General features: G+C 43.8%; 128 protein-coding genes, 3 long non-coding RNA genes and 10 other non-coding genes across 202 annotated transcripts; 81 read left to right on the top strand and 60 right to left on the bottom strand.

Moving 5' to 3' along the window:
• Positions 1–14,725: 14,725 nt before the first annotated feature.
• Trnay-gua lies at positions 14,726–14,819 on the bottom strand. The gene is made up of 2 exons: positions 14,783–14,819; positions 14,726–14,761 (listed from the first exon to the last, which is right to left on the bottom strand). It is a non-coding gene; the product is annotated as a tRNA-Tyr (tRNA).
• Positions 14,820–17,373: 2,554 nt separating this feature from the next.
• Positions 17,374–17,476, top strand: Trnay-gua. Its single transcript has 2 exons — positions 17,374–17,410; positions 17,441–17,476. It is a non-coding gene; the product is annotated as a tRNA-Tyr (tRNA).
• A 625-nt stretch (positions 17,477–18,101) lies between these two features.
• LOC6613103 (protein decapentaplegic) lies at positions 18,102–48,776 on the bottom strand. Of its 4 annotated transcripts, none has more exons than XM_032721050.1 (3): positions 48,132–48,776; positions 21,436–22,326; positions 18,102–19,712 (listed from the first exon to the last, which is right to left on the bottom strand). In XM_032721050.1, exons 1-3 carry the CDS (start codon positions 48,232–48,234, stop codon positions 18,814–18,816), a joined length of 1,893 nt encoding a protein of 630 aa, XP_032576941.1. In that variant the 5' UTR covers positions 48,235–48,776; the 3' UTR covers positions 18,102–18,813. The 4 variants fall into 4 exon arrangements, with proteins under 4 accessions (XP_032576941.1, XP_032576950.1, XP_032576946.1 ...); XM_032721059.1 differs by lacking the exon at positions 48,132–48,776 and adding an exon at positions 26,930–27,346; XM_032721055.1 differs by lacking the exon at positions 48,132–48,776 and adding an exon at positions 24,871–26,033.
• Positions 48,777–49,087: 311 nt separating this feature from the next.
• On the top strand, positions 49,088–49,941 carry LOC116801722. Its single transcript, XR_004362188.1, has 2 exons — positions 49,088–49,712; positions 49,772–49,941. It is a non-coding gene; the product is annotated as an uncharacterized LOC116801722 (long non-coding RNA).
• A 1,774-nt stretch (positions 49,942–51,715) lies between these two features.
• On the top strand, positions 51,716–52,809 carry LOC6613102 (GTP-binding nuclear protein Ran-2). The gene has a single exon (XM_002037549.2). It carries the CDS (start codon positions 51,834–51,836, stop codon positions 52,407–52,409), a length of 576 nt encoding a protein of 191 aa, XP_002037585.1. The 5' UTR covers positions 51,716–51,833; the 3' UTR covers positions 52,410–52,809.
• LOC116803634 lies at positions 52,407–52,591 on the bottom strand. The gene has a single exon (XM_032727771.1). It carries the CDS (start codon positions 52,589–52,591, stop codon positions 52,421–52,423), a length of 171 nt encoding a protein of 56 aa, XP_032583662.1. The 3' UTR covers positions 52,407–52,420.
• A 1,629-nt stretch (positions 52,810–54,438) lies between the features above and the next one.
• LOC6613101 (glycerate kinase) lies at positions 54,439–56,567 on the bottom strand. The gene is made up of 2 exons (XM_002037548.2): positions 55,346–56,567; positions 54,439–55,288 (listed from the first exon to the last, which is right to left on the bottom strand). The coding sequence occupies exons 1-2, from the start codon at positions 56,477–56,479 to the stop codon at positions 54,959–54,961; spliced, it is 1,464 nt and encodes a 487-aa protein (XP_002037584.1). The 5' UTR covers positions 56,480–56,567; the 3' UTR covers positions 54,439–54,958.
• Positions 56,568–57,341: 774 nt separating this feature from the next.
• LOC6613100 (pancreatic triacylglycerol lipase) lies at positions 57,342–58,926 on the top strand. The gene is made up of 3 exons (XM_002037547.2): positions 57,342–57,661; positions 57,722–57,836; positions 57,888–58,926. Exons 1-3 carry the CDS (start codon positions 57,631–57,633, stop codon positions 58,909–58,911), a joined length of 1,170 nt encoding a protein of 389 aa, XP_002037583.1. The 5' UTR covers positions 57,342–57,630; the 3' UTR covers positions 58,912–58,926.
• Positions 58,927–59,520: 594 nt separating this feature from the next.
• LOC6613099 (inactive pancreatic lipase-related protein 1) lies at positions 59,521–60,751 on the top strand. Its single transcript, XM_002037546.2, has 3 exons — positions 59,521–59,672; positions 59,734–60,495; positions 60,556–60,751. Exons 1-3 carry the CDS (start codon positions 59,521–59,523, stop codon positions 60,674–60,676), a joined length of 1,035 nt encoding a protein of 344 aa, XP_002037582.1. The 3' UTR covers positions 60,677–60,751.
• A 44-nt stretch (positions 60,752–60,795) lies between these two features.
• On the top strand, positions 60,796–62,068 carry LOC6613098. Its single transcript, XM_032721577.1, has one exon. The coding sequence runs from the start codon at positions 60,879–60,881 to the stop codon at positions 61,989–61,991; it is 1,113 nt and encodes a 370-aa protein (XP_032577468.1). The 5' UTR covers positions 60,796–60,878; the 3' UTR covers positions 61,992–62,068.
• Positions 62,069–62,203: 135 nt separating this feature from the next.
• LOC6613097 (phospholipase A1 member A) lies at positions 62,204–66,959 on the top strand. The gene is made up of 4 exons (XM_032721589.1): positions 62,204–62,732; positions 65,531–66,271; positions 66,404–66,572; positions 66,635–66,959. The coding sequence occupies exons 1-4, from the start codon at positions 62,639–62,641 to the stop codon at positions 66,738–66,740; spliced, it is 1,110 nt and encodes a 369-aa protein (XP_032577480.1). The 5' UTR covers positions 62,204–62,638; the 3' UTR covers positions 66,741–66,959.
• LOC6613096 (vesicular glutamate transporter 1) lies at positions 66,951–77,115 on the bottom strand. 2 transcript variants are annotated; one of them, XM_032721568.1, is made up of 9 exons: positions 77,038–77,115; positions 76,037–76,263; positions 75,139–75,543; positions 72,405–72,735; positions 71,763–71,999; positions 70,733–71,383; positions 70,494–70,679; positions 70,215–70,430; positions 66,951–70,132 (listed from the first exon to the last, which is right to left on the bottom strand). In XM_032721568.1, exons 3-9 carry the CDS (start codon positions 75,186–75,188, stop codon positions 69,905–69,907), a joined length of 1,899 nt encoding a protein of 632 aa, XP_032577459.1. In that variant the 5' UTR covers positions 75,189–75,543; positions 76,037–76,263; positions 77,038–77,115; the 3' UTR covers positions 66,951–69,904. The 2 variants fall into 2 exon arrangements, with proteins under 2 accessions (XP_032577459.1, XP_002037579.1); XM_002037543.2 differs by lacking the exon at positions 77,038–77,115 and adding an exon at positions 76,413–76,628.
• A 9,570-nt stretch (positions 77,116–86,685) lies between these two features.
• Positions 86,686–87,609, top strand: LOC116801940. The gene has a single exon (XM_032724076.1). It carries the CDS (start codon positions 86,740–86,742, stop codon positions 87,532–87,534), a length of 795 nt encoding a protein of 264 aa, XP_032579967.1. The 5' UTR covers positions 86,686–86,739; the 3' UTR covers positions 87,535–87,609.
• A 4,018-nt stretch (positions 87,610–91,627) lies between these two features.
• Positions 91,628–92,620, top strand: LOC6613095. Its single transcript, XM_032727304.1, has 2 exons — positions 91,628–91,908; positions 91,975–92,620. The coding sequence occupies exons 1-2, from the start codon at positions 91,713–91,715 to the stop codon at positions 92,553–92,555; spliced, it is 777 nt and encodes a 258-aa protein (XP_032583195.1). The 5' UTR covers positions 91,628–91,712; the 3' UTR covers positions 92,556–92,620.
• LOC6613093 (uncharacterized protein At4g17910) lies at positions 92,609–94,179 on the bottom strand. The gene is made up of 2 exons (XM_002037540.2): positions 93,344–94,179; positions 92,609–93,290 (listed from the first exon to the last, which is right to left on the bottom strand). Exons 1-2 carry the CDS (start codon positions 94,086–94,088, stop codon positions 92,656–92,658), a joined length of 1,380 nt encoding a protein of 459 aa, XP_002037576.1. The 5' UTR covers positions 94,089–94,179; the 3' UTR covers positions 92,609–92,655.
• A 127-nt stretch (positions 94,180–94,306) lies between these two features.
• Positions 94,307–96,238, bottom strand: LOC6613092 (EGF domain-specific O-linked N-acetylglucosamine transferase). Its single transcript, XM_002037539.2, has 3 exons — positions 95,091–96,238; positions 94,827–95,038; positions 94,307–94,770 (listed from the first exon to the last, which is right to left on the bottom strand). The coding sequence occupies exons 1-3, from the start codon at positions 96,051–96,053 to the stop codon at positions 94,383–94,385; spliced, it is 1,563 nt and encodes a 520-aa protein (XP_002037575.2). The 5' UTR covers positions 96,054–96,238; the 3' UTR covers positions 94,307–94,382.
• Positions 96,239–96,305: 67 nt separating this feature from the next.
• Positions 96,306–97,606, bottom strand: LOC6613091. The gene is made up of 2 exons (XM_032726285.1): positions 97,077–97,606; positions 96,306–97,014 (listed from the first exon to the last, which is right to left on the bottom strand). The coding sequence occupies exons 1-2, from the start codon at positions 97,589–97,591 to the stop codon at positions 96,531–96,533; spliced, it is 999 nt and encodes a 332-aa protein (XP_032582176.1). The 5' UTR covers positions 97,592–97,606; the 3' UTR covers positions 96,306–96,530.
• Positions 97,607–98,631: 1,025 nt separating this feature from the next.
• On the bottom strand, positions 98,632–103,258 carry LOC6613090 (RNA polymerase II degradation factor 1). Its single transcript, XM_002037537.2, has 3 exons — positions 103,006–103,258; positions 100,855–101,996; positions 98,632–100,794 (listed from the first exon to the last, which is right to left on the bottom strand). Exons 2-3 carry the CDS (start codon positions 101,926–101,928, stop codon positions 98,953–98,955), a joined length of 2,916 nt encoding a protein of 971 aa, XP_002037573.1. The 5' UTR covers positions 101,929–101,996; positions 103,006–103,258; the 3' UTR covers positions 98,632–98,952.
• Positions 103,259–103,337: 79 nt separating this feature from the next.
• On the bottom strand, positions 103,338–104,442 carry LOC6613089. The gene is made up of 2 exons (XM_002037536.2): positions 104,336–104,442; positions 103,338–104,279 (listed from the first exon to the last, which is right to left on the bottom strand). Exons 1-2 carry the CDS (start codon positions 104,387–104,389, stop codon positions 103,506–103,508), a joined length of 828 nt encoding a protein of 275 aa, XP_002037572.1. The 5' UTR covers positions 104,390–104,442; the 3' UTR covers positions 103,338–103,505.
• A 132-nt stretch (positions 104,443–104,574) lies between these two features.
• On the top strand, positions 104,575–106,716 carry LOC6613088 (trans-1,2-dihydrobenzene-1,2-diol dehydrogenase). Of its 2 annotated transcripts, XM_032717109.1 has the most exons (5): positions 104,575–104,656; positions 105,443–105,671; positions 105,737–106,028; positions 106,087–106,333; positions 106,393–106,716. In XM_032717109.1, the coding sequence occupies exons 2-5, from the start codon at positions 105,464–105,466 to the stop codon at positions 106,651–106,653; spliced, it is 1,008 nt and encodes a 335-aa protein (XP_032573000.1). In that variant the 5' UTR covers positions 104,575–104,656; positions 105,443–105,463; the 3' UTR covers positions 106,654–106,716. The 2 variants fall into 2 exon arrangements, with proteins under 2 accessions (XP_032573000.1, XP_002037571.1); XM_002037535.2 differs by lacking the exon at positions 104,575–104,656 and having other exon boundaries at positions 105,121–105,671.
• An 895-nt stretch (positions 106,717–107,611) lies between these two features.
• On the top strand, positions 107,612–109,073 carry LOC6613087 (trans-1,2-dihydrobenzene-1,2-diol dehydrogenase). 3 transcript variants are annotated; one of them, XM_032717132.1, is made up of 4 exons: positions 107,615–108,097; positions 108,157–108,533; positions 108,625–108,893; positions 108,958–109,073. In XM_032717132.1, the coding sequence occupies exons 1-3, from the start codon at positions 107,719–107,721 to the stop codon at positions 108,874–108,876; spliced, it is 1,008 nt and encodes a 335-aa protein (XP_032573023.1). In that variant the 5' UTR covers positions 107,615–107,718; the 3' UTR covers positions 108,877–108,893; positions 108,958–109,073. The 3 variants fall into 3 exon arrangements, with proteins under 3 accessions (XP_032573026.1, XP_032573023.1, XP_002037570.1); XM_032717135.1 differs by lacking the exon at positions 108,958–109,073 and having other exon boundaries at positions 107,612–108,097; positions 108,603–108,757; XM_002037534.2 differs by having other exon boundaries at positions 108,625–108,974.
• LOC6613086 (platelet binding protein GspB) lies at positions 109,038–113,866 on the bottom strand. 2 transcript variants are annotated; one of them, XM_032717087.1, is made up of 4 exons: positions 113,707–113,866; positions 113,483–113,635; positions 110,982–112,917; positions 109,038–110,879 (listed from the first exon to the last, which is right to left on the bottom strand). In XM_032717087.1, exons 3-4 carry the CDS (start codon positions 112,869–112,871, stop codon positions 110,214–110,216), a joined length of 2,556 nt encoding a protein of 851 aa, XP_032572978.1. In that variant the 5' UTR covers positions 112,872–112,917; positions 113,483–113,635; positions 113,707–113,866; the 3' UTR covers positions 109,038–110,213. The 2 variants fall into 2 exon arrangements, with proteins under 2 accessions (XP_032572978.1, XP_002037569.2); XM_002037533.2 differs by lacking the exon at positions 113,483–113,635.
• Positions 113,867–114,251: 385 nt separating this feature from the next.
• On the top strand, positions 114,252–119,882 carry LOC6613085 (ras-related protein Rab-5B). Of its 3 annotated transcripts, none has more exons than XM_032717187.1 (6): positions 114,252–114,336; positions 117,609–118,033; positions 118,101–118,221; positions 118,412–118,580; positions 118,644–118,757; positions 118,818–119,882. In XM_032717187.1, exons 2-5 carry the CDS (start codon positions 117,765–117,767, stop codon positions 118,742–118,744), a joined length of 660 nt encoding a protein of 219 aa, XP_032573078.1. In that variant the 5' UTR covers positions 114,252–114,336; positions 117,609–117,764; the 3' UTR covers positions 118,745–118,757; positions 118,818–119,882. The 3 variants fall into 3 exon arrangements, with proteins under 3 accessions (XP_032573078.1, XP_002037568.1, XP_032573085.1); XM_002037532.2 differs by lacking the exon at positions 114,252–114,336 and adding an exon at positions 114,497–114,584; XM_032717194.1 differs by lacking the exon at positions 114,252–114,336 and adding an exon at positions 115,734–115,831.
• Positions 119,883–120,235: 353 nt separating this feature from the next.
• LOC6613084 (protein eyes shut) lies at positions 120,236–155,434 on the bottom strand. Of its 2 annotated transcripts, XM_002037531.2 has the most exons (13): positions 154,633–155,434; positions 151,301–151,449; positions 140,468–140,620; positions 137,930–140,262; positions 131,925–132,277; positions 128,045–128,317; positions 126,352–126,644; positions 125,603–126,263; positions 125,365–125,528; positions 124,577–125,308; positions 124,263–124,505; positions 122,214–122,714; positions 120,236–121,492 (listed from the first exon to the last, which is right to left on the bottom strand). In XM_002037531.2, the coding sequence occupies exons 1-13, from the start codon at positions 155,112–155,114 to the stop codon at positions 121,305–121,307; spliced, it is 6,525 nt and encodes a 2,174-aa protein (XP_002037567.2). In that variant the 5' UTR covers positions 155,115–155,434; the 3' UTR covers positions 120,236–121,304. The 2 variants fall into 2 exon arrangements, with proteins under 2 accessions (XP_002037567.2, XP_032572966.1); XM_032717075.1 differs by lacking the exons at positions 120,236–121,492; positions 122,214–122,714; positions 124,263–124,505; ... (3 more) ...; positions 126,352–126,644; positions 128,045–128,317 and adding an exon at positions 128,508–129,275.
• LOC6613083 (MKRN2 opposite strand protein) lies at positions 121,726–170,067 on the top strand. 4 transcript variants are annotated; one of them, XM_032717153.1, is made up of 6 exons: positions 121,726–122,079; positions 147,968–148,124; positions 168,010–168,219; positions 168,431–168,754; positions 169,164–169,350; positions 169,574–170,067. In XM_032717153.1, the coding sequence occupies exons 4-6, from the start codon at positions 168,453–168,455 to the stop codon at positions 169,979–169,981; spliced, it is 897 nt and encodes a 298-aa protein (XP_032573044.1). In that variant the 5' UTR covers positions 121,726–122,079; positions 147,968–148,124; positions 168,010–168,219; positions 168,431–168,452; the 3' UTR covers positions 169,982–170,067. The 4 variants fall into 4 exon arrangements, with proteins under 4 accessions (XP_032573044.1, XP_032573036.1, XP_032573048.1 ...); XM_032717145.1 differs by having other exon boundaries at positions 147,965–148,124; XM_032717157.1 differs by lacking the exon at positions 147,968–148,124.
• LOC6613082 (Golgi-associated plant pathogenesis-related protein 1) lies at positions 170,001–170,919 on the bottom strand. Its single transcript, XM_002037529.2, has 4 exons — positions 170,809–170,919; positions 170,604–170,711; positions 170,322–170,548; positions 170,001–170,272 (listed from the first exon to the last, which is right to left on the bottom strand). The coding sequence occupies exons 1-4, from the start codon at positions 170,821–170,823 to the stop codon at positions 170,182–170,184; spliced, it is 441 nt and encodes a 146-aa protein (XP_002037565.1). The 5' UTR covers positions 170,824–170,919; the 3' UTR covers positions 170,001–170,181.
• Positions 170,920–178,261: 7,342 nt separating this feature from the next.
• On the bottom strand, positions 178,262–178,962 carry LOC6613081. Its single transcript, XM_002037528.2, has one exon. The coding sequence runs from the start codon at positions 178,870–178,872 to the stop codon at positions 178,339–178,341; it is 534 nt and encodes a 177-aa protein (XP_002037564.1). The 5' UTR covers positions 178,873–178,962; the 3' UTR covers positions 178,262–178,338.
• A 155-nt stretch (positions 178,963–179,117) lies between these two features.
• Positions 179,118–181,185, top strand: LOC6613080. The gene is made up of 2 exons (XM_002037527.2): positions 179,118–179,245; positions 179,298–181,185. Exons 1-2 carry the CDS (start codon positions 179,198–179,200, stop codon positions 180,732–180,734), a joined length of 1,485 nt encoding a protein of 494 aa, XP_002037563.2. The 5' UTR covers positions 179,118–179,197; the 3' UTR covers positions 180,735–181,185.
• Positions 181,186–184,546: 3,361 nt separating this feature from the next.
• On the top strand, positions 184,547–185,122 carry LOC6613079 (dynein light chain roadblock-type 1). The gene has a single exon (XM_002037526.2). It carries the CDS (start codon positions 184,722–184,724, stop codon positions 185,013–185,015), a length of 294 nt encoding a protein of 97 aa, XP_002037562.1. The 5' UTR covers positions 184,547–184,721; the 3' UTR covers positions 185,016–185,122.
• Positions 185,123–185,903: 781 nt separating this feature from the next.
• Positions 185,904–186,770, top strand: LOC6613078 (myosin-2 essential light chain). The gene has a single exon (XM_002037525.2). It carries the CDS (start codon positions 186,070–186,072, stop codon positions 186,646–186,648), a length of 579 nt encoding a protein of 192 aa, XP_002037561.2. The 5' UTR covers positions 185,904–186,069; the 3' UTR covers positions 186,649–186,770.
• A 575-nt stretch (positions 186,771–187,345) lies between these two features.
• LOC6613077 lies at positions 187,346–188,251 on the top strand. The gene is given in 3 exon segments (XM_032717222.1): positions 187,346–187,374; positions 187,376–187,580; positions 187,642–188,251. Coding segments are annotated over 3 exon segments (759 nt in total). The 5' UTR covers positions 187,346–187,354; the 3' UTR covers positions 188,176–188,251.
• A 129-nt stretch (positions 188,252–188,380) lies between these two features.
• LOC6613076 (trypsin beta) lies at positions 188,381–189,222 on the top strand. The gene is given in 2 exon segments (XM_032717220.1): positions 188,381–188,627; positions 188,630–189,222. Coding segments are annotated over 2 exon segments (759 nt in total). The 5' UTR covers positions 188,381–188,398; the 3' UTR covers positions 189,160–189,222.
• A 27-nt stretch (positions 189,223–189,249) lies between these two features.
• On the bottom strand, positions 189,250–189,978 carry LOC6613075 (hypodermin-B). The gene has a single exon (XM_002037522.1). The coding sequence runs from the start codon at positions 189,976–189,978 to the stop codon at positions 189,250–189,252; it is 729 nt and encodes a 242-aa protein (XP_002037558.1).
• Positions 189,979–190,121: 143 nt separating this feature from the next.
• Positions 190,122–191,426, top strand: LOC116800749. The gene is made up of 2 exons (XR_004361605.1): positions 190,122–190,380; positions 190,818–191,426. It is a non-coding gene; the product is annotated as an uncharacterized LOC116800749 (long non-coding RNA).
• Positions 191,427–205,867: 14,441 nt separating this feature from the next.
• LOC6613074 (trypsin alpha) lies at positions 205,868–206,690 on the top strand. The gene has a single exon (XM_002037521.2). The coding sequence runs from the start codon at positions 205,894–205,896 to the stop codon at positions 206,626–206,628; it is 735 nt and encodes a 244-aa protein (XP_002037557.1). The 5' UTR covers positions 205,868–205,893; the 3' UTR covers positions 206,629–206,690.
• Positions 206,691–209,546: 2,856 nt separating this feature from the next.
• On the top strand, positions 209,547–210,670 carry LOC6613073 (venom allergen 5). Its single transcript, XM_002037520.2, is given in 4 exon segments — positions 209,547–210,169; positions 210,227–210,453; positions 210,516–210,648; positions 210,650–210,670. Coding segments are annotated over 4 exon segments (933 nt in total). The 5' UTR covers positions 209,547–209,617.
• A 24-nt stretch (positions 210,671–210,694) lies between these two features.
• On the bottom strand, positions 210,695–211,462 carry LOC6613072 (Golgi-associated plant pathogenesis-related protein 1). The gene is made up of 3 exons (XM_002037519.2): positions 211,176–211,462; positions 210,892–211,118; positions 210,695–210,840 (listed from the first exon to the last, which is right to left on the bottom strand). Exons 1-3 carry the CDS (start codon positions 211,371–211,373, stop codon positions 210,753–210,755), a joined length of 513 nt encoding a protein of 170 aa, XP_002037555.1. The 5' UTR covers positions 211,374–211,462; the 3' UTR covers positions 210,695–210,752.
• Positions 211,463–219,686: 8,224 nt separating this feature from the next.
• LOC6613071 (trypsin delta) lies at positions 219,687–220,578 on the top strand. Its single transcript, XM_002037518.2, has one exon. The coding sequence runs from the start codon at positions 219,714–219,716 to the stop codon at positions 220,479–220,481; it is 768 nt and encodes a 255-aa protein (XP_002037554.1). The 5' UTR covers positions 219,687–219,713; the 3' UTR covers positions 220,482–220,578.
• Positions 220,579–220,940: 362 nt separating this feature from the next.
• LOC6613070 (trypsin beta) lies at positions 220,941–221,733 on the bottom strand. The gene has a single exon (XM_002037517.2). The coding sequence runs from the start codon at positions 221,704–221,706 to the stop codon at positions 220,951–220,953; it is 756 nt and encodes a 251-aa protein (XP_002037553.2). The 5' UTR covers positions 221,707–221,733; the 3' UTR covers positions 220,941–220,950.
• A 400-nt stretch (positions 221,734–222,133) lies between these two features.
• LOC6613069 (trypsin alpha) lies at positions 222,134–222,968 on the top strand. The gene has a single exon (XM_002037516.2). It carries the CDS (start codon positions 222,161–222,163, stop codon positions 222,911–222,913), a length of 753 nt encoding a protein of 250 aa, XP_002037552.1. The 5' UTR covers positions 222,134–222,160; the 3' UTR covers positions 222,914–222,968.
• Positions 222,969–223,726: 758 nt separating this feature from the next.
• On the top strand, positions 223,727–224,515 carry LOC6613068 (trypsin alpha-3). The gene has a single exon (XM_002037515.2). The coding sequence runs from the start codon at positions 223,732–223,734 to the stop codon at positions 224,476–224,478; it is 747 nt and encodes a 248-aa protein (XP_002037551.1). The 5' UTR covers positions 223,727–223,731; the 3' UTR covers positions 224,479–224,515.
• A 5,233-nt stretch (positions 224,516–229,748) lies between these two features.
• LOC6613067 (lisH domain-containing protein C1711.05) lies at positions 229,749–230,453 on the bottom strand. The gene has a single exon (XM_032726456.1). It carries the CDS (start codon positions 230,331–230,333, stop codon positions 229,815–229,817), a length of 519 nt encoding a protein of 172 aa, XP_032582347.1. The 5' UTR covers positions 230,334–230,453; the 3' UTR covers positions 229,749–229,814.
• A 94-nt stretch (positions 230,454–230,547) lies between these two features.
• Positions 230,548–232,754, bottom strand: LOC6613066 (phospholipase A1 VesT1.02). The gene is made up of 4 exons (XM_032726447.1): positions 232,687–232,754; positions 232,510–232,645; positions 232,120–232,372; positions 230,548–231,491 (listed from the first exon to the last, which is right to left on the bottom strand). Exons 2-4 carry the CDS (start codon positions 232,577–232,579, stop codon positions 230,690–230,692), a joined length of 1,125 nt encoding a protein of 374 aa, XP_032582338.1. The 5' UTR covers positions 232,580–232,645; positions 232,687–232,754; the 3' UTR covers positions 230,548–230,689.
• A 1,597-nt stretch (positions 232,755–234,351) lies between these two features.
• On the top strand, positions 234,352–235,544 carry LOC6613065 (endonuclease G, mitochondrial). Its single transcript, XM_002037512.2, has 2 exons — positions 234,352–234,626; positions 234,697–235,544. Exons 1-2 carry the CDS (start codon positions 234,465–234,467, stop codon positions 235,492–235,494), a joined length of 960 nt encoding a protein of 319 aa, XP_002037548.2. The 5' UTR covers positions 234,352–234,464; the 3' UTR covers positions 235,495–235,544.
• Positions 235,508–236,626, top strand: LOC6613064 (endonuclease G, mitochondrial). The gene is made up of 2 exons (XM_002037511.2): positions 235,508–235,769; positions 235,828–236,626. Exons 1-2 carry the CDS (start codon positions 235,596–235,598, stop codon positions 236,608–236,610), a joined length of 957 nt encoding a protein of 318 aa, XP_002037547.2. The 5' UTR covers positions 235,508–235,595; the 3' UTR covers positions 236,611–236,626.
• Positions 236,627–236,674: 48 nt separating this feature from the next.
• On the top strand, positions 236,675–237,887 carry LOC6613063 (endonuclease G, mitochondrial). Its single transcript, XM_002037510.2, has 2 exons — positions 236,675–236,928; positions 236,991–237,887. The coding sequence occupies exons 1-2, from the start codon at positions 236,758–236,760 to the stop codon at positions 237,831–237,833; spliced, it is 1,014 nt and encodes a 337-aa protein (XP_002037546.1). The 5' UTR covers positions 236,675–236,757; the 3' UTR covers positions 237,834–237,887.
• Positions 237,888–238,127: 240 nt separating this feature from the next.
• On the top strand, positions 238,128–243,645 carry LOC6613062 (protein transport protein Sec24C). Its single transcript, XM_002037509.2, has 7 exons — positions 238,128–238,665; positions 239,036–240,010; positions 240,070–240,529; positions 240,588–240,703; positions 240,973–241,840; positions 241,903–242,693; positions 242,763–243,645. Exons 1-7 carry the CDS (start codon positions 238,429–238,431, stop codon positions 242,901–242,903), a joined length of 3,588 nt encoding a protein of 1,195 aa, XP_002037545.2. The 5' UTR covers positions 238,128–238,428; the 3' UTR covers positions 242,904–243,645.
• A 314-nt stretch (positions 243,646–243,959) lies between these two features.
• LOC6613061 (Golgi phosphoprotein 3 homolog sauron) lies at positions 243,960–248,642 on the bottom strand. The gene is made up of 5 exons (XM_002037508.2): positions 247,883–248,642; positions 245,726–245,853; positions 245,544–245,662; positions 245,306–245,481; positions 243,960–245,242 (listed from the first exon to the last, which is right to left on the bottom strand). The coding sequence occupies exons 1-5, from the start codon at positions 248,093–248,095 to the stop codon at positions 244,994–244,996; spliced, it is 885 nt and encodes a 294-aa protein (XP_002037544.1). The 5' UTR covers positions 248,096–248,642; the 3' UTR covers positions 243,960–244,993.
• A 359-nt stretch (positions 248,643–249,001) lies between these two features.
• On the top strand, positions 249,002–249,775 carry LOC6613060 (protein C10). The gene is made up of 2 exons (XM_002037507.2): positions 249,002–249,243; positions 249,301–249,775. The coding sequence occupies exons 1-2, from the start codon at positions 249,097–249,099 to the stop codon at positions 249,502–249,504; spliced, it is 351 nt and encodes a 116-aa protein (XP_002037543.1). The 5' UTR covers positions 249,002–249,096; the 3' UTR covers positions 249,505–249,775.
• LOC6613059 (tudor and KH domain-containing protein homolog) lies at positions 249,741–254,549 on the bottom strand. 2 transcript variants are annotated; one of them, XM_002037506.2, is made up of 5 exons: positions 254,366–254,549; positions 251,682–252,059; positions 250,789–251,610; positions 250,630–250,736; positions 249,741–250,571 (listed from the first exon to the last, which is right to left on the bottom strand). In XM_002037506.2, the coding sequence occupies exons 2-5, from the start codon at positions 251,984–251,986 to the stop codon at positions 250,075–250,077; spliced, it is 1,731 nt and encodes a 576-aa protein (XP_002037542.2). In that variant the 5' UTR covers positions 251,987–252,059; positions 254,366–254,549; the 3' UTR covers positions 249,741–250,074. The 2 variants fall into 2 exon arrangements, with proteins under 2 accessions (XP_002037542.2, XP_032583353.1); XM_032727462.1 differs by lacking the exon at positions 254,366–254,549 and adding an exon at positions 253,012–253,229.
• A 196-nt stretch (positions 254,550–254,745) lies between these two features.
• Positions 254,746–258,107, bottom strand: LOC6613058 (GATOR complex protein MIOS). Its single transcript, XM_002037505.2, has 7 exons — positions 257,869–258,107; positions 257,643–257,816; positions 257,333–257,584; positions 256,310–257,240; positions 255,699–256,254; positions 255,157–255,638; positions 254,746–255,095 (listed from the first exon to the last, which is right to left on the bottom strand). The coding sequence occupies exons 1-7, from the start codon at positions 257,984–257,986 to the stop codon at positions 255,005–255,007; spliced, it is 2,604 nt and encodes an 867-aa protein (XP_002037541.1). The 5' UTR covers positions 257,987–258,107; the 3' UTR covers positions 254,746–255,004.
• Positions 258,108–258,197: 90 nt separating this feature from the next.
• On the top strand, positions 258,198–258,615 carry LOC6613057 (protein CEBPZOS). The gene is made up of 2 exons (XM_002037504.2): positions 258,198–258,394; positions 258,462–258,615. The coding sequence occupies exons 1-2, from the start codon at positions 258,265–258,267 to the stop codon at positions 258,593–258,595; spliced, it is 264 nt and encodes an 87-aa protein (XP_002037540.1). The 5' UTR covers positions 258,198–258,264; the 3' UTR covers positions 258,596–258,615.
• Positions 258,588–258,917, top strand: LOC6613056. Its single transcript, XM_002037503.2, has one exon. The coding sequence runs from the start codon at positions 258,613–258,615 to the stop codon at positions 258,844–258,846; it is 234 nt and encodes a 77-aa protein (XP_002037539.1). The 5' UTR covers positions 258,588–258,612; the 3' UTR covers positions 258,847–258,917.
• A 220-nt stretch (positions 258,918–259,137) lies between these two features.
• On the top strand, positions 259,138–260,283 carry LOC6613055. Its single transcript, XM_002037502.2, has 2 exons — positions 259,138–259,925; positions 259,981–260,283. The coding sequence occupies exons 1-2, from the start codon at positions 259,236–259,238 to the stop codon at positions 260,107–260,109; spliced, it is 819 nt and encodes a 272-aa protein (XP_002037538.1). The 5' UTR covers positions 259,138–259,235; the 3' UTR covers positions 260,110–260,283.
• On the bottom strand, positions 260,271–261,203 carry LOC6613054. Its single transcript, XM_002037501.2, has 3 exons — positions 261,061–261,203; positions 260,562–261,008; positions 260,271–260,426 (listed from the first exon to the last, which is right to left on the bottom strand). Exons 1-3 carry the CDS (start codon positions 261,131–261,133, stop codon positions 260,293–260,295), a joined length of 654 nt encoding a protein of 217 aa, XP_002037537.2. The 5' UTR covers positions 261,134–261,203; the 3' UTR covers positions 260,271–260,292.
• A 242-nt stretch (positions 261,204–261,445) lies between these two features.
• Positions 261,446–262,738, top strand: LOC6613053 (ubiquitin carboxyl-terminal hydrolase). Its single transcript, XM_002037500.2, has 4 exons — positions 261,446–261,581; positions 261,722–261,862; positions 261,925–262,067; positions 262,141–262,738. The coding sequence occupies exons 1-4, from the start codon at positions 261,546–261,548 to the stop codon at positions 262,502–262,504; spliced, it is 684 nt and encodes a 227-aa protein (XP_002037536.1). The 5' UTR covers positions 261,446–261,545; the 3' UTR covers positions 262,505–262,738.
• A 121-nt stretch (positions 262,739–262,859) lies between these two features.
• On the top strand, positions 262,860–265,897 carry LOC6613052 (2-phosphoxylose phosphatase 1). The gene is made up of 5 exons (XM_002037499.2): positions 262,860–263,197; positions 263,383–263,701; positions 263,757–263,897; positions 263,963–264,548; positions 264,604–265,897. Exons 1-5 carry the CDS (start codon positions 263,101–263,103, stop codon positions 265,222–265,224), a joined length of 1,764 nt encoding a protein of 587 aa, XP_002037535.2. The 5' UTR covers positions 262,860–263,100; the 3' UTR covers positions 265,225–265,897.
• A 330-nt stretch (positions 265,898–266,227) lies between these two features.
• On the top strand, positions 266,228–268,810 carry LOC116800575 (sodium-coupled monocarboxylate transporter 1-like). Of its 2 annotated transcripts, XM_032716324.1 has the most exons (10): positions 266,240–266,268; positions 266,503–266,654; positions 266,712–266,861; positions 266,906–267,065; positions 267,118–267,183; positions 267,240–267,291; positions 267,350–267,417; positions 267,489–267,863; positions 267,923–268,614; positions 268,683–268,810. In XM_032716324.1, exons 2-10 carry the CDS (start codon positions 266,560–266,562, stop codon positions 268,756–268,758), a joined length of 1,734 nt encoding a protein of 577 aa, XP_032572215.1. In that variant the 5' UTR covers positions 266,240–266,268; positions 266,503–266,559; the 3' UTR covers positions 268,759–268,810. The 2 variants fall into 2 exon arrangements, with proteins under 2 accessions (XP_032572217.1, XP_032572215.1); XM_032716326.1 differs by lacking the exons at positions 267,923–268,614; positions 268,683–268,810 and having other exon boundaries at positions 266,228–266,268; positions 267,466–267,752.
• A 329-nt stretch (positions 268,811–269,139) lies between these two features.
• On the top strand, positions 269,140–271,653 carry LOC6621835 (sodium-coupled monocarboxylate transporter 1). 3 transcript variants are annotated; one of them, XM_032716311.1, is made up of 9 exons: positions 269,164–269,439; positions 269,497–269,646; positions 269,691–269,850; positions 269,903–269,968; positions 270,025–270,076; positions 270,135–270,202; positions 270,301–270,675; positions 270,735–271,426; positions 271,486–271,653. In XM_032716311.1, the coding sequence occupies exons 1-9, from the start codon at positions 269,345–269,347 to the stop codon at positions 271,571–271,573; spliced, it is 1,746 nt and encodes a 581-aa protein (XP_032572202.1). In that variant the 5' UTR covers positions 269,164–269,344; the 3' UTR covers positions 271,574–271,653. The 3 variants fall into 3 exon arrangements, with proteins under 3 accessions (XP_032572207.1, XP_032572202.1, XP_032572199.1); XM_032716308.1 differs by having other exon boundaries at positions 269,165–269,439; positions 270,262–270,675; XM_032716316.1 differs by lacking the exons at positions 270,735–271,426; positions 271,486–271,653 and having other exon boundaries at positions 269,140–269,439; positions 270,278–270,564.
• Positions 271,654–282,204: 10,551 nt separating this feature from the next.
• On the top strand, positions 282,205–282,750 carry LOC6613050 (cytochrome c oxidase subunit 7A1, mitochondrial). Of its 3 annotated transcripts, none has more exons than XM_032725322.1 (3): positions 282,205–282,294; positions 282,421–282,491; positions 282,557–282,750. In XM_032725322.1, the coding sequence occupies exons 2-3, from the start codon at positions 282,447–282,449 to the stop codon at positions 282,698–282,700; spliced, it is 189 nt and encodes a 62-aa protein (XP_032581213.1). In that variant the 5' UTR covers positions 282,205–282,294; positions 282,421–282,446; the 3' UTR covers positions 282,701–282,750. The 3 variants fall into 3 exon arrangements, with proteins under 3 accessions (XP_032581213.1, XP_002037533.2, XP_032581220.1); XM_002037497.2 differs by having other exon boundaries at positions 282,224–282,294; positions 282,424–282,491; XM_032725329.1 differs by having other exon boundaries at positions 282,288–282,318.
• Positions 282,751–282,900: 150 nt separating this feature from the next.
• LOC6613049 (coiled-coil domain-containing protein 28B) lies at positions 282,901–285,362 on the top strand. 4 transcript variants are annotated; one of them, XM_032725312.1, is made up of 4 exons: positions 282,901–283,132; positions 283,189–283,429; positions 284,477–284,554; positions 284,615–285,362. In XM_032725312.1, exons 1-4 carry the CDS (start codon positions 283,016–283,018, stop codon positions 284,836–284,838), a joined length of 660 nt encoding a protein of 219 aa, XP_032581203.1. In that variant the 5' UTR covers positions 282,901–283,015; the 3' UTR covers positions 284,839–285,362. The 4 variants fall into 4 exon arrangements, with proteins under 4 accessions (XP_032581203.1, XP_032581208.1, XP_032581191.1 ...); XM_032725317.1 differs by having other exon boundaries at positions 282,902–283,132; positions 284,618–285,362; XM_032725300.1 differs by having other exon boundaries at positions 282,903–283,132; positions 284,183–284,554.
• An 11,105-nt stretch (positions 285,363–296,467) lies between these two features.
• On the top strand, positions 296,468–319,236 carry LOC6620617 (ets DNA-binding protein pokkuri). The gene is made up of 4 exons (XM_002044785.2): positions 296,468–297,375; positions 315,726–317,002; positions 317,066–317,849; positions 317,912–319,236. The coding sequence occupies exons 2-4, from the start codon at positions 315,817–315,819 to the stop codon at positions 318,150–318,152; spliced, it is 2,211 nt and encodes a 736-aa protein (XP_002044821.1). The 5' UTR covers positions 296,468–297,375; positions 315,726–315,816; the 3' UTR covers positions 318,153–319,236.
• Positions 319,237–319,557: 321 nt separating this feature from the next.
• On the bottom strand, positions 319,558–320,890 carry LOC6620612. 2 transcript variants are annotated; one of them, XM_032727479.1, is made up of 2 exons: positions 320,624–320,890; positions 319,558–320,573 (listed from the first exon to the last, which is right to left on the bottom strand). In XM_032727479.1, the coding sequence occupies exon 2, from the start codon at positions 320,550–320,552 to the stop codon at positions 320,079–320,081; it is 474 nt and encodes a 157-aa protein (XP_032583370.1). In that variant the 5' UTR covers positions 320,553–320,573; positions 320,624–320,890; the 3' UTR covers positions 319,558–320,078. The 2 variants fall into 2 exon arrangements, with proteins under 2 accessions (XP_032583370.1, XP_002044820.1); XM_002044784.2 differs by having other exon boundaries at positions 319,558–320,559.
• A 35-nt stretch (positions 320,891–320,925) lies between these two features.
• On the bottom strand, positions 320,926–324,539 carry LOC6620616 (putative apoptosis-inducing factor 1, mitochondrial). Of its 2 annotated transcripts, none has more exons than XM_002044783.2 (7): positions 324,155–324,539; positions 323,836–324,068; positions 323,349–323,630; positions 323,188–323,290; positions 322,738–322,987; positions 321,861–322,675; positions 320,926–321,798 (listed from the first exon to the last, which is right to left on the bottom strand). In XM_002044783.2, exons 1-7 carry the CDS (start codon positions 324,264–324,266, stop codon positions 321,374–321,376), a joined length of 2,220 nt encoding a protein of 739 aa, XP_002044819.1. In that variant the 5' UTR covers positions 324,267–324,539; the 3' UTR covers positions 320,926–321,373. The 2 variants fall into 2 exon arrangements, with proteins under 2 accessions (XP_002044819.1, XP_032583369.1); XM_032727478.1 differs by having other exon boundaries at positions 324,031–324,068; positions 324,155–324,538.
• A 203-nt stretch (positions 324,540–324,742) lies between these two features.
• LOC6620615 (tubulin-specific chaperone D) lies at positions 324,743–328,781 on the bottom strand. The gene is made up of 5 exons (XM_002044782.2): positions 327,723–328,781; positions 326,532–327,665; positions 326,051–326,470; positions 325,517–325,983; positions 324,743–325,464 (listed from the first exon to the last, which is right to left on the bottom strand). The coding sequence occupies exons 1-5, from the start codon at positions 328,663–328,665 to the stop codon at positions 324,859–324,861; spliced, it is 3,570 nt and encodes a 1,189-aa protein (XP_002044818.1). The 5' UTR covers positions 328,666–328,781; the 3' UTR covers positions 324,743–324,858.
• A 256-nt stretch (positions 328,782–329,037) lies between these two features.
• LOC6620614 lies at positions 329,038–330,718 on the top strand. The gene is made up of 2 exons (XM_002044781.2): positions 329,038–329,436; positions 329,509–330,718. The coding sequence occupies exons 1-2, from the start codon at positions 329,298–329,300 to the stop codon at positions 330,420–330,422; spliced, it is 1,053 nt and encodes a 350-aa protein (XP_002044817.1). The 5' UTR covers positions 329,038–329,297; the 3' UTR covers positions 330,423–330,718.
• A 431-nt stretch (positions 330,719–331,149) lies between these two features.
• LOC6620613 (THO complex subunit 2) lies at positions 331,150–338,987 on the top strand. 4 transcript variants are annotated; one of them, XM_032713917.1, is made up of 15 exons: positions 331,151–331,523; positions 331,703–331,871; positions 331,962–332,209; positions 332,275–332,408; positions 332,474–332,874; positions 332,932–333,681; positions 333,743–334,132; positions 334,191–334,538; positions 334,601–335,194; positions 335,252–335,942; positions 336,019–336,603; positions 336,658–336,701; positions 338,184–338,358; positions 338,416–338,459; positions 338,545–338,987. In XM_032713917.1, exons 1-15 carry the CDS (start codon positions 331,291–331,293, stop codon positions 338,668–338,670), a joined length of 4,932 nt encoding a protein of 1,643 aa, XP_032569808.1. In that variant the 5' UTR covers positions 331,151–331,290; the 3' UTR covers positions 338,671–338,987. The 4 variants fall into 4 exon arrangements, 2 of the variants coding, with proteins under 2 accessions (XP_032569808.1, XP_032569807.1); XM_032713916.1 differs by having other exon boundaries at positions 336,655–336,701; XR_004361198.1 differs by lacking the exons at positions 338,416–338,459; positions 338,545–338,987 and having other exon boundaries at positions 331,150–331,523; positions 336,658–338,000; positions 338,184–338,276.
• A 313-nt stretch (positions 338,988–339,300) lies between these two features.
• On the bottom strand, positions 339,301–345,664 carry LOC6620621 (glycogen phosphorylase). The gene is made up of 4 exons (XM_032713918.1): positions 345,234–345,664; positions 341,404–341,932; positions 339,727–341,333; positions 339,301–339,616 (listed from the first exon to the last, which is right to left on the bottom strand). The coding sequence occupies exons 1-4, from the start codon at positions 345,474–345,476 to the stop codon at positions 339,461–339,463; spliced, it is 2,535 nt and encodes an 844-aa protein (XP_032569809.1). The 5' UTR covers positions 345,477–345,664; the 3' UTR covers positions 339,301–339,460.
• Positions 345,665–346,347: 683 nt separating this feature from the next.
• LOC116803560 lies at positions 346,348–347,018 on the bottom strand. The gene is made up of 3 exons (XR_004363654.1): positions 346,939–347,018; positions 346,746–346,808; positions 346,348–346,686 (listed from the first exon to the last, which is right to left on the bottom strand). It is a non-coding gene; the product is annotated as an uncharacterized LOC116803560 (long non-coding RNA).
• Positions 347,019–347,165: 147 nt separating this feature from the next.
• Positions 347,166–348,263, top strand: LOC6617451 (phenoloxidase-activating factor 2). The gene is made up of 2 exons (XM_002041732.2): positions 347,166–347,265; positions 347,328–348,263. Exons 1-2 carry the CDS (start codon positions 347,191–347,193, stop codon positions 348,084–348,086), a joined length of 834 nt encoding a protein of 277 aa, XP_002041768.1. The 5' UTR covers positions 347,166–347,190; the 3' UTR covers positions 348,087–348,263.
• A 10,538-nt stretch (positions 348,264–358,801) lies between these two features.
• On the top strand, positions 358,802–400,322 carry LOC6617449. 3 transcript variants are annotated; one of them, XM_032725593.1, is made up of 8 exons: positions 358,802–358,864; positions 364,387–365,175; positions 392,309–392,721; positions 392,866–392,943; positions 393,703–393,835; positions 397,059–397,383; positions 397,451–397,548; positions 399,384–399,514. In XM_032725593.1, exons 2-8 carry the CDS (start codon positions 364,785–364,787, stop codon positions 399,512–399,514), a joined length of 1,569 nt encoding a protein of 522 aa, XP_032581484.1. In that variant the 5' UTR covers positions 358,802–358,864; positions 364,387–364,784. The 3 variants fall into 3 exon arrangements, with proteins under 3 accessions (XP_032581484.1, XP_032581491.1, XP_032581495.1); XM_032725600.1 differs by lacking the exon at positions 358,802–358,864 and adding an exon at positions 358,883–358,948; XM_032725604.1 differs by lacking the exon at positions 358,802–358,864 and having other exon boundaries at positions 364,785–365,175; positions 399,384–400,322.
• On the bottom strand, positions 378,310–379,714 carry LOC6617450 (RNA polymerase II-associated factor 1 homolog). Of its 2 annotated transcripts, none has more exons than XM_002041731.2 (3): positions 379,464–379,714; positions 378,532–379,390; positions 378,310–378,466 (listed from the first exon to the last, which is right to left on the bottom strand). In XM_002041731.2, exons 1-3 carry the CDS (start codon positions 379,508–379,510, stop codon positions 378,440–378,442), a joined length of 933 nt encoding a protein of 310 aa, XP_002041767.1. In that variant the 5' UTR covers positions 379,511–379,714; the 3' UTR covers positions 378,310–378,439. The 2 variants fall into 2 exon arrangements, with proteins under 2 accessions (XP_002041767.1, XP_032581505.1); XM_032725614.1 differs by having other exon boundaries at positions 378,310–378,463.
• Positions 400,323–401,001: 679 nt separating the features above from the next.
• LOC6617448 (odorant receptor 22c) lies at positions 401,002–404,628 on the bottom strand. Of its 2 annotated transcripts, XM_002041729.2 has the most exons (6): positions 404,047–404,628; positions 403,593–403,783; positions 403,325–403,512; positions 401,987–402,088; positions 401,299–401,451; positions 401,002–401,217 (listed from the first exon to the last, which is right to left on the bottom strand). In XM_002041729.2, exons 1-6 carry the CDS (start codon positions 404,568–404,570, stop codon positions 401,167–401,169), a joined length of 1,209 nt encoding a protein of 402 aa, XP_002041765.1. In that variant the 5' UTR covers positions 404,571–404,628; the 3' UTR covers positions 401,002–401,166. The 2 variants fall into 2 exon arrangements, with proteins under 2 accessions (XP_002041765.1, XP_032583537.1); XM_032727646.1 differs by having other exon boundaries at positions 401,002–401,451.
• Positions 404,629–411,204: 6,576 nt separating this feature from the next.
• Positions 411,205–413,695, bottom strand: LOC6617447 (kinetochore and Eb1-associated basic protein). 2 transcript variants are annotated; one of them, XM_002041728.2, is made up of 4 exons: positions 413,563–413,695; positions 413,193–413,504; positions 412,986–413,135; positions 411,205–412,770 (listed from the first exon to the last, which is right to left on the bottom strand). In XM_002041728.2, the coding sequence occupies exons 1-4, from the start codon at positions 413,592–413,594 to the stop codon at positions 411,621–411,623; spliced, it is 1,644 nt and encodes a 547-aa protein (XP_002041764.1). In that variant the 5' UTR covers positions 413,595–413,695; the 3' UTR covers positions 411,205–411,620. The 2 variants fall into 2 exon arrangements, with proteins under 2 accessions (XP_002041764.1, XP_032571680.1); XM_032715789.1 differs by having other exon boundaries at positions 412,986–413,138; positions 413,563–413,694.
• Positions 413,696–414,870: 1,175 nt separating this feature from the next.
• Positions 414,871–421,512, bottom strand: LOC6617446 (E3 ubiquitin-protein ligase Su(dx)). The gene is made up of 7 exons (XM_002041727.2): positions 421,226–421,512; positions 419,086–419,347; positions 418,881–419,023; positions 417,667–418,818; positions 416,677–417,599; positions 416,395–416,593; positions 414,871–416,332 (listed from the first exon to the last, which is right to left on the bottom strand). The coding sequence occupies exons 2-7, from the start codon at positions 419,246–419,248 to the stop codon at positions 416,063–416,065; spliced, it is 2,850 nt and encodes a 949-aa protein (XP_002041763.1). The 5' UTR covers positions 419,249–419,347; positions 421,226–421,512; the 3' UTR covers positions 414,871–416,062.
• Positions 421,513–421,943: 431 nt separating this feature from the next.
• On the top strand, positions 421,944–422,959 carry LOC116803534 (accessory gland protein Acp29AB). Of its 2 annotated transcripts, XM_032727230.1 has the most exons (2): positions 421,954–422,220; positions 422,371–422,959. In XM_032727230.1, exons 1-2 carry the CDS (start codon positions 421,978–421,980, stop codon positions 422,893–422,895), a joined length of 768 nt encoding a protein of 255 aa, XP_032583121.1. In that variant the 5' UTR covers positions 421,954–421,977; the 3' UTR covers positions 422,896–422,959. The 2 variants fall into 2 exon arrangements, with proteins under 2 accessions (XP_032583120.1, XP_032583121.1); XM_032727229.1 differs by having other exon boundaries at positions 421,944–422,959.
• A 350-nt stretch (positions 422,960–423,309) lies between these two features.
• LOC6617445 lies at positions 423,310–426,838 on the top strand. The gene is made up of 2 exons (XM_032727228.1): positions 423,310–423,457; positions 423,768–426,838. Exons 1-2 carry the CDS (start codon positions 423,403–423,405, stop codon positions 426,704–426,706), a joined length of 2,994 nt encoding a protein of 997 aa, XP_032583119.1. The 5' UTR covers positions 423,310–423,402; the 3' UTR covers positions 426,707–426,838.
• A 738-nt stretch (positions 426,839–427,576) lies between these two features.
• On the bottom strand, positions 427,577–427,647 carry Trnag-gcc. The gene has a single exon. It is a non-coding gene; the product is annotated as a tRNA-Gly (tRNA).
• Positions 427,648–428,664: 1,017 nt separating this feature from the next.
• On the bottom strand, positions 428,665–449,151 carry LOC6617443 (apoptosis-resistant E3 ubiquitin protein ligase 1). 4 transcript variants are annotated; one of them, XM_032719989.1, is made up of 10 exons: positions 447,234–447,328; positions 441,346–441,677; positions 432,233–432,675; positions 431,652–432,164; positions 431,393–431,591; positions 431,200–431,336; positions 430,421–431,146; positions 430,032–430,358; positions 429,694–429,956; positions 428,665–429,614 (listed from the first exon to the last, which is right to left on the bottom strand). In XM_032719989.1, exons 2-10 carry the CDS (start codon positions 441,419–441,421, stop codon positions 429,512–429,514), a joined length of 2,787 nt encoding a protein of 928 aa, XP_032575880.1. In that variant the 5' UTR covers positions 441,422–441,677; positions 447,234–447,328; the 3' UTR covers positions 428,665–429,511. The 4 variants fall into 4 exon arrangements, with proteins under 4 accessions (XP_032575880.1, XP_032575869.1, XP_032575876.1 ...); XM_032719978.1 differs by lacking the exons at positions 441,346–441,677; positions 447,234–447,328 and adding an exon at positions 448,707–449,151; XM_032719985.1 differs by lacking the exons at positions 441,346–441,677; positions 447,234–447,328 and adding an exon at positions 448,707–449,151 and having other exon boundaries at positions 430,421–431,128.
• Trnaq-cug lies at positions 445,784–445,855 on the top strand. The gene has a single exon. It is a non-coding gene; the product is annotated as a tRNA-Gln (tRNA).
• On the top strand, positions 448,077–448,148 carry Trnaq-cug. Its single transcript has one exon. It is a non-coding gene; the product is annotated as a tRNA-Gln (tRNA).
• On the top strand, positions 448,300–448,371 carry Trnaq-cug. Its single transcript has one exon. It is a non-coding gene; the product is annotated as a tRNA-Gln (tRNA).
• Positions 449,152–449,409: 258 nt separating the features above from the next.
• On the bottom strand, positions 449,410–449,481 carry Trnaq-cug. Its single transcript has one exon. It is a non-coding gene; the product is annotated as a tRNA-Gln (tRNA).
• A 311-nt stretch (positions 449,482–449,792) lies between these two features.
• Positions 449,793–449,864, bottom strand: Trnaq-cug. The gene has a single exon. It is a non-coding gene; the product is annotated as a tRNA-Gln (tRNA).
• Positions 449,865–449,982: 118 nt separating this feature from the next.
• Positions 449,983–450,567, bottom strand: LOC6617436 (neuropeptide-like 4). Its single transcript, XM_002041723.2, has 2 exons — positions 450,461–450,567; positions 449,983–450,332 (listed from the first exon to the last, which is right to left on the bottom strand). The coding sequence occupies exons 1-2, from the start codon at positions 450,470–450,472 to the stop codon at positions 450,150–450,152; spliced, it is 195 nt and encodes a 64-aa protein (XP_002041759.1). The 5' UTR covers positions 450,473–450,567; the 3' UTR covers positions 449,983–450,149.
• Positions 450,568–451,725: 1,158 nt separating this feature from the next.
• On the top strand, positions 451,726–452,194 carry LOC6617435 (neuropeptide-like 4). Its single transcript, XM_002041722.2, has 2 exons — positions 451,726–451,827; positions 451,909–452,194. The coding sequence occupies exons 1-2, from the start codon at positions 451,816–451,818 to the stop codon at positions 452,056–452,058; spliced, it is 162 nt and encodes a 53-aa protein (XP_002041758.1). The 5' UTR covers positions 451,726–451,815; the 3' UTR covers positions 452,059–452,194.
• A 466-nt stretch (positions 452,195–452,660) lies between these two features.
• On the top strand, positions 452,661–461,815 carry LOC6617434 (neural cell adhesion molecule 2). Its single transcript, XM_002041721.2, has 7 exons — positions 452,661–453,397; positions 456,064–456,315; positions 456,673–456,813; positions 457,467–457,598; positions 457,900–458,052; positions 460,201–460,689; positions 460,955–461,815. The coding sequence occupies exons 1-7, from the start codon at positions 453,343–453,345 to the stop codon at positions 461,137–461,139; spliced, it is 1,407 nt and encodes a 468-aa protein (XP_002041757.2). The 5' UTR covers positions 452,661–453,342; the 3' UTR covers positions 461,140–461,815.
• A 4,849-nt stretch (positions 461,816–466,664) lies between these two features.
• Positions 466,665–467,138, top strand: LOC6617433. The gene is made up of 2 exons (XM_002041720.2): positions 466,665–466,742; positions 466,796–467,138. The coding sequence occupies exons 1-2, from the start codon at positions 466,683–466,685 to the stop codon at positions 467,078–467,080; spliced, it is 345 nt and encodes a 114-aa protein (XP_002041756.1). The 5' UTR covers positions 466,665–466,682; the 3' UTR covers positions 467,081–467,138.
• Positions 467,139–469,935: 2,797 nt separating this feature from the next.
• LOC6617432 (NPC intracellular cholesterol transporter 2 homolog a) lies at positions 469,936–470,594 on the bottom strand. The gene has a single exon (XM_002041719.2). The coding sequence runs from the start codon at positions 470,488–470,490 to the stop codon at positions 470,044–470,046; it is 447 nt and encodes a 148-aa protein (XP_002041755.2). The 5' UTR covers positions 470,491–470,594; the 3' UTR covers positions 469,936–470,043.
• Positions 470,595–471,103: 509 nt separating this feature from the next.
• LOC6617429 (aspartate aminotransferase, mitochondrial) lies at positions 471,104–474,359 on the top strand. Of its 2 annotated transcripts, none has more exons than XM_032713949.1 (5): positions 471,104–471,272; positions 472,760–472,919; positions 472,982–473,083; positions 473,148–473,396; positions 473,466–474,359. In XM_032713949.1, the coding sequence occupies exons 1-5, from the start codon at positions 471,205–471,207 to the stop codon at positions 474,159–474,161; spliced, it is 1,275 nt and encodes a 424-aa protein (XP_032569840.1). In that variant the 5' UTR covers positions 471,104–471,204; the 3' UTR covers positions 474,162–474,359. The 2 variants fall into 2 exon arrangements, with proteins under 2 accessions (XP_032569840.1, XP_032569841.1); XM_032713950.1 differs by lacking the exon at positions 471,104–471,272 and adding an exon at positions 471,341–471,378.
• A 52-nt stretch (positions 474,360–474,411) lies between these two features.
• On the bottom strand, positions 474,412–476,650 carry LOC6617431 (uncharacterized protein KIAA2013 homolog). Its single transcript, XM_002041718.2, has 4 exons — positions 476,368–476,650; positions 474,906–476,319; positions 474,722–474,846; positions 474,412–474,660 (listed from the first exon to the last, which is right to left on the bottom strand). The coding sequence occupies exons 1-4, from the start codon at positions 476,552–476,554 to the stop codon at positions 474,473–474,475; spliced, it is 1,914 nt and encodes a 637-aa protein (XP_002041754.1). The 5' UTR covers positions 476,555–476,650; the 3' UTR covers positions 474,412–474,472.
• Positions 476,651–476,754: 104 nt separating this feature from the next.
• LOC6620971 (histidine triad nucleotide-binding protein 3) lies at positions 476,755–477,632 on the bottom strand. Its single transcript, XM_002041717.2, has 3 exons — positions 477,272–477,632; positions 477,023–477,213; positions 476,755–476,969 (listed from the first exon to the last, which is right to left on the bottom strand). Exons 1-3 carry the CDS (start codon positions 477,606–477,608, stop codon positions 476,928–476,930), a joined length of 570 nt encoding a protein of 189 aa, XP_002041753.2. The 5' UTR covers positions 477,609–477,632; the 3' UTR covers positions 476,755–476,927.
• Positions 477,633–477,956: 324 nt separating this feature from the next.
• On the top strand, positions 477,957–483,318 carry LOC6620972 (BRCA2-interacting transcriptional repressor EMSY). The gene is made up of 5 exons (XM_032713948.1): positions 477,957–478,306; positions 478,431–478,605; positions 478,678–478,948; positions 479,611–481,903; positions 482,020–483,318. The coding sequence occupies exons 1-5, from the start codon at positions 478,246–478,248 to the stop codon at positions 482,280–482,282; spliced, it is 3,063 nt and encodes a 1,020-aa protein (XP_032569839.1). The 5' UTR covers positions 477,957–478,245; the 3' UTR covers positions 482,283–483,318.
• Positions 483,319–483,356: 38 nt separating this feature from the next.
• Positions 483,357–484,635, bottom strand: LOC6617428 (derlin-1). The gene is made up of 4 exons (XM_032713951.1): positions 484,279–484,635; positions 483,953–484,207; positions 483,780–483,890; positions 483,357–483,716 (listed from the first exon to the last, which is right to left on the bottom strand). The coding sequence occupies exons 1-4, from the start codon at positions 484,521–484,523 to the stop codon at positions 483,590–483,592; spliced, it is 738 nt and encodes a 245-aa protein (XP_032569842.1). The 5' UTR covers positions 484,524–484,635; the 3' UTR covers positions 483,357–483,589.
• Positions 484,636–493,082: 8,447 nt separating this feature from the next.
• On the bottom strand, positions 493,083–493,155 carry Trnar-ucu. The gene has a single exon. It is a non-coding gene; the product is annotated as a tRNA-Arg (tRNA).
• Positions 493,156–503,978: 10,823 nt separating this feature from the next.
• LOC6617426 (fez family zinc finger protein erm) lies at positions 503,979–508,220 on the top strand. The gene is made up of 2 exons (XM_002041714.2): positions 503,979–504,208; positions 505,581–508,220. Exons 1-2 carry the CDS (start codon positions 504,197–504,199, stop codon positions 507,402–507,404), a joined length of 1,836 nt encoding a protein of 611 aa, XP_002041750.1. The 5' UTR covers positions 503,979–504,196; the 3' UTR covers positions 507,405–508,220.
• Positions 508,221–511,675: 3,455 nt separating this feature from the next.
• On the top strand, positions 511,676–512,620 carry LOC6617425 (protein lifeguard 1). Its single transcript, XM_032724095.1, has 3 exons — positions 511,676–511,893; positions 511,952–512,200; positions 512,259–512,620. Exons 1-3 carry the CDS (start codon positions 511,792–511,794, stop codon positions 512,613–512,615), a joined length of 708 nt encoding a protein of 235 aa, XP_032579986.1. The 5' UTR covers positions 511,676–511,791; the 3' UTR covers positions 512,616–512,620.
• Positions 512,621–512,670: 50 nt separating this feature from the next.
• Positions 512,671–513,201, top strand: LOC6617424. The gene is made up of 2 exons (XM_002041712.2): positions 512,671–512,697; positions 512,755–513,201. The coding sequence occupies exon 2, from the start codon at positions 512,806–512,808 to the stop codon at positions 513,151–513,153; it is 348 nt and encodes a 115-aa protein (XP_002041748.1). The 5' UTR covers positions 512,671–512,697; positions 512,755–512,805; the 3' UTR covers positions 513,154–513,201.
• A 914-nt stretch (positions 513,202–514,115) lies between these two features.
• LOC6617422 (mitogen-activated protein kinase-binding protein 1) lies at positions 514,116–569,475 on the bottom strand. 8 transcript variants are annotated; one of them, XM_032725438.1, is made up of 20 exons: positions 568,854–569,475; positions 548,174–548,498; positions 548,017–548,099; positions 526,297–526,388; positions 524,421–524,664; positions 524,142–524,351; positions 523,562–523,981; positions 522,778–523,500; positions 521,470–522,722; positions 521,088–521,407; positions 520,879–521,021; positions 520,551–520,595; positions 519,796–519,907; positions 516,742–516,837; positions 516,517–516,665; positions 516,374–516,449; positions 516,238–516,312; positions 515,977–516,177; positions 515,760–515,913; positions 514,116–515,648 (listed from the first exon to the last, which is right to left on the bottom strand). In XM_032725438.1, exons 3-20 carry the CDS (start codon positions 548,092–548,094, stop codon positions 515,468–515,470), a joined length of 4,572 nt encoding a protein of 1,523 aa, XP_032581329.1. In that variant the 5' UTR covers positions 548,095–548,099; positions 548,174–548,498; positions 568,854–569,475; the 3' UTR covers positions 514,116–515,467. The 8 variants fall into 8 exon arrangements, with proteins under 8 accessions (XP_032581329.1, XP_032570678.1, XP_032571959.1 ...); XM_032714787.1 differs by lacking the exons at positions 548,017–548,099; positions 548,174–548,498; positions 568,854–569,475 and adding exons at positions 517,030–519,549; positions 544,533–545,216; XM_002041711.2 differs by lacking the exon at positions 520,551–520,595 and having other exon boundaries at positions 514,121–515,648.
• Positions 520,258–520,328, top strand: Trnag-gcc. The gene has a single exon. It is a non-coding gene; the product is annotated as a tRNA-Gly (tRNA).
• Positions 569,476–570,777: 1,302 nt separating the features above from the next.
• On the top strand, positions 570,778–571,920 carry LOC6617420 (accessory gland protein Acp29AB). Its single transcript, XM_032715846.1, has one exon. It carries the CDS (start codon positions 570,813–570,815, stop codon positions 571,569–571,571), a length of 759 nt encoding a protein of 252 aa, XP_032571737.1. The 5' UTR covers positions 570,778–570,812; the 3' UTR covers positions 571,572–571,920.
• Positions 571,921–572,196: 276 nt separating this feature from the next.
• On the top strand, positions 572,197–593,468 carry LOC6617418. Of its 3 annotated transcripts, none has more exons than XM_032715830.1 (13): positions 572,197–572,661; positions 573,244–573,939; positions 575,546–575,668; positions 576,952–577,115; positions 582,619–583,072; positions 584,729–585,128; positions 585,196–585,626; positions 585,740–585,884; positions 585,959–586,110; positions 586,337–586,653; positions 586,918–587,202; positions 589,254–589,361; positions 593,079–593,468. In XM_032715830.1, the coding sequence occupies exons 2-13, from the start codon at positions 573,792–573,794 to the stop codon at positions 593,250–593,252; spliced, it is 2,901 nt and encodes a 966-aa protein (XP_032571721.1). In that variant the 5' UTR covers positions 572,197–572,661; positions 573,244–573,791; the 3' UTR covers positions 593,253–593,468. The 3 variants fall into 3 exon arrangements, with proteins under 3 accessions (XP_032571721.1, XP_032571718.1, XP_032571726.1); XM_032715827.1 differs by having other exon boundaries at positions 572,777–573,939; XM_032715835.1 differs by lacking the exon at positions 589,254–589,361 and having other exon boundaries at positions 572,197–573,939.
• Positions 581,071–582,349, bottom strand: LOC6617419. Its single transcript, XM_002041708.2, has one exon. The coding sequence runs from the start codon at positions 582,239–582,241 to the stop codon at positions 581,336–581,338; it is 906 nt and encodes a 301-aa protein (XP_002041744.1). The 5' UTR covers positions 582,242–582,349; the 3' UTR covers positions 581,071–581,335.
• Positions 593,469–593,518: 50 nt separating the features above from the next.
• Positions 593,519–615,488, bottom strand: LOC6617417. 3 transcript variants are annotated; one of them, XM_032715814.1, is made up of 13 exons: positions 615,391–615,488; positions 614,682–614,897; positions 607,379–609,229; positions 603,936–604,084; positions 600,845–601,008; positions 600,137–600,409; positions 599,951–600,047; positions 599,359–599,486; positions 598,525–598,667; positions 597,807–597,929; positions 596,617–596,728; positions 596,295–596,476; positions 593,519–595,636 (listed from the first exon to the last, which is right to left on the bottom strand). In XM_032715814.1, exons 3-13 carry the CDS (start codon positions 609,128–609,130, stop codon positions 595,256–595,258), a joined length of 3,504 nt encoding a protein of 1,167 aa, XP_032571705.1. In that variant the 5' UTR covers positions 609,131–609,229; positions 614,682–614,897; positions 615,391–615,488; the 3' UTR covers positions 593,519–595,255. The 3 variants fall into 3 exon arrangements, with proteins under 3 accessions (XP_032571705.1, XP_002041742.1, XP_032571707.1); XM_002041706.2 differs by lacking the exon at positions 614,682–614,897; XM_032715816.1 differs by lacking the exon at positions 614,682–614,897 and having other exon boundaries at positions 596,617–596,719.
• Positions 615,489–619,562: 4,074 nt separating this feature from the next.
• Positions 619,563–620,540, top strand: LOC6617416 (membrane steroid-binding protein 1). Its single transcript, XM_002041705.2, has 2 exons — positions 619,563–619,727; positions 619,785–620,540. Exons 1-2 carry the CDS (start codon positions 619,697–619,699, stop codon positions 620,357–620,359), a joined length of 606 nt encoding a protein of 201 aa, XP_002041741.1. The 5' UTR covers positions 619,563–619,696; the 3' UTR covers positions 620,360–620,540.
• A 5,100-nt stretch (positions 620,541–625,640) lies between these two features.
• Positions 625,641–627,730, top strand: LOC6617415. Its single transcript, XM_002041704.2, is given in 6 exon segments — positions 625,641–625,802; positions 625,857–626,144; positions 626,225–626,882; positions 626,885–626,924; positions 626,977–627,348; positions 627,415–627,730. Coding segments are annotated over 6 exon segments (1,836 nt in total).
• Positions 627,731–628,830: 1,100 nt separating this feature from the next.
• Positions 628,831–630,955, top strand: LOC6617414. The gene has a single exon (XM_002041703.2). The coding sequence runs from the start codon at positions 628,895–628,897 to the stop codon at positions 630,914–630,916; it is 2,022 nt and encodes a 673-aa protein (XP_002041739.1). The 5' UTR covers positions 628,831–628,894; the 3' UTR covers positions 630,917–630,955.
• Positions 630,956–651,600: 20,645 nt separating this feature from the next.
• Positions 651,601–652,846, top strand: LOC6617413 (putative gustatory receptor 22a). Its single transcript, XM_032714069.1, has 2 exons — positions 651,601–652,621; positions 652,683–652,846. Exons 1-2 carry the CDS (start codon positions 651,601–651,603, stop codon positions 652,844–652,846), a joined length of 1,185 nt encoding a protein of 394 aa, XP_032569960.1.
• Positions 652,847–653,238: 392 nt separating this feature from the next.
• On the top strand, positions 653,239–654,450 carry LOC6617412 (putative gustatory receptor 22b). Its single transcript, XM_002041701.2, is given in 2 exon segments — positions 653,239–654,246; positions 654,298–654,450. Coding segments are annotated over 2 exon segments (1,161 nt in total).
• A 238-nt stretch (positions 654,451–654,688) lies between these two features.
• On the top strand, positions 654,689–655,693 carry LOC6617411 (putative gustatory receptor 22c). Its single transcript, XM_002041700.2, is given in 5 exon segments — positions 654,689–654,726; positions 654,728–655,066; positions 655,068–655,405; positions 655,408–655,490; positions 655,541–655,693. Coding segments are annotated over 5 exon segments (951 nt in total).
• Positions 655,694–655,928: 235 nt separating this feature from the next.
• On the top strand, positions 655,929–657,140 carry LOC6617409 (putative gustatory receptor 22d). Its single transcript, XM_002041698.2, is given in 2 exon segments — positions 655,929–656,930; positions 656,988–657,140. Coding segments are annotated over 2 exon segments (1,155 nt in total).
• Positions 657,141–661,013: 3,873 nt separating this feature from the next.
• LOC6617408 (gustatory receptor for bitter taste 22e) lies at positions 661,014–662,323 on the bottom strand. The gene is made up of 2 exons (XM_002041697.2): positions 661,307–662,323; positions 661,014–661,251 (listed from the first exon to the last, which is right to left on the bottom strand). The coding sequence occupies exons 1-2, from the start codon at positions 662,321–662,323 to the stop codon at positions 661,099–661,101; spliced, it is 1,170 nt and encodes a 389-aa protein (XP_002041733.1). The 3' UTR covers positions 661,014–661,098.
• Positions 662,324–687,167: 24,844 nt separating this feature from the next.
• On the top strand, positions 687,168–687,969 carry LOC6617407. The gene is made up of 2 exons (XM_002041696.2): positions 687,168–687,353; positions 687,619–687,969. The coding sequence occupies exons 1-2, from the start codon at positions 687,234–687,236 to the stop codon at positions 687,877–687,879; spliced, it is 381 nt and encodes a 126-aa protein (XP_002041732.1). The 5' UTR covers positions 687,168–687,233; the 3' UTR covers positions 687,880–687,969.
• Positions 687,970–689,861: 1,892 nt separating this feature from the next.
• LOC6617406 (putative gustatory receptor 22f) lies at positions 689,862–691,409 on the top strand. Its single transcript, XM_032726566.1, is given in 4 exon segments — positions 689,862–690,751; positions 691,086–691,176; positions 691,231–691,247; positions 691,249–691,409. Coding segments are annotated over 4 exon segments (1,128 nt in total). The 3' UTR covers positions 691,379–691,409.
• A 2,307-nt stretch (positions 691,410–693,716) lies between these two features.
• On the bottom strand, positions 693,717–694,335 carry LOC6617405. The gene has a single exon (XM_002041694.2). The coding sequence runs from the start codon at positions 694,252–694,254 to the stop codon at positions 693,868–693,870; it is 387 nt and encodes a 128-aa protein (XP_002041730.1). The 5' UTR covers positions 694,255–694,335; the 3' UTR covers positions 693,717–693,867.
• Positions 694,336–694,519: 184 nt separating this feature from the next.
• On the top strand, positions 694,520–695,951 carry LOC6617404 (glucose-fructose oxidoreductase domain-containing protein 1). Its single transcript, XM_002041693.2, has one exon. It carries the CDS (start codon positions 694,612–694,614, stop codon positions 695,764–695,766), a length of 1,155 nt encoding a protein of 384 aa, XP_002041729.1. The 5' UTR covers positions 694,520–694,611; the 3' UTR covers positions 695,767–695,951.
• Positions 695,952–696,020: 69 nt separating this feature from the next.
• Positions 696,021–714,062, bottom strand: LOC6617403 (ATP-binding cassette sub-family G member 1). 3 transcript variants are annotated; one of them, XM_032727545.1, is made up of 12 exons: positions 713,985–714,062; positions 704,599–705,015; positions 704,419–704,536; positions 703,163–703,358; positions 702,912–703,057; positions 701,514–701,752; positions 701,304–701,444; positions 700,678–700,964; positions 698,859–699,027; positions 697,721–697,821; positions 696,951–697,109; positions 696,541–696,885 (listed from the first exon to the last, which is right to left on the bottom strand). In XM_032727545.1, exons 2-12 carry the CDS (start codon positions 704,972–704,974, stop codon positions 696,541–696,543), a joined length of 2,277 nt encoding a protein of 758 aa, XP_032583436.1. In that variant the 5' UTR covers positions 704,975–705,015; positions 713,985–714,062. The 3 variants fall into 3 exon arrangements, with proteins under 3 accessions (XP_002041728.1, XP_032583436.1, XP_032583435.1); XM_032727544.1 differs by lacking the exon at positions 713,985–714,062 and adding an exon at positions 708,668–709,210; XM_002041692.2 differs by lacking the exon at positions 713,985–714,062 and having other exon boundaries at positions 696,021–696,885; positions 704,599–704,974.
• Positions 714,063–714,310: 248 nt separating this feature from the next.
• Positions 714,311–715,468, top strand: LOC6617402 (rRNA-processing protein UTP23 homolog). The gene is made up of 3 exons (XM_002041691.2): positions 714,311–714,490; positions 714,552–714,752; positions 714,816–715,468. The coding sequence occupies exons 1-3, from the start codon at positions 714,371–714,373 to the stop codon at positions 715,227–715,229; spliced, it is 735 nt and encodes a 244-aa protein (XP_002041727.1). The 5' UTR covers positions 714,311–714,370; the 3' UTR covers positions 715,230–715,468.
• Positions 715,469–715,568: 100 nt separating this feature from the next.
• Positions 715,569–716,753, bottom strand: LOC6617401 (dehydrogenase/reductase SDR family member 7). Its single transcript, XM_002041690.2, has one exon. It carries the CDS (start codon positions 716,654–716,656, stop codon positions 715,691–715,693), a length of 966 nt encoding a protein of 321 aa, XP_002041726.2. The 5' UTR covers positions 716,657–716,753; the 3' UTR covers positions 715,569–715,690.
• A 312-nt stretch (positions 716,754–717,065) lies between these two features.
• Positions 717,066–717,902, bottom strand: LOC6617400 (exosome complex component RRP40). The gene has a single exon (XM_002041689.2). It carries the CDS (start codon positions 717,813–717,815, stop codon positions 717,117–717,119), a length of 699 nt encoding a protein of 232 aa, XP_002041725.1. The 5' UTR covers positions 717,816–717,902; the 3' UTR covers positions 717,066–717,116.
• An 889-nt stretch (positions 717,903–718,791) lies between these two features.
• Positions 718,792–721,853, top strand: LOC6617399 (enolase). Its single transcript, XM_002041688.2, has 2 exons — positions 718,792–718,994; positions 719,964–721,853. The coding sequence occupies exons 1-2, from the start codon at positions 718,807–718,809 to the stop codon at positions 721,276–721,278; spliced, it is 1,503 nt and encodes a 500-aa protein (XP_002041724.1). The 5' UTR covers positions 718,792–718,806; the 3' UTR covers positions 721,279–721,853.
• A 380-nt stretch (positions 721,854–722,233) lies between these two features.
• On the top strand, positions 722,234–730,104 carry LOC6617398 (mitochondrial carrier protein Rim2). 3 transcript variants are annotated; one of them, XM_002041687.2, is made up of 7 exons: positions 722,234–722,732; positions 727,425–727,629; positions 727,855–727,925; positions 727,988–728,119; positions 728,178–728,451; positions 728,513–728,730; positions 729,140–730,104. In XM_002041687.2, exons 1-7 carry the CDS (start codon positions 722,686–722,688, stop codon positions 729,264–729,266), a joined length of 1,074 nt encoding a protein of 357 aa, XP_002041723.1. In that variant the 5' UTR covers positions 722,234–722,685; the 3' UTR covers positions 729,267–730,104. The 3 variants fall into 3 exon arrangements, with proteins under 3 accessions (XP_002041723.1, XP_032577199.1, XP_032577209.1); XM_032721308.1 differs by having other exon boundaries at positions 722,235–722,732; positions 727,425–727,650; XM_032721318.1 differs by lacking the exon at positions 722,234–722,732 and having other exon boundaries at positions 727,433–727,585.
• Positions 730,105–730,482: 378 nt separating this feature from the next.
• On the top strand, positions 730,483–734,856 carry LOC6617397 (WD repeat-containing and planar cell polarity effector protein fritz). The gene is made up of 7 exons (XM_002041686.2): positions 730,483–731,184; positions 731,949–732,249; positions 732,302–733,252; positions 733,312–733,820; positions 733,882–734,279; positions 734,337–734,496; positions 734,557–734,856. Exons 1-7 carry the CDS (start codon positions 730,767–730,769, stop codon positions 734,667–734,669), a joined length of 2,850 nt encoding a protein of 949 aa, XP_002041722.1. The 5' UTR covers positions 730,483–730,766; the 3' UTR covers positions 734,670–734,856.
• Positions 734,767–735,714, bottom strand: LOC6617396 (39S ribosomal protein L48, mitochondrial). The gene is made up of 3 exons (XM_002041685.2): positions 735,608–735,714; positions 735,448–735,546; positions 734,767–735,299 (listed from the first exon to the last, which is right to left on the bottom strand). Exons 1-3 carry the CDS (start codon positions 735,617–735,619, stop codon positions 734,865–734,867), a joined length of 546 nt encoding a protein of 181 aa, XP_002041721.1. The 5' UTR covers positions 735,620–735,714; the 3' UTR covers positions 734,767–734,864.
• Positions 735,715–735,740: 26 nt separating this feature from the next.
• Positions 735,741–739,063, top strand: LOC6617395 (transmembrane protein 87A). Of its 2 annotated transcripts, XR_004363632.1 has the most exons (11): positions 735,741–735,937; positions 736,042–736,102; positions 736,182–736,267; positions 736,340–736,534; positions 736,817–736,975; positions 737,043–737,326; positions 737,468–737,683; positions 737,743–737,863; positions 737,927–738,080; positions 738,143–738,592; positions 738,666–739,063. XR_004363632.1 is itself a non-coding variant. In XM_002041684.2 (10 exons), exons 1-10 carry the CDS (start codon positions 735,830–735,832, stop codon positions 738,367–738,369), a joined length of 1,611 nt encoding a protein of 536 aa, XP_002041720.1. In that variant the 5' UTR covers positions 735,741–735,829; the 3' UTR covers positions 738,370–739,063. The 2 variants fall into 2 exon arrangements, 1 of the variants encoding a protein (XP_002041720.1); XM_002041684.2 differs by having other exon boundaries at positions 738,143–739,063.
• A 358-nt stretch (positions 739,064–739,421) lies between these two features.
• On the bottom strand, positions 739,422–741,277 carry LOC6617394 (F-actin-capping protein subunit beta). The gene is made up of 2 exons (XM_002041683.2): positions 741,071–741,277; positions 739,422–740,800 (listed from the first exon to the last, which is right to left on the bottom strand). Exons 1-2 carry the CDS (start codon positions 741,071–741,073, stop codon positions 739,973–739,975), a joined length of 831 nt encoding a protein of 276 aa, XP_002041719.1. The 5' UTR covers positions 741,074–741,277; the 3' UTR covers positions 739,422–739,972.
• A 1,691-nt stretch (positions 741,278–742,968) lies between these two features.
• On the bottom strand, positions 742,969–786,808 carry LOC6617393 (zinc finger protein chinmo). The gene is given in 7 exon segments (XM_032715970.1): positions 742,969–750,353; positions 750,413–750,560; positions 750,621–751,447; positions 751,580–751,797; positions 755,208–755,840; positions 784,276–785,306; positions 786,381–786,808. Coding segments are annotated over 5 exon segments (2,517 nt in total). The 5' UTR covers positions 755,326–755,840; positions 784,276–785,306; positions 786,381–786,808; the 3' UTR covers positions 742,969–749,147.
• A 36,493-nt stretch (positions 786,809–823,301) lies between these two features.
• Positions 823,302–824,853, top strand: LOC6617392 (cytochrome b-c1 complex subunit Rieske, mitochondrial). The gene is made up of 3 exons (XM_002041681.2): positions 823,302–823,488; positions 824,045–824,424; positions 824,551–824,853. The coding sequence occupies exons 1-3, from the start codon at positions 823,395–823,397 to the stop codon at positions 824,767–824,769; spliced, it is 693 nt and encodes a 230-aa protein (XP_002041717.1). The 5' UTR covers positions 823,302–823,394; the 3' UTR covers positions 824,770–824,853.
• Positions 824,854–824,951: 98 nt separating this feature from the next.
• On the bottom strand, positions 824,952–826,126 carry LOC6617391 (myb/SANT-like DNA-binding domain-containing protein 4). Its single transcript, XM_002041680.2, has 2 exons — positions 825,681–826,126; positions 824,952–825,519 (listed from the first exon to the last, which is right to left on the bottom strand). Exons 1-2 carry the CDS (start codon positions 826,039–826,041, stop codon positions 825,125–825,127), a joined length of 756 nt encoding a protein of 251 aa, XP_002041716.1. The 5' UTR covers positions 826,042–826,126; the 3' UTR covers positions 824,952–825,124.
• A 323-nt stretch (positions 826,127–826,449) lies between these two features.
• On the top strand, positions 826,450–842,555 carry LOC6617389 (rab3 GTPase-activating protein catalytic subunit). Its single transcript, XM_002041678.2, has 5 exons — positions 826,450–827,766; positions 827,859–828,031; positions 840,972–841,501; positions 841,566–841,795; positions 841,850–842,555. Exons 1-5 carry the CDS (start codon positions 826,450–826,452, stop codon positions 842,348–842,350), a joined length of 2,751 nt encoding a protein of 916 aa, XP_002041714.1. The 3' UTR covers positions 842,351–842,555.
• Positions 830,699–878,962, bottom strand: LOC6617390. Of its 4 annotated transcripts, XM_032721447.1 has the most exons (10): positions 878,905–878,962; positions 877,216–877,298; positions 836,588–836,797; positions 835,489–836,439; positions 834,736–835,077; positions 833,760–834,445; positions 833,040–833,178; positions 832,521–832,645; positions 831,934–832,323; positions 830,699–831,026 (listed from the first exon to the last, which is right to left on the bottom strand). In XM_032721447.1, the coding sequence occupies exons 3-10, from the start codon at positions 836,777–836,779 to the stop codon at positions 830,897–830,899; spliced, it is 2,955 nt and encodes a 984-aa protein (XP_032577338.1). In that variant the 5' UTR covers positions 836,780–836,797; positions 877,216–877,298; positions 878,905–878,962; the 3' UTR covers positions 830,699–830,896. The 4 variants fall into 4 exon arrangements, with proteins under 4 accessions (XP_032577338.1, XP_032577241.1, XP_032577198.1 ...); XM_032721350.1 differs by lacking the exon at positions 878,905–878,962 and having other exon boundaries at positions 831,934–832,320; positions 877,216–877,292; XM_032721307.1 differs by lacking the exons at positions 877,216–877,298; positions 878,905–878,962 and adding an exon at positions 854,238–854,326.
• On the top strand, positions 849,983–852,330 carry LOC6617388 (coiled-coil domain-containing protein 96). Its single transcript, XM_002041677.2, has 2 exons — positions 849,983–850,372; positions 850,435–852,330. Exons 1-2 carry the CDS (start codon positions 850,192–850,194, stop codon positions 852,231–852,233), a joined length of 1,980 nt encoding a protein of 659 aa, XP_002041713.1. The 5' UTR covers positions 849,983–850,191; the 3' UTR covers positions 852,234–852,330.
• A 31,708-nt stretch (positions 878,963–910,670) lies between the features above and the next one.
• LOC6617387 (odorant receptor 22a) lies at positions 910,671–912,184 on the bottom strand. Of its 4 annotated transcripts, none has more exons than XM_032721710.1 (5): positions 912,027–912,184; positions 911,727–911,966; positions 911,328–911,636; positions 910,894–911,251; positions 910,671–910,834 (listed from the first exon to the last, which is right to left on the bottom strand). In XM_032721710.1, the coding sequence occupies exons 1-5, from the start codon at positions 912,152–912,154 to the stop codon at positions 910,766–910,768; spliced, it is 1,104 nt and encodes a 367-aa protein (XP_032577601.1). In that variant the 5' UTR covers positions 912,155–912,184; the 3' UTR covers positions 910,671–910,765. The 4 variants fall into 4 exon arrangements, with proteins under 4 accessions (XP_032577601.1, XP_032577631.1, XP_032577559.1 ...); XM_032721740.1 differs by having other exon boundaries at positions 911,328–911,534; XM_032721668.1 differs by having other exon boundaries at positions 911,328–911,966.
• Positions 912,185–913,640: 1,456 nt separating this feature from the next.
• On the top strand, positions 913,641–915,340 carry LOC6617386. The gene is made up of 2 exons (XM_032727586.1): positions 913,641–913,719; positions 913,789–915,340. The coding sequence occupies exon 2, from the start codon at positions 914,820–914,822 to the stop codon at positions 915,147–915,149; it is 330 nt and encodes a 109-aa protein (XP_032583477.1). The 5' UTR covers positions 913,641–913,719; positions 913,789–914,819; the 3' UTR covers positions 915,150–915,340.
• An 81-nt stretch (positions 915,341–915,421) lies between these two features.
• Positions 915,422–916,085, top strand: LOC6617385 (protein disulfide-isomerase 5-1). The gene has a single exon (XM_002041674.2). The coding sequence runs from the start codon at positions 915,455–915,457 to the stop codon at positions 916,031–916,033; it is 579 nt and encodes a 192-aa protein (XP_002041710.2). The 5' UTR covers positions 915,422–915,454; the 3' UTR covers positions 916,034–916,085.
• A 13,780-nt stretch (positions 916,086–929,865) lies between these two features.
• On the top strand, positions 929,866–931,932 carry LOC6617384 (secretion-regulating guanine nucleotide exchange factor). Its single transcript, XM_002041673.2, has 4 exons — positions 929,866–930,152; positions 930,570–930,821; positions 930,882–931,657; positions 931,718–931,932. The coding sequence occupies exons 1-4, from the start codon at positions 930,135–930,137 to the stop codon at positions 931,806–931,808; spliced, it is 1,137 nt and encodes a 378-aa protein (XP_002041709.2). The 5' UTR covers positions 929,866–930,134; the 3' UTR covers positions 931,809–931,932.
• A 531-nt stretch (positions 931,933–932,463) lies between these two features.
• On the top strand, positions 932,464–934,219 carry LOC6617383 (putative cyclin-dependent serine/threonine-protein kinase DDB_G0272797/DDB_G0274007). Of its 2 annotated transcripts, none has more exons than XM_032726714.1 (3): positions 932,464–932,656; positions 932,725–933,095; positions 933,350–934,219. In XM_032726714.1, exons 1-3 carry the CDS (start codon positions 932,578–932,580, stop codon positions 934,046–934,048), a joined length of 1,149 nt encoding a protein of 382 aa, XP_032582605.1. In that variant the 5' UTR covers positions 932,464–932,577; the 3' UTR covers positions 934,049–934,219. The 2 variants fall into 2 exon arrangements, with proteins under 2 accessions (XP_032582605.1, XP_032582601.1); XM_032726710.1 differs by having other exon boundaries at positions 932,725–933,212.
• Positions 934,179–935,583, bottom strand: LOC6617382 (pepsin-2B). The gene has a single exon (XM_002041671.2). It carries the CDS (start codon positions 935,502–935,504, stop codon positions 934,323–934,325), a length of 1,182 nt encoding a protein of 393 aa, XP_002041707.1. The 5' UTR covers positions 935,505–935,583; the 3' UTR covers positions 934,179–934,322.
• A 109-nt stretch (positions 935,584–935,692) lies between these two features.
• LOC6617381 (lysosomal aspartic protease) lies at positions 935,693–937,191 on the bottom strand. Its single transcript, XM_002041670.2, has one exon. It carries the CDS (start codon positions 937,019–937,021, stop codon positions 935,789–935,791), a length of 1,233 nt encoding a protein of 410 aa, XP_002041706.1. The 5' UTR covers positions 937,022–937,191; the 3' UTR covers positions 935,693–935,788.
• Positions 937,192–937,294: 103 nt separating this feature from the next.
• LOC6617380 (lysosomal aspartic protease) lies at positions 937,295–938,675 on the bottom strand. The gene has a single exon (XM_002041669.2). It carries the CDS (start codon positions 938,601–938,603, stop codon positions 937,386–937,388), a length of 1,218 nt encoding a protein of 405 aa, XP_002041705.2. The 5' UTR covers positions 938,604–938,675; the 3' UTR covers positions 937,295–937,385.
• Positions 938,676–939,009: 334 nt separating this feature from the next.
• Positions 939,010–940,425, bottom strand: LOC6617379 (aspartic proteinase oryzasin-1). The gene has a single exon (XM_002041668.2). It carries the CDS (start codon positions 940,420–940,422, stop codon positions 939,163–939,165), a length of 1,260 nt encoding a protein of 419 aa, XP_002041704.2. The 5' UTR covers positions 940,423–940,425; the 3' UTR covers positions 939,010–939,162.
• Between the last annotated feature and the right edge of the window lie 34,750 nt (positions 940,426–975,175).

The following is a 975,175-nucleotide window of genomic DNA, read 5'->3' as shown; positions in this document are numbered from 1 at the left end:
CGAGTTTGTTGCCTAAGTCTTTTGTTCTGCCAACTTCTTGGCCAATGTATATTGCCCTATAACTGTCAGGCTTAGTGACCCATTTTGACGAGGTGGCCCAAGCCAATCGCATATCTATTTCTGAATTGCGCATTTCATAAATAAAAATTCCATAAATTACGGACCGCGAGGAGCATTAAAAAATAATCAAAAACCTTAAGTGGATGGTAATTTATGTCTTGGACTATTCGAAAAAACTTGACTTTGACTTGTTTTATAAGGCATTTTATAAATTCGGTTATCACACCATATTTACCACCGATATTTATGGCAAAGTAGGAGATGAACCAAAGAGTATTGAAAGCTAGAAAATAAAATAAAATAAAATAGTGGCATAAAATTATAAATAATATAATCTGCGCTATTATAACATAGCATTATAGATCACGTCCAGTTAGGCTGTTACTTTCATACATAGCTGGCAAAAACATTCAAAATCACGAACGAACAGCAACAAATCAGCTTAAGCAAACAACCAACCAGACAATTTGGCTCCACAAGTTTTGAACGTCGTATCGACGTCGCGCGATTTCGTTGAGGATTTTGTTGACTTTCTGAGGTGCTGTCGCTTGGGCACGACGTTAATTTGTCACACCCAGCAGCAGGCAGCACCTAAAAAATTATACAAAAAACGGCAACGAGCCAAAAAGATAATAATAATAATAATAATGTGAAACCCAAACAACAAAGATAGGGGCTGGCGAAATTTTTCAGCGATGACAGCAGCCCAAGCGGCCAAGATCTCTGACAGATCTGCGATCCGTGAGCTTCAAGCGGCTTAAACGCTTTCAAAGTCAAAGCCTTGGCCAGTCGAATAAAATCGACGGCGACACACGCCTTTTGTTTACTTAGCACCAACAGAAGAGAACAGAACTCAGCCAGCAGTACAATAAAATACAAGCAGACCGACTGGCAGCAGCAACGACAACAAACAGACCCACTAAGCCTTATTTATTAATAATAAAAGGAACTATTGAGACGGCCCAGCGAATCGCCCCCAGCACTCCGAATTTGGCCAGCTTTGTTTGCTGTTTTTGGGCTTATTATGATGCTAGACTTTGTGGGGCCTCGCTCGGTACGAAAGTCCCGAAAAGAGCGGAACGTAAACATTTGGGTGCAATTGTAATCGATACTTGCCCTCAACTCACAGCCACACATCGGGCATGAGAACTTGTTGTGTTCGAAGATAAACAGCTTTTTTGGCGACAATTTGTCTGCAATTGAGTTTTTATGGGGCAATTGGAGACGCTTGTTTACGCATCGCAGACTACGCGGCGCTTGATCAAAGAATTCGCCGGCCCTAGAAAGGGATTTCAAGCTGAAATAATCTTTTAAGAGAAGAAATCTATTTTTATGTAACTTAGTTGCAGTTTGATTTTCAAGTACTTTTAAGTGATTGTTTTTTTGTAAACAAATCAAGCAGGAAAGTAACCTTCAAAACATTTTCCCCCCTGATAATCACTTCAATTCTTCCGTCTTTGGGTTCCCTGATCGCTACCTAACTCTATTATGGTCATGAGTTGCTTTTTTCCCAGAAATCCATGCGCATTTTTATTCGTGGCTGCTATTAGAAAACTATTTAAAATATTTTCACGCAGCGGCGGCTCAAGTGATTCGGTAGACCGAAAAGCTTCCATGAGTTGAAAAACGTGAGCCGGCCATTGCCAGCGGACCACCAGCAGGCCGAGTAACTCGTTAGAACTATTCGAGAATTAAATTGTATTTTGGAGGCCAATTTTGGTGAAGCCATCAAAAATATTTGAAAATTCCAGCTGTCTTATTGCACATGTTGTTGGCCATTTAAATTGCGGCTGTCGAATTAAATCTGCTTTTACAAAATGGAAATCTTGTCGACAAATGCCACAAATAGTTTTTGCTGATGTTTATACAAGCTAGAAAATGCCGATGGGTATATTAACTAATGTTCGAGGCTTATGCTAAATGAACTTAATTCCGAAAAATATTTATTAAGTATTGTACGTTTCAACTAACAACTTAGAATAAGGGCTTGAATTTCATGAATTTTATATTAAGTTGAAGTTTAATTTTTGATAGATAGTGTATGCCACATGCCTTTGCTTGAATTTTTGTTTCGTTTAAAATGCTTGGCGCATCCAACGGTCGCGGATCGTGGGATGCCATTTTCGGAATGCCTTCTAAATTGTTTTGTAATTTGTTAGCAATTTAATTTGCGGTTGCATTGCAGTTTGTTTTTTCTCACTTGTTGTTGCCGACGACTAATTGGCAATGCAACGGGCTGCGCATAGTTTGATGTGACATATTACAAAAACGTGCACACCATTAATCGCACAGCGTGCAAAATAAATAGGAACAATAAGCGATAAGCAATATACTCAACATTTTATTAATCATTATCATTAATTGTTGCAGATTGATTTAGTGTGCTGCCTTTTCGTCTTTAGTTAGCAATTAAGTTTTATGTTTATTTGCATTCCACCTATGTAAAGTTTGTGTCTGCTCTTGAACTTCAATGGTGCAGTGGGGCGTAGGCTGCCGTTAAAAGCCTTTTAAGTCGGCTGACATTTCCTTATTGCGCATACGCCCTGTGGAGTCGGTTAACTGTTAACCCCCGAAAGACACAAAACAAATTGTTCTCCTAACAAAATCAAACAGTTTAATATAATAAGATATGTATTACTCTAAGTATAATATAATAATTATTAGCTGTAAGTCCAACAGAGGAACGAATGCATTGAATGCATTCAAGAACATTATAACAACTAAGAAAACCGTTAGTGGGTTAATATGATTTCGAAACAAGTTTCGCGCTCTCGACTCCTCACATAAAGAGGCATTTAATCATGGCATAAAAATAAAATTACTTATCGACCACATCAGCTCAGCCAGCAGGGGCACGAACAATTTTTGGCTGATTTTCTCATCGTTTGCCGAGTCAATAAACAGAACTTTAACAACTTCTTCAAGAGCAAGTGTAGCAGCGATCGACGTCAGAAGACGAGAGACAGATCGGGCCATAAACTTGAACTTGTTTGGGCTTAAGGCTGAGCAAATACAAAGGAAATTAATGATTAAGCTTATCTTTACTGCCAAGATCTCCTATATCTCTCTGCCCGAGCACGCTTTCTAACCGACAGACCTTTTTTTCTTTCCTCAACTAATTAATTAATATTTTATGATGTTGAGCAGCGCTGCCGACGCTATGCAAACAAAGCAGCGGGAGATACTAGCCCGTACATGTGTGTTTTGAGCCAAGAATTTCAAATTTATTTAGATGTAGGATTTATTTGCGAGCGAGGAATTTCGGGTGATGATATCATATGATAATAACGCAACAACAAACAGCGAGGGCTGGGCTTTGAGAGCTCATCCAAGACAGAGGCAGGGTTGCCCAGCAGGTGTTTCTACCCCTTGGCCCTCGGATCTCATTCTTTCTCCCAGTGTTTGATGGTTTTTGTATAGCACACGACCGTTGAGCCCGTCTCTCGCAGTGGATCATTCCCAGCACGCTATCAAATGCCTTCGCTTAATAAATAAAAAAATTAATTTTTATGAAACGTGTTTAAAACAAACAACAAAGATTGATTGGCCAGATAAGATACAGCTACGCTTCGCTACACACACAAACACACGCACGCATATGCTCAGGGAGAGAATTTGCTTATCAGAGAAATGTGCCACAGCGTTTTCAAGTTTGCTGCCTGAGTCTTTTGTTTTCTGCTGTTGCTAACGTCACAACGGCACTCATCGTTGGCGCTGTGATGTCTACGCCGGTTGGTGAATAAACGGCAATGGCAACTACTATTTGATATGTTTACTTCTTTCGTTTGCTTTTCTTAATTTAATGTATAAACTCAAACAATCGGCCTGGTCAAGCGAAGCAAGCTATGCGAAATCGGGTTTTGCAAAGGGAAAAGAAAATGAAAAGATTATGGAGCTAATAAAATAAAGTCACATTTTATTTGCCAAATCAACATCTGCTCTAAAAATTTGCTTATACATTCATAAGGCTAAAAGCGCGCATATGTTTAGTGGTGTCATAAAAGTCAAAGACGGAAACTGAACAAAATTGGTTTCACTAAAAAACTTGTGAGAAATCATACATACCTATAATTTACTTTCAAATAATTAACTTTAAAATACTATATTTTCAAAGAAATTCTATTCCTATTCTGAATGAATCTATTTTTTCGCATCGCGAGATTGTTCTCGCCTTTATGGCGCTTTTGAATTTATTTATAATAAATTAAGCTACAATTATCGCTTATTGGTCACACCCAGCAGGCATTGCTTTTGTTTGTCAATTGCTAAATTTATTGTCTTTTTTGTTGCTGTTTGAACAGCTAATGGATTTATTGGGTAAACAGCTGTCGCATGTTGAGCATTTGTCAAAAACCACAATACAGGTTTCGATTTCGAACAAATAAAATAGTTCCGTGCACAGCATTGTTTATTTTCGCTGGTTTTGCCTAGTTTTGGCGTAGACTTGCCTGCCAGACAACACGTCTCCAGCGAGCTAAAGACAGAAATATATAATTGCCATAAGTGTAGAGCATTTCTAGCCATTCATTTTGGATTTTGGCCATACGTCTTGACAAACCCCATAAAAGATTTCAGCTTCTCTCAGTTTCCTTCTGGCTATCGAGCCCCCATTTAACACTTGGGGGTCACACATCTTGAGCTCGCATAAATAATAACCGTAACGATGTGTTTCGAGACTTTGGACAAGGTCAGAAAAGCGTAGCGAAACGCCTTTGCATTCGGTTTGCCGAGCCGGCACACGCTGCGTATACGCAATGCGGCTGAAGCGGCTTAATTAACTGCAGGCGGAGAAGGAAAAATTAAGTGCAAATTGGCGATAAGTGAGTAATTTATGAAGCAAAATTTCACCAGCTGGAGATGAGCACCGCGGAGAGACCGGCTACAAATTGAGACCTGGCCAAGAATCGAATCGCTATGCTTATTTTTGTATTAACTCATAAATTCGAAGTTCGTTAAGAATGTCGAAATAATAAATGCGGCTGCCACATTAAGACCCCCAACAGCAGCAACAACAAACAAAACAATGAACAATCGATTAAATACAAAATAAGAAAAAAGGAGCCTGAAATGCAGCAGCCGCCGCAGCGCAGAACAAAGACCAAAAGTGCCGACAAAATGTTGGCAAGTCGGGGACATTTGGACAGCGGACGGATGCCGAGATAAATGCTACAAGCAAGTGGAAAAGCCGAGGAGAAGAAGCAAACACGAAATTTATTAAAAATCTGCTGGCAATGATATGCAAATAATAAAAATCGAGCTGCAAATAAAGTGAATGGCGTCGACGAAAGACAAAGGGCGAAACAGAGACATTGCATTTTGTAGCTGAGCCTCCATTAACATAAACTAAGGAGAAACACACAATTCTGTGCGAAATTTATTGAGATTGGTAACAAAACAATTTATACCCTTATAATGGGCTTATTAGCCATTATTAGTACCGCTTATCGCAGTCTACTCCAACGTGCAGGCCATCAGGTAGTCCCCTCTCAAATTTCAGCTTGCGAGTTCTCTTTTTACCTTCTTAGCTGTTCCCCTTCTGGCTGTTGACAAAAATTAAAATGAAAAATTATCGCAATAAATTAAATTTGCTATCGCAAGACATTAATTCTCGGCTGAGCAGTCACAAATCGAAAGGAATGCCGTTGAAAGTGAAGCTTAGTGGTGGTCCAAACAAAAGACTTAAGCAAAAAACTTGCCAGAGGTGCTTTTGCATTTGGGAATTCCCCAGCAAATTTGAACGAGTATAAATTTTGGGATGAATTTGGTTGAATGCTGGAATACAATAATTAATCGATCAATTAATTTCCATCACTAGTAAATTAACATAAATATTCTTAGATAACCTCATCCAACGAACAATCATACTATATGACTCGTGTTGCTCAAACATTTTTGGAAATGTAATACGAGTATAGACCGATATAAGAAATACAAAAAACTATTAAAGTATATCGCATTCACTGGTAAGAATTTATGTCCAGCTTACTAGCTAACATATTCCCTTAGAAATTAGCCTTCAAATTAGCGCTGCCTGCCCACTCGCCCTCAGCCTGCTATCCTGCCTGCTAATTAGCAAATGATTTACTACAAACTCCGTACAAATACACATATGGCGAGGGAAACACCCAAAAAGCTGGAGAAGACACACAAAGCGAAACCGCAGGAGACATGCTGGCCACCAGGGAAACATTAAAGCCAGGAACAAAATCAAGGGCTGTGGCAAACCAACAATTTTCAGACATAAAACAATTTTATCTGGCCACAAAGGCAGAACGACAGAGACCTCGACTCGATCATCATCGCCATGGAGATAATGATGATCTGCGTGTGTGGTGTGATCGCTGGTCAGAGGCTGCACCGCTGCTCCTCGCCCAGAAGGTACCAAAAATTATTAATTATAGTCACGAAAGGAAATAAAGATTTCATTTCAACAGAATGTAAAACAAAAAGCCCTAAACAGCGGCCAGCACAGGCTTCATTTCTCACAGTGCAGCTGCCGCCTGGGAGAGCCCCTAAAAGGATTATAAAAAAGTTGTCGAAACAAGCCATTGGCAACAACACAGCATCGCATCAACATTATTAAGAAATTAAGTAATTTCTTTTTTATTTATTCTCCACGGGTTTTACTTTAGATTATCTGGCTCGGGGCCCAAAGCTGGCCGCATAAAAGGGTAGCTCTACCCATTCCACGATCGGCTGCAGCTGCCATCCCGATCCGATCCGAACCGAACTGATCCCCATCCACATAATATCTCCAGATCCAGATCCAGTCCCGAACCTCTGTCTGTGAAATTTATTAACGATTTTTTATATGATTTTTGTTTTTATTTTTATATCTTTGTTTCAACTTCAACTCGACTGCGGATCGGATCGGATCGGAGCTGGGCATAGGATGTTGCTGAGGTGTCCGCATAGACACTTCGGGTGTTGGCCAGTTTCGCTTTTTGGGAAGTCTCCTCATTTTGACGGAATAATTTCTGAACGCTCTTAAGTGGGGCTAATTTGCTTGGCTGCTAAAAATGTTTGGGAAGCGCTAATCAGCCGCATAAATTTCCGAATCTTCGTGTGTGTTTGCGGATTGGGCTGATTAGTAATTTGCGGTTGGGATATGACTGGGACCACACAGAGCTTCTGACCGGCCGTCAGAAATAGCAACAAATTAATTGAGTGGGTGCTGAAAAGGAAGTTGGTAATCGGTTCGACCGCTGAAGCGGTTAGAAAAATTAATGACTTTATTTTGGATGAATACATCTTTTTTAAGGCTAAATTCAAAGATATTTGTTTAGAAGGAAAGAAATTGGGCACTAATTTATATAATGGCCTGCAATCCAAAAAAGAAAATAGCTAACTTTTAAGCGAGATGAGTAAAATTTAAATAAATTTAAATTTTTATTGCCAGACATTTACTTTAGCTAGCTAAGATATTTGCCAATTGATTTCTCTGGTAATCATTGCTGGCAGGCATATTCGCCGTATGGGCCTTAACGAAAAGAGGAATTCCCATCAATGTGATCGTTTAAAGTTCAACAACGCAAGCAGTCCCATGTAGCACAGCCTCCAAAATTCTGACAACCATTACAAATCATTAAAATAATGTTGAATTCGCTGCTGCTGTGGCGGTCGTATAACACATTTATGGAATTTCTGCCTGTCATAAGGCCAGCAAACAGGCATTTTTATTTGTTGTTTGCTGAGCACGCAAAACGCATTGAATACTGAACATGATAAATGAGAGCCTCATCATCCTCCCTATCCTGTCCTGCAAAAGCTGCCGATTGTCGATTGCTGACTGCCGCTGTTGGTTTTTCTAATTTGTAAGCCCAGAGATCGCGGATCGACACACGCTTGGCTACTTTTTGGCGCTCCATGGGGCGCAAGAAAGAAGAGATACCTCCAAAGGCTACAATGCCGCCAGCGTTGAAGGCAATGAATAGTGAACATTGTTTTCATTTCCATCTCAAGACGGGGCAGAATGTATGCATTGCGAACAGTGGCTCATGAAGCCATAAGCTTTGTTTGTTATAGCTGAAAAAAGCCTTCGAAAATATACCAAACGAACTTTTACTGAAAAAAGAAATACATTTATTTTAATTGCACAATCGGCAAAAGCCCACTGATATTCCAAATGTAATTGAAGGCTTTAAAACACTGGCAGCACCCTCGCATTTAGCAGCTGCTGTCCGGTCAATTATACAATTTATTAAACCGTAAATGCCGCTGAAATATGAGTCGGAGTTCAGGGCGCTGTCGATTGAGACCCACCTCGAATCTGAATCTCAATCCAAGCCCGAGTCCGAGTCCGATTCCGATTCCAGTCCCAGCTCCAACGGCATCCCCATCCACATCAGTCAAACATCATTTAACTGGAGGCTAATCCGCAATCAGCGCGATTTCTAATTTGCACCACAAGGTGTGCCTGGCCACTCCACTTGAATCCACTCAATTCCACACGAGCGCAAACACAGCCGGGCCACTAATAAATTTTTAATGAAATTTTTCATTTTTTCCATATTTTTTTCTCCAGTTTTGTATTTTGCCTGGGACTCGCAGTCACAATTCACAGACAGCGTGTCGCTCCCAACCCTTGAGCAATTGATGTGGCTGCTCGGATCGGTTCGAAGCGATCGTACCTGCTCCATTGAATTGAAAATAATTAATAACAATAATTTGCTGCACGATAAGAATTCCATTAAAGACGCAAAATGTATTGAACAGTTGTTCGCTTGATCGCTTTGGCGGGGGGCGTGGCACTCGGGGCCCCATTTCAAGAAAAAAAAAACGATGAGAAACAACAAAGGGGGAAACCTCGACTTGCCTTTATTCCAATTTTTGAAGCACTTTTTTCGGTTGATTGTCGATGATTTTCTTCGGTCTTTTCCGTGTGTGTATATCTAGATTAGGCCCTCGGGGCAAAAACACAAAATCAAAAGCCGAAAATCAACATCGCAAACCAGAGACAACATGCTCGCCGTTGATTATTGAAATCATTGTGCTGATGCTGGATCGCTCGTGTGTAGCGTTCGCAGCTAGACATTTTGGCATTTCATGACACTCAGCAGCTCCGTCGCAGTTTCCAGATTTCGGTTTTCAGACCCCGTCCCAGATCTCGCCCCGGATTGGAGACTCGGCACTGAACACTGGGGAGCGTGGAGCTTTTGTCATGGCAGACATGTTGGCAACGCCAAATGCTTTTGTGTTTCTTCATGCCCTCGGGGCGGAAGATCATAAAAACGAGGGCAGTTCCTGTACTCCTTGTATCAGAATAATATTCCTATCTTATACGCTGACATACAGAACCTTAGTTATGTACAAGAGACAATTGAGAATTTAATTTATATTATTTATATTTAAATTTAAATATTTTAAAGTCTGGTGAAAATGCTAATCCATATTTTGTTCGATCTCCCTCCGCCAATAGACGGCACATATTCGTGTGCTGGCCTCATCATCATTTGGCCCGCTCGGTGCGGGTGTTGCCGGCTTCTTTCGCCTGGCCAAGAACTTGACCTGCCCATCCCCATCCTTTTGCCATTCCCAATACCGAGTCCAAATGCAACTTGCACCGGGGTGGTCCAATTGTACTTGGACTTGAACGATTGGCTGGCTCACGAATTGCATTAAAATCGCAATTTCAGCAGCGCGCAAAGTTCATGTCAGACATTATGTTTGCTTTGGAGTTGTGGGAGTGGAGTGGAATGGGCTGAGATGGATGCACCGAGCCTGGCCAACAGAACCTGGCCAACCAACAAAACAACTGCGGGGCCACACTGGCTGGCGATTTGAGGGAACGGCCATTTTCCCGCCGCATTCTGTACTCTGCACTCTGTATTGCTGTATTGCTGTATCTGTATGTTTGTTTGCTCTGTTCCTGTTCGGACAAAAGCCACGACGATTTCAACGCTTTGTCGTGTTCTTTGTGAGCCTGTGAGCTGGTGAGCTGTAGAGTCGGTGAGTCTGTATCTGTGGTTCCCCCGGCCTGGACAAGAGTTCTTGAGCTTGGACTTGGGGCCCAAAGTAATTTATTTCTTTATTGTTTTACGAATTTACAATGCAACTGTGAACTGGAGCTGGGGCTGGGGCAACAAGGGAGCTGGGCCGAGCAACACGGCCATAACAATCACGCCGCAGTTGTTGTTGCGTGTTGCATTTGGGGTGACCACCTTGGCGGCCAGATGATGCTGGCCCGGCTCTTGGTCCTCGTCTCAGATTCAGATTCAGATCCCCAGACCTGAAAGTAGCCTCTGGCAACGACATTCGATGTTGCTGGTCCGCCGGACTCATCAGTGTCAATGTTGGATGGTGGATGCTGATGCTGGATGCTGGATGCAGGGTCCATGCTCCAGGTCCATGGTCCTTGGTGTGTGGTACGCATGCGCCCAGCAGCGCCCCAAGGAATGCGTTGCACGAAATGCAAAATGTCAGCGGCGGCGGCCCAATCGCATGGCGGTGCGAGCGGGACACTTACTGCGCAAGCGAGAGGCACATTCCGCAGGCCCAACTGGAATTTCCTTTGTTTTCTGTGAGAAATTTCGAGCCAACACATAAATTGTCGTAGGCGCAAGCGGGCAAGAGGTTCCTGGCCGCCACGCATCTCCCAAAATGTCCCAAGTCGGCACTGAGTGGCGATTTTCGACTACACTTGACACAAAGTTACTTTTCTTAAAAAAATAAACTAATAATCTTCAGAGCGGATATGCTTCTCTTAGCTTTAAACTTTCTAGAATATGTAATTTTAAGTTGTTACCTTTAAATTCTTTTCTTAGAATTAAGAAAAGAATTAAGAATTTAAGAACCTTTGATATATTTATTTAATGGGCCCCTCTTTTGTTGCAAGGTGTGCTTTTAAAGAGCCGAGCAATTGCTTGGTGGCTTTCGGTTTCGGTTCGGTTTTGTAGTCGGCGATGGGAGCTGATCATCAGCGCTGGCATTTAGACAATTAAAATACTTCAAGTGCTTGTCTTTCGCTCAACGTCACATTTTGTTTATTTATGTGCATTAATTCGCCGGGTAGCTTATAAATTTTCGATTTCCCCCCCGTGCAGTCACCTCACTTCTTCTCCGGCCGAAAACAATGAGTTCTGCTCGGGAGGCTACAAGTTCATTGCCTAAGTCTTTCGATTGCCCGGAATTGCAGGCCAGGAATTTGACGAGTCAGTCGGTAAGTCTGCTATGCCAGTGGCTATTTTTAGTGCGGCACTTACACAATTCGTTTACATATTAAATACGAAAATCCAGCCATTCGATTGCTTATTCAACTCAATCAAAATTCCTAGGAAAAATTCCTCGGCCGTATCATTTACAACGTGCGCGCTTGATTCCCAGTCCAATCATTCAATAAATTGGCACTGTCAGTCCCCTCCCCCCAGTCACCCCCACATGACAACATTTTAACTAACTGCCTGACAAATACAAAACAGTATAATTTTTCAATTAGCAAATGATAAATCAAACTAACACTCAGCGGCCGGACGCGGGGAGCTTGTGTCAAATTGAAAATTCAAATGCAGTCTTTAGTTTATTAATTGCTTGAAACGATTGGAAGGGGTGGGGTGGGGAGGGTAGGGGGTTTAGGTAGCTGTGGAAATTGCTCTGGCTGATGCGATTCATAATTACGCATATAAGCAACTATTTTGTTTATTTAATGCAATTAGTGACGGAGAGCTTGAAGGGAGAACTTATGATGATGTATACAGAATTAGAGTGAAAATGGGTTTGAAATGGAGGATGATGAAACTATCAAACAATCTTAAGTATCTGGAAATATTATTGATAAAACCTATATCATATTTCATGCTAAAATACTTAACAAGACTTTCCTACTAATATATGTACAGCTTACAAACTTATCTTCATCTTCAATGAGCTTGAAAAGCTTTCTATATAATTTAATTCTCATATACCATAGTTACAAATAACAAATTTTAAATAATATTTATATATCAATATGCCAGCAATAAAATTTACAGATTAATTATGAAATAAAAATGATTTGCATACAAATAGTTCTACTGCATGTCTCTTTGTTGTGTGCCAACCGTTTTTTTGCAAATAAAGAACAATTAAATACTAATTTATGGATTACTCAAAAGGAAAATTTAATTTGCTTCTAATGACGGTAGGCACTGTGGGAGCAGGAAATAAAAATAATACTTTATGGTCCAGTTCGGTTGAGTCATTAGGGCTGGTGAAACAATCCTATAAATGTCACAGCGAGTGCCGAGAGTTATTAAGTCGCCTAACAAACAAATCTAGAAGACACAAACTCCAGCTGAGTTCACAAGGCTCGAACATGCAGCAATGAATTCACATTCAATTAACTTCGCGCCTCATTTGAATAGCAGGGCACACGTTCGGATATGCTAATTGGATATTAAATACAAATATATTCGTTTCACAAGCAAAGTCATTGCCATTTTGCCGTTTCTGCTGATTAATTGTTTTGTTTTTGTTTTGGTTACACTCAACTATGCAATTGTTACTGCCTCGTTTTCTGCGATCATCAAAACATTCGTTTCCGCCAGCCTCAAACGAAAGACTTAGGCAGCGAACTTGCAGCCAGCTTCTAGCGAAAGACTTAGGCAGCAAACTTGCCGCCGTTGCAGTGGCCTTCATTAGCTGGCCAAGGCTTATATGCTAATGCCCCATCGGCATCCACATGTGGGGTCCAAGTCCACGTCCAGGTCCACGTCCACTTCCACCCAGAGTGTCCTGCTGTCAGACCGGCTACTAAACTGGCATTTATGCGCAGCACCTGTTGCTTGCCACCGCCTGTTAGACATTAATCCGTGGCATTTAGTTACGCTTTAATAAGATTTCTTGCTCCCGGCGAGTACGTTCCTCTTCTTCTTGGCCGTCTGCCGGGGAAAGCTGGAAAGCATTCTCAGCCTTTGTTTTGCTTTATTTTATTTTCTTATTTTTTGCAGCAGCAGTCGAAGCTGCAGACAAAGCGACGCGCCACAAACCACACTGGCTTTCCATGGCTGTGGCGCCCCATTTTAACACCCAAGTATGTGTGGTTATTATAGATCCAAGACTTCTGCTGTATGCACGGTATTAAGTATTAACAGCAGGCTGACCAAGAACATTGTTCATTCTAGTAACTAACACGAAAATGTATGTAATGAGTAATTAAAGCTTAAGGAGTTGCTAAACAGCGGAAAAAATAAATAAAAGATAATTACTAATTTGGGTAATATTTAAAGTTCGAAACAGGGTATTGCATGGAACTGGATACTGCCAACATAGGTTCCTTTTGATCAATTGGAATTTCAGTAATGAGGGAAAATCTGTTCTCCAAGGCGAGTATTAAGTTCTTCGACGGCATGCCATCGTCATAATCACAATCATCGGCATGCAAATGTGCACTCGCGAATGCCTGTGGCTTGTGGAATATCTAACGAGTGTTGAACTAATTAAGGTCGAGAACACCAGACCTATATATATATGGCTTCAGAGTCCAGGAATCCAGCCGCACTCATATATAACTACTAATGTCGGTATGGGGGTATAGGGGAGCCATTAAGAAATTACACGAATTTCGAACTTCAGCGAGGCAAAAGTGCAACTGTTATATGGCCAAGAGATCGAGATCGAGATCGCTGAAAGGGCAAACACTCTTGAGCTTTACGTCCGAACACTCCACTTGGAATTGGATTGGAGGAGTGGAATGGGGAATGACGGCTGAGACAATGCCGGATGATGATCTGCCAAGATCCAGATGCAGATCCAGATCTTCACAAGGAGCCAGTGAGCAATTCATATTCATTCATATTTGTATTTACTTAACTCGCCGATGAGGATGAGGATGCGCATGATTATGCTGCCGCTGGAGGAGATGCGATGATGACTTGCAACTTAACGAGAGCCGAATCTGTGGCCTTTATGCCCTTACGTTTCCCCCTACAAACACACATCCATACATATCCGTATATGAAAGACCCAGTCTTGATGTTTTATGGGATGCCCGTTGGCCGTGTAAATGGAGTTTCGACAGCCTAATTGGAGATCAACGCAGTATAATTGTCTGGATGCCCGGCTGCTCCGGCTTCTGATGATGAAGTCGTGGCCCGAGAACAGGTGAATGAATTTGTGACAGCCGCACAAAGGCAAATGATGTATTGATAGCATCTGTTTTTGGGCGGAGGAGAATCTGGAGAAAACGGCAGCCAAAGCGGCAGGACGTCGGCAGCCATTCGATTCAGCGATTGTGAGTCAAAAGTCTCGACTTTTATGCTGATGATGATGCTGGTCTTTGTTGCCGTTTTGGCTGCCAGTTGTTATTATTCTGGCTCTTGGGCCTGGGCTTTGTGGCTCGATGGTCCTTTGTGAAAGGACAAATGCAAATAGAGGTCTGTAATTTTTGTTACAATTTGTTTTCTCCATTATGATCTGGCTGAGATTTATCAGAGTGCTCTTTTCGATACAATTCTGCCCTTTTGAGACTGTCTTTTTAGAAGAATGAATGCTTGATGTATCGGCCTATATAGATTATGGCTTAAAATTGATTGTTTTTCCTTTATCAGCAAAAGAAGTGTAGAGTTTACTATACAGTGAATATTGTGCTCTTTCCTTTAACATGACTCCTCAAAAATGCATTTTTAGAATTGCAATTTATTGCAAACTTTTCGCAATACCTTTCAGGCGTATGAAAAAAAAAATATTCCGATCCTTCGAGCCGGATTTGAACCAGCGACCTATGGATGTCTACATTCGTAATCCCAATCTACAGTCCACCGCTCTACCAACTGAGCTATCGAAGGTATATATATGGCTCGCTGCAAAACGAGTTCATAAACAACCCGAGTGAAAGACAACTTATCAGCTGAGACAAATTTAAGTGGCGGTATTTCGACGGCGTGGAGGTGATTTGCGGGGAAATGAGCCTCGCTTTATGCAGAGCCAGCAGTGAATATCGAATGCAAAGCCGATTGTTTTCGGATTTCTTGTTTTTTCTTTCGGCCAGATGAAAGGAGGGTGTAAACACAGACAGTGCGCATCGGGGGCGACAATTAACGTGGCCACCTAGTAAACGCCGGCCGTGAGTCATCTCCCCGGGGAACCAAGTTTACTCTAGAAGCATCGCCTGTGGCCCGAAGATTCGGGAACCGCACCAAGTGAATCATGCCACAGGCGCGCAGAAGACACGATCCGTCTTATCAGGCGAGTGGCCCGAGGTCCAGGGAATTCGAGCTCGCCCGGGGGCCTAGGACACATAACCATGTAGTATCTTAGCAGCAGCACTCGGACAAAGTGTGTTTCCGATAACACAGAGGGCAATTTTTGACGGCCCGAAAGGCAAGACCTGGGAAATACTTAACAAACCAATTAGGATGCCAAAAATGCGGCAAGTCATAAAAATCGAGAACCAAAAACGGGCATCCGACCAATATCGGCTTATCTATATAAGAGTATCATTTATGGATGACAGCGTGCAGGAACCATAAATTCCGTAAAGGTGTACGAGAGTATTATATCACTTTCTTTACTTTACTTCATTTTTCAAATTAAACAGACTTAAAAACTCTCATTACCAAGTTCTAAAAATTATGAAGAAAAAAGATTGCTAATATGTTTCATTATTAACCATACGTAAACCAATCCATGAAATCTGAACGATTTGAAATCTGAAATCTGAACGATCCTTGTGCCATCTCTAACGCTCACTCACGATGGTCAAAAAAGGTTGGCCAAGAAGTGCATCAGAGGAAGCGGAGCGAAAAAACTGACAGCTTACGGATAATTACCGAGGAAAACACACAGATGCAGGACTGCTGGGATGAGGGGCAGGTGAGGCCACGGCGATGAAGATGAGGGTCAGGTGAGCGGGAAGGGGAAAGCGGCAAAGCGGGACGGCTAAGCGCCATGAGCGGCGACTTGTGTGTGATCCATTGAGTAAGGTTTCGGGGCTGGGAGTGTGAGTGTGTGTGCGAGTGGATCGATTGCTCAAAACGTCTTGTTAGATAAGGAAAAATGATTCCCGTGGCGAGGGGTCAGTCGCTGGGTTAGTTATTCGTAATTTGCTCAGGTATGTTACAACAAATGTTCATAATTTTTAAGAATGACTATCTACCTTTTAGAATTTCTACCCATTTTTGCTTATCAGCCGTTTTCGATCTGAAATGGTCGGTGAGGGCTCTTGATCTTGGTATCAATTTCCCGCTATGATTGAATGAATTTTCCCAACTGCAGTCCCAATCTCAATATGTGGGCGTTGTCCTATCGCTCCAACAGATCTCTGGCATGGCCTACGAAAAATTGCCAAGTTCCTCAGAAATCCAAGGACTATTTTGGCAAGGCGTTGGACACCCTGAGTGGACTTTATCTTCTATCGACTGTGTGTGTGTGTGGCAAGTCGATGCTGAGAATGCTCGTTTTCGGCCGCCTGATGAGTCATTTAATTGAGCCCGAAAATTCACTGCGCCCCTTGGAATGGGTAAATTAATTTACTCTTCCGATAAGCCCAGACAACATCCCCGAATGACTCATGCAACCTTCTTGCGGCGGAATTGCACCTAGCTCTTGATTTTCATTTCATTAAGTTTTGTAATGGAATTTAATCGGCCGAGCTATTAATAGACTGAGGTTAAATGCAGGCAATCCCCACTCTAATCAGTATTTGCTAAGCTGCGAGTCTCGAAATACGCTGAAACTACACCTTTATTTTACTATACATACAGATTAAATTAAGCTGAATTTACTGTACATATATATAAGGAATCTTTAACGAAAGTGCCAATTGAAAAGAGAGAAATTATAGCGGTGGTGCAATTTCATTCACTTGACATTGATCTAGACAATCTACACACAGCACAATTTGTTTTTGACCTGAAATGTAGCATAATTAATATTTATTGCCCACCCTTATCAGCATCAAAGTTCATTCAGCTGTTGGAATAGTTATTCCAGATTCCTATCACTTCATTTGCCAGCAATTTGTTACGTTTTAGACAGTTCTAGGAAAGTTGATATGGTATGCATCATGCAGATTGTTATCGCCCGTTTCGAAGTGGCTCATTTAATTAACAAATTACCCGTTGAGCTCTGGTTTCACAGCTGGTTTTCCACCGATCTCGTTGGCAAATAAATGCCTTGCTTTTTATTCAGTTTTTAATCAACAAAAAGAAGCGCTTTGCCACTTGCTTCCCTCTCTTATCAACACGTATATTGGGGTATACCAGTAACGGTGTTGTTGCTGCATTTTAATGCTGCGATAAGCTTTTTGCCATTATTTCACTTGAATCCGCTTTTTGCCGAGTACTTGAACTAATTTTGATAAGCTGGCGAAATTTTAAATTGACACCTGAGCTGCTATCACCTTCGATAGCTCAGTTGGTAGAGCGGTGGACTGTAGAAGTTTTCCAGGTGATCGAATCCCGCAGGCATCCATAGGTCGCTGGTTCAAATCCGGCTCGAAGGATAACAATTTTTTACTTTTTTGCATCCCTCACCTGTAATCCGTAGTAAATAAAGACATTTGTATATATTTTTTTTTAATAAATTGTTTTCTTTTATATTTTTCATCTTTCTCTTCATCCTCGCTCCTGCATCATCATCATCATCATCGTCGTCCTCAAAAATACGGGTTGTTTTAAATAAATAAAATAATAATGTTTATATGACAAACTGCATATACGAGACGTACGCTGCAACATCAGGCACGAATCGATATTTTCCATTCATCGGGTTTTCTTTTTGTGGGTTTTTCTCTTTTCTCTCGTTTCTATTAATTTATCCAACATGCTGAGCTTACGCGTTAGGTCTTACGATTCTAGATTAATTAACGTTTACGGATTTATTCGAGCTTAGCTTAGAACGCATAACGATGTAGATAGTTATTCATATATTTATAGGGCATACGTTTGTTTATACAGTTACGTTTAGTTGAATGCGCAACGAAGCTTGAATACCCTTTCGTCGATATGTGTGGGTGTGGTTGTGTGTTTGCTTATGGGTGAGTGAGTGTGTACCGCATATAAAGTATATAGGTGTTTAGTACATATACAAGAGAGTTACATATGCAATATCTGTTTGTTTTTCTGGTCTTTCTACAACTATGTGTTTAGGATGATAGTTCCTAAGTAATTTCAAGTCATTATTCGGTTATGCTCTCGCTAGTTAATTTACAAGTGGTTTGCTATTGCTTTATAAAATTATTAACAAAAACGGCTAGTAGAATAGGTCTCCTTTCCACATACATGTACATACAAAGATACCAGTTCGCATCGATAGGGTTGTTTAATATATATTAGCATTTCTATACAATTTGTTCAATTGGTCGCTCTTACTCCTAAGCATACTCCTCTTTTGCTCCCTTAACTTCTCCTTCAGCAGCAGCAGCGCACACAGATACGAAAGTATCTAATATCTGAAGTATCTGGCGGATGGGCGGGGACTATCTGTGTTGGGGGCGTGGCATGGCGGCTATATACAGTGGACTCTGCGCTCTCAAATCTGCACTCTGATCTGGGATTTTTCGCCAGCCTGGCTGGGGAAACCGACAGAGGCTCCAAGGCGGGCGGTTTTGGTGGGGACGTGGATGTGGGCGTGGCTGCCGCCTGTTGCTCGTTACTCGATACGGCTAAAGTCTAACGATTTACACTTAAAATTCAAATATTCAGTCCATTTTGTTTGCGTTGTGTTTAAAGCATTGACGGCTTGGAACCAAACAGCATTTGATGCTCTCTCGCTCCCGATTTCCCATCGCTTCCACTCGGTTAAGTGGATGGCGTGGTTTGGTGCGATGGTGGTGCGAATCTATCGACAGCCACAGCCCACCACGGTCATCTCCTGGTAGTTCTTCAGCACCACCGTACTTTGGTCGTTGAGATAGAGCATGGCCACGCTGTCCAGTTGCGTGGGCACGCAGCACGCCTTCGGCACCTTGCCGGGATTCATGTTGTTGACCAGGGTCTGCACCACGGCGTGGTTGGTCGAGTTGAAGTGGTCGGCCAGCGGGAAGGGGCACTTCCCGTGGCAGTAGTACGCATCGTAGCCCAGAGGCGCCACAATCCAGTCGTCCCAGCCCACGTCCGAGAAGTCCACGTACAGCGAGTGCCGCCGGCAGGTGTCGTCGTGGTTCTTGCGCCGCGTCGGCCGTCTCGGCTGCCGCTTGTTCCGGCCGCCCTTGCCGCCGCCCTCTCCGCCGGACACGTCCCGGATGGAGCGCACCTTGTGCCGCCCGTCGTCCGTGTAGGTGAACAGCAGCGGCTGCTTGTGCTGCCACCGCTCGTGCGCCTCGTCCGCGCTGCGGCGCAGGCGTACGTGGTGGTGTGGGGCCGGCTTCAGGGAGCGGACCGTCCGCACCTCCACCAGCAGTCCGTAGTTGCGCTGCGGACTCGCCAGCCACCGATCCACGGCCGGCTGGACATCGAGGCTCACCGTGTCCGTGCTGTTCAGCCGGACCGTCTTGGTGTCCAGCAGCAGATAGCTCGGCTCCCGCTGGCCACGCACCCCAACGCGCGTGATGTCGTAGACAAGCACCTGGTAGCGCGTCCGATTCGCCGACGATCTGCTGGCCACCACCTGTGGACTGAGTGCGTCCCGGGTCAGCTGCAGTTCCGCCGCCTTCAGTTTCTCGTCGGCGGGAATGCTCTTCACGTCGAAGTGCAGCCGAAACCGGTGGTGGTGCGGAAATCGATCGTCGATTTTACTATCTGCAAGGAAACGGAAAAGAAGGATATGGCGGGTGAGTTTGGGGCAAAGAAATCATAGGAATTTAGATACTTAATTTTAAAAATGGGCTACCCAAGGTACAACCCATCTTTTTACAGGCGATTCTAAGAAACAACTACTTCCAGCTGTCTGCTTTATCCACCTGAAATCGGAATCAGCGAATAAAACCGGACAATCCGGAGGATCAAGTGCATGAGCCTCTATCTGTGGGGATATAACGCGGGCTCGGATCTCCGGCCAGATGATTAGACACACCTTCCGCCAGCCCAGGCTATCTACCTGGTTTCCTGGACCAGTAAGTACCCCCTGCTAAAATACACCCACTACTCTAGAGCGTGGAAAGTGCAGGGAAATCGGGGACGACAAAGGTAGGTCGAAAATCGCACGTTCCAGTTGTCCAGCCGCCTTTTTACGACTGGCGCCTGTGCTAAAGACCCTGGCCCACATCGGACTACCTTTTCGGATCTGTCTATATACACATATAGGTAAGTATATGTATTTGTGCGGCAAGGTGCAAACGCTGCACGCTTGCCGAAAAATCTTAATTTGAATCGACGCCGCCGCTGCCGTTTTCAAGTACCTTGCACAAAGAGCCGAGCGAGTCGTAAATTCTTTTGGGAAGCGGGAATCAACCGGAGGGTTAGGCTCCGAGTCCGAAAACCAGAAACCAACAACGGCACAGATGCCACAGCCTAAAGACGTGGCCAGAACTGAACCGTTACCAAGACAAACTCGACTCGCCAGTCGGCTTAGACACTTGGCTTTAGACACTTGGTTTGTGCGGCTTGGTTACCTGCGCCTAACTGCTTTATTGTACGACCCTATAATCCTGCGGAAAATAATGCGAAATACGCTTTAATAATAATTGTTATTCCTACAAATACAATATAAAAGCCATTTAGCGCATGCGCTAAACGGTCCTGGTGTAATTCCTAGGAAAAATTTCAAGGTCACAGCAGAGCTGTCGTCGCGGAAGAGCAGGACTCTCGTGTCCTTTTAGCTGTTCATTTTGGAAAGCCGTGGAATTTCCGCGTGATTTCACAGCGCTTGCGTGAATGATATGAGGGGTGGATCGGTGGATCGGGGACAGGAGGATCTAGGTATCGGCAGGTATGCAAATCGCTTAGATGAAACAGAAATTTCAGGGAAAATCCGACTGGCTCTTCATTCGCATTTTGGTAGCGGAAAGTACGCACTGCGATGAGTCGGAATATAAATTACGGGTAATATAGATCGAAGCCTTTCGCGATGCACTAAATCCTAGGCGGATGGCAGGTGGAAAATGCAGGTATAGGAAGTAATTGAAAATGGATTGGATTAGTTATATGTCCTAATAAAAGGGGCAAGTTTGTCTGATTTTTTGCATATATATATTCCTATAAAATTCGTTAGTTTTTATTTTAGGCAAACCTAAGATATACCAAGCGATCTAGAAACCACATTGAAATCAATAAATATAGAAATTATTCTTCTTATAAAAAGCAAATATATATTTGAAAAGGTTGGATGAAATGTAAATGTATTCGAAAGTTGCCCCTACCAACATTTTGTCTATTTTAGTTTAGTTTAACTTGCCTAATAATCCAAAAATAATCATACTTTGGGAATATATATAAAAGTAGTACCTTTAGAATGCAATTTTTTTCTATATCCGCTTCCGGTTTTCTAGTTCTGAAATTTTAAATATTTGAAAAGAAGACTCACCTTTGTGTGTAAAACTTCGCACTGTGTTGGCCGACTTGGTCAGCAGTCCCGGCTTGGGGATGTTGACCGAGTCGAGCTCGTGGCCCATGATCTCGGCGTAGAGCTTCTTCATCGGCTCGGGGATGATGATCTTGGAGCGGTCGATCTTGGGCGGCCGCTTCATGTTGAACAGCGAGAGCAGGCTCTTCTCGATCTCGACTAGAGTGGAGGGGTCTGGCTTGAGCTTGTCCTTGATGAGCGCCTCCTTGCTGTAGGTGGACGGGCCCTGCTCGGCGATGATGGCCTTGGCGTTGGCGGGCACGTTGATGGAGGCCACCTCGCGGTCGAGCACCAGCGTCGGCTCCTCCACGAAGATTGATTCAATCGATGAGGATTGATGAGATTCTGTGGATGCACTGGCCTGCTTTGGCTGGTGGCTGCGATGGTGGTGGCTCTTCTTGTGGTGGCTCCTCTGCTCCTTGACAGCCATTTTGTTGTGGTTGTTGTGGTTGGGTTTATTAACTAATTGTTTAGACTTATTTTTGGAATTTTCTAATTGGTCTGTTCTTGGTTTATGCACTTCGTTGAACTGTCGGTTCGCGACACTTTTGCTAGGTTTTTTGTTTGTTTTACTCCGATGGCTTTTATCACTATCACTGAACGAGGCGGGCTCGCTGAATGGATTAAATGCTTTTGCTAATGCTGTGCTGGTCGAGGCTCCTCCCGATCTAGATCCAGATCGTCCTGGTCCTGATCCTGATGCTGATGCTAGCGGAATCTGAGCGGCAACGGGCGCTATGGCGGCGATGAATCTCTGGGATATATCCTCGGTGCTAGCAACTCGAACAATCGTTTGAAAAGTCGCCAGCACTGCGAGGAGTAGAAGCCATGCGCGCATGGTCGCTTGCAACTCTGAAACGAGACAAAGACGAAGACGTGGGTTAAGCGCTGGTCGGCAAGGGTTAGGTGGCTTCGGATAGGATTCGGATGTGGGTTCGGATGTGGACCGGAATGGAATCGCGATCGTATTCCACTCAATCCAATCCGCTCTTGCACTCACACTCAGGCGGCCATGGGTGCAAGCGGGACGACTATAGGGCCCAACTCTTCGTATCTGGCAGATAGTATCTGGTATCTTTCGCGGCGGCGGCGACTCAACGTATCTGTATCTGTGTGCGTGTCGGTGTGTCTCTGAGCGTGTGTGCGTTGGACGACGTGCGCTGCGCGACTAAACGCTGCTCTTCTTCTTCGGCAGGTAAGCGACGTCTGCAGCGGCGGTAGCTGCGGCAGCAGCAGCGCTGCGACCGCGGCAGCGACGTCGCCTCCTTTTGGCCCATTTGAGGGAAAAAGAGAGCGGAGCAGTCCGAACAGACCAGACCACACCAGACCGGAGAGCGCCTGGCCAAAGTTTTACGACCACGGATGGCCCTTCGGGGTGAAAGGTGCAACTAAAAAATGGTGGCTCTCCTCCGCAAGCTCTCCCCTCTCGCTCGCACGGCCAACCCCTCTCACTTGCTCATCGGCAAGTGTTGCAATCGCAGGCGGACATTGCACCTTTTGCACTGACACACGATCTTTTGGGACCAGCTTTATCGTTTTGTGTCTACGAATAGAAATTCAATATAGCCCCATACCAAACCCAAACTTCAACCCCCACCCCACCCCCTGGATTTTTCGGTTATTAGAGTAGCTTCGATCGTCATATTTTTCACTTATCGCTCGCTATAGCGCTTTGATTTACAAACAGGCGGCAATGCTCAAAAACCCCGAGAGCCAAACTTATCTGGAAAATTTATGAAAATTATTAGAAGTATTCTATATATTTTGGTTATAGGCTATAAATTTCCCAGATTTTATCTCAAGATGCGTTTGAGAAAGGTATGCCGTACGCACACGCACACACCTAGAACAAATTACATGTTGTTTTTCACATAAAGATTACCATCTTATCTTGTACTAAAAAATTTGTTATATGGCAGGGCGCTTAAGCGCAAGGGGGATCTTTCGAAAATGGTTAAATTGGAATTTGGAAAAGATGGCACACGCTGGGGGGTGCACAAGATCTTGGGCCTCCGATAAGGCGGATCGAGGGAAATTAGTTGAAATTGGAGGGGATCGCGGAGGGAAAGGGTGAATGAAATTGAATTTCATAAATACGTTTATGATTTGTTCATAATTTGTTGTTTGTTTTTAATATTTTCCCAGAATTCCAAGTTCCGTGGGTTGTGGTTGCGTGTGGTTTCAGTCGCAGTCTCAATTTCCCAGTTTCCCAGTTTTCAGCCAGAGTTTAGCAGTATTAATAGGTTCTTTACTACCTGCCCGATGGCTGGTCGTGAAATGGGACAAACGGGGGTTTCCCCTAAACATCCGAGCGATGAATCCCAGGCGCTATCCGGAATTTCCAAGCTCGCCGCCCATTCAGTGAAACTACGCGCACCAGATACCAGATACGATACTATGTCTATAACTCGAACTCAGCTCAATTCGAGCCGTGAAAAGTCGCAAGCGCCTGCTAAAGTTCAAATTTCAGCTTTTTGTCGCAGCACCAACGACTCCGAAATGTTTCGCAAATTGACACATTTTTATTGTTAATGATTAACGTTTGATTCCGGTTACCCAACACCCAAACGCACCCATACCAAAGCTACACTAGAAAATAATCTGTGCCACCACTGCGTCAGCAATTAGATTGGTTAATAATAAACGCCAACTTGAGCTCAAAACCCTTGGACACTCACGCACCCAGCAGATACAATAGAACTGAAGTATATGTATACCGGGTTATTTATGTGCCAGGATATTGACATTTTTGTTTTGTGTTTGCCGCCGCTTTTTATGTTCCCTTTTTTTAAGATTTGAGAGGGTCCATCTATAATATTAGTTGTGTATCAGAACGGTACTTTATTGTGCTGGCCAACAAAGACTAAAGGAGTTCTTGGAATAGGATCCCAGGCCAGGATACAATACGATTATGATGTACGTGGGGAAATATTTTGATTAAGCGCTACATAAAATTGATTTCAGTTACATTCCCTTTCAAATGCACGCCTAATTTGTGAGTAGAGCTATCCTTTTATTTAAAAATATTCTCATAATATGTGGAAGAGTACGCCCAGCCAATTGACTGTGAAAACAAGTTCTGGCCAACCACATTCGCCAAATATCCCATTACCACCAATTCCTATGGACAATTTGAGTTCTCTCGAATGACACGACTGAATGCCACATGCCATCGACAAGGCGGACAACCCGAAAATTCCTCGGATCGACAAGTACCATATTTTTCAATATCAAATGAACTTGGCTCGATATCGAATGCACGACTGCCATTATGCAAGGGTTTTGTGTGCAGTTCTCACAAGTTCAGATATGTATTCACCTCCGCCCCTCTCGTTTCACTTTTGATATTTTTTGACACATTTACATAAGCTTAGTGGACGAAGGCACGGCACTCACCTCAGTCTTATAAAGTTTCCTATGGTCGAGTGGTATCGCTTGATATTGGATCTCCGGGACCCGTATCGCTCAAGTCGAATATCGATACGACATGTGTTCGCTTATTAATTCGAAAGCCGTGTGATGGATGGATCGCCCGGTTGGTAATGGTAATAGTAACGGTAATGATAATGGCAATGGTAATGGTGGAGGCGAGGGAAAACAATCAAAATAGGAGCGACCAACTGTCTCGTGCACTTTTCCACGGAATTTATGACGGGGCTCGGAATCGGAATCGGCTTGGATTCAGATTTGGATTTTGATTTGGAATCGGAATGGGATCCGTTATCGCGGCGAGCGGCTTTCGGCGTTCGGCATTCGGTTACACTTGGATATATTTGCACAATTTACAGATGTTCATGGCGCTGCGACCGTTTCGCTTTCCAAATAAATCACGCTTGTGTAAATATCTGATAGGGATGTCGGCTACTGTTTTCCTCCGATAATTGTAGATGAAGTAAATCGAGTTCTTGTTGAAAATAGTGTTGCCGCATTCGAGGCGCACCTGGTCGGTAGATGTGGCTGCGGTCGAAATGCCGCGGCACATGACACACTGGCACCCTGCGGTCGGGATCTGGATGTGGATCTCGGTGTGGGCTCGGGCTGGTATTCTGAAGGATACACCTGTCACCCGGCGGCTCCTTGGGCGGACGGTTCGCAGGTAATCCACATATTTTTCCACTGACACTCGCGAAACGCACTATGTTTTCAATTGAGTTGTTTCTGGGGGCATCTCCAGTATCTGTTTCTCTATTCGAATCCGAATCTGTATCTGTTTCAGTATCTGTTTGTTGTACTTAATTCGTATTCACAGCTTTATTTGCTTTGGCTGGCCGTTCGGATTTCAGGGTTTCCCTTTACAACCCGTCTGTTGACATTCCACACACACTCGCCCACAACAACAATCTCTCAATAGTGCCTCAATTTCTTTGTTTCCGCACGGAGATCTTTTTGCGATCTTAACGCTTCGCGTCGCGAAACTGTCCGATACTTTTTCAGATATTTGTATATGGGGGCCCGAGAATTTTCCTCGAAAGCTTTGGGTTCACGCCAAGTGGCTCACTTTCCGCCGCTCATTTCGCTATAGATTTAAACTCGATCAGCGCTGTTGAACGACTAACGCCTTTCTGTCTACCTCTACCTGATTCCGATACTTCAGATACTCGGCTCGGTTACAGATACATCGGCGCTGCGAGCACACAGATACACACTTCGGCAGCTCCACTCCACGAGAGAGAGGGCCGTCGTAGCCGAGAGAGTCGAGTCGCCGATCGGGAGAGGAGAACTCGGAAAGTTGGGGCTTTAGCCCCATCTCCATCATTATCGCGATCATGATCACGCATCTCGTCTAGCGTTTCTCGGACTCGGATTCCCAGCCAGCGCGACGTCAAAATCTTCCTCGTTTTTTCGCCGCTCTCTTGAGTGACCACACACACACACTCAACCAGTTAATTGGTCGATGTTCTCTGGGGTTTTGAGTGGTTTTTTCTCACTAGAGAGAGAATCTCACTCGACGTTCTGAGCTTTTTAAAAATCTCTGGGCTCCGGGGAAGGCATTTTGGAAAACTTTAAGTGGGTACTTTGAGGTTCGGCTTGTGGCGAAATCTTTACGCTTATTACAATGTAAAATATACACAAAAATCATTTAGAGAAATATTCTGCACTTGTCCAAAAAATCACTTATATTTTAACAATATCTTCAAACAGTTCTATTGTTATGGCACTATCTATGAAATGCTTGGTAGTTTAGTAAAAGGCGTCAAATTAAAACTGCGGTAAACAACTTTGGGGAACAATCACTTGCCTTAATAAAAGCATTGCGTTTTGCTCTCGATTAAAGATTTGAACAAATGCTTCCTTTTAAGCAAGCTGGTGACTAATAAACACAATAGTTTTATTTTAAATTTTTTTTTTTTGGAAATTCCCATGGAACTTTACCTAAACTAACTAATGTGCTTTATTTTGCGCATTACCCATTTTGTGACATGTTATATTATAGCTCGAAAAACGCCCTACTTACATCTGACACTCCTGCGAATTATGTATCCAATCAGCCGAGTCGCTTCCTTCGGGCAGCAGAGTGGAGCATCTAGCTCTCGGGGATTGGGATATCGAGCTGCACGAGCGCAATGAGCCAAGTACGAAACCAAACTGTCTGCGCATTCCTGGAGTCTGGGACCTCGGATGCTCAGATGTTCAGAAGTTCAGTTGTTCCGATGCTCGGATGTTCAGATGTGCCAGCCAGCCAGGCAGCGATGGTATAATGACGATGATCACGATCATGATCACCGATCCACCGCACATGCCATGCTATATGGATTGCACAAGTGAGAGCGAGAGCCCCCGACTTTCTGGTTATGTGTGTGTGTATGTGTTTAGGTAACGAAATCCTTGGCAACAACACAAACAGAAAATGAAATCAAAAAGTCAGGAATTAGTATAATTTTATTGGTCGGAAGGCAAGAGGTAAAAAAAGGGCCGCGGTGGCAGCCATAAGAATGACACATGCCAGCTCTTTCGCACTCAGGCACACAGATACACACACACACACAGTGCCAGCTAAATTCATTTTAACTGCCTTTCGTTGTTGCACTTGTTTGTTTGTGGAGATGACTCTACGTTTAGTAACTCGGGGATCTTTCTTTCAACTCGAATGCGAGTCTTCTTGGCCCTCCGAACACCCGCGCATGCGCAGCCAACGTGGCTCTGCGGCAGTAGATTGCAGTTGTACTGGCTGCAGTTGTTGCAGTTTTTGCTGCTGCACTTATTACCAACTGAGCAGGTGCTGCGAACCAGCCAAGAAGACGACGGATAATGGGGCTTTGTAGGTGGAGCTGGCTTGCAAACTTACACAACGCCTAAAGGTTGCAGGCTAAGCAGCTAGTTCGCATTCTCAAAAGGTCTGATTGGGAATTATAGTAACTTTCTTTTGAGACTGGTTAACAATCTCTCCAATCCTTACCAACTTACTTACTGAAAGTCGGTTACCTTTTACGATTTAGAAACAGTACCAATAGGGTCCCTTTTTTTGGCCGCCGGAAATGAAGCTCAACTAAGAAAGATCCCAGTTTATGCCCTACTCAGATCCTGGGTCTATTCCATTGAAAACCATTGGCGTCGTCTGGTCGAGAGACTGACCAAATGGAGCATTGCCAGACATTGTGGCTATACCTCAATGTACATCACTTTACTTTACTTCGCCACACATGGTCAACTGGCGCCAAGGCTGCTTAAGTAGCCTTTGTTCCTGTCCAGTTCTTCACTTGTCGCCGTCTGTCTGGCTCTCCAGCCTCCCTACTTACGCAGGGCATCGAATTTCCTAGATATTTATACGGTTCCGTAACAGGACTACCGCGCTGAACTATATTACTTTAATTCTTTATTGTTCAAAAAATCTGACCGACGTAGTATAAGACATCATCATTATTCAAGTAGTAATTTCTCTAGAAACGAATATGGTTGTGAGTCTCCGCTTTGGCTGCTTAACCCCATGATGCCCCACCTCCCCGCGGTGATTCATGCCCATTGGCGCACAGAAAAACTCCAGAGCACTTCACACAGATACAGAAACAGATACAGATTTGCCGAGAAGAAGGCGGGCTCCAAAGTTCGTGGAGATCCTTTTGTATGTTAATCGTCTGTCTGATTTGTCCGTCGTTCTGTCTTTGTGTGCTCTGCTGTTCTGCTGTTCTTGAGATGGTTATGGTGCTGGTGCTGGTAATGGTGTTGGTGTCGTTCTGTGCTCCTCCTTCGATTCGTTTGGTCTCTTCTGCTCTCTCGCTCTGCATCCGGCAGATAAACAGATACAGAGACATTGGCCCTGCGGAATGCCGGCTCTCCACTCAACTTTAATGGCACTTAATTACCTTTCGCACGGCCCAGCTTATCGGACCACCAGAAATCTGAGTCCTTGAGCGGCTTAGCGCCGCTTGCCATCCCTGGCGCTACTTTCACTGGACCAAGAAAACGAACAAGTGACGTCCGAAATTCCAAATACGAAATCCATTATCAGCTGCCGTTCATTTATCAAGTGCTCGTGTGTCATTTGTTAAAGGCAAGTGCCTGGCAAAAAGATCTCACAGCGCAAAAACTCTCGAGTTCTGGATGGGAATGGGTCTCATCCCGATCCTGGACGGGGTACCAGGCGGCGGTCTACTGACCACATGCCAGGACCTCGGGCACAGCAGGATCGTCCCGATCCCTTTTCGCATTCTGTATTCCCTGTCACGCAACGGGGGCGTGAGTCCTAATTGTCCTCGAAGTGGATGGGAACTGCAAGAATGCGGGTTCCTTCGCATAGCTAGGATAGTTTAATCAAAGTCTAGAAGATGGACGGACTTGACAGTAACTATCTGGTTGGTGTTACCCAATCTGATTTTCCAAGAAAAACTCTTTTACTTTAAATGCATATTCCTATGTTAAAATCTTTCAATCTGTATCTTTAACTGAATTAAGCAACAACTATGAAATGCAGTCGCATGATAGATGACTGATGGAGATAAGGGTGTCCTAATAAAGATATCTATTTCCCGAAAACTTCTCTCCCCCAATTAGGCTTTATGTTGCTATTATTACGTGGTCTAGTGTTTCAGCTGTTTGCACACACACACACACATTGTGGTTATAACCAAGAAATGGACCTCATTAGGGTATCCTTTATACGTGTCCATTGATTCGCTCCGTTTCTTCTCGGCTGGCCGGCTAATCAATTACCATCGAGGAGCAGCCAAAACGAACAAAAGTCGCCAAACAATGCCGCTTGGCACGTGGACATTCGTTGAGAGCCTTTCACTGCCTTCAGTTTGATGGAAAGGTGACAGTCGCAGTCACTTCAGGAGAACCGAAAACCAGAAACCGAACCTCGTGAGGCAGCCGCAATACTGCAATAACAAATACAAACACCATCCATCGATACAATCCGAATCCGAATAGGATTCCAATTCCTACGACCATCAATTGTTGCTCGACTGGGTCCCAGCATTCTTGTCACTGGATTCTCCACTGTGTCTTTTGTTCAATTAAAACGTTATTATTGTGTGTTTCGCTCTGCGATGAATGACAAACTGGCGGTAAACTGCAACTGGGGACTCAAAGTCTAAGTTGCATCTTGTGAAAGCTGATCCTGAACGTTTTGTAAGAAGCGGGGCATGGATATGGGTTTCGGTCTGGGTTCTTAGCAAGGGTTCGGTTCGTGGTCCGGGATCTTGTGGTAATTCGATGCTGCCGCCGATGTCCCTTCCTTTGTTGTCGTCGGAATCGTTTTGTTTGTTTATAAATTGGTAACAAAGCCTCCTCCTTCACCGGCCATTAGCCATCAGGATCGGCACTTGATTTATGCATTCTGTGATGGTAACCCGAGACCTTGAAGCGTTTTATTAGCGCCAGGTAATAATTCCCCTGGGAACATTGTAATTTCCTAGGGGCCAGCTCCAAATTAAGTGCAATTAAGTGCAATGGGTGGTTCATAAAAAATGTTCTGCAGTCTATTACCTTAACTTGATTGATGGCAAGAGGCGTTCGAGTTATGCTTTATTATTTAGTAGTGTTTTCTATACTTTCTTTAAATTTAAACGTAGACATTGTATATCCATCCTAGGAAACAATATAACTCTGTGCATAATAATGAAGTCTTGGAGCACTCGTCAGCGGCGTGAAGCAATCCATGTAGGAAATGGGGAGGGAGCCACATGGCTCCACTTTATGGAAACAGTTTGAATTCGAATTAACACAGCGGGCTGCCCGCATAAGCATTAAAAGTCAATTGCAATTAAGTTCGGTTAAGCATGCACGTATCTTTTTGTGGGCCTATGTGCGAGAATATCAAAGGTGGATGGCTCGAAGCCCTCTCGAGTGGGCCACAAATCAAATTGGCTCCCAGATCCGGGGATCGAATTGAAATCTGGGCATGGGGCAAGGGAGACCGGGGGTAGGGGATCGGGAGCTGTAGCGCCATCGATAAAACTTAATGGCCACCATAACTGTTGAGCCGAATGGCGGCAAATTGCAGCGCGCATTCAAATTTATTACTAATTGGGTGTGAATTGCAGGCAGTGCAAGTGCTGCATATGCAGCATGCAGCATAATCGAAATGGGTGCTAATTGATAGGCCTTTGATCTGCGGCCTCTATTTATTTACAGCGATTGTAAAACAACGGATCGCGCATAAAACAAACATTGCACGGCCAAATGGGCATGGGGAAATCGAAATGGGAAGCCAAATGGGTAGTACTCCACGTAATCGCCGGGTCTTCGTGGGTCTGCAGCCAATCCGTTGACTGCACATCAAAATCATCATTAGCACCGGCGCTCTGGAGTTGGCAGTCGGGATTCAGGACCAGGGGTTCTTCTTCGACACATTGCCGTAATGGTCGCATTACTGTCAAGTGGCCAACGGAAGGGAGACATCAAATTTTATGATTTCATAAATATTTAACCAGCGATTCAATCTCTGGCAGTTCCACCATAGTTGCCCCTCGCGTTCTCAAGAGTGCCTCCTTGTTTACACTAACTATTTCGGATCCCGCAACAGAACACATTAATTTACTTTGTCTTCGGGCTGTAAACACTCGTTTCATTTACTGTTGCCAAGTCTTTGGCGTTATCTTCTGGTCTTGTTGCTACCACATAAACTACTCGTAATGGCGCAATAATCGCCACTTACATAAATGTTGCCTAATATCCATTGTTGGTTTTTTATGCATGGGCACTTAGCTTTTGTTTTCCACTCGACTTGTGCAGCTTGTTGTATCCCTATTAATTGAACATCATTTTTTTTTCGAAGTAATAAAATCAAAGCTGTTTCATACGGCAGGGTGTTTGGGAAATAGAGTGTAGTTTTGTAAAGTAACAAAATAGAAATATATTATAGTGGATTTAGGCAAATAAGGAAGACATTCTTTGTTAGAAGCAGATGAAATAGAAGTTGGAACTAATTCTAGGAAATACCAATAGACTGCCAAGAACTGATAGGCATTTTCACACTCAACCCACTTCCTACTTTCGTCCTTTTTTATCTGAGAGATGCCCTCGATTCGAGTAGAGTAAACATCGGCGCATCCATAAAGTTATGTTACATTTGCCATGCTCTGGCCCAATCAAAAGCACCATAAAATAGGCGATCTAGCGATCACTCCAATCCAAACAAAGGCGGGCGCTAAACTCGACACGATATTGCCAACATTGTTGCCAAGATGATAAAATCGTTTGAGAATCTGTCACCTTGTCGCCATAAATTCGCAGCTCGAGGTGGCAAAAAACCACAAAACAAGCGAAAGACGAGGTGCCGATGATGGGGAACATAACAACACGCAATCAGCATCGAAATTGAAATCGAAATGGGGAAGGAAAGTCTGGGAAGCACTAAAGTTTACATACTCTTAGTCTCGTAAATTGTAAACAAAATTATTGCAGCGACTGCCGAAATGCATAAGTGCAGCCAAAAAACGAAATTCAATTTGAGCGAATTTGCAAATGCAAATGGAGTTTTGTTTGTTTGTTCGCGCGGTTTTTGCACCGCACTACTGCTGCTGCTGCTGCTGCTGCTGCTGCTGCTGCTGCTGCTGCTGCTGCTGCTGCTGCTGCTGCTGCTGCTGTTACTGACCCAAAGAAGAGGGATTGCGAATCAGCCTCGATTTCGGATCGATCGTGGCATATTGGGGATCTATTTTTACCCCCGCCACCAGGCAGGTAAGTTGTTTATTTATAAGGCTTGTGTTTGACATTGAAAATAATTTATAAACTCTGTTGTCCGCGCAATTTATACACTTATGCACTCGCCATTCACGAGCTTCATTCATAGGGAATCCGCGGCTCGACTCACTCATTACCAATGCAATTGGCAGTGCCGCGCGGCACAGATGTGCTCCACCGGGCAGCACTTAACTGTAGGCCCAAAAATGGTTAAAGCCATTCATGTCAGGATCGGCAAAAAGGAGCCGCATCCATCAGTATGCAACATGGGGCAGCAACATGTTGAGCAGCCGCAATGTTGCCGCAACAATTCCGGCCAATTGCTGCGAAATGTTGCCACTGCCAGCTGGCATCTTGTAAATGCGCCGCATGACAATGAAGCCAACCTGCGCCTCGCCCCATCCCAATCCCAGTCCCCCATCCACCGTCGAACCATCCCGTTTTGGGCAGGACAAGCTATTCTCCTCCGAACCGTTCTAGTCTTGTCTGGTGAATGGCTCATGGCTCATGGCTCTGACTAACTGGCTGACTGGCTGTCCACAGTGCGTATGAATGAAGACAGCCGCTCGTCATCAGCTCTGCGATCAGAGATGGCAGCGTGAGAGCCTTTAATAATGATCAGTATATCAGATTTGTACAAAAATACTGATCTTTAACTAATTCCTTAACTATAGATCTTTTAAAAGTAACGAAATACCCAAAATTACTTTCATATAAGTAGCATTGCAATCTTCCAAAAACAAATTGGCTTTACTCTCCTTGGCCATCAGATACTTAAACTTCCAACAATTCAAGGCGATAAATCAAGGCTCTCCAGCTTCAGATGGCCAATCTTATCGGAGGTGCCATCTCGAATCTCGCATCTTGGCAATCTTCTAATTTCGCATGCAGCCGCAGACTCGGACTCGTCTCGATTGCCAGATCGCGTGCATTGCTCATATATGGCAACGGGCGCGCATGGCGCACGTTTTAATTAGGATAATGAGTTGTTTCCGGGCTGACATCGGCGGAATGAGCTCCTCCAGCTCCAGATACCGCTCCATCTCCAGCTGAAGCTCCATCTCCAGCTGAAGCAGATTCATTCAGAGTTGGCCAGCTCAACTAGTTGTTGGTCATCAGCAGTCTGGGCCATAAATGGAGGTACCATGTTGGAATTACAAATCGTTGTAAGTTTAATTAAAAATTAATAAATTTATGAGTTGCCTTTCGCATTAGCCATGCCAATTGTCTCTGGCCAGGAGCAATGCGGTGCAACGATGCTGAAATACTGCAATCTTGCGATGTTGCAATGTTGCAATGTTGCACTGTTGCGATGTTGCTGCCTGCTCCTCATTGATTTATGACTGCTCCTCCGAGAGAAGGAGAGACTGTCGGGCGTCTGTTGGCCCCCATCTTCTAGGTCCTGCATTCCATCTTACGAAAGCTAAGAACAATTGCTAGCAATCAATGTAGTTTTATATGATTATAAGGAAAGATTGATATGAATCTTGGGGTCTCTCACCCTAATAACTTTTTTTTTCAAGAAAGATAGTTACATTAAATTCAAATTTAAATTAGTTTTATATTCATTTGCTTTCAGAAGTAGAGCTAAGAAACTGGCACTTCAAGGAGCACCGCCTTCGGATGACGACTGACGCGCTTCTTGGCCACTTCAGTTGACTAATTACCAGGAGCTAGGGTGGTGCCTCTTGACAAGTATGATCTCCTTTCGGACGTCATTCACAGCTCGCCGGCTGTGGTTTTCACCGGTTTTCCAGCAGCCACGTTGGTGGCCCGGCGCTAGCTCCTGGATTCCTAGATTTCGGGTGCCGGTTCCCAAACAAATACCAAATATTAGCGCTTGCCCTTTCAACGATGGCTATTCCGATACCTAACCCAATCCCGAGCTGGCACTCCGAGGATGTTGTTTAATTGCCGCTCTGACAGACGCACGCATGTCAAGTACAAATCAAAGCGAAAATCACAAATAGAAACAGATACAGATGGAGATAGAGATAGCGATAGCGGTACCGATACAGATCCAGATACATAGATACATCTATAATGCGGCTAGCTGCGTTTGCGTTAATTTTTTGTTTATTAGGCGGTAAATATCAAAGTTGAGCATAAATCAAATGCTGGCTGGTACATATCCCACAGATACAGGGGCACTGAGAGGTACTCTCGTTGTTCTCGTGTCGAAACTTTTCATTTGTCGACTTTTTTTCCAGTTGGGCTCTCGGTTTTTGGTTTTCGGTTTTCGGCTTTTGGCTGCGTTAATTTGTACGTTCTACAAAATGCAACTTGTATCTTGTATCTCACGGTCTGTTTGTTTGTTTGTTGCTGCTGCTGCTCTGTTTGTTTGCGTAGCTTGTACGCTCACTTGGCTCTGGGTTCTGTTTAGTTTCAATAACCATTTTCCAATTAACACGAAACGCGTGTTTTTCACGTTAATTAATACAGAACTTTTTATCAATATTTGCAATAAAAATCAATAAGCAGCTTTTGCAATTAATCAACATCAAAAGCAAGCGCTACCCGGCAGGCCCGCCAGCCAGCCAGCCAGCTAATATATTTATGTGCAGATACAGATACAGCTGAGAGCACGGATTTCGTTGTGGAATATGTACACAGGTATCACAGATACATTAGCCCACTAAGTACGAAACAAGAGGAACAAGTTGCCGCCACGCTTTTCTGCGTTGTTGGCGCCTTCCAGCGAAAAGCGTCTGTATTTTTTCGTCTGACCTTTGATGGCTTTTCGCGGTACTCAGTGCGCCTTAATCCAGCGTGCTTATATAAGCATTATATAAGCAAATTAAAACTATTATCTAATGAACCGATTCCGGGTAGAACGCGCGAAATTTATGGACCGAATTGCATTTAACTAAATGTACATGTAAACAGTTGCCGAGAAAATATATCCATCCATCCGAGGATGAGTGAGTTATGGCTACCACAGCGAAAGAGTAAGTCAAGGTCAGCAGAGGTGATAGGTGGGGATAAGCTAATATCAAATGCGCATATTGGGCAATTAAAAGATATTTTACTTTCATAAGAAGAAAAGCATGCCCAGAATATATGTATAATGTATCCAACGGCGTCACAGCCAATGCCCTTTGAACTTTAAAGATCACATCCACACGCCTGACTGGCCATAGTTCAACAGCTGTTCGATCCGTCGGATCGTGGCTGAGTTTCCCTGGAACTACGCACACCTTCGGTGGAAGCCACCCACCTCTGGATCGCAGACATTGACCAAGCGTTGAAATCAAGTGCATTAATTTATTACACAACAAGCAGATTGCTTCGCAAATCAAATGAACATTTACGGCGCGACCAGATACAAGATATAAGAAAAGTGCATGGCAGCCGCATAATCAATACAATTTGTGCGTTACGGCTGGATGCGACGACAGACGAAAGAGAGGGGCAGACTGGGGAAGAAAGAGAGGCATATATCGGCAGGGTATCCAGATTTGTTGGGATATGTACGCCGGCAATAGCCAACTGGGCATGTCAGCCAAATGCAGCTCGTGCGGATCAGGAAAAGGTTAACATACAGCCAATTGTTTGTATTCTTTTGGATCAATAAGAACATCTCTAAACAGAAATGTAATGTAATACCAAAGTTCAATTTACAAATTGGTTATATAAAGGATGTCGGACTTATGTATTAATCAAGGCTAAGATAGTGCCACTCAGAAAGTGCCCATTGTCCAATGACCTCCTAATATCGTATGGGGTGATAGATGGTGAGGGAGAGGGTAGTCGTGTCCCTGATAGCTCACGCATGCCACCACCCACCAGGTGGGGAGTTATCCGGGGTCTTTCCGTCGTTGGATCGTGCCCTGCATAAAGTGATACACTTAATTGCGCGCCAAAGCGATCCATCGCCAGCTACAATCCCCAAGTAGCATACCCCTGGCGGTGGGGGATGCCAACAGATTGTTCCTTTTCTTCGTCGTCGTTTTGCCCACGGCGTGTAGCGCACTTAATATTTATTGTTTATTTACACAAGCGCATTAATCGAAAAGCGCAAACGCGTCAAAAACGAGCAGCGCAATTCACCGTAAAGGCCTCGTCGACTGCCCACCCCCAGCCCCATTGCCACCCAACCCAACCCAACCCGACCCCAACTCCCCCAGCATTTCGGAGAAGATTTCGGATCGAGAGATTCCCAGCCAGAGAGGGCCAAGTTCCTAACTCAATTCGCTGGAGGTTAGACAGCGAGGAAAATGCAAAAAACAGTGTGATGGAAATGTTTAATAAATGCAAATGAATAAATATATAAAAAGATACATTTAATCCTATAATAATACCCTTGTAAAGCAGCGCTGAAAAATGTTTAGAAATATTTGTTTAATGTATTAAAATGTGACTTGTTGAAATGTTTAACCCTTTAGCCCACTGTCTCCATGCCTTTGGCCCACCTGGGCTGATGGTGATTTTGGGAACTTATTGCGTTTCAATATTTAGTTTGGAAATGAGCTTTCTTCGCACTAGCTCATTTAATTGCTAATTTATGGTCGCACAGGTAGCGATGCCTATTTGAAGCGTTTTTGATAATTGCGATTGCTGATTTGTGGCCAAATTTTTGCAACTTTGTGTTAGCGGGCAGCGCAAAAAGCGACGATCGCTGGTGCTCGTGGAACAAAAATAAACAAATGCCCTGGAAATGGATGCAATTTGTTGCTGTCTTGCAGGGGAATCAAATGTTTGTGTGGAATGGGAATGGGATCCCCATGATGGGTATGATGTGTCTGATGTGTATTTTCCCACCGAAAAATAGTTACTTGTCATCCGGGCCGAGCTTCATTAATTATGCAATCAGAAGTAGCGACTAGAGCGATTTAGGGGCATAAATCACACGCTCATCATTCGAAGGCATTCGAACGCAATGTTCGACACTAAATTTGCATAATTCCTGGAAAGCAGCGTCATCGTGCCGAAAATGCCCACAGATCCGATGAGATCCGGGGGAGATCGGAGGGCGAAATATATGCTCGTCAAGTGGCTTAATAGCTTGGGGAAAACAAGTGAAGTTCAACAGTTTGGAGAGCACTCGAGAGCGCCGTCGAAAGGAAAACACTCCAGTAGTGGCCAGGAATAATTGCAGATGACTCGGGATCGGGGATCGGAATCCAATTCGAACTATCCAAATCCACAGCCGATGGCCACGGCCTATTGAAAATGAAAATAACTTAATGCAAAGTAAGCGGCCAACAACGACAACGCTCAACTGTTCATGAGCAAACAAGGTTGTACATGGAGCACGGAACATGGAGTTCGCCGCACGGCCATCTCAGCTCGCTGGCTTCGTTGGCTCTTAACGAGGCCGACATCAAACAAAACGCTGGCCAAGCAGCAGGCAAGAGCCACAAGGCAACAGGCACCCAGCGACCAAGACCGAACCAAGACCAAGACCAAGATCTCATCTCGATCTCGAGGCTGGGCTTCACTGCTATGTAAACAATTCCTAGGCGATGTGTCTGTGTGCGCCGCTAACATTTCACTCAGCATGCTTTAGGCCAAGGAGCTGCTGAGTGCGAAGGCATCGAAGTGCTGGTACCCTGGGATTAACTTAGATTCCAGGAATAGCAAGGCCACATACACCAGCACTGATAACTCATGACTGAGTTTGACTTTCTCAAAAACAAATGGTCAGCAAACTAATCAAAGAGATTTGTTAGGATCACACATATTCGATTTGATCATCAATGATCATTTATTTTAGTTGTAGTTGCTTTTGAACCAACCCAATTTGGCACCTTGTTAACGCTTTCCCGACCAATCAACCGATACCCCCATGGAGAACGAGTGCTGGGCAGCAACAAGATCACTCCACTCTTCCCTCGCCGCGATCACTGGTAATGTGAAAAATTTCTTAGTCAAATATTGACCAGGGCCAAGCAAGAAAGAAGATCCAGAGCTGACGAGGTTGATGATTTTTCAATTTGGGTTTTGTAGTTTTTCGCTGCGATGATCTTTTGGCCGGCCAAACAGAAAAAGAAGTCGAGGCCTCGGCTTGCAGCACTTTAAAACAGTTCATTTCTTTTGTCAAGGCGTTGGGACGTCCGAGAGACATTCGTTTAGAGATTGCCGCTCGGCAAATGTGGCTGGCAAATGACAAACAGGCTACCGAACAAGTTAAAATATTTAAACATGTTTAGTGATTTGCTGTTAAGTAGTCGGTAATGCACACGGGCAGTCCACAAAAAAAAGAGGAGAGTGTGCAGTGAAAAAAACGGATTATATATGCTGTGATGTTTATATAATATTTTTAAATATTACCCCGTACTAAGTGAGATATCTGACTTCAAAAATATATGGCCTGTACGCAATTAAGCTGTTTAAACAGATAGTTTTAGATTTAGCGGCACTTGCTGTTGCAGTTGCAGTTGCAATTGCAGAATCCGAATCTGAATTCAATTTCAAATCCAAAACCGAACCCCAAGAAGCTGCACCAGTGTTTGTTTATTTATTTGCCTTCGGCTGTTAATAATTTATGTAAGAGCGTGTGGGCACTTGGAAAATAACAAACATCGCTAGCCGGGTGCAACCACAAATCTCCTGGCGAAGTGTAAAGAAAAATTGTGATTTTGAACTTGACGATTCGAAAATGGGCGGCTCCCTCCTTTAATTAGCATTGGTAATGAGATTTTAATACTCCCCGCGATGGGTGTGTGTTTGTGGAAAGCGCAGCGATAATGCCCATTGATCTCAGGCGGCGTATGCGTGATATTTGTCGAGTCATTTGGCCGAGTTCGAGTTGTTTGGCCAGCTTCGATTTGGCTTTCTTTGTACATAGTTCATTCAGATTAACGGTATGCTTTGTGGGCCTTTGGTAGAGGGGGCAATACTACCATATACTAAAATGAAAGTGATTGCGATACTTTTCCTGTATCGATCTAAGATCATCCTTGAATGTAATACACCAATTGTCAGTCAGCATTCCTGTGAATAAATTCCATTTCCGTATATCCCAAGAATTCGCCAACATCTTTATCTGTCTACAAAAACACACTTGTATTTACTTTATGAGTTTTTAAGTTTTCCCTTTCAAAGCTGCCCACATTCGCCCGTTGACTGATCCAATTTCTGGGAACCTTGCCACACATTCATCAGTGCAACTCGAATCGAAAACAAACCATTAATTTGCCGAGCAAACTTCTATCGAATCGACTGCCTATGGAGAACATCATGCCATATTTCTTCCTGATTTTTGCATTCGCTAAAAACTGGCTAAACACTTACAAATTGTTGAAATTCTATTCTTGGAAATACACTTTCAATTATTATTTCCCGCTAATACACACACAAACGCGCGGCGACTGGCAAATAAACAAAGCGAGTCGGAAAATAGCGTAATTGCAAATAGCAAATAGCAAATAGCTAGTAGAAAATAGAAACAAAGTCTTGGGATTCCAAATCAGTGCGAAATATATGCAATGATTACGTGAGAGCGAGCCGCCAGTGGAGAAAACCCTGCGCATAAAAAATATGCCAAGCCAAATAAATAAGGCGTCTGCAGCAGCAGCGAGGAGTACATTTCTGTATATTAAGTGGCCGAATCCGAACTAAACAAATCGAAAAGCCCAAAGTGAGAACAAGTGGCACGCATGGGAAGTCTGCCGCAGACCTTATAATAAACAAATGGGCTGCCAGAGCAATTGCACGTAGCGTACGTTTTAAACATAAACAAACCAAAACAAAAGCCCCCGCCCTGCCCCTGCCCCTGCTCCACCCAAACCGCCCGAAAAAGGCGGCCCATAAAAATTTCAGAGGCACTCGCATCAACGGCAACTTGTTTTCCATCGCCAGACGAAACGCCAAATCCAAATCTAAATCCACATCCAAACCAAATCCAAATTCAGATACTTTGATTGTGACTGTGAGATACTTACTAGGGAAGCCGGGACTTTCCGGGGCGATCTCTTGCTGTGATTTTTATGCACAACAAGCTGCAGATGAGCGGCGAAAAAAAAATCAGGGGAAAAAGAGAAAAAGGCAATTTTTAATCGAAACGAATTAATGAGCAGCGCAGAAAGCGAAATATTTTTGTTGAAATCGTTAAAAGAAGCGCACGCCTGCCGATGATGATGACGTCCTGCAGCGCCGGCCAGCAGATACAGATACAGGTACACAGGGAGAAAAACGGTATTTAATGGCTTTTTTGCACCAAATACTACATATGTATGCGTGTGTGTATTTAAAGTGAACAGCTAGCAAGGCTTCCTAAACAAAAGGCAAGTGTGTTTTTGATTGATGCTCAAAGCAGCAATTGTTTGTTTGCTTGTGTTTTTCCGCGTGTAGATACATCCATCGGATCCAGATACAGATATGCATAGTTGGAGTAGCCGCTTAACCTTGACCACGCCGCCCAGCTGGGATGATGATGTTGCAAAGTGGCTACTCCAAGGAATTATCCCGGCTGAAGCCCCAGCCACCTGTAAACGGCTTTTGGCAACAAAATCTGTCTAAATATTTTGTGGCTGGGAGAACGAAACATTTATGATTTGTGGCCGCGCAATGAAAATGCGTTCATGGAAATGAGGCGAGTGATTTCGAGGCCAGCTGGAAAAAAAGCGAGAAAAGGCAAAAAGTGAGAAAAAACATATTGCATACATATGCGCGCCTTGCCGGCCGGTAAAATATACACTTTGCGTCTGTATCTAAGTATCTGCTCTGCCCTCTCCACTTGTATCTGTATCTGGGCCTGCTCTTGGCCCACTGAAATTTATGTTTGGTCATTAGCATCAACAAGCTCGCCTCGCCTATCGCAATTAAGTTTTCAAAGTATTTCAATTATTTTAATTTATCCGTGAATTCGGCCATAAATAAGTACTATTTTCTCGCTGTGGCTCCCTCAAAGCGTTCCGATCGGATCGATTGGAACATTCTCAGTTTCAATTGACTTTTATGGTTTAATTATTTACACGCTGAAAGTTGCATGAAATTTCCAAGGCGAATCTTTATGGTAGCCCAACTCGATGGTCATGGCAGTTCCCAAAGTTCATTTACCCGCGGAGAGCCTTGGGCCAACTATTGCGCAGATTCGATGAAATATAGGCACACTTTATAGGGTGGAGTCCCGTTGAACTGATTGAATCGGTGCGGGGGGATCAAAGATCCTAATGACCACCAGTTCGACACAATGATCATCATATGTTTGATGTGAGTTTATTTTGTTTGATGATAAGTGGATCTTGAATCAACAAGATATCAGTAATCTTAGATACAGAAGTATTTTCCTATCTATAATACATTTTTATTTGCATTACACTTAATGTTAGTCAAACAAATATACAAATATGTGAAAATACTTCTACAAAACTATGACTCCTGGGATTCATTTCACCATTCTCATAGTCTCTGAGAACATTCCCGAAAATTTTGCATGTCATGCATACTCTTTGAAATGTAGTATTTCACATACTTGGGGAAATTTTATTGGATGAAAACTTCGCGGGCTAAAATGGTTTTTCTTTTATTTGGGCGAAAAATCTCCAGCCAAGCAACCGCAGATTTTTCCACTTTCGGTCGTAGGCGAAACTTTTCCATCATATATCAAACGGATCGGAGAGCGATCGAGATTGGGAATCACCTGGTAGGTGGACTTCCTGGAAGCGAAGTTCTTTCGGCTAATTCCCGCCGACATCGAAACGATTCGAGTGAATCTGAGTGTGAATTTTGATTTTGGGCGAAGATCACTCAGAGTCAGAGGGCAGAAAAGTCGGATAGTGGCAGGCAGGCAGCTTCCAGCTGGGCAGAAGCGGTCTCCAAATCGATCGCATTAGTATCTTAATCATGGCCGTCACAGTCACAAATTGAAGCGATCCATCAGGCAAAATTTGAGATGATTCTCGCCCCTCAGCCACTGTCGCCGTCTCTTTCCCTTTCTCTCTATCCGTCCCTGTCCGCACTCGTAATATCTGCAACCAGTTACGGGCTTTGGGGTCGTAACTATATCTGTGCTTACGTATATGGGCAAATCGCACATGACTCGATCGATCGTTAGTGGGCCGCAAAAGCTGCTAATTTAAAAATAGCCCAGCTAAAATTAACTTTTTGCGGTTTGCATATTAATAAAAGCAAATGCTATCGGTTTTAACTGGATGCTGGTGTATTAGCAACGAGATCAAACTGATGGGTTCGATTCGGATCAAGATCGGCTTGCCCCACTTAATGGATTCGAAGGAGCTAAGATTACATTACCCATAGATCTAGAAAAATGTTTGATAGCAATCGTTAGATTTGTTATATATACAAATTAATTGCTATTTGATAAACATTACAGGGTATCAGATCGGAGACTACCCCACTGAATTCGCCCTCTATGATTGATTTGCATGCAAATTCTCGGCCGCATTAGTTTTCATTGCGAATTTCTTCGGAACGAGTTGCAGCTGAGCCTTCGTGGAGCTGCATCTGTTGCACCTGAGTGGCTGGGAGTCCACTGCAGATATCTTACCACCTGCTGGGCTTTTCGGGGTTTTCACTTTCAAATCGAGCTCGCTTGACGCCGCCTGATTGACAGCCGGCGGTTTGGGCGCCACAAATAAAGCTTAATTAAATAAACTCGAGTATTCGAGGGGCGGCAATTGCCGGAGAAAGGGGAGCTCGCGGTGGCTATTGCTATATATATATATGGACGTGTGCGGAGTCGATCTCTGTGCATGCTAAAATAAATAAATAACAAATTTTTAATTGAATTTCTACCTACATTTTTAACCTGTTTGACGGCATTCCGTGGCAATCAACGTCTCACTGCCATGCCAGTTGGTGGAGTGGTCGTCGTTGTCGTCGTTCGTTGTTGTCGTCGATGACGCTCGTTGTTTTTGCTTTTGTTGTCATTTTTGTTGCTATTGTTGCTGTTGTTAGTATATTTGTTGCTTTTATTATATGCATAGTGGGTACACAGGCACAAATTTTGGTCCTACTTTTGCATCGCAACTGAAAAACTTCACCAATGCGAATTAATCAACTAATCGAATAATGGGGAGAGCTTTCTATAAGGCTTTTGATATTTATTCATGACAGATGACCGTTCTTCTTGCTACAAGAGTTCTTTTTACTCAACATTTTCTCACGGTGCAGCTGTTGCTGTTGCTGTAAATTGCTACAACCAAGCGCCGTTGCCGCCTCAGCAAACCTCGTGCTGCTTTTTCAGCCCCTTCTTGGCGATCCTCTTCTGATCGTTGTTATTATGATTTTTTCCTCTTTTCCAACTCACAACAAAGAAGACCTTTTGCCGTGATGCCAAAGGGGTGGGTGAGACAGGGAGTGGGGAGAGTGGGCGCTTATCAGGGGCGGCGAGGTAACTGGGTGGCGCAGGGTAGAAGGGGGGTGGGGGCAGGGCGGACCGGCGGAGACGACGAGGCTACCGCCGCCTTAAAAGTGAAGTCAACTGAAGTGATAGCCGCAGAAGCAGAGCGGAGCTGGAATAAACGCGTGTCCCACTCAGACCCCGAAAAACAGGGTGTCCACAATGGCGAAATATCTTTAAAATATTTTAGGAATTACTAAAAATATTATTAAAATATTCAGGGGAGTTACCAAAAATTATTAAACAAAATACGCATGTATGTAAATTATTCAGCACACATCATACAGCCTATAAAATTGTAATCGCTTAGAAAATAGTTTATATATCATTTAATGGTGTACTAAATCCTTAATCACCCTGTTCCAGAATGAGTGTGTTTGTGCCACTGGCACTTTCTTGGCCTGATAAGAGATTTGCATCAATGAAAATGGAGCACTTTGGAGTCGGAGACAAAAATGTGAATGCACAGCAGGATGTTGACTTTACAGCCGCTCTGACTAACTAGAAAATCCCCCATTTTGATAAGTATTATAACTAGAAATATATATTTATCCTTACTGACCCACTGAAACTTCAATGCAGCTATGAAAATATGCACTTTATGGTTTGTTTGCGTTGCAATTATTTTGTTGCTGCTGAGGTTTCCTTGAATTTTTGTGGTTGGCAACTAAGACATGTAAATCTTGTTATTGAATGCTTGCAAAGATCTGGATTTCGAATCTAGTTTACGCTTTTCGAATCCAACCGAAAGTGGTTTCAACTGCCGTATCCAGCTAACTGTGAAGCCGTCGTCCATAACTATCTCTCTTCCACCGATGATCATGATCACCACGACGTTGTAATCAAACAAACAAACAGTGGATAAAAACAGACCGAGAAACGTGTTCTGTCGTAAAATGGGCGTGAAGTCTTCTGAAAATGGGATGATCTTGAAAAACGAAATCTAAAGCCTATGTTCAGTTTGCATACTATATATTTGCGACATCTAAAGCATGAATGAATTGCTATAAAATTTGTTATCCATTTTGTAAAGTCCCGAGAAAACAACGACCCCTAATCAATCCGCTGTGCGAATTTCCTGCTGGCCCACTTATCAAAATCCAATACATATGTTTGGAGGAACCACAAGGCTCCTGCTGTACAATAGTACTACAAACTAGGCTCCGTAACCAAGTCCACTGATTAGTGTCCCATTGCCAGTAGACTACAAAATACAGCCGAGCAGAAATATATGAAAATAATTGGCTGTTTATTATCGTTTACCCAGAAGCTCGAAAAGCGATTTCAAGTTCGTTAAAACGAATTCGCCAGTGACAACAGCTGACCAGAGAATAAGTGGGAAAATTAAATTCAGTATGAAAAAACAAACGGAAAATATGTATGTCCGACGCATAACTGTAAATGTAAATGGTGTCCCTCCATTTGAGGCTTATCGAATAAAAATAACTCATAAATAAATAATTAACATGAAATATGCGTGTGTGTGTGTGTGTGTATGGGGCCCATGTGATTTGAGCGCCAAGTGATTTGAACTTTGAAGGCAAGACAAGTTGGGCTGAGTTATGAATTTATCTAAAATCACAGCATGTTGTCGTGGCTATTTCCCATTTGACAAGTGGTCTGGCCCAAGTGTCAGACATGATAAATCATATGCAATAAATGTGTATCTGCGAAATTGAAATTGATACCGATAGCGATATTTGGACGAATCGCCGGGGCAAAAGTGAATTGGAAAAGTAACTCAAGTTCGCATATTAGGCATACGCCGCGTTGAACGCCGAGTGAAACTACGGCGCTTGGCACCTTCTGGACCGAACAAAACCAGTATGGCCGGGTTCTCGAAGAAGATGACCTTATACAATATATTTTCGAGAGAGAATTTATAAAATAAAAAGCAAAATTGATCAGTTCTCGATTTGACAGACAGAAGACAGAAGATCGTTGCCAAATCGTGTCGTTTCGTTTGGCCACCTTGAAGCTGAGTTCATTCATCTTCGTTTAGCATAGAAGTTAAGCAGGTGATTGAGCTGGGCTCGCTCGACTTTTGAATAAAAATGTATACGAATATTATTAGATACTGGACTGAAGAAATCTTTGAAAGTAAAATTGGCAGTCAGAATATTGTTACCTATTCTAAAACTAGCAGTTAAGTGAAATATTCTAAGCTGTTTGATAATTTGTTGATCTCCAATAGCTAGCGTTTCTTTGCTATGATTATGATATAATATCATATAATTATAGTTTAAGCTTGCACCTATCAAATCACACTTCTTGTGCAATCCAATTGGTTTTCCAGTCAAGGTGTATCCCATAAACCATAAACCCATCGAGCGGCAGCCAGCGATATCGGATATCGTTCTCAGCTACCTTGGGGCGCCACATCAGGCGGAAATCTGGCATCGGAATGGCCCAAACGGTAGACTGAGGTGCAAAGTCCGGGCCAAAAGCACCTGAAGCATTAGTTGCAGTTGCAGTTGCCACCTGCTGCAGCCTCTTGTTCGTGGGGCAATTCAAGTACAGGCGAATACCAATGGAAATATTTTTGTGGCTGTGTGCTGTGTGTTGTTTGCATGGAAACGTGATAGCAAAAGTTGTTGCTGACCGGGCCAAGTTGTTGTTGCCGCTGTTGCTGGCCGCATCTGCTTGTGGAATTTATTTATCGTTAAGAAATGCGTGTAAAATAAGTGAAACTATTGGGAGTCTCAAGCCTCCAGAGACTGACCAGTTTCTTTCGGCGGCCAACGGGGGGGATGCGGTTGCTAATGCCACCACTTTTGATAAAAATGTTGGCCTAAGCCAGTTGTTGCTGCCTGCTGATGACCAGTAGCCACTTAACTTGGCCGAGGGCGGGCCGAAGAGGGCATGGGCAGCAATTATTGCCGCATTGCTCAGTTGTTGTTATCAGCAACGTGATTTGCCAGGCCAAGATGAAGATTGAGATGGAGATGGTGGTGGTGATGGGATGGCATGGCATGGCATGGAAGTGGAAGCCAACTTCAACTTGGCTGCTTCATTGCGTGCTCACGATTTTTATTTCATTTTCGTCGAATTTCCGAAAGTGGTAGACCTTCATGGTCTCTTCGTCAGCTGTTGCTATATCGGTGTAGCTATATCTTATTATATTGCTGCGCTGTCTTGCTGATGTGTTGCTTCTATGTAGCTGCTGCTGATGCTGCGGTTGCTTAGTTTTGTTATCGGGCTTTGTTTCTGTGCCTTTGCACATTTCGAAGCTATCAATTTTCCACCTAGTAGCGAACTGGCTTGCTGCGCCTCGCGAATGCAAATGCAAATCGCAGTTCATAAACTAATTGAGCCTAGTGGGGTGAACTTTAACACTGATTTAGTGCCCCCAGTCGCATTAGCAAGGCAAATCGAATAAATCGATATAGATACCGATTAAGATTCAGATTCAGATTTCGATGCTGATTCCGATGCCATGTGGGATGGCTTATGCAATCGTGATCGATCAAACCAAACCAAAGCAAAGCGAAGCTAACCCAGCCCAGCCCAGCCACGCCCAGCCAGTCACATATAATTATTCAATTAGCCAAATGGCGTCATAAATTAACGAGTATATGGCATTTGGTCAAAGGGTTTTTACCATGGCCAATGTCAGTGTCAGCCGCTAATTGTGACTGGTGTGGAATGCCGTTGATTCAGTTCATCACTTGGCCCCCATGAATATGCAAGTGACACCCGATCTCCACATCTCTCTGCTGATAATGTCCGGGGTCTAGAGATAGAATTTCACTTTTTCCCCAGAGACTGGCGTAAATCTGTCGAAACTTTATGCAGCGATATCAAGTTTGCGGAAGGGACTTATCTATTGGCAAACTAGATTTTCTCATAATAATTGAGATTTTGGAGGTGTCGTCATTAACGTAAATGCATCATAGTGAAATGGTTGCAAAGTTTATCATAAGAAATCTAAACAGTTCTAAAGTCTCAGAAGAAAATAAGTATAATATACTGCAATTGCTGTTATTTCAGTAATAATCCACTGACTTCTGGGTATATATTTCTTTCACATTTATATAATTAATCAGCCAGTCCATATGCATTGTATTCATATGCATATGTGTATGTGACTCACGCATTGCACCCACTTCCAGTTTTCCCAGTCAGCTGTTTAACAGCCGTTCAATTGATTCGATTGATCTCGAATTGGACACGCGGCCACCATGGCGTATGCGCATTATTTGCTAACACTCTCGACTTGGCTTACCTGGTGCACCTGCTGCACGCCGCTCAGTTACGCTCCAAAATCCACAAATCCTTTGGCTGCAACTGCAACAACAACCAATTCTGGCAGTTCGCGAACGTCGCATACATTATACACTGGTTCGACTCGGATATCCACTCAGATACTTTCGACCTATCTATCTCGCTGTGGCTTCGATTCGATTCGATTCGACTTCGACTTTGATTTTGGCTTATGGAAATCACTGGCACTTCACATGTTTGCTGCTGACGATGGTGGCCAAGCTCAGACTTTGGCTATTTTCGATTTGGATTTGGCACACAGACACATCACTCACTCACACTAGCACACTCGAATATATTATCTGATACCGAATCGGTATCAAAAATCGGAGAGGCTTGGGCTGCCTGACGAGCGATCGCGGAAACGAGAACGAGAAACGACGGTAGATATTTCTGTTTTTTCTGTGGTTCTTCAGGCGCGACTATCAGCGTTTAACTCGGATTTACTTTATTTTATGGCCGCAGAAACCGCGAACGATTACAGAGCAGAAAAAAAGATTAGAGGCTGTATATTCGGTTGTAACCAGCGATCTTTCGCCTCGATTTGGCGACACTCTGTGGACGAACGAACGCGTTTTTCGGTTCCGTACAACGAGCGTTGAGCGCAAAAAACAGAATGAGCGTCCAAAGCGGTCGAGGCAAGGCAAACAGGCAGGCAAAAGCGATCCGGAGACGGAGCAGCAAAAGCAAAAGCAGAAGCAGAGCCGAGCAGCAGCAACAGCAACATCAAAGCAAAGCACAGCAGCAGCAACAGCAACACAAGCAGCAGCTAGTTAGTTAGTTTTGAGCTCGTAGTAGTGAGAGTCAATCGCACACACACTGCCGACCACGAAAGCAAGTTGCTTAAGTCGCTCAAAGCGCCATTTAAGTTGAGTAATTAAAACAGGCAGTGTGTGTGTGTGTGTGTGTGTGCGAGTGCGATTAATTATTAATCAAGCCAAAAAACAACAAGCAACCGCTAAGGCAACAATAACAAACAAGCCAGACTCACAATTACAATATTTCAGCTCTCTCAGTCGCCGTCTTCAGTCCACAGTCTCCGGTCCACAGTCTACAGTCAACGCAGAGTCTTCGGTCCTCAGTCTTTAGTGTTCAGTCTTCTGTCTCAGCTGCGAAATCTCGACTTTCTTCAAGCCTCTCTTCGAGCCAAAGCCACAGAGCTGTTACACATTTGACTTTTCGGCGCTGCGGCAACTGGTTCGGTTTATTTTTGGCTCTAAATCTAAAGACTGCAGCGCTGCTAATGCAAATCTAAATTGATTGCAAAATGCTTAGAGTCGATCGCCGTTGCCGGATTGTTCGGCTTGTTCGAGTTATAGGAGCTAGATCGTTTTGAGATATGTTTTGATAATCTGTTAAATATTTTTCAAAATTTTGTTTGTTGTATTTGTTAGTTAGGTCTTGAAACTAATATTCCCCAAGCCTTACTCACCATATCAATCATACGCCTCGTGTGCCCATCTGGCAACGCTAGCTGCCCAAATCCATGCAGCCAACTTAATTGATGCCGCTGATCGATCTGGTTGTTGTTCTTGCCGCTGATGTAATTAAAATATTGCACTTGTTACTTTTACCAGCGGCTGCCCTGTCTCTTTCCCACAGCCTTTCTTCCCGTATATTGTGTTTGCCACAGGAACACAAGTGCAACAAAACAAGCAGCCGAGGAGCAGAAAAAGCACAACAAGCTCGCTGACAACATCGACTTCATCGTTCGCCGTGTGTCGTGTATTAAAACTTGTTCATTGGAATTTTCTAATAAATCAATAAACGCAGACAACACAGCGCAGTGCGGCGGGGGGCGCCAAGGGGGGACCCAACGCGGGCTCCACAGAATGGACTTCGGGGGGCCAGCGGCGTCTTGGCACACAGCTGGCGGCATCGGCGGACCGACGGACAGATCGCCGCACGCATCTCGCAGATTGCGCATTTTATAAATAGCTGCCGCATTTCTTTTTCTATTTTTTAAGGTTATGGAAAATTTTAGTTGTTGTTATTATGATTTCTTGCTATTTTCCTTTCCAACTCGATCAGCCAATCGCGATTGTAGGCTATGGCCAAGCGACAGCATTGACAACACTTTCACACAGTCGATGCACCCAGAGAAATGTAGATATTGAAATCAGCTAATACCATTTAGTAATAAAAATGTTGGAAAATATAGAAAGCTACAAATGATGATGAAACAAGTACGCACTTTGTAAAAATCTGCCTATTGTCTGATTAGCAAAAGTGCACTTCATTTCTCTGTGTGTAAAATAGTCGCTTAGCCGCAGTATTTCCGTAAATAAAGCGCTTGGGAAGTGGCAATTAAGTTAACTGTGGGCTGGCCACAACAATCAGGTAAACGCCATGAAATGAACGCCAATCGACTGGCGTTTTGCACATTTATTTATCAATATTTTCTATAAGTAGCGATCGCTTCCTATTCTTTTTCGAATCGCCTCAATGCTCAATGCTGGCACTTCGATGCGGTAATAAAGGTGAAGACTTGATTTTTAGTGCGTTTAACGCGGAGGCTACAATGTTGCCACTAAATTTGCCATGTTCCAGCCCGATATGCAAATAGGTCTAATAGCTTTCGATTTGGCCGCTTTACATGCGACGAGTCCGTTCGGCACATTCTAAATGTAAATAAAATGGAAATTCCTTAGAGTGGCACCAGCAGCAGCAGCAGCCGCAAAAATGAAAAAAATCGGAGTGGAGGGGCAAAAACTTGTAGAACAGGAGGAGGCACTTGTTGAGAACTTGGCTGCCTTGTTAAACGAGCCTGCAACACCCAGCAGCAGCAGCAGCAGCAGCAGGAGCAACAACAGCAACAATAAACAATGTTGCAATGCTTAATTATTTCAGCGGCAAGGAATTCCTCGGCGCAAACTTGAACTGCTTCTGGACTATGAATGTTGCATGTTGCTGCTGCGCTGCAGCAACTCGATTGCGCTGCCTTACACTTGAGGTCGTCTGCTGGCTGGATTTCAGTTCTCTGCCTTTCCACTTTTCCACAGGTAGTCAGAGCGAGCTGCAGTCCTCAATCTCAATCTCAGTCACGTTGGTCAACGGCACCGATGCGTCTGTGGCCAAGTCCCTTTGCCCAGGTTGCTGTTGCGGTCTGCCGCACCTATTTGTAATGCATTAATGGCCCAGAGCGCGGGGCCAAAGAAGCCAAGAGCTTGGAAAAGAGCCGATTGACATTAAGCTGCCCATTCGGCATATGGGGAGATCAGTGCTTTTGATAAATGGCAAGTAGCAGCCCGAAATTATTAATGCCAACATCAACATCGGTTAGACATAATTGTTGCGATGAGCATCGGTACTCGAGTGTTGCAAGATCGGAAAAGGTTTGTGTGGAGCTAAGAGCTTTGTGGAAACCTTTTAAAATTGATGGCATTGTTAGATGCATTTTCAAAGCCTTGCTTGAAAGAGAAATCAATTTTTATAACCCCTACTCAATGGAGTATTTAAACAGGGATTGAAAGCATTTCTGACCTATATAGTATTGCCATTTTCTGATTATTTGATTAATTTGTAGTTTATTTTGTAACTGACAACTTTAGTGATACAGCAGGCTGATCTTTGGATTTCGAAGCCATTCAGATAACAAGATACTTTCAATCAAAAATCGGTACAAGATACAAACATTATGAACATACCTTCCTAGAGACGCACGATGATTGAATATAAACTAGTAATTCTGGGCGATGCGCAGGTGGGAAAGACGTCGTTGATGAACCGCGTTTTATATGAAATGTTCGAGGAGGAGTATAAGCCTACCATTGGTGTGGATGTGAACTCGTTCACCATTCAAACCAACCGAGGATTCATTCGCTTTATCGTATGGGACACCGCTGGCCAGGAGGAGTTGTGCGGGCTGCGCGATGGCTACTACATCAACGCCCAATGTGCCATCATAATGGTCGACGAGGCCTCGCACCGTACCTATAGAGCCTGGCACCTCGATCTGGTGCGCGTCTGCAAGAATATCCCGGTGGTCATCTGCGGCAACAAGAGTGAAAATCAGAAGGAACGCACGTCGGCCCTGCAGGTAACATTTGGCCGGATGAACCTTGTCTACTACGGCATTTCGGTGAAGTTTAAAATGAACCTGGAGATGCCATTCATGTATCTCGCCCGTAAGCTAACTGGCGATCGATCTTTGACGCTGGTCAGGCCCCCAGAACACAATTTTTTGGAAGTATTAGAGGAGACACCCCCGGAGGAAGAGCTCGAGAGAGAAGACCTTTAATTATTTCTGTTTCAAAATTCATACTCTGTTCTCGGATACGGTTCTGTCGACGTCTTTCTGCGGCACATGCAGCGATACTCGTCACAAACCCGGTCGTCCTTGCCATCGCACACATATGGGGTGCGTTCGGCCATCATTATCGTGATGGAGACTCCAAGGAGCAGAAACGACAGCCAGCGCATCTTTGTCAAGGATCTCCGGCAAGCAATAGTCTTGAAAACTCTATCTCAGTACACATTTTATTTAGACGGGAGCGTATCTAAAATTTTTAATGCGTCTAATTGCTATCCAAAGCGTGAAAAATGTAAATTTATACGAGCTTTTAAGCTATAACCTTCTAAATTTATATTGAAACAAAAGTATTGTGTTTTAAAGTAAAAGTGAAGGGAAAAGCAATTAATTAATTAGGCTCGTGTTCCTCAATCATTCTTTCGGAGTAACCAGTGTCAAGTTCATTGCCACAAGAGTTTGTTGCGCCCGCAACAAAGTCCAAATTAAGAGAACCACATCTGGTTCAAATTAAGAGATTCCATCCGAAAGTTTGAAAAGTGACTCACATGACTATAGTCCAACAGAGTGCATGTGCTTTCCGTTCCTTTTCTGGAATTTGTGTCCATTTGCCCCCAACTAAGGCAGCTGACAAGAGCGCTAATTGAACTTTGCCTATATTATATTCGTTCGGAGTGAACTTTGCCATTGTCTAGACAAATTAAGAGCAGCGGCGACCGAATGAAATTTATGTATGTCGCCCGCAGGGGACATGCGGTGAATAGTGTTTAATTGTTGGCTTTGGGGCCACGCGTCGTATACGCAACGTTGCCCAGTGCCACTTGTTTGGAGCGCTTTTTGTACATATGTGTGATAAGCGTCGTCAGTTTGTCTGGCAATGAGATCGCCAGCAGCTGGTGTTGCGCTATTCGGGGTGTGATGTCATAAGTCAACACAAGAGGAATCTATGCTATATGGCGATCGGATCGGAGATCGTTAATTAAAATTTCCAGCGAGTACTTCATTAGCATCGTCGTCAGCTGCCACGCGTTGCTCAGCTGCCGCGCTCCAATGCTTAATTAATAAATCAACGCTTGCACTCCATCTTGGCGATGGCCGTATCTGCTACCCCGATGCTGATGCTCGTGATAATGATGATGATCATGGTGATGGTGAGGATGAAGATGCTCGCCGAGATTGTTGCCATGCCGGGCCAGACAAATTGACGCGAAATTCCACATCTGTGGGAGGGGAGTTGCTGGTGGTCAGTGGCTAATAAAAATGTTAAATATAGCTGCCGCCGATGATGATGACATCTGTGCCATCGAAGCGGAAACGGAAACGTTTCTAATCGCCAGCCACGGATCTCCGAGTGGGCCCTTCGTGTCCACCAGTGGGCAGCTGAGCTCTTAATTGGAGGCTGGCACTTCCTGGTAGCCTCTTATCACAGAAGCGAACTCTTGAAATCATATATATTGGAACAAATTTGTTACAATTGAAATGATTTAGCACACATATTAGACACTTATATCCTACAGGAATTACTCCACGAATATAAAGTATGAGCATTCAGTGTCCAGCAGAACATATCAGTTGTATCTTAGGGCAGCTTATCACAGAGAGCAACAATTGACTGTTGTGCGCAGTAGGTAGATATCTTAGATTAGTCATAGTATAGTTTCAGAGGAATCAGAACTTAGTCATCTCTGAAATGCAGTTAATAACAAACCTAATCGAGCAAAAATAGCACAAGAGAGTGACTGGCGAATGTGATTATTTAATAATTGTGGCATATGCGCGGCAAAATAATAATACTACTTTTACGTATATGTGCTGGTGTTCCACGCGAAGTAAACAATAAGAAGCGTTGATAGAAGCGGGCAAAACAATCACAATTAGAGAAATATGCAGTCAAGTGTTAGCTATAGTTGTAAAAATCGCTAAATTGCAAATGGGCGCGCGTCGCGTTTTAGTTTTTCAGTATGTCTAAAAATAAAGCGAAGCAAATAAATTTACATTTTTAATTGCAATTATCGCTGGCTATTGTTGTAGTTGCTCGCTGGCTACTGTTTGCCTTTGGCGTTTCGAACAATTAAGATGATTTATTAGCAGCGCATTTTTATGAGACGCAGTACAAAAGAAATGGAAATTAAATGGAAATTACTCAGATATATTTATGCTCCGTGGTGATCGCATATACAAATTGATTTATCACATCTATCGTTCGGTTTGCCTATTGCCTGCCACATAATTACAATCAAGACAATTCCAGGCTGATTTCATAACCGGAGACGAAAGCTAATTGCCGTTTTATGCTGTCACTGAAGACCGTCTCAGAGCATAAAGATCACAAAATTATTTGAATTTGAATGGATATTAAAAATGTTAATGAAAAAAGTCGTAAAAATTTCATAGAGCAAAATTAAAGAGGAAAATCGTAAAAACAAATTTAAACGACTATTGCCCGTCTGCGGTTCAAGAGCAGCTCCATTAACGAACTGCCCCACATATGTACATATATATACAACTAAATGGATTTATCGGCGAGCGGGGGAGTTACACTACGGCACGACCAGGAAATGCAGATCCATCACATTGGTACCCGTGTGTCCAGTGAGCACGTGGTGCTCTCCCTGCGCGAGATTCTTGTAAAAGTTGTAGCTGTCGCAGTTCCGCAGCCTTTCTGCCAGTTCATCGAGGGTGTGATCACCCAGATAGGATTCCACCACGCTGCTGTCTCCAATAGCTCCGGCCGCATCGGTTGGTCCATCGATGCCATCGGTTCCGGCGCTCAGGAAGGTGCAGTCCCGCATGGCCTCGTCGCGGTAGAGAGCCTGCGACATCAGTAGGGCCAAGTGCTGGCTTCTGCCGCCCAATCCTTGGCCAGAAACCTATGGAAAAAGAATCATTAATGATTTGATGACCACTTTGAAGTAGTTCCCACAAACTTTAATGACTGGCTCTCCTCCACAGATCAGGAACAGTGGCTTCTTGCTGCCCATGTGCTCCTCTAGTGCCCTCCGAAAAGCCGGATAACACCTCTCCCCAAAGGCGAACTTCTCCCTGAGTTGTGGATCCAGTATGCCCTGCTGTTTGGCCTCCTGGATACCGTGCAGTAATCTCTGATAGTCGCCAGCCACTTGAGCCACGTCTCCCTGAACAGCACAACTGAGCACGCAGGGAATGTAGCCCAGCTTTTCGGCCTCATGAGCCGCTGTGGAAGTGGCAATCACATTGCTGCCCACTACAAAGACCTTGTGCTCAGGCAGAGATGTGTTCTTCTGCTCCTCCGGCTGCTCAAAGACCCGCCGAATCTCGGGGGACAGCTCTTCCCACACATTATACTTCTTAAGGATGTCGGATGGGGATGCTGCCGCCTCGGGTTGGATTGTGGGACCGCAGGCAATCAGCTCCAGGGGATCACCGATGATGTCGCTGAGCACAAAGGTCACCAGAAGTCCCGCCTGGCCGGCCAACCTGGCCAAGCGACCTCCCTTGATGTCCGAGCAAGCAATCCTGACAGTATTGATCTCCTGGATGCTGGCTCCCCGCTTCATGAGCTTATCCGCTATGCTGCGCTTGTCCTCCAGCGTCAAAGGTGACCGGGGCAGGGGCAAAAGAGCAGAACCGCCACCGGAGATAAAGACGAAGAGGATGTCCTGGTCGGTCATCTTCTCGGCCAGCTGCTTGATTTCCCGTGCTGCCTTGAGAGCATTCTCATCCGGCAGATTGTTGGCTGCTCCTTCGTGGACAACCAAGCCAGGTGCCACCGGTTGCTTAAACTGCTTCAGGGTGTTTACCGGGACACTGAGGACTCCACCGGCCGAGGTGGCTCCCAAATCCTGCTGGACTTTGTTGGCCATTCCCAGGACTGCTTTGCCAAACCCCACTATGTGGCAGGTCTTCCCGCTGATGTCCTGGCGCTCTCCATTGAGTTTTATGGACATATCCGCTGCGTTTTCCCCGATTTGAGGCCGCAAATCGAACTTTTGGAAGTCAGCGAATACCTTTTCGGGATGCACGGCGTTTACCGCCTGGACAAAGATCTGGCGCATCTGCTCCCAAGTCTGTCGCTTAGCCATTATGTAAAGGTGCTTCGGACAGGGCGATCCTAATCAGCGATGCTGAAATTCCAGTTTTACTTATCATTTTCAAAACAGCTGAAGATATTATCTATTTATTAGTGCGACCTCAGGCGGAAGATTTGAAAACACCAAAATGTTAGGGAATGGTTAAAATATCTTCCCTAAAGATGGATTGAGCTATTATGTACAAATTTATTTAAGGAAAGTATAAATAAAAAGTTAAAAAATGTTGTCTCTTAATTTAAAAATTTAAAACCTATAATATTTTCAGCAATTTAAAACGGAAGCCCCCTATTATGTTACTGGTATGTGTCGCAGACTGGCTGCTATGTCACGCACTGCTTTTAGTAATGTTAACAGATACTGTTAATTCAAACGTGAAAATCAAACGCCACTGAAAAATTGTACACTTCAAAGTAATTGAATTAGTCTAGAATGTATAAGTTTTTGACATACAGCAAATTAATATTTTCATTCAAACAGTGAAAGACGAAAGCAAACGCCTGCGAGTTTATTGAGTAAATAAATATCAATTGCCTTGTTGGCTAAACAATTAGCCTAACTAATTTACCAACTAGCTGCTTTATTGATTATGTTTTGATGTAAGCGCCACTGATTAGTTAATACATTACTTTCACTAAATCAGAAAACAGTTCAACCGTGAAAATGCCAATTTAACTAGGCAAATTTACACTTCTTGGCAAAGTATTGTTTTTTTGCCTCATATCGGCTCATATAACCAGCAATAATACCAAATATTGAAAAAAATTTCGTAACACTAATTGATTGGAGCCAAACACGTGTGAAAAATTTGATTTAATACCGGGCCTTAATCGCATGGTTAATTAGAGCGTTTAACAATGTTTGCTTGGAGCCCTTAGATATTAGCCTACTAAATCACTCGTTCGCAATACTTTTCCCAACACAACAGCCCCGCCAACAACGCGAGCTTCGACTACTTTCGTTCTCGTTTGACACCAATTGGTACATGTGCCCCAGTGTGGGTGCTTACATATGTATGCCACTGGCTTAATCAGTTACCAATAGAAAGATCGCCGGCTGCGATACCCGCTCCACTTAAATAGCAACCGCTCTCGTTGCCCGGAACCCAGTTGACACACGGCATTAGAAGTACGAGTATACGGGACATGAAGTCGACAGTTTGGCTCCCTTTGCTGAGTAAGTTAATCCAACAGATAGCCAAAAAGTACATCTATTACATGGTGTCTACCTAAACAGCCCTAATTTGGAGGAGTGCCATTGCCAACCCGATATTGGGGCTTTTCGATCCAGGCTGCCAAGTTGTTAGGGGAGAATGTCCAAATAAGAACGTATCCTTTTGGCTGTACTCGAAGTACGTAGTTAATACTTAAATAAGCAACAAATATGATAACTTTTTTCACAGTTCCACCCGGGAAAACCCTATTCTTCTGGATCCCCTCGACCTCAATCCGTGGAACTTCCAACCGCCACGTCCTCTAAAGATACTCATCCATGGCTACACGGGTGACCGTGACTTTGCTCCCAACTCCTACATCCGTCCCGTGCTCCTCGATCACGAAGATGTCTACGTGATCTCCATCGACTATGGACCACTTGTGCGATATCCCTGCTACATCCAGGCAGTTCAGAATCTTCCCCTAGTGAGTCGATGCTTGGCGCAGTTGATCAACAATCTGGTCGATCGAGCAATCGTGGCAAATGACCAAATCCACTTGATAGGCTTCAGTTTGGGTGGTCAGGTGGCGGGGCAGACGGCCAACTATGTAAAGAGAAAGCTGAAACGGATCACTGGTCTGGATCCTGCGAAGCCCCTCTTTATCTTGGGACCAGATTCAAGAAGATTAGACAAAGGAGATGCCGATTTTGTAGACGTCATCCACACGGATGTTTTCGGTCGCGGATATCTGCGCGCCGCTGGTCATGTGGACTTCTACCCAAGCTTTGGAGCCAAACAACCTGGCTGCATGGAGGAGAACATGCAAGATCCTAGTAGCTGCAATCACGAGAGGGCTCCTCGCTTTTACGCCGAGTCCATCAATAGCACTGTGGGTTTCTGGACACGGCAGTGTTCCGGTTGGTTGCTCCAACTCCTTGCACTGTGTCCCACAACAGGAGATCAAGCTCTAATGGGCTATCATGTCTCGGATAAGTTGAGGGGCTCGTACTTCCTCCAGACCGCAAGTAAATCACCCTATGCCCTAGGAAAAATGCAGGATGTTGACAATAGGCAGACCCTGGCCAAGTTCCATTTGAATTTTGATCACATCGAAATCGACGATGACTACGAACCGCAGTTGTTGGAGGCGTTCCTCGAGCTGGAGGCGGTGAAAGTGGTGGTCAAAATGGATGAAAGCGATTTGGATAAGCAGTTGAACTGGATCGATCGGGAGGAAGATGAACCTTTATCGAGAAATTTAATTAAATAGTTTAATTAATTTAACATTCAATATATGACTGCATTAAAAATTATATATGTAAATAAAGAAATATAACAAAAATCAATTTGTTTTGAAGACCTTATGAATCGGAGGAGAACCTAACTGAAGAAAGAATATTACTTAAAATATATTTAAGTAATCCTATAAAAGAAATGGAATTCCATGAACCATATAAGTTTCGAATACTCGAATAACATTTTAATAAGTTTATTTTAAAAATCTACAAAAAAAACTCAATTTTTGTCACCTACAATGTTGTTATTTCTCTGCTATACCATTTCTTATTTTTATAAAATCCATTATGTTTCCAGTAATTAGTTTCAAAGAACTTCCTTAACAAATCATCATGTTTATGTTCTCCACTACTGCTCCACTACGATATTTTCATTGCCAGTTTCAAACACCCTACCCCACCCGCAGTGACCTTGACCCGCTGAATCTCACCCACCCTTGGCAGCCTTGACTTTTTATCAGCAGCCAGTATTGTTAGTCTTTGTCAATGCGCCCTCATGTTTTATGCAATTTTCAATGTTGGGCCGTGCAAATTTAATAGAATTTGCTTTAGAATCCGAGCTTAGAGCAGTTTCGACTCTAGTCATGAGCAAATACAGCACGCTGATCCTTCTTTTGACAATAATCTCCGGTTTTTGCAAAGGAGAAAATCATACGCGTGGGTGGCTGCCAGAGTTCTGTGTCGTCGGCGAGCAAAAGTGTCCCAACTCGCGAGTTTCGTTTTGGCTTTACACCAAGTGATGAAACTAATAATTATAATAGTAAACATAATCTGGAATAAGTATTAAATATTTCCAGCCAAACACGCGACGATCCCATACAATTGGACCCTTTGAATCCGCAAAAGGACATCTTCGAGTCGCTTCTGCCACTCAAGATACTCATCCATGGATTTATAGGCAACAGGAACTTGACACCCAATTTGGAAGTTAGAGATGTGCTGCTCCAAACTCAGCCTGTAAATGTGATATCCGTGGACTATGGGACATTGGTGCGATGGCCGTGCTATTATCCTTGGGCCGTGAATAATGCACCAATTGTCTCTGAATGTCTGGCCCAGATGATAAATAATCTAATCTTAGCTGGCATCAGCAGACGTGAGGATATTCACTTGATAGGCTTCAGTTTGGGAGCCCAAGTAGCTGGAATGGTGGCCAACTATGTGAGCCAACCTCTGGCCAGGATTACTGGCCTGGATCCTGCGGGTCCTGGCTTTATGATGCAGCCCTCCTTGCAGCAAAAACTGGATGCCAGTGATGCCGACTTTGTGGACATCATACACACCGATCCGTTCTTCTTCTCGATGCTGCCGCCAATGGGTCATGCAGACTTCTACCCCAATCTCGACCAGCTTAATCAGCGGGGATGCAGTTACATCAGCAACTGGAGGTTTTACAACTGCAATCATTACCGGGCAGCCGTATACTACGGAGAATCGATAATCTCGAGAAGGGGTTTTTGGGCCCAGCAATGCGGCGGATGGTTCGATTTTTTTTCGCAGCGGTGCAGCCACTATTCCAATATGCCCAATACGCAAATGGGATACTTTGTCTCAGAAGAGTATGCTATTGCCAAATAATTTGTAATATTCTTTTATGACATAACCTTTTGAATTTTCAGTGCCTCTGGCTCGTACTTTCTCACCACCCATGAGGTTGCTCCTTTTGCCAAAGGACCTCTGGTTGAAGTCGAATTTGACGTTTCGGAACTTCGAAATTTCACGGAAATAGAATTAAGATGAAATATAAATACGTTTAATTATTGCTTGAGATAATTGTTATGTATACATAAGCAACGGCATGCTGGTTAGTTTATACAAATATTGAACAAAGTAGCTTGACTATGAAACATCAAACGTTTGTACCTAGTTGAAACGTATAAATGTTCAGTATAAATTTCGATCTCTTTCGATCTTGACCTTTCCTATTGAGTACTTTTCAACAATGTTTGTACAAGTTTTTATCAAAAACAAAAATGAATATCGGCGGGCTGCCTTGATACGCATTAAAGAAGACTACAAAATTTTTGATCTAAAAGTAGTGTTGGAAAGGCACACCAAAATTCCAGTGGAACATCAAAATATTAAATTTTTCGATGCTGTTCTCAAAGACGAATACCTCTTGTGCAAGGTGGCGAAGAAATGTAAAGCTGACCTCTTCGCTTTTTGTAATGAAGAAGTCTTTAGTCGTATCCAGTTTTTGGACAATGTAGAACACCGCTGCCAATCAATGCTGAAGCTTAACGACCAGAGGGTGAACATGCAGTTGTCCAATGAAGTTCGGCCGCAGATCGTCGGTTTTGCCGGTGGGTGCTCAAGGGAGAGAGAGAGTTCGGTGACAAGTAGCAGTGGCCTCTCTAGTAAGAGAAGCTGCTTTATGTCATCCTGCTATTCTAAATCTGAACGCAAGGCCTGCCGTGACCCATGTGACGTTAAATGCTGCGATGGGGAGGATAATCGTCCTCCGTACACTAGGATAATGCCCGAAGATCGCCGATTTGGTGTAGTTATCACCAATGAGGAGTGCCCCTGCGACTGTGAATTCAATTGCATTTTAGAGTTCATGGCAGAGGCATTCCATACTACGCAGGACGTCGCCTCCCTAAACTTTAGTCAGTGTACTCCGGTAGCTGAATTCGACTGCTCTTTGCTGCTCGTTGCCGAGGACAGTGACTCCAGTGATTGGCTTCTCCGGGTAGCCCGACCAATGTGTCCACCATACAGATGCACGTCATTCATCAAACACTTTGATCTGGTGCGGTGCACATTTGTTATTCCGATGATCGTGGAACGACGGCTCTGCAATGTCTTTCAAATATTTGAAAACCAAAACTGCGGCCTTGACACCGGAAAATGGTGCGTGATGGAGATGGCTCCTTTGGATATTTGCTCAGATACATATGCGTCGAAGGTAATCTTCCCGGATTCCATCAACTATGAGATTGTGGCTTACATCGACAACGAATCCAAGGAATACATTGAGCATCACTGCAGCAAACTAAAGTATATAACGTGGCATCTGCCTGTGGACTTCCCCGAAGGCTTGTCATGTACATAAGTACATAAGATAATCGCATTATATGTATTCTATTTGTACGCTACAATAATCAATATATCATACATTCTTTTATGAAACCGTTGGAAATATTTTCAGTCGTATTAAAATACCAAAAAAGCTTTTCACGCAACCGAGCTTTTGCTCGCCAGTGCCAGTACGAACTTTTAGGCAGCCCCAAAAACGAAAGACTTGGGACACGAACTCGGCAAGTCAGTGGCTCGACGGAGCGCAATCGAATCGCACGTGTACGCGAACTTCGGGCGGTGAAAGCCAAGATCGATTGGTGGCCAATCTCTTTGGAATACCGCGCGTGCCCGCAGTTGTAAAAGAAGTGTGGTAAAACACAAAACTGAATCAATTTCTGCGCAGAGGCAGCCGGAATTATGCCTCGCCAGCTTTGCCGTCGTCTTGCTGTGCATTGAAATCGAAATCGAGTCCAATGACCAGCTCTCGAGCTGGTGCCCAAGCAAGAGTTTCGCACTTTAAGACAGTTGAGTCGCCGGTCAACGAGCAGGCCTTGACCCAAAGCCCAGAAGAGTTCAGAGATTCCGCCAGATACAACCCAGTTATATAACAGCACTTGCAACTGCAATTGAAATTAAAAGTAGCGTGAATTTGCAAAACATAAAAGCCGAAAAAGGAAAAGCATGTGGTTACAGTGCGCGAGGAAACCAATACGTGCAGACTTTTGGCTGCAGCTGCTCTGCGTGAGTTTTACACTCTTTCGCCTGGAATTCGCCGGTTCGTATATGCTGTGCTAAAAGAAAAAACCAAAAAGACACAGATTTAAGTTAAACTTTTACTTTCGCCCTGGCTGGCACTTTTTTCTCCCCAATATCTATCTTTCGGCCCTGTCATTGTGTCTGCTGTTTTTGTTTCTGTTGACACTTCAAATTGGCGTCGTTTTAAATTTCATTTTTAACTAGTTGCACAATGTTTACCAGCATTTTCCTCTCCCGATTTCGACCTTGCCTCATTTCTTGGTCAACAACAATTTAAATATCTTGACAGACCTATCTTCGAGTACCAAATACTTCAAGGGGCTCATCCTACACAAAACAGCTGCCTTGTCATGGTGTGACTTTTGTAATCTCACGTAGCCGAATTAATTAATTGACCCGACTACCGTTTAAGTCCGTCCCTAACTCTCTAAAATTTTAGGCACTTAATTTATTCATATTTTTCTGGCCCTGCACCTTGACACTCTTTGTAGCTTTTGCAATTTATTTAGTGCCCGGCATTACTTTATTGCCGCCGACAAAAGTGTCATACAGGGCGCATACGCCTTGCAGGGCTGCGTGTCAGTGTCAAGTTTTGAATTCAAGTGCATTCAGAGGGCTACGGCCGCCAGATGATATAGAATAAAAGCTTTTGAAGAGGGCTGTCATTAGGCCAGATTGCTGGTTAATGAACCCAAGGAAATCCAAGCAATTATAGCTCTAAAGCAGGTCAACTATATGTTAAAATCTAGAAGCAGTTAATTTTACATTAAAGCCTGTGATGAAGAAATATTTTAAGAACCGTGCCAAAATGATTATCTAATTAAAATCCAAGGCATGCAATGTATTTTGCCACCGCCAAAAATAAGGTTAAGCCTTAGGTTATGACACACAAATCTCGATATCGATTCGAAGTCAATTGGCCAATAACAACCAACGTAAAAAACAAGCCAAACAATGTCCATGACTCATGGCAAATAAAAAACACAAAAACCCACAAATAAACAAAGTCAAAAGCGAGCCAACCCAAAATCATCTTTCACTTAGCAGGCGATTAATATTTCGTGTCTCGCGTCCAACTCTCTTTTCTCCTTCCGCATTCGACTGCTTCCGTTTCGGGACTGATTTGTGTTAGTTGGACAGTGTTTTCCGGCCAGCCCCATGCAGCCAAAATTTCCCCATGAAGTTTTCCCGCCAAAAAACATAAACAAACCCAAAAAAGTCATTTAATTGGCGTGCGTAATGCCCGAATGGAAAAGAAAATAGAAAAGGGGAGGAGGTGGACTTACATAAGTTGGAAAAAGCAGCTCACGAAGTCCGAGATAAGCGATTGTGAAAAACAAATGAAAACAGCTGAAAAGCTCAACACAATTGAGGCATGACCGCGACCACAGCCCACCGCTAAGTGGGGAGCAGAGTGGAGTGCGGGTGGGCACTGATATGGTTACAGGGAAAGAAAAGGATCCTAGTAAAGGTCCTATGAAAGGGCAAAAAAAGCTATTGGAAATACAAAAACACGTGAAATGGTTTAGTTAATACCAATTCATAATTCATCTCATTATCGATTGCATTTATAGCATATAATTTTCTTTGTCTGTATCGCGGATATCGGTGGGCGGTTGAGTGGCATTATGCTGCCCCTTCTGTGATGTAAAAATACGCTCGTTGCATGATTAATTCAACCAGCTGCTGGTCTAACGAACGAACACTCGTCATCGCAATGGGAGTGAAACAAGTCGTGTTCACTGTGTCGCTGGGGTATTTATATATATATATGTATCTGCCCTATAAGGCAGCCGATATCTTTGGGTATTTCCAGTGGCCACCCAACCGGCAAGAGTCTGCATCTGCAATAGTTTCATAGACCGGTTGCATGACTTTCGGTTATCGTTTAACTACAGGCTAACTCCAACCACAAGTGGGCCAATTGCTAGTCAACATTTTGGCGCCACCAACTGAGCGCCAGTTGAAGGTTGATTCTCAGGTCTGCTACGTTAGATTTTTAATTTGGCCATTTAGATTCAAAGCGCACTACTTGGGTTTCATACGCATGCGGTGAGCTCAACACCGCGAACAGGAAAGATAGTTGGAGCTATATAAAGGTCGTTCAAAAAGTGGCAGGAATTGTTTACTACATGTTATTTTATTATAGTTAGCCGCATATTTGTCTCTCTCGTTAAGAACTTTTAAGTACTCCGTAATTATTGCGAGGCTATAAGTTATGAAAAATATTACAGCCAGTTTGTGTGATCATTTTGCATTTTGTACCTCTATACCCTAAATTAAAGATTACTAAATGAATTGTAAAAATCATTGATGCATAAAATATGCAGTAATGTAATAACCAGGCAACCTAACCACACATGTGAACCCATCCATCACAATTGCGAATCCAAACCACTTGGCGCATATCTGTTCGCGGGCAACGAGCCAGGTGTCAGATAAGCCGATCTCAAATGGGATCCTTCCCCCGTGAGTCGGATGAATAAATTACGCATACTCATTCCGCATCCAGCTCCAGTTATATCATGAGCGGCGCGTTTTGTCAAAAATAAACCCAGTCGTTGGTGGCAAATCGCAAACAAAGAGCAGGAGGCCACAGAAAATAGCGTCACTTCCGTTTGGGCCTGACTTTTACTTTCTGCAACCGAATGTTGCTGCTGCAACTGCAACAGCAATCGCATGACATTTGCAGCGTGCCAAATTGCAAGCATTCAATGTCGCTGCCAACGGCTTATGTAATTAAATGTAATATCTCGCAGAGCGAAACAAGTTTGTCAACTAAAATCTTGTATCTTGAATCTCACATCCTCCATACAGCGGCCCAAAATGCGGGAGTGGTGGCAGCTGCCGTGGCGGCTGGACAAAACCAAACGCAGGTCTATGTGACGGATTCTTGCCTGCAAAAGCCGTACCGCTGCCCTCATCCGAAGATCCAGTTTTATCTGTACACGAGACGCACCCAGGAGCAGCCGGAGTTCATAGATGTCCTGGATCCGAACGCACTGTACTACACCCACTTCAATCCACGCCATCCCACCAAGATCATAATCCATGGCTTCGGGGGCGGCAGGACTCTGAGTCCCAGTCCGGATCTGCGGGAGGCCTACTTCAGTGTGGGCGAGTACAACATCATCATAGTGGACTACGCGGATGCCGTTAAGGAACCCTGTCTGAGTCAGATGGACTGGGCTCCTCGGTTCGGCAGCCTGTGCATCTCCCAGCTGGTCAAATACCTCGCCCGACATCCTCGTGGCGTCCAGCCGGATGACCTGCACTTCATTGGCTACAGTGTGGGTGCCCACATCGCCGGTCTGGTGGCCAACTATTTGAAGCCGGAGGAGGGCAAGCTGGGAAGGATCACCGCCCTGGATCCCACGATATTCTTCTATGCCGGGGCCAACAACTCCAGGGATCTGGATACGACGGATGCCCATTTTGTGGATGTCCTGCACACCGGAGCTGGAATCCTGGGGCAGTGGCACTCCAGTGGTCATGCGGACTTCTATGTGAACGGAGGCACGCGGCAACCAGCTTGTGTGGGTTCGGCAACCTTGTTTCGTAAGTAAAATTTAATTGAATTAAAATAATATTAAATTTAATATTAATGAAATAATTAATAATATTAATTAATATTAACGAATTAAACTTAATATTACTATTATTTAATATTACTATCCATTTATCCCCCAGAAACGTTGGCTTGTGATCACACAAAAGTCACCCCGTACTTTATTGAATCCATCACGACCACGCGGGGATTTTATGCGGGTCCGTGTCCCAACTTGTTCTCCTATCTAATTGGTTGGTGTGAGCCCAAGGACTCGGAGTATGTGCTAATGGGCGAACACTGTTCTCACAAGTAAGGAATACCTTAAACACACATTTTATTGAATATTGTAACAAAACATTAACTTTCCACAGAGCTCGAGGGAATTATTATGTGACCACCAATGCCAAGGCGCCGTTTGCTCGCGGATTTCCGGGAAAAGGACGATCGAATGGGGAGTACCAGGGAGTACGGAGATAATGCAAAATTGTATAATGAATTTTTGGAAAAATGCCTCGATTAATGCATCTTCTACACCGTAGCACTCATGTGATTTTAGCTTGTTTCCTAATCGATACCTATTTATTTCATATTTTTGTTATTAGTTCTAAATGCAGCCATTTTTTCGTTGGGACTTGTACAAATAAATAGTTAAGTTTTATGCTGAATAAAAAACTAACTTGTTTGGCATAATTTTAACATGTTCGTTTTATTGAATTCCAAATACATTTCATTAGGCTTAATTTTGTTGTGGTTTAATGACCTTCATTATGGTATTCATATGGTAATCTCATGCAAGGACTTTATATCATAACTTCTGGTAATGAAATTCAAGAGTTATTGGTGAAGACTGCCAGATTTATTCTGTTTTTAAATTAATAGGGGTTTTAACTCTCCTTTATTCGGTTATGTTTTTTAAATATTCGTTTTGGTTTCTTTAATGAGCATACACTGAAATATATAAGTTTTATTTAAATTTGGTTTAGCTACCATACAAATTATACAACATGGGCGGGTGTTGCCAGAAAAGGGATCTCCGATTGCGTTTAATATTCATAATTTTGATTCAATATTTTATATCGTGTATACAGAACACAAAGAATATTTTGTTACTAATTATATACACGGTTTAAGTATAGCGGTAATATCATTCTACATCTTTTAAATATTCAGAAGATTCTGTGGAGGCGATTCCGCAGCCCCTTTGTCATTTGATTAATGATTAGAAGATAGTTATGATTTATTTTAATAGCATATATCTGGTATTGTGCGCCTATATTTCTGTATGAAAGTTAATGCATGTCCTTCACGCTTTCAATTCATCTCCATGCACAACATATATGTTTGGCTAGTAGTTAAAATACCCTAGATGTGACCTGTTCTTCTGTGACTGATTATAGCCAAAACTGATGGTTTAACACTATTGAAGTTGCGCTCGTTTAGGTTTAGTTATGCTTCGGTTCGACTTGGCTTTATGTACACTTAAATTACTCACAAAAGCATTTAATGATGGCATTCAACTACGAGATACGCTTTATTTACAAACTGTTATGTCAAGTGATTTTCATTACTTTTTTTTTGTATCTTAGCAAGCAAAAGTTTAACCGTGGCTTTCTGGTTAACATATTTATGTTATTATTGTCCACACAGCCCCGAGAGCTTGAGTATCTCTCAACAACTAAAAAAGGGAAATCAAATCGAAATCTCTATTGTTATGGCCTCCAGATTAAAAGAACCATACTCAATTGAAGAATCGGTTTTATATACAGAATGGATGTTACACTAACCTAATATTACACATACGCCCCAGTGGCCAACATTTTTAATTGCCTGCGCGAGCATTCGTTTAAAAATTTGAGCCTAAAATCGAATCATAATGGTAAGTAAATAAAAATGATAGGTCAATGGAAATGTTTTAACTATTAACTAGGCTTACTTCACTAGGTATTGTCGCTTACACAAGCAGTATTGTTGTCTTCAATTGGAACTGAGATCCAAGAACATTTAAAATTGTAATATATAATAGCTATTTGTAAGTGGCTATACGAGTATCTGTGTGATTATTTATTCGCTGCGCTGTACAAATTACGGTATTAGAATTGACTCTTTTAGTTAGAAAATGTTCACGTTTTTAATACATAGTGATTTAAATGTGAATAATTTAAATTACCTTTATATAGTTATTTATCATACTGGTGGCTAGCTTAATACGATCGGGTAATATACAGACGACTAGAAATAATTTGTGTAAATTTGCATGTTCAATGGTACAGTACGAAAGTAAGTGCGTCTAAATATGTATTTGCGGCAGTAATTGAAAACCTCAACTAAGAACTAATTAAAATGTAACAACTTTAAATTAACAAGTGGTGCTTTGAACTAATGAACAACGAAATAATTAACAGTGCATTTTGTAAGTTAAATTTGTGCTTTTAAATCAAAGTTGTGCATAATAACGTTAACGAAAAAGTTTAAATTACGTCAAATAATTTATTTACAATCTACTAGATATTTCGAAATTGGTTAAATTTATTACTTTAGAGAGATTTAATACTTCTTATATAGTAATCATTTTACTTGTACTTAGGCTTACAAAATTATGAATGTTTATAAGAAGAAGTAAATAAAACTCGAAGTAAGCAGATTGACTCAAAATGAACTGATTGTGTCGTTAGTATAAATTAATTTATAGAATAGTTCGAAGTAACCTAACCCTCTGAAAACATTTATTTTAAGTATTCCTTTAGCTTAATATTATTTAAATGTAGTGAGCATATGAAGACCAAGTCTGAGGTTATATGCGCCTACGGCTATCTACTTAAGTATTATTTTTAGTACCTACATCATGCCTTGCTCATGTTAGTTAAACACAAAAGCATACGGTGCATTAATATCAATGAATTAAATAATATCAACAAACATAAACTGTAATTAGTTAACAGAGTATTCTTATTACTTTTGATTAGCTAGTTCTTTTTATGGTTATCATTCGTGCCGAACATCAACAATTGCTTGGGTTTGATTAAAATGTTCTCTTTACACAGAAGGTAATATCATCAACGGTAATAAAACTTGCAGTTCGCAGTTCAACAACAATCTTTGGCTATATATGTATATACGATTATACCGATATAAATATAATTATCATAGGCTTTGTGTGGATTATGTGATTTATGATATACACAAGTGTTGAGTATATATTTCCAGTTCTTTCCCTATCTTGTGTTGCAGTTTCGTTTTCGGAGCATGTAAATAGAAATTCGCGTAAGCGAGACCCTAATAGTATATACTATGTATGCTTTATAGATCGATTAGGCCAGTTTGGGACTATGTGGGCTAATGGTATTGGTAGTGGTTATCGGTATTGCTGTGTGTGCATATGTAGTTTCTCTCTTAGGTACATAGTTTCATTGTGTTAGTGTGACATGTGGAATCCCCTTATTCGCTGACAAATTCGTTACTCTTTAGTTATATATTTATATGCTTATGGAAAGTTCTGGGATCCCTCCATCGCTGGAACTCAACAAATAGAGAGAGAATGGGGGAAAACTTTAACGGCACACCGAGAACAAACAATAAACGTCAAACGATTTCCGACTACAACTAAAAGCTATGATATATATCAGTGACCTATGGCGAACCCATTACTGCTGCTGGTATCCCTGCGGATCGTAGGACGGCATTTGTCCTTGCGTGTAGCTATACTGCCCAGGATTGGTAACATCCCCGTAGGCCGGTGGGGCATCCTCCTCCGCAATGGGCGGAGCACTACTGGCCACGGCGAAGGGATTGTTGGCCACGTGTCCTGTGGCGCCGTAGCTAATGGCATTCGACTGCTGCATTTGGCTCTGCTCAGTGTACTCCGGGGCACCCTATTCAACAAAAAGATACAAATATAATATAATAAAATATAAAATATTACTAAATTAATATTTTTTAAACTTGTTTACTTACGAAAGAGGTTTCCTTCATGTAGTCGCCCAGCATGCCCGCCTGGCTAGGATCCGTGTTGGTAATGGCACCTGGTGGTGGAGCCCACACCTTTTGCTCCTCGGCCGGAGGTTCCGCCCACGGCTGCAGCTCTCCGGATGCGAAAAAACCATAGAAAGTGCAGCCAACCAAATGAACACAGGCGGCCAGGGTGAAGACTGTAGTCCAGCACCCGGTAGGCTACAATACCAAATAAATGTCTTAGCTACAGAAACGACCTTACATTGATAAACTCCAACTTACATTAGCTTGGATGAGGCCATCAAGGGCATAGGGCACGATGATGCCGGCCAGAGTACCAATTCCATTCGAAAGACCCATCAATATACTGGCATAACGGGGAGCAATATCCAGGTGATTGACATTATAACCGGATATGGCAAAGCCACTGAAGGCCACACCGCAGGTCAAGGCAAACATGGCACCCGTCTGGAAAAGACAACTTATAGTGTTGAGTATATAGACAATTGTTTATAACTTACCGCCGTTGAGGAATGTGCCACGAATAGGAAAAACAGTCCCTCCATGCCGAAGCCGCCGCAATTGAAGAGCTTGCGCACATTGGTGGTGGACAGAATACCATTCTTTCGCAGGTGATCCGCCAACATGCCGCCAAATGGAACTATCGTGGTCATGATCAAGTGGGGCAGCGAGCCCACGAAGCCCGCCTCCTCCACCTTAAAACCGAACTTGTGCTTGAGGAACGAGGACTGGAACAACACCAGGAGGTAGAAGTTCCAGGAGCGGCAGAAGTTGGCCACAATGATGGCATAGACCGGCATCGAGCGCATCATCTCCCGCCACGGAGTCGTCTTCAGAGATGGCATCGTCGGATGAGCCGACTCCCCGAGCGACTTCTCTATGTACTTCAGCTCGGGTATACTGATGGCCGGATGTTTGCGCGGGTTCTCGAAGCACAACCATATCCAGAACATGTACCATATGATTCCGAACACCCCGTAGGCGTAGAACGGCGCCTGGTAGCCCACGGCATCGGCCAGAAGTCCGGACAACGGAAGGCCCACCACCACGCCCGCGTAGGAACCGGAAAAGGCCAGCGTCGCCAGTCGGGAGCGCTCCATGGGCGGCGCCCAGAAACGCCAGATACCGTGGCAAGCTGGATAGGTGACGCCCTAAGAAAGATTATGTTGAAATAAATTGATATATGGTATGTGCTTTGTGAAATTAAAAAGATAAATCTAAAATATAGTTAAAACATCCTTTTTGCAAAGTAACACTCGCTCCCTTCCGAGTCGAAGAAAAATTACATACTCCCCAGTCCTTGGCACAAAGAAATCGCATTAAAATAAATGCTTTTGTTATTTTTTCCTGCCCTGCCAGGACCCCCATCCCATTGAGGGCTTAGGACATGTTTCCATTTCACATATTTGCTTTATCATAAAGCAAAATCTAACCCTCCCCATTTTCGCAACATCACGCAGCCGTAATCCCCGGCTTTGATCTGTGGCGAAATCGAATTGGGCAAGTTGTTAGTTTGGTTGGGCTACATACCTCGAAGAGGCCTTGCAGGACCCTCACGCAAATCACCACATGACCGTGCATCAGGGTCATGGCGAATGGCACGAAGAGATGCAGCGTGGCGGAGCTCACGATGGACAGCCCGAATATCTTGTTGGCCGGGAACTTGGAGGCGATGAAGCCGCCGGGAATCTGCGTCACCAGATAGCCCCAGAAGAAGGAGGAGTCCACATGGCTCTCCACGGCGACCGTCCAGTTCATGAACACAGTCTGCAAAAATCCGGAAACACATTTTACGGGGTGAGTGACGGAAGCTCAGCAATCATTAAAAAGCGCTCCAGGCATTTATTAACGAGCGTCAAGCAGGATTCAGAATTTCAAATTGGTTTCTATGATGGGTCTGTGTGGGGGCGTGTCCTTTTGTGTATGTATGACTTTTGAGTCACATCCACCCACACACACCACACACTCCCTAATTGACAGCAGCTTCTCGTCAAATGAAGAGAATTTTATGGATAATGCTCATTTGATGCCGAGAATTTAATCAATTTAATATGCAAATAATTTAAGGAACAACTTTAAAATCGGTTACCGTGTAGAGCTTAAAGATTATTAAGCTGAATATAAAGCGAGTTAAGAGGATTGTAAGTAGATTATTCCCCTGTGAGCACTCACCCCATTGTGCTCGCCTTTGAGCTTGGCCGCCGACATATTGCACCTCATGCCGAAGGCGATCATGAATCCCACGCAGGCCATGGTGGCGATGGTGTAGCGGGCCGGCATGCAAGGACACTCCGCCTTGCAGTACTTGTCGATCTTGCGGAGCGGCGGGCGCTCGATCTCCTCGAAGGAGGCGGGCGAGTCGGGCCGGTCGTCGTCGTCGTCGTAGGCGTGGCCGCCGCCCGGTCCGCGTCCCTCCCGGTCGCCCCCCTCCATCTCCTCGTAGCCACCGTGGCCGCCATGATAGCTCTGCGATATCTCGAACTTCTCCATATTGGGCTTCAGGCTGTGGAAGAAAATCAAAAAAGATCTTTATTATGCATTTAGTTAATTCAATTCTGTAGCATATTCCAGCAATTTTATCCTGGGGCATAATTCATGCCAATTAGAGCGGATAGCTGGCCAAATCAACAGGTCAACGAGAGGGCGTGAAAACACAAATATTTTCGGCTTGTTAGCGGCAACAGCTGCCACCCCCATCCTATTTCGCCCACCGGAGGATGTTGTTGTTTTCCCAAGGGTCCCAGAGGAATTGTGGTGACTAAGGGGAGGAATCGCAGAAGGAACTTTCTGAACGTCCTGGGAGTGGAATAAAATTCAATTTTATTAAGTGCCGATAGCTGGGCTACGGGTATTTAAAGTTGATTGGAGCAGGTAGAGGAATACGCAATCGCATTTCCAGATTTGATTTCCCAGTTTAAACACAGTTAAAAGACCTTGTCACCGAGCAGATTGATGGATGTGTGTTAGCTGCTAGCTGGGCTGATAACTGGGGTGACCCCTGGCCACCTAACCACCCCGAGCAAGCCATTAACCCGAGATAAGTGACACATCAACTGAGATATGGCCCCTCTCACTCTCCACGTCATTTGGAATTTTTCTTCATAAATATCCAGACAAAGTCCCTATAAGTACGCAATACAAACTAATAAGCAGCCACCAGCCAAAAACAAGCCACTACAGTGGATATAACTTTGCCGTCGTCGAAGTCGCCGCCTGTCACATAACTCAACTGTCTGCCGCCAAAGCTACCCTCGTCTGGTCACGCAGGACCTCCTGAATAAGAGCAAAAAAAGGAGCTGAGGGAACGACTTGCGTCCTTCGAGCAACTTGCGCCTTGACCGACTTTAAGGCTGACGCCAATTTGATGCCCTTCGCCAAAAGGGACTGCGTTATGCCCATCATTAGATCTGTTGTAGGACCAAAGAGGATTCGATTACCATTTTGAGGTAATATATATTAAGATCTTGGCATTGAAAAATCAGTCACATAAATATGAATGATAACAGGCATTTAAAGGTTTGGAGTATAAATAGCTAGTTACTTTTCAATGATTGACTTCACTATTTTATTTTTATTTTTTCCAAATTTTTATATTAATTTTAGAACATCTCAGCGTCGCATTTTTTAGACACCAAATTTTTTGACGACTAGCCAAACTATCCTTGGCGCTGAAGTTCCGCATTGATTGTCAGTAAAAATGTTGCAGACTCTTTGGCGCCGCCTAGATTAAGGATAACTGGCGCCACAAGCAGAAGGCTTTTGTACAATTCGCCTTTGACTTTAACGTGGCCACAAAACGCGACCATTAGAGATGTAAATGGGGCACATTCGCAGATATATATATGGAGTGTTTTAGTTTGCCCTGACAACTGTGATGAAGATGCTCTGCCACTGAGGGGGAGTGGGAGAATGGGGGCTTGTCAGCGACACGACCGCGTCTTCAATGGCAATTCTAATTTCATTTTCACTGGCAAGGATAAAGGAACTCCTTGAGCACTCCCCCGACGAGGCATTTCAATTTCTTCGCGCCGAGTGCCACTCGAGCGCTTCAGCGGCAGGTTCTGTTGGCAATGGATACGGATACGGAAACGGAAACGGCTCGCAGCTCGTAAAAATCAATTTCATTTGCCTTAAGCGCTGCAGCAGCCCTTCGTCGGTATGCAACACATTCCGTAATGAAAGCGATGTGCCACCTATTGTTCCAATTTCTAATTTAGCACCCAAGGTCCTTGAGAAATCAGACGAGGTGTGCCATCAAATTGCATACCACGACCACACACATTCATCGAGTGTTTGCCCAATATGCCCCAGTGGCACGACTTTATTGTGTTTCGTCCGCAATCGAAGGTGCCGGAGTTGAAGTTCCCGGACACGTGCTGCCAACGTGCCCGGAATTCCTGAGGCACCGGTGAGCTCGTCCGCATGCCACTGCGTTTGTTGTCACCAGTGAAAACTCCCAGGTCCAAAGTCCTTAGAATCCCTTGAAACCCACTCTAATGACTTGTTAAGCATGCCAATAATTTTACAACTTTCCGGGGGGCGCGACACGTGCCGAAGTTTCGCGACGCCGGCTAGTCGCCAGTGCGTATCAATATCGGTACATATTTACTGCATTATCCTGGCATGGTCAAGTTCAGCCAACCACGAGCACCGACCATCCTTGCGTTAAATTGAACTCTCTCCCTTTTGTTCTTCGCAGGTCCATTTGATTGCAATCATATTTCATTCCGGGCATATTGCCACCCGTCATCGCTGTACACTTGCCAACAAAATGAGGATATATTTCAAATATATATATATAAATGTGCTTCCTCTTGCTGGTAAAATATTCTTTTTTAAATCTGAATATTGTGTAAGACCCAAACCCTGTTGTCTGGTTTTACTAGAGTATATCATATCGACTCACCCGCCAAACAGGCCCGTGGCCTTCTCCTTAAACGCCGTCAGACCCTTCATCTTGCTGCTCTGCTAGTAGTACTGATTTTCCCAGACGCCTGTCCTCACTCCGCCCCTGCCTCCGGATCACCGAGTCCTGCTCCTGCTGCTGTCCTTTCGCCCAAGTCAGCGTCTGTCGTGCTTCGTTGCCTTTGCGCCGTTATCACTTGGGCGCATAAATATATTTTGTTGCCTACTTCACGGCGGATTGCCGTGTATATAAGCGTAGCGAATCGGCGGCGGTTAATTTCCGTGAAGCCAGCACAAATTTGATGACTCTATTTTCGGGTTGTCTCGTTCTCTCAGCGGGGGATTTTCACTTGGTCGCCATATGATTTCGATTCTCGTGGAGTTTGTGCATTTTCATTTACAGTGCCTGCAAAAGAGATTTGTATGCGGCTATTAATGGGTCGGCAATTTGTGTTCTGCTGCTGATAAGCAGAAGTCTCGTACAATTTCATCATTTTGCACATTTCTTGTAAGCCGCTTATGTTCATAAATTCACGAGGATTTCGAAATGGTTGTGATGAGGGGTAACTACTGAGCCGGCAGAGCATTTTGTAAATATTTCTGGCATTGTGAGCTGTTTTGATAGCGTTTTATGCTTCATTTGGTGTGAGCATGAAATTTGACACCTCTTTTGGTTGGGGTAATCTCTTTCGAAAGAGTTAGCAAAGTTACGATTATTGGAATTATAAGAATTACAATTTACAATTACAAATTTATTGTTAGAGTAGGAATTTTGAATTTATTGCCACAAATAAGTTTGTAGGTCTACGCATTTTCACAAAATTCTTTAGAAGATTCCATTGGAAGCTCCTCCCCCAAAACAGTTGTACTTTTGACCTTTGGCCACAACGCCTACTTACATGCCACACCAGAGTTACGTAATCCATTTCGTAGTTGGTGCAAGATTATATAATCGGCCTCTAGTCGTAACTTAAGCACAGATATTTTTGGTGATTAACTTGGCTTAAATTATTTGTTAGTAGACAACGAAAATCGTTTCATTTACTTTGTTGTTGTTGGTTAGGATATCACAAATAAGGTACACAGATAACAGATTATATAGCTTGATTATTCAATACGCGATACGCTGCGAATGAGATAAAAAGGGATATGGAATTAGGTAATTATAATTAGCTTTTTTATTTTGAAGAATATATATATATTCCTTTTAATATATTAAATTATATCATTAAAAATTCATTGATGGTTTTTTTTATTATTTATAGCAAATCTCACATTTTCTGAGCAACACTCGCCCGCAAAAATAAAAATGAAACTAAAGTGAAAAACTTAAAACTTTGGATAAACCAATTAAGAACTCAGTATGTGGGACGACAACATCCAGACAGAGTTTGACCACGAGACCGGCGGCAGGTTGTCTATGGAACCGACGACGACGACGAGGACGATGGTGATCCGAATCCAACTCTGTCTGAAGACTGTGTGACGTCCAACTCAAAATCAGCCGCGATGTGGACCTCCAGCCAAAGATCGGCGGAGGACAGGTGGTGGCGGAATATGGATACATAAGCTGGCATCGCGGCCTGGAATGTATCACATACTAGAGAGTATGTACGGTGGGCTTGGGGAAAACTAGTGATGAAGCGAATGGGGGTTGGGGTGGTGAAGGGGTGGGAGGAGCGTAGTATATACACTGGAAATTTTCAACCACTGGAATGTGCGAGATTTTCTTTTCAAGGGTATTACGAGGCGTTGCCAGAAAAACGTCGATTTCTCAACTTCTAGCCGGAAGGCAGCACTTTTTCGAAACACTTTCTATATTAGCACGATTATTTGGATATTTTGAACTATATTTTTTGATTTATTGATATATTTTAGATGTGTTTTCCCAGCTATATACCCGCAGCTCCAGGCTCGCTTTTTGGCCTCAGCAGGACAACGCACGAAGTGAAACTAAAAGCGCCCGCATTCGCCTTTCTTGTCTGCCCAGATGGATGTCCTGCCAGAGGATTATGCTCCTCCGCAGCATAATCAACGCATCCGTCCCGTTCGCACCCGCTGTGGTGAAAAGCTCGCCACGCAGGCGACAGCTGCGCAAGCCCGAGAATCCTTCGAGAGTCCTTCGTCCTTCGGTATTGGTCGACGGCGGATGGCAACTGTAGCAGTTGAGACTGGGGACAGCTGTGGGGGAATGGCACGCCACCTGGCCAAAAAGAACCAATCAGAGGTCCTGGTACATGGGAATGTCCTCCTCTGGGTTGGCATGCGAATCTCAGTCGTGCGTGAAATGCTATTAACATGCTGCCAGGCCATTTTCCATTGTTTTCCTCCTGGCACACAGACGTCCTGCGTCCTTCTGCCGCCTTTTCATCGAATGTCAGCCATTTTGAATATTTTCCCCTGTCTGCTTGGGGCTCAAAATAGCTCCAAACTTGGTGAATTTTTGGAAAATGCTACGATTTATGGATGAACGTTTACAAATGAATCGTGGAGTCTGACCAGCTACAAATAAGTGCGTCCTTTGCTCTTGGCTTTGATCGATTCGAATCGGACGTGATGCTTTTTAAATTCTCACATTTGGGAGCTTGAAATCATCTAATGGATTATCATTAGTTACAGGTTGGTTTAACGGCCACAAGTTTATATCATTAATTTTATTAGCATTCTTTAATGGATTAGCCGATCCTAAACTGATCTTATTTATAAACACGGCTAGTTTTGTTTTTATTAGCCGTTTATGTTCCGAATATCCAAGGAAACAAAAAAGAGTGTTCAGATCCAAACAACACATATACTGAAAGGATGTACTTATTAGGCCTGTCACTTACCAAGTTTTATAAGTAACTACCAAGTGTGCAAGTCTTGCTCAACTCGAATATTCTCAATGGCCACTTTAAGTAGCTAATAATCCTGGTCAACAGTGTGAGCAACTGCCTCGATTCTCATCAACCACATCGATTCATGGCACACAAAAAATCCATGCCCCATAGAAATGCCCGCTTCCGTTCGCAGTCCCATTCCAGGATCCCCTCCAGATGTCCTGGCCACGTTGCTAATACGACGCGTTGGCCTAACCCTCATAAGCATAAAGCAAACAGCCAGCAAACAGTTGCAACTCAGCCAAAAGCTATAATAAAGTTGCGGAAGTAAACAGCAAAGCGAAATAAACAAGAAGCGGGACGAGGCAACAGCCGAGCTGGGAAATGAAAGGAAAGTCAACAGAACGGCAGCGGGATTTTCGCATTCGAAAGGGATACAGATACATTTGCAGATACATCTACGTCTACGGGATGAGCCAGACTTCGGGGCAGACAGATTTCCACAGACAAGACGGCGGCACAATAAAAGCAGCCACAACAACAGCCGCTCATCTGCGATATTAAATTTCGAAAAATGCCCAATCCGTGCAGCGTTTTACTATTTAAACAAAGCGATTAAGGGTGCGTGGCTAGCGGCTAAAAGCGCCATCCACATTGATTGACGTAAATGAAGAATAATCGAATTGCGAATTGCGCTCATAAAACTCTAAACTAAGTGGCGACGTTGTCGGCCGGATCGAGTGTCAGTCAGTGCCCATCGTGCACAGTGGAAAAAACCAAACATTTCAAATTGGTTACATGCTCAATCTACAAAAGTGGTATATCTTTCATTTGGATTACAATAAGTTTTATGTGCATTTGAGATTTTAAAGCAGTATATATCTATGATTTTAACAAATTTAAATTTTTTCCTTACTAAAAATGATTCTACCGCACCCACTGTGCCCAAATCGGTAACTTTAGCTGTTGGCCCGCTCTCATAAATTGTCAGCAGAAAAGTGTCAAACTTGAGTTGACAGTCCCCCGGACGGAGTTTCGTCCTGGAATCGGGCGAGGACTTCCGCTGGCCTCCCAGTTCCCATCGCACGTCAGCGGTAATTAGTGCAGCTTCGGCAGAAAGTCGTCTTCAATTTCATTGCGCCAGCATAATCATCATTGTCCTGTTGGGCCTGTTGTGTCCTTATCCACGCGGCGGTCTCCCGTCGTCCTTGCCGCTTGCACTAATTACAAAATAACTTTTGCAGCTTTGTCATCTCTGTGTACTTTTTTCGGGGGATTCCCCACGGTGCGTATGATGTATGGCTTTTCGTTGTCTGATTTATGAGTGAATTATGGGAATGGGTGTCGGTGGATTACTGTCGGTGAAAGGGTTTCACGCGGTTTTAATTACCAGCCGAAACTGTGACGACTTTAAAGGCTCTCGAATTTCAGCTCGAAATCCGCAAAAGCATGCGAGTGGTTTCCCACCGTGGCGGGAAATTGATGAGCTTCTGTGGATTCAGCAGACTCATGCTGTCAATCCACATGTCCACCCACTCAATCACCAAACTAAACGCTGTGCTCGTCGATAAGCGTGCCACATAGTAAGCGGAGTAACATTTCGAATCCTTGGGAATGGGGGAATCTCGCAGGTCGGGGGTTAAGGGTGTGTCGCTGCACAAAAACGATTTCTGAGATTTAATATTTATTTTTGTTTGTGTGCAAATAGCTGGAAGCGTCTGAGATATGATGAAAACTGCGAGGGGGAAGCGATGAAACGGAGGATTCTGAGATGTCTGTTCGGTGGGAGATTTTTCTTGCAGCTTTTGTATATTTTGGATTTATAGAGACATGAAACTATCATATATTTCCATAGTTTCGTTTACTACACCACATGGAGGAATCGCCTTGCCCGTCCTAATTAGCATATGCCTCCATTTAGGGCTCAACTCTTTGTCCTTCGTACAACAACAACGAAATCCATTAGGGTCATAGAAAGTATATTGCATTTATTCACTCGGAATACATTTTTCTCTTCGCTTGCCGAACAACAATAAGAGCAGAATACAAAAGGCGAAAAGCGTCAGTCAGTGCAACTTTATTTCAAGCTACAATGCGCAGGCAACCCACCTACTAAAACACAAAACCTCATATTTATTACACTGAACAGAAATATGCAGTATGTATGCAGTATGCACAGAAATCCCCATAAAGTTTCCATATATATAAACTGCATATTTGATTTTTCATGTGAAAAAAAATGCAAGGATTTTTTCCAACTTTTTTCCAACGCTTTGTGACATTTTTTGTCGAGTGTAGAAGTCCCGGTGACAGGCGGCGGTATACCGGAAGCAAATGCTTTTGTCGCCCGGCGTGTGCCGCTTTCTGTTGTTGCGTTCGTTTTTTGAGTTTTACCCTCAAATTGCATGGGTTTGCTCATAAATGCTAGCCTGAATCTTTAGAATGCCTTGATTAATGTTGGCGCACGTTGGCTTTTACCCCTTCCACGCCGCAGGATAAGGGTGACCGAGAGCGGGCAATAAAAATGTTGTCACACATCATTTAGCAAGAACGGGCAGTCCGTGCTCTTCCGAGGTCTTTAATCGGTTTTAATATATTTATTGTGAATTCTCAAACATTTCAATTCGCCGTTGGACACCTGATACCCCCTTTCCAGCTGCCTGCCCGAAGAAGATTCGTTGCCATTGCCTGCCAGGCATCATAATGAATCTAATCACTTACGCTCGAGTGCATCAATTATGCTGCCATCAAGGATCGGGCAGCAGGACGAGTGGGAGGATGGGCACGACGTTGCTGACAAAATGACTCCAGGATGGAGTGACAGGCGTGGTGGACGCGGAGCCAGCAGAACAGAAGCGACGACGGGCCCATTGTTAGATGTGAAAATTTGTTTGCTACGTCATCGCAACAACAAGCGCCTCAAGTTGATAACTTTATGATGTTGTAAACAGACATACATCTATGCACCCCAAAAAGTCGAGAAGTCTAAGATTTAGGGTGGTAGTATTAAAAAAGTTTTGAAATGGAATCAGTGGGAATAGTGGGATGACTAACAAGAGCAATCTATATGATATAGGTTTTACATAATATTGAAGCTTCGGTTAGTCCTTTTGATATTTGATAAAGAATATAAATTAATGCTAAGAAAAGAAATATTATCCTTGTAAAGGATTTTATTGAACTTAAAATTTGTTAATTCATTTTAAAGTATTTATCTTTAGGTCAACTAAAAGTTAAAGTATCTTTCCCCCTTGGTCATCTGTGTGAGGAAGCCACAAAATGTGTTTGTCATCATTAGAAAAATATTAAATTTCCTCTGCCCAAGTTCAGATCGTCCTGCCAAAAGGACACGGATGGCAATGGCGCAGTGCTTTAATTGCTGCGAATGCGAATACTTAAAAGTTGTTGCCTTTTATGCGGTTGCCGTCAAAGCGAAACTCAATTAAGCTGCAGTCACCACCCCATGAAACATGGCCCACCCCGAATCAAACCATGGTCTTCCCTGATTTAAAACTGCTGATACGGCAGTTGAGGACGTCGGGGGACCAGGACATCAATAGGAGGCTTTGTCATGGTTGCCCTGCCAGCCAGCCACCGAATGCCTTTTCAAAGGCATTTTTAATTGAAATTATCCGATGCTACCTTTTCGGCTTCTCCCGCAAGATTTCCATTCGAGTTTTGCGTTTTTCTGCTTTGTTACCTTGCAGTTGGGTTGATTGACATGTGAGGCGTCGTCCTGCTGCTTGGAAACTTTCCCTCGTCCTCAGCTTGTTTACATCTTAGAGCGCTAATAGCGGCAGACTTAAGTCTGCGAGCGATACGCTATAAATCCATGTTAATAACGCCATTGTCAGAGGGGCTGCAATCCTGTCTCAATTCGGAAGGACGCAGCTGCACTGAAAACAATTAGTGCACAAATGAAATGCTCCATAAATGGAGCACCTTTAAGGTCCAAAGGATACTTATCTTCTTTATTTTAAAGTGTAAGATTCTGTAGTGGCCAAACGGGGGAGATTCTCAACTCAAAAGACATTTAAGTAGATTAAGCGACTTTCATGTTGTGTCTTCAGTCTTTGGGACATCAAGCCAAATGAACGACGACAGTGAAACAATTCTCGAGGCACGCCCGGTGGCAAAGGACTTGAGCACGGCGTACGGCAGGATATAAAGCCCGGCAATATGCCCAGCCAGTTGCCACTCGAAATATATGCAAATATAGTCCTTGAGCGTGGGCGTGGCAAAGGGGGCGTTGCAGCGGCAGCAGCTTCAGCAGCAAACAATGAAAGTAAATGCCAAAACATTTTATTGATTATCAGGCGAAAGCGAAGCTTAGACAGTGGGTAAGGGTTACATGATATAGGAATGAAAACTTTAAATATTAAATTTTACAAGTCTAATTTAAATGGACATGTTAAGTTGTCTATCTAAGGTGAAGAACCTAAGAGTTATTTAAAATATGAATAATATATATTTTGTTTTTTTTATAAACTTTTTGAAGTTCCACTGTGCGTGGTCCTTCAGCTGCCATTAGACGGCGCCGGCGAGTGTGCTACACTTTTTTGCAGTTGTCTGACGACAATGCGAACTGGAGTCCTGACGTCCTGGAGTCCGTGACTGAACACCGGAGTGGTGCCCGGACTTGGGTATGGGTAAGAGCATTGAGCATTTTAATAACCGCAGTGGAGATGCGGGAAACCCGAATCGGAGTAAGGGAAACGAAGGGCGGTCATAAATTATGCCACCCACCGACTGCAAAAAGGCGAAAACATTGACAGTCGTCCTTCGTGGGCCGCCCGTTGAGCGATTTGTAGTACATCTCCCCCTTCCCGCGACTGCGCTTTTTGGCGTGCTGAGGCCCAAAGGACCTCCCCTGGCTTTTCGATGCGTTGGCAATTTTAAACTCGATCGTTAGAGATAGCAATAAGGAATAGAAGGAATGAGGCTGCGAAGTGGTCAGTGCGGCGTCATAATGCAATTGTATAATTTTCTTAAAAGCTCACTGTCGTCGACGATGAGTGTAACAATAATACGCAACTGGAGTGCACTTAGTGCCGAAAGTAGCGAACCATTTAGAGATCACAAAGGGCATTACAGAAATTAAAAATGCCCCAAATGGGCAATGAACCCCCCGAAAACACACATTTGGTCAACGAAAACAATCAGGCAAATGGTGTGAAACAGGGCATTTAGCTAATTGAAATGAGCGGGCAAATAAAATGCTTGCCAAAAAGTAAATAGAAGTAAAAGTGCAAATCCTTGGCTGCCGCGTGGAGTCACGTTTCACTTGGGGCTTAGCCCAGAGCTCCTGGCCTTCCTTTGGCAGGACCACCTGTGGCTTCCGCCCGCCAGGATCACGTCCCAGGTGCGAAATGAAGATTTATAAAATGGCAAATTGATTTAGCGTACCAAGTGTTTCCTATTACCGCCAGCTTGATGAAATTTTAATTTTCTTCCCCAGGGAGCGCAAAGGTTTCCCAGCTCATGTGGCTCGTTTTCACCCCCGAGACTTTGGTAATTGAGGGTTAAACTAGCACAAGTTGTGGCTCATCAACAGGTAATTTCTGTGCGGGATTTTTATGACTACTTGCCGCTTGTTAGTTCGGAAATAAATAATGCATGAGGCAACTTTAATGTAACAAGCTCAACTCAATTTCGCCCCACAAAACCCGTAATTTGAATACTTGGCCGCATCACGTTTTCCGACTTTTCTTTTATTCCCTGTATTGGCAATCGCGATACGCATTTTTATTATTTTTTTCCTTTTCCGCTCTCTATTGGTAATACAATACGTTCAATTCAGCTTTTGGCTTTTCTTGAGCAAATACAGCGCGGAAAAAATTCAATTAAATGTAATCGCATCTATTTCTTCTGCGCCCGTGACTGATTGTTCTAAGAGCGAAAGGCGCGGAAAGAATTGAAATTAAAATTGAATAAATAGCCAAATAAACACGCTCTTTGAAAGTAAATGCTAATTTCGCGCTTTTCCTCAAGTTTCCACTTTCCTTTTTTTTATTATTTTCCATCACCCATCTCAAGTGTGCGGAGGCACGTGCCACGCCAAATCCTTTTAATGTGTCTCCAAAGTTGGGAAACTCGATGTGGGAAGTTTTCAAGTTGTAAGGAAAAAAATCATGTTTCAGAACATTCAGAACATGCTCAATAAAAATTATATAATTATTATATATATAATTTAGTGTTAGATCTAGACATAAGATACTCCCACTTTACTTAAGGGAAACCTGACCAAAAAGAGAAATAAACTGAAGACAGATCAAATTAGGAAGGCGGAAAACTTTTCAATTACCATCGGATTCAATTAATAATGCTGCTATGCAGGTAGCACACACATTTCAGCTAACCAGCTTAAATGGGGAAAAAACGTTTTCCATTTAGCAAGGACGCAATGAAATTCAATTAACCTCAAGTGGATGCCACAACAGCAGGATTCGCCATGATGAAGGCATAAAACAAAGGCACATCCTGCGGTGGCATTCACACCTCATCATCGTCAACAGAAGGATATTTCTCGGATGGAATGGGTTGGGATGGGATGGTATGGGAGGGGGTAGTGAGGATTCGGGAGAACATCCCCCTAGCGTTTAGCTTCTGATATTGCCACCCGGGGTTATCGATGGCATATTAAACTTTCGCTGCCGCTGGCTTTTCTGGACGAGGATTGCTCCTCAGGACCCCGTCTGATTAAGAGCTGAGCAAACAAATCACGAACCAGCCGGATTGTTTGCTTAGCCAGTGTCTAAACATCGCTCTCGACTGTTTTTTAAACTGTTTGCGAAGCGGTTCCGAGTCGTGGAACAACCCCAGTGTAATTAACATTTCAATTTTGCTCATCAAGCAAATGTATCTCTTGTGCTTCACTGCCTCCCAGCCTTCGGTAAATAAATTGTGTTCCAGGGCAATTGGTGCTGCTCTTCCGTGTTGACATATGCAAATTTTTAGCACCGCCCACAACAATTCACAAAACTTTTCTGATTACTTTTTGGGCATCCTGGAGGGGTCGAAGTAGACCTGGTTATTTGCCAACTTGATGGTTCAATAGCATCGATTGTTTGCTCTTTGCTGGTTTTATTACTTCATATAATATACAGAAATAAATGAAAAGAAGATTTCGAATTCACGTATATCATCGACGATTTAAGATATTTTATAAAACGTTTTAAGATTTCATTGATTATTAACTAATCGTTCTTAAAAAACTTAACAAAGAAATGAAATATCTGCCAATACTGTTATCTTCTGCGCTCATTTAACAAGAGTTTCTTGTTTGTTAAATGATTACAATAGCTGTTTTGATTACAATTAACTCATTTTATTTACATAAAATCACATTTGTTTTCCAATACAAGTACAAAACAATGTCACAATAAAAACAATTTACTAATCATAGGTTCTAGATCGATATGGATTGATATGATGTTGCTATGATATTCTTTAGGTTCATTGAGAGATATTCTAGCTGGGCAAAGCGATAAGAACTATGCCCGAATTATGGGATCCTTTGATATCGACTCCAAGCAACTGAGAGCTGGATTCTCGGGCTCCCACTGCCACTGCCACATCCGAAAGTCCGCCAGTTCCGTCGGCAGTGCTGCCACAGCAGGCGAGGTCCTTGCCAAGGCATGTCCTTGATGTGACGAGGGGGAATCCCCTTTTGTTTTCCTTCTGCTTTCCTGCTTTCCCGGACTCTGCTCCCTTCTCACGACCGATTCCCGGGCGTCGATTGTGGTTTGTGTGTGGCGCCAGTCACTGGGCCGGGGTTTTTATAGCTGCCGCCGCAGAAAAGAAGCTTTCTAGACTCCCCGTCCGGAAAATGGAAAACTTTCGTGTTGAGTTTCAGTCGAACGGAGTGTTGAGTTTCCCCACGCAAGTGGCAACAATTGTTGCCGCCTAATTGGATGTATATATGTATGTTTGTACATGCTCCTGTGGCGCTTAGGTAAATAACCATACTAGTATACAACGTGTGTATGTGCGTGTGTTTGACCTTATGCACACAAGGACACGGGAGCAAAAGGAGGAGCCAGGACCTTCCATCCATCGCAATGGCCGCCATTCGAAAATTTCGCCGAGCTCGGCGTAAAATTAAATGTTATTTAAATTATGCCCGCTCCTGCGCTCTAATCCTTTCATTCCTGCGAGTAAGTGATTAAAGCCATTAACGAAATTATCGAGGATTATAAAGATTTGTACGGGACTTCGCAGCGGGTGTTCTCTCGGAAGACAATGCCGTTTCCGTAATCCCGGGGCTTCAATTAATGGAGTGTCGCCGTCGCCCACTCGCAAAAAAGGGTTGCTGCCCCGCCCACCGCTAAAAGGTGATTCTCGCAATTGGAAAGGGTGGTTTTCATATTTGTTATTGCACGGATTGGCCATATCTTTTTTAAAACATTGCGTTTCAAAGTAGACTCTCGTCTGATGACGTCAATGGGGAGCGCAGCTTTCATAGTTTTCATTCCTCTATTGACGCTCTTTTGAGCTTTTTCTGTTCTTTTTATTACTATTTTATTGGTTGTGGAAAAAGAATACAAAATAAAAGTGTCAAAAGATAATGACCACATGGAATCAAAGTAAAACCGAAAAATTACCAGTTGCTACTGATAATGAAGAAAAATAACCCACAGAAAGTGTGGATCTATTAATCAAAATTAAGGAAAAATTTAGGAAATACGAACATTTGTACTAAAGTAGTGAGCTTTGCTTCATATAGAAAATAGAAAATATATACTTGTATAAAATATACATTTTAAAATGTAGTCAGCAGTATAATGGAGGAGGTTTCCAATACCGATGTAAAGAAGGTGGAAGCAAGTACGCCAGTAAAAGAAACCAGAAGTAAGGAGGAATCCCCTGCAGAAGCTGGAGCAGGTCCTGTGCCACAAAGTTCCCAAGAAGTGTTGCTCAGCTCACACACATATAAATCACCAGATGACGAGCATTCCATTTGCGACGAAGATAGAAGTTTAGGTATTGCTTCCCAATCACCTTCTTCACCTGAAGATGTTTGTAAAGCAGGTGATAAACATAGTGGAGTACAGCTAGATGGCTCCGGAATCTCTGGAGATATATGTCTTGGAAGTCTGATGAGTGCAGATTCATTGGAGTCCGAACTTAACTCAGAATCTAGTGGGGAGCTTTTAGATAACAATAAATTGGTAGCGAGGAAAAAGAAAAGAGATTTGATGAAAACAGACGAAACTGAAGACCCCGAGGAAGAGTTTAGGAAACATTTTCTCAAAACTTTTCAGAACTTGCCTAGAATATCACAGATCTCACTGGACGATAACCCCATAAAACCGCCAACAGAAAGCAAAGAGAATGCTGAAATAGATACAGAAATGCCAAATACTTCCAATGAAGATGCAGGATCATTAACAAATGAAGGTGATAGCACTAACAAAACAAAATTACCAACAAATTTGTCAAATAGTGATGCAGACAACATCGAGCAGTCGGATAACAATATCGCAGAAAACCCTGAAATTACCTTACTTCAAAATAGTGATAATCAAGAGAAAGAGAAGGCCGATGAAATTCCTTCCTCCTCAAAAAAAAACATGTAAAATCAAAAAGTTTTTTAATTTGGCATCCGTATCTATATTTTCGGCATATAAATAGTAGTAATTTGACCATATCAACCCAAATAATGATTCAAAAGTGGAATGTCATACCTCGTTGAGCTCGTAATTTGATGCCCAATCGATTGGCGTTCCATCAGAATCTTTTATTTTTTGACCATTTTTTTCAAATTTTGATGATGTAACCCCTTATAAAAAATGGAAAAAATGGAAAAAATAAAATTTTTCAAAATCTTCCTAAACGTGATGCGGATAGTTAGCATTGGTTTTCCGCAACACAACACAGTCGGATTTTCAGATCTACGACTGTTTTAGACCATTTTCTGATACAAGGATCTTCTTTCTGCCCTAACCACTTCAAAGAATGTTCATCTCCTGAGCAACCGACTTCCAGAAAAAAACTCAGCCAACTTCATGACGCCAAATTAACTAGCAGACATTTCTATTAGCTCTTCGGAATGAATGCCTAGGCAATTTACGCTTAATATATGCATGATGCTGTCCGCCCGATAACATTCGAAGAATGCCAAGGGATTCGGGGGTGGAAGGTCCAAGGTTAAGGATGGGTGCTGTCCTGCCCTTCCCTTTCCCTTCTCTTCCAGGTTGTTGGGACAACGCGAGCTCCCCTGTTGCCATCTATATCTTTATCTATGTGCGGCACGTCGAAAAGTTTCGTTCGCTTAACTCTGACATTCTAAATGAATTTAATGACTTGGAAATGGCCACCTACCGATTTTGCATTTTAATTTCGCAGGTTGTTTTCTGAGCCAGTTCTGTCTATAAAGTTATAACATTTCTGTATTTACCACACAGATTCTTTTATGGGAATTTAGAAAATAGCTTTTCCAAATCAAAGCTACACATGAAATCAAAATCGGATCTGGCGATATCAACTTAATCGGCTAAAATCAATCGATTCCCCTGGGAGGGTAATTTGTATACTGGTATCTGGAAGGGTGTTCATATCTCTCAGATATAGATATCCCATCCTAGGCAAGTGCAACAGCCTGAAGCCGGAGATCCTGGGGAGAACGATTGCCGTCTGAGGGAACTCCCAAAGTACCTTTTCACACATGAGCGCGCCAGGACGCAGGACGAAAAAAAAGGAAAACAGAGGCCAGGATGGCAGACGTTGACGAGGGGTTGGGACATACAATCCTCGATTTCTGTTGTTGTAAATCACAAAGTGAAACCGAAACCGTTAACGTGTTGCGGTTACGCTGCTGACTTTGCTGTGCGGCAAGAAAAAAGAAAAAAATGTGGCAGAAATGAGGGGGGAGCCGAGGCAAGTCATTCCATTTGGGAGGCTTTATTAAATGCGCACTGAGCTGAGGGGCAATGTCCTGGCTCGGCTTTTTATTGCGATTTTTTCGCAATGTTTTCGCTCTTTGTGTGAGTTTATCAAGCTCCTTACATTTGTTTTCCTGTAAAACGGGGGCAACTTCCCCGAGCAAACTTCTCTTATTTAATGATTCCTTTTAGAGCAGCCCGAATCGAAGGGGGAAAACCGAAGGCTGGTTTCGCATTTCAACTTGAGAAATGTGAAATTGTTCCAGTTCCTTATTTTTTCCTTTTTTTTTTTTGGTTGGCCTCCCAAAGATTTGTCAAATCTTTGACACAATGATGCATAGCGTTATCTGAGATTTGCCAAGTGAAAAAATAACAACAAGCGACTTTGCGAATTAATCTTCTTAATGCCCGGGTCCCATAACCATGGGCACTAAGTGGAGTGCTTAGGACACGGAATCACTTAATGCGATTGGCCCAAAAAAGGACTCCTCCTTTGGGGCACTTCCAAAAATACTTGCTAATTGCTGCACTCGTTGAGAATGCAACTAGGCAATGCGTTTCCACTGGCGACCATGGCAGTGCACTTCCGGAGGCCATAATCATATCAGCTTCCGCACGATTTAACAGCAACGCAATTTTGATGGCACCCAGACCAGACCGAGTGCGTCAGCATGGCAACCGATTGTCTGTCCATTCATCGTTGGGTTTTCACACTGGAAAAACATCGAAAACCATAACGAGCTAAATAAATTAAAGGGAAATTAACAAAAAACTAAATAGCTTGTATTTTTTTGGCATCACTTAAAAGAATGTTTTAGACCAAGCTAATGTGGTGAATGGTGAATACATTTGTTGTGTTAATGTTTTCAAAAATATGATTTATTCTTAATAATAGTTGGTATATGCCAAGTTCTTCTATTTCGTTCTGTGTCCTGAATTCCTTTCGATTTGCTCAACACTTTTTTTGGCTTCGCATTGATTGCTCCACAATTGCGCAATTTCGCTCACTAAAAGCATTTCAAAGGACCTGTGGAGAGGGGCTTCCTCTGCCTGCTGCCATGACGCATAAGCTCCGATAAAAACTGTTGTTCGATAAGCATTTTGTTTGCCATGTGCCTGGAGTTGTTAGGGCGTCTGTGCCCCAGCCCAAGTCACGAACTCCTGTGGTAACGCAGTGGGCTGCTGTGCAGGATTGAAGGCGGAGAAACGCTTGAGGAAGCCATAACGAATCAGTTTTTGATGTGGAACTTTGCAAAGTTCTATGGAAATTGTTAGGAAATTCCGAATGCATGGGAGGAGGCGATTCAATCGTAAACAACTATATATTGCTTAATGCTAGGGAAAATGAATTAAAATATATAATACTCATTTAAGTCATCTCCTTTAAACAGGACCATGTACATAGGTGTCCTGCCAGAGAGGGGCCCTCTGCTATAGTTCAGACATATATTGCACATTCTCCCCACATTTGCCGCTTGGCAAAGGGTGCTGCGGCTTAGTCACCACACTCCCACACACATGGGCACACACACACACATGTACACATGATATTCATTATGAACGGCTTAAGCGATTTCCCCAGGGCCCAGGAGCTTAGTCCTTCACGCAGACACACTCATGCATATGCACAGATATATTTGGGTTTTTATTTATTTCTTTTTATGAAAGCCCCGCTGAATGGAATCCGATTTGACGAGCAGTCGAGAAAAGGAACTCGTCAGCAAATTGGCAGCTCGAAAAAAGATGCGGTAAGCAGGAAAACCAATTCTCAACCTGATTGTTGGCCACATCAATCAGGATGTCATGTTCAACATGCAGGCGAAAATATGAACATAATAATTAACGCTCATAACTCGACTCTCCCCAAAAGTGGACAACAATTCGGTTCTTTTGCTAATGAAAATAATCTGTCATCAAAGCCAAAAAGCCACCCCCTATGGGAACAGGTGCTCGTGCTGCCCCCTCTTCTGTTTTCCCTTATCCTGTTGCTTTTTCCAGGACACGCCTCCTGGTACACTATATGATTACATTTGGTTCCCAGCTATTAACTCTGCATGGCTTGTGGGCAGGAAGGGTTGAAAGGTTGGCGGACGGAAATTGCATTTGTGCTGGTCCAAATCAGATAAGATTCACCGACAACGCCCTCGTCCTTGGCCAGGATATGACATTAAAAGCGCATCAAAGTCGAATGGCGAGCAGAGGCTACGCATCAGCAGCGGAAACTGTTGCCGTAATTACATTCGAGTCGGATAGAAAAAATTCCAAAGACGTAATTTCGGCTATGCGAACGCCTGATACCCCTTTCAATGACTTAGGGGATCTTATCAGTATTCTTTATCGTAATTAATCTTCATCAAGGTATCTAAGTCACTAAATGATATATGTAACTTAAAAAATGTCTAATTTTAATTTTAAACTCTCTAACCCTTGTAGATAGGTTTTCGTACAGCTGAAACTCCTTTCGATTTCCTTTCCTTCGACAATAAGGAGCACATTGCTGGTTATTTGCGCGGTCCTTTAACCCTGGTCGCTCGTGAGCTTAGCTTCCCCCGGAGGCTGAACTTTGATTTGGTCTTTGTTTGCGCCGTTAAATTAAATGTCCTTGCCCAGCCGCTCGGGATCTGTGCTCATCCTGGCTGCACAGGGACAATGCCAGCAATTCCAGTCATTTCCTTAATAGAAATCTTATCTTTTGTGACGCCTTCGCCGTGTGCCTAAGCCGGATATCGCACCTTTGACATCTGCCCTTGGCTCCCGACAAAGCAGGTCCATGCTAAGCACTCAAATATCTCTTACTTCCGGTCCGGCTTTTTGGGAGAAAATCATTCGGAAAAATTGGGTGTTTATTTATACCAACACTAGCAGACGAAACCATGAAATCCTGCTGTGCCACTCAGACGACGCGTTGTGAGTGTCCAACGGGTCTAAGATTGGGGAAGAGGCCGCAGGCTCCACTCATCGACATGCTGGGTCCGCATCCAGATGAGATCATCATGACGATCCTGGACCGCATCCTCTATCTTTCGGGCGCCACGAAAATAATTCCAATGCTGGAGTTGTCGAAAGAAGGTCAGTAATCGATGGATATAAAGGATAAAGGCGTCTATAGATAAAATAAACCCTGCTCACCACCAGCACCCCGTGCACCAAGCCATTGCAGTTCTGGAAGCAGCTCGGCTTATCCTTCATCGGCCTGGAGCACCTGCTGCTCCAAGCCGTCGACTATCTGTTGTTGTCCCAAGCCAACGAAATGCTGCGGCAGTCCAAAAGTTCCACTAGTGCCCTGCAGTCCAATGCATACTCCGAAGTCTTCCTGCTTCAAGACCCCGAGTCGGCTAAGTGCCGCCGCCTGTTGTCCCCGCCAGCGTACTCCCAGGGTGGACTTCGATCACCCAGCGGAGGATATTCCGTTGAGAAAAAAGGCGGGCAGCGCCACGATAACGGAACAGATAAGCCGATCAATTTCCACCTGCTCGGTGGCCTGTCAGCAGCTGAAAGACAAGCTTACATCCCAGGTTGCCCAAGGAAACAAGGACCAAAAGTGGTTGTGGACCCGGTTGATTCGTGGCAACGATGGCTGCATGGTGTACGAGGTGTACAAGGACTCCGATGCAGACAATTCTCCCTCTACGATCGGGTCGGAAGCACCTATCATTCTTTTTCTAGTCATGCCGAATGGTTGCATCATGCCATTTGAGTCTATTTGTGGTCCTTAGGGAGATGGTACTCGTTTTGTATACTTTTTAGCTTGTGGTCAGTTAAAAATAAACTTTCACCCGTACTTTGTATTTTCATATTTAATTTATACAACAAATACTAAGCTACACGTATGCCTTTCTTTAGCATAAGGAAGACCACTCCAGCACAAACAAACATATAGATGGACAGTATAACAACGGACTCTAGATCACTTCGATGACCTGGGTCGAGGGACATGTTGACCATTCCCGTAAGGAAGTTGGAGATCATGAAGTGAGTCAGACCATTCATGTTCAGGCTTTCAACAAATGTGGGCAAGGATATGCTCTTTTGCACATCATCTCCAATGGACTTCTTAGAACAAATATCTGGCCGTACGAGTTTCAGCTCAAAGAAGAACGCGTAGATCACAATTAGGCTTAGGGAAACAGCGAAAATCCAAATTACATAGCCAAAACTGAAAGTTACACGTGCTACGCCCGTTAGAAAAGAACTTATAAAAACCAATTTCCAGAAGAGAATGGCCACGAAAAGAATTCTCTTTAACTTTCTTATTAGTCCTTGATAAGTGAGGCTATCATGGGAGGTATACCACTTGGCAAAGTAAATGCTGAGCAAATAGAGGGCCACACATCCGTGTAGGGAACTCAAGCCTTCCCGATTGGCACTGAGAAATCCTTCATGGGGTGCAGTAGACATGACAAAATCGGAGAGTCCCAGTTGGAGCACCAGTTCGTGAAGGAAAAGCAAACCTAAAATCGTAGGAAATTAAAATTTATTGCATTATTATTTCTTCTGGACCTACCTATTGCGAGTGCCAGGAGCTGTTCATCAGAGTTTACCAACAGACTATAGCAGCTGCCCAGCAATTTCGTGAATCCCAGTATGAAGAAGGCATTCAAGTGGCGGCCGTATTCCGTCTCATCCTGGTGATAGTCGATCAACGTGATGACAATGGTGCGAGCAAGCCCTAGGACCAGCAACGGAATAACAGATCTCCTTAGTTTCCGAAGGTCAGCTATACTCCGAGCTCTATGTGAAACCAATCCCATGGTCACAACAAACAGCCCGATTCCCATATCCATGACAGCTGCTCCGAAAGTTCGACTTTTCCGGTAATCCGTGGGATATGAAGGGAAGTCCACGGCAAGGATGGCGGCACAGGTTCCACTGTACGCAGTTGCTCTTAGCAGAGTGAAAACTATGGGTCTCTTACCGACCTTATACACGAAGCTTGGAGGATTGGGATCGATAATTCCGTAAATATAGACCAGAACAGCTAAGGATACCACCAGGGAGTATGTGTAGCTATAGGCACTCCCCACCGTAATCAATATCACGGTGGGCAAACCAATCAGAAGTAGCTCCAGGAGGAATCTCCTCGTGGATAGCATCGGCAGTTGTCCCCAGAGCAGGCGGGAAAGGACAAATCCCAATATCGTGGGCAGAATGGTTAAGAAGCTATCCAAACTTTCCTTGATAGATCTCCATGATTTCAAATCCACATCATTCAGTTTGTGCTCTACGAAGCTGGCCACCTCGGCCTCCATTTTGTTTGGTTTTTATTAGACCTCGGGCTTAAGCTAGCACATAAAACTATAAATTAATACGAACTTTTAAAGCCGGTTGAAAAATGTAAACAAAAACAAATAGTAATGTAAGTTAGCCGATAACATAGCGGATTATGCAGCAGTCAGCTCTTATCTGTTAACGGAACAGAAGCGAAATTATTTGGTCACACTAAACTAAATTCAAATTAAAAATGCAATTCTTTTGTATAATACCGATTTATTTTGGGTCTGGCAAAAAGCAAAATAAATGCATTTAATCACAATTGAGGCAATCTACAGCTCGTTGCGCTGCGTTTTGGAGGGATTTTCTGATGTCTGTCGAGGGAATTTCTTGTGGGAAAGAATTTCCTCGGCTGCTTCATCGACAAGATGCACAAATTCCTTCACATCAAAGCTATAGTTGGTGAACTTAGCGTGTGCGCCGCCCTCGGGATGATGACCCTCGTCCTGTGGGTACACCAAGTCCCGCTGCTCCCAAGTGCGGTAGCGAACGCCACGTAGGCGAGCCAAGTCCTTGTAGCAATTCGGATCCTCGCAGTTGTACAGCTCGAAAATGCAGGCCCAGTTGGGCAGGAAGAGCAAGTGCGTCAGGCCAGCGCCATGCATGCCGATGAGTATGTCCGTGTTTCGTGTGATGGCCAACTGGTTGGTGAAGGAGAGCCTGCCGGGGGAACTCATTAAACGGAAGCCCAAGGAGCGTATTTAAACATTTTTTACCTTTCATAGGAAACGCGCTGTACATCGTACTTATCGTTGGCCTCCAGGGGGGCCAGCAGCTCGTCTTCATTCAGCACTTGCCGATACTTTGTGCGGCGCGATAGATATGTTATTCTGATCTTTTGCTGTGGCGGCTTGTAGGGAATCTGCAGGCGGTGCAGGATGAACTCGGAGAAGGCGCGGAAGAGGCCACTATTAGAGCAGCCTTGGATCTAAAAGAAGAACACCTTAGAAATATCGTGTCACACGTTTGCCTCCACTTACTATGGGTGTATTGTAGAACAAGCCAAAGATCATCCTGGGCAGCAGCGGCAGCACAACGTTCTTGAAGCATACTCGCTTGCCCTCCACATCGCTGAGTGTCCACACTGGTCTTTGCGAGAAGGCCTTGAATGTGTCCCTGAACGGCGAATCGTACGGGTAGGTCTCCCAAATAAGAATCTGCACATCCGTGTTGAAGGCCGCCGGATGCGACTGGTTGACAAAGAGCGAGGCATACAGGTTGAAGAAGTCGCAGAAATGATGATACATGTTGTACGTGGCATCGATTTTCATGATGAAAGTGGGCGTATTCACCACCACATCGCAGAGCCCACTCTCCAGAACGGGGTGGGGTAAAACTTCAAAATTGCGCAGCTCCGGACCCCAGGACTGCAAAGCCGATCCAATGTGCTCCATTTCGCCCGACAGTCGAGTCCGATTCAACTTGCAGTGCCCCAGCAGCTGTCCTGGTCCCAGCACATCCATATGGTAACGAATGCGCTCTTCCCGCTTCTCCAAGCCCCGAAAGTCGAAGAGGAGATTCCGCCCACGACAAAAGCGCAGGTAGTGCGTGCACTCGAGCGAGGAATCGCCCAAATAGGTTGGCACGCATTGCGGCGTCAGCTGGGAGAGCTGCTCCTGGATGTACCCGAAGTCGGCCTGGTTGTAGAAGGTCCTAACCTGTGCCTCCTTGCTCCTAGCCCAGCCGGTATGCTCCCCAGGGCACTGGGGCGTCTGGAAGCGGCCAGCCGGCGTGCAGTCCCGCTCGTGGCCCCAGCAGGCGGATGAAATGGTGCCATTGCCGGTGAGATTCGTTGGCAGCTCTTGTTTCAGCTTAGGAAAGGTGTTAAGGTACCGGATGAGGTGTTCCGACGGTAGGCTGGGTAGGGAGAATCCATCTAGGTGCTTGGCGTCCTCCGCCAGGGACAAGTGCAGTAGCCCAATGAGTATTGGCAGGATTGGCATCTTGGGTTCAGTTTTATCTACTTAAGTACTTCGTTGCGTGCGACTTTCCAGCGATTTCCATGCGACTTCTCACGCTTTCCACGGCAGCATCTTCAGGTGCATTTCACGGCCAGCGATGATGATGATCTCACCTGGCCTTAAGCGGCTAGAAGACGATTATGAGCGGGATAATTTTATTGTCCATGTTAATTGTTCGCCAAAGAAAAACCAGTCCACCAGTGTGACCGTTCGCGAGCTTAGAAACCCAGCAAAAACGCACACTCCGCGACACCTAAATAGGTAGTGCACTTAAATGTAACTATAATATTTTAAGTAATGTTTACATAATCAACTGTTGTTTAAAATTATTTGGCACTTATTGAATAGTTTTAGTGGCTATTTGTTTCAAGGACATCTATTGTTGCGCCGCACACTGTAGGGATTAGAAGGTTGTAAGCTTCGATAGATATTAGCGTGTTCGTAAACCATTTTAGACCATTATTTTAAAACCAATTTTTGAATGGCTTCACACAATTCCGGACAATTGATGTTATTCCTGATGAGTTGCTGAATGTAATCCTTCAGATGGGGCGATATTAAAGTGGCTGCAGTCACGTTGTTGCTGCAAAAGGTTCCGTGGTCGCCGGAACCCACATTTCGGCTAACCACAGCCACCAGGCACTTGTGGTTGTCCAAGCCGCAGGTGGTGATAACTCCAGTGCCACTGTCGCCTTTGCACAGAGTATAGCCGTCATGCAGGACGATGTTGAGGTCTCCATTTCTGGGCTCACTTAAGCGGCCATAGACCGTCGCCAGGTAGCCATCGGAGTTCCAAGAGCTCACCATCGCATCGCCAATGAGATCCAAATGAGAACCCACATTGTAGGGAAGACAGACGATCCATTGATCTAGCTTAAAATCCATCCGCCTCTCCAAGACAACGATTCCAACGTCGTATATGTGGTTGATGTTGTTGTAGGCGCTGTGCTCCAGAGTCACCAAATGAATAGTATACGTTATCTGGAAATGTAATGACTAACTTACCCGTAAACCTCAAGATTTTTAACTCTGTGTAGGTACTTGAGATCCATGGAGGCGGATCGGTTGCCCGTGGGGCCCACTAGGAAATCCTCCGGTCTGGAATTTCTATCATTTAGGCAGTGGGCTGCCGTGAGCACGATATCCAAGCGGATTAAGTTACCGGTACACACGAATTCGTGCCTGGTTGTCGTGCTGTTCCTCTTGTAAATCGGAACTAACCAGGAGGCTTGCAGTGAATCCGTTGCATCACCTCCTTTGCTCATCGTTACCTCCGAGTAGTTGAGTCGGTGGTTGCACTCGTAGTTGCAGTGCCGCTCCTGCCTTTCGCACAGATCCCTGAGACCCTCCCACTCGCCATCCTCTGTGCACTTCACCCTCATCGGATCCGAGGTCTTGTGGATGAAGCCACTAGCGCATTCGAATTTCACCTGTGTGTTCGGTACCAGGGAGTACTTGTCCTGGCAGTTGATCGGCGAGCCATTGTCGCCATTATAGCACCTCGGTGTCAGGCTATACATTTCGGAGATCTGCTCTGGACTGCAAAGATCTGGAATTTCCAATTAACTCATTAGCATTATTGGAAACTACAAAGTAGGAAGTATACCTACTGGTACATCGGGGATGAAAGTCCATTTCGATCCACGTTTTATTGGCTTCAGATCCTCTAGGCATCGAAAGGTCACTCTTGAATTTCGAATGGGCGGCAAGGCTATGGATTCACCATCGTCGGTCCAATTGATTATGATCATAGTTTCGTTGTTGTACCAGTTAATCGGACAACCATTTGTGCCGTTTGTGTCGGGGTTTCTGTTGACCGGCTTTCCGATGCACGGCGGAAAGTCGTTGTGCCAAGAGCCGTTGTTCATGCACACGTTCCAGGACTTCCGGTCGGAGTTCCAGCACTGAACTTCCGCCGCTTGATTGGCATAAACAAAACGCAGTGCTTTGCGCCTTTGAAATACAGTTTTGTTAGTGAACCTGTGCTCTAGTGTCTCGTGGCAAGCATCCGGAGGAACCTCCTTCCAGTTGATGGCATTGCCACAAACATTGGACAACTCATCGGAGCCGTCCAAGCAGTCCATCTTGTTGTCACACAGGTCCTTGCTGTCCACCAAAACTCCGACGATGCCGTTGCAGGCCAATCTGCCCGGAATGGCTGCCCCCGTCGCACAGTGGTACTTATCCGCCATCATGTCCGACAGGTGGACCTTGCAGACAGTGAAAGACTCATCGCTGGCATACAGACAATCCGGTTTGGCGTCACACAGACCATCGATGGGAATGCACCTGCCATCCTCTGGGCACTTGAACTCCTCATCCCCATCGCAGCCGTCGGACAGCCCGAGAATATGAACGTCAGTGCCAGCAGCACTCCCTCAAAGTGAAGCAGAGGATGCGACATTCTTGACCGGCTATCGCCACCAAACTGAACGGCGGCAGATAACCCAAGCTGGTTTCCTTCGCTCGCCGGTTACTCCTCTCAACACATGGAACATAATCATAACTTGCTCCTCGTTTGGATAAAGATAAACACAATGAGGCAACGCTCGGTCCGGAGTATAATTGAACTTAGGCATGCTCTTGTATTTAAAAAGTTTACAGCGTGTATAAATAATGATTTACGAGTACCTAGCGTAATGCTTAGCCACGAAAAATAATATGTATAATTGTTAAATTAATTAATTAGAATAAACAGAGAATTACATACAATCAACTAATAGATAACTAATTATCACTTTTAAAAAATGAAGAATTGATTTAAAAAATTATTACAATTTAAATTAGCATTAGAGAAGAGGCTGCACATAATAGCATGGTATTGTATAAACATATAACTAGGGATGCGTGTCCGCACTGCTGACCTTCACATCAGTTCAGATCAGACGAAGACGCGCATCAAGTCGCTGCTGGTTGGAGTGGAGTTGCCTCCCGGATTGGAACTGTTCCCCTTCCAGGGAGGATTGCTGTTGGCGCTGGGAGTGTTGCTGCTGTTCAGATTGCTGATGTTGTTCATGTTGCTGATATTCATGTTGCTGCTGCTGTCGGACAAGGTGCGCAGCAGCTGCTTCTTGAGGAGCTGCTGCGGCGAGTGGCTCTGACTTTGGCTGGCGTTGTGGTTGCTCTGGAGCGGCAGGGTGAAGCTGGGGCGGCCGAGGGGTTGTAGCTGCTCCAGCTTGCCGGCCAGCAGTCGGCGGCGTTTCTCGTAGAAACTGAAGGTCAGCTTGTTGTCCTCCTCCTTGTCGCGTTCCTTGTCCTTCGTCGGCTGCTCGCCGCCATCCTCGCTATCCGGTGGTGGCTTCTCCTCCTTCTTCACCTTTCCCATTAGCAGCTCATTCAAACGCTTGGCCGTCATGACGCCCGGCGATCCGCTTGATCCACCCCCAGCTTTTCCTCCTACCAGCGCCCTTTTATTGCACCTCAGTCGATCTTGTGCAATGACATTCGATCGCTGAGCGTAAATGGTTCTGCCCGAGGCGGGATTCTTACCCGGCAAACCGTTGCTTAACGCTGGCGAGGGCGGCGGCGGTGTGCGGGCTAGCTGACCGACCACGCCCAGATGACTACCACCCGACAGGGATAGCAAACTGTTGTTCGCCTTCCGCGTAGTCAGCAGGTTTTTGCGGAAGGTTACGCCCAGGCCCTGGGGCAACTTAACCATGCCAAAGGTGTTCATGGCCAAGGGACGAGGCGCTCCGGAGTACAACATCACGTTAAAGTAGCTGTCCTCGTGGTATTTGGCATTGGCCAGCGATGGATGATGATTGATTTGAGGAGTTGTTGTGGGTGGCTGGCTGGCGGCCTTGGCCTCCAGCTTAACAGTCTTTACGGTGTCGCTAACAGTCTCCAGTTTACTGAACTCAAAGTCGCTCAGTTCATCCGCCAGTTGGTTTGCCTCCGTTCCAGAACCCAAGTTGGTTTGTATGCCGCCCGATTGCACGACATTCACGTCCACGTTTTCGTAGCCCGCGTTGGTTAGGAATTCCGCTAAGACCTTCTGCTCCAGCATGGAAACGGGATTCGACTCGGTGATCTCGTATATAATACTGGGCAGGATCATGTGCTCCTCCAGCTGCTGTTGCTGTGGATTGACCATTGCCTCATCCGTCAGGGACGGCACGTTGTAGACGCTGAACTGGCGATGCTGCTCGTGATCCTGAAGCTTCTGATCCTGCTGCTGTTGTTGCTGCTGCTCTTGCAGCTGCTGTTGCTCGAGCATCTGCTGCTGCTGGTAGATCAGTTGCTGCAACTGCATGGCATCGATGGTGGTCAGCTCCTGCTGATGCTCTTCCTCGCCATAAACCTGCTGAACCGCCTGCTGCTGGTAGACGGCGTAATCTTCACCAATGGTTCCGTCCTCAAAGCGCAGCCTTTTGGTGGCCTGTGCGGGATGCGATAGCGCTCCATTCTGCGCTTGCTGCTGTGACTGCTGTTGCGATGTGTCCAGAGCGCTCTCATCGAAGTTATTCAGAATCTCGTTGATCAGCTTGCTGTCCAGCATTTCGTCGAGCGTCTGCGAAATGGAGTTCTCGTCGGAGGTGTTGGGCAAGGGCAGTTCCTCCTCATCGGGCGCTACCTGCTCGGCGGAAACCGCTCCCGTGATGGAAGACACTGCCTGGTCCAGCTCACTGAGCACTTGCTGCTGCTCGTAGGAATTCACCAGAGACTTATCTTTGTTCTTTTCCTTATCCGCTTTTATTCGATGATCGCTGGAGCCCTTCAACTAAAGAAGATTTCGGCGAGTGTATCATTGCGTTATTATATTTAGAACTATATGAAATACCTTTTTCTTTGGCTGCAGCTCGGGCAGCTTTTCCGCATCCGTCTGAAGCTGGGCAGGTGAATAGTTGACCCCCATCGCCAACTCGCTGGATGCCGCTGCTAACGTGGGGGTGGGCGGTAAGCTGCAGGATGAGTTGCTGGAGGAGGAGAACACGGTTATGGCAGCCGGAGCAGAACCCACAGATGGTGGCTCCTCCTTAACAACAGCAGCGACGACGGGAGGAGCGGCTATGGCCGAACTCTTCTTCGATCCCTTGGACTCCTTGTGATTGGACTCCAGCAGGGCCGGAGCTGGCGAGGAGTGGTGGCGGTTCTTTGACGACTTGGAACGCGACCTACTTCCGGCGGATGTGCTGCTGCTGCCCTTAGACGAGGAGGAACTGCTACTTTTGCTGCTGCTGCTCTTGTGACGCGACGTAGACGAGGACGAGGTGGTGCTGGATGATCCCGCAGCAGCCGGATGCTGCAGTGAAGCCGAGCTGCTGGACCCGTTCGAGCAGCTGGAGAGGGTCGAGGCCGAAAGTGTGTCCGTGGGCGAACTTGGCACAATAGCCCCGCCCTCCTGGCTGATCTCCGTGGCAGTGAGACGAGAGTCGCTGGATATGGTTGTCCCATTTGGATTGGGATTCACCTTGCTGGATGTGGCCTCCCAGACGCTAGGATGCTGCAGCGCAATGTGGTGCTGAAAACCTGCCTTCGTGTAACATCCCGAGCAGGAACTACAGAGTACTATATCGCGGCTGGCCAGCTTCGGCGCCAGATCGTAGTAGGCCATGTCCGCCGATTGCAGACGCTGGACCTGCACCTTCGCCTGTTGATCTCCGCCGGCGGAGGAGTTCTTTCCACCACGCAGATACGTCTTCTCAGCCGTTCGCAGTTGCTTGATAACCTTTTCCATGTCGAAGACCTGCTGCCACTTTTGGCCTTGCAGGCTAAACAGGGATAGTCCCGCCGATCCCGAGCCGGAATTGGAGCCGGCCGACGAGTCCGGCTTCCACATTCCCGACGCCTTGTGCTTGGTTCCATTTTCCAGATAAGCTCCACCACCAGCGGGGGCCACATCGTTCAGGGGCATTCCGGACAGAAGCTGTGTCGCGGGATCCGGGGATTCGGTATACTCGAGCAAAATTGCCCCTAAAGCACCTGCAAAACAGGATCGATTTATTAGTTTCGGAGAAACTTTGATAGTGACAGCTTTGAAGTGATGCTGATAAAAAACATCACAAAATCGGGGCTAAGCACCACGAACCCCGGACCACGGAATCCTATCGAAATGCCCTTGTTAAAATGATCACTATATTTAATACATTTAATTCGTATATTATATTACATATGCATGGTTTGAATCACCACCAGGCGAGTTTAACCCTAAAACTTCAATTTAATCTTATAAGTATATCTCAAGAAGATTACAACTTTATTAGATTTAGATTTTGATTTAGTTAGGTACCTTTACATCGGCTTAAAGTAAATTAAAACAAGAACAATCATTTAGAATTAATTATTTATTTATCTTTTATTTTTTATATTATAATAATTATAATTTTTTGGTGCACGTTAGGATTAACATAAACCGAACCATCGTTATAATTCAATGAATAGATATCAGCAGAACCCACTTATACATATACAACATATCCATTAACCACAGGACCCTGACCCTGAATACATATGTACATACATAAATCTACATATATATTTTATTAGCAACGGAAAAGTATTGTACTATGCACAAACCACTTGTGGAGGGTGTGAAGACTGTACGTCTTGGAGTATTTCTATGCAGATGTTGCCATTTTTGAATGAATCTCGAAATTTAACAAACTGTTGTTTTTGATATCGTAAATTTTCAGCGAAAGCTTACAGGTGAGTGCTGCCCCCGCCCCCGCGAGCGCCTACCCCTTGGTACCCACACCCCTTGGGCTGGATCAGCTGTTTTTGACAACCGCTACTCGAGTGGCGCCGTCTCGCTCGCACTGCCGCACACATGCGCAGCCACTCACACCGACGCACAACACACTCACGCACCTACCCACACCAATGCAACACAAACAAAGCACACGATTGAAAATCACAAAATAAAAATCACTTAAAATGCTCGCAGGCAATTTTAGTCGAATGCCGAATGGTATCGGCATGAAATGACACTTACGTCGTTAACACACTTCCATGTTTTTATGTTTTTTTTTGTGGGTTTAGGTTACCGTTCTACCCTACCCGTGGATAAATCGGGTTTTTGGCCGGCCTCCGTGAGGGAAAACGCCAGGTCAACTCGAAAAACGCGAGTTGGTTGTATAGCCTAATTGATTCTCTAACGAAATCAATTAAAGCTTTTTAGTTTGTCTCGCGTTTTCGAGTTTAAAGAATGATATTATGAATATCGTTGTATTTGCTTAGGGATGACAATTCGCATCTCGTTACGTTACGTTGTATTGGTTGCAGCTGCAGATTAAGTGCGATAAGTTATCGATAGTCGTACAGGTATTCGTTGCATATGTAGTCGATATATTAATTACTTGCATTTCCGCTAACAAGTTGAATATTTTTATGAATTAAAATCTTTTTAAAGGATCTAACAAGCTATACTTAAAATCTCCTATTTTTACCAGCGTTTATTTGATGGCACAAAATATAACCATAATAAACGTAACCTTAGTCATCTTCATCACTAAGCTCATCCTCCTCCTTCCTTCTAGACTTTTGCTCCAGTTCCTTGGCGTAGAGATCCTTGAAGGCTTCGTATTCCGGCAGGGTGACGTGGCAAATCTTTGTGGCAAAACTCTTCTCGGAAGTATCCGTAATCTGATAGAGTTTGGGGTTCGTAGTCGGCTCATTTGGATCGGCTTTTGGAGGTCGTGGCTTAAAGAGGCCCAAACGAAGCAGAAACTGGTGGCGACAACGCAGCTCCTCGAAGGTCAATGTGAGGGCTGCTGATTTAACCAACTCCGGCACCTCAATGCGCATCACGTCTATGATGAAGTTCAGTTTCTCCTCAACACATATCTCAGATTGTGCTACCAAATCCGGACTGTTCATCAAACACTTCCACACATTTTTGCTGGTGGAGACGCGACTTTTAAGAAAGCCGATGTGGGAAAGTAATTGGTGGGAGTCGCTTACGTCCAGTAACTCGGGGTACTTTGTAAGGAGCAGGTGCAGTAGATTCTCGCCGAATTGACAGGCTCTCCAGATTTCCAGGCTGCTTATTATTTTGTCCGGCGTTCTTTTCAGAATCGCGGGGTTACCGGTAACTATTCTAAGGAAATTCACTGTTTCCAAACCGTGGTTTTGAAAAGTTTGATGGGCCCTTCGCCAGATTTTAGGTGAGAATACAGATAACGTGGGTTCTATTTTGATGGCTTCATCGATGTGAATTTGTTCAAGCTGCAATATCTTGGGCGTTGCCAAGTGCCTTATGTGATGTAACTGGAAAGTAACAATTTATATCTAATCGCTATCTAATGTATTCAAGCTAAACTCACGTTTGGGTTTTGTTTTAATACAGCTTGGGTGTTAAATAATAGTTTTCGCAGCATTTTTGCCGATGTCCTCTTAAATCGGCGAGCAAAACAATGAACAGCTGATCTCTTCTTCTTCACAATGACACTCACCGAGAAACGCGAAAAGCGGCATGTTTAGCTGGTACACCCACCCTAAGCGTCTAAAGCTTCGTTGCCCATTAAATCACACGCATCGAATTGTTATTCTTGTCGGGTGCACAACAAATTGTTTATAAATAGAACTGTCGCGCATAAAAAACAACAGTGGAAAGTTTTATCGTTTAGTTCTGCTACAAGTTCAGTGTAAGTTTATTCTTTATATTGTACATATGTGTGTAAACATGTGTGTGGGAGTTCAACTAAATCATAATTATAATCAAATTTTGGAAGAGATATAGCTTATATAGTACTACCCGGCATATTTAACAAAAAAAATAGTTTCCTTTTTATACGCAAAGTGAAAAGTAAATAACTAAATTATTTGTCGCCAGTTGGAACCGTAAGTGTAAATACATATGTACATATGTATGTAGAAAACTCCATGTAAACTGATCGATACACTGAAACAAGTGAAACAGCTTTAACCAAATTTATATATGTATGTGAAATGTATTTTAATATTTCTTTTAAATACATATATATAAAACCATACACAAAAAAGCCAACTAATAAATTGCTGATATTCCAAAGGGATCATCCAGAAATTAATCAAGAGAATTAAAATGTTATTTTTGTAATAAGCTTTTATCTCTGTGTATCAGGGCGAACGTGACAAGTGTTTTTACTTAATGAGGAAACTATTGGCCAGGAGAGGAGCGCTCGTTCGATCAGTGATAACTTTGAATTCCCGTACAGGTGGCATCCAGAATAATTCAAGTAATGCTCAAACAAGGTCAAACTCAATTACATTGTGAAATAGCACAATTACTTCTGCTCGATTTTCATTCAAACAATTGGAAAGAGATAAACTGCCGGTGGGGAGTCAGATAAAGTGTTCGATTCTCTCGCATTATCTCTGATAAGGAGGGCTCTCTGCGGATTCCACCCATATTTAACTAACAATCCACTCGGCTTGCAACGCATTCGCAGCCCGCTCCACAATCTAGCAACATGTCGAAACTAATCCGTTGGGGAATCGCTTCTGCCGGCAAGATCAGCGAGGACTTCGTCATCGCGCTCAGCACCCTGCCCTCCAGCGACCACAAGGTCCAGGCTGTAGCCGCCCGAGCTCTTGATCGCGCCCAGGAGTTCGCCACCAAGCACGGCATTCCCAAAGCCCTCGGAAGCTACGACGAGCTGGCCAAGAGCACCGATGTCGGTAAGTATAACCTAAAGTACAAACCGCGCTGTTCAGAAAAAATCTAAAGATATTGAATTCTGCAGATGTGGTCTACATTGGCACCCTGAATCCCCAGCACTACGAGGTCGCCTTGCTGATGCTGAACAATGGCAAGCACGTTCTCTGCGAGAAGCCGCTGGCCATGAACAAGAAGCAGGTGGAGGGCATCCTGGCCGCTGCCAAGACCAACAAGCGCTTCTTCATGGAGGCCGTGTGGTCGCGATTCTTCCCCTCGTACCAGCGCGTTAAGGAGCTCATCTCCAGCGGACAGCTGGGCCAAGTCAAGGATGTGGAGGTCAACTTTGGCTTCCCTCTGGCCCATGTGGACCGCTTGCAGTGAGTACACAGATCATTCATAGAATAACAATTACTAATGGATCATCATCACTTAAAGGAAACGCGATCTGGGAGGCGGTGTGGTCTACGATCTGGGTATTTACACCATCCAGGTCTCGCAGTGGGCATTCCAGGAGAAGCCGGAGAAGATCGAGTCCAAGGGAACCCTGAACGCCGAGGGCATCGACGATGATGTGAGTGCCACCTTGACCTACAGTGGTGGGCGCACTGCTCGCATGCGCTTCTCCTCCAAGGAGAAGCTTGCCAACACTGCCGTGATCAAGGGCACCAAAGGACAAGTTACCGTAAGTAATCTAATCGATCGCGATTGAACAGAAGCTAATAGTCTACTATTATCTATCAGCTGATTGACTTCTGGACGCCCAACAAGCTCATCGACATCGATGGCCAGGTGAAGGAGTGGCTGCCTCCCAAGGGCAAGTACGCGACCAACTACGTCAACTCCGAGGCCATGCGCTATGAGGCGGAGGCAGTGCGTCAGTCCATCATCGCCGGCGATGTGGAGAACAAGAACGTCACCTACGCCGACAGTTTGCTCTTCGCCGAGATCGAGGACACCATCCGCAAGCAGATCGGTGTGCTGAACAAGTACGATGAGCAGTAAATGTAGATTTTATAGATAAACGTGTAACCCTAACAAAATAAACAGAACTTTTTACAAAAAATATATATTTCAAATAATTATTTTATAGGTAAGAATTATATTTCAAAGTTTCTAGCTGCTGGTCTCATTAAAAGTTTGCCCCCCTGTTGTATTTTGTTCAATGCCCCACTCTAGCAAACAGTGCGATAAGGGGAGCTATTGATTGTGGAACGGCAGCGATGACATTCCCACTAGGTCGAACTCTGCCTGGGGTGTAACTAAAGTGGCTGACTTGGCAGAATTCCCGATCACGTTTCTGCCGCGTGATACCGTCTTTTAATTTAGGGGCTGGTAAAAAAAGGGCAGGGGTTCCTTATCTCAAGGTTCCCTAATGTCTACCCACATATCTCTAATATAGATTGTACCACCAAGTCTGCTCTAATTTATATTACATTTCCAGAAGTTCTTAATATTCCTGTGCTAACTTTTTGAAACCATCTATGAGCTTTTTAGTTCTCATTATTATCTAATATTTGAACGTTTTGTACCCCAACTGTACTTTTCAAGTTTAATAGGCGTTTTGTAGATAATGATAAAAAAAGAGGGCTCGTCTTAGTTCTGAGAGATAAGATAAGTGCAATTGCGTAGAATAGTTCTATAGTACTTCATAGCAAGGGCTCTTTAGAGATTCGAAAACCTTGTGATCAGTTTGGAAACTCTACGGTCCCTAGCAATAGAAACCTATGGTTCAAAGTCTTAAAAAGGATAAGAAAGGTGGATGGTATAAATACGGGAAGGTCTATGTTCTATAGGGTTTATAGGAAACCGAGCCGAGTCGCCCGAAAATGCAACCACAGAGCGCCAGTGTGCGGATCTGGGTGGTTCCTTATCAACCGGAATGCAATGGAATACGAAAATTGCAATGAATGCAGATGCCAGGGACTGATAGGGGACCCTCGGGACTGGCACTCAGTATCATTATCATGGCGTCAGTAGCTGCCCGGACACAGGCCCGCGCGAGACTCGACTCAAAAGCAGAACGGATACCCACATAGCATTCAGCACATCTGGAGTCGTAGAGTCGCAATGCAGAGCCAGGCGAATCTGAACTGGGGCATCGCGGCAGCGGGCAGGATAACGCAGGACTTTGTCACCGCATTGGGAACCGTGGAGAAGTCCCGTCACGTAGTGGTGGCCGTGGCCGATGTGGATGGCCAGCGGGCGCAGCAGTTCGCCCAGAGGAATCAGATACCCAGGCACTACGATGGCTTCGATGCACTGGCTCTGGATCGAGAGGTGGATGTGGTGTATGTGGGCACTCTGAATCCATTCCACTACGCTGTCGTCCATCTCATGTTGGCGAGGGGTAAAAACGTGCTCTGTGAGACTCCCATGTGCTTGAGCGTGGAGCAGGCCAAGGAGCTGTACACCTTGGCCGAGCAGCGTGGAGTGTTCCTCATGGAGGGTAATAATACCAAAGAGCGCACTACCCAGAAGTAGTAGTTGATAATGGTTTGCTTTCAGGCATGTGGTCACGCTTCTTTCCCAGCTACGATAGTCTGAGGGAACTCCTGAACAACGACGTCATTGGGGAGGTGACCCAGGTGAAGGTACAGCACGGCTTTCGCCTGGCCCACATGGAACGGGTGTGCAACCGATCTCTGGGCGGGTCGATCCTCATGGACATCGGCATCTACGCCCTGCAGCTGGGTCAGTTCGTTTTCGGTGTATCTCCCGTCAAGATCCTGCCCAGCGGAACGCAGCTCAACAAGGAACGCGTGGATGTGCAGATCGAGTTTATGCTGGACTATGGCGATGGTCGCCGACTGGTGGCTCTGGTAACCGGACTAGAGAATCTGGAAAACGATGCCGTCATCACGGGCACCAAAGGCGAGATTAAGGTGAGCTTATCTCTGAGTATTTCCGGATCTGACCCCTGGATCAGGGGATTATCAATGCAGCTGTCGTAGCTCTACTGTGTACCTCTTCCAGCTGTCCAACTACTGGTGCTGCACCCAGCTGAGCCGCTCTAATGCTCCTCCCGAATCCTGGCCTCTGCCACGGGCCAAGTTTGATTTCCACTACACGAACACCTGCGGGCTGAGGTACGAGGCGGAGGAAGTGCGTCGCTGCATAGAGAAACGCCTGCTCGAGAGTCCCAAATTCACGCACGCCGAAAGTCTGGAGCTAGCAGCCATTGCGGATGAGATCCGACGGCAAATCGGTGTGGTATATGATGTGTGAGCTGTGAAGAACTCATAGTAATTAATAAATACTTGAATTTCATCGTCAATACATCACAAATAAAATTGAATCCGTTTTCAGGCTTCTTGTTACAATAACCATGATGAATCTACAAACTATCTTTAAAATACATCGATATTTCATATGGCGCAATGCTGATATTTTGTATTCAATATTTATTTAAATAATTGCAATTATTTTTTCGTTTTTATTTCCTTTTGTCGTTATCAAGTTGCATATACGTATTTCTACATCGTACTGCATGTTGTAGGTTGTTTTTTTCTGTGTGTTTCGCCAAGTGTTGTTGGTTCATTGGGCCTAATACACTAAGGGCCAGAAATAAGTAACTTAAGAGCTAAATGAATACTTAAACGCAGCTAAATCGAGGATAAATCTACAAAAGTATGTAATCAGATTGGCTTCACAACTAAATGCAAAATGCAAAACACAAAATCGGTTAACAAGCGATTTCAGTTAAGCTGGGCTAAATCAGATTTGACACAGAATGGTAAGGAAAGGGTGTTGGGGCTCTCAGCTCATTAAATTCATTGGAGCAACGAAAGTAGTTACGACGTTAGAAAGTGTCCTTCCTCAATTTGTTCGTTTTAGATTACAAAATTAAAGTTGAGTAGGAAGGGAACTTGATTTTGCGAAGTGAACTTAACTTAAGCAACAAAGTAACTAAACTACAGTATGCACTTAGAGACTAATTCGAATTTAACAATAAAATGATTTATACAAGGCGGCTTGAGTCCGATTAGATGACTCTCGCCGCTACTGAAGAGGCCTCCTGAAGTCGTTGAGTGACGCCTACGATGTTTATTTTGATTACTGCCCCTGCTTATCCATTTGCAGCTCAATCCATTTCCAGCCAAGCCCGCCGCCGCCTTAAACGTAATGAAGTCTTTTGCTGTGTAAAATTGCTATAAAAACTATTCTCAGCTCTCAGCTGCCTCCTCGGGTTTCGATTGAAGGGTGGGTCTCTTGGTGCTTTGCACAATTCTCAGGGAAATTGTTATGGCAACAAAGGTACAATTTCAGTGGCTTCAGAGGCGAAAGAGTTTCACTTGGGCAAAAAAATATTGGTGTTGTTTTACATATTCTTTAACATAAGCACTATAAATGTAGAAAACTAAATATTTGTGGTATAGATAAACAAAATAAAATAAACAAAAAAAAAAAAAAGTTATATACAGGATAAATAAAAGCGATAATTAAAAAAGTAATTGCATTAGATAATAAATTAGCCATCAATTCATAGTCTCTGAGAATTGCCCAAAAAAGTAATGATCCCATATATTCAAATCTACTACAACCCGAAAAATCGATTTGGTGATCTAGGAGGACTCGCTCGTTTCTAGATGATGCTGTTCCAGCGGATGGCGTGGCTGAGGGGCTGATGGAGGAGCATGTGGAGCCGGCAATGCCATCGGTGGCAGCTTGCTCTCCACCACGGCGACAATGGGAGCTGGATTCACGAGCGGCGGGGGCAACGCCTCGAAACTCATGCATCCTCGCTGCTGCCCGTCGTCGACGATGGGCGGTGTATCGATAGAGTCGATGGTGGATGCACTCGACGAGGTCCTTCCACCGCTCAATCCTTCGGAGACGGCCACTAATGCGGCTGTAGTGTTGCGGTTGTGCTGCAGCAGATCGTTAATCTGTGAGAGGCGCGAGGAACTGGCGATCGGTGTGCTCAAACTGATAAATTCATTGCCACTGGCGGCTGCAGGGGAAGATGACAAAGTGGCTGGCGGGGCTGTGGCTGAACCAACTGGATTGCCCACAAGTCGTGACGGCGAGGCGGAGGTGGAGGCTGCGGTCATGGAGACAGCGGTGGTCTGGTAGGGAACGTTGCTGGAGGCGGTGGTGGTTGCATTTCCGTACGGCGGCACCGAAGGCACCGCACAGGAGCTATACGCGCACGAACTGGGTGCTCCGGGGGCGACAGCGACGGCGGGTGACGCCGAATGCTGCTGATAGGCGGCCGTATAGGAAGTGATCTGTGATGGACAATTGATTAGCTGACATCATGTAGAAATAGAAGCTTATATACAGATGCTACCATCAGTATTATTTAATCCTAACAGATAAGTTTTACTAACCTGAGTGCTGCCATAGCTGAGCGACTGATATAGTTCTCCGTACGAGGGCGTGGCATTGGAGCCACTAGCAAATAGTCCAGAGTCCAGGCTGTCCAATTGGGCGTAGCCCGCGTAGCTCTGGCTCTGTGCCTGCTGCTGCTGAGGGATCAATTGGCCCGCAGTGGGCACTCCTGGCTGCTGCACCTGCTGTTGATAGTAGCTCACGCTGCTCTCGGGTGTGTAAGCTGGTGAAGCGTAGCCGGAGCTGTAGTTCGATTGCGTTTGCAGGAAGTACGCGGATGTTGAGGCAGCCGTTCCCACTGGGGAATAGCCAATGGTCTGTTGGGATTGTTGCTGCTGTTGCGGCTGGAGATGTCCTCCCTGGACGCCTTGAACCGAGCCCTGCCGCTGCTCGAGATCCAACCGCATCACCGTGTGGATGTAGTGGGTTCTCACCCTTGTGGGATTGAACTCCACCCGGCCGACTGTGTTGCCACAAGCTTCGCGAGTACATCCGCAAGGAAACATGGCTCGATCTACTTGACATTTAATGCCCGCCTGGCTGCAGGCACAAGTCTCCGGATCGCAAAACTCCCTGCAGGAGCAGCCGCACACTTCCCTGGAGTTTCTGATATCGCGGCATTCGCTCTTCTCGCTGGCATCAATTTTGCGCACGCCCGCCGCTTTCAGCAGTGCCCTTCTCTGCTTGGGCGTCACCGGCTGTAGGAAGCCATTGGAACCGTCTTCGGCATCGGAGCCACTACCCTCGCTTAGGTAATCCTCCTCGGACTCTTCGCTGTCGTCGCTGCTGGAACCCCGAGGCTGGAGTTCTTGGTTCTGGCTGCGATGTGCCCGCCTCAACTCCGCTGCGTGCTCGGCCAGGGTCATCGTCTTAAAGCCTACATGCCTTGCACCCATGCCCAAGGTGCATCCACCCGCCGTTGGTACACAACTGAAGCCCTGTTGTCGTGGAAAGTAGAACACCTTCACTTCGTCAAAGTTGATGGAGCGCTTAGTCCGCTTCTGGGCGGCCACTGGAGGGGCAGACATGTCGGGCACCAGATCTATAGCATCGCTTTCCGAATCTTCGAGTCTCCGTTTAAGGTTGGACCTTATGGGCTTGGTTTCCACATTTTTCTGGATTTCCGGCTCGGCTTCTTTCTCCGCCTGTTCCTTGAGTAACGCGGAGGTTTCACTGCCTAAGCCAGAATCAGACCCACCATCTCTAAGCTCATCTTCTTTCGGTTTGGCGGGCTGGGCAGGCTCCAATGATACTTGGTTGTTGGACGCAACCTCCGCTGATCTGGTGGCCATTTCCGTCTCATTGTTCAACTTCAGCCAAAGGAGTTCGCCACTGGTGTCGACCTCCTCGTTTGTGGTGACTGACGCGGAGTCAAGAATGTTGTCAATTGCCAGTGGATCCTCGGACACTGCGTCGGAAGCTGTTGAAGAGTTAAGATCTGCATCGCCCAGCACGATTATCTCATTATTGGGATAGTTCTCCAGTTCAAGGAACTGCTCCTCCAGTTCGGTGTCCGCCGGTCCGTGTGCAAAGTCCGCCAGTTCATCATCGAGCTGCTCAAGCGGCATGGGTAGGGAAGCCAACGCCTTGGCTTTTGCTGCGTGCACTTTGCTGGCGTCAATTATGGAGGTCTTGATCTGCCTCTCGATGTCGTCGTCGTCATCGTCCAGGTGAGGAAACACTTGCAGCTGATGCTGCTCCTCCGGTTCGCTCTGATTATCCTTGTGATCCAGATTCCGCTGATCCTTCCTTTCGCCTTCGTCGTGGGCAGTTAAGATGGTGGTCCCCTCTCTTTGGCCGGCGGCCTTGTTTCCTGATGGGCTAAACATATTGGAGCCGCTCGCATTTTTTTGTATGTACGTAAATATTTTTTTTATAGGACTGAACATGCTATCCGCGTTGAGGTCCCTAGATCATTGAGTTTCCATTGGTCATCTGCAAGAAAGTAGGGAAATGGTTTTACATAATGTGTGGTGGAAATTTCCTTCGCAGGTAGCGAAAACGTCTAGATCAGGTGTGTATGTACATTCCCATTCGAGAGGGAGATCAGCCGGGAATGCAAAACTTTATTTCTGGGTAAATTCATTACACCTGTTTACGTTTCGTAAGAGCTCCTGAACACAAGTCATACATCCACCAAACAAATTGCCAAAAGCCTAATGGGTGTATCCTGTACCACTTATTTAAATATTTATAAATATTAATTCAGCTCATTTAAGCATCACAATATAGAAGTTGATATGTATTTTACTGCTCGCAAGAAATCAATTGTTTTCTGTGTACGTGTAATGGTTTAAAAATATCATTCGCTTCAATGCGCCGCTCACTTGGATGTTCGCATTCTCGAGTGAGCACTGTGCTTGGATGGGTGTGCGTGTGCAGAATCCTTTGAAATCCTGGATCCCCGAGAATTTCGCACACCATAAAAGAGACCACCCGAAAAGTAGACACACCGCTAATCAAAATCAATATTGATTAGTATCTTTTTTTAGGGGCCCACCTTTGCGGTTATATTTTCGCTGCCAGGCCAACGACAGGACTCGCAAGATCGGTGGGAATTATCCTTTTTGCAATTTGCGTTGCAGCTGCGACAAAAAACTGAGAGCGAGAGAGATGACGAAAGACGCAACTGTGTGCGTGTGTTTGTGCAAGCCTGTGCGAGTGTGTGTGTGAAGGAGGCGAATCAGGACATAAAGCTCGGTATTCTTTTATTAACACACTCACTTAACTCAGCGCCTGGCAACGCACAAATTAATGATTTAGTTTTTAAAACTCATTTCGCACTTCCGAAAACTTTTTTTTAGTTTTTCACTTCTGTATTTCCTCGCAATGTTATTACTTCTTCTATTCAGTGTGCCCGCCGCTGGACCCGTGCAACATGCCAGTCCTGCACCGATCCCAATGTACTTAAAAATACCAGGCGAAAATTGATAAAAGTGTATAAAGTGTATACGATAGAGCGTGATAGATAGATGTGACTCACTAGCAGATGGTGCGTGTATTTGCTAAGAAATAATTCAGAAGAAAAACTAAAACAAATTCACCAATGGTGCCGGTTCTTGCAAGCTTATAGATTCCATAAATTCTTAATAGGACAATTATACCCATACAAATATACCCGTTTTATGGTTGATTAGTTGACTCGTGCAGCAAACAAATATGTTTTATATATTCACGTTAAGACAGTGAAATGTTTATATTAAATTTTTATTAATATTTTGGAATATGTTGGTCCCACTAATCGATAGAAATATGTATCGTTGGTTGGAGCCTCTGCTAACCAGCAGAGCTTAGAAAATGTTTGGCATATTCCAACAGTCGCGTTGCGGTCACACATAAAATTCCAAGAAAGTTGTAAGTTAAGTTTACTAATAAACCAGGCGATAATTTCGCTGGCCATTAGCAAGGCAAGGCAGCTAAAAAAGGGAAAAATCGTTGGCAAATCACTGGTGACGTCGCCCAGGAAGTCAATCAACAAAAACAAGACCTGCGACGCGACGATAATTTTGCGAGAGGCTAGTCAGTCGCTATCTATCTCCCTCTGCGCTCGTTTCGTTTCGTTTCTTGGGGCTGTTTTGGGGCACACAATTGAAAGGAAAAACGTAAATGCAAATGGTCAACTGGTCCCTAAGTGCCGCGTTAAGAAGAGTGCCTAATTCGGCGGACAGTCGAGTGCTTTTGCGATGTTGTTTTTGCTGCTTACCCCTCGTAATTAATTAAGAAAGTTGTGTAAAATTTTTTCGCCCCGTCCGCCATAGTGCGAGTGTAAGAGCGAGCGCGATAGATGGCCCTGAATTTTGGGTGCGTTGCCCATGAGAGTGGGCGCTAGAGCGAGACGGCCGTACGACCTGCTCCAAGTGCAGCGTGCACAGTGGTTCGCAATGCCTAAGATAGTGCTCAGTTTCATTGTCAAGAGATAAAGAAAACTGCAGGTGCACTTTGGCATGGAGTAAGGCTGACAAAATCGGATCTTGTCCCGCATTATCACCCGATTTATCAGCGCTTTAAGAGCCAAAACGGAGAAAAAATCGCGGTTCTTTGTTCCGCCTGTTTTGCGTCTTTACTTATGAGAGAGTGCGGGTGTGTGGTGTGTGTGTATTTATCGGCAATCCGTTCTCTTATCGTGCAAGTTTCTCAAAAAAAAGAACTGTCTTTGTCTCTGAAATTTACATAGAGCCCAAATGTAAACAAAATCGCATCCTTCTATTTGTTTATTCTAGGCTTTTTCGCTCGCTTTGCAAATGGAAGAACCGCATTTGTCAAGCTATACATATTTACGGAGTGATGTGTGGTGTGACAGTAAATATAACGCTAATTGTATTCTCCGTTTTCTAGAAGTGCTTCAAATATGCGTGCTGAGAAAATTGCACTTGTTGACTTTTCGAGTGAGGCAATTCCACAGTCAAGCTCACATGAATAGGGGCGTGTTGATATGAAGGAAAAAAAGTTTTAATTTTCCAAAGGTTGATTTAAAACTTATTTCATAAATGTTGAGCACAAGCTATGTGGACGTTTTTCCGCATTTCATATTTAAATTAAATATCTTTGAAATCCAACATTAAGTTGGTAACTTAATTCCACTCATTACACCTATTTGATTGATAAAGGCTGTGGGTACGTATCGTTGTTGTTCTCGCTCTCATTTTCTCTTTTGATTCACTTGCAATTGTATTAGTCGCGTGAATGACGCATCGTCAGCTGTTCTAAAAGAACCGTAATTTCCTGAACGTTGTTTTATATTTTATTGAATTTTCCGCAGACGGGCGCGAAAGTCACTTCTGTTGTCCAAGTGACTTAAAAGTTTAATAAACCGCATTAATTACAGTTCGATTAAATTATACAATTAGCGGTGAGTTATTTACTGACAGCTGTCCGCTTCTCAAGGAAAGTTTCGCGTTGGTTTAGTGAGACACACTGCTTGTTTTAATTAAATTTAAAGTGCAGTTTTCGTTTTGGCTTAGACGCAACAAAAAGCAAAATACGTCATTCATTCGCTGGATAATGAAAAGTAATTGTAGGCGAAATTTCTTTATCGCAATTGAGAGAGCCGTTTTTTGAAAAGAGAGAGCAAGTTGTCGGCTTCTGTGTGTGTGTTTGACTGTGCACTTGGCTCCAAAGTCTCCGGGGAAAAAACCATTTAAGTTAAGAAAGGGAGGGGGAGAAACAAACAATTGTTGACTGACTGCATTTTTAATGGCAAAGAGAGGGCTTGCATATTTTGCTCTCTCCCTCCTTCCTTGTTAATTTAATAACGCCGCACAGCGTACATGTTTGTCACGCTTTTACTTTCTCGACGTCTCTCCGTTAATTTATTTTGCATTGATTTTTATCACAGCTTCCGCCCTCACTATGTGAATTCTCTCCGCTTTGCGCTCACTTCTCTCCACAGAGTAAACAAGACTCGTGTAGAATTCCATACCCCGATCTTCGTTATCACCACTGTACAGTCTGGCTTCAATGTGTTAATTAATTTCTGTCGTAATTCTGAAATTCCCGTCGTCGGTCATAAAAACGAATATTTAAGCAGCTGAAAAGCATGTGAACGATACTTTGTGAAGATTTGAATACGACTCGAGCTTAGTTAATATGTGCAACAGTAAATATTTTTAAACTATTTTAAATATTACTGACTGTCTAAAACGATATCTCGTTTCGGAATCAACGTATCGTGGGACTTCGGTAAAAGTGTGGTGGCCAATGGGGCGTATGATTCATAAAAGTGGCGCTGATAACAAAAACACTGAACGCATTACCGCTGAACAATGCGAGGCGACCTCTGTGTTATGTATTATAATAATATATGTACACAAATTCACTGTAAATAACCCGCCCTCGGAATATTTTCCACCAGAAAGTGTGTGAATTATCAATTGTGCGGTAGCCGCTAGAGGAGCAGCAATAAATATCTTTTACGATAACTTAGATTTCCCGCACAAGGGACCTATAAGAATGTTTTAGTTTCGATTACTTGTAAACCCCTTATCTGCCACGAAGAAAGGGGAAAACAATAATTGCGCCTAAACGGCACATATAAGGTTTCCCCTTTGTGTTTGCCAAAGTATTTTTAGTTGGTGATGGGTTTGGATTTGCACATGCAATTAACAATGTTTGTGTTTGTGGATGTTTGAAGCAGTCACGCAAGGAATTTTCTGAACACAACTCATAACATATTTTCCTATCACAAGCTTATCAGTACTATTATGTTGCCAAGTGACACGAATAGTAATGCTGTGTGTTTTCTGATGTGTAAAACAAATGAAATAAACTAATGTGGGTTTTTGTAGGGCGTACTGCTTTCAATTTCAATTGATTTTATCAGTGACCATTGGCAGACACTTCCCTTTTCCTCTGTTTCATTTACTGATGGATAACGTCGGCTTTTTGTGCATATTCTCGGAAATGTACATATTGAACTGGGCTTGTCGACGTCGTCATTAAACAAACAAAGGCGCCTCAAAGTCCTCCGATGGCTTCATGTGGGTTTTATATTCATCCACATGGGCAACATGTACTCAAGGGATTGAGTTTAAGCCCTAAAAACTAACCATTATGCCAGAAGAATTAGAATCACTCAAATCCGTTAAATACTACTATAAATATTCAAATGCATTATTTGTATTTTGCAGATTCCGCATCCACACTCAGCAGCAATCTTACCGAAAGGCTTACTCAGCAGAAGAGGGAGTGAGTTGCAGTAACCGTCCGTAGAACCAAATATCAGTTGCCATCTCAGAGGAGGAAGAGCGCATCCGCATTCGCATCCGATCCAACCCGAACCGATCATGGCAACCACTCCACGCAGCGGCGGTGCCAGCGGCACTGGAACGGCGCAGCGGCCCAATGGCACCTCGCAGAACAAAAGCTGCCAATTCAAGTTGGTTCTCCTCGGCGAGTCCGCTGTGGGCAAGTCCTCCCTGGTGCTGCGCTTCGTTAAGGGACAGTTCCACGAGTACCAGGAGAGCACGATAGGTGCGGCCTTTCTGACACAGACCATTTGCATAGAGGACACCGTCGTCAAGTTCGAGATCTGGGACACGGCTGGCCAGGAGCGGTAAGTATTGATGCAGAGATCACCCAACTGGAAGCTTCATCTGACATACTTCTGTTGTCTTTTGTAGGTACCACAGCTTAGCTCCCATGTATTATCGAGGAGCGCAGGCCGCTATTGTCGTCTATGATATACAGAATCAGGACAGTTTTCAGCGTGCGAAGACCTGGGTCAAGGAACTGCATAAACAAGTGAGTGTCAGCGGGGAAATCTTGGATTACTTCCGCCCCAAGCCATCAAGGTCAATGCAATATCATGCAGAGCGTTTCATTATTGAAGCATTTATATTATTGCTCATGAAGTGCCTCAGTGCAATGATCTTAACTCGAAACATTCGTGCACGCGTTACATAAAATATATATTAATAAACCTTTTTTCCAGGCCTCACCAAACATTGTCATTGCGCTGGCCGGCAACAAGGCAGATTTGTCAAACATTCGCGTCGTGGAGTTCGATGAGGCGAAGCAATATGCCGAGGAGAATGGGCTGCTGTTCATGGAAACATCCGCCAAGACGGGCATGAATGTAAACGACATCTTCTTGGCCATTGGTAAGCTATGAAGAGCCGCCGTAAAAGCTTCGGCAACTTTACTAATCACTACCCCAACCGCAGCCAAGAAACTACCTAAGAACGATGGCGCCAACAATCAGGGAACCAGCATAAGGCCGACTGGAACCGAAACAAATCGACCGACGAACAACTGCTGCAAGTGATGTCCCTTCGTAGGTTAGTTAAATGCGTTGGAAAGACGGTTGCATTACTAATACAACTTTTTTGGCTTTGCAGAAAATGAAATTTCCAACGAGAGATTTGAAAAGTGTATGCTGATAATTATAAATAAAAAAATTATTTAAAAATTCAACAGAATCAGAAAGAAATACCTAAAGCCGGCTCTCCCAGGGGACGAATTTCATTTGAGAGCCACGAAACCAATAATGATAAAGACCACATAAGAATTATAAACATTAAACAAAGGAGCTCCCATTCCCAACCTAAACGAAAGTTGCAATTAAAGAAAATTAGTTACAAATTCCCACACCCGATTTTCCCCAATTACGCTCGATATCTGTCCAAAAAAATATACAAGTAATCTGACACCCACGCAATTGAACTAAAATATCAGTATAATTCCAACATAAACCATTTCAAATAACAAAGCAAATTAATAATGAAAACTAAACATGAGAAGAAAGCGCAGGTTTTTTGGAGATTTCATCGTGTCGAACGTTTGAAATCGTATTGTATAAAAAAAGAGAGAAACCCCGAAACCATCTAAGCGAGCAAAGAATATTTGTAAAGATTACATGTCGTGTAAGTTTCTGAGCATTAAGTGAGGGGCAGATTCCAGTTGCAGTTGTTCTCAGCAGCGTTCCAAATAAAACAAACAAAACAAACAAACACCACAAGGAGCAAATGTTCAGGCCAGCGGCTGAAGATCCTCGCTCGCCTCGGTTTGTGGCAATGTGTGTGTCTCTCCGGCTCCGGAGCCCGGACTCCAGATCCGGTTACGGACGCGGATGATTCGACTCCGGGTCGCGGCGGACACGTGTGATAGTTGCAATTTATATAAATTATATATACACATATTAAAATGACGGAAAATGAAAACCACAAAAAAAGAAAACCAATTATGCATACTTTTAGATTTTTTTTATTTTTCAATTTCGCCTTGCGTTGAACTATTTTCCACATTCTAGCAACAATCGAAGATTTAATGCTACTATCTTTAAACGTAAACGAGAACGGAGAAACTATCGTAATCCATAAAAATTAAACTTACATCTAGTATGCAATTAAGCGGAGAGGAAGTAAAGTGAATTAAAATAAATAAATAAAACAAATCGAACAACACAATACCGTAAACAACTTTTTTAAATCGTCCCACAAACATCAATGATCCGATGCTTATTTCTTTCCAATTCGTAATTTTTATGTTGTCTGTATGTATTTAAATTTAAAATTTATAAATTATAATAAATGAAAACATCGTATATACATATATATATATATATATGAATCCGTATATATGTGGTCATTCGATTTGAATCAATAATGAGTTAGCAATCGCTTTTGTATTATGGGCCTAATAAAAAGGTAATTTAACCTGTTATTTAGTTAGCAGTGAACTTTCTTGGCGGCGGAAAGACCTTGGAAAATAAGTTGCATCACCACTTCCCAAGATTCCAAAGAAAACAGAAGGCATATTTAAGTTTATTAACTTTTCTAATTCCCATTTTTTATTTAAAATTATAACTGATTAAGATGTCTCTCGAAATAAATACATACTTAACTTACAGTTTTGGTTACAATTTCCATTTGGTTTCGTATTGTATAAGTGTTGTATTTTTGTTTGTATCTTTCCGCTACTTGGTTTTCCATTTATAAGAATAATTATATTGTATGACCGCATGGATTTTCGCACGCGTCTTGATTTGTTGTTAGAGTAGTCGACTTCGATTTAAGTTAGTTCAAGATAAATTATAGAGAGTATACGCTAACTTACTACAAGGCAACTAAATGGCTTCAATCAGGAGTGTTTATGCTAACGTACAGGGATAACAAGTATTAGAATATGCAACTAGCTAAATTAGGTTTAAACAGTTGAACAACTTAGAATGACAGAAGCGAGGGCAGTTTTGTAGATAGTCTGAGTTTAGAAAGTTGGGGAAATAAGGAGAGTTTTCGAATTATAACACAAATGCTAACGATTGCATAACAAAAGGCTGGATCAACAAAAACAATATACATAGTTATAAAGTTAAGTTGCTGTTTGGATCGTTCGTCCATAATCGTTATTCCACATGAAATATCACTTACGTAAGAGAAGTTAATATCGGTATCTGGTATCGGTATTTTCTAGATTTATCTCCTAATCTAAAATTTTGTCTTAGTTTTGCTCTTGGTATTGTTTTGATAAACCAGTTAATTTGTCGTTTGTTTCCACGGTTTAAGTCTAAACATTGTCTTTTTTTCGTTTTTCATTTATTTCTATAAAATTTACAAAATTACGTTCATTTCTCGTCTTATTCGTCTGTCATCTATCGATAGCTTTGCCCAAAAACTGTGTGTATATCTTGATTCCGGGGAAGGGGGTTCCCCATTCGCCCGCTTTCCATATAAACTCGCTTATCACTTAGCTTACAAGTAGTTCTCTCTATATACCGCGTCGTCAATTGGATTCCCAAGAAGTTTGCGAGTCCTGAAAGTCCAGATCGATGGAAGTGTTCCATAGATTCGTTACTCCGACTTTGCACATTCCTTTGATTTCGTTTCCTATACAGTAAGCGGCTCATCGCCGTGCAGATCACAGGATCCAATGTTTTCGCCCTGGTACGTCGAGAAGTCGCTGATAATCGCTGTGGGCTCGGCTCCGAACTGGATGTCCTGCAGGCAGCCCTTGAAGGGATCGAAGAAGCGACCCTTTGTGCGCCTGCTCACCGAGTCCGAGTTGGGAAAGCCGCCTGTTTGGGTTGCAAAAAATAATTTGTCAATTTGAACTTGAATTTGAATTTGTGCCAGTGCTGGACAAGGTGTAAAAGTCGCTTAGCTGTCGCTTAACAGCATAGATTTATGTATAATAACAGTTGAACAATTCGACAAAGCTTTTAATTAAAATGTCATTTTAATTAAACTTAAATAAAATATTGAGTCTATATATATAACAGTATTTTGTTGTAATTGAGTAATAATAGCCTTAAATTCAGTGCATCTAATAAAATATAAACAGCTGATATGGCTTAAGTACCTATCGAACCAACAGCTGCCTAAAGCACACGAGTTGGCAGCCCAGTTTAAGTCAGTGTTTATTCGGATCGCGAATCAAAAACAACTTGCGATTGGAACCGAAGTTTGAAAAGTTAGTTGTAGCTAACCAGCTTTAACCAAATCGTATCAAATAAACCTGCGTCGTTTTGCTCCCGGTTTTCCCTTCTCAAAAACAAAACAACCGAACCAGCTACAGTGCACTGAAAGTCTCTAATTGTGCAAGTGCATGTGATCGCGATACGCTAATAAAAGTCTTCGGTTCAGTGCTAAAACTATAAAACCGGTAAGTCGATCATCATTATAAGTTTATGTCATAATTAATACACCACTGTAATGGGCTTAGGATCACACAATATCATATAATGGCCAAGATACACCTGCTTGATAATAATTAAAAGGTCATAAAAATAGACTCACCCAAGTAGAAGACATCCTCGTAGCTAATCGTTGGCTCCTTGCTAGAATTCTTGCGCCTGCCCGCCAGAGTGCTTCTCGGCGTGGTCGAGCCCAGTGACCGTCCGCCCTCGGGCAATCGCTCCGTGAAGATCACCTCGCCGTCCAGCTGCAGCTCCAGCCTGGACCGGTCCAGCAGGACGCTCGTCCAGTGCCAGGCTCCGTCGGCTATGAATCCGCTGGCCGGAGCACGGACCGTGTCGTTGGTGCTGCCCAGGAGGTTGCTGGCCAGCTTGAGGTGGCCCGCCTCCAGGCCCAGGCCGAGGAACTTGCTCCTCTCGTGCTCGCTCCACAGGAGCAGTCCGTCCGGCTCGATGGTGGAGAAGTTCAGCGAGACTTGGATGGCTTCGCGGGGGCGGACGAACAGGGAGGGTCCGCGCCGCTTGTCTTTCATTGGAATTCGCGGCGGCGGCAAGATCAGGTAACTGTTGCCACGGAAGCTCGGCGTCGTCGGCTTGCTCATGGCTAGAAAAATCCGAAAGAGTCATAAGACATACATAATACTGCCGCAGGGAGGGGGAGGGGTATGGGGAAGGGGAAGTTGAAGTTGAAGTCGAGTGGCGTTGCATTAAACATATTGCATGCGGCACATAATTAAATTACAGCATCAGCTTGCCGCTGCAGCTGCATTGTTCCTCTGCCGTCTTTTCTTTCACTTTATGAATCTGAATCTTAATCTGAATCTGAATCTTCATCTGCAGACCCTGATCTCGTTTAGAAGCCCATCATCATCTGACACTTAGACTGGCTCAAACTGTTTTCTAATGCACTACCAAGTACCTGTTCCTCGAAAAGAAAAGTGCTTTTGGCACAATCCTAAGAACTCACAACGATGGATGTGTATTTAATTTTTAAGAAAACAACAAACTATTATTTATCAAATGTTTAATGTTTCTAGCATTTCAAATTGCCTTCTCCCATTTGTCAGCGTTTTCTTCAACTTCACTCACTTTCCAGTTTTTTTCTGCCTGTGAATCATCACGTTCAGGTTCTAGAACTTGAAGCAAAGATTAATCTTTATTATCGTGCGGTTATTAATTTTCTGTACACTTTTCCCTACTGTTTCAAACCCCCCCTCCTCTCATTTTGTCTATCACCTGTTCGCTTTCCCTGAGTTCTTGATTTTCGTTGACTTAGCCCAGACTTTTCCCCTACTTGTATTTTCTTTTCAATTTCCCTTCACCGACTTGCATTTCTTCAATTTCAACTTCAACTTGCTTGTGTGGAATGTTAATTCACAATTTGCTAATAAGTGAAAGGCAGACAGCTGTATCTTCACATAAAACATCCGATGGATAAAGAAATAGCAAAAACGCATCTGCCGATTTCGTATAATCAAAAGCTTGTTTCGCAAATGGTTGATTAATGTTTCGCTTGGTGTCATTATAATTTTGAATAATGTGGCAGTGTGAGAAATATTATAAGTTTGAAATTACTGATTGGATAATTGAAATTTGCTAGGGAGTATTTTCTGTTTGAGCTAATAGTTTAGAAATGCGAACTTCATTTTTGCATATTAAATTCACAAAACGAGAGCATTCAACTTTGAATCATGGCCATGATCTTAATTATGCCCCAACTCTATCCCCATTCTGATTATAGTGCTCTTTATTGCCATCGTTGTGAATCACAGATCGCTAATTTTGTGTTACTTTTTTGGCCAACCAACTTCCTGACCCCGCTGTGCACTGAACCATCCCAGAATCCAAATGCTGCTGTTAATGGTTATTTTCTGCTGCCGTCAATCTCTAATTATAATAATAATGTTTTTCTACTCGGCGGCTGCGAAACTTGTTTGCCCCACAACTCCGCGGAGCACCGCTCGCGAAAAATAATAATAAAATCATTTAAACTTCTGTAGGAATTGCGAGAACCAACTTTTACTCGTGACACATTTTTTGCGAATTGAACTTGAAGCCGTGCCAAGATTTATGAAACTTGTTTTTCTCCGCATTAACAAGATGTATTGCTATTATGTTTTTTTTTGTGGTTATTGAACTTTTGGCCACTCACCAATCTCGCAGTAGAAGCCACCCCATCCATTTGGACATGAGCAGCGCCCACTTCTCAGGCATCTTCCATTGTTTTTGCACGGAATGAGCTTGCAGGTCTCCGAGTACTCGCATCGATCTCCTTTCGCGTACTCCGGGCAGATGCAGTGCGGCTGCAGCTTCTCGTCCAGCCAGCAATGTCCTCCGGACTCGCAGGAGTCCCCGCCGCAAGCGGTGCCATCACAGTCTCGAATGTTGCGCGATTCTAATGGTTAGATGAATCAATCAATCAAGAAAGTTGTCTATAAGCTGGTGCTCATCATCAACCGTACGCACCCACAATGTTGGTTTCGTTAAGCACAATGCGAGTTCCACTGACCACCAGTCCCCGGACACATCCCCTGAAGGGAATCGGGAAACCGGAGATGGCGTTGTGAGGCAGCTTGGACACATCCTTCAGCCCGCCAATGTAGAGCAGTGAGTCCGGCTCGACGAGCACCTCAGCCGAAGGAGCCAAGGCCGACGAGGCGCTGCCCTCCACCCACAGGGTCAGCCATCTGCCCCGCTGCGCCATCTTGATCTTGTGCCACTCGCCGATGGCCAGCATGCGAACGCTCCGCACCACCGTGACATGATTGCTGGGCCCGGAAATCCGGAACTCCACCACTCCGCCCTGCAGAGACAGCGACACGAATCCAATCTTCTTGTCCTGATTGTTGTTCAGGGTGCCGAAGTACAGAAGGAGGCCTCTTTCCGAGAGCGGGCGCAGTTGGAACTCGATGAAGAAGAACTGCACTCGATGGTGCTCCTCGAAGGACTTTGATCCCATCAGGGGGACTGGCGAGAAGCTGCGCTGCTTCTCCACCTCGTTCAGCAGTTTCATCACAAAGTGGCTGCTGGGCGTGGTAATGGGCTTCGGGGGCATTAGCTTCTTGGTGAAGTTCCGGTAGCTGACCATTTGGGAGCGCTTGGCGCCCAGCTTATCCCCGCCATCGTATAGATATGGCCAGCGAACCGCCAGATAGGATCGTCTGCCAGTCAGGGATACGTCGCTCAGGGATCGAATTACTAATGATTGAAGGGCACTGAAGTTTAAATGCTAATACATTTTGAGTGGAACCTACCTTCATCGCAGTTTTTGCCTGTGCGTCCTACAGGACAATCGCATTCGTAGCCATTGACCAGCGGCACACAGGTGGCGTCCTCGTAGCATTTGTTGTTGAAGGAGTCGCAGGGATTCGTCGGCTGGGCACACAGTGGCCCATACCAGCCCTCCTGGCAGATGCAACTAATGTGGAGAAATAAAGAAATTATGAACATATAATGAGGATTATAGGTAGAGAGATCAAGGGATGCGCTCACGTAAAGGTTGCTCCATGCTGCAGGCAGGCGCCATCGTGCTGGCAGGCGTGTCGATGGCATTCCCTGGTTCCACATTGACCCACGCCCCGACCTCTGACCCCACGCGTCTCCTGGAGGGGAACCGTGACCTGTCCCGCCTTCAGCTGCACATCGTATATGCATCCCTGGAATCCCGAGTGCAGTGGCAAATCGTGCGGCAGCGTATTGAAGTTGGCTATCTCGTGACCGCCGAGATACAGAATAGGCAGCACATCCATCCGACTGCCACTTCCGGGGGATCGACCCGTAATATTGAACTTTCCATCCACCGATAGCCAGGCCTGTCGTCCAATCCGACCCACCTTAATCTCGTAGGGAACCCGGGGAGCATCCAGCCGGAAATCAATGGGTTTCTGGGTGAATATGCGACGTGGTCCGGCTCCCAGATTCCAAGTGAGCATTATGTAGCCCTGGATGAAGCTCACCGCCAGGTGATCGCTCTTCTCGTCGTGATAGCCCGACTGCCCGAAGAAGGCCAGCAGCGAAATCTGCGACATGGTCTGCGGCAGGATCTTGAAGCTCAGCTCGAGCGAATACTCCAGGGGAATCGGCACCGTGTAGGCCACAAACGAGGAGAGTCCATTGACGCTGCCGGAGAAGGAAGGCAGGGCCACCTCAAGATCTAAAAATATTAATTAAAAGAAAAGTATATTTTAAAGTGCTCACTGGTTTAAGGGTTAATTAATAGTTCTTCTGAATGGAGTACTCACTGTGCTCGCAATAGTGGCCGTGCTTGCCCAGCGGACACAGGCAGAGGTAACCGCTGCCCGGAAATTGCACGCAGGTTCCACCGTACTGGCACGGGTTGTCCTCGCACACGGATATCTCGCAGGTGGGGCCCATGTAGCCGGTGGGGCACTTGCACTTCCACTTCTCCGCCTTCTCGCCATTCTCGTCCAGATCGTTGGTCTCGATCTTTATGCAGGCGGCGCCATTGCGGCAAGGACTCGATAGGCAGGCCAATGAGCCGCATTCTGTAATGCCAAAGCCATCGAGGGCATCGCTACACAAAAAAAAAAGGATAAATGTTTGGTAATTAAATTTAAATGGGAAAAGGGTTTTGAAAGTTATACGTAAGTCATGCTGTGAGCTAATTTAACTTAATTTTTGAACTAATTAATGCATTTGATCATCAGCTATTTTATTTTTCTCAGTGCAAAACTGAGACAGGGCAATGAGTTAGGTGTCGCAGCTAATTTCATGAGCTTGGCTAATTCAACATGCCAATACCGTGGACGGAGTGTCCTTTTCGCCATCCTTGCGCGCCATTTGACAAACAGCCCACAGCTGTCAGCGCTTTCGACACGGATGTGACCACCGCCCACTCCCACACCCCAAAGCCCTCTTCGCACTCCGAGCCCCCTTGCGCCCATTTGTGACCCCCTTTTGGCCCGGCCCTCTGCATTTGGGCCATCTGTTTGTACTCGCGCTTTTATGAACGTTCCACACTGACGAATGGCTTCCGCATTCGCTGACAGGCTGTCCTCATCCCACCTAGCCATCATCGACAGCCCCGCCTCCTGCCCAGCTCCTTTGAGATGTCCTTTTCATCGGGTTGGCTGCTTTTTCAGTGGCAAACTTGGTAAGAGGCCATAATATATAAGCTTTTAGCAAGGCTATTTCTTTTATAGTTAAGAAGTTTCCTTGGCAAACCAACTTGAGGTCTAGCATGGAATTCGTTAAGAACTCTTGTGCATTTAAGATATTTAAAGACCTGTGGAAAGACAAGCGCTTAAAACAACCACTTAAAGCTTAGTTGATAAAGTAAACAAAATTAGGGCCTAATTAGTAGCATGGCTCTGCTTTATGTCCCACTTGCACTCCTGTTTATTTTCGCCAATCCCATTGGGCACAGGCGATTCCATTTTGTATATGGGGTATTAGCCATGTATTCCATATGTGCCCATTTCCGCGTTTATCTCCGCACGTAAGCAGAGTTAATTTTTTCGTGCACCGAGGAAAAAACTTTTTAACACCCGGTGGCCGTATAATCCGGCCATAACTGCAACTCCTCCAGGGCTTTCGCCACCTGCAACTTTGTGTGGCGGCATTTTGATGGTTCCATTTTATTCCCGCCCGTTCTCGCCTTTGGCTTTTCCATCTTTCGCTGGAAGCGTGTAAGCGGCATTAACATTTAAGAGAAGCCCCCGCCGGAGATATATGCCTTTTCCAGATATATATGCCCCCCAAATCTGCCCCAAAGAAGTCGTAACTTTCCGGGAGCTGTTCATTAGCCGCGGTCCAGCGATCAAAGAGCAAATTGGTAATGGGTGTGTGCATCTTGGGCACTGAGAGAAATATGCCCTATTGTATTTAAATCTGAGTTTAACTTAGGTAATATACATATATGTTTAAAGCTTAGTTCGAGAGTGAGTTAGAATGAATGAATGAAAATGAACTCACCCGAAAATCTCGCGAGGCTGTCCATTGATGCGCAGCGTATGGAGGCAGCCGGTGAAGCCACTTCCACTTTGGGCCGGCGGCAGTTCGATAATCAGGCCAATCGGCGCCTGGGGCGCTCCGCCCAGGTGCAGCCAGGTGTTGAGGATGGCCTCCGGGGTGTGGAGGCGGGGCGGCAGGAGCTTCAGCCAGGTGGGCTGATCCCCGGACATGGCCAACGTGTCGTTCACCAGCAGCGAGGCGTTGCAGTGTGTGTAATTCCGGCTGAAGTCCAATCTGCAAAAGGGACATTCGAGGCATTCCTTTAGCGCTGCTACCTTTCACCTTTCTGCCTTTCGCCTTTCACTTTTCAATCTATTTACACCGAATGGTGCTGCAGTGCATCAAATATTTAATACCCCGCACTTTCCCTGTGGCGCGGGGGCGACACACCCTGCATTCCCGGCTTTTGGGACGACTTTTAAGGAGAAATTCCCAACATGCCGATGCGTGAAAATATTTATGACACCACAATCCGCCGCCCTGCCCCGCGAATTCCCTCATCCACCCAAAAAGGGATACTGCCAGCAATCTGTTATCCTGAGCTACCTTTTGCCAGTTGACCTTTCAGCGTAGGCAACTTTCCCAGAACCCAAATATTCATTTACAGTGGTTTGATTTTTGTCGAAAAATCTCAAAAATATTTAACACGAGACTTTACCAAAAAAAAGGGTAGATAAATATACATATAATTAAATCAAGTATCAATCTAATAATATTGACGCGTTGGAATTAATATTTAAGTTAATATTTTTAATTGATATTTAGCCTAATCCCGCACCACTGTTTCATGGCCATGTCCTTTTCCGTCCGCCCAGCAATTGCCGTAATGTCAATCGACTGTCAAATTTTTGTTTCGCCTGCCCTGCGATGGTATGGAATTTTTTACCGGTCCTTTGATGTGATGGAGGCAAGGGATCGGATGGGGTTACTGGTGCCTGTTTCGCGAGTGGGCCGCCAGTTTTTATTGGCCCGCTTGGTCGAATGTCACCTGCTTTTATTTGAATGGTCTTTGTTCTGAGGCCTCATCCGCAGTATTTCTGATTTTATTCCTTGTCGGATGGAGGGGAGGAGGAGGTTCCCTTTTTGCTGCGATGATGTCTGTTTGGCGATGGACGAACTGGGATTCATATCTTCGCGTTTATTGCATTTGAATGTAGATATTTAAATGCCAGAAAGCCAGTGCAGTAAATGCCTGCAGAAGGACACATATTTTATTGTTATTTTATGATGGCTGGATGAAGCTCTAAAAAGTTTGCCATATGCTGGCCAGATGGAAAAAGTTTTTCCTGATTGCATTCAGTTTTTACAACATGTGTAAAATGTATTTGGCTCTGATTATCCTTTTGTATAGTTTAAAAAGCATTTTTGTTGACATTTACTTAAAAATACTTCATTGTCCTCGTTGAATTAAGTTTTCGCAGCAATTGCTGCCTTTCACAAGGTTAAACCACCCATATTTCAACTCATTTAGAAGTTCCGAATCCCGTTAATTTAATACTTTTTAAATTAATTACCACTTCCTCCAATTTATAGTTCCATTAACGAGCCGAAACCAAAAATCCAAACTTCCTTTCAATGCTGTTTAAAGTTCAAGTAGCTGCACTTGACTGAACAACAAATTAAATTAGCATTGTTTACATTGAAAGGAAGCTTATTTTTCTCGGGTGTGAGTCGGTGGAAAATCCTTGAATATAATTTATTGACACGGTCAATTGAATGCTATTGAAAAGTTCTTGGCTGCGGAAGCTGCGAAGAAACTCCATTCCAGCGATCCTAATTAATGAACTTAAGTCGGCAATTGTTTTTAGTCCGATTCGCCATAATTAAAACGAAATTCCCGGCGAAAGCGGAAAGAAATGTGGCCGCAATTAGGCTCGACTAATGCTAAGTATTATTGCTTTCTAATTACACTAATTGTGCGCAACACCAGTTCGATGTAGGTCCTTAAGTAAAATGTCAATTGTGCCGGGCATTAGGCTCATTAGAGAGTGGAGTCCTCCCTACTGGGTGGATTTCCCCCTAAGGGAAACTATAGTTCATCGAAGGCCCGACATTCTCGTCCTCGTCCTCATCATCGTCATCGAGCTGCCCTGGGCGAAAAGGTCCTTTTTGTTCCTTCGGCTCGGGCGATTAAGCACGCAAGCCAAATAAAAATAGGCAACGAACATAAATTTGTTGCTCGTAAATCCACTCGCCAGACCAAAAAACAAAAACAACACCCCAGAAAGCGAGGCAAGGAAAGTAATATAATATAGCAGCACTGGAAAAAACTAGCACATAGAACATAAAATACATTCTAAAAGGAATAAACAAATTTGACACAACTATAGACCAATTTTTCTGATGATGTGAAACTTTCTTATGAACTATATTATTATTATTATTTGGTGATATATTTTAAGGGATTATTTCTTTCGGTGCACCTATATATAGGACGATAGGGTCCTTAACATCGGACATTGGATTGCCCGGAGCAGGGACCAAGTGCTAAAAAGTAAATTTGTGGTCGATTCGATAGTCGTAAAGTGTGAAAGTGTCCCCCCACTTTCGCTTTTTGTCCCCTCTGGTAAATTATTTATACGGTTAGTCGTCTCGCTCACTCGTTGTCCTACTTTCGCATATATATATAATTATTCCTTAATGTCCTGTTTATGCCAGCGATTCATCTATCCTTGATTCGCCCCGGGAATTGCGTATTCCCAGATTTGACTTTGGCATTCGGCAAGTTGTACTGTCCAAAAGCGATTACTTGGTGATTTTCCATATGCGTTTAATCCATCAATTTGATGGCCATTTTTAAGTAATTGCCACAACTGAATTGTAAATAACCCTTTTTCACGATGGCCAATTGAGTGATTATGGCTCCTATTCCTCCTATTCCAATGACGACTCTAAGTGGCGGTCATTTGAATATTGCAGCACTTTTTGATGAGCATACAAAGTCAACAGGTCGAAAGGAAGGATTGATTGATTTATAAGTGACTTTGTTAAGAAACTATAATAGAATAGAATTGTTGTTTTGCAATTATTGAAAGTTTGAAAAAGTTACTTCTGCTCAAAATGCTCTCTAAATTACAACTAATGCAAGCCGAAATTCATTAAAACTTTTGTTTTCCATTGCGAATGTAATGCGCTGCGATAGTGGAAACATTTGAATAACTTTTAGGTCGCTGCCTTTTTTTTTGTCCTGCTTGACCAGGAAATGTTAGTTAAACGATTAATTACGCAGTCCGCCCGCTCATCCCGTTAGCAAATGCGGCAAATTAAATTTTTCAACCGAGCAAAAATAAAAGAAGAGCCAGCCAGAAAAAAATCTCCGACTAATTACGCATGGATGGCAGAAGTGGAAGCCCCGCAGGATTTAATGTTCGAGCAAATGGCAGAGCGGAAATGGGGCGGGAAGTGGAGGGTCCGCGCAGAGGAGGATCTAAAAAAAAGTGCAATTTATTCTACACTTGAAGCATTATAATTTGTGGCCTTTGCGGACGAACGGAGGATGAAATGGGATTGGACGGGGCCGCGTTTAATGGCCAATGTCCTGACCCAACCGCCTGCTCCCTGACACTGACCCATATGCTGACCTCCACCTTGCCGCGTGTGCAGTTTAAAAAGTTAATTAACATGCCGCCCCCCGTAATCATCCGCCAGTTGGGGGCGTGACCCGCACTTACATACCTTTGCACCAGCACTGAGCAAAATGGGTCAGCATATACTCCTTTAGGTTGGGATTGGAGTCAAAAGTTAATTAGGAAAAGGAGTCTAGATTTCGAATAGTTCGCGGCTTTTCTCCCAGTACATGTACATGCGTAATTGCATTCCGCGGTCAACACTTTTCACTTACTCAGCTCGAATGGTGATTTCGTGGCCGGTATTCACCGGCGTTTCCAGTTCACTCAGCAGCATCGTCTGCAGTCCGCAGGAGAACTGGAACTGCATGAGTCCCTTCTGCAGGAAGAGGGCCATGTAGTGGCCACCCTTGGTGCCCTGCGCCGCCGCCAGCATGATCAGCCCGTTCGTGGCGCGGGTTCGCACCTTCAGCTGGATGTGCATAGGCAGGACGGCGTCCAAGGACTCGTGGCCCCCGATGTCCTTGTAGATGCGGTGCGACACATAGGAGTCGCCGGAGAAAGCGGCATTCCGGATGATAATGGGCAGCTCGCAAAGAGGTCCTTGGCGGTCGAAGCGACAAACACACTGAAAGAAATAGTAAGCAAAGGTATAAATATAACATGGCTTCAAGTCAAGTGTGATTTTCTTTAAATTTATTCACAGATAATAGCTCCGCTATTCTCATATTTTTATAGTGATATCAAGACATCAACAAATCCTTATTTTAATAGCTAGCCAAGTATTTCTCCTACTTACGACGCACATACTTTTGAGATGCTACAAAATATTTACAGCCCGAACTTTGCACTACAACTTATGGGAAAGTACTTCAACAATTTTAATTTAATTTCGGGCCACACTCCTTCGGAAATGCGACGACTTCTGGTCGCTTTTCAATAAGAAAAGCACGTTCCAAAAATGCCAATAAATTGAAAAGTAATATGAATTAACTTTTTGCCTCTGCGCGGCATCGACTTCGTCCTCGTCTTCCTTTTGGACTGCTCCATTGTTCTGGCTTTCATAATTTATGCCGCACCAAGGGACGCCTGCAAGTGAAAACTGAGCCAGAAAACTGCAACAAGCGGGCCAAGAAAAACAGGAGTCGGCAGACGGGAGACGGGTAAAAACCAAAAGTTTTCCTCGATTTTTCCACTCCGCCCCTCAAATTGAGCAAATTAAGTGCCGGGAAATCTGAGGGAACGAGGGAGAGCAGCGCAACAGTCACGTTGGTGGACAATGCCCTTGGTGCTTGGTGGGGGTGGTGAAATGACAACCTCTTAGTGGGAAGTTGTCCATATGGTGGCGGAGTATTCTCAAGAAGTTGCGTACACACCTGTAACCTAAAAAATATACGCCATCAAAAGCAGAAGTTTTAAATTACCGTTGATAACCACAAATTGGTGGCTTTATATAAAAAAAACTACTAGTATTATTAGTTAGATATGCATAGACAGGTTGTCACATAGAAATTACCGTAATTTAGCCACTTAAAGTTCTAATTTTTTTTTGTGTGTTACTACCTAATTGTTTATACAACTGGAATGGCTATATATTTATCCTGCCTGCCTGGCGTTTATCTTTCAATCTGTAAGGACATTACCCAGGCTTTAATAGCGCGACACGGAAATGAAAGCCCTTTCGCAACTTCCCTGCTGTTCAGCGGAAAAACCAAATCCCAAAACAGTGTTAAATGATCGGGCTTACAATGGTTTTTTTACCAACGAATTTCCGCTGTTCCTGTTTTTATTCCCTCGCCTCGTTTGTCGGTGGAAAACATTAAAAAAGTCGCCTCCTGCTGCGATGATGTTTTCCATCACAGGATGCCAGTTCATATCACTTTTTCATAGCATACTTTTGGGCCAATTCTGACCTTGAAAAGATATATTAAAAAGTTTTCTTTTGCAGCAAAGGCGCAGGCAGCCTTCATAACAATTATTTGAAGTGTTTGCTGGCAGTTTATTCGCGAACTTTGTTTTTGTTTGGCCAACTTCGCGTTAGTGCCGCTCTTGTTAGACAAATGAGGCTGTGCTTGTGTGGGTTTCGGGGAAAAGTCGGAAAAATGGGAACTGTGGGCGGGTGCTCAGTATCGAGGGCCCCACTGGCCTGGATTTAGTTTTCGCCCATTTTAGCCGACTCTGTTTGCTCTCTCTTTTTGTTGGCCTCCACTCGTATGTGCCCTGCCAACAGGAAACATTTTAATTAAAGCTTTTGACCTTGCGGCATTTGGCTGGCGCATAATGAATGTTGGCCAGAAAAAAAAAAAAAAATGAAATAATATGTAACGAAAATGAGCCAGGGGAGAACATGTGGCAAATTTAAGATTCAAATACGTGTGGTTGGAGTGAAAACGGAAATGAGTCTGGTCTAAGAAGGGCATTATGAATATTCTCTGGCAGTTAAATTTAAAGATTTTAAGAGGATTTTAATTGTTAACGTATGCCCTTTTTATCTTTAGTTTAAAGGGTAGGGAAAGAGAACGAATGCAAATTTAATCGATTGACCTATGACCTCTTGTTTTCATAAATATTTAATTATTTCTTTCTTTGTCATAGTAAATATGAAAATCCTAATATTATTTTGATTTAAAAAGTTATTCAAAGTGAATGGTTTGTGGAAAAGCTGTTGGTGAATTAAGTTGGTTCTCACTATATAATTGAAAGGCCTGAATTCCAGCAGTGTGATTACACCCACAGATTTTCCGAGATCCTTGGTCACCCCTCCCCTTTCTCACATTTGCATTTCATTGCGTTGGCCAGATGAAAATTAATTGTAACACGCCAATGGAAATGTCAACGGACCAATGCCTGGAATGGCCTGAATGACTGAAGTGCACTTCTCGGAAAGGACGATGAACGGGCGACTGGCTGGGGGAAAAGCGCTGGGAAATGGGAAACGAGTCCGTGGAGGATGCATTAAGTCGGGGAGACATGTGGCGGTGATGGAGGAGCCTAAAAGGGCTCAACAAAGTTTTCATTAGTGGCATTGGCGGTGGCAAAAGCAACGCAATGCAGACAGTAGACACACTGAGCCCCGGGAAAATTGGGCGAGGGAGTGGAAAATGGCGAGGTTGGGGGGATGGGGGTGCTCAGAAGCCAGGCAAACATTTTCCAAAACCAAAAACTCGGCGGGGTAGCACTTGAAATGTGCTTAATGCCACTTTACGAGTGACTTTCGCCGAGTGCGAGTGCCACTTTGCCTGCACTTCGCCCATGCCACGCCCACGTTTTCCCGCGCTTTCCCCCACATTTTCCACACTCGCCTAACCAATATGACAGCTGACATATGTAAGTGTATGTCTGTCGCTCTGCCAGTCTGTTTTTTGTCTCTTTATACGAATGCAAAAGGCGACACGGAGAGAGAGATGGCAAATCAACGAGCACTGAGGAAAAGTTGCTCATAGTCCTTCAATTCAAAATATATTGTACTTGCAAAGATGTAAGGATGCAATGTAATATATAAATTTACATTTTGCTGCATACTTTTACGCACCTACTCACAGGTTTCTTTTGCTGCTAATGCTATTTTTTAAGTGCATTAGAATGGTGAATCTGAAAGCGAACAAATGTGAGTGTGTGTGTGAATGCAGTGAGTGTTTGCTCAGTTAGTTAAATTACTTGGCAACAATAAAGTGGCATATGCTCTGTGAAGTAATTTCCGCTCACACTTTTTTTTCGGCTGCATTAGTGTGAGTGAGTGTGTGTGTGTGAATGAGTGAGTGTGTGAGTGAGTGTGTGGCACAACAACATATTCATCCTGCGGTGTAGTGTCACTCGCTCAAGCGCTAAATTTATTATGAAAATTTAATTTTTTCTTGTTAGCATGTTGGCCACATGTGGTGGCTTTTCATCCCTTGTACTTTTCCTGTTTCCTTGGCTTTTCCGCGTTTTTGTGCGCGGGTTCCTGTGATTCATAGGTACACTTTGGAGATCTACGTGTGCAGCAAGTAAAGTTTGTAAATAAATTGCCAGCTGGGTTTGCCAAATCATTAACTGGGTCTGAAGAATAAACTAGTTGCACTAGTGCTGCATGAAACTAAGCTCCTGTACCTATCTTAACATAGTATCTAAAACTATTTAGTTAATTACACTGTATAGTAAAGGGTTCTAAAAACATTCATGATATCCATCCCTTTCAGCTCTATTTGCACTATAGATCATATTGGCCTCACGTTTCGATCGTAAAAAAACTGAAATTGCATGTGGTGCCACTAATTTCGCCACCGTGGAGTCCATGTTGACATATTAATGGTTGTATATATAGTGCTTGTGGTGTGTTGTTGATTGTGCTATTGAGATACACTTTGACCTTCAAAAAGGGGGATGTATATTAAATGAGAGAATTGGTGAGAATTTGTTGGGCTTGTTTATACTTAATGGCCCAAACGATTTTCAACAGATTTTTTATATCGATGGTTGGCCACGTTTGGCCATTATCAGTTTCCAGCCGAAAGTTGAACAAAAAGAGATATTGCACTATCATGAAATCATTTGAGAACAATTTTCCGGTTATTTGCAGCCATTTGAAATTAGTTTCGTGCCTCCCTGGCAAATTTACATGCATGCTTGTTACATCTAATGGCTTTCAGTTTTGCAGTGGAGGCCCAAAAATTCGATATTTGCTCCCTTGTTCGGTCATATTTTAAGCTTTTTGCTACTTTTTTTGGGAGGGGCTAAAATTACCACAAGTATTTTTATAAATAGTTGAATAGGCACACTTTGGCAGGCCTGCCATTGTTGGCTGTTGGCCGAACTGGAACAATTGGGGAGGGCTTTTGTGGTTTTCGCTCAGCGAACATTTTCTTCGGCATTTTGTTATTTGCTGTCTGATTTTATACCTGGAAACTTCCTCTTTTTAATGCCTCTGTTATTTCCAAGGTTTTTAAGTATTCATTTACAAGAGAAATTGGCATTTCTGCTTCCAAAAATGGAAGACAAAACGAGAACAGAGCGATGGGAAATGGCTCGGCTGCACAAGTTTTCACCGGAAATGTGCCAAAAAATATTTCGAACTGAACTTTGATTTTGATAAGGGCAGGATGAGGTGACTAAAAGTAGCTCTATGATTTTTATAGCTTTTTTTTTAGCCATTTGCTAGAAAGTATTGCATTTAATCCATGTAAATTGTCCTGGAATAATTTCCACATGCAGCCAGCTAGAATTTCGATTATTTCACTCCCTGTTGGCCTAGCAACAATCTGCTGGGCAAATCTGCTTACAAGTACTGCCTCCTCTTCCTCCTCCACTCCTGACCCACCAAATACGTGATTATTTATGTATAAGTGGAGCACATCTGAGGACCCGTATCTGCATCTCCATCTGAACGTGGGCAGCTGTGAGGTCCTTTCAGGCTGTCAATTTGCAAATTTAGTTGGCGCCAGTGCATCGCCCGTGGGTGTGGCAGTTGAGTACGTACGTAATGCTAATGCCCTCGTTTGCCGAGTATCCTATTAAAGGGTTAAAGCTTCTCGGATTGCACGGACTGTAAATTGTATTTACAGTGGCGCTCAGTTGGGACCAGGCGACAGGCGACCCTGTGATGAGTTGTTCCTTAGATATTATGTTGCACTAATAAACTTAGTACATTTCAAGGAGTTTTTTCATTATTTCTAAAGAAAAATAGTTTGAACTTTCCTCCCACTTGAAAAGTACATTTCAATAACTGAACATATCTATGAAAATTTTGTAACCTTTTTAAGTTCTTAAGGGCATTGGTTTATTTCGTTTCCAAATACCTCTCCAATTACCTGGTCTATTTACCTATTGCCTAGGCAATTACAGCTCTGGCTGGCATATTTAATGACTTATTAATGGTCGATAGGCGGAATTGGAACCCGGAGGCGCTCAACTCCAACACGGCCAATTAGCAACTCAATGGGGTTGAAAATTGTGAAGTTGACTGCTCACACAATCCGCTCCGTAGGATGCCTCGTTTCGCCTAGTTTTTGGTTGTTTTGGCATCGAACAAACAACTCGATTTAGTAAAGGTGCCAAAGAGCTGGGGTGCCTATCGATTGACCTACTGAGTCTGGCTACAGTTGGAGAAAATTCGTATTCAATTGATGGATAATTGATGAAAAGTTAAGGAAGAAGAAAACTCGTAGATTCCATAAAATAATGGATAAGAGTATGCAGAAAGCAAAGTATCTTAGATCGAACCTATTATACTATATTGTTGCCCTGCTCTAAAGTAACATTTGGGATACATTTCTTAGAGTGTTCCTATTCAATTGCCACTTACCCGCGATCCTTCGGATGTGGTTACGCAGGTGCCGCCGTTGTAGCAGCCCAGCTTGATGCAATCGACATCGCCTGCCTTCTCCTCGGGCACTCCGCCGGATCCCCTTCCGCCGGTGGAAACCGTATTGGCGCCCTCCACTTCCTCGCTGCTCTCCGTGACCGATGGCTTCGTTTGGGAGGCCGTGGGTGGTCCATCGGGAGTGGTGTAAACATTTATGGCCGACGTCGGTGGCGGTAAAGTTTGTGCAGATTGTGTGGATGGAGGAGTGGGTGGTATCGTGGGCGGCGGCAGGGTTACCGGAGGCAGGGTAACAGGGGGTAAAGTGGGTGGCAGTGTAGGTGGCTCTGTAGCCAAGGAAGGAGTCGGAGGCGGAGGAGCGGTAGTCCCTGGAGGAACAGGAGCTACAGTGGCTGGTGGTGCTGCAGTTCCAAGTGGTGCAATCGTAGCGGGCACCACCACAGGAACCACAGTTGTCTCAGCTGGAACAAAGGGAGCCTCTGTGGTCACCACGGCAGGTTCCTGCACTCCAATCAGGTCCTCTGTTTGCAAAGGATGTTCCGTAGTTATTTCCACTGGCTGTGGGGTGGTGAACTCGTCATGATGATGATGATGATGGTGATGCTCGTCTTCTTCGAGAGGCTGAAGAGTGGTTCCTTCGGCTTCGTGGTGCGGATGGTGGTGGTGGTGATGGTGCGTTGTCGGGGATCCAGTGGTTGTGATCAGCGAAGGTATGGCTTCATTTGAGTCCAATATGGTTACCACAATTTGGGGCGTGTGCGGAGTGGGTAACTCAACGGAAGAGTCCTCAGTGGGTGAGGTGGTGGTGACTCCTGCAGGTGGTTGAACGGTGGTGAATCTGCCAGCACTCGTTCGATGTGTGGTGATCAGCACTTCCGCCGGATACTCCGTGAAGAAGGGAGCCGCCGTCGTGGGCACCTCTGTCCAAAGGTGGTGCGTTGAGGCAGTTGTTTCCACCACATCCAGTGGTGGCTCTGGTGCAAATGTAGGCCTGGGCACCGGCACCACCCGACGGGTGGTGTCTTCCGTCAGAGGAGTGGGTGTGACATAGTCTATGGAGATGGTAGTTTCGATCGTAGTCACTCTCTGCACGAAAACGGGAGCTGGTGTGGTGAATACCTCCACTGATTCCGAACTACTACTGCTGCTTCCGGGTGAGGTGATGTCCACTGAAATGGTGATACTCGGTGCTGCAGTGGGTCGCACAGTTGTGACCTCTTCACTACCACTTTCACTTTTGCTGCCACTCACTTCGAAGTGCGGCACAGTGGTGTACTCCTCGGAGGTAACCACTTCTCCGGAACTTTCCGACGACGCAGACGTTTGAGGCTTTCCCGGCAACGGAGGCAATGTGGTGAAGATGCTGGGAGATTCCTCCGAAGAACTGGAGGATCTGCTTGCTGGTGGTCGCGATGTGGTTCCCGGTATTATTTCCTCCTCCGTTTCCGTTTCCGATTCCGACGCCGACTCGGATTCGGGGTGTGGCTTAGGTTCTGGTTCTTGTTCGGACTCGGGTTCGGGTTGTGCTGGAACAGCCGTTGTTTGCTCCACGGATATGCTATGACTGTCGCTTTCTGGGGGCGCCACAGTCGGTGTTTTAATCTCCACTGAAACGCCTTCCTCCGACGATGAAGAAGAGGATGATGGGGATAGCACAGAGGTGACCACTTCCGTGGGAGCAGATGTGGTAACTACTATAATCTCCACCTCTTCTGAAACTCTGGATGGCGATACCGTTGTCTCCGGAGGAGTGACGGGCCTCACTGTGGGTGGAGCCATTGTGGATGTGGTGGTTGTTCTCCGTGGCGGAGCTTGCGTGGCCGGTGCCGTGTAGTTGCAGTCCAAGGACTCCTCACCCACCATCAGACACTCGCAGAGCATGCCGGTCAAGAGGGGAGGACATGAGCAGGAGAAGGTATCGACACCGTCGATGCAAACACCACCATTCATGCACCGCGGACCTAATTGGCACTCGTCGTACTGGAACTCACACTTTTCGCCATGGTAGTCGGGTACACAATAGCACGTGGGCACACCCTCCTCCATCAAGCACAAGGCATTATTCTGACACGGATTGTCCGCACAGATGAGGATCTCCTCCTCGCAGTTGATGCCCGTATATCCCATGGGACAGGCGCAGGCATAGGCCGCCAGCTTGTCCACGCAGACGCCTCCGTTTTGGCAGGGCGACGAGGCGCACTCGTTGATCTCCTCCTGGCAAATCCGACCATGCCAGCCCGCCGGACAGTCGCAGGTGAACTCCAGCCCAGGCCCTTCGATGCACTCACCACCGTGCTGGCAACGAGCACCAGTTCCTAGAAAGCATACAGAGATATGCAAAATTAAATAAGTGAATAATTATGGTTGCTCAACTATTGTTTAAATAAATTTGATTTAATAGTGGGAGCACTGTACACTAAATTCCATTTAATGCCTACTCTTTTTGCTAAATAAATCATCCTGTGACAGCCCGACGCATTCACCATATTCTGGTCATTCATCATCCTGAACCGCACTCACCTGTCTCGCAGACAGCGACATCCAGTTCGCAGTGAGATCCCAGGTAACCTGGTTGGCAGGTGCATATGTAGCCATTGGTTCTGTCCCGGCAGAGTCCGCCGTTCTGGCAGGGATTCGACATGCATTCGTCGACATTCTCCTCGCAGTTGGATCCTGGAACGAAGTCGAATGAAAGGATATGAATACGAGCAACCAGGCGACTTGTCTGAAGGTCAAAAGTCACCCACAGTCATGTTTGATTTTAATTATAGAAATATGAAATATGCAGGCCAAAGTTCTTTGCAGATGGAATTCATTTATTTATGCCTGATATTGATATTGATATTGTTTTGAGGTTTAATTATTTTTTGCCAGCCGCAATGAGCTATTAACCTATTTCACCGACGACTAATTGTTTCAACTTTGCGGTTTTATGCATGCATTTTAATTGAAATATGTTTCGAAGGAAAAAGTTAGACAAATACTTAGGCAATTTTAATTAATCACCGAGGTAGAAAGGAATTTATTTCAATTATTTCTATAAATTTCCCTACGGCCCTCAAATAACCCTTCATTGCAATCAGCATCAGTTTCTCTTTGCACTTACGTTTGAAACAAGTGCGCACAATTGAAGTGCAATTGAATGACCTTTCATTGTATTTGCCAACGGATATTTCTCTTTTTTCCGCCTCGATCCTATTCCCTTCAATCAATTTCTCTGCTTTTTATTCCCAAAATGAAAAATAAGAAAGTGAAAAGTTTTCAATACAAGCGCATCAATGGCAATCAAAAGAAACCCTACAAGTGCTGATTTGGTTGCAAGCAGTATAAACAATTCAAAAGGATATTTACACGCACACTCACAACTGTATCCACCCACACACTGGATATAGAACACACATGCCAAAAATTTGGAGCTGTCCTTCAAACTCTGTGCGAAATGGTTGAAAGGGACTACAGGGAACTCAAAGGCAATACTCTTTCCAAATTTATTTGCATCTAAATTTGTTGTATTTCATTTATTTTATTTATTGTACCTTATTAAGGTATTTTCTTGAAAAACTAATATTATCTTGATTCTATAGTACAATCAATTATTCCAGCAGGCCAGCATCGATTTAAAGCTGCTCAGGAAATGAGAGAAAAAACAACCAGCACACTTCTATTCAAACAGCAGGGAATTCCCACAGTTCTAAGCAAAATGCTCAGTTTTTCGGATAGAGCAATCTGCACTGCTGGGGGTATCTAGTTTGACAGCCAACAATGGCAACAAATGCCTGGAAATACTTTTCAATTTTCTGCTCAACAACTTGCAGCGACGTTGACTTGGTCTCAGTGTTTTGCCAAAAGGCAGCAACTGTCAGACAGACAGACAATCTTTTGCCACGGGCGATGAGAAAAGTCAGGGGGGGAGGGAATCCCCCATTCGTTTCCGGCTGAGCTTGCGCCAGTGCAACGCTGCGTATGAGTGATATTATTGGGTGTGTGTGTGTGCTTGGAAGCGCTTTTCTTTGCCAAAATTTATAGCCAGCGAAATATTTTGTATGTCTGAAGTTTGAGAATTTATTTGCCCGGCATAGAAACGCCTTTTAGAGTTTGGGCCTTTGTTTTCGTTTCGCCACCACCTTCTTGGCAAGCTCTTTTTGGCAACAAGTTGGCGAGAAATATGCTTAAAGTTTTTTCCGCCTCTACTCCGTGAAAGTTTGAGTTTGCCTATCTTGTCTGGGCCGAACAAAAAGTTCTCTTCTTGCATTTTTTTTATGAAAAAAGCACTTCAAAGTGTCGAAACAAAAGTGTCAAAAAAGTCGGCGTGGAAATTCTCCTGCACTTTGGCCAAATTAATGCGACAACGAACAAAAGAAGCACGGTGAAAATCTTCTTAATTTAAGGAAGAAAATTGCATTCAAGTGAGCTGCAATTGAGGGGGCGTTTTCGTGGGTGGGGTCCACAATTTATCACTTGAACTCATAAATTATACATAATACGTACACTGATGGGCACAAAAAGAAGAGTGCTCGAATAGAAATGCAGCTGCCGAGCGGTCATAAAAGATAAATGTGCGTGTCTGGTCCTTCTGTCTGGTTTATAATGCAACAATAATGTAAGTCTATGCAAATGGGGCAGCTCTGAACATACATTAAATTTGCATAAGCACTAAATCAACACGAAAGGGGAACCCGAAAACGAAGAAGGCAGCTCAAAATCCTGGCGAGCAGAACAGGATGTCAGTCGATGTCATTTGTTTGCCTTATGACGAGGGGCATACTATGTATACATACATATTCCCATGTATCTTTTGACTCGTAGTTATACGGCAATGTATCTGTATCCATTGTGTGCTTTTGTGGATTTCAGCTAGGATTCTGGAATATCTACCTAGCAAATATAGTCGCTCACATGCACATTTCGATCAAACTGTGCGGTTTGTGTCCTTCAGTTCGAAATTGCATACTTCCAGGATTCTGGCTCACTGATTACATTTGCATTGAAATGGTCATTTTGAAGCTAATTTAAATTAATTTATTATTGTCGCACACCTATGAGACTAGAATGATTTCGGGCTTGAGATGTGTTATGCAGGTACTATTAAAAATTCATAGATGCATTCTTGAACAACAAATCGTTTTGCGTAGACATTTTCAATCATCAAACACTTTAATACCGTTTTTAAACAATTATTTTCTGTGCGATCTTTGGTGCACATAAAAAACGTATTTAATTTATTGCTCGTTCGACCCCATCTTCAATTGAGTAATGGATTTTCCAGCGGGCTGGCACTTTCTCGTATTTCACTGCCATGGCGGAGCAACAGCTTCAATTTCCCCATTCTGACCATAAAGTGCCATCAAGTCGCTGCACATTTCAATTTGTTTATGGCCATCGCAGCGAGGCAATCGCATTCTGCTGTATGATTTTTATGGAGCGTGTTTGCAGAGCCTTTAAAGTCGTGCAAATATTTCAATTTTCTTTATGATCGCTGTAAAATTAAAGACTTGAAAGTGTTTACTTCAGCTTAAACCATTTTAGGATATGCATCACATTTGGCAAAAAAAAAGAAGATAAGTAATGCACAGCAGCTGTGCCTTGGCAACTGTTATAATGCACTTTATTGCGCATACGACATGTAGCACCGAAATGGTCAGCTCTTCCGTCTCCCTTTTTTTCCGATTTGTGTGCTCCACATGAAATGTCACATTACGCTCCAATTCATGCACAAATACAGGAAGTGGTCGAGCACACAGAAAGCCCGGTGAATACTGAGCAGGAAACACAGCCAGAAAACCCCTCACGCACAGTTCTTAACCCAAATTCTGGTGACCCCCCCCATCCCACACCCCATTTTCTTGGATCGTTTGGGTTTACCTTTCCTCAATGCATTCACAATGATTTCTGGTTTTTCTTGTTCATTGTTTTGGCTCCGTTTGTGGTTGCGGTGTGGCCTCTGCAATACTTTTTCTTGGGCCCCGTGCAATGTGTGAAGTCGTTAAAGTGAAAATCGATTTTCATTTTATTTCACCATGTACGTGGTTAGGGGGGTGGGGGGAATGGGTGTCTGGAGGGAGGGGGTGGTGGCATCGGTCATTTTTGTGGGCATGAAAAATGCTCCACTCACTGCCGCAATCTACGAGGCATGTTTTATGAATGAATTTTTTCGAATTGAACGCACAATTTTCCCCTCTATCTCTTGGTTTTTTCCCCCTTTTGCTTTGTTTAATGGACGGGCTTTGGTTGTCCGGTTTTCCTCGGCTTCCATTTGGGAATTCGGAAGTGAAAATAAAAAAAGAGGCGTACAATTCTGACATTCTTCATGTCGATTGTTGGAATATTCGAATCGAAAAAGATAGGCAAAATAAACCATTAATCAAATTTTAAGTGCTGGTCAAATATTGATCAAGTTTAGGTCTGCAAAATATACAATATTGATAAATGTTCGTTTTGCGCTCCTGGTTTAAAGAAGTTTAAAGAAGTTTTTTCTCTAATTAATTTGTTAAATAACAATAATACTGCTTTAATTTTCTCTGAGTTTTTATATTTAGCTCCACTTTAGCCACCTCCAATTTTTCTTTATTGAAACTTTTTGCTTGTCATGCTCCTCTTCATCTGCTTCTTGTTATGTATTTTCAATCTTTTTTTTTTGTTATTATTTGCTGCTGGCAGCGAACTGTAAACATTTGTGCAACAAGGTACGAACATTTGTTTTGGCTTCGAGTCACAATAAACATGGCCATTTCCAGCACCCGCCGCCCGAGTCCTTGGGGCAGCTCGTCCTTTTTGATTCCCCCAGCAGTCGATGCAGAAATTGAAATTTGAATTTTATCTGCGCACATTTTGTGCTTCTTATTTGGAAAAGGTAACCTTTCCATGCAAGATATGTATGTACATATTGTGGGAAATAGAGAGGGGAAGTAAGGGGGCGGGGCGAATGTGCATTCAAAATCTGGCTTCGTTTCTAAAGGTGCATGAGTTGAAAATATTGCACATTTCGTTCGCATTTTATGCTCGCACATTCAGGTACTTTTCTGCAGCTTCCTCTGAAATCTCTGAATGAATGCATAAATGAACGAATGAGTGCTCGGTCTAACAAAGATCAGGATTCGGTTTAAATCGTAATTAACAGCAAAAAGAAGTCGGAACAAAGGAAGGCTGGATTCGGTTTGGGTAGAAATGCATTTCGAATCAAGAATTGATTTTCCCAGAGTGCTTTTCCAAGGACTTCCAGATAACCCGTGTTTTTAACTGATATCCGAGCTTGACATGATGACTTGCAATCACAAAGGATAATGTCTGTATTTCCCCCATCGCAAATTAGTTTACTTTACCCGAAATGAAATTCGCTTAATATATTGGTTTATTCATTTGAAATTCTTCAATTACCCGGGACTGAGAACAGTATTTAGCTTGTTGGGATTTCAGCCACGTCGCCCCGCAATTTGTATGCGAAACTAATCCCAGCCAGAGCCATCTATTATCATCAGAATTGGGGGCAGGAGTTGGATGCGCTGTTTTCGGGGTCGGGTTGGCTGGCCAGCTTCCTTCGAATCCATCGCCGCAAATCGCTGCCTGCGACCTGCGACAGTGAGCAATGAAATGCACTTTGGGTTCATCTCCTGCCACCGATTCCCATCCCATCCCATCCCGTTCAATCCCACTCCGATGGCACGGATTCGGGGCTGCTTTCGAATGCAGCGGGGAAACTAATCACGGGATCCATTCACTCAGCCAGCCCCCAGTCGAAAACCCGAGCAATTTATGTCGCTCGCAATCTAGCAATTTCAATTCGCATATCTTCACGGCGAGAAATAGGTTTGAAAATATGTATTTGTATGAGTAAATACTATTTAGATTGGTAAATCATGCGCAGGATTTAGTATGTTACATACTTTAAAAGTCTGTTTATATTATAAATTTTTTTAATTTTCTTTCACATGTTTTGATCACAGTGTACTCTTGACGTGAATTGGTTGGCCTGCACTTGAATGTCTTGTGGTGCGCATTGTTGCTCATCCGATTGCTTAGTTTCCATTTCTTTTTTTTTGCAGCGTGGAATTCTTGACAATGCGCTGCTGAGGAAATGGGAAAGTGTAGCTCATTTTCACGTGGAAACTCGACGCACACTGTTACGCCCACAAAAGGGTTTTGGAATCGATCGGGCGTTTAATTGATTGCATTTCGCACAACCTTTCGCTTGCAATCGAATTTTCCTTATCCAATTGCGTAACTAAGAAAGTTTATTAGTTTATTGCACAAATAAATAAAATTATACGAGTGTCTTATCTTTTGCCTCTCCAATGCCAAGAAAATCATTTTAAATACTCTCTGAAAACAATCGAATGATTTTTCCGACAAGATTAACACTGAGTAATGGGATTATGAGCATCGAGAATACTTAATTGGTGTATCCGCTCCACTGATGTTTAAATTGACTTTAAGCCTTTTTGCCGCAAAACCATTTAATCACATCTGCCATGTGGGCAAATAAAAATCTTAATCGTATTCGATTACACTGCTAATCCCAGGACCCGCGACAAAGCAAACAAAAATATCTCACCCCGCCGCGCCTGGGAAAAGTTCATCAAACTCTCGGGCTGACATTATAAAATCAATAAAGCCATGAATATTTTAGCCAGATGTCGCTGAATAACAACTGAATTGAACAGCGAGTCGAAGTCCCGAAGGACCATTGATTAGCCACCTCTGCGAAATGATAAACAATTCGGTTTGAACTCTATTTATAAACACGAATACATATGGGTTCGTGTTCTCCGCTGGGTAATTGAAATAAAAAATGCATGCGAATCGCTGAGTCATGTGATTGAAAATTGCTGAATATTTAACGAAATAAATCAGGCACTGCCAGAAATTAAAGCATGTGACTGTGATTAAAGGTTTACCGCTGTCGGAGGAGGAGGAGCCAAACGAATGCCCCAATCGATGAATGATCCTGTGACTGAGCAACCAGATGCTTGATTGAATGTATCTCCCTGGCTACGTGAAAATGTGTGCAAATTGCCACCGAACGCGAAAAAGTAGAGCGAACAGGTGAGCAGGTGCAAATTTATGCACACACACGCAGCCGTTCGCTCAAAACCCGCTGATGAAGCAGTCCTATAAGAGGACCTGCTGCCCAGGAAAATTACGATAAAATATCAAGTGAGTGAGTGCAAAAAAACAGAACGAAAACTGTTGGGCAAAAAAATGGAGTAAAGCACAAACTGCATTGCTGCAATTTGAATGCATTTCGGAAAATATACTCTAACGAGTTGCATAACCAGTGAAATTTGTTCACATTTCGTAGATTGCAGATTTTTGTCCAAAAGTATGCAGCATTATTTAATATTTTCTAATGAAAATATTTCATATATTTCACTACTGATATTAGACTTTCTCTTAACATTATAGAGTATTCTACCATTCGTTCTGACCACATTTGAATGCATCCTTTATTATTTTTTCATTGTTGATTTGCTGCATTTGCATGAATGCGAAATGCGAAATTTCAATGGTGAATAGGCGCAGGAAGACCTTCTGCCACACCGCAGCATCCCCCTTCCCCTTCTTATTGTTTTCGCGCTGCCACGAAGCCAAGCGGGAAAAACCCCTACGCCCCATTTCCCTGCACTTTTCACTTGCTGCCTGCAATGATTGCATAAAGGCAAGGAGCCAAGGAGCAAAAGGACAAAGGCATGCCCACTGCTTTGTTATTGGATTGCGTTGGTGTGCGTTTGGGTTTGGGCACGCATGTGTGTGTGTGTGTTAGGAGAGCAAGGTTAAGCTGTTGGTGATTGCAGCTTGCGGAGAGGATTGCAGGCTCTTGGCTAAATGGAGATGCGTTTGCTAATGTCCTTATGCCAAGGATGATCTTGAATCTTGAAAATCAAGCAGCGAGAGAATCTTAAATGAACAGAACATATGACATTTATCCAGATTAATAATATGCTCAAAAATAATTGATAGTGCCAAAGTTTTTTGTAATAATTAAAACTAAATATGTACATTACTGTTATTGTTTAATTACAGCAGCTTTCGTAATTAGCCTGATTAAACCAGGCCAAAGCTGGTCGGATGTCAAAGGGATCTGAGTGAAAGTACAAGTGAAAGCCCGATCGCCGCCAACATTTTAGTTCTGCAAACCACTTTATCTCCAAAGTCATAGAAGTCGGCATAGTCATAGAAGGTGGTAAGTGAAATGAGCGAAAGGACGATTTATATATAGCATATACTATATATAATATATATATATATAATGTAATGTATATATATATAATGTATCCCGCAACCACTTCAAAAGGACATAAACAGAAAAATAACATAAATAGGCCAAAATGAGCGGCGAAAATACGCGCAGTGCAAAGGAAGCTCATAAAATTAATTAGAGCGCTGGCTGTCCCGCTCCCGCATTCCATTGCGGTCCCTTTCATTTGCATTCGGCGATTCTTTTTTTTTTTGGGGGTGGAGTGGGTTGGTTTGGTTTTGGCCAAGGTGAAAGCGCTCGAAAACTCAATGAGCGGTTAAATAATGCCCCGAGGCGACTGTCCATTTCCCGCTTTTCCGCCCACCTTTTCAGTGCTCCTTGCATGCGTTACTTTCGCTTTGTTTTGCGTTAGACTTCTATTCACAGGCTGCATTCATTTTGAAATTTCGCTGAATTTTTCAGCATTTTAACATATTTTTTTTTTGGGTCGCAGTTTCCCCTCAGTTTATAGCTTCATTTCCGACATTTCGCGTGCTTTTGGCAAAAAATCTATTTATTATATATGACGACTGGGTATAAATATATATTTTTTTGCGGCTGCCTTGGCAAAAACATGGTTCGCTTTTCTTTTTTATGCGCTGAAAATGTTATGCAATTTTTTGTTTGCTTTATTTACATGCGGTCTTGTCTTTTTTGTTCCGTGGGCCTGCGAGCAATTTGCAATGGAATCGCTTAGTTTCCTCGGAAAAATCGCTGCAAATGTGGGGGAGCAGAGCATAATTTTATTTGTTTTTGTGTTGATTTCATTTGCAGTGCTTATGCTTTGTGGGCCTTTGTTTGCCTGCGTTCCTTGCTCCGCTCTATTTATGCTAAATTAATGCAATTGTTTCGCTTGCAGACGATAAAAGTTGTTCTGCGATGGTTGCTAAGCGAAATGGTTAAACGGGGCGTATGAGCGATGCAATTGGAGGTGCAGCATTTATTCTCGATTTGTACAAAATAACTGGGCATTATCATAAAGTGTGATAAGCTTGGGCATGATTGTTTATTCAAATATGTTAATCTATTGCTATATTGTTACGTACCTATCTGAATATCATTAGGCACATGAAATATCTTTTTCAATTCTTCCTAGACTTTCTTTTGGTCTTGAGTTTGGTTTTCAAAATATTTATAGTAGAATTACTTTACATTGCTCTCAAGTCAAATCACTTTTTTTTCCAATCACCCACAAATTTTCATCTCCATTATTTCAATTTGAATGCACTCATCCAGACGGAAAACACATGTAGTCCATGTTGTGCCGGGTAAACTCAGTAATTTATTCCCAAGACTCTTTGGTCCAAAAGAGTCAGTGAATGGCTTCGGTCTGTTTTTAAATCCCCATTCCCCCGTCCCATTTATATCATTTGGCCACCTCCCTTGGCCTGATTGTTCAGCTGGCGTTCCACTCGTTGAACTCATCAGCAAAGTTCCAGAACAAATTTGCAGCAATTTGTATTTCGGTTTTAGTCTAGCTTTGATCCGACTACAAATAGGAATCTAGCACATATTACACCTATATGCGCTGGCTATAAATTTCACTAAATTTTATAAAGTCAACTTTGTGCAGCAAGGGGTGGCAAAAAAAGAAAAGAAAGTGCATGGACGGACACTAAGTGCTGCGCACACGTACCATACGTAAATGTGTTTATGTGTGCTCTCGTACACGAAGCCAAAGGATGAACATTAGATACATCCATGGTTGGACTTCCGTACTCAGATACTCAGGCTCCACACACACACACGCAGTGGCAAGTGGCAAGTTAAGCACCCAGCATTGACTACCACAATAGACAACATTAAAGTTGGTTTGCCAGCTTCGGCTTTCCCATTTTCCTCATTTTCCCATTTCCACTTTTCCACATTTTCCCCGTTCGCCCCGTCGGATTGCCGTCGTCTTAACGCCTTTGGAGATCTCTCAAAGCGTTTTTCTTGCTCCTCTCTGATCATCTTACTTAATCACATACCCTGTAGTTTAGGTATGATAACTACAAACTACAATGGAAATAAGATACATTATTTAATTAACAATGCCATAATACTTATGTTAAAACATTTTTCGGCTTAAGCATAGTATTTTATATACATCTTAAAAGGATTCAGTCAACCCGTACTATCTGCAACTCCTCGAGAGCATTTCTTCCTGCCGAATCAACACCATTTGAAGGGTATAAAAGGCTTCTGCACTTCAATGACTCCCTGTTTTCTTGCCGTTTTCTTTTTCTATATTATATTTGGATTTTCCCAGCCTTTCCCCAACTCACAGAGCGCGTTAAAAAGAAGAATAGACACATGTGAGCAAATGCCGGGGAAATAAGTAAAAACGAGCATTGTACGTTATATTTTTATTTCGCCCGGGCTCCGCGTGCCGCGTAAATTTTACAAATACGTTTGGGGCCAAACGGGAGTCCTGTGCGCGCGTCCTGGCAGGAATTCCTCTCTATTTGCTGGGGGATCTGTCTCAGGCTCTCGACCAAGTGCAAACCAAGCGAGACTGAGTTTTTTTATGTTGGCTTAATAAAAATACATTTCGCACGTGGAACGGTAGAGGGACTTCACCCACTCAACTGGCTTGCCACTCCACTTTGGTGTATAACCCTTCCCCAACCCCCCCCCCCCCCCCCCCCCGCATTTTCCATTTGTGGAAATACACTGCCAAAAAAATCTCAAAGTTACATGAGGATATTCTAAAACAGGAATTTACCATTTAGCTTCGTTTACATTATTTCGAAGTAGTTAAACTGAAATTTAAGTGCTTTTATGCTTACTATGCACTTAAAATCTCATTAGTTTTATAACTTTTATCCGCAGTATATTTCTGTACTTCGATTTGCGATTTTTGAATGTGAAATAAACTGCGTGAGAAATGTTCGAATGTCCACTGAAGTGAAATAACTTTTTTTATTGGCTCATAAAATATGAAAAGTTCCGATTGCACAATATTGTTTTCGGTGCACGCGGAGCGTTTTAGATTCGTGCATTTCAGCTGGATGCCTCTGGTCGCAAAAATAAACCGCATTCAGGCAGCTCGGCGGCACACACTCCTCTCCCCTCCTCCACCCACCGGAAAATGCCACCCACCTAGTGGAAGCATGGATAGATAGCTTGGGCACACTTACCAGAAAATCCTTCCGGACACGTACAATTGTAGTAGGCCACACCGTCCACACATGTCCCGCCGTTCTGGCAAGGACTCGACCAGCACTCGTCCCAATTCGTTTGGCACTGGATCCCTGTGTAGCCATCAATGCAGTAACACGAGTACGAGCTGTTGTTTTAGTTGTTTCCATCCGGGTGCGGTGGGTGTGCGGAACGGTGTGTCAATGATGCATCAAACGGTGGTAAAAAACAGCCGGATTGCAGCAACGCCAAAAGAAAACAGAGAAAACGCAGGTTTAGTGGCAGAACAAACCAAATGCTTTGGATAGAAATTGTTTCGGGAGGGCAGACACAGATACAGATACAAATACAGCTACGGATACAGATACAGCCGGACTATAATGGCAGTGGGCAGTAATTGAAGTGCAGATGGGCGGACACGTATAAATTCGCCGTCCCTCTGAGATATATATCTAGTTCAATTCGTAGTAATATATCTTTAAACAGAGTTAGTCAATCAAACATCTATATTTTATACCACCTAATACCTTGGAAAATTCCAATTTTGGCTCGTATCCTAATACTTTGCATATGCATATTTCACAATTATGAAAATGCAGCTGAGCTGGTGGCACTCGAGTCTCTCACTTGTGGTGGTCTGCACTCCAGTATTTTCCTGAATAAATTTCCCCGACTTTTTAGGCTCGGATCCCCTACATTCAGACATAATGCACTGCATGCCCTGCAGCCAAATCGGCGGCCAGTTGAGTGCTATAAACATTCAAAGAGCGCAACATTGGACTTGAGGAGTTGTGGAAATAAATATTTGGTAGACATTTGGGATTGGGTTTTCCATTTTCATTCCTATTCCTATTTCTATTTCCATTTCTATTTCTATTTTGGCCAAGCCGAGTTCGAATCGAAACGAAACGGAACGGAAATGCAAAGAGCGAAAAAAGTGTCAGGGGAACTGTGGCCGAGTGCTATCCGAGGAGCACTGCAAACATGGCAAACAGGAACTGCTGCCAGGTAACCGGCTTAATTAAAGAAGTTTCTTTGCCGTGTAAATGGGCCAGTGGGGCTGGGGTGGTAGGTAGCGTTGGCTTACTGTTGTCCTTTACAATGGATTACATTAGGATGCAGGAGGCAGCTGATGGCTCCCGGTGCACATGTCTGTTATGGTCTTTGCACGGCATAAGCACCCAGGTACACTCGCCTGTTGTTCCCGGCCCTTGTTTTCAGTTCACCAGTGAAGCACCAGCGAAGCCCCCGAGATTCGAGTCCGGCTGATTATGGGCTACGGTTGGACATTTTCACCCGGGAGACTGTTTGATTTGTTGTGCTCAGCCAGGAGCAATTGGGAAATGACTACGTAATGGCATTGGACTGGCTCCTAGCGGCCGGAATATCAGAGTGGCTGGCCATCAGGATATTGGACGCTCGATGGAGTGGGTATTTTTTTGTGACCTTGCGAGGCACTTACTCTATTTATAAATATATTGGAGGTAATCAATAATGTATTGCATACTAAATTTACCATTAGTCTGCGCCGAGTTCTAATCGAAAGACATAATTTCGAATTTTTCACATTTCGATTTTATCAGGACTAAATGAAGTGCACTATTAATGGCTTTGGCAATTTGCCAAGCAAATCATATCCTTCTGCTCATCTTGAATAGCCAACTTTTATTGGAGTGTGCAGAGCGAAGTCATAAAACGGTTAAGAGCCATCTTATCGCTCGAGTAAGCCAGGATAAACCAATAAAATATCAATGTTCTACGAAGCCAGTAAACTCCTCGCGATATTTCCCCCTCGACGCAGTCGACCCCAAACTTTGAGCTGGTCGAAAACTATTCAGTTAATCCGTTTAAATCTCATGGCATCGTGTTAAATTTAATTGCAGCTATAAATTTCGCCTGCCAGCATATAAACTTTCCCATCCATCCGCCTTGGCCAGCCTGAGTTTTTCCTCTCTTTTTGGTGGGTGGGGGGAGGGGAACTGCAGCGGGAAGCGATTTCAAGCTTCTGGTTTTCGCATTTCGCATTCGCATTTGACTTGCAGCTATCGTAAAAAATATCTTAACCGCATTTCCCGTCGGTGGTCGGGTGGTTCTGGTTCTGGATGCCTTCTGGGTGGGATTAGCGCTTGCATATATCGCGAAGTGAGCATAGGAAAATAAAATGGCAGTTACTTAGTCGTATAAATGGCGTCAAGGAGAAGGATTGCCTCGTCTTCAAACTTGTTTGTGCAATCGGTTTTGAGTTGCACATGCATACGTGTGTGTACGTCTGGGAAAACTCGGATGGTGGAATCTCTGACAGTTAAGCCTCAAAGTTTAGCCCACTGAATGGCTGAAAGTGCACCAATTTGGCGAGCTACTTAGATTTGAATTTGAGATGAAGTGCAGGGACTCTGGCGATATTTCCAACGGATTTGCATAGCTTTCTTATCGGAATTTGTTCAAGAAAAACGTTTTTCTGCCCAAGTTCATTTGAAAAATGTAACTAAGAGCGATTCGAATAACCGCAATATTCTTTAAACTTGATTATCTTTATGCATCACATTTAATTAAATTCCCCCAGCTGTGGGTGCCGCATTTTTAATAAAACTTGAAATATTATGCATATCTTGGCTATAAATTTTCTGCATTAAGAATGCACTTCGGTTGCTAGTCCAAGTTAATAATTTTCCAGCTGCTTGCAATTGAAACCCACTTAACCCTTTGGCCCGCCCCCACTGGCTTTTCCGCCCCCTTCCCTCGCCAACACACTTGCAGTGGCCGCAACTTAACCCCATTTAAACGGGCATGCATTAAAAAGTGTGAAGGATGTGAGGCCATTGGGTATGGGTATTCCTGCCGTGAAACAGGAGCAGAAATACAAGCGAAGGGAGGAGGACAGCTGTGGCAAATTCATTCCCCTGCTAAGTGGCGGCATCAACATCGAGGGTTCCGCATACGACCCGGGTTAATATGGAAAGGTACATATATCTGGGGTACTGAAACTGAAGCTGCATGCCCCCTCCTGATGTTCAAGTGGCACAAGTTTATTGCCACTCGAAATGTGTTGGACGGGTTTATTGGTAGGTCGCTGGCTGGCCGATAATCAGCAAAAAGTAAAACGGTTACAGAGTGCATTTACACATTTAGGGATGGTCGAAAAACCTGCCACCAGATATGTCGAATTTAACTAAGAGTATCTATCCAAATTGGTCTGCATCTGGTCGGGGTAATAATGTAATGTGTTGTTCTGATATTTTGTGAATAAAATATTAAGCCTCTTTAAATTGGCACAAGCTACTACCTTTCCCATCTCTAGTAATTGGTAAGAGGGCTTTGCACCTGAACTCACCTGTTTAGGCCATCGATGCACACGCCGAATACACAGGGATTGCTGAGGCAGGCGAATCCCGCCTGGCTGCTGCCCACGAGGATGGCCACGATCAGAGCGGGTAGCAGCAGACCCCTGGCTAATATCCTTAGTGTCGGAAGGAGAATGTTCGGGTTCGAGTTCTGGCTCCGTGTGGCTGTAACTGATTTTCTAGTGGTGCTGGTGCTGCTGCTGGCGATGGTGGCTGTTATCGTTGGTTTCTCTATTGTTGCTGTTGGCATCTTTAGCAGGTGGTTTCGTTGCATGTCCTTCGGGGCAAGGGTAACACTCAGCCCGGTGGTGGTGGCTCCGTTGGCTGTCAGAGGTGTGGCTGCCCTCAAAGCTGTGCCGGCCCCGTCCTCGGAGTCCTTCGAAGGCAACGTGGCACATGGGCGACCCATGTCGCGTCTAATTTGAGGCGATTCCGCCATCGTCTGCGTATCAAACTGATGCACGTTGCTCATACGCCCCGTGGCAGGGTGAATCTTATTTTGATTGATGCTATTGCGGCTGCTGCTGCTGCAGGGTCGCTTTCACTTGGGTGTCCTTGTTGCTGGTCTTCTATCTGCTTAAGTGCTTTATTAGTTCTCATTGTCTGCTCCACTGATTGTTTGCTGGCCCAGCGGTCCTTGAATGCAATCTGCGTCGCCTTCGCATCGCATCAGCATCCTGGCAGTCCTTGCAGTCCCCACAGTCCTCCGCAATTGGCCGGCATTCTTGTTTATGACCGCTTCTATCTGATATTTCCTGTTTTTCCTGCTGCTTATTTTCAGAGCTCTTCAGCGGTGTATTGTTGCTCTTCTGCTCGTTCACATTGTTGCTGCCATTTCAATTTGCAATCTGTAAAAAGTGCAGAGCGCAAGGAAATAGTGTAAGTATTCTGGGATAATATTTGCGGTCCTCAATTGTTTAAGCAGGGTGAATAGATTTGGTTTCGCTGCTCTAAAGTGGATATTACATGGTTTGGGTAACTTTCTGCTCTCACAATTGGTGATTTTTTGTCAACTAATCTGTGTAAAATTAAGCTGTGATTTACTGTAATTTCATTTCCTACATTAAAGAATTAATTAGGCAAATTTTCATTTGCGACTCAGCGGAGACTCATTTGTGATTTTAATTGATTTTATATACCGGCTTAATACTGCACTGATTGACAGGGTTTCTATTTGGGAAATAAACAAATTTTGACAAAGCCCAACCCTAATCCTCAAACAGCACATCACTTTGTGTGGCAGTCGAAACCCGTTTTACACATCTAATCCATAATGCCGCCATGTGGATTCCCATGCCATTTCGCTCCGTCCGATGGCCAGATGTACACTACATTTTCCCATTACCCATGTGTCAAAATAAACCCGACAACTTGTTTCGTATAGCGCACATGTGCTGCATGGATTTTGGTTAGTTTTGGGGCTTTAGGTACTTGGATGTTTAGATAGGCCAAGGGCGTACAGTCAACGAAATATTTGAAGAGAAAAATGCGCGACTCCATTTTATTAACTTAACTTACTGGTCAGTAAACATCTGACGAGCTGTTTTAAGACCGAGAAAGTAATTTCTTTTGCATGTACAATATGCATACTAATAACTTAGCAACGATTCCTTTCCCCACACTCGTCACAAAATAAATATTTGTTATGGCTCCTGCTGAATGTTTGCCAGAGTTAAAAAGCTAAAAAAAGACAGCTTTCGAGACCATCTCAAAGTAGTAACTCGCAACGTCAATTGCAGCAGAGGAGCGGACTTGTGCTATGGCAACGGATAACTGACCAGGACACTGGGACACGGGAGGAGGGATTCGGATTCAGTATCCGTACCAGGACTTGCAGCCAGGCGCCTCATAGCCCAACATAAATCCGACTTAACTTGGCCAACGGCCAGGCAACTGCCACAGTCTTTCATCATCGCTAAGGGGGTCGCAGAACCATCCGACCATATTGTTTGAATGGAGCACTATATGGCCAGCGTCAGTCTGAACGTTGGGATTATAGACGGCTAATACGAGAAGGAGCCCAAGTTTGGTGGCCATCTTTCCAGCTGGAAATTAGAGTCTTGCACAAATTGAAAGACGCAAACGTTAGCGTTGATTAACTTGCATAAACTTATCACATATCGTTAGGGTAGCTAAATAAAAACACATTGTGATAAGTATTCTTATTCGTATCATAGGACATGTCATTTTAGCATTTTAGTTGAAATCTCTGCCAGTGCAGGCACTTTTTCGTCGAGTGCACTTTCCGTTGTCAGGTTGACGCCAGGCAATAGATCCTGATGATGCTGATGAGGCTCGTGTTGCCATTGTTGCATCCATTTTCCCATCAGCAGCCTGCATTGTCAGGGGGCAGCAACGAGAACAGCAATAGGAATACCACTGGCTGGATGGGAAGAAAATAGGGGGCTTTCCGCAGGGGGTGCACGGATATCATCACATTGCTGATGACGGCAGGCGACGAGCGGCGGTGAATGAATTTAGCTTGTAAACACAGGCAGCATGAAATGCGCACGAACGGCTCAAACTGGCTGAGAGCCAAAAAGGGGGCAGGCACTGGGTGGGGAGGGCGTGTCAGCAGGAGCTGGAGAGGCAATCTCGAATTGCCGAAGAAGAAGCCTGAAGTCGTTCCAGTTACACAGAGAGATGGTCGAGTGCATCCGCCACTTTATACTCCATCGCTTTTCCTCTCCATTCAACAAGAGACAAACAAAATGTTGGTCATTTCAGGTTGACAAATCAGTTGGGAAATATAGCGAAATCCAAGGCTGATTGTACATCTCCTTTTAAAGGTAATCCAAGAAGTATAAGTAGTACTAAGTACGTTTGCAAAAATCGATAGCCTTGGTCATTAACTGATATTGTTACTTCAATAATTTCCTCTCCTAACGAATTATGCGTTTTCGGCAATCATTACGCAGGAAATGTCATTAAATTGGTCGCACCTGCATAGTCTAGAACCATTTTCCGCTGCGAAAATGTTAACTAGCGAAGGGAGGGCCATAAAACCAAAAACGTTTTCATTCGGCAAATTCTCGTCGTTCACCTGGATGAAAAAGCCAGGCCAAAACCCAGATCCACAGCCTAACGTTTCTGGTTTTATTGTTGCCACTGCTGTTGCTGCCGTTCCTGTTGCCTTTTTATGGCATTTGCAGCAACTGCAACTTTGTGGAACTCCCTGGGGGAGGGCCTTATGGGGCTTGGGGATCCGGGGGCTTTGCCATTAACGTGAGCCATTCGCCAACAACTGTGTGTGTTGACATAATGTTGCAGATTTGCAGGACGAGATGGAAGACATTGTCGCCTGTCCTTCAAGAATTTGATGACATTAATGAATGGGCCTTGTTAGGCAATGTGTAATCTGGTGGGGTAATTATAAACAGGTTTTCTACGGCCTCGTTAGGCGGTGATGAGGAGCGGAGTGGCAGGAATTTTTTTGGAAGGGGACTTTCTAAGATAAATGGGAAAATACTGATGGTGAAGGATAGCAATCTGAGTTATAGCTAGGATTTAGAGGGACATGTCTAGAATAAGTATTGGATATGAATTAATGATTATGATTTATTGTAATCATCATAAATCACTTTTCGAAAACATTTTCTTCACAACTTGCGCAATTATCACACATATTCCCTTAAGAAATTTCTACTAAATAGCTTTTACACAATTAGCTCCATGGCTAACTCGTTCAACTCAAACTATCCGTTTCTTTGAAATACTTTTCAAAAATTTCCTAGAGAGCTGTTGAGTTTATTTGCCATTCCTTAGACCAAAGAAATTTGCTCGCATAAATTTAATTAAATTGTGCACATTTTTTGTCGGCTTGTGTTGTGCAATTTATGCAAAGCGCTTTCGAGTAAACAAGTGCTGGCGTAAAAAGTTGAAAACGCTGAGACAACACAGGCTTTCTTTCATCCCCGCCCCTCACTCATATTGTTAATTAATTCTGACAAATATTGTGCAAATATTTGGAAAAACTCTGCAGCCAGAAGGAGCAGAGACCGTTTATAATAAGGCAGGCAATATGCCGAGCCATCGAGCCAGGATCTTCCGAAACACTTTGTGTCCTGTAATGTGGAGCGTGTGAAAATCGATGGCCAAAAATAAACAATACAACGGACGCACACGAACGCAGAGTTACACACATGTTAAAATAATTAACTTGTCTTTGACAAGACATATGAGTAAACACACACACACACACCACTCTCGCTCTCGCTCTCTGTTCATAAAACACGCCATGTGTGCACTGCACAAATACAATTACCTTTAAGTACCCCCCGCCCACCTGTACCCTCCCCCTCCCCCACCCTCTGTGCACCATCCCTTCTTCGCTCTGCAAACACGTGCTCGACCAGCTACCAGTTCCGTTTGCCTAATACGATTACATGCCCTTTTCCATCCACCCACCCACCTGAATAGCCCACCTGAAAAGCCCTGCCCCAAAAACAAGCTCACTCCACAGCGGGGAGAAGGTATTGAATGACACATAAATTTGTTGAATTTAATGTTTAATAACAAATAGAGTTCCATTTTCAGTAGTTAAACATATAATTTAATTTTTCTGGGAACTAAGCAGCCTTATAAATACTAACTTCTTAAAAAACTCATTATCTTTAGTCTCATATTTTGTAGAGTATCTAGACTGACATAGCAGTGTATAAACGTATTGTCTCTGGAAGGGGGTGTGTCTCAAGAGGGGGGCCTTCCCTAAAAGGGGCGTGACCAATCGGTTTAGCTCTTGTTGTTATTGCTGCTACGGGTCGTTATACCTAATTAATTGACTTAAATCAATTTCTGACTTTGAAGTATGCGTGAGTATTTCTCTGTCGCCGTCGCTGCTCGTGATGTACGGAAATGATTTTCATAACTCATACGCAGTGTGGGTCAAATGGGGTCTGAAATAGCTTGGCAAAAAAGGAAGTGGCGCACCATGTCTTAATAGGGAATGGTCGATAGAAATATAGCATAATGTCTGCGATAATTTTGCCCACGAACAGCTTGAAGTGTTTGGGTTTTTGGGGGGCAGGAGACATGGAAGAGGTCTCTATACACCCATTTGGGCAACGGCTCCTTTTTATCCTAGGAGAAGGATATGCCGTGCCTAGTGCATTATCTTTTGCTTCGCTTTTGCGTTGAGCCCTCTGGAAGGCGGATAACATGCGACATCCGCTGCCTAGGAAGTTCAAAGCCTTCGAGATATATGACTGCCATATCCTGGGCTGCATCTGCGTCAGCTCCAAGATTAAGTGTCAGCACGCGCTCCATTTTCGCACACAAAGGAGCAGCTCGTAGGATACGCGATACACGAAGATTGCGCATACGCCATGTGTTCGCCTTTCTTGACTTTGGCGCCTTTTTCGTCGCCTTCGTCCCGTCTGCTGACCTGCGACATTAACATCGTAGTGTGCTCTGCCAGCTTTCACTCGTTGTTTTCCAAATGTGTTTTAAAAATGTTTCGAATGCTGTCGTTGGCTTTCTCCGGTTTCCTTCCTTTTGTGTCCGCTCGTTCGGTCTGTGTAAACACTTTTCCCCTGACCACCAGCGGGAATACCCCTGGAATATTTATTAAAGCAATCTGTGCTGCCTGCAGATTTATTTAAGCGTATTTGTCTTGCAATTTATACACATCGCGTTGCATTTTTATTTGCCGCACTTTTGTTGCGAATTTGTTTCGCTCGATGGTCGATGGTATAAATTGAATCTGAATTGGTTATTTATACGTTTATCTGCGAACATTCCCTGGCTGAGGTGCAGTTGGTGGACACATTGGTTTGATTGCTGTAATTGTCCTTGGTGGTCCACGTTTGAGTTTTGAACAATTAATTCAATTGATTGGTTTTGGTCAGGGCTAACCACATTGTGTAGCTTAAGCTTGGTCAATTTGGCAGAAACAATAATTGGCCCAGATGATTAAGTGGTTCCCTTGAACTGCAATCCTTAAATCAAAAACCAATGCTCAAATATAGTCAAATTCTGGAGTCTCTCATCGGGGAAATGCCTTATTTTTCCGGTTTACTTTTCCTTCGTTTTCATTTTCACATTTCGTGCTTGGCTTTGGCTGCCATCAAAAATCAATATGAGCATGAAATATGCCCTGGCAATGCTCGTAAGCCCAAAATGTGGTCTTCTCTACTCGGCTAATCCTGTGCACTACTTTCGCTAGCCTGCCGCATGGGGAAAAGTGCTCCACTTCGAGGGGAGCTCCTTGCCCAGTCCCAACCAGAAAATCACGACGCCGCAAATGCAATAAAAGCGGGCAGCACACAAATGTAACATAAACAACACAAAGGGATTTCCAGGGGCGTGGCTTCGGGGGGCGTAGGCAGAAAGGCATCGGCATGGATACATCGATTATACAAGTGGCTGGAAACCAAGCCGAATTGTGGGCGGAGATAACTCCGATGGCTCCTTCTCAACACACACACACACACATGCACATGTGTGCCAAAGTCGGCGGAGCAAAAATGTTGCATACCGCCAGGCGCCCGAAACATTCTCAACATTTTTCGTAGTGGTAATAAAAGTTTTTATCGCTTTAAATGAAAATTTTTCGCTTCCGCAATGTGAATTTTCCTGCTTTCCTGCCCGCATTTCTCCGCTTTACTCGCACTGTATGTTTATTATTGCACTTGCCTGATGTTTCCGTTTTTGGTTTTCTCTTTATTTCGGGGCTTAACACTCGCATTTAGTGGGCGTGGCTCATTGGTGTCTGTGTCTTTGGCTACAATTGTAATTAAAATTGTGCAACTTAAGTGAATGCCTCGGCTATATATTTATGTGGGCGACTGTAATTGCATACACGTCTTCGTCGTCGGGGAGTAAAGTGTTTGCATTTGCAAATGAGCAGAAAATTAAGTTAATTTAAATGCAACTCGCTCACCCAGGCAGTTGCAAATTCGAGCTGGTACTGCAAATTCGTTCATATTTGCTTGAGTTTAATGGGAAATGCTAATTTTCATGTATTCCGCTTATGCTAGGCAAAAGATTTTGAATCTAAATTATCCGCAGGAGAACAAAATTAGAAATTGTATCTTTAAGATTTTGTTAGCTTTTCCATGAGCTTTCCCTTGTGTGTGTGTTACTTCAAAATAATCAGCCTTGAATCTAGCCGTTCGCATTAATTGCTTAAAACTTTCATTTGACTCTTAATCAATAAGGCCTTGAAATGATTGCCAATTAGCTTTTTGTCCCGCCAATATCACGTCGCAGCAATTAAATTAGTAGATGAAAATCGTTTTCCTTTTGTCTTTGGCGAAGTCAAAGCGTTTAACTTTGTAGCAGCGAAGGGAGCATAAAAATGAAACCCGCTCAAAGGAATTTTTCGCTGGCAAGTCGACGCGATGCGAGGCAAGTTAATTAACCATGGAAGCTCGGTTGCGAGAGTGAGAGAGCCGGAAAAAGTGGGGGAAATCTGGGGGAGGAGAGGGGCTGGGAAAGCGGGGAAAACCACCAAACTGTGCTGCTGCTGGCAATGTTGTCGGTGGTGTTTTCGGTGGCGAATGGCGGTCGCTGTCGGCAGCTGACCAAATGAAGAGCTGGTGACCAAGTCGCAGGGACGCCTTTTGTGCGGCTTGTTAGGTTCTGCAGTGACAAGTTGGCGGTGGAAAGTGGAAATTGGGCGGGCAAGTCGGGAAATGGGGAAATGGCGGGCGGGGAAAATCGAACAATGTCCTGGACAATCGTTTGCGGTTTGAATGGCATTTCCACTGAAGGTTTCTGTCCAATCCCCCTACCAATCTGCGAATGCCTTTCGCTTTGATTCTTTGGGCTGCCACCGAAATGCGTTTTAATCAATGGCCGACTTTGCGGCGGAAGTGTGCGGTAATTTATTGGCCACGTATTTAATATTTATAGCTGCAACTCGCTCGCGCTAATATTAAATTCATGAGCTGCTATAAAATAGATTTGCTTCCATTGTGGCAAAATTACACCATTAATATGTGCTTTGTATGGCACTTTGCTAAATTAAATTGTAATTGCAGAGAAATTTACTAGATTTTCTCCTGACCATAATTTTCCCCTCAAAAGCCATTGCATCTTTTGGCTTAGCAAACCTTTTCACACCTCGGAGAGTGTAATCCCGGCCAGAGTTGTGTTCATGCATTCCTCAACTGCGGCAAAGTCTTGCCATTTGGCTGCGGAGATTTCCTTGACTTATGGCCCATCGTACCCCCGCTGGCAGTTGGCCATTTGCGGGCACAGCCACATGGCTAAGATGTCAGGTCGCCGCGCAGTGAAAAGCGTTGGCCATTTCCACTGAAAAGCGGGGCTTCCCAGCCATTGACTCACACACACACAGACACACAGAGGGTAAAATGGGAAATGGAGACAGGGGCGGGGAGAGTGGAAAAGCTGGAGAGGGGGCGCGTCAATGTCCCTCGTGTAACTTTTCATTTCGCTGAGTTCTTAATTAAATTATGAATTATGCACAGTTAGTTAAATAGACGAAAGCTCGTCCGTCCGTCGCGTTTTTGCAGTTTTCGCTGCCTTATTTATTTCTGTTTCGTTCTTTAAGATTTAGCAGAGCTTACATTGAAGACGGATTTACCAGCAGGCAGGGGAATATGTATAATATATACATACTTGCAAAAAGGTAAACACAGCTTTTTTACATTTTAGCTTTATGTGTTTGTTTGCCTCGTAAATGGCATTACTAACCCAAATACTTTGTTATTGGCGGTGTCTGTGTGAGGGGCATAAATAAGTCGCTTATTTATTGCACGTACGTAGGGAAAACGCCACCATACACGACCTTAAATGGGCACAAAGTGAAAGTGTCTGCGCTTTTCCCCGCTTTAACCTCTCGCATCGAGTTTACTTCTTCGACGCAAAGAATCGGAAAATCCTCTGCACTTTTATTCACACCCTGGTATTTGAGATTTTAGACTTGGCGCATAAAAGTGAGTAATAAAATTGCATGAATCTGTCCTTATTTATGACCACAACGTGTACAAATATTAATGGCGGAAAAGTGCGAAAAAGGTGCCAGTTGTGTTTAGTTTAGTTCTTCCCTGACCTCATTTTTAGACATTAACGACTGGAAACTTTCAGTTAGCCGATGAATTAATTATGATTAAATGATGTACCGTCGCTAAGCCGTAAATAAACAATCCTTGCGTTCCGAACCCGAAAATCAAGCAAATATTTACTCGAAAGTTACCCTGCCACTTCTTCAGTTTCCCTTGAGCAAACAATTTGCCAACTAAACTCGAAGCTTTGGTCCTTTCGCCCTTTCGCCCACTGAAAACGAGAAGAAATTAGGAATTTAAATTTTGCGTGATTTAAGCACCAGATGCGACGCCCAAAGGTGAACAACAATGCAGCCGATGGAAAACTCGCCAAGTGCTCAGCATTGGCATGCTCGTGCTGCACTGAGAAAAATATGACACAAGTTATTCGTGCCATAAATGGGTGTGCTACTAAGAAGAATTTCAAGACCCACTTAAGCTGATTCTGTACTTGGATTTTCAAGAACAAAGTACTAATGTTCGGGAGCAGTAGCACCATTAATTTTTCTCTGTGCATCAGCATAAGTGCATCAGCATAGGTGTGTGTGTCTCCCGGTGTTTTTCGGATGTGCCACCAACTTCAAAATAAGTATGTATTATTCTATGCCGCAATAGCAACAACGTTCAGCAACAACAACCAGTAACAACAACGACCAGCAACAACAACTGTGCGTTGTTCACTGCGGAAGCGGAAACTTCAAAGCGCAAACACTTGGCTTTATGAAGCTGTCGAGGGGCTGAAGGGGGAAATCCTTCCGAAGTGGCGGAAACCAAGGGAGAGGGAGCGCGGGCAAATGGAGGTGAGGTAACAACAGCATGCGGCACCAGAAGCACACCTTCAGCCAGAGGCGCAACAAAAAGGGGCTGATGGTTTTCCATCTCATACTCAAAAGTATCTAGAAAATAATTATAACTTTAAAGTGTAGTATGGCCACACTATATAGAGGTTAAGCCATCGAATGGTGTCTTATTGCATTATTTCGTGAGCTGTCACAATTAGTGCGACCGGAAATGAGTGTGTGTGTGTGAGTCCCGTGTCTTCTGAATTAATTCACGCATTGCGGCGAACTTTGAGTTTCTCTTTGGCGCCAAAGGAAGCCTCGCCTGCAAAGTTGTCAACTCGGATTATTTCATTTGGACAGCCCTTCAGCATTTTCAACTTTGTCGTTATTGTCGCCGTTTTGTTATTAATTTACTGAACACTTGTTGTAGCCGCTGCTGTTGCTGGAATTGTTGTTTCTTATTGTTCCAAATGTAATTTATATCCTGCGTCACCAGCTGCGGGCCAAACAAAACAAAAGAATTCCGGAAAAAGGACGTGAAGGACCAAGAAAAAAGGGGAAAGCGCAGGACAATGAAATTTTGAGCAATTTCTACTGTCAGTTGCTGCCGTTAAATTTACTTACTGGCAGGTACTGGCAACTGCTTTTCCACTCGCACTTAATTATTCACCTGCTTTTCAAGAGAAGAACTTAACAAATACGCTCGTTTGGAACGTTAAGTTAAGTTTTTTTAGGCAAAGTTCTAAATTTAAACGTATATGTATGAAATTACTTTTCTTCGTGATGTATTTGATTTCGGGACAATCTGAACAATTTTCACCTCTTTTCTTTGACTGCGTTGAGTGAAAGGACTTCGGCAAAAAAAGCGTTCTATTTGCAAATTTTTTTCCTTCTCCATTTTTAAAAAATACCTTATGGCATGAAATACCCTATTCCTTACTTTTGTATGCCTCGCAAAATGCGTAAACTTAACTTGATTTCAGGCAATTTTTACGTACTTTCTGTTGCTGTGCCTTTCTATGTTTTTTTGGCCAAACAATTCCTTTTGAAGGTCCTGGCCAAGTGCTTTGCCAAAAAAAGAAAAAAAAAAAATCGGGACGAGGATGCAAGTTGTAATTTCATTTCTCGCAACTCTTTGAGATTTTCCCGGAAATTTTTTCCATGTGTGTTGGGGGCGTGTTTAATTCAAGTTGGCAAACAACATAGAGATAAAGTTTGCTTGGATTTCACTGAAGTTGTTGCTGTTATGGCCCATTTTTCTCCCCACCTCTGGTTACTTTCCTTTTGAGTCTCCCAAGGCCTGTTGTCGTTTCCTTTATTGCATTTGTTATCCTGCTTGTTACCCACGATTTTTTTCGAGGCTTTTAAGCGAATTCCACAATTTATTTCATCCATTTTACTTGGCCAGCTTATTTTGCTTATTCATGAGCCAAAGTAAAAACAATTTAACTTTTTGCTCATCAGTAAAGCAAATTTAATTTGTTTGAATATCACTTTGGCAAAACATTGAATATTTATCTTTGATTTAGATTATAATCCTTTTTAATATTGGCAATTTCCACGCAGATTGCAGTTAATACCAATTCAAATTTAAATTCTCTGTTAGGTTATACTAATTACATATTTTCTTGGCAAAACTTTCAAATAACTTTGAGAATTAGTTTTGCAGGCATTTAACTTTAAAGAGACTGAAACTTGTTGAGGAAGTGAAGTTTCGAAAAGGTCATTCTGCAAGTTTTCATGCTCAAAGGACATTGAATATTTATGAAGGAAAACCGAGAGCCCCACATTTATGTACATATTATATGTATAAAACACCTCACAAGCACATTTATTAACTACTATTTATTTATTAATTGCCACCGATAAAATTTAAATGCCTATTTTTCTTAGTCTTAGGCTACCCTTTTCAAAAAATTATCTACTAAATCTGTCACAGAAGTTTTCGTGAATAGTGGCTCTCTTACTATTTTGGCAAGATTGCCAAGTAAACATTTGAATTTTGAACAAGTGCCACGCCCACTAATTGGGTCAAGAGGGCCGAAACGGAAGAGTTGGAATAAATTACATCCTTTCGGCCATTCCTGCTTTTTTGCGGAACGTCAACTCTTCGTTCTGGCGTATCTTTTTTTCGATCTTGAAATGCGGCATTCGGCAAAAGAATGGCGGTTGCCAAGGCAGTTAAGAGGCTTAAATTCTGGCATTTGGGGCTATCAAATATGAGTTTCGTTAGCCGCCACACTTATCAGTTAGCCAAATTTTCGGCTTCGCTGTCATAATGTTGATTGCCACATACCAAGTCAGTTTATGGTCATTATCCCAAGTGTGGAGCGGGGGACTCCCCTGTTTTTCCGTTCGCTTGCTGTGTGTTCCTTCGGCTAGTTTTGTTGTTTTTGGTCACGTCATCGATTAGCAATGTGTTGCCATGGCATCTTCCACTTTACAGCAGCACAACACAAACACCCAGGGAACGGGGGCGGAAAACCACAAAAACTAACACGACTAACTCCCTTGAAAATCCGTAAAAGTCCTGACCGCAAGAGTTGTAAACAAGCAAAATCCGTTCGTTATTTGATTTTTTGTTCTATGTTTTTTAAATCCTGCCTTGGCCAGGACGGTGTATCCTGCGTTTTTACACGAAAATGCGCACACACAGTTTTTCTCTGTTTTTCACACCGTTGCACTTGTGTCGATGGTAATGATGGACTTTTTCAACTGATGGCTCCCGACTAACTGAGCTGATCCTTGAGGGACTGCGACTGGAACACGACCGTCTGCTCGCACGGCTCGCCGTCAACTGGTTCGCCTCGAGCTTCCTTAGAGCCGTCGTTCCCGAAAAGCCGAGTCCGCAGAACCGAGCCGGGAAATTCCGTTGTGAGTTGTGCATTTTCCACCTACGATGACAGAATTTCCCTGGCTCTCTTCAGCCAGCGCTTTTGCTCTCTTTCTTGTTTTGGGCCATTTGGTGGCGTTCAGTTTTCCGATTTTTCCTTTGTCCAGGTGGTGGGTTCGCATTTCGCCGGTTTGTTTACGTTTTTGTGTGTTGGCCCGCTTTTTTTCAAGCCGGCTTTCTTTGCTGGCCAACATATGACTGCTCCTTTCGGGGTGGCTCTCCTACGAAACGAACTTAATTGATTGAGGAGCTTTACTTTGGTTAGAGGGTGCGGTTTTGGTAAGTCAAAATATTCCAAACACGCTAACAAGGGTTGGTAATCAGTTTCTTTGTCGAGGGAGGCTTTAATGTATTCAATCTAACGAATTGAAGTTCTACACTGTTTTTGTTATTAGGTTATTTTTTTATAAATTTAATGCGCTTGTTTTTCACCTATTTCAACATTAATTTACAGGTACAGTGCCCCTAAAATCGAAAAGTTCTTAGATACACTGTACCCAAGACCAGCTGTAATAATGATGACAAATATGGCAAAGGCTCCAACTCCTTGTTAGTCCTCACCATGACCCCTTACCTTTGCCCTTTCAACCACAGAAACTGAATGTGCCAGGCAAACCGCTTTTGGTCGCAACTTCGTCTGGTTTCGGCTTATTTACAACAATTTTTCGTTACGTTTCGTTTCAGGCCTGGCCAAAAGCCACAAGAACCAAAGGCAGCTGGCCACGGAGACGAGGAGAGTGGCACAATAGACAAAGTGTATCAATTATAATACGGGCACAAGGCGAAGGATCCCCAGCCGGGGACCAAAGGAAGGGGAACCGGGGTCCAGTAGCCCAGGAGCCGAAAAGCAGGATACCGGAGTTGGAGCTAACACAAAGAGAAAAGGAACGAGAGGTATTACCGTTCTTTGTTTTTATATAAAATGGTGCAGTGTACTTTCCTCTTTTATAATAGTGTAAACAATCTTATATAAAATAATTTGTGAAAAAATTGTAGTTTTCATGTAGTTAGCAGGGATACGAAGACTTGAAATGAACTTTAACTGAGTGAATGACTTCTAAACAATGCGAATGCTTTATTTTGATATCCTTTTTTGCAACTGTAGAGGCAACCACACTCGCAGAGCCATGTTGGCTACGACAAGTACAACCACAATTACCTCGGATCCGGGCATCCTCTGTTTTCATCACTGCAACGTGAAAGTTTTCTGCTTCACTTTGCCGCACACTTGTCCCCATTGCAATGCCCCGCTGGACGCGGTTGTGGATGCGGATGCGGACGGGGATGTCGATGGGGATGCGGAGCCGCAACTAGACAGGGCCGGGCCACGCCTCCTCCTCCTGCCCTTCCGCCTGCCATATCCTTTTGTGCGGGCCACGCAGCATCCGTGCGCCATTGTCCTGCGTCCCTCCGCCGGCGATTTCCTCAAGTGAGTATGGTGCAACCCTTCTAAAAACCCATTCGGTGCAGCTGGTGACATTCAAGTCCACCAGCAAATCAACGAAATGTTTTTATTAGTTTCAATGTGCATTTGAAACGGGAGTGGTGCACTATCGAAATCATTTACACACCCATTTTGTATAAAGTATGAATTGAGGCTTCAGTTTTCAAAGGCCATGTTCTATAGTTTATACGAAATTTAAAAAAATTCAAATTTTAATTGCCAAGCCATCGAATCAGACTATTCCAAGCGGTTTGCCAACGTTTTTGTAAACCATATCTAAAATTCGTAACGAACAAATTTGTGCAATGTCTGTGGGAGATATTTTTTGGTTTTGGCTCCGCTTGGAGTATCTTTTATGGCTGGAATATATTTTTGATGCGCTGTGTTTCCGCAGCGATTACAGCAACGCCACCGATTTGCATATCGCAGTGACCACATCCGGCGGCGACATCGTGGAGTTCGATCGCTTTGGCCTGCGCCGCCATCGGCGGGACGATAATCCTCCGGAGTGGCGGCAGTCGCTTATGGTGGGCGATGTGCCGGAGCCGTGGCACGACTTTTGGGACGAGGTCCTGCAGCAGGTGAGTGCAGAATCCGCAATTAAAGGGTGCCTCGATTTGTAGCTAGTGAAAAATGTTTATCTCAGTTTTTGTTTGAAATGTATGTATACAAATAGAGCGAATGAGAATAGATATGGCCACTTGCCAGACTGTATTCTGTACTTTGACAAATCCATTCACCCTGTTGAGAATCAATGCAAATCCCAAACCACTCATCGTTCCTTTGGTCCATTTGCATTCACAGATCTGCGCCCAATCGGTGCGCTGGTCCATCGCCAGTTATGCGGAGGAGAGCCACAACTGTTACGCCTTCGTCCTGGCCTTCCTGCAGGCTCTCGGTCACGCCCACCTGAGCGAGGCCGCCCGCAGCAAGACCGCCTTCTGCGAGCAGTGCATTGTTCCAAGGACGACGACAGCGGGCAAGTACATCTCGCTGTATCGCAAAATCCGCAGGAGCGGCATCTACGTCCATCGCCAGCAGCCCAAAAACCGCAGTAAGCCAACATCCTCAACTCCTCCAAGTTCCTACCCCTCGGACTCGTGCGATGGCCTTGGCAGCAGAAAAAAGGTCTCAAAAAAAGGATACTCCAGCAGCAGTATTACAGGACTTGCCACCCGCCCGCGGCCCACGCTCTGCACCATCGAAGAGTAATTAATCGATTAGATAGAAATTGTGTTTGCAACTTTGCGAAGACTTCATCGTAGTTAAGTTTAATAAATTGATAACAACAAGTTTTACATTACAAATCTTTTAAAAAGGCAAATGGAGAGTACAAATGGTCCAAAGTCCTTCGTTTGAAGTTCATGTACATCTTTGGAATGATACTAGCATATATTTACACCTTTATACATCTATTGCATTGGGGGTGCGACATTCTCCCTAAACAAGTTGTTGTAGTTGCCAGGGGGATTGTAGTTGCACACCACATAGATGGTACTGCCACTGACGGAAGTGTTTAGTCAAAGACTTAATTATTAGCCTTAGATCTTACCTCTTCGCAAAACCCACGCCCAGCTCGGTGGAGCTCTTCCAGACCACCTGAGTGAAATGGCCGGTGTTACCTTGAAACGACGGATGATTCCAATTGTAGTGTCGAATCTCTTCGTACCAGGATCTGACGGCGTCGGCGCCTTTCAGATTTCCCCCGGAGGCCATGTAAATGTTCTCACCATATCCACTGTTCTGGCGATGTTCCATGCGATTTCTGGACAGCAAATACTATACTAGCGATTTAATGGGGTTTCAATTAGTTGATGATCTGGAGAGTACTCACATTGGCCCACTCCGTGGCCAATTGATTCAGTTTGGGACTCAAAGTCAAGGGTTGAGCCCCATGCTTCGCCCGATATGAATTGTGGGCTTGAAGAACTTCTTGCTCAAACTGAGATTTGCAATTCAAATAATAAAAACAAGGATATATAAAACTTGTAGTATTTAATCTAAGGAGCTAAATGATAAATCTCTGCTTTCCGCCTTACTTGTTGAACGCTCATTATGCCGCTTAATATTAACCTTTTTTACTTTAGTTAATATTAATTTAATTTTTGAAGTACTTTCGCTGGCACTTGTTTTCGGAAACTGATGTCGTTTGCGGATCGGCAACCCTTTTTATTTTTATTTTCTTATCAGCTTACCGGAGCTTTGCAAACACTCTATTCAGTTGTGTTTTCACAAATGCTGACTAATCTACGTGCTGCCAGCAAAAGCGGATATTTAATAGGCCTCTAATAAACCGACCAAATACTAGTTCTAACTGGGTAAGATAAAAGTAAAGATGGCAGTTTCAATTGGGTTATTGGGGTATATAATAAAAAATAAAAGAATATGATCTATCTTATGATGATTAAGATGGCGGGGTCTCAATGCTCATCGTCCCTTATCTCTGCAAAGCTATATATAAATACTGCATTTAACAAGAAATGAATAATTATTAATTGGTCTATAACCGATAAGAATTTAACGTATTTTAATGTTAAAATAATATTAGCTCTGAGCAAAATCATCATGGTAACACCTATAATCGGATTTTTCAAATAGATTTTAAATGGAGTTTTCTTGACGGCTCACGGCGAACCGATTCAGGACCCCGGAGTAGGCTGCCTCGTCCAGATTTCATATCCCCGGCTCGGATTTTGTGGCTGCCACTAGCGCCTGCCTCATTAATGAACGCAATATCCCAGACAGGAGCAAGTGACAGGACAGGAAACGGAAACGAGGACGAAGACGAGGGCACGAACGGGACTCTTGGTTATGCAAAACTGTCATCAATCGGGAAAATGTAATTACATTCTCGTTGATGACGTTGATGAGCAGCCACGGACTGAGGCTCAGTCTCAGCTCCAGCTCCAGCTTCAGCTTCAGTCTCAGCCCCCCAGTCGACATTTCATCTTGGATAGAGCGCAATACGTGCATATAAATTGTATAATGTCGCATCGGCCAACTTTGGCGACACGTAATTTCGAAGCAAATAAGTTTTCCCCACCCCTCCCGATGCCGAGCGTCGTGGCAAAGTTTCACTACCTGCGAACTTGCCACCTTTCACTCACTTCCTAATGCCGTTGTTTACTCGCCGGGCTGGATCAGTTGTCAATATTGAATTCAACAGTTGGGACGACATTCGCAGGAAATGATACTGGCTGGCCTGACACCGCCACTGAGATACTGCTCCAAATGATAATGAGGGTAACCACCTTACTTTGAAATTGATACACAGGGAAAAATAAACATAAGTTGTTTACACCTTTCAAATGAAAATATTTTTTCATGAGCATTATTCACGTGACATTGAGTTCATTAGTCAATCAAAAGTTTAAGTGGTATTCATAAACGAAAATGTTGTTCAATGCATAACGACACGTTCTTGGACTCTTTGTTGACATACCCGAGATATATATAATAGCCCCGATTGATAGCCATATCCATCTGCCTTGAGTCACCATGGCTCATAGCAGTGGGCCAATGCGTCCGCGATTCTCTCAAGGTGACATGAGAGTAGGCTGGGTGTGGCTGGTGGGTAATTCAGTTTGCACTTTTTCACGCCACACTTGCGATGAGTCAAAAATTTTGAAATCAAGCTGGCTGTTTTTACCCCTGTAGAGAGCCGCGTTATTAAATGAGTCAAGCCCCTGCAGAATCGATTTCATAAACCGTCGCCAAGGGGCTCAGTCTGGGCTATGGTTGTTATCTGATTAAAATGTATAAATAGACGTTCGGCATAAACGGGGAAAATCAAATAGAAGGCAATAGACCTTGAGCGGCATTTAGAACCATTGTTTTCTATGCTTTTCTCCTACATTCCCCTTTGTATTCCGCTTGGCGTTTTGCAATTTGGCGAACTTTGTACCCCAGATTTTGACCAAGTGCCGAGCTGCAAGCTGGCGAGCTGGCAAACAATTTAGTCCCGGCGTCATGGCGATGATGTAGATGCCTTTCTATGGCTGCACCGAACCAATCTGCTTCTTATGTTCCGAAACCCCCGCTTTGCTTGCTCCATTTGACACGTTTTCAACGCCGTGGAAATGGGGATGGGGAATGGTCAAAGGGGAATGGGGAAAATGCGGGCTAAAAGCATTGAAAATCTCAACTAATGTCAAATGCTTTGTTGTCGAAAATCCAGCTGGGAAGCACAAGGAACTGAGCTGGGCGAATCGAAGGTTTCTCCGTTGACACTTTTAATTTAGTAGTGGAGTATTTATCAATAGGACGTATTAATAACTACCAATACATCAGGCGACCAAGGTAAATGCATTTTCTTTGTGATCCATCTGCTGATTTCGGGGAATCCCCTTGTGCAGCGGCGAAGGGGATTTGCCAAGTCTGCAAAGCCCTGTTCACGACAAGCTTCTACATAAAACCCTGTCAAGTATCCATCCACTCAAAGTCGAGTGACGGACAAATATTTGCAAGCTGTCAACGATTTGCTTTGATTTTGATAAGACCCGCAAAAGTAAGTAAGTAGCGCTAACAAAGTTCGATAAGCGTGGGAAAAAAGGGGCTAAAATTAAGGAGATTGTTAGTCACTTAACTTTATGGCTATTACTATTGATAACCTTGTCACATTAGCGATAAGAAAGCTGTGATTCTCAATTATGATAAGACCTTATCTTATCTTCATATTAGCCAATTTCTACAATCGGCTTAGGCAATGTGGGAATCATAGCCATTTCAATATTTTAGATATAAGTCTAAATGATATTGCATCATAACATTTCCACATTCAACCCCATGGAGCATTCCAAATACCCACAAAGATAAAAATTCATTCACACTTGAGTTTCCCGAGCCGTTTACTTTGCACTTGCCATTTCCTTCTATTTAAATCTTGCTCTCTCTCTCCTTTGCTCTGTTTTATTCAACGCCGTGTCCAAAGGAGGCGCATAAAAAATGTATTCACACAAATTTCTTGTGTCAACTTGAAGTTTTTAGCGAATTAGAAATTTGTGCAGCGGTCGCAGTGGAAATTTTATACCAAATTGCAAATTCGTGTTGACTTTGTTTCAGTAAATTTTCCACCTCGGTTTTTTCTGCTGAAGTAGGGCTTTTCGTTTCAATCCTCGTCCACTTTTTCCCCGAATTTCTTTTTTCTTCGTGTTGACTTAATGGAAATGTAAATAAAAGTGAAGTTGATGCGGATAAAGCCCGGTCTGCATTTGACTGATAAGTTTTATACGTATTTTAAACTTATATAAAGTTGCGGAAGAAGAATAAATTCGAGCTCGATTGCTGGATTAATTGTCATCTCATCTGTCTTCATTTGTCGGTGGTGGGATTGCGAGATCTGTGAGATGTCATGCATATTAAGTGGCAAATTTAAAAAGCACATAACTGAAAATGATGAACGCCATTTAAGTGTCGCTGACAGCTGTTTGTATTTTGTGAATTCGTGTTGATGGCTTTATTGCTGAATATCGCGCATACGCAGCGTTGCCGTCGGATGACATTTTACCCAGCTATGGTTGTCTTAGCTTCTAGTCTGCTATATTCGTTATTCCATGTCCATTATTGGTGGCTCTGGATATTCATAATGCGTGTGTTGCAAGGATATTATGTGTACTTTAGTTATATCAAACGTAAAACAGCGTGAAGCAAATTCAATAACCGTGGGAAAAAGAGGGCGGCGATAAGGCACTTTTGTAATCATGATAAGAAGACCCTATCTGGCCTTAACACTTGTTGTGCTAGCTATGTTATTCCATTACCATGCTCCATGGTTCTGGATTTTCATTACGTATCCGCAGGGAGAATGTTCCTTTATGCCTGAAAGGCTGTTTGGTACAAACCTATATTGCAATTCCGTTTCTCCACTTACAAGGATACTATGTGTGTTTTGCCCGTATCGGGGACCACAAATTGCAGCTGCTGCTATTTAATGCCACAACTTTCGATTCCGCAGGCCAACAGGCGCACTGGCATCCTTGCATGTCCGAGTCCTTGGGAAAATGTCTAGATGGAGTGCTGCTCAAGCATGTTGCAATAAAACTAAATCGAATTCAAACACAAAGTTCATTTACAATTCATCAACTCGGTCTAGCTCCATTTCGACGGGGTGAAGTGAAGGCAAACAAAATGTGGCTCCCGGAAACTTCTAAACTTGGCTTTTATGCTAAATTAAGTGTGCTTGCGCCCAGAGTACTTGGCTGTTTTACAATCCGAAAGTCGTTGGCCTATAGGTGTTTGTGTTAAATTGATGCTCCAATCTCGAATTTCGCACCAAGTCAAAACTGATTATTTTGTTTTATGCAAGGAATTTTCCATTAGCCGATAATGGCGCATTGATTCACACTAATTGTGGGTCAACCTGCACTATATACACTGAAAGCTACTGCGGTTTGGCATTTTCGGGGCCAGTTTTCGGTTATCGGAATGACACAGAAAAATCAACCGAAAATACCACGGTGAATTGCCATTGATTTCGATTAATTTTCAATGGCTTTTTTGGCCGCCGGAATATTGCTAATTGCGTGTGTAAAGCGCGTTTATTTTTTGCAAGCCGTCCATCCCCGATGTTATGCATTAAATAAATTTGCTGATAATTTGATTTTCCGCAAAAACGGTTTGCCACGTGTTTAGCATAGTTTTGCGGGTTGAATGGACAAATGGAAAATTTGCAGCTGCTGAAAGTGCACAATTGGTAAATGCCCTTGCTGCGATTTATCCGGCTTCAGTCCAAAGGTCACTCCGTTTGACTTACTCGCGCTCGACTGGCGACTGAAAATCGTTTTAAGTGAACACCGAAATGCGAAGGAATTTCTGCGAGAACGCGTTGAAGCGGAAAATGCCGCTCAAGCTGAGTAACTGGATTTGCTGACAGCCCGGGAAAATGCTAGGTTACAGTCGGAAACTGAAAAAACTGATTGGAAAAACACATATTTCAAGTAATTCCAGCAATAAATCGTAATAATATGAAAAACAAGGTGTAAAGTGCTTAGGAGAAAGTACGTCTTGCAGCTCACGGTTTCATTATATAATTTCCTTGTAATTCATTATTTAGATTTAAATATATTAAAAATCGTTTTAAACATTATCTAGCTTTAAAAATTGTTGTAATTACTTGGGCCAAACCATCTACATCTCGACTCTCGATGTCGGTTTCGTTGTAACTTGCGTGCTAATTTCCTGCTGCCGAATTCACTTGACATTTCCACCAACGCCGAAGATTTGCATATCTTCTGAGCCGCAGCGTGTAGAATGCAAGTTAGGATTTGGGCAAAATCCCCAGCCCAGTCGCACTAGTCGCATTTTCAACTGTTGCCGGAGCCCCATGATGTATCCACTTCACATCGTCTATACGTTTTGACAGCTCCTCCTCGAGTTGCTGCTTCTGCGGTTGCCGAGTTTGGCTTTTGACTCGAGCAGACATTTTGGCCTGGCAAATTACCAGGAACGGAGAAGGAGGAGACGAAGACACTTGGCAGCGGAGTGAAAGAGGGGATGCTGGGGAAAACAACCCACTGCCTTGTGGGTAGATAAGGAATTTTCATCACTTAATTGACATGTCGGGGAATTGCGGAGCGCCCTGTCTGGAATGGAGATTAGTAGAAGTTTAAGTTTAACCAGCGAACATCCATTAACCGATATAGGACATGAAAGTTGAAATCAAAGCCATTCCGAAGTCGATCGTTACTGCCACATGTTGAAAATCATAATATTACCATATCTTCTAATGTCCACTGTGTAACCTAACCAAATGAGCCCGAAAATCAAACAGAAAATCCCCGAACTTTTGCCCCAAGAAGCGTAGCTCCTGTGTATCTATCCACTTGGCTCCTGCCAGATTCTTAATTGTTTCGTGTGCATCTGCCAATTAGACCCAGCCAGAAGAATTTCGGGTTAACCAGCACAAGAAAAGTGAAACCCATTTGGCCATTGACGCAAAACGTCACTTGCCGTTGTCAGCCCGAATCCCCATCTCCCAAACTCATCCTCATCCACAACCACTTCTCATCCGGCGTCCTGCATTCTGCATCCTTTTTCGGCTGCTCCAATCAGGAGTGCGTCATAAGCGGGTTATGGAATTTTCATTTCAAGCCGAGAAGACGAACTGAAAATGGCAAAAGGATCTGGTGAGTGGCATTGGGCTTTCCCAGGCACAGATGCCAATTTCTGGCATCTGCACATAGTGCACATTTACTGCATTACAATGAAAGTTGGAATGTCAATCTCTGGGCTTTGTGGATTAGGTATTGGGCAGCTAATTGAATTTCTTGCATAAGAAGGCTCTGAGAAAAATTATAAATTTTGTTATCTGTGCATAACGAATTACACATTTATGTGCATTCTATTTGTAGGAATCGATTGTTACTTCTTGGGCATCTCGATCTAGTTGCCAGTTGACCTTGATTGAGCTGGCCCCTCATGCTCGCACTCATTGCGAGTCAATTTAATTGGAAGCGGGCACAAGCTGTTTGCTGGCGTTACCCTTTTGACATTTAATTAATATGCAAATGCCGCCTCGTTTCGGCATTTCAATCCCGCATCCCAACCCATCCCATGCCCGCAGCATCTGGCACTGTTAGCAGCTCCTGGATCCACATGCGATGGCCACTTCCTCGCCGGAGAAGGAGGATAAGTGCCCTGCCCGATTCGCTGGCAGCGTAAACAAACCGAGAAGGAATTAGAAAGGCAGCTTGTCATTCCGCCGGCGTCGCAGATTTCGTGCAGAGCTTCAATTGCCGGCTGAGTATGAGAAGGATGAGCTCTTGGGGAGTGGCGTGGTGGTATCGTGGCATCCTTGACATCCTTCGGGTGTCCCACAGGAATGCCCGCTCGGAATTTACGAGCCGCTCGAGATTAGCCTCCCCTGGCTGTTGGCTTTAATTGCGCCCATAGACAACGGGCAAGAGGGCGTGGCCGAGAGTCGCCGCGTCAGCAAATACCCTTCCCAGTCCACCGCAGCCATACACTGCGCATTCCACATACGCCGTGTGCGCCCGAGGAGATGCCCCAAAATCGGTGTCGCTGCATTGTAAATATTGCATTGGGCAGGCTCAAATAAACACACTTATCGCATCGAGTGGGGAGTCGTAAATATATATGTTTGCCCCTATATGTATCGGTGATGCATAAATTGTTGGCTCCCCAATCGCGTGTGTGTGTGTGTGTGTTTGTTTGTGTGTGCCACCATTTTATATCTTATTTATTTCAATTTTTTTGCCCATTCGTTGGCGCGACGTGTGTCGAATGTGCGGCACATTTTATTCGAATGTTTTCATCCGGTGGGAAGCAATTTAAAATATTGCACACTCCCCTCGCAATTGCACTTACTTTTCGGTTTTTCCATTTTAACTCTCTTATTTTTCGCCTTGGCCATTGACGTGGCCGTTGAGTTGAGTGATTGCAATAAATTATTACCAAAAGTTTATCACGTTCAATGGAGCAGAGCTTTCCTTAAGGAAGAACGCGTGGAAAGCGATGCGAAAAAATGGTGAACAATTCATTTCAGATTGCAACTATTCAATTTGACAAGTTATTAATTATAATTGCTAATTCGACAAAATGGATGTCCTATGTCACTTTCTTTTGTTTTTCAACTTTTTCATCTCCCGTTTTAACATCTTGGTCTCCTCGTCGGCTATGAATGAAAGGACACTGGGTGTGACGCAGTCTTCCTGGCAGCCAAAGAACTTCTGCATATCGCTGATCTGGAAACAGTTGAGAAACACAGCCGATTCCACAGCCATAATAGCCATTGTAAAGATAAGTGGACTGATATCCTTCACCATTAGGGAGAGTTGCTCGTTCAGACAATCTCTCAGATTGCTGCAGGCTGAATCCACCAAGATTTGCAGGATACAAAACACGGGTAACCAAAGGACGAGCAAAGCCACCTGGAGAGCGAAACATAGGACCGGAACCTCGAGAATTGCTCCCGCTTGGGTTTCTGGGAGAATTGGCCCGTACTTCATCTTCAATTTATGCAGGTACATTATGGCGATAAGTAAGAACAGAAGCGAATCCGATCTTGCGTCCACAGGACTCCAGAGCAGTCCTGTGCAGTGTAAAAATACAGAAATGAACAGGGCAACCATAAAGGATGCCTCCATTTTGTCTTGTGTAGAAAATTTTCAATTTGTAAAAAAACTACGAATTTTCTAACAACTGCTTCCGTTTACTCCAAGCGGACGACTACGAGTATTAAGAAAAGTATTTGATCTTATAGTCATGGCTAGCTAATTTAGGAAGCTTGTTAAGCTGTATAAAATTCAAATTTCTGAACATAGTAGGCCTCGAAATTCTAGGTCGACACCAATTCATAGGCAGAGAAATCAGTTTAACAGCTGCGTTCGAAGTGTTCTAATGCTAAAAAGTGATCCGGAATAAAATAAAAAAATCCGTTTTCTTTTCTAAATTTTCAAAGAAATCTGCAAAATGCCAGCTCGTTCTAATTTTCAAGGGGGCCAACCGATAAGGAAGCGCGTAAGTAAGGTACTAAATTCCGGAATACTCAAATCAATATACATTTTCGCAGAGGATGACCATAGGCGGTCCCGACTTTTTTTCTGTTCACCTTGAAGAGAAAATCAAGAAGGGGAAATTTTTCGAAAACATTGGTAAAGAATTTGGTAAAGTGCAGCTCAGACGTCCGCCGAATAATCAAATGTTTGAAGAAAGCGATGCTCGTGACTGGAACGACGGCAATTTTAGGGGGCAATTTGATTTCGGTCGCAAAATACCAAGTCCACCAACAGCACCCCCACCACCACCCGCACCCTTTAATCTGGATTGGGGATCCAGTATTGGGCGCTCCGTGTTCCACGGCTTTCTCAATCAACCCAATGAACTTATGCCAAATCAAAGTTTCCAGCACGAAAATCGCAATCCAAATGATTTACGCAATATGGAGTTTCGCCGCTATGAAGTACCTCAACCTCGCATGGATATGGAACGCAGCATTAATGAACCTCGCTTTGGTAATAACAATCCACGCATGAATGTGGAACGCGATATGAGTTTCGAATTGGATTTCTTGGATCCACCATCTCAGAACAATGACAGCTCTAACTTTGAACGCCAAGAGCTTAGTCATGATGGCAATAACCATGGTGGAGGTGGAGGTGAGCCAATCCAACGAGGTCCTCAGGTATTTGACAAGGTTTTTTTTATTGGGGGCTTTAAAATGCCCTACGTGAGCTATGAAACTTCTTTATGGCGGGAGCGGTCCTACGCCGTGCGCCATTTTAAGAGGTCGCCCGACTTTATCATTAGAGTAAAGTTTTCCAAACAGGTGCCGATAGTCCAGCACATCTACAACGATATGATGGATATCAGTGATCTGAGCGATGATTCGAATGGCCGTCTCACCGTTTTCTCCAGCAGCCGTTTTCGCAACAAGCTGTGCCTTGAGTGGACCAAGATCTACCGGGCCAGAGACTACCGATCCTGGGAGGGGTGGTGGAGGGATTTCAGGAACATCGATGTCGACATCAATGAGCAGTTGAAAAATTTCGATTGCTTCAATGTGAAGTACAACTTCATGATGCCTAAAGGTGCTTCCGCGGCCAGCGATCTGGTCAATCGGGCCCTCGGCGCACTTCAAAAGAATCGTAACAACTATCTGGGCAACATGAAGGTCATGTACACCATCATGGACCACAATTTACTTGGAAACCTCTCCTTGGAAACTACCGCAAAGCTGCAGGACGCCATCCGATCTGTGCCCAATCACCTGTGGGTCTTCAAGTTGCGCTCCATGATCTACGTGTGGTACAACTACAGCCAGGTGATTAACACCAATAACACCGGCGATGGGATGTACCAGGCGGTCCTCAAGCAGTGGAAAAGCCCTGTCATTCACTGGCTGGCCAAGCAGGCCTTCGTGGAGCTGAAGAGCATCAGCAAGCTAGAGTTTCCCCAATTCTCCGAAGTCTTCGGCAGAGCCAGCAATGGTGGCAATGGGAAAGAATAATAACAAACATATAATACTAACAAAAATATACTACATGGATCGAGGCCAATCGAACAAAAGTAAACCATCCTTATGTCAAGTAAATCTATATTCCAAGACCCGTCGCAATTTATTCAGCTCCACTTGCATAAAGCTGTTTAATTTGTTATACACAAAGTGCACCTGAGCCTCTGGGCTGAGAGGCAGTACCACAAAAATATAAATATATATAAAAACAGAAGGAAAAACAGGCGAAGGCAAATGAATAAACCAACAGCGCCGGAAAATGACGATACAAACCGAAAGGAAGACTACGGAAAAATGCAAAGCGCTACTGCATATTAATCCGACAGAGTATTTCACTCAACCTCAAACCCAACCGTACAGGGTGTCTTGGCTACAAATGATTTGGCACTTGTTTCTAATTTATACTCCGCAAATATTCAATAAACAGACTATAAACTCAATTATATATTCCTGTGCTCTTTGCATTATCTATGCATATGGGAAGAGGGGGAATCATTTCTTGCAGTGTAGGCAAGGCCATCGGGACACGTTGCGAAAGGACACGCTGTCTGCGAGAATGGCGACCGCGAAAGACATTTATTGTATCCTTAGCGCGGCTGACAGACGCGTGCTGAGACGATGATGAATTTGCTGCCGCCGATGGCTCCGGCCTCCCGTCTCCTCCTCCTCCTCCTCCTCCTCCTCATCCGCTGCCACTCCTGCTCCTTGCTCGCCCCAAAAAAATGATGCGAATCGTTGGCGGGGGCACAAAGTGAAAAACTCGGCTGGCAGCCAGCGAAGCGGCAGAAATGACGACAGACAGCCTTAGGGACAGACGAGCAAGTGACGAAAAAAATGCAAATAAAATGCCAGCTTATTGAGTCAGGGGTGCTGGTGGAAAGTCCGTGGCGAACAAGACACTTTTTAGTTGATTGAAAAAGGTGATGTCAAGGTTTTTCTTTTTCCTATTTCATTCTTTGTTGACCTTTTCCAGTTAAATATGATAGAAGTTTTTCACGCTGATAGGAAAATGCGGCGGGTCTGCTGGGCATTAAGTTGAAGACAGCGCTACGCGAAAAGTGGCTTGTAATCCAGAAAAATAATTTTTTTAAAATATGTAAATCAGACGATGATACTTGGATTAAAGTTCTAATAATATGACTTCCCTTGCCAAACATTCGTATCATTTATCACGATGAGATAGGTTCAAAAGGCAGAGGAGCACGCTCATCCAGAAATAAGTCCACAGCCAGAGGATTGTAATAAAATACCAAAAGGCCCAACAAAAAGGCGTCAGGTGCAGACAAACACATTCACGCCCCACGCACACAGACAGACACACACACAGGCACTGAGGTCCTCGAACGCAGTGGGGTATCCTGTTTGCGCATTTATCCTGCCCAGAGGCTCATTTCTGCAGGCCCACGCTGTAATATTTAATTTAAAATTGTAACCCCCGGGAATTTTGCTTATGACTTTGCGAGCGCAAGCGAGCGTCAAATGAAAAAGTGTCACACTTAACCAGATCCTCGGTATCGAAGTGCTTTATTCAAGGACCTCAAGTTGCCCCAAATCAGATTCCATTGCTGTCGGGGGCAGGAAGCGATCTGTGGTGGTGGATCTGTGCCGAGTTCCATTCCTTCTGGCACTTTAGCGATTGAGGCTATATTTAAGTTTGGTTACTCAATGGAAATTAGTGACGAAAGTAGTCACATGATGTTTTAAAGTTGGATAAAGGGGTATACAAGCTGTATATATTGGTTTGCTGAAGTGTGCAATAATTTATTTACAAATAATTTATTTACAAAGCCCCATGGCTTCATCACGAATATTAATTTTTATTCAACGTGGGTTAATTTGGCGATTTCTTCCACCGGCAGACATGATTATTGTGCCCTTTAAAGCGGCTTTGCAGTCGAGCCCTTTTCGTTACACACGGCAATTAATTAAAATTCAATTAAGAACAAAGCTGACACGTGCGCAGCCACAGCCACATTGCTCAATCATAATTTAAATTTGGCCAGGACGAGATTATCCAGCATAGAGAGCAGGAAACCGTAGTGTGCTCCTTGCTAATTGCAAATGAAATACGATGCTCATTAACTTGTCCTGGCTCGTAATTCACTTACTCGAATTTGCCACTTGAAATCGGAGGCCTCGGGATCGGGATTGGCATGTTGGTCCTGTTCTGTTGATCTCATTATCACCTTGCGGCATTGTTGAAATTTTTGCAGGAGTGGCCAAATACGGCCAATGATTCGTTGATTAACAAATTATGATTTATTAAACGGCGTTATGCAAATGCAGCGATTGCAGGATGCGAGAGGTGACAAAGCGGAGGAAGTGCCAGATGAATGATAAACAGGGCTGGCATATTTATTAAAAAAAAAAAAAAATCAATTAATTGGCAATTAATTACGGATTCATTAAACGAGTCAAATATCAGCGAAATAAAATGTATTTGCACTTAAATCACTCGAATGTCAGTGCCAAAGTATTTTCACTGGCAACATTTTAAAGCCGAATGTCGGAAGGGCCAGCCAGGCCAATTGAATGTGATTTACGACGGAGCGAATTGTATGCATAAATAACGCACTCGTATTATTATTAAATGCGAAGGACAAACTTGTTTTCATAAATATCAAATTACGTACATTGCAGCATATTTTCCCATTAAACAAATACTCCAATCGCCATCGGACTGGCCAAATTGCTTTGTGCGCCAAAAACATGTTTTTCTGTTCCACCTGACTTTGTAGCCAGTGAAAAGCGAGTGTTTGCAGGTTGCATATTGCAGATTGCAAAAACATTTGTAAATGTTTCAGCTTTAGTTTGGTGAGCGAGAGTCAACAGCCAAACAGGATCAAGGACTCCGAGTCCTGTTGCATTTGAGTTCGGCTATTTGTGTTGTTTTTTGCTGTTCGCCCACCGTGCAAAACTAACTATTTATTCAACAAATATGCAATAAAATGCAAAGTCCCTCTCCGCATTTTCCCGCCCATTTCCAGCCCCATTTAACGCAGTTAGAAGCGCATTTTCCGCATTTTCAATTCTCCGGCATTGCATGACAAATTGCATTTGAGGTTTTTCACATGGACATTGATTTAATTACCAAATGAATTTCCTTGCCGACCAGAAGTCGAATAAGAAGTTTAATTTCCCCCAAGTCTGGCCAGCAATTTGCATATGGACTGGCCAAATCCTTTTACGTCTGTATGTCCGCCGGCCGTCTGCCCGTTTGAGTAATTTCATTATGAGTTTTAAGACTTTTAATTAATTTAAAAAGTGAACAATTTTGCACTCTTTTTCATAACAACTCCGGCCGGAGTCCGCATTCCGTAGTCCTCAGCAGTCCGGCTTTTGTCTGGCGGAGTCTGGACGAACCGGAAGAGTGGCATAATTTCCGCACCGCCTCGAACTTGATGCAAACATTTCATCTGCATCTGCATTTCGAGTGATCCGGGAGCAGGAGCCGGAGCCGGAGCAGGAGCGGGAACAGAATCGGAATCCGGATCAGGAGCCAAGGCAGGGGCACTGGCAGCATCAACAGCATTCAATTCATTTTCCGTACTTCTGCCATCCACAAAAGCGAAACTTTTGCAGTCCGACATCCGGCATTGTTGCCAAGTTGAATGCTTATTTACGGACACAACAGCGCCGGAATCTCCCGGATTATGCCGAACATCATAAAACTTGTATCGACTCGTTAAACTGGCAGATGAAATGAACCCGTCAGATGACAAAGCAGCCTCAATTACACGGAAATCAAATGGAAATATGCAAAGTTAGTTGTAATACGGGGAATATTTCTTAATATTAATCTATTGTGAACTATACTAACGAGTAGTCTGATTAAATTTGAAAATATATTTATTGAAGTGAGTGAGTTACTTCAAGTATGCCCGGAGCTTTCATTCATTTGCATTTATGGTAGCAGTAGCAGAACGAACACCTTTGTCAGCAACGAAATTTCTCCAATAAAGTAATCAAATAGACGCAAGGATGTCCGCCGAAGTGGAGGAGCTACTGAAGCGCTTTCAGTCCATGAAGAACGTCACCGGCATAGTTGTGGTGGACAACGACGGCATTCCCATCAAGACGACCCTGGAATACAACCTGACCCTCCACTACGCTGCACTGATGCAAACGGTGCGGGAGAAGGCGCGCCAGGTGGTCCTGGATCTGGACGCCACCAATGAATTCACCTTCCTGCGGCTGCGGACTGAGCAGAATGAGGTGCTGCTGTGCCCGCAGGAGGATTACTTCATCATGGTGATCCAGAGCCCCTGCGACTAGAGCACATTATTCAAGGCCCAAGCTCATTCCGCTTTGCAATTATTCGCAGGCAGAGTGTTCAGTAAATGTTATTAAAATACTCGGCATAGTCTCGATTTCGCCCAACAGCATTTCGTCATTAATAGCATTCAGCTGCAAATTATTTGCATTGGGAATCGCAATTGAATTGGAATGTCACTTGCGTGCGGTGCACTCTTATTCGATATGCATCCTTTGGCCCGCATGCATACATATACGATATGCATGGATTCCTTCCGAACTCAACCCGGCATCCTGTCCGGGCAAACTCATTTACAATAAATGAAGACTGACTGAGGCAGCCACGAAACAAATAAACTTTTTTGCGGCCTCGCCAGGATGCGGGCATGTAGGGATACGGATGCCACGGCCACCGAAGTGGAGGTTCCTCCTCTGGGCTTTGCTATTTTTCATTTAATTAAATATTTTACATGCAAAGTGCATTATGAGCAGTGGGCGAAGCAAAAACTCAGCAGATAACTTGGTAAAGTCACACGGACGCCTCTCGTGCCAGGACATCGATGCCAATCCATCTATCCACCGGTGCAGGACGAAACTATTCACTCGAGATAACTTCGTGAACAGTTTTGGCAGGATATAGAGCAGTGCTGTGGCAGCCATCAATTCGAAGCACCGCAAAGGGGGGCAAACAAGTGGGTAAGTTCTTTTTAACCTCGATCCTAGAGCCTTAACTTCATTACCCTAATGACTAAATGCACTTTGCCATGTTCTACACCAATGTAGGTTTTTTCCGCAGCTGGTTGTCCTGTTTCCTTAGTTGCATTACCTTGGTTCGGATCCTAGGATCATGTTTTCTTTCTTAAATTTCCCTTTGACACTTGTAAATTAAATCCGAATCAAGCCATTCGACTTTCACCTGTCAGCATGTCCGGCGTAATCATATTTCATTGTTTTCCATTTTTCCGAAAGCATGTGTGTCACTTAACAGCAAACATAACATAGATTGTTATATGCACACGTCCATCCCGAAGTCCGTAATCCATAAACCGTGAACGTTACTCATACAACCGATCCAATGATGTCCAGGAAAGGCAATCAACCCAACCCGTCATCAATCCGTCCATCATCGACCATACCGGACTGCAATCAGAAGAGGCGAAGTGACATGACAGCTCCTCCTCCAAACCCAAAGCCAGAGAAAAGGCGCATCCTGGAGATGCATGCAGTTTTCCTGGGGCACGACACTCGCGGCGACAATAAGATATCCATCCGGCACCTGGGCCACTGTCTGCGAGCGATGGGCGCCACGCCCACGGAGGCGATGGTCAGCAAACATGTCCGCCAGTACGAGGCCTCCACCATGCAGCGCATTAGCTTCGATGAGGTCATGGGCATCTACTGCAGTCTTGGCAAGCACGGCGGCATGTCGTCTCCCAAGAGAAAGCAGATCGAGGCGGAACAGTTCGTATCCAGTCTAAAGCTCTTCGATACGGATAACTCCGGTTGGATACCCGCCATCAGACTCCGGCGCATTCTAACCAAGACCGGGGAGCGCATGGGCAGCATGGAAGTGGACGAGCTGCTGCAGGGCAGGATCAACAAAGAGGGCTTGGTCGACTACAAGCAGCTAGTTCAAGACATTATCTATGGGTAACTTGGGGAAATCGAAAGGAAAGGAGAGTCATTCAGAGGAGCTGGAAATGGAAGAATAGCCCGGAAAACAAAATAGTTTTAGACAGGTGAAAAATGTGTTTCAAATAAATATTTGTTTAAAAACCCGAAGAGAAGAACCTTAATGTTTGTATTGAAGGCTTCCAAAGCTATGCAGTCCAAAAAGGATTGCATACTTTCAGGCAGTCTGAAAAAATAAGCAGCATGATAAGAGCTAATCATTCGATTAGGGAGATTTCTTTCTTATTCTACTGGTATTATTTCGAAAAATGTAACTGGAGAGTGGCATCCGTGAATCAATCGAAACTGCCCTCAGTGCCATTATTTATACAGAGTGCCCCACATGTGGCATCATCAATTGTTCACCACAACCAGTACTCCGCAGGGAAATGAATGACCCAAAAAGGCAGCTGGACAGCTGAGTTCATCATCCATTTGGTAGTGGGTTTCGGAATTGGAATAGGAATCGGAAACGCTGGCCACCCAGAACCAGTGCAATGGATTGCAAATAATTTCAAAGCGCTGCCCCAAAACATGGAAAGTGTCTAATGCTAATGCGTGATGATGCCTCCAGCTGTGGTCAGCGATTCGGTGGGGAAGATTGGAAAGAGGAGCACCAGTATTTGGGTGCGGCTGGTGGTGGCAATAAATGCGAAAACATGAACTGCACCCGGATCGATGGGTGGCATATGCAAATGCTGTCAAACACAGGCATATTTCCGACACATTTTGGTTGCCTTCGAAATAGGAAGAAATAGAAAAAGGGAACGAGGCACGAGTACAAATCAATTGGAGGCCAGAATGGAGTTGCTTAGTGTGGGCCCTCAAGTACTGACTTTCTATCCCCCCTATGATGACCGTCAAAGAAGGATGGTGACTTTGCTGAATCCCACCGATAGGCGTGTTCTTTTCAAAGTGAGTGAGAACAATCCATCGTGTATATGTATCTATCTACTGTTTGCAGCTACTCTTACAGGTCACATCGAATGCCTGGCTTAACTATACAGTGAATCCCAATACCGGCAGGATAGGACCTTATTCCTCCAGCGAGATCATCATAAGTCTGAAAAGCTTTGATTTCAACACGGACGAGAGATACAATCATCACTTCGTAATTAAATCCATGTTCGAACCTCAAGATCACAAAAATGGTCAGACCATTTTGGCGATTTTTCGCGATGTTTCCCGCAGAGACATCTCCTCGAACAGTCTTCTGGTGCGACTGGAGGCCCAGCCCTTTCCGTTGGACTGTCATGGCCTGGATTCACTCTGTGATTTTAGCAAAACTTCTGTGAACACCGAGCTGCAGCTGAGACAGCTATATGAAAACTGTGCAAATAGGCTGGAGGAAGCTCCTGCGAAACAGAAAACACCAAGTGGAAGCCGTCATCTATCCAAGATTGTGATCATTGGCTCCTTGACTTTAGTAGTACTGACAGCATTTGTGCAGCGCAAGCTTATGTTTGAAACGTTGATGGACACCCAATACGCGGATATTCATTTTCAATAGATTCAAAAATATATTATAGATAACCGAAACGTAGGTGCATGGTATTCGCGTTATAACCACACTTGCCAATAACTTTAAAGTTTAAAGATAAGTTTTCTATAAACTAACTGAATAATATGCCCTGGTTTTTTTTTAAAGAAATGAGTTATTGCAGGGTAGCCCTATAAAAGACGGGCGTGATTTTCAGTTGAAACATCCGGAACGGAAGTCAAACAGCTCGCTAATGTGCTTAAGGCTTATACTATCTGTACTAGTATCAATTGCTGGCCTGGCTTCTGCTGCTCGAGTTCCTGGGCCAGAGGAACGGATTGTCGGAGGTTCCTACATCCCCATCGAATATGTTCCTTGGCAAGTGTCGGTGCTAAATGTTTCGTTACATCACTGCGGTGGAGTCGTCTACAATGATCGGGCTATTTTGACTGCCGTTTCTAATGTATCTCTAGCGGATCTATCAATGCTCCGCATTGGAGCAAAGGTGGCCAGGTGTTGAAGGTGCTGAAGACCATTGCACACCCAAAATACGTTCCTGAATTTTACCATCCGTATGATGTTGCTGTGCTGATTTTGAAGGCACCTCTCAAGCTTGGTGGCGCAGTAAAGAAAGTTCCTCTAGCCGAACAGACTCCCGTGGCTGGTACAATTGCTTTGGTCTCCGGATGGGGAGATACCCGAGAGAACTCTTCATTAGCATGGCCAATACTGCAAGGCGCACATGTAGCCATTCTGAATAGAACGGATTGCCAACAAGCTTACAGGGACCGTAAAATAACTACCGACATGATCTGTGCCGACGGACATAGATGGGATTCTTGTCAAGGTGATTCCGGTGGTCCTTTGATTGAAATAACGAAAGGAGGCCATGAGCTTGTAGGCATAGTCAGCTGGGGAGAAGGTTGTGGTACAAATCTGGGGGTCTACGAAGATATTGCATTCTTCCGCAACTGGATCAAATATACGGTTTGGGAAAGTATTGTTAAAATATAATATTTATCTGCAATCAAATAACTATAAAAAACATGTAACCTTTTATATTGCTAATATTATAGTCAGAGATAAAAAATGAAAACTTTTTTGTTATTTATTTTCGTTTAGCTTCCTTGAATTCTCTTCTATCCATGCCAGGTAGTGGAAGACGTTCGTGTAAAGTGAGGGCAGAACGGCATACCCGCAACCGTGTCCTTGCACCGCGATGCCAACCACCTTGTTGGCCAGGACCAAGGGACCTCCATAATCGCCAGGACAAATATCATTTTCGGTGTAATAGGCGCAGAGAAGGTTCTCACCAACCGGTTCAACAAGTTCCTCAGCGCAGACGCTCCGCGGACGGATTTTGGTCACGCCATTTTGTAGTTTTCTAGTCACGACGTAGGACTCCAGTAGTTTTTCGCCCCATCCCGCATTGCTGGGATATTCGTTTTCAGAGGGTTCTTTGGTGGCCAGTGGAATTTTTGACACTCGTACGGAAAGCACTGGCTTCTCTAGCCATAAGAGGGCTATATCGTTGTCCCACTCCTTATAATTTTCATGAACCACCAGCGCCGTTACCCTGACAATTCTGCCACCTCTCTTGATATCCGGCGTTCCCACACGAACCGTGATTCTCTTCACCGGCTTATTCTTGACGCACTGGGCGGCTGTCAGGATAATTCGGCTTTCGATCACTGCGCCGCCGCACTCCTGATATCCACCTACCCACACGGAGGCAAGGAAGGTCCAAAAGTCAAACTTTGCCTCTACTCCATTATAGATGCCATTGGAGCTTCTTGTAAATAAGATCAACACCCAACACGATCCAATCAACATTGCGATGTTATTTTAGTTTATGCCAGCACCTAGGCGATCTTAGCGACCTCGTTTAATCCGCGGAGAATCGCTTTGGATTTGCCTTGGTTACTTAGTGGATATTTTGTTACACTTGGTTACACATTGTGTTCCATTTTTGAATATTTCTGTTGAATTTGTATATTGCAGTACAAACACCGAGTTCGTACTGTTCAGCTCTTCCACCATACAAATAACTTCAGCCAGAACAGAGAACCCATCATTCAAGGCGAATAGTTTGACCAATAACAACGGGGGCATTGTTGCGAGAACCTCCTGCACGGAGCATTTCAAGGACTTCACAAAGGAGCTTCGCTATCCTTTGACTGATGACATTTCTGGGCCTTCAATGGATACCAATGGGTCTAACGAGCTGTGGGACAGGTCAGTGCCACTCAATCTTCTGCGGTCAATCGCGGGTCAAAGAGCAGGTGGTGGGTGATGGGTGGTGGGTGGTGGGCGTGGCCATTGGCTAATTGGCGGCCGTAGTTCATTAGTGTGCGAGTCACACGTTGATTAGGCGGTTTTGATTCGGATGCGGTTGCAGTTTGGTGTCGCAACCATAACAACAATAACAATCAGCTGAAATTGATGGGCTGGAAGCAGGATGCAAATGGATGGCACAAAGGTGTCCTTTGACCCGTTGCAATGCCTTTCATTGAGGCAGAAAGATAATGATGATGATGATGGCATACGGGTTAATGGGGTTACTAATATTTCTTAGTAGAAACCATAATACTAAATAATTTACTGAGTTATGGAATTGAATTTTGTATGGTCATAATGGATTGACACGCTTGTTTAACCATCTTATGTTTCAGGTAATATTTTCCCCGTCAAATGCAAACAAGCCGCAGACAGCGGTGGACATAACTGGCAACAATGGCGCCTAATCTCGGCTTAAAACTTACGACAAAACTCCTGGTGAAAACGACACCGGACAAACCGAGTGCGAAACGATCAAAGTCAGTGGAAAAGTCCCTGGGGAAGAGCTCATTCATCGGAGACAACGGGCAAACAAGATGTGCTGGGCCCATAAATTAGCATCACTTAAGTGGCCAGATGAGAGTTCCTCCGGGGGGCGTGTAATCCTTTCAACGATTAATTGCAACCCAGCATCGGCTGACTCCAAAGATCTCGTTGACTGGGGCCCTGGAAATGTGAATATAAATGGCTAAATCAGAATGGGACGTACACAAATGTCATGTGGGACAGCTAATGATATCTACAAATCCCCAAACTCAATCAATTGTGGGGAGGAGAGATAAACTGAAGGGAGCTACACTGAGAAACAGAAAAGACAAATGTAGTTTTCGACTTCGAATTTATATCTTTATCTTAAGTAATTTGTAAATAAATTGCAAGAAATCTTACTTCTTAGTTCTGTACATCACATTCGATTGAAGGCGGAATAAATCGCATAAAAATAAGACCAGGAGAATAAAAGAGTCTTAAAGTCGTGTCAGGGAATTTTGACCTTGATTAACCCCTCTTGCGCCGTTGCCAACTCTTTCCCACTGCCATAAATCGTTTTTATGGCTTTCCATTACGCTGGGCAACTGCATTACGTATACGTACGTATACGTAATGTGCCTTGGGCAGCCTTGCACTGGTAACCCATTTTTATGTACGCAATTTTTTTCGCACTAGGCCACACATTTGTGCAGCCTGTCGCCAATCGGTGACTTATTGCATTTTCCCCCACCAAGTCCCGATTTTCCATTGCCTTTTCCCCCGATTTTTCCCGCTTTTCCACGCTTTGCGGACCCACTACGAGCAATGCAGTCAACTGGAAACGCACTGAGCAAATAAACAAAGGAAACGAGGCAAAAGTCTAGAGGAAATGCATTCTGTAAGGTGGATGGATGTGGGTGGAGACGTAAGTTGGGCGGATGAGGCGTTTTCCCGGCGTTTGGTGGGTGTGGGAATCTTCCGAGGTCCGGACCTCGGCTTCATTTGCCTGCCAAAACGGATCTCTGGGCCAAAGTGAGTGTGTTCACCTTGACTCATTCGCGGATTTTTCCTTTTCCTCCATTTGCCGCGGCATCTTTCCCTGATTTTCCAGCGCCCTCCTCGCGTTTTCCTCCTTTACCGTTTGTTTGGCTTTGTTGATGCCGCTTTAACATTTTTAATGAGTTGCAGCGCACAGAAGAAGGGTGTCCTGTCAAAGGATTAAAAGGACTGAGGGGGACTTGTAACATTTGGAGATCACAACTTTTACATTTCTTACAGAGGCAAAGAGTGAGAGCCGTTTCACATTGGTAAAAATCTCATGAACAACTCATTTTGCCTGCAAAATAGATAGATTAAATATGTTCTATGTGACACACAGCTGAAAGTGATGGAAATTAAATAATTAGAAGTATATATCCGGAAAAATAAAATGGAATGTTTGCTTAATTAAAGCATAAAAAGGATGTTATACTTTGCGAATAAACACATTAAACGACCAGCATATTTATATTTATTTCCCAGCCAGCCAACCAAACAGACATAAAATCGATTGTATGGCATTTCTTTGTGAAAATGATAAAAATGCGCCAATTATTCCGTACGTTTTCGGAAGTGTTAATTCAAATATCACTCTGGCAATTTAAATTCACTGGTTTTTTCTGCCATGTTCAACTAGCGTGTTTGTTTCGTCAATTGGCGCTGAGTGCCAGCGGGAAGCACTGCACTTCGCAGTGATATCGTGTCAGTTGCAATGCAAATTATTGCACTTAAAAGCACTGGAAAAAATTGAGTAAAAGCGCACGGATCGAGCAGGAAGGGAAAAAATCACTTCACAGTGGAGTGAGTGACTGACGGCGGCTTACGCATCGCTAAATATTAAAGTGGCAATGAATACAGATTGTCTCGTCAAAAGGCCGCAATCCCACTTCCACTGCGGCGAGCGCAGGACAATGAAACGGGGGACATGTGTGCGTGGCAGGACTGGCAGGACTCGAAGAAGGATCCGCCCCTGCGGAACACTTAAAGAGTGGATTGAGCACCCGTTTGAGGGGATAACTTTGATGCCTCAAAGCGATGTGAAGTAAAGTGAAGTGAAGTCCAGGCCAAACTTTCGATCTAAGTGATTCTTAGCCAGTTAATTGGATCAACTATGTTTGTTCAGCTTCCTGCTAGCTCTAATATGGAAATTTATGGGGCTAAAACTCGGACGTAAGTGGGCGAAAAGTTCGCCAGCCAGCAGCTGTTCTCCTCTGCCGGAAGTTGGGCAAACTTCAAGTTCAATGGCCACGTCTGCGTCCAGTTAGTTGGGGGCTTCAATGAGCTGCCCAATTAGGCGGCTCCATCTCCAGTCCACTAATCTTAAAATTCCACTTGAATGCCCGTACAATTCGAACGCTTTCGTGTCGGGCGCCACTTCATTTCAAGTGGCCAACGGCCTTCAAAAGAGCTTAGACCAAGGCCAAATCAAATATTTGACAGCCCGCCGGGGGCCAAAGTGCAAATGGGAAAAGCTGTCGAAAGGAAAATGTCATCCCTTGAGTGGCGGGCGATTTTCCACGACAAATTCAACGAGAAACCATTAATTCCGCCGACGGAAACATACAAATTCAATTGATGAAATTAATGAAAAGTTTATTTCATTTCCTCGTTTTCCTTTATGAATTCCGTTGCTGTAGAAAATTTCTGCTAATGGCAGAACCTGGAATTCTGGCTCAATTACAAAAAATTATGTTTGTGGAATGGCTGGACTGGCGAGCTAAGAAATTGTATCCAGAGCTTAATGACATTTTAATTTATTTGTTAGTCACTAATGCTTGTGACTTGGAGGTTACTGATGTTTTGCTTAAGGATACATTAATATTAAATGAAAGTTACTACATTTAAGAAACAAATATGGTGGTTTTTTTCGTATAAACCTTTTCGGAACGAAGTCTGCTCGACTACAGCAGTGGTTACAAACTGGAGATGATCAAAATACCCCGATTATACCCATCTATCCTCCGAACGAACAACTTCATTTGGAAATTAAGAGCTCAGCGGTTAAGCAGCTTACGAGGTGCCCTAAGCCTTATGGCCAAGGTGTTGGCCATCAGATCGAATGGCCGCAACGACAATTACATCTGCGAATGGCCCAGTAAATATCCGGAGCACAATTGGATGGCCATGGGACCGTGTCAAGAGCTAATAAGCAGCCTCTTTCGGATTGAGTTTCGGTGTGGAGGCCTGGAAAGTTCATTAAGCCGGTGTAAGTTAATTAAAACGCAAACAGGCAAATGGCAAATGATCAAAGTGCCAAAGACAGTGGTCCCGAGGGGCGGGAAAGTGGTATGTCGATGGTGTTGGCGGTGCCAGTGGTGCCGGTAGTACCGGTGGTGTCAGTGGGTCAGGCCCTGGGTGAGTGGGTGTTGCTATAATGGCAAATCACTTTGCACCGCAAACAGAGTCCACTGAACTGGCATTTGAAGCCTCCTCCACACGGGATACAGGCCTTGCCACATTCACTTGCCATGTTAACTGCAACATGTGTCAACTGGGTTTGCGGGCTTCAAAAAGGGTGGGAAGTTGCGGTTTCGGTTCCCATTCAGCATTCAGGGGCGGACAGAAGGAGTTTGGGATCCAGAGGATCCCCACCACCACCTCCACCACCAGCATCATCATCATCATCGACGCACACCTCGTTGACTCCGATGCCAGCGGAAATTTATTGGAGCACATCAATTCGAGACCCGCTAACTGTGCGCCGAAACTCGCAAAAGGCCGAACAACAAGTTAATGGGTGAGCCTGGTCGAAAGTCCGGCTATCAGTTGGATGATAATTGCAGACATACTTCATCACGTCCTCACAAGCAATAAAATATGGTGAAGAGATAGGAGTTCTTGTATCTAATTTTGTGATGTCCCCGTGAAATATGTAGGATGCTGTTCTCGATGCTTTAAATGTTCCATTTCAGCCTCGTAGATTTTCTTATCAAGTGCAAGGCCTTTCGGATCATAACTCATCCTTAACGAAAGCCCATTTGCGGGGCAATTAAGAAACGAAACTATGCAAATTTAGTGTTCGGCGAAAGTTTGTACACTTCCCCAGTGCGGAAAGTGCACCTTTTGTGCGGCATCGTTTTTGGTCGCCCACAATTGTTGACTCTTGCATAAATTATAATTATTAAGTGCAGCAGCCACGCCAGCAAGAAAACCCAATTTATTATGCTTTGTTTTCCCTGTTTGCAGTGCCTGTGTTTCTTGTTTAGTTTTTCTACCCTCGGCTTGTCGTCAAGAGCACCTACTATATAAAGCCATTTTAGTAAGCCATATTTTTTCGCCCCCAAAAGTGTGCTACATTTTTTGTTGCTTCTGCATCGATGCGTGCTCCAAAGCACAAGTGGCACAAATAAAGCCATAATACCTGTGCAGTAACAATAAAGAGTATTTAATTTTAAAGAGCGCTAAATAGAAATGTAAACAAATTAGCAACTATATACTTGGAAATACTTTTTATTGTTTTGTTTTTAATTCTAAATTCATCACTCAAAGCGAAAACTTCCCTCTCTTAGTATTCACCTCGCTCTTTGCGTGGGAAATTTGGTGAGTTTGCGTTCAGCTGGAAAACTCTCTTTTATTACTAGTGTGCGAGTAAAAGTCCGTGTGCGTGTACGTGTGCGCAGTGCGTTTGTGTGCGTTGGTGAATCTTTTTGCCGGTTTGTTTATCTTACATTTCAAGCATTTTGGTGAGGTTTTTTTTTATGCGCTTCTTTAGCCGGCATTTATAGCCCATTCAAAAGAGAAACAAAAGAGCGTGTGTTTGTGTGTGTGATTTGAGCTGCCAATTGATTGTTTTTGTATAAATTTAAGTGGGCGTGCATGTGTGTGAGTGGGGTCCTCGAAGGCAGACTGCAAATATTTACAAGAGCTTTCATTTGTCTGATTGATTTATTTAAATATTTATGTACTTTCTATTTTTGCACAGGGGTTGTGCGAGTTGATACTGAGGGTTTTGTTAACTTCCATTAACTTCCATGACAATTAGCGCTCGCGACATGTCCATTCGGTAAGCCATAATTAAATTTATGGCCCCTGGCAACCTCATAACCCACTTTAGAGCCGCGCCGAGATACACTTGGACAGCAAATAGAAATATAAATCAACATGCTGCAGAGAACCATGTGTAGATGGCATGGTTGGACTGGGATTGCTGGCAGGGAAAAGGGAAAGTGGAAACTGGTCAGAGACCGGATGACCGGGCAATGGTCAGCGATAATATCTGGAAACTTTGGGACCAGAAGAGCCACAGAATGTGGGACACATGCTGGGGCGATGGTGGTGCGGCAGCCATAGAAGTGGCTCAATGAGACCCACTTGAACCAAAACCCCAACAAATGCGGCTGCGGCCAAAGATATTTAGTTATTTAGAAAACCGCAGAGTGCAAAATGCCCACCGAATGTGCCAATTTCCCACTCCCCCATCGACGGGAAACAATTAAAAATTCGTGTCAAAATACGAACGCGAAGAGGTGGCAAGAATTTTAAATGCATTTCAAGGTTTCTCCACCACACGCAATGTGGCACAGCGATTGCATGTGGCATGCACCCAGCACCATCAGTCATTTGAAAGGGTGGGTCTCATTTAGCGCAAATTAATTTTAAATTACACATACGCCGTGGCTTCCCATCCATCAGCAAGTGGCACCCTTTAATTAATTGCATTTGGTCCACCCGAACGTTTTTTCTGCGCCTCCCTTAATTATAATTAACAATTTTGAGCACTTTTGACCGTGGACTAGCATTAAGAAAGGTAACTGAAACTGTCCTGGGGTCAAATAACTACAGACGATAAACACAAGCTCGAATGCCACATTACGTATACGCCATGTATTTTTAAATAACGTCAGCCGAGAGGCAAGCAAAGTACAAACAACTCGGAGCCGAAAACGGGAAATTGTGCAACAAATATAATAAAATTTATGGTTTTCAATTACTCACGAATTAAAGTGATGATTATCATCAAGAAAATTGATTGAACATGATTGGTTGTTAGTTTGCAGCACATCATTGATGCAGAAAAAATTAAAAGCTTGCAAGAAAATTAGTTTGGCCTGCACATGAATGTAAAATTGAAATTAATAACACTCAAAGGATTACCAGCCTTTGACTTGTCGGCCCAGACCACTCCTTCTTACTCCCGATTGCCTGGCATTTTTGAGTTGGTTTTTTTCAATTTTGCGCGCACTTGACTTGTCGGTTTATTGACACGCCCCGCACACGTCAATCATTGAATGACAGACAGCCAAACACTCGACTTGGAGAGCAGATTGACAGACGTGTATCGAGAAGTCGGTGCTGCTGAGCTGCATCCTTCAGGTTTTTAGCCAGACATGCAGCTCAAGTGCAACTCAGCCCCGATTTCTGACGTCCGTTGTCTACGAATATTTGGTATTCAATCCAAACATTTGTCAAGCCATTCAGGCAGACATGTGATGTTGATGCCTGCCAGTGATTTTCGATTTGCAAAATTGATTCTATTTCATTTCGGCAGGGCATATGTTGTGGTGTATTGTTGTCGTCTTTTTGTTTGGCGCATAATTCACTGCGAATGGGCTGCAAATTACCCATGAAAAGCTCAACATAATTCATCGACACTCTATAATTAAAGTCATCAGTAATTTAAATGCCAGACAATGACAGATGACAGGGGGTGGAAAATAGAATAATTATTTGACATCCACAGGCTAATGACTTTTGGTACATAAGACCATTGTGAGCACTGCAATTAGTGGAAAAAAAATGTTGAAATATAAATATTCGATTCCAATAGTGGGTCTAAACGGCATTTTTGATTCGTTTTAACATCTAACTGTCAACCAGTTGGGCGAATGGTACAGATAAATTTCCCACTAAACTGGAACTCCCGCGCTTTGCTGGCCATTTGTCACATTAAGTATACGCCGTGGTGCCACATAAATTGTCGCAGATAGAGTGTCTGGGTAAACGGATACTTTGTCTTGCTCGCATTTTAATTGAGTACATTATACCGCCGCCCGAGATGCTGAGAACCTTTTCTGAATATTAAACGCCATTAAGTGTCCCCCAATCGGCCATTTGGCCAGGACTTTTTCCCTCCGCCGCTGATTGATTGCCGGCCATTTCGTAATTAGTGACACATTTAACCATTCATTTGTCCATGTTTGCTTGTTGGCCAGCACATGTTTGCACACTTATTTGCCTGATGTTGGCCTGTCTGCAGGACCAGCAAATGCGGAGTGCAAACAAGCTAAGCAAGTCGAGTGTTCAATTAACAGCAAATTCGAAAATTCAAATTGCCAACTTTTTCGTAAACTGCAATTTGTGCAAATATTTGCAGGGCCTTTCATTAGGGCCCAATTAAAATGCATGTAATAAACCGCAAGCAGCTTAAATAAACTTTAGCTGAGCCTATGGTTTCAAATATTTTGGGTATGCAAGCTATTTACTCGGCCACTCGATCGCCACTTAATTAAATTGATGAATGGCTTAGGACTTAAGGTATTTACACAATTTACTATGTAAAAGTTATTAAGGAAAAAGCTTTGCATGCAATTGCCACAAGTCACAAGCAATCATAAAAAATTATATTTTGAACTTTACAGTAAGTGAACCCCAGTTTAACCCCATAAATCATATCACAAATTTAATTATATATCCTAAATTCAATTTCTTTTGCAGGCACCCACGATTCGTGGATAAACTATATTCCAAAATTTGCCATTAATCATCGATGTTCAAACGAAATTGCCTAGAAATCGCCAGCCAAGCCAAACAAGCTCAAACTCTTTGCATAAATCTCGACCAACTTTTGCAGTCGTTTCAGATAAAAAGGGGAGCAGGACTAAAACTGTGCAAAAATTCAACGAAAATGGTGATATTCCACACTTTTCAGCTATTTCTTTTATTATGCCGTAACTAACCAACTCAACAGGAGCAAAATCTGGAACAGTATTGGCCAAAAGGAGTCAACCAGCCGGGCTTTGACAACGCTTTCCGTGCTCCATTCGCCGGATCCAGCGAAGCCAGTTAACCGCAATAATTTATGCCTTTGAGCCGTGTTTGAGTCAAAGTCTTTTGTCTCTGTGTGTGTGGGTGGGTGGGTGTGTGTGGTGTGGGTTTGCGTGGCCACATAATTTTGCCTATTAAAGTGAAACACTAACAGCGCTTATCATTACAGCAGAGCACCGGAAAAACAAGGCAAACAACAGCGAGCATCTCAGCTGCGTGGCGCATCCTTTCGTCGACGCCATTTTGTTTAGTTTATGCCGTGCCAGTGTGTGTGTGTCTGTGTGTTAGTGTGTTAGTGTGCTAGTGTGTGTTTGGGTGTCAGTATGCGGCTGTGTGTGTCTGACGGGGAAGTCCCTGCCTCGCACTTCCTAATGCAAAAAAGCGACTTTTCAGCACAAATTTTTAGCAAAATTAAAATATTTATGTTGCCGACGTGCTTAATGCCCGTGCTGTTTCGCCCCAAAACCCGTGTACCCACTTCCCCCAACTTTCCGCCACCCTCTTGTTTAGTTTTCGGAGTGTATGGGTTTCCTGGTCGGGACTACGTGCGTGGTACGGATGCTAGCGATGATGAGCAGCGGTTGGGTACACTATCCACGAAAGGGTATTGGATTAGCCTGCCACGAGTTAAAAAGGGAAACTCTACTGAATCCTTGGAAAGTCACTTACCGCTTGTCTAAGCTTAAATATCAATCTGAAATGATGAATACTCACAATTCACAAAAGATATAAAGAAAAATAAAGGAAGTGCGGAAACTTAAAGGAGAAAAGAAAATATTTTAAAATTTTTGTTTAAAAAACATCACCATTAATGCCGTTCAGCTCATCCAGAGCATTTCCCATTCGATATTCACCATTTAATTATATATTCCTCTCCAGTTTTAATGTTGAGCTCCCACACACACACACATATACATATAACACGCTCACCCACACTCACGCATCCTGGGGCAAATGCCCTGCATTAACTTCCTTCCTGTCCCGCTCTCTCTTTCGGCGAAAGGACGACACTGCCACTTAATGTTCGCGCTTTAGCAATATGAAATGCAGGACGAGGGTGCTCCGTTTTGCCACGGCTTCCGCGGCAAGCTGCAGTTGCTGCCATATTAAAAACAATATATTTGCGTCAACTTTCGCACTGGTCATTTATGGCCTTCAATGGCCATTAACTATTTACATTTCCGGCTGCACTTTGTGCGCGCACATGATTTACACATTTGCGGGCATTTTTAAAGTGTCATTAAGATGATGGAGCAAGAAACCGAAACCGGGGGAAAAAAAGTAAATTAAAGCAAACGCCTTAGGCGTTGTTCCACTTATTCTGCAGATACTTGCTCTACCGGCCTTTATTTTTTCTGTATCTTTTTAACGCTTGCCCTTTACATTTCCCATTTGCCGCCTGCTCCTTGTTAAAAACGCTCGAAATTTATGACTATTCTGGGACCTGCGGCAGCTTGCGGCTGAAATGCTCTTAGATTTTTCCACTCTGCCTTCTGCGGTTTGCTTCCACTGGGCTCTTTTTGCCATCCATTGTCCTGGATTGTGGTCACAGGGTTTAAAGTTTAAGCAATTGCAGATTTGCCTTTTAATTGTTGGCCCTGTTTTGGTCCAGGAAGCAAGAAATACATTTGGCAAACTCTCGAGTTTGTAATGGAATTTCCAAATGAAAATGTTTTTTTGCCATTCCAATCTGGAAGCTAAACACAATTTTTTCTTAAGTGCTAAAACAAATTAAAACTTGCTCAAAACAAACAAATTATATCATATTTTCTGATTAGTTTGCAAATACATAGTTTGTTTTGTTTTATTGAATTGAATTGATAGCTGGGTAAATGCTTTACACCACTCAAAGGTTGCTCCAATCGAAAGTTTGAGCAAAGAGGACCGAAAAAGAAGTTCTCTCAAAACTCTTGCTTCCAATTTTTCAGTCGACTGCATTTGATTTCATTTCATTTCTCAAGCCAGCCACGACAGATGGCAAATAAGTTGCCCATACGCCACGTTGTGCAGAAGAAAAACGCAGAACAAAAAGCAGAAGGAGCCGGCGGAGAAAACCTCAAGAAATTCAATTCCATAACAAATGAAGTGCAAAACAGATGTCCATCTGTTCACAAATGTAAGCTGCGAACTTTTGAGTTGGGCAATGAAAATACAAACGGAAATTAAGTCGACTGCCAGCTGATAATAGCTAAAATATTCAATGTGATTTCTGACCTCAGGCTTTCTTTCTGCTCTATTTCTTTCTTTTTCGTGTGTGTGTGTGTGTGTGCTGTCCAGTAACTTAAATTTAAACAACTAAAAGCGTGGGCCAAAATGAACAACAAAGCTGCTGCAACTCGCAGAGCAACAAACTAAAACCCACAAAAACCAAAACCGAATGTGGATGATGGAGAGTGTTTGTGTCGATGAGACTGCGGCCGCATTTCGCACAAATATTGACACATGTGCGGGGCGGTTGGAGCTGCAATGACCCCCTGCCCATCCCTATAGCAAAGCCCCAGCATCCCATCCTGATCCGCAGCCCGAAAACACTACAAAAACCCAACCTGTCCCGACCATTAGATGATTTATAGGTCAGAGATGCCAAACCGATGCCGAAAAGGAAAACAAAAGCGAAACCGAAATGAAATCGAGGTCCGGCAACTGCAACATCGATTGACAGGAGCTGCAGCTGAAAAGACTGATGCACTGCGAGAAAAGTATCCCCGAACTTTGAGTACTATAAAACCAAATGATCTCATCAAGGGAATAGTTTTTGAGTAGCTAAATAGCAAAGTTTTCGATCTTAATAGTGCATATCGCACTGCGATTTCTCGCTCTGCATTATTCGGTTCCCCAAAGTTGAAACAGACACTTTACGGACGTGGCAACAAAGTGTTTTCCCCCGCTTTCCCATCCTTAGTCAGCAGTAATTAACGAAAATTGCTCTAATGAAAAAGGCTCTGGTAAATGTGGATTGCATTGACAGCAGTCAGGTATCGGGGTATATGGGGATATATATATATATATATTCGATTCCGCACATGTCGAGCCCGAATTTGACAGAGGGAAAGTTTTAGGTTCCACCGGCATTGTTCTGCGCGCTCCTATTGTTGATTAATAATTCAGCCGATGTCGGAACAATGGATTGGATAGATCCGGGTCAGGGTTCGGCCCAGTCTGGTCACTATAACGCAGCCCTGGGCACTGCCAGTTAAGCATCGATGTGACAGGCGATATGAAGGGAGCATCGTCATTGTTGTAGTTCAGATTTAATGTCTGCGATTCCAAAGGACTCGTTTTTAAAACAATTATGGGGGTGGGGGGCACCACCTTAAGGTCTTAAACACTTCGCCATTGAAACCACATATATGCGATTAAGCAGCTTAAACAGCAGGAAGCTTAGTATGTTAAACGAAATTTCCATATGACAGAGCATTTGAGGAATGTTTTATTACACCTTTCACTTTTGATATCAAGAAGCAATTTAAATATTCCAAAACGATTCACCCGAAACTTTCACTCAGTTACAATGTCTTACTGTCCCCTTTTCCACTTGCCTCCGTTCACATTCCCATAGCATCCTCCTGCTCTCCGCAGTTATTAACTATTCATAACTTTTTGAATTCAATTTTAGCAAGTCCTTGTCGTCCTTTCACACCCGGATCCAATCAAGGAATTCCCCCGGCTAGCACGGCGATCCCAGAGCAGGTAAGCACTTTAAGGTGTCATATGTAGCTAATGTGCTGGCATAAGTTTGTGCGATCGGGACGAAAACGAAATGGAGACCTCGCCTGAATGGAAGTGACCACAGCAGGATATCGCAGGTGTTGGCAGGACATAAATTCAAATTTGTAACACAACTTGTTTCGGACTGTGGAACTGAAAGTGGCGGAAGTGCGAGCGGAAAAATTGAAATTAAAAACTTGTGCTGTTCGAGGGTATGACAATAACAAGGCACCCACATCAAGCATTTGTCCTGTCGGCATTTGCCTTTCACTCCATCTCCATTCGCCCCTGTCTATGTATGTGAGTACAAATGTCCTTTGTGCATATGTGTGCGCCATTGCTGTATGAATATTCGTGTGGCACTCGCTCGTTTATTTGCTCGCATTACAATTACCAAAGGACCAAAAGGACCTCGCCGCCCGTACACGTACGCAATTTGTTTGCACACCTCCACCTCCAAGGGAACAGGACATAGGACACAGGACATAGGACACAGGATGCAGGAGCAGCAGCAGGACTAGTGTTAGTTTGCCCAGTTACACAAACAAATTAATTTCGGCCAGGCATTCGAAATGTTTAGCACATTTGGCAACGTTTGTAATTGAATATCGTTCGGGGACTCAACGAAAATTTCACAGCCAAAACACCAGCCAGTGGGTCAAATTATGCAAAACTAATTATGATTATACGATGAGCATCGCATTGTCGACGGGCACGCCCACCGAAATCGAGGCCAGGATGTCACAATAATGCGTCAAATGACGCGTGGCCATCGCCATTCACTGGAGAATTCCATTACATGGATAAAAATATTCTAATAACATGAAAAACACGAAATGCCCAGCGTTATTAGAGCTAGCTAATAGGTGTTGTCCCAAATTATTGATGACACTGAATGATGATGATCTCAGCATTCCAAATAGAAACCTAATCTCTGTCGTAATAACGAAAATTGACAGCCTGCATTATGCAAAATGAGACTGGTTAATAATTTGCAAGTTCGCAATTATTTCGCAGACATTGTTGATTTGATCAATAAAAGATGGAGAATCTACAAAATAGCTAACATAATGCAAACTAAAAGTAGTTTAGCTACAAGGTATTAATATCTTAATTAAATATTGTATTTAAATATTTCACATTAAATAGCAAATGTTTGAGTAATTAAAAGGCATGCAAAATCATGAAATCAAGGCACAAAAAAAAATATATATTTATTTACCTTGTTTATTACACTTTATTTATTTGCCAGCGGAAGTTGTGAAGCGGCTCCTGTGTGCAGGATATTAAAAGGACATGTAGTCATGCATGTAAAGTGCCGACGGTCACATATGGAGGCTGTCCTCGTCTGCTTTTCACTCATTTCCCCGAGTTTTCCCCACACATTTGGGTCCTGGAAAATTATTAGCCCGAGAGGGCAATGGCTGGCCGAAAAAAAGTTGCGCACTCATTTTTATTTTCGAGGTTTCCGCCGCAAACTTCTTTTGTGGGCTGTCAGAACGCTAAGTGTTGAAAGCGCCTTTGTGGGCCACAGAGAGAATTTTAATTAAAACTCCTAATGAATTTTTAACACGATCTCCGGCAGAACATAAAGAACAGGAGCGAAAAAAGAAGCCGGAGACAATCCCCGGAGTCTGCGAATTGCCTGCGGTTTCCTTGCTCCATCTCCTCGCTTTTTTTGTGGCTAAAATGATGACCACAAGAGCAGCGCCAAAAAGTCATCACGTGACCACACGATTGTGTGGTCAACACGTTAACCCCTCGATGCCTTTTGGCCCAGAGCCTGATCCCTCGCCCCCTATTTGGATCCCTTTCGGATCCAGTGCTAATGACATTTCAACTATTTTAATCTTCTCTCTCACTTGGCATTAATTAAATTGCAATTTCTTTTGCCTGTGGTTTTTGCCCATACTCGTTCAAGTATTTACACAAGGAGCGAGCACACTTTGCGGGCAAAAGTCGGGCAAATCCGCGAGGATAAGCCCCAACAACTTCCGATTAAATTGACAACCCAATTAGCTAAGGAGCCTCCGGATAGACCATAATACTTCGAATATCCGGCGAACAAACAACAGCAGGAGATTGCATAAATCTCCAGTTGGAAGGGATGAAAAAAAAAATATAAAGGGAAAGAAACGATTGCCAGGATAACGAAGCGCCAAGGATGCCGCCTGTCTGCATTAACCCTATGGCTGCTCTTGGCATTATTTAAAATCACAGAGCCTTCAAATTGCATTTTAATAGAATTTATTGCGCCGAACCGATTGCGCCAAACGAGAAAAATACCCGGAGCGGATGCGGAAAAGCACAAAAAATAAGGGGACTGCAACACTTGACTTTCCATGTTGTTTGAAGCAATAAAATGCTATTCTCAAGCAGTCGCATTGATATGCCGCCACTGGGGAAAATGGAGGAAAGCGCGGAAAATATACTCGGGATGCGATAACAATGCCAGCTCCTCCCAGCTGAGCTCCTGCTGAGGATAAGACCCGGGCTCAGTGCAGCAGAGCGCATCAATTCCGCCATTTCCATTTCACAATTCAAAATGCGGAATCCGTTGCACAATTGCTACACAAATTATTACTTGGCTTCGCTCCAGAAGGCCTTAAATTATAATTTGCGAAATATATTTATACGTCTTGCACAGCAGGTTTCCCACGGGGGGGAAACGATGAAAAGCGGGCAGCGGAAGGCGGAAAAACTGCAGCCACAGGAAGCCATTTAGTTCGGCTTTTCACCCCCACGGCGTGGCCATAATTCTTTCATAAAAAATCAACAGCCAAATGGCAACTGTTGTCTGTCGCCCGAAAGATAAACTTTGCTTGCCACTTTTGTAAATAATTTATCTTCGCTGGTCACCACTGCGTATGCTTGATAATCGTAATTACTGTAAGAGGTTCCCAAGAAATGGCGAAAGAAAAGCATTTCTCTGCGAAATTAATGGCTGGAACTCACAGCTATTTGCTCTCAAAAAAGTATTTATAGCACCTAAGCAAAAAATATGTAAATTTAAATGATATAACCAATTACTATGCCAACCTGACTACAAATTTATATGCCTCTAAAATTGTATCAGCAAATCTAAAGTCGTATGTAAAGCGAAGGCGTGACTAAACAAAAATATCAAAATTACTCTATATAAGATAGTCTAAAATGGATTTTTTTAGTAGTCTGTGATCTCTACTTTGTGGTTGTAGAAAGTTTTTCTTCAAAATGCTCAAAGGCTTTCTTCTATTATTTTCCATTGCTCAAATAGCAGCAGATTTCAAATCGATTGGCATCGAACAAGCTCCCTGGCAGGCTTCGGTGCAAATAAACGACAAACATCATTGCGGAGGAGTGATATACAGCGAGGATATCATCCTGACCATTGCGGAGTGTGTAAGGAAGGCCAGATTGGAATTCATCTCGGTGCGAGTGGGCTCTGCCCAGGAAAACGCCGGAGGCACTGTACTGAAGGTCAAGAAGATGAGGCTGCAAGTTCTTGGTCTGCGTCCCAATGATGTGGCCATACTCCTGCTGAGATCGCCGCTGTACTTACACGGAGGGATTCAGGCCATTCCCTTGGCCACCGAACCATTAGTGCCAGGAACGAATGCCTCCGTTACGGGTTGGGGTCAACTCTCTGCCCTGAACCCTTCATCGAAAGTTCTACTGAGAGTTGATGTACAAATCCAAGATCAATTGATGTGCGCGACGAACAATGCTATGAAGGGCAGACTTATCAGTGTGGGCGAGATCTGCGCAGCTCCTGCGGGAGAAATTCCCTACGCCTGTCAAGGATTCGTCGGCGGTCCTTTGGTTGCCGATAATCGGCTGTATGGAATGCTTTCCTGGCAAAGTGCCTGTGACGTCCTCAGTAAATCTAATGCGTATGCCAATATCGCGATGCTCAAAATGTGGATTGAATCCACTGTCAAGCTAATAAATTTCTTAGGAATAGGCTAGAAGTCCGTACTTTTTTAAGCATATCAAAACCACCTTTAAAATATACGGTTAAAAAATCAAAAGTTTATTCTGCACAAAATTGGTCAAATTGTTTTCGCTCACCCATAAAACGCGCACACATCGTTTTTTATTTGCTGGTTTCGCTGCGAAATTGAAATTTAATTCTTTGCATTTTTTCTATGATCTGGGAGAGAGCGGCACAGATGAACATTATTAATACGGCCCATAAGCCCAATAAATGCTCATGATTCCCCCGCGTTGTTCTCATTTTGGTTCCTGCTCTCGCTGGATGGCTGTGCATTTTTTATGGTTATGAGCCTCATTGTAATGGCCATTAAAATTGGCATTGTTATGACCGTTGTCAGCCATGAGCCATGAGGGGTTTGACCCACAGCGGATGCCACGGATGCCAGAGCCACTAAGGCCAGGGATGCAACTGGCGATCAGGAGGGGATTTTAAAACGACCACCTATGGATACAATGGATATTTAAGGAGTACATGGCTGTATCTGATATGTTAATTTAACTATAAGCTCATCTTAAAATTTCATTTTCTTTCAGTAAGAATTATAATCTTATATTTAAAACTTTACCTCTTTTTCTCCATCTAAGACAAAAAAACATAGTTTTGATTTCAGCCTGAATTGTTTTAAAATCGGCTTAACTGCAACCCTGCAACTCAAATCAGCGGGAAGAGCAGCATCTGCATTGTCAGCTTAATAATTACAACACACACACGAGCACAGAATGCCGCTCACACACACACACACACTTACGCGCACCACACACACTGACAAACAATGGCCGCTGCATATGCGTGCAATTTGAACGTTGGGAAATTCGCTGGCGAAGTGAAAAACTGAAGGGAAAAACCTGCTGGAAAACTGGCAGACATTTGCACGTCGTCAGCGTCGACACATTAAAATAAATGAGACTTTTGCCTTTAAGCAGCTGCTCTTGTTGTTGCAGGTGTTTCTGTTGTTGTTGGTGTTGGTGTTGCTGCTGCTGTTGTTGCAGTTGCAATTATTATTGCCGCTGTTGTTGCAGTAGCATTTCCACGTTTCTCCCAACGCCTTGAAAATTACACGCAAATTACAATGCATAACGAAGAAAGCTTTCACTGAGAGGAACTTCCATCGCCCTTCGACTTTCGGTTCCTGCCCCACAGCCTCCGCCTCTCGCTGCCACGCCTCCCTGACCTCATTTACCCCTGGTTAACGGGTAAGAGGGAAGGCGGTGAGAAATAAGTTTCCCTGTCTGCTTAATTACATTGTAAAAGTCATTGGCAGTCGGTAGGATTCATTGGCAGACAGTGCGATCCGAAGTTTTGGGTTTCCCATGGAAATTGCACACCTTTTGTTGTCCCACTTTCCTTTGTGGTAATTAAATTGAACTTTTGTCTGCGGCTTTTTGACAGTTGAACGCATTTAACCATTCGACGAGGTGTACAATGGCACAAAGAGTCCTGTGTGACGGCTGCGGAAACTAAGTGGTAAATGCGGCTTATTCCCTCAGGAGTTGAAATTTTAATATTAAAGCCAAAAGTACTCACTTTATTCGTATTTCACTTAGCTTATGCCATATATTTCTGTAATTAAAATTTAATAATTGCTTGTGCCTAATAGATTTTCCTTTTTTTCCCCGAGCTTCAAGGAAAACCGTAACTAATTTAATATATTTATTGTGCGTCAACATTAAATTGAAATTTAATAAAAAACTGTTAAAATTGTTAAAATCATTTACATTGTAGCATATTTATTCATTAAAAAAATGACCTTTGGGAGGCCATGGGTTTAGTGGTGCAATATATGTAACCATCACGTACATCAGGACACCAGAGGGTCCCTTTTCCTTTTTTGCCAGCTTGTGGAAATTAAAAAAAAACCGAAAATGCGCCATAAAAATTCATAGTATACTTTTTGGGGCAGCCCTTATGATCACTTCTTCCTGCTGGGATTTTGTTGCGACTGTGTGTGTGTGTGTGAATTTAAATTTTACCAATTTTTATGCTGTTGTTTTGACCGTTTTCCCATTCTGGCTGACTCGCTTTTGTTGCAGGCAGCTGAAATTTCTGTGGCATCACGCCAACCAACTTTAACGTGATGCCAGCAACACGTATACGTATCTGTCTGTGTGTCTATGGATATTTGCGATGGTGTTCTTGTCACTTGTTGACGGTGTGAAACTGAAGCCAACAGCGAAAGTCGCTCGCCTGTCGCCCCTAAAAGTGGTTTATTGGGTTAACGGTTACGGTTACGGGGGTCTCCTGCCGCACGGAAAGTGGCAAGTCGGAAAATGTTAAGGCTCTACGAATCAGTGTAGGTAGAATACCGAAAATCTGATTTCACAGAGATTTTAATAGGTAAATTTCAAGGAGCAAGCAGCAATTTCAAGGATTGTAATTAAAGAAAAGGCTTCTTACGTTCTTGCTTTCTTTAAAAAGTTCAATTACCAGTAGTTTGAATTTTTTACAAAACGAACGAACTCAATATCAATGAAAACACGGCATGGAAATTAAATCATAAATATTTTTATCTCCATTAATTCATCAACAGTACGCTAAAAAACAGTCACCAAAACTCCGGGCGTAAAAAATTCCATTTTAATTTTCATGCCCAAGTGACAAACAGTCAATCAAAAAGCAGGCTAACTCGGCGGAGGTCAGAGGTCACGGGGAGAGGAGAGGAGCTTGCTGCTACCATAATTTCAACTTGACACCTTTGTGACCCGTCACCACCCGCTGCTCATCCACGGCCCGTTGATATTTATGGCAGAAATTTAAAATTAATGATGTGTGACGCGAAATTGTCGCCAAAATAAACGGAAAAAGCTGAATTAATATTAATAAAAAAGGGAAGTCGTGATAACGAGCGCTGGTAAAAGCGAGGGACGTCTAGGAAAATACAGCACCAGCCACCAGTCTCTTTAACTTCATATACAAAATAATTCCTACAAAATTCTCGAAATTACTATGAATATATAAAATTAAATGGAGAATGAAAAGAAAGACCAGTCGGCTGAGAAATGTCCTTTGCAGATAATTCAGCACAATGACGCTACGTTTGTTGGTTGCGATTCAAGCAACCGTGATTTGGAGAAGTGCCGCAGCTGCCTCACTCCCTTCTGCCGTAAACCCATTAAGATTTACCATAATTCCCGGAATTATCTGGCCTGCGAGGTCCAGAGATCACAGTCTACAAATTCCATTAGGTCACTGCCAGTCAAATTTCCATCAACACCAAAAAGATCACTTAACACAGAAAAGGATAATGAGTCCCTGTGGTTCCATGGTAAAAGATGTTTACAATGCGCAGCTCCCAAGTGCAAAGCATACTCCAGAAGTTCCATTCAGTCTAAAAAGATGAAAAAAGATAAGAATTCTGTGTTAAAGGAATTTGAAATATACAAAATGCCGAACTTCCGACGCAAGCCCATACAACAAGCTATACTAAGGGAAACCAATAAGTACCGGAGGCTCCACAACGCCAATCCCCTCAAAATGGATGAAAAACTTTGTTCCTATGCACAGGATTGGGCAGATGTAGGTTTAAATATAAGTTAATACAAAGCATTTTAATATAAACTTGATTTCCCCCAGCATTTGGCTGATCAGAATAAACTGGAAACGCGACCTAATCCTCATTACGGCGAGAATATAATGTGTGTCCGGAGATCCAAATTCTCCGTGGATCAAATACTAAAACTCTGGTACCAAGAAAAGTACAACTACAATTACTTAAAGCCAGGCTTTAATTTGTACACTGGGCATTTTACCCAGTTGGTTTGGAAGGAGTCGGAGTTCCTGGGAGTGGGCGTGGCATGCGAGTGGGTTTCTAATTTTAAGTCATACTAACAATAAGCCGAGACTAACTTAATTTTACTCATAGTGTTTCTTCCATTTGGATTGTGTGCAATTACAACCCGCCTGGAAATGTAAGCGATCATTTCAGGGAAAATGTCCTGCCTAGAAAATTCCTTCTACTTAAATCGGACTTGGATGCCGAGGAAACTAAAAAATCAAAAACATCACAATCTAAAATAGAAAATAATAAATAAAACAACCAAATACTGGACCTAGATTACGCTTTTATTATACTTAAAATTTTGATCAAAAAATCCCAGAGTTATTGCTTGGGCGGCACATTATCCTTGAACAAACCCACAACATTGCCGGGAGGATTGTAGTTGCAAACCACCCAGGTTCTATCCGCTCTGTTGGAAGACATGTATGAATAGGATTACCATATAAGCCACTAGACTCACTTTCTAGCCACACCCGAACCCATTTCCACCGACGACTTCCAAATGAGCTGAGTGAAGTGACCAGCGGTGGGCACAAACTGCGCCTTGTTGAAGTCGTAGCTATTGATTTCCCGATACCACATTTCCACTGGCAGATCCCCGGTCACATCCATTCCACCGGAGAGGAAAATGTTTTCGCCGTACTTGGGATTGGGTCTGTGCGCCATTGTGTTCTGATCGCGGAGATGCTGGAAATGGGTGCAAATTATTATTAAATCTAGAATACTCTTTATCTCTCATCCTACATTGGCCCATTCCTGAGCCAGCTTGTTGAGTGCAGCATTAATGGTCACCGCGGGACAGCCGTGCATTGCCCGATACTTGTTGGTGGTATCGAAGACCTCCTTCAGGAAGAGCTCATTGTTGCCCTTGGTATCCTGACCCCTGGGACCTGGTGGGCGCTCGTGGGTTTTCGGAATGGGCGCTACGGGTCTCTTCGCCATATTTCCTTGGGGTTTGCCCAGTGCCGTGATTTAGTTAACCAAATGTACGTATGCCTAATGACTTTTTAAGCTAGCTAGCTTGATCAACATTTTTGAAGATAGGATTGTGTTCTGAATAGCTCACCCATCCACTCACGATGTTTTGTTTGCAGCCGAAAACCCTTTTTTCAACCCGCCTCATAATCTGGCCTAAACATCGGGATTATCATTGTGATTGATACCGCAAACACAGGCTGTGGGTGACGGGTTCACAGGACGGGCGGGCACATCCATTGACGGGAATTAGACAGACTGTATCACACATCCTTCTTCTGCATCTGCCGATGGGATTAACCAACGTGACGTATGAGTGATGCATGTCGCTGGGTTTGGTTATTAATGAGCCGGCGATTCTTTCGCAATCCAGCCATTTGCCATATGCTACCCCCTTCGGAGGTGCAGGCAAATCGGGCAATTGGAGTGGCATTAATTGCCGACTGAATCGGCCTGGATAATGCGAGTTGGCCGACATGGAGGCCGCTTATCAAACGCCCGCAGCGCCGCCCATCGAAGTGCAAATTTCGATGTCGAAACACTCGGAATATTAAATTATTTAAGCGTGAGTGTGTGTCTGCGCTGCGGGGTGCGGGGGGGTGCTTCAAGTGTGAATCCCTAATGAGTTGTGCAAATGCAAATCAATGGCTGCTCCCGGCAGAGATTAAGCCGATGCTCCGATGTACAGATAGGCGGATACAGCCGCAGGACAGGCTGACTCGCTGAAATTATCCTGTGCGCCGCAAGGTGGATGCGGGGTCATAGCATTGCGTTTGATATACTCATGTGCCAGGCACTAAATTATGGCCCAGCTCATTGACTTATGGGGATTTGTGTACTAAGTACTTCAGTACCCGGCCATGGGCTTAAAGCTGGCTAGAATAGTTTATTAAATAGGTATTAATGTTATTACGTATTAAAGCCAATTGGATTAATTGGTAATAAATAATTAATTCAGTGTCAAAGAAATCGTTGAAATTCAATTCAATTAATCCGGGAGCTCCCTTTTTAATTTCTTATTTTCATTTGCTGTATAGATACAGATACTTTCCAAATGGAAAGTAATATTGTAATAAACTTTGAGCCGGCTCGCTGCATTTCAGGTTTCCATGGCCTCTGTCAGAAACGCGATGCACAGTCGCGTCATCCGCACAATGCACAATTCACAATTTCGGTGCCATCGCAGTTGGAAAATGTATGGTTGGGTGGCTGGGTGGTTGGGTGGTTCAGTGGCTGGGTGGCCGAATTGTTTGTGTTGTAAGCTGGCCACAGTCAAAGCGTAAAACGCAAAGCGCACACGTTACTTTGCTGTCGATTTAATTAATTTCGCAAATTTGGTTTCGTTTATTTATGCATTGCTGGTCGAGTGGAGGGTACACTGCGCGCCATACCCAAAATAAATACACTCGCACTCTTATTTCGAGCATGCGGCATTATATACATAGGTGGTATCTGGTATATCGTATCTGGTATCTGGGCAAACAGGCTCGCCATCAACCACACGGCATCCGCCGCCGGATGCACTCGGTTGCACATACGGATCCTGCCTTTAATTCCGATTCCCATTGATTCGAATTGGCCATGTTTTGGCATAGCACAAAAAATGAATCCACATTCTGAATTTCAAACCAAACAATCTTATCTGCTGCCAATAAATGTAGTTTTGTAGTGCAGCAGATTTAATTGGTAGTATGCGAATACTAATGTTTTCCTCAAGTCATTAAGCGTAGGTATTCCATTCCACACCTTTTAGTATTACTTACACTTTAAATCCATTAACAAAGTGCCAAAGGTTAATGAATAGCTTTTCCGCTCTTCCACTTACCGCCCACCTGGAATTCAATTAGTCGGATGCCATTCCGGTTGCCTTTGACCCCCGATAATGTCAATTAGCGATAAAATGCAACAGCAGAAATAAGTCACTGAAAAATCGAGCAAACAAAGCTCGACGAGGGCTCCTTGAATCCTTGATCCCCGCGAAGGGCAGTCAAATGGAAATTTTCCATCTAAACGACATAAAATTTGCTACCAAATCGGTTTATGGCAAAGCGAAAAGTTTTTTCCGAACATCTCCGCCGCCCTAGCCAATTTGTTTTTGGGCCAGGATTGCTATCGAGCGACTTAAAACTACAACAACGAAAAATTTTGGGTTCGTTTTTGCGAACCACATTCTCATGCACGACTTTTTGGCGGAAAAATTTTTGGAAATTGCATTTGCATGTGTGCGCCGGCAAAGTCTGGCTGGCAGTCATATTTTGCGCCTTTCGGCCATAAAAGCTAAAATGTTCGCGGCCCAAACGAAAGGCAGCAGGAGGAGGAGGAGGAGCAGGACGAAAAAGTGGATTACTAACGGTAGCCGCCGTCGCCAAACTTCAGGACTCTGCACCTCAGCTGCCTGCTACTTTAAGCCACCACTACACTTGGGAGATTTATTGGAGGTTTTATTATAAAATATAAAATGCTTATATTTTTGAACATTGTAGTAGGAACTTTAATAGAAGAAACTGAACGCACACACTATTTTTCGCAGTGTAATAAAGCTCGATTGGTCGCCCTCTGATCCCCTGCAATCCGCTGTCACTGTGCCTCCATCCTTTTCGGCTGAATCCCGGGCACCGAGCACCTGTCTGCGATTTCTGAGCGCCTGTTCGGAATGCCACCTCCTCCGCAGGGGGAGTGTGGAGGGGCTCCAAGGACTGGATGTGGAAAGGGGCGCCGCATCGGAGTGCCCTCCTTTGTCTATTCAATTGAGCGAGTTACAGTGGCACGGAGATCGCCTTTCCTCCGGCTAAATGGCGCTGTTTCGCCTTTTTTATTGGCTTTGCCTTCTGATGCAATGAACTTGGCTAAAAGCTATCGCGTCAATCGGTGGTGCAAATTTTCCGCCGGCGAGCAAAGTGGATGTGAAAAGTGCGTCGTATGTGGCGACGGATGAAACCAGATGAATGGCACTGGATTTAAGCACTATATGCTCGGGATTTTTTCATCAGCTGGAAATGTGGATTTCAACTGGACTATACATAATAGGGATCGAATAATAATAAGCCTTAATCTTGTAATACTCATGACGGCTGTCCAAAAATTACATCGCTTTTTCAACAGAACTTCGAACCTTTTGAGAGGCCTTCATTGGCAAAGGCAGCTGCCAGTTTTTATTGAGCTCATCAAATGGGTATAATTCAATTTTTCCAATCGGGAAAATCGCAGCACGAATCGCTGTTCGCGTACGTTTAAATAAATGGCGATGGCCATAAGCACCGCGGACACGCCCCGCCGCCCCCAAAATCCCAGTAATATCCACAGTTTCCATGGGATATGCCAACTCCCGAAACGAGTGAAACAATCGTCCATTTTCAAGTTGGGCCATAAATCATTGTGGCATTGCATTTGGTTGCATTGAAAGTTTCCATTTTCCATTTTCCCTTTTGCCGTTTGCGTTTTCCATTTAGTTAGCAGCGAAGGAGTGAGGCGGGTTTTTTGAATTCAGTTGACAATGCCACATTAATCATACGCACATGCAGCCAGTTCGAAATGTTTCTTTAAAAGCCCAAGAAAATTGCTGACGTTTATTAAAACAATAAACAAATCATGTTGTTGCATTGCCCGAAAAGAAGGAAATAAGACGGAGGAAAATGGAAAATGCAACTAGGGACACATAAGCATGTGGCACACGTACAGTGCATAAATATTTTAATTCTACAGAAATTTGCTGATAGTTTTATGGACTCGCCAACGAGACATGTCCCGAGCTTGAGGATCTGACCTAAAAATGCATTTCCATTTTTATTTATTTGCCTCAGCTGTTGACTGGCAAATAATTTATGTGCCTGCCTTGCATTTCAATTTATTTCACAATTTCCTCCGAGAATGGCAAAAACTGAGGACCTGGTATATGGATTTGAAATTTAGTTTTGAGCAGATGAGAAGTTAAACTATGATGTGAGCCAGAGGTCTTAGGTGAATAAGTGAAATATAATGGGTTTCGTTAAGCTTTTGATGCGATCAAAGTGGTTTTCTTTGGTAATTGAATAGAGGGGAAATCCTTTTGTGCACGACTCACCTGATAAGCTGACTTCCTCGCAACTAATTTGTCAAAACCGGAAAGTTCACAAAGAAACTGTCAAAGAAATGCAAGGACTTGGCGAAGCATAAAATTTCAACAAACATATGTAAATATTTGTTTACTCCGGCAAATAGTTGTGTTCCCCTCGAGAGCGAAAGCAGAGTCCTGTCCCTGGAATCCTACACGCTTTCGCCCCCTTTCAACTTTGTCTGGTTGAAAAGAAGGACCCGGCAAAATTTCGATTACCCACTTGCTCGTGTACTCTTTCTCCAGTTTTCCCCTGCTTTTCCTGCGCTTCTTCTCTGCTGTTTACCGATTCTCATTGCACTTTCCCAAGTGCGCTCCATTGGGATGCAATTAAATACTCCGCATGAGCGGACAAATAACAGTAGCTACGACTTTGAACCTTCCCTCCGCTCCCCGGTATCCTGGCATCCTTGAAGGGAAGCTATCGTAAAAATGCCGAAACCCAGGGAAAACAATATTTGTATTGGCTCGCTTTGTGAGCTGCTCGGTTCTGTTTGTCATTTCGAGATTCTCCCATTGCACATTGCCTCAGTTTGCCAGCGTTTAATTAAAAACCCAATGGTTGCACCGCACAGATATTACAGGCCATCGAATTCTCCTTTTGCTATTTTATTGCCACCTGAACCTGAACTTTTGTTAACCATAAACATTCCAAATGCTTAACAATCCTATTCCTGGCGTTAAACGCTGGGCTATTAATCAAATTTAAAGGTTTTTCCCGTGGAAAGCAGTGACAGCTAATGCAGCGAGTAAATTTCCCATGCTTAATGCTGCGAGTCTTTGCATCTGCTGGGTTTTCCGAATGTCCTGGCAAGGAGAGCAGCTGTTGATTCGCTGCGTTGACGTATTTTAATTTATAATGCAATCACTGGCTGAAATCGGCTCCTATTGGAATTCAGGACATCCCCAAGGGGGATGCAGCTCCATTTTGCTTAACGCCCCGTGGTAACCCTCCTGTCTCTGAGTGTATGTGTGCTGTTGGAATGCACTTAAAAAAAAGCTCAGCCTTTAAAGATCATCTACGAATATTTCTACTTCAATAGCTTAATAGAAATTGGGAATATTGTAACACAAATATAAAATCACTTCAGATAAACAATCACTTATATTCTAGATACCCAACACTAATGACTTTCTTTTCATATTTCTCTCAGTGTAGCGGCACGCATGTTCTGTCACCGTGTGTCGCCTTCTCTCCGACGCTGTGATTTGGATTCCCTATTTCTCTGCGTGTGTTTGCCCTCGTGAGATTCACAACGTGACAGCGCACAAGTCCAAAAGTGGTAATGCGGATGGGGATACCAAGGATACGAAGGATACGCCGATGCTGGGGCGAATATCCTTTGGGTTGACCCACGGGGCCTACACCTGGGAAACACAATGACTTCGACGACGACAGCGACACGTGCCAAGGACACTGATTTATATGTTTTCCATTTTTGTTTTATTAGCGGCCTCGCATTCACCCCCCTCGGCCCCTCGTCACGGCTTTTTCCTCGGGAAAACGTGGATGGAATTAATGAGGACACACCGCTATCTCATTCCAGCAGCTGCAACCCGAGCACCACGGGCATTTTGCCCGCCACTTTAAAGCGGTCTGCTGAATGGGCAAATTAAAATGAGCATGAAATAATCATAAATTGCGCATTGGCGCATTAAAATTTCCATCGCTTAAAGTCAAGCCTCCATTTGCCAGACGATTGTGTGGGGATAAGCTGAGTGGGAAGTGGGGTCAGACGGTGGATTTCCCGACAGCTCTGGGCGCCCCCGTCAAAGTGCCAAAGGGGTGGTGAGGAGGAGGTGTGCGGTGGGAAAAGGTAAAGCGGAAGCTGGCAGCTATGGCGCCGGAAATGGCTGCGTATATCCTGCGAATAGGAAGCCATCGCTATCGCCATCGTTGGCAATAGTTTTGCGGTGCTTTGGTCGCAGTTGCATTTGTATTTTACGATATGAATAGATCGCAGATTGCCGGGCTGCTAGGAAAAGGGCTATTATGGGGATTGTGGAGGCTGTTCCGGCAAACTATTTCACAAGGAATTCATCTATAGGATGATATGGTTACTAGTAAGATCATTGGAAATGAATATTGCTTACTTAAACAAAATATTTATTAAGTTTTACTACCAAATTGAATGTGAAAGAGTCTTTATAGTTCCCTCTTGTGTTACTGGGAACACTCCTGACATCCAGGACTTCCCCTTTCCCACGGCTTCTTTATCAACCAGCCACCAGATTTCATCCGCTGGCCAAGCGGCGAACAAAGCCAGAAAACCGCGGCGAGATTTTCATTTCAATTTGCTGCCAAAAATGCCCACAGATTCCGACGAGGGTTTTCCATGGAAAGCGGAAAATGGCCAGTGGGGAGTGGGTGGTGTTGAGCAGCAGACACGCAGTCGTTTGGTCGCTCGTTCGCCAATTTAGTTTTAACGGTGCAGCTGCTGCTTGTGTTATCATTCAATTGCCGCCTGCACTGAAATTTGCATTCCAGGTACACGGATTAGAGGTGTTGGCTTGAACGGGAAAATCCAAACTATAGCTCGAAAATATTTTAAAGATACAGCTAGATTGAGAAGTAACTTAAAGATATTTTATATTATTTAATTTTAGTTAGTTAGCGTAGATGATTGCACTGCATATGAATAACCATCTGAGAAAGCCATTAAATGATTTTCCGAGTGCATCCGATTATTATCCATAACCATGAGTAATGACCACTCCCGCCAGTAACTCCCATCTGCAGCCACGTCAAGGATTTTGGCCGGATTCCGGTCGGGCTTAATTGGGCGAGTGCAATGCTCACTTGGAGCGGGCCACTTGACTTGCCGGCCGAACAGCAGCCGTCGATGGAGCGCCTGGCAAAATTAGCTTAAGTTACCCCCGGCGCAGTCGTATCTGCTCCCCATTTCCCTGGCCAACTGCTCAACTCCCCCATTTCCATTCTCACCTCGACCCCAAAAGGCGATAGTTGTTGACAAGGATAACGGCCCGTTGGGCATTTTGACCAAGCGCCAAGTGCATGACTATCTGATTGCATTCTATGCGAATTTTGGCCGGAAAAGCGTTTAAAACATCGAACTGTGTGCGTGAAACGTGCTCGGAATTTAAGCTGCACTGCGAGAAAATGGGTATTATTCGAAAGAAAAGGTAAATGGCGTTTTTAATATTTAAAAACGCAATGTCCTAAAATGTAAGCTTAGACTGTGATATTTTCGGATTTTTTCAGTGCCTCTGAACCAGAATAGAAGCCTAATCCCGACGAGAGTTCGCTCCACTGGCATACCAAATTGGTTTAATTCAATAAATTGTTAGAACAAACTTGTTTCTGCGGCCACATCGCTTATCAGTCAGCGTTTTAAATTGCTTTTGTTCGTTGCCTGGAGCTCCAGGTCCGCGGGCCACTTTCAGCTATGCTGCTCAAAAGTCTGGCAAGTAATTCTATTAAAATAAAAAAAAAAAAAAAGTAATAGCCACGCTCGACCAGAAGAACTAACTACATGAACTAACGCGTTGAGAGGGCGGGGTTACGAACTCGATAGCATTTTAGCTGAATAAACAAATTTCTTTGGCGGGCGAACGAGAGCCAGGCAAATATGAAATTCCATTAATTTGATGGATGCTCCGGGCGCCAAGAAGTGGAGGGAATGTGTGGTGGCACTTCGAGTACAACACCATGCACCCCACGGGGCGTATGATTAATGCAATTTACTGTTGCCGACAGGCAAGTCAGTGTCAGCGGAAGCACAATGCATTTATTAATGAAGAACAAATCAATTCAATTCAAGATAGCAAAATAATACCGAGTTTTGTTAGATACGGTTTGAAATAGCTGTAATAGTTGTAAATTAAATTCGTAAATGTGCTGTGAGCACTAAGTTGCAGCGGAAAATCATAATTGAATTTGATATATTATGGTTTTTGGCACTCATATAGAAAACTAGTTGTAGTAGCTATATTGAAAAATACCTTTCAGGCTCTTATGCAATAAAGGCAAAAGTATAATTCACACAATGGTAAGGCAAACTTTTATCTCGCAATTTTAAATGCAATTTTTGCTATCAGCAAATAGCTAGTTCATATTCTACCTAATCTAAAATTAATTTGCTTAATAGAAACAGTATTCGGTTTTTGCATAACCTCAAGACCAAAAATGTATAAAAGCAGCGTACTTCTTGTGGTAAAGAGCAAGTTCTTTCAAAGCACCAAGAACCGAGTTTACAATGTTTTCCAAGTGCTTTCATCTGCTTTTGGCAGTACATTTGCTAATTTCTCCCGTGGTACCTCACCTTTTGGAGCCATCTGAACGCATCATCGGCGGAAGCAGCATAGACATCACTAATGTTCCGTGGCAGGTGTCCATACTTTACTACGGCAAACAGTTTTGCGGCGGATCTATCTACAGTCAAACCATAATTATAACAGCTGCCCACTGTGTTGAAGAAAGAGGTTTCTCAATCCGAGCAGGATCCTCGCTCCATGATAGCGGAGGAGTAGTGGTGGCAGTGGAATCCTTTATTATTCACCCAGAATATGATAGAAGTAATTTTGAGAACGACGTAGCTATCCTCAAGCTGAGCAGTCCTTTAACTTTTTCCGATTCCATCCAAACAATTCCCCTGGCCGAGACGGATCCTCCCACATCGTCTTCGGCGCTAGCCACTGGCTGGGGATTTGGTTATTTTTATACTAAGCCACAACATCTTCAGGGAGTTGAAATCCTTATTCGGCCGCGGGTCGTGTGTAAATTGAAATATGGAAGCAGTATGTTCGATGGGGACATCTGCGCGGGAAGAATTGGAAAAGGCGGCTGTGATGGAGATTCCGGTGGACCCTTGGTCTTCAACGACCAGCTGGTGGGGATCACATCGAGAAAAGGAAACTTACTTTGCTTGTCATCTACTCTGTACGCTAGTGTGGCGTATTACCGTACCTGGATCCTTAGTGCCATAGATGAATTGAATTTCCAAGGAGCCGCTAAATATGTGTAATTTACGCCTTCCAACTTAACGTTCGCAGCAACAACTACTGTTGTTCATAAATCCAGTTTTGTAAAATAAATACTTTAAATAATTTTACGAAACTAGACTCTTTACGTTTGTTTTATTATATATTATATTATATTTTTACTGATAAATTTTGTACTTATATATAACAATTTCGTGAGTAAACATATCTTATTCGACATGGTTAATATATAAAGACGAGACATAACAAAACATTTCAAAATCATATAATAATTTATAAGATGTGATTAAAGACAAACTAAAAAATCTGATTTTTCAACTTGACTTCCAGCCAATTCAACTGTACATGTATTGTTACAATACAATACATGTCCTTAAGGCCATAACAAAATATTTATTATAATATACAAGCTAAAAGTCTAAACACACTTATAGTTTTGTTTTATTTATAATTATTTATTTATTTATCTGGTTTCGCTGACATCCGACAATTTTACTGAATTGAGGCAATAGCATTTAAGATCCATTCACGGAAATAAGGAACACTGACGAAGAATGTACTGGATTGGCAACCTTTTCGACCCCAGGAGACAACACCCACAAGTTGTTTGTTGACCACCAATGGTCCTCCAGAGTCGCCATGACAAGCGGTTCTTCTATAAGTGCCTGCGCATATTAGTGAGGCATCAAAGAGTCTGCAGGAGAACATGCTTTTGATGTGCAGGGTTAATCCTTGAAGATGTGTTGGATATAGTTTCGTCCCATCGTTAAAGATATAAGACACTCCCCAGCCAGAGACGAGGGCAATCGATCCAGGAGAAGGTTTCGTCTTAGCCAGAGAAATGGGCTGAACTTTGCTTGTGAACTCAAGTGGCGTACTTAAACTCACGATTGCGATGTCGTTTATATTACGATCATACGCATATTTTTCGTGGATTATTATATCAACCACATCGACAAGGATTCCATTGGAATCTGTTAGGGCGGATCCTGCGCGAACTTGATATCCTTGGTCATCTTCCCGATTGCCGTTCTTATCAAAGAAGCAATGGGCCGCAGTAACGATGATACTTTCGCTGTAAATAGAGCCGCCGCACACAAGGTCGCCATAAAGTTGCAAGGACACCTGCCAGGGTGCCTGTTCGATTCCAATGGCTCCTCCGCCGATGATACGTTGTTCCCATCGGCTTACTCGTCCTGCGGACAGGAAGTGGAGCGCCAGGAGCAGCAGGAAGCTTTCGATGAACATCTCGACCAGATTGGATGATTCTTTGGGTTGCAGTGACTTTACCTCCGAAATACCAAGTCTTTTATATGCCTCAAATAGCAATATTCTAATTTCGGCTATCTAATGGGATTGCTGCTAAATTTAAAAACTAAATTTAAAAAGCAATTTTTGATTTAAAGCAAAATAGTTCTTGAAGTTTTTAAAAAACACCTCATTCGCTAAATATAGACATCGTATATAATTTAGTTTATTTTTGGTTTAAAAATATCAAATTACTTTTCTGTTAATATGCATGCAGAAGCCATACCATTACTGGAAGTTTCTTATTAAAAAAAATTAGCAATTTGTTCTGCTCTGCATTTAGAAATATTTGCAGATAACTTCAAACTGCATGAGCTAACCAAATGGGTATAAAAGACACGTTCTTTTGGAGGTAAAGCCACTGCAATCGAAAGTATCGTCCAAACTAGTCGAGATGTTCATCGAAAGCTTCCTGCTCCTATTGGCGCTCAACTTCCTGTCCGCAGGACGATTAAACCGACCCGAAGAACGCATAATCGGGGGTTACCCCGTTGAAATCGAAGCTTTTCCCTGGAGCGTGTCCTTCCAAATAAACGGACGCCATTCTTGTGGAGGGTCCATTTACAGCAATGATACGATCATAACAGCGGCACATTGCTTTTTCGATAAAGGAAGAAGGCTGGATGACCGACTCTTTGTGATTCGCGCTGGATCTACCTCGAGGAAATCCAGTGGAATTCTTGTCAAAGTGGACTCCGTAACACTCCATGAGAATTTCGTTTTCCAATTTCTTCAAAACGACATCGCCGTCGTTCGCTTAAGTGAACGACTTGAGTTTACCAACCAAGTACAGCCCATTCCTTTGGCCGAGACTAATCCTGAACCTGGAACGATGTCCCTTGCAGCTGGCTGGGGGCAAATCTACGAGACAGAGGATCTGGTCGTAAGACCCATAAATATTCTAGGAGTAAAGCTCCGCATCCAACCGCCTAACCACTGTATTGCATCCTATGGTCAATCAACAATTTGCGCTGGAAATTCTAAGCAAAGCACTTGCAGAGGCGACTCTGGAGGAGCATTGGTAATTGATTCGCAACTTGTGGGTGTTGTTTCCGGAGGAGAGGAATATTGCGATTCAGCGACATTTTTCACAAGTGTGCCCTTCTTCCGAGAATGGATTTTGAATACTACCAACTCTCTTTCCTAACATGTTTAGCAATGTCATCAACACAATAAAATAAATATTCACTGCAGCAAAAGCACCCGAAATTGTTTGTATTCTTTTAAAGCTTTCACAGTTTCTTTTAACAAAAAATAAAAACAAATAATATTATATGATTTTTGTAGATATCTATGATATGAAATATAGAGAAAATTGTATGTTTTCAATCGGGATTCTGATCGATACAAATGGCCGCACAGCGAAAGTTATGACTGCTTTGTACTGCTAATTATTTAAGATAACGATAGAACATTTTCCCATTTTTCTAAAAATCACACAAATTTTATATATATTTAGATCTAAGTTCTTATGAATTGAAAATTTTATTGCGGGCTCATCAAAGTGGGACAATCCATATTTCAAGTATTATTTTGATTTGGTTTTAAAAAAAAATCGATTTTTCCGGAAATTAGAAAAGGAAATTATGTAAAAAATTCAATATATCAGATTTTTTATTATATTAAAATAATTGCACAGGTATCTAAATCGAAAATTACTTTTGCACTCCTGTTTATTTTCAGAGATATTTTGTCGCATTTTCCGAACTTAAAATTCCTTTCTATTTTAAGGACCTAAAAGATAAGAACTACAAGAAAGTATTAGCCATATTATTCCATTTAACGCGTGTCACACATTTAGATATTCATATAATTGATTTATTTTAGTGTCAGTTGCCCACAATATCCATTAACATTCCTTTGCTACCATGACAGAAGTACGAAATTTCCCATTCCACCGAGGTATACCTATAAAATAGGTCCAATCCTTTGGAGAAATCACTCGTAACTTCACCTCTAGTTGAAATGTTTGTGCAGTGGATTTTCCTGGTGTTCAGCGTCACCCTGGTTTCCTCTAAATGGACTCCGGAACGAATCGTGGGAGGTGACCAGATATCCATTTTATCAGTTCCCTGGCAGGCTTCCATTCTGTGGTTTGGAAAGCATTACTGCGGTGCAGCCATCTACAGTGAAGACATCGTCATAACGGCAGCCCACTGCCTCACCGGCTACGACTCCGAGTTCCTTTCAGTGAGAGTCGGCTCATCGTACACATTATTCGGTGGTCAGGTGGTGGGGGTATCCAGTTTCCTGTTACACGAGGACTACGGCCGGTCCTTGTCCAACGATATAGCCGTGATGAGGCTTCAGTCCAAGCTCCGGCTGGGAACTGGAGTCAGTGTCATTCCCTTGGCTGATACTTCTCCGGCCAGTGGATCTCCTGCCATCGTTTCGGGATGGGGAGCCATTGGTTACAAGAAGAAGTACCCCAAGTCCATACTGTCCGCTTCGGTGAGCATTGTGGACCACGATCAGTGTCGCAGGTCGTACGGAAGAAAAATCACCAAGGACATGATCTGTGCGGCCGCTCCAGGAAAGGATGCCTGCTCCGGCGATTCGGGAGGTCCTCTGGTCTCCGGTAACAAGCTCGTTGGGATCGTTTCCTTCGGCAAGGAGTGCGCTCATTCCAAATTCCCTGGAGTTTACGCAAACGTGGCTGAGCTAAAGCCCTGGATATTGGGCGCTATCGAAAGAATAAATAACTCAAAATAAATTAAAGTACTTAACTGTACTGGAATGTTACAACATATTTTAGCCATGTGCAGATCCTTTTTTCCTGGAGTCCAAGTTGTTGGAGACATTCAAGGAATTATAATGATTTATTCCGCACGAGGAATTTCTTATTTTTAACTATGATTTGGACCGCCGCTCTCGGAAGGGATTCATGTCGTGGAGACTCCGGCGGACCTCTCGTCTCCGGTGGCCAACTAATTGGCATTGTCTCCTACGGCAAAGGGTGCGCCAATCCCTTCTTCCCCGGAGTCTACGCCATTCATTTGTAACAATACTTAGGACATTAATATTGACATCTTAATAGATACATATTATTCTTAAAGCAAAAATTCTTTTATTTAATACCATCTTCGTATGCACTCCACTTCCTTTCCTTTCGATCCCCAAGAAGACCGTTGTGTTCTTCCCCTTTTCAAGGATTGCCTGCAAGTTAATATCCTCGCCGAATTTGGGGCAAGAAAAAGCGATTTCCGAGTCATTGGGCAATGCAAACTATGCAGTATAATCGCATGATATATGCCTAATCTCTGCTGCAAGCGCCACATCGCCGGGAAAATGGAAAACGGAGCCCGGGGAAAATACCCAGCCGCTAAGCCAGAGAGGAAGCTGCCTCTGGAGAGTCAATTCCAGCGATTAAATTAAGAATGCATAACTTGCAGGGTTAACAATGTTGCCAGGCGCTGGCTGGAGTGCAGGGAGTCCGGGGTATCGGTGGAAGGACCTCTGGAACAGGTTGCAATTGCCTTGACAGGAGCACGAACCGAGTCCCTGATTTTTATTTGCCATTCTCTTTGCAGCCATTTCTCCGCTCTTTCGCGGGAGAAAGCAAAAGGAAAGTGGGCAGCGGTGCAACTTCTGCTACTTATCTGCTTTTTTCAATTTGCGATTTGTTTGCTGCAGCCAGTGCCATTAAGACACTGGAAAAAATACTACATGAATCTCCTTTAAGCCTAAATTTTCAGTGAAAGTCAGCTTCATCTATTTAAAGTACTTAAAATGTGAATATAATACGCTTCCATGCGATAATACCACATATTCTTTGACCACATATACTAAATATTTTCCTCAGTGTACGCCTCCTGACCTCAGCGCCATTTTCCTTCCCCTCTCCCCGCTCCCATCGAGAAAGTCATGTCGGAGGCGTCCTGTTTCCGGTTCCCCTTCCTGTTTGCTTATTTGTTTGTCCTCCTGGACGTGGAACGTGCCTGGTCGGGCCTTTTATAAACATCTTGTATAACTGGCGGGCAGTTTCCCTCAGCAGCCGCCCACTTTCACTCGGCATTCTCCAAGCTTTCCCTGTATTTGTTTTGAATACAATTTCTTTTCTGCTGCGCTCTGCTTTGAGTTCGGCAAATAGTTTTCATAAATGTTGTGCTTATGGTATAATGGAGGAGCACGACGGAGGACCCAGAGGTCTGTGGTGGCCATCTCGTTTAATTTGTTCACTCGCGACTGCAGAAAACAAAAGCCAACCAGCTGAGGCCAGGACAAGTTTCCATTAAAGTGGAAGATTCCCACACCTTTTTGTGTTCCCATTTTACATCTGGGTTTATGCGGAGAAGATTGTGATATCTGAAAAACAAAACATTCAAATAATCAAAGTACCTAAAAGTATGCATATATGTAATAATAAATTAAATCATTTTTAGTGCATAATATTGCCTAGCATTTCTGGTTTCATATATTAAATACACTTTCTACCACGCTCCGCATAAGTGTGATCCAAAAAAAATGCCAGACATATAATTGAATTAATCCCTTGCCTTGTTTTGCCTTTTTTAGCTACCTCGTTTGTTTACTCCGCTCACAGAATCCCACACAGTGCTAAAAAAAAGTTATCACACATGCACTATTAGCTTACGACAGCATATTTGCGAATGTGTACGTTAACTTTTTCGACCACCAGACATTAAGCACACACATACTTACAAAACAGCGAAAAAAGGGTTAAGTCCAGGCAACAACAACAAAGATAAGGCTCCCAGCTGCATTTGTGGGCGGTTGAGCGGAAAGGGGCGTGGCTAAAGGGCAGCATGTGTCTTTATTGCCGGCTTTTAAATGTTAACAAAGTGCGTACTTTGTTGTGTGCTTAACTGGCATTAAGAGCGACTAAAGCCACACACACGAAGGCCACAATCATTAACTTGTATTTTCATACGGAGTGCAGTCCATTAAGAAAGAAACGCATTTTTAACCAACCCCGTTTAGTTACCAACTCCACATAAAAAGCACTAATTTGGAATTAACCATGCATAACATATCCTTCATGCTGCATTCCTTGCTTGAAATCGATGTTCAATTAAATATGTTTGGTTTTTATGAATATTTGTGTTTGTAAATTATTAAGTGCTATTGATATGGCCATTGCATGCCTATGAAATTAATGAATAGTCGAGCAGATGTCAAATGGTTTCTAATACTCGTTTATTAGGTTCGAGCAAACGAAACCAAAGCCAAAATCTTTCGGTTGCCAGTGAACTGAACTGAGATTGAGAACAATTTCTGGCAAGAAAACCGCACGACACACTCGACCTGTCAGCACAAACAACACACACTGTTGCCCCCCCTACAGCGTCTCAAGGATGCCCTCCCCTATGCAGGACCTCACTCGCAGGACTCGCATCTGACATGGCCATATATCGTATATTATGCATTCAATGCCAGGCAATGGCCAGAAGAATATTCAAAGCATTTAGCAACTCATTGTCCCTTTCGCCAGAAAGCAGCTACGGAAAAGCACAAGACGATGGAGTCGGGCAGAAATGTATTCATGGAGCCCCAAATTGTATAATTTAAGTTTGCACATAAAATCACACCGCAAACTTGGAAAAAGGCCCGAAAAGTAGGAGCCGCAACAACAACAGCACTCAAGTGAACTGACATAGATACGGATATGTGAATGGGGAGCTCCATGTGCCACACAATATATGTACATATATGTATAAGGCGGAGTTCCATCTATTCTGGAATGGAGCCAGTGGTCTTGTATAAAAACCATTCTGAATAGCTTAATATAAAATTTAGCAATTATTATTTTTAGAAATAAATTCATTATAGGTTTTATAAGCTAGCATTTTTAACAGGTCCTTTGGTAGCTTCTAGGTACCAAAAGTTGACGACCAGAGAGTTTTCCCAAGCGTTTTTCCACTTTTCCTATGACCTTTTCCCGTGACTTTAAGATGGCCGTCTCTATTACACAGTTGAGCACACAGGAGTGCCGGATTTCCCAGCCACTCCACCCGCACACACATCAAATTTGAATATTTTAAAGAGGAAAACGGACGCAGGACGCAGGACACGCCGACAGAAGGCACAAAGCACAAAACTTGTGTGCCATAAAAACGCTATAAAATTGCACAAATGGCATCGGCGACGTGGAGATCCAGAGATATAGGGGGTGTTATATCTGTAAGTAAAACTTTCGGCTCGATATCTGCTGACCTAAGTGCGTGTGCACATGAACTTAAGCGAGTGTGGTGTGTGGAGTGTGGAGTGTGGAGTGGGTGTCCTGCAGGTCCTTGTGCTGCTCGGATTTCCAGCAATGTAAGTCATTGTCATCGCCTTCGTATCGGACTCATTTGCCAGGACATCTCGGCTGGCGTCCTCTGCAGCCCTTTGCCATCCGCAAAATGAAACCTGATTTCGCCTTAATTTTTCCTACCTGTCTCTTTGGCTTTTTTGGGTTTTCCGGGGCGACAATCTCAACACCCAACAAGTTATGGCACTCCGAGGCTTTCACACGGTCCATTTCAGGGCGACAAATTGGTCTTCAGGCTGTCAACGCAAAAGGGTTTGTCCTCGAAGTGCTCAGCTCATAAATTTTACGGTGAATTTTTGAGGCTCCTATGCGCATCCCTTGGACATCAGTTAGTTTGGGGTCTCTAACTTACAATGAACTTGGGAGACATTCTGTGGGCCGCCTTAATTAGAATGCCATAATGGAACTGCCGGCGTCCACACACTGGGCTCATAAATAATTTATGCGCCATGAAAACGAATGTGCGCAAATTTAAATAATCAAATTCAGGGGCAAATATTGCGCCCTCGGGGATTCACACACAATCATCAATCGAAAGAAACCATTTCGGGCCAAATCGAAATCGGGCTGCCAACTATTTGGGCAAAAGGTAGAAAGGATAAATGATTTTGCATAAAATTTAAGTGAATCCATTTTCCACCTGAGATTCAACCGGGCTGTCCTTTCTTCTTCCATTTGGCTTTGCCGTCAATCTGTCAGTTTAGGATAACAATTACGATAAGTGAGTTTGGATATTTATTAAGCCAATCAACAGATTACGCCAAACTTTAATTGTCTCGGCTTGTCAGCTTTGTGCATTTGCCCGGAGATGCCTTTGTGTTTCGGAAATTGTTCTGGAATTGTGTTTCGTTTTCCGACTTTGGTATGTAAGCTTTTGAAGGGATTGCAATTTTTTCAGTATCTCTTTAAGTGGAAATATTTGCATATTTGCAGGTGCTTTTAAGTGCACTGAAATTCCCACCGAAACCGTAAGATATTTTAAAACCCAACTCTTGTGATCATACTATCACCCAGGCATTCGAAAACTTTCGTAGTTAGACTGGATTAAATTAAGAGCGAAAAGTTGCCCAACTTTCGAGCCGAATGCACCGCCACAACTCTCTAACTGCTCCCCGGGCTAAACCTCAAACTCAGCACCCACAACAACGACAACTTTAATTAAGTGAAAATTATGATGCTGTCAGGAAAATAAGGAGAAGGATCAGCACATTGGGTGGGTGGGCATTTTCGGGCGAGTGGGTGGCCGCCGGTCACACGTGGCGTATGAATAATGTAGAATCCCAACTAATTAAGCCAAGTAAATGCATTAGCAACAACCCGCCGCAGCTTCTTGTCCAAAAGCTGCAATTTTGCACAGCTTTTCGGCGCTCCAAAAGCAGCAGCAACAATTTGGGTAACATATTGTTTGTTTTAATTAAAAATTCTGTTCCAAATATGCAGCGAATCAGGGCGAAAACCAGTGTGCAGAAGGCAGTCTAAAGCATCCTGTAACTAAACCATTGAATCAAGACTTGTGGCGTCGAAAATTGGCATCTCTGCTCACCTTTTAGGTCCTGGCCCAGAGATCAATATCTGGAATATCCATTTCGGGTTTGGTGACCAATGCCATAACCAATGGAGCTGGAGGCACCGGCAATGCTCCTGCATAAGCCAAAAGACTAAAAAAGGCAAGACCCAGTATGAAAGACAGCTTCATTGTTACTACACTAAATTTTCAAGCCTCTTCAAAAATAGTTGTATTCTGTTTTGACATAAAGTTTAATGGTAACGCGATGCATCAATAATATAAGTAACTATCGTAGTAGTCGGAATCCGAATCATCATAGTAGTACGATCCTTCCTCTGATTCCTCACTTGATTCGGAGCTCTCATCTTCAGAGGAATCTTCAGATGACTCCTCAATTTCCGTGGTCTCTTGGCTGGGTGCTTCACTAGTTTCCGTCGATGAAGATGAAGGTACTATGGTCACCTCTAAAGCCTTTTCGCTGGAGCTTTCAGTCAATGTTGACAGTTCTTGGCTGGAACTCTCAGGTGCTTCACTAGTTTCCTCAGATGCTGATGATGGTGAAGTTACTGTGGGCCCCTCAGAAGTATCTTCGCTGGTGCTCACAGTCGATGGTTCACTAGTTGCCTCTGTGGATATTGATGACTTGGAAGGAAAACTTTCTGCGGTCGAAAATTTGACCACTCGTAATCCAACTTGATTCTGGGAATTTTGCGAGTTTATTTTGGGTCTGGCAGCTGCGAAGACCAGGAAAGTTACGAAGTAAAAGCAAACACGTTGAGCGCGGAACATTTTCGGTTGAATATTGCTGAAATAGTGGATAAGCCTCTCGTGCCTCGTGAGGTTTATATACCTATCTTGAAGTTTAGGCTACTAATAGGTATTCCCAGCAGACTTGCACACTCGCTAGTTGGTTTTTTCTGTGAATAGTTCGCCATAAAAATTAATTGGCTCACGTTGTTGCGAGATAAGAAGTAACTTAAAAAAATGTTTATAGAAATAGGTGTACTATTTACAAAAAATTCTCTGTAATTGAAAACGAAACGAAACATGATAATTGAAAGTAACCTACAAGCAAAGGCAAAAGGACCACTTATAAATACAAAACTTCTATTTCATCAACACATATACACATATTAACTAATATCCTACTCTTCCGTGGAGTTCTCAACATCATCTTCCCGTGGTGGCGGTTCCGTTTGCCACCTGTGGCCCATGGCATAGGGTGGCTTTGAGTAGGTCTTCACATAGAAGGTTCCGTTCTTGGGGATCGAGGGCTCCCCGCCCATCCGGAACTCTCCATCGCTCATCAGGAGAACCCAGGAGCCGTCATCGTGACGCTCGCAGCGCGGTCCCCAAAATCCCGCCGGACTCGTCAGCGACTCTATGAAGTAGTCATGGGATCTCTTATGCGAACAGCCATAGACATAGCACTTCTTCTGATTCTTCCCATAGTTGGGATAGAAGGTGGCGTGTCCCACGGGCTGCTCGAAGCCAAAGCTAACGCTGGTTTGAATGGACTCCACGTAGGAGGCGTCACTAGCATCGATTCGGTACTCGTCGCTCTTCTCCCGGAACTGTGGACCTGCCGGATCCAAGGCGTATATGGTGTTGAATCGATATGGCATTATCTGCTTGCCAGCACTGCCGGCGATCTGCGCTCCCAACGAGTGTCCAATGACGTAGACGTCGTCGTAGTGCATGTTCGCCTCCTGGTTCAGATAGCGCACCAGTTCCGCCAGCAGGGCTCCCATGTCCTCCACCGTCTTGGCCACCTCGTAATAGTTCACGTTCGTGGAAGTCTTGCTCCAGTCACATACGATCACATTGAAGTCTTCATAGGCGGCGGGCTCTCCATTGGGTCCCGGATTGGTCAGGCTGAGGTAGGCGTTTTTAACCTTCCTTATGTGGGAACCCTTGCTCTGACTCATCCAGCCATGAATAACAATCCTAAAAATAAGCAGTCAGGAAAGTCAATATAAAATATTAACATTACTCTGACTAAATGTAAACATAACTAAAAATTTAAGACTGAACAAAATACACAGATTTCGATTCATGTACATATGATAAAAACTTCGCTTGATATCTTATCTTTTAATGCAAAATTGGTGTATTGCCTGGCGTATTTGGTGTAAATTTGTACAATTTCTATCTGTTAGCTATTATAGTTTATTAACTTTTAATTAGCAACAAATCAAGTGTCAGGCCAATGGCAATGACTCAATGGCGATAATTCAAACGAAAGCTCAACCAAAAAATGTAAATATATAAAGCAGAGAAACCTGTTTTCGTGTTAGTCGCGAAATATCAAAATTAAATTATTTGGTGAGAGAATTTAGCAAATATTTGTTTTGGTTCTATTCATTAGATTGTTGTTTTGCTCTCACATTAATTTCTGGGGCTTAGTGGTAGTAGGAATACTAAATACACTGCCAATTGTTGTGAGCTAAAAGGTTTGTACAGCTTTTAGCCATTATCTCGCCGTTTAGTGTAATGAATTGATTGTTGCACACTCACTTCGCTGAAAAGTTCCCCATTCGATCGGGGCTTTAATCTTCCCGGAAATCCCCCTTACCTTGTTTGATGACGTGCATCGAAGCCCGAGTTCCTCAGGTTTTCCACATCGCCCACGAACAGTTCCCTTCCGCAGTCCGCGAAGTCCCGCTTGAAGAGTATGAACTGCAATTTGCCCCTCGAACTGGTGAAGGGTATGAGATGCTTGAAGAACTTCTTCCAGAACGAGGGATCCACCCCCAAGGTCTTCTTCTTCACCAGCGTGTAGTTGCAGGTGGCATTGGGATCGAGTTCGGTTTTCTCCGAGCTGCTGGCTGGAAAGCAAAGTGAAATTCTTTAAAGACGATATAGGAAACAGTTATTCTTTTAGTGTTTGCAAACAAACTATATCAATCAATTGAATTTCTACACAGATCTGTGATAAGACCTTGAAATGTGTGATATTACCCACCAAGTACGAGGGCCGCAAATGCCAAAAGCACCGCACTCATGATGCTAATCCGTCCCAGCTGCGAGATCATGGCTGTTCCAAGATATCTCCCTCGGGGCTTCTGACCGATCGAGTGATCGAGTAGTGCGTCCGATGACCGATCTCCACTGTTATAGATTTCGCACGCCGGCCGAATGAGCCGCAGATCTGACCGGTCGACTGGTGCGTGCGCAACCAACTGACACAGCTCTCCGCCGATCTCTCGATGCGAGCTTCACTTTTCGAATCGGAGCGGAGAGCGAGGCGACCCCAAGTCTGCGCTCAGTGGGTTACTCACTCACTCCAGTGATAACTAATCAGCGGAGCTCGCTCAATCTCTCTCTCTCCTCATAGATCATTATACTTCCTTATAGAGAGCATCGATTAGTTTAGCAGGCTGATGATCTTGAAAAGTAGAGTTATACAGAAAAAAATAACACTACCATTCGTTTAAATCATTAAATACTCATGAACATTATAATTGTATTATGCAGTAAATATCCTTAAAAAACCAACAAATTCTTATGATTATGATCCATCCTTTCTTAACCCAGATAAGTTAATTACCCCATTAAGTTGACCTGCTGTAAAATCCAGAAAAAGGCTGCGTAATGAGTATGGTTTTCCGAATCCTGGGGCCACGTTTTTATGGCTGTTAGTCAGCGAATGATTATCGCAGATCCCGAAAATGCTCAGACCCATCGGCTAATTGCGTGGCCCTAATCACATTCGAAGCCCGCTTAATTAAGCAGCCCCGAGTGCATAATTCATTAATCCAAACTCAAATGAGGCGACAAATTTTCAGTCACTTAGCGAGTCAGTTTTTCGGCTGGCAAAGAAAATGGAAAATTGGGGTGGGGGCGAGGGCGCGGGCGGGTTTGCTTGTGGCCTTTCCTGCCTTCCACCTGCGCCACATGAAAACGTTTTAATTATGCAAATTTGGGCTGCTGCCTTGTTGATTAGAAAATCCGCGAGGGGCAAAGCGAGTTACTTGAGCCCTCGACAAGGTATGCAGTTCACCTCAGATTGGCACAAGGACCTCCAGGCATCAATCAATACGCAAACAGATCCTGGGGGGCAGGACAAACAGCCCCTCCACCACGAGACCAATAAATTTGGCCAACCACCAATTAGATGTTGGAAATTAATTGGCAATGCCTCGCGGCCAACTGAAATGGAAGAAGGATGTGGTGCAGAATTCCTGCGGCTGAGGGCGAAATTTGAATTCGGTTCCTGGAAAAGGAAAATTCAGAGACTTGGTCACAGTTTTCCATCCCGAACAAATTTACTGCACTTTGAACTCCTTGTCATGTGTCGGAAAAAGTTTTTGCCCAGCTTGGAATGGGCTTTTGCCTATATCGGAAAATTCAATAAATTCATAGGAATATGGCTTAAATAAAATGAATAGTTTTGGCAACAACAATTCAACATCCCACCTCCCTGGCTCGTCCACTTTTTCATCACTCCACCGATCAAAGTTTTGGGGCAGGGGGTGAAAAGTTTTCTGGCTAACATTTTTAAGCATAACAAAGTACGACGAGATTCCGAGAATAAATCTTGACGCCGCTTTGGGTTTAGTCAGGCGTAGCCCCAAAAAGCGCTTATTATGCGGTTCAAGGGGGCAGCAAACGGGAATGGGGGATGTTTTGTCCTGGGGACTTTTAGTTTTTAGCTCTACAACGATGACTGCAACTTTTTCTATTGACTTAATGCAGTTGGCAAGTGCAGTTGGGTCTGAACTTGGACACGGAAACTTTAAAGATTAACTGCAGGAAAGTCAGGTTTTTGGGTGAAGTACTTTCGAATTTAAGGCACAACCAAGTTAGTTTCCACACACAACTCATAGCTTTTACTTGCAGCACAATAAACAAGTTACCGATTTCGAATTCGTTTCTAATTTATAACACAAAATTGCCAGGGTTTGATTTAAAGGATCGATGGAAGTGCCAGTGAAAGGCATTCTTGGTCTTCTGGCCACTGCCGGATCGTTTTTTGCACTAGGAGCCTACTATCAGCACATCGATGTCCTGCGAAAGATTCGACGATTGGAGCAACGAAACCCACATGCCTACTTTATCAGAAGGAAACTGTACGCACTGGTAAGAAAATATATTAAGGATTAAGATAAGATATCGATTTGCGAACTCTACTCCCTTTACTATCTTATAGCTGGGAATTTTCACTGTGCGCGCAGATAGCTCCGAATTCGACGTGGATCCCAATGACTGCCACAAGCTGGGCGGGATCATGAAGTACGGATTCCCCAGCACCAACGATATCACCATAAACGAGACCTTTGACTTTGTGACCTCCTTCGATCGAAGAAACTCTGCGATTCTGTGGATATGCGAGCGGGTAGATTTGTCCAATCGCGTCGTCTACGGGGATTACACATCCGTGGCCCCAGCTGGAGCATTTGGGCAGTCAGAGGCAGCCAGGGTATTTTTCCTGTCCAACATTAGGCCCTTTCTAAACAGAGGGTTCAATCTCACTGTCTGGGATCGATTGCTGCAGTACGTTCATGAGATAAGTCAACGACATGGAACCGTTTATGTCTACACCGGATCAATTTACTTGCCCCGGGAGCTGAAGTCGAACAGTTGGTTCCTGGAGTTCCAGTCGGAGGAGAGAACCATGGTGGCCGTACCCACCCATTTCTTCAAGATCCTGGTCATCGATAAGAAGTTCGAGAGCGATACCATTCCCTATGCGGAGGCCTATGTGATGCCCAACTCTCCGCTGAACAACAATGTCGAACTGAAGACGCTTCTCAGCGATGTCCGGGAAATAGAAAACGCTACTGGTCTACGGTTCTTCGAAGGACTCGATCGCAACTTTGTCAACACACAAGCATCCAATTCAATAGTCCACTCACTAAACAGTCCCTTAACCAATCCCTTAACGTTGCCGATGACCAATGCCGTAGACAGTCCCAGTGCCCTCACATCAAGTATTTCTCCAAAATAGAATATATTTATATGTTCAAGGAGACAATGATGGCCATGAGAAATCCTTTAGATAAACTATGTTTTATTTGCTTTTGAGGGGTAATTCACAGAGCCCATTTCATGGACCGAAAATGGCAGCTCCTGGGACTGGGTTTCGTCCTGGGAGTGACTGCGCTCTGTGCATCCTTCGTGGGTGGAATGTATTTTCAGCACACAGATGCCAGAAAACGCCTGCGGGAATTAATACAAACGGATCCCTATGCCTACTATCTCAGTCCCAAAATTTATGAAGTGGTAACCCATGTAAAGTAATAGAAAATAAGTTAAACTTTAAAACATTTCCCCAAACCAGTTTACTTTCTTTGAGACCAATAACGAAGCCGATCACCGGATGAAGCAGATCATGAAGTTTGGGTTCCCTGGCCTGGACGACTTGCGTCTTTATAGTGACTTCGTCCTCTCCTACGATCGCCGAAACCGAGTGGCCCACTGGGTTTGCGAGCACCTCCAGGCGGACAGCATACATCCCAATCGAGGCAGACGTGGTCGCAACCCATACCAGCCGGATTTGAGTGTTCCCTCCAACTTCCGATCGGAACTGAGCGACTATCGGAGATCTGGATTCGACCGAGGACACTTGGCAGCCGCAGGGAATCACCATCTGCAGCAGAATCACTGCGAGGAGACGTTCTTCCTAACGAATATTGCCCCACAAGTTGGACAGGGCTTCAACCGAGGCGCGTGGAACAACTTGGAACAATATGTTCGAAGTCTGGTCCACCGATTTGGATCCGTTTTCGTGTGCACTGGTCCACTATATAAGCCCAATCAAAGGGCGGGAGGTAAATGGGCCGTGGAGTACGAGATGATCGGACTGAATATGGTTGCAGTTCCGACGCACTTCTTCAAGGTGATCATGGTGGAATCAAAACTGCACCTGGGTAAACCCTATATGGAGGGCTATGTCCTTCCCAATGCTCCAATCCCAGATGGCCTGCCACTACGATCGTTTCTCTGCGACATCCGGGAGATTGAGCACTACGCAGGTCTCAAGTTCTTCGATGGTCTGAGGAGGAGTGCCCTGTTTGGCAGCAATTATCCAAGTGAATCGCGAGTTTTTCGCGAATTCAGTTAGTGGAAGAATTGAAGGAATCCCAATTGTTAAATATATATTTAACTTAAGTGCAAGCAGGCTTTCTTCTATCGACTGACATGTCGACAAATTGTTACATTACACACTTCATCAAAGAAACACTATACGAAATTATTGTAAGGCCCACTTATGTCCTTTCACGAATCAAGTGTTCATCAGTGGGCTTTATGTGCCCTTGCAGGAGTAACCGGTTTTGTGTGTGGAGCCTTTGTCCAACAAGAGGCGTCCATGAGGCAGCTGCTCCAGCAGATTCGAAGGGATCCCTATGTCTACCATCACCGTCACAAGTTATATCCCATGGTGAGCGATATGGAAAACTTCGAAATGTTTGTATGATTTCATTTCTAATACTTTCCCACAAGTTATCCACCTTTGGGACGGACCATGAGGCCCGTTTGTGGAATCGTCCTACTTCATTGGCCGACAAAATCAGGGAGCTGGTATTATCACCGATCCTCGATTTCGTTAGTGCTGTGGTGACGCGGAAAACGGATTCGGCAAACACAGCTGATCTGCTGGACCTAGTCAAGTACGGACTGCCCAGCACAGAGAACTTGTACGTCCATAAGGACTACGTGGTTTCGCAGGACCTGCACACGAACAGCGCCAGATGGATTTGTGAGCATTTCCGTGGGGATTATCAAAGGATATCGTCGGATGAAGCTGGCTATAGCACCATGAATCTCCGCTACAATGATGTGTATGTGCTGAGCTCCGGTTCGATGAGCATCTGCAAGGCGTTCAAGAGGAGAATCTGGAACGATCTGGAGAACTACGTGTCCAGCAAGGCCAAGGAGTTTGGCTCAGTGTACGCCTACACTGGACCGATTTACACGCCAACCTGTTACGAGATTGGCAAATGGACCATGAAGTATGAGGTGTTTGACTGGATTCCGATTCCAGTGCCATCCCATTTTTTTAAGGTATTGATCGTGGAGAGTGGAGTTCCGGGATCCGAACCCTTCATGGAAGCATTTATCATCGAAAACAGCCGAAGGGTTGGCGGCAAGTTGAATGACCACCGCGTCAAAGTAGGCGAAATAGAGCGTTACACAGGACTGCGATTTAACAAGATCATGCAACCCGTAGTCCACTTCGGGAAGGACTCCATTACGGTGGACACCAGGGCCTGGGCCGGCAGGTTGGAGGAAATTTCGGAGCCTTTGGTAACATTTCCTCCCGACCAGAAATTAAATCTAATATAAAACACTGAATGTAAGTTGTAATTAGGGATATTTTAATAAAATTGTAAAAATATACATAGTAGTTTTAACTTTGATTATATCTTATTCACTTATTTATTTTAACCGAACGTATTTAGTGACGTCACTGTATTCTATTGCACCACCTCACACATAACATAACTCGCAGCTGTTCGCTAACAGCAGGGCTGTTAAATTCAACATAAGTATCGAAACGGCGATGACAAGCAAAAGATAATAATCGATTGACATTCGATTTTCCACTGCCGATTACCGATAGCTTACGTGGCAAGGCAAAAAGAGCAAAAAAGATCGAATTAGGGAACTGACGTGGAAGTTCGTTTAGCTCGAAATTATTCTTGTTTTTTAACCAGCGATCGTCCGCCGCGGCCGTCGAGAGTTGAGGCCAACACTGAGTGGCCAAAATCGAGGAGTCAGTGGTCAGGAATCCGGCCGAGCAGCCCCCGAAATTGCCAAATCGCCGTGGCGAACTTTGAGCCAATCCGTGTGTGTTTTCTCTTCGTTTTCCGTGAAAGTTGTTTGTTGGCTTAGCGTCGACCCTCTCCGCTAAAACCAAGGTGATTAATCCGGGCCAGAAATGAATCCGAATATGTACGGGCCACCGCCCACGCAGTTCCAGCAGCAACCCCAGTTTGGTGCTCCTCCTCCAAATTCCGGAGGTTGGCCACCGCAGCAACAACAACTACCGCAGCAGCAGCCGCCGCAGCAACAACTGCCTCCGCAGCAGCAGCAGCAAAAACAACCACAGTACGGAGCACCACCACCAACGTCGGCGGCATCCCAGCCTTACCTCAATGGCAACTACCAGCAGCAGGTGAATAGATAGCTTTAACCATGGCAGCTTTAACAAGAATTGGAAGACAATCCCGCTGCACACGTCAAATATATGTGTATTCCCTCCGGCTTCATTCTGGCAATAGACTATTGGGCTAGTTGATAATAAGAATAGGGTTAGAATCTGAAATGAATTGCAGAATTACGTTACTCTTTTGAACCAATTGGCCACCTCGGTTTAGGTACTCCTGTGCGTATTGTTAAGTTTAGAAATTTCGGCTGATAAGCAGCTACGAGCACTTCATTCAGTAAAAGAGGTCATCCGTGATTTCATAATAGAAGAGTGAAGCTGAGCTTGTAGATAAGAAAAATTAAGTGAAATTAATAAAAAAAAACATTCTCTTTTGCAGTTGGCCACGTCGATGGGAGGTTTGAGTGTGGGTGGCGGTGTCGGTGGGGCCAATCCCCTGAAGCCACCACTCCCCCAAGGAGCTCCCGCTGCTGCGGCACCACCGCCAACCGGTTTCAATCAGTTCAACTCTAATGCGGCACCCCCTCCGACCAACAACAACAATGCTGCATTCGGTGCTCCACCACCGACGCAAGCTGGAAGTTATGTCAACGGAGCCCTACCGCCCAGCAGCACTCCACAAAGCGTGGCCAGTGGGATTAATCAGATGAGCTTGAACAGCGCCACTCTGGCGGGATTGCCGCACATGCCGCCTCCGAAAGCGGCAACGCCGGGAGCAGCACCTGTTCAGCCTCCGATTCCAGCAGCTGGATCTACTTCTCAGCCGCCTCTACCCGGACAACCGCCACTTCCCGGACAGCCACCCTTTTCCGGTCAGATTCCCACATCTCAGCCTGCCCCAAGTCCGTATGGAGTACCGAGCTCACGACCGGGTCAACCCCAGCTACCTCCTGGAGCCACTCCTCCGACTTACACGCAACCCGGATTGCCACCTCAGCAGCAGCAGCAGGGAATCCCGCCACTGCAGCAGTTAGGGATACCACAGCAGCAGGCGGGATTTCCGCCACAGCAGCCTGGACTGCCACCCCTATCACATCCCGGGTTGCCTCCGCAACCAGGAGCGCCTTACGGAGCTCCCCAACAAGGCGGATATCCAGGTGGCTTTCCAGGTCAGGCTCCCGGAGGCTTCCCTGGAGCACCTCCACCACTTCCAGGTCATCAGGCAGCTGCTCCGCCGCAATTCGGAGCTCCACAACCTGGTTATCCGGGCCAGCAGCCGGGCTATCCGCCACAACCCGGTCAGCAGCCGATGCCTGGATATCCCCCACAACCGGGACAGCAACCAGGTGGACCAGGATATCCACCTCAGCCAGGTGCCGGTTTTTCAAGTCAGCCAGGACGTCCTGGCTTTAATGTAAGTCATTATTGTTATTTGTAACAAGGTTTCAACTAATTACTTTAAAACTATTTTAGCAACCTCCCATGCCAGGAGCAGGAAATATGTATCAACAGGCTCCTCAGGCACGACGCCTGGATCCCGATCAAATGCCCAATCCAATCCAGGTGATGATTGAGAACCAGCGATTGTCTGGCGGACCGTTTGTGACCAACCAGCCAGGATTGTTGCCTCCATTGGTGACCACCAAATTCGTGGTTCACGACCAAGGCAACTCTTCACCCCGCTTCCTGCGCTCCTCGCTCTATTGCATCCCCAACACGGGTGATCTTTTGAAGACCACAGCTCTACCCCTGACACTGAATATCTCGCCGCTGGCCAAAGTTGGCGAGGGGGAAATGGAGCCACCGATAGTGAACTTCGGCGAAATGGGACCAATTCGTTGCAACAGGTGTAAGGCGTACATGTCGCCGAACATGCAGTTCGTGGATGCCGGCCGCCGATTCCAGTGCCTGATGTGCAAAGTAACTTCGGAAGGTATGGGATCTTGCACGCAATGAATGATGCCTTAATTTAATGTTTAACTATCTTGCAGTTCATCAGGGCTACTATCAGCATCTGGACCACACTGGTCAGCGTGTGGACAAGCATGAAAGACCTGAATTACTGCTGGGAACTTACGAGTTCCTGGCAACCAAGGATTACTGTCGGGTAAGTTATACATATATTCGAAAAACTACTAATAATAATGCTAGACACCAAAATGTGGTGCTTTTAAAAATAGATTTTTTTGAAAATGGAACAGTCTTTCTGAACATATTTCAATAAATATGTTGAACATGTGGCATGCTTGTTAATACTTAATGTATTTCCACAGAATGAATAATTGTCTCGGTTGTTTTTAATGATAATCATGCTTAGATTAGATACACACTGTAAACTGATTTTTAATTATCGCAAACCATTTCCTTTTGCCGCAGAACAATACTCCCCCGGAGGTTCCCGCCTTTATCTTCATCATCGACGTCTCCTACAACACCGTGAAGTCGGGACTGGTTCATCTGCTCTGTTCCCAGATCAAGAACATACTCAAGCATTTGCCTGTCGATCAGGGTCAAGACAAATCCAAGGTGCGGGTGGGCTTCATCACGTACAACAGCACCGTGCATTTCTACAATATCAAGAGCAGTCTGGCCCAGCCGCAAATGATGGTTGTGGGCGATGTCCAGGAGATGTTCATGCCGCTGCTGGATGGATTCCTGTGCCACCCAGAAGAGTCGGCTGCTGTAATCGATGCTCTGATGGAGGAGATCCCTCGTATGTTTGCCGACACCAAGGAAACCGAAACGATTTTGTACCCTGCCATTCAAGCGGGTTTGGAGGCACTGAAGGCCTCGAATGCAGCTGGAAAACTGCTGGTGTTTAACTCAACGCTACCCATCGCGGAGGCGCCTGGCAAGCTAAAGAATCGCGATGACCGGAAGCTTCTGGGAACTGATAAGGAGAAAACCGTACTCACCCCACAAACCACTGCATATAACACACTGGGCCAGGAGTGCGTCCAGCAGGGTTGCTCCGTGGACTTATTCGTGTTTAACAACGCCTACATCGACTTGGCCACGATTGGGCAGGTTTCTCGGCTGACTGGTGGCGAGGTGTTCAAGTACACCTACTTCCAGGCGGACGTGGATGGCAAGAGACTAATACAGGATATCATCAAGAATGTATCGCGACCGATCGCTTTCGACGCGGTGATGAGGGTGCGCACATCGGCGGGCATCCGACCCACGGAGTTTTATGGTCACTTCTTCATGTCCAATACAACTGATGTTGAGCTGGCCAGTATTGGTATGTAATCATGGCTCCATTTTGGTTTTATATAAGTTATTAATATACCTTTCGATTTTCAGATGCCACCAAGTCGATAAGCATTGAGATCAAGCATGACGACAAGCTGGCGCCAGAAGAGAACGTGTACCTTCAAGTCGCACTGTTGTACACCTCGTGCAGCGGCCAAAGGCGTCTGCGAGTCCTTAACCTGGCTCTGCGCGTTACAACGACGATTGCGGACGTCTTTAAGAGCTGCGACCTGGACGCGATGATGCTGTTCTTCGCCAAGCAGGCCTGCTTCAAGCTGATGGAGCACTCACCCAAGCAGGTGAAAGACAACCTAATCCATCGATCGGCGCAGATCCTGGCCTGCTATCGCAAGCACTGCACCTCGCCCACCTCCGCCGGCCAGTTGATTCTTCCCGAGTGCCTGAAGCTGCTGCCCCTGTATGCCTCGTGTTTGCTCAAAAACGATGCTATTTCCGGCGGTTCGGACATGACGCTAGATGATCGATCTTATGTTATTCAGTTTATTCTGTCCATGGACTTAAACCAATCCGTCAGCTACCTGTATCCCCGTTTCATTCCCATCCACAACGTTGTGCCCGAGGAGACAGATCTGCCGACTCCCGTTCGCTGCACGCACGAAAAGACGCAAGAGGATGGCGCCTACATCCTGGAGAATGGAGTCCACCTCTTCGTCTGGCTGGGCCAGGCATTGTCGCCTGATTTTGTGCAGTCCGTCTTCGGCGTTCAGGGTTTGCAGCAAATTGCTTTGGAGCGTTTCAGCATTGTTCCTGAAACGCCGCTGGCCAAGCGCATACACGGCATCCTAGATCAGATCATGAAGGAGCGATCGCGATACATGAGGGTGCGTATTCGCAGTGATCCAATTTATTACCTTCATGCTAATGTTTAATGAACCTAATCTTTTCTTCAGATAACCTGGTTGCGGCAGAACGACAAACTGGAGAGCGTGTTCCGACACTTCCTCGTGGAGGACCGCGGTACAGACGGTTCCGCCAGCTACGTGGATTTCCTGTGTCACATGCACAAGGAGATCAAGGATCTGCTGAGTTAGCACGCCGGCTACTCCGGCACATACAAGCCCGAGCAGCGATGGGCGGACAGCTATTCCCAAAACAGGGCTCGGATGCGTCGCCTGTCGTCCATGCGCAGTCGTCTCGGAAAATAAGAAATGCAAAGGGTTTAGGATCAGAAGCAGAAACTGGCGCTGAGAGCTGTTGCAACTTCAATTATATTTACATCAAAATACATATACATATATATTAATTAACGGCTATCATTTCGAGCGTATCAATTCTTCCATTAATTTTATTAAAGTTTTCACATTTTGCTTTGTTTTACATTATATATATATATATTTGTATGTATTTTTTGATCGGCTGCGCTAGAAACGAAACATTTGTTAAACGAGGCAACTGCTTATCAGCAAAATTAGAAGAAAATTATTCTCTTATAAAATTCCATGAATATGTTTAATTGTAATTACAAATTACTTGCAAATTTTCCACAGTTGAAAACTGCTAGTTGATATAACGGATAGTATAAGAGCACTACTTTGTCCACTTCTTTTTTGGCCTAATGTATTTTTGCAATAATTTGTGCGCTGCGCCCTGCTTTTTATCATACTTTATGTCATTGAAAGATTATTATATTATAACCTAAATGTTTCGTGTGAGAATTACTCGACTTATATGGTATATTGCCCCTTCAACTATCGAAAGAAATGCAAACACTGCAAAACAAAAACACATTTATTGAGAATGAAAAACGGAATAAAAACTTTATTAAAAAGCGAATCAATTGATTGGTAAGATTGGTAAATCGGATTGATGGGTATTACCTTTTTAACGAATTCTTTCTTTATCGGTTAATGAAGTCTCAGAATTCAGGTCCTTGTGATGTTCAAGGGTCAGGATATCGAAGAGTTAGTTGGATTGTTCTTGATCTTCAGATTTCTGCTACCATCTTAGGATGGTACATACTAAGTAACTTATGTTATTGAGATTACAAATAATTATATTCTGTTCTTATAGGTATTCTATTCCTTTTTTTTCCTCCGATGATTGCCACCTTTTTTTGCTTTCCCCCTTTTATTAAAACTCATCACCAATTTTCATTGAATGTTTTATATTTTTCCTCTGATTTATGGAGGGGTACAACCGAAATTGCAATAAACTTTCAATTTTGCGTCAGTTATATATTTTATATTTGTATTTCATTAGGCCTTTAAATATCTAAGAATTATTATTATTTGACGTGCACAGTTTACATTTACATAATTTTTAATTTCTTGTTGTCCACTTCTTGTCGGTCTTTATTTTTCTTTTAGCAGTTAGAAAAGTTTTTTCAACTTCAATGTTCCCGAAATTCAATAACAATTTAAATTAAAACATTGCCTATATTGAATGTCGCTCCGTGTCAAATTGTCTGTCTGTTCATGTGGGTGGGTGCATACTTAAGGTCGAACGTACTAAGGTAAAATTGCGGAGCTCGAGAAACGTTTTGAACTGATTTTCTTTTCGCGCAATCGAATAAATGGAAAGGGCTCGAAAATACTTGACATTCAAACAAAGAATTGAAAAGTTTTGATAAAATATATAGAGGATATTTGACAATAGACAATCGCACGCAGCTTGCCCAGACTTTATCAGAGTTTTCTTGTTGGCGCTTACAATTAGTGCTAGATATATAATTACAAAAACAATGCTGCAGCTTCAAATTTTCCATCATACATTTTGATTTGCATTGCCAGAGAAATCATTAACTAAACTCTATGTGTCGTGGAACACAACTTACTGATTATGATTGCAAAACATTGGCATGTAGGTAGACTGCCCAACAGAACAGGAAAAAAATCAAAGGACAATGGAGCGTTTGATTGGTATTATTGAAGTGTTGATAAACATATGTATATTTAAATAGGAATTATGGCTGCTTTATAGTCTCGCTTAAAAAATATATATTACTGAAACAGATATTTGGGGTGATTGCCATTTAAGAAAATCCTATCGCCCGATTCGGTTCCACTCACAGCAAAGTTTCTAAAACAAAAGCAGCAAAATGTATTCCAGATGTGGGTCTGTATTTCTGTGTGGGGGTGTGTGTGTGTGCTATTGAGAGGAGCGTAGAGGATCAGAGGATCGTCTATTTCGTGAAGGCCATGAACACCGCCCACAGAATTTCGTTCGCATTCGGCTTGGCCGACTCGGTTTCGAAGTCGAGATCCAGCAGCTCCCGCACCCGCTTCATGGCCACCTCGTAGTCGTCATCATTCAGCGGCGCGAAGGCGTTCTCGATCACATCGCTGGCGTGCGCCAGGAAGATAAGCGCCAGCATCCGCTTGTCCATGCGCTGTGGATCGTTGACCCACTTGGAGAGCACAGAATCTTGGATCTGAAGTCATACATTTCGGTTTCAGTTTTTTATTCTTGAATAAATCCAAATCTAGTTACGCACCTTCTTCACCAGGCGACACTTGACAACATTGTCGCTCAGCGGATGTGTCGTCATATCGAACAGTAGAAAATTTTGCTTTTCCGTTGTGAGCACGCCCTTCTCCACCAGATTTTTGGCCAGACGTTCGCGTACATTTTTCAGTTGGTAGCGCAATTTCAACGGATTCCAGGTTTCACCTGCCACAACAATAGGTTATACAAAACATCCTTGGCTAAATGGCAGGCGCCTAAATACACACCACTAAGATATTCAATCCAGCTCTGCACCGTCTCCGGGGGATCTGTTTCCTTTATGTGTTTAAGTGCCTCATCGAGTAGAACGTCTCCCGTCTGCTGATCCGATTTCAGTATCAATTTCCTGTTGGCGAATTAAAGTTAGCCTGCTTCTGAAAGGATGTCGAAACCATATTTCTCTACATACCTTGTACATAGACCACGTCGCCGCATTCCAGATTTCTCGATCATCACGCGACCTCGCAGTCCAAGTTCTATGAGAATGCATCCGCGCAAGCCGCTTGATATGCAGTCGTTCCAGAAAGATGTGTAGCCCTGAAAGTAATTAAAAATGCCATTAGATTCAAGCTATTTGGGTCTTTATGGGCATCTAAAAATAATGCGTTAAGTTTAAGTGATGGCTATCTAACATAAATGTAAGTAAGAACTTCATTAACAAATGGTTACTGTCTCATGTTTCAAGGTTTTGAAATATATTTGAGCAAGTCTATGGTTTGGCCTTTTCACTTGGGTTGGGCGTAAAAGAAATGAATAATTACCCTGTTGCCGGGGTCGTAAAGCAACTATTCAGTTGTTAAAACATTAAACACTTGAGTTTGCTTAGGCCTTGCCCACAAAAGTGTATGAAATGTCAGTGTAAAAAACATAATGCTTATCTAGTATAAATGAGTAAACGAAGAAAAAGAGTTATATTATAACTACAAACATAACGAAACTAAAAATCAATTACAAAAATTACTCTTGTTATTAACGCTTGAAAAGCTATGACAATTAGAAGGTACAGATAAATACCTCAACCACGTCTCAATGCCGTTTCACGATTTTAAAATAATTTATATAACAATCGCTCAGATGATTGATAAGGAATCATTCCGAACGAAAGGTACAATAGTGAATCATTTGCAGGTCCAATAAAAGAACACGTCGCTTATCAGTTCGGCAGTTGGAGATATTGAAATGTTCCTAATGGATGGTATGGGTAGAAGCCAAGTACTTTGTATAATTTCGAAAATGAGTGACGTACGTCTGATAAGGAAAGCCCAAAGCGGATGAGAGCCAGGCAGAGGAGAGCAGCACTTGGTAGTATGTACTTCCTCAAACAATTAACCAAATGGAGGAAATCTTCGCGATAAGAGCGCTCGGAAAAGGGAATGTAAAACAAAAGCGGGCAACACGTTCCACTGTTTCCCCCATTTGAGGGTGGGGAGGAGGTGGTGGGGATGAGGGTGTGGGTGGTCACACAAATACACTGCGGGCAAAATGATGAAAACAAACAGACGTGGTGTCAGCCACAAGGGCACATGTGTGTGCATTCCTATGCGGTACAAGCGAACAGCAATTGAGCGATAAAGCTGTGTGCCAAGTGAAATACAAAAACCGAATTCAATGGAGAAATGCGAATCTGCCTGTTCGCCATAATGGGTCACTTATGGATGATGGTTCGCATTTACGGACATCATCCCGCGCTATACGCAGATTTATGAATATTACAAACGTATGCAAATTAACCACTTATTGGAAAACTCGTTTGACGAAACGTTCTCCGTGCTGCGCGGAGTGAAGTTCTCGAAGATATATGTGTGTATTTATAGCCACAACTGCCAACCGAAGAAGTATTAGAGCGCTATCTTTCCAACAACTAAGTACCTTGGCAAGAATTCTAAGAATATTTTTGGTTTGGCACTGGAAGCAACTGCGTGATAGTGTAACACATAAAGTAAACCTATTTGGAGTAAAATAGATTTGTGGCGAATTGTGGCCATGTCACTTATATATCACTTATTTAGGAAGTACAAAAAAATAATAAAAAGGGCAAGTAATGGGTTTTATAGATTAGACTGAACGGCTGATTAGACCTTAACAGATGGAGCACACTAGTATTTATGGCAATAACAAAAGTTGTTAAGAAAATGGTGTTGGCAGTCTCGCTGATTGCGCATTAGTCAGCGGCTGGTCAAAAGATTTCATAGTGCATTGCCTAACAAACTGGAAAAGCTAAGAGAAGTGGCTAAGACATGGCTGACCCCACAATCTGATATTGTATAAAATTTGTATCTGTAGGATAGTGATACTTATGGGATTTACAAAATGTTATGCCCAACATTATCTCCCACAACTGAAGTGATAAGTTACCCCCCTGTATCCAATTTTCACTACGCCCCTGCTGGAAGATGGACTGCGATGCACTTGGGGCCAAACAAGAGGTTGCGAAAGAGAGAAATCGTGAGAGCGACAGCGAGAGAGACGTCGGTTAACAGGTGAAGAAGAAGCACTTGGGTTGCGAAAGAAACCAATTAATTAGTGCATCCCGCACAAGCAGATAAGAGATAAGGAGCACACCCACCTCCTTGTCCTTGAGTCCCAGCAGCAGAACCTCCTCCATGAGCGTTAGTCGTGTTTCCTTGGAGTCGCCATCGTCGATGTTATCCTCCTGGTCCTTCAGGCTGTCCAGTGCATCCTGGTTGTCGTCCGGCGTGTTGGCATTCAGTCCGCCCTCCGCCCCGCCGTTTTCGCGGGGTTTCACCGAGCGACGCACCAATCCGTCGGAGCGATTCATTCCGGAGAGTTGGGTTGTGTAGTCGGGAAGTTCGGATCGATGGAGTTTTGGAGATGTGGGATGCGAGCGGAGCACCTATGTTTTTCTGCTGCTGCTCTTCTTCCTCTTTCCTCGTTTTGTGTGTGTGGCACAATTTGCTGACTCGACGTTGGAGTTTCACAGTGTGTGTGTGTCTGTTTGCGCGAGTGCGGGTGTTTGCGTTTTTCTCTGTGGACTTGTGTCTTGTGTTTTTGTGTGTTGTTGTTTGCACTGACTCTTTTGCGCCCCCTTTATTTTGTATTCTTTTGCACACACGCACTTTTCACACTATCGCAAAAATGCAGGCCCTAAACTGCGTTTCGTTGTTGCTGCTTTGCTCGGTGTTTTTGTCGCTGGGAACTCGACGGTTTGATTTACAATTTTGTGGCCCGTACTAAATGTGCATTTGCATTGGCCTTGCATTTACTGGGAATATGCGAGTGCCTGCGCGAAATAAGCTTTTTCCTATTATTTGTGTCTTTTGTCGACGTTCCGACGTGACATGCTTTCCGCCTTTTCCAGCACTGGCAATTTTCCAGACCTTAAGTGTTGGATAACGTTTTGCTTCTAGAGCTGCTGTTAGAACGAAATTAATATATCTTTTACTCTTAATTTTTTGTAGTTCAGCTTAATTTATTTAATCGTACAAATTTTGGTTTGAATGATATTACAGTTGTTTGGGAGGAAAACCTCGAAAAGAAAGCCGATATTCAAGCAGGTATCGATTAAAGATTAAGGAGTGAACACATTCAAAATTAAATAAATTATATCTTTTCGTTAGTTAAGAGCATTAAATTGTAACAGTTTTTTATTAAAATGTCCATACTAATGATTTGGTAATGTTATGAATCCGAACCGATAGTTTGTCCGATAGTTGTAGTCGCTGTATGACTCATCTCTAACGGAAACACAAAACAAAACCTACTACAATTTGTTGCATATTGCCTAAATTCGTCACAAACACTGCCGTTTAAACGTTTATTATGTCCTACTTGACCAATTTCAACAGTGAGACTGCCAAGCAAATTCTTATGGACATTATACGCTGTGTCAATCAGCCGGAAAACTCGAAGAAACTCTCAGAGGCAAAGGCTTCCGCTGGAAAAGAGATGATTCTCATGATGCAGCACGTAAATACCAAGCAAATCAAAACAAATAACCAAATACTTAAACATAATACATTGCAGGTTTTTCCATTGGTGATGCAACTCCAACTGGAGGTCATTAAGGGTCATGGGTTTCCTGGAAACCGCGAGGGATTAGTCCAGTTCTCCCAGCTCATCAGGGAAATGGAAAGGGACGACATGGAAATCGTACGCCTGCGCAGTCAGATCCGCGCCATATACCTGCCCCCCATAGCTATAAACACCACCAACGATATCCTAATCTAAGCGTGGGGTAAATCCCCCAAACAAGACTGCAATTCTGCCCCCCGGTGGGTTTTTTATTATACTTTAAGCGACTTCCAATATTTGTAGCTCCTTTTCATTTGAAGAAACTATAATCATTTTCAATTATACCTTAACGTCTGTTTAAGCAAATTATCTAGAAAATCGTACTTTCAAAGAATATTGAAATACTTCCCTAATACAGAGAGCTGAAACAGGCCACCAAAATAGACTTAAGATTGATGTTCTTATAAAATGCATTTCTTTTGATAAATTTGTGATCTTTTGTGTATTTTTTGTTGATGTACAAATGTTTTTCTTGTTCTTGCTAACAATAAGTAACATGGCAAAGGTTGCTATAAACAATTAAGGATCTGTGCCGTTCCATCGTCAGCTTTTAGGATCTAGGATATGTCGATCAGTCACGGCGATAAATTAAACAGTTTTCTTTCGTACCTATACAATAAGTTCCTTAAGAGCTATGCTTTTATGTACACGTCAAGTAGTGAGCTGCTCGTCCAGCCTGTATCTTACAAACAATTAGGCGAGGATAACTAGTAACAATGTCAAATCCTAATGCGCGCTAGCACCATTTGTGGTGCTGGCATTATTGTTATTCCCGTTTTCGAGGTCTGTAGCCGTAAGTTTAGCCGGATTAATGGTTTTTATGTCGTTTCCGTTCAGTTTGTGCTGCAAATGCTGCAGCTGCTGGGCAAGGTGCTCGTTCTCCGCCTGCGTAATGCTCTCAACATCAATGGACATCGACATGGGTGAGTGGGGCGTGAGCGGAGTCACTGGATTGCTGACGCACAACTCCTCAATGGTGGAGTCACTGTTACTTGAGGGCGTCGAGGAGCGTGACCGCACTGGATACGAATCGTCCAGGGGCAGGGCAAAGCCCTGGGTAATCATCAGATCGGCAATATTCAGTTCAGAGTTGTCGGCTGGATCGAATAGTTCCACTCCGGGCAGCGGAGTTCCCTCCTTGGCGGCAGAACTTACAGCAGTGGTTGCCCGTGGGCGCTCTTTGTAAGTCACCACCCGTGCAATCAGCTTCCTCCAGTGTGCCACTAAAAATGTTCGGTGTTTAGTCAAAAATATATCTATCAACTGTTGCTGAAATCATACCCTCTGTCAGCTCTTCGAACTTGGCGATTGAGGACTTCGGCCACGTAATTGGCTCCGTCTGGATGGTAGATTTTACATTGGCCAAGAAGCATTCAACGGCTTGGAACCTAAAAAAGTTAAATATAAATTTATGTCCATCCAATCAGTGGAACATCTTACCTGAGCGTGAGGAAGTCAGTGCGCAGCTCGCAGATATCAGCTGGCGAAATATATTCGCTGTCTCCATAGTCCACGAAGTAGAGATCAATCACCTGCTCCTTTGGATTGTACTGGTTGGGCATAATGTCCACGATTTCTGCGCGATACCACTTCTCGTCGAACTTGAACACGGCTGCCACAATCTGACCCACATATGGAGCAGTCAGCACGTGCTTGGCCCTGTTTTCAGCACTACTATAATAGCTGGTCATCTCCTGGACCATGCTATCCAGCTTCTTGGACTGCGGTCCGATTAGCTGCACCCAGAATTTAGTGGGCGAGGCCACTGCGGAGACATAAACCTCCATTGGCTTGCCCTCGCCCTTGGAGGCCATTAGCTTGTCCCTAGGCTGAGTGTGAGAGCTTAGGGATGTCTGGGAGGAGTACATGCTGGACGCAATGCTGTTGGTGGGAGATCTGCGGGGCTCGCGACGCTGTTCCACCTCCTCCATGGACCGCACGAGTTCCTCATCCTCCTCTATCTGATCATCCAACATTTTTCGGGCTATGTTCACTTGCTTTTGATTGCCGATAATCGTAATCCTGGCCTTCCCATTCCGCCCATTTAAATCGATATTCAGCTTGGCCAGCGAACTGCTCCGGATCTCCTGGAGGAGCTCGCCGCCGCGTCCATTAATTTTGCTGGCCAGCCTCTGGGGCACCTGCAGTTCCACTTTCACCACGGGCGCACGTTCAATCTCCTTGATCAGCAGGGCTCGAGCCGCCTTAACCGCATCGGGAACGCCGCTAATATCGCAGAATTTGTGGCCACTGTCTTTGTCCCTAGAGAAGAAGAATTTGATTCTTGTTAGTCAGGTTTAATTCATGGGTCGATAATTTTCAAATCCAATTACCGTAATCTTATCTTGGCCAGGGTCTTTTCTTCAATTAGCTTCATATTGGATCCACCCCGACCCATTATCAGGGGCACATGCTCGTTGTCCACGACGATTTTGAGGCACACTTCCTTTTGGGGCTTCTGTTCCTCCGTCTGTCCTCTAATCCCGGATGCCGGCCGTTGGCCACCTGAGTCCGCTTCCTCCTCGTCGTTTCGAGTCTTGAAGTAGGCATATAGCATGGCGCCCCCAAGGGAGCAGAGTCCGAAGCCCAGGAGTAGTTTGTAGGTGGGAGTGGCACCGAAAGGCGTGTTACGCAACATGCTGGCGAAGCTTTTGTGGGTGGAAGTGGGTGGAGCTGGGTGTTTGGAGTCTGCCTTTCGAGGTTTTCGAAAACTGAAATAAAATATTTCTGGTCACTGCATTACATATCAGTACGAGCAACTAAATACCACTGAAACAACTTAAAAATAAATAAAAAGCATTAAGACCCCTCTTCAAGGCATCTTTAATATGTTAATATCATTGCGTGTGCTTGGGAACACAAAAATAGAACAAGTTCAAGACCATCTGATGTCCCACAAGTCGACTGGTACGAGCATTAATGTCGTCTTATGGAATCAATAAAGGTCTATGGGTAAGCAGTATTGATGTACACTCCCCCTTTTCTTATGCAATCCTATCACTCACTGGATATCAGTTTTGACAAATAGCCCAAGACAAGCAATTCTAGCCGCAAACAAACAAATTTTGGCACACAATTCGCGAGTGACTTCATAATTGAAATTGCTTGGGTAGACAGTGCACGGAATAAATAGACAAGTGACGTTATTTGGGTACACTAGCCCACATAATTCAGCCACTTACACCGATTAATGCATTGTCAGGCGGATTTCGCAATTAAACTGCGAATTTTTGTGCCGATTGAAGAATCGAACAATTCCAAGACAAAACGAACAAATACTCCAAAAAGTTGTTTTGAAGGAAAATTCAAGATTTGCTTTAAATGCAAATAAATCTTTTTAAGTACCAATCTTTAACTTAAAGATGGAAATACTCTTCCCATTTCCACTGCATATGTGCATGCATATGTGTATCTACTATTCCACTTGTTGAGTCTAAATAAATCACGATATTTCCGAGCTTTGCACTGGTTCTTGGACAAGTTAAACGGGTTTATGCGCTCATCGGCGTTATCATACCGGTTTAACCTTTGGGCTCCAAGCATGAATGCACTTCCTCCGAGCCAAACCGCCTTTATCTCGAACTGATAAAACGAGTCCCAATTATTTTTGGGCATATGTAAACAAGCCACAAACACACAATGGAGTACATATTATCCACTGACCTTGATCCTGAATTTTTGTCAATGTTTGTTTAAAGTTAACTTAATAGACTGTTGCTTTTTAGATAGCAAAAAGCGCTTAAGCTCAATGAAGCGTTTTATTTGAGAGTCATTCGCTGTTTGGTTTTCACATTTTCATGTCTCGTTTTTCGTTCGAAAAGTCGTTAATTTTATGGCTTAATTCTCGCGGCCGAACTTGAATTCGCCTCTACATTTCAGGCATAACTGAGGAAAACTTTTAGAATCAGACGGCCAGCGAATGCGAGAGAGCATCGTCAGCTGTTTCGCGATTGCAATCAATTCTCTCCGTCTCGCTCTCTGTTGTTTACTTTGCCGGTTGATTTGCAAATAGCGAATTGTGAGTTGTAGGAACTGGTAATTAACAGCGGTACTGGCACAAAGACAAATAATGCAAAGCAAACAATGCGTAAATCAACCAGCGGCCATATGTCTGATGAAAAATAGAGAGTCACACACCGCGAGAAAAACTGTAGTATTAACATTCCATCAACATTCTCAACACAATCATCATTCTGAATTTATTAAATATTACAAGGATTTTTTGCAACTTTCTGATAATACTAATCCACTCAGAGCATGTACAGTTATATTGTTCTCAGTGTAAAAGAGCGTGGAGAGCGTAGAAGAGCGTAGTGCTAAATTTAGTGGAGTGACATAATGAACAGTTCGTTTCGTTTAAGTTGTGTTTGGGTTCCCCACTTCTTGATTTATAACCGATTTTTGAATGGAAACCAGAAGCTGAAGCGTAAAGCTCCAAGTCTGGATCTTCTGAAATGTTTACCCTATTTTGTAATGGTTTTTCGGACGCTCTATTTCCCCGGCGAAACCCATTCAAAAAACGTTGCGTTTTCGATTTTCAAAGGGGTCACGCGGTGAAAATGCCTGAGATGCGTCGAATTTTGTTGGCAAAGTTTCAAATCTTTTCGCACACGAATTTATTGTCTCGATTTCTAAATACAGCCAGTTCAACAAGAAAACACGACGTCACCAAAGGTATTTAATAATCCGCCAAAAGCTATTTGGAGAGACCTTCTTTGATCTTCGCATCAAAATATAAATAAACTTTCAGCTGCGGCTTGAGTATACATATTTGCATTTTGGATTTGTATGCGCTGCAGGCTTTAAACTTGGGAGTTCTTAATGGAAACCCGTTTTCGGGCACTCAGATTAGACAATAGCGTCTGGTGTAGACACGAATGAGTTGAAAAGGTCAACTAACTAAATATCGCTATTTTCAAAGCTATCATGTACAAATATTTAATCTTAAAGTGCTGTGCTGCAAATTCAGTAGCACTCACATGTTTTATTGAAATTTGTACCCCCACCCACAACTTACCGTCTTTATATTATATCTTGTGTATCGGCACTGTCTTTTGGTTTAAGCCCATTCACTATATCTTGATTTGTTTGTTCTGGCGTTATCACTTAATGTTATTAACCATTCACTTAAGCCCTACGAGTGGAAGCACTTTTTCTGAACATTTACGTCAGAAAGCAACAAAAAATAATAACGCCGCATAAAAACGTGCGAAGCGGTGTGACCGTTATCAGTTCCAACAAGAAAGCTAATAAGTACTACCTGAAAGTGTTGCAAAACACAAAACTTTAACGCTTTCAACTTTCAAAAGAAAAGCGGCGAAATATCTATAGGATAGATATCCTATAGATACCCAAGGACCTGTACCGACAACCGAATAAATAAAAAACTTCCAAATGTTCCAAAATTCCACCGTTCCGCCATCGACGCTAATTTGACGCACATAGTCCTTTATTTGAATGTAAGTATAAAATGCAATTGAGCAGCTAAAAGCTGGTAGGTCATAAACACTAATGCTACGGGCACATCCCTTGTCTAAGTACAATGAACACTTCTGAGTTTGTTTAAGGCGCACGCGTTTGGAACAAATCAACAACTTAATGCATATGCATATGGCCTGGGCGAGTAAGGGCTGTGGATGGTGGGTGCTCCGGACAGCTAGGAGATGTCTCTCAACGTGTTCGGCTTGGTGCCGTCCATGTCGAAGCAGCGGCAGTTGCACGACGACACGGGGCACTCTGAATTTTGCCTGTCAAATAAACACATTCATTGGTCAGAATTCAATTAAAGATTGGTAACTTAGAACTCACTTGAACCACTGCATGATGTGCTCGGTGTGTCCGCCGTGGCGACAGGTCTGACACCAGGAGAACCACTTCGAGAAGGGCTTGGTCTGCCAGCCGGGGACGTCGGGCGTGGTGGTCGGGGTCTCCCCATTGCTCATGTTCACCATTGTGCCCATGTGCATCAGGCAGAGCGAGCAGCGGGGCAGGGGTTTCCGGCAGCTGGGGCATGAGGAGAGCCTGTTGGTGCTGGTGGTGGTGCTCCGTGGGCGCGGCTCATCCAGCAAGGCGTTGGACACAGACTTGCCGCAAAAGTTGCACGACAGAAATACAGTGCGGGAACTGCGGGAGGAAGGGCGGATGCTCTCGATCTTGATGTCCAGCTCGGCCCGTTTCTCCCACAAGCCCCAGCTATTGAGGTGATCCAAGTAGCTGGCAATCCAGTACTGGATGCGTTTGTCCTCGAAAAGCTCTTGCCGGAAATAGTTTATGGCCACCAGGGCTACCGTCTAAGAAACAGCTCAATTTATATCCAAGATTTAACGCATGTTTTTGTAGCGCACGCTCACCTGCACATCGAAACTGGTGTCCATGTAGGACTGCAGTATATCGATTCCGTCCTGCGACTCTCCAGTGAGCAACAGGCCATTTAGATCGCCGCCATCTATGGCCGCCTTGATTTGCTGCGCCACATAGTCAGCCAGCTTAGTCTCCGACAAATATTTGCAGGCGAAGGCCATGCGGTCTGATAACGAAACGCCTTCCTCTTTGAGCACTGCATCAAAATTGTCCTTCTCCATCGTTAGAAAGGAGAAGACAGCCCTTAAGTGTGGATCGTGTATCTGCATGTTGGCGCTGGATCGCTGATTCCGCCACGTGGAACTGCAGCGATCTGCATTGAAACTGGACAAGGCGATGACGGTGATCCTGTACATGCTGGGATCCCTCATGTTGTCCGCCGCCGACGATAGAATGTTGCAGGCATGGAAAATTTTTAAGTGGAACACGCAGATCATGGCTGCCCGACTGTACTCCTTGTTTGCATATAACTGGTCTATAAAGCGATCCAGCTCCTGCTCAAAGGCCCAACCGCAAAGTTGGAGAGCCAGGTCGCGCTGCTCACTCCTGCATAAAGATTGGGGTTATCACAATTTTCAAACCACAATTCATATAAACTTACCTGTAGCATATTAGTTTGTTGGAGTTGTTGATGCCCTCTGGCCACTGGAGCACCTGAGATTCGATGCGGGAGCTGGCCATCAAGGCCTCCGAGGTGTGTCCCAAGTTAATGCCCAAAGTGGCCTTTAAGCCCGTCAGTCGATCCTCGCTGTAGACATTGTTCAAAGTGGACCACACATTCCGCAGATACGGTGTCAAATGGAGTTCGCCGAATCGCTTGTTATCGGGCTTTATGCCATAATCCTCTAGCGCGCGCTGACGCGTCTCGTCCACCAGATCCAGCTCAAAGAGTTCCGGATTCAGCAGGTCCACATTGAAGGGCGAACCACCAGGAGGGCTGAAGTCCAGGGAGCTCCCGCTATTCGTGCTGCAGCTGCTCGTGGGCTGCTGCTGAGTGGGCGTGGCCGCAGTGGAAGTCGGCGAGGCGGGTGTGTAGAGCGGACGCTGCATCAGTAGTGGCAATTTCCGGCGATTGCTGTGCGCCGTGTGCAAGGTGGCTGGCAGTCGAAAGTCCAGGATGTTTAACGCATCTGCCAAGAGAAGAGCTCTCTCGAAATCCCTCGAATGCCACGACAGGCAATTAACAAACGAAAACTTTCCACTGTGCTGATATCTAGCCGGAAAGGGGCTAATCTGTCGTTTTACGTGGTAGATCTCTCCAGAATTGTCCGTGTCCACACTCCGGATGTCGTAGAGAGTGATGTAGGAGGAATCGCGTTGCAGCGAGGAGAGCAGGCTAGTCCTGGTCGGACACCAAGCGATCTGCAAATGGTTCTTCGAGGACTGAATCTGCCTGAGAGGACTCTTGATATTTCGCGGATCCCACAGAGTGATCACCGAGTCCACATAGCTGCAGAGATAATTGCCATTGGGAGACACGGAAAGTCCCTGCACTGTCTTTGTTTGGATGCTTTGGCAGGTGGCGTTACTCTCTGCAAAAGGGATTCCAAGATTTCATCAGTGAAGTGGCAATAAAGTAATACTACGTAGTTGAAATATAACCAGTCACGTAATATGTACTCACGCCTTAGATCGAACAGCTTGACCATCTTCTGGCTCATTCCCGCAATGACCGTGCGATGATTGCGATCCCAGCAAATGGAGTTGGCCGACTCGCCGACGCCAAAGAAGTTGGCCGTCTCCTTGGGAACACCACGCTCAATGTCCCAGATGGTGATGCAGGTGTCATTTCGATGGCGATCGTGTCCAATGGCCAGGATATTGGCATCCAACTCGTTCCAGGCGAGGCAGGTGCACATGCGCTGCTGGCGCGGTGCTACAAGGAAAGAAGAACTATTAGATGCAGCTTAGAATCGGCGTTGTCGGCCGCCTACTATACTCCCAGCTGCTATCGTAGGTGTCCCGGAAGTTGCAGATCCCGACTTTGCCATCCGCCAGACCCACTGCAATTATGGGCTGGTCACTGTGGTAGGAGGCTGCCACGCAGCGGGCATATTGATAGCGCGACTCGTTGGCGAGGTAGTTCACGGATATATAAGGCAGGCGACCTGCAAGGGGGCGGTTAAGTAAAGTGGAATAATCCCTTGGGGAAACCCTTACTTTTTTGGCTGTGGTCATCTTTGCGGCGCACTTCGTACAAATGGATTTCCTGGCCCCAGGATACGAATTTGTCGGGAAAATGTGGAAACCAGCTGAGTCCGTGTGTATTGCCGCTCATCGTGGCCGATTTTCCATCGATGTAAAAAACGAATTTTCACTACAGACTAAATTGCGTCGCGTTATCAGTTTGCAAAAACAAAAACGTGAGATAAACACTGCACTACATGGCAAGAAGAAGAGGCGCACACACACTAGCCGGTCGAACAGCTGTTGGCCGCATATTAGCCAGCACTGGCCCTGTTCGATAATTCGTTTTATCGATAAGCTGGTAGGTGATTTTGTTTTCCTCATTTTAAAGAAAGCAAACGTGTTTAATATTTACCACTTTCACTTAAAATGCTGCCCAAAACACCAAAACCTGCACTTTGGAAATTCATCAAAGGAAGTGCCAAAACACTGTTTGTCCTCGAGGCAGTTTGCTTTGCAGCCAGCTACGGCGTTTATTATCGCATGAACACGAATCGAGGTGGGAGGATATTTATATAATTATTTTGATCGTTAATAATTTAGTAATAATAACAATCCGCTCCTAGAGTTTCGCCAGCACATTCACGAGAACTATCCCTTCGTTCTGGACTATTACTACAAAATTGGTGAAATCGTGGGAGACAGCACAGTGCGACAGGCGGATGCGAGTTATTGGAGTGCTTTGAAGAAAAGCGACTAGAGGAGACCGCTTCCAAAATGCTTAGTAATCCCTACTTTAAGTCCGTTTTGTGGCTGATTGGCTTCGGAGGAATGGGCTACGGCCTAATGGTGCTAACCGAGCCGAACGTCGACAAAATAGAGCGCATCAAAGCCTCCGTTTCAAGTACCAAACTGAGTGCGGATGAGCAGCGAAAGGCTCTGTTTATGAAGAAGCTGCAGGAGGCGTCCACCACCAGTGCCCCAATCTACAGGTCATCGGTCGAGAAATAGGATAGTTAGGAAGCTTAATCGTCAATTTATCAATTTGTTATACTTTTAAAATACAAATGTTAAGCATTTAATCTTAATCGTTTATTGGTAGGGTAGGGTGATTCATTAGAGGGAAATTTGATATCAATTGAAATTTGATTCATACAAGAATGATAAATAGAAAAAAAGGACTTAAAATTATTTAATTATTAATATTCTGGTTTTAAAAGTTTACAGAGCCCTTAACACTTCTGTTACTTTTAACATGATCTGTTAGGAATCTTGACCACCCCTATTTGCAGTGCTCGAAAACTTTCGATTCTCAACACAGCGAATCTTAGCGCAATTGCATTTTAATGGTAATTTAATTTCCATTATTGACAGAGTTTAAGGCAACAAACAGTCACATCATGTCCGCGGGAGATTTGCCATTGGTGGCGAGGGCCAAGATTCCGCCAACCATCCAGTTTGAGGCCACAAAGAACTTCCACTCGCACACCGAGCAGAAGGACTTGGATAGAGCTTTCCTGGGCTACAAGCGGCGTCCGTGGGTTCGCCAAAAGGCTCACAGGGACACACGCCGGGAGAGGGAGATCCTCAACGGCCTGCTGTGCTCTACCAGCGTGGAAACGGACTACGCCAGCACCTGTGTGGACAAACTTATTGACGAGAACATTAGCTATCTGGATTTGGCCTCTCTCACCGACGAAGATTTGGAACTGTTCGGGTTCAAGTGTCGAAAGCAACGGCAACAGCTCCTGGAGATGTTCGACAAGATTCCCAACCAGAATCCCAGTTACGAATACATTTGCAACCATCCTGAAGCCGAATCCTACAACAATCAGATTCTGGGCAATGCTGGCAACCACTTTATGTCCCTGCGTGCCTCTTTAGCGGCCACCAACTACAAGCTGCAGGTCTCCACTCCCGAAGACGTCGTGGTGGGCGACAAACGATATGCCAGCTGCTTTGCCCAGGAAACTCTGAAAAGCGTGAATCAGATCACCGAAGAGATTGCCAAGGATCTCGCAAAAATCGAAGCTAATGTCCAGAACGCAAGGAGCCAGATGAAAGTAGAGGCCAACGAGAGTCACAAGAAGGTGAATATTGCAAGAAATAAGAAAATATTATCCCTTATACAAATTTGCATTGCAGAAGAATTGGAGCCTGGCTACAATTTTGTACTACACTACCTTGGCTGTGGGATTTTCGTGCGCCTGGATCTGGTGGTGGACCAAGTTCCGCAGCGCTCCCCGAATGGAGCGGATCTCCGTTAAGACTTAGAACAAACGCACAACGAAGCATTTAATAGTTGCATTCCCATTTTCTCATAGGACCTAAGTTTATAGAATTCACGTATTACTTGGTTAAGCATTCGCATAATCTCAAGCTGTAATGAAGTTTTACTGCCCAATATGATCATTTGATAGAAACCATATGTTGTATTAAGTTGAAAAATTGTTTAATTTATTGCCTTAAACTGACTTCTTCGGCGAGAAGAAGAAACCCCAGGTGGACATAGGAATCCACGTGCTCGGGAAATTCCCATAAAGTTGTATGCGCAATGAGCTGGCTTCTTTCAGTCGAGTGAGCAATGTTTCCTATAAGAAAAGTAACATGATTATATTTAAGATGGTAAAAGCTATTTGAGAAATTAATCTGTGGTTCTTGGAATTTTCAACATATTAAAGGGACTGTTTTCTGTTTTTAACAGAAAGGAGCTTTATTAATCCTACCGGCAACTTCCATTTTGACCAGAGCCTCCTTCTCATATCTTTCGAATAGCTCCTTTGCGAAAACCACGAATTGCTGCAACTTCCAGGACCTGTAGAATATCGTATCCGCTGCAGATCCCGGTAATTTGAATATACCTCTCAGTTGTCTAAGGATTTCCTTTGTATTATTTGCGATATCCCCGAAAATAGAGGCTATGATGGCCAACTTGTTGCAGGGCAGTTGTAGATCATCCGGGTAAAGGGAGCTGCCGTCATCATGGCTCTTCTCCAGACACTTGGTCTTCTTGGCTTCTATAGTATAGCAAATGGTTGTGCCACGCTGTTGGGCCAGCTGCCATTTAGCGTAGTTATCCTGGAGTTGTTTGACTATGGCCTCCAATCTCGTTTTGCAGGTGGCCAAATTCGCGTCGTGACTCGTGGGCGACTGCAGGCGCTGGCTGTCCAAATCTGCAAACGATGAAGAAATAATAAGGTAATTTTGTTTTTGGAGGCAACTTACATCGAACTGGTGTCAAGGCTCCATTAATATTCGGTTCACTTGCTTTTTGCGGCGTTTTATTCGCTTTGGTCATTTTGTAAACAATGTTGTTTACTTCAGCAAGTGTATGCACACCACCTCGTTGGGAAATACGTTCAACATATGCTGGTACAGCTTGGGCGCTTATCAACACTAATGGTTTCTAATATCGATAAATGAATATATTCAATGTTAGCACTTATAAAAATATAACTACTTGAATGGAGAATGGACATTTTGACATTTATTTCTTAATCGTTAGGTGTTTTCCTTAGATGCAATAAATCAATTGCTTTGGTACACACAATTGAAAAGCTTATCATCGATATGTTTCGACCAAATCAATGTTCACACACCACATTCAGAAAAAAGTAAAGCTCGTCAAAAGTGCCGGTAATTGTCTGTAGAAATCCTTCATTTTGCTTTGAATTTTCAATCAGATCACTGCTTAAGCCAAATTCAAAAAGATGTTGACCTGGACACCACTTGAATCTAATCCCGAGGTAATGACTTTACCAGTAAAGATTTTGCCTACCGCACTTCCAGTTGCACATTCATTGTTTCTTTGTTCCAAAATGTCGGCTTCCTTTGGATAATAATGTGAAAAGACGCCATTAAAACCTTCCCATTCCCACTTTTTCAGGTTTTGACCAAGTATATACATAAACTGGGCGTGTCGCCAGCCTGGTCGGTAACTGACGTCATCGGATTGGAAGATGACACCTTGGAATGGATTCCGCGTCCCGTAAAGGCGTTCATTTTGCTCTTTCCGTGCAGCGAAACCGTGGGTTTAGCTTAGACTTCCTTCTTATCTTATTATCCTGCCTAACCAGGTTCCATTTTCAGTATGAGAAGCACCGCGCCGAGGAGCACGATCGGATCAAGGAGTTGCAGGAGCAGCATCCCGACGATCTCTTCTACATGCGCCAGTTCACCCACAACGCCTGTGGAACCGTCGCCCTTATCCACAGCGTGGCCAACAACAAAGAGTTAGTCCGTCAAATATTATATATATAAGATAGTTTATAATCGTATCTGTTACCAAATATAATCTTTATGCAGAGTGGACATAGACAGCGGAGTACTGAAGGACTTCCTGGAGAAGACAGTTTCCTTGTCCCCGGAGGAACGCGGAAAGGCCCTGGAGAACGACAAAGAGTTCACCGCCGATCATCAGGCCTTGGCTCAAGAGGGCCAGACCAATGCCGCCGATCATGTAAAGGTGATTCACCACTTCATCGCGCTGGTGAACAAGGAGGGTACTCTGTACGAGCTGGATGGCCGCAAGTCCTTCCCGATCAAGCACGGACCGACTTCGGAGGAGACTTTTGTGAAGGATGCGGCCAAGGTCTGCAAGGAGTTCATGGCTCGCGATCCCAATGAAGTGCGCTTCACCGTTTTGGCCCTGACTGCGACCAAACAGTAGGGTGTAACTAATCCCATAACTCAGAACCACCAAGATCCCAGATCTGCCAGACTATACATTTATATATCCAACATATTATAAACCAGGCTGCAAAGGCGAACGAAGCCCCGCCTTTCAGCCGGCCAATAGTTTACGCATATTTATTCCGCATTGAGCCAAAGCCGCATATGTATTGGGAACACCATGATTGTTATTAAAGAGTGCACTCTAGCTTGATGCTAAGCTTATACTGAACACCACACGGCTTTTATTTCTTAATATACCTATATATAAATAAAGGCTTGGCTGTTCAAACTCCCCCTTTGTCCACCACCACTGTACCAACAGCTGATAACAATGTGGCCTGCAGTGCGCATGCCCTGCCAATTAGTCGTGCTCCACGTAAACGCTTAAACCTTGTTTTTTTCTACACTTAGCACTCAAAACGCAATCCCCGTGAAGCGGAGCTATAGCCTGGAATTTAAGCGCTGGATAGGAGTATATCTGAGCTATCTAATCGGCAGAAAACCCTCCAAGAGTGCCGCCCAAAGAGTTGATGCCGAGGAGCAGCAGTGGAGCTAGCGGGCAGCAGTTAAGAGCCGGACTTTCTGGCCAGGATGAGACTGCTCAAGGAACTGATGCGAGTGGCCACCCAACACAGAGCCTTCTACTGCTATGTGCTGCTCAGCGTCTGGATATTCCTTCTTATAGCGGGTAAGTGAAAAAGTAGAAATTATGGCAATCATTAGAAAACATTAAATATATATTCAAATATAAATATTAAATATTCTTAAATTGACCCAATTACTTAATGGTTGTCAACACTCGCATAAGACGAGAAGTGCTTTGTTATATTTCTAAGCCAATAGCTAATCCCTACCTTTGATAATCCTTGTTAGGAATGTATCGGTACATGGGCAATGTTGAGTCGACTCCAGGCGGTGGCTCAGTTTTCGGGCCCAGCTCGTCTGGCACCGCCAGTTCCTTGGGCGGCGATAGTTCGCCATCTTCCACTGCACAGCGATTCGCCAAGTACAGAGAACGCTGTGCTCCGTTGGCTCAGCTGCAGCGTTTGGATGATGGCGGCATCTTGGAGGGTTGGAAGCTTCAGGGCGTGCTCCTGGTCATCAGGCACGGGGATCGGGGACCCATATCCCATGTTCGCAGTGCTGGCGTCAACTGCGGCGTGAGTGGTGGCTCAGATAACCTGGTCAACAGGTGGGTTACCTCATTTCCTGTAATATTTATTCATTGCTACGTGGTATTCCTTTAGGTATCGCAGCTTTCTGTACAACTCGAGTAGCTCCGCTTCGGGATCGAATCACATGTACTGGAACAAGGTGGGGCCGTTCCACGGGTTTCCACTGCTGCCGGCCACAGAACGTGGTTGTCCACTGGGGCAGCTCACCTACAAGTGAGTGGATGCACTACGGGATTCAATGCCGCTATTAATCATACGCCTTACTTCCTATTCACTAGGGGAATCTCGCAGCTGCTACACGTGGGCGACATCATGCACCAGGTCTACGCTCATCCACTGGGTCTTATGCTCAAACCGAATCCGAACCGAGCCTCAGTGGAAACGACGCCTCACACGCTTCTGAATTCGGATGAGGTTGTGGTCTTCACCACTCGCTATCGTCGCACCTTCCAGTCCGCATTGGCCATGCTGTTCACCCTGCTTCCGGCGGACAAGTGGTTGGCTTTGAATGTCCGGGAATCGCACAGCATGGCTTTCTGCTTTGGCGAGTGCAGCTGTCCTCAGTCGGCACTGCTGCGGAAACGTCTGGAGGCCATGGGCGATAAGCAGCTTCTGAAACGTGGCGATGTCCTGGATGTGATGCAGTGGATCGGAGGCACCATACTGCAGCACACTCCGAATGGCATTAGTAATCCCTTCGAGGTGGTGGATGCCCTTTTGACAGTTCTTTGCCACGACGCCACCTTGCCGTGTCGCAGGAAAAAAGCACTTTCCACGCTAAAGCCCATTAGAAAGAACTCCAATCAGGAACTGGTGGATGTGATTAATATAGATCAGGATGAAACAGCTGCCAACTTGATGCAGGTAACTATTCAAGAACTCCTGCAATGTTGAAGGTTTCATGTTATCTTGTCCCCAGGAGGCGCAGACACAGGTGGAACCCGACTCCCCCGAGGTGGAAAATGGGAATCCCTCAGTGCAGGCGGATGAAGCTCAAGAGGGCTGCGTCGAGCCCAGCCACGTGGACACCCTGATGTCCTTTGCGGACGAGCTATCGCAACGCTCCGCTGGTCACTCGTACTACAAGCTGTCCGGATTGCTGCGATCCTATGGAATGATCCGTCACATAGTCAGCTACATGCTGAAGATGATCTCTGGCGACAGGACGAAGTTTGTCCTGTACTCTGGACACGACTGCACCATGCAGTATCTCACAGCTGCCCTGGGAATCATCACCAGCCAAGGCCAAACCATAGCCTATGCCTCCAGACTTGCATTTGAAGTTTACCGGAGCGAAGCGCACACCGATTACTACTTCCGCGTGGTGTACAATGGAAAGGATGTAACGCAGCAGATCGATTTCTGCGAGGGAGGCAAAAGCCTACGGGTCACCAGGGATTCCAGGGGCAACAAAGCCGATCTGTGTCCCATCGAGAACATCATTCGTTTCCTGCACGAGGATTACTTCAGTCCGCTGAACGCCACCAATTTTAAAGAAGCCTGTGGCGCTGTGAATCCCCCAAAAACTGGAGAGTTTTAGCAGCCCGCCAGCTGATGAGTAGGAGATCCCTTTTCAAACTGTGATAAGTAGTTAAGATGCCACACATGAAAGGAAGAGCACGATGTCCAGGCTAATCCCGAACTGGAAACGACCGCTTTTTAGCGATGTTATCTAATTAGTTGGAATTTAGTTAATGCATTCAACTTGTTGACCCACAAAAATCGAAAACGATACATATCAATGGAGCACTTGTTTGCCTATAAGAACCTCTCTCTAAAAATCTAGCGTTTGAAGGAAGTTACGGAAATGAAACTTGATGTCGTAAACATATCAGCTTTTTGAGGTTTATTATGAAAAATCTTAGGAAAACCCTTCCACAAGTTTTAGCATTTATAACATATTTTTAAGAACATATCAAAACAAAGAGTAGAAGAACTCTAGAAAGATGCGAAATTTTAGTTCTTGATTAAATACAGCAACAGAACAATTTTTTAATATACATATAAATAATTAGCAAATATAAAATTACAAAATTTCCACGAATTCGTTAAATCTAAATTGAGATCTACTATTATAATATCCATCTGGAAGCAACACAAAAAACGGAAACGCAAACATATCAAGCCTAAATAAATATTTTTCAGAGATAAATTGTAAATGTGAAAACTAAAAAGTTTTGAATTGAAATAAATGTTCTCGAATTTTAATATTATTGGCGCCTCTTCAATAAAATATGTTATTTATGGTGACAAGGGGTTAAGGTATTGAAAGGCTGGGAAACATATCCATACGTCATTAATTTCACAATGTTTTACGACAAGTTTTTATATATTTCCATGACCACGGACCAGCAAATATTCACATATATATATTTTCTTTTAAGTTTATTTTATGTGACTGCGGATTTTTTCATTGCCAGAATTTGGGCGTTTTGTATAATTTATGGCAATGACCATAATAGATTTATTTATGGAACCCCAACTAAGTGGTAAACTTAGATGTTCTATTGCTGTGACATTTTTGAACTAGTATTAAAAAAGCCGTGCGGTTAATCACATGAAAATTAGGCGCTCCATGGAAGCGGTAAATAATAACTCATTTTTTTAAACCATTATTAACAGGCCCATTGTCTGTGTGATAATTGAATTTGTTGACCAAATATTTGCCAGTGATATAATGATTTCATTCGGGGCTAGAGGTGTCTGGAACATTTTATTTGACTCGTAAAAGTGTTGTTATAAACACACCACTATAGTCGTCCTATAGTTTTTGCCCCAGATAACATATCTAAGACATTTTAAATTTCGGCAATCTCAGCTCCATTGGGCCCTCCACTTAATTTAGCTGGCATTTTCCCAGAAGAGACCAGCCAGCATGGACACCTACATATTCGGAACGGTCGACTACACGGTCTTCCTGGGCGTGACCATACTATCCATCGCCATAGGACTGTATTTCGGTTGGATAAAGTGAGCAGGATGCAGACTAATACTACAAACTAATTTTACCTGTTAAATGCACTATAGAAAGACCAAAAAGGCGGTGGAAACCAGCCCAACGGCTACGGATACCCGGGAGATATCCATGCCAAATTTCGGATCGAAAAAGATGAACGAGTATCTGATGGGTTCGGGCAATCTGAAGGTTTTCCCAGTCGCAATGAGCCTGATAGCGAGGTGAGAAAATCAGATACACTGCAAATAGCATTCCTTCTGTTTAGTTTCATTTCGGGCGTTGCAATACTGGGAACTCCATCCGAGATTTACTACAATGGCACCCAATATTCCCTGATTGTCGTAGCCATTGTCATCCAAGGAGTGGCTGTTTCCTACATCTACTTGCCCGTGTTTTCGGCTCTTCAAGTGCGGTCAGCTTATGAGGTAGGAATGCCAGCAAAGTGCTCCTATATTTTCTTAACGTGTTTGTATCTAGTACTTGGGAATGCGCTTTCATCCGCTTATACGGAACATAGTATCCATAATGTTTGTCATCGAAGTGGTAAGTTGCACTCATCTGCAAATTCCAGGCAGTATTTAATAGATTATACATTTTAGCTACTATATACGCCTTTTGTGGTCTTTGTGCCAGCACTCGCTTTGAATCAGGGTAAGAACTATTCGAGCGACTCTCGCATGATTGAACTTGAACTTTGTGTTATCAACAGCTTCCGGTCTAAATATTCACATGATAGAGATTCTGATGATTGTGGTGTGCGTTATATACACTCTATTGGTAAGATACTTCCTTAAGCTTTCAGCACTTTTAAACTTTTACCAACAGTGGTGCATACGGACATCTGGCAGGTGGCCATCATGTTTGCCTCTGTTGTGGTTGTGGCCATCCTGGCCACCTGCTACATCCCCGACGTGGATGACTTCTTCGAAGGCCTGCAGGCCGGCGGACGCCTCATATTTGGCAACATCAGTCCTTCGCCGTATGTGCGCAATACGGTTTGGAGTGTGGTGATCGGCGGCGCTTTCTACTGGACCTCGTCTACGGCGGTGCACCAGACCATGGTGCATCGCTACATGTCCTTGCCCAACTTGCAAATGGCCAGGACATCCATTGCCTATTTTGTCCTCGGATCGGTTATCTTTTACTCGGTTCTCAGCTTCTTGGGACTGCTCATCTTTAACATGTACAAGGATTGTGATCCATTGAGTGCTGGGCAAATCATGGTGGGTACTCTTACTGTAATTCGTTTGGACATGCATTTAAATAGTTTCGATCTGAGCAGAATAACGATCAGCTGGTTCCCCTCTTCGTGGTCCAGAGTGTCGGTCACATCTACGGAATCCCAGGGCTTTTCATTGCCGGTATTTTTGGTGCTGGCCTGAGTTCGCTCTCCGTCTTCCTAAACTCCACCTCCGTGGTCATACTGCAGGACATAGTCCGTGGCTGTTTTAAGATGCAGCCGGGCGAAACTGCATCCGCGATTATCGTTAAAGGCACCATCCTGATCATGGGCTTATTGGTATTCGGCGCGGTGCTTCTACTGGAGAAAGTGAGTGGCATCCTGAGCATCTGCATGTCCCTGGTGGCCATCGCAACTAGTTCCACCTTTGGCATATTTACCCTGGGAGTGCTGGTTCCCTGGGCGAACACAGTGGGCACTGCGGTGGGCGGAATCGCTGGCTTCCTCCTGACCGGATGGATAACTTTCGGGTCGCAAATAGCGGCGGCATCCGGACAACTGCATCACCATCGGCTTCCTGTGTCCCTCGCAAGTTGCCCCGGCAATGTGACTGCTCCCGAAAATGTTTGGGTGGACGAGGAGCAGGTGTTTCCACTATTCCGACTCTCATTCCATTGGATAAACCCAATTGGGGCACTTACGGTTGTCGTTGTGGGTTCTCTGGTCTCTCTGGTGACCAAGCCCACGGATATAAAGAGTCTCGACTCGGATTTGATATCTCCAGTGATCCACAGGTAAAACTTAAGTGTGAAGACACATTTATAACAAATATTAAGGCTTCTGTTCCATCTCTTAATTTTAGATTCCTTCCAAAAGAATGCTTTAAGCAACGCAATCTTGATAAAAGTGAGGCAACCGATATTTACACTATCACCTAAAACTAGCTTTTATGTTGTTAATAAAAGTAATAAACACACGTTTTCCATAACATTTACCGCTGGCATAATTTATGTGACACATTCGATTTCAAACATAAAACGCTCTATAATTCTATTTATAGATTTAAAAGAACGCTATACTATAAACTGAAATGTCATTCTTTTCTCAAGATCTTAATGAAAATTCTAGCATTTTACCATCCCCAGACTTCTTCTCGAGGGCATTAAAAATACATGGTTTGTTTTAATATTTCCACAAGATAAGTTCATTCTTCTTAAAGCTTCCGTTGTTGTGGCACTTTAGCACCAATATTTAAATAAAACACATAAAAATAGGCGATCCATGGAACCGGTTAGTAAAAACTCGTTTTTAAAAAATTACATTTTTTTTAGACCACATATTTTTGGCAGTGCTTTACGAATTTTAGAGGTGGTTAGACCTGGATCATTTTATTTGACTCACAAAAGTTGTTAGAAAAGAGTTTTCGTAAAAACACTTTAGTGTTCGGCGCAGGATAATTGAAATTTCGGCTAACTCAGCCTCCAATTAACTTAGCTGGCATTTTCCCAGAAGAGAACAGCCAACATGGACACCTACATATTCGGAACGGTCGACTACACGGTCTTCCTGTGCGTGACCATACTATCCATCGCCATAGGACTGTATTTCGGTTGGATAAAGTGAGCAGGATGCAGACTAATACTACAAACTAATTTTACCTGTTAAATGCACTATAGAAAGACCAAAAAGGCGGTGGAAACCAGCCCAACGGCTACGGATACCCGGGAGATATCCATGCCAAATTTCGGATCGAAAAAGATGAACGAGTATCTGATGGGTTCGGGCAATCTGAAGGTTTTCCCAGTCGCAATGAGCCTGATAGCGAGGTGAGAAAATCAGATACACTGCAAATAGCATTCCTTCTGTTTAGTTTCATTTCGGGCGTTGCAATACTGGGAACTCCATCCGAGATTTACTACTATGGCACCCAATATTCCCTGATTGTCGTAGCCATTGTCATCCAAGGAGTGGCTGTTTCCTACATCTACTTGCCCGTGTTTTCGGCTCTTCAAGTGCGGTCAGCTTATGAGGTAGGAATGCCAGCAAAGTGCTCCTATATTTTCTTAACGTGTTTGTATCTAGTACTTGGGAATGCGCTTTCATCCGCTTATACGGAACATAGTATCCATAATGTTTGTCATCGAAGTGGTAAGTTGCACTCATCTGCAAATTCCAGGCAGTATTTAATAGATTATACATTTTAGCTACTATATACGCCTTTTGTGGTCTTTGTGCCAGCACTCGCTTTCAATCAGGGTAAGAACTATTCGAGCGACTCTCGCATGATTGAACTTGAACTTTGTGTTATCAACAGCTTCCGGTCTAAATATTCACATGATAGAGATTCTGATGATTGTGGTGTGCGTTATATACACTCTATTGGTAAGATACTTCCTTAAGCTTTCAGCACTTTTAAACTTTTACCAACTTATCACGTGCAGGGCGGGCTCAAGGCAGTGGTGCATACGGACATCTGGCAGGTGGCCATCATGTTTGCCTCTGTTGTGGTTGTGGCCATCCTGGCCACCTGCTACATCCCCGACGTGGATGACTTCTTCGAAGGCCTGCAGGCCGGCGGACGCCTCATATTTGGCAACATCAGTCCTTCGCCGTATGTGCGCAATACGGTTTGGAGTGTGGTGATCGGCGGCGCTTTCTACTGGACCTCGTCTACGGCGGTGCACCAGACCATGGTGCATCGCTACATGTCCTTGCCCAACTTGCAAATGGCCAGGACATCCATTGCCTATTTTGTCCTCGGATCGGTTATCTTTTACTCGGTTCTCAGCTTCTTGGGACTGCTCATCTTTAACATGTACAAGGATTGTGATCCATTGAGTGCTGGGCAAATCATGGTGGGTACTCTTACTGTAATTCGTTTGGACATGCATTTAAATAGTTTCGATCTGAGCAGAATAACGATCAGCTGGTTCCCCTCTTCGTGGTCCAGAGTGTCGGTCACATCTACGGAATCCCAGGGCTTTTCATTGCCGGTATTTTTGGTGCTGGCCTGAGTTCGCTCTCCGTCTTCCTAAACTCCACCTCCGTGGTCATCCTGCAGGACATAGTCCGTGGCTGTTTTAAGATGCAGCCGGGCGAAACTGCATCCGCGATTATCGTTAAAGGCACCATCCTGATCATGGGCTTATTGGTATTCGGCGCGGTGCTTCTACTGGAGAAAGTGAGTGGCATCCTGAGCATCTGCATGTCCCTGGTGGCCATCGCAACTAGTTCCACCTTTGGCATATTTACCCTGGGAGTGCTGGTTCCCTGGGCGAACACAGTGGGCACTGCGGTGGGCGGAATCGCTGGCTTCCTCCTGACCGGATGGATAACTTTCGGGTCGCAAATAGCGGCGGCATCCGGACAACTGCATCACCATCGGCTTCCTGTGTCCCTCGCAAGTTGCCCCGGCAATGTGACTGCTCCCGAAAATGTTTGGGTGGACGAGGAGCAGGTGTTTCCACTATTCCGACTCTCATTCCATTGGATAAACCCAATTGGGGCACTTACGGTTGTCGTTGTGGGTTCTCTGGTCTCTCTGGTGACCAATCCCACGGACATCAAGAGTCTCGACTCGGATTTGATATCTCCAGTGATTCACAGGTAATTGCATGAGGATAAACACTATCAGTATGGTTTATAGAAATCCATATCCATTTCAGGTTTCTTCCTAAAGAATGCTTCAAACATGGAAATGCTGAGGAAAACTCTGTCCAGGATATCCCACTGTTAATTGAGAAAAAGGATTAAATGTTCAGCCAACTGACTAACATTTGGGGAATCATCCTTTAAATACCTTAAGAAGCAATAAACAAGTTGAATATTTAAAATTCTCACTTTGGATTTCCCCATGCTTTAAGATTGCATCTCTTTCGACAACTGAGAAGAGAGAACTGCACTTGCATTGCATTTATATTTGTTTGTCCCGCTCTCGCACACACAATCACAAAAGCGCATCACCGGAGGGGCAACAAAAGCAAGAGTGATAAAGCAAACGAGAGCAAAGACCGCGCCAAAGGCAAAAAAACAGCGCAAGCGAGGGGAGTGGTATGGAGTCATTGTAGTCCGTGTGGGAGAGCGGGCGAGGGGCAACCAGGGTGGGGAGAACCAGAGCGCAAGTATGCCGCACACACACACTCGCACAGCCAGCGAAGCAGTCAGAGTGGGGAGCGAGAGTGGGGGGGCATCGCGCAATGAGCGCGTGTACCGTACTCAGAACAGCGTAATGTAAAATCGTCGCTCTCCTCAAAACTGAGAGCCTGTTGGCATTCAGTACATTTTGTTACTTTTGTGCACGCAGCTCTCGGCCGAAGATGGAAAAGCAACAAAAAGTGAAGCAGGAGCGCGCATTTGCAAGAGGAATTTACGTGGCTCGCAGGAGAAGGTGGAGTTGTAATGTGGGGGCCTGGCCTGCTCCTTCGATGGGTTCTTTATTTTTGCTGCTCTCGTAAGGCCCCCTTACGAGATCCTGTAAAAAAAGCAGCGTACATATGTGTCGTAATGGACCCTAGGGGCAATCTTCGCTCGCATGGTGCATGGTTGTGTTACATTGGGAAAAGGAGCCCAGATTTCGCAGCCGAGCGATGCACTTGCCGGGTGAAAAAAATCACAGTCGGCGCGAGCGAGCGAGAGAGAGATACGAGTAAAAGGGGGCGGAGCAGGTGCGCCCACCGGCGTGCGATGAGATTTTTGCACGAATCTCCGATACATGTTGGTGCAACGCACACCACTGTACGTGCACCAATACGCGTGCAGCAGCGAATGCTTCTCCGCTTTTCTGCACGCCGCTGAGTGCGCCTTCGTCTTCTGGGCTGTTTTCGTGTTTTGGCGAGTGGGGGCACAGTTCGCAGCCTGCACTCAGTTTGTGGGCAGTTTCGATCCGCAGTTGATTCCGCTGCACTTGCACTTGCACCCACCACCTCCCGGCTGCTTTCCTGCCTTTTTTCGCCTGGTCCCCCTATTGTCGTCTCTGTTACGCTCAACTGCAGTTACACGTGCAGTGAGAGAGGCAGAGAGAGGGGCCTTGCACTCGCACAGTGGGACGGACATTATTAAACTAGTATACAAAACTATGCATGGTAAATTATGAAATATTTTTAGTAAATTAGTACATTTAATCTAGGTACTTAGTATAAAATAGCCTTAAATAAAACAAATTTTACCATTATGATTTTATAGTTGAATGTATTATATTAACAACAACTTTTTGTATTCACTTAGTCCCACTGTGCGCAGGTAATCGTCAAAATGCATTGCTCTTTTGCTCTTTCTTTCGTTTCACTTATCTCCGCCTCGCTTGCCCGCATTGAAAAAAGCAACAAAGTACACGCACACCAACTCAGAACTGGGGCAGTGACTGCAGTGCGAGACGGAGACGGCGATGGGTAGCCTCCCTCTATGCCTCTCTTCCTCGCTCCCTCACTCTCGCTCTGTGCATTTTTATTTCGTTACACAAGAATTCGTTTCGAGCAGAGGAGCCGCTTCTGCATCGGTGCTGCGCCTCTGTTACAAAATATTGACGAAGAAAAATCATACAACGTTTTTTTTCAAACTTTTTCTCTCAACCATTTTTCATTGGTGCTGCGCCAGCGAAATATGAGTTTAATCCCCAGTTTCGAAGCGAGGGGCTATTCTATTGCGGGGCAGAGTGTCGACTTCTATGTGCAGTGGAGTTTTCCGTTTTGGGGAAAAACTATGCACAGGATTTTTCCTAGGCGCCCGAATAGATGCAACCAGTTGGAGTTGCACACACACAGGTGGGTTGCCAGTTGCAGGCGCAAGTCGGGCGCTGCATTCGAGGGGGATCGTCTAACAGAAAAGCAAACAGCAAACACGAAAGAGTTTTCCCAAGCACTCGGATCTAGGCTCGTCGAACTAGGCTTCGTTTTTCTTGTTTTTGTACATTTCTGCTGCTCTTCGGCTGGCAGATGGCTGAACGTCGGGAGATGCACTCGCTGCACTCGTTGCACTCGATGCACTTTTCAAATGGGCGAGCGCAGGGGCACACAGTTTTCCATCCGCAGCCACATCCAGCAACAACAGCCAAAGGGGGCGGCGATAGGAGCCCTAGGCACCACCCCCTGCCCCACCGCCTCCGCCCCATCCCCACGATTCTTGAACTCGTGCTCTCACACCCATAGACCACAAACACAGAGAGCCGCTCTACATACACGAAGAAAAACTAAATTGATGACATTGGGGAAAAGAAATTCGAAACTATTCTTTTTTCACATTATATTATTATATTATATATCACAAACCCTTCACCCGAGAATCTAGTAAAGTGAAATAGCACTTGCCTTTTCTTTCGGTGTAAGTTCATATTTACTATTCTAATTTATTTTGTGAATAGATAAATATTAGACCAGAGCGTAGACTGCCTACTGTCGTAAAGAATGTGTACAAAGCTACAAAATAAAATGAATACATTTTCTGACTTGTAAATAAGATGCAATTGAATAAAGACTTTGATGCTAATACAATGCATTATGTTTTAAGCGTGTTTCAGAATATCACTCAATTGGATGGATTACCAAGGCTGTGTTTCTTTCTGTGCAGCCGGGGGGTGGGGGCAGGAGGGGCAGATAAGTGCAGCTACGTGCACATAGAAGAAATTGCACGCCGTACGAACACGATGACGTTGGCGTAATTGCAGCCGCAATGCAGCTGCGAAAGGGGCACAGTCGTGAGGAGGGAAGAGTAGAGAAGCATTGAGCTGACTTGGCAACAGTGAAGTTTCAGCCATAAAACATAGTTCCCAAACAAAACTGAGAATAAATACACTGAGCACACAGTTTGGTAATAGGTAATGTACAGGTAAACAATATTAGAATCAAGTGAAACAAACGCTTCGAACTCACCTACCATAAATTTAACTTTCACTACCTTATGGGTAGTAGTACCTCCTACAGCTACTACACGTTCCTGTACTCCATATCCATATACAAATCTTCCCACCTTTTAGTGCTCTTTCTCTTTCTGCTGAGTTCAGAAGAACGAGCGAAGAGCGCGAGCGGAAAGATTGGAATGAGAGGGTGCAATGCACTGACCGCGAGTACATTGGCCCCACTCACACACCGACAATAAAGACGGGGTTGAGTACGACCTTCCGCGGCCTATCGCTGTCTCGCTCGCAGCGTTGCGACGTTTTTTGCCGTTACGTGTTACGTCATCCGCTTGGAGAGCTCTGAACGCCTGTTCCATTAACATCGCATGACGCAAACTCCACCGAAAACGTACATTTTACAACCACACCGAGCACATGGAACCGCGAGTGGATCCCTCGGCGCAGCTCCGTGGGGCCTCCCCGCTTTCCGGGGGCAACTACTCGACAACGGCGGGCATAGAAAATCATTAGAAGTTACCCAGAGCTACCAAGTTGTCATAGAAATAGCAAAAGTCTGGCCGACAACTTGGTAACCCAGCTGGGGAACTGGCAGCCGGCAACTGGGAAACTTGGAAACTGGCGCAACTGGCAACTGGGAAACTGGAACCGAGCTCGAGGGGTCTCGTGCTGAGCCGGGGATTGGGTTTCAGGTTTGTGGATCCAGTGCGGGTTTAGGATTGGTTTCTTCTGGCTGGAGCAGCGAACCGCTGCTAACATCGATTGGGTGGCCGTGCGGCTGTAAGAATTAACATAACAAATCCCAACTCTTCCTGCCGAACACCCCGCATTTTCCATTTTCGCGTTATAATTTCAAATTTTTATAGCGCAGTTTCTTGGAGCCTGTTCGTTTATATTTTAAACACACAAACGTCGCGCTTCCCACAGAAACGGCCCAAAATGCCCGGCCACTTGGGTTTCCTAGCCGCTCTTCGGGTTCGGGGCACGCCTTCTAAAATTATAATTTATTATTATTATATCTCGTTTGCCTAATTACACCAGGAAAACAGAAGTGGCCCAGCCGTCCAGCACCGGCGGTGCAGAGCCGCCAAAGCTCGCGACGTGCATCCAAAACCGCAGCGGAGGCAACAGGCCACCATCCACATCCAGACCATGGCCAGAAAGGCAGATAAAGCGAGTAGTCCCAGACCCACTTCCATTACCACATCGATCGCTCACCGCGAGAAAAGACGTGTGCTTTTCCCAAGACTAGCTAAAATGCTCCAGTGATGAAGATATCATTAGGCGTATAGATTATGTTATAGATTCTATATCCCAGAGATATTATATACAAAGACTTCTTGTCTTATGGTGGATGAGCTCTATAGTCATAGCTCTTTTTTAGTTGTTTCTCGCAGTGCATTTCCACAACTATCATTCGCTGTTTTCCGATTTCTGCGCTTTCGTTTTTGCCTTGTTGGGGCAAAAAATCGAAAAAGATGGCTACTAGCAGGGCGGGCTAACAGAAATCATAGCAGAGCGGACCAGAGACGGCCGCCCAAATGGGGAGCACCTCCTCAAAAGATGGGGAAGATGCCACAACTCTCACTCGCCGAAGAACGGAACGGAAATGGTTGGTGGCGGGGTGCTGTTAGATAGAGACGGCGGTACAATTTAAGGGGCTCCACCACGGAACGTAGCACAAGTCGAGACCTTCTCAAGGTCCCGTCCTCCAATCGGGGGCCTCCACATTTTTAGTCGCAGCGCACACACGCCGACATGGGGAAGTCTTGACTATCGTAGCAGGCGATCAGAAATCGCCACACAGGCGGCAGGTGGCAGGTGGGGCGGTGGTTTGCCCACTTCTGTGGGTCGTGTGCGGGGAAATCCGATTGCCAGGCATTTCAATTGCGTACTCGTGTTTGTTTCGCCGTATCAGTCAAATGAGCTGCCGTCTCTTTCCGCCGCCATCTGCCCTCTCACTCACACCTTCCATTGTTTCGCCGGCGTGTTACGTCACGCAATACCGCCGTATCGTCGGCGGTTTCGCAAGGGGAACGCAGGGTCATCGACTACGAGTGCTCAAGTTTTGGGGATTCGTAAAGCTCAAAATGGGAATATATATATCGGTGCAGAAAATATTGTTAGAAAGTATATATATATAAAAATAGACGATTAACTACTGGATTTGGTTATATGTTAGTTATTCAAAACCCAAATGATGAAGGATCTGATGTTGAAAAAAGTCTTTTTCCTTGCAATCATTGTGCTACGACCCCTAATTATATCCCAATATTTCCAAACAAACCGCAATTTGCGATTCTTTCCCCCTCGAGTCAAACTCCCACAGTTCAAATCAATGTTCTCCAGCTTGCAGGCAAAGTTGACACAATCCACCTGGCCAACAGGTGCGACAGCACGACAATCGGTCTCCAAAAAGACGCCACCCCCAACTGGAAGCCCCATTTGGAGGTCTGGGTATTCCGCACGGCTTACTGAGGGGCGTAGCCAAAAGGATACTTTCATTTCGTGCCCGGCGAGAGAGTGCAAACAATTTTTAGTGAAATTTTCGAATAGGCGAACAGCAAGCTCCCTTTTTTTGCGAGGGGTTTTTGGTTCCGATTCCGATTCTGCCGACGACACTTGATGATGATGATACTGCTCGCTCGTACACACACCCGTATTTGGTTTGTTGTGTGTGTTTGTGGTGTGTTACGTTTTTTATACCGCCTCTTTTTTGTTTTTGTTCATGCGCACACGGAAAAGGTTCTAAATAATGACGGGAGCGCCAGCCAGAACAGCAGCAACAACAACAACCACAAACACAACGACCACTTAGAACGATAAAACAAACACAGAAACAAACAGGAGAAGCAACAACAACGCGAGCCAAGAGAACACACACACCACGCACACCACTGCTAAATCTGCCACAGAAAAGCAAAAACAAGGTGGGTGGTGTGCGAGGGACAGCTGGTAAGAGGGCGGTGGGTCGGCTGTCTCGCTCGCACTCGCACGACATTGACTTTGAAACACATTTGACAGCCGCAGGCAGAAGAAGAAGAACAACAACTCGTGATCGTGATTACGACTAAAAAAAGGAGAAGCAGCAACAACAAGATAAGCAAAATGCAGACAAAACTACATAAGAAGCAGCAATTTGTTTAGAAGTGATAATTTTGGCTATAAAAAAGTTACTTGCTATAGATCTAAATTCGAAATCTATTTAAAATTACAGGCACTTAAAGTACCATTTAACCATATTACAAAACATATGATATGCAAAATAAAATAAGCAAGATAGCTATTTTCCCGCTGACTGCGAGCCATCTCCGATTGCCCAATCATGTGCTCCCGCCAGGTAATTAGCATTTCTGTCTGCCTCTCTGTCGCACGCACAAGCAACATCACAACCCAATTCACCACGCCAGAGCGAGCGCAAAGGTAAACGAACTGTAACCCCCTTCCCCCTTTTCTGATGTACAAGGCACACATGTGCTCGCTCGTTTCCTTGTGTGCGTAGGCATATTTCAATGCCAAGGTGACGACCTCGCCGCAGTAGATCGCTCTCGCTCGCGCGCCGACTGCCCGACGGTCGTCTCTCTCGCTCTTACGGCGCATAGATCGACCTGCTGCACTTGCTGCTCTACTGTTACCGTTAAAACTTAAACTTAAAACAGTTCAAACATTTTTTACAACACAAAATTCGCCGCCAGAGGAGCGCGAACCTCGACGTATCCACCATTATCGCACTGAATGCCATTCAATCCACTCGCCAAACTCACTCGCACCTGCCACGCCCCGAAAAACCGGGGGGCGGAGGATACGAGTACGACTACGAGTACGAGTGAGTGAATAGTGTGAATGCCGTATATTCGTAGCGGTTTTGTGAATTTTGTGACGGGCCAGCAGGAGCTCGCGTTGGTTGCTGGCGGCCGTTGTGCGGGCACGAAAGGGACGAATATATTATGCCGCAATGTTTGCTCAGTGCTCGCGCTCCCACTGCTGCGTGCGCTGCGCGCCTGATAACTGTTTTAGTTAAAGAGCAATCCATTTTGTTTTGCCCCACGAAAAGGAGTAGCGCCAATGTTCTGTCCCCATCGCAATCGCACACGCCATATCGCCGTCTCAACTGGCACGCAGCAAAGTCGCGCGCCACTGGACGCGATAAAGTGTCGGAAAAGGGCAGCAGATGCAGCCGTGGAGATTCTTTGGGGCAGCAATATGTATTAAGTGGGCCATCGTGATTAGTTCCCCTTGCACCTGTTTAAGTGCCAATTTTAAAGCTTTGTTTCCTTTAGGTTAATAATTATTATTTTGCTACTTAAGCTTAAAGCGCATTGGTACAAAAGCTTAGGTACATCCACTCATCCATCTTCCTAAGGGCTCTGCAAAACCTTAGCTTATTTTTAAAGCTTGGAATAGGAAAAAGAATTGCTTGCCATTCTTTTCAACCATTCCTGCTTCCATTTTGCTCCAAGATAATTGTACACATATCTAATACCACTGCCAAAAGATGCTTGATATTCTTGGTAGCTGGGTGATTGCATGTTCTGTTTATTTATGCTGGATGAGAAGGAGAGATGCTCCCCGCAACCCCCCTTCGAAACATTTTGGCTTTCTGATAAAACTTTCAATCCGCAAAGCACGAAAAAAGCATTAACAGCGCTTTCTGCAAGTATGTGTGAGGTGCTTTTAATTAATAAACTTAAATCTATTTAAATAAAATAATCTCAAAAGTTAATAGAGGAAAGCGTCATACATATCTTTGCCGCACTTCAAACATTTCAATGCTTGGCATTTGAGCATACTAAACCCGCCTCTTATTTTGGCGGTTAATAAAGAATTTATACAACGATCAATTTGATCAAATCTATATTTCTGTTTGCTTAAACGACGTGAAAAAGCAAGAAGCATAGAAATTCAAGGTGGGATGCAATTTTTTAAAGGGTTGCGCATGACCATTTCGTAGTTGGAGATAAAATATGCTCCTTAAAGCAACTAATGTTTCTATAAATATGCAAGTACTAGTAGCAGAGCTCAATTTTTCACGGCATTAATACGAAGATAAAAGGATCAAAGAAAAAGGTAGTGTTGAATGACACAATACAATGATCATAGGGTTAGTGGAGATATCACCCACACTGAAAATGCAAGATCGAATGTGAAGTTAAGTTAGGACACAAACCGCCCTTCCTATCACTATCTGAAGGACTAATTTATTATGAATTAATGCAAGAGAGCCGTATTATAATTATCAATCATCACTGTTCACACCTATGTAACCTTTTGATATTAATCACATTCATTAAACAATCATGACATTACATTTTTAAGAGGGAGATCGGGAAAAGATAGTTTCAGCGCGCTGCTTATCATATAATTCATATATCATTATCCACTGTTCTCTTTTGCTATTTTTGAAGTTCATATCGAGATATGTATATCGTATCATAATATGTTCGAATTCTAACTCATGCTAACTACCTTAAGTTATGGAATGCTTGCGTTACTACTTCTACCCATTGATCTCTGCGATCCTTTTCGGTTCTACCATACAGAGGGTCTTTTTCAAGACCCGTTCATAACTTTGAAACGCTTTCCGCTACAGTTTTCCCACTTATTGTGCTTGTCGATTGCCCTAGAACTTTTGAGCACTCACTCGAGGGGCAAAACGAGACGGAACTCCTCTTTTCGAGCGATGCAGCAGCTTGCAGAGCAGCAAGTTTAGAACTTCAGCTTGCTAGAGCGAGAGCCCACGTGCCACTTAGCCCTACGAAGGTGAGTCAGAGGGAGAAAGGGCTAGTGGCGGACCCTAGGAACCAGGCTAGCTAACCTGAGGAGAACCCGAGAACGTTTCCAAAGTCTTGCCCTCGCCGCCCCCATATCATCATCCATCGGCTGGCTATTTTAATGAAAGCACTCGGAGGTGAACTTGGCAGATTTAACTTTTTTCAAGTTTCGTTTCTGAATACCGAAAAGCGGCCGCCTCGCAACTTTGGCAAGTTAATTTAGCATGGAAGCTACAGTTTTGAAAGTTCTTTTGCTGGGCGCTGAAAATCGGCGATGGCTTTAGCAGGGCGATATGATATGTATTTGTTTCGTTTTGAAACAGGTCGTATATGCTTGTCGGTGCCGCGGGGCGGGGGGAGTCAACCGATCCGAGCGTAAGCGTTTTATACACTTTTTTTTTGGTCGAGAGAGCTTAAACAGCTTTTCAGACGACGGCACATCATACTAAAGAATTTATTTATTGCCCGCTGTGCTGCACCGATTGTGTAAACACAAATGAAATGACACAGTGCACCCGCCAAAAGACACAAAAAACTTTCGAATCTCCGAATAAGCAATTAAATTGTAATTGCTTCTAATTAGCTCACAATACCTACCTTTGAAAAGCAAAACAACTTTAATAATTTTGTTAATTACTTATCTCCTCAATTTGCAAACGAGTTGTAAATATCACGCTTTTATCTTGATATCCTTTATATTTAAGTACCTAATTTAAAAAGTTGTAATTTTAATTGCAGCACAGATTCGCTGAAAAGCTTAACTTACACTCGAATCAAATAAAATAGTACTTTGAAAAAAAAACTTTCACTTACTTGACTTTATTTTATAGAAAATCGGGCTTCATAATTATAGTTGAGTTTTTAAAGGAGCCGGCAAGTGAGGAAACGGACAAACAACTTCCGTTTTAATTCTGGCTATAATATCCCTTAAGTCTAGTTAAAAACATATGAGTAATATGCCCTGAAAGTCCCCCAAATTTACTCCCAAAAGGAAAGTTCACCACCCACCGATGGCTGCAAATCGCACACATGGCGAAACGGAAGCAGTTTTTTCGAAGAAATTGCACACCTCATTCGGTGTAGAATTATTGTAATCCCCACCAGGCGCACAGGAACCGTTAGCTGCTCGCTGAGTCCAAGTGGCTTCGGAGTGCTTTTCGCCGCGGGCGCTTTTTGCAGCGGGTGCGAGCGTGACGGCGGCTGTGCTTTTGATGCGCCAAACTTGGCGCAGGTGCCGTCCCGCTCGCGCCCAGTGTTGCACTGGCGCAAGAACGAGTAGTGCAGAAAAGACGCCAAAACGCTGGCTGTTTCGCCTGCGCTCCTGATGAAAAATTCACAAAAAGCCAAAATAGCGCGGAACACACAATTTTTTTCCCGAACGGCGAATCACGACGCAACTCTAAAATCCGGCAGTTGCGATTTGAAATTGTACATCAAGTGGGGGATTTTAAATTAAATTCATTTAAAGTGACAGCAATTTTATGTTTTCATCAAGATCTAATTTTTAATCGTAAAATTAGTGGTTTAAAGGTATTCTGTTCAAGATTTTAGTTAATTGTCGCAAGTTTGAATTTGTAACGTGCGCCGCCTGGCGCCAAATTCAAAATTCGTAAATACTAGAAATATTATGTATAAATATGATATACGGATAAACAAAATAAAAGCATGTGTTACTTTATGTAAATACAATAAATAAAAATATATTTTAATTAATTATTTGTGTTAATATCCACAACTTGACAACTCTTTAATTGCATTTTTCTGGCATTCCCTTTTGCTTGAAATCATCTGTGATTTATTCTATTTTTATCTGTTGCAAGAAAGTGCAGCAAGTCAATTGCAATTCGCTAATTGAGGTAAGTGTTTTGTAAATCATAGAGGTTTGTGAAATATTAAGGAGAATAGAAAGTATACTTAAAACGTGACAAAAACTTCACTGCAACAATAACTCTGTTTGAATATTCCTTTTGTAATTTATTCAGCAGTTACATAACAGACCTAGGCAAAAATGGCTCTACCCGATGGACTTTCCAACAAAATGAAGGTTTTCCAGGTGGGTTTTGTAAATGGTGATATCTTCGCATATGTATTAAGACTCATAACTCATAATTTTTGCAGGCCGTCAACGAAGTTCCCGTTTTTCTGAAAGGCGGACCAGCGGATAAGATTTTATTCGGCATTACCGCTGGACTGTGTGGCCTTGGGATCGTTAGCTTTGTCCACCTGGTCTACACAATGGGATTCGCCAAAAAGAAGGCCTAATCTATGTCTTTAAATACTTCTTCGATTAAAGAGAAACTAATGTAATTAAATATGTTGTTTTATTTTGAAATTCAAATAAACCGCCCGAATAATATTTCTATAAAATAAGTAGAGCAACACTGTTTTGGAGCTCGCAAGTGTGAGTCAGGTATTTTCTGCATATATATCCTCTGGTCACACGCATACTGGGGGAAAATAAAAATATCGAACTATCGAAGTGCAATAGGCCAGGATAGGTTCGCCTCTAAATAAAAACAAAGAAAATTCGGTTTTCTTGACCGAATTCAGCGAAATCTAGCACGGAAAACAAGCCAAATGGAGCCCAACGATGAGGTGGTGGAACGCCAGAAGCTGGTGAACGACGTGGAAACGGAGGAGGAAGCCCAAAGCGCACCGAAATCGGCCACACCCGCTTCGCCCGCCGTTCCGAATGTAAGATACCCTGGGATTCTGATGCGAAAGTCACACTTCATCCTCGTTTCTTGCAGATCAAAATCAAAGGCATATCCAGCGGCGAGACCACGCGCAGCAGAAACTCCGCATCCTGCTCCATCGAGAGGACGATATCCGAAAAGGAGAAGGACAAGAGCCAGGGCCAGGGTCAAGCGGCCACCAAGGTGACCTACGTGAATGAACGCCGGCCACGCCCCCAGGCGCACGGTGGAAGTGGCGGGGGAGCTGGAGACGAGAGATTCGAGTTCAAGACCCGGCCGCGCAAACTCCTGAAAGGTGGGTGCAGCCAAAAAGTCCACTAACCCATCGCTTCTGCCTTTCAGTCGCTGTGGATCGCGGTTTTTGGTGTCAGCTGGGAAGGCTTCGGTGTAGAGATTACCTAAAAACATTAGGACAAGCAAACAAACAATCTTATACTCATCAAATTAATTTAACGCCATATTTTGAGTACATTATAACCCTTCATTCATCGCGCATCTAGAAATTCACAAGCTGCCTTATGTTTCGCCATTAATGATAAAATCGCGGCTAATTGCCGGCTATCACGGCCACCATTGACCTTCGCCCGCGATGACGCACTTTTTCGGTGGCCATATGGCCGGAATACATCACATTTCATTATTCACAGCCCATTGACACACGCTCCCCACCCCAATTCGCCCGCACACAGACACTTTGATAGGTGCTTATAATTTCAATTATTGAAATTGCAAGCCTTCGAGCCTCTCGCCGCCACAGCCTGTGTCCTGACTTTTCTTTCCCATCGGTTCGCTTGACACGGCGGTTGAGGTTTAGTTACAGTCACTTATTCTAAGTTTTTAGTCCTAATTTGTAACATTAGTAATCGTTTAGTTGTAAAGCGAAATATACCCTTATTTAGTTAAATTAGTTCTTATTTTACAATTGTTCACCGTTTTCAGTTCATTTGATGTAATTATTATTTATGATTTCCTCGTTTCTTTTTTGTATTATTATTTGTACTTTCATATCCCCGCACTTGATTTGTTGACCATCTCATGTCGAGACCAGATCGCGACGAGTTGGAACCCACCCACAGCAGTGCCAACAGCCTGAACGCCATCACCTTGGTGAGCAGCGAGTGGCTAGCACCTGATCCCACAGCCACAGTCAACCACAACACCCCCAAGAACAACAACAACGATAGCACGAAACCCAACAATAACAATCAGCACAGCAATAGCAATCAGAACACACCGCGATCGCAGCGCCGCAAGAATCCTACAGCGTCGATGCCAAACGCCAGTGTCCACAGCGATAAGTTCGACGATCGTCCAATAAAACATCATTCCTTTGTCTCCGAAGTTCCCGATGTGAAGCACATGGAAAGAGCCCTCCTCGGACTGCTGGATGACTTCCACTCCGGCAAGCTGAGGGCATTCGGTTAGTGCAGTCTGGAACTTGTTTCCTTTAAGGTTTGCCAATCCATTCCCTTTTTCCCAGCAGGCTCCGGCTGCACAATGGACCAAATGACCAAGATCCGCGAGCAGCAGGAGTGCCTGGCCAAACTGCATTTCGAACTGGCTGCCGCCGAGGAGGATTCACTGGAGCACGGCAACGAGTTCAACACCAACAAGGCGCAGGAGAACATGCTGCAGCTGATGCAGCGCCTGGAACAGCTATCCATCTCCATCGAGCAGCTGCAGACGAGCCACACGGGTCTCTGAGATTTGGCCCAGCCGCAGGCCTGGGATCAACGCCTGCTCTGGCTCTGAGCACACCGATGGGGAAACGAGGAATGCCAAAGTGGAGGTGGAGATTGGGATTCTGGATTGGGATTTCACACAAGACTAGCAACTTTTCGACGGGGCGGACAGCTGGGATACTGTGTAAATATTTTAAGTTGTACGCTTAAGAGGGCGGATTCGATGGGCTTCTCATGCTAAATAGTTTAGCGAACTCGCAGTGATTGTGAAACTAATTTAGATTGTCTTCGCGTAGCCATAGCCATAGCGTTAAATTATTACTATAATAGACCAAGGGTGCCAAGTGGTGGTGTTAAACGAATTATTTCATTGCAATTCGATTCGACTCGATTTGATTGATGTGTGTGCTGCAGGTTATCAGGCTTAGATAATGATGCGAATCTGTTCCGCTTATTGTTTGTTATAGTTATTTGCAATATACATAGACACCCAATCATACCCATGTACGAAACTCGGACCTATTAAAGTTATCATTTTTATAAATACGCCTGTAATGTTGCAATGTTGGTTGGTGGAAACAAACAACGATTATAGGTAGTTTAAGTGGCCAATAGCAAACATTCGAATGGCCTTAAATTGATTTATTTGATGAGCGATTTGAATGCGTCCTTAGTATTCGCATCACTCCTCCTTCGTGGCGCTTAGAGTGCCAGAATTTTTACCAGCCTGGTGTTCTAAGGAAACGGAATTCCCCACAACCGAGTCGCCCCCATTCCGCTCCCGAAGACGCCCACTCTGCATGCACAATTCCATTTCGGGATGGGCACATCAATTGCGAGAACTGAACCTTTGGACAAGTGCATGCGTACATAGGAAATTTCAGTCCGCCGCCGCTTCTTGTGGCTTAATTTATGCATTCGTATTCAGCCGGTGTGCTCCGTTCCCTGGGCTGACATGGCGGTAGCGATGGCGCAGTCGCAGCCGTTCCAAGCTCCTGTTGTTGTAATCCGACTTTAATGTTGTGGCTTACAGTCGTCGCTCTTCTCATTTGGGTTTGGGTTTTTTGTGTGCCTTTTCTCCTGTGCTGCTGGCGCGATCGGTAAAAGTAATTTGTTGTTCATTCTTTCTTTTTAATGTCGGTGTAAATCCGGGTTTCAAATAACAAGAACTGTGCACTGCGAGAAAGTTATGTGTGCTTCCATATCAATTATTATTCATACAAGCTACTGACTGACCATTAGAAAGCACGTTGGAACAATTAGTTTAAGATATTACGAGTGCTTTCTTTAAACATTTTCTTGCAGTGCACTCCCACTTGTTGCCTGATCGTGCCACCGTTCCCCTTTGTATTATTGTTTTTTCCAACTTGCGGCTGAAACTCTCGGTTCTTCTGGGCTTCTCTGTTTGGCTAGCGGTTTGGTGCATTCCTTGGGCCTCCGTCTCCGGTCTCCCCCTATACCACTCACCCACTCCCCAGTCACCGAGAAATGTAGAAGTAAACGCTCGGACAGTCGCATCCGCCATGCTGCATACAAATGCATTCCGCTGGCCAAGGGCGTGGCAGGTAGCCACCACCGACCACCAACCACCGAGCAGCCGCACGCAACATCTATCCCAAATCGCTGCCACAAGTGCCACTGCCAGTGAATCCACCACTTCCACTCATCAGCCACGGATCCACGTTCCATCACGTGCGGGGATTGGGTTGGGGATCCCATCCCGGCTGAGGGATTGGACATGGAAATGGGGAATATCCGCGGCATTTTTAACCCAGGCAAGGCCCAACCCTACACTCGGAAAAATTCTAATTGAATCAAGTTTATTTACTACATAACTCTTTTACATTATTTAAAATATTATTAAAAAATTGAAGAGCTCATTTTCTCCAAGTACATGTGCCTGGTTTCACAAGGTGGGTGCAACAGGGGATCCGATTCGTGTCGCATCGCATCGAATCGGATTTGATTGGGATCGTTGGCAGTTCATCGAATCGAGTGTTATGTAAAGACGGCAACCGAAAGAAGTCATTAAATATGTGAAGCGCATATCAAATTTCGAATGAATTGAACTTACTTGGCTTGGTCACATGAGAATTTGATGAACTGCCAAGCGGACAAAGAGTGGTTGATACCTCCGCCAGGAGTTGGGGATGGGATATGTGGACGGTGGAGGGCAGGAGCAGCACTTGTTGCCCGGGCAATCCGATCCGATATGCCGTCGCTGTCGCCGGGGCACTTCATTAACCTGAACTCTGACTCGAACCAGACAATGTGCACTCACCAAAATGAAAAGTAACCCAACTACATCCTCCATATACAACGAAACTTATAAATGAGAACAAATTTACATTCCTTTGGCAACTCACTCCCTTTTCTTAAAGTGTCCTGCACCTTGCGAGCAGTCTGCTTTAAGTCTGTCCTGGCCCAGTGGCTGTCTGGACTCTTAATCCTTGCCCACCCATGAGCACAGAGGCAGCTGCTCTGGCTGTGCGGAAATTACGTTGCTGATGAGCAGCTCTGGGAAAGCGGAAGACGCACGAAGCTTTTCCACCTACAGGAAGTGCGACAAAATTCAAACAGACTCTGCTCCCCGCCTCTGCGCTCCTCTACCGCCTCCCGTTCCCCATCCTGCATCCTGCATCCTGTATCCTGCTGGCATAGCGGAAGCAAAAAGAGCAGAGCGAAAGAGGGAGCCAAGCGGCGGGCGGAGGATTGAGTGGGCGGCGGCGGTGGTGGGTCAGTGGGTGGCGCTCTGACAGCTCTGGGCTGGCATAAATGCGCACACGGCGCAAGGCAAAAAGTTTCCTGGCAGGAGCCAGGACTCCCAAAGAGGAAGTGACTAGTGAGGCCATGGAATGGGAAAGGCCTGGTGGGCAGTGGGTGGCTGGGCCCGGGTTTGTTATCGTCATTCCCTTCGGCAAACGGAGGGGGCAGAGAGAGCTGAGGGCGACGTACTTTATTTCCTGAAAATGTCCTCGAAAATATGAACATTATATCCCGGAAACGGAAGCTGCAGCATTTGCAAGGAAGTGACGCAAGGGGCAGGAAGCACAACACCCGTCCGCCCACCGAGCACAAAACATTCCGTGGACATGGACATGAATGTGGATTTGGATGGGTTGATTAAAGCGGGTAAACAGAAGCGACAGGAGACCAGGACGACAACGAAACGAGGACGAGCGCCAGGACACCGTTGAAATGTACACACAAGTGAAACAGGACACACAGCACAGGCGAAAAAGCTGCTTAAATTGCAAATATTAAGTACTACAATATAATTAAATGTAAGTCAAAAGGAGAAAATTAAAAAGATGATCGACCATAACGGGACTTGAACCCGCAATTTTCGGATCAGAAATCCGACGCCTTATCCATTAGCCTACGCTGCCACATGTCCTTATCATTCAAACATGTCCCTATTAAAAATATTCTCCAAGTTCGATTAAAGTTCGATATTATTAATCGGAGTTAAGGAATCCCCGCTTTCTTGCCGTGTTGGCCACAGTTGCGAGAGGGGGTGTACGGAGCGGATTGGACATCTGACTACGATGTCGCATCCTGCAGGAAGCGTGACGCTGCCGCCGGCATCTGTGGCTCCCTCCTCGTCCATTTCCCATTTCCAGTGTGCTCCCCGGAAAATGGCAAGCGGCATGCGGGAGGCAGAAGCCTTTACGTCAAGGAAATGACGGAAGCAGCCTCAGCAGCTGAATCCTTCGTCTCGGCTGCTCGGGACTGCATCTCCGGAATACGGACTACGAACTGTGGGCGCCGGCGCTGGTGGAGCAGCCTTAGAGGGGGGCAGGGCGGAGCTATCTGCTTTGGCAGGAAATCATCGTCCCGTGGGACGTAAATTAAATTCCATGCAAAGTTAATTTTTCTCATCCACCCAGGGAGCAGAAGCAGTGAATCAGGAGCAGCTTAGTCCGGATTCCGGAATCTGGGCTGGTGAAGTAGTTCCATTTCCGTAAAACGAGTGGGTTGAGCGATTTATGGTTGGGGGCACAGATATGGGAAAAGTTTACAAATCAAGGAAACTTTGTCATGTGCGGCTCAAGTATTAAATTGATATGAGTACATGGATATGGATTGATGGGTTAAAGGTGATGGTTGACCTGTCTGTGAAGAACTGATCCTACTACTCATTGCCAATAAATGCCATTGCCATATGTTAGGCTGTCGCAATGACCGACTTCCTTAAAGCGCAATTAAAAAGAAGCTACATCCTGCCTGGGATTGCCATTTCCCAAAGATTCCACTCACCCAAATCGAGGCTGCAGCTCCTCTTTCTTCGCACTGCGCCAGAATCGGAGTATCGGCGGAATGTGGGGATGTGGGGTGTGTAATTTACCTCAATGATTGCCAGGCCCCTCCGATCCCCAGATCACCACATCCACCGATCCGCAATCTATGGCCAATGTACCGCTAGATGATGCGCTGCCCGGTCCATAAACAGAGATCCCAAATGCGAATGCGAGGAGCGGCGCACTGTAATTGAGTTCCTCCAACTGGAAATGGTCAATTGGCAAATAGCAGCGACAATAAATGAATCTCCAGCGGATCCGCAGAGCTGCGAAAGCCTGGCCCAAACAGATTTGTTCGGCTTCGCCAGATTACGTGAAAGGTGAAAGTTGTCGAGAACCGCAAAGCAGGGGCTAAAAGGCGAGCCATGAGGATGAGGAGGAGGAGGAGGAGCGGCAGGAGGAGCAGCAGGTGATCAGATACACGCGCAGAAAAGAGGCAGTCAAATGTGTGACTGGATAATCGAAGATAGTAGTGATATATTGTATGATATGGTTCCCAAGTCAAGTCATATAAAAAAGAAAAAGTAAGTTTGTCAATGACTAAATATTGTATTTATTTTAGAACATCTATCTATGTACATCATTCTGTTTCTTTTGATCATGTACGAACTACTGACCTAAAGATTTTTCCTGGTGCACCCATGGCGATAGCAGGTCATGCTGAATCGGTGAGAAAAGCGATCCGATCCCAGCCAGACGCGGCGAACCGGACCCCACCTGTCGGCGACCTGTTGGCGGTGGCGATGTTTCCGTAATCCGAATGTGGAACAGTGGCACAGTAGCCAGCAGCAGCGGCAGTCTCCTCCATTTCTCCACAGCCGCATCTTCATCGCTCTCTGCCCCTTTTTGCGACTTTTCGCCATTTATGGCGCATGCGCGCAGTGCAGAAGGCGCACAAACTGACAGCAAGACATCCACATCCACATCCCAAGACTTGGACGACCCACTGGCTGACTGCTGGTGCTGGACCAGCTCCTCCGCTCTCCAGATCGCGGGACAGGTTACCATTACCATTACCATCTTGTGCGCCGTCTTCTTTGGCGGCGCATTACCGCATTGCAAACCTGAATTCTTCTCGTCTTTCATTAATAATGCTCTTTGCTCCGCACGGGGGTTATGCAAAAATAATAATGAGCCCCTTAAAGTTAATAAATAGTTATAAGATTGTGTGCTTAGGCACACAAAAGTTAACAAAGTATTTTAATTTCTTTGAAATGGCATATAAACCAAATGAACTTATACCATTTCAGTTACAATCCAGCCTTCCTTAACCTACATCTTTGTTTTCAGTGCACTCACCGACTCCATCGTTTCTTTTCATTTTTGGCATTCCGATTCCGGATGCTGTCTCCCTCTTTCTCCAAGCCCCCAACTTCGCGTTGGAGCCCAGTCTTCTGTGCAGCGAGCGGTGGCAATACTAGATTATGAATGTAAGGCAGTGGGTGTCGGAGTCTCCAGGTCGGAAAGCGATGGTGTGGGTACCCACATCGGATTCGGTATCGCTGTCGTTTCGACGGTAGCGTGTCTGCAACACTTTTGCCAGACTTTTGAGCACTGGGTTTTGAGTCTCGGGGCTCGATCGAGGAAGTTATATAATCGAGACAACATCGCTATATGTCGGCAATATGCCTCAATCAATTTAGCATTTATGAGCCAGACTGCACTGGGAGAAAATCTTGAGTATCTGCAGCAGAGTCTAATAAGTGTTACAAAGAAAAGAAATATTTTAAAACTATATAATATCATACATGCAGATATATTTTAAATTTCTTGTATCATGATATCATATGTAATAACTAAAGTTTCTTTCGGTTTCTCTTTTTCTGCCTGAAAGCTAATAACCAAAAATGCGAAACTCTCCGGGCTTCGTACCTGGATCATGTGGGTGGGCAATCAGGTTGGGACGATCGGCTGAAGTGCCGGAGGAGGAGGAGAAGGAGTCGGGGAATGGATACCAATGTAACTGATCCGTTTGACTGCCTACCGAGTGTTTTTTCGAGCTTCCTCATTAAACTTTGTCGGGAGTTGCTGAGATTCCCATTAGGTGACCGATATGAGGATCAGGTGATCGTTTAGCAGACATCGAGGACCGATCAACCTGTTCGTCTTGGGAATTTATGGGAGTTTCGTTTACGGTTCAGTAATTACCTCATTTTTTTTGTGGGACGCAGTAGTTTGTTTGGCTGGGAAAAGTGGCTGAATGTATTATAGACTTTTCTCGTGAGCATTTCCCATATTTCTTTGCTAATTTCTGCTTTCTATCATAATCATTTCCTGCTTCTACATGTCGTATTCCAACACTATTACCTTGAATTGCATAAAAATGGCTTGTGAGTGATCCTTAATCTCCTAAAAAAAAACATTTAAATATTTACGACCAAGGAACTGCGAGTCTAAAAACGCTTCCACCCAGCAATCTGGACAACCATAAACATATCTGGCCCAAAGTGTGACTATTTGATTGTTCAGACCGTATACAACCAACACCCGATCTTCAAAAGACGCACATGAAACTATGGATAGATTTTCAATTAGAGCCCCGCCACTTTCCGCTCGTAAAATGGGAAATTTATGTTTTTTACGATCGATTTTCATGTGTAATTTCCCTTTGTGCCGCAAAGTCGATAAGCCATGTGCCAGGATAACTTCCTTTCCGTTCGGCCGACGACTTTCCCGAAAGGTTCCCAGGCCACTCGATGCGATGCGCTGGATGTGCTTGCAACCTGCTGCTGCAGCAGGTCTTTGTTCCTCATAAGCCCCCTCCACTGGCTTCTCCGGACCCCCGAGCGATCCTCAGTCTGCGTAATTAATTACACAGCATTTTCATTTGGAGTGCGAGTGTGTACCTCTCGGCCTCTCATTTGCTGCCATTTCCACGCCTCGGAACGTTCGATCTTCCATGGATGCGGCCGCTGTTGTTGTTCTGGTTTTAAACGATTTCCAAGAAGCGCTCGCCGAGATCGAAGCAGTCGGAGGAGCGGATGTTGGGCGCATTTTCCAAGCTGCAGCTCAGATGTGAGATGTGATGTGCGTGCACCATCCTCTATCTCCATCCTAGTTCTTCCTCCGGCTGCACAGACGAGGTCGTCGAAATAGGTCAGCACAGAAAGAAATGCTGCAGGTCGCTTTCGAATCTTCGCAATGTAACTTAGTAAGTAGCTGGGAAACTTTGATTGATAAAACTAGCTTGAATACTTAACCTTGATCGTGGTTCTAAGTTTGTATCCGAGACTATAGCTCCTTCTCTAATTTTCCAGCGCTGCCTGCAGGGCTCAGCTGATGATGATTATGATGATGAGGCCCCTTCTCATATAATATCGCCTGTTTATCTCGCTTAGTGCGTGCGTGTGTGTGCGGCGATTATTTAATTGATAAAGATTTCCACATTCCTGCGATGCCCGGGGGAAGCCAAACAGTAAGCATGGGGGAGCTCTGTCTGGGCTTATCCTGTCGCACAGGATCAGATCCCCGAGCTCATATCGAATCTCCCTGGCACAATGCCCTCCACTTCGATGTATGTACTCCGATTCACCCCGACCACCGACCACGTAACCAGCTGAACCATCTGAAACATCCAGGAATGCACTGAAATCTAATATGGTTGTTTTCATTGCTAACAAAGTTCTCTAGGAGTTCTAATTAAACATCCTCTATACAAAATATATGCACTATGCTATCCAGTCTATATCAAATAATTGGAATTTACAGAAGTTCATAGAATTTTTCTCCATGTACGTTTGGTACTTCGACATCCATCGGGAAACATGAAACCCGAAACCTTTCACCCGTCATTTGCACTGCGTTCTTGTGGTAAGGTGCCCTCGACACGCACACTCTGCCAGATGCACACACACCATCGCATGGTGGCACCGACACACTGATAAGGCGAGGAGTGGCTCAACCTGCCAACACTTGTGGATTGCTTCCTTCGATCTGCGATCACTTTTTCATCCCTTAAGTGCACACTTGGGATTTCATACCCAGTCCATAGTTGGGGTATATCCCTTACACGATTCTTTTGCGCAGATTGCAAAAGAATTCGAATTTTATTGGGTAACTTTCTTCAGCAGAGTTGGCTCCCTGTTCTGTAGCTGTTTCTCATTGCATAGGGTATACTATAGTCGATCATCGTGCCCACACTGAGCCCCTCCATCAGCTTGGCCGTTCTGCTTGGCTGCGCTCCGTTTGGGCGCTAAATTGGAACGATTCTGGGCTGCCATAATCCTGGCCAGCAAAGCAAACGTCGCCAGAGATCGATATTTGAGCGTTGGATGGGTTCAGACCAGGGTTCGTCGATTCGATCAGTTTTCCGCTTTGGGCCTTTGTTCGCTCGGCACTCTCTTCCTCAGCTCGGAGCCCAGGCATTCGGATTCGGGCAGGTTTCCCACGGTCTCTTCTTTCCTCAGTGCTGGGTGCACATTTCATATCCTGCAGACGCACAAAGTCCTTAATGCGTGCGATGGCGGCAAAAATCTTACAATTACCCATTGTTGCCCGAGGGGAATGTGTAACAATTAGGCCAGGACTCGGATTCAGGTCGAGGATCACTGCACAGGATCTCTGAGTAATATCCTTTTCAGCCGAAATCCAAGTAGAACACAATTCAATTGAGTTTGGGCAAAGTGTAACGAAAAGGATCCGCCGCTATTGCGTCTTCCTCGTCCTTTATTTACCTAATCCTGAAAAATTACCGAATGTTATGTGGGTGGTTTTCGAGGACGATCCCCTTTGGATCGGCTTCTGCGGGGTTGGGAAAGGTGTGTGCTGGATCTTTGTAATGATCTGTAATAGCGAAGGAAATAATGCGCGGTTTTCTAGGAAACTAATTGGACAATCTGTAGAAATTCCGTGTTGAATAATGGTTTATTTTCACTTTCGTTGCTTAACTTCATTTATTACAGAACTATTTTGATATCAAACTGAAAGGATTGCATGTGCTTTAGATACATCCGCTCCAGACAGACATTCGTTTGTTCCTCGGTCACCTGCTGCACACCTCCACCGAATCCCCTGCTGTTTAGTAAGTTTAGTGATTGGCAAATTACCAGCAAGAAATGAATAAAGGGGACGCGTCTGGAAATACTTCCGCATCGGGAGGCGACTTTGTCGGGTCTGCGACCAGACTTATTTATAGATCTGGGACTATACCATATAGTGCAGGGCATATATCAAATCGCTGGCTGTCTGGCGGACCTCTGCTGCTATGTGTACATATTAGTATGTGACCATGTGTGCCGTGCTTATGTGCGGCCATATCTGCGTTTTGGTGTCTGATTCTAGAGCACAAGTGGATGCCACTTGGCTGCCGCTGCCTCCGCCTCTGGACATTGGCATTCTATTTTAATGAATTATCTGCACTTAGGCATCGAACTAAGAACTAAGAGCTGCGACTATAGCGATCACCCGAGAAGTTGGGCGGCACGGCGCGGATTCAGATTCAGATTCAGATGGATCTGGATGGAGTGGGAGGTGGCGCAGCAGAAGCGAACTGGTTGCATTGCAATGGCGAAATACAGACGTACAAACGCTGATTGGCTCAATTGGACGACTATTTGAACTCTGACCCCTGTGCGATCCTCATCGGCGGCTCTGCCCCTTCCGCCCCGTCCGCCTCCTCCGCCTGGCACCCTTTCACCCTGGAATTTCCCGCTGGGCGACGCACCATGACCGAAGCCACTAATTTGGGCCAGTGATCGTCGCTGCGGCGATCACTTGGAAACGTCGTCATCGCCATCGCAGCTATCGACGGAAAAGATAGCACTTGAAAAAAATATCTCTATTATATTTCTTAATTAGAGTCACAATCTTAAAGTTCTTTAGTGTTTCATATCATGGGAATTACTCACTAAACTTTTTATAGCCATCAAAATCCATGTTGTAAGTTATTATTTGCCAAAATGCCCATTAATCTAGTTTTTCTTTCAGTGCAAACGCACGGAACTGAGCAGGGGCGTGAAGGGCGTGGGCGGGGTCGTCCGGCTGGTCGCCGTTTATGGGCATTTGACTTGAAATGTCAACGTTAACGCTGCTCGTTGCTCGGGGAGAAACTGGTTAGCCAACTGAGGCGACTGGAGACCCCAAAGCGGATGCAGTGCAACTGAGCGCATCTTCAGGCCCACCGACCGACCAATCGACCGACCAAGCAACCTGACGAGGAACCCCAGCCCCGCCCCCCTTCCAAAGAGATTTTCCGTCGCAGCCGAACGGAAATGTTTCAACAATTTATAATTAAAGATTGCCAACTCGTTTCCATGAAGATCCAAGATTTATGGGATCGAAAACACCTATCAGCTAGCACCTCCAAACATTTTGTTTTACAATAGAGCGCTTTTCCCAGGCGCGTGGCGCTTATTTCATTTTCGGCCAGGGGGTCGTATACATAATTATTTCAAATGCTTGAGCATTATCGCACACTGATTAGAGTTCCCGGTATTGTCTTATCTATGTTTTTGTGCGCAAAGCTCGCCAATAGTCGCAATTGACAGGTAATGGGTATGGCATGCTCGATCATTTCAAGATTCCAGTCACAAAAGGTGTGTATGTTATCTAGTGAGAGAACGATCCCCTGGCTTTTCGGCGCCCATGCCTCTGGTATCAGCATGAATCGTTTGTTTAAACTTTATCTTCTATTGATTAACAACTAAATCGAGCGCCCCACGCGAATTCGACGCCGCCCACAGACAGCGGTTGCCTATTGAGTTGTTTCGTAGTAAACTTGGTGGGTTTTAAATTATTTAAATGATTACCTCTGCGAGCTGTTGCTTCTTTCGTTGCCAAGGAAGTGGATGGGATCTGTAAATGTTTACGCGCCTAATGATTTGTTTGTGGTCTTTGCACACACTCCTACTTCTCAGAGTATAATAACATAATCGAGATTATTATGGCAATTGTGGGGAATCTGGGAATTTTTAAAATTACGAACATAAAATACGTATGTTAAGTGAGATTATTGTGAAATTATTCCTGAATTGGAATTGGAATTTGTGGCGCATCCAAGACTCTCAAGTTCTGATATAAGATTGTTTATAAATATTGATATATAATGAGTAGCAGAGGGCTGTCTTTCAATCGTTAAAACTGTAACTCAAATAAGACTGGCATCGAAGCTTCACTGTACCTCAAAAAATAGCTCCGATATAAGATATAAATCTTGGGCGCTAAAACGGACACGGATCAAAGCGCGACTTCCTTAAAAAATTATCTTATTTTCGTATTCTTCGCCAGTTCTTTTTGAATTGTGTTTGCTGTATGTCGCTCCGCTCTCTTCGCTTCTCTTTCTCTTACGCTTCTCTCTGCGCCTGCGCTGACTTGTTCATGTTCGCCGCCTGTTCGAATCGAATCGGCAGTCAAAAAGAAACTGCCGTGCTGGGCGGACGTGTTGAAGAGTCGCTCCTGAAAGCAACTAGACATTCTGCTGTAAATGGCAAACTAATATGTTTTAAATTGATTAATTCACAATTAATAGAATTTAATTCGTGCGCGGCGTTGAGGAAATAAACGGTTCTTCTTAGCTCGGTGTGTGTTTACATTGCCCGGTGTGTGTGGATGTGCGCGAAACGGAAATAAGAAATAAACAAGAGCGACAGCAACAACGCCAACAACAACAACAGCAACATCAGCGAGAGCAAAGCAACGCAACAAGAAGTGCAAGCAAAAGTGAAAAGGAAGACGAAAGAGGAAATGCCAAAGTACAACAACAAATACAACAAATACACGAACAAAACGCCAGAGTGCAAGTGCATCGCGTGAGTGTCTTACAGTGTGCGTGTGCGTTTGTGTGCCCGCGTCTGCCTGTGTGTGCGTGCTGCTGATGCGGCGGCGGAAGTAAAAACGCTTGACTTCGCCTTCATCTTATTTATTTGCTCCGCTTTGCGGCTGGCATTCGTCGCAGAACGAAGCGAAAACAAAAACAAAAACAGAGAGCCAGGATTAGCCCCAAAAGCACACAACCACCGCCCACTCGGCGCCCCCCACCAAAAGGAAACAGCAACACAAACAACAATGGCAACTTGGCGCGACGCCCTCTTCGTCATCAGCAGATAACAACAAGAACAACATCGAATTAACAGAAACAAAACCAAAAACAAAAACAAAACAAGAAAGCGAAGCAAAAGCTAAAGCATTCTGGGATCTGGACATATCCGCTTCCGCGTTACTTCTGTCGCTAAAAAGCTCAAGAATCGAATCCGAGACCAACGCAGACGAAATCACTCACTCACCTTACAGTACGTAACCACAGTGCACAGTGGAGCAAACAGGTGAGAATTTTGATAATTTGTATACTTTTTGTTGAAAACTGTTAAATTAATCATTGTCGAAATAGTAGCAGAAAGGAGTGTCAAAAATAAAAACATTTTTTCTCAATGTGCAAGCACAATGGTTTTTACAATATCTGGAGTTCTTTTATATTCGTAATCGTGCAAAAGCAGAAAGACATTAAAGAATTATGTACGTTTAATCGGTGTTAACAGACATTACCCTTGTATCACTCCATTCCATTGTCGTCGTTGCTTTTTTTACGAATTGGTTAAAACACCATCTTTTGGTACATGTATTTCCCTTCCATTGTCGTCGTTGCTTTTTTTACGAATTGGTTAAAACACCATCTTTTGGTACATGTATTTCCCATAACTACGTCACAATGGTCATGGAAACAGAAAAGTTTCTTGTCTGAGCAGCTGATAAATAATTGCTCCACCTTAATCTGGCTTTGGTTATCTGCTGCATATGACTTCCCCACTTCGCTCCACCCGACGTCTTACAATGTCTGAGTTTTGGTCTCTGGTTGAGGTCAACAATTTGTCGGATCTACACGTGTAAACAGATAACTTGGGCTATATTTGGTTCGCAGTACACACATATGAGATGGATGAAGACTCGGCAACAAAGGTTTATCTAAGGTTTTAGCTGATTTATTTGCCTGTTCAGAGGATCTGATTGTGGCGTTTTCATTGGGGCTTGTTTAAATATTAAGAGTTACAATTTTATGGGGATCTTGGGAGTGGTTTTATAGTTTAATTATTGTTTTGTTATCTGATTGTTGCGCATAATTTGTTGTATGTTCTTCTTGTTTCCAAATATGATTAGATATTTCTTACAGTCGAGTTGGATTGTGATTAATTATTACCTGTGCTTGAGAACCATATGCAAATAGCTCAGTCTGGTAACAATATGATATGATAGTAATTTCTCTTCCCAAGCCTACTGTCTTGACTCGCATTGTATGCACGGTACGCTCCACCGATTCGCTAACATTCTACAATACGAACAAGATCGATTCACTTGGAAAATAGCCTCTTCTATTTTCACATTCCACTCCACATTACGGTACCTGGGCGCTTTTCGTAATGCCCGTTGCATCATATTGGCCAGTCCCGAGTTTTCCGCCTCGAAAATGATGGAAACGGTAATTATCGGAGTGCATATCGGTGTGCTATGCGCTATATGCTATATGCTATAGAACCAGGCTTTCGGAATGGTTCTTTCGGTTCGGTTCACGAGTCTCTTGTTGCATGCACTTTTCTATGGAAGTGAAACAAAAGCGGAGCGTTGAGCTCCAATTAGGGTGACTCCGGCGACTCTGGCAAGCGTCAGCGAAATCTTATCGCAGGGGCGCTATGGCGAAAAGAAATACCCACACTGTCATAAAAGCATATGTACATACTTATGCGCATATATGTAGTATATGTATGTAGTATGTACATAAAAAAAAGTAAAACAGCCAGCGGAATTGTGTTTATTTATTTGCCTTTGCCGACCAACGACGTCGAACAAATCAGCCAAACAGTTCCTGCTTCTGCCGCAGCTATGAGCTATACATATATGCATGTATATGTATGTGATTTCAGGGGGTGGTAGTGGGGGGTGCGAACTAGACACACACCTGATCGTGCGCCACCTCCGTTATTTTATTTTTTTGACGAGAGCAGAATTCTGGCCAATAAATTTCATTATGTATAAAAAAAACACATGCACTGTTTGGTTCAGCCAAATAGCTCTCAAGAAAAGAAATGCTTTATTGGTGGGGAACATTTCAAGAGTATTAACGTATTTCTGCAGCTAGTCACTTTAAAAATCTTTAAATTTTTTTAATATCTTATCGGTAAACACATATTATAAATAAAACGTAAACAATAATAAATAATTTTATAACGCAATGTCACTAAATTAATCTGTACCTATTTACCTGCGTATGATTGTGCGCACGGATGTATTAAGATTTGTTTCTCAAAAATAAACAGTTTCTCTCTTCAATTAGCGGGAAACGAAATAAAACTTGTAGAAGCTGCGATTTCGCTTGGCGGTTTTCCTTTCCTGGTTCCCCTAGAGACTTGGCCTGGTGACCAGCCGGCGGCAGAAAAGCGGCAAAAGCAGCGTAAATACAATAAATTAAATTCACTTCCGCATTGCTCCCAACAAAAAGAAACAACGTAATGGGGAATGTGTGAATGTGTGCGGTTGTGTGTGTGTGTGTGTGTGGGGCGAAAGACAAACGACGTAAGAGAAAGAGCGCGGCAAGTGCACGGAAGAGAGCGATCGCATGAAAAGAGGAAGATGGAGGAGCAGAGCAAACAGGTATAAAAACTGTTGATCGTTGGAAGAAAGAGTGGTGGGGAACAGAGGGAGTAAAGCAAGAAAACATCGACCTATTCCCTCGCACACACACACACACACAGTCGGCCAGCAACTGACTCACTCGCACTCACACGTGCGAATCACAACCAACCCGTACAACAACATCAAATCAACAACAACTTGGGGCGGCAAAATAATGAAGGGAAGAGCAAGAAAACGCCAAGCAGCAGCAAAAACAACAACAAAAAACGCCTTAAAGCGGCTCAGATATTAACACAAAATGCCGAGACAGCAAAAATGCATGGCTGTGTGTGTCTTTCTTTATTCCAGACTGTAAGAAAACGACATGACAAGTTCTTCAGAAAAACCAACTATTAGCGAATTAAACCAGAAACAAATATACAATTTCGGGATTATCGCTGTTGTTTTTTATTATGTAAATACTGCTCAGCTTATGTGGAGTACTTTCATGTACAAATAACAAATAATAAAGATATGGTAACCACAAGCCTTAATTAATCATATTAGGGTCACTAAGGGTTAAGGTCTCGGAGAACGTCGCCGAAACTAACACAATGATAAATCCATGTATGGCTGGTCTTGTCTTTCCTTTCTGTTGGCTTTCGTTGTTAGGGGCGAATGCTTTAGCATTCTTCTTCTTGCTACATTGCTTCCTTTTCTTCTATTTCGCTTGCGTTTGTTGGTGTAACTTGCATGCGGAAGCTTGCATTCAATACGAATCGCACACATTTACATACAAAGATGCATTAAAACATATGAACATATGTATGTTGTTGATAGCGCTCAGCAGATGTTGCTATTGTTGTTGGACGCTGTTTTTGTGCATTTGCATTTAAAAAGCGGCGAACGAACCACTTGTGCGTACTATATATCCCATTGTAACCCATTTTATAGTGCAACGAAATCACACTAACCTGAATTTGCCATAAATGCAGCCAGCTTCCATTACGTCTCGTCTCAAATTCGCAAAAGAAATAAAGAAAGTAGTGCAAAAAGCAGGCGAGAAAAGCAGCAGCAACAGCAACACTCCAATCAACGATCGTGCGAATTTGCCATTAAAAGCGGTAAAATATAAACACAACACTTCCCTCTCCTTCACACAGCGTCAGTCTGTCTCTTTTCCTTGGCTACAGTGGGCAAGTTTCAGGAATTTCTTTTAGAAGTTGCTTTTAAGGATGTGGTCAGTGGGAAAACCTATAGTTGTCGCTCAGAAAAAAACAATGAGCTCATGCCTGGAATAAGGCCAGCATTCAGGAAATGAATCATGATGTTTTCCAGAGAAATTACAAGTTAATTTTGTAGTTAAATAATGCAAAGATATACATTAAAATAGTAATTGCATCATTTAAAATTGTTTGAAAATATGTGAAGATAAAAATGACTCGTTCTTTGAATACACTTAAAAGTATAAAGTTCAATTTAAAGTGATGATATTTGACTAAATGTTAATTTATATCCGCATATTTTCGATGCAAAATACTTAAGTCTTCGCTGGTAGATCTCCACCCAACGGGCGACCCATTCATCTTGCACTTCTGACAAGTTACCGCAATCTTTTCTCACGATCATCATTTCCCCATGTTTCCCAATTTCTGCCCGCACCGAAATCCGACTAAAACCTAGTACACTAATACTCGTATTACTCCACTAGTACGATGGTGCTGTCTCTGTCGCCCTGGCCTCCACCCGTCTCTTTCGCTGTCTGAGTAACCTGTTGTGTGAATTATGTTACGAACGTAACGTGTTTCAAAATATAGGAAGTCTTGCTTGAGTTATAATACTCCGCTCAACTCGACTTTGGTGCTTTAACGGTGACTTGCTATTATCTAACTACACTGAGCGGGAGAGGAAGAGAAAAAAGATGGGGTGGAAGAGGGAGAGGGAGAAAGAAGCGAACGAAGCAACAAACAGAAAAAGCCAAAACACACAAACAACACAAATATTCGCCGCATTTTCTGCAGTTTGTGGCACATTTTCCTTTTGGCACACATACGGAAAAGGGGAAGGGGCACCCAAAGGGGGTAGTGGGGGCGCTGGAGTGGGTGGCTAAGGGGGGGAGGGGGGGGGCAAAAGTACATCAAGCAAGAAGTGGAGTAATGTTGTGGAAAGTCGCTTTTAAGTCGTCGTCTGTCGATGCAACACAATTAGGTAATTTTCCTTCTTTCTTCTTATTGAACTCCCATGGGTGGAGTAAGGGGGGGTAGTGGAAACCCCCTGCCCCCACACAGGGGGGAGTTGCGTGGTGGATAACGTAACAGTTTTGGGTGCACCTAGCCTAAGCTGATGGCGTAACGCCAAAAAGGAAGTATCCGTAACGCTTGTCTATCGCAAGATAAAACCCAGAGACGACGAAGCAACAAGGAACCCTCGAGCTGCACGAAAGAGCCGGGCTACCAGGGGGTTCCAGAGTTACACACCGAAGTTTTATGGCCTGGTAACAAGAGATACTTGAAGCGACCCTTAGTACGTCACACTCACCGACGATTGTCCATTACAGTCTTTATCTAATTCAAAGGGTAACTGTAACTGTACGGAACTGATAAATTAAGTATGGGAACACTGAGAAAAATTAAGATACAAATTGGATTTAAGAAAATGTAGAAAAAAATGAAACTCCGTTTGAAAAAACCCAAGTTATTTATCTTCAATTTACAATAAATGCACGCTTATCCAAATGAGCAATTAGAATATTTTTGTGGCATTGCGATTATCTGGATTATGCCTCAAATGAAGAGCATAGCATGTATTGCCTCAAAGAAGAAAGTGTTACCTGCAGGAAATCGAACCCGTACCATCACCTTTAACCTACCTGTTGGACCTACAACAATGAGCTGAGCTGAAAGCGGAACAGGTTCGCAACTTGGTGGGTGGTCCCTGGCAATAATTGTCACTCTCGAGACCCTAACTGTGCGACCCTCTCAGCCTCTCACGACCCCCGGCAAACAGACCATCCCAGCTCTCGTCTCGATATGATTCCGACCTAAATCGACCCCTCGACTTGACCCGGGGAAACAGAACGCACAATGGAGTTTTGGCATTTGGCACTTCAAGGAAATCGCATTCAAAGGGCGGAAGAAGGAAGAGGAGAGGCACAGGGGGCGGTTCGAAGCAGCAGGCCCTCCACTGAGAACAATGCAGCTGGTGAGGAGCCTCATTCTCATTCCCACTCCCATTCCCATTCTCGTCGTCCTCCGGATTGCCTACTTCAAAACTCAGCGGGCAGCGATGAGGAAATTTAGCTAGTTATTGTGCCACACTTGCAATGAATTGTGCACGAGAAGCGCACAAAAGGAGTTTGTTTTTCGAAAGCGATTTTAATTTGGGATAGATTTCTACCATTTTGGTATAGTATCATGGTCTATTGATTCCCTATTTGTAACTGTTTGCTTTCATTACATTTTCTTTTTAAATCGAAATCGAATTTTGGCAAATCTTTCATAAATCAATTTGATTTCGGAGCCGATAGCACAGATAACGCTGCCCGAAATTCCTTTTTTTTTGGAACCCACTAGTTGGTAAACATTGCATTGGTAGTACTAATATGTATGTGCCAACAGGTGTGCGTTTGCGTATAATCAGTTTGCGCTGACTGATAAGAAAAGTGGAAAGCAGCTCGGAACCAAAGTCATGTGGGTGGTAAGGGGCGGTCGAAAAGGAAGGAATCCAAGGGGGCGGGGATTCCAAAATGTGTTTTCGATACAGTGAGTGGTCGTTGTTGGGAAGTGGGGGGGATTTGGGGAACCGGAAATGACGCCAGTACAAGAATTTACGCTTTTGCTATACGATGGAGTGGGTGGCTCTCGTTTTGTTTCGTTTTTTTTTGTCTTAATTGATACAGTAATCAGTCGCAATCCATGTCACATTTACCATTACCCTTTCTTTTGCTATTATTTATTTATTTTTATTACACTTCTACACACGGGAAAGAAAAGAAGCAGCAAAACAAAAGTATTTAGTTTTTATTTTTGGCTTTTTTGTTGCTTTCTGTTTTGTTTAATCATATCGCACAGTATTCACAAGTGTTATTATAATGATTGCAGTTGTTGTTGGGCCGAGAATATTGGGCTGTTCAATTATTTACACCTTGATACGCAGAGATACGAGTTTTGAGATTATTTTATGGCTCCTTTGGCCGCGCAGCACTTTAAAATGCGTTCACGCAATGGTGGAGCCGCGGAATATAAATAGGGTTTGATTCCAAGGTCGAAAGGGGTAAAGTGGGACATTTTCAAACCGACGAATCACTTGCAATTTTTGATTATATTATATATCTTTTAAAAAGTTTACTAACTAATGGTGTTATTTCTTCTGTTTATTTGCAGGTAATTAAAATATTCTATACATAATCTGCTTGTGATAGTTGGTCACGCCAAACTTGTAAGTCTCCTACCAGTATAACATTAGTATTGAGATTGAGATATAATTTATAGGTACTCAATAGATCTCTCAGCGTAAACAAGTTGTTTTACTCTGGAAAGAGTTCATCTGAGAACTTACTTTACACAAAGTCCACTTGGCAGTTCTCTTTTCCGTGCTCAAGGAAGTCAGTTGTCTCTGCTCAAGTGGCAAGGAATCCTCTTCCTACGCCTGAACTCCTCCAGCAGCACCTAAGCCCAAATTGTTTTATTAATACTGGAATTACAGTTGAGAAATTTTCAAGCGAACGCCGCCCTGTCTGCGGACCAAGTGTCAAATGAAACGACTGCCTCGAAAATACCCTCGGGCCAGATGAGATGAACCCACAAATGAGTGGATGGTATGGGATGGTATGTGACGGGATGAGATGAGATGCGGTGGGTTGGGGTGTGGTCCGAGTCAAGCAGGAGATTATATTATAATTTTCCAAGTAAGGCAAACACGAATTACAACAAACAACAAAATTGACACGAACAGCACGTAGCGCAATGATGTTGAAGGAGCTGGAAACAGAAACGGAGATTCTGGCTTGGATTCCCGGGCCGCAGATGGGGTACTCTGCTTGCTCCTCTATTGTCGCCAAATTCGTAATTAGCAGCAGCTTAAATGAGTTCTTGGCCGCCGGCAATGCGCAGCAAACTCAAGAGATCCCCAGATCTTAGAGGGCTCCGTCTATTACAATTGTTAGTTCTTGGATTGCCGGATTCTGGGTATTCCTCTTGTTGTCTCGTGCGCCGAGTGCCGAGTGCTGTGTCGGTGGTACTTTTTATCTCATTAGGTCGGTTTGCCACGTTTTAGTGGCTACTTAAGAGCAACTTGCGGCATAGCCAGCAATTGTTTATTATTATTGTGTCCACACTCACTCCCGTGCCATTGTCCGTGCTTATCAAGCTCCAAGCTCTTGCCTCTCGTCCCCATGCATACATACCATGGTACGTACATATATGTGCGCTCATATAATTATCATCGTTATTATGGACTGCGGCGAAAGCAATCTCTGGAGAAGCCTTTTCAAAATGCGCGCTCGCCTGCTAATCAGCTCTCTTAGAACGGCTAGAAGCAAAAAGCCAAACTATCCAAGTGCAGTCGGGAAATTCCGCCTGGAAACCGAAGTCAAATTAGTTGTAGCACTTGAGGAAATGCTTCTAGACCCGCCACCTTCCAAATGCCTTGAATGCAACTGATTGATTGGATACTACTCGTTTCCTTGATTAAAACTCAATGGGTTCGGGTGTTGGAGAGCTTTACATCTTTTAGACAGTAAATATATTATTATCATACGGATTTCATTTTCCTGCGAAAAGCAGGAAATTGTTCCTTTTGCAACACTGCTCTTCAATTGATAATTGTTCTGGAGTATTGGCTTCACTGTCTTATCTGCAGTCCGGTTCCGTTTCTAACCGTTTTTATGATGTTTGTGAAGCTCTTTTCTTAATCAATAATTCGTGTGCCGCCCTTTTCCGAAGCCCCCACCTCCGCCCTAATCGTTTAGAGATATGGCCAGTTTCCTGAACACGCTATAGAGCATTAGCTCGTGTATTACACATCATCAGCGATTACATGCTTTCGATTCCCACAATCGAACTGTCGGAGGAAGTGAGCGATGGCCATGATGATGATGATGATGATGGTATTCCTCCTGCCTGCTCACTGGACTTGGCGTCTTCCTGCCTCCGTAGCTAGTCTACAACCTGTAGACTATAGACATATGGTATTAACTTACGCGCACTTATTCTTCATACGATCGCTGATTTTTTGCATTTCCCTGTTCCCTGCGTCTTGGAACCAGATTGTGACTGTGATTATAGACAAGCGTCAGCGTCAGCGTCTCTCTGTTTCTGTTTTCTGTAGCTCGAACATCCGCTTCCGCATTTATTAAGTGTCTTTCCACGACGACGCTTAAAACGTTCCCCACCAGCCAGCTCGGTTAAGTTCAGTTCGGTTCGGTTGAGTTCAGTTCGTTTAGAACGTTTTTACAATTCAGGTTTGGCGGGCTAGCTCTGGGCTTTGTTTTTTCTTCGCTATTTTTTCTGCTCGTTCTCCTCTGTAATTAAGATGCGAAGCGCGATCGTCAAAGTTCTTTGGCTCCGAGTGCGGGGTAGCAGGCGGAGGAAGGGGAGGAAGCGGCTTCGCCATGCATGCCTAGATGCTAGCTATGTATGTGCTTGATTACTAGTGCAAATACTAACTACCGGTTTAGATGCCCGGCCAGATTGTGTGCACAAAAAAAAAGAAGAAATGGACGGGCGATCGAGTCAGCTAGCGATCACTTATTGCACACAGAAAAATTGGGTTTAAGATCGGAACTGTGATCGTGGACGCGGAAGAAAGATTGTTGAAGATCTAAGCTCATTTAAGTACGTTCTTTTTTGGAATGATTTGAATTTATTAATACTTGTAGAGTAAAAGGGTATACCAAATTCGATTAATGGTATCAAGTTTCTGTTTTGACCCAATATATATTCTGAATTAGGATCACTCGTTGTACATATCATCCACCACCAATACACATATATTTAAATAGAACTCATCTTTTCAATTAAGAGATACATTACATTAAAATTTTGATTACAGTTAAATTTTTTTGGGGACGTGATTGATTTTATATAGCCTTTTCTTATTAAGAAAGTGACGCATAGAACTTAGTTTGGGCTCGAGGAATGTCGTAGGCTATCCAGAGCACTTCGAACATATAATTTCCCTCCGGAAAGGGCAATATTTTGGTTACCATATTATTTATACTATGATATGGCATCTTATCGAGGACGATATCATGCTAAAATGAATATAATATGAATAGTTACTTAATAATCTTCGGGTATACCTACGTCATAGGGACACGGGTGGTTCATGTTGGAATACTCTTTGTAAAAATTGTAAAAATAAAGAGCAACCGGATTGGATTTTGGCGATTGTAGGAATCTGCACGCGTCAAAAGTAATATTGTAGAGAAAAGGTTTATAGCCATTCAAACGTTGATAGAGACCAAAATGCACCTGATTTGAAGAATGGTAATTTAGTTTAATAGCTTAATATATGTAAAATGGCATAATACATTACCTTAACTTTGGTTATAGGTAACTGTAGGAGGTTTACTTTAATGGAAACATATTTGTAAGATCGGTTCACAGATTTCAGAAAACAATAATCAATTAAGGCAAAGTCCTTATCCAGAGACTCGCACTGTAGATTAGTAAATTCTAATAGGGAATATACCTAAAAGTAGCTTATTAAAGATGGTTTTTCAGTAATATCAATTTGTTACCTCTGTGAAATAAAATATAGAAATTATCAGAAAAGCGACGAACAAATTCAGCTTGATTGCCATTATATTCTTTTGGTGTTTATATTAAACTGGCTAATAAAATTGAACAACACTTTAAATTTCATGCCGCAATAGCTCGATTTTATAAATATAGCTCTTAAATCCACGATCAAACCGAAAATAGGCAGCAAAAGTTCTGGGGGAAAAAAGTTCTGGTGGTGGTTAAAATATTTATGTATCAATTAAAACGTTCCCAATTAGTTCGATTAAAAACCATCAATTAAAATAGATAATACTATTCAAAATCGGTTTGGTATTATCGAGAAAAATAGCGTCATTAAAAATGGTTTTTTTAAAATCTGTGTTGGTGGTTATGTTTTAATTATGCAGCACAAATATTTTGAAAAGGGCTTATGAATTTCATCTCAGTGTAGGTGGCTTAGCTAGGTGGGTTTTCGCTGGACCACTATCCAATTGCCCACAGGAAGCTGGAAGATCAGGCCGATCAATAGTCAAACGACCGGAGCAGGAAGTCGCTAAAAGTCTTTCTTCGATGGGAAGTCAGTCGCGAGCAATAAAAAGTGAAGGGGAGTCCGAACGACTGAAGTCGAGCCAAGTCAGATTGCTCTATGTATCTATGGGTTATCTTATCTGCGGAGGGGGCATATTTGTTATGAACTTACTGAAACTCAAGCAAATCGTAAACATTTCATAATACATATAAACATTATGGTGGAAGTGTGCGACAACGGATAGCGGAACATGTTGTATCTTTTATGTGTTCTGTCTATTTCTGTTGGTCTTTATCAGAGCAGCGACACCCAAGACAACAAGTAATCCTAGTTAACAGATATATATCGCCATGTGAAGCGCCAAAGGCCTCCGCAGCAGGTGTGCGCCGAGGACGGGATCTGGAACTGGAATTAAAATTGGAACTCAACGGCGACTGGGGATCTTATCAGCTTGATGGACAAGGTTCCTTTAGTGTTCGTTCTTAAGTCGAAGAGACCCCAGAAGATTGTGTTGATGGGTGGCTTGTGGGTGTTTCAGTGATGCTCTTCGAAAATGAAATGAAATGGTTATCCAACCACCTAATTACAAAGTTTTCTTAGTTCTCTACATTGTCCTTCGTTGCTCCATGGTAACTCAACTCGATAGTATGTGCTGTTCCTCAAACACGGAAGCTACTCATGTCAACCAACTCAATTGAACCCGTACTGACCCCGACCCTCAGCCAAAGAGACGCACATGAGATGTCCACTGCCCCTCGTTGGCATCCCCGCCAGCTTGGGGCAAACATAAAATTCCTGCTGCAGGCAGCAGTCCAACAATGATGATGATGATGTTGATGAGTGCCTTATTAAGTTAGGATGGTGGGCAGGAACAGCATTGAAGAGGGTGGGAGCGGCGGAGAAGATTGATGCAAGTGCGAGAAAATCGCAAAGAGTTGAAACAAAAACGCAGATGCGACTAATTGAATGTAATGGGCACAAATGATGCGGTTGATGCGGTCTAGGTCTATGAGTATCCAGCTCCTCACCAGCAAACACGCTGTATACACTGGAAAAAATTCACTATTGTCTGGAGAATTCGTGGTTGCTATGTGAATCCAGTGAATCTAAAGAACTTGCTTTTATTCCCCCAGTGCATCTAAAACAACCCATCATCAACCCCTTCTGAGAGCAAAAACAAGAATGATTCTGAACTCTTGTCTGGGCGTTTGATGAACTCATCCATCGTATGGAAATGAAATATCTGACTGGAGATCTCCAGCGTCTTTCGCTGCTTTTTATTCCTAGTAGTTAGCTACCGATTCGATCATAAGCATTATGATAATGATCGTAATGATGATGCTGTGCTTTTGCGCCCTTTGTTTTCCGATTGTTCCAATGCTCTTTATGAAGTCGGATATCTCCCTAGTCATGAGAATGATCAGCATAGCGGAGAGGTGTGTGTTGTTTGTGCTGCGGTTCGAGTTTGCATATTTATAAGAAATCCAAAGAGGTTATCGAACGTTTGATATCATTAGGCAGTCCATCTCTCTGCCCCTTCGAAGACCCGACGAGCACATAAAGATGAACAATGAGGCAGCAGAAAGAGTTCCACAAAAAAGAGGTAGAAAAAGGAAAAAAAACAACGACTTGAAGCCGAGGTTTGAGCTACATTAGAACAAACACGTCACGTAACGTAACGCCTCCAGCAGCTGTAGATCTCGCCATCTCGCTTTTATTTTTCTACACCTCTCTTTCGCCGATCGAGCAAAACAGAAGAGCCGGAGGTAAAGCTGTAGAAGACTTTAATGTTGGCCAGATCTTGTCGCCTGATCAAAAGAGAAAACTACAGTGGTAAGAACTATTCAGATCTTAAGGTTTCAAAAGTGCGACAGTCGATGGTTTATATTTCCTATAGGACCATCGACAAGTTCAGCAGGTCTTGCTTTCTAGAGATCACTGTATTCTAATGACCTAAGAAAGCTTTGGGTGAAAGAATGCCTGTGGCTCTCCTTTCTTTCTTCATTTACAGCTACCGCAAGGCTTTAGGCCTGGCTCGACTTGAGATCGGGCTTTAGCACATTACCAAAAAATGCGTAACGATGATTGATTTGCCTGAGCTTGAGCTTTGAGCCTCCCTTGTTGTTTGAGGGCTCGCTCAAAAGGTGACCGAAAAATAACAATAAAACAAAAGAAAAGCGCCTGCGGCTCTCCTCCAAGCTGAGCACACAAACCGACGATCTAGACAGAAAATGAACCACAGACATTTGGCTTTATTTCCCCCTGCGTCTTCGCACACTTTTTCTATATGTTTTTTCGCCGTTTTGTGTTGCGAAGAAGAACCCGGAATTGGCGTTTTTTATTTATATTTTTTCTTGCTTTTTTTGTACCAATATACCAATACAGCCAAGCGAGGGCAAACACAAATAGCAAACGCGATACGCTCACGCGCTTGTTATGCACGCTCAGCAGCGTCTAAAAGCGTTGGTAAGGGGGGTCATTGTGGGGAATTCGGGGGCTAAGGTAAATCAAGAGTTACGAGCGTTGTTGCTGTTTCTTAAATATACGGCGACGAGTGTTGAGCGCCGAGCAGTTATAAAAGCAAAGCAGGTCGTTGACTTAGCTATTTCGAGTTTTGAATATCTTTATTATGCTTATTAATTGAGTATTTGATATGAGCGGACACAGCCACACAGACACACAAATGGCAATATCCGAACACGAAATACACGTGCAGAAAGTAAACACATCTATAGGAACCACATGAACTCGAACCCCCCAAGTAAACCTACTCCATTACTCATAGCTTATTAATTGTAAATGTGACACTTTTAAGGTTTAATTGATTAGCTAGTCACCTCTGGAAGTAACTGTTGATCTTCTCTTTTCGATGTGAAATACAAACCCTAGAGAATTTACAATGCAATATTTTCAAAGAAACCATAATATTTCTATCGACCTTAATATCAAAGCCCTTTATTGGCTAAGTGAATCGAAAGGTTACCTTACATCTGGTCGTCAAAAGAACATCCTATACCTACCTCGATCGATATGAATCGAACTGAGAACGAGAACCCCAAGAAAACTCATTGAATTACACACAATTTGCGGACTAGGGTCAAATCCCTTGGCTTTAGGGGTTGATTTAGGGCCAGAACGAAAACACCAGCCGAACAGAAAAGACGAGATAAACAAAACCGATGCTGCACTTGAGCCCGCTCAAGAAAGACCTCATAAAAGAGATCAAATGTCAACGACAGCAGCACCACCACTATATGAGCACCACCATCGGCACCACATGCCTCGTCATTCTTCCTTTCAGTTACTTCATTCCATTCTGTGGTAGGCTTCAAGGAGATCCGTAGCCGGGTTTCCAAGAAGTCCTACAAGATGTAAAGCAAAGTGCAGATCAGGTAGGGGAAGGACGGACGCATTTCCTCATTGCTGCTCCTCTACCTGATCGGCACACTGAGAGAAATGTGTTCAGGAAGAGCTCCTAATTAAATGAAAATGGCAGCGACATTTATTTAACCTTACTTGAAAAGTTTGTCAGTGTACGAAAGGAGACAGCATCCCTCTGACTCTCTCTTTCGCGCACCTTCCCTTCGATCGAACGCTGAGCCGTTAATCTTAATGCGCCATGGCTGCTGTCGCTTCTGTCTCTCTTCGGGTTCCTTTTCCCCGACATTTCTGGCTATCAGATTTTCTTATTTTCCCATCGTTCTTACTGCGCAGCACTTGATGCACCCAGTGTGTGCCGGGCAGAGGGGGGCGGGGAGGCGTGGCGGGGGTCCAGTGAGAAGAGGATGCGCCTGCGGAAATTACTCATTAAGGTTCAACTCCTGCCCGGGCACTCGGGTGATTCACTTGGCAAGCTGGAATTCCAGCTGCGTCTAGGAGTGCCGTGCCGATCAGAAATGCCATTTGAGTGTCGTCTTTAGGGGCTAAGCGATAGGGAAGCACTGGCGGCGTTGTATTATAAGTTATATGCGAGCTGGATGCCACTTTTTAGTTTATAATATTAGATTTATCTGAGCTGTTTTCATTCGCGACACGTCACGGAAAAATATATCTAAAATGGTTTAAAGGCTGCTTCCCACAATGAAATTATTCAAGAATTCGGTATAAGATTTCGTACAGAAGGTAGTGATAATAGTGCAAAAATCCAAGCTGGTATGAGCGTTTAACGTATCTTATCTGATTGCTGTCCCACATAATCCTTTCCATTCTCTTCTATAGGAACACTTAGCTCCTCGACTTCCTTATCCGCCTTTCAGATCTCTCATGTCCCATTTTCTAGCATTTCCGATCCCACGATCCCACACACGAAAACCCCTCCTCCTTGTAAATCTTTCATCTTCGCCAAAAACGGAAACATTGGCAATACTCGTAGAAAGAGCTCATGGAATTCTTTAACCCATTTGCTTTTTTTTGGTTTTCCAGCTTTCCTTCCACTCCCCCGGGCATTTATTTCTTTCTTTTTCTAAACTGATCGTTTTATAATTTTCGTTTGTAATTTCCGTTGAAACCGGTTCCAGATCGCTCGCATACCTTACCTCTGATTTTGAACTACCTGTGTGCCTGACTTGTTTTCGAGTTGTGCCAGAGAGGGAGAGGTGACCGAATGCTGCTCTTTTCGGATTCTTCTCTGCCGCGCCTCCTGTGTCGAGATTTAGAAATATTCTTTATACTCTTATTGCGTGCGTGCGAAGACGTCATGCACTGAGAGAAATCTGGCTTATTTGGTATATTGGATCCTCTGGCCTTGTAGCTCTGTGGCCAATGCCCCACGGTGGGCGCCAAATCTTATGATCGTGCTCCTGTAATGCATGGTCCACATCAGCTGTCTTACATTTTTCGCAGTGAACTTCCCCAACTCTGCCTCTTCCTGGGTCTGCTGCCCTGCCTTCCTTTTCTGTTTTTTTTTTTTTTTTTTTATGTTTCGGTTGCTGGCTGATGAGCATTCATTTGTCATTTTACTACGTGCCACCGACTCCAACTTTTAGCCGAATGTTTATTTATTTTGTGTTGCTGTTGCTGGTGCTGCGGAACATGTGTGCACTAGAATATATGATTTTATTTTAGTGAAAACTCAACCATGTGTTGTGGCAACCGAAATAACACGTAGGATCGTTCCTGTGTGAGTGTGGTGTGTGCCTGTATGTGGAGTGTGCACAATCAGCGGCGGGGCATCAGCATTTACCTCTAGGTCTCTACAAAAACAAATAGATCGGATCGGTTGTGGATCGGATAGACCCCCTCTAAGCCCTCTACTTGCACTATAAAATATTCAAGGCGATTATTATCATCCTCATTATCATCGTCATCAACCTCCGCCCCTCCTTTCCCCATCGCCGCCACAAATATTTCTGGTTCTGCCCTCCCTTTCTGGCGCTCTCGACAGCGCTCACTTGTTGAAAGCGCTTCCCGGAGAATGAGGAAGTTTCTTTCGGGAGAGCGAGGCAGTCGGATCCGAGTCGGTGAGGAGAGATGCGAGATAAATCTGAACATGTGTGCAGCGAAAACGTCTGGTCCGACTATAAGTGGGAATGGGTACAGCAGAGGACGAGGATCTAGCATCAACGACCGAGGTCCTATCAATATTTACAACAAATAAACTCGTGAAGATACAATAACTTTTTAAAATATCCAAAATATCCTACGCCATTGTTTTGGTGTTTGTATCTAGATAGGGTCCATCGTGTTTAGGTGACACCTACACCTTCTCTCCAAGCTCCCCAACACTTCATCATCATTTCGATCCACCGACTGAGACTCGCTGCTCTCCTTACCCACTGGCGGATTTATTAGTTGCTCCATCGCAGCAGCGTCTTTCTCCAACACGGCTTGCTCCCATCTCACTCCCTCTTCTCCGGCTGCTGCTTTTGGAAACGGGTTTGCTGCTTGGAATGTGCACTTCCGTTTGCTGCTGCAGCGAGATACGAGAGTGGGCAATGGGCACGACTTTCAAGTTTCGAGAGACGTTCGACTCGGCCGCTCCCCCCCGTTTGCCCCTCGCCGGGTGCCATCAATACATTCGCTTATGTTGAAATCTTTACAGCAAATGATCACCGCCATGTGTGTATACGTCTTTCGGTTTTTGTGTGTCTGCGATTGGTTTGTACACATCCGGAACGGCAGTGTACCGCCGCCCATGCACACCCATACACCCGAAGACATCACACATTTTTGGTGCAAATTACCATATTGAGAAATTTACAATTAAAAAGCTGCCGTCCATAGGCTTTGTCGACTTAGAAATGCTCTAAGAGTTCAGCTAAAATACCTTACACTTCTCAAGATTTATTTTTATTCTTTGGCAACCTATAATATTGCTTTTAAAATATCACCAGGAAGTGAAATTGAAACCAAGGTTGTGGAAATTTTCGTTATGTACGAATTTCTTTTGTTCAGGTGCGAATTGTCAACTTTTATTACCTTAAGTATCCGGATATGAAAGCGGAAGCACATAAATGGGATGTAAGGTTGCGCCCCACAGTGGGCGCCAATTGCTGGGCTTACTCATAAGGTATGCAATAAACAGCGAACATTTAGATCAATTTTTAGGTCAACAATACAATGTTTTTTTTTTTCTGTGTAGCGCATTCCCCAGTTCGTTGTGGTTGAACATTTTTTTTGGAACGATCTTCTCTCGCTCTTGCTCTTCCCCTCTCGCCTGCCTGCGCCTCGGTCGCTGCGGGGGTGTGCTGCTGCCGCTGCCGCCGAAGATGCCCGCTGAGCGGTGATATCGAGGAGGAAGAGAAGAGGAAGAAGTCCGGTCCAGACCTCTGCCTCTGCCGCTGCTTCTGCCGCTGCCTGATCCTCTGCTGCGCCGCCCCGGCCTCTGCCGCTGCCAGTGAGTCACGCTCTGCGCTCTCTGAGATCGAGATCCCGCCGCCAGTTTGCGCCAAGTAGTGTTCGGATGCGCTTGCCCGCTATATGCCGTATATCGCTGTACCATCACGCTCACACGCACAAATAGATCGTTCGGTCGCGTTTCTGTTGTTTTTGTTGTTCTTGCGTCGGCATCGGAGAGATATATTATTTGTTTATTTCATCCTCGTCCATCGGCTGCCCCGCGACGATTATGAAGAAATCTGATTTGGTTGGAATGCGAATGTCTGTCTGAGTGTCGCTCTCCCGCTCGCTCCCGCTGACGGATCGAATCGGACCGGATCGTATCGGATCGGTATGTGTGGCGTCTGGGAGCGGGATACACTGGCTACCCACACTCCTCTGCTCCCCGTCCCCGACTAGGTGATGTGTCCGCTTAGATATTTCTCTGGCGGAAGTGTGTCGACGAGTGATCAACAACATCCATTGGCCACATCCTTTTGCGTTGGAGATTACTCAGTAGTGAACTTTGAACCACCAGAGGAACCGTGTGTTTGGCATCCGTGCCAGAATCCGTGGTAGTTTTCCATATCTGCTTTACCCAGAATTTAAAATAAACAAAAAAGTTTCGCCCTAAATGATTCAAATGGCGCTGTGAAGAAATGTACGTGTTGGGTTATGGCGCCTTAAAAATGAATAAACGGGTTTTAATACACATTCACAAGGATCAAATAGCTAAACATCAAAAAAAAGTTTAAACAATAACTAAATGTAGTGTTTCAAATGGATGTGATTCACGATAGCCAAAATTTACATGGATTACGCACAATATAGCCTCAAATAAAGATAAACAATTTTGTAGTCTCCAGAATATAACATCCAATTAATCACATTAATATTTTAATCGCGTGCTCTAAAAAGATTCCTTCTACATATATAATTGTATATATAATGCCTACTTATGCCACTTAACTGATGTCAAATATTTTTTCTTGTTAATTTGTAGATAACGCCGCTTAAAAGCAATTCCAGTGGCTTCCACTAACCCACTGATACGGATCCGCTGACCAGGACATTTCCTTACACACTGTGGCTGCATGTCCAAAATGAAAATGCTCCCAGTACAGTTATCATTGAACTCGCTGAATCCCGGCATCTGGAGCGATGTGCTGTGGCGCTGTCCCCCGGCGCCGTCCAGCCAGCTGGCGGAGCTTAAGACACAACTGCCCCCATCCCTGCCTTCCGATCCGCGCCTCTGGAGCCGCGAGGATGTGCTTGTCTTCCTGCGGTTCTGCGTTCGCGAATTCGATCTCCCCAAACTCGACTTTGATCTCTTCCAAATGAACGGCAAAGCGCTGTGCTTGCTGACACGAGCGGACTTCGGTCACCGGTGTCCTGGGGCAGGAGATGTGCTCCACAATGTGCTGCAGATGTTGATCATAGAGTCCCACATGATGCAGTGGCACCTGCCCAACAGTCCAGTGACGCCCACCAGTCGTTATCCCCTGTCGCCGCACAGCCATCCGCCCACGCCCACGTGGCCACCGCTGAATGCTCCTCCCGAGAACAGTCCCTTCCACAGTTCTGCTCACGGTCTGGCAGGCCACCATTTTATGGCGCCGAACTCGGTTACGCTGAGTCCTCCGCCCTCAGTGGATTCCCAGGCGAGTAGTCCCCCCCAGGCACCTTACCAAAATGCAGGTGCCACTGGAGCAGCACCAGGATCAGCAGGAGGACCAGCACCAGCTGCAGGAGGTGCCACAAACACCAGCAATCCCACGTCGTCGAGTGCCAGCAGCACCGGCAGCAATGGCTCCCAGCCGAACATTATGCCCATGAAGGGTATTAGCAGTGCCAGCAGTAATCACTCTGATTCCGAGGAGGAGTACTCTGAGACCAGTGGTGGAGTGAGCAAGATGCCACCAGCACCACTGTCCTACAGCACGGCCAGTCCGCCAGGAACACCCATACTGAAAGATATTAAGCCGAATTGGACGCAACAGCTCACGAATAGTTTCGTGAACTCGTGGTCCCAGCAGCAGCAACAGCAGCAGCAGCAACAGGCTGCTGCAGTGGCCGCAGTAGCTGCTCAGGCACAGCAACACCAGTTGCAGCAGCAGCAGCAACAGCAGCAACAACAAATGCCCCAGAAGCTGACCCTGGATAATACTGCTGGTCCAGTTGTGACCCCTGCTGGAGGATCCATCTCCGCACCCACCACGCCCAGTTATATGTACAAAGCAAAGAGGGAGTTCTTCCCCGAGAATTCTGAGCCCAATACAAGTAAGTTGTTAAGTGCTGCCACCTAAACGAGGACTAACCTCTATTCTTATGTGTTTATTGTAGATGGCCGCCTGCTGTGGGACTTCTTGCAACAGCTGCTGAACGATCGCAACCAGAAGTACAGCGATCTGATAGCCTGGAAGTGCCGCGATACGGGAGTCTTCAAGATCGTCGACCCCGCCGGACTGGCAAAGTTGTGGGGCATCCAGAAGAACCACCTGTCCATGAACTACGACAAGATGTCGCGTGCCCTGCGTTATTACTACAGGGTAAACATACTGCGCAAAGTGCAGGGCGAGCGACATTGCTATCAGTTTCTGCGCAATCCCACGGAACTGAAGAACATCAAGAATATATCGCTCTTGCGTCAATCGACACCGGCGAATGGCAATGGCGGCAGTCCATCAATGCCACAGGGCAGCAGTCAGGCACCTGGAAGTCCTGCTGGCCAGAACTGGAATACCCAGCAGCAGCAGCAGTCCCAGCAGCAACAACAATCACCACAGAGACCCGCTTCGCGGAATGGTCCCATGAGCCTGCCCGCCGTTGCAGCGGTAGCAGCAGCGGCTGCTGCGGCCTATGGTCCACCACCCACATCGCCGCTTTTCATGCACGCCATTAATGGAGCCTTCCACTACCTTTCGGCGGCGGCAGCTGGTCCGCCACCCAATTCCCCTGCCCTCAACACACCATCCGCTATTGGAGGACCCGACAAGTTCCAGTTCCATCCCCTCAAGCTGGAGAATGGCTCGGGATCGGGTTCGGAAAGCGCTGGCGAGGATCTGAAGCCCACGGACCTCAGTGTGAGCAGCAAGAGCACTGCTACCAGCAACGAGGACTGTTATCCGTAAGTGGATTGCAATCATCGCAATTTAAAATCATAAAGCTAATCAAGCGTTCGCCCTGCAGACTCATTCGCAACGCTGACGGCCTGACGACCATCAAGTTAATACGATACAACGAACACCAGGTAGCCGCTTCGCCAGCGGGGCAGTCCCCCAAGCACGATGACCAGCAGGCAGGCGCCTCCAATGCCAGCAGCTCACCCAGGCCTATGGATCAGGCCAGTGAACAGGCACAGCCAGTGCCGATGGAAAGCGATTGCAATGGCGGCGAGTCGGAGGACTCCTTCCGACACATGCAGCAGTAGGAGGAGAAGTGTCCTGAGACAATCACCGCACTACTTCCATCTTCCACTCCCTCCTGAACACACACAACATTACCTGAGCTAAATAATGTGGGACCAGCACAACAAGCGCACAGACACATAGACAGACACTCTGCTGGATAAAATTCTGGATGCCTTTCGGTTAGGATGGGTCGCTTAGAATTTGCAATCGAAACGGAAAACTCATTATTGAAGAATGTGTAGCAATTTCATTTCGAAATTTAAGAGAAATTAAGAAAACCACCTTGTATTTCTTTCATGCACGAAACTTGATATTCAATATTCAATTTCTTGATCAAAGGTTCTTCTAATCATTGCTACTTTATAATATCTTTTCGGATGTCAAACGACCTGTCCGACTTTCTGTACATAGAAATCACATCTGCATAAGCCAACACACAATCATACATACATGGTACATTTATTTTATACATCATGCGTATTTATTAAGCTAAGCTAAGCAAGAGCAGAGTGCATGTAATTTCGTTGTTGTAAGTAGATTTCTTGAGCCGGCGCAGCGCAGCCTTCGATTATGTGCCAATTTCTACATTTATCAAACAAAAACAAAAACAAAAATATGCCTAACCATAATCAATCGTATAAGTAATGAGTAGCGAATAAGGAGTAGAAATTAGCCAGTAGCTTAGACCGTAAGTGTTGCCACCTTTGAGCTTTACAAATGTTGCCTCAACAATGGTTTCAAATTTATGAAAACGAAAAAAAAGAACAAAAAACCAACAAACATTGTTAAAATCTAAAGAATGAAAGTGAAGGAAATATGAAATTTGAATTGTTGTCGAAATTGTTAATTAATATACAAATCAGCATAGAAAGAGTTTTTGTATACAACAAGACAAATTGATTTCTTGTGATAACAACAGAATTATCTTTGATTAACATTGGCTGAATGCTAACGCAACCAGAGCAGCTCCAAAAAGCCAACCTGCAACAGTTTGGCGATCCTTCGTGCGAGGATGGGGCTGCTCTCGCTTCAAGATCAGCCTGGAAAAAGAGCTTTCAAAATTCAATTTCAATTGAGCCCCTAGCCCTAGATACACTGCAACAAGAAACACGGATAGAAAAACATTGGCTTCCATTTTAATATAGCAATGATGATAAACACACACGCATATATGTTATACACATTAGTTTTCTATTGCTCTTACTTTTATTTTTATTATTTTTACGCTAGTTTAAGTGGCTGCAATCGAGCGGCAGCCCAGCAGCAGTAGCAGCAAATGAAGGTGTTCATTTAAGCATTAACAACTTTAGTTTGTAAAACGCTTACGATCTTACCACCACACTTCCACTCCCACCACCAGCCACCCACCTCCCACCACCCACAACGCACTCACCCGCTAAAAACACAATGAAACAATAGAAAATGTACATTTGAAGCACTTTATTAATTACATTAAACGGAATGAACAGAGTTAGGAGAAGATATCATCGATGCACGTTCATACATTTAGCCTGTAGTGCAACTGTAATTATTAATTATTGTGTAGATCTACGCTAAAGATAATTTTCTATTTGTTTTTCGTACGCCTTAAGTTTAAACACCGCCAATAGCTAATAATTAGCACTCTAGTGTCGCCACAATACCTGTTCTTCCATTGAAAACGTTATCTTTCGATCAATACATAATTTATATATGTATAAAAAAGGAAACAAATTTATATGCAATAAATAAATTGAAAACTGAAATCCAAGATCCCAAGGATCGATCGCCTTCATCTTTCCTGGGACTGTAATATACTGGGCTACAATTATTTAGGGATTTCGTTGCGATCTTTTCTGCAATCGTGCAATTCACTGTGGCGTTTTTGGCGAAGATTTCTAAAATCTTGATTTGTGTAAAATTAGAAATGTAGAATTGGTTTCAGGATACATAGTTAAACTTTTTTTTTAGATAAACTCCTGATTGTCCAGAAACTCGCGAATCATATTTCTGCAGGACTTAAGCAAGGCCCTGTTGCAGTTGCGCTCCTTACTGGGAATTGGAGTCCTCGTCTTGGCCTTGACTATCGACTTGTTGCTGACAGAAGTCTCGGATTTCGCCGGAGTCAGGGATCTGCGGAGGATGTGCGATGGTATGGAACGCTTCTTCAACGGCTGGCTGGCGACTGGCGGACGAACAGTCTGATCTTTTGGCGTCGTGTTGTCAGCAACTGCCGGCGGTGGAGTCGGGGAACTGGACTCCGTGTAGGATATAATGTTGTTGCACACTTGTCGATCGTATTGGTAGCGGAGCAGCAAGAGAGCAGCAGCCGCCTCCAATTCCAGAGCACTGTGGTTGGCCATGGACACGTCGGCTGCGTCGGAATCTCTCACTGGCGAGGGAGTCGCCTGTTTGCGTTTGTTCAACATGCGGTACTTCATGATTAGACTGTCGAGAAGGAACTGATGTCCTGCTTGTCTCAGCACAAAGTTTATATATCCCAAGGATTTACCTGTTTATGGGCCGCCAGCCTCGCGCTCTACCTACCAATTGGTCGGTAATCCGAGTGGCCCTAATAAGTAACCACCTTGGCACCAGTCAGGTAGGATCCTAGTTCAGCGAAAGTAATATTTCGCGAACTTTATTGATCCTCGCTATATTCAGCTAATCCTGCTAACCCTAAACCAGGTGCTTGTCTTTTATAAAGCAGATGGTTTAGCCAAATTCTGGGAAAATTCCGAAAAATATGTACATTTAAATCTGTGCCGTTGTGAGACAACTCGGACAATAAACAAATGGGCTACATGATTGAAGTCAAGTTCCAGGTTCCTATGCTTTATTTAAATAAGAATCAAGACAAAAAGTCTTAGGATTAGCGGATGAATAATTTGAACAGTTTAGTTGGTACGGTGAATTTTTTGTCGACAACTTTTTGGTGCTTTGTTTATTACGCGAGTTACATACAATTCAACAGAGATCCGCTTGTCTACGACTTTTCAATATTTACATGCAGATATGCACTTTGCTGCTACATAACCGATTCAATGTAGTTGACTACAAAATAAGGTTTATTCCAAAAATAATAAAACTAAAATTTCTGCTGCATTGCGTCATTGCGGTTCGTATCTAGTTGCAGTTGCAAATGTACACAGTAAACACATTTAAAGGCATTCGGGTTGGATCGTTTCTGTTCGGTGCGTGCTGATAAGCATATCAGGGTAGCCAGATCTTCTCCATGGTCCCTCGGGACTCGCCGCTCACTCTACGCGTGAATCTCGAACAGTTTGGCCACCTCATTGAGGTCATCGTACTTCTTATTCTGATTGATTATTGTCCTAGCTAAGCCTATCCGATTGAAGAGGTTCCACAGCAGGATGCCGACGATCTTGTCGTTCTTCAAGTAGAATATTACACCCTTGCCATAGTTGCCCGCCTCATCGGGATCACAGGTAACGCCATCTTGGCTAGCCCCGGCATCGGATTTCGACGACTGGCTGGAACTCGTACTGGTCTCCGGCACGTCGGAATCACTAGACTCAGACAGTTGGTCGACGCGCGTGGCGGATTCCGAGGGCAGGGCGAACACACCAACGGTGGGTAGCGAGGAATCCACCAAGCCAATACCCTCGTATCCGATCTCTGGACCTAGGTCGGACCAAAACATGCTCTGATGTTGATAAGGTTTCTCTGCAAAAGAAACGGCGAAAATTACGCTTGATCAGTTATTAACTATAAGCTCAGTAACTTACTTGCTCCCGTCATGTTCTCGCCGGCCAGCCGACCAGAGACCACCGAGTGATCATGGTGCTCCACCCGTCGCCTGCCCAGCAGAGGATCGAAGAAGCAGGAAGCATCACCGGCCACGTACAGGTTCCGCCTGGCCTCCAGCTCTGCATTGACCACAAAACCGCCGAGACTCCTGTCCACCTCTAGCCTGCTGGGTCCAGCAAGATCCGTGTTTGGCGTGCAGCCCACGCAGACCACCACCACGTCCGACATCAAAGTCATACCATTGTTTAACTCCAATTTCAGATTGGATTCATCGCGAACTGCCGAGCGAATGCTGGCATTGGGGATGACGCAGACACCCTGGGCTTCCATCTTTGCCGTCGTCCAGCGACTCAAGTAGTTTGGAAGGACCTTTGACATGTTTGCATTTTCCTGGAACACCTGGTAGACTTTGCCGCCATTGTTCTCTCTGGAATAGTGTGCCAGGGAGCAGGCCAGTTCACTACCGATGAATCCATTCCCAACAATTGTGATTGAACGCTTTTCCGCCGCCAATTTGCGGAGGCGATCAAAGTCATCGGGTGTGCGATAGACCATTACTTTTTCGAGCACGCTGGGCGGAGCATCACGGAGCATGGGCAGGTTCTTGGGGGCACAGCCGGTGGCAATTAGGCATTCGTCGTAGGTTATCTCGTAACCGTCGTTCAATGTCACTATGCGTTTTTGAGCGTCCACCTTCTTCACAGAGAAACCTTGAGCGACGGCAATCCCTCCATTTGCATTATCATCCAGATCCTCGGGGTCAATGAAAAACTCATCCGGCTCAAAGAACAAGCTGTGAGCAGGAAGGGAATAATTAAATTGGTTTCAATTATAGGAATAGTTATTTAGACCTACCTTCTCTCGGATCCCGTCCACTGCTTGAATCGATAGTCCTTGATGGGATCCTCGTTAGGATTGGGCGTATACCACAGTTCCTTGGACAGCGGGGGACGCATGTAGGGCTTGCGGAACTCGTTGCTAATCATCAAAACCTTGGCTGTTGCATCGTTAGACTTGATGGCTCGGAAAGCAGAGAAGGCAGCGGTTCCGCCGCCGATAATCAGGTACGGCACATGATTGGGAAGGTCCTCAGAACTGGGTGGACCTGCGGATAGAGACAAAGTGATAAGTTACTTCGGCCTATCATAAAAATGTTTGTAATTATTATCCAATCATGATGATTTTGAGGTATGTATTAGATAATGCTTATCTGAATGCGAACTGATAATTGTGTTTAATCTAGAAAGTTCTTTCGTAAAGACCATCCTACCAATTCAAATAATCTCTGGTTTTTGCTTTACTTACTCGTGGCTAGTCCAGCAACTAATCTACGTTTTCGTTCCTCCTCCTCCGCCTCGGCTTTTTTGGCTTCACTGTCATCCGTATTCCGAGTCATAAACCAAGCGAGCTATATAACAGCAAAGTAATTAGATAATATCTCCTTTAGATATCAGATCGAAACATACCAATCCTCCGGCTAACAAGGCAGCCAGGGCACCCAAGAGGCACTTAAGCCGTAGGTCCTTCATCCGACACTCGCACTCCTCGTCTCCACCATCACCGCCACCGAGAGCAGTGCCATCCTCGTTGCAGGGCTGGCAGGTGGTCTCCTTTCGTTTGCGCTTGAATTCCTCGCAGGGACTAGTCGCTTTGCAGGAATCCAGGACGGGTTGGCTGGTGCTGAGCTTTGCACTGTCCGACTTTAGCACATCCTTAGCACTACAGACGGACTTGACGTCAGCAAAGCCCTGGAAATTTATTATATTGTTTAATATTTGCTAAGCAACTCTGCAAGTCTATAATGGGGATGCAAACTGGTTTCTTATTAGTAACCCAGCTATGTTTTCGCTAGTTATCAATTTCACAAGGCTTGTAGGAAGTTGCGATACCCTAGTTTGCATCCCCGAACTTATCCAGCTAAAATGGTTGGTGAATGTGATGAACGATGGGTACCACTTTAAAGAGTGGCTCCGATTGGGAATGGGCTTGATACTGGGCATTGGCGTAGACGGGAACGCCGGCTGCCTCCACCGCCGTCTCGTACTCTTCAACGGGAGGCGTTGTCGAGGGCTTGGTGACGCAGACTTGATGATTCGGATATTTGTTTGCTTGCAATTTGGTGCGCGCCTCAAGGGTGCGTTTCTTTACCATTTGATAGAGGCTGCTGTGGGCGGGCCGAAGAGGAGCTGAAATCGGCGTAAATGCTAGTTAGTTATCGACAAAAACATGAAAACACGGATCGGTTTGGCCAGTCAGCCATAACCTCACTTACCGTATGCCGGCGGCGAGCGTTGCGGCACCGGACCCAAAAGCCTTCTGTTGGCCAGGATGTACGCCTGCCGGATGAACCTCTGCGTCAGACATCGGACCCCCCAAATACTCATCGTGATTTACACTGGCTGCGGAACAGGTGACACCACAATCCACAATTGTGTAACGTAACAACGTTGTGCGGCGAAAGAAACGTGTGTTTTGCGAGTTCGTGTTTTATTTACAAAAAAACCAATTTCTATGACAAATTTCTCCGTGTGAAGTGCGGCGGTGTTTAATTGATCTCGACTCCTTTATCCCTCCTTGCTTTTGGGTAGTCCGCGTTTAATTTATATTTATTTTTCATTCCCTCGCCTGTCTTGTTTTTTTCTGTCTCTGTCGCAGTGTGACCGTCGCAATGAAATGGGAAACGGCCCAGCGCCTTTTCAAAAATATTTGGCTTGGAAATAGCTATACGTGCATTTTTCAAATGTTTATTTTTATCAAAAATTATTCGTTTATTTCTATAATGTTGAACAATATTTAATATATTTTGAGCCAGTGTTTTGCCAGCTCTTTGTTTTGAAAACGATAAATATTGAAAAACATGTTTCTCATGGAGTTAAAATGAATATGTGCTTCCAAAATATTAAAAATTCTTAAAAATACCACTTATGTTGTCAGTACAATTGTGCATTAATATATATTAAATACATGTGGGAACATTCATTTATCAGCAATCGCTTGTTGCAACGCGGCTGCTGCAGCTGCTCCACTTACGGGAGGCTTGATGTTCATTAGTTGGCACAACTGGTTCCGCAGCGGACGTACTTCCACCAGCGGCTGGGTCCAGTCGGTTTCCGAGAGCAGTGTTAGGATCTCATCCATATTCTCCTCGGGCACTTCGGTGACATCGCCGTGCAGAGCCAACGCTTCGTACAATTTCGTAGCAGCGGTTTTGCGAACGTGGACGTGCTGCAGTCCAAGAAATACTGAGAGCTTGGAGAGGATGCGTTTGGACAGGCGAGGAACCTGGAGCAATTGGCAAAAAGCACTGATGCTGGTCGCGGTCTTGTACAGCTTCTTGTAGCCCTTAACCTCCAGGTTGAGCAGCCTAAATATATCCTCTGCAAAGAGATTTGCTTCATCGTGGAGAACAGATTCCACAGTTCCGGAGCCAATGAGTATATCCAGGAAACTGAGCAGAGGATAGGTCACGCGCTCGTTTAGCAGGTGCTCCTCGAAGATCTGGACCACTTCGGAGCAGAGACGCGGAACAGTCTCAGGATTGGAACGCAAGAAGTGGAATAAGGCACTAGAGGCATACTTGATCTGCAGGAAGAATATATTAGAGATTGACGAAAAGGTACTCTATACAACTTACAAGAGATTCAGTCAGTTGACCAATGCTGGCACTCAGACCCAAAAGGACTCGTTTAGAGTAATCCGGCAGAGAGAGCAGCTCGCAGAACAGCGGGAATGTATGATCGGCAAATAACCAAAGCACGGATTCCGCATCCGCGGGAAATATTTCCAAGAGTTTTGAGTGCTCCCGTATGTGGGGGATCTTCGGCTGATGATGGATCAGTTGGCAGCAAAGGCGACCTCCTAGTCCACGAGTGCGATCGATCTTTTCCACCGCCTGTTGCATAAAGCCCACGACAATCTCATGCACTTGCTCTGGGGCAAGGAGATCAGGCGGACACGTAGTGATGATTTCGTATAGCGATGACATGGCCGCCTCCCTCACCCAAGCTCCGATGTCACCACGGTTGTCCAGGGTGTACTCTTGCAGTGCTTTTAACAGGCATTCGATAACCTTGTTAAAGTTTTTCGGCTCAGCAAATGAGTCTGAAAAAGTAATTGTATACTAAGATTTCTTTACATTCTTAGCCCACAACTAAGATCTTGGGCTCACCAATTCCCCCTCCATATCCCACGGTCTTCACCAACTTGGTCAAGGCCAGCACGCTCTGTGTCCGTGCCTCGCTCCACCTGTATGCCTGGATGTTCTCGCGGTCACCCATTTCACCCACCAGAACTGCTTGCAGTGGAGTTAGGGAGTGTTTCACCAGACTGTCTAATATAGCCTGCAGATGACAGCGGATCATAAAGGAGGGGAGCGCGCCCAGAGCAGCAATGTAGCCCATGCGAATGTGCTCCTCCAAATCGTTATCTGCTCCCGTTAGATAAGTGTTAATTATGGCTTCGTTTTCCTCGTGCCTGGAATCTGAGCAGTAATATGTGGCACAGAGTTCGCCGAACGCTTCCACCGCACCATCCCGAATAGCGTTTGATTTGGTGATCAGACAGGAATCGATGACTTTCTGCCAGGAAACTGAAAAGAATAAACGCAATTAAATAATATGCTTGCTATACTTTAGGGACTCATTTCCTACCCAAGCACTCCGGCGTAGCCTGCAACTTGGCCTGACTGCAGTTCTTTATGTAGTTGCTCGTGCAGGATTTCATCAGGTCGCCGCTCATTCCGCGATAGAAGTTTTTGTTTAGGAACGTTGTTATTAGTTCATTGAGCTCCACAACCCTTTGGTTGGACAGGTAAACCACTTGGGAATCACTCTTTTCCTCCAGTTTCCGTAGGCTTAGAGTTATTTCTCCCATGGCCAAGACACAACCATGCCGGCAGTTAATATCGATGGTGTCAGTTTTGGCCAGCAGTTGCGGCAGCACCACAGCGGCCATGTACTCGGGCTCCCAAAGGGATAGTTTATGCAGGGCTTTGGCTGTAAGCTCCCTGATAGCCAAATCCCAATGGCTTACCTTATGCTGAACTAGATGGTTAATCAATGGTTCCCTGTACACCTCAAACTGTGCAATGTAGTCACTGATGTTTAGGTAAGAATTCTGCCGGATGCCCACGGAATAGAAGTCCGTCGTGGTGGAGATTTCGATTCCGAAGGGAAAGTTGCCCAGGCGTCCCACACTTTCCTGAAAAGCTGCCGAGGCAGCCCGCCTGCAGTTCACCTCGCGATCAAACACTGCAACGGTCAGCAGGCCAGATGAGATTTTGTGCACAAAGGGCTTCACATCATCCGGATTGTAAGCCCTGGCAAATGCCCAGCACATGTAGCAGGCTGAGTCTCGGATGTGCTGCCCCACCGACATGTAGCCCTTCATCTCGTCGTAGAAGAGCGCCTGCATGAGGAGGGGTACTAGCTCCTCCAATCGATGTGGAAGCAGCAATCCCCTTTTTGCCAGTTCTGCCAAAGCCAGGCATGCACCATGCCAAGCCTCGTGGGGTTCCAGCGGGTTGAGTATATCAATCACTGACCCTATAACCTCATCGGCCAGCTCCTTGGGAAGGCGATTGGTGACTCTGCCTAATCCTTTGGCGGCACTCCAGCGTATATCGTTTCCTCCGCTTCGCAGTGCCTGGAGAAGCTCCTCAATCACCTCTTCTATGGCATCGGGAACCACTATTTCCTCGCCTTCCTCCATTGATGACTCCAAAACAGCTGGTTCACCTCCTGACGCACTTGTCTGGTTTAGATTAGTGGCCAGTGAACGAGTGCCTAAGAAAACACTGGTTTATTATGGTTTAATGTGTGAATTACAAGCCCCAGGCTTACCTCTTTTATACCGCCAGCTGGCAATGCGTGGCTTCAAATGAACCAATCCAATTCTCTGGATGATTTTTACATAGTTCTTGTACTTGAGAAAGTCGTTGTCATCCTTGTACTGACAGGAAGTGATCCACTGAAGAAGCTTGTCCGCGTAGGGCAGAAGATCCTCTCGCTTTCCGTGCTTTAAAATGGCAGCCACTGCAGCCAGCTGGCCGAACTTGACGTTCATCGTGTCCGCTTGGTGCTGCTCCATGATCCAGTCCAGGAAGCGCTCCAGATATAGATCCTTGATGTCACTGCGAATGAAATACTTGGCGGCCAGGAAAGCAGCCATGCTGCTGCATGTGTCGTTGGAGGACACATAAAGCTGGATGAGCTCGAATATGCGATCCATCTTGGTGTTCTTCGACTGGACATGGTTCACAGAACTGCAATTGGTGGTGGGAGCAGATGTGGAGGTGTCATAGGCATCTAGTCTCGACATGTGAAAGGGATTTAGGACCAGGATAGACATCCACAGGAGCAGTATATAGCGCGTTTCCCACTGTTCGTACTCCTTGGGATTCTGCTGACCCAGCAAATCCAGAACAAACTCCAGATCGCTCAGTTCGTGTGGCATAAACTTTACCAGTACCTTATAGGTTCGCACTTTGCAGATGATGTAGAGATACTTGAAGGCTGCATGGAGCTCTCCTCTGTCTAGATCTGGCTTCCGAATCTTGTAGAGCAGTTTGCCGAGCAACTCCTCCAGATGTGGATCCAAGAGGTGGGGCTGCTCCTGATATCTAGACAAAACCTGGGCGTACTGCTCGAACTCCCTTTCAAAGGTGGTAGCGGTAATGGACTTAATGTTGTCGATCATCTCCAGCACCTGCTGCAGTTCGGTGAAGTGCTCCAGCGTGTTTGCTGGCAGGTCCTCATCCTTGCACTCCTCCACAGAATTCGACATGGCAGCTTGACTATTTTATCGAGTTTTAAACCCACAGCCGGCAACAAAATCAATTCGTTTGTGAATCATTTGTTTTGCTGCCAGAGTTGCAACCCCAATGAAAGCATGCTGGTATGACACCACTGACTAAACTCGTCTCAGTTCTTTCTTACTGTTTTCAAACTGAAATTTTTTATTTATTGCTTATCCTTAAAAACACTTTTTTTTTTAAATCTAATGCAGTTATTTTTCGGATTGTGCTCCTTAAACGCTTGTAATAAATCGTTGTGCGAAATAAATTCATCTAGTGTCATAGTGCCTTTGGTGTGGCCGTTTTGCTTGCACCTGGTAATACCGTTAAGCAGCTGTTTGGCCAGAGCTGTCAAGCGCAGTTAATGCTTTATTTGTAGTGGCAATCGAAACTGCGAGATTTAGCAAGAGCGAAATTTTGTATATTCCACCAAAACGCAGCAAAGCAAGCCAAAATTTCGGATATTAAAAGTGTTACCGTCGAATCGAAACCGCTCACACATTCGTCGAGTTTGCTGTGAGCGCGGTGATTGCTGTGAAGATCGCGTTAAAAATTCGGGATCCGCAAGTTCATTGCATTGCATTGCATTTGTGGACAAACAGAATTTCTGGTCCACTACGCCATGAAATCAGATAACTACCGTCTCATACAGGAGGTGTCCAAGCGACGGTGTCTGTGGGACACAAACATGTCCATTTCGTACCGCAACCAGGACGCAGCTCTCCAGTGGGCGAGTGTCGCGCAGATAATGCAGCAGGATGGTGAGTAGCGGGTAAACGAGGCGGGTTTTGTATGCCTAGGAAACCTATAAATATCACCTGGCTATTTTGCAGTCTCGCTGTGCAAGAAACGTTTCAAGGGAATGCGAGACAGCTACCGGGCAGAGGTGCGAAAGATACAGCAGAAACGCATCCAGATGTCCCACTGGCCGTACTTTCGCTCACTGGAGTTCATGCGCCAAATCTTCGATCCGGAGGGCCTGGTGCCCTTTCCACCACAGCCCTTCGTGATGGACGCCGAGCAGCAGGAAGCCTTCGAGTCCACCCGTCTGGTTGACTTCGCTATCGATTTGGATTTGGACAATGATGACTCTGTTGACTTTGAGATCATCGAGGACATATTCAAGCGGGAGCCGTCAGTGCCCCAGGACTCTGGCTCGGATAAAGGCTCGCTGATCAAGCCTTTGGATTCTTCATCCTCGGGCGCCCATCGCTCCGATCAGGATCTATCGCCCATATTGCCCATACACTTGCCGCGCCACCAACAATTCCTGCCACGTCCACACCCGCCCTCGAAGAGAGGACGTCGGAGGAAGACTTCGCCGTCGAACGATGCTCCCTTATTGAATGGATACGCCAGCCAGGCGTCAAAGTCTGCCACTGAAGCCGATCTAAAGAACGATTCGGACTTGAGTTTCTTGATGAGCATGGTGCCGCACGTAAAGTCTCTGTCAGCCATTAGTAATCTTAAGTTTCGAATGGAGATGGCGCGCGTTCTGGTGGAACTCAGGGAGGAGGATCAGCAGATCCTCGCAGCGGCGGGAACCGAAGACGTTCTAGATCGCGGCATGCCCAAACTAACTCCTGCCCCGAATTCCAGTTTTGCCACTCAGCTGGAGAAATCCCAGTACCATCTATCCAATTCCAGCTACCAAATTAGTAGCCGAAAAACACCAACTTCGTTTGACTATGTGGACAGTTCAATGGTTGAGTGCGATGTCAAGATAGAGAATGAGCCTCTGCTATGAAGACTTCATACCAAATTTTTACGATTTTACATTCACCAATAATTTTCTAAGGAGTGTTTCTTTCATATTGTTACAAGTCTTAAATGAAACCCTACTCATACCTGAGTGGTTGGTTGGCAAAATGCCTAGCATAAAACCATTATATGCTGAATTGCTTGAAAAATATTAAGTTGTATTGTCCAATAGATAATTTAACCATTTTGACTCCGGGTATGCCATTCGCGGCCGGTTTTGAAGAAATGTAAACGAAATTGAATATACAAAAAAAATATCAGCTGATGCTGATTAAATTTTAAGATTTTGCTTATCATTGGGGGGACGTCATCTGGAATGAATTTTAATGGATTTGAATACATTTAAGATTCTGTTTTCAAATAGACCCCTAGTACATATGCGCATACGATTTATAAAAAAGGTCCAATGATTTTAGGGTGAGATAATCCTAAAATCGATTCGGTTTCAATTCCCGACGTTCCACTGCGATATGTCAACCATTGTTATTAACAAATAAAAAAAACAACTTGGTCGAAAACAATCTGAGTTTAATTGTAGTGAAGCATGACGTCGGGTGCATAATATATTTATAATATATATATAATGTACAGTTCAAAACAATCCAAGATTATTTTATATTTCATGTTCCTTGTCTAACGTTCCAGAAAAAAAGTAACTTGGCATTTGGCAGTCGGACGTTTTCGTTTCGGCGAACGGTATTTAGTTAGGTATTTAGTACGGTCACACTGGTGAATCTAACTAAAAAAAGTGTGAAAATTTGTCAAATATTTCGACAAGTACAGCGATCTAATCGATTTGGGAGCAGAATTCAGCCCCCGCAGCAAAGCTCCCGCGTGTTCCACCTGATCCGAGGATGCAGAGATCCACAGACCGGATGCGCCGGCTGAAGAAGCTGAAGAGCGTTACGGGAGCGCAGGATGGCGTTGGAGGCGGCGATGCGGCGGCAACGGCGACTGCGGATAATCGGACCTCCGAATTGTCGGACACGAACGGAGCAGCCGCCAGTAGCGGAGCCGGCGGCAAGAAGCCAGGCACACTCAATCCGGAGGTCTTCAAGCACTTGGACAAATCCGGACGCAGTGAATTGTACGTGTGTGGTACCACGCTCCGACACCGATGCAAGCGCAGCCAGAGATATACGCACACGCGCCCAAGCACTCGCACTCGCAGTACAGTGGCTGTCGTCAGTTTGTGTCTTGCTGCTGGATCGACTGTTTGGACCGACTGTTCCTCGTTCCCTAGCTAAATTACACGTTTACTTCTAGCCTGAAGTACCTCAAGCAGCAGTTGCAGGATGCGGCGGATACGCCCGTCTACGACAAGAACGGCGTCTTCAAGCAGGGCATCTCCAATGCCATATACCAGCTTCTCTGGCAGACTCTCCGCTTCACCCACAAAAAGGACATAGTACTTCACCTGCTCCTGGAAGTCGTGGTGAGTTGAATTTGTTTTTATAGAGAAAGTTTTATAGGGCATTTACTTCTTAACAATTCTCGCTATATATAATGTTTTCCTATGTTGCAGGCCCTCCATGCGGACTTTCCCAGCCTTATAGTGGACGTGGTTAACATTCTGGACAGCGAAACCTCCCTTATAACCGATGGATTTCAGGAAGAACGACATGCCTTTGTGCAATTCGTTAAAGATCTTGAGAGGGTGGTCCCAGAAAGTCTTTTAAAAGAGCGTTTGGAAATCGATACGTTGCAGGAGGCGGGAATTGTCAAGAACAAGAGCTTTTACTCCAAGTTCATCAAGGTCAAAACCAAGCTATAGTACGTACATATAGTAAAAGCGATTTGAGGTTAATAAAATATGTAATCTCTACTTTCCTTTTAAGCTACAAACAACGTCGGTTTAATCTTTTCCGCGAGGAGAGCGAAGGGTTTGCCAAGCTTATCACAGAGCTAAACCAGGAGTTCGACGAGAACACCACCCCAGAGAGCATAATGGATATCATAAAATCCCTTATAGGTGAGATATTTTTGATAGCTATCCGTTTTTATTTTTGAGTGTATTAATTGTTCATTGAACTGCAGGTTGCTTCAATCTGGATCCGAATCGGGTGCTGGACATTATTATCGAGTCCTTTGAAACTCGTCCGGATAGATGGAACTTGTTCATACCCCTGCTGCGCAGCTACATGCCCACTGGTGCCATTATTTGCGAGGTCCTCGGCTACAAGTTCTGCCACTTTAAGGACTCTCGCACTCCCCGCTCGTTATATCACGTGTGTGCTCTTTTGCTTAAGCACGGCGTCATTGCTCTGAATGATGTATACGTGTGGTTGACTCCAAACGATGGGAGCATCAAGGCGGACTGGGAGGATGACCTAGCTGATGCCAGGGAAATGGTCCGCAAGCTGAACCTTATACAAACCAACAAGAAGGAAGACGAAAAGGATCCACCACCGCCGCCTTCGGTTAAGAAGTTCAATGAGGTAGACCTAGTATACATTTTGTGAGGGATTCTACTAACGATATCATTTCTTTCGCAGGAAAAATACAATGCAAACCAAAAGTTTGGCCTCTGCGAAGCCCTGCTTAAAGTTGGCGACTGGGAGAATGCGTATAAGATCATCCAGAAGCTTCCCGAGCAGGCGGTTGTATTGCAGGAACCCATTGCCCGTGCCATTGCCGATCTGATTCACCTGTCCGTGGAGAATATTTACTACAAAAAGTGTTTTAAGGCTCCCGCAGGACGAAGGCCGAGCCGCAATCGCCTGTATGACGATTCCAAGTTGGTAGCCAAGATGCAGGCAAAGGAATTCGGCGACTTAAGGAAGTACACCTGGCCGATGGCTAACGTGTTGGGACCTGCCATGCACTACGACACTGTGCTGATGTACAAGCTTATCCGTATTATGCGGAAACTAGTTGTCGATATGGGCGTGGACAGCCTCAATGGACCTCCGCCGAATTCGGAAGCAGAGCAGCACTACTATGACATTATGAGCTCGCTGGACGCCTGTATTCTACCCTCCCTTCTCTACCTGGACAACAACTGTTCCATGTCCGAAGAGATCTGGGCTGTGCTCAAATATTTCCCGTATCATTTTCGCTACAGTTTGTATGCGCGTTGGAAGAACGACAGCTATCAACTGCATCCCAATTTGATCAGGAGATGTGGATTGGCACAGCGGGATATCAAGGCGCTAATGAAGCGCGTGAGCAAGGAGAACGTCAAGCAGCTGGGACGACTGGTAGGAAAGTATAGCCATTGTGCGCCAGGACTGCTTTTCGACTATGTGAGTTTCATTTATATACTTTTCCAAATCGGTTTGGTTATTTCAATTACCATTTCAACAGATTCTCCTGCAAATTCAAATCTACGACAATCTAATTGGCCCGGTCTGCGACCTGCTCAAGTATCTTACTGCCTTATCCTTTGACTGTTTGGGATACTGCATCATCGAGTCGTTGACGTTAACAGGTCGTCTCAGGTTCAAGGATGACGGAACTTCGTTATCCTTGTGGCTGCAAAGTCTAGCCTCCTTCTGCGGCACCATATACAAGAAGTACAGCATTGAGCTAAGTGGGTTGCTTCAGTATGTGGCCAATCAGTTAAAGTCGCAGAAGAGCCTGGACTTACTGATTCTGAGGGAGATCGTGCATAAGATGGCAGGCGTGGAGTCCTGCGAGGAGATGACTAATGATCAGTTGCAAGCCATGTGTGGTGGTGAGCAGCTCAGGGGAGAGGTAATTATTCAAGTCACTGTCTTATTGTTCTGTTAATTGAGTGTATTTGTCGTTATAGGCCGGCTACTTTAGTCAAGTGAGGAATACGAAAAAGTCATCTAATCGCCTGAAGGAGGCATTGGCCAATAACGATCTTGCCGTGGCCATTTGTCTTTTGATGGCTCAACAGAAACACTGCGTCATTTATCGTGAGACGGCGGCACACAGCCATTTGAAGTTGGTGGGAAATCTGTATGATCAGTGCCAGGACACACTCGTCCAGTTTGGTACGTTCCTAGGCTCCACCTATTCTGTGGATGAGTACGTGGAGCGGTTGCCCTCGATTATAACCATGCTTCGAGAGTACCACATAAACACGGATGTGGCCTTCTTCTTGGCTAGGCCCATGTTCACTCATCAGATCAATGTAAGTCTGAGCAAACTATTGTGCGAAATATTATAAAAAGGTTAACCTAATACCTCTTACAGCAAAAATACGATCAATTGCGCAAGGATGACCCTAACGCCAAGAAGCTCACCACGACGCAAAAGCTTCAGAAGTATTTGGAAGCAACGCAGCTGATCATGAACCCTATTGTAGAGTCTGTTCGTCCACTGCACAGCTCCAAGGTGTGGGAGGACATTAGTCCGCAGTTCCTGGTTACTTTTTGGAGTCTGAGCATGTACGATCTGCACGTGCCGAACGAAAGCTATCAAAGGGAAATCGCCAAGCTGAAGCAGCTGGCCCAGCAAGCGGCAGAAGGCAAAGACTCTAACCAATCTAAGAACAAGAAGGAGCAGGAGCGCTACATTGCGCTAATGGAGAAGCTGAACGACGAGCGAAAGAAGCAGCATGAACACGTTGACAAGATCTTGCAGCGGTTGCAGGAGCAAAAAGATAGTTGGTTCCTTCTACGATCTGCCAAGTCCGCAAAGAACGACACCATCACGCAGTTCCTGCAGCTCTGTCTCTTCCCGCGTTGCACCTTTACAGCTCTGGATGCGTTGTATTGCGCGAAGTTCGTGCACGCCATCCACAACCTCAAGACATCGAACTTCTCAACCTTGCTGTGCTACGATAGGGTAACAAGACTAAATACCTTACCTAAACTCGATCTTACTCCTTCTTCTTGTCCTCAGATCTTTTGTGACATCACTTATTCGGTTACTTCGTGCACTGAGGGCGAGGCTACGCGGTACGGACGCTTTTTGTGCGCCATGCTCGAGACCGTGATGCGTTGGCATGCGGATCAGGCGGTGTTTAATAAGGAGTGCGCCAATTATCCTGGTTTTGTGACCAAGTTTCGTGTTAGCAATCAGTTCTCAGAGGCCAATGATCACGTTGGCTACGAAAACTATCGGCATGTGTGTCACAAGTGGCACTACAAGATTACCAAGGCGATTGTATTCTGTCTGGACTCCAAGGACTTTATGCAGATCAGAAACGCACTGATCATCCTAATGCGAATACTGCCTCACTATCCAGTTCTTGCCAAACTGGCGCAAATCATCGAGCGTAAGGTGGACAAGGTGCGCGAGGAGGAGAAGACAAAGCGACCGGATCTGTATGCCATTGCCTCCAGCTACATTGGACAACTAAAGCTGAAGACTCCCCACATGCTAAAGGAGAGTGTCTTTCATCAAATCGCCGAGCGGCCGAATAAGGACTCGCCGACCAATGTTGGCGCTCCCGCCGCAGCCACCAGATCCGATAAGTTGTCACCCACCTCTCCATCTGGACATACACAAGGAACCCGGGCTCCCAGCGGAGCTGCTCCTTTCTACAACAGCGAACAAAAGTCGGGAATCAAAGAACCAGAGGCAAAAGCAGGTGGGTTGAAATATTAAATGAATGTAAAATCAATATATGTATAAGCTTACTAACAAAAATCTTGAACATGTTTTAGCCTCCACAACGCGCGAATCGAAGAGCCAAAGAGGCGAGGGCAATAATGTCACTTTGGTGTCCACAGCCAGTTCAACGGCATCCAATAACGAACGCGAGAGCAAACAACGTGACCTGGCAGCGCCACGTGAGTCCCAATCCCGCAGCAAGGATGACCAGCAGGAGCAGGCAAACAACGGCAGTAATGGCAGCCGACAGAGCGAGAGTCGTAATAGGGATGTGGAACGAGACCGACAGGATCAGCACGACCAACGGAGCATTAGTAGCCATCGCAGTTCCAGAGACATTGTGCGGGTCAAGGAGCGCACAGAAGCCGAGCTGCACCAGAGGTCGCGGGAACGTTCTCAACGTCTGGAGGAGTTGGAAGCGCAGCAGCGGAAGCGGGAAAAGCCATCGCGACGCGGTGGCGAAGAGCGCATCCGACATGGTGATGGCGTCGAGACGGTGGACTTGGTGGGAAGCACCGACAATCGCCACTACGAGGAGTTCGAGGGGCGTATGAGGGATCTGAGCTCAGTGTCCAACGAGAGCAATGGTTCGATGCAGCATCGACAACGTAGCCATGAGAACATTGAATTTGAAAAGGGTACGAAGACCATCTAAATCTGAAGACTTTATTTCTAACCATTCATTTCAGTAGATTCAAAGCGTCGCAAATTGGAGTCGTCAACCAGCAGTTCAAAGGTTAGTAGCATAAGTTTGCAGACGTATGTCCGCTAAGACAACAGCAGTATAAAACAACACTACGATGACGGTCAAGTCTGGAGGGAACTAACTCAAAGTTCGGATTGATTATGCGAAACTTAAAACGGGTTTCAACACCAACGTCTGCTCAAATGCTCAAATACATCTCCAAAATCAACGAATCAATAACGCTCCTGCCAACCCAAACAAAAAATCATTGTTATTAAAACTGAAACTTGATGCGAATGCGATGGATCTTGTGTACATCAGTAATATTCCTGAGTTCTGAATGTTGAACATTCCGAGGTGTTAGTTTTAAGCTTAGTTTTAAGAGAAAAGTGAATCTTTGTTTCTGTAAATTTGTTAAATAATTGTAATAGTATAAGGGTAGTTGTGTAAATAAGCAATCGAAATGGAGTACCGGGACCACAGAGCCGACAATCGAACTTAAGAAGACGAATCTCGCAGGAATCGCGGAGGACAATATTTCAAAGACAAATGCTCGCGACGAAGGCCGAAAATTCTACAGCCAACGAAAAATGTATAACATTTGAAGGAATTATAAATCACCATAAAATCTACAAAAAAAAAAAGAAAAACATCAAAACAAAAAAAATTGGTTGCCATACATTACAACCAAAAGATTCAATATATTGTTAAACTGCATATATTGTTAAAAACTACAAAAAGGACTGCAACAAATAATACGAGATTCTGGACCGGTACTGAAAAGGACATCTCTTCGCCATCTTGTGATGATCAATCAGTACAAGCCAAAGTACTAATTGATAAAAAACCCCTGAATGGAACTCAAAACCAATCTTCTGCAGTCAAAATAGCGTGCTTGCAAATAGGAAGTCTACAGTAAATGAGTGCTGTATTTACACTGGATCTAACAACTTAGTTCAAAAATCCATTTATACATTTCGAATCTTCAAAATCAAACGTACCACCGGAGAAGAACCGACTGCCAATGTGAAGATGTAGATCATCAAGCATTATGAAACTGGATACCAACTCACGATGTTAGCGTGGACGAAAGCCATTTCAATTTCAACGTGGAACAGGCGTTACAAATCCGGATATCAACTTACTGTGCTAACGAGGACAAAAGCAATTCAATTACTCTGTGGAATATTTGCTTCTGAACAATTCTTCAACATCGACTTCGTGAAAGCCCCAATGCTCACGAGGATTCTTAGTGGATACCCGACTCAGCCGCTTCTCTGACTACCAACCTTCAGTTACCTGTGCAGCCCAGTTTAGTTGTTAATTCGTTGATAATGAGACTGTGCATGGGTAAGTAATGGGCGCGTGGTGGGGTCGGCGGACATAAACCATATAGGACAGAGGACACGTAACAGACACAGTAGTAATATTTCTCTTTTTGTTGCAGTTTTAAGTAGACACACACCCTTTAACGCTTAGGTTAAGCAAGAGTCTTGACATGCTTTTACAACCATTAATCCCGTGCCGTTGCAGAAGGTGGAGGAACTGGTGGACAGCGTAAAGAAGGCGCGCGGGCTCAAGACCAAAGAGCGCAACAAGGACAAGCTGTCGGATGAGGAGCGAGACGCTCGCAAGGATCGCAAGCTGGGACGCAAGCGGGATCGCGTCGACGAGTCCAACAGCAACGAACATAAACGCCGGCGCGAAGGTGAGAGAAGAATCTTTTATCGAATAGTCAAGACATTCAAGAGCCAATGATTTTCAGGACAAAACGGTGAAGAAGAGCTGCGGGATAGAGAGCGGCATAGGGTGAGTGATATCCAATAGTCGACAACATTCCCATGTTCTGGAATTGCGTACTGGAATTACAACTAATGTGGTTGCCAATCCGTAGGAGAAGTCACCGCGGGAGCGATCGCATGAAAAGTTCGATAGAGAACGGGGAGTAGCCAGCGGTTCGCGGACCGAGGAGCGGCAGTACATCAGCAAGTCCACTCGGTCCTCCAGAGTAAACTATTGATTGCAATCCGGGCTTTTGCTCGCCCGTGCATTGTGAAGCGCATTTTGTTTAACTTTTAAAGAATTTGGATTGGCCTTTCCATCCATTCTAGCAAAGAACGAAACCACTTTTGAAATGTTTACAAGTTTTAGTGACTATTTTAAAACCGAGATCCAAACAATTACATTGTAAAAATTACTAAACTTTTGTGTTGTTTACTTAACGGGAACTGTAATAGCCATAATATTTGTATAAAAATCTCATTCCCCAAATAGATGTCCAGATTGTCTTTAAACCTAATAATAAATTGTTCATTTGCAACGAGATTAAGATGTAAACCCTTCGTGTTATTTATTTACCACCCACGCCACAGTGAAACACCAGCTTTCTATTTCGAATCAAATTTTATTCAATTTAAATTATTTTTACATTTAACAGTTGAACTTGAGGTTCAATCTCGATTTAAAACACGCATATCCGATATCTAAACAAGCTTGCCACTAACGTTTATTACAACTCTTTCCATTATTTTTAATAGACTTTTCTTTTACTTTGAAAGTGTTCCTGAGGTCTTTTTAGGTAGGTACCGTTGTTGGTGTTGTTGATTCGATTTGATTCGATTCGATTCCACAGTGATGAGAGAACTAGGCGAATTGTTTATCTTGATTTTTATTAAATAAAATATTAACAATTCGGGGCTGTGGCCCGGTTCACTTGGTTAGTTTTAGTTGTTGCTTTTGGCGCCTAAACTTGGACTTTGACTTTAGCAAAAGTAAAGCACATAAATAATAAAATAATATCAAAAATTGATTTAGTTCTGTGGCTGATCCTCCGGCGCTGGCAGCTTCTCCCAGGTGGGCTCCACTCCCCAGATCTCGCGGGCGTACTCGGCGATGGTGCGATCCGACGAGAACTTGCCGCTGGACGCAATGTTGTTGATGGACATCTCCAGCCACTTGGCTTGGTTCTGGAAATTAAGCGAAGGAATCGTGGTTTAAATAAAGATCTTTGCTAATTATTTTGCTAATATTTGACTGTTTCTTCCCTAAAACAAATAGTTAAGCTAACGAATCTCACCTGGTAGGTCTTGGAGACAAGATCCTGGGCCTTGATGTACGCATCGTAGTCGGCCAGCAAGTAGTAGTGGTCGTACTTGAGCAGAATGTCGGCAATGTTCTTGAACTCGTTGGGATTGCCGGGGCTGAAGAATCCGCCCTGGATTTGGTCGATCACCTGCTTGACCTCGGGGTTGGCGTTGTAGTAGTCGTAGGCATTGTAGCCCTTCTTCTTGAGCGCCTCCACCTCGTCGACGGTCATGCCGAAGATAAAGATGTTGTCCAGACCCATCTCCTCGGCCATCTCCACGTTGGCACCGTCCAGGGTGCCGATGGTGAGGGCGCCGTTCAGCTGGAACTTCATGTTGCCGGTACCAGAGGCCTCTGTGCCGGCGGTCGAGATCTGCTCGGACAGATCGGCGGCGGGCATAATCTTCTCGGCCAGGGTGACACGGTAGTTCTCCAGGAAGATAACCTTGAGCTTATCGCCCACAATGGGATCGTTGTTCACAACGTTGCCAACGGCGCAGATGAGCTTGATGATTTGCTTGGCCACATAGTAGCCTGGAGCAGCCTTGCCTCCGATCATGATTGTCCTCGGGGTGAAGTTCGCTGTGGGATCCTTCTTGATCCTGTTGTACAGGGTGATGATGTGCAGGCAGTTTAGCAGCTGGCGCTTGTACTCGTGAATACGCTTCACCTGGATGTCGAACATGGATGAGGGGTTGATCTTAACGCCGTAGTCCTTCTCCAGAATGGCGGCCAGCTTCAGCTTGTTCTCCTGCTTGACGCGGGCTACATTGCGCTGGAAGTTGGGGTCCTTTGCCCACTTCTTCAGGGCAACCAGTTGGTCCAAATGTACTGGCCACTCGTCACCGATCTTCTCGGCGATCAGGTCGGAGAGTCCGGGATTGCAGAGCAGCAACCAACGACGCGGGGTAATACCGTTCGTCTTGTTCTGGAACTTCTGGGGCTCCATTTCGTAAAAGTCATGGAACAGCGAGTCCTTAAGGATCTGCGAGTGGATGGCGGCCACACCGTTGACGGCGTGGGAGCCCACGATGGACAGATGAGCCATGTTGATGCGCTTCTCGCCATCCTCCTCCACCATCGACATGCGGCGCATGCGGTCCAGATCGTCGGGGAACTTCTTCTTCACATTCTCCATGTGCAGGAAGTTGATGTGATAGATGATCTGCAGATGGCGGGGCAGAATCGACTCCAGCAGGGAGACGGGCCAGCGCTCCAGGGCCTCTGGGAGCACGGTGTGGTTGGTGTAGGCACAACTCCTCACGGTGATGTCCCATGCCTTATCCCAGGTCAGATGCTCCTCATCAACCAGGATGCGCATCAGCTCAGGGATGGCCAGCGATGGATGGGTATCGTTCAGCTGAATGGCCACCTTGTCGGGGAAGTGATCGAAGGTGTTGCGGACCGCCTCCCGGGATCCGAACTTCGAGGCCTTGTAGCGGCGGATGATGTCCTGCAGCGTGGCGGCGCACATGAAGTACTCCTGCTTCAGACGCAGCTCCTTGCCCTCGAAGAAGTTGTCGTTGGGGTACAGGACACGTGAAATGTTCTCAGCCAGATTGCGGTCCAGCACGGCCTGGATGTAGTCACCATCGTTGACTGGATAGGTGAAGATAGCCATAGGTTAGTTCTTGCCTTATCAAGGTGACCTCTCCTTATAGATACTTACAGAACTTGAGGTTGAAGTCGATGGGCGACTTGGCGGACCACAGACGCAGCGTGTTCACGTGGTTGTTGTTGTATCCGGGAATGGGGTTGTCATAGGGCATGGCAAACACCCTCTGGGTGTCCACCCACTTCTTGCCCTCGGGCGTGTCGATCACACGGCCGTAGAAGTTGACCGGCAGCATGAACTCCGGACGGGCCTTCTCCCAGGGATTTCCATAACGCAGCCAATCATCGGGCTCCTCCACCTGCTCGCCGTTCTTGATCTTCTGGGCGAAGATACCGTACTCATAACGGATGCCATAGCCATAGGCGGCCAGACCCAGAGTGGCCATCGAGTCGAGGAAACAGGCGGCCAAGCGACCGAGACCACCATTGCCCAAACCGGCGTCCTCCTCCATCTCCTCCAGGTTCTCGATGTCCAGACCCAACTGGTACATGGCCTCCTCGCACTCGCTCTGGATTCCCAGGTTGATCATGGTGTTGGTCAGGGAGCGACCCATGTAGTACTCCAGCGACAGATAGTAGACGCGCTAAAAAGATACGGGGGTCGTTATTATATCTATTGTATCCATGATTCATTGGCTTTTAATTGGAAGATCGAAATTTCATAAGATTATTTCATGAGTGGAATTCAGATTTCGTGCATTTCCGCAGTGCATGGGTCACTCACACCAGGTTCAGCTGTACAGTGCATACAATAACTATAATACAACGAATTGCTGACATTGCTGACAGGGCCACTATCAGCAACATGTGTCCCGAATACGGAGCCACCGTGGGATACTTCCCCATCGATGAGAATACTCTTGGTTACATGAAGCAGACAAGTACGGGAAATCAGACTGTTTCATAAAACAATATTTTACTTATATAATAACAAACATTTTAGATCGCTCTGAAAAGAAGATCGACATCATTCTGATAAGAGGGGCGCCGGCTGAAAGACCTAGTTATGTTTGGCCAGAAGGTCACCCAGTTTCCAACTTTTACGGTTCCCAACGGAATTATCGCTTATCAGCGAAAAATCGCACGGTAATTTCAGGGCAACCCAACTGGAAACTATAAAAAGAGGAAGGCATTCACAATCACCGGTTCGATTGAGTGCGAATCTATCGATCGATGTTACGAGGGCATTAATTGTGTTTATAGCAACGCTATCAAGCGATTGCAGGCTGGCTGCACTTTGCATGGTGGGCAAACATCATGGCTAAGCATGAATCTATACAGCTGGGCTAATCATGGATCGATCACGGATCACCAATCGCCAATCAGCATTGACGACAACATCGCCCACAGTGTCGCCAGTCAGTAGCTAATGGCTCCCAGGGTATGCTAATCCTATCCCTTATCAGTCTACCTATGTAATCTATGCCCTAAAACGCATACCTATCGCGCATGATGCTTTCAGATGTCTGAAGCTATGCGATCCGGCGAAAAACTTATAGCTAATTAGTTCGGAATGTTTGGAGAGTGTGTTTTTGTGTGCATATTTGTAGGTGAAAGGGGTTAAGGTGCCTATATAGGATCCGGGACTTTCGATTAGGGATATTTTGCAGCCCATTTAGCAGATAAGATATACAGAGTTAGGTGAACAGTGTGTTTGAACTGATTCGGGCAATATGTGCTGGGCAATGGAAATGCTGTGATAAAACAAATTATTGATTATATCTATATAGGTATACCAAAATATGAACTATAAAAGTGTTGGCAAAAATTCAAATATGAAATACAATTCTAAGCATGACCTTTTTGCTGCAGAACAAAAGAAGTTAATAATCTAGTTAGCTTATCTAATCGAAGATAAGAGCTCCACAACAAAACGTGAGTAATCTTTCAGATCCATAAAAAGCTTTTGGAGTCATTCAACTGCCGGCGCTAATGTTTTCCACAGCAGTTTGTTGTGTAGGGTCTTTGATATTCGTTCTGGCCAGGCCTATAGACTTATTAGATGCCAGACATATGTTTTTTGCGGTTTTGATAAAGAACGCCTCACCAACAAACGACCGGTGTTTGCTTACCTTTGTTTATTGTTTTTTTTTACCTATATGCAATAAATAAATGACAGAGTGCATAGGAAGTTGAAAATGCAATAGGTACTACCGCCCTGGCATTGAATTTTTCATGATCGCTGATAGCTTAACGCTTTTAATTGGGTTTCCATGTGGGTGATAAGTGGAACAGTATTTTCGATTTGGTCAGCCTGACTAGTACTGCTTGTAGAAAACTACAGGGAAAAAAACTCTTTTGTGTGACTATTCACCCCGCTGAACTTTCTTCAATTTGCATAAATTGATTCAGAGCCCGATGGACGCCAAGTTGTCTTCAATTAACTCTAAGTACCAATCCACGCACAATAACAGCTGTTTAAGTATCCATAAGATACAATCGTCGTCATTTCATATATTTCTTTTTAGATGGTTGCGTGAGCTAATTGCATGTGGGGGGACAACTAAACAAAATCGGGCCTATAAAAGTTCCTCAACCTGAAAGAACGGATATATACGTACATATATATATGAGCACGAACAAAACCGAAATGGTAGCCAAAATAAAAATGAGAGAGGAAAAATGGGGGAAATTTTCCTTGATATTTTTGTCAGTTGGTTGTTGTTAATAACCTTTGATTAACCTTGAAAAAATGTGTGCCGACGCCGTGACGGTATCCACAATTTAGTTGAATTGAAAATATTTATCACCCAAAAGTGTATATAGCTCGAACTTCTAGCCGTCGAAATTGCCCGAGTCAATGGAAAATTAATAGATACATTTTGGTGGGCTTGAAATTGAAAGTGATTTAAGCTGACATTCAGCAAGGACAAAAATGTTTAGCAGCCGATGCTGACAAATTTGCAAATGAAAAGCTCACGCTTTGGGCACGTGTTTGGATACATGTACATATGTGGATACAAATATTGTGTATCTGATGGATGTGGCTAAAAGGGGGCACTTATTATGCACACTTGCCCTACTTAAGCTGCATTTTCTGGGCTAATCACCATGCCCATAGTAAAAACGTATTACCAAAAACTCATAAATATGTTTGGATAGATATAGAAGTAGCTCGGCGACAGCTGCTAAATGCAGAGCTATTTTTAAGCTTTTGTTGCTTCGTCAGCTGGCGGGGAAAATTCTGAAGTGGGCGCGGAAAAAGGGGGTGGCTAATAAATTCGCCGGCTTTTTGCAGCACCTTTGCAATTTGTTGCAGTGAAAGTGTCACACCTTTTTTTGGCGCTACTTCTTGGCATTGATCCCATTGCAGTCTTTGCTTTTTGGCAATTTCGCGGATAATTAAATGAAACGAAACAATTATGTAGTAGCAAAACAACGAAAGCGTGGGAAATGCAGTAAAAGCCGAAATTGCAAATAAACAGTGAACACTCGGAAATTTTTAGAATTTCAGGAATTTCATTTCAGAATGTTGCACAGATTAAGCATTTATAATAATAAAGGACCTAGAGGAAATATTTGAGCTAAAAGCAAAACTGTTTCAGTTATTTAAGAATACGTTTATCGATTCCCATTTAATTTTTAGAATTTTATTGTCTGAGTGTTCACTGTAAATTCGTTGGCCAAAGCGCATTGGGGAATAAATCAGCAGCGAATAAAAGAGAATGGAGCAGGCCGAAAAAATGTCGTAATAGCCAAAGAAATTTCGGAAAAATATTTCAAAGGAAATTTTTTGAAAAGTTTTGGTTGCCGCAGGAAAGGGATAATCAGCTTCCAGAACTCCAAAGCCCGGACAAAGTTAGGTTAGGTGGTCCGACCACTTTTTTTGGAAAATTCCACGGACTAAATCAATAATTGGGTGGCCTGGCTGGGGGCGGAACTCACCTTGGGATCCTTCTCGTAGTAGTGCTGCTGCGTGCGAATCCAGCGGCCCACCATGTTGTCCTTGACGGTGTTGGCCAGGGCGAAGTAGTAGTCCCTCAGGGTGGACACATTGCGATCCTTGACCAGGGTGTAGTGCAGGTGGCGATTGAAGTTCTTCTTCACCTCAGTGACATTGCCCACCTCGGCGATACCGCGCACCGAGATCTGTTTGCGCCGATCGGCGTCCGATTGGGGCTTCGACATGGTGTCCTAGTTATGTATGTCCCTTCTCTGTGGCGGCTCTATATAGTTCTCTGATTCCGTTGCGTGGGTGCGCGTGTGTGTGGCGTAGACCCGTTTGCGTGTGCGACAGCGAAGAGGAGACGGAGACTATAGACACAACCCAGACCTGAACCTGAACAGACGACCGTTCGCAGCAAAATCCGGAGCGATTCTCACTTTATACTTTCGGCATACTTTCAGAGATAGCTTTTGCGCCAGAGCTTTTCTCTCAGCGTGCTGCTCCCCTTGTACACAACTCCCAGCGCACAGTGGGTGCGCTGAGTATCAACTGTTATGAACAGATAATTATCATCAAGGGGATACAATTCAATAATATTCTTTGTTACTTAAACAAAACACCTAAATACTACATTGTAGATTTTTATATCAATCAGTTAAGAATGAAAATGTTTTATATTTCAATAAGATGTAATAACTTTTTGCAGTATTTTTCGACAATACCGCCCACTGTGCGTTGCTGATGCAGCGGTTCTTATCTCGCCGGTGCATTTTGTCTGTCTCTCTCGCACTTCAGCTATGCTGTATTCCTGCACTGTTCCGTGTGCTCTCGCTCGCTCACTGCCTCTCTCTCACTGGCGCTCTCTTTTTGCCCCAGTCACCTTGTGCGAAGGTCATACATGCGTATCTGTTGTTTATTTTCTGTTTTTGTTTCATCTTGAGCATTTGTATGCTTTTTGGAATAGAACGGGTGGCGCCCCCATGAATCGGGTTTGAGCTTTTTGAATCGACGGCTGTCAAATGGAAGCTTTCAACCATCTGTTGAGTGGGGAGAATTGTGGCGGGCTGGATATTGGAGATGCCAACCTGCTTTGAATTCAAATTTTACAAATCTTAAATATACTTTTGTATTTTTTTTTATTTTTGCTATTATATCTTATAGATATTCTTTGTTTTATATATCTCTTTGGATTCGCACTGAATATTTGTGCACTGCTGTGCCTCACTCGACTTGTGCAACAAATGCTAATCACAGGACAAAGGGCATCTGCAATTCTATCCGAACAATTCAGTTATTCCATTTCTTGTTTATTACTTCCCATAATGGCACTCCCATGTTCAACTACTTGGGAATGCATGCGGAAAAGTCCTTGAAAGGTGGTGGGAAGGGGGAGGGGGGAGCATTGCAAAGGACCAAGGCGCCGCTTGTTTCGTGAGCTCACCATTTCCTCGGCTATTTCGTAGCAAATGAAAATGATTAGTACATTTGGCAGGAGGAAAGTGAGAGCAAACCTTTTGGACATCTGCCAAGTGGGCTGCCATCGATGTGAACGCCATCATTCATAAGCTTGTCTGCTAAAAATTTAAAACTTAATTGGAATCTGCTGCCTCATTCTGCCAACCGTACGCTTGTTGACTCCTCTCACATATGTATGCGCTATGCAACTAGTTTTTGTTATGTTTTCTTTTCATTTTTTGTATTCACCTGCGAGTATTATGCAAAAGTTACACTTAGGCGAAAGAAAAGTTCGCTGAGAGAAATTAGACTGCCTTAGCTTGGGTCGTTGTGAAATAAAATAACGAAGGCTGCGAATGTTTTTTTATAATACGAATGATTTATTTCGAATTACTTTGTAGAATTCTTGAAACGACGCTTTGTACTGATAAGCAGAGTGCTGAGTTCGCAGGGTAAGTTCTAAGCGCTCGATTTCATTTCGATTCGAATACTCGTTGCGGAATGACGCTATACTTTGCGTTTCTCGCGACGCTGATAATCAGCCTTGCGAGTGGTCAAAACTTTAACTACAATCAGGTTAATGTGTATAATACTTTTACCGAGCAATATTAATACTCAAATGGAAAATTCGCCTGCAGATACGACCTGGCACATATGGCAGCAATCCCAGCGAGAATCGCATAGAGACATTACCTTGGGTGGTTGCTGTGCTCGACCAGAGGGATTGGCTGTTTCGCTATATAGGAGTGGGATCTCTCATTAAGCCCAATGTGGTCCTTACTGCCGCTCATATTCTGAACGAAACAATCGAAGATGATCTGTTGGTGCGAGCTGGCGAATGGGATACCTCGACTACGGCTGACCAGCAGCACGTGGATCTCGAGGTGCTGAATATAGTCTCCCACGAACAGTTCAACAGATTCAATGCCGAAAACAACATGGCGTTACTCATTCTGGTATCCGCATTTGAGATGACAGCCAAGATTAATATCATCCCATTGTACCTAGGAGAAGCTAATATTCGAGCAGGATCCTGCTTCTTCAACGGCTGGGGAAAAGTATATTTGAACTCGACGGACTACCCCACCGTTCTGAAGGCGGTCCAGGTCGATCTTGTGAGCATAGATATGTGTAGCAGGCGGCTTCGCAGAAATCTGCCCGTCCAGCAATTATGTGGGGAAGGTCTGGAAGGCAAGGATTGCAGTGGCGACGGTGGGGCTCCTTTGGTTTGTCAGATACTTACATATCCATCCAAGTACGCACAGGTGGGCATTGTCAACTGGTTAAGTCAAGTGCCTGGCGTAAATACGCCCACTGTCTATACGAATGTACGTGTTCTGCTCCCTTGGATTGACTACCAGCTTAGACTTGGAGCGAACTTCCGTCTAAGAAGTTGAAAACTCATGCGCTAGCCAGTTATTTATTAAATCTTTATTCGGAGAATCAGAAGTCTCAAAATTAACTGCAATGGTTATTTGCAGTTATTTCCTAAATAAAAAGTGGCCTGTGGCCAATCACAAATATCACGGAATTATTCATATGAATTCTGAGTAAAAATACTATTTCATTATCAACTCAAGTCGCTCAATTCAACATTATCAGTTCCACAAATGCTGTGCAAGTATTTATAAATATAAGAAATCGTTGTTTAATAAGCAAGATTATTTTATTAAGCATTATACGTATTGCTTCGTACCATAAACTTTGTTGCTGAGCAACACGGCGGATGCGCGATGTTCATTGAAAATGCCTTTTATATCCCTAGAAAAGTAACGTGGAAATATTGCATTGTGCCTCATTTTTCCGCCAATTGTACAACACAAGCAGAAATAATCTCGGCTAAAAAATCTCATTTAAAAGAGGACAGGTAGCTGAAATCTGTAGAGGTGGGCAGGAGTTTTGTGGGCGAAACGGCGTTCAAAAGTTAAAGTGTTGCCATTTTTCATTTTTTGCACGCTAGTTTGTTGTTTTTGGATTGTTTGTTTGTTTGTCGCTCCACAAAGGCGAGTGTGTGTGCGTGGGAGCAACCAACACAAACACACGAAACATATGAGAGTTGCGTTTGCCGTGTGAAAGAAAGACCGATTCGAGTGCTTGTTAGAAAGAGTGCGAGTGCGGTGGGAAAGGGACGCCAGATGGATGGGGCACACGAGTGTGTGCATGTGTGAGTGAGATCCTGAAACTCGTTTTGCCGCTAATTGGATGCTGAAGGTGTCCTCCGCGTGAGTGTGTGTGTATGGCTGCTGTCATGTATGTGTGTGTGTGTGCCGGCCGGAGTTCAAGTTGCCAAACATCATTAACAGCAGCCCGACACGCCCACCGCCCACGGACTTTCACACTCAAACACATGTATTTGCATCCTGTTTTTCCATATTAATTTATATGTATATCACATATTATTTTAAATATATTTTAAAATATGGTGAAGAAAGTTGTTTTTTAGTACATCTGTTATTGTGCTTTAACTATTGTTTTCTTATTTGGAATGACATTTGATGGATTTTTTCTGCGGTGCACCTGGCTGTCTGAAGCCGAAAAAAGCGCTGCCTCAATAATTACAATTTTTTGCGCTGCTGCCTTTGCAGCCAGTTCTGGTGATGAGATTAAAGTTTTGGCATAATGATGTCTCATTAAATTAAATGGCAGCATTTGCAAACAAAACTGATGTAATTTGCCCGCCGTAGTTGTCTGATTAATGTGGCCTGCCTGGCACTCGACTGAAAGGCGGAAAAGCCGGGAAATGGATCTCCGCGCCGTAAACTGTTTGGCTTTTTTGAATCGGGCCAGTTTAAGTGTTTGCCATAAAATTGTGTATAAATACCAATATTGGAGGCGTGCCCAGTGAGCTCCAGGTGCCTCGACGGGCTGCCCTGGCATACACACAAATTGATATCGAATTACAATAAAATCTGCATTTATCAAAAGTTCTCACGCACACAAGCTCACCTGCGCACACGTACGGCACACACATGCAACAGTTGTAAGCCGGCATTCGTATGCGTGGCATTTGGTAACCTTTAACCCTTTTTTGTTGCCCGCGCCGAAAGAAAATCAGTCAGCAGTGCCTTTAATACACTAATTTCCAATTTATGTTTAAGCTCCATTGCTAAATGAAAGGGAATATACAACAGGAAGTAATTTAAGCAGCTGGTCGGAAAACATAAATTGAGGTGATACACCCACGCTCTCGGAAAACTTCAAAACAGGATCGGAAGAGGGGGCACCTTCAGGATGACCTCCCAGCGGGAACATTTGGGGGCAAGCGCGGCCATTATGAGCTACTTAGCAACCGATTTGTGCAGCACTTGCCGCACCTCACGCACACATAAGCACTCCGCCGGTGGCGGAGTGTGCGATTGTGTGTGTGTGTGACTGTGGCTGAGTTGGGGAAAAAAGCGGACCCAAATCGCCGAGGATTTGAAGGTTTCAGGTTTCCTGAGAGAGGGAGAGAGCATCTTGTGGCATCGGCGGCGTTTGTTGAATTGAAATTGCTTAATTTAGCAGATAATTTGGCCAACAAATTGTTTTCTGTCCCCCAGAAAAACAAACACACATTGAGGGAATGTAATTAGCTCGCTTCCTGTTTTTGTTTGCCATTGCTTTTGTGGCTTTGTTCGAACGATACAAACACTCCCATGTGGCTATTTGTATGCGATTTATGGAACCAACTTGGTTCCGACCAACTTGGCACTATTGTTGCGACAACTATTCAATTACCCCCACCTCTTCGCCCAGACTACTTTCACTCCCCAACTTCGACAAGTGCGCCCAAAGTCAGTGTTTAATTGGGTTCCCTTTTGTCCGGATTGCAGTTTTATGTTTAACAATACGTGAACTTTGATTCGGGTCAACTAGAAGCACTGCGAGAAAATACTTACCTTATCATATGGTCAGTGTACCTTGATTAGCTGCGTCAAGTCGTCTAGTAATTAAAATTTATAGAGTAGCTACATATACAAGTTGTCGGCCAATTGAAAGTCATATTTTCAACAGGAATCGGGTTAATTGACGTTATAATTGTCTTAATTGTTAGAATAAAACTGACAATCAAGACAATTTGGCAATGATCCCAGCTAATTAAGTAATGGGTTTCCAATTGAATGGGTTTCATGGCTGAAATAAGTTCCGGAGGTTTGTTTTTTAAGTTTCTGATCCAAAAGTCTTAGTCCATTAAATGTGCTATAAAATGTGGTACACGTTTGCATTTTTAATTTATACAAATTCCTGCAAATTGTTTGCCGCAAAAATTTACATATTCAAGTAAAAAGTTTGCAGAAGCCAGAATAAATTGCATAAAATTTATTTTGGCTGCTATTGCTTCGAATGAAAATGATGTGCAAACTGGCCGCACTGTTGGTTGCAATACGTTTTTTCCAAGTATAGGATGTTGCATTTTAACGTGAACATGAATATTTGTGCATATTAAGTAAATAAGAGCATATGAACCGTAAAACAGAAATTAAAATAAGAATTCATGCTGATTTTGGACAATATTTGCAAGGGTCATCATATTTTCCAACTGAATTTTATTTTCATATTTCGGCTCGTAATAAACCCTATGGCAAACCGCAATGTCAATTTGGTAAAACCAATTCGTTTAAGCCAAAGTCAACACTTTCTTAATCAATTTGCTTTTGCTATTGGTTTCAGTTGAGTTATACAATTGCTGCCCTATTAAACGGCTATTTTACAACACTATTTTTATGCACAAATCCGATTGGCAGCATACATATGTTCACATGGAAATATTTATAATAATTCACAGATTAAATGTGACTCTGTTCGGTTGCTACCCTGTTATTAAGCAAACATTAGATTATGCTGGGTTTGTGGGGAATTATGCACCAGCTGATATGACAAATATGAAAATTCCACTACAGAACACTAAAAAGTTGAAACTACTTCTTTGCATTTGGTTTTAATACGATTCATCTTTGTCAAACAGATAAATCAATTTGATACGAATGTGTGAGTCGAATATGATTTATTGTTATCCTGGCTGTTTGCACCCTGTGAGTTCTGCAACCTTTCGGCGATATAGCCATGTTTTATTGTTTTTATGGTTTGTTTTTTGTGAGCTCCTATCAGATGCACAAACTCACAATGTGCATTCAATTTGCTAAGCGGCTTTAGGTGTGCAAAAAGCAGCGAAACAAATCAATTTGCATATTATTATGAGCCATTATTGTTCTCACTTTGATGGAGTCGAGCCAGAGGGAAACTTCGCAGCTGAAAACACTTGACTGCCTTGACTGCCAATAAATTTCCGTCTGGGCCAAACTCCCAAAAGACTCTGGGTGACAAGCCGAAACAAAGGAGTTGAATTTATTTGCCCCGAGCCTTGAATTATTTCAGATTTATTTACTTAAAGTCGCTTCTGGGCCAGCTCTTTTGACAACTCAACCTTCTCCACTCGGCTGGAAGAGCTGGAAAAGGGCAGTTCTTCTTTCGATTGGAGTTTTAGCCGAGTTTCGTCCTTGGCCCGAATCAATAATTCATTGACCTTCTGCGGTCGACAATGCAGCGATGGGTTTATTCGTTTGCTTCCTTTTTATTGTTATTTTGCGGCTTCTTTTATTTTGAAAACCAGCGTAAATAAAGTGTCATTATAGCACAGAAGAGGCTGCTAAATATATTTGTGTACCTTATTCAAATACCCATATGGAAAATTGATTTAAAATTAGATGAGTCGCTTTATTGATTTTTGGATTTGTGCTGCAATTCAACTGCACTTCACGTTTAATAATGCAAGTAATGTTCGAAAGGGTGTCGATGCTTGATTTATGTGGGCCGCAGTACAAAGTCTCTGGTGTGTCAACACTTTGCGTTTGCCAAATGAAAAGCCTAATCAATAATGAGGTCGGGTGCTGGCCAAAAATTTATGGCCCCGAGCCGCGGGCTAATTGCAAATATTTGGCCAGCGGGTTAGCTGCATATCTGCATTCGAAATGCACACAATATATGGTATATCCCATAATCCCATTTCGATTCTGATGATGCCTCGGGGTCTTTTTGGCTCAAGCGGCGCCTTTTGTCTGCGGCATAAGCTAATTGTTTTGTATGTATTCGCCTTGTTGCATAAATAATATCGGATGCCGCGAAGTGGATAAACTCCTCTTGCACGCAAATCGAATGAAATTGAGCGCAAATAATAATAATAGCGGTAGTAGTAGTGGTATTAGGGGCGAGTGTCCTGCGCGCTAAGGACACTCAATTTATGCAGGAGAATGTGCCAAACAATTATCCCGATAAAACGTGATTGATTATGCCGGCATAGTGGCTCGCAGTTTTTCCGGCTTCCTCGACATTTCCCTTTGCCATTTTCCCAACCGGCTAGCATTGGATTTTCAATCAATGAAATAATTACGTGTCCTTTCCCGGGCCCAATGGAGTGTGCAAAATTTTCAATCAAGGAATGCGACTGCGATGGGGAAATCTACTTAACCAAATTGATGACAATGCGATAAGTCAGAGGCTGCGAGTTAAGCCGCTTAAATGCTTATAAACAGCCAGTAGGTCTTCCCTCTCCGATATCGGACAAATAAATATATATATATATATTCGATATTCCCACATTAAGCCGCCTCTATGCCAATTGCTTGAGAGGGCAACTTTTTGGCCAGCTATGCGAATTATTTGTGATGCATATGTCGGTATTTGCACTGGATGTACACTGAAAGAATTTTCGTAGCATTTGGTTATCTTAGTTCATAATTTTGCTATACTTTCCAATGGGGTTTAGTATTGGGTGTAAAGTGCTACATTTCAAAGCAACTTCCTATAATTAACAAATAATCGATTATTTCGATTTATTAACAAATGCAGATGTATTTTTTTGTCTGCTCGATTTTGGCTTCAGTTCGATATCGCATAAGTTGTTGACATGCCTGGCCGCATTAAATTCAGACCCGGCACGTACAACCATTTGCGGGGGTGGCACAGCCCCCGGGATCCCCCTGGGCCACCCCTTTTTTTTTGGCCAGGTTGTGTGTGCATGAGCATGAGATTGTCGCAAATATATCAAATATTCGTACCGTGCCATAAATAAGCAAAATAAGCGACTACTTTGCTCTCATAATTGGCAATTTGCGTTTGCCACTCGTTAGTTGGATTGCCCCTCGACTCCTCGCTTCCCCTGACCACTGATCCCCGGGCTAACCTCCGTTTCCGGAAGAGTTACAGCTGCTTATTAGGCACTGACAAGTGTCAACAGAGCAGCAACACAAAACATTACGTATACGTAATACGCAGTGTGCCCCGCTGCGCAACCACACTTCATTTGTTCTCGATTGCAATTTGTCAAGTTAAACGCACAGATGGGCTGCTGCGACGTTCGAGGGGAATTCCGTCGGAGTCCAGAGTCCTGGATATTCCACATACGCCACGTGCAACCGAAGCAAATTTTCAACTTTGCGGCTGGCCAACAACTTTCGAGCCACTTTCACTCCAAAGTCAAGTCAAAGCAAGCGTTAAAGGTAAGCACAAAGTTTGCCAGGTGAACTGCGAGAAAAAGAGGGGAATGAATCGGAATTCACTCCCTTATTACCGCACAAGTATTTCAATGAGAAATAGTTGGCAATTGTTCACTTTTACCTGGCGAAGGTGGACTGGCAGTGCATAAAATGGTTTTTGGTTCCAGGAAAATACCTGGCATGCTTATTTAAATTGATTTTACCAGATAAATATAAATTTGTACAGCAAGTTGGCATTATGGCATTGAACTGTTTGTTAAATTCAATTGAATTCTTATGAATTAATTGCAAACAAATACTTTTTGTTGCTCTGTGTAAATAGAATTCCCTAGGGTTAGTTTGGAAGGCATTTGCTAGATTGGCACTCGACTCTTGACCCTTTAAGTGATCGAGGCAGTGGCCCATAAAAGGACTGACTGCCTCATCCCAATGGAACCGACACCTTCGGACCGACCAGCTCCTGACGCAAACTTAAACTGGTAAACAACTCTTGGCAAGCAAAAAGGATACTTGTGAGGAGGGGAGGAGCAGCCAGTCTGGCCAGGTGGAGCCGAAGTGAAATCGTCTAAAAAGTGGCACCCGCAAGTGAGCTGCTCCTTGGGCCGAGAAGGACTAATGGCGGAAGTGATGATGATGCTGATGATTTCCGCAAACAAATATTTGGTTTGTTCATGGATGAGGACTAGGGGAAAGCTCGGCATTAGGAGAACATTAGCCCAAACAAATTTTCTGGGTTGCCCTGTTGCCGGCAGGTGTAAAAGTGTTTTTATTATTTTACTTCTTTCTCCCTTTTTCGGTTACCTTTCAGCATTTGAAAGGTGTATGTGTGTGTGCGTGTGTGCATGTGTGTAAGCGCTGTACATTGTTTCACTTCCGGTTTGTGCGGTTCTGTTGCTTTTGGCGGCTGGAAAACGAGCTCAGTGGGTTAAATGGAGGCATCTCCGCATCGCCGCCATCCCCGCATCCTCGTCCATGCAAATGGGTTAGGCCCGTCCGCAACAAAATGCGGCACAATGCTGCTGCTGCCCCAAACAAAACTAAGTAAAACAAAAAAATTAGGCACACACAGCAGCAGTAGCAGCAGCAGTGCTGCTGGTAAAAGAAAGGCACCCAAATAAAATGCTTACAAAGGATAAAAAAGGAGGAAATGTTGCTGTTGCAGCTCCTGTGCTTGACACTTGCAGATTTAGCGCTTCATTTGCAGCAGCAGCTGAACGAGATACCATATATGCCACATATGCCACCTAAGGTATATACATATATGGGGTTTTTGGGGATGGCCATCTCCATGCCCATCCTCATACAAATTTGATGTCAAGTTTTGGTGGATTGTTTAACATAAGCAAGTGCTCGGGGCTAGGCAGGGATTTCGCTGGATTTCTGTTTACATTTGCATTTTCATTCTGTCAGTTTAAGGTTTAAACACACTTGACATCTGAGATAAATATTTTAACAAACAACTTATGCAAGCCGCTTGTAGTTTAAGGCGTCACTTTGCACTTTAGGAGCGTTAAATATGCAGAAAAATAAGGTAAGTCCACACATATTTATCCTAATTACTTATGCTTTATTGTTAAACGCCACGTTAATTCATTAATGGGCTGAATTAAAATTGCTTCACACTTAAGCGCGATTTATGAACTCGAATGTAATTGTGATTGATTTAATTAGTTCACTTTTAATTACCAATTGTGTAGCCAGCTTTAACATGGCTTAATGTATCAGCTCTAGAAATATTCATATATTTTGCGCCTTATTAAGCGGTGATAATCCCGGTTTTTTGCAAATATCACCAGCTCACTGCGAATGACTCCTTGGTGGATTTTCACTTCCTGCTGTTTTTCCAACAAATTGCCTAAATAAACAGCATTTTCTGCTTTGCCGAATGCTTCTCTTCATTTTTCCCTTGGTCCTTCGTCCTTCGTCGTTGGATTGTTCTGGTTTTTTGGTTTCTCGGTGGCTGACTGTCTGCAAATCGTTTGTCGCTTAAGCTGCTCGCGCAATTCAAATTGATTTATAACGAAGAAATGTTCCATCGAGTCGGTGGGGAAAATGTTTGTCCCCCGTCTGGGTGGGAAATCCAAAAACCACCCCTCCCCCCTCGTGACTAGATACCACCCTGCGATGGAATGTTTTTGTGTGTGCCGGGTTGCCGACTACATTTCTCGTGACATTTGGCTCCACTTGCTGCTACTTGCCGCTGTTGCTGCTGCTGCTGCTGCAGTGCGATTTTGAGAATATTTTCCTTTGCCGACGCTTTTCCTACGCTTTTTCTACTTTTCCGATGCAAGGAAATATGCTAGGGCCATGGCAACGATGCTGAATCGTGCCCAAGCTGCAGTTTGTTGTACGTGCAATGGCAGCCAATAGTCAAAGTTGTCATTTATATATGCTCTTGCCCCCTTTCCAGCTCCCTCCCCCATCCCTCCTCCCTCACCCACCAACCATTCCCAACCCAACAGCCTCACACATTTTCCGACTTTCCCCGGCGTGGGTGGTTCTGGGTGGGTGGCGCTGGTTCTGCTGGGGCCAACTGATTTATGACACTCAAATGAACTTCGACGCTGACTGAATAAATTTTGAGAGCGACTTTTGTGTCGAGTTCTCGATTTGTATGGCATTTTTTCTCGCTTTTCCCAGCTCCACTCCTCTATTTTGCCGCCAAAAAACCACAAATTTGTCCCACACCGATGCGAAAACTAGAATTAACTAAAAATACATTGGGTATATTGCCGAAGAAATAAACTATATAGAATCCATAAAAACCAACATTATCATTTAGCAGGGAAAATACGCACACAAGCACTTGTGTTATTTTCGGGCTTAAAAAATGATAAGTCAATAAAAATACTTTGAAGTTTTGATGGCTTTTTGCTGTGCAATATTTTTCGGGTTTTCCTGATTTTTTAATGCCTGTTGTTCTTCACGCCAGTCTTCGTCTGCTTCTTCTTGTTAGTTAGTTGTTGCTTGTTTGGATTTATGAACCTGCCACAAATTCGTCAGCGAAAATCCCTGGGAAAATTCTCCTAGCTGCTGTGTTTTTGTTCCGTTCTTTGTTTTTCTTTTCGCTTCTTGTTGAGTTTGTCAAATTTTTGACATTGAATCTGCAATGCGGGTGGCTAGAAAAAAAAGGATAGCCGCAGGTGAAGGCAGCAAAGGATCTGCAGGAGCAATGCAGTTTCTGCCCGACTGATTTTTCCACGCTTGGATTTATTTTCATTTTTTCCGGCTGCGCTTCGTGTTTTTCTCCCACGCCCTAGAAAAAAAAACTGGCTGCTTGTGAAATAATTGATGTGCAAATGTTGAGAATTCAATTGGTTCACCTTGAGTGAGAGTGAGGGGCAGAGAAAGCCGATAGATAGACGGCGGCTTTCACTCTGACGAACGTTAAATGTCTATGGAATGTGGGGTGGGGTGGGGTGGAAATGGGGGTGGAAATGGGGGTGGGAAAGCAGGAACAGGGGGCGGAACTAGAGGAGGTGTCTGCAAATTGGTGGCTTGAATTGATTAAGCTCCAAATGCAATCGATTATAAATTATTAAGAGCAGTTTAGGCCTATTATATGTGGATAGCTGATATATTGGCATTAGCAAATTCATAACAAGTTCATGCTAAATTCGCGGTAATTAATTATTTAGAATATTAAATACATAATAGTTTGATTAAAATGGTTTTAATTGGCTAATAACATTGAAGAAATATTATTAGAGTAAAATTTATAATTATCTATTATCTATTATATATCTATCTATTATCTATTTAATATTCTAGCATCTAATAGTTAAAAACCTTAAGTCTAATATATTTTGGAAACTTCACTTTATTTAAAATATGGAAATTTCTAAAAAAAAGGCCTGGGGAAATGTTTCTTTAAATGGGGCGAAAACTGAAGGGGTTACTTTATGCATAGAATAAAGGGATTTTATCTGTCTAAAAATAAGCAGTTGAAGTTCTAATGGATTGTTGGACTTTTTAGAACAAGAGGTTCATGAAACGCAGTGAACATTATTGAGGGATATTTTTTAAGGCTAAAAAGCACTCAAATCTCAACAAGGATATTTTTAGACTAATAGAAGGATATTTTAGACCGGGTGTTCTTGTAAGTAGTGTAGGAAAAGTACTAAGCGGAATTTAGACTGAGCTAAAAGATGCTTTGACTATGGACCAAGGTCTTACAAGCAGTGCAGACTGCTTTCTACTTAAAGCAGGGGAAGGATATGCAAGACCAAATACAACGAAAGCTGGTAATAAATCTCTTAGTTTTTTGAAAATATTCTATCAGCCACATATAAATATTTAAAATTTAAAATATTACAAAATAATACTATTAGGACCTATTGATTAAAATATTTTTAATTTATGAATGCCAATGACAGCCTTTTGACATTGCGCGGCAAGGATATTTTGGGGGAAGTTATTTCCCCAGGATTTCACAAAGCTTTAACACACATTCGGAGTGCGGCGAATTGTGGTCTTTTCAAGCTTTTCCGACTCGTGACTGTGTGCGTGTGCGAACTGTGTCCTGTTCGCGTTGTTGTCCTAGTCGGTTTTGAACTTTTTTTCTGCCTCGGAAGCCTTCGCTTTTACCTTCGCCTTGCCTGTAGCCGCCGTAGTTCATGCCGCCGATCTCAGTATTGTGACGGCAACCAGGGGCTGCGGAAGTGCCACACACTCGCGACCTCGAGTCCTTTTCGCGCACAACGGTAAATCGAGTGGGTCAGGCGGTTTTTCGAGTTTCCCGTGTTTTCCGACTTTTCCGGCGACCCAAGGAAAGGCGTAATTTTGAAGTGCGTTAACGAGGAGATTCGCCGGAAAGCGGACTTTTCAATGGCCCCGTGGAGTAAAAAGCGGGAAACAACAATAGAAATTTAAATATTCATGAACAGTGTCGATTGTCATCAATTGTGCGATGTTGTGTGGTGGCTGTGGGCACATCGCACCCGCCAAACATTGTGCGGAACATTTCCCGCTCCTTTCGCCAATCAATGGCACGTCATTGTCAATCAGCAGACTGGAAAAACAATAACAACGAACAAACAGCAGATTACAGATTACAGATAACAGATATCAGATGGAGGACAGCAATAACAATAAGCAACTGTGTCAAATGTCAGCCGTATAAACTAGGATTTTGCATATTTAATCTACTTAACATGCAACTGCAATTAGTCCTGTTTAAGAATGCCCATTATGGGGATTTTTCGGATTATGTCATGGGGTGGCTGAAAAACAAAACCAGCCAATTGACAGTTGACATTTGTAACGGATTAACCATGAAATGAAGTCCCCTAATCGCCGATTCGTTCGTGCGTGTCCATAAAACTGTCAAAATGAATAAATAAACTGTCAATTGCAACCAGCCCTTTGGCGCCCCAAAGTATGCAGCAAAATGTGCCGAATTCCCACTCAAAAACAAACATCGAACATTGATCCCCGAACACTGAGCACTGAACACATATTCCTCCTTTCGTCCTTCGTGTGATTTATGCTCAGCCAGGCGTGGAAACGGAAGGTTGGGCAGGGTCCTGGTTTTATGCCCCAAGTGAGGTCGGAAAATGACGCGAAAATCGTCAAGCAATTTGATTTTTTATAGGAGATAGATGAGGCACGGCGAAAAATAATAGCGCACATAAAAAGGTGCATAGCCTTAGCTATTCGACAGAAATGTGCTGAGATATTGTGGGATATTTGTTATGTAAAATAGAAAATGTATTGTTGGAAATTTAAGAAAAACTATTCTAACTATTTCGTGCAATGCTCGAGTATTATTGAAATTAGATAAGCGAATCAAAATATACAAGTCATAGTATACAAAGTCCACAAATTATATTAAATCACTATTGCTGCAGTATCTGATTGTCATGAAACACAAATTGAATAAATTAGATGATATTACTTTAATATATCACATTAGGTTTCCATTGCCCAGCATGTGAGTTTGCATTATTTTGTTAATTGAATTGATTGGTAATTGCATAAAAAGAGCCATAAATAAATGTAGTAAATCATGCAGGCTTATGCTAATGACCAGAATTAGATTAACTGATTGAAAAGGCGCCGCAAATAGGAGCATAAAAAGTCAAAATAAATCATTAAGATCCCTAATTAGATACACCACGCATTTTCTCGCCGTGCACGTGTGTGTGATGTGTGTAGTAGAGCTAGGCCAAAATGTGGCCCAAACATGCAATCGGGCCGCGTTGATGGCTCTAATGCCAGCCCTTTTGGCCGTTTACAAGTGCAGGAGAAGTGCTCGAGTTTGTTCTGCACTGGTTTGTTTGGATGGGTTTGGCGTGGCGTGGTTTGGTTTGGATGGCCGGATGGGTTCGGTTTGGTTTGGATGGGAGTTGTGTGCTCGGGGTTTTAAGGGGCCAACGACGAGTGGTTCGCGCTTTTGTTTTCAATGGATTAGCCGGCTTTCGAAAGTTGTACAGCTCGCAGCAACTGTAGTTATGTGCATAAGTCCTAATTTAAAGTCGTCCTTAAATTTTCAGTGCAGTGGGAAACCCCTTCGCGTACTAAGAATAGCAACTTTCATGGCACGGGGCTTTTGCGACTCTGCCGAATTACATTTTTAATTAAACACATTTTGAACACACTTCAGCAATTACGCAGACAAAGAATCCTCTGGCAATAATGCCATTTTAAGGCTCTTGACTCATAAGCCAATTAAAAACGGCAAAGGACACAGAACTCAAATCAGGACGGCTCCAAGTCTCATTTACATCGCCATACATCTTGGGGAAGAGTCGGGAAAAGGTGTCCTGTTGTGTCCTTGCTGTGGCCCGGCTTACGATTGACACCTGACTATTCACCTGACTTTGGCAAGGACTTTTGTTCCGACTGCCACCAATCAATCAAGAGCAGCAAGGACACCGGCTCGTTCGATGGCTTAGGTTGCCTGAGTCCCTTTCCCAAAAAGTTTCCTGTCTTCGTCCTTGGGCGCGCCGAAAATTAAAATTCTTCAATGTGAGGAAAGGCATAAAAATGTATAAAATATATATGAAAAGGCTGTCAAGGGTCGAATAAATAATGTAAAAAGGGAAATGCTTTTTTTCCCCGGCGCCTGGGGGCCCGAGAAAAGTTCCTTAAGTTGTCTGAGCCAACCGCACGAATTTAAGCCAAAGAATTTTAGCCCGAAATCGGGCAGCATTTTCAACTCTAATGGAGTGTGAACCCACATACATCTATCTGTACGCACAGTATGGCCAAGCTGAGGACTTGGCTCACCTAATAACATTGAAAGCTTAACGCCCGCCCAAGGACATATCCTGAATAATGAACGCCATTGTCGGGGGTTGGGTGGCAGTTTCAGTTTTGGGGGCTCTTTCGCCTCCAGAGTTTCGTTGGCCACTTTTTGGCTAGCCGGCTAATGACCGTGGCTGGCCAAAAGGGAGCATCGATAATTCAATGCCAGCTTTGAATGCGCTTTGAGCGCATTACATTTAATCAGAATTCATGCAGAACATAATGCGCCGTGTTCGCATGTGTGCGTATACATATATATGTGTGTGTGTGTGTGCTAGTCTTTGTGATTGTTTATGCTAATAATTCATAAACACGCGCCTGTGAAAAGACCGCCACCAACACACGCATACACCACACGGAATCTTGTGGAGCAACGCTTATTGACAGACAGCAGATCCCTGCTCTCTGCTCCTTGTTCTTGCTCCTGGATCTCCCCCATCTTGCAGCTTTTTTGAACTCGGGCCAAGCCGCTTAGCCATGGACATACACACGGAAAAACTTTATATTAGGGGATAGAAGTTCCTGAAATTTAAATCATTAGTTTAAAAGCTTGTGCTATTCAATTAATAACCCTCTCTAGTGGAAATTAATTTGTACGTATTGTCCGATTTCTTTCTGTGTACCCAGAGGACTTAGAAGACGGCAGAGGCAAAGTTCATAGGTGGCTTGCGAAAGGCTTCCCAAGCTGTTGGCCGCACTTTGTGGTCCGTGCTGGCATGCCAGGATAATAAAATGTTGCCAGGACTCACGTCTAGTCGTCCTGGCCGGCCTGCTTGCCTCCGCACATGTGTCCTGGCACATTCCGCGGCATCTGTTGCCGCAGGCCGAGGAGAAAGAACAGGTTTTAATCTTTATGAAGCATATTTCATATCGTTTTTGGAACGCTTTTTTATGACTGCCGCCCGGACGGGTCTTCTTTTCGACATTATTAAAGGGCATTTTATTGATTGCTTTGCCGGGCTTTCCTGCAGGGAATCACATCGCAGGTGGAGGCGTCTGATTAAAGTTGATTTTACGTGCGGATGTTACTGCCGAGCTCCAAAATGACAGAGGGGCAGGAAATGATTTCCGGGTCATGCCTCCCTTTGTCATTGGAAACTTTTTCGATTCCTGTGTAAATAAATATTTGATATCATGCCACAAATTTCATAGAAAAATGGTTTTAGTCATGAGCAAACCTAATGAGATCTTGAGTCTTTTTTTAAGTACATCGTTAAAGGGAAAGGGAAAGTTTAATCTCCTCAGCACAAAACTTTTTAATTATTTTATTTTGCCCCTTCCCAGCCTTATACTCTTACACGCTTAAAAATGTATGAAGTTTTTTGGTGTTCCTTTCTTTTTTTTTTCGCATCACTTTGGGTGCAGAAATTGGTAAGAAAAACTAAACGTATTTCTCAGTATTACCTTTAAAATATATAATTAATTCCAGTTTTATTGCCACCCACTTCCACTCAGCTCAGTTTCTAATTAGTCTTAGCCTAAACGCTGGCCATTGCAATTACACTGGCCAACACAACCCACACTTAGCTAATCAGCAGACAAGCCAGAGTCATTCGTTTCCTGCCACGCCCACCACGCCTTCAAGTCCACCACCCACTTTCCACTTTCACCTTCGAATCCAAATCCTAGAACTATTTATTTATTGTTCGGTTCAAGTGCAAGGCAATAAATCTGCGGCGAAGTTTTGTGTGTGTGCTGAATTTCATTTTCTGTATCATTAATTACGATGGTTTGTTTAAAGAATGGCCGCACAGACCGCAATCGCCATTCGGACGCCACTCGATAATAAATCATTTACCTTGCACCCGAATGTAAAAGTGAAAGTAGCGTCGCAGGGGCAACAACAGGGTCAGCAGGAAAATAAGCCAAGAGCTCGGTATTTGCCATTCGCTTTTTTGTTTTGTTAGTTCTTCGATTTTTTGCAGTTGTTTGCTGCTCAGCTTTGTTTTGTTTTCTTTTCGTTCTTTTTTTTTTCTTTTCATTGGCAACTGATAAGGATTAAGGGCATTGACAAAGGAATGCAGAGCAGCAAGGACACGGGCAGGTCAGGGCGTTGCAAGCTGCAAACTCAATGGTCAGCGGCCCACCCTGCGTATACGTAACAAAACGAGCCACGAATGCAATTAAATTAGACTAACAGCAAATGGCCCAGAGAGCCCGTGGGGGCGAAAGATAGAAATGGCCACGTAAACTGATGTGCAAAAGGAAACTGCAAGGATACCAGTGGGCAGAGGTCCTTTCTGGGTGCGAAGCGGAGTAAACTGGAGTGCCGGCGAAAGTGGCAGCTAAAATGGCAAACTGAAAGCTGGAAACTTTGCCACTCGCCAAGCGAAACCATGGAAAGCAAAAGTGTTGATGCACCGAGCAACAGGCTGCTTGGGAAAATACCCATTAAAGTGCAGGGACTATTAGGCCACGAAGCGGGTGATTCAATTTAACAGGCCATCTAGAAAGTTAGCGAATTAAGTGCAGTGCAACAAATGGATTAGGTCCATTTAAATGTAGAGAATCTATATGTTTTATATACAATTGAAGGCTGCCAATCACTTTTAACTTTATTTGCCTTGAAAACCATTTTTGTTTTAAAACACCATGTGTGTTTGTAAAGACCCAAGCCTGAAGTTTTTAAGACTAAGTCGAAACAATAACGAAAGCTGGCAATTAAAACTGAGAGAAGCTGCTTAAATCAACAAAAACTAACATTTCTTTTGCCACTAGCTACTTGCAACTTTCAACTTGCAAATGAAAACATTTTGCCGGGGGTCATTTCAATCCACACAATGGGCAGATATCTTTATTACGGCAGTGCTGCCCATTAAACGGCAGAGCATTTTACACTCTAACTCTATTTCGCAACCCCCCTTTAAATCCGAGCATTTTCCCCAAGATCCCCCCCACCCCGCACCTACCGTTCTCGGCCAAGTTGCTGCGGGGTTTGAACAACAGAAAGTAAATGCTTCATTGCTGATTTTTGCAGTGCAGTGAAGCAAACCGGAGGTGGGTGTAGCCAAAGTCAACCGAGATAAAACCGAAAGCAGCAGCTGAGCCATAAAAACACTACCAGCAATGTTGCTCTTGTCCGCTTAGCGCAAATATTTCATTGACGGCCAGCCAGCAAAAGTAAAAGTAAAAGTTTAAGCCAGCATAAAACAAAATATAATAGCGGCAGCAGCGAATGGCGCACTATGCTGCTCCAGTCGACAACGACGGCGGCAGCAGCAGCAGCAACATCATCAGCAGCAACAGCAGCAGCAGCAACAGCAGCAACAGCAGCAACAGTAGCAACATCAGCACTTAAATGCAGCAAGAAGAAAAATCAGCTGAAAACTGGCAAATAAAACTCAACGACAGGCAAAAACTATTAAATCTCGCTGGATGCCTGCGGCAATAGTTATTGTTAAACAACACAAGGAGCAGCACCAACAGCACCAACAGCACCGACAGGACCAACAGGACCAAAAGGACCCACGGGCGGCGAAACAAATTTGCAATATAAATTTATGCGGATTTTTGCGTCGCAGCGGCGCCGACGACGTCGACGTCATCGAACCGCGTAGTCCAGGCCATGCTGCTGACGTCGACGTCGCCGCAGCAGCAGCAGCAACAACAGTGGCAGCAACAGCAGCAGCAACATCAGTGGCAGCAACAGCAGCAGCAGCAACAACAAGGGCAGCGGCGACGACGCGAGCAGTTATTATAATAATGGCGTTAGTTGTTAGCATAATGCAGCAGCAACAACAATCGCTACTCTGGCCATTCTGTAACGGTAAGTGCTTCAGTTCTCTCAGCAGATCTGCCACTTTTTTGGCATTTGACCCTAGTTGCATTTTCGTTGGCCAAAATTGGTACGAATGGCCCAAAAACATACGAATTTATTCTGAATTAAGGTTGTAGTACGGTAAACATTATTGATTTCTTGTTTATTGGACTTAATTATAACCGTAGTTAAGCGATTTTATTGATAAAAACGGCCATCGATATAGCTAGCTAAAGTTCAGGGGTCATCTCTGTGGCATTTTCTGTGCTTTCCTATCTGTTTGCTCTGCTACTTGAACTTTTTGCCATCGGTTTTGCAGCCAGGGGAGCGGAAAGGCGGCGGAAAAGCGGGAAAATGCTGTGCTACATAGTTTTAGCTGCTGCCATAATATTTCAAGCAATGCAAATTATGTTTACGTGCGTGGAAAATAGCTGAAATGGCCGCCGTCCATTTAGCAACGGGCCACGCCCCCGAGCGGCGAAAGCTCTGTGCAAAGTGTGCGCTAAAAGTATGCTTTTAATAGTTCAAATTGCATTTAATGCATAATACAGAAAATTGCTCACAACACCGAGGGGCAGCCGCATGTGCCGCATGTGCCACATCTGCATCTGCAGCAGCCATAATGGCAATAACACGAGCCATTCGTTCGTTCGTTTGTTTCGTTTTCATGCTGAGCAATTTGTTAATAATTAATTTTCGAGCATAAAAATCCCCCGGCGAGTGATGGGTTTTCCCGCTTTCGGCGCCATATGAGTCGAGTTTTTCCGCGAACTGCGGTTGAGTTGCATTACACCGGACATTTTCTATTTGCAGTCGCGGACGTGAGAGTTATTTGCTGTTTTGCGGTGGCAATAATAATAATATTAATATTTACTATTATTTATTACAAGCAACTAATGAATTGTTTTGCTGAATTGGTCTAAGTGTTCAATAAATATTTAACAACTTTCGATTACAAATCGTTTGTTGGGAGCAAGGCCATGTTAAATGAGGGAATTGCAAATATTTGAAGATAAAAACAGTCATCAACAGAATTTAAATTCTGTTTATACTTTGAATATAAAACTCTTTTAGTTTAACGTAAAATCCCTTTAATAATTTGTGCAGCCAAATGTTAAATTTAAGAAAGGCAAAACATTTGTCCGTTGCCAGCGTAATTTACCTCAGTAATATGTTTGTCTTGGGCCAATAATAAATTTATAATTAATTTTAGCTCGAAAGCAATAAAATTTGTACAGGATAATTGAGTACGTTTTCGGCAGCGGCCAGTTAGTATGCGTTCTAATTAATTTTGCCATTAATATTGCCTTTGAATTCCATAGCCCCCATTTTCCGGTGTTTCGAATATTCGACACTTTTCCCACTTCTCCCACTTTTCCCACCCGCTGTTTATCTCCTTGTGAGTGATGGAAACTGATTTTCCTCGGCTGCTGGCAATTTTCACTGCATTTGCTTGGACGTGTCAAACGAAATTGAATTCCGGACACATTTCTAGCCGGCTTTAGGAGTCCACTCTGTGATTCCATGCTTCGTGCCGAGGCTGGTCAATATTTAATATTTACACGGTGCGTTTTCCGGGCTTGCCGGGAAAAGCCTGCTGCTGTCTGCCGCTTTTCCGCTCTGCCGTACTTCCGCTTGGATTGTCCGCCCATATTGGCATAATTATCTTCCGCACCATCGTGCTGGGAAAACTGCTTAAATGCGTGCGAGTTTGCTGAGCTTTCCCAGCCACCAGCGCACAGTTTTCCGACTGCAGTTGTCTGCGTTCTGCGGCTGCTGATTTATGGCCTGGCTCATTGTCTAGTTTCGGGCCCAAAGCAGCCCCCCGTGCCCCCCTTCTTGCCACGCCAATTGTCTGCGGTTCTACCGCAATAATCTTGTTTTATTAGTCTCCAGCGTAATTTTTCTACAGTTCTACGTTCTTTTTCAGCTTTGGTTTTGGTTTTGGTCGGGCGTTTTCTTTGTTTTTTTTTCGCCTTTTCCCTCGCTTTTCCAATATTTTTCCTTTTTGCTTCTATTTCCTCTTGCGGCTTGCACTCGGGGGGATTTCGCATTGGCTTTGCCGTCGGTCGGACTTGTTTTATTTCCTATTCCGGTTTTATTTGCCCTCCGCCTTATCTCATAAATAATTCATTAACATTTTCAATTGATTTATCCCCCAGTCCCGAATTTGTCAATGGCCAACGAGCTTCCTTTCAATCCCAATCCCAATGCCAATCCCCAATCCCCAATCCCCGAGCTTTATGTCTGGGAAATCCTGTCGAGAAAGTGGAACATTAGACGACTTGTTTGCCTATCACCGCCGCTTAAAGTTGGTCAAGTTTCGCAGGGAAAACTTTTCAAAATGTTTCGGCTAGGAGTTTTCATATTCGGCCGCCACTTGGCGGTTGATCTTGAGCAGCCAAGTTTTCCCACACAAGTGCTCATTTTGAGCTGACTTACTGGCCTTACTGGCCGGCCATAAATACCTTTGTTTAATGGCCGAAAAGGTCCAGTGGCAAATGACCAAGCTGCGTTAACAAATCTTCACAAATTGTTGCTTGCAAAGCGCCGGCCAAATTTTCAACTAATTAATGAAATTTATGTCGGTCAACTTTTCAGCGTTAGCAGCAAGAAAGGCGGCAAAATGAGGCCATCGTGGCAGCTAATTAAATGCAATTAGAACGGCCTTGAGGGGCGGCCTTTAGATACAGATAGTTGGATAGCTGGAACAGCGAGAGCCCCTGAAAGTTGGCCCATTGGAAGTTTGTTTGCTGCTGATGCCAGCGGAATGTGCACAATTTATAAATCAATATAAAACGCCTTTGCAGTTGTGCGAGTCTCTGCAATTTTCTCAAGTTCTTAGGCTTGATTAGGGCATTAATTCGCATTGATTCCACTGGGATTACTTGGGAATAGTTATGGCCCAAACACAACTTGTAGCTTGGAATACCTTATAATATGAGTCTTCATATTCCTTATAAATAGTTTCATCATTTGCCAATTAAAGTTGGCTTTGATTGAAGGCCCCTGCCAATTAAAGTCGCCACCTGTGGAAACTTTGGCGACCTTGTTAGCAATTTGCCACTAGTTCAAGGTTCTTGCAACGCTGCCTTTTTTGGGCCGCACTCCCTTCCTCTTCGAGTGCTCGTACGCTCTTGATTTGGAAGGTGTGCTGCGAATTCATCTCAGAAATTCACCTAATTAACACGTTCTAAAAACATGTGTTGGCTGCTGGTTGTGTGTCCTTGCTGCTGCCGAGTTGGGGCCATGAAAGCCATGTGCAGAATTTTCAGCAGCCAAAAGTTGCCTGCTCGTATGAGTGAATGTCAAAAACTTTGCCATCGACAAGAACTTAATTATGTAAAGCATGGCATAAAAATAAAACAAAAACACACCGCACTCAGGTACTAAAATATTTTTTGGACACTAGGAGAGTTGGGGGGCGCAGGACTGGCAGGACTAGCAGGACTAGACACTTGAAAAGTTGCCATGAATTTTTGAAACGAGCGCACACAGACATGCGGAAAATGGAAAAATATAAGCGGGAAATACAATATTGGGTAAAGTGCACCCTGCGAGGCGGCGAGCTGCACATCCTGCCGCACATCGCGACACATCCTGGCCGCATCCTGGCGGCAAACCAGGACCCGCAGCTAAACGGCGACCATTACCGCGACGTCGAGTAGGAAATAACTCGTGGCGGGACACGAGTTTCCGAGTTTTCGAGGCAGCGAGGCTCGCAGGATCGCAGGATTCGAGGGGCAAAATTAGGTCAATTGCGTGTACGACGCGTTGTGAATTCAGCATCCTGCCTGCCACTGTATGTGTGTGTGTGTGTGTGTAGGTCCTGCGACCAGGATTGCTTTGTGTTGTTCATTTTCGCTTTAGTTTTTTGTCGCATCTTCCTCTGCGGCCTGTCAACGTAATGCGGTGTTCGTATATGCGTGAATTCATGCCCACAGCAGCGGTCAAGTTAATAGAGCCATTAAGCCATAAGCGCTGAAACGGAAGCTACATAAAATACAAATAACTGGAGATTTCAGTTATTTGACAGGTATTTGTGGCTTATTCTTGAAGTGTAATTTCTGTGATACCTCAAGTAGCACTACTTATTCCACCGCCATTGTGCGCGCATATAAGTTCGCTATATGAGCCGCTTTTAGCGACAAAGGAAACGGAAGATAAATTTAAGCGAAACTTGCTCGCATCGCCCCGAAAGTTGTTGGCCAAACTTGCGCATATAATTTAAGCGAAGAGCGAAAAATATCCAAGTTGGCCAACTTACTTAGGGCCCATAACACACTCAAACAGAAAAAGTAAACTTTTGGCCTGCTTAAAACTACGAGAAGAATTAAATTTGGCCAGCGGAAGAGTACAGCGGCAGCGAAATGAGGCAGGACTCGTGTTTGGTTTGGAGTCAGACACAACTGGCTGGGAGATGGAAACCGGGAAATGGGAAACTGGGAAATGGAAAATGCCGAAGCAAAGCGGCGGCGTCTTTGCCGGGCAAAAAACTCCGCTAATAATGTGAAACTTTATTAATTTGCTCCGCACTGCAGCTGCTGGCAGGAAGATGGAGAGAGGGCGCGGATCTGAATTTACAGCTTGCTAATTTGGTTAATTTGGTTTTCTAGTAATTTTCCCCATTGGAGCGGCTGTGCACTTTTCACTTTCCCTTTTCCGCAGCCCAGGCCCCAATTTTGCGGCTATTTGCATTTTCTCGCTCCTACAGTTGCCTGTCTATCTGCCTTGCATATTTTCGCAGTCTGCGATGTATTTCATTAATTAAATTGCAATTTCTAGCTGGGTTTTTTTTCCCCCTCCGTTTTGCTCATGTTAATTTTATACTCAGTCTCCTAGTACTTTTTACAACTGGGATTTTCCGCTTTTTTTCACTGGGATTTTCACACACACTCCCCTTATATATTCTTCATATACTTTATGAATTTTTCGTAGCTTTTTGTGGCACTGCCCTCGCTGTTATTTTTTGCAGAATTATTATTTTAAAATAGGTTTTATTGCATGCTCCTTTTGATGAGCCGAAGTCATTGCTTTGACGGGAAAATTCATTCAGCGAGGGTCCGGGAAAAGTTTAAGCTCCTTACCCTCTGCATGTATGGGCACACATAGTCCAGCCAATTAAATTTCACGATCTGTTCGTGGTGCTGCACAAACATTTCCCATCAGCAGTCAGCAATATCGAAGTTAATGCCTCGTGGCAACGGTGCGTATGCGTGTTGGCCTCTGAGAATCTAACTTTTGCCATTGGCATTCGGTTGTTTAAATCGAGCCACCACAGTCAACTGTGGCGCTTGAAGGTCAAACATACATGACTGCCAATTAGTAAACGATTTGTTTGACTTGCGGTGCACGAACATACGAGTATCGAAAGCTTTTAACCAAAGGAAGAAAAACCTTTCAGGCCCGAAATGCCACATTTCCGCCATCGATTTGGCTCTCACTGGCTCGACTTTTCTCGATTTTCTCCCCCCGACTGCCTCTTTATATTTTCCTGCCGGTGAAGAAAACGGAACTGATGTGCGAACTTAATGTGGACTTAAGCAGCCTTGTAATCGTAACATAAATATGCCGCAGAGCCAACAACGGGCTCACTGCACTGGGAGAAAAGCAGCCTATACTCTTTCAACCAAATGGCTAAACTACCTTTGGTAGTGCGAGTGCAGTTAGGCACACACGTGTGTGCTGGCAGAGAACATGCCACAAAAGTCATTCAACCGCAAAAGTTTTTGGCGTCAGGCGGAATTAGTGGTGCAGGTATAAAAATTCACACATCAGCTGCAGTGCATCAGCACAGAAAATCGAATGAAAAGCCATTGCGATGTTGCAACGTGCAGATATCTAGCACGGAGACTAGATGCATGCAGTTATACAAGTCGGTAATCTGGCCAAAAAGAATTCGTTCAAAACTTTGTGCTCGCTGCTAAGCCGAGGCTTAGAAGCACTTTCCAAGCGTTTGTAGATAAATATAGTTTCAAGCTAAAAATAATAGCATGTGCTAACTTTTTGAATTACTTATTCACATCAAATGCCGAAATATTTATTTGCCAACAAAGGCTTACATACAAGTCAAAAATTAATTAGATCTCTCGACTTCAAATCGAAAACATAACTATTTCGCTTGGAGTTGGGTGAAAGCACAACAATAATTTGCATTTGCTGCCATGCGGCGTGCCACAATCCCTCCGCAGATTCAGGTGCGAGTGCCGCAGCAGCATCTGAGGCACAAACAGCAGCAGCATCAGACGCAGCAGCGGCAGCAGCAGATGCCGCATTAATTGTGCCCGGCCATAAGCAGACAGCACATCATTTGTGTCAGCATTTCGTGTGGGCTGGAAAAGCTGGGTGGAAAATGTGGGTGGGTGGTTAAGGGGGCGGCCCACAGCCGGCGGGCGAGGCAACAACAGCTAAACAGGCCAAATACAAATGGTAAACATACGGATACAAGCCAACAAGACACACACACATAGCACACACAACCATTTTGCATTGCGGCAATAAAATAAATTGCAGACAAAAATAAAAAAGCGAGCCCCAGGAAAATAAGGAATGAAAACATATGTTAGCCGGCACACACATGAAAAAGAGAAAACTATTTGCCGGAAAATGCTGAAATGGGAAATACGCTTTGCAGCAAAGGTTTCCGAAATTATGCTTGTGCGAGGGTTTCGCTGGGGTTTGATTTGATATTTATCAGCGCATTCGGTATTATATTATATTATATTATATTTAGAGGGACAGGAAATCGAGGAGTCGCATTAAAATGATAAGAATGGAAGTGAGGGGAATGAATTGCCGGCAGATGATGAAGTCATCTACAGCATTAGCATTTCGATGATTGATTGGGCAACGCACGAAAGTCCCCAAAAATGTGGGCATCCCCGAGGAAATTATTCTATTCCTGGAAAGCAGATTAAATTATTTATAAATATGTTTTATATAAGCTTTTAAATGCAACAAATACTTAGAGCCCAGTGAAGTAAAGGGTAGCAAATCATATTTCAATTATTCTTCATTTATTAACTCCCAGACTGATGTTACATGATCCCATTTTCATGTGTGGCAAGCTTGTTAGGCTGATTAAGAATCAACATCTTAGCTGAGTCAGCGATGTCCTTTCCCATACATTAGAGTGTCTCCTGGCTCATGCAATGCAAATACACTCATACATGTGCGCTTGTACACTCCTAGTTCAAACAAGAACAGCTTCAGCTTTTCCGCTTTTCCTCGCTTTTCCTTGTTTTTCCTTGTTTTTCCTAGTCAGCCTGCCGTTTTTCGCTCTTACATTTATTTGTAGCTGCCGCGCTGTGCTTAAAATAAATAAAAATACTTGTAATGCGTGTACCAGCTGAAAATCGTTATAGTGCCCTGCTGTTCGCCATCTCCCACACACTTTTACACGGAGAGAAAAGTTTCTGCACTTTCGTAAATTATTAATATATCACTTAACTCTCAAATTCAAAAATTAATCAATCTAGCAGGACTAAAATTATGCTGTATGTTGCTCGCGCTATATTTTAAGCTTTATAGTTGTGTACTTTGTCATAGTTTTTCTTTGTCTGATTTTCCCCGCTTTTCCTGGCGGCTGACTCTTCCGTTTTTCATCGCCTTGCTGCCGTCGCTTTTCGTGCATTTTAAGGCAAAAGTGGAATTGCTTTTGGCTGACTGCGTGTATGTGTGTGTGTGTGTCTTGCGGTTGGCCAAAAAAGAATTTTGCTAGCGTTGGCTTTGCTTAACCTAAAAGTGCAATGTTTGCAAGGATGCCCATCGCTAACAAACAACAGATCCCCAAGCTCCCAACACCAACCACCCACCACACCCACCTCCCTTTTCATGTGTGTCAGTCAAACAGACATTGTAGCCCGTCTTGTTGGCTGCATTTCATTTTTGTGGCGCAAGGACATCGAAATGCCTGCGGCTGTCTATGCCACACACACACACAACATAAATTCGCCTAAGGATTGACCAACAGGAAGAAAAAAACCAAGGGGGGAGGGGGTTCAAAATGATGTAAAATGCAGGCGAGGTACGAGTAAACAATGGGCGAAATAGAGACGCAGTCGCAGACGCAAATAGACTAAAAGGTCAGGATCCGGATAATTTTGGGCACAAGATGGAAAATCCATGGCATACACTTTGGGGCAGACTGTCTGGGTTCGTCGGGCCGATTGTTTGCAAATGAACTTTAAGCCACTTGCCCTCCGACCACGCCCCAACGCCCCTTGCTCTATTCATTTCAATTTTCTTGGCTTCCGTTTCCATGGGACTCTTTGTCCTTTTATTAACACATTTTCCCTGGAATTGGCGCAGCGGGTTTTTTTTATGGTCCCAGCCAAAGGGTTCTGCAGCTCGGGAAAACGCGGGAGGCACAACATTAGATCTGATTAGATTGCACTGCATGCCGGCTGTCCAATTTGCCGAGAAAATTGAGCGCTTTCACTTCGGGAAAACCTACGGAGAAAGGTGTTCGAATGAAAGTTAATTAAAAGTACAATTAGAATCATTTAATATATCATTTAAGCACTTGCTTCTAGAAATCGCAAATCCAAAAGAATCCATAATTCTTTTCAGTGAGCTTGAGGTGTTTTGCAGCGATGCAAGTTTAAAGAATGCAATTTTAAAGAATGTATTTTCTTCAGTTTAATTTGTATTGCAGTGAGTGTGGGGTTCACAATTGAAGCTATAGTTTTCAGGAATTCGATGAGAGTAAATATGTGGTATGTTTAAAAAAAAAGGAATATATTTTTAATAAAGAGCATACATAAATACAAATTTTTAAATTTCTCATGCCTAATATTCAAGCGAAGAATCGCAAAAAAGGAAAGACTTTCTTAAACTTTTTTCCTCGCTGAGAGGCATTTTCCAGCAATTTGATTTACGACCCGGAAACATTTAGTACGTGCACTTTAAGTTTCGCCTTGTTTTCCTTTCCTCGAAACCCTGACCTTTCCCGCATTTTCTCCGGCATTTGTTTTCCTTTGCGAGAATTTCTCGTGGCTGACCATCCGTTTGCATTTGTATCTAAATAGTTGGGCCGAAGTTTTAATTTGTTTGATACGAAATTGTTTGCCTGCCGTCGCCTTTGGTGCGAAGCACAAAACCAAGCTGCTTTCTGCGATAGTTTAATGATTCATGATTGGAAAGTTAAGTTTGTGCAGCTCATGATTTGTGACGGGAGTTAGAAATAATTTATTACGCGAAAGGATAAAAAAAGTCGGCAAAAGTTGGCCAAGAGCGGCGAAAGTGAATAAAATTTGGCCGGAGACAATTAAGAAGTGGGGAAACTAGTAGATCGATAAGTTATGGCCAACATAAATCCACGAAATATATATTTATATTGTTTTCCATTTTTAGCAGACTCAGCGGAGAAAAACTTCGCAATTCATCTCGGCTTGAATATAAATTTCAGCCGGCGAAGGCAAGTTTAAAGGAATATTGAAAGAAAAATAATATATAAATACCCAGGGACTTGGCCGACTTGTTTCGCAACTTGGCCAGGAGGTCCTTCGCTAGGACTCTAGCTCCTTGGCTTCCAGGTTGTTTCCTTGGCCTCTGATTACCTGGCAAATGCCAGGCCACATCAATCAATCGTGGCGGCAAAGTTTTATGCAACTTTCTGGTCCGTTGCGGTGTCTAACCAAGCCAATTAATTTGTGGTTTACATGCCATTCCGCTCGTCAATAAATAAAGCGCCCCACCGCCCGCACTTCCCCACCTTGGCCCATCGCACACCCCGGGCCTTTCAATAGCGACGCAGTGGGGAGTCCATGAATAATGGAAGCCCGCACTGCAAATTTCCCCAAAGAAACTTAAATGGTCGGGCAGTTTATGTAATCATCGGCACTGTAATCCACATACATAGCTCCTATTTGTGTGGACGGCATCGTTGGCATTCTGCTGACTGGTTGCAACAACCAGAAGAGTGGCACAAAAGTTTTGATTGAGGCATTTTTTCGGATTAATTAACTGTTTTGTCTTTGTTCGCGTACGCGTTTGAATTAAGGGAAGCGAATCAAACATATTTGAATGGATTGCGCCATTTCCATGGCAATTCAGCTGGATACACTCGAAAATGGCAAAACTGCAGCTAAAAAAAAATAATATTTTTTTAAATCATTGTAGATATCACATTTTTCGCGGAGTTTCAAAAACTTATTTTTTTCAGTGCCCCCTGGATATTCGAACGAGTGAGTTTTGTGCTGATTATGAGTTTTCAACTGAGGCTCATTAGGGGCTGCGTGCGGAATTTTCTCTGTTTTTTGTTTGTGCTAATCTGCCAGTGCATTTAGCTCTCGGCAGTGGCCATCATCAGCTTTCCCAGCTTTCCCGGCTTTCTCTCCCAGCCGTTTAATGCAGTCCGGAGAGCACTCAAGCCGTGGCGGAAAATGCTCGAGGGGCGGCCGAGAGGAGAGCCTCTCACGGAAAAGTTGCAGTTGACACCATCTTATGAAATTAGTTTCTTTTTTCTCCATTTTTGAGTTGACATCGTGTTGGCCACTGCTGCCACTTGAGGGTCGCCATTCCGCATCCTTCGCCTCCTGCGCATCCTTCGCTCATTTCTCTGTGTCCACGCTGTGTAATGTGAATATTCGTGCGGACATCCCTGGCAGCTCCAACAAAAGGCCATGTCGCAGCACAAATCCTGGCCAAGGCAGCTTCTTCCATCGCCCCTCCCCCTCCGCACTTCTCTAGCACCCCAGCTAAGCGTTTTTGTTTAACTTTACACTTGACCCCCGAAATGGCCGGCACTTGAGTTGCCTTGGATTTATGCTTGGCTATTTTTTGGCCGTCTGCAAGTGAATTTTGTCGGACTTGCAGGTGGCTTAAAGATCCATAAGAAACTTTCACAACATGCTTGTACTAGCTGGCATTTTGTGTGTGATTTTTGGCCAGAATGATAAATTCAAACCACAAACTAATATCAGGCTGACCTGATTTTTAAAAATTTATGGGATTAAACATTAAGACTACAAGATTTTAGTTTGATCAGTTGAGAACACCTTTTAGGTCGATACTTTTTACGGCCAAGTGCTTCAGTTTTAGTACCCGGATAAATTGACTTCCGAAGACGTCTTCGAAAAACCGGCAACGTTGTAATTTTAGTGACAGTAAAATATTAGAAGTGTACGGCTGCTGGGAAAAGAAAGCAAAACACAGATACGATACTCGTACTGGAATCATGAATCTCTTTTTATTGCAAATTAAGGATTAGCCAGTGGCAGAGTGTCATCTCGTTGGAATTTACGTTTTATGTTTATGAGGTCAGCTAAGTGGCAGCCGGCTTATAGCCAATAGATATTGAAAACCGAGAACGGGTTTGACCTTTCTGGGCTGCCATAATTCTTGGCTCACTCTTTGTTTAGACGGGCGTGGTCGGGTCGAAAAGCACACTCACTAGTGTGCAAACAAATCTGTTTAATTAAGGCGAAAGTCCGCTCTGGCCAAGAGCAGACCCACTGCCTCCATCGCCTCCACTCCATCGCCACTTGCCACTCACCATTGTTTTATCTCGCCCATTGGCTCTTGGCTCTTTGGCTCCGTGTGAGCGATGAGGTGTTGGTTAGCCTTTGGGCCAGGCAAATTGCTTGGTCAGTTCTTTGAGGCCGGCAAACACACTCGCACACCCCGAAGAGTTCATTTCAGTCAAGGATGTGCAGGACGAGGGGATCGAGGGGAGAGTTGGGAGATGGCTAGGTGCCAGGCCGATAATTTGTTGCCAGCCAGTCGCAACCTCTCGTAACTTAGCTGCTGCCAAAAAAACAGAAGCTCAATTTATAAATGAAATCGTTCCGTTGCCTCTTTCACCACACGCAGAAAAAAAAGGGGAAGGTTCAAAAGTAAGCTAATGCTGGGATTATTTAAATTATAGAAGATAATAAAAGTAATCCTGAGAAATGTACCCTTAAGCATACCAGCTATTCCTTAAAACACGAATTAAAAACAAATGGAAGGTTAGTGATGACAATTATTCTGAGTGCACATCCTATACACGCTTGGGATGCGATGTCCTTGTTTTATCCCCCGATTGCCGCCTCTTTTGAGCGGGATTTGAATTTCTTTTCGTGTTACTTATCGCCTTGATAGATACACTTGGGTCCATTTGATTGCTTTGATGTATGGCTGAGGGAAATGGAGCTGGGAGGGAAAGTCCCTCCTCCTGTCCAGAATAGTGGGTGGAAGATCGTCCTGGCGTCTTTGATTTGTTGCGGGCTCAATGCACTTGAATTTGTTTGCCTTTGATGTTGGCACATTAGTTTCGGGTTGATTTGAAAGCACCACAACATGCTCGTTTCATTTCATTTTTGAAATGAACTCTTTTGCGCGGTGGAGTTGCTCTGCTGCTGCAGAGCAACAGTTCCGCAGACCACAGGAAATGCATCGGCTAATCTATTTAAGCCATCGTGCCACGTGACGATGCCCCTCTCCCTCACCCCCTCCAGTGCAACCCTCCTCGTGTAAGTTTCTGGCCAACAAAATTGCGGCAGGTTGTCCGTTCCCCCAGCGACATCTGCTGCATGCGACATCACGGAAAGTGGGGAATGGAATGGAGCGGAATGGCAGGGCATGGGTTTTCCTGCCAAATCGCTGCCACAACAAATTCCGACCGTCTGGCCAAATGAAATAGGATTCCGCAGTGAACCACAGTGGCGGGGAAAGCGTCGGAAAAGGAATTGTATAAAGTAAAAATCGTGGCTCGAAGGAAACGTCATAAAAATTGTCTATTTCTCGCCGGCAAACGTATACTTGAGTACGAGTATATCCTTGCTTGTGTGGGCAGCTCCCTAGAAATGCCTGGGAATCGTCATGGCAGCTCTTGCCAGGATTGCCCCAAAGATGCTGCATCACTTGACGTGGATGGAGAACTGGAGGGGAAGGTGGTGCCGGGTGGTGGGTGGTGGGCAGGGCGGCGTCACTTCTTCAGTTTGAGCCTGTTGCCTGGCAACTTTTGCTCGACTTTCGCAACCAACGCAGAAATCAACTGACATTTCGGCTTAACTTTCGATGCTAAAATTCAATTGAAGTAGATGTTTTCAATAATTATTTTTAACGAAAGCGAGCAACACTGTGGAAACAGCTTCAATTCTTTAAGGAACGATATAATCGAATTTATGGAGCATTCGAAATTAGTTTATATTGTTTTAATGGTCATCAGATGTACAATTTCCAGCAAGTATTCTGATATTTTTATTTTCATTAAATAAGCTTCTAAAGTACATCCAATTAAATGTTCTTATACTTTCCTAGAGTTGCCTAGAAAAGAGCATAGCTGTATTTAATCCATTGTCACACGCTGGACCTTCTGGAAAAGCGAAGTTTTATACAAACGCATTGTCATAAATATGAGATTGGTTTCCCGAGACTCACCAGCAGAAACTTGTTAGCCGAAGCCTGGGGGCGTGGACGTTCCCGCCTTAGTTTGATGTATTTGTCGACACCAACGTAAAAGATGGCGTTCTTCTCCTCGCGGAGTATGAGACCCTCACCGCGCTCCAAGCTATCGTCGGCTTTTTCCTCCTTGTAGCGATGGTCGGACACGTAAAGCTTTTCGGTGGACTCCGCAATGTCCTGGACGAAATTGAAGTTGATCAGACAGCTTCCGCAGTCCCTGATTAGTCCCTGGTTGGTATTTTGGGGTGGATTATCAAAACTCATCTGGACGAAGCTATATTTCTGCAAATCCGTGTCGGGAAAGACTGACATGATCTGCACAGGGTAGGCATTACTACGCGGATTGGTGGGATGTCGTAAAAGGGGCTTGTTAATATCCTTGAAGCTCCCATCGATCATCTCCTTTTGCTGCACCAGGCTGACGGGCTGCAGGTTGAATGGGGCCTTGGGCACCGCCACAGAACGCTGTAGTCTTGGGCGAGGTGGATGCACCCGCTCCTTGGCGAACATCTGGGCGCATTCCTGGGCGCGACTTGGTTGGAGTCTGGCGAAGTCGCAGTCTAGGGCTTGTATGTCCTTGAGTAGATCAGCTTCTCTGGGATTCATTGGGTGCACATTCTCGGAAAGCTCATCGTAGGGCAACTGATCCATCAAATTAATGGTGAACAGCTCATGAAGTCCTTTGAAATTTTGCAAAAAGCAAGTGTCCAGCTTGGGAATCGAAACCGGCTCCTTGCAGTACTCCTGGATATCCTGGCAACAGGGCAGAAACTTGCAATCCTTTGGATAAGTGGGCAACTCATTTGTGTAGACAATGGGACAGATGAACTGATTTCTGTGAATTTTTTTTGTTGGTTGAAATTGGGTCCTCTAGCTGGAATTGGCACGAAGAGATTCCCCATACTTACTGCTCTCCATCATGCTTGCGCTTATTGTTCACGAACCCTGGTGCCATAATGGAGGAGTTTTCTGCTATTTCTATAGCTCTTCGTGCACTTCCTGCTCTGCCTGCTTTCACGTTCCAAATGCTCGACAAGTTTTCCGATTTGTGCTTCGTCACTCACTTTTCACTCTGAGAGACCCGTCAGCGGCAAGTTGACAGCTCGGCGTGGAAAAACTAGGTGCCGATAGCGTCTCCTGGTGGAAGTGGGTAGATTATCGCCTGTGGCTAAAACTTGAAAAACGGTGAAAACTAAACTTTAATTACTTTTACACAACCGTGGAAGTATATAAAAATATACTGACCTGTTGGAGAGACAACACATATAAAATGCGGCTAGGATTGCCACCAAAACATTATCGATATTATAAGCTATCGATAACTCCCTTAGTGTTGATAAGCTGAAAGGATTTCGATAGACCGAAACGTGTCCCTCTAATCAGTTTTAGTTCGTCGATGTGCCCACCTAAACTTGACTGGTTCGTAATCTGGCGACTTTAAAAACCCTTCCGTGTCACAACCATCCACATTTACCCCCATTTACCCCCGCTCGTTAACCCCCACGAACATCCGCAAGATGCGGGCCACTTGGCCATAATGGACTCTGACTTGGCCACCTTAGGTTTTGGCCAGGGCTAAGCTCATTACGTGCCACGCCTCCAAATACAATTGCAAACTGTTGTTGTGGTGGCCGAGAATGGAAATTCTGCACTGGGAGAAATGGGAAAGGATTCGAAGGGGGACTACAAGTATGAGTGATAGTAATTCATAAAGTGTTTGGTATATAAGTATATATCATGGTAGGGATATATAATAACTGGCCCCCCCCCCCCAACTGAAATACATATGAATAATCCGGACTAATTTGCAGTGTAGATGATGGAGGGTGGCTCATGGTGTTGATAAGAGTGGTTGGAGTCCTGCTCGTGGCTCGTGCCGAAATTAATTGATGCGACAATGGCTGAGCAACGACTAACTTGGGCCTCCAACTCAATTCAGGCCGCCACATCACGAGCTCATCATCATCATGGGTTGCGAGGGGGCAGGCAAATTAGAAGGATGAGCAGAAGGACGAGCAGTAGGTGGAGCTGCTGAGATGGGAGGTGTGGACGCCATGTGGATGCCGCATTCTGAGGGCTGTGCAATTTGGCGTGCGGAATTTCATTAGAGCCGCCGGAGCGGCGAAATCAAAATTTAATTTATGCTGACATTGAAGTGTCTGTGGGGCAATTAAATCGACAGCGGGGCGTGGCAGCCGCCTCCGCAGCCTTTGTGTTGATTAAGTACCGCCGAGCAATATTTTAGCATAATGATGTCCTGGCACGCAACCTGGGCCTCCTCCGTTTGCGTTTTTCAGTGCTCCTGCTCCTTCGGCAAGCCTTTCACTTGAGCCCCTCCAACGGGCCAAAGGATTCGGACCGCCTTTGATGGCTGATAGCCTGACGGGCTGACGGTCTGATGGTCTGATGATGGCTGCGCCTGATTAGCCGCCCGATTAGCCTTTGTGTCCCGGGATTTAGGACAGCTAAGCGAATTTTTATTCGAGTTTTTTGACTAATTTGTTGATGGCCTCCTTGATGAACCGTCAAACATTTTGGATTGCACATAATCCAGTTAGCAAAAGGGGAGCCCAGCTTACACGCTTGAGTTTAATGGCCGGAAATATGTTATGGGCAATCCAAAAATACACAAATTGATATACTTTATCTTAACGGGGGACACTTCTCCGGGGATTACACATTTTTAGATGCAATTTGTCTCTGCTATCAAATATATATTTTGGCAGAGTAGTTGCTGAAAACATCCTTGGACGGCAGCGCCAACTTTCCTCAATTTTTTGTTAGCTTAAAGGGGTATTCGTTGGCTAAGTAGCGAATGATGATTTTCCGCAGATAGAGATACTTTGAAGACGGATCCGCTAGTTTTACTGTTCAGTGGCTTAAAGTACTTTCCGTTTTCTTAAACTACTTTCCAGTTGTTTCATTTAGCAGTAACTTTTTAAAAGCTGCAATTCTGTTGCAGGATACTCACTGATATTTTAGTAGATACTTCTGCGCGGATCAAGATACTTTTGTATCTGTAAACTGTGGAGGAGATTTAAAGGGTTTGGGAGGATTCATTTTTAATTAATATTGGGAGAATTACTTATTAACTTGTGCTTAAAAAACACTCCAGCAACTAATTTCTGAAGCCCCTTTCCTTTACAGTCTTAATCTAATCCTTCGAGTGAACCGCGTTACCCACTTACGTTTTCAAGGACACACCACTTTCACTGCCTTTCATGTCATTTCCGGCTTAATCGCATAAAGAATTTCAGTCTTCAAAAAGAAACCCTAAACAGCTTCGGAGTTGGTTTTAGTGAGGAATGATTTTCCTGTCTATTTTGCATTCATTTACGATTCTCGTTTTCCCGTCCGGCATTTGATGGTTTTTAGAGCCCGCATCTGGCCGACTACGATTTGAAATGGTTGTAAAAGTCGGAGCTGTAATTAGGCTCCACAGCTGATTGGACACGCCCACTTTTAAATCGTCCATTCTACTAATTAAGTGCGAATGATGCTCCACTCATGGAATGACAACTCCCCAATCCTGCCCACCTTTCCACTGGGACGTGGCGTTGACAATGCGGCATCGTTTACTGATTTTTCAATTGTGCCCAGCCGTCGAGAGGAAAATCATTTGAGGCATTTCGAAATGGCAGTGAAAGGAGTGAAAGTGGAAGAAGGGGCGGGGGGAGGCATACCGATTCATTAGCATTATGCGGCCACCAAAGAATTCCAGGAATCCTTTCGTTCGCCCAGGTCCTGATCCTGTCCAGTCTCGGGTCAAGTTGAATTATTTTAATGATCAAGGATTAGAGAGAGGGAGAGAGAGAGGTGAAGGTGTCGCATTAGCAAGCATTACATCAGGACACACTCGCACGTCCTGTCGGTCCTGTTGGTCCTGTTCTGTCCTCTTTCAGTGTTGGTGTGGGTGTGGGCGTGGGCTTACCCCCAGAAACTCGGGGGGAAATGAGCATCCTGTAATTACTTTATCCGACATTCGTGTAGGATTTCCACTATTTTCGGCTGGCTTGACATAATAGCAGACATATTTGGGGGACAAGGTGACCAGAGTGGGGAGTGCGAAAGGGGGGAAATGATGGAGATGGGCGTAATTGTAGCCAACGCCCGCCCACACAATTAGACGCCTTGCACATTCTCCAAAGCGACATAAATCATAATTACTGGCTCGACCTTCCCCACACCCTGCTATTGCCCCACTGCCCCTCTCTGGTTGGATGATGCAGAGGGGGCGGCTGGGCGGTTCCAAGCGCACTCGAATGAAGACGTTTATTAGGCGCCATTACCTCGGCATATAAAGTGCTTTTGGAGGCACTGCGTCCTCGCTCTCGGCTTCCTCCTCCGATTCCTAGTCGACCGAGTGTGTTTTCTGGACCACTACAATTGATTGCACTGTGGTTATGGGTCGGGTAATTTGTTGGTGCTGTATCGGTTTGCTTCCTGTCTACGATTCCCTGGACTTCTCTTTCTCCGCTTCTCCAATTCTCTTATTCACCTATTCTCTGGGTCCCTCAGGCGAAAAGTTTCCTCTTGCTTTGGAAATGCACCTGATGACAAAGTTTCTGGCCACTATTGAAAAATAGTTCGAAAACGAAAACTAAAAGCCTTTCTATTGACAACTAGCTTATGCAAATAGCGATTTATAACATTCAAACATTAGTTTATTGCAAATAAAAAAAATGTATTTAAAAACATAGAAATTTATTTATATTTCTATGCAGTATTCCCATTTGAAAAGAAGTTTTAGAAGTTACTACATGTTTTCTATTCTACACAAACAACTTAATCATTCAATAAACTATCTAATATATTATTATAACACCAATTTGTAAAATTGACTCCTTAAATCCATAATAATAAAAGCAAACTGCCTTTTTTTTTTTGCTTGAGCGAATTGAATTTAATATATTGTAATAACAAAAAAAGTTCTATAAATTGGCCGAAATGTGTAAAGTTGTGGACTCTTTTATCGAGTTTGTGAACTGAAGTTTATGACACAGCAAAAAATGTGATGCCATTGAAGGGAATTGCTATGTTCGACTCGATCCTGCCTCCTAATTTTGGTACTTTATTATTGTTTATTTTGGCTTTTCACTCGTAGCTCTTAGTGGCTCCATTGGCCAGGCGCAAATGAAAATTTAAGAGGCGTTCATTATTTATTTAGTCACTTGCCGCTGTTTTTTCACTGTCATCGATTTACGGCTCTGTCAGCCTGTTTTTCACCCAGTCCTTAGCATTAGATGCATAATTAATAGATATTAATTTGTGAAAATGGAACATTCGCGGCTTTTCCGCTGTTCTCTGGCCGCTTAGTGGTTTTCATTTTTGAATCGGCCATTGAATGGCGACACTTATCGCCGCTTTTGGTATTAACCGAAATCCATTTAGACATATGAAACACGAGCCCCTGAAAATGGTCGCATTGTTGAGGTCGATCGGGTGAATTGAATTCATTAGCCTCGTCACATGGGGTAATTAGCCCGTGTTTGGGCCATAACACATAACAGATTCAATTAGCCTGCACAACGGGTAGGAATCATCAAAGAAAATAGTTGCAAGCGAAGATGAAAATGTGTAGCCTACTTAACAGGGCATCTTTGGCCCCAAGCAAGTGTTCAATATCTGTGTGTGTGTGTGTGTGTGTACATGCAGGCGTTATTTAATTAATTCAAAGCCCGTTTGGTATTTTCGAAAGTTGATTATCTGCCCGCCTTCCCTTGCCATTACATAAGTTTTTATCGAAACTTGCCTAATTGTTGGAAAAAGGCAAACAACAGGGGCATTTCCCACGCTTTCCCTGGGATCGGAAGCTGCTTGCACAGGTGTAAGGCATAATTAGTTTCCGATTAAAGACCGCTAAGTCTCAAACCACCAGCCGTTCTTACCCCTGATCAAAGCTGAGTTCCCAAAACAGAGCTGGTTGCAGGACTCGGGACTGGTAGCCAGGACTTCTGGCTCCGCCACTTGTTGTCTTTGTCCTCCTGTTTGTGTTGTGACAAGTAAAAACCCGCAAAGTGTGTGTTTACCTTACCAAAACCATGGCAGTGGCCCCAAGCCAGCAGGAAAAACAATGCGAACAGCCGGAACTCTTTAAAAGAAAAGTTAGCATCGCTGCTTTGCCATTCAAATTAGCCCTTGATCATTTATAATGCACAGCCACAAAGTGTGTTGCAAACAGGTCCTGCAGAGAGGAAAATTCAAGAGATTTCCAAGCAAATTTGTCCCCAACAAATTGAATAAATTCTATACCTGTTTTAATGAAAAATAAATCCTTTTGAGACTTCATGAATTCAGCATGTCCTGGCATCTTCTGTTTATTGATCAACTTAGATTCATAATTGATTAAATAAATATAGTAAGTTAGTTTTCAAAGCTCGGCATTTTCTCCAGATGTAGCCTCGACTCAGTCCAATTCTGTTCCTCTGTTTTGTTCTGTGGCCGCTCCGTGTTTACATCATTTGCAATTCCCAGTCGGCCAAGTTGAAGCAGTCTGGCTTGGACTGGCGGGGTCTGAGAATCGGGCTCTTAGAGCAGGAAACTAGGTTTCAGGTTAATTAAATTTTATTCTAGTTGCCGTCCACCCGGAAGAGGCGGTGGCCAGTGCGGTGGGCAGTGCGGTGGCCAGGCCGCAGATCCCGCACAGAAAGGCCCTTTCAGCTGGCCGGTGGCTTGGGTCGGCGGCTGCAAGGGAGCAACCACAACAAACGTTTGTTTCCAGGTGGGCCACACTGGGCGTATACGTGATGCAGATGGGGGGCAACCCTAAAGCCCAGTCACAATCGTGTGCGTGTGAGTGTTATATACTTTCTGCCACTCGTTCTAAAATTCATGATGAGCTCCTTATTATTGCTTTGTACTCGAACTTTTCCACAAGAGCCAAAGTTTTCTATTTTCCGCCGTTGTTGCTTGTTTTGTATTGTTTCAAGCCGAAAGGTGGTGGCAGCAATTGAGTCGGTTTTGTTATTATTTTTTTCCAGCTCTGGCAAAACTTTTCAAAATGCAATCGATCCGAGTTGAGCCAGCAGTTGGTGGCGCGGGGAAAGGAACCTCGAGCGGAAGGGGATGCAGATCATATCCGGTTGAGAGTTGTGAGTCATTACCCCAATAATACTCCACTTCATATTGCCTGGCTGCCGCTCACAAATCCGGGGAGCCATTTTATGAAAATTCCGTGCAGGGAAATCCATTCGCTCATGCTTTAATGTATGCATTTAAGCTTGCTCTTACATCTCCTAGCTCGAATGGAAAAATGACTTCAGATCCTGCTTACAATGTGCTGTCACATAATATATTCAATTATCCTGGAGAAAGGGTTGCACTTGCCAAATTACAAGACTCTGCGAGTGCGATGAGGAGCTCAAAGGGCGCCAGGATGCAGGACGCTGGGCTGGCACAGGACGAGGACCGTAACAATCATCCATCAGCGGACGCAGGATAATGCAATTGAGCAGCAGCTGCCTGCTTGGACACGCCCCCACTTCACACGCCGCCCCTCGAGCCGCCCACGTCATTGGGCACATCCTTGAAGAGCTGAGCAAAGCACAAGATAACGGAGCCCAACTGACACAATGATGAAAGTGTGACAATGTAAATAGTCACATACACACACACACTCTCGCCGTGCGGAAGAAGATAAAGAAAGGGTCAGAAAAGGGGGCGGCGTGGGAGTGGCAGGACGTGGCAGGACGTGCGTGGCTTAGCACAACATTTCCGCTTTCGTTTTCCATCTGTTCCAGCTTCAAATTCTTTGCTCCTCCTTTTGGCGTGCAATTTTCCATTGGAAAACGAAGCAAGCACTTGATGCATGTCTCTTTCACTGTGTGCCTGCACTGCGCGAAATGGGGTGCATGTATTAGCTAGATTATATCGTGTAATCTTGGCACATTTCAATATCACAGATAATATGTACTAGCATTATTGAAGCTCGAATGGAAGTGTGCATCAGTGAGCTATAATCCTTCAAGTCCGACAGATTCCCTAATCAAAATGAGCAGTAATCAAGCACTCTTTTTTTCTCACTGCACTCTCGTTCATGTGTGAGTATATGCGTGGGTGAAATTGAAGCATTACATTGTCGACTGCTGATGGCATGCTCCTGCTCCTGGTGCTTCGATTCTCCTGACACCTTTCACGCTCCAAGGAAGAGAGGGCAAGGGCAGCAAGGACCCGCCCTGAACCTAATCCCGGCCTGCAGCGCTGGCAGGAGCCAGGAGCTGCCAGGTTGCAGGTCCTGGTTTTAGTCCTGCCTTCGCATCCTGGCTGCTGGCCTCATTTGCAGCTTTCGAGTTGCCGCACCGTTTCACGTTAGCTTGTTATGCTTTTATGGCGACCCTTGTACTTTTTCCATTATGCCGGCAAGTGTTGTTCCTCCTGCTTCCCTTAACCCCTCCTCCTCTCCTCGCCCTTCCCCTCTTCCTTCATCCAGCTAACGCTCCCTTCGCTCAACCCTTTGCTGCTGTTGTCCTTGGGCTTTTATTGCATGTTTTATGGAAATTTTCAAACATTAGACGCACTCTGCACATCAAACGCATTTAACGCATTTCAGGTCTTCCACTCTAGGACTGCTTTGGCCCCACCTGCCCCCCTTTGGATGTGCTTACCTCATCCACCCACTGCAGTGGGCCACCCGTGTTTGTGTGTCCTTCGTGTATGCTGTCAGCCAATTTAGATGGCCCAAAACGCACCTGGGCGAGTTATGTGCATGTTCCTATGACTCAATCTCTATTACTGCACTGGCAGAAAAAAAGTAGGCGGCAAATGTGAAAGTAACCTTAAATGTAAGGATGTAGATTCCATTGTAGATTAAATCATTAGTAAATATAATAATATCGAGATAGCTAGGAGTATCCCCATTTTCTTTCTGTTTACCTATGGCTACACTTTCCCCTCCCATCAAATCTCAAATCTCTTGCCCCCACATCGCTGTGCATTTTGGCTTTTCGAACATGGAACACAAACTGCTAATTTGGCTTGATGTATTGCTCCAGAGACATCCATCAGCAGCTGGAGCTCCGCTCCTCGCCTCCTGGACATCTGTCCCCCGATTCCCGATCTCCAATACAATGAAGCCACGAGCCTAAAACCAGAATTGATTATGTGAAATTTGTCTGACGGTTCGAGTCTGTGTGTGTGTGCGTTTCGGCTTTCGGATTGTGCGTGTGTGTGTGTGGGCCACAAAAATGTTTCGAGCTGTCTTTCTCAAATCGATTCTTCGGGGAACTATTTGTTTCGATTTGCGTTTGCATGCGGAATGGAAATGGACAGGAGAAACCCGAGTTGCAAGAAATGACGAGAATCTGAAATTCAGTTAAATTTAGAGAGAAATTATCAATTATTTTCTTTTATTTCCTGCGTTTTTAATGTCACTGCTGTCAAACTAAAATGGCCCCAATTAAATGTAAATTTAAAAAACCTACACGCTGACCATTAAATTGTCAGACAATACGCATTTGTGCGTTCATGTGGGGAATGAAAAAGTTTGCGAGCGCCAGACGCAGTTATTAACAGCAGTTAATCTTCTCACCTGGTTCACCCCGAATAAATGCATTAAATAAGTTCACCTGAGTGGCGAGTTAATCGACTGTTTTTTTTGGCAAATGTAACCGTCAAATTGCATCAATTAAGCGACATTGCAAAATGCTTGTTTGTTGGCAGCGATGTTGCAGAAGCCCTTTGGCTGAAATATTATCGCTGGTCGGGTTAATTCAATCAATCCGCTGGTCCAAATGCTATTAATTTTGTGGGGCTGAAAAGGGTGGGAGGGGGTAGAGAGAGAGAAAAGTCGGCTATAAATTCATTTACAACTTTGATACGGGATAAGCCAAATGGCCACAAAATGTTTGTCCGAGTCAAATCCACTTTCACTTGACACATAAATTGAGTTAAAAGGAAAATGCCAAATTGAATTTTATTTACGTTGAACATTCACGCTCGATTTCACACACGAAACAAATCCGCTCGATGGCAGCAGCAGCCGGAAAATGAAGAGAAAATCAAAGAAATCAAGAAATAGAGGGAAAACCGAAATCTGGGCAGTGAAAACCCACAAACACGTGTGTGGCCCGTTCAGTGGGCCGGGAGATCCTTAAAGCCAGCAGAATGAAATTTACATGAGGTCCTCGGATGGAGTCGCATCTCATTGTTATGCCAAGACATTGTCGTCATCAAATTATGGGCATGTAAAAATAGTTGCCATCCTCGGCCATATTGTTCGGCATTATGTAAATCTCTTCGGCGCAGATTCTTCCTGCCCATGAACACGCCTTTAATTGCAGAACGGAGAACAGAGGGCGCGGCGGCGGGTCCTTTATGAGCGACATTACACGAGTGTTAACGATGACAATGAGCGGACAGGATGAGAGGTCCTGCCACGTGAGTTCTGCGGAACGTGAGCCGCGCCGAGTCCCGAACTCATTATGATTCGTCTGGTGTTTTGCCATTTTTATAGACACTTGCACACTCCGCTGGGACAGCTAAGGCTCAGGACCAAGGACTTAGGACTCTGAGCTCAGAGCAACCGGCTGAGGCACTTCATAAATAATCAGATTTCTGGGCGGGCAGCAGATGAATCCGGCTATGGCGTTTATTGAACCCCGTCCAATCTCTTGACATTTGCGCCGTCTTCTCGGAGGGAAATTTCCGTTCTGCCCGGCTGTCAGCCGCATTTTCATGCACTCACACTCGTACATATCCGAAAGCGGAAAATTGTATATGCTTATGCGGCGCTAAGCCAGACAGAGACTGACAAATCCATGGGTAGTTTTCAATTGCCTGCCATTTCAATTTATTTGCTTGTTTTCCGTCCCCCCGCGCCCCCTCCACGACACTTGGCATTAGGCGGTATTTTTTGTTTGGTCTCGGCACTCGACGCTTTAAATAGAACATGCTGTCAGCAGGGGGATACAAATAGTGTTCTGAAAAGGGTTCGTCTGGGGATTCTTCCGTCTCAAAATATGAGACATTTACCATAATTTATTCCGCTCAAATTTGTATTTCAAGCAAACACATCATGCCAGGCATTATGATGGGTAGACAAACATTTTAGAAACTATTAAAGAGTATCTTAAATCAGTATCTGCTTGCCAATCTATTCGAGTCTGGCAATTAATTAAATTAGATACCACTGAGGGTTAACCAGCCTCGACTAAGTTCGCTGGCATCTTTAATTGCGATAACTGGCTGCATTAAAACGTTGTCCGCATCCCCAGACAGCTGACAACCCGAAGCCGAAACCAGATACTAGATACTAGACGCCGCAGTGGAAAGGATTGCGGGAACAGCCCGTGCACATACGAATGTTTGGCAGGATCCAGGATCCACCTCCTGCTCGCTGGCTGGCTGGCTCCTTTTGTGCGCCTGGCTTGTCTAGAATTCTGCTGTTATTTTTGTCATTTTAAGTGCTTTGCCAAATGCACACGAATCGCTGCAGGCGCAGCACGAATATTTCGCCGAAACACTTGTGGCAGCTGTGTATGTGAGTTTTTGGCCAGCAAAGGAGCGTGGAGCAGGTCCTGGCCCGGAAGCGCTGAGGGAGGAGGGGGTACTGCGGGGTGGATGGTGGAGGAAGGGGGCGTGCCGCGACCTACAGCAAACATGGGCGAAAAACACAAAACGCGGCGACCAACTTTCAGCCGCCTTTGGCTGCAGTGCGAAATCAGTTTTGGGGTCTGGCGGGGGGCTACCACTCTCCTGCCCAGAGAAGTAGGCCCAAAAAAAAGAATTTGGTAAAGGAAATACTCAAAAAAGCTTTGCGGCTTAGTGGAAAAAGTAGCCGGAAAACCCACAAAACAACAGAGCTGCCACTGCTCTTTTATTTGTTTAAATTTGTTTAGAAAGTTGCGCAGTTTTTCCGGCGAACCTTCAAGCGGTTCCGAATCGGAATGTCCTGGAAAATGGCATGCCAATGATGAAGTTATTGATGGTGATGATGGAAAATCGCTTTCGCAGCTGCTGCCACCGCAGCTGGGGGGGAAAACGGCTGGAAATTTCCCCACAGCACTTTGCTCACCGACGACTTTCCCTTTGAGCATTTAGCTGGAAAAATTCCTTTCGCGGCCGGAGGAGAATCACTCATTCGCAGCGTTGGCAGACGCACATTTTTAGCTTTCTTTTCGTGTGTGTTTTTGCGCTCTGCCCGCATTCTTGCCGGCGACAAACAATAAAATACAAATTTGCTACTTTACTTTACAGCAGCGCATAAAGAAAAACAACAAGCGGAAAGCATTTCCATGACCTCATGTGGTGAACCCAGACGACTCACAGTCGGCATCGGTGGGCGAGGGGAGGGCGGTGGGCGGGACCTTTAAGTAGGTCGCAGCAAAATAAAAAGTTTGTTTGCCAGAGCTCTCCGTTTGGGAATCGCATAAAACATGGGTTCGACGGCGGTCCCCGAATGCCAGGATACCCTGGAAGGCTGCTCCCTGGCCGAAGGACGAGGCCGGATAATCCCAGGAATTGACTGAAAATTGTGTGACAATAGGAACAGGATTAAAGCCGCTGCAGCTGCTCAAAAGTCTCTTTACAAATGTTATGGGAATGTGTGGGAATAAGAGTAACCATTTTACGACAGTGCTATCCTCTAAATAAATGATAAAGATACAGATACTTAAAGACATGCATTTCCTAGATAGACTACATCCTTTAGAGAGCCATGATTATTCCCATTAAAAATAATAAACTGCATCCGACATCTTCACTTTGGGTGATCCCAAGCTGTTGTAGTCTAAAATCCCCCGGCAGCCCAGAAAAATTCTATTTCAACTTTATTGCCAACTTCAAACTCAATCCAATATCCCCAATTTCCCGGCTCTCAGCTGGGCATTTTCCCGTCCCCCCCACATCGCACCCCCTCCCCCGACTGTCGCTCGTCCACATCAAATTCCCTGTTGATTTGAATTTAAAAGTAATTTTTTATATTTCGCTTCTTTTTTTTTTTGCTTTACTTGTGTAGTTGACATATTTGCAAATATTTGCTGTCGCTGCTGTCGAGACAACGTGGCGGATGCTTAATATTTCGTTTTGACTTTATTTGTAGCTTGTTGCATATTATTTCCCCCATTTGTGTTGCGTTTATTGTTTTGGCGCGCACAAATTGAATTTGTCACTTTGGCTCTGTGGATTCGCTTAAATTGTTGCCGCGCAGAAACGGGTTGCTGAATTGATATGCAAAATATTTGTGCACATATGCAGTGGCGGATAAAAATGCGAAGCGCTCGCTAATAAATTAAATGCAAATTGTGCGCGGCCCGCACTTTTAAGCCAAAACGGAATTTATTTGCTTAAATTGTGCGAGTGGCGGGCGGAAAGCAAGGATGAAAGTGAATTGAATTGAAGTTACTTTGTGGTCGCTCCTGCGGGGGAAAGCAAAAAGTTGTGGCCAAAGTGGTTACAAATCAAATCAAAAGACCCGGCAAGATGAATGGGTGGCAGGAGGGGCACAAGGGGCAGGCGGGGCAGTCGACCGAGTTATAAATTCATTTGGCCAACAAGGAGATGGAGAAAAACAGCAAGCAGGCGAGCGCCTTACACAGTTGCAAAAATAGGTCTATTTGAATATGTGAAAATAAAAGCAGAACATCGTAATGGATATTAAAATGCATATTGTAACTTTAAATGTTTTAAAAATGTAAGCAGTAAGATATAATCTTTTATATCCTAGTATTTTTCTTCCTATAAGGAAGTGATGCATCACTTTTTTTCTTAGTGTCCCTCATCCTTTTCCTGCTTCCGTGGCGCCTTTGTCTTCTTGCAGGACTCGCTGCGGCGGCCGCCTCCACTGGGCATGCGGATGACTCCGGTGATGGGCCAACGCTGTCGACATTCCTGTCATCATCGCAGTCGCAGTCGCCCCCAGCAGCATCAGCTTCAGCATCATCCCCATCCAGTTTCTCATCGTTTGCGGTGGCGCACGGGCCACAAACGGAAGCCACGAATCACACTTTCAAGAGTTTAGCCTTCCTGGACGCGTCCTTTGGCTCCGATCTGTTTGCGCAGACGGACGCAGAGAGGGAGCGGAGTGGCGGAGCGGATGAGGAGTCGCAGGATGCGGACACTTCGAAGTCGATGCCAATTTTCGACTTTGGCATGCCGCGCAACATCACCGGACGCACTGGCCACACGGAGGCCATAATTAAATGCCGCGTGGACAGTCTGCATGATAAATCGGTGAGTCTTGGCATGCCATTCCCCTCGGGTCCTGCGGGCGCAAAGTGATGAAGATGCGTGCCAAGGACATCGAGTATATCATATGGATGCGCACTCGTTAATCAATTTTTCTGTCTCCCTTTCGCTCTTCCTTCCGCTCAACAGGTATCCTGGATACGGAAACGTGATCTGCATATCCTGACTGTAGGCACTGCCACCTACACCTCGGACAAGCGCTTCCAGGTGTGTCCATGTCGCAGCAATCCTCCATTCGCTGGCTAATTGAATGCGATGCTTAACTCGGGTCTCAAAGTCAGCGGACACAGTGGCTTACTGCGGATACAATCTGCTGGTGACCGAAGGGGGGAATGCTACTCTGAAGGACTCTCAACTCTTAACGAATTTTCTTTCCGACAGAGTTGAGCTTGATAGTGATATCCTCACGTCCTCTCTGATTGGCAGCACATATATTTGAGCAAGGACATTAAGTTACCATATGTCAGCTTTAGTTTGCATTATCCTTACAGCGGACGAAATACCTGTACATCTATGTATTCCAAAGGACCAGATTAGCTGGCAACACAACACAACAAATCCAGATAAACTTTCAGCCACAATGTAAAAGTTAACTCCGGCTCTCAGGGGAATTATGGCCATAGGGCCACTTTCATTATGCATGCATAAACGATATTTCAATGGCTAATCCAACTCATAACTCAGGACAAGTCCGCAACCACCTCCCAGCCCCATAACACTGTGTTTTTTTGCCCACTGTACTGCAGCTGCAAAGCGAGCAGTAAACAAACAAACATTGAATTGTATAATTGCTTAATTTCCATGAAAAAATGAGAGACCCGATTGCATGGAAACACAAATTTGCAGCCTTGCAAATTGTTGCCTCGAAAGCGAATAATTATTCCGCCGAGACTGGCAGGACGAATTGAATTGAAATCTGTAAACTGCAAACTGTGGTGTTTAAACTAATATTGTGTCCTGTGGCAGGTGACTGAATCGAAGGACTCCCGGGAGTGGACGCTGCATGTGAAGGCGCCGCTGGCCAAGGACAGCGGCATCTACGAGTGCCAGGTGAACACGGAGCCCAAGATGTCCATGGCCTTCCAGCTGAACATCATCGGTGAGTGGCATTCGAGCTGCGAAATGAGTTTTGTTTTATTGCCATGAGTATTTGAAAGTGATTTGCTGTGGCCCGACTGTTTACCTTGTCGCCGCCGGGCTTATTAAAAATGTTAATTCAGTTTTCGGGCGAGGAGCTGCCCTCGCCATTATGATTATTTCATCCTAACCGAAGGGGCAACCGTTTCCGTTTCGTTTCGTTTGGATGGAGCGCCTCTAGGCATTCATTTTTAATTTCGCATTTCGGCCCATAAATAAATAAACAAATAAAAAGCGAGGTCGAGCTCCTGCCGCTCCTGTTGCTCCGGGTGCTCCTGGTGCTCTTGGTGTCTGGCCCCAGGAGCTCGGATCGCATGGAGCTTACATGCCGCCGTAGTCGCTGAGTTAATTAGCATGTCAACCCGGCGGGATTTCGAGCACCGATTGGAAATGTATTCGGCGTTTTAATGAGCCATGCATAATGCGTGTGTCCGCATATAATTAGCAGGCAGTGTGCCATCAGTCCGGTTTCCTGTTCTGCCATCGCAAACAATGTCTATTGTGTGCATTAGTGACTCCGAAATCTACCGACGATGATTAATTGATGATGGCCTCATTTCGAAGCGCATAATAGGTTTCTGGTTGCAGGAAAGTGGATTTCTTAATCACATGATTTATATGCCACACTTTGTCGTATCACCCGAAAATCCAATTTCTCTAGCGTTTCTTTCAGCTAAATTTGTAATCACAAAGAACACAATTACCTACGCAAAATGTGATTGCTGCCATCCCTCGATGGCCTCATTGTATCGGCGTTAATTCGTAATCTCAATCCGTTTAAAAAACAATCACTCTGCATATGGATTTTAATGGCACTGCAAGGCACTTTCGGGCTTAAGGCGCCGCCATTAAGATGGCAATTGTTGGGTCTTTAAATCTCATCGGCTCTTCGGGGCGACAGGTGCATGAAAAGAGTGTCCAGGATTTTGGGTGGCGGAGGGGTAATAGAGGACAACTCGGAAGCGAGCTGCTGACAGGTCCTGTCGGCATCTGCTGTCAGCCACTTATGCAAATCAGTCGGCAATGCCTTTTTAAGTTTCCGATTATGCACTTGGGCGCGATGCATTTTTGTCTGTCCGCTTGTGACAGCAACCTCTTTCCTGATTTCCTGCTCCGACGCTTACAAACGAATTTCCGATTACATTTTCTTCATGGCCGTATGCATTTTAATTTACGTTAATGAAACAATTTCCAAAGGAGCATGACAGCACTGGACTGCTCACTACTGGACACTCCGCGCTGGCCACTGCTGACAGCCTGGCAAACTGGCCAACTGGCTGCGTCCTTAATAACATTATCGCCATACGTGTCGTATGAGCGACTTTCGCAAGGCGCTTAACTCTTCGCTCCTGTGTCGCCTTTACTTTCCATATCCCGATCCTGCTCCTGCTCCTGCTACTGTTTCTACAGCTCCTTGCCTCGTTGTTGCGGTGCATTGCATTTAATTAATGTCATTATGTAAATTTATGCGTCCCACCCAAACGATTTTATTTTCTCTCAACGTTTCACAGTTTTCTCGTTTTTTTTTTTTTGGGAAACGAGATTTATGCCTGATATAAATTTTGCCCAGGGCGTAACGTCCACCACGGGGCTCCGTGAAATATCCAATATAAATATGCATAAAGTATGCCCTAAGATGACAATTTAAAAGGTTGTATTTATGCATGCATAATTTAAGAAAAATATACTCCCGCCATATTTCAACTGCAATTAGCAGAGTAATTGATTGTTTAATCCTTTTGAAAGAAGGACACAAATTACGCATTTCTGCCAGGCCTGCAAACATTTACTTTCAATAGGTTTCACATACACAAAATGCACTATTTCCACTGCATTAAAGAATTGTTAGCAAGGCTCGCCACAGTTTCCACTTCATTTAGTTTAAAGCATACTTTTCTGCGCTCTTTCAAATCCCATCAACATTTTCGCAGAATTTAATGCGGCTTTTGCCTTGATTCCATAAATATTTTCGTGCTCGTCTAAGTGGTAATTACAGCCATTTGACCTTAGAGAAAGCCCAATTTGGCCCGCTTCTGCTCTGTTTTTGTTGTTGCTGGCAGGTCGCAGTGCATTTTATTTTCATGAAATATTTAAATTAAAAAACTTCATGCGCCGCCACACAAAATGCACGCAGAACTTTAGCGACAGCTGCTGAAAAATGAAGGAAAAATGAAAATCTGAAATGAAATGAAAAACAGTGGGTTGGTTGGGTGAAAATTGTTGCTGCAGCTGCCTGTCGACGTCTCTTTCCGCATGTGCCCTCTCCCTCCCTCCGACGGGTGTTAATTGCCTTTAACGCAGTGACACTGCACAAACACTCTCGCAAAGGGGGCGTGGCCGAGGGTGCCGATGGGGCCGAGGCAGATACAAATACACACGCACTTAATGGCGCAATGGGATTTTTTAACTCCTCACACTCGGCACATATGCCACAGACGCAAACAAACAGCTGGAAAAGCCAGCGAGAAAAGGAGTGAGCCGTGGAATGAAGCCAGACCGCCTACCACCACCAACCCCCCCGCGTCGGGAAACCCCTGAGCATCCTGCGCCCCATGTAATCATCATCATATGCACTTTTATGAGCTGCTCCGTACGCCGCGCTGGTCACAGTGGGTCAAAAGGATCATAAGATGAAAATCAAACTTAATTGAAATGAAACGGAAAGGAATTCAAATAGGTTACTAAAATCTTTTTACTTTTTAGCACGTTTTGGAATGCCCATATACCCGTTCATTGCAAATCCAATCCCACGGTGCGGCGACAGAGTTTTTATTTCGTTTCGGCCACGCATGTCTCCTGTTTTCGGGTATATTTTTTAATTATTATTATTTGCACAGTCCAATGCATAATAAATATTATTATTAACCCAGTTTCGCAGGAGCGGCGAGTGTGACTTTCCACATGAGTATGTGTGCGGCACCCACACACACACTCGCAGCCAGCCGTATAAGTTTATTCACGTGTCTGGTGTGATTTTCCCACCAAGGGCCCACTTCATCCTCGCTTTTCGTGGGCTTACTTAAATTTAGTGCAATTGAAAAGTTATTCCATAAAGTTTTATGATTAAAAGTTTTTATGTTCATTCAGTTGGTTGCGAATTCGTTTTACGAGCGATTGCCCCAAATTGATTTCGGTTTCCCACCTACGATGCATGTTTTCAATTCGTTTGTGGCCTGTTTTTGCAGAAATCTCCCCGGATGCCAAGGCGGTTATCAGTGGGCCACCCGATCTGCATTTCAAGGCGGGCAGCGCCATAATCCTCAACTGCGTGGTGCAGCAGCCGTCGGTGAAGGACATTGGGCCGATTTACTGGTATCGCGGCGAGCACATGATCACCCCCTTCGATGCGGATGATGGACAGCCGGAGATTCCGGCCGGCAGGGGCGAACATCCCCAAGGGATCCCCGAGGACACGTCCCCGAATGACATAATGAGCGAGGTGGACCTGCAGATGGAGTTCGCCACACGCATCGCCATGGAATCGCAGCTGGGCGATACCCTCAAGTCCAGGTGGGTGCTCCTCTGTCCCCCACACCCTAATTGAGTTGTTCTCAGTGCGCTGCTTAATCCTCCGCAGGCTCCGCATCTCGAATGCCCAGACCACGGACACCGGCAACTACACGTGTCAGCCAACGACGGCCAGCAGCGCCAGTGTCCTGGTCCATGTGATTAATGGTGAGTCCTGGGAATGAGTGAGCGAGTGTGGCCTACACTGGGAGCAATACCTGACTAGCTTTGGTAATACTTACGTTTATGCATTCCCTCGAAGTTTCCTAAAAGGAATATAGGATCCGAGAACTCAAGGCCAAAAGCTCCCCTTAAATGACACCATCTTTATAATATTTTCTCTGAGTGTATCAAAGCCTTTGACTGTCGTCTCAGGTGCTGGCCAGGTCACCATAAGCCTATCCGTTACACTGTCAGCCAGAAGTTGGTGTACGAAAGCCAAAGAGAAGCTAACTCCCAAAAGCTAACTATTATTTACTAGCACAGCCCTTCTTCACTTGGCAGACGGGTGAATCATTTTATGGCCAGCAGTGTATCCAACGCCATTCATATTCACCCAGACACGGCCTAAAAACTAAAAGTTTTCGACTCACTCCATCATTGGGACGACTGTTTGCTCGGGAGTCTTTTGGGCTGGCCTCCTTGGCGTATGAGTAATGCGGCTGGAGGAGCACAACTCAGTGACTTGGCTTTGCATATTTTACACATAAATTAGACGGGAATTAAGACATTTTAAGCTGCGAAATGAGGGGCATAAACTTGACGCGTCTTTTGTCCGGCAATTTCCACTGTTTTTTACGACCTTTTATGGCAGGACATTCGCAGCAAATTGAAGGACTGGCCCAGTAATTTCGCGCGTAGTCTTAGTTTTTATGCAGCATCAAATGTTAAGCGAAATGTCCAGCACTTAAGTTGTTAAGTTGTTTATTCAAATGAAATTGTTGTACGGACAGGCATTTGCATTTTAAAGAGCCGCCATCCGCTGCTCCCACTTCATCCTTCGCTGCAAAGCCGTAATAAATATGATTAAATGTCAGAAGTAAGTTGCAAAAAGGCACTTAATCATGCCCCACATGTGGCACAAAGGCCGCGACCTGGGTTCGGACTGGGATGCGATGGGGTGGCAATGGGAGTCCAGATAGCAGACACGCCGTAGAAGAGGAGCTGCTGCCACAACCACTGTGACTGTAACGGTGACTGTAACTGTGACTGTAACTGCGACTGGCTTGCATAAATACAGATAATAAATCAAAGGCAATAAAATTTTAAGAAAAATGATAAGGGCAAAGGGCTGGCCTAGGCGGGGTAAAGGCGACCAGGGAGAAGCTCTACCGGGAGTTTTAACTCAAACTAAGACCGAATAATACCTTAATTTTTTGGGACTTGGAGCACTAGGGAAAGCTTAGATAGCGATTGGGGACCCGCTTCCTCGGAGGCTGACAAAAAATGATTTAGCAGAAATGGAATTCCAATTTCGTGCCTTATTTATGTACCCCCCTCGATACCCTGCCCGTGCAGAGCATATTCCACCCATTATTCATTGCTCATATCCCGACGCGTTGGGTCCTTAAAAATCAGTGCCAGGATGGTGGGGCGTGGGCCAACGTATCCTTTGTGACGAGTCAAAACAAAGCATTGACAAATGATGCGCCTGGAATAACATTTGCTCGGGCGAGAAAGGCCGCAGAAATATTGCGTATACGCAGACACACATATGTCATTTATCTAGTCGGAACAAACAACCGTCCTGCCCCTGCTCCACTTAGCCATTCCTCATTTCACAGTCACTGCCAGCGATGCATGGTGAAAAATCAGTGGTACAGTCAGTTATTCATAGTATGTACTAAGAGATAGCTCATGTAAAAGTCCAGCCAGGATATAGTGATTGTTCTTTGTGTAGGTCACAATTAAATTAAGTTATTTGCCCGGGCATAGCTTATGGCGCTGTGCCCTCGTCGAAATTTGAATACACATGTTCATTATGCCACTGTTTGTCTCCCCAGATGAGAACCCCGCTGCGATGCAGAAGAGCGGGGCGTGTCCTTGCGCCCCCGGTCCGCTCCAGCTGCTCCTCCATCTGCTGCTGCTGCCGGAGTTGTTGTTGCTGCGAGCGGGACTGGCTGCTGGCAACTGAAAGCGCAAGTTGTTAGCACTCTAATTGCAGCTGAACGAGGAAATTATGTTCCATGACGTCGGAATTTTTACTCTGTGTGCTGTGCTGTTTTTTTTTAGGATTCTGCAGGGGGAGGGGCTGGAAGGGAAGGAGGAAAATGGAAAAGGCAAACAAGGCGAGAGGCGCTTTCCCTTTCAGGCGAATGTTTGTTTTCCTTTTAATATTTACATTTCATTGTGCAAAATGAGACACTGAGCCGGGCACGAGAATGCAAAATGCAGAATGTGAAATGCACGGGCCGGAGGAGGGACAAGGCACATGGCACAAAGGACAAAGGAAGGACGCAGGACACGGGACACGGGACACAGGACCAGAAGGACGACACTCTCTGTAAATACCACAAAGATGCGGCCCCGCTCACAGATATAGTTACAGATACAAAAGTGTGTATTTTATTTCATTACTGCCGCTCCTTTATATCCCGAAAAGAAAGATTGTAATATATATGAACAAAAACTCTCATCTGATCAACTAAAAGCAAAAACTTAATTATAAACACTAACTTGTGCGGAATTTATTTATGGGCAAAATGAAATTTAGTCACGCGGCACTCGCCGTCGAAATGGAAATGAAAATTGAATAAAATTAATGTGAATGCAATATGCGAAATGCGGCATGCTCGACTAAGTTTTGTGTTGCACATGCGAGTAAAAGCATGGGTAGGCATGAATTTACTACACCTAAGCCAGTAAGCAGATTTTAGATAATTTATGTGATGATAAAACCAATAAATAAATAAATCAATGGAATGAACTCTTTCAACAATAAACCGAAAACGAAAACGAAACGAATCGAATCGAATCGAAGCAACGAGTGCGCCTTTCATTTCGGGCTGTGGCAAACTTTTAATGTCTTTCTGAAATGCGGTGAGTACTTAGCAGATGCACAATTTCAGTGAGTTTCCCAACTCAATTAGTTGGCAGAGATGGGAAACAAGTGAAAATCCCTTTGAAGAGCGGATGCCAGCGAACCGATCTCACAGAAATGCAAATGAAGGAGCCGAGGAAAAAACCAAATGGCATATAAATTCATAGGGAATTATTCACGTCATTACTCGGGCAAAGTAAATAAATTGCATTTTATTTTTTGGATGAAATTAAAGAAGTTTATAGACCAATACGATTTTTTTGTACAGATGTTCTATGCTTTAAATATTTATATCCCTGTAAGCCCTGCACTAACTTCCAACAGACTTGGCCATAACAGTCTCGAATTTCACGAATTATAATTGGTATTTGCTGCTGCTCCGGCGGAGCAAATGTTGTTACAACAAACAGCTCGGCAGACCTCAAGATGGCGCCGTAAAAACGCCATTACTGTCTCCGCCGTGGAGCAACCCCATCCAGTGGCCCCCATCCCTCTTTTCCCCTCCGCCGACCCAATTAATGCGGCCATAGCCGCAAGTGTTTTTCATTAGTTGGAATCCGCACGCGGAGATCAGCGAAATATTTAAATGAAACAATTACGGCCGGGACAGGCGGCACTTGTTGCTCCGCCCACCCGTCCACTTTTATTCACAGGCAATTTGAGGTCCGTTCGGTTGCAGCTCTTAATTTAAACAAACAGCCAAGGACAGCGCCCAATCCGGCATATCAATCATACGCCGCGTGGGCTCACAGGAACGTCTTGAGCAGCGTGATATATGAGCCGGCTGTGCTGATTATCTGGACGGAACGGAAACGGAAACGGAAACAGAAACATAAACATTTATTATCATAATCAACGCATCGCATGCCATCCCATACAGATCCGAATGCTGGCAGTGAGGGCGTAAAAAACGGCACCGCAATTGTTTTTGCCCGCTGCGAACGGCGCAATATCATTAAAATCACTTTCCTAGTCCTCGCATCGCATTTGTACCACTCAATGTCGTACAGCACGTCCGCCACAGCCGCACTCTGTGGAAAGAGAAGGAGGAGGAGGAGGTAATCGTTGGAATCTGGATCTGGATGTGGACCTGGATCTGGGGGACGGGTGGGCGGTGCGCATTCCCACTTACACTTTGTTGTGTAATTAAAATTTTATCGCAAGTGCAATTTGTGAATGGCACATCATTTTTTATGTGGCCGCCTGGCTGCTAAATGTTTAGCGTCAAATGAAAATTACACGAATGGTAAAAAAATACACACACAGCATATTCCTAATAGCAGGAAAGCACAAGATGATAATGGAGAAGTATCCTTTAAATCCATGGCAGGATTTGAATGAAAAATAACACAATTTAATAAATATTCATAAAAATGTCTAAAAGAAAAGAGATGATTGGTTATTTGGTTAAGTAAGCTTACTCAAAACTCCAATCGCATCGAGTTCAGTGACAACTCCTTCGCCAGAGTATCTAAGGCCGAATGAGTGATGGAAATGAAAATGGCCTGAGCCCGGGAAAGTGGAAAGTGGGGATGAGTTGGGGGTGTGGTCAGGAGTCGTACTCACACTCTCGCTGACGTGATTGCCTCCGAAGCAGTAGAGGAATAGCTGCGTTAGGGCCGCGATGATATAGCAGATGTAGGTTAAGCCGCTCAGCGACGACGTGTTCTGCGGAGACGGAAGACGGAGAATTGGGGGGTTGGGGAAAGTGAGAAGTGGGGGGAGACGTCATTAATTGAAGCGAAATTGCTGGTGGTGAAAAAGTGCAGGGGATTATCTAATATATAAGTGTATATATACCGTCGTATTATGTGGCGTGCGCGGGCTTGAAGTAGTTGCGAAAATGGAAAACATCAGAGAAATGCACTTTGCAAATGGTCTGCAGTCTGATTGCTTTTCCTCTCGTTTTCCCATTTTCCACTCGCCTGACATTCCTCCCATTGTGGCATTGAAAAAGAATTATGCATCTTATGCATGTCGCCGAGTGCCTAAAACTGTGACAATGCTCCATTTTATAAGTCCCCGACAGGATTGGCTTACAATAAATTGCGTTTCCGCTCTTCCGCTTCTTTTGAGTTCATTTTAATTCTGTTTTGGTTTAGCTTGAAGGTCGCAAACTTCAAGTAAGCGAGGTTTATAGCTGCTACTTTACTTTACTCATTTCTATTAACCTTGACAATCAGCATGTGATCTCGTTATCACACACGTTTGCTCAAATAAAAACAGCTTCGGAAAAAGAACAAACTTAGTATTCATATTTCCGTTATCGAGCACGTGTCAAAACTCAGTCTGCCCAACCCTCTTTCACGAACCGACTTAAAAAGTGATAATAGATCGCTGGTCGCAGGATCCCCGAGCGATAAACAAGTTTCGAATGGATTACTCAACACCACTTTGGGCCGAAAAAGAAGCGGCAGGGCTAAGAAATTGCTGGCAGCATTTATCCCATTGGGGCCAGAAGCCAGGAGCCATGAGCCTTTCCCGAACATTTCCACTCCGCTCGCCAGTTGCAGCAAACAGCTTATGGGTCTCCGGTGTCCGGGACACCGGAAAACGTGCGAAAGTCGCATTAAAAACTTTTTGGGAGCAGTAACAATTCATGCGCTTATAAATTGCCACCGGAGAGAGCCGCAGCCGCAGCCACAAAGCAAACAAACAAATCGGGAAAAGCGAATCAGAACGGAGCGGCTGGAAAAGCCAGGGAAAAACAGCAAACAGTGAAAACAGGGAAAAACTTTTAAAACAGCCGCCGAATGCAGGCGATGCGAAAAACCAGTGGCGCGACAAACTGGCCAAATATTAAAGGGGCTTTGATACTGGTACAACGTGTTGCCAAGTTTTGTCCGTCCTGGTTGCTAAAGTCATGGATACCCTCCCCAAGAAGGCCTCTGAAAAAGGGCTCACCAACATGATGTCCAGGATGGTCGAGCAGAGGACGAAGGCGGCGGACAGGAAATGCATTAAAACGATGACGGTGAACTGACGTGTTATGTCCGTGCAGAAATCGATAATCGCATTGTGCCGCTCGACAACTTGGGCCAGTCTGTGCCGCACCTCCGCGTTCATCTCCTCGGTGAACACATCCACTGAGTCTGCAAGGAAAGGAAAGCCAAGGAAAGTCATCGAGCGAGGGAAAACCATTGTCATCGTGCTGCAGCGAAGCCAGACCCACCGCCATGCAAATCGGCAAATATCCTGCGAATGTCCTGTTGCACCAGCCGGAAAGCGCCGCAGATGTAGAGGCACGAGCAGACGAAGAATCCGTCCACGAAGCTGAAGGCGAAAACGGTGCAGGCACCGGAAGCGGACAGGAGCACGTAGGTGAGCGGAAAGAGTCCTGGCTGCATGGCAAACGAGGGCAGTCTGTTCAAAAGGAGCTGCGATTAATGGCGGATGGCGTATCTTAAGTGCTTCTGGCGGGGGCAATTGGAATCATTACTTATGTATCTCCCGCCATCAACCAAATTGGTTGAGGAACTTTTCATTTTAACGGATACGCGATGCTTACGTAAGTAATAAATAAGTACGAGCCCATAAAGTAGCACGAAACAGCGTTCGATAGGGATTCAGCCACAAAATCCGCCTGCTACTAGCCCATATCAGAGACCACTAACTAGCTTACTCACATGATATTAAAGGGCAGCTCGACTTGACCTGGCAGCTGCACAATCCAGCGGTAGAGACCCATAATCAGCGGTTGCAAGTTGAAGGCGGCATTGGTCGCCGTGCCAGAGGTGAGCAGCAACAGGCTCAGCCTGTTGGCCGTGGTGGCCAGTCCGACCAGCATCCTCTGACCCTCCTGCCGCCGCGATTGCCACAACATGGCCCGCAGGCGATGGACCAGCTCCGCCCACCGGCGATTGGAGCGGAAGAAGACCCACAGCTTCAAAACGCAGACCGCCTTGGTGGTTCCGGGGCAGAAGGCCTCCAGCGCCACCACCAGGTTATCCAGGTGGACACAGCCGTAGGACACCTCGCCCACAGCACCCACAAGCACCACGGCGAAAGCGAACACGAAGAGCAGATGGGCGTGCCAAGGACGACCGCCCCCGTCCCTGATCCTTTGCGGCCAGAGGCCGACAATGAGGCCGGAGATGCGGGGAATCCGGTAAAAGTGGCCGGCAATGGCAGGCTGCCCGCTGTCAGTCATTCCTGGGATGAACTCAAGTGGATACTATCGATGCTCTTGCCGCAACTCGAGTGGTCAGCTGCTCCGGGCAAGTGTCAGACGCAATATTGGCCTCCGCTTTTATAGGCACTCGAAGGAACTAGTTGCCATAATTTGGGCACTGCAAAAAAGAAACGCTTTTTTAAGAGCTTTAACTTATTAAGATTTAATTAGCCAATATTTTTTATCTTTAACTTACAAGTACACATTGTGCATTGGGGAACTTTCCGTGGGTTCTGCAGCAAATATGTATTAGTTTAGACTTAAAACTTAAAACTAATTTCAGTGCAGCGTTAGCAAGTTGTGCCATTGGCAAAAGTTTTAATTGTTTTTATGCTTACGTCTACGCTTACACTTCCTGCCGCCCACTCGGCCACACCACCCACTCCACCGACTCCGCCCATCAGTCAAGGTCCTTCCAACTCACCTGGGTTCGCCTCCGCCCGTCCCGCTCTAATTATAGAGGACTCAGTTACAGTTGGAATATTCCACTCAGTGCAAACAACTGCCATTGTTTGACATTCAATATTTTGTGTGTGTTGCACAACAAACAACACAAACGACACAGAGGCAGGAAGGCAGGGAGTACAAATTTAATTAATTGTTATGCGGCAAAACTTTCAATTTCTTCGGCTACCTCCACTTCCGCTTCTTTGTCTTGTGTTGTTTTTCATTGGGGTTACCCCTCACCTCTCCGCCACTCGACCATTTGCCTAAAAGTTGTTAATTGAGGGTTCTTGGCCGAAAGGAAAAGCAATCGGAGCGCACGAATGGAGTTCGACTAAAAATGTTTATCAGCTCCGAAAATCAATTTACATCGAATGGAAAAATGGAATTTCCACATCAATCGAATTTCGCAAGCAATCTACTGCTTTTAGTTGAATCTAGAAGCCTATCCTTTCCGTATGCTCAATAATCCGACTGCGAGACTTTCCATTTGCATGGCCAAGTGAGCCCGGCCATACAGTCAGTGCCAATAGTTAATAGACGGGACCAGGCCAACCAATTAAAAGCCCACAAACCAAGCAGGGCACACACACTCGGCCATTTGATAGATGGACAATAATTGCATTTTATTTGGGGCCACAACGAATAACATTTGACTGGCGCAGTGGCCGGCAATGCAGTTGAGCTATTTCATTGAGGTCGTCCCATTAACTTGCAGCTCTCGTTACGGATTTGACTTGCCCAGTGTTTGGAGTCCCCACTCCCACTCCCACTCCCGCTCCCAGTCCCATATCCATCCATCAGCTGGCGGGCAAACATGGGGACCGTGCCTAAGCCAAATCCGGAGCTAATCCTGTTACAGCAACTGTATCAACGCCTAGCACTATCATCGATGGCCAGTAAGTAGGCCGTGCCACGCCCACACACTACACTAGCCGCGCGCCCCCTTTGGTGCAGTTTATTTTGCCGGTCTGTGTGACATATATCAACATGGAGCTGCTGCTTCCCTGGCTATGGCAATGGATATGGCTATGGCTCCACCTGCATCAGCATATTCAATGTGCGGTCCACACGGCGTATGCGCAACTCGGTGCCGCATAAGCGCACGTCAAGTGTTTGCCTGCGGCCGCCTCGACCTCGTCCTCCTCTCCATCCGTGCATCCGTGGATCCGTCCATCTGGCTATCAGTGCTTCCCCACAGCACTTCCTCTGAAGTATCCTTGTAGCCCTCTGGCTGTGCGATTTGCGTTCAAGTGCACCACAAAGCATTGGCTCAATGTTTGGGTCATATCTGCCACTGCACCTCGAGAAATATAATTTAATAGGGTTAATAAAAGGAGATCCCAAATTACTGCACGTGTACTCCCATCAATTGAGTAACAGATTCCGATAATTGTTTTTCCTCTGAATCAACAACAGGGTATAATCAAAGACACTAGAATAATTCTAGTTATTCTAGTGTCTTTGGTATAATGTATAGTTATTTTTCCGAGTGATCAATCACACCCCGTTCCGCCCACCCAAGCGATTATGTAATATGCAAATTGAAAGATTAAGCGGTAGGCATAAAGACCGAGCAGCGAGGAGAGATGTGCTCCTTTGAAGGATATTCGCCTACCGCCCACTTGCTCGGGGAGAGATTTAACAAATTGATTTGCGTACCTGGGCCTTGGATTCGGGCGGCTAGGCACAGTCCCTCCCGATAAGCCTCCTTTAGTGGGGATTACCACCCAGCGGAAGTGACGTCAGAGGGAGACACCATGGCTTGGACAGCCCCTTCGGTGTTTCGGGCCTTGTTGTCCTGGCCCTTGTTGACTGTCACTCCGGCGGGCTTGGCCTTTTATTAGCCGGGCGTATAGAAATGCTAGCTTCATTTATTGCCACGACGAGTACACCAATTTTCCATTAAAATTTCACCCCGACTGCTGCTTGAGCGTGCGTGTGTGTGTCAGCATCTGTGTGCGTGTGTATGTGTGTCTGTGACAATTGCATTTGCGCATTTCCATTTCCGTTTCCGCTCTGCCATCGCCATGCGGCTGGCGTTTTCTTTTGCGAGCTGCTTTTGGCAGCCACGCCAAGCGGCGAACGGCAAGCGGCCTTGGCCGCAGCCACCACCCACCGCCCGACGCCACCCTCTGGTCGCCATAAATTGCCAGCCGCATACATTCATATCTTGGGCTGCCTCCCGACTCGCCATGCATCATCGTCAGCGGCATCGTCGCCGCCTTGAATTATGCGCCAATAAATTTGTTTGCTGAAAACTTCACCTAAACCGGATTTCCCCACATGCAGCATTTAAGTATATATTTAATTATTTGGTGAGAAAATTAGGCAATAATATCTGCAGTCTACTGCCACTGCACTGCTCATTGCCTGTGCATTCGCCTGCGAACATCGAATTAGCAAGCGGCATTCGATTCGACTGCCGAGCGGCAACAGTGCGTATGATTAACACCAAATGCGTTCCCTGTCAAAGTGCATAATTTCAATTGGCAATGCGTTGCATCGAAATGGAAAAAATTGGGGAGTGCTCTCAGCGCCCGTCACATAATTTTGCTTATTTTGGCAATTAGCTGGAAAATTGACCCTTCAAAATCAAAGTTCATTTGATGGCGAGGGTGGATGAAAGACCTTGATCAAAGTAACTATTTCAAAAAGAATTTAATTTTCGTCATAGATATATTATTAAATCACACAATACCAGAACGTGACAAAGTGGGAAGTTAGTTTTCAGCGAGGGTGGACATCGTTAGTGTTCAAAGAGCCCACTAATTATCCGCTTTATCCGACGATACATTATTCTCTGCCTCAAATATTCATATCCTTCCAATCTATTTTCCATATCAATCAGTCATGTTAGCGGTCCATAAACAATTGGCCATAAACGCAGCAGATTTTATGCGCTTGTCACATGATAAACTGCGCTGAAATTATGTTTATTAAACATTGAAAAATGCATCGCAAATCTTCTATGCATAAGTGACACTTACTACCCGCCGGGTGCTTTTTATGGGGCAACGTAACTCAGGGGGCAGCTCCGGGGGTCACGGGGCAGGGGTCACAGGGCATCTGCATCTGGATGAAAACTACTAAAGCAACCCACGTGAAAGTTATAACTTGGCATTAAATGCGCAAAACCGAGCGTGGATATCGTGGATACACGGATCCCTAACACACACTCACACACACACTTTCGCATCTGTATCTGTGGCAATAAAATGCAGTTGAGTGCCAGGACGAGGGGCGGCGGCTGCGGTCGGTGGGCGTGGCCGGCTGGCGGGCAGGCGGGTCCTGTGAAGATGCTGCTCCTCCAGATGGAATAGACGGGGCAAATGTGTTGCGCATTTCGGTGGCAAAAGTTGCACAAATGTGTGAAAATTGTACAACACAAACAAGCGAAAGGAAACAGGACCCCGGAGTCCTGGAGCACGGAGCCGGCAGGATCCGGAGCTGGTGGCGAAACTTGCAGGACGAGTGTAAAATGCAATTGAAAAATGCCACAGTTTTGCATAAATCAGCAGGAAAGCGCCGAAAATGGTTCACAAACAAGCAGCAACAACAGACCAGGATCCGGCTGAACAACAATGGGTGCCGGCATGGGAAGGGGCACAGGAGCAGCCAGGAGTCGCAGGAGCTGGCAAACATGGCCGCAGGCAACCCGTAAACATGGCCAACATGTCGGCGCTGGAAAAGGGAAGAGTCGGCAATGGGGGCCACGGACCGCCGCAGATATAATTTACTGATAATGCAATTGCCGTTCGAGCAAACGCACGCGCCACCTGCTGCAGCATCGTCCTGGCCATCCTCATCCTTGTCCTCGCCCCAGCCGCCCCGCGTCCTTGTTGCACGCCCGACTATGCAAGCAACTTCCTAGAGCCGAAAACCGCTGAAATGCGCAAAAAAAATTGAGCAATAACAATTACACTCGCCACAACGAAACTTTAATGCACTGCCGCAAAAGCGAAAAGGTCGTTAAAAATTACAAGAAATATAAGTTTAAGATTCAAGCTATGGTACAAAAAATGTCCTTGCTTAAGGATATATTTTTAGGCTCCACAAATATATCTAGTAGGAATTGAAAGCATTCATAGAGTTCCATTCGAGCTGAAAATATATGATTGCAATATTAGCGTATTGATTCTAAATTCAGACAATTCTATGATCATATTTTTGTATTATCTAAGTATTGGGCTAAACTATCATTGGCATCAAATGGTTTTCCGGCGCAACTGGGCTCATTACAGTAATGCTGGCTGGAAGGATGTGGCCCAGAGTTCCTACAGGCGAGCGGAAGAGCAACTGTCAAATATAGCGAACGTTGCACAAACTGCATAAATATTGCAATCGCATGACTCGACTGGATTGGGGGGAATGGGCGGGATTGGGAGGATTGGCGGACGCGGACTTGGTCACGCTGCAGTTGACGTTTTTCCCTTTTCGCTGGGAGTGGCAGCTAAACCGGAGGACACATAGAAAACAGTTCAGCCGGCGAGTCATCATCCAGTGGCTACCACCGCTGCGCATACAAATTTTATTCGCTTCCGCCGGACGATTTCCAAATTAAAGCTGCCGCACTTGAACTTAAAGCACGGGTAATCCCCGCACGTTATCCTGTTTGAAATTAAACAGCAACAACAGAACTTACTTTCCATTAGTGCCTGGGAGAAAAAAGCAAAGGATGGCGAAGAAATAGTGCCTTTTGATTTTCGGCAATTCTTCCTTTGCTCGAGCGTTTTTCTCTTAAAAATCGCAGAGTGAATTTCTTTTGTTTGTTTGACAATCGAACGAGTTCGAAAGTTTTCACATGAACACAGAGAAAGTACAGTCAGCACTCGCTAAATGGTGGCTTCATAAGGGAGGCTGAATTATGCATTTGATGGTGTAGGATAAAGTTTGAATAGGAATTTATGATCAACTGTAAAGTCGACTTGTTGGACAACAAATACTTGTATTGCTTCCAGCTACACTGAATAAAATCCAATTTGCTTAAGTAGCACATAGAGGCAATGTAAATACCTTGAAAGGAGCTCCCACTGCCGCAGCCCCACGACACTTTCCATTTGCTGGAAGTTCGCTGCTCGGCTAATTAACTCAATTGCAGCTTTTCCGGGCTCGGGCTCCGCAATTCTTCATTAGCTGGAAGTCAAAGTTTACGATATGCGATTATTTCACTCCAGCGAAGCTGTCAGTACTGGATGCGGATGCTGCTCCTTTGTGAGTGACTGGTGTGGCTGGTGCGCGAGGTGGGTGAGTGTTTGTTTTATGAAGGAAAATAATGTACGAGACAGCAGCCGCCGCATGCCGTAATTGTTTTGGCCTGACTCTAGGAGCCAAGTTTTTAAAGTGCTTTTGGCCACGCAGTTGGAGCTCCAGTACAAGTTATGATACACGATGTGGGCCAGATAACTATTTCCAGGTTGAGCCTGGAGTAAGTACTCCATGGCATAATCTTGGAACTTGGACCACTCCGCCTTGGCTCTTCTGTCCCCCAACCAAATTTCTGCACTCTAGGTGTATGTGCTTTTTGCCCCAGTGGCGTCGTGTTGTTATTGTTTAATTTGCGCAAAATTCAGCTTGTTGTGTGTTGTTCTTGGCTGGGGAATTTGCATTCGAAATTTCGGCATTGTTTGTCCTAGGAATTCGCATTTCCATTACACTAATTCATGTATTTTATTACACTTGCCTGCTCGGCTGGCGGGATTTGGATTCGCAGGCGGGCTTTAAACATCTTGTTGCCGAGGAATAATTTATGCAGTTCACTGTTTAATTGCACAGCTCCGTTTGCGGGTGCGGTGCGGTCATAGTTTCCAAGTTTATACTCGTGCCGGGGACTGACGCTGCTGCCTTGCATCTCTTCCAGTTGAGTAATAAGATTATTAGTTCCACTCCGGGGCACAAACACAAACGCATTATAAATCTAGCCCCAGCACACACATACGCACACGCACACAGACGCACGGCCGCCCCCCAACCCGGCCACTCCCCCTCGTTAGGCGACGTCCTTGCTGCAGGACCTCTAAATTAATGCCAATCCACAAGTCTTGCACAACTAAGCAGCAGCAGAGCTTGGCCTTCTGTCTAGCAGCTACTCTAAAAGTAGTTCAATACCTTTTCCAAAAAAGTGTCAACTGAACTGACACACCTTTTTTAATGGTGAATATTTCACAAATCCATTTGGCTACGAAATTTATTTATTCCACTTGATATGGAATCTATACATGGTATGACAATAATGGAAACTTTAAATAACGAAAGGAAAACTCAAAATATACCAATGAAATGGTAGTGCACTTTTAAATATTTTGGCAAATCAAAGCTAAGCTGCTTAACTTTGCAGCTATTTCCTTTGACTTAGTGTAGCCAGGCTGCCGATGACTCATTTAAATGTCAATTACACGAACTTAAATCCAGGCCCTGATGTTGCCGAGACTTTCAGTTGATAAATTCAATTAAATAAATCTGTGAAATTCAGTAGGACTACTAAGCCAGGAGCTTATACGCTGGGTTCGGGTGTTCAACTTACGCAACACGCAAATATTTGCTTAAATTAACTGGCATTCAATGAGGGATGTGGCTTATGTTCGCCTAAGGGCTTCCCTGGGGCGGCTTAATGTTTAGCTGTAGAAGATTTGAATAATTATCCTTATACAGACGCTGCAGTTGCTCCATACGTTCGTGCAACTCCTCCTCCTTTGGATTTTCGTTCAAATGTAACTGGGTTAGAAGGCCAATATTTCTGTTTCTTAAAACCACAGAGTCGGCCAAGTCTTGTATTTGCTCATTAAAGGCTTCGATGCTTTGCTTGTTACCCTTATAACAGCGTTTTAATTTTATCTTGGCGAGGCTCACGAGCTCGGAGAACTCCTGGAGACGCAGGCGTTGCAGTTGGAGTTCATGGAGGGTCTCTTTCTGAAAATCCTGGAGTCTGGCAAAGTCCTGATTCCCATCGCGCTTCGTAACTTTATCCATGTCCTTGGATACGGGGGATTCCGACTTAAGCGATTCTCGGTAATTGTTTAAACTTTCTTTCTCTATTTTTATGTTTTCAAACTTCTGTTGCAGGCTCATTACATCATAAGATGTACCAGATGCCGATGCAAGTTGTTCAATTCTCTGCTTTTCAGAAACAACGGGGAGCACACACATGCCTTCTCCCATTCGATGTTCGAGGACATCCAGCAAGAAATTGAGTAATTCCAGCACATGGGCGATGGCTTGTGTGCTGTTCGGCGTTTGAAGCCAGCTTTTGTTCACCTTTTTGGTGTACTGCAGCTGCTGCAGTGCCTCCACCATCTGCTGCACATAGCAATCCCTGCTAAGATGCGAAAATGTTATCCCATTAAAGGGTAGGAGGAGCACTAGTTGTTTCACAAAATCCGAGATAAGCTGACGTAACTGGTAGTCAGTCTTTTTCCGCCATTCCTTGCCAATCTTTTCCAGCTCCCGCCGCAGCAAGTCAGTCCCCAGCTCAGTTTTGAAGTCCAACTTTCGCTTTGAGGTGGTCAGCTTGATTGCTTTGTTGGATTCGTGAAGCCTTTTGGGATCCTTGGGGTACGAAAATCCCATCTGTGGCACAAGAAGCCTGCTCGATGTAAAGCTAGTCATTGGTGGCTTTGTTTTTAGGCGGTCAATAGAAATTGATGCCAAGCGATTGGTTATAGACTCCTGGCGCTCCCGTTCGAGGATCAATTTTGGGCGGATAGGCTGTGGCTCCGAGGATGGTATACATGTATGGCTGTTAAAGGGAGGAAAACACTTTAGGAGTTGAAATATCAACTAGGTTCTAGCAGGGAAAACTGCATAGAAAACCCATTTTTGTTATATTAGGGTCACTTTAATATTGATAGGGATATAAAATTGATTGGCTATTCAATAGAGAAGCATTTTAAAACTTAAATAATCGACAAAGAAATCTAATGCAATTTCCCTTTAGACATATCCTTAACACACCTCTTTGAAAGTTCTGGGTTTTCCTTTGGATTCCTTTGGGACGGCATTTTCGTGGCAGGAGTTCCTTGATGCCTGGACCTAAGATCCTCCAGAAGTTCCTTAGCACGTTTTGGACGAGGTTCCGACAAGGGTATAGATTTTTTGGTACGGCTACTGAGAATAGCAAAGAAGTTGATTAGAAGTTGGGTCAGTGGAATTTCAGATTACCGGAACTCTGGTGTTTTGGGTCCTTCCCAGGTCCGCTGCCTGCTCTGGGAAGCCAACAATGCATGTTTTGGTGGTACTTTGGAGGCAGAGGAAGATCGATATAGTGATCGCTCCAGGCGCTGTAGCAATTGTTTCGGGCGCTCCAAGCCGAAGTCGGCATCGGTAACGAATATGGAAGGTATCCGCATCTCTGGGTGTTTTGGGCTCTGACAGTTGCGTGGGGTTAGATATCCTTTTGCGGGGGTGCACCTACTGGACCTCTGCCTCTCCAGCAATTCCTTGGTGCGCAAGGGGGAGCAGCACCCCGGAGTTCTAAGCAAGGATGTCGAAATTAGTATGTGAAAATACATGGACTTCTTGCCAAACCCACCGCACATCTGGCGATTTAGCCACACTATTCATTTTTCGAGCTCTTAATGTAAATGTTTTTAATTTTCCTCAGGATATTTACACTTTTTAAATTTGATCAACAACAACAAGCCAGTGACAACAAATGCTCAGATGTAAGTGACATAACAGCATCTGGCAACGCTGCCACAGAAGATACAGATGGCAGCACTTTGAGATCAGCTGTGTCAGCGCTGAAAGGATCAATTAAATTTTAAAACCATACGGTTTTTTAAAACCAAAAGTGAAATCGATTCGTTCTCATGCACCAAGCGGCTGAAAATAAGTGGCACTCGCCAGCAATTACAAGCAGCGCCCGCCCCTACCTTTATTAACTTTAAAACTGCATCCAATGGCAAGGCGACCCGGGCGGTGAGCACATAAATCATGGATGAAAGTGAAAATTGGTTGCACCTACCACGAGCCAGGTTCCCAGGTGGGCGTCGAAAGGTGCCGCGTCCGCCGACCCACGACCCCGCCCATTTGCGGCGTAATTACGAAACAATACACGCGTCGGAAGCGAAACCAGCAGGCGGCCAGCCAGGAATGAAGAGGCAGAGAAGCCGCCAGGATTCCGGAACATGGAGCCGAGAACCATGAGTCAGAGGGTCGCAGTAGCATAGCCCCAATCCCCAGAGCTTGGCGAAGGTGTTATCTGCGGGGCCCCCAAGTAAGCACTTTAAAAAATGTATGGAACATATGTATACCCAAAAGGATGGAACCCCAAATTCATCCAGAAAATAGTTTATGCACCAAATTGATAGGATCTACCAGCAAAATCCTCTCAGTGCACCGCCACCTGTACACTGTGTAGTTTTCCTGTTTTGACTGCTGTGTTTTTGCAATTTAACCGCAATAAATAATGGAGCAGCTTGTTAAATTTGAGCGCCCGCCCACCAGGAAGCGCTGCAAAAATGTAGGTTAGACAGCCCAGGATAACGATAGTGATGATGATGGTGGTTATGATGGCGATGATGACGGTGCTGGTGATGATGATGGCGATGTTATCAGTGGCCATTTCACTGGCTGACCGAAACGAGACTCGTTTGGTGTGGAAATGCGATTTTTACATATGTGATATAGATTTTAATTGCGGGGCATTAAAATGCAAGTGGCGGCCAAAAATGCGCTTAAAATAATTACATTTATTGCCGCATCGCCGATTTGGCAGCCGACTAAGCGAAAAGCAACCGCAAATGTCGACACAGCAACGCCAAGTATCAAGTATTTCATCGGCCGTGTATCACTAAATAATTTTGCATTTATTTTATATAATACAGTACACATTGCATTAAACTAAATAAAATCTATTTAATATATAATATATATTTAATATGTACTCGTACACAATCAACCCTATATACGCCGCACCTCCTAATCCTCCGATTTGTCTTAGTCCGCACTTGTGTGTAGCGTAGTTAATATACGAATCTCCTTTAGTTTTGTTAACAACAATTATTGCTATTTGAATTCATTATTGGTTTAAGTGTATTCTCGTGTTTGTCGTTTAAAATCCTAACGTATTTTGTTTGTTTGTTTGCGGTGTTTCAAGTTCTCACTTCTCACGATGTCTGCGTCGTTAGTGTGGATATACATATTTAAAATATAGTTTCTATTTAGAGTTCTGTGTATGCTTGATAAACAATTGAACAGCTAAAACAGTTTGCCAGTACACCAAACTCAGCTCGTCAACAATTCGAATTCGGTCGAGTAAACTATTTACAAGTGGAGCGTATCAATATAAATTCACCAATTGTGGTTAAAAACATGCAAGCCGGGACTCGTTGTACAATTGAACTAGAAGCAATCAGGGTGCAATCTTATGGCGAAAACGTAACATTTAGTTGCGATTGCTAGACAGTTTGATGTGGGCCAAACGGAGGGATGCCCTAAGCAAGCCCAAGTTCAAATTTGAATTTATTCTGGGAATGGCGGTGCTTAAGTTCTTAAAGGCTTAGCTAAACGGTAGGTGGTTTTATTTATAGGCGTAAGAGAAGGACCCAGAGAAATGTAGACAATTACATTTGAAGATGGTCGTAAGAAATATCAACAGAAGCGAATCAATCCAACTTTGTTTTAAATTTACACAGGACAGTTTGCAGTGGATAAATTATGCCTAACAAATTATAAGTATCTCTAAAATAGGCTCTCAATATTCATTCATACATAGATTGTTCTCAAATATCTCGAGTGATATCGGTTGCGAACATAGGAATAGACAGACAAAAGTGTGTGTTTCGTGTTTACAGTATACAGTAGTAATACATACAGAGGTGGTCCAAATTATTTTCACAAAGTGCATTTGAGTGAAATGTGAAAAGTGAAAATACTTTTGACCACCTCTGTACGTATGTAATAATAATAATAACAGTAACTATTTAACGCAACGTGGTCGTCAAATGGAAAGGGGGAGGGGACGGTAAAGCAGGCGCTTAACTGGAATTAAACATTAATCAACAAACCGACCACAAATCGACTGCCACTCATTCCTGGCAGAAGCCCTCAGTCTCCTCGATGGCAAAGGTCAGCTTCTCCACCAGCTGATCGTAGCTCTTGTACGGCGGCAGGTCCAATCGATTGAAGCAGGTGTGCGAGCGCGGCAGCCACGTCTCCTTGCCCACCTTCTCGATGCAGAAGCGCTGCGGCCCGTTGGAGCCCATCAGCTCGGCGAATCCTCCGACCGGCACGCGACACGTTCCCGTCACAAACTGCAGCAGGCGAGCTCGCTTCTCGTTATCCGTCTCGCGAACAAACTGCAGAGCCAATTATCCGGATTAGCGAAGGGAAAGGGCACAAAGAACACAAAGGAACCCACCTGCCAGAACCAGACAACTTGCTTGGAGTTGCGGTTGTAGTGCCTGTAGATGGTGTTGCGCTGCCAGTCCTCCACGTCCACGTCCTGCATGCCGCACAGAATAAGCTCCAGCTCGCGCTCGTCAAAGTACTTGAGCCATTCCAGAGGCACCACCTCATTGAAGCCTTCCAGGAACGTCTTTGTCTGCTGCTCAATGCCACTGTAATAGGAATCAGTTAAAACCGAGTCAAAAATGACACCCATATTGACAACATATTGTCGGTTATCAAGTCAAGTGCTTACCGCGTCATCCGCCACTCTGTCATGAGGGTGATGTACTCCTCCTTGTTCTCCTCCGTGACGCGCTCCTTTTCCCCGTTCTCCTTCAACTCGTGATGGATTATCTGGCCGAGCACTTCGAAGTCCACACTAAACCAGAGCTCCAGTCCGCACTCATCGATGTTGTTATCTTTCACCCAGATAAGCGAGTTGTAGAACTCCGGATCGATCGTCTCGATGTCCTTGATGGTCAACTTCTTGTTTAGCATTCGTTTGTAAAATGGCATTGTGAATCCACTGTAGATAAACCTTCCATGATACAAGGCCATCGCGATAAAGCGACCGATGAACTTGAAGTACTGCAGGTGATCGGGGTTCACGTACGAGGCGGGGTTTATCTGCAGGCTGTAGTTGTTCTTGTTCGCGTACTCAAACAAGCAGTACATGGGATTCAGGACCTCGTGGGAGAGCAAGAAGAACCACTCGCGAGATACACCACCATAATCCAGTCCCTCCTCGCCGCGGAATATGATATAGAGCCGCCTTCGCAGTTCGTAGGCTGGCAGACGCATGATCTGGTGGTATGAATCCTCGAACAGGGTTTGTCGCGTCACCGTGATCTTTATGTGCGATGGCAAAGCGTTGCTCTGGCACAAGTAGCGGAACTGCGACAGTTTCCAGCGGAAACTGCGTTCGTAGGCGCGTGGCACTCCGTACACTCCCTTGGCGCCCTTAGGAGCACCGGGTCGAGGATCCTCGAAGGTGGTTCGCCTCGTATTGTGATCCACGAAGAAGCGCTCACCGGCGGCTGTATAGCGGATTTCCCAGCCGGGCGGAAGCGGGCCCTCATTGATTAGGCTCACCTCTTGTCCCTGCGTGCGTGGATCCTCCCACTGGGTGGTTCGGTTCTTGTGGTTAACAAAGTATACTCTGTTGTCCGATTGGATCTGTGCATGGTAAATTAGGGAACGAGTTGTAATAAATACTTTTTAAAATGTAGACAAACGGCTTTACCTTCTTCTCCCATCCATCTGGTAGTGGACCCAGTGCATCCTCGTCGTCCTGCGTCACCTGGGCTGTCACCGCCGTTGGTTGCTGCTGCTGCTGGGAGTACAGGTATCGCTGGTTGCCCTGAGACACAACGTGGGCCCGCTGACCCTGCCAGTGCTGAAAGTGCATCAGACGTTCACTGTTCGGCCGCTGCCAGGTAGTTTTTCTTGTGTTGTGGTCTACGTAGTAAACTCGACCGCGTCCATCCTTCCTGATCTCCCAGCCTGGCGGCAGCGGTGTCGGTTTCTCCCAGTATGTGGAGCGTGTATTGTGATCTACGTAATATCTGCGGCCATACTGGTCCAGGCGGATTTCCCACCCCGCAGGCAGAGGTTCATCATCCGCTGGTTGTGTCTGCAGTTGGGGATCTGTGCTTTGGCTCACGGGCAGTCCAACTCCTGCCTGTTCAATTGGTGGGCCTGCTACTCCAGGTGGTCCTACCGCTGCTCCTCCTCCAGCTGGCAAGTAAACAGCAGCTGGTTGTGTATTCTCTGGCAGCGCTCCGTACACTTGGGTTAGAGGACGAGCTAGTGCGGGAGCTGGTGGTTGCTGAGGATACGGAGCTGTCTGCGGCACGGCCGCACCACTGCCATTTACCATTCTCAGGGGTTGCTGTTGATTCTGAGATTGCTGCTGTTGCTGTTCCCACACCGGGGGCACCTGCGTAGATCTCCGGTGATCTCCACCTCCATTCGGCAGGGGAGAGCGGCTCTCTCCGCCGTTGCTATTTCCACTGCTCGAGTGTAGCCGCATCCGTGCCCGTACTCCACCGTAGATCATGCAACTTCGTCCGGCGGCTGCATCACTGACCATCGACGGATTAACCGCCTGGACGGGTGGATTGCCATTCTGTTGGCCAGCCACTGGCTGAATCTGCAGCTTGCTCATGTCGAGTTTAAGGCCATTGAGGATGGCCACTAGCTCGCCGCTCTTCGTCTGGCGATTGTCCGACTTGCTGGTGACGAACAGGTCGATGGTCAGCTCAAGGAACTCACACCGCCCATTGTAGTGCTGCAGAATGTGCGCCAGGTTGATGATCCGCTCACCAAGCATGGCATCTTTACGGAAACTGGAGTGATCCAGCACTTTGAAGTGCAGCGTTGAATTGGGTGTAATCTAGCGACGATAGATCCCGTGGATATTACAAATAATTGACTTTTATTATTCTTTCTACTCACCAGCACTGTAAACTCCTCGTTCCACTTGGGCAAATAGCTGTTCTTCACCAGGTCCGTTTTCCGCTTGCTTTTGCTGTCAATCAAGAGCTCCACGTAGGGATTTGGCTTGAGGAAGCCATTGTTGCGCAGCGAAGCCTCCTCGACTGAAAGGATTTCGGGCCATTATTGATTGATCAGAATGTTTCACTTTCTTTTGTTTGCTCACTTGTCACGCTTAATTGATGATATCCTTGATTGGCACTCCCACTGGCCCCCGCCCCCGAGCTGGAGGTGGGCGTGGGGCTGGCGGATCCCGCTCCATTCACCGTCTGCCCGGCTTCCATGCCGCCGGAAGCTGCACCCGCTGGCAGCCCATTTCCATCGGCCATTTAGTGGCTGAGTGTGTGAGTGCTCCTGGTGCTCCGCCTCCTCCTCCGCCTTGTATTCCTCCCTCTGAGTGACCTTCACCACCTCGGGGAGCTGTCGTTCTGAAAGAGAAAGCCAGTATTGAGCACGCTGCTGTTGACTTTTGGTGGTGGAAAGTATCGAATGGGGGAAATTGCGTGTTCGGGAGCTGATAAGATAAGTCCTGAACAAGGTCTACATACGTAAATGGTTTATCAATACCCAAAAATGTACAATGCTGTTGAACAGGAAGCTTTTATAGAGTGGTTATAACTATCCGAATAAAACTGTAGTACACACTTTCGCTAGGATACAGATTACCAACAGGGCTATATGGGAACCCTGAGTGATTTACTAAGCACTTTTTAGGTGTTATGCAGTTTTCCTTAGTCGCTTTTAGCACTCGACGACTTAAACACCTTATCTTAGGAGGCAGATAAAGCCAGCTCTATATCATTATGAAAGCGACTATCCGCAGATAAGATATGGCCTGTTTAGCTTTGTGTATTATATAGTGTAAACGACAGTATGGCAACAAAACTGTTTGCGAATAGGCCTTCACTTTTTTGGTGAAATAAACTGCTCGAACAAAATGTGAGCTGTAAAATCGGCGCTAATGTATGTACAGTACAACTCGGTCATATATGAAAGATAAAAATTGTGCTATTTCGAGCGAAATTAATCATGACCAAACTGGGAAAACAGTTTATTAAAAAAATGAGTAAAGTTTATGATTCCAAAATACATTATTTGAATAGGCGTGGCTAGAGGTTCAAATGATTGAAAGAAGCTGACATATTATAGAAATTCCCCCAAATAAATTCACTGATAAGTGCACTTGATTTCGTGGACTTTAAACTACTGGGAAGCACCGTATTATCGCCTATTAATTTTCTCCATAATTTGCGACTGCCACGGGTGTGTGCGTGTGTGTTTCCCTGTACTTTTTCGTACTGGTCATCCATAACTTTGATAGCAAACACCCCGCCACACAATAGATTGTATAATAATGTTGCCATGTGAGTCATCGACAACACGAAAAAGAAAACGGCAAGTGAATTCGGTTTCAATTGTTGAATGGCTATTGCACATTGATTGTGTGCAGGAAGCAACATGGCCGATATGGCGATACACAAGCCAAGAAATAAGTTATTTTGTTATATATGTACTATAGTTTCAACTAAAATCTCACTGCTTTAATGACTTCTTCGCTTTGCTTATCAGCACGCTGATAGCCACCGTGATTTTCTCGCTGTGTAACGCTTGCGATTTCCCTTTTGCTTGCGTTTTCACTACATTAATTTGCCGAGAACACGTGAGCAAGTGCAGCTTGTTGTTTACCATTAGTGTTTACTCATCAGGTTCCGTGACCGGATTGAAATCGATTTGGATCTGAATGAGGCACAGTTCTCCGATCAATTAGCACGCACTTCCCGGCTCATTTCGCCTATCATTCGAGCGCTTATCAGTGGGCCGATGAACAAAGGGAAGCTATCTGGTGGGGCAGCCGGAACCCGAGCCAAGCGAAGTAATCAGCAACAGCTGTCAATAAGCCTAGAATGCACTTCTCGCTCGATGGTTGGGGAGGGGCGGAGGGGGAGGGAGGGGAACTTGAACTTCCTTGAATTATCGACCGCAGTGCTTAGTCACCCACACAGCGGCACTATGCTACAGTACACACATATATATATATGTAGATATATATTTATTCGTGGTCATGTAACGCACGCCAGAAAGAAGGTAACAACTACCTCTCCCACTCCCACTCCTTCTGTGGGTGGGCGTGTGTGTGTGTGTGTGCTTGTAATTGAGGCAAAGGTCGCGACTTCCATCCCGCTCGCACCCGCTGCCACCGCTTTACCGCTGGCGAATTCCAATGCAAGAGGTGTTCCTTTTTGTTTTTAGCAATTTCTGGGGGTTTCTCCTCCTCCGTTTTCCTTTCCTTTCTACCTGCGCCTTACCTTCTGCTGCTTCTTCTTCTGCCCCTGGTGCTCCTACAACTTGCGCCTGTGTGTGTGGTTGTTGTCTCCTGTGTGCGGCTGCATGTGTTGGTGTGTGTGCGGGATTCTAAATTGGGTTTCCCGTGCCCCGAAATGAATGGCTGGATTATTGCACTAGTTGACGCTGCCGCCCTCGCTTTGCTCCACGTAATCGCGAGCAGTTGATATCGCTGCACTAATTGTTTATTTGTTATTTTGTTTCGCTTGCAAGCAGCAATTTCTAGAGCTGCAACTTCGGACGATGTTTTTCGATACAACTGATGTGGCCACTCAGTGCGCGAATCGATAGGTTCAAGTCACTTGGCAAGGCTGGTATCCACGCTAGACTGGGTTGGTGTACTCGCTATATTACCAACTTACGTGTTCAACCAGAGTTGCCGTACTAGCTCAAAATGGAGTAGCCAACCAGATTTGAAAAAGACCGCGAATAGGAAATAGGAATACAAATGTATTGCCCGCATTCAAACAAAACGAAGGTAAATAATTAGAAACAAAGTTATGCACCAGCTAGTACTTCTGGTCTCCCCGATTGTATTTTAATCTAAGTGTATTTCCCTATATAAATTGGCAGGCCCATTAATATTAATTACACAATTGCTTTGCTCATTGAATTTCTTTAAATGTTATTTAATTTTGTGGTACTATTGAATAAATATAAAAGCGCGAATTCAGTGCATCGAATGAATAGTGTATGCCGGTAAAAAGTTCTTACAATGCTAAAATCCGCAATTGCTTTGCTATGTGGGCTTCTTGCTTTAAATTTGTGTGGAGCTTGGGCAGAATCTATGAGTAGTCCTTTGAAGGACCCGCCTAGCCAGTGCGGAGGATACTGTCTTGGTGTACTCATGCCCGTGTTAAATCACCTGAACATTCCCCACAATCTGGCGAATTCAAGCAAGGCTAACGAGGTCCTGTTGAGACAGTACACTATGGAAGGCCAACTGACTGCTCTGGAGGATAAGCAACTAAGCACTGAAGTCGCACTGGATGCCCAGGGCAGAAAACTGGATATTATTAACGAACAGAACTTTACTGACCGACTGAATGGCTTGGAAAGCATACTGTCGGCAATGAAGGAAACAGTCATGGAACTGACTGCTCTGAAGGATAAGCAACTAAGCACTGAAGTCGCACTGGATGCCCAGGGCAGAAAACTGGATATTATTAACGAACAGAACTTTACTGACCGACTGAATGGCTTGGAAAGCATACTGTCGGCAATGAAGGAAACAGTCATGGAACTAGAAACCAAAATGAAATACATCAGATTTGAGCAAATCGGCTCAAAGTACTATTACATAGAGAAAGTATCCGAGAAGAAGTGGTCCGATGCTTCAAAAACTTGTCGCAATATGGGAGGGCACCTGGCCGACATTAAGGACGAGGCAGATCTGAACGCCATCAAGGCGAAACTCCAGAGAGACACGCATTACTGGCTGGGAATCAACGACTTGAAGGCGAAGGGCGAATTCTTGTCCATGTCCACGGGCAAGTCGGCTCCCTTTCTGAAATGGGGCTCGGATAAACCCTCTCAGTTGGACACCTTCAACTGCGTGTTCCTATACAATGGGGAAATGCACGATTACCCATGCCTATATAACTTCCAGTTCATTTGCCAGACCGAGGAGTAAGATTTATGTGTATCACTTAAATAGAAAACACATGAGAATAATAAAACCTTTGCTGATGCCGTAACACCCGTGATTTTTTATTCAATCCCTCAAGCCTTCATTAGCTTATCTCTATTACTCACTTTATGGTTACTAAATTTACCAGTTTCACGTTATATTGCACTTTTAGACAAACAAACTGTGCACAAAAAGTGAAATTTCCTTGATTCTCCGATCTTTCCAGTAGCACAAAAACTATTTGTTTAAACAATTATTAGCACTCGTTTTAAATAAGATCACTGAGAGCGGAGAGGCCAAGAAAATTCGTCGTATACCATGTTGTTTGTTCGCTTTCGGACTTTTTCACACATTGTCAAGAGTTTCAGAGAACGCGGCTAAAAGTGAAAATTATCAAAATTTAATGTGCCGACCGCTCCGCATCCGCAGTCATTCGTGTTGCGGGCTTCGAACGGAGCAGGTCGGAAGTTACGGCTACGGACTGTGCACTACGGGCGGAAGGATTACGCGATGAGACAGCTGCTGGTTTACGCGTTGGTCGCGGGCTTGTTTTACTTTTCCGAAGGTAAACTCCGCCAGGAAGTGAATTGTGCCAGAATTAGATCAGTTTTGGTTTTCCTACTCTCAAAGGAAAATGTTCATAAATTCATATACGTACTTAACTTAAGTAACTTAAAAAATAATATGCCCTAAAATGAATAAGATTATTACAAGAAAGTGAAGGCCTTTCATTGCTTTTAAGATATATAAAAAGAATTAAATTATGTAGGAAAACCAAAACTTATTATTCGGAAATCTCCGCCAAAGTCAAAGTGCTTTTCCCATGTTAATGTGTACATTACTCCTTTTCCCATTTCCGCACTTGCTTAACGCAGGCAAGCCGTGCCCCGAAAAGACACGCCCCCACAAAACCCGCTGCGACGCCTTCTACAAGTGCCGGGAACTGCCCTCCAACTCGCACGTTTGGATTCCGGTGAAGTGCAACGAGGGACTGGTCTTTGAGTCCAGTTTGGGCAGCTGCGTTCTGCCTGGCGAGGATTGGGAGTGCATCACCCCGAGTGAGATGAGCTCCACGCAGTCGCCACCTGGGAGGCCGGACGCAGACATACTGATAGTCAACGACATGGACGAGGCGGGTCTGCTGTTGAGCGAGTCTAGCCACAAGGACGATGGCACCGTGGAAATAGTTCTGGACTCCACACTGAGCAGTGAGGAGAATGAGGATAGTGAGAAGGCGGCCCAGAGCAAGTCGCAGCCGGAGGAGGACATCTCTTCCAGTCATAATTTCGACTCGAGCGGCGATGGGGAGCTGGTGGAACTGGATTCCCCAGCTGGTCTAAAGCCCGAGAACCGCGAGGAGGTGACTTCCAGCAGCATGGAGCACAGAACAGAGGTGGAAAAGCTAAGAACGGAACTTAAACAGGTGGCTGGTATCAGCGAAATAGCCAAACCGGGATCACCTATCGATCCCAGCCTGACTGCTCACCTGCAGAGATTGTCCCAACTGATTGATGGACTGCAGCAGACCTACCAGAAAACAGATAAGCCTCAGACGGAGATGCGTCCAGACCAGTTGAATGCCTTCCTGGCACACTTTGACATCAAGAACCGGTATGAGATGATGAACCCCATGGAGCAGACCTCTCCCACGATCACCACCACCACCAGTACCACAGAAGCCCCCAAAATAGATCCAAGGCTTCCGGAACCCACCTCGAATAAGACCCGCCTGCAGGAGCATCTGAGCCACCATCGCCTGGAGCCGGAGACGAAACTAATGCTCAGCAATGCCGTGCCCTACTCCTCGCATGGAACCACCGGGCAGGGATATGCCAACTCCCAGATAGTGGTGAATCGCCCCGAAGGCTCTGTGATGTTTGCCCTGCCGCCCAATTACGGGATGAGCCAGGAACAGGGCTCGTATGTAAACCACCATTCCGCACAGAGTCACGAATACAGCGATCATGAGCCCAAGATATCGGAGGACACCTTGAAGACGGTTCTGGAGCTGTCCAAGCAGATGATCGCCGCACAAAACCTGCCCAAGGTGCTGCCTAATCCGGGCTTCAATGGTGCCTATTACCAACCCATTCTGCAGCCTGTTTTCATGTCCCCCCAGGGCAATCCCTTCCAGCAGTACTACGGCATGCCGCCTCCCTTGAATCCGCACTACATGCAGCACAAGAAGCACTCCGCTGGAGGCGGTTCCTCGAGCAATGGCTACAACAAGCCCAGCACCACCATTATTCACAACAATGTGATACCTGTTCACCTATCCAGCACGAGTTCGGGGGAAAAGGAGGTGCTGGACACGTATGGCAATAGTTTGGGGGTATATCCCAGTATGGATAAGCATGTGACCGCCAGCCAGGCTAGTGGCATGGAGTACATGACGACAGCTCGGCCCGTTATGATCGCAACTACTGCCAGCACCTACTCCGCTCAGTACGGATCCCAGTCCCCGTTTGCCAGTGACTACACCTTGACCACTCCGCGACCCTTCGAGCAGCAACCTTCAGCCGCCACAGTGGCCACCTACTACACTCCAAGTCCGCATCTGGGCGAGCACAACGCGAATAGGGTATACCAACCCACCGAGTCCTATCCCACGATGAATATGCCCCGACCCATGGACATGTTTCCAGGACAAATCGATGCGGACAGGGTGAGCATTCGACCCAACTCGCAAAAAATCGAAAGCATGGAGATGGACGAAGATATGATTAAGGCCAACTATCAAAGTGGCTCTGGAATTGGAAATGGGAATGGGAACACTCTTCCTCACGTACTGACCTACAGCAGCGACATGAGCCAGCAATTAGCACCTTCGAATGGCTATCTGGAGCAGAGCTATAGCCACCAGCAGCCACAGCACCACCAGCATCCATATATGCCCAGGCCCAGACCCACGATGAGCAGCAGTATCTATAGTGACTCGGATGGCAATATGGAGATGAGCATGTTCACCAGCAGTCCGAATCTCAACCCATTCAAGGGCGGCAACGTAAAGTATCCAGGGAGTACTTCGTCCAATGGCCAGCTGGTTAACTTCAATGGCAACTTCATCAGCCTGGATGTCTTCCAGAAATCCATACTGCCCCTGATGACCAAGTCGCCATCCGCCCTGAATGAGCTGGGAAACGTGGAGGTCATCACATGCCAGGCGGGCGTAAGACAGCCAAATCAAACCGACTGCACGCGATATTTCGTTTGCAGCAAGAAGGATGGCAAGGTCCTGTCCTACTCCTGTCCGCCTTACACGGCGTTCAATAAGCAGACCAGGATTTGCGATGCCCCCACCTATGCGCAGTGCAGCAATGTGCTTCCTGCCTTCAATGGCTACACCATAGATAGCAATAGGAGACTCCAGATGGAGGCCATCAAGATGCTGAGTGAGGCCAAGAGGAGGCAGGAGGCTGCCTTGAAGGCCCAGAGCGTAGCCAGTCTGCTCCAGCAATACGGAAGCACTCAGCAGGCGCAAACTGGCATATCGTCCAACGTAGGGAGTGATCCCCTGGACTCGTATGTGGTCAGCCTGCCAGAAGTCAGTCTGGCCACCACCACCAGCAGACCCACCATCATCCAGAGCAGCAGTGGTGTGAGCAGTGGTGGATCATCGACTCCCGCAAAGAAGAGGAAGTACTACTGCAAGGAGGGCGATAAGATCCCGGACCAGACCTCCATTTCCAGCTACTTTGTTTGCTACAAGAACGCCCAGGGTCAGATGAAGGGCCACAAGATGAGCTGCTCCAAGAGCCTGCTCTTCTGTCCCAAGACCCTCATGTGCACTCTCGCCTCCAAGTGCACCGACTAATCCGTTCCAAATTGTTGAGAATTTTTCCACATTTGCCACCTTAAGTTACTTGCCTAGACGCTAAGTTATTTATTCTAGTTTTAGTTGAGACCGAAACGAGACCTATTAAACTTCTGAAAACCCAAAAATGTATATGAGTTTGTATTTGTTTTCTTTTTTGGGAAAGTTTCTCGGCTTGTTCTAGAGCAAATAAGACCTTGCCCTTCCGGTTTCTGGGCTTCAGCTGGAAAAACTGACCTTCTTGAATGGCCCTCCGAACATGATATATGCCAGGCGGTCACTAAAACCCAGGGGCGGAATTATTTTGAAAGGGGATAATATTATGAGTCACTTATAGGACCAAAATATCTATGAAGTAATTAAAGCCTTTTACTTGTAATACACATTCACATGGAAAAACCTGTTAGAAAAGAGTCATTGCAAGAAATTGCAACACGCGAATAATATAATATTTAACACATATATGATGGATTATAAAATAATCTACAGTTCCCACACCGAATAATTTAAACCTGCATGCTTTCCTTACTCTTTGAGTTGACTCCGTCCCTGTTTTTGGTCACTGACCAAAGCAGCCAAAATGATTTTCACTTTTTTAATGTCTTCATGAAGATTTTACTTGTTTGTTTTTAGTGCGCTGCCCAAATGGTCATTATTACATGAAACACTTGACATTTACGCTCGTACTCTAGTTTAATTATGAACTCAAAAGAGTAGCATAAAAAATGAGTGCAAATGTACCGAGTTCACAATGGTTAAGAGTGCTACAAATTTGCAAGTATTAATAAATGTGATTTACGCGAGCCTTATGAAATGGAAATTTAACATTGTAGTTAGTTAGGTATTTAGATAATTGTGAAAAAAAAACGTTGCATCGGCCGGGAATCGAACCCGGGCCGCCCGCGTGGCAGGCGAGCATTCTACCACTGAACCACCGATGCTTGTGTTTAATATGTCAAATTGTAAATATATATTATGGTGATCTGAACTGATCACTTTTCAAACATGTGGGCTGTGTTTAAAAATAGATTCGAAGTATATATTTGTATTGGCTCCAACTTATCACTTAACTTTAATATCAATTAAAAATAGATTCGAAGTATATATTTGTATTGGCTCCAACTTATCACTTAACTTTAATATCAATAAGTATTTGGATAAAATGCGTAAACGTTTAAAATTTCTATAGAAGTGAGTAAAAAGCTGACAAAAACTAACCTCAAGCTTAACCTGCGGGTCGGAGACGTCTCTTCCTAGACTTTTTTCTGATTCTTGCATTTCACTTTCATCTTTGCCTCCCGAGAGACATTACCCAACAACCCATGAAGATGCTGCGTTTGACCCTGCCCGGAGAGATTTGGATTTTGGCGCGTGTGCCCCTCTAGAAAGTGACAGTTTGAGTGCGCACTTCTAGGTAAAATCCACTTTCTCCTTCTACCGCACTCAGGCCCTTCCGTGCTATCCATACTCTAATTAGTTGCTAATAATTGTTTAAATGCAGACGCACACTTGACTGGATGATCACGCGTTTGATGGCTACAAAATGTTGATTGGTGGTACCCCGTAATTTGACACTCACGCTCCACCAAACTCTCACTGCGCCATATATACTGCATATATCTGGTCAAAAGAGACCTCGGACTGAAGTACAGTTCACAGAAGATACGCTTCTCCAAGGGGACTTGCGTAACCCGCCTAGAGTTCATTGGCTTTCCCTAGAGTCGCCTATGTGCAGGTGACCTCTGGAGACCTTGGAAAGAAAGTGGTTCGACTCTTATGACACCGGTTTCTAGGGTATTTTATATAGCAACAGGTACAATTTACCATTAAAAAGTATACACCTTATATAAGTGCACACCTTGGGAAGTGCATTTTATAATCCGATATGAAGAGAAGGTGAAACAAGTCTATCTTACCATCTCTTTCATGTGAGCCTTACACCAATAAAACACCAGCACTTCCGTTCTAAACAGTAGATTTTTATTACTTTTAACCATTTGAACCAACCCTCCGCCAACCGATTGATATATAAGATTTTAGAGTTCTCTCAACAACTACAATTCCATTACATTTACTAAATTTTAATTAGTATGACTTCTTTGATTTTTGCTTTGCGAATCAACAACATTTAAAAACTACGTTTCAACATTTTCTTCCACATATTGCTTTTAAGAGAGCACAGCGAGGGAGAAGGATTTGGGATTGTATTCGAGTTGGACCAGAATTTGGCCTTATATATTTGGATTTTCGATAGAAGAAATGCATATAAACATTGCTCATTGTGAACGTTTCGACAATATAACGATTACAATTAGTTCTTAGTTCAGTATGCTACAAACTCTTGGTTTGCCACCAGCTTGGGTTTCTCTGGGGTCTCTTTACACAGCGCAACTAATATTTAATTAGAGTAGTTTTCGGAATTATGGCTACTTATTTGCTTTACCGATAGGTAGTTTAAAAGATTCCCATAACGCTTAGGTTGGCATTAGTCTATTATACAAGTATCACATTCCTTTTGATGATGATATATATTCGGTTTTAATTTGCATCTTGACTCGACTAAAACTACACTCGCTACGCCGGCTAATCCGTGATTATTATTGCTTAAGGGATCACCCGCCGAGGGATAATAATATATCTATCCAGGGACTGAATTTAATTGCAATTATCACTAGGCAGGCTTACGGACTAGTTCACTTAGTTGCTAGCATGACATATAAAGCGCACAGAAAGGAACACAGTAGCGTAGCAGACAAAAACCGAGGGCTATAGCAACCCCCTCCTCTCCTCTATTATCCTATATATTTAGACCATGCCGAATCCCTCGCTGCCCTCGCTGATGGCCAAAAGCAGCGACTTCTCGAACTGCTCGTAGCTCTCGTAGTCGGGCAAACACAGCTGGTTAAAACTGCAATTGAAAAAGTTTCGTTTTTTAGAGAACGCCGAGATTGAAGGCAAATAATGGACGATGGAAAAAGTTCACCCACCAGGTGTGCGCCGTGGGCAGGTTGCCAAAGGTCGGGGCCGCCGTTATCTGGAACTGCGGATTCAGCTCCTGGAATCCCCCGGGCGGCAGCTGGGAGCATCCCGTGGTGAACTGCAGCAGGCGGGCCATCTCCGTCTGGCTGAAGTTGCTCACTCCGGCCCAAAACCAGGCCAAAACCCGCCGGAACTCAGCCGAATTGCCGTTGGCGATGTGGTGCGCCTTGAAGTCGCTGATGGAGTACTCCCCAGTTCCGCACATCAGCAGCTGCCCACGAGAAAATGTTTATTTAACGCTGTGAAATTAAATGAGCTAATTATAAAAGCTTATAATAACACTCACCTCCAGTTCGTTTTCATCGAAAATGCTGAGAAGGTTATCTGGTATAATGGAATTCAAACCCTTGAGGAAGCTATCCACCTCATCCTTGACGTTGTTGCACAGACGCTGCTGAGCCAGGGCGTCCAGGTACTGGTTCTTGGTGGCATTGGTCACCCGCGTCTTGGCCCCGTTGGGTATCAGTTCGATGGTCTTGCTCAGCTGCCCACTACTGGAGTCGTACATCTCCTCCACGAAGTACAGCTCCAGCGTGTCCGTGGCATCCAGATCGGTGTCCAGAATGTACTTGATCTTGGACAGGTACAAGTCGGGATCGTCCTGCTCGAAGTACTGGTAGGTAAGGAACGCATTTAGATAAGATCATGATTTATTATCTCGTTTTGCCGACTAACCTTGTAATGCACCCTCAGACCAATAAGTTGAGCCAGAAAAGAGCGACTGAATCTGGCTCTGACCAGCTGGCGATATGTGCCACCCAGAGCACTCTCAAAGAGACACTTTCCCACCATCTTGCCGGCGAACTCGAAGTGTTTCAGCTTCAGATGGGCAGGACGTGTGGGATTCGGATGGACCAGCGCCTGGTGCTTGTCGTGGAAGGTGCAGAAGAGGCCTCCGCGGGCGTCGAAGAGGGCGCTGCAGACCAGCTCAAACCACTCCCTCCGCAAACCACCCCAGTCGATGCCCTGTTCGCCCTGGAAGGTAACTTCGAAGTTGCCACACCAGTCGGACACCGAGAAGCCCTTCGCGGCCTTCATGCTGCTTTCCAGGATCTTCTCCCGCTGCACTTTCAGGGCCATCTTCTCGTGATAGTAGCTGGCATGGAATTTACGAACCTCGTGGTAGAAGAAGTCCTGCTTATCCTTGAAGGTCTCGGATCCACCAATGTTCTTCAGCAGAAAATGAGTGAAGGTTGCAGCTATGATATTCCGATCCTTGGAGGCCAACTCGATCTTGGGTTGGGCTCCGTCGTCTATGATGAAAACAGGGCCGTGCAGCTGGGACACCAACTGCGGCAGGAAATGGAACTTGGTCGAGGGACACAGTCGGAATGTGGCAATCCTCTTGGGGATGAACTTGAGGATCATCTCCTTGATAGTCACCTGGAAGATCAGCGAGTTCTGAGCCCTCACATTTTACCCGATGTCAACGTGCTCCCCAGATAACCACTCACCTGTTTGGGTCCCACATAGCAGAGCACCTTCCTCGGCTTGTTCTTGGACACACCGAAAATACTCAGCAGTTTGGCCTCGTAGCAGATGTTGTGCTTCCGGGAGGCTATGTTCTTGTGAACCAAGGTGGTGTCGCTGCCTGGAAGGTGTTACAGATTTATTAACTCCTGCTAAGATTATTATCCCCGCACTTACTGCTCAGCACAATGATGTCGAAGTCGCCGTTGGGCAGCTGCTGATCCCGGTAGCTGATCACTGCACGTAGACAAGTCGGCTCCGGAAACAGAGCAGTCACTGACACCCGGGAGTTGACCTTGTCGTAGGCGAAGACAATCGCATGCTGCAGTTTCTCCACTGGAACTCCATGCAGGTCGTATATTGCCACTTGGTAGCCCTAAAAAGTTACACAAAAAAGTCAGTTAAAAGCGTTCTAAAGAAAATGAACATCAGGTACCTGCAGCGCCTCATCCGAATGATTCTGGTCGAACAGACAGGAGTTGCCAAACTCATCCCGTGGCTCTATGTGCATCAAAGTGGGTGCACCTGCGCAGCAGATGACCGTGCTGGCGGGCCTGATGAACCTGGAGCGCCTGGCATCGATGGCTCCTGGCAGGAAGGATCGCAGGAAGGGCGATCCGGCGATGTGGCTGGCACCAATCAGCACGGATATCTTGTACTGGCCCGCAGTGCGAACCGTGAACTTGACCTTGGCGATGTTGGCGTTGTTGGGATCGGTGGAGGAGCCCAGTTCGCTAATGGTGACCACCTTGCGAGTGCCCTCGGTGACCTCGACGAAGAAGTGGTCCGTATCACAGATGGGATATGGCTGGCCGTTGCGCTGGAAGAAGCGCACCACGAAGCACATGGTGCCGCCCACGCTGGCGGGATCCTTCCAGTCCCACTGCACCTTGCAATTGGCGGGCAGCAGATACTTCCCGGTGACATATTGCAGCAGGGAATGGCGGGCCTATGAGTACAAATTCTTTAGTGAGCAATCCGTAACCCAATCGGTATTTAAAATCCCCTGGTGTTTACCTCTGGGGCCAATGAAGGCTGCGTCATGGCAGCCAGGGTGACGAGGCCGGCGACTGAGACGGATACGACCAGCATGCCGCCCCATGTCCAAGCGTCCTGGTGCTGGCTGCTCTTGACCACCGTCGACCAGAGCTGTGCCTTCAGAGCGTCCAGTTGGGCCTTGGACGTGGGCAGGTTTTGCCGTGCTCCTGACCACAGCTGCCAGTCCTTGCCGAGGATCTTGCTGGCCCGTGAGTCCTCCAGCCAGTAGACGTCCTCCAGTGAGGCGACCTCCACGGCCAGCAGCCGTTGGTAGTGATGCTGCAGCCGGTGATCCTTTAGCCACTCGCGCAGGATCAGCTTTTGCTGCAGATGCAATGCGGCCCGCTGAAGACGCTGCTCGTCCAAGGGGGGCAGCTCCGGCAGACGCTCAGGATCGCCGCAGCTCGACAAGGAGGAGATTCCTAGAACAGGCAGAAAGTATGCGATGATTAACAAGGCTTATAATTGCAATTTTTAACAGTGTAGTTCGGCAATGAGGGGATTGGAGCGCCTTACAAGTAGAGGGCCACCAACTTTTCTGGTAATTGAGTTTAATGGTTAAAGTTTCGGCAACTTTGCCGTCATGTCGACTGTTTGCCAATGTCGCCATCAACGTCGAGCCTCCATCCGTCGCTATAACTCTGGGCTCAACGACTTCCGATGGTGTCTAAAATTACAGGACAACTAATTTGGCCAGGCGACTACGTCAATGCCGTCGATTCCACCCATTTTAGTGCGCCCTCAACAAACTTCCAATCAATTACGATTCAATTTTTTATGACTTAACCCAATGCCAAACCGAAAATAGCCAGGGAAACGACACTTAATGCGTTGTTTGTCGCTTATCGCCGGCTGAAATCGAAAACAAGAGGTTTCCCACTGTCACGTAAGGACCTTTTCTCCATCCCCAACCGATTCCTTGAAAGCTTAACCCTGTAGTTACGAGGCTCCCGCTGCTCCTCCCCAATTTCAATTCGGCGAAAAACTTTCATTTGGCATTATTGCAGTTCAGTTGTTTCTGTAGGTTTGACTTTTCACCATGTAAAAATGTAAGTGGGTGACAGAAACAAAGCGGGAAAACTCCAAGGAGGTGAGAAAATCGAGGAAATGGAAAACACAGCGGTTGCATTTAATATGCTAAGTAACTTCGAAGGGGAATAATAAGTTTAACTTTCCTGGAGCCAAGAATAGTTGAAATTTTCACGAAGAGCACGAATCAATTTTCCAATGTATGCCTTTGGAAAAGACGACTATTTTCCCAGAAGAAAATCATTCAAGACTAAAAATCTTTTATTACATTTTATGAAAAAACCCTAAAGATAATTTCGGTAGGATATAAACGAGACTTTATTCCGACCTCAAAGGTGGCTGTGCCAAAAATTGGTAATGTATTTATGGGACACTTTGGGGGTGTGGAATCTCTGCCGATGGTAAGCCCAAAAAGTCAGACCATCCGGCTAGTTAACCTCGGTGAAATGCACTTAAGCCCGGCTCCCACAGCGGACCACAAAATCCAGCTAAGCCAGGGACCGCAGGAGTGCGAAAAAAGTACGGACCACGACAGACCGAAGGGGGGTGGTGGTGGTGGCAGGACCTGCTCAATTCCCCTCGGAAAAAGTACAAATAATAGAATATTCGAGGAGGCGGTATGCAGTTGGTGGTAGGCAAAGTTTGCGTGCCTGACATTCGAAAACGAATTCATTTCGTTACCAATTTCTTTCGTATTTCCAAAGCCCCATTGGCCACCACGCCCAGAATTCCTAACTTGTTCATATTTCGCGCGAAACGAACAACTTCCGTTTGATTTGGCCAAAGCGATAGGAATATGTACGTATTTCGATGGCAGAAAAATGCCCGAACGGCCCACAAAGTGCCCACAATGAAAAGTTTCGTTTCTGCGGAAAACTCGCTTGCCCTTTTAGGCGTCCAACTACGAGAATCCCTGGTTATTTGTATAATTAAAGTATTTCCACTGCATATTTAATGGCGCTGCAGCAAACGACCTTTGGCCCGATGGCTGAACAGGAATTACTAATCGTTTTTAATTAAGGACCAGCGACTGGGTGACGGCGGAAAAGCTGGGAAAGTCAAAGTGGCGAGCTGACAAACAAAGCCGAGGGGGAAGGCGGCTAAATGAAAATGCCTGCCGAAGGTTAAAGCGCGACGTGCCAGGATGATGATGATCGTGATGATGACACAGATGATGGGCATGGGAACGGGCATGATGATGAGGATAAATGTCAAGTGAAAGCTGCGGGGGGAGCAGCAATGACTGATGAGGCCGACTTTTGACAGTCGCAGCTGAAATGATGAGGGAAGGCAGGTGAATATCGCCCCAAGTGAACACGAACACCCACTGAGAAAGGACAAAATAGGGACAGAGTTAATTCCCTTATCAAAAGTTACTTAACGACATCAAAATAAAAGTAATTAAAAGAACTTTGAGCTGGATCTAATTCCACAATTCCGAGCAATTCGATTTGGAGAGCCTCGAGTTAAGCCTCTAATAGAATATTCACACTTGGGCACTGGAAATTCGGTCGATTGTTTTCATTATATTTTCGGTTAGTCTGGCGAATTATTGAATTATAAATAAGTCTATTTCTTTGCCGAATCAATTACTTATGCGAAACGAGCAACGAGGCGTATGCTTGATGTCTTCACGTCGCCCTGCCTGCTGATAGCCATCTATATTTAATTAAGTTTATGGGGTGGAATAATTTAATTTGTAGCATGTGCACAAAATGAGAACAATAGACACATTTGTATGTGAATACAAAACATCATTGCACAGTTTCAAAATTAAATAGTGAGGTTTATTAAAGACTCAGAATGCCTCTATGGAAATTCTTACGCATGGCGCCTCCCACGTTGATGTGGCTAACTACCATGGATATATCGAAGCGGCTGGCATGATCTGGAGGACGTCCCTTATAGACGACAAAGCTGCGGATGAGGACCAAATCGGACCTGAGGGAGGCATCTTCGGGTGAGCAATGCATCTGACCCATTTGTTGTTGCTTGTGTTGCTTGTGTTAATTTTGACAAACAACTCCTGGCTAGACCTGCTGACTCTCGAATTTGCCCGTGGCAGTGGGGATTCGCCCGCCTCCAAACTCTTTTGTTCGCTCATTAGCCCAAGGATGGCAGGTTGGCCAAGGCAAAGCGCCGCCAAAGTGCTGGGCAAATGTTTGCAGAACGAGCCAACTTGGCCTATTAGCCAAGGGCTGCTTAAGGCCAGAAAATACAGTACAGTGCTTAATGGCTAGAATGATTTTTTTTTGGATTTCTTGCAAAAGAAAGCAGCTTACTCAAGCCCTTTAAATTAGTTATGTCTTCTATTCCATTTAAAGAGCACAGAATTTCAATGTTGGTTGGGAAACTAGGAAAGCTCTTTTTTCTGTTACACGTTACATGTCTTTATCATTCTTCACGAAATTGATTTTACAATTTCGAAACGCGCTGTTGTTGCACAATGCCACCTTTTCCAGAGGGATGCACGGAATGATTTCGCTGTTTATTGTTTGCTTTTGACTGTCTGCCCTCGCTTTTCCTCCGCTTTCCTTGCGGAATGCCCCGCTTTTCCATCGTTTTCCCTCTTTTTGTGCTCCTGCTCCTTTGTTATCCCTCCATTGTTGTGCTCTTTGCTTTATCCTTTTTTATCGATTGTTCTCCGACGATGGAGGCTGCAGAAATTACAATTTGAATGACATTCGATCGCAGAGGGGCGCGGGGGGCTGCAGCGGGGGCAGGGACGTAGAGGGGGCGATTAAGGTTGCCACAACAAAAGCCGCAATATTTTCCTTAACCCCCTTGCTCCTTTTGTGTTTGTTTACCAAAGTGAAAAATGATAAAATTGCCAGCTTCATCTTCCACCGAGGACATCCTGTGTGTGTTCCCTTTGTGCACTCAAAAAATATTATCTTAGTTCTTAATATAAAAAAAAAGGTAGAAAATTCACATTTTATTAAACCTTCTAGTCTTTAAATCAACTGAATCTCGCTTTATATTTATTTTCATTTTTAAATCAAATGTTTTTCCACGAGAAAATGATGAAGCTCACTCGCAAAATATTTGATTCACAGAGAAGGGCAGGTACTGTAGTACATTTTTCACCCTTTTTTTGTTATTTTGTTGTTTTGTTTAAGCTGCACACCCGAGTGGAGCTTAAAGTTTCGAGGGGGATATTCAGGCGGCAATCGTGAAGCTGGGCGAGCAAACAATGTGCGCTGGCTGCACTCGACAGCTGCAACAAATTCATCCACAAATATTTTATCTGCTTACAATAATTTATGTTGCCTGTCTGCAGCAGACAGCCAGCAAGAAAACAAGCAGTCGCAGCGAAGGATGTGGGTGGCAGGAATATTTGCATGTTTAATTTAAAATAAAGCGCACTGCTGCTTTGCAGCAGAAACTCATGCTCGAGTGTAGGGAGGGAGGCTCATGCGAATGCAGCACTCACACTGCTGGGCGTGCCACACTTGCCTCAAGTGGCGGCATAAATTCAAATGCCACTTTGGCAACAGACTTGGCAAATTACGTATACGCAGTGTAGGCACACAAACGGCAACAGTCACCTCGCTCTCTCACCCGCTCTGATTTTCTCCGTGTTGGCTCCCAAGTGTCCTTACAGCAAGCTGTGCTCACCTCTCCCCATTTAGGGCCCCTTCCTCGCAGGATTCCCCCACTTCCGTCTTCCCCTCTGTATCCGTCTACTTTCAATATACATCTCGCAATTTAGGCGAAAAATGTAGCCAAAATATGACTGAAATGCTGTTGGATGTGGTAATACGACGTGGATGTGTTCCACTTTCCACTGCTAAACTTTATTCTGTCTAATTACGGCAGACTTTAACCAGAAAATTAGAGTAAATAACGAACTAAATATTTTATTAAAACTTAAATTAGAGAATTAAACTGTGGAAAGGCACTTATTAGCCACTGCCTAGTAAGAAGCATAAGGACCTTAGGCAAATTCAAAACACCTGGTGAGCTCTATAATCTCGAATCTCGCCCTCCAGACAAACTATACTCTTCCAGCCAGAGAGAACAATTTCATTTATTTGGAAAAACATTAGACACAAACACAAGGATGTGCAGAGGCTCGGCCTCCAGGGAGCGACAGCTATGGAGACAGGACAAAAGGACGGGCCAGATAAAGTGACAGGGACGCAGAAAGCGGAAGTGCAGGAAAAGAAGCCATCATCACATAGTTCCCTTGCCCTTTCCCTGCCCCTCCCGAACTGCAGTTTACCTAAGCCTGGACAGACAAAATGAGCGTTGCAATGAAATTTTTAAACACACACCAGGCGCCAGGCATTCGGAAAAAAGCCCCAGTTTGAGGGGAAGGTGTTGCCTTCCTTGGCAATTGCCTGCAAATGATGCCACAGCCGAGAATCTCGGACAAGATGACTGCCTCGTTGGCAGGCGATAAGGAAAAACCAGGCAGGAAAAGCCAAGAGAGGCTCTAGGAGCAGGAAAATGAGAATACAGAGCAAATATTTTAGTTTTTGAAAACTCCAAGCCAGGTAGAACTAACACTTTTGTCTAAGTTTTTTTTTGAGTGCATTTCAAAAAGGCTCTGACTTGAAGCTCTTTTGGCCATCGACAAGCTAGCCGCAGCTGTTGCACCTGTCTACATAGCTCACCTTTGTCTCCTTTCCTCTCCCCCGCCAGCCAGTAGTCCCTTTCCCCTGGTCGCCTCACATTTTTGTGGCAAGGATTCAAACTTGTATCCTTTGCATGCGGGCAGCCCGCACAAGCCGCACGCCGCAACTTTGAAGGCAAACAGATGTTCGCCGCTCACTCGCACACGGGGCATGCCACCCGCCCCTAACCACACCCCCCTTCTCACCAAGAAGGTGTGACATTAAATGTCGCTTAATTTGAGTGCCCCTTGGCGACAGCAGCTGCTGCCGATGGAACTCCGAGTGGCAGGGATTCTAGATGCTGGATGCTGGCGCACATTTGACACTGCGGCTGCTTTGGCTGCATTAGAAAACCGCAGGAGGAAAGGGGCAAATCATCAGCCAGGGGCATTATTCACACTCAGGAATGTCAAGGAGGGAGGGAGGTGGAAATAAATTCTCGAAATAAATTGTACGGACATGAGATGCAGCTGCAATTTGCATTCCATCGATTTATAATTGAGTGGGAGTATTGCAGTTGAGCGCGGGTATGTGAAATGAAATTCAGTGCTGGCACAGAAATTCTATTAGAAATGGTGATTGCAATTGGTCTATGAAAACATATTAAATTGCTTTATGTCGACCATAATTGCTTGGCGATAAATTTTCAATAACAGAGTAGTCAGGCTGAAAATGGTAGGCACATGTGAATTGACCAATGCTTCATTTATTTATGCAATTATAGAAATAGTTGTTGTTTGCCCCGATTAATGTGCCTTATTTAATAAAATAATAATGTTTAGTGGCCATCTCCAAGCAGCGTTGTTCATTTTGCATGCTTATTTGGCACAATTTCACTGCAACAACTCTTCACTTCCCATCGTATAACAATTTTATGGCATTGTTTCAGCCGCACTTCCACAAAATGCAAATTCAAATGAAATTCCAATTGCTGAATTAAAAGTCATTACAGCTCTGGCATTTGCACAATTGTTATGCAAACAACCGCCCCGAAAAAAAACCCTTAACCTACTTCCGGCTGGCTGGCAGATGGTAGGATGTCATAAATTCCATTATTTATTCATTAATTTAAGGCCATTAGGAACCCCATGGCTGAACCTAATCAAAATTTGCACATGGCATAAGCGTTGTTTTCAAAGTTTCGCTGTTTGATCTCTTCTCTGTTTCGAGCAATTTAATTAAGAACGTGGCCTTTTTGTTTTTGGCTGACGGGCGGAAAACTGCATTTTCCCCGGCCTTACACGCGAAAATCCACAAAAACCAATTTGCAACTTTAATGCACACACCCACACACACAAGTGAAGCGCAGGGGCGGAAAACGCCGACGACACGCCCACTGAAAAGCAGTGAAAAACCCACTGACATGAGCCTGCAACTTTTACCTCCGCTTCTCGATTTTTCCGGATTATTTTTTGCTTTGCCTGCATCTAACTGGGTAAAGAGAGGCCAAATTGGGTTAAAACCATAATGCCAAAGTATTAATGTTGCAGCCAGTGGACGGAGGGGCGCAACCGCAAACATGAACCGATTTAGGTAACCGCTACCTCCGTACATACATATACACCCACATATATGTGGCAAACATGGCAGAAAACATTTGCCAACTGCCATCAGCACCGACTGCACTGCACTGCCAGCGAAAGCCTTTCTCTCGAGCCCGGCAATTAATGGCCCGAATGGCAGAAGGGCAGTCATCGGAAGTTTGAATGGCAGTGGGTGGCCAAGCAAATACCCTTAAGGATAGTTAAATCACTTTGGAGTAGGTAAATATATAGGAAATAATAGATTGTTCGATGTGGTTATCTAAGGTAAACCGACTAGTACGAGTACATTGAGATATATTTCAGCAATTGCGTTTCATTTTAGGTTTTATTTAAGTTTCATTAAAGTTGTCGTACATTTGAATATCAACTTCTGCGCTGAATGCTCATAGAACCCTCTGAATATAACCGAAATGTAACCGAGCCCGCTTTATTCATGAATTCCTGCGGGGACACAAGGACCTCCTGTGTGGAAGGCTAGCACCTGCGCCCAATTGTTAGGCTCTGCACGAGGGTATGGAAATTCGGAAAACGCAGGTGGAACATGGAAATTTTGCTTGCCTACAGCCGCACACATGCATACATGAGCAGGATATGCGGCTTTTCCCTTTCATTTCCACTTTCCCCACCCTTCAGTGGCCGCCCTCTTTCGCTTTCACTGGCAACATGAAAATTCGCATAAACAAATTTACACGAACGAAGCTGCATCACTTTGGCATTTGCCAATTGGAGTTTCGAGTTCGTATTTGTATTCATATTTGAGTGTGTGCGTGCATCGAAGGTCCTGCTGTGAAAAATAATTCACTTATGGCGAATTAGTTGAGATAATCACTTCATTGTTTTAGGAATATAGTTAAAAGTTGGACTTGTGCTATATGTGAATATTTCAATTGGTATTTTCAATCTTAAAGCTTGAATATATGGTAAAAATGCCATTTCCGATCTGCAACTCTGTTAAATGACACTTATTGACATCGCTTAATTGTCCGAAAAGGAAACAGTGGAAGCGCATTAATGCACTCATTCCCTTTCAGTCGACTAAATGGAATAAAAAAGCGCCAATTAATCCTATCAGTCGTCGGCCATCGGAATTAAAGTGGACAATCAGGTTGAGGGCTGTCATTAATGAGGTTTCAAGGATTATCCTTTTGACACAATGCTGACTCGCATTTAATTCAATTTGTATCTCGATTTACGGTGTTTGCTGCATTTAACAACGGTTCTACCATTTCGGTTTTTAAACGCCTTTAAGGACTGAATTTTCCTTGGCCAAACACTGCAGATGTTGCATCATTTGGCCTGCACTTTGCCATTTCGATTTCCCGGTCTACAACTGCGGCCAGACTTAGGCCTTCCCGCCCCCGAAAAGCGCTTATACATTACGTGCATAAGAGCACTTTGCTGCCCATTTGCGTTTTGCATTTCGGACTGGCTTTCAGGGGGTCCAAAACTCCCCTTCCCTTCCCCCAGATTTAACCCACGATCTGCCCTCTTCGCAGGTTCGCAGTTATGTCAATGGCATGCAAGCGATTTCCAACCAGTCCACGAATGGGGAAAAGCCAGCTCGAACCGCTCTTGACTTTCGTTTTAATTAGAAATGGGAAAAAGTGCAACAATTGCACACGTGAGGCTCAATGCGAAGGTTAAGCCAGCTTAATTCTGAAGCTTCACGCTGAAGTCTTTAAACGAAAAAATGAATATTTTAGCTTTGTTTTAATAAACAATATGTATCTCTGTGCACCGATATAGCTGCTCAGTGGAAGCGGAAACGGAAGCACTCGAGAATGAGCGCCATATTGCGCATACGCCGCGTTAGCCAAACTCAAATAATGAAACCTAATTTGAATTTGATGCAGCCGGTGCACACGGCCAAGTGCCTCCCACTTTTTATCAACAAACTCACCTGAGGACGAGGACTGCGAATGGCGCATGGTGGTGGCCATGGCAATGGAGTTTATTTCCGACTCGGGCGACCACATGGTGATCTCACTTCCTTTAGCACTTAGCGTTCCAGTTAATGCAGTTATATCGGGCTCGTTCACAACTTAATGTCTAAGTCATGTTGGCCACGGCCTTTCGGATTTTTCGTTACGCCCACTTTTCGTTGTTTTGTAAATTTTAATTTATTAAAAAAGTTTTTCTCGCAAAGTTTTGACATATTTCATGCATAGCTGCGGATTACTAGCCGACGGCAGCTGACTGGGGGCGAGGGGCGTGGTCGTTGGTAACAAAACTCTATATATATGCACACTTTTCGTATTAGTTAGGTAAAAGTTTAATTAAATGAAAAAATAAATACCTAAAATAAAGTGGATGAGAAGTTGAAAGAAGAACAAAATTTAAAATGGAATGGAATGAATAGAGACTGCATCCCTCAATATAATTACCTGGATTTATTGAAAATCCAAACTTTAAAGGTATAATATGTTTCTAATTCTAATAAAAATTTAATCTATTTTCCATTCAAGCATTGTACTGTAAGCTGCTTTATAGTGATTCTTGTTTTTCCTCTTTTCCGCATTTTCTCCTGCAATTTCGCAGTAATTTTCGTTCCTTGCCTGCCAAGAAAATATATGAAACTTGACAAAAGCTTAAATCAAAATGAAAGTTTATTCCCTCCATTTCCCCCTGCCACTTCGTCCCGCCCGCTTTTCTCTAATCCAGTGCCTTCATGACCGCCATTAGCTGGCAAGAGAAGTCTCCTTCCCCCTGGCGCCCCGCAGCCTTAATTTTAAACACATTTTCAAGTGGCAAGTGCCAAATAACAGTGGCAACGAAACAACAACAACGTCAATCTGCATCCTTGGGAAAAAGGGGTGAAAATGGGGAAAATCGAGGGAAACTAGGAGCGTTTGATGGCATTGTAAGCACACACACCTCCCCGCTCCACGCTGTTGCCCGCCTCAAATTGCTGTCATTAACTTGAAAGTGCAGGGAGCAACAAAAGCAAGGACACCGACAGAAACTAAAGTCCTTTTAATTTAAAGCGACACCTATTTTCAAGAACTACAATACTTTTCTCGATAACATTGGCAAATGCCCTGTATTTCCCAGCATTACTTGTAGTCATCGATAGGTTCAGACTTTCTGATGTTTCCAGTGAATCCTTGTTGTTGACCTGGCAAGGACAACTATTCCCGACCTACTCGTACATGTACCTCGTATTCATGTAACTCAACCCATTGCGTGCGCTATTTTGCTGGTTCTATGTAGTGCCTTTTTCTATATAGTTGCGCTATGTTTATTTACGCAGCTGAGACTCAATTACAGTCAAGTGTGTGAGACGTGAGTGGAGAAAGTGGAGAAAGCGGAGAAAGGGGCCATGGTCCTCTGCGAAGAGAAATTGCTGAGAACAGCTCAATAAAAACTACAAACGATTTGCGCGTGCCATCTCGACAGGGATAATAAACAAGCCAGTTTGCAGCCGACAGGACAAAAACATCGATTCGAAAACTTGGCCAAACTGGCAGAAACTTTCGTGTGAAGAGAAAAATGTTTTCTCAAATGAGAGGAAATCAATTTGAAAGATAAGTGTTTCAAATGTATCCAATAAATTGGGCGAAACTTAGATGGCTGCTTAAAAAACAAACTGAAGCTATTGGAGGTTGAGATCTATTGAATTAATACTTGATAACTAGATCTACAAATATCGGAGAAAGTCATAATTTCTGCTACGGATATCTTTCACTATCTATCCATTCAAACTTTAGATATCTCCGCAGTAATCCCATCTTCACAGGGCAATCAAATCCTGTCGGTGGCTGCCACATCGATGTGCAGAAGTCACCCATCTTGATTCGTGGGCCCGAAAGGAAAGGAAAACCTCTGGACAGGGCCAATATTTATTGATGGCGCACTCGACATTGACAGTGGGGCAAAAGCGTGCGGGAAAGTTATGCGGCATCGCCCCTTTCGACCACCGAAGTCAATAATTTCGTATCAGCCAGCGAAGGCAGCTTCTCTGGCGATGATCATCATCATCGCCATCATCATTAGCATGGGGCAAGGTGGCCATTGATGGCGCCATTTTTGTTTTTGTTTGCCCAACCAATGTGCGATTTGTGCTCCTGTGTGTGAATGTGTGTGTGAGGGTCCTGCGACTGTGTGCAGGATATCTGGTAATGTGAGCTGACAAAACTTTCTCCGTGTGTCTGCCATTTGTTTGTCTGCGTTCGTGTGTGTTTACTGTCGGAATATGTAATGAAAGTGAGTTGTTCATTTGCTTTGGGGTCATCAAATGGCCCACACACTGACAGAAAAATTGGCATTAAAAGATTCCCTTCATTTAACATTTCCGTTTCCGCCTTTTGTCTTGCGTGTAAAGTAAATAATGGCTCGTGCCATATTTTGTTGTTTTACGAGTCGACCAAAATATAAAACCAAGCAAAAAATAGTAGAGAGTGGCTACGAAAAGGACAAGTCAGGCCTGCGCTAACCATAACTTGTCATAAGTCTGGGGTTTCTGGAGTTCTCAGGTCAAAGATACGAGCCGAGCCAAATATAGGCATGAGATACTGAAACTTTTATGACTACAAATTTCTTTAGTGCACAGCCGGGTCGAAATGCGTACTTTATGCTAATACAAAGTGCAGGATGAAAAAGGGGCGAGGACTTCGGGGCCAGGACCAACTGGAGGCCGGGAAAGGCGCAGATGGAGCACGACTAGGGATATGGGGGAAATGCGGCTAGATTGAGAGACTGCGGCAATCAATGCTACCGCGGATATCGTGTAATATTGGGCCAAGAACTGACAAAAGCCTATAGGTAAATACAAATATTAGTTTGGTGGTGCCTAAAAGTAGGCAACACAAAAGTGTTAATATGCAAAAAAATATTTTACATCCAAATCAACTTGATGTTTATAGTTTATGCAATAGATTAAACATTTTAAAAATGTATTTTCCCGGAGTATCATGCATATGAAATTCGCTACTATTTTCTATAAAATCAGCTCTAAACTGTTTTCCATTTTCTTTGGCCAGCTCACTTTTTGCACTTTTTGCTCTCCGCCGCTCTTATGCAAGTGGAAAATAATCTTTTGCGTTGAAATGCGCAAATGTTTTTTTGTTTTCCCCACACGCTTTGTTTGTCCATTCAAGGACGCCACAAAAGCAACCAACAATATGATAATTTCGCAAAGCAGGAGGCGACTGAAGCCAAAACGAGATGTGGGAAACTTGGCTGCTGCATTATTATAATTGTGGCTGACAAATGCGACAAAAACAAAAGCAGCAACGAGGATATGCCACAAAATGCTGTCGAGGGCCGTGGCAATAATGATAACTAACCGCAGAAGAGCGTCGCCAGTACAGGTAACTTTCCCTACAAGGAACTCACCACGAAAATCAAGTGATATTTTGGTAACATCATTATAATATTATAGGTTTGATAGGGAAATATTCCTTCTGGGCGATTAACTGTAGACAGTATGTGTGTGTGTGTGCGAGAGGGACGCCTGCAGGCAGGAGGCGTGTTTCCGCCCTGACATCTTTGGCCTACATAACAAAAACAGTTGCAGCTGTTACGGCACCCAGAGAAAGAGAGTGAGAGGGGTAGAGCGGGCAGAAGGGGTGTGTGTCAGAGGGAGAGACAGTGTTAGGGAGGCAGGACGAGAAAGTGAGTGTGAGCGAGAGGGGGGACCCACAATGAGGCCTCTTGTTATTTGCACATGTGTAGCCCTTGTTGTTCTTGTGCGCCTTACGATGTTTTCTGTTTTCCTTGCCGTTTTGTTTACTGTGTTGTATTTTTGCGTTTTCATTTTTTTTTACTTCGTTTTCTGTCTCTTGGCACTTGTGTCACTTTTAACTGCTTGCGAGTCTCCGCAGGCTCTCGGTTGGGGTATAAAACCTTTTAATTTGCTCAGCCGCATACTCCACAGCCCCTACTAGCCAACAAACCTCTTTTTTTCCGACAAAACAAGAGCAATTTCCTTTTAATTTCCTTGCCAGCCGGAATGAAACAAAACATAAAGAAAAGCAGAGGAAACCGAAAAAGGTTTTCGGCCCGCAAACGAAGAAATGGAAATATTTTGTTTGCTTTCTCTGCCTCCGACGGACATTGGTCAATGTTTACCAAACAATTATTTCCTCTTTTTGTCGCACAAACTAAATGCTTCCGAATCTCCACTTACTTTCCTTTTCCTTCCTGTCATTCCCCCCTCGATTGGGCAGCCAATTTTCTTCGACTCGCATTGCTGTCTTTATGGAAATATGCAAATGTTTGCTTTACGCCGATTTCATCTTTCTTTTCTGCCTATCTCAGCTCAATCAACTTTCCTCGGCCGTCGGGTATTTTTGGTAGCGGAAATCGAAGGGAACGATTTGGCGGCGGGAGATCAGCGCGGTTCCATGGTGTAATGGTTAGCACTCAGGACTCTGAATCCTGCGATCCGAGTTCAAATCTCGGTGGAACCTGAGAGAATCAATTTTTTTTATATATTGCCCTATTTATAGGTCTAAAGAATTACATAAACGACACTATATAAAAATACAACAATGCACTGCACAACTGAATAACTTCTAGTTATCAACTTTAAATTTTTAAAAAGAATTCTTAATTTAAGAACATTATCAGCATTTATAACCAAAAATTTCCCATTATTTGGCTTATGTAAGAACAGGTTGAACAACTTTGGCCTAACCTGTCCCCAAACATTGGTACACATAAACATTATACAAATCATTTCCCCAAATGCCACTTTATGCATAATTGACCGCACAAGACCCTTTTTTCTCTCGTGCCGTTAACTCATTAATTAATATGCAGGTCAAAAGTAAATGCGATTTAAAGGTTAAGCGCGTATGTAGAAGAGGAAAACTGGGAAAGGAGGATATTATGGGGAAAATGGTAGGTGCGACAACAAGATTTCGAGTGGACATGGACATGCTCATTGGTAGGGACGAGTGTCATCAAAATGAATTGCCAATTAATTCTTTATGAGCAGACCGATCTGACCAAGTCGAAAAAATACAACAATGACAACCAGTGACAGTTAAAGTAACGAAAATAACAAAAACACGCGGTTAACCGAATAGACAGGTACACTAATAAAAAAAGTTGAACAAATCTAAAAAGTAAAGTAAAGTTTGGACCCCCTAATACCCATTTATAATCATATAATTCGAAATAAATATGTTGTTTATGTATTTTTCCGCATATTTTCCACGCTTCTGTTGCGAAACACTTTGCGCTGCACACACATTGGACAAGCTGGAGATGAGTCAGTCAGTTTATTCAGATGGGATAATGGAACACACGAGCCGAAAACACAGCGGAGGTAATTCCTCCTGGAGGTTGGAGGCCTATAAACTGGCTGCGCACCGAAGTGTGATGGGGATGGGGAGGGGGATGCGGTATAATTTCACTCCGCCAAGCACGCCAACAATAAAAAATTAATATGCCAAAATGTGGAAAATTGTTCGGCGCGAAATTTGCTTTCTGCATGGACCCATCGCGTATTAGCAGAGATTAGTCATGGATCATTAGCTTTGAGTGGGCGTCTCATAGGAGGGAGCTCCAAAAAAAAAAAAAACACGTGCTACCCTATATAGGTTAGGGCTCCTTTTCGTGGCTTTGTTGCCCTCGTTGTCACGGAATGTTGTGACAACTTTTGCGTGGAAAGCAGGGAAAGTGGGGTGAAATATGAGCAAGAACTGAACGCGATGAAGCACAACAAATCATAACTTTTGGTTTTTCGGCCATTTATATTGGTCTTGTTATTGGTTTTATCTGTTTCTGTGTCAGTTTTTGTTGTTCTTCTTTTTTTTGTATTATTTGTTTCTGCCGTTGTACCAAGAGAAAACGGGGGAAAACGCGGCGGCTTCCCAGGCGTGTGGAAATGTGAAACCAGCGCGTCTCAAAGTTAAACCAAAACTGAGCATTTAAGGACTTTTACGATTGATTTTATACCGAAAGTCACACTCCGAAAACCGAAGCCGAGTGACACAGAAAACGCTCGTGTCCAGCGAAAGAAGCCGAAAATTCACGAGGAGCCCTTTCGGAAAAATGAGCTTTTGCTGCATCCTGGGCTCCTCCTTTTCCTCTTCCTCCCTTAAGGCCCTTGTCAAATCCAGCAGGTTGTTTTTTGTTTGGCGGGCTTTATTAAAATTACATTATCATTAGGCACGGCAGCATGTGCTTAATTAGCTTATTTCATTATTTCTAAGCAACCAATTCAAAAGGCTTATGTGAACCCGCTTACTATATTCCAAAATCACACTTTTTCCCCATTTAAAGCATTTTAAACTTGTTTGTTTTTGTTTTGTTATAAATAATATAGATTAAGTTATTTTAAATAAAGAAGCATTTAATCAAGTTTTAAAAAAAAACTTAACCACTTTAAACAAATATTTTATATGAAAAGTAATAATAGATTCTAAAAATGGCACGCTGGGTAACGAGGGTTAAATATTTCCAACGCCTCGAGTTCAAAGACAAGTTTATCAACCTTTTTATAGACATAGCAACAAAAAATTGTTTAACTATCTTTTGGCAGAGCGCCAACAAAAACAATAAAAACTCGATGACACAAAAATGGACGGGAATATCAGTGAGAAACTTTCTCCCAATGATCTTCGTATATTAATCTGTCGACTTGCACTGGAAAAGTGCCTCTTGGCGTTCATCACCCATAGAGGTTCTATGGTGTAATGGTTAGCACTCAGGACTCTGAATCCTGCGATCCGAGTTCAAATCTCGGTAGAACCTAGACTAAATTTTTTTTTTTTTTTTTCTTAAGTAAACTTAGTTCTTTAATAATATTTGAATTCAATACGTATTAAATTATATTTAAAAATTTAACGAATTTACACGTTTGGTTGCTTTTTTGGCTCTCTTTAGAAAAGCGGAAGATCAGCGAGGTTCCATGGTGTAATGGTTAGCACTCAGGACTCTGAATCCTGCGATCCGAGTTCAAATCTCGGTGGAACCTGATTGAAATTACTTTTTTCTTTTAACTGGAAGAAAAGGAATGATCGAGCGATTGTTCTAAAGAAGTCGTGTTCCATTTGTTTGCTCGACCGAAAATAACAAGTTTTTTTTGCAGCACGTGTATTAAAAAAGCTCTAAAAGCTCAATTCGTCAACAATGTACCGAAAGTTTCAGTGGGTGGTAAAGAAAGGGACGGGGCGAGACCCCATCAGCAAATACAACAATTTTAAATTATAAACAAAAGCCAATGGCAACGACTTTAAACCTAGATAAGCCACAATGCAACGTCCCTGTTGATAATTAATTTGTCATTAAATCAAGCAGTACGAGACTCACCTTTATCGCGAAATAACTGCTTGTAGGACGCTAGGTTCTCCGATTCCAGCCATTCGTCGACGGTGGGAAGGGGCGGGGCGCTGTGCGGGGCGGCGGGACGCGAGGACCAAATCAATAGCACTATCTTAACCAGCGAAACGGTGAACATCAAACTCAACACCACGGCAATTAGGACCTTTAACGAGCGTTTCAACATAATCTTAAGAGTCCGATTAAACGCGCAGCCGTCTCTTTCTAGCGGCAGTCGAGAATTTTTGATTTGGCGCTACGAATGTAAGAAATAAGCGAGCAGCAAAACACTATCCGTAGCCACACGCGATAAACAAGGCGAGCATTATTTCAAGTATTAAGTTACTTTTGCCGAATGATTTATGCAGAAAAAAAGCGCAGAGTGCAAAAATGCAGCGAGAGCAAAATAAATGCACTGCGCTGCTTCTTCTTCGATTTTGGCTGCAACTGTCAATCTGATTGTACGGAATTCCACTTTGACCATTCACAATGGCAGTCGAATCAGCTGTTTAGCAGAGACACCTACCACTAAGTAGATACAACCACACACCGATAAAGCACACACGCTTTGGCTTAGTTAAATTAACATTATTAATTGTGTCTTCATAATCTTTAAGTAGTTTTGATGTTTTATAAAAGTAAATTGTGTTTATATGCCAAAAAAAAAAAATTAAAAATAAAAGAATCTTAGTTCAGGTTCCACCGAGATTTGAACTCGGATCGCAGGATTCAGAGTCCTGAGTGCTAACCATTACACCATGGAACCGCTTGATGGGCACACGACAAACCCCATAAAATTTCTACAATACATGAAAATGCTGATTTAGTGGTTTCCATTAACTTTAATTATAACAAATGGAGCATTTTTATTTAAATATTTTCACTAAAAAAATCACGTTTTTTGTTCAAATATCAAATCTTAAATTTCTCTAAGACGTTAGAATGGTAGAAAGTGCTATCCAATTGGTATTTATAGATATTAAAAACAATAATGATAGGTTAAAATACAAAAAAACAGTATGAATTTCAGTATTGAACAAAATAAAAATAAATAATAAAAAAAAATGTTTGTCATTCAGGTTCCACCGAGATTTGAACTCGGATCGCAGGATTCAGAGTCCTGAGTGCTAACCATTACACCATGGAACCGCTTGTCGCTGATTCGTCCACAGCACCTGAGAATTTACGCCAGCCCTTGATGCTGTTGGTTTTTACGAAGGTAAAAGGTCTAATCGCTATTTGCGATGGCCTCGTAAATGCATGGTAATTTGCTCTTCAACATTTTATTTGCTCAATTTTTGTATTTTTTTTTTGCATTTTTCAAGCACTTATGACTAATTTGATTTGCCAGCACGCGCATATCAGTAATCCGTATTCAGATGCATAATCACGAGTCGTTTGTCGGTTTGCATTGCAATGCATGGTTCACGGCACTTAGCCGTAGTAGGAGTAGGGCGAAGCGTAGTATCCTCCGGAGTAGGCGTATGGGCTAGCTCCGTAGTAGAACTGGGGGGCGGGCTCGGGGCTGGCAATCGGGATTGGAGCGGGATTGGCACGGGCAACTGGAGCGGGCACAGCCAGAGCAGCGGCGAAGAGGGCAGCGAAAACGACAACCAGCTGGGAAAGCAAAAAAGGGTAGTACAGCAATGCGTTTTAACCATATTTATATGGTATTCAAATCAATTTCAGTTTGCTCAACTTATCCTAGGAACTAGGATATTGCTCCTATTTCCCCTCAAACTCACCAGCTTGAACATGTTGTTTGCTTTGATTTTCCTTGAGGACTTGAGGTGCTTGTGTAGCGATTGCAGTTTGTGATTTGATGCTGTTCCCCACCTGCCAGCACTCTTATATAGTCCTATAGTCGGCCAAAATTCGCAATCATGACTTATTTATGATGTCGCACTTATGGAGTCTGATCCGATTTATGGCCATTTCTGTTTTGCTCACATCATTCTGATGGGCATAGGTTTATTTTCTATTTTTACTGCGATAGTTTTTGTCAAGCCAAAACAAAAATTTCCCTCGCATTCTAATTACTTCTTATTCTGCGCCGATCTCTGGTGATGGAATCGCCTAGATATAGACTGGCCTTGAACGTGATTCCAGTATGAGACTGGAGAATACATATTTCTTACTACGCTCATTGCATTTTAATTGGGAATTTCGGTTCTCGAGTTTGGTCTACCATTCAGGTGATTGATGATTTGTAGACATCGTCGGGTGTACCGAATGAGATTGCGAATTATATTGTGTTTGATGCGATTTCTATCATGATGACAATTGTTTGCGGAATTAATATTGGCAATTAGTAATAAATTGCGCAGAATGTTTCTATTTGGGGAATTATATTATTCCTTTATGAATTCAAGTCAATTTCTTTCCTATTCTTTTGAACTACTTTAAGCTGGCTTTATGAATACTAGTAATAGTCTAAATGCCTTACATGACGTTATCTTTATTTCTATACGCACTTACTTATCAATTCAAATAGCTGCTTTCCTGTTCCTCCCCAAACAAATCCTCTTATCTCATCGACTTCTATTCCGGCTGCAAGTGTATTGCATTAGAATTGCCAAATCATGTATTCTTAAACTCCCAAATCGATCGAATTGACAATAAAGCCAAATGTTTGCCGCCGGCCAAAACGAAACCAAAAGCCGATATAAAAAGAGTCAGCGAAAGGACAGTGAGTTGACAAAAAGAACGACACACATTTGGGGTTTTTGGGGAAGGGGTTAGTATGGAAAGTGGATGCCTCGCCGGAAGAGGGGGTACTTACTGATGATGGTGATGGTGATGATGGTGGCGATGTCGTCAGGCAAACAGATTAAGAAACAATAACGCTGTTTTGCGCTCAGTACATTTGGCAGGCATTAGGCGAGCGCGTTGAGAGCCGTAATGAGCCATAAACTTGGCCGGCGGGAATGCATGTGGAATACCAAAGTGCGATGCAGTCAGCGATGCGGGGCAAAGCGACTCAGATCCGCCTCAAAACGCCAATGTTTGAGGTTGCGGTGGTATAAAAGGCTGCAATCTGGCAAACATCGAGTGCAGTTCGATTTTGTTTGTCAAGTCGAGAATTAACCCTTTCGTCATCATGCTGAAGCTGGTGAGTGTTTGCTTTGCCGGAGGACAGCAGCCTTTGATCCCGTAATCGCTGAACGAATGCCCTTTGTTTCCGCTCCCACAGGTACTCCTCCTCCTCGCCGCCCTCCTGGCCGTTGCCATGGCCGTTCCTGCTCCGGGACCTAGTCCAAATCCCGCCCCGGTGCCACAGTTTGTCTACTCCGCCGGCTATCCGGCCGTGGGCTACGCCTCCCCGTACGTCTACTACGGCTGAACTTCATATCCGGATTCCCTGAATAAGCCCTTTCGACATGGACATGGACAACCAGTTTGATTTACTTAATACACATAGTTTGGTATATTTTCCATTTCCCAAGAACAATAAATAAATTGAAATCATAGAAATCAAACTCTAAATACCTACTTTCACTTCTCTTGGGCAAAAGCTTTTCACGAAAAGCATTCTGGCAATTTATAAAGTTTTATTGCTCAGAATGCCAAAGTTTTACATTTTATAAATGCAATTTGAAAGTTGGTTTTATTTATGGTGAAAAATCTTTGGGTCTGCAGAGAATTTTGCTGTTAACTGTAATAAACGGCAGGAGCACAAAAGCTTTGTTTTATGGCAATCCTGTTCTATAAAAGCTCTGATTACCCCGCAAAAAAGCTCAAAGGATGCTTTCAAATCCCTTGCAACATTTCGAACTTCAAATGTTTAGAAACATGTGCTTATAAACAAGTTGCCAACTGAAATGCCGACGGAAAGTGTGCCAACATAGCGAAGTTCCTATTAGAAGAAGTTTTCCCTTTTCGGCCCGATTTGCTGGCGATGGGGCAACAAGGATGTGGCAGGACGAGCGATGACTTCAGTGTACTTTCTGATTTCGCAACGGTTCGAACGTGAGCGCGGCTGCAGAAATCGAAGGACTCGCTTTTTGGGGAAGTCACCACGTGGACTTCGTACTCGCACTCGCACTTCGTCAAGTATCCGCCGTGGACGCCGAGTGTCCTGCGGTGCACTTTCAGTCGAATCTCGACACTCGCCTGCAATGGATCAGGCGATTCCCCAGCGGCGGCTTCCCGATTCAGTCAAGTAGAGCGCGAGAATTGAACGTAAAAGCGCTCGCAGGATATGTTTGCCGGATATGTCAACCTACGCGGTCCCCAACCTCCGTCCGGTGGCCTCCTCCTCCGATCCGAGTGCTTCCTCGAGTGATAGTGCTTAAGAAGAAGATAAAAAAGAGGCGAGCAGGCCAGGAACCACAAAGCGAAATAGCCAAAAAGAGATATAAGCGAAAATGTTGGCCCTGAGCTGGATGATGATGTCATGCCATTGAGTTGGCCAAAAGTGAAAGTGTTGTTGCCGCTTTTCCGGCCACGGGTGACACATGAGCGGCTCAGTCTTGTGCCATTATCCCTCAAGTGCACGACCCAGTAATTAACTGCGAAAGCTACCCCACGAAAAAGAAACGTGTAATAAACTCACTGCGAAAAATTGAGATTTAGTGGAATTGCCCATTAAGGATTATAGCCACATAAAGGATACTCGCGCTGAGCTATGGATACCCTAATTGCGCTCTGCTCTCTGCTGTTGTTACTCCTTTCGCAAAATGGTAGGATAATCTCATATCCAAGAAGGATTTCAATTGTCCCACGCTAAGTTGGACCGCTTTGGGGCAAACTCTCTGCACAAGTATATATTTTCACTTTGTTTTTCCTTTCCCTTTGTTTTCACAATAATGAAATTCATAGCTGAATGCAAAATGAGTTCATTTGTTTGCCCAACACATTTGGCAATGCTTTGTTTTTCCATTTTTGCGGCGTGTTGTGTTTGTGGATTTCTTTTAGAATTTCTTGATGAGCTAAATATTTCATTAGTGGCAAAAGGACGATTAGCACTTCTGATGTGTACAAATAGGATATCATCAGCTCAAACATTTTAATTGCTCTATCTCAAAATTTAGTTTAAATAATTTTCGTTTTTTAAAGTTCCCGATATTTGTACTGTCTTTAGCTTCAGTATTTCGTGCCCATCCAACTAAGACAAATATTTGCTTCTATTCTGCTGCCACAAATCTGTTTTCAAATGTTGCGGAACAGCCTCTCAAAGGGAAACTTTTTTGGGCCAACCTTTTTTTACAAACTTCTCTTGTCTCTGACCAAACATACATTTTTTATCTTTTGCGGCTACGCAATGTGGCATGGAAATATTACACATACGCCCATTGCGCCCTCAGCCTAAAAGTATGCAATGGCGAATGTTGGGCGACAGAGCAGGATGCACAGGCATTTAAGTAGTGCTAAGCCATGTGCAAGCGCTTTGTTAGCGTCGAAGGAACCTTCAACCTTCACCCAAATTAGCCCACGGCCATGTGCCACTCGAAGATGAAACGATTCATGGGAACCGTGCTGAGGAATTCATTACGGCTAAGGAAGCGGCGGGGTCAAAATGAACATGTGCCCAACGCAGCCACTTGACGGTCTTTGAAGTGTGGCAAGAAGAGGAGCAAGTTACTAAATGGGTTGAAAGATATGGCTGAAGAACTACAAAGAATGCAGAGCCAAAGGCAAATCATGGAAGATAGATTCCTAACGAAACTAGAAATGTATCCACAACTTAAAGTTTTGTATGCACGATGATTGGGTACTATGTTTCGCTTACTACTAAAATCTCTATAATAAGATCAGTTTACAATGTATTGTATTAGCTCTGCAATTTCACTTATCCCCAACCTTTGGCCCCTCATCATCTCCAGCATGATTGATATGCGATATGCAGCGGACAAAGGAGCCAAACCCTAACAATCCAATTGCAGAAATTGTACCTTTACTTCTGTGTGTGTGTGTGTGCTCCTATATTGCTTACAAATTCAAAAAGGCGCATTTGAATTTTTATTGAATTTACTTCAACGTTTGCCACACACACTGCCAAATAAAATATTATTAAATTCAATTTGATGGATTTGATGCTCCCCCGTGCCAAGTACTTCAAATGGCAAGCGGAGTGGGCTTATTGATTGAGATGAAAAAGCGCAATTGGGTAATAGATGAAATTTTGCAAATCAATTGCCCAAAGTTTGTTAGTTGCTCGAAATGGATTCCATTTCTGATTTATTTGCATACAAAATGAGTTGCAAAAACGCATTAAAGCGGTGAACTTTTTAGGCAAGTAGTTTTTGATAAGATTTCCCCATTTATTAAATAAACGAAGCGTTTTACGTATAAAATCAACAATGTATTGTTTTCTAGCTTAATTTCATTGTCGAAAAATTCACTAAAAACTTGGCAAAACAAATCACAGCTCATATTTTCAATGGTTTCCCCGTTTGTGTATAGATTCAATTACCAATAATTAATTTAGCCAGCCGTCAGCAGCATGTCGAAAAAGAAATCGCATACAAAACGCTGTAAAACCAGCTCTTATCCCTTTTGCAAATAGTTTCGGATATTTGTTTTCAATTTTGTCTGCACAAAAGCTCTCGAACTGTTTGACTGAAATTTTAGACGGCCAAAGCTAAGCATTCCAAAGGACTGGGCAAAGGGTTTTTGTAGCTGGGCACGGAAAAAGGTAATAAAAAGTGGGTACGCGTTTGGAGAATTGAGGAATTTGCCGCTCTGGGATGCGCCATAAAAAGCTGACGAAATCATTCGAAAATTCTGACTAATATACAGCAAATGTGACAGTTGAGTAAAAAATTACATATTTCATTGGAAAAGGAACAATAGACGAGTAAAAACTTTACCAATTGTGCTACATAAAGTAAAAGTATTGCAAAATAACATTATTACGGACAACATATAAAAATCTTTCTCATTGGAAAAACATGCTTCTAATGAATAATCCTTAGCTTAACTTTAGTGTCACCATACATATGAATCATAGAAGATTGCTTTCCGAATCCTTTGCAATTACAAAATGATTGCTGACCATATTTTTCCCAACTCCCAACTCCATTCACTAGGAGATGAAAACTGAAGATAGGAATTTCTATTAAAACTGCAGCCGAAATGGTGGAGGCACTGAAATGAGATGCCTTGCATATTTCGCCAGAAATCAAAATATCCAGAGCCATTCAGACACTGGCAGCAAAGCTAATTAAATGCCGGGCAAAACAAATAAAAAATTCGCGTTCGGTTGGGTGAAAAAAAGGGGGGGAACTGTCCATATAAATTATGATTATTTTTATGAGCTGCCAAGCCAAGTTGGTCGACCTTACCCCTTGAAAACGGATGAATTTAATGCAAAAAGCGCCCCATCTCGACGTCTTGCCCCTTGCAGCTGCAATCCTCGGCCAGCTGGACAGCACGAACAGCGGGGGGAGTGGCACTGGCGGCCCGCCCCCCGACAGACCGCCCACGCCGCCTCTCAGCCTGCAGCCGTCAACGCCATCAATAACGCATTTCGTAAATGAGTCCTTCATCATCTTCTGCCAGACAGTACAAAAGGATATCGACACCAAGTGGCGCGATCCCCGCGGACAGACCCGTGAGAACACCAAGGGGCGCGTCCACATCGAGAAGAAGACGACGGGTAAGTGGAGCAGTGGCGAAGTGGTGACCCGGCCGAGTGGATAAAGTCACTGGCTGCTGGGCACGAGCATCCTTGTGCAGGGGATGCACGGCAGAAAGTTGAGCGGAACGACCTGGTTGTGAATAATGGCCGCCTTATTAAATCATTGCCAAAACAGGAAGCTATTAAGAGTGCCCAAGCATACGACTGGGATGAGCATAAATAATGCCTTTCTCGGAGGAATTCAAGACTCAATTTAAACTGCATCTATGATTCGAAGTAGTGAACTCTCACTATTTCCCATCAAAGAAGTCCTTCTGCACTTGAAATTGACCTGAAACTTACCACACTTTCCGCTGGCAATGTCCTTTGTTTCAGGACTCCTGGCATTAGTTTTCGAGCACATCGCACTGGAGGACAGGGGGAACTGGACCTGCGAGGTGAACGGCAACAGGAACGGCAATCGCAATGTGAATGTGGAACGTGAATTTTTGGCCTCCTTCGAGCTGCTCGTAAATCGTAAGTTGACTTCGGCTTTGGGGACTTGAAGGGCATTAAAAAAACGGGGTCGTAAAATCTGCAGCAGGATCTGTTTACTTGTCCTCTTAGCTGTGATTCGGCAGGACTGCCTAACGAGAGCAGTTTCATTCAGTTGGCAACTAAGGAATTAAACATTTATGAGCTTAGCCATTGGCTACTTTAAATCTGTATTTGGATAACGAACTCACTTATATATTTCAACTTGATTATTTGGCTGACAGAAAAAGGTCAACTTTGCTGGCATCTTCGTTTGCAAGCTGGCCAAGTTGACCACAATGCTCTCGACCACTTTTTGCACACAACTCCGGACCAATTTCCGACTGACAAATCATTTAATGTGTTTACAAATCGCAGTGACTGACTGCTTCGCCAGCCACATTTAAAGTGAAGCAATGAACCAGAACACAATCTGTCAACTTTCCAATCAAAGAGAGACCAAGTAAACAGAGGCAGCAAAGAAGCTGCTTAGTTATATATACACTGCATAGCATAGTAGCTATGGGATGGGGGTGGCTATCATGACTGCATATTTACACACGGAATTTGAACAACGCACCCCTTCCGGCTCCTCCTCCTCCTCCTGCTCATTGTCCTTCTGCTCCCCTCCACATTCCATCTGACTTGGCCCGCAGAGAAAATCTCATTTGGCAAGACGGAGCAAGTGCAGTCGGTGCGCGAGGGACGCGACGCGATGGTCAATTGCTTCGTGGAGGGAATGCCCGCGCCGGAGGTATCCTGGCTCTACAACGGCGAATATATAAACAGTAAGTGGCACTTTGACCCTTCAACCCGGCTATACTATATATATTTCATACAATATTTCTACATTGAGTTTCTTAAATGATATGTTTCTTTCATTATTTTTCTTTGAAAACACACCAATCTTTCTTTGAGTTAATTTCCAAACTTAAGCCCGTTAAAGCCTGCTTACCCGGATTTGTTAGTTTAATTTTCTGGCTGCACACACACCCACACACTTGGCAATCTTCTTGGCCATGCATGCATATCCCGCCCTCCGTTCTGACCACATTTGTAACGCTTCTCTCCGCTTTGTTTCGCCTGCAGCCGTCAACTCGACGAAGCACAATCGCCTGTCCAACGGTCTGTACATCAGGAATGTGAGCCAGGCGGATGCCGGGGAGTACACGTGTCGTGCGATGCGCATAACGCCCACTTTCTCGGACTCCGATCAGATAACGATTTTGCTAAGGATACAACGTAAGTGTCGCCACTCCGACTCCGACCCACTCCGATCCCGTCCGGCTAACGGAGCAGGACACACGCAGGACATGCCGCACTCGATAATATTTAATCTGGAATTTATTTTGCACCCCACTTGTTGGCAATTGCATTTGCCTACCTTCGGTCCCCTCAGTTCCTTAGTTTTGCGGAAGTGAAAGGAGCTGTGCAACAAAATCTTTGCCGATGGCAGCTTAAAGTTGCTCGAGTCCCCTCCGTTTTGCCCCTGGGGAGTGAACATGCTTCGTTGGCTTTAATGAGATTTCCAGCTCCGAGCAAAGTCCCGATTGAAGTTATCCTTATCCCCTCAGCAGAGCGATGAGAATTCCTTCGGGATGTCAGGGTCAAGTAGCTGGGAAATGCAAATTATTGATGCAAATTTCATAATGAACATATTACCCGACTGAGCATTTCGGGCCAAAAGGGGATTCACATCAAGGGGAATATAAACTTATGCTGCGCTCTGTCAGGGGATCTGCTAGGCAGGAGCTATACCTTGTAGCAAAGTGTACTTAATTTAAAGTACTCACTAGTAACTAGTTACTAATGATTTATGAAGTGATGTATGATTAACATTCCTCCTAATCCTACACCCCAACGTATTGATCTTCAAGTTACGGCTCAAACACAGGAGTGAAGTTAGTTTATCGCAAGTCAATGATTTCTGGTATTTGCAAACCCAAAAAACGCTCTCCGGGGACTCATTTGTATGGCTGTCACTGGCGAGTTGCTGCCATCGATATCGCAACATATGGCTTCATAAACAAACCAACACCAGGCGAGCCAAGTAACCAGAAGCCTGGCCAACTTGATCCAAGCTCCTCGTCCAGCATCCTAATGCCCCTTCGGAATTGAGTTGCCGTCAAAATTTTACTAATGACTGCCGGTCGAATATTTGCACAAGTCAAGCTTGGCACACTCAGAAAAATCAATTGTAGAAATCGGTTTATTTTAGTATTATGAGAATGACAGTTCAGAGCTGCAACAGTTGCGCACGTTTTTCTTCTGAGTGCAGCTGGGTCCAGCCAAGCGGACCAATCCGTCGGACTGTTGGCAACTGGAGGGCAAACAGCAGGCGAATGGAAACCGAAACTAATTTGCTGCCCGGGCAGAAGCCCCAGTAAGGGGATTCCGTTCCCTTTGGAAGCAGAAACAGTGGCAGCAGTTGAAATGCTGCAAATGCGGCAATATATAGGTTTGCATTTTCTCAGCAATAAACTTCAATGGACCGCATCGGCGACGAAGGCGACAAGGACACCAAGGACACTGGCACCACTGCGAAATGCTAAAATGTGCTATTAGCCGGGGGCAAGGGGTGGAGGTCCTGCGAGTCCTTGGCCAGCAGACAACTTACAGTGGGCAGCACATGAGCTAAGAGCAGTTATCGAAACTTAATTGCTTCGGCTGCCCTGCAATTTAGCTGCTAGTTCTAAGGCAGATAATCTCTACTTCGATGGACACTTGAAGTTTACTAAAAGCCATCGCGATACTCCTTTTATCCGGCAAATCTTATTGAACCAATTTCAATAGACTTTCCACTATGCAAAGATACTTTTCAAAAGGGCAGGAAAAGCGAGAAAAATGAAATTCACAGCAGAGAGTGATTCAATTTCTCAATACAATGCTCAGTTTTTCCTTCCTGTCCATTTTCTTAACTCAAGTCTAAAGCCATTTCTTGATATTTTTTCCGGGGAGTTAAAGGAAAATGTAAGAAAAAGTCGGATATCTGTTGTTCTAGTGATTTGATTATTGCGGTTTCTTGCACTCCACGTTGTGCAGGCGGCAAGTGAGTCAATATGGGTTTGAATACTCTTTAAATATGATATTTTCAGAGGTTGTTTTAACAGGTCCAAAATGCTAAAGTTTGTTTAATTTGGAGTACTTTAAAGTTTAATGCACAATCAACTGCACGGTGATAGGGATATCCTTAAACAAATTTTGCCACCTTTCCCAAAATTGAAAACATGCAAATGGTTGTCAAAGTTTCTGTCAGCATGCGGGCGCGAAAACGTACACTTAGAGAAAACTCCATTGAAGACAATCAAGAGTGGCTGCTCCCCTTTCACTTTTTCCCCAACTGCGACACATCTGTAACCCCCTTTCGTATTCACCTCCACCTCTTCTTAGATAAGCCCCACTGGTTTTTCAACGAGACAATGCCCGTGCAGTACGCCTACGTGGGCGGGGCCGTGAACCTGAGCTGCGACGCGATGGGCGAGCCGCCACCATCGTTCACCTGGCTGCACAACAACAAGGGCATCGTGGGCTTCAATCACCGCATCTTCGTGGCGGACTACGGAGCCACGCTGCAGCTGCAGATGAAGAACGCCTCGCAGTTCGGCGACTACAAGTGCAAGGTGGCCAATCCGCTGGGCATGCTGGAGCGGGTGATCAAGCTGAGGCCGGGGGCCAAGCCACTGGGTCCGCGGCGGTTCCAGCTGAAGAAGCTCTACACCAACGGCTTCGAGCTGGACATCCAAACGCCACGGATGAGCAACGTGTCCGACGAGATGCAGATCTACGGGTACCGCGTGGCCTACATGAGCGACACCGAGTTCAAGTTCAGCGCTGGAAACTGGAGCTATGCCAAGCAGAGGGACTTCTCCTTCCACGGGGGTGAGTGTCCAGTGCAGTATTGTTAATAATTTGCAATTTGTTGGCATACTTATCAATATTATTACGTGTAATCTGCTCTCATCGATTGTTTGTTTGCCAATGTGCACTGTCTAAAATTCGCTTCAATGGCAACATGGCCATTTTATTTTGGTTGACTTCACACAACACCGTCAGTTTTCAAAGGACTAATTAAACCCAATTGAATATACATTAGTGCGAGGTCCAAGTGCACTTAACGTACTTTTCCAAATCATACCAATTCCAGGCAAGCACTTCATCATTCCCCATCTGGAGACGAACACCACGTATTTGATGCGGGCGGCCAGTAGGAATCTGGCCGGATTGAGCGACTGGAGTCCCGTGAAGGTGTTCACCACGGCCGCAGGATGCAGCAGGAGTCCTTGGCTGTATCCGGTATATGGACTCATTCTCGCTTTGATCTGGACATAGAGCTCGACCTATCCCGATTACCAATACCAAATGCAATCCCCCAACCCGAACTCGTTATTGTTGCGCTGAGTTTTCTGTTTTCGTGTATCTTCTGTGATAGAACTTTGTGTGTGCAATTTAACCTTTGACCTAACCCGAGAACGTTGAACGAGCGAATTATTAAACGAAATGCTTTTAGCTATATATAGACGACATCTGTTTAGCCTATTGCCAATTTTTGCTGCCAACTTTCATTCATCGATCGCATTTTTTGTACGTTTTTTATGAGAAATTATTATCGAACGATTTTGAAGAGGGTGGAATCCTTACGATACATACAATACATATGCATTGTCAACTCTACCTTATAGTTAAATATGAAACGCCCAACTCTACATAAATGTTGTTCAAGCTAACGATAACTAAAACGATATACAAGTAAACAAACACACACACAAAAGAACCGAAAACTTTGATGAATTTTACAAAAAACAAATGGAAGTCCAACTTATTGATTACAAATGATAAATGGAGGCAGAATGGAAATCAATAATAGAAAGCGGATTGAATTAGCTTAATTGAAGTGAAAATCGAATACAAGAAATGAGAATCGAACCCCAAAGTAAAAGAAATGTTTAGCTGGTAAGCAGTGCGTATGAGTAATATGAAAATAAATTCAACTGAATGTGTATGAAAATGACTTTGATTTAAAACTGGTTTCTGGGGCATGTATGTATATGTATGTATAAGTATGTATATTAGTACTAAGACTATCTTCCTTTCTAATTACATTCATAGTGCTCTAATTTAATTAAACCAACACCCATTTGTTGAATAATTTCCTGGCTTCCGCTCCATTGAGATGCCTTTAGATGGTTATCTGGCGACCTTTGTTTGTCACCTGCCGCCATAAAAATGTTTATCATACTCATTAGCGCAAATCTCGTAATGCTTTCAGTCCATAAACATCCTGGGACAAAGACAAAGCTTCGGACAAAATGGAGGCTCATTGGCAATGCCAAGCACGTTCCCAATTACCAGGATACTGCGCACCCTCCTGCCAACAGTTTATCCCCTTTCGGGGCAATAAAAAAAGAACATAATAAACTAACTCATAAAAGTCAATAAACTGTCAAATGGCAAAACATTTACATCACTTAAGCATAAATCTCCCGGCCATCCGGACACTTTGTCCTGCGAATCCTGTACATCCTGCCCATCCAGGCCATCGCATGTGGAAGGATATCAGGCACCATTTACATAAGCCCACAAATTCGCCAGCGATAAATGATCATTAACGCAATCGTCCGTAATAACTTATTGTACTTTATTTAACTTTTATTTCAGCGTGTGCACAAAAAATCGAAAACAGTTACGGGTCAGTGGGAATTTTCTGGCATTTTCAGACGTGACAGCGTGAAACAAAAGTAAGCAAATTATGGCGCCCAAATAAATACAAATACGCTCGTGTTTGCCACGCGATTCATTGGGGCGCAACGAATGTGCCACGCCCACATGTGCACAGTGCCAGATTATAAACACTCGATTTATTTTCCATTTTTTGGTCACAAGCATGGAATGATGAAAGGCGGCATCTCTGGGCTTTATAGGGTCAATCTGACAAGAAATTTCGATTTTATTACTCGAACTGTTATTGCTAATTGTATTAATTTATTAATTCGCGCAAGTGGAGAACACTCGGCAGAAGTTTCCTGTCCGAATGCAACACATGCCATTAATCGGCCTGCCGCAGCAATCACTTAACCTGCCCCATATGCGCCACGCCCACTTAAAGTCATAAGTTAACCAACTGATCAAAGTCGACCCGGATGCAGTAAGATGTCAGTTGCACTTGCATTCGCACCTGCAGTTGCAGTCGCCATATTCCGTCGCAGTTGCAATCTCGCATTTATTTATTGTTGTTTTTACTGGGCTGGACTCGTCTTTTACCGGGCAATTAATGGGATTTTTCATATGCATATATAGGGGTAATGTGCGGTGGGTGGGCGTAAAGCAGCAAACATTATTACCTGGCCATCAGGAGCAGGAGCTTTTGCCGGTCAATCTCGCAGCCGCGTCCCTGCGCCGCCTGTGTGTCCGTAATCGTTTCGGTTTATTTTAATTAAAATTTACAATTAATACTTAATGAGTCGGGCGAGTGACATCAGCAACAGCAGTAGCAGCAGCGCAACTGCGACTGCAGCAACATCAAATTGAATTTGCCGTGCAGCAGCGTCGTTGTGTGAGTGGCATGTGGCAGCATCACCGTCAGCATCAGCCAATGTGCATGATAATTTCGGAAAAGTAATTTCCACCCACACACCGCACAGATTGAATAACATATACATGCAGGTATTTAAACAAATACAATCGAAGATAGCTTACCTTTCGCCCGCATTTTTGGCCTCATTCTCTATGAATAATTGAGGTTTGTGTCGGCATATTTAATTGTTGAAATGGCAAATCGATGTTGCTTCAAGACGCTCCATGAAAGTGTGAAAGTCGTTGACAGTTTCCTTCTGATCGGCCATCCGTTCTGTCTGTCGAATTGTTTGCATTGGTTGGCCAACTTGAAAAATTTATTTGGATAATTGAGATGGAAAATTGTGGAAAATTTGCATGTCAAAGACAGGTGTCGGGGAACTTTTGCTCAATCCGTCACAGACGATAAGCAGCATATGTTTTATTTAAATATATACAAAGGATTGTTCCTGCTATAACGAACACACAGGATACTTTATACCTAATTATTTATGCTGCTTCCATTTCTGTAATCCAATCGCAGTCTCTATGGGCTCTCTATAATTTGTCCGATCAACTTTCCGGCTTGATTTAAGCCCCCAGAGCTTAGTAAAATACACACACATGAGCCCAACTTTTCTAATTACCATTCGCAGGCGAACGAACGTCCAAGTTTTGGTTAAGTAAAGACCCATTGGCAAAGTTATGAACAAATCATTAAGCTGTCAATTTTGTGTAGTTTGCCAATAGGTGTAATAAATGAATGGGTCATGAGTAATGCGTGCCCAGGCAAAGGAGAGCGGGATGGATTCGAAATTGATTGCCACGACTTCTGGCTGATTGAAGTTAAATCTTTGCCGAGGTAACTCCCATTAGCCCCATTGAAAAGTTATGAACATTTTCGGGCCAAACTTCGTCCACACATCCCTGGCTGAGTCTGTGCTTAGTGTTTTCCAAAGGAAAAATTCGGAAAAGCTCTAAACTTTGTCTGCTTTTTTCTCGTTTTGGGCAATTAAATGGGAATTTCTGTTGCATTTTTGCCCATTCAATTCGATGACAGATATATCTCTGCTGAAAGCCTAAATGGGTCAGAATCGTCGTCGTCCTTTTTCTGCGTCACCATTGACATATGCAGGCTACTATGAAACACAGTTTTCCACTACTATTTCCCGCACTTCAGTGTCATTGTCTTTGTTCCTGCCGACTATATATTTTGACATAGAAAACTTTTGCACCTTGTAACGACTTTTTAAGTGCCAGCACTCGCGTTTTCCGCAGCTAAAAAAATCACACAGAGCGCAGAAAGAATGAAATGTGGAGCAAAATGAATATGTAAATCTAGGACTCTTTGCTGGCACCATGGCGAAATGAAACACAAATAGGCGAAAGCGTTGCGAATGAAAATAAATGTGAATATTTATGTGATTTATATGGAAGGACGCTTCAACTGGGACTCCGAAATCTCGCGGGGCACAGAAATGCGGTTGGCATAACAGGGGGTTAAGTTTCAAGGGTTGGATTTCATGGAAATTTGCATATGCATGTCCGTGAGTCTGGCTATCTTTCCAGACTTTGTCTGTCTAGACAAATGAGTGAAGCTCTCAAAAAGGAAATACATTTGGAAGTCCTTACAATTCAGCGACACTGTCAATGTTTCGCAGTCCATTTTAATTGCTTTTGGCTGCAAAAATGGGAAGGGGGAATCAATAGAACCTCAAATAAACATTGAATACAGCACAGCATTATGCGCTTATTTACTGAAACCATTGTGCTATTCGTTTTACCTCATTTGGCATTTTGGCATTACGCATACGCCGCATGGACCAAAGCATATTAATTGAACAACTCTTCGGGTGAGAGCGCCACAGCCCACTGCCCTTTTTACTTTGTTTATGTCTATTTGTGTTCATGGTTTTTGGGACCGAACGGCATTTTGTATCATTCCCTCATTATGCAAATGGTTGCGATCTAAGTGCACTAAATATTGCGCATTCGCCGCGTGCGCCAATAGGACGGCAAACCAAATATGCATTCGGGTCATTTGTATGCGCTTAATTCAATATTTTATTTTGATACAAAGTTTAAATGCAGTTTGACTTCCCACTTAATATGCGGAGCGGAAAATGTTCGAAAAATCCGAAATGTTAATGAGTAGCGCGTTTCCCTTACAAGCGAAGCATGTTCAAACAACTTTATCATTAAAGCGGTGAAGTATATCTTTCGCACTGGCTGAAATGCAAACCAGCTTTTATATCATGTACGTTATAATTACCCAAACGCATCCTTTTGCACCAAAGGCAGGTACTTGGTTTCATTTAATGCTCATTCATTTAAATCGATACGGTAAGTTACTTAATCTCTTGATCATAAAAACAATTTACAAAATGCAACCTTATCATTGGCGCTCTTTTTCAATTCTGAATCTTTAAGGCTCACTCCCTGCTCCCTTTGTTTGTCGAAAAATTAATTTAAAATTAATTTGTTTTTAATCGCGCTCATTGCGGCGAAATGGGTGGCGTTCCAGGATAATTTGCACATGTGGGCAAACAAATGAAAATGCATTAAAAATGTAGAGGTAATCACGATGCTACTGACGTCGGCGGACAAAAGACGGACATCCAACGGACACGCAACGGACAATGGAGTCGGCTTCTGTTGCGGGGCAGGAGGTAAGCAAATTAAGCTATCTGTTTCGCCATTTGATTAATTGCAATGCAATGCAATTTCAATTTTTTGCCAGCGCCATCCTTTGTGTCCTCATGTCCTGCCATATCATAACTGTCAGCGTCAGGACTGCAGATTGTTCCTGTTGCGATTTTTTGCACGGTTCAGCTGGTAGCGGGACAAGAAAAAAGCCGCTGAAGAATTGACAGCTCATGGCAAACCCATGCCCGGCTACACTTTTTGGCCATTTGGCCGTAGTTATGGCATTCAATGTGTTTCCATGTTGTTAACAACGGATGCCAGCCGTATGCAAATAATTAAGATAACTGCAGCTCCCTCTGACAGCAAATGGGATTTATTTTAAATGCAAAAACCGCAGCAGGAGCACAAAAAATGTGCAACTGTTAAAAGTAACAAGGGATTAAAAGTGCCGCCGAGCTGGAAAGTCATCAAAAGTGCATGCGTGCCACTTTGATTGGTAACCGCAAAGGCAGTGGCACTCTATATGGAAATTTCAAGACTTTTTATAACCACTTCGGGCATTAGAAATTAATTGTATTGGTAGTAGAGCGTTAATAATCCTTAAAAAGCGTGAATAATTAATCTATATAAGGTGGAGTTGGGATATCTGTACGCTGCAAACAAAAACGATCTTCGAGATGCAATTGTTGCTGGCTTTTGTACTGCTGCTTGGCCTCTCGGTTTTGGCCACTAAGGAAGTAAGTGCAAATATGCTATAATAAATAGGTTATAAATTTGGCATTTTCCACAGCCGGAAGAAGTTAAAATTGCCGGCGAGTGTGCCAAGGAAAACCATGTTATTAAAAAGGAGGCACTTGACCTTTTAATGAGCTACCGCTTGAAGAAGATAACCCACAACGTCATGTGCTTCATCAACTGCATGTTCGAGCGAACCAACACGCTGCAGAAAGTGAAGGAGAAAGTTGCAAAGGAAAATCACAACTGCGACTCCTCCATCAAGGACGCTGATAAGTGTGCAGAATCCTTCCACAAATTCCAATGCTTGGTTAAGATTCAGATGAAATCGAGAGGATAGAATCCTTTCTAGATCCAGCTATAAACGAATTTCAATTGTATTGGAACATATTTCCCTAGCAAGCGCATCCAATCAGTTTAAAGCATTTATGTAATGGTAAAATTCACAAGAAATTCACCCTAATTATTAGCGTCATAGTGCAGCAACGACATGTGCCACAAACAATGCCCAAACTTTAACAATTAATCAAGCCATTTTGCCCACACGAATTTAAAGTTTTTAGACACCACTAAAAGCACTTCGGAGTGCGAACTGCGAAAAATATGAAAACATAATGAAAACCAAAAATAAACTCAAAGTTGGGCGGACTGTCAGCGGCAGAAGGGGGGACACTTGCCGCCCCCACTTAAAGTGGAGCCTCGTAATTAACGGAATTAAATGCAAGGAACTCGCTTTGTGCAGTGACCAAAAAATGACACGACCAGAACCGGAGTTCTGGAATTTATTTACAACGGCCAACCGCATGGGAGCGAAAATTGTTCATATAACATTAACATTCGATTGGGGCGGAAGTTGCATTTTACTTTTAAATGCAGCGAGTGCAGGAATGTTTATATTTTTATTTTTATTCTTTTCATTCTCGTTTCCATTTCCATTTTTGTCCACGGACAAAGAGAGATCTCCGCACATGCTGCTATTTATGCAAGAAATTCTGTGCAGACACAGCGGCTTACAAGGGGGCGGACTTTGGGGGAAGGGGCTTGGCGCCTGGTGGGTTAACTCATACGATATGCGGCCAGAAGCAGAGATACCAGAATGCACAGAAAATAAAATTAAACAATAGCAGTGCGCCCATCCACATGACCCATTTAAATAATAACATATTAATGCCCAGCCAGCAAATCAAAAAAAAAGGGTTTCGATTCTTTAAACTTTTAGTAACTTTATGTTTCAATGGCCATTTTCATATGTCAGCTATAAATAGTTTAAAGAATTCCCAACTCTCCGTTCATCTTTTTCTGCAGGATGGTGCATTTTTTTTAGTGTGCCCACATCCGCCTACATTTCTTTTCATTTCCCATTTTTATTTCCCCATCGCCTCCTTTCACTCCACCGCCTCCTGACCCCCCAACCCAAACCCTATCCCCATTTCAACCCCCCACTTTTGCATGCAGCGTTGTGTCAAGTTTTTAAACGTCAGCTGTGTCTACAGATGGGTTAAGGGGAAAGCGAGAGCGCGGCGTCGGCGGGTTAAGAGGATGGACTGGGGGCTTGGCCCACATTCCTTTGCAGTTTCGGACTGCCGTGCTTTATGCGGATTCATATGTAAATCAAGTGAAACATCGCAGGCAGCGGACTCCTTCCTCTCAAAACTGACTCGCAGAAGCCCGGAAACCGGAAGGTGAAAGCTAAAGTCACTGCCTAGGATACTGGATTATGTGGCCATATAAAAGTCTGATCAACTGACTAGTTTTCCATAAAATTGGTGCTATTATCAAAGCTTAAAGGGGATATATAGATGATTGTTGTTTTTTAATAGCTCTATTGTTATATCTTATTTAAGAGTTTCCAACAATGTTGACGAATCCCCAGTTATGCGACCATATTCAAATGCACACAAGTCGGATCAAACTGTCTTTAAAGCCACAAAAAATGAACTCTCGAAAAGGAAACCCAAATCCGACACGAATCACTGGCGGAATTGCATTTCAAGCGATTCGTGGCGCAAAGTGAATGTAATAAAGCGATTTCTTTGCTTAAATATCCCCGTGCTAGCGCACTGCGGATAATTCTATCTGATGCACCACCCACCAACCTCTTATAACCGCCCTCCCCCTCGCTTTTCCGCCCGCCTGCATTATTTGCATATGGCCATATGGCCCGAGAATTCGAGCGAGTGTGTGTGTGTGAGTGTGTTTTGGCTGAAAAAGGATGAAAATTGAGAAAACGAAATGGAAAGCTCTGCTGCAGTTGATTTGTGTTTTTACTTGCCTTTAGCTGCTGCCACCCACTACCACCCACTACTACCCACTACTACCCACTACCACCCTTCCGCCTATTTCTGCGATGTTTCAGTTGTTTTTGGCTTCTTATCAGGCTATTCTTTGTTCGGAAGAACGGAGAGCAGAAAACGAGAATGCGAATGCGAATACGAATCCGAATGCGAACTCTAGACCGTAATCGAAACCAAAACACTGACGAGCATTGTTTTCGATTCCGATAGAGCAGCTGGCTCATTATCAACGCCATGTCGGTGAGGAGTCGTCCCAAGAGCTGGGATATCAATGTGGTTGACTAACAGGAGGGCGAGAAGATAAGCCATCGGGTCAAGTTTCAGGATTGCAAGAGTATCGAATGGTCATCTTGCATTTCCCAACCAAGGGAATCCGTGCAATCAAGGCGTTCAGTCCATATTCCAAAATTATGAATCACATGATATCACTGCCTCATGCGCCATAGTAAAATACATATGTATGTTTCTCTCAGTGCACTGAAATTAACCCACTGATATCAACTTATCGTAAACACAAAGAAAGCAGTAGAGTAATCACATTTTGTGTTCGAGGGTCGATCGAATTGTTTGTTGTTCATCCATTTCTTTCCCTCATTTTCAGCAAAGCGGAAGAGGCAATCAGAGCAAATAAAAGGAAATAACAATAAAAGGCCCACAAAAAGAGCGGCACTAAAGATTATATCAAATTAGATTACAAAAGGAGAGAAAATTCTGAACTTGAGACTTCCGCTCAGAGATTGCAGATCATTTAGCAGATTAGTCATTCTGCATGCTACCTACAACTGTAATAAAAGTAATATCTGAGAAAAGCTTAGTTTGCAGTTGACACATAAAATGCTTGGATTACTAATATTTTAAGTCACGCTTGGCTTGAAGATTTCGAGTTCAAAAAAACTACTGATTTAAGTGTAATATTATTTATTTTAAATTAGATTACAATGGAGCGGGAAATCAGGAGTGCTCAGCGCGCTCTCCCTAGTATTTCGAGGTTAATTTAGAGGGTGGCTGCCTACTGAATTTTAGCGGGAATCTCGACGCAGATGATGTCCGCTCCGTCCTGGTCCTGCAGCTCCCACTTGACCAGCACCGACACCTTGGGGTAGGATTTCAGCACCGGCAGGGTGGCCGTGTAGCGGTACGACTCGCCCTTCTCTAGCGGGCACTTCAGACCGCTGTCCACACAGGCATCGGGATTGGACAACGGGAAGGGCATTTCGATGCCCAGGACCTTGCCGTGGACGACCGTCTTCACCGCCGTTGCCTCCTCGGCCAGGGCGAAGTCGATGGAGAAGCTGACCGTGGTGTTTCTCTTGAGAATGCACTCCGCCTTGGTGGTGTCGCAGCCCTCGATGGCCACCCGGGTGAACTTGCCCGTCTTCGATCCGCAATCGCTGAACTCCAGGGCTCCCGCGAAGGCCACCAGTGCAACACAGGCAATTACCGCGTACCTCAGCATTTTCCTCCACTTAATTGAATTACAAGGTAAACGTATCGGGTGGCTTTTCCGCTGGCTTTTGCCTCGTTCTGCCTCTTCACAGCGCTACGAATCTACTAAATCTGGAGAGAGTCCGAAGACAACACAAAGCTTTCTTATGAACGGCAAACAGCTGCGCGCGGCGACTCAGAAGAAAGCTTTCTCCGCCGATTGACGGGGGGGCTGCGAAATATCGCTTGAAGGGAATTTATATTATATACATAATACCTTATATAACAATTATAAAATATAGTTATTTTAGGAAAGAAAATATTTTGTTTCCTATCTGCTATATATTAATTAATGCAGATCGACGAGGATAAATATTTTATTGGGCATGTGTTCGAGTACTGGTGCATATTTTAAAAATTAAAGCTTTTAAGCTTACAAAATGCTATTTTTTCCAAATTTTGAGTAATAAATCCATAAATATAATCGATTTTAAAAAGTTTTTCTGCTCTCAAGCATAGAAGCCAAAAGTTCGTTTTAAAAAGTCTAAAAGGGGAGCACTGGCGAGCTTTCGCCCCCGCGATAAGTATCGAATGCAGACCGGCAAAAGCTTCAGCTCACGACCTTTTGCGCTTGCCGCTTTTGTCTTTAGTATTCTCTAGAGGCCGGCGGCGATTGGCAACGTTTATTGCAGTTTGCAATTGTTATTAACTTAAAGCATAGTACAACCACTAAGTGCATTTAGCAATGTCGCAGATCTGTAAGCGCGGTTTGTTGATCAGCAACCGATTGGCGCCCGCCGCCCTCCGCTGCAAGTGAGTAAGCGGGACGGTAAGAGGGCTCCCAGCGGCCGGCGTGCGTGCTGGAAAGAGACGGCAGGCCGCCGAACACGTTGCAGATGCAGCAGTGTCATTTGCCAAGGTCATTGCAGTTGCCGGTCGAGCCGCAGTGACACATTTGTGTTTGTTTTCCCCAGCACTGCATAATTTGTTTGTCCTTGCGGGCTCGTTCTCCAGTTTTATCACTATACTAAATCTGTTATACGGATTTATTGTTATATCAGCACAGGGGCCTTTTATTTCATAATCTTTCGCTCTGCGGAAATCTAAAACAATTATTTCCGCTGTTTCCAGCTGTTTATATCTCGTCTACTAATATTTGCATATGTTTCGGGCCCTCTACTATACTATATAGACTGATTGGCCAACGGACGTATGTGTAGTTATTTTTAAAGCCAATTGTGACGCCAAATATGACGCTCCATGTTATTTTTTTGCCAATTTCATTCCACTTGAGGGAACTTTTTGAAACCACATGACGGATGGGTTGGTAGAAAACAGATGCCCAAATGAGCTTAAATCAATTCACTTCAACGTTCTTGAATTATTTATTATTTTTTTAGTGGTTAGGAATAAATAAATAATTCGAACTACAAAATATTTCAATTTGTACGAAATCAACTGTGAAAAAAACCTCAAAAAGTATTTTTTTACATCAAAATCGCAAGTTTAAGTTCATTTTTAGTTATGAGTAGAAGCATTATTATGACGCTGAAGGACATTGTGCATGTGTGGTCCAACGACCCGGGAGAGCGGATGTGCCGAGCGAACAGAGTGTAGGGTATTCGTGGTCATATCACGCTTCTGTCGCGTGCTCTGATTTCCATTTTATGGAGCTCCTTGGCTTGTGGGCGGTTTGTTTTATCGAAGTAGTAAGGTTCCTTCCGGAAATCAAACAATCAGTTCGAAAGACAGGTGACGCCTAATTGAAAGAGTTTAATTAAGTTTGATAACTTCCACGATTTATTGCGGCTCTGAATATCGAGCAGGACAATCGGATGCCGGCTACGTCAGCATCATCGAGCTTATCGCTGACGTAGGCTTAAATGGATCTATATTGTATACTTTGTAATCGCCGACCGATTTCCCATAATAACTTGTTTACAGCTGATAAGAAGGGGCTATTTAAGACCCCCATGTCGTTGGGGGTACGAGGTGTTAACAGTGGGGGCGAAATCCAAGAAAACCTTTAGATGACTTTCAAACTTTAGTCATGAAAACGAAATGATAAATGATAGCCACAAGTGGCCAGACGTGGATGAGATAACCCACTAAGCAGTTTCATAATCTACCAATTAAATTTAAACCAGATAAGGACTTCGTGGGGCGTTCACGGGCATTCTAGGGTTAAAGGTTGACGGGAAATAGAAAATCGCTTGGAAAGTGTCTCAGATATAAAAATGTATTAATAGATACGCGATGGATGTTGTGATGCAAAGAATAATATATTATTATTATTCCAGATCAACATGGTTCTCCGAGGTGCAGATGGGTCCACCCGATGCCATCTTGGGCGTCACGGAAGCCTTCAAGAAGGACACCAATCCCAAGAAGATAAACTTGGGCGCTGGCGCCTATCGCGATGACAACACCCAGCCCTTCGTGCTTCCCAGTGTTCGGGAGGTGAGTTCAGATCAAGTTTAAACTAAACCAAATTTTTAAACATACTTATTGTAAATGACCAGGCCGAGAAGAGAGTGCTGAGCCGTAATCTGGACAAGGAGTACGCCACAATCATCGGCATTCCCGAGTTCTACAACAAGGCCATCGAGCTGGCATTGGGCAAGGTAAATATAAACCTGATATCCAAATGAAAATCTTAACTAGTAACTAATCAAACTGCCATTACAGGGATCCAAGCGTTTGGCGGCCAAGCACAACGTGACCGCCCAGTCCATCAGTGGAACTGGAGCTCTGCGCATCGGAGCCGCCTTCCTGGCCAAGTTCTGGAAGGGTAACCGCGAGATCTACATCCCATCGCCATCGTGGGGCAACCATGTGGCCATTTTCGAGCACGCCGGTCTACCGGTGAACCGATACCGCTACTACGACAAGGACACCTGTGCCCTGGACTTCGGCGGACTGATCGAGGATCTGAAGGTGAGGATTTACATTGCCACTGATTGATGTTCTTTGATGTGCTGACCCAATGTTTATTACCTTTTCCAGAAAATCCCCGAGAAGAGCATTGTTCTTCTGCACGCCTGCGCCCACAACCCCACTGGAGTGGATCCCAGTCTGGAGCAGTGGCGTGAGATCTCTGCGCTGGTCAAGAAACGCAATCTGTATCCCTTCATCGACATGGCCTACCAAGGCTTCGCCACCGGAGACATTGACCGCGACGCCCAGGCGGTCCGCACCTTCGAGGCCGATGGCCACGACTTCTGCCTGGCCCAGAGTTTCGCCAAGAACATGGGATTGTATGGTGAGCGCGCTGGCGCCTTCACCGTGGTGTGCTCCGACGAGGAGGAGGCTGCTCGCGTGATGTCCCAAGTGAAGATCCTGATCCGAGGTCTGTACTCCAATCCCCCGGTGCACGGAGCTCGTATTGCCGCCGAGATCCTCAACAACGAGGATTTGCGCGCCCAGTGGCTGAAGGATGTGAAGCTGATGGCTGACCGCATCATCGATGTGCGCGCCCAGCTCAAGAACAATCTTATTAAGCTGGGATCCAGCCAGAACTGGGACCACATTGTCAACCAGATCGGCATGTTCTGCTTCACGGGCTTGAAGCCGGAGCAGGTGCAGAAGCTGATCAAGGATCACAGCGTCTATCTCACCAACGATGGACGTGTTTCGATGGCGGGAGTCACCAGCAAGAATGTCGAGTACCTGGCTGAGAGCATACACAAGGTTACCAAGTAAGGAGGACCAGTGGAGATCGAAGTAGAGATGGAGTTTCAGTAGTACCTTTTAATCCGGCACTTGTACGAATTTTCTAGCACCAACGAAATTCCGAAGTCTAGATAAACCAATGCATTTTGCACACTCTCTATCCATATCTCTGTATATAAGCTAAATGATCTGCCTTTTAAAAAATAAAGCATTTAAAATGTTAGTAAATACGATTCGTATTTTTTATGGAAAGTGAACAGATGTACCAAATGTAGAAATGTTGGTTTTCGCATTTAGATAATCATATTTTATTAGCATCCAATTTTTATATACAACTAGGATCACGGTTTGTTATAACGATATCTTAACTTATCGCTCGGCTCGCAGTACTCCTTGATAATGAGCTTGCACAGGAATATGTGAAATACTATGATTATTGCACATACGGAAACCCAGAAGAGCGTGGGCAATCCACCCAATTGGTGCCCATGTCGATGCAGTGCGATCAAATGCTGCTCATGTGCGGGAGCTGAATGAAATATTTACATAATTAGTCAACTTGAATATGATTCCCCAGTGAAACTTCTCACCCTCGACCACTTCCTTCACGTGGATGGCATGGTGCAGCTCTTCCATGTGCTGCTTGTCCTCGGTTATGTATAATATTGCTGTTAGGGGTTCAGTCAGTTTGACTGGGAATTGTCGTCGGTTTTGCCTGCAAAGTGATACAATTTCATTATGTTCCCAAAGGATTATGTGTGGGTTAAAAATTACGTGAGCAGCACGGGCTCATCCAGGCAGCCGCCATCGCAAGCGTAGTAGCTCCTGTCTGAACGATCCAGCGCGATGTTGATCACCGCCTTGTTGTCATCATCCACAATAATGGTGACGTTGACATGGGTTTTGTTGCCGTAATTTAGGCGCCTGAAGTGGAAGTCCCTGTGCAGAAACTTCGGATGGATGTTGCACTCCAGATGCTGATTGCTGAAACGAAAGCTGCCGAAGCTCAGGACCATGGCTTGGATGACTCCCGAAGCACCTGCTCGTATGAGATTGTGACAGCCCTGCTTCTCCAGCGTTAGCATCCACGATGTAACCAGGGAGTTAAGCTGCTGAAGACTAGACATCTCGCGCCAAAGATTCTCCGCCTGCAGAGTGTGATAGGAATCGTAGCAGCCTTCGGCGTACGTTAGCGCCTTTGCTATATCCTCCTTTTTGGAGCCACCCGTCTCTTCGAACTCGAAGCTGCGCACCTGGGAGAGAACTGCATACATCGTGGCATTGATGCGATCGCCGTTCAAGCTGTTCTCCGCCTTGGAGGTGCTTATCGTAAACCCAGTGGCCCACAAATCAGTCCAAACGTCAATGTGCTCCTGGCGATAGATGTTTACGCTGTTCAAGGATCCTGGGTTTGAGGGCTTGGAGCCAAGCTTTTGAAGCAGCTTGGCCATCGCCTGAGTGGCCTGCTGCTCTATGGTCTCGCTTGTACCACCGATTTTTTCCTCCGCCACTGGTTTTGAGTACTGCACTGCTGTGGGATACACAATTCGCACTGTGCCGCGCTTTCTAAGCTGCAGCTTGGAGTCCATCTGCGGCTTCACTATGCTTATAACAATGGATTTACTGGGATTTTCTGTCTGAAGCTGGACTATGCCCGAGAGCACCTCCAACTCTGTGTAGGTGAACACTCCCATGGAGACGGGTTCACTGAGCGGCACTGTTCGCCTGGTGAGCTTCTGCAGATTGACGCGTGGCATGATCAGTTCTATATCCTCCAAGAGGTTCCTGGTGTTTGTGATCTGCAACTCCTGCATGAAGATATTCGGCTGAGTGCGATGGGCGTAGTAGGTGTACGAAACGAAGTAACCGGCAAAGCATTGGAATCGATGCACCATTCCCGTCAGATACTCGACGACAGTGGCTTCCTTTTCCCCGCCAGATGCGGATCCTCCCGAAACGGAGACCACCGGCTGAAAGCGAATAGGCAGCTGCATAGCCCTGCCATTCTTGATATTCAAGAAGGCGTCGTGTGCGATCTCCAGCCCGAGGTAGCCGTTGCCGACGTAGGGCGTGAAATCGCGTTCACCAGGCATTTTCGCTGGTGACACGTGACGGATATTGGCTTCGAATTCAAAGTTCTGGAGGATGAAAGGCGTCAGCCGGTCGTCCATGCACATGCTGTGGGGATCTGCAATGGGCGGGGGTTAGTCCAGGACTTTAAAGGCGCTCTACTCACCCTTCTGTTCAGGAGCACTAAGGAAGATATAGCGAAAGATCGGCGGAATCATATAGAAGACCACACAGACACAGAGGAGCAGAAGGAACAGGCGGCGGTACGAGGAGATCGTGCCCTCCGCCAGGCGCTTCATTCGACGCATCACGTCGCCGCCGTCGAACTTGCTTTTCGCTGAGCGGAACAACATTTTCCAGCAGTGTTTTGGAGCCCGGAAAATTGAGAAACATTTCAATTTTAGACCATTTTTGTGCTTCCAAGTGAATGGCAACTGCTTTTAGTGATGGCACGGCTAGTATCGCTAAATCGATATCTTTGTATATCGGTGAGACATTCTATACCCTCGAATTACAGGGTATAGTGCATTGAACACAAGTTTAAAACGCATAATGCAGTTAATAGGGTAAGCCCTAATTTATAATAAATTGTAAATATCAATTACATTTCTATGTACATTTTCACGGTCTTGGTTCTCACTGGGTTGACACAGATGGTTGAAACTTTAGACAGTAATAAGAAAACTCTTAATTTTAAATTGCACCTCTCCCGCAACTAAGCCCATATCACAGTTCCCGGTCCTCCAAGTCCCGAATCGCATCATTGGACTAAAAGAAGGCAATGTAAGTAAGTGAATAGTGAACTATGCGACGACCCTTACCTTTTTGAACCAGAATGAGGGCATAAAGCTGATCTTGTTGCCGAAGCTCATGTCGGCAGGTGGGAAAATGCCGTGCAGATGGAGGTGGCGAACCGAGATGAACGGCGGCAGGTGGAAGCCCACAATCGCCTCCTTGGGATTCACGTTCTGCGATCGCAGGAATTCCATCATGCCCTGCTCCATTCGCCGCACTGGGTGCGTAAAAAATTGGCATTAGTACGGTTACTAGCAATGCGCAACGTGGCTTACCTAATCCCACGTGGGATTTGTTAAGGGCTTTCAGGCTGTCGAAGTGCTCCTTGGGAATCGCCAGATAGTGGTGCCTGGCAGCCGGATACTTGTCCTTGAAGATCACATATTCGTCCGTTTCCACCTCCAGGATGGGCGGCGGTCCTTGGCGGCGGTGGGCGAAGTCGCAGAAGAAGCACTGCTCGCTTTCCGCCAATCGAGCCTCGCCACTAGTACATTTGTAGATCGATACCAAAACTATGAGGCCCAAACCGGCCAGGCCGGCTATGTACATTTTATCCTTCCTTTTCATTCGGCTGTTTGACTGGATCGGCACGGTCTTAGCTTTTCTTTTCATGAATGTCTGTGCCTGAGATCGTTTCACACTTTCGAATTGGTGAAATTATTTGGATAAGCGAAGTAAACATTGCAGCGGGTATTTATCGATTAACCATCGAACGGTCCTTTGTGCACTTCCACTGGAAATATTCCAGTGCTAGGCGGGAATTTTAAAGTGTGTATATTTACATTTTATAAAATATGAAAATGTATCTAGAGCTAATCATTGAAAATATATGGAAATTGAAAATATATAAAAACTGTAGGTGTTCGAAATAGCTCACCTCTCCACATAGCTGCGTTCATAAAACTACTCTTCCTTTTGCTTGACTTAGCAACTACTTAGTTAGCACTTTAATTATTTATATGTTTAGTTTCAGTTTTGATTAAATTTGTTCTTTTCCATCCGATCTATCGCTGCCTTGTCATAGTGCGATAGTTTGATACCTTTATTTCCTCCTGGCCGCAGTGTGACCGCAGCGGCCTATCGCCCATCGATAGTTCGATATTCTTATTGCTTTATTTTATTAGGAATAGCAAACCATTTATCCGTATTTTTTGAATTAGCGACCTAATCCTGCGTTGGCCAAAGCTCAAGCAACCGGAAAAGCACGGGATCGCCGACGGCCAAGGACGTAAATCACGGGAAAGTCGGGATGTGGCCGCAAACGCTGGAAATGTCGCGGGACGAGTGCCGAGGCATGCTGCGTCGACTGGGTGAGAGCTGAGTGGTCAACGAAATTCAGTCCCATCCTCGGGAGTTCTTGAGGATCGGCCGACGAGTGGAGCGCAGGCGACTAAAGCACTTTCTTCCTGTTGTCTCTGTTTTTGTGCCCACCAGAACTCGAGTCCTATTCGCATGTAGTGAGCGTTTTTCGCGCCCAAGGAGCCCTCAGTGAACCGAAGGCGAAACTGCTGGAGGAGCTGCGCCAGCAGTTCCACATTAACCAGGAACGCCACAGGGCGGAAGTGCGGAGGGCGGCCAACGACGAGCAGCTCTGCACCATAGCGGAAAAGTGAGATTCCCAGTGAGATACTCCAGTGCATACTACATACTAATCCCCTGTGTATCTGTACTGCCCTTGTAGTGTTTGTGGGCCCAACACCTGGCAGGAGTGGTCGCGCGAGGGACGACGCCTCTATCCTCTTCTTCCCAGGATTAGTCCACAAACTGCGCTGAGCATCGTAGCCAATGACCTGGCGGCCAAAGCCTGCGAGGAAAACGCCAAATTGGCTGCTCCGGCCGAAACAGCGGTCTATTTTGGAGAAGCCCTCGTGGAGCAGGCCTCGCTGATGAGCCTGAAATATTCGCGTGGTGCCAGGACCCAGGACACCGCCATGGTGATCATGTCGGAGCCGGTGAGTTACATAATCCCAGCCGTGTAGTTTCCACTCGCTTGGGGATAGCGAATGTGCAGACTGTACCTGCCATGAAAACAAGTGGGTGGCTGCTTTTGGGCGCTGCTAAAAAGCAGCCCAGGGCCAATCACCCATTGAATATAAATGTAAATGATTGGAATCCTCAGAAGAATATAAAAAGAAAATCATGATTCCAAATGAAAATAAAAAACTGCCACTAAAAACAATCCAATTGGATTGTGGAGTTCCAATCAGAATGTCAAAAAGGCGGGAAAATTAAAACTGTTCGATTTCCTCCGCTTTGCATACCATTTTACACTTTCGTTGTCACCTTTTTAGTTTCCCAATCGTTTTTTGCTTATTTGTTGATATATCTCTGGTAATCATCAGCTATTTAACTTAAACCGCCAGTAACAGAAAACTGTAAGTATCTGTTAACTGGACTTAACATTCTGTTGGCGTCCAGCTGTTATCGATAGAGGGTGAACTTTCCGTGCCGTTCAAATTGGATTTTGAATTGTATTATATAACGAGCACAAATAAATATGTAAATATTTATATTTATAAGGATATTTGTTTTATAAAGTGTCTGCTTTCAGGAATAGTCCCACAAGTTGTCATGAAAAAATCCAAAAATTTAAATCAATTCTTCCTTCCTTCAGTTCAAAGTTCCCGATCTGCCCAACGAGGTGAAGAAAATGACGCAGAAGCGCAAGGAGAACGATAGTGGAATGGACGGCAAGCCGAACAAGAAGCGGCACATGCAGCAACCACATCCGCAGCAGCCGCATCTGCCGGCTTCGCAGCAGCAGCAGTCACAGCAGCTGAATCCACTCTCGAATCCCGGCATGGAAGAGGCAGATCCCGTGCCGCCAGAGAAGCGGCTGACTGCTCGGACGCTACAGCAGCGCTACTTCTACCAGCAGCAGATGAAGCACAAGCAGCGACTGACCAGCAAACGGAATCTTGCCAACAGACTGGGTTCACCATCCGCGCAGTCGGGCAGTCCCTTGGGCGGCAGAAACATGCCCAGCTCCGGTATAGACACTTCGACAGCTAAGCGAAGTGCCGCACCTGCCAAGAGCGGCAGACGAGCGCAGAAGCAACTGCAACAGCAGCAGCAACAGAAGTTGCAGCAACACCAGCAACAGAAAGTATTAATGCAGTCGCAGGAGACGGTGCCCAATCACATGGTGGTGCAACCGCACGTGGAGTACGTGCTGGATGAGGCGCTTAAGACGTTGGCGGCATCCAATCCTCCCGCGCCCGCGTCCACAGCCGCTCCTCCATACACCATCCTAAACGAGCCCAGGCCACTGGTCACGCTGAAGCCTCTGAAGACCATCAAACCTGTGATCTATGGGCCGCAAAGTGGTATGCCCTCCGCCGAAATTGGATCCCCCACAACGCCAGGCTCTCGCGGATTCGCCAACTCTCCCATAGTGTTTAAGGAGAAGCTGCAGGCGTCACCCGTGCAGGTGTCCACACCGGGTCAAGGCTCGCCCACCAAGAAGTTTGTGGCGGAGGAACGACATGCGGATGCGATGTCCTCTGCGGTCACTACGCCCACTCCCATTTCCACCGCGAATCTTCCATTGGCGCCGCAGATAATCAGTGTTCAGAAGATCCCAGCTCCGTCGATGGGCGGAAAGCTGAGAGCAGCCGTGGCCTCGCCCACCAGTTCCGCAAACTCCACGCTCCTGCCACCGGGCGCCAAGACAACGCCCAAGAAGTTCAACATCCTTGAGGGCGATGCCAAGCCCAAGACCTTGCCCAGTTCGGCGGTTCGCCTGCTTCCGTACACGGAACCCATAGGCGGTCCCTTGTCGCCGCTCAAGGACTCCAGGGTCACTCCCTTAAGCAGCGCCTCCACCGTCAACATCATCAAGAATATACCAGCTAGTAGTTTAAACAACACATTGATCACTCCGCTGCCCTCAGCCGGCACCACCATGCCGGCGAATCTCTTCAGAGCGAAGGTAACGCCGCCAATCAAAGGAGCCAGCGGTGCTGCGGGCGGCGCAGCCGTTATTGGTGCCGCCGGAGCAACTGGAATCGGTGGAACAGGGGCTGGGCCTCAGATACTAGGGAATATCAAGCTAACCAGCAGCTCGGGCGGAGCAGCCACTATTAAACAGGTGCCCAGCAGTGCGCTGCGGAACATAAAGATTTGCTCGCCCAACGGGAAGCTATTCCTGCAGCCGGGTAAGCTGCCAGCCGGAAGCATTATTCACAAGTTCAATAACGCAAGCAGCACTGCGGTGTCTGCGGCGGGAGGAGTTGTGACGACCACCACCACCACTGTGTCGCCCACAAAGCAGCCGGCGAGGGAGCAGAGGATCAGCATACAAAAGATACTCCAGCCGGCGACAGGAAGCGCCAGTAGCGGAAGCAGCAGTCCCACCACCACCACGACGACCATATCCGGCTTGACGTCCAGTGCCAAGCAGCCAGTTTTGGGCAGCAAGCCGACCACGCTGACCTTCGCCACTGCGGGCGGTGGTAAGAACAATCTGGTCTTCCTGCCAGCGAGTGCGGCGAGTGGCATGCGGGCACTCACCCTGGCCACGAAGCCCAAGTCCAATGTGCTGGTCATCGGGGCGAGCACCACGCCAGCCAGTGCCGGGTCATCTCCCAATCCCTCAGGCGGCACCAAGCCCAAAGCGAACCAACTCATCACGGAGGACACGCCCATCGATATTATAAACATGCCCATCATTGTGGCAGACAACGGCACCGCTGCGGAGCTGAATCAGGCGTCGGTGAAGAACTCGCCACTGGTTGTGTTCAATGCCACCGACTGGGAGATGGAGCTGGATCAGGCAGCCACCAAGTCTGCCAGCACGACCTCGAAACAAGCTCTGGACGATGTGATCATCGAGGAGGACGAGGACACCGAGGAGGAGGCAGGGGAGCGCAGTGAGCAGCCATCTACCATGGACCTGAACAATAGCAGTGAGTCTCTGTAGCTAATGTGCATGGATGGAGTTCAACTGGCTCCTTGAACTGCAGCATATTGTGTAAAGAACCAAAGCGACTTCTGTAATCCAAACTCTTGCCCTACTTTCCAGTAATTGAGCTGCACCCGGAGGATGACAGTGCCATCGAGTACGTCGATATGGACCTGGAGCAGCCTATCGAGATTGAGAGCACCAGCAACATATCGCCAGAGACGGCCACCACCACGCTGAAGGCAGCCATCGTCTCGACATCCCCCCAGCAGCAGCAGCAGAAGAAGCATCCGCCCCTGGAGCATCCACTGGGCGCAGGAGCGGGTGCAGGAACAGGAAGCAGCACGGGAGCAGCTGTCCAATCAGCAATTAAGTTACCCTAAACGCTCCCCATTTCGAGATATTCGAGTGAGAGAACGCACACACACGCAGCAGACCCCGTTTGAATTAGATTTAGTTGGTAGTTTAGCTTGATTGTCGAAGGTTTTCCCACTAATTTCTAATTATCCCAACCCGCAGCGTTGGAGCTAAGTGCAAGATTATCGTAAGCAGCTCTACATGCCTGTTGGTTTAATCGCTCGCAATAGTTAAGTTGCCAAATCACACAACCACCGCTGTTCTAAACATAGTTTCGTTTAGTGAAAAGTATACCCTGGAATTCGTGTTAGTTTTAGTTTAGTTACGCGCCCATTTCATCCGCCTGCAATCTTGGGAGCCCGGAGTCGATCACCTCCCTCCTGTAAATAGGTCAGCTGCCTCTGCGGACTACCTTAATTTGTATAGCTTGTAAATAGAATCCACACTTTGTCCCAAACCCCCTTTCCCCTCCACCACACCCTTTGCCTAGAATAATTTCATACTAATTTAGTTGCCTAGACTAGCGCAGAATTAAGCAAAACAAACAAAAGAATACGAGCAGCACGCAGAGAGCGAGAAAATTGTTTAAATGTTCAACTTGAAAGATTCTTAATTGTATGAGATTATAGACCCTAGTTGACCCAATCCGAACCCGAACATGTAAATATCTGATGAATTTCGAAATGCAAGCCCCTGCTATCGCACCCACATATAAATATACACTTGTATAGAGACCTAGAGTTCGGCTAAGGACCACACATGTTTAATCTGGAAAGGAAGGAGACCCATGCCACACACGCACTCACAGATGATTAACCATAAACGATTTATAGATGTTAAGTATTTTATGCGTCGGTTTTGTAAATCCAAATCTTTAGAGGAACGTTGTAACTTTCGACCAAGGTCCAAAAACAAAACACGGAAAAGGAAGAAGCATCTAAACAGGGAATCCCCCTCAACGAGAAGTGAAAAGTGTAATACAAAATATTGTTGAACGATGCGTGTCGCTGTAAAATTTTTAGAATAGAACTTTTAAACGAAATAAATTTAAATGTAACAAAATGGACTGGTTTTGCTTTGGCCAAAAGGGAAACGTCGCATTCTGTTTTGTCTTCTTTAATGGTTGTATATGTACAAACATATTTTGATATAATTTCATCAATGCACAATGCAATCCTGCCACTTAACATGTTAACTTATTGCTGTCGCCAGAGAATCGAAAAATAGTTGGAAAAGTACGAGCTTTGTAAAGAGCTTGGTTAGAAAATAGAGGAAACCAAACCGTAAAAAGGGGAATTAGTCTAGTCTAGAGTTTCGAGGATCAGCTTGGAGTTCAGTTGCTACCCAAGGTCATACCCCGGCCCCAGGGACTTTCGGGCGCCTGCCTGGGTGGTGCTCTGCTCTCCGGTGGGAGTCCGAAGCCGCCGAATCCGCCGGAAACATCCGGCACCAGGCGCTTCCTAGAAAAAGAAGTGCGGGTTATATCCACTAGCACTACAAGTTAGTTATCCTCGTATGCTTACAAGAACTGAGGCGTTTCCAGCAGGGGTGTGCCGCCCAGGTCCTGCGAGTATTGGAACTTGAAGAAGTAGTACACATGTCCCACGAATATGCCTACTAGCGAGGCGAGCGAGCTGCAGGGGATTAAAATACGATAACAATTGGCAGATAAGGCGGATAATCTGACGCGACTTACAAGTGGAAAATGAACTCGAAGGCGGCCAGCACCCAGGGAAGGTACATGGCCTTGAACCTGGTGCCGAACCAGAAGCTCACGGTGACGTCCTTGTTCAGCTGGCACCAGATGTACGTGATGGCCAGCACCAGCATGTCCATGAGGAAGTACACGTTGAAGATCATGCCTCCGATGTTGGCCAGCACCGCCGACACGATCAGCAGGTACAGGTAATCAGCCGGACTCCGGCTGTACTGATCCTTCTCCAGTTTGGAGCTGCAAGGCATGAGGAATCGGAATCGTAACGAACCAGTTGCTGTGCTGCGCCAGGCTGGCCGACTACTCACCTGTACTGCACGATGAAGAAGCAGTTGATGAGGAAGTGGAAGGCCGTGTTCGACGAGATGGGAAAGACGAACAGTGACGTCATGCAGCGCCATAGCTGCAGCTTGCCGAAAACGGCCGATCGGTCCAGATGCAGCCAATGAAGGGGTATCACATCGAAGCGGCAGAGCATGCTCAGCACCACGGTGGCCGTCAGCCAGTAGCGGGTGAAGCGGGGCAGCGAGCGGTACCACACGCCAGCGTCCATTGTGTGTGCTTATCGAGTTTGGGTCCTTTTTAATTCATTAATTCGCTGCTTTTGTGCTGAGTGATTTTCTCTATTTTTGTTGCTTTACGTGTCTTTTTGGAGATGGAACATTGCTCTTGCTCGCGGCGAATGGCCAAGGGTCGTGCCTATCGACTGAGGTGTCCGTTAGCCGCCATGAACGCGCTTCCCAGTGAATGTCTCTTGCATTTGAATTTTTTTCACCCTTTGAAATGAATTCTAAATTTTTAGGAGAGGAATATTATTGTCTCGAAATCTTAAACATTACTGGTTATTATGAAGTTGCTTGTTATTATCCATGAGTTTGATATTACTAGTTAGAAAATGGTAATATTCTAGAATATGATGGAATCAAATTAACATCGAAAAAATAATGTTTTAAAAGTCGATGCTACATGTTTTTAAAAAACTCAAGGCATTTTTCTTAGAATCAAAGTCAATTACGGCAACACAATGATCGTTTAATATCTTGCGAACCTTTATGATCTATTGTATTTATAGGCAACCCTGCAATATTTGAAGCTACATCCATTTTGGACTGCAATTCATTAAAATGTAACATCTTTTTTGCTTTGTTGTCAATAAATGCAGCCTCATTGATGGATTTAAGTTATTTTCATTATTATTTCGGTGTGCCCCTTCCGCTCTCCTTCACCTTTGATGCCGCAATTTGTGATTTTGTGAGGTAACATTTTCGAGGACTGACAAAGCGATGGGCAACAACAAAGCGGACAGAAACGCACACACATGCAGGACACTTAATTCATAACAGGCGAGAGCACACAAATAAATAGCGGAAATTTCGTTACGTGTTTTTTGGCAACTTTTTGTGGTATCTTTGTGGCAATGCCTTTGTTAGCCAACGAAAAATGCGGGAATTTTTGACAGGTAAGAAGCGTGTGCCACGGCACTCACTCTCTCACACGCACACACGAACGCACACAATTGCCATGCAGTGGTGCGAAATTAATCAACTTGGAAATCGTGCGCTTTTCCAATATCCTGCATTTTCGAGTGGACTCCGCTGTGCTGATTAATTTTGGAAAATATTCCCCACTGTCACAAAGTAGATTATTGAGTCTCAAAATTTCCAGACTAGTTTTTTTTTCCTGGTGCACTTTTGGTAACGAAAGTAAAAGCCGGTTTTCGAGCGATAAGTAAAGTTCACATTTTTGGAGTGCCGATGCATTCGAATGGTCGTTCTGTGGGAGTGAGTGAGCTGGCAATAGTTGGTGTGGGTGCCTGTTGAATTTCCAGCGTGAGCGACAGAGATGCAGCGACAGCGAGAGAGCAACAGTAACAAAATGTCGAGGCTAATCAACTGTGCGTGTGTGTGTGCCGGGGACACACCCACCGATTGGCCATGCAAAAAGATGGATGCTAGAGCAGTCCGACGCATGCGCTGCCATTTTGTGCGCCGACTGCGCTGCTTCCTGTCATTTGATACGCCCACTAACGGTGCTTCGTGCTCATCATTAAGTTGCACCCACACATATCGGCGCCCGAACACATACTGCACACATAGATGGACTCCGTCATTTTGTTGTTGCCGCCAACGAAGGTACAGTCAAAGAAATAGTTTAATTACAAATTAGTTATTAAGAATCATAACTAGACAATAACAGATGAAAGTCCTTTTTGTATAATATCTCAGAGCCGCACTACACTGGCCACAATTTAAGGCTGGCTTATCGTTGACTTAGTAGGATTAGAACAAATATGAAATGAGTACTCCCCTTTATTTCTTTCAGTGTGCTCGCTCATTTCGTTGCGTGCTATGTAGAGAAGGTAAAGGCTCCTCCGCTGCTGCTTCACAGCGTCTTTTATTTAATATTTTATACGCAAACATTTTATTATTATCCAACTTGGGCTCTCGTCTTTTTTTCTGCCTTGAATTTTGGCTTTTGTCCATTTCAATTGCTGTAATGAATGCCATATCTCCTCCCTTCGTCCTTCGTCGCCAGCATCCATCCGCTTTCATTGTTGCAGACACTCGAGGTGTGGAAAATGCAAAAAGTTGATTTCTTGAGCGCTGTGCGAAAAAGTTCTATGTCGTTATTAAATGTTCTGTCTGAGTAATTCCGTCTTCTTCACACTACGAAATTCTGAATATTTCTCCTGTCTTTTATAACTATAGCACACTATCAGAAGTCCATCGAATTCATACTATTTACATCGAAATCAATGACAGTCCTACAAAATGAACAAAAGCAGTTCGCTCAGAGAATCAGGACCTTTTCAGTTCAGTTCACAACGAGAGGGAATACGAGATCGCCTGCCAATTGCGAATTCTCATAGACTTTTCCGTGCGCCTGGGAATTTTGTGCGGGCTTTTGACATTTGCCTTGCATCTAATTACTGTAATTATTTGATTAAAAAATCTCCCAGGGTGCCCAATGGCTTCACCTTTTCCCTTGCACCCTGCCCTCCTCCCTTCCTCCTCCCCTGGACCGCTCTCTCCTCTCTCTCACCATCTCCATTTCACCGAAACAATGGCCTCACATGTGTGTATTTGTGCTCGGTTGTCATGGACTCCGTAGAAAATTCAGATGCGGAGCATTATTCACATGCCCGCGCTGGAAACTGCACAAAAATGCGATTCCACAGGGCATTTCGTATTGATTCTCGCTTGTTTTTTGCTTTTGCCCTCCGATTTCGATAAAGGCTCAGCGGGAGAGGGAGGGGGGAGACGTAGAGAGCGTAAGAGGGGGCACCCGAAAATACAAAAAGGAACCCAACGAAAACTACAACTTTTAAGAAAATACAGTATATAATACGAAAGAAAGATGTCCGCTTCGAAATTTTACCATACATGGTTCTCATACCTTATTTATCTTTAAACGGAAGATACATTCCTATATAGCATTAGATTTTCCCGCTTTAAAACATAAAAAGAAGACATTAAAAAATGTTTATATTGGTGGTTTTAAAGACTTAGATCTTTCGTCAGTAGTCCTTAATGATGGAAAAGCCAGTCTGGGACATACAAGACTAGATCTAAATATTGCACTAAAAGCTACCATCTCTTTCATCGCCCAGAAATCAAGGACATTCGTCCATGTAGGCGACCACTGTACTCACCTGTGTAAATGAGAGCGCAAAAAGAGGCAAATCACAAGAGGAGCAGCCCGCGACGATGCCAAATTGCAGTGCAAATATGTACACACGAGTGATGGGAGCGGGGAGGCGAGGAGTTCTACGAATAGCAGATGGAGTGAGGTTATGTAGCGCTTAGTAAAAGGACAGTCAGCAGCTGCAGAGCAAGGATGAACGGAGAGCGGAGGCAGAGAGAGGCAGATGATGAGCATGATGGCGTTAATAGCACACACACTCACTCACACCAGCACCCCATTTCTGTCTAGCTCGCTCTTGCACCCCACCCCACTCAGTGCCCACCCCCAAAATGGGTGCGAGCGAGACGCACTACGTGATAATGACGTTTGCGGCTCTCTGTTCTCCAGCTGTCAGTTGGGCGAGAGCGAGAGAGCGCGTCGGACGCTTGTTGTTGCTGCCCCTTTTGACTTTTCCCGTCGGCAATGCCATTTCCCTTCGCGTGTGGGAGTGAAAAAGAGATAGAGATAGGAGAACGCGCTCTCTTATTGATCAAATTTACCGTTGCTTTCGCCGTCGCCATATTTCATATATATGTCGCCCAAAGGACATCGCAACTTGGCTGTTGCGTTTTTGCCTTTCGCCTTAATTTACTTTGGCGCATAAATCAAATATTTACATTCCGAAATTGACGTCTTGAAAGCGCGGTCGCAAACTCACCGTTCCTTTGGCGGGTGTGTGTCTATGTGTGTGTGTGCATGATTTAATGTCTAAGACAAACAGTTATTTCACCTCGAGCCGATTGGTAGAACACAAAAAGTTCCAAAAATAATAAACACGCTTTGAAGTGAACACCCGAAAGGAAACACAGGAACCTTAGGAAATTCAATTCAATTTCCCCAAAGAAATTTCATCTCAATATTAACTTAAGCTCAAGACATCAAAAAAGGATATTAATTGCTGTGCGTAAACACTCGGAGCCTGGATCCTGGCAAATAAAGCGTGCGGAAAAGCCTTGGCCAATTTTCCCCCACCCATTGGTAAGTTTTCCTCTGTTTGACTTCCATCTATGCATTTTAATGGCTGTTTGCGCAAGGTTGAGATAAATTAGCAATTTCGGTTGCTTTCTAATTGGTTACTTATTCGGCACTGATTGATTGGATGTCATTTGAAGAAATATACATCTTGAAGGTTGTGCAAATCCTGCCCAGAAACTTTTATAAACAATTTACGATATCAATATTTACAATATATGTAACAGACCATTTTAAAGCCATATTTATTTTATCCCCGTTTATGAATCTCATCTAACCCTAATAAGAATTCATATCACAAAAATAATGGTCTTTATAATGTTCAACCCATTATAATGATATTATTTTCTAATATCTTAAGTTTCCGACTTATTTATTTAAGTCAAATGAATATTTCTTGTATTGCTCCAAGCAACTACAGCTCATCAAGAAATCCCCAAGCCCTCGCAAGAAGACGTTCACCCCTGGGGAGCCGAAGTGGCGACCAGAAGAACTAAAATATTTAAGCCGGCGCCTGGTAAATGCCAACTAGCCGCTAAGCCGGCCACTCGACTGGTTTTCCACTTGCCACTTTTCACTTGGCCCACTGGCTAGCTGGGGCAAAGGGGATAAAGCGCGGAAAACGGGGCCACTCGAGGCGGCGAGTGAGTTGCCCCGGGCGGTGGCAAAGGATCAGACTCAGACGTGTGCGAGTGTGAAATGAAACGGAAAGTGTCCTTACAAGCTGCCAACTGAGCGCGACAATCTGTCAAACGTTCAACTGTTCAAATGTTCAAATGCTCAGTGGTCGTCTGTCGGCCGTCGTCTATCAATTGTTAATGTCACAGACGCCCAGCGTGAAGGAAGAACGTGCTCCTTGTTGAGGGTAGAGGTCCTACACGTTGGAAAACATAAATCATTAAGATTAAAGCAAGACATTTTTAAGTTACCTAGTTGAGCTTAAGTGCAAAGAAGAATTCTTACTTAAACTAGACTTACATTACCGCATTGGAAATTTAATTTATACCTATATCTATGCCTTTTAATGGTATCATTAGAACATTATAAGTGAGAGGTTTTTCTCCCAGTGCAAAAGCTTGACTTAACTCGATGTTTTGGCCTGTTTAACTTTCGCTTGGCTGAAGCGGGCTTTCTTTATTTTTAATTGGGATTTTTGCCGCTGGGTTGGGCCAACGCCTTGGCAGGAATCGCAGGACTTGCTGGTTTCTCAGGACTCCCGCCCTCGCCGACAATTCGCAGCTCAGTGGACAAGGAGCCACGTGGTTGCTCCTCGCCTTTCCCCCGTGAAATGCGCTTTTGAATAAAAGCACACAATGTGCAGTCCTTTGAAATAAGGGAAGCGTTCAGCGATTTCTACTTTCCATTTTGTGGCTTCACTCGCTTTTTATTTGGTTTGGTTTTTTGATTTCCTGACACGGGTACGCCGGCAATCGTTGTGACATTTTAATTGTTTATTTGCTAAGAGTCCGTGCCCTCGTCCGCTCCGCATCCTGTATCCTGAATCCTGAATCCAGCATCCAGCTTTTCAATCCTGCATCCCACTCAAGTGCTCGAGTTCGGCGCGCAAATATATATTTGTTCCATTCGAAGATTTGCGGGTGAGAGAGGTTTTCTTTTGTTACCCTTGAAGGAATCGAATTCGCGGCCTGTCCTGCGGTGGCTGGCGTGCATTGGTTAATGTAAATATTTGGCTTTTGTTGTCACTTCAAGAGCACTCCGCTGCTGTTTATTATTAGTTCCCCCTTTTTTTTCATGCGGTCATTTTTTGCAACTCGCCTGGGAATCGAGTAACTTCACTACTATTAAAAGAAGTATGTAAAGTATAAAGTAGCTTTTATGGGAATGAAATGCAAGAGCACTCTAGCACTCGTTATATAATCCATGTGCTAACATTATTGTTTCAGACTTCATTTTAAACAGTCGCAATGACCGAGCAACTTATTAACTGCATTTGAAATCTCTTTATCCGCGTATCTCAAAATGTACACTTTTCCACGAGAATAAGCCCACTTATCAATCAAATACTCGTCGTTTTATTGCCCCGCAACCCGTCGAATTAAGCCAGCTTATTAGATGTATCTTTTACATGTCGCTGACTTCGTGCGATATCAATATTTAATAAAAACTGGCCCACACCCCCGGGCTACACTTGAACGGCAGCCGAATAAAAAGCCGAGCGACGAACGGTTAAAAAATCAACATAATCAACTTGGGAGTGCAACAGTGGCAGAGCTGGAAGAAGAGCTGGAAGAACCACCACCAGGCGCAACTGGATGTGAGTTCGTGGCTCTGGGCACCCTCATATCGCCGCCTGGTTGAACTCAATCAAACATTTCGGGCACTGCCTAATAAGCCAGTGGCTTGCATATGGCAGTTTATTAGATACAAATTGTTGGAATTGCGACTGGGAAATCGGCCACCGCCCGTGGAAAATAGACGTCGCCCATTTTGCAGCTCGACTGCCCTGATAGCTGCTCTGTTTGTCGGTGCGATTCGATTTGGGTGCTTGGCAAGGGGTTGCTGCTTGCAGCATCGCCATGTGTAGCCATTTTTTGGGCCGTGATTCTGGAACAGGACTAACCCTTATAAGGGACTTGATTCAAGTGCGCAAAAAGCGAGTAGTGAATAAAAAAAGGAACTCGCAACATGAGAGTGCGGAGCGGGGTTCGTTCGCTTGAAAAACCAGCAATTAAGTGCTGCGTTTATGTAGTTTGCCCCGGAGTCCCGATCCACTCCCCTCCCCGCCACTGTAACTTTTTGTTTATTATGCCTAATTGCAGTTACTCCATCATCATCACCATTATCCCTGTGCGCTTTTGTCTGCGCTTCTTTTGCAGCTGCCTTCATTCGCCTCGCTCTTTGTCCTGCCGCTCGAACCTGTCCCACATGGCGCATGCTTGATATTTCGCACATCCGAGTACTGCAAGGCAAGTTCCTTCTTCGAGGCGTTTCCCCGAGCCACTTGCAGGCTTAGATATTTGCATTACTTGCCACTTTTTGCGGCACTGCTCTACAAATGATTTCAGCGCTCGTTAGGGGTTCCCTTTTTTTATTTGTGTTATTTATTTTCTCATTTGCTTCTGGCTTTCATGTGGCGAAAATTGTTAGTTTCGAGCTGAGCATTGGAAACTAGCTTGGCTCTGCACAGTGGGCGACATGACGTTCTGCTCGCAGGAATATCCTGGAGAAGGGTTACGAACGGGGTGGATCCGTAGGGGTCCTACATGTGAACATCGCCGTCCGAGCAGCGGGAGCACTTTTTGCGTAGCTGAGTGCCATTCAACTTGTTTCGCATTTGAATAGTTCGTCAAGTATTCAGTTTGCGAAGAACGGGAACAGATCCTTGGGATGTTAAGCAACATAATGGTGGAGAATATGAAAAACAGATCGCTTACTTCTAGCTATAGTAAAACCATGAGAATTCCCATTGAAGACAGACACTTTCGCGGCCGTGGAAATCATTTAAGTGGAGATTGCCAACATGCAAGTGCCCCGCCAACAACTGAGCCACTCAGACGGAGGTCGATGAAAAGTAAATTATAGTGCACAATGGCATTTGGGGGGCTGTGCCGCAGACAGTCGGCAAATTACCAGTCGCAAATGGGGAATTTATTTTTAAAACCCCACTTGGGGTCTAGGTTGGGGCCGCTGGAACCGCGATGGTTGCACATTTGAAGGCGCAACCCGACGAAACAAAATGGCGGAATCGAATGGATTGGATGGGATTGGGATGGGATGGGAATGGCTGTTGCCTTGGTGTGCGGATAATTTGCATGTGCGCTGATCATTTGACAAGCGACAACAAATTGCCGAGGCCAGGATTTATGCCGCTTCCATGCCCGTGTTCCGTGGATAAACCAACCCCGCCTTGAGCCATCCGTGGAGCATTGTGGCAGTGGTGGCTGCATCCTACTGTCAATATTTGCGCTGGTCATGTAAACACTTTAATGGCCTGCTTATCGGCTAGTTGGGTGCGCGATGTATCTCGCAGATACTTGACAGCTGTTGCAATTCGCGCTCGAACTGCGCGATTCATGAGTTTCCGCCTTATTTGTGTTTGGGCTTGCGGCATCCGCATCCGCATCTGAGATTTCTGCCCTCCTGCACCGCACCGAATGTATCTTTCAGATAGCTGTGTACCTTCGCTATTTGCGCCGGGCAAATAGTTTTGAAGAGGGCGCCAATTTGTTTGCCGCTTCTCAGTTTGTTTTTAATTGAAAATTACATTTTTCCAAAACAAACTCAAACCACAAAGAGCAATATTTGTTCTGCTTAATGAGGTTGAAAAGTGGGCGGCAATCCCTCGACGGATAACTAAGCCAAGCGAAGAAGCCGTACCGAAATATAGAATATTTTCTATCGGATGCTTTTGATGACTGCTGCTTGCAGGATTATTTTAATTGTTTAATATTTGTTGGCATTCCAGTTCAGTTCCTAAACAAAAAAAGGAGTACTTCAACCCTTGCGGGAATCGAACCCGCCACCTTTGGATTAGAAGTCCAACGCGCTATCCAATGCGCTAAAGGGTCCAACGAGAATCCGCTGCTTTCAGATGCACCCACAAAGGCCGCGAATCGCGAATAACACTCACAGTCATGAATGACGAATGGCCAAGATGGTGAAATTGTGAAACACAAGCAGAAACAGCGAATTCACTGGGGAACGATCTGCAGACGCAAAGAACTGTGTACATATTTCGCGTGCATTTCAGTTGCGATGTGAATTTCAATTATTTATAGAGCGCATCGCGCAGATACGAAAGTATCTTCGGCTTGGGCTGATGAATAAATTGTCGCCCAGGAATGCGCCGAGCTGTCTGTTTTGCTTTCTGTGCTAATCGATAGATCGTTCGATGGAGATTACGTTCTCGAGGAGTTACTTACCCACTCACCCCTTTCACCGAATTTCGCTGGGGGCATTCAAGTGCTCAATTCGGTCTCTTGGCCTGTTCGGAGTTCTTTTCTGCCTTCTTATCAGCCCGCTGCGATCTTCATGCGCTTTTAGCTAATAGGGGGTGGGAATGGGGCATGCCGAATAGGGGTAGCTGTCGTAGGGGTTTCGCTCTCGTGACTCTCGACAATTACTCAACTCACTTTAGCTGCTGTTGCTACTTTCGGTTTGTTAACGAATTAATCAAACTGAACCAGACCAGACACCCCTGGCCTAACCCACGACAGCCCTAAATGGAGTAATTTACCCATTTGCAGTCGTGGCGATTTTTTATCTCTGCCCTTTCGCTTTCGTCCATTGAAAGTGTCCCCCTCTTCTGGGGGAGTTTTCTCACTTGTTCGGCATTGTCGCTCCACGTGATTTATCTACACCTTCCGACGGCTCTATTTCGGTCTGGAAAATACGTGCATTCACAGTACGTCGTCCTGGGGGCAGATTATGCAAAGTATTTCTGGTCGCTGCTGCTGCACTCGAAACGGATATTAAATTTTATTGCTCATGTTGCCATGGATTTTCCCGCAGGAGTTGGGGTAACCTCCTTGCGAGGGGCAAGGGGTGGAGCACCTGGTCTCGTTGTTGTTGTTGCTGCTCAGTGAACTCTCAAGTGGCGGACCGACCGGTCAATTAGCCAGGTCTAATCGCAGTGCGGAATGTGTGTGCATTTTTTCAGTGGGCGGGGTGATGGGCAGCAGGGCATTTAAGAGGAATTCCAAATATTCCATAAATTTATTATTTATTTTCCTGATATTAGTATTAGATTTTTATATATATATGAAATTAATATGAAATTAATCATAAAATTATAAGGCACACCTGGTCATTTTGCATATCATTTGACAAGGCAACATGATCGCTTCCTCTAGATTGCACATCAATTATATATAAAATATATGCGTTTTACCGTTTGGCAATCAACACAAGAAGAGGCAGGACTTCTTGCTAGGCAAATTCCTAAGGATCAACATCCTGTCGCCTACTCGCATTACAAGCAAGCTGGCACGAGCCAATTTAGAATGCCAAATTCGTCAGCGTTTGGGAAAGAAAAGCGCACATAACCGGCAATTAATGAGCAGTTGTTCGAGCGGGGAGGCACTCGAAGGACAATGCCAGGACCTCGGAGACGACGACTGACAGGCGGAATAAAGGAAATCGGGCCCAGCGTAGGGAGCACAAAAAGCCGAGAGCATATGCATTTGATTTTCGAACCGAAAGCGACGATTTCGCTTTCGTTGCGGGGACTTTGGCATTGCGGAATATAATTAACCGGAAGCGCGGCACACGCGCCAGGACGAAAAACAGGACTCGAACAGGATGATCGGCACACCGACGCAGGATCCTCGTGAATCGCAGGATCGCGTGTCAACAACCGTAGAAAGAAAAAGCATTTCCGCTGCCACGGCCGCCGAAAGCGAAATCAAATGTCAGGCCAGTAGCGGAAAAAAAACGAACAACGCCCCGCAGGAGCAACCGGTTTCTCTGGCAGGATAATCAAGACTACAGATGATCATGCACTTGAAAAAATACTACTCTCTGTAAAATTTTGTATTTAATTTGATTGTATTTATGTTTTTGAGATTTATTTTATCAGTGAGCAAATAAGAACTCGTGTGTTACTAGTAGACCCTTTATATAAATAGATTCAAAGTTTACAATGTAGTGAATTGTTTGCAGTGTAGTAATGATGCTCAATTAGAGCGCTGGCAAACAAGTCGCCTGATTATCCTTTTCTGCCCACTTCAAGGAGCGAGAATCTCCGCCGGCAGCTGGCTTGCAGAGAAAGGAATCTCGATCTTGGTGGCTGAACAATTGTTCGACTGCGCACATTGCTTCCTGTCGTCCTGCGAGCCACCGGAAGGATCAGCGCCGTCTCCGAGGGTTGCTCCTAGCTTCTTGCTCCAGGATCCTGCTCGCTCCCCGCTCCCCGTTCGTGTGCCACATTCCTAGCTCTCCTCGCAGTTTTTGGAGGCGTGTTCGCTGGTGTGCGTCGCATATGTAGCAATTAATATGCCTCAATTCTGTCGCAGGACATGTGCAAATACTGCTCGCATGTCCTTGAGCGCGTGCCGCGCGTCCTTAGGAGACCTTTGGGCGTCTTCAAAAGGGGGCGTAGCGCCTGCTGCAACGTCATCCGATCCTTCGAGAGCATTGTGATTCGGCCCAGATTGAAGGAGGTGTGGTTGCGATGAACTGGAATTATTAGTAGGTGCAGCTGCCTCTCTATTTAACGAACTTCTTATGAGGGAAAGATGCATGGAGTTAGTTGGGTTCGAAGTAAACGGAGATGAACACTCCGAAAGCCTTTCAACCAAATGGAGTTCTTTTACAGGGATAAATTTGTAGGTTACAACAATGTTTTATAATAATATCTGAAACTCCGTATGTCGTGACAAATTAAAAATTTAATAATAGTCCCCTCACCATCTCGAACAACGCCTCTAATCCACTTAGAATCTGTCATAACCGTTTAGTGCGCATTTCTATTTCGCGTAAGCTAATTAGCTTGTCACACATCTCCCCTTTTTTAACGCCGCATGTCCTTTTTATCCCTTACACATGGTAATAACAAGCCCTAACCCAATATTTAACTATCATGTCGCAGGAAGGAAAAGAATTCTCCCACGAGCGGACAAATCATAATGGTAAATAAGGCACTTTCCGGCTGATTAGCATAAGGATATGAAAAGTGTTTCGTGTTCGCTGGAAAACTGTTGCCGTGTTCCGTCGCTTCGCTTCCTGTCATAAAAAGCAACAACAACCGCAACACCTCCCCCTTTTTTTCCAGCAGGTCACAGGTCACGGTGTGCAGGTCGCAGGCTCAAGGGTTGAGTGGAAATATGACAAAAAAGTGAAACGCGTGTCAACGTTTTGGGCGGGAAATTATTAACATGCTCGGTGGCCACACCCACGCCGCCCCTCTTGGCCTGCGGTAAGCGCATTATGCAACATTGTGTCTAACTCGATCGGAACTGGTCACGCGACCCTCGGCAATACAATTATAATTGCGACAAATTGAACGCCGCCGGTGGCACGCGCCTTTATTGGCTCATCTTCCGGTGGTTCGGAAAACAGATTGCAACTTTGTTTTCTCCCCCACGCCCGAGTTTCTCCATTAGCCGCGTGCTTTTCCTCGTTGACTCCACTTCCTCTCCGGTTGATTTATTGGCTTCCACTTACTTCCGGTCGAGTCCGATGATTCGATGTCCTTCGGACAGTTGAGCGCCCAATTCAGCTCGAGCCTTTTTTATTGGCTTTCTTTCGAGGACCGCTTTTTTGTGGCTGTCACATGGTTGGTAGTGATTAGATACATTTCACTGTTGGGTAACACTCAAATAAAATGAAGTTTAATGAAGAAGTTTGTTATATTAGTTTCTTATCTTATATGTAAATCAAAATTATCCTCATTAGAATCTTATCCATGAGTTTCAACCTCCCACGTTGCTGCCCTTCAAATTTTTGCATCTATTTTGCATATTTGCAAACCGCAGCTGCTAACCATTGGTAAACCGCAGAAATTGACCGTAATTAGGAGTTTAATTTTATCAGATGGTTGATCAACATTGAACAAGAAGTAAATCACTGCGGCCAGCTGAAAAATCAAAACAATGCAATTATTTAGGCAGAGTGGAAACGCTCAAAGGATTTAGGCAGTAATTTGCGCTAATTTGGGTCCAGCGGAAAAATATGGAAGAGAGGGAGGTTCCTTTTCAATACAGAAGCTGGATTAATAGCCCATCAAAATATAGTGGGAACACGTCAAAACACTGTCAATACATTTCCCAAATCCCATCTGTATCTCCGTCTGCACTTGTGCGATAATTGTTCTCTGGAGAGCGAAAAGGGAACTGTTTTCCAGCTTTGAAAGGGACCGACAATTCCCGGGCTACCTACACCCGCATCTATGTCTATCTATCTATAGCTCCTAATCCGTGTGTGTGGGTCTCCATTGTGCAGGATCGTAGGGAAGAGAGGTCCTGGGAGAGGTCCTGGCCAGGATTATGCCTGTAATTTGGCCTGCTTAGATGCTTAATTGTGCTTAAATGTATGCATAGCTTATAAAATATTTGCCTTAAATATTTTGGTTAAATCGTGAAAGGGTACAAAACACGCTCCTGGCCATGCTCTTCTATATCCTGCGAAGGATGTGCGCGGATATGGAAGAACTAGGATGTTTTACTCTTAAAGGGAAAAATACCTGCTCTTCAGGAATGTATATTTCATAAACTCAGCATTATTGCTATGGAAATGATTATGATTTTGATAGAGAGGGAACTCTGGAAGCCCGAATAAATGCGAATCCCCCCTGCAGACCATAGAGTCCAATCCACTTAACATGCTCCCAAACAATGGGGAACTCGCAAAGAATTCCGAATGCTTCTTCACACTCAATTTCGCTAATAAATGTGTTTTGCCAATGCTGGCGAAAATGATTCCGCCACCCCGCTTGATATTTAATTTCCCTTTGGCTAAGCCGCAATTTCCGGTGACACCCACCAAAGGCGAACATCAACGCCCCCAACAGACATCAAGTCTCGAATTCGTAGCTGTCAAAATGCAGGCCACAAAAAGAAATTATGACAGCAGGGAGGAGTTCCGAAAGTGGGTGTTGTTCGAATGTGTGGTTGTCAAAATGCCAGCATACGCATCGAAAGCCAATTAGGAAAAATAAATCACGCTTCACATGGAGAGATGCACTGCGGGAAAAGTGGAGATCTACGCGTTCTCAATATATTCGAATGCTTAATATTGGAATATTCACCATGATTCATTACACTGCATTATTTTATTTACTTGAATATAATAAATTAAGCACATCCATCCAATTCTCCCTGTGCACGATCCAAATCCTTCAACCATTCCACAGACAAAGAAATCCAGCACGCACGTTGATGCACAAGTACAGTAGTCATCCCCCAACCCCAACAAGGAAGCACCGAAGGAAGCCGTGCAAGTGCCAAAAGCTGATTTCACTGTAATTACAATTCACACTCCTTTCGGGTGGTTGGATTTGCTTTTGGGGGTGTTATCCTTGTCGAGGGGAAATAAAAACATCCTGCAAATGTGTTCTTTTTGTTCGGCAGCACTTAAGCGATGGCCTCCCCCACAGCCACCCCCTCATTCCATCATCACCCCAGCAGATTCCTCTTTTTTAGAGAGAATGCTTCTGAGCTTCATGATGAGTTGGCAAAACCCGCAAAACAGACACACCCACCAAGGGAATGGGAACTCCTTTCGCTTGCACTCAAAGAAAATGCTAGCTAGAGCTAGAAAATGATAGCTCAAAGTAATCATCCATATAAATAATCTATAGTTTTCTAAACACATAAATAGTTAAGATATGGAGTGTGATCTTAATATATAATATACATACATATCATTCCTACTTTTTTCGAACTTTTCTTTAAGTGCCTTTTTTCACCTTCCGTGTGGGCGTTAAACGCGTGTCAGGCCTACCACTAAGTAAACAAAGACAGCCTTGGGTTGTCCCTGGACCACCAGGTCCCTGGGGATGCTGGAGAGTAGGATGTGGGGGGAGTGGGGTGTGTGGGCAATAGAAATGTCACAAACAAACCGATTAAACAAGTACTTGCCAAACAAACACCCACAAAAAACCACCGACACCGCCCAGGCGACTCAAAGCTGCGAATCGAAGCCCCGAATGGCATCAAACAATAACCGAAAAGTTTCCAAGGGTGACCAAGCATGGCATTCAGACCAGACCGAGAGACCGAGAACCCGAAAACCCAACAACCCTTTGGAAAGTTCGGTGGAAATGCGGATTTCCCTTTTCTCTGGGCTTCCGATTAGGTTGATGGTGACATCGGTTTGTGGGTCACGCGACCCAGACTCACAAATTCAATTCAGCTCTCATCTTTTGGCACTGGCAATCTGCCGAATATGTTAATGCCCGCTTAAGCCTATTAGTGTCAATTAAAAAATAATCGCTAAAAGGATTCGCTCTAAACTTTGTTTACAGCGGGAAAATGTCAAATGCATGTTCTGATTTAACATTCTTGCGATGCGATTAGTCGGTCAACTGGTTATCCTGGACAATATGGTTTTTAGATGATGGGAACCAATAAAACACTTCACGAGGAACAGTGAAACTTTTTTTCTACTGGAGAGTGAAATGAACATGCTTGGGCTTGGAAAGGATTTGCTCCTTTCTTCAATCTCCCTAAAGCAATCAAGCAATTCGCCAATCCAACTCACCTAAGAAAGTAGAACAGAACACCAGACAGGACACTCGGCACATGCATTCGAATTCCTTTTCCCATTCCCATGGCTGGTCTAATTTGTGGGTGTTGTGGGGAATTAACCTCTTAATGAACTAATTTACTCAAGATTAAGATGGCCAACAAAGCAGGCGGCCGCAGCTAATTGTAAAAAAGAGCGGGACGCAAGGACCAAAGGAGAGCAGGACGAGTAGGACGAGGACCGAAGTTTGGCTAGGTAGCCGATCCTTCAGCGCAGATAGGAACCGAGCAAATTGCCAGGCGGTTAATCTATTTAAACGCGCCAAATACGCGCGACACAATGGCAAATCGCCAGAAGCAGAATGCGTATTTGGTCGAGTGCACAGATTTAGGGATAGAGAGGATCAAAGGACGAATGGCCAAAGGAAATCCGTCTATGGACGGCAGCGGACAAAGGCCAAAACTCGTCTAATTGCGCGCCTATGAGGGAAGCGAAGAATCCGCAGTTCCGACTGGAGGAGAATGCAGAACGCAGAATGCAGAACTCAGAACTCGGAATGCGAGAGAACCTGCCAATTGTTTGGGAACATCCCTTAATCTGTGTCGGTAATCGGTAATCGGCGAAAATCGCAGGACGCGGGGCACAAAGGAGCGGCCGAGATCCTTTTGAACTTTGCTTGGGCGCAAAAGAAGGTTAGCAAAATATTATTACAAACCTACGGAACCGTAACCCACATAACATTAAGTTGTGCACTGGGAAAAATATCGTGTGGGTTTAGGAAATATGCAACTTATCCAGTTCAAATCATACATTTTCCATGTAATTTAACCTTTGGATATTCAACAAAGTATTTTGAGCTTTACGTTAAGGGCTTCTACCAAGTGATAAATGAATACTTGTACAGTTCTGTAACCAATTTTCTTAGCTGGTTAACTCTTACCACATTTTTCTCAGTGTACCTGCTTTCGCTTGTGCCTGTGTTTACTCTTGAATGAACTGAAAACATTTCAATTTGACAATCGTAATGGAGGCAAGGATGCTGAAGCCGCTCATAGCTAATATAGGCGATTTAGAGGATTACATCAATTGTAAAATTGGTCAAACACCGCAATTGTTTCACTCCGCAAATCGGATATTCCACTGCCCCTGGATACGCGCTCACCCACACAGGGCCGTTCCCACAAAGGAGCGCAGGACGAATGACGGCGGACGAGTCCCCGGGCAGCTGTTGAGTTTCCCTTTGAGAGGTCCTCATCGCCGGCCATTGTCCACGGCCGCCTTCGTCCTAGTTACACATATGCAAACGTATCTCGGGGATACGCCGGACACGAGGTCCTTGTTCAATGCCTTGTAATCGCTCCTGGCTTACCGCAGATTATGCAAACCGCTCTGCTTCCCTTCCCCCGGAAAGCGATTTTCCCATAGCATTGATTCATTTCCCTGGAAAAATCGGCCAAATCTCTGCTGCAATTTGGCATCAGCCCAAGTTCAGTTCCTTCCCGAGGTGTAAATCTTCAATTTTAAGGTTAATTTTCGGACGAGGTGCGAGTAATGCGAAGTGTTTTATTGGTTTAGTAGAGCAGTCAGGAGGCGGTGCTGGAAAATCGCCAACTAGCCGTAGATTTAAGTTAAGATGGGTTAAGGTGGTACCAAGTTTATGAAACTCTTGGAAGTGGAAGGATTGCACACCTTTGAGGTAACACATATATACACAATTTTTTAATTGAAAAGCTCCGTCGCTTGGGAAACAATTTATGTGTAATCTCGATGTGACCTTTAACCCCTCGATAGTTCTAAAAATAAAACAAAATCCCAGAGCACCGCAACCATTTTGCAAACTCATTAAAAATGTATAAAAAAAAACAGCGGCAGAAAAGGACACGCAACAACAACAACAACCGGAGGTTGCACTCTGTTTGCATCTCTTTTCCGCTGACCTCTGAACTCTGCGCCATTTGCATCTGCGCTTTGCTCTCGTTCTCGCACAGCTTTTGCACTTTTTGTTTTATATTTTATTTTTGCACATTTTGCCGGATTTTCAAGTTCCTTTGTTCTTGTTTGGTTTAGTTCGTTCTGCATTTACAGTTAGTACACTCTGCCACACTCCCCCCCCTACTAGTCCCTCGTTTAAGTGTATGTGTGCTTACATGGCCTTTGAATGGAAATGAACAGAGGTGAAAAGGAGCGGAGATAGTGGAAGAGAGATAAGGTGCAAAGATAACTACAGTTCGAAAAAATAAGTAATAATAGTAAGCTCAACATTTTTCACTCCGTTTCTAAATGTTCTGTTGAAAAATGTGCAACACTTCAAATGTAAACAAATACTGGGACTTTTTCTAACCTCTTTTTTCTGTTAGTGTATAAAAGCTGCATAGGCCGTCGTCGTTTTGTTTGTTGAATGTCCAGTTGGTTGTTGTTTGTGCTGCTATTTTCCCCTCGTTGCTGCCTTTTTTCACTGCGTTTATTTATTCAACTAAATGCAGATTGCACATTTCAGTGTGTGCCGTTCATTTAGCTTCCAGTTAATCACGCTGTTTTGCCCGCTTTTTGTCAAGGATAATCATCGGATTGTTTTTGCTTCGTGGAACGTATGCTTTTTAAAATATTGGAATTATTCACACAATACGAAGCTTGTTAAATTAAACAGTAGAGCGCACTTTTATTATTTAAATTACGAGTTACCCGAGTAGAGTTACCCGTCGGCATTTCATAAGAATCAGACAAATAGTTTACAAATAGTCTACAAAAGTTTTTATTGTTGCCACATTCAACCCATCCAATCAACATTACACCAATGAGGAAACCCAATCAACAAAGAGTTGATATTTGCATATCGATTTCCCCACACAAGAGCCTCACAACAGGCCAGGTTACCGGAAAATGCAGTCGAAATGGCGGCCATAGTCCTTGAAGGACACACTAAGTCCCCGCGCTTCCCGTCGGACTCCCCGAAGAGTTGTGCTTTTGTGTGGTCTTGCAGCTGCAATTGCTGAACTGCTCAACTCCAGCATAAGCAGCCATGTGCCCTGCATTGCCCAAGAAAAGGTCCTGGACCGTGGTCCTGCGAACCGGAAGAGTGGGGCAGGACGACAAGCACTGCCAGAGCAAACAAAGTCAAGAAAGCCGCGCTGGAGATGTCATCAAAATGAATATGGGATTATATTTAACTAGTGCAGGCTGGCGATGCAGGGGGCTTCAAATTAAACAAATCAGAAAGGTGCACCTAGAGAAGAAAAAAGCCAAGGAATATATAGTTCTCTAAATTTTATATATTTTATTATGCATCTTTAAAAATTGGTGTTTGATCCTTCCCTTTAGACTTAAATCTATCCTGCGACTAACATTCCTGCGTAGAATAGGGATTACTGATTGGATTACGGCTGAATTATTTTCTCTGTATATGGCAAAAAAGATGAAGAATTGGAGAGAATCAGAGAATCCTTGCCCGCTGGCGGGCTAAAGGTGAGCAAACAAAGACGCTGATAAAACGAAATGCCAAAACGACAATTGAAACGCCCAACAAAAGGCATGAGCTTTCCAGGAGGGAAAGGGGTGGACCACTGAAAAAGTCAACTCGAGAGGCATCCACGAGGCCGGTGGCTGCCATTTCTTGGTGTCTGCGCCCCATCCAAATCAAGTGTGAACGGAATACGGCCAAAGGTGGCCCATCCATCCATCCATCCATCCGTCCGTCCATCGCTCTCTTTCCAGCAGCCGAGTGCTACGCATAGTGCGCTCCCTCTTTCGCGGAACCTCATCCATCTCGTCACTCCTCTATGTATCATCTTCCCGGGCTCTGAGCTCTATCTCTATATAAATATTTTAGGGGCGGTCTCTGCTCACTGCCTCTCTCTTTCGCCGTAATATTCCAATTCGACATTTTGTCTTTTCATTCATAATGCAGTCGCAGTCGGCGGCGACGTCGGCGTCAGGACATATCCTCCAATCTGAACGTGATGATTAAGTTCTCCTTCTGCCCGTCGCTCCCATCAATCCATCTCGCTCTGTCGCTCGACCAGGACATCTGCTTCTCTCTCTCCCTCCCTCGGCATGCATTTCACCTCTCACTCTCGCCAACGGCGGCATCGCGCAGGACTCTCGGGGGTTGTTTCGCCAGGATTCACCCCAGCACTCGCCGTGTGTCCTTTTCATATTTCTTAAGGCCCGCACCGCTCGCTGTTTGCCTTCATTCCGCTTCGGTCGCTGATCCTGTGCTGAACGCGTCCTGTTCCTCGCGTCCCTCGATTTGCATTTAAAAAGCGTATATCCTTTTCGACGAAACAAGTGAACTTTAAATAGTAAAGTAAAAGGACCAAGCTTAAGCCAGTTCAATTTGTGTGTGCCAACTGTTGTGTGTCGCCTCTAACAAGTGGAGATCGGCCGCCTGCCAAGGGAACTGGATATCCACATAGGCAGTGCCTGAATATGGTATACTTTGTACGTATTCGATACTTAAAAATTTAATTTATTACTCTGTAATTGCAAAACTCCGACGGGAAAAGGGAAAAATTGTAAAGAACAAGTTAGCGTTTATAAGTAAGGCATTTAAATGGATCTATGTCTTCTTTAGATAATATTCAGCCGTGTATCTTTACCATCACAACTCATAACACTTATGATTTTGATTAACCCCATCATAGCTTCTAACATGTGCTAGGGCATAGCCACTTGCTCAACTCAAGACAAAGTTTCCAAGTGCCTGTGTGTTCTGTTGATTGAATATTATTCCACGCACTTGGTTAATAAGCTCGATGCGGCTCGCACTCCCCAAGTGGCGTTCATAGAGGAAACTTTTGAAGTGGCCACTAGAACACCAACATAATTCGGCTGCTTAAAAGTGGAACTACTCGCTCGTGTAGTTTGGCACCCGGGAAACTTTGGGATCGAGGGCTGACCGCCGCTGCCTCCGGGTCAGCGTGTGAAATGATACCCGCCTCCCGTTTAATGAGATTAAAGCGCACTTTGGGAGGGAAACTGCAAGATGGACGAGCTGCGGACCCAGATGGGAGCTGGGCCTGCTGAGGCGTCAAATCAAGTTAATTAAAAGCGGCAAGGAAGTCGGTAATCGCACCGGATGTCGCACATTAGCCACACTCGAGGGCACATGGGGAAGATGGAGCCGGCGAGGCGGCGATGCGGCCTTACACCTCCAGTCGAGTGTAAGCGATTTAATGAATCGCACATAAAGCCAAGACCCGCGCCAAAAAATTCGCATACTCCTTACTGGGCCTGTGTTATGATTGATGGCAATATGCTGTCGAAAGGATTGAGGTCTTTGTTTGGGTTAAGTGGAGTGTAAGCCAGGGCCAAGCACGGGTTAAATGCAAATAGCCTGGTATGCAAAATCAATCGGGAAATATTATGGAACGCACTGCGGTTTGCGTTTAATTGCAACCCGCTGGCTGGCCCTGAATTATCCTGCGGAAATGTCCTGCCGCTGGGAGCACGCCCTCCGCTGGCGTTTGTTTGTGCTCCCGAATTGCCAATGCATTAGTCGCACTTGACTGATCAGGCGGTAAATAGTATGCACAGCTGCGGTCAAAACAATAGGGACCATTTGAAATCGCGCAACTTGGGAATAGGTGTTGTTATTATATTCATAATTATATCCCGAAATATATGCTTTAGATATTTGCTTTCGAAGCCAAGAAGCTTTTAGAAAGGTATGGGAACCAGACATGTTATTTATCCTAGTTATTTCCCCCCAACTGTGGTCACAAACAATGGAGGCGTATGCCTTCGATTAATTGATAACCCGTTGCTTAGTTTGCATACTCAATTTGGCTCTTTGTTTCCTCCCTACTTGCAGAGTCCGCGTGGCATGCAACCGTGTAGTCCAGCGGGAGAAGTCGCAATGATGCCGCCGTCGAAGAGCCCCGTGATGGAGAGCGCCGCCTCCGACCAGAATCCTGCCCAGCAGAGCCAGCAGCAGGACGAGCAAAGCGCCAAGCGGGCGTGTCCCCTGAAGTTTTCGATAGCCAAGATCATGGAGCCGGATCACAGGCCCAGCCAAGTGCCACCGCCGCAGCCCGCTCCGGCTTCCTTCGCCACCAACGATGACGACGAGGATGAGGATCCGGATATCGATGCCGACTCGGAGCGCTCCTGCAGCCCCATCGAGGTGATCAGCCTGGATCAGTCGCCATCCACCGTCAACTATGACTCCGCTTTCAAGAAGTATGTGCCGGGTCCGTGTTCGGGCGCCACTTCATCGGTAGCCTCGCCGCCTAGCACCGCTGCTGTTCAGCAGTTTGTGAGCTCCCGCCACCAGGAGCTGCTCTCTCAGTATCCCCTGCTGTACTATGCACCCAATCAGCTGATGTGCGCCGCCGCTGCCGCCCAATATGCGGCATTGACCGCCCAACAGCAATCGCTGGCCAGCGCCGCCCACCTGAGCAGCTTCACCGCCTCCCTGAACGCCAGTTTGCATCACTCTCAGTCGCTGAGAAGGAATCTGGGCCATCCTCTGGCCGCGGCAGCTGCCGTGGCGGCTGTGGCCCAATCCCAGGCTGTACCCAATCTGCAACATACCTTGGAAAAGTCGCCAGTGGCGCAGAGAACAGCCCAGAGTTCGGGATTGCAGGCAAACTTGAAGAGGAAACGATCGCCGCAGGATCAGGGCGAGGTGACGCCGCCACCAGCGTCTACTGCCACTTCCGCCACTGGAGCCAGATCCCGCTCCCCGTCGCCTCAAGGATCCATCGAGGACAGCAGTCCCGGATCGGCCAGTGGCGGCAAGCCCAAGACCTTCTCCTGCCTGGAATGTGGCAAGGTGTTCAACGCCCACTACAATCTCACCCGCCACATGCCCGTCCACACCGGAGCTAGGCCGTTTGTGTGCAAGGTCTGCGGCAAGGGATTCCGCCAGGCCTCGACTCTCTGCCGGCACAAGATCATCCACACGTCGGAGAAGCCGCACAAGTGCCAGACCTGCGGCAAGGCCTTCAACCGCTCCTCCACCCTCAACACCCACTCGCGCATCCACGCCGGCTACAAGCCCTTCGTGTGCGAGTACTGCGGCAAGGGCTTCCACCAGAAGGGCAACTACAAGAACCACAAGCTGACCCACAGCGGCGAAAAGGCCTACAAGTGCAACATCTGCAACAAGGCCTTCCACCAGGTCTACAACCTCACCTTCCACATGCACACGCACAACGACAAGAAGCCCTACACCTGCCGCGTCTGCGCCAAGGGATTCTGCCGGAACTTCGATCTGAAGAAGCACATGCGGAAGCTGCACGAGATCGGCGGCGATCTGGATGACCTGGACATGCCACCCACCTACGACAGGCGGCGCGAGTACACGCGCCGGGAGCCACTTGCCTCCGGTTACGGTCAGGCATCGGGTCAACTAACGCCGGACTCCAGTTCCGGCAGCATGTCGCCGCCCATCAATGTGACCACACCCCCACTTTCCAGCGGCGAGACGAGCAATCCCGCCTGGCCCAGGTCCTCCGTTTCGCAGTACCCGGCCGGTAGCTTCCACCACCAGCTCGGAGTGGCTCCACCTCACGATTATCCCAGTGGCTCCGCCTTCCTGCAACTCCAGCCGCAGCAGCCACATCCGCAAAGCCAGCAGCACCACCAGCAGCAGCAGAGACTCTCGGAGACCTTCATAGCCAAGGTGTTTTGACAGCGATACTACGCGGAAAGCTTGAACAGCTCCACGGGGTCGACCTCGACGACCAGCTCCACGGTGACCACCACCACCACGGCCATATCCTCGATGGCCACCTCCAGGAGCGATCTGCTGATCGACTGACTGCAGTTTGTTGCAGCGGCGGCCGCTGCGAGTAGCTCGAATTCCGGGCAGGATACCGGCGAATCGCCGTCCCCGGAGCTCGGATGCACTGCTCTGGGCAGTGCTGTCCGCGCACTGAACGGACTCTTCTAGGCAGAAGGACCCCTGCCCACCTCCACCCACCCCGCAGAACCTCAGCAGCCACCAAATGGTTTCAACTTGTGCAATACCCCACTCAGAAGATGATGATGACGATGATGATCCCAACGCTCAGCCACATCTCCAAGCAGCATTTTGTACATAGCGTATCCCTATGAAGTCCCACAGAACACTCTACTCAAGCAGCTCTCTCGATGTATAGATGTAGTTAAAGGATTTAACTAGTTAGTCGCCAATACCGAAAGCCCTGAGTTCCGTGTAGATCGGCTACACGGATCCTCCAGGTCTCGTTTCGATATAGGAAATGGTGTTTTTAATATTCCGTTAGAGCTTTTTGGGATCTGTCAACCGACATACATATATGAAAATGTATCTTAGAGTTGCACTAGATATCCGTACTGTACTCTATCCCTAAGTGTCTGTGTAACCCAACGCAAATTAATGAAATTGAGAAACATTTTAACGAAGATCCATGAATGCATTGTATTTGTTTAGGTCTTAAGTGATATTATTGATACTGTTTAAGCAATAAATCAATTCTTCAATTATTAAACGAAAATGGTGTTTACATATGCTGAAAAAGCGGGTTATCCCTGTATAATATCCAGATGCACATATGCAAATAACTGAGCAACGGTGTGGGGCCATTGAGTCGAGTGGAGGTATCCTAAATAATGCAAATGGATGAGAAATGAAAACAATTATTGCTGCATTACTCGGGCCCAAGAGTCGCGTTTAATGGGCTCTAAACTGTCGCCACGTCTGCCGCATGACATTTGCAACTTAATTAGTGGCGACCAGCCCCACTTTTCCACCTTCCACTCGGGAAAACTCCGCAGGTGGGCTGCTCCTGCCACACGCCTCAGTCATTTGCATAGCACTTTGATCTGTGGCTCGAGAAAAGCCAGGAATCCCGGAATGGAAATGGGTCTGGAGCAGGAAGGTTGACGTTCTCATAAAAATGCAACAGAAGCATTCTTATTAGTCGGGCGGCTCAATTAATAAGGCATGGTTGAAGTATATGAAAAATATATGACCTTAGTAATTACCAAATATATTCAAGTGCTCAATATGAATAACTTTACTTGACAAGTTCAAATATTTATGTTTATTGTGATGGCCTCTTGTAGTCCTGCTGTCTTTGGTTTGGTGACAGCGGACTATTGTTAGGCTTTAATACGAACGTCAGGAGCGATGCATGTGATGTCCACTTGAGTTGACATCTTTCCCCTTTTCCCAGGCCAAATCACATGAATAATTCAGAGCGCATTGAATATCCAAATGGGAACGAAAAGCGAAATCGAGCGCTGCGATGCGTTGCTTTTTTATGCAAATAATCAAAGACGACTGACGTACAGTGGGCCCTCAGCATATGCTCAAGCACACCGCCCACTGATTCCATTCGCATGACAGTTCCGGAGAGCGAGCCCTTTGGTTGTGCCCAATTTTCGATGATGACTTCTGACACCGCCTCGCGGCGTTCTTTTGAACCAAATCGGATTCCTCGATTCCTATCGTCGTCGAAGGCCAACCCCCAATTGTGGAATGAATGTGAATGGTCCTTCAGCCGTTGTCATGTTGGTCGCTCCCCCAGTCCATTCCTTTTGATGTTTGCCTTATGCACGCCCAGTCGACCATTCGAGTGTCCATCTGCCTAGCCATCTGGGCGAAGTGCCCCCAATCCCACACCCTATTCCCCCATTCAATCCCACTGACACAAACCGACTTATTTGGCTAATTGAACGCGGTTGGTCGTTGGCAGCACTTCATGCAGATCTGGCCCGGATAACTCGACACTTTTCCACTTCTCGGCCCGCTTATGCATGACACCTTGGCACTCCGGACAATACGACTTGGTCACCCGGCCGGACGACATTAATTAAGCTAATTAATAGCTATTGATCCTCGGGCGGTGCCAAAGTTTTGATTTCCGCCCGAAGGAAGCTGCTAATGAGCGATTAGGTGGGAAAATGCAGAAGTGTCAAGGCTCTTGTTTATTCCCTTCTATAATAGGTGTAATAAGACATCTATTACACAGCAATGTAATATTAATAGTTTACTTCTAGCAGATAATGTAAGATTAATCTAACATACCCACTCGATTTGCCTAGAAGTACCTCTAAATATCTGGCATTACATTCATTACATTAGTAAGGAGGAACCTTGGTAAGCACAGATGTAATCACGAACTTATAGTTGCACTTTCCATCCTTAAAAGTAATATAATAACTTCCGCCATATTTGAAAGCCGCCAAAACTGTTTACCCGCCGTAAACAATTTCCGCAGGCGCCATAATTTTTATATAGCCCCCCGAAATAAGCATAATATTTTCGCCTTTGTTTTTAGCATATCAATAACTCTTATCGGCGGTTGGGGGCCGTGGCACGCCCGCCGATTGTGCCACAACAACTCGAGCACGCAACAGGGGGAAAGTGCGGAAAATGCGAGCACTCGAGCCCCTCGCTGCACACAATAAAAATTATAATCCAATTCCATTGTCCGTCGCCGGGGGGGTGGGAGGTGGGAAAATACGGCAGACAACGACTGCGCTTATCGCCCAAAATGAGGCAGAACAATGAGGACACGGATGAGGATGGATGGATGGCTGGATGGATGGATGATGCACCGAGGCGGGGATGTAAGTCGAGCGTGAACTGCAACGTAATCTCTTCCGGATATGATTGCGCCACCAAGTGCGAGGGATTGTCTGCCACCGGTGCTGTGACCTATCAGCTTTGTGTGCTGGCATCTTTGTGTGCCCTGTATCTTGTGTCCTGGCATCACTCGGCTCAGCTGAGTTCAGCCCAGCACAATCTGCTGCGATTACAATTTCTTAAAAAGCTAAAGCTGCATTTTCCTTTCAATTACGGACGCCCTCGGCGGCTCCTAATGGCCATATAAGTGTATCTCCTGTGCCAACAATGTGCTGGCTAAAAAAAGGAGAACAAAACAACACTTAACCCACGTTAATTGTCGACTCTCTGAACTATGACACGATCCCTTGCCACTCCTCCACATCGAAAGTGTCCCATGTCAATGGCTGGCTGCCATTAGAAGAAGAGGAAGCCACGGGGCGCTAAAGATTCCATTTGAGTATCTATAGTTGGTCTTCTACGGGCGGGAAGGGTCCTCTACACTGTCAGAAAATTCCTTGCAAGTTTTGAAACGCTTCTGAAAAATACATAATCAGCAATTTTATTTGAAGCTTGTTCCAGCACGTTCACCCATTCCATATACACATTTTTCATGGATCAGCGCCTTCATCTGAGCTTTGCAGCTTAGTTCTGACCCTTCGATCCTTTCCCGGGGAAGAGCAGCTGACTTGGAGCAGACTCTGGACGGGGTGGTACGCAAGGCTGGCTTGGATTCGCTTTTCCGGGCAGCAGTTGCTCGACTTCCCAGCGAGAAGCGCGAGGCGAGAGGCCGGAAAACGATGACAATATGTGATGGGATCGACGAGCTGCTTGGCAACACATTGAAATGCATTCGAGTCGACGTAACACGGCTCAATTAGTGCGGTTCAGCGACTGCCAATGCAGCTTCTGCTGTCATCGTGTCCTCCAGTCTCCGCATCCGCTTCCACATCCTCGTCCTGCCCCGAGTCCTTGCGATTCTATTGCTCCAGCCATTGTCCGCCTGTTCGCCTGGCTTTATGTCAACTTCTTGCACGCTTATTCACACCTGAGCACAAAACCGCACCGCGGTTTTTTGCTGCCTGAGGAGTCACGAATGCGACGCCAGCTTCCCAGTTTTCCACGCCGCATTTTCACATTGGCGGGCAGCGAGGCGTCGCTCATTACGTGAAAAGCTGCTGGCAAGGATTCGCCCACATTTCATTAATTAGTCCTCCTTAGTGTGGTCTGCTTCGCCGCCTCTTGGCTCAGGAAAGGGATATAAGGATATATAAAGATATAAAACAGGTAACTAACAAGTAATGCTTAAAGATGATGTCCTGGTTCAAGCGGAGTATCTTTTTAATATAGTTATCATTTCATATCATATCATATCATGAATAAGCTTTAGATCTCTGAAAACTGAGCCAAGTCTGTGCACCTGCTGTCAAGGAAATACATAACTATATAATATCTTCTGGAAAATCAATTGCTTAGGTAAATCAAAATGCGGTGTTGTTCGGAAAGAAGTGAAGAGCGGGCGCCCATGTATTTTGAGGACCGGTATAGCCGTCGGATCTTCATCAGTAGGGTTTTGATGATAGTGGCCGTGAGTACCCATGACATAGGAACTCAATGGGTTTTCCAATAACACGAGTACGTTGCAGATTAACTTGCTCATGACTACGCTGATATTGACTTTTTGTGTGTTCCACATGGGAGCCAGGAAGTTCCTACTGAAGTACTGGTACATAGGGTTGGTCGGAATCGGTATTATATTGATATTTTCCTTTTTGATGTGCTGCTGCTCCTTCCTGTTCCGGAGCTCGCCATGCAAGTACATATTACTGGTAATATATGTGTTGGCCCATGCCTGTGTGGTTTGCAGTGTAGCGGTTCGATATCAACCGAAACTGGTAGGAGAATATTGATATTTGGATAGTATAACCTTTATGATACCACCGCCATTTATAGGTATTTATAGCCGTGGCCAGCTGTGCTGCCATTGTGGTGTTGCTGTTTCTCTTTGCCAGATTTGCACCTTGCGATTTCACCGGATGCTGGATCTTCGTTTTCGTATTCTCTCTAGTAGTTATGATCATGGGAATAGTGGCCATTTTATTTCCAACCATACGCATAGTGTACGCATCGCTTGGAGTACTCCTATTCTGCGTGTATATAGTGATTCATATCCAATTGATAATTGGCGGCAGGACCCACAAAAACCAGTTGGACGAGTCGGATTATGTATTGGCTGCCATGATGCTATACAGCGACATTGTATTCCTCTTCGTGTTTTTACTAGACTTAATTGGCTTGATAGATGCATAAAAATAAATGGGTTTATATAGAGCTTAAAAACATTTTTTACTTTAAATTCAGATGCCGAGCATTTGCTGTCACACAGAAATAGGTGAGCATACAAAATATACAGGATTGTAATATTTCGGATTGTGTTCTGATTACATAGCCAATTTCGAAGTCGATCAGTAGAAACCTAAAATCAATTCTCTGAAAAAAAATGACGTGCGAAGTGCAGAATTTCATAGATGGCATGTCGCAGACTTTTTGTAAGCACAAAGAGATGCGCAAATGCCAAATGCTCGAGATCCTGGACAAAGTGCGTTCCTGCGATTGCAGGCACAAAAAAAGGCTAAACAACTGCTGGATGCTCAAGTCTGGACGCCGGCAACCCGCATCCAAGGGCTGGACCCTCTACCTCGTCGCCGCCTGCTTCGGTTTGCTCCTGCTCATGATCATCTATGTGATCCATGTGGCCAGAAGGTACAATCATGTACGGGCCTACGGCAGCAGCGCCTGCGGATCCACTTTGTTCTACAGCTACACGGACTGCGATGTGTTCTACTAGGGATTACTAACCAAGCTCACTTATATTTTGACTTAATTGTTCAATAAAGCTTTCCAATAGCATATCCATTGTACGAATTAATAGGTTTGTAAAGTAAGGCCATCATGCTAACTCCAAATTGACGCCGAATCAATACACACTTTTCCCACTGCTCACTTCATTTTTGTATTTATTTTTCCATGGTCCGAGTTACACATTCAGACATTCAGGAGATGATGGGTCCTGCGAAAGTTGGGTGGCCCAGGGCAGGGGCGTGTCTGGCATTATTGGGAACATTCGTGCTCAACTTTTCACCCGCTTTATGATTGGACGCTGCCGTAAATTATGCATAAAGCATAAGGGCCAGAAAGAGACCGAGCGACGGGAGCGAGAAGGAGGGCGAGTGCTGTCTTTCGGGGTGAGTCCGTCATCGAACGTGCCATTCAGTTTTATTGGGTTATCGAGTGGGACAGGACCTTCCAGCCCCACCTCCCCCCGTCCACGGAAGTGCCCGCTTGTTGGCCTAACTCAATATTGACACACGTTAATTGAAGCCCGCCGGCTGCCAAAAGTATCAATGGCCATCCCTTAGCCGTGGGTCAGCGCCGAACTGAACAACCATTGCCTGCTCACATTGTGTTGCCGGTGTGTGGGGAGAGGAGGAGAGGTGGGTTTCCGGGTGGGTGGGACTTTGGGATGGACCTAGGTGGGATCTCAAAGGTGTAAGCTCATGTTTGGTACCATGTAAGGGTATAAACTTATTGTGTCCCATGAAATATGTCGTTAATTTAACGTTTAGCTTTAAGTGGAGTACACCCTTAGCTGGACTTTTGGGGTGGTGGATGCCCAACTGATTGTGTCCCACATGTTGGCCGATTACGTCACCTGCTGCGCGGTCATCTCTTTGTAGGCGGTAATAAACACCGATTGCCAAGGTAATTTTAAACGATCCGTAATTGACTCACACATTGGGTTCTCCAAACTTTACTTTTGTTCAGTAAACGTTGAATTATGTTTTATTACATGGCTTTCAATATTTCTTAGGCGTAACAATACACAATTCCTGCAGTTAGTCGTTTTAGTCGCTTATAGATGAGGATATTATTTGGTTCTGAATGAAGTCCATCCCATATATATATATAGTTTGTGAGTTCTTGGCAATCCTGGTGTCATATGACGTTTGCATATGTGCAGGATCTCTGAGGGTTTAGATTTCCTTGACCCCAAAAACTTTGCCGCCAAATCAAGAAAAGTGTGAGCCTTAAGTTCATGGGGTCTCGGGGTTAAGTCGTTAAGAGAATGGACCTCGCGATATTTTGTTAATAGAAATCGGTAGTAAAACAAGAAATAGTTTAATGTTTTCAAAAATTATGCATTATGTATTATTTTCGCTTTGAATTAGTTGTTTTTTAGTTTAGTTCTGAGTTTAGATAGCATAATTAATCGTAAGTGTTGGTTTTTCCTATTTTAAGTTAAATTTAATACATTTTGTTTAGTTGTAAATTATTGTAATGTAAATTTTAGGACTAATTCAAGTTCATATCTAGGTATATATGTATATTTATAGGTAGTGTTATAATTGTTGCAAATACAATCGAATAATTAACTAATACAGAATAATTACAGAACAAATTGATTGGAAATAGATTTCTTCGCTCTGATCAAACATCTGAATATCTTTGATTCTTCACATAAGCAATTCTCAGATAATCATTTGTGGCATGTCTAGATGCATATAAATATAATGTGAGTAGAGGCATACATAGTATATGGGTATAAATTGAAATTTTGGAATATTCAAATTTGACACACATTTCTCGTACTTTTGTCTTTTCTTTTTCATTTGGAGTGATTCGCATACAGAACGTCAACAAAAAGAGAGAATAAATCATACAGAAAGAAGGCATAGACTAAGCGCACTTTGTAACAATTCGCTCGACTCCTCGACCGGTCCGGTCATTCCGTATCATTCCGCCTTAAACTCAAATAACACTTAACACGTACATAAACCTATTAAGCTTATTAAACTTAACATTTACAGAATTTAATTCAAGCTAAACGCAATCGGTTGACATATAAATTATCGTTAAAAGAAATGCACACGCGCACAAAAACGAAACAGAAAACTTAGCGGCTACGCAACTTGAACTAATTGCTAAGAAAATAAATTTACATCAACTGTGAATGTTTATTAATTACAAATTAGTGGTTGGTTGCTTGATTTGCTTGCCGTTCGCCTGTGTGTGGGTTCAGTTAAATAAATAGGTGTTGGTTAGTCCTTCCCGCAGATCCGCTGCCCTCGATTAGTCATTTAGTCTATCCTAAGCTCTACACACTAGGAGTTATTCTCACAGTCATCGGGTTTGTGCTTTGTGCGTAAATTGCTCAAAAGATCGGCACAGTTGTTGACCATCATCAGATAGTCTCCGTTGTCAGCGTTCAGCTGATCGTGGTTCAATCCCCCACTACCACCCACTCCTAATCCCCCGCCTCCGTTGTTCGTCTTATCCGCTTGTCTGGAAAAAAGATATCGTCTCGATTAGTACTCTGAATGGGATCTAAGCATTGCATGAGTATACAGTTCTTTTTGTGCAGGCTGTAGATTCACACTAAACTATAAATCCTACCGATTGGTGATGCTGCTTAGCATATTCCTGGACATGATCAGGGCGTTCTCCAGTTCCTTCAGCAGCAGCGTATTCTTCAGATTCGCATGCAGCTGCATAGCTGCTTGTGTGGTTGTATAAAGTTTATTGATCACATTGTGTACTTGGGCTTCAGCTGCAAGGAAATACATACATAGTTAATAAATATTTAAAAATATATTTTGAAATATTTTCTTACGATCTGTGCCCTCGAAATCCTCTGTGGAAGTCACTCCGCTCCTCTGTTTGGCATTTCCGCCGGGGCTGCCACTGTTGTTGATCATCAGTTTGCTCTTGTGATCAAAGGCCAGGTTCCTAGGCCTTGGTGGCACAATGGGCTTATTGTTGACAGTGCTATTGGGCGTCTCCTCGGAGCTGGAGTCGTCCTGAATGGGCGTGGCTAATGGGGGCGTATACATAATTATTTCCGTTCGAAAGAGGACAAAACAAGGACACTCACCGCTGCTAAAGTTTGGCGTCTTTCGCCGATTGTTGTTAACATTGTTAATCTTGTTGCTGTATTGGCGATTCGCAGCTGCAGGTTATGGATTAGGTTAATTTGATTATTTCTCATTTTAAGAATTAAATTTACTCACCAATGGGTCCGTTGCTGCGTCCTTGCCCGTTGCTGGCACTTCGCAAGCGGTTGCTGTCCTCGGGTTCCGAGTCGCTCTACATAAAAATTAAGAGGGATAATATAATTTAGGAATGGAAAATGAATTGGTTGCTTAGTACTTACGCCCTGATTGAGAACGTTCATGGAGTTGCTGGAGGCACCCAACCCAGTTTTGCCCTGCAAACTGTTCCTTTTGCTAGCCGATCGTGAGACGTTTCCATTTCGGTGCTGGACCTGCGGCTTCTGTGGAGTGCCATTCTGCGATTTTCCAGCTGCAAGATCGGTCCAAAAATTGAAAATAAGTACTTTTGAGATTTACACCAGGGGTATAGAACCGAGGGTGCTTACGCTTGCCAAAGTTGCCCATGTGCAGGTCGCTCAGCGAGCAGGCGCGGCGTATGGAGGACTCCTCGATGGGCATGGGATTGAGCGTTTTGGGATTGCCTGAAATGTGGGTCAGAGATTAGTTTCGGCTCGGGTCATGCGGTTATGGTATTTACTGTGCTAGGATATCGAGAAATGGCGGGTGGTGGTCAAAAAGGGGAAATAAAAACTAGTAAATAACTGTGGGTGCGCAAATGAAGGTGGCGAAAAACTCAAGAGGCACAACAACCAAGGCGGAAATGGGGCTCAAACCTGGCTCCATCCTCAAAACAACAGTCTGTCCGATGTCATCGTGCTCAGTGCAATCTGCAGTGATCCCTGGGTTCGCCAGATCTCCGCTCTCATCGTCGGCAATCACTTCTTTCGCCAACTCCACACCCTGGCTGTTGTAGATGCCAGTGAAATCGGTGCTCTCCAGGACATCTGGCAAGCTGCAGTTTCTGCGGATGTTCCTCGCATAGGCGCACAAATTCGAGGCATCTTTGGATGCCAGATCCTCATCATCTGTGGGATCTTCACCTCTGGCCAGCATGTCAAAGTTCATGGTCAAACTTTTCACATAGCCCTTCTCCTTGGCATTGCAGTTGAAGGGCCTCAATCGCGATTCGGTGGCCAGACGTATTTGCTCCATTTTGTTCTCCTCCATGGCGATTAACTTCTCGATGATGTCGATCTTTTTGGCTATATTCTGGCACTGGTGGCTGGTGGAGCTGCCTGCTACTTTTCCCTTTCCACTTCCTCCCTTTCCGCTGATCTTGCCGGCGTTGTCAAGGTTTTTTCGATACTTTTCCCGCTCTTGTTGTATCTCATCTACCACTGCTTGAAGTTGGGGTTTGGTGTACAGTTTAAGGCTCTGCATGTTTTCCAGATTCTCCGGAGCATTTCCGTTCTCCGCAAAATACATTTCGAAACTGCGCTCTCCATAATCGCTGGGCAAACTGCCCACCTCCATTTCCGGTGGCTCCTCTTCTCTCGTCAGCCTCTCCCTCTTGGCACTGGGCGTATACTTGATCTGCGAGACTGTGTTGAAGCGCACAGAGATCTTTGGTCTATTTTTCTGCCTCACACTGGTGGCCCTTCGACTGCTTTCGCTGGTATCAAAGCGGGAGACTTTCTTCAGACAACTCTGGGTGGCTGATCCTCCAGCCAGAGCTCCAGAACTTACTGAGCTCCGCATCGCCGGCCTCCTTTGCTGTTCCCGCTCCCTTTGCTTTTCCTTTTCGAATTTCTGTAAATTATGCTCAAATTGCTGGACAACACTGGCGGTTCTGGACTGGGATTTCTGTTTTTGCTGCTTCTCCGTGTGGCTCAAGGTGCTGACTAGATTGTGAGGTTTTGCTGGCACCGGCGGTTTCAGTGGTTTCCTCACAAAAAGATTGTCACCTGATTGCATGGGATTCGAATTCCTTTGTTGTCGCTGTTGGGCGAAGTCCGTACTTAAGGACTTGTTAACACCTGAGGTATATTGCTTATTCTTGGATCGCAGAGTGGGTATATTTTCAGACACCTGAACCTGAGCTATTCTGGGATATGTCTTAGAACTGGGCAGTGGTTTCAGTGGCTCCAGATTGTAGCCTGTAACATCGAAGCTGTCCGTTGTTGTGGAATGCTGTTGTCGCATATAGTAGTCGAAGCTGCCGTAGGCATTGGGGCTGTTCCCGTAGGACTTGGACACCGGACCGTGGATAATAAAGTTTCGGATGCCGGCATGGCGCTGTTGAAGAACAGCCACCTGAGTTTGAGGATACTCCAGGGGAGCACTCTGGCAATCACTTTCATCCGACAGTACGCTTTCCAAGCTGTTGCAATAGCTTCCAGGACCATCGCCATCGGAAAGCAGAGAGAGTGACTCCTGACTCTGCTGGCCGGTGAGGAAGAAACTGGCACTTGAATGGCGTTGGGTCTCCAGAAATCTGGCCTCGTCCAATCTTCTCTGACTGGCCGCAAATTGCTCGGGCTGCAGTATATCCGAGAGGGACACCTTCCTCTCGCATTGGTAAAATTCCCTGTAAACGTAATACTGTGTAGTTCTGCCAGTGGGCGTGGAATCACCAGTGGAACCCAGTCCTCCCAAGTTTCTCAGATTCGCTGGCATTGAGTACGATGCTGGGATACCGGGTTCATCCAGATCTCCGTATTTTCGGGTGATCTCATCAATCATCTTTTCCGTATCAGCATGGATCATGTCCAGAATAGTTCTAGCATCATCAGCATAAACAGAGTGCCTTTTGGGCTCGCCGAGCAGAGCACCTCTCTCGTTTCCCTCGGCAGACCATTCTACCTCTTCGTGGACTGGAGAAACTGGACATGATTTGTAGTGCTTTAGGATGCTAGGCGTACGCCTGTTGTTCCCAGCTGGATTCCTCTTTGCTCTTTGTTGCTGCTGCTGCTGCTGTTGGCGATTTTGCGGCTGGGAATGCGAACGCATTGAAGTTGTGGACCCCGCAGCAGATCCTCCGAACGGAACCCCGGGAGGCGGATGGATCTGATGCACACCCACATGATGTGGATAGGGCGGATAGTGCTGCTGCACCTGCCGCATCGTCTGGAAATTCTGTTGCAGCTTCGATTTCGGGGCAGCACAGTTGAAAAATTTTTGGGAGGCAGGAGGCGCATATTGCTGATGTTGCTGCTGCGCTTGCTGATGTGGCTCCTTTGGAATTTGATATTGCTGCTGCACTGGTGGCTGGAGTTGCTGCTGGGTATTCGTTGTTGCAGACGTTGCTGTTGTGTTTTGAGGGCTAGTATACTGCGAAGTGTCATGGGAGGCAACTAATGGGGTTAGTCAAAGTATCAAAGTAATGGGGCATATTGATCACAAATGGTACCGAATTGTAATACATTAGTTTTACCGCAGATGTCACAAATAGGAGAGCAATATTCAAAGAGAGATAGGCAACAGAGAGAGCAAACAACGGGAGAAAGAGTTTTTGGTTATATTAGCCTACTATCCAACTTGGAGGGGATATTCATTTGGTTTTAAAGCTGTCTGGGTTCAATTCTTCCCCCGTTCCTTACCTGGCTTCGTGTAACGTCCAGGTCCTCCGCCCGCATTCCTCGATCCATCTAAGTTGGCTGCCAGACTCAGGTCCGATATGCTATGGCTTCCCCGGAGGGGTCTATGGCCTACCTGTGGGTCAAAGAATGTAAAATGAATAAGGGAACGTAACCATAAACATAAGTTAGTAAAACACCCAACCGCATAGACTGTAAATATAATAGTTAAAGAAAATTAACACAAAATCGTTAGTAAAGTTAGCAAACGTAAAAACTAAATGAGTAAAGTTATGGAATTGAGTCAGAAAATTGTGAGTGGTTTTCTTGTTGAGAGCTGTGATATGGAGTGAAAGGCTGAGGGAGATCGCTGATCTGCAGCTCACTCGACTCATGAGACCAAGTAAGTTTTTAGTAATCGCTAGTTTAGGCTATTTTTAGAAACAGCTTAGTGTGGTGGGAATTTGATTTTCGTTAAAACACGAAGCATCGGTGGTTCAGTGGTAGAATGCTCGCCTGCCACGCGGGCGGCCCGGGTTCGATTCCCGGCCGATGCATAATTAACTTTTTTGTTTTTAGTTATTTTAATAAATTAGTTATTTTTGTAAGAGTTTTAGAGGTTTAGAGGGTAACTATTATCTATGTGTTCTTTTATTTTTTGTAATGCAGTGCGCTGGGTCTTTCTCCCATGTTTTTAAAAGCATTGTCAAAATGTAACTGCCTAAAGCGTCGTTAAGAAAGCAAAACGTCTTTAGATTCCAAAAAAAAAATCGGCTCACCTCAGCTATAGCATTCAACCGTGTGTTGCCATTTTTTCGCGTACCCTAAACACACAGAGTCGGTCAGGGTTTTATTATTATTTTTTTTTTTTTGGGTGCATGTGTATTTGGGGTGGGAGGTTGGAGATTGGAGGGCGTACCAGACACCATAAACAAATAAGGGACACATATAAAAATACAGAAGAACAACAAAAGAAAAACACAAATTAAATGGGCAAATAAAAGTGCTCAGATAATGGAAAACCGACGAAGCAGTAAAGTCCGCACAGTAGGCACAGTTAAACGGAAGTACACTGAGAGAAAGGTCACTCCTGACCCCAGCACTTACATTCTCCAGCTGCTGCTTGACCTTGTTGATGACCTGCAGCAGTTCCTCCTTTTTGGTGCTAGTATACGACTTGGTGATGGTGGGCGGCGCGGCCACGCTTTTGCCATTCTCCGTATTGTGCTTGGCGCTGATGCTGCGGCGACCTGGAAGATGAAAGTATATGCAATTAAATCCGTAAAGAGATTTCCCAAGATGAAATAATATCTTACTGCTGCCACCCCTTTCCATTGGCGTTGTTAGTCCCGGTCCTTCTGGCAAGGCGGCGTGCAGGAAGCTGTTGGTGCTGGCCTGGGGCAGATTCTCCGAACTGCCACCCAACGTCGAGGCCAGCGACCGCTCGGCATTTTCGGCACTGGGCGTGGAGCCTTCGTCTTCGGTATCGGAGGTTCCAGTTCCGGTGCTTGCAGTATGCGAACTTCCGTTTCCGCTGAGGGTCGAAGGGGTAAGCTGAAGGCCGGACTTTTCAAACTTCTGACGGCGCACCGATTTGCGCAGCTCATCCTCGTTCATGGCCGTCACCTTGAAATCTCTGCAGGGGATAAAGCATTCGTTTACATTATTTGCTACTGTAATTAATTTGAGTATACTAACGTTGGCGTGCTGGGCGCGAGGTTGTTGTAGAACATTCCGTGATCGGAGCTAGTTCTCTCTCCATCGGAGATGTCCTCCACATCTCCATCGTGATCATGGGTATGGGTATCGAATCGCAGACCCGGCTTTAACCGTTTATCCGGCAACTGGAGACGCTGTTGGGCAGCTCCAGAACCCGTCGACATGGCACCATTGGAGGCAGAAACAGCCATCGAGGAAACGGAGGTCACAGTAACTACCGTTCCGTTGTTGCTGCTGCCAATGAACTTGAGTTCGCCCCTTCGCGTCTCCATCCCAGAATCGATGGAGGAGTCCTCACTCAAGTAGGTTTGATTGTACGTAATGTCCTTGGAAGAGGCACTATTGTAATCAGAAGTCTGGACATTCACACCGCTGTGACCACCTACAGACGAAACGGTTCCCAGAGGACTTTCGGAGTTGGAACGCAGGTCATCGGCCGTTTCCAACTGAGTGCTCCTCTGGGCCCATCTTCCCCTGGCCCGGGGTGCCAGTCCTGTCATCTGTTGACTGGGCGATGAGCTTAGATTCCCCATCGATGAAGCAGCATGCATGCCAGGCACAGTTGCAGATCCACCAATGGGCGTGGGTATGGACAAGGCCCCACTATCCGAATCGGCTGCTGCTTTTCGCATCGCCCACTGAGGCAGTTGACCCACATCGGAAAACCTTTCGGCTACTCCGAACTTGGGCTGCAATTGCGGCTGCTCTATTTCACTGGTAGGCGATTCCAGGACAATACCATCCGGTGGCGAAATGGGAGCCAAGGGTCGCGGCAATGGAGCATGTCCAGATCTTAAACGCTGTTGCGACATCCTGGCCTGCATGGTCACTATCATATCGTGCGGCACTTGCCATATGAAAATGCAACCATCGCCACTTGCGGAAATTAAATGTCTGCAATCGTTGGTGAACTTGAGTCCCGTGACCAACTCGCTGTGACCGTACATCCTTGCCATGCACTCATTGGAGTAGTAATCATAAACAGCAAGCGTTTTATCCGTGCAGGAAGTGGCCACATAGATGCCACTGGGATCGAGACTGAGTTTGATCAGACTTCCTTCGTCTGAATGAGAGCCCTTGAAGGTCTTTGTTTGCTTGGCATTCTGGGTTCCGTAAACCCGCACGTTGCGATCCTGGCAGGCGGTCAAAATGTGCTTGGCATTCGAGTCCACCTCCATGTCGTACAACGTCGTCTTTCCTGAGGTGTTGGTGCCCCTCATGAAGATATTTCCCTGTTGAAGAAAAAGATTAGATCATCTGGGCCATATAAAGCAATGCAAGACTCACCTGAAAACTCCTAAACATAATAGATTTGTCGGCGCCACAACTGATCATCTGGAAATTGAGTCCTGCACCCACAAACTTAATGGAGGTGATGGAGGAGCTGTGATCGTCCAGCGTTTGTAGCAGTAGATAATTCTGCGCCACGTCGAAAACATGGATCAGTCGATCCCTACTGGCACTGGCTAACAACTTTCGTTCGATCTTCTCATTGGAATACTCCAAGCAAAGCACCTCAGACTCATGGGCTTCGATAGTGGTGAGCAGGCGCAGATTTACCAGGCTATACACGCGTATGTTGCCGCAACGATCTCCACTGGCCAAATGCTGCAGTTCCGGACTGATTTTGATGCACCGCACTCCATTCCGTCCATCGTAGGAGGAGTTTCCAGCTTTGTCGAACAGAGACGAACCCTGATCCTTGATAAACTGCAGTTCATCGTCGCTGTAGACGATCTTCAGCAGCTCCTTGGAGTAGATGTTCCTCCGATAGATATCGTTGTTGGTGCATCCGTCCAATCCCCAGACACGGATCGTGTCGTCCGAGGAGCAGGTGACAAAGCATTCTTCTGGAAGGGTTTGCGATGGCTCCCGCTCCACGTTATATGGCACTGTCTCCACGCCCCAGATGCAAGTGGAGTGATAAAGGAACGAGTGCGACTTGCCCACTCGTGAGATGTCGCGCAGATCCCAGATGTAAAGAGAGTGATCGTTGTAAACGCAGCTCACCTGAAAAAAACCAATTAATAATTAGCATTAAATTACTGCCAAACTATTTGAAAGTCCCTACCTTCGAACGCTGTTCGTCGAACACCATGGCAATGCAGTCGGGGAACTTGGCCTGCTGTGGCACCGACATGATGTGGTTGATCTGGATGCCCTGGGCCACATCCACGCCCAGGTAATGAGTTCTGGGCAGAGTGGTCACGTATTCCAGCGTGGCCGCATTGAAGATGCGGATGATGGACTCCGCACAGCCCACGAGAATGAACCTTTCATTCACGCAGATACAGTTGGCATTGGTGGTGCGGCACTGCACCCACTTGTCGAGCAGGCGTCGGGAGCTGAACTCCACCAAGTGTCCTTGCCGCGTGATGGCGTACGTGCTCTCCGCACATATCCCCTTGCCGCACGCCACCGCACAAAAGTCGTTGTCCCGCAAATCGCCCAGAATTGCGCTCCGACCCATCAGGGGAATAGGATCCTTGTACTGCAAAGGACATAAATCATTAGCTCCTGACCTTCAGCATAGAGTGTGTCATTAAATATTCAAAGCAGCAAAGTACTTCCACTGTATTGTATATCATTTAAACAGTATTCGATGTTCAAGTCCTTCGTGATTTTAAAAATTATCTCATAGTCCTGCTTACCTTTCTTCCGCCCTCCAGATACCAGTATTTCACGTGGCGATTGCCCACGGTCACAAAGTAGCTGCCATCCTCGGAAAAGCACACGGCAGCCACCTTGGAGCTGATTTTATTCGAGGCCATCTTGAGGTTGGCCCGCCAGTCGAACACATTGACAATCATGTCGTGCTGGGAGCCCACCGAAACCAGGTACTTGCCAGTGGGCGAAAAGGCCTGCGGATTAAGATTAGGGCGTTATTACCTCGATTTAATTAAATAAATGCAATAAAGGCGAGGACTCACCACACAGGTGACGGCGTATTTGTGGTCCACAAACTCCGCAACAACACTGCCGCCGCTGCAGTGCTCCAGACTTCCGTTCGGAGTCTCCAGCTCCCAGACCTTGATGGCCGGATTGATGCCACACTCCCCGGTGGCCACGTAGCGACCACACCGGGAGAACGCCACGGATGTGAATGCTTTGCGGGAGGTGTTGACCAGGTAGGCCTGTGTCTGGCGTTTCGCATTGAAGAGCACCACGGTGCAGCTGCAAAACGTAGATATTGAATTTTTAGTATATATACGAATACTTAATACATGACGCAGTCATTAAATGCTGGCACAGCAGAAACCACATAAAAATTAGGATTAAAGTAGTAAGCAAAATAAAGCAGTATGATTAATTACTACTATCGCTACAGACAGCTTTTTTCCGAGAGTATTTCGTTAAACTGCTGATTAAATGACAAATGAATTAGAATGTTGGAAATGATATCGCATTTATGAAGACTTTTACATAGTGTGTATATAACTTACGATGACTGTGCAAGTGCCAAACAGTTTGTTATTAGAAAACATGGGGGAATTAATATTCAGCGTACCTTGTAGTCAGCCTTTTTATTTAAATATTTATTATAAACAAGTTGGCTAGGCCCTTCACCCAATGCTACCATCTGCTGGCCCCGATCACTTATAGACGTCCTTGACCACGCCAGACGGCTAAGTTGGCTATCCATTTAAAATGCCCAAGGATGCACTGCTTGGTCCTTTCCTTACACCCCGCCACCTTCAACCACTTCCTGCCTCCGCTTAACCCTCTAATGCCAGAAGCTAACTGCTGCCCGCCTGGCTCATTATTAAGCTCTTTGGCCTCCTTGGTTTTATTTTCTGTTGTTGCTACTGTTGCTCGGTTAATGAGCGCATCTCGCCCACATCTTTCACTTAGGTCTATACACTTCCAGCTGGGATTACCTCAGCTAGGACATATGTTTTGTCGGCTAGCTATAAGCACTTAATATATATACAAATGGTATATATAAAAAACAAATAGTTAACTAACTGCCTATTTTATTTATTTATCACACTTATTAAAAAAAGGAATTAGAGTGCATTTCACTTTCGCGTTAGCCTGCAAGAGAATTTCCCTCAGCATTTTCTATTTATTCGTGCTTGCAAATGGTCCTATGCATACATGTGAGCCAAGAAAAAACTTTTGCATCGCAATGGAAGCGTAAATATGCCCTTTTTGTTAATGCGCATAATTAGTAGACTTCCCCGGCTTAATTTACTATAATTGAAATGTTGTCGGGACCAAGAAGCGGCAAGTTAAATGGGCAAAAAGGTTCGGATTTAAGCGAATCAAGTGCGCGGAATAAATTGACTTTCTGACAAATAATTGGCGTGGATTTCCTTTAAACCAAATATCAAACGTCATCGCACTTAATTTCCTGCCGCATTCCATTATCACTAAGCTTTCGCTTAACCAATCTGTCATTGGTGATTACACTTATTCAGTTTATTACGTATACGCCGTGTTGAAACGTATTGTGAGCTAGGCAAACATTCAGTGGCATATGCAAATCCTCTGCGGGAAAACAGCAATCTCGTTGACATTATGTCACTTCTGCCCCTCCCATTTTCCCCTCCCAGCCGGACTGTCACAGATTTTCCTCGACGAGATGGGAAAAATGCAGCCATGTGCGACAGTTGAGCAGAGATAAAATCAACCATTTTCATTCACTTTTTTTTGGAAAACGAGGGGGGGTGGCAACTTAAAGCACAAAATTCAACGGAATTGCATTTTTCTGACGCAAATAGGAAATGAGTGGGCGGTTCTGATGGTTTCGTTTTCGAATCCACAGGATATGTCACGTCCTTGAGGTACATATATGAAACTTACCCAGCTGGATAGGCCAGCAGGCCGCTGACTGGGGACACATCCAGAGCCGCATTGCTGCACACGGTGAGGCCCAGGACCTTTTTGAGTTTTATCTGCAAAAGGGGAAGAGAAAAGCACAACATTAGACATTACATCACATCACTGGGGCCCCGAGCTTATTTGACTAGTTTTTGTACTCTTTTCGCTTCGGCAAGGTCGCGGTAATATTTGCTAAAATAAAAACCAAACGAAGATAACTTGCTGTGTGAATTGTTAACGCACACAATTCGCACATTTATCATGTTGTTGCCGTTTGTTTACATATGAACCCAGCCTTATATGATTTACATAAACATAAGCAAACGAAATTGCCTCAGCATGTTAACATGATTTTCCAGTGTTTTTGTATCTTTTATCAATAGTTTAATAACTAGTTTTCTATACTAATATATTTCCCCACAAGGAGCGAAAGTTGGTATCATATTTCTTTGTTAATATATAAACAATTGTGTATTGACGAACTTTTTTAAAAAAAGTGAGATTGTGTAACCAAAATGATTTACGAAAATTGATATTTACTTGTAGTATCTATATTTGAACTCCACTATTCCCAGAAGTGAGGAAATGGGGGGTGTAGCTTACTAAAAAAAACACTTGTTACCCAAGAACCCTAATGATTTCATTCATTAAAACCACACAAATATGGCTCTTTGTATTTCCATTTGGCTTTTGTATTCAAAAGCCGCCTTGTTACGCCTCACCAGAGTTTCACCTTGATCTTGCCCAAGCTACCAGCTAATAAGTTATTAAAAAAGCCATAAAAACAAGTAAAACAATTAGGGGCGTACGGCTGGGAGCAGAACAGGTTGATTTTTTCAGCCGTGGCAATAAGTAGCTTGGTGAAAAGGAAGTGCAAGTCGACACACTACCGCATTCGAATCGAATATTGAAACTAACAGATACAAAAGGCGGACAGACGTAAATCAGAACCGAACACAGTGGGCGATCCGTAAGACGACTCTGTCAACTTTGGCATGCAGAGAGCATCCAAAAGATGCTTGATTGTGTTTCTGCGTCGCAAATGCGAAACGCAAGCTCGGATTTCGAATCCGATTGCGATACAAAGTAAGCGAATACATTCCGACTGAGATCATCTCGAACTGGCGTAGAAACAAAACAAAGTGGCTCCAGCTCCAGCGTTTGTTTACTAAGAGAATTACTTTATTGGCTTGTTTCAGTTAAGCGCGAATATCAAGCCACACCAACGCAGCTCTAAAATCTATATTTTAATGCATAAGGTCGATCTAGGAAACCGGTTTTCGAGTATCTCACTCGCTGCTCTCCCGCATATTTGCATTTTTAATGACACTGATACGCCGTGAAATTGTAAACAGATTTTCTGGGCATGACTAAAAAGAAGCCACAATGAAAATATGCTAACTATGACTGTAAATTATAATCAAAGCTTCCCCCGAAATCATGACCAACTGGCATCGATTTCGTTTGAGTGAAAAACCGAGAGACATCGCAATTACGGGGCGTATGCGCAACGAAATCCGTGAGCGGAGCTTAATACGTTTTCAAATGATAATTAGGCAGAGTAGCCGGAGGGGAAACAATTATTGGGGTTTTTTTTAAATTATTTATTTGTTTGGCTTAAAAGATTCTAATAGTAAAAAAAAGTATGATACTATACTCCTGTTACGTATTTTTAAACATATTTCTTCTACCACAAAGGCACTTTAAATTCCATTTATTTTACACATTTACTTCTTTTTGTCCAAACGGAAGTCAACACACGCCATTCATCAAAGCTTAATTTGGGAGCTGCCAAATACAACAGAGCCACAAAAAACTAAGCCAAAAGAAGCGAAATTCTTTTGTTACATATTTGGTGTAGTAGCGAAATTTATGAGCGGTAGAAAGGAACACAAATTTCCATTTTGTGCGACAGATGCGGCAGTTAAATGGTAATTAATTATGACTTAACGAGTGACGAGATACCAGTCGTTAAAATTGGCCAAGAGGCCCGCGGCAAATCACTTTTCGGTCAAGTGGCTTTTGGCCCAATGCCCGCAGTTCGGTAATGAAGTGCCTGCTTTTGCTCGGCCTGCTGCTCATTGTTTTGGCCAAGTTCAATGCACGCTGTTGGCTGCAATTGCTGGCCAAATTCTAGGCTCCATACCCAACCCACATGGACTGAAGCGTCTGAAGCATTTCGGATTTCTGCCCACAATCCGAGCGAAAAAGGCCACAAATAAGCTGAAGCATTTCCAGCGGACAGGTGTCAACCAAGAATCACGCAATGAAAATGTTTACCTTAAGGCCACGAAAGCAAAGAGCTGAAAAATATGCAAATCGAAAGCCTTCTCCGGTGAGAACCAAAATTGACGGGGGATTATTTTGTGGCTACACGGTATGCGCATCCACTTCTGCATTACTTTATTAATATTTATATATTAATTGAACATGTTCATATATTATTATATTTAATTCAATCAAGTCACTGTGTGGAAAACATGGCATGCCGCAAATTATTAGTTTGGTTACAGTCCAGCAGCCAAAACCCAACTGGCGCCTAAAACAAATGCCGGGCTTAATTGCCTTCTGGCTTAATCAATAAACGAATAAAAAGCCAAGCAGGAAAAGATTTTCAAGCTGAATTTTTTGCATAATTAAGGCTTGACTTATTGAAAGCCTGATAAGTCACTTTTTTGGAGTGTGGTATTATCAATTGATTATTAATTCTGGGCATAAATATATGCTAAATCTGTTCTGCACACTTTTGTTCTCTTTGGCACACAGAATTTGTGGTTTGTGTGTATTGGTCATTTCTGTTTGTCCTACCACGTTTCATGCATTGCCAATTGGCTTTCATCGGCTTACTGGCCAACCGAATATGGCCCCCAAAACAAAGCAAAGAAATAAAAACAAGTACACTCAACAAAATCTTTCTAAGTTCTTAGAAATTCCCCTTTTAAGATTTAAGCAAATATTTTTTAAGGTGTAGACATACATACAAATGTCTGCACAGTATAGATTCAGATACATTTGTACCGACAAGGCGCTTACGTGAGCGAAATGCTTATGACTATGAAAACAAGCCAAAAGATTTTCGATAGAACCAAATCGAAATGAGCTGGATTTTTGAAATACAACTGGTATTTTCTATTGAGATTCCTCCTTTGAGTTTCAGAATCCGCCGCCACTAGAATACTTTTGCCGGGCCAAAACCACAGAAGTCCATTACAAGTGCGGAGACAAAACTTTTGTAGCGAAATGATTCATGCGGTGGATAGTCTACCCGCGAGTGGGCAGAAATCTCAGTCATGGATATGAGCGAGTAGTGTCCACACAAAACGGATCTTGCTCTGGCCAATATGCAAAGGGGAAAGACCGTTTGCTTTCTTCGCCAGTCGAACGAAAGTTGAAGTGGAACCGATTCCGAGGGCCAATCCGTTCCGGCCATAATATAATCTGGACGACCTTTACCTCGTAGGCTGCCACATCCTCCTTGCCGTAGATGGCAACTGGCGACGAGTTTCGGGGGGCGAACATGGCTCAATCTCTTCGAAGGTCCTCGAGGACACCCGAAACCACATTCCTCGGTGCGGAGGTCACTTAGTCAGTTAATTGCGAGTCGGGACTCTGTGTTATCTACACTTTTATGGCACATTTGAGACAGACGCCCACCAAAAATAAAAAATGAGCTTAAGGCTATAAATTCGTAATTGTTTTTGTTCAGTTCAACTCTTTTTGGGGGCGTTGTGGATTCGTTCGTTATTCGTACAATTAATAATACACTTTAAATAATACTTTTTAGAGTTTTTTCGTTGCTTTTCGGCTATTTTTGATGACTAGTCTTTATAGCATTGGTTTTTGCTTCTCTTCTTTTTGCGACTTTGTCAAGGTCGAGTTGTGTGTTCTCTTTGTATCCGGCGTTCGGTTCGTTGTATCTTTCAGTTTCAGTGCTGCGGTATCTGTTTATCTTTTGCTTTGCCACCGCAACTAAACTATAATTATTTTGTATTTTTCTAAAACTTTTTCACTGCGTTTCTTCAACTTCAGTTGAGGGTTTCATAAAATATTCGTTGCACGTTTCTCGCTGGCTTGCTTGCTAATTTCTTTTTACAACAATCAAAGCTTCGCCCTATAATTATTCAAAAAATTGCTGCTCGTTTGTAGTTGCTTTTAACTATTTTTTTTTTCTGGCTGTTGTTGCATTAAATTATCGTTATTTTTTCTGTCAGCCGTTGTCGCGTATCGTTTTTTAGCGCGGCTCAAATGAAACTGGCGAGATTTCAGCGATTTCAGCCACGACTTTGCCGATATCGAGTTGAGCAAACGGAGAGCTTGAGATATGGCAAGAGCTATATGCCATAAGCTATATGGAGAAAAATTGAAGAGAGAGGAAAACGCTCGTTTGAGACCTGTCCGATTGAGTTTTTGAGCGGCACGCACACGTATCTGCCAGATACTTAGATACTCAGTCTTCGTTCTCTGAAATTTGCATATTTCACCATGGAAACACGTTTCTGGCCCCAAGTCCAAAATAGCAATCGCTGTTCTAACACGCGAAATGAGCAAACTACTTTAGATCGACTGCAACTTTGGTGCGGGAGGACCGAGAAATGGCCGAGACTTAAACTTAAAACACGCTAAAACAATTAATCAATTGCCGCTAGTTTTGGCACCCACGATTGCTTTAATTGTTTAATAATCTGCATACACACTGTGGAAAGCTATGGCATCTAAAGTCTGTCTGCACTGCCCACCGACTGCAATAAATTCTCGGAGTTACGGAATCGGTGGGCGTACACGTTCCCTCCAAAAGCTGTAAAACGAAATTAGGCAAATCAACAGTGGCTAAAAGTTACAATGGGTCAGCCAAGTGGAACGCATCTACCACTGCCATGCAGATAGTTAGTTACGGATACAGATGGCTACAGATGCAGATACATAAAGGGTCGGATTGTTTGTTTGGGCTGGCGCTTTGGTCAAGATTCAGTCTCTGCGCCAATTGCTAAATAAAGCCATAGAATTGAGCACTGGCTATTTGCAGAAAATATGGTAATTGCCGTTTATGACTTATGGACTTAATTGGGCAGCATTTGAATGTGTAGTTGCACATTAGGGCATTGGGTTTTCACAATAAAGATAGGTGGTTATAGAAAATACTTTGAAATAACCCATAGTATTCGCCCCTTTGTTGTTCCCACACACATGCATCAACACACTTCTGTCGACACACATAAACTAGACTATTTGGATATTTGGATTCAAGTGCAATCATAAGCTCTGCCGTTGCACAAAGGCCAATCAAAAAGGTAGCTACCTTTCCATAAACAACTCAGCAAAACACACACCAGCCACACACACAACAGACGACAGAAAAGAAAATCAATTTGCATAACACAAATCAAGTGAAATAATCAGGCATCAGTGGAGAGCAAAGAGACAGAGGCTGAAAAACCAAACCGATGGCCAAACAAAATCCGAGCCCGCAACGCACTGCACCACCGACAGATTGACAAACAAACAAAGCGGCACACTGGAAAAAAATTCACAGTTGACAGACACCTTTGGATTGCCCGCCCCTCCCCATCTGCATCTCCATCAACATCACCATATACACATATACATTCCCCTGGATCCCAAATTGTGCAGCCAATTTCTTTATCTTGTGCCATGGCAAAGTCGCAGTTCGGCGCTAGTTTATGGGGGAAAGTTACAAGCGACTTGCTCTGACAGATGCTAGGCAGATAGATACAGTCGGGGGCATGGGGGGCATGGGGCATTCCCGGGGGATGGGGGCTCCGGTATCTGGTATCTGGGTAGCTGTGGGTCCGCCTGCATGCGCCGCATATTCAAATGAATGCAGACTGCTCATTGTTGCTGCTGTTGTTTGGTAGCAGCACAGTACAAAAAAATAGTCATCTTTATTCAAATTAAATAGCTTATATAATTTCTGAAGAATATTAAAATAAGGAATAGTTTAGCCACAATATTACATCAACTATGACTACAAGAATTGGCCATGATGAGCCTCTAGTTTCTCGCAGTGTAACTCGCTGCTGTGCCACTTGGCTGCCTTTTTCCTTTGATTTGCGCCGTGAAAAATCGCTGGACTGCACTGGAATCACAAACTATCCATCCACAGTCTGTCTGCGGAGAGCTATTTATCGCCTTTGCAATCCCACCTTCTGCAATTTGTAATTAAAATGCCATTTTGCCTCATTGTCATTTTCGGATTGTACAATTTTCAAATGCTTTTTGTTATGCAAATCGCCAATCGAATTACTTTTGTTCGAAGCTGGCCAATGCTGGAAATGAGCCTTTGTCCGCATCGATTTGTGTGGGCAACTATAATCAATAATTATTATGATTTATTTGCATTGTTCTCGGCATCGCAGATTAGATCTCCGGTCTTTGTGGGCTCAGAACATGGCAGTCAGCCAAGTGGGGAGTCTCTCTGGAGGGTTGAAAATGAGTTGGGATCGAGATAGTTTAGAATAATTACATAATTGGACCGATGGTTAAGATTGGAGTCAGTGGGAATAGTCCAAGCATGTGATTTCTCACTCAGATTTCACTGATCGATTGAAAGGCACTCAACATTTCAATCGCAGCTGTCGAGCCGTTCAATCAGCGGTCCAATAAACCCACTCAATCGATTCTGGTGTGGCGCATGCGCAGTTTGTCCATCTGTCAATATCTCGGCAGCTCGAATTAAAAAAGCTCGCGATGAGGTAAGCTGCAAAATCTGAGCAAATCTCAAATCTCGGCTATCTGCGCCAATCATTTGCAGCCCCATTGAAGCGTTGCCGACAATTTTGATTAATTGCAATGATTTGCAGCTAGCTGCAATCCAAAGTGTTACAACTGCAGGTTGGCCATCAATCGCTGTGCCACAATTAATTCGAAATCAATAAACCCATAAAGCTCAATCTCATACGGGATAGTTGGAAAAGTGGAAAAATATGTTAAAATATGAAACATAATTCAATAACAAAGCGTGGCAATTTGCTCGGCGCACCACTTGAACTACGTGACAAGCGTGATGGCTCTCGGCGTTTGGTTGGAAAAGTCTGGGAAAATCTGGCCATAAATTTGGCAAGGCGGGAAAGCGGCCACAGGGAAAACCAGTGCATGGAAAGCAGGAAGAAAATATTTAAGGGGCCAGCCAGCTTACTCTCGGGTGTCAAAGTTGATGAAAGATGCTGCCAGCTCCACGGCCTCTTAGCTTTGACTACAACTAACTTTAAAGGAGGAGTGCTGTCTGGGTTGGGGAGTTCCAATCTGGAGACTGCATCTTCGGCGGCTTTGGTCGATTTGAAAGTTTAATCAAGCATTAGTGTTAGTTAAGCGGCTTTTTCGGTGATTTTATTGTCTTTTGCGCCCAAGAGTTGGTGGTGGTGGCACGTAGTGCACTTCGTAATGGCCGCGCAATTTGTCTAATGATTGCTATTTGAGCAAGTAATTTGTGAGTGCAGATCAAAGAGAGAGGCTCGTATACGGGATACAGAGTTGAAAGTCTTTTTATTCCGGTCGATTATAAGTGTTAATTATATGGCTTAAAATGCTTTCGGTGTAAGCTTTCTTTAATTGACACACAGATCTGTGACTCGAATGGCTAAGTGAACGCCGCTGACGTAAATTGAAGATGATGGGATGGTAATGTGTGGGCTTTAGTGGGTAACTACTGTGGGAAGTTTGGGAATAGAGCTCTCTCTCTCTCTCTCCCACTATAGTAGGTATTCAAAATACTTCTCGTTTAGCGAAAGATACTTTTTGGTCTAATATTCAGCATTATTTTGACCTATGAAAGTAATAAGATAGTTACCTATACATTTGACTTTTCTAATCACGCTGTATGCATAATTTCCAGCCAAGCCAATGTCTCTCAAATTGCTTTCAAAGTATCAATCTCCATCACATCTTAACCCTCATTATCTCACTTCATTTGTGGTCGTTCCAGTGCCTTTTGCATATCAATTTCCCCGCCAAAGACTTAACCCATTACAAACTGATGGCCACATTCAAGATATTGATTACATAATGCCCGAGCCGCAACCGAAAAAAGATATCAATTTCGTGCGGCACAAAATGCATATAAGATTTAATTATATAGAGAGTGAAACATTTTTAAATTCCACTTTGCTTGTGCTGTGCTTCGTTTTTATGTACTGCTAAATGCTGCAGAGGAGTTGTGGTCGCTGTTGTGAAAACCACTCGAAAAAAATGCGTTTCAAATTGAAACGACTGCATACGCCCACGGGCGGACCACATACAGATACATGCGATTCCATATGTTGCACAAAAGTCTCGGGAGCTGCGGCAGTTGCAACGCACTTAGCCAAATTGCTACAATTTGACAAACTCAGAAAAGGAAAAAAATAAAAATCAGAGTACACCCAAGCCACAAGTGTTGGCTCTAATAACAAGTGTCAGTCTGTCAGCTGCCAGCCCCCAAAAGCTGCCCACAGTTCGAGTTCTCCGTTTTTTTTGTATTGAGATGCAGTTTCTGCATAATTTTGTTTGGGGTGATAAATTTTAAGTACTTAATTTTGTGGTATTAAAATGGTTTTATGACATTACTTATAATTTGATTAAAAGTCGGCACGGCCATTGAGGGGATTGATGTATCATTTCCGGCATTTCATAAATTCAAAAATCAGTTAGATGCCAAACTCTGCCCACAATCTTTTTTTGCGACCATTTTTTTCTTGACCAAGGCAAAAATATGCAAATCGCTGTTAACAACTCCAGACATTAATACGCCTCAACTAAGTTCAGTTGCTTCTTTGAATCTGTTAGCAAAAGCCATAAAATATATGTTATCTAGTATATTAATTAATAACACAAGGCGGCAGTCTAAATTGTAGTGCAACAAAGACAACTAATAAATTATGGCCAAGTGTAATTTGGCGTTTTTTGTGTGTCGCGATTTCTTGCGTGCTTTTTCAGATTGTGTGTCTCATTTCCTGAGCTCATTAAACAAATGTATAGTTCACGCCCAGACAGACCCAAAGAAAATCTGTCTCAGTGTGCTAAATATAATTATTAACTTGCATAAAATTGGCAAATTTATGAATTTAAATCAAAATTGCGCAGGAAGTTATTAAAGATAATACACATTACATCAACACGAGTGGAGTTAAATAAGTGAAGCTTTTTAATATATATTTTTTTACAAGGGCAGAAAAAAGCCACCTGGAAATAAGCTGTATTTGTAGACTATTAAGATTAAGATATTGGGACATTAATGTTAGGATACTATAACGATATCGGATGATGTTGCCTATAAAATATCACTTATACGACGCGTGGTGCGGTTGAACTTAAAAAAAAAAAAGTTACCTGGCAGATGAAAGTCTTTAGATTGCAATATGTTTTATGTACATATTTTTGAACTGATTTGAAAATGTTGCATAATCATTTCGTAACAGATCCCAAAAGTATACACTAATAAGTAAACAGACTGAGGTAAACATTACTAAGTCAACCGCAAAGGTGAATAATTTAACAAAACTTTTAAGTTGATAAATATTTCACTGACCGCAAGTATATCCTAATACAAACTATCTTCGCTACAAAGACCTAACACATTGCTGATCAATAAACCAAGAACTTTCAGGCTATGCAAATTTCGGAAGACAAAGAAACCGAATTATAGCCGTTATCTAAAGCCGTGCCACATAAATCGGTTACTCATCTGGGTCAACAGAGATGGCGAAGAAAGAGCCGAGATTAAGTTACCAATTCTTCAATGAGCCGTAAACAACAAGATTCAGCAACCTCAATTTGCAGTTTACATGTGCCGCTGCAACTCTCTTTTTAGCTCGATTTTGTATCTGCATTTGAGTGGGCGTTCCGTCAAATAAAGCCAGCAAATTGTTATGGTTGTTAGTGATTATTTTTACAGCTTGTTAAGCAGTATTGAGCATTATTTTGGTTCGGACATGACTACCAATCATGTAAATGCAATTGGGCAGCTCAGCAAGGTGGGAAAAGTCAGCGTCTTTGGAGGAAATCAATTAACTCCACCGAATTTTCACCGCTAATAAAAACGTCATGTGCAGGCCTAAGGTTAACTCCAAGTATAAAATAGAAATATAATAATGATTTATGATCGCACTCAACCCGCCGAACATTCAACAAAACGGTTAATAGAAAGCTCAGATTCAACTCGAAAAATGATTTATTTATGACTTCTGCGGCACGCAATTGAACCGAGCCGACGAGAAATAAAAGTAATTTCGGCTGAGTAGAACTGACATCATCTGCTGAGACAGCAAAATGCTTTTTGCGTCTCGGAACCTAGCAAATCTCATTAGAAATGCATTTGCTAAGCCGAAAACAAAACCTGAATCTCAAAGCCGAGCTAAATTCCCGACTCGAGTTTGGCTCTAATTAATAAATCAACCTGTTGAGTCAACGGGTAAATAGGAAACCAAATAAATTAGAGGCAGTTAAAGAAAACAGACTTTCCCAGTCAAAGTGTGGGCGATCAAAGGCTAATGGCTTGATAGATAGATAAACAGTCTATTATCACCGGCAGAATGCAAATGAGTCGAACATCTCATCTCCACTCAACCTTTTGCCGCCTGAGAAAGTCAATCTGTCAAAAAAAAAACGAAAGAAACTCAAAGTGGGCGCCACAATTTGTTTTTCTTATAAATATCGTTGAGCTCAGACTGTCTGTCTGGAGATTCGGTAGCTTCGTAAGATACAATATCTGTATCTGAGAACAAAACATTTAGGAGTGCCCATGCATCAATCAATTTGCCAATCATGTGGGTTGTAAAATAAAGAAATAGTACAAAATGTATGTAGAGTACAATGAAGGTGTTGAAATCGGAGCTAAGCTTACACTTACTAAGTAGAAACAGATTAAATATTATAACTTCTTTGAGTTTAATTGAAAGTCCTATTTCATAGTTAAAACGTGAGTTGCCTTTTGTTTACACACTTATCGCACCATATTTATGCGACGTATTTAAGCACATTTGCGCACAAGTTTAAGCAAATTTGACAACTTTTTTGCCACTCGCCGGCCAGACAACATTCTCGCATTTGGAACTTCAAAAGTTTTCGCCGATTGAGTGCCACAAATCAAGTTTAAGTACGGCAACAAGGCAAAAAACGAAGCAAAACTATGTAGAATAGTAAAAAGAACCACAACAAATGCTGCCAGTGGGCTGAAACAAATGTAATTGCGCGTGTCGAAATGTGGAACAAAAAACAGAAAAAAACCGACATGTATACAGATACTCTGTCAGCCAGTCAACCAGCCAGCAAGCCCACAACTTTTAGATTCTGAACTCTTGATAAATTTATTTGTTTCGGGCGACAAAACAATTGAATTGAATATTTCGCCGGCCGGCTTCAAGAGCATTTAAAATGCACAGCACAACGGAAAAACACGAATTAAAGCGAGAATAAATGCCGGCTGCATTTTAAAAAGAGGGCAACTGCCAAGTGTTAACTGCGTTTTCATGGCGCGGTTAACGTTCAACGATCGCGACTGGAGGAAAATGCCAAGACGTGCCAAAAACCAGACCCTACTCAGACCCTTTCTCCATCTTCCCCGATTGCATAAAACTTTTCCGGGGAAAGACAGGGAGAGAAGTCGAGTGAGGTTTTCAATCTGTCGGATTGGGCAAGAAGTGCGGTTACAAAATATTCCAGCCATCAATTTGGCGGCTTTAACAAAGTGTGTGGAGCGTTTCCAACTCGACGCTGGTAAAACTGTCAGCCCGACAAGTGGCCATCAAGTGGGAGGAGTCGAGTGGATTCGGCAAAAAGATTGTAGGGAAAGATTGATTATAGAAGGACGGGTTAACTTATCACTCAGCTGGGGTGCAGCAGGTATTCGAATGATTAATACTTAATCCGAATCAAACGACATTACATCATAAGAAATAAAAAGTAAGATTATCTAACTTCCTTTTAGATGTTTGCACACATCTCTCAAATAATCTTTCACCTCATCAACCCGCATTAAGTATACCACCCGTGATCCCCTTTATGATTTGTTCGAGCCATTTAAAAATAAATGCTTCAGTCATCTTTTGCGAGGCAAAGTTCTCGCCTCATATCGACCTCCATGGCTTATCGTAAATAATACAAAATCTCGATTTCATTCCGACCTGCACTCGGGTCCATTCGGGTTTTTTAAATTCAGCTGTGGGCCAAAAATAAACAAATGACGATAAGCACAAGAAATCACGCTCCGGTCTGATATAGTTAGTGGTATATACTATAAAGAATAACTCTGTTTGGCTGGCCAATAGACGGGCAAAAAACTAGTCACGTTTTTCCGGTGCTCAATGCCAAAGTGCAAATTATGCAAATCCAAGATCGCAAACTGGGGGGTGGAGATAGCGGGCCATGCTTATAAAGGGTGCCAAGTGCTGGCTTTTTAACAAGGGACATGTCCAGGAAAATATATAAATAATCGATGCAGTGATGGATGGCTGGTTGAGCAATAGATAAAAAGGTAAATAAATCATGGTAACTCAGAATTTTAAACGTTTATACAAGATTTGCTTCTATTTTCGCTTGGTTTTTCCTCTTTCTCCTGAGTTTTCCCTCCGACATGCTCGACATGTATTTTATTTAGTGGGTTTCATAAAACAGTTTGCTACGCTTTGTTGCCCCAAATCACACCCAACTGACTGTGCCACCCGTATATACATATAACTAATTACCACGGATAGTTCTTGTTTTCGGCTCAGTTCAATGACACTTCCCTGAAACTAGTTATAATTTCAGGGGCTCCACACTCTAGATCCCCCATATCCAACCGGCTGTCTGTCATTTGCGGACTCTAACTGTTTTGCATTGTTTTATGGTCAGCCAGACTTTTTTTTTTGTTCACACATGGGAAACAAAGCCATCAAATAAAACGGCCAGCGAACAACAAAAAAGCAGCTAAACACGATGTGCTGCAACAGTTTCCATTTAATGAAAGGTGTGGAACCACAGTGGAATTACGGTGGCTACAGTGGGTACAATGCATACAGTGGGTCACCCATGTGGCATAGAAGTTGCACCACAGAGCTGCCTGAATGGCCAACTACCGTTGGCTGGCTTAATGTCACAGTTCCACGATCTTTTCTCGTTGATTGGGTAATGCAGAGAGAAATGTGCGTCCCATTTTCACTACACAAAAACCGAGAAGTGCCTACGGAAATTTATGTGTGCTCCACATATTGCCCTTGTAATTAGCCCCTGGGCGATTTGTCAGCCCAACCACTTTTGTCACGTTCCCTGGGCTTTCGGTGGTTCAAGATGGTGATGATGATGTTGTTGAGCATGAAATTGCCGGGCGTGAAACTACCGTGAGTTCTCTGACAGCTATAAAGATATATGGGAAGTGGGTGTCAATTGGCAGCTAAGTTGTCTCGAAAGGTCTGCATAAAATATGTGAGTTCCCTATCAATATCACGCACAAGTTGCAGAAGCAGTTGCCAATTCACGATGTGAAGATACTTAACTTAGTAGTTCCTGTGCAGGAATGGCAGCTGGTGGGGATTATGCGGAAAATGCGGTTATTACAGTTTGTTTAAAACTATAAAATGTGATATTACTTATGGGTATGCATAATGCATGTACTTAACCCATCCCATTCACCACAATCCAATCTCACTTTCAGCTCCACAGATCCATTCCTAACTTATGCCACCTTCATGCCGAGTACTTCAGCGAAAACTTCAGCCTTGAAACGCTCCACCCGCAGCGGCAAGTGAGTAAGTGCATTGGTAATTGGGCTTAATAGTCGGGCTAATAACTAAAGGAAGGCACGCCCTACGGCCCCTTGAAAAACAACATCCAGTGGAGCAAAACCCAACTGAACTGAACTGAGCCCAACCCAAGGAAACTGAAATTGAAACGAACGCTGCGAGCTGGCCGAAAACATTAATCATGCAAATGGCCCAAACACTTTTTCTTTCGCTTTTGGAAATTACAATCCAGAAAATGCGCCACTATAGGTGACTGCTCCCACAAAAAGGTGGATATACGTATAACTGCGACTTTGAAGGGGTGTCGCGACGGAAAAGCGAGAAAAAAGGGAAAACAGTTCGGCCAAGCGGCCAACCGTTTTCCACATGGCCGCACAGAAAATTAGCAAACGAGATCAGTCCAAGAAAAGCTATCGGCTTGCAGATTTTCAATTCGAGAAGCCCGAATGCAAACTACAACGGAAAAGCCGCTCCAGAGCGCTGCAGCCGGCGACCGGGGAAAAGTCGAAAGTAAACGGAAAGAGGAACGGCGACTTTCCCAAAGCAGCAGCAAAAGGCTACTCCAGACGGGTCTGTGCTCCGCTCTGCTCCGCTTTTCCTCCAGCGATTTCCCGACTCTGCGTGGGTGTGTCGTCGTCTTGTTCGCCGGCGGATCCGAAAGCACTCTGGGATTAGCATATATTAGCGCCCCTGGGAAGTGCAAGTCGGGGGGCACCAAGCCACTCAGAAAGAGAGAAACCCCAATGAGATCAGACCAGAAAGGAAAATGGAAAAAGGTTTTCACGACACGAATCAGTGTTACTCTTCGTTGATTAACTACTTGAATGAACTCTCCATATTGAAATCCCGTATTTATGACTCGCCAACATTTTAATGGCCTACAACTTATTAAAATGAGTTTATTAGCCTGCCTCCTATTGTTGCTATTAAATAAACTAAAACATTTAAAAATCTATTTTAAGCACATTCGGTTTGAACTTTCCCAAAACCCCAAAGCATTGGAGAGCAGCCCAAAGAAGGCTAATGCATTGCCACTTTTTGGGTCCAAGTTGGAGGTGGTTTGTTTGCCAACTGCGGTGGGTGGGTTGTGGGTGGTGCTTTAAGCCTGGTGGTTTCAGGCTCATGTCTGGGTAACTGACATTGCTGCCTCTAAAGCTGATTTCATTGTTCGGTTAGCAACGGCTTATGGACTTAAGCCGGCCGAAGCCAAGCCAGGAGCATAATTTAAGACTCGGATATTGTTTCAATAGTTGACTCTGTCTAATCTCGAAGTCTGCAATCTGCAGATCAAAAGGCGGTTTTCAGGGGGCAAAAGGGGCGGGAGCGGTACCATCAACTTTCAATATTCTTCGTGTTTTGTCGCATGCCCAAAAGCCTTTCAATTAAACGAGTCGCACGTTTTTTCTCTTCAAAAAAAAGCATTTTAGCTCCAAAGTTCGACGGCGGCGAAACCAAATGAGCTGCAACAGCTATAAACCACAGCGAAACTGAGCATATGTATAAATTGAAGGTACAGTGGAGCTTAGGTTTGCAGTAGGAAAACTGTTTAAAAAGAGAAATTACTTAAATTGGTTTTCATCCTAAGCTAGAGATATTGATAGCGAAAATATTGTTACAAAGTGCCATCCAGCGCTCAATTGCGAGTCTTCACTGTATGTGGTAAGCATTTTTTGTTACATTTTGAGGCCAACATGGGTTGGGGGGCACTGACAACCAAACACCAACCGCTCCAAACTGGCTGCTGTTTTGTTTTTCTGGGCCTGACTCATGATGCATATGCCGCATATTGATACAGTTTTCTGTTACTTCTCTGCGCCACAAAAAATCGAGAAAATAAATGATACATACGCCGGATAAATGATGTATAAAGTTGGGTAGGGCTGCGTCTGGAAGTGGAAAATGCTGTTGTCCATTGCACAAAGACCTCTATTCATTGCCATTGAACTGGACACAGATTTTCCTCAGAATTTCCCACTGCAGAGCCAAGTGAAAAGCGGAAAAGACGCGAGAGATTAAAACGGCAGTCATTTAAATGAGCAAATCAGTTTCAATTAATCATTCCATGACATTTAATTCCTTCTTGCCAACGAAAGTGGAAAGTTGGACGCGAAAGGAAAAGATACAGAGTCAAGGCTTCAAGTGCATTTTCTTCCTTTCACAATGTGGCCGAAAATGGAAAACCCAAACTGCACTATTGGCCAAAACCTGTCACGCAGCTTGAGTTAATTAAGTTGCAACTCCTACACTCTCTTTTCGCAAAATTATACCACATTCACTGTATGTACGTCTAAATTAGCAACCAGAAAATACATATTGACTGTAGATCCCCCGTGTTATCAATGGCACACTTGCTTCGTGATAAGATCCACCCACAATTGAAAGCACTAAGCGATCATTTGCCAAAATAATTACATGATGTCAGCCTCAAATAGCAAGGCGCACTTAAAGGCCTTTTCGGAGATAAGTATGTATATATCTGGCATTATGGAAACTTAATTGAATGTTTACATAGTTGCGGGAACGCAAGATACAACCAACTGGTTAGGCTTGGAATTTTACCAATTAAGAGTGTTTACATTAAAGTGTCTTCATGCAACCAAGATTTCCCACCCTGACATATCAATCGTAAAGTAAGCCCCGCTAATTGTGATCCGCTTAGCCGGTTTTAGCCAGGAAAACACCGGCCAACAATGTGAGCCATTTTTAAGCATACACTTAATCTTTCTTCATCCAAAGTGACAAATCAATTCCCCCAGCGAATTAAAAAAGAATGATTAAACACTGTCTCGAGTGCAGTTTTCACTTTGTGTTCGAGTGCCTTAAAAAGAGAATCGTTTAGGCCATATTTAGAAAAGAAGAAAAGCCGTCTCCGACTAAGAAAGTCCGCAGATGTATTTGCAACAGACTCGGCTTGATAAATGCCAACAAATCGCCAAACGACACTTTACTTTCTGAGCAGTTAGAAAGTCGACGTGGCGACTAGCAGCGAAATATGATAAACGACAAGGCTGACTTGATGAACACTTTCCCAGCGAACTGGGAGGCTGGTCATTAGAAGAAAACGCCGTCGACAAGACTGGTTGCATTGGTTTGGTTTTGCAGCCGAGGGAAAAGTAGAACAAAAAAGAGGAAAATCGAGACGAGCTGAGACCGGCAAACGGGACGAGGAAAAGTGGCTGCACATTTTGCTTTCAATTTGCCAAGTAGCCAGCGCAGATAACGCGGCGGATGAGCAATGTGGGAGTGGTAGCCGGGGGGATGGCGGATCATATGGGCCAAAACAATTACGGCCGCAAATGAAGTTGCTTGCTTTTGTGGTCTGCGGGTGGTGGGCGTGGCTCGGGGGCAATTATGTCCAGCAGTCGTGTAGAAAGAGGGGAAAAGCATCCATCTGCATACACGGAAAATGCAGGAAAACTTGACTCCTCCTCGCGAGCAAATGTTTTCTGCTCCAAAAAGCTCAAAGCGGCTGTGAAAATGATTTTTCCTATTTTCATCTTGTCTTGAAGATCGCAAGATAGTGATTTAAACTGCAACACTGTTGCCAGTAATGAAACCGAAAGGCACACAGATAAGCAGAGGAAAATGCAAATTGCGTGCAAAAATGCTGTTTGATTATCCCCTGCTGTGACCTTGAACTTTGCCACCTGTAATGGGGAGAACAACACAAAAACAAAAAAACAGACATCAAACTTGCTAAATCGCATTGCCCCCTGAGCTGTGCAGCTGATTAATTATTGCGCATTACGCAAGTCGAACGTTGAAAAGTTCCAGCCTGCTCTCTGTAGTATTTCCCCGCCGAGGGAAAAACAAATTAGAAAATTGTTTGCCGCAAATTGCGCTGTGCTGACATTTGCACACGTTTTGCTGCGTTATTGCCAAACAAGAAAAGTTGCCTTGCATGATCCAAAAAAAAATAGGAAAACCAAATTGGATAATAATTAAAGGTCACAAGGGAAGAGGGATTTAAAAAGAAATTTAAATTTTAATTGACTTATTGCTGCTTGGCCAAAGTAAAGCATATTTACACCGAAGGACCGCTCTTAACATTGAGAATCGCAGAGAACAGCGCTGTTATTCTAATGATTTGAGCCGTTAGACTGTCCGAAAATATTCATTGTCTGCTTTTTGACATATTGGCCCTCCAAAATCCAAAGTAAAACTTAAATTGAAATGTCAAGTGGCAGAGCTCCGCTTCACTCCACAAACACTGAACTTTATTGCCCCACAAAGGGGACATTTGCATCAAAAATAAATGAACGCGTGGAAAATGCACGACAGTGGGTAAAAACAGGGGGTTAAAAGCTGAGAAGCATAATTAATGGAAAACAAGCGGCTGCTGCACTCGTGGACCCATTCATGAACAATATGGAGTAATTTATGATGGGGTCGTCAGTTTGTATATGCATATTTTTTTTTTGCCTCTCGTTTGGGAGGTATGCCATTTTTTTATGATTTTTTATTTGCCATTTTTTTTTTTAGTTGTCTGACTTTAGTTTTTGAACTCACTTTTTCGCTGCGCTCGTAATTCGCTGGGAACTTGGGCGAGCCGAAGACCGATGACGGCGATGGGGTTAACGGCGACGCCAGCGGCGACTGCGATTGCGATTGGAGCGCCATGCGCTGGTGGTGCAGCGTGGAGAGCGTCGGCGTCGACGCCGACAGCGACGCCGGGGTCATGATTAAATGCCGCATTATTTCGCCCGATTTTCCACTGGTTTTTCTCTCTTCGCCGCCCGCCTTTCACTGGCAATTGTTTTTTGTTTACTGCGTTGCTTTTGGTTATTTGTTGCACTCGGCGGCTATTTACATTTCAACAATTACATTGTTTTTCCGTTTGTTTTGGTCAGCGATTCGTTACGATTCGCTTTTTTATTTGCTTTCTGTTTTACTATATTTCGCATCCACCGTCTCACTTTATTTCACTGTAAATGTCAATTGCCTTTGTGGGGCAAAACATTTTGCTAGAAACAACACAAATATAATAATCCAAATTCAACAGCTGCCGCGGATGTTGACAGAACCAAACAGTCATCATTGCCAAATGGGTTACGTTCTGAATACCAGAAATAAAAGCGTTTTTTCACTGCCTCTAATTTGACGCCCTCTTTTTTTGTGGTCAGTGCTTAAACGACAGACTTTGCACTCTTTACAACATTGGTTTTGATTAAGGAAACTATTAATATCGATATACAATTCAAGCTTAGAAATCGATTTAAACGATAACTACAGTAGACTTAATTTTCAGTTTCTCTATAATTTAAAATTATCGCGTCAAGTTTCCTTTGCCATCCAATTTGTTTACTTTAACTTTTCGCCAGCTCGTTTTCTTCTTTTATTCTTATCTGAGCACTTTAATTGCCTTTACTTTTATCACCTTGCTTCCTGATACATTTGCGTTTCTCTCTTGCTTATCGCTTATCACCCCTTCCCCTTATATTTCGATTTTCAGCTTGCTATTCTTGTGATTCTTACTGTTTTTGTTTTTGGGATTTTATTAGAATTTTAAATTTCTTCAACACCCTTTGGTCAATCAATAAGTTTTAAATATGTCTGAAACAGTGGTGGTTTTTTACTGCTTTTTATAGTTTATTTGCTGTTTTTCAGCCGTCGAGCATATCAGTATTTTGATAAGCGTTTTGAGGAATATCATGAAAAAGCAGATACATTGCGTATACGCCACGGAGACGGCAAATGAAATTTATAAGGTTTGCAAAGCAATGGTAATGTTTGCTTTTTTTGTTATAATTTTTATTGCAATACTTTCAATATAAATACAACCCACTGTCGCTTAAATGTTCCACTGTTCAATGCATTTATTTTAATTTGCATGTGGCAGTGATCTAATCGCCTAATTTAATTAACCGCAAGAATCTGAGTACCGTAAATTGACTTGGGTTCTTTTTCGCCGCTTTTCTCTGCTCTTTTACAGATTATATAACGTCATCTTGATCATTAAAAGCTGATGACGGTGGGTTAATTTTGTTTTGTGTTTATTTGCTGTTGTTGCTGTTTGCAGTCGACCGAATTACACGCACCGAAAATGAACAAAAGCAACAACTAACAACATTCGAAGGTCATTCCGCAGTTTTTGGGCAAATTAGAAACATGAGAGGCACACTAAAAAACTAAGTTTAACACGATTTAAGCGGGTCAAATGCGATTTGTTCGCCTGCCGAGATATAACTCTTATTTGCGGTATTTCTCGTTACGTTGTTTCTTCTCCCGCTGATTGGCTTTTCATAATTTTCCGAATTGCACATACAAATTGCATGCGAACGCGTTGCAAATACCAATACAGATGCAGCCAGGCGAGACGCGAAGACAGCCAAAGCCAAAGCTAAATCGGAAAAGCGCGAGGAAAACCCCTGAGCACGCAGGAAAATCGCGGCGCTCCAACTGGAATACGAATTGTAACTGAAAGGCGGCGACAAAGCAAACGAAGCTAAAGCAGCGCAAAGCAAAGCCAGCGGCGCAGGCAGCGCAAAGCTCCAAAGCCCCAACAGCTGACAAACAATAACAAAAACCTTTGGGAGAGATCCCCACTCTCTCGAAAAGCTAGCCAATCAGCTGTTACGTTTATTCCAGACCAGCTAGATAGAAGAATTTAACTTTAAAGAACCTTCGCTGAATGTTACAGTCAATTGATATCCTAGAATTAATCTATATTATTAGTAGATCAATCGTTCACGCTTGTTTTCAGTGCATATCATTTTCACCACGCGAAAGCTTTTGAAGAGCGCGAAAGGCTTTCTCTTCTTTCTCTTCGCATCTAATGTGTTGTATATTTTATCTCTTTGTCGTCGACGCTTCTTAAAACCATAATTGCCTTCGTTTCGATTTGGTTTATTATTTAATAGGATTTTTTGTGGGTGGTGTGTGTTTGGTGGTCGAGTGGTTTGTTCGTCTGTCTGCTGCGTGCATTGAACTTGACATTAAACAATGCAATTGTTTTGTTTTACTAACTGCGTGAAACTCGAGCGCACCTTAATTGTGGGTTACCTTTGTGGAACCTGAGTTGGGAAGTGTGTGGGTGGTTAATGAACCTATACACCCGGTGGGTGGTGTGGGGTGGAATGTGGGTCGATGGAGTGACAATCGCCGTAGATGATTGATGCGGATTTTTTGCATGTGGCTGCTAATTAGCTGGGTGTAAGTTTAAGTGAATTATATGTGCAATTACTTTTTTTTAACTTGTTCAGCAGTCGTTTAATGACTTCACCAAATTGTACTTAAAATTAAATCACAGCTAGCGACTGTTTGGGAATATTTAATATAGGGCTTGAATATTTTAAGCACGCCCCTCTTTATTATGTAAATAGAAATGAGTTGATTATAATACATTAATCTTCATTAATCAATGGCATTCCGCCATACATTTTTTGTATTGTATTTTTTCCAACTTTCTCAATCAACTACTTTCAATTAAAACCTCCCATTGAAAAATATACCTGACAAAAAGCAACGCCAACTCATGACCATTCAGCATTTCAAAAGGAAAATGCTTTTTGTGGAATGACAGCAAATTAATCAAATCGCAGTCAGATGAACAAAAAATGTATTAAAACAGTCGGGAAAAATATATACAAATAAATGACACAACCCAATCGATTTGCATTTGTGGGCGAAGTTCGAATGAATGCAGCGAAACTTTCCATTTTCCTCGTCGGGCCAAGAAGATAAACAAAATCGTCTGGGAAACTGGATCACATGCACTGCAGGCGGTCGCTCATTTAAGCGGATTCGATAGTGACAAACCTCCCAACTAAACCAACTTCGAGGCTTCTCACGAATTAGATCGGGTTCGATGAAAGCCAGCAGAGAATGGAGTTCATGGATATATTCCAAATTTAAACTAATATTCATATTTGTGAATATCGCAGGTTTCCGGATACCAAAATTGGTAACGGAACCCACGACAGATCCTGAGTTATTAAGGTGTTCATTTTAAGCATTCCCTTGTGGATTATAATTGTATTGCAGTGGAACTCACCCTATCCATTAACTGTTCATCGTTACGTTTGCGCCTCGCCGGCGCCCTTATAATGCGTCCCACATCTGGAGCGTCCATGGTTGCTGTGGATTGCAAACGCAATAATAAAAGAAAATGAAATAAAAGAGAACGTTTGCTATATTTTTTTCTCTTTTACTTTCTAGAAATTGCGTCGCTCACCGCTCTCCAGCGGGGTTTCGAACCAGCGCGAATCACTTATACGCGAGCGCCGGTCGGTGGATGACTCCGCTGAGTGCAGCTTTGAGCATTTAGTTGTGCTCAGAAAATGAGCCTTGAGTTGCGCTCGAAGCTTACAAAATGCACTGCATACTTTAGGGCTGGCTGCATTTGGCTTCAAAATTTGGCAGTTTTCTTGTTGATTTACTTGAATACTTTATAATTTTATGGCAAGTTTAGACTTTTTGTTAGTTTATCGACGGAAGCATAGGTGGCAATTAGCTCTTGCCTAAGTGGACAGCATTCTGAAAAAGAAAAACAAGGTAATTTAATAACATTTTAATAAAGAATAATCCCTGCCTTTAATAAAAGTTTAGAGAATATTACTGCCAAGCCATTTAAATTACTGCAACTAGTTGAAATTTAATAAAAACTTTGCCTCATTTAAGCCGTTTTAGGACAAATTGAAAAATGCATTAAAAGGACTTTTCACCTTTTGCTCGTTTGCCTTAAGCACACTTTTCCTGCTGTTGCTGCTCGGCCAATTTCCCCGCCTGCCACCCCATAGAAACAAAGTTTCCCCCACGATTTTACTTTCCCAGTCTTGCGCTGAATAAAATATGATTGAGGTTCAAGGCGACTGAAAGCTTTCAACTGCAACAATGTCAATTTGCTGCAGCTGTTTGTCTCGGGGCTAACTATTCCAGTGTTGGTAAATAGATTTTAAAGGCTTATAAAATAGTCAAGAGTTTGGAGGAAAAGCGGAAGGAAACTCGGAGCCACCTAATCAACTCACCAAGTGAAAAAGTGGTTACAAGATTGGACATCTAGTTTAAGTTTATCTTTCTACCAGGTGCAGTCTTAAGGCTTAAAGATAAGTTACAAATTGAATTCGATTCCACGCCTAATTGACTTCTTGAACAAGACAAGCCAAAACTCAGTAGCTAAGTCACACAAATCAGCGAAGCAATTAGACACTGCAAATCAATTGAATCAACATTCGAACAGTTCGTCACTTCCCACTAGACAATTGATGCAGTCATTTCAGATGCAGTTGGCTGAAGGGAAGTTCTGGCCTCCAAAAACGGTTGACAATAGTCATCCAATAATGGTCGTGTGACGTCTGCAGCGGGCCATAAAGCCAATGAATCACAAGTCACTCGCTACTCCCACTTGTTACCACATTGGGACCCAGATTGATAAGGATGTGGCCGTGCAATTGCACACGATTTCATTTGGCCCAAGGTAAGTTTATCTTCGGCCTGCGATACATGTTAGTGGGTCGAATGCGGTTGTGGTTTTTATGTTCGAATTAAGGCATATAGGCGGCACTTGGCCAAGTTAATTAAACAGCAAAACAAGGAAACACTTGTAATTAATGCGCAAAAAGGCAGCAACAACAAAACAATGACTAAGTGATTACAGATACAAAGCGGGCTGCAAAAAATAAAACAGAGTATAGAAGACGTTGGCGAACCCTCGAAACCTCTGCTTGAATGAATCCAAAAAAGTGTGGCGGAAAAGCGTGGAAAAACAGCGGGAAAACGGCAAACAAAAGGAGATACCTCCAGTCTTGAGGTTGAACAATTTTCCTCTCAGCTTTGCACCATTTTCGGTGTGACGCCGATTGCTGCATTTTCCTTTGCATAATTTGCAGAAAGTTGCCAACGCAGGTGACCAAATATTGCGAAAATTCTTTAATTTCCTCAGTAAGTTTTCTTCGGATGGGAAAACTTTGGAATTCAACGTGGATTGTGCTGAGTAGAGAATAGCTGTACGAAGAGTCTAAGGGAATTAGAAGTTTAGCTTAAAGGAGTAATTGTTGTAGAATGATTCAATCTTCATGAATTAAGCTAACTTTTAAGTTGAAAGCTGATCTGTTTAAAAAAATCGGAGGCACGCGTCGCAACAAATCCTGTATTTAATTAATGCAATCGGCACTAAACTGACAATATTATCGTTTTGTTAACTTGTTTAATTGACCGAGTCGAAAAAAAAGGCGAAACAATTAAGTGTTAACATATTGTCAATAAACGAGTAATTTCTCAACACTGGCGAAGAGAAATTCGTGGCGAGGGGAGCTGCAGTGCCCACTTATGGAGCAGATTCTATCATTTTTCTTATCTTTTCCTTTTCTTGGGGATCCTCTTGCCAATCAAGTCAGCTCCAATTTCGCCGCAGTACGAGTATACTACTTATACTACGTATACTACTACTACGTATACTACGCCCACTTTTTGCACGGAGCAATTAAATTATGTATTATCTTTGGATTGGCTTTCAGCTCAAATCAAGTTGCAAACCGATTAGGGGACTACTGCCTCCACTTTTCTCTGCGTTTTTTCTTTTGTGCACAGTGACCGCCATAAATAAATGCAGTTGACGACGGCTGAGTGATTTATGCGACAGTTTGCCAGGCAATTGGATTTTTTCATAATTTTTATATCCTATTTTTCCATTGATTAGATAGACTGGCGGCTGGCACATATTGGGCGGATTTTATCTCTGACCATCGCTCCTCTAGAAAACATTTTTTTTTTTTTGCAGTTATTGTTGTCTGAGCGTTGAGAACAAGTTTTATTTCATCTTTTTGTTTGGCGACTGCCGCTTTTTTCTCGCTTCTTGTGAGTCAATTGACCCAAATTGTTGGGCTCCGGCCTTTGTGTCTGAATCGACTTGGGCAGCCTCTCTTGTTGTAGCAGACGTGTCGTTTCGCAGTGCTCAGATTGGCCCCAAATACCCTGTAATTCGGAGGCACAACAAAGAATTTATAGACCTCTCACTTAGTAGTTAACACTACGTTGATTAACCCCTGGAAAGTTGCTACTTTTACAACGATCAGTTTGTGAAAGATCCAGCACTTTATTTCCATAATGCCTTTCATTTCAAAACAAAGGGCATCTCGACTTCCACACACTCAATTAACGCTCTATACATGTTTTTCGCTCGGTTTCCTGTTCTTTTGTTTTTAGTGGGTCGTCTTAAAACGAAAGGCAGTTGAACTTTGCCAAAATGATCAGCTGAAGAGGCTGGGCATGTGGCTACAAATAACTCTTATCTGATGTGATGATATACGTAGGGACTTAACTATACACTAAAGAACTAACTAATGAGTTCTGCATTTTGATTTATGAACAGTGCTAAGATGCTTTCTGTGAATTATCAGAATTTTAAATTGATAATGAATGCCATCAAAGGAGGCTTTTGGGTCAAGAATTGATTTAATCACGCTCCACTAAATACTCAGTTCGATCAGTCAGATTTAGAAGACTCCACCCAATTCTTGAATTAAATCGTTAAATCGTTTTACGACAATGTATTCAATAAAACTCAAGGCCGACCAATATTTGTTTCGGTTCCTCGCCTACGAAATTGAGTTTGCCCACATTTCGAGCTGAGTTCGCAATTTTCCCCAACATTTTATGGATCATTTAGCATATGAGAGGAGGCCCCCAAAGAAAAACGAAAGCCAAGCATCGTGAAAAATATTGCAAACTTTGATTAAATTCATTTCGAGGCCTTTGACTCTTTGCGAGTGCGAATCGAGTTCAATGAATTTCTGTGTCAACAGCTTGCAAGTTTTAATTTATTTCGCCGCGTTTTGATGACTCGATTTAGGCATTCGATGAACCTAAAGCTAAATTTAGTGAAGTGGAAAGTTTTAATCACTACTTTCCTTATTTGCCAAAATTATATAAGTAAGCAGCAGGACAGCCAGAGTTGTATCTCAACGCTTCAAAAAACTCTGTAATTATTTTCTTTGCATTGAAATAATATTAAATCAGCGAAGACTTGGTACAAATCGTTTATATTTTTTTTTTACATCCTACAATTGTGACCATTAAGTACTGCCAATTTGAGCAAGCTGTTGGCTTAAGCAAATAATATTACATTATTTATTTATTGTATTTGCTGATATAAATAAAATTCATTACCCCAAATGGGGGTACTCCAAACTTTTTACTGACAAAACTTCAAGGAGTGTAAAAAATGCAATGCTTTCCATCTCAAAAGAAAATTTAATGTGCAGACTATACTCATTATTTTAAATATATTTTTTGCGTACTTAACTTACAAATTTTCTCCCATTAACTCGTCTGCACAGTGTAATTAAAATACAAATTCTCCAGCCACAGCCGAAAACGCCCCCGTGCAAATAGTTTACGAGGGGGAGTAATCTCGTGGTGTTTTTGGGAGGAACCCGGTGGCAAAAAAGCAATCAAAGAGGCGCCTTGAAAGAGGCGGCACTTCAAACTGAAATCCAAGTCGATGGCTATGAATTTCCAGCTGATGCTGAGCTGAAAACTGAAGCTGGAAAATCGGCCAGAAAGTGCATACCGCATGCAGCGCGTTTTATTTTCCTCGACGCCTCGAGTGTTAATAAAATGTTACACTTAAGTTGCCATGAAAGGCGGCGGAGGGGGCGTGGCACATCCACCGTATGTGGTAAACATTTTTCCAAGAGGAATGCAAAATGAATTGCAACCAAATGGAGCTGTTGCCGCTGCAGATGATGTTGCACAAGATGATTGCAATTCCATTTCCAATGATTGGCAAACAGCATCCCCAGGGGAGTAGCGCATTAGGGGGCGGGGCCGGGGCCCAAAGGGTGTGAAGGCAACACGTCTTGTATCAAAAAAAAAAAAAAAAAAACAATTCATACGAGGCCCAGCACATGCAATATCTAAGAAATTTGCATGATGTGCTTGCCACATGGAAAATGTTTTAAAATGCACTTGCAGACATAATTGAATTGTAAAATGACTAGACAAACTTCGAAGGTATTTCTAAAAAATAAATACTAAACGTATTTTAAATACCTTCACTTCAAAACTCAATACCCAATAAAATTTTCAAATTTAAGTTTCTAAACATTGTTTTACAGTGCACTACATAATTTATGCCCCTTTTACCATAAGCCGTTGTCTAGGGAAAAAACTAGCGATAACTTTAAGTGAAAAAGATGGCAAAATTTAAATACACATGTGAAAAGGCGAGATGAAAACCCCATAAGAAGGTGGATAAGTGGAGAAATAATTCCAAGCGAGACAATGAGGCTGCAGAAACAAACGCAACGCAAAATGTACACGGAAGTCAACGGGGGATAAAAACAACGAAAATGAATTTTCAAGTCCGAATCGCGGGGAAAATGGTTTTCCAATTTGGCACGGACCTGTGAATCTCCGGGAAAAGTGCAAGTGCAAAGCCCAAAGCAAATAGAAAAGCGAGCTCGAATTAAATGGGCGTTAAATTGGCTGCAGCAATCGCATATGGAAATCCATAGGGCCTATTAAGACCACTCCACTAAATACTCGAAAAACATTTGCGTACTTTCGTACCTGAAACTGGGTTCAATGCCCCGCCAAGTAAAGAAAGCCCTCGTCTTTCGCATAACGAAGAAAATCTCCGCAATTGACGCAACATTTCTGCGCACACACTCGAGACAAGGCACTAAAAAGAACATAATGAAAAGCGAACTAAATCATGAAAAGATACAGAAACCTAGAAAGAAGGGGTAAGTCTTCGCACACCTAACTAACAATGGGAAGCCGCCACCAACTGGCTTATAAAGTTTAAACAAAGCCGAGCAGAGGAAAAGCGATAAAAGTACAACCACTATCGTTCCGCGAAAAATGGCGTCACTACCATCGTCGTCCGATTTCCAGCTATCACAGCGCTAATTATACATATTACTACATACATATATATATAGCCATCAGTTATCAGCGTGCAGAAATAAAACGAATGTGAGCCGATATGAAAAGTCGAGTCGAGGAGAAACACCACTGAAGAATCGAACGGTAAAAAGTGAAGATGTGTCATGGGGTTTCGAAATCTCTTGTTTATTTCGCTGGCGCCTCGGGCTTCTTCCATTGTTTACCTGTCTCTTGAGAAAGGTGTTCTTTGCTTTTCTCCTGTTTTAGCCATCAACAGTTATCAAACGGTGGCAATAAACACATATACATATAAATATATTTGATGGTTCGATTATGGCATAGATGTTGAACAAGTCTGTTGACAGATTGAAGAACCTTTCGGCCAGGCAGGAATCTTGCCACCCGATGAGATCATGTTTCTAAAGTGTTCAAATTGACACTTGTGCTCACTCAAAGAACAACGATCTTCGGCATGATCTTGACCCCAATCTTACGGCAGCTTATAGATCATTATCATTATTTTCAATCGGTTGTACGCAACGTGGGTTCATCAAAAGCGACCTTAATTCATTGATTTATAATGATTTATTGTTAAATTGCCTGTTCATACTCATAATCATCAAGTAGATGGGAAATCCATTAGATACTCGCACTGCATTTGTACAACAGACATGATCAAATTATAGCTTAACTTCAACTGCGCTTTGGAACATCTAACAGACTGCACAAAGGGCGTGTTAGTCTTACCTACTTAAGATTAAGTTATTCTTTAAATAAGAATTAACATTTATGGCTCGTTTCAGATGTTTGAATTCCTAACAGATTGTGAGTTGTATCCAATTCACTTCCACCTGGAAGCTTTCAACAATAAGCCGTCCACTCCAACACTTGACAACATTCAACGGGGAAATGGAAATGGAAAATCAACAGAGCTCATCAGCATGCTGCAGCTTTCATTCAAAGCCGACTTAGAATTCAAATGAGCAAAGTGTAATTAATATGCCCAGAAAAGAGCAGACTTCTGGTTTTGCTGGCAGGTTGCACACGTCAATGGCAGGCCCAGAATCCCCAGATTCAGATTCGGATTCAGATTCAGATCCGAGCTGACAGCCTCATATCATATCAAGTAACCTTCGTGTGGAAACAAACAGAAACCGGTTGCCTGCACTCCGCTTATATAAAATTATACACACTACATGGGAGAGGGTTAGGTTATGCGGTCGCGTAATAAAATTAGAAAATGCCGGGGGTTTTTGGGCGCCCGGGAGGAGGAAGTGCCACCCATCAGTCCAGCAACCCACCAGCGGAGCTGCAGCCGAGCGGAAACAGTTCGCTCTTGTTGGCCATGTTTGCCACTTGGCTCTCAGCTGTTCGCTGTTAGTTGTTGCTGTCGGCCGTTGGCAGATCTCAGATGGCTGGCCATTTCTTGACACTTGACAAACTTGGTTAGGGGGTATTTGCGGGGCAGATTGGACAGCTAGATATCTAACCAGAGTTTGCCCAGAGGAAATCGCATTAAAAGCATAGTAGTTAAGCTTACAATGAAAAGTTTTCCCACCAATAAAGAGTACTTAATACCACAAGCGGTTAAGTTGTTAATCGGTTAAAATGGTATGGGTTCGAAGCCTTGAAAACTTTTGAATAGGATATAGGATATATTCTGTTTGATACTGTGTATTTCAGAGGGCTTACGGCTACATTTAGTTAGTTATCTATGTAGTTATGCAAATTCGTCAACAACTGGCACGTAATTACGAATATCAACACCCACTGATGGGGAACTCTTATCGACAGAACCGAGGGTGACGGTTCGCGCCCACAGGGGGCGTGTTTGTCGCTGTGCTCGTCGTATCAGCTCATTAAGTCGTCTGTGTCTAGGAAAAAAAGTGATTTCCAGGCGTAACAATTGCTAGTGCAGCAAAACACTGAATGGGCCACTTCATTAGCATTGTCAAGCCAACCGCGAAATGACTCAACTTACCTCGACTTTCAGCTTGGGGAACAGAAATGGGCAATAAGTCGAGATCAAGATTCTTCAGGCCTTGTCTCGTAATCTCCTCAACTTGATGGATGTGTCTTTCTGTGTGGGCCCGTGAAGCCGACGAAAACGAAAGAAAAAAAAAAAAAAAAACCACTTAAAAGCATACATAAATATCAATTAAACGTTTGGCCACTGAACTTTTGTTTGGCTTACAAAACCGTTCAAGTTTAAGTGATTTTTGAATTTCTGAACCATGAAGAGTCATTTGACATGCTGAAGGTCATTGTCTTGGGGGATATTCACGCATTTTGGGTCAAAAATTGGGCAAGCTTTCCCCCCAAACACTAATTAAATGTCACAGCGAGTTAAACATAATTTTGGCCCAGCAATTGTGCAATTGTCGCTGGAAAGTTATGCCGAAGTTAACCCAGTTTTTCGGCCCTGTTGACTTTAATTTGCAAACGAAACCGAAAAATGGGGAAACGGGTTACACAGAACACAGAAGTTTCGACTTCATGACATACCAATTGGCATAGGTGAGTGAAAACCGCTGATAAGAGCGTGAAGAACAGCGGACTAGCTCACAGAATTATTTTATTATTTTTTGACAATTCGATGAGCAGAGAAAGGCAAAGAAAGCAGCGAACTTCGAGTCCAGGAAACGGAATAATGACACTAAAAAATTGCTCGAGTGAGTCATTAAGCTGGCTGGAAAGTCTCGTTTCGCCGTCCCTTTCCATCGCTCTCCGCCCGTCTCGTTCCCTCCTCTTTTGTGGAAGCAGCCATAAAGGAACCAATCCACACACCTCAACGGAACTCAAGGGGCAAGGGCAAACACCTTGAAGAACCCAGGGGAGACACAAAAAAGAGAGGTGCCCAACTGCATTTCCTTGGCGCTTTGTGTGTGGCATAAAAAACACCTCTTGGCCAAAGGGAATTCGGAGGAGCCATAAAGGATTTCCTTTGTTCTGCCTGGCGATGAGGTGAAACGGGTCAACAAGAGAGTGAGTTATCATTAAAATTCAATGGTGCTTGCGGCTAAATGCATTTCATTGCAAGCTATTTGCATTACACAATGCTCACAATCAACCTACTACCAGTTACGCCAATGGAAACGGTAGAAAAAATCGATGTACTAAAATAATAAGTTTATGGGTGTGTGAAACAACCGTTAACAAAGTTGTCCTGTATAAATTAAGACCACAGCAAACAAGGCGAAACTACCACGGATAAGGAGTAAACAACCCAACCAATCCCACTTTCCATCATCTCAGTAATTTTTCCACCATCGTTTCTTACATTGTATACTTTTGCAAGTTTGGCAGGAAGCAGACAAACTGACGATTTGGCCAACCAAAAATATGCAGACAACAAAGACGGAAGGTTTTCCAAGGTGCACACAGAGGAAAATCGTACCTTTAACTAGAAGTATAGTAAATATAACAGATGCATAATTAAAGAGTTAAGAATTATTTATATTTTAATAATTACAGTGAAAGTGGTCTTGAAACAAATCTTAAGAATGCGTACTAATATTTGCAGTGTAGCCTGCCTTCGCCTGTCTGGAAAACTTTGGCTTGAGAGCGAGGGAAATTCAAACTGCGGGGGCGTTGTCAGCATTGCCAGACATTTTCCGACCGCAGCGGGAAAAGCGTTGGGGAAAATGTGAGGGAGGGGGGAGCGACAACTAACTAGAGCTGACAGTGGCTGGGGCTGAATTGAGTTGGCATTAGTCAAACCAAACAGAACTCACTGAAATGGGGATGGGGAAAATGGGGGAAGCACCTCAAGAGCGCAGAAATCACAGGTAAGAAACCCAGCAATCGCCCCTCGTTCCGCTAAGTATATCAAATTTTTTCCAGCTACGTGTGCTGCTTCTCACGCTCCAGCTTTAGTTCATCGGAACAGATGTTGGCAGAAGTATTTCTCGTCCACATGTATCTACACATATATATCTTTTTTCGTTTTCAACTTTTTTACTCATACTTCGCCCGACTGCAACATTTGTTCGGCAGACAAAGTCGCCATATTATTCGCCAAATTCACATGTCAGAGAACTATTGCAAGGAGGGTTCAAAGTTTGCACATATAAACCAATATGTTGTATTCCGTTGGCTTCAGAATGATGTGCAAGTTCCCTCTAGAAATTGTCTGGACAGTTTGACAAGTCAGCTTTGGTCGGTCAGGCATTCTAAAAATGTTATTAGCTAGGTAAGTAAGTGTGGCAAATATTTCAGGGGCATATTAAAAGATAACCAATTAAACAAATCCGAACAATGCCAATAAAAAAGCCAAACAAGCGAATTGCGTTATCAGAAATGTTTATAAACATGCTTTTGCAATTAGGGCACTTCAAATTATAAAATAAATCCCGAACAGCATTGTTAGCATTGTTGCCCCCAAAAACCGTTTACTATAAATCAAGCCGAGCTGAGACAACTTGGGGAACAAACAAAAACCTTAGCCAAACTACCGGACTGTCTGGGCCAGGTAATAAACAATCGAAGCCGGCAAGAATTGAAACTCGAGGCCGGACCAGTTTTTCCGTCACTTGGGGGGATCGTTCAATCGCCGGAGTAAGTAAACAAAAAAGCCACGTTCCGAAGTCACAAATGAATTGCAACCAATGTGGAATAATTTGAGTCGCGTCGCGAGCGAGCATAAAACGCAGTCAAACAGTCAAATGCCATTTCCGACTGCAGTCAGACATGGAAAGCAACAAAAAGCAGTGGGGACAACTACGGCAGCAATAGTAACACCAGCAATAACAATGCCTACAAACAGCAATAAAAGTAACAGCTACAGTGCGGCATGCCTAAAGGCGACGCTACTTTTGAGAATCGTTGGGGGTTTAGAAGTTTGGTACTTGGTCCTCTCTCTATAGCATATATTCTAATGTTACTCGAAAAGGTTACCTATATCCAGGCTTGTCTGTAACAGTCAAGTCAATCGCATACCCAGGCCAGTTGAGCGCACGTGGCTCCCCAGACGGAAGCCAGTGGCCAACAAGCTGGCATGGGTGTGCCAAAGGGGGCTGGGCGCACTTTGGGGGCTGGTGGAGCCCAAGTCTGGCCAACAGCACAGACTGGTCTAAATACCCAGCCAAGCGGACTAAGCGACGTGTTTTATGTGCGTTCCTCGGGTATTTATGGAGTTGCATGTTCAGCCGAAGACAGTTGGGCTTATGTTTATTATTTTATGTTGTTTTTTTCGGTATTTAGTGCTGCTCCTTGTCGTGGGTTTCGATGTGGGGACACCTGGGGGAGGCCCAGACCACTGGGTAATTTTTCTAAGTGCAGCTCTTACATTCCTCCCCCATCGAAGAAGGCGCGCCCACACGAAACTGGAAAAAAAACGACTCCACACACCTAAAAACCAGCGCATAGCATATCATGGCTAATTTGGATGGCTGGGACGGTGCTGTAGCCACCTGGAACCAGAAGTAGTCGCCCAAAGTGGAGCAGTCCACTCTGCGGGGGTTGTACCGCGAATCGTTCAAATAAACCAAATAACTCCATGTGGTGCAGTTGAATGAATACCCTTACTGATAAATAGTTTGATAATAACATGTAATACCCTACAGAATTTATATATACTCTAATATATGCTCCCATTTCTATTTTATCTCCTACTTCTAGCAAAACGCCCTAAAAACCACACAACTGCATTAGTTCTTTTCGGCTATTTTGACTATAATTAAACAGGCTGCTAATCGGTGGGCGTTGCCTGATATGAGATTCGTTTTTGTGAGCGGGTACTTTGTGGGCCATTGGCTCGCCTTGACTTTTTGAATTGAAGTTGATAGAAGACTTTGTTTACTACCTGCAACGATAAGAGAGAGACAAGACAAGTTGCAAATTAATAACAAATACATAAAGTCATACAATAGACATCATTAAAGCGATTAAATATTGGCACAGAGCTGTGGCAATAGGGAATATATAGCGAACCTTCAATAAAAATCCACTGGGGAGCTATTCACATCTGTTGCCATCTCTCTCGCCCGCCTCTTCGGCTGTCTCTTTCTGCCCGTGCGAATTAACCCACTTTTGCTGGCCATTCGCACCATTAACAACTGCCAGCGAATTTAGGATTATGAAATCGAAAACGGCTCTTATTTAATTTCGTTTCATTGCATTTGTTTACCAATTGCTTTGGGCCATGTGAAAAGGCGATTTGAGTTAATTGGTAAAAGCGGAAATGTAACTGTAACTGAAGATGATTGAAATTGTAAACTGATTTGTTCAATCCCATGCTAAGTATTGATATTTGCATAGCCCAAATGATTATTCTGTGTTTTTGCTCCACATATTGAACAACAATGAACTAAAATAGACTATCTGGTGTAAATATTTACCAAATTCATATTTATGAAAGTACTGTTCTATACCAAACTACATTCTTACTTTCGAAATCGTTCTCGCTCTCCGCTGGACTAGAAAACCGCGAAGCCAGCCCCTCCTGCTTTCTCCATCTAAACCACCTGACTTTTCAATTTCCCATGCTTAATCATATAGCTAGACAAACATATTCGGTTTCCCAGACTTCTAACAAGGAAGCGGCACTCGCAGTGACTTTCAAACTTCGACACTGACCTCGGCAATGCCAAAATGCATGGAAAATGCCATTCAGATACGACGACTCGTTCCATTGGGTTCCGAATCACCACCCCTCCCCACTCCACAGCAGCAAAGTCAACAGCGAATTGACTTTCTAAGGCAATTTACGTTGGTTGAGGTTTTATGGCTAGAAAGTCCGCCTGGGATCATAGAGTTGTAGAAAAATTCATAAGCATAAGCAAACGAAAATCGTTTTGCGGCCGTTTAGCGGACCAATAAAAGTGTGCAACCCGTCAACGGCTTTATCAATTCCCATTTTTTCTAGCCGTGTAGCTGTGTGCACATGCATTATTAATGCCTCTGACAATTGCAACTGCATTTGGCCATGTGGCAAGGCATCGTCGCATTGTTTGCAACTGTAATTTGCCACTGCCAACTGAGAAAACTCTTTAGTGCCATGTGTGAAATTTCCAAACTGCCGGCACAGTTTAGTTATAGTTATACTTTATACCCCTTTTCCACCGCCATAAAGCCCTAATTGCATTGCCCAAACGGCTCAGAGGAGCAGGCCTAATTTATTACATCGGACAGCAGTTGGATTATTTATGACGCGCACTGTCTGCTTGCATAATCAAGTGCCACAGTGTTGATTGCCAATCGAAAGTGAAGTTGGCACGTGTGAAAAGCATGGAAGTGATTATATAAGAAAGGTGATAGATATAAATAGATAGATATATAAGGCAGATCTATAATAATAATGAAATCTTCCCTGAACAAACCAAATAAAGTGATTTTATCCTCAGCACTCACCTTGCCAAAACGGAAATGTTTAGACTTTTGTAGTTATTAACACATAAATATGTCTATAGGTGGGTAAAAAAAAAAAAAACAGCGAATGTCCAAGCCAAGGAAGAGTTGGGGAAAACTTATACAAAATATTTGATGCGTATAAATAAAAAATTTGTATTTGGCAAATGAATTGTTCGATATGGCATTAATGCCACTTCGACACGCAACGCAGACAAAACTTTTAGCCTGATTGAACAACATAGTAATATTGAAAGGAATGTTCAAGAGCGATTGAATGAGTGTTTCCATATGCTGGCGAATTTTAGCCATGCGTAATATGTTGTGATGTAATTTTTGAAAAGAATGCAAAAGGAAATAAACAAATTATATATATATCTTTTTACACACCAAAATCTAATCTGCCACGCCCAGTTTTAGAAAACTTTCGCTGAACTCGTAGGAAAGTTGGATAGAAAGTGCTATCGACCCCAAGAAGATCAAGATACATCCATGCGGCCAGAGCAAATCGATTGAACCGAAAGTTCGTCACGTTCGCTCACTTCAAATCCCATCAATGGAATACGGCAGAGATCGCAGTCATGTGCTTTTCGTTTGAAATGCTTTCGAGGGTCGCTCGTTCACTTTTGCCCACAAAAGCCGAGACGCATAAATAACCGGCAACGGTCATTTCGACGATGACAATGACGAACCAAACCGCTAATCATACTTTAAATATTACAACAATACACCTGCCAGCCGAGAAAAATCGGCGAAACGTGCGCTTCATTAATATGTGAAAATAATAATGCGACAAAAAGCGGCAAAAACTAAAGTAAATGTTGTTGACAAGTAAAAGTCAAAGGCGTCGAACGCGCCTAACGAGGCGCAACAAATGGGTTGAATTAATATATCAGTGCATATATGACAATGTAATATGTTTATATGTTTAAGATTTAGCTTTGAAATGGTGGTATAGATGAATTCCTCTTCCACTAATTTGGCCCAAACTGATCCAGCTGACCACGTTCAATCGCAACTTTCTTTTCAGAGCCAGAAAATGTAACTCAAACTATAATTGATAAGCGACTAAGGCGACTTTCGTTGCGATTAGAAAACCGAAACGAAACGCCGGGGAGTGGAGTAAAAGTATGGCCAGTCGAAGCAGGTGAGGGAAAAACTATTTAGTTGAGCGGTAATCGACTCTAATTGCGGTCTGGCTTTCGTGGGCCAAAAGGTGTGCTGCCAATTAGCCGGAGCAAAGTGCGATTACTTTCGGGCCAATAAAATTCGAAAGTTGCAGAAGCACGCGAGCTGCCATCCCATTGCCCATTTTCCATTTCCATCCGACCTTATCTATAAAGCTGTTAATTAAATGTCTGAGGAGCAGCGACCCAAAATAATAAAACAAATTTACCGGCAGTTCGGTTTGAATTGAAAAGTAATTAGATTTAGGTGAAGTGTGGAAGTTTCAAGTGGCTCGCTGAGCAATTGGATAATCTTTCACATTTAAATATAGACCAGACACTCTTGTTGTTATTTTATATGCTATTCAGCTCATAAGAAAATGAAAGGTAAACAACAGGGAAAATGCCTTTTGAAGGGCAAACATTTGAGAAAATTAGTTGGATTTTGATCTGCGTTGCTTGAGACGAAAGATACTAGAACTTTAATCCGGGCAAGCTTTTGAAATGCTCTTACTACTTTTGGCAACATTTTTTCGCTAACCTTTCACACTCTATTTAATGACTGAGAGCACAAAGTTCAATAAACCCCGAAAACGAGGTAGCGCTCTTGTTTTATTTCCGCTTTTCTCGTTTTTCATTGAGCTGTTTTTCTTTAGTAGTAATTTAAATTGGCGTAACAAGACACAGAGCAACAACCATCGCATGGAAGGCTATCCCAGCGACAATAGGAAAATATTGTGGCCAGGGGTCAAGTTGAATTACTGGACAATAGTCATTCAAAAGAGACGGAAGCCAAGTCGCAAAGGGTGGGGTACTCCGCTTGTTCCAATTCATTTGGCAAGAACAAACAAAAAGAATAAAATAAAAGATACTGACACTGAAGAGGAGAAATGCCATTCAATAAATTCGACCAGTTGGTACAATTGGTAGTCCGTGTTCTGACATCATAACCCCATAAAACCCACACCTCCTCTGACCAATTGGATTCACTTGATTCATGGTAACAAAAGTGGCAACAAAAGGGCTATATTATATTTACAATTATAAATATTTGTATTCAAAATATTATGAAAGAGGGTCATAACTTTACAATAATTCAAATTTCATGCCCGCTCTCCCTCCTTTTTCTTTCAGTATCTTGCAATTTCAACTTGAGCATTTCTGTGTATCTGATAGTTGCAACGATGTCGATCCGCTTGTATCTTATCTTTCCGCGTCTGACCAACCGACTTTTTGCGCCTAATGACAATAAACACGCGCTCATTCACACAGATACTCACACCCACATTCACATTCGCATTCACATTCACGCACTCGTGGAGTCAATTGTGTTGACCATGGCCAACAGATTTTCAACATTCAATCATATTTGCTGACCCTCGCGGATTTTTATTTATTCGCCATTACCCTCAGCTTATTTTATATGTATTTTTTTTCTGCAATTAGATACACTCACACTTCCCTCTTATTTTGTGCCTCTTCGCTGGTTACTGCCGATTTTGCCTAGTGCAGCATTTTCATTTCCCTTCCCATCTCTTTCGATTTTTCCCCGAGCTTTCCGCCTAATTAGTTTGCTTTTTTTGCATTGATTTTTCGCCATGTGTGAGGTTTTTTCTTTCGGTTTGCAGCTATTTGTATTGCCTATTTTCGTTCTTTAAGAAGGCGAACACACAAAACACAGAGCAAAAGCAGATAAAATGGCAAACACTCCCACAAAAAGAGGCCAACGAAATGGCAAGGAAACAAAGTTTTGGCAAGCGCTTTGTTATTGATTTTGTCTGCTGATTTGGCCTGTGATTGATGCATAAAACCTTGATCTTGATGAGCTATTTAAAAAATCCGTTTAACTGAACCGATTTGACCTCACTATTTAATATTTATTCCGCTTAGTTTTCCATTAGCCGATATTCCATTAACCATTATAAAGCTGTTTTTGCCTTGATCTCTTATTTAATAATTTATTTCCCCTGACAGCGCAAAGCTGTGAAAAACACTTGAGAATCTTGCGCTGGCTTTCCTGCGATTTTTTTATTTATTTATTATTTTGTTTTTGTTCTAACTTAGCCACTTGACGCTCACTTTCGCCTTTTCTCATATGTGTTACGTCTTTGGCTTATCTGTTTGCCAATTTGTTTTCCTTTTTAACTTGTCACTTGCGGGTGATATTGCGGCTAAAAACTACGTTCTAATTTAGCTGATGAGCCATACGTATACGTAAAATGGCTTTCCTTTACTGTATTCTATGAGATATGATTCAAATTTAAGCAGAATACGAATACATAGATGTGCTAAAGGTTTTAATAAAAGGTTTTGATCAAACTTTCGGACAAATTTTCGCTGCTGGTCTGGAAACAATAAATTATAATTATTGCCCGTTAGTTTCGGTCTGGCAGTTGGCCAAAGGCAGTAATATCTGTCGAGAGATGAGGTCGAGCAAACGCAGCTGTTGCAGTTCAGAAACACATTCGAAAGAGTCCTCCCTGCAGGTCCTCAAACATTTTTCCCCCACCAGCTCGACAAGTTTGGGGACAGACAACTTTTTTCCGTCTTTTTTTTTTATTGCCAGTCTGTCACAGACAAAAAAAAAAGAAGAAAAACGGAGCAACATTGCCTTTAAAAAATGCCACTGAAAATACAAGCAACTTTGGCCGGTTGTTTGAGGGGCCACTGCATAATACTTCCTCTTCAAACTTGGCACAAGCCATGGCCAAAGCCAATTGCCGGCAGTGCGGACCGCGTTCCAATCCCACTTAATGGGTTATGGCATCCATGGGGCACTGCAAGGGAGGAGCAACAATGTATGGCAGGCCTAAGCCCAAATCATCACTGACGGCTAAAACTTGTAATCCCGCAATTTCGCTTGATTAAGTTGTTCGTAATAGTTCGTTAGTTGAGTAAATAAACTGATGTGATTACGGGCTGATGCGGGGAAAGTGGAATGTGATCCGCGATCATGAGTTGGCAGTTCCTCATCGCACAGCCTCAAATTGTTTCATTCCTGCGGCATTAACTTGTCATATCGATAACCATACAGGTAATCTTGAAAAAGCTACTAGCAGCACAGTATTCTGTCTTCAATTCCCACCATAAATTGGCAAATGTTTCTGCAAACTTCGCATAATTGCCACTTCCAGTGCATAAATTAGTTGCCATAGATTCCAGGGGCTGCTGCTCCACCCCCAAAACTAGTTCTCATCCCAAGACTCCCACATAAAAGATGAACAGCTTTAAAGGCGGCAGCACATTCTAATTAAGCCACAATACAATGCAATTCAAGTCATTGGAAACGACCTCAAACAATGGCCGTGCAAGAATGCGTGGAGAGAGGAAAAGCCTGAGGAGATCTTCAAGGAAATCAAGCCGGGATCGGAGTGGCGAGGAGTGTTTTCCGGGCATAAATACTCGTACTCGCGCCGATACTCCGCTGGAGATGAGTGCGAAGGAGGAGGGCCTTGTGTGCTCAGCAGCCATGTCTTATCGAATCGGGTTTGCCATTAACTTGGCCCGCACCAAAGTAAACTGCATTCCAGCCATACTCAAGTGCGAGTAGAACCCTGCCGGGCTGCCCCATCCGCTCCGAACCTTCTGCCCCCCTTCATCGACAGCATTTTCTCCGATTCTCCACCTCAGGAAGCGCCGGCAACTTACCCGATATCAATAAAAGTGCACAGAGCTGAGATAAACTTGAAGAGCACCAGCAGGCCAGACACAAAACAGAAATAAATAGGATGCAGTTGTGCATCTAGCCCACCTGGAATGCCCTGCCAAGTAAGTCGAAAGATGACTACTTTTGTGTGAGCAATATACCCTTCGGAAGAGCATGGAATATGGATGTGCCGGAGTTCTGGAAAAAGGTGGAAGAGACACAGCTGAACAGCAGAAGCAGCAGCAACTTGCAATCAGAACAACAAGGCAACAAGTGGAGGGAGGGGGCGGAAGGCCAGGAAAATGCAGCAGCAAAAATGTTGCACCTTTGTTAGCTGTTGCTGCTGCTGCGGCTGCCGTTTGTTGGCAGCGACTCTTGACTTCTGGCGGCCTAATGGATATGCAACGCATACGGCGAATTATCCAAAAATGTTGGCCGGAAGGGAGAAGGCGCAGAAAGGTGGCAGAACACACAGGTGAGCTCTGAGCCACACTTCGGTCGAGACATTCCCCCAAGTTGCCATAATTTTGAGCATTCTTTTTTGTTTGCCTTGTTGTGTTGCCTTCGCAAATTTACAGTTGCATTTTGTGGAATGCACACGGGAATTCTTTTTGGCCTGGCCAAAACCTGTTTCGGGCTTCTCAACTGGGAGAGTTGGCTTATGAAAAGTGATTAAAATTGGCCGAAAATCGGCACATAGCTGTGATAAACATAGTTTAGAAAGTTCAAGTAAAGTGCATTATACTAGCTGTATTAAAAAACAAATTAAATCCAATCTGTGCAATCAAAGAATACAAAACAATTCTTCCCTAATTATGCTCTAGCCAACATTTTGCAACTTTCTTTGCTGGCATTTCTGTCCTTTTCCTTATTTCCCAGTTGATTGCGGCCGACACAGACTTCCAATTGAGCCGTGGCCATTAGTTGGAATATACGGCATAATATATAATGGGCCCAGTTTAAAGATGCGGCCAATAAGAGAGCGGCTGAGATAAAAAAGAACGCAGAAGACTGGCCAAAAGGCAATAAAAGAAGACGAGGCACCGAGCCAATGATTTGGATGTGGAGGGGGGAATGCCAAGGGGGGAAGAGCCTGACAATGCCGACGCAGTTGGAATATTCAGATTTTCATATCGCATCTATGAGATACGTGAGCCCCTTGGCACACTCACAAGTACAGTGAGAGAAAAAAGAACAAGAACGCAGGAAATCCTTCGCAACTGCGAGGACGAGGGGTTGGGGATTCACCTTAACCGTCTGTAGATAAATTGCTAAAGCGGGAGAAACGAGTTGAATTCCAAAACTAGAAAAGATGGCCAGCAACGACTACAAAAACACTCAATGCGCACCTGTCGCCAGGTAAAAACAGAGCCGGCGAACGTCTTAGTCAGCAAGGCAGGGTAAAAGGGAAAAATAAACCAGAACTTAAAGACAAAAGTCCAGAAAAATCACACACAGGTAGAAAACAAACAGAATGGGAAAAGTGGGAAAACAGAGAAGATCCCGAACACAGAGAAGAATCGAAAATAAGACAGCGCAAGAAGCGGAGATCTAGCATATAGAATCAAAATCCACCTGTCACCGCCGATCTCAGCATTCTTATTTCTCTCTCTCTCTCTTTTCCAAATTCTTCTTAATTCTGAGCGGCTTTGACATTTGATCGCGAGTTTCGGGTTTTCCAATGCGCTACTCTCTATAGGAAGTGTAGATTCAGCACAGCAGTCTTATTGGTAATGGAGTAGGTTAAGTTCGTACGTCGAGTTCTATGGAGTGTTTTCGACAAGTTCTTAAGACATGTATTGTTTTCAGAAGAATATAAAAAAGATTCAGATGATTCATGCACTAGTTTCGACAACTTTCTTATCGCAAGACTAGCATACTAGCATTGCGAACAATTTTAGCCTGCCATGTCCATTGGATTCATTCAAATCATCTTACAATTCCCTATTCGCCACCTCTTTCGCTCCTCGTATCTGCAGTTTATTTTTAACCCTTGGGCAATATTAATGAGCTTAAACTGACCACTGTTGGCGGCTCAAAATGAAAACACCACAAGTTCGGTAGAAAAAGATACGTAACATGAGCGAAGTCTTCACGAATTAGTCATTGTGATTAATCAGCCGCCGTTGCCGTCTCTCTCCCACCAAATCCACCCGTCTCTCGCGCTTCTAGACAAAACGTGTCCGAGCTGCGCTGATTTATTTCGTGTGAGCTCTTCGACGAAGATTACAGGTGTCTTCGGTGGACTGGGGATGTGGGGTTGACTTGTGCAACTCTTGGGCTGCCCCTCCGCATTTATCTGGATCAGCAGAGCGTTAAGGGGCTGGATCCCAATGGCGAGTGCATGTGTTTGGGTCAAGTTCAGTCGTTTTGTGGGCTTATTTGGCTATGAAAACCATGGAAATTGTTTGTCTGGCTGGATTTTGAAGAATGTTAAGAGCAAAATGTGCAAGCAGCTAGTGGCATCTACTAAATATTGTTTCTCTCCATTTCTAGATGGTCTTTGCCATGGTCACCGTGACTAGGATCCCAACAGCATCCCAAATCGGGCAGCTTCTAACAAACCTCCCCTGAACTCTCAACTGTTTGTTGACTTCGATGCGACGGCCTTCAAAGTGTGTACCCACCAAGCCCAGCTGAGAGCGAAAAGCACCCCCAAAAGGGGGTGGTTCTGGATCCAAAACCGCCGCCCCCCCGTCCGCCTTCGAAAGCGGTCTTTCTGGTCTAGGTTAGGTCGCAGAAATTTCGACACATACGCAGCATCCGGCGGAATGTGGTCCACCCCCGGAAAGCAGGACTTATTCGCTGGGCGGAGGAAAGTGTGTCAGGCGGTTCGAAACTCACCTGAGCGGGGAAACTCCTTGGAAACTGGATATTTTTTTCAATTTTTTGAGTGTCTCCTGCTGCTTTCTTTCTTCGCCGGCGTCCGTTCTTTGCGTTTTGCTACTCTCACTTGCAGTCGGCTCTTCTGTTTTGTTTGTTGTTATGGCCGTGTCTCTTGCTTTTATTTGCAGACAGGTGCACTAACAACAAATGACAAAAACAACAGGCACACACTCACGCACACACCGACGATTTTCGCGAGCGTCGCACACAAGCACACGCACACGTGCAAACAAACACACACACACACACGCACGCAGAGGGACTTTGGCTTTGAACTTCTTCTTTCTTCTTTCAGCTTTCTTTTGCTTTGCCCTTTTTGCTTTTGTGCCTTTTATCTAATCTCGGTTTCTGCGTGTAGATAATACCCAATAGCGAGTAGCCGCGCCACTCGACTTTAATTATTAACTATTTGTATTTCTCGCGTTCATCTGCCTCTTCCTCGCAAACGCCGCACGCTGCGAACGCAAAACACAGGCAAAACACACACACACGGAGGCACGCGTACGCACACAGACACGGCGAACGGGAGCGAAACACGTCCGACGCTGCGAAATTTTTGAGGCGCTTTGCCGCTTGGAGGCTCAAATGCCCCAAACAAACTAGAGGTGTCTGCAAAACGATATCTTTATCGATAGATTTCTGCATTCAGTGTGACCAGAGGGAAAACAGTGCCAGAACGAGTTGGCATCCCAGTCGCATTTGAAATGCCAAAGAGACCAGAACGCGAGAGTGTAAAAATACGGTGCGCAATAGTGAGATGTCGGTAAATAAATTCTGCCGTATGTAAAATTCATGATGTAGAATTACATGTAGATGGAAAGTCTTTTATTTCTAGTACAGTGCTTGGCCGCAAGGGGCGCATTAATCATGTGTACGAGACTTACAAAACAACAAATGAAACAGATTTAATTGATATACTTCCATTGGTCGAAATATAAAATATATTTGTATATATTTTTTAATTTTATTTCTTAATTAAATGTGAATGTACTATATTTATTTTATTCATGTACATACTGCTCTAGTCAGCCTGTACTACATTTCATTAAACTTCCGCTGCCAATTCATGTACAAATAAGCCTGAAATTCAGCAAACATTCGCCGAATGAGTTCATCGCAAGATGTTTGGGCTGCGAACCAGTTTCTTGTGCCCCGTCGTGGCCTTCTGCATCCTACTCGGAGTGTCCAGCTCCACCAGCCACTCCGCTTGCGTCCTGAGCGACGCGCCTAATCAATGTGGCGCCTTCTGCATGTATGATCACTGTATGATCAGTACGCCAAATCCAGGCAACAGGAGAGCAGTCTGTTGAAGATGATGGAGGATACTCGTGCCGAGCAGATGCAGCTCTTGAATCACTATCAGGATGTTCGCAAGCTGTTGAATGTCCTTGCGGCGAATCTAACTACCACCGCTAGCAGACTTGAATCCATCTTGGTGAGCAAGGCTGCGAAAAAACCCGCCTTTCGATTGTGTTATTGAACCAAAAATTGGAATTAATCTAAAAAGGAATTAAAGAAAAAGGTACCAGTGAAGATGGATCGTTTATGAAAAGCCATTTAGTACAACTCGAACACGTTGGCCTAATCATGTTTAGTGCGTTTTTTTTTAAGTGCGAGCTTGCCAATCTCTTCATTTGCCAGTAGGACATGGCTTAATAAAGATAATGATAATAGATGTAATATCATGTAATCATAAAAAATGCCAAATGCTGTATGCAGAGAGTAAGAACTGTTTTTGTGCAACAGCACAGTCTTATTGGGTTGAATTGATTAACACAGAATTAACCAAATGCCTGCCATTTAAATCCATATTCAAATTATGTAGATCACCTCGTACTCATTTTGAGGGCAGTACTTAAGCGCGTAGGTAAAATCATTTGCTGCTCATTGTTTGTGGATATACAGAATATACAGAATATGCAGAGGCTCAGTATATCGCTGCTACTTGCGCTTTTTGCCTGGAATGCGCACATGCCTTCAGCTGCAACGCAGTCAGTGTGCCTGCTGCAGGATGCGCCAAAACAATGTGGCGAGTTCTGCCTCACAGCTCTGAGCCCCATGCTGGATCACATTGCCAGGCACGAGGCCGAGTGGGCGTCGAGTGTTCTGCAGGCGAACGCAACCGGGGCGAGACTGGCCAGGATCGAGGCTCTGCAGGCGGCGATGAACATCAGGCAGAAGGTCCTGCAGGAGGTCTTCCCTAAGGACATCGGGGCGAGGCTGGACAGACTGGAAAGTCAGCAGGCGGCGCTCTTGCGGATACTCTCCAAGTTCGATAGGAAAATAGTTCCGCCCAAGTTCGAGTTGATCGGCTCGAGGTTCTTCTACATAGAGGACGAAACGCGTATGAACTGGACCTCGGCTGGCAGCTACTGTCGCCAAATGGGCACCCAACTGGCCACCATTCGCAGTGCGGAGGAGCTGGCTGCGCTCAGGGCCAAGCTCAACAAGGAGCGACACTACTGGCTGGACATCACCGATCTGGAGAAGGAGGGCGACTTCAGGGTCTCAGCGTCCGGCAAGAGGCCCAACTTCCTCAAGTGGAGAGTGGGCCAGCCCAATAACTTTAGCGGCAATCAGCACTGCGTTGATCTTTTAGACGGGCTTATGTACGACGACAAATGCGATAGCCTGAGCTACTTCATATGCCAGTCCGACGATGATAGTTTGGACTAAGAGTGGCCGCTATATACTTAGCTAGTACGCCAGAACTGCCTGAGGGTGTATCTGAAAGATGATCTACATATACTGATACTGAATCCAAGCACTTCGTTTAACACCGAAAGCGAAAGTACCTGCTCATTTTTGCACAAATCATTATATTTGGGATCTTAACTCTTGCTCGATTCAATAGGGTTTCGTTTCAGCTTCTGGTTGAGGCTGCCTGAACTCACAGCTGATAAACGAGTGCCGGAGTCTGGGACAACTTTGCTTGCGTATTTTGTTTTACAACATGTTTGTGTTTGCCCCTGATATCCAACATCTATCCAGATAGAAGCGTGCTAAATATAAAAGTATCTGATAATCGCTCTATCTTTGACATCTCCTCCCGCCCAAGCGAGCAGATAAAGTCGAGCAGCAGAAAGTCGCAGAAGGACAAAAAGGTTACTTGAGTACTCAACCGATCGACAAGAGCTTCGGTGGCCCGAATTAGATATATTTGTAGTTTGCTGCTTAGTGGCGAGACAGATTAAATATTTTACTTTGCACTCACATGACACACGAGATGGACTATCCCACTATCTTATCTGACAGCCCACAAAACAAAGTTATGAACTCCGTTCAGGAAGCGCCGCTAGTCAGTTGAGCCCCTCATATAAAGGCTTAAATGTTTATATGGAGGTTGGGCCGGGTCAGTGGGGCGTAAATTTTCCGAGACACGGCGAAAAAATCTGTTGAGCATTGGCCGGTTGTCAGGGCACTCATATCTGGTAATTTGGCGACCGAACACGTGCTTTGATCCCAATCGATATGAACATGTAATTTCCCTATCTCTAATGAGTTTTTCCGTCCATGTGCAGGTGCTATCGAGGAATATGCTTGATTTTGGTCAGTTCAGTACGGTCTTCGCTTCTGTTTGCAACGCTGTACAAACTTATAGAATTCTTCGCTGGGGAAATGCATGAAACTTTTGCGATACTGGCACGATTATCCCGTTCAACACCCTTCAAGAGTGCCAGGACAGCATTCAGTGGAATTTTCGAGTGGAGAGGCGATTATTTCACTGCCTTTGAATACGGCTGATGCTGTTGAGTTGTGACGGAAGGTAAGGAAATACCAGTTAATATCATTAGATCCAACTAGCAAATCTTGAAATTATCATTTTACACTGTGCAATTCGCTGCTCTCTTTTTGTATCTTCACCGCCCTAATCCCCACAGCGTTCAAATCTCGAGGGGGTGTATCTGCGCATCTCCGGTGGGCGAACCTTGGCCTACCCAGTGATCTTTCGCCAGCCTCCAGATCCCCGACCTCCTCAGTCCTCGGGCTGCCAGTCACTCTGGCGGAGATCGCGACATTGTCGCACGTCAGCCGTCGCTCAGGTTTCGTTGGCTTTTATCTCCATTCAAGAAATCCGGAGACATTATCTCTCGGCAATCTTGTCGCATCAACAAAACACCAACAATAAGAGCTCGGGATCGGTCACCAACACAGCGAGCCACGCTCCAATTTAAGTTAGAATCACCATCATCATTATGATCATCAGTGTGCTCAGAGATCCGGGGGATATGGGATCTGGAGATCTGTAGATCTGTATATCAGTCTATCTGAAGATCTGTGTATCTGTATATCTGTGTATCTGGGGATATAGCTGAGAGGTTGATAAGACGTTTTAATTTTCCTGCAGCTCAGTCACGAAGCGAACGGCGACTGGAAAAGTTCGAGCGGCAAGCCAGGAAGGAAAAATCGTGAGCGAATAGGGAAAGTGTGGAAAGTGAGCAATTGAAAGGAAAATCCCAAAGAGGAAACCTTGAAAAGTGCGGGGAAACGGAAAAGCTAATTGAAAGCAATAAAGATCAAGTATTAGATGTCGTGAAAAACCAAAACCGAAACCAAAGCAATCAGTGATTTAGCGTGTAATATATGTTATATATGTATGCATATTTATACATACAGCGACAGCAACTGGCTTGGTCTGCCTGGATGATCACAAATTTCAATTGAATTTAATCAAAATCACAAGAAAAAGCCAGCGAGAGAAATCGTAAAAGGCAAATAAACTACGGATTTAATTTCGAGTGCCTGCCATGTGTTAGTCTGTGTGCGTATCTGTGTGTGACCGAGAAACTTAGATCGGTTGCAGTTTTTCGCGCGCCGCTGGCCGCTTTTCATTGAAACGAACTTCAACACAGTCCACGCACAGTCTATGCAAATAGCCGAGTGTTAGTTGGGAAAATGGGGAAAATGGTCAGCGAGGAAATCGCCACGGATCCGGCGGCATCGGAAAAAGTGGAGCTGTCGCGATTCGGAGAGTTCTGCCAGCGGCGCGGCATCAATCCCAACCTGATAATGCTGAAGATAACCCTTTTCGTGATGTATGGCGGTGAGTAATGTGCACAATGTATCATTAAAAACCAATTAGAAATCACCTCTTATCACCGTTTTTCATCCAGCTGGCAAAGAAACAAAAAACGTCACGGCTTTGCAAGGCATATATACTTCGGAGTTGGTCAGTTTACAGATATCACGCATACGACTCGTTGACAACGGGGGTTTTGTTAAGCTGAGTCAGAAGAAATGTAGCTTATTCAAGGCATTGGCTTGTTTCTACGCTGTAATAGTAACTAATGAAAAATTGTTTTCTTTTGCATAAGTTCTTCAAGAATACTCGCTTTTTATAGTATAGTACGGTATACCGTGTGTATGTGATGCAGGAGGAGCTGTAAAGCGAATTCAAGCCGCCGTTCTCCGAGGCCGCGTGTTAAGTGCACTCTAACAAACGAATTTCATTTCATTTCATTCAGGACACGCACTTTTCTCACGCGCACACACACATCCTTACGTGCCCGGCATCCTTGGCGTGTTTACATTCAAATTGGTCAAGGCTGTGGAATGAAGTGGCGGCCGGGCCAAATTGGGAATGTGACTGCTGCCCCGTTTCGCCCAATTTGCCGCCATTATTTCCCTCGGTTGCGCCTCCCTTTTGACTGCAGCCACGTGACGCGTTAATGTTCATAAATTATTGAAACGCAGGGTAATATCTGCGTTTTCGATTTCAGTTCCGCCGTGTCTCATTTGAAGGCCATGAATAAAGCGATTTATGTGCCATAGTTGACTTAAGAAAATACACATTACAGAATTACCCGACCATGCCTAAATAATAAATCAAGTTTTTTTTTTTTATTGTTTAACATGTACTTTAACTAATTGTAGTATATACACACAAAATTCGTTGCTTTAATTAATTAAACTTGCTAATTTAATGACTCTCTTTGTAAAATCCCAAATAAGAAGACTTTACTCGTTGAGTTTTTGTAAGAAACTGATTTTATTTGGAAATATCTTCGGTTTAACTAGGTGACATGAGAATCGCATCTTAAAGTAAATGGCCTACGCAGAGGCCTAAGTAAATAGTCCCCGCCTTATCGAGGTCCCACGCTCGGGCACATCTGCCTATCTTGAGCGGCGAGGACCTTATCTGTGGTCTCCCGCTAAGGGACTATTTTAGGAGGCGGGGAACGATCTCAAGTGACTGACTCATGTAGTGTGCACATGTTTTTGAGCAATGCACCCATGTCGCCTTAGATAACAAAATCCTAAATATAATTTATCGCTCTCGATTCATTTACATAAGATATGAACGGAGCCCAAAATTGTAAGTCTTTAAATATATTCGTGTTCATGTGTGAACACTCTTTGTGTCATTTAATTACTCGTGTCATTTAATTCTGTGCAATACGTAAAGATAATGACAATGTTATTAAATTGAAGACGGCAATGAGCTTTTTTCTACCCATCATCGAATTATGCATTTTGAGGCCATTCTAATTCCCTTTCATCCCCCACATAATTGCCACATTTTGCAAGTACCTTCGCCTGGAAACTCCATCACTGCGTCTGAGCCATTTCCTGTCGGTGATTAAGTTCTGCTCGTCAGCGGCAATAATTCGCATAATAATATAATAATCCGCACTCCCTTGTCCTTGCAGCGACCTCATCCCTGCTGCCCTACCTCACGATTCACATGCAGTCGATTGGACTCACGGTGGAGGAGATTGCCATCATCTACCTGGCCCTGCCGTTCACCACCTTCCTCAGCCCGCCCATAACAGGTGAGTGGTTCGGGATCGGCGGTTAATTGTCTTAATGCACTTTCATTAGCCTGCTGCGTGGGTTTTAATTAAAAGTTTGCTTTGTTTGATTGCCCGGGCATGAAAACGAGAGCAAGAACGAACCAAGGTGAAGCCAAGCGAGATTCGCCGACGAGTGCAGTGCACTCGCTTTCGTTCGTTATTAAAGTTAGCACTTTGATGGAAACACCGAGCATTTGCCCAAGAAACTTAAGAACGACTTTATTGTGAAATCAATCGATTGGGCCTATGTGATTTATTTCCAAATATCCGCGCTGCGCAAACATATACATTTATTTATATTATTTATTCAACCGCACAGCGGACATTTGATTGGTTTTATCCACCCTCGGAGCGAGTTTTTTCCACGCCCAATATTTTTTAGGCCACTTTTCCGTACGAGTGCGAATAATTTAATTCACTTGCAGTTTAAATGACAATTAAACAGAGTTCTGTTGCTCTCCTCTGAATGTCTGTATGTGAAGTGCCCCATCGTGTGGTTGGTTGCACTCTGCTCCTTTTGTGCAGCGCGATTCGTGGGCTCTTATTATTTGCTTTCGCATTAAAAAAAATGCATTTGCGGTATGAAATGTTGGCGACAGCGAAGGTTTTAAACATTTTATGTGGACACTCGCTACAGACAAATGTTGTGGGCGATGCAGCGTGGCACAGAAAGTGGGGGTGTGGCAAGTGCATAAAGCTGCTCGTATTGCCGCACATGAAAGCTGCGAAAAAATATAAAATGTGCGCTAAGTGAAAACGCTCTCGTAAAGTTGCGACATCAAAATTTCGATCATCCAACTTGCATTATAATCGAGCTTGATAGTCGCATTTAATGGCATTGGAGGCGATAAAAGTGAAACGAGTTCGAGACGAACGAGCGAATAAAATGGCCAGCAAGGAGTTTGGAAAGTTTGGAAACGAAACATAAAATTTGAAGTACTTATAGTAGTGAGCGTAATAATCATTTAAAGTTCTTAAGCGGGAGATTTAAATATATGTGTTTCCATAATAAAGCGCGGCGGGTATAACCTTTTGTGTATTGACAAAATGCAGGAATGTGGCAGCTACTCGGCTTGCCTCCTCGGTGTGTCAAATCCAACTTAAACCGCATTCGAGCTGCCAGCAACCAATCAAATGGCAGTCAAGTTGCTTTGAGGAGCCAAGTATTGGATTTACACGCCCGACGATGCAGTTTCCAACGTCTTACAGCAATCTCGCTTACATTTTCCCATACTGATGCCATTTTCCCCGGCTCCCCGCAGGCTTCCTCGTTGACAAATTTGGCAAATACAAACCGGTCGTTGTGATGAGTCTGCTCCTGAATGCGATTTTCCACCACTCGCTGCTCTTTATTCCGCAGCAGGAGATTCCGGGCGTGGTGCCATCGGCGTTCGTATTGAGACATCCAGACAGCGGCGACATCGAGGTAAGTTCTTCCACTGCAAAAATACTCCAACTCCTTCTGCCTAATATGACAGTTTAATATCCCAACAACAGCAGCATAAAACTTCACAATTGTCGCATAATTTGGCATGATGCAATCAGAAGCCATTAGTTGCACTTATTAATATTAAACGACCCTCTTTGTTTGCTGTACACACTAAAGACTGATGAAATCTGCAGCTGCAATCGATTAAAGGGCTCCACCTTTGTTTCAATCAGTTTGAATGTTTGGCGATGACTGTAATCTGCTTAGGGGGCTGCGGTTGAGGTGCGTGGGCAAATATCTTTAGACGCTTGTTTAGTTAAGAGCTAAAAATGATGTGGCTGCGGTTTTCCAACCTCGGTTCTCGCAGTTCTCCCCAGCGGCGAAAGTTCCAGGATGCATTATTCTGCTGCTTCGGGGAAAACAGCTGTTGCGCTGTACTATTTTAATGCGCTTATTTCACGGTTACCCTGCCTTTTCCGCACCCACTTTACCAGTCTCGAGTTTAAACCGCTCTGCACTTTTCTGATGACTTTAACTGCACATTGAGCAAAGTAAAGGACACATGTGAGGGGATCTGAATATGTCATCAGTACGGAAGTGTAGTTACTTGATGTAATTTAATATTTAAATCACGCCCAAAACGTTTAAATCGCCTACGATTAAGTATTTAGTCTGTACCCCTCTGCGAGGTTGTCTTCTAGTATTAAACGATATATATTCACATTCTGGGCAGCTGTAATTCCAATTCAACTCTAAGTGTGCTATATTTTGAGTAGCGAATTCATTCCAGCCAGCCAAGAGTATTTTCAATGGCAGTTGTTGCGTGTGAGTTGCCAAAAATCTTCGGCATCCCCTTAGCCATTCGAAACCGCTTTAAGTCCTCTTTCCACTCCTCACAATGGCCTCACTTCAGTCACGGCACGTCTCTATTTTGGAGGGAACGCAGGAGCCAACGATGCGGCAGAGGAGAACTACATAAAAGCCGGCATTTATTCGAGGCAGTGGCAACATTATGTTGCCACATGCAACACACCCACGCCAACACTCCACGCACAAACACAACCGCACACAGGCGTGAAGTGTCTGTGTGTGTGTATCTAATGCGTGCACGTTGCCGCGTGGAGCGATTCTGCGGAAAACAGCGAGATGCTTCGTTCCGTTTGGTAACTTCCTGCTGATTTCTGGGCTCCCAGCAACTTGCCACATGCTGGCGCACACACAAACGCACACGCGGCGGGTACGCAATGCGACGATGTGCGCACGTACACAGAACAGCGCAGCATTACGTATACGCGCGGAGCACCAGACTCGGTGGTTATTCCTTTATTCTAGTGATTTGACATTCGACTAGGGAGGACCAAGGAGCTCAATAGGTTTGATTTAGTTCTTCGCCAGTTTACAGTTTACAGTAACCCGATCATTAAATATTAAATGTATTAAATAAATTTTTAACAGAACACGACATTTCAGTCAGGGAGGTTTTTAGCCCGGAATATGTCTTTATGTTCTGACAAATTAAGCCTTTTAAACCTTCAGATAAAAATGTAGTTACTTTAAATCTGTAAACAATCTGTGTAATACCATTTTTTACACAGGCGAATGTGAGAAAACGTATTTTTCGAGTGCACATGTTTTCTGTCACCCTGTGAGTGCAGCAGCTGGAATCATCCCCTTTCCATTTACTTTTTTCCGGTCTCTGTTCTTTTTGCCGTCGCTGGTTCGGTTCCGCTCCTGGTTCTATCTGCATTTGTGCATAAATTTGCGTCATGTAAAATCATCGAAATAAAGCAAATAAATGTCATGCCAGCTGGGAGGGGCGGCGGGGCTAAGGGTTATGTATGCCGTAGCAGAATTTCTGTGATTTCCCCCAGCGTTTCCTTTTTATTGATATCGATATATGTGTGTGCCCGCTTTATGCTTATGATCGTATCAATGCAAACGACTCTGACTCTGGCTTTGGGGCTCCGATGTTATTGCGTGTCCTTCGGGTCCTGTGGGTCCTGTAAGCCGGTCAGATGTGGCATAACAAATTTGAGTACAAGCTTTACGGCTGCCAGCAAGAGATTTAGGGAATGGATGTGCAGATGTGGAGCACAGCCTTCCCCGAGGTGTTCGACCGAGTTCAGCTCCGTTCAATTCCCCCGATACTGCATTCTTTATGGAGTCAGTGGGGAGAGCAGCTTGACAGCCTGGGCCTCACACCTTTTGCCAATTGCATTCGGACACAAGCAGCTCTTGAGCACTGGCAGCAAATTGCAGCAGTCGCAGGACTGCAGGACTACAAGAGTTTTACATAAATCGAATTATGGACGAGCAGGCGGGCTGTGGAAAGGGGCGGGGCCATCCGCATGACTGGGATATTATGGTAAAACGAAGCCGAAGGGCCCTTGCGTTTGAGAGCGGGCCGAGGCTAAACAAATTCGAATGGAAATGGAAAATAGAAAATGACAGCAGCAGCAACGCAGCCTGACAGCCAGCAAGCGAATGGAACGCATTAGAAACAGCTCACCAGAAGCAACTACAAGATTTTCCGAGTGGGGGAGATTTCGGGGCTCTTCTACAACTTCTAGACGGTGGCAAGAATCCACTTTGGCCGAATGCACATCAGGTTTACAAGCACTAACAGAAAATCTTGTTATGGTAAAACTAAATAATTCCCTCAAATTCAGATGTCTAGAAGTAATTGAATGACACAAACACGGAGCAGTATTTTTTGTCATGGCCGATTCAATTTATGCTCCTCCATATTCTGCTAGCTATTTTGCCATCGAATAAGAAAGAAAAACATGTGGTTTGTTTGGGTATGTAAAAGTATTTTGCTAGTATTAAAAAACACACGTTTTTGTTATTTCAAAGAGTCGCAGAAGGTGAAAGCCAACCTACTTAATGGTAGACAAATGTATTTCCTCTGTTTTGTTGTGCAAAAGCTTATGGATTTTTCCGAGTGGTAGTGTGAGTGTTTCGTGTCCGTGGATGTGTATCACGTACATTTATCTTAGTGTCGTTTTGCTAGCACTTAAGTCGCACTAAAACACCAACACGAATGCACACTCGCACACACACTGAAATCTCTCTAGTGCTCACACTCACACACGCAATCGCAGTCGCACTAGAGCCATTGCCGTTAGCCGTAATGAAACGCAATGGAACTGTTATTTTGGGGGAGATTCCGGGTCCTTGGTCCTTGGTCCTGGCTCCTTGGTCCTGGATGCTTGGCCCTTGGCCAAAGTACGACCCAGCACTCGCCTCATTTCACGAATGTGTGTGCCTGAACGATACGCACACACGCATCCAGTGGCGGCCAATTCCACCCAGCATTCGCCACTTGGCACGGGCGTATATTGAATTTGTATTTATGATGTGCCCATAAAATACAATAACACCATTAAAATGGCTGCAGCAAGCAGGGGAAGTGACGAGCTAGACTTGTCGAATACGCAATACCCTACAGGGTCACTACATAGATACATAAACCAATGTGTAATGGATTGTTAATGGCAGTTCACCCTTGTAAGGATACGTACCCCTTGTTAGAGCACTTTGCTGGCAAGAGGGCATGCAAACGCATCTTATGGCTTCATTTGTGTTCACTCTGCACGTTCCACGGACATCAGCATCCTTGGAACAGGAGCAGGATTCTCATGTAGCACATCCCGTGTCCTGTTCCACTGGCCATGTCCTGTTGCTTGCGGTTTACTATTTTATGCCATTATAGAGCCGAGTTCGGTTTGCCGTTTGGCATAAATTTATTTGACGACGACGGCAGTGAACGGAAATTACCATTTTATTATTGCAGGCGGGCGCCCAATCAACCCGCCCCCTGCAGCCCTTCGCAGAGCCTTATTGAATTCGCATTAAAATTGGTAACGGATATATGCGGGAGCACGAACACATAGCCGCAGGCCGTAAACTGCGAGAAAAATACTCACAGGAAAACATTCAAAGATAACACTAATCTGACACGTTAACCCTTTCATTACATAGCAATACATTAGAAATCCCTATCGAATCTTTAGCTATACATAATTTGGGAATGCGTAAAAAGCATTGATTACAGTGTAAGTGCTGTGAATGCAGATACACATAAAATCCGAGAGGTATTCATTTGTGTTTGTGTTATTACGGCTAACAGCTTAAGTTCATATATGGGAGCTTATGATGGGTTAAGTGCCACTTTTGACTGGATTTCAATGGGCGGCGTATGAAGATGAGGATGTTTAAAAATTGGCAATCATCGTTACATCTGTGTCATTCCATATGGTGTCGTCGAGGGTCCCATCTGTTATGCTTTCATTCTTGCTGGGACTGGCACTACGATCCCCCTGGCCAACTTCAACCAAGGTTTCCTCACCATCCACATCTTTTTTATCCTCATCCCCATCTTCGTCATCTTCTTCATCCGCGCGATCATCCTGACCTGGTGGAAAATCGTAGGCAGTGCGAAGAGAATCGCAATCAGAGTTTATGGGATCATCTGCTGGGCCCAAATGTATGTCAGGGATTTCGGGAATCAGAACCTCTATTTTAGAATCAAGCTCGATTGCCGGCTCTGTTTCCGGCTCCATCTTCTGCTCCCCATGACCACTTTTATCTTCCTCGCCTGATTCTTCAACTATTGAGTCCATTTTATCCTCACCATCAGTAGTCAGATCTTTTTCAAAGTCGATAAGTGTACCAGCCGGATAGAAGAAGTCTTCCAGAATCATTTTCCATTCCTCGAAATTGGAGTTAGGGTCACGCATCATGAATATCGCTTGTTTTTTTATGAAATTCGAAATTTCGGTTCCCGTTAGCTTGTTATGCTCGCCTCCAGGCCCAAAAATATGCTCGGCACTCGAGACATCAAAGATCACTTCGCGGAGAGCCACCAAGTAAATTTTATCCGGATGCGCTGAGTTGTACTTGGCCAACTGCTTCCGGTTCAGACGAAGTCCAGTCAATGGATTCGGCAGCTTGCGATGCCCTTCCTTCTCGTAGTCCTCATCGTCGTAGGTTCCACGCTGGCGTCTGGTCTTTATATAGGCCACGTATCCCAGGACACAGGTCAGCGCGATTATGACATAGGGCGAGTTGACCACTTCGCGAAACTGAATGCCCCACGACTTGGCCGGCACAGAGGACATTGTGGGTTTCTCAGCTTACAGGGTTGGATGACCTACCTATAGCTTGGTGGATTAGTACTGAGGAAACTAAAGGGTGACAGCGAGGAGTGTGTTCTGAAAGCTTACTGCGTTACTTTAAAATGGATAGGGATAGGAATAGAATGTCGCAGTAAATACCTTAGCAATGTTTTCACATATCGTACCGCTTGGGTGCAAATACAATGAGCTAAGCTTACTGGAAGCTCAAGCAATCGATGTAAAGAATCCGAGCAAATGTTCAGGGATGCAGGGAGCCTTTGCTATCCCGCGCTTGCACAAATCCTTTACCCATTTCTAATTTCCAATACATGCTTTTGTCTCTTCCTCACCTCTTTTTTCTCCGGCATTTTGCTCCGCAGGTCTGGTGGTCGCCGTGTCCGAGTCGAGAATGTCCAGAGGAGCCGGAGCTGGAATTGGCCGTGCATCAGTGCGTCGACTATTGTTTGATGCAGGAGCAAGTTAATCCCCAGCTTTACACGAATACCCCGGCGTATGATGTGCGCCCGACAGCCACCTCGTCCACCACGCAGAGATCCCAGCTAACAGCAACCACAACAAGGACGACCACAATGGAACCCTCCTCGGAATCGAGCTCATCGCCGGCCCCAACCACATCGACCACCACATCGCCGGCGTCATCATTGCCAGCATTATTCGCAACGCAAACGAGGAGCAGATACCAAGAAGTACTTAATATGTCATCGACCATGTTCCCGCCGATGTCCCAGCTGAAGGACGCGTTGGAGGAGGGTGTGGAGCCCGGCCAGTCATCGTCAGCCGAACTGTCGGCCATGTCCATGCAGGGATTGAATTGTAAGTGACGTGATGAACCCGTCCACATCGGACTCCCCTTGATCGACCACCGACTGACCACAGCGTTATTATCACGGCCAGTTGGACGTGCACTCCAAGAAACTTTAGGCAGAAGGTGGTGTTTAAAAAAGGGCAGATACTCAAAAACACATTAGGGGTTATTACATTTCATTCACTCGTCATATTATTAAGAAATGTCCTAATCATTTCCTTACCTGTTTTTAAACCTGAGTTGAAAAGTACCTAGATATTTTGTATCCAAGTGTACTTTGCAAGTTGATTCTATGTAGTAGATCCTTTGTTCTTCCAGTCAGTTTACTTGTTGTCGACTTGCGATTCTCTCCTATCTTCCCCCACTCATTTATTGAAGTCCATAGCCTCCGTCTCTGTCTGTGTCCGTGTCCGTATCCGTGTCGATGTCCGTATCCCTGTCCATATCCTTGTCCGTGTCCATGTTCCTGCCCCTGTCCGTGTGTGTTTTACTTTTATTAGTTTGTTTTTCCGTCTTTTGTGAGCTACCAACCTGGAGGGCGGGAGCAGAAACCGAGAACAACTTGCACCATAAAAGCCAAAGACCGAGTCGACTCTCTATGAAACTACAAGAAATAAGTATAATTCAACCTGTCGAGTGCGTGCGAGTGCGGTGGCTGGTGGTTGGTGGTTGTCATTAAAGCCTGACGTTTTGTGGAGCCAAAGTTTACGGGGGAACTTTTTCCAATTCTCCGAAAAAACTTCACTGAAAGGCGTTTTTATTCCACATTATTAAAAGTGGGTGGCAGCCTGCCACTAGGTAGGGAAAAGTAGAGAGGGGGAAATGAAAATATTTCCAATGGAGATGGAAAAGAGAGTGCTTTTGCTCGGGATAATATCCAAGGTAAACAGTTTACTTTGAGCAAGGATGAGATTGTAATATGACTACCTTTATGGATTAAAAATTTCATTTCATTTAACAAATACATTTAATAGTGAAAATTGAATGTATTTTTAGCAACAGAGTAGCTAATACCAAGAAAATATTTACTTTAGTGCAATGATAACATGGAATATTTCAATTGTTCAATCGCATTTCGCGAAACAATCTATCAAATGTGATGTGATGATTAGAACAAGTGTCCTCCATTAGCTCCAAAAAGACCACAGATTCCCATACTCCCAGAAGTGCTAAACTAGAACCATCTCCTATTTATGAGTTGGCTAAACTCTCCCCTGCCCCATTTCACGCAAACAAAAGTCAGGAGAGTCCGAAACTTTGGCAATGTCCTGGCCCGAAATCACAATGTTGGAATTCACGAATGGGGGCACTACAGCAGCAGACAAAAGTGCATAACTAACTAAACATGATGGCATTACACTCGGGACCCACTCTTGACACTTGGCACAATTGGAAATTGGTCATGCATGGCCGGCGCAGGACATCGCAGCCCAGGGCACACCAGGATACAACTGAAAGTCAGAGCCAGAATCCTTCCCATCTCTCTTTTCTCGGAGGGCGCGGTTCTCAGCGGGAAAAAGTGTAAAAGCAATTTTACTGCCTGTCTGATTATGTGAAAAACTCAGTCTAACATAGCGGAGAAATGTGAAAAGCAAAGTCTTACAATTAGAAGAAATTAAACAATTAAAAATCAATAACAATTATGAATTTACTTTACCCCACAGTGTCAGACAGCAGCCAGAAGAAGTTGCTTTGGAGCAGTTGGGTGCACTCGGACAACGACGATGCCACCTACTTCATGCTGCAAATGCATCCCGATCTCGCCGATCCCACCGAGCAACTAGGCATGGAGATCGAGCAGGACGCCAACGAGACCGTCACCGACATCCTGCAGAGATTCGGTCACGACTACTTGGTCAGGGGTAACATAAACCTCACGGACATGGACGATCTGGATTTGAGATGTGGCGGCTTAGTTCGCCGCACGAATATGACCAATATCGCATCCGGAGCCGTTGAGTGCATGATGCAGCGTTGCACTTTCACGTTGAATGCGCCGGAAATCTGTCCGCCGGACTACAAGGAGACCGATGAGATCATATTCTGGGTGTACTTCTTGCTCAGGTGAGTTTAGAAATCGGTAAGGTAGATTTTATTCTCACTGTCCTCATTCTGCCTGATTACATCCCAGATTTTTGGCCACCACGATGCTGTCCGCCGGAGTAACCATCATGGATCCAATTGCCCTGACAATGATTGAGAAGTACGGCGGAGACTTTGGACGTGAGCGTCTGTTCTCCAGCATCGGAATGGCCATATTCTCGCCGATAACGGGCATTATGATTGATTACTCCTCGAGGGGCCTGGGGTACACGGACTACTCGGCAGCCTTCTATACGTACGATGTTCTGCTGGTGATATCCACGATGTCGGTACTTATGATGCCTCTTGGCGAGAAACTGCCAGCCGACAATGTGTTCCGGGATCTGTGGAATCTCCTCAAGATGCCCCATGTGATTGCATTCATTTGCTTCCTGTTCGTGCTCGGTAACTTCTGGGGCTTCATCGAGAGCTTCTTGTTCCTGTACCTCAAGGAACTGGGAGCTCCCAACTACCTGCTGGGTGAGTTTCACATCCGTGACCCATTCGAAGTTAATATTCCGCACATTAAAGCGGCATTTTACCGCCTGTATGACCTGGTTTAACTTTCATTTACGACCGATTTCATTGTCCAGGCATCACCATCACCGTGGGCACCGTGAGCAGTATTCCCTTCCTGTATGGTGCGGAGAAAATCACACGGATCTTTGGGCACGTTAATTTGATTATCATCGCGTTCTTCTCGCACGCGGGTCGCCTGGTGGGCTACTCCTTCATCGAGTGAGTGCGAATCCCATTCGGCCTAATGCAATTCCAAATTGAATTCCCCTTTCCCCTTTTTCCTTTCGATAAAGGAATGCCTGGTGGTGTTTTCCGTTCGAGGCCATGGAGTCGTTATCCTGTCATCTCATGTGGGTGGCTGCGGCGACCTACTGCTCGATCCTGGCCCCGAAAAGTTTGCTGGCCACTCTGATTGGTGTCCTGGGCATGGCACATTTCAGTTTGGGTAAGTAGCATCCCCGGCGTCACGATTTTACACATGCCTATCGAGCTAAAAGTATTCTCAAAATCAAAACACTCTCCGATGAAATATGATGGAAATATCTATCAACAAATTGTGATTAGACAAATATTTGTACCATTATTTTGTATAATTGTCAATTTTTCTCGGTGTACTATCCTAATGAGCCCCTGCGCGTATGTAATCACATTTGGTGTGTCTGCAATTTAAGGGCGCGGCAGTGGCAGTTTCACTGGAGGACTCCTCATTGGTCAGTTCGGCACTCGAGATGCCTTTCGGTACATGGGCCTGCTGGCGGTGGTCGGAGGAATCGCCTACGGGCTGCTCCACCTTATTTGGCTGCGGAAATTCGATCATACCACGGAGGAGTCCGAGGAGGAGGTCGAGGCAGTGGAGGCGGGAGAAACGGAGAAGCTCACCGAACCCGCCACAAAGGAGCAGGGCACTTCTATGTCCTTGGAGCGACTGAGTCTGATGATTAAGTACAATCAGATTGGCAGTTTGTCGTCGCTGCCGCGGGGATCGCGGGTGAGTTTTGGCTAATCAAGAACCCTTTGTTGGTCACCGCATTGAAACAATACCTCTGTCAATTGGAAGGATAACTTAATTATCAGATACATAATTCAATGTGACATGATTGAAAATTTAAACAATAAGTCAACGGAGTTAGATCCTTTTTGCTAATGATACTTTACCCAATATTCATTGTGTGCCAGTCACAAGTTTTTCCCGCGGTTATTCGGGTAATGATTTGGCAAGAAGCGCTTCTTAAATTGATTTTCCCTGCTGCAGGCCGATATCCATGACCATCTGTCCGTGCGACGCAGCAGCTACAACGTGGAGACTTTGAGGGGGGTTCCCCGGCACGGGAACATCGGGAGCGCCTCCAAAGTGGATATCCTGCGCTCCGCGCTGGAGATTAATCACAAGTCCTCGAACAATTCGATGCTGAGCAAGGCCGATAACAAGACGTCGAATCAATCATTGGGTCGCAATCGGGCCGACAGTGCCCCGAAATTGAATCACAGCAATCTCAAGAATATTTCACAGCCCGCCTTGGAGGGCGTGGTCCTGGAGGTGAGTAAATACCTCCTTAGGGTCCTTTTTCGTCCTGTGTGTGTATGTCGCTGGGTGTGTGTACGTATGCGTGAGCCTTTCTGCGTTGGAGTTTCTTGCTGATTGCCGTCAATTGTTTTGATTCCTGTTTTTCCACGGTCCTATGTTTGGTTTTTAAATACCCAACATCTGTTGCCACAATAACTTTTTAGCATGCTGGCGCGTGTCCTTTGTGCCTGGCCGTATCCTGCCTCTGGTTTTTGCCTTGACAACCGGAAGCGGGGGCCAACTGCATCCGCCTCGGCTGCGATTCGCACAAAATGCACTCTGAGAAAAAGGAAAGTCTGTAGGAAAGAGGGAGGTATTTGTTATGTACAAAGTGGTTAGAAAATATATATATTCCATGTGGTATAGCGTGCAATAAGTATATTTTGTTTATTTTTGCAGGATTATGTGTGTTTAAAACTTTAATTTAAGTTGCCAAAAATAATCCTTAGAAACGTTGGTCGCTTTTTCTGCAAGTGAACTCCATTTAGGAGGCAAGTGGGGCACTGAAGAGGCGGTTGTTTTGTGTGTTTGGCATTTGGTTGCCTTTGTCGAGCGGTCGTTTCTTTTGATGCCGCTCCAGTGGATTCGATTTCTCTCCGGCTTCTCTGGAGCTCCTCCATTCCGGCTGCCGTTCAGCTCGAATTCGAGCCGGGCTTATTGGTTTTGTTTTCCAGACAAGCATATTCGCCGCTGGCCACAAATTTTTCGAATTTAAATTCCGAGCAGTGAGGAGGAGCTTTTAAAACCCCAGAACAACAAGAGGTTTGCAGGTGAAAATCGAATTGGATTGCTGCTTTTATGAAACAGTAGTCTTTTCAATTTCAAAAGCAAGAACTTAGAGCCGTTTAAAAAGGCTTTTCATCATTTTTGGCCTGAACACAAGCTAACCAGATTTTCCGCCCAGAAATACTGCCCCTTTGGATTTGTACCAAACTTTATTTAGTTTGCATACTCAAGAGATATTGCCATTATGGCTTAAACGTTGTAATTTGTTTCCGAGCCATCTGGCCAATGACACTTATTTGCTAGATACCTACTAGCAAAATCTTTAGACATTTTTAATAATTTATGGCGAGCACCAACTGGCAGCCCCAAGCTGCAATTGCAATCGAGCAAACAGTTTCATCCGAGCCATCCTTTAATTAAAAACTTTCCCATGATATATGTCCGGCAATTGATTATCCCCTCACCGCCCCTCCCATTCCTATTCCCCGAACTATAACCCTCACAATCCAGCTGCACTCTCAAAGCCGCTTGTCAAAGTTAATTTCGTAATTAATTTTCAATGCTTTGAGGCGAGGCTTTTATGGCAACTAGGCAACCATAATTCAATAAATCAAACGCTGCAGCTGCAAGGGAGCGGGGGGAGAAAAACACAACAAATTAATGAATTTATGAACAAGACAAAGTTTTCCCTGGCATTTGCTCTTCGCTTCTGCTTTTTGCGAAGCATTCCGATGCGAAACAGACCAAACTGACAGTTTTGCCTCCACACATCACTGGACAAGAAAATGGAATGAAGGGAAACCCAACCCCAGGAGACCAGGAGCTCACTGCAGTGTTTTAAAAAAAGCGGGGGGGATGAAGCCTCAGCGGGGGGCTGATAGTTATAACACTAAGCCAAATGAATAGTAACAAGTAGGAAGAGTTTACATTAATGAAACTTCAAAACCCTATAGGCATTTACACCAATGTTATAGATATTTTATTAGAATAAGTTTAATATCCAACTAATTTAGGTGGTAGGACCTGCTTTTGAGCTCCTCTTTTCTTTCTGTGCAGAAGAAGGCGCTTGCAAATTGCAGGCCAGTTCGGTTTGCAGAATCCCGAACCAGAACCGAAACTTCGCTTTGTGCAAAATAAATTTGCCAAAACCAGGGAAAGCTGAGAGCTTTCTATTCGATTTCCGTATGTGTGAGAAAGTGGGTGTGTGTGTGCGTGTGTATCTGTGTGAGTGCATCTCCCTTTACTATATGTGTGGATAATATATGCTATAGCCAAAAATGCCATTCGCATACAAACAGGGCGTGGAATCAACATTTTTTCCCAGCCGCATGAAAAAGTATCCAAGTGGTTTGTTAACTTCAATACCCGCTGTGGATTTATCCGTAATACCCAGCTCCATGTTAATGGTAATGTACAAGAATCCAACAAAAAAACAAAAACGAACAGTAAAAACCAGACATAGTCTGAAATAAAATGAACCGAAAGCATGCAAGATCGAATGCTGAATTACCCTTTGCTGAATGGAAAAGGTATCGTACTCAAATTATTTTAGAAAAGAGTAAATCTCAGCCATACAAAATCGCAAAACGAACATAATCCATTTCCGCCTTTAGCCAAATGAACTGGCAATGAGTTTGGCCAATCGATGCGACCCCTTGGCAAAGGGTAATTCGGCACACAAACATATGTAACTGCAACTGCACGGCATGTCCTGGGTCCTGGTCCTGGTCCTGGTCCTTCTGGCATCGCTTGTTCTGGGATGCAGGCGCCCGAAAGCATGCAGCACTGAATGCGAATAAACAGAGGCCATGGCAGTGGCAAAAGCAGCATCACTCGCCAAGATATTGCGCTAGTGCACTGGGAGAATTCGGGCACCACAACCAGAGATTCATGGAATTATTCAGCTTAAGCTTACCCAGAATAGCTTGCATCTTCCATTTGAATTGGATCACGAAACTAAGTGTGATTTTAAGTTTTCAGACAGGCATACAACTACAAATTTCTCTCCGTGTAGACATCCTGGAAAATGCAATGGCATGTACAGCTCTCAGTGCAGCTTTGTTGGTTGCTTTTGCGAGGGGTGGTTGGGTGCTGAAAAATGGCTGGCTGGAGGAAACGTAGGACGCGGTGGCTCTGGCGTCGCAGTTTGCCAAGCCATCCGGGCATTAAGTTATTTCGTTGAATTAAAGCCCGCACTTGCGCCATTTGACTTTTGGGCATCACTTGTATTTATGTGCATAACCCACAATTCCCCTTCGACCCCCCTGGAGCCCCATGCGCGCTGAACGCTTAGTTGAGTTTAGTTTAATTTTGCACACTCGTCGAGCAATTTGAGCTCGGTTCCTCACATCGCCTCACATCCCATTTGGCATTTGTTTTTGCTCCTTTAATGCTAACAATTTCAAATACGTAGTAGCTCGAAAAGTGCTCCTTTTTCTATGCTCCCATGCCTTTTTCATGCGCTCTGATTTTGTTTACGTTTTGCGCCAAATGATTTGTTGTTGAACCTAATACAACTTGACAAAAAGGAATAACAATGGCAGCTGCTGTAAAAAAGCAACAATGTTTATTTTGCCCAATTTAAGGGGGTGGGTGGCAGGTGTTGGGGGGTGGGGCAGTGCAAAGAACAACAATGCCATAGAATAAACAAACAAGCCAAAAGGCAACGTCTGTTCGAATGTGGCAAATGATTTCAAACTTTTCAATCGACCGTGGTAAGTCACTGTTGGAAAATCAAACATAATTAAAATTATAATAAATATGCATAAATATACAAAGGAAAAAATTTAAATAATATGAATATAAATAATGTTGACACCCATCAAATGAAGTGATGTGTGATTTGTAACAAATAACCTAATTGGAATAACATTTGGTGAAGCTGATAGAAAAATGCATTAAAGTATCATAAACTAAATCGCATTGCTTAATTGGAAGTATTCGAACTTCAGAATGCTTTCACCACGGTTTTGAGAAAGAAAAGCACGAATGAGTGGAATCCCAATCGAATGCTCAATATTTTAGCATTGCCAAAGGATGCTGTGTGTGTGTGTGTTTTGCACACATGTGAGTGTTCCACTTCCATCTACGATTTCCGGTTTGCTTTCTCTCTTCTTCAGCTAGAGCTAGGAAAAATGCCATTTTTCCCCAAACACACACACACATACAAAGACTTTTCTTTTGCTTTTTCTTTTTGAGCTGGCATTATTTTTATTTCGTTTTCCATGAGAACGATTTATTGATGTGTGAGAGGAGGACTGGAACTGCACCAAATACAGAAATATTTATGGGAATGATCGCCAAATGAATGCCACGTAATTCGATGCTGTTGGCCATATTTGTCACTGTTGATTTTGGCCAGAAACGACTATATGTACGTAATCGTAGTCCTCCGACGAGGCCAATAACTTCTTCAGCATAACGCACAAAAAGTGAACGCGAAATTGCGCGTAAGTAATGCCCATTGTGAGCGCCTTCAAAGGACACAGGCGGCGAAAGGGGGGTTAAAAGGGTGTGTATATATAAAAATACATATATGCGGAAGGACCAACTCGATGGCAAACAAAGGAATGGAAACAAAAGCAGCGCAAAATGAACTGAACAGGAACATTATAGAAATTCTTGGCCCTCATTCCCTGAGTACACACAGAAAAATACCCAACTTAATACAAATATTTACTAATCTCTGAGCACCAAAATCGTATTAGTATAAAATTATGTATGCAGGAGATATTTGAATAGAAGTTTATAAAATACCAACAATGTTGCTGTCTGAAAAACTTGTTGTTCTTAACATACCTACAATTTGTCGAATTACATTGCATTTTCGTAACTTTTCCCTGTGTACTTTGTGCTCTCCCTGCATTTTCCTTTGCGTTTCCTCTCGCTTTTCACCACACATGCCACTTAAGATGCGCATTTCTATACAGAGGTGCACTTGCTTGTGTGCGTCAGTTTGTTGGAAAACTTTTGTGCATTCAACTGCAAGGCCGGTGCATTTTCCACCTACCTCACCCAGCCACCCCAAACACTTTTTTAATAAAAAGCCAAACAACGAGCCAACTACGTTCGATGCATGGCGAATTATCCAAAAAGTTTGATGACGCGGAAATGCCTTTCGACAATAAACCAAAAAGTGGAAAAAGGAAAAACACCAGCCATCTCCGATGCAACTGCTGCAGTTTATTCGTTTATTCGTGCATATGCGAAGCGAACTCAGCCGGAATGCTTATGGAATCGAGAATAGAGTGGGGTAAAATGAAATTCGAATGGGGAGCCAGGGACGCCAAAGAGGGTGGAATAGCCAGCTGAAAAATCCGCTAAGGAGTTATAGGGCAAAAGCTTCAAGGACTGAAAGTTGCTATGGTCAAGAATAATTGGGTTATGTTCCATCAAATCATTAGATATAAACGATTAATAAACTAGTTTTTCATGGGTCTTCGAGTGGGAACCACTATTTCCAATCTAGTCAGCAAACACGTTCATTTTACGGGAAATCCAAACGAACAGAATATGCCGGGCATCATCGAACTATAACTCCATTAAATGTGATTTATCGGCCACTTAAATTTCATGTTCAAACTCAAATTAGCATGCATGTTGATTATACTTGCCCGCATGTGCATGAAAACCCGTTGAGGGCGCAAAGGGAAAACTAAAAGCAAGTTGGGCGGGCAAATTGCAAATAGCACTTTACACTGCGCAACACAAGTGCGGCCACAATTCGGTATGGTATTCATCCGCTGCCACTTGATTATATTTTTTTCGGCGCTTATGCTTTTATTTCGTTTGAATTGGTTGGTTAATTTTTCTGCTCGTTATGGAATTGGTTTTTGCATGCATTTTAGCTTTTTAATTGCTAATTGCATGTGTGCGAATAACTAGGGGATGCAAGTGTGTATTCACCTTAATTGCAGAAAATACAGTGTGACCTTAAAAAACCGATTCACTCGGACAAAAAGCTGAATTTATAGGAGCTCACTTTTCTGGCTAGCTAAAAATCTGCTGTGTTTGGCATGAGTTTATTGAAGTGCTTACCGTATTTACTCAGCATTTAGCATGATATTGCCTTCACACTATTATTTCAAAGTCATTAATCCACCTTTTATCTTCGCATTTCATAGGATCAAGAGGGTCGCAAGGTCATTCCGGAGGAGACGGAGTTGCACTCCTCGAAAACCACCGTGGATTTAGGGGAGGAGAAGGCGGAATCGCCGCCACAGCAGCAACCGCAGGCAAATGGAAATGGGAAAAGTCCGCCGTTGCAGCAGGATGATGAAAAATCCAATGCCACTTGATGGACTGCCAACCCAACTCTCTGACCTGCCACACGTGGCGTATGAGTGATATTAACAAACCGAATGCGAGATAAATGAAGAGAAATATGAAATTGATAAACGAGAACTATTGTTTAGTTGTACATGTGTGGTTTATGTTATATAAATGTGTATGTCTATGTATAAATTATGCAAGAAGAGAAAAACTGAATAAACTAAAAACTGTTGAAAACACAATCGAATAGCATTTCAGATAATTGTTTTCCCACTCAAATTGAATTCAAGCCTTTTCATGCATCGTTTGATTTTCCACTTTATTTCGCTGATTGGCTTAAAAATTAAATTGTAATTGCCCAAAACGCCGAGTGTTTTGCCATAGGTTAAGTCGCTATTATTTTTAATTCATTTCATTACATTACTTTCATTGGCTTTGCTCTCTTTGTGTCTGTGATTTTCCCCTTAGGCTAAGGCGTGTCATTAATTTATGTTATTTGTTTTTCATTTGTGTGTGTATTCGTTTGGCTTGCCTCAGTTTATCGTTATTAATTACTTAATATAGCCTTTTAATTACAATCTCATTTTTCACTGCATATCAAATTGCACGAAAATCTATAATTGATGCAAAAATGAGTGCATCAAGTCTCAATATATAGTTCACTTATTTGCCTTACGCTTTTGTTTTTTCCACTTTATTTGATTTAAAACGCAGTGAGCTCCACTTTGTGCCGACCTCTTTTGCAATTCGATCAGTATTAATGTTTACATATCAACAGCAATATGCTAAATGTGGCCAGCACCTGGACACACACACCACACATTCATTTATGGAAATAATTTCAAAATAAATATTATTTATGCACAGAAAACATATTAACTTTTGTGGCTACGATTTTAATTTATGCTAATTATTTTTCACTAACAACTTTCGATTGCGGTCGAACATTCGCAGCCAGCAGCAGCAATAATCTATGATATCTGCCTTGACCGAATTCAATTTAAACCAGCCTCCCATTTGCGCAATTTATTGGTGGGCGAAATTAATTAAAACTAAACTAAACAGAATTCCCTGAAATTAATTGATATAATTCAAGTATTTGCGACACATTCGCGGGAAATTGATTTCATCGCAACCAAAACGCAACACAATCGAATCTGCTTTCGCTTTATTATTATTTAACTAATTGCAAACATTTGCAAATGAAAATGCGGTGAAAACCAGGCTTTATTAAAAGCTATCAAATTCTATGTCTGTTTCTCATTAGAGTGTCATATTTTCGTACTGGCAAACATAATTAGTTTGGCTCTCTTTTATGTTTCCTGAAAGGCCTTGCGTTTCCCAGACACATCTCAAACTAATTACAATGACGGAGATATCTTTTCGCCCTCGGCCGGGAAATCATTTAATCTCTTTGAAATGCCCATATGCAAATGCACACCTATAAAGTTTAATTTGGGACTGGGCATTTGCATAGCAAATTTATGAAGATTTTATGGCCACAATTAGCCGAGATGGTCTGCCGTGTCTGGCGTGTCTGCTCCTTCAGGCCAGCCCTAATACGATTCCACATGAGAAAACTACGTAAATTTCTGTTTCCTCGGACAACTGAGCTTTGGCAGTCCGGGCAACTGAAGAAGGCTTAATGCAAGCATATTAAACATTTACATAATGCAAGATGATCTCCCTCCCAACGTGGTATTTTATAATCAAACATTATCCTTTCTGTGTCAGTGTGCTTGTGTGTGCCTAGCCAAAATAAACCTTGATAAACAAGTTTGCTAAGCCTATGTATGAATGCCAGAGATTCATGTATTACTCATACATATTTGTGTTTGCATTAGCCGGAATCGTAATCATTAAATTAATTCACACACCTCTTTAGTTTATTATTATCGAATACTGTTCAATATTTGGAATATTCAACGAGTAGCATCAAAGATAATTACACAATCACCCGAACCCAACCCACTCACTCCCCTTTGCGTGGGGTGAATTTGACCAGCCATCCGCCGCTCTCGTCCAAGTCTCACTGTATCAACGGCGAGTGCTGTGAGTTCTCGCTAAAGTCCACTGTGTAGTACATGTCGTTCTCCAGATTCATGGCCAGGTGCCGCTGAAAAGGTCGCTCCTGCAGCTGGCCACCCAGCGTGGTCTGCGTCTGAGGCTGTCCTGGCAGATGCCGGGTTCCCTGCTGCGGCCCTGCTGCTCCTCCGGCCTTCGGTCCACCCGGGGGCGCCACATTATTGGTGCTGCTGGTCGCGGTGGCCCCCTTGCCACTCAGCCAGTGTTTGTTCAGCTTGCCCTGCACTTTCGGGCGGCGGCTGAAGCCCAGTATGGGTATAAACGAGGTGGAACGTGTGGAGAATTTCCGATACGTCTGATTGACCTTGCAGTGACAAATGGTGACCTGCAACGGAGAGAAATGTGCACGAGGGGTTAGGAAAATGGTTATGGATTGCCGCCTAATGGTAATGGAAGTGGGGCACTGGGCGGTAGTTGCCAAAAAAGTTATTTACTAAAAGTCAGTAGCTTTACGTAAGGCTAAAGTCATTTTTAAAATCAATCTCAGCTATGTGTTGCGTATCAATATTAATGAAAATTAAAATAACTACGACAAAAACCCAACCAGAACCGACAAAAGTTTGCGCCATAAATAATCCAACTTAAACTTTCGACATTAACCTGTTCTATGCAGGACTTTTTAAGTTTGCATTAATTCGGCAAGGGACACATACTAAATTGCTCCCAGCTACCAATAAATTGGCATGGATGCGACTCTCCACTTGAAGGAGCACACATTGTGAACGGACACCAATTGTATAAATTTGCATCTACTTTAAGCCCGGCGTCCAGGCGATTGAGCAACTTTTGGTTAAAGCCTCGGCTGCAGCTCGAACCATTTTGCCGGCATCGAAATGAATATGCAATGCCATTTCGCGCACTTTGCATAACCGCAGAGTACAATTTCCCCCGGTCGGTCATGGGAGCTTGTTCGAGCAGGCCGAGACGCCCGGGAAGGACGAGGGACGCGGGTATGCGGGTATGCGGGTATGGGAGGAACTTACCACAACGGCAACGATGAAAATGGCGGCTGCCAGGACTCCGGCCGCAAAATATGCATTATGCAATTCAATGGGACTCTTAAGCACAACCGATGAACCGAAAGTTTTGTCATTAAAATTTCTGGCGTTCGCATCGTCCACAATAAATTCGCTGGAACTAACGACCGTCTCCACCACGAACTCATCTGCGGAAAGGCCGGAAAGAAATCGCCGGAAAAAGTTAGATAGCCGCCGGGGGAGACATATTTTCTGCGGGCCACGCTGATGGCCCTAATCAAGTTAATGACTTTTGGGCAACGGAACCACAACGCCCCGGGCAACTCACCTTCGCACATGGTTCCTGTGTAGCCGGGACGGCAGGCGCAGTAGAAGCTATCGCCGCTGGACCAACAAGTGCCGCCATGGGTGCACGGATTCACGTTGCATTGCTGGAAGTACTGAAAGTTATCAACGCATTGGAGGGGGATTGCGAAATGGAGTGCATCGGCAATTCTCCCGCAATTAGTGCACTCAGGGAAAATTAAAGCTAATTGACCAGCATTGAACACCAGTATAACCAGGCTAACCTTATTTTAAAAAATTGAAATAACTTTATAGGTAGAGGAAATGGTTCAATGGTTTATATTTGGAATTCTCTATTTTTTCAATAAGTAAACAACGGTTTCGCTTCATAACTTCGCCTGCATTGTTTTTATAGCACACTTTCGAGCTCCCAAAAGTGAGAACAACAATTTTCGTATTATATCCTTGCCCTCATGGCGCTCGTATCCTCTAGCCACGCCCACTAGCAATTAGAATGGAGGCGCCGCCGCCATACTTCCACTTTCTGTGTGTGCCTGGCATGTAGAATGTAATTAATTTAGCTGCCTTCCCCAACAGGAGCCACGAGCCACCAGCAGCCGCAACTTCGGGCCGCGGTCTGCCCAGCCCCAGGCCCAGCCCCTGCTCCTGCCACGCCCCTTTACCACCCAGTATAATGACAGTGTTCTGCGGATCCTTGGGTCCTCGGAGCAGTCGCGGTTAGTCAGCGTGTCCATCATTTTCACAAAGCTTTAATTATGGCGCCCTGACGCTTAATTTATGTACATTTTGTTAAGTTTTATTCTAGCACCACAAATTATCAAGTCCATTGAGCGTTTATTAAATTCTTTCTGAGTTGGTTCATCGCCGTTGGGGCTAACTCAATTTATGAACCAAGTTGGCTTGAATGGGAATCGATTTGCAAGTCCAAGCAGGCGGGAAACTTCTACACGGAATATCAATTTCGATGAGCAGCGGCCGGCGCAAACCGAAGTCGTAAATCAGTTTAGAAATGCACAGCAGCCGCACAAACAATTCTGCATGCAATTGGGCCAGCAAAATTGGCTACAATTATGCCACTGCCAAAAATTTGTGGCTGGAATCCTGGCTGGCAGGACCTGCAGTACTGGCAGGACTTGCACGACTTGGAGGACTGGCAGAAGGAAGCTCCCGAAAAAGCGGGGCCAAAACGAAACTGCATAAATCATGACTTACCGTTCGTGGCATTTGATTACAATCCGGTCCGTTGCGACCTCCTGGGCATTCGCAGCTGAAATCATTTCCATGATCAATACAGCGATGTCCTTCGGGGCAGGGCTTGTTGGCGCAGAAATCAACCTAGAAAACACACAACAGAGAAACGGGCACAAATCAAAGCATATTGTGGCGGCAGAGATCTGTAGCTTCATTACGTATTCAAAAATGTTTTTGCCCAGCATTCGTATCTGAAGGATACACTCCCCAACACACTCACACACTCCCGACCACACACACACACACATCCAATGCCATTTCCTATGCCTGTACGCGATGCTCGGTCGGAGCAAATTAAATCAATACCCATTCAGGACTCGCAGACAACTGCCGGCTGGCTGGAGTCCTTCCACTTTCTCATCGGGGAATTGTCGCGGGATTTGTTTTCAATCCAAAATATTGATTATCCTGGGGAGCTAGAACCCACTGATGGGCACTCTTGGGGCTCAATTTTCATCGCAGATTCACAAGTCATGTTTTCGCGCATCTCGGATTGCTTCGTAAATTTTCAAGTTTTCCAGCTGAGGCTTAAGATAAATTACAAGCAATATATATCTGCTGCATTGGGAAGGCGAAGTGCTTGAACTTACTATAATTCTTGCAATTTAGATGGAATTATCTCATGATTCAGAAATTGATTGCTTGTATGTTTTAAACTTATTCGACACTGTTCACTCACCTTAATTTGGCAGCGGTTGCCGCTGAATCCCTTCGTGCAGCGGCACTCGTAGCTGCCAATGTGATCGATGCACTCGCCGCCATTCTGACACGGATTCGATTCGCATTCATTATACTCGAAGTTGCACAGCTCGCCGGCGAATCCTGCGAGACAGGATGCGAAGAAATGAAATAAGAGGTGAGACGGTGGCAGGGGCAGTGGGCAGGGGGTGAGAAGGGTTCAGTTGAAAAGCTTGCGGGTAATGTAAATGTGCAAAGTAAATGAAATGGAAATTTCAATGGGAAATGGGAAATGCTCTGGCTGGGCGACTGACTACTGTCTCGTCTTCCCGGAATTGCCCTCGTCTCTGTCTCAGTGATTTTTTATACATTTACTTTCATTATGATTGAGTGCGATTTATGCAAATTGTGTTTGTGCCAATGAAATAATTTATGAGCTCCGATGTAGATTTTTTGATTTGCGCTGATTTCAATTCAATTGCAAAAGCGAAATTTGATTGCCTTAAAGTACGTGGATTTACCCAGTACCAGTACGTGGATTTACCCAGTACCAGTTTGGGCTACTAGAAGGTTAAGCTATATATCTCTTAGTTTCTACTTTCTGCTGCAAAACAAACATCATTCATGACAAAGCTAGTGACAATTGCCCCTTCCACACATCCCAAAAATCCAATATATAATAGATCCAGCCAAAGCCAACAATGGTTGTGTGAAATTTCGACGATGATAACTCACAAAATATTGGCATTATGGGAGCGATTTCGCCAACGAATCAACAAAAGAATGAAGGCAATTTGCGTTTATTTGGCTGGAACTGTTGGTCCCATTTACTCACCTGGCTGGCAGAAGCAGCGGAACCCGTCCTCCTGGTCGACGCAGATGCCGTGAACACACGGCGAGGACTCGCACTCATTCAGGCTGTGCTGGCAAAGAGGTCCTGTGAACCCGGGAGCACAGTCGCAGCTGCGGGGCGGGACAAAGAGGGGTTAATACTCGTACAGTGGGGAGTCGCAGAAATAAAACAAAAAGCGGGGCGGTGAAACAACTGGGGATTTTTGAACATGCGACAAAAGTCAACATTTATGAGCAAACACAGACGGCGGCGGCTAGACAGAACCGCAAAACAATGGCCAGGATAATTGAATGAAGGCTGCTCCTGCTGCTGGAGAATGTGCTCCAGCTGAATGTGTACCCTGCACTCGGAGCAAAAACGATGGCTTCATGTGCAGCTTAAATGATTTTAAAACCACTTATTTTGCGGTTGCATAAATTTCAGCAAATTAATGTTAGTTACTTAAAAATCTTTCATTCTAATTCTTGGTAATTTCTGTAAGTAGTTCTGGACTTTGTTTTTCAGCGTGCAGCTTAGAAACTCATCTTTCAGCCATTCCTGCCTTCTTTCTGTCTATTGTTTGCCTGGTACTCACCGAAAGTGCGTCGAGTTGCCCACACAGCTGCCGCCATTCATGCACTCGGCGGGATTGCAGGGATCCGACTCGTATTGACAGTTCTTGCCCGCGTATCCTGCGGAGACAAAGTGCAGTGGATGGATATTAATAGCATTATCGCAGGACACCGGCATCCACTAATGAGGCTCCAAGCTAATGACCTACCGTACGGACAGAGGCACTGGTACGAGTTGCCCTCGTGGCCCTGCGAGAGGTCCACGCAGATGCCGTTGTTGGTGCAAGGACTCGGATTGCAGGCGTCTATCTCCTCGCAGTGCGGTCCTGCGAATCCGCTGCAGCACTGGCACTCGTACTCCTCCATCCCGGAGTTGGAGTAGCACACTCCCTTGCCGGAACAATCGGCGTTCTCGCCGCAATTGTCGGTTTTGGTGGTCACCTTCAGGCGCACACACTGCGCGCCCCACAACTCGGACACCACTGGAGGGCAGGAGGAGAAGCGAAAAAGGGTTTCATATTAATTAGGGCTACACGAAGGCTCCGAACGGAGGACACAAAAAGAGGCATATAATAGGCCAACCGGTAACCACAAAAAGGGAAAAAACGGCTCCCCAAGGCAGCTTCCTCTGGCACGAGTTGGAAATGACACCGCATAGATGAATGGATGGAATACCCTGGCTGGCCAAGTGGGATGCCTATTCCGAGGTGCTGATGGCTCTTTGGGGAACATTTGGGTTAAATTTTCAACAGGAGAGGTTCAGGTACAGGAAAATTAAATTCTTCAACCTACTTAAACTTATAACTTAAGAGATGCTCCGTTCTAAACTTTTATTTGCAATTAAGTCTCTCTTCTTTGACAGGATAACCTAATTTCAAGCCACGAATTCGGCGCACCCCGCAGAAGTGAGTACTCACCAATTAGCAGGTTAACTCCCTCGGTGAGGTCCTTATCGTACAGGGTAACCAGCTTCCTGCCGTCGACCACCAGTGGCGTGATATCCAGCAGGACGCCCTCGGTCACATCGCAGTGTTCGTGGCCGGAACGAGTTACCTGATACACCTGTGTGGCGTGAACGGCGCTGCTCGTGGATGACGTTTATTGGGACAGAAACCAGAGGCCAGAGTTCCAAGATCCAGAAGCCAGGTGTGGGTGGTGCGGGAAAATAGACACAGACATGCAATGAGTGGGGCTCAAAGGTGGCAGCCAAGTTAAATGGCTTATGTTTGCTTGCTTAAGTTATAAATATGACCGAAGACGTCCTAGTCGCTATTGCTTCTGTCTTCCCTGTGTATGTGCTTAATTAATTGAAATTTATTAATAAGCAGTTGCTCCCCCGCTCCTCCTGCTCCAGCGGAAATTAAATAGCACAAAAGCGGAAATGAAATTAGTCGAGGAGGGCGGCTGCCTCAAACGAAGGGTTTATTCCGAGGATACTCGGGCCGCAGGGTTTCCTTCTAATTTCCCTGTTGCTAGGCGGTTATTGCGGTTACTTTTTGCGGCAGCTTTCAGTTTATAAGCAGATATTAATGGAGTGCAAATTGGTGAGTCCTGGGATTATGTGTGTACACTTGCTTTAACTTTTTCATTATCTAGTCCGATGTACTGCGACTTAGAATTATCTACTATGCAAACTAAGCAGTAAATTCTACCTGCTTATATGTTTTGACAATAATTATATTACTATAACTTTGGTTGAAAGGGACAGATATTATTGCACTTCTATGATTCAGTATAAACTCTTGAAGCCTTTAAGTTTTCCGCCTTCTAAAAAACTACACTCATGTTCATTCGAAGCCATCTTGCTCGACTTTGCAGCTCTTCTGTGAAGCCTTTTCTGCACTTGCACTACTTTCCTCGAAAACATAGATACAAACAGAGTTAGACACCTCGTATAGTATCCAAGTTAGCAGTTTTTCAACAACACGTAGTCGAGGAAAAAAGGGAAAAGTTGCTGAAAAACTGCGAGCCCAGAAAGTTAGTGGCTCTACCTCCAGCTCCGCCAATCTATTTGCTACCCACTCGCTTTTCCTTGGGCTCGCAGCGGCATTATTATTTGTTGCTATTGCATTTGTTAACTTGGCGGGAGTCGCCGCACACATACACATATTAAATCGATAATAAAAACTTTTTTGACATCTCATTTTCATAGTTGGTGGGAACTTTTCGCTGGGGCCCCTGCGCTCAATTGTGCGCTATACCTCGCATCACTTTCACTCCTCAACTAACTCGATTGTTTGCGGTCTTATTTTGCCCCAGGAAAGTTACAAAATCGGAACTTATGCCAGGCATTTCGAGTTGCCAGAGTTGCCGCGGGCCGGATAGGGAAAAAGAAATGCGAAAATATAGGGAAAAGCGGAAAATTTCCAGCGCGGTCGCGTTTGATGTCTGGCCCAAAGTTCGACAAATGAATTTTAATTTTTCTTGCGCTTCTCTTCGGGGTGAAAAACTTTGCGATGGCTGGCGGCTGCGGCATCTATCAAGTGATAAGATAAGAACCAGCCACCGAGCTAAATTAAAAAGGGCAAAAAGTGTGGCCAGCAACCGGGCCAAAAATGATAGCAAAGCCGAGAGAAACGTGCTAATTGCCATGGCAAAAAGGGTCAGCCAGCTGTGTTGTGTGTATGTTCAGGTCCATGACTAATGGTCAACAACTTGGACTGCACGCAGAGAAAATATGGCAAATAAACAGGCATTAATTTGGTATTAATTCGTTAAAAAAAATTTTCAACAGCTGCAAAGGGATTTTAATTCCACGTCTTTTTTTAAAGTTTGTTAATAATCCCATCCACTTTGTACATTACATTTAAATACACAGCATATTGTTTACTGTGCTTGATATCGCATTTATATGCGCAGTTTGTTTGTGCAGTTTTGTCAGACTTTATAAAATAAGCGGAGAGAAATAAAAATTTGCGAGCTGAAATAAAGGATATGGCCCGAAAGGAGAGTTAGACAGCGACTGTCGAGTAAGAGTAAACAATTTAATAAACTGTAAAAAGGCCAAGATAATGGCGAACGTGTCTGGGACCTGTAACTATTCCCTATTTCGGACTCGAGCAGACGTGCTGGAGAAAAATCAATAAAGGTCCTTAATGGACGATATTATATAATAAGCCCCCGAACAAACACGTTTCACTGCGCATTAAAGCGTTTAACTGAAAATAAAAACAAGACTAAAAGTAGCCCCACCCACTCACGCCCACAACCTGCCAACTAGGTAAAATAAGGGAGTGATTTCATTTTTCCATGTGCCACGGACTTAGGGGACGCTCCCCCTCCCTTGCCAGTAAACTCAGGTGTCTGGCGAAAGGGTCGCTCCATGATGAGCTCCATGATGAGGCTGCAGTTGCTGGTGGCTGATGTTGCTGCTGTTGTTGATGATGTTGCTGATGGCACATAATGACATTTTTTCCCGGGACCCAAGTCACCGGCTTTGATCAACTACATACATCACTGCCAGTAGTCAGTAGTCAGGTTAACATCGCTTTGCTAGCAACGCTTTCAACAAGTAACGACGGCAAAAAGTGGGGATTATGTAATTGGATCCCTTATCTGGCGTAAATTGATACTGTTGGTCTGTGCACAACACCAACTGACGCAAAAGAAGTCGTGATTGTCTCAGGTTATTTAGGAAAATCCATCTGCGTTTCTAAATACATCAAATTCTTTGTAAACTACAGGGCAACCAAACAGGCGGTTGTCGTAAAATGTTTTTGGTAGTAAATTATAATTTACATTTTGTATCTCCACCCCTACAGAAAAAAATAGATGATCAATCATGCCAATGGGGCAAAAGTTTTTTCCCGCTTTTACAACATGTCACTGACAACAGGATTAAATAAAAGTTTGGAGTGCACGGCTGCGATAAAATTCTATTATAGAATGTTTCCCTTTGTTTGCGGAATTAATTTAACCCGAAGCACTAAAAAGTAATTTCCCGCTCACAACAATTTAAGCTGACCATTTTTTTTAGCAAGCAGTTTAAACTAACCATTTAACACTCACCTGCTCGTGTTGTTCGGCTCGTGCGAAGGATTCAACATGGCATCATTGATTTCCACAATTAAAATGTCGCCGGACTGGATCTCCGCCTCTCCTCGCCAGGTCAGAACATTCGGGACGCAGTGCTCGTCCGGTTTGCAGTGTTCCGTGGTCTGGAGAAGAGCAGATTGGGGTGAAAATGGGTTATTCAGCTCACTCTAAGAGGGCCTAAGGCTACGACAGCCGAGCAGAACTGAATTATTTAGCAAGTTTCCTAGTTTCAATTTTACAACACGGCTCTGTCCCTTTTAGACCCCTTTAGTTCTGGCCCAGAAACACATTTGAATAAGTAGTAGCAGGCGTAACTTAATAAACCTACGGCTAAAAGGTTCATTCGGGCTGGATATTAGCAAAGTTTCTGGCATATGCAGGGCATATGGATCCACTCGATGTTGCCAAATTTTTATTAATTTGGGTTAAGCCAGACATACGCCGCCGCCAGTGGCGTCGCCGTCAAAATCGGTATACAAATAATAGAAATCCACATCCCAGAGTCGACTTTGCGGTTATCCCTGCCCTTTTTTATGTGCTCGGCCTGTGTGTCCGGCAATTTTAGCATATTTTTGCGCAATTTGAAGCGGTTTAGTTTGCCTGTCGCTTTTTATGCCGCATTTGTACTGTTCGGGGGGATTTGTAGGAGCTCCAAATTTATGGCATTTTAATGGCCTGTCTCTACGCACATAAAAATCCACATTGTATGCCGGCCAGCCCGAAAAAAGCAGCATATTTACATCTAAAAGGGGAATGTTGACCCACTGGGAAATGGGCAAGTTTTTGGGTCACATAGAATTTCATGCGTATTTTGTGGTCGGCTCTTTTTTATGAACACCGCAATAGGTAATGGCATAAATTTACATTTTTATTTGTTGTATATGCTACAAGTTTTCGTTGTTGACCGCGCTTCTTGGAAACATACAATTTGTGAAAATTAAAACCACAAATATTCGGGAATTTATGTAGTTCTGCGATCCATTGGAGGCTTCCATGAAATATTTACATTTGAATAAATGGGCGGAACATTTCGTAGGTACTTTTGCGCACATTTACAAATTTCAATCAATATCACAATAGATATAATTCTAAACAGAAGAAATTAAATATTTTCAATCTTTTAAGTGCCACCAGGACATTCTGCGCTCAAACATTAGCATAGACAAAACAAAAAAAACTAAAAAAATGCATTTAGGCTTAAATGACTAAAACAGTGTACAAAGAGAACGAAAAATTTCATCAAAACGAGTCCCGAAACAACAAACAGCAAAGTAAACAATTTCAGCTGAAAAATGTTTTCACTGACCTCCGGAGCACAAAACTTGATGAAAAGCGCCCACCTTTTATGCAAAATTGTTTTCTTTAATTGTTTTCTTTTTCTCGGTAGCTGGAAAAGGACCTTGAGGCGCCAAGGAAGTCGGCATTAATTTTATGCAAGGTACACATTATGCCAATGCTTAAAATATACGTATTTTCCTTTCAGGTGGCCCGGAGTTTGCATAATGCTGCAGTGCGTCTTAATTAAATTCATGGCCGAGCTGCCATTGGCCATTTGCTGACCAAAAAGTAAGCAGGAAATCAATTTCGCTGCCTTCTTTGCTGCTCCATTTTGGCCACCCACAAAAGAAACGAATCTGGCCCAAACATCCTTCAAATGGCCATCAAACTTAATGGCATTTAGTTCGGAAACACACAGAAAGCCGTTTGAATAGACAGTCCGCTCGATGTTAATTAAACATTCGGTCCACAGTCAACTAGTCAAAGGTTTCGGCTCGAAAAGCACACTCACATAACTTCTGATGCCGATGAAAAGGGTCTGTATTTTCTACGAAATGAATTTAAATATTTGCCAAGGAGCAGCTGTGATTTGCCCGGCCAAATGGCTTGATTTACGTCAATATAAACAGGACACGAAAGGGATATGTGCAGAATGGAAAACTGACTCCAAACTGAAACCCAGACCCGAAAGGAATTCGCCAGATGAGCTCCGGTCCGAGTCCCTTGTCTAGTTTATTCGTGATTTAACAACAAATGCGATTTAATAAAGAAATGAATAACCCTTTTCTCAGCCGAGCGGACAGTGCGTTTCAGCCCTAAAAGTCCTGGCTTAAAAATGGTAGCAACCTTTTGCAGTGATTACCCATATTTAGTAATTTGAAGTCATCAATTAATAAACCACATTATAGTAACCGCAAATAATGGTTAATAGGTTGTAATCAGCTTATTCTTTTTTTCTAAGCTTAAATTAATAACCACATTTGTGGTTTTCAGAGGGCCACAAATTATTAATGGATTTTAAATCTGCTACAACTGATTTTTTAAGAAATTCAAATGGAAAATAACTGATATATTTTTAGCTCAATTTTACACCTGCCTTCGGTGAATCCTACAAAAGCGAACTGGACTGTAAGGACACCCCAGGCTTCGTCCTTTTTTGCATAGGGACTAGGGAAAACACCAATGTTTCCGGTCAACTTGCTTAGGGTCGTCCCTTCCATTGCCATCGTCCACATGCTGCTTGCTGGGAAATGGCCAAATAAAATGACGATCAATAATTTCCTTTGTTGGCCAACTTATAGGGGGATTAAATTTGCCGGGAGATTCCTTTTGGTGCCGATGCCCTTTTCTTGTCCACTCAACTGTTCCCGTCCATGTTAACTTCAAATGTGCTTGTCATTTATTTATGTGGCTCCGGTCGCCATTGATTTCCTTCGGTTGCCGAATTGTCTCAGCCCTAAAAGGTTTTCAATTAGCCGAGCAAACAGTTTTAACAACTTTCGGCTGTTCGAAGGGAAATTGGATATCGAATGTCGGTTGTCATTGGTAAAGCTGAAGCAAAAGACTGCTTGGGATGCCTGTGCTGAACTCGGTCCCTAATCAATCTTTTCTAACAACTTCAGCAGCTTCATTAGGATTCACGTTTCCGTTTGGCTAATCCGCAGGTTCGCAGAACCCGAAAACTAAGCTTTCTCCATACTAATTAGCCGTCAGCAGGCGTATTATGTAAATGGAGTCCGTTAGTCAGTCGCCCGCTCTCACTTTTCTTTTCCATTTTCCGTTTCCCTAACCACCAGCTAATTGCTTAACCCGCTTACTCGAATAACACGCATACGCCGTGCGTTCCCATTCCATTCAACCATTAAGCTGTATTTTCTTTCGCTGCCTCTGTGTCCTTTGTCTCTCTAATGATAAGAACTTAATAAGGCCTCAATTGTTCTGATAAAGCCCTAAACGCAGTGCACAGGGAGAAGTTGTACGATATATAAAATAAGGAATTTTCTTCAATATTTTTACAATTTACTATATAATAATCAAAAAAAATTCCCAACGTAAAAGTTAACTGTTAAATAAATATAATATTAAATGACTTGTGATCCCGCACTAAGGCTCATGAATCGTTTTATGAGTGGACTCACCACAATGGGCAGCAGCAGCTCGTGGGTCTCGTTGCCGCGCCACAGATGCGAGTCCTGCGGCACATTGGGAATCTCGCACTCGAGCGAATTGATTTTCTCCTGCAGGCGACTCAGGATGCGCGGCCTGGCGATTGGCTTTGAAGCGGTCTTAGTGGGATTAGCTGCGGACGGACGAGTCCTGGCGGTGGCCAGCAGAGTGGCCATCGTTGTGGTGGGGCTGGCGATTGTGGTGGTAGTGGTGGTTTTGGAGCTGGTGCTGGTGGTCGATGATGGTGATGCCGTCGACTTGTCAACCGACTTTGGCGGTGTCAAGGCCTTGAGCAATAATTTGGCACGCTTAAGCTCCTTCTGATATTTTCCAGTGGTTGTTGCCGGGAGTCTGGTTGTTGTTGCTGCCGTGGTAGTTGACTTAGCAGTTGTTGTTGTTGCGGGGCTTCCTGCCGTTGTAGTTGTGGTTGGGCCAAAAGTTTTCCCTTCTGGCGTCACGTTCGAGCTTGTGGCCCGAGTTGTATCCTCCGCTGACTTTATCGGACTGCCTTCAGCCTTGGCTGCCTTCATTAACTTGCGCTTATTGTGGAGCAACATTTCGTTGTACAGCTCCTTGCTGTTGTAGAACTTTGTGGTGGAGAACTCGGGATGCGAGGCTGGAGGATTGGGCGCGTCGGCATCCGTTTGGAACTTGGTGTTGGCGAAGTCAATGTGCGGCATGGCCATCACATCGCTGGCCCGATGCTGCGTGGGAAACTCGAAGCTTTTCTTGACCCGGCGATCAATAAAGGTATTGCCCGGATGCTGCTCGGTCGTAACTCTGGGCCTCAAAGTTGTCGTTTCATGCAGCTGGAACTTGCTCTCGATTTCGGTAATCAAATCATCCTGATCGGCCAGCAGTTTGCCCGTGAAATCGGCTGTGGTTCCCTGGTGCGGTCTGCTTGTTGTGGGCTTCACTGTGGTAGAGCTGCCGAACTTTTCCTGATTTATTTGTATCTTGTCCTTCACCTCAATCACCTCTTTGTCGACCATCATCTCCACTTCGTTGGGCATCAGATTCTGCTTGTATTCCTCGGCATTTTCGGGCTGGGTGAACACGGTTCTCTGCTTAATCAACTCGTCATTATCGTTCTGGATAATTGGCTGAAAGTCCTCGATTTTCAGTGGATATAGGTCCACTATATTCAGTTTGCTGGCCGTGGGCTGCTGGGCCAACATGGCGTCGTATCTAGCCCGTTCCTCCTCGTTCAAGTCGGCCAACGTTTCGGCTACTTGATATGAGGCAGCAGCCTGCATCTGAATTTGCAGCGGGGAAATTGTGGGGGTCACATCCTCCTCATCCTGCTCATCCTGGTCCATGGCTTCTGGTTGCTCAGTGGTGGTTGTTGCTCCATCCACTGGCTTTTCGCTCAGTTTAATCCGATGCAGTGCATACTTGATGCTGCCTATTTCACCCAAATCGGCTGGAAACATCTTTTGGGTGGTTGTCATTAGCCTGACTGTATTTGGTGTGGGTGTGGAAGTTTCCCCCATTTCATCCTCCGCCACGGTTGTTGCCCTGGTTGTTGTTGTGCTGGTTGTGGCCGTCGTGGTGGGCGTGGCCGTTGAGGTTGACCCGCCCACAGCTGAAATCTCCCTCGATTCCTCCGTGGAAATTTTCAAAAGCGTTCTGTTGCTTTTCGCAGTCAAGTCATTTGTTATGGTTTCACTAGTTGTTGGTGCCACCACCGCAATTACCAATGTTAAAATGTAGATTTTCCACATTTTTCTGGCTTTGAAATTCCCTTTGGAGATTTTTCCTCGTTTGAAAAATTGTTGTACTATTGCAATTTTTATAAATATCCGCTCATGGCGACTGCAAATCTGTAAATAGAAAAATAGATTATATTAGTGCAACAAAGTTTTGGTTTCCCTTTCCTGCGACCACAACCATCTACTTGTATTTGTTAAACAATAAACGGTCATATTTTATGGATAAATCCATGGCCGGCTGACTTTCTGTTGTTTGGTTTTTCTGGCAAATATATTTGCATTTAATCGTATTTATTTTCCATCGCGTTTCGCTTTTCAGCATTTGTTTGGTTGTTTGAAAATCTGACGGCACAAATAGAATTTATAATGCCAGCCAACATATTAATTAAAATTCCCTCCACCCTCCAGACACATTGTTTGCAGAAATGCCACGCGCACTTGAAATGTTCCAATACAACAATAAACTGGTAAATACACTTGTTCAGAGAATTTCTGGCCCTTCAAAAAGAGTTTTTGCTCGATGAGTTGTTCGAAAGTATGCAACAAATTTACGCACTCAACACTTAAAAGTTTTTGCTAAATGCAGTACGAATGTTTTTGTCAGCTAATCGAATGATTTCCCTCATGCGGGTCAGGCCATTCATAATCCATTGGTCAAATTGAATACTATACATGCCGAAGTAAAATAACTTACACATGCAATTGAATTTGATGGCCCGATAAAGGGAAGACTGGAATTACATAATTGACAAAGCATTTCAATGGGCACTGAAGCCTGAAATCAGTTGGGAATTTCAAGGGGACCCGATTGATTTGCGGCTCGCCGCGCTTAACCCACTGTTGCCCCTCCTTCTGGCCACTGCCTCTGGCAGCTGACAACTCACAGTTGATTGCGCCCAGTGGACTGGACTGGACGGGACGGGACGACCATTGAGCCAACTTGAGTGGAACTCTAGTTGGACATACATTCATGACTGGCTCTGTACTGGCTCCACGTCCTCCCTTTCGCACGCTTATCTCTGCAGTTTGTCAACGCAGCTGAAGACGCAGAGTCGCCCCATGAATTTCTCGGGTGCACTGAGAGAAAACATGCATTGAAGTGGATTTAGAAACTCAAAGATTCTTTTTATGTTACAAGTATTCTTCGATTCTCAGATATATCTTGACGTGAATTAAGCCTCATAAATTCATAACTTGTTTTTTTAAATATTCTTCAAGTAACATGTTTCTCTCTCTGTTCACAATGTATAGATGGGCATGTGTGTTGAATCTAGTTCAACAGTCGTTCGTTGTGGTACTTTATGTGCGACATATTTATCTGGAAAGCCATAATCCTGCAGAGCGAAGAGCGAAGGGGCGGCGGGGGAGGTATCTTGAGCTATTTATAGGCACATTTTCCCAGATTAAGCCGGTCTGCGCTCGCTCTGTGAAATGGTTCATATGACCAGTCCAATGCGATGAGCCATCTCAGATATTCTGTTTGAACCGAAGTCCAACTGCTGCTTAAACCAAATTGGCTCGGACAAACCACCGGCTGGATTGGGTGGCTCAGTTGAGTGGGCAAAATCCATTTAATTTGGATAAATTTCAAGTCATTTTGCCTTGACTTAAGTCTGTGGAAATTTGAATTAAATTAAAGCTAGTTATTCTCGTAAGCAGAGATAATAATATTATGAAGAAAAACCCAACCCAGAGAAATCTAAGTTCAAATAACATCAGTTTTTAAACTAAATTCAACATTCAATAAGCAATGTAAAATCAACACGCATATATTGTAATGAGATGTTTGCAGGAGTCTGCCAATACTAAATGCAATATCAGATGGGAAACCATTAGTTGGCTTCGCTACCAGCCCCAAGGGCAGTATGTAAGCCCGTTCTATATTGGGTTGCGCCTATTTGCGAGCTCCGATGGCTGGTGATAAATCAAACCTGGTCGCACACAGTGCTGTCGAAAAGTTGGCTCCCGTGGTGCATGTGTAATGCCGACTAAGTAGCTGTAAAATATATTGCAATTTGTTGCAGCTGCGCAGCCCGAACAGCCAGCCAGCAGCCCACCCACATTTTCGCATGTCCTTCAGCGCCCCCAGCAGGCATTCAATTAATTATTGTAATGACGAAATTAATTAAAACTCATCCAATTTGAGGCTGCGGCTGGGCCATATTGAAAAGTATATTTATGTTCTGCGGTCTGTCAGGTAGGCAAACTGAAAGCTCTCAAACGGATGTCAAATCGGTGTACTACAAAGAGGGAAATGGGAAGTGAACGGCTGGGGAAAGTTAAGAGCATCGGGGACTTTCCGGCACAAACAACTTAAGCACATTTCTTTGTTTGGCCTGGAGCAGCAAGCGAAAACAAATCAAAATCCGCTTAGTTCCGCATCCCCGGGCCACTCTTCATTTTTTTTCAGTCTCCTTAAAGTCAGCGCTGTGGTAAGTCCCGATAACTGAGCCCAACTTTTCGCATCTTCAGCCCCAATATTCCCAGATTTTTCATCAACTTTTTGCGGTTGAGCTGCACACACAAAAAGTCGGGCAACAAAAAAAAAAAACAGTCGTAAGGAGGATAAATGCGGGAATTTTCATATTTCCTTTGAGAAATGAATTTATGCTCCGCAATTGGCCGGCTTTCTGCTGACCACTCTGTACTTCAAACGATTTTTTGTCCGGCTGTGATTCATTGAGAGCGAATGCTTCAATTAGAAGTGAAGCCATCCTGCCATTCGTTTCATTTACGAATGGAACTCAGAAAAGATACAGCATCAATAGGTAGAAGAAATATTCAAATGGAAAAACGAAGTAATGGTTAGGTATTTCAGAATAGTTTGTTATTATGTGTGTTATGCACATAACTAGTTTATTTTAATGAATAACAATTAAAAAGTTACCAGTAATTCATTCATTTTATTTTCTGCCAGCTGCAAAGGGGCTTTCTCTATTTTGAACTAAAAGTTGCACATAAGTCACTATTTTTTGCCAACAAATATGTGTCATAAAACGTAATATTCCCTTTGACAAGGCTTATTCAAATCCCCGCATATCCCTCTGCGAAAATTGTATATTCAGATAGAAAAACTCATTTCCGTAATCCAGAGCGAGATCGCCCGACTGTTTCCTGTCATAAATCATGCTCACAAAGCTAATTCCCAAAATGAAACATATCTTACGCCGGCTTACGAAGAGCAAAAATAAAACACTTAAAAATTTCCCAATTTTCTGGAGCTTACAATAAGAGGCACGCGGAAATGGCGAATAAACGGAAAAGCGGAGTAAAGAAATAAATACAGAAATGGAGTGAAGTTTGCCTGTAAAAAGCAAAGTAGCAAACACACATAAATAAACACGTTCAATGGCAAATAAAAAATAAATCAAACATTTCACTTGGCGCGGCCCGAAAATAAACAGAAAACAGCAACAACAGCACGGCATCAACAAAAATATTGTAGAAATGCTGGAATAATAAAAGTGAAAATGAAAAACAAATAAAAAACGCTGGCATGGGGGCGTGGCCCTCTATGTCTGGAAAAACTTTTCCGCTGCTTCTTCTTGGCAAACAGTTGCAGCAGCCGAGGAAAAGCGACGTGAAAGAGCAAAATGTAAATAGAAATAAAAATGAAGCTTAATTTAAAATGCGACGAAGCGTGGCACACACACACAGAAAAAATCTTTAAAATGCCTCGAATATTTCATACTCGGTGGTGAGCAAAATGTGTAGCATACTTTTTTGGGCAAGGCAAATATTTATCAAGGGAAAATTAAATTTGATGGCCGAAATCTTTTTGTATTGTATATTTTTTTCTATATTATTAAATTCTGTCTCACTGGTAAACTCTCCCAGTACGGGGTATACAAAATACATATACACTGGGCCATAAACAAGCGCTAATATCAACAGAAAAATAGAAAAAGGCGACGAAGATGGGCCGCTGCAGATAAACATTGCGAACAACATTTTTCGCTCTATGCAATTTCCTCCTTCATTTGCCCCCTTTTATATTTAGAAATGTGTGTGCTTTTTTTGTGAGCTTCCTTTGGTCGCATATTTGGGGTAACACACACAAAAACACACACACACACATACACATAGAAGAAGAAATCTAAAACTCGCAACCGCAAAAACCACTCTACTCCCCTGTGCTCCTAGACCAACTCCATCCACAAGTTTTTGGCCTGCCGGTGACGCTTTTTTGATAGCAGCCACAGCGCCACACGAAACAACTTCCCCCTGCTTATACCCCTCAACCAGGACCTTAAAACAAGGTGTGTCCTTGCACAGTGGTGGGCAAACCGTTGGGAGACCTGTTTGACTAATTGAAGTGCTGCAAAGTTCTTTAATTGGCTTTAAAACTTACGGACAGGAACTTCTTTTTCTAGCTAAGCAGTTGACGAAAATGTTATATGTTTTACTTCGATATTCTTTTCATAATTCCAACCGTTTTTGGATTTACTTATATTACAAATTCGTTAAATTATTGTGCTAAATGGCTTGCAAGCCGCAGAATCTGTGGCATAGCTGTAGTCACGACTTTTGAGAACTTCTTCACGCATCGCCCACAGTACTCGGTTTCAGAATGGGAAGAGGGGCGTAGTGAAAGGGGGTTCTGGAGGGGTCTCGTGGCGCCCAACTCGAAGTGCTCGGCGCTGCGTTGTAAAGAACTCGCATTTATCTTTATTTTTATGCCACAAACACGCCGTCTTGCTCAAAGCGAAAGAGAGGGCGACATGGCGAGGTTTTTAGTGCGATACGCAGGGGTTATGGCGGAGTTAACTTTCGCACCCTTAGCCTTCATCACCGCCCCCTTTCCACCCACAAGAGCACCCTTCCTGGGGGCAAACCGAAAGCCAACATTAGCTGGGGCCACGTTGAAGGCGGCGAACGCATACAAATCACAGAGAAAAGAAGGTGCGAGTGCGGAAACGGCACTCAAAAAAATGTATATACCAAATCAATGTATTCGGAAGTAATAACTTATTTGAATGATTCAATCCACCAAAATTTTGCTGTAGAATCAAGTGTATCTTGAACGAAAGCATCCGTCTATGTATGGTTTCAATCCACATATCTGAAGAATTCATTTTCTTCTGTTGCACTCACTTTTATGCATTTGTTGGATTTCAATTTTTGCTAGTGTATGAAAGAGGCTGGCCAGAAGGCTTTCGGGTCGTCGGGGGCCACCACCACCCACTGGTTGGGTGTGGTGGGGTGTGGGCCTAATCTCTTCAATCTTCTAGTTTTTGCTATGTAAAGTGAGGCGCTTAAGGCCTCTCCTTCTCGTGGGTGACAACATCAGCCGACCGCACACTCACACACACACGTGCATTGCCATGCCTTCAGTGGGAAAATCGAAGCTCTTGTGCGCCACTTGAAGGGCTAAGCTAAGCTGGAAAAAAGAGGACTTGATGGGGCTGGAAAAGCCGAAGGTGCGGGGGAGCCAGAAGAAGCTAGGTAAACTTCAAGTGCTGGGAGTCGGAAAATGGGAAAATATCGGGCGAAAGAGACGAGGACCTTGCACATCTGCCGGTAAATATTATTCAATGTAGTTCTTGAAAGCAAAATCACGTACAAACTCCGGCTAAAATCCCTTGTCCGTCGATCCGATCCGTTGAATCCGCTTTTTGGTGTTAGTTTTAATTTCAAATTATTTGTTTGGGATCACCGCTTTTACTTCGGCCTTGGCTCGTGGCTCTCTGTTTGCACTTTTCCGTTTTGTGTTTATTTTTTTTGTTAATTTCACTTTGTCGCTTTGTGTTTGTTTTTCATGAATTTTACTTTGTTTGTACTGCAAAGAATTTTGTGGGTGACTTCTATAGAATGTTATCTTTGGGGGAACAACTGCTCTTTCACTTGGCCAGCAGTTCCGCAAAGTTTTTCTAGGCCAGCAAAGGCTATTACTGAAATGCTATATTCTGCTGTGTTTTCCCCGATAAGTTAAAAACAACTATGGGCTAACTTTATTTTTTAAGTCAAATTTAGTTATGCACAAAAGCTTTAACAGGACTGATTTTAAAATATGAGTAAAAAATTGAGCCTTTAAATTGCAATCATTTTCAGATTTTAATGAAATAAATAATCCTTTCGAAGCTTCTAAACTATTGCAGTTGCATTCTGAAATTTTCAATAAATGTGTTACCAACTAAGTTTATTCTAAGCACTTTTTTGACGAATGATTGTTCCGAATGTCGCAAGCACTTGGCCAATTCAGTCTAAGCCCACAAGCTAGAGGAGCTCTTGATCCAAATCCTGACGATTGGATGAGACCGCTGTGAACTCACTTTGGTTTGCAAACAATGTAAACACACTTCGACCGGGGAACTTTTGAGGTCCTGTGCGATACTCCGACTCCAAATCGCGACCAACCGTAACGCTTCAAAGTTACTCCGCTACTGGTCGCCAGGATGCTGGCCATGTTCAGATAAACGTCCTGGAGCTTTGCCATAAAACCCGTGAGATCCGAGAGTGGCTCGCTCTCCGCAGGACTCGCTGCTCTCTACATGCGCACTCAGCATCCGAGAGAAATGTTTTGGGTTTTATTTGAAGGGAAGTTTCGGCGCCGTGAGGCGAGGTCCTTCTGAAATTACCCAAAACATTGGATGCGCCAACAGCTGGGCAACAGCTGATGACTTGAGGATGGTAAGGAGCCAAGGCAAAGCTTTCATAACTTGTGGAGCTTTCATCTCTATATGTGTTATCTGTATTTATTTTCCTTTTCGCCGGCTTCTGCGTCCGTTTGATGTTGCGGTTGCTTTGGTTTCCCCTTTATTATCATCATTATCGTCATCAGTGTGACGCACTTTTGGCTGCGAAATGCTTTTCATTATGCGCACTAATGTCTATGGCCTTTATGTCTAATGCGTGCATAAGGGCCCACTCTTAAATCCCGACTTGGCCCTGTTTGCACTGCGGCATATGTACTTATATATGCGTATATACAAATACTGGGGCATGTCGGGGCACACATTATGCGGATTGGGCCGGTTTATTTGTACTTTTCTTGGCTGTGGATTATTTTTATCATCGCTTGTGCATGTAATTTATTATAATGATTTACACATTAAGTATCATTAAGCCGAGTGCTCGTCTGTTGTGTAAGGGCGTATAAATTGCAACTAATTGTTCACAACGCGGCGTATGCGTGATATATACGCAAAACTTTAATGAGGAGAGCGCAAATATTTACACGCACCCACACACACTCGCACACAGCACAGTTATTAATAATCCTGGCAGCGTTTGGGGAACTTAAGGCAAATTCTCATCGGCACCTTAATGAGCAACTTTCGCAGCAGTGCGTGGGTGGGTGGTGGCGGGTGGAAAATGATTGCGGAAAAGCACCCAGCCCGCACGCAAAACTTTCCTTCTCATCAATTCGAAACTAAGAGGAGAATTTCGCAGGCGTGCATGATATTTATGCCTTGGATTTGGGTATTCCCCCCACTTTTCCTGGGAGGTTCATTAATTTTTCGCCAGCTCTTCGTTTGCAATTATACAAAGAAACTTTTCGCAGCCAGTTCGACAGCCAAGCCAACGGATTGACAGTGAAATATTGATTTAATGCATTGCCAGAACTCGTCGGATTTCTGTGTGTGTTTATTTGTTAGCCGCCTGTGTGAGCGGTGAAATCTGCCAAAAGTTTTGGCATTAAGTGTCAGTCTAGAAGGGAGGGAAATTATCACTAGAGCACTATATTTTGCTTTCCCTTGAGTCCTAAAGAGTGCAGAGATCGCTTGAAAATGTTCATGTCATTTCATTATAATCCTGTGGCATTTTTGCCTGGGTAACCGCCTACAGTTCCACTTAAAACCATGTAAATGACAGTTGTTCCCCAGTCAACTTTGTCTGCTAAATGCTGGCATACATACGATATTTCGCTATCAGCCACCGAACACACCGCACGAAATGCATTAAAAATATGCCAGGCATAAAAAGTGTTATGCCATTCTGTGAATTTAGCACACAAAGTGGGAAAACTTTCGATTTTTGTGTGGGCCATGGTTGGGCGGTTATGAAAGATTGGCACCTCGTTTTATTGCCCTAGTTTTCCCAGCCCTTTTTATCTATATTTTACTATTTTTCTGTTGTTTTTTTTTTTTTTTGTGGCTGGCGCCTCCTGCACCTTGACACTTTTGCAATTGTCGCATGGGAATGTTTTTTCATCCGTTGTTATTCTTGCTCAATTTGTTTTTGTGTGCCCCCATTGTTTGGGCCCAGTTTTGTTGATTTTTATTCTCGTTATTCCCCTATTTTTCTGTACTTTTTCTCTGCCTTCTCTGTACTTTTTCTGTACTTTTTATTTATGGTTAGTGCAGCAAAATATTTCAGCATCAGGCGGATAACCAAAGTGCCGAGTGTGAGGGCGGCATCGGGCCAAAAACTATGTGGGCGATTTTTTATGGCTTTGCCTTGCCTCTCAGTTCAATGAATAAATCATTGGACACCAAGGGGATTGGTGGGGGCTTTGCAATATGGAGTGGGACTCTCTGGTAATGTTTGATAATATTTTATGGAAATGGTTGTACTCGTTTTGGCTTTGCATAAATGCGTTGAGAGTCGGACAAGCCGAAAAGGAAATAATTTTAGCAGTCAGCTTCAATTTTAGAAAACGTTTAAAGATGTTTGGAAATTCAAGGTTTCAGCACTACCGGAGCAAAAGGAATAATTCTAAAAGCTTTAAGGAAACCCCCATTTAAGTTGTCAATGTCTGAACCCTTTAGCGTTTCCCTCTTTTTCAAAGCCTATCCCATTAGCAGAAAATCCCAGAACTTTCGCAGGCCTGCAGGAAAGTAAACTAAGCAAATCTGCTGGCATTCTAATCCTTTTGAAATTTGCTTTAATTAACTCGAATAATAAGCAGCATCCGCATACTTTGTACTGCTCCTTCTGCCGGAGCCTTTTTATCCTGTTCGTGGGCTTATGAGCTTTGGCAGTTTGTGGTTGAAATTTTGTGATTCTTTTTTTTTTTTTGGCATTCGGATTTCCGACATTTGCCAAAGCAAATTTCAGCGGAGCGGGACTAATAAGCCAAACAAGAGACAGTGGAAAGGGGGCGGCAGGAAAAGGGGCGCGGCTGGCAGACAAAGTTAATACGACACAGCTGCCCTCGCGGTTGGTGGGCAATTGAAAAGTTTATTAATAACCCGCAGAACGGCAGTGGCAGCCATACGAACTTTAAAGAGACTGCTGCTCTTTTTTTTATTTGTATGATTTTTATTTTTAATTAAAAGAAGGCAAGGCTGAGCGGTAGCGAGTGCGGTCTAAGGGAAATGTAATTACATTTGAACAGCATGCGAAATATGTTTTAATTTATTAAATTAAAATAAGCGAAAAAGAGCCGGAATGAAGGAAAAACAACAAGAACACAACAACAGGCAAAGGAAGCAACCAGCCGCAAACCGAGTGCCCGAAGCAATTCGAACCAACGTCACACGCGGCGTATGCGTAATGTGCTCGCAACAAAATCAACGTTATGCAAATTTTAATGCGAGCATAAGGCGGAAACGAAACGGCGCTACGCTTGCCAGTTTTCTCCTGAATCCAGTTACGAGAATCGCTAGGGTATCGCCAGGGCATGATGGTGCTACACATAGCAAGTCATCCAAGCTGACCACATAAGAAAATTGGATAGAATATAGCACTTATGTTGTAAGTGTGTCACTATAAACATAATAAATAAATACCATAACTCACATAATATTACGCTTAAAGTATTGCCAACATTTCAGGGCTCAGCGTAATTCATAAGGCAATAATGTCATATTTTATATTAACTACTATTATTGGAGCTCAATTACCGAAAGAGCCACAACAAATCAATTTCAGCTTTCCGAGCAATTGAGCACTCCGAGGGTATCGCTTAAATCCGACCCAAATCAGCGCAGGACTTCTTCGTCCTGGCAGTCGCCCTGCAGTTGTACTTGTATTTACATAAGCGTCCGTATGTATTTCTCGCAGAGCACTCGCCTGGCGCAAAATTACACTTTGTTGGCGAGACACACACTCACTCACATGCTGACACGCACACATCGTAGCGCAAAAAATTGTAATGAGCTTATTAAGTCATATTAAAGTCCAAGTACAGCCAATTTGATAAAAACAGCAACTGACAGCAGACTGGCAATGTTTTCATGTGACATTTTTTACGATAGCATTTGGCATTAATGGTAATAGCAAATGGGGTAGACACACGCTGTAGCTATGTGCGATACACTCGAAGAAAATCCATATTTTAATGAGTAAACATCAAAACGGTTGATTTGTGTCTTCAGCTTGTAGGCATAAATAGAAGTTGAAGAAATATGTAAATAATAGGTATCCCGTGCTACATATGAATAGTAATAAATTTCTTTAAGTGCATGTAATTTATATGACTGATGTAAATGAGCTTGGCAGCAGGTGGCTTAACATTTTTATTCGCTCCGCACTGCGGTAAATTGTTGTTAACTCGGCTTAATTGAGTATAATCAAATTGCCGCTGAGTTTGCACTCGAATATATTTCGACTGAACTTTCAAAATTCAAGAAATGCTGAGCACAAAAACAACTTAAACAGAGCCAATATATAGTTTATAGAAAAGTGGTAAAAATGCCGATACTTGGACAAATGTTTTCTGCAAGTAAGTAAAGTTATTAAGTAGTAGCCAATTACTCAACGCACTAACATCGTCCTGTAGAGCTGGGTCCCAATTTGATGACAGCCTCCAAAGTGCTGAGAAGTCCCCTTGGCCAGGCGTTAGTCTCCTTTTTGGTGGGCTACTTTGTCACCACAAAGTTGTCGCAATTTTATGGCAAGTTCAAGAGGGACACTGAGAAATCCGATGAGTCGACGCAGTACTTGGACAAACCCCCCAGGGCGGACAGTGAGCCAAAGGACGCCAAAGGACACGATATCGTCCTGCTCACTCTGGAGGAGCTAACTGCCTTCGATGGCTCGAGTCCCAGTCTACCCATTTACACCGCTCTGAATGGCCTCATATACGATCTGAGTCCGGGCCGAGAAAAGTTCAGCAGTCACGGCCCCTACTCCCTCTTGGCCGGTTGCAATGCCAACAAGGTCCTGAACATCGCCTGCAGTTCCATGGGCGTCTGCGCCGCGAACGTAATACGTCGCTGGGAGCAGAGCCTAAGAGCCGAATTTCAAGTCGTAGGATATTTAGTCGATGCTGGTATAGATATTTTTGGTGGGAGTCCGGAAAAACATGCAGATTCGGCCAAAGGGGAGCAAACGGAGCAAAGTGATATCGTTTGAAATGCTGTGAATATCCCGTTTTCTTTGCTTGGCAATAAAATATTATTCACAGAAACTAGTAACTTACTTCCAAGCTAACTGAAGGGGATATTCAGTGCAACCACGGACTAAAAATGCTTTTTGGAAAAATTACATGTAACTTGTAGCTTAAGCTGTAGAATAAACTAAATTATTAAAGATATTTTTTAGCTTCATGGGCGAATGTTTTGGGCTGCCTAACAAATGGTCGACTATTTCATTTAGAATCTCCTCCTGGCCGAGATTAAATTAATTCTGCCCTTCTTTTTTGCCGTCTGACCGAGCTTTTGGCATTTGGAAAGCCGGAAAGTTTTTCCGCCTTTGTCTTCCGCCTTTTTTCCCCAGCGGTTCGGTTCGACAGGAAAATATCGACAACGGGAAATGTCGATAACAACAAATTGTTTGTCGTGTTTTCCTTTTTACTTGGCACTTTTTGCCCATCAAGCTGTTGACTTTGTCAAGTTGTCGCCGAATTTTCAGGGCTTCGGGTGATTCGGGTTTCCCATTGTGTCGCTATGTGTGTTGAAAAACTTTGCGCCAAACACGCAATTGACTTAAATTGAATTGAAAGCTGAATGGTGAGAGCTGAAAGCCAAGAATTGACAAAGCGGGGGGGAAAGCAGAAGGAATGCCGTCAGGTGCTACACAGCTAATAAAATCAAAATTACTTTTTGCAGCGCAAAGTTTCGGCAGTCGACGTGCTTAAGGAATTTAAAAAAGTTGTCCAAAAATTGTTAAGCACACACTTCAAATTCAGTCAAATGTGCAAAAGGACAACACACACTCGCTCCCAAGTAGCAAGAACAACATTTGGCAAAGTGTTATTTGAAGTGTCGAATTTGATCAAGCGCAAAGGTGACAAAAGGGCTCAAAAGTTAACAACAACTAGGGCGGCCAACAATAACAAGTGGAAATGGTCCTTAAAAGGTGGCGAAATGGAGGAAAGCAGCAAGATGGAAGGACAATGTCCTGGAGTGGCCCATTTGCATAAATTGTTCGTACTTGTTTCAGCTTTTTATTTGGACTTAGTGAAATCTGATGGCGATTACCCAAGAAAAAATCCATTATGCTAGTCAGAGCATTTAAAGTTTTTAAACATTTAACATGCTGCTTTAATGGATCCTTAATATTGATGATGACAATAACACGGTTAAATTACCCTTTTGAAACGAATTAACTGAATAAAGAATACATTCATGTTGGCAATTCATTATATGTTGTAGCTCCTTAAAATAAATTTCCAGTTAGCCACGCCCCGAAACTTGGCCAGTTATGGTTTGCCATATAATTGGTGGCAAACTCTGAATTTATCACCATCTGGTTGTCATGTGCAAACGATGCTCTAACCCCCACTTCGCCGGGAATTTGGATGGGGAGACCTCCCTCCAGTGTCATTCGTTCATTTTAATGTTTTACGTGACCCATTCGAAATCGAATCGAATGACTCATTAAATGCAGAACGGGCCAAAACAGGTGGTAGGGCTGAAATCGGGGGGAAGGTGGCCATAAGAGATGTGTTCTAGGTGAAAGGCAATTAACCATAAGAGCTTATGTCGTGGAACGTGCCTAATTGCTGGAAAACACTAGCCGAATCTGGATTTCGGTGTTTGCGCAGGGAAATGCAAATGTCTGTGTGAGTGCGGCAAACAATTAGTTTTCCAATTTCGAAACTAAAATGTTGGCAAACAACACAAATTAAATTCGCTCAGCTGCATTCCGACTTTCCGAAGGAAGGGATGGGATTCTCTTTCTTTGCGGCCAAAGTTTACTTTGCTCTTTGCCATTCGCTGCTTGCGGGAGTTAAGTTAATTAGTTTTCATTTATCTAAAGTACACGCTTCATTACATAATTTAACAATTCATTAGATTGAGCCCGGCTTCGTGGTAATTGAAAAGCGCGTCACGCTCTAGCCCCCAGATTTTCCAACGCCCCGGATCGCCACGCCTCCTCCGCCAGCCTTGCACATCAGAGAACGCCCCTCATTTCGCAGTCTGGTTTTTATGTTCACTTTGTTATTATTGCCGCCAGACAATTGCTAATGGTCGCTGTAATTATCATTAAATGGTTCGCTTTCTTTTAATTCTTCACCCGTTTCTGCTTCCACCTACCAATCTCGGCACTTTTATCCTTTTTCCCGGGAAGTGGTAACAATGGCTGTGGCCCAACAGCTGCTGGCTACATTTCGATGTGTTTGTGAAGGGATTAAGCTGCACTTGGCTCCTTAATTTGATTGCATTCGAGAGTGATTTGCCATTCATGGACAATTATGGGTAAGTGGAAATGTGGAACATCCAGCAAGAAAATTGTAACTGAAGTGTAAAGGGATTACTCGGGGCTTAACTGAATCCCCAAGAAGGGTTTTAATTCATTTTACAAGAAGTTTGCCAGTGGTTTACATCCATCAGAAATAACTTAGATAAAACGGTTTCGTATTCCTATATAAGACATCGAAGTGAAATTTTAATTACACTTGTTCTTCAATTACCACATCATTAGTAGCTTGCCATTTGGTTACACTTTTCATTTTAATAGAAGATATAGGCAAGAACGCTTTGCAAAGGAGGTACCTATGTTTTCCAGCCTTTTCTTCTATTTTCCGTAGAAAGGGGCTTAAATTTGGCAACGAGCTATGCGACAAGTCAAATGTCATGCAACCACTTTGGCAATAATTTTCGTTTTTTGAGGGGGCTCTCGAAACATTTTGATGTTTCGCAGAGTCAGAATTTGATTTACAAATGGCACTGGGCTGGCCCAGAATTGGAGGCCCGCCCGGTTGTCCAATGGCATTTTGAATTCATAAATCCATGTTGCCCAGAATGACACGAAACAAAGCAAGCGAAACGAAAGCCGAGCCAGTTTTGCCCCATATATCAGGCTTAATTGCAATTCAGGGCCAGAAGGAGTAGGCCTCGCAATTTGCGAGCTTTTCAGTTGACCCACAGCCATTTTCCAGGCGATGTCTAGACTGCGCCAACCCCAGCTGCCCCGGACTCGCATTCCGTTGCTGCGAATAAGTTTCCAGGCTAAACTCCGGCCTGGCCCATTAAAAGTGGCCACAGACTGGCTGTCTCGGGTGCGTTATGCGAGTACTTTATATTCAAAAGTGTGTAATTTGCAAAAATGTCGGCCCGGGCTCCACCGGCATCGCCACCAGCGACTCCCAGAACACCAGCAGCTGTGCTCGTCACATTAACCTGATGCCAACGGGAAAAGGGCGGAAAAAGCTCGCCAAGTGCGCAGCGGACTACACTGAGAGAAAGTCTACCTAAATTCCTCAATACTACAGCCATGGCTTACAAATTGCGCACCAACTCACTATATGGGAAATTTTGAACATAATTAGTTACATTTTTCTCAGTGCACTTTCTGGGTTCTTAGGCTGACGGCTTTTTGTAGGTCGCCAACGCGTCGTCCTCGTCGCTTTCGCGTTGTTTCTGGTGTTGTTGCTGTTGTCGTCGTCAGGTCGCGGTTAATTATGTTTTTTGTATGTCCTTACGCATACCAAGGACGCAAAGGACGACGTTTCTCCTATGTAACGATGTGTGCGTGTGTGTGATTATCGTCTCGGATTTAATGCTCACTTTGATGTGAAACATTGCTAATTTGGCTTTTTATGTTCTTGTCGGCGCTACTCATTTCCCCTAACTCGGTCCTGATTGCTGTTATTTTTGCCCCGCCCTATGGTATTTTTAAAGCCGCATAAATGCTGGCGTCCATTTTTCTTGGCCTACGTTTCAATTATGAGTATGTTAAACAGGTGTAATATGTCAGGAAAGATTGTCCATAGAATGACAGAAGGACTTAACGAACAGTCCCAAAAAACTAAACTGGAAGCGTATTTTACCATTGAGCACGCACCTTTTAATACCCGATATCCAGACCCATGACCTTTGACACCGACAGAAAACCTACGAATACGGCTTATCCCGTACTTAACTTGGCAATTTACTTCAATTTCCCCCTGTTCAAGTGGATTCCACCTTAAAGCAGCTTTCATCCATTAAGCTGCCAGGGAGACTCCAAAGTTGGCGTCGTTTCAATTAATCCTTGGGGAAAAAACATTCTCCGCTTACAAAGTCAGACGATTTTTTTGTGCCGGGGCAATTTGTGAATTGTGAAAATTGATTTATGGCATTTTTGCACAGGCATCTCACATTTCACTCTTCACTTTTCACTTTGCTGCCGATGACAGCCGACGCACAGCAGCCAGGTCAAAAAAAAATTGAAGTCAGCACGGTGGAAAAAAGTAAGGGATATGGCAAAAAGTACGGCTAAAAGCTAAAACAAATGGCAGACATAAATCCATCATCATCAACATTATCGTGATGGCCGAGAAGCAGCCAAGCGTTTGAACAAATTGACTGCAAGGAATTCGGGCTAAGAAAGTGCAAAAAACGAGGAGTATAATTTAGACAAATATTGCTCATACGCAGTGGTGCCCATTAGGGAGCAGCTCGGGTACTTAATTTAAATAAATGGAGACGGAGTCTACCCTGTCCTCACACTTCCCCTAATAAATTGTAATCGACTTAATAGAGTGATTCATCTGACGGCAGCAAGTTATTACAAGTCCCAGCCACAAAACCAACTGAAAGTTTAATAACATTTATGGCCGCTGGCCAAATTAAGTGTAGCAGCATCATACATTTGCACACACAGAGAGAGTTCATTTCAAAATCTACCCGAATGGGGTGTAAGATTTCACCCTTGGCCAGCTGCTGATAAATTGGTTTCATCTCAAAGTTTGGTCCAGTCCGTCAGTCCATCTGTATCGCAACTGAAATCCACTCCTCGTTCGCTTAGTTTCGTAATTTACTTACGAGAGGGCAAAAGCCAAGACCAGATGTTTGACTCTACACTTTAACCAAAATGTTTTGCCGCACTGCGGCGAACAATAACAGCAACAGACCCAGGCTAAAATATGCAAACAAATGGCTTAAACTGTTTTTAACCCCCGGGCTGACAACGAAATTTGCAGAATTTACTGACTATGACTGCGTTCACGCCACTAAAGCTATCCAACTGTTAGTTTCTAGTGCAAGTTTGGTATAATGCACAATATAAGCAGCAAGGTTTCTGTTCCCCATGGGAATGCTTTCGAATTTGACAGTATTTTTTAGCTATTCGATTCATCTTCATTATGAAACAATTGATAGCCCAGAAGGGCAGTAGCCGAATCTGGCAGATAAGAGCCCCAGAACTTATAATACAGCTGTAAACTGTTTAGTTGTCTAAAAACATCGGATCGAGAAGCTCTGAAGTAATGAATGCGAGATGTACACTTATATTCACTTTGTCCACGCTTTTGGCCATTGGGAAAACCGCACATGCCCGCACTTATTATTTAATGGGCGAAGAAGACAAGATCCATTTGGACAAAATTTTTAGGGAAATTGATAAATTAAATAAGCTGACAAGAGTCGAGGTAAGTCAGCTTAATGTTCTTCTGTTCGTAATATTAATCTTACACCAATCCCAGTACACATATGCTGCTGCTTATTCCATTGCATCGAACAACCATGTAAACGAAAGTGCCGCCGGTGTTCCTCATATATTAGAAATGTTTAAAACATTTAGGTGGATTTCGAAGCATTACAAGAAAATGAGACAATTCGAGTCAGCTGAGTGGGAGAATTTTACACAACTGAACTTGGCTGAGGCGCAGGTATTTACTGGAGACAAAGGGAACCTTCAGTCTATGGAGCAAATTTACTTGAAATTCTTTGGAAAGGATGATCTCATCAGTCGGATGGCCTTCTTAAATCAGGTAATAATATAACACTTTGTGTCTGCCTTTAAGGAATGAGAAACCTTTAGCTTCTATTCGCTCAATATGTTTGAAAGCAGTTTCACCTCTACACCTGCAAGACGCCGCAATCGCCACAGCAATTTCTTTACTTCATTTATGTGAACTACATCATTCACGAACTGAAGGCGCACGCGTTGGTAGAGTGGTCCTGGCTGTTGCTCCGTAAATTTGGACGAGGGGGATCCGTCGAGGAGGAGCAGGCAAGCCGGGCAGCTTACAAGCGACGGACAGAGGGCACCCTACCGAAGATCAAAGTCCTGATGAGCCAAGCAGAGCGTTCCGTGTGGCGGTGTGATCCCCAGAAACACCAATCCGGGATCACCTATGAGGAGGTAAACCGCCTGCTGCAGGGTTACGTGGAGAATGAGGTGGACCTGAATAGCGATGGAGCCTGCAATCATGACTGTGGCTACTACAACTCCGCCAAAAACGAGGGTTGCTTCGACAATAAGTTTTGTTCCGAGCAACCAAAGTGTACGGGCGGAGTTCACGATTGTCGCTTTGTGGAGTCAAGTATGCAGATTTGTCAGGCGGAAAAGAACTCTAGCAGGCGGTACGAGTTCATAAAGTACGAAAGTGGTCTTGTTCATGGCAATGAGAAGCCTTGTGCCTCGTGGTTGACCAGTGCAAAGAGTTGGAATCGGTGGCTTTTCATGGAATGCAGCTACTGCCTTTGCTTGTGCGATGATCAGAGTCCTTCAACCTGCGTCCTGTGATCGCCGATGTGGATAACAACAGGTTAGTATACTGCTTATGTACATTCAGGCTATGTCCAATCTGCACCTTACAGGGTAGTGGTGGGGCTTCGATTTGTGAAGATCAATCGAATTTTCCACCTGCAAATTCAGGAAGGTGAACTTCTGCCCCTTGGAGCCATCAACGAGACCACACTTCTGTGGAAACCCGTGGATTCGTACTCCATATCCGACAAGGATGTGTCTGAAAACGTTGACTACCATACACTAACCTACCAAAAACGATCCATTGATCTGGGTGATCTGAATGCGAAAATAAATTCAGTGGTTACCGGCCTGCGATTCCGAGTGTTTGGAGCCCATCTTCAACTGGAGGCCCAGTTCACGGCGGTGGAGTTTGAAAGCGGAAAGCTCATCGATCCGAAGAAGACCAGCCACTGGATCTCCATGGGCACCGATCAGCCAAGGTAAGTATCTACAACAATTGGGAAATTTATGTGATTCATAGATGCCATCACTGACTTGTCCTGCAGGGAGAAATTGCCACTGATGGACGCCCAGGTATCCACTAAGTCCTCAGTGCTCTCGATACCTTACCCAAGTGACAATCAGTTCATCGAGTTCACCAACACCGGCTTCATCCAGGATGCTGCCCAAAGAACGGTGCCCTTCATCGATATTCAGGACGTAGTATCGGAGCCACCGGTTCCACTATCAGGAATCGGCATTTATTATAAGGGTCAAAATGGCTACGGTGGTTTCTTGGCGCCTCGACTCATTACGTACGATTTCACCTCATATGTTCAGATGCCAACATGGGAATCAATGCATTTCAAGGATACTGAATGATTTCTTTCAGTAAGTGTGAACAACATTATAATCATGTGTCTTATCAGATGTTGTGGTCCAACGTTTCATTTCCTAGTAAATTCTTAAATACATTTTATAAACAGATTCTTTTATATTTTCTATGGAAAAAAGATAGCAATGTTTGCAAAACATTCACGGTGTAAGAAGAAGATGATAACTCTATACCCCATTGTACTTATTTGTCAATGATTTGTTAATAGAATTCTAATTAAATATTATTCATATACTTCCGAGTTATTTAACGGCAAGATTACTACTGCTAGTTATTTTAAAATCAGAACTTGTTGGATGCACGTCATTATTCATTTGGCTTTCATACGCCAAAAATAATATGACAATGTCGCCAGCAGGTTTGACTTTAGTCTGACCCTTAGGAAATCAGCTCCGCGAACCTTAACCCTTGTCGGCCTCATTCCGTTAACCCCTTGAGTCAGCAGCAGTTGGCCAGAAGCAGTGGCAAAACTCAGGATCTGAACCAAAGGACGAAGAGGAGAACATACTTTTTTGTCGCATGCTCCGCGCGCATTTCGACTGCATAAAATATGGAATTAAATTGCTAGCCAACAAAATGGCGCCTGGGGAAATGACAAAAATATGAGACAGGAGCGCAGGATCTCCATCCTTTTCCGCCACTTTCCCCCCAAAGCTCTTTTGGCACTTTGTTGCGAATTCTCCTGACGCTGTCGAGTTGATGACTTGCAGCTGTCGCATTTCTTTTCAGACTTTAGCAACTGCAGTGGAACCAAACGAAACGACTGTTGGCACCTGGTTAGCCACCAGGTGGATGTGGATGAGGATGTGGAGGCGAGAAATGGCATTTTATTTGACGGCAAACATTGCGGTACCGCGTGGAAAGTTCCCATCGCACACTCTGCGAAACTCGAAGTTTTCCATAAAGGTACTTGCTATTGAAAAAGGAAAGGCATATACATGAAGGATTTGTATACCCTTAACTTGTGTTAAACGTTTTCAAATAATAATAAAAGCCCTTGCGCGAATAGTAGTTTAACCCTATCAAATTCTACTCACTCCTCGGCAAGTCCAAATCCAATCGTAGTGAGCATTGACATTACCAGCCTATTAATTAACTTTTTTAAAATTAATCATCGGTTATCCCTAGTCCGTATCCTATACCGCTTAGATATGGGCGAAAGGAGCTTTCGAAAGCTAGTCTTGGGCGTGATCCTGACGACCATCGTCCTCTACGCCCTGCTGTTTTTGGATACGCAGTTCTACGAGACTGGCGGAAAAATACATAATGCATTCTTTGTGAACACCGACGGATGTCGCATTATAGCCATGGATGTGATGAACCCGACCATTGCCAAGTACACCGACTGGGAGTGGGAGGACAAGAGGTTCTATCTGAAGTGCACCCATCAGACCTGGTTCCGAACTGAGGTGGCAAACGGGGATTGGTACCTTAAGCTGTCCCGCGACATCGACAGAATCTTACAGGAAAGCGATCTGACCCACGACTGGCAGATAAAGTGCTATTGGTTCCGGATTAAAATCAAGGGGCGTTGGAGGGTCAAGATATCCAGTCGAACCATGTTCCCTTTGGAGTACCCATATGCCCTGAAAATCCCCAAAGGACTGAGGTCCTTGCGAGTCAAGTGCATGAATACTTTCACAAACAAAACCTTGCACGATGATGCACATTTCTTCATCCAACCACCACCTGAGAAGTTGCTGAAGAAACCTCCGGCGACCTTGAAGTATTGGGATGGGAAGAAACACTCGAGCGGCGCGACTTCACCCATTTCTGTGATGATCTTGGGTCTGGACTCTGTTTCGCATCTCAATTTGCTGCGCCAGATGCCGAGGACCGTGCGCTATATGCGCCAGAACATGTCGCAGGTGGAGTTCTGGGGCTTCAACAAGATCGGCACCAATACCTATCCAAACTTGATAGCTTTGCTGACGGGCCTCAGTGCGGCAGAGTCCGAGGCTTATTGGGTGCGGCAGGAATGTATGGATAACCTGCCGCTGATTTGGAAGGAGTTCAAGAGGGCCGGCTACAATACTAGTTTCGCCGAGGACATGGCTATATACTCCATGTTCTACTTCGGCAAGCCCGGATTCAAGCGTCCGACCACGGATAACAACTTGCACGACTTCATGGTGGATCTCTATATAAAAAGGCAGGCCAGTTCCGTATCAGATACTCATTGCATGGGCGAAAGGGCCTTCATGGATATCCTCTTGGAGATGAACGATAGGCTGCTGCCCCACACGCAGCGCTATCCCTTCTTCTCCTTCTACTGGTGGGCCAATGGCTTCCACGAGTTCTTCAACTCCCCCCGCCTGGCGGATGGAAGATTCGAGCGATTGCTGAGGAGCCTCGACGACGCCGGCATAACCAACAACACCATAATATTCTTTATGTCGGACCACGGCTTGAGATGGGGTCTCTTTCGCAGTAGTTTCCAGGGTATGATAGAGGACAGTCAGCCGTTCTTGTCCGTTATGTATCCGAAGTGGATGAGATTTAAGTACCCCATGGCCATGAAAAGCCTAGTTGGCAATGCCCACAGCCTGGTAACCACATACGACCTTTACGAGACCTTGAAGCATATCTTGGATCCAAGTTCCTTAGAGGATACGTGCATCACGCAGAAGACTGAAGAATTGTGGAAGCTGAAGGGTTCTCAAACCCCCCGGGCCGTTAGTCTCTTCTTACCCATTCCGCCTTGGAGGAACTGCAACACTTCCCACATCCCGAGTAAGTTCTGTCTGTGCCACAAGCAGATTTCCATTCCCGAGAGCAACCGAGTGGTGACAAAATCGGCCAGCATTATCATCGATTACGTGAATCAGTTGATGGCGGAGTACCCCGTTTGCATACCCCTTCAGTTGGACTCGATCGAGAGTGCCTATTATGCGGCTCCCCAGAGGGACAATGACTTCTACATTGAGAACGGGCACAAGAACGTGTACCCCGAAAAAGGACCCTTCTGGAAGAAGCAAAAGTACGAGGACAGGGACATCGTGGTGCGATTGAAAGCAAAGCCGGGGAACGCCTACTTCGAGGGCATGACCCGCAGGCAGGGCAGCAAGCTCTCCGTCGTCGGGGAAGTGGTCCGCATGGGGGGCGAAGGCAACAGGAACAACGACTGCATCGATAATCCCCTGCTGGAGCCGTTCTGTCATTGTGCACTATAGGTTTTTTAATTTCACAACAAATAAATAAAGATCGCGCTACATTGCTTACTCTTTACTAAGAATATTAGTTGCTACTCCTAGAATTAAAGATATTAACTTTTAGAAGCTTGGCGAGCATCCCTTCAGCTGCACCCAAACTGGCTCAAGGCCAATCCTTTGGGGCTCATCCTAAACGAAGAAGTGCCGTCAATAAGTTCTGGATGTGGCAGCAGCCCCACCAATTATCTGTGAGTTATAACTTTTGATTTTGCACGTCGAAGTTCTGCCAATTAGTGGCCCCTGCCGCCGGGCAAGTCTTTAAAAGTTTGCCGCATGACTTGGCAGATGCCAATGGAGTGGACCACCGGCGGGCGGAACTTTGAGGGATATATGGGATGGGTGGACGGTATGCAGGTGGTCCAACTGCGATTCCGAACTAATGGCATAAGCCGCTTATGTACCATGCACTCGCACTCGCAGTTTGCTCTTACTTTTAACCCAATCACCAGCAAAACTTTTTTAGGATTATGGCAGACTTACGCAGAGCACACTTATGGAGCCGGCGAAAGAGACAGATAGAGGGTGCGAGACAGAGAGGGGGCGAGAGAGCAAGAAGCGAACGCTTTATAGTTTCAATATTTGCTTTGTCCTGTTCGGGAAAAATCCCCTGGGCACATAGGGCAGCAAGAGCTGCACGGATTTATAAATGGACTGGCAAACATTTGGCCAAAACTTTAAGCGGAGAGAAGAGTGAGAGCCAAATGTTTGCTCCGTTTTAAAAGAGTTGAGTTTTATTGTTTTTGGCCAATTAGTCTTGCGCTCCAACCCGTCTCGGCAATCGTCTTGAATCTCTCCCCAAGGTGTCCTTAGCCAACTAAATTTATATACCCTTGCTCCGGGACATCCTTGGAATCCTTTGGCTTTGAATCAGCCTGAGAAGCGTTAAATATGTTTTATGGGGGCCATAAGACTTGAAGTAGAATAGCTACGTCTGCTAATTCAGTGAATTTGATTGGTAATTTCATCAGAAACAAACTCCATATAAAAGGATACCCTTGTAGTTAAAAATTCAAATTCAACATTGGAATTTATTTGATTTCTTGCATTTAATATAAATATCATATAATATATAGGGTACTCACCGCTTCGACATAGCATTTTCCACTTGGCCTTATTTTCATTTTGCGTGTGAAGCTGAGAAATGTAAGATAGCCGGCGAAAATTCCGTTTTCCGAGCTTAAGTTGCTGCTAAAATGATTTATGTGCCGAGTTTATTTATTGCACCTCGATGAATACAAATTTAAATGTTTCGCCAGGAAAATTCAACCGTAGAACTCAGCCGAGGTAGAGAAACATCCGGATGAAAAAAAGGGATAATCGAATTGAAAAGGGAAAATAGAACTGGAAACTCCCAACTAGAACACAAAATGCATTCAAAGCTTCAATTGTTGAAATTTCACAAAAAAAGGTATATGTGCTTATATGGATTATGTTATTTATGGTTGACTGCTGAGGAATGGGATCAGCAAACAACGAAATTTATAGATATAAATCTGCCAAACGGATGCTTTGTTGGGCACAAGAGGATTTTGTGCACTCGCTTGGAAGGATTCAGCTCCTCTTTAGCCTGTTCAAACAGATTGCGAATAATGCGAATTGAGTTATGCAAGCAGAAACAGAACGATTTTTGAGAAAGTGAACCCGAACAGACTAATATATCGAAGTGAATTTCCTGATCAGCTCAACCTGATTGCTCTGCTGAACTCAATTTGAATTTGATTAATCCAACACCAACTCAACACCACTTAATTCTGCCTAAGTACTCTGTCCTTGATTAACTCACTCCGCAGCAACATCCTTTTATACATGGATTCCATTTTCATTTAACTATGTTTAGCAGCTAATGCAATTAAATAGTTCTCTCTAATATGACAACCTCAAATTATTTTCATCTGTTATTAGAAAACAACACAAAGAAGCTGCAAGCCAGGACACAAAGGATAACGGACGCAGACAACTACAACTAGAGTGAGCACAACTGAAGTGGAGTTGTGTGTGGTCAGGATGACCACAATAACCACAGCAGTTTATAAGGATGTTGGAAAGAGGACCATGTCAGTGGATACTTTTATAGGGGACAAACCTAGGGACGAAGTAAGCCAGACATTCCAGACCTTGCACCAAGCCACAGATATCAATAGAGCAACTAATTGTCCAGGTTACATACGGAATGACCCATGTGATTGGTCGAACATTTTCAATATTTCCTGAAAACAGCAGTTTCCCACTCCCAAATGATTTTCCCAACGGAAAACCCAAGAATTTTCCACCTTCCCTTTGTTTTCCGGGCAATTCCAAACAATAAGTTGCCATTTTACTGCCGAATGCTTAACCTTGTCCTCAATCGTAAAGGGAGCATTCGACTCCTGTTTTCCTTCGCTTTTCCTCCAGATGTTCCCCAAGATTATTTTCACCATTTTCTTTGTGGCCTTTGTTCCCTAGAAAAGAAAAAATTGCAGAGAAATATGGGGAGCTGTTTTTGTGGGCTGGAGCCTAATCAGATATTTACGCCCCAGGCGGTGGCTCAAAGTAGAAAAATATCCAACGGAACACCTTCAGTACACCGAGAGAAAATGTGCTTAGAGTGCATGAGAAAAAGCATGTGAATTGAATTCATATAGTGGCATTTCTCGCAGTGAACTCGAATTACGTTTGAGCTTTGGGGCTTCGATTCTTGCTGGGTGTTAAAATAAATGAGGAGCATTTAAGGCCAAATCCCCATGGCAGACCAACACCATCCGCAGTCCGAATCCGATTGGAATCGATATGTGAGCCCACTGCTCCCATTCCCTTTCCCATTTTCCCTGTTTCCTGGGAAATCCGTTTCCTGTCAAGCTTTCACTTAATTGGCAGCATTTATCAAAAAATTTCATTGAAACAATGCTGGCAAATTCTGCATAAAATTGAGAGTGGTGGTTAGCGTGAAAATGAAGGCGCAGTAGGCGTGGCATAAATCCTCAGACATCGTAGACATACATCTGCATCAGAACGTGTCCAAGTAGGAGAAGCCCAGAAATCAGGTCGCCAGGTCCACTTTCTCCCTCTCAGAGCTCCATTGTGTGTTCCCAGTTTGATGTGTTGTGTGTGGAAAAGAAAAGTGGGAAAACGGAAGGTTCTGGGAGAAAGAAAAGTTTGTAGAGCATTTCACTTGACCTGCTTGCCCGATTGAGATCCTCGAGCGCAAGTGGTGAAGGGAAATGGTATGGAAACCGTTCGAGGAGCAATAAAGTTGCAGAGCATTTTCATTGTAGGCCAAGGCAAATATTGAGTGATGGTTGAGGAGGGGCGGTAAATCAAACTGCAGACATACCCTCTTAATTGACCCCCTCCTCAAAATAATTATCTCCCATTATGAGAGTGGAATTAACACTCAATGCATTCGAGGCGCCTTAATCGCTGCTCAACCGCAATTTTCGTCTCTCGAATATCCTTCTGCTCTCCCCCCGTAATTTCACTTCCGGTCCAATTGGCAAACCTCGAAAACGGAAGGATATTGCGCCTACTGCCGAAATGGGGGCGTGGATAGATGCTGCTGGTATTGTTAATGAAAGGGCAGTGCAACGGGCTTCCTGCTGCACTTCCACATATGAATAATTTATCGACATTCACTTCGATATGGACTTATATAAGGTTTTGGGCATTCCAGCAGTCACAGCAAAAATGCAAATATTAAAACTGTTATGAGTGTGAGTGCTCCTTTCCCACCCTTTAATTCTCTCTGCTGGCGAGTCCTTAATCCCTGACTACCCTTCACTAATACGGGCTATGGAATTTTTGGGGAGCTGTTATCCCTGCTGGTTTCCTGTTTCCACGCTCTCTGGCATATTTAAAGTGTTTGCAAATCACGGCTATGGGAATTAGCAGGGGGTTAAATGGAAAAGCATAGATGTGCTCGGGGATTTCATCTGGTCAGCTGCAGCATTCTGACCAAAGTGGCAAACATTGGTATGGACAAAAGGACGAAGGCCTCCAACTAGGATACCATATATGAAATGTCATGCGGGTTTGCTTTGCATTCAAATTGGAGTCGGATGAAGGGTAAAAGGTGAGAGATGTATGTAGCTGTTACTACGATTTAAGTAAAAAAGTGTTATCCGGATTTCATAAAAAGAATCCGCTAATATTGAATATTAACCAGGTACAATCATTTAAGTTTTTAACAGGACTGCTCGACTAAAGAATAAACTAAAGCTCTGTGTGCAGCTTGAGTGCAGGGGAAACTGACAAACAAAGGCCGGGTTTCAATCCGCAGGATCCACCAAGACAACCACGAACTATCCACGTCACAAACAGGAGCAGGCAAACAGCGGAGACAGCCGACAAGGACGATAATCAACTGGTAAACAGCCGCAGACGAGACCACCACCCAATCTCCTCCAAGGACCTTCCTCGTCGCTCCACTGCAGCAGCAATTAAATTTCCCTGATTCCGTAATTGCGTCAAGAACGGACAACGAAATCTGCCACGCCCCGTTTGACCCGCCCACAAGTTAGTGATTGCTATTAAAAAATCATAAGTTAAGCAGTGGGAGCTTGTGTTATCCTTTTCTGACGCTTCTGTCCTCACTTCCTTGCACTTGGGTTGGTTGGAAAGTATTTCAGTCGCCAATAAAGTATTCTTTAATTGCTGTTGGCTGTTTATTATGAGTCATTTGTGTTTTTTGTTTCTTTGTTGCCACTAAAAACGCATTTGCAATATGCCTTTCATCCATTTTTATTGCATTTTCATAGCCTCAATTGTTAATTAATTTCTTATTCTCTTTTGCTTTCTTTGCTGTTTTTTCTGGCTTTGTGCTTGCGGTTCTGTTTGGTTTATTTCCCTCGGAAATAAGGAACTCCAACGAGCTGATTGCACTCAGCTGATGAACTCTTTAAAAATCCAGCCAAAGTTTAAGGATGAGAATGATTTGGCCAAAGGCGACCTTTCCTTCCTTCTTTTGATATCTTACGGAAATCCTGATTCTGGCAGCCTTGGAAGCAGACTCTGCCATAAAATTAATATAAACTTGGAACCGCAGTGAAATCACTATATGAGTCATAAAGCTCGAAAGACAAATCATAAAGACGGACAAATTCCATAGTGAGATGTGTGGGAAGAAAATAAAAGAGAGGTCATGTATTAAACATAATTACAATTCAGAGAATTTAACAAATGTTCTTTAACAAAATTAGTACTTTTCTTGATTTTTTTCTTAGCTGACCCTCTAATAATATTTTAGAAACCTTTTGGCTACTTTCCCCATTCATTAATCAATTCCTCGTCCCTCTAACCAACATTCTTCACACCCCAAAGTTCAATCGGAGCAGAATGAGATTTTGATATATTACTGGGAACCAACTCCCCTTGATTATTTCTTTAATTAAAGCTTCCACAAACTCACATCCCGCTGAGAGGGGAAAAGTGGCGGAAATTTAATAAAAATGTCACAGCTGAGCTGTGCGAAAGGACCTTCTCGTTCTCATTTTCAATTTCCCCGAGGACCTTGGAACCTCCCACGATAATTATGAAATGGAAGTCATTTGTTCAGCTGTCGCCGGGCGAAGTTTTTCCAGCTGCGAGCTGACCACTGGGAAAGCTTTAAGGTGGAAAATCGGAAAGTGGAAGATGAAAGTGAGTGATTTGCATGATGATACTTTATTCCCTGTTCCTACTTTCCTTTTCCTCCAGCCACATCCACATGAATAAATTCCGATGGCCAATTTGGGGAAAAACTTTGTGGCATGTGGAAGGCAGGGAAAGGGTGGTTTACACGTGGTGCCAATGTCATCCCGCCAACATTCTGACAATTTGTGGAAAACAAATAGCAAAAGCCGGTGGGAAGAGCTCTCCTGCTGAATTATTCATAAATATGCAACGCATTTCCATCATGTTCTAGGTTCTGTTGAAAATTCGGGTACAGACGATGACAGGCCAGGAAAAATGGTGGGACAGATTTCTCGAACTAGAATCCTGCGAAGGTGAGCTTGACATTGAACATCCTTCGACATCGAAAAGATGGATGACATTTCCTATGAACTTTCTGATTTTGTGTGATATGCAAATCAAAGCGAAATCCAATAGTGAGACTATGTCTGCTATAATGTGATGAGTCTCTGTTTCTATATAGTTTTTATATTATTGCCCGCAATATAAATCATTCTACCTTTGTTTTGTTGGTCTTATCCAGAAACTAAACAGTTTTCCTGCTCTTCGTATATTTCTCACTTTTTAGAGCCCCTATCCATTTTTACTCCCAACAGCCGTTTTATGGTTTTGCACTTAGCAATTAACGAGTTTACTTTTTTTAGTGCTTTTCCCAGTGCCCGCATCAAGTGGACATATCCTCCTCCACTCCTCCACAGTCTCCAGCACTCTCCCCACTTCCTCCCTATGGAACGAACCCCAAAAACACCTCCCAGCTGGCTCGTTGCTCTCAATTAGAGTGTCACTTCCGTTTGGAATTTAGTTCGCTGCTGGACAAATTTACCTATGTGCAGGCGCCGTCACCTCCGCTTTTCCCACCCAGTCCCCCTATCACCCAACCTGCCTTGTTTTTCCACCCGCTTTTCCGCCTCCCAGCTGCCATAAAAACGATACTCGGACACGGACTGCATTGCGGTCTCTTTCTCTTTGGGGGATGCTTAATGGGAAGAGGATAAGGATGTGGATTTGGATCTGGAAGGGCTCCAGCTTGGAGAGTTGCTTATTTATGGCAGAACAGTGCAAGGTTCAACTGAAGTTCAAGGTCCGCGGAGCAGTTTTCCCGGTGCTGCTTTTTCCGGTATTGCTATTTAATTTGCATTAAATTCTGTTCGCGGACAAAGAAACTTCTCACCATTTTCTCCTGAGTCTTGGCTACAAATGAATGCACATTATTCTTTGGAGTTTTCCACTCCCTTGGTTTTATTACCCCTCACAATCACTTCCTACTTAGTAGCTTTCTTTGGAGAAAGTGCAGCGGAAATTGTTTCTAAATAAAAGCAAAGGAGAAAGAAAATGGGAAAATGTCAAAGAAATTTAAGAAGTTGGATGGTAGGTGAAGGCAGGAAGTATTGCAGTGAAAACTCCGATTGAATTGGTGTCAAGGAATCGGAAAATAAAAACAGGTGGGAAAATAAGATTTGAAAATGGTTAGATGGAGGAGGTGGCCTTCCTCTGGAGAGGTTTTCATTTCCGGAAAAGGTTCAAACACATGTCGCTCCTCACCTTTCACCGGCTTTTCAACTTTAATTTTCTTTGCGGTCTGCCTTCGAGCTTTTCATCTTCTTGTTCCTGCCTGCGGTTCCTCGGGAGGAAGTTAACATTAATTATAGGAAAGTGCCTGCGAACACATTTTCACATCATTAAAAATTATTTATGTGGGCCAAGTTGAGGATATCAGGAAGCCAGGCATACAATTCAAACGGAATTAAGGTCCTTCCCCGCCTGCCTCATCTTTCAACAAATATGGCACGAAGTAATGTTCCATGGATACCATGAGATACTCGCGAATCTTAGGAATCATTGTTTCATTGAAATTTGCATAATTCGCTGCGAATTTTGTGGTCGGAATTTAACGAGCCACACAATTTGTCAGCGGACAACCTCGAATTATTCATGGGCAGCCAAAAAGGCAGGACAGGTGTACAGGTGGGAAAACTCTGGGTGTGGAGCAATCAACTTTTGGGTCTATGAATTTGTAATTGCAAGGACACAAAGTTAAATGGAATGGAAGCAGTCGAGAGTTAAATGCCAAGGAAGGAGAGTCTGGAAAATAGGTGGCTAAATGTCTGGAATTCCCCTAAAAGTGAATGAAATTATTCATGGTCAGAACTGGCAAAACTGCAAGGAAAATGAGGTCATTACTCACATGGTATACATTTAATAAATTAGAAAAAACACTATTTTTCTGAACTTCCAACTAATAAAGTTATTTATGAGCATTCTGTAATTTGTAAACAAGCAAAAATAGATTAGTTTCCATTTTGAAAACAACAACTGCAATACTGAATTGTTGATCAAATGAGAATAAGCGAAGGGATGGAAACGTTATAAAACCAGTTGGGAAAACAATTATTGGAAAATACAGAACACCATCAGAAATGATATGGTTGAAGAGGGGAATGAAGGGGGTTAATGGAATAGGGGCATTTCATTTGTGGCCATCGGTAAATAATTTAGAACTGGTGCAGCAACCACTGGTCCACCAAATCCCCCGATTTTCCCTGATGATATATTACCCCGAAATCCGCGACTATGCTATTTAATCAACAAATTATACGGACAAACAATGTGGGCGGTGATGCGGATAGGGGCGTGACATTAGGCAGTGACAATTGAAACTGGCAACTTGGAAAATAGAAATGACAGTTTTAATTCCTGTCTCGTTGTGTGGCGAAAACGACGAAGGGGATATTTTAGGCTTTCAGTTTATTTAACAAATAGTTTATTTAATAAATAGAAGTTTGTAGTCTGAATTCTACTGAATTCCTCTTTAAGCCTTGAATAATTGTCTTTTATAGTTGGCATCTCAATCAACGAATTCTTACGGATTCCAAGTATACCCATCATCTCCATCATCCCCTCAATCATCATCATCCTCATCGATGAAATCGCACGTGACCCAATGCCATAGATTTTTCATCCCCCCGATTTCCCTAACTTCGCTGGGAAAACAAAGGAGTCGGGAAAATGTCAACAAACACAAGCGGAAAAATCGTGAGCTGGAAGAGAGAAAAAGAATGGAAAATGTTCTCAAGTCGATTCGCCAAGTGAATATTTTGTGTCGCTTTCGCATTTTGCATGCGTATTTTCCAATCCCACTGACAATATGCCAAGGGTGGGAAAGAGATGGGGATGGCGGAGGAAAAGAGACGGGGACACACATGTTAGCTTTTCCAAATTCTCTCCTCACGTAGCCGTAAACCATTTTGAGCCAAAAAAATGGAAAAAGCGATAGAAGGACCGACACCGAGACCACGGCGAACTACAAATTTTGCATTGGAGATGAGAAATGCCAGGACCACGCCCCCCTCAGGCCTTTCACCGCCTTCCACCCGATGAGAAAGGCCTTTCTCCAGACTGAGGCGACTTTATTATGGCAATTCTTCCCTGAGGGAAAGGAGAACAGAGGGTGAATTGAGATGCACGCGACATTTCAACAAAATTAAAAGAGGGAAAAATGCTGAAAATGTCCTTCAGAAAATGCGAAAAGGAAGAGGAACCATCGAGCTTGCCAATTTAATTCGTTTCTGAATTCCAAATCCAGTTTGCTGGCTTTTGGCCAAAATAATTTACAATATTTACTGGGGTAAACAGAGAAGGAGGTAAAGGAAAATCTCGGCCAAGCAGAAGTGGGTCATCAGAGATGATGGGAGGGGGTGTTTATACTCGTCTTATAAATATAAACATGAAATTAATATGGGATATGGAAACATTCAAATGCAAATGCCAATACGAAGTCATGTGAACTATGAGCAAAACAACATGAGAGAGATGTCAATTTGGGAATGAGTTTCGGACCAATGCTTAAAGGTTTTCCTTGGACTTTTAGAACCATAAGATGTGGTCTACACCTGCCTGCCATTTGAGTTTATTTAAAAACTTTTATCCCAACTACAGTCAATGGAATGCTAGAGAAGCCAATGAAAAAACTTCCTTGTATCTCAAAAGATGCCCGACTTTGAAAACTTCTGCCCTGAGTTCCTGCTCCCTATCCACCTGAGCATATTGCCACAACCGGAGGCAGTTCCTCTGCCATATTTGGAGATTCCCCAAGTTATTGGAGGAGATCCAGAGGAAGTGGAAGTGAGCCACATAATTCCTGGACCACTGACAATTTCAAACTTGCACCGCGAAATTACGCGGACTGATGAGCAAAGTTGGCTCACAGAGACATTCAAGATTCTCCGCTGGCATTCACATTCAGAGAGATGAGAAATTACCCTCAGGGAAACGGAGAGAGATGGACAGCACGGGAGTGAAAGAGACGTATTCTCTAGATGCTCAAGTATCGTGTAAATGGAAACAATTTTTGGTGAAGTGAGCAGCATACTTTGAATACCTGCCACATTACAACATTATGCACTGACAAAAAAGAATGAGATGATATTACATATACGTATAATTTCTTTATGCTTACTAAAAACGCTTTATTGCAGATGCAGAATGCAAGATTCCATTTCTAACCATTTTCAATTACTTTCTATGCTTTAATTTTTCTCACTGTAAAGCACTCATTTCCGGTTTGTGGTAAATGTGGCTCGCATTATTTAAATTTTCATTCTTTCAAATTTATTTCATCACGCCTCATAATTTAATACATTTTCGGTGGGATTCCCCTCTCTTTTTTTCCCCTCTCTCCTTCGCATTTTTTGTTGTTTATATGTGTGTGTGTGTTATAATGTGTGTTACTTTCCTCTTTGCGGAAATTGTTGCTTCCTTTTCTGTGGTTTTTTTGGTGCTTTCAAATAATTTGGTGGCTGAAAGTAAGTCATGGGAAACAAGGGGATTTCCCTGTCTCTCTTCCACTGCACACATTACCACTGTCTCTCTCCCCAAGGACACCCCTCTCTTTCTGCCCACTTCGGCTTACAAAAGCAATTACGATGGGTGCTACACTGACTGGGGTTTTAAGTGGGTCCGCTTCCCACTTTCTCTCAGAAAACGGGAATCTCAAAGTCAAGGGATTGACAGCTGCCGCCCTTTTGACACTTTTCCCGCCCTTCTGATGCTTCAATGTGTCAAAGCAAAGGGAAAATCACTGCAGGTCCCACGGAAGTTATCCTCGCCAGAATTGTGGCCAACTGTAAGTTGGGAAAGGGGGAGGCTAAGTCTCGCTAATGCAAACAATGGAAAACTTGGGCTATACCCCTCAAGCTACACTCATTCACTCTGCTTGCATTTCATAATTAAACAGAAATGGTAGGTTCTAATGGTGAAATTTCCACAAATCAGTTGCCAGGAAAAACTGTGACACAACCTCAAATCCTAGCGAAGAAAAGGTGAAAACGAAATGAAATGGAGGGGGATAAAATTAATGACGACATTGTTTCGTTTATCGCGAACTTTTCCTTATTTTCTCCCATGCTATGTCTCATTGTCACAAGGTCTTCTTTTTGTCTTGTCTGAAAATGAGGAAAAGCGATACAAATCATCACAACTGACCCAGAATCAAAAGAAAACTGAACTCGGATCTGAGCAGCTTAGAGAAGAATAAAAGAAACGCTTTGAAAATTCTGAGAAATTTATTCCGATGGCTAAAAATAGATTTTCGTTGAAAATGCTAAAAGTAAACATTTTCAATTTGAAGAATGGAGTACTTAAAGTAAACATAGAACTTAATTCCAAAAATAACCTTTTTTGTGAGGCTGTAAATATTTAGCAGGAAAAATATTTATTTACATATAACTGAAAGAAGGATGAAAAACTTTGAACAACAGTTTAACTAAAAGTTGCTAATTTTTTGCGGCAAGCCCAAGGAGGAAACTTTCTGTAAAGGATGAGCAGAAATATGAAATACAATTACCAAATTAGTTTACATGACTCGAGAAACAATTAAAAAGTTAGCAAAGTTTGAGGCTAAGCAAACAAATGTAGAGGCAACTAAAAATCAGAATACATGAGATTTTTGGCTCCGCAAAGTTTGCCAATAAATCGAAATGTTGTTAGACAAACTAATCCTGAATTCCTTGATCCCCGTTGGTTGCTCAGATGTTTCAATCGAATATTCGTTTTGCCCTGCGGATTCATGGATTCGTGGAACCACAAAGGTTTGCTTGTTGTGCAGTTTTCCTCGTGGCTTTTCCTTTGTTTGGCAAGCGAATTTCATAGAGAAATACATTCGACAAATGCGTAGTGTTCTCTTCTGCTTATCTGTTGATTCATGTTCTTCTTTATACGAAAAGCGTTGAGCAATGTTATTCGAGAAACAGAGTTGGAAACAGAGGAACAGAAAAGTTTTCCTGCCACACAAATCAATTAAAAGTTCGCCCCAGGCTCAGGCAAAACTCTTCAATCTTCCATCTTCACCAGACTTTAAAGGGAATCTCATTCGTCGGGGGAAGGATATGCATCAATGAATCAGGATGTTATTCAAGCATCCTCCAAATTGAACATTGATTGATAGGAGGATTATATTCGCCCATCTTTTTCCCTATATTATTCCCAGATAAACACTTCTAATTGATATTTAAATTGGGACTTTTGTTTGCAGCAAATCGAAGTCTAAGCCGAATAAATTTAAAGTTGGGTACTGCAAGGATTATCTCCCCAGCGAGTCGTTGACATGAATAATAAGAATTTCGACCACGGACTCAGGACTGTCTGCAGACTAAGGCCTAAGAACTACTGACCTCCCAAACTGATGTCCTCGCACGGATGTTGGTCTCGAAATTATGGCAGCAGAGAGGATAGAATGGCAGAAGAGAGCGAAAGCTGCTCCACAGATTTATCTATAAGATAAACCCGACTGAAGAGCGGATGTTCCTGGCATCATGTTGACAATGTCTGGCAACATTTGTCGAGCGAGCATCCTTCGTCCTTTGGCTCTCCCTTATATTGATTTCTTGCTCTGTTTTGGCTTCGATTTGAGGTTGAAGGCGGTACAAAGAGGCAAGGAATGGGTGGCAGATGGATTTCTGGGTCAATTGCTTTCTGGTTGCTTATTTCACCATCTGTTCCTGTTTGTTGGTGGCGCTTTTTGGGGATTCCACTCACAAAACCACAGGCATCAACTTGAAACGAGGTACCCATATGCCACCCTCTTCTCAGTTCACACACTTTAAACCAATTACGAACTTGGCACAGGCGACAAACACTTAATTGGTTTAAAGGCCTTGACTCAAAGTTTTCACTGGCAATTTGTGATGGCTGCGCACTTTCAACGAGTCCTGTTGAAATGCCACGCCCACTTGAATCCGGGACCCACAAATTTATTTGTTTTGGCTTGCAGTGAGGGAAAATGGACGAAATTCTGCGGACAAAGCCAAAAAGAAATGAGCGGATGCAGGTCAAAGTGCAGTGGATGCCCCGCTTCGACCTTCGGGTCCCTCCTCCTTTCGCCTGATTATCGGAACCCCCTTTTTGTGATAGATGATGCCGCCTGCTTCTGTTCCTGGCAACCTTTTAAAATTCCGCTCACGCAGGACAGGACGCTTGGATATTAGGCTACGTTCCATTGCTCCTGCTTCTGGCTTCGTCCTTCAGCAACGAGTTGCGGTTGCAATGGGCGGAGAGATAGTGTTCAATAGGGGAAAACGGGTGGGAAAACACGGTGCAGCTGCAATTTGGGGCCTCGGTTCGGCTGAAAATGTCAGCAATTACATTATTGCCCGCATTTCGGACTCAAAGTAGGTAAAAGGTGGGGGCTTAGGCAAAAAGGCATGGGGATAAAGGGGCGTGGCCGTGCAACTCAGTTCATCTGATTGAATAGCATTTTTCCATGTTACTTTCTAAAGTTCCGATGAGCACACAAAGTATTTTCCAAGGACTTTCTGGCATTTTTTGAGATCTGATGAAAGGCACGAAATGGGGATAAAATGCGAGCGAGCTAAACCGAATTGCCTAAGCTTTTCACGCTTGGCAGGTGAATTACAAGATTTCCACATGCGATTGAAAAATCGCTTACAATTCGAACTAAGTGAATAACTTTTCTCCGTATTCACTTTCATTTTAGAATGTTAAATTTTCAGCAATTTGATGGTTCCCCTTTGTCCTGTGCAGCTTAATGTTCCATTACTCAGACGCAGTGTTGACCACACCAGTCCGTCTAACTTGTCTTTTTCAACCGACTGGGGAAATGCTTTTGGTCCCGTTTTCAGAATTTCTAATGAGAATTCTCCGAGATGAGTTCGGACATGGTTTTCCTGCTCTTTTAGAACGGTCAAGGTTGCTCTCTGACCTTGAACTTACACATGAAGACACTCGAATGAAAGCCGCGATGAGAAGCATCAGCATTTGCTTTCCCCTTCTCTTTCAAATGAGAGTACTTCGCCATGGGGAAATCCCTCGACCTCCTATTCCCTTCTCCAATAAATTTCCTGGCTTTGTTTTCCATTTCGGTGTTTCCTTTGGCCTATAAATGCAAATGAAAACACTCGGATAAAGTGGAAAATTCTTGTGTTATTCTACCCACCTTAAGCCAGGCAAATAAAGATTTTCCATCTCTTCGCGAACTTTCCTGACCCCAATGCATCACTAGTTGCGGTTCTTCTCCTCGCTTAAATGGAGATGAGCACCTGCCTCCATCCTCATCTTGGGGTCACATCAATTTGAATGTTTCGCCTTGTTTGAGATGCTAATGCTGCGGAGAACACGAATATCTCAGTTGTCGGGAAATAGAGAGGTTAACCTAAAGGGGAAAGAGGGAAAGTCAAGTTGCAACCGCCCGAGTCACGTCCTCTGTTCCCATGCCCTTGCCTCGATTGTGCGACAGTTGAGCACTCGAAATGGGTAGAAGGTGTTGCATGATTTATGGATGGATGAAGATGCAGGGAGTCCCTCAAGGCGAAGTAGATGCACTAGCTGTTTATGTTCCAGGTGGTTAATATCCTGCGAGCAGGGAAACAACTCGAACAATGGGAACTGGGAAGTGGGATAGCACATGCACATAGAAGACACCCGTACCTGCTCCATTCCTCCATTGAACCACATCCCGCAACTCCAGGCTATAGAATACAGGGATCTACGATAGAGACATCTGCCACTTCACCCGATTCATTCCCACATTGTTCAGTGAACGCCCATTGAGGCATGCATAAAATATGTTACAAGGCAACCGACCATGCCCACTTCACTGAAAGGGGCGGTGGAGTCCGGGAGATGCCAGCCTGCCATCGATAAATTCGTTAAAATCTTCGCTTCATTCAATTAAAAGGGAAAACAAAATAAACGGAAAACACGTCACCAGAAATGAAGGAAATTTAAGTGGGGAAGAGTAAGGATATGTAAAGTGAGATGTCATCCGTGGGGGAAATCAGAAAGGATATTTCCGAATCGATCTGAACTGACATTATGAAGAAATAAAAGTTTCGATTCACTCAGGTTTAAAGGATAATGTGAACAGAATCAACAGTTGCGGTGAATTCGTCCTTGGAGTAAGGAAACCATTTTCATAATTTTTGGCTGAATGATAGTTGAAAGCACTTAAATAAGTATATTAAAACTTATTGATGGTAAGAGACAGTCTTAGTTAATACCCTTTTATATTTAAATTTCTAGCAATCTGAACAAATGAAAGGTGTTTTCGTATTCGCAAAAGGCGAAAACCTAATGATTACGCAAATTAAATACACCCAGTTCCCTGGTTGTTTTAATACTCAACGGAGAAGATGAAATTCCATTTCGGCCTCCGTTTTCAGTTGCAAATGTGTGAAGGGGTTCCTCATTAGTTTTGTATGACTACGCAAATGAGGGGAACTCAGTATGGAGTTTGGCTGCGAATTCGGGATGGCAAGTCATGTGAGGTAATGATAAACACTCTCGTTAAGGATGTGTGGAAAGGGAGAAGGAAAGGAACTAAGCCAAAGCGGATGCTCAGATAACGGACAACCAAAACCAGGAAGTGGGAGTTGTTGCAAATGGTAGCGGAAATGGGAAAATGGGAAGTGCAAAAGACACCATCCATTTTCAGTTGCTCACTGAATAATTGCGCACTTTAATTGAAAATTAAATGCATTTTCCTTTTCCGGGAAACAACTCATCCGAAAAAATCATTTGCAGTGAATATTATGACAGGGTTGAAATAAAATTATACAAAGTGAAAAATGGTTGAGAGCTGTGCACTTTTGGACAAACCAAATAACAGCTAATGAGGCATTGAAATGTCAAAGAAAATGAAATGCAAATCCCTGGAAAATTTAAACAAAGCCAACGTTGGAAATCAGAACATTCAAATGCTGTGCTCCAATGGTTTAAAAACAAACTGTAAATTAAAAATATGATATTTTTTAAAAGTAATTTAAAGTACTGGAAAACTCTGTCCAAAAATTCACTGCCAAATGAGGCTAGGAAAATGGGAAAAAGGCCAGAAAAGCAAGCAAAGCAAATGAAAAGAACATGGAAAACTGGCGCAATTTGTTGCAAAAACAAAGAAAGTTTCGCTTGTCGAAAAGGAAATGCAACAAAGTAAAGGATGGGAAATGCGGCAGGGGAAGATATTTAAATCCTTTTCCCTCTGAGTTTTCTCTTCCTGAGAAGAAACTGCAATCAGCCACTCCCACAATTCTCGCTCCGCCCATTTTGATGACGCTTGATAACCACCCACAGAAAAATAGAAAAATGTCAACTCTTTTTCAGTTGTGTTGAAGGAAAAAAGGGGAAAATTTGGTCGATAAAGGGGGATTACAAATGGGGAAAGCCACGGAGGACTGAGGACACTTGCTGCTTGCATTTGTGTTGTTTACAGCTGGTGAGTGACTTTTATCGCCTCCCATTCGGATTTGCATTTTCAGAGCAACTGAAGAGCACCTAATTGAAAGTAGGGCGAATCGGAAACACAAATCATGGATTATACAAAATGTAAGGAATAGAAAAAGTGACTACGAAGATGCCAAGCAGATCGATTCATTGCGCAGCTTCCAGTTCAAAAAGTCCTTTCCCATGTGAAAGGATTCTCCACTGCGTTACTTTTCCACAGCCTCATTTCATTCTCGCCACATTGGAGCTCTGAATGTTCGAGCATAAAACTAAGTTCTCCCTTTCAGGATCTCTCCCGGCCCCTTTCCTATATGGCATATCCCCCTAACTTCACATCCTGTGCCTTCCTGAATCCTTTCATTTCGTATTTAGCCAAAGGGAAACGCAACAGAAAGGAAAATGCGGCTAGACAAGAGCCTGAAAGCAAGAAAAGGACCACAACTGGGAAGAGAAAGAGAATGTAGAGTAAAGATGGTTAGAGAGGGGGAATAGAGGGGGACAGCAGTCAACATTTGCTGACTTAGCTGCAATTATGGCAGATATTTTTATGAACTTGATGTCAGCACATACTCATACTGAGACACATCCTCCGACACATGACACACACACTCACACACTTAAACATTGCTAAAGGAGAGTAGATAGGGACATTACGACTTCTGAATGGAGTAAAGCTGCGAGGAAAATACCAAACAAACGGTGCATAGAAAATGAAGATGAAAACGCCAGCTGGAAAATCATCCGCAAGAGTTTATGAAGATGTTGCAGTGCTCAGATAAGTCATGTTATACTTAACCTAAAAAAACAATAACTCTATCTATTAAAAATATTTTAATTTTTATGGAAAAAAAACAGAGTTTTTTCTATTTATAGTACTAAAAACGTAATAGATTATTTCCTGGCTGCTTTGTAAGGCACGTATCATAATTAATTTCTATTTGTTGTTCATTTTAAAGGTGGCACTTTTAACTGAAAAACGTGTCCATGGCGAAAAACCGCACAAATTCCGCAAGAGGACAGCAAAAAGCACAGGTTAATTGTTCAAATATTTTCCGAGCACACATGCAAGGCCCTTTGACCCCGCACCACCCTCGGCAAACCATTTCTGAAACAATGCAAGTAGATCAGAACCCTGCTTTCACCAAAAACGCACTCCCAAATAATTTACATGCAAACATTTTCATTGTTAGTTTTTATGGAGGGAACTAAGGGAAAATGGAAACTCTACTTCTTTATTGCAGTTTATTTCGAGGCTCGATAAGAATCATCAACAATTCATTTTCGGTTTCATTTGCATTTCCCACTTCGCAAATTTATTCCTTTTAAAGAGTCCTGCGAGGAGAACGATGAAATTCCCGTCGTAAAATTAAATTTCTCGCAATTAATTCCGATTCCCTTCCGCCTTGCGGAAAAGCTCGCTGGAATTTTTATCGCTGACCCGGAATGACCTTCGCATCGATTTTATCGCCTCCCACTTCCCACCCTCCCTCATTTTATTTTCTTTTAATTTGTTTATCTTTGTTGGAGATGTTCCTTGAAGTTGATTTTATGCTCCAGCTGACTTTGTCTCATTTCGCCCCTTTTCCTGTCGCCTTTTAATTGTCTTTAAATTATTGGGGAGAGTGCCAGGGAAGCTTCGATTTCTGTTTATCTTTAGCAATTTCCACAACAATTGGATCGCAATTTTCCTCGAAATTTATTGCTCCGGAAATTAAAGAAAGTTTACGAAGGAAAACGCCTTCAGGGGCTTTTAGTATATCTAAAAAAGAAAAAATTTTTAACTTGAAAAGAGCTTACGTTTGGTCAATAGAATTTTTATACGATTTCAAACTGAAGGCTCAAGTGTGTATGATAAATGGACATAAATATCTTTAATCCATTTTTTAACCTACCTAAGATCTTCATTGCATTTTAGCCCAGAGATCATAAAATTAAAAAGCTTTGCAGAAGAACTTTTCCCGCAAAAGTATTTTCTATTTTGTCGCTTCACTTTCATTGCTGATTTTTATCACGGGGCACATTGAAAATTTACGAGTTTTCACAGCGCATAAATTCTGCGCCGTTTGCCAATTTTTATTATCTGCAAAATACTTTATGCGCATCTGAGGAATACACGGGAATAGGGAGCATCTAATGGATACGTGAACCCAAATTGAGACACTTTGCATAGACCAAAGCAATCATCATCCCCTTGAACGAAGTCGGGAAACTTCGGTAGGAAAAAAGCTCGGAAAATGAGCAAGAAATAATGATAAAAGGTGAAAAATGCACTTTGCGGAAGGAAAACAGAAAATGCTAAGCGTAACTTATTATAAAGCGAGAAAGGGAAAAGGGGAATGGGAAAAGAAAACTTTCTGCTGAAGCTTCAGCTGCATGTGTTGCATACTTTGTGGCGCTCCAAAGAAAGCATGAGAAATAGGCAAGGGTGGAACTAATTTTTAATGCCTCCCAGTGGAAAGGAAAAATAGGAAAAGTTTCTTCCTCCGATTGCGACGCAAAATATTGTCACTTTGTATCCTTACAGCAGGGATCATCAATCGCGGCTCTCTTTTTCTGAGTCACCAACGGATTCATCGGAAAAATGTAAGAAATAGTGGTATACTCGTACAAAGGAAGAAACAACATACACCAAACTTCTTCTCGTTTGCCAATAAATTTTCAATTTCCGCCTGAAATTTGCAATTTATTTCACTGCAGCAAAGCTAATTTCCCCGCTACCCGAACACTTTGCCTCTTTGTAAGTCACTTTCAGGGAGTTTTCCAAGGTGGACGGTTAGTTTTCCCTGCAGTTTTCCACACAAGCTCACAGGAGTTTATCGAAGGACATAAATACGTCGGAAAATTGCATTGTCTGCTCCCAGGATTGCACTTTATTAGATAAGCAAAATAAGGTAAACATCTGCCGCATTCCTCTGCGATCCCTTGACAAGTAAACAACTGGGAAAGTTCGCCCTCCATTTTCCACACATAAATCCCGGCAGTTTTTCCAATGGAGCTGTCAGCAATTTGATTTGATTTGCCAACTCTGCAAAAATATTTCATAAATATTTGCCCGGAATTTCCCCGATTTTTTAACCATTTTTTTTTTTTTTGGTTTCCTTCTTATCGCCGAGCGAACATTTCCAACTGTGAAAATATTTTCCATTCTTTCCGTTTGTTTTTCCTTGCTACTTTGTAGTGCAAATATTTTCGACCGATTTTGCACTTCATTTGCCTGGGAGGGCGTGTCCGGGAGGGACGTGGCAGTTTGTTTTTCTTTGATGTGCTAAATTGGTGCAACGATTGCATTCGGAATGAGATTTGATCGCCTTGAAATCGTGAGAAGTTAACTTGGGATTATGGGAAACACGCCTTTGGGACAATATCCATTTGCTTTTAACGACTTGCGAGCAAAGTTTCCCCGCAGGCAAGGCGAATCCTTTTCCAAGTGAAACATTAAACTTTGCCCCGTCAGAAAATAAGGATAACAACAGGGTGGCAAAGGATATCCTCTGAAAGGCAGGATAATGGCCAAGTAGACATGGCAGCAATAAGAGAAAACATTTCCAATAATTCCGAGGAAGAGGTTAAAGGCGCGACATTTTCATGACGTTTTTGCCATTTCTTTGAGTCCTACACATAGATGTATGCATAATGGACAAAAGGTTTGCAAACATATTTAAAGGTCAACGAACAGTTAAACCTTAGAATCGCTTATATAAAGTCTGCCGAACATAAAGAAAGTAATAAAGAGAAAAGGCCCACATAGACCCAGCTCTATTCATTGCCCTACTAACATCTACCGTGCAATCACTCTATCAGTCCTCAGCTTTTGAACTTTCGATCAAGGAACGTTACGCATTTAAAGACTACATTTGAGTAAATAAGCTTGACCTGGAAACGGGTATTGTCATTCTCCCCACTTATCATCTATGCAAATGAGATGTTTGTTGCCTGAGTGTTTGTTGTGGTCAGCAATTAAAAATTCAAACAACTGTTGTGTCGGGAAATGACTTACCCATTCCAACTGCACTGAAATCAACTCCTAATAAGCAATTGACACTTATTAAGTTTCCTCACATATTCAGCACAATAACTCAACAAATGTTTCTGACAAAGAAGTTCGTCCTTAAAGCTAACTTACCAATGGTAAATTCACATTTCGTCGACCGAAAGTTCCCAATAATTAGTTCGCTTATCTGACTGACTCATCAAGCCGTCGGCACTCAATGTTCATTACGTTCCGAAGGGTCTTTTCCGTATCACAAATTATTCCGAGTCCGACTTCAATAATGTCACAACCGAAACGCATTCATCGCATTTGCCAGGGTTTGGTCCGCTTCACCATAAGAGCTACCTTGTATGGATCCTGGGTCCTGGGACTATTTCCCTTCACCTTCGACTCGAGGAAAAGGCGCCTGAATCGCTCCAAGTGGCTTTTGGCATATGGATTGGTGCTAAACCTTACTCTGATGGTTTTATCCATGCTGCCGTCGACAGATGATCACAATTCCGTCAAGGTAGAGGTTTTTGAGCGAAATCCATTGGTTAAGCAGGTGGAGGAAATCGTAGAGGTTATCAGTTTGATAACCACACTGGTGACCCATCTGCGAACCTTTTCGAGGAGTGGCGATCTAGTTGAGATTGTCAACGAGCTACTGGTGCTGGAGAAGAGTCACTTCAGTAAGCTCATGCTATCGGAGTGCCACACATTCAATAGGTATGTGATCGAAAAGGGTCTCGTGGTAGTCCTGGAAATCGGATCCTCTTTGGTGATATACTTTGGAGTACCGGATAGCAAGATTGTTGTCTATGAGGCAGTCTGCATCTACATTGTGCAGCTGGAAGTGCTAATGGTGGTGATGCACTTTCACCTGGCTGTGATCTACATATACCGGTATGTGTGGACAATCAATGGACAACTCCTGGACATGGCCAGTCGACTGAGAAGGGGTGACAGCGTGGATCCTGACCGAATCCAACTGCTTCTGTGGCTATATTCCCGCCTTTTGGACTTGAACGACCGCCTGGCCGCCATTTATGACATTCAGGTAACACTTTTCATGGCCACCTTGTTTTCGGCCAACATTATTGTGGGCCATGTGCTAGTCATTTGCTGGATCAACATCACGAGATTTTCTATGCTGGAAATGATCCTGCTCCTTCCCCAAGCTTTGGTCATCAACTTTTGGGACCTTTGGCAGGGAATCGCCTTCTGCGATTTAGCTGAGAGTACTGGCAAAAAGACCTCCATGATCCTGAAGTTATTCAATGATATGGAGAACATGGACCAGGAAACGGAGCGCAGAGTAAGTGGATATACGTTTCAGAATTTAATGTATTGCTTTTAAAACATCCACTCCTTGTTAGGTAGCAGAATTCACCTACTTCTGCAGTCATCGCAGGCTTAAAGTTTGCCACCTCGGATTGCTCGATATAAACTATGAGATGGGCTTCCGCATGATAATCACAAACATTTTATACGTGGTTTTCTTGGTGCAATTTGATTATATGAATTTGAAATTCAAAACAGATTAATAATATGAATTTTCTTTGTGACTAGATATATTTCTTTTTTTAATCTATAATTTACAAGTGTCTCGTACATTTTCACTTATGACTGGGCTCACTTATTTGTGTCGTCCTCCAATTTATCGAGTGTGCTAACAATAAAACTTCGCTTTCGATTCCCCCTAAAATGGTTATCCCATTAATTTGTATATACTACCAACAGCCGTTACTCTGAAATCGATATTTCATCACAGTATTAATCATTTTAAAAGGGTTTTTGTTGATTGTTAACTTTGGTAGCCGTCAACACTTCCTACAATGCTTCCTTTTATTGTGTTCCCGTACTTTCCTCGGTGTTTACTTACAATTTTGGTGGCCCCAGTTGACAAGACCATTTTATTGCTCTCACGTGGTCGAAAATGTTAGGTTCAAGCCGCGAGATTCGTCCTTATTTGGCAAGACAGCTGCTGAAAACCACTCTTTATGGATCCTGGCTATTTGGTTCATTCCCCTTCACCCTCGACTCCGGAAAAAGAATACGCCAACTCAGGCGATCCCGCTGCCTAACTTTGTACGGCCTGGTAGTAAATAACTTACTTATATTTACTCTGATTCGATAGGCGTTTGAATACCGGAAAAATAAACTAGAAGCCTTTGAGCGAAATCCTGTGCTTGAGATGATAAACGTAGTAATTGAAATGATAAACGTTCTTTCAGCCCTGTTTGTACACTTTATGAACTTTTGGGGCAGCAGAAAAGTTGGTGAGATATGCAACGAACTTTTAACTCTTGAGTATCAAGACTTTGAAGGCCTGAATGAGAGAAATTGCCCAAACTTCAGCTGCTTTGTGATTCAAAAGTGCTTGACTATATTGGGCCAGGTGTTATCATTCTTCACACTCAACTACGCAATTCCGGGCGCTAAGTCCCATATATGCCTAGTACTTCTGAGCTGCCTGATGGAAGTTTCCCTCAATTTGAACACCATGCACTACCATGTCGGAGTCCTGTCAATCTATCGCTATGTATGGCTGATAAACGAACAACTGAAGGATCTGGTGAGCCAACTAAAACTGAATCCTGAGGCAGACTTCTCCAGAATACACCGGCTTCTATCCTTATACAATCGCCTTCTAGAGCTAAATAGAAAATTGGTGATCGCCTACGAATACCAAGTGACCCTATTTATAACAGCTCAGCTATCTGGAAAGATCGTGTTCATTTATTTCCTCATTGTATATGGATTTAGTATGCGTACTTATTCTATCTTCTTGGTGGCCTTCCCGAATTCCCTGTTAATAAACATCTGGGATTTCTGGTTGTCCGTTGCCGTAAGCGATCTTACCGAAAAGGCTGGTGACCAAACCGCAGTCATACTAAAAATATTTTCTGAACTCGAGCACAGAGATAAGCAGCTAGAAATAAGTGTGAGTACATGTGTGAAATTTTGCAACAATATTTAATAATTCCTCCATTAGGTCAACGAGTTCGCTTGGCTTTGCAGTCACCAGAAGTTCCGATTTCAACTGTGTGGACTATTTTCTATGAACTGTAGAATGGGCTTCAAAATGATCATAACCACTTTCCTCTATTTGGTTTATTTGGTTCAGTTTGATTATATGAACTTGTAAGTGAATTTCTTGAATTTATTAAAAGACATATTTAATGCATTCAAAATTGCCTCAATTTGTTGCCAGTTATAAACGATTCTAAATCAATAGCTCAACCCTCGTACACCTTTATTAATAATCCTAAAAGGGTTTATTTAGATTAATTAACGAAATAGCTCCAGTTCAAATATGATTGTACGGTAGTGAGCTATTTATCTGCTGTGGAATTGACCATTTAATTTTCGTTGCCTAGTCGAATATGTTTGCATCACGTAGCGACTTGCAATCCCGTCTGTGTTATTCTAAAGGCAACCTTGTGTTCATCCTGGTTACTTGGAGTATTTCCCTACAGATTCGATTCGCGAAATAGCCAGCTGAAGCGCTCCAGATTTCTACTATTTTACGGACTAATCGTGAACTTCTTCCTACTTCTGAAAATGGTGTGCTCAGGAGGTCAGAAGCAGGGGAGTCCCGAGGCATTTGCGCGGAATCCAGTCCTGGAAAATACACATTACACAATTCGCATGGTGACCGTTTTCTCATGCTTGGTAATACATTTTTTGAACTTTTGGGGAAGCACAAGAGTGCAGGACTTGGCCAATGTACTGCTAGGCCTTGAGTATCACCACTTTGCCAGTCGTAAACTCCTTAGTGCAATTCAGCATTAATTGCAATATAAAGCATTATTATATCGCGGCCTTGTTAATCTATCGCTATATATGGCAAATCAACAGACAACTATTAGAACTGGTCACGAATCTTAAACTGGATCGTTCGGTGGACTCCTCGAGGATTCGGAAATCCCTATCATTGTACCGCCGCCTTTCGGAGCTCAAAGGAAATATAGTGTACTGGATATATTCCTAGATTGTGTTGGACATTAGCATGAACATACGATCCATCAGTTTGCTGATTTTCCCGCTGTTCTTATTTGTTAATGTTTGGAATCTTTGGTTGAGCATTGTCGCCTTCGATCTAGCGAGAATGCTGACAAAAATACCCAAGATGTACTTAGACTTTTTGGTGATCTAGAGGTGAAAGATATTGAACTGGAAAGAAGTGTAAGTGTGAACTCGAAAATATACAAATAATCATAAATGTATTTCCACAGGTGAATGAATTCGCATTGCTGTGCAGTCATCGTCAGTTTAACTTTCACGTGTGTGGACTTTTCACTATAAACTATAAAATGGGTTTCCAAATGATTATCACCAGTTTCTTATACTTGATTTACTTGATTCAATTCGATTTCATGAATTTGTAAAAAGTTTCTTATTGCCTTCCTTCAACTTACTTATTTGTAATATTGTAAGCAAATTTGTCCATAGAAAATAAGCACTCATATGATTTGGCTGTTATTAACTTAATTACTTCCCATTTGAAATATAATTTATGGTATTTGTCAATATCTTGATTATTCTGAGCTGTACTAATTAATATTTAATCGACTTTTAGGACCTTTGGGACTTTGAGATGGCTGATTCATCAGTCGTCTTGCAATGTTCCGACCTCGTTCTGGTCTTCGACAGAAGTTTGTATACGTTATCCTCAAGTCGATCCTTTACAGCTCCTGGCTGCTTGGAATATTTCCATTTAAGTATGAGCCCAAAAAGAGGAGATTGCGTCGTTCTATGTGGCTAATCCTTTTTGGAATTGCCATGAGTTCCAGTCTCCATATTCTGATGGTAAAACAGAGTGTAGAGGACCAGGAGCATGGGATTAGGTTGGATGTCTTTAAAAGGAACTCCCTGCTCCATCAAATTAGTTCGCTAATGGGAGTAGTCGGATTGGTGACCATTTGTACGGTGCACATGCGAACCCTTTGGAGGAGCAAGCAACTGGAGGAGATCTACAATGGATTGATGGTGCTGGAAGCTAAGTACTTTTGCTCTGATTCAGTAGAGCCAGATGACTATGTGATCCAGAAAGGAGTGCTGATTGTCGTGGGACTATTAGCTCCCTGGATGGTGCACTTTGGAATGCCAGATTCTAAATTGCCCGTGCTGAACGTCTTGGTCGACTCGATGGTCAAGTTGGGAACCCTTCTCCTAGCCATCCATTATCATCTTGGTGTGGTTATTATTTACCGATTTGTGTGGCTCATAAACGGGGAACTCCTAAGCCTGGTTTGTTCCTTGAGGGGAAACCATAAGGGCAGCTCTTCTAGAGTTCGCTTCCTCCTGAAACTCTACACCAATCTGGTGAATCTATATAGCAGACTGGCCGATTGCTACGACTGCTAGACGGTCCTGATGATGGCTGTCTTTCTGGCTGTCAATATCATCGTTTGCTTCTATATGATCGTCTACAGGATCAGCCTGAGCAAGATGTCCTTTTTCGTAATGCTAATTATGTTTCCCCTCGCACTAGCTAACAATTTCATGGACTTTTGGCTGAGCATAAAGGTTTGCGATTTGTTGCAGAAAACTGGAACACAAACATCGATGATCTTGAAGCTGTTCAGTGATATTGAGAATATGGACAAGGATATTGAGAGAAGTGTAAGTTAAACTGATGTTACTTTGACAATAATCTTTAAATCCAAGGGTTTTCTTTAGATATCAGACTTTTCCTTGTACTGCAGCCATCGGCGGTTTAAGTTTCTCCACTGCGGATTATTTTACGTTAATCGTGAGATGGGCTTTGAAATGTTCGTCGCCGGCGTTCTCTACTTGCTGTACCTGGTCCAGTTCGACTATATGAACTTGTGACTCCAGGCTTTCAATTAGGGTTGAGTTCCTTTGGAGCTGCCACTAAGTCTGCCAGAAGGACATGAGATGCAATACTAAGCATGTGACATCATGGCAATAAAAGCTGAATCACTTTCCCTACAAGCAGTTGTCGTCGAGTGAATGAAGTAAGTGACTTGCAGTTAGTTGGTAAAAGGAAGGGAAAGTGGAACAGGGCTGCAGGGCAAAACTACAGCTGCAAAAGCCAAACTCCTTTTGAATTCTCCTTAAACGTGGCTAGTGCAAAGGCCAGAAGTTAAGCTCTCAAAAACGGAAGAGTCAAAAGCGCCTGAAAGAATGGAGTGGCTGTAAAAAGAGTGCAATTAAGGCCAGCAAATAAATGAGTTTACTGCTTTGCAGCTAGCGTTGAATGGGATTCCTCTTTTTACTTCTCCGCTAAAACAATAGAACTAACCTACATGAGCAGCTTTTTAAGGCGCTCTAGCTTTTGTTCACACTAAAAATAAACAAATTAAATAGTATGCATTGTGAAGAAAAATACTCAGGATTTATACGAATCCTATTGTTATTACAATTTAATTAAGAATATATTTGAAACTAGCTTATGTAATGTCATGTTTATATATAACTTCTGACTTTTATTTTGTTTGCTCTTGCAATCACCTGCGGTTGATTTATACCAATATTTCTACACACTGTGTCCGTTGTCTGTTCTGTCGGACATTGGCAACATTTAGGCCAGAAAACTACAACTGACAGGCAACAATTAGGCCAACAATGTGGGGCGCACAGAAAAAGTCAGACAATGCACAGCCACACACGCTGGGGCCTTCGTCCTTGGCATCCCCAACATCCTTGGCTGTCAGCTACAGTCCTCTGGTCCTTTTCGGCCCTCGTCGGGGGAGAGCCCCGTTATCTTCGATTATCGAGAGCACAAAGCCAGCTGCGATAACAGGGCCCAGCAGCCACACTCGACACAATCGCGTAAATTGATTTTTATTATCCTGTGCAGGGGATCCGCCAACACCCCTGCCCCCTGCCGCCTGGCATCCTCGATTCTCGAGTTTCTGCAAATTTCCTGCCCATCTGCACGGCGGGCAAACAAATATAAACTGGAGTGTACACAAGCATTTGATTTATTGCCCTGGCCCAGGACATCCGCCAATTGTTTGGGCCACGTGGCATCCCCCGGATCCCCGTGGATCCCTTGTTTACACAATAAAATTCCAGCAGTGAAGTCAGCATTAGGTCAACATTCTGGCTGTTGGGGCGACTCGCAACGTTTACGGATAATTCCATTCGCTCATCTCGATTTGTGCCAGCTTTCAATATATTTTTATTAAAATGACAGCATCTGGTTATCGCCCTGCTGAGTGAAGCACATTTTCACCATTTTCACGGAGGCAAGAATTCATAAAAATTTCCTCGTTTTATGATGATTCGCACTGTCAGCAGAAATAGGCTCGAAATGGGTTCCCTTTATAGTGATAAGTTCTGTTATCTCTTCCTCATTTCTCTCCTCATTATTGGATCATTTTGTTTATGGTATTGGTTTTTATGTTCAATGCCACAAATTGTATATGAACGCGACAAAAGTTTCAAACTTTAATATTTGTTTAACAATAGATAAAAAAAAAAAAGAAATCGCAAGCTGTTTCTTAGCCAAGAGCAATTAAAGTGTTGCCAAAAGAATATGGCTGCGATATTTAGCCAGACTTTCCACTAATTGCCCGGTTCTTTTTGGCTTCCTTCCATCGCATTTTCATCCTTCAGATAGTTTCGTTTTAGCTGGGGACACAAATCGGCTTTGCTCCTCTTTGAATTGTTGTTTAAACTGCCAGCAACTTGCAGCAAATTGGCAATTATTTAATCCTCAAACTTTTGTGAGCCAAACTTTTGGTAGAAGCTCCTCCTTCCCTCCGCTCCGATCGGCTTATATAAATTGGGGGCTGGAGGCCCAAATTATAACGCATTGCCAAACTAATTAAGGCAGTCGGCTCGAATCAATGGAACAATTGGCGGGAATTTATCGTAATTAGGAAAGGGCAGAGGGTTGCCCTTTCATTAACTGCTTTCCTTGAAGTTCAAAGTCTGCGCAGTTGACTCACTCCTCAGTCCATCAGGAACATTTCCCAATTTGCGGCTGCTGGAAACCATATAAATATAAATTAAAAATTTGCTGATAAACTTTGACCTTTCGTACGCAGCCTTCGGCAATCCTTTTGGGTCATTGAACGTCCTTTACCTAAAAGAAAACGAAAAAGTTTTGCCTGTTTCGCCCCTAATTACAATAAATGGACAGTCAGCCCGATTTTGTGGAAGGCCTGGCGGCAAATTTTAATTAATTTGCTGCACAAATTATAAATTGAGGTGCGCTTGCTGTCAGAAAAGTGTGAAAGGTCGAATACATTTTTATCTGATTTGGGAAAGCAACGCAGACCTCTCCTTACTAAGTCATTTGGATAATTGGAAAGCTATTACATATAATTTAACGTAGGTGCCCAATAAAACACACGCTCCCTACCCCGAGTGACTTTTATATTGCCATAAAATATGGCTGTACCAATAAATATTCCGCCAGACAAAAACAGAATGATAGCGGAAATTATCGATGGAATTTACGAGTCTGCCTCATGAGCACGCGATGGCGCATTTCGGCGAACTAATGTGTCCATCAGGATTTTTATGGTGTAAACAAAGCAATGAACAATTTGCGCGCAATCCGGATAAAGCCAATAAATCAAATATATTGGCCAGAGCGAAGGGGAGGAAATGCGGCCCGAAACTTTCTGCTGAGCCAAGTTTAACGGCTACAGAAGTTGGTCTGTAAGTGAATAGGGAGCGCAGGACTCAGGATAATAAAAATCAATTTACGCACTTTTCTGTGAGCGACGCGTCCTTTGTAGTTGTTTTTACTGCCGCTTCGCCTGCCAATGTGGCTGATGTCCCCGTCGGCATTGTCTTCCTCCTCTGGCCTTCTAATCGAGGCTAATGGCGGTGATTCTTGGGATTAGAAGGGTGGTGACTGGGGGTGGGTGGTCTTGGCCTGGCCTTGACAGCGGTTGGCCTCTGACAATAAGTGGCTAAGGGTCAGATTATCCGCAGCCTCGAGCGTTGATTTTTAACAGGCTTTATCCCTGCACTCAGCACTTTAATTTATGCCTTCCAGAGCATGGCTATGTCGAATGCAATTTAATACATATTTTTATGTAAAGATATTACAAGTCAAAACATATTACTGAGACTTAATTGTATTCTTACTGACTTAATAGCAGCACTTATAAAACATACAACATGCGATTATTTGAATGGAAATCCACAACAAAAGCAAAGCCCGGAGCACAATAAATCAGGAAAAACAAGCAGCCAGCAAGGGAAGTGTGGAAACAGCTGGAAAATCGCAGTCAGGGAAATTAGCAGAGCACACACTATGCATCGCACAAGAGTCGAACAAAGAAAATGCGCCAAAGCTACTGCTTTCAGCTTTTCTCTGTTTTCTCCGCAGCCATTGTTCGCCGGAAAATCCAGCTGCATTCTTAGCCAGCCGAAAAAAATATACAGAGAACTGAAAACTCGTTCATTTGTTGGCCTTAATTGCGCTGCTTTTCACAGCCACTCCATTTCCCCGAATCCTTTTGACTTGTGCATATTATCCTTTTGGCTTTAGAATGGCCTCCTTTTGGGGAGAAAGGGAAATAAATCTTCTTTCATTGCTTCGTTTTTCCTGCTGATGTCCTGCGGCCGTGTTCCCGTTCGCTCGGCTTAAAAGTCACAAGGGGCTTTCACTCAGGCACGACTCCGTATAAGCCCGGGTACACATCCCACTTGTTCTGCCACCCTTTTGGAAATCCCCTGACTTCTTGAGCTGTCACTTGTTAGTCCCGCGAGCTTCCTTTTAAGGACCCTCAACTCCAGACGACACAAAGAAGTGCGAACCAATTAGAGGACTCTTCCAGGGAGCGCTTTTAATGGGCTATCTTCACAGGTTCCAAAAATCGAACTGGATGAGGAACAGCAGGTACAGGAAGCTGGTGATGGCCATGCGAAAACCCATCTCGTAGTTCACGTAAAACAAGCCGCAATGGTGGAATCTCAGCCGGCGATGGCTGCAAAATAATGCAAAGTCCGTGATCTAGGATGAGATGAGTTGATTAAAATTCGCAGTAATGTTGTGAAGTGAAACTTACACTTCTCTCTAGTTTCTCATCTATGCTTTCAATGTCATTGAACAACTTAAGAATGGTGGAAGTTTGTCTCCCAGTTCTTTCTGCCAACTCGCAAATCTCAACGTTCAACCAAAAATCCAGCATGTTAATGACCAGCGCTTGAACGAAGACGATAATTTTAAAGTCCAGGCTTTTGTTTAGACTAATGGAGTAGATTATGATGAAGTAGATGCCCAGCACGTTGGCGATCAGAAAGCTGGCCATCACCATGACCATTTGATAATCATAGATGGATGCCAGACGCTGGCTGAGATCCAATAGGCGATGGTACAGATAGAGCAAAAGGTCCACCCTCTCAGACTCAACACTCTCCCCAATCGCCAGTTTGTTAACTAGCTTGAGTAGCTCCTTATTTACAATCCACACATATCGGTAGACAAAGACCACGGCCAGGTGAAAGTGTGAGGCTGCCAGGAGAACTGCCAGAATTATGAAATACATACTGCCGAGTCCAATGAAAAACTGTGCACTGTAGTTTGGTGACATGCCCAGTTCCAAGACCAGCATGGATACTAGCTCTTGGACCACAGAGAAGCCTTTGTACAGGACGAAGCTATCGAAGCTTCTGCACTCCTCCAGGGAATAATTACGAAAGTAGCGATGCTGCAGGTCCTCCAGCTCGTTTAGTATCCTCTCGATATCGCCGCTCTTCCAGAAACTTCTCAGCAGCATTATTGACACCATTGACAGGCTCTGGATGTCGTGAATGCCATTGATCTGCTCGGCCAGTGCGTTTCTGTGGAATAACTCCATTCTCAGCGGAGTTTCGGTCTCCGTGTCATTGGTAACGACCAGCAGAATGAATGCCGCATTCAGAACAAAGCCATACGCAATTAACCACTTGGAACGACGAAATGTCCTTGTCCAGCTATCGTAGGTGAAGGGAAACACGCCCAGGATCCATGATCCGTATAGAGCACCCTTCAACGTGAGGCCAGTCCACTTCTGGCGGAAGCCACTTCTGCTGGGCCGGAACATTCCGCCCGGAGAGTCAGCCTCGAATGGTCACGAGTGCCAGCTGCGATAAGGTTGGTTGCATATACAAATGGTTTCCGGACATGGTGAGGGAAATGCCGATGAAGGGATTACTTGTCCAGACCAACAAACATTTCACCACTCTGCACTGGAAAAAATCATAAATGCTTCCACAGTTGTATCTTTTTGAATTCATTTTAATAGAACTTCGAGCTATATCATTTCTTCATATATGCATACCAGTTCAGAAAATATCTTATCCTTCCTGTTTTATCAAACAAATTAATCTTAGTGTAGTTGCCTTGTGTACCATCATTTTATAGGCCAAATAAGTTGTTTGTGCTCATGATGCGAGCAACATTTGCCGCGATTAAATCATTTAATTAATTGGATGGACACTGCTTGAAGTTCAGTTAAAGTTTTCCGCCCCCAATGTTTCCCACTTAGTCGGGTCATTTCTGAGGGCAGGCTCGTAAAAAATAATTTCGAGCAGCCTAAAGGAAACCTGAAAACAACCTCGAGAAGAGCCACTCATTGCAATTCATCTGAAATCGGCGAGGGGCTTCGAGTGCGATAATATGCCGGCATATTTCACTTCACATCTGAAGAGTTCTCTGGAAGATAAAGAGGAGTAGGAGTCTTTGAGCCTTTGTTGGCTGAAATCCACTCAAGGGGCCTGCCTGCACTGGGGATTTTCCGAACTTGTGCAAATGAAATTTCATTCAATTAGTGTGGCAGACGACATGTTTACGCCCCAATGAGCTGCTGAAATATGAGCGAAGAGTCGGAGAAGAGTGTCCGATTGTGGGGAATATTTGTTGATGTCCAGTCAGGCGGTCGAGTCCTTGAACCCAAGTGCTTGAACCTCCGATTAATAAGGCTCAGTTGCTGTCTGGGTGTTCTCAGTAACTGAATTCCTTCATCGAAGTGGTAGCCATTTTCCATCCAGATATTTCAGTTTTCATTTTACCCCATCCCCATTGGCCGCTTCAAACTTTCAAATGGCTTAAAGTTGTTTCCCGATGCGCCTGCAGTTTTTGACACTGTTGCGAAGTTAACGCTTTTGCAACTACCCTCTTTCGGGAAGTTATGTTAGCTGCCAAACTTTTAGCAGCTGTCACCTGGAAGTGCCACTCTTTTCCCCTTTCATTAGTGGTATTTTTCTGGCACCTTTCAAAGTCTGTTTTTGGCGGACTGCAATTGCTGTGTTGACACTTCTTTCACAAGGCTGAAAGTCACCCAAAGGGAAGATCACGGCGTAAAACAAATCCTTGTCCCAACGGATTTCAATTAATTCTAAAGCACTTTCCCTTCTGCTTTGGCTTGTAAATTGCTAAGCAGATTCGTTCTATTATCAAACCACATTTTCATAACAATTGAGAGCAGCTGAGCCGCTTCCTCGGGGTGTCCTTTGTGGGTCCTTTGGGGACATTCGCTACACAGTTTGCAATTAGAATTAGGAAGGCAGTGCTCGACACAACAATAGTTTGAATTTTTAATTGCTGACCACAGCAAACAATGAGGGAACAAACAGGGAGCAGGGTTATTTTGACATCCTGCGGCTCATCCAATTTGCATTGCTAAACGAGTTCATTCTCTCTTGTAAGCGAAAGTGACTTTACCCATTTGCAGTTCGAGCTTAATTAAACGCAAAACGGTGTACAATTGTGGATTGTCGTTTTCCCTGAATGAAGTTCTTCTCTTCTCTCCTTTGAAAGCTATAATAAACCACAGAATGTTGGAGGAGAAGATGACATTATAGCAGTAGGAGCCTTTGGCGGATCCCCCTTTAAATTTGAGCCAACTTCTTCATATACTTCCTTTCCTTTTCTAGCTGCTGATTAAACTCGGAATTTAAAGGCCAACGCTTTTCTTTTTCACAGCTTCACCCACGCCTTACACACTTTCCCAAAAACGTGCGTGATTTCATTAAAAACAAGGCGTTGAAAACAAACACGTTAGGGGCAAAGCGAGAAAAGTTATCAGACGTAGCGTATACGCCACATGAGCCGCCTTCCAGGCAGTCGTTCGCAATTAGGCCACGCAAGTCACATTTTTACTCAAATGACATAATTAGATTCCCTTCAAACGCAGCTAAGAGAAATCCTCCGAAGAAGGGTAAAAAAAAAGGCACGGAAATAAGGGTGTTAAAAAAAGACCCAAATTGACTTAATTAGACAAATTACATTAGAAGTGTCTAGAAAGGAAGAAGACCTATTTAAACAAGATTTGTGCCGCTTTCATTCCGGCTTGCCGATTCGGCTTCGATAAAAATTGGTTGTAGACCTTTAATGTTCCTTGATCTCAGAAATACACAAAACAATCTTTTGCCCATTACGCGATTATTTTCAATAGCTCTAAAAAGTGGAAACATGAAAATGTCTCGCCCTTAACCTCTTCCACGGGATTATTGGAAATGTTTTCTCTTATTGCTGCCATGTCTCCTTGGCCATTATCCTGGCTGCCATTCATGTGATATCCTTTGCCACCCTGTTGTTATCCTTATTTTCTGACGGGGCAAAGTTTAATGTTTCACTTGGAAAAGGATTCGCCTTGCCTGCGGGGAAACTTTGCTCCAAGTCGTTAAAAGCAAATGGATATTGTCCCAAAGGCGCATGAAAATAAAAATCTCTGTTACGCGAGTTAAGTATGCAAACTACGGGTCTTCCATCCCCGTGTTTCCCATAATCCCAAGTTAACTTCTCACGATTTCAAGGCGATCAAATCTCATTCCGAATGCAATCGTTGCACCAATTTAGCACATCAAAGAAAAACAAACTGCCACGTCCCTCCCGGACACGCCCTCCCAGGCAAATGAAGTGCAAAATCGGTCGAAAATATTTGCACTACAAAGTAGCAAGGAAAAACAAACGGAAAGAATGGAAAATATTTTCACAGTTGGAAATGTTCGCTCGGCGATAAGAAAGAAACCCAAATAAAAAAAAAAAATGGTTAAAAAATCGGGGAAATTCCGCTCAAATATTTATGAAATATTTTTGCAGAGTTGGCAAATCAAATCAAATTGCTGACAGCTCCATTGGAAAAACTGCCGGGATTTATGTGTGGAAAATGGAGGGCGAACTTTCCCAGTTGTTTACTTGTCAAGGGATCGCAGAGGAATGCGGCAGATGTTTACCTTATTTTGCTTATCTAATAAAGTGCAATCCTGGGAGCAGACAAAGCAATTTTCCGACGTATTTATGTCCTTCGATAAACTCCTGTGAGCTTGTGTGGAAAACTGCAGGGAAAACTAACCGTCCACCTTGGAAAACTCCCTGAAAGTGACTTACAAAGAGGCAAAGTGTTCGGGTAGCGGGGAAATTAGCTTTGCTGCAGTGAAATAAATTGCAAATTTCAGGCGGAAATTGAAAATTTATTGGCAAACGAAAAAAAGTTTGGTGTATGTTGTTTCTTCCTTTGTACGAGTATACCACTATTTCTTACATTTTTCCGATGAATCCGTTGGTGACTCAGAAAAAGAGAGCCCCGATTGATGATCCCTGCTGTCAGGATACAAAGTGACAACATTTTGCGTCGCAATCGGAGGAAGAAACTTTTCCTATTTTTCCTTTCCACTGGGAGGCATTAAAAATTAGTTCCACCCTTGCCTATTTCTCATGCTTTCTTTGGAGCGCCACAAAGTATGCAACACATGCAGCTGAAGCTTCAGCAGAAAGTTTTCTTTTCCATTCCCCTTTTCCCTTTCTCGCTTTATAATAAGTTTCGCTTAGCATTTTCTGTTTTCCTTTCCGCAGAGTGCATTTTTCACCTTTTATCATTATTTCTTGGCTCATTTTCCCTACCGAAGTTTCCCGACTTCGTTCAAGGGGATGATGATTGCTTTGGTCTATGCAAAGTGTCTCAATTTGGGTTCATGTATCCATTAGATGCTCCCTATTCCCGTGTATTCCTCAGATGCGCATAAAGTATTTTGCAGATAATAAAAATTGGCAAACGGCGCAGAATTTATGCGTGTGAAAACTCGTAAATTTTCAATGTGCCCCGTGATAAAAATCAGCAATGAAAATGAAGCGACAAAATAGGAAATCCTTTTGTGAGAGAAGTTTAGGCTGTTGGTCTCCTGCAAAGCTTTTTAATTTTATGATCTCTTGGCTAAAATGCAACGGGGATCTTAGGTAGGTTACAAAATAGATTATAGATATTTAAAGCCATTTATCATACACAATTGGACTGATATCAATCCTTCAGTTTGAAATAATATAAAAATTCCATTGACCTAGCGTAAGCTCTTTTCAAGTTATAAATCTTTCGTTTTTAGATATACTAAAAGACCCTGAAGGCGTTTTCCTTCGTCAGGTCATTCCGGGTCAGCGATAAAAATTCCAGCGAACTTTTCCGCAAGGCGGAGGGGAATTGGAATTAATTGCGAGAAATTTAATTTTACGACGGGAATTTCATCGTTCTCCTCGCAGAACTCTTTAAAAGGAATAAATTTGCGAAATGGGAAATGCGAATGAAACCGAAAATGAATTGTTGATGATTCTTATCGAGCCTCGAAATAAACTGCAATAAAGAAGTAGAGTTTCCATTTTCCCTTAGTTCCCTCCATAAAAACTAACAATGAAAATGTTTGCATGTAAATTATTTGGGAGTGCGTTTTTGGTGAAAGCAGGGTTCTGATCTACTTGCATTGTTTCAGAAATGGTTTGTCGAGGGTGGTACGGGGTCAAAGGGCCTTGCATGTGTGCTCGGAAAATATTTGAACAATTAACCTGTGCTTTTTGCTGTCCTCTTGCGGAGTTTGTGCGGTTTTTCGCCATGGACACGTTTTTCAGTTAAAAGTGCCACCTTTAAAATGAACAACAAAGAGAAATTAATTATGATACGTGCCTTACAAAGCAGTCGGGAAATAATCTATTACGTTTTTAGTACTATAAATAGAAAAAACTCTGTTTTTTTCTATAAATATTAAAATATATTTAATAGATAGCGTTAAGATTTTATTAGTTTAAGTTTCTTAATAACATGACTTATCTGAGCACTGCACCATCTTCATAAACTCTTGGGGATGATTTTCCAGGCGGCGTTTTCGTCTTCATTTTCCATGCACCGTTTGTTTGGTATTTTCCTCGCAGCTTTACTCCATTCAGAAGTCGTAATGTCCCTATCTACTCTCCTTTAGCAATGTGTAAGTGTGTGAGTGTGTGTGTCATGTGTCGGAGGATGTGTCTCAGTGTGAGTATGTGCTGACATCAAGTTCATAAAAATATCTGCCATAATTGCAGCTAAGTCAGCAAATGTTGACTGCTGTCCCCCTCTATTCCCCCTCTCTAACCATCTTTACTCTACCCTCTCTTTCTCTTCCCAGTTGTGGTCCTTTTCTTGCTTTCAGGCTCTTGTCTAGCCGCATTTTCCTTTCTGTTGCGTTTCCCTTTGGCTAAATACGAAATGAAAGGATTCAGGAAGGCACAGGATGTGAAGTTAGGGGGATAAGCCATATAGGAAAGGGGCCGGGAGAGATCCTGAAAGGGAGCACTTAGTTTTATGCTCGAACATTCAGAGCTCCAATGTGGCGAGAATGAAATGAGGCTGTGGAAAAGTAACGCAGTGGAGAATCCATTCACATGGGAAAGGACTTTTTGAACTGGAAGCTGCGCAATGAATCGATCTGCTTGGCATCTTCTTAGTCACTTTTTCTATTCCTTACATTTTGTATAATCCATGATTTGTGTTTCCGATTCGCCCTACTTTCAATTAGGTGCTGTTCAGTTGCTCTAAAAATGCAAGTCCGAATGGGAGGCGATAAAAGTCACTCACCAGCTGTAAACAACACAAATGCAAGCAGCAAGTGTCCTCAGTCCTCCGTGGCTTTCCCCATTTGTAAACCCCCTCTATCGACCAAATTTCCACTTTTTTCCTTCAACACAACTGAAGAAGAGTTGACAAGGAAAAACATGAACTTTTCCCTCTTTATTTTCCAATTTTTCCATTTTTCTGTGGGTGGTTATCAAGCGTCATCAAAATGGGCGGAGCGAGAATTGTGGGAGTGCCTGATTGCAGTTTCTTCTCAGGAAGAGAAAACTCAGAGGGAAAAGGATTTAAATATCTCCCCCGCCGCATTTCCCATCCTTTACTTTGTTGCATTTCCTTTTCGACAAGCGAAACTTTCTTTGTTTTTGCAACAAATTGCGCCAGTTTTCCATGTTCTTTTCATTTGCTTTGCTTGCTTTTCTGGCCTTTTCCCCATTTTCCTAGCCTCATTTGGCAAAGCTCGAAGTGCATTTCTGGGCAGAGTTTTCCAATACTTTAAATTCTTTTTAAGAAATATCATATTTTTAATTGACAGCTTATTTTTAAACCATTGGAGCTCAACATTTGAGTGTTCTGATTGGCTTTGTTTATATTTTCCAGGGATTTGCATTTCGTTTTCTTTGACATTTCAATGCCTCATTAGCTGTTATTTGGTTTGTCAAAAAATGCACAGCTCTCAACCATTTTTCACTTTGTATAATTCATTTCAACCCTGTCATAATATTCACTGCAACTGATTTTTTCTGATGAGTTATTTCCCGGAAAAGGAAAATGCATTTAATTTTCAATTAAAGTGCGCAATTATTCAGTGAGCAACTGAAAATGGATGGTGTCTTTTGCACTTCCCATTTTCCCATTTCCGCTACCATTTGCAACAACTCCCACTTCCTGGTTTTGGTTGTCCGTTATCTGAGCATCCGCTTTGGCTTAGTTCCTTTCCTTCTCCCTTTCCACACATCCTTAACGAGAGTGTTTATCATTACCTCACATGACTTGCCATCCCGAATTCGCAGCCAAACTCCATACTGAGTTCCCCTCATTTGCGTAGTCATACAAAACTAATGAGGAACCCCTTCACACATTTGCAACTGAAAACGGAGGCCGAAATGGAATTTCATCTTCTCCGTTGAGTATTAAAACAACCAGGGAACTGGGAAAACACCTTTCATTTGTTCAGATTGCTAGAAATTTAAATATAAAAGGGTATTAACTAAGACTGTCTCTTACCATCAATATGTTTTAAGATACATATTTAAGTGCTTTCAACTATCATTCAGCCAAAAATTATGAAAATGGTTTCCTTACTCCAAGGACGAATTCACCGCAACTGTTGATTCTGTTCACATTATCCTTTAAACCTGAGTGAATCGAAACTTTTATTTCTTCATAATGTCAGTTCAGATCGATTCGGAAATATCCTTTCTGATTTCCCCCACGGATGACATCTCACTTTACATATCCTTACTCTTCCCCACTTAAATTTCCTTCATTTCTGGTGACGTGTTTTCCGTTTATTTTGTTTTCCCTTTTAATTGAATGAAGCGAAGATTTTAACGAATTTATCGATGGCAGGCTGGCATCTCCCGGACTCCACCGCCCCTTTCAGTGAAGTGGGCATGGTCGGTTGCCTTGTAACATATTTTATGCATGCCTCAATGGGCGTTCACTGAACAATGTGGGAATGAATCGGGTGAAGTGGCAGATGTCTCTATCGTAGATCCCTGTATTCTATAGCCTGGAGTTGCGGGATGTGGTTCAATGGAGGAATGGAGCAGGTACGGGTGTCTTCTATGTGCATGTGCTATCCCACTTCCCAGTTCCCATTGTTCGAGTTGTTTCCCTGCTCACAGGATATTAACCACCTGGAACATAAACAGCTAGTGCATCTACTTCGCCTTGAGGGACTCCCTGCATCTTCATCCATCCATAAATCATGCAACACCTTCGACCCATTTCGAGTGTTCAACTGTCGCACAATCGAGGCAAGGGCATGGGAACAGAGGACGTGACTCGGGCGGTTGCAACTTGACTTTCCCTCTTTCCCCTTTAGGTTAACCTCTCTATTTCCCGACAACTGAGATATTCGTGTTCTCCGCAGCATTAGCATCTCAAACAAGGCGAAACATTCAAATTGATGTGACCCCAAGATGAGGATGGAGGCAGGTGCTCATCTCCATTTAAGCGAGGAGAAGAACCGCAACTAGTGATGCATTGGGGTCAGGAAAGTTCGCGAAGAGATGGAAAATCTTTATTTGCCTGGCTTAAGGTGGGTAGAATAACACAAGAATTTTCCACTTTATCCGAGTGTTTTCATTTGCATTTGTAGGCCAGAGGAAATGCCGAAATGGAAAACAAAGCCAGGAAATTTATTGGAGAAGGGAATAGGAGGTCGAAGGATTTCCCCATGGCGAAGTGCTCTCATTTAAAAGAGAAGGGGAAAGCAAATGCTGATGCTTCTCATCGCGGCTTTCATTCGAGTGTCTTCATGTGTAAGTTCAAGGTCAGAGAGCAACCTTGACCGTTCTAAAAGAGCAGGAAAACCATGTCCGAACTCATCTCGGAGAATTCTCATTAGAAATTCTGAAAACGGGACCAAAAGCATTTCCCCAGTCGGTTGAAAAAGACAAGTTAGACGGACTGGTGTGGTCAACACTGCGTCTGAGTAATGGAACATTAAGCTGCACAGGACAAAGGGGAACCATCAAATTGCTGAAAATTTAACATTCTAAAATGAAAGTGAATACGGAGAAAAGTTATTCACTTAGTTCGAATTGTAAGCGATTTTTCAATCGCATGTGGAAATCTTCTATTTCACCTTTCGAGCGTGAAAAGCTTAGGCAATTCGGGTTAGCTCGCTCGCATTTTATCCCCATTTCGTGCCTTTCAACAGATCTCAAAAAATGCCAGAAAGTCCTTGGAAAATACTTTGTGTGCTCATCGGAACTTTAGAAAGTAACATGGAAAAATGCTATTCAATCAGATGAACTGAGTTGCACGGCCACGCCCCTTTATCCCCATGCCTTTTTGCCTAAGCCCCCACATTTTACCTACTTTGAGTCCGAAATGCGGGCAATAATGAAAGTGCTGACATTGTCAGCCGAACCGAGGCCCCAAATTGCAGCTGCACCGTGTTTTCCCACCCGTTTTCCCCTGTTGAACCCTATCTCTCCGCCCATTGCAGTCGCAACTCGTTGGTGAAGGACGAAGCCAGGAGCAGGAGCAGTGGAACGTAGCCTAATATCCAAGCGTCCTGTCCTGCGTGAGCGGAATTTTAAAAGGTTGCCAGGAACAGAAGCAGGCGGCATCATCTATCACAAAAAGGGGGTTCCGATAATCAGGCGAAAGGAGGAGGGACCCGAAGGTCGAAGCGGGGCATCCACTGCACTTTGACCTGCATCCGCTCATTTATTTTTGGCTTTGTCCGCAGAATTTCGTCCATTTTCCCTCACTGCAAGCCAAAACAAATAAATTTGTGGGTCCCGGATTCAAGTGGGCGTGGCATTTCAAAAGGACTCGTTGAAAGTGCGCAGCCATCACAAATTGCCAGTGAAAACTTTGTGTCAAGGCCTTTAAACCAATTAAGTGTTTGTCGCCTGGGCCAAGTTCGTAATTGGTTTAAAGTGTGTGAACTGAGAAGAGGGTGGCGTATGGGTACCCCGTTTCAAGTGGTTTTGTGAGTGGAATCCCCAAAAAGCGGCACCAACAAACAGGAACAGATGGTGAAATAAGCAACCAGAAAGCAATTGACCCAGAAATCCATCTGCCACCCATCCTTGCCTCTTTGTGTCGCCTTCAACCTCAAATCGAAGCCAAAACAGAGCAAGAAATCAATATAAGGGAGAGCCAAAGGACGAAGGATGCTCGCTCGACAAATGTTGCCAGACATTGTCAACATGATGCCAGGAACATCCGCTCTTCAGTCGGGTTTATCTTTCAGATAAATCTCTGGAGCAGCTTTCGCTCTCTTCTCCCATTCTATCCTCTCTGCTGCCATAATTTCGAGACCAACATCCGTTCGAGGACATCAGTTTGGGGGAGGTCAGTAGTTCTTAGGCCTTAGTCTGCAGACAGTCCTGAGTCCGTGGTCGAAATTCTTATTACTCATGTCAACGACTCGCTGGGGAGATAATCCTTGCAGTACCCAACTTTAAATTTATTCGGCTTAGACTTCGATTTGCTGCAAACAAAAGTCCCAATTTAAATATCAATTAGAAGTGTTTATCTGGGAATAATATAGGGAAAAAGATGGGCGAATATAATCCTCCTATCAATCAATGTTCAATTTGAATGCTTGAATAACATCCTGATTCATTGATGCATATCCTTCCCCCGACGAATGAGATTCCCTTTAAAGTCTGGTGAAGATGGAAGATTGAAGAGTTTTGCCTGAGCCTGGGGCGAACTTTTAATTGATTTGTGTGGCAGGAAAATTTTCTGTTCCTCTGTTTCCAACTCTGTTTCTCGAATAACATTGCTCAACGCTTTTCGTATAAAGAAGAACATGAATCAACAGATAAGCAGAAGAGAACACTACGCATTTGTCGAATGTATTTCTCTATGAAATTCGCTTGGCAACAAAGGAAAAGCCACGAGGAAAACTGCACAACAAACAAACCTTTGTGGTTCCACGAATCCATGAATCCGCAGGGCAAAACGAATATTCGATTGAAACATCTGAGCAACCAACGGGGATCAAGGAATTCAGGATTAGTTTGTCTAACAACATTTCGATTTATTGGCAAACTTTGCGGAGCCAAAAAATCTCATGTATTCTGATTTTTAGTTGCCTCTAGATTTGTTTGCTTAGCCTCAAACTTTGCTAACTTTTTAATTGTTTCTCGTATTTCATATTTCTGCTCATCCTTTAAAGAAAGTTTCCTCCTTGGGCTTGCCGCAAAAAATTAGCAACTTTTAGTTAAACTGTTGTTCAAAGTTTTTCATCCTTCTTTCAGTTATATGTAAATAAATATTTTTCCTGCTAAATATTTACAGCCTCACAAAAAGGGTTATTTTTGGAATTAAGTTCTATGTTTATTTTAAGTACTCCATTCTTCAAATTGAAAATGTTTACTTTTAGCATTTTCAACGAAAATCTATTTTTAGCCATCGGAATAAATTTCTCAGAATTTTCAAAGCGTTTCTTTTATTCTTCTCTAAGCTGCTCAGATCCGAGTTCAGTTTTCTTTTGATTCTGGGTCACTTGTGATGATTTGTATCGCTTTTCCTCATTTTCAGACAAGACAAAAATAAGACCTTGTGACAATGAGACATAGCATGGGAGAAAATAAGGAAAAGTTCGCGATAAACGAAACAATGTCGTCATTAATTTTATCCCCCTCCATTTCATTTCGTTTTCACCTTTTCTTCGCTAGGATTTGAGGTTGTGTCACAGTTTTTCCTGGCAACTGATTTGTGGAAATTTCACCATTAGAACCTACCATTTCTGTTTAATTATGAAATGCAAGCAGAGTGAATGAGTGTAGCTTGAGGGGTATAGCCCAAGTTTTCCATTGTTTGCATTAGCGAGACTTAGCCTCCCCCTTTCCCAACTTACAGTTGGCCACAATTCTGGCGAGGATAACTTCCGTGGGACCTGCAGTGATTTTCCCTTTGCTTTGACACATTGAAGCATCAGAAGGGCGGGAAAAGTGTCAAAAGGGCGGCAGCTGTCAATCCCTTGACTTTGAGATTCCCGTTTTCTGAGAGAAAGTGGGAAGCGGACCCACTTAAAACCCCAGTCAGTGTAGCACCCATCGTAATTGCTTTTGTAAGCCGAAGTGGGCAGAAAGAGAGGGGTGTCCTTGGGGACAGTGGTAATGTGTGCAGTGGAAGAGAGACAGGGAAATCCCCTTGTTTCCCATGACTTACTTTCAGCCACCAAATAATTTCAAAGCACCAAAAAAACCACAGAAAAGGAAGCAACAATTTCCGCAAAGAGGAAAGTAACACACATTATAACACACACACACACATATAAACAACAAAAATGCGAAGGAGAGAGGGGAAGAAAAGAGAGGGGAATCCCACCGAAAATGTATTAAATTATGAGGCGTGGTGAAATAAATTTGAAAGAATGAAAATTTAAATAATGCGAGCCACATTTACCACAAACCGGAAGTGAGTGCTTTACAGTGAGAAAAATTAAGGCATAGAAAGTAATTGAAAATGGTTAGAAATGGAATCTTGCATTCTGCATCTGCAATAAAGCGTTTTTAGTAAGCATAAAGAAATTATACGTATATGTAATATCATCTCATTCTTTTTTGTCAGTGCATAATGTTGTAATGTGGCAGGTATTCAAAGTATGCTGCTCACTTCACCAAAAATTGTTTCCATTTACACGATACTTGAGCATCTAGAGAATACGTCTCTTTCACTCCCGTGCTGTCCATCTCTCTCCGTTTCCCTGAGGGTAATTTCTCATCTCTCTGAATGTGAATGCCAGCGGAGAATCTTGAATGTCTCTGTGAGCCAACTTTGCTCATCAGTCCGCGTAATTTCGCGGTGCAAGTTTGAAATTGTCAGTGGTCCAGGAATTATGTGGCTCACTTCCATTTCCTCTGGATCTCCTCCAATAACTTGGGGAATCTCCAAATATGGCAGAGGAACTGCCTCCGGTTGTGGCAATATGCTCAGGTGGATAGGGAGCAGGAACTCAGGGCAGAAGTTTTCAAAGTCGGGCTTCTTTTGAGATACAAGGAAGTTTTTTCATTGGCTTCTCTAGCATTCCATTGACTGTAGTTGGGATAAAAGTTTTTAAATAAACTCAAATGGCAGGCAGGTGTAGACCACATCTTATGGTTCTAAAAGTCCAAGGAAAACCTTTAAGCATTGGTCCGAAACTCATTCCCAAATTGACATCTCTCTCATGTTGTTTTGCTCATAGTTCACATGACTTCGTATTGGCATTTGCATTTGAATGTTTCCATATCCCATATTAATTTCATGTTTATATTTATAAGACGAGTATAAACACCCCCTCCCATCATCTCTGATGACCCACTTCTGCTTGGCCGAGATTTTCATTTACCTCCTTCTCTGTTTACCCCAGTAAATATTGTAAATTATTTTGGCCAAAAGCCAGCAAACTGGATTTGGAATTCAGAAACGAATTAAATTGGCAAGCTCGATGGTTCCTCTTCCTTTTCGCCTTTTCTGAAGGACATTTTCAGCATTTTTCCCTCTTTTAATTTTGTTGAAATGTCGCGTGCATCTCAATTCACCCTCTGTTCTCCTTTCCCTCAGGGAAGAATTGCCATAATAAAGTCGCCTCAGTCTGGAGAAAGGCCTTTCTCATCGGGTGGAAGGCGGTGGAAGGCCTGAGGGGGGCGTGGTCCTGGCATTTCTCATCTCCAATGCAAAATTTGTAGTTCGCCGTTGTCTCGGTGTCGGTCCTTCTATCGCTTTTTCCATTTTTTTGGCTCAAAATGGTTTACGGCTACGTGAGGAGAGAATTTGGAAAAGCTAACATGTGTGTCCCCGTCTCTTTTCCTCCGCCATCCCCATCTCTTTCCCACCCTTGGCATATTGACAGTGGGATTGGAAAATACGCATGCAAAATGCGAAAGCGACACAAAATATTCACTTGGCGAATCGACTTGAGAACATTTTCCATTCTTTTTCTCTCTTCCAGCTCACGATTTTTCCGCTTGTGTTTGTTGACATTTTCCCGACTCCTTTGTTTTCCCAGCGAAGTTAGGGAAATCGGGGGGATGAAAAATCTATGGCATTGGGTCACGTGCGATTTCATCGATGAGGATGATGATGATTGAGGGGATGATGGAGATGATGGGTATACTTGGAATCCGTAAGAATTCGTTGATTGAGATGCCAACTATAAAAGACAATTATTCAAGGCTTAAAGAGGAATTCAGTAGAATTCAGACTACAAACTTCTATTTATTAAATAAACTATTTGTTAAATAAACTGAAAGCCTAAAATATCCCCTTCGTCGTTTTCGCCACACAACGAGACAGGAATTAAAACTGTCATTTCTATTTTCCAAGTTGCCAGTTTCAATTGTCACTGCCTAATGTCACGCCCCTATCCGCATCACCGCCCACATTGTTTGTCCGTATAATTTGTTGATTAAATAGCATAGTCGCGGATTTCGGGGTAATATATCATCAGGGAAAATCGGGGGATTTGGTGGACCAGTGGTTGCTGCACCAGTTCTAAATTATTTACCGATGGCCACAAATGAAATGCCCCTATTCTATTAACCCCCTTCATTCCCCTCTTCAACCATATCATTTCTGATGGTGTTCTGTATTTTCCAATAATTGTTTTCCCAACTGGTTTTATAACGTTTCCATCCCTTCGCTTCCTCTCATTTGATCAACAATTCAGTATTGCAGTTGTTGTTTTCAAAATGGAAACTAATCTATTTTTGCTTGTTTATAAATTACAGAAAGCTCATAAATAACTTTATTAGTTGGAAGTTCAGAAAAATAGTGTTTTTTCTAATTTATTAAATGTATACCATGTGAGTAATGACCTCATTTTCCTTGCAGTTTTGCCAGTTCTGACAATGAATAATTTCATTCACTTTTAGGAACATTTCAGACATTTAGCCACCTATTTTTCAGACTCTCCTTCCTTGGCATTTAACTCTCGACTGCTTCCATTCCATTTAACTTTGTGTCCTTGCAATTACAAATTCATAGACCCAAAAGTTGATTGCTCCACACCCAGAGTTTTCCCACCTGTACACCTGTCCTGCCTTTTTGGCTGCCCATGAATAATTCGAGGTTGTCCGCTGACAAATTGTGTGGCTCGTTAAATTCCGACCACAAAATTCGCAGCGAATTATGCAAATTTCAATGAAACAATGATTCCTAAGATTCGCGAGTATCTCATGGTATCCATGGAACATTACTTCGTGCCATATTTGTTGAAAGATGAGGCAGGCGGGGAAGGACCTTAATTCCGTTTGAATTGTATGCCTGGCTTCCTGTTATCCTCAACTTGGCCCACAATAATAATTTTTAATGATGTGAAAATGTGTTCGCAGGCACTTTCCTATAATTAATGTTAACTTCCTCCCGAGGAACCGCAGGCAGGAACAAGAAGATGAAAAGCTCGAAGGCAGACCGCAAAGAAAATTAAAGTTGAAAAGCCGGTGAAAGGTGAGGAGCGACATGTGTTTGAACCTTTTCCGGAAATGAAAATCCCTCCAGAGGAAGGCCACCTCCTCCATCTAACCATTTTCAAATCTTATTTTCCCACATGTTTTTATTTTCCGATTCCTTGACACCAATTCAATCGGAGTTTCCACTACCATCCAACTTCTTAATTTTCTTTGACATTTTCGCATTTTCTTTCTCCTTTGCTTTTATTTAGAAACAATTTCCGCTGCACTTTCTCCAAAGAAAGCTACTAAGTAGGAAGTGATTGTGAGGGGTAATAAAACCAAGGGAGTGGAAAACTCCAAAGAATAATGTGCATTCATTTGTAGACTCAGGAGAAAATGGTGAGAAGTTTCTATGTCCGCGAACAGAATTTAATGCAATTGAAATAGCAATTTTCCCGGGAAAACTGCTCCGCGGACCTTGAACTTCAGTTGAACCTTGCACTGCCCTGCCATAAATTAGCATCTCTCTGAAGCGCAATTATTTCCCAGCACCAACTCGAAGAGGATCCAATCTGGAGCGCCTCCAGATCCAAGTCCACATCCTTATCCTCTTCCCATTAAGCATCCCCCAAAGAGAAAGAGACCGCAATGCAGTCCGTGTCCGAGTATCGTTTTTATGGCAGCTGGGAGGCGGAAAAGCGGGTGGAAAAACAAGGCAGACTGGGTGATAGGGGGATTGGGTGGGAAAAGCGGAGGGGACGGCGCCTGCACATAGGTAAATTTGTCCAGCAGCGAACTAAATTCCAAACGGAAGTGACACTCTAATTGAGAGCAACGATCCAGCTGGGAGGTGTTTTTGGGTGGTGAAAGGGGTTCGTTCCATAGGGAGGAAGTGGGGAGAGTGCTGGAGACTGTGGAGGAGTGGAGGAGGATATGGTCACTTCATGCGGGCACTGGTAGTAGCACTAAAAAAAGTAAACTCGTTAATTGCTAAGTGCAAAACCATAAAACGGCTGTTGGGAGTAAAAATGGATAGGGGCTCTAAAAAGTGAGAAATATACGAAGAGCAGGAAAACTGTTTAGTTTCTGGATAAGACCAACAAAACAAAGGTAGAATGATTTATATTGCGGGCAATAATATAAAAACTATATAGAAACAGAGACTCATGACATTATAGCAGACATAGTCTCACTATTGGATTTCCTTCTGATTTGCATATCCCGCAAAATCAGGAAGTTCATAGTAAATGTCATCCATCTTTTTCGATGTCGAAGGATGTTCAATGCCAAGCTCACCTTCGCAGGATTCTAGTTCGAGAAATCTGTCCCACCATTTTTCCTGGCCTGTCATTGGTTGTACCCGAATTTTCCACAGAACCTAGAACAAGATGGAAATGTGTTGCATATTTATGAATAATTCAGCAGGAGAGCTCTTCCCACCGGCTTTTGCTATTTGTTTTCTACAAATTGTCAGAATGTTGGCGGGATGACATTGGCACCACGTGTAAACCACCCTTTCCCTGCCTTCCACATACCACAAAGTTTTTCCCCAAATTGGCCTTCGGAATTTATTCATGTGGATGTGGCTGGAGGAAAAGGAAAGTAGGAACAGGGAATAAAGTATCATCATGCAAATCACTCACTTTCATCTTCCACTTTCCGATTTTCCACCTTAAAGCTTTCCCAGTGGTCAGCTCGCAGCTGGAAAAACTTCGCCCGGCGACAGCTGAACAAATGACTTCCATTTCATAATTATCGTGGGAGGTTCCAAGGTCCTCGGGGAAATTGAAAATGAGAACGAGAAGGTCCTTTCGCACAGCTCAACTGTGACATTTTTATTAAATTTCCGCCACTTTTCCCCTCTCAGCGGGATGTGAGTTTGTGGAAGCTTTAATTAAAGAAATAATCAAGGGGAGTTGGTTCCCAGTAATATATCAAAATCTCATTCTGCTCCGATTGAACTTTGGGGTGTGAAGAATGTTGGTTAGAGGGACGAGGAATTGATTAATGAATGGGGAAAGTAGCCAAAAGGTTTCTAAAATATTATTAGAGGGTCAGCTAAGAAAAAAATCAAGAAAAGTACTAATTTTGTTAAAGAACATTTGTTAAATTCTCTGAATTGTAATTATGTTTAATACATGACCTCTCTTTTATTTTCTTCCCACACATCTCACTATGGAATTTGTCCGTCTTTATGATTTGTCTTTGGAGCTTTATGACTCATATAGTGATTTCACTGCGGTTCCAAGTTTATATTAATTTTATGGCAGAGTCTGCTTCCAAGGCTGCCAGAATCAGGATTTCCGTAAGATATCAAAAGAAGGAAGGAAAGGTCGCCTTTGGCCAAATCATTCTCATCCTTAAACTTTGGCTGAATTTTTAAAGAGTTCATCAGCTGAGTGCAATCAGCTCGTTGGAGTTTCTTATTTCCGAGGGAAATAAACCAAACAGAACCACAAGCACAAAGCCAGAAAAAACAGCAAAGAAAGCAAAAGAGAAGAGGAAATTAATTAACAATTGGGGCTATGAAAATGCAATGAAAATGGATGAAAGGCATATTGCAAATGCGTTTTTAGTGGCAACAAAGAAACAAAAAAATACAAATGACTCATAATAAACAGCCAACAGCAATTAAAGAATACTTTATTGGCGACTGAAATACTTTCCAACCAACCCAAGTGCAAGGAAGTGAGGACAGAAGCGTCAGAAAAGGATAACACAAGCTCCCACTGCTTAATTTATGATTTTTTAATAGCAACCACTAACTTGTGGGCGGGTCAAACGGGGCGTGGCAGATTTCGTTGTCCGTTCTTGACGCAATTACGGAATCAGGGAAATTTAATTGCTGCTGCAGTGGAGCGACGAGGAAGGTCCTTGGAGGAGATTGGGTGGTGGTCTCGTCTGCGGCTGTTTACCAGTTGATTATCGTCCTTGTCGGCTGTCTCCGCTGTTTGCCTGCTCCTGTTTGTGACGTGGATAGTTCGTGGTTGTCTTGGTGGATCCTGCGGATTGAAACCCGGCCTTTGTTTGTCAGTTTCCCCTGCACTCAAGCTGCAAACAGAGCTTTAGTTTATTCTTTAGTCGAGCAGTCCTGTTAAAAACTTAAATGATTGTACCTGGTTAATATTCAATATTAGCGGATACTTTTTATGAAATTCGGATAACACTTTTTCACTTAAATCGTAGTAACAGCTACATACATCTCTCACCGTTTACCTCTCATCCGAATCCAATTTGAATGCAAAGCAAACCCGCATGACATTTCATATATGGTATCCTAGTTGGAGGCCTTCGTCCTTTTGTCCATACCAATGTTTGCCACTTTGGTCAGAATGCTGCAGCTGACCAGATGAAATCCCCGAGCACATCTATGCTTTTCCATTTAACCCCCTGCTAATTCCCATAGCCGTGATTTGCAAACACTTTAAATATGCCAGAGAGCGTGGAAACAGGAAACCAGCAGGGATAACAGCTCCCCAAAAATTCCATAGCCCGTATTAGTGAAGGGTAGTCAGGGATTAAGGACTCGCCAGCAGAGAGAATTAAAGGGTGGGAAAGGAGCACTCACACTCATAACAGTTTTAATATTTGCATTTTTGCAGTGAGTGCTGGAATGCCCAAAACCATATATAAGTCCATATCGAAGTGAATGTCGATAAATTATTCATATGTGGAAGTGCAGCAGGAAGCCCGTTGCACTGCCCTTTCATTAACAATACCAGCAGCATCTACCCACGCCCCCATTTCGGCAGTAGGCGCAATATCCTTCCGTTTTCGAGGTTTGCCAATTGGACCGGAAGTGAAATTCCGGGGGGAGAGGACAAGGATATTCGAGAGACGAAAATTGCGGTTGAGCAGCGATTAAGGCGCCTCGAATGCATTGAGTGTTAATTCCACTCTCATAATGGGAGATAATTATTTTGAGGAGGGGGTCAATTAAGAGGATATGTCTGCAGTTTGATTTACCGCCCCTCCTCAACCATCACTCAATATTTGCCTTGGCCTACAATGAAAATGCTCTGCAACTTTATTGCTCCTCGAACGGTTTCCATACCATTTCCCTTCACCACTTGCGCTCGAGGATCTCAATCGGGCAAGCAGGTCAAGTGAAATGCTCTACAAACTTTTCTTTCTCCCAGAACCTTCCGTTTTCCCACTTTTCTTTTCCACACACAACACATCAAACTGGGAACACACAATGGAGCTCTGAGAGGGAGAAAGTGGACCTGGCGACCTGATTTCTGGGCTTCTCCTACTTGGACACGTTCTGATGCAGATGTATGTCTACGATGTCTGAGGATTTATGCCACGCCTACTGCGCCTTCATTTTCACGCTAACCACCACTCTCAATTTTATGCAGAATTTGCCAGCATTGTTTCAATGAAATTTTTTGATAAATGCTGCCAATTAAGTGAAAGCTTGACAGGAAACGGATTTCCCAGGAAACAGGGAAAATGGGAAAGGGAATGGGAGCAGTGGGCTCACATATCGATTCCATTCGGATTCGGACTGCGGATGGTGTTGGTCTGCCATGGGGATTTGGCCTTAAATGCTCCTCATTTATTTTAACACCCAGCAAGAGTCGAAGCCCCAAAGCTCAAACGTAATTCAAGTTCACTGCGAGAAATGCCACTATGTGAATTCAATTTAATAGGAGTTGATATCACATGCTTTTTCTACTGCATACTAAGCACATTTTCTCTCGGTGTACTGAAGGTGTTCTGCTGGATATTTTTCTACTTTGAGCCACCGCCTGGGGCGTAAATATCTGATTAGGCTCCAGCCCACAAAAACAGCTCCCCATATTCCTGTGAAATCTTTTCTTTTCTAGGGAACAAAGGCCACAAAAAAAATGGTGAAAATAATCTTGGGCTACATCTGGAGGAGAAGCGAGGGAAGACAGGAGTCGAATGCTCCCTTTACGATTGAGGACAAGGTTAAGCATTCGGCAGTAAAATGGCAACTTATTGTTTGGAATTGCCCGGAAAACAAAGGGAAGGTGGAAAATTCTTGGGTTTTCCGTTGGGAAAATCATTTGGGAGTGGGAAAACTGATGTTTTCAGGAAATATTGAAAATGTTCGACCAATCACATGGGTCATTCTGTAAGTAACCTGAACAATTAGTTGTCCTATTGATATCTGTGGCTTGATGGAAAGTCTGGAATGTCTGCCTTACTTCCCTTGGTCCCTTGGTTTGTCCCCTATAAATGTATCCATTGACCTGGTCGTGTTTCCAACATCCCTATGAACTGCTGTGGTTGCTGTGGTCATCCTGACACTCCACTTCAGTTGTGCTCACTGTAGTTGTAGTTGTCTGCGTCAGTTATCCTTCGTCCTGGTTTGCAGGTTCTTTGTGTGGCTTTCTAATAACTGATGGAAATAATTTGCTCATTTTATGAAAGCATTTTGCCCATGTGGTTGACACATCAAAAGGAGCTATTTAATGTAGTTAAACGAAGCACAAAACCGAGAAGTTTAATTATAGTCGTCTCTTACATTTCCGGTACGTCATGAATATATAAGATTTCAATTAGACACATCAACTCGTCATGGCCACCACAAATTTCTAAATGCACGTTTAACTAATTTCAATTTTGTTTGTGAAATAAAGAGATTCGGTGGTTGGAAATTGATTTCAAGTCAAGCTATTTTCCTTTGAATGACATTTATTACTTTTTAATGAGCGCTTTTCCTCCAAAATGCCCCACGTGGCTGCCATTAAGTTGGGCCCAGCCCCCAAAAACCTGGCCCACGAGTCTGTAAAACTTGCAGCACTTGCACAAACTTTTCCACAACTTCGAAATGAACTTGACAAAATGGCCAAATCATGATGCTTTTGAGGACATCACTGGCAGGATTACCGCAGCAGTCATAAAGGCAAATGATGGCTAAATAAAAATGGTAAACTACAGTTGCCAACTCATGCAAACGTCTTGTCCTGTCTCCGCTCAAATTACTTTTCCACTTGGGCCTGAGGTCAGTGGTCGCTGCCTGGAGTGTGAGATGGAGCAGCAGATGGAGATGGAGATGGAGCACCAGGATGAGCAAGTGCCTCATGACCGCAGAGTGGGCTCAACGTTGAGCTGTGGCCTCCGGCAACTTGGGCCCAGACCAAAGACAAACTTAAACTTCAGGAAAACTGCTAACATGTTGCGGTTGGCAAAATGTCGCCGGCAGGAAAACTTGGCGAAAATGTCGAGTTGAATGCCTCACTTGCATGCATTTGCTAGCATTCAACACATTTTTGCAAAGCCATTCAAAATTCGTGTCCAACACCAGGACATACAAAAACAGGAAAAGGCTTACAGTTTCAACAAATGAAAAATCTCACAAATTGAACACCAGTGTTAAAACCATACCAATCTAGCATCGAAAGGGAATCCCACACAGTTCGATTTTTACGAATTTTCAATAGCTTATATCCGTATGAATTACAGTCTCTCAACAAAGAATCTTTAAAAATATATACATTCAAAATTGTGTTTCGCTTACTCAGATTTAACTGGACGAGTTATAATAATCCTTTGTGCATACTGAATGCAAACAGGACTAAATTCTTGTTTGTTTTTAAAGCTTTTACTTGCAGACTGGCATTTTTTCGCTGAGGACAAAGTGACGCATAAGCTAAGTCGCTAAATAAATCAGTTTATGCAACTTCAAATGGATTTCGAAATGCAAATCCTTTTGCGAAGTGGCAAGGATTTTCAGGCAGCTTCCTTGTGCGTGTTTATCCTCCAGTTTTTCAGCACTTTCCGAACAATTCGAAGCGCAAAAGAGACCGCGGGGAAAGATTAAGACAATGCTCGATCCACTTCGACGCCTTGAGCCGGAAAAATCTTTTCCCATTTTCCCCATCCGAGTCTTTGACATCTTCACTTGCATGGGAAATGAAAATCCAGCTTTTTGCTAATTGGCGGATAGACAAACTTGAGTTTCCCCAATGAGATTAGACGGGTTCGGAGTTATAAGTTGCTTTTAAGTTTCTGCAACTTTTCGAAGGAACTCTGAGCGCTTTCAAGCAGTTTTCATTTTTTATAAAGCATAAAATGTTCATAAATAAGTTTGAGTGGGTGGCAGACGTTTGAGAAAAAGCGCTGAACGAAATTAAAGCTGTGAAAACTACTCCAACATAAATGGGGCATTTCAAACAAAGTTAGCATTGTCTAAAAAATTGCCCGAAATGCAGCCAAAAAAAAGTGGTTTACGTATTCTTTATTCAACCTATAACAATGAAAGTTGCGATAACAAATCAAATCGTATTATGAAAATGCATTTCAACCACAAGGACCTCTAGTCTGACAGAGCCGTTCGACGGCATTTCCCCCCCAGAAGGATGTCACAATCTGTTTTTATACCCATCGCTGAAAACCTCCGAGGATACGTCGATATTTCCCCAACCTCCACATGCACAGCGAATTGCATCGCGTGACTGGCTCATCCCTCTGTCTAAGTCTAAGCAACTAATCCAATAAGTTCCAGTGGCACTATCCTAATGAGCCATTCTATTTGCTTAGCTCCCGGTTGACTCCAAGCCGCCTGGTAGTTACATCGGCGGAGGATCCAAGGCATCCACATCCTGTTGCTGGAGGATGAACTTTTCTACGCCGCCTTCCGACGGAGGCAAAAGTTACATTTAATGAACCATCAGGACACACCACTCCGGGCATCCTGCGGAGGGGTTAGGTGGTGGGGGGAGGCGTAGATGGGGGGTAGACAATTCCCAGAAGTTAACTTGCAATTTTGCATGTCGCGCAATTAGGCAAAAGTTAAATTGCTTGTCATAAATGTAAAATTTGCAACACAAAAATTGACTTAAGTGAGTGAAGGAGCTCAGGAGCTGCAGCCTCGGCTCGAAATAAATTTAAGCAGCTTTTGAATTTAAATTGCACTCATAAGCGTCGTAACTCCTTGGGCTGTAAAAGCGCTGAGCCACGCTCCCGGCGCCACCCACCGCCACCGCCCATAAAGATTATGAAAAGTCGTTAAAGGCCAAAAATATGAATGCGATAGTCATAGTCTGAGCTGGTACGAAAATGGCTCAAATAAAATAAAACAGCAGACTCATGCAGAAAAGTCAGCGCCGCCAACATTTTGTGACATTTTCCGCTGTCAGCACGCGGAAAACTCTGAAGTGATTTTGGGCAGGGCGGAGGGGGGTTCAATGGGTGCCACACTCGAAACAATCGGGTGTAGTAAAGCAGCTTTAACTTGAATACAAAGGTTTACGATCGAGTCCGTTTGTTAAATATATGCTAAATGGACTTAATGGATTATAGTATGTTGATATGCAGGACTTAAGTATAATTGATTGAATTGGATTTTCATCCTTTCCTTGGTTTCGTTTTAAGTGTCCTTGTGGTAGTTACTAAGCGGCGGAGGAAGGCTCAAGAATGCGCCGCCAGCTCAACATTTTGTCATATTTCGCTGCTTAGCCGCCCGAAGAAGCTGGCTTCATTATGGAACAGCTTGAATATCCCAACAGCCTGCATAAAGTATGAAATTAAAATGCTGGCCAAAATGGTAAAAAACGAGTGGCAGGCAGCAAAAGTTGCAAAATCGTCGACAAAAGCGGAAAATGCAAACCAGCGGAGAGCAACCAGTTTTGTTGACTTGTTGGTGGCTTTGGTTTGTTGCGTGTTTTAGTGTGTTTGTGGGTTCAGAGCTGAAGGTGGGGGGTAATGGGTCCCGGGGGGTGGGGTGGTTGGAGGTTGAGGGGTAATAGTTGACTCGGGTCACACCTGTGTCAGTGTGTTGGTGTTGTGCCAAAGTTGGAACTTAATGTGTACAGCTTGTCCGGGCATTTTGTAGCCCCAAAGTCATGGTTAGTTGAACTTTTCATTGTTCCCATGAACAGTGGCAGCAACTTTTGCAAAATGTGCAAAAAGGAATATTTAATAAGCTACAAATAATGGTATTTGAAGAACAGATCTTGCCCCGAAAGGAAGCAAGAACTGTATACAATACCTATCTGTTCCTTTTCATTTCTTGCTTGCTAGTTGGGCTCAAGGATATAGAGAAATTTCTTAAGTTAACTTAAACTTAAAGCATGAAACCATGCAAGCTTAAGCCCCAGAAGGGAATTCTTTACTCCCATGTCCTCTTTTTTGCCACCGCAATTCAAGCTGACTTCTCCGACTTGCAGGACATGCTGGTCTTGTTTCATTGTGACAAATAAACTTACGCACCGAAAATGGCAGGAAAACCAGGCAGGCGGCAACAAAATGCCAAGAGGTGCAAAATAAAATAAGGAGAAACATCAACCAACTTGGTCAGGCTGTAAAAACGGGTCGCATATCAGCTGGTTTACAGCATTTGTTTATTTATGATGTTGCTGGGGGGTGTGGGGTGGGGGGAGAACGTACCACTCCGTGCAGCACTCAAATTAAAGGACCCGCAAAAAATGTGATTTCGAAACAACATTCCCCGGCTGACAGGAAAGGCTTTCACCTGCAATTCACCCGACTGCACTTGCCATAAAGCGAAAATTTCATTAGGCCTACCCGAAAATGGCAAAATGGTAAAATTGCAAAAAATGGCAGTCCCTCACGACGATTAGGGTTGCCGCCCTTCGCATTTTTTACAGAACTTGCTGGCCGAGTATTTGGCCGTAAATTCCAAACCATTTCCATTTTGCACAAAACGTGACTGAGTTTTCCCAACCGCGCCCCAACTGCCATATCCCCGCCCACTAGCTTCCGTTTTTCGGTATCCTCCGGCAGGGGAAACTGTAAATAAATTTTATTTTTAGGTCCGCCAGCAAAGTGCATAGAAAGGTTCACAGTCCGCAGTCCGGATTCCCGCATAGAAGCCTTAAAAACGGAACTTTATCTGCATTTAGTACGTAAATAATCGAGGGCCTCGGTCCGAGGATTTCGGCAGGTGAAAAGGCTTTTAGCTGCAGTAGGGATGAGTGGGCAGTGCTAATTTGTTTTGGATTGATCGCCATGCATTTTGCATGAATGAGCTGGGAGCCCTGGTTAATCGAAATCTCTCAGCAGGCCATGGATTTTATCATCGATAGTTAAACCTGCTGGAAAATTGGTGAAAAGAATCAGTCCGTAGCAAAATGGATAAATTTTTAGGTATCATTTACAATGACTATCCCATGGAGAGCGAGGACGATTTCAATAGGCGCGGGAGGGATCTGGAGAATATATTTTCCAACCGCAGCCCAAGGAAAAATCAGGTGAGTGAAGTTCTCGGGTATTCAATTTTCCCAACAAATTACCAAGTCACAATTAAGTGCATAGTGCATGTTTCAATCACTTTTTGCTAACCAAAAGCACTTATGCTGATTTATACATACATACATATGCACATACTAATGTGCATGTTTATAAATATTCCATTATCCGCTTTGTTTGTTTTTTCTGACAAATAACTGCGCAGCTATGAATATTTATATCCTGCTAATTAAATAATATTTGTACTCTATATGTATCATCTTACAGGAACGAAAATTAGAATCCAAGCGTCCCATACTAAACGCATCGAACTACGATCAGATATTCGGAGCATCTTCGGGAACAGATGGCATGGACTTCGAGGACTTTCCCGACCTCAACCAACCGCTGCCAAACATTTCCATTTGCGAGCAACTGCGTCTGACTTCCGTGAACCGCGGGATAATCGCGGCCATTCAGCGAAATCACCAAAAGCGACTCGAAGACCTTTGGCACTCGGAACTAATTGAAAAACTAGCGCAAGAGTAAAAGCAATTCCAGTTAGAGAAAGGAGTCACTTTTGGGTTTTCCTTAAGAGATTTTTCACAAAAAAAAGAATAAAATATTAATCAAAACATATTGGTAAAGCCCTCATTCCTCTGTAAGTTGTTACCAAAACTAGCGTTGTTAACAAGTGAGTGCGAGGCGTAATTGCAATTTGCGCAGTGTCATTTGGATAATTAAGTGAGTTTTAACTTGTGCACACACACAATTTGCTCATGTGACACACTTGATGGCAATGGCAATGGGGCACTTTAAATGCAAAACTCACAGTTTGCCAGTCGAGCCTGTTGAAATCATTTAACGAGCTTGCCAAATTGCCTTATGGAAAATGTTGGAGAAATGGGCGAAGTGCGTTTCCGCAGTCGAAAGTCAGGACGTCCAGTTTGTGTCAGGATGCATTGATTTATGTCCTGCGGACGTCGAGAGCGGAGCAAAATGACATGAATCTTCATTTGCGAATTGCATTTTATATGACTGCTCTGTCTGAGATTCAGTCAAGTATTTGTGCGCACATAAGCACGCTTACACTCGCGGTGCAAATAATAGTAACTGCGGGTGGGAAATGTTAGAAAATATCCAAAATATTCTAAATAAATATAAATATACTTGTAGTGGCATGTATTTGTGATAGCACTTCTAATGTACCATTTCTTACATTTTTAAGGAGCTATGAGTATAAATCTCAACTGCGAGTGTGCTTCGACTAGCATACATATGTTGCAATTAGTTCATCGCCTCCTGACTCTTCACTCAGCTCCACAAAATGCGTCCCGATCCCACCTTCAGGCTCAATTAGGGCAAGTGACCAGCTTTGTGCTCGGATTTATTTATACAAATGTGTATGCAAATGCGTGTATTTGTGGGCCAGTTGGTTGGATCCTTGCTAATGGAATTCCCTCAGACAATCCGGCATTCATTGGACTGCAAAATTTCTTGTTTTGATATGTTTGTGGGCCTGGGCAAATGGAATTTTCCAGTTGCCAGCAGAAAGCACTTCATTTTGGACTACACTCCCATCTTGTCCACACTCTTAAGTATTTGAGGAAGTTATCTTCTGGAAAGTTGATTTCTTCAAACTACAATCAAGCTTCTGGATTGGGCATCGTTTATTTTACCACACAAAATTATAATAAAAACAAATGCCAGATTTTGGGAAGGTTAAGCTGGGAGGCCTTGCAGAAATTTCCTTGCAGTTAACTACGAAGGTAACGACTTCATAACTTCCTGTTATTTGCTTAATGAAATTCCCCCGTCAGCAGAGCAGCCTGTGCCCCCCATCCGCCGTCCTCATCCTAGGCTGAGCTTCAGCTTATTGAAATGCTGAGCTTCAGGGACCTCGACCAACCAACCAACCAACCAACCACCCACTCCTTAAAGCCTTCTAACCCCAATCCTCAACCCGCCCCAGGCCCACTTAAGTCAGCCCCTTTTCAGCTACAACAATGCAAATATTATTCCTTGACACCAGCTGGAGAAGAGGCGACTTCGCCAGCTGCTGTCGCAGGAGATCCTTCGTTATGTGCTATGTGCTTATATATCTATATATAGCTGGGTTGGCTTGGAGACCCTCGGCATTTCCATTCCATGGCTAATAACTTGTTGCTCAACCAGAAATCCCCGATGCCTGCCATAAAGCACTTAATCAAGTTAATAAAAATTGATGGCTGGCACGCAAACAATTTGTTTTTTGATTGCCAGCGGAGGGACGAGGAGGGAAATCCTTAGCTAGTTGGATTTTATGAAATGTGTCAATTTAAAATACGCGACGAGTATATTTAATTGATGGAAGTTTTTGGGTAACACCAAGTGTCGGGATGAGTCATGAGCTGAGTCACTTAGTTTATTGAACTTAACTTTAATGGAGATAAGCATGGATGATTTTAATTACACTAATTGAATGTGAAAGATTGATTAACTTCAGTGCCTTCCATTGTTGACATTAGTTTTACCCAGCGCTTTAGAGGGAAATGTTCCAACCTCGTCGTGGTTTCAATTGCCATTTGGCATGGTTCATGCTGCAGACGACCCTCTACGCATCCTGGCTACTGGGACTGTTCCCCTTCACTTTCGATTCCCGGAGAAAGCAGTTGAAACGCTCCCGATGGCTTCTACTCTACGGATTCGTTCTTAACCATTCTCTGACCATGTGCCTAGCCTTGAGTAGCCACCTGGCGTCTAAGCAGCGAAGGAAATATAATGCATTCGAGCGCAATCCGCTGTTGGAGAAAATATATCTGCAGTTCGAGGTTACTGCATTCTTCACTATAAGCGTACTACTGCTCATGAATGTTTGGAAAAGCAACACGGTTCGGGAAATTGCCAATGAACTACTCACCCTAGAAGGCCAGGTAAAAGACCTTCTCTCTCCGAAGAATTGTCCCAACTTAAACTGTTTCGTGATCAAAAAACATGTGGCTGTAATAGGTCAGCTCATGATTTCAATTTACTTCTGTCTACGCCAAGAAAATTCGTACCCGAAGATCCTTAAGATCCTTTGCTGCCTGCCATCGGTGGGCTCGCAACTGATTATAATGCACTTTCATACCGAAATCATTTTGGTCTACCGCTACGTGTGGCTGGTCAATGAAACTCTCGAAGAGTCCAACCATCTGAGCTCCTCAAGAATTCGCGCACTCGCATCCTTGTACGATCTCCTGCTGAAGCTGAGTGAATTGGTGGTTGCGAACAACGATTTGCAGCTGATCCTTATGCTAACTATCTATTTAATCGGAAACACTGTGCAAATCTTTTTCCTCATCGTGCTCGGAGTGAGCATGAACATGCGGTATATTTACTTAGTGGCTTCCCCTCAATTGATCCTGAATATTTGGGATTTCTGGCTGAATATCGTGGTGTGCGATAGTCATGTATACCCTTACATACCCTCTTATTAGATTAAGTTATGTTAGAATACACATGGCGCTAAGCTTTTTGTCTGAGCTTAGCTTTATTTTTAGGCAGTAGATAAGAAGACCTCGATCTGTACACATCATTGAATAAACCCTCAATTTGTTAAGCGAAACCTTTCGTTTTGTTTTAACCCCTCTTTAATCGACAAAGAAGTCGATGGGTGCTTAACTGAGGAGTTCAACCTTCAACCTACAGACGACAACGAAGTCGTTTCTGGAGGCAACGATCTTTTGGACACAACGGTCTCTGCTCGGAAGGCCCTATCAACCTTCCACATAACTCGATCTCGCCGGAAAGTGTGGAGATCAGACCTCAAAGGTCCTGAAACTGTTCACTGATCTGGAGCACGACGATGAGGATTTGGAGAAAAGTGTGAGTATATAGAAACAAAGTTGCAATGAACTTAATATATCCTTTTTCCGACAGTTGAATGAATTTGCATGGCACCCACCGCAAGTTTCGGTTTCAGCTGTGTGGTCTCTTTTCCATTAACTACAACATGGGCTTTCAAATGATCATCACCAGTTTTCTTTACCTGGTTTACCTGGTTCAATTCGACTTAATGAACTTGTAAAGTTGTCTTTGCAGCGACAAATAAAATGTTTAGGATAAGCTAAAAGTCTTTAACTATTGCCGAACAATTCCCCCTTAAATTCGAGAGTAGTGTGTGACATTATTATTTTCCTGCCAGGAGCGTGACATCCGCGACATATACTTTCCCCGATTCGTGAGTGATACGTGATTGGAAATAATTTAAGATGCTGCGATAAAGCAATTTGCGCAAATTTAAGATGAAAGAGGCGACGGACGGGACACAGCCACAGCCAAACACACATAAAATGGAAGCATTTTCACAACTGTCATTGAAATGTCAACATAAATCTACTGACATCCAGTGCCAGGTCCTCTTCGTCCTGTTCGTCCTGCGCTCCTTTCGCCATTTCTCCGCTTCCCCACTTCTCCGCCGCCTCTTTCCCAGCGACTTTTGCGCGCTGCGTGACGTAAATGCTGATGAATATTTCTCATCTGTTGGCTGCGGTTCTCCAGCTGAAGTGGGGCGCGTTGGAGGAGGAGGGGCTGCCTGGTGATGCGGAGACTTCCCTGCAGTTGGGATGGTGTTCTGCCTTCCAGCTCATCGCAACACAGAGAAAATAAACTAATAAAGGAATATATCTATTGCAAATAATTAGTTGATTTTCAGCCTACATATGTTGTATCTATAGCATACCATGATTTCAATCTAGTTCGGTTAATTTACTTTTATATTTTCAGGATTTTCTCCAAGTGTAGTATCATAGCTGAGCAAGAGGACGCTCTGTGACTCCCAACAGCGAAATGGGCTTGTCAGTTTTGATGAACTATCTTTGGCTGCCCTGCGCTCGTCCTGTTTCGCTGCTAATGCTAATGCCTCTGACAGAGATCTATGTGCGGTCTGATTCATTCGAGTCCCAGTACCAGTCCCAGTACCAATCCCAACGCAATCCTAGTCCCAGTCTCAGTCGCAGACTCAGTTTCCGCCGGCGTGCAGACCTCAAGATGAGGTCACGTAGAGCTGCGTCGACGGCCGCTTGTTTGGCTTATTAAATGCTCAGTTGTCCTTCCTCCAAATGCAGGCATTTCGGGCTCGGGCTTGTGCTCGTCCTGCCCCTGCATTTAGTATTAATCTGGCTTAAATGTGATTAATGTCTGGTCTGCGGAAAGGTTACCGCCACATGCTACATGCCCCGCGCCCCAGGAGTCCTGCGGTCTGACAAAGTCTGGATAAACTAAGCCCGGATCAGCAAGTGTAATCAATATTGCCATTAACATTCAGAATTCAATTAGAAGCTGTGTCCGTCCGGCCTTGGGGCATTCCTAAGATGGCTCTGATAAATTTTAATTGGTTTAGAGAAAGCTAGTTTGCGGCTGCTACTTAGAGCCATTAAGCTTTTATGTGGCACAGCATAGTGGAAGTTTAATTGGAGTTATTCGACAGATCAAACTGGTGTGCGATGTTAATTTACGATTAACAGGTGATGTATAACAACTACCTTTAACACCTGCCCCTTCCGACACAATAGCAGTCTCAAGAGCTAGTCGACCGCCTTGGGTGTGGGTTTTACTTTCGGGGGCATCCCCTGCGATTGCACCTTTGATGGCGCCATAACTTGTGGCAATATCTGGTGCCCCGAGGTCGAAAGCAGCAGCATTCATTAGCTGTTTGCGGGGCCGCTGGGTTTGCTTTAAATTTAATTGTTTGCCCGCTGCCGCTGTGCACTTTGTGGTTTAATTAAGACGGGATTGGGGGCGTATATGGCATATGGTACATGGATGTGGGTGGGGCAGACAGACGGCAGCTGCCTTAAACCAAATTACACTAATTGGGTTACCATATGACAGGGCAATGCGTCGACTGTGACATTTGTTTGCCATGGCTTGCCAATGCTTGCATTATGTCCGCCCGCCCACATCCTTCGCCCGCACAAACACAGCCCCCCACACGAATGTGTGGTGTGCACTGAGAAAAATGCCTACTCAGTACGCGAATTCTTCAGAAAAGCTACCTTCCAAATTTAATGACAAACTGGAGTCTCTAAGCCCGTGATGTTGATAGTTATTCCAGAGTCGGAACCCCCATTTGTGCCCAGTGCATCATAAGCCCAGTCGTCAGTAAGTCCTTCACTCCACCGGCGTTTGCACTCGCAGTTGCCAGCTTGTAATAAGCTGCAGAATCATTTTCCGCATGCCGGCTGCTTTGACAGCTGCAATACCGCACATGGCTCATAGGGTCGAAAAGCTGGCCACATGTGGTGGAATAGGGGAAAAAGGGGATAACGGGCAAAGGACATGGGGAGTTGGTTGGCGGCGTGGACCGCACTCCAAATGGAAGCCAAAGGACTCTGGCTTAGTTAATTGAGTGGACAGCAAGGAGGTCTTTAAACTGGGATTTCATTTCACTAGCAAGGGTAAGGAGATAAGCATTGTAGACTATGTTGGCCTAGTCTCACAGGTTCATTTGATTCTAAGCAACGAAAAAAGAAAGTTTTACTTTGTGTTAGTTCAAAAAACTAGTGTTAAAAACTCCTAGGCTTCGACAGCGGGCTCCATGGACAAAGACCTGCTGCTCACACTCCCGGCGGGGGTCATGATTTCCTCCAGCATTTGGTTGAGCGACTCGGAGCCCAGGGCGTACTCCTGCTTGTTGGCACTCCGGTTGTGCATGGCGTCCAAGTAGACGCCACTCGCGCTGCGTTCGCTGCTCAGAATGTGCTGCATGACATTGTTGATCTGTTCGGAGCCCAGGATCTTCGGTTGCTCGGTGGCCAGTCCGTCGATGGCAGCAGTTTCCAACTGGCTAGAAATTTTGGCGGGCGACTCCTCCTCGTTGACAGTTTTTAGAAAACGAATCGCCTGTGCGGAGGCCAAGGCTCCGGCCGTAAAAGAGGTCAGCCACTGAGCAATCGAAATCATTTGAAATTAGATATTTTTTTATGATTCGAAAGCGAATTTAGATCATGCTTTGTAAGATTGAAAAGATTGCTATGAATTCAGTTTAAATACATAAAGGGGATATAAATTAGTAATTGACTCAATAGCCACCACTGAATTACACACCTAACTTTTATGTTTAATATTTTTCTTAAAAGCTTTAAATATTTTGAATACATTTAGCTAGAAAACAGCTGGCAGTCATTTATCGATATATCGCTGCGATAGCCACAGCTGTTCACGCCCGCAGTTTGATCGATGTGGCAGCCCTGGTCGGCCACCAAAAAATAAACATTGGAATTTTCCCTTAACTTTATAGAGTTTTACCCAATTTGAGCGATGCTGCCGGGCGTTGGAGTGTTCGGAACGGGAGAGATAGCCAATGTGCTGGTGCCACTGCTGCGGGAGAAAGGATTCGAGGTGCGGGCCATTTGGGGCAGGACCCTGAAAGAGGCGAAAGAGATTGCCACCACCCAGAATGTCCAATTCCATACGAACGTAATCGACGATGTCCTGCTGCGGAAGGATGTGGACCTGGTGTTCATCGTCTGCCAACCCTTTCTGCACGCGGAGATCTCGGTGAAGGCCTTGGGCATCGGAAAGCATGTGGTGTGCGACAAGCCAGCAGGATTGCACCAGCAGGACGCACTCAAAATGGTGCGTGCTTCTCAGTACTATCCCACTTTGATTTCCCTGGTCAACCACCCGCTGAGGTTCCTGCCCGCCTTCACCCACATGCGGCGCTGTTTGCAGGAGGAGCTGATTGGCTCCATTGGCGACGTGGTACTCATGGATGTGCGCGTTCAGATGGGAACGCTCTTCCCCGAGAAGTACAACTGGATGTGCGATGCCCAAATGGGCGGCGGTGCCCTGAATCTCGTGGGATCCGTGGTGGACTTGGTCACCTTTCTGCTGCAACAGCAGGCAATAAGAGTGCATGGAGTCCTCCGATCCTACACCAAAACCACCCCGGCCATTAATGGCATTCGACAAATTACGGCTCCGGACTTCTGCAACTTCCAAATGGAACTGGCCAGTGGAACTCTGGTCACAGTAGCCCTACACAGTCACACTGTGCCTGCAAAAGCCTTCTCGCAGGAAGTGCTCATCTATGGCAGCAAAGGACACCTGGTGGTCCGCGGCGGCGACCTATTTGTCCTCAAGGAGGGCCAACCCAAGGAGGAAGCTGTCTACGTGGATGTCCAGGATCTGCACTTCGCCACCAATAACTCATTGCTACCACGACCCTATATCAAAGGACTCTGCAAGATGGTGGGTGCTCTGAAGGAAGCTTTCGGCAGCAAGGAATCCTCCTGGGTTAAGGCCCCAGTTTCCACAGCGGCCACCTTCGAGGACGGCCTCTACGTTCAGGCTGTGGTGGAGGCCATCCGGAAATCCAACGAGACCAGGCAGTGGCAAAGGGTTCAGCTGTCCACCGACAGCCCCCTGAATCACGACCAGATAATTCGATATGCACGCATGTCCACAATGTGAGGGAGTCGGTATTACATAGGTGCAATATATGAATGATTCCACTATATATTTTTTATATAATGTACGTGTTTAGTCTTTAAGGGTTTAAAAGATTCAGGCTTTCCAGCCCGCGTCATCTCCATCAATGTATTTAACTTATTTGTACGGCATCAGCATTTTGCAACTAATAAAATTGATTTGTTAGACATGAGACTTTATATTTCTATTAGCTAGAAAACATTTTCAAATTCTTAATAGTAAGGAAAGAGAAGTCATCAGATGTACCAAACGTTTTATTATAAAAACAAAAATTTAAAACATTGTCTATACAAACTAAACGAAATATGCCATATACAAGTAATTCGAACTTAGAGCTAAAACTAAAGAGACGAAACAAAATATTGATCACAAAAGTATCTTTGTAGCGGACCTTATAGGAGTAGATGAATATTTAAGACTTGGCATAGCTGGAGTCCTGGCGGAGATCCAGCTCAGTGGATGAAGTATACAGTTTACAGGGCAAGATGGAAACGGGGTTATAGAGATTGTGTTGCAGTTGATCTTCCTTTTTGGTATATCAGCACTTAAACTGGAGTAAGCTACCCTAAAGCCTTCTTGCGTACAATATTTCAGAGAATATTTAAATAAATACCTAAGCTAACATCGAATCGGTCGATCAATCGTAAAAACACAAAGGGTTGTTTCGAATTTGGAACTTAAAACAAGGAGAGATGGAAAGACACCCGACTATGTACAAGGGGATTGAAACTGGGACCAAGCATTGGCCATGGGATCCTATCGTTTGTTGAGCTTGTGCCACAGCGTGATGAGGGTCAGCACATGCATGACTCCAATCACGATGCCCATGAGGATCAGGCAGTCGGACATGTGCACATCCGATATCATCATGTACTTGAGGAAGACCTTCGGGCTGCGGAAGTGGCAGTACATTGCAGTCTCGGGGCACTCCAGGAAGGGTCGATCCATCCCGTAGATGGCGTTCAACGCCCCGTGGAATCCGGCCCGGAAGTAACTCAGGTGCCACATCCATCGGAAGAGGGGCGTGATGTCGATGTAGCGCGTGCAGAATCCAAAAACGGAGAACATCACCGCCAGAATGGGTCCCAGAAACACGGCAAGCTGAGGCGAAAAGATCAGTTATAACCAATTGGATTCCCAGTTAGCTGGTCGCGTGTTGAACCCACCTTGGTTGGCAACGTGGCTCCCACGAAGAAGCCCCAGGCCTGTGCACTCAACGAGGCCATTATGCCCAGCAGCATGAAGTAGTAGATCCGGAATGAGTCCGTGGCATCGTTTCCAGTCAGATGCACGCTGATGATGATGTACATGGCGGTGCAGAGGCTCTGAAATGGAAAAACTCAAATATTAGTAAGCCATTGGAAAGGGAAGAGATTATTAATTGGCTGATTTGCTATAGATATTAATATTGATTTGTGTGTCATTTAACATTTATGATAATATTATAATTCATTGCATTGATATGGGCCGTGATAAGTGATTAATAGTAGCTAGATTAGATAAAACCAGTATAAACTCTATATGTAGAACTGGTACGACTGGCACAAGAGAATGTTGCCCCTAATTACCAAAAATGTTTGCCTTTCGAATCGTGAAACAGTGCGGCAAACAAAAGAGTTTCTTTCATTGCCAATTTCACTACATGGACAACACACTTACATATATATATACAAGTAGTCCGGCATTTCGGAACAATCACTGCAAAATTACAGGTAGAGTCGGGCTTACGCGATTCTGTCACGCAAATGAAACGCAAACTCGAACATCGCCGATTTCACATCGTTAATTTGACTTAATGACCGAGCGGCAATTCATTAGGCCACTGCCACCTATGGAAGCTTAGCTCTAAATGATGATTAATGACCACCGCCGCCACCGTTGGGGTTGGGTTCTGATCGCCCCGGCGATCTGTAGTATGCGCTATGGCGGGGCTCACCTGGAAGGGTATTTCGAAGGAGATCAGCGAGAGGAAGTAGGGACCCAGCTTGTACCAGCGGTTGAAGTGCTCCCGTGTCAGCATGTCAATTTCCAGCGGAACTGCGGATAAAGTTAATTGATAAACGGGATTGCGATTAAATTCGTTAGGTTCAATGCGATGCGATGCGATTCGATGCGAAGTGTGCGCACGAAGGTGAGGGCATTATACATATGTAGGTCAGGTCAGTAAACCGAAACCGGTAAAGATCGGATACCTCCAATGCCTCCTGTCTGCAGTAATTTATTGTAAAAAAGAGTAGAGAATCGCTGGCCAACCGGTTTTATTATACAATAATCGCAGCTTGTGTCTCTTGTATTTTATAATTATTTACTTAGCGGTCTTCAGGATCGCCTTTTTCGGTGCGAGAAGTGCACTTTTGGCAATTTACATGGAAATTATAAATGACAAAGTGGATCGATCGTCAGAGATCTTTTATCGCTAATCAGATCTGGCCTCGCCTCGAGGGTTAATGTTCCAATCAATATATTTTCGGTAAGTTTACTATGGCGTATTTGGAACGCTGATAATTTATTGTTTGTGACGAGAGTTCTCTGGATACAAGATTGTGAGGTTTGAGCAAGTCGACACAACCAATAGAACAATCTGCATGTAGATGATATCTTAGAACACAGTTTTACTCTTAGCAACTTATAAAATCGGGCATTTGTATAGCCTAGCTGAATCTCTGGACCAACCCAGCTAATGATCCACTATCTAAGCTTAGAATCTTGTTTCCTTTTTGCTAATTAAGAGCCACGAAACAACTGTGCAAATGCCAAGATATTATTGGCTAATCCGCATTCCGCGATAAATAAGTATATTGACAAAAATATCTTAGAATGCGGCAGCTAGCGACAAAGCAAAATTGCCAAAATCGACACACATTGCGCAAGAACAGCTGCAGTTTTTTGGCCAAATCTGGCGACAAATTTATGCATAACTTGGCTATCCAAGGAAACCACCGACTGGAAACTGGGAGGGGCCAAGTCGGAGGCACACTCGATAGCACTCGAGAACCACTTGGACAAATGCACTTGGGTGGTTAGATGATGGCAAGGTGAAGTGAGGCGATTATCTGGCGATTGCAGCTACTTACATGTCAAGACCACAGCCATTTTGCCCGTGTAGACCAAGAGCAGCGTGGAGCCGTACAGATACACGTAGTTTCCCAGCACACTCTGGGCATTGTTGCCCACGTTCATGTACAGATACCCGAAGACGACTCCGATGAAAATGTGCGAGAGGATGCGGGCCAGCAGCAGAAACTGAAAGAGATACGGGGCGTTAGGTACATATGTGGCACACAGGTTGATACAGATGCCAATCAAGCAGTTCATGGAAACTCAAAACTGAGATACTTTACTGAGATACTTTGCTGAACTTTCTCATGCGAATGCGAAGAACTCTTTAATGTCCTTGCAAATATGCTCATTGCTAGTTTGTTGTTAGTTTAAGTGTTCACAGCAAGTTTCACTCGAAGTGACACATTTATGGGCAGTTTTCTCAAGGTTGGGCTATTTGTCACAAGCACTAAGCTTTTAACTATCTGGCAGGAAAGTGGGTCTAAACTATGACATATTGCGTTACTACACCCATAACTTTAATAAAGTAGCTGGTAATAAGACAAGACTGTGCCCAACTTGATGGCTATTACATTGACCGCAGTTGTACCTTTTGGCAACTAATAGCCAGTAAATCGTGCCGTGGATGTTGGTCATTAGAACAGTCCAAAGCCGAAATCTATGTGAAGGCTGAGTGCTGGCTGGCATTACTTTTGAGTTACGAGCCGCTCGAGTGGGTCCGAGATTCTCGGAGTCGGCGGTTGGCCGCTTGGCCGGTTGACACGTCAATATCGGCGGAACTGGAGGTGCTAACGAAGCTATGTTCACACTCCACTATTTGAGTGGCCGAGTGCAGTGTGTATGCAGATCCATCGCAGATTGATCGTGTGCAGTCACATAAAAGTGAGTTAGCTCGCTAAGTGGTCATCACACAAGCTGTTCAATTTCACATTCAAACATACGCCAAGTGCTAATTGGGCACATTCGGATGATAAACGCGGGCCATCAATCTCGATGGGATTTCTGATTCCGCAGCTACATATTTATTTATCTCTTTTTTATGGTAAGTACTTGAGCCTTTGCCCCGAGTCATTTGTTTTTACGTAGTGCCAGTGCCAACGAACTGAAAATCGTTGTTAATTGTAGAATATATGTTGTAGAATATATGTTATATGTTAGAATTCAATTGCACAATGAGTTGTGTGCATGAATTACTTATGAGCCCACAAGTCGCTATTAAAAATGTGGCTTAATGCCCTGATTATATGCTCGGGCATAATGCATAAAAAATTCAGCTGGTGCTCTATTATATTCCGCATGCATGATCTTATATCACCATTAAGAGCATGCATAAGTCCCATTTTTGTATGATTTTTGTTTAGCAAAATCCGAAAGCGTGGCGAAGTGTTCAACCTTCCCAAAAAACTTATAGTACTTAATGTACGGCCACTAAATGGTAATGTGCAACTGGGCTGTAATTGCCCGAGGAAATATAAAAATAAAGTAAAAAGCGGCTATTTAAGAGATTAGCCATTAAGAATTACGCAGAAACGAGATTAGCCGAAACTGGATTCACTTTTCGAGGACGCCGCACCAATTACCAAATCAACTCGACAGGCCATCAACCATCAACTCTTAACGCCGCTGCCCTAAACCGGCTTTCAACTAATTGTTACCCTAGTTACTTTGTGCATTAAAGTTATTGCAGTCGAGTCTTAAAATAAAAAGGTAAGCTTAAGTGCTTTAAAAAGCTGACAGATATATATAACAAATATTTTTGCCATAATTCGAGCCTTGAACTTTGATGGTTGTACTCAGTTCGTGGTATCGAGGTTCGACTGTGTTTCTACTCACGTAGTTTCGCTTGGCGCAGATCAAGATGCGCTGCATCAGGAGCACATACTGCATGAGGAACGAGGCCGATCGGATGGCATTCGGCGGCCTGGCAAGGGGCTGTGGCTGTGGCTTCAGATTTTTCTCCAGGAGATTTGGATTCGCGCTCTCGGGGGCGCCGCTCAGTGCTTTGATCTCCTCCAGAGCCAGCTCCTGCGGCGAGGCGTAGTCGAAGCAGGAGTATTGCGCCGCCGAAAATGCTGCCAGCGCTTCACTGGTTTTTACCACTGTCTTGCCGCCCATGTTTTCTGCAATTTGGAGAAAGTTCCAGTTAGTAAGTGGCAGCTCTAGTAGGGGAAATTTCTGCACCATGCGCCAATAATTGGCAGTTTACCTTAAAAAAAATTTGATTGTATACATATGTTTGGAATTGCTTCACAGATTTAATAGCTAAAACGCATTTATAACACCGAAAATAGTAGCACACCTCCTCTACTTTAACGACTCAACTTTAAAACGTGGCCTAATAAAGATGGCTATCACTGGACCGTAACAATATTCGCATAAAACTTCATTCAAACTTTTATATTTAGAATAATTTAATTTACACAAAGCATGGCAACTGATCTGAGCAGTATAGAACTCACCTTTAATAGTTTCCACGAGGCGTGCCATATCGGCACTGCTCATATATCTACAGCGATCCACATCCTCGTAATACTTTTTATTGGCCGCATGGATTAGCTCATTCAGGTCACGTTGATGCTCGCCCACGGCCACTTCCAGTACTGAAATCCATACGATATGATATGATATGATATGATATGTGGCATGTGGCATGAAAGTGGTGCTCTTACGATAGTCAGCTGGGTTGTGGTAGCTCGGGCAGACGAGCTGCTGGTCGGCCAGGAAGGGCACCAGTTCCCGCACAGGTCCTTGGTACATGCAGTGGCCATCGACGACGGCGTAGAGCTTGTCGAACATCTCGAAGATCAGGGCACTCGGCTGGTGGATGGTGCAGACAATCGTGTGGCCCTGGGACGCCAGCTTCTTCAGCAGAGCCACGCAGGAGCTGCACGAGGAGCTGTCCAGGCCACTGGAATCCGAACAAGCGAGCAGAACGACCCGGTCATTAATTCAACTTTCGGGGTGACTCAACTTTGTTTAATTGCTGCCCGCCTAACCTTTGAAGAGCTAACGAATAACAACCCCATTAAACCAAACATCTGTCTTACTGACAGCAAAGAACATCAAGCAACTGGTCAACTGAAACTTTAATGGTAGGTGAGATAGCGGCTTGAACTTGTAGCGAAGTCAAATGAAAGTGAGAAACGGGTTTGTTCCCAAAATCCATTTGCCAATGCAAGTCGAGCGGCATTGCAAAGATTTGATGATCGACTTGCAGTCGGCATTTTATTTGACACTTTCAAAAACGAGTTCTTTCAAGTGTTATTACTGCCTAAAATTGATACATACGTATAATTTCAGATACTTATATCCATGTATCCCAGATTCAAGTTTACACTTAGCCTAATACCCTTTTTTACATGTATCTCACGACTTGGAGCTTACTAATTGCCAATGATTGGTGATAAGTGAGGTCTAAGAAGAAAAGCGTATGATATTATAGTATGAAGAGTCTCAAAAAAAAACCCAGTCGTTCTCGGCTTTTATTCTTGAGATATTTCTGGAACTGGCAACTCCCTTTGCTTGCAAAGTATCCAGTCATGATTTTCACTTTGGGATTGTGGAGTCATCAACCAACTTGTACTTAGTCATGCCACATGAAAAGGGACTCATACTCATAATCCCCAGCCAGACGACTCAAAATAACTGGCTCTTATTGCTGCATGAATCCGATTTAGGTTCATACTATATAACCACGGACCCATCAATCCCTATTAAAGTAATCTACAACTAATGAACAATTTAATTAATTACGGAATTATCTGCCAGATAGCGCAGTAATTAAATGAATAATCAATAAAAAATTTAAATAATAAACTGTTTACAGCTCACCGAACACCACTAATCAATACAAGTCGAAACTATTAAACAGACTATCTGGACAATTGATAAGCCCTAACTCATATACCAATATAGATGGGGACAAACTTGACATGTTGGTGTTTTTGCTGAATTTCCGCCAGGCAAAGTTTGCTCATCATCGTTATTAGCATCGGAATGCTGGAGATGATCACTATCATGGCTACTCTAATTACATAAGTCTGTTTTCATATAGTAGTGTCACTCACGTCGTCGGCTCATCCAGATATAGCACGGGGGGATTACTTATCAGCTCCAGGGCGATTGCGAGTCGCTTCTTTTGGCCACCCGAAAGCTTCCCAGTGGGCACATTGTAGCGATGTTCCAGACCCAGCAGCGATAAGATGTGTTTGATCTGGAAAGAGTGCAGAAGTATTTCGGATAAGATATCGAATCGTTGCCCTGAGATGTTCTTTAGAGCTATAAATACATGGAGAAAGGGTCTAGGATTATCGCTTACAAGATCCATTTTGTACGCCTTGGTGACCTTGAAGCCCAGCTTCAGATGGGCCGCCAGCAGCATTATCTCGCCGACCAACAGGTGTGGACGCAGCAGATCGTCCTGGTGGATGTAGCACAGCATTCGGCGGAACCTCTCGGAGCTGGGAGCCATGGGCTTTCTATTCACCCGGATATCGCCCGACACGCCAGTGGAGCTGCAGAAAAGAGGCGTGGTCGAGTGCCGAGTGAAAATGTGTCGAACAAAAATCGCAATATAATCGGGCGAAGCTGTTAGTTTAAGTACTATAACGTACATGGGTTCAACATGGGCTGGACTGAATGAAAAATAGCTTCACTCACAAGCGTCTCGGGTTCGGGGAAGTGAGTCGAGCTACATATGTATATTATGCTCATGCGCCACTTTCAAGTTCATAGTTTACTGACCGATAACGTTTAGCAATGAAAACCCGTGTACCGCCTGGGGCATCGTTTTTACCACCACGTCCATTACTTAAATCATGATAATTAAGGCAGCAGCCTGCAGTGAATGGCTCCACTGGCCAGACTCGCAGTTCCTCCCTCTGCACGTGCGGTGCATGTATAAATTGCTAAAATGTTTATTTACTAAAATGCTGTAATAGCTTTCAGTTGGCCATCAAAAGAGGGCTGCGATTAAGCGGCGATTTCCTGCGAGATACGTCAATTGTGGCGGGCAATTGTGACTCAGAGAGATTGCTTCCCATCGGCGACTGAAGTCCTAATTATGCAATGGCTGAGAACTTGAACCGACCTGCCGGAGGAAGTGATGAGATTACCATATGTCCGGGATGGAACGGCAATCGCAAGTGCACTGCCTTCCAGACGTCAAACAAAACGCGCGATTGTGATTCATGTGTATTTCGCACATTCCTATGTAGCTATCAGTTGCAAATGCAATTCCTACAGCTTACAAGCAATCGCTTTCTAAGCTGTATGGGCAGATACTAGAACTAGGTGAAATTCCACAAGACCCTTCGATCTCTAACCCAGCCATGTGAAAATTTAATTATATAGCTAGCCAAATGCAGCTGTGTTACTGGCTGCCGACACTCAAACAATGTGCTGATTGATTGAACGACTGCGACGTCTGCACTTTATATGCACAGCCGATGTGTGCAATGTGTAATTAAATGGCACGAAACAGATTGCATATTCAGCGATATAACCATAAATTAAAAGCGAAGCTGCCCGCAAAGTGCATATCGACTTTCAAGTTCAGCCGTGCGGAGGACTCACCAAAATCCGGACATCGCATTCAGCAGCGTGCTCTTGCCGGCGCCCGAAGGACCCATGATGGCTGTGAGCTCGCCAGACCGGAAGCTGCCGTTCAGGCCATGAAGAATCTCCTTGGTGACTGCGGCGCAATAAGAAATACTTCAATATAGAACATTCAAAGTGCTCAGAGGCAGCACCCACCGAACTTCCGCTCCGGGAAGGAGAACTTCTTCACTGTGTAGCGCACGTCGGCGAACTGGATGTCCACGGGATCGCAGTGGTCGAAGTTGGCATGCGCCACCGCCTGGTGGTAGTTCGGCCTCTGGAATCCGTTCAGGTCGTTGGTCACCTTGCTGGTTAGCTCGGAGGAGCCCCTGGACGAGGTCGATGACGTCTCGTCGATGGACAGCTCCGAGCTGGCCGCCGTGGTGCAACAGTTGATGCCCAGGCAACCGCCATCGGGGTCACCATGGTGACCCTTGAGGCTGCAGACGCCGGAACTGCTGCTGGCATCGCTGTTCGCACCTCCCACGCAGCAGGCGGCATCGGATGCCTTGATGTCTGGCAAGAGGGTCATGTTTGCACGGAATCCTCAATGTTTCTGGTCAGGATGGGTATCTGAAAAGTCACAAGGAGGAATGAACTCTTTAGATGCGTTGCAAGTTGGTTCAAGAAGCTGCGAAGATTAGTCTTATCAACGCAGACGTGTTTGAATGCAATCAATAAATGTTTTGCAGTAATCTACTTTTGAAAGCCAAGGCGGAGTTTGAGTGCTAATAGTGTATATAATTAAATATGGCTTATAAATTAGGTTCATTTCCATGTTCTTTCTAATGATGTGATACATCCGTGATCTGCAATCAGAATTCACGTCCATAATTAATGGCCTCTCAAAAGTTTTTCGCACGAGTGTAGAATTATAGAAGCCGCTTTCGAATTAACGACCTGTTTGCTCGCTGGGGCGTTAACTTCATTTAATGTTGATATTTGAATACAAATTATTTATTTGTTGCAAGCAAATTAATTTTTTGGGGCGTTTCTCTGTGCTTGTGCAATTTAGCACTTGCACCTCGCGAACTTAGCAGATGCGTCATTAAATATTTCTTATATATATAAATATAATATACACACAGTTTATTTTGTTTTCTGGGCTTTTTTTTAAGCCTGCCTCGAACAAAGAAAGTTATTGAGATGTAAAAGGCATTTATTGTTGATGGGAGATGGGGGCACTTCGCTAAGTCAGCTCTGTCTCACTGATGGATAGACAGTTTTGTAGGCTGCCAGTCTGAAGATCCCTTATCTGCGAATTATTCCTCTCGGAGTCCAATAAACTTTAGGTTTATTTACAGACTACGCTTCTTTCGAATCGGGTTCCAAAAAGCATGGCATGTAACCAAATAATCTTTGGACCTGTCATCTTTTGTGGAATTTCTCCTCTTTGATTCGATGACTCGACATTATGCAAAAATAGACAGTCAAAAAACGAATAAAATCGAAGGCTTAGTTGTGAATTAAATTCAATTTGAAGGAACGGTGTCAATAGCAAATATTGATGTTCTAGTCCTAATGAAATTAGAATTGATTTATAGTTGATTATTCCGCAGTTCGCTAATGTTTGCTAATTTTATGTACCCTTGACTTAGGTCAGTAATTTTCTGCCCGATTTAGGGTTTGCTAATTACTTATGCAAACAAATAAGCGGGGAGGAATCGCCTAGAATGTTGTTTGCACTCGATGGAAAGGTGTGTAACTATTGGGAAATAGTTATTGAAATAATATATACCAAACTGCAGTGCCTTTCCCAACAAGAAACCTTCAAAGAACGAATATCTAGGCTAGCACCCATGCAAATTGGCTTACTTCAAAAACGCTTTTCCAGTGGCTTTTCGCGGTTCTTTTTAGTCAGGCAGTCCATACACACACACTCCGGATTTGTTGTGTTTATTTGGCCAAAGAGTTTCGAGTGGCCAACTGATATTGACTTTGGTGTAAAGAGCTTGTGTCTGGCTTGTTCGCTGAATGACAAGTCAAACACTGTTGAGACAAGGAGAAACCAGTTTAACATAAAGAACTGCAAATCATTTACACGCTTTTCGCAGTTCGCAGTCTTTGATTAGCCAAAAAATAGAGCCGATCAAGTCGAGAGGTGCGACATGATCTTGGTGCCAGCTAGAAGTTCAACTGGTTCTGTCTTGAGTGCATTTCGAGTGCAGTTTCATTGAGCTGGCGGCGTCCATTGATTGGGCGACTGTGGCAGATACAATTGAGTTCAGCATATGGTCGATCAATTCACGATGTTCGCCGAATGACATAATTAAATATATGTATATGTGAGCATTTTGGAGTGCACATGTCTATGCATATGAAATGAGAAAAGCGAAGTATTCAGCCATGGTCGCATATCAAATCACGGATGAATACGTAAATCGGGAGTATGTTGTGAACCCACTATGCTGCAAAGGCAACGAGGCCTTTTAATGTTGCACGTAATTACTTTTTATGAACCAGCATTACTCGTTTTATTTATCTTCAAAAATTATACTGTGCATAGTTTTAGCTTGTTTTATGAATCTGCTCCTCTGCTGCTGATTTCCAGCAATAATAAATATTTTTATGGCAACACTTATCTTTTAGCAGTTTGAGCCGCACTCCGATGACTCAAACACAATTGTGTATGCACTTTGTAACCCAGAGATCGTGACCCAGCTTCATAAGTGGTTCAGAAGCACCGAAACCAAACTATGAGAATCCGGGTATTCATATAATTTTGGAAAGCTCCAGTCGCAAAGGTCGTTGGGACCTTTAGACATTCGGTCTGTTCATAACTCAGTCGATGCAAATTGTTATTTTTCGCCGCTGGCTCGACATGCAAATACATAAACTCGAAAAAAATCGAAAAACGCTCGCCATTTCAATTAAAGTCACGAAACTGAAAGATCATGAACAACTCCGGCACAGAAAATAAAACAAAGTAGATGAGAACTACAATAGAATGAGGCAATTGATCGTTTCGGCTTGGCTACTGCAAAGCCAGGATAAATACAAAAAAAAAATACAAAAAGGAAAACTAAGCCGCGCATTACGTATACGACCCCTGGGACCACTACTTCACTGCTCGCCTCGCGATAAAGAAAAGTGACATCGCCAAGGCCAGCACGTGGCCAGCTAAATAATGTTAATGGATCAGGGTTTATCTCAGCCAGACTCGGTAAACATATATGCACAAGAATGAGTTCTATGACAGCGAACATATGTAGATGTACATTCGTGTATGTACGTCGCAGTAGCGCATAATATTAAGTTTGTTTTGATTTCCAATATTTGTCTTGCCTTTTTTTATTGAATTTCTCGCTTCGAGTGGCAGTCAGCCATTGACCGCTATATTCGGTTTGTTTATAACTTATATTTCGAGTGCCTTAGTTGTATGTATGTATATTCATACGTTAGTAAATTTTATCATCCCGCGCGCGTAATGAGCAAATTGAACGAAATTAAGATGATTGAATGGGAATTTAGATAGAGAGATTAATCCGCTGGAGTAGCGAAATAAAAGTTCACGATATAAGTAATTGCCCCAACTGTTTCCCAAACAAATTAGAAACACATTGCCGCTGGCTATGGGTATGGAAGTGAATAAATTTGCATAGCACAATTCCCGATTCAAAGCACACTCATGAATAAGTTAGTCGAGGCACGAGTGATGCAACTAGAAATGCTGCTCGCAGCGGAACGCATAATCCGGTGGGAGTGGGAGTGGGTCCCACGATAAAGAAAAACCAGCCGATGAAGTCGATTCTAATGCGAGATGGCCTACATTTTCCACTTTCAAGTTATGTTCGAGTATGACGCGGCAGACAGAGAGGGCCAGCGAAGAAAGAGCAGGACGGAGTTCGAACGGGTAGCTTTTCTTCTGAGAAAGACAGGCAAATTATGCAGCTGCCCCGCACAGCTGTTTACTTTCTAATCGGGAGTTTTTAGCATTTACCACTATTTTAAATATTACTTTGGGAAATAGAATTAAGCATAATTTTAAATTAAATGGTACACTTATGAGAAAGTTAATTGTTGCAGAAATTTAGATTTAAACATCTAGAAGCATTCCACTTTTTTTCTCAGTGCGTGCTTTCAGCATTCTTCTGTTCTTTGTTTACACAATTCTTCTGGTGATTCAACCCGCTCCTGCACTCCACTCCTCCCAAAGCTTTCTTTTCTCTAGTTCTTTCTCCGTTTAATGGGTCAAAAGGTAACTAACTCGACGGTGTTAACGAACCTCTTGACTGCAAGCTCTTCAGAGGGTTTTTTCTTCGCAGTAGTACACGAATAATTCGGATTCTTCTCGGGAAGTCGTAAGACTAGACGCGTAACGATTTTTTTTTTAATGAAAACACATAAACACAAAGAAATGTTTCTCGTACTCCACAGCCAACTGCAACGCGGAATAATTGCAGTCTGTCTAATTAACCTTTGCTTAACATATGGACGAACACGCGACGATTGTTTTATTGTATTGTTGTTAGGCGCACTTCTTGTATTTTTTGTTGATTTACTAATTCGACTTTGTTGCACTTTCTTAACATTTTTCTACTTTTCCTCTCAGTACACGGTGTGTGCTTTTGCTCCGGCTTTTGCCTCTGCTTCCATTGAACTTATGCAGATGGGCAGCGACGCGTAAATTAATTTCAATTGCGTGTGCTATACATAATGTGCTTCGATTTCTGTGTATGTCTCGATTTTCCCCGAATTCGATCCCGCTGAACAAGAATATATACGTCCCGCTGCACGTGCGCTCGCCACGCTCGCTGCCGATCAACTAAGCGGTAGAGCGCTCTCCACGACGCCTTTATAAGACCCCTATCCCCATCACAATACGTCTCAGCTGCTCCGGCGGAAACTCTCGCTCTCTCTCTCTCTCCCGCCGGTCGGTTACGTCTAGCGTTACGTTACGGGACTGCTCCAAACTCCGATATCCAGTAAACTGCGGGCTGCGGGGTATGCAGGATTGGCGTGCAACAGTATATGTGTAAATTTCTTGCAGGCTTAGGTTCTTGCGGTCTAAATTAAGTTAGTAAATAGTACCTTTAAGGACCTTTTCGTAACTCTGGCTTTTCTTGTTCCCAAAAAGGATGCTATGATAATTAGACTACAACATGATATTTAAAATGAAAGACAGGGTGTCCAAATGTCGAGTCAAGTAGCGCGTTCCTTGCATATGTTTATTGGTCGTGCATTACAAGTAATATACCCTGACCTCCATCGCAGTCCCGTTAGGCACTACGTAGTGAGCACTCTCTTGGCAAATCTCCCGATTTCTTTCTGGATTTTTTTTGCTAACGATCGTTGCGTGGTTTGCACAAGTCAAAGTCAAGTTTTTCCTATGACGTTAGCTGCGTTTTTCAATCGCCACAATTTTTCTTTTACTGTGAATCAGTTTGCGGTTCGAGGTGATTTATGTCTGGGCTTTAACGACAATGTGGAAAATTGCAGTTTGACTGGGACTTTTGGTATTGTCTCATAGTATGAGCTCGGTTTTATTCGGGTTTATTGATCTACGAGCTGGTGGAAGGTTGCAATTATTCGAAAATCAGTTATTGGCATCGTGTAATCAATGCGAGGTATTGATTTTTTAATTGCTGGTTTGTGCAGGGCTCGCGATTAAGCCAGTAAGCCAGTCTGCTAGCTTGACAGAAGACACGTAAGCTGGAAAAACTTAATTGGGCCGAGATTAGCCGGGCTAATTGGTTTCTAAATAGATCTAGGGCTGTTGCTACGACTTTTTTAAATGGGTTAATCCACGGGACAAGGCTTGTTTAAAACACTTAAGTGCCCTTGCCCAGCAAATTCTGTGCGGAGAATGCTTTAATTGTTGTTTGAATATCCACCGATCAATGAAAATAGGGGTAATTATGTGTGATGCAGATTCTTTGCTGCAGTTTAAAGATGCATATTCAAGATATTTCATTTAGCTACTATATTTATATTTTATCACCTTTCAACCTCACCCTTAAGCATTGAATGGAATAACAAGTGCATTGGGTCCATCTGAACGTAAGCCTAATTAGCTTTCTGATCAGTCAGGCCTAAACAATCCCTTTATTGTACTGCAACCTTTAATTACAATACATTCTGATCGGATCCGGCCAAAGATCAAGCAAGTACATGGCCCTACCTTAAAATCTTTAATTACTCCTCATTTCTTAATACATTGTTGGTTCAGGCTGGCGATTAAGTCGGGGAAAATTTGTTAAATGGGCCAAATAAACAATCTGGTAAATAATCTTAATTATATGCGCTGCAAGTGGAAAATAGTACGGAGTTTCAGCTTAAGCCATCGATTTAGCTAGGCTCGCAAACTTGGCTAATAATTACTCGCATTTCTGGGATAAATGGCGTAGTTTTTCCATAAAGAATTATACTTATTTCGCACAGATAAGGAACAAAAGATAGCGGTAGATAATAGAGTTATTTTTCCTGCTTATCTGGGCCCAATTATGTGGCCAATATCCACTGATAACGCTGTTTACAGAGTGTTCTTTGCGCATCCAATTATTTGGCTACCAACTGCGGCCAAAACACTTGCTGCACTTCCCACGAACTTTGAGCCAGGTTAATTTCAGGTGCGTTATTACCCAATCGTCATTCAGTAAACCTCGAATGATGATTTACATCCATTTCTTGGCACACGAATGGGCGTTCTCAATGTTTAATTTACATTTATAATTTTCCAGACAACGTCACGATATTTTCCCCTTGTGGTGTGGGTTTTGAGTAGATCTGCTCAAGATTTCATTGAGATGCAATGGTGATTCAGATTGGGAGATATCGAGTCTATCTATAAATAGACACGGGCACTTGCCATTTCTATTACTCTCTGTTCCCATTTTCATATCAAATTATCAGAATTGTTTACAAACATTCATTCATTCATAACTTGATATTCATGTTTACAGGCCCAAGCGCCGCTAATTCATAAACATTCATACACATTCTAACTAAACAAAATTCTCAGACACACTTCCAATTTCGAGTGACACCCACCTATTCAAATTTATGGTTTTCTTGGCTTACTATCTCTATTCTTAACCCACATAGGCGAGCTTAAAACATGTTAGTGTGACTTTTGTCGCGAATTCGCGAATAAATTACCCGTTTCCTTTGCGCCCAGTTACGAGGCACTGGCCCAGCTTTTTAAATATGAAAATCTGAATAAGCTAAAAACAAATTACGAGATTTATTGTCAACAAATCCGAGTGAAACTGCGCAAGCAGGAGATGATGACGATGGCGATGGAGGAGATACCGCTCCACAAGTCCGCCGCACTGATTACACATCGCGTGTCCCCCTAGCGGCGACAAGTTTTGGGTGTGCTCCCAAGATCTGTGTGCTCCAAGGCTCCAACAGCCAGTAGCCCTCGGAGGTGGCACGATGCTGGAGCGTGGGCCCCACAAACCGAACTATTCGCTGGTAGAAAGCCTTCCAAACAAGGGTTAAATCTGGGTTCACGATCAGCTATTTTCGCAAGCTAGAAAATGCTCAGGGCGACACTTTTTAGTTCGGAAAAAAAACTCCAAGCTGATAGCGAAATTCGAAATGAATCGCAGATCGTCGAAAGCAAGTAATAACAAGTCTTTCCCTATGCCCGGCCAGAAATCGCAAGAAAATAAAATCGCATTATTAAAAGTCCACTTGGGACACCAAATGTTTCTCTAATGAGAGGCATAAACCCAAACCCGTATCATATATAGGGAGCCAAAGCCCGGACCAAATCGGCATACCCTCCAAACGCACCCCATTTGGCCACTAATTAAGGAAGGGGCAGGGAATCGGAGGAGCCGGCGACAAAGTCTGGCTTTCGGTTTTCTAAGCCTGATTGACATGCATACACTGCAACAAATTGGGGGGCAGGGCGCGGGCTGGCGTGACGTTAGCCAATTGTGAATGGATGAATGAGTGAATAAGTTGATTTCGAAGGAGGCTACTTGTCATTTCGGCCTGCTCCCAACGGGATGGGTTGGCTGATTCCACGGCGATCGTGTCGATGGTAACGTAGACCGCAGTTGAATGAATTATAGATGCGGGATGATGTTATATAGTTCAAAGTCTGGGGATGGGTGCCCGGAACGCTTACGGCATCAGAATTAAACGAGCCGTGGTTCATAAAACGATAATGGTCAAAATCGTGGGCATTGAGGGATCAGGTGTTATATAATAAGTAGTAAACTATTATGAAGCTACAGTCTTGTACTCAATATTAATATATTTTGCCATTTTCTTTTTCTCTAATCACCAAAGATTATTTAGTATTGATAAAAATAAATTATATTCCAGAAATAGATTAATTGGACAGAAAGCTAATCGCGAGCCATCAATTTCTGTCTGTGCTTCCCCTCCAACTCGAATTACACAGAACTTCATAGTTACTATGAATACTAACACAATGCGAATTACTGTTTCTTTCCACAACCACCAATCCACCCAAAGATACCTCTCCTCGGACGATGATTACTATGAGTCACTTTCTTTCCATTCAAAACCAGTTGAATAATACGGGAAACAGCGAAAGAAGCCGCCGAAAAAGCTGAGTACCGAAATCAGAATGCGAGGCATGCGGCACATGACAGTACTTCGTAATAAATCCAATTTTTCCAATAGCGAAAGGTGTGTTCTGGAGGGAATATGAGTGCGCAATCGATTAGCATATGAATACCACTGTGCTTTTGGCCATTTCATTTTGCTCCGCAGTTGGAAAGTTGAATAAACTGCAAGAACCAGACGCAAAGTGGAGGCGTGGAAAGCGAAGATGATCCATCCGAGGAACCCCAGACCCCAGATCCCAGATCCCAGAGGTAGTTGCACCCACGATCCAACCTTCAACCGAGCACAGCTGTCAATGGCCCAACCTTGGGAGATTAACGCTGGAAAAGCGAGGAAAAACAATACTGGATCACACAGCTGCCGCAACTGGTGGCTTTATCGACATGGCATTATAGGCAAACTTGACCAATATTCTTTATCGTGCGCGGAAAAAAACTGCGAGAACATTGTATCCATTCGCAAATAGAACTATGTATCTAAAGGTTATGGCAAAACTTAATTATTATGATTGAATATAATTGTAATTGTAATTAAATTAAATATGCTATTTGCTTATTTCTTCTTTATGTACTATAAAAAAGATAGAATAACTGAGCAAGAAGACCTCGGTTAAATCCAATCAGCATGATTAGCAAGAAATCCATCAATTGTATGTCAATTAAGCAGATTAAGGAAAAACAAAAAAATGACCAAAGAGGAAAACCCATCAGCCATCAGGGGTGAGCGGACAGGGGAGGCTATAGAAAAGCAATAGAGGGTTAGAGGTAACCGGTGGTCGGAAAACTTGATGTACGCAGTAAACAAAAACCGAGAACCGAAATATGGAAAATGTAAGCGGCACAAAAGTTATATATACGCAGTACAACGACCTGGTATTTCAAACCATAACTACGCATTGCAGGCTTCAAAAGTCCTCGCACACAGGTTTTAACTAAACATTTGATGAACTGACTTTTTAGTTGCTAAACACTTTTCACAATAACTTTCAAACTTACAGTATAAATTGACACTTTTAAATGGAAGGCGATGTCATTAAAATTGGAATTTTAATCAAGCGCTGCTTGCTGCACCTGCAACTGCAGTTGAAAACCAACTGACTACGCGAAGGGAAATGAAAACAAAGCGCTTAATAGCTGCGGAAAAGAGAAAGGGAGGGAAATTGCTTGAAGAGGGTTGAAAATGCATTCTCTGTTGCTTCCGGTTTGGCGCCAAATGTAAGGCATTTCGAATTCAAATAACAGCAGATTGTACATTACAACAGAGCTGCTGTGCGCACGCAGTCTGTTAGGCGAGAACAGCTGAGCTTGAACGCTGTTCAACACTGCACTTGCACGCTGTTTTTGTTTTCATTTGATAAACTTAGTGACTACCCACAAATATCATGAAAATATCTCGTTTTAAGAAGTCGCACAAAACTCTGGTGTTCTTTGCCAGCAATTTCGACTACCGGGAACCCTACCAAGTGCTAATTGATGCCACCTTTTGCCAGGCAGCCCTGCAGGTTGGTTTTTGCTTATATCTTTACCACTTGTTGATATCCATAGTTATTTTTTAACTTTTAGCAAAAGATTGGCATAGATGAGCAGATAAAGAAGTACTTCCAGTGCGGCGTTAAGCTACTGACAACCCAATGTGTTATCCTGGAGTCGGAATCCCTAGGCGCTCCTCTCACTGGAGCCACATCCATCGTTAAGCGATTTCATGTCCACAAATGCGGCCACGAGGGTAAACCAGTACCGGCTTCCGAATGCATTAAATCGATGGTAAATTGGGAACTACTTGATTTCTAGTATGCTATGGTTATAAACATATTACTTGCCTATCAGACCAAAGACAATCGCTATGTGGTTGCCTCGCAGGATCGTCTGCTGCAGGAGAGTCTTCGCAAGATTCCCGGACGTTGTCTGCTCTATCTGCACAAAGCCACTCCTGTCTTGGAAGCCCCATCTAAAGCCTCCAAGAAGTGGGTGCAACGACGGGCCAAAAACCTAATGCTGGGCAAACAGGTCGAGAAAATCGACTACATGAAGGAGAAGCAGGGACTGAAGCCAGCTGAAACTGCAGTCAAACCCAAGAAGCACAAAGGGCCCAAGAACCCCAATCCACTGTCCTGTAAGAAGAGCAAAAAGCACAAGGCGAAGCCACAGCTCAAAGGAGTTGAGCAGACTGCAATAACCAAGGCGAAACGAAAACGAGTCAAGATTCCAGCGCACGTCAAGGCAGCGCTAGGAAAAGATTAGATTAGATTGGTGGATCAAGTAGATAAATATAAGATAATGCAAGGTAATCTGCAGTCTTGACAAATCATTATAATGTGGGAGGAGCTGCTTTAACTAGCCACCTTAGTGTGTTTAATATAATGGCAGAAAAATGTATGCAGCTGAACCAGTTCCAATCATGATAGATTACTAAATTACTGGTTAATGACTTAAGTTAACTAAAATATTTTAGAATTCATAAATCTTAAATTGACATTTGATTATTAGCTTACCATTATATTGCTCACCAATTGAATAGGAGGAACTGTAGAATCCCACTGTGCCTGTGAAGATTATCGCAATTGAAACGCACTCTCAGCGTAATCTTGTGCACATATTTATATATTTTAGTATATAGTTAAGCATTATACAACAGTATAAAAGATGACTGAGAGTCGTTTGGAGCAGGGAGAGGGAAGGGGCGAGGCTCACCGCAGTCGTTCTCACAGTTTGCCCTCGCGAATCTTGTTCAGCGTCTTCTCGGTCATGAATTGAGCCAGGATCTTGCTCAGCGTGGGATTCCGGGCGCAGTAGGCCAAGAGATTGACGGGGAAGAGGCCGCACCAGGTGAGATCCATCTTATTGGCCAAGGCAACGGCGAACAGATCGCCACATCTCTGGGCCGTCATCCGTTTCTGATTGACCGTACTCAGACCCACCTTTCCGCCCTGCGAGCCCGTGAAGGCCTGCTGCAGGAAGTCGGTGGCAATGGGTCCCGGTGCGAAGAGCGACACATCCAGCTTGCGCATCTCCACTTTCAGGGAGAGCAAGTAGGCGTTAAGGGCGTGCTTGGCGGCACAGTAGGTTGGTGAAAATGGCACTGGGCTGAAGCCGGCGATGCTGGAGGTGGCAGCGATGTGTCCTCTACCGCCGTTCTGCTCCACGAAGTAGCGCACCACCAGGCGGCTAAGGTGGACCACCGCGAAGACATCCAGCTCGAACAGCTCCCGGTCCACCTCGATCTCCACTTCGGTCCAACTGGCTCGCTGGGATCGGCCAGCATTGTTGACCAGGACATCCAGTCGATGAAAGTGATTGAGCACCGTGTTCAGATGCGTCTTATGCTCGTCGAGATCGAGCATATCCATTTGAATGACCAGCACGTCCTTGGTGGCCAGCAGTCCGCGAGCTGCAGCTAGGCACTCCTCTTGCACCTGCTCCAATTGCTCCAGTCGCCGGGCACTTAGCACCAATTTCACTCCATGCCTGGCCAAACTGAGCGCCAAAGCGCGACCTATTCCGCTCGAGGCACCAGTTATCCAAACCACCTGCCCGCGCATCGACGACAGCGAGACTCCGAAACGGGACTTGTACCACAGGGCCACATTGCAGTCGAGCAGGATCCAGAGGAGCACGTACACCACATAGTACAGCACGAGCAGGAGCAGCAGAAACTCCAGGAAGGTCATCTCGTTGGCTCTGTATTGCACAGCTGGGTCGAAGAAACCTTTGTCCTCGCCGCAACGTAAGGCACTGAAACCTGTTCTTGCCCACACAGAAATCACTGCGAGCGGGTCTGATCGATCAGCTGTTGGTGGGCACCAGAGGTGACGCAGTGACTGCGGAAAGTAGTCACCTTATCTGACTTATTTCCCTATTTGTACTTGGTTTTTGAATGATTATATATATTATAAAAATACCTTTTGGTAGCTAGATATGGGTAGTACAATCTTTCTTAAGACAACATGTAGGGCTAAATCTGTGTTACGAAAGCTCTTCCATCTGCTCATCTCTGATAGTTTCTTTTACGTAAACGAATCAGGGCTTCCAACACTCTGCCTTTGCGCCAACACTCACAACAAAATTCAACCCGAGTAGTTTGGCTAACCGTTTCTTTTAATATAAAAGTAAGTAAACTAAGAACTAAACCTAGGTCTGCAGGAAGTCTCCGAGATTGCCGCATATCTTGTCGATTTCCGCACATCCCGATTGCTCCAGCGCCGAAATGGCATTGGCGAGGGCAACGGTTTCTTTCAGGGAATGAGCCTTCACCCAGATCCTGCCGTTGACTCCCACGGCGATCTCGTAGGGCATTTCCCGGGTTAGAGCGGCGAGAACGGGGCAGTTTTCCCGCAGCAACATCCTGCCCAGATTCAGGCTACACTTGAAGAAGAATCCTTCGGTGAGGACGCCCAGTTTGCCACGTTTGCCCACCGAGTTGACGCAGACCAGCTCTGGTTCAATGTCCGCGCTGGCATTCAGGACTCTCGCGTAGATCAGATCGCCGGGGATCAAATCCGGGCGATTCTTCTTGGTAGCCGCCTCAAAGGCGAGATACGATATGGAGGCTGTGTCCGCTGCTCCGATGTCCACGCGGTACATATCGCCCGACTTGGCTCGCACAATGCCCAAGATCAGATCTCCGCGTGCAGGGATGTACCTCCTCTGGTAGTTGTCCACCCAGAAGGTGCCGGGTTCCTTGTGTCGAAGTGGGCCCGCCTTACTGGCCACCACCGTGTCGTCCAGACGCCGCAGTCCCGGTCCGAGGATCACCCGCTTGCTCTTGGCCAGCTCCTCAATGGCCGCAATCCGCTCGCCAGGCATAACTATTGTGTTGGTCGCGCTCATTTTAAAGTTACTTTTCCGATTTGAAAACTCCAAACAAAAAATCCGCGTGTGTCTTTCAAGACATATGGTCAAGTCGAGCGTTACCAACACTGCCCATATCAGCCCTGGTCTTTAAAGTTGAATTAACAGTAGCTGTAAAGAACTTAAATATTCAAATTATTTTTGCCCCTTTTTATATTCTTATGTGCTTACGATTTTTATTATTTAGATAAGCTTAAAAAAGAATAACAGAAAAATGATATTTAGTCTAAGCAGTATTTGTTTTATATTACAAAATAATCTTGATAATGCAAAAAATGTTTTAAAGGACTAACAGCGTGTGGGCGGCAATGTTAACCAACACATATTCGACTTTTGCCCGATCAGCTGTGCTGTGCTGCTATAAACATAATCGTACGATTTTTAAAATCCGCTTTGCATTTATTTGTTCTTATTTATGACAGCTAAAAAGCGTGACTAACCACAAGTATGTGACTTTGAATGACCCGATTGTCCAGAAAACACGGGAACATTTCATTACCATTGGTTGTTACACTTCTCTTGATGCCATTTGATTGTTTATGCTTTATTAACGAGAGCATTTAATATTATGTAGATAGACATGCAATCCACAGCTACGTGTGGATCCCGATTATTCTAACCTTGTGCGAAGGTCAATTTTCCCCAAAAAATATAGGAAACGTACCAGGGAAAACAACAAAAAAGGGAAAGCGAACCCCCACACTGAAAACCGGCGGGCACCTGGAAACGCATACATATAAAAAGAGAGTAAATGTAAGTGTCCCTCTCTTTTCAACACGTAGAGATGGGCGAAAATACATCGCCTGAGCTGAGCTTTTAAAATCTATTAATAATAATTTATCATATATGTAGTTTGCAACAGAGTTATAGTTTTATGTAAGGAAATAAATATTTAAACTGATATATTTTACTCCTTTATCAAGATCTAAATTGATAGCATTATCGCCTCCGTCTTTGACACATTCAAGCCATGTCTTGGACCGCTTCAGTTTTCTGGAGGACTTCCACCACTAGCATGAAGTTTCTGCGTCTGCGCTGGCCTCTCCCCAGAATTCCCCAGAATAAATCGGCAAGCGTTGCGCCGCGTTTCAGAAGCAAATCAGCAGTCAGCCAGCTCTCATCTGGATTTAAATTTGTGCAGATCCGCAAAAGTACTTGGTATGTATAATGCTAGACTTGGTGTGTGCTTGTGCGTCCAGATTAGGGAAAATATTTAATTGTTTTATCTGCGAACTTCATAAAGATCACCCCCAATCCAAGGGCTTCAAAATCGATCGTTTTTTTGCGAGCGATTTCCGCGCGATTATCTAACAAATGGTGCTGTGCAAATTTTCAAGTGGCTCGTTCACGTATATTTCCAATCGATTTAATTGCACAAATCTAATAATTTCAATTGACAGCCATTTGTTGTATCGCTGCAGAGAGATACTTCCGTTTTTTGCAACTTTTCCACGTACTTCGGCTTCGCTGGACGCCTCACTTTGAGTCTGACCTTTAAAAGTAGCTTAGAGGTCATTCGGTTGTTCGGCGAGAGCAAACTGAAAACTCTCCCACTGAGAAAGCGGAAAAGCGGGAAATGCCGCCCGTGTCAGTGACTCTAAATAATTATAGAAATATTTAACTGAAATCTGAAGACAAATTAAATATAGAAAACGCAGGAGGGGCGTTTCGACATTATTCCGCGGAGAAAGTCACACCCGAATGGGGATATATGTATAACTTTACACCACTTACCGCTCAAATTGCAAGTGACTTTCATGCTCACAGCTATAGTTCTTTGCAAAAATTTAGCCATATTTTGAAAACCAAGTCACAAAGTATGTCATGTGTCCTCTTTCAACTTCGTTTTACAAATCTCCCATTTCCTTTTCACTTCCCATTTCACCATATTTCCGAATAATTCACTGACCAACATATCATTTAACTGCCAATTTGGGACAATTTTAGATTTGAATGAGTGTTAAGTGTATTTAATAATGGCAGGGATTTCGGGAATATTCTGGAGCAATTCCTCCTATAATTCTAAATGGCTTCATCTGTGGTCAGCTATTTGATAGAACACCATGCCTAGATTGAAAGCCCTGATAGCAGACACTAACTCGCCCTTTTGGACTTTGTTTTTGGCAGTGACAGCAACGAGATGACCATCAAAGCGATCAAGGCCCGTCAGATCTACGACTCCCGTGGCAACCCCACCGTGGAGGTCGACCTGACCACCGAGCTGGGACTCTTCCGCGCCGCCGTGCCCTCCGGCGCCTCCACCGGCGTCCACGAGGCCCTGGAGCTGCGCGACAACGACAAGGCCAACTACCATGGCAAGTCGGTGCTGAAGGCCGTGGGCCATGTGAACGACACCCTGGGCCCCGAGCTGATCAAGGCCAATCTGGATGTGGTTGACCAAGCGTCCATCGACAACTTCATGATCAAGTTGGACGGCACAGAGAACAAGAGCAAGTTCGGAGCCAACGCCATCCTGGGCGTTTCCCTGGCCGTGGCCAAGGCCGGAGCCGCCAAGAAGGGCGTGCCCCTGTACAAACACATTGCCGATCTGGCTGGCAACAAGGAGATCATCCTGCCGGTTCCCGCTTTCAACGTGATCAACGGCGGCAGCCACGCCGGCAACAAGCTGGCCATGCAGGAGTTCATGATCCTGCCCACCGGCGCCACCAGCTTCACAGAGGCCATGAAGATGGGCTCCGAGGTGTACCACCACCTGAAGAACGTGATCAAGGCCAAGTTCGGTCTGGACGCCACCGCCGTGGGCGATGAGGGCGGCTTCGCCCCCAACATCCAGTCCAACAAGGAGGCTCTGAACCTGATCAGCGATGCCATCGCCAAGGCCGGATACACCGGCAAGATTGAGATCGGCATGGACGTGGCCGCCTCTGAGTTCTACAGGGATGGCCAGTACGATCTGGACTTCAAGAACGAGAAGAGCGACAAGTCCCAGTGGCTGGCCGCCGACAAGCTGGCCGACCTGTACCAGGAGTTCATCAAGGACTTCCCCATCGTCTCGATTGAGGATCCCTTCGACCAGGACCACTGGGAGGCCTGGTCCAACCTGACCGGCTGCACCGATATCCAGATCGTGGGCGATGATCTGACCGTGACCAACCCCAAGCGCATTGCCACCGCCGTGGAGAAGAAGGCCTGCAACTGCCTGCTCCTGAAGGTCAACCAGATCGGCACCGTGACCGAGTCCATTGCCGCCCATCTGCTGGCCAAGAAGAACGGCTGGGGCACCATGGTCTCCCACCGTTCCGGCGAGACCGAGGACTCGTTCATCGGTGACCTGGTCGTCGGTCTGTCCACCGGCCAGATCAAGACCGGAGCTCCTTGCCGCTCGGAGCGTCTGGCCAAGTACAACCAGATCCTGCGCATCGAGGAGGAGATCGGCGCTGGTGTCAAGTTTGCCGGCAAGTCGTTCAGGAAGCCGCAGTAAGCGCAGGCCACTTCGAAATTCCAACCACACCACCAGCCCCATCGAATGAGATCTGGATCTTGGAGAGGGAGCTGGACGCAGTAGATCCATGGAAAGGCGGCGGTGCACGTGTTCGTCAACCTTTTACGTTCGGAACTTGTGTCTGGCGCACAAATACATCAGAATTAAACTACCAAACCCATTTGCTGTCTCTATGCTTCGTTCTTAGACATTATTATTAATGGTAAACCTTGATCTAATCATTATTTATAAACAAAAGCCTAAAAACACTATGTGCAAGATATTCGTTCAGTTGCCGAGAGCTTTGAATATCTTCAATGTAATCGCTGTAATCGTTTTGAAATTATAAATTGATCTACACAAACACCAAATCCACAAACAGACAGTTATTCACTTCAAAAACGGTTAGAAAACAATTGTTGAGACATAGAATTTAAGCGAAAGCTGTTGAAATATTCTCATCGAATATACACGGTGTTCAATAGAGATCTTAATCAGATGGAATAGTACACCAAATATTAAACATATTCAGATTTGTTAGTTGATGTGAAATAAAAAGTATAAAAGTTACCGAATTATTTGTATTGATCACTTGTGGCGTTGCCAGATAATCAAGTAAACTCAAGTACTTGGTTTTTAAGAAACTATCTTGAAACTAAAACATTTTCTGGGTTTGTATTAGTATTAAATGGCTTACTTAAATTGTTTTCCTCTAAACTGATAAATGAAGTTATCAAAATTTGAATACGGTCTTTTTTCTATCTTTATCTTTGCCTTCCACCAATTAGTCGAGTGTTTCAATTAGCTTTTTAAACTTTCTTTGCGTAAATTTCAATTTCTAGGGTGGCTCAAAATGGCGCTCAAAGTTCCGCCCAGAACCATTGCATTCCCCATTTTGTGGGGATTTTTTAGGCCGTTTTTCTTGGCTCCTCGCAGCGGTGGTATGTTCCCACAGTCGCATTGCGGTCACTCTCACGGACGTGTTTTTTTTACAGCGGATCGAAAATAAATTACTGCAAAGCTAAATCACAAACGCTAGGGATCGGCGAGCTCGAAATCGAATCAGTGCACCGGCCGACCGACGGACTTTAACTGCGCGCAAACTAACCGTAGGTTAAGTTAACGCTCCGCGCTGCAACCACTGCAGTTGCATAACCGTTGCCGAAAATCACAAGAGTCGGAGAATCGCGGCCAGGCGAACGCCCCAAAAGTTCAAAGGACAATAGAAAGTGGCAAGAGGAAGAGGACAGCGTGCTAAGAGCCCCTCCCCCAGGGGCCCCGTACCCTCCTCCGCCCACAAAGTGCCTTAACAATACAGTGCGTTCCAAGTTAACCAAGTGCGCGTCCAAGTAGCTACCAACCGCCCATTTCGGTGGAGCTTAATCCGGAACTGGGAAGACAACGAAGATGGCCCAGAACACGGCCGACACCCTCATCCACCTGATCGCCGGCGGGTAAGTCTGCCTGCCCTCGCTCCAGAGTCTGCCATCCCGACGTTCTCCCTACTGCGTCTTATCGCAGGTCAGGCCATCGTCGTAGAGCGAAATCGGTTTGCCCGGCCTTTAATTGTAATTGCGAGGCGGGAACGGCTCAATTGCGATTAGATTTGGCCTGGCCCACGAAGGGGAGCTGAACTTTTTTGGCGCCACTGCCAAAACGGAGCAAACCGAAAAAGAAATGCCGCCAGCGCAGGGAAAACACAATCTGAATTTCGGGAAACACGCTACGTTCACGTGCTTTTCATTATAATAAACGTATTTGTTGTTCGGGAATGACAGCTGGTGAAATCGCAGCTGAAGTGAGCGAAATACGCAGAACATATGTATGTAATTAATTAAAGCGCGCCTGCAGCGAACAACAAACATCCATAAACAGCGCATTTCTGGGTTCATTTTCCGCAGGCAATGTCCCAATGTCCACTTGGATTTATTCCGATTCCCCTGGAGGGGCACTAACCAATTGCTTTGTTGTTGTTTCCCTTATGACTCTTATTGTGGCTATTTTTAGACGCGTCGCATCTGAATTTATTTTTGTTTTCACCTGCACCCTACACACACACACGCCGGCATATCAGTTCTTCGCGTTTCCCAACGGAAAACCAGTTTCCAGCGATCGAGAATTGCCCACAAGTCGAGCCCCTGGTCAGTCGGGAAACGATCGCATTTCAAGAGGATTACGATCGGAATACAGACTTTGTTATTTATGCTTCACAGCTCTCTGCTTTTAAGAGTTTATTTCTGTTGATATTTATATTTACAAGTGTATATATCTTTATCACAGAAAATATTCGCTCCCCCCTATGACTTCAATCCAGATTTCCACTTTATAAAAACAACAGCTCACCGTTTCTGAACACTTTTGATCGACGTAGCCTTGGTGAAGGCCTTTGATAGCATGACCCCCCATAATAATTCCGCTGAGTGACACTTCTAATGCCCCGCCACAGTGGCAATCAGGTCTTTGCGGGCAATTTGCCGGCCGGCAGTGCAAGTCCACTTATCAACGGGGGGAGAAGCAACCACACAGAGTGCACACTTGGTCGTAGGACTTGTGGCACCCACCCATGTCCGTATGTATCCGTGTCCGTATTTAACGAGTTGCTCGCACATATGCGTAGTATATACTTTGGTGGCCTGGAAATACGATGCACGTTGCAACCTGAGCTGGCTAATACCCCAGTTGTTCTGGCCGCCTTCCACTTGTCATCGCTTGCCGGGTATCTCGTGTTGGTACACGTTGGGAAAACAAACCGAAAGGCATAACAACCTTGCCTCCCTCCGCTCCCCTCCCCGCATTGTTATCGCTGCAAGTAAGCCGCACGGCAAACAATCAAACGACATCCATCTAATCGGGCATCAGAGGCCTCCAAGGGGCTTACATAAGTTGAAGAGGCACAGTGCAACTGCACACCTAACATTGTTCTAAGATCAGAAAACAGTTTACTTTTTAATATAAGCGTTCCATTTGTAGCTTACTATGTTTTGTAGAGTATTTCCGACAATTAACAATTAGCAGCGTTGCGAAATGGCCGATCTATTCCCTAAAACCTTCGATTTGGCACACCATATTGCGGATTTCGCTACAGCCCACATATAATATATAAGAAATAATAGATGGTGCATTCTGTTTTCCTACATATTTGCTGCTGTTCATTTAGATACAATTCTAAATTGAGCTTGGCAAGTGATTTCGAATTTGTTTTGGTTCTCAGCGAGACAGCCCAGGCAAATAAACTTTTTCTGGCACACTGACTCAGTTGAAGGCGAGTGGGGAATGCAACAAACAACAGACCCAAGGTGTTCAATGGGGTTTCGGGGGATAAAAGCAATGTCACTCTGGCTACAAGGTGCACATGGCTCTTGCGATTCCTCGTTTGCAGTTCAAATAAGATATAGTAACGCGCTTTCTTATATAGTTTCATTATACCAAACTTTTCCATTGGCTGGAATTTGTTTGTATCTTTCTCGACCAGGTCAAAATATTAAAAAAAAAAGTATATTCTCCGGTTTTCATTCGTGTCTCTCTGCACGTACGCATATTTTGAAAAATGCACCTGTATTTTGAATAACTTAAGGTAGCAACTTTAATGGAAAAGGTATATTTTATTCTTCAAACTACTCGATATGATATTAAACCACTTGCCGCGCTGAAATTGTGTCAAGGGCGTCTTTTTTATAACACTCTGGATCTAGACACACATTCTGATATTTCAAAAATATATCTATCTACATATATTTATACGGAAGCGAGAAATGCGAATGAAAATTCGGTAAAGATATAGAAGGTCGCGTGCCAAGATTTATTCGAAAGTAATAGGAAAACATTATTCTATAATTAGTTAAACTAACAGCTCAGCACTGAGCTCGTTCGTAACCTTCGATTCCTTTGACCCATACATACATAACATTGAAAACTTTCCATAGATTTCGTAATCTATCTGAAAGAAGCCAAAAGCAGCAGGAGCCGAAGAAAAAACGTGAAAATAAAAGCGGCATTGATAAGATGGGAGCCCAGGTCTGCGAAACGCAAAAACCATTGAAAAGCGCGTACTATATTTGCGTTGATAAGGAAAGTATCTCCGAAAAGTCGCCTTTATCAGTCGTCTTACTGTGGAGTGTGAGGTGGTTGTGGCGGATCTTCCTCGAGCAGCTGGACAAAAGTCACCCCAGCAGAGCTGACGCATTGCCCAGCGGAGTTATCACACCGCAAACGTGTGCTCCCCCTTCTGTATTTACGTATACCCCATAGACGATGTCTGCGGGTCCAAAATTTTCGCTCTTATCGCGGCAACGCGTGTGTTTTTCGGCAGGAATGTCAAGGAACAGATAAATCGCACATTAACCGGTTGCAAATTGCACGATTCTAGCACATGCGCGGCAAAGGCCATCGATCGGGCATAGCTATATGCATATATATAGATCTGTCGGATCGGAGCGAACGTACTTGGAAGCACATGTAAACCTTACTCATTGAGCCACAGAGAAACACCCTAAGTACTTGGCCCAATATTTGTTGAGGGATCTATTTGCCAATGAACTTATTCTGCGATCTACTTTGTGGAACTGTTAATCTCAGCTCACAAGCATGACTGGCACTCTTGCCTGATTTATTGCTAAATGGCAGAGATCAGGGAAGGGAAGGGAAGCTATCCAGATGAAGTGACCAAAAGGCAGCATATGACGTGTTTGGCCAACCATTGAGATAATTGGCCGCAGGTTCCGCTGGCCGCAGAGCCATTATGTCACAGCCATTATGCATACCAGATTCGAGGCGGATCAGGCAGCCGTAGAAGTGCTCTGTTCTGTGCCCGGTGGACGTGGCTCCCGCTGGACTTGCTGGCTGATAAGAGGCTGCTTTTGTCCAGTCAGTGCAATTCATCCGCTGGCAGGCATCAAAGGTTATCGAGCGTGGAGCCGGGTCAATCCGCAACCAGTTCGCACCGGATTTCCCATAGCCGGGAATTGCAGCAATCTCCTCCAGATTTGCGAAATCAAACGAGGCAGACGGCTGATTAAATGTTGTTATTTTTACTATTTTATTGCTCCGGGATTAGGGGAGCCATTCGTGTCTGTCCCCAAAGTATCTGTGCCCATCGATCAAACTTCTGCCCTCCTTTCGCTGCCTTTTCATTTCCGCTTCTGAGTTGCATAACCTTTTCTCCTTTCGCGAGCTCATAGTCGCCGATTATATGTACCTTATTCAATTTCACAATTGCCAGTTGCCAACTGCCAATTTACAAGGTGGCGATCACGAGCTATGCTTCTGCAAACATGTGCCCAAATATTTCTAGATAGCAAAGTTACCCTATTGATAGAGGCTATCTTTTTGGGAAAGGTCGTGTATAATTAATTTTTGGGGGCACTCTTTCGCCGCCGTGTAAACAAGTTATTAATCTTGTGTGAACCGAAAGTCAAGGTTAAGGTGGCTGCACCTGGGTGCCACATGATTAGCTAGTTCCGTGGTAAATAGTCTACTAGAAATTCTGACTGCTGCGAATCATTTCTTCACACATTTCATTTGCATCTCCTTAGGCCTTTTCCCAGTTCACTAAACAATCGACCGACCTTGCACTTGAAATTTGCAACGCATCGAAATGGAAAATGTTCTATAATTCGCTCGGCTACTTGGTGGACACCGGCTCCTCCTTTCTGCCCGCTCCTCCCTGATTTTCCCAGCCCTAACCCCTCCATTGCATTAGGCATTAAGCAAAAACGCTACTCATTTCCGATGCAGCCAATCAATGGTGGCCACCACTTAAGTCGAAATGGAATGGAATGGGACAAGCTACTCGAGTGCTGGTCGGCTATACTATATGCACGGAATGAAAGCACATTTTTAGCCGGCGTATTGCGCAAATCCAAGAAATACGAGTTTGGGAAATAGATATTTTTCTGCCCGCTTGATTGCCAAATGAGATTTATTTTCGTGTTACTCATAGTTGAACATTTGCCATTGAAAATGGGGCGGAATATATGTACTTTTTATGCTATTTAAATCTTTTAAGCAATTTAAGAAACGTAAAAGTCAGAGAACTAAAAGAATAAATAGTGGGAAATGTAACTTCTTTGGTTTATTCCTGCTTGGATAAGCATTTCGAAGAGATTTTACTGACTGGACATGTTTTGATTTCATTTCCATCCGCACAGATCCGCTGGCACAGTGGGTGCCGTGGTCACATGCCCCCTGGAGGTGGTGAAGACGCGCCTGCAGAGCTCCACGGCGTTCATGACGCCGTCGCGGCTGGCGGAGAATGCCGGAGGACCGGCGAACGGTGGCCAATCGGAGCTGCTGCGGCCGGAACAACGACGTAAGCTAAGCACAACGATATTACGTAACAGATCACAGCCACAGGTGATTGGGGGTGTGCGTAGGGTAGTACCAACTTCTTTTACCTATTCTCTCATGCCCATCTAACCCACCGCCACTGCATCCTAACAAGCTAAGCCCGAGTCCGTTCCGACGCCAAATGCCTACGAAAGGAGCGGTCTCGAACACCTTCGATGCGATGCCTTCATCTCCATTGCCTTTGAGCCTGGATTGGACTTATTTACTAACTCACCTGTTTTTGCCTTGCAGATCATGGCCATTTCACACTGCGGCATCTCATCCACAACGCCCAAATCCATGAGCATCGTGCAGTGCCTGCGGTAAGTCCATCCTAGCTCCCATCTACAGCAAGTTGCTATAATGTATTGAGCTGCTCCTGCAGGCACATTGTCCAGAACGAGGGTCCACGCGCCCTGTTCAAGGGTCTGGGTCCGAATCTCGTGGGCGTGGCCCCATCCCGTGCCATTTACTTCTGCACCTACTCGCAAACCAAAAACACGCTCAACAGTCTGGGGTAAGTCTAGTTTGTACATCTATCCGAGAAGCTCCTAATGCCTGGACTTGTTCCCCAGCTTTGTTGAACGTGACTCGCCACTGGTGCACATCATGAGCGCAGCGAGTGCCGGATTCGTCTCCTCCACGGCCACGAATCCCATTTGGTTTGTGAAGACGCGGATGCAGCTGGACTACAACTCCAAGGTGCAGATGACCGTGCGGCAGTGCATCGAGAGGGTCTACGCCCAGGGAGGCGTGGCGGCCTTCTACAAGGGCATCACGGCCAGCTACTTCGGAATCTGCGAGACCATGGTGCACTTTGTCATCTACGAGTTTATCAAGTCCAAGCTGGTAAGTAGTTGAATTTAATGCGCACTCGTTTCCCTCTGACTTATAACTGCTTCCAAAACAGTTGGAGCAGCGGAATCAGCGGCATACGGACACCAAGGGATCCCGCGACTTCCTGGAGTTCATGATGGCTGGCGCCGTTTCCAAAACCATCGCCTCCTGCATCGCCTACCCCCACGAAGTGGCTCGCACTCGTCTGCGAGAGGAGGGCAACAAGTACAACTCCTTCTGGCAGACCCTGCACACTGTTTGGAAGGAGGAGGGCAGAGCAGGACTCTATAGGTGGGTAGAATGGGTAGTTTATGGGAATTTAATATTTAATCCGACATTAAGGCAATCAATTTGAGATGAGGGGTTCCCTTGCTCGGGTAGTTCCCTTGAATACGTCTTGAAATAGATTATATCAGAAAATGCCACAGAAGCAAAGGGAATCCCACTTGCAATCGACATGTCAAAATGTTATTTATAAAATATACTGTACACTATATACACTACAGCTAATGAATTATCATAATGCGCCACCCACGAATTCATGAAATCTATTTAAATTCTTTTGCGTCGCATATTTCTGTTTGTTTGCCTTAATTTGATTATCACTCGCGAGCGTGCTCACTCGAGGTGTTTTGTATATGAGAGCTCTACCTCCGCTAATTCTCCTACTAATTGTGCCTACTACCACCCATTTCCACAGAGGCTTGGCCACGCAGCTGGTGCGACAGATCCCCAACACGGCGATCATGATGGCCACCTACGAGGCGGTCGTCTACGTGCTCACACGGCGCTTCAACAACAAATCGAACGAGTTCTACGACTTTTAGATGCCTTTCGAAGGACTGGAGGAGGAACCCAATCTGTGCATATGTAGACGCGACTGCTGCAACTTTGTGTAATTTTACCCCTCGTTTTTAGACGATCCAAACCAACGAGCGCAAATTCTTAGTTAACTAGCTTTTAAGTCAGATATGAAACGAACTCGATAGACTTAAGACGTTAGACGTTGAACGTTAGCCAACCAATCGAAAAAAAAAACAAACAAAGAAACAAAAAACCAATAATGGGAAACACGCACCAGGACCGAAGTGCACCATCCAAATCTAGACCCACTTGCTGCATGCTACAGAAGGATCTGGAATGCCACCGCAGGGGAAACGTTATCAAAATTTGAAAAGGCTGCTATTTAGTTAAAGTTACAATATATATTGAGTGTATAAATGTGGTTGATACTTGGATATAGTGTACATAGGACTCGATTCGCTCAGAGTGCATTGTAAATAGGTAAAGAGTGAGAGGGAGCTGGCGTAGTTTTCTTAGTTGTAAGCACAAAATGTTGAATCGGCCGCAGTTGCCAGTAGATGCCGCTATATATATAGACATAAAGCCGACCGATCCGATACGTAATCTGTAAAAGTTTCCGTTAAGTTTCCTCAAATGCGATATACGATTTAGTTACCATTACTCTACTATATTACTTTAACTATATTGATACTATTATTGCTGTTTATTTAGTCCATTAGTTAGCTAGTTAGTTAGTTACCTTCCCCGCAAAACGTATTTCACTGATAACGAGCAAAGAACTAAGGAAACCACTGTGAATAATTGATTGCAATCCGATTTGATGGTGAAATCAATAAATACAACAATTTTGTTTAAAAATAACCCACTCGTTTCCTATTTAATACATACATTATCTTATCTTATCAATCGTCTGCAGAGCCTCGAACATAGTTAATCTTGGCAAACCAGACTGTGAGATGAGATAAGCCGATTTGGCCAATATAATACGATTTCGCACAACTGAGTTAAAGTGATTTATTGGCTAGCTACTACACTGCGAAAGTAGTGGTAGCTTATTGTAAATATTTTATTTTGCTTAAAAGAATTAGTTCTAAAAAGAATTTCAAAAATTTAGATCCTGGTTCGGATCCGGGCTAAAAACATAGCATAGCCCGGTTCATCACCCACGTGAGCGATCGCAGTTGTGGTCCATCTCTATCACGCCACCACGCTCAGCGACGTAACGAAGTGCCGTCTCTAGTAACGTAAGCAGTGTTTCGAGCAACAAGTTTATTTTATTTTCATAAACAAAGTTTGTTTAAAGCGAAAAATCCTGGCCAAAGTGCTGATCCATTGGCTATTCCGCGAGCAAACTTTATAACGAGTCGCAGAGCAGTCATAGATCACCGCAGTTAACCCCGATACAAAGCAATCAGTGCAATTGGAGCAGCTTGAAAGGCACACGCCAACAAATCGAGATCGAGCTGATCGAGTCGAGTTGACACCCATTCCGCCATGCAAATCGATGCACTGGAAGCCTGAACATGCTGCTCAGCGAGACCCACTTCTGGACCACGTTGCGCGAGGATGTGGTGCGGATCAAGAGCCAGGACCTGGGCGCCTTCCGCTACCTCAGGCAGCGCGACAAGGAGCAGGAGCAGCAGGACCTCGTCTGCCTGGCCAAGCGGGACTACACGGAGCGTCGCAATGGACTGGCCGTGCTGAAGAACTCCGGTCGCAAGTCCACCGGCCGCTTGAAGGACAACCTCAAGAAGCTGGAGGACCTGCTGCGCCAGCACAGGATCATCCACTCCGAGTGGCAGGACGCGGCGCAGGTGCTGCTCCTCTTCTCCCACGGCCTGATCGCCCACATCTGCGTGGACATCTACACGGGCGACATCCTGCGCATGGTCTTCGAGAAGTACCTGGTGGGCAAGCTCGCCTCCGAGGTCATTACGGATGGTATGTGCGGCTCTCCCCTTTCACTCCGAAAGTCCCAGTAACTCCACCCGCTCCACCCCGCCCTCCATCGCATTAGAGCCATCCATCAATCACCTTGCGCATTGCATTTCTGCATGTGCAGCTCGACTGGCAGACATCTCAACTTGCAGCGTTCGAAAATCAGTTAATATGCGTTAATATCACGCAATACTTAATGGCTATTCCACGCGTAATTAAAGGTTCCTCATCATTAGAACGAATTACCAAGACAGCTTGCTAGAAACACATGCTGCCATTTAATTATTCACTTTGAGCTTTGAGCTATAAAAGCCCCAATTAAGGACTCAAATCAATTTAGCTGTCCTGCATTTAGGCCTTTGTGCTCTTTGCCGCTTGTCAGCTTCAAACCTAATCGTTTGGAGGGCTTCCCTGCTTGGTGATCTTAGAGCCCAGGGTATCAGCCATTCGGTAGAGTGCAGGCCGCATGTGGCCTTGCTCCGCGGAGCGCTGCTTGTGCAGTTATGGAGAAATTTGCATTGACAACAAGTGCGACTTGATTTGCACTTTCCCACACCAACACAGCCGCACGCACACATGCAGGGCATGCAATTATTGTAATTTTTAATTAATCTGCTGGCTTGTTTTGTTGCCTGTAAATATGCGAACCCCCAACCCCTTTCCCCCATCCACCATCCACCGGCTTTCCATGTTTTGTTCGAGGCACTCATTCAGCTTTGTCGCTTGTGTCTTTTCTCGTTGTGCACCCGTCTCCGTTGTCTCGCCAGCTTTTTTCACCCGTTCCCACATCGTCTTGGCCTACAATACCAACCAGCTGACGGTGGTGCATCTGCAGAGGCCTAATGCGCGCTCGCAGGGGCCGGAGAAGATCGCTAACATGGATCCGCGCATCTTCCACGTGATAATACCGGGCGCCACAGAGCGCAAGCTATCCCGCCACCTCACAGTCAACGCCAGCTTCGATCTGTTCGTGGTTTGGACGCAGTCCTCGCAGAACGAGGTGTATCCCTGGAGACCAACGATAAGGGACCAGGATCGCGCCAACATACATGTGTTCAAGATCAAGGGGTAAGTGCGGCATCTTCTACTCTACTTGGCCCAGTCTAATCGCTTTGCTCAGCTTGCAGCTGGAATCGATTGCCTATTGCTGGTCCGAGAACGATCCGCTGTGCGTGGACTTCCTGCGGAGCAGCGAGAGCCAGATCATCACCCTGGAGCAGAAGGTTTCCCGCAAGGGCGACATAAGCGCAGAAATCTGCTCCTACGAACTGGCCGCCGGCAAGATGCAGCGCACTGCCATTACCTCCATTCCAATGGGCGCCCAGATCTGCTCCTTTGCCTTCAGCCCCGACCAGGAGAAGCTCTTCCTGGGCAGCATCGATCGCAATATCTGCCTGCACGACCTGGTGCAGCAGTCGACGAAGTACGCCAACCAGATTGAGATCGTGCCCAATCAGTGCGCCTGGCACTGCGACTCCGCCATGCTTTGCGTGGCCAACGAGCGATCAGTGCTGCAGTGCTTCGACCTGGCCCTGGCCACCATTGGCCATCAGCTGGTCAGCGAGAGTGTGACGCCGTCCAGCTTGCTGGATTTGTCGCACTACTTTGTGGCCCAGCCAACGCTGCTGAGTGTCGCCTTCAGCCGGAAGCCAGATTTGTCCACTTTTAAGCACACCTACGCCCAGACGGATTGCCTGCTGCTGCTGGTGTACGAACAGGGTCCTCTTGCCTGCATGCGCATCTTTGGCGGCACCGGATTGCGCGGGGACATTCACAATTCCGGACTCACCGCCGACGTCATTGCGGACAAGTATCTGCGGCTGCAGCAGCCGGACAGAGCGGTCAATGTCCTGGCCGCCCTCAACTGGGAGACCTACGGAGCCATGTGCCTGATTACGCTGCACAAGATAGCCAACTATGTGTTCTTCGGCGGGGATCAGCGACGACCTCGCATCGAGCTAATGGCCAGAGCTTTGAAGACATTCGCCCACACGCTTTCCGAGGAGACGAAGGACGAGTTCAGCGATCAGGTGTACGATCTGAAGCGCCGCTTCTGTTTCTATCTGCTGCGGTGAGTTGAGCTCAAGTAATCATTCCACTTTGTATTCTCAATCCTTTCGTTGCTTGCAGCAAAAACCTATTCGCTGAGGCCTTCGAAATCGCACAGGATGTAGCCGACTATGACATCTTCATGGACCTGTACAACCTAACCAAGTGCATCTCCAGCCTGAGTGAGTTCGCCCAGGTGGCCTTCAGTCAGGCAGCTGCCATAATCCACGAGGAAGATCGCGCCAACGGCAATCTCAGCCTGACCTGCGACCTGCGCTCAGAGTCGGCCTGCTCGCTGTCCACCTGCTCGGACATGTTGCGCGGTCAGGGAGCGGCAATAGTTCCCGACACCGGACTAGGCGCAGGTCAGCCACAAAACCAGCAGATCCTGAAGAACTATGTGCCACCGCTGCCCTCGTTCAAGTCGAAGGTGTTCAACGCTGAGATGATCAAGATCAACATACCCAAACCAGAACTGAGGCCACCCTTGCCGAAGGTTTCGATAGCGCCACCAACCTCTTCGCTGGCGAGTCTAACCTTGAAGTCCAACAGTCTGCAGCAGGCGCCCGCAAAGAATCTGCACCCGAATGGTTCGTGAGGAGAAAGGCTTTGGAAAATTTCCTTCATCACTTAAAATTTCCATTATTTCAGGAAATGTTTGGTCCCAGGACGTGCCGGATCAGACCGTGGGTCTGCCCATGCCTAGTAGTCCACTTCCTCGTCTTCCGCCTTCAAACATTCCAGATCAGAGCGCCCAGCTGGGTCAGTTCAGCACAATGCCAGCTTCTCCTCCGCCGACGGCGTCCTATCAGCCCAAGTTTTACCAGCATCCGCTTGTCTCTGGCAACATTCCCGCCATGCTGCCCTCGCTCACCAGCGAGGACTACCAGAAGCGTCTGCTGCAGAAGAAACCCACCGCATCCATATTGTCCAACCCGGCAAATCCAGCACCCACGAACGGAGAAGCACCCGCCACGCCCGCAAAGTCACAAACGGCCGAAAAGAACAAAGTCAAGTTCTCGGATACAATTCAAGTGGCGGTGGTGCCAGTAAGTTAACAAATCATTCGATGATGTGACAGCTTACTAATGCTCTTAATTCAACAGGAGATTCCTCGCAAGGAAAAGCCAATGCCTCCCAAGAGAAATGGTTACTCCAGGCCAGCAGCGCGACATCTGACCAATCCTAAGAAGGAACTAGCAGACAGCCTGCCGCTCTGTCATCCCAACGACGAGTATCTAAAGGATTTCAACCCCATTACGACCAGTGGGTATTAGTTGAGTTCACCGATATCCTTGCCCCATTGACCCTATCATTTCTTCGCAGATGTGACTAAGCCGCCCATCCGACGACGCGAGGAAGAACCCAAGAGCAGCAGCAAGGGCGGCAACTCCTCCTCCTCGTCGTCCATCAAGGTGGTCCACTTCGGCGTGGTCTGATAATTCATAGTGCAATTCCCAGGCGTACACCACACCACGGTTAAGCGCTGCGTCTTCCAATCGTTTGTAACTATTGCCGTCCCAATTAGTGCAAAGCTTTAAATAGGAAAGTTTTACTCATAGGTTCTCTATACTCTTTACACAGGTTACTCATTAAAGCTTAGCATTAAATGTTTGCCAAATCGGAGGCGCCGCCTACTTCTTCTTGGTGTTGGTGGGTCCGCCCATGCGCTCCAGCTCGTCCTTCAGGTCGAGCAGCTCCTTGTCGGGCACGTAGCGCCGCTCCTCGCAGTCGTCGGTGTACTCCTGCACCCGCAAGCTCACTCCCTCGGGCAGCGCCGCCTGGGCTAGGCGCAAGAACTGTGGATACACCGGCGCATCCACGTTGTTCAGCTGCAGGTTGCGCTCGTAGGTGGTCAGCTTGTACTCCGACTCGATGACCGTGGAGTTTGGGCGCAGTCGCTGCACCGTGGTCTTTTGCGGAGGGAGGGCGTAACAGTCGGAGACGTCTAATTCCAGGTACTCGGCCACTCCGTGCAGAAACCTCTGGTAGCTCTCCAGCTGCGGGTAGTCGTAGCCCTTGATCTGCACATTTAGACTCTCGTACTGCGGGAATTTCGGCTTGAGGGACTGCAAAAGGAGAACAATGGTTACTGACCACATTAGTAGGCTCATCTGATTGAACTCTGGCTACAGGATTATGCTAGTACTATTTATAAAGGGGGTTTAAGATCGTTCCTGTGAATTACTGCCTATGTGATCTCAGTTGAGGACCCACCTCCAGATAATCCGGTTCGTAAACACTTCCACTGGTGCTCCTCACGGCAGTTGTGGTTGCTTTGGGCACCTGCAGCGCCAGCCGCACACTTGGCAGTATCTAGCACAGTGGGAAAATGAAATTGTAATAGATAATTTAATAGATATTTTCAGCTATTTACCCTGCGTAGCATTTCGCTGTTTTCAATTCTCCTATTCAGGTTATATCATCAGCTGATGTCGTGCAGTCACACTGGGGCCGGCTCCATGGTCACACTGGCTCAAGCGTCCGATAGGCTCGGCAAGTGTTATCGAAGAACGATAGGCCCGATAAGTTCGGACGAATAGAAGAGGAAATAATATTTGTATTTACTTAAGCCCATTGTACGCACACACAACTCGAAATGCAGGGATCGGCCACTCTGTTGGTGGTTGCGTTGGCGCTGCTACTTGGCCCGGCGAGCACGGCCGGGAAATCGGATCCGGGCATCGTGGACGTGCTGGTGACCACGGTAAATATGTGCAACACCACCACATCCCCAAACAAATAGGGGAATTAGAATTAATCCGTTTCCGGCTACGTAACCACTGGTTTGTCCTCTTTCCTCCCACACAGGACTTGCCAAGCATCCGGGAGCAGCGTCCACTGCTGGCCAACACGAACATCTACGCCCAGAGTAAGTACAGGCGGCGGAAAACGCGTGACGAATGCCTCCGACTTACCCCTTTCTTCCACACCCGTTTTAATGGTTCCAGTTAAGGGCTGCACTTCCAATGTGGAAACGAACCTGACCATAACGTTCCGGCTGACGGAGCATCCCTGCATCTTTGATGACCGCACGGTGGGTAATCCGTTGCCATATGGCTCCGTGTGCATTTAATCAATCAATCAATGTTATATCGTCTCCAAACAGCTGCAAGCCATCGCCCAGAATGCTACCCTGCAGAAGAACGCCACCATCAATAACGTCATCACCGAGATCACCAGGACATATCCCTGCAACGGACTCATCGTCCTGGCGATAAACAAGGACAAGGTGGTCCAAGGAGCAGCGATCCTAACACCGGAGCCCAAGCATCCCATGCTGGAGCACAAGCACCCACTTTCGGTAAATGCGACACATATCAGCGATAAGTAGAAGCACAGCAATTACCGCGGGGCAGCAAAACATTTGAGGCTTTTTCCTTATCAGCTTATCTTTTCTCTTTAAATAGGGTATTCCCTAGCTAGGTAGGGCATACTACTTATAGAGCTAGCTTGAATCATTTGCGGGCATTTGTATACGCACGTAATTCTAATGACGTCTAATCGGTATCAGTTTTCCTATATATGTAAAAGTAAGCAGAAACACAGATAACGCAGTAATTGAACCACTTCCGTTTCCTTTTAGCCCACAACGAACCCGATTGCGAGCGTCAAGGAGGATGGCATCTACGAAATCGAAGTTAACATCGCGGCGGGCCAATCCGCGCAGTTCAGTGCCGTGGTGCACATAGAGTTCCTGGGCCCACACGGCTACATCTCGGCCATAGATTGGCCATTCCTGCCGGTAGGGGACGAGTGTGTTTCTAAATGACTTTGTTTATGCTTATGTACGTATGTTTATTTTCCCACAGTTCTATCTGATCATGTGCATTGTTTACGTGATATTTGGAATTATTTGGCTGTTTGTTTCTTTCGCTCAATGGCGGGATCTATTGAGAATTCAGTTTTGGATTGGTGGCGTCATACTGCTGGGAATGCTGGAGAAGGCCTTCTTCTACGCCGAATACCAAACGCTGACGAACAAGGGAGTTGCAGTTCAGCACGCCGAACTGGTGGCCGAGTTTGTGTCCTGTGCGAAGCGAACGCTGGCCAGGATGCTGGTCATCATCATGAGTCTCGGCTTTGGAATTGTCAAGTGAGTGAGCGCTTTTGATTAGAAACAGAACGGCCATTAAACTGCCGTCTGCAGCTGTTTATAGTTATAGTTAGCTTATTCTAAAGCAGTTGCTGCTAGTGACCGAACCACTTAGGCGTCAATCCACTTAATATCTTCCAGACCCCGTTTGGGACCCATGCTGCATCGCGTGGTGGGCGTGGGAACTCTCTACTTTGTGCTGGCCTGCGTGGAGAGCTACTTGCGTATCACCAATGTGAAGACCGATCGCAGCGAGCTGCTGGTGGCGAGCATTCCACTGGCGGTGCTGGACACAGGAATATGCTGGTGGATTTTCACCTCGCTCGTGCAGACCACACGCACTCTCCGACTGAGGAGGTGACTAATACAAATTATGAAATCTTAACACTTGCGCTAACAATGTGTACGTTTTCCAGGAACATGGTCAAGCTCTCACTGTACAGGCACTTCACCAACACGCTGATCTTCGCTGTTATCGCTTCCGTCATATTCATGCTGTTTGCTTTGCATTTGCGTAGGGTCGAGAATTGCACGCCTGTGAGTGGTTGATTAGCATGAATGGATCTGCGAACAGAGATTTACTGATTTCGTGTTTTTTAGGGCTGGCGCGACATTTGGGTGGATACTGGCTTCTGGCACATTTTATTTTCGGTTCTGCTGCTGGTGATTATGATTCTATGGCGACCGACGAATAACAACCAGCGCTATGCCTTCACACCACTGCTGGATAACCCGGAAGACGAAGACGATGAGGGTAAGTTAGACTTCGAGCTTGTTCTGCAAACAGGGACTAATTGGCTCTTTACCTTTTGGCAGACGAGGAGGACCAGTTCGTGGCGGATGCCTACGGCGTAAAAATGCGCGGCCAGAATGGAACGCCGAAAACGTCGACGACTTCGCGAAATGCCACGACCACCGAGGAGGACGACCTGCGCTGGGTGGAGGAGAACATACCATCTTCGATGGCGGACTCGGCCCTGCCCATCCTGGACTCCGATGAGGAGATCATCAACACCAAGTTCGAGGTGTCGAAAATGCAATAAGCTGTGACTTTCGCTGGACCGAAGAGACTTTTTACGCATATATTTTTGCACATTCACGCAACCGTGTCGCCCGCCAGCAGCAAGTGCCCCCATTTGCTATGTATTTCTTAGTTCTATCCGCCATTGAGGAGGAAACCCCTTATTGCTGCGCTGCGCTGACACTGATCTTCCAATTTCGAGAACCATCTGTCCGGCCACGCCTTCTGAGCCCGTGTAAAATAATGTATGTAATCGTAGTTCCTTCTACGCGCACGTCCTTCCCCTCTAAATAAACCTAACTTATTCATAATACCTAGCCTAAGTTGTAGATACCCATGCGACGATCCGAGAACTTAGTTTAAAAACTTCGACTTCAATTCTTGTGCTGCTGCCCCTAGTACACTCGCAGACGTGTATGAGTGAGCTGTTGGTGGTCGCCTCATTGTATGTATATAGCTGGTAACACAAGACGAAACGATCTATATAAATCTACGAGTATTCTGTAATAACTATGATAAAACGCGACTATGCTATGTCGGGGACCTTTAACTTAACTATTCGCTGATAGCTGAGAAGATTAAAAGTAATTGTCTAAGTAAGCACACAATCGTTTGCGTCACACACCTCAAGGTATTTAATTACATATTTTTAATCAAACGGTCTAAGATTTTCATAAATAAATGCAAACGTATCTTAAAGGTAGCCATGAACCAAACTCGCCATGTTTTCCTTTAGTCCTTATCTAATTAGCTTATGATATGACATGATACGAGTTTGTGGTGACTAAAAGTAGAACAAAAGTAGTAGTAGATGGAGTGATGTGTAGTCTATTATATATATCTTATCTGTTGCGATAATATGGTGTTTTCCCCCAATGAAACTACTTCGATTTGTAATTCAATATTTATTAGTTTCTTTGTATAAAATTTCTCTTGCCTTCCAAATTTCAGTTAAAAAATATTAAGTAAAGAAGAAAGGTAATGTGCATTTCCTCAGATAATACAATCACAAAGCGATTTCAGTTAATATTTAGCTTCGAGCGCCTTACTGTTAGATTACACACAAACACAAAGTTACAATTAATAAACACAATATTTATTCGCGGAAGGATTAAGAACGAAACGCAAGTGCCTCGACTTCGGTGCAAATATGCAATATTACAAATAAGATACAAATACTTATGGATACTGTCTTGAGGGCGGCGAAGTTGGCATTTTCGGCTGAACTCTGGATGAAGCGCGACTCTAAACGGCAACAATGTGGGAGGACAGTTGAAACGGGCGGGCAAATTTACATTAATGTGCTTCTCGTGGTGTAACAATTTTCTCATGTAACAAATTTACTGCCTAGAAATGCGTATTTAATATTTTTTAGTCTGCTCTTTAGTCCAGTCCAAGCGGAGTCCTCCTCGGAGCTGCTCAACACAATAGGGCGAGCAACAGCGAATTGGGTGGGTGCAGCCGAAATATTATGACAATTATTTCTATTTATGACAATATTTAGTGGCGACGACAGTGCCTTGCAATTCCCATATTGCTGCGCTCTTCTTGGGAGCAGCCTGCTTGTGGGACGCCCCTGGACTGGATTGGTTTATGTGGAAATTCAGCCTTCAGCCGCTCAGTACTCAGTTCGATTCGGGCTTGACATTGCGTCGCAGGATGGCCGCTGCGAGGTCCTGCTTCATTGCCGCCTGTTGGCGCTGATCGGCCAGCGATTGTGTGCTCCTTAGTCCGTTCACGATGTCCTTGGTCTTACCAAAGTAGATCTCGTTCAGGGTGTTCCTGATCTTGTTCTCCATCTCCTCGACCATCTTGCCAATGTTGGCGATATGCGGCGAGGACTCGCTGACGTTGGCGTCCTGCTCCTGCTGCCGTGTGAGTGATCCGCCCAGATTCATGGTGCCCGAACCCTGTTTGTTGGTCTGCAGCCAGAGCATTGCCGTGGAGGTGAGCTTGTAGTGGGCCGTCCTGCCGGTGGTCTTCTCCTGAACCTCGACCACATGGATGGAGTCCCAGCAGCCGCGGATCATCTTGCTGCCATCTCCTGCCTTTTTGATCAGTATAACGGCGGCAAACCCGTGATCCAGATCCCATAGGTAAACGGAGGAGACGCCTCCCTCGTAGTACATCTCCCTGTACTGATCGAAGGCATAGTTCGCCTCGATTTCCAGTTTTCGCAGTCGTTCCGAGGGCATTTGGCCATCCTCCAGCGGCGGATAGTAGGAGTTCGACCAGGGCGATCTGTACGAGTCCCCATCCCGGTTATAGTCGCAGAGCAGATAGTCCTTGCCATGCTCTTTATCCTTGGCGATCTTCAGCGGCTGGTCCACGGAGGAGAGCAAGTCCTCGCAGAGATCCGGGGCCAAGTCTATCAGATCAATGAGGTTCTTCTCGATCTGCTGGGGCGGCAGCCTCCGCATCAGATCCAAAGCACAGTCCATCTGCATTTCCGACTGAAAGAGAAGAGACACCAGTGAAATTGAGTTTGAGTCACTGCACCGATAAGAGAGCCCAAAAAATCCCTCCGCTTTCCACTGCCACCCGGCAAACAAGGGATTACCATATATGGGCATTATTTGAGGCCACAGGCCGCCGCCCCTCTGGAGGTTTTCTCGGTGGATTAGGTGTTTTGGTAATCTTTGGCGTGCAGATTGGGCGGTTCCGACCAAAATCACCGTTTGTTGGCCTGCTTTTTTTCTTGTTACTAGTGTAGTATTACTCACCATTTTGTTACTTTCTGCTTTCCCTTGTTTCGATAGTTTCACACTGTTTATGTTATGGGCCTGCGTTCGCTGGGCAGGACCGATCTTAAAATCTAGCTAGGATTTCGGGCTTATATTGCAAGTGATTGCACTAAATTGACTCTTTTTCCTTATTATTAGGATTTTTTATTTTTGCTGTGGTGTGCTAGAGCTGGAACACAGCCCGATTATTACACAATATCGATCACTTTGATGGGGCATCGATTGCTTGCTCCATTTGGGATATCGATATCTTACCCGCTAACTATCGAGCGGAAATATTTGAATATTAATATGACGGTTACTTTTTAAAGTAATTCAAAAGTCAATAATTTGCAGTACACTTTATAAAAATAAACTTTGGCACCCAATCCGCCCGAAATAAAACCATGGTCGTACTTTTATTATATTTTAGCAACAAGTTTATTGAATTTAGTTTTCGTTCATATACTTTTATGCTTAATTCCATTCTGGTTGCCCATTTCCTCTCCGTGTTTTGTGAGTTTCTGTTACAATGCGTTTGGTTTGTGTGACTGTGGGTTTATCTTACTCGTAGTTTTTAATATGTTACACAAAAATGTATGGCATAATCGTAAGTTTTTATCCGAGTTCGTGTTTAAAATATATATTTAAGCTGCTTCGCTTGCGCACTCTTCAGACATACATACATACTTATTTAGAAATCATATGCGTGCTCCGAAAACGTATCCTTCTGAATCGATTCTTTCTTGTTTTTACATTAATGTTAGCCAAATACGTAGCGTGTGGGATTTTGACTCGTTAGTAGTAGTAGTTCAATAAACTTAATTAACCGCTTTGGGCTTAGACTCGCGCTTCAAGTGCGCTCTTTAGGTGTATACTTCGACCATATACGATAAATGTAAAATCTCAGACTTTAATTTTTAACTAAGGTGCACTACATACAGAAATCGTTCGGAGAAATGTGAACTAAATCGAGGGATTTTTTTCGCAGCTCTGGATTTTTAGCCAGGGAAAAAGCTGTTACAGGTGACTTGTAAAATTAGGGCAGGCTTCACTAATCTCGAATAACTTAGATAATTATAATTTGTATTTCTTAGTCGTTCTTTTGAAGTTTAATATTTCGGCTAATTAATATTTATTTATTTACTTATGCTCTGTCGCATGCTAGACACTGTGCCAATATTCGAAATCAAAAGCGGTTTCAGATTCAATAATAGTACATAACTCCATTTTCAATCGTATTTCTCGTTTCATCGTTTTTCTTTCGCTCAATAATTATGCAACACTTGCTTATCAACGCTTCGACAATCAAATGTAATCACAGTTTTATGTTTTCCTTCTTTATATAAACTCATTTTCATTTAGCTATTTATTTCACTATTTTCGCATTTCGCGTCGAGTATGTGTGTGTGTTTCTGTGAGTGTGTTTGTTGTGGCTTGTTCTTCTTTTACTTGTGTGGGTGGTAAAACTAAAAATACTTAGGGCTGGTTACTACACGCCTAGTCCTCATGTGCTTCAAAAACTCACCTAACCTTCCCTCAATCCTCAATCTTCAATCCTCGATCCTCAATCATCGATCCTCGATCTTCAACCTTTCGGATCCCATGCTTATGAACATCTCAACTCACTGATCCTTGCCATGATCGCATATTAGATTATTAATACTATTACGTATTTAGAAAACTTTAAGAATATTGCACAACTTGTGAAAATGCTGATTCCGACTGCCCTCTCGATTCGTTATAGGTTTTTAAAAATATTTAATTTAATATTTAATACCTGAGTTGTTCATAATCGTTTCGCATGATTATTACATCCGTTTTGCGGTTGCTTTCATTATTTTTTAATCGTAATACATATCGAAAAAGTTTCTGTTTTCTTCTTATTTTTTTTTTTCTTTTTTTGTATTAAATGCATGTATACATCGTCGTGAGTCTTGATAATGCCCTGAGTTTGCTCCAAACGGATTTGCGTTTTTTTAAAACTATTTTTTGTTTTTCGTTAAACCTTATGCACGTAAAGTACTTCTCATTCCGAAATTCCCTCGCAAGTGGACCGTTGTCGTCTTTTTTGAATTCAAGTGGTTAAAATTTCGTTTGGGTAATTCGAAAACTTTTCAGTTCAGAACAAAGTAAATCGAATAGTTCTTCGTGGTAACTTTCATGTGTAACTCAAGTGCTGTTGCTTTCTAATTTCAAAAATAATTGGTCCAAATAAAGGAAATCATAGGGGTTTAATCTGTGTGGAAACTTAACTTCAATCCTAAAAAGTCACACCAACTGCTCGTTTTTTGACCGACAGCCTTGCTTAAAATTTTAACTTTATATTTATGCCGAAAAATTTGTACGATTTCCTCTCTATCGATACCTCGCCTCTATATATATTTATTTAATTTTAATTTATCTGCTAAATTTCGTTTGTTTTTCCTGAAATTTTGTACTCGTCATTGTTCCAAAAGTTTTTGTAGTTTTCAAGTGTGACTTATACGCAATACGAACGAAATTTGAATGGGAAAACCAAAGCGTGGGTTCAAATAAAACAATCAAAATACACACATTAAATATAATTTGTACTTCCTTCGATCCATCGTGTTAGACAAATTTACAACAACTTGATTTACACACTGAGGGGCAGGGGGAGACTGGGGAATGCTCTATATATGGGGTATATACCATATGCCATATACTATGGCGTACATACAACTAGCTTCATCTTCAAATTTCGCATTGAACTGAACTGTAAAGTTGCTTAGGCCTAAACACATTGATTTTTTCATTAAATTACTTTCGATAGTCGTAAACTTTAGTATACATATTTCGTTACATTTATGTTTTTGGGGTCAATCGAGTCCGAAATGCTGTCAGTACTGTGGGAATGGGAGGTTTGGATTTGTGTTTAATTTGGTTAACCAATAAAATTGCCAATTGGGAGTGGTTTGTGTTTTTTTTCTGGGGTTTAACATTTATTTAGTTGCATTTTGTTTTAGCATTTACGTGTTTATAGATTATAAATTTAGGTTTTATCGTATAATTGTTAGAAAAATTAGAAAAATGTGTATAATGTAATGCGTAAACAAGCCAATTTGTTGCGATCGAACAGAACTTCAAATCATACAAAATATATATTACATCTCCTGCCACTTAACTTAAACTGGGTTGGTGCATGCAGTGTTCGCTTTTCGCTTTTCGCTTTTCCTTTTATTATTTTATAGTTATTTGAAATAACTTAGGTAAAGTAAGCATAATAGTGTTTCCTGGGGCGGATTGGGATGGGGATTGGGTAGTTCGTTCTGTTGAAGGGGTCACAAAATCATATCGAATCGAAAAGTAATCGTAAGTACAATTGGCTTGTTGAGGGGCTTTCGTGTTATTTGCTTGTTGACATTTCGCGCTAGATATTAATAGAAAAACAATTACTAACAAAAATATATAACAAAAATTACATCGAGCTCTTACAAAATGTTCGGTGCACTAAACTTCACGTTAAATTGAACTTAAATTTTGTTTTGTACGTGTGCACACTATTATTTATATAGTTACATTTATTATATTTGTATCCTTGTTACAGTTTCAATTCTGTTTACGGATTTGCTTACTAATTAATTTATACAACTCAAGGTAAACGTAACTAAGGATTACTGAAAAGTTACGAATTTACAATACACAATGCTTCTTGTTTAATTTATTTTATGTACAATAATTGTGTGATCTCGTGACATTTCGTCCACGTTTCGTGTGCTTTACTGTACTGTACGCTCTAAATGCAAAATGGCGACATTTGTGTTTTTAGTTTTAGATTAAGTTAATTACGCTTTCTGGGATTTTCCTTTCGATTCTCGTTTAGCTTGCAAACATATTTTACAAAGAAATTATTTTACGCCGCTTGTCGAAAAGTGGGGCCTAAAATCTGATTACAGATAAAAGTATTTTTGCTTTTTCGTTTTTAAATAAATATTTATGTATAATTGATGCACGTACATAGAGTGTTGCCTGTGCCTAATATTTGTTATAATTTTTATGTTTTCTTTAGCCAAAAGTTAAGCCTAAAATGTTTGTTTTGTAAAGTTTGCTTATTCACGCAAGTTTCTTTTAGAACATTTTTTATCTTCGTTTAGCAAAATGATTTTTTTCATTTCTTTTTTCATTAATTTTTATAACCGTGTTGGGTTGGCTTTGAATTTAATTTAATGCAATTTTTTTGCTCAAATCTTGTGATTTGCCATTGGACTTGGCTCAAGCAAAAGTATACCATACCTTAATTTTTTTGTGGATTTTCATTCCTTTTTGGGGTAAATTTTGTAGCCTTAAATAATTTCTTTGTATTTTTGTTTACAGTAAGATTATAAAGAGTTACGCTTTTCTCGCTTTTCTCGTGTTTTTGTTTGGTTTGCCTCATTCAGTTGCTTTGCCGAAATTGATGTATACAAATGATCTTAATCCTGGTCACATATCGCCTACATCGTCTGCTCTCTACACATACATAGTAAAAGTTTTGGATATTTTCGTATAATTAGGGTTTAGCCAAAGTTATATTCTCGTAGTTTTACATTAAATGTTTTTTGTTTTGTTTTGTTTTGCCTGAATTTTGTGGGCTCTGTGTGCTCAGCGCATATTTACATGAAAACTAGACGTTTGGGGAAATCTGTAATCAGTAAGAGTGGTTTTCCACCGATACATTCTATTCTCATCCTATTCCAAAGGATCTTCACTGTGTGGGTCTGAGTTTATGAGGGTCTGTATATGTGTCACCATTTTACAAAAAGAATAAAACGAAGTGGTAACGAAGTATAAGTATATGTGGTATCATGCTCATCTCGTCACTGCGCAGTCTATGGCTAATTGAGGTAGTTCAGTTTACTATTGCAGTTCGATCTGGTCTGGTTTCCCTTATTATTGCTATTGTGTGTTCATGTGTGATTGTGTCTTTTGCATTTAAAATTAGTCCTCACTAAACTTAGGTGCCACTTAGCCACTAGCTAGCTAACCGATAATCGAACTAAGAACTAAAGCTTTCTTGATAGCATCTTCGATTACAGCGAAACATTCTGTGTTTTTGCTCGCGTCCTCTGTTTGTTTGTCCCATGCAAACCGAAAAATAAAATATACTCTTTAATCGTAGCAATTAAAATAATAAAAATAGTTCAAACAAGATTAAAAACACAAAGAGGTAGGTTCTTTCCTGAGGTATATGAGTTCCTGAGTTTGATTAGACTCTAATAGTAAGACGAAACGCAAAGCGCAACTAAGAACTAAGTTAACGTAAACTAAAAGTAGGTAGTGTGTATCAACTAAGGTGTGCTGGTTACTCCAATTAACCCCCGACAACTAAGTAGTTACTATTAAACATTGTTTGATTGATTCACTGACTGACGGATTGAATTACTGACTGATGGCTGACCCAGCGCCAAAATCCGAGCTCCTGCTCCCCACCAACGTACTTAAAAATAAAATGTAATTCAGACTCCAGCGAACGCTGGTGGGGGTGTGCAAGGTCGGACCGGCAACCAGGGGTTAAGTCTGCTTGGATGCGAAGAGGTAGTTTGGTTCAGATATTGCTATTGCTTTGAATTTGCCTTTCAGCCCAACACGAATGCCAAATAAAATTCGAGTTGACAACTTATTCGTAAAACGAAAAAGAACTGAAAAAACAACGAAACTAAACGCCACTCGTTTGCAACTTGAAAACGATATCACAGAACAAACTGGGGACCGTGTGACACTGGTAGTCTGCATCTGCATCTGCATCTTCTATGGATAGTGTGTCTCGTGTGCGGTGTGTCTTGTGGTTCAACAGTTAATAAAGGTAGTTTCATATTCAACATTTGGCTATTTTATGGACTGCTATGGACTGCTTCTAGTCTATTGCCTGGCTAACGAAAACGTGGAAATGAAGACAGTTTCACAATTGAAATTCAGTTGGGCCCTGATCAAATAAAACCCTACTCATCTCTTCTCTCCTCTCCGTTGGCGAGCCTAGTGTGTTCCTACATATGCGCTTAGTAGTTTAGGTATAGGTTTACAGGTATACGAATACATATTATATCTAGGTTTTATCATTATACAACTGGGGCCACGCATACACATGCTATGGATATATATGCGTTAATAGCAATAATAAATGTATTTACAGGTCAAGAACTTAACTTGGTAGCCTTGGCAGATTTTCTCAATATTTTCCATTGCATTTTTCTTAGATTTCCATTCTAGGTTTCTCGTTCGCTTACAACAAAATGGTTTACTTCTGTTCAGTATTTTACAGCTTTTCTTTGTGAGATTTGTTATTTGACGTGGGGAAAGTCAATCCTTTCCCCCTTCATTAGCCATCGAAATTATAAGCGCCGAAAAAAGGAATTTTGAATTTTTGTTGGTTGGATTTTTTTGGTGAATTTTCATTTGTACGAAAAATGTTTTCCAAAGGTGTGCCAAAAGTTTGATTTTGAATTTCGTTTGGTTGCTGTAATTATTGCTGTTTGTTGCCTTTGTTGTTGCTATCAAGTTTTTGAGAACGTTTTTGAGTGGTTTTTGCGTAATATTTGCGTTTGTTAATTAACATGTTTCACACTTGGCTAGAATTATTCAATTAAAAAATAATTATATTTACTTTACGTTTTCTTTGCTATTTGCTTTTCTCGCTCATCGTTAAATATACTCTTCTTTGTTTATAAAATTTTACTAGTAGTCATTTAATTATATATTTCTTATAGGCACCCAATTTACCAATTGTTTTTACTTCGTTAGAAACTTCTGAATACGGAATTGAATATGTTGGTTTAGATTTTGTAGCCGAAAAGCAGTTGTATAAAATTTTGAGGCCTAAACTGGAAGGAAAACCATAAAACAATACGAAAATCACAAAGCAAAATGTTACTTCCTTAAAGCAAAACTCGTCTGTCCTCGAGCACAGATCCTGGAATCCTGGTGGCCGTGGAGCAGCGGTCTCTTCACTTAACCCTACTCCTGGCCCGTTTGCCTTTTCGTATTATTAATTTAATAAAATTATGTACAAAAAAACCGGACAAAGGGGCAGACTTTCGGGTAAGTGGGAGCCACCATCTGCTCCAAGTGGTGCACTCAAGGATCCTCGGATCCTGGCTCCTCCCTAGGTTGTTCTTAGCGTTTCTCTTCTCTACTCTGTATTTTGTTTCTTTTGTTTATACTATTTTATTGTTGCAGGTACTTGTGGTTGCGGTTTTGTTGTTGCTATTGTTGCTCTGTAGTTTGTTTGTTGCATGTTTTGCTATGTGTTTGCAGTGTTTTATCTTAGTTACTCGCGTCTTATTTAATTCAGTTTTTAGGCTTAGCATTGTCGTTTCGTTTGATTTGAGGCAACTTGCAGTTCTGTGACGTTTCTATAGGAAATCAAAAATATATGCGACAATAATCTAATCATCGATCTACTCCCTTAACACACACGAATAAACAAATTCTCAACGTTTTGTTTTTGCTATGCTGGCTACTCTTTGGGCGGTACCAATCAAAAACGTTCAAACTTTTTGCATTACTATTTCGTTAGTTTAAGTTTCATTTGTTTTTCATTGTTTGATTAGCACCCTGAAAACGATTTTTCAGCCGGATTGCATTTAATTCTATATTTGTGGTTCTGTTTCTGGTTTCTTGAGTGTCCTGTTTCATACTGCCATTAATTTGGTTTGGATTTGTTGCTCTTGCTTGTGCCTGCTGCTTGTGGTTGGCTTGAAACACAAATTCGTAATAAAAATGCCTGCAAAAGGTTGGTGGTCATCAAATTCTGCCTTCCGTTCTTCGTGTGTTCGCTTGTCTGTCTGTCTGTTTGCTGTGTGTTTGGTGTGCACACGTGCACGTGTGTGGTACATCTTATCATTAGGTAGTTCCTTGTTTAGTTATAGTAATCAATGTGCCCAGTTTGGGGCTTCTTGTCCAGCTTGGTAGGTGGTCTCCGAGGGCAACAGCAGTTGCATCAGTAGTCATGTTTCATCTTCTTTGCGCGCGTAAATCACTCGTCTATCTTTCACTCCGTCGTTTCATCGATTCTTAGCCTAAATCTAAGCAGCTTCTTTGGGGGGCATCCTCTGGGGGCATCTCCTCGTTTCTCCTCATCCTATTGCTCCACATTGACCTTGGGCGTGGAGGTCAGAGTGGGCGTATCGTTGGGCGGTATAATGTGTGGGGGGCTGGTGGGCGTGTTGGGCATGTGATCGTAAATGGCTTCGGCCTGGATATCCGGTTCGGCTTCGGACATGTGCAGTCGGTCCTCCTCGTCCTCGGACTCAGAGAGCACCTCGATCTTGGGCTCCACTACAACGAGCTCAGATCCTGGCTGTGGCTCCGGTGGCTGGTCCTCGTCCACTTCCATGGGTCGATCGCTACCATCGCTGGCCTCCGCGTCACTACAACCATCACTGGTGGTGCCAGTGGTATTCGTTGTGGTTGTGGTCGTCGTCGTGGTGGTGTTGACCGTGGTGTTCATGGTCGAATCCATCGCCTCGGCGGCCTGTTCCGCCGCCATGGCCGCCCTGATCTGCTGCGTCAGCTCCTGGTGCATCCGCTGCTGCTGCTGCTCGTAGGTGAGCGGTTCAGTGCCCTCTGAACCGGCTCCCTCTTCCGACCCTGCCCCGTCGACTGCCTCGCCCGACTCCCCTGCCTCTGCCCCATCTCCTGCCCCCGTGGTGGTCTCCGCCACCATTGCGTCCCGTCGCTGCATGCACTTCTCCAGTGCCATCTTGAGTGTTTTACGTTTGCGCTGCTTTGCCGCCTCCTTGTTGGCGTTCATGACTACTGATGCCGCTGCTGTTGCGGCTGCTTCCTATGGTGAATGATTGCTGGCTGCCGCTGTAGCCGCTGCTGATGCTGCAGCTGCCGCTGCCAAGTGTGCTGGAGCAATTGTTGCCCCCGCCGCCAATCCGATTTCCTGCTTGTGTTCCCTGGCAATGTGACGGCGCACCGTGTTGTTCCGCGTGAAGGTCCGCTCGCAGAAGGGACATGGCACTCGGATGCCCTGGTGACGCTGCCGTATGTGTGCCCGCAGATTCGTCTCGTATCCGTACAGACGATCGCAGTAGAGACACTTCAGTTTCTTACCGTCGGCCGTGTTCACGCTGTTCTTGTTGTTCATCTTGGTCGCGTTCCATACGTTCAACATGTCCGCCGGCGCAATCGACGCGGCCAGGTTACTGGACAGCGTTCCGTCCGCCTTCAGGTTCTCCAGCAGGGCATTCGGTGTGGTCGACGAGGTGTTCGAGTTTGGCGGCGGTGGCGGTGAGTACTTTAAGTTCTCTAGCTTCACGCGCAGATCCTCGGCTCCGTTCTGTTCGTTTCAAAATTGTAAATATTATTGTTCTCACCAATTTCGTTTTAACTACTCACATCTGTAGACTCATCCATAAGCTCGCGGTCGTCGTCATTAGCCTCATTGGCACTGCCATTGTTGCGCTCCGATTTCACAATGCGCTCCAGGCTACTCGTGGCGTTTCCATTTCCCGCTGTGGTGCTGGGACTATGGTTCTCGTAGCGACTGGGGAAAGGTACTCAAGTTAATTTAAGCACTTTGGAGGAAAGGACTTAGTGAACTCACCTGGACTGTGGCGATGCACGTTCGGAGTGCATGGTGTCGGCCTCGGTGGGCGCCGTGGAGGAGGCGCTGGACGAGGGACGGTGGTACGGCGGCTTGTTGATGGGGCTGGGGCACTCGGAGGACTTGGAGCCATCCCGCAGGACGGAACCGCGCTGCTCCTGCTCGGAATACGGACTGCGGACTATGGCCCTCTTGCGCGGAGGTTCGTAGTTAATAGGCCGGTAGATGGGCGGCACATGGGTGTAGCCCATTCCGGAAGAGGAACTGCTGCCACCCGGATGCATCAGGGAGTCGCACTCCTGCTTCAAGATGCCGGTGGATCCGCCCAGATGGTGAGCAGCGCCCGCGCCGCTTCCCAGGCTAATGGGTCCATTGTTGCCGCCACCACTGCCGACTCCGTTGCCACCGATTCCAACTGCGCCGCTGCCATTGCCTGATCCTCCGCTGTGGGAGCCGCCAATCCCTGACGCCGATCCGCTGATAATGTTGGCGCCAGCACTGCCGCATCTGTCAACGACATTCGCGCTGGCCGCTAGGGTGCTCAGGCTACTGGCCGCCGCATTTGCAGCCGCCGCCATTCCTCCGCCAGCTGCCATACCGGCCAGGCTCAGCCCGTTGCCGATGCCCATGCCGGGCATTGAGTTGGCTCCCGTTACGCCTCCTCCCAGACCGATTCCGACTCCGCCGGGAACGATGCTGCTACCGCCGCTCAGACTGTTCCTTATGCTCCGCCTGCCCGTCGGCGAGTCTAGTGGCGACAGGTCGCCCATGTGTTGTTGTGCCTGCTGCGCCGCCAGACGTCCCGTTTCCGTGGACAGACCTTTGACCTACACATAGGTGAAAGAACGAATTAAAAATGGTGCGGAAACTAGTTAGTTACAAAGTACCCAACCCAAACACAGCGAGCTTTTTCCGGTTAACCCAGCCCCCACGGCAACTCATTTAAATTCATTACCCACCTGCAAACTCTCGGCGGACTTGAGAAAACTGTTGAGCGCCTCCTGGGAGACGTGGACCTCGCCTTTGTACATGAACTCCAGCAGAGCGGCCATGTTGTCCGGCGTGGTCGCCTCCAGTATGATGACGCACTGGCCATTTGTGGGCGTGTTCTCAAACAGATCGGCGAACTTCTTTGAGCAGGCCGCCAATATAAGTTTGTGGGCTTTGAATACTACGCCTGAAATCGGAGAAAGGTCACATGCGTTAGAATACGAGTTTTCTGATAACGAGATAGTATTGTATTAATGGTATTTTTAGTCGCATATTCTATTCCTATTCTAAGCAAGAAGTCTACTTCCCATTTCCCGATTATAGCATCTTACTTTGGGACACACCACGACCCACAAATGGTTGCCAACAGGTGGCGCCGAACCGCCAACCGAGACCTTGAACTCATAAAAAATCATGTCAAATATATACGGGCACTCGCACATAAGCACGTACACGGAGGACAATAAAAGCCGCAGCAAGGAAATCATTTCCTCGCTCCTGACTACACAGACACAAAGGGAGCTTTTCATCTGCAACTCGCTCTCATTTCGGCGTTTTGCTATGTGTGCTCTGTCTGAGTTATTATTCAACATCAATGTCGTCTTGACTTGGTCTTGGTCTTGCTTTTGGTCTTGGTCTTGGCCTGGCAGTCTTTTGTGTCCTGGCTGTTAGTACCTGACACACAAAAAACCCACCCGGCGTAGACGCAATCTGCGTAAAAGTGGGTGGCACTCCGAAACTTAGTGTATGTACTTCGATGTGCTCTTTGGTGTATATATATATTCGTTTGGCTACAATTTTTCACGGCTTTCTTGTCTCTCTTTTGGGTTTTCCTTTCCCTTCACCATTTTCTTGGTGGGTGTGGGGAGTGGCACAGAAGTTATGTCTTTTCTTTTATGGGGCACTTGTTGTGTTAGCTGCGAGCATTACTTAAGCCAAATTGAAACGACACTCGCACAGCGGTGTTTTGAGATAAATACGGAAAATATAGAGCGAAAGAGCGGACGAGGACGGCTAATATTTACCGCCGACATTGTTCATAAATACATTTCAAGTTTGACACTTTTTCCCGGTGGCACTTTGTGAAATTTCTGTAGCAGCTGAAGCATTAGCAAATGCATTAAGGCATTGTCTCAACCCAAATTCTTCCATTTTTCGGCGCCCTGCAGTCCATTTCGATGAAATTTAACGGAATTGTGTCAATTCTTGCCTCAGCGCTTGCCAGCTGATAAGCGCCGATAAGGAAACGCAGTTCTTGGGGCAAGACGGACGGGGAAACGAGAACGACATCAAGGTCAAAATCAAACGCATTGCACGAGCCCCGAAAAAGCAACAAAACAAGCACTCTCGGAAGTGATTCAGGCGTACGCGGCGTATGCGCGATTTGCCTCGTCACTGATTAGCTCTCGCCAAAGAGGAATTATATAATCGCTTGATTAATACAGCACAGACTACGCAAATTGCATTTAACATATGCCACATTTGTTACTTTGTTTACCCGAAAAAACTTTTATTCGTTCTTGCGATTATGTATCAGGCGTATTTTTTGCCTTATTTCGCTGGTTGGATTTTCTAACACTTGATACAACAGAAATTGGGTCACAATCACCACAAAAAAAGCCACACACACATTACTATAGAAATTCACTTCGATATGTCTGTATGGACTGGCCTTGATAAAGAAATGTCATTATGTGTGTGTGTGTTTAATATATATATTTTTTCGCTTGTTTACGTTCTGCGTTCGTTTTTTCATTTACTCCGCAATTTGTTTTGATTTGGGGCTACTCTTGGGGTATTTTCGCCATTATGCAGTTTGGCAATAACATCGGCTCAAGTACATATAGTTTTTACGGTCAACAATTAGAGATCCAATCTAATCAAATCAAACGAATCATGAAGCATTCAGCACGTGGTGTTTACTAAGAAAGTATGTACGTTGATTAGTGGAAAATGTCGTCTGATTTCTCACTTCTTCTAATGATAAAAATCCTTCTGAACAAGTCAACCCCCAAAGATCCAAGTCTCTTGTTATAGAAATCCTACATGTTACCCTTCGTCTAAAAAAAATACCCCAAGGCGAAGCAAATGTTCATTTGGGTAAAATGCTCATTTCTCAAGTGTTAAATATGCCCCGAAACCCAACGCAAAACTCAAATGAATGCATCCCTTTCAATCGCAGTAGCGAAAAATAGGAAATTGTATAAAAAACGCAATTTGTAATATCCACATGAATATTAAAAACAATAAAAAACATACGTTGTTTGCCTTTGTTTTCGCAGACGGGCAAATATTTAATGCTTCATTGCCAAATGGACAAAAGCAGCCCGTGCGGAGCCAAATCAAACATAACAAATGCAGAATTTGGATGGACTCCATCCAAAAGCTGCTATCCCCAAAGAAATATTAAAAACCACAATTAAAAACAGTCAAAGCCGAGGGTTAGAAGGGGAAAGGCTGTGTGTGCTGCTGGGGTGTAACGCTCAAAATTTTAATCAAAAGTAGTACCACTTCGATTGATATGAGTGACAACGGCAACCGAGGAACCGGAAGCCAAAAGGGTTTCAGGATTTGTCTAGGGCTTTTTCTTTTTTCGGATGGGGGAGGTGGAGATGGGAACTGGGAACTGTCTGCGTATGAAACCCAGCCATTTCAGGGCCCCCCTAATAATCCCAGTCAGCTCTGCTTTTCCCAGTCATTCAATCAGTGAAAAACAAAAATCCATACTTACGCACACATGGCGTATGGAAATACTAAAAGTTCGCTGGAAATTCTTGCTGAATTTAAAGCAGGAAACAAACTGCTAACTGGGTGGTTTAAGCCAAGGTTAAGCTCGATGAAAAAAATACATAAGGCAAGGAAGAACCCATAAAGTGCCATACATACTCTACATAATAATCATAAAAATAAGCCAAGATGCTCCGACATATAAACACCCAAGGAACCGACGACGAAAAATATTTAAGCCCAAATCAAAAGGAAAGAAAATAAGGTTAACAAGGGTCCCAAAACAGACACACACACATTCGCCGAAAAGGAGCTCCCAAATAACTGACCTCAGTCAAAAGCCCGAATAAATATATACAAAATGTGCAAATAAAAGTATCTACATTGTACATGTAAAGCTGCTATATAGGTTTGCCCGCATTTATTCGCCATTTAATAAGCCGGCATAAAAACTGTAGTAAAAGGCCGTAAATGAACAAGCAGACAACGAGCGGGCTAGAAACATCTGAGGGTTGGATTGGATGGCATGGGATGGTATATGATGGGTGGGAGGGGATGTGGCTGACAGACAAGGACGAGACAGCCCATAAAAGCCACTTCCACTTCGCGTCTCCATCAAACGGAACCGGCGCAAGGCAAAAAGAAATCAATGTCTGATTCCCTGGCGCACCGGCTTATTAGCGAAAAATAAAAACATAAATATAAGGCGGGAAAATAAAAGCAAGAATTAGTCGATTGTACTATCCAAATTATGAGGAGCATTCAATCTCATTTGATATTGATTGTAGCCCAGACTTATCTATCATTTAAATAGTGAGCCCAATTATGTGGTACTATTAAATCTAGCAAGTTACATTTTCAAACACTCACCATCGCAGGATAATATGACATCGGCCAGTAGATCCGATTTGAACAGATTGGAGAATGTTATTGCCAAGTTAGACGAGAAACTGTTCCACTTGAGGCAGAACTGCTGCTGCGGATCCATGGTGCCAGCAGTGGTGCTATAGCCCTGTCCCGATCCGTGGCCGTATCTTTGTCCGTATCTCTGTCCGTATCGGTGTCCTTAGCGCTCAGGATCCAAGCTGTTCGCAGGGCGCCAGAACGGCGACAACGACGACGCTGCTTTCGATGTTTTCCAATTATTTTCGGATATTGGTGATGGGGCTGCTGAGGCTGCTGCTGTTTTTCAGCGGCTCTGCAAATTGATTTGTTTGTCTTCGGGTTGCCAAAATGGAATTTCGTGGAATTTTGTAGCTGCCAGCAGAGCATAAAAGCAATTCGGCCGCTGCAAATCCTTAGCCAAAGGGAATTTTGCAATTGTTTAGTTAATTTCTTGTGCGTCGTCGATTTCGGTGCGAATCGTTCCGGTTCTCTAATCACTTCCGCTGCTGCTTCAATCGTAGCTGATAAGTTTGGTGTCGGCGTTGGCATAGAAACTTAACCAGAGACTGTGAGAGCACCGAATCTCAAAACTGAATCCGACTCCGAACACGCCAAATGCTGCAACGAGAATGACGAAAATTATATTGGGCGATTAGTTTTGCTTTCGATGCGTTTGACAGGGGCCCGATTGCAAATCCAGTGCCTGCTTTCTGCCCCGAAAAATTCGAAGGGATGCAGGTTGCAAAAAGGGCAATGTCTATGTCTATCTCTAAATCTATATTGTATATGTGCCCCTCTCTCCACCAATCGAGTAGTTCCGAGAAATACGTTCCGAACAAACTCAAATTTCAAAAGTCATGCGAGGCACGGGGCTTTCTTGGCCAAAAGCTCAAACTGCATCGCATTTGTGTTGGTAACTCTATCTTTGGCCTGCAGCATTTCCGACCAATTTATTAGAAATTAATCGAGCATTTAGAAAGAAGCGAAAACAGCCCTGCAAAAAGCCAACAGAATAAAAAAAAACCACAAGATATACGATTCAATTCTGGGAATTCTGGGCTGGCCAAGTCAAAAACGCCGCCGTTTCCAAAGGTTTTGATGCAACGCGCGTGAACACACAACTTTCTGATTCCTGCCTCCTGCCGCCTGCCTCCTCTGATTTTGGCCTCGTCTACGGTTTCTGCCCCCCACCATCGTCATCCCTTCTCGATTCCTGGAAACTGCAGGTGAGGCTGCCTTTCGTCGTTGCATGGGATGCGTTTGTTTTCTTCGAATTTGTTTAATCGTTAGAAAAATGCGGCCCTCAACTTTTGTGGAAGCTGCCAAGAGCAGCCGAGCTCCCCCCGTCTCTAATTTATTTTTTTTCTCTTGACCATCAAAATCAACGGTTTCGTTTCAAGCGGAGAAAAAAGGGGGATAAAAAAGATATCGGTAAAAAGCTATTAAGAAATTCCTGGGAAGTTTGCAGTTTTCGAGTCCGGCAACTGGAATTCACTCGCAGGCGTGCAGGGGAAAGTCCAAAAAGGATGCCCTTGGGGGATAAGAATGATTTAAAGATTGGGTGAAATTGATCGACATGATTTGCGGTTTATGGGGCAATGAAGTTAGAAGCTTTGGCACAATTTAATTTTGAAGATAGTGTATTAAAGTGCCATATAACAGAAAGATAATGTCTTGAGAGCGTACTCATCTTTAATTCCTTTAAAAAGCTAAAAACTCCAGAGGGATCCAGCAAACCTCCCCCTTTCTTCCGCACATAAATAATCCAGAGAACTTTTACTGTCACTCGTGCGTTGAAGCATCTTTCTGCTTTAATTCCTGCAGAGCAACAACCCCAACTTGCCTTTTACAAAGCCTCCTGAAAAAACATCCTTGTTTCTGCACTTGGACAGCTTCTGGCTTCGGGAGCTTCGGGCTCGACTGTACTTTGGAAACTTCCTCGAGCACATATCCTAATGCTGCCATTGTTGTTGTTGTTGTCAAAAGGGAATACGCAATGAAATTTACGCAGCTGCATTTGAAATGCTTTTTCAATTACACGAAATGCTGAACTCCAAAGGAGAACAGAGCAAAAAGCCCAGGCACAACAAATAGATCAAATAGTACACCGTATACCCGTCTTGCTCGCATCCAGATACTCGGACTCAGAGATACACAATACTCACACAGTACACACTCGTATACAGAAAACGCACCTGAATGGCAGTCTCAAGGCGAAATCATAGCTCAGGTATCTGGTGGTAACGTATCTGCCTCCAAGACAAACAACAACAAAGGCCGCAGATATGTGCGAAATGTACAAGAAAAAAAACAAGGCGTAAATCCTTTTCACACACACAGATACATTAGGATATGCGTTCCAGGAACAACGCACACACAAATGAAATAAAAGCTGCTTTTTTGCTCCTTCGGAGCTGTCTTTGTGTTGGGCAGGAAGAGGCACTATGTAGGGTATCTGGATCGGGGACTTACAGTCCAAAGGGAGGTTGAGGGTTGATCCTCGGCTTTAGTCCAAAATAGAAACGCACTTTCGGCAGAAAACAAAAACGAGGAAATTGCGCAACTAATGCAGCCTCAATCTTCTCGATAGTTCAGAATCCAAACAAAGCAAAGAATTGCCATCATCGAAGTTCGAATATTTAATTGTTATATTTGGTTGATTTGATGGCATTTCAACTAATTGACCTTGCGCACTATTTAGACAAAACGTCAATTCGATTCCGTGATTCACATTTTTTGTGCGCTGAGTGCAGCATATCTCAAGTGGCCAGCTGCCAACACACAGATACATTTGTATCTTTATGTACGTGGATACAACTACGCGTCTATTTTCGACCAACTTGTCCGCTTTGAATGGCAATTAATTCCGGCAAATGACGCATATTATGAAACCTCTTTGTCTTCTTTCTAGCAAGCACATAATGCAATCGGAAATGACACAGAAAATCTCTTGAAAACGATATAAACCTGTTAGACTCTACTCAGCTTGATGTGGCTCCTTCGTCGTGGAATCCTGAAGATGCCCACTTGGTTCAGTAGCAGAAACAAGAGGCATGCCAGAACCAAAATCCATAAAAGAGTTAGCAAACGACTTAGACAATCCACCACGTACTGCATATCGTGCGTCTTCAGGTCTCTTTCATCGTCAAAGAAGAAAATCTGGTGCGACAAAATCATAACAATACCTAATACTTTTGAAGGATGTTTAAAAACCTACGCCTACACATAGATTCAAAGCTTATTTATCAATTTTATTCCCAACCTGTGACCCTGATTCGTCTCGATTGCATATAACCCCATAGAATCCAATGAGCCCCTGTTATTAAAATTCAGACAAGAAAGCCGATTTGATAACATTACCGCATCGTATTGCAAAAGTTGCCGATGACAGCTCGGGTGCAGAGTTAAGAAATCCGCTTGTCAGCACTTTGCCACTCCCCTTTTCATTTCGAGCTGATGGCGCTGACAGCTCTCGAACCAGAGATCTTGGCAGGGCACTCCCATCCTGAACCATCCCCAACACCATTGGCCATAAGATTACACATGTCCGCATAATAGCGAAACGCCGGCAGATGTGCAGTCGAGAGATCCAAGAATAAATGTCGCATAATTAAAAGCGCCAGTTTGGGGAAATTGTGAAATACTTCGCCACGGGGCGTCGGTACACATCAAAGCGAGAGCTGTGCACATTGCATAAAGAACGGAAAAGGGGGCGTGGCTGGTCGGTGGGTTATCTGAGCTGTGACATGAGCAGCACAGCGGGTGGAAGTCAGGTGCATTTGGCAAACAGCGGAATTGAGTAACTTCTTTGGCATTTCGCCTTTCTGCTTCGAATGGTTATTACAGCCATAATTGCAATGGGATTTCTGAAGGAAACTGGCAGCAACAAGTTTGATTGCCTTAAAGCTGAAATGCTTTTCAAGAAGAAATTCAACTTAAACTTTGACAGTAATCTTCATTCGACCACCATCATTTTCTGAATTATAATTAACCCACTTTCCAATGAGACTTCCAGTGTCGTGATGGTAATTAGCTATGCAGGAATATGCAGCCAACTGAAATGCAGCGCCATGAAAAACAAATGAGCTGCCATCAAAAGGGCCAAGCGAAGCAGTTAACACAAATACGGTTGACAGTCGGGCCAAAACGCTTCGCTGGGCAGCCGAAGAAAAAATGTTGTGTTAATGCAGTGCAAGTACAAACAATGTGTATTTTGAAGATACGCTTGCCTTGTCGCAATTACAAAGTGTAATTTTTTGGTAGAATGTGGAATCTAACGAATATGAGGCGAAAGATTCATATGGGTTCCCAAATTAATTATTGTTAGAGAAACATAATTAGGGGAGACACGATTGTATTCTATTCTATAAACTTACAGACACGATAACTTTGACCCCACTGGGAAAACGCTTGGCTGATCATAGTTACCTGTAAGTAAAAAGAGAAAAGAATACCAAATTAGTTTATAAATTTATGTGCAGGGTTAAGATCTTAGTTTCTTTTTACTATATCAATAAACAGTCAATTAAGATCAGTCAATTTGTTATTTGTTAATGACTTATTTTTGAATTTTAGAGTCTAACCTTAATAGAGGGCTAAGTTACGTTTGAAATCGAACCCTCCGATTTGCCGGGCATTCAATCATGGCGAACAAGTCTCGACGGACAAGCGTAAAGTGGCAAAAACTGTAGTCCTTTTAACCCCTTGGTGGCTGAGGCGGTCGAAGTGGCGGTGGCGACTGCTCCAACCCAATTAAAAATGTCAAAAAATGGGAATACCTGTAGGTAGTTAGCAGTTAGCGCACGCAGTAAATATTCATCACGCCATGCCAACAAAGGGTTAAGGGATTGGTAGGTAGGATGCAGGATGCAGGATATTTGGGTTTGGGTTTTGCTTTTCTCCGCCAACTCGAATCAAACATCCTGGCTCTGCTGCTCCATCTCCAGTCTTGCCAGCGCGTCACACAGTTTAACTTTTCATTTGGCATTTCGTTTTTTGCAGGAGCGGAGGTCCTGGGGGCCTGGCCACCCCCGGTGAACCCCTCCCCCTCGAGTGTGGCGCCACTGCTTATCAGCATGAGACGCACACATGTCAGGACACAAAAACAGGAGCCGCACACGGAGCTCGGAGAGTTAGTGGAATGCATTGTGGACGTTGGAACAATTGCGTTTTGTATGTTTTCGTGCCTCGTCAGCAAAATTAAAAAATAGATACGCAAACGTTGGCCTACAAAAGTGGGTGGGGCTGGGGTGGTTTTGCTGGGTGCGCCGCCGAAGTTATGTGAAAGAAAAGTCCTCCTTCTCTGCGGACTCCACCCCAATTCCACTGTGCTCTCTGCCGAATTCAAATGTCACACAAGGATCGAAAGGTACGCATGGCCAGCTCCACTGTCCCAGCCTGCTTTTTCCTGGTTTATTGCAAAAATACACAACAAGCTGGGGGAAAAGCGTGTAGTAGAGTGGAGTGGAGTGGTCCAAACAACAGCTGCTTGGCCAGTTTTTAGTCCTCTTTTCGCTTTTTTGGCACAGGGAAAATCTAATAGAAGTAACACACAGGAGCCGAACGAGCTGAATGCCTGGCCAGAAATGTCACTGGTCCAGGCCGATAACTATGGCCCAGTCACTCCCCCTTCCGCCCCTTTTGCAACCACTCTGGGCCAGGAGCAGACACCAAAAGACCCAGAGGATGAATGGTCCAGGCCCCACTTCTTCCTCCTTTTTGGGTGGTTTTTTGTCTCGGTCTGGCCGAAAAAAACCATCCCCCCGTTTGCAGCATTGCGTGTGTATTTTTATTGTATATATCATTGATGAATTCGCCGATAACAAATCTCAATCAAATGTCAAAAAGGTAACTGGCAGGAACGTCCTAGCGATGGACAGACCGAGAACCCACCCTCCAGCAAATTAGAGCCCCTCCCCCTTGCGATTCGATTTCCTACACGATGTAATGTTGCAATTTTCACGCAGGCCACGCGTCGTATGCGCAATTGTTTTAAGCAATTCTGCAGATAGATCGAAAGCTGCGAGGAGTGGGAAGCCTGGCGGCTTCATCCTGACAGCTGCAGGTGGGCAATAGAAGAATTGACCTCTGCCCCCCACTTAAGCCCACTCCATGTGACATCCTTGCGTGTGACAGCTCAAATTGTCATCTTGAATTCGAAAACTGTCAAATTTTTACGGAAACATTTCGAGAGGGAAAAACTGAAGCGATGCTGATTGGAGTTGGGGATCTAGTAGGAATTGCATTCGCAGTAGATAAGATAGATTTAAAATTTGAATCGCTGATACACTTCTGTATCATATATTCCCTTTTAAAATCATTAACCCATCTGGAATCGAACCTTTTTAAGCCTTTGTTTGATTGCCGCCCGATCCCTTTCCTTCTGTTGTTCTATTCGCATCATCAGCAAATTAAATAAAGCTCAATGACAAACTTCATTAGCCAAAAGATCAACCGGCCAAATGGCGAACAACAAAAATAACAATTTGGCTACCCCTCGTAATAAATCCCTTCATTTTTTCGGACGGAACCCCTTTTGGCCGGACGTTATGCCAGAAACTAAATTAAGATTGAAATGTAAAACTGAAAGCGTTTTACACAATTATTGAACGCTCGACGAGGATGCCATGATGTCGAATCGAAGAGTTTTTGGGCAGGATGGGTGGGTGGGTTTAGGAAACAGGGAAAACCACTCTAGGAAAAAGTGCGACCGGGAAACTCCGCCAGTCGCGACATTTGACAGACAATTCACAGTGCGAGAATCATTCGAGTGCATAACTTACAATTCCGTAAATATAAATTTTCGATTCCCGGGTAAAAACAAAAAAATTAAACCAACAAAAAAGGACAAAATTGAGAGGATGGCAGAGCACGTGGAGTAATGAAGGTTGTCCGTACTCAAACTGCCGATTTGGAATTATCACTCCAGCATGCATTTTCTAAATGAAAATGGGCAGTGTAAGGAAAAGCGGGCAAAAGGAGAGCGACGCTCTCAATGTATGGAAATTTCTGTTCAATCACAAATCCAATGATGTTCGCTTCGACGCATTTTGACATTTGGACGGGGAGTGGAGCTGGCTTCCACCGAGGGTCCTCTTCACTTCCTGGTTTGAGTCGCTTTGATGAATCTCACTGGCCCCAACGATTGTTGTTTGTTTGAAAGGCTTCGTTTTCGTTGTCCATCTCCCGGTTATACTATATATGTATAGAGTACCTCCTCCTTCCCCCATTCGGAGCTCGGAATCTATGCCTGCAGATTGGGCGGCCACATCGCCTGGCCTCCCTCGCCTTTTAGGCCGATCCTTTGTCCCTCGCAGTGCATTGATTAGAATGTTTGGACTTGAGTACGTAAATATTTTTGCTTGCCTGTCAATTAGTACGTTAAGCTGCTGTTGTTTTGCATTCGGTTGAGGGGATTGGATTGGAATTACAAGTACCAAGGACTGTAGGCTTTTGAAGGACTTTGTTTTGGTTTGAGTTATGTGAGTGGTGGTTGGAAGGCCCAAAAAGTGCAGATGAATCAGATTGAAAGTTTGCAAGAAGGCAAGATTTAAGATTCTTTAAAATCGTCTAACACATTTTTAAACAACATCCAACCAAGTCTTTCACCCACATTTATTTGGTAATTTCAAAATGATTTCAACAAAATCGATAACCTTTTTCTTGGAAGCTTTTTAGGTCTTACTTTCCTTATCCCGAATTCCCTTTATAAGCGAAACACCTGAGCTCGCCCAACTTCTCCGCCCCAAAGGGCTACTCAAAAAGTCATTACTTTAATCGAATTCGCATTTCCCGAAATGAGCGTTGGCCGCAGGACTCAACTGCAACGCCTCCTGCTAGCCAAAAAGGATAACAACGAATTTCTCATAAACTTCTGATGGCGGAGGGTGGGTCACTGCAGAATGTCCGCCAAACATGCAATTAAGTCGTTAATACTTCATCGATTTAATACACGCGGACAGGAGCAGGATATCCAGGGGATACAGGATACCGTGGACGCAGCGAGGATTAAAGCATTAGCGAATCGAGGATGAGCTGTCTCTTCGAAGGAGAGTGAAAAACGGAAGCGGAAGTGGCGATAGACGCAGGACGATGGCAGACATTTGATTAGTTTGTTTGGCCTTCCCATTTCCCTCGCTCGCTCGCTTTTATTTTTTAAGAGATATGCAATTACGATATACAAGTTAAACAAACCAAGGGATATCCAGAGAAGCCTATGCGATGCGCAGCGATATGCGTTCAACATTTGAACATTTGATTAAAAACGCAAATAGATTTTGAAGCCCAGCCCCCCATAATCCTCTATGTGCATAAAAAATTAACCAACAACGATGCTGAGCGCTAAAAAATAAGGAACAAAAAAAAAGCAGAGGCAAACTGAAAAGCGCGGACATTTTTTAGGCAAATACGGAGGACCACCAGCAATTCATCAGAGGAACGACGCTTTTTTGTATCATCCGTGAGCTCAGCTCAACTCATCTCCCACCTGTAATAAAAATCATAACCGGGAGGCGTGGCACCAGACACCGACGCACATATTGAACTAACGACCAGGTGGGCGGCGGGTGATTGGGCTCTAAAGGAAAACAAAAAAAGGTGGGGGGTGTGTGGAAAAGGGGAGGCCACCGCCCGCATGTCTGTGTTAAAAGGTAAAAACCAATCAAGAGCATCAATAAAAGGCACGTCAATCAGCGTGTGGCAAGGTAGGCTCCAGCCATTTTCCTCCTCCTCGGAAAAACTGCTGCTCAACAAGCACGAAAAAATCATATTTCCTGGTCCTGGTCCTGGCCAACATGCGTGAGTTTCCCCCTTCTCTATCTCCCATTTTCCCATTTTACGTTTTCCCCTTTTTCCCAGCTCCTTGTGTGTGTTTTGGCCTTTTGTCTAGCATTGGCAACGCGGTTTTAGTTCAGTCAAGCTGTCATATCGACGCTTTTGCATGCCAGACGATGCCAACCGACCGGCCTCAACCTCGGACTCGAAAACTCGGAATCAAACTCAAACTCGAGCCGCAAAATTCAGGACCCGGTTTCTGGCCAGACTCGCTCTGGCTATCGGCCACAAAATCCCTCCTTTCGGACCCCTTCCTGCGGTTATTTGATGGTTACATATCATGATTTTTCAATAAATTCAACGTCCATGCGGCACTTTGCTCATTGAATTTTGAACAGCGATCTCGGCGAAGTTGGGGGATAAATGCTGGATACTCGGGTAATGGCGATGTGGACCCCAGACCACGCAGATAAGCCTAAAGTTGAAAACAAACATTGGTAATGGATGTTGTTGAAGCTGTTCTCAAAGAGTTACCACAACATCGCTAATGAAAGGCCAGCCAATCTATGGGGCAAATTAATCAATAACCAAATTCAAACACTATCTTCCTTTAAGGATCTTTAAGCTCATTTAGTGTCGAGCCCATCCCCAATCAATTATGCCGTCCCATTGCCGTGAAACAAAGCATTTCCGTTAATCAATCTTGAGTAAAAACCCCTGTGAAGGGAGTAATAAATAATTTTCTGCTCCTTGTCGCATATCAAAGACTGGCAAATCCCAAGGAGGACTACCCCATGTTATGCCACATGGCTTTATAGTCATAACCAAGTCTGGCCACCACACCTTCCCATTCCTTAACCGCGTTCTTTACTTACGCATTGCTGCATTAATGCGTATGGAAAACAATTTTTTATATTCCCAACATTTTTTTTAATGAATCTCGTTCGGGGTTGCTGCTGCAGCCCACGATGTGTGAGTTGAGTTGGGTCTGCTGTTTTTGAAAAGAAGTTTCCGAAATTCGCGACTCGCGGAACTTTTCACTTTTGGGTAAGCCGCATTCTGCGTGTCTCACTTGACGCGGCCAAAAAGAGAGAAAAAAACGGGAATGGACGTAAAAAAATTTATGAAATTTAACAATGAAAAAAGGGTGCAAATGCTGGGCTCTGTACAAACCAAGTATCAGATGCATATAAGCTCGCCCATTGAAACTCCACGGACTCCAACTTTCCCCTTCTTACGGCGTCTGCTGCCAATTTTATTAATGAAAAGTCAAGTGATTTTCATTCGGCGAGTGGGCGTGGCAACACACGCACACAACCTGTTAAGGGTTGTCGTAACCAAAAAAAGATTATTTCAAATATTGAATACGAAAAAAAGGCGCTGGCAAAAATACGTTTGTACAAATTGTTGTCGAATATGAATACTCGAATAATTATGTACATATTAATTGGAGGATAGTGAAGGTTGAGGTTCAAACAGTCTTTTGAATACTTAAATCTGAATAGTCGATTAATATTCAAACGATTCTAAGCGTTCTCAGTCAAAATTTTGGATTCACTCTGAATGTATCTTATAAGCTAGAGTAGTCTTTGGCGGTATGTGCATTCATTACAACATAAATCGTTGAAAACCCCAAAAGTTTCTCCACTGCTTCCCATTTTCCCTTGAAATATCTGAAAATACATTTGTTCCCTTTTCACTCCTGCAGATGCTGCTGCAAATCACCTCGAGTAAAAGTGTCAAAACAATACGAAAAGCGCACAGGCGCAGTGTCCTGTCCCTCCCCAACACACCCCCCTCTCACACACCTTTCTCACCCAGACACACGCACAAAATTTATGCCTATGTACAAGGACTCCAAGGAGATGAGCCGCACAGGATCCAGAGCCCAAAAGCACTCGCAGGACTCCAAAAAGGAGCGCACATAAAACGCAGACTGCAGCCGGGAAACGGGAAAACTGCGGAAAAATCAATTTTCTTGCGGGCCCAATTTCCAGCTAAGGGTGGGATGTGTACTATATATGTATTTTGTGCGTTTTTTGGGGGTTGCACACGCACACACACCAGCTCACGCTTTCCTTGTCACGCACTTGTGCAGCGAATTGTCACCCAGTTTTGGCCAGAAAAAAAAGGGAAATCAAAGAAACGAAAGAGAAAGTCGTGAGCGTGAGATGGCCGAAAAAGTTCAATCCCGTCTTTGAAGTGCAAAAATGCAGCATAATTTTGGGCTAACGCAATTAGGCAATTATGAGGAGGTATGAGTGTGTTTGTGGTAGTATGTGTGTGGGTGTATATCCTGCAGAGTGTCCTGCGTCTGCTAATTACTCATGCCGCACGCATTTGCCGCGGGGCACTGAGGCGTATACACAATCATTTTCATTGGACGTGCAGTGAATGAGGAGAGCAGCACAAGGGTGCAAAGGAAAGCACAAAAAACGGGAAAGGATCAGTGGGGGAAGGTCCTTGGGGAGGTGGGTACATTTGCAAAAGTGTCGGAAGCATTTTAAAGCTCTTGAAAAGTTGCTAAAACAAACGAGAAATTTCAAATATTATTCTAACGAAACAGATTTCCAATTCATTACTTAAGCTGCACAATTTCTCTCATTCCAACTTGCTTACTTTTTTTATGTCATTTTTTTTGTAACAACGAGCCTACAACAAAATGTCATTAAAGTGACTTTTCCCCTCCCCAGAACTGCCACCAAAAAAAGTCACGCACTTGCCAAAAAAATAGCATTTCCAATGACGTAAGCAACAAAAGTAAAATTCTCCTTTCGCCTGTTATTAAAAAAGTCCTTCAGGACACCAGTATGCCCTCCGTGCTGTTGTTGTTGCTGTTGGGCAATTGAGCACAGGCGGCAACAAAATGTTGCAACAAAGTTTTCCCCAAAAAGGCGTGACTCTTTCTTCCTTCGGCTTTTCCTCGCCGTTTTCATTTTCTTGTACATAGGCATCGGGATAAATGTTTTTCTTTTCCTTTCCCTTTGCCCTTGCAGATTGATGAGGGAGCTGCAGCGTTGGTGAGGAAAATGGGGGGCGAAAAACGGATCCCCGAGGGTGACTATTGAAAATGTGTCAAATTGAGGCAGCAACATTTCGAGTCGATTCGACAGGATTGCTTTTGGCCATCCTCCGTAGGTCTACGCAAAAACACTACAACAATAAAAGCGAAACAAAGGGTCCTTCGTCCTTTTCGGACATGACAACAAATTATTTGCTGCTTGAAGAACTTTTGCCAGGCATAAAACTTTCAGGTGTGAGTTTTAGATACTTCAGCACAGTGAAATCTTTAATTCGATATACATACTTCACTAATCCTCTATCTATAAACCAAGTAGCTTACGTGTGATTTGTTACTTAAATCTTTAAGTCCTGTTAATACTTTTATCCAGCTCTATTAATCTGACGCGTTATAGTTTGTTCTCACATTTTCGAACCAGAACGGCAGATATCACAGCAAAGCAACTTTGTTGGAAAACTCCTGGCCACAACACAAACCCGTTTTCCGCCCAACTCTTTCCATTATCCTTTCGAGTTTTTTTTTTTTTTTGTATTTTTTGGGATTTCCTGAACAGGAACTGCAATTAGTTGTGAGGCGGCACACGCGCTGCGCCTGTCACATTGGCAATTTGGACAGCTTACCGCTCCTTGCAACCCCTAACCAAAAATATTCGTGGCGAATGCAACAAAGACGCAACGCTTAATTAACCCCGCTGAAAATTGTTGCAGTTGCACTCGAGGGTTGGGCGCCACGCATCCCAATCGACAGAGAAATCCTTTGATGCAGCAGCAGCTGGGCTGCAGTCAGGGGATTAGGACCAAGGGCCAAGGACCAAAAGGAGCTACCCCTAACACTCGAAAAGGGGGTTGTGCATGCACCAAAGGGTCGGGTTCATTATCAGCACGTGCCCGAAGGATGTTTTTCCTCTTTTTCCGGCGCCGAGATTTCAGAAATTGCATTCTTGTTTTGGTTGCAAGCGGAAAGGCATCGAAAAAGCCGGGAGGAAGTTTCGCTTTTGGTGGTGGCTTCGAGTTCCCCCTTTTCCATCTGTTCAGATGATGGATCTGGTTTTCATGGTGACTGAAAGCGGGCGGGGGTGGTCTACTAAACTTGGTTAACGCACTTTAGCCTGCGCGATTGTTTGCCCATGACGTGGCATGTAATATGTGCAACTGAGCCATGACTAGCAGAATATTCTAAAGATACTACATTTCATGGTTCTTACCACTCACTGTGTGGTGGGTATTTTATCCAGGAGGATGAAAGTGTTTACCTGCAAAGAAAACAAAGCGAAACATTCATAAGATTAGTTAGTTAATGGTTTATAAAGTGCACGTACGTATAATTATTGTGTGAATATTTGTTTAGCTAAATGTATAAAATAACCCATCTTAACTCACGCGAGCATTCCAATTGCTTTGTCCAATAAGAACCATGCAAATCCGAACAGCTGCGCCAACAACAACGTCCAATCGATCACGAAGCCACTTCGTGAGTGCAAAAAACCAGCCGACGAATTGGAATTCAATGCACGAAGCCGAAAGCGCATGCGAAATAAAATTGCAACGACAGATACGAACGAGCGAACGAATGGGAAGAATGCAGCGACCGTGCATCCATCTCGTTCCTCCGAAGTGAATGCATTCTGATTGGATGCGCACAAATGGCGAGACTGAGCTGTTCATTTTGCACACCGCAATTAGATATATGTAAGCTAATAAGAACTTGCTTTCCACTGGAGCACTTATATCTTGCTTTCTGCACCTGTTTGCAGCTGATTTTGTATCATTAGTCACCCAAAATTGGACTATCTCACTTTGTCTCCCTCTCTCTCTCTGCGCTCGTTTATTGCATAATCCACGCATACACTGTCAGAAATTAAAAACAGAACATCATTGGCAAGAACAACAACCACTTTTATTTACGCGCACGTGTGTGTGCCCTATCTGAGTTCGTATCTGTTGTGCTTTGTTTTTGCCTTATAGCTATTTTATATTTTTATACCACGCACACCGATACACATACTTTTTCTATATGTATGTCTGCCCTCGTCGCAATTTCCGTAAATTTAACCTACATTTGGTTCGGCTTTGTTTGTTTGTTTTTTGGCAAAGCAACAAGAATTAGCAAAACAGAATATGCCCGCGTAAAAGAAAGAAAACACTAATACGTTAGAGAAAAAGATAGGGGGATCATTTCTGATACATCCCATTAAAAGTGAATTCTTGTGGGAGTTCTCTTCTTATTTAAAAACTGATAATGCCATGCGCAGCTGAATTGAATGCAAAAAATTATGTGTATGTATGTACGTTTATACGAAAAGATACCATTCCAGTTATTAAGACTACGAAATACCCTATTTAATAGATTAATTGTTGTTATTAAAATTTATTTTATATCTAAAGTTTTACATCAGTGATCCCCAAATGGAAGGCCTAATATTTTAGCCATAAAAAAACACTTGTGCCCTGTCTTTATGGCCGATTTCTACCTCTCTTTGGTCCCCTATTTCGTGCACAGCGAACACGCAAAGCAAAGCAAACAAGCACCAAAAATTCGCAAATATGAATTCGCATGCACACAGCATGATATCGCCTTCTCGCTCTGGCACACGTTTGCATGGACTGTGTGTGTTTGTATAGCTTGCTTGTTCTAAGCTAACCCATACAAAGGTAGAGAAACAAGGTCAAATGCAGTTATTTGCTCAAAAACAAGACAAAAAGCGGATCAACTGTTTATTGCTTGCTTTTTTCGCTCTATTTTTTCGTTTTTTTTTTAGCCTTTTTTCGCACTGCATCTGTGAGCGTGAGTGTGTTTGGCTACTTTTTGATTTATCTTTTCCGTTTTAGTTGTGTTGTTGTTTTTGTTGGTCTGCAGACTGCGACTGCGCCGACAACTTTGCTTGATTTTTTTTCGTTTCGCTTCTTTATTCCTTTGCCTTTTTCAAGGATATTCGGCGCCATTTCTTGTCTTTTGTATTCGTATTCTGCGCGTGTGAGAACAACAATCTTTTGGGTTAGTCAGTCAAAGGAATTCCAGGAATTAGTCGCGCATGCATAAAAGGTGAGAATAATTCTCTGGAGATCTCCGCGAACTCGGATCTTAGCAAATGGGAGAGTGTGTGTGCGAGTGTGTGGAGAAGTGTTTGGCAGTGAATACGAAATTGAGCGAATTGAATAATATGTGAGTCAATTAAGCAATTAATGCATATGATGTTTAATGCAAGGATCACTATATGGAAAATTTCAAGGGTGGCAGATCATTTTATGTACACAGCCAGCGAGTAATGAGTATTATAAAAACACAACACCTGCTTGTTCTTCGAATGTAGAAATGCAAAACTTCTTCGCTACTTCCAACTCTAGTCGAATTCGCGCACTCACAGAACGACAATGCACACACGAAGTCAACTAAAATAATATACAGCGGGTATTCAGTGTATTCAAGGCGGATCTATGTGTGGAACTGACGTCGAACACCCCCGACGCCACCCGACAAAAATTCCCTGTCAAACAAATTATTTACTTTGTACGCCAAACCCAGAAAGCCAGGCGAAGGAAAAATAAAGAACGCATTTCGGGGCTCCACTCCTCTCTGTCGCACACTGCCACCCATCTCGCTCCCTCTCTCGCAGTCTGCATGTGGAGATCTCCACCGACTCGCACAAATATATGGAGAGAACAGCGCATTTGCTGTTATTCATCAGTGACCTTGGTTGCAATCTTTGAGTGTATTTGTTTGCTCGCCAAATTGAGTTTTTTCGCGATTTTTTGGGTATTTTTGCTTGCGCATTTCAAGTTTCACGTATATAAAACCGAAAGCAACAACCATTTGTTGCTCTTTTTGGCATTTTAAGTTGTACCAAGAAGCAGATATTTAACAGTTGCGATAAACAAACTGCAACTGGACAACAAAAACCGAACGAATGAGTTTCGCACAAAATATTAGTCACACGCCACATGGGATGAGTGGAAACTTACTGCAAAATCAAGTGCAGCTTAGTCAAAATATTTGCCCAAACAATTCGCACTAAAAAAATTCAAGATAAAAACAAATTGTTCCCTTTGACATTGACGGACACGCGCAAAAACTAGCAAGAAAGAAACTAACAGCACTTCGCCAGTCTTTTTGCATTGAAAGAAAGCCGAGAAATCGGGGAAGCAAGCAGCGGGAAAAATATTTGAAACAGACAGAACAACAATTCGCTGGCACTGCACACAAGTGTCCCAATTCCACGAATCTCTCATTCCACGCTGCTTCCACAAAAAAGGCGCATAAAAAACAGAGGCGGGTAAATAATAATGCTAATACATAATAATAAGAGGCGAGAGCTGCAAAAAAAAGACAAACAGTTAGACCGCAGATACGAGTGCGAGCGCGGATACAGATACAAAGGCAGATAGGGATACAATGGCAGAGATACAGATACATTTGCCAACTTAGTAGAGCATTAGTCTGGCTCGTAAATTAGAGGATCACTTGGATCTTACATTTTGAATTTAATACTATTTTTTCATAATTTAATTTAACATCTATTTGGGGACTTGCATTCTATATTATTTATTTACACCTTTATAGCACATATTTTCGATTGGTATATATATTTATTTGCTCTATTATGTCATTTTATTCGCCTCTTTATTTATCCGCATTTCATTTGACTTCATCTGATGACGTCGAATTTGTTGCTGGTTTTTTGTTTATTTACGGAAGCGTTAAGAATTTGTTATTGTCTTGATTGCCTCTACGATATTTGACATTTAATAATGAATGCATTGGCTGCTTTTAATTGATACTGGTTAGATAGATACTGAATTTTAGCAAATAATATATATTTTCTATTATTCTAAGCAGGTATAAACTACATTCTGTGCAATAAATCTGGCGCGTGTTTAAAAACTCATATTTTATCCAATTAAACCTGGCCATGCTAGACTAATTAAAAGTCTCCAAATGACGAGCCGCCATTCAAAATGGAGCTCAACTTTGTGCTCTCTCATTGGCGGTGCAACCCACCAACTTTTTGCACATGCATTATCCACTTATTCTCGTCGATCTCCAATCCCCAGACTTATATATGGAAATATATACTCGGGGTTATTTTTAGCCGCTATTCAGTTGCCGCCACGATTGTTGTCACGATTAACTTTTTTCCACCCATTTTTTGTCTCGCCGATTATCTCATTAAAACACATTTTGTGTGCATTCAATGTTCTTTTGCGCAGTTAACCCCTTCGCGAAATCCCCCTTGCGAAAATACGAGTTACTTCTATCATTTGTTATTGCAGTTTCAGCGCTTCAAAGTCGAACATATGTATATATTTAAGCTGACTTTGAGCCAGCTGACATTCACAAGCGGACACAGAAAAAATAATAAAATGCGAGTATCAAATTAATTGCACTATACCAGCGACCTGATAATTATGAATTATTTAAATCTGTTTGCACTTTTCTGCTAAGATATTTCTGAATAGTCTTTAAAAGTACCATGAAATCCAATAAATGTTAAGCGAGACCATTTTACAACAGCAGAGGCCATAAAACGTTAAACATTGTCGACGACGGTCTTCGATGTCTTCATTTTCATTTTTCAAGTTCAAGTTCAAGATAAATTTGATTTCATTTCACTTTTTTCGGTTTTTTCTTCCTCCGTCCGCCTTTTCTTTTCTTTTATTTTACTTTTTACATGACTCACAGACACAGTTACTCATAGGTTTCTCACACTTTGTGTGTGTGTGTGTGCGTATCTGGGTTTTGCATAAAATTATTTTCATTCACATAAAAGCGAGTGGCTTAAAGGAGAGGAAGAGTTTTCTTTAAATTTATGGATGTTGTCGAAAGATTAACGCTTTGAAGGTCAGAATTTGTATGCAAAACAGTGGTTACTGGGATCAATATGAGGAAAATACACGAAAAGCCAAAAAGATTTCATAGAAAGTGGTTGTTATGTTATATTTGATAATTTTCGAGCCAGCATTAATCATATTTAAAAGTAATAGCAGAAATATCCGAGCAACTTTCATCGAAACCAAGCCCCCGCATTAAAGTCCGTATATTTTTATCGTGACCATTACACATCGCCCACCCAAATATTGAAATAAATTCGAAACAAAACAACCTTATTAATTTACCCACAAAATGTCAAATGATTATGAAAGCAATTGAAATCCCACAAATAATAAAACAAAGACAAACGGGTGAAAGAGGTTGGAAGAAATTGAATTTCTTTTGCACTTCCAGACGCCCACAAGTCGCAACAAAAAGAGGTTGACTACATTATGTATGTATGTACATATGAATGTATGCATGTATGTATATATACATCAAATTGTTCCAGACAGCGTTTTTCACGACAAAAGGCAGGGCGGAGTGATACGAAAAATAAAAAGAACGAACACGTCGCATGCAATTTAGTGCAAAAAATTTGTTTTGTCCCATGACTTTTACTTTTATTTCAGCTTGTCTACACATTCTGTACACTCTGTACATATTATTCTTTCTGTTCGGTTGCGTGCAACTTGGAGCTGCGACAATCCGCGACTCGAGACTCGAACTCGGACTGGGTCGGAATGGCAATAGGAATCGGATGAGAAATGGGAGTGGGTGGTGGGACGTCTGGGGGGGTTAAACTCGCGGCCAAAACGAAAGCGAAAGTTATGACATTTTGGCAGCCAAGTCGAAAGTGTTTAGTGTAGTGGCTGTGTGTGGGTGGCACACTGCCCCCAAACGCACCTTTCTTTTCCCCTTTTCAGGTGGATTGTCTTGAGATTCGTATCTGCAAATTGCAGGTGGCATAAGCAAAACTCAATTAGGAATCTTCTTTTAGTGAAACCCCTTTAAATTTAATTTCCCTACCCCTAAGATCTGCATTGCATTCAGCCAACATGTTCTATGACTTTCTATTCTATTGGTGATTTATTGCTTTTCCTTAGCTTCCGACCTTTTTCCCATTTTCCCTTGGCCAGTGCAGCAAATCACACAAATTAACTAGAGAAAACTGCCGCAGGACAACATAGAAATCCTAATGAAAAATTGTTGGCAAAAAAAGGAGATAAGAAATTTCATTTGAGTTCAAGTTGTGCGAGCCCCAGAAAACAAAAAACTCGGCAAAGAGGAGCAAAATGAACCCCAACAGCCATTGACGAGGATGATGTCCCGGCAATAAATTGCTCAAATACAGAAAACGGGGGGGATGGTTAGGAAAATGCAGGCAAATTATAGCCACAACCGGGCTGAATGTGTCAAGCCAAGAAACTTTGGCCGTAGTAAAATGCTGAAAACAGAGAAATACTATGAAATACTACAGCGGAAAATGGTGCGTGGGGGGCGGTTGTAGTGTAGTGCAGGCTGAAATGAATTTTCACTCATTTCCTTATCGTCTGTGATTTCCTTGCCAGACTTTTTGGCCAGACGCAGACAAGCCAAATGAATTCTCTCTATGCAGGCAAACACACCATACACCACACACCACCCACCACACCACATACCACACAACCCCCTGCGAAACCCGTTTGCCACCCCCTTTTCCACCCGCTGTCTGTCGCATTGTCTGCAGGCGGCGCACAAAAAATGCATTCTGTTGCCTGGAAAAAAGTTTTCCCCGGACGGAATGGGAATGAAAGAGGAGCAGCCGAACGAAAAACGGAGGCAAAAAAGGAAAATCAATGAGCAACAACATTGCACGAGGGTTGTATCCCCTGCAACGTCATCATCATCCTCAACACCACCGCCAACATCATCATCATCATCGTGTTGATGACGATGGGGCAGCATCAGGAGCTTGGGCTGTCATCATTATGAAACATACAACAACCCTCGACTGCAGCACACTTGGCCCAAAAGGGGGGTGTGCAACCCCCAAGCAAAGTGCAGAGCACACAAAGCCCCCATCCACCCACTCTCTCTCTCTCTCGCTGCCTCTGTCTCTCCAGCTCACTCTCTCTGCTGTCCTGCTCTCTCTCTCTCTTCCCTGCAGGAGCCCACAAAAAAGGAGCAGCACGAACTTTCACTTTTTTGCACGAGGACGGAGGAAATCCAAAGAAAGGTGAGGGGGGGATGGGGCGCCGTCATGCGGCATTTCATTTATAGTCGGTTAGTGCAATGCGCCAAAAAGCAGACAACACATATGTACACATATACACCATAAAGCAGAGACAGAAGGCGAGAAAGAGTAGGGAAATCGTGGGCAGAACGAGACGGTGAAAGCCGGAGCGAAGGAGATGGAAGGAACAACTGCAGTTGCAACCCTTTTTCAGCACGATGCAGCAATAATTCTCAAACAACAAATGGAAAAAAGACGACCAAAACTCGTTTCTAGCCAAAATGCAAGTCTGCATGAGCGAAACTTTGGAAAAGCGAGAAGGAAACTGGGAGTGTGAGGTCGCTCGGTAGGGGGTGGGAAAACTGCCGCAGAGGGTTGGAACAAACTCCAGAACTTGGGAAAACTTTTGCAGCTGACTTTGGCAATTTCCATTGCAGGCTACGTGCACGAGTGTAGATAAAAATATTTTAATTTATTTCACATTCGTCGATTGCAGTTGGGAGCGAGCGAGACGCACCACAGAGTGAGTGAGGCGGATAGAGAGCGAAGAGGTAAGGGAGGCAGACTATCACCACCCCCTTTTTGCATACACACTGCACATTGGCTTTTTCAGCGAGCGGCTTTCCTTGGTTTTCCCCCGTCTTTCCCACACATCTCCACACATATGCTCTCGAGTTTGGGTTTTCCCATTTTCATTTCCTTTTTTGCCTGCATTTGTCGCATGCAGCTTTTCACAGACCCCCCTTCCGCCCACTCGTTTTTCATTTTATTTATCTTTGATAAAAGGTTTTAGTTTTCCGTCTCTGCGAGTTTGGGCATCCATCAATGGTGATTCAGTTTAAGGGTGTTTTGTTTCAAGAGTTCTGGCAAACGTATTGAATATACAAGTTATCAATAGGTTTTCAAAGGGTTTGATCGAGTGAATGGCAGGTTTCGACCACTCCAATGCACCAAGTGCAGCTGCATTGAAGAGAATATATATGGAAATTCATTAAAATCATAAAAGTTGCAACCATATTTTAATTTTAAGCGGTCAGCTACAGCTTTTACCACACCATCTCTCAACAAAATTAATATGCAATCCCATTCGAAATTCCATTTGAGGACTGAATCCCCTTTGGCAAAGATAAAACGCAAATAGACTTTAGTTTTGCGATAGATAAAAATACAGACTGACATGTGGATTTTCCATTTAGATTTCCATTCACGCTTGACAGCACTTTTTCGTGGGCACAGCACAGCCAACTGCAATTTAATCCCCGAAAGGCTAAATTCGGAATTCCCCCATTGCATTGATGATTTATTTATGCAGCGGAGCAAACGAAAACACAAAGGGTAAAAATTGATTTCTGCACACTGCAAATTTATCGCTAAAAAATTTATTTATCAACAAAACTTTGGCGCAACTGACAAAGCAAATAAAGTGCCCCCCGAATTTTCCCCGATGGTCCGAAAAGTATTAATGGAATATTGCCGAAAATTCTGCAGAAAAGCGCATGCAAACAAGCAGAGCAGACACAAGCAAAAACATCCTTTACCCACACTCATACTCACACACATGTAAGCTGAGAAAATAGACAAACAAAAACTTTCAAAGGGGAAATCCAACACCAAAAAATGGGAATTAAGTCTTGCTCGTTTTATTATTTTATGCTGCTGCTGCAGTTTGCTGATTGTTTATCTAACGGGGGAAGGGCAAAGGGGCGTACAACTGCAGTATTTTCCGCCACGCCCCACAAACCAGAGGAAATGAAGTTCTGAGCCAACAACACACACGTGCACAGAGTGTGTTGGAAAAGCGTTGAAAAATCGAAATTACATTAGAGCAGGAGCGAGAACGGAAATGGACAAAAAGTGTGCATAGGCAGAGCTGGAATATGTAGTCAGATGGACCCAAGAGATAAATTCGCATAGAGAAAGGTCCAAAAAGCCAGATTAATGAATGTCCATAGAAGCTGATAAAACAAAATAGCAAGACTAGATCCAACTGCAGAATGCAAATGAAAAGCATTGGGAATTGAAAATCACAGAGTTTGATTGAAAGCAAGAAGGAAACCGGTTCATAAAACAATAATTTAACATTTAGATTTCGTGAGATTTTTAACATTAATTCAGTTCTGAGCAGATCTATACCATTTGAAAATTTCGCCAACTGGAATGCAACGAGAATTCTCAGCAAAAGCCAGCATTTAAAACATTCTCTATAAACAATTTGCAGAAGTTTTCCTCGGCCAACTCCTCAGCACATGCACCGCCAGTTTTCCGACCCCAGAAGTGGGTGGTTCCGAGTGGCTGCAGTGGTGCATGTGGTGGGTGGTGGCCACAAACGGAGGCTCGGACTAGGGGTCGTGTCTAAATTAAACTTCATCATCGCCACGGCAGAAAACAAAAGGAAAAGCGGGTTTGGTTGGGAATTTTTGTGAAAATTGCATAGCGTTCTGCGCCCAACCCCAACCCGCTCTTTATATGTAGAGTAGTGCCTTCTCTTTCGCTTTTACGCTAGCGTGGACTGCAGAAATCGGCAGCAAAAATATAAAATGGGAAAGGCGCAAAAAAGAAATCAGAAATTATTGTAGATTGTGGAGGTCCTGGCCACTAGGACTCCAGTGCTCCGGAGCTCTAGGTCCTGGCACCCAAAGTCTGACCAGCATGCAACCACCCAAAAAGTGGGAGGCTCCACCCCCACTGCCGCCCATTCCAGTGGGCTGGCGAAAAAGAGAGCAAGTGAAGTGCATAAATGGATTTTATAACGTTCCCAGAGCCTGGGCTAAAGTAAATTTATGCTTTTTAATGCAATTGCAGGACGAGCAGACCGTAAGTGGGTGGTGGTGCAAGGATGGTGGGCCCGCCATGCTCCGTTGGTCCGGGCTAAAAGCATTCGACCAGTTGAGCTCCTCGTTTCTGGCCACCCAGAAATAATGAAAAAAAATACAAAAAAAAAAAAAATCTAAGGGAGAAAAAGAGCTGGGATCCCCTTTCTGCAAATGGTTGCAACGCTCGGATGTCGCCATCGGCCAGACAAAGTGACATTTGTCGTTAATTGCAAAATTTATGGTCAGGAATCCCGGAGAAAGGCGGGCCGAGGGGCGGTTGAGGAAAACCCCGGCAAATGGAAAATGCCTCAAGGGGTGCTGGACTTAAATGCAAAACAAATGCGACAGGAAAAATAAGTGCGCCATGGAAATGGGCAGTTTTTATGCAATTACTTCGTGGGAGCAACTTACGCTATACACCACAACGGCCTAATTAGTTTGAACAAAGGCGCCAGTGCTTACCTGCAAAAATAGAGAAAACAGTGGATTAAAGTACGAACTAATTAGGCAAAATTAAGATATTCTATTTGGAAATTAATCGTGACCGCCAAAAACAGATGTATCTATCATACTTATTTTAGAGATCCTATGGATTTTGTATTTTCTTCTATCAGTGCAACTCAGAGCGCCCATAGCAACTGTTTTTTCAACATACACTTCTAATGAACCCGGTTGATTCAGCCAGTGGAAAGAAGCTAAAAAGAAAATAATAGAGGTGGAGAAACCATCACATGCGACGTTGCCTGGCTGCATTTCGCCTTAATTAGTGTGGGTAACTAGGTGGCCCGTCGGTTGTGATGGCCCCAACACCTCGACCCTAAACCCGGCCCCCTCCCTTTTTTAGTGGCTGTCTATCAGCCGTGCAGCCATGTGTGCAGTTAACCCTTTTTGGGCCCATCCACTGACTTCGAGTGCACTTCAAAGTAGCAATTCAATTTCATGGTTGCGCCCCCTTCTTTACGGCTCACAAAAACGAGGAAAAAAACTACTCTTTTTCGAGGCTTGTTCCTGTGTAAATCACGTCCATAAAAATGTTGCACTCGAGTTGGTGCATTTTAATTAGACTTAGGAAAAAAAAAACCCAAAAGAGACAAAGCGACTCCACGCTGCAGGCGGTCGGCCTTAAATGTGTCTTATCAGCGGTCATCGCAACGCAAATGAAACACCTTGCACAAGAGCCGAGGGAGCCAGAATCACCCACGCATAACGCCGAATGAAAAGAGCCCCCGAAAAGTCTGAGAAAAACCATAAATTAAGCTTGGCATACAACATCATCATCAGCGGATGGGCAAGTGCAAGACTTGCGCAAATGCATTGTTACAATTCCGGAGGAGATTCGAGTGGGGGAACCCCACACAAATCCCAAAAGTGTGACTTGCACCACATAGTACACAGTACATCATATATGAATCAACAAAGCGTATACCGAAAGACAATGTCATAATCCTAATATGCAACTCTGTTTTTTGGGGTGGAATTCCTGCTTGACTGCACTTTATAGAGCGAGCAGGCGATTGCAATGTTGCATTCCCGGTTTCCCATGGGAACAAACTGTACGATTAATTTATTGTTTTCTAAATCTGTGGTAATAGTAACAAAGTTTTAATCCATTGGAACTTTGACTTTACATTTTAATTCTATGTTTTAATTGATCCATTTATAAATTCAACAACCTGTTCGAAATTACCAACATTACAACGAATTGCCTTCCCCATCGTTGATTATTTTCCCATGGAGCCAAGTGCATCATCAAGACCATCCAAAGTTCTGCATATCAAACGAACCAGAAAAAGCAGGAGAAGCAACAAAGAAGGAAGCACAAAAAAACACGTCAAAAAGAGCTAACCACTAGAATGGGGAGGAAGAAAGAACGCCCTTGAAGGGCTCTAACGGTAAATGCTGCATATGTGTTCTCCGTTCCTTTTCTCTCTCTCTCTCCCTTTCCCACTCTTTCTCCCTTTTTGGTAACCCTTTTTTCGCCTTCTTTGTTTCGTCTTCCACTTGAGTTCGCTTTGTTTTAACGGAAGCTGGCGCTGTTGTTGTTTTTATGCTTTTTAATTTCCTTAACCATTTTCTTTTGTGCTTTTTGTTCCACTTCTCGCTTTTTTCCACCGCCGAGTGCACTCTTCAAGATTCTTTGGAGAAAGGGAGACGGCAAGATAGGGCGAAAACACGGAGCGAAGAGGAAGTGGCAGCATCGAAGGTGGAAACGCATCAAAACCAATGTCCCTTGTGGGGAAAATGTCAAGTTTAACAACAAACAAACGTCTCGTGTGGCAGAGAAGTTACAGATTTTCCAGATTGCGGCAATTTGAGGGTATTATGTACGGTTGCATGTGCCTTTGAGTGTTTCTTTGGAGTGTTTGCGTGTATAATACTTGACATAATTAGCTATTATTAAAAGGAAATTGGGGGACCAACGGTTCACCAATTAAATAATCATTTCTGTTCCGTTCTTTCGGATATTATTTCCAAAAGTGTCAGAAAGAGATGCAAAGTGTGTCACTGTTGCATTTCATTGCAGCTTAGTGGCTAGTGAAAACGGGGTATATTGTTAGGCGATCAAGATTGGTTTGGATTTCCTTTGTTGGCGGAGGAAGTGTTTAAGCTTAAAATAATCAAAAATCTATTTGGGAAGTTGGTTATTAAATGCAAATGCAAGTTCCTTGTGTAAAAGTTTTGTAGGATTCTAAATCGATCGGAGAACATGTTAATCTGATCATAAGATCGGCAAATTTAACTGCGTTTTTTGCCAAGAACTTATTGCCTTGATCCCAAATCTATCTGTATCTCGAACTGATCATCGCAATGAAAAGCTCTGCCCTCGCTGTGCGTGGCGCCTGCAAAAGCTCATAGTGCGTGGGGAAAGCTCCAAAGCAGTGCTCATCTCCCTCGCTCTCATTGCATTGGCCTAGGCCTACGAGTGCGTGTTTTTGTTGCTGTTTGCGCGACCATTTTTAGACTTCCTCGTTTTGTTGCTGGATTTGCAGTGAAGCTTTCTTGGTTTCATGAGTTTTTTCGGTTCGGTAGGCTGCTAGAGTCTGATATTTATTGCGCGTGAATGTCATTCGTGCGGCGGGAAAGCTCTACGCACTGCAAAAGTATGCATGTATGTATGGCTGATTTGGGGCCTATCGTAGTGTGCGTATACGCACATTTTTAATTATGCTGTGCCAGCTCAAGGTTTTTTCTATCGCTGCTGCTGTTTTATTTCGTTTCGTTTTTTTTTTTTTTTTCGTAGTTTTATTTTTGTTGCTGTGCAGGCTGCCCCTTACGCACTTTGAGCCAATTAAATTGTAGGCCACGCCATATTTTTGTTTTTTTTTCTTTTTTTTTTTTGATGCGACTTGTGAATTTTTTGCGCTGCGTTCACCAAAAGAGGAAAGGGGACGGGTAGCATGGGGTAAGCGAGACGGAAGGGAAACGACAAGTGTGTGTACATATGTAGGCCTATGTATTCGTTTCTTTGCTGCTCTTGTACATAGCACAAACTTCCATTTGCCAGTGCTTTTTTACAATTTTGTCTATGTTTTGTTGCTTTTTTATTTATTTGTTGCGCCCTTCTGAAAGTTTCGCTCTGTTTGTGTGTTCGCTTTTTGTGCGCGCTCATTCTGTTTTGGGAATTATCAGCATTTGCTTCTGGGTTGCGATGTAATAGCCTCTAAATCGACATTTCGGTCTGCCTGCAATTCTATTAAATTTTGTTCGTTCTGAATTATTTACATATATGGACTTTATATTTAAGGAGCAAAGATGTTAACAAATTAACAAATCCTTTTAAAAGGTTTAACAGGACCTGCCCCCTTTCTTGACTCCCGAAATACACTAAAAAAAAACGCTATGAAACTTTTGACATTTCAACTGTTCAATGCAGATAAAGCAAAACCCAAAATGGCGGAAAAGGGAGGTGTTGAGAGCGCGAGAGAGAAGCGGATAGAAATGCATTTTCTATTTGTGCAAACTATTGCGGCGGCCATACTCACACACAGATACGCACGCACACAGATAAAGTTAACACCCACACACAGACCTTCCTTGCATGCAAAAGTTTCGTTTTTTATTGCGTGTGGCGAAGTGGAGCAAAAGGCAACTGGCAATTAGCAACTGGGGAATGGCCAGAAAAAACCTCCGAATGGCCAGCGAAAAACGGTGGAAGAAACTTTGGTGGAATTGACTTTGCCAAACCCAAATAAACATTGCACATACAGCAGCGGGCGAATAAATAGTTCCAAGTGATATACACATACATCAATGATTAAAAATTCACTTCCAATGATATTTTTTCAATGTGCATAAATAAGCTGCAAAATTATCTATTTCCAATGATTTTTAAAAGAAAAGTTCAAAATATTGCCTCTGTTGTAGTTGCCCTAAAACAGTGTAGACCTATCATATAGGCCTAAATTCTTTTTCTCTTTACTTTTTTCCTCATGAATAGTCAACATTCAAGTGCCTTGGAAACGCAGAAGGGAAAAATGTCACTTCGACTGACACTGACAGGTTTCCGGCTCGCCACGCCCCTTCGCCCCTTAATTTTTAGCCCTGCCTTCTGCCAAATTTTGCAGACCCAAAGAACTACACACTTTTTTTTTTTGATAAGCCTTAATAAAAGATCATAAATTCATATGAATTTTTATGGTCCTCGGTCTTGTGTAATTTAAATTTTTCCTTATTTTCTAAGCCCATTTCAGCAGCCCTTGAATGATAAGTACGTGTCTGGCCATAATGGTTCGTAAAATCATAAAATAATCTCCACCCAACAACGGGTAATACTCGAGTTATACTTAGGATTAGCATAGGATTTCGACTACTGTAAGGTCGTCTTTTGCTTAACGTGTTGTCAATATGAGTTTTCAGTGAATAGTTGCATTGCTTAACTTACATTTTGTCTTCTAAATAAATAATTAATTATAATTAATTTCAAATGCATTTTTGACCTCTTACTTGACCGTTCCTTTTTCGGCCCCCTTGAAATTCTGGGCTATAACAACTGTAGTAACAATCGGGAAAACCGACATGCTTGCAACGCTGTCGCTCAGTTTTGCCTTCTTGGTAATCGGTGGCATTAAAATTCAGGCAACTGCAGTGGCAAGTCATAAAATTGGAACATTTGGGCAGAAGAACCGAAATGCGTTCGCCTTGGGAAGAGTGAGGGGGGTGGGGGTTGGGGGCATATCATAGGCACTTTGCGCAAGTGCCGACAACAAGAGCAAATAAAAAGAAAACAATGAAGTCGGTTGCATTGCGTCAGTTACAACACGGCTAAGACAAGAAGAAGAATACGACGAGGGAGAGCCGCGCAGTCTGCTCCAAAGGCGAGTTATTCTTAGAAAAAACCTAACGATTGTGCAAATGCACGTGAGAAGGCGAGGAAAATGGGAAAGAGCGCACTTCCGACCGGGGAAAGTGCAGCAGACGAAAACTAAGACAAAAGCGCCAGGAAAACGCTGCACAGATAAAAAAAATAGTGCGCCTTGTGTAGATACAGCACTTTAAATACTGATGTATCTTGTAGATATTTGTAGTATCTATCAGATTCTTTCTCTTTGGAAATATTATTTTTTAATTCTCTGGAGTTTGTTTATTAATTATTTAAATGCTTGTTGAAATTGTTTCAGGTGTAAAAGCTTTAAGCAAAACTTAGAGAAAAAACTGTTGTGCATTTAATTAAATGCGGAAGACGCCACACAACAACAACAACAACAACAACAACAACAACAACAACAACAACAACGACAGCGACAGAAACTGAAACAAAAACTACAACTCCAAGCGCACGCAATGCCAGACCAACCCCAACGCGTGCGAGCGGGACGGGGCGAGTGCGCGAGGGAGAGGGGGCGAGAGCGGTACAAAGAAGTACACAACGCACAAAATTTGGAACACGCTGCGTTTGCTAAGTAGGTCAAAGTGGCAGCGGCGCCGGCAGCGCAGTCGAAAAACTTTATTGCGTGTCAACTGCGACGCATTTTTTTTTTGTGCAGCGGCAAGAAGCAGAAGTAATATATTTTTAATTTATGCACAACCCCAAAAAGTATCTACACCCCTTTCCGTGCGCGTGTGTGTGTGTACACATGTAGAAGTGACAAGCAAGCAACTTTTGCTTTTTTCTCGCTATTAATATGCAACGCCAAGTTTTGAGTGTCATAAATCATACGCAAAGTGCGTAGACAATTTTTCTCTTGACCAAAAAATGTTTTCCTTACTTTTTGCATAAATTATAATTGTAATTAGAGGCGGAGTTTTGCCTTCTTTTTCGAGCGGTAATTGTTTGCAAATGTTTGTGGACACTTTCTAAAAAAACATTTTTCATTTTACGCACTTTTTCGTGCGTGGGGAAACTTAAAGGGCCATTAAGAAATGCGAAGAGATGCTTGAAAAAATGACAAGTTTTGAACTTAGCATAGGTATAACATTCAAACTCACCTTAATATTCAATTGCAAATTTACGCATTAATCCAAATCCAGAATCCTCAGTTGTAAAACCGTTCACAAGTGGTAATTTTGAATTTCTAAGTTTTTTTAGTTTTTCTCACTTCACTCTTTTCACTTAGGCCAAATGTTCTAGTTCTTTTTGTTGCTAATTAGTTAGGATATATACTCGAGTTGTTTTTATCAAAAATTGTTTACCAAATATTCTCCGATATAATTCGTAAGCATAGATATATGTATAGGTATATATTTTATAAATACATGTATTACGATTGGTAATTTTTATACTTGATGCTTTATTTACTTTTTTAAATGATTTTGCTTTGCTTTTATCGAAACGAAATTTTTATGCAAACTAACACACACGTTTTATCTGCTGCTTCTGTTGCGGTTGCTTTTACTGTAGTGATCACTGTAGTAGTTGCTATGGCTGCTGTTGTTGTTGTTGTGTTGCTGTGTTTAGTATTGCGTATGTCCGAACCAATAATTTTGAATAGTTTACCAATTTGGTGGCTTAAATTTTTGCGGTTTTCTGCGTTTGTTTTAAAAAGATTTCCCTCGGCTTTTCAACTGATTTTGGGCTGGTTTTTGCTGACGGTTTTGGTTTTCCTTTTGTTGCGTTAAAAATTTACATTGATTTTATTAGATTTTCATCTTAGTTGCAAATCATTTTCACGTGTGGACGTTTTGAGATAATTACAATTTGTTTATTTTATATGATGTTTTGTTGCCAAAAATCGTTTTTTGTTGATTTATTTTTGTTGTGTTTAATTCAAGACCAAAACTTATGTTGCCAATTTTAGAATTTTGCGTTGTTTTTCGAAATGTTTTTGTTTTCAGTTCATTTTTAGGTTGATTTGTTGCAGTTTCGCGAAATTTGATTCAATTAAATTGATTTTGTATATTTAGATGGTTAAATGTTCTTGATTCGCATTTTGTAGCATTCGCTGGTTTTGAAGTCGTTGAATGTTTTTCTTGACTTTCCTAAAATTTGCTCGTTGAGACATTTTTACAGTGACATTTGGCTGCAAATATAAAAGCGGTTTGAAAATTGTTATTAAAAAATGTAAGTGGAATTTGGCTGATTGAAACTCAAATGTATTCGGGGATAATGTGACATGTTTTAGGTATTCATTTCCTTTTTTTACATTATATAAAAAATAATTTGTCACAGTTTTCCCGAATAAATTTCATTTCATTTGTGCCCAGAGTTTCTGGTTTCTTATCAGCCCGGGTTCTTGTAAGTGGAATTGGATTAATGATTTTATTATCGCAGAATATATTTCATTTTCCCATTTTGGGACCGTAATTCCCACTTTGCTTCTGGCAAATGTCTTTTATTCTAATCAAAACACTTTATAGGGTGTTGGGACTTGGAAATTTTGGGGAAGGGGAAACATGTGGACTTATTTGAGCAGTGAATTGTCACATTGTTTTGAGAACTTTATTTCAAAACTATTTTTAAGAAGTTTTCACATGTCTTAGGGTATTTCGGTAGTTGTTCAACACTTGTTCACCGTTATTCTACATTTTCCTCTCGTTTTTTGAACAAGTGTCCTGGGGATTAATTGCATTTTGCCTTCTTTCCTGCACTTCTTACACTTTCCTCTATTCTCCCTTAATTGCTATTTCGTAGACACACACACACATACACTGGCACTCCAAGCACACAGTGCAAAAAAGGGGTTCAGTTCACTGGGATTGCGCCTTGTTTATTTTCGGGGGGAGGCGGAAAACGGGGAGGGTTGTTTATTGTTCCATGTACTCCTCGCTGTTGTTGTTGTAGTTTGCCTTTGCTTATTTTTCTATTGTTGTTGCTTGATTAAAAATGCAGACGTTTTGGTTATGCATAAAAGTCTATACTTCACTTTTTCTCAGTTTGCTTTTGCTATTCGCTTCTTTTTTATGCTGCGTTTTGTACCGTTTGAAATTCGAGTTGCAAACACACACACACACGCCAGAATTTCATGTGTGCGAGAAAACCAAGTACACACGCATAATTGCAACGGTATTAGTAGTACATTTTTGATTTTGTCACTTTATTTTAGTCTTGAAATATGCGTTGCACTTTAATATAATCGATATTCACTGAAAATTACCTTTGAATTACTAGGCGAACAGCCGTTTTGCAACACTCACGACGCACTCACGCACTCTTGCCACACACATGCACACTGGACAGTTAGTTTGTGCATTTGCTTTGCTCGACGAAACACAAACAAAACGTAAATAATAATTAAAAGTGTTCAATGCCGCAAACTTTTAGCACTTTCCGCTTTTTGCACTTCATCCGCTGCAGTTCTTCCAGTTCAAAAATGTAGAGAATAACTGTTTTATCAAGCGGTTTCGATTCCGTGCTTCCTCGTTTCTGAATTTACGTGTAAAACTTGAGTTGCCTGAGTTGCCAGGGCTGACGAGCGACGAGGCGATGCGAATTTGCGACTGCGAATGCGAATGCACAAACGCTGCTGCTGCTGCGAGCACCACCGAAACAAGCAACCGCGAAACTTCAACACGTCCGTTCAACACGGCAGTTTCTTTTTGACTGCCGATTCGATTTCGATTCCAACAGGCGGCGAACAAGCGTGCAGTGGTGTGCGCGCGAGAGTAAGAGCGAGAGCGAGAGAGAATGAGAGAGAGCGAGCTTTTAATCCAATTGGAATGCAGGCGAGCAACTTGCAATTGTCAGATTGGACATGTCCAACAAGGATTCTGAAAAAGGATAACCGAATGTTGTTCGAAAATAGTTTACATATTTTTTTATGATTTTTAGAGCACAATTTACTCAGGCGAGTAGATGTAATGCCCGTTGCAACTGCTTTCTGCATGTCTTTTTCTGTGTGTATGCACTGCCGCCCCAGGATAAAAATTACACATATCCTCATAATCCGGGGGTGAGTTTCTCACTCTTTCTCTCACTCTCTCTTTTGCAGGCGCAATTGCATAAGGCAAAGGACATGAGGTAATTTAGAGGAGCTCCGCTCAAGTGGAAAATGTTTAGGGAAATCTCGTCCCGAAATAGCAAAAGCAAATCTTAACTTGGTCTTAACCTATTCGAACAGCGGGGGATTCCATCCAGGTGGTCTCTGAATACTAGATGCAATAGAAATAGGGTTCGCAAGAGGCGATTTGTAATCGAAAACCGCTTTAAGATCGGCACAATGAGTTAAGATGGGAACATGGGAAAAATATTAATTGCATAGCTTTAATGCAAAAGAACGCATTACACATCTTCAAAATGTTGATTACTCTCAGAAAACAAAAGTGAAGGATAACTTTTTTTTTAATGAAATGGTATTCGTAAGCCCTAACGCAATAGAATTACAGTTTCTTTAGAAAATTCTTACAATTGGTCTTTGATTTCCTATAGAGAAAACAATAATACCCTAACTACTCACGAAAGTTATCGCTCAATTTGCATATCCCTTGAGATCTTTCCGACCAAACCATCAAAATTGGAACAAAAACCCTCAAAATGCTTTTCATTTTTCCACCCAAAAACTTCCCCTATTCCCACAAGTGTCAGAGTCCCTTTTTTGAATGCAATTCCCATCAAAAATATCAAATTCCTAGCCAATCAAACAATAACCACTTAATTTTAGTGGCAAAAGAGTTCAAACAAACTATTCCGTAATTTCTATTCATTGAAAGTTGGTTAGCAACTGCAAAGCAAAGTATTTTTTTGTTCAGTGCAGCACTGCCAAAAACAATAACAATGCGCATTCGTTTTGCAGTGAGCGAAAGAGAGGAGAGAGCGGTAAGCTTTTTTTTGGCGCATGTTTTCCAATTCTCTCTCTCTCTCTGCTGCCATTTTATGCACACACAATGACAATGAAAGCTTCTCGGCAAGGGGGCGGGGTGCGGGAAGGAAAAGCGAACAATTTACGCAATTCAAGAAACACGTGGAGGGCCGGCGTCGAAAATACAATAAGCAAAGACAAAAGCTCCTGCTTTTGCTGCTGCCTTTGCTTCCCCAGTCGGAAGTGGAATTATTCCTATAACTATTTTTCGATGCATTTCAAATTCATTTCATATATTTTTATTTTTTAAAAATACCACTAGATTAAACCCTTTCCATATCGAAATATGCATTGCATTTTTTCGCTCGGGCGCCAATAAGACTCACTCCACCTCCAAAATCCACCCCTGGACTTCTCTTTTTGGCTCTCCATTTGCTTTTGCAGTACTGCACGCACTTTTTGGCCCTATGCTTTCCCCTGCTCTTCGTCATTCAACTTTTTGCTTAGCTACACAACTTTGTTCAGCGCACTGAAAAAAATTGCATGGAAACAGAAAATGTGATAAATTAAATAATACTACAACGACTAGAAATATGATATGACTTTTGTAGCACAAAACATGTGATTACTTTGATTGATATTGAGTTAGTTTTGTTTTCTGTGCATTTTGAGGGGGTTGTCGAAAGGGGCTGGATTAAGTGGGTGGCTGTGCGTTATATGCTCCACTTTTTGGGCCTGCGACCACAGCCCCGAAATTCTGTTTCCGAACGCACTTTTGCAGCTTGCGTTCGTATGCCTTGTATACACACACACACACATACACAAACAATGTGTGTGTGTGTGCTTGTGTGGGGCGCGTGCGTGTGCTTGTGTGGGTGTTTGCATTGGTGTGCGCGCATTTTTGGGTGTTCCTTATTTCGTGAAATTTTAGCATTTATTTGTTATGTACTCAAACTGACGTCGCTGCAAAGTTGCTTTTGCTTTTGCTGCTGCTGCGCTGCTGCGCTGCGCTGCTTTTGCTGTTTTGCTGTCTCACTCTCTCTGTCTCTGTCCCTCTCTCTCGCTCGCTTGTTTTTGTGCGTGAGTGCGTAGGCTCGCCTATGTACACTATTTGGCAATTACATTCGCCTGTATGTATTTATGTACACTTGCACGGCTATATTTGTTTGTTTGCTTGTGTATTTTATACATAAATATGTTTGCTTTTTTGTGCTTTTCGCTTTTGCTTTGGAGCCGCCAAAAAAAACAATGTTTTATGTGTGTATACTGCATTTTTATGCCGTGCAGAAGATATTACATTTTGGGGTTATGGATAGTGGTGCCATGAAGCTGAAAAGCCCTCAAGTAAAATACTTGTTAATTAAAAGTTAGCATGTACTGTCGGTACTAATGATAAAGCGAACTTTATCAAATGTAATCGAAAATTTGTATTGTAAAATATGATAATTAAAATCAAAAGAATTGCAGCATAAAATAAATGTTACGCTTGACATTTGGCTTGGCATTTGTGTTTGTAATGCCTGTCAAAAAAGCAAATGCTTACACATCCCACCCACTTAGAAACCCCCCACCCCAATACACCCACAACCCCTGAAATCCAACCCCCCCGCCCCAAGTTTTTCATAACAATGTTGTTGCGTTTTCAGATAAGATGATATCATTTGTTTTTGTAGCATTGCCAGCACATTTAATTTGCATGTGTGCGGTAACACACACATGTATGTATGTATGTACATACATACATGCATATGTATTTGAAAATGTGCATATGAGTAAGTCTGTTTGTTATATTTGATCTAAAAGTTCTCAAATTTTATTCCTATATTTTCTTTTTTAAATTTGACCCCATGTAAAGAGCCAATTTTATGAGGCAACCAAAGAAGCGAGGATTCAAATTCTTCAAAAAAGTACTTCAAAATATGAGAGGGGTTCTTTGAACGGAACTTCCAGTTTCCACGCTCTTTAAAGTTTTTCCGAAAGAAGTTACAACGGCGTCGCAGTCCCAGAAATTATTGCGTGTTTAAGCTGCTCCTTATTGAATCCGCTTATTCATTCAAAAGTAAGGCGAAAATGAGCGAGGGAAAACAAACAATGCGGAGAAAAGGAAGACAGACAACAAAAGATAAAAAAGGGTTTCAAGGACATTTTACACATAATTTTTACTACCTTGCAGGACGAACGCGGTGGAAAGGAAAAGCCCCGCCTAATGTAATAATTTTTGCGCTCGACTTTGTGAAGGGGAACTCCTGTTGCTCTCGTCCTGATTTCGGGACCAAGTTGAATGCTCTATTACCCGCAATCGACGAGGACGAAGTAGTAAAAAAAGGGAAATCGGGGTGGAGGAAATGGATATCAAGGAAAAGTTCTAGGGCGACGACATTGATTGCCTTTTCACCTTCGACTCTCAGCCAAATTGTAAAGGCTTCCTTCTTTGGCAACCTCATTTGTTTACCTTTCGCGACCCGTGAATCGATTATTATGAGTTGGGTGAATGAACTCGAGTGGGTTGACAACAATCATTTGCATATGGAAATATATATAGCTTTCTTACCAAAAAGGATTTTAGGCAACATAAATATGAAATCAATTTAAAGGGACTAAACCATTGGTTCTATCATATGTCAGCACTGCACAAGGTAATACAATACTAAAGCCATTAGTAAAGCATTTCAACCATTGCCTCAGAGAACCCCCAATATGGTCGAAATTCGCTGAATGAAACGCAGGGCTATGTGAATTAGAGCAAACAGCGGGTGGATGGATCCCAAAACGGGCCGGGGTAATGTAATTTAATGATGAGCGTCAAGGGAAACTGGGTCACTCACGCATGTTGTCGCTGCAGCAACAAAGCACGCGCACTCCAACTAGATGAAGAGATACGTCGGACGGTCAGATACACATCATCAGCAATGCCAAACTAGCAAACTACCGCAGTACCGAACTGCCGAACCACCGAAATTCCGAACCAAATCCAACCCAAAAGACCCCAGACAATGCGACGCGATTGTGAGAGGGGCGGGGAATGTGGCGCAGGGTGGTGCAGAGGTGAGTTTTCCAAGTGGTGGTGCATGCAAATCAGAACTTGGGCACAGTGGTTTTGGAGCAACTAGATATAGGTTATAGATCATAAAAGTTTAATCAAAAAGATTACGTCTCTGTCCAACGAGGCAGAGTTAGAACTTGTTGAGAATTATAAAGCTGTAGAAGAAATACCTTGATTCTAATGATAAATTATGAATAAATACATTGATTCTAATGATAAATATTGATTTGAAATATTACTTAAGCTTACTACAGCTTGCATTTCAACACATTCAGTTAACAATAATATTCCCTTCGTTCTTCTTAGGCTGCACACACTGTACTTCAAGTTTGATCGCTTGCGACTGCTGCAGTCAACTCGTGCTACCTTTCTCACTTCCTCCCCTTGTTCAAATGCAATTCTAGCGCACAACTCGAACAACAAATTTCGGAGTTCGCTTCTGGTTATTCGGTGATGTCGTTTTCGGTGAGTGGAAATTTGGGTCACTTGCATATAATCCACATGTGAGTGCGTGTGTTCTTCATTCGGTGGATGTTGCAACGATGGCGCTGCCTCAGCTGCCTCAGTTTCTGCTGCTGATGATGATGATGATGATGTTGCTCGACTGGCTGTTCTGCCTTTGATCTTCGCTCCGATTGTTGTTTTTCCTTCTGGCTGCCCTTGCCTCCCACTGGGCGCGTTGGGCAACGTTCTGAATGCAATCTATCAATCCATGGCGATATGTCTGCTGCTGTGTGCAACCACTGAGCGAGTTATGTAAGAGGCATATTTCAGCGGGAAAAGCTATTCAATTGGATGTGTTAATGGTAATTGGCAGGGAAATCAACACAATTATTGGACTATTAGTAGTCCTAAAAATAATAATAATAATATCAAAGTAATTAATAAAACATAACATCTAAAAACTGCACTTTTCGTGGAAAGTTTCCCTTATGTTCGCTTCCCCTCAGAAAAGAAAATACTTTTCCAAATCCGCTAAAAGCAAAAAGAAAATCCTCTCAGGCTTGTCACTTCATAATAAAATCACATTATGTGGCCGAAAATAAGGACCTTCAACCCAATTAACCATAAATTAAATTAACTAAAAACCCAAAGCGGCCGAAACAAGAAAATTCGCATAATACGGAGGAAAAGCGAATAAAAACTTGGCAGCCACAATTGTCAAAGGTTTTCCACTTTGCTTTTCGGCTGCTTTCGTTTTTTCGCTTCCCCCCCTTTATTTATATTTATTTTATGCACAAGAAAAGTTAAAAAGAATTGCACAATTTAATGGGCACAAAACGCGAGCAGCCGAGGAAAACAGAAATTCCGAATCACGCAAATGTTCATAGGCAATTCTCAACATTTTCTTTATTTGTTTATTATGCATGAATTGTAAATGTTGGGCCAAATTGCCGGGACTTCGGTCTCGCAGGGGTCGTGGGGGGATTGTTTTGTGGATGACGTAAAGTTTTGTGCTTGCAACAGCAACCGGAAGAATTCAATTGTGTGTCAGATACTTAGGATATTGGCGAGGGGTTCTTGGGGCAGGGGTCAGGGGGCAATCATACGGCAAAAGGCAATCGTGAATATTAAAATCGGGTAGGGAAATCTTGCTGAGAAAAACATTATTTGCATACTCTTACGCAAATTCGGAAAATGCTGTAGTTTCCAGCACAGTTGGGAAATCAGGCAAACAGTAATATTGTGTTAATAATTATATACTAATTGCAAGAATTTTATACCTTAAAACAAATATTTAAATAATGGTTAAAGTACGAAATAAATAAGTTAAGTAAAGTAATGAAATTATGATATGGCGCCTATTTAAAGAGCCAATTTTAAGTGACTTCCACTTTGAGGAAAGTTGAACTCAGCCCACTGAGTAAATTGCTTTATTAATTTTTCACGCACTATATGATTAACCAATTTCTAGTGCGTCCTCCGCTGAACTTGGCTCATTTTAATACTTTCTGGGGTGGAGACCCCCCGAAAATTGAGTAAAAGTTTCGCCGCGACTGGGGAAAATCGCAGGCAATTTCGATTCCCACGCGTGCACAGTTTACGCCAGCGAACTAATTGCAAATTAATGACTTTTGGCGAGCGCAGAACTCGAGATACATGTATTTTTGCGTATTTGCGCATCCCAAAGATACTGTAGCCCTTGGGCTCCAGTTAATCAATCATTTTGTCTATTACATGCCTCGAGTAAGTCCAAAAAACACACTATTTCTATCATATGTCTGTCAATTTGTAGTTAATTACTTTGGTTATTCTTTTCGCAGTGATCTGCGCGAGTTGAACAGGGACGGCTATAGAGGCCGGTAGAATTGCAATTTTTGCACACACCCGCTATCTCTTTCTGACCCTCTTATCTCTACCGGAATTGCATCTGTGTGAATCGCACTGATCGCGCGTGTGTATTGGAGTGCTGTTGTATCTGTGTGAGAACAAGCTTTTGCACATTTTTCGCAACAACAAGCGATTCTTATTGGATGCGCAAAAATGGCGATGGATCGCAAGCGAAAATATGTAAAATTGAACTTCATCTGCTAATGCAAATCTTATTCAATTACTTAAAAAAAAAAAAATTGAAATTCGATCTTTTTTTTACAATTTAATACTTGTAGCGATAAAAGTATTTAAAGCTCCAAATAAACTGCCAATAAAAATGGCTCGATCTCTTGATCGGCAGAAATTTACATTGGTATTTAAAAATCATTTATCAAATACTTTATTGAGATTTCAGTCTGGCAAACAGCAAACTAATATAATTCGCCGTAAAAAGAATGGAATATTTAATGGGGCGATCTCCAAAAACATAACGAGATGTGTGATCAGATCCGAAAGCAAAACTTTAACAGAATTTCCCGCAATGCAAAAATAGTGTTGAACCCAAAATATAAAAAAAACAAACACGTTTTCGACATTGTAGAAAAACAAAATCTTGGAAATTGTTGTAGCTGCTTGTTGCTATTTTTGTTGCCTTTATTTTTTGTTAATCTTTGTCGACGAGCCGCGTGGACATGAAATTTATGGGATGTCAAAGGGCCGTATAATCTGCTGGGGAGCGAGCGGGACGGGGCGTTGGGGGAAAGAGAGGGTGCGTTGGATTTTTGGCGCGTGCAACGAGAGCCGCACTCTTTCCACGCACTCGCGCTCCCGCTCCCACTCTCGCACACGCATCCGCACGCACACGCACGCACTTTGCCGATTACCTCATCGCAGCGAATGTCAGCACAAAAGCACAAAGCAAAAGCAACAGCAATGGCAGCAGCACAAAGCAGAATAGCAACAGCAGCAAAGCACAGGCTTGGAATGCGTGCGCATTAATTTTGGGCCAGGGGGCGGGGCGGGGTGGCTATGGTGGGGGGGTCTATGCTCAAAGGCCATGCTCACAGTGATGCACATAATTATAGGTTCAAGTTGTGCCTTGAAAATACTTCATAAAAAACTTATAGAACAAAATTAAAATTTATTTTCTGATTTTTAAAATGAATTACATTTTTTAATTACTTATTTTTGTATCAAGCACGATCTTAATCTATTTTATATTATTGTTCAGCATTGACTTGATTTATTACAGTTTATTTGCATATAACCCGCTGTACTATTTCCTTCTTGCCCTATTTTTTTCGACCCTCGACTGTGCGTTCTGCCTGCTGCGATCTCCATGCGGCTGGCTTCTGCGTTTTGGCTTGGCTCTCTGGCTTTGTTGTAAGTTTGGAGCCCAAGAACTGGTCCAGGCAGCATTTGGATTAATGATCCATTGTTGTTGCCACCGCGGCTGCCAGTTGTCCATCGCTTTGTGCCAGTTCGCGATGTTTCCCTGCTCTTCTGGGCTATATGGGGTAGGTCATTCTGCCTGACTTGTAAATGCCGGAAATGTAGCCAGTTTTGTAATTTCAGTTTTGATTACAAGACAAGTTCCACAATTACATTCGCCTGGGCCTGCCCATTTTGCATTTTACTACTTCTGGTCGTTGTTTTTCTGCGGTCAGATGGCAATTAATCAAAAACGCTGTAAGGCATAGAAAACCCATAAATCACACCCAAAAAAAAGGGTGTGTGAGCCAGCTGCACTCCTTGACCACCTTTCATCGGCTCCTCATAACTTTTTGGGGTTTAGTTCACGCGACGCGGAAAGTATAACATAATTATACTAATTTGCATTTCTAGGAAGGTGGCTTATGAAATGTGGAAAATTTGCGTAAAAACTATTGTAATAATAAATCAAACAAGTGGGGACAAAACGCAGACCTATGAAATCGAATTTATGTTGCTCTTTAAACAAAAGTGTGCTAACTAATCAGTAAGCATAAGAACAAAATTCCTATGAAACATTCAATTAATTTATAAAATTTTTTTTTAAAAAATCAGTTCATGGAATTAATTAACAATTGATTTCTGACAAATTTCTAAAACAGCACCAACGTGCTTTAAATTTTTCTCGAATGTACTGCATTTACCCAGTGATCGTCGCAGTCAATATGCCCACTTCTACGCTAGTGGTGCGTAAAAAATCTCTTAATTTACGAAATCATATATCAAGCATTCAGCTAGAGATTTTCCTAGTACGTGCACATATGTGACTGCGCCCACAAAACGGGCACAGAAACTATAATCAAAGCCCCGACAAAACCGAGACCAAGGCGGCGTATACGTAATATAATTCTTTGTGTGAGCACGCAGGTCACCTGCTGCTGCAGGACATTCGCCCGCTCCTCCTCCTTCTCGGCATTATTAGTTAATGGCCAAATGGCATTCAAAATCAAGGCACACATACGCCGTGTGGAACGGCGGCCAGCCCACGGAAAATTTCCTTTTAATTTTATTATTTTCACATAAGTTTTTGTGTGGCTCGAATGTAGTTAGTTTGTCCTTTCTACGCCACCCTCCATTTTTATTGCATTTTAATGGAAATTTTTGGGGCAACATGCAGGGCATAATTCGCCATTCTTGTTGCCTCCTTCTGCGTTAATGCGCACAATTGAAATAAAAGTTCATTACAAAAATTAAATAATTTAATTATTGGCTGCGTTTTCGGGGTTTGGCCGGCGCTCAATGGATGTTTTTATAGGAAAATTGCGTTTTCATTTACAATTCTTTGTTGTTGTCGTGTCTCATCATTTTCCTTCAAAGGAGGTGTGGCATTGGGATAATAGTCATTTTAGCTGATTGCCAGCTGGTAAAAAGAAGTTTCCAATGCCAAAAGATAGTATTAACTTTGCGTATTGGTGGCACATTATCGTAAAAGGTAATCGAAATTAGATTTTAATCGGTTTATAGATAAGATAACGATTGGAAAAACTTGAAATAGGTTCTTAAGGTATTGGTTAGGGAAACTTGTAATTATTATTTCAATAATCAAAATTCAAAATATAAAATTCCCAAGCAATACTATATGTGTTCGTTCATATCAATAGTTTTATATCTATCGTAACATCATATTTTATGGGTTTTTCGCTTGCTGTTTCCTGCCTGTTATATAGAACATTTAACGATTATAAAAGCTATGCTCCCGTTCCGAATTTCGCCAAACAAAAATATAATAATAATAAAGTTATGAAAAACGCGATATTTATGTTCCGGCTAGAAACAAATTCATTCAAATTAGCTCGGCTCTCAGCAGAAAACAAGCAAATGATGTGAAAAACAAGCCGCTGAAAGGGAAAGGAAGGCCAGGCCATCCAATCCAGACTGAAAACCAATCCAATCAGAAGGAAGAAATGTGCAAGTGAAGGAGAAAATCGCTGACTTGGACCAAAACCCATCGCAGTATTTCGCTGGGCATCCTCGGAGGAGCTGAGGAACTATCAGGCCTAGAAGTCTATAGGAAGCTATAGGAAGCAGGAATCCTGGCGCCTACTGACGGCCCATAAAAATAACACAGCACAAATCTCATCTGTGTAGTTTATATACATTTCTGTGGGCTCCTTCTTTTTCATGCGCTTGTTTTTAATCTTTGACTTGTTTTTCGCCCACTTTTCCGGGCCCCAGACAATGTTATTGCATTCTGGCGACGCTGGCAACTTTCGGCATCCGTGGTTCGGGGGTTTAATGGTTAACTCACACATACTTCGCATATATATCTGTGTCTGTGGTGCACTGTGTCCTTTGACATTGCCCTCGAGTTCTGTTTGTGACATTTGTGGACGATTTCCTCGCAGCCGACTGCTTTTGGGCCTGCCCCGCTGACGCCAGTTGGCCATTAAATTGATAAGCGAAAGGCCAAAACAAAAAAATATAGCGCAAGCAAGAACTTCGCTTCGGCCAACTGCACGGGAAAATTTGGTGGCCCAGACTCGATGCCAGCAGACTGATAGAGATACCAGTCCTATTTTGGGATGAGTCGAAGGAACTGCTCTTGAAAGGGATGGCTGGAACTCAAGGGAAGTAAATTAGATGGGCCATAAAGCTGAGATACATTTGGGTGCAAATTAAAGTCACACCACTTAAAGATGATTGTGGAAAAAGAACAACTTCAATTTAATATCGAGCTATGCTAGTAAAATTAATCATTGAAATTAAATATACTCTTAGTATTATAGAATTAAGAGGCCTTAAAGTTCGTGAATGCTTCTTGAGTTCTAAGCCAGGCGAGCGCAATAAAACAATCAACTGAGATGAGGAGCCAACCTCTCCACTCGGGATATTTTTTTAAAAGTTTCCATTCGGTGAGGGGACACTTCAAAAACAACTTGCCAATAAATGTCAAAAATATAAAATGGCAATAAAACAAGGCTGTCAGAGGCAAAAGTTGAGCTGACAGTTCTGAAGGATCTCGGGTCCTGGCAGAAGTCCTGGCGGAAGTCCTGGCACAAAGACATTAACATGTGGCACACATTTCCCAGTGACCGCCAAAGGCAGGAAGCGAAAGTCAATGGCAAAATAAACCAGAGGGATACAAAAGTCTTTATTTCAATTGGAAGCTCGCTTTCTTGGGGGAGGGGCGCAGTTATGGTTGCCAATACACTAAGTACTTTCTGGACCAACTTGGCCCCATTCTCGTGTCCATCCCCTCGCAAATTGTCGCCTTAATAATGCCAATGACAACTACAAACAGCAGGGGCAACGGATAGAAACTTATCCCCCCAAAAAAGAGGAGCACAAAATGTCAGTTGATCAATAAGGATAATGAAATGGACTCTGTGTTGGGATTTACTTTAAAGGGAGGGAAGTGGAGTTGAACACAAGAGTCTCAGCTTTACAATGTGTCAATTTTATTAAATACCGCTTAAAAAATCTTTGAAATTCAACTAAATTTCAGTAGAGAACAAAAGTATCTGAGAGTGCAGCGCGTTTCGTCAGGTTCAACGAAACAAAGCGCGCTGCGCATTCGTTGAGTTGGTTTGCAGCTCGAATAAGTTGCGAACGTTGGAAATTCAAAATCTTCCGGGACCATAATTTGAAGCCAATGGTTAAGATGGCAAATCTGCGGCCAATTGAAATGCGGAAATGGCGAGAGATTTATGTGCTGATGACTTTTGAGATTTTCTCAGGCCCTAAGTTTGCAGCGCACAGTCATACGCAACCAACTAGATGCGTGTGTATGTATGTATTTTGCTGTATAATTACCGGTTATTGTACGCTGAAGCTGCGACGACCTTACGCACAAAATGCGTGTTGTGTTAACCAAATACAACAATCATAAAGTCTTCGGGCCCACAAAAAGCCAACTGATTTCAGGCCCCTCGCATAGATAGACAAACTCACTGACGCTTGGCAACACAAATGTTTGAACGAAAAATGTATTTCTGGTTTTTTGGGGCCTCACTGCTGTATTTTTTAGGCCTAAAACCCAAAACTCAGGTCGAACAAACAGCTGGAAGAGGAAGACTTTGAGATCGAGGAGCAGCTGAAAAACCGCACGCAGAATTTTATGCGCTCGGCAAAAGATTTCGATTTCGTTGTGCCCAGTCTTCTGTCTTTTGTCTTCCCTCTTCTGCCCCACCCCCGTCATTCGCGTCTCGCTTTTGCGCCTCATTTTCGTAGATCGCTTGTAGGCTTCTAGTCCGAAAATTCGACTTTGGCGGCCTTACAGATGGGCTTCTCTAAAACTTTTGGGAATATGATCTCATATCATATCATATGTTGGAGAAAATAAGTGGAAATATTTTCAATTTAGTGCAATTTAAATTGATGAACAAACGTATTAAGTACTTCTAAAGGATACTCGTAGAAACAAAATTAAGAACTTGACCTTACAAATAGTTGTTATCTGATGTTATTAAAATATTATTAATATTATTACAAATAATGATTCGTTTTAATGGAAGATCATATAACCGAAGCGCATTGGATCGGTCATCTAGCCACAATTTTTTGTTGTGCTGCTATTTGTTCGGCTGTCAAATGTATCTGTGCTGGTGCTCAGTATCTGTGTGAGTCGCCTCTATCTCACAGTCGAGTGCACGGCTGTGTGTGTGCGTTGCTCATGTGCGTAACGCATTTTTCACTCGCCGCCATGCCGCTCTAACGCATTTGGTTCGACAAAAGCTCCGAAAAAAACTTATGAACAAAAATTAACGAATCTTTAAATAAAAGAGCAACAACAAGCTACACCTACAACAAACATAAGTCAGCCCAACTCAAGGTTATGTTCAGGGCCATACGCATCGCATCGTCGAATGGATTTCAGTCGCTTTTTTCGTCGGCTTTTGGTTAGTGCGTTTACGCATTTTTCGTTGACTCTTGCCCGCACACATACACATTTTTATTTTTTCTTTTTTTGTGTAGTTTTTGCAGCTGCTAATCAAAATGCCTAATGCTCTTGGTTTTGCTGGCGACCGACTGTAATTTATAAATGCCCAAACAGCTTATTTTTATTCGCCTTTTTTGTTCGGGGAAGTTCGCAGCGATACGCATTATTTACGCAACTGATTTGTATTTGCACTGCAAACTATATACTTCGCCTGCCATTAACTATGGATGAATATACATACTTAAAACAACGCATATCGTATGATATATGCTCCATCCAATTAGCCATGTCATTAATATGTTCGCTTACAAAGGCACATTTGAAAATATATATATGCTGGGGTTAATTACGATTTCAATTCTGGCTTTTAATTGGAATGGAAAACTGAAAATGTGAGCACTCAGGTCTGGCGTTCAATTAAAATTCTATTTATTCAGTTAATAAAAGGTTGAAGGTAGTGCACTTCGCATTATGGAAAACAGTTCTAAATAATATTTTTTCTTTCTAATCAACAAATCATATTATTACAAACTAAATCTAATTACAAGCTAATAAAATCTTGTGAATTCCCTTCCTCAGTCATAAATCGTGTAATGAGATGCATGAGATCATAAAAGTCGGCCAAACAATAGCTTCAGTTAATCGAATGGCGCATTAGTTGAGGTTCGGATATTGATATCTGAACACCCGAAAATAAAAAACGACTCACGTGCATCGGGCATTCCAAAAGTTTTTCAATGGCCCTGCATCGCCAGAGGTCACAAATCGAATCCAAACGCCATCAAGAGGCCAATCGAGTGGCAACCTTAAAAACAGCCGACAGGTTACAAGTTTACGGCTCAATTTAAATATTTTAACAGCTCAAAATCACTGCACGCCACGAATGTTGGTAACGAAATAATTTTGAGGCGTTCCCCGGTCAGCTGTTTGGGCTCTCAAGGAAATTATGGAAAATATTTCACTTTCCTTGTTAAAGACAGCTATTTAAAATCGTCACGCGTGCTAAAAGGGGAACACAAGAATTTAACTTCCAATTTACTGGTTCTAATCACTATTTCTCTAGCTGAAACATCTGTATCTCTATTGATCTAAGTTTGCCACTATGAGTTAGTACTATCATCAGTATTAAATCCCACTTAGATATGTATCAGATTAAAGGTTCTCATGCCCAAGATAGATTACAGTTTGGCCATTTTGGCCTTCTACGATTTCTCAGCGAGTAATTTTTCTAACTGAAAATCCATCGAAAATTATTAAATATTGTGTTGATAATTTTTCAACGGCTCTAATCTCGCACAACAAAAGATCGTGTTTGAAAACGTGTTCGTTGCCGAGTGCGGAAATGAGTAGGTTCGAATTGAAAATAAGACACTCACTCACACACATTTATTGAAGGGCTAAGGTCTCCAGCAACTACAACAATAAATTTAATTGATCTACGCATTGATAGCATGGCTACAACAACAAATACTCCACACTGTCGATTGTTTCTGTTGATTTTATTTCGTTGATGAATTTCCGCTGCGAAGGGCACCTTTGTATGGCACTTGGTGAGCGAGAGAGAGAGGGCGAGATATAGATTTGGGGCCCTTAAGAAAAACGCTCGTGCCCATGTGTTTTGGTGTGCGTGTGTGTGTGTGTTGGTGTTCAAGGTCACTCCGTTGTCGGTTTCCATTTCTAGCTGCGTTTACAGCGACTCGGCGAACAAACACAAAGGCAACAAGCAAACTGAGCCAACTTGCAGCTACAAACAGCGATGAGGTCACTTTACAAATATTTCCAATGCAAGGTCAGTTTTTATACGGATTTTATGGCCAAAGAATCGTTAGAAGATCATTAGATCGGTTGTTATCTTGATTAGCTATTATCAGCTTTATGATTTATCTTAGAGTTCGCTGAATACATTTTAAACAACTGCTTAAAATAGATAAAATAGGCTATATGTTTCCTAATTTGCCTTATCACCCCATTAAGTTCTTCAGATTTTCCGGAGACTTTATGGTTGCCACTCGAGCGCTGAAAGCTAATCTAGAAGCCCCAACTGAGAACGCGCCCTTTTCGCGACTCCATCACCACTGTCAACTGTAAATCAAAAAACCATAACTCAGGCAGACACTCGACCCGTAATTAGTGGGCCCGTAATTAAGCCGTAAACAAAAGCCGGGAGCAAGAGGGCCAAAACAATGCATTTTGGCCGGGCCAAGACACGAAGGCCCCGTCCGTTGAAGAAATCCGCCCACGCACATGAATATAAATACGAGCATATACACGTACATTTGTCACCATTAAATGTCGTTGTCCAAAGCGGAGCTCAACAAATCAAAGTCGAAATGAAGTAGCCGCGAAACAGAAGCTCAAAAATGGGATTCATGTCTGTCAAAAAAGGGGAAAAGATGGAAAATCGCGTGCTCGTCACACCTACAAAAGTATGCAAAGCAAAAGGCAAGTGTGAATATGTAATTAAGTTTTATGAAAGAGTCGAAAGAGCCTTGTGTGTGTGTGTGTGAGCCACTTATTCCACCCACACTTTGCTCTCACATCTTGTGGGTTTCCCCTGCCCGAAACCCTTTTCAATTCACTTCGAGATTTTTAGCACTCCCGCCACAGATTTTGATTACCACTGAGATGTTTAATTGCGGGTTGAATAAGAAAGATACAATGCGTATCCACAGGTAGGCAAATGCGTCAGTGATTATAAATTAAGAACTACAACTATTAAAACATAACATTTTGGGAAATAAATTTAAAGAAATATATCTTAATAGAAATATAGAATCCCAAACATCTTGACAAATTTTTTGATATATGTCACACGCATATTTCAAAATAAACAGATCTAGACCCCCCAATAGACAAACACTATCCACTATTCTTCTAATATTTTGTCAGTTGTGTCTGCCACTTAGGCAGTTTACTAAAAATAGTCGTTTAAAAATATACGACAAAGTATTGCAAAATAAAAACGGAAAAAAGCATTAATCAAAAACCGACGAACAGATTTGACAGCTGTCATTTGAGGCACGCACTTCTGTCATCTTTTTCCAACACTTTTCTATGCAGCTTACGCACTTTGCACACTTGGCTAATTGAAAATCGAAAAACAAGCATTTTAATATCGGAAATGTTAGAAAAACAGTTAAACGAATTAGTCATGAAAAAATGCACACGTGCGAAGGATTAATCATAGGAAATTTAATGTAATTTGGGCTTTTATAACCCGAACTCAGCACTTTCTATGTAAGTTGCAGCCCGATAATTGCTGGTATAAACTCGAAACCGACTTGCGATTTCCGGCTTACCCAGATCCGTTCGACTAACACAGGAATGGCTGCTTATATATGTATAGTATATATATTCATCATGACTTTGGCGTTGGCACCCCGCTGCGCTCCACTATCAAAAAGCAGCGACGCACACGCGGATCATGGATCACACGCACTATGGCCTCGCAGAAGTTCCAAGGTTGGGGGGTTACTGACTTTGAAAATGCGATAGAGGCAATTTCATTCGTTTTGTTGTTGCGTACATTTGCGTTTGAGTTTTTGTTGCTGCTGTCAGCAGCAGCAGATGAAATAACAACAATTTAATTGAGCCTTTTCGCATTTTCGATTCTTCACTCGCAGTGCGTGGAGAGCAGGCGAAAGAAATAGCAATAAAAACAGCGAAATGTCATAGAGCAGCAAAAAGATACGGGAAACGCCATAGAATATGCCAAAATGAAGGAACACTACACAAATCGTAGGCAAACGCATATAAGGACTGCTCGAATCTGAAGTACCATAGATATGACGTTATTTGTAATAGTATTTTCAATAAAAAAAATTATTAAACCAATCTATATTTATATGGGTTAAGTGTTAGATTGTCTTATCATTCCTATCAAAGTATATACACAAATTATGATTTATTATTATGGGGGAGCAACAAACTGAGAATCGAAGTAACTCTCCATGGCGCGGATTACAGGGTATCCAGAATCTGCCGCAAATAATAATGACAGGTAGTTTGTCTATGAGTTTTTTCGAATGTGTGTGTGTGTGGGACGCTGCAGGTAGCAGATATTGCTTTGTTCCCCCAACAGTTGTTGTTTACTGGAATAATTCTCATTGCCTTCCCTTCACACGCACTTTCGTAAACAACTTGGGAGCCAAATATCAGCTATTGCTCTTTTTTCGTACAGTGCAAAATGGTTGCCGGGTTCCAACTCCAAATTCGTGCAAGGGAGTGAAAAATGAAGGGGGACTATGATTTCGGTTTTTTCGGCTGGGCATCATGTGACGGTGATGAATGCGTGCTGCTAAAAACGAATCGGAGTGAGCTCATTTTCAAAACAAATTGCGATGTTCTATGCGTTTAGCATGAACTATTCACGGAAAGATTGGTCTACAGTGATTAAAACTTAACTCCCTGCATTGTTAGCGATAAGTCGCTGTTACACATGTCGTATGAGTGATGATGGCGCAAAAGGAGTGGCATTGATATCACGCATACGACTGGTTGAACGGCATGTTAATGGGCCAATAGAGTGAGGATTTCACATTAGAAGAAGCGAATTCAATAACGCATTTATTTGTAAATTAATTAAGAACTTAAAGAAAAAACTTACATTGTGCGTGCAATTGGCTTCTCCGAAAATTACTCATACGCCGCGTTGGCTGCACACACAAATTAGCAGAGTAGTGCGGTAAAAAACCGAGCCACTTGGCCAAATGTCAAGCGCTGACTGCTCGAGTGCCGAAATTTCGCAAAGAGGTTATTGCACTTTCTAATGCTCGAAGAAGTCCAACAACAAAGCGTAGAACCATCAGGAAAAAAGTCAAAAAAAAAAGCAGCAAGAAAGAGAAAAAGTCAGTAGGCGACGCAGCGCAATTAAGCGCGGCAAAAGTTCTGCCTCTGTGTTGGTGCAAAATGTATGAAAAAAATTCCACCCATGATCAGCATAAATACGCAACACGCGCACGCACACAGACGCACAGAAAGCAATAAATAAAAGCAGCAAAAGCGCAACGAAAACGCACGAAAGCCGAAGTGTTTTCGTTTAGTGCCGAACGCCTTCGGCAAGTTCTGGCTGTTCGCTGTGTGCGTGAGCGGTTCACTTCTTTCGTGGTGTGCGGAATTTGTTTTTCTAAATTTGATGATGCAATACACGCATTTCGGCGACGCCATGCCGCCAGAAACCAAGCTGAGGGTACAGTGGAGCTTCGCTAGAGGCAACTAGGGACATTCATCTATCGTAGTCTGCTTATGGGGATAGAGTAATACTTCTAGTAATACGTTTTTGTGTAATATTTATGTGTGGATATACAACTTTATACATAGATGATTTTCGTTACTTGTATTATAGTCTGTACATTACTTGATGTATGCTTTTACATCGCCATTCACACACCTTTAACTTTTGTAAATCCCCCGAAACTCGTTCATCGCCTTTATTTCTTGGCACGCACTCTGCACTTTGGTTTCTGCGACTTTTGTCTTCTCACTTCCAAAAACTCGAATTCAAATTGGCAGAGAAGTGTATTTGATTTCGCTTGCAAAATGTGGGAGGCTAGCATGAATAATAGCCGCGATGGGTAACGAACGCACTACAATCGCTTGCTATTCATAAAAGTCCGAGCTGAACAAGTTTTTTGCATTTGAAAGACTCACAATGAAGTAGCGAAACTATGAAGGGAGTGGAGAATAGTCAGCGGGAATGGGTTAAAAGAATGAACTAGTAAGTTTTAGGGAAATTAATACGAGTATTAGATTAGTACGAAACAAGAAAAATAACATAATAAAATTAACTTATAATCAGTATCATTAAGAAATATCAGAAGCTAATAGACCTCTTTAGTGTGGTTTATTACAGATCTGTGTAGATTAAAGTCAAAAATCCAAATATTTAAAACTTCCGACATTAATGTAGATCGAAAATGATTTGATTTAAGCCGCGGAGGCCCCCAGTTCCATGTTGAGGTAGCGATAGAAAGAAAGAGTGCGATAAAGCGGGGGAAATGGGTGTGAGGGCGAAAGGGAGTGTGTAGAAATAGAAAACAACTTTTACTCAGGTTCTTTGTTATGATTAGCCGTTCGCGGCGTACGCACATAAATTCTAATTTTACTTTTCGCACGCACACAAAACGGCGGCGAATACGAATATAAGATCTATAGGTGTGTTATATCTGAGGCAGTTAAAGGGGTATTTTTAAATTAGTTGCTGCTCTGATCTGCGCCAATGATAATGGAGAGCACAGCCAAACTGTCACTTTTCCATGATCCATTTTGCAGCAATTCCCTGATTTATAGAGCAGTAGTTCTGAGGTGTTTGCCACTATTAATTGAAATTTATTGTCTCCCACGCTCGTGTCAAAATACTAATTTATGTTGATCATCGTATTCGCTGTGTCAGCAGTCATTGCACTCTGACCGAAGTAGCGCCACAAAAAACGGCAATAATAAATCGGCGCCGGCAAAGATAATGCTCGGTGCGAAATTCGCGAAAGCATAGCCGCAAATTACCGCATCGTGCATAGGCGAGTTCATTGACTTGCCCAGAAATCCAGCACATGTGTGCACAAGTGTGTGTGGCCATATCTCTCCATATCTGTGCATATGTATATGTACGAGTATATAGTTATAGTCGACGTGGGTTCGCCAACTTTTTTGCTGGCCTGCACCAATTGGCATTAGAGAACTTCCTTTGCAAATGCGAGTTCTTTCTCATTTCTCTTCGCTTGTGCTCATTCTGCAATTCTTACCATTTTTGTAGATACTATACACTTTGGAAAGAGTATTCCTATCATGATATTAACGAGCATTAACTGAGCATTTTCATCTAAAGTATGTATTGGATTTCTTCATTTCATTCATTCCCTCACTCTGCTGTTCTAATGTTATTCAAAAATTTCTTGCAACACTCGACGTTCAACAGGCATTCAATTAATGCCTCTCATTATGCAGATAGATTCATTCGGAGGCTATTAGCAAGGCATAAATTTCAATTTGTGTGCGACGCCCACAAAAACAATAAGAAAAACAATAAACTTCTGGCCGCAGATGACTTCACGCACATTTATGCAAAATACTTTTTTCCTGCCTTTAAACATCGCTAAAAACATCGTGAATTGAAACAAGTTCCTCTTTCTTGAATTAAAATCAAAATTGCTCGAACTTCAAATAATTAGTTCTGCCTTACAAATTTTACTTAGCTAAAATATAAACCATAATTCTGCGTAAATATACTTTTAAGTTCCCAAAGCATGCTTATTAACATTTCCCCCTACACTGCACACAAATCCGACTAATTTGCATATAGCCAAGTGGTTCTATTAGAACTATAGGTCTAGCCCAAGAAGACGAGTTTGGGTCCGAAATGCGATAACCTTGAAAACCACAGCCGATCATTCCACTCTATGCATACCAACTACAATCGGGGCCTTTCGACACTCGAAAGTGCGTGAAGTTTGAATAGACTTTGTTGCTGCGCTCGGTTCTTTCGGCTGTTGGGCAATTAATTAACCAAAAGTTTTTTACGCTGCCAAATTGACAGGCAGCGAATCGAAAAAGTGGCGTTTATAGGAAGTCTCAGATGCGTGGGCACCGCCATTTTCTCAATTTTGGCTGTTTTCGAGTGGCGAGGCTCAAAAAACTCATTGAACACAATTCAAAATAATGAATATTTTTGGAAGTGAAGCAAATTAGATCATTAGTAGCATCAGCAATGAAATATGTTCATAAAAAATAATTAAAATTTAATACCATAAACTAATTACTTATTATTTTTTAAAATGCTTCATAGTTTTTTGCATTGATTTACTGACATTTACAATTTTCTCAACACCTTAAAGGTGAATGATTTTCAATTTACAAACCAGAATCTTTCGCTGCTGTTGGGGCTTGAAATCGCAGAAAATGTGGATGAGGGTCAGGGGGGATCGGGCGTTGGAGAATGGGGCAGCACCGGTCCAAGAATAAACGCAGAAACAACAGAGCCCACAAAAATGACTTTAAAACCAAAAGAATAACAAGCCAAAGCCAAACGAAGCGAAGCGAGTCCGAACCATTCCAATTCTCTATTCTTGCTGCTCTGTGCGTGGCCTCCACCGTCTTCCATCCTCCATCCTCCATCAACTTGCAAGCGATGACTCTTCTTTATAATCGCCAACAGAAAAGAAAACGGAACATCAACGCACTGAAAAACAAATCATACGCAGTGTTGTCTTGCGAAAATTAATCATACGCCATGTGTTGCAAGTGTTGAGAAACTTCAAAGTAGCATCCATTCCTGAACAGTTCCTAATAATCGCCTCATTAAATAGCTATAGTTATATCTTGATTTTATAGTTGAGTTTCTATTGCTTGATATTATTTCTAGCTGTGCATTTGGAACCGCTCACATGCGTGTGGGCACTGTTGTTGTTGATTCAATCCCAATCACACGCTCCCCAGCACACACACACACACACACACACCACTGCAAACGCACCGAAGCAAGCACACACACACGCACAGAAGTTCCTGTTCTCTTATTTTTTTGCAAGTTGCCTCTGCCGACGTTCTCTTTATTTTCACTTTGACTATTCTTTCTAGTTTCACCTTGAAAAGTTCATTCACGCCAAACGCAACGTCCCAAGTCCAAAAAAACTTGCACAAAAATAACATAATTTATTTGGACGCAGAATTCTCGCCGGACTTTGCTGTTTTTTTTTTGGGCCTCGAAATTTTGGGGTGCACGCAAAAAATAAGAAACGCTCACACACACACGCATATTAGATGGAGCGAAAGAGAGGGATGGTCGCGGCAGAAGGAGAGGGAGAGCTGGATGGTCAACATTTTCAATGCAAATATATACGCATTTTTCGTGCGGCCATTCCTTTTGACTATTTATGGCCGCTTTTTATTTTTTTATTTGCCCTGCGGCTGAGTTAGAGCTCCAAGAATCCAGAATCGGGGTAGTAAGAACACTTTCGGTTCTCGGAATTAGTTGTAGCTCGATTTTAATATGCTTTCCGGGGGCCAACTAGTCGCTAGCTCAGGATTTATTACCGCGAAACACATATTTGCTGTAAGATCTGTGCTAGTTAGTGAGGCATATTAAATATGGCACTTTTAAGGTGAGTTCTTAGCTCAAATCTAGCATCTTTGAGCTGCAACAGCATCTGTATAAGTATGGAAAATAAACTAAGATTTAGATTGTATTAAGTGTAGATTGTATTATGAGTCAGCGTATTCCCCTTTTCCAAACGGGGGCAACTACCCGGCATAAATCATCCAAAACTATTTCGCAGCAGCAACGAAATTGATTACGATCCAGACGGGCTGAAAAACAATAACAAATTCGCACACCCCTACGCACGGGGAGCCAAACAATAACAAACTATCAGCGTTCGCGAAATAGAAATGCGAAAAGTGCGAAAAACGAGCAAATTAGCAACAACAACAAATTGTGCGAGTGTTCAAAACAAATGGCAAAATTCGGTGAAGTTCAAGGTATGAGCCATTAAACGGAAAACAACCAAAAAGGCAGACGGAAAACTACAAAAAATTAGCACTAACTATTGTTGGCAGGAACTATACACTATTCATGTGTATAATTCTAGATAAGAACACGCACAAATATTTCGGGAAGTGTAGAGAGAGGGGGCGCGATAAAGATAGCAGCAGACGGCGAAAGATACCCATTGATAGATAGTTTTTGATCTATGAAAAATGCCAACTATGAAATACAAAGATAAAAAATATTTGTGTATACTTATTGTACTATATGTTGTAGTTCATAATATCAATTTATGTCGTATTTTCTTCAGTGTATCTTAGGAACCTTCGGATTGATCGAAGCTTGGGGACTACTTATGTCTGTATGTATGTCTCTCTTCGTCTCTTTGTGGCTCCCCATATAAGCTCAGTAGTAAAAGCAAGCCCACTCTATAGAACCGAATCTTATCTGGCCGATCGTCGGGCAAACGCATGTGTGTCCATGTGTGTACAAATTTACATATGTGTGTTCTCATAGTTTGTTTAGCTTTTTTACTATTTTTTTTTCTTTTTTTTGGGCTGGCTGGTGAAGCGTGTGGCTGATTCTATATAATCTGTGATGATAATTATGTTAGTCTAGGTCTGGCCACCGACCAACTATGCGTATGCTAGTTGGCGAATGTCATCTGCTGGGTATTTTTATCTAGTTTTTGGTGTTGTTTCTGACTTGGCTTGGTTTGACATATATTAGCCTTTTTTATAGTCTGAGTAGCCAGAGACGCACGGCAGACAAGCGGGCAGATAGCGATAAATTGGGGGTAATTGTATGCAATTAGAGGTTCTATATACTAGATACAGAAAGGGCACATGTGTGCGTTTCTAGACTTAAAAGTAAACTTTATAACTAATACGATATATATGAAAAAAGGCTATTTATTAGCTAGAGATAATTTTATATATATATTATTTATAATTTTTTTAATATTTAAAAATTTTAGTAGCTTTTTAGATGAAAGATTCAGATTCTTCGTTAAGTTTTCCGATCCAAAAAGTATGCTACAATATTTTATACAGACATAGCAGATTGATTACACTGACCAACAAGCAATTAAAACTTATTTTTAAATCCGGAATACCCCAAAAACTAAAAAGATCCTACTACATAATCAAACTTTTACTTTAAGCACGTAATTATCCTTTTGCTGAATATATGCAGCATGCGGGGCCAAATTAAACTTTTTGCTGACCGAAATAAAAACAAATTATAAACAGACCTGGCCCATTATTATTCACCTACTTTGGGACATGTACACACACGCACACACACACACACACACACACACACACACACACACACACACACAGGAATAGAAGGGCAAAAAGGCTTGACCTGAATTTGCTTATCAGCCAACAGCATCCGAATGACTTAAATATCTCATTTAACGCCAGACCAACTGCGATGGGATTTTCGGGGGGTTGCACGCACACCCATATTTACAACTAAATATAATAAATTTCAACATGTTTATCCTCTTTATTTCGAACGCTTTTTTCACCCACAAGCACACACACACGAATGCGTGTTTGGTCCTTTATCCCAATTTTGCCAGGATAAGAGTGTCTTCTTTTCGCAATACACCCGTGTGTGTGTACAAAGTGTGCCAGAAAGTTTTTCCCTGCTTGTTACTTTCACTACTTTCCAGCTGGAGTTGTGTGTGTTTACGCTGGCAATGGAAAACTGTGCCATGGATTTTCCCCCCTGTTTCACTATTTTTCTCTAAGGGTTGGCACCCTTCACCGCTTTTGTTGCTGTAACTGTCGTGCTTGTAATGCCACAAATTAACGATGTATGTAATTAATATCTCGAATTGGCTCACAATTTGCTAAAAATTTGTCATATTTGTTTCACGACAGTTTTATGTGTTTTCGGGCGAGGTTAGCAAGTTGTTGCGGCTGTGATTTCACTTGGGCACTCGGGTCGTGATTCGAACTTTTGGGATTAGAGATTATCGCATTTGGAAAATCGGTTCTTAATTAATTAGGAAATATATCATAAGGCCAAGGGATTCAGCTTCATTTCTTAAAAAAGTGAGAAATTGAAATTGTATATTTTGTAATATTTTCATACCTGATTTCCAACTATTTAAGCATAATTTTCCTTTCCCCGCGAAAATCTCTCTCTAATTGATTGCGAAATATGCAGAGCTATGCCACTTTGATTCTGGATTTCCACACTCGCATGCCGCCTGTCGTCCGCTGTCAATTTCAGGAATTCTTCGTCTGGGGCAAGAAGAAGTCAAAGTCGCAGTAAACCACTAAAAACTTATCGCGCATACATAAATATATAAATTTTAATTAGAGCTCGCGCACACAGAGGCAGTTGGAAAGTGGGTAAATGGGAAGGAGATACTTTCCCTTCAGCGACCTTAATTAATTTTTGGCCCAGTGACATTGTTGGAGTGCAAAGCACGGGGCGGGGGGAAATTGATTTTCCTTATTGCGAGTACATAGCGAAGGCGGAGAATGAAAACGAAATGAAAGTGCAAAAGCGCAGCGCGCAAAAGTATCTGTGGGATACGAGAAGCTGGGGGATGAAATGGAGGAGTCGAGTGGCTGCTGCTGCTTCTCAAGTGGCGTGGGTAGTTGTTGTCAAAGTAACGAGTGGGCTGTCAGGCTGTCAGGACTCGGGATTCTGCCCGCTTTCCCGCCTTCGCATCCTGGCGAGAACGCCTACCATCCGGCCGCCGCTCCTGTAAGGAGTAAGTAAACTAAAAAGACAAAGGCCTCGCCTAAAAGTGTGCTACACATAAAGAAAATAGAGGGTGGTGGGCGGCGCCTGAAGGGGTGGTATATAAAGAAGCTGCCAGTGCCATGTCTTCGGCTGCTGCTGCCACTTTTCCTGATTTTTGCGGCTGTCTTGCTGCTGCTGCTGCGTCTTCATCGTTTCTGGCCGCTGCGAAGATGTTGCACGTTGCCGGGGCAACACGGACCTTCGGCCACGAGTTCGTCTCAATAATGCAAAAACAAAAGCAGCTCGGGCAGCTCTGGAATCGTCAGCACAAGCAGCAACAACGGCCGATTTTCGGGCATTTTCGGGCTGCTACTTGGCACACGCAACTTTTGCTGCTCCCCTTGCCATTTTCTGACGCCCCCACCATCCAAAGTTGGTTGGAAAATTCGAATGTCAGTTGTAATAGCTTCGGCATATAAATCAATAAAATTATTGTACGCACCTTTGGGTCCCTTGCCCTTCTGCTTTCTGCTTTCACCCGCCTGGCCACGCCCCCGCCCACCTTCTTACACCCCCACCCCAAACACAACTTCGTCCTCGGTGCTTGGCTTCCTTGCAGCTTCTGCTGCTCCTGGCAGTCGCTTCGATGTGCTTCTGTGTGTGTGCGTTGTTATTGCAACGTTGTTGCCGAAAATATTCACAAAAAGGGGTGGCACTGCGAGGGCTGCTTGGTAAGTTATGGGATTTCGACTGTCTGCTGTTTGACTCCATATGGTTTGCCTAGCAAAGGGATCTTAGTACGGCAACATCTGACTACCTTCTATTTAAAATGTTTGTTGCAACAGTTTGTTTGGACAGTTTTCCAAACTTCAGTGACAGCCCTCGCTGGGTGAGCTGTGAGTTTCAGGTGCGCCTGCTTGTTGCTATTCCTACTCCTGCTGCCCCTGCCCATAAAGTCCACCTCCGCCCGGGCCATTTAGCTGACTGTTGATGATGATAATGGGCCTTCCCCTATATACACACTTTTTCTTATTTTTGTTTGGGTGCCGGAGAGGGGCGGGTGCTTGTGGGCGTGCCCCATCCTGTCCGATGCGTACGACGTAAAAATTTTTACGCATTTTTGATTTATGGGTCCAGCACAAATAAATTGTCGACGTTGTCAACTGTATATTGGAAATGCATTGGGCGCCGAACGGAAAAGCTGCCAAGGGGGAAAGGCGCTGGAAAATATGAGGCCCAATGCCAGCGATTCCCCTCAGCAATCTGGGCAGTAATGTTAATGATTATGGTCGGAAATCGAGGTAACAGCTGTAAAGTTGTTGCCGAAATATTAAACCAGAAAACGGAGATGGGGCTTTTGGGGCCAAGCACCTGTGGTTCACATATGCAGCAGCCCAGGGGTCCAAAAAGCAGACGTGGATTCGAGTGAGAAGTGCTCTGGCTGTTTTGGCCATTAAAAGTTTTTACAATGCAGACACACGCACTTGGTTGAGGCGAAGAAAAAAATGGTGAAAACTTGGGTAGGGAAGGCAAAAGGTTTGGGCCAAGTAACGTGGCACTTTCACAACACAACGGCTACTTGCCAGTAGCTCACTTTTTGCTCTTTTCCGTAGGTTTCGTTCGTTTCGGTTGGCAGGGCCAACAGTGCGCATACTTGATGGGCCTCAGCCATCGCAGCTCCCGTGCCTCATTTTTTTCTGGCATCCCCTGCTCCCTTGGTGATGGAAGACCACAACACATGCGAACTAAAGTTGCTCCTGGCCAGAGGTTTACGGCTCCCCTTCCGTTGGCTTCTTCGCTTGGTAACAAGTCGGACACGTTGAGTGGCCCTTGAGCTTGGCTTCGCTGCCTTGAAACAAGTTTGAATTGGAGGGGAATGGAATAAGCTACTTAAATTTGTCTGCCAATAGGCTGTGTTCTTACGAAATGGCCATTGGCAGTTTAAGGGATTTATAAAGACATATTGAGTGCAAATGCAAGCTGATAACTCTTAGTGAGCAGAAGTACACTTCTAGCTGAATGTGGATGTCAAGTTAAATATCTTTATATTAATCTACAGCATCCAAGTGTAGTCTACAAATCAGATTTATAAGCTTTCAAGCTCTAAGCCATTTTTAATGTGAATTTAAAGGAAAGGAAAGAACGTATCTAATATTAGGATAGCACATTTGGGTTAAACCTTTTTTCCGTAATCTAAGAAAGACCTTATTAAAGTTACATTGAAGCCATATCACATCTAACTAACGAGCCTTCCACTTCGGCCTGCATGTATAGCTAACCCAGCTAGCTCCAACTCCCACATTCTCCATCCCCTCACATATACATGCGCACTCACATGAGGGTGTCACACACACACACACACGGGGAGAAACTCGAAAAAAACGAGGACGGACGTACGTCGGCTGACGTTGCTGTGACAGCAGAGATAACGCAATAACAACAGCAGCAATGCCAATGCATGTGGCAAGCAAATGACCAGCAGTAGGTCCTCCCTCACACACACAAGCATACAAGCATACATACACACACACGCACGCAGGCAGGACGACCCGCTGAGCATGTGATCTATGCCTATCTGATGTATTTTAATGGTGCTCACATATATTTTTCATTATTGCCCTGGCTGCCTGTTGACCAGCAGGCAAACGCTGCATGCAAACAAGAAGTGTAACGACAGAAAAGTTACCCCTTGATGTATATACATTTTAATTTAGGAAATAAGTAATTAAAATATAGAATGGGAAAATGAACACATTTAACTAGTGCTAATCCAATAAATATGTTATCTCGATTGTTTATAGATGTTAAGGTGTAGTAACTACAATTCTCGTTAGCCCCACTTTGCTCCGCCTTCGATTTGCTTCCCTTTCAACCCACTCCTTTCACATTACGTATACGCAGTGTCTGTTTGCTCCCCCTGCAGCATGGACCAACAATTTATTTCTATACACCAGAGGCCGCGACTTTTTCCAGCTGCCATGTGGATGTGGATGCAACGCATTGGGGCCGCCAGCAAAAAGCCACCCGCACCCGAATCCTGACCCAGTCCCAGTTCGAATCCTAGCTTCGTAGCCGCTCGTCCTTTTTCATGCCCAATCCCCTTTGCCTTGCTTTTTTTTCGTCCTTTATCTGGTCGTGCTGCGGCATTTTGCGTGATGATATGCGATGGAGTTTGGGTGGAGACTCATACGGGCAGATATTTTTTATGGCCCGTTGAGATTGCAATTTGGAAATCGATAAATTGCAATTAATTTAATGGTCACAGCGACAAGCAACCAAAAGAGCGAGGAAACAATGCGGATATTAAATAAATCATGGATGCTGCAGTGGAATGTTGCGAGCAAAGTTAAGGATAATCAAAATATATTAAATTCAGAGTTCTAACCTTAAAAGGAAGGCTATTGAAAGCAGGACATCCACCTGAATGGCCACAAAAATGTGGTTGTCATAGGAAGTGCTCAAAAATGGAGGAAGGAGCGACATCTGAGGAGAACTAATCAAAGAAGCCAAAAACGAAGCTTGTGAATTTAATTGAAATATATAAAATCCAAACTTAATCTGTAATGCAGCTCAAGTTTGGAGGCCGCCAAGTTTTAATTAAAATTTCGCTGTGACCGGGAACATATTTCCCAAATGCAGCAATGAAAAAAAAACTTTCCACATTCCTTATTATAGAAAATTTACACCGTCGCTGGGTATTTGCATAATTTCCACCACCCAACCACCCACTCAGCCGCTCAGCCGCCGAAAGGCGAAGCCAGATCGACTGGGATTGCTGATTAGCAGTCCCCAAACACCACCCCCTTTCCGTTTTTCACCCCCTTTCGTTTTCCACCTTGGTAACTGCGGTCCAGCCGGCCAGCATTTAATTACCTTGGAGAAAAAACGTGGAAACCGAGCTACGGCGAGCTTCAGGTGAGGGAAAGGAAAAGCGGGCAAAATGACAGCGGCAACAAAGGCATAACCCAATTTTCTCGAGTTTCCCAAGCAACGAGATGTGGCCAGCCAAAGGGAAAAACCAAAGTAGAGGGGACACCGCCAGATTTGGAGCTCTGTTTTCTGGCCAAATCTGTGAAACAGTGTGTTTTAGGGTGCTGAAAATGCAAATGCACCAAATGAATATTCAACAGGAGTTGGTCTGTGTTTGGGAAAAGGAATCAAACAAAAAGTGATTGAAGGAAGTTCGCATTGAAGGAAAACAAAGGGAGGATTAGAAATCATCATGACCATTGAACATTACAAATCAGTGGAGGAGATAAAAGACAGGGAATCAATGCGGCGATTAATACAAATCCGCAAGGCATTGTCATATTAATATTATTATATAGAATATATGAGTGCAAAACTACAGGGAATAAGCACTAGTAACCCTTGACCTTTTTTGGTGGAATACCCACACTCCCAAGTACAAACTCACACATTCAACTCTGCATCATGTCCTTGTGCTCTACGCACAACACAACAAAGGACAACAACGAAATAGAAACAAAAGCTACAAACAATGATTTTCATGGTACGTAAAATTAATTAGGGCACTGAGACAAAAATCCTCAAATTTCAATTGAGCCGCAGCCCGTTGTCGATGGCCAGTGGGAGCGAGAGAGACGGCCGCTGCGTTGGAGAAAGAGATGGGGATATGCACTGAAAACAAGGCGGCCCAACTAAAAATACCAAGGATCCAAGTGAGGGGGGGACTGAGTGGGGGGGCGGGGTAAGGAGCTGCTGGGAAACATAATGACTCTGCATCTGTGTGAGTTTCCATGTTGCTGTGCCTGTGCGTAGGCTGAGCACCCTGCACTTAGAGAAATAGTATGCATAAATAACTATTAAACTTAAGAAACTCTTTACATTTGCATTTGTTAAGTTACTTTAATATTGGTTTGTTCTTTATGAAAGTATAAAATTACATTTTTTACCATTAAATTATATGTATATGAGGCATTTCTCTCAGTGCACTGTCTTGTCAATGCAAGCCGGCTCTGCTGCTCCTTGTGTTTCCTGTCTGCGTCCCTCCCCTGGCTGCGATTATATAAGCCCAAAAACTTGTACATGGCAGTGGGATTTTCTATGTGTTTGTGCGTCTGCAGTTGTGTTGGTGTTTGTTATCAGCCCAAGAGCAATTACAGCTGAGTCGCAGCATCAAAGCTCGGGGGAAAAGCGAAGACTGCGGGAAACTCGCAGAGCGTTTTCAGCTAATATATAATTACAAATACATTTAATCCTGACGGTTTTTTAATTGTCCTCGGTTTCGCAGATGGAAGGGTTGCGACCAAAGAGGGGGAAGGGGCAAAAGACAGCAGGCTGCGTTGTGATTGACATTTTACGTGAAACTGAGAGTGGAAAGTCGGGAAAAGCTGAACTGTCGGGTTGTCAGTTTGTAGAAGGAAGTAACAGGGAATGCCAGAGGCGAAATGCATAGTTGTACAAGTAGAACCATTTAATTAAATTAAATTAATTAAAAAGTATAGCACATAAATATTTAACTCACTATATAAAGAACATAATCATGTTTCATTAACTATTTAGGCACATTGAAGTAAACTTTAAAATCACATTATTTCCTACATCAAGTTATTATAGCTCAGCTATCATTAAAGCTTTAAAATTGCAATTAATTTTCGAGTTAACCAAGCCTACAACTCATTCCGCTTGGCCGCAAGGAAGGCACTTTATTAGAAAACCGTAGAAACTGTTTGGAAAAAAGCAAAGATGGCGGTGCAGAGGAAACGGAAGTAGATGAGGAAGAACTGACAACATAAAACCTCAAACCTCAAAGAGAATTTTCAGCGCTTCTCGGAAACCAGAAAAAGATGTAAAAAAAAGGCTCCGGCCGCAACTCGGAAAATTCAACACACCAAACATCTACCCATTTTCCAGCCCAAGCCAGGAAAAACTTTAAACTAACGCACACAATCACACTCTCAACTATGCACTGCAGGAAAAGCCCGAGAAGATGAGGAAAACACAGGCAAGAAGCAGCAGGCGACCCACATTGATAAAGGCGAAAAACAGCCGAAGGCGGAAAATGCCAACAAAAAAAAAAAACCGTGGGCCGGGGAAAATGTTTTCGCTTTTCTTGCATTTCCAGCAGAGGAAACAACAAAGACGACCAACTACGCACTTTGTTGAATAGCTGGCCTGCAACACGAACAAGAAAAAGGAAAGGAAAAGTAAAGAAAAGGGAGGGAAGTGGGTGTAGGCAGTTGGAAGTTGGCAGTTGGAGGACCAAGGAACCCGAACTTCTATGTACCACAACTCCTACTCCCGGCGCTACATGGCATGTGCCACATAGAGCAACCCAACCAAGAAAAACCGCAGTGGAGGCAACGTCACTCACATAGCAGTGGAGAAAATATGCGTGATACACTGTGAAAAAATATGTGATCAATATGATCAATATCTTGCCTACTGCCAGGCGAAGTTTCTACAAAATAATACTTAGCAGTTAGCAGGCAGAAAAAAAACAATTTGGAATCTTTGTATCTTAGCCCAGTGAAATTTGTAATTTTACAGTTGCGATTATTATCTGAATTACTCTAAAATGTTTAAATTTCAACTTCCCATTGGGAAAGCACCTCGACTTTCACTCAGCTTATTAACTATCGATTAAGCCTTAAGTAATCCGACATTTTTTCACTATAGCCCAGGCCATTACGCATCGGAAATGCCTACACGAAAATATATCAAATTACATTCTGTCACTGTACAATCCCCCAGTCCCCCCATCCACCCACATTTCCCCCCACTTTCCATTTCCCTTTTCCTAGCAGCCCATCTTGCCGTTGCCCCATCTCCGTTTCTGCCCCATTCCTTAGCCCCAATTCAACCGCTGCACACGCACAAAGGCGCCAAAATCACAAACGCAGCGAGTGGTCGACTGTGCTAATGGCTGGGAGTTATCCTGCCACCCACTTTTCCGCTCCCCGCTCCATTCCCCGATCCCCCTCTTGCTTTTCGCCCATAAAGGACTGCAGTAAATTCCATGTCCCCCTGAAAAGTACACCCTAAAATGGCCCCTTTTCTTGCCGCCGCCAAAAGAAAGTTTTATATAGGCGCCGGCGCACGCACATCTGGCCGAAATATATGTATTTCCAAGTACATAAAAGCTGCAGCCGAAAAAAACATTTTCGGTGGGGGCTCGAGGGGGTGGGGGTGTGCTAAGTCCCCCACTCAAACCCGGCAACCCGTGTCAAAGTCATCCTCCCCAGAAAACTCGAAAAACATTCGCACGAACGCGAGCGCCCTGCATTTTTTTCTATTTACTTTGCCTTGGCTTTGCTTTTCCTTTTTGGGTTTGTTTTTGTTTTCGTTCTTGGCCGTGGATTTTCTTGAACGTCCTTGATCCTTGCAACGCACAGCCATAATAACAGCCCGAAGAAAAAGCAACGGCGGGAGCAGGAGCAGGAGCAGAGTGGCGCCTGCTGGTCGCCTTGGAAATATCAAGAGAGAGCGCGCGTAGCATACTTTTCGGGGAGGTGCGGCTCGAAGGACCAAAGCGCCGGCAGGAGGCCTTATCAGTTGTGAAAACAAAACCGGAAGCCCGCACAGGAAGTTGCCACAGAGAGAGCGAGAGGGAGAGAGAGAGAGAGAGAGACGGAGCGTGGCGCAGAGAAAGAGAGGCAGCCATGTCGGCGAACTTTCAGGGTGAAAGTGAAAGTTGAAGTCAAAGGCAAAGGCAAAGGACAAGGCAACCGAGAAAAGTGAAAGCTGAGAGCGCCAGCGCAGGCGCATTTCCTCAAAATAGTTATAAACAATGCAGAAATGCGAAGAGCGAGCAATAGAGACGGAGCGCGAGTGAGGGAGAGAGCGAGAGAAGTTGCAGTTGTCTCAAGAAAAGTTGGCTGCCGAAGCTTTCGCTGCTACATTTTTAATGGTCACAATGTCCTTGGCTGCCTGCAGGGTGAGTTGGGTGCCAAAGAAAAGCATGGGGGTGGGGCTGGCGAGCAGCGCAGTCGGCGTCGTGCATTTACTTACTTACTTTCACTTTCCGCCGACACCGAAGGCGAAAAAGTCGAGGGACGGGACCCCCACCGCCATCCATCTATAAAGCCAGCCCCCACTTGCTGCTTGCATATAATGTACTTGGCGGCTTCCTTTGCTTTTTTGTTTTGGAAAAACTTTTGCCCCAGAGCTTTTGCATTTTGTTGTTGCTGTGCGCGTTCTTGAAAGTTTATTTTTGACAGAGTTTTATGTGCCTGGCGGGCGATGGCAGGCAGGACACCAAAACAGGACACTGCAGTCGAGGGTCGAGCAAAACGCCGAGGGAGCCGCCTGCCCGCCCAAGCAAAATGACAAAATAATGTAATTTGGGCCCGTATATTTATGCGTGCTGCGCCTTCGCAAGAGGAACGGCGTACTCCGTCGGTTGGGGAAAACGCAACGTAGTCGTTTCCTTTTTATTCCCCTGCCTTTCCTCCAGGATGCTTCCTGCTGCGCGTGCCACACGAATTGGCCCGCTTCTCCTCGCGTTTCCTTGCTTTTTTCATTTAAGCCGCTTGCTCGAATTTAGGGCAGGTTTCACTCGCGCTTAAACCCACAATAAAAACGTATCCTGCCTTCGGAACTTTGGTCTTTATACTTAGCCAGCGGCAACGCGAGAGTTGTTGACAAACTTTCAAGCCGAGAAGAAGATAAAAAGGATATAGATTGAACTGGCCATATGGGCTGGGATCGGAAGTGGATACGGATATAAGCTTATAGCGTTGATTTAATTCTGGGAAATTGAGTTAAAATTGTTAGTAAGGAATTCCTCCTATACCATTTAAAAACTCAACTAAAAATATAGCCAATAATCTATCGGGCAAATACCTATGCCATTTAAATATGGAAATACCTTTCCATTTAGTACCAGCGGCATGTTCCAAGAAAGGTGATGGATTGCTTAAAATATCCGATGAAGGATCATTACCCCACGCCTGAAAGCCATGTCCTTCGGCACTGCCAATAATAAAATATGAAAACAAAGCACTGGCCATTGTCATGGTCACCTAATCCGACTGGCCAAAAATGGGCGACTTGAGCCTCTTTTGGCCGAGAAACGGAAGCCGTAGGCTCGAAAGTAATCATTTCAAATGCAAAACCAGGCCGGAGAGGATGCGGGCAAGGAAGTCGGCAAGATGGGCCCATAAATGACCGCCAGCTGTGCCAAATTCTCGGATCCAAGAACCGCTGCACATGCGGCAGTCCTCCGCAATTTCAGGAGCTCCTTGCGGCTCCTTCGCCTCGCTGATGCTGCACAGATGATTCTGTTCATTTAATTTTCGTTTTCGTAAATGGGTAAAGTCGGCGCAGGGAAGGGGTATGGCATGGCATCTGCGAAGGACTGTCAGTCAGCCAGGGAACCTCAGAAACTTTTGCCTGCCACGCACAATTTTCCACTTTCAACTTTTCCAAGGGGTGGCGCTACTCTGGGTGGGCTCAGCTTTATGCTTGGCTGATGTTGCGATAAGCAGGCTATGTCGTCGCCTACACAGCTAAAAGTATTTGAAAATAAACAATATATGACACACACCATTCATAATTCTAGCATAGCACATGGGGGTGCAGCTTAAAAGTTAATAATAACTAAGCTAATCTTTCGGAAAAGTGAATATCTTATTTTTCAAGCTAAAGAATACTTTTCCGAGTGTACTTCGCCTCTTGCTACTGCTATACTGATGTTGTTGCTGCCGCAGCCGCAACGCTGCACACGCCGCACTGAAATGGGTGAAAAGGGGGTGGAGAGTGGTGTGATGGGAGGCAAGGGGCGGGGCAGGGAGTGGTAAGGGGGCTGCCCTGGGGCAGGGTTGAAACTTTGTTGTTGCTACTGCTGCTGCTGTTGTAGTTGGCGCCAGTTTCTCATGTAAAAGTTGCTGAAAAGTGTAACGCAGTCGAAGCTTGACAAGAGTTAAGTCGGAGTGGGGATGCGGTCGAGTTTTGAAGTTAGGGGCGTTGCGGTGGCTAGGAAATTCGGTGGGTGGATGCGCAAAATTCAGGGAAAGGGCAGATGCCCTTGCCACGTCGCCTACGCGGCATAGTTTCAACTTTTCAGGCCTCTACACTGTCAGAAATCATGATAATATGTCAAATATCGGACCTTAACAAGTGGTTACTATTTCTATCTTAGATATAATAATAAATAAATGTATTAATAAATAAATAAATCTCATTTCCGCACAAAAATGCAGTAACTTTGATGTTGATATAGAGTATACCCCTGTCCATATCCCAACTACATTTTGAAGTTTGTTTTTGGCAAAATTTTACGCACTTTTCCGTAGGAACCCACTTTGTGTGTGTGCGTGTTCTGGGCCAAGTACATAGAGGCGCCGTTATGTGCGCAGATTTTCCTCCTCCGGCTGGGAAATAGATGAACACATCGCAGCGGAGCAAGGAGGGGAGCACTTTCGGGCCCACTTTCACTTGCCACCTAGCCAGAGAAAACAGGAGGGGAGTGGGTGGCAGCAAAGTTTCGACATCAAAAAGAACTACTTTCGATAATCACAGGACTGGCGCCAGAGGAATTACATTTCAGCCGGCTGCGGGAGAGTTTTCGCCGCTGCCACGGCCGCTTTTTTGGTTTTAAAGTTTGGCCAAATTTCGGGCGGCCAACTTTTATGCGCATAACAAATTCCCCTACATCGGCTGTTTTTTATGCAGTTTTTATTGCCATTTTATGCGTTGGATGAGATAAGCCGAGGCATATCTCCAATTCAGGAGCTCAGCTTAATTATTAGGCTGAGAGAAACCACCCCGAATAAAATAGGAAACATCCAGCCAAGTCCAATCAATGACATCATAATGATGCTGCCCGGGGGAAAATGGAAAAGTGCAGTGGAAAAACTGGATAGTAAAAGTCCGTTCGGTGGTTGGACCTCGTCTTTTGTTCTCCACTCGGTGGTGCGTTGACCAACCGGTTTGCCATGGAAACCCTTTTCATCTGGGCTAAGTCTATGCCACTGCAGTTTCCAATTGAAAAGAAAGGTAGTTTGCACTTGAATGCAAAGGGTGGAAGGTGAGCCTCACCTTTTGAGGGAAAACGAAAGGGGATGAAGGATTGAATGGCAAGGTGAAACAAATGCAATTTAATTCGATGCAGGATTATCCTTTCAATGTGAAATTCAAATTAAGATAAAAGCTTTTATGCACTGCGGGGTGGTTTAATAAACTACAAAATTCTCTGTTCCAAAAATGATTTAAAATTTTATTCACAAATTTAAAAAACCGTTACTGAGCTGCAATAGCAGCCAGCTACTGACAGTGAGCAGCTGTAGTGGCAACACCTAGAAAGCATGCAGCTGGCAGCACTAAAATGATGCTTTAGCCCTGGTAATACTCTGAACTATACTGGTATATTGTGGTATTATTTGCAGGTTGTCTGGTATTTTTCGATCACTTGAGTGCGGTTACACTGGTTCTCAGACGAAAACGACAAACGTCGAAATTTTCGTGATCATTTAATTATATAGGAAAACATACAAAATGATGAACGCCGTGTCGCGTGCTTACGTCAGAGGCGGAGCCCAGGTCCTCTCCACAGGATTGAAGGCGAGCGGCGTGGCCGTCAACTCGATGGGTAAGGCTCTGCGAGGCGGATTCATCGAGCTGCCAGCTGAAAACACAACCATTACATAATGAATGGATCGGGAAATAGGCGGAAAAAGTTGAATATAAGCTTTGAAATGCCGCCAGGACGCGATTTGCACTCGGCTTCACTGCGATTTGCCAAATTTCCTTACGTAATTTCAACATAACCTAGTACAATAACAACAATCACTGGCTCACAAGCACACCTGCAATTTACATCGGACCTGGTGGATATAGTCCTTCGATTCCTGCCAAACTTGGGATGTACTACCTCTGGGACCAGGGATACTATCATGCGAAGTTTGGCACCTCTGTCTTCAAGGGACGCCAAGTTATGCCAAGTTGGCCCAAGATACCCTGTGTCTGCTATAAGGAATAACCTTCAGCCTTGACAACCCCAAAACAATGTTGTTTACACTCTTCACTGCCCACCACAGAAAATCTATTACCGTACCAAAAACACCGCTCTGCAAACCATCACAAGGATCTATAGAACCTCTATACTTCACTCAATGGATAACTAATGATTCCCTCTTTTCTTCCAGCCAACCGCCAGGCACACACCGACCTGCAGGTGCCGGACTTCTCGGCATACCGTCGGGACTCCGTGAAGGACAGCCGTCGTCGCAACGACACCGCCGAGGAGCGCAAGGCCTTCTCCTACTTGATGGTCGGCGCCGGAGCCGTGGGTGGTGCCTATGCGGCCAAGGGCCTGGTCAACACCTTCATTGGATCGATGAGCGCCTCCGCCGAAGTGCTGGCCATGGCCAAGATCGAGATCAAGCTGTCCGACATCCCGGAGGGCAAGTCGGTTACCTTCAAGTGGCGCGGAAAGCCCCTGTTCATCCGCCACCGCACGGCCGCGGAAATCGAGACCGAGCGAAATGTGCCCACATCCACGCTGCGCGATCCGGAGGCTGATGATGTAGGTACCGTGGAGTGGGTCGACTCGAATGGTTTCCTCTAAGCCAGCCTTTGAAGTCAGCCCACTCTATTTAAATTGCATAACCTTTGGGAAATTCGCTCATGATGTTACTCATTTCTTCTTTAGCAACGTGTGATCAAGCCCGAGTGGCTGGTGGTCATCGGAGTGTGCACGCATCTGGGCTGTGTGCCCATCGCGAACGCCGGCGACTGGGGTGGCTACTACTGCCCCTGCCACGGCTCCCACTACGACGCCTCCGGAAGGATCCGCAAGGGACCCGCGCCCCTCAACTTGGAGGTGCCCACCCACGAGTTCCCCAACGAGGGTCTCCTCGTGGTCGGCTAGAGGAGCTGTTATCGTTTAAGCCCCCAACTGCATAGTGAATGGATCGATGTAAATTAATAAATACAACCAAACAGAACGACCGAGCATAAACGTGCAATTCATTCGAACTGAGGAGGAATAAATGTGAATGGCTTAAGTCCAGCCGCCTAAATCCAGCTTACTTGCTAAATTGTAGACGAATGTTTAGAAGTGTGACAGACATTATTAAATCTTTTGAAGATGTAAATGTTTGCTTCTGGTTTGAAATCATGAGTTTCTTTCGATTATGTTTCCCTTAACTGAACTATAGTAATTACTGAAGAGCACTGACATTATAAAGACAGGAATTAATTAAATTATCCTAGCTAGCAACTCCTTAGGATGAAGCGTTGCTTGGCCCGACTTTACGTCGTTTTTCGAGTATTTCCGCTTCGAGAAGTTCGTTTTTCAGGCGCATATTCCGCAGCTCCACCTTTCGCTGCTCCAGCTCGTATTTCTGCTTCTCCATCTCAAGCTTGTGCTTCTCGGCTGCCCGGGCGTTTTCGCATCGGTAGAACTCCTGCTGCAGCCTGATCAGAGCGACTTTTTCATCCTTCAGGATATTGGCGGCATCCTCTTCTGAGCTCACATCGACTGACCCGTCATTTGCATTCAGAGCTGAGTAGATTGGTCTGTCAACTGCATAGCTTGAGTTACTTGACACGATCTTATGTTCGGTAGAGTCGCTACTGGGGCTTTTTCGGCTGAACTCCGGTTCGAAATAGGCACTACCTGCAAGATGTTTTTAGAGTTTATCAGAGATAAAGACAACGCTGTAGAAGAACTTATGATTGTAAGATTATTGAGGTACAAATCTCATCATGAACAGATGATCTGTGCAAAAGGCTTATAATCTGGTCAACTACCATGTGATCCTACCATCCTTTACTCACTTTCTTCATTGTCAGCACCTGCAGCCAGCGAAGAAACTCCCGAAATGGACAAATTCTGTCCCGAATCTGGTGCATTGTCAATTTTTGCCTCTTCGTCACTCAGTGTTCCGTTCTTTCGCATCAGGCGCAGGTTGTTGGTGTACTTCTCCCGCAGAGCCTGCCAAGAACGCTCCACTCCGGTCTGAATGGCGAAATCCGCCTCAATTTGCTTCCACGCCTCCGATTTCTTCCGCCAAATGGCCGGATCCTTCTGCTTGTTGCGGATCACGTCGCGGTGCGCCAGGATCAGGTTCTCCAGGATCTCCTCCTCCTCGATAGTGAAGTTCTTCGCACGGGCCCTTACTCGCTTGGTCGCAAGCATTGCGTAAATAATTAAATTTCCCTTCGCAAAGACAAAATTAACAGTTTGATAAACAAAAAGCTGTTTGTTTGCCAGTCGTGCGTTGCCAGATCTTTTGATGTTAGGCAGGGATGGATGACAAGAAAAGTTTCAAATTCGGCGGTCTGTTGGAAAAAATACTAAACTCCGTCAAAATAATTAATGAATCACTGGAGCACACTTGCCAACTTAAAAGACCTATTTCAAATAAGAGGTTAAGTTATTTTGAAGTTTAAGTAAATAACAATAACTTGGCTCCTTTCCAACATCTTTCCGATGGTAGCCCTTACAATCAGCTGATCGCTAACCACAACGCTCTGGCAACGCAGTCCATTGTTGTCTACGATTTAAGTTTGTTGTCTTTTGTTTACGCGTTTAAATTCCTGTAAAATGGCCGAAGAAATCGACGATAACGAGTTTTACCGGGAGAACTTCAGTGCGGATTCCGACTGGGAGGTGTTCAATGCCCAGCTGGGCGAGATCCTCCAGAAATGGGACGTATCGGCGGATTCCGAGACCAGAAATCTCAAATCTGAAGAAATCTTCAGCTGCAATTGGAAGGTGGAGCGGGAAAGTCTGGACATGTTGAGGAATGGCATTGAAGTGGAGTATCACCAGGCCATCCTGGAGGATGAGGAACTCGCCAGAGCGGAGGCCAAGGAGAGCACCTGCCTGCAACGCACCAGTTGCCACCATGATCTCATGTCGACTGGGAATAGCTTTGGTCCTCCAATAAGAAGCTCACAGGAGCTGCACATTCTGGCCAGGATCTACGGGCTAAGGAGGTTCATTGTCCTGCACCCCGTGAATCCCACTCTTAACTACATGAAGTCCACCTCGGAGTTCAACTTCTTCCTGAGCGCCGTCGCCGTTGTTTCTGCCGAAGTTCAGAGCGTGGTGCCCATCTTCGTCCAGATCTACGATCCCAAATGGAATTACTACACGGGCGTGGCCCTGGCGCCTGCTCTAAGGACCAATTTCAGGCTGATTGGACTGGAGAAAGCCCCTCCAGAATGTCGGTTTCTGATGGGTCTGCTTACCCTGTTCAGGGAGAAGGTACCCACTTCCTACTCACAGGCGGCCATGATCTCAGTGTGCATCACCTACGCTCTGGACACCATGCGCACTCGCATGCCCATGTACGTGCCCTTCGACCACGGCCTCAGCTCCGAGGATATCGTAGTGACTGGAGAAGTGTCGCACCTGGAAGTACAGCAGTTCTGTGCCCTCCCACATGGCTATAAGCCCGAGTCACGCACGGAAATCTACCTGGTCTACACCTGGCCAGAGTTGTCCGAGCACGTGGCCTTCGATAGCGAACAGAGGAGCGACTTTGTGCCCTCCAAAGCTCCGCTGGGTAAAATCTACCTCTCGGTTGAGGCCTCGTCATATCTCTCCTGCTGCTTGAGAGATTACCAATCGGTGGCCGAGGTTACCAGGTCCCTGGAGTCCTTCGTGGGCAGAAACTTCTCCGGCACTAGCAGCGGAGCAGAGGCCGCGTCCAATCCCTTGGACCGCATCACGGAGCACAAGCTGACCAAGCGTAGGGAACGCAGCTTTGAGTTGCCGGCGCAGGCGGGATTAACAAAGCGACTACCTGGTCCCATGACCGAAAGCGAGTTGAGCGAGCTCTTGGCGTATCTGTTCCCCGATATGCATCCCGAGATGGCCTTGTTCCCCTACGCCAAAAAGAACTTCACGGATAAGGTGAGTGTAGCTCCCAGAACTTCTAGTCTAGCAATCCAATAATCATTTTGTAGAGAAACTGTACATCTTACCTCATTTTTGCCATTTTTCAGTTCGACCCCATGCGGATTAAGAGTGCCGTTCCCGATTCGTTGGTCTGTCGCCTCAGCTGCCTGCTGGCCACCTGCCACGCCCACCTGGGCAGCGTCGAGGGCATGGCCCAGGTGTGGGCGGCCTTCACCCGCCAGCTCCGTTTGCTGTGGGATAACTCGCTCACAGTGCCCGGGTAAGTAAAACGCCATGTCAGCCGACAGATAGTAACAAAAATATGCTTTATTCGGAACTTGATGCGTACGAACTAAGGACCAAAAACGAAACGTTTCGTAAATTGTCTAGTAAATTTAGTTGCTAATCTGTGAAGCCGCAAAGTTAACACTTGAATTGGAATTACATTTAACAGTATAACGCACATTTAATATGGATCGTGTACTATAACTCTAACTGCGTTGAATTGGTGGTGTTATCTCCTCAAAATCGGTTGGTGTCTTCGTTTTCAGTGATATTCTAGAGAGGAGCTCCTTTTGGGGGAAGTGCTCCACTGTTCTCCTAGTTGGAGGATGTACATATATATTTTTGTGGCTGGCAGTTTTGGTGTCACCGATTATCGTTAATATTGCTCATCGCCCGGTTGCCATTTATCTTCCAGTGCAGCTAAACTAAATTTAAGCACGTGCTCTCCTCCCGTTTCGTTCTTCATTTTTCTCAGTGTGCTAAGGCAGTTGAATTAAATTGTAATCGCTAACACTAAGTTTGATTTAAAGTTTCTTAGGCTGATTGCGGATATTGGTTCCTCTACTTCTCATTGGCTTGCTTTAAAGTGAAACATTCAACGGAAACATATTTAGTTAGTTCTTCTCTGAATTTATTGCCTAGGTTTATTGGAGTATTTGCTTACTTCTGTTCTAAATAATTGCTCCCGTTTTCCACCTAAATTGTGCTTACTGGTCTAATGCTCAAAGCCTCGCCTACAACTGGTCCTTAGGGCTAGTGTGTAGAGTATAGAGTAGATATTAGCTTACTGCACTAAGTATCTAGTGCCAGACATGGACTTGTTGTGGCTCCCAGCGGGAGCCCCGCCCACGGGCACTAAATATTGTTAACTGTCAACTGTGTTTCGCCCGGACTGGACCGGACTGTTTGTCCGGACGCGTCCCTCCAACGACAATGATAATGGTAAGGCTCGACTAGCAAGCAATACAAACCAAAAAGTGTGAATAAAACCAAAGAAGTGTAATATATTATTTTATTAAAATCTTACTGAAAGTAGAAAGCATAAACATAAGACAGAACTTAGCACGCAAATATTCGATTGAAGCTTCTGTACAAACGAAATAAAAACAAGACGAGACTTAAAATCGATTTCGAACTGAAACTGAAGCTGAATCTAAACTGACTTCAATGTGAGTTAAACTAAAGGCAGTAAATGGTTTGGTTGCTTCAAAACTACTGGAATGGGTGATCAGCTCGGGGCTGGGACAGACGAACATAGTGTGAAAGTAAATGAATTGAGCGAAATGATAAGAGTGATAAGAGTTCTAGACTAGAGAGTGTTGTTGGAATGCTTGAAAGTGTGAAAAGTAAATTCGACCTACCGCAATTGCTTATTTGGCTCTTAACTACCTTGAAAACCTTTAAACTTTGAATTACGTTCGGCTTAACTACACCTTATAGGACTGGCTGTTGCTCATTCTAGACTATGTACATATTGCTTTTGTGCTCTCTCAGCGACTTCTATGCCTGTCTATCCCAGCGCCCAACGACCCCGCCTCCTTACGCGCTAGTCATTAGTTAGTTTAATAGCTATTAAGTGGGGTTTAGTACCATATTGACTTACGATGTAGTTCCTCGATTGCTGCGGAAAGAACTGGGGAAAGTTGTGTTATTGCACTCTAAACAGCGTATAAAAATATCTATCCTCTGTACTACACCTCCACGTCTGCCATGTCCTTATAATGCATTATGCAGATCTTAGAATTCCAAGAGGCCCCGTGACAACAGCGGCATCAAGGAGCTGCACTCACAGCTCGGCCCTGTCTGCAGATGCGTCTGCCGCATCAGCATCAGCATCTGCCCCCGCAGCAGCATCAGCCAATGTCAAGTTCAGAGACAAGGACACTTCCTGCCCCTGCTGCACTTGCTCTATGCTCGACACTGAGGTGCTGGCCAAGGATGAGGCCGCCTGCTCCCCATCCTCCCCAGCTGCTGCTGTCACTGCGGCTGTCTCCTGGCTTATCTCCTCCTCCTCGCTTAGACTACAATTACATGTACAATTACAGCTATCACTAAACGTATGCGCCTTATAATTGCCGATGATGCCGTTGTGGCCGGTTGCACCATGCTTATTACTGATATTATATAAAATATGGTTAGTCGTGGTCGTTGCCATTGCGGGTAGCTGTAAACGGAAGGCGTTGCTGCGGGGAACGTGGCGTGTTGCAGCCGCACTGTTGCTACTGCTGCTGCTGTTGCTGCTGCTGTTGCTGCTGCTGCTCCTCCTGCTTGTGGGATGATGATAGATGATTTCCTGACGTTCATATTCGTTAAAATAGTTCTCGACAACGATGCCACTGGCTGATGCGGCTGCTGCTGTTGCTGCTGAAGTTGCATCTCCCAGCGCTGCTGTCATCGCAGCCAGCGGCGCCTGCTGCTGCTGGGCGATGTTGCTGCTGCTGGTTGTGTTGCTGCTGCTGCTGCTGCTGCCGTGGCTGTTGCTGTTGTCATTGCGGCCAGTACTGATGGTGTTGCTATTATGGAAATTGGCTGCTCGGGGCACCACGTCGGGGGGCGAGGTGCAGCGCTCCGTCTGCGGCATATAGTATTGTAATCGTTGATGTTGCTGCTGTGCTGGCTGATATGGCTGCTCCCATTGCTGATTGTTTCTGTGTCGTTGTTGATGTCGCTCGTTCCTCAACTGTTGCAATTGATGCTGCTGATGTTGCAGTTGCTGATGTTGTTGCTGCTGCTGCTGCTGTTGCTGACGCCGACCACGCCCCCTGCCCTCGTGCCCCTCAATGGTCGGCGTCAGATATTGTCAGAAGATGCCGTCCCAGTTTAATACAACATTGAAATATCAGGACAACGTGAGTCGCCCTCATAATGGCACTAAACCGTTGCGCGTCGTCGGATTGCGGGCCATATAGATGTCCATGTCGTGATCCGTCCAGTTGTCCGATGTATCGCAGTAGTTGTTCAGCGTGTGCGTCGATCCCGCCTGCGAGTATCTGCAAAGCAATCCAAAGAGCCAGCCAACCAGACGGTTGGTTGGTAGTTGGTATCGATTATATCAGAGATTCACTCGTGCAACACTGACGCATTGCCCAATGCGTTTGTGCGGCAAAACAGTAAAAATGCTCGAATCGAAGCGAAACGCAATTAAAATTAATGGAATCAGTGGAAATTTATACAGTGGGGCTGGGGGGAAGGGGGCCTTTGGGTTAGTAGTTAGTGGTGAAAGGAATGCATGTACACACTGTAGTTACAGAATTTTTGTACACATCAATGAAAGTTTGATTCGATTTGATTGCGGCGATGGATAGTTGCCAATCAAGGCTGAAAGTAAAGCGAGGAAGCAGTTCGAAAGTGTTTCAGTTCGGGCTTGGAAAAGTTAGCCCAGTTAATCAATGTGAAATAAGTCAGTACAGAGGGTATTTTGTACTCAGATTGAGCAAGTTATTAGTAAGCAAAACTAAGAATTCAAGAAGAATTCATCAATCAAAAAGTATTTAGATGTAGTCATCCTCTAAGTTCAAGGTGAAATGTGAAACAGCGCACACGAATCAAAGGTGTTTGATAAACAACTGGCTCATTAATCAATATCTGGCTATTTTTCTCACGACTTCTGTGAAACTCGCGATTAAATTTGGCATTGGAATTTTAGGAGACGGTTCCACCCCAATCATAAAAAAAGATAATTAAAATGACGACCAACGAAAGCCATTGAATTAAGAAACTTTCAACGCAAAAGTGGCAAACCAGAAACATAAAAGAAAGAATTGAAAGTGTTTGAATTGTTGGGGTGTGTGATATGTAATCCGTGATTAGCGTTTTACGACGATCTCTTAGTGGGTGTGAGCTCCATTTAATTAGTTTGTTTATCTCGACTCTGTGGGAGCTGTGTGCTCTACTTACCGACTTCCCGGTCGATGGTTATGTATGTGGGTGGTGTTCAGCTGCTCGCGGGATCTGGAGCGCGGGCGCGATCTCCGGGCGCTGGAGGCGATGCTGGCCGGTCCGCCGCCGCCCACCATTCCGCTCATGGCCATCAGGCTGCTCACGGGCAGCCCGTTGCCTCCGCCGCCTCCGTTTCCGCCCAGGCCACCGCCTCCTCCGTTGCCGCCGTGAATGGATCCCGCGTAGGAGGCACGGGACATGCGCTCCGAGGCGGCTGCCAGGGACTGGCGGGATTGGCGCAGCTCCGGCCGGGAGTTCACCAGGTTCGAGGGGAAGGCGCTGCCCAGGTAGCCGCGGTGCGAGTTGTTCGAGAAACTGTGCTGCGACTGTCCGTCCGCCAGGGATCTACTGTAGTTGCGTGTGAGTGGGTGTGTGGTTGTGGTTTTTGGGCGTGGGTATGTGTGTAATGCATAATCAAACAATGAAACAATGGAATCGAACGAACGAAATAAATAATAAGTGTAAATAATGCAGCAGTCTCGGAATGCAGGGCAAGCAAATGTTTGGTTCGCCGCGGATTGCAGAAGGTTGAAAAGTCGACTCACCTTGACTTGCCCACCTTGCCGGGCATTCCGGAGAAGTGGCTCCTCATGTCATCCGGTTGCTCTACGGGATAAATGCGCGGCCGCGGTATCGAGCGACCACTGTACGCCGACACTTGATCCCATTCCTGAAAAGCAGATTTCGAAGATTAGACTTAAGTCTTTAGAACTTTTCATTTCCCCACTAGCGATTTTCCCACCTTCTCATACTTAATTATTTTGAAAGCATCTGAAATACTTTTTCGCTCGCATTATTTATCTGAGCCGCGATCCACTTAATGTGCTGCCCCCCATAAACACAATCAACAGTCATCAAATCGCGTCGCTGCCAATTTCCCGTAGTCATGGACTAAGTTCCCCATTCAAGATAGCGAGCTACCCGCCAGTCCGGACAGAAAGTCAGCCAGCTATTTAGTTGGCCAGCCAGCCGGGAGCCAGAAGTGGCAACAATTTCTTGGCAAGCTCCTCCTCGAGCTAAGCCAAGTGGAGGCCCAAAGGGCGGAGGTTGGGGTTTCTACTCACCTTGTGATTGTTAAATGCCGATAGCGTTGCAATGGAGCCAAGTGGTCCCGGTGAACCGGTCGGACCGCAGCAATTAACGGGCAGACCTCCAATTGGCAGCGGACTCTTCTGCTGGCTGCTCTGCAGCTTGCGGGAGCGTCTGAAAAAGAAACAAACGGAGCAAGGATGAGTCTCGACAAGAAGTGGGGGTTCTAAATACCCTGCCAAACAAGTAATCGCATCATTTATCTCGGCAGAATTAGTTGAGAAGCGTTTAACAGTTCTAAACGGCGATTTGGCATATTAAACTACATTTCACATAACTAAAGTGTAGATAACATATATGAAACAAAAGAAACCATCATAGATCCTCCAAATTTATGAGGGCATATGCGTGTTTGACATAAGCCTTGTTTTTCTTGCAAGTTAAGCCAATGATAATCTTAACAACCTTCCTAAGCAAATTACAATAACCTTTGGCAGAGTACAATGGGTTGCACCGAAAGATGATGAAGTGCAAAGATACTGTGTAGAGCGTAACAAATTTCACGCAGGGCTATGGGGCAAGAATACACTGTATACTGTATAGGAAAGTGGCAACGACTTAAGGACCTGCGATAAATCAGCCAGTCACTTTGCACAGCAATTGGCTTTGTCCGTGGCTCAGTTGTTGGGTAATAACTCTTTGGTTGGCAGGGAAGCAAGGGGAGAAGGAGTATTCAAAGTACAGAGGAAACCCACCTGCTGGCAGCGATGAAGACTATCACGGCCACAATGATGGTGCCACAAATGGCCGCACTGGCCGCAATCGTTATCTTGTCCATGTTGGAGGCCTGCGAGGCGACAGTCCTCACTTCGCGACACTGCTGGTAGGGAACCGTTTCCGGGGTCACGTGGAGCTCCTCCAGCGAGATGACGCACACGATAATGCACTCCTGGGCGGGGACATTCTTGATCTTGAACTCGCGCTCACTGGACTCCAGCGGAGGTCCCTGCTTGAAGGCCTTCTCGCCGAACAGGCGGTAGACCACGCGGAATCCCAGGATATTCGCCGTGTCCGAGTCCCACTGGATGATCACGGAGCTATCCTGGCGGAAGGCGTGCTTCACCTGCACTTCGTTGGCATCGTCGATGCGAGTGCCCCTCTGTGGTGGATAGCCCAGGACAAGTGGTGGCCTCTGCGGCTTGTGCAGACCTCCTGCTCCTCCTACTCCACTATTGCCATTGCCATTGGTCACTCCTTGGCGCCATCCCGGCGCCTGCTTGCCGTTGCCGTGACCCGTGGACGTTGAGGATGAGGAGGAGGAGCTGCTGCTCGTCGTGATGGAGGTGGCCTGAACTGTGCCCGTTCCATTCACCGGGGGATTGGAAACTGGCGAGGCTGTGGTGGCCGATATCGCTGTAGTTGACTTGGTCGGAGGACGAGTCTGTTGGAGTTAGTATGGGAAAATGTATAGGTATCATACATATGTGAGAATTAAAGTTCAAAGCTCAATCAAATATGTATGTTTATTTTTAAGAGTGCTTTAAGAATGACCCATCAACCCAGTGCGAATAATGTCTCTTGATTCATTTGACAAAGTGTCGCCGAGGAACCGCAAATGTACGGACACTTTATGCCACCATAATATACTACCCCCTTTCTTTTATTTGCATTTTATTTCCCCGCAATTGTTAACTTAACGATGCCGCCCGGTTTTATCACCTGCCCACTCACCGTGCTCCTCCTGGTTGTTGGCTCCGCTGTGGTTGTCGTTGTGGTTGTTGTGGGTGTTGTCGTCGAGGTGGAGGAGCTCACACTGCTGGTCACCGGAGCAGAGGCAGCGGTGCCAGTGCCCACTGTACCCGTTCCCGTGCCCGTGCCCGTTTCATATTCCACGGAGTCGGGCGACGAGGGCAGGGTGGGCTTCAGGTTATCGGCCAGGCCAACGGGTCCACGTAGGGCCGCATCGGCAATGTCCGGGCAGCTCAGCTCCTCCGGCTGAATGGAGTAGAAGCCTCGGTCCCGGAAGCGAGGTGGGGTGCCACAGAACTGGGGATTCCGTTCGCGCGATGTAACCTAAGGCCATGCGGGGTGGTGTTGGGTGTGCAAAGCAAACCAGACCAAAACACAGTTAATGAAACGAACGTTGGCAAGTTTGCAAAAAGATCCAATCGGAAATGGTCCATTTGACAACAAGTTTTATTGAGGAAACCAAAAAAAAAAGGAACTGTGGGAACTAGGGATGCTGGAATTGGTCGTTGATATTTATTAAAGGAATTTCTGTATCAAATTGAAACAAGTTTAAATCATTGAATTATGTAAGATGGCCCGGTAAAATATTCCATTAAATATTTGTGCAGAAGTTGATAGCTTTCAAGAGTTTGGTATTTCAGCAAATTGAAGATTGGCTGGAGTTAATTTGAAAGGATTTGTCTGGCATCTAGTTACAATTTCGGATTGCATTCGAATTTAAAAGGTTGCACTCACCTGCAAGTCGCCATTGCGAATCCACTCGGCCACCCATCGCAGCTTGCAGTCGCAGTGGAGGAACCTGCCTCCGAGGGAGAGTCCGCGGAGTGTGGCATTCAGGTGGGCGAAGGCGCCTTCGGGCACGCTGCTCAGTGGATTTCCGTCCAGGGCCAGCAGGGTGATGCCCGGATTGCCCCGGAAGGCGGCCTCCGGCAGGCTGGTCAGCAGATTGAATCCAATGTCCAGGACACGCAGCTCCTTCAGCGAGTGTACGGCTCCGATGGGAAATTCGGCCAGCAGGTTGTTGAGCAAACTCAGCGAGCTCAGTGTTTTTCGCACGCCGGCAAATGCCGTTTCGCCGATACTCTGGATTAGATTCCTCTCCAGATTCAAGGCAGTCAGTGCGTCCAGACCATCAAAGACCCGAATTCCGCCCGCTCCCGGCAGTTCTTTGATGCCATTCTGGGAGAGATCGAGGAAGGCCAGGCTCTTCAGACCCCTAATACTTTCCGGCACCTTCCGCTGCTTCGTGCCCTTCAGATTTATGTTCTTCAGACTCTGCTCCAGCCCCCTAAATGCATTGCTGGCCAGGGTGACATTGTTATCGTTCAGTTTGAGGGTGGAGAGCTTTGTCAGACCCACAAAGGCGTCGTCGGGAATGTGACTGAGCTGATTTTTTGACAAATCCAGCAAGTTCAGCTTGCCCAGGACCTTTAGCGCCTCCACCGGCACGTCGGTCAGCAGATTATCCTGCAGATTGAGATTCCGCAGCACCGACTCCTGGCCCTTGAAGGCACCCGTCGCAATTCTCTGGATGCCGCAGCTCGAGAGCTGCACATTGTGCAAGCTCAAATTTCTGAAAACGGCGTCGGGCAGCTCGGAAATCGTGGAGTTGTTCACGTACAGCAAATCCACGGGCTTCAGGCGGGCGTGGGTGTTCATCGCATCCAGGAGTTGCGAAAAGTCCACCTGGATAAAAAGGAATAAGAGGTTGTACAACCAACCACTTAAGTATTGTTGGTCCAAAAGAAGGAAATTAACCGGACTTAAAGATCTACTTGGATACCACACCAGATTAGGTTTGCATATTCGTTTAGAATGAGGAATCAACTCTCACCTGATCGCATTGCACGGATAGCTCCCTGCCCAGGTTGTAGGCGCAGATGCAGCTCGTCTGCAGGTCGGGCACATCCCGCTGCCAAGGACACTGGGCGTGGGCCACGTGGAGCCTGCCCAGGATGAGTGGGAGTAGCAGGAGCAGGGGCGTGGTCGCTGCTGGTAAAGCTGTTGTCGTTCGGCCTGGTCTCATCTTGGTGCCGGCATAGAGCTGCAAGTAAATGGGAGAAGACGGCGCTCAGTTAGAGAGACTGAATCCTGCTGGGGCTCAGTGAAAAAGTGAAGGTTGTCTGGGCCAGTCCGGCAATAAATTACCCAATTAATACTGTCGCCTGGCAGGCAAATCGCCCCCTCTTTTCTAGTGTCTTTCACTGGTCAGTTGGTCAAGGATTGGCATTGGGGTAAGTGTCTAGGAGTAGAAGTGTACACAGAAAGAAATGCAAAGCAATCTCAATAAATGTTCAAGCCATTTATATAGATAGCACATACATTATTTTACTAGCACACAAATGACTTGTGATGTTTTTCTCACTGCATGGGAAGTGCAAGTGGGCAGGCTTAATCAATCAGTTTTGGCAGGCTACTTTCAATTTCATTTTCATGCTCGTTAGACAGCAAACAGTGCGTGATAGAGGAGCCCCATCCCATGCCATCCCATGGCAGCCCATTCCAGTGATCTGATCCTTGGGGCAGTTTAGTTTTGATTAATTTGCCCGTCTGCCTGGCTGCGCCTGTCAAACGAGGTGCTTCAGTTGGCCTTTCCCGCTCCGCTTTCGGCCATAAAGTAGGCATAAAAAACAGGGTAAGCAAGACGTAGCGAAAGTAAATCCTTTGCATCCCTTTGGGGACTCCTTTTCAAAAAGGGAACCGCCGCCAAACGCTCCAAATAAAATAGTGTTGCGCGGCGCAGTTTTTTGTTGGCCATTTAATTTAATTTGGCCGCATCATAAAAAAGCCAAGCACGTGATGCTGCCCCCCTTTTCACCGCCCAAGCATTTTTCGCCTTTAACCCCTTTTGAACCCCTCAAAAGTAAACAATGGACGATGAGTTAAGGGTCAGCAGAGAAGCTGTTGACCTTTTTGCATAATCATGAGTTATGATGACACACAGTTTCCTCCTCTTTCGCTTGTTATTGTCTGAGACAGTTTTTATTCCGCAGATCATTGTTATATTATGTGATTTCAAGCAGAAATTTCAGATGGAAAGGCACAGGTGAATGGACTGCCTGCCATTCTTCCATGGCCAAATCAATGTTGATTGAGTGAGTTTAAAAATTCAAAATATATTAATCAAATTAGAGGAAATCATGAAACGCAGAAAAATTTTGCATCGTTTTCGTGCCCTAATCAATCAAATCGCAAGATTTACAGTACAGATTTCCCATATAATTTCAAATCAAACCCGAAGTTTATGGAGATGTTACTCGATTGCAAATTAAAGTACCCCGTCCACTTTTCGCTCCTCTGCAACTGGCGGATAAACCGCAGAGTAATAATTAAACTGCACGCTCCGCTGCATTCCAAATAATAATCAACATTTTGTCTTTTGATTGATAGTTTTTCCTCCATCTCGGCAGCTGTGTCACGCCTCCCTGAATCCGAAACCCAAGCCCCTAAATCCGAAATCCATGAGATACATCCCCGCGGGCGACGGCGGCTCTTGAGGTTGATGTTTCAATTGTCCGCTGCGCCTGACTTCATTTTTCATGGCAATTGGGGGTTTTTGCTGGGCTCTGTCTCTTCCTTAATTCAACTTATAAATTGCATTACGTGGCTAAATCCGCAAAAAAGAAGCGGGCTGAAATATATTTCAAGCTCCACTGTGCACTAGCCCCACTCGTCCGGCTCTTTCCCATTTCTCATTTCTCTCTCAGCTGTCTGGCCGCAAATTTAATTAAAAAATTCTTGCACCATTTTATTCCCTTTCTTTCATTCGAGAGACGCGTCGCCTTTTGTTGTTTTCTTCTGCGTATTAATTGCATCACTAAATTTTTTAATGCGCGGAAAGTGCGAAAATTGCAGCGGGAAAACAATGGAGGCAATGCAGTGCGACTGGATAAATGAGAATCGAATGGAGCACAGTTGCAGTCCAACTCAAAAAAGACAACTTAAATTACATTTTACAATTGAAAGGATGGGCTATTTAAATGCGGATGAAATCTTCTAATCAGAAGACTAGAACTTCAACTTAAAAATTGTATTGAAAACTTCCTCCAACCTTTGTATATCATTATTATATTTATAGTTTAAGTATATATTTTCGATTTAACTCAGGCCAGTCCAGGGTATTTCAGGAATTGCACCTTTTTGCCCGCTCAACCGAAAAGCTTGAGAGGTGCAAATGATTTTCCTATTCCTCTCACTCGGTGGCTGTTTCTTTTGTTGTGACCGCATAATTATTCATTTTTTTTTTTATTTTTCGGCGGTCGCCGGTTGGCAAATTTGCATTTTTAGACAATGGTCGAGCGGTTAATTTTTTCCTCTCTGTTTCTGTTTGGCTAGATTTTTTCATCCACCTGCCTTTCGGGCCAAGTTGGGCAATCTTCTGGTCCCATCGCACAGCTCTAGGCGCAAAAATGTTTTAATTGAAGTTTTATTCACCAAAAGCCGGGCATTCTTCTGGTGGGCGTGGCTCGGGGGTGGCTGTGGGCTTAAGGTCACATAATGCTGTTAAGCATTTAAGTGGATTAGAATTTCTGAGGTTGGAAAAAGTGAGTTTGTTTTTTGTGTTCTCTGCTCGCTCTCGCCAGAAAAAGTTGTCAATTGAAAAGTTTATATATAGATGGGATTATATATAGCACCGGCTGGTTTTCGGCTCGGATTGGTGTGCTGGCCAGGTGTGAGTGCGTGGGCCGATAATTTTTTGGGTCAGCTTGGCCACAGGAATTAAGTCGAGAGCAGCCCCATGGACTGGGTTGCTTTTTGAGCTTGAACCGATGAAGTTTGAAGTCGTTTCGGGGCATATTAATTTTGCATTTGCAGGGGAGAATTAACTTTCGCCGCGGCGTCGAAAGGGTTGCAATCCCTTGAAAAGGTCTCGCAGCTTTGAGTTCAACTAATTTGTTTAGGATAATAAATCACTTTAATTTATTAAATAATTGATACAGTTAAGTTGTCGCACTTCTGAGCGCTTGAATTATCCCATAAATTCCTCGAAAATCCCCTGACAAAATCCCCTTTTAAATATTCCGGCTTTAGTATTCCATTTTGGCACTGAGGCCAAAAAACAATTGCCATTTAACCGCAGCTTATCCTTTTGGCCATTGAAGCCGACTGAATTGTTCTGTTGGCCACACAAAAATAAACGTAACTCGGGCTAGTTTATTGGGGCAGCCCCCAGGACGATGATGATGGTGGGGAACCAGGCAGAAATAGACATAGAATTAATGACTTGGAGCACACTTGATGTTCCTATTTCAGTGCAGCCAAAATAAGCGTGTCGAGGAGGTGGCCAAATGCCTAGAGAGCGGGGCATTGTCAAGTGGCCAACATTGGGTCAATAAAAGCAAAGAGCCATTTGTCAGCTAGCTTGCTCTGTCGCCCGCTGTCAAGTTGAGTGCAATTTTAGCCACTTTAAAAACCTTTTAAGCAGCTGCTCCTGCGATGCAGCTGTCCACGCAGCCACTAATAAGGCAACTTTTATGCAAATGCCAAGTGCAGGAGCTGCAGGGCTCCCCTTTTTCGGTTGCCCAACAGGCAGCCACTGTCCTGGTCCAAATAACTCACTTCCCCCTACATTAAGGGGACCCATGTTGCCGAGCCCAAACCTACTCTGCTCCAAAAGTTCACCGAACTCTGGGACTGAGTCACCTCCACTTCTCGGGCTCATTGGCTATGCAAGACCAGAGGGCCACGCACGCGTTGACAGCCATGATGAGCGTGAATATCAATTGGTTTACCAGGAGGGGATAGATACTCGTATGTGTCTGAACGTGGGACCCTCCCATAGTTTGCCCTGATGTATGCGTGGCGACTTGGCCCAGAGAGCTCGCTTTTGGCCGCCTTTGTCAAGTTTATTGTCACGGCGACTGAGATTGGCCCCAAGAATGTGACTGATATGCCCACAAGGCGGTGGAAGATTTGGCCCAGCCATGAAAAGGTTGAAGCATAAATTAAGACTAAGATGAAATCTTAAACTTGAACACTGTGATTCGAGGAAGAAGCGAAGTTAAGATTATGAATGCTGCACACCACTTTATTCCGCACTAAAGCAATCTTAGAAGAAGAATTTTCTTTTAAAGTTAAATATCTAGGAAAGAAAGAATTCAATAAGGCACATAAACGAAACCAAACGGCATAAACCTAATTAATTAAGTGAATGTATCAACACCTCCGTTGTTGTTCTCAACATGCTAACACCTTCGAATTCACTGGATTTCCCCCAGAATTTCCGCTGGCTTTCCCGACACGCGCACCTGCCTCCTCCACCAGAAACTACAGATGCTCAACGTTTGCGTGGAGCGTCGCGTGCAACGGGAGGCGAATAGCAAAAGAAAATCCGAGGGAATGGTGGGAAAAGCCAGTTCCGAGGAGGAAGAGGATGAGGACGACGACGAGGGCGAGTTCTTTGACTGCGATGATCTGACTGCCGGTGCGGGCTCACCCACAAAAGCAGTTCTTAGTCTGAAACCAGAAGGTCGCCTCAGGCGTTTGAACAACGAGCGATTGCTGGAGGAGCTCGATGAGTATCTGTATATCCCAGATACCCAGGAGCCCGTTCCAAAGACCGAGGATCAGCTACAGGACGATGCCGAAGTTATGCTTAAGCTGGGACCAGGTTCGGGCCTAACCACTCAAATGATGTGTACTTCATTGCTCTCCGATATGGAAGCCTTCAAGGCCGCCAATCCCAGGGGCATTATGGAGGACTTTATACGCTGGTACAGCCCAAAAGACTGGGAGGAGGTCACTGATGGTACGTGATTTACATTTGATAAGGATGAATCATTTATTCATATCTATACCTTATTTTATTAAAGAATTGGGCCAGGTGAAGCATCAACTTAGTATTCGGATGACCACTGAGGGCAACACCTGGCAGAAGGTCTGGGAACAGGCTCAAGCCGTTCCAGTTAGCAGGCAAAAAAGGCTATTCGACGACACTAACGAAGCTCTGAAAGTTCTTCACTATTTGGAGACCCGAAAAATGCATGAGATTTACAATCTGACCATAATTCCCCTACTGCATTCAGCAATACTAAAACTGGCTGTAAGTAACTTGGACCTTTTTAAAGATTCTTTGTTAATAAGCACATATTTGCAGGACATCCTAAGCAACGCCAAACTGGAAGATTTGTTTAGCTCCCAGATCGGGAAACTTCTCAGCGATCTCTGTCGTCTCTCACGATCCCATTCGGATGATCTTCCGCCAGTAAAACCCTTATTGGATGACCTGGCCGAGTTGGAGCGTCGGTTCTACCAGTTCAAGTGCTTCGAACAGCTATCGGGATATCCGAAAAGAAGCTCCCTTCAGCAAGTGAAACTTCAGTTCGAGGAGATCCTTCGCAATGACAACTGTTGCACGATTGTAAATCGAAGACTGACTGCAGCTGGCGATGGCACTTTGTATGACATACTCATACCCAAACTGGAGGAGGACATGGCGGAGCGGCTAATAAGCAAGGATTACATCATTCGGTTGGACGGGAACACAAAGACCCCAGAGAAGGGTCTATATTTGGGCCCACAGTTCATGAGGGCCATTGTAACCGGGGAGAAGCTGAGACTTTGTGGAGCGTTTACAGAAAGTACGGCGTTTGTCTAAGTCAAAACATATAAAGTAGTTAAGTTATATAAATCTAATCAAATTAGACATTCTCACAATTATAAAAAGCAGAATAGATGGAATGGGCATGCATTTTCATCTTGTAACTCCACACAAAATATTATATTATAGTAATAATCATGCTACTCAAATTGGTGTTATTGGTGCTATGTAAAGGAATAAACGTACAGAAAATCCAGCACAATGTGGAACAACATTTCCTACCAATCTCTTAGCTCCATCTTTTCAGGGAATTGACCTCTGAGATCTTGGCCTCATATAATCACATAATCACTTCTGCAGCCGCAAGTCTTGGGGCCAAAAGAAATCCGCATGGAAACTCCGCTTGAATGACAGGCCAGGAAAGCGAGGAAAGCTCTTCTGCTACTTTTCCTAGACCAGCAAACTTTGGCCAGGCAATTCCCAAAATGCGAGGAAATGCCGGTCGGGGCCATAAGCAAATTGTGGGCCATGTTTAACTGGAATTATTTTAAGCGCACACTTCAGCCAAGAAGAAATAGGAGGAGGGCCAGAAATCGCTGGAGAAAGAGGTGGCATCGAGGGACCTGGCAGACATGAAACATTTCTCCACCGGGCTCGTTTGCTCCTCGGGTTTGCTGGTAATGTTTTCTACACTAAATTACCTACGGGCAATAATTGTTTTGTGTACATGTCGGTTGTTGCCTCATAAAGCTGGCAACAATGTTTCCAGCACCACTATTCCACTGCCCACCCACTACCCCCATTGCCATTGCAAAAACTACCCTTTCTCGCCTCTTTGGCCAACCAAAAATGTAAGAGTGCAAAATAAATTTGTATTAACTGCATTTGAGGGCAGGAATTATGTGAGTGCCAGGGCATTTCGCTGCACTTGGCCCGGTGCTCAAATGCAGGGCATCTGCTGGATATGAGTGCCGCCACACTAACCAGCTTCCACACATTCCATTTAAAGGCTTAAACTTGTTGGTAATAGTGTGGATGCAGATTAAGTAGTTATTTCTGGAAAACGCCTAAGACTGCCAAGTCAGGAAGTAATTTCAAGGACGGCTGATTTTTATTAGCATTTATTAGGACTGGGCAACATGTTATGTCAATGCGAAGGCTATTCTTGCCTTTTGTGGATACATAAGCTTCCCTTGGCCAACAGAATCGCTTGGACCCATTTCGCTATTTGTGGCAGTGACACCTTGCAAATGGTTTTATGACGCCATTAGTCGAACCGCCGAAGGACCAACTCGATGAATTTATTGTTGGCTGCTTTTGGGGATTCATAGCTAGTGGCCATTCAATAAATCAAAAAACAAATTGTGCATACAAAAGTAAGGCAAACATATTGCAAATGATATTCATACAGACAGATATGCTCTGTTTATGTGCAATAAAATAATATGGGAAAAAAAGTCAGAGCGAGCTTAATTAAATTCTTGCATTCAATTTGGCATGAAATGGTCGAATTCGAAGGGCGAGTGAAAAGTGGAGTTCGCTTCCAATTGATTTGCTGGCGGTTTTGTGGTCCACCTTCGTTTGTCTGTGTGGATGTTACAATCTTGCTGATGCAGTTGAATTTTAATGAAACTTTTTCTATTTTCCACTTTTTTACTATTTTGCTCAGCAAATTGAATTATAGCAGCCCACACACACACACACTCAGTCGCTCGTTGAGATTTTCAATTTTCCATTGAACTTCTACTGGGAAACGGAATGAAATGAAGGAAATCGGAGTATAAAAATCATAAAAGTCCTCTTCGCAGAAAGGGGCGATTGCACTGCCCTCCGGTACATGAATTATTCAGCCAACAAACTGCAGTGATAAGCACTCGTCCACTGCCCCGCCCACAGTTCGTAATTCAGCTCGAAATTCCCTCTTAAATTCATAATAAAATATGCAAAGGCCTTGCCAAGTGCCGGAGACCTTAAATAATAATAGGGCATAGTGGGATATCCATGGGAAGCCAGCAAAGTTAGCCCAGACCCATCCACCATCCACCAGGCCGCTAAGCTGCACAAATTTGCATATTCATTGCTGAAAACGAAAACGAACGGAAAAAACCGAAAAACTGAGGCGGATTATAAGTTTCACCACTCAATAATTAAAAGTAAGTAATAAAAAGAAAAGCGCATTGGAAAATATAGGAGACACCAACTGCGGGAACTCCAAATACTCTTATATTGGAATTTCTGAAGATGCAAATAATTAAAGACTCATTAAATGGATTTTATCTGAGGATTATGTTGAGTGGGGGCTCTCATTCTCTACAGATATCCTTTTCCCCAAACGAGAGCATCTTACCTCATAAGCCCCATAGCAACTTGCAGGAAAATCTCATATTAAATGGAAAATTACGCTTAAATCAGGCGAATTCAGGTGAAGGCGGTTGGGATTACTAGATGTCTTCTTTCATATTTTTCTGTCGTCTCACCTGTTTATACTCATATGTAGTATGTAAATTCGTGAATATGTGACTGCAATCTGGGGGAGCACGCGTCTTAAGCGGCTTATTACAAATTTACCTGTTGTCGTATGCATAAGTAAGGAGATGGGCTTAAATTATGAATACTCGTAGGCAGACTCAAGTGGCCCACCTGCACCCGTATTTCCACGTTTTCAGCCAGACTATTGCCACTTGAGCCCTGCAAAGTGATGGCAAATAATTGTAATTGAAGATGCCAATTGTTTGCCAGCAATTAGCCACTCCGATGGATCTTTGCATATACCATATAACGTAATGATGTATGCTGAAAAATGGAAATTTTCTGTGTGGGTTGCTGATGGAGACGCCTTCGTACATTTTTTGTGGCTCCAATGAAATCATTGCTTTATATGGGAATATGTTAAACAGGGTTTGGCTATCAAAAATGTACACATTGACTGCTAATTTTTAAAGCAACATCCGCTTCATTAGGTGACCTTAACTTAAATGGCTTGAAGTTTAACAACGATTTTTTGATTTGACGGACTGCATTGGATATTATTTCGTAGTAATTGTATTTATACAGTTTATTAAATATAAATTTATTAATGAAAACTTCGAGGCCTTTCAATCTTGCGCTAAATTATCCTGCTGTCATGTCGGTGCAAGTGGCAAACAAATTTAATTTGGCTTGACTGCTTGCGAAACATTACTTCTTCCTCGCTCAGCCGATTTTCCAGTTTCTCAAGTGAAACCCAGAGAATCTACCAAAATGGGATTATTGATATGAGTCTTGTAAACCTTGTTTGTTTGGTTGCTTCTCCTCTCCCTCCCCCGCCCGGAGCAAATATTTGCAATTTGCATGAGCACCGTTCGCCCGGCTTAAAGCTTTAAAAACTTTGTAATATCGCTTCCAGTTTCGCCAGTTCCTTGGACCGAGGGCGAAGTTGAGGCCACGCAGATCAACCCATCTGTCAGGAGGTTGTCATGGCAGGAAAATGGGATGAAGATGGGTGCTGGATGATGGGGCCGGCACCAGAAGTCCGGAGGCTGAGGGGCCGACATTTATTAACGTGGCTGGGTGCGGCGGCAGATGCTGCCAGAAAGGTGTTAAGTGGCAGATACTCGGGAGGCGGAGAAATGATGATGAAGCGAATCTCACATATCAGCATAAATAAATTTAAGTGTCGAGCGGAGGCACAAAGAAATCTGCGTAAATTTCGCTGCCATCCGACCGATGCGGCATAAATATAAATTATCCGCCACGACGGGCATCTCTTTTTTAATGTTAAAAAATATTGTAAATGTGTGCCGGCGGAACAGACAAAATATTTATGGAAAATATACGGCGCGTGTCCGTTGATTTCGCTGCCGCTTAAACGCACGACTTCTTCATTTTTAATGGCTAATTAAATTGACAAGCAGAAAGCAGAAGTTAAGGATAAAACGGCCCGGGCCTAGAACTCAACGAAAAAGTTGGTCAACGGAATTGGAAATCCAATTGGAAGAGCCGAACAGCAACAACAACCGCAAAGGCAGTGGACAAATATAGATACGTATGTACTTGCTCAACATCACACATACGCACTGTTGGCCGATGGAACGGGGCAAACATTTGCGCCAAGTTAACTGCGGTCAGATTTTCGGCTACTTGAACATTTCTGCTCTGCAACAGCGATGGGAATCAAATAAAAGGCAAACGAAATAGAAACAATCGTTTTTCGCAACATTAACGTATTATTTATATAACATTTGGATTTCTTCTTTAGTCATATAGATATTCTGATACTAAGATATTTTATTGGATGAAACAGAACACTAAGATTAAATCATCAAATTAATCAAAGTAAGACAGTAGTGTAACCCACTTACCGCAAAACGAGCTCATCATAACTCGTTCCATCACTGACCCATTTTCAGTTTTGCCATTTGAGTTTTTGCGTAACGACGAACGCACCTTACTGCCAGTTTGCCAGAGACACTTGGCCATCTCTAATAGGAAATGCATTTGGCGATGTTCAAGTAAATTACGTCAGCGGAATAAGTGCCAGCATGGGCATACAACACTACACAAGGAGAAAACAGATTCAGATTCCAAAAAAGTACTCTTAAAATATATTTTATTTTCATTGATATGCGCTGAGTTGCTAGAGCTGAGAGCATGAGTAATATAACACGCTCTTATCTTTTCTTCATACCCTCCTATAGTTTCTCCCAGTGTGTGTGCGCCTGCTCCAAATATGGGAGCAGAGACAAAATGGAATAGGCGCTGTTGTTGCTGTGGCGATTGAATTCGATCCGTTAGAAAGAGTTGAAGTCGAGAGTTAGCTGGGAACGCGCCTCGATTCGAATTGGGTCAGCTGGGCATTTTTGGCTCGAAGTAGAAGAAGAAGAAGAGGAAATGGGGGGGTGCCTGGCTAACGGTTAATGTTATTGCGACTTGCCATTTATCGCCGTCCATTGTTCGCCACCAACTGAGATTCCCGGCAGCTTGGAGTTGCTTTTGCTCTTGGTTTCGCTGTGCTTCTGCTTTTGGCTACTTGCTGCGAGCAAATCGCTTGACTTGGCTTTATGACCCATTGTATGGATAGAAGAAGCTGGGGAAAACGTGGAGGCAGAGCGGGTATTAACTTCTTCATTGTGCATTTGACCCAAGTGCCAAATGCAAATGTTGGCAAATCATCTCTAATTGCTCATCGCTTTGCCGAAGAAAAGTCTTGGCTGCACAATAATTGACAAGATATGATTCTCAGTTTATTTATTGCACAAATGCTTGAAAGGCAAAATTTTACTTGGCTGACAAAAGCATAAAATCACACACCCCGGCCAAGTGCCATTGACAAATCCAATTAATTTGCTCAAGTGGAAGGGCAAACAATTGAGAGCGATTTACGAAAAGACTTTCCATGCGATGCAATTGATGGTTAAATTGAATGAAGCTAATGGAAAATTTTAAATCTTAATCAGAGTCAACAAAACAGTTTCCGAACTCATTTAAAAAAGTATTCGAAAAGTACACTCCAACGCAGCGCCAGCTCGAAAACCGCATAATCAAGTTTTAATTATGCATAAATTGCCGGCACACACTTCCAACAGTTTTATCAGACACTTGCATAATTATATAAAGTTTCTCTATGACTTACTTTCCATTCGGCAAATCCTGTTTGATATTAAAAATGCGCTCAAGACAAAGAAACATTTGAGGCGAACTCAAACAGTGAGGAAAACTTCTGCCGTTTCTGAGGAAAGTTGAAGAAATTAAAATGACAAGGAGAAGTTCCTGTTCTGGCGCTTTAGCTCCCTTTTTGTTTTAGCTGCAGACACTGTCTTGTTGAGAAATTGCGCATATTTCCGTTTCCGTTTCCTGTGCAACCGCGTGCGTGTATGTGTGTGTATGAGAATGAGAATGTCTGTCTGGACTCTTTGCCAACTCTTTTTGCGACCCGCGCTGCAATTTTGGCTGCCTTCCTGTCGCTCGATGTCTGCGCATAAATTAAAGGTATACATTTTAAGCACACAAACCGCATGGCACATAAATGAAACTTTACGAATTTCAATTTGTAATGAAATATTTGCAGTAACCATGAGATATTCGCTTAAAAATTTATTTATAACTTCTCAACTTTAAACCGGTTGTCCGACATCCTGAAGCTCTTATAATCCGATGACACCCAAAACCTGACACTTTTTAATATTTTTCAATATTTGTCTGAGACTTTTTTGGTCGCTCAGCATTTGATATTGATGAAATTTAGCTTGCCATTGGTGAAAATTTGTTATTTTTGATGGCCACCCAAATGGGTTACCGGGTACATGTATCCTGGATCGGGGGATGAGAATGAGAGGTGTACAGCTTTCAGGCAGTTCAATCAACATAGTTGACGTTTGATGTAAAAACCTTTCAAACGCATTTCGCAGATAACCAGGGATTTTCGTTTTTTTTTTTACAATACCCTGCTGGACGGCGGGTATGCAGGAGTTAATGAATGCGTGTGATAAATTTATAAGCCCAATTCTCAGACCAACTTTTAATTCAACGTAATATGAACAATGGCAAAGTCTATTTAGATTTTACTTAAGCTTTACTGAAGGGTATCTCTCCCAGCGACGCTTTTTAGATTTCCCTTCATGGCTTCTTATTTTTTTTTAGACTTTACTATCCGTGTGAATTTTTACCAATATGTGGCATCCTGTTGACTGACTGCCGACTGATTGCGTATACGCGATGTGACAGTTTGCTGAAAATATGTTGCGTATACGCCCCGTCTACCGCTTGCTGCTACAGACACTCCCCATGAGCAATAGTTGAGCTGGATGCTGGTACGTCTGTCTGCCTGAATCAAACCGAATGTGATTTTTAATTCTACAATTTTGACATTTGCGTTTGCATTTAAATTAGATTTTACGAGGCCACAAACATTGACTACCATCCAATTTGAGGGCCGCCGATTGCCCCGCACATCGCAAAAGTTGAGTGGATTGCAATGCGAGCATGACAAATGGGATTTCACTCCCGACTATCTCACAAAGTCTGCGGGTTTCTGGTGTCCTTGGAAAGGTAGCCAATGTGCTTCAACTTTGATAGTATAAAGCCGTTCGTTCTCGGCTCCTCGGATACTAATTGAAACATTAATAATGTCCAAGTCTCTCAATCGGATTGCAAACAATCACGACTCGAAAGACACTTCTCGTCGATTCCACTTAATTGCATCATCCTCACTCGGAGTCCGCAATCATTTTGCATCTCGGTTGCTGCTGGATCAAAATAAAAGCGAAGAAGCCGTTTCATAAAATTAAACTTTATGGTGTTGATGATGTTCATTAACCGAACGCAATCATAATAACTGCCAGGGAAGAAAATATTAAACACAAAATGGTGTAAAAATTAATTAAGCCCTAATAGCTGTGGAGCATTTTTCGCAGCCTCAATACGGAGCTCGAGCAAAACAGATTTTGTATTTACCAGCACCGAGCCAATGAGGAATAATTTAAATCGTTTGTGCGCAGTTTGAGGGAGTTGAGTAACTCAATTTAAGCGAATATAATCATAACATAATTTTCTTTAATATTCAAGTAATTTCGGTTTTCCCTAATCGCTCCTATAACATGTTGCTTAATGGATTGGACATGGAAAAATGGTTCGCTAAAATATTAATTATTATTATATTAATTTGGTTTTTTGTGTCACTTAGCTTGACGGAAGTCAGTAATGTTTTTCATTAAATTCCCTTGAGTAACTGGTGCGAAACACGAGGCTGTGAATTTTCCATCAAGACTTTGAATTCCTTTTCTAATTCACAAAACAAGCTCGTTCGGTTCAGTTCACATTTGGTTTACTCTGCATTTTCGATATTGCTTTACATTTGTGGCACAAAAATTTATCAAATATTTCGCAGGAACTGCCACTAAATTCGAGCACTTTTACACGAAATGACTTTTACGTATAAGGAACTCATAGATGTTGCCATTGGGTCCCCGGAATCAGGACACGTTAACTTTTACGCTTTGCATGTCCTGCTCACGTGCTTTGCCCAGCGATTGGAGGTCCTCGATGAGGTTGTCGAGCAGGAAGACTACATGGTGGCCAATGTGCGTTTGCAAAGCAGTTTACGTGAGTGGGAATGTTCACCTGTTAAGTGAACCTGAGATACTAGTATTTGTTTTCCTAAATAGTGACCTTGGGTAACACCTCGAAGTTCCGTCTTTTCGCCGGTGCGGATACCGAGGAGGGAGCAGCAGCCGAGCCGGCGGCAGAGCCACCAGCCGAGGAGGCAGAGGCACCCCCTGCGCCAGTCGAAGAGCCTCCCGCAGCGGAGCCAGCACCAGAGCCTGCTCCAGAACCTGCTCCAGAGCCTGCTCCAGAGGAACCTGCCCCACAGGAGCCAGCCCCAGAAGAAGCAGCTCCTGTGGAGGCTGCTGCACCAACTCCAGAACCAGTGGGTTCCAACCACGAACCAACTCCATCTGCAACTCCGGCTCCCGAGGAGCATCCTCCTTCAGAGCCCGAGGCAGATACCTCAAAAGCACCAATGGATGTGCCTGCCGAGGCCAAGGGAGAGGAGCTGGCTCCGCAGGCCTCACGGGTCTCCTCGAGATCCTCCGGTCGCGACAAGTCGCACAGTCAAACGGACGGATCTCTTACCAATAATCTATTGCGTCTCGAAAGACGCCTCTCCAAGATTGAACTGCAGAAGGAGCAGGCCACCATGGAGGTTCAGCAGTTTGTGAGCAATCTCACCAGCCAGCTGAAGATTACGATGGAGCAGGTGAACAATATGACCCACTTGCTGATCGATCGCAAGCCGAACCCGCAGAGGTTTAAGTTACTCCGTCACATAGCCAAGCAGTTGAGGGTCCTGATGGTGACGACTGGTGATGAGGTTTCTGTGAGTTGGTCGAGTGGGGACATAGTGGACGGTGTCGAAGAGGAGGGCCTGTCAGAGGAGGAGGTGCCAGTGGAGTCTAGTGCGCCCACGGAGGTGGAGAAGCCTGAGGAAGAGGAGGAACTTGAATTGGAACAGCCCCTTTGCTATTCGCCGGAGAAAATGCTTACTGAGCTTCTAGACCTCAAGTCGCAATTCTGTGCGCTGACCAACAAAGTTAATGAACTCGCTGCAGCCTTGCTGAAACAGGACTCCCAGAGACTGATGGACCAGATGAAGGATCTATCGGAAACAGTGCGGGATATTAAGCTCTACATGGCCAGCAACAAGGAGGCTACCAATAGCATGTCGACTCGCCTCAATGACTGCGTATACCAGATACAAGTCCTGAAGAAATCGGCATCCCATTTGGATGAGGTGAAGATTGACAAGACCGAGGTGGAGCTTTTATTGGCCGAGAAGGTGGACTTCCAGCAGTTGGCCACTAAAGTGTCCCTGGAGCAACTGGAGGAGTACAAGGCGAGGTTGGAGCAGATGTTCTGCGAGGTACGCCACATTGTGAGTTTGAACGAGAAGAACGTCCTGCAGATCATCGACAATCTGCGAATGACACTGGGCATCGATGCATTGGAGCTGAGTCTCAAGGACTTCCGGGAGATGATCGAGCGGCGGGTGCAGATCATAGCCGAGGCACTCCAGAAGTACATGGAGATGACCAACGATGACTGTGCCGCAGCTGCCGGAAGAGTCAAGGTCATGCAGGATCTGGCCTGCTTGGCCTGCGACACCACCTGCGTAATGCGAACTGTGGAGCGATCCAAGGTGCCCTCGCTGCCCAATGCGAAGGGTTCCACCGGCCTGGGTCCCATTGTCACCTACGAACTGGGCCAGATCCGCAAGTCGGGCATCATGGGATACTATCGCAAGGACGAGTTCCCACACTCCACCAGTGCGTGGACCAAAGGAGCCTCCGGTGTTCCCATGGTCAAGTGCACTCCGCGTCACGCGGGCGGAAGTCACACCACCCACACCGCGGATGAGCACATGCAGAAGGTCATTCTGTCCAAAAAGACCAGCGGTTGGACATAAGAGGGACTACTGCACCTAATAGATTCTAGCTATTGGAATTCTATCATCGTTGTTTTGGGCTACTAGACAAAATTATAGATTTTCTGTATGTTATCAATCTGTATTTTTCTTTGGAAATACCAATAAGCTTTCTGAACTACAAGTACTTCTGACAATGACACGCTACGTACTTGCCATATTGGCTACAAAGGCTTGGCCTGGAATAATAATTAATATGCACAGATTCCCTTGCTCTAGATCGCATGTCCACATATTTTAATCTCAGAACACACAAGAACCCTTCACTTTAATATTCATTGCATCACCGTATAATTCCATAAGAGAATTAAATAAAATATGTTGACTGTAAGCGATTTATGTTAATGGACTTTTTGGCCACGAGCATTAATTTCCAAGTTTCCATGGCTGTGTGCGACACTTTGAAATAATCATTTATTGCACTTTTAAATGCCCGCTTTTAATTGACGCAGTTACCTACAGCAAGTGCATGGCAGGGATATATATTTTTAAACATTTATTTTCGCTTTGCGGCTCATTTAAATTTGGTTTTACATTGCAGCATTCGAGGCGTGCTTGTGGCAGCGATTGATAAACATTTTTTATTGCCCGCATCGGGGCAAGTTCATTCTGAACCTGGATCTGGGCTTTAAGTACATGATTTGAATGGACTGTCAGGGCGCGTTTAATAGGCTAACGATTAAAAGCATAAATTCGCCATAAATTGAAACAAGCTAACAGTAGCAAAACAAGCCAGGAATAAATATAAATAAATTGCTTTTAGTGCTCGTTCGAAGGCTATCACTGAAATTCAAAAAAATAAAAATGGTGCCGCAGATATGGCAGTACTGTCATTTACCCTTTATTCAAATGTTAACAATAAGGGCGGACTTCCTTCGGCATAAATTTTAAATTATTCAGCATATTAGTCAGATGCCATTTACATGCTGAACATTAACAATTAAACTGGTAATATTTAAGCATCATTACAACGAATTACATATCACTTTTTTAAATTCGAATGGGAGTTGATTTTGACACTTTTTGCATGTCATATTATTTCGCCCAATGAAAAATACTGAAAATAATTTTATAAGCTGTATATATTAGCATACCAGCAAACTACAGCAAACAACTTTCGTTTAATGTTTTCAGTTCCCTTAAAAGGTAAAAATAAGTGCTCGCCATTAAAGTCTCATAAGTGAACGTGGAAATTAATTAGAGACAGCAATGTGAGCAGAATGAAAAAGAGACACCACGCCAACGAAATTTTAATGGAAACAGGTCAGTGCATAAATTGCAAGTAAAACGGGCGAAGCCGGAAGACAGAAAAAGGCCAAATGTAAACAGAAATGGACTCAGTTGGCAAATGGCTGCAATAACAGCAAATAAGTGTAACAGAAGCATTACACAGAAAGAAACTAGGAGTTACAGAGTTTAAGATAAAGCAAAGGAAAGCAATAGTGAAAAATACTTATAAGCACGCGACATCGATTTTGATTGTGAATACAGTATGACCTTGCACAGTGACGGAAATACCGTTCCGGTGCATGGTCACTCTGTGCTTCTAAGGCAAGTTTTAAGCAGAGTGCCGAAAACGTCAAATGGAATTTCATGAATTGTGCAATGGTCAACTGAGATGGCGAGAAAGGAAAAGGTGCAGGTAAACAGAGAGGAAAACAAAGACATCGCGCAAATAAATTAAAATGCAAATTTAAACGAAAACGAGTGTAAACAGTAAACACTTCAGATTGGGGTCTGAGTGCAAGGCTAAGACGGAAGTCTCTCGATCCCGACATCGTGGAAAGCAAAAGCCAAAAACCAAATCGCGGAAATGACCCAAAAAAGGCAGGCAGACACCGCGCCGGGTAAAAAGCACATGGGAGAAGATGCGCCATTGTTGTCGCTCTTTGAAGGTCACACTTGGAGTGGGCGGAAAATGGGGTGGCGGCGGGAAAGTGTTGAGCTTGAGCCAAATTGTTGAGCCAATTTCCACGTCTCACTTACCCCATAACCAACTTTGATTGCGGCAGTCTGTTATCTCTGTGCGTATTCCCAAGATCCAATGACTTGTCAGCTTAAAAGTTTGCAGTCTCACCTGAAAATAAAGTAAGTGATTAAAGGTGATTTTAGTGATTTATATTGGTGGTGGGTTACTGTAATTTACTGATTATCATACGCTCTACAGGCAAATAGCTTTAGAAGAACTTGGAAACTAGTCAACCCGCATTTCCATTCTGCGGGTTTTTCCCACCCATAAACCAACTATCATAAACTATGGTAATAAAAGTTTTGTGACAAAATTCCAGCATTTTTAGAAAACTTATTTTGTAATTAAATGGCGATAAGCAAATAAAAAAGACAATTAATTTGAGCAATTGTGTGTTGAACAAAGTAGAAAAAAGTACAAATATTGGTAAGGGAAAAGTTTACAATTGACTGGTCGATAAGTTAAATATCATAGGGGCAAAAGAGAAATGCTATTCTAACTGCCAAGGGGCAACATAAAAGTGTTATAAATAAGTATATGTATATCCTTAACTTTAAGCGTCGGTATATGTACAATATTAGATCGGAAAAAATATAAATGTGTAGAAAAATTGTGAGATGTTACCAAAAATCAATCCAGTCTAATGAACAGATATTCAAAGCTGGTGAAAAATGTAATCAATATCGCAGCGCAGCAGGACAGCTTACATAAGCAAACACAAACACTCCGGCATGTGCGAAATCGTTTCCATTCCAAAATAGCCAAATGATGTTTAAGTTGGAATTCAATTTGGAGGCGATAGAACGAGGAGAAAGGTTTTCCATCAGAGTCAGCCGAGAATGGAAGTCAAAATGAATTATTGCTCTTGGCCCAAACTCATTTTGGCCCTTATGTGCGTGTGTGCGAGTGTGTTAAATAAACATAAGAGGGCCAACAGCAGACGTGGAAGAAGTCGTAGTTGAAAAGAAAGGCATTTTCGGCATTATCTCGGCCTGCTATTTTCAACTTTTTCTGGCCCAGAGTAAAATGACTTGGGGCTAAGACGAAAAAGCCTTGAACTGCACAGTTTGACGCAGCTGAGCATCATAGATTTCACTGTGTTTGTGTTTCTTGTATTTACTACAAAATGTTGTTATATTTGCTTGCCAATATATGTATATTTTTTACAGCTCTTACCTAACACAAAGGATAGCTGTTTGATTTATTGCAAACGCATGTGGATATAATCTTTAATTAAATGCCCAAACCCACCTTTACTTTGAGGAGTAACCATAAAGCGCCTGCACTTTGGGCAACCTGCACGCCAGCTTATATAAATTTGACTGCACTTCTCCCAAGGAACTTCAAATCTTTATTTATTTTTATTCTTCAAACACAAAGTTGTACAAACGAGTGGAATCTGTGTGGCTGTTATGACTTGTTTGGGTATTATTCTGGTCTGAGAGGCATTTGCATAAACCGCAAAATCTGCTTGTTTTGAATTAGCATTTTTTGCTGTTGACGCTGATGTTTATTTTTCTTTTTTGGGTGTTCAGGTCCGGCCAATAATTTCATTGGCTTCAGGCCACTCATCTCTGGTGTTTTGTCTGGCCCTTGGGCTGTTTTTCCAAAATATTTCAGCGAGCCAACTTGCATGTCTTACTTTTTTACATATTTTTATGTGAGGCAGCACAAAAGTGATATATTCGTGGATTTAAATCTGTGTTTTTGTTATTTTTTGAGGCCGCAACCTGCTGCTGGGCAAGTGCAGATAAAAGTGTGGCGAATTGGGGAAACTGCCTTTTGCCTTTTGCCATCTGGCATCTTGTATATTTATCTTTATTAGCCATTCACCGATGCGTGACTCAAAAAATGAGCCAGACTAACACATAAACTTTTGCCAGCATGCAAAAATTAGATAGGGGCGGGCCACGCCCACATATCACACAGACAATGGCCAACTTAATAAGTTATCAATCAAATTTCGTCAATCGTTTCGGGTCAAAGCAATCAATTTGCGTGATAAAGTCAAATGCCGAATAGCATCCGGTGAAGGATATCTTTCATCTGCCACGCCCCTTGCCCCAACTAGACCGTTCGCCCATTTTGGACAACACTTTCCGCTCAATCCTCTCTTGGCCATCAGCTCTTGGCATTGTTTGTCTGACAGTTGTAAAGTGATTTGCTACGTGAATTGGGCGATGCCATTGGGATCTGGGGAAAATGGGTTATTTCTGATTTCTGGGTGGAGTTGAAGGTTACAAGCGATAGAATTGGAAAATATGATTTGTATACATTAAGAGATTTGATGTCAGCTATGGACAGCCGAAGATGATTTATATTGATATCCAGTATGTGACAGAAGATGTATTATTTTTGCTCCGCCAGAGAGCTTTTGTCCAAAACGGAATAAATGAATAATATATTGATGATGCACTTTGCTGTTGCTTTAATTAGATCCCAGGGGAAATCGAGCCTCGAATATTTCAAATGCATGGAAATTAACAACTTACAATAAATAGTTTTTACACATAAAAGTAACATCTGAATGTATTCTATCATTTGCTTAATTGCCTATGCTTGCATATACAACTAATGACAACAGATCGAACAATATAGAAACAAGTTTGAAACGACCCGTTTAAAACCTGACCCCATTTGTGTAGTCTGTAAAAAAGTAAAAGTTTATGCAAATAAAATCTTACAATGGAATAGCCGCTCATAAATAACAGTAAAGTAATCAACAAGGAACCATAAAAAGCTAAGGTTCTCCGAAAAAAGTTTAAGTTTCATTTCAGAGCCAGTCATTTGATGGCCTCAGACATCTAGAGCCAATCACTGTTTGATGTCCGATTTCCTTTATTTAACCAGTTCCGTGCCAAATTATGCATAATACAATCATAATCATCTGTGTCTATAAATAAAGCGAACATCTAACCAGCAGAGCCAGAAAACCGTATCAGAATATTACAATACAAATGTTGTTCCAGCAAATCAGGCAATGATAAATAATCATAACAGACTGTTATGTTTACCAACAATCGAATCGACATTCCGGCATTCGATTTCCTGTTTATGCAACGAAGCCAACAAAGTTTTTCCCAATCGGAACTCATGAACTCATAAAAAGGCGAAGGAAAAACTTGCCAGCAATCGCAGAAACTTTTAATGTCGAAGAGTTGAGCAAGTCGCAAACAAACAAAAATATGCTAATGGAAAAACATTCACAATGAAGCGTATAACGTATCCGAAGCTGAGAAAAAATCCAGATTTAATTAAGCCGCAAAAACCGATTAAAAAGTTGACCAAGTGCCAAAGGCCCAAAAAAAAAAAAAAAAATAAATAAATAACAGACAACTAAAATATGGCACGTATTCCGGTATGTGATGTTCATGCTTATAAATAAGGTGGGGCTTTAAAGACCTGTGATGCTGGTCAGTTTCGATGACGAACCGAAAATATGTGGGCAGATCACAAGATACATGTTAGTACAGTGCGTTTCAGACTGTTAAGGTGAAATAGTGAAGTATCTTATGTGAAAAAGGAAAATGGAGAAATGTTAGAGATTGTCGTATTGTTAACAAGATAGTCATATGCTTATTCGCTAATTTTAAATTCACATTAAATGGCTCATACGAAATGGAATATTGTCATCGCCACTGACTGTAGCCAAAAAAGTTTGAGGAAGTGCTTGGAACGTGAGTGTTGGAGTTTTTATCGATTGGCTCAGCAGACGAGCCAAGGTCAGCATCTCAGGTAATAAGCCAAATGACAACTAATCAATGTCAGACTAGTCATCGCCGAAAAAGGCTTATAAATTATGCGGCCCGTTGAGTGAAATCCCTCGAGGGAGAACTCAAGCGACTCTCATGTATCTTCAAGGGCCAAGACGATGAAGATACGGATAAAAAGTGTTGTATATGCGAGCTGTGTGAAGTGTGACCAGCCAAGTGAGTTGTAAGCAAATGGGCGCACCTCGCCGCTTATGCTTATGACAAGTAGCCAAGAAGTCGGACTGATGTTGCCCAATGGGTTATGTTCCAGATGCTGCTATTTTGGGGTTTCCCGCCATCCGACATCCCAACTCTTTTTTTATTCCTTCTCGGTCTGGCTGCTGTCCCCAAGCAAATAAACTTAAGTGCATTGGCTCGTAAGCTTCAGCTCGACTTGAGTGCTTGTTAAATGTAAAGCATGTATGTTCGTAGATATTTTAGAGTCGGAAATACGTTCGGGTTCATTTGTTGGGGAAGCTGTAGGATTTCGGGCTGCCTAGCAGCTTCTAAATTGGTTCTGAAATGCGTAGAAGTACATTGATGTAAGTGTCATCGGTGACACACAAATTGGGCGAAGGGAGCAAGGAAACAAATTGAGTTAATGCAAAGACAAGGAAATTGAATTAATGATTCTATTCACGAGAATAATAGGTCTTATTTATAAACAAACTACGTTATTTCTTGATTCTTTTATTTTAATTCTTTTATTTAGCATGTACAAATACTGCAACACACTCACAAGCTCTCTGCATTCACACCTGTGCAGTTTGGGATGAAAAAGCTGCTGCAATTTGTATCTGCATGTCCCAAATCACTTTCTTCAACCTGCAACTCTCTCATCATTTGCCGCACTTATGTCGGATCATTAGTGCAAAGTATTTCTTTTATCTGGCGATCAAAGAAATTAACTAATTTGCTGGCATTTGTGCGGCAGCGCCGAGTGAGATTGCTATTGACATTGAAAGTCGTGCCAAATGTTAATTAAGTTCAGCAGTAACATAAAAATAATAACCCAATAAAAAAAGCGAGCGGGCTCGCACAATGAAGACATCAAAAAGCATTACAAAAATGTAACAGCAAAGTAAAAAAGAAGATGCGAAGGCAGTGAAAATAGCAGAAACACAAAGCGGAGCAGATGGACTTCACTTCACTTTTGCTATCTTTTTGCTACACTTTTGTTTTTCTACCGCCGCGGCTCGAAGATGAAAGCAAAATTTCACTGAGTGTCAGTGAAATGAACTGGAGTGAACTGGGAATGAACCGCAGTGATCCGGCGATGAACTGCCGTGAACCGAAAATGAACCAAAGTAAGCCGCAATTACGCAGAATAACAGTATTTTCATATTTATGGTACCATTTTGCCTCGTTTTTTTTTCGTTGTTTCCGCTGTAATGACAGTGCAATTTATGATAATTTCTGGCCAAGGCCATCGCGCAATAAACATAAATTTCTGCAAAGAGCCAGCCTTTAAAAATGAAAATAGTACAGCAGAGAGCACCAGAAACAAAAGCAAGTCCAGAAGAGGTCGAAACCGTTGATAAATGTTTGCCTTTTGGGCCAAACTGGGTAAATGTAACCGTACAAATTTACTCTTTGTCAAATTATATTGAAACTAATAAATTTGACAGGCCATAACGAGCTCCAGGTTGGGCGGAGACCCATACCGAAATTGACTTGTCAATGGTTCATTTTGGTTTTTATTTTCCATGTTTCGTTTTCTTGTTGTGGTTCAGTTCATTGTGTGAAACAAGTGAAAGTGTCAACGCCTTGGAAAATGATAAATGACTGAAGGAACACGCCGGCAGATGGTGGAGAAGGCGGTGCAGATGGGTAGGGAGTGGCGGAGGAGAAATGCAGAGGCAGGTTACTGTCCAATGCGGCGTATACGTTATTTATGTCCTGCGTAAAAAACTGCAGAGGGAAATGTCGTTATGCAAGCGTAGCTGCAAACTAACAAGTACATTGTGAAATTGAGAAATATCGAGACAAAATAGCATCATTTAAGGAGACTTCTAAATTTAGTTCAGATTTAAATTTCTAAATCAATCTGAATTCATAAAAAAAACCAAAGTAGCTCTTACTTCGTAGGGATTTCGCTAAATCTTTTAGTTTTCAAAAGCCAGCATTTGCCTTAATAGTTATGAATAGCCTACTGGCGACCCATAAAAGAATCCTGTCGCGTTTTCACTGGGGTCACACATTGTAATAAAGTAAATATGCCAAAAGGGACGCGGCTGAAAGAGGGTCCTTATCTGGGAGGACTAGAGCACGACACCCAGATAACCCAGCCACAAAAGTCATGGCGAACGCGTGCTCGGAATAATGAACAGAGTTTCGAGGATATGGTTAGTGGGTTAAGGGGGATGCTGCGTTAACTGGGTGGGGGAATTATTTGCCAACAGTTGTCAGTCTAAATAGGAGCACACTCATGCAGAGGTAGCTTAAATGCAAAATAGGATCCTTGCATTTAACCTTGCGAAATCGCATTTGTAAACTACAAATGTATAATTACGCTACGCACTTGCCGCTGAGTGGGTGGAATGCGACTTGCTAATTTGCAGATCTTCTGTGCTGTTTGTCGACATCGTCAAGTGCTAATTTTCGTGGCCAACTGTTTGCCCACTCACAATTCTTTGAGAAAGTCTCGCAAAAATCTTTCAAAAGCATATCGTTGTGAAGGTGCTAAAGCTGCGCCCTGAAATGTTTGCTCTGCAGATTCGCGCGGTGAAACGAGATGAAATCTATTCAGCGTAAAAATGTCTTCTTAATGAGCAACACAGAAGAAGATCTTTGAAAAGACCTTTAGTTGTCAACGGGGAGACAAGATTTCTTCAAAATGATTTCTCTAATTTGATTGGCAAATGAAGGGTCTCTCAAGGAAAGTGTTTAGATAATACTTTCGACTTGGTCTTGGGACTATAAGATATTAATTTATAAAATCTTTTTATGTGCTGTTGGTTAAATATCACTTTACCAACTGTTTTCTCACCTGCCTCCGTAGAGATAAAAGAGTCATAACAAATATGGGAACACAAAATTCAGAGCACTGCGTTGGCCCGCAACCAAAGGGCCCAACTTAGGCCTAAAGTCGAGTCTTTGACCCGATCTCTGGCGGCGTTGGCAAACAGCACCGCCCCTCTTCAGTCCACCCACTGGTTGGCAATCAAAAGCATCGTTTGTTTTGGACTCATAGACTCTTCAACTAAGCGAGATGGTACAATGAACTTTGCTAGACCGAGCTGAGTGGGAGATTTGGTGGCGTTGGCAGGAGCGGTAAGGCTTGTCGACTTGTGTAATGCAAGGCAAGCAGAAACAGCACAGAAAAAAAGGGGTTACCCCGCGAAAACGCAAACAGGGGAAGGATGCACTGTGAAAAATGGAACTCCTTGTATGCACCCATAGAAAAATATTTCATTGATAACAAAAAAACCAATTGCAGACAGAAATAAAAATTTTATCAATGATTAGAGTGTGACCCGACTATCATTTGACAACGCTTAGAATAAAATAGGTTCTTTTTTTTTTGAAACTGTTCAAATAATGAACCCAATTTTTTCTCAATGCTGCGTCTGCTTCTTCTTTTTGCTGCGTCGACTGCGGCTGTTTGCATTTAAATTTTTCACATTCAATTCATTTGAGGCTCGGCAGAGCACACACAAAAAAATGTTCAGTAGCAGCAGCAGAAGAAGAAAACAGCAAACAGAGTTACAAAGGTGCAGGGGCAACGAGTGGGAAGCGACGGGGGCCAAGTTAAATGCTGCAAAAATGAAGCTAATAGTTATGTTGCAAGTTGCAACTAGGGCCACTCCGACCCCTTCCACGCCCCCACTTTCGCATATATCCCTCACCTGCGATGACTTGCGGGCTTCACATCATCATCCACATCATACTTTTTTCATTTGGCTTTTCACCTATTGTTTACGCCCTCCGGTGTATTGTGTGGGCGTGGCAAACACATGAGATTCCAACGGCCCGGCTAAAGTGTGTGTGTGTTTGTTTTGTTTGTGCGTGTTCCCATTTTATTCATTTCGCTAGCTTGCTCTTTTGAGAGAGGGGCGGCTGCTCCCCTTGCGGTCGTTTCCAGCCTCCAAACGGTCCAACGCCATCATTTCGAGGAAGCCAACGCGCATTTTTCACATGAGCTAATGACCATAGGTGAGTCTCAGGTGGGATAAAGGAGTAGTTAGAGTGACCAGAGGCCGGCTAGAAGTACTAAAATGGTAAGCAACTGGGACTTGGTATGCATAATTCGGTATAAGGGATATATATTGAAATAAATGTTGCAAAAGCTTGTTCAAACCGGTAGCTTTTAAGAATCGTGTTACCAAGATTTAGTGTTTTTAAGAATCAACACTCTCGGCAAGCGTCTGAAACGAATAAAGGTGAAGCCATTATGCCTTGAACTCTTTTTCCGGCTGCAAATTGAAACATTTCTGCACTTGCTTTTACAGAGAGTTTGGGTTTTCCTCGCTTTTTTTTTTGCTAGATCTCTTTTTTCCGCACCTGATCGAGAGCCCGAGTACCGTACTCTTTGCAACTGGCTAACAAGCCAACTATGTGTAGCTAACGTTCAAATGGGCACACACGGCCAACAACAGCAATGTCAGCGGAATCGGAATCAGGATGGGTACCAGACTCAGACTCCCACTTTGGGCCAAAACCCCTTGTGCAGTTGGCTCTATTTCAGCGGCAGAATTGCCATGTGTATGGATGTGTATGTATGTGCATAGAGAAGGCCACAACGGTAAATCATCACGGACACTCGCAACGCACACAGAGGAGATGCACTCAACTAACAAACACACGCAAACCTCGCGGTTTGATGACGACAAAACTCGCCAGTCGCCACCGACTATCCCCATCACCTTTTACACGCTGTTCGGCACAGTTCAATGTGTATTTATACGAGTAAAAGGAAAAAAAGGATGTGATGGAGGCAACACGAATAGGAAATACCCTTATGCAACCTTTAATATTCAGCAGTAATTAAACCAATTTAACATTTGTAGAATAGCAAGTGCATGAGTATGGCTACTAATTGAATCTCCAATAATAATTCGTTTGAGTTTAGAGAGAGGTTATAACCTCTGCCTCTGCTCTCTTATATTAGCTGAATAAATTCCATAAAATAGTGATATTTTCCCAAGAAACTTTAAATTGTGGAAAGATAAAGTTATCGTTTGAGTGCCTTAGCTGCCCCTCCAAGTGCTTCTTTGGGTCCACTTGAGCTCAGCTCTCCATCAAAACCATAATACTCCGGCCACTCAAGGCCATCAAAAGAGAGAGAGAGGGCAGTGTGCGAGCGGGAATGGGAGAGACTGGAGCAGAAAGAGAGGGATAAAAAGAAAACAGTTCGATTGAATGTCTTTTGTATGTGGGTCAGTAATGCAGCCGACGTTGACTGAGGCCGAGAACGGTTAAGCAAACAAGTGAGTGGAACTTGGGTGGACAAGTGCCAGTGCCCATGGTCCCGAAAAGGGGGCGGCGGCCGCAAGAGGGCGTGGCCGGTGGGGGAAACTTGTTTTTAATCGTTGTCAATGGCCCAAAACGTCGAGTGTCCCGTTCGCCGTCGGCAGCTGTGGAAGTTCAGGAAGAGAGCACCGGAAAAAAATCTATCTAAAGTATCTCGTTTAAGTTCAGTTATGACCAGATTATTTTCTTTTTGCGAGTTTAGATGCTGTCTTCTTACTCACAAAGAAACAATTGTACGTCAAATGTTATTTAAACATTAAAGGCTTGCAATTATGACATGGTGTTTTTTTTTTCTGTGCAGAAGTAAAAACATTTTGAGGGGCAAGGAGGGAGTTCTGGGGCAATTTGCAGGCCAATTTTCAGGCTGCGCTGCAGTTGGGGACTTGTTTTCCGTGGCGCAAACAGGTTGCACTGTTAGCTGCACTGATTTCGTTCGATGGCTGATCGCCGTAAATCAAAGAGTGTCCCCCGCCGAATGGCTCATGTCAAATGGAATAAGTGGCACAGTTTTTTTCCCCATTTCGCCGGTGAAAGATATCGATGGCGATAAATGTGTCGGCTTTAATATGGCTGTATTTAGCCAAATGAATCACTAACTGAAACCGTTTACGCTTAGTTATAGTCGTGCATACACATAAACATTTAATCGTGACTGCACACGCTGGTTTGTTTCGGGAATTTTCAGTATTTCAGCTTTTCAGTGCCTTGCTTTTGAATTTCCAAATGATTGCCTGCAATTTAGTTCGTGCTGGTCGATTTCAGCCTTTTTGTTGGCTCCCCTTGCATTTGATTTTGGTTGATTTTTTCTCGATTTCCATGGTATTTAATACGCATGACTTCAGCTTGGATTTTCGTTGCTTTGGCTTTGTTATTTATTTACGAGTATGTTGTAACTCCTGTCGCGTCTGTATTAAGTGTTGGAAACCCTTTTTGGCTATCGATTGGATGATGTAAGCGAAGTTGTTGGCAAGCTGGCTAAATTAAATCAACAGCATATAGCTGAATAATTCACTTTATCAATCAGCAGCAAAAGGAATGCTATGCATGTCTACAAGTTCTTTATATTATTGTGTTATTTTAAGGTTCTTTGTGGCCAACAAAAAGTGGCATATATGATATTTATAAGTTGAAATGTCTGCAATCTTAATGAAATTAACCATGGGCTTACTTTTTTCATTTCGAAGCATAGTTGCTTTGCAAGCTACCATTGTAGCCAAGTTTATTGCAATTTATTTATTTACCAGGCACTAAATATGTCCAGGAGACGTTCATTTCTAGACCACGTTCCTCTAATTCTAATTGTTTATTCCTATGCTGCTGTCCATATCAATTGCTGCTTAATGAGGTCCATATAAATTGCATTCCCCCAGCTCATTTCGTTCCGGAATATGTTGGCCTCTGGGGTCCCTGGCGTCCCAAATACACAGGAATAAGTGCAGTCAGCTTGCAAGTTCCAAATGCCAGTCTTCCCCAGCCAGACGGAGCAACTGTGTTTATACATTCGACTCGCATTTCCAATGGCAAGCTAAACAAGTCAATTGAAATCGGAATCGGAGAATGAAGCCAAGTTGAAAAACGGCCTCAAATAGGCATATAAACATCGGCAAATTGCGAATGGAGTAAACGGCGGCACGGCATCCTCATCTCAGTTACCGCATCATCAAACATCGTTATTATGTCTTGGCCAACTCGAACTGAAGAAAACCCGAAAAAAACGAGTCAATCGAGTTGGGGCATTGTATTTAGGTGTGCACGTATGTGTTTGGGTCCAGAGCTACGAGCAACTGACCAACAATCAAGTTGCTGAGCGTAACTAAATGCCAAAAATACCCAAAATCAAAAAGCGTGGCATCCAACACTCGTGGCCATTAACGGTTAATCTGGGCTCTTCACCAATTTACGCGCCATACGCCGGTCGAATCTGCCAATCCGTGTCACATACCAAACTACATTACTTATGAGCGGGCCTCTTTACACTCGACAAAAGAGGGGAAAGGTAGCCGAAGTGAGGCAAAAATCGAAAGCATATCAAATGGATTAACTTTGGAGACACCTTTGTGTTAAATGATTTCGATCAACTGGGGCCATTTAGCTGGAAACCATATGCTATGGCCAGTTATAGGTATTTATCGTTAAAGAGTTCATCCTTGTAGTGTATAACTTTATTTTGCCAGTGTAGCTGGCCGCCCGGCATTCGAGTCAGAATCCCCAAGTGCCATTCCGCAGTGACATGACCTGACCTTCTGGAGGCATTCCTCTGGCAATTAGCCGCGTTTATGGCTCTGTTTTGTTGCCACTTTACCATTTGCCATTTTGCCAGTTGCCGTTGACGCAGCTTCTGTTGTTCTGTTGTTGTTCTGCAGTTAAATGTTGCATGCCACATTTGGCACACATGACAAGCGACATGTGTTTCTGATATGCCAATAGCAAATGGACATGTCCGCCCCCCATTTTTCGCCCCTTGAAAGGCCACGCCCCCTGCGGTTGGGCGACCATTATGGCTAATTAATGAATTTCGCACTCGATTTTCCGGGGCGCTTTTCCCGACTTCCCGTCGTCGGCTCCTTAATTGGTTATTTATTTTGTTTTATGCGCAATTTTAGTGTTTCTCTAGTGTGTAGCTCGAATATTTGTAATTTTAATTTGTTTTTCCTCTTCGGTTTCTCGATTTTTTCGCCGTCTTAGCGGGGTCATTGGGCTAAAAATTAATGGCCCAGCTTAATGGGTCATTTGAGAGACGTTCGTAAAAGTGACACACACTCGTAATTAGCTGAAATCTCTTTGGGAGCGCAGTGGGTCAACGTTGGGGTCAGTGCGGAGATTGGCTCCAAATTTTGGTTCAAATTTAATGGACTTGCTTAGAGGGTTTACCTGCTGTTGTTTTTTTACGTGTTGCTGTCTGTTTAAAGGCGCTTACCTAGAAAGAAAGAAATGAAAGGAAAATTAATGCATGTTCAAGCACATACACCAAATATTAGTTACTAAAATCGATATTATTTAATCGTATATATCCTAAAAAAACATGATAAAGTTCCATTGTTCACTTTTTCAGTTTTCGAATAGTCCCGAAATCTGCATGAAAATGGACCCAGCCATTGAAGCATTTTCCACTTGAAAATTCTGCCATCAAAAATCCAAATTGAAATTTCCATCTTGGGCTCAAAATGACAACAACAATAAAAACAATTTGACGTTGCATAACACTTAATGACAAAAGGGTAAGAGTGTGCTCGCCAGCAGAGAGCTACCGGCATATGGCAAAAACAAAAAAAAAGAAAATGCATACATTTTTCGTGCAATATGCATATTAAATTCAATAAATTTCCTGCACAGACGACAGCCAGTAAGTGGGCGGTAAACGGGGGCGGGGCAGACAAGCTGCCGACAGTGAGCTTTGGCTAAAGGATATGCACAAGGATAACAGCTCAAATTGATAGACATTTATATATATAGCGAGCCAGGAAAGGCGATATATGCGACTGCACAGGGAGTAAAAATCAAGAATTGGGTACTTAAGATATCCATTTCACAAGATGATTGTCCGGATAACTGCGTTATAAAAATCGAAATAAAAAGTTTAAGTGTGCTTTAAATTTAGAGCAAACACCCTTAGGGCTGAGAACTACCCAACTAAATGGTTTCATATTTTTTTCCCAGTGTCCGATTGTCAAACACTTTTGCTTTTTTCACCCGAGCGACAAAGTTTATTTAGCCCTTGACTTGGGAATTTTTCAAATTTTTCCAGCCTCCTCGTCCTTGAAGGGGTACGAATGAAAAAGGACAATCGGTAAGGTGAGTGGTGAGTGGCAATGGGGCGGTGAAGCGAAGGCAATATGATGATGGGCACTAAAAATAGTTGGGCGAAATGCATGATGATTCCATCGAACCAATAATCACAAGAATTCCCTGCTGTTTGTGGCTAATAATAGAGCTGCCAAACCCGCTGCCACGCCCATTCCCACGACTGCCAGCCATTCCGCAGCTCGATCTCGAAAATTCGCGGAACATTTAATTAAATAACAGCAAACAGAGAGAAGGGAAAACTGGATGCGCACATTCATGGCATTGTGCCCCGCTTCCGATTGCTTTTGCTGCACAAAAATAGTTGCGACTCAAAATTGCTAAATTCAAAATAACAAATTGCATTGCTAGCCAGTGTCCTTCGCCAGCGCATCCCCCCCTTTCCACTGCATCCATCCGATGTGATTTTGTTGTTTTTATTGCCTTTCAATAGCTGCGCTGCGGTCGTCAACTTTTGCCGATTGGCAGGCGGCAACCGCAATTGGATCTGCTGCTGAATGCTGTTGCTGCTGTCCAAAGCTGCGACTGGACGATAGTGGGCTCCATACCGAAAAACCAAAGGGGGGAGGGGGATAAACGTGGCAAATGGCCACTTCGGTGCTTCTCCCGGTGCCATGGGCGTCGTTAGCGAAAATTTATAACATAGAAAAGGCGAGCTATCGATACCAACTCTGCGGCTGACTGTCGAAGATTCGATGGACGGCTGAGTTCCAATCAATGGTCAAGGAAGGTGCAGGAAATGGGTTCCTTGCCCGGCCATCTGCTGGGGATTCGATTGAACTTACAGATTGGTGGGCGTATTCAATTTGGAATAGGAAGAAGCACGAGCTTAATTGTGGGCTTCCGGTCTACTTAAGTCGATTTGGGACACTTAACGTTACAGGTTGCATTGGAGTCCGAGTTTTATTAAGTGTCAGTCCTATAAAATCCATATTCTCTCTAACCATCAGCCACTACGTGTTATTTCGCTAGCACTACAAGATCTAATCTGTGAATTCATCGGGCCTTTAAGGGCCTCTTTTGGCCAGCCCCCCACTTGCAGCTCCCCGGATTGCACTCCATAAAGGGCTTAAATACACTTTTCTTTGGGCCCCACTACATGTGAGCGCGCCGCTCCATCTTTCTATTGCGCAATCATAAATCAAGGCGCCCGGTCGCCGCCCACTTTTGATGTCCGTTGTAATCCCGGGCCTAACAATCTCCACATTGTGCTGGGAGTTGTGCCTTGCAGTTCGCCATCCGCAGTTGGCAATTCGAGCACATGTGGAGGCGAATCCGAGTTGCCAGCCCCCAAAATGCTGACAGCGGCTTAGAGACTCCGGCTCTGCGGGCTTCTTTGGTCTGGACCGCGAATGCAATTAAATAGAATATATCGCCGCCTCACAAGGTCGCCCGCTGCCTGTCGCCCGTTTCCTGCGGTTGCAGAATGCCCACCCTTGGGCCTTTTGGACTGGCCAAAGCCGAGACCGAAACTCAGCCGACTGGCAATAACTCAGGGAGTTCCTGCTGCTGGATATGGTATTTTTCTCCAGTTTTTCGGCCGCTTGTTAAGTAATTTTGTTAATAGCTGCACCAGCAGCAGCGGCTTCAATAAATCTTTTTGCGCGGCTGCCACAATTCGTTGCACATTTCATGCTCTCTTTGCCAGTGGCTCTTGGGCTATAACTATTAAATGGAAACTAGTTCACTCCACTCTAGAAGGCTCAATCGAGTGCCAGCACCTCCCACAAGGCACAAGCCAAAGCGAAAAACTGTGCAAATAAAACTGCCGGCAAATATCTGAAATAAAATTAAACTAAAATCGCTGCACGCATGCGAACGACTGCGAAAAGACCAAATTACTCGACTGACTTTCTCCAATTTTAGCCAGCTTCGATTGCAACAATACAGGCAACCACCAACCAGTCGGCGAATAACAATGCCACAAATTATAACTTTGTCTTGCCAACTCAGAATAAACACGGCGGAGGGAAAACAAAAAGTGTATCGGGCTGCCTACTAATTTCTCTACTCTTTCCGGGAGAGTACTTCGATTTTGAATTTTTTATTTTCCCATCGATTCGTGGCAGTCTTAGAAGACACGATCGACCGTCTATGATCCCTGACTTTAAGATGTGGACTTCTAAATTTTATTTTTTTGTATCGTGAATGTGACGTGCACGACTGCGCTTACGTTAAAATCCATTTAAAATTAAAGGGGTTAATTTTAAACATTTTCCATATTATTTCTATATCCTGCTGAAAGCCAGCTAACTCGTTGGCAGTTTTTCCAGTTAGTGACCCTTGTCTGACGTGCTGGCCAAAAGGCGTTTTGTTGACCCACTGCCGCTGACAAATTCACTAATTTTGAGTGCCGGAAACGGATTTGGAGTTGCTTTTGTTTTCGCTGTTGTTTTGCGAGCTGATTGCAGCGATTACTGGCTGTCACCCTTTTTTCTTGGTTTTCGCCTCTGTCGTAATTTACACCTGTTGCACCTGCAAACGCTTAACACACACAGGAGCTTACACAAATTTTCAGGCCAACATGGGCCAACTGTCGTGGTCGCGGAGACACGAGTCTTGGCTAAATGGAATTTAATTATAAAATAATTACACGCTTATTCGCTGGGCTCGCTTTAATTGTTTGACGTTTGCTTAATTTGGCTCATTAGAAACTATGTTTTGTGGCTTTTCGCTGCTGCTGCTGCTGCTGCCTTCAGCGATTTTCCATTTGGGTCATTTGGACTCGCATATTTTTCCTGGCAGTTGGCTTTTTTTCGAAACCCATTTAAATTGGTTTAGTTCTGAGACTGCGTTTGTTTTATTTGCTAACTTTACGTACTTCATTAAAATCGGTCGGTTTCTGCTCGACTCTAGTATGTGGCAAGGTGAGCCAGGAAATAAATTAAATGCGAAAAGCCACAGAGAATTGCTGACTTAATTGTTGCGCATACGCAGCGTTGCACAAGGCACTTCAGGTTGGGGTTCAGCCAAAGCCGCTTAGCCTTTGTTTTATTTTGCGTGTCGGTCTGTGAATCGAAATCGGTTTGAGTCGTCGATTCAGTTGGGATTGTTTCGATTTGCCTTGGGCATTGTTGTGTTCTGGCTCTCGATTAAATGTCGTTGGTTCGATTTATGAACACAACCTGCAGTTTGAGTTGTATTCCGGTCTACACGGTTGTCGAACAAATCTGCAATTTGTCGAGCACTTTCGCACATCATAATTGAAAATAATTATTTGCCTAAGCTGATTAGTTTAAGCCAATTCTTACTTAAACCAATTCTGACCAATTTAATTAGGAGCCTCTTTTTAATATGTGCAAGTGCATTCATATTGATATTAATGATTTGTTTAATTGATCAACAGAACAGAGTAGATATATATATTCATTATTGAATCTTTTATCTCAGAACCCCCTCTTAGTTGTGGGTTAGTTTATAAGCCCCCCTTTTATTCATTGGCCATTCTCATCACTTGGCTCCTCTATTTCACTTATCTGCTAATTAACTAATTGGCACAGCCAAATTCAATTGCAATTCGGCGAATCAAAGAACAGAATATCCGTGGCCGACTAATTGAGGTCTCCAATATATATGGCTATGGAAATAGAATCGGAGGCGCAACGGGAAATGGGATCGTAACGGGAATTGGCCGACTCAATACGCTGATTGATTGTGAATAATCAATGGGTGGATGGATGGTTATGAATCGGGGGGCGGACATAGATGTAGTGCCTGGATGCATAACTAAATTAGGCAACGCCGCGAACGTGAGGGGCATTCCAGATATCAGATATATAGGGGAATGGTTCTCTTCCGCTGCCGACCACATCTAAGTCGAGTTATGTAATAAAAGATTTGGCAAAGTCCGGTGATATATTAAGCAGTCAGCAGTCGCCATTCCTGTCTGGGTGCATTCATATCCAGAGAAATGGCGCACAATGAAATGAAATATGAGCGCGGGGATTTCCCCAGTTCACTTGGCCAAGCGAACTGTCAGCGAAAAATGTTTTTGGAGATGAAATGGTGTGCAAGAGCGGTGAAGGGGGGAGGGGAAACTAACCGAACGGAAGCACAACGACCACCTTAATGACAGAACACCCAGCACAGTGCTGGCCAAAAGTTACCAGCCGACTTTAACCAATGCTGGAGCGCATTGGCAGTGACGGTGGACTTATTCCACGGACTGTTTGCGGGTAGACAAAGCGATGAACATGGATAAGTAAGCATAACAAAGGCAGTTAGTTCTGCTGATGTGACAAGCTCAATTTATTCACACGATTTTCATACCAAGATGGTTGACTTACTATGGCTTAGAGGGTTAGTTAAGGTTTGGTTTGCTTACTTGTTTAATTTATTAGTAAACGAATTTAAATTTTTAGAGCTTAAAGTAATAACCCACTGTTAACCTCGATTTTCCATCATTAAAATTCGACTTGGTTTGTATGGAGTGGACCAAAAGGATTTCCGTAATACGGCTAATTGAAATCGCAATTAGCCGAAACATTTTGAGCTCCATCGGTGCTGTCTTTCCCCACCATCCGCCCCCTTTTGGCGTTCTACTCTGTGTGTGGCTCTCTAATTAACACGCTTTTTTAATTATTAATTGCTGCACTTAATTTATAGGCAACACTGGAGACCCGGCGAACATCCTACGTCATCCTACGCCGCAAAAAGCTAAGGGAAAACCATTTAACCCCGCTTCGTAGGCAAAGGCACAAATTGCAATTTGTTTCAAGTGTCCTGGCGGCAGGACAAAGTTTCTCCTTATTCTTTTGTGTGTCCTTGGAGGAAGTGGGTGGGCAAACTGAGGGTAAAACTATCTGCTAACTGTGATTTTAGTGCCTCAAAAAGTTGCAATTTGTCTTTTTACCTTTGCTCTATCGCCGCCTTTGTTGCACTTCCTTATTTCTTGTTCTACTTTTAGTTCTTTTTTCGGCTTTCTTGTATTCCTGTTGAAAAATAAATTGAATTGTAAGTTGAAAGTTTTGCCATATGGATTGCTGCTGGCCCCTCTTCAATTTGTGGGTTTTCTTCTTGTTTCTCGTTTTATTTGGAAATTAATTAAGTGTATGCAGTAAGCATAACGGTTGCTCCCAAGAACCGTAACCATTTCCCCATTTTCATTTTCATTCTGATCTATTGATACAGAACATCAATTTTAGCTTTTATTTAGTTTCTTTTGGGGATTACCCGAATGGAATGAATTAAAATAATGCAAATGAGCCACAATACAAACAGTGTGGCTGGAAACCAGAAGGCAGATACCAGATAACAAAGCTACAAAGTTTTTCATTTGGCTCTTCGTGTTTCCACATTTCGATTCGTTTCTTCACCTCGATGAAGGAAAATGCCCTGCAGCAATCTAGATGGATGGTCGGATAAATGGACTGCAGCTGCACTTTTTGGGAAGAGTGACTTTTGAAGTAGCCACCAGCGACAGAGTTTTCTTTTAATGAGTGGAGGAGTGGAGTGGTTTGAAATATGGTAAAAAGATTGGACAAAATTTTGGATGAGGGCGAAACATAACAATGTTTTTTTTTGATATTAAAACAGGAAACAAATTTAGTTTTAGGTTACTCCACTATAAAACGTTTATTAAACTTTTGTAATAAACGCTTTTCTTCAAATGTGAGATAAAAATTCATTGCTTATACGACTTTAATGGGTTTAAGTAGACTATTTAGTAGATTTATTTTGGTAAAATTACCGTTTAGTTCGGCATTATAGTGGAAGTGGCAATAAAAGTTTCAATTTCGCTCGAAAAATAATAAAAAAAATATGTTAAATCGTTCGTTTGTTTTGGCTTTATAGTTCAGGCATAAAAACGTAATTTCCTCCGGTTCTGTTCACATATAAAAGATATATTTCTGCACCGGATTAAAACGAAATTGAAATGAAATCTAAAGCAACCCAAACACAGATCGCTTAAAAAACCGTGGGTGCTGAAAAAACCGTCCAGAGAACTAGGAGCAGAAGCAGATGCGAAACTGCCAACAGTTTTTCCCGAATAAAAGAGCGAAAATTCCATGGCGACTGAAAATGCATTTTTCTATCGCATTTCCTGCCCCAGCGTGGAGCATAAAATAACAGCAAAGCAACATAAACACGTGCCAGCCCAGTCTAATGTCGGCTATTTCCTGTTGGCCAAAACCGTAGGCCAAAAAAGGCGAAATAATAGGAAACGGCAGGAAAAACAGGCATGCATAAAAGCAAGCGTCACCGGCAGCACTAAAAGAACCGTGGAACGACAGTGAGAAGTTTGGTCAGGGATATTCTGGACCCAAGTTGGGGTCTTTTCCCGACAGCTTCCACCTCTCCTGCCACTTTTCCACTTTCCAAACCACCACCAAGTGGTGGGCGCATCCAGGAAATGAGGGCACAAAAAGGCCGCAGAATAAAGGAGGACAACTGCTGGAATGGCTAAGGGAATACCCTTTACAGTGGTAAAGAAACTACTGATGGGAAAGTCTTTCCCTGCAAGTTCAAAGATTCCAAGTAACAATTATAATAAAGAAGTAAGAAGTAAACATTTAAATCTTTGGGTTCTTAACATAAGTGCTTTAAATAATTGCCTAAAATCTGAAAAAAAAAACAGTCTCAGAAAAAGGTAGATATGATAGAGAAACACCAACAAACAGTACAAATACACAACAGCTAAGGCCAAAGCCACACTTGGTAACAACAAACAAAAAAACAGGTGGTTAGAAAGGGAAAGAAAAATATGTTAATAAACTCTGGGGGGTGGGGGTTAGGCACAGCATAACGTGATAAACGCTGGATGAATGACCTCTCTCTTTATATAGCACTCCTCTTTTTTTCCTCCTGCCAACTACATTTAAGTCAAAAACAGATGACGGCGATGGATCTTAAAGGCACACAGAGGGAAAATGTATAGCTATCTTATCATCTGCATCTTCAAGTGAAGTCTTACTTCAAACTAAGTCAAACTAATCGTTTAAGATGGCTTCTCCCGGACAAGGAAACAAGTAATTGTTAGTATTTATAGTATTTACATTACTTTAATATAAATTTCCCCCAGTGTAGACCAGCATTATTATGCAGCTGCAGACTCGAAAAGTTTTTGCCACTGGCCATCCTTCTAATAGGCCAACAAAAATCTCAGCTGGATAATGATGCACTGACAACTGCAACTGCATGCTGCGTGTCCTGCCATCTCAGTCGCTCGCCCAGTTGCTGCCTCTTTCACTCAGCCGCTCGCCGTCTCTTTCTCTGTTTGTGGCAGTTACTTAGTTATGCCTCCTCTACCACATCTTTTTGTTAGTTGGTCTGCATTGCTGCTTTCGAGTTCATTGCCGCGACTCATTCTTATTTTCTTCTCCACGTACATTTCTCTCAAACATTTTCCATTTGCTTCTGAGTGGCAGCATAGTCATTATTATCATAATGAACACTGGGATCATTATCACCTCAATGTGGGCCCTGTCTTCTTGGCTCACTCGACTACCCTTCAGCTTGTGTTCATTAGCCCAGTAAGCCCCACTCCTCGATCATAATTCAATTATATGCGAGGGAACCCCTCCGACAGTGGGAAGAATCCGAGGAAGTGGTTGTGCGGCTTTGATGGCCCAAACACCAAGTTGGCCAAAGGTTTACGACTTTTGGGGGAAACAGCTTGACTCGCAGATAGGTGGATTGTTAGGTTCTTGGAGTGCTGGGGAGCCATATGATGGATGGTTGGAAATTAAAGTGCTCAAAGAAAATAAAGAAAGCTATTACACTGCGTAAGTTACAACTATAAATTACTACTGATTCAACAGTATATAAGGAACATGCTATTGTGGGATCACTTCCTGATGTAATTGAGTAATAATTACCAATAAACAATGATTCCTACAAAACCTACAAAATTATAGAATAAGTTTCAAGGAGCAAGTGTGTGCGAATAATTGGTTTTTCGCTCAACCAGACATCCAAACCAAGCGTAAAAAACTGTCTATAGATCACTTTTACTGCTTTATAAAGCAGTAAAATAATTACCGAGCAATCAAAAAATAATTCGAACATTAATTGCTATATCAACCACTGTACCTGCGGATTATGGTGGTACAGGTGGTGTTAGGCCGTCTTCATCAGTCAGGCACCCCGTTTCCTAGAAACCATAATTTGCACGCTTTCTTCTCAAAACCCAGACACGAGTCTCCAAATCCCCCGCTCCCCGCACGCCTTTCTAACACATTTTCTAAATATTTTCGAGTTCACGATCAAGATCAACGAAAGAGAATACAAACTCGATTGCCGCTAATAAAGCCGCCGAAGATGCTGTGAGAAGTAAGGCGGAAATGGGGGGCTTATCTCTCTTCAATATATATAATATATATATATATATATATATATACATACATATATATTAGCCCCCTTCTTTGACTTTCATTTCTTTCTACAGTTAGACACTTTTATTGTGTTTCACATTACTTTTGTCTGTGCGAGTTTGTTTGCCATGCGTTTTGTTACTCGCTGCTTGTGTTTTTGTTTACTCGGACTTTTCCTGAATTTCTTTTTCGAGCGCAGATAACCATTTCAATAAGCAAAGTGCGATATTTCACAAGAGTCTCGCCGGAATCGAGTTGACTACAACAATACGTTGTACTTCTGAAGGAGTGTTTTTCTTTTTGGGAGCTCGTTGTTCTTTTGTTTTGCGTATTTTTCGCATTCCTTCTGATGCTTTTTGCAACTTTTCCCGGTTATTTTTACTTTGCAACTTCACGCAGAGTTTCCACCAAGGTCAGGGGCTTGACGAGCAGGGGGGCACAAATTGCATTTGCAGAATCCAAATAATGATAAATCATTGCTCTGTGCATATTCTGATTTATTTCATACTTTTATGGTTGGTTCTAAGGAAACCCCCCGAAAAACCACCGACTACGTCCCTTTGTGCCAAAATAGTTCTGTGTGTGTTTCAGGGTGAATTTGTTTAGTACCAACACAAGCAAATATAAATTGCCATAGATTAAAGTTGCAATCGTGACTGGGGTAAGCGGAAAATGGAAGACTCCGGCGAGCAGAGAATCAAATTTAGTCTCAAATTACTCAAAGGCAACTTTCAATTGAGATAATAGAACCTGATTTGCATTAAAATGAATGGTAGAAGGCAGCATGTAAACCATTTCCCCAAATTGAGGGAGAAATGTTTGTTAATTTGACGACACACACGAACTAATAAAATTACTAAAAATATATATTTAATTATTGAATCAGAGGGCAGTGTTGTATTTTCATTACCAAGATTTTTCTTTGCCCGATTTTTTTCCTCGACAAAACCAAACTCAATTTTCATCAAGTGGAAAAACCTTTTCGGAATTAAATTAAGCTCTTAACACTGCGTGGAAATCGAAACAATGTGCCACGCTGGGCTCGGCTTTTCTTTCTTTCCCCATTTTCACTCGGGCCCATTTCCTCTCGGAGATTTTGGTGGAAACTCGCCGGGCAGACACTTGTGCATATTAATTGCTTACTGAGCAGGCTTCTCTGCCTTCCGAAGTGAAACGAAAAACCACCGCCGCGGGAATGAATTGTTTGGGAAAATCCTCGCGCATGAGGAAAGCCTTTTTTATTATTCTTTATCAGTTTCAATCACTGTATCGCAACTGGCACTAACAAACAGTGGGCACTCGCAAAGTTAAACGTGGTGTTAGAAAGTTATTGCACCGATGTGATGATTTGGTTTGCTGATATTGGTTTTGTACAACAGCAAAGGAAAGTTTTATAGTTTTGGATAATAAAATCTTAAGTAATGTGTGACTAATAAATGGATATATTTTATAACCATTCAAATTTACTAAATACAATGTTTATTATAACTAAAATAATATAGAATTGGTGTTCGTTGAGGTATCACTGTATTGGCCTCCGTTTTTCAGTTGTGGCCTTTATTCATTCACTTCGCCAGACTCGCCCCCCTGCAATTCTTCATTCCCTCACCCAGGCATTCATTCATTCATTCATTCATTCGTGCAAGTCTCCTTCTCACCTGTTTGTTTTGTTGTTTTTGTTGCTGTTGTTCCTGGCCCTGTCTCCCTCCCTCGCAGTCGTCCCGTCTCCCTTGCTCGCGTGCTGAAACAAGCGTTTTCCGGCCAAAAGGTAGATATTCTTATATTGTGTTGTTTTTTGGGGTGTCAGAGGTCGCGGGTTCGGTGGTTCGGGCCCTTTGTTGCAGCCACTTGTGCGCCTCTCCCTCGATATTTTCGTTTTTTTTTTTTTTGCTCGGCACTTGGCCCTTTACTGGTTGACAAAACGCCAAACGCTTGAAATTCCTTTATATCCGTTTTTATTTTCCCCCGTTTTATATTCGAATCTTTTTTTCAGTTACCGCGCGGTTTTAAAATTTGGTTTATTTCCCTGTGTTTGGTCAAAATAGGAAAAAAGAGGAAGAACGTAATGCTGTTACCGCTGCTGTTTGCTGTTTTTACTTTTGTTGTGTTGTTAACCTTTTCCGTTCTGTGCACGTGTTTGATTTTCCATCTTGGCCATGTTGTTGCTGCTCTCGGCTTTGTGGCAACCTGTTTGCCATTGGAATGTTTTCGTGTGGTTTTCCCAAAGAATGAAAATTCGACTGGAATGCCACGAGTAATAATTATGATTGCATTCGAAAATCTTTGTAATTTCCGGCCCAGTTTTTTGGCCTTTTATTTGTGGATACAATTATTATTTTTTGGCTCGCATTTATCTAATCAAAGGAAATTCCTTGGTCATGGGGAAAATTTTAAACGCAAAGCGACCTCAATTATTTAAGTTCATATGAAAAGATGAATTGATAAAATGTTTTTATTACTGCACCACAAGCTAAATTGATTTTGAATTTCACCTAGTTGATATACAATTTCAAAGTTAATTTTTAAATATGTGTTCTTGGAAAGTTTTTCTGTTTCCACGCTGCAAATCATTTTTCCAATTTACATTCAATTACGAAGGAGTATAAAACCGTTTGTGCCACATAATTATATGCAAACAAGCCGCCAAAGTTATTTCGATTTTTTTACGTTTCGGGCAGAAGTATTTATCCAATTTTGCCCAACAATTTAAACAGCAAATAAACAAATCAATTAACGGCTTTCATACACTTTTGTTGGCATCAGAAGTCGGTCAATCTCTGAAGTCTGGCCATAAGTGTGCGCCTTAAATTTAATTAAGCCTTCTGCCGTCTTACTGCCTACTGGTTTGGTTTTCTTTCCCGCTTCTGGCTCCCCCGACTTTTCTCGATTTACTCGAGATCCAAAGATGGAGAGACGAGGTGCGATGCCTTGGGTTCTCCGGCTTTCTAAACTAAACCCCAAAGATCCACGCACCGCTGGCGCTGCCCACTCGAGAGCAACAACAACAACAGCAACCAGCTAGACCCGCCGCCTAACGGTAAACCAAATGAAAAGCTCTATTGATAGAGGCGAGCCACTTGGCCAAATCCACACCGTGCAGTATGGAGTACATATAGCGCGGCGACGTCACGGCGCGCGTTCAGGAATTCTGGACCAGCTGGAAACCGTTGTTCGCAGTCGCCGCCAAATCAAAGCCAAAATAATACAGAACTGGTTTTCGAACAGGAATGATGTGTTTTCTTTTTCTTGGTGGCATAGAATGCATGCTCGCAAGTGCAAATGATAAGCGGAAAAACATGCAGAAATCAACACAAACACAAGCAACACATAACATCACACACACGCACTCTCGTGATTTTCCTCTGGCGATTTCCCGGAAAAACTCCGTCGACGTTCGTAGCGCTTGGGCCTTAACAGGTGACTGAAAGCCAAGAATCGGGGCTCTGAAATCGAGCTCCAGCCCATGTTAGCGCTTAACAGCGACGTCGAACGAAGCGAAAGCAGAGACGCAGCAGAGAAACTTCGGCTTTTGGAGTGTTAACCGGCTTTTTAACCCTCTGCTAACTTGGCTAACTGGCATTGCTTGCATGCCAAGTTAATGGTTAGTTATTTTCAGCTTTTTTCGGGGGTGCATTAAACCCTTGCTTAAACTCCGTTTTCGCCTTGCTTCACTGGCCAGACATGCAGGCCAATTTATTGGCTTCCAATTAGCTAACTAAATTACCCAAGTGGTAATAGTTTGGCCAGAGGAAGCAAAACTGTGCAAAGCGAACGCAAGCACTGTCATTAGCAAATAACTGTACGGTTTATTCAGCAATTTTTGATATAAATGTCATTTGTAATAAATAATGTGTCTCATCGGGTTTAAACTAATCAACAGAATATTTTAAAAAAGTAATGTATTATTTAATATTCCTTAACAAGTAATTATTGATGCTGCTTGTGAGCTGTAACATAATAGACTTCCTTATTTTGTCAATTATCGTAAGTAACGTAACACTGTTAACTAACATAGACCACAAACCAATATCGTAGACGTAACAGGCGACTGGAACAACCGGCTTGCGTTTGGAGCGCTGCTAAGCCCGACAGTTAACAGAGACCACGCACCGCAGAAACGAGATAAAAAGTAAAATCAAAAGCAGACCGTAACTTACCCCCTGACCTATATATATGTATGCCAAACATGCTCATCCTCTCGGGGAATGAGCACCCACTAAAAAGGCAACAAAAAACAGGAACGACGCACCAAACTTTAAGCGCAACTAATAATGTGGGGGCAATATACGAGCATCTCTGCCGCTTTAAATAGTTGAGTGTTAAAAAAAGTCCCAGAAATACCTGAAATAATCCCCCAGTTACCAGTTCCCAGTTATCAGATTCCAGTTACCAGTTGCCAGCTCGAGTTGGGCTTCAAAGATTTAGCAAGTTTCGGAGAATGTGCAAGTTATGCGAATGCGTTTCTCCATAAACTAAAGCCCACCACCTTACTGCCTCCTTTACACTTTCTTACTCGCAAACTTTTCAAATATGCCAATCATAGCTGCATACAGCGATTTTTTATATGTCAGCATAGCCTTAACATGCTGCATTATTGAAGAAAGATACTTATTTTATTTCGAAACAAATATATCTTCTTCGTTACATTTTGTATGTTTTGAATTTCGAAATAGAGTAGTCACTAGCTTCTTTGGGGCTTTTCTCCTCTTTTGCTGCTGTTATGCCTGGGATTATCTTATTTTGGCCTGAGTGAGTTGTGGCTGCCGTTGAGTGGAGGCCTCAAGGCTGCATTCCGCTTTTTATTGTCTTTTTTGGCCTCTGCTCGCTTTCGGGCTCATCTTTGCTTTCCGCTCCCTCGCAGGTGACGTGGCCTATTAGCAGCGATAAAAGTCGGAGGCGCTCGACAACAAAAGGATATCCGCCTGAAGGAGCAGCGCCGGCAGGAAATGCCAACAGCACGTGTGTTGCCGTCTCTGTTGCGCTTGGTCGCCCCCTCTCTTTCTGTGGAATTATGGCTGAAAAATTAGCGCATTAAATATGTATGTAAACGACTGGAGCGATATCTTGATATGGCAAACGTGACGGGGACCAAAACACTCACTCCCAAAGACCTAAATAATTTTCCTAATCTGCCAACATAAAGCTGATTTCGTATTTACATTTCATATTTAATTGCGCAAATTGTTTACTCGAAATTTAAAGCCGGTCAGCTCTCAGTCTGCCATTAAAATTATCATCATACTTGCTATAATCAGGGAAATTTTCATATGTTAATTAGCCGGTGGATTATTTATTTAGCATATAATCTAAAGCACAGGAGACAGGTTGATTTGATTTAGGTGCAAATACTCGTATTTATTTAGTCGGCATTTTGTCGTTTAAAAGGTGAATAATTTGGATAATTGATAATCGGATTTCAGCCGTTGATTTAAATATTAAATATTTACACCAAGGCTTTTAGTTAGATAATTCATTATTTGGTGGAAATGGGAACCGAAATTTACAGCAATCTGCAAAAGACCCAAACGATATGCTATCATTTTAATTGTCATTAATTTGCAAGGTTGCTGTGGAAGTTTATTTTTCTCTCTTACGCTTTTGTTTAGTCCTTTTTGAATTAATTTGCTGACATGCTTTTGATGTATACTTTTAATTGGAACTTTTAGTTTCAGCTTAGCCTTAAAATCTGAAAATAAAGTTGAAGGTAAGTTCTGTGTTTGTATTGATGGTTACATTTTTACTTGGCACTTTGGTTAGTTGGGATACTATTCTTGACTCCTTATCGTTGACTTTTTGGATCCAACGGTTTTAGTTCGTTTTTCTTCGTTATTATATTTTTTTCCTTTGAGCTTCTTTTTAGCGAACCTTTTCTTTGTCTAACTTGGGTCGATTTCATGTATCTTGTCCTGCAGTTTTTTGCTCCTGCCTTCCATTTTTGACTTATGCATGTCGACAGTGGCATTTTCCATTTTCCCTCTTTTCTCTCCGTCCATCCAATTTAATTGGAACACTAGAGAACCTTCTTTTCATTGCACTCAACATTTCTCTGTTTATCTGGACCAGAATTCGAGCGCCACACCTATTAATGACAACTCATTAGGCCCCGCTGTCCGTAATCCCATCCTTTTATTTCCGAAAGGACAACCCAACCATCAAATAAAAGTAGGAAGAAAGAACATTCAGAAACCAAGGCTCATTCCAAGTCTTTGGACACGTACCGTCGCATAATTACAACTTAATCGCTTGACAAACAAAGCAGACGCCCACGCCCACGCCCCCATAAACAGCAATAACAACAATGGTGGAAAGTCGGGGCGGGGAGGATAATGCCTGTCCTAAGTTTTAAATGGCGACCCAAAGTCACTTTAAAGACTCCTCGGCTACTCAACTATGGACATGGCATTGTCACGCCTTAAATAGTTAATGGCAGCCAGAGGGGAGATTTAGAAGTTCCAAGGTTTTTGGTCCTTCTTTTTTTGGGCGAATTTCCTTCTTACCATTAAGCTTACGGCTGGAAAAGAAGTTTTCCACACATTTTAATTGTTGGAATGCAGATAAATTTTCATTTCGCAACTGTTTATGTATTATTTTTATGTATATTAGGAAATACAATCGAATCCCCCCTTTTTGCGAAGGAGGTTGACATATCTTGCAAAAACTATTTCCATGTTAGGGGACCGTACGCAACTCCCGCAAAATGAATATTTCATGACAATTAAATTGTTAACTCTGTCGAGCGGGGCGCAAAGGACCCGAAAACCATTGTGCACTTAACATGCTGGGAATTCTACCCAGCCACGCCCCTTTTCCCGCACTGCCACTCACACCGTTGAAGCCCACAATAAGCTTACACTTACACCTGCTGAAACCCTCCATTCCAGTTCAACCCCCTCAACTGCCACCAGCCTCGTGCAACACTCGCCCAAATAATTTTGCGGTCAATTTCATTATCCTGGACCATGTCCACAGCTACACTGAAAGAAATGCACAGGATCTAAGAAAGGCTATTCACAAATATAAGCCTATAGGAAAGCCCTAAGAATATGCAAATATACCTTTGTTAATTCTTTGCTTACCCTTTACCCTTTAAGTTTATAATATAATTGCATAATTGAAAATATTTTCGTGACCAGTGTGCTTGTTCCAACGAGCCTTAGCTTATTGGAATTACGCAAGGATTGGCGGCGCTTGAATGCAACGCATACAAATACGAGTATCCACGCGGGCCCAGATTGAGTTTTGGTCTGGCGACTCCGTTGTAGGATTAGTGGCGAAAACAGGAGTATCCCGACGCAAATGTAAGGACGTGCATGCATCACTTCATTAGGCATATCGATGTCATGCGCCGCACTGCGAACTTAGTGGCATGCATCAAGGTCCTGCCGCTGGGTTGCAGGATCCTTGCATTTACTGGCATCATTTGTCAGCGGGCACAAAGGAAAGACTGTGGAAATGAAAAACAGCCAGAGTCCTTTTGGAGCTGACCATTGTGAAGGACTCGTTCGTTTAATGTGGTTATGTGGCCGCCAAACAAAAGCGAGGCACGATGATTATGATTGATGCAGCAACCCAAAACTTTGGAATTCGGTGCATTCGAAGCACCCTCAACATTATAAATCTATTTGCCTTAACCAGCTTTATTAAATGCACTTTCACGTCTGTTTACTCCACTTTATTTTGTCACAGTTGAGAGCATAAAAATGTAAAACCATATTTGAACAGACAACTTTTTAGCGCCATTTTCGCAGTAATTCTGATTTACCTCGCATTTTCCCCGCCCACAAAACCATTTGACATTTGCGTAGATGACGTCCGGAATTTTCTGTTGAAATGCAAATATAAAAAAACAAACCGCAAAAATATTCACACAGTAGTTGGCCATTAAAATTACACATTTTGCCAATTATATTTAGAAAGTGGACGGTAAATGGCTTAAAAAAATTGCCGCAAATCCTGTCCAATTATTTATTTAAATGCATATTTATTTAATGTGTAGGCACACGTGCCTGCTTGTGTTTATGTTTGCGTGTACATATAAATTATTTCAAGTGACTTATTTATTAATTTTTGCAAATGACACAGGACGGTTTGATTTCAATTTTCTGCTCTCCATCTGCAAGGAAAATACAGTGCGTTTCAAAACAACCTCACATTTATTTCCTAATTTATTTCACTTCGTTTGGTTGCCAAAGGAAATATATGTACATTCGAATGTCATTATAATTTTGACTGTCATTTCAGATTTGTTTAATAAACTGGGAACATTTGCCTTACATCGCTGATATGCAGTGTACCACTCACAGAAAATTTAATTGATTTAAACGCGACACGCGATTTAAGTGACTTCGTTTTGCCTCATGTCAATTGAAATGAAAGCGAAACGCCTGTCGCAGGTAATGTATTTTATTTGTTCATAAATTATTGGTCCGCTTCTTTTTGTTCTTCGCTTTTCCTCGTCACATTTAATGCGAATATTATGAATAAACTGCAAGCCAACATGGCGTATACATAATTGAGCAATTGCGATGCAATATAAATACATTATGCAAAGCAACTGTCCAACTAAGTGGAGTGCGAATCAATTTGAATTTCAAACTAAATTGTAATTTAATTAGGTAATATTTTTCAATCAATGTTAAGTGGAGAGAGCGGTAAATTGAGTTGTGACAACTCAAAGTTACTCAAGTATACATTGAAGCAGGCAAAGTAGTCCGACAATATCTGAGCGCTAAGTCAAGTCAAATTTATATAGAGGTCTGCTCGATTTTACCTAAAATGAACTACCTATCCCTACAGCTACCAATAATTCAAACTGGCTAATGGCCGGCATACAATTTGCCAAACAAAAAACCCTCTCCACGTTTGGGCCATGAAAAGTGGGGTGGTTCCCCATAAATTAAGGGGCGAAGAGCTGAAACCCTTTGGCACATATTCCAAACAAAAGGTTGAACTAGAAATAGAAGCTACCCTGACCAAAGTTAGAAGTGGAAAACAAAAGGCATGAAAAGGAAAGCCCCATCCAAGCAAGCATATGTGGGTGAAAAAATGACACAATGAGTTATGCATTTGGATGGAAAATATTGTAAATATAAAGCCAATATATATGCAACTTAATAATCAAGCATAAAACATAGCTTTATTTAAACAATTTCAGCTACAAGCAATTAGCGTTAATAACGTATGAATTAGGTTCATTATAGCCGAGCCCTGCTGTATTTTCACACACTTTGCATCCCGGCGAACAATGAGGAACCAAATTTATCAAACATTCTGTGGCTGCCATTGTTCTACGAGTATTTGACCCGACACCCCGCAATACAAATTCGGCGAACTCATGCCGGATTCCACTCGGCTGTATCTTTATAGCCCCCAAATGCAGCCCATCACTGTGCGTATCTATAATTGTCAACGAATGTTGCCCAATTCCGGAATTTGCATAGATTTTTACCGCAGTCATTATGGTATGATGAGCGGAATGATGATTGTTGTGGGATGCTGTGTGTGTTGAGCTCCTCGATGATGATGATTTCCATGTGTCATGGAAGCTGACAGGCCCGGCTGAGATCCGCTAATCGATTATGCAAAAGCGAAATGGAATTGAGTAAAACGCTGGCAAAGCACAAAGTACGAGTGGAGGAATAAAAATGAAATCAAGGCAAAGATTGAACAGCAGCATGTGGCGACTCATCGATGGATATTCGACAAAGAAACCGTGTTGCCACTCATCTTCCCTCTCCGAATGCTCGGGACAAAACCCCAAAGTCAATTAAAGGATTTCCAACACAGTCCCCAATTTCCCCACTTTCCCACTGCTCCGAACTTTATTGTCACACATCGGAAAATTTCTCCGAAGGGATTGAGTCCGGGCACCCAAAAGCAATTGGGTGAAACAATGGAGGGCCAGACCACAAAACTGTATTGTAACCTGAAAAATTAAACCCCAATGGAGGGGGCAACGGGGGCCTGGCAAGATGTTGGCATTCTATGCGCCCTGGATTTTGAGAGGGTCTCCAAAATCCGATTTCTATTTTATGAGCAGATTAAATAGTCGTTGAAAAGGAATATCTGACGAAAATGGTAATCTCTGTACTGAACTTTATGGTTTTGAAAGTGAAAGAAAGTTAGATTCAGACATAAATCTATACCATTTTTAGCTCATGCGGAACAGCTATAGCCCTTTCACAGTGGACACTCGAAAAGTACAACAGGGGGAGGTGCACGGAATAAAATAGAAGATGGACACAAGTGCTCGCATGGGTGGTGAAATGCTTTTCGTATCTGTGGCTCGGGGGGAAATCGTTCGAATGACTGACTGACTGGCGGAGTGAATGAACGAATGAGTGACTGACTGCGATGGAGTGACTAACTGACAATCAGAGCTCTTTAAATTTTCGGGGATAGGTGGTCGCTCGGTCGGTCAGGGGCTATTGTTGTGGCGTGAAATGTTTACCAGGTTTCAAGTCGTAAATTGATTTGATTTCGGTCATTTCGGCACTTTTGTTTGCTTGCAAAACTTTTGCTCTCGGCAAGTGGCAAAAATTTCAATCGAAACGACCAATTTGTATGTGTATTTACCAGTCCCCCGTCTCCGCATTTTCCGCATTTCCCCTCCATGTGTGGGCGTGATTGATGGTGGGCGTGGCCGGAGAGGGGGGCCCCTTCCAGACGATAATTCACGCTCAATTGAGCTCTGTTTGAACTGCTGATGTGTGCAATGCGTCTTGGATTTCCGTCCCTTTGTTTACGTCGATTTCCTTGCGGTTGCTCCTGGCCGACAATTTGTTTTGCCAGCTCTTGTTTTTGCCCGATGCTTCGATATTTCTCTCGCAGGACTCAGGCTCGGCCTCGAACTCAGACACTTTGACATTCGGCATGTCAGTGGAAGTTTTAAGCAACGGCGCAGCAAAAAAGCGAAATAGTTGTCAATTAAGCAAAAACAGGACACCCCCGAGTGCGTCCGCCTCAAATAATGAATGATGTGGTTGCTGTGGCCAAAGTTCAGGGCTTACGACCGATGATAGATGGGCGATATAAATATATTTGGGGTTCGTATCGCAACTGGGTGAAGAAGCATGTCCTGAATGACTCCGAAATGTTGTTTGTGGCTGCCGATTGTCCAAGGACTTTGAGCAAACTAATCAGAGTGAGTGGATGCTTCAAAGTCGAGCTTTGATACGGATTGACTTGAGTATATTAAACGAGTGTAAAAAACTGGATTGATAGCTCAAACACTATATCTTGATGGCTGGGAAGTAAAATCTTAAAGGGTTAAGCTAGATGATTATTATCGATAAGTGGAACGAAAGGTTATTTGACCTATTAAAAAATGTTCTTTTTGTTGTAAAGTTCGTTCTCCTTATAAAAACGTCTTATAAAAACGTAGCATCCCCACTTACGTATCCTGCTCTATAAGTCCCTGTTTTGGAACGAGTCCTTCGGCGTTTGTTTCATTTTATCTACTCCAAACAGCTGGTGGTGGAAGCCATAACTTGTATGTTAATAACCCCAATTATGCGCAGGAATACACCTTCCGGTGCCCATGAATTTTTATCTCCGACTTCCCTGTCTTACCTATCAAGTGTTTGTTTTGGTCTCGCCTTCATCTTGGTCTCGTTATGGCCACTTTCGGTTGGTGCGTTGCATTATCACGTTCTAGTTTTATGTGCTATTAAGTGCAATATGAGCTTGCGGCCCTCTAAAGTGTGCTATAATCTTGGCCACCAAGGCTACACCCCTCGGCACAAAGTAATGGCCAGTACTTTGGGGCTGCATTGTGCACTGGATTTAGCGCCATAAACTGACTTTTGCTCTTAGTTCGCTTTCGGCCAGACACACATGGTCGGTCAGCAAAGCAGTTAATGCCGAAATATAACCAGCATTTTTCCAGCAGCTGAAGGCATTACAACACTCTAAAGCCAAATTGTAATAATTTTATTACTTGTGGAAACTCTGCACTATTTTCTCGATTTTCTCGAAAGCCCATTTCCTCTGCAGTGTATTTTGCTTGATGAAAAACCGGGTGCACCGGGCTAAAAACCAATTTCATTTGTCAGTTTGTTGACTTTGAAGTTTCATTGTCTAACAGTCTACAACAAATTCGATTTGCATAATAAATGACATTGCCATTGTTCGGTAAACTGAATAATTAATTTAATAATGTATTTAATTTAATTTTTAGCTGTGTGTAGCAGATATTTCACAATGGTTCGTCGATTGTGTGATGCAAAATAGAAAATTAAATGGAGAAAATCAATTTTTATAGACGGAGATAAATGCCAGTATAGACCATAATTGGGAGTTTATTGAATTAGCTATCGTTAGTGGATTAATATAAATTATTGAAATTAAGTTATTTAATCTTCACATACATTTACTTTAAAAGCGTTAAGCTTTATTCGATTAAGTTCTTTGTGAACTTATCTCAAACTTTTAATACCAGTTCCGTTTTGGCCCGAGGCTAGGATATGTATATTTATTTACTATATGTTGTTCCAGCCGAGTTTGTGGCACCTTTCAATTCATTAGCAACTTTATATGGCACAACTTGGACTGGCCAACCAAATTTACGCACTCTTGCCAAACTAGAGACACTAGGAGCAAGAAAAACAAGGAAGCGAAATATGTGCTGCATCGAATAAAATAAACTAAAGTTAACTTGACTCTTGGACAAGGCGAGTAGCGAAGGGGAAGGGGAAAAGGATGGGGATGGGGGACACATGGCAATGGAGTCGAAAGTAAAAAGCGAGTCAATGTATGCTTCTGTTTTTCTTACTAATATAAAACTTGGCATTAAACGCCAGCGAGACGGGGAAAGTAGTCTGAACTTGAGAAGTCGAAAACTCCCAAAGAGGACTTATGCGAAATGAAGAGGGGGGCGGGCAATTGCAGGGGCATCCTTGCTTGTTTTGAGCGCAAACTTTGGCGCTGTATCTCCACCCTCCCCCGACCTCTCGACCCGATAAAGTTTAACTAGCGCCCTACACAAACACAATACACACACACACCCACCCGCGTATAAAGTGGTAAGAAGCTGATAAAATGCAAGCCACGAGAGCGGGTATGCCAATTTGGCTAGAAAGTATTTAAATTCACATATGCACTTTTAAATTGAAAGAAATAAGTTTAAGAAGAACTCGTTTGAAGAACAAGTCTATATATGATTATGAACTTTTCTTGAAATGGTGGTTTAAAACTAAACTTTTCAAAAACTATTCTGAAAGTATAGATTTCTAGAAAATCTGTTACTTATTTTTTAATGACTTAATACCTTAAGGAACCCCGACAGCACCTCCGACTTGCGGCAGGAGCATAAATTGGTAGTGAGAAACGGTTGCATGGAAACGGTATGTGAAAAGTTTATTCTCGGCTGTTGTGTGTGTGTTTACTTGGAAGCCGTTAAGTTTCATTTCCGTTTCATTTCATTTCGTTTTATTACTTTGGTCAGTTTGATGATTTTTCGCCCTCCCGCAGTTCTTTGGCTACTTCCCCCTTTTTATCCTTGTTAGTTTTGAGTTCGAATCGCTTGCGTCTTCTGGCTTTTCTTTCGTTTTTTTTGTTTCCAGCTGCACTCGAGTTAATTGAAAGCTTAACCTTTACATGCACTTACACTGCTGTTAGGGGCAGGATGCCACGCCCCCTTGTAATGCCCGTGTCAGCGCAATCAGTGCCACACCCCCTGGCAAATGATTCGAGTCATTCGGACTGCCTCAGTCTTCATTCTTCTGTCTTCAGTCTTCTGTCGCCCTAGTCATCGTTTTCAGTTTCGTTTTTGTCTTCTTCTAATTGTCGCTGACTTCTTCTTCTTCTTGTTAGCCTTGTTCTCTTCATTTTTTTCGGGTCTCATTACATAAGCACGCGCAGTAAGCGCCACTGCCACGCCCCCGCACCCTGCCGCCCCTATAAAGGTCAGCAAAGAAGCTTCTGGGGAAGCAGAAGCAGTCGTTTGTGGACCCATTTTGGGTGTGTTACTGGTGCACTAAAAACCCAACGAGGTGTTTCTCCAAAAATGTACTCCAAAAATGTCTATTCTATTTAACTTTCAATCAACTAATTTGAAGTTATATAAAATATTTAATAATTAGAGTGCACTCAGTCAAAGTTGCTTTGAATTTTTTTCGGTGTATAACTACATCAGCATTGACTACTTTGTCTGGCTTTTTGTTTTCTTAGCCAGGCGTCATCATTACCGTCAAGAGCCAACCAGCAAACGTCTTGGCCCAGACCGCAATTTGCCTGCCAACTGCCAACTGACAGCCGACAGTTTAAGCCAGAGACGGAATGTCGCCCACAAGGGGAAAAACGTTCCAAAAATAAAAGTTGGTCGGTTTCGTTATGCATCTCGGTGGGATACTGATTTCGAGATAGATGGGGTGCATTGTATTTCTGGAGAATATGGCATACTGAGCCATTGATACGAACTAGAGAATTCTGGCTAACTCTATCTGAAATCTCTTACAAAAGCATCTGCCCAAACTCAGCAAACTAATGTGCTAAGCATTTCACTAACTATTGCACAAACATTTTATGTATTTCGTGGCTTTACTTTCCAGCTTGTTGGGTGACGAAAACGGCGATTTACTTAAAGTAATTTAATTTTTGGCCGCATTGCACAAAGCTGAAGTCTGGCTAAAGTTTATTTCGTGTCAGAGATCGGAGCAATTAGTGCGAGCTATTAGCTGTCAAAGTCATTAAACTCGAAATGGTCTCTGGGGCAACTTCAGTTTTGACAAATCGCAGAGCAGGCCTACCAGGGAACTCGGGATGAATTTCAAAGCCACCAAGAACACACCGTGAACCGGAGAGCTCCGGCTCTTTGGTATGCAAAATTCTTCAAGGCCAGCGCTTTAATTAATTCGCATGCCAAAAAGAGGAGCAGCCGTCGTTTCTGCGTGGCAATTGTATAATTAGTGTTGGGCCATCTCCATCTCAATCTCCATCCGAATCTATCTGCATCTACATCTCACTGTGGAGCCCACACTTTCGGGCCACTCCTCCATTCGCGAAGGTGTTCAATTACACAAATGAATGCAGGGGAAACGCCGAAGGCAAAACAAATGTATATTTTCCACGCACAGCCTCGGCAAACTTAAGTGTGCCACGGCAAAGGGGGCGTGGCTGACCAAAGAGCCCACTAAATTATTTCATTGATTAGTCTGCGTTGGGTGGGCACTTGAATTCCCTTTTTGGGAGCTCGTTGCCTGTCTCCGGACAAATCTTCCGATGGGTTGGGCAGCTGACTTGGCTCCAGTTGCCATCTGCTCCACGATGGAGTGTACATAAATAAATAAATAAATATTTCTTCAGTGAAATCTATTTGAAATGCAAAGCTCGCACTGGATAATATGTCACTCGAGGAGCAGAAATTTCACAAATTAAATTCGATAATATTTAAATCAAATGCTTTAAGCGTGACAAGTAGATAAAATTAAGTAATAGGTTTTTGTCGAGTTTTAATTAAATTTACAAGTTACTCATTTAATTACAAATTCAATTAATAGTGTTCCCATCTTGATTTAAAACTTCATATGATAAACCTCAATCAGAAATGTATGCAGAAATTATATTTAATCATTCTGGTGATTCTCCCTTTTATATCTGCATAATTTAGCTCACACGCATCTCGATTGCAAAATCAGGCATTCAACAGAAATTGCAGCATACGCGAATTAAAAATGGTAATATTTCGTTTGTCTTTTTTCTGGCAGACACCACCTTCAAAAATTGCAAACTGGGAAAATGAGAGATGGTAGTGTGATTGTTATGGCCATACCAACGGCAACTTATGGCAAATTATCACTCAGCTTCTTGCAACACAAGGCGCAATTTGCAACGGTCCACCCATCGGCTATATAAACTGAAGATTGGACACCCCAAAAGACTTTATAGATTTGACATTTCGAATAGAAATGAAATATCCCCTTTATGGCTCCTTTAAAACACCATAAATTAAATTGCCCTTCCTAATAATACTTTTATAATAGTGCAAACAGGGTACTCAAACATTCGGTACTCCACAGACACAAGTGCTGCAAATGATAATAGAGGTAAAAAGTGAATATAAAAACAGTACAAATAAATTACAAGCACCGCGCGCGCCACTTGCACATCTCACCTTTATACTTTTATGATTTAATATGGGAAAATGCTTGTAAAATGACCAAAAAAGGCAGGTGGGCAAAATGAAAACAGATGCAGAGACTCCCAAATGGGGGGCACATTTTTGTGGCGGCAACAGGGCGGATTTGGCAACACGTGAACAATATATCGCAAAATTGTTTTTTCACCTCTCTTTTTCGGTGTTGACTTTGCCACTTACCTGTGTCCCGAGCCTCGTTTTCCTTTTTGCTTGTGTGTGGCATCGTGATGGGGCAACAAGTGTTGCTGTTGTAGCAACTTGTTTATTGTTTTTATGTTTTTTTTAAACAAACAGGAAACTTCTGGATTTGCGGCTGGGTGAGAATAGCATTGCTAATTTATGGCTGGCTAAACTCCGCAATGTTTACAAATTACTCAGGAAATTTATTGGAAATTAAGCAAGCGAAATTTGTATTACCTAACACCCTATTCTCAAATATAATTTCCTAAATGAAGAACAACCCTTTTTTCGCCGGCCCTTAAAGTGACTAACATCGAACTGAGCTGGAAAGCTGTATGGATTTTGAGTTCCCAATCCCACAAAAGCAATTTTCCCCACTTGCCAAGCCATTTGAAAGACAAAGTGGGGAAAATAAAAGACCTGCCCAAAAGTTCGCGTCACTTTCAGCCTTTAAACGCCGCCCATTGCCGGCAGACAAAACTAAGAGGGAAAAGCCCAGAAAAAACTAATCAAGGCCCGCGGCTTTTGGCCGCAACTCCCCCAACGTTGGCCAAATTCGGGGCCCACATAAAAATTTTCGGGGCGGGTCACGTGCCCCGACTGACAGGCGTTTTGCGAAATCTCATCAATCAAAATCTTAGTGTGATAATAACGAGCGGGAGAAATCACAAAGCATTTCTTTCAACCGGCGGAGTTCCACTAACCCACAATTCGGTCGAGGATAATGGCCAACTAGATGGGGATTCCGCTGGATGCTGATAATGACGGAGTGGTGGAGACTTTGCTGACGTAATGACCCGGTTGAGGGGTTTTCTGGCCCTTTATCCTTCTCTCAGACGGAAACGAAGACGTCGCGCAATTTCTTGGGGCCTCCGGCTGGCCGCAGACGGCAAATCGAAACTTCCGCCTCATGTCGGCGGCCTGTTTTGGCCCTAATTTGAAAGTTAAGCGTTATAAACACGTTCATTTAACGCCAGTCCCCGGTTCATCCCCCGCGGCCATATATCTGGGCTCCAAAGCTAATGTTGCGCGATTTCGAAACACAAATTGCTGTCATTAAAATCATTTCAATGCGAATAAAAGTTGCGGAAAAGAGAACACAGTAAATAAGAAGGAAAATCAAATGGAAATTTTTGCGAGCGATCACAAAGAAGTAAAATAAATTGGAAGTGGCACCCAGAGACTTTTGTCCAGTAAATTGAAATTGTAATGAAATGGAAGGCGGAGGAAAGCTGGGTCGTGCAATTAGACTCGCGCTTCTTAGCCTAAGTGAATTTAAATTATAATAATGAGAAGTTTATAAATATATAATGAAAGCGAAATTTGCATTAGGACTGGAACATATTTTTTTTTTTAATTTTTCAAGAGTTTAAGTTCTTTTGCTGCCCACATAAATTTTTGTCTAGTTGTGGTTGTCTTGTGATTAAATTTATATACATCTCTCTTAATTGAAAATGAATACTAACTTCTTGCTCTTTTGAACTGTTTGGCATTGTGGCATTTTCTGGAGTTGATCCTGGAAATCCTGCGAACTTCCACGACGATGATTGTGTTGACCGGAGGTATGCCTCAATTTAAATTGCATTTGTTGGGAACTTCTGCTGCAGCCGGCAGCGTGTCATAAATGTCGCCAGACAAACGAAATGAACTGGGACACGTCCTCAACCCTGGAATCCTTAAGCCCGATCCTAATCCGCCCTTCGCTACTGGCCAGCGACTTTGCCCGGAAAATTGGAAACGCCACCCGCACACAAACAAACACCGAGCGAGTGGAAAACCCACAGATACACTTGACATCATAGTTGCGTTTGACAAGAAAACTGATTTGTCATTGCCGTAATGAGCTCGGAGCTCTTTCGCATCTCGGATATATGTATTATCTGTATCTGTTGCCCTACCTCAGTGAGAAAGCAAAAGTAAAGCACAAAATGCAATAAGCATTGCCATTAAAACAAGTGTGGGAGTTACATTCCGCAGACTGGGGACAAAAGTGTGGGGGCTGTCGGTTCGGTGGAGCAGAATCGAGAGTTCTTGGTATGAAATGAAATTCAAAAAGGTAAACAAGCTAAAAATACGATTAGGATTTAACTTGAAATTTATATCCAAGTACCACTTATGACATTTTACTAGAAGCGTACACAAGTTTCACACAAATCTCCAACGAAATTCTGCATAATTTTAAAAGTTTAGATACATGTTCAGTATTATTAACATTTTACCACTGTTAAGTAACCTGTGTGGTTCATGTAACGCCTCTAACTCTCAAGTCAGTTGCAGCTTTCTCATTAGTTGCCAAAATCCCAGAATAAACTTTCCGCAGAGAGTTGGCAGCATATATGGAACTTTTTGAAATATGAGAGCATTTGTGGCAAAATCAGTCAAAGGTTGTTACATCAGACAAAAGTGTGGTTGAAAACTTTAAATCAGCTGCTGATTACATCTGCTGTATATTTTGGTCAACCCTGAGCTATTTATTATTTTAATGGGCAGCATTCATATTTTATTGTATTTGCATCATTCAACATAATTTTTCAACACAAGCACATTGTTCAATAAGCCCTTATTTGTCCTGCTAAACCGCTAATAAACGTATTTAGCTGCGAAAACCGATTGTTAAATTAAATTAAAACGGTTATCAATTCAATCCCCAGAGCGTGTAATAAAATCTAGTTTAAATGATACAAGTTAGCTCTTTTATTTCTGCAGCAATACAGTTTATTAGATTGTAAATGAATTCTGCGAATGTTTAGCAGAAATTGGATTTTCGTTATCGTACTATAACGCGATCTGGAGTGGAATTGTTATTGAATTCCCCATCGGCACTTGCTCCTCACCTGGGGTGGTGACATGATTACCTGTTAGTGTAACTAACTTTACTTTGCCCTCCGCCTCCCAGCCAGAGCCAGCAGATGATGGCAACTGGAATCGAGTTGGTCGGATGATGTTGAGCCAGCAGCTATGTGTACCTATATATATGCCAACCACATGCAGGCAAGGTCAACAGGGTCGCAGTGCATTTAAGCGTTTTGTGCGAGTGTGTGTGTGTATGTGTGTGCTTGTGGCGGCTAACTAACTAACTAACTAAAAGTGGAGAGGGCCCAGGAGGAGGGGCTGCCTTACACAAATAGAACGGGCGCTCTAGTAAATTCAGCTCATGAACGGCAGCCCACACGCGGTAAAAGCGCAACCCACTCGCAATTACCAAGTGGTAAATGCTGAGTGGTAAGTGCTCGGCAATTTTTCCCTGCACGCATTGAAATTAACATTAAAAGTGCAGCTAGAACCTAACCCATCTCAATTCTCTTGCATCCAGAATTGACACAGTTCTCGTTCGGATTAAGTTGAGTCCATTTCAACCGAAAGCTAACTCCTCCAGCTCGAAACACGTTTCGCATATTGCAATGCGGTCGGGTGACAATAATTCCAGCCCCATCATCCGGTTCTGATCGGTCGGTCCCGTTCCGTTCCCAATACTCCTCCATCGCAGCGTTGATGGCTCGAGCGGGTTCTGGCATCTCGATTCTGGTCTGGTTTCTGGTCAACTGGTCATCTGGCCGGCCCATTCACTGGCATCGTCTGGCCATGTCAGCAATTAGATTACACCGACTGTGTTTGCGACTGTCTGGGCGTGCTGGTGTGCGATTGTGCGTGATTTGTGGGGACAGGAATGGCATTTGAATTTGGTGTGAATTTGGATAGTACTCCTGAAGTGTACAACAAAACAAGGTTCTTGAAATGAGAAAACCCTCTTTTATTGTTATTAAAAAGATTAAACTAATAATATTAGTAATCATTTCATAGACGGTGGCTAGCTGACAGATTAGTTTCCATTTCGAACATTTTTTATTGTGAAAGTATCTATTCGCTATTTTTACATCTCATAATCCTATATTGCAGCCCTATACAATTTGGTCCACACTCTAATGCCATTTGGCCGCTGACCGGGTCTTGTTTAGTTTACTGCAACGGTGCTGTATTGCGCTGTTATTTTTGCTTTGGACCACGCAGAGTGCCAACTGTCGCAGTTGTAGAGCTGGATCTGTCTCATCTGCCACCGTTACACATACGCCGCGTTGCACGCACGTCGCTCATACGCCCCCTCGGCCAGATAGAAAACATCCAGCGCCCACTAGCCACTCTTGTTTGCGCACACGGCAACGTGTTGAATGCAAATGAATTTCTTCGGTGGCGGCTGTCATTGTTGTCTGTTGGCCATCGCTTTCAGTGCTTTTGGCCGTGATTTATGTGGCCAGACGGTTGCGATTGTCGCCGCCTTCTGGTTACGCATGATTTCAGCGAATTTTATGCATTGAACCCAGTTCCGGACAGAGATTGAAATTTTGTTTACCCGCAATGTGTTCGTAAACAACCGCCAATTAAGCTCCGGCCATGGAAAACTAGGTTCACAACGAGGCTATAATTTAATAAATTATGATTCCTATTTTTGGTTGTTAAAGCGTTGTAAACAATTATAATTTAATCCCAGCAGATGCCATTGAATAGTTCTCTCTTTGCTATAAAATCCTCTTAAATAAAGAGAATAAAATGGATTTCCAAATACGCTGTGTAATTACTATTAGTTTCTCTAAATTTATGATAAATATTTATGGATAATTAAGAAGTTTAATTTTACAACTTTTGTATTTATTTCCTCTGGACTTCTTTAATGCTTGCCAAGTGTCAATAAAACCTGGAATAAATTCCCCAGAAAATCAAACGGAAACTTCTCACACAATAGTTCAGTTCAGAAGCCAATAGCAAATTTAATCGATAAGAGCTTATCAGCCAGAAATTTGTGGTTTTCTTCTCATCTTTTCCGATTCTCCATTTCAGCCAAAATCGAGTAACTTTCATAAACCGTAAGTTTGTGATTTGCAAATGAAAATTAAATGGTTAGTAATTAGCAATGGCATTTAGCAATGGGCCACTTTGAGCTATGCCATTCGGAGTGCTGCGCAAATAATCATAAATATTTAACAAATTACTCCGCACACACAGAACTTTTTAAATTTAATTAAAAATTTAAATGCGCAAAACTGAGTAAGCTCTCCACTGACTCAAAACAACCCACACATGGACCAGCAATCATTGGCAAAATGCTAAGAGGGTGGGCAAACAAACCGGCAAAAACGGAGTAGTGGGTGTGGTCCAAAGCGACGGGAGAATTTAAATAAAGCGTATAAAACACAAGAAGCGTGCACTTTATGGCTCCCCCCAGGACCTCGTCCTCCGTCCTCCCAACCTGAATACGGAATACGGGTGTACGACTATCAAAATGCGCTCCGGAGCGAGCGAGCGCTCACAGCGCCAATTACACGGGGCCCGGTCATAAAAATAAAGCGCAAATAAATACACTTAAAGCGAGAGGAATGCGCCGACCCCGTCCGACCCCTCACGCCGCTTTTTTGCCCACATAACGGACAAAGTTCGGTGGCAAAAGCCGAAAATGAGGGACCGCTGCTAGGTCAGGACACGCACAGTGGGCCATTAAGTCACAAATACCTAAAGATCGAAAAATGAAATTATAATCAAATATTTGTATAATTAATAAAATGTAATATAAATAATAGTAATGAATTTAAAGTGACACTTTCTTTTCAACCAAATCATCAACTACTATATATTTCCTCTTTAATTTTCATTGCAGATCACCAGAGCTTTTGAGCAGTTAAATGGCAGTGTCGCCCACTGTACTCAGGCTGCTTTGCCGTTCTCCAGCTCGACGCTGGCATAAATCAAGCTATTTAAATGGACATTTCGCGCAATGAAAAGCGAGGTCCGAGTCACTTTGCGCTGCCTGTTGGATGTTGTATGTTGTATGTTGTTTGTTGGCTGGATGCTTGGATGGTTGGATGGCTGGACGGCTGGTGCGTGGAGTAATTACAATTACACCTGCACCACAGAGGGCGTAAAAGATGAGGCTGGAGTGGCGTTTGTGTGGGGGCGAAGTGGGGGTGGGGAAGCAGGAGTTGGCGCGTGCCATTGCAGTAAATTATAATTACGCCGAGTCAAAAGTTGACTTTTATTAAATTTTATTTATAATGCTTAAAATGTCATTAGCCAACTGGAGCCTGGTTAATTGCAAGCGAGTTAATGGAAGGTCATGGCAACAGCCTATCGTTGTCCCACAATAAAGAAAACCATTTGCTCAGAAAACTATCAGCAGAGACAAAAAGATTTGATGGCCATTAAATTTTTCCCTGTCATTGCAACTATCCTAGCTGATCCCATCTCCCTCCGAAGACTGAAGAGGGTACACCCCAGCGATCTCCTTACCCGGAGGATAATATAACATATTTCATTTTAAGTAATTGATAACTAGACTAGATTTTTCATTCTTTTGTACTTTATAATTAAGATACCAATTGGTCTCATATATCTTTATCACACATTAAGTTATGTACATAGGAATTACTGAACGATTCCTTTTGAAACCTTAATAAATAGAATTAGTGACTTCCAAAAAGGTTTGTAATAAATGCTGGCCCAAAAAATTCGGAAGCAAAAACAAAATCAGACAGTGACTGACGTTTATCACAACGCTGGCCATTGGGGCACGATTTGTCAAGATCCCAGTCGAAAAACACAAGGAAATTGTCTTTTTATGTGACTACGTGAATTTCGGCTGGCAAAAACCCGATTCTATTCTGTAAGCCGGATGCGAATATGGGTTAACCACTCCGCACTTCCACACGCAGAAAACAAAGTGCCCATAAATAATCAATCAGCGAAGAGTCAACCGAAGTATTCACATTTTCGAGGCTTGATGATAATGGTGATGGTAATGTTTGGGAGTCGTTTTTCAGCTGAGGCAGATTTGCAGAATCTTGTGGCATCTGCTTGGACATTTTGTTTTTATTTGACCACTTCTGAGGCAACCTCGACTTGGTACAGTGACTTAGATAAATGAAATCAATGGAGCCGTACTGATTTAATTTGTAAACTCGGACATTAAGAAAACTATGTAAAAAGTCAATGTGTCGAATGATTGCTGACCCAGTCGAAAACTGGAAGCAGATGCAAAACTTGTTATTTGCATTGGCCTATGATGTGCAAACAAGTTTTTTCGTGGACATGCAACAGCAAAAATAAATATAAAAATACAATAAAATAGGGAAATAAAAATTTAATGAATTTTTGGCCAAAAAAATAAAGACCTCAGCTTTAATCGAAAGTGTGCAGTGGCGAAACAAACAAAATATATGTTTTAAATTTCCAATGAATTAATAAAGCTAATTGCAATTAAACTTCTCGTTGATGCATTGTTAATAATTTAGGCCAGAAAAGCACGAATATCTGTTAGGAACTCGTTATGTAACTTAAAGTCTGTTCAAATTTCATCCATCTTCGCCACACAATTTTCTCCACAAGACAACAGTCGCTTAGACTGTCGAACTTCAGTCTCCGTTAACAATAACAATAATACTGGCACAAATACAATACATATAGAAAGAAAAGCAAATCCCCTTGGGGGAATGAAAATGTCGTAGAACTCAGTTCTCGAATGTTGTGAGTTCCAGTGATTTTCAGCTGCGACTTCAGCTCGAGCTAAATGTTTCGGAAACGGCAGTGCAAGTTCCGAACACCCGGATGCATTTTGTGTGCGCAACACACAGTGAACGCGAGCATTACACATACGCCGTGTGGTTCGCAGCTGGCTTCGCTGGCAGCTCGCGCTCATCTCATCAGCAGCCAATGCCTTCGACTGCAATTTGGCTGCATGGCTAAGACAGGCGGAGGATGGAGGGAGGTGGAATCCCATTCAGGGAAGTGAGTGAGATTCAGTGCACAGTTCACTGCACTTCATATTGCCGCAAGCTGCGTGTTTCTGCAGTGCTCTGCTGTATTAATACCCCTTGAAGATGCTTACTAAGTCCATATTTAGTGTCAGTATGTTTCGTTTCTACAGCGCTATTGAATTAATCGTTTCGACTAGTCTTAGTCTTAGAAATATAAGTAAGGAAATGTATCGAAATTTAATGTACTTCAGGTCTCTGATATTTTTTAAATAGAGAATCATAATTTAGAGGGTAATATTCAGTCTGTATTGAATGTTCCTTTGCCAGTAGATTTTTTTCAATCACAACTGTTCCTATAATGTAATGATGTCAATGTTTTTCCCACGCTTACGAATTAAAGGGGAAATCAGAGGACAGCAAGTAAACCTTTAAATTATTTTGGTATTTTCTTACTTAAAAGATTCTGCATTTACGGTTCGCATTCTTATATTTAATAAGCCGATATACAAATGGCCATTTTCGAATTGAACAAACTGTACAAAGCAACTAAAGCAAATAGTGAACAAAAAACTATTAAACGTTTATTATTCAAGCACACATCATACTTGATTTTATTGAAATTGCTCTGCTGCAATACTGTAGAACTTACTGCATAGTATAAATACGTTGTACAAGTCAACACGTTTCTATAGTTTCTTTCCATTTACCCTTCATTCAAAACTTATTCTCTCGTGCCACGAAATTGGCTTTTATTACGCATACGCAACGTTGACTGCACTTGAAAACTTCTTTAGCTTTTCGTGCCGGGGAATATTTATGCGATTCCAGAGCACACGAAAAGAAGAGAGAGAAGAGTGGTGGTGCTGGAAAAAGAAAACTGTCAAGATGCAAGACACAAATAAATAAATGCCAAAATATATTTTGCAGCAAGTTGTCAGCAGAAAACCTAAGCAGGAAGGAAATTATGAAACCCAGTCGAAACGCCAACAAAAACAGAAAACCTAGAGAGAGCAGCAAAAACTTTTATAAAATGTGAGCTCCACTGCCTTCCTTTCGTCGTCCCCGTTTTTCTTCTACTTTTTTCGTTGGCCATGAGTGTGCAAATTCCTTTCGGCTTTTGTCTAGCTCAACTCGCATTTTATAATGTGCATATTTTATAACATGTTTATGTGTTTCCCGAAAACCCGAAACCACAAACACAAAAAAGTGTGTGGCAACGACAACTGCACAAAAAACATGCAACAAGTCAGCCCGTGAATCCTATTTCGTGTTGCACATGGATTTTTTTTTAGTTGAAAGAGATTGAAAACGTAAAATTTGAAAAATATATATTGCTTCCACAGCACTGAAAACGTCAAGTGTAAGACATTTATTTATAATGTAATACATGATACAATATACGAAGTTATTACCAGACTTCATATGGAAATATTAGTATTTGATATATCATACAGATAAGGCAATTTAAAGGGTTTTGTTTTTAGAAGTTCAACCATTGTGTTGCATTATATTTCTTGTTTGTTTTATTCCCTGATATTGTTACCACAAAAGTCAACTATAAAAGCTGAAATAAGTCATTCTGCTGGAACAAAAATAGCAGCATAAAAACAGAAATAATAATAAAACAGCAGTCTGAGGAGAAAAAAAGCTTTACCACTCGCTGGAGTGACTGAAGAAATTTGCATTTTTTTTTAGCATGACGGGTGACAAATTTAGACGGTCCTTGGCTTGCATTTTCTTTCCACTTCCTGTCTAAGTCATTTGCGGGCGGAAAAGAGATTTTATTAACTAATCTGTCGCTTCCTCTGGACGATTCGCATTGCCATTGCGATTGACGTCACCAGGTCTGCACTCCGCAGATGTAAATGTGGATGTGGATGTAGATCCTTTTTGCTCCCAAGTCCTTGCTGCTTGGCGCACGCAAAGTGCAATTTCCGGCGGAAATGTGAGAAGGATTCCTTAATCTAATTTTAATGATTTGGCCTTCCATTCGTCGCTGCGCGCGGGCAAGTGGCCGGATTGGATTGGATTTTGCACCCCCCTGGAAAATTTAAGAATTAACCCAATTTCGAAATCGTTTTTGTTGCCGACGCCCTGGAAAATATTCAATTATCCGAATTTTCAATGTCTGGATGTGACAAAATGCCACACAACACAGTTTGGAAAAGTTTTCCTCGCACTCGCCCCACCTTATTTCCATCTTCTATATTTAGCCTGCCGTGATGCTAATGACGTCAGTGGCCTGTTTTCCTCCAACTTTCCTCTCAAAGCAAATTAGCCAAAAGGGGCTGGGGCGGTGGTAGGTGCTGCCAAAGGGCGGGGGCGTGGCAATGTGCCATTCAAGCTGGCATCTGTGTTAAAAGTTAAAAATTAAGCGAGCAACGCAAGAAGTTCGAGGGGCCTTTTGGGCTGGCGAAAAGAATGTTTGTAGCAGTCAAAGAAAATGAAAGCTGATTAATGATAAAGGGCGCCCGATGGGCGTGGCAAGTGCGGGTGCGTGTGTGTTTCTGTGTGCGCTGCAGACTAATTAAACTAATTAAATGTGTGAAACTCACGGCATTATTTGCCAAATGCTCACCAGATGCGGGCAAATGAGATTTGGTCTCCTTTTCACGATTTTTGTTTTTGTTTTCAAACTGTGAAACGGTAAACTAATGCATACAACTTTCCATTGGGGCAGAAAGTAAAGTTCCAAATTAAAAGGATGAAGCTAATCAAGTTTATCGGTTTTACAATTTATATTCGAAGACATTTTTAAACTACCATTGTTACATTTAACGAAATAATCCTTTTACCATTTTTTAAATCCCAAATAATTCAGTGCAGTCTATCGCACTAAATCGAAGTGACACATTTTCAATTGAATTCCTCGTCTGAATTTCCATTGTTGGCTGCTAGTATTCCAGAAACCCGATCACTTATGCCATCAATAAATTTCCATTCTATTCGAGCAAATGCTGCATGTAAATCGCCAATGAATTGCCAGCATTTTAGCCATGATGGATCAAATTTTATGCACTGGCCTAAAACAGCGCCACAAAACTTTAATCCGTTGGGACTAATTAACAATAATACGGTTTTGACCGTGGCGGCATGCTGCAAACACAGAAACATCCTGAAATTTTAGCATTTTAATCGAACAGCCACAAAATGCTTGTCTTTTGAAATTGCAGCTGCCGCTGGCACTAATGAGTTTTACCATGTTCGCGTATTGTTTGCATTTGGGCCGGCCAGCTACCCCACTGCACTGCGAATTTCATCGCTGAAAATTCGAAAAATGATTTTTCTCTAATTACAAGCCGCAGAGGAGACCAAAAAGCGCAATTGATGTTGATTAGGCCCAGAAAACTGGGCTGCGGCCACGTGTTGTTCTTTGCTCTCACACGTGTCCTGATCCTGGCTTCCCCCATCCTTGGTATCGTTGTTACGATATAAATATAAATCAACAGTATCCAATTACTATACCCATCGATGAAGGGTACAAGTTACATACATCACAAAAAAGCTAAAAAGAGCTTAAAAAACTTCAATTTCGATTTGCTGCTTTGTGACGCCATTCACTCGATCAAATTCGCAAAATGCAATGGGGAGAGCCAATTGAATAGGCGATGTGGCAGCCACTTCCCACTTTTGCCCATATATTGGAGTACATCTGGGCCAGCATTTCATCTATTTACCGAGTCTATCAGTGTTTTTCAATCACGGCTTCACCTGGTCCTGGACCAAGTCCTTCTGGTCTTTTCTCCACTGTGCTCTCAAAATGCAACAAAAACAGAAATACGAAATAACAAAACAAATAAAAAGAACGAACGATTTTTGTAATAAAGGAATTGAACCAAGGGCGCGCAATTTTTCTAATGGAGCTAGGCAAGATGAGTCTTTCGATTGGAAAATGCTCCAAGGATATGAGGTGTCAACTGATGAGCTTTTCCTCGTTCTCCATCCCTTTTTCGCTTGGGCAGTTGTCTCTTTCACTGCTTGCTTCTTGATGTCAATGTGGCAAGGTGAATTCTTGGCGGAAATGGATACTCGGTAGACATCTTCAAAGCGGAATTTGTAGCAGTCCATTTGCGAAATTTCCTTTGAAACCAAATCATTGTGATTTTCTTATAACTTTCAGCATCTGTATCCATTTATTTATTTGCTAGGGAAACTACATTTTATGATTGCTATTTAATTCATGCATTCGTATTCGTATTTATTTTGCATTAATATTCTTTTTATAATCTCATTAACTGGAATATCCCTGGAAGGTAATTTTGACTCAATTGCCCACATTATTTCTCCGTTTATCTTGACCACCAAAGTAAAGGACCTTTGAGGTAAATTGCAGACACCTGGCCTTATCACATGCCCATTTGGCTGATCGTGAATCCTTGTTTTTATAATCGGCATTAGGCATTTGAATGGCCGAATAAAGAACCCAAGAGCACGAAAGGTACCGCAAATTTGTAGCAATAAGCGGGACAATAAAACATTATGTAGCCGATAAGAAGCTGTGAACGGAACAAAGCGGAACGGAACGGAACGGAAGTGGGGGATTGGGGACTCCCCGTCTGCGGTTTCCCTTCCGTTCCGCCCTGTCATCGAGCTGCTTAGCGCCCTAATGCGATTATTAAGTGCCAAGTGCGCTGGTGTCGTGTAAAATTCATTATATTAGCCCCGCTGCCACTTGCCACACCCCAATTTCCGGCGGCACCCCAGCGAGTTCATTGGTCCCGTTCCCATTTGGCCAGCTTCCCAGGTTCCCGTTCCCCATTGCCACGTTCCGGCGCCCACTCGCTCATGCATTGCGCGTACTCAATATCCTGTCCTTTCGCTTTGCCTCTGCCAGTCTGAAACGAAACGCGGCCGGTGACTGTGGCGCAATAAATTAGGGTCGCAAATAAATCATCCATTTTAATGTGACAGTTCCGACAAACGAAGCCCCCCTCGAAAAGCAGCCGTGGATGCTGCTGGGCTCTCAATTGGTCTGCTGGTCCTCCGCTTTGAGCGCTGTAGGTTGGAGATGGGCTCGTGATTCGGTAAGCAGCTCCGTGCTCGTCTCACAAGATATTGAAACCAGAGATATTAAGGAAAGACTTAGTTACTCCTATCAATTTGCTGTTTGCTGGAATTTCAACATTCATGCGACGTTTTTGGTATAAGCGATAGATAGATTGTTATGTAGATAAGCGATTTGTTTCAGCCTAAGTTTAATCACGCGAACATCTCCATTGGACTATCTGCAGACCTTCCCCTTGGAAATCCTGCCCCTAGCGCAGTCGATGCCCCTATTTGTGAGCCATATTTTGCGGGTTCATTTTCAGGCGTGCCATCAGCTTTTCCTTCGGCTGGGCTTCCATTGTTTGCACATTGTTTGACTGGCATTTAGCCGCCTGCTCCTCTCCTGTTGTTGCCACTAAGTACTTGCCTAACTGCGGCACTTAATATTTTTGAATTGCTGCGCGTATGCGAGATGTTTGTGTGTTTCTCTCTCCAGCGGAGAATGGGAATGAGGCTGGGTCGTGGGGTACAGGAAGTGCCACCATTATCTGACACACCGAGGAGCACTGGAGAAAGCGCGATTTGTTGGACAAAATGTGGCCAACAGTGCGTATGATTAATAGGCGCTGATTAGGTTGTAGGTAATGTGAGAAATGACCAGTGAAAGGCATTCGAGACTTTACAAATGAGTGGGAAAATCCCTACTCTCCCCCTAATTTAAACATGAATTTATCGCACAACATTTCCTGTACTAGTGCAGCGTAATTTTCGGCTTGGGAAAAGGGGAAATTGCGCACATGTTGCCATACAAAATCCATCCAAATTCGGAACCCGAAAGACACACACACACGCATTGGGTAATGAACATTTATGAGGCAATTTCCTTGGCTGCGAACGCACACAAAACAGCCAAAGGGAGGACACAGCAGGAAGGACTTGGGGACAACTGACAAACCCACTGGAGGACAAGGCCTCCCACTGTCATCTTGGCGAGCAAATTTTTCTCCTCCACTTATGCCCAAACTAATTAAGTGCAGGAAAAAGTTGCCATTGCCTTGCCGTTTACAACTGCCGAGTTGCACTGTCTCGCTCGCAGCTGGGATACTTTGCTTTGTCTGTCCCGATAGTGCCAAATGCAGCGAGAACGAAGGATACTCGTCCTGCCAGGGATGCGAAATATGAAGACGTCCACCTTGGGCTAAAAAACACGAATCGAAAAAACATCAACAGAAATAATTTAATAAAAAATGTTAAAATCACGCTTTTGTATCAGTATTTGTATTTGAAATTTTCTATTTGCAATATCTCTTCCTGCCTAGAAAACATATTGAAATCACTTCTCATTTTCTTTGAGATACATTTGTTTTGCATCACAGGAAATGCGCAGCCCGCCAGCGCAGCACGTTTGACAACTTGCAACATTTTTAGACACTGCGCGTTGGGAGAAAGCCGGATTAGAAGCAGTGGAATCGCGGTATTAAGGACATTCTTCTTATTCTCAGCCCCGTCGTACTACGCTTTTTAGCTCTTATGCATTTCCGTTGCCGGCCAAATATTTAGCAGCCGCTCCACTTTCGCGCTGATAGCCCATTCGAGCGTCATAATAACGAAGATAAATGTTGCAAAAGTTTGCTCACAACACGCCCCAGGATAAGGAGGAAGGACCCATCTCCTATTTCGCCTGCAGCAGCGATTTCTCGGTTGCATTGTGTGCAGTTGCATACTTTTCGGCTGGTGTCTCTGGTGAATATTTTGCAAAGACAAAGGCCCTGTGCGTAAGACAAAAGTTGGAGCGATTCATCCAGCAAGAACTTTACGGATGTGCTGTATTGCAGAGCATCGGACCAGTGGGAATGCTTTGGCTAAAAGGAACAAGTTGACGTCAGTTGAATGCTTAGCACTCTGGGGGCCAGCACTAGGGGATATCTTCTAAATGAGCCAAAAATATCACTACCATTTGAGCATGTTAAGTAAAGTAAGTGGGACTTGCACTAAAAGAAATACAATAATAAATCCAAAATAAAATCCAGTTTCTTGCGAAAGCAACAAGCTATGATACATGGAAATCCAGGAAAACCTTTGCAGCATATCACCTTTTTCACGATCAATGAAACCATCAAATTCAATCGAACCCATTATTTCGAATTCGAAAACTGATTAGCTGAGCACAATTTTGACATGCTAGCTTTATACAAACTTTGTATAGCAATTTGGAAGTTTAATGAGAATCTGGTGGTGCAGCAAGAAGGGCAACGGCAACGGCGATGACAACAACAACAGCAGCGACGACAGTTTACACTGATGCTCGTTAGTTCTACGCCAAAAACTTTGCCTTTGGCCTTGGCTGGTGCCACGCCCCTCGAAGTCCTCTTCTCGATTCTGGCTAACTGCAATTCACAAATTTCAGAATGGCCATGGGAAATGAAGAGAAGGGAAAGGACCAGCGGATCCGGGGCAGCAGCTTTGTTGGACTTGTTGTCCTGCCATGTCCATGTCGTACTCGTTCTCGTTCACTTGATTTATGTCCGATGCGTCTGGCAAATGTTTTGGGACATCCCGATCCCCAGCTCCACTCCCATTCCCATTCCCATTCCCATCCCATTCCACCCCCACAATTCCCGAGACTGCAGTCTTTGGACTTGGCTTTAATTAAAAAAACTAAAATAGATGACTGGCCGGGTAATTTGTCTAGATTGAAGCTCTCAAAAGCAATTTGATTACTACTCGTAACAAGCTATAAATTATGGCACAAAAATAAATTAGAGGTCCTTGCGGAAATAACGAAAAGGAGCCAGTAGATTTTTCAGGCTAATCGTGCGTAGCCCAAAATCCCTATGCTCACTTTATTATTTTGAAATAACTTGTGTAACTTAAAAGTCAAAGAAACAAGCCCAGTTGATGGCGCACTTTCTTCTGTCTCGAGTGTTCAACCACCGTTAGAGGAAGGGGCATAAAGTAGCTCTATAAAAATAACTCACAGATGCTTTTAATAAGACCAAAGGGAGACATTGCATGCTGAACATGCCACACATGGCGCACATTCATTCAGACATAGCGAACAAAAGAAAACCGAAAGGTTAAAGGAAGCAACTTAAGAAAATAGCTCATACGCAGCGTGTGCCGCACGCCTCGAATGCCACAAATGCCGCTCGAATAAAGGATCAGGACTTGCTTGCCAGAAAGAGGTGCAAAGTCAGTGTAGAAGAGGACACCACAGTCACGACTTCCTTTGGCAGCTGCCATGACTTGGCCACTTTCTGGCTGTGCACTTGCTTATTTTCCAATTTGTGCGTTTAGCGTTGTTTATCGGATTAGCAACAATAATAAAAGAATAATATTGCAAGAGGCCCAAAGTGTGCGTACTTTATGGGAAAATGTGTCTGCGAGCCACGTGATGGATTTACCATTTAATAATTAAAATTGGGGACTAAAATATGTTGAGCCAGTGCAAGTCACTTGGGAAAAGTGACTGATGTCAATTGAAACTTACATTTATTTTCAAGGAGCTCGAAGCCTAAGTAAAATACTTTCACTGAAATATTTAGAAATGCAATACAAATTAAACAGAAATTGTGCAATATACATTACCATATATTTTAAATTCCATTTTCTTCGGGCTGACTCGAATGTTGTTTCCCACATAGTGCATAGTAAAAGATACTTTACCTGCCCGATTCATAATGTTATTCCGATGAAAGAATTTATTGAATTTTTTATGCGAATTCCTCGAAATACATTTAAGGGCTGCAGATCAAAGGAAACACATGAGCCACGCAGAATCCTTAAGCAGCAGACCGCGTTGCGACCCCGAGGCCACTAAACACTTGATTTGAATATGCGCACCTGATGTCGGCTACCTGGCCTCCGCTGATTGAGTTTACCTGGTTTTCGCAGGCCGGGAGCAGGGCCCGAACTTCCTTCAATCGAATTGGCCGGGTTAGGGAGAAGATGACGATGATGTCGATGCGGTTTTTTGGCTTCGCACTGCTGGCCAAAATCCATCATCGAGGTCCTCAAATGCAAACGCTGTTCAAAGGTAGTGCGATGTAGTACATTGTGCATATATCGGACATTTTGCCGCTGCTCCTCTTGCAGCTGACTGAAACCACAAATTGCAATTAGCGTCAGCATTTCACCCCATTGACCTCGGCTGGAGCTGCTAGCCCACCATTGATTGATGATGAGCGCTAATTTGTGAACTTTTTTCACTATACCGACCTTGGAAGGTTCAGTCGGAATATAGCAACTAAATTTGCATAGTACAAGAGGTCTAATGCTAAATGACATTAGTCAAATGATAGATGAGACTCAAAGAACACGGAACTCGGAAACAGTGATCTCAATGATTTGTTGAAGGTAAAAAGGGGCTGACTGTGCTACTGAGGATGCTATGTTAAGAGTGCAATAAAGCCATCTCACTCAGGCCTTACTGTCCCTTTTTCGCACCATTGTATTATTTCCTTAGTTACATTTTTTATTCGCGCTGCACAATTTTTTCGCGCTTGACCTTCTCGTTATATGTTTTTTTTTGCTGCTTTTATATGTTTTGTCTGTTCTGCTTCGTTACCTTGGCTATAACGAAAATCCTTTGTTGCCTCCTACCCCACTCCACGCCCCTTTTTGGTCGAACCCGCATCCGCATCCTTTTCGAACAATAGCTGTGAAATAATCACTTGCCTGTTTGCACTTTATTAAGTGGACATTGGCGGGAAAGAGACAACACGCCCCGGGCGCTTTCTCGTGTGAAAGAGACAACTGCAGTAGATTTACTGACCCAACTTTAAGTCCTTTTACGGTGGAGCTTGTCTGCTTTTCTTTTGACGCCAAATAATTTTCTTTTGCTTTAAGAAAATGAGTCCATAATCACTTATAAAATTACCACACTAATATTTCGCAAGAGGTCCTTCCGGGGGCGCCACAAAACTTGAATATTGCTAAGCGTAAGTACTGAAGGTTTATTAATGTGAAACGATATTTTCTCGAGTGCAGGTGTATAATAGCAGAGCTTGCATATCTTAGCTTATTGAAACTTTTCTGCCAAGTTAAATTGTTTCACAACTGTAACCACAGAAAAAGCCAGCTTCACAAGAGAATAATAATTTTAATCTCATACATACATTACATATCATATTGATACTCACAGTTAAACGGCCGCCCCCATGAGAATGACTTCGGCGATGCTAGAGATGTAAAATTGCTTTTCGGAGTCGACGTAGGGAAGGTACATGCGCCAGGCATGGATTCTCTTAATTATAAATGACAAGAAGTTTGTAACCAAGAAGGTAGAGTACAAAATGTGATAAAAAATGTAGCAAAGGTTTCCCAGGGCGACATGTCGACAAACAATGGACCTCTCCTCATCGCGAAGGCATCTCTTGTCCAGCTTATCCATTGACATCTTAGCCTCCTGTATCTTCTTATGTCCCATCATAGTGAAGGCGCACTTAAAGGAGCTTCCGTATATGTTCACACCAATTTCGAGGGAATTAAGGAACTCTTAAACTGTTGCAAAAGGTCTCACATGACTTGGCGGTTTCAAGAACTTAAGCTGTGTTTTGTATTTGCTAAAAGTTTTCCGGAAATGTCTGTATTAAATTTAATTCGGCAATGTTCCAATAATTAGAAGACGACTTTATCGACCGCAGGTTCACCCACCAGAATGGAAATATGGTTGTTCAGAAAAAAATTAACAAATGTATGATTCCATTCGACCAGTATAAAAATATTAAATGGAGTTTAAAGTCGATCAATTAACCAAAAATCTCTTTTTAAGGCTCTTGCAATGAATTATACATTTCCTTTTTTTTCCCTGCACATATTTTGTTGCTTTTATATGTTTTCGGCTTTTTGTATATAACTGCATTGGTTATTTGGCAATAAAGCCAAACTTCCCCAAGCCACGCAAATGCATCCTTATTGAACAATTGGTAGTGAAATGATTTCTTGCCTGCATTTTATTAAGTGGACAGTGGTGGTGCACCCGACCCATGCACTATCCTTTCCGAAAGATACAACTGCAGTTTTCCAGCTTGGCTTTCACAAGTCTTCCACCCGAGGGCGCCACACAGATTGATTATTGTGAGAAACAGTGATATTACTAAATATTTATTAGGGTACAACAAATATAATACTCTTATGTTTTTAACAGCAGATCTCCTCCCTTTCAACTTATTGAAACCTTTCGGCCAAGTTAAATTGTTTAATTATCGTGACCACAGAAAATGCCAGCTTCACCATCTATAATAAAAAAGTAATTTAAAATAAGTGTACAACCTATAATACATATAGAAACCCACAGCCAGATTGGTTTGCATGCAAATAGGAAACACCCCACCAGCCGTGAGAGTAATGGGCTGCTGAAGATTGTGAAGAAAGTATACCAAAGTGGATTTGTAGCGACGGTCGGCAGAGGTCCAGTCCGATTGAAAAAGAGAGTCCGCCATCTCTTGGCAGTCATCGATAATCATGTTGCACAAATAGCAAAAGGGGAACGTCTCCATGGACACGTCGAACATAAAAAGGCAAGTGGCGACACCAGTCCAAAATGTTGAGAAGAACATTAGGTTTATCATTGAGAGACCCAGTACAGTACCGATCAAGAGGAATTGCACAAAAATGGTTCCCGAAAAGACGGGTCGCAATGCGTCAACATAGCTAAGAAATACAATAAATACAAATATTACATTATACCATGTCTTTGCGACACAGTGTAGCATTTGAAACGCCTTACTCCAATATCAATCGATGATCCCGAATGCACTCCGTCAGCTCCTCCAAGTACTCATCTTCGGTCCTTCCTGGCTCTGATCGGAGATTTCTCAGTCGCTGTTTCAGGAGGCTAATGTGGCACCGAGCCATGAGCATGGAGATCAGGGGACACACATCCGTACAGAGATCCATGTAGATGGCCTCCGTCATCAGAAAACACTCGGCTATGCTGGAGATGAAAAACTGTTTTTCGGGATCGATATATGGAAAGTACATGCGCCAAGCATGGCGTCTCTCAAGCAAAAAATACGGGAAGTTCATGACCACAAAGCTGGAGTAAAATATGTGATACAAAATATCGAAAAAGTTTCCCATGGCGACATAGCGATGGACAGTGGACCTCTCCTCATCACGAACGCACCTCTTGTCCAGCTGATCCAGCAAAACCTTAGCTTCCTGTCTTTTCTTGAATCCTATCATGGTGAAGGCGCACTTAAAGGAGCTTCCGTATATGTTAACTCCAATCTCGAGGGAACTAAGGAACTCCCCCGCCGAGAAGGTCTTGAACCGGTGGAGGTACTCGATGCTCATCGAGATCGGCAGAAGGATGAGCATTACTATGTTCACGAACGCGAACCACAGCTTGTAAGGAAGGACCCACCTGTCAGGGAAATTATGGTTGTTCTAATTCTTATGTATGTGCTTAGATAGATTTCATTACCTTTTGTTTTCAGGCTCTGTCCAGCCAAAGGACCACATCACCCGATCCAAGTAAATGAAGGCATCTCGGGACTTAACCCTCTCACTCAATGGCTTTTTACTAATATGGGGAAAGAACTTGCTTAACATCTCGTCCGTGGCTTTTTTTGAATACTAGCTTGAGGTGGAAAAAAGTGTCTTTTATAGGCCGCCACACTGTTGCAAATGGTCTCACATGACTTGGCGGTTTCAGAGCTTTAGCTCTGTTTCGTATTTGCTGTAAGTTTTCAAGGAAAATCAGTAGAAACTGTCATATGACAATTTCCACCAACCAGAAATCAAATTAATCGACCGCTGGTTACCTTTCACCTGAATGGAATTATGCTCGTTCAACGAGCAGGAACTTAACATGTCATTTACCGAGTAAAACACTACCAAAAATACATTAATTCGCATGTATGGCTTCATTCGACCATACTGAACCGAATTCCCCTTATCCCGCCCAATATCATTGCCTTTCGTCTGTCATTGCGTTGACCATTGGCGGTGTTAATCAATGCCACCGCGATGGCATGCAACCGAAAAATGATTGCCGCCAAACACATTATCTGTATTATTAATGAGCTGCATGCCGCAGACTGCACTCCTGGAAAATATGCGGCTTACATTTTATGTATAATTTGCGAAATATATTCTAAAAATTTATAAAAATGCTGAAGACCTTAAAGGCACACAATGAATTAAATAGAAAAGATATATCAATCATATTATTAATATATCTTTAATACGAAAGTCCTAAGTCCTTTAGACAGCTTAACAACGGCTGAGCGCAAATGATTTTAAAACAATTTCAAAGATAAAAAATGAAGTTTGGACATGATTCAAGCTTTCGCTACGTGCATCGAGTGTTCTGTAAATTGGCATCATTGTTGATTGAGTTGATCGCGGGACCCGCTGCGGGTTCCCCCAACCAAACATCTCTCTTTAGAGCTCTTGGCACAGCACATTGCATTCTCATTATAGCCTTGCTTTTCGGGTGTTTAATTAATTGAAAGCATTTTTGCCAGCGTTTGCGGCCGCTTTCCCTTTTGCCAATTTCACGGAGAGTGTGAAGCGTCGACCGTAATAATATTGACTCATTGGCGTTGAGGACGGACATCCAGACATGCAAATGCACACAAAAGGACCTCCGTGAACATGCAAATTAAATGCATTCGGCGGAGACAAACCGTCCATGTGCCCGCCCTAGAATCTTTTGTCGGTTCTGGTAATTAATCGGAATATTTTACATTTTTTTCCGGCTCATGATAGAGAGACGGAATTTAAAATTCAATCAGCGTCTGCAATGCGCAGTCCAATTTAAGTTAAAAATATGAGTATTGGCATTTAAATGATGATCCTTCCGGATCATGCGTTTTAATACTAATGGGTATATTTTTGTGTAAACGATCTAAACGGCCTTTTTTGCATTTTTAATTTCTAAGTTTTCATGAGCTTCACAAAGTTTGTTTAAATCGTTGAAAAGTCAACCTAAGTAGAGGCTACAAACTCTACTACAAACAAACTTACAAACTCATCTTTAAATCAACGATTCCTGGAAAATATACCATATGCAAAACATTGCCCGTTTTCTTATGTGAATTCAGACTGATTTTCATCGATGGCCATTGAAGGTAGTTTAAATTATGACGCAAGCAACCAAACCACAGAATATGGTACGAAAAACACCGAATTATTACTATTATATTTGGTTTTAATTGTCCCTTCCTCTAACCAATTAAAAGGCGACATTGGCTATTATATGTTTGACTAATTTACAACATATTCCGGTTACAACAACGTATACATAACTAAAAGTTATTGACAGCGATCTGATGACAAATGGATTGGTACGCATACAAATATTTTGGAATTTAAGTGATTAAGTGTTATAAGTGGTTAAGTTTAAGAGTGAAAAATATAAATTTTTAAATATTCAGCTGAAGTCCTGCAATTAACTTTGAGAGCATCGCTATCAAAGTAATGCATATACACGATAAATGTACTTTCATATAATTATTTCAGCTTGTTTTTGGGTAAGTTAAACTAATTAAATCAATAAATGTGTAATTCTATACTATATTTTCTCGCCCTAGATTTTAGCATTAGTCAATCCTTTGAGGGAATGCAATTTATTTTAATTGCGATGCAAGGTTGCAGGACGCTGCCAGAACGAAGGCGAAGGAATAATTAATGAATGAATGTTGAAAACATTCACTTTTTCTTCACGGACTGTTTTGCTTTTATTTTTTAGGTCCCAAACACATTAGAACTTCTTTATAATCAAACTTGGGTTTCTTAAATTTGCGCTATAACTTACCAATATGAACTGCAATTTATATCACAACATTTTGTAATATGAATTTGCTAAATAGGTGCTCTTAATGATTTTTTATTTCGTATACTTTCTAGAAACATAAGTTTTCCTTGTGACACCTTTAGCGAAGTTAGACTGTACGCGGACTTTGTGCAATTTTTGCGTGTTGAGGAAAATCCAGCCTAATCGCGTGCTCGCAAGAAAACATCTCCTGCAGCTGTCCCGGCAGGTAGCTAAACTGTCTAGCGCCAGCTGCCTTTTCCTTGGGGATTTCCCCAGAAGATCTTCCAGTGGCAGAGTGCCGGTGTTTTCCCAGTAAACAGCAGCAGGTAGCCGATGGCTTGACTTAAATACCAGGACACCCCGACCTCAGACAGCACTGCACTCTGGACACTCAAAGCGAACAGATCTCTGCGCAGCACTCAGATTCCCAGTAAATCAGTTGGCATATATTCGATAATGGCCGAGCTACTTTTTCCACAACTGGAGCGTCCTTTGCCCTCGCTGCCATCGCTGCACTACACCCTGTTTGCCTACAGGGAGGAGTTGAGACGCCGCGATGCCCCGTTCATGAAGATGTCCACCATCAAGCTGCACCTCACGGACAACCTCATCCTGCAGACGATCAAGAACATCCGGCAGTACGACACCATAGAGATTATGAATCTCAACCAGGAGATCAACTTCAAGCGGCGGCTGACCAAGCAAATGAGGAAGGTGCGCAAACTGGAGAAGCTCGGCTTGCACATCGATCCCCGGAAACTCAACGAGGACGGCCAATGGCACTGAAGTCCGATTAAATGGAACTCCAGAACCTAAACTCCCTATCTAAACTCTATCGTACTCATACACACACCCCCACACTATACTTACATACTCTGAGCATGTGAAATTAGATCGTAAGCAAAGCTCCTCAAGTTTCTAAAACTCCATAAGCCATACTAACCATAATAAGTCTATCTGTTTTAAAAAGAAATAAAAACAAAAATTTAAATTATTTGTGTTGTTAATGTAAAAACAGATTTAAGCTGGGGGGAGCTACAGTGGAAGTCACATTCCGATCAAAAAAGTTTGCTATGTAAAAATTGCCAAAAATGTCTACCTTTTGGTGTATTTACTTTCTATTTTCACTATTGATCTGGAGTGCTAAATCGTATAAATCTCAATCAGAACCTTCTGGAAATGTAACCATAATCACGAATTTGAGTGCGAAGCCAAGATCTGTAGATCAGTGCACTCCTGGCACGGTACTTAAGCTGAGAGTGGACAATTTCTTCGAAATCACCAAAGGTGGGACGTTTTTCATAAAGTTCTATGAGCCGAATTGCATGGGCTGCCACGACTTTGAAACAACCTGGACTGATTTGGCCAAATCGTTCAAGTCGAAGGAAAACATTTGTTTTGCTGAGCTTAACTGCAAATTCGCAAAAACCATATGCAACGACTATGAGCTTCGGTATGAACCAAACCTAATATGGCTGGAGAATGGGGAGGAAGTTCAGCAGTACGACGGGGACTTGACTTCCCCTGCCATTAAAATATTCGTTAGGGAAATGATTAAGCGGAATAACACCAACAAATCCGCTGCCGAGAGGCCATATTTTCACACCAAGCCAATTATCCTCTTTGGATGGTTCCTCTTTGCTGGGGATGTGATTTCGTATTTTGCATAAATATCTCTAAATTATACTCGTATTGTAGGTTAAAATGAAAAATAATTATAAATAGCTGCTCTGTTGTTTCCATTAATATACGAATACGCCTCTCCTAATTATTTTAAAGAACTTTTGTCAACCAAACACGCATTTCATGCGAGCGGCACACATGTGGGTGGTTAAAACAGAAAACCCAAAAACAAGAACGCAGTTGCCGGATGCTGTGGCGGCCATAAAAAGTTTCCCCAACTGCAGCTACGAACCACATGAAAAATGCCTGGGAAAGCGTAAATTGTATTCTCAGCAGTAAGTTGCACTTGTACCCTATAGTCTTTATGTGCAGGAAACTGGCATCAGCTAAGCTAAGTCCTTGCTTTTGACCAATAAGGCATTGAAAACCCAATACTCCTCGTTTTCTTCAGCACACTTGGTGCCTGGCTCAATACATATAGTTTGTAGTTTCCACAATATAGTTTGAATTATTATGTACTGGGTAGCGAATAGGCGGGACTTCTTAGCCGGAAGGAAATGCAAATTTGTGTGTCGTGTGGGCGTGTTTCAGTAATTTAGTGCGCCATTTAAAATGTCGGTCCTTCGGGTGTGGTTTGCTGTCTTTAGAGGGAGGGGATCTGAAGATGGAGTATGTTAACTTGCAGAAACATTGCATACTTGTAAGGGCGTTTGCGCCTTTTGGTTTCAAAAAATATCAAAAGAACTCAAATATAGGTAAACGACTCAAGAAATCTAAACTGGGCATCGTTGGAGTAAAAAAAAACTAAATAAAACTGAAGAATGCCGCTGTGTATTTTGATACTCTTGAGAGGAATTTTTCTTAGAAATTGCATTTCAAGTACGAAGGACTAACAACAAATAAGTAACAAGGCAAAAAGACAGAAAACGCCGAGGAATGCACTAAAAATGGAAACGGAAGACAGGCAAAGAAAATATTAATCCGAAGCAGCACCAAACAGAGGAAAAACTTCTCGCCGTCCGCAAAAGTTTTCCTCTTCGGGGGAAAGTTTTTATTTTTTGGCTCGAAAGTTTCGGTTGCCACTCGAGCAAAATAGCTCAATGGCTGGAATGCAACTCTGTGCGAGTGTCAAAGTGCAGACGATGCTGACAGTCGCTCACAGAAGTACACCCACACGTGAGGCCTGCATTCTGAGGCACTGTGGTTGCGCAGTGTTAAGTACCGGGAAAAGTTTTCAATTCGACTTGTTATTTACTTGGGCGAAGGCAGAACAATCAAGAGTGTTTTTCGTTGGCTTGGTGGTATGAAAATGGTACTTTGCTTCTGCTACAGAGGAATATTTTATCGACAAGGTTCTTAGCCCAAATGTTTAGCATTGTTAAATGACTCGGTACAGGAATTAAGAATTAATGATAGTTCGAAGGCCAAAACATTCAAATATTTAAATTTCGAGTCCACCTGACTAAAGTCGTTTCATCCGTTCTCCATCAAACACACATCAAATTCCAGCCACATTCCATCCTTCAGCCCCGCTGGCATGGACATTTATTCCCAAGCCACTGTGGCAACCATACACAAAATCGCAAAATATTTTGTCCTGCAGACAAAGGAATCCCGAGGAAAGGAGACGATGAACCGGCAAGAAAAGACCAAGCCCGAAAAGAGCAGAATTCCGGTCGATCCAGAGCGTACTCCACCACCCAATTCACCCACTTCGCCCACTTGGCCACTGAAAACCCAGCTAAAATATGCACAAAAGAAATGGAATGAAGTGTAGCGAAACTAGTCGTGACACAATTTCTTATGCAAATTGCACAAGTCTTAGGGAAAATATCAAATATCCCGGCTAAATGAAAATGGTCAATTCATAAAATTCCTGCGCCAATAACATTATCGGCTCGTAAAAGTGGGCATCCAAAAATGCTGGTAAATAAAAAGGATACACCCGTCTAACATTTCGGGAAAACGTCGCACACACACTTAAAATTGAGACATGAACCATTTGGCCAACAGATAAATGGGGCACTCGCACCGGGGATGCGGTTCAAACCCAACTCGTAATATGTGTTGGCCAAAACGAGCATAAAACGAAGCCCGATACAATCCCAATTGAATCAATTGAATTGAATCGCCAAGCAAAGGTTTGGGTTTATCGATGTGCGGGAATCGGAATGGGGGAGGAAATGTTTTCCTACTTTGTTGTAACACCTAGCAAACGAAAAATGTCGGGTATTTGTATTTCACAAAACATACTCGGAGATTTTAGCATTTTATTTTTATAAGTATTTTAACTTTGCAATTTATTTTAATTAAGTGAATTCAAATAATTCTCTCATACTCTTACTTCTATTCTTTACAGAATAAATATGCTAGATAAAAATTTTAGAATATAGGACACGTTCCCATCGATTCCTTTTATTCTGACCAATATTTTTTTGTTTTTTCTAGAGCAACCCTTGCGGCGAAGCCCCCAAACGTGGCCACCAAGAAGAGGAAAATAAAAGTAAATTGATGTGCTCAACTGTCGGAGAAGAAAGCAGGAACGCGTGTCACATGGAGTAGTTCCCCAATTTTAGTGGCCGCTGTTGCTTCAGCAATTTTCCCAATGATGCAATGCGGTAGCTGGAAACTTATGATTCGATATTGAATGTCTGTAAAAACTATGGCTCACTTAAAGTTTAACTTACTTCCTGCAGACTTGCGAACTATCCGAATCACATCCTAACTTTTGGCTTTAGTGAGTTGGCTGCCCATCCATCCAGAGACAAGCGAACTGGGAATCTGCAAAACTTTTGCAATCGAAGGCACATTGAAAGAACTGCGAAAGAAACTCTTGTGCACCCAGCTGAGATCAGTTAAAGATGCGACTTCTCATCAGTATTTAAACGCCTGTAAGCTGGCCAAATACTTCTTCAGATCCCCCAAAACGGTTGTCAAGTTCGCATTACCTATTGATTTGCTGGTATTGTACACTTAATGCCTATGTCAGTCATTTTTCCCCGGGTGTGCACAGTACTTAACATATCTATAACGCCATCAAAGTTACTTCCGTTTGCGTAGCGAAGAAATACACGAAAATGATTAGCAAACAAGAAAAATCACTCAGGAAATCGGTGATATGATATCTCGCGCTCACTCCACATGTGATATTTTATTCTCGTAGGCAAGTAAAAGGAAAGTTTTTAGCAGTATATGCAGACATTTTCCACTTCACTACTCCAGAAATATTTCTCTCAAATAGCCTTTCGGGCAAGTGTTGCGGCTGAAACTCTGTTAATTAATGAGAAATGTTTCATTTACGAAATGATTCAACTTTAAAATACTTGCATCCCATATCGGTATCAGCATGTGTAACGTCCAGGGTGAAACTAAAAAAGTGCAGGAGGCTTGGGAAATGTGGGAAATGGGTTCAAATCATGACGTATACGTACAACAAGTTGCCTCAACTTTTCATTACAAAAGCCAGTGCAGCAGCCGCAGTCTGTTCACATTACTGTGCCACGAAAAATGCGAAGGCGCCAGGGAAATGGGAATGGAAATAGAAATGGTGGGGCAAGGAGCATCAGGAGCAGGTCCTGAAAGGAACAGGACTCCTGGCTGATGGCCCGGAACGATGCTTTGATGGTTCTGGCCACATGCGGCTGCAAAATAGGAATAGCTGCAGCCAAACAGTTGAAAACTAATGAACTACTCGTTCTGGTTTGCTGCTCTAACTTGAAAAACTTGAAACAGTAAAATAAATAGGAAAAAAGCATGGAAAACGTTGACAAAATGGCAAAAAGTTGGCTATTCTCCTTCCACGAGGACACGCATCCTGCGCCATAAGCACTCCATGTAAATATGAGAAATATGAATTTAAATGCTCGAGCGACGGAGATAAAGATGTGGCAAAATGGGCTCCCAACTTTCCTGTGCCCTTTTCAATGGCATAAAACATTCGGCATTAAGTGCCACATGTGAAATCATGTTGTTTACAGCCATGAATGTAAACGTTGTTTAACGAAAGTAAAGCTGGTCTTGAATGATGTGCACACATAAAACAAGTTCAATATTTCAACATGGATGGGTGAAGTGAGGCGAGAAACATGTGTATTTCAATTGAGTTTGTTTGGCAAATTTTAAAGTATGAAATGAATAGTTTTAACATCTCCAAATCCTGTTGCTGCTCAATTTGATAACGGCTATAGTACAACTTCCTATACCACCAGAGGATTATACATTTATATGTGTCCTTTAAGTGCTTTTTAGCTTGTTGGCGTTTAACGAACTAAACTGCTTGATTATTATATATTTTATTATTATTTTTTTCCTAAGCAAGCATTCAGTGAGCTCTACGCAGATTTGGCTTGCTTTAGTTGAGTGCACTTGGGGGCAGAGTCTGTGGCCCTCCACTCGCTCCCCTCTTGAGTTTATTCACTATTCACTTCAGAAGGTATTCGGTTCATCCCATTCAAAACAAAACAAAGTTAAAAAAAATAAATAAACTAAAAAGGAAAACGTTTTCGTTCATTCATGCTCATTATCCTGTAGATTATTCGGTACTTTACAGCGCTCAATGCGATAATAACGATGTTGTGTTGCGAGCCAAGGGCATCGATGCACTGGCAAAATCTGAAAGAAGAAGCGTAGTTTTAAAAGTTCATTTTTAATTGATCTTTTTAATGTATAATCTAATAAATAATTCAATAATTGCAAGATTCTTTATTGTTCTAAATCTATTTAAATTTTTATTTTATTCGTGATGTTTCTAGGTGTATGTGTCTAGTGTTGAGGCTGCTCGATTTCGAAGAACGGGCCAAGTTAATGCAGTTTTGGCCTCGTCCTTGGCCCGACCGCTCCAAACTGTCCTGTCCTTTAGCTCCTTGATGACGATGACGACCATGATGATGCACTTGATATTTGCCGTATGAATGCGAATGGCGGGCTGGTGGGTGGGGAAAACGCAGAAATCTCTTTGCCATTTAAAGCAGATTAAGGCTTTGGCCCCTTGGTCCATATATATTTCGGACTCTTTGCGGGATTCGGAGCAGCTGGGACCGGGTCCTGGCGGTGGACATTCAAGACTCCTGGCTTTTGTTGTCGCCAGCTCCCGACTTTCACTGCACATTGTGTTTCGGGGCTGTCGTTTCGGCTTTTGTGGATTACTTGGCATTTACTGGGTGGCAAGTTCCTACACTTCACTCACCTCATACACCACCCAACTTATCCACCCACTTTCAGTCTCAGTTAATTTCTGCCCATTTAAATGTTAAATATCTTGTGGGGATAACTGACCAAAATAAGGGAAATCGGGACAAAACGATATATTTAAATTATTAAATTATTTTAATTATTAGCACTGACCAAAAATAAGGGAAATCGGGACAAAACGATATATTTAAATTATGGTTTCCTTGGTCAAATTATAACTTTACTTAAAAGCATGTGTTATAAAACTTAAGAAACATCATTCAATTTAGGGCAAATGTTAATGTTAAGTCTTAGTTAACCCACATGCTTTTTCTCAGTGCAGTGAAACCAGCTACATTTTTGCTCCATGGATGTATGAGTGTGCGTACTCGCTGGACACCTGAGCTCGTCAGGCATCCTCGACTCACCTGAATCCCCTTTACCTTAAACCTATGCTCTGGCGTTGGGTCCGCGACCACGCCCCCACCGCCGCCTCCCTAATGGACCTGCTGGCTGTCAAGCTGTTGTCATCATCGCCGCTAATCCCGCACTTGAGTGGCAAATGCCGAGCCTTCGTATGCACGGCGGCCCTGGGCGAAAATGATGATGATGTCCGGCTTAGGTAATGGCAATTTAATAAGCCCCTAAATGCTGCTGTCGCCTCGCGCGCTGCGTTTTGCACTCAGCCATCGGCGATTAGGGATATTCCATGTCAGCGGCGATGGTGACGGAGTCGGGGTCACCAGCGTGGATGAAGTTTTTGGGCTGAGCCGAGGGATTGATCTTACTTTTCGGAGGTCACTTTGAAAATCTGACACATCGAGGTTATTGGCAAGAAGGCAGTTGGCCCCAAAATAGTATTAGCATTTAAGATATTTTTAATAGTCATTAAAAGAGAAATCATTTGTTGCCTTACCCGGAGGATAATATAACATATTACATTTTAAGTAATTGATAACTAGACTAGATTTTTCTTTCTTTTGTACTTTATAATTAAGATACCACTTGGTCTCATTTATCTTTATCACACATTAGGTTATGTTCAGAGGAATTACTGAACGATTCCTTTTGAAACCTTAATAAATAGAATTAAACAATAAAAAAAAGAAAACAATACTACATATCAGTTGCTTTTCCATTCAGCTGCCAGTTAACTTTTTGCCAACCCATTTTTGGCTGCCCGCTTTATCGTTGGTCTCACCTGTTTCACAGGTATTTTCGAACATATTTCACCCGGAGCAGATGTGCCCCGGAAAACTTGACCAGCAGTGTCGGTCTTAATACAATTACAACACGCAGGACGCGTTTTGCATGCAGCAATAATACAAGAGTCTCGCCCCGGACAAAAAAGGGCAATTCACAGAGTCGACAAGCGGAAAATTGACAAACGTTCTGGGTCCAAAATGCATTCAACATATACCAACGTACCAGCTGGCAAACTAAGCCAGGTCCTTTCGGGAGGATTCTGGAGTTCACGAGGCCAGGGTGACAACAAGAGCAAAGAAACTGGGACAGCAGCCATGATTGTTGCCCTACGCTGCTTGAGCCTGTTGACGATTGTTAGTGAGACATTGACTAAGTGTCCGGACGGAGGACAAGGTGCTGTGGGGAGGCAGTGGAGTGGGAAGGGGCAGGAAACAGCAGGAGGATCACGGAGGAGCGAAAAGGGGTTCTGGCATCCAGATTGGACGGACAGCTTAATGACATTCAAAGTGTCGAGTGGACTACGACTGGCCAACAGAAGCAAGCATCGCACAGATTGCATCACTGAGCGAACTGAATGTTTTCAAATTTTAATACAGGACTTATAAGTAATAATTATGTCCTTGAGCCTCCAATATCCTTTTTCTGTCATCCTACCAAATTTTCCAAATATATTTGGAATATTATTTAGGTCCTAGTGCAACTTTAATTTCGTGATGAAATAAAATAGTTAATTGCTACTGAACAGAAACATAATGTTTGGCATTTTTTCTTTCAGTGCTCTCATAGTGTGTCCACAGCCTTCCGATTTCCCTCGTTGAACTCCTTCAGGCGGTGTCAGAGTGCATTCTTGTTGACTTACTGACACTTTGGACCCTGGCAGAGGAGGGAACCAGCGAATGGCTGTTCGGAAAATTAGTGCCACAAAAGGGTTGTCCAGAGGTCGGAGGTCGGAAAGGCAGAAAGTGCTTATTATTCAGCTCATTTGCATGCATTTCGTTGCAGGACACACATTTGTCCACTCCGGGTGCTCTTTACTCATGTTTTTCCCATTTGCCACTTTCCTTTCGTCATTTTTTGCGTGCTTTTATCTTTCATTGTTGCAGGATGTATCTTCTGGCTGTGATGCATTAAGGACTGGAGCTGAGGAATACCCTATTTTTTTTTTAAATTAAACCTAAAATCAAAATTGCATTACAATAAATTTCCAAATGCTACCTCCATTATTTTGCAATAACGAATCTATGGATGCGTTCCGCTACCCCCAAGCCAAGTGTTAATTTCAATTATTTCCAGCGTTATCCTTCTGTCTGCATTCATTCCACACCTTGCAGTCCGAATCTGTGTTTTGTAATCCCCCCAACAAATACCTGATACCCGAGTAATAATGAGTAAAACACACGCAGCAAACAAGCAGAGACTTAGCAGCCTGATCTCTGGTCAGTGCATTCAGCTTCCAGGACAATGCCAAAAACAGAAGGACATCTGGCAAGTTCTGGTCCTCCTGTCCCGCTCCTACTCCTTCTGTGTCCTGATCCCTGGCCCGTGTAATCGCATTTGGTCGGCTTCTCGGACCCAAAAGTCGGAGACGAATGCCATTTGTTAGGAGGAACTGGTTTTAAATAGATTTCGCCTGGCCAAAAAACAATGCATATTCAGATGGAGATGAGCTCGGAGGACGGTTCCGAAATTAAGTGCCTGTGGCAGGGATTTTTCAGAGTGCGCACATAATCTTTAACTTTCAGTGTCATCCACTGGCTTTGTAATTAAATTGTCAATTGGAAGTCACGCTGTGTTGATTGCAGATGGAATTCAAGTAAATACAAGTTAATCGTATGCAGTGCTAGTAAAATGAAATATAGACAATGTTTGAAGATTTAAGTTTGTATTTTCAGGAAGAATCCACAATTTATTTCTTTGATTTCTAATACTAATTCAATTTATGTGGAAGACATTAGCAATAATGCGCCACATATCGATTGAAGTAGCCCTAATAAATGCGAAATGCTCATTAAGTTTCTTGCCAATTTGCCAGTGGAAACGATTTGAATTGCCAATTGAAATCTGCACTCAATCGAAGGACCGAAGTCCTCCTAATGAGCACAATCCGAGGTCCTGGGCGGGAAACCCAGGCCGAACCTAATTGCATTTAAATTGCCACTCGTGTTATGTTAACAAATAATTAGAGTTGCCCACTGGGCAGCGAAGGCGGACTGAGCTGGCCCGAATGGGCGTGGCCGTACCGACTGGTGGCAATTTAGCCCAAGACAAGGACGCACTGCACACACTCACGTCCTGGAGATAGAGGTCCTGTCAGCCGGACAGACGGCGGCCCAGCCTCATTTGCATAAACTGCGATGCGCCACTTGAGGCCAACTGCGGATTGAGGCATAGCCATGGCTAGAGAAACAACAGCGGATTAAAGTGTGCTGAATATACACAGGATTCCAGCTCGCCAGGACTAAAGTCAAGGTGAAAATTCCTCGAAAATCTGTTTAAGTAATTAAATAATAATTATAAAGCTGAACGGATAATCCTTTTCTACGTATGTGGGAATACTATGTTCGTGGTTTAAGCAGGATAAATCATTCATAAAGTATATAGACGTACACAAATATTATAGCTTCTGATTAAGGTATGTAGGAGTATACAAAAAACATACACTTTCGCCTTGCCAAACGTTCATGCCCAGATGCACCCATAAAAAATTCATTCAAATTCAATAAAATACGTCCAAGTTGCTGTGATGCACACAAATTAATTATTAGCAGCAAACAAAAACAATGGTAATCACATCAAGCTCAACAGGAAGAATCTCGAATAGGAAGCGGAAGTGCCTGGTGCATGTAGTGTGGAATGTGTTAAAATCTCCAAAGATTAAATTGGTTTCGCTACGACAGACAAGTTCGGTCATACTGATGACGACAATAATGACGATGGTGTTGCTGGAGGAAAGGGGTAATCCCCCGAAGGTGCAGGTCATCAATATTCTGTCAAGCGCAACAAGGCAAATTTTCACAGGCTCTTAGCAGTGTACTGTGGGCTCAAAAATTATTGTCAAGTAAAACCTTAAGCATCAGTTGTAATCTTATTTTTCCGCCAGTTATAAAGAAAATATAATACATAAATATAAATATAAATATAAATACATTTGAAAGACACTCAAAGTATCGAAAACAACCACTGTGCGGCGGTAGTTCAATGAAGTATTTCCCTGATCCCGATCCCGTTGCCGTGAAAAACCGAGAGGCATGCAACGAAGCATGCGAAAATTTGGCTAATACGGAATGCAGGCTAAGAAATTCAAAGTGCATAGATTAAAGCGCAATGAAATCGGGCCAGGGCAATGTGGGAGCGCCTCGGCGGAAACTAAAGGGATACTTCCCCCTTGGGGCCCCGAAAAACCCCATCCTGCGCCTTTTCGAGGGGGAAAGCAAACTTAATGCAATCAAGCTTAATGCAGCGCAACGGCTGCCAGACGACGTCTCGAAGGGGAGGGCGGGGAAGGTGGCGGAAAGTCGGGGAAACTGAGGCAAAGTGAATCCTTTGGGCATACCTGCGGTGAATTTTTAAGCAATTTACATAATAATTATCGAGCCAGCGCCGACGAGTTGAGGAAAGCGCAGGAAAACGCGGCCAAATAGGGCTTCCGCCCGCAATTATCGAACAAAACTTTGGGCCCAACTGGAAAATGGGCTTTGTATGTGGCTCTTGCCTGGCCATAAATTGAAATTAAATATTCAATAACTAGAAAATTGGTATGCTTGGTGGTTGCTTCCATACATCTCATAATTATAGATCCATTTCAAGCTTAAATCTTAACTACAAATAATGTTTAAATTATTAGTTTTAGCTAATTTATTTGCATTTGGTTAATGTAGTGACACCGAAATCAATTTGAAACCATTTGAAATATTGCCAAGAAGCCAGTTATTAGAATTCGGAAGTAGCGCAAAGCAGCGAAACTCTAAGTCAATCAGGAAAAACAATTTTGGAAAATTGTTCGCAACAAATCCAAGCGCCACGAAGGATTTTGAAAAATATTTGACATTTACATTGTGCGCAACGCGCGAAAAAGGACACTGATGCTGGGGAAAACTCATCGAAGGAAAAGCGGGAGGACGTTGAGCGCTTGTTTAACTTAAATTGCTTTGCTCTGGCGTTGGAGAGATGGCGAAACAAAAGCCAACAACTGCAACTTTGCTCAATGCGCTTCCGTTTCCGCTACCCAGAATCCCTCGTCCTCGTCCCTCGTCCTGCGCCCTTCCCCGTTATCCCGGCCAGTTTTTCCCCCACTTTCGCGAAAACTCCTTGACACAGCCAAAGTTTGGCATTGTTGTCTTTGGCTGTTGCTCGTGGAAATCACTTTCATTCGTTTTCCCCCAGAAAAACCGCCAAACACTTCCGCCCCTCCGCGCTCTCCTCCCAATCATCAACCTTTGGGCCATGTCTTTGTGGCGAAGTTTAAGTATGAAATTTAGTTTCTTTTGGCTTGGAAAATGCATTTTCCAGCGTCAGCTTGATTTACCCCATGGAATTGCATACGTTTTTTGATTGAGCAATTAGGGCAGCACAACACCGAAATTCTCGGTTGGGTCGTTGGTTCGTTGGTTGGATGGTTTAATGGCGGGGGTCCTGCGGTCTGATTGCTTTTCAAATTTCATTTAAAGTATCAGCCACACCAGAAACTATTCCATTTCCATAATTTGACAGCCGTTGCGGGACAGATATGGCTTTGTATTTCGGCGATGGCAGCTATGGAGTTGCAGGTGGGTTTGGGCGACAGCAGGACCACAGCCGTGATTACTGGTCCTCCTGCTGTTTAGCTGGTATTCGGAATCCGATTCGGTCGGCAAATATGAAATCGCAACACATTTTTTCACGTGGCTATCGAATTTGAGTTGGCTGCCACATTTTGAGCGCCACTGGGAGCATTTTTGAAAAGAGTTCGCAGCCACAACAATTTTGCCACTTTGGCTTATCACACGTTGGCGTTGTCCTTGTGTTCCTGCCAATGTCCTAGACGCAGGGGGAAGAAAATAAAGCGTAAGCGAAAAACAAACAAAATGCAACTTGCAATGAAAATGAAACCGCAAAAGGGGCGTGGCTACGGTCGGGTAAAGAGAAAATGTAAGCCATTTGCGCGTTAACTGTTAATTCTGAGGGCCAAAAGGAGATAAAATGAAAACTGCAAAAGTATTTTATTTTTAACTACCAAATTTATAAAAATACATAGATAATAGTTTTCTACATAACAATTTAAAGTACTTCAAATATAAACAGACTTTTTACATTAATTATATTAAAAATAAAAGCACAGTCGTTACGGCACACAAATTAGAATATTATACACAACTAAATACAATTTCGGTACTGTAGTGATTTTCGAGAGTCCACTGTAGCTGCAAAGTTGGTAAGGACAAGTTGGAATAATAGAAGACGGGGAGGCAAAACGTGCCGGAGTGGGGCTAATAACAAAGCGCCAGTGCCAACACAACACATTTGCACATCAAATTAGATTTAATTTCGAAAACAGCAAAAAATTTCTCTTTTTAGTGCCGGCAGCCAAAAAGAGCAACAAAAATGGCATTAGCAAAAAGAGAACTCAGCACACGAAACCGAGTCAACACGCAGGAGCAACAAAAACCGAGAAAAATGTGACAACCAACAGACAAAAAGTCGTAAAGATGCCAAAAACATACAGGAAATGGAGTCACGTGTCCTTTACGTTTAAATTACTCCGCAGGGAACACTCACAATCACATATGCACGCACACACATGCACGCGCGAATGCAAGCGAGGCCTTATATGAAGTCCTTCGAAATACACTTATCCGTGCAAGGATCTCTCGCGAACTTCTAGAATGACTAAAGGATAATGTTTATTCTGTATTTGAATTTGGCGGGAATTTTACATTCTAGTACTGCTTACGTTCAAGCTGCAAGCGTTTAGCAGCACTGTCACTGTTTTGTAACAGCTTAGCATAAGCACTGTTATCTTACTTAACAGCAGTTTTTCCGCTTAAGGTAATTCATTTGAAAATGATTCAAATGATTCAATGATTTGTGAATGTCACATACAATTTGTACAAACAAACCTAATATAAATGTTTCAAGTATCGTGCTTGGTTGGAAATTGTGATTTTATTTATTCACTTAGCCCGTTTTATTTCTGCCCAAATTAATAAAACTCTACCTTGTTCATATTTCATTTGGTTTTATGGCTTATAGCTTTATGGGGATTTCCCGTCATATATTTCCGAGTTGACCACAGCACGGCGGAAAGCCCTCGTATAAGCCGTCATATTCGCGCCAAGAAATGGATAGCAATTCATACTGGACACGCTGAAAATGGATGTTTGGCAAGGCGACTTTTGAATATCCTGCAATATAAATTTTCAATCGATTTTCATCCATCTTCTTCTGGATTTTCATATTCTAATTTGACGGCGAACATGTTAATTCCCAGTGGTTTAATTGACTGCCATTGCAATTCAAAGGGATTTCCACTTCCATCGCCTTTGGGCACCTTCGATTGCATGTGGAGCAGCAGTCTTTCTTGCATGGCTTTTCTTCGTTTGCGGGTATCAAGTGAAAATCATCAGTTTTCATTTCTAGCGTTTAGGGGCGCCCACCCTTTGGCGTTCGTCGTGTGTGCCAGGCAATTTTTGAATTGCAAATGCGGACCACAGTGCATTCTTCACGTGAGAGGGGTTGAGTTTCCAGGAGGACGAGAAGGTCCTGGCCACATAGCATGCCAGGCGAACGTTGCAGCTTTGTAATGTCCTGCTGTTAGCGCCAGTTGCCCATTTGTGTAGCTCCGATTTTCTAGCGCCGTGATTTCGGTGTAATTAAAACAAGCTCACCTATGAGTGGGTGATTTCGAATGAGCTTTTTGTCGATTACGAATAATTCAATATAATCCAGGATCGCTTAACTATTTTTGTTATAATATTGGATTAATATAATCGTATTTCTTTAACATATTGATATAATACTAGTCCACTGGAATGCAAATAATCTTAGGCAATTTCCACTTCGTTTCTCTTGTATTTCATTAACTCTCGACCGCATTTTTCTTAGGCCAACTCACATTGTGGCTAACTAGTGTGGCTTACTTGGCCCAGCTCGGCAATTAAAACTTAATTAAAATTGCATGCACTTTAACCTTCACCCTGAACTTCCATTGCTTTTAATTAGAATATATTTATATGCGCTTGACACGATTTTCACGCCCACCCGGCGGGATTATATAATCGTTATGGCCATAACCAAATGAGACATTAAATGGAAGCAAAGTGTTATTAGTTGGGTCCTAGGAGGTCAACCGTGCTATGATTTAAATATTAATTACATATTGCTAAAAGGCACAAAGATTAAGCAGTTATCTTAATTTAAATGTCATATTGGCGGGAAAGTAAACAAAGTACACATGTGTCTGTTATCTAGCAGAGTAATGTAAGCCAAACAGCTGTGCGCCAAGATCTGGCAACGCTGCCTCATTTGCATTGTTTACATTTTAGCATGCGACAGCGAAACTAATAGAACGCGAAATATAAAAGTAAATCCAAAGCAGAACCAAGCCTCAGTTTTACATGAGCTGGCAAAAGCAGAGCAGCGCTTTCGGAGCCAACTGGAGGCCATAGAGGAGTCGAAACCATCGGATCAGCAGGCGCATTCCTGGCGTGACTGCGGTGCATTAAATCACCCGGAAAATCGCGGCGACGAACAGCAACCGGAAGTTCGGCGTGAAACGAGCAACTGGTGGTCACTAGAATGGAGGTTTACGCCTGGGTAGGAGCCGCAGTAAAACCCTCGATAAGGAGCCGAACACTGAAATACCCTTGCAGAAAACGAAGTGCCTTGAGATCCGAGTAAATCGTATCTCTGTGCCACCTGTAGATTTAAAACCAGTATCTTACCTAAAATACTAAGTAGTCCTTCATTGTTTTACCACTTTTCTTATACTATATAAAAAGCCAAGTAGCGTGTTTCCCTATCTGAGAAGCCTAAAATCAGCCTAATATATCGTAGGTATTCTAACTATAGATTGCTTATACTGGACCACATCAACTTGGGTCTGAAACTGCATTACTCTCTGCAAGGGTATGAAAGAAAGAAACAGAGACATCGCCACGGTGCATTTGCATTGCAAATTAATGAGTGATTTCCTTGGCTTGGGTTCTCGCCCCTTTTTTCGCCATGTCTTAGGGTGCCAATTCTCACGGCCAGCTCGGCCTTGGCTTTGAGTCCGAATTGTGCATGACACCGCAACGGGTGGCCAAGTGCTCCTTCGCCCCCGCCCAGGTGCGCTTGATTCGCGGAGGTGGTGGCCATGTTCTCATCCTCGACACAAGCGGACGGATTCATGCCTGCGGATGGAACAATCGTGGCCAACTGGGACTGGATTCCACGGAGGAGTGCCACAGCGAGTTCAAGATGATCCCCACGGAATACTTCGGAGTAAGTAACCCTAAGATCGCCTCTCCCAGGAACCCATAATCTCTAACAATATAATTCCAGGAAGTTCCTGTGGAAACCATTAGCTGTGGCTGGGACATTTCGGGAGCCATCACGCTGACCAAGCGACTGTTTGTCTGGGGCTCCAATGCCTTTCAGCAGCTGGGAATTTGCCAGCGCGGCTTTATTGCCGTGAGAAGACCAATGCCAGTAAAGCTTCCACGCGAAGAACCCGCCCAGAGGATCAGCTTCGGCCTGCGTCACTGTGCCGTCCTTACGCAGGACAACAAGATCTACGTTTTCGGTCGACTCAGGATCATGGACCCTCCGCCCATCGAGCTGGATATCACGGCCACCTGCCTGCATCGCTGCAATACGGTGAAGATACAGGTCCACAATCACAACGAACTGCGGATAGTTTCCATTTCAAGTGGTCAGAACCACATGGTGCTCAAGTGCGTGGATCTAAGCAAATCGGGTGGAGGCAGCACGAAAAGAATCCTTACCTTGGGTGACAACAAGTTTGGCCAGTCCAACGCCTTTCAGTTTGAAGAGGATGTGCGTCAGTTGGCCGTGGGCTGGACCCACAATGCAGCTGTGCTCAAAAACAACGAGATCCTCGTATGGGGTCGCAATTGCTACGGTCAGCTGGGAATGGGTTCGTTCAGCGAGCAGCAAGCCATACCCACGCCACTTCGCCTGAAGCTTCCTGAGGATCAGGGTCCTGCCAGAATTCACATGGGCGCCGAACACGGTCTACTGAGAACTACGGCAGGAGAGGTCTACACCTGGGGATGGAACGAGCATGGGAATTGCGGCAACAACAGCACCGAAAATGTGTAGGAACCAACCTTAGTCAACAAAAATGAGTACATATTTCCATTAATTTACTTTTCCAGGTGCACCCCAACTCTTTTACAACTGCCACCAGTGAAATTGTGCGGCGCAGGAGCAGGATTTTGTTACGCGATCACAGAGTCTGTAAACTGACTTTAAGGGGCTCAGTCCTTGTGGTGTCTTTCTGTTTAGCTTATGACCAATTGTAAAATGTTCGTGTACGGCTTTGTTAACACTTTTTAAATAAAGATACTACTGTTATTGATCAAATGAAAAAGCACGAGTTGGAACTACAAATAGTACAATCAACCCGAGTTATCCTTGATATATTATAACAATTCTGAAGACACTTTTACGTCAAGCACTTATTTAAATTTGATTGATTGGCGGCTACATACATATGTACACATGATTTCTGGGAGCGAACGGTCACATTGCGGTCACAGTAACATGTTTTGACATTTACACAGTTTCCTGAATATTCCGATTATGAGTTGGATATTTAAAAGAAGTCTCTTATTATGGTCATATCATATTTAACTGCCTTATCTGAAAGTTTTCCTTTAATAACATTAGGACCAACAAATCAGTGTTGCAAAATAGTCCAGTGCTGCCCATCATCCTTCCGTCAAAATCTTCTTTACCGGGCACGTTTCTTTTCTTCTTGCTACACTTTGTCAGAAGGTGACGTTTGTTGTGGTGCGGTGTAAATAAATTAATTGTTTACTGCGTAATCCAAGCCAGTCTTCATAAACAAACTGGGTGCATATTGACTGGGCTTTTGCTCGATTGCCAAGGCTTTTCTATTGTTTTCATTCAGTGAGCTGCGGTAAACAGCAGGCGACGGTTGATCAACATTATTAAAGTCAGACATATTGTTCGTTCCTCCAAATTTATAGTTTATGTTTCTAGAAGCCGCACGATGACCGAGAATGTCAGCAACAAGAGCCAGCTTATATATGATGACCTAGACGAAGATGAGACTGCGGCCGCCACTCAAGGTAGAACTTTCGGGTGAACTTCAAGGTCTCATTAATGCTTATAATGCTACCATACTACCCCTCCTCAGTCAACATATCCAGTCAGCTGGCCAAGAAAATATGGGGGGTAACACCCAAAGACATTTCCCTGGGTCTCGTGGAGGCGCCTGAGGAAGCTGTGCCCAATTTTCCAAGTGGATGCGGATCAGGAACGGGTTGTGAAATGGGATCTGCCAGCAATCCAGCGGCCAGCGACAGTGCCAGGAAGCCAGCGGCCATCGACAGTGCCAGTATTTACGTAACCGAGGTGGAGCGCGTTGTCTACGGAGATACCATCGGCTACCCGGAAAACGGCACTCATAACTACTTCAAGGCCGCCGAGAACTACTCCCTGTTCGGGGAGAGCTTCCTCGACTTTCCCAAGGACACCGCCAGCTGCCTTGCGGGCCTGAAACCGATGGTGAGTCAAGCTTGGACTTCCCACCCGGGATACGAACGATCCACCAGGTCGGTGCCTCTATATGAAAGAAGACAAGCTTTTCCGGAACATGAAGGCGCTGCCTCCAACTTGCCGGGGGTAAGCTATGAGCAACCAGGCGCGACTCTATTAAACAGTTATCGGGGTTTATAGAAAATAGTTTAGAATTCGGTATCTTTATCCAACATCCTATAAATATCCTGTGCTAACTGCCATACATTTATTTTGTGTATTAGGTCGGCTTTCAGCAGCAACAAAGACAGAACCCTCAGCATCAGCAGCAACATCAGCAGCAGCAACATCATCAGCATCAACAGCAGAAACAGCAGCAGCAGCAACATAAACAGCAACAACATCAACAGCAGCAGCCACAACGTCAACTTGGCACCGAAAACCAAAGTCGCAACTCCGTTAAAAATTTCAATGAGATACCATTTCCCCAGTTTTACCATCAGATGCGACACCAAGCGCCGCCGCAGCCGCAGCTGAATACGCCACGCAGCCACCAGCATATCCACGTGCCACAAAAGCAGCAGCAGGTGGCACCACTGCAATCACCGCAACAGCAGCAGCAGCAGCAGTATCAGCAGCAGCTTCATCGTCCCAGTGTCGGGGATCTAGCTGCATTGTCCAACGCCAATCCCAAGGAATTTGCTCTGCTGTACCAACAATTGATCGCTCGGAATCTGCGTCAAACTTCGCAACACAACCAGCAACACTCGCAACAGGCTGCCCCGCAGCAGAATACTAACAGTGCTGCTGCAGCTGCAGCCATGATCTACAAGAACCTGGAGTTTCAGCAGCAAGTGCAGCTGCGACAGTTGCAACAGCTGCATCAGCAACAGACTCGCATGCCACGTGGCATTTATGGGGGCAACGGTGGTCAGCAAACCGCACAAAATGGAAAGGAACCGCAAGTAGGAACCCACAAGTAACCGAATAGCTCACAGGTCAGATTTCTTACTGTCCAATCGGTCGACATTAACGCCCATTAACAATTCAACACAATTATTCCAACTTTCAATGTAACTCCAACTTTTACAATGTAATTGAATTTTGTTCTGTCATTGATTGATAATTGATAATAACATTTCTTTACCAAATTATTTTCCGAATACTTAACATTTAATAATGTAGATACAGGATTGACACTCCTTATATATACAATTTTTCAAAATTAATTCACTTATATGCAGGGTGTGATAGTCATCATACAGCCGGTGCTATGCCCATTCTTCTCCTAGCCCAATCGAACTCCACATAGTTCTCCCGCATGAAGGCATCACCGAGTATCCAGTACTGCAGGCCTAGCATGTCCATAAAGGCGGAGAAGCAAAAATTATCGTACCTGATCACGTAGGTATGTGGCTTCACGAAGAACTCCTTGCCAGCAATGCCAAAGACGATGATCGGAAGTTGGGGAATCGATTCACAGCTGACGGTGTACAGGTTATAGGTTTTGTTGTGCTTGGCTCCGATGTCCTTGTTGATGTAGAGGACTTCCAGGACAGGTCCAACGATCAGGGAGGTTCCCGTGTCCATGATGGCCTTGTTTCCCGAGTGGGAGCTCCTGGAACCCTTGCCATGGACCGCTATGAAGTCCAGCTTGAAGGTCCAGTACTTGGCCTCGGTCACATTTGTATAGGTCAACGGACCGTAGTACAGACTCGAGTTCGATCCACCGAGTATCATGGAGCCACCGTCGCTGGACCCACTTTTCAGATGAAACGAGAAGATTGGCTGCTCCACCAACTGTTGGTCAATCATTTGCTGGAAAGGAGGGACCGATTTGGTCATGGAGAGCTGCTGGAAGGCGAAGCCAGCGATTCCATCAAAAACGGAGCAGGAGTCCGATATGTTGACCAATCCAATGCCTTGGTTCTGGATCTTTAGATCGCCGAAGCCAACATTATCCGAGGCCACGATTCCCTTCACGGAGCCCGATCCGTAGGTGATGCTAAATGGAGTTCCACTTGACCGAAAGGATTTGGAATTGGACACCCGGAAAAATTTGTTCCCGCACGTTTTGATGCAGAATCTGCAATGGGAACTGGGCACCCAAAAGTCCGAGGAACCCGTGTCGAATTGCATGGTGAATGATTGATCTCCGACCGACACAACCCCGAAAAAGTTGGTATCGTAGGAATTTATCAGGGGCTCGGTTATCACGGTTCCCTTACCGGCCTCACTGGTCACATTGACAGCATTCACTGTACGGAGTGGAGTAAATCCGTACTTCCTTCGGAGCGCATTCCGGAACTGCAGGTGCAGATGGGCGTGCGGAATCTTGTGGTGACGGTGGGATCGTCTTTCCAGTCGAAATCTGTGCACTTTCTTACCGCCTACAAACACGATCAGGCAGAAAAGTAGGATAATCACACGTATATTCATGGTGGCTCACTGGTTGGGTTCCTGGTCACTTCTCCCGTTTTATAGTTTCTCCATGTGGGATTTATCTGGTTCATATTTATTTATTTATTTCGATTCACACGTATTGTGGGTTAAAGCTCGAGACTTGCACTGAAATATGTGATTTATAGGGAAAGCTCAATGATACGCAAATTTAATGGGGGTGTAGCTTTAGTTTTTCCAAGGGGGGCTATTTATTAATGTGGGTAAGTAATGCAAAGAATACAATTGTTAAAGAACTTGTTTGAATTGATAGTTTGAACGGCCTAATGAATTGCTGGTGCCAGTCCAATTAGTTTGTAGACTATATCGTGGGTCGTATAGTAGGCGCCCAGGAAGATCTCGCCCAGAATCAACAAGGAGTTGCCGTTCATGCTGGTGAATCCCGAGACACAAGTGTTTCCATATCGGAGCACATAGTCGCTGGACTTCAAGGGGAACTTCCTGCGCGCAATGGTGAAGACAATGTCAGGAAGATCGCCGATCGAGGAGCAATCCACTAAAAATACTCCATTCGAAGCCGTCGGGTTGAGAACTCTCAATATTTGGTTGATGGTATCTAGGACTTGCTCTGGCACAACAATTAGGGAAGTGCCTACATCGAGTATGGCTTCGCAGTTTTCACAAAACTGAAAGCCATTCAGATTGGCACTTGTCATTGTAAACTGCCAGTATCCTGCGTTGGAAACAGGCACATAGGTCAAACACCCGCTGTACAGACCCGAATCCGATCCTTCCAGGATCAGCTCCCCACCGTTAATGGCATTTGTGCCATTTCTATTCAAGTAGATCGAAAACACAGACCGGTTTACTAGGCCTTGGGCCATTAAGTTGTAGAAGGGTGGGGTGATACTATTAATGGCTATGCTGGCGAACCCCAATCCCAAAATTCCATCGAGCTGGGACTTCAGAAATGCGGTCTCTGGTGCATTGGTGATTTCGGCGAAGATCTGATTTTCAATGGAGTATCCGGCGAAGTTCACCGTGTCCTGGGACTGAAAGCCGGAGAGTGCAATGGGTCCTTCCTCTGAATTGGAACCGTATGCAATATTGAATTCGGTATTGATAGCCCTGTAGGTTGTGGAAGCGCTTGAGTTGTACTTTATGCGATTGGCACAGGGTGCAACCGAGTCTGGACACTTGGATGACAGCACCCAGAGATTCGCCGAGCCCGTGTCGATCAGGACTTTCAAATCCTGCGGCGGATTTCCGAATCCTAATGTGGTGTAGTACTCCGTGTTGTATAGATTTTTCAGCGTTGCGACTTTTGATCCTGGGTCCTTGGTATCCGTTTTCGTAGTAGCTTTTGTATCATCAACCTTCAACTTGTGTTTGATGGAAAGGGTCTTCAATTCGTTCTTTATGTTGTCCTCAATTGGTTCAGGATTCTTGTGCAATCCAATCCTAACACGCTTCCTGGCCTCCGCTTCAAAGGCCAAGACAGCTAAAACTGTTAGCCAGAACAGCAATAACTTGGAATGGTTCCACCTGACCCTCATGGTCTGCGATTTTGATTTGCCAATTGAGGCCTATTCGGTCACGTATTTATAGCTCAGCAGCTTGACTGGGCTTCGTTCTCTGATATGACCACCAATTGTGCAGCTGAGCTTCATTTTCACACCATTTAGCCAAGAATTTCTCACGCGATAACGCAGGGCATGCTTCCATTCGAACATATTTTGGGGTGTTGACAATCATGTATTATGCGTGTAGTTAATATACAGTGGGTTCAAAAGCGAAATAGTTAGCTTGGGTCAATTTCTATACGCTCATTAGTTATTCAATTGTATAAGATTTATTTTTTTGTATTTTTATAAGCAAGGTAATCCTAGATAGTATGTCGTTTGTTCGTTCGTTAAAGGTCTAGGCCAGAGTGGCGAAACCCACGCGGTTCTGACCGAAATCGAATTCGGAGTAGTACTGACCCAGGAAGACGTCTCCCAGGATCCAGAAGCCCGTTCCGATATCGGTGAAGGTGGACATGCAGGTGGTGTAGTTGCCCTCGGTATAGGTTTGGATGTAAACCGAGGGGGGCAGGTAGAAGTTGGTGCCACCGATGTTGATGGTCAGAACGGGCAGGGAGGAAACAGTGGAGCAGGGCACGTAGTATTCGCCCTGGATGAGAACGCCTCCAATCAGGTTGTTCAGCTGGATGTAGGCTGCCGAAGGAGCGGCGATGAGGGAGGTTCCAGTATCGGCGATTGCCTGGCATCCGCTCGAGATCACGGTTCCATTCCAGGTGATGTTGTTCACAGAGAACTGCCAGTAGCCCTGCTGGGTGACGGGTGTGTAGGTTATCTCACCGGCGATGAGGTTCTGGTCGGTTCCACCCAGGGTCAGCTGGCCACCCTCCACGGCAGAGCCATTCCGAGCCAGGTAGAAACCAAAGACTGGCTCATCGATAAGACCTTCCTCGTAGAGATTGTAGAACGGCGGCACCACGTTGTCCTCGGCGATCTGCTGGTAACCCATGCCCAGGATGCCATCGAACGCCACGTCGGTGAAGCTGGCTCCCGGCTGGGAAACCGCCTCTCCGAAGGTCTGGTTCGCGATGGCCAAGCCGTTGATGGTCACCGTATCCATGGCCAGATAGCCGGAGACACTGCCGGTTCCGTACTGGATGGAGAAGTTCTGGCCGCTGGACACAAAGGTGGAGGAGGCACTGGAGTTGTACTGGTTGTGCTGCTGGCAAGCCACATCCGTGGCCAGGCACTGGGAAGATGGCACCCACAGGTTGGCCGAACCCGTGTCGAAGACCACCTTGAAGTACTGCTCCGGGGTGCCAATGCCAATCAGGCCGTAGTAGTACATGTTCATCGAGTTGCCCAGCTCCTCGGATGTGTAGTCGTCCGAGGGTTGGCTGGGATAATCGTATCCGTAGTCGGGCTGCACGTAAATCGGAACTCCATCGTCGTAAATGATGACTGCGTCCTGCTGGTGGTACTTCTGCTTCAGGGCCTGGATAGCCTGCTTGCGATGCTGCCGGGTGTTCTTGTGATCCTGGTTCTTGTGGATCTTGATGCGGTGGATCTCAGCACTGACCAGCGCCAAGATGGTCAACAGGACCAGCCACTTCAGCATTATGATTTAATGAGAACTCTGAGCTTTTCTAACAAAAGATATTGTGCTGCCCTCTTTATCGTCTGGGGCTAGACTGAAGAAAAAACATCAGACACCGTCTTATATATGGTCGGTGATAAGTCCAAAACTGTCCCAAAGAAAGATATCAAACTTGATCGATGGTCCTTATCCATTCTGGCCTTTGTTTACACGGCCTGGTGTCGTGCGTAACATATAGAAACAAAAAGCAATCAGATTCAGCCTTTGGGATTTCTGATAAACTTCGCTATAAATCGTCCAATTTTCTATGAAAATGTCTGGGAAGTAATTGCATATTTGGCACCAAATTGATAATAAACTTTGGTTTGTTGTAAACAAATCAAGTGCGGCGAATATCTTGTTAACACCCTTTACAGACAAGCTACGGTTTCCGGTTCCCATAACCATTATATTTATTTTGACAGTGGATATAAATGCCTATCCAGGTATCAACAATCATGAATATTATCTACTAGAAATTAAGAACAAACTCTTAATGATAGTATTACAAAATTTGGAATTATACATTGAGGATATTTGCTTAAACTTTGGGGGCTATGCCAACTAATTTGAGACCAAAATCGAACAATGTGAAGACGGCTCCGAAGAACACATCACCGAACACCCAGATGTTGTTCAAGTCTTCTCCATCATCATTGGTTTGGGCTCCATTGCAGTCGGAGAGACTAGAAAACCCGGATACGCAGGTTCCACTGTAGTTGAGAATATAGTCGGACGGGTTGAGAGTAAAGTCCTTCCATCCAATATTGAAGACGATCTTGGGCAAACGAGACACCTTGTTGCAGTCGATGATATAGGCACCGTCCTTTCTATCGGTTTCCTTAATGCCCAGTTTTTTGTTTATGATTTTCAGAGCAGGGCACGGCACAATTATCAAGGAGGTTCCCACATCGAAGATGGCCTGGCAGTTGGAGCAGAGCTTCTTGGACCCAATCTCAACTTGGCCCACGGTGATCTGCCAAAAACCCACTTTGGAAACGGGCACGTATGTCAGGCAGCCTCTGTAAAGAGTGGGATCCGATCCTCCGAGCAGCAATACGCCACCATTATTGGCGTCCGAGGCGTTTCTATTGACGTAGAGGGAGAAGATGGGTTCGTCGATGAGTCCCTGTTCCAAAATATTGTCCAGAGGGGTCTTTACTCCATTCACGGCGATTTTTGAGGATCCGAGACCAAAGACGCCATCGAAATTCGATCGTTTGCATAAGACCGCAGGCGCCGAGTTTATTTCGGCAAAGGTCTGATTCTTAATGACCAGATCTCCTAGGGTGAAAGTGTCAGTGGAGAGGATTCCCGTCAGGACATCCTGCGATGCGAACTGTATCTGAAAGGGTGATCCATTAGCCTGATACGTTTGCGACTCACTGGAACTGTAGCCATTGTGGTGCAAACAGGACTGTTTCACAAAGTCCGAGGAGTAAACCAGTAGATTCGCTGAGGCGGTGTCCACCAGAAGGGTGACTGGCTGCGACTTGGGCGTCCCGAAGCCGGCGGTAACGTAGTACTCGGTGTTGTGGGAATTGAACAGGTTATCTTTTGCCACGGATGTCTGAGATACAGATATCGAGGATATCGCCACATCGGTGGAGGTCGGGCTCAGTTTTTCCTTGAGTCTAAGCTTCTGGTTGTGGAAGCTGCTCAGTATTTTGGTGTGGTTCGTTTCCCTGTGCAGATTCAGTTGCACGGACTTTCGCCATCTTCTGGATTCCACATGACTTCGGGCCAGGCACCAAATCAGCACTAAGGTCAGTGCCAGTGCGAGTTTCTGCGAAGACTGCATCGTTCGGCGGCCTCACTTTGGCCCTAAATCGAAAAGAGGTCACGTATTTATAGGAAACTTCGGTCAAATTCCATTTTAATCAGGTTAGCTTGGGGTAATTTCGTTTTGTTGCTTGATGCTCGAGTCAACCCAATAAAATTGGAATGCCACGTGGGCGGATGTTTGCTATTTTTACGTGACTTAATATTTTTATTGTTTTATAATACATTTTGAGTAAATACTTCAATTTAGTTTATTAAATATGTTTCATCCGGTTGTAAGCTGATAGAAGCGCCACCTAGGCGGAAGATAACGCAAACTGTTGCTGTAGACGTCGGCACGTAGAAAGTCAACGTAAAATATAGTTCTACATGACAGTCTACTAGTTCGGAAACTTACCGATGCTTGGCGCTTTAAAAGTCGTATAAAGTTTTAACGCTCACCATTCGAATTTTAAAAAGATATTAATTAAAATTGGCCTGTTTATTAAAAGGCTGCATTTTTTTGAACTTTCATTTCTAAAATTTTAAATTACTTTAAATTACAACAATAAATTAACATTGCTAATACATTTGTGTTAACATAAAAGTTTAACTTTCGTCTTTCCGCCATTTAATAACATTAATTAAATCACTCTCAAAAATTCCACCGATAAAATCAATGGTTAAAACATAAAGTTTTCAACTGAATGAGCAAGGAACTGGCACATCCTTTCGCTGACTTTCGAGTTGACCCAAGCCCCTAGAAAACTGCAGTCAAATCCTTTTCCCTTCACCAATAATGAATGCAAACGAAAGTGATTGCAAAACTTTCTCGAGACGCCCGACCGCCCAACCACGCCTCATTTACCCACCGAAATAAGCCAAGTTTTATTTGCTAATTGCAGCAAAAGTGTAGCCAAGGCAGTGTTTCTGCCCACAGCCCGCAACTCGGGCAAAACTTCGATTCCAATTGAGTTCCTTCGACTATTTCTATCACTACTTATTGTAAAAACAGCCTTTGGCGGTTACAAAGATTTCTAAATATTTTAAAAACAAAAAAAGAGGGCTATACCCTTAAATGCTCTTCCGATAATGAAATATTATTACTAGTTCACATTTAATTTTAAGATCTTGCAGCAAAAGTAATTCCCAAAAATGTGGAAAAAAGAGCCTTTCGTGCGGGGTTTTAGGGGGTGAAAGTTGACTGCCAACGTTTTTCCGCAAATTTCTTTGCAAGTTTTTCCGCCGTCCTAACATAAGAAAGTTTCCGGGTGTGAGGAGCCATGTTGTAATTGAATTTGCGTCAAGTTCCATTAAGTGGCGTAAACTTTTGGCCTCTGGAATTGAACTTGGCTCACCGCATGTGCATTTTTCATATGTTTATCGCACAGTTGCGATATATTTTCCGTTTTCCCTCTGTTCGATTCCGTTTGAGGAGAAGTTTCGGATGGGGAAGGCCAAAAAGTGAAAAGCAGGAAAATACAGAAAAGAAAAGAACAGAAAAGCCAAGATAAGTCTGGGCTGTCAGTCACAGGGTCGCATATGTGCGGTTATCAATGAAGCATTAAATTGTTTCTGGCATTTTACAATGGCATCTCATCTGCCGAAAACCCCTACTTTTCATTTAGGACCCTTGTAAATCACATGAAAATCAAGCCCAGTCCTGGCCATCACTACTATAATCAACTATACGCAACTGATTTCGTATGCAGGACCACAAAGTCCACTCTGAGTGGAGTCCATTTTGCAGGTTTAATTTAGCATGTCGAATTTATGCATTTTATTTCGCCAAATGCATTAAATTGTTAATGTCTGCCGTTTTGTTGGGATCGAGGGAATGGGTCACGGGCTCTCCTATCCCAAACACGGTATTTTGGGGTCACAGCTGCCGCCTCGCTGCGTGATTCGACATCAAATATTAAGAATGTCTGCGTCAGCTGGTGACATCTTTTTTCGCCACACTTGCCACTCGCTTTTTTTATTTTATCACTTTGCACCCTCTTGCCGCAAAATCAGATGTGTGCCACAACAACTTTCAAAGTAATATCATAGAAGAATTGAACAAGTGTTTGCTAGATCCCAGGCATCCTTGAAATGCAGTTGTCAATTTTAATTTTATATTTTTATAGTCATAAATCATTCTTTGTGGTTTATTTTAAAGCATGGCAAACATGTTTTCCCATTCAATAGTTACGTGCTTGTTAATCCCCTAAAAATATCTGATTGTTATCTGGTAATCGTTATAATCTCCCAAGCCCACTCCATAACAAAACCTATCAAAAAGCCAATTGTCAGCTCGGATTCCATGCCATTTCATTCAATTCTCAGTCCAATTAAGCGATTCACACAAAGGCGGAATATGTTCATGCAAAACAATTTATCAACTTGTCAACATATTAAATGAAGCTGGGTTAAAGACTTGGCTGGTGATTTGCTCACCGCCAAAGCCCCACTCCCGAAAACCACCTCAACCCCATGGATCCATCCCCTTCAATCCATCAATTCAATGACGAAACTCCAATAATATGCCAACTGCCAATATTGCGTATACGTAGCGTTGTGCGTCCATTGTTCCCGAACCGAAATGTTTTGCTAGCTGGGATTTGTTTAGCAGTAAGCGGAAATAGTTGTAGGCCAATACGATGGGGGTTGGGGTATGGTCTATGGATTTTGGGGGGCATGTTGTATATGTTGTTGAAGTTTATATGCAGGATAAACTGTTCAGCCAACTGACGTACACAGCATGTCCAGATTTCAGCAGACAGGAAGGGGAGAGGGGCCAGTCTGCCATAAAAGCAAATAACTGTCGTGTGTGTGCAGTTGGGTGTGTGTTTTAGTTAACTGAACTATGTAGTTGCTGTAGTGTCTGTGCCTCGACACACGCAGTATAGCACCCAGCATATATAGCCATATATATCTACTAATATGTTTGTCCATCAATTGTCCTGTCCAAACTGCTCCCGAACTGAACTCAAAGCCAGTGCAAACATGCTGGAATCCAAATCCTTGCCTGCTCTGCGGTCGGGGTCAAGTCAACATTTCCGTTCCGAGTCAGTTAATAAATATTTTTATGCCACGTCAACGAACAGAGTAAATACGGCGTAAAAAAGACGTCGTCACAATTTATATGTATGGTAAATATATTTCAAAACGATCTTTGTTCGAGCTGAGCAGCTGTTGCATTTCTCCCAAGTTGTTTGAGGTCTTTTCCCAATGTGTTTATTTACTTGTTTGTGGCCTAGACGAGGGCCACGTCTTCAGAGCCAAGTTATATGTACTGTTTTCATTATTGGAGGCCTGTGCAGTGGCCAATTTTGTCGATAAACAAGGCCACCACTGAATGGAAATCTCAATTAATTGGACGCGATATCCAGGCTTGGACAAAGGAAACGGGAAACTATTCGATTAAATCAACTTTTAAATGTCACTTGCCTGTCATTAGTATACGTTATTTAAGGCCAATTTTCTTAAGGACTTCGCCGCTCTCAACTATTTAGGTCAATTTAACGTCTGACGGGAAAAGTTTTTAAATTGGTTACATTTGCAGGGCCCATAACACAAAACACGCCCTCCCAATAAACTGGAGAACCCCAAACCAGCGGAATCGAAAACTCTCTGGAGTGAAATAACTCAGGCCACGATGACCCCCAACTTCTGGGTTATCCCCAAAATGGAAATGCCACCGGAAAATCTCTGAACACATGTTTGGCGAAGGTGGGAGTGCCACGCCTCCGTACAAGGATTTTCCGAGGCTAAAAGTGGGAGGGAGTCGTCTATTAAGGTTTGACATTAGCATGAAAAACGCATTTTTCTTCTAGCGCAAACAATGAAGAAAAGTCCGGGATAGAAAATGGCGGGGAAAAGGGAAAATGCTTTAAATAACTTTTCGGCAAAGTTGCCATTGCCATTCTTATAAAGGTGACAAAGGCATTTCGATTTCGAGACTTCGATATCGTTTCGCATCTGATTGAATCAAATTGTTAGAATTTATTCCTTGTCCCACAACCCAATAAAGTTTATTGTGTTTCTCTTTTGGCATATTTATGCAATTGAATTGTTTACATTGAAATAACGATTCCGAAGGGTTCGAAAGTTTGGGAGTTCTTGCATGTGCTATTGGCAGCTTAAAAGCTTTTTCAGGCCATCAATTTTGCAGAGTTTGCTGACATACAAAAGTCAGGCGACATTGATGAATTCGAGTTCAATGGAGGCGATATTTTGGTTGGCAAATTGTGACATATAATAGCAAAAATATTTAAGGTTATAGATAAAAAATATCTTGAATTTAAAAAGCAGCTTAATAAATGGATTCCCCTTGTCAATTCCCAAATATTAATTTTTAATGTTTCCCTGGATTAAAGGAACGCGTCTGCCGCCCTCTGATAAGCGACAATCAAAGCTTAACCCACAGACTTGGCCAAACTCATGCGAAATCCTTATCAAATCCCAGCCAAGAACAAAGGCCACAGAGATGCAAAAAGTTTGCCTCGTCTCGGCCTGATAGAAACTTTTAGCCAGCAACTCGCTTTTGGCCCATTGACAAAAGTTGACATATGCAAAAATAGGGAAACGAGAGGGGAAGAAGACTGGGAAGTGGCAAAATGAAGCTGGAATGAAAAGTTTTGATTTATTTTTAAGCGCAAACTTTTGCCTGTCACAAAGATTTTGACAAGGGTGTGTGCCACGGAGACTCCCGAAAGAAACTGACTGAAATCGATGCAGAAAATGCTAAATCAAATCGCAAAAACGGACGAGACTGCCAGGACTTTTCCCAGGAGAAACAATGATCCAAACGAAGCCAATTGAAGAGGGAGTGACAGGGGGACTTTCCCGTCCAACTTTTACTTTTCCTTCTGCCCAGATTAAACCAGCTTAAGGCCTATTAACGACCTCAAGTGACAAAGTCGGCTTCTGTTTTTAATTGCGGACAGCTGCAGAGTTAGGTGCAATCAAGCTGAAAATGAGCTGGGATATTCCTGGGCTTTGTCTTTAAGTCCCGGCCAAGTTAACAGCTTAAAGGTTCGCGACTTAAAAGATTGTTCTTTAAACGTTTTTTATTGCAAATGTAATAGGTTATTTATTTCTTTCTTACCAGACTGCTAACTAAAATAAAGTCTTCATATATTTAAATTGAAATCCTTGTCTGCAGCCTTTCTATTTTAAGCCAACAGCTTTACCTTTTTCTCGCCCTGCCATTTTGACAGGCAAATTTAAGCGCAATTTAATTTGCCATTTGTTAATGACAAAGCTGGCTAAAAACCAACAAAAACGGCAGTCAAGGGAAAAGTCCAAACTAAAAGCATTTCGCACACTTGCTAACTAAAAGTGCTGAAAAGAGGGGAAAGGCGAGGGTGTCAGAGTGTCTGCAGTGTCACTTGAAGTGTTGCAGTCGCCGCGCTGACAACGAAAATAAAAATTTGCCATTTTTCGCAGGAGGCCAAAAGACTCTGGGAGCCCGCAAAGACCGTTGGACAATAAACACATGTTTCAGTTTGTAAAACGCGGGGCCGTAAAGTTGGCGAGACCCTCCCAGAATCTTCGCCCTTCTCGCCGAGTTACCTTCAGCAAAAGATACATTTGCAAGACCATCTTTCAGATACCCTTACCATAAGTAGGGGTACTGGATGGAAGACTAAAGAATATGTTTCTTATTCGGGTAACCATATCTTTGATCAGTGAATTCAATTTTTGTAATTAATTGAAGTACCTCAAAGACTTAGATTGATAGTTAGGTACTCCTTATTTCAGGGTATACGAGGAGAAGCGAAATTTGCGAGGGTAGCCGAAAAGTATCTTCGCAGTTCAGCTGCTTGTCTGTTTGTTATTGTTGTGTATTTTTTCTGATTGTGTGCGAGCACATGCCCTTTTCATTTTATGGTTCGAGAGTGTGTGCGAAGTTTAGCACGCATTTCCCTCGCAGATCCTTTATTTTCGCAGAGGAGATTATATTTGACAATGGGGAACATGTGGTACTCATAGGGCATTTGTGGAGAAGATAATGGCTAGGTAAGCCGTGTGAAATTGAACTGTGTCAGTGTCACAACAGAAATCGATTTCACAATGCCGTTGTGTGGAAATGTTTTTGGATTTAGGTGCTACGGTGGGGATTATTGCGGAGCGCATGTAGCGATCGACCTGGCCGAACGAAGGGAAATCCACATGGCGGGTATTTTTAGTGCGCACTGTAAGTAGTTTCGTCTGTGCCTCGATGTGTCTGCATTTCGCGCACTGTCTGTGGGCCATAAACTGCGCTGGCTAATTATGGCCACTAATGAGCTTGAAATGGCACTTACCAGAAACAGTGTGTATTTAGATATTTGAATGCGCCATAAAGGCAAAACAAACAAAGGGGGAAAACTGTCTTACTCCTGCCGTTCCATTCCCAACATGCAATATTTATGGGCGGCAGCAAGTGTGAAAATGTAAAAGAATAATTCAAGTTAAAGTGGCCAAATCAAAAGCCCAACAACTGCCGTTCCACGAAATTAGCGGGAAGTTAATGAAGGCAGGAAGAAATTAAAGGAAGTGGGGAGAGCTGAGCAAAGTACCTATCATATATGTGTATTTATGTGCATTTATCAGTGTGAATTTCTTAGTTAGTGATCACTGTACCCAAAGACTCAACAATCCACCCAATATCATTGAGTTGTTCGCCTGCCTGCGTTCTTGGCTCCTCTGTTTTTCCTGGTTATTAAAATATAGCAAACAGGAGATCGAGTCCGGGGTCCTGCACTCCGAGTCCGCCCCTGTCTGCATTGTAAATTTTAATTATTTCCTACAAATGATGATTAAATTGGCCGCAGGCAACCAGCAGCCCGATATTAAATCAATAAATACAAAAATGCCGGCATGTGGGAATCCCCGCAGCCCGCAGACCCTTGATGGCCATCCTCCTCTGTTGGCCACGTTTAAATGGCAATATGTAAGGACGGCAGAGACAGTGATGACAGTTTACCGGTTTACAGTTCATTATATTGCATAAATTGACTTTATATCGGGCCGCACTAGGCACAATATTAACAAACAGCTACAGTAACAACAACGAGGACGAAAATGAAATGCCAGCAATTTACTGCCAACTGAAAATGAAATGTGCAAAAAAGGCAAACACGGGCCAAAAGCTCGAAATGGACAAAAAGTCAACAGGTAAGGCAGATTAAAAAATAACTATTGGAAAAAGACAATACTAGTAAGATGCTGAGAAAGGCGATAAATAAATGTAAAGCATTTAATGCGGATTTGCTTACTTATGCAACTGATTGAACTGATGGCGGTTTGGCTATTGAGTAAATAATAAAATATATTAATTTGTTGGCTTGTAAAATCTGCATTTATGGATTAATCAAAGCACTTATATAAAAACGTATCAACTTTTTTTCTAGCCATAAAAAAAGAAATCACAAATAGGCAGGACGTATATGGATATCCCTTTATGCATCTCCCAGTTTTCTAAGCCAATAAAAAGTAACCCCCAAAAATCCCACTTCGAAGTATGAACAATTGGATGTACTTAGCATAGAATAACAATTTAACAAGCATTACTCGACGACCAGCACGTAAATGGCTACTTGAAGGACTTTCCTTCCCCTCGCCTGGAAAAAAATCTGAGCTGCAGTCATTGAGGCTTTTGTTCAGGTGACGAAATGCGACTGAAAACTACGTGAGTTGCCTGCCAAAAGCCACAAAATGAAGGCGAAAATCCGAGACGGAAAAGTTAAAAAAATCATGGGGAAAATCGGAAAACGAATACCCGAAAATCCAAAGTAACCCGGGGGTGGCACATTAAGGCGAAATCCCCAAGCGGGGATCTTGGGCCCGAAAGCCAGACAACAATGCCCAGGCTGAAGGTAAATGCAATCAATACGCGCAGACGGCACATAGCAGGTATTATGTGTTATGTATTATGTATAATGCATGATGTGCCATCATCCCGCAGCCCGAAAAACCGAGTGAGTGCCATGAAAAATCAACGCCGGGCGTAATCTATTAAATTATCCTAATTTCATCACGCACCAAATCCCTTTAGCCATGAGCCTTCGTCCTGCGTCCTTTGGCTTTTCCGCCGCGTCTGGTTCGTCTGGAAAACAATAAAAATTTGCATAATATCGGTATAATATTTTAGCATTATGTGTGCCCCACGAAAGGTGCAGAGGTGTCGAGTACTATGGCAAGAATATTCCTTTTCCAGTTTTTCGTATTTTTTGTAAAAAACGTGCGGGGCAACACATGCTGGCTACATTTTTCCTAGACACTTTTGGTTAAGTAACTGCACTAAGCGAATTTATCTTCGCCATTCCGGCGGTCTATTTGCTCGTGCCTGTTCTTTGCAGCTCGTTTGAAAAATCCACACTAATTACTTGTCTAATTACTGGGATTTTTTCCCGCCAGCCCAAGTAGATGCAATTTGTTTCGCCAAAATCTCATTTTAAAAATAGCCAAGTCAGGGGAAAAGGGCTAAAAAACGAAGTGCTTAAATGCCATGCTGAAATGTTAATGTAGATGAATACATGGGAAAAGCCGGAATGAAAAGAGTTGAGTTAGATTAATGAAATGTGAATGGAAGAAATGTTTTAAGTTTGAATATATGATTCGGACCATTGTTGAAATATTTGTTCTTATAATATTCACTCTACCACAAATTATTCCCTATCTGATTTAAGCAACTAAAACTAATTTCTAATCAATAGTCCCCCAGAACTCTTCCCAAACAAATTAAGATTAGGCCATCTTGCAGATTGCTGATTGTTTGCTTGCATAAATCTACAAAAATAAATGACGAAAATATTTGGCTTGGCGAAGGACTTGGCTCACACTCAAATAGCTGGCAATAATTTATCATAACTAACTCCGGAGGCGATGCTCATTTGTCAAGTCCAGCCAAGTACAATGAACTCCGGATTGCGAAATGGCCGCCAAAAAAATGTATATTTTAAATCACAAAATGTTCTTAGGCAAATCGAAGGAGGAAGTGGGGGCTTGGGCATATGTGAGCCTGTTTGCGGTTGAGCTTTGATGGAGCAATTTTCCTGGATGCGGCAGATTCAAGCGTAAAATGAAAGGAAATTGAAATGCGGACAAATTGAATCGAGGACTGCCCGAGGGCCAAGAAATAACCCAGGCAATGGGTATGGGAATGGGAATCTATCTTGCAGCTCTATTTGTGGCTCAGTTCTGGTGTCTTCTGCTTCGTTTAACTTGCCCCCAAGTATGCAACAACTTTCGCAGCAAGTGGCACTCAATGAGTGCAATCAAATATTCAGGGCGGTGGTTGGTGGCCAACTTTGCGACTTGCCACGCCTTGATGCATAATTAAAATCCATTAAATGAATTTCTTACTCGCTTTTTCTGCTGCTATTGCTGTTGCTGTTGCGAACTTTTCATTAATGAATCCAAATGAAAAAAGTTTCGAGGGCCAAGTTATTCCCATTTCGACCGAATCCGACCACTTCCTTGGCCCATTAATTTCCCATTTTGACATTTACACAATCGCAGCTCCGCCGCTTCACCGGTTGGTTGGCCAGCAATGCAAATTTCATTTTGGCCATCATGAATGCCAAAGTGCAAAATTCAATCAATTTGAGCCATTTACCAAACCGTCATTGAGCGCTCGTCGAAAGTCCAAAGTCCGAGTCCGAATCTGATTCGGAATTTGAGTCTGAATCTGAATCCCCGAGTGTGTGGGTGGAATTGTGTTTGTGACACACAGCTCACTAAACCATTCAAAAATATTTGCAGTGGATGTTTGTGTGCGCCAGGTAAATCATGATTGGCAAAGAGTTTTTCCCAATTAATAAACACCGAGCCATTGGCTTTTGATTTGGCCAAAAATGCTTTGTGCTGCATTTTCCACCAGGCGAATTTCGCTTGTGCCATAACCGATTTTATTGAAATACATAACTGGTTTTGCTGTCAGTTGGCTTCCTTGAACTGCCTGATGATAAAATAAAATATTTGCACTAACCGGATTGGCAGTAAATGAGTTTGATTGACGTTAAATGGAGTTATAGAAAGGTAAATAGTTTTATTTAAATATATCTTTGCTTGGAAAACTCAGAATAACACTTGCACCCATTGCGATATTTCCTTTGCGTGAATCGCATAAACAAATACAATTCGAAATGCAAATTAAGCCTAATAATCCCCAGATTCCGCCTAGGCGAAGCTATTCTAATTTACTGGAATTTAATTGCTAAAGGATTTGAAGCAAAATATTAGCGGTTGCCATTATGGTCCGGCGAGCGTGAAATTGTATGTAATCCACACCCGATTCCACTTTCAACTCCAACTCCAACTCCAATCCCGATCCCGATCCCTGTCGCCAGACCTCTGGCATAGCATTATAATGGCCCCTCTACCAATGCGATTATATTAATTAATTTGCCATCGATTGCCGTATTAGCGTTTCATTGTCTTGGCCTCCACTTGAGCGGGCCTAAGAGGATGGAACAATTGGCACAATGGACTCGCCATTTTCGGGGACGGGCAGTTACTCCTTAAATATGAATGGCAAAGTGTATGAACATTTTAAATCAGTTCAGAAGCAACTTGGAATCGGTTGCTAATGTATCACATCACAAGTAAGTAGAACGAACTTTAATAATTTTGTTCATGAATTTTCATTTCATTTACTACATTTACCTTCTCTGGCCAGAATGGCCATAAATTGTGCATTAACCCGCTCTTTGGTGCGTTAAAAGAACTCAGTATCTGCATAATCTTTCAATTGCCTGAGGTTTCCTCGTCGCAGTTCTGTGTGGGATTATTCCTGCGTTTTGAAGTTGACGCGGCAGATGTTTTGTAAAATGCTAATAATTGCCTTAATTGCGCTGATATCCAAATATTTGCATTTGCGACAGCAGCGCAGCGCATTTGAACTTTCGAGTGCCTGTCTTCGGAATATGGATCTGAATCTGAATCTGAATCCGAATACGAATCTGATTATGTTTGCCTCCGCATTTGCATTGCATTTGCAGCTCTTCCGCCTCGGGATTGATGCACTGCCTCAAGTGGACCGACGATGATGTTGATGACGACTTCTTGAAATGTTTGCTTTAATAAATGCGGAGCAAATTGTGCATTTTATACTGCAAATGAGGCCCCGAACTGGCCGACGTTTGATGTTTGCCCCGGGCAAACTTTAATGACTCTCTGGATCTTATCAACTGGATGCACTGCGTGCGCTGCATGATGCGCCAGGTTGTGTCCCCACTTTAAAGAGCTGTGTTTGCTCAGCTGTGACGTAATTTCATTCTGCATTTCCCCGCCCCAAAGACCCCATTATATGGCTCCCTCAAGGATTAGGCGGCATGCTGACGTCTGAGATCCGAAATGATGTCTGTCAAGGACTCTCGGGCGATGATAATGTGCTCTGGCACAAACTTTGAAAACTCCCCCGCAGCCACCAGCACAGGCTTTCCCCCCAAACTTTTATGACTAGACAGTTTTTTGGGGAGTCGCCCGACTTCTGGCTCCTGGAGCTCCTGCTCGGTGGTTTACTCTCCTTGTGGCCGCCCGTCAATATGCTAATAATGTAAACTCATGTGGCCGGAAATTGTTTAGCTATAAACTTTGTTTACGGCCTGCCGACATCAAATTGGCCTGACAGACGGCAGGCAAATCAGGTCTTAAATGCTAAATATTTAACTAGGCATATGTCGGGGGCAAAGTGAATGTCAAGCGGGCTTATCACTTAAGAGTGTGTTTTCCGAAAGCATCTTATCGACTTTGGCAGCAAGTTTTTGGGCCAAGTGAAGTGGAGCGAAATAATGGACTTGTGTTTGCTGTTACCAGCATTTGAAATTCGGAAACCGTTTTGGGCTACAGATGCAAAAGGGTTTTCTCTCATTTTAGTTTAAAATGTTTTGATTATTTTCCTGTTGTCTTCACCTGCCGACTTCGCGCATTCTTTTCGAGCTCAAAAACAAAATCAATTAATTTCATTTTTGTCTACGGCAAAACAAATTAATGATATCTGCAGGGAAAAGTTGTTCTCAAGGATTACATCAGAAAGTTGGGATCAACTTTGTGTAGATTTCCATGCCATTCCGGTTTACATTTTCACATCTATCAAAGTGTTTTTTCTAGCTTTTTGCAGCAATTTATTAACGTCACCTGGCACTTTGCATACTTACGAGTATATATGTATGTTTGTGTATCCATTAGTTCCCTCAAGATTTTGTTGTGTTCATTAGCCAGTCGGGTTTTTGCCATTTTTCTTCTTGTTTTGATGTTTATTTGGGCCAGGCCATTTGACACTTTTAAGGATTTGCCGAGTTTGACATGCGTAACGCCATTAAATTTATCAATTGCCCAACTCGCTCAGGAGCCCCTGTCCCCTGTCTCTATCCCCCGCAGTCCAGCTGTCTCTTTCGCCCCGCTGGCTGACACCTTTTGTGGCTGCTGCTCTTATTATTTTTTTATTTGCCATTACAGAATTTACAACTTTTTTCAATCAGCAGCGCAATTCGCGAAGCGACGCGTGGCATGGGAGCACTTGATTTTGATTATTTGCGGTGGCGGGGAAACTTCGGATTTTATTTTCCTGTTGCCAATATAGTGACACTTTATCATTCATTAGAGGGTTCAAGCGAAACTCGAAAAATAATGAAGAAAGCTGTTGATAGATTGAGAAATCAAGGGGTTTTTCCTAGATAAATTATTTTAACAGCATCTGAGCTTATCTTAAGTCCAGGCCTTAGTTGGACTTACACTCTCAATCTTATGGAAATGCATAAGTGGACTTTGAAGGAAGCAAAATAATATTTTATAACCGATTTTTACGATTTTGTTTATTATAATTTTATGTAGCAGGAACACACGTTTTGCCCCAATAAATCGAGGCTTCCTTTTATGGTTATGACTTTGTCGCAGGTGGGCTTAACGCAAACCAATATTGCGGCAATAACGTCGAAATGAATAAACATAAATAAGCATAAGTAAACACAAACTCAAGCCAAACACTTTAAGACTGCACCGATACCGATTTCGGCCAACAAACGGCGACCGCAAGCTGACAGGAATTTTCACTTTTATGGCCAACATTTAACAGGCCATGACACGGCGGCAAGTTTTTCATCATCAATTTGGTTTATGGCCCGGAATGGCTGCCACATGGAACGCAGCCACTTGTCCTAACACGGTGGTGAGTTACCGTTACCGTTTTGCTAAAACATTTACCCATGCCATCAGCCGGAAAACAGAGACAACGGCAAAAAGGAAAACAGAATGCACCAGGCCAACTAGAGATGGCAGGAAATGCGTGGTGGGAAAATCTGCGCAAAACTAAATCATGAAGGAATGGTTCAGACATAACTAGCACACTTATAGTTTCAATTCGAATGTATAGAAATCTCGTTGCAGAAGATGCGTCTTATTGCAGCACACTTTTGAACACCTAAATTAAATGTTTCTACGAACTAGTACCATCTCTAGATCTATTGCCCCGTCTCACTCCCTCAGAGCGAGAGAGGAACACAGAGGCTGGGCATTGTTGTTGGCACTTTGCTAACATTTTCACACCCAAGACAGTGGAAAACGGCGGACCAGGCCAAAAGGCAGCTCAGCTGGACAATTTGTCTGCGAATTCGCGAGGTGCCACAGAAAAGGGTGAGGAGTGGGTTTCCCGGGGGCGGCGGAGGGTCTTTCGGTTGCATGTCCACGATGGCGTGTAACTGGTTTGTATCTTTTTGCAGCTATTTCTCTTCGTTTCCCGCTTCCCTGCTGAAAAGTGTCATGCCCCCCGAAAGAGTTTCCTCCTCTTCCGCTGACCGATTTTGTCAACATTATTCAACCATAAACATGGCCCAAACCAAAGCGATGACGAACCCAAAAGGGGGCTAAATTGTTGCAAGAAAGGGAAAAGGCGCACGGTGGAAACGTGATGCCAGCCAAAGTGCTGCAAATGGTGCAAAATGCTTGAAACAAGCATTTAAACGTCGTTAGGTTTGTTCAAATCAAGATAAATGGCGATAGGACATGTGACCAGCCGAAGGACAGGATCCACAGGCCGCTTTTTTGGGGTGGTCCGAAAAGGACGAAAATTGGGCAGGTTCAGGTGAGAATCCGGTGTCCTCCTTCATTTGTTTGCTCGTTTCGCAACGGACAATCAGCGCCCCAATTATAATTTTACAAGGAGTCCTTTTTCCAGGTGGCATTGTTAATTTATAGGGAATCCTATAAGCACTTATTTATAGGGAAGCATTTATTTATAGGGAAATCCTTAAGGGTAAAAATTCAAAATAAATATAATAAATGTGTTAATTTTTGCATGAAAATACGAGTGCCATGGGTTTTAAGTTAAATTGCATTAAAAGTCACTTTAGCCTGTCAGCTAACCCAATTTATTTGCAATTTAACCAGACCACTTGGTCATCAATCTCCTTCCCAGACTTGGTCCTGCAGTCTTTAAGCCCCGAAGATTGCTATTCAAACGGAATGCTTAACATTTGCCCATCCAATTAGGCCAAGAATGGCGTATCGGGTGCCCAAATCCTGAGCTGTCCTTCCTTTCGCCCAGTGGCTTCTATTTTCCCACCCGATCTCTCCGCTGCAGTAAAATGCACACAGCGAGTGGCCTCGACTGCGCTAAATGCATCACGTATTGGGTTTTGACATAAACGCTTGTCCTCGTTAGCGCCGCATCGTGTTCCGCCCTCCCGTAACCCGGATGCCCATGGCCCCCACTTCGCCACCTCTCCAGTTCCACCCACTGGGATCCTCGAACCGCCTTCGGTGGCAAGGCAAAAGTTTTACAGCCGGGCGGGAACAAAGGTGCAAACTGAGGTACCAAAACTTTCAGACAAGTAGTAGGCAGCATGTTGATAAATTGCCTCGGCCTTAGCCCGCGCCCTCACACTGTCGGATTTTATGCAAAAATCATTTCAAAAAGTTGGAGCTCAGCTGGGAGCAGCTCGATGCGACTAGCTGGATACCCAGTAGTAACTGCAAATACTCTATGAATGTATAATCTTTTGATGTAAGCCAAGCTGGCCATGCTTAGTAACTGAGTCGTTAGGCAAAGGTTAATCACATTTGCCATCTAAAGTATATAGGGTACTCGTTGGTCTCTAGTGTCGCATTCCAGGACCCTCGGAGGCACACCAAGCCGAGGTGGATGTGAAAAGTTAGCCCATTCGAAGACACTCCCAAGGAAAAAAGTAGAGATGGAGTCTCGCTTCGATTGAGATCCCCTGAGTGTTGACTGACGGCGCTGAAATAATGCGGCCAATAAATGTCAATGCAATGAGTGGAGGTGATGGCCAAGGTGATGGGAGGGAAGTTGCGTTTCATGTATTCAACTGCGTTTTGTGTGCATTAAATGGCAGTTAAAGTGGCAACACGCTTCGTTTTCGTTTGAAGTCGTCGATGGGTCGCCGTTGAGGGGATGATGCATTTGATGATGATCTTGCAGCTGGCTGCTTCGCAGTGCATCCTTCAAACGTCACCTCACTTCACATGCCATGCATTATGCGTTTATAAATATTTCATACCTCGGAATGAAGGAGTGAAGCCAAACTCCTTGTGAGTCATATTTATAAGACAGCTCTCGTATAAACAATGTATGCATATCTGGCTGTTTACCGATTTACTCATTTGCATTCAATGAATGGCCAGAAGATGAGCACGAATCCAATGTGAGTGTCGCTGTCAGTTTGGAGCACACTCGAAGACTCTGATGCCACCGACATTTGCATACTGCCACTTGACGAAATACTTATCTGGCCAAGGAATGGCAAATCAAATTGTTGGCAATTTGCATACATCATATGTTAACAGGGCACACATATCGCAGATAAATCAATTCCATCGCAGTCCCAGCCTGACAGCCTCTATTGGTGGTTAAAACGAAATGGAGCCATCATCATTATCGCCGATGTGGGTTCGATTAGGCCCGGTTGTACTTGAGTTTCGATGGCTTTCAGTCATTGCCAGGGGATCCTTGCCTTTTTATTTTTAGCTGCATTACCATATTGGCGTACAATATTCAAAATAAATTGTATATTTGAAAATGCTAAATGAAATGTTGTGTATTTGCTCGATGACTCAATAATGTATTTACCTTGAACACATTTTCTTCTTGGAGCGCTAATAAAATATTTGTGTGTAATATATTGTTACGTTATTAAGCACATAAATCCCCAACGGAATGCCCTAATTTATGTCTTTCCCTGCATTGTTTTTCCCTTGAACTAATATCGCTTATCACATTTATCATGAGCACTTGGCGGCGGCCTCTTTTCTTCAAGGCAAGAAAAACGAAACGAAGAATTTGCGATAACGCCAATTTGCATAATGTGCAAATCATAATACGAATTTCCCGCCCATCCGGCCCTCCCTCCTCCATGTGTGTGGGCATAAATATGGCAACATTTGCTACAGACAACGCGGCTGCCTCCAGATAAGTTATCACGGAATCGGAAGGGAGTCGGAAAACCATAGCTGAATTGCACACACGGCTCCATCCTCGATTTCCCCCGCCTCACTTTCCATCCTGGAGTGGAAAAGTTGGCAGGAAAAGCTCAACACTCTGGGTGCTTACATAGAGAAAAACATTAATAATAACATAATATTTCAGAGGGAGAATTTTTCATCAGGTTATTGCAGTTTGATAATACTTATTAATTTTTCATAGTGCACTCACTTATATCCTTTGTGAATCAGCCGACAAATGACAACCCACTTTTAAGTAGTTTTAGCCCAACAATTTTTACAGCCCAGCCTTTTTGCTCGGCAAAATGTTGCCACAGCGATTGTTCAATTTCAATTCAGAACTTTCTGACCATGTTGCAAGTGCGGCAAGTTGTTGCATTGTTAAAAGCCCTTCTACATATGTCGGCCCAACTGTCTGTGGGAGTCCGTATCTGATTTTGTACCAGACAAATTTGGTAGAAATTTAAGGAAAGTACGTCTATATGTAAGCCCTGTTTTTAAATTCAGCTGCAGTAGAGGAGATCCTTTTAATGAAGTACTTTTTAATATAAAGCATCTATGTTGGCATACAAAAATCATTATTTATTTACCACTTAATTCATAAAGGTGCTTTGATTGACATTCTTAGCTCGACCAAAGGTGTTTGGTTTTTGAGTTCGCTTGCAACTGCCCCGTAGTAACCCCAAAAACAATTCCAATTTATCCCTTTTCATTCCCAGACACATCATCAATTCAAAAGCAATAGCTCAAAAACAAAAATCCAGCAATCATATGGACTGCATTTTCATAGTTTCGCTTTTCCTTTTCTTGGCAATTTCATTTTCCAAGAAATTCCATTTACACTCGAGAGCTTTGTTCTGGTTACGGTGGAAATGCGAATCCGAGTGGGAATGGCATTGGCAATGGCAATGTCATGACGAATTTGGCAGTGATAAATGTAGAACCCCCCCCAAAAGCCGAAAACCTGGTGCCATGTGGAAAATCCCAAAAAGTGTTTGGGCTATTTATGCGCAGGTAGCCGAAAACACAAAAACAATGAAGAAAAACTCAAAGTTTAGCACTGGGAGAAATGCGTAGTGCATGCTTAAGAAAGTATATAAAAGCTTGTATCAAAACGGCCATCAAAAGTAAATACGCGAATTCTTAAGCATCATTTTGCGGCGACTTTTGCATTGATCAATTAGCAAATCTCTTTGCTACAAGTATTTGCAGATTAGATTTATAGAGCCAACTGTGATACCAAATAGTTTTTCCTCTGCATGGCCTGACAAACTACTCGGCTGAGATGTGGATTCTGGTGCGGATCGGTTGGGTCTCGGTGTTTTATGCATGAAATGCCAAAACGAATGCCACACCAGCGGACGGGGGGACGGACTGACTGCTGACGCCTTGATGCATGGTTCAAGGCAATGTCAGCGACAGGAAAGGATTGGAGTTGTGGAGCTGGAACTCGAGCTGCGACTCAGACTGAGCCCCGGAGTCAGGCACACTCCCAAAAAATGCGCACACCGAACTGCCGACGGGTATTTTCGAGATTCAAGTGATGCTATTGAAATTCAGCTACAGCGTTGCTAATTTGTATTTTAAAATATGCGCAATTATAACATCCCAACAATGCATTCAGTGGTGTGTAAGTCTTCATGTTAAATAAGCCGAAAAGGGGTGCAGCAGAAAGCGATGTCACAACAGCAGGCGAAGGCGGCGGCAGTGGCGTAGAGCGCAGAAGAGGATTAGGGGGGGTTCTACCCTTAAGTGTTTTCCGATACCCTCGAAGGTGTGGTCTTCAGCGGTATATTGAAGAACTGAGCATTTCATTCAACTTACATCAAGCGATTGTAACTGGCAATAAGTAGTCTCGTTGCTAAACAGACAGAACATACAGAACTGTTTTTTAATTTGCCTTTTTAAATAATACTCTAGGGTATCATGTGCTCGTTTCTCCACCATTGAACACAGCTCCTTCTCCTGCTGAGCCCGCTGTGCCGTTGTTGTGGCGTGTGTGCCCCGCTCTCCCGGTTTTGAACTTATGAAAAATCATTAAAATTATTACTTTGGCTTGCCGACACCTTTTTGCCCGCGTGCCGGGCAGAAAGACAAACGATACAGCGTTCCGAGGGCCGATTCGTGACATTTGTGCGGGGATTAGACCCACAACTGTCACACATTTCCCGACTCGAATTACTATGATTAGCATAGCGTTCGCGCTCTTCGTCCTTGAGGGTGGGGTTTCACATTCCCACCCTCCGTTGAAAAGTCGGGGATCTAGTGCTGTTTATGGTCAGCTCAGCAGCTGCGATTATCTGCCTCAATGGACGGCCGTTTGTCAGGCTTCTGGTTCGTAAGCCCCGAAAGATATTTCTTTCTTACCGGATCTCCGGCGGCTGGTCCTAATGGCAAATATTGCCCGGACATTATGCAAATATTTGCACCGACTAATGATGAAACGTGCCTGGAACAATCTGCTCGTTATGTTGGCGATATAAAAGCGCAATGAAAGCGAAAGGTGTTGTGTCCTGGCTTGATTAAAAAATATCTTACAAGATTCCCGGGCCTAGGCCAAGGACAAGCCCAAGGAAAGCATCTGGAGACTTTGCAAATTGGGTTCATACATATTTAATTGGTTCCATCAAGGGGGAGATGGCGATAGCAGCCTTGCCATTGAAGTCCTCGTATGAAAGGAATTCCTTTCGTGCTCAAGGGTAAGTACTCCTGTCGAAGATAGCAAGGTGGAGTAGGAATGCATAGAGGAAAGAGCTAAGCTAACCCTAAAAGTATATATCTATGTATAAGTCATTTAAGGAATATATAAGTTGATATATCATAACTTAGTTGTTTCCCACGATTTCGAAATTATTTATACCATCCTTCGAATACTTGAACTTGGGCGCTGCTTCCGCTGCTCTCAACACTTTGTGCAAATGATTGTTTGCTTTCATTATGCATATATATGCATAAACCTTCGGGCGATTTCGGTGGTCGTTGTCATTTATCTTTTCTGGAAAATCATCAGCGCAGGGCGATCATTAAACTTCTCGCACTCAGCGAAACCGAAACGATCTTGATGGCGATGGCTGTTGTTGGATGGTGTGTTTCTGTTCTCGGATCGCCAAAGTCGCTGGAACTCGACCAATTTGCAATTCATTTCGTTTTGGCTTAATGTGCGCCAGACACGAAACATGGAATGGCAGCGATTTGGCTTGGAACAAGCATATATATTTCGGAGTGCGCAATAAATTTGTAAAATTAAACAATGCAAAGCGCGGCGAGTTATTGCCGCTTGAATGGCTGCTCTGCGAACACGCCCCATGCTAATCGGGGAAAAAATGATATATAAATATATGCGAGGGCCGGATGAAAGGGTTCACAATGAAGCCAATAAACTGCCTGCAAATGCTTCCGCGCAATTTCATTTTGAAGTACATCTCGGAGGTGGGGGAGCGTCGTTACTCGCTATTCCAATAACAATGCCACATCAGAAGGCGCCTTCGGTTCCTCAAACCCTGCCCCCGATTGCGGCATTGTCTTCCCGCGGATAGATTTCAGATTCAGATGTCTGCCGAGAGGCCTACGCAAATAATTGGCCACTCTATGGATGCCAGACCAAGCGAAATCAACGTACTTTTTTTCGAGGGCTCCAGGGAGTTGATCTATTAAGGAGCTGGCACAAGGACCATCCAGGCGTAACCGGAAGTTTGCTTTGTGAAGTTCTCATTTAGCTTAAAATAATGCAAATCGCAGAGATTTTCATTGTTCAGCGAAGCGACGTCGAATTTTATGATTGTTGGTTGTTTAATTAGATCGAAATTGGAAATTGTGGGTTACTACAGACTTCATATATTTTGGCAATCATTAATAAATCATCTTTTACTTACGTTTATGTTTTCTTTGTTTATTTAACACACATATGTGGAGCATTCAATTACCGAAAATAGATTCCATTTTCCTTGTGCGCCTCACATATTCCGCAGTCGTTAATGTCATTTATCTGTTTGCTCATGAACTTGATTAATTACTTGGGGACTCGGCTACTGTTCCAACTGCCCGTCCATCAGTCGATCAATCAATCAATCCGTGGCCCGAAGAGATCAAAGAGCTCCACTTCAATGGCAAATGGTAAACAGGAACGTCTCCTAATTAAAGTAAAGTAAATCTCAAGTCCTGCTCCAGTTTCCAGCACAAAGGATCAGAAAGGACGGACTTCGGAACCAGGCCCACAACTATGCGGCCTCGAAAAGGAGCAGAACCGGAGCTCTCCAAGTTGACAGTGAGCCGGAGGAACAGGCGACCAAGTGACAGCGTGAATAAATTTGTCATTAGTAAATGTCAAAGATAAAAGTGCTCCTCGGTCTGCAGCTGCCGGGGCAAGTAAAATTGTTGGGTAAAACTGTTGAGTAAGTGAAACAACTGGCGGCTCTTGTCTGCGGAATGGAATGGAGTCGTATGGCGTGGAATGCACTTGCCACTCGCCTACACTGCCGCCAAGTTTATGTGCCCCAAAAAAAGAACCTTTATATCTAAGTGGTTCCCTATGACGCAATTGGAAGGAATGGATAAGAATTTAGCTGCACATAACTCTAAATCTAACTCGTGAGTCATATCCTTTCTACTTCCCTAATGTAGGGACATTTTCTCGCTGTGTACGAGAGATGCATCTCCAATACGATCCCATCCATATGTTGCTTATTTGCAGCAGAGACCGTTTTTTGCCATACGAATCTTTTCATTTTCGCCACTCGCAAAGTTTCCAATCATTTGCGTGTGCTAATTATGAAACTTAATGTGCCATCGACGCAGCTCAGACGACGTTGAATGCCGAGATGTTGAACTCGGACCAAATGCCGCGTGCAAAACAATTAACCATGAAATTGAAAATGCCGCCAAGGATGGCGATGGTGATGGTGGGAACAGAGAGCAGGGAGCAGGGCAAAGGGATCGGGAATCGAGGAGCAGGGCCATTTAAAGTGGCAAAGTTATGCAAAGCAGGCAGCTGTGCGGGGCATTTTCTCGTCCTGCGACCATTTGTTCCACTTCTGTGGCCAAAAAGGCGCAAGGAAGTGCCAGAGCGTGCGCGTGCCCCCCAGGAAAAACTGAAAAACCCGAGGGGGGAAGCAACAAAGCGGCAAGGCAGCCAAGTGACTCAGCTCGATGGCGGTTCCTCGGAAAACCAATCCATGGCAGCGCAGCCAGAGATGCCACAGCCTTTTTATAGCCAAATCAGGATGTTTAATAATTCTTAATTTTTTAATTCTTTTTAGTCATACAATTTTCAGTGCAAAAAAAGTCGTTAAAATAAAAGTAGTGGTAAAACAATTTTATCTAATACGAATACCTATATCTTTCATAGAGATAATGAATTAAGTTTCCGATTTAGCTACTTTTTAAGGTTAAATTACGCAGCCCTAGTCAGACTGAAGAACATTGCTCTATTATGTGGCGGATTCTATCGGGGGTAAGTTCAAACGTTCCGCTCTTGCACCCGATCAAAAATGTTATAAATAAATAACCCAGCCCATGAATGGCATTAGCCATGCCAATTGTCGGCTCTTTTTACCAAGTGGTGACCACAAATCCATATACACATGCTCTTCGGGGTGCCCTTTATTTGCCGAGTACAGCGCTTCTAATTGGACATTTCAGATTAACGTTTATAACTTTAGGGAGCACTTCATGAGTGGTTTTTATGCATTTAACATAGGCCGGAAATGCAGTATGTCTGTTGACTAAAGATAACTATGTATAAAAAAAGAATACAGATTATTTTAAAATATTTGAGCCATTTGTTCCTGGCAAAGTTGAAATAAACGTGCCCCTCCTTGTGGCAAGTTGGTAAGGTGAGGCAATTATTTCTTTCAGTCTATGACTTTATTAAATCTACTGACATGTAAACTTTCAAAAGCGTCTGTTTGTTTCCATTACGCTTTACCTTTAGGGCATGCCAAATTAAATGATAAAATGAAATGTTTTTGTTTCTCTCCGGAGTTGTTAATTTTCGTTTTCCCCGATTTCAGTCCTTCGAGAGGAGCGATTAAGTTGCGGCTTTGAGTTTGGGCTTTGTGCTACGGGTTCCGGGTGCTTCGGGGTTGGGGGTTGGGGATTGGGGTGGTGGGCTCAAGGCCGCAGACAGCTGCCAGACAACTGATATGTGCACATGACTACAGCCGAATGGAGAGGAGTGCCTGATAGCCAGACGAGGAGGATGAGCAGAAGGAGGAGGCGGAGGACACAGGCCAGGACGAATCGGATCTCCGTCCACAAAAGGATGCAGTGCGAAAGGAGCGGCGAGTAGATGATGAAACTGATGAAATGTACTCGCTTATGAATCGTTTATACAGTGACCTTACACTGACATACACAGAGAAAATAAATCTATCATAGTCTATAAAAACTGAAACTCAAACTTAAGGTCCAGAAATGGATTCAACCGTCTGAAAATATTAAAAGATATATTTTTTTTATATAAAAGTATAGCTTCACCGATTTTTCTCTGTCCACTTCGTCGAAACTGAAACACTTTCTTGTGTCGTCTGAAATTTTTGCATTTCAATTCAATTAGAAAGGACCGAAATGGGGGACTGGGCCATGTTCTTTGTGCACGGAATTTGCTGAAAATTTGTTAGTCTTGTGCCTGGCTAGATAAACTTATGATGCCCCCATCCACCTGTTCTGCGACCCCAGGGATATACATTGCATGCAAAAGGATCTGGCTGTGCACTTTGTAAAAGTGATTTTGCGGCGGAATGGGAAGCTCGGGGAATACGACGGTCTATCGCATTAACTCTTCACCTTTTTAGGCATACATACTCGCCGAGCGCATTAAAAGTTTGCCTCCTCGGGGCACAGAAACTTGTGTCCTTCGGGTGTAAATGGATCCACCGAAAAAGGAAGGCATTCCACGAATTTCGAGTGTTGGACGCGTACGTGTTCCGCTTAGGAATTCATGTTTGACATATTGCCCATGGCCACGGCGGGCATATTAATCCAACGAGGTGGGACTTTCGTATTTCGTATTATTCCTGCCGGTTCTGTTTTCTGTTTTTTGTGGCCTTCTCTCTGCGGAACATGTTAAGAAAATGTTAATCAAGCGGTCAGTGCGGAATAGAGAACACTCGACTTGTAGTTGCCTGCGGCGTGGGAGATTTTTCCCTGCTCACTTTTATTCCCCCATTTGTGTTGCTGCCGGGAAGTTGCACGTCTTTGGACTGTTAATAACCTTTGTTGTCCTACCAAAAAACAAAAAAATCCAGAAAATAAAGTAAGAACAAGGAGTGTAAAGACAACAGAAGACATGAAACGGAAACTTTGGCAGTTGTGGTGTCACGTCGTCGGCCGCCGACGGATATAAATTCCCCCAAAGTGTTAAACGCCAAATGGTGATCCGATGCGAAGCGTTTCGTTACCAGCTCAATTTAAATTTGCTTGGGAGTTCTTAAATTTAAATGAATTGAATTCCATATTCAACATCCGCCAAGTTATGAAATCATTTCCGTCCCATAAAATTGAGTTAAGCAGCTGACTGGCAGAGAGTGAAAGTGAAGTGAGTTTGGGTCGAGTGCTTGCTTGCTGGCTGATTGTTGAACCCTTTTAACGTCAATTAATCACAAATTAAACTGTCGCCATCACACACACCCACACACACATACACTCGGAGTGAGCGGGCTTGCATCAACATTTATCCAGGATGAAAGTATTTCCTGGACCATTACAGGCTAAATAGGTAATAAATTTGTTGCTGACTGGCGGCCAAGGACAGCTTTCGCTTTTTCCGAGCCACAGAGTTTGGGGCTTCAGTCTGCCGTCTAGACACATGAGCGAGATTGCGGGTTAATGTGTGGGGTTAACGCAGAGGGGAAAATTCTGACCCGCATCGAACTCAAATCAAGTGGGAAAAGTGAGGTTCGGGATAAGTGTGCTGGGCTCTTCAATCGGACGATGCCTACAATTAAACCGCAATTCATTCCACTGATCACTAGCATAATGTAGCTACCCATAATAATTTCATTTATATTTATGATCTTTAGATCTAATGACAAATGAAGAAGCTATAGGGATATCCAAATCCAATATGATCATTATAAATATAATAAACTTTTAAATATCGATAAAAAACGAATGCATTTTCCAGTTCCTTTTCGACTAACCCCTATGAAGTCAACTGTAATCCTGACCCAGTTTGAAGCATGTTGTCGCAGAGTTAACCGGAACGGGAACGGAACCGATTGCCTCAACTTTTTCAAGACGCACTCATCGAACCCAATCCAATCCCATTTACGTCCCATCCGCATAATGCAATAAGTCCTTCAGGGTGGGAAGAGGGCGATTTTCGGAGCGGAAATGCTGATTGAAATCGCTTTGGCGTGAAATCAATCATCGCACAAACGATGTGTCTGCCATCGCAAGGATGCGGCAACTTTCATTAAGAGTCCTTAATGCGATTTGGCGACGTTGCTGCTGCTGCTGCAAATGTTGCTGCTACAAATGTTGCTGCTGCGCGGATCACTCAGTAGTAAGACAAATGCCTTCAAGAGTCTGACAAATGAGCTGCTCCCCGATTCGAGCTCATTTTGCATTTGCTAGCTGCATGTTCGTTACTCCCATTCTTCTTGGTTATCCAAACATTTTCAAAATTGAATCGAATTAACGGGCCGGCCTTTTCGCTGTAGTCGTAAAGCAACATCCGCATAAAAGCGGCAACGTCAATAGAAAAATTGTAAACACAGTTCAATTCGCTGAGTGTGTAAATGTAGAGCCGCACACACACAGACGCACAATTGCATGACTTTTTGAACATTAACCCCTATGTGTATGCTTTGTAGTCTGAATATATAAAAATAAAACAAAAAAATATTTTACTTAAAAATATTGTGTTTCAAGAGATAGTTGCTGTTTAAAACCTTTCAATACATATTAAAAATATGTATTTTGTAGTTGGGTATTTAATATCTATTTAAAGAGTGTAAATTTTTTATCTTTTTCTTTAGCTTATCAATATTTTTTTCTGACCTAAGGGTTAAGCATTGCAATTGCACACCCCCAATGCGTTTATTCTCTGGAGTGAGTGTAATCAACGGTAAACAGCAACCGAGGGCCAGGAATTTTGAGTCGACCGAGCAGCGGGCGGTCCTCCGACCACGCCCACTGCCAGCCCCCTTTCGAGGCCGCCTCCCCAGATTTGTCTGTGTGTCAGTGGGGTAGATGCCTTCCTGGCACTTGGAAACTTGCGAGGAAGCCGAATGTACATTGTTTTCCATAAAGTATTTACTTCCTCTTCTCGTTGAGGCCATGAGGCAAGGGGCTTAGTTTCAATCGCCATTCGAATTTTTAGCTTGAGCTGCAAAATCTTTGATGGATTATGATTTATGGCCCGCCGAACGAATAATTAAAACCGAAAACCGTTTACCCAGGCGAACCAATGCGAACGAACATTAATCAATTATCTTTGAAAAGTATACCGATGCAGGGAAGTGGTGTTGTAATGATGTGTGGGCAGGCAACAATTAAACAAAAGACACGCGCTCTCACATGTAAATCATTTCGGGTCTGGCAAAGGTTTTCCACTCCCCCACCTCCAGTGGAACCCCTCTCGCATCTGATTGATGGCCGCCTCTGTGAGTTGCGCCTTTGTTCCTGCCCCGACCATACAGATATATCCTATTCCGAACCTATCCCCCGATTTCCGAACAATACCACCAACTGTCGCTGGGGAAAATGATAAACAATGCCCGAACAGGAACGCCAGAGTAGTGAAGTTCGGTTTTCATTAGTTAATTGGCATCGAATAACCGGCAATTTTCGGAAAACGCCAACGGCACACACACACATCAAGTGCAATGAATGGTTTGGAATTTTAAAGGGCTAGTTTCGCTGCTACTGTTTAAAAATTTTTGAAATTAACAGATCATTCCAAGTAATCACAACTTTCCCAATTAAAATGGTATCCAAGATATTTGTGATGCTTGAATGGCCAATCAATCTGCACATTTCAAATGCAGCTGGCAAATCAATTTCCCAAAAGCTTAATTCGGCTTGAGACCCACTTTTAATCAGGGGAATTATTACCCCGGGACGGTACAGTTGCCGATGCAATCTTACTTTCTGACCGGGCTAAGCTTTCATCAGTTAATTGGCATCAAATAACCGAAGACATCAAAGTTGTGGGCCACATCCCATCCCCAGCCAAGGACCTTTGGCCCACGACTGTAATTAAATGTTGAACCAAGCCAATCGCAACCCCTATGACAAATCAGAGGCCATGTTAATCTGAACGTTAAACAAACCAAAAATGAAACACGCAAAGATTTTCCCCGTAAGCGGCTTATTCCGGGAAACAAAAATAAATCTCCGAAGCCAAGTCGCGAATGAAGCCCTCAGAGGTAAGCTAAGTCAATATCGGGAAACCATGGCCTCCAAAACTGCCTTGGCAACCAGCAGCCAGTTCCCATTGCCGGTTCTTCGTGCTCCCCTGTTAATTGTTGTTTTCTGGAATTGTTGTTAAATGCACGCCATAAAAAATATGATGCATTTTCGCTGGGGCGCAGGAAATTTTAATTAATTTTCACAGACGCAATTCGATGCCTACTAAGGCTTACTCGTCGAGTTAGTTAATCTTAGAGCGAAACTCACAGCGGACTGTCTCCGCTTTATAATATCTATCTCATGCTGAAAGAGATTTATTATTACTAAAAAACTAAATTATCTAACAACTTATTTAAATCATTTCCCATTTGTTTCACATTCATTTCCTAACTTCCCAAGTTGAATGGATAATGAATATTTTCATGATCCCATCTCTCGCTTGTTTTGGCACCATTATCGCTGGCTGCCATTTACGAAACGCACTGTACGTAGGTTCGTTCGCCAATACATGCTGCATCACTCGGAGCGACTGGTTGACAGTTTGGGACTTAGTGCCCGGCTCAGCGGATTACATGCTTAGCTGGTACAGTATACAGTATACACTATGTCACATGAACACATTTGGAAGTGCGGGGAGATCTCGAGGAGAATCTGTGCGAACTCTGGCCCATGGAACAGGGCCATCAATCATCGTCTGTAAGCCGTGTAGAGCGAAGGCGGAAGTATTTAGCATTTGAGGTTTATCAAATTTTATTTGCGTTTTTCTGATATTTGTAATATAGATTGATAGTGCCGCTAATTCAGTCTCCCACGGCTATTAAAGCTTGGGATTATACGAACCACACAAAACAGTGTAATATAGTTTTAACAAGATCTGTAGATCTGTAGCGAAGATATATAAATAATGTCGGCGAAATTCCAACTTCTTCACTTTTACACTGAAAGGTCTGCTCCTTCGCCTTTAAGGCAGCCAAACTTCCAAACCCTTGAAAAACATTTAGCGGCATTCGGTGGAAAGTTGGGAAAAATGTGGTGTAGGTGAAAAATTGAAACCGCATCACGTTTGGCTGCGGTTGAGATGCTGCATACTTTGTTGCATGCACCCTCCATATGATTGCGCTAATTTGGCAACTTTCGTCTGGCTGCAACGTGTCGAAGATGAAGAAATCGCATCGGATACTCGGGACATGGGATATGGGTTATGTGGTACAGGGTATGGGTTAAGGGAAGTTGCGAACGGAGCCGAGCAATTAGTGAGCCATCGTCTCAATGTCGGAAAACTTTCGCAGCGAAGAGCAGTCGCCTGGGAATATTTTATTTCAATTTATCTGAATAGAAGTGAGCATAAATTACACTGCATATCGGCACAATGCCATCTATATAGAGCGTATAGCGCGACAGCAACGGAAAAGGAAGTTAACGAAATAAGCCAGATAGAGAGATATAGATATGCCGACACAAAGCCCCAGCCCAATAAAAGAAAAGATAAATGTCGAGGCGACAGCAAATAAACTGGCAAGGAAACTGGGAAACTGGCAGGGGAGGGGAACACACAGGTAAATATCGGCCAGCAGCCGAAACTCAATACCATCATCCGAAGGGCCAGATGAAGAAATTGTGCCTGCTACTGCCTTCGAGAGTAATAATTTCTGTTGTTTTATTCCTATTTGGCTTATATACTGTTTGTATCTCGTTTTCGCTTCTGCCCCGGATCGTATCGTATCGGATCGCATTTCACCTTCTTCTCTTTCAGGTGTCACCGATAGGCATCTCTTAATGCCCACGGAGAGCGCCGGCGAAGACAAAGCCACAACTTTACAGGTTCTCCTCATTTGTGCCCCTCCAGGTCGCCGGTCAATGTCGGATCCGGAGCACATATGTATGTACAGATATATGTCTTCTGTGTGCTCCGCGCTGCCGTGTGGTCCGAATTCTCATTAAGCGAAATATTCACAAAATCCCGCATTTATTTGATATGCGATAGTGCACGTGGGGAGCGGAAAAGGGACCAGCCAAAATATAAAAATATAAACGCCGAACCGGGTACAAAATATCCTGTCCACTCCATTCATCTGCTCCTCACAGGTATAATGGCTCCTTTTTGGCAATGCCGGAGCGAATTGAAGTTGAATGGCAGCGAGATATGATTAAAATGTTAGATAGGGATATGTGCTGAATTAATTTGATTAAACTGGCAGTTGGGGAAAAGGAGCAGGGGCAGATTGTACCAGCAGGATATTTAACAAGGGCTTCATTTGACTAAGAATGTCATAATACAGCTAGCTAACGATGTTCATATAAATATCCTATTCTTACTTATTTAAATCCATGCAAATATTTAGTTCATTTACCATTAAAGCTTAACAATCAATGACATTGTGCGGCAAATTAAATTGGCTACTGATAAACTCACTGATCCCCGGAATTATGCGATCATGCAAATAGCTTTATTTGTTAAAAAATACACAACGCATTTTCATTTGGACAATGCCTCGCACACAAGACAGCTGTATTGATGACGTCAGAGAAAGGTCTATCCGGGGCGAACTTGAAATATTTATGCACGTATTATTTAATCTAAAACGGATGCCGATCGTCTGCGACTGGGTTTCCCCATTCGGAATTGCCCTCGAAATAAAGTGAGAATTACTCAGCGCAATTATGCAGCTCATTGCCCTTGAGTTATGGCTTGCGTTGTGTTAATTTCTCCGATCTTTCTCCCACATGCAACCTTCTCCATATAGAACATAGAGGTACATAGATCCGAGGAACCACACCGCACTTTTCATTTGGAGTGTGTGCTCAATATGCAACCACACATGTTCAGCGGGGCACGCACGAAGGTTCCAGCGGAGATGGTATCGTGAGGGGATTCGTACTTGTACGATAGGTAGTTCCACTCAAATAAAATTAATAAAAATTAGTTTCCAATCTAAGGAATATTTACTGTTGAATTTAGTGGTTGCATGCATTTTATAAAGACTATTTTAGATTAAAACACAGAGTTTTTGATATATTATATGATATGATATGTTACGGAAGGACCCCTTTCCACCTCCTCACGCTGCCATCTCCCGACTCACCTATTTATAGCAATGCTCGTTTATTACGCCCGAGTTTAGGTTTTCCATTTGGGCTGGGTTAGAGCCACATGTGAGGGGCATGTCTGGGGTGTCGCATTCCCGTTCTGGTTTTCGATCGGAGCGGAGTCGCTCTCGTTACGTTTAGATTCGAATTGAGCTGAATGGCGGGCCGAACCCACATTGGCTGTCACATCAGGTACCCCGGCATCCAAATCCATCTGCCTGTCTGCCCTCCTAATGGAAATTGTCATCGCGACAAGAGAGACAAGCGGGGCCTGGAACGACCTCAAATAAAGTTCGAACTGAATCGAAGTTTGGGCCACGGAATCAACAATCCAACATTAGCTTTGAGCGCTACTCGAGAATGTGCTGAATCACACTTCCATGTAATTCCATCAGCACGGGAAAAGGGAGGCATACATACGTAGGTACATAGATGAAGACGATGGTCATTATCATGATCCAGAGCCAAGTCCGCATGTGTTTTAATTAGAATATCGTGAGTTGTTTGGCTTTTGATCATATAGCAAACAATATCCGTACATGCGAGTTCGTACTGTGTGTTTAGGCCGTGGGTGGCATTCCCAATGACTCGGCGCAAACGCAAGTTGAGTGTATGCCGAAAACAACAGAGTCTGCCAAAGAATTTCCATAATAATTATTATTCTTTTCGGATCAGGTCTTGTCCGCATTTAATAAAGTAATCAAAGCCCTCTCGAGAACGGAATTGGGTTGAGCATAATGAAATTGTGTGCTTGTTCGGCAGGGGAATGAGTTTGCTCGAAATGCAGAACTGACGTCTTCGAATTGGATTCGCTGAAATTTGAATACAATGCTGCTGGTATTTGGCGGGTTTTCTAAAAATAATACTCGTATAGGGAAATTGGCAGTGGTCATTAATAACACGATGTATGTATAGCATCGAGTATATGACAGCTGAGCTGGAAATGATTGGATTAAGAAGGGTTAGGGTGTGATAGTCAGCATTTCCTATTAACCAACATTTGCCATTACTTTTAAGATACATTTTCCAAATCGTTATTAATATTTACCATGTCAGTCGCAGTCAGCTGCTCATGTTGCTCGAATACCTGTTGCCGCGTGTTGCTGCTCCCGCTGGCAACATGTTGCAGCTGGCACACGTGGCCGCAACAAGCGGAACGTAGCGGAATGAAACAAGATCCACACACAAGTCGCTTCGGTTTTAAATGGTTTGGCGTCGAGATTTGTGGGCGAGCGGAGTGGAAGGCTGGCCAGGTGCAAAAAAGAGATAAAGAAAACCCAGGTGCGGACGGCTCAGTTGACTTCATTACCGGACACTTGAAACGGGGTGACAAACAGCGGGACAGTGCGGTGCGCCTAATGACACACGGACACTCCAGCTCCATTCGAGCTCCCCACACGATCCGCACCACAGATGGGTGCGCCCTCCAATCCCCTCTGGCGTGATAATGATACGACCCGGCACTGTTGACACCCAGAGCATCCTTTAAGCCCCCTTTGAGTCCAGTGGCGTGACAGATGTGGCTGCCGCTCTGGGCGGGGATTTCCCACATGCAACACTCAGTGTCTGGGATTTGGCCGTTGCCATTGCGTGTCTGCAGTCGCCTAATGCCGCCCTAAACGCAAAAAGGCGTTGAAACTGCTAAACGCTCGGTTATTGCCAAGGGGACAATGTCCTGCGGGAGGAATCATACTTCATAACTATTGGTAATGGGAATAATTCTGGAAATATATTTATTTAGTTTCTGTGCAACTTGATTTTATGTTCCGCATTCAGAATAGGGTTTAGAATCTCCGAAGCCAAGTCGTTTGCAGGAGGGGTGGTACATGTTTCACCTCCCCTCGGGTGACAACTAAAAAGTCGATTCCAATAAATAAAGTTCCCATGATAATTAGCCGACCAGTGTTCAGAAAACCGTTCCTCCAGCGGCGCAAAATGCAAGGAACGCCGCAGAAGAACATGAACAAGTAGCTGCAGTCGCGAAAAAAGAATAATTCGAGGCAAATATGCTGCACTTGTGGCTGCTATCGTGGGTAATTAATAAGCCATGGCAGCGCAATTTTTTCCACTAATCGCTGCAACAAATTGCGTCATGTGTGCAGCACACGTTGCACGAATGGCGGGGCAGAGCATTTCGATTACAAATTGCAAATGAACGCAAATCGATTAAGTTGTTTGTTCGGAGAGCCGAGCGGAGGAAATATGAAATGATCATGCAAATATGAGGAGGGGTGGTGAGGCAGAAAGGAGGGGCGGGTTGGCATGCACGTGCTGAAAGACAGCACATTAGCTTTGTTCTATGGAGTGAAAGTATCTCCAGCTCCTCGCTGTCTCTGACCACTTTCTTGCCCCGTTCGCCCCCCTTTAAGTTGGCTGTCTGTGACCGTGGATCTTCCTCCTATTTGCAACTTTTCCAGCAAACAATGCTCCATGCTCGGTACCCCCACTCCGTTGACTCCATTCAACTGGGAAATGTTTATTTAAATGCGCAAAATGCGTTGTGGAAGCCCAACTAGATGCACAGTAGAGATCCGACACAGTGAACTTGAGCACGTATTTAAGGCACAGTAAACTTGTGACATTAGGAAACATTCGATGAATGGTAATTTATCAATATTCGATAGCATCTATTTATGTTTAATGATAGAATTTTAGTTAACTACTTAAATACAATAAAAGGTTTAAATTATTATGATCTATATGGCCATTACCTCCGAGGGCTCACTGTGTGCTTACCTGCGCCTAACTAGCCAGCTTGTTGGACCCATCGAGCCTCGAAAGCCAGCCAGAGCAGCCATCCAGCCAAAAAGACCTCCTCATCCCCAACCAGTCCAATCCCAATCCCAAGCCATCCCATCGCATCCACATCCACATCCAAGTTGATTGCCCAGGCCATTAAGTGCAGCCAGAGCCAAACTGCTGCGCATGCGCAGCCTTCGCTGCATTTGCCGGGAAGGTTGGGGTCGCCCCGCATCCGCCGACCCCCCTTGCCGGCAGCCCCTGTGTAAGCGCGGCATAATGAGCCGCGCAGTTACATTTATTTTAAATCTGATATACATATTTCTCCCCGCCTGTGCCCCTCTTTTTGCATTGTTGTTACTCGTATTTTGGCCTTTGTTTTTGGTATTTATTTCTGCTTTTTGGCCAGACTGCAGCAGCGGCAGCAACTGAATGGCCATTGTTGCAGCTCGCCGTCCTCGATTCCGCCGCTGCAAGTTGTTGTTGTTGTTGGCAGTGGTGCCCCGACGCCGCTGGCGACTCTTACAAAGACTTTAGCGGAGACTAGCCTGGCTTCTGATAGATTCCAGGGTATTGGCCAGGTCCCATAACTTTGAGGAGGGCTTCGACAGGAAGAAGCTTAATGTTACAGAAAATGTGAAAAGTTAATGTTAACCAATAAGGTAAGGTAAGGTTAAAGGTAATAAAGATACATATATGTTGCTATAAATATATGTAGGGTTTGTAGATACTTTGTAGATACTACTACTGCGAAAGGGCATTGCGGATTCGGTGCTCTGAGTGAGAAGTGGAAGTCCACCGCTTCTTGTTGTGATTGCGATTCGGCTGGCGGAGAATGAGCGGGCTACGCATGGCTGCCTAAACGCAAATGTAAGCAAAGAGCCATTGAATTTGCACCGCCGAGCAAAAGCAAAGAATGGTTGCAGATTCTTGCGTCTAGATTTGTGTTTATTTTGCCCGAACAATGCACATGAATAATGTGTGTGAATCGCGGACCGAAAACCTGTGCAGATCTAGAGATCTCAACTCATAGTCGGCCAAATAACCGATTTGACTCCATTGAATATGGTGTGTGTGCAGTTTGTGGCATTAATCAAAGCGCACTCGCCGACAGACGGAGTCGCCATCTCGTAATGACCAAATATAAGAAACGAAATAGGCCCCCGGCTGACCATTGGACCATTGGACCATTGGACCACGGGACTACGGGACCTCTGGACAGACCATCTAAATGCATTGGCAAACAGAAAGGCAAAGGCATTTGGCATTTCACACTTTTACAGCCGAAAGGCATCCAGTCGACCCCCCAGTCAGCGCCTATTGATTTAAACAATCTTTCTCTCATTTTACCTTATTTTCACTGTACCTATATTTGGATTTTTGGGAAAGCGTGCACTTTGCTTTGTAAATTAAATGTTGAGCGAATCGCTCACTGCTGCACTTATATATTTCGGATATGTAAAGACTATTCCTATCAAATATGAAAGTAGTCCATGCACCCATGCAGTTTGCCATTCCGCTAAAGCTGCAGTTGGATTATTCTCGCCCATGGCAGCGTTTACCGTTCTGGACTTCATTATCATTTCGAAATCCCAGTTTCCAGGCTGCCAGTCGAGAACGGCCTTTTAATGGCCGAATAATACCGCAGTTGCAGTTGGCATTCGGATCGGAAATCTTTAGTCAAGGCGGTGTTAACATCGCCCCAAACTCGTGACCATCGAACCGGTGGAAAAGGCGGTGCAAACTCGGTGCCAGCGCAGACTGCCTGAAATCATCATACGATATACATATATTTGAACGGCTGCATATCGCTTCCTTCTATTCCAATTCCTATATATATTCAATTATGGTCTTTCTGCTTTCGCAGGAGTCAAGGAGCAAAGGAGTGTCGGGGACTCTAATGGCAAGTGCAAGGAAAGTTTTCGGCCAAGGCAACTATGGCAATGAGCTGTAATCGAATGCGATGTCCTTAATGGATAAGTATTCCAGATTTTCAAACATTGACCAAATTTTATCATCAGTTCAAGTCTGTGTTATCATGTTTTACCAATAAAGTATATTCCTTCTACCACTGCAATTTTCACCAAGTATTCATCTACCCACATGGTACGATTAATTCACCTACCACAAGCCAAGTCCATCGAGAACCCATATGCTCGGTCGCTCGGAATGTAGAACCCTTTTCT

This window comes from Drosophila sechellia, chromosome 2L (genome assembly GCF_004382195.2).
Source record: "Drosophila sechellia strain sech25 chromosome 2L, ASM438219v1, whole genome shotgun sequence".
NCBI lineage: Eukaryota > Metazoa > Arthropoda > Insecta > Diptera > Drosophilidae > Drosophila > Drosophila sechellia.
This window is presented reverse-complemented; position numbering and strand designations above follow the sequence as displayed.

Bases quoted from the DNA above. Each gene is read 5' to 3' on its own strand.
- LOC6617451 (XM_002041732.2), top strand. From the start codon at position 347,191: ATGACGCTATACTTTGCGTTTCTCGCGACGCTGATAATCAGCCTTGCG. The intron at 347,266-347,327 runs GTTAATGTGTAT...ATTCGCCTGCAG, and splicing joins AAAACTTTAACTACAATCAG to ATACGACCTGGCACATATGG.
- LOC116803634 (XM_032727771.1), bottom strand. From the start codon at position 52,591: ATGCGCTGGCTGTCGTTTCTGCTCCTTGGAGTCTCCATCACGATAATG.
- LOC6617424 (XM_002041712.2), top strand. From the start codon at position 512,806: ATGACGTGCGAAGTGCAGAATTTCATAGATGGCATGTCGCAGACTTTT.
- LOC6617389 (XM_002041678.2), top strand. From the start codon at position 826,450: ATGGCCGAAGAAATCGACGATAACGAGTTTTACCGGGAGAACTTCAGT. The intron at 841,502-841,565 runs GTACGTGATTTA...ATTTTATTAAAG, and splicing joins CTGGGAGGAGGTCACTGATG to AATTGGGCCAGGTGAAGCAT. The intron at 841,796-841,849 runs GTAAGTAACTTG...ACATATTTGCAG, and splicing joins CAGCAATACTAAAACTGGCT to GACATCCTAAGCAACGCCAA.
- LOC6617432 (XM_002041719.2), bottom strand. From the start codon at position 470,490: ATGCTGAGGTACGCGGTAATTGCCTGTGTTGCACTGGTGGCCTTCGCG.
- LOC6613079 (XM_002037526.2), top strand. From the start codon at position 184,722: ATGTCCGCCGAAGTGGAGGAGCTACTGAAGCGCTTTCAGTCCATGAAG.
- LOC6613054 (XM_002037501.2), bottom strand. From the start codon at position 261,133: ATGACCAAAGCGAATAAAACGCCGCAAAAAGCAAGTGAACCGAATATT. The intron at 261,009-261,060 runs GTAAGTTGCCTC...CATCGTTTGCAG, and splicing joins AGCCTTGACACCAGTTCGAT to ATTTGGACAGCCAGCGCCTG. The intron at 260,427-260,561 runs GTAGGATTAATA...CTTTTCTTATAG, and splicing joins GGTCAAAATGGAAGTTGCCG to GAAACATTGCTCACTCGACT.
- LOC6613103 (XM_032721050.1), bottom strand. From the start codon at position 48,234: ATGCGACGTTCGCGAACTGCCAGAATTGGTTGTTGTTGCAGTTGCAGC. The intron at 22,327-48,131 runs GTAAGCCAAGTC...GTCTCGTTTCAG, and splicing joins GCGTGCAGCAGGTGCACCAG to AGTTGCAAGCGACCATGCGC. The intron at 19,713-21,435 runs GTGAGTCTTCTT...GTTTCCTTGCAG, and splicing joins GCGAAGTTTTACACACAAAG to ATAGTAAAATCGACGATCGA.
- LOC6617419 (XM_002041708.2), bottom strand. From the start codon at position 582,241: ATGTCCTCTGTGCCGGCCAAGTCGTGGGGCATTCAGTTTCGCGAAGTG.
- LOC6617386 (XM_032727586.1), top strand. From the start codon at position 914,820: ATGGCCGAGCTACTTTTTCCACAACTGGAGCGTCCTTTGCCCTCGCTG.
- LOC116800575 (XM_032716324.1), top strand. From the start codon at position 266,560: ATGGACACCTACATATTCGGAACGGTCGACTACACGGTCTTCCTGGGC. The intron at 267,418-267,488 runs GTAAGATACTTC...GACATCTGGCAG, and splicing joins GCGTTATATACACTCTATTG to GTGGCCATCATGTTTGCCTC. The intron at 267,864-267,922 runs GTGGGTACTCTT...CGATCTGAGCAG, and splicing joins TGAGTGCTGGGCAAATCATG to AATAACGATCAGCTGGTTCC.
- LOC6613087 (XM_032717132.1), top strand. From the start codon at position 107,719: ATGCAGAGCCAGGCGAATCTGAACTGGGGCATCGCGGCAGCGGGCAGG. The intron at 108,098-108,156 runs GTAATAATACCA...GTTTGCTTTCAG, and splicing joins TGGAGTGTTCCTCATGGAGG to GCATGTGGTCACGCTTCTTT. The intron at 108,534-108,624 runs GTGAGCTTATCT...TACCTCTTCCAG, and splicing joins GCACCAAAGGCGAGATTAAG to CTGTCCAACTACTGGTGCTG.
- LOC6617398 (XM_032721308.1), top strand. From the start codon at position 722,686: ATGGCCCAGAACACGGCCGACACCCTCATCCACCTGATCGCCGGCGG. The intron at 727,926-727,987 runs GTAAGTCCATCC...CTGCTCCTGCAG, and splicing joins AGCATCGTGCAGTGCCTGCG to GCACATTGTCCAGAACGAGG. The intron at 728,731-729,139 runs GTGGGTAGAATG...CCATTTCCACAG, and splicing joins GGCAGAGCAGGACTCTATAG to AGGCTTGGCCACGCAGCTGG.
- LOC6613101 (XM_002037548.2), bottom strand. From the start codon at position 56,479: ATGGCTAAGCGACAGACTTGGGAGCAGATGCGCCAGATCTTTGTCCAG. The intron at 55,289-55,345 runs GTTTGTGGGAAC...CTTTTTCCATAG, and splicing joins GAGGAGAGCCAGTCATTAAA to GTTTCTGGCCAAGGATTGGG.
- LOC6613082 (XM_002037529.2), bottom strand. The intron at 170,549-170,603 runs GTGAGTACTCTC...TCGCTAGTATAG, and splicing joins TGGCCACGGAGTGGGCCAAT to TATTTGCTGTCCAGAAATCG. The intron at 170,273-170,321 runs GTAAGATCTAAG...CACTTCCGTCAG, and splicing joins GGCGTGGGTTTTGCGAAGAG to TGGCAGTACCATCTATGTGG.
- LOC6617380 (XM_002041669.2), bottom strand. From the start codon at position 938,603: ATGCTGAAGTGGCTGGTCCTGTTGACCATCTTGGCGCTGGTCAGTGCT.
- LOC6617434 (XM_002041721.2), top strand. From the start codon at position 453,343: ATGGATACCCTAATTGCGCTCTGCTCTCTGCTGTTGTTACTCCTTTCG. The intron at 453,398-456,063 runs GTAGGATAATCT...TGCCCCTTGCAG, and splicing joins GTTACTCCTTTCGCAAAATG to CTGCAATCCTCGGCCAGCTG. The intron at 457,599-457,899 runs GTAAGTGGCACT...TTTCGCCTGCAG, and splicing joins CAACGGCGAATATATAAACA to CCGTCAACTCGACGAAGCAC.
- LOC6617400 (XM_002041689.2), bottom strand. From the start codon at position 717,815: ATGAGCGCGACCAACACAATAGTTATGCCTGGCGAGCGGATTGCGGCC.
- LOC6613096 (XM_032721568.1), bottom strand. From the start codon at position 75,188: ATGAAGGGTCTGACGGCGTTTAAGGAGAAGGCCACGGGCCTGTTTGGC. The intron at 72,736-75,138 runs GTGAGTCGATAT...TTTCTTCCACAG, and splicing joins GCCACGGGCCTGTTTGGCGG to CCTGAAGCCCAATATGGAGA. The intron at 71,384-71,762 runs GTATGTAGCCCA...AATCTTTCTTAG, and splicing joins TCCTGCAAGGCCTCTTCGAG to GGCGTCACCTATCCAGCTTG.
- LOC6613067 (XM_032726456.1), bottom strand. From the start codon at position 230,333: ATGTTCCGCGCTCAACGTGTTTGCTTTTACTTCGTAACTTTCCTGGTC.
- LOC6617433 (XM_002041720.2), top strand. From the start codon at position 466,683: ATGCAATTGTTGCTGGCTTTTGTACTGCTGCTTGGCCTCTCGGTTTTG. The intron at 466,743-466,795 runs GTAAGTGCAAAT...CATTTTCCACAG, and splicing joins CGGTTTTGGCCACTAAGGAA to CCGGAAGAAGTTAAAATTGC.
- LOC6613055 (XM_002037502.2), top strand. From the start codon at position 259,236: ATGTCCGCGGGAGATTTGCCATTGGTGGCGAGGGCCAAGATTCCGCCA. The intron at 259,926-259,980 runs GTGAATATTGCA...TTTGCATTGCAG, and splicing joins CCAACGAGAGTCACAAGAAG to AAGAATTGGAGCCTGGCTAC.
- LOC6617429 (XM_032713949.1), top strand. From the start codon at position 471,205: ATGTCGCAGATCTGTAAGCGCGGTTTGTTGATCAGCAACCGATTGGCG. The intron at 472,920-472,981 runs GTGAGTTCAGAT...GTAAATGACCAG, and splicing joins TGCTTCCCAGTGTTCGGGAG to GCCGAGAAGAGAGTGCTGAG. The intron at 473,397-473,465 runs GTGAGGATTTAC...TACCTTTTCCAG, and splicing joins GACTGATCGAGGATCTGAAG to AAAATCCCCGAGAAGAGCAT.
- LOC6613100 (XM_002037547.2), top strand. From the start codon at position 57,631: ATGAAGTCGACAGTTTGGCTCCCTTTGCTGA. The intron at 57,662-57,721 runs GTAAGTTAATCC...CTACCTAAACAG, and splicing joins AGTTTGGCTCCCTTTGCTGA to CCCTAATTTGGAGGAGTGCC. The intron at 57,837-57,887 runs GTACGTAGTTAA...CTTTTTTCACAG, and splicing joins TCCTTTTGGCTGTACTCGAA to TTCCACCCGGGAAAACCCTA.
- LOC6617443 (XM_032719978.1), bottom strand. From the start codon at position 448,902: ATGTTGAAACGCTCGTTAAAGGTCCTAATTGCCGTGGTGTTGAGTTTG. The intron at 430,359-430,420 runs GTTAGTCGGCAA...CTTACCTACCAG, and splicing joins GTCTGAGGGTGCATTACAAG to TACTTCGAGCAGGACGATCC. The intron at 429,615-429,693 runs GTGGGTGAACTT...TTTCAATTGCAG, and splicing joins CTGCCCACGGCGCACACCTG to TTTTAACCAGCTGTGTTTGC.
- LOC6621835 (XM_032716308.1), top strand. From the start codon at position 269,345: ATGGACACCTACATATTCGGAACGGTCGACTACACGGTCTTCCTGTGC. The intron at 270,077-270,134 runs GTAAGAACTATT...TGTTATCAACAG, and splicing joins AGCACTCGCTTTCAATCAGG to CTTCCGGTCTAAATATTCAC. The intron at 270,203-270,261 runs GTAAGATACTTC...TATCACGTGCAG, and splicing joins GCGTTATATACACTCTATTG to GGCGGGCTCAAGGCAGTGGT.
- LOC6617399 (XM_002041688.2), top strand. From the start codon at position 718,807: ATGTCTTGGACCGCTTCAGTTTTCTGGAGGACTTCCACCACTAGCATG. The intron at 718,995-719,963 runs GTATGTATAATG...TGTTTTTGGCAG, and splicing joins CAGATCCGCAAAAGTACTTG to TGACAGCAACGAGATGACCA.
- LOC6617379 (XM_002041668.2), bottom strand. From the start codon at position 940,422: ATGCAGTCTTCGCAGAAACTCGCACTGGCACTGACCTTAGTGCTGATT.
- LOC6613061 (XM_002037508.2), bottom strand. From the start codon at position 248,095: ATGAATCGCTCCGACGGATTGGTGCGTCGCTCGGTGAAACCCCGCGAA. The intron at 245,663-245,725 runs GTATGTAGAGAA...ATTCGCCAACAG, and splicing joins CGACGTGGTCTATGTACAAG to GAAATTGATACTGAAATCGG. The intron at 245,482-245,543 runs GTGTGTATTTAG...TTGTTGTGGCAG, and splicing joins CTGGATTGAATATCTTAGTG to GTGAAACCTGGAATCCGTTG.
- LOC6617447 (XM_032715789.1), bottom strand. From the start codon at position 413,594: ATGAATAGTGTGGCTAAATCGCCAGATGTGCG. The intron at 413,505-413,562 runs GTGGGTTTGGCA...ATCCTTGCTTAG, and splicing joins GCTAAATCGCCAGATGTGCG to AACTCCGGGGTGCTGCTCCC. The intron at 412,771-412,985 runs GTGTGTTAAGGA...TCCCTTTAACAG, and splicing joins AACCCAGAACTTTCAAAGAG to CCATACATGTATACCATCCT.
- LOC6613071 (XM_002037518.2), top strand. From the start codon at position 219,714: ATGTTTTCCAAGTGCTTTCATCTGCTTTTGGCAGTACATTTGCTAATT.
- LOC6613059 (XM_002037506.2), bottom strand. From the start codon at position 251,986: ATGTTGCGTAACACGCCTTTCGGTGCCACTCCCACCTACAAACTACTC. The intron at 250,737-250,788 runs GTAAGATGTTCC...TAACTTTTTTAG, and splicing joins ACTGACTTCCTCACGCTCAG to GTTCCAAGCCGTTGAATGCT. The intron at 250,572-250,629 runs GTATGATTTCAG...GAACATTTTTAG, and splicing joins GTTCGAAGAGCTGACAGAGG to TGGCACACTGGAGGAAGCTG.
- LOC6617388 (XM_002041677.2), top strand. From the start codon at position 850,192: ATGACTTTTACGTATAAGGAACTCATAGATGTTGCCATTGGGTCCCCG. The intron at 850,373-850,434 runs GTGAGTGGGAAT...TTTCCTAAATAG, and splicing joins GCGTTTGCAAAGCAGTTTAC to TGACCTTGGGTAACACCTCG.
- LOC6613098 (XM_032721577.1), top strand. From the start codon at position 60,879: ATGTTTGTACAAGTTTTTATCAAAAACAAAAATGAATATCGGCGGGCT.
- LOC6617417 (XM_032715814.1), bottom strand. From the start codon at position 609,130: ATGTGGAAAATCTACATTTTAACATTGGTAATTGCGGTGGTGGCACCA. The intron at 598,668-599,358 runs GTGAGTAAATGG...CCTGTCTCGCAG, and splicing joins CCGCTGCTTCTGCCAGCCAG to GATTCGCCGGCGAGCTGTGC. The intron at 596,477-596,616 runs GTGAGTTGCCCG...GCCTTTCCGCAG, and splicing joins CACAGGAACCATGTGCGAAG to ATGAGTTCGTGGTGGAGACG.
- LOC6613099 (XM_002037546.2), top strand. From the start codon at position 59,521: ATGAGCAAATACAGCACGCTGATCCTTCTTTTGACAATAATCTCCGGT. The intron at 59,673-59,733 runs GTGATGAAACTA...AAATATTTCCAG, and splicing joins TCGTTTTGGCTTTACACCAA to CCAAACACGCGACGATCCCA. The intron at 60,496-60,555 runs GTATGCTATTGC...TTGAATTTTCAG, and splicing joins GGATACTTTGTCTCAGAAGA to TGCCTCTGGCTCGTACTTTC.
- LOC6613069 (XM_002037516.2), top strand. From the start codon at position 222,161: ATGTTCATCGAAAGCTTCCTGCTCCTATTGGCGCTCAACTTCCTGTCC.
- LOC6613063 (XM_002037510.2), top strand. From the start codon at position 236,758: ATGTCCTTTCACGAATCAAGTGTTCATCAGTGGGCTTTATGTGCCCTT. The intron at 236,929-236,990 runs GTGAGCGATATG...CTTTCCCACAAG, and splicing joins GTCACAAGTTATATCCCATG to TTATCCACCTTTGGGACGGA.
- LOC6617446 (XM_002041727.2), bottom strand. From the start codon at position 419,248: ATGGCCGATGGAAATGGGCTGCCAGCGGGTGCAGCTTCCGGCGGCATG. The intron at 419,024-419,085 runs GTGAGCAAACAA...AAATCCTTTCAG, and splicing joins TCATCAATTAAGCGTGACAA to TCGAGGAGGCTTCGCTGCGC. The intron at 416,594-416,676 runs GTAAGCACTTGA...TTCCTATTACAG, and splicing joins ACAGAGTGGCGGATGACGCG to TGGCATTGAGCAGCAGACAA.
- LOC6613065 (XM_002037512.2), top strand. From the start codon at position 234,465: ATGGAAGTGCCAGTGAAAGGCATTCTTGGTCTTCTGGCCACTGCCGGA. The intron at 234,627-234,696 runs GTAAGAAAATAT...ACTATCTTATAG, and splicing joins GAAGGAAACTGTACGCACTG to CTGGGAATTTTCACTGTGCG.
- LOC6617405 (XM_002041694.2), bottom strand. From the start codon at position 694,254: ATGATTTCGATTGCTCAGTGGCTGACCTCTTTTACGGCCGGAGCCTTG.
- LOC6617381 (XM_002041670.2), bottom strand. From the start codon at position 937,021: ATGAGGGTCAGGTGGAACCATTCCAAGTTATTGCTGTTCTGGCTAACA.
- LOC6617418 (XM_032715830.1), top strand. From the start codon at position 573,792: ATGGGGAAAATGGTCAGCGAGGAAATCGCCACGGATCCGGCGGCATCG. The intron at 573,940-575,545 runs GTGAGTAATGTG...TTGTCCTTGCAG, and splicing joins CCTTTTCGTGATGTATGGCG to CGACCTCATCCCTGCTGCCC. The intron at 585,627-585,739 runs GTGAGTTTCACA...TTCATTGTCCAG, and splicing joins AGCTCCCAACTACCTGCTGG to GCATCACCATCACCGTGGGC.
- LOC6613092 (XM_002037539.2), bottom strand. From the start codon at position 96,053: ATGCCAATCCTGCCAATACTCATTGGGCTACTGCACTTGTCCCTGGCG. The intron at 95,039-95,090 runs GTAAGTGGAGGC...TTCTTCTTTTAG, and splicing joins TGTTCTACAATACACCCATA to ATCCAAGGCTGCTCTAATAG. The intron at 94,771-94,826 runs GTAAAAAATGTT...TTCCCCCGGCAG, and splicing joins CAGCGCGTTTCCTATGAAAG to GCTCTCCTTCACCAACCAGT.
- LOC6617448 (XM_032727646.1), bottom strand. From the start codon at position 404,570: ATGACTGACAGCGGGCAGCCTGCCATTGCCGGCCACTTTTACCGGATT. The intron at 403,513-403,592 runs GTGGGTCTGGCT...CTTTCCTTGCAG, and splicing joins ATTTGCCGATTTGCATGGCG to ACTCAGTGGATGTGTTCACC. The intron at 401,452-401,986 runs GTGAGTACGACT...CTCTTTCCACAG, and splicing joins GCAATCACGTCAGCGAGAGT to AGTGCGGCTGTGGCGGACGT.
- LOC6613075 (XM_002037522.1), bottom strand. From the start codon at position 189,978: ATGTTGATTGGATCGTGTTGGGTGTTGATCTTATTTACAAGAAGCTCC.
- LOC6613085 (XM_032717187.1), top strand. From the start codon at position 117,765: ATGGCAACCACTCCACGCAGCGGCGGTGCCAGCGGCACTGGAACGGCG. The intron at 118,034-118,100 runs GTAAGTATTGAT...TGTCTTTTGTAG, and splicing joins GACACGGCTGGCCAGGAGCG to GTACCACAGCTTAGCTCCCA. The intron at 118,222-118,411 runs GTGAGTGTCAGC...CCTTTTTTCCAG, and splicing joins TCAAGGAACTGCATAAACAA to GCCTCACCAAACATTGTCAT.
- LOC6620621 (XM_032713918.1), bottom strand. From the start codon at position 345,476: ATGTCGAAGCCCCAATCGGACGCCGATCGGCGCAAACAGATCTCGGTG. The intron at 341,933-345,233 runs GTGAGTTCCGCC...GTATCTTTTTAG, and splicing joins ACTACGAGAAGGATCCCAAG to CGCGTCTACTATCTGTCGCT. The intron at 339,617-339,726 runs GTGAGATTCGTT...CTTAATTTCCAG, and splicing joins TTGTCTCCAAGACCTACCAG to AACCAAGCCAAGTGGCTGGA.
- LOC6620613 (XM_032713916.1), top strand. From the start codon at position 331,291: ATGCAGAGATCCACAGACCGGATGCGCCGGCTGAAGAAGCTGAAGAGC. The intron at 331,524-331,702 runs GTACGTGTGTGG...GTTTACTTCTAG, and splicing joins AAATCCGGACGCAGTGAATT to CCTGAAGTACCTCAAGCAGC. The intron at 334,539-334,600 runs GTAAGTCTGAGC...TACCTCTTACAG, and splicing joins TGTTCACTCATCAGATCAAT to CAAAAATACGATCAATTGCG.
- LOC6613084 (XM_002037531.2), bottom strand. From the start codon at position 155,114: ATGAGCAACGTGCATCAGTTTGATACGCAGACGATGGCGGAATCGCCT. The intron at 151,450-154,632 runs GTGAGTTCAGGT...CTAAAACAACAG, and splicing joins TGCATCGATGGCCTAAACAG to CTCGTACTCGTGTTACTGCA. The intron at 125,309-125,364 runs GTAGGTTCCACT...TTCAATCATTAG, and splicing joins AGGCAAAAACTGCGATGAAG to TAATTCGATCCCTGAGCGAC.
- LOC6620971 (XM_002041717.2), bottom strand. From the start codon at position 477,608: ATGAAAAGAAAAGCTAAGACCGTGCCGATCCAGTCAAACAGCCGAATG. The intron at 477,214-477,271 runs GTAAGCCACGTT...TTACGCACCCAG, and splicing joins CAAATCCCACGTGGGATTAG to TGCGGCGAATGGAGCAGGGC. The intron at 476,970-477,022 runs GTAAGGGTCGTC...GCCTTCTTTTAG, and splicing joins CCTCATTCTGGTTCAAAAAG to TCCAATGATGCGATTCGGGA.
- LOC6613088 (XM_032717109.1), top strand. From the start codon at position 105,464: ATGTCGAAACTAATCCGTTGGGGAATCGCTTCTGCCGGCAAGATCAGC. The intron at 105,672-105,736 runs GTAAGTATAACC...TGAATTCTGCAG, and splicing joins GGCCAAGAGCACCGATGTCG to ATGTGGTCTACATTGGCACC. The intron at 106,334-106,392 runs GTAAGTAATCTA...ATTATCTATCAG, and splicing joins GCACCAAAGGACAAGTTACC to CTGATTGACTTCTGGACGCC.
- LOC6617401 (XM_002041690.2), bottom strand. From the start codon at position 716,656: ATGACCTTCCTGGAGTTTCTGCTGCTCCTGCTCGTGCTGTACTATGTG.
- LOC6617403 (XM_032727545.1), bottom strand. From the start codon at position 704,974: ATGACCCTCTTGCCAGACATCAAGGCATCCGATGCCGCCTGCTGCGTG. The intron at 701,445-701,513 runs GTAAGAGCACCA...TATGGATTTCAG, and splicing joins CCACAACCCAGCTGACTATC to TACTGGAAGTGGCCGTGGGC. The intron at 699,028-700,677 runs GTGAGTAGAAAC...TATCTCTTTCAG, and splicing joins TCTGCGCCAAGCGAAACTAC to TTTCTGCTGCTGGCCCGCAT.
- LOC6613097 (XM_032721589.1), top strand. From the start codon at position 62,639: ATGTGGTTACAGTGCGCGAGGAAACCAATACGTGCAGACTTTTGGCTG. The intron at 62,733-65,530 runs GTTCGTATATGC...TCCTCCATACAG, and splicing joins CTTTCGCCTGGAATTCGCCG to CGGCCCAAAATGCGGGAGTG. The intron at 66,272-66,403 runs GTAAGTAAAATT...TTTATCCCCCAG, and splicing joins GGGTTCGGCAACCTTGTTTC to AAACGTTGGCTTGTGATCAC.
- LOC6613089 (XM_002037536.2), bottom strand. From the start codon at position 104,389: ATGCTGCGAAAACTATTATTTAACACCCAAGCTGTATTAAAACAAAAC. The intron at 104,280-104,335 runs GTGAGTTTAGCT...GTTACTTTCCAG, and splicing joins TATTAAAACAAAACCCAAAC to TTACATCACATAAGGCACTT.
- LOC6620614 (XM_002044781.2), top strand. From the start codon at position 329,298: ATGAAATCAGATAACTACCGTCTCATACAGGAGGTGTCCAAGCGACGG. The intron at 329,437-329,508 runs GTGAGTAGCGGG...GCTATTTTGCAG, and splicing joins GCAGATAATGCAGCAGGATG to TCTCGCTGTGCAAGAAACGT.
- LOC6613053 (XM_002037500.2), top strand. From the start codon at position 261,546: ATGTTGACCTGGACACCACTTGAATCTAATCCCGAG. The intron at 261,863-261,924 runs GTGGGTTTAGCT...TTCCATTTTCAG, and splicing joins TCTTTCCGTGCAGCGAAACC to TATGAGAAGCACCGCGCCGA. The intron at 262,068-262,140 runs GTTAGTCCGTCA...ATCTTTATGCAG, and splicing joins AGCGTGGCCAACAACAAAGA to AGTGGACATAGACAGCGGAG.
- LOC6617445 (XM_032727228.1), top strand. From the start codon at position 423,403: ATGAGACAGCTGCTGGTTTACGCGTTGGTCGCGGGCTTGTTTTACTTT. The intron at 423,458-423,767 runs GTAAACTCCGCC...TGCTTAACGCAG, and splicing joins CTTGTTTTACTTTTCCGAAG to GCAAGCCGTGCCCCGAAAAG.
- LOC6620972 (XM_032713948.1), top strand. From the start codon at position 478,246: ATGTGGCCGCAAACGCTGGAAATGTCGCGGGACGAGTGCCGAGGCATG. The intron at 478,606-478,677 runs GTGAGATTCCCA...CTGCCCTTGTAG, and splicing joins CTCTGCACCATAGCGGAAAA to TGTTTGTGGGCCCAACACCT. The intron at 478,949-479,610 runs GTGAGTTACATA...TCCTTCCTTCAG, and splicing joins TGGTGATCATGTCGGAGCCG to TTCAAAGTTCCCGATCTGCC.
- LOC6613086 (XM_032717087.1), bottom strand. From the start codon at position 112,871: ATGTTCAGTCCTATAAAAAAAATATTTACGTACATACAAAAAAATGCG. The intron at 110,880-110,981 runs GTTAGTAAAACT...TGTCCATCACAG, and splicing joins TCAGCTATGGCAGCACTCAG to ATCACTTCCTATACGGCCGC.
- LOC6617402 (XM_002041691.2), top strand. From the start codon at position 714,371: ATGAAAATATCTCGTTTTAAGAAGTCGCACAAAACTCTGGTGTTCTTT. The intron at 714,491-714,551 runs GTTGGTTTTTGC...TTTAACTTTTAG, and splicing joins TTTGCCAGGCAGCCCTGCAG to CAAAAGATTGGCATAGATGA. The intron at 714,753-714,815 runs GTAAATTGGGAA...CTTGCCTATCAG, and splicing joins CCGAATGCATTAAATCGATG to ACCAAAGACAATCGCTATGT.
- LOC6617425 (XM_032724095.1), top strand. From the start codon at position 511,792: ATGCGGTGTTGTTCGGAAAGAAGTGAAGAGCGGGCGCCCATGTATTTT. The intron at 511,894-511,951 runs GTGAGTACCCAT...AGTACGTTGCAG, and splicing joins GGGTTTTGATGATAGTGGCC to ATTAACTTGCTCATGACTAC. The intron at 512,201-512,258 runs GTAGGAGAATAT...CGCCATTTATAG, and splicing joins TTCGATATCAACCGAAACTG to GTATTTATAGCCGTGGCCAG.
- LOC6613057 (XM_002037504.2), top strand. From the start codon at position 258,265: ATGCTGCCCAAAACACCAAAACCTGCACTTTGGAAATTCATCAAAGGA. The intron at 258,395-258,461 runs GTGGGAGGATAT...ATCCGCTCCTAG, and splicing joins TCGCATGAACACGAATCGAG to AGTTTCGCCAGCACATTCAC.
- LOC6617390 (XM_032721447.1), bottom strand. From the start codon at position 836,779: ATGAGACCAGGCCGAACGACAACAGCTTTACCAGCAGCGACCACGCCC. The intron at 836,440-836,587 runs GTGAGAGTTGAT...CTTTTTATCCAG, and splicing joins TATCCGTGCAATGCGATCAG to GTGGACTTTTCGCAACTCCT. The intron at 831,027-831,933 runs GTAAGTAGAGCA...ATTGCTTTGCAG, and splicing joins AACCATCGACCGGGAAGTCG to ATACTCGCAGGCGGGATCGA.
- LOC6617392 (XM_002041681.2), top strand. From the start codon at position 823,395: ATGATGAACGCCGTGTCGCGTGCTTACGTCAGAGGCGGAGCCCAGGTC. The intron at 823,489-824,044 runs GTAAGGCTCTGC...CTTTTCTTCCAG, and splicing joins CGTGGCCGTCAACTCGATGG to CCAACCGCCAGGCACACACC. The intron at 824,425-824,550 runs GTAGGTACCGTG...TTTCTTCTTTAG, and splicing joins GCGATCCGGAGGCTGATGAT to CAACGTGTGATCAAGCCCGA.
- LOC6617449 (XM_032725604.1), top strand. From the start codon at position 364,785: ATGCCTGCGGCAATAGTTATTGTTAAACAACACAAGGAGCAGCACCAA. The intron at 392,722-392,865 runs GTGAGTCTTGGC...TCCGCTCAACAG, and splicing joins ACAGTCTGCATGATAAATCG to GTATCCTGGATACGGAAACG. The intron at 392,944-393,702 runs GTGTGTCCATGT...GTCCTGTGGCAG, and splicing joins CCTCGGACAAGCGCTTCCAG to GTGACTGAATCGAAGGACTC.
- LOC6617422 (XM_032714787.1), bottom strand. From the start codon at position 544,718: ATGCGGCATTTAATCATGACCCCGGCGTCGCTGTCGGCGTCGACGCCG. The intron at 520,596-520,878 runs GTAAGTGCTGGG...CTGTGTGTTTAG, and splicing joins TCAAGCAGCAGCTGGAGAAT to GGTACGCGAAAAAATGGCAA. The intron at 516,313-516,373 runs GTGAGTAAATTT...CATAACCTGCAG, and splicing joins ACGCAGCAACGGACCCATTG to CTGCGAATCGCCAATACAGC.
- LOC6613052 (XM_002037499.2), top strand. From the start codon at position 263,101: ATGAGACTGCTCAAGGAACTGATGCGAGTGGCCACCCAACACAGAGCC. The intron at 263,198-263,382 runs GTAAGTGAAAAA...AATCCTTGTTAG, and splicing joins GATATTCCTTCTTATAGCGG to GAATGTATCGGTACATGGGC. The intron at 263,702-263,756 runs GTGGGTTACCTC...GTATTCCTTTAG, and splicing joins TCAGATAACCTGGTCAACAG to GTATCGCAGCTTTCTGTACA.
- LOC6617450 (XM_002041731.2), bottom strand. From the start codon at position 379,510: ATGGCACCAGGGTTCGTGAACAATAAGCGCAAGCATGATGGAGAGCA. The intron at 379,391-379,463 runs GTAAGTATGGGG...AAAAATTCACAG, and splicing joins CGCAAGCATGATGGAGAGCA to AAATCAGTTCATCTGTCCCA. The intron at 378,467-378,531 runs GTGAGTCTCGGG...TCGCTTTTCCAG, and splicing joins CGGCTAACAAGTTTCTGCTG to AAGGTCCAGCGTGTGACAAT.
- LOC6613070 (XM_002037517.2), bottom strand. From the start codon at position 221,706: ATGTTCATCGAAAGCTTCCTGCTGCTCCTGGCGCTCCACTTCCTGTCC.
- LOC6617397 (XM_002041686.2), top strand. From the start codon at position 730,767: ATGCTGCTCAGCGAGACCCACTTCTGGACCACGTTGCGCGAGGATGTG. The intron at 732,250-732,301 runs GTAAGTGCGGCA...CGCTTTGCTCAG, and splicing joins CATGTGTTCAAGATCAAGGG to CTTGCAGCTGGAATCGATTG. The intron at 733,253-733,311 runs GTGAGTTGAGCT...CGTTGCTTGCAG, and splicing joins TTCTGTTTCTATCTGCTGCG to CAAAAACCTATTCGCTGAGG.
- LOC6613095 (XM_032727304.1), top strand. From the start codon at position 91,713: ATGAAATCCTGCTGTGCCACTCAGACGACGCGTTGTGAGTGTCCAACG. The intron at 91,909-91,974 runs GTCAGTAATCGA...GCTCACCACCAG, and splicing joins GCTGGAGTTGTCGAAAGAAG to CACCCCGTGCACCAAGCCAT.
- LOC6613056 (XM_002037503.2), top strand. From the start codon at position 258,613: ATGCTTAGTAATCCCTACTTTAAGTCCGTTTTGTGGCTGATTGGCTTC.
- LOC6617416 (XM_002041705.2), top strand. From the start codon at position 619,697: ATGCCGATACTTGGACAAATGTTTTCTGCAA. The intron at 619,728-619,784 runs GTAAGTAAAGTT...ATCGTCCTGTAG, and splicing joins TGGACAAATGTTTTCTGCAA to AGCTGGGTCCCAATTTGATG.
- LOC6617391 (XM_002041680.2), bottom strand. From the start codon at position 826,041: ATGCTTGCGACCAAGCGAGTAAGGGCCCGTGCGAAGAACTTCACTATC. The intron at 825,520-825,680 runs GTGAGTAAAGGA...AACATCTTGCAG, and splicing joins AGGTGCTGACAATGAAGAAA to GTAGTGCCTATTTCGAACCG.
- LOC6620616 (XM_002044783.2), bottom strand. From the start codon at position 324,266: ATGAGTATTTGGGGGGTCCGATGTCTGACGCAGAGGTTCATCCGGCAG. The intron at 323,291-323,348 runs GTATGTTTCGAT...GCTGTTATATAG, and splicing joins CCTTGTTAGCCGGAGGATTG to CTCGCTTGGTTTATGACTCG. The intron at 322,676-322,737 runs GTAGGTCTAAAT...TCCTGCTCACAG, and splicing joins TGGACGGGATCCGAGAGAAG to CTTGTTCTTTGAGCCGGATG.
- LOC6620617 (XM_002044785.2), top strand. From the start codon at position 315,817: ATGTCCAAAATGAAAATGCTCCCAGTACAGTTATCATTGAACTCGCTG. The intron at 317,003-317,065 runs GTAAGTTGTTAA...TGTTTATTGTAG, and splicing joins GAATTCTGAGCCCAATACAA to ATGGCCGCCTGCTGTGGGAC. The intron at 317,850-317,911 runs GTAAGTGGATTG...TTCGCCCTGCAG, and splicing joins AGCAACGAGGACTGTTATCC to ACTCATTCGCAACGCTGACG.
- LOC6613078 (XM_002037525.2), top strand. From the start codon at position 186,070: ATGATGTCCAGGAAAGGCAATCAACCCAACCCGTCATCAATCCGTCCA.
- LOC6617431 (XM_002041718.2), bottom strand. From the start codon at position 476,554: ATGTTGTTCCGCTCAGCGAAAAGCAAGTTCGACGGCGGCGACGTGATG. The intron at 476,320-476,367 runs GTGAGTAGAGCG...CGCCCATTGCAG, and splicing joins TAGTGCTCCTGAACAGAAGG to ATCCCCACAGCATGTGCATG. The intron at 474,661-474,721 runs GTGAGAAGTTTC...TATTTCATTCAG, and splicing joins CGTGAAGGAAGTGGTCGAGG to CTCCCGCACATGAGCAGCAT.
- LOC6617407 (XM_002041696.2), top strand. From the start codon at position 687,234: ATGGATAAATTTTTAGGTATCATTTACAATGACTATCCCATGGAGAGC. The intron at 687,354-687,618 runs GTGAGTGAAGTT...ATCATCTTACAG, and splicing joins GCAGCCCAAGGAAAAATCAG to GAACGAAAATTAGAATCCAA.
- LOC6617382 (XM_002041671.2), bottom strand. From the start codon at position 935,504: ATGAATATACGTGTGATTATCCTACTTTTCTGCCTGATCGTGTTTGTA.
- LOC6617396 (XM_002041685.2), bottom strand. The intron at 735,300-735,447 runs GTGGGTCCTCAA...CTCCTTTTGCAG, and splicing joins ACGAACCGGATTATCTGGAG to TCCCTCAAGCCGAAATTCCC.
- LOC6613072 (XM_002037519.2), bottom strand. From the start codon at position 211,373: ATGGCGAAGAGACCCGTAGCGCCCATTCCGAAAACCCACGAGCGCCCA. The intron at 211,119-211,175 runs GTAGGATGAGAG...ACCCATTTCCAG, and splicing joins TGGCTCAGGAATGGGCCAAT to CATCTCCGCGATCAGAACAC. The intron at 210,841-210,891 runs GTGAGTCTAGTG...GTCTTCCAACAG, and splicing joins GGTTCGGGTGTGGCTAGAAA to AGCGGATAGAACCTGGGTGG.
- LOC6617420 (XM_032715846.1), top strand. From the start codon at position 570,813: ATGCAGAGGCTCAGTATATCGCTGCTACTTGCGCTTTTTGCCTGGAAT.
- LOC6617395 (XM_002041684.2), top strand. From the start codon at position 735,830: ATGCAGGGATCGGCCACTCTGTTGGTGGTTGCGTTGGCGCTGCTACTT. The intron at 736,535-736,816 runs GTAAATGCGACA...GTTTCCTTTTAG, and splicing joins AGCACAAGCACCCACTTTCG to CCCACAACGAACCCGATTGC. The intron at 738,081-738,142 runs GTAAGTTAGACT...ACCTTTTGGCAG, and splicing joins GGAAGACGAAGACGATGAGG to ACGAGGAGGACCAGTTCGTG.
- LOC6613102 (XM_002037549.2), top strand. From the start codon at position 51,834: ATGATTGAATATAAACTAGTAATTCTGGGCGATGCGCAGGTGGGAAAG.
- LOC6613064 (XM_002037511.2), top strand. From the start codon at position 235,596: ATGGACCGAAAATGGCAGCTCCTGGGACTGGGTTTCGTCCTGGGAGTG. The intron at 235,770-235,827 runs GTAACCCATGTA...TCCCCAAACCAG, and splicing joins GTCCCAAAATTTATGAAGTG to TTTACTTTCTTTGAGACCAA.
- LOC6613090 (XM_002037537.2), bottom strand. From the start codon at position 101,928: ATGCCCCTGAACGATGTGGCCCCCGCTGGTGGTGGAGCTTATCTGGAA. The intron at 100,795-100,854 runs GTATTTCATATA...AATCTTCTTTAG, and splicing joins AGCTGCAGCCAAAGAAAAAG to TTGAAGGGCTCCAGCGATCA.
- LOC6617413 (XM_032714069.1), top strand. From the start codon at position 651,601: ATGTCACAACCGAAACGCATTCATCGCATTTGCCAGGGTTTGGTCCGC. The intron at 652,622-652,682 runs GTGGATATACGT...CTTGTTAGGTAG, and splicing joins GGAAACGGAGCGCAGAGTAA to CAGAATTCACCTACTTCTGC.
- LOC6617385 (XM_002041674.2), top strand. From the start codon at position 915,455: ATGTCTACCTTTTGGTGTATTTACTTTCTATTTTCACTATTGATCTGG.
- LOC6617414 (XM_002041703.2), top strand. From the start codon at position 628,895: ATGGGCGAAAGGAGCTTTCGAAAGCTAGTCTTGGGCGTGATCCTGACG.
- LOC6613058 (XM_002037505.2), bottom strand. From the start codon at position 257,986: ATGAGCGGCAATACACACGGACTCAGCTGGTTTCCACATTTTCCCGAC. The intron at 257,585-257,642 runs GTAGGCGGCCGA...CTTTCCTTGTAG, and splicing joins CGATAGCAGCTGGGAGTATA to CACCGCGCCAGCAGCGCATG. The intron at 257,241-257,332 runs GTGAGTACATAT...TCCCTTTTGCAG, and splicing joins CAAGCTGTTCGATCTAAGGC to AGAGTAACGCCACCTGCCAA.
- LOC6613050 (XM_032725322.1), top strand. From the start codon at position 282,447: ATGGCTCTACCCGATGGACTTTCCAACAAAATGAAGGTTTTCCAG. The intron at 282,492-282,556 runs GTGGGTTTTGTA...TAATTTTTGCAG, and splicing joins ACAAAATGAAGGTTTTCCAG to GCCGTCAACGAAGTTCCCGT.
- LOC6613066 (XM_032726447.1), bottom strand. From the start codon at position 232,579: ATGATCTCGCAGCTGGGACGGATTAGCATCATGAGTGCGGTGCTTTTG. The intron at 232,373-232,509 runs GTGGGTAATATC...TTTGCTTTCCAG, and splicing joins ATTTGCGGCCCTCGTACTTG to CCAGCAGCTCGGAGAAAACC. The intron at 231,492-232,119 runs GTAAGGGGGATT...GCTTATTTTTAG, and splicing joins GATGCACGTCATCAAACAAG to GATTGTTATTCATGGCTGGA.
- LOC6620612 (XM_032727479.1), bottom strand. From the start codon at position 320,552: ATGAAGTACCGCATGTTGAACAAACGCAAACAGGCGACTCCCTCGCCA.
- LOC6613049 (XM_032725300.1), top strand. From the start codon at position 283,016: ATGGAGCCCAACGATGAGGTGGTGGAACGCCAGAAGCTGGTGAACGAC. The intron at 283,430-284,182 runs GTGGGTGCAGCC...TGTCGAGACCAG, and splicing joins GCCGCGCAAACTCCTGAAAG to ATCGCGACGAGTTGGAACCC. The intron at 284,555-284,614 runs GTTAGTGCAGTC...CCTTTTTCCCAG, and splicing joins CGGCAAGCTGAGGGCATTCG to CAGGCTCCGGCTGCACAATG.
- LOC6613091 (XM_032726285.1), bottom strand. From the start codon at position 97,591: ATGTATAGCCTGACACCGAGGTGCTATAATGGCGACAATGGCTCGCCG. The intron at 97,015-97,076 runs GTAAGTTAGTCA...TCTGGAGCACAG, and splicing joins AAAAATCTTGAGGTTTACGG to CGCCTACAACAACATCAACC.
- LOC6617408 (XM_002041697.2), bottom strand. From the start codon at position 662,323: ATGTTCCGGCCCAGCAGAAGTGGCTTCCGCCAGAAGTGGACTGGCCTC. The intron at 661,252-661,306 runs GTAAGTTTCACT...ATCTCATCCTAG, and splicing joins ATGAGAAACTAGAGAGAAGT to ATCACGGACTTTGCATTATT.
- LOC116801940 (XM_032724076.1), top strand. From the start codon at position 86,740: ATGGAGGAGGTTTCCAATACCGATGTAAAGAAGGTGGAAGCAAGTACG.
- LOC6617387 (XM_032721668.1), bottom strand. From the start codon at position 912,154: ATGTTAAGCAAGTTCTTTCCCCATATTAGTAAAAAGCCATTGAGTGAG. The intron at 911,967-912,026 runs GTAATGAAATCT...TTTCCCTGACAG, and splicing joins ACAGAGCCTGAAAACAAAAG to GTGGGTCCTTCCTTACAAGC. The intron at 910,835-910,893 runs GTGGGTTTCTAT...TTTTTATTATAG, and splicing joins GCATGCAAACCAATCTGGCT to ATGGTGAAGCTGGCATTTTC.
- LOC6617384 (XM_002041673.2), top strand. The intron at 930,822-930,881 runs GTAAGTAACCCT...ATATAATTCCAG, and splicing joins TCCCCACGGAATACTTCGGA to GAAGTTCCTGTGGAAACCAT. The intron at 931,658-931,717 runs GTAGGAACCAAC...TTACTTTTCCAG, and splicing joins AACAACAGCACCGAAAATGT to GTGCACCCCAACTCTTTTAC.
- LOC6617428 (XM_032713951.1), bottom strand. From the start codon at position 484,523: ATGGACGCTGGCGTGTGGTACCGCTCGCTGCCCCGCTTCACCCGCTAC. The intron at 484,208-484,278 runs GTGAGTAGTCGG...CATGCCTTGCAG, and splicing joins TTCTTCATCGTGCAGTACAG to CTCCAAACTGGAGAAGGATC. The intron at 483,891-483,952 runs GTAAGTCGCGTC...AATCCCCTGCAG, and splicing joins TTCGAGTTCATTTTCCACTT to CTCGCTCGCCTCGCTAGTAG.
- LOC6613074 (XM_002037521.2), top strand. From the start codon at position 205,894: ATGCTCAAAGGCTTTCTTCTATTATTTTCCATTGCTCAAATAGCAGCA.
- LOC6617404 (XM_002041693.2), top strand. From the start codon at position 694,612: ATGCTGCCGGGCGTTGGAGTGTTCGGAACGGGAGAGATAGCCAATGTG.
- LOC6620615 (XM_002044782.2), bottom strand. From the start codon at position 328,665: ATGTCGAATTCTGTGGAGGAGTGCAAGGATGAGGACCTGCCAGCAAAC. The intron at 326,471-326,531 runs GTAGGAAATGAG...TATTCTTTTCAG, and splicing joins GGCTACGCCGGAGTGCTTGG to TTTCCTGGCAGAAAGTCATC. The intron at 325,465-325,516 runs GTAAGTTGTATA...TTCTTCCTGCAG, and splicing joins GTCAACTGACTGAATCTCTT to ATCAAGTATGCCTCTAGTGC.
- LOC6613062 (XM_002037509.2), top strand. From the start codon at position 238,429: ATGAATCCGAATATGTACGGGCCACCGCCCACGCAGTTCCAGCAGCAA. The intron at 238,666-239,035 runs GTGAATAGATAG...TCTCTTTTGCAG, and splicing joins ATGGCAACTACCAGCAGCAG to TTGGCCACGTCGATGGGAGG. The intron at 242,694-242,762 runs GTGCGTATTCGC...TCTTTTCTTCAG, and splicing joins AGCGATCGCGATACATGAGG to ATAACCTGGTTGCGGCAGAA.
- LOC6617383 (XM_032726710.1), top strand. From the start codon at position 932,578: ATGACCGAGAATGTCAGCAACAAGAGCCAGCTTATATATGATGACCTA. The intron at 932,657-932,724 runs GTAGAACTTTCG...ACCCCTCCTCAG, and splicing joins GACTGCGGCCGCCACTCAAG to TCAACATATCCAGTCAGCTG. The intron at 933,213-933,349 runs GTAAGCTATGAG...TTTGTGTATTAG, and splicing joins CTGCCTCCAACTTGCCGGGG to GTCGGCTTTCAGCAGCAACA.
- LOC6613093 (XM_002037540.2), bottom strand. From the start codon at position 94,088: ATGGAGGCCGAGGTGGCCAGCTTCGTAGAGCACAAACTGAATGATGTG. The intron at 93,291-93,343 runs GTAGGTCCAGAA...CTACGATTTTAG, and splicing joins GCTCCTGGCACTCGCAATAG to GTTTGCTTTTCCTTCACGAA.
- LOC116803534 (XM_032727229.1), top strand. From the start codon at position 421,978: ATGCTAAAATCCGCAATTGCTTTGCTATGTGGGCTTCTTGCTTTAAAT.
- LOC6613060 (XM_002037507.2), top strand. From the start codon at position 249,097: ATGTCCTACTTGACCAATTTCAACAGTGAGACTGCCAAGCAAATTCTT. The intron at 249,244-249,300 runs GTAAATACCAAG...AATACATTGCAG, and splicing joins TGATTCTCATGATGCAGCAC to GTTTTTCCATTGGTGATGCA.
- LOC6613080 (XM_002037527.2), top strand. From the start codon at position 179,198: ATGCCAGCTCGTTCTAATTTTCAAGGGGGCCAACCGATAAGGAAGCGC. The intron at 179,246-179,297 runs GTAAGTAAGGTA...ACATTTTCGCAG, and splicing joins GCCAACCGATAAGGAAGCGC to AGGATGACCATAGGCGGTCC.
- LOC6613081 (XM_002037528.2), bottom strand. From the start codon at position 178,872: ATGGAGGCATCCTTTATGGTTGCCCTGTTCATTTCTGTATTTTTACAC.
- LOC6613068 (XM_002037515.2), top strand. From the start codon at position 223,732: ATGTTTGTGCAGTGGATTTTCCTGGTGTTCAGCGTCACCCTGGTTTCC.
- LOC6613083 (XM_032717157.1), top strand. From the start codon at position 168,453: ATGTTGGCTACGACAAGTACAACCACAATTACCTCGGATCCGGGCATC. The intron at 168,755-169,163 runs GTGAGTATGGTG...GTGTTTCCGCAG, and splicing joins TCCGCCGGCGATTTCCTCAA to CGATTACAGCAACGCCACCG. The intron at 169,351-169,573 runs GTGAGTGCAGAA...TTGCATTCACAG, and splicing joins GGGACGAGGTCCTGCAGCAG to ATCTGCGCCCAATCGGTGCG.